This window comes from Neopsephotus bourkii, unplaced genomic scaffold (genome assembly GCF_033783945.1).
Source record: "Neopsephotus bourkii isolate Nb327-2 ecotype Australia unplaced genomic scaffold, CSIRO-AGI_Nbou_v1 NB_1615, whole genome shotgun sequence".
Lineage (NCBI taxonomy): Eukaryota > Metazoa > Chordata > Aves > Psittaciformes > Psittacidae > Neopsephotus > Neopsephotus bourkii.
This window is the reverse complement of record NW_026902090.1, coordinates 7,151,580-8,179,245: the sequence shown is the minus strand read 5'-3', so window position 1 is coordinate 8,179,245 and position 1,027,666 is coordinate 7,151,580. Positions and strand designations below refer to the sequence as shown.

General features: G+C 39.8%; 5 protein-coding genes and 3 long non-coding RNA genes across 17 annotated transcripts; 2 read left to right on the top strand and 6 right to left on the bottom strand.

Moving 5' to 3' along the window:
* Nucleotides 1-56,482: 56,482 nt before the first annotated feature.
* ATRNL1 (attractin like 1) lies at nucleotides 56,483-564,117 on the bottom strand. The gene is made up of 29 exons (XM_061372770.1): nucleotides 563,084-564,117; nucleotides 522,577-522,660; nucleotides 520,541-520,654; nucleotides 519,667-519,795; nucleotides 515,814-516,022; nucleotides 505,179-505,353; nucleotides 503,921-504,008; nucleotides 494,774-495,029; nucleotides 486,453-486,636; nucleotides 481,775-481,929; nucleotides 466,253-466,337; nucleotides 464,202-464,408; nucleotides 461,716-461,845; nucleotides 453,993-454,125; nucleotides 452,722-452,903; nucleotides 442,418-442,631; nucleotides 440,530-440,718; nucleotides 435,352-435,570; nucleotides 430,633-430,770; nucleotides 407,337-407,430; nucleotides 378,780-378,832; nucleotides 355,791-355,885; nucleotides 355,059-355,137; nucleotides 353,698-353,855; nucleotides 303,671-303,732; nucleotides 284,435-284,513; nucleotides 186,640-186,747; nucleotides 112,695-112,809; nucleotides 56,483-60,300 (listed from the first exon to the last, which is right to left on the bottom strand). Exons 1-29 carry the CDS (start codon nucleotides 563,371-563,373, stop codon nucleotides 60,176-60,178), a joined length of 4,149 nt encoding a protein of 1,382 aa, XP_061228754.1. The 5' UTR covers nucleotides 563,374-564,117; the 3' UTR covers nucleotides 56,483-60,175.
* On the bottom strand, nucleotides 151,057-172,346 carry LOC133222744 (uncharacterized). Its single transcript, XR_009728362.1, has 2 exons — nucleotides 172,249-172,346; nucleotides 151,057-152,996 (listed from the first exon to the last, which is right to left on the bottom strand). It is a non-coding gene; the product is annotated as an uncharacterized LOC133222744 (long non-coding RNA).
* An 8,949-nt stretch (nucleotides 564,118-573,066) lies between the features above and the next one.
* Nucleotides 573,067-577,689, bottom strand: LOC133222586 (uncharacterized). Its single transcript, XR_009728318.1, has 2 exons — nucleotides 576,416-577,689; nucleotides 573,067-576,149 (listed from the first exon to the last, which is right to left on the bottom strand). It is a non-coding gene; the product is annotated as an uncharacterized LOC133222586 (long non-coding RNA).
* Nucleotides 577,690-624,191: 46,502 nt separating this feature from the next.
* TRUB1 (TruB pseudouridine synthase family member 1) lies at nucleotides 624,192-652,629 on the bottom strand. The gene is made up of 8 exons (XM_061372769.1): nucleotides 652,406-652,629; nucleotides 650,712-650,804; nucleotides 646,898-646,953; nucleotides 632,354-632,435; nucleotides 628,623-628,695; nucleotides 627,259-627,398; nucleotides 626,092-626,148; nucleotides 624,192-624,740 (listed from the first exon to the last, which is right to left on the bottom strand). The coding sequence occupies exons 1-8, from the start codon at nucleotides 652,548-652,550 to the stop codon at nucleotides 624,526-624,528; spliced, it is 861 nt and encodes a 286-aa protein (XP_061228753.1). The 5' UTR covers nucleotides 652,551-652,629; the 3' UTR covers nucleotides 624,192-624,525.
* Nucleotides 652,630-681,389: 28,760 nt separating this feature from the next.
* On the bottom strand, nucleotides 681,390-683,178 carry LOC133222741 (uncharacterized). Its single transcript, XR_009728361.1, has 2 exons — nucleotides 682,901-683,178; nucleotides 681,390-681,582 (listed from the first exon to the last, which is right to left on the bottom strand). It is a non-coding gene; the product is annotated as an uncharacterized LOC133222741 (long non-coding RNA).
* A 1,679-nt stretch (nucleotides 683,179-684,857) lies between these two features.
* On the bottom strand, nucleotides 684,858-716,689 carry FHIP2A (FHF complex subunit HOOK interacting protein 2A). Its single transcript, XM_061372761.1, has 18 exons — nucleotides 716,453-716,689; nucleotides 708,503-708,581; nucleotides 706,396-706,565; nucleotides 704,202-704,306; nucleotides 703,734-703,856; nucleotides 701,291-701,329; nucleotides 699,358-699,651; nucleotides 698,339-698,535; nucleotides 697,105-697,219; nucleotides 696,923-696,999; nucleotides 696,490-696,682; nucleotides 695,117-695,286; nucleotides 694,128-694,271; nucleotides 692,341-692,431; nucleotides 690,507-690,650; nucleotides 686,982-687,122; nucleotides 685,754-685,857; nucleotides 684,858-685,667 (listed from the first exon to the last, which is right to left on the bottom strand). Exons 1-18 carry the CDS (start codon nucleotides 716,495-716,497, stop codon nucleotides 685,562-685,564), a joined length of 2,337 nt encoding a protein of 778 aa, XP_061228745.1. The 5' UTR covers nucleotides 716,498-716,689; the 3' UTR covers nucleotides 684,858-685,561.
* A 29,352-nt stretch (nucleotides 716,690-746,041) lies between these two features.
* ABLIM1 (actin binding LIM protein 1) lies at nucleotides 746,042-941,228 on the top strand. 6 transcript variants are annotated; one of them, XM_061372767.1, is made up of 24 exons: nucleotides 826,066-826,247; nucleotides 836,424-836,558; nucleotides 850,857-851,040; nucleotides 853,337-853,446; nucleotides 867,247-867,373; nucleotides 868,499-868,592; nucleotides 887,578-887,665; nucleotides 890,860-890,918; nucleotides 893,370-893,432; nucleotides 899,938-900,015; nucleotides 902,734-902,889; nucleotides 907,833-907,868; nucleotides 909,089-909,218; nucleotides 917,626-917,730; nucleotides 919,956-920,003; nucleotides 922,720-922,866; nucleotides 925,002-925,093; nucleotides 925,232-925,328; nucleotides 927,123-927,184; nucleotides 927,492-927,552; nucleotides 928,820-928,827; nucleotides 929,867-929,941; nucleotides 933,192-933,272; nucleotides 934,535-941,228. In XM_061372767.1, exons 1-24 carry the CDS (start codon nucleotides 826,088-826,090, stop codon nucleotides 934,646-934,648), a joined length of 2,310 nt encoding a protein of 769 aa, XP_061228751.1. In that variant the 5' UTR covers nucleotides 826,066-826,087; the 3' UTR covers nucleotides 934,649-941,228. The 6 variants fall into 6 exon arrangements, with proteins under 6 accessions (XP_061228747.1, XP_061228746.1, XP_061228748.1 ...); XM_061372763.1 differs by lacking the exons at nucleotides 826,066-826,247; nucleotides 929,867-929,941; nucleotides 933,192-933,272; nucleotides 934,535-941,228 and adding exons at nucleotides 746,042-746,146; nucleotides 911,434-911,553 and having other exon boundaries at nucleotides 928,820-929,327; XM_061372762.1 differs by lacking the exons at nucleotides 826,066-826,247; nucleotides 929,867-929,941; nucleotides 933,192-933,272; nucleotides 934,535-941,228 and adding exons at nucleotides 821,921-822,229; nucleotides 911,434-911,553 and having other exon boundaries at nucleotides 928,820-929,327.
* A 15,208-nt stretch (nucleotides 941,229-956,436) lies between these two features.
* Nucleotides 956,437-1,026,243, top strand: AFAP1L2 (actin filament associated protein 1 like 2). Of its 5 annotated transcripts, none has more exons than XM_061372756.1 (20): nucleotides 956,437-956,585; nucleotides 999,583-999,711; nucleotides 1,000,234-1,000,311; nucleotides 1,004,759-1,004,850; nucleotides 1,008,721-1,008,811; nucleotides 1,012,159-1,012,242; nucleotides 1,014,546-1,014,748; nucleotides 1,015,288-1,015,467; nucleotides 1,016,007-1,016,096; nucleotides 1,016,913-1,016,997; nucleotides 1,018,069-1,018,173; nucleotides 1,018,812-1,019,023; nucleotides 1,020,630-1,020,775; nucleotides 1,021,370-1,021,481; nucleotides 1,022,134-1,022,373; nucleotides 1,022,461-1,022,638; nucleotides 1,022,862-1,023,029; nucleotides 1,023,295-1,023,476; nucleotides 1,024,113-1,024,241; nucleotides 1,024,537-1,026,243. In XM_061372756.1, the coding sequence occupies exons 1-20, from the start codon at nucleotides 956,570-956,572 to the stop codon at nucleotides 1,024,561-1,024,563; spliced, it is 2,547 nt and encodes an 848-aa protein (XP_061228740.1). In that variant the 5' UTR covers nucleotides 956,437-956,569; the 3' UTR covers nucleotides 1,024,564-1,026,243. The 5 variants fall into 5 exon arrangements, with proteins under 5 accessions (XP_061228740.1, XP_061228741.1, XP_061228739.1 ...); XM_061372757.1 differs by having other exon boundaries at nucleotides 1,014,543-1,014,748; nucleotides 1,022,862-1,023,020; XM_061372755.1 differs by having other exon boundaries at nucleotides 1,014,543-1,014,748.
* The last annotated feature ends 1,423 nt before the right edge of the window (nucleotides 1,026,244-1,027,666 follow it).

The window sequence follows — 1,027,666 nt, the reverse complement described above, 5'->3', positions numbered from 1 at the left end:
TAGTCCAGTTATTATATTGTTTGTTTAATAAAAAAGACATACAATTTATTTGCTCTACTAAACCAGAATTATCTGTTTATACATAGCTGATAATGTCAGCTCAAAAGGTTGCAGGAACTTCACACCTTACTTCTCTTACTACAACATTGTAGAGGGAAAAGAGGTACTAGGATATCATTTAAACTGTGTTTTATTTCTTAGACTGCTGAAATCAACACAATAGGATGGTTGATCCAATTACAGGGCAACGTCACACACACTCACACCTTGGCATTGCTGACATGATGAACTGTTTGCAAGATGTTCCATAAATTGTCTTAATGGTTTGGATAGCGATATTGCCAGTATACATGATTTGATCACTTGGGTTTTCATTCAGTGACACTAACAGCCTGAGCTGGCTCATGATGATTTTTTGTGGTACCTAGAAGAATTCTTTAAATGTCATGAAATAGGCAGCATTTCTCCTAAGGTCTTTATATCTTTACTGTGATGGCTTGTTGAATGCTACAAGCAGTTATGCCTAAATGGTCAACAGTAATCAGTTGTTGTTTCTATTGAAAGTAGAAGATAACTTTGCTAAGCAGGGAGTTCATCATGTTGAATTAACCAATTTACATTGGGACTTACACAATTATGCCCCATTCTGCTCTGAAACATCCACACCAGTTATTTGCAGTACAGCTATCAACTATATGTTACTGTTTTACAAACTGCATTGAAGTTTGGGAGCGTGCAAAACACACATCTTACTAAGACATTATTAAACCTATTGACAAATTCATCTTTTGAGCTTTTCCTTAGCTAATAATAAACAGTTCCATAAATTCTGAAATTTGTTTAGGTACTCCTGATTATGGCCACATAATATAGGTTTCAAAACACTGTATATGTGATAGAATTCTACAATACTCTGTGACAAATTAGACAATATTACTCTTTAATTCTGTGCTGATAAGAAACTTCAAATCACTTTCAAAGACAGCAGAGCTGCTTTCAGAGAAGAGATACATACCATATCATTACCAGCAAAGCCCATGTGGTTCCTGTTGCTCTTCTTGAAGAAGCTAATCAAATTATTAAGAACTAGTGCAACAGAAAAAAAGATTGTGAGATTCGTGATTTAAAAAATAAATCAAATTCTTTTATGTCAGAAGGAATTGATAGTATAGTGTATTGAAATGCTAATGACCATAGGGTTCTGATTCAGAAGTCTGACATTATCCAATTAAAAATATTTTCAAAACAAATTCATAAACATTGCAATTATTAAATCCATCTTTGATCCACAAAGCTTTCTTTCAAATATCATTTGTATTCAGCACATTAAACATTTTAAGCAATATTGGGAATTTTAATAACCTCCCAATATAGTACATACTTTCTGAAGATATTTTTGCTTGATTACAGTATCTCTATTACATTTAATACCAAATATTAGAGCTTTGACACTGTGATCCAGAATAAAAGCTATTGATCAATTATACTGTAAACAACAACCTAATTAGGGTCTGATTACAAAGAAATTGCTAGTTATCTGATTCAATGAGAGCTACCTTTGGAAATGCAATTACATATGTAGCAGAGGAAGAAATGGTGTTTTATACAGCTAGCCATGTTACCAACAAAAGAACCCCAGAGCACTCAAGCTTTTTTTTTTCCCCCAAGTAAATTAAAAGCACACTGAATTCTTAATTAAAAAAAATAAATTGCTTATTAACCAGGCAAGAGGGAAAAAAACCTTAAGAGTCTGACACTTAATGAGGTTTATACAGGCATCACCATGCAAATATTGGTGGGTTTTTAAAAGATGGATGTGTTGTGGATGATATCAATTTAGCATGGCAACCTTGTCAATGCAGTCATGCACTACTGAAGTATGTAAATTGTTTCTTTTTTCCCCCCATTCAGTCACTAAAAAACCATGTATTGAGTGCTCAGTGAACAAGCTTCAGCTGAGCTTACTGTATTAATACATTTCTATCACTATAACAATAATACAGGAACTGTCCAAATACAGAATATACATACAGATGATCTACTGTTTAAACTGTAAATTTAACCAATTCAGTTGTGTGTAAATTAAATTCGTGGGCTACCGTAAACATATACAAATAATCTTTTTCATTTAACATAATGGAGCATTGTCGTTAGTATTATTAGGAGTGTGTATACTCTGCCATGTTAAATAACCTTGATTATTGTGTTTATGTTTCTTTAGTAGTACACACAAAGACAAAATTCAGACTGAACTGAAATGTATGTTTAAGGCTTTGCAGTATTTAACATAGGTATTGCTTGCACAAGCTAGTCCAACGAGAGAGGCACTGAAGATGGACCTTTCAGATATTAGCAAAAGTAAGAGCAATTGAGGCTTTCCTGTGCAGGTGAGCCCGTGCAGGTGGTGACATCCACCAACAGGCAGCAGGAGTGTCTGTGCAGTGATTTGGTCAGTAATGAGGAGTGCAGCCCTTGTTTTCCTGACCGCGCTCCCCAAGATCCCCGCTACTTAAAGAGAGTGGGAGGTACCAAGCACTGAGCAAGAGCTGCCCATCCATCTTACCTGGGGCACCAGCCACGTTACATTGAACAGCTTCATTCCTACTGTGTCATGAGGAAGTATTAGGAGAAACAGGAATTCTTAATCATTTCAAAGCAGTGCATAGATAGACTCTGTCTGGAGACCTACTTCTGGCCTTTCTTTTTTTTTTTAATGAATTTATGTCCTCTAAGACCCAACCTTTTATGAGGCTGTTTGAGGGATGCTGCAGTTTGAATCAGTAGACTGAAAACATGAAAGCATACACTTTTGCTAAGCCTGTGCAATTAGGATGGAGGTGAAATGAAAAGAGAAGGAATCACCTTGAAATCTCAGTCTAATTTTAATTTGCGATTGTTGGCTTAATCACGATGATATTTCCGTGAAGGAGAGATGGTGAGACACCAGTGAAGGAGAAGAGCAAAACTCAGAACAGCTCCCTGAAGGGACATACATCTTGCGTATGTCAATTGACAGGAGTATCTCATACTTACCTTGTAATAAAAGAGCTGAATTCTGCTAGAACAGCAGCTCCTTCAGAGCAAGCAGTAAAAGATGGAAGAAAAAGAAGTTATTTGTACAGCAATTAAAACTTTCTTTCATAAAGGGCAATTGTTTGTCTTCAACACCAAGGTTGATCTGCTTTACTGAAAAACGTATATTCACTGATGAGACTTCTGCATTAAAACTCTTCCAGGCTAAAGAGCCCCCCAAGGTTGTTTTACTGCCATAAGGTTAGTCAGACTGTACCTGATGTCCCTGACATCAAATAGAAATATATTTGCTTCTGATGAACTTGGCAGAGAAATTAATCCAGTGACTTGTTAAATATTTCAGATCTTTAAATATTTGCTTTTCCTTCCCAGCTCAGTTCCTCCTATGACATTTCAGTTACTGGCTATTGCAGCTTCCCCTTTAACTTCAGAAGGTCATTTTCTCCATATTGTGCAGTAATCCGCTTTATAGATTTGCCCCAGTATTGGTTTTATTTTGGGTTTGTTTTTTTTTTTTTTTTTTTTAATTACAGCCTTCACTTCTGAGGGAAAAATGTGATTAGGAATGTGTCTCTACTGAATGACCAACACCTTTTTTGGGGGGGAGGAAATAGCAAGTTCCTAGTTTATCTGTTTAGCACTGTTTGACTATAACAGGTTAAAACATGATGTTGCTATTCCCCTGATGGAATTTAAGATTTAGTTTATTACTGAGTAAGGATTAAAAACTTCTAAACTCTCGAATCTTTTAGAAATATTTAAATACTTCCAATGTATTTTCCAGTTGGAATTTCAGTCAAATAGGTAAAGTCTCAGTAAGAAGGTGTTGGGTTTTTTTTTCAAAATTAAGAAGTTTAATTTGGGAATTTTGATGGGTGCATTTTTAAGGTAAAATCAGGAAAGGTGGTGAATTGCCATTTTAAACTCAATATTATCATCTTGACTTTCATACACCCTTGTTCCGTGTTCTCTTCATCTGAGTATGCTTGCCTTCGGGGGTGGTTATACTTATTAAATTCACATTAGATACGGTCACCTCAATAGTCAGGAACCAAGTCCTGCAACTGCTACTCAGACGATCTGTCTCTTTCATTCATTCATATCATTCATAAAAGCCAGAGCAACAAATTGAAGATGTGGCCTAAAGATCAGTTGAAGTTTAAAAGAGCAGAGTCAACCAATTTCTCAGTAGCATTTCTTATCAATATAGATTGTGGTGTGATAAATCGGTACCATCTAGACTAGACACTGAGGTTCTCTTGAGCACTTTTAAACAGAGCAGCTGCAGATTTTGGTGTTTTACCTTTGCCAGGTGCCAGCAGCTGAACTTTGCCATGCATAAACTTGGAGCTAATTGCTGCCTGGGTTACAGCAGCCAAAAACGATTTCACTTCAGCAAGGGTTCCCCTTTGCCCATTTCCGCCTGCTTTTAGTGATGGCAACACACTTTGATTCTTTTGCACTACTTTTTAATCTGTCAAAAGGAGAATTTCCTAGAATACAGGAGAAAAAGAGTCATAGATTTAAGGGCAATTATCTTCAGATTCCTCCTGCCAAAACACCACAATAATTGACCTGTTAAAGACTTCCTTCCTCCAAAGCACTGCCCAGCACCTTCAGTGCTTATGAAAACGAGCAGTTTGGGGGATTCAGCTTCTAGTAAATGAGGCCATTTTTCTTTTTTCAGGATTCTTCAAACCACTTGTTCTACAAACTGATGCTATGGATAAAGAAAGATAAGTAATTGGAGATTGTGTCATGGCATTACACCATTCCTGTGTTGACCAGCTTATGTCTAGCAGTTTTCTAGCATTGCTATCAGTGGTGCAAAGCTCCTCATGACTCTTTCAGTTGGCCATTGCTTTGACAGGAGGGGTTGACATTCAAAGTCCTGCTTTTGTAAGTGCAAAAATGCTGCTGCTTCGGTTGTTTTATTCTTGTCTGAAATACACCTGTGCTCTACCCTATTCTGATATATTTGATCAATCTGTTTGAAAGCACCAAATTGCTGAAAATGGTTGACTGATGCCACCCAGTTCTCAGCAGCAGTCTCAGTAACCTGAGTCCATCTCAGTCAGTAATCTCAGTCCATATTTACTGGCCAGTGGCATAAAAGCAGTACCACAATGGGCACCAAGAGGCAGCGGCATTCTTCTGGCTGTCCACTGATGGGCTGGTAATGTGAAATATGTTGGCGCTAGCTGGTCTGTACTGTATCTAGCCTTCCTGTATACTTCATCACCCAGGCCACTCTAGCTGGTGTAAAGTTTAGACTACACTAATAAACTACAAACTGACAAGTGGGTCATGCCAGGCTTGCTAGCTCCACCTCTTCAGCTGGTCTGCACAGAAGGAGTTGATTTTGACCACCCCACTTGCCCTTAGGTTGAAGCTTAAAAGGTACAAGAGCTAAACCCTATAGATTAATGAACCACAGGGAGATATAAACTCCTTCAAGCACAGAAGCCAGCAAATCTTGCTGAAACTCTGGAGTAGTTTTCAAAATAAAATTGAAACATTGTGGTCCTTTCCCGCTAATGTTTATGGAATAGGATATATGTGACAGAAAGAAGCTTTTGTCAAAAATATGAGACAGTCAGAAGATGCAAAAATTACTGTTTAGGGAGCTACATTTATTTTATAAGGAAATACTGCAGAGACCACACTGCTGAGAAGCAGAACGTGTGTCCCACTAGGCAGAAGATGCAGAAATCATGCTTTTTTCTTTGGCTTTGTGGATTGTTCCCTTTTTGAGAGGTGAAGCAGTTCTGTCCAGAGTGTGCTGAGATGGGAGCACAGGGTCTCCTAGCCACACCCCCAAACCTGATTACTAGTAAAGATACCCTCTGCATATTTTGGGGTGGGATAAAGACTTGAATTCCTAAGTAGAAGTTAATTCAGGAAGTGTTTGTAAGGATTGATAAGAGGTGGAACAAAGCCTTGCAGTGGTTTGCATCTGGCAGTCAGGAGTGCGCAATCTGAACTGAGACGAGTCGCACACAGTTTATAAGGAAAAGTGAAGGTAAAAACTGAAAGCAGAAATTTGGTCTTGAATTTTCTACTGCCTCCTCTCTGGGAAGGTCACAGTAGAAGTGAAGCATAAAATCAACATTTTGCCTCTTCCCAGTACTCTCCACTGTTTCCATATAAGACAAAACCCCGTAAAAATCCAAAAGGCAGGCAGTGTAATAAGAAATTGCTTCAAGACACTGCAGCACATGGAAAACTTAACTGGTGGCAATTATTAATCTTTGTGTTCTTCCCTTCCCCTGGATTAGTGCTATTGAGGTTTGCCTAACAGGGTTTGTACAATGTTTTGTGTAGCATTACTTAGTGCCGAAATGATTAGCTGTAATTAGTACCGCTCATGCTGGGGAGGTGTGTGTGTCTTTCACCTGAGGGTATGTCTGAGTTTGCACTTTCTGTGTAAAGTGCAGGTCGACAAGAGCTGCAGCAAAGAGGAAACAGCAGGGGAAGGCTCAGGTAAAAGTAATTTTGGTAGAGCACAGTGATAAAGGGATTAATTGAGGTTAGGCAGAAAGGACGCAGATAAAGTAACAGATAGCATTTTGGACCCAGGAAGACTGGCATTCACTGTGAACTGAGGATATCCAATGTTAGTATTTTCCTGGTTTATCCCCCCCCCCCCCTTTTTTTTTTCACTACTTTTTTCCCAAAACTATCAGTCTACAACATGCTTCTATTTTCTGGAGTAAAATTCTTACACAAACAGTTACATTCTTGTGTAAATTCTACGTTGTCTTATGGATTTCTGTACATCTCACTGCAGGTTATTATGTATGTGTCAGGTCTGCAGTCAGCTGGTAATCTGTTGTAAAAAAACCACTGTTCACTTGTTCCTGTTGACTTACTTGGGCATTGATCTGAGGACTTTGCTCTTTGGACTGTCCACACTTTGGAAGTTAATTCATGATGTTTAGCATTTTCTGTTAGCATAATTCTCCTGCATTAGTATTGTACATATCCAGAAAAAAAAACTCACACAATAAATATTATTCTCTTTTTTAATTAAAAAAAAGCATGGTTTTGTGAGAAAAAAAAAATCCTGGTCGTTTGGTCTGTTTTGATTTATACCAAAAAAACAAGGAAGCTTAAAAAAGAAAGCAAGCTTATTAAAGGCTGGTCTCATTGTTTCCTGTTGGTTTACAGTCTACTATGATCTAAGAAAATAAGAAATAAAGCTTCTCCCTTTAAATATCTGTGCATCTGCTTGCTCCCTAGTCTTTTTGTGTTAGTGAATATGGCCTGCAAAATTACAATGAGCAGGGAACATCAGATGGAAATGATGGAAAGAAAGACAGGCACAAGAGTGGCCAGCTGGCCCTATTCATGCTTGTTCACTCTCTGGCACGAAAACACGTCTCCACACCCATTCCACCCCTTCATCTTGCCAGGCCAGAAAGAAAGGGCTTGCTCCTGTTTTCACACAATGGGAGCAAAAGGGCTGCAAAGGCTTCAAAGACAAAAGGGTCTTCAAGGCAGGGGAATATTGTAGGAGTGTGCTGGCAGGGCAAAGGGAAGGTGGACAAACAGACAAGCTTTCATGATGCACTTGCTCGTGTTGATGACTAGAAACCAGGAAAATTATTTCAGCGTTTACTCATGTTTACATGTTTACTCATGTAAAATGAATATATTATGGTCAAAGAGCAACCACAGCCACCCACCAAAAACCTGCTGCACAGCAAAGGGCAATCCAGAGCTTCCTACCATTTTAAGGTCAGTTTCAATTGCTGTTGCCTCAGAGAGGGGAAACAAGTTTTGGTGGCAGGATGCAAAAGGAAAGGTGGAAGTGGTAGAATTCCAAGATGAAAGGGCTGCTCTTTTAGGGCTGAAAATACTCTCCCAACTAACACAGCAGCAGGTCACCATCCTACATGGCCACCGTCCTACATGTTCACCATCACGTTTTGGCAGCCCCAGAAGGAGCTAGAGTTGCATGGTATGTTTAGCTGTCCTGGCATTGCTTGTTGTTCAGATGATCTGTGATTTTGAAAGTAGAAGAGGAAGGCAGCAGAACCTGGGAGCTTCCAACAGCTCAGCTGGGGTTCCTGGGCCACCTATTGTGGTTGCTTGGATTTAGGAGTCACTTTGCTGCTATTATGGTCCTGTGCATAAAGTGCTGCAGGTACTTCAGCTCCTGCAGTGCCATTTGCCAAGTGTTTAACCGTTTTAAAGACGCAGGGTGAGGGACTGTGATGCACAAAGCAATCAGAGTGTTTGACAATATGAGTTAGCATCAGGCTTTCCTTCTACCTGCTTTCCTTTTGTCTCTATGCTGCCACAGCACCAGTGCTGTGAAAGAGGAGAATAGGGAGGGAGGGACAGCAGTGAAGCCTCCATTCAAGAGGTGCAGCTCCGTGACAAGCTGGCTGAGCAGCAGCCTCTCTAGGGACAGTTTAAACCAAGCTGTGCTTGACACCACTAAGCAGCCAGCTATGCATGACCAGATGGGTTCTTTAGTGTGTGTCGTCTATGGGATTGATTTTTAGGGTTTGTTGATTTTTATTCTTTTTACTTTTCATTGTTACTATTCACACGTAGTGAATTTCAACAATATCCATCTGGGTTGAGAGATAATGGCAAAAGGGCTACTTCTACTGAACAAAGGCCAGCTGGGCAAGTAGTACCAGGAGTCTTCCTAGAAGGTGCATAGATACAATCCATTGTGCCACATTGCCCTTCATCCACGTGCATATACTATGAGATTAATAAAGAATGATGTCTAATAGCATCAATCTCTTGTCATGACAGGACCAGTGTCCTCATAAGGACACTCCCTCTCTGGTGTCCTCCATGTTAGGTGTTAAATAAACAATGTCCATCACACCAGGAAATCTGAGTTTTGGTAGTGATGCCCAAATAAGTGAGATTATCTACTTTTAATGACATTTATAGAATCATTTCAGTTAAATAGGTTGAGTTATGCACAGTTATTTTAAATGACACCCTGATAAGCAGATGAAGAAAGCAGTTTGACATCTTCAAGGGAGGCATATGATGAATATGTTAGATAGGGCAAATTGGCCAGCTTCCCATTAAGAGTGGTCTTTAAGAGTGTGCCATTAAACCAGTAGAGGATCTCAGCTGCCTAGGACATGGATTTTGGAAGGTGGTCTTCACCACTTTCCAAGCATGCTCCTACAGCTCTCCAAACCACTTTGTCCAAACAATTGGCCAGCCCCAACACTTGCACAGCTCCTGCGTGTTGGCAACAAAAGCTGTCTGTGTATTGTCTGCTTCATGCTGTTTTACATTCAGAGGCAGGAGGATGATTTCCTGAAATGATTTTTTGGTGACAATGAACCCAGTTGTTTCGGTGATACGCGTGTTTTGGCCCTGAATACAAATTATGCTCCCTAATTCTGCATCGCCAAATTTTTGTATCTATATTAATTACAGAAAACTGTAGAGCAAATGCCAGGAACAAGCCAAAATAGGGACTGGGAAATGTTGCTCCAACGTAATTGTGCAGAAAGGGTTTTTTTTTGTTGTTGTTGTTTTTACCCAGAGAGGATGCTAGAAAATATGTTGCTTTGAGGTAAAAGGTGTAATTCAGAGTTTCTAATAAAAAAAAAACACATTTGCATTTTGGGGCATTATAACATAAAATCTGGTAGCCAATTGCTTTGGAAAGGCCTGACATTCAAGCCTCTGAATTGCTATTTTATATATATATATATATATATATACACACATATATTGAAAAAAAAGAACATTCCACCAACATTCTCTGTGAGGTTAACTAAACAGATGGTATTTATCTCTAGCTTTGCAAGTGTGCCACATCCTTTTTTGCTTTCAAAACAGACATTAACAGAAAAATCTTAAAGAGAGGCAGTTGCAGAAATGTCTTGCAAAGTACACACACACACACACACACACACACACACACAGAGATATAAGCACAAAACCAACAATTAAAAAAGAAATCACCCATCCATTGCTGCCTTCATGCTGGATTGCAGAGGCCCCAGAGGTAGCATTAACCTGGCTGAGCAGTGATATTTGCCTGTTTATCAGAGGTCAGAATCTGGTGGCTGTAAATACAGTTTAGCTTTTATTTGCCTCCAAAACAATATTTGTCAATACTGCAGTGCTGTTTTGAGCAGATCAATGGCTGCACATAACTCACTGCCTTAGGGGGCTTTATTATTAATACAAATGTAGGTAGGCTAAATATTGAGTGGCATTATTAGGAAGGGATTGTCCTGCCCACTGTGACTTTGACTGATGTCAAATGAACTTCAAGGTCACATCCAGGATTCTGGACAAATTCTGCTTGAACTTGCAAGAAATCATCTCTCCCATTCTGCCTATCATGGAGGTTCTTGAAGGCAGATTATTCAGAGTTTGGAGTGCTAGCAACCTAAATTAGCATATAAAGAAGGAAGTTTGCCTTCCTGAGGAAAAGGTGAAGAAGTCAAGTCAGTCATCTTCACTCAACATCTTCAATGGGATGGGAGTAGACCAATTTGTGAGAGGGTCCAGAACCTTCGTCCTCCTTAAATGTAGCCCATGGGCTGTGGCATAATTAAAAACCAGCATGTCCTGGTGAGTCTGGTTTAAAGCAATATCTCATTTCAAAGAAAGAGAGAAGCACATGTAAAAAAAAGATATATTTACTGCTGAAGCAGGAGACTTTTTCCTTTTAGAACCTGGCATGTGCGTTACCTCAGATGTTGCGACCCTTGCACATTGGGGTCTATGCAGATGTACACTGCCACATTGATCTCACCCAAGGCTGGTCACAAGACCTCTTAGTGCAGTCCACTGCCTGCTGCACCTCAAATGCCACCACTTGCTACAGCCCCTTGGGCATCAGAAGCAGCCAGATGTGAAGCTAAGGAAGATGCTTTCCAGGCACACAGCTGGCTATAGAAACAGTCATCCTGTCAAGTCTGGTGGTGCCCAAGTATCTGATATGTGATTAGGCAACTGGCTGGTGAGCTGTACTGTGTGCTTCCCTTGAATAATATTAAACCTGAGCTCACAAAAGAAATTGTGTTGACCAAAGAAGAGAAAAATAGCTACATATAATAGATGATCTTAAGGTCCTTTCCAATCCTAACTATTCTATGTGTCTATGAATTTACTAGCACAGTAAGTATTGCTGTGAGATTTCCTCCTGAAGTGAGCATGTATATGCGTGTTTAGATAGGTAACTTTTTTTAAACCAACTTTCATAATAAATGAGACAATCTTGTGCTTACTTGAAATGTAGCAGAAAGACTTAAAAATGCCACTCAGTACAGGAAATGAATAATTTTCTGATGAATAACACAAAATTTGTGCAGTTGGGGGGTTTCTCACTGCACTATCTCACTGGACTATCTCCACTTGACAATAACTTAACTTTCAACATCAGTGACATTAATTTCACTTGACTTCCTGTCTTAAGGTCAAAAACATTAATCAGCACTTCTATCATTAGCTCAGTTTCCTTTTCTATTAAGCGATTATGATCACTTACTATTAATGAGTCGTGAAGTTTTAATAAATTTTTGCTAGTGTGAAATTGCTAAACAGTAATTATGGCATATACAGTATGGATGGTTTGTTCCACAATGTACATTTTGCTTAATGTTGGTTAGAAACATCTACAAAAACAACAGAAAATAATTAACTAGTTACAGCTGAGGATGTGGGATGGCCTTTTTCAGCACATTTATAGTCAATAAAAAGACAAAGCAGGTCTCTTTTTTTTCAGCTGGAGTTACTGTATTTCTGGACCTTGTGACTTTTGCAGTTCTTCATGTGAAATGGCACTACCAAGGCTTTGTACTAAACAGGCGATGAAAGAAAGTATCACATCTTTTAAGAGCTATTGTTTTAACTTGTGTAATATTTCTACTGTTCTGGCATTGAAATAACAAGGTTAAAAAACAAAAGCCAGATCCTTTCCGTTAATACAGAAGAGAAATAACACAGCAAATCCCATTGCCAAAAATTAATGTCTGAATACTGGCTTGGCTTTCCTGTAGCTTGTCATTACTCACAGACACATCTAAACAACCAGTGCCAGATGCTTGTTTGGAGCTTGGCTGTGGTTAACTGACTTTTTAAACACTCATCAACCAGAGGCTGGACTAATAGTGCTGACGAACTGGAAGGTAACTCTGAACATGGAACATATCAAGAGGGTATATTAAAGAAAACAAGGAAGGTTGCAGTGGTAACAGTTTCTCTACTCACTGTCCCCTATTCCCTATTTTCTGGTTTACTGACATCAGTGACATTTGCTGAGAAGACTATATCTGCTAGAGCCACTGCAAATGTACTGAAACCAGATTCTCCGTACCCAAGTGGAGGAACCGAGTCAACTGAGGCTTCATTGCTAGCATTTCTGTGACATTGCACCCATCTCATAGCAATCAGGTACTTTAAAATGTAAGATTAAATCTTTTTCAGTGTTTGTTGTTATAGCATGCGTGGAATGTAAGAAAGATTTGTTACCTGTTTTGAAAGAGAGAGATGGGAAGCTTTCTGAGTCAGTATTGTCCCTTTTCAGTAAACCTCATCAAACTGTGCTGAAAAATTGAAGATGGCTCCTAGGAGAGCCAAAAGGATAAATGCTAAGGATCTGTGAAAAGCATAACTAATTGTACATCTTTTAACAGTGCAACCCCATCACAAAACCACTATGCATTGTCTTGAACACTGCCAAGGAACAGAAATTAGAAAATAAAGTTTTCCATCCCATAGACAAAGCTTTGACAAGAATGGATGGGTGGGTGGATGGATGGATGGATGGACGGATGAATGGACGGACAGACAGACGGATGGACAGATGGACGGACAGATGAATGGATGTTAAATCTAGACGAGTTCAGAAGATAAAAATGTGACATTTTTAGCAGAGAAGGTAAGTAAACATAGGAACAAGTAAACAAGATTTATACTGTGTTCTCCACCACTGAACAAAATCTTTAAAACCAGACAAAGTGTTTTCCCCAGAGAAACGCTGTGTTCAAAGAATAATTCAGGAAATTCCTACACCTTGCATAGTGCCAGAGGACAGCCTCTTAGTCTATAATGAGTAAACCCATTTCTCTAGTATGCAGTTCTGTAGTGTTTGGGGTTCCCACTTTGAGATAGAATATTTGCACTGTCTTTGAAAATTCTTTGTATTCTAAAATGCAAAACCAAGACATTATTCTTTTGGTTATTTCAGCACAGAGAAATCACAGCAGATCTTCACTGACAGCATACACGTATGCGTGGGGAGGCTGGCATTCTCTAGGTCTCATATTGGTTGACTCTTGTACAAGAGAAGGATAACACCAGCAGACTGCAGTCAGAGATACTGCTCCAACAAGTATTCTGTCATACCACTGTAAACCCAAGTAGCATGATTCACAGTTGTATGTGTTAGTCTTTCCATTATAAAAATAGTGAATGCCCTGAATCAGTAGAAAAGAATAGCCTAGGATTAAATAGAAGTAAAAAGAAACTAATCAGCTTCCTGTATCTTCAACAAATGCTGTGGCACTTTAAATAGCATCTCTGTCCAAACTACATAGTTGCATCATACTGCTGGGACAAGGTCATAGCTTTGTTGGTAGCTGAGTGACCATCTGTCCTTGCAGACCTTAGCGTATCATCTTCTTGGAGCGTTATAAAGCAATATCAGTCCATACTGGAGGAGTTGCATTGCTCACCAGCAGTTACTGGGATCCCTGCCTGTATGACTTCTACTAATCTGAGGAAGATTATTAAAACATTAATTCATACCTCTTGTCTTCATCTTCCTGGCCTGATTCTCACAATGTTCATTACTATGTAATGTGCAGTTATATCATCCAAGTTTTATAACTCTCTAAGGACACTTTGGGTCAAAAATGAGCTTGAGATTTCAGGGCACAAGAGAAACATAATTTTTATCTGAAGAAACAACAAAGTGTAGGGAGAATTATGACCAGCAAAAGTCATCATAGCCAAGTATCTACTGAAAGCAATTTTACTTTAATTGCACCTGAAACTGACAATTCCTGAATATGTAGAAAGGCTGGTAATTGCTTTGTGGGGATTTGCAAGGAGCCACTGAATGGTGCCTTGGATCCATGCACTGTATAGGATTACTAAGAAAGCCCAGCCATGCATATAAGAACATATTAAGTTAACTTAAAACACATGGTAACTCCTATAATCAAACTTCTTGTATAAAGATTAAGCAATCTCAAGAATGAGTGGGTGACTGGATCATTAGCGCCTTTCCCTCATTCATTAAGGGTGCCAGGACTCCTTAGTAAATGTGTCTGGTGCTGTTGCAACACAGTAGGTTCCTTGCTCAGCAGCTGAGGTGCATGACACAACATTCATATTTGTGTAGCTGTGCTCTGAAAAAGCCCCTTGGATTCATGGGCAGCCAAAGCAGGTGCAGGAACGTGTGGAGCTTGAGTCAACTGCTCAGTGACATTTTCAGCACTGTCAAGAGGCGAGCCCTCATCTTCTCCAAAAGCCATCCTCAGTACCTAGGGAGTGATGAAATGCGGGCTTGAGTCAGCTTTCAGTGCTGGCAGTAGCTGAACAACAGTTCAGAACACTAAAACTGGGCTTGGAAACTTTAAACACCAAGGATGGGTGACAGTCTAGGGAGATACATCTTCTAAAGAAGAACAAACACCTCTCAGAAGCAATGAGCAGATCACAGAACTTACTTTCATCCATATGTAAAAGGAGATGATAAACACCACAGGCCTTTAATGGAAAGTTGTCACCGGCCATATGGTGATGTCTGGCTAGGGGGGGATATTGTTTGACCAAGCAAATGACACTAAAGCAAAGTCAGAGCTTGTTTCAAAGCTCATTCTCCACGTTTGACAAGGATTTGTGTTGCCAACTTCATTGTTTCTTCTCTGTATGCTTTGTACTCAGTTACTGGATAGCAGAGTATCTCTAGCTTTAAAATAGCAGTATATATATGCTATAAATTCCCATTTTGAAACATTTAAAGTCGTTAATATTCCCTACACTCGCTAAGAGAAAAAGCTCTCTATTTTAATCCCTTTCAGTTTTGAAACACTTTCAGTCCATTAGAGCCACATAAATACAAGGCACAAAACAATAACAGGCTACAAATCAATACATTTGCACAGCCAGACCTAAATAAATATGATCCAATTGCTGACTTGAAAACAAGAATAGTCCAAAGTTTCCAGAGTAAAATGCCAGCGGTGGAATAACATACAACTGTGTGAAAGAAACCCTGACCTCTTGTCACACTCAGTCCAAGGTATTTGGAAGGTATTTATCAGGAAGGAAGGCTAATTTTCTAGTAAAGTAATGGGACAGTTCAAATTTATACTGGTGTGAAGTGGGTTCAGCATTACTGTTGACAGCATGCTGACAGTGGAATGTTGTTGTTGTGGAAAGTTGTTAAGTGGAACGAGACACGTTCGGTTCAAATATTCAACAGTGATTTCTCATGAAGCAAGCATTAGGCCTAGCAGGAAATTTATAAATAATACACTATAAAATCACAGACTTTATTTTGGAAATTGATACTAAGCATATAGACACTATAGATACTCACTATAATCACACAATTGTCATCGCTGCAAGGGAACCCCAGAAAGCCTATAGGAAGAGACAAACCAGAAAGAGTGACAATCTCTTCATTTTGCCTTGTACATCTCACATATTTCTGCTCTGCATCTGGTCTTCTGATAAACAGCAAAGGATGCGTCAAAAGATCCTACTTCAAACACTTGGGAAAGAAAACCAGGGAAAGAGAGCATTTTGATCAATTTCAATTTACAAGCAATGAAGCCCATTGGATTCAAGCACCAAGGAGTAATTTAAAGTCGTTGTATACCATGATATTCCTCTTTTGCTTAGAATCATCACTTCCTGATCCTGACACAAATTAACACTTTATTGCATCAAACATTAGTAATAGGCACAAGCATAGGAACGGGTACAGAGGTGAGTAAAGGGGAAAAGGCAAAGCAGGCATGAGAGGAATGGTCTCTCGGTACCTCAGGACAAGCAGATATAGCCTGCTCTTATGTGTGCAGTTCAAACTCATGTTTGTCCATTCTTCTGTACAATAGCAATGTTCTGTTAAAGAGTAGATGTTGTCATTTTTCACACTAGTCAAAGTCTTTAAGTACATATCATAATAATAGATGGATTTGGGTTAAATAATTTGCGTATGAAACATGTTTGACCCTCTGTTTCTATGAGAAAGGGACTGAAAGGCCTGGGAACTGTTCCATCACTTCTGGGGTTCAGAGCCCAAAGTGAGTGATCTGAGACATCAGCGTTCTCCTTAGCGCAGGTGCCTCTACTCATGTCTTCTTACTGTGGAAAAAAACCCAACCCATAAAATAACAAATCCCAAAATGAAACAAAACAATTGTGTTTCCCAGGCTGAAAATGAACTGTGCTATGCATATTTATGCATATACCTTTGCATCTGATGGGTTCTGGCCCCACTGTTTCCTCCACAAAACATAAATGTTTCCTCTGGGATACCCCCTCAAAAGTGACCTTAGTGATACAGTTAATTTCAGCAAAATAAAGGAAAGCCCCCATCACATTTTAATCTAGGCAGTACTCATTTAGAGTATTCATAAGGGCTCATTAGTGCTAAGGCACACACCTTTGTGTGCTTACCCAGCTGTCTTGAGAGGCAGGGAAATGCTGCTGAATCCATTTTATGGATGAGGACACAAAGGTTCAAATGGTCTAAAAAGGGGATTAAATTGAAGTCAGGAGCCAGCCTCTCAGAAGACAATGTACAGTATTTACTCTCCACACTGCCTAGTCCCAAAGATGACTTAATTCAGTCAGCACCTTCGTGCTGGACTCCAGAGCTCATCAAGCACTTCTGCATGAGGGGAGGCTCCCTGGGGTAGAGCAGAAAGGTGCCTGTCTCCCACTTGAAGTGATATCACACCTCAGGAACACATAAAAATCCACATCAACTCTGCCCTGGTTCTCAACAGAAAAAACTGCTGGAATGGGGTTGTTGTGCTGGTGCTGCCTCCTAATGCTAATTTCAATTTCCTAAACACATCTGTAAAATGCAGGAAGCTCAGAGATTGGTCCAAAAACATTCAGATTCATACTATGCCCTTCAGAGGCAAACCACAGGGCTGTTGCCAAAGTCAGGTCATGTTGCATTCCTGTGCTGAAGCTGGTTTGGAAAGCAATGCTGGTTGAGCTACCTGTTGTTTCCTTGTAGCTGGTAACCCCCAGTGAATTTTTCATCTGAGGGTTTCAGACTTCATAGAAACCACATAGAATTTCCAAAGATATCATGGAGAACATATGTACGAGTGTTAATCAGTGTTGGAAGTGTTGCACAAGCTACAGCAAGATTATGACCACTGTCTTTCTGCCTTCTCCTGCGGGAAATAATTCAGATATATTTAAGGACAATTGATGCCTTCATTCTTGATTAGGTTTTTGTTTTCCTTTTGCATGACTACACATAAGAGATGGGTTTACTGCAGTGAATTGTGTCTCTGAAAGATTCCCTGAGAGTCTATATCCTACAGAAGGTGCATTTAAAACATATTCTAAAATGATAGTCCGGACAAAGACCTTAGCTCTCATTGGTGTCAACTGTAACCACTTTAGAAGAATGATCTTGTGGCATATAACTCATGCTAGATGACAGCATTTTGAAAAGGATGAGATAAAAGGTTAACTCAGGAAAATCCATTATCAGCAGCTCTTTTTTGGCTTCTGAGAGAAGTTTACAGGCATTCTGGACCATGAGCCTGTGACTGTTAGTGAGTAGGTACTACCTTTTATTCTAAGCCTTTTGCCAAGAGCATGGATAATGCCATGCCAGCTTTAGGAAGTCCCACTGTGTTTATCAAGGCAGTTCAGGTCAGTGCATAGTGGCAATACTACAGTTATCTTAGAAGGAACTGTATTGGATGCTCTACAAGTAATATATACAATAGCCCAAAATAGTCAGAGTGCATGCAAATACTTGCACATATACACTTTTAATGAACCCAGAGGCTTGAGATGCACTGAGATTTGGGCTCTATGTCTATGATCTTTCTCTGTGGAGAATGTGTCCTAGTTCTAGTGAACCACTGTGACCATATTGAGACAATCTCCACTCTGAACAAGGAAGGCCACTGTCTTTCATGGTGGAGCTCATTTTGATTTCAACAAAACAGAGGTGTAGCAGCATGCACAAACCATCTACATCATTCTGCAGAAAACAACATATCACAGTTCTGAGAAGTTCTCAATATTGTGGAATGCTGCCCTTTTATTCATAAGATCTCAAAATCACTATCCCTCCCCTCAGCAACACAGACGGTTATTCGAACAATTTCCCTTCTGTTCACTTAATGAAACCACTCATCAGGAATAGTTAATCAAAAATCCATCCTTTGAACTCTCAATTTGGAAAAAGAAAAGAATTCCAAGTAGTTTAGCTCCCTCAGGAAATGAGGCGAGATGAAAGGAGTAGAGGCAGGATATGGAAATGCACTGATAAAGGACCTATGGGACAAATGAAGTCATCAGCCCAAAAAGAGGAGAAGAATCAGTGAGCAAGCACCAGAGAGAAGATGATTTTGGCTCAGGTTTGAGACAGCTTAAATGATTCTGATCTTCAGAGGTTAGACATTCCAAGCTAGCTGAAAGCCAGATCTTCTTCTAGGCACCTCTTATCATTAGCCTCTTCTGAGAATCCAGCCTTGTTCTGCTCTCTTCAGCCTGTATTTTCTCCTGGGCTTTGATTTTGTCTGATGTAAGGCTGTATGTTCCACCTGTAAGGATGCAACTGAGTGTTGTGCACACTGTTAGAAAGCTGACCAATTTTTCCACAAAAGCATGGATATAATAATTTTCAAATAGATTCTGGAAGTGACTCCATTCACAATAGTCAAATCAAGCCTAGGAGCTCAGGATTAATGATATGATAACAACTAGCTTTTTCTACCCTTGCTAATGGAAATAAGTAGACAAGTAGGCATAAAACTCTATGTAATCTGTAAGAGATGAAATGTTTTTTAAACTTTACATTTATGAAAGAGAAAAATAATGCAAAGAGAAGCAGAAACAGAAGGTTGTTAATGGGCTTATATCCACAATACCTGTTGGGAAGATGAAATTTGGCAGTATTCTCCTTAGGAAATTACTTCCTTCCCTTGCCAATAGTTGTCATCCCCAGGTATGGCTTTTCTGATTGAAGAAGTGCTTGCTGGTATCGGCCAAGCTGTTGATCAGTTGGTGAATCCTTAGTAGCTCTCAGTCCTTATCCTCTTGTCCTACATGGAAGCTGAAGTTCCAAAATTCAGCTATTCATTCTGATTCAAAGCAGCCCCAAATCTCAATCAATTTGCCTATGGATACAGAATGGATCTAAAAAGATGTGACCTTCATCTGTAAAAACAGCTACCATCTGGAGACCATAAATGTTGCAATCCTATCTAGCATAAGCTTCTGCACCAGCATGCAAATTGAAGTCGATTTTGATTGCAAAATGAGGTTCAACAAGTTTTTAGTAAGATCACTGTTAAAATTACGGCTTACAAGCCAGAATGTGAGCCTATATCCCCATTTGTGCCCTAAAAGAGAATAAAAGCAAAAATAAAAACTAATGAAAAGTCATCATATAATTATTCCTATTTGATTCCTCTGTTTATGATTTTTTTCAGGGTCTGTGTTCAATGCCCCCATTCTTTGTCACAGTGTGTCACATGTGTCCAGACATCTTACGTTTCTTATCAGTGCCTTCAACTCCTAGATACCTTGAGATGAACATTTGAATTAGCACAGATATTCTCCAAGGAATGCTATGTCATTGGTTGCCTTAGGAATTCATTATGCAACCAACTTCTTAGGAAAACAGATACCCTTGTTCTCATGGAGCTAATAGGTTGACATCATGCAGTGAGACCGGGGTCATTGCATGGCATGGTTCAGCAGCAAGCCCTGCCTCAGAAGTCCCTGCTCCCCAGCTGCTTGCTCTGCACATCCCCTCCTGGCCCTTGTGTTTGATACGGCTCACTTGTACAATCGTGATTGTTTGTGGAGCTGAGCTGTAACTTGGATTCCCGAAATGAACAACCTGAAAATAATTGTTAATAATAAACTCTTGTATCAACACAGCTGAGGGGTGATGAACTGCAAGAAGATAGGTGGGAATTGGCCAGGAGAGAGAACATATCTTTGGTCAGCTTTGCTGCTGAAACCTGTGTCTCCCTGACTGCTCCTCTCACAGCAAAAGTGGTAGTGAAGCAGCATTGACGGGATATTAAGAAGCTGGTTCATGGGAACATTTAAACCTTTTATTGCTGTTACTGTTGTGAATTTAAATAGCATACCACTTTCCGCTATACTTACAGTACCTTTGAGGATAACAGGCAATTCAGTGCCAGATCAGCCTGTGATCTCTGTGGTCCAGTGCCTTGTTGTAAACAGTGGACAGCAAGATGCTTCTGAGAAAGTCCTTACAGTCCAAAGCCGCAGTTACAAATGAACCCACCACCTGGGAGGTTTCTTACCAGCTTCAGTAATCTGAGGGTGGGTTAAGTTTATTACGAACATGCTGCTCTTTACAGAAGAGCTCATTCCTAATCTACTGTTATAAAAGCATTGATGGTAACTAATATAAAAAAAATACAAATAATCAGAAAAGCACTAAGCCTGAGGCCAGGTAAAATGTGCTGTTTCTTTTAGTGGCATTTTGAAGCTCAGGTACAGTCTTACATATTTGTATTCCTATCATTATGCTTTGAGAGCCACGACTATGGATGCGTTTGCATCCACACCTAACACCAAGGTTTAAAGAGCTGGCATTCCAAATAGACAAGAAAAAAAGAGAAGAAATACTCTTATCCTGACTGCAGATAGAGATATAAGACTGAAAGAAATGAAGGACCTACCTCAGGTCATACAAAGAGTCAATAGCGGGAATTGAACAAAGATTGCCTGAATCATGCCCAGTCCACTAATATCTTGACCTTTATACCAAGGCATTTACACTTCCATAGGAAAGAGTTATATAGATGGCTGAGGGAAAGCAATGTACAGACAATTATGTTTTACCTGCCCTTTCTTTCCTTGTCCCCAGTTACCTCCTGGCCCCACCGCCTGAATCATGAATTCTTGAAGAATTTCCTTCATTCAGGGATTCTATACATAGAAGACAAATAGAAGCTGGAGGGAAAATGCTGCAATGATAGATGGAGGAGGTTTTCTGTGCTCTTAATGTGTTTCAATATACTTCTCCAAGTTCTTTGCAGCTACTCTGAAGAAAGAGAAAAAGCTCGAATGCTTGGCTTTTTCTTCTATGTAACAAACAAACAAACAACTGCAGATGGTAAGTGTTGAAGAGAGAGTACCCCAGCTCTTTAGAGAATGACTGATAGAGGTTTATTAAAAAAACAAAAAGGAAAAACCTTTTACTTTATTCCTTGCCCTGAGAATTTCCAGACATCCCTCAGTAGGTGCAAGAGACCTCAAGAGACATCGGCAATAATGGCTGAGGGAGCTGAGGGTTTTGTAAAGCACTGATGGGACGCAGGAGTGTAAGTCCCACTGACAGGTATTACATTCCTTAGGTTTACCTGAAATGCCACACCACAGTTAACACCTGGAACAGCAGATTTTGTGCACTATCCTTCATGACTGCAGGTGATGTTGGATTAGATGCAGTTTTTTATTACACTAAGAGGTTTTTTACTTGTGCTGGGAACAAAGTTCCACTCTCTCAGCTCTTCAGAGTCCTGGCCTCATGTTTCTAAGTAATTTTGGGCACAGAGTGACTGTGACTTGAGCCACACTCACCAGAAACTCCCATTTCCAGCTTTCCTCTGTATTGTCTCTCCAAGTGGTACCATCTCTCCAGTGTCTCCTCAAAAGACACTGAACTGAACAACAACATATTTAGCCATTAATGCCGGGTGCACTGGATTGTGATGAATGCTAGTCTTTGATTTACAACTTTGCATAAAGAAATTCAGGACTGGTTTTAGCCGGAACAATCTCTTTGTGCTCTACTGTGCTCTTAATGGATGGAAACCAGGAGATGTACAAAGACAACCACAAGTGCCACTGGTTTGAACAGCTTGCTAAAAAATATTTATTTGGCACACAAAGGCTCACATGCCCATGCAAACTGCACTGCCTGTTTCTTATAAGAATCGCATTTTGGAAAAGAGAAGCTGCCTGTAGTAGAAGACTGCCTGCTTATCAGGGTCTTGCTCTTCACATGGGGAGCCAAGGCTCTTTCCTGCCAGCAGTTATCTGTACACTGGGAAAGCTTTGGACAGCTACAGTTCAGACACTGATCCTGCTAATCCCTCTAATCGCCTACCCTGATGTGCTCCATTTGCCTGTGAAAGGCAGACTTGAACTTTCACAATGCTTCAGAGAGGTGGCTTACATTTCCCCAGACCCAGTCAAAAGGGGAACAGCAAGGTTGCAGCCACAGGGGCTATGCAGCCATTGTGCCAACCCAGGAAATGAGCTCCCTGGAGGCCCATGAAGCCTGGTCTTGTTTGCATCAAAACATCACCATCAGTCTCTGTGACAGCTACAGGTTTACACAGGAGAAACGTTATTTCCTTACACTATTAAGAGCAGAATGAGCCACCACTGTCTCTGGAGTAAGTACCTGCTGATGCACAAACCCGGCCTTCACTTTAGTCCCGCCAGTTTCAGCAACAGCTTTTACATGGAGATACACAGCCAGTATGAACCAGGTACAGTGCCTATGGTTGTGGAATGAGAAAAACATTTTTGTTTCTCTTTTGGCCTTCAATTTGCACTGTTAAGCACAAGAATGTATTACCTTAGCCCACAAATGCTGTGAGCTTTCAGTTAAAGAGGGCACTGTCTGTGTGGGAACTGTAAGTGAAAGAATCATTTAATACTAAGGAAACTTGTAGGTAGCTAAAAGAAGTGGAAAGATGCTGTGTGTGGATGCATGTGTGTATGTCTGAGAAAAGGCACATTCTTCTTGCTGATAAACTTCAAAATATGATTTACTCTGTGCAGGCAGCAGTCTCAGACATCAAAGCTTCAGACACAGTGCAGTGTCAAAAAACCATGAAGCTTTAAGACTCAACCAAGCATCAACACCAAGCTGAGGCAGAAGCTTTTACCCTTGAGACCACTGACTGAATGGATTAGATTAAAAAACTCACAACTCTAAAACTGCTGGTAAAATAATAAATGTCTATATGTATGAGAGCTCAAGTACATCTTAGTTACCCTGCTGCAGTATACACAGCAGTATTTAAACTCACTGCACTTTAAATGGAGGCTAAAACCAGTTGTATACTCACTAGTCAATGGACTAATGATAACAAATGCATCCAGCAGAGGAAACACAAGTTTGCTTTTAATCAGAGAAATTAAACAAAGACCAAGACAATAATGCACTAGGCATTGTCTCTTGTGCTGCAAAGTGAGTTGGCCGAAAGCTATGCAGTAAGGTATAGCTCTCCTTCATGGATGCATTTTTAGAGAGCCATTCATGATCCACCCGGGGTTACTGTACCAGATGTGTGATCAGGAATGGATCCAGCAGCTGGGCAGAGAGGGAAGGGGTTCTGCTCGAGTGCTGTGGTAGATCCTGTTAACTAAATTCATTCAGCAAGGAGCATGCAGATGTAAAAAGGAGGGGGGAAGGAGAGAGGAACCTGGAAGTGTTATCATCTCTCTTTTATATGTTACTAATAAAAGATAGCAGAGCTCCTGAAAAGTTATTTAAGGGCTTTCACTTAATTTCAGTGGGAGTTACATACCTCAGTGGCTCACTAACCATGCCAGATACGCACCCAAGCCTTTCACACAGTGTGTGAAAGAGTTGGGAAATGATTACTGTAATGTAGGCATTACAGTCATATATCCTCCTTGTTGTAGCTGTAGAGCTTCATCCTTAGATTTTGCTACCAAGTGAAGAATTGAGGAAGACACAACCAGAGAACCTCAGTTTGATGGTTTGCAACAGCCTCTACTCCTAATGTTCCTGCTGAAAAGGGAGTGAAATCAGTTTTACCTGGATTCCCTACACTTGTATGAGAAAGTGACTGGACTGCTAATGGGAGACACTGCCTTGCTTTCAACAGCACACACGTATTTACAGATAGCCAGCACCAGCTGGTGGGCTGCAACTGAAATGATAGTAGGTATTAATGCTGCTTGCACGGCTTATCTACAGGTCTGCTTTGAGAGGGTTTTATTATTTGGACTAGAATTGGCCTTCTAGTATTCTACACAGAAAAGGATTTCCTCCTTTCCATCGAGATCTTACAGGCTGATTTCATGTTAGGGGACATTGGTTATTCTTTCCCACAGTTTCTTTCTCCTCTCCATGGCAAACTTGCACACTTCAGAGCCTTTCACCTCCAACCTGCCTAGGACAAATTGGCAAAAAGAGAAAAGGAAAACAACAACAACAATCGATTTCCTACAATACAAAAGCAAACTGAATCTCTTCCTGTTGGCATGTAAGCCCTGCTGCTGACAAAAACAAAATGGAAGGAAGAAGAAAGAGAAGAATGAAGATCCTAGGTAGGAGGCTGGCTGTCTGCAAAACTCCATCTCTTCTGCCATTTATTAACACTAAGACCATTTAAGAGGCACTGCATTGTTATTTTTGTAGCAGGGCAGCAAACCAAGCTTAGTGACATGGAACAAGTTGTCAATAGGCCTACGGATCTGCAGGAGGACTTTAATTGGGTAAGAACGTATGTCAGGAGGGGGTGGAGGCTGAGTTCTTTTTATTAGCAAAAGATGTTACTAGGCATGGTAGCTTTTGAGAAAGAAAAAACTTCTATTCCTTTTTCTCTTTTATCATAAAAATATAGTAAACCACAAACCCATTCAGCTTTGCAATGAAAGAGTGCTGTTTGTGTCATTTATATTACCCTACTGTGCTCTCATAATTAACAGTTTTATGCTTAAGAACAGCTCTTGGAAAAACATGCTCTTAAGAGCTTGAAAACACTCCCTGCAAAGCTTTCTTCCTTTGCTGCCCCCCCAGAATCCCAATCGACAAGTGGATTTTGTATTCAGGCTCTCCCCTCCACCCACCCAGCCACTTCTGTGAAATCTTAATTCCTCCTCAGGTTCCAAAAAAAACCCTATTGAATAATAGCTTGAGACACTTTCCTCCCTCGAGGAAATGCCATCCAAGACCCTTAGGGTGTCTGGAGAACAGGAAGGTTAGGGGTGAGAGGTAGGAAAAGCTATTGCCCTTTATGAAGGAACGAATGCAAAAGACAATCAAGAAAAACCTGTCAGGACATACAAATCTGCTTCACTACACTGAAACATCTTATCTTTGAGGAAGGTGGGGGAAATATGGCAAACCTAACTCCCTCTCAGGAAAAGAGGAATTTGCTTGAGCTTGTGTACTGTTTGAGTTCACAGATCCTCTACAGCTGAGGAATGATAAGCTGTCAAAAGTTCTAGACTAGAGCAGATATATTTTGACCTTCAGCCCACTATCCTGCTACATGCTACAATAAGCATTTCTTTTCTGCCTTCCTTCCTTTTTTCACCCTAGGCTAAATTATTTTCATCAGTGAAAAGTGCCGGCCTATCTGAGCATGAGACAAAATTTGGGAGATCTACCATACCCCGAGAAACAGAGGAAGAAGGGCCGGAACCAGCAACTGATGATCTCTACCCATTTAAGAGACAAGCAATAACAGTGGAAAGTTTTCCACTGCCATCCTACAGAGTACTTACAAACACAAATGTTTTGTTCAGTAGAGCAGTGCAGTTCAATGCTGGTTCAGGTTGGGGAGCAGCTTTGGTTCATGACAGCCAGGTAGCTTTTGGAGGCAGCTAAGCCTGAAGCTCCAGTCCAGATGTGTACCAAACATGTGCCAGCCAGCAACAGGGATGTGATGGTCTGCACCAAGAGCCAGGGCTTTGCCTTTTAATGATGCGCCTCGTGTGGAAATGCAGTCTGGGGGATCAGACCAACTACATCCAAAGTAAAGCCTTCAAGCTGCGTACTGTGTAGGTATAGAGGTCTTGGACCACTTGACTCAAGAGTTTTCCCGATAGATCCTATCACTGATCTACCTACACCAAGGATGCTATATTATTATTGTACCTAAGGCCAGAACAAGTATCCTGCGGCAGAAAGGAAGACTGAAAAAGGGCTAGAGAACAACGTCATTTTCTTTTTTCAGGCTACAGGCAGGGCAGCCAGATGCTTCCAGTTCCACTTGAAATGCTGAGGAACAGTGGGTCTTGCTATGGTCTCCTCAGAGACTTGTCTGAGTCTCTGGTCTGCAGAAATTAATGTGAGAATCTGAAAGTAAGATGAGCTAAGGCGACTGCAATGAAAACGTGGAACGGACAAAAGATTGATGTTTTGGGGAATCTTTCTTTTGATACTGTCCATCTCTCACAGAGGGTTTCATAATAAATGATTCTTAATTTCCCAGATGTACACTCATTTCCCCTGAGTGGGTCTTTTCAGAGACTCAGATAATCCAAGTTCCCATGTATCTCTGGGTAACATTTTGCCCTTTTTAGAAAGGACTTTGGACATACAGCTCTGAGGTTAAAACTGCATGCAACTGATCAATGTTCGTGGTTAAATATAATCAAATAAGACATTTCTCCTCTGATTAATTTCAAGTGCATTGTCAAAGGTGGTATAGGTAATATCAAATTTACATTGCAAGGCAAAAGAGGCAGCACAGTGTCTCTGTACTTTTCAGCTGTCTGGTTTGATGAGAGGGTAAGGATTGTTCCACTCTCAGCAGCGAGGAGCACGTTTCACATAACTACAAAAAAAAAGGAGGTGGTATTCTTCATGGTTCACCAATAGGGGACAGCCTTTCGCATATTTGTCAGATTAACATATTCTCGGATGGCATTTCCCAGAGGGAATAAAGTGTCTCAAGTTGTTTTTCAAGCTCCTGTGCACTGTCTGAACAGATAGTTATGAAATTGCATTGCTAATGCTTACATTGGAGAGGCTTTTTATTATATGCTACAGTGAAAACATTCAAGACATAACTACACGTACTCACTGTCTCTAAAGGTACAGAACAGCTTGCTCTGTCCTAAGCAGAATGCCATACTGTTAAATGATGGGGCAGCAACCAAAGCATATTTCATGTGATGGAAGAGCCAAATTTCATTGTGAAAGCACATGCCAGCTCACCTCAGGCACACTGGTTATGGTGCACTTTACTTACAGCACATCAGCAATATATTTGCTCTGTCTCTTCTAGAAATTCTCAAATTACCAACTCTGTCTCTCTCTGAGCCTTTCTTCACTGTCTCCTTCCATCCTCTCCTGCCAAATGTCACTTCCCAGACTTTTGCCAAGTATTGTAGTTTTGTATCCAGAGAAGTGGAAACATTTTGGTCTATTCAAAACCCTCCTCTCTTCCTCTGCTGTTTGCCCCTTTTCTTCTCGTCCTGTTGGCATTTATGAAGGCAGAAAAAGACTAAGGTAGTGATGTTAAAACATGTACTTGGGTACGTGGGTTTCACAGCTCTAATCTATCCCAAACTCAGAAACTAATAAGGTTACAAAGGTATACTACTTGCTAGATCAAGCTACTCAAAGGACAATTTCTCCTTCCCCCTTCCTCCAGCCACATAGATATGTCCAAAGTTACTGTTTGTCACTCCTGGGTAACATGGCTCTTTCATTAGAGCCATCAGTTTCTATTTCTAAAGTCACAGTTTGTTCTGTCTGGGAGCTGCTTAAGGACTGGAGGTGAATTCAAAATGACAAGGCTTATTGCTTTGGTTTAGTATATAGTTTTATGCAACTTATATGTCAGTAACAGTTGTTGCTTTGACTGATTAGAGTCTCTAAGTACAATGATTAAATATGAATATCATGGGATATTTCTTCAAACTTAATCTCTCTCTCTCAATCCTCAAGGCGTTATCGGTAGAGACTTGCTAATGCAGAAAATGTTGTTGCCATCATCCAGATAGCAATCTCAGCTATCCCATGTAAAATATGATGGATATACTTTATAACAATAGGGTGGGAGGTGGGCAGAAGGCAGTGTTTCCAAAGAGCAGCTTTGAAATTCCATACATCAGAGTTGTCAGCTAACTGTGTATCAGATTTACTAACAAGCCTTACTGGGGCAGAGATTTCTAATTTATCACTGCCTTACACTGGAAGGGATGCTTCAAATACATGGACTAGGCTATTTTAGGTAAGATTTGCAAATTAATCTCCCTCTTGTTGCATTCCCTGGATCTTTACAGTGAAAAGACCTGCAATTACTGTAGCTGACAGAAGGCTGCCAGCTTCACATCTGTGTATGGAGAACAGTATAACACCTATGGCAAGGCAAAAAAATATGTAAGGTAACGTCACGTTCCTGTAGTTCAAATCTATCTTGATTTCATAATGAAAAAACTCCCTGTATTTTAAAGAATACGTTTCCACATCCATGATAAAAACTTTTCAGGTCTCTTTCTTTGCCTAAACATTCTTACAGTAGGGTCAAAAAAGCTACCCAGATCTTTCTCTTGCCAAGAGTTTTGTCCTGTCTGTAAAGACCTGGTTTCATTGCTCTTCACTGACTCTCCTTAAACAAAAAATGCAGGTCTCACCAATGTGCATTTAGAGTTTTGCAGAAACTTATTTCCTTTCAGTCCCTAAACCCATACTTCAGGAATACGTACCTATTCCACACCAATGGAAGAACAGAAAAGATGGCCTCAAACACCCAGAATGCCTGAAAGTCATCTTTGGCTTCTTCCCCCGAGTGCATTAGATGAGGCTTAGACTCTGAGCACAGCACAAGTGCCAGCTCTACTGTTCCTTCTCACTGCATTTCATCAGTAGAGCTCAGTGTTTGATCTGTTGTTGAGTGATTGAAGACGGAAACAGTGCGGTCACCCTCGTGTTATTTAATGCTGGTTTTCCTCAGTTTAGCAATTAGCACAGTCACTGAGCTGTTTTACAGCAGGTGTTGCTATGCTGAATTGTTCTACAGCTGCACAGGATCAAAGAGTCACAGAGGGATCCCAGCGAGTAGATCTGCCACATGTTCCTTTAACTTGGCTTTGGTTGATGTTAATAGTTCTGACTGTGGTCATTAACTCTCTTTTGCTCTAAGATTTTTTATTTCTTGCAACATGTCTGAGAGCTTTGTTCTGGACTAGCAAGCCATGACAGTGAACAAGGGAAGATGAGAATACAGCCAGGGCTGTGTCATTGTCCTGCAGAAGTATTTTACCCAAGAAAGGAAAGATCTTCAGTTATCATCACCACTAGTGTATTTAAAAGCCCTTAAGGATGTGTTACTTGTTTTCAAATATGACTACATAGCTAGTAAGCCTTAAGAACTTAGGTTTTACAGATATATCCTAGGGGATCATCAGCAGAATGGACCCAATAAGGAGAAAACAAGTAAAAACTGAGAATCAGCTGAAAAAAGCAGCACAAACTTCCTCCCCAAAATATTATAGCCATACTTGTTCTCACATTTTCTCAAGTTTAAAGCTTCCTCCTGTAATAAACACTTTGCATCAATAGCTCTGTCTCAAATTGCTAACAGTCATAAACATGACATCTCAATAGCTTTGGCCAAGGGCTTTCCAGAGCTTTATGAGTACGTCCTGCTGCTCATCTCTCTACTGTCTTGTAACTAGGGCTCCCAAACATAGCACCCTTTGCAGGCTATGGAAAAAGGCAGAGGGAGCAGAATGCAGTTCTGAGGGTGGGAAAAGGGAAAGGAGAGGAAAACCATGTCTACAGTTACAAAAATTACAAGTAGGAGAGGGATGGTTTAAGAGCACCAGCACATGGGAAGGATAAAGAAAACACATTAAAGTTGCATAAGATAATATACAGCAGATAATATGTGAGTACAGCCACAAGCTACTGCTTCAATGGTTTTATTCTGTCAACATAAAAATGCATACGTATTTTACTAATTTAAATAACACTAGTAAGACTTTACAGAATTCTGGGCTTTCCCCAGTTAACCCTATCAGGCAATATGCATTCCAACAGCAGCTTCAAATGTATGGTTTTTTTACTCTATTAAAATCTATTAAGCTTCTAAAGGTCATAAAACTGTAAACATGACAAGCTGATTATCATTCATTTTATCTTTCTCCGCTCAGTGTCTTCACAAAAGTCTATAGCTACTATTTCTTTACTCCTGTGCTCTGCACTTGACATGATAGGCTTGTTCTCTTCCTCCAGGGTCTGATTTACTTGTAAGTACACTCTATGTTCCCATATACTATAATAAGATTGGGAAGCCCAGCGGCTACGGCTGGTACTCAAAGATGGAAGGTATCTCCTTGTGGTCTGTAGTCTCATGCAGCTCATGAGGCCCCTCTTTGAGAAACTGCACTCCGTTTCTTTAAATCTAAACAATAATGCAGACAAAAAAGGTTGAAGGATTTCTGGGAATGGTGTGAAATTCTCCTAGTAATGAGGCAGAGTATAAATCAGAAACATTAAGGATAAATGTTTTTTGTTTTAGAAAAGTGATTCTTCCTACTGTTACATACCACTATTTCACCTGCAGATCATGTTAACAAGTGACACCCAGCCCTGGCATAACTTGTCACAGAGGATATGGATCCTATCCTTTTTCTTACTATAAGGACAGATGTTTGCTCTGTGTGGCAGACCTAAAAAAATTGAATTATTTTCTCTCTGCTGAGATAGATAAACTCCATAGATACACTTGAGCATGATCAACAGATATCTCCTTTAGAAGATCAACACAGAACTAGACAAATGATGCACACATTCCCTTGCAGGAATATATTCTCTGCAAAGCAGTGACATAGAACAGGAAACAAACGATCTATACTTCTTGCCCATTCCATCATTTTATCCTGTGCTTTACACCTTTATCAAGGCAATCATAAGATGAAGGCTTGAAGACAAAGTAAAAGCATGGTATATTGCCAAATAGTTTCTAATAGTATTTTGGCATCTGCATTGTTCATTATTCTTCAGGAGAAACTTTGTTCCTTGGCAACTAGATATTGAGTGTTACTTCCATGCTGTGCAGGGAATTAAGACTTCTCTTCATAACCTCCTTACCTCCACTGTACTACAGCAGCTCAGGGAAAGGTGCTTCTTATTTAGCAGAACCACCAGATGAAGACAAAAAGTAGGCAAAGTCCTGCTGTGCTACCTGTGAGCCAGGAAAGCCTCTCAGAACCACACAGCCTGGGCATGTTCTGGTCCTGAAAAGATCAGCTGTGGCAGGAACTAGCCTCAGCGTGTCCACAGTCACCATCCTCCACCAAAAAGGAGGTGGCCAAGACGTTACATGGGAAATGTCACTGCAGCTGGTCAAGTTCCAACACCTCCTTCTGGCTTGGAATAGGGCAGAACTTCCCCCTTGCGCTGCTAAATGAAGGAAGGAGAGGTAATGAATGAAATCTAAAAAGCAAGACATGGAAGAGACTCCACGAAATCCCCTCAAGACTGTCAGTGGACAAAACGATAAACACTAAAAACAAAGAGGGAGGGAGAGAGAAACCCAATAATTTATTGTGTCTAAAAGATGTATTCCATCTTCTTATTCAGTGCCCATTTTCCATTTTCACCAGCCTTTTAATGACTTTGCAGATAGACTATCCACTATGCAAGCAACTACGTGTACAGCTAGAGTTCCTTTGAAATGTCATTTGAATCTTTTTCATATCAGCTTACTTTCTTGTCTGCATTATGCTAGCCCCACTTAGATCTTAAATGGCTGTGGAAAAGGCCACTTAGCATTTAGACACAGAATCCTATTTAAATTGAGTTTAATACTGGACACTGAACACTGTTTGAATACTTCTTGTGCCCCTCTGCTGTTCAAAGCAAGAACTAACATGAGGTTTTGAGGGTTTTAAACAGTTTTAAACTTAGCCTGTTAATAAGACACCTAGCAGATGAGGCATGGGATGTGGTACTTCTTACACTCTCTGGATATAGCTGTAATTAAGCACTGTTCTGCTTAGCACTGAGTCTTCCCCAAAATCTCACTTGGGTAGTGATATACTCCATCTCAAACGTGGAACCCCATGAAGCATATACTACAGGAGCCCTGAGTTATGGTCAGGCAATGTCCTCCTCCTCTTCAGCCAGTAGGCAGCTCTGCAGAGGTGCACATCCATTACAGTGGCTCCCAAGAGGAGCTGGAGCACTCTCAACAGCCAGCTCTGGTGCTGCCTGGAGGCATTCCCACCAGGATGACTTCAGATGGAGCATCCTCAAGAACCCGCTTATCTGCAGCCTTTTACCTGGGTGGCTGATGAGAGGGAAATCAGGCACTTGAGACATATGAAAGTATGAAGAGAGTGTGTGGGACTTGCTGAGCTGCCAGGAGAGGTATTGATGTGAATCAGCCCTGCAAGAGCTTTTGAAGCAACTTGTTCTCTGACAGGGTGCGTATACTCTGAAACGACCGTGGCCTAAGTGACTAAATTAGATTAACGAATCCAAACATTTGAGAGCATGATGTTATTATGGTTTATGTGACTTTTTCTGAATTTCATACCCTTGAATTTTTCTGATGAGAAAGCATGGGTAGTACCTCTGGCAAAGCTGCATTGTGGAGAAGGGATGGAGAAGGGTGATGCAGCAATACCACAGCAACCTGCACACTTAAAATCGTCTCACTGAGGTGGTGGAACACCACCAAAACTCTGACTTAACAACCTCTCTCCTGTATTTTGTTTGCTCATGATTTTCTCTCACTGTGCCTTATTTCAATTCAGATTGTAAATCCTTCTGAACATAAACTATATCTTCATTTGTTTCTAATACTCACTGGGTGCCCAGCACTAATGATCACCACAGGCATTAACAACTTGGAGGATTTTGACTTCTGGCTGTACTTAAAAGAACCTCAAGTATCTCAAAATATGGAAGTTCATAGTTGGGGCATTCAAGGTAGTAATTAATATGTACCCCACTGCTAGCCTCCAACTCCGCACCTTTTTTCCATTCACACTTACTTTGTAAGGTGGGCTTGTTTTTTCTAATCGGTTACTTTGGTTGTGTAGGAAGTCTGCAGCAATACACTAAGGATATATTCCATGCAGAAGAGCCACTGTAGTTGTACCAATTACTTGCGCACCACAGAGCTTTCCTTTTCTAATTGACTTCATATATTCATGTCTTCAGTGCTAAGCACGCAGCTTCATCACCGCACTAAGCTTTGTTCTGTTCAGAAAGCAAGTGCAATCACCTCCTGATCTGGGCCTGGGAAGTGTATTTATGCAGGCATACTGCGTTCTATATCTAATGACATTTGTATAATTGATGGTCCGTGCAGAGGGAGCATTAGATTTTTTGGAGCCCCACGCGGTGGCTAGGGCATGAGCTCCTTCCTGTCTCACCCACTATTTGCAGTACAGTTACCCCCAGTTCGCCCTCCTCCGCAACTGAAAAGCCTCAGAAATTGTGTCAATACCACTCTCTTATTCTGTTCTATATGTACGAAGTTTGAACAGGGAAGAAAAGCTTGCAGAGCCACCCTGTTTTTCTGATTGTGAATGTGGAGTATATGGCACCTATTTTCATTTGGTCAGCATCTGGCCATAAAGAAAATCAGGGTTGGCAGAACTCTACTACAAGATTTAAAGTAAGTTACCAAGAAAACAAACCTGTTTGTAACAGAAATACGAGATTTAAAGTACCTCACTGATAGACAAAATAAGCCTGTTTGTAATGGAGATAAAAGCTGTTTTTATTGCTGTGGTGCTGAGTAAACATGTATTTTTCTCAGTCAATAATAAAGTCACAAAAAACCTTTCATTTTCCATTGTCCAGAAACTATTTCTGAATTCAGGTCAAATTTCCTAATGGTTCTATCTCAGAAACAAGTACTGAGTCAGAACTCTCAGAAGGGATGGTAGATGGTTTTGTTAGCTTTCACCCAACAGTTTAATGTGGACCCACTCAATTAGTTTTTACTGAGGTCCACCTCCTCTCAGCAGAAAGCAATATGCCATCTCCCACCCTGCCAGGGTTTTGTATTGTCTTCTCAGCCAAGGTGGACTGTTGCTGCTGTTCCCTCATTTCTCTGCTTTCCCACCTAGCAAGACATTAGAGAATCATGGAATGAATAGGGTTGGAAAGGACCTTAAGATTACCTAGTTCCAACCCCAATGCAACAAGAAATTTGGGATCATTTGCTTGAACTGCATACAGGGAACTGTGTGGAAACATGCACAGGATCTAATCCAGCCCATTGTGCATGTCCCTGTTTTAACGGTTTGTACAACCCCCCTGGGACATGACACCATTAAAGCAAATGTTAATTGGACCAAGACCTGATGAAAATCCCAACCATTGCAGAGGTTCACATGCTCTCCCTTCCGTCCTCACTCTTCCTAGGAGTGCTGAAGTTTTTCACACAAGGGAGACAGGCTCAGCACATGGCATCTGGTAACTGCTTCTCCTGGGAGGAGAGCTACTGAGTGAAAGGAAGATGGTATCTAAATCCCTCCTGCCTTTGTTAATCAGCCGTCAACTGCTTTCTGATCAGTATTTAAACAAAAAAAGGTTTGTGTTATATTCCATAGAACTAAATAAATTGCTACATTTTATACATGATGGTTTCTCACACCATTTGGTTTGTTACGTCAACTTTGATGTTTCCTACCTGAAATAGCCCTACATTACTCTCATCTTGATTTTTGACTGCACTTTTATTTATGCAGAGCTAAATACATTACACAGATGCTTCTAATAGCAATTTTCACACTTTGTGTCTAGATTTTGGAAGTATTCTTGATAAATTAGCCTTACCTTTGAATTTTCTGGATTTACTGGAAGCTTTAAAAAAGTCCCCACATAAATTCTGAGAATGGTTTTTAAAGTAACCTTGATAGAGGTAAGAACATATTCTAGAGGGAACGCTAGGACAAGTTGCACAGATACTCAGGAACTGAGATAGTCTGTATTACTTCATCATGAGTTACCTGGGATTCCCTCCACAAGCTCTTCGGTTCCATAATGACCATGTCTGCTTATAAATATTAGGTATTATCATAGAATCATGGAATAGTTAGGGTTGGAAAGAACCTTAAGATCATCAAGTTCCAACCCCCCTGCCATGGGCAGGGACACCTCACACTAAACCATGGCACCCAAGGCTCTGTCCAACCTGGCCTTGAACACTGCCAGGGATGGAGCATTCACAACTTCCCTGGGCAACCTATTCCAGTGCCTCACCACCCTAACAGGAAAGAATTTCCTCCTTCTATCCAATCTAAACTTCCCCTGTTTAAGTTTTAACCCATTATCCCTTGTCCTATCACTACCGTCCCTAATGAAGAGTCCATCTCCAGCATCCCTATAGGTCCCCTTCAGATACTGGAAGGCTGCTATGAGGTCTCCACGCAGCCTTCTCTTCTCCAGGCTGAACAGCCCCAACTTTCTCAGCCTATCTTCATACGGGAGGTGCTCCAGTCCCCTGATAATCCTCGTGGCCTTCTCTGGACTTGTTCCAACAGTTCCATGTCCTTTTTATGTTGAGGACACCAGAACTGTACACAATACTCCAAGTGAGTTCTCACGAGAGCAGAGTAGAGGGGCAGGATCACATCCTTCGACCTGCTGGTCACACTGCTTTTCATGCAGCCCAGGATATGGTTGGCTTTCTGGCTGCGAGCGCACACTGAAGCCAGCTCATGTTAAGTTTCTCATTGACCAGCACCCCCAAGTCCTTCTCTGCATGGCTGCTATGAATCTCTTCTTTTTTATTATTAGGTAATATCTCAAGAAAAGCTTCAAATAATAATAATGAGAAAGTCACCTACACAAATCCACTCACCTGCACTGGCCAAAGTCATAAACAGTTTTGCTCTCTCCTTTTAGGTGCAATTTTACATACAGTCTGTTTACTTGAAACATTTCTTTCAGCTTTGATCAAATGCCTATAAAAGGGGAGAGGCTGAGAACTGAGACAGTGAGATCTCAAGGATGCCAATGTTGACTCTGCAGGTTCGAACATTGTCATTGTCAGACTACTAACTAAGGACATTTCTGGAGAGCCTAATTGGCCACCTGAGATCTGAGGCTGGGCTGAACATCAGCCACACAACTAAACTCTTTGTGTCCATTAGCCTGAAGCTGTGAACAAAGATTGCACTGGGCAAAACATGGACCTCAGAAATGGGAGGGAGAAGTCTCACTTTCCTGTGAAGGGTAAAGGGCAGGTTGTAGGAGTTCACCTAGGATATTGTATTGCCTATGGTTATGAGATGGAAAGCCCCTTTTTTAAAGACAAATGTGCAATAGTTGAAATTGAGCATGCAGAACCTGCCTGGGGAACAAACTCACCTTTTATTAAAACAAAAGAAAACTTGCCAGAGCTGCTAGGCTCAACACAACTTGATTAAAGACATCGGGGAATTTACCAATCAAGGAAAGGACAGAGCATGATAAAAATAAGAAGTGCTAGATCAGTTAAAAGTAGCTAGAGAAAACCCCTAGGCTCTGCAGCTGGTCATTACTGATGCAAGCGATAGACTGCCTCATGAAGAAGGGATATAATGGGAGAATAGCAACATTAATCTGTAGAGTTCAGCATTAGACCTGACTAATCACATGCAGCACTGGCAGCTGTAGACCACAGACCACCTTCTTAGAGTAAGGGCTTTGATATAGATCCTTGTTTGTCATGAAACTACATATATTACCATGTTTGTGTGCTTTAGGCAATGCAGCTCACTACTACCCTCCCATGCCAAAGAAGTTTGGTGTTAAAAGTAACTCAAGACTGTGTCTACACTAAGTGTAAATTGAGCCCACTGCAGTGAGCTGCGCTAATCGAAACATCGCTTAGTACCTTGGTGGCAGGTTATCACTAGCCCCTCTGGGCAGTCAGCCCTGCTGGAAATCATTATCACTGGAGAGGCTTCCCCTAAAAAGAAATCTCTTCTAAGGGTGCTTTAGTAAAACAATGTTAATTGTTGATTCTGTTCCCTACCTCCCACAAGACAGCAGGACAGTGCTGGTAAAAGGAGGATGCGCAAGTGTGGTCCCTGAGTCAGGTAAGCAACATGGAACGCATTTACCTAGGCACAGATAAAGGGATAAAATCATAGCACTCTTGGTATTTTTCATGCTCTCATCAGTAGCACTGGGTTAAGGAATTCAAGGTTTCATCATGCAGAATCCATTTCTGCCTTACTGAAGAATCACCTGAGTCACATTCAGGCTATAAACTACCACTGATTAGTAACAGGACTTTAAGGCACATGGCCATACACCTGGTCAGACCACAGGATTTCGCCACGATTCTGTACTTGCTATATAAAAGAGAAGGAACTGAGGCCATCAGGGTCTCATACAACTCAGTTGCTTTGTCCATGCCTCTCATGAAGACAGAGCTATGCAATCTCCATAGATGCATTTTTAAGCCTAATCTCCTCTGCCAGAAAGGATATGCAGTAAACTCAGTGTAGCCTGCCTCCTAGTCACAGCCAAGAGTCTCTGTATATGTGCAAGAAAGCAATTATTTGTATTTGCTAGTGTAACAATACAAATGAATGGCAAGAAATCTTTTTTGCCCTGCTGCATCTCAGAGCTCAGTACAACATTTTCTCCCCCATTCGTCTCTCCTGCTGTCTGCCGTAAGAAGTGTCAGAAGATGTCAGATTCCAATGTCTAAATTAAATGTAGTAATCTGATCAGGATGAAATGCCAAATGAGTCACCTCCTTCCACATCAGCCTCTATGTCACCTGCCCTTTGCTCTGCCTCTTGGCTTTCAGAGTTTACTGCTCAGCACAGTGTCCAAGATAATATAAAATAGACCTGATAAAGAAGGAGCTAATGGATAAAAACTTCATGAGAGCTTTAGGGTAGAAGGCTTTGCAGTGTAAGCAGACATAAGTGATGACATTTGTGGGGAACCTGCCTTATACTCTTCCTTTTTAATGGGATGAGTAAAGTGAAGTTGATAGAATAATTCTGAATTTTTCACCTTTTCTCTTCTAAATGGCACATCAGTGAGACACTGACAATGTTCTCACCATTAAACCTGACAGAGAAATACATGTTCCCTGATTCCAGAAGGCAGAAATAATGTAAAAAGCAGTATGAATCTGAACCAGATGACCAGGTGGGGACCTGAACACAGAACAATGCGGGATCAATAGCTTTTAATAAACTTGCTGGATCTGGCACCAGCTCTTGGTCCTGAACATCAAAGAAAAAAATAATTTAAGAAGAGATCTGGATTAAAAAAAAAAAAAGAAAGAAAGAAAAAGAAAGGAAAAAATAGAGAGAAACATGACTATATTTTTTTTCTGCATTATATTTGACTTCATGGGAAGCATATGAAATACCATCACGCGAATCAAGATATTTGAACTATGCTTTTCCCACTCTCTGAGGCCAGAGCTAAGTTCCCATATGGGCAAGATAACTTTTCATAACCACTCATCTGTGGTATAAGCTAAGTGAAGATCAGATCATTGAAGAGCGCTGTGCCTTAAGTTGAAGATGCTCAGAACACTCAGCTCTGGTGCTAACTGAAACAGAGGGAACACTTCAGGAAACTGTCTGCCACCTGTAATTTGTTCTGATCAGCCAGCCAAAATAAATAATTCTGTACTAAAATTTAAGAAAACATTCTCCTATACACCTCCTTTGTCTCATTGGTTATACACTCTATTAAGTTCAGTGTAACTCACTGCTTAGGCATTCTGAAGTAGGACACCTTATTAAGACACCACTGTACTACCACTACGACCTTAAAAAACAGATGAGGCCTTTTCTCTTTTTAAAGGTTCTTCTTCTAAACCAAGATGTCTCCAAAATAGAATAAAATAAATAAAAATAAAATAACCAAATAACAAAAATAAAATAACCTCATGAGTCACCTGACCCTAAATGCTGGGCTTTCTTGCTTCACATACCTACTCCCCATGCAACCACAAGGTCTCGAGTCCCTCTCATGGAAATCGGCTTTTACTAGTAATAACTATTTGCTGCTATCAAGGCTAAGAAAAAAGTCAAAACAGGAGAAGCTTGCTGAAAGAAAAGACCAGTCCAGTGGAAAAATGGGCCATGCTGGGGAACGATGAGCCTTTCACATTGCATACAAGAATTTGCCTTTCCCTATATCTAGCTGGCTTCCTAAGGGTTAAGCCATCTTTGATAGCAGGAAGGTAAAACTGTCCTAAATGACTTCAGAAATCTGCTTGCCTATTAGTAATTCCCTAGTGACAATGTAAAGAAAATCAAACACCAGACCTCGCATTCTGAGCAACCCTGGTTATGCATATTTAATAAAAGGAAACATACTATAGGATAAAAATGGGTGTCCATGGAAACTGCATATCTATGTTTAAAAAAAAAAATCCAACAAACACCCCACATTAAATTTTATGTATGACTTTCATATACACTCTCCCCCTACCAGTTTTGGTGGTATGTATTGACTGTCAGAGATCTTCACTGCCTGCCTGTTATTTTCACATCCCCGGGATGATTTCAGCATTGCACATCTCTGAGATCTGTCATGTTCTGTACACAGCTCGGGCTGCACATAGGCTTTTCTGCACAAGGCAAACATGGGCTGCAACAAAGCACTGAGGAGGATGGCTTGCCCCTAGGATTTAGAGCTCTTCAGTAATTATTTTAAGGGGTTAGATGAGGGGAAACAAAACAAAACGGCATGGGCAAGCCAGAAGCAGTCTGTGCTCTGCAAAGAGGGGAGGGGAAGCTGTGCTCACAGGTCTCACTGCTTCCTGTCCTCACGCACTACAGGTACAGGAGACAGACAAGAAATATGGGTACATGTCTCCCCATGGGGATCATCTATAGGTGATTTCCCAAGGTTACCTTGGGGCCATGGTGCTGTAAGAGTTCAAAGCTGCAACCAGCAGCTGTCCTAGTGCTTTATATGGGGTAGCTGAACCACAGCTCTGATAGCTGGGGTTCAAGCTCAGGACAGAGTGTTGAGCGCAGTGGGGGGGATCAGCAAACACTGAATCGTCTTGTGGTTCTCTCGGCTTCAGCCACCAGAGCAGTGCCCAGCATCAAGAAGTGCTCAATAAAGCCTCTTTGTTTGCAGCACCAGCTGCTAGGCGCTGTGACGAGCGTTGAAGTAAGCAGTGGTTTACAAGAGATGCATGTGCAGGGACAGGCAGCAAAAAAGCTCTGTTACAATTAACACATGATGTACAATCAAATTTTTATCAAAATGAAAGCAATAGATGGCTTTCTCAACATTTTACCTTTAGCAAACAGGCAAATATATCAACTGTACCAGCTGGCTCTAGTGCAGCTCTGAGAAACAGGGAAATATATGCTGTGGGCCATACATATGCTGAGGGATAAAAAGGCACCACCTAATTGGTGGAGGCAACAAAGGTCACAATGGAAAGCTTGACCTCCTCCAATCTGTTTCCATATGGAGTCCCATTGTATAAATTGCCTTAGCACTCAGCAACTTTGGTGATCAGGTTCCTACTAAAGAAAAGTGCCAGAATTGTGAGCTATCGCCTTACTACCATTGTTTCTAATAGCATCACCGTTTTCTCCTCTCCAGTAAGTAGGCAATTAAATTCAGTCCCCACTGCATCTTTTTTACTAGCAGTGAAGAACTTCCACAGTGGGATCAGACATTTAAACAAAGAACAGCAGTTTCCCACCTTGCTCCGCAGAACACTGACAAACCCGATCCCTACCCTCCTCCTCTCCACGTCTCTGCACACGTTTGTTCAGTAACTGCTGCTTTTCATTTAACTTGCTCTTAGGGAAAGATGTCCCAAAGGTTTTAGTTGGCCAATTACTAGACAAACAAAACCACACACAGCTAAGCTAATGCAAATAGATTCTCTGCTCCTTCATCCAGTAAGCTTGCTTCAGGCTTTACTATGCATTCATAAGCAAATTCTGTTTCCTCCCTTCTTCCCTCCTGTGTTCCTCTTGAACTAGAGAGAAGCTTTTATCCTGCTCCCTTGTTGTCATACTGAGCATCCATAAATTCATTCCACTGCTTGAATTTCCCCGAATCTCTTGAAACTATGCATCTGCAAAATCTGCGCATTGGAGGTCCACTACTGTAGGTACAGTCATTTATGAACAGACCTACAATCCCATGCAGCAATGCAGAGGCTACCTGGCATTGTCCACACCATCATGCTGTAGTGCTCCTGTTCATGAAGTTCAGACCTCTGACTTCCCAAACAGTTGTTCAACAGTACCCTGAGGATTTTGGAAAGTGCTCTGGCCCATATGCCCCCAGTAGGGAAGGAAAAGAACTAGCCACCGTCTCTGTATGTGAAATCTACATGTTCCATACTCTTAAGACTCCTATGCCTGATATCCATCATCATATATCTGACAAAGCTGATTAATAAGGCCTGCAGGCTTGCTCAATCAAAGCACACACTATGAGTAGTATTTGTCTTCATGTTACTCCATGACACAAGCAGGACACATACTCATCTCATTTTTAACAGGATGATTCCACCACTCTAACCCAGTCACACTGGCAGCTCACAGACTGCAGTCCAGGAGTGTTCCTTTGAAAGACTGATTGCACAAGGCTAGGGGTGTCCAAGAACAGGAAGAACCACAGAATCAGTCTCAGGTGCAAACTTCACATAGTCACAATCAGTATCCACACTGTTTTCAATTTAAAGATAAGGTGTGCTCCTAGACCATGATTTCACTACTCCTATTTGAGCACTTGTGGGGATTAGAGTGCATCAGTAGCTTTCACACACCTGTACGCCTTCTGCCAAGCAGGGCATGCCATTGCTTCTCACCAGAGAATGACAGCCTCGCTCCATGGCCTTGCCTCAAGAGTTTGCATAGCCTGAGGGTTACCAGCAGTATAATACCTTATGAGGAGGCCCACAGAGTACAGGAATGCTCTGTGTCATGGTGTAGGAGGCACTAGCCATCCAGATCTGTGTGCCAGGACATACACATCACGCCTGGAGGAACACGCGTTAGGCATGGGACCACCCGTAGGCCATACACAATGGCATATCCCAGGACTTGATGAGTCTTTGAGTCCTGTCAACCTATGGGAAACGGGTGGTAAATGCTTCAAGGAAGCTTGCAATACCAGTTATGCTCAAGTAAATGTGATAGGTAAGGAGGCAGGGAGGAAGGAAAGGACTGCACTACATGGTCAGCAGCAAGTCTACAGTGACACACATGAAGCTGCTGGGAATCCAGAAATTTGAAGTATGTGTTGATGAACACCTCATTCCCCTTATTATCCCATTTGCTCTTTTTTGCCATCTGTGTTTTTCCCAGCACCAAGCTCTTTCTATGTGACTTGCCAAGGATACATACTAAGCATATTTTTCCCTGTCAGGGCAAGAAATGGGTTAAGTAAGCTTAGAAGTGGATTTGTTCTCCAACTAGCATCTGTATGCCCTAATAAAGTCAGATAACTGTATTACTGGGGTAGCTTGAAAACAGACAAAAATCTGTTTTCTGTTTTTGCTAAATCTACAGCTAAATGATTTTTGAGGGGGATGTTTTCATGGAAGATAAAAGACTAAAATCAATGATAGGACTGTGTGAAGACTGAAGTTTCATTTTATCTTCACAAAAAATCAGGAGTCAGCTACTCCAGTCACTTTCTATTAAGTTTTGGTTCAAAAATGTCACTTGCACTCACAGCAGCCCTGAAAGCCTATTTATCTGAATTCAACGGTACTATAAAGATCCTCTTGGAATCTTTTGTTTATTGAATTAGATAAACATACGTAAGTAACACTGTTTATTACAAGAAAGGATTTGTGGCTGATATAAAACCCAAACTAAGATATGGGACAAAAACCAATAACAGTAATCATAAATAGTTATGAGAATAGCATGAGGCCTGAGGATAACACATACACACACTTAGATATCAATCTGTAGTTTAGGGAATTTAGAAGAAAAGTACCTGACAGTTCAAAAAGGAAAATTACCATCTCTTCCAAACACTTTCAAGAACTACAACAACAGTTTAATGCTCTAAATTATGAACTTTCCTGTCTAACCATGGTGATGGTTCTGCATTGCAACTAAATATAAATAAGAGCTAAGAAAAGTGTGAGAGTGGTACAAGAGGGAGGTTAGTTAAGGATTTCACAGTCTAAAGGGATGCTAGTTACATTGTTTTACCCTCCTGATTGTACACTACAGTCATATATTTTCCAGAAATACCAGATGCAATAAAATGCAACCAAAGACTAATTTTGGCTCAGATAACTAAGGTAGAGCGCGGGCAATGTGTCCTCAGTTCTGGATCTGCTACTAGACCCAGGAAGAGCTAATATGGGTTAGGCAACAAGACTGTCTGCAGTAACTGGGTGACTATAATTGATGGTCCTTGATGAGCAAGTCCTAAAATCCTAATTTTCCAATCAGTCTTCCTTTGCAGCTGGCTCTGTCTAGAGACTACTGCCAAAGGAATTAGGATTAACTATTCCTTTCTAGACACTACACTCTTTAAACACAGATCTAGCTGTTAGCCAACTAAGTAGAAATGGACCCTCCTCATTTTCTCTTTGCAACTAACTTCTTTTATAAAGAGCTTAGTCTCCAGTTCAGCTAAGCCTTTAATTGTGTGCTTAACTTTAACTATGTGCTTAATATCAATGGGAGATATGGGTAAGTATGAAACTGTTTCATTGCATAGAATAAGTTAGCTCAAACATTTAAATGTTCTGCTGAACTGAGGTTCTGGCAAACAGAAAAAGAAAAAACCTTTAATGGGATACTGAAAAGAAATAGGTTCCTAGTGTCAGTTGGTAAAACTAGTATTCTAAGCATTTTCCTCCTCATTTGTATATCAATAACTCATTTTTGTTCATCCTAGAAGGAAAGATTTCTTTGAATGTTAATTGAAATGTGGGAGGTTAATAACTGAACTCTGCTTTTGGGTGTCTTTGATCAGAATGTCAAAGATGTTTGGATAATTATTTCTATTACATCAGTGCTCAAGACCTTGCCATTAAAATACTTATCCCATCTTTGCTGCATTTCTAGGCTTACTACATTCCTGTAGGTATTCAGCCAGAAAAATGATTAGGTGAGCATCATGCATAACAATACTATAAAACCAACACATGCACTCAACTGAGATTTCAGGGCTGTTGTGATGGTACCCTGCTGAGATCCTTGCCCCTAGTTTATATACTTTCTTGTTACCTAGCAGTGTTAATAATGGCTCTAAGGCAAGAGGAGAGAGGTATGGAATTATAAACTCCCTCTTGTTACTGCTCCTGTTCTGGAGCCTGGGAAATTTATATTCCACAAGTTTCTGTACTTAAGCACTTTCTTTCACAAGGAGTTCAGTCATTGCATTTACCATCATTTGCTCTGAAACAGTCACTCCCTTGAATCAACTAAGGTGAGCACTTTTTGAAAAGCTATACCTGGCAGACAAAGGCAGTTTGCCTTTTGGCAGCTCTCTTTCCTTTTCTGTCCCTGAGCTCACCCTGCAGCAGGATGAGGTGTTACCCTGTAAAAAAGAATAAATGCTACATGCAGGGAGAGTGTTTCTCTTCTCTCTCACCTTATCCAAAAGTGTTCTACTCTTCTCTGTCCTATAGCTATTGCATCATATTCAGCCTCTACTTGTCCTCTAAATCTTGCCAGAATCTACATTTTTGCCTTTTCAACTGAAATTAATGACCACACCTATCCATCCTTCTGACATGTCTGTTCTCATTACTTCTTCAGCCTTTGACCCTCTCTGGTGTCATTATCGTACTAATATCTCTTACTTTGTGTGGCTTCAGCAATGGGAGTAGTTCTTTCGCATGACTTAGTACAGAGCATTACCAGACACTCAAACATTTTCTAATGCCTCACTAATATTTTTCTTCATTTCTTTCACATGACAAGCCACAGAAATATAGAGCAGTGATACTAATATTTCAAAAAATGTCTCATCAAAACTCTTTCATCTAATGGCTGTATTTCTATGTCACAATCTTGGTTATTTTTCAGTGGTAAAATAGAAAGGCAGCAGCAAGTTAGAAAGGGCAATAAACAAGATGTATCATAAGAAATATGCCAATAATTATGCTATTACTGAATTCAATTCTTAGCACCGTACCATCCCAGTTTGTTATTTTCCTTCTGCACTTTGGGACAGCTTAGAAAGTTAAGAGAAACTCATGTTAACTTCTGTTCTGGTTTTCCTTTTAAATCCTGGTGCATAATATTTGGGTTGCAGCTATCACTAGACATTTCTTATTTCTTTCATTCACTTCTCTTGGAGATTCAAAATGAATCAATGAATCACATACTCCTATAGGTCTTTTATTTTGTAAACACTTTCTTCTTCAAACAAAAATCTGCATCCTGGGTCATATTTGGAGATCTGTAACGTCTCTTTAATGGATTGTAAAACCAAAGGGATCATTACAATAATCTGCTTTAAATTAACTTCTGTTTAAACAACAGCACATTTTTCACAAATTTAATCAGAAGGGGAAATACATTCTGATCTTAGATATGTTGTTCTGGTAATAAATTACCCTCATTTTTAAAACACTGAGTGGGGTGTTTTTAAGTCTGTATTTGCTTAGCTCTAGTTTTCAAACACTAAATGCTGTTATCCTTTTTAGTGATGTAATCACACTTCTTCACCAAATAAATAGCTGTTTTATATAGTTATTGAAGACTGGTACCAATTCACCTATTAACCTACTCTCAGATAAATTAGGTAGATTAATTTTCTTAAATTGTATGTTATTGCAATTTTTTTTCCACAGGCTCAGAATTATTCTTTTGTTCCTCTCTGAACCTTTTCTGTTCTTCGGTTTTATTCTTAATGGGTGAAAACAAGATCTGGACAGAGAACGGTAGTAATTATCTCAGTCATACCATGAACTCATCTCCCTCCTGCTTGACATTCACTGCTTACCCATTCAAAGCTAATGTTTTTCTCTTAGCCATTACATTGAACAGGGAGCTCACGTTCAGACACTACCTATCACAAACTCTAAATCTTCATCAGTATCACTGTATTTCAAGGGTACTTTTCTGCTATTCTGTACGTGTGATTGGAATTCTTTGTTCCCAGGCATATGACTTTGTATTAGACTGTATTAAAATGCATATTGTTCAGATGTGAGCTCACCTATGGAATGATGCAAATCCAGAATACAGAAATGATCTGTCCTGTCATTATTTACCACTCCACTAATTTTTATGTCATCTGTAATTTTTACCTGCAGAGGTTTTGTATTTTCTTCCAGATCACTGCTAAAGAATAACTAGTACTAGGGCAAGAACAGATTACTGCAAATGGCTCCACAGGACGCAGATTTTCAATCACAGTACTTTTGAAATCCATCTACTAAGTACATCTTTCAGTCAAAGCATAACTTCTATATACACTATATACCCTATAAAATTTCCCTACTATAAAATGGTAAGGAAAGGTTAAGCTGTTTTAAACAATAAAAAACTAGCTGACCAGGCAATAGATTGGAAGCTATTGTTTCCATCTAGTAACATTTTAGACTATTCGGTCATAAAGTTTGAACATCAGCAAGGAATAAATACAAAACCACAAACCACTAGAAGAAATACAGCCCCTTAGAAATAAGGCAAGACAGCTTTCTCCTTTAAATGCGTTAATCTGGTAGCTTTGTGGTAAATGACATGATACAATTCAGTAAAAGAACTTCTAATATCTTATGTATTTGATAGAGAAGTATCTGCTTACTTTGATCCCAGAACACAAGAAAAACTTGGAAAGTGCTTTGAATATGGAAAGGATGCACAGAGGCAGCACTGCATATGCATCTCTCTTCTCTAGAATGGTCTAATGTATATGGTAGCATCACAATAACCTAATTCTGTCCTTTCTTTTTCTTAGTCAGCACAGTACACAGTAATCTCACATGAGCCTGCATCTTGCAAGTTATGTAGGGTTTTGGCAGAACTGTCACTTCCTTCATAATACAATGCATTCTGGGCTTGGATTCATTATTAAAGAAATAGTATTTGTCTAGGATTAGTCAGTCCAAATGCAACACTTTAAGTTTAATTTTTAGTGATTTATCTGGGTCATGTATCAGTATGTGATATACAACAAAACTGTATATTTATCTAATCTTGTAGGAGGAGGGGTATAATTATTATTGCAACATGGGAATAACACTAATAAACTAGAAATTGTTTTTCCTGTGGCTTGGACATGACTATTTAGACGTAATATTCAGCTGAAATAAGTAATTGTCAAAGGTTTTATATGGATTTCGAAACTGCTTGCCAAGAAAGTCCTCTTTTTCAAATTCTCTGACCTCCCAGTATAAAGACTCTAGTCTCACCTTACTATGCAGGAAAGTCAAACACTCCAGATCCTTATTGCCTTCTATTTTTGGCACTTAAAATAGATAAATAGATATTAATTCACTTTTTGGCTTTGTAGTAGTTTAGTCAAATAGCTGTAATTTGTACTGCTTGTTACTATAATCTGTGTGCCACAATCCAGACAAATAAATATGCTATTATTGTTGAAAAGAGAGGTCAAAATTTGCTCTTTGTCTTAGTTGTCTGCATTGATGACAGGGCTCTGTCATAATGCATATTAAATGGGGATAGAATGTCTAAGTCTTTGTAGCTTACTCCTGTAGTTTTGTTCAGAAGTTCCTGAAGTCTTAATAGGTTACCTATATGTGATATTTCTTCCCTCTTTTATTTTTACTTGGTGCTACAGGAATCAGTAATCTATATGGTAATAAGGGAATATTCAGCTTTTGCACCAGCTCCTTCCTTCCTGTATAATGTACATCTGAAGAAAATTAATATAATGAATAAAAATATTTGAAATGTGACTTCAGAGTATCCTGGTTTTAAATAGCACAGACTTTCTTATTGCCAATAATACAGAGCAGGTATTTAAGTATTCTTCAACTTTACAAGCTTTTAGTGCATTAAGTATTTTTACTTAATATATATGTTTTAATAACTCTAGCATGTGCAAACCATTTTACAGTCCTGATCTTCATGGAATTAATAAAGATTTAAAGGTAATTAAGGCTCATCTATTTTATGAAGGGGATGAGGTACCTTGACATGCTCAGGTACTGGAGTTTCCAGGTGCAAAAAGAATTAGACAGATGGGGTGGAAGTGGTAAGAAAACTGACTTGAGTTTAGTCACATGAATAGGATTTTCTAAAAGTGGAAACATGAAATCACCCTTTCATTATCCTTGCATCTGACAAAATACATTATCATATGTTTTTGCTTGAACAGTGTAAAGACCGTTCCAAACAGATACAATTGCAAATCAGGAAAGATCACACTTACGTGGAGCCCTGACAATGTGATCTCATCAAGCTAGAACCTGAAATTGCAAGTGTCACTTCAGATAAGATCAGAGAGCGCTTCCTGTCCCAATGATGTGACATTATCAGGTTTGAGACTGTAGCAAAAGCACATGCACAATTTTGTGAACTAACAAGGCAGCTTGAGAACACGCTGGTTGGCAGGATATTTTAGATCCTGAGATTGCCTTGAGCTGGGCATAATTACAGCTCATTTTTTGCACATGGGAGAGCCATCTCAAAGATGAAAAGAGCAGGGTACTCGCTGAAGAAGGAAAAATGTTGATCTTTCAATTAGTATAAGCTCAAACATCTGACCTGTGTTTCACAGTGTACGGACAGCTTTTGAGTGGAAAAAAAAAGGAGCCATCTTCTATAGAAAACTCTTAGCTGTGCTTCCATTTGTAGAGGAGTCATTTAACATATATAAATCTACTTTTAGCTGTGGTGTATTTAAGCTTTAAAAAACCCCATACAGAGTTTCAGAGTTTGCTGCTATCAAATTCCATAAAGTTCACCCTAAGATAGGTCATTAGGAATTTCTTAGTATTTTTTTGTTGATTTGGACTCCTGAACTACAAAATAAACACAATGGTTCACAGTCATAAAGAAAGAAGGGCAAGGTGGCAGGAAGCCATTCAGGTTCCTTGTCTCTGTACATGTTTTTGGCACTGCTTAGGGCCTAGCTCACGGCACTTCACCAGGAACTGATTCAGAACTAGAAGTCAGGTGCCAGTCCAAACCAGACCTCATGCATTAAAAGCAGTAATTGTGAACATGCTGCAGGTCACATGAGAATTAGCAATCCGAGAATGTTTCCTAACACTAAAAACCTCAAACCTATTAAATGCCTCTTGTTTGGAGCTGGAAATTCCTTAGCACCTACATTTTGCCTTTAATTTGCTTATACAGGAAGATGTACTTTTGGACTTAAGTGTCCTTCCTGGCTTTAACACTGTTAGATGGCTGAAGACTCTTGGAAGCCAAGGTTTGGGAGCACAATCTCTGTTGAAACCATGGAAGCAGAAGATACTGGTACTATTTGCATGATGGAAGACATGAGGTCTATCGTAGTAAAGGAGCTGGAGGAGGCAGAACTGTGAATGCATTTGCATCAGTGCTATAAATAGAATCATAGAATAGTTAGGGTTGGGAAGGACCTTAAGACATCTAGTTCCAATGTCCCTGCCATGGGCAGGCACACCTTACACTATTCATAAGTACATTTATCAAGCATATACATGGTCTACTCAGAAACCACATGGTTTCATGTAGCATGTGCTGCAGCACTGGAAATATTAATTCCACGTGTAGAAGACTGCAGAGGGTCACTTTGTCCAATGTATGCTTATAGTGTGATACCAAAGTGATTAAAAAATTAACATTTAAACGGAGAGCATTCCATCCCATACAAAACCAGCTCCTTTTTCTAGTGACTACCCAGCATATCAAGACCATGACTGACAACTTCCTATATAATGTTTGACAAAACACGGAACAACAACTTTAGTGCATAACTAAGAACCAGTGGTGAATGCTTTCTAATACCATAGCTCTTGTTCCAGCTCCTCGTTTTTGTACAAATGTTCACATTAGTTAGAGGAAAAAACACCACACGTTCTTTATCTTAACAAACTTTCTTGCACTGATTAATGCAGCATTTTATGAGACCTGAAAGAACAAAGTTAAATGAACAAGAAGTGAAAACTTATGATGGATGTGTCCCTCATAGCATTTAGATCTTTTCCACTTGATTAAAAATTCCTAGTTCCTCTTCACTGAATTGTTTAGTTTTTTAGCAGTCTCTGTCCTGATTAAAACAAATTAGCATCAAAGATCCCCAGCTGAATGAGGAATCATTAATTGAGAAACATGCAATGCTCCTTAATTACCTTAGAACAGTCAGAGAACAAATAATCTTAGGTTTCAAAGGGGTTTGCAAGCACTATGCACCGTGGGCTTATTCTCTGTGTCTGCCAGAATAAAAGTAGACTCACCTATACCATTGAGGGATATCGGTACAAGCTTCAGTAAACACATTGTAGATTGTTTATCTAAAGTGGGCAAAAAAAAGGCAAGGTAATGGCTGACTGGAAGAGATAGATGTTTCAGCTTATTATGTTGATCGCAGCTTTCAATTTGCTTTGCATGTGCCAACATTGACTGAGAAAGAATGAAAGCTGCTCGTTATCAATACAAATTTAAATCATTCTGGAGCTTAAGCGTTTTACTCAGAAGCACCTAACAAAATGTCAGACACATTGGTACAGAGGCTCACCGAGCAGCTTGAAATAGCAGACAAAAAGGTAACAAGCTTTCATAAAAGCTGGCTCAAAAGGAATCCAAGGAATATTTGCTGTTCCTTGGTTGCCTGTTCTTTGGTACACAGTTCTTCTGACTTGGTTTTTTTTAAGCCATGACTCAGACTCCACAGATCAGTTAGCACTAGCCTTCACAGGGGAAGGAGTAACTGACTTTTTTGAGGGCACAATATACTTACTAATACGAATACCTTAACATTTGTTTTGCTTCACCAGCTCATAGAAGGAATCCTGCAGAAAAATGTCACTCAACAGCACTGAGTGCTCCTGGAGTGGGGATGTTATGTATGTGCTTTGGCACTAAGGCTAATCCAGCAACTGTTGCTAACTTTAAAACTAGACTGCAAAATTAAATGCTGTGCAGAACTACCTGAGCTAGCTGGAAACAAGCTGGTTTGTACCAGGGCCAGTATCCTGTGCTCTCACTGAGCTAATTGGCTATGCAGAGCAGTAAGCTATTAGCAGGGATGCAGTACAGTGCTGATGCAGCTATGCCCTTCTGGTACCCAGACTAACCTAGAGTTAGCTGGAGAAATCTGCACCATACTACATTACGCTATATGTGTATCCTTACGATCTTTGGCATACAAAACCCTGATGCAATGTAATACAACGTAGGCTGTTGACATAACAAGACGATCCCAAAAAGTAAAGGGATAAACACCATGCTAATAAATTTTAAATGAGTACCTACGCCACAGGAAAGGTTTGGACTTGCTCCCAGTTCCTATAAGCCTGTGCTATTACTCCCTCAACAATGAATTTTTGCTGACATACCTCAGAAGGGTGATCCTAAGATCCATTACAGAACTTGATCTAGATATTATGTTCTGGCTTCTGTGCTCTTGCACCTGAAGGACAGGAGTGGTATATCCAGCCCCTTGTCTTCAATCCACTTTGCTTGATCCTTTTTCAGTCCATAGGGATGAATTTCTGGCTAACTGGGAGCCTGAAGATTTCAAAGATTTCATCAGGGCTCATTCTTCTCTTAGATTACTAAGGATGGTATCCACTTATAAAGCAAAACCACTTTTGTTGCTACAGTCTATGTAAAAGTAGAACAGAAAGTTGGAAAACTCAACCCCCTGGAGGACACTGTGCTCTTTATGGAGAAAGAGTATTATAGATATTTGCAAGCAAAACCACAGACCTTAAGCCAGACTGACACCTCTATAGGTGACACACACATATATATTATGTGTGCATGTTTGTGAGCACAAACGTACCATTTTGGGTAAATATGAGTTAGATTTGCACTTTGTCTCTCCTCCAGTGAAACAGAACTTCATCTGTATATCGCACTCCTAACAACCAAGTGAGCAACCAGAAAGCAAAATGTCATGTTATTTAGTGGTTTAAGTTTTACTTATTTGGAGTTTAGTGATGCCAGTTTTGTTGTTGTTGAAATCATAACCTGTAGAGGTATAGCCGCTGATGCCCTTCCTCTTGGCCTTCATTTTTAGAGTCTATAAACCAAACAAGTTGATCTTACCAGACAGTAAAACTACGCCTGCACATTGTACTGCCACAGGAACACAAATAAAGCTTTGCAATTCTATGTTGTCTGCCATCAAAGCAAGGTTTTGCAAAGCAGGTAAAAACCAACCAAGCTTCAAAGCACTCCTTTTGGGCTGGTATTTTTGATAATGAAGGCAGTTATTTGTAGCAGCAGGTTGAGCAAAGACAGGGTAAATCATAAGTTCTGAATGCTTCAATTTTGAGCCACACAATTTTAAAGGCCCCTCTTGAAAAATTGATTAGTTTATATAATAAAATAAATAATAACATAAAATCTACCATCAGTAATATCAGTGGCTCAGTGGTGAAGGGTCCGTGAAGCTGTTTTAATGGGACTGGGAGAGGCACAGTCGGAAGCAAACCATAGCAAATGGCAATTGGGTTAATTAAGATGAGAACACCTATAAAGCAATATGCTTAATTCAGTTAAAACATTTCAATTTCTCAAACATTCTCCTCTTGCTCTCCAAGTACTGCACAAAACAACTCCCAGATCTACAGTACTACAGAGTTCAGGCAATGGTTTTGCACACCTGCTCTGGCTAGCGTTGCCTGGATCTTGACATAACACAGTACACCTTGAATCATGTGTGGCTCAAGAAGTTATGCTGACTGCAAAAACCTGGGCAGGCTAGAGGAGTGAGGTCTTACTGAAAGAATATTACTTGGATTTGAAGGCCTTTTCTTCACAAAGAAGAGGGGCAGACACTTTGGACATGGAATGTTTTGAATTCATATGGTACAACAGAAGCCAGAATGAAAGGCAAGGGATGGGAAACAAATAGCCGGATATCAAAACTTTAAAGGCCTCTACAGGAGACAGCCTTGTCCTAGTAGGGTCAAATTAAATGTATATGATACAAATCAAATTTACAAATTCTGAGAGATTCAGGAATCACTGAGTAGCAGCTAAAGACAGATTTGAAGCTTTGAAAACATTTTATACAAAGTGAGCAGAGGATGCTGATCCTAACTGTAAGATTATTGGAGATACATTAGTGCAAGATTATTGGAGATACATTAGGGGAACTGCCTGAGAAACCAACAGTGTACATCCAAGAGGTAAATAAAAGAATTTGGAAAGGAATCAGGATCAGCATGCAGCAAGGACTGCATGCCTTCAGAACCTGGATCAGTTTCAGTATGAGACTGAATCAAAACAGGATGCCAAAAATCAATGCAAAAGACAATATTTGAAGGGTATGCATGGTGAAGAGGACGGAACAGAGGAGGAACGTTAATGCCTGAGAAGAAGGCAGAATCTACGGCCAGAGGAAAAGGTATCATCCTCTTGCAAATCTGCTGAACAATGAAAATACTTCATTTTCAAAGCAGAAAGTTACAGAGGGATGGACCCGAGTTGTTTGCGAAGCTCAGGTCTGAAGAGATCCAAGAGGCAATTACAACCCAAGAGGGAAGAGCTTGGCACCATGTGTTGACAGGGTTGCCATTAAATTATTAAAAGCAGGAGGAGGTGAATGAAGCCAAAGGCTGTACAGAATTATTCTGTTGATTTCAGATATCTGAAAAAGTTTCAGAGCAATAGAAGGCGGCTTTCATAAATGCAGTATAAAAGCCAGTGTGGTGCCTTTCTTCATTTTAAAGTCTATAATGCTTTCTCAGAAGGTTTTACTTTTATTATTTTTTTTTTTAACTAAAGCAGGAACAGTTCAATAACACTGGTGGGAATTCTGGAAAAGAGTTCTACTAAATATTAAATATTTTCATGATCTATTAGATAAGATATAACACTATAATCAGAATGAATTTGCAGACTCATAGATTTTAAGAAATCTTATGATGCTGTATCATGGCCTTTGAGCTACACTGGGGGAATGTATAACTCCATAAAGCATTTTTAAAAGGCATAGTCACTATCTGCAGTGAAGAAGATGGAGCATGAAGAGGGTGTAAAATCTCTGGCCCATTTAAAATAAATGAGGGATTAAGGCCTGGAAATACATAGTCCCCAGTATTCTTCGACATGGTTAAAATGGTACAATCAAGGACATTTTCAGACTACAATGAACATCAAAATAGTGAGCACCTTTGGGATCCTATGGTCTGAGCAATTGTGAATGAAGCAGAAAGTACTGTACAAAGAATGGCTACTTGAAGAAGAAAAACAAAGAACAAATAATATAAAATCAGGCATCAGAGAAGCACGATTAATCAAAAAAATCAGTAAATTGAATAATTAGCAAAACGATTTACCAACAACTGGAAAATAACCTCAACAGCAGAAATTGAGGGTGAATTCTGTGACCGCTATTGTATGAAAAGCCACACAGTGTGGATTAATTTTTGTTGGCAAATGTTTCTTTTTATTTTTTTAAATTATGCCTCAAATTATGGTATAGAAAAACATAACATTTAGAACTATTAAATAAATCTGATATTAAATAACTTAATAACTAAATTATACCTAGCACTCATACAGTGACTGTTATTTTTAGATCACTAAAGAGCTCTGAGTACTCTCTAAACATTAATTAATTAATCTTCCACATTCCCGTGTCATTAGTAAGGTTAATTTTATCATTCCTAAGTATGAGTTAGGAAACTCAAAAGCAGAAAAATGATTTGCCATTTTCCAACCAACTACTTAGAAGCAGAATGTAATGCAAAATTACCTGCATTAGTACATTTAGAAATGTTTTTATACCTAACCATTTTGCTCTTTGTGCTTTGGGAAGAGGAGACCTGCTGTAATATTGACAGATTTCATATTTGAGAGAAAGCTTTAGAACACAGAAAATTTGGGTAGGGCTCTATCATAAGAACATCCATATTGGTTATCCTAAGCATTATATTCCCAAACTATGTTTTTTCTCAAGTATATTTTATAATTGAATTATCGTAGAAGACCTTTAGGACTTCACATCACAAAATTATTTGTCCTTCATGTTAACCACTAAAAATCACATCATAACATTGACTTTTGATAAATACTGACCTGGAAAAAGGAACATTACAAAGACTCAGACCATCATTACAATGAGATGTTTAAGATAACACCTAGGTCTGGAACAGTATTTAAAGAGATCCATATTACTTTTTTCTTGTTTCTTGTATAATAAGAGGTCTTTTAGAAAAAAAGCATTGCTAAAATTGGTAAAGGACATAGCTAAGCATTGTTTTGATGATACCATAGAAAGGTAAACATTTAATGCTAAATGAGTAACAATAACCCCCAAATCCAATTTCATATTCTTTATGTATTATTAACTTTGGCTCTAGCATGTAAAAACTCTTACAGGAAAATACATTAAAAAATAAAGGATGTAAAAGAATGAAAGACACTTACCTCCCTCTATGCACTCAGTCTTGGATATGCTGAAAATACCGATACCTAATTGGTAATAATTGATAACTTTTCATTAAGTCTTTCAAACAGCCTTCTACATCCTCACTCAAAAGAATAAATACACTTAAAGTTTTATTTCTGTAGAAATGACCACTAGTACACACAAAAATAATCATTGATTCAGTTAAAGTCTTCATACTATTTAATATAACATGTGAGAATTTGTAAGAAAACCAAGAAAAATTTCTGATTTAGGTCAGCTGTGAAACCAAGTACATAATCCCATATATATACACATACATATATGCTGCTTCTACGTTTTAAAGCAGGTGGTTTGGTTTGTGTTTTTTTCTCTTTGTTCATCATTCCTACCCTTGCTTTCTTATTTTCTTAAAAAAGGAAGCTTTTATTACACCAACAGGTGCAAAGAGATGGTTATTTACCAAAACATGACTGAGCCAGTACTTATATGCACAAGGAAGTATCAATGAGGGGAAGCCTGGGGCAATAATAATCCCCTTTCAGCCTCACAATAAATTTCAGAGGGTCACTAGAGCTTCAGCTACATATACAAGATGATTTTTTTACATCAGAAATACTTGTAGCCATAGAAACGACCACATGTGACTGTATATGCTGTCATATAGAAATATAAGCATTCATACTGAAAGTGAAATAGCATTAAATAAGGAGAAGCTGAAACAGCATATGGCCCTGAACTATACAAGCCCAGATTCTGCAAGGCCTGCTTTTGCCAGCTTTGTACTTCTTCATTAGCATTTAACAAAGCAGCGCAGCTGAAGACAATATGGGAAGTTTTGGCCACCTGTAGACAACAGTAGTTCTGCCATTGTTTGCTATAAGCACCTAGAATAGCCTTAGGTATTCCTCCTTTATTCTGGAGATGACCTGAAATAAGTATTAGTAAACTACGGCTTTTCAGGTAATGCTGTACCTTAGAGACTGAAACAATAGAGTTAATGTATTTAATTTTCCCCAGTAATGTCAAACATTGTGGATAGGATAATTCTGCTTAAAAAAAAAAGGAGAGGGATTTTTAATTACCTTTAACAGAGACTTTTCCTTTATTGTCAAGAAACCTTTCAGATGCTTTTTAAAAAACTGGTAATGAAATTAGATACATAATGATTTTATAAATCAGATGAATACTGTGAACGTTATTGTGCATAAAGACTGATCATCTGTTAAAGCCATCCCAAACTATAATTCTTACCATCAGGATTCCAGCTCTCTACACTAGACTATTTAGAAATTATTGCTGCTGATTTTACACACAACAAATTCCATATCCCAATCTGGATTTGTCCAAATGTTTTTGATACAGGAAGATGAGAGGGGACTCTAACGATAAAGAGAGCAGTCAGCTATGAACATTTGAAAATCAGGAGAAACTGAATCTTCCTAATTAATGGTATCTCCATGCCTTTGCACAGCTAGAATTTGGTCTTTCTGTTTTTAGTGGCAACATATAGATAACCATTTTTCACTACATTTGATAGGAATGTGATAAATGGAAGCAAGTATTCTGAAGTATTATTTATATGTGTATAAATTTGATTTAAGTTTCAGGGATTTAAATAAAAATACATGGTGCAGGGAGAAACTGCACATGTATAATGAACCCCATGCTACCCTGGACAGTCTATCTCATATTTTGAACAGTAATTCATAGCTGCTGAATTTCCCTTAGCAGGATCCATGGACTGATGGGGTGGAGGTGGAATCCCGATAATCAGAACTTCACTGAGGCATATGTTCCAGAACAGCACTTAGTTGTTTAATTTTCATCCAACATAAATCACATTAGGGGTAAAACAGGCCATTCAACATTTTTCGACTCTAAGAAAGAGTTCAAAAGTTAAACTGGAGAACAGGGTTTTATTAAAAAAAAAAAAGGCTTTTTCTTGAAGCAGCTGATGTGACAGTTGATAAAACATCTCATCTGCTGTAAAGTGGTCATTATTAAAAAGTTGTCACTTGCCAACAACTAACAAAATGTAGTTATCAGAGATATTATGCTGTTTTTATTCCTTTCAAATAGAAAGCTGTAACAGTTATTCTGAAGCTTTGGTTTGAGATGTGCTGAAAAGCTTCAGGTATTTCACTGTGGCCATTATGTATTTTTTGGGTTTTTGTTATTTTATTATTATATGACTTTACTAATTTACAAGCAATCAGGGACCCTGGGAGAATAAAGGTACTTTAGAAAAAAACCATTCTCAGAGTGAATGAAAATGCTGAATGAACCCGTGACAAGCATGTTTTTTCTTTACAATAAAATAACATTCTTAACTGTTAATAAAATGGCTGATAGCTATTTGCCCATCTTCAGTGCTGCAATAAAATATTTTAATCCCTTTAAAATTCACACCTGCTTTTGAAGTATTTGTCAAACTCTGGCTGAGATACAGAGGAATGTAATCCTTTATGAATGTGTAGTTCTACAAGACTACATGGTCTTTCTGTGTATGGGGTTTCCAGTACATTCACAAAACACACACTGTATATTTCTTATGTGAAATGTTTAGGTTGATGATAATACAGAGTTTGGAATATATTCCAGACAAGTGGTTCTTTCCTTTTCATTAGTGTATGCATCATATAAACCAATTCCATTGATTTATATTCATTTGAACAGACCAACTTTAAAACTGACAGAAAGGGTTGTTTCCAAAAGACCATTTTTTCACTATGCTAAGTAGCACTGATTGAAAGGTCCCAACAGAAGCTTTAGAAGGAATTTTTAAAGTTTTAAAATATAAGAGATTAAGGTTGGAAAAGGCAAAAAAAAAATCACGAGATGGCATTATTTTAGAATAATAATCTTATTTTAAGATATGAAAATACTGAAACAATCATGCCAGCATAAGAAATAATTATACCATAATTCAAAAGTGCATAATTTATCAAAACAATAGAGCAGTCATGGTTAGATGCAACATAATATTCCTGTATAAGATATAAATACATACTGTACAATCGTTCCTTTTTATAATTATTTTTACATTTAGTCCTCATCCAAATTAAGCTGAGTACTTCTATGTATGAATGGCGTTACGAAATTAACACAACTCACAAAAGGTCTTTATTACCGCTACTGCACCACCATGGCATGCAAGTAACTATGTAGTCAACTATAAACAGTAAAATGTCATCATCTTCCTGAAAAAAAAGAACATGAAAAATACAGATATAGTAGTAAACATCAATTATCTTTTTATATCTTTCATATTTACCAAAAGTCTATCATTACATGAGGCATTTATACCTCCGTACCACTCTCCTGTACTAGCATGGTGGCAAATTTGGAGTTGAGAAACTAGACTTTCAACAAGCTTGTACAAAACTACTAGTTTCATATGACACTGTTGTTAACATGTAATGTGTAAATGAAAATATGACACATCTGCTACCTACCCCTTAGCATTCTCTTACTTCTTTGTATATTCATCAATTTTGAGAAACTAAAAAGACTGAGAGCAATTAAAGCTGTTTGCTAGGTTACCTGTTGTGGTGACTGAGCCCCCCAAGATTAATGTCCTATAGAAAGGAAACTCTTTCATCTGCTTTTTGTTGCTGAGTACTGAGTATGTGAGGCTCCATACTGGATGTTGAATCTGAGAACCACTGTTGGAAGCAGCTTGGTTTTCTAAATATTTTTTTATTTAACTTTTGTTATGCAGGGTAATTCCTTAACTGGTGTGAAAGTGAGAATGAAATTCTGCAGCTGGGAGAAAAGGAGTACCCTTACTTTACCATAAAAACAAGGGTCAAAGTGCTAACAGGGATTCATTTCTTCTGCTTGGAGGTCAGGGCAATATATAGAAACTAGTGAATTTAATCTTGAAATGGCAGCAGGTAGAATAACAGCAAGTTAATCTCTCATTAGATTTGCAATCTTGGAGACTTCCTTGGAAAATAAAACAAACGTTATTGCAGAAGAAGCTTTTCTATGCTGAATTAATTTTGTTAATCAGTTAACTGGCATGGAGGACTCACATGTGCTCTTTGTAAAACAGATCATTCAGAATAGACTGTTAGGTACATGAAATCCCACCTATCACTCTACTGAAGCCCAGATTATGTTTCTGAGGCTTTTGCAAGGTAAAGAAAAATAATCATGAAATGCTCAGATCAAGTTTTTATTATGGAATTAACTTTCAAATATCACATGTGGTATTCTTGGGTTGTACCTATGCTAAATTCAAAAGCTGCCAACCTATTTCAGGCAACAATAAAAGAACGTCTAAATCCAAATGATCGTCTTCAGTTCCTGCTTGCTGGAAAGAAATCTTAATGCTGATTACAAGGAAAGAAGTGTACAATTCTCATTGTTACATTAAGCTATACAAAACAGTCCTATAGTTTCCCGGAATTTGCTTGGTTTTCAATTATACAATTTCCTTCTACATTACAAAACAATGTACAGTTTTCCTAGTTCTGTTCAAGAATATTTCCCTGCTCTGATATGTTTAGGATTAAGAATGCTAGGTATTTTATTTCATACTTTGTTGATCCACTCCTTTTAATAAAGCTCATCAAATATACCTACCGTAAGTTTGTTCTGCTTTGGGGTATAGCAGGCTATGTGACTATAGCAGAGCACAGTACCTCATGTGTTCATTCATAGATTTGCCTCCACAAAAACTGAGGCTGTAGTATAGCTTTCAATGGAAGCCATTTAAAAAGAAAACATTACAGAATATACAAGCGTAGTTTTTGAATTTCAGACACAAGTTCCTTGACGTGTTGAAAGATGATGTTTTCGATTTCTGACTCCTGAACTCTTATCTTTACAGTCCGCAGGCTTCTGTTGTGAAATGTCTATCAGCGCACTTGCAATTGCAAGACCTGTAAGATAAATAAAGCAAAACCAAAATTTAATGCCCAGCTTTCCGCAGCTTTTCTGCAGCAGTGTGATGGTTCCTTTCATGCCAAATATTTTGTACTTTTGGGTTAGAGAATAAGTTTCTAAAATGCTACCTGGTAATACCGAAGAAACAGGGGAAGACAAAAAAAAAGTGCACTTAAGACACTATACTGGAAATCAGGAGAACTGAGTTCTGTTTAAGTCTCATTGATTTGTTGTGTGATCTTAGCATCACCTCTCTTTATCACCATTTTCTTGGTTATGTGGACCAGCAGCATCTCTCTGACATGGATTTTCTCTTATTAAATGTTTGTGCATTGCCTTTAGAAATGGCTGAAACTGTAAAATTGCACATAAAGAGAAATGGAGACCACAGTTAAGAAAAAATGGTATCCTTGAATACTGCCTTTTGCAATGTATGTGCCTCCCTAATTTGGGAATGATCAGAGGTTTGTATTTACCATGAACACAAAGGTATGAAAATATCTGTCCAGAATGCATTTGGATTTGTAACCAGAGTGAACCATTATGGTGTTAACTTTAATAAATTCTAAATATTGTCAACTCACCAAAACTCTTTTTAAGATTCTGTTTAAGTTGCTGATATTTCAAGACCTTTTATAATCTTAACAGGGTATTACAGAGGGCTTAGGAAATGATTAGTTTAAGAATTTACTCTTCTGTTTTCTTGTTACTGCATACTTGCTAGAAATTAGTGACTTCTGCTGAAATGCTGTGATTGACAACACACTTAATACATGATAGATCTGAATTTCTAAATTCACACAGGTGGTATCACAATGAAATGGATTAGGAGTATTGGCATCATTCATAGTTTCTACTGCACCATGGTTGCAATAAAACTATGACACTTATGACTAAAAAATCACATCTATATGAACCTACAATATAGGTAAAGATGGTGCTGGTTCTCCGTTTTGTCCCATATGTCTCATCTCTAACCAAAACCAGTACAAAAGGAAACCTTTGAAAATACTTTCCACCATGATGAATAGGGAATCTCTTATTTTTTACCCCAGGCTAATATCAAACTCAGTTTATCTATTACAGAAGCTCATATTGCAATGGTTTTAATGCATTCCCTCATTATAACACTTATCTACTAAGAAACTCTGCGAAGAATATTTTTCATTTAGAAGAGTTTCTACAGGGTTCTGAGTGTATGATATACTGTCAGATTTGGTTCATGTTTCCAGTATCCTGACAAAAATCTGTGCTATTGCACACTGTAACACTACCTTTCTCACTTCATGAAAATGTTACAAGAAGTAATTAAAGTGATACAGCTTTTTGAAAAGGCACGGCACTATATCGTAAAATGCTAAGTACAACTATCATTGCTACGTTGCAGAATATGCAAAAGCCAAGATTAATTAAGTCATTCTTCTCACATACACATATATTTCCTGCCATAAGCTAGTGATGCTTTAAACTGGACTTTGAGAAATTGAATTTGTGAAATCTTTCATGCACCTTTACAGTATAAGCAGTATCTGATATTAGCAAATTCAGGGATAAAAGCTAAATAACATTTTGATGGTTACTTACATGTGATACTGTCTTTCACAGCTAGGCTTAGGGAGTGGGCTAAATGGAATGAATGTTATTAGGGAAACAGGTTTTCTATTTTTTATGAGATATTCAATATACACTTTGATGTATGATGCTAACCTCATTTCACGTAACAATTAACAAAAAGGAAGAACGATTTCCTTCAAATTTAATGCTGCATACTGGGATATACTGGCATATTCTTGGAATTCCACTAAAATTAGGTCACTATAAAAGATCATTTTTCAAAATGCCAAATGAATCACCTGATGAAATTAATTTATTATATTCTCTATGCCCAGCATAGTTCCCTGTTATCAAAGCAATACAATTAACCAGGGGAACAATTCATTATTTCAGACTGGCAGTCTAAAGGAATTTCATTTACCAAGTCAAGCTGATGCACAGACACTGTAAGCAAGAAGCATTTACATCAAAATACAGCAGTAGATTTGATAAAAATGCTGTGGCTAAAGTATTCATTTAAAAGAAAAAAAGCCCAAAACATTCCCTTTATTTTACAGGTTTCATATATACGCAACAAATGTGAATAGATTAAAGTTGGAACTATAAATCGCATAATGATCTATACCTGTTATCTCAGTTCATAAGTTACTGCATTTAACTGCCTTCCCCAAATTCTGCCATTTAAATATCCTATCTACCATCCAAACCGGTATTTTCCAAGCCAGTACATGGTCCCTGATTTGCTTCTGAATCTTGTGTAAAGTGACAGAAAGGAACAGTGCAATCAGTGAGCATCCCACATGGAGAATCAATGAGTCACCTCTAATAGACTAATTTCTGGAAATTCAAGCCTAGTTGCAGAACCGGACCTATTTTTAAGTTTAGTTTGTTTTTCTACTGAATGTTATAGAAATAACCTGGCCTAGTTCTATGCAGCTAAAACAACCTCTAGATTGTTTTTGAGGATATGTATGAGAAGATCATTAAGAAGTGAACCCAGACAAAAACATATGGGGAAAGTATATATTTGTGGAAGATAATTGCACCCACAATGAGAAAAATACCAGAGAAAGCAATATGAACTTGGTTATCTTTAGTAGAACTATTGTCTTTCCTAATGGAAGTTAAATGGCAATAGTTTATTCTCAGGAAGTAAGTGTCTAATCATAAAATTACTGGTGTGTGAATTTTTTGTCCTTTTTTTTCTTTTTTTACAATAATGCAAAACAATTAATAAGGAGAGGAATAACATACAGCACATCAAACGAGATTGCCTTGAAAAGCACAGTCCCAATTTATATACAAACAGCACTTTAATTCTGCACTCAAACAAAAGCATCTGAAAAAGTCATTCATTTTGAGATGCTCTCCTCCCAGTCTCTGTAAAAACAGGCAGTACTATATATTTTAATTTTGCAGCAAAACAGCTTCATTAGGCGTGAAAGGTTAATTGCAGGTTTAAGTGCAGTTCAGGGAACAGTGCACGGGTCTGTAGTGAATAGCACAGTCTGCTACAAGAAGGCTGAGTGCTATAAACTGTTTGCCCTGCTGAAATGTTTTACTACCTCATTTACTAACTGTCTTCTTTTACTGCTTGTATTTGTAGTTCTTCTAAACCTTTAATAGCTACAGTTTTATTTCACTGTAATCAGATTTAAATGGAAATACCCATGCTGGGATGTTTAAACATTTTTTTCTCTGATTGTATACAACTACATTTGAACTGATGTAAGGCTACACTATCTCTCAGAGTAGAAAAAAACTTACATTGAAAAAGTTAGTCTTACATGGTGGCATGCATATTTAAAACCTTTTTTTCCCTCCTCTATTGTTCATTTTAATGAGAAATGCATTGAGTTCTTACTATCCCCTTTGTTAAAAGCGAAGAAACAAAGACTGACCTCAGATTCATGGTTAGGCAGGTACCTGGAATTATTTTTTTTTCTCAATTTAACTTTGTATTATTCACAGATAATGTTTGATAGATATCTTCATTTGATTAAATTCCACGTTTTCATTGTTATGCAGAATCAGAACATTCAGAAAACTGAGACAATAAAATAACTACAACTCAGGTGGATCAATTAGATTTGTCTGACATTTTAACCAAAATTATAGACATTTCTTAAGGTGAACTTAAGCAACGAAAATAAAATGACAGCTGCCATGCCAAGAGGCTTAAACAGACTGGGTAAATACTATGCTATTAAAGTAATAGCTTCACCCTTCAGCACCCAGCAGTCTTTGTGTTACTTCCATTTGTGGATTCTTCGAAGATGTGCTACTGCACATGCTCACCTAATAATGGACAAAGTCCTTTTATCTTAAAAGAGTCTGTTATTTTAAGTCTTTCCCTTGCAGAAGATGCAATGACCATGAAGATCTGCACAAGTAGTCTGAAGACATACAAAGTGATGAGAATTACAGACTCTAGTGCCTCATGAAGATGACCATAGCACACACAAAAGCCAGCAAAGACAATTTCATGCCCAGCAATAAAACTGCCAGTTATTACACAGGAATTTTTAACGAGCTCTGTCATTTATCATTATTTCAAGTCTATAAAGAATTGTTTTGTAAATACCAAATGCATATTACGTGCATATAAATGACATTTATATACAAACCCACCTTGTTAATAATGCAGTTTTGTATTATATATTTCTTAATTTGATGAAGCAGATCACATTCACCATAACCTCTACGGATGGATACCAGGACTGCATACACTTATTCTTCATAGAAGATATATATGTCAGCTATAGCGTCTATAATGGCGCAGGAACATAACTTTCAAGGTTGTTAACTGGTAGGTGCTGATGAGATATTGTGCTAGGAATATTACTATTCAGTTTAGTTGTTTGGTAAAATTTTCAAGAGTCTGGTACTTCCTATATTTTTCCTGTTTTCTCAACAAAACTTTCTCCAAGTGGACTAACTCATGATTAGTTTCCATGACTGAAAAGAATGCTGGTTTTGCCTCACACGTGAATGCTATAGATCTATGACTTGATATCCAAAAGACACGTAAAAATGGAACCAGACAAAATTTGGGATTCAAGAGCTTGATCCACAAAACCTTCTCCTATCCATATACAAACCTGATACCCAAGTGCCTACTTGCCAGGAGAAAAGGTAAGAGTCATCTGAAGTTCAAGACTGTACATGACTAGAGGAATCACTGCATCTCTCAACAGGGTTGAGTTCATTTCAAAGTCAGAAAATAGCAAACCTTTCAACGTGTGTCTGAGGGTCCTGATCTGGCAGGTGTGCCTAGACAATATCCAGAGATCACAGACTTAGTCGCAGAGAAAACCCATCATAAGGAACAGCCAAGAGGAATAAGCATCTTCATAACGTGTCATATTGAATGCTCTTTTATTTGAATTAGATTTTTTTAAAAAGGACAAGGTTGACAGCACCTCAAAAGCACAAATCCTTTTTATGGGCTTCTCTTCCTGTTTGGCGCATGAATGTGTATTTTAAGTGGACACCGCTCTTGCTAGGCAGAAGATATATTAAAGAAGCTAAACTAACTAGGAAATTACTTTGGGCAAGTAACCCCATCATTTTTTTTCGGTGTTAATTTTTGCTAGATGGGAAGACAGCCAAGAGTCCAGAAGGCATGTTTTCCTTTTCTTATGCATATAACTTAATTAAATAAGTAAAATATGAGACAGAGTTTAAACCATAACAATAATAAACTAATGATAGTGTGGAATTAAATACCCACACACTAGTGGAGAGATGTCATGTTCCTTTGTATTACTCCCTTGGTATTTAGTAATAACAGCCATCTACAATGGGCTAGGAAACTTACTTCCAGAATAGGCTTATAAATTACTTGCCATCAGTTTGTGGGAAATACAGACTATAGAATAAAGAATTTTTTATGAAATGTTCATCCTTTTCCAATTTTTCTCATTTTGAAAAGGACACGGCCCCACATACTTTTGTGAAAGACTTGTACTTTAAGGGGCTGGTAGTGATTTTTTTGTATACGGTCAGGCAATTTCTCCTCTTCCAGTGTGAGACATGTGTAGTTTAGTCTGTAATCTGGCTCTGTACAACATCTGGTGCCTTTAAACTATCCAGCTTGCCAGTGGCTAAGAGGCAGCCTGAGGTGTTTGGTCTCCCTGGCTATGGACAGGCAGGGACTGACTATGCACTTTGGGAATGCTCTCATCTGTTCCGCAGGGCAAACACAGTACTGATGAAGGGGACCAACCGACGAGGTGTAAACACAATGGTAGTGGAACTGGTGCAATCTAATGTTGATTAACTGAAGTTTTTTTTCTTCCACCCTCAACTCAAGCCCTTCTGGAAGACAAAAATCATAGACTTGTTTAGGTTGGAAAAGGCCCTTAAGATTATCAAGTCCAACTGTTAACTGCCAAGTCCACCAATAAACCATTTCCCTGTGCATCATATCTACACGTCTTTTAAATACCTCCAGGGATGGCAACTCCATTACTTCCGTGGGCAGCCTGTTCCAATGCTTGACAACCCTCTGAGTGAAGACATTCTTCCTAATATTCAGTTCAAACCTCCCCTGGCGCAGCTTGAGGCTGTTTCCTCTTGTTCTAGCACTTGTTACTTGGGAGAAGAGATTGACCCCATCACAGTACAACCCTCTTTCAAGCAGTTGCAGAGAGTGGTAAGGTCTCCCTCCTTTTCACTAGACCAAACCCCAGTTCCCTCAGCTGCTCCTTCATTGATTACTTTTAAAAGGAGCTAATATGAGATTACTGCATTTAGCTGGACTGTATCATCAGACCTGTGCACCAATCCAAACTGTGCATCTTGTCAAGGGAAGGCAGCGCAGATGGAAGTAGAAATGCACTTATTTAAGAAATGGGAGAGGAAGACTGAGATAACGGCTGACCTAAACTGGGAGAGGCTGTTCAGCCTGGAGAAGAGAAGGCTGTGTGGATACCTCATAGCAGCCTTCCAGTATCTGAAGGGGGCCTATAGGGATGCTGGGGATGGACTCTTCATTAGGGACTGTAGATATAGGACAAGGGGTAATAGGCTAAAACTTCAACAGGGGAAGTTTAGACTGGATGAGGACCCCTCATCCAGAACAGTGTAAAAGATGACAGACAGCGAATGGTAAGTCACGGCAGGTCTTGAAGATGAATAATGACATTTGAAGCAATAGAAAAATGGAGTATGTGAAGATACTAAAAAGTTATCTCTGCGATAAAGAAAAAAACAGTCAAGAAAAAGATTTGAAATAAAGACGGTTAAAACATTAATTGCTCACTATGTCAGTAATTCAGAAGTAAGCTGCAAGGACCTCAGGCAAGGGCTTTTGTTTCCCAATGCAGGTGCTTTGGAGAGGCTGTGGCAAAAGAATGCAGCAAGACTATGCTGAAGACTTTGCTGGTGGTGAGGAAGCAAAGGAATGCAAGTCAAAGAATCTTTGGGCAAGAGCAGAAGCTTAAGGGAAAGCAGTGGAATCTAAACCAGTTTCAGGAAATGGAAAAAGTTGTGGGAATGAAAAATAAACTACATGAAAGTGGTCTGTAACCTAACCTGTTGGTGAAAGGTAACCCAAATTGAGGTGTATGGAATACAGACTTCCATTAAGGTCAAATACATGCTTTCCCTACAAATAAAGGAAGAAATTGAACAGATACTCTCCTAAGATCTCTGACAGATTGCTTTGAAAAAAAATCTTTAAATTTGCAGAGTAAAGCACACCTTAAGCTATGATGGTTAAATAACGTTACTTGGTTTATTATCTGTTTCTTGGACTCCGTTCCTTGGGGCTCCCTGATAAAGCTTGTCACGGATTTACCCGGTGATATTAAGAATATGACTGACTTCAAAGACTAAAAAAAAAAAAAACAAAATAAAAATAAAAAGGAATTGTAGTTGACTTCTGAGTCTGAAGATAAAACTTTCTTCTCAAAACCTGTTACTGACTCACTTTAGATGTTACAATAAGCTTGGGAAATGGTTACAGTTAGACTAGTTTAATAATAACTCCTAAGGCTGCAATGCTTATCAGCACTAGATTTCAATTAATAAAACAGGCATCACATTTAGTCAGGAAATATACTCTTCTCACAGAATAGCAGAGCTAACAAAATTAAAGTGCCTTGATATTTTTACCCAAGAAATTTTACCATGGCAATAGTTACATACAACTGATCTAATGTTAGATCATTAATTTTTTCCATTATTGTAAATTTTGGACCTCAAATCACAACTGGTATTTACAGAAAACAGAATGCCCCTAACTGCTCCATTATCTTTCAACATGGCTTATTTTGTACAAAATGATGGCAGATTTTTTGTGTGCAATTTTGCATTCATAGGATACATAACATTTTCAGAAAGCTATCAATCAAGTACATGAATGACAAATCACCTGCTAGTCACAAAATGTTATTTTAAGGTACTAGCAAAACAAAGTTTTGGGTTTTTTAACTGATGGCCACTAAAACACCTAAAAAGAAATACTATGAGACTAACTGAGCACTGGCACAGGTTGCCCAGAGAGGCTTGGAGTCTCATTCTTGAAGATATTCAAAAGCCACCTCCAGACAGTCCTGTCCAACTGGGTCTAACTGGCTCTGCTTGAACAGGGGGTTGGACCAGATGACCTCCAGAGGTCCCTGCCAGTTTCAACTGCTTTGATTCTGTGAATAATCTTCTTCGAATGCACACTGACTTCACACAGATTAATTCCTTGATGCTCTACCACTGCATATTGCACATCATGTGCTAAAATGCAAGTAATTACACAGGTTTCCATGATGGACAGTAATATTTGAAACATTCGGATTACATTTTTAGTTTGATTACATCTCCTGCTCATTGATTCATTTATCCATATGTTATGAAAACCACCTCTATTCTTGTGATGTTGTGCAGCCGTTTAATTTGTTTTCAAGAAAATCACTATAAACTAATTTGCTACTCTGCAAGAATTTGGTGAGATGCATTAATCATGCCAGAATCTAATTTGGCCTTGTAAACCTATTTCTGTAGAAGAGAAAAAAATCTACTTGGAGTACTGAAGAAGTGCTATTTTCACTTACTTTTAGCAATACCTGGTTTGATACAAAATTTAATTGGTTTTGTTTATAAGTCAGTATCACAGCTGTGACCCAGCTGGAGTTGGTTTATGAACCTCTTGATAGTAATTAGACAGATTTGGATTGCAAAAGCCTCCTCCAGACCAGTATGCTTGAGGTTACTTGTACAGTGTTATTTTGCTCTTTGTCTCTCTCTTCAGCAATGCCCTTTTATTGGGATTATGCACGCCAGTCAGAGAAAAATGAAGACATGAAAACTGTGAAAAACATTCTTAAAGCTTTTTACTCAAATCTCTTCACGTTGTTGGACTCTATCCACTGCGATGAAAGCTAAAGCCTTACTAAACACCATGAGTAGGAAGAACACCTATGAGAGAGATTTATCATTTGTATAAATAGAGTGTGATTGACCCTCCATTAATACAGGGCTGAACTATCATTTCATGTAATTAAGCAATCAGGATATCTGGACGGGTTTGTGCATAGATGTGCATGAATATATGGAAAACAAGGAGAAGGTTTGAACACAACTGAGCAATCAGGACAGTTACATGGAGAAAAGGCAGAGGTATTCACTGGGGTTTGCTTTCCTCCAGAGGGGCCTTACTTGCAGGGGATGACTTGAAACAGATTTCTTTACCTCTGTAGAGCAAATATGGGGTTAATCACCTCACCAGGTTAAATTAGTTTTTTGTGAATACCTCCCTAGTGTTCCACCTGGGTGATAATGTATACTGTCAGATTTGAAGTTTTACAACACTCCTCTTCAAGACAAAACACATCACCTGAAATACAATAGGTTTAAGGGCCCCAGAGAGGCCAATTCTGCCCCCATGGGAGATAAAATACCACTACTTACATTATCATTTACTGTTAAGGAAGAAGATTAGAGCAATAATCCTCAAAAAATGCTGTTTCTCACTCTTGCACCATTATTTTGCAGGTGCTGGGTTTTTTTTTCCACTGTCAAAAATCTTATTTAAACCAGAAAGTGATGAATATGTTCATACAAACAAATATTTATAATTCACCAGAAATTCAATAGGATTACAGCTTAATCAGAAGTAGGCATGATATCTTCAGTGCTTTCCCATAATCCATTCTCACTTACAAGGTCGATGAAGTACTGGACTTGTTTTCCATTTCCAACATACTGCTGCAATATATCATCGCTTTAACCACTGTTTGGCTTGTAATTTGGTTCTGGCCAAATAACAATGCCAGTTTTTCAGTATTCTACTGATTTCCACAATTAGACATTCAGTACATCCCCAGTTACACAGCCAGCAGTCACCCTGACAAAACAAATGATCTTGGGAGTGTAACACAGAATTAAGTCAACAGGACAGAAACGTGCTCAGAATTTCGAACCATATTTTGAAATATTGCTAAAGTGACAACTTCATGGTCCTCAGGATCAGTAATACATGGGTATTTGTAGTTTCAGTACCTATTAACACCTGAGAATAAGAAAAAAGACACAAATGCTCTGCCGTCAGTATTAACGTGGCTCCATTAGCAAAGCTAGCATCAGCTTTTATGGAATATTGATTTTTATTAATTCTAGCAGAAAAGTTTGGTAAAAGGCTGAAAAACTCAAGCCATAAAAGACATTTAAAAACCCCCAAAGATTTATACAAATGACCCTACCAGAATCCTAGTCAGCACTGAAAACTAATAATTCTGATCCAGTATATATAGGCAAGCTATACAGCTACTCATTTATTCTTTCCTGAATCATCTATATGTCACTGAAGCATTATATTATGACTTTAACAGGCAAAGCAACACACTTAGACCTGGTTAGTGTCAAAATATATGGAAATACGGTTCCATTTTAAACACTGCATGCTCATAATTGAGTACATACACTTGGTCCTGAACAGCCAATATTGATAAATATCAGTAAATTTATAATAACAGAGCACCATTTCTGTTTCTGTGACATATGCAGGTAGAGCAAATGCCTGTAAGTGTGAGATAGTAATACTATGACTGCATAGCCCTGGAAATGTATTATATGCTCTAGGCATGTCTCCTAGTTTGGAGATGAAAAACTAGGAAACTGCCAGTGGATAGTAACAGCTTGTTACCTAGCTCTGTGTGTACTCCCACTCCAATAAGTAGCTCTCATTGTCTCATTTATTAATCCAAATTAAAAAAAAAATTGAAAGAATCATTCTGGTATGAAGATTATCAAGCTATAACTTTTGCCATTTAAAACATTCGTCTAGATGACCATTTGCATCTAGAGGATGTAACTGGGAAAACATGAAACACCCTCCCAAAACACCAAATACAGGTTCAGTGTTTCTCCTTTTAGGAACGATACCCACAAGTGATACAGGAGCTGTGAAATATTCTTCTCTTGGGATCAGATTTGGCATAAATCTCAGCCTGATGGGTACACAAACTTTTTATGCAGTGAAGAACGGGACTAATGCTATTAAATGGATGTGAAAATCAAAGGTAGAAACCAAATGAAAGATACAGTCCAGAAGTTCTGATAAAGTCCTTTTCCCAGCAATGTCAGTCCCAGAAGATGCACCCAGTGAAAATAAACCTTCAGATACTGAAGAGTTACTACATAAGCCCTTCCTCATCTCGAGTCATGGCATTAAGAAATGGCAGAAATAAAATCAGGGAAAAGATGTAGCAAGAGATACATGCTGCTTGGAGTTTTCCAATGTTAGGATGATTCTTCGAGATAGCAGGCAAAATTCAGAGCAACTCTGTGCCCTGTTCTTCTTCACAAAGCTCTCATTACAAACTGACGTGCTGTATAAAGCGCCATGCTGGCTTTGTATTTCCAGGATGTGATTAGAAGCTAGTTTTCATTTACGTATTTTCAAAAAGCTTTTACTGTGTGATGGAGAAATAAACCTTTAGCAGGACATTAGAATTCCCTCACTGCAATTCTGCTAAATCTCCCATCTGTTTTCTAAAAGCAGAAATTATGTTGAGTCTTCTATTTTCTGTTTAACTGCTGACCTTTTTCCCCTCTATTTTTTCCCATATGCTTTTTGATCACATGTGAAAAACTTAGCTTCAGTTCTCTCATTTCCTGATTTTCTATATTTCAATTATATTTTAATGGCTATACATAGAGTGATGATGATATAAAACTGTGCTATGAATGAGACCTGTTTTGTACTATCCCAGCTTCTGAGAACTGCTACAATTTGAGTTGCTTTCTTCCTTAGCCTCTGAAGTGCCTTCTGTAATATAATAATATAATAAACCCTGAATCTGCTCTTTCCTTTGCAATGCAATCCAGCATTCTGTTTCCTATAATGCTGCTACATTATGATTTGCAACTATAAATAATTATCCTAAGTTATAAACATAAAATATAAAATTTTAAAGCAATACCATTAGACATCACACAACTGAGACTCTGGAGCAGCCATAAGCAAACATTGATATTCATAAAGAATAGAAAAGACGATGATAATGAAAAGCATGGTTCCTGCTTAGGAATAGTTCATCAAAAGCATTCTGCAAGCTTGGGTGCAAAGAATGGAAATAGTGGGTAATCAGCGGCAAACTAATTTGCACCTTATTTCTACCAATATTTGCACCTTGTATATAACAGGTGGGAGGTGGGTTCTAACCACATTTTCTGGCCTCTGTCCTAAAAGGTGAGGCGAAAAAAACCCCAGAGTTGTGAGAATGGGATTTGGCAATATGTGAGGTTCAGAAATGGCAGATAATATCCCCCAACAGGGGAAGCATTAGAGACAAGAGGGACTTCACTAAACCTCCGTAAAGCCTGTGTCCATATATGTGACTCTGTGAGTTGACTTTTATTTGTTCTGTGTCGTCTGGACAAGCATTCAATACAACACTGGAATACATAGGATACCTAGCTTTTTCTACACTATTTTTTGCTGCTTTCCTTCCAAACAGCCCTCCATTTTCCATTCTTATTTTTGCTTATTCATGTTCTATTGAGGTTAAGTCACCACACTATTAAGCTGCCTTTACAGAGTAATTATTTTTCTCTACATGGACTTCCAATAATCAGGAATTCTCTTTGTGGATCTCATGTTAGTTAGTAAGACTACTCTAATTCCCTTCCACATTCTTTCATCTCATTGGATTGCACTAGTGTGAAGAGGTGCTGGCATGGCAGGTTTTAAAAGCTGCATACATCTTAATAAGCAGTTACATTATTTGTCCTTCTGACTTCTCACTGTAGCAGGCAATTCTTTTCCAAGAAAAATACATACATCCACCATTTACATCGAGAGATAAAAATAACTGGTCACATTTGAACTATGATCTAACTATTTCTTTCAGAGCTCTGAAGTAGACGGTGAATAATCTGAATACAGCCAGCCTTATTTCATTAGTTGAGTCCCACATGTGTTTTAAGAACTATTTACATTCAGGATTTTAAAAGCCCTGTGCTAACTAGTGCACATTTTTTTAATGCAACTTTTCATCTTTGATGTGTTTAACTGTACTTTCATTGCTCATGCTGCAAAAGGGATGGAAATGTGTTTTTCCCACTGGGATGGCCTCAAGGATCCTTTGTATCCTCAAGGATACAGCTATCCTTTGTGCCAGTGTGAGATGTCCATGAAGCTACTGATGGTCCACAGAGACTGAGACAGCATGGTTAAAGTGCTCTCCACATCCACTGAGATGGATTTCAAGGGGAGGGAAGTAGGGCCAGGAGGAACAACCAACCTTGAGGGGGAGGTATATCATTGGTGTGCTCTGCTGAAGATGCATATGCTCAGTGACTAAGTGCTTCATCTGGGATGAAGTCATGATGCAGTCTTGACATTTCCCTCTGGCTTCCTACTCTTTGTCTTTCTATTTACCCAGGTAAAAGCAACCTATTGCCACGAAATGTGCCACTTCTGGTCCATACAAGCAATTGTATTAGGCCCAGAAAATAATAATATTTTTAGTGAAACAAATGCTTAACCTTATATGAGCCTAAAGAGACCACAATACTTAATGCTTGACCACAAAGATACCTAAAGCTTGGCAGGAGAACCCTGGCACCCAAAATTGAAGGCCTGATGTAAACAAGTTGAATTTTTACACTCTTTCCCACCGCTAAAAACACTAGCTCTTTCAAGTAATCATAGAATCATAGAATAGTTAGGGTTGGAAATATGTTAGAGCTTTCATTTACAAAATCAATGTGTAATAACCTTTCCATAGTGGTTTAAATATAAAGCAAAGGGATGTGTCCAAGGAGGAAAAATGGCATTAAATTACTGACTAATGCATGCTAATATATTGATTAGCTAGCTTGCCCAGGTTTAGTGAAATTACTATGTTTTCTAATGCCATCTTCCAGTGAGAGATGGTTTGGTACCACACTGAAGCCAGGGCAGCTCTTAAAACATAGTATGCTTAACATTTTGTATTCTCCACTGAAAATAATGTTAAATCTATTTAGAGTATTAAGATTATTTGCAAAAGACAACTATTTTTGGTGAGACATTTTGAAACCAAGATGTGCTCTGAGTTAGTGAAAGATCACAATGCTACGCAAATAATCATAACAGATTGCTGTTGGCTAGTTGGATGAGGATGGAGCTACAGGAATCTCACCTGGGATGACTATTGTGCTGTGCGCAAATTTCACAGGTGTTGATGCCTCACAGCACCTTCTCAAAAGGAAATAGCAAAGAAAATATCTAGAGGATAGGGCTGTCTGCTCCATAGGGCTGTGCATCCAAAGGGCTGTCCTTTTTATCCTCCTTTGGGGAAAAAAGTAACAGACCAAACACACTTTCCCTGAGGGCTTCCCAGAGAGCCACACTCAATGGACAGTTCATGGCACGTACATTTCCAGTGTTTGCAAGCTATATTATGCACATTTGTACACCTCTTTGTGTAATGAGTTCTCAAGCCACAGTGAGGCCTCTGAAAGCATTGAAAATGCAAATAATAGTAACAAAAACTATTAATAATCAGAAATGAAACTGGTAGCATTACAGGTTTTCGCGGAGCTTTGGAACAGCCACAAGAATACTGGCAAGATATAACAGGTACGACTGAAGTAGCTTGGAAAAAAGAATCTGGAAAAAACCCAGATCAAGTACAATGAATGAGACTTTATCCCACATATGAAAGTCTTTCTGGTATTGAGAAAGAAGATACAGTATTTATCATTCTGGGATCGCAGGGGACAAAACAACAATATTAAACCATGAAAGGTTTTATTTGTGAATAGGCATTGTTTTCTGTCCCTTGTGCTACCAGAATGATAAATGCTTTCCTTTGTTTAGGAAAGACAAGGTTTGATACTGGCTGTGCATTCTATATATTCATGCTAACATTTTCTGAGAGGTTTCATTAAATCCTCAAAAATAGCAGTGTTTACATCAAGGGGTTAATAAGCATTTTGGGGTGGTTGGTTGTTTTTTTCCATCCTTCCCAGTTCTACTTGACAGTCTCCTTCATGATACTTTATTTTCTAGGACAGGTGAAAAAAGATTCCATTTTCAGAGTTCTTAGGATAGCTGGTAGGAATATTGCAGAAGCACAATGTGATAAAGAGGATGGAAAAGCAATCCCCAAATAACTAAGGGCAAAACTGCACCAGTCCCAGAATTACAGAGATGATGTCTATGAGACATACTAAACACTTGATTTGAATTTTTAATATAAAAAATAAATGTAACAGCGTTTTCATGAAGAATCTATTTGTCTTGAATGCAGCTCATCTTCTGCTCCTTGCTATGGATCATACCTTTTACGTTTTATCCGTCTTTAACTTCTGCTGAACACTCCAGCAGTTGCAATGTCTAATAGGAGGTTATGGGTCTTTTCATATTCTTCCTACATTTTATGTTTTCAGAAGCTAGCACAGAGCATTGCAGTGATCACATGAGAGCTCATATACTTGGTTGCCAACATTTTCAAATGCAGGCAGTATCTTCCGGTTTGCACAATTCAGGATGAATATGGTGCATCACTGTGCCATCTAAAGTGACTCAGCTTTGAGAGCTTTAGGGCTTGGCTTCTTCTTTGATGCCCTAAGTACACATGGCTGAATTTTTTCAGACAGTAAACACTGCACATGTACATAACTAGTAATCTGATTCCCAAAGATATATAAGCATGACCCCAAGAAAGGATTATTTTATAATGATACAATTCTGTGCATGCTCTGAATGCTGGTGAAAAATTCCTAGAACACAGCCAATTTTATCACACAGGTTTCAACTGCTAGCTGATGCACTTAATATTTAAAATTACACATAACTGTAGTCTACGTATGTTATATATTACAGCATGCATGGATAGAATGGCTCCTCAAAACAGTGTGACGGGTTTTCATTTTCCTTTTCAGTGCAATTGCTATTACTGCTACATAGACATCCCCCTGTAATCTCTGTAGGCCACAGTCAGAAATACAGCTCCTACCGTTTTCAGTGTAATATGTGAGCACGGCACCAAAGAGTTTATAATCTAAACAACTTTCCACTGTGCTTAAGTTTTCATGCCAATAGGAAACATAGTCACAGACCTTCCTTACCCACAGACTTTTAAAGTCAGGCCAAACATGAAAATTTAGGTAGACTTTTATGCAACCTATTAAGCAATAAAATTCCTGCAAATTGCTATCAGCTCTCAGATACTGTGTAGTTCAGAGGCTTCAAGTCATACTTCTAACATCGTGCTACACAGCTACTACTGAGTAGACCATTGTAAATAGGTATATTAAAATATTTACATGTAATATATTAGATGTACAAGAAAGAACAAAATCTACCTCACTCCAACACTGGCTTGCAGTTGTAACACAAGTAAAATTACCCCACTATTTTACATTAAATACTGTCAATACAAATGATGCACATATCTATACAGTAATAAGACGATATTAATCAACTTCTTCCAGAGAACCAGACTAAATTATTGTGAAAACTAATAAATTAATAAGTTGCAAAATTCAATGACTTGTGTAGCTAATATGTGAATGAGTTTTAGTTAAATATAGTTAATGCCTGGAGTTAAGCACAGAAAATGTAGATAAATAAAGAGATTTGTAATTTTGAATAGACTGAAAGATTAGCACAACATTTCCAGGAAACTTTTAGGACCGGTGCAAACAAAGTTTTTGAAAACCACACGCACAGAAGTTACAATGAGAAGTCAGGAAGCTTCCAGATTTTGATAGATTTCAGGCTGGATGTGTCAAAAATAAGCCCTGACAGTGGCAGGCAGTTTCCCTTGAAAATTTAGATTCGATATACAGAGATCTTCACGTAAACCAATTTCTACTTTCACCTCTGCCTCCAAAAGCTGGTCTCGGAGGACTTCATTTCAGCCAAGACCTGTCAAAACCCCCAAATGTTTTTCATTACTGAATTCCTTCTGTATGTTCTCTGTCAGCTGTGTTAAAATAACAAATTCACAACCGATTGATTTTTGAAAAGGGAGAGAACCACTTGAACTTTTCTCCTAATTTTGTTATTTCAACATGTAATATTAGGGGCATATTTCAAACTGCTGTTTGGTCTTTCTTTCCTATACCCTTTATGGAGTGTAAAGTAGCAACAGGTTCAGGAGAAGTGATAATAAAGATTATTCTCAGTAGGATGACTATGAGACATTAGGGGTGTGCTTCCACCAGTGCATATCCTTTTAAATCATTAATAGTAATTCACTCAAAAACATCCAGCACGGAGAGGTGCCCTGGTGTTCTTAATTGGTGTTATGAAATAATAATTTTTAATGTTCTGATGTATCTGAGGGCGATTCAGGACATTTCTAAAATTCCACCGCGAGGTGATTCTGTACGGTTTTTGTTAGCATCAAGGGAGAAAAATATGCCAAAACCACACTGCTGGATTAAGAAGGCAACAATGGTTATATATTACCTAAAAAGTAGGAAAGAGCCTTTTCAAATTTTGTGTGCAGACAAGGAGCTTAGTTTGGATGAAGCAGTTGCAAGAACACCTTAATGGGGGACAAGAAAGCAATTAACAATGAAAAGTCACTGATGCAAAAGATAGTCCTAGAGATTAAAATCTTATTGAAACAAATGCTTCTGCATTTGATCGTAATGAATTGAGCTGAAAGATCTGCAAAACCAGTTCACTGAACACATGAGAAGAAAATAATAATTTGTTACTCAATTATAGTACAAACCTTTCTGACCAACATACTGCACTATAGCCCTAGTTAAACAGAAACAACCATCTTGGCTAAACTCAGCGAGAATTAGGCAGAGTATTATTTGAAATTGCAATGTGATAATTGAGAAACTATGTACATATATATCAATTTGTAGAGTGCTTTAAAAACACAGGAAGAATATTCTTTATCCCAAATGGATAAATGAAACATTCAAGGGAAGAGATATGAAATGGGCACTAGCAGGAAAGATAGGGCAAGGATAGGTGAAGCTAATAGTGCAGGGAAGGAAGGGGCAGTGATAGAGCTAAGCTGAGCATGGGGCAACTGGGGAATATACTGAAATGAGAGAAATTGCAGAGATGAAGTGTGAAAGAGAGAGAACATTAGGAAGTGAAGATTGAGAGAGGTACATTACATGTGGGGGAACAGACTGCTTAGATTTGAGAAATCCATCAGATCAAGGTAGACTGGCTCTTTGTAATGGGGACAAAGGTCTCAAATTCATCCAGTCTGCCTCTAGGCACTTAGCTGAGACATCCAAATCTGGAAACTATCACATGAGATTTGAAAAATCAGCAGAGAGGCATGTCCAAAGAGGAATCGAGATTGCAGGTGGGCTGAACTGCCTTTTGAGAGAAGCTTTAAGAATGAAATGTAAGAGATCAAATTAGTAACACATCTAAAATAACATTCACAGATTATTTGAAACTTTTTGATTACATGGGACTGTTATAAAAGAGATTAAAGGAAGGAAAACTGAATATAAGCATGTGTAAAATTAGCTGACACAGAATTGGTTTGGAACACTTCTTTTACAAGGCACCCCAACAGGTCCCATGTTCTTTGATGTTGCCATTTATGGCAAGATGTGGCAATGACAGAGGCACACACAACAAAAGAGACAGCAGTGGTGAAGATGACATCCACAGGAAAAAAAAAAAAAAGTATTTTTTAAATAACTTATATTTAAATATTGTTTTATTAGGTTTTTTGCCACTATAGCACATATGGAACAATAATAAGTGATATAACAAAACCAAAGCAAGTAGCTTCAGAAAGGCTCTCCAATTCACAAGTAAGGTAAGGGGACATTATTTGATTACATTTGGGAAGTTCTAAGGAAGGGAACAATCATGAGCTAAAAGGGCTCTTTCACCCTTTCAGCAAGAAAGATCTAACATCCAGGTCTAAAGCAAAAACTCAAGAAACCTAAATGAGATAAATTAAAGGAACTTTGTTAAATAAAACATCAGAGTAGGTAAGTCAGTGATTCACATCTTAAACTCTGAAAAGAAGGAATCAAGCAGATACCCTGAATGGTCAACAGACTTGGAGGCAAACCATCAGAAGAAGAACCAGTCCAGAAAAGCACTGGGAGAAAAAGCACATACATAGGTGGTAGCAGTTAAAGAAAAGGCCAAAGTGACTTGTTAAAGATCAGTTTTACATATACATATATATATAAATATGCATATATATAAAAGTACTTGTACACCTATATATAGTTATTCCAATTGAACATATTTCACTAATAGTTTACTCATGATTTCTTCTGTCTAAATCAGAAGCTGAGAACTCAGGAAAGATATTTCAGCAATTTCAGGGTGAAACAAATTACCTGAAAATATGGATTTCTACACGGTCTTAGCAAATGAAAGCAAAACCATGAAATAAGCTTCTAGATGAGAAAAATGAAATTGAAATCATCAAGCTACCAATACATTTTGGGTTTGTCAGTCTGCAATCAACACAAATCCCATCTGAAATTAAGCTGTCAATACCATGTGTTTTAAGATCATCATCTACTCATATTTCAGTCACAAAACCTTTGGAGAAACTTGGCTGTGTGTTCACTCTGCAGCTGTTTTCTAATACTACTAGTGATGTGCTACAAACTGTATGTAATGAGACCCGATGAACCTTGTTCCTTAACAGAGACAAATCCAAGGGTTAAAGCTTAAGTATGAATGAAGGACAGGGCAAAAGGAAGCAGAAAATGTACTGAACTGTTGCTGTCCAAGAATAACAGACTCCCCCCAACCCACTAGATCAAAAGTGGAAGAGAAGTGCGTGCTCATTGCTGAATGAAAGGACAAAGTCTGGATGGATCTCCCATCTGCTGGATTTCTTTCCTGTTGATTTAAGAAATATTCCTCATGTTGTTAATCCCTTCCTGGAGATATATACACAAATGCTTATCATCATGTCAATGCTTAAACTTCTACACATGCTCCTTGATCAAGACCTTACAGAGACCCATCCTATCAATGGCAGAACTACCTATCCCTTAATGGAAACACCTAATTTTCTAGGGGATACACATGATTTTTTTTTCCTTCCCTACAGTTTTCTTCCACAACAACATCTGTGGAAAGAGATGGTTTGCCCACAAGTTTCAGGACACTTAAAATCAGAGCTGCAGAACAACCCCCAAACATAGCAGGCATTTGCTTCAAATCAATTTTCCATCAGCCTTGATGCAACTATGCACACAAAAACACTCTCTCTGTAAGTCTTTCACAAATTGAGGCTAATACCTGGAGTGTCTAGACCAGAAATGCAAGACAAGGATGTAAAGCTCCTTCTAAAATCTGAAGGGAAATCAGTATTATAAACCTACCCCTAACAATGAATCCATTACTGCTACAATGTAATGGAGCTATCCAGTAAGCACGTGTAGGGTACGTGTTAGGAGTGGGAAGCTCTTTTTTCAGCTCTCTGGGAATATACAGTGATACCGTATCACTGAAACTGGAAAACATTATAAGCATGCCCGTATGTTCATAACCTTAAAACAGAGTTATCCACCACAGTATATTCTCCTGTGCTTCAGTCCCAGTGTGGTGAGGTTTAGTCTAGGATTTTAATCTGATCATGTATACCCTTAATTGTTTAAACCTTAATTACAGATGTTACACTGTTTTGCCTCCTGCAAAAAATGTGCTTTGGAGAGACCAATACAGAAATTAAATACATGTAAGATAATAGAACTTTTTCAACGGCACTAATTGAAAAACAATTTAAAAAAGCACCTTTTGATGAAATAATTGTTTTAATTATACAGTACACTTAGTCTTACCAACTATAAACACTTCAGCTTTTAGAATTGAGATAATTTCGTGTGTACTGTTTCCCACACTTTATTTCAGAGTGTAAATAAACCAGAAGTATAAATCACTGCAAAAAAGACATCTGAACAAAACTGAAAGAAAAGTGGTGATCTCCCTACATACGACAGGGTTCCATTACAGTATATTGTTGATTAATATAGCTAAATGCAAACAGGCAATTCATTAATTTCCTAGGAGAAAGCTTAGTTCAGGGGCATTAGTAGGGAGACCAAACCTTAGGTCATTCAGAAACAGCATTTGCCTAAGGAGGGTTCCGAGTGGAGCTCAGTGAGGTCCTTCCTTTGTAGGAGGACTGCACCAAGGCAGGTCTTCTGGCAGGGAATTTTCTAAGTGGAAGTCTTTGCAAAGGACAAGGTTCCCATGACTGCCTGCCTTAAACTCACAGATTCATAGATAGTTCATCTCAAAACCAAAATGAGATGCTTCTTGACTGCACACAGTGACAGATCGTAAATTCGCCATGGTGTACTGTCCACTGTCTCAAGAAAAAATAAATGCAATAATTCTTATGCATGTGGCAGCAACTTTCCATTGGATTGGTCCTAAATTTTTCTTTAAGGGTGACACCTAGAAAAGGTCTTAAAAATGGAATACTACGGTAGGGAAAATTTACTCAACAAAATGACTGTTAAAGGTAATTAAATTATATTCCCAGCCAAATAACTCAAAACCTGGTATTGTCTTTCTGTCGAGTGGAATCAGACACGGCAAATGTCTTGTGACGTTTGGTAGGAAGGGGAGGGCAAAGGAGATACCCGTGATATGGAATGAATGTGGAAAGGAGATGCTAGCAAGATGTTGCCCATGTGGATATGCTCTGGCAGAATTGCAAACATGTTTACAGCTACAAACCACTCAAATCTCTTCTCAGTTTAAAAATACACCTGTAAACAACTACTTTATATTATTCTGTGAAACCACCACAGCAACCATTGCTCGCATTCTCACTGCCCGCAATAGCTCAACACACAGCAGTGAGGAGGCTCCTACTTCAGGAAAAATCACAGTATTACTCTTATGAAATTTCAGAACTATTGGTCCTTCTCGAGACAAAGAAAAATCCTTCTGTGCCCTGACTGCCGAGTCAGTTAGTGCAAATACAGCAAAACCAGAAGAACTGCCTGGCAGGTTTTTAAGTAGTCTCTTATCTCGACACTGCAGTCTTGCTTGTACTGCACCTCAGTACATGCGCAATACTTTCATGATGTCTTGCTCTCACCTTGTAATCCCCCAATCAAACTGGTTGAAGGATGCCAGAGACTAATGCATCTGTTTAAATTTTCCCACCTGGTAATTGCATTTAATTTTTTTTTTTTTAGCTCACTGAACAATTTATCTCATTGAGCTTTTTTGTGAGGAATGTTAATTTAGATAGCATTACTGATTAATTCATATTTTCAACTGGTATTTCCACACTGGCCCTGAAATTTGTTACATTAGGAGGAAAAAAAAATCATCTTCTGTGTATTTTATTCTGAAGGATAATGTTGAAGCCTTCAGAAGTGCTATGTGTTATATCTTCAGCTGGTATTAATGGATGCTCTCTGCTACAGGCAGTGGTTTAATCCCAAATTTGGCTAGCTGGGATTAAGGTTCTCTTTCTGCCTATCTAGAAAACTACTACAGTCCTAACTGATGTTACTTTCAGTATCTAGATGCTGGAACTATGTATACATACACATATAGATGGGCGCTTTTTTGCAACTTTCAGAACAAAGCTTGATAAGAAAAGAGACCATTACTGTCTTTTACCTGTTTTCTTTAAGGTTTATCACCTCAAAGAATCTGTGCTTCTCAGCTGAAAACCTTTATATTTTAATTTTACTTTTTTGCTCTCGTTCCATTTTTTGACAAATATTGCTGTTCTTGTGTATGTTATGTAACACTGGTCAAAACAGTGCAACTAAATTGTGTGAAAACAAGAGATGTCATAAGGTTGATGCAATCTCTTTGCATAGACAGAGGTATCTGATCATTATAGGGCACATTTTCATCACTAACAAAAGTTTATTGGCTGTATCTTTAAAACTGACAGTGTCTTTCAGCATCTATCAAATGCATCATAACATGAGCTATCAAAATGAATAAAATATAAAGTGCATACTTCTTAGAGACATCATTCTGAAGCACGTAAACTTTTATCTTACTTTTGAAAAAATGTCAAATCACTTGGAGCAGCACTTTTAAAAATATGATTTATGAAAAAGGCTTATTTTACAGGCTCTGAGAACTACAGAAAAGTCCTTCAAACAGCAGGGCTACCACAACTTTTAACAGCGAAAGTAGTAAAACAGGTGACAAATGGGAGCAGGTGAGACAGAATCATGGTCCCTGCATCAATCAAACACATCTGCATTTGGTAAATAGCTCTAAGAATTAAGTATGTTACAGGTGATGAAACACTCCTCCAAGTTCTCAATTTGCATTCAACAAATCAGATGTTTGTAGCATAGTAAATGCTGCCACACTAAGGTGCTAGTGGTAATCTAGTGCATAGAAGGGCACTCTGAGTAAACAGATAGGTGATGACCTCATGGCTGAAGTAGAGACATTGATATGGGAACAGTCCAGTCATGCAAAAACTTAATGCTCTTTTAAGTAAAGCCTCCTCTTAATGTAGGAATTATAAAGTGTGATATTATTAATTATTTACACAGCAATATGACATTATTCTTACTTTACTTCATATGTTAGACATTCTCAAGGTTATTTCCTGTTAAAACTAGTACTTACTGCTAAGCCTGGCCATCCTTCTAGCTGTATAACATCCAGGTTAATTAATGCAACTATTCTACCCTGGCTATGTACAGGCTTTCCTTACATTCTTCTCATGCTCGCTAGCCGAAGATCTGTCTGCTAACTGTATCACCATAATACATTTGACAGGCTGAAATAAAAGACAATTCAGCTCAGTTTCAAAGGTTTTTAATCTCATCCAAATCCATCTGCCCAGAGTGAGGTGACTAGACTAAGCTAATCATACAGGCTCCGTTCATAGGATTCAGAGGAGCAAGGCTACCTGAAGACTGAGATTTAAAATAGTTTTATTTTGAGCTCTTAGAATAGGATAGGACAAGATTAGGACAAAGTGCTTCATTCTTTCTGTTGACTATCAAGGAAACAGATTAGAAACTAACTTCTAGATGAATGTGTGACAGCTCCTGGTTATTTTGATATAGAATTGGTTAAGAACAGCTGTGGGAGCAGCCTTATACAGACAGCATTAAAGATAATTCTTGCTTCCGGCAATTCACAAATTAAGCTAAACTAAAATCCCATTTCAGCTATAAAACTATTTTAAAAGATGCTTTTCGGGTTCATATTCTACATCTTAATGGGAAAAGGGTGCCATATGGAGGGATTTCATTTTGTTAAGAGATACTCAGTACTCTTATCGCCCCTATGTACAGCATGGAAATTGAAAGCAAACATAAAGCTTATCATATATTTTTGCAAGCAATTGTCATTTTAAATACAGAGAACTTTATTAATATAGCAATGGAACACTGAAGCACTGAAGTGAGAAATCTCAGAGTAAAGGCTCTTTTTACTCACTTAATGCCATCTAGCTGTACGAGCTGCATGCAGTTATCTTGCATTTACTGGTTTTCATATATGGATTGGGGATCTTTAAAATGTCTTGTATTATTTTCAAAGGATCATTTTAAAAGAGAAATTGTAATTTGCCAAATACAACTGGCATATAAAGTAATAGCTAATGTAACCGTATGATGAAATTGCTATCAAGTTGTTTACCAACTGTCCAGTATGATCAAACATGGTCGTGTGATTATTTTCCTGATCTGCTTCAGAAAAGAAATTTATTTGACTTCTAAATACAGGCTTTTGTTTCAGTAGCCCTTGAAATCTGGGGATACAGATGTATTTTGTAACCTCCTTGGCCAAGCAAAAGATTTTATATGCTCAAAAGTAAATCTCATCAGACTCTCCATGGCAAAGTTATCTGCTGGTATGATGGGAGAGAAATCCTCCAATGAGGATGAGAAGGAGTGTTCCTCAGAGCATGCTCCACACTTAAAAAGTAGATCAGAGGCATGCAGCTTTAACTCACTCGCACCTATACAGAATGCTGCTGCAAAAAACCTCATATCTAAAGTTTTAGTGATATTCCCACTATCTGTGTGCCTTCTACTGGCTTCCCACTTTCTACTCCCTAAACCCCAAGATGTCTGGCTTTACATCCAAAATACTTCCCAATCAACCTGCCCCATACTTAGAAGGAGTTGCCTACAGTCATCCACAAAGCTGTCTTAATTATCTCATTTAAAATCCTGTCTTTGATATGTTGCTTATAGAAACCTCATAGCAGGCCTGCTGCTCTCCTTTGAACACTGACTTTTTGGCTGACCAGTACTGTCACATTGCTTCCTTATGCTTCCCCGTCTGTCTAGCTCCATCTGTTGTCTCTTGTTTTGTGCTTAGATTATAAGCTCTATGGCAGTGGAACTGCCTTTTTGTTTTGAGTTCATTTAGTGCCTAAAACAATGCAGGCTTGACCCATGATTAGGCCTTCCCAGCACTAGAATAATACAAACAAACATTCTCACAAATAACCCAGCTGGAGTGCCGGATACAGACACTGCCTTGTAGAAATAACAACATGAAGGAATCAAATTCCACCAAAACTAAATTACCCAGCAATACCAGTCCATTTGGTCATCATTGCAAAATAGCCTTCATGCTCCTCTTACTTTTCAATCTACCTCACAGTTGTGGCTTTTAGCTAAATAATTTGTTCTCTGAAAAAACCTTGTCAAGTTACTGCATTGTGCTCTTTAGGTACTGGGACAAGGCTTCCTGTGCTTTGGCCCTTCTAAAGGAAGCAAGCTCAGAGTCTCCCTTTCTCTGTTTTACCAGAAATAGTTTGAGCTTGAAAGCAGCTCCCTTGAAGCCAACTTGGATGTTCATTCACAGCTTCGCTGGTTTTGCTGCAGAAGGCATTGCTGCCTTCTGCTGTGTGTTACCATGCCTCAAAACCATACCTCGTTCACAGAAGAGATGAAGGAACAGCATCTGTAAGTGCTCCTTGGCTGCTCTGTGCAAAGCCTAGGACCATGATTTGAGCTACTTCATGTGGCAGTTTTAAACTACACCCTTCTGCCTGTCTTGGTCTTGCCTGGAGTACTGCTCTCTTAGCTGTTTAGCTTACCAGCTCATGTGTTGGTTTCTGTGCACCCCAGCCAGGTTGGATTCCAAGCCTACCTCCTCAGGCTTCTGCCTAGATAACCATAACAGGGAAAGCACTCATGGCCACCCAGTCAAACTGCTGCTATGTCAGGCATAAAGATTAAGAAGCCACTGTGAGCAGATCCCAGAAGAGCAAAGAAACAAAATACCACGTGTCTTTGGATACGGCAAATGATGAATCCTGTAACATCTCCAAAACTCCACAGATGCAGAATCCAAGTCCATGGGGACTGACCATCACTGCTGGGAAAGTTCACAGTGCTTACAGCTATCCTCACTAGTTGCCTGCAGGTTCTGGCAAGGGACATGGCATGGTTATATCCTCATCCCCATTTCAAGGCTGCCTGTACACAGATGGGCAGAATTTGGGACAGGATTTCTCTCGTGGTTTTTAAAATGCTGATGAGTTTAATTAACTTTTTCATGAAAGTAAAATAGGGAATAAATTTTAGCTGTATTCCTATGAGACCAGATTATTAATGGGTCTCACTAAGAGATTTCTTCAAGCACCTCTCTTTCATATTGCCAATATTTTGCAGATTTGATTACACAGAAGAGGTGGTAGCATAATGACTGCTAATTAGGACTGAACTCTCAACCAGTCTACCATTTTCTAGGTTTCATACTGGATCAATATACAATTGATAGAAATAGATAGTGATTGTACAACTGTGTTTACCTCTAGTACTGAAATGACTCCAGTTTATGCACGTTTATCCTGAAAAATCGATATAGAGAAAAAAAAGGAAAAAAAATCCAAAAGTTCAGCTCTAAAAGGAGGTTTTACTACAAATAAAGTTTCATAACTCTAGCAATCAGGTATGTCCTTGAGTTGTGAATTTTAGATGGTATCAGTAACAAGCAGTGGCATTACTTGTATGCAGTCATCAGCTATAAGTCACACTTTATGTACAGTCACTATATATTTCTCAGGGATTAAGGACCTCATCTAGGAGGTCTCAGAGATACTCAGCACCAATGGACTTTAATAGGAGTTGAGGATGTTCAGGAGCCTGCACTTCTATGTCCACAACACACAACAACTGTGCACGCTGAAATCATCATGAGGTAAGTACCTGGTGATTTCTCATTTCTAGCCAAAGTGCACATTACACATTAATTACATCTAAGCCACCTAAGCACAATTATCAAGTATTCCAAAGGAACACATAACTTCTATGCAGACTGTATTTGGCAAGAAAGATCCACGAATGTACTATGTTCTCCTGTGTTGTCACAGACATGTGGACAATGCAAACCAAGCTATTAAACAGAACAAACAACCCTGACAGAAAATGTAATATTTCACTATTTATTGCTGCCACAGACTTACCTTCTAGCAATGTAGTTTAAAGCATGGAAAAAAAGTAGATTATGAAAGACATATAGATACATTTCTTTATCTGACATGCAGAATGCATAAGGAAGCTAAGTCCAGTACTCAGGCTTCTCTTCCACTGCTTCTGAATTTTACCACAGAATTGTAATGGTGAGTACAGGTAGCAAAAATCCTGTTTTAACAGCTGCATCAACTGCTGAAACTCAACAGCAGCATCTTAACCCATTAAGAGCTCTTCATTATATTATCTTTGTAGGATGCAATTTCTTCCCAATGATAATTACGTAGTTAGAGACACATAATTAGAAAGTAATGACTGGATGATTTTTCATTTGCTGAGAAATCTACTGTTAGGAAAGGAGATCCACTATGGGGACCACTGTGATTCTGGTGCTCAGAAGGATAAGAAAAAAATGTGGTTTAAACTATCAAGACGGTAAAATAATGTTGTACCAATACAGACCTACATACATTAATATGTGCATGCTAGTTTTTCCCTCAAAATTTTACAATTCTATTCCTAACACACATTTCAGAAGTGTGTGTAGTGAGAGGAATACATAAGATTTAGTGAAAGACAAACTAAAACATTTTTTGCTGTTAAATAGATCTTTCCTAGTCTAATTTGGGATAACACATAAAATGTTCAAGCGACGATTAGTTCTAGAAGGCATTTTTTCTTCTTATTATTTTCACATACCTACTGCAGGGCTCTATTTCTGTTTGCTTTTGCTGCTGCATTGCCTGTCACTAAAATACATCTTTAAGCGTATATCATTTTTCCTCTGGATTTTATTTACCATGTCACTCACCAGCTAGTTTCATATAAGTACACCTCAAGCTACTGGAAAAGAGCATTCTCCACATTCACTACTTATATCATTCCATAGATTGAGTGGAGTGCTTTATGAGAGATGCTGCTTTCATCCAAAGACAAATCATGTCTATGACATATTCAGTTGGCTTTTACCCAGGGCTTAAAATCATACATCTACAGCACTAAAATGTTTAAGTTGGCCCTACAGCATCCTTCATCTGAGAAACTGATAGTTCTTTTTGTGCAGCAACAAAACCCTCCTGATCTCCTCAATTACAGGTGCACGTGTATGCTCACATAGATACTCCCACCCTTACATGTGCATTCAACAGCATCCACACTCAGAACAATATGTAAAAAGATATGTGACGATACCAAGCATAAAACATCACAGATGTTTGTACAAACAATTTTGTCCTCTCTTATGCCCAGCCTTTGCAATGAATGTTGCAGGTGTTCTGCAGAAACATATTACTGAAGGCTGTATCACAGTGCACCCACTCAGGGGATCTGAATAGTGGCTGCAAAGCCAAATCTGGCAAGCCATTATTTCCAAGAACTTGGCTTTCCAGTTTCAATGATTTCCTTTTAAAACAACCTTTGAAGTATTTTTGGTTTTCCCTGGCTTTTGCTCTTTGTTTGTTTTAAAGGAAACGGCTTCTAAACTTTGCTAGCTTAACAACGTTTTCCCAAAAGCCCCAGGACCTGATGCTGGACCTATCAGCTGCATCACGGAATTCTTCATCTTCAGGACCAAATATATCAATTGCCAACAATAAACCCATGTGTGAAAATTATCTTTTCTACAAGACTCCAGATGGAGCAAAGTGACAAGGTTCCATGGCAGGTCTGGAGAGATATGGTTGTAGAGCAGAGAGCCTTGACTGTGCTTGTTCCTTCCTCCCCATTGCTCCAGCCGCTCAAAACACGTTACAGTGAAGCCTGTGCTGCTACAGCTGCTCTGGCAGCAATGTGAACCTGAATCTTTAAAAATGTTTGAGTTCAGTTATTATTTTGGTATGCTGCCAATTTTTCCTATGAAATGCAGCTAAAAGAAAGAAAACTGTGATGTTCTGCAGTTTATGCTTCCACTAAACTGGGCTGAATTCAGGGAATAAAGAAATGGCACTTCTTTAGTTCATGGGGCTTTTTTCCTTGACCAAATTTAAAAGTCTGCTGTAAACAACAAAGTGTTAGAAATTGCCTTTGAAAGCAACCATATTTTTCTGCAAAAATCCTTCCTTACAATGTGCTGGGAAACTTAGCAGAGAGCCCAAAGTTTGTCTAAACATATGTTTCATGTACAACTTCACAAGTGCTTCACAAACAAGTTTATAAACATGATAAAGTGGGCACCTATGTGACAGCAGTTGCATTTAAACTTGTTAATTGCTTCAAACAGCGAGCTGCAGCTACAGACAACCTTACATACAGTTACCGATGTCTTATATACAGCTCGACTGAATCAGTAACAGGACTAGAAAGTAAACTTCTGCAGTGTCTAAGGAACTTGAGCATAAATAAGTACAGAGAGTTCATCCTGTTATTTACAATATTTCAAGTAATTCCCACAGCTAGTTCAGAACAGCAAAGTTCACAGTACTGCAGTACTTCTGTCCATTTGTTCTGAGTAGCTCTCTCAAGATTGGCAAATTGTACTATACTGGTAAATGGTACATGTCATAGAATCATGGAATATCAGGTTGGAAAGCACTTCAAAGATCATCTGGTCCAACCTTTCAAGGTCAAAGATGTCTCAGCACCCTAACTAGTTGAATCTTAAAGGTACCCAACAATGGGGAGCCCAACTTCTTCATTTCCACATAAATTCTATTTAAAAGATTATCATCACTGTTTCTGTCTTTTCTTCCCACTACGAAACTTACTGGCCATGTTTCATAAGGGCTTTATGTACAGTGAACAAAACTAAGTGCTGCAGCACTTACATAATCAAGGTTCAATATTTAGCGATGCATCACAGTGATACATCATTGAATGACATTGAGGTAGGATTTGTATGGAGAGATGGTATTGACCAATTGATAAAGCTAGGAAAACACAGACTTTCTTGAACAGGGCCCCTTCATCAGATTTGAGCTTTCTAAAGAGAGAGCGTTCCCAAGGGGATTATGATTCAGCTGACTGAGAATCATGAGGTTTTACGATTTTTATCTACACACACACACATACACGTGTTTACATTGAAAAATACACTCAAATGTCTCAACGTTTCTAAAACAGTACAGGTTTTCTGGGTTTGTTGGTTGGTTGGGGTGTTTTTTTGGTTGTTGGTTTGTTGTTTTGGAGGTTTTTTGAAAAATGCATAGAAGGAATAGCAATATGCTATGGAAATAATTTCTGAAGTATCTGGTTTTTTGATGAGTTCACCTCCAATTTTACCTCATAAAGCCATATTTACTATCGTGTTCTTCGAAAAATGCTTATGCAGGTATGTGTAAAAGAAAGTTGAATATGTGGAAAGAAGAGCTAACTTGTTAATATCAAAGAATACTGTAAGATTCTAGTCCTTCCATGAAAATAATAAAAATTACTGCTTCCATGAACAAAATATAGTAAATTACATTTTCCCATATGCATAGGGATGTTTACTTGCAGCAACATCTACCTCCTCAGCAAAGTAGTCTTTTTCTTGTCATTTCCGAGTAATATGTCATAACTTGCTCAATCTCTTCAATGTTACTTTCCATAACCACACCTTGAAGTGCCCTAAAACTCTGGTAGAATTCAGGATATTTTATGCTGTGATATTAACACACCACATACAGACTATGAATAATCAAAGGTGCTCATGGAAGAGTGGTATGTGTAGTTAAGGTCGATTCAATTTTGCATTTCTGCTTCTGTTTTTGGTGTTCATAAGAAGGCGGCACCTTGAAAACATATTTCTACATGCAGGACAGTGTCAGAAATTTCTTCCCAATTAAATATTTTTCAATATGAAGATTACATTCAATTTGGAAAGAAAAAAAAAAAGCTATTACTTTCTGTCGCATTACTACACCCATGTGCAACATCACAGTTAAAAAAGCTGTCTACTGTAACAATTTGATCCCATGTTGGCATTTCAGCTTACAAATGGGGTATTTAACTTTACAGCCTTGTCTAACAATGCCTTCTCATTTAGTCAGGGAGAGATCCAGGAAATCGAACTGTAGCTTATCTATCCTTCTTTGTGGCATCAGTGTATATAAGACTTGATGCTATTTTTTCTTTTTCACTAATGGGAAATAAAATAGGTTTCAACTGTGCATAGAATGAAACAATCTACAAGTAGACCTGCAACTTCAATCAGGTTCATTTCTTTCCATTTCAACCTTACCAGCCTGGGACAAGAAAATGGTATTACAACATACTCAGAGTTTACAAGAAAAGCACATAACTATGGAGACAAAATCACAGACAGCTCTTTAATTTGTGGCTGGTCAGGTCATAAAAGGAGCACAATTCATAGCCTTGCTTCCAAATGAAAGAACATGTTAAAGTAAGATTCCAGATGCAATAATGAGTAGCCTGCTCCTATTTCTTTACAGAGATCTACTCCTTTACAGAAATTGTTTGGCTTGAAATGCTGAAAATGTTATGAACAGAAAAAAACGCTTCCTTTTCAAGCTCTGGCAGAACAGCATTCCAATTAGAAAATGGCAGATTTGTGGTATAAGTGGCATCCAAAAGCAAAGAAGATCAGAATGCACTTCATGAAGCATTGCCAATGAGGTACCTCAATCTACCTTTTTTAAGCTGCTTCATTTTCTGATATATGATTTGTTGAGAAATCAATATTCCATTCTCTTCCCTATACTTCAGAGAGTGCTTAGAACTACTGATTCGAAGGTGGGGCTTTTACTCACGACTGACTTTTCAATGGGCCCCTTGTATCGCAATTCAAAAGACATAAATAATACCCCAAACCCCTTAACCAACAGTTAAGAGCTCGTAACTTCAAGTCATGCTCAGTTCAATCTTGCAAAACACAATGCAAGTACGAAGCAGGTTAAGTGCTCAAATGTGGTCCTCTTCTTCAGGTATGGATCATTACTGTTCCCATCTGATTATTATTTGGTGCTCTCTGTTACATGAATGTGGTATTTTTTTTTTTTTTCATTTCATTCTACTACAGAAATCATTATGAGAACATCAATAACCTCTACTAACCTCCGTATTTGCTGGCAATTTCTCTCGGAGCATGAAGAAATAAGTGGAGACAGCTTCCCTCAAAGTAAGGGACCAGACACATCAGTGACCCCTGCTGGGAAAACTGAACCAGGGCTGCCATTGCTCATCTGAATAAACAAAAGCTTCAGCTCCCAGAACAAGAAATGCAGCATTAAAATTCAAGCATGCCATTTGATATCAGAAGAACAATAATTTGGGGAAGGAAAGTCTCCTAACTTTTGCTTTTCAAAAGGGAAAAGAAAACACATACAGTAGCTATTGTGATTAGGTGGAGAAATTCAAAGAGGAGAATAGAAGGAGTACTCTTATCAAAAGCACCCAAGCAATGCAGCACAAGCTAAAGAAGGCAGATCAGGTACTGCATGAAAATGGAGTAGGAACACCTAAGCTGGTTAATTTGAGTGCTTGCAGAAATTATTTGCTTTGTGGAGTTTCTTGAGACTTTTCTAAGATTTTTTATTCAGAAATCTAAACTGTTTTCATGGCACTGGTATCACTATAGTGAATTCCTCATGTAGAAAAGATTATAGAGGTATCTACAGATACAACAGTGATCATAGTAGCATACCTTACTCCTGAAAGAGAAAGGTAATAATTTATCTCAGAATATGGTGTACTTGCACACTTCAGTTCTGTCCACACAGGCCGCACCATGTGAGCATAGGTCTTTTGATTGGAATTCATCTTTTAAACATAATTTCTTTGTTAGTTTATTAACAGTGTTCATGCAAAGCTTTCATTTATGCTACTTTTGTACTGTTGATGAATGTGTAAATGAGCAAAAATTTTACTGCAATTATGTTCTACCCCTTAGTCAACTGAAGGAGATATGGTTGAAGGGACATGAACTTGACATAGACTAGAGAAGAAATATAGAAATATAACCATAAATAATGTTTAGAAAATGAGCTTGGGAACTAATTTTGTAATTTTCAGGTGGCTAGGTATCTTTCATTCCGTGGAAGCACTGATTTGATAGGGGACCTAGCCTTTTCATTTGGATAGACTCACATTAACATAATTCGGGACTGAGGACTAGAAGTCTGTAAAATATATTATTTTACTGGTATCTGGGAATTGCTGTCCTATGTGGATTGTAAATTCACTCTGCTGTACTGTGCTTCTTCAGTTCATAGAATCAGAGAACAGTTTGGGTTGGAAGGAACCTTAAGGTTCATCCAGTTCCAACCCCCTGCCATGGGCAGGGACACCTTCCACTAGGTCAGGTTGCTCCAAGCCCCTGTGTCCAACCTGGCCTTGAACACTGGCAGGGATGGGGCAGCCACAGCTTCTCTGGGCACCCTGTGCCAGCGCCTCAGCACCCTCACAGGAAAGAACTTCTGCCTAATATATAATCTAAATATGCCCTCTTTCAGCTTGTAACTGTTCCCCCTTGTCCTGCACTACACGCTATTATATAAAGTCCCCCTTAAGGTATTGAAAGGGTGCTACAAGTTTACTTGAACCTGTATGTATCTATAGATGTATTTGGTATATTTGAGGATAAAAGCATGGAATATGATGATACAGAGCAGGGCACTTGCTGAGGTGAATTATTTTATGTTCACTGCTTTTCAATCAGTTTCCACTTTGCTGGACAGGCAAGAGCTACAGGCTTTGTACAGCAATCAGTCAGGAACTCCAGATTAGGTTTGCTAGCATTTCCACATTTGAACCTTTTGGATAGAATGCAATGAGGGATTAGAGATCAGGAAATGGCTGTTCAGCATCTCTCGGAGCTGTTGAGTAAGGTTCAACAAGGTTATTACTCCAGCATGAAGAAGGGTACTGGGTCTTCCTTGACCCACAATGTCAGGATATGGTTTGCTGTTCGCTGATGTAAACACTCTTCAATAGATGGGCTAGATTGTCCAAGTGGGACAGATTGTGGATGTGGTCTTATTTGTTGATTATCACATTGTTCACATTCTAATCCACTGAAGAACTTGTCTAGTTTGGGATATAAAACCCAGTGTTTGGAATTTTTTCATAGGGATTGTCACAGCAGGGAAAAAGTGCAAAGTGGCCTCTTGTAGAAAAATTACTTGTACTGAACCTGGCAAAACCAAAATTCCAAATGCAATGCAAAAACTGAGCCTTAAAGGCTTGGCATAGATCCTGAATGTTCATCTGACTACCTGGAATATTTTCATGTACCTACCATCAAAGAAAAAAGTCAATAATTTTGATAAAAAGCAGGAGAATGGTGCTTTCTAAAAATCTGTTTTCATATCACTACTTTTGATCAATAGAGAAAAATCAGAGAAAGCATCACTGAAGCATAGTATCAGGAAAAAGCCATTTGAATAAAGCTTTAGTCACCTAAAAACAACTAGTGAAAGTTGATTACAGAAGTTTTTAGCACTATACTGGTGGAATAGAGTATAAGATTATAAAGCTATATGTGAGTCCTAGGAGACAATATTTATCCCACAGGTAAGGATTACCTGAATAATTTACAAATTCCCCTGTGAATGAATGATATATCCTTGTAAACAAAATGTACATCACAGATCCTAAATTGCCAGGCACCACTTTTGCTTGGAACTAAGTCACACTTGCTTCCTAAAACAAATTCCTCTTCATTAACTGCACTTTTCATTGCACCTTGTTACAAAGTGCCATAACCCTGCAGGAAGAAATAAATGATCCCTGCTGGCTGACTGTACCAGACATGAATCATTGACTCCACTGTGTATGGAAAGAGATGGGCATGTTTGTGGGAAGAAGGAATTCAACCCCAGAGCCAAGATCTCTGCAGGAAATCCTAAAAATAGGCAAACTTAGGAAGAAGTATGGAGTAAGCTTTCTGCTTTCAGTGTCAAGTCACTCAGTAAAATTAAGATTTGGGAAGTAGAAAATCTGAATCAATCACAGCCTTGATTTTCCTGTTACTCTAAATTCTGTATATTGCCCAAGTTCAGAATTACAATGTCATGTATCACATACCTCTCATTTTAGCTAAGCCAGCCTTTCAGCAAATCATTTCAGCCCTATCAAACATCAGTAATTAACAATGTAAGGAAGATGGAAGTTGTGAGTATGAAAAGGGCACACTGAAGAAGAGACTGAAAGATAAGATGGTGCGCTTGCAAAAAATGCTATTGAATGCTTGGCATCATTTCCTTTTAAAATACTCAATTTGCCCCACCAGTCCTCAATATTCTACGCTCCTGCTGTACCTGTCTTTGCACCAGCATAATATAGAGGACTAATACAAAACAATCAGGTCTAGAAAAGATGACCTTGACCAGCTTGGAGTAACTGGGATTATTTTGATATAGAGAAAGGTGACAGAGGGGAAACATAAAAATACAAAAAGCTGCAAAAAGGAAGGAAGGAAATAATCTTTTTTCCATGCTCATTTTGGGCATGATAAAAAGTAATGGGCTTAAATCATAGCAGAGGAAATTTAGGTTAACCATTAGGAAAAACTTTCTAACAGCACAGCAATGCCTGGGAAAAGAATTTCCTAGGTAAGAAGCAGAAACTCAGTTTTTGTATGCTTTTATGAACAAGTTAGACAAACATCTGCCAGGAATTGTTTACATGCAGCTGATACTGCCTTGAACAGGGGAGATGGGACTAAATGATCTCTAAAAGTCCTTTCCAGCCTTATTTTTTATGATTCTGTAATCAACTTTGAAAGGTGCTTGGCATCACTCCTATTGAAAATAATGGGAGTTTGCAGAGTGCTCTGTAATGGCATTCCAGATTTCCTCCAGTACAAGCCAAGGTGGAACCGTGTGCATTTCAGTGGAGGGAAGTGGGACCTCAAACTCCAGCAGCTGTGGGAAGGGTGGCAATTTGTACCTAGCTGCATTTGTCACACTCAGTACCTTGCATTCCAAGCTCTTTACAAAACAGAAGAAATTTGATGCCTTTTTCAAGCCATTCTTCAGCTTCTGTTCTGAATTGAAGCTGACAGGTAGCTAATAATATTTCTTAGGTGGATGAGTAACTGATTTTAATGTACTGTTTCACATAAATTAGAGCTTTCTCTATTCTAAATATTTTTCTGAGCAAATATTCTTAAATCATCAGAAAACAGTAAATTAAAAGATATATTTTAATTTCAATCCAACAGACTGTATAAAGGTACATATAATTCTTCTGCTAGGTCAGTCTCAGCAATTCTCTGATGCAGTTCAGGATGTGGCTCACTGAAATGCCAGCCATGGTATGCTGTATTCTAAAAAACCTAAACCCCATTATTTTCATCCTTCCACATACACATGTAAATAGAATTTATTCAAATGATATTTCTTCAGTAGTTAGTATTTACAATTTAATAATTAAAATCTCCAGAAATTGCAAAGAAAATTCTGTCTAAATTTCACATTTATACTTGGATCATTTTACATTCATGGACAACATTCCATTGCCACTTCCCCAGGAAAAGATGCAGTCTCTTTGTGAATGTAATGTGTTATGCTTTAATAGTTTGTACTGTAACTTGTTATGTTCTTTGCATATTGATACATTTTCAGGTAACCAAAATATCTCTATGAAAAAATGTATGGTGTACTCTCAGCTGCAATGTACTATCCAATATTCTTTATCCATTTTCTCTCATGGTGACTAATCAGTATTTCTCTATTGTGGACAAAGATTCCTGCATGAGTATATTTGACAGGAATCATTTCTCTACAGAAGAATAATGGATTAATCTGTACTTTCCTGGAGAAAAAAACCAAACAAAATACAACAGAGTATCTTATATATTGAGATACTGATCTGAAAATGCATCAACAAATACCAAAAAAAGAGTTCTTAACTCTGTCCTTGACTCAATTTTTTCTGCTCAGGCAATGCACAGAGCTGGAAATTAATGAATGATGTTATGCATTAAAACATGCTATGAATGACTGACTATATTTTTTCTGTTACATTTACAACAATGAATCCAAGAACATCTCAAACATTAATTCATTTATTCCCACAACATCCTCATTCCCATTTTACAGAGAGCAAGAGAAACACCATCTAATCACAAATACAAGGGGATCTGGTAATAGAGGAAGGCCTACAGTCTGCTTTGGACAATAGTTCCAGTAGGCACAAGTCCCAGAAAGCCTTTTCTTCCTTCTTCATATGATTAGCTGCAACAAGCCACCTAAAACTTCCATGCTTACCTCCTGTCAGTGAAACCATTTCACTACAGAGCAAGGTCTGCTGAGCCCACTGTTGTGTGAATTGGAACTAAATGAGAAAGAGGCAGATACAGCTACAAATACATGGGAAGAGTGAAGGGAAAACAGACAGCATAAGCCTGAAGCAGTTATGTACCTGGAAAAGTGCCCTGAATGATGTTAGCAGGGACAAGTCTGAAGCCTTGCACTCCAGTTAGGATATCATGCTGGTATAGCACTGTCAGAGGACAAGGATAAGGAAAGTTACACTTTGACTAGAGAAATCTAAGTATACTGCCTTACTGGGTTTGCCCTGTGGCAAGGCACTAGGTATTTTAACTTCTACTTTCAGTCAGCCGCACTGAAAGCAAGCTGAACAAGCAGAGTACATCACAGAAGACACTCAAGACCGGGTATCACTGAACTGTGAATTATAAGTAACAAATACTTATAAAAATAGTAGGAATTTAGCACAGAATGGGTGAAAAGGGTAGATGTCATTCTAAACTTTCCAAGCTTGTGTCATGCTGAGTCAGTCTAACTCCTAAATATAGTTTGCTATTGTAATTTCCTTTGTAACCTTTCATTTACACCCTAGCATGCTTTGAGCACTTAAGACAACTTTAATGAAATGAAAGACTTAAACTGACAAGAGTGATCTTTTTCTGCTACTGCTCAGACTCATGCTTCATGCTTAGCAATTTGGAAAATTCACTTAACTTTAACATTTTGCAGATCCAAGAATTGTAGAAAGATCAGGTTTCTAAAAAGGAATTCTTTATGAAGTGATTCACAGAGATACTACTTTAAAATGTCCCTCTTTTGGATGGATTTTGTCTGCCATTTTTCATATTAACTAGCTCTCAGTCGTTTTCAAGCTCATCTTCTCCAATATGAATACACACATTTTGGTGTGTAACTTACTTGCCAGGTCCAAAATTTACAGAAACCTAGCCTTCTCTCATTTTATATTTTCCTTATCTTCATTCTTTATGTATTTAACTAATCTTCAGATTTTTGTTTGAATTTCTCCACAAAAAAATCTTTTAAACAGCCTGTTTTCATCTTATGGACCTGCTAAATCTGTATGCCTAAACTTAACCCTTCTCATTGTTTCCTCAGGCCTTTAGCTTTCTGTATACTTTGTAAGGAAGGAAAAGCAGAGAAATCACCAAGTCACCTTCCAACCATTTTTTTTTCTTTTAACCTGGGTAATTGCAGGCAGGAATATCCTACAGGTAGTACAGATAGTGGTGCATCCTGAAGAAATTCTTGAGCAGCTCTGCAGTAAGGTATGATTCACCACAGAGTACAAGTTCTGACAGTCGTGCTAGGCTGAAACTCATTCCAAAAAGCAGCATTTGGTGGTTTCTACACTCTTCCCCTTTTCATGTTCCACAAAGACTTACTCATTTGGATGCACCATTTAGCTGGTGGTATATGTAGGCATGTTGCCATACCTACATGCTAAAAGAATTGCATGAGAGGTGCAGAACTCAACCCTGGTCTTGTAAAGATAGATCTGGATCTACTATATCCCTACAGGACATGAGCTGACACGTGGATGTCTCCGAACTATATTCCCCATACCCCTCAGTTCCAGAATTATGAATCAGAATTATCCAAGACACACAAATAACAAAACTTAAGAAGCTGTTACAGTAAAGGAAGATGCCATAGCAAGAAACACTCTTCTCTAAGAACCGTAAGCTAATTAATACCAACCCTGAGTTCTTTGTGACATCTGAGGGTGCTTTAAGTTAGTATCATTGCTGGATCCAAACTTGTTCCTTCAGGACATTTCTAGTGATTTCATAATTAAGGGACAGTTAATCTACAACCAGAAAGGATGCAGGCAATAACCAGGTTCATTGTTACAAGCTCACTCTTATTACAAGAATGAAAGTATCCCATTAAGATATATCTCCTCCATCTGTTATTCAATTTTAGTCACAGAAACTTTTGAACTTTAAACCTCATGTCTTTTCTTTTGTACTTAAATAATAATTGGACATAGAGAGCACAGAGTAATTCATCTTCCATCCCTCATCTTAAAAGCATTTTATACTTAATGATAGTGATATTAATTTATTTGTATAAGCTTTAAATCTAGCATTCTACAACAGCTGCACAAAACTGATTGAAAGGGGTTAGATCAAATGATTTTAAGAATTGAGCAGCCTCAAACTTTTAAGAGCTACTTTCGAGCAAGAACCATCCCTATCATGCTTTTAAACTGCTAACAACAGAAAGCCCTGACATCCTTCTGTCAACATTTTCCTGAACCACAAATTGCTCATGCATTAGAAATTCACTTGAAATGGCATAAAAAGGCTGTGAAGTAAATATATTCCTGAAGCTTGGGTCTGCAAGCCAGTGTAATTTCAGAAAACACCATACAGGGTGAAAAGACAGCAGATGCAAGGGCTGAATTTAACTATAGATGATAACTCAATTTATTTTCTCTGTAGTCTAGTAACTCAATAAGTCTTTAACGGTTTCATAAATAAACAGATGGATGCCATCAAATGCCACAAAATGATAAATCTGATTGGTCTCTGTATAATTTTGGATAGCTATACCCCAAAAATAGACAGTAGAAGCATCTTAGCCCAAGAGTGTGATAAAATAAATGTGGGAAGGTAGATTACATGAATTGCATTGCATGAAACTTTCCATGATGGTATGACTAAGAACATAGACTGGTCTCCATGTAACTGTTTCTAGCAGTAGGTTTGAACAGATTTGACTTCTGCTGATAAAAAATTTGATTCTTTTCAAGGCATTCAAAATTAGAGGAAGGAGAAATAGGTGATGGGACCCCTGCTGAAAGATTTAAATCATATACAACTCTATCTTTGAAAGATTTATGGTTCTAATTTAACTGTATGCCATCTGCTCCACCTAGTACGTGTTGACTGAATATAAAACCAGGCTACCAATTTCAAATAGGAAGGACACTTATCCAGCATGTCACTTACACAGGGATTTGTTCACTTTACCTAATTTTGCGACTCTTAACTAGACATCTGTCAAATCCTCAAAATTTAACAGTACAAAATTGAAATCATCTGCTTGGTTTTCAGAAGGAATGTGGCTGATGAGATGCTCCATTAGGTAAAGGTGTACATTCACACAGGCTGAACACAGACAAGACAGACCTTATTACTGCCTATTTTCTATGTAAGAAACACTGGGTATTTGTGTCAATATCAAGAGAGTAGAACAAAACACTGTTTAATATAATTATCTGATCCCAAATGTTTCTATTGGTGCAAAACAAATGACACTAGTGAAAGATATTTCCATGAGATTTCTATCATAAATGACATAACTATCTTATACCTCTCTCAGCAAAATTCTCAGATGAGACCTTCACATGTTTGTTAGCTGCCTTTATCACTTTTTTTTTGGTGGTGTTTTTTTTCCCTCTTTGTTGACATCTGTATAGATCATGTCAAGAGAAGAAAAGCACACTACAATTTCTTTCAGCTATAGAAAGCTAAGCCTTGTAGACTGCCTATGGGTCTGTCGGAGACAGTAAATTTTGAAGACCTACCTTTACAGCATATTTTCTTCTTCCTATTCATGAATTACTCCTCTACATCCTACCAATTTTACTTGACTTCCCAAACCCTACTAATCCTATGCCTTCCTCATCAGAGAATAGACAAAGAGAAAAAAACCATGATATCCAGTATTACAAGTAGAATTTCACTGCCTAAAAAAGAAAATAAGGCCAAGCTCTGAAACTACCACTTTGTTTAGAGGAAGTGATTATGGTAAGGAAATTAGAGCTGCCAGTAGAAAGGGGCCAAAACATAAAGGGACAACAGTTCCCCACCACTCCACGTGGAGCGCAGTATGGGATTGTGAGGGTTCCCCTGCTATTTGACAAGGTAGGGAGCACAATGTGGTCTTGGCTACCATAAATCTTGCCCAGACCCTCCAAGGGACAAATTACTGCTAGAAATCTGTCCCTGTTACATCAACAGAAAAATACATTATTGCTGACCTGCAATACATTCATCAAGACAAATTCTTCACTCTTTCCTGACTTCCAACAAATACATTACAACTACGCTATTATGGAAGCCAATAAACTTGTAATAGAAAGAGCCTATGCAGGTTTTTAAATTCAGAAAGCAGAGGAATATGGATGAAGAGAATTAATCATAAGCAACAGAGGAGGCTGGTTTTTTTTTTGTAAGGAACTGTAAGAACAAAATAGGAATCAAGCTGAATTAGACCTTGTAAAGGTTTATTAAAAGAAGCATCTAAAGATTTTCACTCTACAAATAGAGAAAGAAAAGTCATTCTGTAGAAAGACAGTGTTTTTTAGATATTGTTTCAGGAATTAATTATTTCGTTGTTTGAAAGGTAGGAGATAATGTTTATCAAAGGTACTACCAACATGGATAATAGAATGCGGATATTACAATAGAAACAAAAGTTTTATACATCGGCGTTAGGGTAATCAGAACACTAGTTCTGAAGAATACAAGAAAAACAAATTCATGTAGCAGAGAAATTTAATAATCTGTCATGTCAAATGCAGTGACACACAAATTGAGAAAAGTGCTCTATTTTCAACTAAATATTGTCTAGATACAAGAAAAAAATTAGCCCTTTACTGATCTATTAAGCCAACTCAGCTATATGACACTTGTCAAGAAGGAATATTTAAAGGTACATAAATGGAAAATGGGTCAAAATGCACCAACATTTCATCAAAGATTGTGCCAGACCAACCTGACTGTTTTCAGCTGATTATCTGGGCAAGGACATGCAGAAGATTTTCTAGATTTCTCAAATCTCTGAAAGATGAGAGGTTAGTACAGGAGTTGTGTAGAGTGGACAACTGCATGAAGGAGAGAAGACAAAAGTAGCTTTGAAAAGGAAAAAGGATGCTGAAGGTATAGCGCAGCAAAACAAATCAACCTTTTTAGCAGTCTTTTTCAATATTTTCATTAAAGAGCTAGCCATAAGAGTATTCTGCTCCAATTCAATCATGACAAACATTGGTACGTATCATCAGTACAGAGAAGGAGGGGAATATAATCCAGAGAGAGATACACGACCTCAAAAACTTGTGAAATATAAATGCACTCAGATTCAACAGTGCAAAATTCAAAACCGTGTATTTTGGGAGCAAGCAGAAACGTATATACTAAAAGTTCACTGAGGAAGAAAAGAAGGGCAGGGATATAAGTAATTGGCCACAGAGCAACTGTGTTTGAATGGGAGTGGGGGGGAAATGATTTTTTAAAAGCAAAAGTTAAATGGGATACAGCAAGGAAATGTTAGTGTCATTGGGCAACATCAGATGGGACTTCATGTGGCACTCTGAATACAACCTGGACATGCAAGGTAAAAGAAGCTGAACTGAAGCTGAAACTAGGACAGAGCTACAAAGGTGTTCAGAAGTCTAAAGAACATGTTTGAAGCAGACCTCATTTGCCTTAGTCTGGCAAAATGAAGGTGGAAAAGAGATGCGAGCGCTGTATCAAAACGTTGTGGGTGATAGATGTCATGTTGAAAATAGGATAACCCCCAAGTACTTCAGCTTTACGGTCAGCAGGCAGGTACAGTTAAAGAATGATGTTTCTTTCCAGGTTAGAGCCTTCAATTTGAAGGCTGGGGTTCTAATGTATTTGTTTGCAGCCAAGAGCATCCATCATTACCTCTCTATTCCCCACGACGAGTGGGAAGAAGAAATCACCAAATTGCCATCTGGATGCAACCAGAAAATGGCTCAACAATCTCCACGAACAGCGTAGCTGTGCACAACCGTACTTAAAATTTCACAATTGTCAAAACTTCTACAGCCTCATCATTCTGTCAGTTCCCTTTAAAGCTGCAAAAGCCCTCCACCCCCCCGAAAGGAACAGTGACAGTTTTGATTTTAACAATTAATAATTAGCTGTCATGCTATTTAACAGTTTTCATTACTATCTCTCATTTTATTGAGTCACTCTAGGGAAGTAAATTTAGCAAGAAAGATGTAAGGCCCTATACCTGGGTCAGGGCAATCCCAGGCATGGCTACAGGTTGGGCAGAGAAGAGATTCAGAGAAGCCCTGAGGAGAAGGACTTGGGGGTGGTGTTGGTCGATGAAAAACTTAATATGAGCTGGCTTCAGTGTGCGATCATAGCCCAGAAAGCCAAAAGTATCCTGGGCTGCATCAAAAGCAGTGTGACCAGCAGGTCGAAGGAGGTGATCCTGCCCCTCTACTATTGTGAGACCTCACTTGGAGTACTGTGTGCAGTTTTGATATCCTCAACATAAAAAGGACATGGAGCTGTTGGAACAAGTCCAGAGGAGGCCACGAGGATGATCAGGGGACTGGAGCACCTCCCGTATGAAGATAGGCTGAGAAAGTTGGGGCTGTTCAGCCTGGAGAAGAGAAGGCTGCATGGAGACCTCATAGCAGTCTTACAGTATATGAAGGGAGCCCACAAGGATGCTGGGAGGGACTCTTCATCAGGGTCTGCAGTGATAGGACAAGGGGTAATGGGTTCAAACTTAAACAAAGGAAGTTCAGGTTAGATGAAAAGAAGAAATTCTTTATGTGAGGGTGGTGAGGCACTGGAACAGGTTGCCCAAAGCAGCAAATGCTCCATCCCTGGCAGTGCTCAGGGCCAGACTGGACAGAGCCTTGGGTGACATGGTCTAGTGTGAGGCACCCCTGCCCATGGCAGCTGGTCAGAACTATGTGATCTTAAGGTTCTTCCCAACCCATTCTTTGATTCTATGATTCTATAAACAACCATCTCTACATCCTATGTTTTCCTCCTTTTTTATCTTTTTCTCCTTGCCAGGTGACAGCTCTAAAGTATGCACTTTTGACTGTCCAATCAATGTTACTTTTGCTAAGATTTGTGGAAGACACATTGCTAACATTACACTGCATGCTCTTCGTATTACAGTGTTTATGTCCCTTTCAAATAAATTCTTCAGACTATAAAGGAATCAATGTTCTATGGCTAGAATAATGCAAAAACTAATTCATAACAGAACCACATAAAATTCTCTAAAAGATCAGACAAAATCAATACCCACCTCATTCTTCATGACTTACAAAGCTTGCTAAGAACCTCAGTGTTTTTCAGATGGACTTTACCCAGCAGGTTCCAAAAGTAACTGCTTTGGGTTTGGGCTGGAGGAGGGGTGGTGGTGGTGGCTACTGGGTTTTATTATCTATTTTGTTTTTGCTATTGCCATAAATATTTTTTAAGTAATCATCAGCACCATCTGCCACTTACTGCTGTGTTCTTTTCACAGTGTCAATACTATAAACACAGTCTGCTCCCTCATTTGATGCAGTGCAGTAGAACAGAATTAAGCAGAAAACAGTTGCTCCAAAAATAGGCCTTACTATTTAAAAGAAAGCAACTCCTACAGTAAAATAATCTTCAGAATAGATTATTTCAGTTTCCACCAGTCTTAAAGAGCTATTTTGCTGAGCATCTCTAGTTAACTAAAACGAGCTCCAAATTTTACTTCCCTTGAGACCAAGGTACTTGATAAACCAGTTTCTCAGTGTCAGAAAGTTGAAGTTATGGCTTATTAATTAGGGTTTTAGTTATAGTCATTAAACACTTACAAAGACCATTATAATGTTCTCAATTTTAACTTTTTCTACTGTTTGAGCATTTGACTGGCAGCATGATGGTAACTAATATGAAGTATCCCTCAATGCAATTACCAAAATCCCATTGGTATACAAAATGCTCTAGTCATGCCTTAGGTTAGAGAAAATTATTAATCTCAGTCTTCACACAGACTAAACAGTAAAGGTAAACTTTCAAAAGATTCTGTTCCTTGCTGAGTCTTTTAAAATAATTCACCTTATCTATAGAGCTTTGGGTTGAATGAACACGGCCATTCACCTCTACAAGCTGAGCTATGTCAACTGGCACTGTGACTTCCACCATGGAAGTATCATCCACATAATAAAGATGTATAATCTCTTTTGGAGACTGTTGTTTTTTGTGTTTTATTTTCTAGAATAGTGAGTTATATGGCACTGTAAACCCTACTTTAGTTTCAGTCCAGATAAAATGCCTGATTCACCCCTGTATTTGAACACAAATTCTAGATATCCAATACTGTTTTGCTGTGATACGTAGTTTGGCATATTTTCAATTGCATCTTGGCACTTCAGAGAAGGTGAATAAAGATTTATTTTTTTTAGAAACATTTCATAGGAGAGATCTTGTTACTTATGATGGGGGAGTGTCCCTTCTAGGGGTATTGTGAAGTTGCTTTTACTCAGTGATTTTATAATGCTTTCCCTGTTTACATGTCACTTTATTCTATCTAAACAGTATTGTTAGTTTATCAGTAAAAAATCTACATCTCTGGTGTATCAGTAAAAAACTTATGTCAATAAAAGAGCAAACAGTGAAAATAAACCAGTAGTCTGCCTCTGCCATTACAAAGGAGAGATGACTTCAGTTTACAGAGGCAGACTCTAGAGAGGTACAGTACAAAGAACAGGATGACGCAGAGAAATGTTTACTTAAATACACATGTAAGATGCCCAGGTACTACTTGGATGGGACTAACAAACTGGCTGGGAAAAAAACAGAATGCAAAAATATGTTTTATCTAGACTTAACATCCTTTCACAGATTTCCTTTCTTCTTTTGCAGTATCACTTTTACGTTTCTTGTTTTTCTGTTTAGGAGTCTAAATAACCTACCAGCTATGAATATCTTCCCATTTCTATGCCTACCCCCACTTTTTTTCTCCCAGCATTAAGTATTCATGGTCTTTCTTCACTAAAGCCTGCTATATATATATGAGTAATTATAAGTCCTACTTCTAAACTAAGGAGCAACAGAAAGAAAGCCTTTTAAATATAACTTTAGTACCTCTTTTCTAGGTTAGCATCTTAGCTCTTTCACTGTTTCCCTTTTGCACAGTTGAAGGCTGTTTTTCTGTCAGTAGTTATTAGTCCATATATGCCTCCAAAATGCTGCGTGCAAGACTATAAATAGTCAATGCCACATTTTTTATAGCATGAAACACATACTTGATGTAAGCATTATTCCAAAACAGATACCTTACCAGCACTCCTCTCTACTAGCTACCTGCACTAGCTACCTGACATTACAACATACATACAGATCTTGAACTTGTAAGTCACTGTTTTCCACTTTGAACAGAGACCACACAAAGGACAAACACGATTAATGGTCTGAGCTAGCCCTCTGCTCTAAACAGAAGCAAGCCTCAAGCACCACCTTGCCAACCCCCCGTTTTCTCCCTTTCTGAGTATGAGAAAAGGTCTACAAAGAGGTGAAATAATGTACCAGAATATGTGTGTCTGAGAAGACAAGGGGCTAAAGTGGTCCTTAGCAAAAGAGCCTCTGAAGTTCACTCTCAGCTCTTCACCCTTACTGCTGCTGTGAGGCTGGAGCTTTTCAATAAGCACATGGATACACTTGCTAATGCAGAACTAGATTCATATCCCACCGCCCCCCCCCCGGATTTCCCTTGTCTTTTCCCTTTGAGTATATAAGGAATGCTAGAACCTTCAGCATGCACATGTGGGCTCTTAATAACTTGTATTCCATACATCAGCCAGCACAATTCAGCTTATAGTTATCAACTTTTTCATTAATTCACCCTGTATTTTCACTCCTTTAGTAAATACTCTCCGACATGTAAAAAGGCCATAAAAGATTCAACCATCTTCTATATGTCTTAATTACAGTATACTTACATAAACATCTTTAATATTTTTCTACAAAAAAATCTTTACTCATCCTTTTAGCCCTGCTGACTTTATATAGGGTTATTTTACAAGTATGAAGGGACTGAGCAAGGAATGTGTTTGTAGCAGGCAGAAATTCATGGGACTCACCTGCCCTGGTGTACCTCTGCAACTATTTCACTGCATACTGAGTTTTGTACAAATACGAACCTAATCTACATAGAAAAACCCTACCTATGCTTTTTTTTCTGGGTCAGAACAAGTCAGCAACGTCATTAAATATAATACTCAATAAAAATATTCACTATTTCATATTTATATTAATATGTGTCTTATGCATTACTGGGCTTTGTATTTTAATCAGATAAAATTAGAAATAGAACCAAGAAAGCCTTGGTACTGAAAGCTCCCATCCAGAGCTAACTGTCTTGTAGAACACTTAATGAGTTGTTATTCATTATGATGGTGAGTACAGAGAAGGCACATGGCCCAGTAGTTTTATCAGTTCTGTGATCCTGCTGTAGCTTTCCGATTAAGTAGGACTGAACACCACAGTTACTGGGTCCAGAATTACATGGAATTCTGTTTTGATCCAAGCATATCAGAGGCTAACTTTTGTACAGGACTGCTGAACACGAAACGTTGCTATCTTCATTTATATTTATAGCAACAGACTATTGCATGCAGCCTTCCAGGATGTACATTCTGCAACTTCCACTGCAAAATTATTTCCACTGAAGTTGCTCAATTAATTGCTATATTTTATGTAATTCTTGATTTTAATTTCTAAGTGTTACTTTTAACTAGTCAGTTAGATTCACCTTACCTAGTCATAGCCATACTGATGTTACACATCCTCTGAGGTTTAATAGAGAAACATTCATATATGTACATCTTCAGAGACCATTCAGCTCACTGTCTTAATAGCAAAGTACCTTTACTATACCACTTTACCTACTTGGTAGATAGTAAATTTATGCTGTGTGAAAGTAACAAAACCTGTAAATAATGCAGAAATTTCATCCCTTGATTCTGAATTATTTTCAGATGTTCTAATATTCTCATTTCTCTTTGTGCTTTAAAGCATTTAGTGGCTTTAACCAAGAACAATGCAAACATAATACAGTTTATAAACTCGATGTACAATACCTCGATACCTCAAAGTGTGGGATTCAGTTGGCTTTAATAGTAATGATGACATGATCACAGTTCTTTTAACAGGATTTATCACACTACCAAGCTATAATTTTTGTATTGCCCAATATATCACCAGAGCTGCACAAAGACCTTGAAAAAGTTATTATTCGTCTTTCCAACCACTGGTAATTCATTGGCACTTTTATCTTCATTAAGTAATTTATACATTAACATCTTGGTCCATTTTATTTTATTTTATTTTATTTTATTTTATTTTATTTTATTTTATTTTATTTTATTTTATTTTTCTAGTTTATTTTTTTCAGTACCCTCTGAGATGTATAATTCAGTTCTTTCTAGAGATCTGATTGCAGCTGTTCTTATGATTAGATCTCTTTTTATTTAAGAAGAGTTTAAGCTATTTAAAGCATGGGGTCATACACTACAGCAATAACAGATGATCTCTAACTTCCAATGTGTCATAAAATCTGCAAGACATATATGTCATTTTATCTCATAATCTGCCCACAAGTGCTTGAGCAAGTGATTTTTCTGATATGCACATAAATCGATGCATCTGTTGATAACTGATCTACACATAAATTGTACAGAGAATTGATGGTTTTTTTAATCTTTGAATTTTGATCTGATTACTCAGGTACAATGCAGCCAATGAGACAACCGAAGAATGAAGAAACCACATGTTCTATCAGTCAGTCCTAAATAGAGACATTTAGTTTTTATCACTGCTAAACTTCCTTAATGCTTTTCATTGATCATTATAATTTATAATTTTGTTCTAATCCAAGCAAAATTTCATTTAAATACAGTTGTTACTCTAGAGAAATATAACTGATTAGGATTCTCTTCAAAACTTACACCTAAAAGAAAATGTAATGTCTTCTGTGCTACACCTACCTACTATGATGGTAACATTTACTGATTTCCCAGGTTCTCAGAATGTTTAATTCTAGAAATTGTTCCTTCATTGAAAAAGTCACTCTTTAAAACATAAATAGTGTTTCTTTTTTTGTTTGCAATAAATACATTTTTAATCGGTATTTCATCTGAATCGACATGGCCTGTATAAAACGTATCTTTAAACACATACTATTTTTATGCAGTTCTATTGTGCCAACCTAGCTGAGTTTCGTATATTTACAGGATTAGCATTTAGAATTAAATGATACTGTCAAAAGTCTGCAAAGTTCTGAGTATTTTTTGCAGGAAGTAGAGAGCGCTAGATCTCTACTGGGACATATGGTCTCTCCCAGAGAAGTTTTCACTTTGCATAGCCTTCGGCCAAAGCCCACCATCTGTATTTTCAACTTTTCTTCCAGCTGCTGATAAAGGTGAAGTATAGAACATATGCTGCAGAAAGAGCAACCTTTATATTAGCGTTTGGGTTGTTTGGGGTTTTTTAATATTCAGAGACATTTTCCAACAAGATGTTTCTTAATGTAAATCTTGGGAACATGCAAAACTCACTTTTGATCAAATTCGGGTCTTAAAAACATAGGGATATAACTAGCAATTCCAGTGCAACATAGACTAGTTACTTGTGGAAAGAATTAGCTTTCTTGATTTTGTAGAAAATGTACTGCAGAAGAATACAGGCATTTTCTTCTATTTCAGACATGTGTATGAGAAATGAAACCCACAGTCTCTTATTGTGAACTGAGAATCAGTATCATTGACATACCATTAAAAAAAATGTGTTTGACACACCGTCAGTTTTATCCTAGAATTATTCCAATGAGCTTGAAAATGGTAATATGCAAGTAATAGAGGATTCTAAAATTACATGGCAAGACATAATTATTGAGTACACTACTTCCATCCACCTAAATATCGTGGTTTTAATCTAGCTTAGGTCATAAGGGAAACCAACTACATAGCAAACACGTCTGCCGCACAAAGCTTCCACATCATTTCAGATAACTTGGCACAGTTCACAGCATCTGCTCCCAGGAAGCCCGGGGAAGAAGCAGCAGGTAGTGCTGCAGGACAGGAATGAAGTGAATTAGTAGAGCTACAGGTATGCCAGCAAACTTACATAATAGCTTCTGCCTAGACTATGCATGGTTACATACAGTGAAAGCAGTCCATGAGTACCAAAATTCATTACACACAAGAAAAAATGATTATAGTAATATAATCTAATGGTTGAATCAGCATGATTGCACACCTCAAGGTTTCCACTTGCTTTTGACCTTGAACAAAGTGAAAGTTGTAGGACTAAGAATCTCAGATATTTTTAAATACTAAATGGCTGACAAAGACCATAAAAACAAATGGAGGAACAGCATTTGAAATACATGCCTGCAAAGCTGATGGAAGGCAAAGTAGTGAGAAGACAGAGCAGAACAGGAGGATATAATGTGTAAAAAAGAGGTGTCTTTTTTCACAGATTTAGAAACATTCATTTGCTGTACTGTTGAACCCCACTCCTGTTTCAAAAAGCCCATTCACTCCATGTTTTACACACAACAAAGAACAGCAATTACTTAAAAAAAACCCTGTATATAGTAAATAGAAGCTGACTGTGAAGTAATTAGATAAATACATTTTTACTGCCAAGATGCACACCGTAGATAAATTTGAAAACAACAGAAAAAAAACACATTTTAAGTTCCATTTTCAACAATTACTTTTAATTTCCTTTCATAATGTTTTTCCTTGTCGTAAGACTATAAACACCTTCGTTTCTTTTTCATTTCCTTAAAACATGAACAGGGAATATGCTAAACATCCTTCATCCCTCACTGCTCTCTTCAGAGCACTTACATTTCTTCCAGGAAATGTATTTGACAAAGCATCAGTAACACTTTTATTTTCATAGCACTTCCAGAAATTATATCCCAAGCCATAAGGAGCATTTTAAGAACTAAGTCCTCATCTCAGAACTCAGGAAGGGAAAAAATATAACACAACTCCTCCCCCAAAAATGAACTGAAAACCCTAAATAAATAACAGATAGTCATCAGGCCAAAAGAAGAAAGAACACTCAGCTGAGCTTATTTCCAACATAAGTCAACTGTGTTTGCCCTCATCATTACTCAATACTTTTTAATCTCTTAAATGGATTTTTGAAGGTTAAAAGGAGATCTTTTTGGCTCTTAATGATAAAAGTTAGCCTTAAAGCATATATTCTGGTTTATAGGAGCATTTTGGGCACATACTATTCACTGCAAAGGTGCTCATTTTGGCAACAGCTCCACTGAAATCCGAAAGAGTAAAGTGGTCATCTATGATGTGCCACATTACTGTCTAAATTTTATTGTCATGACCGTTTTGTATCGTATCATTGTAGGCAGTTATTTGAAGGATTTTAAAAGTGTATTTAGGTACCTCCTGTTTAGGAAGTATTTTATAAGAATGGCTGCAATGGTTTTGTACAATGATCTAGCATAGATCAGATAAGGTACATAATGCAAATGCTGCTTTAAGATGAGCTGGGATCATTTTCAAAGTGAACACTTTCCTAGTGAAGCGCTCACACAATCCCTGATTTCATCCAACAGGCATTATGGAAAATATTAATACTATAACTGAATCCTGAGCAGCACAATATTGGGATCCATGGTGCAAAGGAACTTAACTAGAAGTTAGTGCACTGAACATCATCTTGAAATGAGAATACTCATGGGTATTCCCTATATAGCTGTATTTATAGCAGCTTAAACTGAAACCGTAGGAGTGGCCAGCATATGATTTTTTTTTGCCCTGAAAGACAATGTTGAAACATAGTGGTATGCACACATGTTGTCCTAATGAAATAAACCATTGTACACCAGCTTAGTTTGATCACTGGGCTTTTTATTTGGGTTACCATACCAAATTTCAAGCAAAATTCCTCATTAAACATTGGTCCTAAAGTCATCCATTTGTACTTGTATTCATCTGCTGTGCCAGTATTTTGGATCTGTGTGTGTGCAGTTGTGCATTGAATGAGGACAGACATGATGCTCACCAACACGAGCCATACCTGACTGACCAGGGGGTGGGACTCCTGATGATCCTCTGGGCAGACATAAGAATACTGTGAGGACAGCGGCTCTGTTTCCTGAACATGGCTCAATGGCAATTGGTTTGGGAGCACCCTGAAAAAGGAAAATACCAATGTATCATTAAGATTTCCATCACACTTTTACTTGTTTAATTTATTTTAAGGTTCACTGCAACAGTAGGGAAGATATTTTCCCCAGTTCTTTGCATTTAAACAGATTGTTCCACCCATGTTAATTGACTAAAAAATGGGCTTTAACAGCCCACACTGCAAACCTAACCAAACAGAAAAAATTAAATGAACTTAAAGACAATAAAATTATACTTCATTTTATAGCTCACTAAATGTAGTGATATCAACTTCTCAAAGCTTAGAAAACAGCAAAACCTTTTGGTAAACACACCGGTGTCTGTGAGTATTAGAATTCCCTCTATTCTACTAAGTACCCATGTGAAATGATCTTACTCCAACAGCATCCATTACCTAGGCCTCCTAATATCAAAGCCATAAAATGAGAGAAAATCTATATTACATACAAATATATAAAGATAAAAAAATCCTTCTTGAGTTTCCCAGACCAGTAAGTCTGCCTTCTCTGTATCTCTCCTAGCAAACAGATGATTTCTTTGAGGCAGGAACTTCCTGATTTTTCCTTTGCATGCACAGAAAACAGGTCCACAGTTTACATTTATATAAACTTAGAAACATTCTGAAAATGTTGACAATGCAATTATCATCTTTTTTTTCTGTCTTATATAAAGCTATGATAACAGTGGTTTTGCTGATGGAGGTATGTGCTATTATCAAGCATCTCTCTCTAAAAAGACTCAGATTTGGAAAAGCACTTGAGTACCTATGTTGGATTTTGGTCAAATTTAGATACCTACATGCAAACTCAAGAGCCTCAAAACCCCTGTTAATCTTAGTTTCAGTATTAAAATCTACAGATTTTTTAACTTGCAGTTAGCTTTTGACTAAATATGATTGCTGCCATATTGTTCTGAAGTTATCAAGACTGAGGATACTAGAAGCTGGAAGAAATCAAAGCAGTCTAAAGATCCACAGAATAGTAAGTTCTAATATAACAATTTAAAATATTTCCATATTTACATGTTTCCATGATTTGTGCTCACTAAGAGATAGGCATTTCATTTTTGATAGCCCAAAAATTTAGTCAAGAGCTAAAGGTATTTCTAAAACATCAGGTCAAACTCAGCAGAAGCATTCGTTTTTTGGTTTTGTAAATTTTTAGAATGTCTGTCATGTTCCAAGGCAAAATATAAGTCTGATATTTTGATTCAAAATTCAAAGCCATAAAACTTTCCATTTACATGCAAAATTCAATGTACATATAAATGTCAACTGATTCAAGTGTACTAAGAAAAATGATATTTTAGCCAAGTGTATTAAATACACTGCAAAGTACTAGATATAAAGAAAACAAAGGCACTTCCATCATGTAAAGCAATTATCATTTTCTATTTTTCTACCTCCAAGTAACCAACATTTATTACTGCTCAGTGAAGATAAGGAAACAACAGAATACAGCAATAAATTGAGCAATAGATAAATACACTTTTTTTTTTTCTTACTTCATGGTCATATTTGAAAGGCATTTCTGTCAATTCATTTGAGGTGATAGCATTAAAATAACTTGGGAGAAAAATGCCATCTAATTTAAATTTAAATTTTAAATAATCAGTGACAACTGTTCACTAAAATCTTCCCCCAAAAATGAAACAGAAGAGCAAAATCTTAAAAGCTTCAGCTAAAACCAAGAACACCCAACTTCAAAAAAACCCCAACGGATGATATATTTTGTAAGCAGAGTGCACTGGACTTGTAGCATTTAATAATCATATATAATTTTTTAACATATTGGCTCAATGTACACCCAAGGAACAGATGAAGAGACCAGGTTCTGAACTTGCGTAAGCTGGTGTATATCTGTTGACCTCCATGGATCTACTATCAATAAAACATTTAGACAGGCATTGCTGGATGATATGACTCTATTAAAAGCAATGCAGAAAAGATGAAAAACAGAACAAAACCTTAATAACATTAACATCATTGGTTGCACATGCAATGCTACAAAAGTAGTACCAGTGGGTTACGGGAAAAGAAAGCAAAAGGTGTGTGAAAAAATTCTTAAGAATCCTTTCACTTATGCATATTGAAGGCAAATGTAAAAAAAAAAAAAAAAAAATAGAAAAATAATGGTAACTCTTCAGATCATAAAATTTAATATAGGAAAAGGTCTTGATAGGATCGTTCAGATTAGCAGGTAGTCTGTGCTCTGGGCTGTTTAAATCTAATCAGATAAGCATAGGCATATAGTAATACAATATAAAACAGTACTGACAGAAACCTGGCATAGTCTTCTCTGCTTCTCCCACTATTACATGCTTTCATTCACTCCTGTTGCTTTTTCAACTGTCAAAATCCAAGATTTCCTAACTGTCACACACTCATATCACACCTCTCCCTGGACCTGAATTTGTGCCCCTTCATTCCAGCACTTCTATCTATATCTCCCTCCCCAACCATCAAGGCTGGGATACAGCTCCATGCCAGCCAAGTTCATCTCACTTCAACCTCGTGCTTCCCTCTTCACTGTGCACTGGCATCATCAGTGCAAAACAAACTTTCCAGGTCTAGGGAAGTTCCTGCTGCAGGAGTTGTGAGCAGAGCTCAATGGACAGAGTGCTATAAACCAGGGAGGTGGCTAGGCAGTGACCCCCATGCACTCACTAATATTACAAATAGATTTTACAAATGGACCATCTTCCCCTACATACTAGAACAACAGCACCTGAATCCATGTGCAACATTTACAGTTAAAATAGTTGGTAATACTAATGGAAACACTAGACCATTTAAGTTACCTTTCGTGGTTTGTCACAACAGCAAATAAAATAACATGCAGACAAATGCAGACAAAAAGAAATCTTCATTTTAAAAGGTAATTCAGAATATGGTTTATGTGGACACACAACTGAAAGGAACAAATTTATCATTATGCCTTTTAATTTGGTGATTAATTACTTTATTATAAATCAAAATGATAATTTTTTATTGATGTGCAATATAAAACCTTTCATTAACAGGCCCCATCCTTTTCTGTTTGAAGTTTATAATAAAGCTTTTCAAAACACAATTGGAGGATATGATTTCTGACAAACACTTTTTCAGAGGACTTCATCCAAAACTCAAGTACAGTGAGAATTTTGTGTTTGTGCCTACTTGTTCTTTATAGAACATTATGACTGATAAACCAGGTGTCTTATCGTACCGCACATCATTCAGATTTACTAGCAAAAACCCACAGAAGCATAGAGCAAATGATAATAATTTAGATAACCTAAGGTTTGTCAGTTGTTTAAAGATAAATACATAACCATGAATCAAAGTTATTTCACAGTGACATAACATGTTCTCTGAAATGTGCCATTTATCATGCATTTTCCACAGGTTTCCTGGAAGAGATAAGGCACGTGTTTGTTTGCCTACAGCACTTAGCTACCAGGATTTCCTTGCTAGAATTACCTTCCCCCCCCCCTCCCCCCCACAGAAAGTGACATGTTTTTGCCAAAAACCGCAAACGACAATCAGAGTTAATAAAACTCTATCAGTGGAGGGCAGAATAAACAAATATTTATTTAACACCATTTTACTTTTATATTCCCTTTCTTGCTCACAGCATGACAGAAGGAGGTATGTCACTTGGGAAGGTGAAAAATAAAGCGGAAGAAAACCACAAAGGAATAAAAGGCTGAAAGAGCATAGGGTACTATTGAACGTAAGAAAAGCGGAGTAAGTCAGCAGGTGTAAAAAGAAGAAATAAGTGGATAAAACAGAATGAGAGAGAGAGGAAGGGAGGGAGAGGAAGAGGGTTTTATCCACAATTTCGATGTGCAGTCATATATTCACAGAAAACAAATATCAGAAGTCATCTTCCGGATGTCCTAGATTTCTATCAGAGAGAAGGTTCTCCATTCTCCAGATTTTTTTTCTGATAATCCTACAAAGACCTCGCTGCAGTCCAGCTGCCTGGGTGAGTTCATGAGGAATTGCTCAGCTTTGGGAAGATTTTTGCTCACCCTTGATCTGCTTCCATAAGGAATAAACTTTGGCTAGATTTTTTTTCCGTTTACAAAGGACAGATGGCGATGCTGCCATTAGAGGCATAAAAAAGTATGTCAGTTTATGCTATTATACCTGTATTAAACATACTCCTTTCTAAGTAACTTAGCAGATCCATTTTAAAATGACAAGAAAGTAACAAAGCAGGTTTAATTTTTATTAAGTATTGAAAACCCCAGAAAAATCTTGCAAAGTGTTATTTGGCTGCTTAGGAATAACACAAATGAGCAGCTTTAATAGTCCAGACCAAGAAGAAGCTGGGAAGTGTATTCTGTCACATTTGGTGGGCAGAACGGGCAACAGCAGGCAGGAGCTGAAGAGGTGAGAAGAGCAGGAGAGCACAATGACTAAGGGGGTGTTCATGGATCTAAGCTATTTGGTTCAGTTGATAAACTGGATGGAAGGGATGACACCCAGAGGGACCCTGACATGCTTGTGAGGTGGGACATTGCCAACCTCATGAAGTTCAACACAGCAAAATGCAAAGTCCTGCACCTGGGCTGGGGCAACATCAAGCACAGCTGCAGGCTGGGCAAAGAAGTGATTCAGAGCAGCCCTGAGGAGAAGGGCTGCTGGCTGATGAGAAGCTCAACGTGAATCAGCAGTATTTGCTCACAGCCTAGAAAGCCAACCATATCCTGGGCTGCATCAAAAGGAGCATGACCAGCAGGTCAAAGGAGGTGATCCTGCCCCTTTGCTCTCAGGAGACCTCACTTGGGAGTCATTGTGTGCAGTTCTGGTGTCCTCAACATAAAAAGGACATGGAACTGTTGGAACAAGTCCAAAGGAGGGCCACGAGGATGATCAGGGGACTGGAGCACCTCCTGTATGAAGATTGGCTGAGAAAGTTGGGGCTGTTCAGCCTGGAGGAGAGAAGGCTGCGTGGAGACCTCATAGCAGTCTTACAGTATCTGAAGGGGGGCTATAGGGATGCTGGATAGGGACTCTTCATTAAGGACTAACGAAAAGTCATTAGGGGCAGCGGGTTCAAACTTAAACAGGGAAGTTCAGGTTAGATATAAGGAAGAAGTTCTTTATTGTGAGGGTGGTGAGGCACTGGAACAGACTGCCCAAAGAAGTGGCAAATGTTCCATCCCTGGCAGCGTTCAAGGCCAGGTTGGGCAGAGCCTTGGGCAGCATTGTCTCGTGGGGCAAGGGGTTGGAACTAGATGATCTTAAGGTCCTTTCCAACTCAAACCATTCTATGATTCTGCCCTACAGGTTCACAATCTCCTTGGGAAAAAAACACAGACTTTAGCATCAATTCTTATCAATCAATGAAAACATTTAATACTGTGAAACGGGAAGATGGAAAGAGTAAAGTGTTTGGCTCTATCTTCTGTTCTGTGAGACACCACTTCTAAGAAGTGGTGTCTCACAGAAGTGCTATAAAACTGCAAATTTTCTGTACTAAGTAATATCTCCATATATTTTTCTTCAGCATTCTGAGTTAGGTGCATCCAATTTTTAAAAGTGCATTATTGTATCATAAGACAAATACATCACGGAAGACTAAATGGCTCCAAACTCATGCCAAAAAAGCAATTAGAAAATTGAATCAAGGAATTAAGGATTAATGTGAGCATGTTACACCTGTCAGCAGTAATAAGTATTTTGACAAGAACAGAATGAAGTTTGACAGTGTGCACAAATACAGATCTGATATATAAATCAAGTATTAAAACGCAAACAACTATGCATTAATCACTGTAATGTTTCCTAACTTAAATGGTCTTAGTACTACTTACAAGAAATCGTTATAAATAAAACTTCCTTTCTTCCTCTTTAAAAAATAGCTTGACTTATACTTTTTTGTTTTAGTAACAAATGATGTGACTTCAAGGTTAGTTTTTAATCATATTATTAAAACAGAGTTAATCCGGTGAATTCCACATAAACTAAGCTTGACAGCTTGGCAAATAAACAATCAAATATGTTGTTGTGGCAGGATAAGTGCCAGATTCAAAATGTAAATAGCCACTTTTCTGGAGATCAATGTTCTAGACTTCAGAAGGAGAAAAAAAGAAAAAAGACTGTGTCCTCTAAAAAGGCAAGGAATGGAGAAAAGGAACAAACAACATTTAGACTGTTACATTATAAGTACTCCCATCTACCATTGTATCTCAGCTTCAGGTTCTGCTCCTGAATCATTTGGTTATTTTATGAGTTTCTTGATTTACTCGTGATAAACAAGACTCAGATTTGGAAAAGCACTTGAGTACCTAAGTTGGATTTTGGTCAAATTTAGATACCTACATGCAAACTCAAGAGCCTCAAAACCCCTGTTAATCTTAGTTTCAGCATTAAAAATTTTGCAACAGCTGAAACTCTCCTTTATCTGCCCAAGCACATCCTGGTCTCTCTTACATGCACTCAGCACTCACTTCCATTCCTGCATCTCCCCTGGATGCAGAGCTCAATCTAAGTGGCTGTTTCCAAAAACAGCTTACAAAATTAGATTTTTATAATACAGTTGTGGCCACTTTCTTTTAAAACACAGGTGATAGCAGAGCTCTGTTCTTCATGGAAAGAGGATTAATCCTGGCTTTCCTATTTCTGCTTTTACTAAATGCTTCTTGGAAGTGAAACACTTAGATGCAGAGTAAAATTCTGTGATTGCTCTGACCATTTTCAGCGCAGTAAAGGCAGACTTCTCAGCAGTGGAAAGGAGCAAAAGAAAATTCACCCTCTCAAATTCACAGAATCTGTTGATGTCATTTGGTGGGGACCTCTTTTAGCCATTTTGATGGAGAAACTTCAAACACTCTAATGGCAGCTATCCTGCCATGGAGATGGGAGACTCCCACTTTTTGCCAGCCTCCATTCTATACCCATCCTATTTTCTTTAAGGTCATTTGCCAAGAGAATCAATACCAACAGTACCATCAGAGGAATGAAGAAATGCTGCTTGCTCCTCCCAGCAGAAACCCACCATTTTCACAGCAGCTCCTGCTGCCCTAAGGAGAACCTGGCACTTCCAGAGCGTTGAAAATAAGGCAGTGCCTCAGACAGAAGTAAAGACTAATCAGTACCACTGTTTTCTTAGGGTATCAGCACCACATTGCATTACTATTCTAAATGTGGGTACACATTAACTAACACTTTAACATACTTTTGAGTATGCGCTTCCCACCCATCCAAAAGTTTTGATAATTTTCTACAGATTTACTCAGTGAGTAACAAGCCTTAATGACAGTGCAATAGACAAAAAAAGCTTTTACCAAACATCATTTGTGTGTCTGGAGAAATATCCTTTAGGAAGTACCACAACAGAATAAATAAGTTAGGCTGGAGTTCTGAACATTGCTTTGTGGCTGGCATAGGAAACAGCAGCTCTTCATACAACCCTAGGGTTTCAGAGAAATGATAAGCAACCACTAAAGATTTTCATTTAATCCATCCTGTAAACTTCCTCTCCTGCAGTTAGTGAGTGGAAAGCTTTACCTCACTGAAACCTACAAGAATATCCCAGAGCCTGAGTGCCCTCAACACTTCGGACTTCTACACTGCTCCTTCTTTTGCCTGAGGGTTTCTCAGGCAAAGATTTCTAACTTTGGTTAAAAAGGTCCCACTAACCCATGTGAGGAACGTAACCATGTTACCTACAGCAGTAAAAGCTGGAGAACACTTTGGAGTACCTTACCATTCTTCCACTTACACCGAAAGAGACTTGAGGTAACTGCCTTCCTTCTGCGACTGAGTACCCAGCCAGCACTGATTTACCAGGAGGACTCTACCAACTCAACCTTCGGAACGAACCAGTTTTCCCTGAAAACTTCCATGGTGTCTAGTGGAGCTGAGATCAACAGATTTATTGGTAATAAAATGAAACATGACCAAAATTATACTAACACTCATTATTTTTTTAATAGCAAATTATCTTTCCAGGCATATTTTGCCCCCTTGATTTTGCAGAATATAAATCTCTCTTAATTTCCTTGTTTCCAATTGGCAATGGAAATCTTAGAGTATATTGATACATTATTTTCCGTAAGGAAAACAGTGGGAATTAACAATAAAAAGAACGCATTATGGTTACCAAGCTGTGATTACAGCCCCAGTGAGCAAACCGCATTGTTATCCTTCAATTTATTGTCTTATCTATCTCTACTGCATCAATATGCAGTGATAGGCTGTATTCCTTTTTGCAGGCTTTTCTGAGTAGAATGTGGTTGTTAGTTATCAAAGGTTATGTGCTGATGTTAAATTTATGTATGAATCTGAAAGAGTTTATGCTCGGAAGAGTCATATTTTTATTATAAGAACTATATCTGCAACACAGTTACTCTCAGTTAATCTAGTAAGAGACTTTGTTTCAAAACCTAATACTATTTCATACAGCATTTCATTAGCAAGAGAGTTATAAATTGACATCCTGATTAAAACTGATTTATTACAACAAAGCTACAAGAAACACCTGCAGACTTATTTTCAATGGGGTTTCCAGAAAGAACTCCTAGTCAAGTTCCCTACTCAGCTTTCATCCTACTGCCGAGGGGTTGCTTTTTCTGAACCGTGACACTAGTGTGAACCACCCTGCAGTCTCCTTGACTTTCACAAGTGGCTGAAGAGAACATGAGTCACTGAAATCAAAATACCAGGTAGCTGTAAGGGCCCTTGCATTTTTTTTCCTGTATGTCTGCAGCATTCTCTCTCTTCATACTGGTAAATAAAGTTGGGTTTACTTTACTATTACATCTTGACTGCTAATAGGAGTAATTTCAGATTAATCTGGAAAATATAGAACATAACTCACAATGGATGGTGTGTGTAGTAGTTGTACTGGATTACTGCCAAAGATATCCTCAAGAGCCTCCAGAACATTCCCCTTTTAAGCTGTATGAGTCTGATTAAAGGCTGGCAACACTAGCATCCAGTTTGTGAAAAGTGAAAAGAAATTTGTCTTGGCAGCAGCTAGCTAGATCCTGTTGGGAAAAGCACCTGAGACCCTCTGTCTGTGGCATATACCAAGTATCACATATTCCCAGATACTTTCCTGTAAATTCTTCCTACTGCCATTTCAAATTCTCCACAGTCAAAGTGGTGTTGTGCAGGGTGATGCTAATGGGTGTTTGTCTCCCAGGTGGGTATATCAGCTGGATCTTCGAGGATGAGAAACAAGAAATGGAGAATTCCGTTATGCCTTCACAATTCAACCTTAAAGGCTTGTCTATGAAAACTCGTATTTCACAGGTGACAAATTACGGATAGTCCATCCATTTCTGAACTTATCAGAATCAGATCATCATTCCCAGTGGGTTAACTCTACCCCAGACTGGCTGGCAGAAGAGGAAATGGTCCCTCCAGAGTCACAAACAACTTTTCAGAGTGGGAAAGATGAAGTAAAAGGTGCAGTTTCAATTCTGCCTAACTTGCAGGCTAACCAGTGTGGCTGTGGTGGCAGGCAGGGGGATACTGAGCTAAGATGGGCACATACAGGTCACTTTCATTGGGAACTAGCAAACTGAGTCAGCTGCAGATTTCTGAAGAGACCACGAGGTGGATAAACCTGGACTGCCCTTTGGTAGGGGTGGATCATAACATTTCAATCTGTCACTGTGTCAATGCATTGCAGACAAGTCAGAAATTCTGAGCAGCAGGTGCTTTTTGTGACCAGAGTTCTCATTCCTGGAGCTCTGCAGCACTCTAGAGTCATTAATGATCAGGTTTGATTATTATATAGTAGAACTATGCCAGACTTGAGGGTTAGAAAAGGCAAGTGTCCTGAAATTATGATGCTGTATTTTGCATTTCTTGCAAAATTGGAAAGAAAATAAGAGTACACCATATGTCATCCAAAATAGGCTTTTAGTGAACTTTTCTTGAGCAAATACCTGTTAAAGTTCTTTTGTAACCTCCCAGACACATGCAGGATGCCTAGTGAATGATAAATTAAATCATTTATACCTGGAATCATAATAATAATAAAAAAGAGAACTAAATCAAGACACACATTGCGAAAACTAGCTGTCAGCAGAAGGGATTAAAGTGCAAACTTGGCAATATTCTTAATGCAGGGAAAAAAATGCTAATGGCACCCGAATAACAAATTACTTTCTATCATGACAACTTACACAGATCACAGCCTACTGAATGCAGGGAGGACACGAACCAAATGTCTGAAAGCATGACATAGCTTTTATTTCCTTGCGAAGGACAAGATTTGTCCTTGGACAGCTGTAAAATGTGTACACCATAGCCAAAAAAACATTCTGAAACAAATTATCCCTGTTTAAGATTTGTAAGTCTATAAAGTTTTCATCCTAGTGACTGTGTGTGGATACTGCGGATCAGATCGTAGCTGCTCCAGCAGCAGGAAGAAACAATAAAAGACTTCTCTATCCCAAGGAAAAAGTGGCAGCAAAAGGGAACCCAGTTTTGCTGTGTTATATAGTAGTAGCAGCAGCATGTGTTAAACTGACTAGAAGTTTTGGCAGTAGCTGCTGCCAGCAAGGTGGAAAGGGAGAGGGCAAGCTGGCATGCTTGTGAAAGCACAAACCAGACCCTTTTAAAGTGCTGCAAGATACATTTCTCACTTTCCTCTCTTGAGGACATCCATCACCTACTCTGCCCATTCACCAATTTGAAAGCATAATGAGTTACAGTTTTTCACTAGGATCTTATGAATTAATTGAAACCTCACATATCTGAGACAATCAGCACAACACTCAAGTAACAGCAGAACACGCTGATTTATACCAGCTGTAGATCTGACACTGTATTAATAATTTCTTAATGGTGTCCTTGAAAAATCCTGCAAATAAACTCTGAGTATTATCACTTGATGCTGCTTGCCAAGATGCTCCCCATCAAGACTTAGTACTTACAGTGGCCATAAACATATTGAGGACTTCACTGAAAATGCACAAAATATAAAGCTTACACAGGATCTAATCTGACAAATAATTAGACATATGAGAATTAGTGCTTGGAGAAACTGTTGCATTAAAGCAAACAGGATTACTCGCATGAATGAAATTATTTCTACATGTTACTCGTGTTAGCTTAATATAACTGACAGATTATTTTTTGAGGCACTTTTTAAATATAAAAAATAGGAAAAAGACTGCTCCTTCAAAATATTAAAAAATCTGCATCACTTTTACTAAACCAGCAAAGGTCTACTGTATAAAGTATTTGCTTAACTTGCAATTCCTGAGTCCCACTTACATGGAAAGAAGTGTTACTTATTTAGGAAGTACCATATTCCACTGCTAACTGAAAAAGAGTAGCATGGAAATGTAGTCCAGCTCAGCTTACACTTCTGCTCCACATGTGTTTCCTAGGGCACAGCAGGAGCTTCTCGTTATTTTATAGTTTTATTATTTTCTTCAGCAAGGTGGTACGCAGTCAGCAACAATAAAATTCATTATTCACATGGAATTCTGTAGTCCCCATCGTTACTGCATGAAAAGCTTGTTATTTTGCTTCAAGAAAAGTTCTCATTTGAAATTTTCATTGAAATATCGAAATATTTGAAATATTAATTCATAAATAAAATTAAGCAGCAGTGATGATGCTTGAAACATCTTTTCAAAAAATATATCATTTTCACAGTAGATTGACCACATTTTAAAGAGTTTCCTTGAAAATTCAGTTGTGAACTTTTCATTGGAGCTCGCTTCAAATACTTGCATTCCATTAAGCTTTGTACTCCATCTTACATATTTTTTGTATCTAACCAAACGATTTCTCTTCCCCTAATTTTATGCATAGCTTAAGCCATTGCCAAGACTAAAATACAGTAATGTTTGCCCTGAACTTCAGTCAACAGAACGGTATAACACATTTACTTCTATACTGTACGTAAACTCTAATGTACTTTAGCAGTGGCTACTATTAGGCTAATGAGGCAAATAATGTATTTCACCATTATTTTCTGGTTCCTCTCCCTTTTCTCACCCCTTCCCAACACCCTTCCCAGTCCTAGGATGCTCCTTCCATGGAAATAAATGCCACATATCAAATGCCACTGACTGATACAAAAAGCAGAAGAAGCAGGATCTTATTAAACAAGGGTAGAGATTTGAGATCACTCATCAAGCAGACGTTATTTCTGAAGCTGAAAGTATTCATAAGGATTGTTACTATAGAGACCAAGCTTTGTAAAATATTCCAAACAAACACTTCTTTATTAGCCAGCACTGCAACTACAGCACCCTGCATTACACTGCACCCCACGGTAAGTGATCAACCTCATATATTTTCTTTCTAGTTATTTGCTCTCAATAGTAACTACAAGACAGGATTTCTATAGGTCTGAAAAGATAATGTATCACAATACCAGCCATCCATAAAATGACACACACTGTACTCATTCAGCACTAAACTCCCGTCTGTGTCATTTCCCCCCTCCTGTGGGCAGCCACTCAAATCAGTGTTTCCCTATTCAGCAACAGTGGAAAACAGGAACCCACTGCTAATTCCTGTGGTTAGATCAGCAGCACAAAACCAGCAGTGGTTACTAAATGCCAGCCCCAACCTCTTCAGCAATTAAATCATTCTTCATTCTTAGTAGACTTTGTGAAGCCCGTGCGTCACTCAGAAAGTATCTTTCAATGGCCTGTCATATCATAACCACGTTTCAGGCTTGCTCCTTGTTAATCATACTAAGAAGAACACTAAAAATTCAAAGCCCAGTTCCAGTGAAGTCAGTGGGACTCCATCAGTGCACGATCCCTGACACTGAGTGCATCCCCAGGGAAGAAGGCTAGAGCAAGTCACAGCCATCACTGCCAGGTGACTTGGAAACACCACAGCCAGTATCAGTGGGAAGGGGCAGGTGAAGTCCCATTAGCCCAACCCGTGCCTGGTGTTTTAACCACTTCTCTCTTGCTGCAAACTACCCATAGATGGACAACAGGGTAGACTTCTATTTGAAGTTGAGCAGGTGGGTGGAAGCTGTCTGGTTATTCTAACACATAGAAAGGAAAACTGTATTTAATGCTATGCAAGGAAATTAGCAGGAATTTGATTACAGAATGAATGTGTCATATGGATATCAGAAATATTCTTTTCTGAGGCCTTTCTATTTCCTTTCACAGAGAAACCCTAGGAAAGGATAAAATGATAAATTTCAAAATACAGAGAAGTTAAAAAAAGGTATGGTAGCAACTTCTGGTTATTACAATTAAAATTCCAAAGCTGTTTTCTGTCACAGCTTATTGCTACGTGTTCTTAATATCCTTTAACTTTCTGTACCATGTTTCTGTTCAAACTTTTCCCAGTCTTCCAGAAACTTCTCATGTATCTTTGAAATGTGGGACATTTTTTCCTAATACCAGTTCTATCCAAGGCTTAAATTTAATTTAAAACTTGGCTTTTACTCAGGCAACATTGAGGATTGCTGCCTTTTATTATTGTAAAACAAGTCTGTTTTAAAATACAGCAATACAATCAGACTGTGATTAGGTTTCCATAAGAATATACACAAGTATGGAACTATGTGTGCCACTGGTATCTTATTTTAACACACAGTACCATCACAGTGAGGAAAATATTAAGCAAAAGAGCACAACTAAGGAGCCAGCTGAAAAGCTTTAATTGTGGTGATTTGTGCTGTATGCAACAGTATACAGCACATAACAAAATAATAAATTATAATTAAATAATAAACAATAATAAATAATAAATAATGAAATAAAATTAAAATCTATAAAACAGTTCAAGAGTGAGAAAGGTGTGCCAAAGGATATTCTGGAAACAGGTCACAGACAAATCAAGAGACAACAGAAAAAGCAGGCATGTTTAATAAGACAGTTACAATTTAGAAGTGATTGCATGGGACTGAATGCAAGGAATGAATTAAGACACATCTCAACATCCAGAGAGGAAAGTGCTGTAGTTACATGCTACAGCTACAGGGAGGTTAAGGATTCAGAGAACACACAACGTGTCTTTTAAGTAGCAGTTATCTATGCACCATACTCAGAACATCTGAATGGATTTTGTATGTTTTATATGAAAGAGAAATCCTCTTGAAAACCTTTCAGTTGCAGACAGAGCAGTTTCTCATAATTCACCAAATGTTTGTTGAAGTGAGTTGCACTAAGAGGCTCTAGAGCCATCAATATATTTAAGAATTTCATAGATGCCTTTTAGTTCTTTTTGATCATGAAGTTGCTAGAATAGTTTCTACTCTCTCCAGTTCCCTTGTCCCCAATTCTTCTGCTGTGACATTTCTGGATGACTTCCAGTTCTGATTGTTGTAAAGTCCTTGTTTTTGCAGAATCACCTAGTGCTGGAATTTGCAATTCCAAACACTGTCTTTTTTTGTCTTTTTATCAGCTAACACTCTTTGCTGAAGCAATCTTTGCCCTTCACATTCCAATTGGTTTTGTCCTTATTCAAGCTGCTATGAATTTACCATAAGAAATACAACATAAAAAATAGATGAATATTTTTAAGAAATATTCTATCTTTTGTAACCCTCAGTTATGGGAAGTATCCCAAACACAATGACAAAGTTAATTTGAGGAATTAACATTTCAACCACCGGATCTTTATATTATGGAGTTTTATTTTACATTTTCTTTATATATTTAAAACAATTTTTCATGTCCACATTAAAAGCCTCTTTGTATAGTTGCAATTTTCTCCAGTTTGCCTGGTTTTGGTCATTAGAACTTCCTCATTTTCAGTGATCTGCTCAGCAAAATGAAGATTTTAACTGGATATATCGCTATTATTTCTTGTGAGAACTACTTATTAATGGTGCTCATGTAGATGATGTAGATGTTAATCAATTTTCATCTGTCCTTCTAAAGATTCAGTTAGGCCCCTAATCAACCATCTGCAAACAAACCCTTCTGCAGTAACAGGGTTCAAACATCTATTGGGAGGTAGCAAAGACTAGTGAGGGCCTTATGCTACCTCTCTGCCCTGATGTAAGCATTTCAGCTCTCTCAATTTAAAGTCATTAGAAAAAGACAAGTGACAATCTAGACTGTGGAACGCCAGATTCACTCTAATTGAGTCGTTGTTATGAGAAAGCATCAAAACCCTGTTGCTCTCATAAAGTGTCTGGGGCTTTAGAGATATTGAGAGTTGTGTATTCCAGAACTATAAGAAGTAATGGCAATGAACATCATAGTTTTCTAATGATAAAAACAAGAGAGACATTCTTTAAATATAACATTACTTCCTTGGATAAAAATGATATTTTTTCACCCAAAAGAAAAGTACATTATTCTGAGCATTTGCAAAGATCCTAGTCTTTCAGTACATCAATGGCCACCCACTAGGGATTTCTTTCACATTTTCATGTTTTTAATCAATAAGTTTATAAGTTATTTTCCTTTAATATTGTTTTCAAAGTTGCTGTCTACCTAAATCCATACTACAGCACTTTCTACACCCTGCAGTGACCGCATGAGTTTATGAACAGCTTCCAGCAGGGTACCTGACCTCCCTAATAAATCTTCTCTTGCCACCTCCTGTGGAACATGCTCATTTGAACATGCCAATGCAATGGGGACATATTTTTTTATTATAGCATCCTATACTTACAGCACTATATATTCCATTCCTGGTATGCTGTTATGGGCGTATATGCGCACAAAGACTTGATGCACAGCCTCTAGCTCTTTTCTTACAGGATGCTCACAGCCATGACAAAGAGACAGAAACTAAGCTATTGTCCATACTTAAGAGCAATTTCTAACACAAAGGGAAACCTTCTGTATTCTTACAAGCAGATAACTTACTGATGTGTGTCAGCAGGCGTTATTCATTTTCACCCCACAGAAACAGACCAAGGGTGCCACTCAATCATATGGAAGGGATCACAGTTACTGTGGGGCATTTCTAGTTCTACCATCATATCTATTTCTCATCCTTCCTTATTCTGTTTAGTACCTTACTATAACTACTTAAAATTACAAATATTACTTACATTCCTGTTAATCCATACTGAAAAAGATTTTGTGTTATGATCACAAATACTAGACCATGTATGTGGAAATGAGTGCCTTAAACAGGGGAAGTTTAGATTGGATATAGGAGGAAATTCTTTCCTGTTAGGGTGGTGAGGTACTGGAATAGGTTGCCCAGGGAGGTTGTGAATGCTCCATCCCTGGCGGTGTTCAAGGCCAGGTTGGACGAGGCCTTGGGTAATATGGTTTAGTGTGAGGTGCCCCTGCCCATGGTGGGGGGGTTGGAACTGCATGATCTTAAGGTCCTTTCCAACCCTAACTATTCTATGATTCTATGTCATGAGCAGAAAATGTCAGAATCCAGAAAATTTTGTGTATATGATAGTCACATCTTGATTTAGAGCTAATACCTCAGTGATATTTTATACTTCCCACCAATACTTTAGCAAGGGATCTTTGTGATCTATGTTTGAAGCACTTAATTGGAGAATTAAAGACAAAATAGAGCTGTTTTCTGGACAGCACTTGTATGTAATTAGATGGCTGCAATAAAATCTTTAGGAGCTGAGCAGGATCATTAGGAGTTGAAAAGAAAATAAAGAAATAAAATGAACTTGTTAATCACCAAAGGTTTAAAAGACAAAAAAATCTATGAAGGGGGAAAGCAGAGCCACATATCAGAGATCTAACTCAAGGACTTACCATATTCTTTTTTTCTGCACTTCTACTTTTCTCTGACTCAGTGATATCCCTCAAAATCCAGTTTTGTTATAGCACATCTATTTCATATTGATAGCAACAGATTGTATAACATGAGACATCTTCTCTGCAAATTTCCAGATTTTTCTGAGAGTAAACCCATCAAATCATCTAAAAACTTGTTACCAGGGTTCTTAAATATAGCACCTACCACTGTCTTTCCTTTCCATTAGCATGTACGTGCAAATGATTAAATTAACATTCTACTATATCCTACACAGGCAACTCCCATACCTGTCATATCAGATATAAACCAAAGCACACCTCTGTTCATCTGATCCATACTTTAAAACCCCCCACTCTTCGGGAGACATAGTCAGACCTAAAAAAATATCTAGATACATTTGTAAACCTGTTCCTAACTCAAAATGCTAAGGCATTTTTCTGTTCTTAAGATCTGGAATTCTCATGTTATATATGCTTGATATTTCATTTAACACCACTGAGCACTTCCAGGCCTGCTATCTCTTGATCCTAGGAGCTGGAAATTAAAGGGCTGGACAACCTGAACTGGGAGATTCATAGCTTTCCACTGAGATACACAGTACCTGCTTCAGGACTTCAAATTTAGACTGATAGAAATGAAGAAATTAGCTTTATAATCTAAGAATACGAGAACCACAGTTTTTAATTTCTATTTTCTTCTGCTGTGAAACATGTGGCATATGCATAATGCATGGCAAAGCAATCTACAGAGCTTTTATTGATGGTTGTTTGGTGTGATCTATATAACTCATATATAGCTCATTTATGAGTAATGCAGTCCTCCCAAACTCTTGCTCATACACATATAAAAGATGAAAACATTCAATGAATATCACTTTAGGAAGGCCACATTATTCCTGAATGTCAGGGCTTATGAAAGTCATGCTGAAGAAGGCATAACACTGACTGACACCACACAATTACACACTCTAAATACATTATACATTTTAGAGAAAGAAGTCATTTAGAGAAGAAACATGAGGTTTTTCCTCTCATACCAGCTTTTGTATTCTTCAGATCTAAAACCAGTGCCTTAGCTTCCATCAATTCAATTGCATAAATAGAAGATAGAAAACTGGACTGTAAATTTTCTGAATTTATAATTTCATCAAGCAGGGACCATTTTTACTCTCTGGTTTGCATTTGATAAATAAAGGGGTGTGGGGGGAGCTATACCATATATTTATAGTTCTTTTTCTTTTTTTTGGATGGCACCAAGGTTCTACAACTTCCAGTATGCACAGATGCCTTCACCATCAACATCTCCTCTGCAAGATGTTGTGACTAAGGATAGATTTTTACATGCCCAGTTTTTTGAATTTTGAAGAATTAAGGCTAAAACATTATGTAACTTTTCCTAAATGCCTCTAAATTTTTAATTTCCCTAAAACCTCAAAATATCCCAAATTTTAAGAAGCTGTATCAAACTACCTCCAAAGTTCTTATATGTTCTTATTTTAATGGAATTTGTTTAATATATAGAATTATAGCTATATATTCAGTAGTTATGTATCTGCTGTGAAACTTAGCAACAGAGCAAAGTTTACTATTTCATTAAAGTGTATTACAGTACATTAAACAGAAAATACAGAATCTTAAATGTTGATTCATAAAGCCCCTAAACTACCTATAGACCTTTCAGTGTCTTAATAAGATATGATTTGTGGTCTTTAAGACATATGTTTTAAATTATTCATAATCAATACTAAAAATCAAAGAGTTGGCAGATAGCTCATTCTGAAAACTGCAGCCATGCAATTCATATTCTGCAGTAGTGGTCAGGTCAGAGTAAGAAAACAGAATGAACTGATGCAGCTAATTACAACCTAATTTCAGCTTCGCAAACTGAAACAAATGATTGAACTGTATCTGCCACATTGAACTTAACATCACTCAACCACTTGATGTTGTACCAGTGTGATAACCTGTAAGAAAATGGACACTGATTATGAATAATGGTGAAGTACTTTACAGGTTTTAGACCTGCCTATTACATTGTTTTGGGCAGCTTTTAAGAAAGTTTTGAAGGTATGAAAGCACATGATGGCATGCTTTTAGGTATGTTTTGGTTTAATATTTCTGAATGATGAAAGTCCTTTCTGTCACTGCTTGTAGATTTCCTGTCTGCATTCAGTCTCATGACGATACCTATTGCAGCACAAATCAGACAGGTTTTCTTCCAGTTAATTTACAAGTAGATAATCACAAATATGTAGTGTAGGTAGCAAAATAAAAATTGTGATTTTTTTTCCTAATAAAAAATTTAGTTTTTTTCTTGGTTGACATCAATCGTAGAATGGTTTGGGTTAGAAAGAACCTTAAGGTCATCCAGTTCCAACCCCCTGCTATAGGCAGGGTAAACTTCAAGCCCCACCCAACCTGACCTTGAACACTGACAGGGATTGGGCAGCCACAGCTTCTCTGGGCAACCTGTGCCAGCGCCTCAATACCCTTATAATGAAGAGCTTCTTCCTTATATCCAACCTAAACCTCCCCTGTTTAAGTTTGAACCCATTATCCCTTGCCCGATCACTACAGCTGTGGATGGAAGTTCAACATGATCTGGCAGCATACATTTGCAGCCCAGAAAGGCAACCACATGATGGGCTGCATCAGGAGTATGACCAGAAAGAAGGTCAAGGGAGAGAATTCTCCACCTCTACTTCCATTGACACCTTCATTAAACTGCATCCATGACAAAGACCAAAATGATAAACTATTGCTTTTCATCCAATTGCTATGTTCCACACAAACTAAAGATAGCACTTTAATATCATTTACAAATATATGTTAGCTATTATAAAATCATTTGTTTCAGTCCCTCATTGCTAATACTTAAATACGAAAAGCTCAACAGCTCCATTGACAGTGTGATAAATTACAAGAAACCAAGAGACTAAAAGGTACTATATTTGCCATCACACAACTATGGAGGTTGCAAAAGTAACAGAAATCTTTAATTAACTCCGGAAATTAAAAGGTGACTTTAATAAAGAAGCTTAATAACAAGACACGCTCAGATGAGCTCACTAGCACATGTTAATCAAGAACAAGAAATAATTTCAGGTACACAAATGAATAGATACTTATACACAGCCAAAATTAAACAAAAGACAGATGTTTTAAACTGGTATCCGCATAAATGATGAATCTATGATACTACAGACTCTGAACACGGACACCGACCATAGGTGTCTAGTAAATAATAACCTGAAGTGGGGCTAATTCTTTACAAAGCACATGTTAAATGACACTGAAACTACAGCGAAACTCATTCTGCAGTCTATGCCACATACAAAATACTACAGGTGGGGAGCTAACAGCCTTATGTTAACATGTAGGTAACTTATCTATGTGGTGATTTTTCAGATTCACTACCATTCAATTAATCATTGCAGCAAATGTGAGATTGTTATGTTCTTAAGTTTTAACTCTGACAGATACCTAACCGTAGCTCCTCTGGTTTCAGGAATCATTTACCAAATGTGAAAACAACACAGGAAATAAGTAGTGTCTGTGGAAAACTCACTGTACACATTCAATACTGTTTTTGTAGAAACAGAATTACGGTTGTTTCCCAGCCAAACATACCAACACATATTAGGTATAGGAATAAAGGTAGGCCCTGTAACATTTGAGAAAACAGAGTATTTTAGTGTCTCAGGTGTTCTAACATGCAACACTGCTACTTCGGCAGTAATCTAAACTGATAGCAACTGAAAAGAAGAAATTTCAATTAAGAGGCCCTACAATTAATTAAATTACTTTACTACAAAACCTCCCTATAAATAAGTGATAACCTCCTGAAATTAGAGCATCTAAAACACAGACTCTAATTATTATTATACTGAATTTAATGGGGAAAACTGTGACTAAAGTATTCATAGCATCAAATGGTAGTATTGTCCTTCATCCATGTGGAAAATATTTGGAAAGATTCAGTCCGTGGTTTTAATGTAATTTTCAGGCAATAGCCACAAACTTCCATGGTAGATTTCCAGTTCCAAACAAAGGTAACTCTTTCATGTCTAGCCAAACCTTAGGAAATGTGTTACCAGCTGGAGCATTTCAGATGCTACTTTCAGTGACAAAACAAATTAAATGGAAGCAATAGAGATTACATTGACAAAAATGAAGTTGAAGCATGTCTCTTATGTAAATATGGTCTTGATAGCAATAAATTATCACGTGGATTTTAATATTAGAACACTATTGTAAAGAACATCCAGAAATGATCTCTTGGCTTTCCTAATCTCAGTCCCTATTCAGTTTAAGGAGTCTTCTGCTTTTGTTATCCCTATATAACGTGTAGTGTGAGTTATGGAATTAAACGTACTCAGTTTATAAGCCATGTTTGTTAACTCATTCAAATGAATTTGGCAATGCACAGCGGTACCACATTTATTTTCAGCAGCCATGCCTCACCCCCTCCCCCTCAGCCCCCAGTTTAATCATTTCCTAACGGAAATTGCATGTTAATAGAAAAAGCAGCACTGGAACTGCCTCACATCCTATAGTTATTAATTAAGTAAAGTCTGGTTCAGTAACTCTGGATACTAAAAATACAGAGTTAAACAAAGCCCAGTGCCTTTTGAAATGAAGTTTCAAGGTTGTCAATCATTCAACAAAATTTATGTATTAAGATCTGTATCTCCCCTTTAAGGAGTTTTTACAGGATCTCAAAGTGAAAAAACCCCAAAACAAACAAAACCAGATCTTGACCATTTCTTCTGAAGGATTCCTGTATGAAACAATACAGAAGCATCATGGTGAGTTATCTTACTGTCACATAGAAACCACTAGCTATATATTCTCCTTTATTCCTATATGCTGATTATTACCCTGCAATTAATAAAACACAGAGGTGCACTACCTGCTTCATTGACCATATAAAATAGTCGGTAAAGTTTAAAATGCACTAATGTAAGAAACTTTTAAATGTTCCTTGTATCTGTAGATCTTACAGGGTAATTTATAGTTGCATTTGGTATTGAATGTTCAGTGAGTAGGTAGCATGCTGGGAAAAATGCACAAACCCAGGTTATAGCAAGTCTGTTCTTTACAATAAACCTTTTCTTAGAAGTGAACAGGTTATCATTAAGGTTATTTTTTGGAATGAAGGCCAATAACAGGCTCAACAACTATGCCAAATGTCTAAAATTCTGAATGGAATTAAATATATAAATCCACTTATTGCAAGTTTAAAAGTTGGAAACAACTGATGCTATAATAGGAAATACTAATGAATTTCATCTGTGAACATGTATGTTAGAGAATACTTGTAAACAAATCAGTGTGTATCCTGCAGAGGAACTGTGTCCCCTCTTCCGTCAGGCAGCTTCATGGATGGGAGCCTCTAACTGAGATCAGTGACAAGGAAAGAGAAATGTCCCAGCAGCTTGGATTTTGACAGATTAAATGCAAGTGCTTATTATAGATGGACTGCCATTCACCTTTGGTTAAGTATTAAAGGTTATTTAGGTTTGCTTTCATATCTGCTTTTGTACTCTAAACAAAATATTTGTGTCACGAGAGGAGTTTGCCAGTTTGCTCAAAGTTAAACAGTGATGTTTGCTATGACCTATCTTCAGAGGCTGAATGGTGCCCTTAGCATCAGCGCTTACACAATCAGAAAAGAAAAGGCGCCTATAGAGAAAACACAACATTCCTCATGGGAACAGAGAGGAACAAAATTACTGGCACGGGAATGCAAGGCAGATGCAAACCAAACTCTCTGCTTTCCCCCCTGAAGCCACAGAAGCTGTCTAGGCAGCGCTAGCACTTCTGTTCAACAAGAGCTGCCAGCTTGTGCTCCTCACCTTCGGCTAGAGGGTTTTGGGGCTTCTTTTACAAAGTAGAACCCCTGTCTCCAGCCTTGTCTCTGGTATTAGCACCTCCATCTGACAACTTCTGTAATAACAAAATGTCTGTGCTTTGGCAGGCTGACTCCTGGTTCAGTCCCTGCTGTGGCCAACCCTATGTGCAGTAACACACATGGGACTGACCAAATGACACCAGATCAGGGGTTTTAGCTAAAAAGAAAGAAAAGGGGAAAAAAAGATCACTCCTAATAATGAAGCACAGAAGATAAGTGACAGCCAGCATTAAGATTTCCTCAATTATTACCTTACATGGAACCACAAACCCAAGAAAAATTAAAATAACAACCAAAACACAACTACTAGGCCACTAAATATAAAACTGAAACAAAGTACTTTATTATTAGTAGTTTTCTTGCCTATCATTTAAAACCTACTCCATCAACTTGGCTACAACCTTATTTATGTGTGCTTATGAAAAGGGATGACTGAGGAATGGCTACTCTTCAGATTTGCTGTTGCTTTTCTTGCATTGGGAGTTTTAGCTCCCCTTTCTCCTACCCCTACAACAGATGCAAATGAAAATGTTGTGTATTAGCAAATCTTCCCTTAATTTATATAGCCCACTATGGTAACAGTACACAGCAATTATGAGGCTTGCTTTCATTTATGGAAAAGCTCTTATAATGAGCAGCAGATATATTGAATATCTCAAATAGCACAGAAGTAAGGCCATTAACCCAAATTAATTTCAATGTTTTTATTCCTTACAGAGACTTCTGCTTTACTGCACCTGAGCTCCAGCTCCTTTCTCCCCTGACAAATTATTCAGGCCCTACGTTCCTTAGGATACCTTTGAAATATCTCTTTCATGTCAGTGCTGGAATTTAGTTTGAAGGCTAAAGGATATAACCCTGCTGCAACATGTGCTGTGCCATCCCATGTGTGCTGGTGGTACTTTACTGTAAAAATTACTGCAAATTATTTCATACAAAAACCCCACAGACTTAATCTATCCACTTTAGAGCACAGTGTCTCCTTTAAAATTCCATGTGGACTAACCACTCAGCTCTTGGGCTGGGAGCTGGCGTTACCATCTCATCTCTGCATCGCATCACACAGCCCTGCTAGGTAGTAGTCATATCCAGACAGCTGGACTGCTGAAATGACCTACCTTAAAAATAACCAAGGGAAACAAAAGCAGGTTGAGATGTTTTTGAGTTAGGTAACTTCCACGGTTCATTTAAGAGTGGTTATTCAAGCAAATCTGAGGGGGACACGAACAAAAAGTGCACAGGTAAAAGGTAGAACTGATAGGGGCCTGAAGCAGAGCACCGAAAATACTGTAAGCCAGCACCGCCACTAACCTGCTAAGAACACCAAACTGCATATCCCTTTGCTAGCATGTCTCCCTGCTCACAGGAGCTAGTTTCTCTCAAACTAACCATTTATGTTAATTATACTACTCAAACTAAGACATATCATTTACAACCTGTACTTAACGTGAAGACTGCCATTTCTTTTTCAGACTGAAAGAGTTCCTTTTTGCCTGAAGCTGGCCTGGATTCTATATTGGAAATATATGTTGGTTGAATAAAATGCATTGATTTTCTGCAAAATCTTTATTTTCCTACAGAGTATGTGATCACGAGGCTGGTGAGTTAAAATTAATATAAGCAGAATATATTTCTTCAACCTTTTTAACCATTTTATCTGAGCTCTCTGGAAGACTAGGTGGGCTGTGGGGTTTCCCTGATAGAGAGGGATGGTTTAGTGGGGTTTTTTTGTTGATGGTGGCGGCTTCTGGGTGTTTCTTTTAATATCGTCTCTTTATCTTCCTTGATCTAAAAACCCCTCAACTTTACCAGTAAAAAAAAACAGAATGCAGAAGTCACTCCTCTCACTACTTGCTCATAGAAAGGTACAAAGCACTATGATTCCAGAGCACTGTAGCATTGCCTTACTCTTCTGCAACCAGAAACAGGCTCTTAGGTACTGCTGTTTTGGCACAGATTGCGTAAGGCAGACACATTTCAGTAGGAAAATAAATTAGGAACAGCTTGCCGTAATACCCTTCAGTTATGAATGAAATAAGAACTGTAAGGCTAAGTTTTTATTGGCCTGGGACATGGTAGAGCAGAAAAATGTACAAATGCTTTCTGAAACCATAAAATCTTCCACAATGTCATCCCACTGAAATATAGTTATTTTTTGGGACATTTTAAGAAATCAAGTTTCTCTATAAGCGAGGGAAATATTCAGAATGCTAAAAAGTTAATTCCTGTTCCTCCCCTTAATAGTTCAGGAATCTATGTGCATTACTCCAAAAAGAAGAAATGCCAAATTTTTCCTTTTTTGATGAGAAGAAACCCATAGTTTAAGTAATTTTTTCCCAAAGTCTTATTTTTCTCATTATTCTGAAAAAGGGGGAAATTAAATTAAACTGCTAGACCAGATTAATAAAGAAATGAATCACAATGATGGGAAGTTGACATTCTCAGACCTTTCTATTTACCCTATCTGTATACCGCATGCATATATATATATATATACATATATATAGATATAGGGTATATTTCTGCCTGCACTTTCTAGATCACAAAAGAGAAATGATAAAACTGTTACCCAGCATCAGGATTTTCTGTTAGCAAAATTTTTGTGCCACAGCATTTCCCCCAGTTCCCAGGGACTTTGACAACCAATATCTGCTGCATAATACAACTATTTTTGCCAAGAGAACAAAATGTCACAGTTTGGCTGTGGAGAAATTGTAATCAAGAGTCAATAGGAACAAACATGTTTTTGATCTCTGTATAAATCAGTGGGTTGCTCTGTTTTACTAAAGCCAGAGTTAGGAAAACAAATGCATGTACAGGGGAAAGCCGTTATCTACTGGTAAGTAAACATGTCAGTGAAGGTGACAGATGATCATCAAGGATATTCAGGTGCTCCAGTGACTGCAACCAACAAAGTTCTAGCTAATGAATATGTGTGGCAGAAATGAGGCAGTGCTCAGAAGGAATGAAGGAAAAATGGTTTTCAATCACACAACAAATAAGAGGCAGGTGGGAGCTGAGGGAAATTGCTCTGGGAGAGCTGTGTAGTATAGCAGGAAAAAGCCTTGATCAGAGCTACTCTCACTGATGAGGACAAGTTTCATCACAGTGATGGGTAATGAAGAAGCAACTTGGACACTAGACTACCAAATTTCCCAAAAGAAGCCACGCAGTAAGTACAATAAGGCTAAAAATGGCTGCTGAGGAGACAAACCCAGCATAAAAACCAGCAAAATCAAAGCCATTCAGGCCTTTAACTCGCTTATTACAACACCTATAATATGTCCCAAAGGGTTAATACACTTCCTTTCAATAAGTACATTAAAGAAAAAAGGAAGAAGGAACAATACATTAAGCCATAGATATATGATACAAAATTACTTAAAATAGCTGCTGATGTACTTGTGTTATTGAGTGTTGCTGTGCTAAAAGACTAATTAAAAGGAGAAAGAGGGACAATACTACTGAATTTTTGCATTCCCTGCAAGGTCACTTCCAAAAATTATTACTGTAATCCAGGTAAGATTGCACTCCTTAATGCTTTTTTGGACAGTTCGTTCACATTTTCTTATTTAAAGACAAAACTCAGCCCAGTATTATTTAACTCTATCCTTCAGACAAAATGATGTGCTATCTAAAAATATTAACATAAATTTCACTGTAAGAGGATTAAAACCAAAGTAGTTCTATCCAAATTAATTTAGGTAAGTACACTACATAAATAAATCAGCACCCTTCAACTCAGAAAGCACTTCAAACAATTTCAAGTCATTAAAAATACTTTTAGTTCCAACATTTTGGCTCTTAGAAAAGTCTTAATGGTTATATGACAGTATGTTCTACTACTGGCTGTATGGCTTTTATTACATGCCCTGATCTTTTTGATGACCATGGCAGCTTTTTAGAGAACTACAAAGAAAAGCTGAAACAATGAATTATTTTTCAGACAAGTTTAATAAAGGTGTAAATCAAAAATACCATAAATGTCAGAAGCTCTTGTAAATCCTATATTTTATATATTCCTCTTTCTAAACACTGAACCAATGGAAGCATAATCTTAAAAGGAGAGTGGGTAAGTGAAAGTGCAAGACAAGGAAGAGAACAAAAGCACTTCACTGCATTTACAAAATCTCACCAATTTATTTATCTGAGCTCATTTACTGATTTATGAGCTAGTACTATTCTCCTATGACTTAATTTCTGACAGCTTATAAACATCTCAGATTAATATGATTGTGTTTGATTTCTGGTTAGATTGTAAGGTGTTCCCATATGACAAGATACAGTCAATTATTTCCCCCTTATGCTACTATTATGAAATATTAGTGGGTTTTAATATACTTCTATCAGAATAAGAATTACTCCCCAACTCATTTTCCAGTGACTTACACATCACTGATCCTGACACAGTAAATAGGTTCAAAGAACAACTTGAAATGTATCTATCCACTTTATAATAACAATTTTCCTTTTTTTTGGTGACATTTATCAAGACTAAATACGATCTGACCCTCTTTACATCCACTTTCAAATCCTCCTTGAGAAGAAATCCTTATTGGTAAGTTTGGAGAATATAACTACATGTAACACTGTAGATTTGTTAGCAAGATTTCATTTTGCATTTTTATGAGATTCCAAGAATATTATGTTGGAAGGCGAAATTACAGAGCTGTCAGTTATATCTGTTGGATCCCATACTGATGCTAGTACGATGCTATGAAGTTTCAGGAATTCTTTGCAGGGTTTCCATAGAGCTGTGCAGATGCTTTGTTCTGCCTGTGGAGCAAATACCTGCTAATTTGCGTCACTTTCTAACTGAAAGTACTGACTTAAATTAGTAATAATAATAATAAAAAAAGAAGTAGGATTTCTTAGATGCATAATACACAGGCAAAAAGATGGAGCTTTGTAACAGAAAGCAAAGAGAAGCTTCTAGATCCTTTGATAACACTGGTGCAGTAGATAGCCATTTTCAGTAACAGATTTTGCTGTACTATCAACATACACACATAAATACTTCCAGCAACACCTAGAAAAAATAAGTTGCCAATTGACATGAGCATGCATTAGTTATTTTTCTCTCTTACAGTGTAATCCTCATGCAAATGTAGGCTGTATCAGATATTTTATACCTCACAGAGATTCCAAGGAATTCTTCAATAACCTCCATACACAGAGGAGAATCCAGTTATTTGAAATGCATGACTCGTTGTGTGAAAAGTGAAAACTGTAAGAAAAGTTCCATGGAGGACTTTTAGGAGTACCAATGTGACACTTGTGAGATCCCCATTCTACCACAAGAAATATACACAGTCCCTCTTTTTGAGAACTGTGATACAACTGCTTCTCCACAGTTCCCTGTTTTACAGAATAGCCAGTAGCACAAATTGTCACCATATGCCTGATGTTTCAACAAATATCCAGTCCAACTTGTTTCCTATACTTGTATATTTTTCAAAAGGTGTAGATTTCTTACTTTTATTCTTTTTTGAATATTTCCCCTCACTATTAATATAATAAACCAAACAAAATTTACTAATAAACTTTGTGATTTAATTCCTCATCTCCCCTTCCCCCTCAACTTTTCCATCAGTATGGGGTTAATCTTTTAACAAGTGACCCAGATAAGGACAAGTTTAAGCTACTCGTTGAAAAGAAGTATAACAACTCTTGAACATCACTTTTTCCAATATTTTGCTGAGGCATCATTATGGAAGAACAGGGTCTGAGAATTTGGGGAATGCTGTCATTTCAATATTGCATTGCTTTCTAAGTAGTAGAAGTCTGTAGTCATTGCCTGAATAGCTTCATCCATGAATAGTTGCATCCATACTTCAAGATTTGATGGAAATAGAATAAGGGGATCAGTATGTGTCCTGGGTTTAGCAGTGGCAGTCATTTTTCTCTTTCTTGGTAGCTGGTGCAGTGCTGTGTTTTGACTTTTGGGCTGGGAACAGAGCTGATAAAAATGATGTTTTGGTTTGGCCAAGGACTTTGTGAGCCTCATGCTCTGTCAGGGAGGAGGGAAGCTGGGAGGAAGCAGAGACAGGACACCTGACCCAAACTGACCAAAGAGGTATTCCATACCACAGCACGTCATGGCCAGGAGGGAACTGGGAGTTACCCGGAAGGGCTAGGTGAACTGCAGGGTTGGAGGAGGTATCGGTCGGTGCTTGGTCGGTCTGGGGGGGGCGAATTATCGGTCACCTGGTGATGAGGTGTTGTATTCTCTTCCCTTGTTATTTCCTTTATCATTACTATTATTGGTGGTAGCAGTAGTGATTTGTGTTATGCCTTAGTTACTAAACTGTTCTTATCTCAACCTGTGGGAGTTGCATTCTTTTTGATTCTCCTCTCCGTCCCTCCAATAGTAGGGGGAGGGCAAGAAGGAGGGGGGAGTAAGTGGACAAGCTGTCTGGCTAGGTTCAAACCACGACAGTATGTTAGGACTGTCTGGATTCACTGCAATCTTGAGCATGATGTTTTTCCCAATATATGTGCAAATGCATGTTTTCCTGAAGTATGACTAACTAGAAAAGCAGCTTGGTTTCACAAATGAGTCTCGGCTGCTGTAGATTGACAGATGAAATGGTGTGCTTTTGGTTGGCACAAGTTATGTTAATAGGGACTTTTCAACTCAAACTTCACCTCCTGTTTCTGCTATAATAGCAGTTCCAGTGGGACACAATCCTTTCAAGATGAGATTTATTTCATTTCATTCTAATTTAACCTGATTACTATCTAGCAAAACACATCTGTTAACATGAGACACCAAAAAAACCCCCACCTTTCTATCATTCTGTCGTCATCTGCAGAAAATGCCATGACACTGTCTAAACATAGTGTGCTGTCAGAGATTTAAAATGGCACAGAAAGATGGTGAATCAGACTATCAGATTAAAAGAGAGTGACATGAGTTAGGAAAAGGAGATTAATGAACATCGCTGTTACTGAATTCTGCTTATATTATCAAATAGAAAACAGCATTTAAGTTTGAATAATACAATACAAACAGATAATGGACAAGTTCACACATATTGATTGCAGCATTAACCCAAAGAGCAAAACATACACTTAAAGCCATAAATCATTAGCAAGACTCAATATTGACCAAATTACTAGCTATCAAAATTCAGTTCCAACTTCCACTGAAATAAACAAATTAAGTGGGTGGTTTAGTCAGTCTCAAACTTGGAGGGGGAGCACATAAAGCAGCACGTTATAACATCACTTGCAATCTGGTATGAGCTTTTCCAAAAGCATTGGAGGAAAGAACAGGATAAGCTTCTATAACAATTTCACTGATCATAGAAGAAAAATAAGAAGGCAGCGTCATTATAGGATTATTAGTAATTAATTTAAATCTCAGAATGTGCAGGTCAAGAATTAGAAGCAGCCTATCATCATAACTTTATAAATGAAATAAGCAATTTCATGTATAGAAGCAATATGTGAATCTTGCAAAGAAAAACGGAGGAACATAGAAACCAAGAGAGGGAATTCACTAGGTTTTTACTTAAAATGAGTCAGTGATTTGCTCTGTGCAATCTTGTTTCACGTTAGCAGATCTCCACCTAAAACAGAGATTCCACACTGTTGAATTCAATCTCACATGACTGGATCAATCTCAGGAAACTTTGCTGAAATAAAAGGGCTCTGCTCTGCCACTTAATTGTTCTGTGATCCTTGCAAAGTAACTTCACCTCTGTGTTTCCATTTCCTTGCCCACTTCTGTTCAGCTATAAAGCAAACATTTCAGATAAGGACTCTTCTTACCACATGCTTGTACTGCATGTATTCCAGTGGGAATTCCACTTTCAGTTGTGCCTGCAATGTGTATAACGGCCCAAATAAACCATAACAGGAGTTCATAGAATTATGCACTCACAAAAGTATCAAAGAGCAGCAAGAAGGAAAAATAGTAATAAATTAATCTGATTTTACAAACCAAATGCCAACATTTGGATAGTGCCATAAGAAGTGCTGAATAAATGCACTTTGCTGAAAAGCTTATTATTTGATTGTTATAAGCAGACATATCAGTTCTTAATGAATGTCTCCTTCCAAGATGACACAGGACAACTTGACTTTTTTAATCCTAGGGGCATTAGCCTCACCAATATCTGTACCAGATGGAGGTCTGGTGGCGGATGTCTGCTTGTATGCAGAGATCACTGATCCTGAAATCTGAGCTCCATATTAAAGGCTTTGAGGATGAATCTTTCTTTCTGAGTGGAACAATAAGCTCTCTTTCAGAAAGAAAAACAAACCACACCAAACTTTATGATGGTTGTAATACTCATGAGAATTTACTCTCACTTACTTTCCTTTGATAATAAAAAGCTTCACCATCATTCTACAGAGGGTCCAGGCTAATGAGTGCATATTTTAACCTCCAGATTTAGGATATTTTTACTTAAAACTTTTATTGTCATAAACTCAGATTCCCAGAAAGATGAGAAATACCGTATTCTGCCTTGGATCTCTTGTGATTTAGAAAATCTAAAGGGTCTACTGTTTCAACCAGCAACTCTTTAGTCATCACCCCTTATTCTACTCATCTGTCTTTAAATCTGACAGAGATCAGGCTGCTGTGAAGGGGCTGCCATGAGATCATGCAAAATGCACCAGTGAAGCTTAATGTGTGCAATGACAGAGGCACAGGAAATAACTAATTTCTCATTTTCTGCCTCTTCCTCTCTTTCCTGTCAAAATTCTAATTACACAAAAAAATTACATTTTACTGACATTGTGTCAAGTAGTCAGAACTATTACCCAATATAAGTGTTTGACTCTGGCTCCCAAATAATAATGTTAATGAGATAACGCAGAGCAGAGGGAGTGTGGGCTGCCAAGCCTGCTACAGCAAAATTTCTAATGCAAATTATTTCCTTCTGGACACAACCGCATTGGAGTTGATGATTTCTTAGCAGCTTCATTTTCAGGCTGTATCATCCGACACACTGCTGATGATATCAGCATTTTGCACAAACTTGTTTTCTGTCAAAAAGAAGTTTTAAAAATACCCAAGTTGTGGTAAGAATTAGACCCACATTGACAGGCCACTTACATGTTCTTTCAACACTGACTTGCTCCAGGCTCCATAATTTCAACCATAATTTCCAACCTACGTCATTCACCTCTCTCCAACTGCAGAATTTATCTTGGGAAGTTATTCTGCCATACTGCATGATCATATCCAACATGCATCTTTCCTCCTCATACACAACTGTGATTTACCTTTTTACCATCTTTGGATTTAATTGTAGCATCATCCCCTGTTCTTTCACTGAAGTAGATCTCACTGGACAAAACTAAGCTCTCATCAGACCTCAATTTCTAGAAGTAAAGAACTGTATTTCCTCCCATTCTACTTTAATCATATCCACACCAAATGCCTTCAAGTTAACTACTTTAAGAAATAAAGCTTTGTAGTAATTGCACACTCAGCTGGGCTCTTTGCAATTCTGTCTTTAATGGCACTTGGAGGTCCCTTGACTCCTAGAATTCTGTACAGGCATCAGGGAGAGGATAAAAGGGATACAGTCCTGCTGCCGAAAATGTACAACTGAATCAGCTTCTTGCCATTCTTTTCAGTTACTTTGTATGTGCAGGGTCAAAAAAACAAACTACAAGTTGCGTACTATTCGCATTCCTTAATGAACTGCTGGAGGCAATTGGGACATTGTAATGATGAAGACAACCCAAACAGTACATAATTAAAAAACTTTGTATTTATTTGATACTGCAGTCAACCCCAGAGACACAGAAAACAGACCTGCTCAGAAAAAGCTTTTACAGTGACCTTTTCACCCTTAAAGATGCATATTGCGCATCAGCCAATCTATGTAAGTTTGCCTTACATAGATTCTATGTATGTAAGAATCTCTTACATACATTCTATGTTAAAATCTAGGTTCTCTCTTCTGATTTACAATTAATTTATTTTCTTTCCAGGTATGTGAATATATTAATAATGGGTTTTACTATGTTTTATACTCTCTTCTTCCTCTCGGTATGTGCTCCATTTCAATATTCAGTAACTACAGGGATTTTGCAACCACCCTCTCTCAGAAGTTCTTCTATCAAGCTTTTCGTTGCATAGGCAGGAGCTGCACCCTTGCACTTAAAGTACAATTCAACATTAAAAGCAGGAATTACATTTCTTACACATGAATAATAAACCAAATAATGATTAATGTCACAGTGCTTTCACTTCTACTACACTTGAAATAGACAGAAAGCCAATGATTACTTTGGTGTTAAAAGGAGCTGGAGTTGGGTCCTTCAGCTAAACAAGGTAAACAAAACCCAAATGAATGAGCTAAACAAAACAAATTCCCCCTCCCATATAGTTTAAACTTTATGTCTTGTGCTTACTTCTGTTTTGAAAAGTGTTCTCTGAAAGTTACAGTGATTTCCCCAGCCAAATCTTTAGGGCTTGGGGTTTGGGGTTTTTTGTTTGCCTGGTTTGGTTTGTTTGGGGTTTTGTTTGTTTGGTTTTTCCTTTAGCATTAGTAAATAACAACATTCTGTTCCAGAATTTCCACGAAGAACTCCTCTGGACAAAACACATTTCTCACTACTCTCCCTGGAAATGAAACAAGATGCTGCCTACAAGTGGCCACTTAGAGAAATACTTTCATCTACAGTTCTCGGAGAAATTGTTTCTCCTTCTTAACGCACAAAGGACCACCAGCTAAGGGCAATGCAAGAAAGCCAAAGGTGATGGCCTTTCTAAAAGAGGACAATTCCTTGTAAGCTTTTCAAATAGGGAGTATTTTTATATTTTAGGCTTTCCTGACATACTTCCGACTCCTGTTTAGAACTGCTGTGATTGCTGAGCACAGGAAGCAATCCCGATTTGCCTATTAGGAACTTGGCAATAGAAAGGCTTACAATATAGGATTGTGTAGGACATGACTGGTGAAGAAGGAGATGCCACACTGGAAATAATTGGTAAGGCAGTGAGAGAATAAATCAGTATTTTCCATGCAGATACAGTTTTTGGTTTTCTTTAAGAATGTGCTACACAAAATATGAAACTGTTTTCATTTGACTGAAGTTATTAGCAATAACTCTTGATCAGCTTTTATTTTTAGCAAAGATGACCTCACAGAACCTTAATCTTTTTTTCTGCAGCTCTATAGTGTAAACCAAGACAATTGAACCCTTTTAGTAGTAACGCCGGGCACTCAGAGAGGAACTCTCAAGTACTATTATCCCCAATACCATCAAAACCACTATAATTTGTGCTGTGTATAGCAGTTTTGAAATGTGTCATGGAGATGGAGTGATTCATGCTTTCTGTTTTTCTTGACAATAGATGTTAATATTTTCTGGTATTTAGAGTGTCAGCTTTTTGTCAACTTACATTGCATTTTGGGTTTGAGCTCCCCCCCCCCCATGTTCTCTGAAACCTAAGTTGTATGACACGGTACAAAATAAAGCCTATCGCTTGACTACCACATCTAACCCTGCTTCTTATGGACATTTTCACAGAGTAAATATTCTTGTGAGGAGGCAATAAAATCTTGGGGAATGTAGGCAGGAGAATGGAGAAAAACAGTGAAAGATTAAGGTCACAAAAACATTTGGATCTCAGTGTGAATAAGTAATATTGAAAATGGTTTTCTTTAGGGGGAAAAAATACTAATTTGTGATCATTAAAAACAGTTCATATCTTGTTTTCAGGGATATTCACATTGATAAAAATCCTGTTAGGCAAGTACTAGGTATAAGCTAAATCATAAAATAACACAAGGTCTTCCTCTGGCATCCCACTTCAAAATATTCAAAAGCAACGCTGAAATGGCCAGAGCAATACCTGAAATATGGGTAGAGCTTCCATGGAAGAGATGGGATAGTATTTCTGTGATACACATGATTTCCCCACATTTCCATGTTAAATTCAAAGTGTCCTTGAAAACACCATGCAAAGCTTCCAGGTAACACTAACTACTTAAAAAAAAAACCCACCATAAAATCACAATACTCAAATATTAGTTTTATTTTACCTTTCTTGCTTGGAAGCAGCATTATAATGCAGGAGTTCAGCTCTGAAGCATATAGTTTTTTTGAAGCATTGAAGAACAGCACGCAAAAGTTTATACAAAGAAGGAAGTATCAAAACGTGGTATATCTAATAATGAGGAGATAGCACAGCTTGCTGCGAAGCTCAACACACAAGGAAGAAAAATTACAAGCTTATTTCAGACCTGCAGCTTGGTCTCATGGCCCCTAAAGGAATTCAACCTCAAAGCTGCCTGTGACACACTAAGCACATGTTAGACTACAGAAGAAAGGGACAATGACACCTACAGAACTGCTGTGTTTGGTGGTGGTGTCAAGATCGTTTTACAGCTCATGCTTTACCTTTTTAAGGCTCTTGAAAACCTGCTACTGCAAGGAAAGAAAATCATTCCTCAGCTCCCAAAGGAAAACTATCCTATGCAGATGCCTTTTGTCTCTCCCTTTCTCTCCTTCCTCCCACATCATGTAGCAATAGCAGTTACTGAATGCACAATGGCTCCACCTATCAGAAGCAGGAATACCGGACATTTGTTGATAAATGTTGATAATGTGGCCACATTTACAGTAACAGACTTTCACAGTAAAGTAATACACAAGGTAAAAAAGGCTCGAACTTCCTCAGAATGGAAGAGATGTATTCTCCTAGAGAACAGAACAATTATTACAAACAAAATTATCACCAGGTAATTTCTTTAGTATCTACTATCTAAGTAGATAGTAAAAGTGAAGCTAAGGAGATGAGGCATAAGTGGTAGATCTGCTTGTAAAACTAACCCACAGCTATTCATTAAACACGGCCAAATAATGGGATAAGGCTAAAGGAAATGCCTATCATATACCAAAATTGATACTTCTTATGCCGTAAGTAACTTTTTCTCTGAAGCTTACATTTCCGAGAAAGACAAAAGTGGGTTGAGCATTGAAGAACTTTGCTGGTTCCTGTTGTCTCTGCACAAGTCTGACACAGAAACCAATAACCACACCAAAACCAAACCTCAAAACCAAAAAGCAAAACCCACCGAGATTAGTAAGATCTCACAGATCAGTGACTGTTACATAGCTCCAGGAATGAAAGGAAGTACTACCCATAGAAGAAAAAATTCTCTAACTCTAGACCATCTCTGAAAGTATGTAAAACAACTGAAAATACATACATTTAAAGCATATTTTGTGTCTGGAAAATAGGAGACTGCCTATAAAAAAACCCAACAATCTGAAAATAGCCTCATTTCTGACAACAGTTGGCTCTGTTGTACTTGATTTTGTTAATCACACACACTAACACGAACTGAAGAATGGAAAGACTATAATGGTACATAAACATTCATAAGACATCTAAGTCCACAAAACTAATTCTGTAATTCGGCTAGCTAACATCAAGATACCTAGAATTGCCAAAGGGAGTTGTTCTATGCAGCATTAAGCTTCTGCAGGGTTCAATGTTATAATGCATTTGTAATCCAGCAGGGGTGAAGATGATGCTGTGACTATATCCTGTAACAGGCTTCATATGATAGCCGAGTTCTACCTAGTTCAAATCCAGGCAATTCAGCTTTTTTTCAGCAGGGGTACAACCATTGTGGGCCACTTGTGAGGCCACTGTCACCTCATAAGCAGCACATCCCAGGCACCACCTTGGGACCACCCTCTATCCCATCACCAGGCTACTGGACAGCAGCAAGAGGTTTTCTCCTGTTGTGCTTCTGACCACTGGCAACTACAGCTCCTCAGCATCAGATAATGAAATATATCATGCAACGTATATGTTGACATGGCAATTGTGGATCTCTTCTGACACTTTTGGTTCTTTCAGTCTGAGGTGTTGAACCCTGAACCCCCAAGTCTGTGTAAATGTTTTAACTGTTAAAGAAAATCCACAGTAACATCATCCCTGCGCAACAGTTCCGAGCTGCAAAGGTAACAGCTGCTGCAATTCTTTTTGTAACAGTCTCCTGCCTTCACAAAAGCACCCATCAGCATTCACAGGCATTTCTGAGCTCCTTATAGGTAACTTTATGTCTTCTTGAAGTTAACTATAACATTCGTCACACATGTTCTCTGATGTCAGCAGCATGAGTGGTAGCTGCTTTAGGCTCTATTTTAATAATTTTGTTCAAGTGCCACTTCTGTAGCACAAGTTTAATCTCACTTTTCTACCATAACTACTACTATTTGTGGTATTATGGTAACCACATCTGACTCATCTGGCATAAAAGAAGGGCAAAACTCCCTCATTCAATAATTCTTGCATCAGGCTTAGCTACTTGCTCTTGAGGCAGCTCTTCTTTTAGAAAGATATACAGTTTTGATCAAAGACTTCCACTAATGGAAAATCTATCATATTCCCTGAATGATGCATTCCAATAATAAAATACTTTGGCTTCTGAAAATGTGCATCATCTTTCCTGATCAAATTCTCCGACTTTCAGGCTCAGCCTCAGGATCTTGTTATGTTGTGCCTTCATGATAAATGAATCCCCAACACCAAGCATCTACTGCATGGAGTAGATATGTCACCGCTTACACTTTCCTTTGACAAAGAAAGGAAAACAGAAGTGAAAAGAAAGCTCTCATATAAATTTGTTTAAGGTTGGCTCTATGCTTTTTAAAGAAAAGATGACTTCAGGTCTCATCTTAAATACAAAATAGGTTGGTTTTTTTTTTCTACCTCCAAATACAGAGTCAAGCACAGAGGTTCAGATTGAAAGGAAGAAAAAAGGGAGACCCCATTCCCCATGCATCCAAAACCCCCTCTGCCCAAAAAAGACACCCCCAAACAAACAGAAGACCTAACAGAAGTTGTTTCTCATGACCTTTCTACACTTAAAAGGACATATCAGAGGTGACTGAAGTAAAGAACTTATAAGCACATGCACAAATGGGAAGTACAAGGAGAAATCCTCACACACAGCTTTAAAACTAGATTCCTCTAAAGTTGCTTTGTCATTACATCATGGATTTACAGTGCTTTTAATTAGTTAGATTATTAGTAATAAACATGGGAATTTCTATCAAAGTTAGAGGAAGCCACACTAGTGACCAACTTGTTGAATACATTTAACATTTTCCCTATTGAAGAACAATGAGGACTTGCCAGTGCAGTAGTACTACTGATGCTAAACACAAAGTGAAAAGATTGAGTAAGACGAATTCCTGGAAAACACAAGAAAAAAAAAGCAACAGTCAGGATTAGGCATGATTCACTTCTTGGGAGCAGAACAGATTTTCAACAGAGTGTGGTAGCTCTAGCACCAGAAGAACAAAGGACTAAGCTGGACTGAAAGCCTAACCAGAGAAGTGTGCTGTTCTGTATCTTCAGCAAAGTGTCTACAACAATCAACTTGGAAAACAAAGTGGCTCTTCAATAACAACAAATACCCCCCCACTAACCCAGAAACAGATGTATCTCAATCTTAGGGAGGGATACACAGCTACACAAAAACATTACCTGACATGGAAGAAACATGTAAAATTAGAAGAGCCATTTTAATGGTGATCAAAGGAGAAATAATATGTTGCAAAGCTATTCCAAGTTAACCCATAACTGGACCTGGTTTTGGACATCATCACTGTAAAAACATATTTTGGTCAAGCCAGACATATCTTTTGGCCTTTTGTCTCCTGATAGAGTAATACCCTGAGGCTCCTTGCCATACACATTACTCAATACCAAAGCATTGGCAAACTTTCTTTTATTATGGCAGTAAAAAAACAGCACCAGCACATTAATAGTCAATGGTAAACAATGGAGTTTAATTGTCCAGCATCTAGATATCTGACATTCTAGCCGTAGCTTTCTTTGTGTATACACACATTCCAATGCATATTTACAAGTTGGTAGCAAGTTTTATTAACATCTTGCACACACAACACATACATATGTACCTCAGTATCAATTATTTTATATTAGCAAAACCAGCAGAAAAACTCTGCAGTAACTGACACCTGCAATAGTCATGCACAATGTTATGTTCAGATAAGGTCGGATAAGATGAGTGGAGAGGAAGAGACACAGTAAGATGTGAGGAGAAAAGCGAGCAAGAATCACCGACTGAACATGGGCTATTCTTTCCCAGTTCTTCAGGTCAAAAGCTAAGGATTGTTAAGACAGTGGCCATATTATTGTCTAGGAAAGTCTGCTTCTTGATTAAAACCAGTTTCTAGAACTGTTTGTAAAGCCAGACAGGGCAGGAGGGCAAGAAGAAATAGCTTTTTAAGAAAAACTTGAAGTTGCATTGGGCATTTTTGAGAAGTAAACTAGTATGTCCTCATCTGATAAGGCTAGGCTCACCTAAGCTACCCTGGTGGAGGATACATTTTTGTTTAGACACACAGTTTCTGTTCAGGTCTGTCCTTTGAGAAGTTTGCCTGGTGGCTGCATATGCTACAGGGCACATTTCAGAAAGGAGATAGTGTAAAAGCCTGAATCCTGGCAGACTTAAGCAAGACCAACTGGTGCAAAAGGTACTATGGTACAGGAGCTGGTATGAAATTCTACTACAGAACTCTACCCAGGACAGTGAAAATCACTATGGCTCTCTCCAGGTGTATTAACTTGAGGAGAGACAAAGGCAAAACAAGCCCTTTAACTTTGGTACATCATTTCCCCTATGTAACCACTGTTTGACACATGAGCAGAATTACTTCAGTAACAAAGATGCGAGGTAACATACTCATATACAGACATGCTTTGAAGGTCAACCTTAGCAAACTCTGTTGCATTAAATCTGTGGTTTGAATCATATTCTAAGATAGTAAACCGAATCAGTCTAGCTGGGCCACATTTTATTATAAAGTGAAAATAAGGACACTTCAAGAAGTGAAACAGTTAAATGCACAATCAAGTTTCAAGTATATTGAATATTTAGTAAGGAAATTTTAAAAGTCACTAGATGTCTTCCTACTGACTTAACACAGTTCAATATGTCAGAGTAGAAAATCCATTCAGATACCCAGATAGCCATGGCTGACCACATTGTGAATGTCAAGTTCATCATCTCAGTCAGTGAACTCTTGCCATTTTAAACTTAGGCAAGTCATTAACCATGAAGAAAAACAGATAGTATTACTTAACAACCTGCTCAGCTGCAGGTACAAGCATTATAAGCTGATGAACCAAGTATAAGTATTTTCTGCATTTACCTTTAGCTACACACAATACACATAAATCCCAGCGGTGCCAATTTCACTACAGAAACCACGCAATTAAAATTTGCTAATATAATTAGCAAAGAGAAAGCATTAAAAAAAAAACCTCAAACCCCCATGAGAGGCTTTTAGGGAGCTCTAGGAGACTGGTAAAGGGTACACGCATGTGACATTCCACAGAAATGAGGCAGGCTGGCTGCATGCCAGTGTCAGCCACTGTAACTGCACCCTGCAAGAATTCAGCTGCAAATCTTTGTTTCCTTTCATGTCTTTCATATCTTTACAATTCTCAAGGCAAAAGGCAAAGACAAAGTCTTTCAGTTGGAGTTCTTTCATCCAAGAACATTCTTCATCCAAGGCCAAAGGTTCACCATATCCTAAAAGGCCTTTGGATCTGCATGTTCAGTCATCTTCATCCAAATGTATTTCTTTGGGAGCATTATTCAGTCCTTGTGGTCGATCCTAAAAGAACACCAATAAAAACTATCTTCATTCCTTCAAATACAATCTTCAATGGTTTCATCTCTAGGACCACTGTATGACAGTATTGTGTCAAAGGTGCAAAATGGTAAATGATTCAGAAATATTTCCATTAAAACCATAGCACATTGAAACACTTCTCCTGCTATACATCTGGGGGTATTAGCCAATTCTTTAGATAAAGATGAAATAGACTTTCTGGAAAACCACCCATATGAACACAATGTTTTTCCCCTGTGCTGACAACAGTTTAAAAAGACTACCCATTGGCTTTCTCTGGACAGTATTTTTGAAGTGATAAAAACTGTGATATAAGACCCTACCTGCATACTGCACTACTACAATATATTTTGCATCTAAAACTCCAGAATATGAGGAGGCTCCTGTTCCCACTTAAATCGCTTTACTAGAGTAGGGAGAAGCAGAGTTTCCTCTGTGAAGAAACAACACAGTTACCTTACAGTGCAGGGTAATGCTACAGAACAGTTTATAACACAAGGTGAGAAAAGCCTTGCAATCACAACTTGTGACAGCATAAAAGAGCCAGATAATCTTGGTTTAAAACCAATCCCATTCTCTAACTTGACCATCATCTAGTTTGCTTAACTTTCCTCCTCTCTTTTCATACATACGAAGTTGTCCAATCCTTTGCCTTTTTTGTTTTCCCTTAGGCATTGATTCACCTCTTCCTTCTGCTCAAATTTCTTCTTTCCTTTTCTCTTCATGAAGCCTCTCCCTGCTATACTTCTTTTCAGTTTCATAAGCCCCTTTAAGATTTTAGTCTGCCTTTCTCCCTCTACATCATTTGCAACTCTTTTCATCTCTAGTCTCTCTACCAGTTCTGGATCGCCTGCCCCTTTCAGGCTATTGCCTCGGTCAGCTCCAGTTCTTTGCTTTCATTATTTTGTATTCTTCATTTCTCTTCGTATCCCTCTTTCACCTAAATCCATAGTAACTACAGTTTCATTTTGGTACACTACCAAGTGCCACCCTCCCTAACTGGTTCACAAACTGTTTCTAGAATAAGATGTGAATCCTGCCTTGTTCTAACAGGTGGACAAGACCTAATTAGAGGAGAGTTGATCTTCAGCATGACTTGAAACAAAAACCACTCACAAAACGTTCTCTTTGCAAGCAGTCCTGTCAATTCTCATTTTATTACAATACTTGAAATAGTTAAGTTTATTACCTCTAAATACGCAGTTTCTGAATAAAATCCATAAGAAACCTCTCTCAAAAAGGAAAAACTCAAGTTCTGATGGTTATTCCTGTCTTAACTTAATGAACTACAAGTGAGAAAGGGTTTAATTCAACACTAATATTTTGAAGTCTTACAATTTTTAAGCTAGTTGGAAAATTATTAGCATTCTGACTCACAGGGATAGACATAGAGCTGATCTGAATAGGAGAGCACACTGTGTACCAATAGCTTAAATCCATACCTGATTTTGACTATTCTGAGGTAACACTACATAGAGTCAGTATATTAAAGGAAGAAAAAAAAAAGGAAACACTAATCTCAAGCAGTCACCACGTAAATGCCATTAAAATGTCACTCATTACAGTAAAGGTTGTAAAACCAGGCAGCAATGTTGTCTCAGTAACTTCTATTCCATTTTGCATGGAAGTGACCAGAAATGACAAGTGTTTCATACTTCACAGACTTCAAAGCAGTTGCAAATGGAGGGAAAGCTCCATTTTTCTCGGTTTGAGATACTTGTTCCTATCAAAAGTAATTTATTGATCTCAAGTGAGAAGCTGTTTCCTCTGTAATGGGAAATGGCCAGGTCAGATAAAGGATAGTAATGAGGATTACTTTTTCCTTGGATGGAACGTAAACAACACCCTTCCTTAATTAAGTCAAAGCCATATGATGGGGAAGGGAAAGTTTTGGGTTTTAAGTCTATTTAGACTCCACAAAACCTTTAATTGTTGTGGTTTATATTTTCCAGAATTAATACAGTTAAATTGCCCTTGGCATTCTTCTTTTATGGTCCCATTTAGTTTTGCCAATTTTGACAAGAAACCCTTCAACATCGTTCTTCTAACAGAAATGATACCCCCTTCACGCCTAGGCTATGTTTGCATAACTGGGTTAATTACTTCAAGGAAATCTTTCTCTATCAATTCTGTTCTGAAATGAATTTAAAGAAACTGAAGGATTCAGAAATCCTTTATAACATTCACTTTCTGAAATACGTTAACAAGACATATTAGCTCAAACAGAAACTTCCTATTGACTCTCTTATTCTGCCTTCAAGGCCTAACCAAAGCAGGTCTCGGACTTTAAATCTGATAAATCTCAAATGGGATTTGGTTTGTATAAACAACAACTCTAGGCTTCCAAGTTTATTAATTCTTTAGTGTCCCCTGTTCTTTAGCTTTTAATGTGTAAACTAGATTTCTGTGCACCACAGTCAATAAACAACATCTAGCTGAAAGGGAACAGTGATATAAGGTACCATGCATCTTCTTGTAAAAGCAAACATTGTAAGCTTGTTTTTCACATCAAGACAAGCATAAAGAGAGAAATTAAGGCAGACTGTGTCCGCTGCAGCCTAGAGGAAAACTGAAGTCAAAATGAGGGAGTTTGCTCTTACTTTTTCCTAACAAATTTCAGGCCTACGAGATCTCGGATCTAGCACATTATGCAATTAAGGATCATTTTCTGGATGCTCAGACCCTCCCAAATTTATTCACAAACAAATCTAAGCTATTGCTTTCTGTCCTGGCACCTGACAGAGTACACAATCCTTAGCGCTCCCCTACTGACTCCTGAAAAATGCAGTACAAAAAACCCACAACATACCAACAGCAAGCTTGGTGCTGGGTCATTGTTGTCCCTGCAGTGGTGAAAACGCACTGTGACATACCATGAAATGCTTGGAAGCACTCACACACAGATTTCTCAGTGTTCAGTTCTCAGCACTTAAGCTAGCTGTGGGTCAAATCGATGCTAAGACAAATCTAAGCTTTACAGCTGTTGAAATACTTAAACCCTACCAGATTTTAAAGTGATGTCATAGCAGTGCAGCTATTACTTGCCTGACACAGGATCTGCTGATGGGAGTTGAGGTTCTTATTCATCAAGGGGCCCAAAGAATTGAAACAATCTATCTGCTCCATGCACTTGCTTTCTGCCTATACTGTGATTACTTACTGCCTTGTGATATTTGCCAGTGATGTCATACTTAATCAAGCAATTGGTGGCCTGTTAGGTCTCCTGAGAACTGTGCTGCACTCCTGTGATGGAGCATAGGTAACTAAAATAATCCACCTGCTCTAAGCTTTCCCTTTGCAAAACCTGATGGGACATGATATTTGGCAGGGACTGTCAAAACTGATCAAGCAATTGCCAGACTCATGCATATTTCCTGAAAGCTGCTGCTGGTTTTCATCATGAATTCCAGATAATTGAAATAATTGACCTGCTCTAGGGCCCTGCTTTGACTCCAGCGTTTTCTACAGTGGGACATTTACCTATTGTCATATTTGTTTAAGAGCTGCAATAGGAGAAAGCTTTGATTACTTATCCACAGGATGTCATAGCACCACAAAGGAAAGTGACATTATTTGCACAGTTTGTATTACTGAACTGCCAGACACTGTACTCTGAGCCCTGTACTCATCCCATTACTTGCAAGTGCACATGCTACGCTATATCCTCTTAAGTGTTAGAAAGGTATAGGAAGAGGAAGTGAGGGAAAGCATGCAAGCTAAAGTTTTGCAACCAGGCTGACAGTGGGAATCCTATTATGCTCCCTTATGATGAGTGCCAAGTCATTTAAACACTCCAGTGCTCTGCTGGTTAAACAGACTTCTATTAAGCTTTTTTTGTAGGCTCCTTACCTACTGAAATGTTTTACAGAGCACTGACTTAGCTTTTCACCACTTACAGTTAAAAGAACAGACCTGCCTGTTGATTGATATAAAAGATTTTTAGAATAGCCCAATTAACTGTACTAGCCATAAAAAGCTTTTATGTTTTCATCTGTTAAGGGGTATAGCTCTTACTTGTAATCAGATTATATTGCTCAGTTTTATTTGAGAAAAACAAAAATAACACATTCACTCTCTAGATCACATCCCACTCCTGAATTTATGGTATTCATCTCAAGGATGGATTTTCAGGTGTGCTCATTACTGTGCTTGGCATCTGAGCAGGTCGCAGACTGACCAACAGTGACTGTAGACATCTAGCCTATCTGCAATAATCTTGCAACTGTCAGACACTTCCAGCACTTTCATTAAGATCTAACATTTCTGCAGCTAGTTTAAGGGGTTCAATATTTTGCCCTGCACAAAGCACAACATATAGATTTTTTTAAAAAAAGACCTCTTATAACATCCACCTCTAATAATGCCCAACTTCCCTGAGCTCCAAGGTTTTCTTCATCTGTAGCTTTTTCTTTTCAGCTTATCATCTTCAAACAGATAACACTGGAATAACTAAAGAGAACAGCTATTTTTAAAGGCAAAAAGCTGCTAAATCTTATGCAGATGTACAGCTAGGAATTGTATCAAGAACATAAGAGTTACAATTATCTACCCACTTAAATGTTGATTTTTGTTTAATTTGAATGAAAAAAAAAAACACCAACCCAACTTTAGAAAGTCAAGATGATCTATTAAGAGTAACAAAGTTTACAAGTAAACTATGTGATAAAGGGAATACATTTTTTCCTCAAGCTTTTTGGAAAAGAAAACACTGTCTCTTGATTAGAAAAGTTTGATGTATACTAGTGTAAAGATAAAGTCATATCTTTTTTATGTTTCCATCAAAAATGAGCCAGTGCTTGTGTGCAGGGACATGGTAGTCATTGGAGGTCTGTCGTTCAGAGAACAGATAGGGATTGTTCTGCTTCCCCCATGCTCCTGCCCTTCTGTGGTCCCTTCTAACCTTCAGGTCCTAGTAGCATCACAGCACATGCAGCCCAAGCACTATAGCTCTACTTGCATGCTTTTACCCCCATTGAAAAATATCTTAATTGTAAGGAAATAACCTAGTGGTAAAGTTTGCATTTCAACTTTATAGAGAAAAGTTTACCTAGGAAGATTATGTTACTCCAGTGAGCCTGTCAATCAACACTTACTTGAGAAAAAAAGACTGCAGAGAGGACACTGTTGTATGTGTGCACACAAGTGTGGGGAAGGGGAAATCAACCTTTTGATGAAATAGCTTTTATTTCTTTCTACATACATAGGTGTTGATTGAATGGAGAGAATTCAAAAGAGTGACTTTACAGATAATTGGCCCTGACTAGCAAAAGAAAACAACACTGCAGTATTTTGTCAGCAGTAGGATGTAATTATATATCATTAATTACACTGGCATGTCAATGAAAGGTCACACAACACAATATAAAGGAAGAACAAAGCAGTTCCATACCCAGACAATGTTATTGTTTGAAAATGTTAATGCTTATATAGCACTCCTGGGGTGGGAGGAAACCATTCTTCATTTAAATCAGGTGAAAAATCTAGGGTCAGATTGTGATCTGACCTAAAACCAAGAACATGAAATAAAAGAAGCTGATGGGAAATAAAGGAGGTGTTGCAGACTTTGCTGTAACCGCCTACCCTTTCATCCTGGACAGAGGTCTGCTCATGAATGGGTCTATAACACCAGGCAGTAACACTTTCACTCAGCAGGGGGTCAGTAAAGTCTTGTCAGCAGTAGTACAATTCACAGCAGAAAACCTAACTTCCCTTTTCACTGTGCGTGTTTTCATTAAGATAATATTCTTTTCTCAATGTAACTTTTCTTTGATACCTTGCCCCAGTCACCAGTCTGATTGCTCCCAATGACAACTCTTCTAGGAGGTGGATTTGCTATTTGTGATGCTGTGTCTCTCTGCAAATAAAACTATGCTTCATTTGCATGTTCTAATTTGATCCACCATTAATAAAAAGAAAAGGAAAATTCAGCTTTGTTAGCAGTGAACAGGACTTTTTAAGAGAAGTCATCACTTTCAGCTAGATTCTTCCTCACCAAGTTGCTTCCCCTCATTACTTTATTTGCACAGACTAATTTGCCAGTGAATGATAAATGGGAGCAGGTTTTGTGACTTTAAGTGTATCTCAAATACCCTAGTAAATAAAAGACACAGTAACTTATATGATGTAATCTCTGCATGCAATATATACTGTTTTTCCCAATTCTTTCAATTTTTCTTGATTAGAAATACATATACAAGCTTGAAAGCCAAAAGCTTCTGCAGTAAAAAGCACATAGTGTTCTAATGCTTATCACTAATGGAGTCAACTATGCCTCTTTGCCAGGATGAGAGATGATTGCAAAAATATTCCAATACGGCTGCTTTCTTTCCCGAAGCAGGAATGCGAGTTGGCAACAGGTATTGATGGGTGAAGCTGTGCCAGGGAACATCTCAGGGATGTACCTTCTCATTGGTGGGCTGGAATTGGGTTAGGTGATCTACTGGAAGGGGAATATAAAGGTCTAAATTGACAACATTTGCTTTCTCAAGTTCAGCTTAGAAAGTTTGGGGTCCTGCGGGGAGTTCTGAAAGAAACCTCAAGCAAATGAAACACCGAAAAACCTACAAGAAGCCACCACAAGACCACTCAATTTACCCCTATCCCCTCATATTCAAATACATTTCCCTTCCCTGTCAAAAAGAACACAAGATAAAGTTCAATACTGAAGTGACTGACAAGCATTGAGTTTTGACAAAGAACAGAAATGGACAGGGGAAAAACTGTTTTCATTTTTCTTTCCCGCTCAGTAGAGGAATCTTGTTTTCAGCAGATCGATTTCACAGACAAACCTCCCTCGAGATCCTAAATTCAAAGTCTGAAATCATCTCCCCTCCTCATGTTATTTTATCTTTTCTTATAATTACAGTGAAATTGCTAATGGTCACACTGAACTCTTAAATTATATTTATCAAGAAGGCCAATCAAACTTTCATGGCAAGTTAAGTTTTGCAGGACACCTTTCAATCTAGCACTGCACCACCACAGTTGGTAACTTAAAGGGAAGCATTAAACTGCACAGGAATTTTAGAGAGTGAGGGAAGTGGTGTAATGAGACTGTCTTTGAACAAGCTTAGCAGGATAAGCATTGATAAAAATATCAAAGAAATAATGCTGAAAGTGAAGTTAAGCCAGAGTAAGAAAATTCCCAATTCCTGGATTTTAACTTGGTGTAAGATGTAAGCAGGCGTGAACTTTTAAACTAGGTTAACCTCTCCTTCACTCAGCATTGCTTTTTACATGAAGTTGTGAGGTTTTTTTTTAAACCTGTGGTTTTGCCTAACTGCACAGCTCTTTAGCTCTTTAATGGCTAATGCACATACCTTTTCAAGTCTCTCCAAGCTGCTAGAGAACAACTTAGATACTATTCACTGTAACCATTCTTTTGCTTAGGCAGCAAATGCTACTCTTAGACAATGGTTATCTTGAGTAGCTATAGCATCATTAACTTGTCTCAAATGCCCCATTTTTAAAGATTGTTCTTGTTAGGAACAATTTTGGAAGAGTACAGAAGAGCTGAAAAGGGCTGAGTGTTTTAGATTAGACTATTATAGTAAAATTGAGCATCCCAATCAAGTTCTCCAGTATCTAAACCAATTTATTGCATCCTAGTTCCTCTATGTTAAAAGAGGTCTGACAGGAAGTACATATCACAAGTTCTGTAGCAGTGTTTCACATCAGACCTCCTCCATCCCCACAGGTCAGGTTTCAATTTTGATTGCACTATTTACTAGAAAAATAACAAAAAACCTCTACCTCGAGATTATATTAATATATCGGTGAGATGTGTCCAACATCCCTTACACTCCATCTAGTAGACAGTAATTAGTAGATAGTGGAATTGATTGCTGAAAGAATCCTTGATTGTTTCAGAGGTAAGCTAGCAAGAAGTAAAGATATGTCTGGGGGGGAATTCCTTCTAAGACACCGCAACTATCACACCACCTCTTGCTCAGCTACATGGTCAGAACCCAAATCTTCCCTCCAGCTTTTATTCCTGTCAGTTCTACAAGAAGTGGGAATTTGGTGACTCCAGTGTACCTTATACCTCCCTGACACAATCACTTCTAAGGTGAAAATTATCTATTTAACTGTTAAAATTCTTGTATTCAGCTACTCAGTGATCAAATAAAGGAGGTACCTCCCATACCTCCTGTGTCATTATAACCTGTTATTTTAATACAACTGTTCAGATTACCAAGAGGTGAAGATAAAATGCTTGGGTATGCTCTATGTCTGGGAAGCAAAATGGGGGGTTTTTGACAGCAGTAGTCAGGTATATAGTTTCGATCTTACTGACAAAAGGAAAGGACTATCAGAAATCAAGTCAGACTGCAAACAAAGAAGAAGACAACAGGCATTTGACTGAAATTAATTTGCTTCTGATGTTTTTTGCCATTATTGGTTTTTGGTGTCTGAGTACCCAGACAAGCCCAGCTCTATGTCTCTGTAACTCTGATCCACAGAACACTCACATTCATTTCTTTTTTTCATATTTTCAGCTTCAGGGCAATCCTTATAGAAAAATCCGAAAGATATTTAGTTACAATAAGAGCCCTGAAGAACAAGACAGACATGGAGGATAACAGAAGTCATTCTTTTAGAAGATGACTATAGCTGCTGGTTCAGTCTATGCCACAGCAGTCTCTGGGACTGTACTCATGAACAGATTGGCTTTGCTCATTACACTCAATATTTTGTCTTGACTCTTTGAGGAAAATATATAAATATTATATAATATATATAAATATAAAAATTCAGTACCTTTACAAAGCAATAATTACACTTCCCTGATAAACTAGTTTGCTAATGGAAGTCTAATTTATCCATATTCTAAGAATATGTGTGAGGTGTCTGCCCATGGCCGGAGGGTTGGAACTGGATGATCTTAAAGTCTTTTCCAACCCTAACTATTCTATGATTCTATGAAAACAGTCAGTCAGCAACCAAGATCCAAGATGCAGAATGACTGGTATTTTCTATTCTACTAAGCTGAGCTAGATAAAAAGACACATTCTTCAAAGGACAAATAAAATACAACCTAAATCTACATTTGTAAATATTTCCCTGGCTATATGAGTTAGCAAACAAGTTTTTCAATATTACCTGATTGCTTCGCATATTCTACATCCACTGTTATGACTACTTATCCAAATAGAATCATAGGATAGTTAGGGTTCGAAAGGACTTAAGATCATCAAGTTCCAGCCCCCTTGCCATGGGCAGGGCCACCTCACTCTAAACCATGTCATCCAAAGCTCTGTTCAGCCTGGCCTTGAACACCACCAGGGATTTAGCATTCACAGCTTCCCTGGGCAACCTATTCCAGTGCCTCACCACCCCCACAGTAAAGAGCTTCCTCCTTATATCCAATCTAAACTTCCCCTGTTTCAGTTTTAACCCATTACCCCTTGTCCTATTACTACAGTCCCTAATGAAGAGTCCCTCCCCAGCATCCCTATAGGCCCCCTTCAGATACTGGAAGGCTGCTATGAAATGAAGGTGATCAAGGCCGTTCTCCTAACTTTTAAGAGAAATGCTGTGCTTACATGGGCAAAGCAGGTCTATGGGCCGGGACTCATGTTTATTGAGGCAAGAGTTTGTTTAACAGAACTTGAGGTTTTAATATTATGTAATTAAATTTATGTCAGCACAAGTCAAAATACATAACACAGGTTCTGTTACTACAGTCAGAATCAGGTGGGCAGACCCTTGCTTTGCATTGAAGCCTTTTAGACTTAAAGGGCATTCCAAACTGATGAACATTGGCATTCTCTGAACAGTTACTGTAGTCAGTGGATTTTACATACTTTAAGCATCTGTCCAGAATGACCTAGAAGGAGGATGGAATTACCTCTTTGTTGTTTTGGCTTTTAAGACAGCCTTATTTAAATGTGAAGGAATGTGTAAATATTTAATTGGACAGCCTTAGAAGAATATGATTTGATGGCGCTTTTCATCATAATATTGTTGATGATTATTACCTCAAGTCTTTTTAGAAGTTGCCAGGTCTTTCCATATGCACCCAAACAATTTTCAAGAGGGACTGCAAGACTAAACATTCTGTTTTGTAATGCTGTGTAATGGTAACTATAACAGAATTAGGATCTCCTGCATGTTTTGCAATTTAGCATACATAAAGCTTTGTAAATTACTAGAGAAAGTGAAAATTAACACTTATTTAATCAGTCTAAGCTTGGTAATTTAGCCAATAAAAACTAAAATGTTTAAGTTATATTAATTGAAAACAATGTTAACAGTTAATTTTCTGAATGATGGAGCAACATAAAAACAAACTTGACTAACACTATGATTAATTAATTGATTAGCTAGTTCCTGTTGAGAAATTATATTCAATACAGTCTGTCAATACAAATTGCTATCAATTGCCACTTTATGAAGTACCAAGAATAACAGGTTCAGGTGCATATTAGAACTAGTTGTCATGAATACCAATTTACAGAGGAAAAATGGATTGTTTATCACCTGATTTAATTTCAGATGCTTAACTTACTTGTAATAACTCATTTTAGCACTGAATTTTCAAGAACCGGAGCACTGTTAAAAGCATCAGCTTGCTGTAATAAGTTGCAAATTTAAATTCTTCTGTAAATAATTTAAAGCAGTCTCTAACTCTTTTTTGCCATGATTATTTAAAATGTTTAGCAATTGTATTTAACACCCAGACACCCCATCCTTCCACTAGCAGCATATTTCATTACAAATGCTTCACTACTGCTGCATTAGACTTGACTGCTTTTAATAACATGATAGGATCCAATGCTGCTTCTGGCCAACTCAGCCAAAATACTTTCTGGGGTCTCCTAGGCCATGCATGCTAGCAAATACAGCACATATGGATGCGTTTACTACACTTTATTTCAGCATACCTGGACAGTTGCAGAGAACAGAATTCTGCTCAGAGGTTCGTAACCAGTGTGAAAGAAGGTTGCTCTGGCTTGGGGCAAGATACAGGTGTTTAGCTCATCCTGTACTTTCTGTACTGTATTTCTGAAGTCCTTTAGGTTATTTGATAGTGTTTGTGAACAAGGAAAGTTTTAGAAAGACAATTAACATTCAGAGCCATTTAAAATTGATGGAAAACATCAATTTCTTAATGGCCTCTAGGAAGCTGACAGCTAGAAATAATTTAAGACATATGAAAAGACCTCCCCCTTCCAGATTTCAAATATTCACTGAACTTCAGTTAGCACTGCTCAAGTACACATACACAAATGCATCATAAGAATAAACTAAGATGGCATAATTATTTAGGAGTTTATTAATCTGAATAAAGCTTTACAACCAGGAACCATGGCAATCCATGTCTACTGTTGTAATGTACGTTCTTGCAAGACTTTGCAGTTTCTGGAAATCAATATACTATGAGCTTTTGCCTCTGCTGTGCAAAAAAGGCATTGAAACTGATCGTGTTCCAGCAGGCTTGCAACAAGTACCTGACAGAGTCCACCAAACTGTACTCATCTCTGTTAAACACCAGCAAGCATAAAGGTTACTGCCAGTTTCATTGACTTACTGCAACTCCTTCACACGAATATGCAGGATGTTCATTAGTTGATGCAGATCACTTTGTATTTCAAAATAACTGTTGTATTAATACTGTCCTGTGATGTGGAACATAAAAAAAGGCTGTAGTTGCAAAAAAGTGGCAATAAACTAAAAGGTTTCAAAAGCCTTTTCAACTTTTCTTTAATAATATGAATTGATTTAATAAAGAAAAAGTTCAACAGCAAAGTCTTTGAAATGCCACCTCAGAAACAGGTCAGATTCTTACTTCTTAGCTTCTCTTTCACAGCATGAAAGGCTGCCCGTGTTTTGCCTCATGACTTCTCCTTTTGGGAGCTCCCATGGATCATTCCTGTTAGCAAAAAGGAATCCATTGACTAAGCCTATCCCAGAGCTAGCAGGCTGAGCTTACACTGGGAAAGCACTGCAGGCTGAACACATATTGACCAACCTAGTTAAAAACATAGCAGCACATAACTAGCGTTACACTAGCATTGCTGCTTACTAGATTTCAGACAAAACTTTTTCATATGAACGTATTTTAGTTTTAACTTCAAGTCACAATAGTAGCAGATTTTACTTCAAAAATTGTTTTCTGTAAGTCTGATATTTGCCTTCCCAAGAACATATAACTGGATTTTCTGAGATCCATTTGCTCTTACTGTTCCAGGAACAGCTTAGGATGACCAGCTTCAGAAAGTCATCCTGTTCTTTCCATGACCATTTTGGAACACCCTAAACTGCTGTCAGATACAGCAGAGCAAAAGCAGATTACAGTACCCCATATCGGAAGCAGACCACTGTAGAACAGGTATGGCTCAATGCTTTAACATCACAGAAACTTCTGAAAATACAATTCAAAAATCCTCTCAAACAGCTCCTTAGATGATGTTCAAAGAGCCTTTGGTAATAACAGAAATAACTCTTTGCCTAGACGATTACTTTTGAACCAGATTGTTTGTGTTTCATTGCACTGATTCACAGCTACACTGACACAAATGAAGAGGCAATCAGAGATGGGAACTAGTTGTGTTACCAAAGCTAACACCTCACACACCTATGCTGTCAGGATTCGAGTGGTTATTCCCAACCCTGTCAGCAAGTGTCTGGTACCTGAAGGGCAGGGGGAAAAATATGGCATTTGGGTTTTTTTCCTTTTAGAGGGAAAGAGGTAAGTAAAGTATTATAATTAAGAGTTTTCATTAGGGACTGTAGTGATAGGACAAGGGGTAGCCGGTAAACCTTAAACAGGGGAAGTTTAGATTGGATATAAGGAAGAAATTCTTTCCTGTTAGGGTGGTGAGGCACTGGAACAGGTTGCCCAGGGAGGCTGTGAATATTCCATCCCTGGTGGTGTTCAAGACCAGGTTGGACAAGGCCTTGGGTGATATGGTTTAGTGTGAGGTGCCACTGCCCATGGCAGGGAGGTTGGAACTTGATGAGCTTAAGGTCCTTTCCAACCCTAACTATTCTATATTATAATCACACTTAGAAGGTACAAAGAACTATCTATATTCACTGAATCAAGATAATGGTGTAGTAGACACCACCCCACCCCCCTCTTATATTATAAACTTAGTAAAAACTACTACATGCTTCAGTTATTAAAATTAATTGTTTGGAAGTAATTTGGCCATACTTCATTAGTTTGAAGCCTGTATCACATCTTAAACCCTTCCAAAATTTAAACTACAAGTATCTGCAATTCCATCAGAGCAGAAAAGGTAGTATTCCGAAGGTTGCAAGGCATTACCACATGACTAAAAACCATGAGCAGATCTTAGTTTCAGTTCACCAACAGAAGTGACTGATTCAAGTAATAGTATACGTTAAAATACAGGCAGTTTGTAACAAATTGTATTTGCGATGAAGTATTAACTAGTATTTCTATTGGCACCCTAAGGCAACTGATATTTGACTCCATACAATCCATCACTTTAATCATTACATGGTAATAAAGTCTTTCTAATAAAGCTTTCAGATTCTAAACATTGATCTGTAAGAAATTGTTATTTACCATTGACAGACACTATGTAGCAAGACAACTTTAAGGAAGATGTATGCATCACAGTACAGCTTGAATGCAAGGTCCTATATAGACACAGGATGTTTATTCATCCTTAAGGGAGAACTGGGAAAGAGTAACAGACCAGTGCAGCAATGCTTTTATGCAGCATTTGTAGTATTATGTTCATTTTTCACTAGAGCCTTACCAGGCATGAAACATTAACAAAACCATACCAGCTTACAATCAACACTCGGATTTCATCCTTTGGCTCCAGTCCTAGTCCAAACAAGGAAAACAAAAGACGAAGAACTGAAGAACTGCACTGCATTCAGGGAACTCCAGTACAATCTGCAGTATGGGAAACATGCTTTGCAACATGAAAAACTCCATTTGCTTTACTGGACAACTTTTAAAAGACGGTTAAATAAAAATCGACAAGTACCAACAGTAGTACAAGACTTTAAGACCACTTTAATAGATGAAGGCAAACCAAACTTAAGTGTCTCTTCAATTTATCACAGTTCAAGTTGATGCATTATATTAAATACATCCACAGAAAACATTGAAAGGTATTAACCATTGGAAGACTATTGATCCAAATCCAAAAGAGTCAGATGTGACTGGACTGAAGATATGTAGAATTGACAACTATTCCTATGATGCTTGTTCCCCCTCAAAACCATTCCGCATTATTTTACTGGCACTTAAATCGAAAGGCAAACAAATTCCTGTTGATACACAGAGAAACTTTCACACCTTGAGAGTTTACTGCAGTCTAAGTAGAGTTAATGGATTCAATGTTTATGCCTAACACGCACACGCAGGAATGCCAAACATTCCTCTGCTGAAGTTTCCTACAGAACAATGAAAGAAATAAGGATTAATTATAGCAAAGCACAGTTTTGTAACATATAATAGCTTACTAGGGTGAGAGACCAAGACTTTGACTCTACCTTGAAGGGCAATTCATGAACCACATACTGTATCAGTAAAAGTAGATTAAAGGCATGGAAATCATTTGGCATGGAGATTAGAAAACCCATACCCAGTATCTCCTGTCTCCCAGGACAGCAGTCTAGCTCACACATAATTTTTCTACCAGGCTTGTTGAAATCAAGGACACTTTTCGCTACAATAGGGGAGTCACAGGTGTGACAATAAATGAGAAGAGATCCCATAGCCTTATATTAAGGTCATAAGAAATGATTCTTGCTGGCTGATGACTGTTTGTAACACCCATCTCTTATGTTATCAATCACTGCCTGAGGCACTGAACTACTGTACAAAGTATGAATGCAATGGCAGTCCATATGTTTTTGAAAGCAGAAGCCTGAGTACCTAATTCTACAAGACCATTTTTAGATGTAAATCCTGACTTGACAGAAGCTTTCTGCAGCCTGTTTTAGGTGCTTTTGAAGAGACATCCCTTTTCAGTAGTCCCCGTTGGCTCTGTTCCACACATCTCTGGATTCAGTTCTGAGTAGCACATCTAAAAATGGTTTACTACAGCAATGGGCATTACAATAGCAAACTCTTCTGGGAGAAATTTATCCTAGCACCTCATTTGGCGTTTTCAAATTGACAGCATATTTCTGAATGAGTTCTAGTTAAGCCTTGTACTTTTAGGAAAAGCTGTAGTAATTACCAATTTATATTTTATGGCTTCTGTTACGGTGAAAGCCATATCTAGATTGAAGATAGAAAGGGCCAATACAAATGTCATTTATGAGCAGGTCACTGGATAAAGAGTAAAAAAACCCAAAAAACCTGGACTCACTTCTAATTTTTCTTTGTCAGTTTTCCTTTGTGTAAAGTGGGATGGATATCTACTAATATATAAGAAGTATTTTTATAAATAAAGATGAAAATAAACATTACTTAATAGACTATTTCAAATAACTACAAAGCTACTGAAATACTAAATTACTGTAATATCTGCTTTCCTCAAAGGTTCCATCTGCACTGTACAGAATTTACTACTTAAATAATGAAAAAATATAACCAGCAAAAGGACATTCACACTTCAGGAAGCCTGACTCCATAGAGCACAAATACCACCTAGATAACAACGACTCTTAGATAATACTGGAATAACCTCAGTTTGTTAATTCTGACACTTAAAAACAAGATAAACTGGAGCCTTGCCAGCATTTGAGAAACTTTTGTTGCCACACCATTAGTACAGCAATAACTCAGCTTCACATTACATCAAAGGATAAATCAAATATAACAGTGTTGATTTTCTCTTAACATGCCAACACATCAACAGGATACTTTAGGCAGTGTACATACAAGAGGAATATTTGTTCCATTACAAAGAATACCTTTTATTCCTTTGAAATCACTGCTTTTAATTTTGATTTTTGCTCACACTATATAACAGACATATTCGCATCACATGTATAATGTGATCACATGTATAAATGCCTAAGACACCATTGAAGTATTGCTAAAGCAGTATTGTAATTTATGAAGAAAACATTCGATTTCACACATTCATCTTTATTGTAAACCTCTCTACGTGAACTGTTTAAGATGACTTATTTTTTTTCCTTGGAATCAGCAACAAAGTCTTATTAGAAAGGCAGATTAAAGGATTTCAGAATGCTAGAAGTATTGATATTCTCTCCCCTTTGTTACATGCAATGATGAAATTCCTAGCAAACAATCAGTAAAGAATCACATGTAAAAATCATAGGCATGACTATTCTCAGTAAGATGCATACCTGGCTATGTTCAGTAACATTAATTCTGCTTTTTTATCTTGAGTTTCTAGAAGCTGTGCACCAAAACATATCCTGAGAGTTAGTTTCACTTTAGAAATCAAACAGGGTAGTACTGCAGTCTGCCTATGAATAAGCCTACATCATGTGTATTAACATCAGAAAGAACACCTCAGTTCTGCACTGAGCATGTAAACTGGCTTTTCTCCATCTTTTTCAAGCTGGGGCACCTTTGTAGCAACAGACTGCATCCATACTACACCTCACTTGTGTGCATGTTCCCAGCACTGTAACTAACAACAGCTACTCCACAGCTTTCTCACCCCCATATCCACTGCAAAATACACCACTTCACCCACCTGTGTTACACACTTTTTTGGGATAACACAGGAATGCTTTGTGTCTTGGCTTAACCACAGGTGGAGCTTAGTACCACGCAGCCACTCACTCACTTCCCACCCCCCTCTTCCCCAGCTGGAAGGGGAGGAGAATTGGGAAAAAAGGGTAAAAACCCCTAGGTAGATATAAAAGTTTAATAATTGAAATAAAGCATAATAATAAGAAGAAATAAAGAGAGAAGGGAATAAACCCCAAGAAAACCAAGTGATGCTTAATCCAATATGCATTTGAATAATGCAAAAAAAGATGACGGTCAGCCCATCCCCAAGTAATGATCTGTCCTTTCCAGCCAACTTCCCCAGTTTCTATACTGAGCATGATGTTCTATGGTATTGAATATCTCTTTACACAAAAGGTACCTATATTCATTTTCTCCCTTCTGCTGCTTTGCAGTAGTTGTAGAGATATGCTACTCATTCCAGCTACTGCAATGGGCAGGATTTGGCTTAGGCCACAGCTTTTACTCACTGCATTGCTCACCATTTCTCAACTTTCCACCTTTTTATTTATGGCAATTAAATGAAATAAATTTTATTTACCAGCTCCTCAAACTATCCCCTGGTTTTGGAGAGTGGATCAAAATATTTTATAGTATTAATCAGCTATTTGCTACTGAACCTCAGACCACTGTAATCTCGGAAATGAAAGATCTGGATCTCAACTCAATGCGGGCAGCCGCATTCCCATTGTACAGGTCATTTCCAAGGTCCCCATATCATAGGGCTAGTGATGCATCCTAGGCTTTATAAGCAGCAAAGAATTTTTAGATACTTGAGAATTGTCTCATTTGTAGCCTTTTTAGAAACAAAGCTGGTACTGTTTGAATCACTGTGGAAATGACCAGAGGTGAACCAAACTGCCATGCCCGTATTAGCAGTGAGGAAGACAACACAACAGGGATGTATAAGCCCTAAGTATTCCCTTAGTCCTTATCAAAGCAAATACTACTCATGACTACTCACTAAACCCTTCAATTTCCCAAAGTTTCCACTGTCTTAAAACTTTACTCCACAGCATCATTTTTATAATATATTCTGTGACAGAAGAGCTTAAAGGATTGTAACATGAATGTTCACTTGGCCCTACGTCTCTGGTAATGGGCACTATATGAAATATGAACTCTTATCTGTGATGTATTATCTTTTGCTTAAAAGACAGCTAATTAGTGTCATTTGTTAGTGATGAAATGGCTGAATAACATTTCTTGTGTCACATTGACTTCAAGTTGCTTATGACTGCATGAAATTAGTGATAGTGAATTTCTGCATACAAATTTTAGAAGATCCACTTATGTACCTCATAGTTATCAACACACTGTCTTCACTGAAATATCCAGAGGAAAAGGTTACTGATAGTGACACTTAACAAATTATCACATTCATTGTAGATTAAAAACCTCTATAGATCAGTGGTTTACATTAGTAATATCAGATCACATACAGAGGACAATTTCTCAATTTGTAGCTTAAATAATTCATAGGATCATAAAATAGTTAGGGTTGGAAAGGACCTTAAGATCATCTAGTTCCAACCCCCCTACCATGGGCAGGGACGTGTTCACCACTTTTGCTTTAAGTATTTGTATGGAATTCAACTGATTCACTTCCAAAGATAACCACTTCACTTTCCAAAGCTGTTCTAGATCACGTTTGCTCCCAAGATACAAATACAATAATCACACAAGTAATTCTATTTGTACATTGTATCGTAGTGTAACTGTCAAGAATTGATCTATAAAATGACCACCTCTATTGTGAAAGCCATTTGAACATCCTTTTAACGTGGTGACACTTTTGATCCCATAGCTTAGTGATCTAACATGCTTAGGAGAAAGGTATTTGGGACGAGTCACTCTACAGCACCTTAGAGTACACAATTTCATCATCTCTGGTTGACAACCAGAGCCAGTAAAAAGATGCAGTTTATGCTATTCAGATGTTTGAACTTATCAATTCTATTTGTTAGCATACTAGAAGACCTAAAGTATACAGTATAGACACTGTAAGGACTGCAATGTGTAAATAAATCACTGAAAGAAGATGATGGCTTTACGATGTAGCAGGCATTTTTTAATTAATCAGATAAGCACACCTATTTCAAAAAGGAGGTACTATCTTTTTAAATGAAACCTAATTAGGATTACAAAGAGTAACCAGGTTATTTCCTGAAGATGGAAAAAAACATGCACTAGGGAGCAAAGTTACATCAGCCTGGACTACCTAGTAGGCTTCAGAAGGGATACTAGAAAAAAAATACTAGCATTTAGTGGAGAGAGATGATTTTTAATAACAGGCTCTCTTAAAGTGCAGCTTGTGCACACAAATAAGAGACTATGACTGACATGTTACCAAGAAAAAAAAAAGGAAAAACCAAGCAAACAAAAGAGAAAAACATCTTTCCCATTAGTAATGGGTATTTGAAATCTACTTTTGTTTCTTGTTTGAAGAACTAAAATAGCATGGCCAATTTGTGCAGCATAAAAAACAGCTTTAGCACAGTTCATCTTAACTTTACTGAACTCCAGCCAAGACACCCATCATTAAAGAAGAAAGAAAAGAGTCTTTTTCTCTCCACAGCTCACCAAGTTTCCAGACTGCTTGCCATGGTCAACCATTACTCTTCACACAGAGTTCTTCCCACAGCATCTCTCAGCACAACTCTACAGCCCTTTCAGGAGGGGCTGCAAATTTCCTGTTTACTTGGATCTAAGCTTTTACAGCTGCTGTTTCTAATTGAATTGGTCAAAGCTGAGGACAAGGTAAAAGCCTGTGAGTGGGATACTCCATTAACGCTTTATGTCTTGTCACCCTGTGACCTATGCCTAGTTTACCACAAACCCTCTAAAAAAACCCTCCTAAAATACTAAACTCATCTCACCATACATCAGCCACAAACTCATAACTGTGTTTTTCAATTGCACAAGCACTGCCAGTATTTAAACACATTCTTTTAAAAGCTCTGTCTATAGTATACCAAGGTACACGTTGCAACTACCAAAATGTAAAGGTTTGTCTCACCAACCTGGTTACTTCTGGTGATAGTATGACTGGCTCAGTGGATGACAGCTGTGGATGGTGTTAACCTTGAATTTTAGCAAGAGTCTCAAAACAGTCTCCCATGGTATCTTTGTAAACAAAATTGATACAGGTGGCCTACAAGTTAGAAGGAATTTGTTCAGTCTTAAATGGAGCTGGCTAAGTTGGGATCCTATCGCTGATTCTGACTATGCCATGCTTTCCTCACAGGGATAAGACAACGGGCAGCAGAAAGAAGTTGCAAGAAGGGAGATTCTGATGAGGTATCAGGAAAAGGCCTTTCACAATGAGGACAGTCAAGCATCTGAACAGGGGCCAGCGAGTTCATGGAAGCACCATCCTTAGAAATATCCAAAACACCAAAGGACAGGGCCCTAAGCAATCTGATCAAAGGTAGCTTGACTTTTGCTCAGGGGTTTGGCTCACCCCCAGTCTCTCTGACTGCCATATGACTACAAGAGGTACCTTCAACATAAATTATCTATTATTCTATTATGCATGATGGATGCTGTTTTCTACAGATTAGATTTATCGCATAATTCACATTCAGTAAGTAAAAAACTGTTGGATTTCAGCTTAACATGAATTCTCCTAACAAGGATCAGTCCTTGGCCTTAGTAATGTAAAGTCTAGGATATAGCTGATGAGAAGATGAGGTCTCGTGCTGTAAATACTCAGCTAGCAAATAGGTGCACTTTTCTGTCAGAAGTGCCTGCCATAGTTATCCTAATGCTGAAACAGAATGGTGCTTGGATTAGATCTGCATACGGATGAAAACAAGCTGGTTAGAGTTAAAAATGGGCAAGGCAGAGGTGAGCAGAGGAAAGCATTCAGAGGAGCCTGTAATTGCACAGAAGATGTACCAAACAATGATCACTATAACCCATTGCATAGAAGTGCTTTTGAATCTCTCATTCAGTCCCAGCTCTCCTTAAGCAGCATTTCTGAATAATGCTTTCTGTCTTTCCCAGTTGATTTAAAGTTGTTGCCCCACGTTCTGGAAGATAATGAGTTGATTGAGCTATTATCACCTCTCAGGGCGACTACAGTTCTATGATATACTTGAACATTTTAAGCCATCTTAAAAACTATCTGAAACAGAGTAATAGGTTACACCTCAGTAGCAAAGGCTCCTGCAAAGATTTCTGTAAAAACATCAGACCTGCCTTTTGCTCTTTGTACTGCCCTTCCTTGGAACATAAATTTGAGGTGTCCTCATACTCAGTGGCTAAGACAGCACATCTAAAAAACTGCCTAAGGGGCTGTGATCAAGCCTTTTTTTTTCTCATCTTGAACAATGGAACTTTCGGAACAAAACCAGTTGCAAGTACTACAGGTGACGTAAGTTCCCCAGGGTTAGGTAAGTAACCTTTTTGAAGTATTCGTCTGCAGTCTTTCAACAAACTTTCCCATCATTCATCCCAAATTCTAAACAAGTTTCTTCAACTTTGCCTCTCTCTCACATGCCAAAACATATGCATTAAACAAAACAAAGCATGACATCATGCACTTCTATACTAAATGCACTGGGTTTATGCCATGCTCTGCTGTGAATATCAATGGCTACAGGCAGCGCACATGCAAATTATAACACTATGTCTAGGCTTTGGGAAATACGGTTTGGATTGAAGGCACATTTTATCAACATATTACTCAGTGGTCATATTAGGTGTGCCATTTTATTGATGTGCATTTTGTGTGTTTTTATGGATATATAGTTGTTGTTATATATATATACATGTGTGTATATATATATGCATATGGGTGTGTGTATATATATATATATATATATATATATTTGTTGCTCCCAAAGCATCAAAGCATCTTCCTGTATGGCCTCACATTAATTATTGCTTTCCTTCAGAGTCCTATGTTGTTTGTTTGTTCACCCTTTCCAGTTCTCCCCTTACTTGTTTTTCACCCTGAGCATCTTTATATAAATAAAAGTAATAAGACAAGAAATCTTGGTTACAGAAGCTTAATTAAAATTTTCTTTAGCTAGCTGTTTTGCAAAATAGCAGCAAACTGGTTATAAACTGTTGCTAGACCATAACCACATTGTGCTTTGCACTTACTTCTACCAATTAATTATATTGGGAAATGAGAAAAATAGATTATTTTTTTTTAAAATATATATCTGCAATTGCTCTGCATTTAACATTACAGACAAATCCACTATTTCTCAATAAATCCATCAGATTAAGTATACTATTTCACTAGTCTAGTTTTAATGATGCTCTAGCAGATAAACGTTGTGCTGGATTTGGACCTGGTACAATGCTGCCTTTCTTGAGTTCAGCAAGAGAGTGATGGGAGAATCTTACTCTGAAAGTACATAGGAGGACACAACAGTAGATTCTGGAGAGATTTTTATGCATATTCAATTTCTGATGTTTAGCTGGCTCTCTATGTATCAAAATGCTAATAGATTTTCTTTCTTTAAAATATTCTTCATTCGGAAAAAAAAAGAGCACTTTACACATCCATATGCCCAGAAGAAAATGATCTCATTAGATCTCATTGCCAAAGTCATGTCAGCACCTCCTGGTATATTTAGTGCTGATCTTAAAGAGTGTCCTACACTTGTGTGTTTTGTGTTGCAAAGTACAAATTATGTTTGTGAGTCATCGGATAATGTTCTTCTTTTCCACACATAAACTGGCATTTAAGTGTATTCAGAAGGGTACATTGGATTCCTTCGGATTCCTACAATTTGAAAATTTCTCAATATAAAATAAACTGTTTGTCTACTTTTACAGAAGCCCATTGCCTTTTCCTTTAATAGCCAGTACGTTGTTTGTGGAACAGAATAACTTTATTTATTAACTTGAGCTGATTCAATACTTATACATCTTTTTTAAAGCCCTAAACAGTCAAGACAAGAAGCTGACAGCAAGTGTCTCTTTAAACTTCCCAGTTTCTTATTGAACACTGGATAACAAAGATAAGGAAAAGATCATCTTATCAAGGGTATAGTACAAGGAGTAGAACCTGGAAAGGCAAAATTCTACTTTAAATAGCATTCCAATAGTATAACTATATACTAAAGATGAAAAAAGCAAAATTTTATTTCATATGTATCTGTTAAAACTTTAGTGCTTCACACTAATGAACAATAATGTTTTACAGACTTGGTTATAGGAAGTTCTAATAGGTTTGTAAAATACACTATATTCATAACTGGAAGTGATTACATATCACAAATACTCCTTGGTTTTTAAAGGATTTCCTCTTGCAGATATTTCGCTGATACGAAGTTAGTGATCTTCCCAATATCACTGCAGCCTCACTGCCTTTGTAATTTCCACTTTACTACAGCTTCTACTTTACTGCCATATATCATTGATAATCTTTTGATTTCTGAAAGAAATTATGGCTCCTTTAAAGTATAAAACCTTTGGGTCCTACAGTCCTGACTGAGCCCACTAATTTTTCAAATTCTAGCATTATGGCATTTTCTATAACGAAAAACATTGTTTAGATTATTACTGAAGCTTACACCTTATGCAATTTTTCTACCTCTGTTTTGCTAAAGCCAGTGAGTGGAATCCATGCCCTATAACTTCTATAACCCAGCCTCCTCATAGCCTGTTTGACATCTTGGGTTCCTCACACCAAAGAAGTGATCTAGTCTGCCTGTAATTACTACCATACCTTTCTAAATAATCAGTGTAAAAATGAAAACTGCCTCTCTCAATATGCAGGGGGAAAAACAGAACTCCTCTTCCTCAATACCAGAAAGACATCGACCTGATGGAGTGGGTCCAGAGGTGGACCACAAAAACAATCAGAGGGATGGAACACCTCTCCTTTGAGGAAAGGCTGAGAGAGTTGGGATGGTTCAGCCTAGACAATAGAATGTTCTGAGCAGACTTTATTAAGGCCTCTCAATACTTAAAGAGGGCTTATAAGATGGAGACACAGTTTAATAGGGCCTGTAGCGACTGGACAAGGGGCAATGGTTTTAAACTAAAAGAGGGGAGATTCAGGCTGGGTGTGAGGAAATTTTTTACAATGAGGGTGGTGAAACACAGGTTACGCAGAGAGGTGGTAGATGCTCCATCACTGGACACACTGAAGGTCAGGTTGGATGGGGCTATAGGCAACCTGATTTAGATGAAGATGTCCCTGCTTACTGCACTGGGGTTGGACCTTTAAAGGTTTTTTTTCCAACTCAAAGCATTTCATGATTCCTCTGAGAACACTGGGAACACGAAGAAATGCTATGCAGCCCACTTATATTAAATTTCTCCAGCTCTGATGGACATATAATGAGTGGGACCTGAATTTGCAGAGTACACATCAGAAGAGTGATCCACGTAAGGAGAAAAATCAGATTCAGGTTCTACGGAGTCCAGGAGGTTCATGGTCTACCTAAACAGGAACACGATACATCCTTTTTCTTGAAATTAAGCCACCATGCAACCAGAAATTCAAGAGCCATGATATCAAAAGCACAGTAGGTAGATCCAAAGTTAGACAATGAGATGGGAAGAGCAAAATCTGTAGCTCTGGATCCTGCCCACAGGGAACACTTTACTACTTTTCCCTTCTGGAGGAGTGTCTAGGTTATCCAAACAGTCAGATTCCCTCTTGTCTGTTCTTCCTGTTCATCACCTGATCAATCTGCTTCTGTAGCTATAAAATGAGAGTATGCTCCGACAGGATGACTATCTGCTTTCTATGCAAATAATTCCTATCTATTTCATACTCAAATTAGTGTGATAGAAGTTACAGAATGATAAAACTTGAGCGAAAACTGGCATAACCTATTAGATTACCTAACAATACATGCAGGTCATCAAGTTCTGTGAAGAAAAGCAAAGGCACTGACTGTACTTTTGTCTCCTGTCTGCTGCAGTTTCAAGATGTGTTGCTGTTGGCAGGAAAAACTGAAACTCAAGTACAGAGCCAGGCATGTAGGTAATGTCTCTGAAGCAAAGCAAAGGACTACAGGCTGCCAAATATTAAGTAAGATTATAGAGTAGCCAGTTCCACCGGGAACCATGAGAAATAGCTGGTGAAATACTATAGTTTCTGTATGTATTTCTCCTTTCCTTTTAAAGTGAGAAATGTGGTACTTTAAAGAGGAGAAATAATTTTTGATCTAAACCCAAAAGAAATACTAAGAAAATACATATAACTAGAAAGAGCAACCTGTCAGAGAATGGCATGTGCAAATCAGGTGCACAGAAAGGCCAAGTCAATCAAGCAGAGAAAAATGTCAGTCTATGTGCTTTTAGTTAGTGTGATAGCAAAATTATATGCATGCTTTGGTATGTTCGGTTTTTAAACAATTCTGGAAAAATCTCATTGTCATGGATTTGCTAAGCAAAGGCAAGATTCCCATAAACAAGCCTTGTTCAAAGACAATCCCAGAGGTACGTACATATGTATTTTGGTTTGCATTCACTGCATTTTGTACCTTTATAAAATAGGATGTTGGAAAAATTGTATTTATAAATTTTAATGAGCATAGGACATGTACAGTTTCGTTATTCATAACATTTACAGACACATCTAAACACTTCTGCTTTGAAACAATCAGAATATTTATTTTGATACTTTCAATTTGCAACTAGGCGTAATACAGTAATTTAACAATTTCTATTCACAGCGTGCCAATAGCACTGAAACACCTACATTTAGCCAGTCAGCCAAAATTCCTGCTAATTGTTCCAATTAAGCATGAAATTTGTTGGCAATTTTGTGCAACACAAATCATATATTTCTATCCAAACAGCTTCTGTAGTCATCTGATTACGTGGTACATATGCCAAATGCATTTTGTGAAGTGGAAAGATACATTTTTATCAAAAAACCTGCTCAAAAATCAGGTTTTCAGAACTGTGAATTCACAGTTCCTACAGCCCATAAGTCAATAAGCAGAGGCTTGACTCTCATTAGCAGGCATCAACCTGCATATAGACAAATTTCCTATACATCATGTTTAAGGCATTCTGACAATGTCTGTTTGCTATGAAAGTAAACTGACTCAACAGAAATAAGCAAGCAAATATAGGGATTAAAAATGTGTTTTCTGTAAATTTAGAGACTGGAAACATTCCAGAACCAAACTAGAATTCTTAAAAACTTTAAGTTAAGGACTCTGTCAAAACATCAACAAGTTTTAAGGTGTTAGTATATATTTTAGCAATAAACACACACACACAAATTTGGTCTGTATGAAAAAACAATGTGGCTTACTCCAGGAGCATCTCTCTGATTATTTTTAGACTTCCCATATGCTGAAAGAGAAAACTGTTACTTAGATCTCAAAATATTGTTAACTTGATTCTGTGCAAGGAATTGAACATCTATACACTTTACATTGAATAGAGTTAATATACATACACACAAAAAAATCATAGCTGTGACCAGTATGCATGAGCAACTAGTTTAGGTATTTGTTCTAAATCACAGGCTCAGAACATCCACACAGTGCTAGACATAAATTTAAAGAGCAGCAACAAAATTCTTATGCAAATGCAAAGATATTTAATTGGGCTACATTATTGTATATGAACACTGAATTAAATTAAGTGAAAACTAAAAATCTGATTTCCTGAGAAAAGGTTCATTATATAAGGAAGAAGATATTGCAAACCAAATTTTGCTGCTTTCAGGTAAACACTTTTCTCTAATAGAAGAACTATCAAGTGCTAATTTTACATCTGATGTACATCCCTCACACAATATCATCAAAGGGTACCAAAGGTGAACAAATCCTTTGCAAAGAAGAAAAATAAGATTTGATGGTAGGATTCAAAATAAAGTGCTTCGATAGTTTAGGAGAAAGTCTTCCCTTTGAAAGTTGAATAGGACTGAGGGTGTGGGCAGAGAAAAATGCAGTGAGCCATCAAGGTCAAAGTGGAGCACAAGATAACGGTGTTCTTGAGGCAGTGGACAGCAAATTTAGCATGATTTTGAGTAATACAGAAAACCAGAAAATATTATCCAATATAGATTCTTATCTTCAGAGTCAGGTGTATCATCTGACTATATTTCTCTGAAATCTAGTGGTATAGGCTGCATGGATTTTGAAAGGCTGTAAACACGGTAATGCACTGGTTAAGACAAAGAATAATTACATCATGAACACAGACTTCAAGGAGAATATTGAAACTATTTCAGAATGGATTGGAGATCATGTTAGGCAGACCTATGGTCATGGAGAGACAAGGGGTCAGGATGACTTAACAGTTTCTGATCTTACAAGAAAACTGAGGACATAAATCAATGAAGATAACAGCAAAAGTGAAGAGAAAGGTCAGAAATATTCAGTAACAGAAAAATATTAGTCCAGTGAAGATAATTAAACTGTTCAAACAAGAAAAATGGAATATTTTCAGATAGCATGCAAAAGGAAGAGCTAGGCAGCAATCAAAATAATAATAAAGACAGAACTCACAGGAGAGAAGCTAATGCAGCTATAATTCATGGTACCTGGGAAATGTTTGTCCAACCTGCTCTAAAAAGCTTACAATAAAAGAAACTCCATCACCTCCCCAGGCAATTGCTTCCAGTGATTCAGCTTTATTATGAGAAGCTTTTCCTGATATCCAGCTTAAACCTCCTCTACTACAATTTAAGTCCATTACACACTTGCTGCCTATAGTGCACGCAAAGAAAAGATGCTACTTTTGATTGCTACTAATCTTTTGCATGTTTAAGGTTATTATTTTGACTCCTTTCAACAGTCTACTCCAATTTCCTTGACTTTTCCTTGTACTTCTATTATCTAAATCTGACTGCTCACATTGTTCTCAACTAAATTCTCTCTTCTCTTGGTCTTCTTGAGCTCCATTGCCACAGGCGAGACAGTACTTAGTTAAGCCCCTTCCATTGCCAAGCAGAGTTTAGCTTACACACATAACACATGGACAATAGAGATAATCCAAATCTGGAATTAGCATGAGGTTAAAAAAGAAACAAGAAAAAAAATCCCAAAAAGTTTGTTAGGAAAAAAATAAATTAGTTAGGAAAACTAAATTACACTCAGGGACGAGAGTCCTACAACCAGCGACTCAGCACATGCACATCCAAAGGCTTTGAAGGGGAAGGTTACAAAAACACCCCAATGAAACTTGCATTTCTAAATGACATTAAAAAGAACAGTGTAGGTCTAACCTGCTTCCTTGAATCTAGCTACAGCTTTTGCAATACCTGGAATCATTCAAAACAACCTGAAACTTTTTGTATGTGATCATGGCTGAACTTGCTCACAGTCTGTATCTTGCACTTGGCATCATACCTTCCTCAGCACTAAACACGATAAAGATGGATTAAACAGTGAAACTATCCTTCCTCATCCAGGACAATGTCTGGTTTACCCACATGATAGTGGGGGATAACGTCTACTTATCCCACCATAACAATAAATGTTAATCAGATTTGATCATGTTTAAAACAGAATTTATAAGAAATAATTAATATACTAGTATCTTCCTTGAAGTTCCCAAAGTTCAGCTCCCCCAAAACATTGCATGAGCAACATATGCAACTATATAAATTATATAGCATGACTTTTAAGTAAAGAAGTGCAAGTATAATGGCCTTTGATAGCTCCTGTTGCCAAATATGTATTGCATTTTGGTCACTGGAAACAAGATGACAGTTCTAGGGACAATTTCATCATGACCATAAATAAATCCCTACTTTCTCACAGGGAGACTGAAGTTATCTTCTGACACTAAGACTAAAATTAGGAGCTGAGAATATCAAGGGGCAGTCTGATGACTTCTAACACAGTTGGGAAGAGTCTGTTCCTTGATATTAGACATTATGTCATCAAAATAATGCAGGTGTAATGTTGATGAAGCATACAACTTCTTTAATTTTGTGCATTGATTACGTTCCATTTATTTGTAAATCAAGCAAAAAAGTTCTGACATATTATTGGCAGGAGAAACCAGCAGCAAAGCTGATTAGTATAAATTGCAAATACCTAAACCTCAGAAACCCCTGCTATAGGATTTTCATGTGTTTTAATAAGTCACTGTGATTTCCAATAGCCATTTTTGGTATAATGATAGCTACTGGTGTTGATGTTGGTGCATACCTTTCAAATCTTTTACTTAAATAAATGAGAAAGAATGGCTTATATTTGCCTCATCGCTTCTCAGGGATGCCTGAAATTCAAAACTTAATGTACCTCCCATATGAAGATCGGCTTAGGAAGTTGGGGCTGTTCAGCCTGGAGAAGAGAAGGCTGCATGGAGACCTCATAGCAGCCTTCCAGTATCTGAAGGGGGCCTATAGGGATGCTGGGGAGGGACTCTTCATTAGGGACTGTAGTGACAGGACAAGGGGTAATGGGTTAAAACTTAAACAGGGGAAGTTTAGATTGGATATAAGGAGGAAATTCTTTCCTGTTAGGGTGGTGAGGCACTGGAATGGGTTGCCCAGGGAGGTTGTGACTGCTCCATCCCTGGCAGTGTTCAAGGCCAGGCTGGACGAGGCCTTGGATGATATGGTTTAGAGCGAGTTGTCCCTGCCCATGGCAGGGGGTTGGAACTTGATGATGTTAAGGTCCTTTCCAACCCTAACTATTCTATGATTCTATAAATATTACTTAATGCTTGCTAGAAAAAAAAAGATGAATTTTAGTTGAAATTCAAAATTCTTGAGATCATCTCACTTTGTCAGAAGTAGAGAACGATCTACTGTCTGTGACAACTCTACAGGAAATTCAGTAACTTGATAGAAAAATCACTGAAAGATTTACTGAATTTTTTTTTCTGCAGAAATAATTGTTAACATCAATTTGCAAAAAAATAGATATCCAATACTGTAAAGACACCAAATGGTTGTTCATCCTAAGAGCAAATCTGCACTTGGTTCTTATGCAGGCAATAGCACATCTGTCTTTACTCCAGCAGATGTAGTATAGTGGATGCTACTGTCCAGAGACTTAGCATGACCATACATTAGAGTTTACAGTAGTGCCCAACTTATCTCTCAGGCCTAAAGAAAAAATCTGTCCCTGTTTCAAAAGAAATCCATGGGCTGAAAAATACCCAGGACTTAGGCAAAGCAGGACAGAAAAAAACCTACCACATTTATATTTGTTTTCACCTAACCTACAGATTAAGCAAAATGACTGTCAGCAGCAGAGAAGAAGTGACTTCAAAAGTGAGTTATATTTAGTGGAAAAAAAATGTTGCCTAAAGGAGGCTTATAATACGAAGATAGCCTAAACAATTTAGCTTTTGGGAAATACTGAGAAGCAAAAAGCAACCAGGTCTGGAAATGACTTAGATGTCTAGAAAAAAAGACAAGAAAGGAATAAAAAAACCTTTTAATACTAAGGGCACTGAGTGTCAGGAAGCATTGTATCTATTGATCTATGATGCTATCTCATTTTTTCTGATTCTGGCACTGAAAAAATTAAGGTGGTATCAAAAAATTACCACAATATTCTCTAACTCTCTGGACAGGGTGCTTCTGGTGCTCTCTTGCTCTGCTCCTAACAGTCTGTGCTATGTGAAACTCCTAACAAGGGAACCTTAGGAATTCTTTCTCTTCTTTTACCTGGACATCAGCCATTTTACTGCAGCCTGCCCTGTTTCTTTCTTGGGATCCATAGGTTCACTGCCTGCTCTTGTCCCTCCCAAGAGGGAGGGAAGAAGAATGAGAGGTGGCCTGCCTCCATCCTCACCTTGTCTTGTAAGAACTCATACAGATTTCATCACTTGGAAATAGGGAAATCAATGGGAGCAGATAAAGATGCAAATTAATGCTGGCATTGGTATAATCAGTATAATAGGATAATTGTGCACAAGATGAGTATCATGAATATCATGCCACAGCAGGAGTAGGTATTACTTCACAGCTTTAGAATTAGGATACTATGATGCTATCTATATCATTAGCAAGACAGTGATTGATACCAAAAGGGAAGGAGTGCAAAGGAAAAACTAAGTTTGATTTCTTCTGTGTTAAGTTTAAGCTGACAATAAGATATTTAATAGTTGATGTAAGGCCAACATGACAGCATGGATGACAAGATGAGACTTGTTAGTGTCATGTTGTGATTCAGTTACACAGAAAGGTAGCCTGAGGAGGTAAAAGGCTGATGAATAACATGGTTTAATTGGGAAGAGCAAAGGCTATTGTCAGTGACTGCAAACCCACTGAGACAGCAGGAAACAGGAGTAATATGATGCAGGTTAAAGTTTTTTGAAGGAGTTAATATCAAGGTACTGTCATTTTGTTGGCAAAACATTAAGAAAGATAGACTGGCTGGTAGACTCCAAAGCAGAAAGAGAGCCCAAAATAACAGATTCAACTCTCTCCTGTAATGCTTTCAGGATTTTATTTTAATCTGTTGCAAATTGCTGCTGACTGAAAATAGACCCAAATATACCAGTTGTGCCATAAGTATATAAAATAGGCCATCATTTTAAGTACACTATTCATACTCTTATTTTCTTAGATATGCTTTCCAAACACTGGGCAAAATGTGCCTCACTACTGCACACTAAAACTCTACAGCAAAACAGTGGCTCTAGATATTTACAAATAAATGCAAATAATAAAACAATAGCTAACCAAATGGCATACTGGAATTACCATGTAGATAATCGTATGAATACTGACATGTACCAGACCATCAGTATTAATTTAGGACACCAGCTGTACAAAACCATGTAAGCCAGACGACATTAATGAACAGCAGTCTTACTATGCAGTTGAATGGGGGTCTTGTAGTAATATCTGGAAGAGTTCAAAGACATGTGCCTAAAGGACCCATGGATCAATACACTGTCACTGGAAGTGCTGGAGCTATTACAATGTCAATAAAAGTATACCAACAATTTCCAAAGTATAAATGAGTAACACAATGTCAATAAAAGTGTGAGGTGAGGGAATGCAGCCCTCCAACATTAAAATTGGAACTCCTGGTATATCAGCAGAAGATCTTCACAATGCCAGTGGGAACATTTTGAAGAGAGTTACTGTATATTCCTTATTTTTAGCAAAAGATGTCTAACTTTAAAAGATCCCAGTGGGCATCAGGTATCACAGGATCATTAAAATAGTTTCATGATTCTAAATACAATAACATGAAGTTACATCTACTTCATACTCTACTATGTTTAATCATTGCATCTTGGAAATGCAGGTATGACCCAAATTCCCTACAGTCCAAAAGAGAGCTGAGAATGAAGAACAGAATAGCTACTGCAACTTTCAGCGTCCTTTTGCAAACTGACCATAGACTGGGAATAGAAGATTAATATAGCTCTTTCATAAAGAATATACATCAAAAGATAATCAATACTTTAATCACATTCATTTTACCCTCAGCACAATGCTTTGTTTTGATATAGATCAGCATATTGTAATTCCAAGGAAACTCTGAATGAACTTCATTCTGTGTATAACTATGTATTCATTAGGAAAAAACACTATGCAAATTGAATACTAAACAATTACTAGAAAATGCTAGACTAGAAGAAAAAGCTAAAAAGCCCCTGTAAAATATAATTAAAATATTTTAGCATCTACGTCTTTGAGTGCTAAATAACAGATATAAGAAAAGAAAATGTGGCAATTAACTTGTGATGTTTACTTCTAAAGTTTAATTAAATAATTAGTACGTACAGAAGCAAGAGTTTGGATGCCTCAGCTCCCATTCATTGCCTCCCTTTAAAAAGACAACAGACAAAATATTCCCAGATACCAGTGTTGAAACAATGAAATCACATTCAAAAAGAGTTAACTTTTAACTACAGTGTAATGTGCCCTCAGCCTGCGGAGCTGTTCCAAGATAAAAGCAGATAGAAATATGGTGATATTGGTGAAGAACGTGGGGGTTCTAGTATTTGGGTAGAAAATAACAATGCCTCTTTAAAGAGATAAGGAATTTTTATTCACTATCTATTCCAAGTACTTAAATTATGCCAGCAAGAACAATTCTGATTGCTTCCCATACAATAGCAGGACAAAGCACCTCAATTTGTAAGTACTCAAGAACTGATTCTTTTTCTTTCTGCTATGCATCTGTTTTTCACATTGCTCACTTCTCCAGGAACCTTAGAGATTTGATAGAGTGTATTTAATCTTCCATTGAAAGGGGCTATTGAGAAAAGTAAGAGAAGCTTTGAATTTAAGAGGAATTGGCAGCAGTGAAAAGAAAAGTACAATCCTGAAAGATTTCAGAGCTATCAGATCTCACTGCCAGGTCCCACCATAAATAAGATAAAGTAATAACTGTAAACACAATATTGTAAATAAAAGTAAAGGAATAAAGGATTATGATCTACCAAAAGCCCAACCTAGATTAGATATTTATTATTATCCACATATTGTAATTCTCCTTCTATTTTCAGGTGAAACTTCCAGAATCCATTTCATGCATTATTACACTATTCCAATATCACATTGCTTTGCATATTATTATTTCTTTTCCAATGTACTGCAATTACAATAAAAGAATGCAGTAATGTAGCCATTATCTACTAACAAAACTATGCAATATACTCTGTATTCTTTAAACCTGTACATGTAAAGCCCAACACCAAAATTCAACCCACAGCCGCTTTATTAATTTGTTTGTTTGTTTGCTGTAATCTCTGTTAATTAAGATGGATGTTAACTAGGGGCACTGTGTACTTAAAGGACTGTGCATGAGGTTTGCATCCTTCTTAATGCCTATGTCTTGCATTCCTTCAGCTCACATCCATCACGGAAGGACTGCCAGGTGAGCTGACTGTCACTCCAGCACAAGCTAATAGATTCTCCAGTGGCTTTTGATAACAGCTCATGCCATGCTGTTAAAACTGCGCCTTGAAAATAGCATAACACACATAGCTGAGACTTGTCAGCTCCAGGTAATCAGACACTGCTTGGTTTCAGAAGCAGATGCAGATGAGACTAGCAATGTAAATATGCAAATCACAATGGTCCCTTGTCAGCACCACTGTTCCTACCTCTAATGGCCCTCGTAGAAAGTCTGTTTGCTCAGCTCCTACTTCCAGTGCTACATCGACAGAAGCAAAGGGGCGGCTGGCCATCTGCTGTCGCTCCCGCATAAGTTGCTGATGAGGAAAAAATGATGTTTTAACAAAACATTAAAGAATGCACCAGATATTAGTCTGCCCTACCATACCTCCCATTATAACATAAGAATGCAAATAGCATGCAAACAGTCATATTTGTAACATTAAAGGGAGAAAGTTACACTAAATTTTCATCATCTATGTTTACTCGAAAACTGAGCCCGGAGGGCTTACACTGTCTACTAATGGTCTTGCAGCTTGAACTCTGATGAAATCTCCAAATGAAAGCTTCCCTAACTGACAGTTCTCTCTAAATAACTTTGCTATTTGTGCAAGTTGCAAGCAAACATGGGAAACAGTTGGAAAAAATAGCTGAAGTCTAATTCCACTGGTAATGCATGCATTACAACACCTGCCAAGAACAAGTCCACTTGGCCTTCAAATTTTCATACTTCACTACTAAGCCAGATGGAGTTAATAGTGTCAGGACTCATAATTTTATGCATTATCTTGTCTGCAGTTACTTAGAGATGAAGAATAATGTGTCAGGACTAGGGAGACTGCATCAGTGTATTTGAATGCAATCAGCTATGCTCATAGAGCTTGTATAATCCCTTCCAATCATACCCGTGCGTACAGAAGTCCCAAGGAAAACCACCAAGCTAACTCATATTTCTTCCTCAATCTGTAATTATAATGCTTATTAAACCATGATGAATAAAAATGATGACCAGCACTAGATATTACAGATCTTACTTCAGTGGTTCTGTGCAACTAATAAAAGCATTATGAAATATTTAAAGTGAATGAGTCGTACAATTAAAGTCGTGCGCTTCTTCAACTGAGCAGGATGTCATAGCATCTTGAAGACACAAAATGCTTGCAAAAATGTTTTATTACAAAAAATCTAAGATTCATTTCCTTTATTATGTCTCTGGAAAGCTTAAAACAGTAGAAATCGGTATTTGAAAGTAAATTACACTAGCACTGTGACGTACCGCTCATAAAAGCCCTTGAAATAATAAAAGGTATGCAAGCAAATATTTGCTGACAGCTTCATAATAAACATTCTTGATTTAAGGTCTGTTACAAAGAAACAAGCTCATTTTGTAATACTTGTCATACATTTGTTCATGACTTGCATTTTAAGATTGTCTGTAGAAATCTAAAGAAGCACTCGTAATGATAAAATCAAAAGAGTATAGTAATCTCCTAAAGCATATCCAGTACATTCCTAAGGCTTGGATTTTATAAACATGCTGTGTATTTGTCAGCAAGCACCTGTACAAATGGGATCCCATTATATTATACCAAAAGGATAGTTGATAATGTCTGTGTGTGAAACTACATGCTTTATATTCAGAATAAATAAAAGCCTAGTATGAATATCTAGATGGTTAAAATTTATGTTTTTAAAAATGAAACTGCTGGTCTCTGTATACTGATTTACACCAGTACTGATCTGCATCAGTACAATATATTCATAGATTTTACAGCAAGAAAGAACTACTATGACCCTCCAGTCTTACTAACAACTTGGCAAAGAAATTTAAAGCATAAAATACTGAGTCACTAAATGCTAAAATTTAGTGTATCTATCTGCTTTCCTCCCTAAAAACAAACCAAAAACCAAAACCTAACAAAAAATAAAGAAAACAATGTTGTTAGCGCATTCCTGCCACATGGAACTCATTACAGTATTGTAAGTCTACAAAGCTATTGGCTAATGCTTACTTTTAATGGGAAACCAAACGCTGTTTTAAACAAATAGAATTGCTTGGGGAAAGCACTTAAATGAGCAGAATTACTTACACTCCAAATGCACAAACAATTATTTAGAAGATTTACTTAACGGAGACTATAAGGGAACATATACTTGATACACGCTCTGTTTTTTAAGGCTAGCAGGTTTCTTCACCTCTGCTCCCGGTCATGCATTCAGTAAAACCTTTTCATTCACAAGGCAGTCACTGTGATTTTGATACTCCTTGAGAAAAGCACTATGAAGATTTTTAATTAGCTCTGTAAACAAGAATGAGAACTTTAAAATGTTCAGCTGCCCATGAAACACTGAAGAGTTTGGCAGCTGAGCACTTGCACATCAAAGTGCTCTACTCTGATGGAGCACTACTACTGCTTGTTTTTCTGTTCAGCATTTTAAAGCTCCCTGTAACATGCAGAACAGGAAAAATAGGATGCAGTCAGGAAGAAATACAGAAAGATATTATGATGTTTAAAATTAGCTTTGTGGCTGGAAAAGGTCATTAGCTCTACCATTTTCAATTGTCCGTGTATCAAGACTGGGACAAAGGCAAAGTTCCAGTTACAAAAATCCTTGTGAGTTAGATTATCGCATGGCAGGTGGCATTCAGGTGTGAAACCCTGTGCTCCAGTCACACATGGGGCAAATTCCTGTAATTCACTCGTAGGCCAAGAAACAGGGAAACTCTTTGAACATGGGTATTTTGAACCCTAGAAGCATGCAACTGGGGAAGAGAAAGCTATGCGTGGAACTATAGAATCATAGAAAGCTATGGAAAGTGGAACTACAGAATCATAGAATAGTTAGGGTTGGAAAGGGCCTTAAGATCATAGAGTTCCAACTCCCCTGCCATGGGCAGGGACACCTCGCTCTAAACCATATCACCCAAGGCCTCATCCAACCTGGCCTCGTTTTACTTATATTACTGCATTTAAAAATCATACAAACAAATACATACTACTTCAGTAATTAGGGATATTTACTTGGAGAACAGATGGACATTATCAACATGTAATATTTGAATATTCTGTGACACATTTAATTTATAATATTCAGAATTAAGCACATGTCTAAATATTAACTTAAAACCATGGGAAATTCAAAACATTACTTTCTTAGCGTAGGACTGAGACATTCAATGAGCATTTACCTGACTGTGCAGACCCCTGATTTTAAGGTCTACCATAATTTTAAATCTCATTAAGTACAAGAGAATTGACAAGATTAAATTTTAGTCATCTCTATTATTTTGCAGTAATAGAAAAGTATCAATTTATATCCCATTAAAGAATTTTTCATGTAAAATACAGGATTACATTTGTCATCAGCAAAGAACAGTAAGATGTTGGCATACTACACCTTAGTTCAATTTCTCACTCAAAACCTATATAACTTGAAAACATTTCTTAAAAAACCCAGGCATTTTGGCATGATTAGTCCCTTGACATGGAAATACACATTCTACCTGATGCTTCACGGACACGTAGACATCTTCACCAATAAATTATGCCAATTTTCCTAGTCAAATAAGCACCTTTGAAATAGGACCTGCTTCCCCATCTCGAAGTATATCACAGGAATGTATTTGCCTGGGTAAGCAACTGAATATTACCAGTGATCAAAAAAATTCTTATGGGGGATATTTCTCTCATCAGTGCAGTTCGGAGTGAATTGAAATATTCCACAGCATCTTGCATAATGTTTTATAAGAAAATGTCTCTGTTGCAAAATTCATATTTAAGTAGAAATATTTTTTTTTCAGTTGATAACATTTAGACTTACTTTCAAAATATTTTAATGCCCATAATTTACTCAGGTACAACAAAACAGTGCAAAATGCATATTACAGTGATTTAACATTAACAGAATACAATGTTTCAACAATCCCAGGCTGACTTTTTTCAAGTCTTTTGTATTTTGGGAAGCTTAACCATTTTGCTTCTTTTTCCTATTTAGAATTTCCTATTTCTTTTTCAAGACTTGGTCTCTCAGGTGGAACAGGATACCGTTCTTCTGACTAGCACTGCTTTTTCTATGCTCTTCTCTTCACCTTCCAGCATAACTCTCCTAGAAAAGCCCTAATTGAAAAAAAAAGTCTAATAAAGTACATGAGATGCTAGGAACTAGGACAGTTGTACTTTCTCTTTGTTATACAGTAACAGGCATTCTTGAGGGACTGATAGATAGGGATAGCTGAAAAGGATGAAACCATTTTAGTGCCATAATGAACAGAAAAATCCTTTGAAAGATCCCTCTGTAGCTGTTTGGCACCTTTATGGGCTGATTTAGCCCACTGGCAAGCAATGTACATGTTCGAATGTGCCATAAAGCAGGCACAGGTAAGTGTGAATGCCCAAGTTCATGGGACAGCTTGGAAGCCAGGAAAGGGATAAGAGCCGACAAATGCTTGTAAAAATGTTAGGAAGACTTCGGACCAACAGAATAAAAAAGTTTCCCTTTTGGCTGTTCAGAGCCAGGGAGTCTCAGTACGCTATGTCAGAAATAAGGAAGGATATGGCAGTTGAGAGGATACTTATTATTCTAACAACAGTGACAACTGTCTAACTTTTCTAGGTTTTCTTCCTTCACATCCTAGATTTTTTGTTTTGTATTTTCCTAGACATTGCACCAGGACATCCAGGACTTTGTCAAGGTGAGTATTCAAAACAGCAAAGAACAGTAATTCTACAGCCACATCCAGTGCTGTGCTACTCTCCTAGAGACAAAGACTTTCCAATGTCTAACCTGAAATTCATATTCATCACCCAGCCCTGACTTGTCTGCAGTTACAGCTTGGTCTCCTCCTCTCCTGTTTCTGTGCTGTCAAGTGCTGATGTAAATAACATCAAAAGGCTACAACAGAACTGTTAACAGTGCCCTGCATTAAATCTGGGATTTATGGGAAAAGTGTTTGCAATGAGGAGAAATGACAAAAACTCCTGGAGAGTGGCATCAACTAATTCCCGATCACATTGCATTTGACAAATGCCAGGGGTTAAAAAAATGAAATATTTATGTAAATGTACAGCCCTGCAAAAGCAGAGAGTATCTATAAGCAGTCCAATACAGTCACATATTGTTGAGTTTTCTTATTGCCGTATCTAACCAACAGAATCAACTTAGGACGGTTTAAATGACTACACACATCTGAGTGGAAGACAGGCATTTTAGTAATAAACATAATTTAATTATCTTCAAAAATCTCAAATTCTGATTCTCAAACTGAATTATACGTAGTGATATTTCAATGAAGCTCTGATTATTTGCTTTAATTTGCACATGAGAAAGATTGCCATCCTTAACTTTTCTCATTGTATCTCTTGGTGTTACAAATCTCTTCAAATTAAATTAGCTATTTACATAGCTGGAAAGGAGAGCAATTTCTCATTTATATGTTGAATAACCTATTTGAGTTGGTTAATTTCCAAATCAGCTGATTTCACCAACAAGGCATATTATAGTCATTAAACTATTTTATCATAGAATCATAGACTGGTTTGGGTTAGAAAGGACCTTAAAGTTCATCCAGTTCCAACCCCCTGCCATGGGCAGGGACACCTTCCACTACAGCAGGTTGCTCCAAGCCCCGTCCAGTCTGGTCTTGAACACTGCCAGGGATGTGGCAGCCACAGCTTCTCTGGGAACCCTGTGCCAGTGCCTCAGCACCCTTACAGGGAAGAATTTCCTCCTAACATCTAATATAAATCTATGCTCCTTCAGGTTAAAGCCATTCCCCCTTGTCCTGACACTACCTGCTCCAGGAAAAAGTCCCTCTCCAGCTTTCTTGTTGGCCTCTTTAGGCACTGGAAGGCTGCTCTAAGGTCTCTTTGGAGCCTTCTCTTCTCCAGGCTAAACACCCACAACTCTCTCAGCCTGTCTTCAAAGCAGAGCTGCTCCAGCCCTCTGATCATCTTTGTGGCCTCCTCTGGACTTGCTCCAAAAGCTCCACATCCTTCTTATTTTGGGGGCCCCAGAGCTAGATGCAGGACTGCAGGTGTAGTCTCAGCAGAGTGGAGTGTAGAGGGAGAATCACCTCCCTCGACCTGCTGGTCATGCTCCTTTTGATGCAGCCCAAGACACAGCTGGTTTCTGGCTTGCGAGCACACACTGAAGCAGCTCATGTCCAGTTTATCAACCAACATCCCCAAGTCATTCTTCTCAGGGCTGCACTGAACTCAGTCTCTGCCCAGCCTGTGTCTGAACATGGGATTGCCCTTACCCATGTGCAGTACCCTGCTCTTGGCCTTGTTGACCTTCGTAAGGTTCACACAGGCCCATCTCTCAAATCTGTCCAAGTCCCTCAGGATGGCATCCCTTCCCTCCAACCTGTCAACCACACCACACAGCTTGGTGTCATCAGCAAACCTGCTTAGGGTATACTCAATCCAGTTCATGTTACTGACAAAGCCATTGAACAGTGCCTGTTCCAATACCAATCCCTGAGGAATGCCATTCATTAGCTGGTTTTTAGGTTAAATAAGCTCAACATTGCATGTGACTGCAGGAGATACAGTGAATTTAAGAACTGGACAAAAGTTTATGGAACCAAGTAGCATAAATAACCATACTTATGACAGCTGTCTGACAATCAAGATTCATTCATTCTCTTGATCATGAACTTCCTAAATAATCCTGGCACTTGCTTTCACTGTGCCTCATTTCCCACTGTTAAGTGAGAAGTGCCCTGACACAAGAGTGCCTTCAGGTAGGCAATGAGATATTACAATGATGGACATAGCATGACATGCTATTTGCACTGCAAAATAGACTCTATAGAAACTTCCTAAGATAACAGGGCCTATTCCATGCCACTTTCTCTTAAAATTGCCTGAAGAAAAAGTGCTCTCAGGTGTGTGCAAAGGTCTATCATGGGAAAAAATGAGAGAAGCTATACTTCTTGTCCTAGCTTTATACCAAATAAAATGAAGGGTTATTTAAACTAGACATAGTCCGGCAAACAACAGCTAAGACATACTTAAAATACAGTGTACACATCCCAAAAAATAACAGTTCCAAAAGGTCAAGTTTTTATGTATCCCTTTTGGAAACCAAATACCAGTCGTCTGTAATTTCCCTTGAACAAATCAAAAATGAGAAAAAAAGATGAGCCCTGAAAAGGTCATTTTGTTGCTAGATCCAAGGAACAGACATTTAATGTACTGCACATTAGCAAGCAAAGAGCAAAAGTGAATCTACTATGACTTTAGCCTTTGGAACTCCGACTCCAGAACAGAATTCCCACCTTTGAAACACTCAATATGCTTATTACAATGAGAATGGCACCCCAGTTTATGCTTACTTGCCAGTAATTTATGGAATCTCATGTTACAATGAAGTTTTGATAAATCCTTCAGAATTTTCCCCTAAAGATTAAGTTAGCATAGAAGATTCTTTGGGGTCTACAAATCAGTAACAAGCTCAAAATTCAATTCATTCCTTTCAAATTTAAGAAGTGCTAAACAATATCTAATTCTATTATCTCTTTCATTTAGATCACTATGAATTCATGTAGCATATTTACACAGTCCCATAACCATAAACATTTTAAAGGCTCCTCTAGAGATACTTATGTCTTTCTGTAGTCCTGGCTAAACCCAGAACTGCATATTTCTTCCTTATCAAGTGGTTTAAAAAATCCTTTCCACAGTTGTTATTTTCCTGTTAACTAGAAAAGCCAGAATTCACAGAAAATTGATAAAAATGCTTATTCTGCAAACTAATTCTGTATATAGAGAAAAAGAGCCAGATCCAAGAATTATATATCTTAAAATGTTTCCACATAAGACATGTGACTGACTGTATTTGCCCAAGGGCAGTTATTTACAAATTAATATATTAATATAGGTGTTAAAATTAATTATTTCAGAATGCAAGAGAGATTCAACTATCATATTATGCAAGCTACTCCTTAGAACTACCTCATTTACAATGGTGTCACATAAAGAATGCTTTTCAACATGTCTTCTAAAGAATTACTAACGCTGATAGTGTAGTACTTTAAACGTGCCATCTTTGTAAATGGAAAAGACACCTTAGGAAACTACCTTACATCTACAAAATCTCTGTGTATCCCTTCAACATTAAGCTACTGCTTTTGAAATAAGGCATCATGAATATTACCCACTATTATCTCAACTGTTAAAAACAGCTTTAGTTACTTAACTTAGACAACAGATGTCAAGCTGACAATTCCCAGCTCGCAAATAAAGTTTTAGGTTGTTCCTATAAGCAATTCAGATTGCTTCAAGGATAGTATATATGGGCTAATGAAAGAAACTGGGTCGAAGTGTTACCTCAGAGATCACTTTGCCCACCTCTGTGCATTGGTCCGACATAAAGGACCAACACTGGTCCTACATAAAGGGCCAACATAAAGGTAGGTTGCAGTGTGATTATGATCCTTCTAGTATAAATTTCTTTAAAAGGCTCCAGTGACTGAGGTTCCACAGTCTCTCCAAGAAGTCGAGTGCCTGATGATCCTCATATTGGATAGGTCTTTTCTAAAATCTAAATTAAATCTCCATGCTGACATTTAAGCCAATTGCTTCTTGTCCTGTCTACAGTCAAGAGCATCCCTGTCTACAAGTGAAAAAAACACCAAAACCCAAAACTCTTCTCTTTTATAGGAGCTCTCCATAGATTTGAAGTTTCCCTTTAATCATCTCAAATGTACTGTATCACTACTCCTGCTCCTGTTTTCAGTGCTCCCCTCTGTACTCTCCAAGTGTCAAAAAGTGGGGACCCAAACCTTACATAGCACAATAGAAAGAACACTTTGCAGGCTTTACAGATCTTTTTGTTGAGAATATTATGCTAGCGTCTTTGCTACAACAGAAGTACAGTGACTTACATTTACTTCTGATTCATGACCATCCCACCTCATTTTTTGAATATTCTACCAAGCTCATTGCCCATTTCTCCCTATCTTTTTTTGCACATGGTCACTTGTTTCTCAGTGCAGAATCATGTATTTGCCAATTACAGAATTGTGGAATTGTAGCTTTTTAACCAATTATTTCGGATTCTCCTATCTTTTGTACAGATTATAATTCCATCCTATAGTATGTTTGCAGTCTCACTTACTTCAATGATAGTTAGACATGCAATAACCATGGCCCATCTCTTAAATCAACATCAGGATCAGATCCCAGCAGAAGCCCACTTGATATATCTTTAACTTTTCACTTTCTACATTACAGTTTGATATTGTATAAGCTTTTTCACTGTCGGTACTACCAAACTTTTAAAGAGCCCTTAATGAAAGTGCTTTAAAAACATTCTTTTCCTAGCACAGACAAAGTCAGATGGGGTGTACATACTATTACTTTAAAGAGAGGTTCAAGTGCAGGACAAGTCTGTTTTATTTGCAAATAATGCCAATGCATTTTTTTTAGCCTGCAAGACAACAAAAAAAGGAAGGCACCGGATTTGTTTCCTATTGAACTGATGTGAAAACATGTGGTCCAAACTATAATGACTGAATTGAAGCTATGCCAATTTAGAAAACGCCAAAGTTTCTGAAACATACCTGGTCCCTACACCACAAAGTGACTTCAGATGATCAAAACCTTAAGAATTTTCTCAAGATTATATTGAATCTAAGGTTTATATTTAGTTTTTGACACTGGTTTCTTTCTACCTTTCTTTAGTTAAATTGTAACATAGAAAGTGAAAAAAATATGACAGAAGAGAAATAAAAAATACTGAGCAGGAAAACTGGGCTGTGCTCCAACAAAGGTAGTTTGCCATTATTATTACCTCTAATACTTAAAAACCATCTATTATTTCCGATTACTGGTACACTGATAATGTAAATGAAACATTTTAAGTGTGGCATCATTGCCAATTATACAACTATCTAAAGTGGTACTTTAGAAGCTACTTAACACACAAATGACATTACCATTAGGGAAGGTAAACTGGTGATGGACCATGACTGACTGACTGACACCGTTAAGTGCTTTCAAGCATTCAAAGAGGCACACTTATCAGTAGTCCTGCCTGGAGGGATGGAAATGTCCTGACCTATGTGGATCTTCAGTGTAAGGAGCTGATGAGCTTTGCTGTTACAAGCATGCCACAATACCTTGCCGTACTGTACTGGGTGAGTAAAGAGAGCTCTTCTAGACAATCCTTACAAAAGCTGAGCCAGTGTTACTTGGCTACCTCCCTCCCTTTTTGTTTAAAAACGAGGCTCACCCTGCCACTGACAGCTTTTTTAGTACAACTGCCCCACCCAGAAGCTCTAAAACATAGTATTTTTCACATCAACAACCCATTTATTAGTAAAGCTATAGTTTAAAGTTATAGTCAGGATCAGGAAGTGTGGAAAAGTCTGTAAAGAAAATCATTATAACAAATCCTATCTACTTGTGAGAAGGGTTTTAGCTAATCAACATAAAACGGATACTGATCTGAAATCTGGGTGCTTGTCCAAAGAAATATTGCAGACTTCACTGATTTGTTCACCATACCTGGTACATTCAGGTCAGCAAGAATTTGGCACACACACTGCTAGTGGGAACAGCATGTGGTCACACCCAAACTCATTTTGTGCAGGGAGGCAAACGGCTTTGAAACAGATGCAGTTCTGCTGTCTGATCAGAGCAATAATGTGGATTAAAGCAGCCCTTCTTTGTTCATGGGATTCTAAGTTTGAAACAACTGATTTAGCAGATGTGAGATGTCGCAGCTTTTAATAGTGGTTGCTCAAGAATATTAGAACAGTAAGCTAATTGCAAAGCTTTGCACTCCTACAGAACTAAGAAAGTAAGGCCACTGACAATCCCTTATGTTTCAAAGAAACCAAGGCAGTTTGCTCTCAGTGCAAGTATCTTGAACAGGAAAGTATGAATAACAAGAAACTGCTGAGATAAGAAAGCCTGAAGCTTGTAACATTTTAATGGAGAATTATTTTAAGAGTTGATCTGCTACCTACTAAGCCACAGCTCCTGCAGGGACTAGAAACTGCATAAGCTCCTGCAATATTTAAGCTACATCAGAATTTCAGAAATAGAGAGCTTTCAAGCATTAAATATCCTAATCCTGTAGTCTAAAATTCAGTTCTGAAATAAGAAGCACAACATGAATTCCAAGCGACTATCTTGGCAATATCTGCAACAGCAGACACCAGGTTGTTATTCTCTTTATAACAATCTTGTGCACGATCCAGCTGCAAACAAGGATCGTTGTGTTCCTAAAGGGGCTTGCACCAGTCTGTGTGTGTACATACTCCATAGATGAGAAAAAAATACTGTGAAGTTAATCCCTCACTGCTGCCACACTGAGACTTTCAGTATAAAAGTGACAAGAGTGTAAATCAAAGTACTTTGGCATTCTGAGCTCCAGTTAGACTGTTTCAAAAGAGAGAAGTGGGATGATTTAGAGTTCATCAATTATATCACATCAAATTAGCCTCCATCACTGGCTTGGCTCGACAGCTTTCATCTATTCTAATTTACAACAGAGAGGACAGCCAAGTACAGGATTGTGGCAATGACACAGTCAAAGGGAAGCACAGCACTTTTGGAGCACAAGAGTGGTAGGCTTTTTTGGACACCCTCTTCAGCTGGGTCAAGACTTCCACCCACATTTAGTTTCTTTCTTTTGCTTTGATAGAATCATAGAATAGTTAGGGCTGGAAAGGACCTTAAGATCACCAAGCTCCAACCCCCCTGCCATCGGCAGGGACACCTCACACTAAACTATATCACCCAAGGCCTCGTCCAACCTGGCCTTGAACACCGCCAGGGATGGAGCATTCACAACTTCCCTGGGCAACCCATTCCAGTGCCTCACCACCCTAACAGGAAAGAATTTCCTCCTTATATCCAATCTAAACTTCCCCTGTTTAAGTTTTAACCCATTACCCCTTGTCCTATCACTACAGTCCCTAATGAAGAGTCCATCCCCAGCATCCCTATAGGCCCCCTTCAGACACTGGAAGGCTGCTATGAGGTCTCCATGCAGCCTTCTCTTCTCCAGGTTGAACAGCCCCAACTTTCTCAGCCTGTCTTCATACAGGAGGTGCTCCAGTCCCCTGATCATCCTCGTGGCCTCCTCTGGACTCGTTCCAACAGTTCCATGTCCTTTTTATGTTGAGGACACCAGAACTCCACACAATACTCCAGGTGAGGTCGATCTGACAACCTTCCTCCTCATTTAAGGAAGCCATGTGCTAAACATCCTTTTAGAAGCCCTGCAGTCACTGTCTTTCTACAGACACTGTTCTGTATACATCTACCTTACACAGTGATTTACCTTTGCAGTTAAACCCTTAAAATAGATGGCTGCACTACTGGAATGCTATTGCAACTGTATGTGGTTAGGACATAGGTTAGCTATTTTAAAGGAAAATCACTATCAGTAAATTGTTAGAATTTGCCTTCCACCTGACAGACTTTAAATTTGAATTTGCCATGGTTATTTGAAGACACTGACAATGCAATAACTTAAATCACAGTGAAACACAGAAAAGCACTGAAGAGTCTTACACAGATAACACTTTACAAAATATTTTATATTAAGAATTCATCCTTTTGCTATGGATGTGACCACAAGCACTGTGCATCATCTAAATTGCAGTTCAGAGGCTTAGATGGATTCAACTGGAAAACAGGCCTTTTTAGCCCTCTGCATAATGGTGAATTTGCACAACAGGCATGAAAAGCCAGCTTTACTGTTTCAACCACAATAAATATTAAGAATGAAACTGAAAGAACAAAGACTGTTTTCCACATAGCATAGTCTCCCACTTCTAAAGAAAACATTTTTCATACAGGCAAATCAAAGCAGCCATTTAAAAATGCACATATTGCAATGATTGCTTCACCAGAATGACCAGGCTTCCAAAAATATATTTCCATATTCTTCAATCATAGTTTCTGTGCATATTGGCATTATGTATCCCTCTTACCTGCTTTCCTCTCATATGGCCCATTTCCAAAATAAATATTGTGTAAGCAAGCCAAGGTCATCTTACCCATTCCTTTTCTTCCTCCCCAAGTTTGACTTTGCTAGTAGGACTACAAGTAGTGAATTACTAATAGGCTTTTTATGGCAGTCTTAGTTACTTCAGTAATTGCATCATATACAAATGCTTAGAGACAAGTAAATTATCAGAATGTTTAACTACTGATTTTCAGAGATTAGGAGTGATAAATAACAAGTAAAAAACTAGAGATAAGTGTTGTCTCCCCTGAATCTAAATTGGCTTCTCTTTTTATATAGAGTCTCAGTCACTTTGTATAACGAGTAAATGAATACAAGAAACTGCATTCATGACTTTCCACTTACAAAACTAAGAACATAGGACATTTTAATATTCTTCCACAATATGCCCCTTTCTGCATAGGAATCTTTCACCTGCACCAGAGAGTGTCATAAATCTTTCAAGAATGTGGACTTGTTTTCTGTTATTTGTTCCAGCTGGAGACATATTGGTTTAAAATGTCAGGGAACCTGCTATGTGTTAATGGATTTTTATATGGGCATCTGCTAAATGGTTTCGAATTTACACTACCATAATATATGAGACAGCTGGAATTTCATTAATTGAAATTTATTTACCAAGAAAAAAAACCCCAAACCAACAACATCCTTAACTGGGAGACAAAGGAAAACAAAGATATGATCTATGAGTCAAAGGTGCCACACATCTCAATGATTTTCCTCAAAAGACCTATATTTATCACCTTGCATGCAAAGCAAGGACTCGCCCTCAGGGGCTCTTTAGAAAGCACATGACAGTTATGATTTGGCTAATGAATTTTCCCTACTTATCTGGAGTTGAGGGAAGTATTCTAATATGCAATGCTCAGACCCTTCAACATAAGTTTATATGAGATTTATTTATTTGAGATTCAGAGCAGCCCTGCGGAGAAGGACTTGGGGGTGCTGGTCGATAAGAAAATGAACATGAGCCAGCAGTGTGTGCTTGCAGCCCAGAAAGCCAACCATATCCTGGGCTGTATCAAGAGAAGCGTGATCAGCAGGTCGAAGGAGGTGATCCTGCCCCTTTATTCTGCTCTCGTGAGAACTCACCTGGAGTATTGTGTGCAGTTCTGGTGTCCTCAACATAAAAAAGACATGGAACTGTTGGAATAAGTCCAGAGGAGGCCCATGAGAATGATCAGGAGACTGGAGCACCTCCTGTATCAAGACAGGCTGGGAAAGTTGGGGCTGTTCAGCCCAGAGAAGAGAAAGCTGCATGGAGACCTCATAGCAGCCTTCCAGTATCTGAAGGGGGCCTACAGGGATGCTGGGGATGGACTCTTCATTAGGGACTGTAGTGACAGGACAAGGGGTAATGGGTTCAAACTTAAACAGGGGAAGTTTAGATTGGATATAAGGAGGAAATTCTTACCTGTTAGGATGGAGAGGCACTGGAATGGGTTGCCCAGGGAGGCTGTGAATGCTCCATCCCTGGCGGTGTTCAAGGCCAGGTTGGACTAGGTCTTGGGTGATATGTTTTAGTGTGAGGTGCCCCTGTCCATGGCAGGGGGGTTGGAACTTGATGATCTTAAGGTCCTTTCCAACCCTAACTATTGTATGATTCTATTCTATGTCTTTTATCACCATTTTTGAGGGTCAGTAGGAACTATTTACACCTGGACAAGTAGCAACAAAGAGGTCCTGACAAATAATTTGATTATATTTGGTAATTGACTATATTATTTTTTCAAACTTACACACAGTTCAAAATGCAAAGTATTCCATTGTGTCCCACAGTTTCTTCACCATGCTCTGGATATGCAGATGAAGTAGGATATGTTTTAATATTTTTATTTTCTGACAATACATATATTTAGTATGAAGCTATAGTTAGGATGAAGCCAATATCTGTGATTCAAATACAAATATCTACCCTATATAAGTACTCCAAAATGTCTTTTAAATGTTTACTGCTTTGTCCATGCTCCAAGACAAAAGGCAGGCAACTGTAACACTAGGAAATTTATTTCATACAGGGATACTCCTTTACTGATTGTAAGAGTACAGCCTTATTAGAAAAATGAATACGTTTTTAAAAAATGGTTTGAATATTTGCCTTGCTTTATAATTTATCAGCATTTTGATTATCTTCTATTTCAATTCTGATGAATGAATCTTATGATTTCAATAGTGAAGGTTTGCTTGCAGTTATATTTCACTGGCCTTTAGACTAATGTGCATTCATTCCTGTCCTACAGGCAAAAGTCATTTCTGAGTTTCTTGGTCTTTGACGAAGGGAAATTTTGACCTAATTCTCTGCAGCTTTAAAAGCAAGATACCAATGATTTTTAAATACAACTTTTTAAATGCAAGTGCAATAAAAGGTGCTCGAATAAAATAAACAAATTAAAATTGTGGTAGATTTAATTATTTTCTTTTAAAGTGGAACCAATCACATCTCACAAACGCAGTCTTCATTTGACTGTACCAACGTAGTGACTATACCAATTAAAACATTTTGTGACTGTTTACCTCTATTTCATCAGTTGGTATCAGAGTCCTCATGTTTTTTTCTGAGAAATCCAAACATTTCTAAAATATTTCAGATATACTCTCAGCTCTAGTCTCTCTTCCTATGTTGAAAACAAAATAGGTCTCACTGACCTGTTGAGCATGCAGTACTTCTGACAATCAGTTTATGTATGATCCAGCATGGATTTAAAAATAGGGGTTTATGATAAAAACTCTGGCTTCTTTGATTGTAGTAAGATTTGGTGCTTAACTCAGAAGTGAATGGTGTTTGTATCTGAATTAGTCCGGAAAAAAACCACACAACATTGGAATTCACAGATACGGGAACAGAGATTCATGTACAGTAAACACTCCAGTTACTTATTCCTCTTTTCTTCATTTATATTCCATGAGTCAAGGTTTACTGCAGCATAGTATTTAATTCATTTTTTTAGGCCCCTGTATTCTAACCACGTTACGCACACAGCAGATTAGGTCCTTCCCTAATCATGTCCCACCTAATTTTCAGAAAATGAAATGTGAAACGTGTAGTGAGAACTACACTGATAATAAGAGTTTGTGTCACTCAGACTGCCAAGGTCCAAGATATGCTAAACCAGAATCATGTACACCAGGAACAGAGTTAATGATGAAAAGCAGAATCAAGGAAGATGCTCAATGCAAGATGCAGAAATGTCGCATTTCTGTTTCTCACATGTTTATCTTCTCTTGGTAATTCCCTTCACAGACGGTAATTGCCAATGTGATAAAAAATATGATGGCATTTCACATCTTATCAATGAAAGATACCCATTTTCAGTTCCCATTTTTAGTTAATGATAAATTCTGACTTGTTTTTCTGATAAATTTTGTTACATTCAATCACATATAGACAACATGGAGACCTGTGGATATTATTCTACAGTTCAATCTATCTTCAGTATTAGCACAAAATATTTAACAAGTTAGATGGATTTGTATAAAAGAACACTCTTCAGCATTTAGAAGTAAATAAAACACAGTCAAATTTCACAGAATAAGAATGCTGCCTTTTACGTTTTCATCTACCACCTAGATTTTGAATTTGTTATACTTAGAAAATGGTAATGATTATAAGGTCCTTTCCAACCCTAATTATTCTATGATTCTATATTCATCTTGATGTAAAATGTACATGGAATATTTGCAGTATGTAGGAACTTATTATCAGACACAGTTAATAACTGGCCACACCAGCACATGTAATAATTATACCAGCCTATACTACCACTGCCAGTAGGAAAGTATGGCAGGATATTGGCATTATTTTTTCCCCACAGTGCAAAATGGGATTTTTAAAAATCTGAGTTAGGTCTAACATATTTAACATGACTTTTTTTTTTCTATTAAGTCAGACTTACACAAAATGGATGCAAACAATTTACATACATAAAGATATCCCAAAAATCATGCATTCTATTTAATTCCAATGTGTATTATGCTTTCTCTGCTGAGTGAACAGTACTTTGTAATACAGCTGGAAAGTCAAGTGAAGAATCATGTTGGCTACAGTCTACTAGACAAGCCAAGATAACTGTAAGCTGGCTTCCCCTTTTGCAAAAAGAAGTGTCAAGTCACTCAGCAATACAGAATGGAGTGCAAAGATGAGGGAAAGCTAGAGCTAAACCATATAACACGTTCCCGTGTGGTGCATGATCATGGGTAGGAAGGTCAACCTCTTCAGTCAGCTACTGTGTGATAGAAATGCACTCTTTTAGGATGTAGGGAATCAATCACGCTTGCTCTACACAGTACAGAACTGTGACATCTGACCCACAGGAAGAGACTGTACCTGGATGAAACCCAGGTTTGGAGCTGGACAGAAGATGATGGAGAACAGCACTTCATGCTACCTGAAATTACAGCTTTCAGAAGGCATAGCAGCCTTCTGAACATTTCAGAGATCAATGTTCACCTGACCCAAAACAGAATCATTCAATTTTTCATCCACTCATAGAAATTTTCCCTGAAACATCTCTCTTCACACACAAACTTGACATTTAGTAAAAGTAATATTTGAGAAAAAAAACCCAACATGCTATTTACCCTTAGTAACAAATAATGAGAAACATTTAGCGCAGGGAGCACTGCCATTACTTCCAGGATTTTACTCATTCTATACATATTTTGTAGTTATTCAGATATGTTTCTGATCCTAATGAACATCAAAGAATAACACAAATCGCTATGTACAATATAAACAAAACTGAACTGCATGGAGTAAGACGTAGCCAAGATGAGGTGACACCAAGTCTACCGAATTTACTCTGTGATTTGCTAATCTTGTCTTTCCAGACATCGTTTTGGCCCCTTTTCATGCAAACTGCAGATAGACAGCTGTGACTCAGCTGTACAAAACAGCTCTCATAGTTTCCTCTCCTGGGGCACTTCTTCTCCAGAAGCAAACTCATTTAATGTCACCTCAGCTGCCACTGGCAAACTCATCAGCAGTGCGGAAGAATCAAGCAGTGATGTGATGAGGTCTAGCACTCCCTGAGCATGTCATTTATTTTTGTGATGAAGCAAAAATAGAGGCTGGACCTACAGTTTATGATTTGTAAAAAGGACATCTGACAGCACTTCACCTGGACATAAATTACATTTACTTTTCAAAGATTAAACCTCTCTGCAAAAACCTTACTGTTTGCCATGCATTCTATGGTGTCAGCTGCATTTCTCAAAGTAAATTTACTTGTTCAAAAGAAATGCTATTAGCAATGGTACTGTATATATAGGTGGCTCAATAAAGAATGTTCTTTGGTACACATCTGTACAATTTCTAATAAAAGGTCCGATTCTTAACTGTATTAACAAACTGACCTGCACACCAAGATGACACAAATACCTCAAAAGCCTGGGCATTACTTGTGGGTGTATTGCTATTTCTGCTAAAAATATAAAAGGCTTTGATGCAAAGGTTTGCAGACATCAAGCAGACTCAGAACATGTGAAAGTCTCCTTAAATACCTGCCTGCTTTCCACAGAGGTGGTTTTGGAGGGTTGTGTTTTAACCTGATGCTACAGACAATTGTGTGCTGTTAGCTTAAAACTAGCCATGCATAATACAGAGCATGGCTACCGTGTTCCTTAACACAAAATGACACGGAACATTATTTGCCACATCAGGAAAAGCTGAAACTATGCCCTAGGGCAAAACATCCTGAGTCATAATTCTTCAATTATGATGTTTAAGATCATCCACAGTTGTGTGAGCACTGTGAAAATGAGGCATAATGAAGTGGGTTACGCCAGGTCTGGCATTTCACCCTTCTTTCTGATCATGTTGACTCTGGGGATGGAACTCAGTTCTGTTGTACAGGTCTGTGTGGCTTATTATTATTTCCATTTTAACATTAAACTAAAAAATGTCTGAATCTGTTATGAAAGTGTTTCATGCTATATTAAAAAATAATACAATCACAATATTGCCAAAAGAAACACACACGTACTTAAAAATATTTAAAATCCAGGGAGAAATATTTAAAATTTAGGGAGCTAGAGAAACAGAAGAATTATTCAGTCATATGAAGATAGGCTGAGAAAGTTGGGGCTGTTCATCCTGGAGAAGAGAAGGCTGCATGGAGACCTCATAGCAGCCTTCCAGTATCTGAAGGGGGCCTACAGGGATGCTGGGGATGGACTCTTCATTAGGGACTGTAGTGACAGGACAAGGGGTAATGGGTTCAAACTTAAACAGGGGAAGTTTAGATTGGATATAAGGTGGAAATTCTTTCCTGTTAGGGTGGTGAGGCACTGGAATGGGTTGCCCAGGGGGGTTGTGAATGCTCCATCCCTGGCAGTGTTCAAGGCCAGGTTGGACAAGGCCTTGGGTGATATGGTTTAGAGTAAGGTGTCCCTGCCCATGGCAGAGGGGTTGGAACTTGATGATCTTAAGGTCCTTTCCAACCCTAACTATTCTATGATTCTATGATTAGTACTGTCAATAAAACCAGCACATACTGATCTGTACAAGACTGTCCATTTTCTTATTACAATGCACTGCCCTGAGCAAGAACACTGGGGAAAATCAGGAAAGAGATTATAACCAGAAGAATATTTGGGCAAAACAAAAGCAGTAACAAATAAAAAAACGAACAGAGTGTTCACAAGATTCTTTCTCAGCCTCCCAGCTCTCTTGTAGCTGCCTTAAAATGTATTTAATATTGTATATAACAGAATTCCTAAGTAGCAACAGGGCTTTTGGCTAAGCATCCTGACAAAACAGGTTTTAGGAGGCAGCAGTCTCCACTCTGCTGGGGTGAGGTCCTGGCTCTGCAGCCCTCACTCTGCCAACTGAGTGAGCACTGCAACCATGGGGAGCCTGGGGGCTGCAGGAGCCATCCCTCCTCTCCCCTCGGGAACCTGTGCTGCCTCTCCTTTCATGCAGACAATACAGTAACTCCTTTCCCTGACATGATGCCCCTTCCCTTTCTCTTCTCCCTCAGATTTGGTGTGGTTTTGCTCTTCCCTTCAGAAACAGTAGAACCTGCTCAGGGCAGGCTTTTTCTGCCCTGCTTCCTCGGAGACCAGTTATTCTGAGGTTTTGACAGACAAGGATGAGTGCGAGGAACACCTCTTTCTGCACTGCTTCACACCGCCTCCTCCCTTATGGCCTCCCACAGCCATGATGCAGAGGCAGCAGTGGTACAAGGAGACCAAGCTGTGCGCTCGGTGGTGGTACGCTATTTGGGTTGGTTCACCATTTATTCCCTCAGTTTAGGAACAGAGAAAAGAGGAGCATCCTTTGTTTGTCCCACGTCAGAGATGTCTGTTGGACCACGCCGATAGCGTACTCAGAGATAAAAAAATCAACAAAAACCCCAAGAAGTAGATTAGTCACTCCAAGCCATAAGAATGGCCTGAATAGCAAAGAAGAGAAAAGGTAAAATTCACCATTCTTCTCCTACGACTATTGTGAGATAAAAAAAAATAGAATTATTAAAAAAGGAATACATTCATATTATTAATCTTTTCCTCCTCACAATACCCAAATAGGAAATAAGTACACTGCAAATATACAGACAATTTCTGCATTACAAGTTTTTCCCAGGCCCCATACACAGGCCATACCAGAGCAGTAAATATTGCTCAGTGCATACAGATACACACACAGAGCAGTAACTCTCCAGAGGACATAATACTTTAGAAAATGTAATCTGGTTTCTTCTCAGCTGTGGGGCAAACATTACGTGGATTTTAATAGAACACAGAGATATATTAAGACTACGATAAATACATGTACAGGAAGATGTCTCTTACTAAAGTAGCAGTGTGAGGCCAAAAAAAGGGGCTAAAAAGCAATTTAGTGGAGGAACAAAGATTTTGGGTATTAATTTGCCGTCACAGATAGGAGCATACAACTAGCACAAGCAGAGAACATTTCCTATGCAAATAGGCAAGACAAGCGCATCCGTATTTTCCCTGGGCACATTCAATAAAAGGCAAACATAATATCATGGGATGAGTAAAAATCTCATCACCGATTTTTATACTGAAGTATTTTAAAAAACCACAGGCATTTAAAATCTAGCACTTGTGGCACAGAGAAACCATCTGGGGCATGTTCTAAAACGTGACACGATCCTTGCCTTTGACATTATCCTGTGAAACATTTATTCAGGGTCCGTGGCTTTTGATAACAGCTCAGCATACTGCTGCTGTTCTCCAATTTATTCCTCAAGTTTTTGCCCTGCCTGCTGATTATCCCTGAGCCAGTGGTTCAGAATCTTAGTTTTTCCATCCTGCATGTTACCATCAGCAAATTCCTTACAGGAGAAAGGTCTCAGCAGATGATCCCACCTCCTAACAGCATCCTACATGTTTTTAGCAAGACTAAGGCTGCTACAGTAACAAAACAAATGAAGGCTGGTATGTCAGAATTCACTGCTTGCAGGGATGGAAAAATGACTTTGGTTTTATATGCAAGCAAGAAATAAGAATCTTCCAGTTCCCACCAGTGCTTTCTTTTAGCCACAGTTCACATGCGCTGAGGAACTGTGCTACATAGAGTATTACTAGACAAAAGTGGTGCAATCAAACAGGATGTCTGTCTCCTTATTTTGGCCTGAATTATGCAAAAGCAAGGGATTGGTTTAAACTGCTTTGAGAAAAAGCCTTATTTGCATCTGCCTTCACTTTGGAAATGCGTATGAACCATTCCATGAAGGAGGTGTGGATAGCCCCCATGTTAAGGAGGAATAAAGAAGGGAAAAATACTGGAATGACATTCATATCCTGATGTGTAAATAACATAAATGGAAGTAACATGGATGGTGTTCCCTTGTACCATCCATTTTGTGGGACAATCACTATTTGTTTGAAAAGCCTTGAAGATTCTAGAGAAGTCTGCGTGAAATGTAGTAATTCTAAAGAGATCAGACTGATAAAGGACAAATAATCCACAGAGGCATTCCCCACTCACATAGAATCATAGAACAGTTAGGGCTGGAAAGGACCTTAAGATCATCCAGTTCCAACCCCCCTGCCATGGGCAGGGACACCTCACACTAAACCATGTCACCCAAGGCTCTGTCCAACCTGGCCTTGAACACTGCCAGGGCGTTCAAGATCTTCCCGAATAAAAAACCTCAAACAAACCCATGTGAAGTGTAAAATTAGCATACAAATCAGCACCAGGGTCTCTTATTTTGAGAAGCTAGAGCACTCATACAATGGCAGGCATGAGAAAAGGGAGCAAATCAAGACTCCAATAACAGGCCAGTGCTTTTTATTTTGGCAAAGCCAAATAATTAAGGTTTCTGTGGATCTGCACTGTATATTATCATTTGTTCTTTTTCATTAGCTTTGCCTCAACAGCAGTAGCAGAATGGGAAGCAATATGTGAAGGGAAGTTTCAAGAAAAAGAAATGCAATACTCTAATAAAATGGAAGTAACTACCATTTCACCTAACGCGTCTATTAGAGGCAAGGCGCCTCGTTATGGATGCTGACTGCATATAATCTATTCACTTTAAAGTTGAATTTAATTGTATTATTATTTTTATATACACTATATTGCCTGAGAGCCACAAGCCAGGACTTCTCTGCATTAGCTGCTATGCAAACAAGGGAAGGAGGGGGTTTATGGTCCAGAGAGTTTATATTCTAATTTGTTAATTTTTGATGAAGAGTAAAAGATAATCTGAATGAGGCATTCAGGCATTCAAAACCAGAAAGCATTTAGCTATATAGTGCAGCTCCTATTAACAATTCTCAACCTGCATTCAGAAAACATTACCAGATACGCTGAACATTGCTATAAACCGACAGTTAATTGGATAAGATTCTCTTTAGGTATAAATGCCTGAACTAGCACTAACATCAATGGAATGATGCCTATTTACAACAGAATTTCCATCCACTATCCAGAAAAGGTGGCAGCAGGAAAAAAATGGCAGCCAAACAAACAAAAACCACACACACAAACAACAGACTTTAAATTACTAATATCCATTAGAAGAATGTTTTTTTCTATAACTACAAAGCTAATTTTACTTCAAATAACGTAGAAGTAGTAATTACAACAACTGCTCAACTGCCATTTTCTGGACTCCAAGACTTGCTGAAGGTTCTGAGTTGGTGAAAAAGAAATTTAGTTGTGCTTATTGTACTTTTCCACCTGTAGCGAACATTGGTACACTAGGAAAAACCTGCTCAGATCTAAGAAGGTTTGGTTTTATGTCCGTTGTGAAACTTAGGAAACACAAATAAAGGTATGTCATTACTATAAATTAGCAAAATGCTTTCTTCACCATACAATATATGCTGATGTATGCTTACTATAAAAATTTACAACAACTGGAAATGTTTTAAGCTGCAAATCAGAACATTATTTAAGAGTAGGAACACTGAGCCATGTCCCTTTGCCCTCCAAAGATCTTTATCTGCTGCCTTTAAAGGACATGTCTAAACTCAAAACATAATTGTCCATATATCTGTAATTTCATGTGTTACTACATATATAACTGGGTAAAATACACTGTCACAAGCTCCAGATCCTGACACACTACTTTTATATAATTTCTTGAAAACACTGAAAACATAAGTTAGATGCTATTTTACAATAAAACTTAGCACTTGATTGTATATTTATTGTAATGATAGAGCTAGACAAGCAATCACCACTATTGAATCTTAAATATAATATGAGACTTGAATGTTCTACTAAGTCAGCAATCATATTCCCAAATGAATAACTGTTGCAGGAAGGGAACTGCAACCACTACAGAAACCTTGTGACTAGCCAGATTGTCAAAATTTCAAAATCTAATATATTTTTGAAACTGAATCTGAGCTTTAAAAGTAACTTCACTATGGTCGGAGCAATCCCAGGCACAGCTACAGGATGGGCAGAGAAGAGATTCAGAGGAGCCCAAGGAGAAGGACTTGGGGGTGCTGGTCGATAAGAAAATGAACATGAGCCGGCTTCAGTGTGCGCTTGCATCCCAGAAAGCCAACTGTATCCTGGGCTGCATCAAAAGGAGCGTGACCAGCAGGTCGAAGGAGGTGATCCTGCCCCTCTACTCTGCTCTTGTGAAAACCCACCTGGAGTATTGTGTGCAGTTCTGGTGTCCTCAACATAAAAAGGACATGGATCTGTTGGAACAAGCCCAGAGGAGGTCATGAGAATGATCAAGAGACCGGAGCACCTCCTGTATAGGCTGAGAAAGTTGGGGCTGTTCATCCTGGAGAAGAGAAGGCTGCATGGAGACCTCATAGCAGCCTTCCAGTATCTGAAGGGAGCATATAGGGATGCTGGGGATGGACTCTTCATTAGGGACTGTAGTGACAGGACAAGGGGTAATGGGTTAAAACTTAAACAGGGGAAGCTTAGACTGGACATAAGGAAGAAGTTCTTTACTGTGAGTGTGGTGAGGCACTGGAATGGGTTGCCCAGGGAAGCTGTGAATGCTCCATTCCTGGCAGCGTTCAAGGACAGGCTGGACAGAGCCTTGGGTGCCATGGTTTAGTGTGAGGTGTCCCTGCCCATGGCAGGGGGGTTGGAACTTGATGATCTTAAGGTCCTTTCCAACCCTAACTATTCTGTGATTCTATGATTAAGTGTAAACATTGTTCTGGTTCTGCTCTCTCTTTGTTTAAAGAAGCAATACTTCTTTAAACGGACTAAAACATATTCTCAAGATGAATTGTAAGAGGTACTAAATTGCTTACATGGTCATCATTCCCATTAAGTAATTTCCTTTGAGCAAAAGAGGATAACACTGTAGTTTCAAGAATTGCAAATGCAATAGAACTTTCTAAAACTATGGAAGATTGGATCTAATACAAAAATATTGTTTTAATAATAAAGCAACCACTCTTTCAGCATGTGCATACAATAGTTTTGAAATTAATCTTTAAAATTACTTTAAGATTTAATAATTATATGTAAGTGAAAATGAGCATGCAGTGTGCTGTGATAGTGCCACCACTGGGTGATATCATCCAAGTCTATTATTCAGTGGAGCAGAGAAATACTGAGAAATAATTGGCCTGAAAACTCTCATTTTAATTGCTCTGCACAGCCCTGGAAAGCAAGTTTGATGCCTCCAATATCAAGGAACATATCCAATTCTGAAATGAAGCAAAATGGATCAGGCTGGTCATAAAGAAATTATAAGCACTGAGCCAGGGTACAGTAAACCACCTTCACAACAAATGGGAACAATTTTGCTATACCAAGTAGCAACAAAAGAAACAGCTCACATAGGCTTGTTCAGCACTAAAGGAATATTTAGACTGTGGAGCTGTTCAAGGTTGGAATTCCAAGGCTGGAGTAAATCAGGATAGCCTTGAAATCTGGGGGAAGTAGCTTGTGGTAAGGAATACCAGAAGAAATCAGAGGTTTTTAGTCTACACAGAAAAGGTCAGTATTCTGCCTTCTAGACTACAGGAGTGACTACGGCTAACTAACTAGTCACAGTTACTCACTAGCTACAGCAACCGAGCGCTGTACATAGACACATCTTTTCTACGATTCCCTTCTTTGCTATGTTTTCTCCCATCTCCAATCAACTTTCCACCTTTGAAAACCATCAACAGTCAAAAGATGCAAAGTCAGTTTACATATACACAGGCTTTATTTTATGATCTTGGAAACATCCTATGAACGTTTGAAGATACATTTTTTAACATCTCCTTAGTCCAAAGCATGGAAGAAATCTTTCTTTTCAGTTGTAATTTTGTTGACATCACCTCCCCTAGGACCAGGCTGATGGCAAAACACACCACAACCTCACTTCAAAGGGCTCAAGGTTTAAAAGTCTTTGTATTGGTTTTATCAAACTCCTCATAAAATGTCTAGTCTGGGGAAGTAATACTTGGCCAATTATCAAAAGCTTAGTATCTGTGGGATAATAGAGAGGTGTTTAAGTCAATCAGTTCTATAACGTAGAACTAGCATGAATGAGAAATTCAAGAGTGACTCCTGTCTCTTTGTTATAAATACCAGATCTGTCTAGAGACCTAATTTTATTTCATTATGTGTGGTTTGCCATGTCAGAATAAGTGTTAGCTGCAAAATAGTAAATCTGTGACTGAGTGGTTAATACATGTGCTTTAGGTTTCACTGTGTGAAAAGTATTGTTGCAATTGTTTTTTCCATCTCAGAGTGCCTGTTGAACGTTTTATTTTCTGTGCCTAGAACCACTTATACAAAATGCATTTTTAACTACCATAGTTGATCATAAAGGGAAAGAGGGAGAAATAAAAGGATACATTATGCAAACAACCTTGAGATTTCTTTTTCTCAATACAAAAGACACTGATGTTTCTTTGCTCATCCATTGGATTCTACAGCATGACATAAAGCTGAGTTAGTTTTAGACTGGTAACCATTTTACATTCTAAATGAAGGGGCAAGTATTTTTAAGCTTACTGGATAAAATGTACTGGGTGTGGTGCCTTGGAAAAATAAAGGGAAAAAGTGGATCCTGCCAGGATGAATAAATTACACTAGCATGAAAGAAAGATGGAACAATGCAGTTGACACCAGATTAACATCTGGGGTTAACTGCCAAAACCAATGCAATGCTTATTAGTATCCAACTGAAAAGCTCATCCTCTGTCCTGGGCCACATTATTCATTTCCTTAAGCCAAACAGGCTCTTCATCAGCTTCTGTCTTGCCTTATGTTCTCACTTCCCTGGAAATGTATGGTAATGAAGGTCCTCCTAACAGATGTTCCTTTAGACTCATTAACTTCCGAAGCTTGTTATTCATTTTATCCACCAAAAGTTAGTTTATTAGAACAAACAATTATGGGAAAATAGAAAATCACAAAGAGCTTTCATCATGATACTTAACTCCAGCTACCAATATCAAGTGAATGTATGCAGATGCTAACGAAGTATGATACTTGGAGATTGTCTTAAGCAATGAGGGAGTTCACCACATCTCAAGAGACAAAGATATCCTGTGTAACTTCAAGCAAAACACCATAAATCATTGCTTAGCAAAGACTCAAACAGCAACTGTCCTGGTTGTTGACAATAACTAAAGGCACAAAGCACTTTGATCCTACTTGCCTGAGGAAAAGTTATTTAGTGAGCTAAAATAACACTATAAGACTATATAAATAGTACTATAGCAACCAGCTTCGAGGAAAACATTAAAGTCTTGATGATTTCATTAAAAATGCATGAAAGAAAGCCCTACAAAGAATAAAACACAACTATGCACAGGATTTACATTTTGATACATAGAACATGACAAATGACAGACCTTATTTAATATAGGTCAAATTATTTAATGTTTCACTTCTGTAGCAGAACAATTAATTCAGATTTAGCTGTTGAATTACTGTATGAAATTCAGGTACTGAGGGATGGTACACCTTATTTAAAAGAAACCTAACAACCTTGTAAAGGTATGTCACTACTCTTCATTACCTCGTACAGATTCTAAACAGTTTTGTACTGGTAAAAATCCAGTTTTCTAATATTTAATATATAATAAATGAGATTTAAGGAAATGTAAAATGTCCTCCCCAGCATGAAGGGATTTTAAAATCACATCTGTACTGGTATTAAATCTCAGATAAAAAAACATGGTCTTATTTGAAGACTGACAGCAATGTGAAGTCAATACCTACATAAAAAAGGAAAAGGTGTCTTTTCAGACCTAGCTGTGTAATAGGTTTTAATTACTTTTACGAAAAAAAAGCTTTAAAATGTAACATGCCAACAGGTGAAATGCAGCTGCAAACGTAGTATTTGCAACTTGCTTCAGCTCTTCTAACTAAACCCAACACTAGTCACAATTTAAAGATTCTAGTTCTAAAAGCATGTACTGTAGACCAGTAATTCTTGTGATTCTGCTCAGTAAGAGACATTGATGAGATAGGAAGAACAGTGTCAGGCCATATTAACTGAGATAAGCTATAACCTCTGGTGAAACTATTCCAGGTACTTTTAAATTGATTATCTGTCTGAGGTTTTACCTGGAAATACAAAATGAAAGAAAAAGAGGCTTTTCAACATATAATTTGCTAACTTGCCTTTCTATCATGCACTTTGGTTTTATTTACCTTCTGGAATATCCCCCAACTGCATGTACCTGACAGTTTTTTAGTATTTTAATACAATAAATGAGTTTTAAGGAAATCCATCCTCCAGTTCAGAAGAAGCTACATTATGCAGTTCCATGCACCAGAGGGACAGCAAACTTACAGCAAACTTACATTTCTTTCAGAAGCAAAAGCAGCTCTGTTGAAAGCCAAAAACAGTTTTATACATATTTGATAATCATAAGTAAAGTGGAAAATGTCATGTAGGCACATGTCTGTGATGCATTTTGGAGTCATACAATCATTTCTGTACACTTACGTCTTACTAAACAACCAGCTTATGGTTTGATTTACGCATTTAAATGAGCTAAGCATCCTTACCCTGAACAAGGCAGTACTGTATTATCTTCAATTACTAAGAATCACATGCAGTAGCATTTCTCACTTGAATGAGGTAAGAAGGAAATTGTGGGCCAGTTGCTTTCCTTTGAAATATAGACACCAATAATAAAAAAACCCCAAATATTTTGCTGTCTCAGTTGATCACCAGAGAGCTGGTAAAGACAAGCAAAACAAATGAGTACTGTGTCCTGGGGCTAACTCATACTCTCTCAAGAGATAAAGTTCATGGAATTACAACAATGTTATGCCTGCCAATGACACTGTTGTGTGTGAATAGTGCTAAAAAGAAAGACTAAAATAACCCGTTCTTTCATAACTCCTGCAAAGTATCTGACAGTTGCATTCACTACCCACGTGTGTATGTGGTTATCTACGGCTGACAAACATATTTACATGGACAGTATAGGGATGACTTATTTCTAAGTATTTGGTCCCACTTTTTCCTTTTTTTAATTAAAATATAACAAAGCATTCCAATTTCAGTCAAGAAGAGAAACTTCCACTGTAAAAAAAAACAAACAGACTTCACTTTAAGGACATTCTTATGCTATTCAATTTCCCTTAAATTAATATATTGTAATTGCTTATAGTTATTTTCTTCTAGAATCATTCCAAACAATGCTTTGCCTTTCTTTAGGATTTGAAGGGTATGCGAACAAAAAGCTAGGAAATCAAAATCTCTATAGTATCTGGAAATGAGAGAATCAATTAAGCTTTTACTTAACAAAAGTATTCACCAATTTATATATACACTTGCTATAACCAATCCCTGATTTTCAAAGATGGACTGCTGCTCCCAGTCTGAAATGCACATTCACTTCAACATGCACTACGGATATGCTGCATTTTGCAGAACTGACCTTTCATGTCCAGCATCCCCCTCACGCCTCACATCATGGATGTAAATTCCTGAATTCATTCAAGAAACATAACTTATTATCTGAACGAACACTCATACTCCCACCCATACACAGCACTTCAGAATACGTGAGGAAAATGCAGAAATGAAGTTGTACCAAGAAATGAAGTGGCTGAAATGCAATCACACAAAATTACCACCGATTTAATCAAAATAATTGGGTTTTGTGATCGAATGAATATACAGAAGATGTTTTTCTTGGCAGTGCTTCTAGACAATTGTTACAAGATGATGATTGTCTGATTAGCAACCCAAACTTTCAGGAATCATTTTGTGAGTGAATACAATGGAAACACGCTAGTTGGACTACAACTCTGAATGTGAAGTGTCTGAAAACTAACACATCCTTTGGGAGGCACTGTGTTGTAAACGATATCACCCAGCTAACGGCAGCACCTTCGACTACCATTTACTAGCCCCAAATTTGTTTCTTCAACATCCGGTATCTTAAGGACACAGAATTAAAAACACATCCCATCTCGAAGAGCTTGCAATACAGGCATAAATCAAAGAAAAGAGGTGAATATCACAGGATGGAAAGTAGGCCATTTATAGTTGGTAAATGGGCATTAGGTTGGCAGAGTTACCAGAACTGAGTCATGAAGGCATCCAAGTAAATTGGAGCTGTAAAAGAATATTTAGCATAGAACAACAATGTAACTGAGAAGTTATTCAGAAGAAACTCCTTCCACTTTTTGTTATGGTAGGATAATTGTAGCGATTATGAAAACATACTAAATGTACATATAACAGTACATATTTATAGGGAATTCTCATTCTACTCAAAATTTTCTGTTCTTTGCTTGAATGTGCCACTGATCCATCAGTCCCCTGTCTTATAATACACAGAACAATTTAAACCAGCAACTACCACTTAGCATGTGTATTGGTACACAAAACGGAGAAGAAAACCAGCTGTCTACATTTTTTCACTTTAGAATCATCTTTTTATGCTGCGTTATGTATAGGGCAAATGTGTGCGTTAAATTTCATTTTCATGGATAAATGTGCAATATCAGCTATCAGGCTGTTAGCTTCACACAAAAACATACCTCACGGAGGACTTGTTGTTAAAAATCAGGCTGTGAAAAATGACAGAAACTTCCTTCTAAGCATGCTGCCTTTTGTAGCAGCAGGTAATGTGCTTGGTAAAATTCCAGAAACTTACCCCATCTGCATAATTTCTTCCTTAGTTACATACCACTAAAATACAAAAAAAAATGCATTCTAGCTTCCAGAACAAAAAAGGCAGAGATTTCCTTAACTAGTTCATTAAGCTACAAACCTTATTGAGGAATTTCTACAATGCATGATTTAAATGGAAGTCATTTTAATGACAAAAGCAACCTTACAGATTAGATCAGATATTTTAAGGACTAATTTTGAACTATATATGGTATTTGTATAAAACCACAGAGATTTCTGTAATTAATGACTGCAATGCTAAGGAACTAATGATTTCAGGTTAAAGTAATTCTATTCATTAAGGAAATTATTTGTCTCATATACAAAGAAAAAAAATGCTTTTACTGCAGCTCATATTTTCTTACTGTTTTAAAATTGGCTGGTAAACTGGTGTGGCAGCAATAGGATTAAACTGTGCCTAGTACTTCCTTTTGGATGCCTCTAATCACAGTTGAACCTTATTCCCTACTTATCTCTCTTTATGGGGGCACATATATTAACCTCTTGGATTAGCTGCATGAGCAATACAGGTGCCTAACTTTATTCTATTAGAGGTTGGTACATCACCTGCGATGTCATGTTGTCTGATTAAGACAGAAGCAAGGGTATTACAGTGCTGGCCCTGAAATAATTGCAATCAACACTAAAGCTTCTAAGAATGAAACTGAAAAAAATCATACTAATTAACATGAATATAAGTTAAAACATATTTCAAGTAGTGTATTATCTCACAGTACACCACTGCAGCAAGCAGTAGCACATTATGTGATATGCTGTAGTTACATTAGGCCCTACCAAGTCCTTTTACCAAATAGTATAATTATATGTTCACAAGATTATTTTAATGCTTAACTTTGTAAATTAACATTAAAAAAATATATCTATTTGAAAATAAAGTTTAAGGATTTCAGAAAGTCAATCTTTTGTGAATATTTACTTGGAGAAAACTAATTATTGGCTAATTCTAATGAAATGTTCATGACATCTTTCAAACCAGATGGCTTACCACCAAGACCAGTACAGAAATGTTGGTTATTTAAAATGAAAGATTTTAATACAAAAAGTGTACATGAAGAAAAGTCCATTAGCTCCAAAGAAGTACATTGCTGCCTGACCTGGTAAATCTGTGCTGTGTTAGTTCTCATTCAGCAGTTCAAATTTGACTTCCCTAAATTAAATTGCAGGATGATAACGTACTCACAGATCTTTTTACCATTATACTTGTCTATCTTGAAGCTGTATCTTTCATTATAGTGAAAGCAAACAAAAATTTGTCTACGGCTCAATCTCTATTTTGTACGCATTCTTTATAGTGCCTATTCCTTCCAAAACAGTGTGGATCGGAGCAAACCAGATCTTCCCCTTTTCTGTCAAATTCCATGAGTTTTTGTGTATTTTCCAAGACCCTATACATAAACCACCACCACTCTTGAACATACAGCTACTTCCAGCATTTCTTCAATACCTGCGTATGATACAATGCAGGTGCAATAGCTCAGCTACTGTATTTTTGCTTTGCTATTTGCCACACACGTGTGTTACATTAATGTAAACACAGGTTTGCAGGAACTGGGAATAAAAGTGATTATCCTCACAGAAGCTGGTTTCTATGTTGCAGAGCACACCCTCGATGCCAAAAGGAACTTGTAATGAAGTCTCTAAGTCTATGCAAGTTTGAGTTATACTAAATTTAAGCCTGAAATATAATATTTTGCATTTAATAACACAGTCTTTGTCCTGTCTTGAACTGGGATCTGAGCTTTAAAAGTAAAAACATTAAGAAAAGTCTATTTTTAATACTGTCAGCCTGCCACATGCATCCCAGGTGGATTATGGAAAGGAACAGTACAAGACACTACTTGGAAGAAAAAAAAAACAACAACAGAATATGATCAAGCAATTTGCTTTCATTGCTGACTTTGTAAAATGAGACAAGCAATTGGGCCGTAACTATGTGAACGGATTTGGGCCTAGTGCTATTGTAAATGAAGCATGTATTTAGAGATACTTTGCTCATTCAAACAGAACAGGCTCGAGAGAGGAAAAAAAAAAAAACAAACAAAACCAAAACTGTTGGGAACTGTTTATTCCATGTAACTTCAGAAAATCACTAAAAATGATAGAACAGATCACCTGTATAGTTTCGGATGCTCTTTAGTTCCTATGAGGTGTTGGCTAGAACTATAGAATGTAAATCTGGACACCTTCCAGCTATTCTGCTGCCAGGGCAAAGTGAAGAAAAATAACTTAAAATCTTTATGATAAAAGTATATTGTAGTAATATATAAGACAACAAAGACCCTTCAGAAACAAAGCAGAAGAAAGCAAAATAAACTACAAAAACCCCACAACAACCAGATCTGCTACTAACTTTTGTCCTGAGGGGATACACAGAATATTTTTAAGAAAGAACAGCCTTTTACTTTTCTTTAAGTAGTACAGTACAAGAACTAGCTTTATCTTCATGATAGGAGAGACAGATTATGATTTATGTCTGAGAAGATCATTGTTCTTCCACTGAGAACGCTCATTTGCCAAAGCAAAGACGGTTAAAGTACAGCCAGTTGGATCAGCAGTCTACAAAGATCTGTGCAGGTAACAGGACCTAAATCATGTAAGGCTATTAAGGATCCACTGTGGCCCCTGCACTTGTATAAAAATCAACTGAAATGCCAAGATAGTGCCTGAAGACTCAATGCCAGACAACATTCCTAACCTGCATAACAGCTACACAGCCGCTCTCTGTCATCATAGCAATGCCCAAGTGCTCTCTGTAGCTTCAGGAACAACAAATAAGGGCACTGTAATAGTCAAATCAGCGAGTACCTAAACTTGGATTAGTGTGACAAAGCACAAATTCCAGTGTAAAAAGTTTTAAATAACTACGCAAACGCATGTCAAAGATGCAGTCTTGTCCACCAAGCCTATTAGATCTCAGTGAACAAATAGAACCTTTAGTGAAGCTCCCTGCAGATAAGAATGATCTCAAGTTCCCAAATGAGGAGCATCTGCTTTTCCTAGTTGGAGCATTAGCCAGCTCATTGTCATCCAAATCCAATTTCACAGACATTCTGTGAAGGTGGAGACAAAGGAGACCTCTCACTGATAAAGTTTAATGAGAATAAATCACAGAGCCCCAGGTCATCAGCATACTGATGACAGTGAAGCCTACACTGTGTGCTCCCTTTCTGGTGACATCAGATTTCGTGTATGATAGGTTCCACTGGGCCCTTGTGAAAAATCAGTCTTTAGAGTGGAAAAGATCCTTCCAAAATTACCAGTAAAATTTCAGAGAGAAACATAAGGACATTGATTTAAAGAAAACCATGTAACCCATTCTGGACGACGGCTGGATAATGGAATAAATATTACAGTTATGTCTAGTGAATGGGTGACTGCTTCACAACAGTAAGATCTGGATTCATGTCCCTGTTCTTCTAAGGATATCTGATATAGAGACAGATTATTAAAAACCACTATGGAAGAGACTTCATATAACACTGCTTTCTGGATTCCCTAAAACCAGCTTGCACCTTGAACTGCAGGGCTCCAAAGTTAACCTAAGACTCTAATGAAACATTGCCCAAACAAAGCAGAAAAGGTACTTCATGCATTTTAAAGATCTTATTTGTCAATACAGAAATTGCTTTCTGCCACCCTCCCCAACTTAACTTTTCAATCATGATCAATTTGATATTTATCTCACCCAGTCATCAATATATATTTCTCCAATTTTCCAAGATCATAATTCTGGTTTTCAATGTAGCTGCTGTCTCCAGCTTTCCTTGACAGTTTCCTGAAGACAACATACTCCATATCTATTCCTTCTCCTATACCCACAATAACTCTTGTTACAGGAGATGAACAGTTTAATATGATCATGTGTCGAGTAGGAGTTATGTCTAGAAGGAGGTCAGTTCCTAAACACATTCGAGGACTTCAGTGTTTCCAAATCCCAGTTTTCGATCTATAAATTACGTAAAGGTATACTTTGCAAAAGTACTGCTAAACCACAAAAGGTTTTTGAGGTTACAACCATTTAATATTATCAATTGTTCACATAACATAGTAATGGAAATGCATTTTAAACACATATGGGCTTTATAGCCAAGCAACAGAAACAAGAATATCAGAAATTGCTGACATGTAAGTTCCTAAAAACAACCCTTGTACTCAACCAAATATAAACAATGCTATACTCGGAGCTGAAACAAAGACTTGAGTAAATCTCAGAACACTGAACTATGCTTGGCCATTACTATTTCCTAATACTCCATAATCCTTTTTTTTTCTTTTTCAAATCTGACATTCATATAAAATGTGAAAATTGGCTCTTGAAACAGACCACAGGTACCCTATCAGTTTCCTCCTTGTGTTCTTAAGAAGTGCAGCCCTTGAACAGAACAGCTCTTTCCTATTACTCCCCAAATCCCTTGAAAGGGTAATTAAAGAGACAGAAGTAGCAAGAATAAAAAGCAAAGTCAACACCCTGCATAATAAGCTATACATCTATCACACATATGCACAACTGACCAGGTAAAATTGAATTAAATCTGAAGAAAATGGATGATGAGGCTAGCTCATAACCAAATGGGATACACTTCCTTGCCAGGGAAGGGAGATGGAAAGTTTTGCAGAAACCCTCACATCAATGGTAAAATTCTGATTTATGAAGAGAATGGTTGGGGTCTCTAGTACCAACAGCTACAACTTTTAAAGCATAATGTCAAAGGTTCAGATAAGGATCACATGGTCCAATTATCAACTTCCTTATTCATTAATTCATCTATTATGACACATTAAAGATGAAATGAAAAGTATGTATCTTTAAATGCTTAACTACAACACTTTTATGCATATTTATATGAACTGGTTATTCATTATTCTAGTTATCATCATGAATTTCCTCACAAGTCTTAAACCAAATATAAGTAGCATTAAAAATCCACATAATTCATTTCCAAATTGAGAAGCAAACTTTTTTCTTCATAGCAAATATAATTGTATCATTCTTCATTCCTGCTTAAATAGAAAACTTATGCTATTCTTTTTTAAATGAAATTATTTTTAGAAGTGTCAGTACTTAATGCATGCTGCCAAACCTTTGAAATAATAGTGCTGAAGTATTTTATATGTGTTATGAAATTATTTTAATCAAGTGACAGCAATTCCATCAGTATTTAAGATTAATCAGAAAACCCTGACACTGAAGACCAGGAAAGGTTCAGAAACTGAATTTATATTTGCTTTAATATCTCTTTATTTTGTCAGTCAGATCTCAGATTAAATATAATAGCTTGCCTAAACATTAGACCAGGGTAATCTTCAAGGTTTATTTCAGTATTATAGATATTAACATAAACTAGTTTCCTTTTCATTATACGCTATTAAAAAAACCCCAAACAACTACAGGTGAACTAGATTCAGGAGATGTTGTAATTACACACAGTGGCATAGTTTTCCCAAAGAAAAGCTGAAGTCCTTATTTAATTTAATTATTTCTTTTGTAAATCTCTTGTAAATCCCAATGTGGCTCACTGCTATCTCAGGGTTTCAATTTCTATTTGAAAACAAGTGATACCACAAAAGAATGTATATTTTTGTAAACCACATGACCTGTCACTAAGGAGCAGGAAAGGTAGAATGACTACTGGGAAAGCAATGGACAAGTAGCAAAAAAATGAGTGTTTAGGGTTCTTTTTAATATCATGCTTCACTATGTCAATTGAATATGACTCCATTCTTTCCTAAGTCATCTCCATTCAGTCCTGACAGCACTTACATCATCATATTTTCTACAGACACTGGAAAATACATTAAGTTCTAATGTGGCTGTGACAGAAAAACTTGCGGAGAGTCTACAGTAAGAAGACAGGGGAAAGGCTGTGCTGTTCCATACATAGTTTACTTAAACTAAATAAAGTCAAAGCACCACACTCATATGACAGAAGTGCTGCACGCCAGAGGGAAAAAGGGCTGTCTGCAAATAGTCATCTTTATCTGTCAACTGGAAACTAGATACTGAGCCAGAATGTCATATGACATGCTGTCATATTCGAAAGTAACTCAAGTTCTTCAATTTCTGCTTAATTGAATTTTCCTCACATATGGCAGCTAGCTACATCAGGCTAATTCGTGTTATGAATTTACTATAAAACCTTCTTTTAAAAAAATATGAATTTCAAATATTCCAAATATTCCCTTTTATTGTAGTTATATTATCATACATCCTGAAATGCTGATTTTAGTTTTTAAGTACCCAGTGACCGCTCTGGTTATATCTGCAGCCACAGCACAGGTGAAGGCTATGTTGCTGTCAGAGAAACAAAAACAAAACAGCTGAGTTAACATGGGATTTTCTTTGGGAAATTCTGGGATCATTTCTCCCATGTGGTTTCTGCACAGAAGGATGAAAGTTGAGACAATTTATATTGATTTTATGCTGGAGGTAGTCAGGAGCAAAACAGGCCATAAGGTACTGATGAGTTATTTACAGCTGATTCAGTGTAAGAATGGGAAACAGTATAGGCACTCCTACCATTTAGCTTTGGGCATCTTGAGTTTCCTTTGGATTCCACAGAAAAAGGTGAGCTGCAAGTTAAAAACACCTGAGAATCCAGCTCCTGTTCTACACATACTTCTAGAGAAGCCTCTCAATCATCACCAGCTATCAAGTTAAAAAAGAAAAAACCAAAACCTCGGGCTAATACAATGACCTCCTATTTCCCAGTTATTTTTTTAGAAGAATGATGGGTTACCTCTGGACTAGCCTGAGACTTCCCCAAGTCTCTTCTTTTTCAGTCATTCCAATTCATATTTAGAATTGAATTATTCTTTGGAGAAAAAAAAATGGAACCTGGCATCTCCTCCAGCTGATGAGGGCACTTGTCATCATTTCCTCATATTTGGGCCAATTAGTATTTCTCCCCAGTGAGAAAAGTTAACAAGACAGGCTCAGGGGTGTGTGATATTCCAGAATGTTATAGAATCAGAATAGTTAGGGTTGGAAAGGACCTTAAGATTATCCAGTTCCAACCCCCCTGCCATGGGCAGGGACACCTCACTCTAAACCATATCACCCAAGGCCTCGTCCAACAATGTTCCAACTTAACAACTGAGGCACTCTTACAGGAACTGAAAAGTTTTATTTCCAGCTCTCCACTCCGGCTATGACAAAGGAATACTTCTAATTGTGGTTTCCCATCTTACGTACACATAAGTGCCTTAAGAATTCAATAAGGCAAATAATTTAGATGAAAGCTCCTCATCCTCTGGATTAGGAATGGCACTGAAGTCTGAGATTCCAATTTTTAACTTCCAAGGTTTGTTTTCTTTTTTACTTTCATTAGAAGTACATGTCCTGTTAAACTTGGCATTTATTTTTGCCTAATATTTTATAAAAATGAGAATCCTAGAGAAAACAGATCACTTGGGTTGAGGCAAATAAATTTCTTCTCCATTTCAAGGGCTGCCAATGAACAACAACAACAAAATCAACAATTTCAGTATTACATGAAACTGAAGTCAAGCAGGGCAGGAAGGGGGTCGGAACTGGATGATCTTTAGGTCCTTTCCAACCCTAACTATTCTATGATTAGTTCATTTGAGTTCTGGCTTTGTAAATAGCAACACCACAGACTAAAATGCAACCACAGAACAGTATATTTAATAACCCTCAGAATTCTGTTTCTCACTCATGTGGTCATCAGCTTTTACCTTGAGCACTGCAGGCCTATCACTTGCCTTGACAAATACAACCCGAGCCCACTTATATCTAGTCACAGATATAAGATCTATTCACAGATACAGAGATCATTATCTTGTCATCACTTTAATCATATCATCTCTTGCTTAACATCCTTTCACTGGCTCTTCAGTTTCCCTATCACATAAAACACCTTTTACTTGTCTTCAGTTTCAAAATCCTTTGCAATTTATTCTCTCCTATGTAGCAGTTCTCATATGCTATCACTATGGCTCCTGAATCATTAATGTTGCCTTCTGAAATTAGACCATTGTACCTTCCCCTACACTACCCCTTAGGCTACCCCAAACTATTCAGTTTAAAATCTCTGTTAGACACAAACCAGTTAATGCTACACATTTGTATTAATAAGAACCAAACTCTTGAGTGTCAACCACTTCAGAATCCCAGACACTGAGACTTCACTGACTCAGGAAACTCCCAGCCTCTCAATTGCTTTAGTATCTTATATTTGTTGGAATGATTCTAGAATTAGCACAAAATCCATGAAGGTTGGTACACTGTAGTAAGTTAAAGAAAAAAATAATCAAAACTAGAATGGATTATTCACACAGAGACTGTTTTAAACTTTGTTTTCGAGTGTGAGGTCTGTACCTTAGTTCTGATGAATTTATCATGTTACACCATGAAGAATAAATGATTTTATGCAGCAATATATGCACCAGTAGATACTACAAGCAAGCTGAAACACTTATGCAAAGAAAACACTTATTTTCCAGTACCTATAGTTGTACTAGAGGGCAGGACTTCCAGTCCACTAAGAAACATTAATTTAAACACCTTGCAGCTGCAAGTTCTCATGACAGATCCTACCCTTTAATAAAATCAAGTTATTCCTTTTAAATGTTATTGGCATTTTATAGGCTGTTAAAAGGAACAGAGCTCAGTATGTTTATATTGCTCTGAGTCTCCCTGATTGTGTCCCATTCTGATAACCACATGTCTGAAGAAGCTTTGATTGGGTATGCATCTTCTGTAAATAATTCAATAGGAAGCAAACATGTTACTGTTGTATTAAAAACAGAATGTGTACTGGGACCTATGATTATTGGTCAGTGCAGGAATTTTCCAGGCATCTGGTCTGTAGCTCACATTGCATGCAGTGAATTATATCCCAGTAATTGAGAATGATGAATGATTTGACCCTCTTAAATATATAATGAGGGAAAAAACAGCACAGTGAGAGCCAAGATTTAGGCAATTTTTGCCTCCAGGAAAACACCAGTTGTAACCCAGCACCACCTACAAATCTCAGCGGGTGCTTTGGTTGGGTAGTATGTCAAGGACCTTGGGTAATACATCTTGCATTGTAGGCAAGAAGAAACACTAATATTGATCTTTTACACCATGAAAAACCATATGTAATGTCAAAGAATTTAGAGGTTTACACAATAAGGTTAAAAAAACCCACTTAATCTTTTGCTTGGGGATTATTTTATATTTTTTTTCCGGCACAGGAATTTTATAAATCCCTACAAAAGGTAGGAGTACCAAAATAAGTGTTAGAAAAAGACTGCTAAATTACCCTGATCCAATTTGATGCCACAATGGCAAGATCATATCTTTCTGCATAAGCCTCTATAATACTATGCTGACTTTCTGAAAATACAAAGTTTGCAGCATATCCTGAAGTTAAAAGGCGTGATAATTAGTAATTTCATGCTGGCATTTCATACTGGGATATCCTGCTGTGGTAAGAGACCATCCAGGATCAACCTCCTATTCACACAAACACTGAAGTCAGAGGTCAGCTCATTTCTGTCTCTCTGCCCAGCTGGCCACCCTCCTTCCTGCTGCACGGAGTGGAAGCAGCAAAACGCAGAACATCTTGTGAGGCTTCAGAAAAGATGCTGTTTACAAACAGCAGAGTTCAGCTCACTGATGACGAGACTGCTATAGAACTTGTGTGCTTTGGCCTTGATTTATTGGTTTGCAACACTAGATACAAAAAGGGAAGAGGAATGATGGAAGCTCATACACTGTCCTAAAATTCTGATTGAAAAATACCAGGTAGTATTGTTGGGGAAATTTGGTTTGTACAGTGAAGGAGGGAAGGGGAAGCGGTCAAATGATGAATTAATAAAAAGAAGAGAGCTAAAAGTGAAAAGAGTTTAAAAATTACTAAAGTGAAACCACCCTGGAGTTCCTGCTTCTTTTACCTACTTTGCTTATTTGGGTGCCAGTTGCTAGAAGCAGTTTCAGATCAGTTTAACTGGTCATTAAAGAAATCCAGGGCTCTCTTTTGTCTGTGGTTCAGAGACACACATGCATAACACCGTGGAAGATGAGCATGTGAACAGTCTGCATTTCTGTTCTGGCCCAAGGAGTAGATTTAAATATGAATGGGGAGATCTCCTGCAGCTGACAGAAGTGCTCACTCATTCCACCACTGCTTCAGAGATGCTACCACCAGCTCCAGGGGCTCATTTTTCAGGGCGGCAATTCAGATAATGCATATTTATAACGTTTTTGCAGCCGAATGAGTTAACAAATCACAAAGCCCTTGAATTACACAGGAAGTAGCAAAACCCAATTGGGTTGAGCCTTAATTTGATACATCTGTATTGTGCGATGGGCTCCATTGTATGGACTCCATCCTGCTCCATGGCAGACAGTATGCATTGAAAGCCCTGCATTTGTGCTCTGAAAGACAGCAGCTGCTTCCCATCTTCCGTAACATCTGAAGAGAATTTTACATTCAGAGTACTAATAAGCCAAAGACACACGTCTCTGATACAGGCTGCGGGAGAGTATTTCTCTAATGCACTGACTATCTGCTGCTCAGTAAATCTATATGTGGCAAACAAAGGAGGAATTGCCAAGGAAATATGTTGAGTTGCTGAACACATACTCCAACAGAAAAAGGCAACACGAAAATTCACCATTATTTCTAAATGATGTGATAGATTGGTGAAACTTTGCATAGCACATCCGTATTTTCAACAGTATGATCTAATTTCCACAACAGGCATGACAGTTTTCTTCCAGAACATTTTCTACTGTGCTAATAAAATCGAAACACAAGAAAATCAGAGAAAATCATCTTCTGTAAGACTACTCTTATTCAACAAACTCTTATTATCCATTTTTATGGCAAGCCTTTTCTCATAATTTCTAACTCCTAGTTGATTTACCTCTTCATTAGTACATCACACCTAAATCTCTTGCGGTAAGCAGCCATTAGTAAAACAAAAATATGTCTCACTTTTCATTTTCTAGATGAGACAATCATTGCTTTTAATTTTGAATCTCTGTGTCAATATCTTTCTGTTCATCCACTAACCAATTTCCTCAAACATCTCAGTTCTTTCTTCCCAGCTACACTCAACACACATATCTGAAAAACATATTCAACATCTTCTTCCATGTTGGCTTCAGGGCTGGAAACTCATCTCTATTTCCTAAAACTGCTTCTTGCAATGATTATAGAAAAACAGTGGCTAGAATGGTTTGGAAAGAGAGAGAGAAGTGATAAAAATTACCCATTGGAAGAAAATTATTCATTTGTGTACTATCATACACCACTTCCACCCTTATTTCCTCTTATTTTTTACAAAATGCATGTTTATATGTTGCTATATAGAACCTGCCACCGTGGAACTTTCAAAGAACAAGTGGGATACCTATTTACTAGCATAAAACAAACAATGTTGATGATTGATTAAAAGAAAAGAGTTAGTTTTTCTGTAAATGTTGTCTTTACATTCCAGTTCTCAAACCTGGTATCTCCCAGTGTTGAGCTTAACCCTTTTAGAAAATAGTACTCCTGAGGTATTATTTACCAAAGCTAGCCACGTAATAACCAAGTAATATTAGAATTACTGTGCTTTCATCACATTATTTTGTCTAGTGTAAAGTTTATACACACAAAAGCAATATTGTCTAAATGCCAAAAAAATAAGTCAGATGCTAATAAACAACACCAAAGAAAAGCCAAACCAGAACCAGCCACCTGGTAATTTACCCATTTGTGCATTTTACCCAGCAGATTTCGTAATTCATAAATGTATTAAAAGCTACCAGAGTTCTCTTTTCTAAAGGCTTTTATGTTAATTGAGTTTGCCCTAAACATTTTCATATATCACATCAAGGATTCAGTGAGGTGCCAAAGCACTTTGTTAACAAACTTATTTCCCAGATGTGGCTAAAGCAGGGACAGAAGGCTTGAATGTTCTAACATACCTAACAATTCAATTACGGTTATCTTACAGTGCCATCACATATTTTTCTTCAACAATCAAACAACCTCAGCTGGAAACTCCAAGCAATAACATAAATAAAGGACCATCTGGCAAGAATAATTAAGGAAGGCTGGAAATAAAACATTAATTAGTGCAGTAGTCCAAACGACCTTCAAAGGCCTTATTATGAAATTATATTAAAACAGATAATCATTTATTTCATGTTACAGTTATATTTAACTAAGCATGAATAAATAATAATATCATTTTAGGACACTATTACACTGTTATGACTCAAACTGGTTTTGAAATTGTCTTATTTTTCTATAACAATAAAATTAGAATGGAAAACAACCAACATCAGTTTAGAATGGCAGCCTTGGTTTTCCCCTGTCTCACATCAGTAAGTCAGATGAATCAGGCTTGCCTCAAAATGTACATAGGAAAGGCATAGAATGGTGTGCCAGGGCACTGTGCATGTAACTAATTGCTTTTAAGCCTTTTACAGTTGTTTCCTCAACTTTGGAAGAAAAAGATGGAAGTTCTAGACTTGCTTTCTGATTTATGAAATTAAATGATAAATACTGAAGTTTCTTAAAACCTCTTCTGTACAGAAATGTACATTACTATCACAAATGTGTATCTTCTTGTGTCTTTCGAAATCTTTGCTACTTTTACTGATGACTTTAAGTTAGTTTTAACTAAAAGAAACAAATACTTCAACATAATCTGCAGATAGGTAATGGTGATCTCAAATTGTCCTAAAAGCAATACAATGGGAAAAAAGATTCCTTGAAAATATAATATAATCATGTTATTCAAAGGAAAGGAAAAGAGCTCAGCACTTCCTGCATTTCTGTGCCTTTTCCAAACTGCATTTAAAATGTACATATGAATTATTAACAAAGTTACATCTGTATATTTTCTGGATTTGTTCTTTTAGTTGAGCATTATTGGGAAAATATGCTAAGGCAAAGGATTTGAAAGAGGACTATAATTAAAATACAGTAATTATTTTATTTTATTATTGTACAGAATTGCCATCCAGCCAATAAGACTCAAGCCTTTATTATTTGGTGGAGTCACCTTCTCCTTATCCTCAGGCTACAGGATGTCAAGCAACTGAATGAATTATCTTGGACCACAGCCAGCAGCATGTCCTTTAGTTACAAGCCAGACAATGACAAAGCTCCTGAAAGTCTCAGGCATCATCTGGATAAGCAGGCACAAGGGATAAAACCGTCCTTAGGGAATCTGAAGACCAGATCCACTTATGAAGATCCATTACTAACAAAAGAACTATGGGAGTCCCCAATGCCACCCAAAGCCAAGGGAAGCTGGATGAATTTTTGCCAGTGTGTTACTGTTTCCACTACTGACTTGTGCCTAACACAGCGTGTTGTTCACAACATGAAATGGTGCAAACAGAGAAAGTGCAATTCTAATGGTGAGTAATGAATTTCAGGTTTGCTCTTTTAACTTTCTCAAACTCAGTAGCTTAATCCCACACACCTTATTAGGATCACGGATATATTGGTGATATAAGAAGATGTTGCTTTTTTAGACTGAGAAATGATGATGGGATAAACTAACATGTGAGTTCATCACTGCACGAACTGTTTAGGAGGTAAATTACTACTAGAATCTGTCTTAAAAATAATTAAGTTATTACAAAACTTGGGCCCACATAGTAGGAAGGGGAAAAAAACCTACAGAGAGAAGCAGGTGGCCCTATGTTACTGACCAGACTACAACAGTGCAATATAAGAGGCACAAATTAGCAGCAGCTGATGAGTAACTTTGCTGAGAGAAAGTGGGACTCCAAGGATATCCATCTCCAGGGAAAAGTGTAAAAGGAAGGGAGAAAGCTCAGCTCTTTGGGAAAACAGGAGAAAGAAGGATCTAAAAATACAAAGGTCAGAGGCAGGCAGTACTTACAATTGCCTAAAGGATAGAGGGAACAAAAGAAAGGTGAAAAGCCATATGGGAGACTGTAATAACTCAAAAAAAGGAGGAGGTCTGGACTCAATACCAGAATAAGATATAAAACAGTTGAAAGTTAGTGAGCTAGAATAAACTTGTAATGAGACAGGAAATACAGACCTGTAAAGTGGAACTATTTTTCTGTAAGAGAGCCTACCTAGGTTACACAAAGATCTCCAGAGATTCCTTTTATCACCTTGCTGTGCTAGTTGTAGAAGTGCATCTCTGGTTAGGATGCTTCAGACACTATGATTCTGCATGTGGATAAGGGAAGGCAGATGGTCTGACAGTCTGTGTAATGATCTGAATGAGTCCAAGTTTCAAGATCAAGCAAAGGATAGTAAACAGGAGAGAGACGGGTGCTCTGTTATATTCCTAGTTCCTGGCCCTGCATTTTTATGTAGATGGCTGCACTGCTGGTTTTTCTGAGGGAGAGAAGAGTTAGGTGTATGATATTCAGGCTTATGAAAGAAAAATACTTGTTTTCCAACAAAAAGCTGGAGCTACATTAGAAAACAAGCAAACAAAACCATGCAAGATGGGCCAGTAGAACCATAAATATTCTTTCATTGTTCTCATTGGCTTTAGTCCTTGCATCTCCTAAGTAGCCTTTTGGAGTACTAAATTTCTTCAGAACTGTGCAGGAGTTGAGGCAGTCATATCCTCCAATGCCATTAGCTGAGATTGCAATAACAATGAAAGTTTATGTCCCCTCAGCAGTCCCCAAGAGTACTAGGAATAAAATGCTGTAACTCAAGTGCACTGGGTATGCATACACTTCGAACTGTACACACATAGGTGCATCGCATCCTAAATACCAGTTGCTTCAGAGACACATTCTTTCTATTTTGTACATTCCACATACATTACTGAAGCTCTCTTTGTGGATGGTGGAATTTCAGCTGCAGAAAAACTAAACAAAGGACTGGCCTGGGAAAGTCTGCTCTGCATCGGGAAGTCCGATGCACTGAATGGTGATGAAATAATAGCCGATCATCCCGCAGCCTCATGGAGGCAGGAGACTCTCAAAGAATTTGCAAAAGATCAGATTCACATTGTCTTCTCAGTTCAGAGGATAGACTCAGACTCAGGAATGCAAAGAGTGTCTCAATAAGCCCACTCTTACCTACCTGAGGGGAGAGTATGGCATCTGACGGAGACTGGAAATCCACCAGATACTCTGCATGGCCCTAGCTTCACTTCCCAAGAAAGAAGTAAACATCAAAATTAAACTGTGAGGTTGTACCAGCACACTATTACAGAGGCACAAAGCATGCTTCTGATGAATGAAGATGGTATTACTTCCACTGTAAATCTTACTGGCTTTTATGAAACATACAGTAACATTTGTACGAAATACCTTTATGAGAAGATGAAAAGAGACTTTTTGCTGTTTTCCAGCAAGTCCTTCTGGAAGGTGTTGTGATGCTTTTGTGGCCCTCCTAGTGAAAGAGGTAAAGAGATTCCTTTCTCAGAAGAAAACTGTAAAGGGCAATGCAGACTCTTCTTGAAGCTTCTGACTTTCAGAGAGATTTCCCGAGGGCAGAAAAAGAGCATATATTACTTTCTCATAAGTGATAGCTTACCAAAACTATACTTTGTTTTTCACTTGAAATAAGAATCTGTACAGTCAAAGTCTGCTTTTCAAATCTCTTTGGCCAAACCTAGCAAACAGATTGAGTATTCATCAGCAGGTATGACAGCTCTGCAGGAGATAAAGTCTGAAACTTGGAGAGCTATGCTCTCCAATTAAAGTGAAGAAAATGCAGGAAAATAAAACATTAAAAATATTCTTACTAAACTTTTTCATTAAAACCATTAAAACCAAGTTTCACTAACAGGAATTTATATTGTATGATTCATAGAAGAAAGGGTATTCTCAGAATGGCACCTTTGGCCACAGATATCAAGACAACACTGGAAGAGAACTTTTAAGATTTCATTTTTCTATCTTCTAGTCTCCAGATCCATGACTTTACATGTTCATTTTATACTTCTCTTTCTCTTCCTTCCTACTCAAGCTCAACAACTTCTGGTTTTCATGATTATGAATGGGAATTACAGAAAAAACTATGTCATTAAGCTGCTTTTTTCTTCTGTTATAAAATAGAAATTATTGACAATTTTAAGTTCTCTGTTGCATATTTATCTTTGTACCTTCAAAATACACAATTCCAAAAAATATATAAATATGATAGGAAATTACTTATATATATATATATATATATAGCCTATTAACTCTCTGATTGCATCAGGAATTTTACATTTACAGCACAATCCAAAGTTATAAAATTGTGAGCCATGCGAAATATTTGGAACAAACATTTTTTCTAAATACATCATTTGATTAAGTCCAGAAATGACAACCAAAACATGCACGAACAAGGCCATGACTCCCTGCAAGCAAAACAAAACACAACTATTATGAGATATGAGAATCACTGTGGGTAAAATGATGAGCTAATTTCACAACAAACAGGAAGTACATCAGCACAACTAGGGTTCTAAGGGGAAACCTTCTGTCACTGATCCCTCGTGAGTCTACACCATTCCTAGGAAAAGGAGCATGCTCCTTCACTTGGGAAAGACTGTACATCTAGCTTTTCCACTAATGATGAAATAAACCCTCCATACAGAAGACACACAATTTTGCATCTATTGAAATTAAATAAACCCAACAGGTTTATAGGCTACTAAAAAACCAACACAGCAGGAAATGCTAACTAGACAATTCATAACATGCTGTCAATGTAACTGTAGTGAATATGTAATGTAAATCAAAAGCTTAAAAAAATCCCATTTTTACATTATTCCATGGAAAATAAATATCAAGCATAAATGGAGACAATTTTCATCTTAAATTTGATCACAAAGATGAACTATAAACCTCTTTAATTTTCCTAGAAATATATCCATTTAAGCTTTCTTTCCCTGCAGACATCTCTGTATAAGGAAGGCAAAAGGAATGTAGTGGTCTAACACGATACCAATAAAATTAAAACATACATTAATTAACTTTTCTCATACAAAAGGTGATGGTTTGTGAAAATGTTAACATAACCATTTCAACAGAGTCACCCAGTTCTGTTGGAATTATATGAACTAATAAACCAAAGCTTGATTACTGGAGCTAGCATATGATATGGCTAAGGATTCCTTTGTATCGAGACAGTAACTCCATTAGGTTTAAGGATACTCAAATACATAGATTTTCTAGATATTATTTGCATAGTAACCAGTGGTCAATTAAAATCATTGTTCCAAGACTATTTCTAGAGCTACGAAACACTGAGTTAACTTCTAGGACAGTGGAAGTCAATCTAAACCCAAACACACGTATCCCTAAGCCTTCTGAGGTAACAACAACCATATTGTTACTAGGTCATTGCTTAATACGGTTGATTGAATGCCAGCACTGTTACAGGAACTAATGAACTACTTTTTGCATTGCATGAAATGGAAAAATCTCTATAGCTGAAGTCATTCAGAGAACAGCAATGATCACTTGCCAAATATAATGAAAGTTGATGGTAACTGTGTCATACCATGCATCAAAAAATGAATTGTTAAATATGTTTTAATAGCTCAATTATTTTAATAAAAAGTATAAAGTGGTTTTACGTATATTTTTTTTCCTGACAAAACAACTATTAAGCATTTTTCACATTTTCATTTAATGTCTATGTTTCAAATATCATTAGCAATGGCCTAGTGACAGGAATACACTAAAGCTGGCATTTGTCAGAGAAGACAGTACACTGGAAATAAAATAAGCAGTGTTCCCCCATCTTTGCCCAGATTTAACCTGTGAACTGCAGTGTGTTATTTAACAACCCAGACCTTATTTTCTCCAGCTGCTGAAGAGGAATGATAGTCCTCATTTTTAGTAGCACTTTGAGATACTGGAATGAAAAGTGAGGCATAGAAAATTCTCATTTTTCCTAACCTCTCTATGATCTTGTAAGTTATTTGGGAAAAGATAAGAGCCTCTTTTGTATGACACACAGATGCAGATTTAGGAACATGCTATACTGTCATTTCAGATTCAACATGGTATAAGATGAAATGGTTTATGTCAAATTTTGACCCAATTTTTGCCTCTACTGCTTCTGTCAGAGTTCCTCAACATACATCAGCAGTACTCTATTTTTTAAACATTCTTCTCCTTTCCTTTTACCCCTGCAGAATGAAAGGAGATCAAAAATGAAATCAAAAGGTATCGGGACTTTTACCTCTTTTTACTGGTATTACAAATGTTGATTTATGAACTTGTGAGTTAAAAAAAAATAAATATTTTCATGCTACTTTGATTTTGAGAAATTGATATCTAGATTAATATCTCAAATATCTCAATGTTCTAAAAATTTCAATATTCTAAAACAAGACTTCTGCATCTCTTCTTTAGTATTAAGTCAAAGGGAGGCATCAGTAAAGCAATTCACAGGGTAACACTGTTCAAATAAAACAACATTTGATCAAAATATACTTCTGAAATATTGTAACTGAACTGATTGTACTCTAAAATAACAAGTCATATAACCATCTATTATCCTGGCATAGTATTTATTACTTATGGTGTCACCTAATTTTCAGGTTTTCTATGCATATTTTTTTTACCCGGGAAAAACAGTAAGGTGAAAATGGGGATTCTTTCACTCACATGAAAAAACATTAATGTAGCGAAACAATATAAATGAGATAATTGTGCATAGTGGAAAATAATATAGTTCCGTATTTTCTCCACACACAAAATATCAAGATTAGTTTGAAAGGTTCATCCATCCACCAATGGTAGAAAAATATTCACGAGGAATTAAACATGCAGACCACAGTTAGAACATACTGAGAAATTTTAACAAATTAACTCAAGGGCAGATGCTTAAACAGAATATAGTCCAAAACCAAACAGCTTGGGCCAGGTCTCTGTTAATTGTAACTAGTCTAATTACTGAGACAGATGATGTTTCAAATGAATGTAAGCCATTTTGGCTGGGGTACAATTCCTAAATGTTGTATAATTTTATTATGCCTTTTTACATTTACAGCAAACAGTGAACACTGAGGAAAATATTACCAGAAGTATTATGTAAAGTATTCCTATTGCAAAACCCATAGCACATGCCTTGTGATACCATACCTGGAACACTGTCTCTACTGTTGGACAAAAGGCAATGTTGTACTCCTCTGTACCCTACTATTTTATTTATTTATTAAATAGCTCTGCATTATCTGACCAAATAATTTACCATAATGAGGAACTGCAACAGCTACATTGATTTCAACAGGTAGATAGTATAGCCTAGTTTAGAGGGTCAGCTTGTTGTTCCTCAAACAATCATACAGTCCAAGTGTTAATAATCACAGAGGGCAGAGCCTGCCCCTACTTAATGCCTCCTGTTTTAACAGAAGGTGCAGGATACTTCCTCCTGGTCAGAAACATGGTTCTCCCATTTCAGTATTGGTCAGTGAAAAGTTCCTCATCTGCAGACACCGTACTGACTGTTTAGACAAAACAAACGTTTCCTTTCGGCACAAGGGAAATGCATTCTTCTGCCACGGGCGGGCAGTCATTACAGATTTCACTTATAAATGAATATGGTAAATACCAGTCATAACAGTAGAGTTGGCATTACAATACAACTATACATACACGAGTCTTATGAATGGTCACTAACTTTGTCTTTACCCAATGAGACCAGATTGAAGATAACCATAAACTTCAAACAGCAGCAAGAGGGACAGAGAAATGAAACCACTTTAAGGATTAGCATTTGAAGATACCATGACCTCACTCTGGAATGTCATCTATCAGTCCATTAACTTCAATGGAATCTATTCTTGAGGAAGTTCCAATTTCCTGAGATCTTGGAATATCTTGTGTTAGCACTCTTTTATTTCTGAGTTCTAAAGGAATGCTCATTTTCCAACTAAACTTCCTAAAAATGCTTTACAAGCCTTTAAGAAGTATTTCTAATAACAGTAAAGAATTCTATATAGAGCAGGAAAAAAGAAAATGACTATTCAGCAAAAAAAAAAACAAGAATAATGGGCACATTACCAGAAAGCTCACTGCAGGATTTGTAAATGTGTAACTTGGCAAGATTATTCCTTCTGGCTGGAAGTGCTGATGGGCTCCCTCATATTAAGAAGGCACATGGATGGTGAGGTACCTTTCAAAGAATTCTGTACTGACAAAAATCTGCAAGTCAATAAACCACCCTAAAATTTCAAATTCAGTCTTCAATCTTCACATTATCCCCTTTGTGAAACCTCTTAGAGTGGAGTAGCAGCCAAATGCTTGTCTACTTCATCTCACTTGCTATTGGGATTAAGTCACTTACTCTAATTCTTTATGTTGATTTTCAAGTATCGGCCTGAAGTGGGTTTGATCCCCTTAGAAGTGTATAAATCTGTATATATTAAAATGAAGTAACCACATCACAACCTCCACAAGTTTGATTCACGTTTCCTACATTATTTGTCTGCATTATAATTTGACATCGCTTTCTCATTGCACATAATCAGCAATTGCTTCATAAACCAGAAATACAAAATACTTCCTTATAATTTTGTAGGAAGATTACCAAGGAGGCTAATATATGTAGCTTATTAAGATTATAGGGATAATCACTGTATGCAAAGGTAAGTGACTCTGTAAATGTACAAATAAAATATTTAGCTAATTCTGGTACTTTTAGAAACTTACAAACAGAAGTAAAGGTAAAACAAAATATATTAAAAAGTAAAAACAGAACCATTTTCATGTATGATATATAAAGCAATGACCTTATATGGTCTGAGCTTTTGTTAACAGCCTCTAGCTACCCTACCTGAACATTGTGTGTCTTGTATATGCACACACAATTCTTGTTGCAAGGAAATAGTTTTATTTTCCTCATAATCTCATCAAATCTTAACTGTTGAGGTAAAAGTTTACACATTTAACACTTCAAAGTGATTTTTCTCAAGACTGCATAAATTTCAGATTAAATTAATCCTTTTTTCCAAAGAATTAAAAATACACATTTTTCCCCCAGATTAGGAACAATTTGACTACTTTTAATAGTCAACAAGAATCCTGTACTTTAATATTTTGGACGTAAAAATCAAAATCTGTTATCAGATTAAAAAGGACTTTCTTAACACAAAGGACACGAACTATGCAGAAACTCAAGTAACCCACATTCAGGATTTCAGATTAACGTTCTTTGAAACCTTCGGGATCTTCCAACATGTTACTCTGTATTAAACTCTTGCTTTCTAGCACCTGTGCTTAGCAGTAAAGCAGTAGTAGAATGTCATGAGTCTTTCGGGTCATGATGATTCCTCTCTAATTAGATATAATTCCACAAAACAAAATAGCGACTAGTTCATTTGTCTACTACAAATAGTACCTTCCTCTTTCACGCAACTTTCTTTCCAGAGAGGTATGTCAAAAGGTTCTCAAATCTGTATACCAGGGATAATACATAATCTTGTAGAAATCTTAAATACATATCCCACTTGACTTTTTTTTTTTTTATACTGCCTTAAAATTCTATGAATAAGAGATTTTGATTTTCTTTGGCTTGTATTAACACTACAGGTCACAACACGGGGTGAAATTTGTACTTCTGGAATGCACAATATTTGGAGAAAAACCAAGGCCAGGGTAGCAGACATTTCCCTCAGATAAGATGGAGAGCAGGGATTCTCTGGAGCACTGGCAGTATTTTAAGGTGTGTCTATTATTGTTTGACAAGAAAAATACAAAGAGAGCATTCTCTTGCAGAATAAGTTCAGAGCAGTTTACAACTCACTCTCTTGATGTATGCAGAATATTTTGCCCTTCCTCAGCCAGAGCCAGAATCAACACAAATAAACAGGTAGGGTAACACAGAGAATGTGTGATAGCATCTAAAGTTGGAAAGTGAGGGGGGAAATCTATCCCTTAAAAGGCTTTCCTGAATACCAGGTTTTATTATGAATGTAATTATTTAATACTCTATAATACCTTTCTGCCAGAGCCATTTATATTAAGGTTTCTGAAGTCACAATTTTATGTGATTTATGCAAAATACATATGTTTCATTTTAATAAGTTAATGAATCCATTGTAATAGCTGAAGAGCTGCTGTTTTCTCATTTGACTTTACTGAATCCTAGTGACATTGCTTGAATCCTGTTATGATGGGGATTTAGTTGTGATTTTTTGCTTACTTGAGTTTGCCTGCTATAAAGGAAGGTAAAAATGAACACTAAAAAACTGCTCTTTGCAGTTCTATACCTCTTTTTTGGAAGTGCATTTTAAATAATTATCTTTAATGCACTGTATTTTATGACTTTACACTGTAATTCAATTCAAAGATATCCTGAGGTTTCAGAGTGTTATAGTAAAAGCTGTCATATCCAGTGGTCCTAAAGAGGGCAGGCAGAACTAACTCCTCATAGTAGGATCCTTCCCCAGTATTTCATATTGTGTCAAAGTAAATTCACATAATTAGTCTGTTTATTGCATTATAGTTATTTAAATCCATCCCATTCTGACTCTTAAACCTCATTCTGACAAACATCAATGCCAACTCACTAAGTCATCTTGTGTCCACTGTTAGCACTAAGAAGAAGCAATTTCTCTTTTATAGTGCATTGGTAAAATACTAATGATAATGAGTCAGATTCTCCTTGGTGTAAAATACAGAGGTCTTCCTGTCCTGCAGATTTTCTACTTGGAGAGCATTTTAATTACTGTATGTTTGTTAATGCTGGCAGATTTCAAGATATGATGATTTGATGAAACATCTGGTTTTACAATTAAAGGAAATCAAATTACATATAGTGTGTGTTGGTTCACAATGGGACACTTGTGAAGAAAGCGGTGTTTATTCATACAGAATTCACTCTTTGGGCAGATATCCCGCATCAATTATCATAAATCCAAAATACTGTGTAGCTTCTCAAAGCATCTTAACCAGTTCACCACGAAACAGAGCAGTAGAGAGTACTTCATCAAACCAGCCATGTAGAAATCTGCTTCTAAAATTCAGTCAACATTGGAGGCAAGGGAACACTTTTTTAATGCTCAAGTGATACTTCAGCTGAAGTTCATTACCTGTTATGCTTGCTTCCCTTCACTATTTAACAGACTAGCCACTACATAAATACTTCATGATTAACTACTTTTCAGCTACTTTTTCGCCCAACCACCTAACAGTTTGCACCTAATGAAGCCTAAATTACAAAAAAAAAAATAAAAAAAAAATAAAAAAAATAAAAAAAAAGGAATTCACAATGTTACATACATTTCCTGTGAGAAAAAGTCTTTAGGAAAATACTGTTTCGTTACCACTTCGGCAGGCTAGTGTTATTATGCTGCTTTGCCATCTGAAAAAAAGCACCCCCAAATCAACAAACAACCCCCACCCCAGCCAAACAGAAACCCAACCTTTTAAGAAGAAATTCTAATTTAGTTTATCTTAGGATGCTCTCAACCTTTCTTTATTTGGGTTAACTTCAACAGAATGGTCAGTTCCAAATATAATGTTTATAAATGATAATATCAACTGAAGACCTATAGGACTAGTGCTATTGTATAGCACTTCAGTACCCGAAGTGTATCAAGAAAATGCTTTACTCTGGTATAAAATTATTTTCAGAGAGGTCAAAATGATCATGTGAGACCAAGTGGTCTCATTTGCATCCTCCCGACTCCTAAAAATATAGCAAAGGGGCACTGAAGCCCAGCTTTTTGGAAGAAAACCTTAATTTAACTACTATCAAAGACGCTGGCTTCAGAAAAGCATACAGTTTTGGAGAAACCCCCCCCTTCTAAGAGAAGGTACAGTGTACATTATAATTGGTCAGAGCTACTGCACACTGTACACAATTCACAGATCCCCCTCGCTCAAGTCATGAACCATCAGATTACCACAACAATAATAAGTTCTTAATGTGTAAAATGATCCGATTTATGTTTAACCTGCTTATTACCTCAAATTCTGTGGTGGCTGCAGGAAGCACAGAAGCTGGCTTGGAAGCAAGATGAATGAAGTATCTTCATTTCGACCTCCCCAACTCATCCCATTTACATGTAAACAAATATCCCGTTACTGTACTAACCTTTCAGATGAACAACAACCATCACCGCCCCCAACATCTTTACAGACTACATGTATTTGTTGCACAGTTTGTGGAATCCCCCTGTAACTGCCCCACTGCGGAACTTCAGTATATGCAAGGATGGTCAGAGGCAAGAGACCTAAAGATAAGTCTCCCCTCAGTACAACAATCAGCTGCTGTCCAAGATTATCCTGAGGAGTTAATAAAATGGATGGAGTAACCAAATAATGAGAAATCAAAGCCTGTAGACACATACCTTTTTCCAGACATGGCGACAGCCAACCCAGTCAACTGTCCCACTCTTTGCCAAAGATAATTAGCCCCAGGTTAGCTTAAATGATTTAAACAGTGCATCTTTGCTAGCCCAGATAATTTTGATTGAAATGGGCTAAGTGAGCCCTGGCAATCCATTCAGCACAGCTGAGAGCATGTTAACCTTCACCAGATGGCAATGGTGAGCAGCTGGGGTTAGAAACAGGATTAAAACCTTTTTCCCTGGCACAGCTGGATGAGGAGGAATGGATCATTTACATCTGAAAGATAGACCACAGTACTTGAATGAAAAATCAATACTGTGTATATTCCTGATCTGGACATCAGTCAGCCACTCGTTTTGTGTGTTCATGAAATAAGATGTCAAATGCATCCTAAACTTTTCTCTGCTACCCTTCCAGGTATACTTAACAGTGCCAACCAGCATGTCAATTAATCCATGAATTCCTGCATGCCTTAAAAGTCAAGCAGAAAATGTTTGTATTTGAGAGAAATTCCAGTGTTGGTAAATAACATTTATTTTGCTTCCTTCAATGAGGACATCAAATGTAAGCTTTCAAGCATACAGCATTGCGCTTAGAACACTATAATTAAGAACTGTATATTAGAAACAAAATTATTTTTGCGATCTCTTATTAGTTCTCTTTCTTGTGTAACTCAGTTTATATTAGTCTGCTTATTTAACAACTCAATCTCATGGACAATTAAACAATAATCACAGAGGTATACGAATGTCCAACCCAATCAGTTCCACCTTATTAAACTCTTCTTTCATTGTTTTGTTGCATTCTGAATTACACAGTCAATACAGTCTCCTCAGTAGGGCTGCCCATCTGAATACAGTTTAGAAACAAAATCTCAAACTTGATAGATTTCATTATCTGATTAACTGCATTCACTCTTTTGAATGTGAAACAAAAGTTATAGGGCTTTTTCCTCCAAAACTTCCACAGTCTTTCCTCACTTCATCTCTGCACTGATTTAAAGATTGCAGCACTAGAGAACTTGAACTCACTGCTGTCACTTCAGATGCTATCAGTTTATGGTAAGATACGAACTCACAGTCTTCCTAACATCAGCTACAATGACAAAGTTATTTACTGCACTTTATGGAGGCACTAATCTTGTTTTCATATTCCTACTTAGAATTGGTGACATTCACTACCTTCCCAACCACCAGGGTATGACATGCAAGTCAGACTGAAACTGTGTCATTGCCTGAAATTTGTGTTACAGTAACGTAAACATTGATTCTTTCCAAAGGTAACAGCAGACAGAGACTAGAGAAAACAGGGTTTGCATTCCTTCAGAAAAGCAGTAATTTTTTGTCAGTTCTATGCCAGACAGGGACACTTTCTTATTACTTATTTATTTGGGCATACTACATTTATTTTCTGAGTTAAGAATCTCAAAAAACCCTACATAAACATCCGAGAATCTTTGGCCATCATGAAAAAAAAAAACCCACCCAACCAGCCAAGCAAGCAAAGCAAACAAAAAAACAGGAAGATTTAAATCCAGTCCCTTTTCTTATGAGTAAAGAGTTGCTTGTTTAAATTAAAATAAAAACTGTACTTAATCTTCTGATGTTCCACATTTTGGGGAGAATCACCTGAGTTCCAAGAATAAGAACCACCGAGCAAACTGGGGAATTAAGTTTCTTATAACTTATCCTAAATTCTTCTCCTTTTTTACATTAGATAAGTGATCTGAAATTTGTCAAAGGAAAGGGATAACTCATATTTTGTTATAGCAGCATACATCAGTGACAGGTCATGCCTCTTTGCAGTAGAGACCTTTAAATGATACTAAATGAAACTATTATGTACATACCATATTTCAAGTGACTGCCAACATTAATGCATTGTTTCAGTAATAACCATGAATCTACTGTGACATATTTGGGCTATTTCTCTGTGCAGTTATAATAAACTTTTGTCCAAGCGCGTTTAAGTCTGTAGCACTCATTATCCTTGTTGTGTGACCTAGAAGGGTCCTTGGCAATCAAAATTCTGACATAGAAGTTCACAGTTCAAATCTGCCCTTCAAGTTGTCCCTTGAGACTACTTGTACTGATCCCAAGTCTTTTTTGACAGCTGTGTTGAGGTTTTCTGATTATAAATTCCCGTCTTCTAATCTTTTCACTGGAAAGGGCAGCTGCAAGTAACAGCAAGTTAATTGCAGCATATGACACATTCTAATAAATGCTTTAAAAGATTTGCAATCTATGCTTAAAAAAACAATTTGGTGACAATAATTTCAGTGTAAATCTCCAAAAGCTCAAGAGGTTTAAGTTGCTTCTAAACACTACAGAAGGGAGAAAAAAACTAAAGTACGTTTTATGGAACACAGGTCTCAGTAATTGTCATTGCATGGCAGGGTTGTATTCTACACCAGTGAAAATGAATTTGTTCCACACATAACCTGGTAGCCAATACATAGTTCGCTCATGAAAGAGCAACTTAAACTGATGATAAGTTAATGTTGGCACATTCCAGTATTTTCTTTAGCTGTATGACTGCACACGATTGTGATGTTTAAAGCAGAATAGTTTATAATGTGGTACAATAAATGTGGTACAATAATGCAGGATAACAGAAAAATACTTAACCACTGACCATAAGCATAATAAAAGACATACAAACTAATTGTAGCTATTTGGCACTTGCAATTACTTTCAAGTAAGCTATGACAGCTGTAATACAGACTTGTCAGCCACTGTCCTGCCTCATGATGAGACACATCAAATCTCATAAACTAAGAAAATGCAAGAATACATCAGTATGTGCATAAAGAATGATGGATACTTTCAGAGAGGGTGACATTCTAATGCCTACATAAGGACCAAACCAACGGCCCACCATGGAGCTATTACAATGATCTAGTCTGACTTGATCCGTAACATACTTTAACGAATTGACCCCAATAGTTTATGCTTAAACCATGCAACATTTATTTAGTGATAGAGAATCCCTGAAACCTTTGAAAAATTCTATTTATCTTTATAGGGTCTTGCTATACTATTTCCTGCTACATTAAAGAACTCACGTTAAAGCTGCAAATCTGCTCCCTAAAGAAGAGATGAACTGCAATCAGACCACCTCATAACCTTCATTCTGCTAACTACATTGAGCTCTTCAGTCTGTCAGTATAAGCATTTTTTCAAACATCAGACAAATCCTTGCCTCTCTTCTGTTAATCCCTTTACAATTATTCAGCCAGAGATATTTCAGATAGATATTTAAGGAAAGGAGCAAACAGTAAATATATTAGTGGATTATAATAAAAGTAATTTCTAAACTCATATATGCTAATGATACAGTCTCTAAATAATAGTCAGCTTTAATGTAGGACTTTAGTTTCACGCCTAATATTACACACCTTCAATTCATACCCAAACAGCTCTTTAGTATTTTCTGGTTTAATGTCAAATAGCAAAACACGTAATAGACACTGAGTTACTTTCCAATAAGCAAGAAAAACATTGATAAGGGTAAAGTTTTCAGGGCTTAAAAGCACTTTAGTTCTTTAGCAAAATTTATAATCTAAATTAATCTTTGTAATCTCCATAGCATACTTTTAAGCTATTCTGAAACTTCTGATGTTAACATCAATTGATGTTTAGGATCATTGTAACCAAAAGAAAAAACACACCAAAATCAGTCAGATTTTTCCGGTCTCAGTAGGTATTCATGCTTCCTTCTGTGACATAAGTAAGAAATATACACTATTTTTTCCTTAAATCTGTGAAGGGAGTCTTTGTTGGAAGCTGAAGCCCTGCTCTCCTGTACATCATTGCCCTGGATGTTAAAAGTGATATAAGAGCCAAAACCAGTAGCAAGTAAGGGCTCCTCATTTCCTTGTTCCTGTCCCATGTGAGTGCCCAGAAAACAAACTGACCAGGCAAGTTGCTGACTTTGTATGTCTCAGGTAGACTCTTTTCAAACTAGCATATGCACTAGACTATACATCATGTTTCAGTCTGACCCTACTTCTCCTCTTGTATACTCTGTACACTTTAAAAATCAAACAAAAAAATCCAACCCACCCCAAAACACAGCAAGAAAATACAAAATTCCTCTCCAATTTTGCAATACAAGACAAAAGACATATTGAGTAAAGACATCAGGATAGTCATAACCCCTCACTGCCCCATGAAATGGTATGAAGTTTAACACTTGGAAGTGAGAAGGATGTACAATAATAGACAGTCTACTCAGAGGATTTCATCCACCACAGCCCCAGTGGCACCATGGTGTCTGCTGTGCTGATTCACTTGTAGGCTGGAAGAGATGCTGCCTTTGGAGAATCTTGGTGAATGCTGCTACTTCTGCTGTACTAGGAATCACAACACACTGAGATGATTTCATCAGTTCTTGTCAAAGATCTTCAGAAAATACATAAAGCTTTTTCACCCTCATTGTGATTCAAAGATGCTTTTTGTAACCATTTTCTCTCAGAATTTCAAACGTAGTTTCTACCTGAACGTGTTCTGTGTAAGGAATTTTTTTCTACTGTGTGATTTAAACAGCAGGGTTATTTTTTTTCAAAACCAAACTGTTGCTCAGGTTTGCAGAGCTGCAGGTCTTCAACCGAAAACTCAAATACTTGTATGTATTTATTTAGATTTTAAAATAACTATAAAGAAGCCTCTCCAAGGATCTAAACACCTCAATATGCCATTAATAACGCTATTAGTCATACCTCCTTTATGGCCCTATGATTTCACAAGAACAGTGTAAGAGAAAAAAAGGTTTCAGGACAACAGTGCAGTAACAGAACATCTGTAAATTAGTGAGCATTTTTATTAGATAATTAGCAACTGGAAAAGTAGCACATGCAAATATTCTAATGGAATAACTCACACTAGCATGTGTTTAAATGGCATTCACAAATTAAGCCAAGAGCACTGTAGGTGTTAAAGCCATAAAACTGCATATTTTAGCAAAAGAGAAGAAGAAGGCTAATGAGTTAGGTGTATATTCTTCTTATATGCTTATAATAATCCCTTAGCTAGCAAGTTTTATTTTTTTTAAGGTGTTATAAAAATTACCAGAGTAAGTATTAGCCAGAGGTATCCCTTCAGTTATATCTTCAAATACCAGCAGGACTAATCCTGAGGTAAAATAGCAAAAGCTTAATGCTATCGTATTTAATTTCAAAGGATTCGAGCAAGGAAATAATTGCAAATGATTAAATCAGTTCATTTTGAAAGAGAAATTGTATGGAAAAATTGCATTTGTTACAAAAGTTTGTTGTATTTCTTATAAATACCCAGAAATATTTCCATAAAATTAGAGACACATTAAAGACATTTGCCTTGCATTCTAGAACTTGGCAATTAATAAGTGAGTTGTAGAATGCTACAGACGAGTTTCTTTGTACTGACCTTGAACAAGGAGTCATTGTGAAGTATCATCACTGCCTTTATACCGGTAGTAGTGTAGGAAGACTATGTCCCTCACACTTCATCACGCATCACTGAACTGTAACAAACTCTGACGGGTATAGAGTGTATCTCTAAATATTATGACACTCTGCTAGTGACAGCTGGAAAAGAAAAGCTGGACACAATCACAGCTCTCACATTTACTGGAAAAGATGAGCTGCCATCCATAGCAACCGTATTTGAGGAAACACTAACTAATACTTAAAATTTTTAGATGTCTCATTTCCTGACATTTTAAAATGCAGAAAAATACCAGTTACACCTGCAGAGACTTTTACTGGCAGCAATTAGTCTTCATGTCTTACGTACAACATTGTTACGGAAACTACTGCTAAAAAAAACAGCCCAAACCCTAAAAATCTACAGCATTCAATAACCTTGCTCAAATATAAAACAACTCATGGCCAAAGTCAATTGTCAAAGCAATAATACTTGCATAATAATTGCATATGAGGAATCAAGACTGGAATGTCACAGTATTCCAAGAGTACACTTTCTATGAACTGAGTTTTCTCATTAACTATATGAAATTCTATAAGTAAATTTCATTAAATATTAATTTTAAAATCAGGAAATTTCATTCAAGTGCTACACTTTATACAGATGACAGCTACGCAAAGGAGGACTGCATCTTTCTACTAGTGCTAACTTGCAATACCTTTTTAGTTATTTTGATGTGTGCATTTAATTTAAAGCATATAGTGTTGCAAATTCAGGCACTCTGGCCAAATATATATGCTTTGAGATGTACAGCTACCAACTCTTCTGTAGTTTAACAGGACAGTTCATAGAATCATAGAATAATAGTTAGGGTTGGAAAGGACCTTAACATCATCAAGTTCCACCCCCCCTGCCATGGGCAGGGACACCTCTCTCTAAACCATTTCACCTAAGGCCTCATCCAACCTGGCTTTGAAGTTCATTGAAGTTCAGCCTTATTTCCTAAAGAAAAAGTTCAGCCTTATTTCCTAAAGAAAAAGTTCAGCCTTATTTCCTAAAGAAATAGTTTACTCTTTTGCCAAACTAACATGAAAATTTTAGACATTACATATTTCCTTACAGCCAAACAGGTATGTGCTATATATATATATATGTGTTGAACTGAACATTCTCACATTTTCTTAATAATGGCTTCTATCCTTGCATAGAGCACAGAGCACTTCTTTCAGAAATAGCACTGTTTATTTCTAAAGAGGATTATAAACCCATAATTTTAGTCAGGAAAGGTATGTCACTGCTTTAACTCATTTCTGCAGCACCAGAAACAGCTTGGTTGCTTAATATGATTAATTAGTTCCATTATAACATTAGATTTACTACTTTTACCTCTTGATAAAAAAGTTTATCTTGGGGAGCATGTATGTGACTACAGATATTTCTGTTCCACCTTACCCAAAATGTTTTCCTGTAATTTGTAACTGCATTATACTAAAGATTTTGTGAAAACATTCCATTTGATGCCTCATTCAAATTTATTTAACTCAGAACTTGCTCCAAAAGTTCCTTTTGGGACACCTTTCCTTATATTTTGCAAAATGTTTGGGAAAAATAAAAAGAATATAACTGCTTCAATTTTTCCTTTGATTATTATGTATATAAAAGGATATACACTTCCTGAATGTTCTAATTCTCCTTTTTGGCTCGCTCTTCACTCTTAGAAGTTGAACACTTCAAATACAAATCTGACTTACTGACCTTGCCAAGAATGGTAAAACATCTCACCTTTGAAGAAAATCAGTTTGAATTTATTAACTTCTGAAAATTTCCAGCCAGAACACCAGAATATGTTGACAGTACATTTCATACAGCTTGGGCTATGTGGTCCTTTTACTTATATCTATTTAAAATACCGATAGATAGTTCATTTGATGTCTTTGGCAAAAAGAATGTGCCAAGGTATATTTATTAGGAAAGTTTCATCTCAGGTTTTCTGAACACCTACTTAATTTCACCAATTTTTTTTCTCTCCTTTTCCTTTTTTCCACTAAGCCTGCCTTACTGCTTGACAAATTAAATGAAGAGGGAAGTAATAATAAAGTAACAGAGAGACAAATAAATAACATGTACAGTAGAGAAAGCTGACGAACTCAATACTGAATCTTTTCCAAGACCTTTCCTTTTCTTTAAGTTGGTAATGCTAAACTTAAAATTCCTAACATAGGGCTTTCAAAAATGTTTAGGACCCATCGACTTGAACAAACAGAAGTAGCTTAAAGTGAAAGAGAAGTGAAGAGCAGAACGGTAAAGGAGTGGAGAAGGCCAGGAGGAGGAAAAATGCATAGTACAAAGACCATGCAAGGAAGCAACAAGGTTCAGCAGATAGCACTCAGATCTTCACTCAAACTTCCTCACTGCATCTGCCATTTCATCTACAGTTTATTATTGTCACACTTCTGCCTTCATCTGTAAAACAGTGTGACACCTACTACTGCTGTAAAGTGCTTTGGGTCTTATGGTTCAGAAGCTTCTAAAGAAATGTTAATTATTGAGTTAACAAATGATGAACTTTACACAAGACAGTTAAAAGAAATTCTTTTCAAGTGCTTATTTACCTTCTCCATACAGATTACACACTAAATGAGGAAGCTAAAAACACGTTGAGTGAATTCATAATTCAACAAACAGCATTAGAACATCAACAGAGTTGAATTTTTTTTTAGACTCCATATGATAAATTGACATGCTTGGCTGCTTGGTCTATAACAACGTTCTTAGCAATTAGATGGCCACATTCTCTTTAAGCAGATGGAACAGAGCTTAATGATACTTGAAACTGCCATATTAAAGGCATTTTTACGGTGACCACTTTTTTTCCTTCACTTAGTGCAGTGGAAAATGGAGTTTGACAGAGATGACAGGTGATCTGAGGTTCATTTGAAAGCTGCAGTTAGTATTGTCTGCTCATCGTTTTTACTTCTGAGTGCTTCTTGCAGACAAGAGGTCTTTGGAGAGGGAAAGATGCTAAGTCCTAAATGAATTTAGCATTCCCTAATGGTAAGGACAAAAATAAGACAGATAGCTTTATTTTCTTCTGAGATTTCTCAAAAATCCAAAATCTTAAATTGCTTAGACCTAGAAATACTTAACAGTAGCTTTCTGGTAATTCCCTTATTTCATTTTTCAGCTTTTACATCTAACAAATATATAATGCTAATTTTCAAGGTATATTTCTTGCATATGGAGGTTGCATTTCACGCAAAGCAGGGGGAAAAAAACCCAAGTTTTTCTTTTGCTTAAGTCTGATCATGTTATGTGTTAGAAATATTTGACTTCCACAGTTAAAATTCAGATAGCTACGTACTGAAACATCCTAAAAGGCAAGAGCTCTATGACATTAAAGCTACACTTGGTACTACCCCTACAGTTAATGGTCTGTTAGATACTCTTTTATGTCCCTATTTCAGAGGGTTTATAACTTTAGGACAAAATTCTTTGCAATCTGAAATTAAGCATGTAGGATAGCAGTCCAGAAAGTATTTTATTAGGTGCATACTCAAACCTTCTATAAAAGAGACTTTAAATACAGACTTCTTTTTGCGCTCTTAGCTAAACACAAAGAATTAAAAGATTTTTGTTGGCACCTATGTGCAACAAAGTTTTTTCACAGTAAAATGATTTTTAACACAAACCTTACACAGAATAAGAAACATAACATTTTCACTATAAAGAACTCGGTATGTATTGATCTTTATTATTACTGTTTAATTGTTACTGAAAATATGGATGCAACAGTCTCAAAAGCACTCTAACATCCTGCAAAATGAAACCATGTGCTGTTACAGAATACATAACTTGACTCAAATGACTGCAAACCTCTATATCAGGCTGGAAAGTGTTTTTTTCTTTTTTAATGTGTCTGAAATAAGAATTATTTATGAAACATCCTGATCTTTTGTCACATAATGCAAGTGTGTGCCTTAATGATGTTTACAGAGTTCAACCTACATAGTCAGCTAGTTGACGTATCCATAATTATCTTCATATATTTTAATTGGATGGAATTCAGTGCTCCCTATGGTGAGAGAGGCTGGTCTGAACCTAAGTTTCAGTGGAACTCAGAATCTCTCTTTTTTTTTTTTTGCTTTGTTGCAGTATGATGAGTCTAGAATATATTTGTCAATATTTCGTTGAAGCCTGAGAATGCTCCAAGCCTCTATTAAACATTTTATTTTTCATCAGAGACATCTCTGGAAACAATTGCAGCAGCTATTACTGTCATCCCTGTGGCTTGGAAGATAGGAGTCCTCCAGTGGGAGGACAGGAGTTCTCTCAACACTGCCACTGACTGGTATTGATTACTCTGTCCACTTGGAGCCCTTCATGTTGAAGAGATCTTACTTCTCTTACTTCATAAACCAGAAAGTTTTGGTTGCACAGTTCACTGCTAGGAACGCTAGGATTACAAGCTCAATTTTCAGTACAGCAGATCCAAGTTCTATTCACTTTAATACTCAGAACAAACATTTCTCATTTATGAAATAGTACTTCAGGCACTCGGATCACAGTACAGATAGTTCCCTTTTGTACTAGTCAGTCCTCCTACATGGTGCTAGGAAACACATAATAATGTATATGCAAAAGAAAATCAGGATGTTTGGTTAAATGTGAGTTTAGGAAGTACCAGAGATGCTGATTCAGCAAATATTTTTTGTTCACATTGTTAATTTTCAGCTGACAAGCAGCATTAAAACTTGGAGTGGCAAACATTTACAAAGCAGTATTTCTTCACATAGGTTTAATGGGAATCTAAAGCTCTGCTCTGACATCTTTTGAAGACCTGAGCCCCACTTCAGGAAAAGGAAATGAATCATGTATCCATTTAGAACTCAGAATAATCTGTTAATGGTTTATGCTGCTGTATTCCACACATTTCTTCATTTCTTTACCTTCCACTTCATTCTACCCTTCTAGTTTGTCCTTCTTCACACAAAAAAACCTAACTAACCTATAGTTCTTTTCTTCCCCTCCCAAAGATTTTTAAATACTTCCTTGTTAATAAACACATTGTTATGCTCAACTGAAAACATTGTTTTTAAGTATTTTTAAAGTAGAAAGCACATTTGGAAACTACAGAATTACCCATTTCTATAGATAAATTTGAATGCTTTTGGGTACAACACAAAGGTTTTGGATACAAATGTCTATACCTGTATCATGAAGTCCTGCCATTCTTAAGCATAGATGCAAAGACATCTCATGGCCACAGTTCCAAGAGATACAGAAGTTGAATTGGAAGAGGAAAGATACACTAATGGATTATTTTTTAGTTCTTCCATAACCCCTACAGCTTCATCACTCTTAAGTCTTCCTTAAATCCACAGGCCTTCCAAAGTCTGCAAGGCCCATCACATAACCCTTGGTTCTACTTTATACCCCTAATAACTCCCTGGGTTAACTCCTTCTCCTCTCTCCTGTGTTCCCTACCACTTCAGCTGAGCAAATGGCACATACTGCAGCCAGTGTGTGGTTGTATTGTGTGGCTGGTGTTAGGGTTATGCTGATGGTTTGGGAAACACATATTCACCCCTTAACCAAGGGGCTGTTTAGGGTACTGAACAGCTAAATGCTCAGCTCTCTTGGCTTTGCCCTCACAAATTTGGGCCTGCTTCCTATAAGCTGTTGTCAGTTTTCACATGACTTGGTAGAAACTGAGGACTTTTGGACATTACATCTAAGTAATCGAGTTGCAGTTGGCGACTGGGTTTAGAAATTCTTACTGACAGCCAGCAAACACAGTATTTGCACAAGTGTATTTTTTCAGGCCACTAAGCTAAAATGTGATATTGAAAGCTGTGGAACTGTTTAAAAGGAAGGAAAATGAGCACGGTTATGAATTGTGGTGGTTTTCAATATTGTGACAATGAAACTAAGTGCCAGCTTTCTCTCTTCGTATTACATTCAAAACTGCTCAGCTGAGAAGTGAACTTCACAGTGAATGGCAAGCTGCTATAATAGAAGCCTCACACTGTGCAAAAACTGTTGTTACTTTTTTGATGTTTCAGTTGTCTATCCAAATAAATTCATCCGGTGTGAATGTGCATGAGGAAGCATATGGTATGTAAATACATAGCAGGAGGCTTATGCTGCACAAACTTCTACTTTCTCTCTTCTAACCTTTCTTCCTTCCTTTCCGAGTTGACCTTAAACATACTTGGAACGAAAAACTGCTTCTCAACTACATGTTCATACATGATAAGAAACAACTACTCCTAGTCCAGTGAGGTCAAGATCTCCATTGGTTTTATGAGTGATAGTTAACCTAAATAATACTTCCAGCCTTCTCAGCTCTATATATCTTTTTCCTAGGATGTAGATGACAGGAATGTGTTTAATTAAATGAGGAGAGACAAAAGAAAGCATACAGCACTGCAGGATTACGGCAACTCTCAGAGTGCCCTTTCTTTGCTGTGCCCTCCTGATTGCTAGCAGTCAGGGAGAAATTTAGTCTCAGTGAATTTTTTCTCATCTACCCACCTAAGCGGCAGGCAGGAAACTGTACAAAACTGCAAAGCTCTCTTAACTCTTTTCAGTCAGTTGAAGGAGCACAAAGAGCTAAAACAGAGTCTCACCTCCTCTTCTGTGATCATCCTTCACTACACAAAGACCATAAGTGATCCCAGTTCAGCAAAGCATATCCATATCTTTATTTGCATGCTTAAGTTCCAATAAAAGCCATGTGTGGACTAGAGTTACTGAGAAAGGTTATTCTTGTCCTTCATATGCCACAAATTATTAGTGTGGAAGCAAGCTTAGCAGTGATATGGCTGAGAGTTCAATGATTCCAACAGAGCGGAGATGTGTATTTGACTGCCTACTAGACTGTACCTTTGAGGGAATTTATTCTATTACCATTTACATTAGGCAGTATGGTGGCTGTAATACATGTCAGCTAGAAGTACCTTAAAAGCGATGCCTCACATTTCATGTATGGTATTGTTCAAAATGCTCAAAAATGCTGAACGTTCAAAAGCTTTACAGGTTTAAGTTTGAGTAAAACATCCTTTTCCATGTTACCTAAATACCAAATCTGGGCAGGGTAAGAACAACTACATTTTGTCACTCTAAGGAAGAGAAGGTCAATGCCAAATTAGCTTCTTGCTTCCTGTCCTTTAAAAAAAGACGGAAGAATCTGTGCTGGGATGGAGAGCTGGAGGTGTCCTCAGAGAGTCAAGCTTACTGCCACTGGGGCAGAGCCTGGTACCAAATTTACTGGTAGTTGTTTCATATACCCTCACCTCTCATTTGGCAGAGTGTACTCCCAGGCTTCCCAAGGTTCTAAGCAGCACTAAGCAAGCATCAAGTACACTAAGCAGCAGGAATTCTGGCATGCAGATGATAGCTCAGATATAGACCTCTATACTAAAGATGTTTCAAGTCAATTTCTAACAAATTCTTTAGCTTTCTGAATCATCAAAAATTAAATATAGCCTATAACATATAATAGCCTATAATTTAAAATGACCCTTTCCTATCAAGAACATACTATACCTGTGCCAAATAGTCCTGTTAACATATGTTCACTAGCCCATTAGATTAAGTTTTTTAAAAGGAAGATGTTTGGCTGTTCTCAGTGTTCATCCTTTCCTATAAGCCTACATATAGATAAAAAAAACCCAAACCTAGTAATATAACTGATCACATGTGGTTTCATTAGGCTTACTTTAGAAATGAAAATGGGTAAATCACCTATGCAACCATTACAGAATAGTTTGAAAGAACAATTGAAGGTACAGCTCATCCAAGTAATACAGACGTGCTGGAGTTAGCTTTGAAGTTAAAAACCAAGTTTTCCAGAACACTACAGGTCAGCAGTATGGAAATTAAGTGAGCTAAAAGACATATCTGGCATTTAGTTACGTATTTCGGTAGCTATCCTTAAGGAACATTACAAGGTGGCAACTGTATGGTTTGAAGACTTTGATTAAAACATCCAAATTACCATATCAAACCCACGTTGCACATGATTTGAGAAGTAAAAAGACACAGGTGAGGCTACAACAATATTCTGCACAAAGGAAGATTTCACTCCCATTCTCTAACTTACTAATAACGTCGAGTGTTAGAACGAAAAAATGGTATCAGGAGAGGAATATGAATACTAACACTAATAGTTCAATGCTTTAATGACCTGCTAACTCACGCTGACAGGTCCTTTTCTGCAGGTCCACAGAGGACAGTGCTTAATCACAGCACTGCTCTCTTCCTTGTCTGAGCCACCTGAGAATGCACACACATACATTCAAGCATTCGAAACCAAGGCAGTTCTTCATCCACTCAAGCATCTCAATACAAGCAATACACTTCAAGATAACTGTTTTTTATATTAATTATTTGAATTAGAAATCTATCACTAAATTGTTGAAATAATTCAATGTATGAGAAACAAGATGAATCAGCCCACAGAAAATGTGAATCACAAATACCACCTCTGGAAAAACATTGACTAATTTAATGTTTCTACTCAAGCCAGAAAAGATCCTGCTTAGGTTTACATCTTGGTGACTCATTTTGTGGAAGGAAAAAATAATTGATTTTGCTCTTTCACAGAAATGCAGGATGTGCAGTGTCATCAGTATGTCAACAATTTACATTTGTTTTACTGCACAAAGGAGTTTCAAATCCATTTCAAAGGCTGCACATTTGAAAAGCAGCCAGCTGCCTATGCAGAACTTTGAATATGGTTGCCTTTCGGTTACCAAGCAAGTAGATAGAAACTCAACATAAAGGGAATTTACAGCAGTTAATTAGCAAATGCCATTGTCCTGCTAAACAAAAAATATTTCCACAGTTAAATACCACTTTCCTTAACAGATGCTCTTCATGGTACTTCCCCCATAAAAGGTCTACATATTTTTGTCCCTTTTCAACATACATGTTTGTTGGAAGTCTGCCTTTCAGATGGGTATCTAAATGTGTCACAATGGGCAACATGAGACAACAAAATGCTTATTTTCTTTCAAATGCTGCAATAAGGCATTTTCTAAAGCCCTGCAAAAGACTCAGAGACACGTTTTATTCTGCAAGACATGCTTAAAATAAGTGAAACTTCATGAAAAATAAATAACTCAGTCTGTAATCAGTCGATCCATGTTAGCACAGGGCTACACCAAAACTACTAAGATGTCCAACCTAGTAACATGTTAAATGTCATGTTAAACTGTGTTTGCTTAAAACAGGAACGTATGTCAGACTCTTCACTAATCTGTCCTTTCTAGACTCAAGAACTATCCAAGAGTCAGGACTGAAGCATTTTTTGCGAGGCAGATCTAACACTCAGAGTTAGATGTTATCGTGCTCCTTTTTTTATTGCTATTTTTAATGCTGTTTCCAATACTCATGCATGATTTTTTACTTTGGCTGTTTTACTCTGTATTTTCTCTTGTATTACCTAGCCAGCTTGCTTCTTCCTTTATGTTTCTTTTAAAGCATGAGATCTAAGATTTAACCTTTCACTCTGGACAAATGACAAAGGAGGAACTATGTCAACAGTAATAATAAAAAACAGGGCAAAAGAACAGTAGGTATCCAAGTCATGCAGGATTTGAAATTGTATTCTAAAGAATACAGTTAAATGTAATCAGATGAAACTAACACAAAATTAATATTATGCAGTATAAATATTATTAACAATTTATCTACCTACTGCTGTTATATGAGCATGCAACACAGACATCTTATCACATATGAATCTTTTTATAAAAATCAGGGTTCGTAAGCTTGATTATTCTTCTCTTTGTACCCAGAGTCTATGAAATAAAAAAAAAAATAAGCAAATTGTCATTTTTCTAGAAAAAAAAAGTGAAAAGGAAATGAGAAATCAGCATTAATTTATCAGCCAGATAATTTTACAACAGCAGAAAAATGAACATGTGGGCACACATACATCTGTACATAGAGATGTACACCGGTTGCTTGGAAAATGGCATGCCCTATTTAAAACAACTACCTCTGTGAAGCCTTGGTTAGGTTCTAGACTACAGTTCACATTCATGACTCCTATAGCTACTAGTAAACATAAGTATATGCAAGCTGGTACGAATACAAAGTGACAAAAAAGCAATGCTAAAACAGAAGTTACCCATATACTTACTGGTCTAGGATTACTTAAAAAATCAAGTTATTAAATGAATGGGTGTTTTCAAGGTATATGAAAAATCCAAATCCTGTGAGGTGACGCATGATTAGATCTGAGTTTAAAGATGAGGTATAAAAAGTTAAAATTAAGGAAAAAAGAAAACTAGATTTGTCCCCCTAAAAAAAATCTATTTGGCTCTCTTAAAAATATATTGAAGTATAATATGTTACAGAATTTTTATTCTAACTAAAATGACGTTTTTAATGCTCTTAATGTTTTTTCAGCCGGTATGCTTCACAAAAACATAAAGAAGCACATTTGATTTTAGGAGCTGAAGAAATTTCAGAAGAATTGATTTTTATAATTGCAGTTATATACTCATTTTTAATGTTTCACCATCGATAGATCAGTCAACATATAAAATCAATCTTTAATTCCATGACTGGGAAAGAAGTCTTTGTTGCTTGCGTAATTGCTGTAGAAACACTACCACTAAGGTTGTAGGAATATAGCACGTACTGCAACAAAGAAAATGCTGTTAAAATGGATCATTTCCATTCTTTTGTTAGCACAGTGTTAGTAAACTAATACATCATTCTGCACTATACACAGAGTTGCTAGGATAATATGTTAAAAATAAAGAAACATAAGCATAAAGAACGAAAGATTCAAACTGAGGACAAATAGCAAAGGTTGGCATGAAAAGAGGCTGAACCTCAGAGATCTAGTGTTAGAAAAGTGAGACAGAGGGAAAACATGGAGTAAAAGTACAGGCATGATTGTGCGCACGATAAGCTCCAACTGACTGATATAAGCTTGTTTAACACGAAGAACAGAAGTGCAATTCATATGCCTGAATAAGCCAGCTAATCTTGTTAGGATATGCATTCATGTAAAATTAGTCTCTGCATCTCTGTCTGAAAGAAGCACTTAGACCTTTTTAATTTTTATAGCCTATGGCAGTAAACGATTGTAATCATTTAACAATGACAGCCTTTGCAGTTCAGATCTGGTCTTAAGGCTGTTGCAGGCCACACTTCCAACCCAACAATGGCCAAACTGAACTCATTTGTTTTGACTCCCTATGTGCTATGTTTCGCATTATTGGAATACATTTCTCTGTTAAAGCTTCCTGACAGAGATCTAACACATACACGCTGTGTCAGCTACAATTCTGTCCATCGCATTAAAAAAGCTGATAAACTGTGGCAACGTGGAAAGCCTGATGCCTGAAGTTGCAACATGATCACATAATTATTGACCACGTTCTCTTGACCTTTCTATTGCTAGTTCAGGGCTTTGTCTTACGATTATTCAATGATTCAGTTATAAAAGACTTCGGTGCAAATTACACATTTTAAATAAAAACATTTATTCTAGAGCAGAGTGTGTCACAGTAACTTAAAACAAAATCTGACTGGGGAATCTAAGTGTTTATTATCACAGTAGCTACACTGCTGGGCTTTTGAAGATTATCTGGCCCATGAGATTTTAGCAATGGGATGGGAAAAAAGTAAGTAGCTGAGTAGGCAAAATCTACCATAAGCTTCCAGAGAAACTTTAATCATAATGAAACAAACTAAAACCTTGAAAACTTTTACTAAACTAGGTTACTTTGCATGCTTGCAAGATACAAAGTAAATTATACTCGCCATTACAACAAAGAAAATTATTCCCTAACAGGAATAAAGCAAACTATAAACAGAAATCTGTATTACTGCAAGTCCTATAAGTGTTTTTCCATATACTCACACTGATATTTACAGAGAGTTAATTAGGATATGCAGGTTAATGTTGCTACTAATTTAAAGGAGCAGGATAATACAATGTAAATTCTCACTAATATTTCAAGGGGATAAAATTTTCTAAACTTATATACAATCTCTTTATTAAAAAATAAATGGAGTTATCAGACAGGTGAGTCTCACAGTGCTGACCCCAGTGGAAACCCAGGACAATCTCTGTCCACAGAAATTGATGAAAGGTTTCCTACAGTGAATCAGTGATAGAGGTCAGTATTAAACACAACAGAAAGACACGAATTGTTCACTGAGTATCTATAATTCCTTAACCTGCCCCTGCTATACCGTGCTTCCTTAACCTCTACCCACTTGTGTAGGTGGATATGAAGCATCTTTGTTAACCTGTGCCAATACCACTCAACCATTAAAGATATGGTCAGAGAGAAGTAACACAAATTTAACCTCTCTTAAACCCAAATGAAGCACCACAGCTACACTTTCCATGTGCAACAATTCCATCTGGCTGCTGTTTTCAGTCTGCTCTTGAACTTTTGACTCTTTTCCACTGTTTGTTGAGGAAAATTATAACAAATGTAAAATTGCTGCAGTGAAAGAGGAAGAGAGAATAAAACTGAAGCTCCAAACATTTAGGAAAATCTGACTTCATGGCAAATGGATGTATGATCAATAACAGAGAAGGAGAGAGAAACACATTATACAAACACATTGAGAAATATTCCAGATGTCAGCAACACTAAGCCTCAGACACCAGATAACAAATGCAAGAATGAACTCACACTTTGATGTTCAGCTCTACTTTGGGCTGAAGGTTGTTGCTCTTCTCTTTTTAGCAAATGGTATTTGCTAATACAAATTTGAATACTGTGGGTTTTCCTATGATATTTTGCAAGTGACACAGAAAGTTAGCTAAGTTAAAATTGGATCTTTCCGCATAAATATTCATTCCTGAATGTAAAATTGAGATGAATGTGGCATGATTTTATATTTTCATGCTTCATATTACAAAAATATATATTATTTACAAGGCTTGTATTTTATTTTAGAAATGTCTTTCAATTTTTTACTTGTGTAGGTTATAATGTGATTTATCTAGAAAATCTATAGGATCATCATTATAATGTCTTATGGAAGCAAAATTCAACAGACCATAAAGAGAAAAGTTTTACAGAAAAGGCAAAACTCTTAAATCAGATGACAATTAAAAAGGAACAGGTGAAATTAATGACAAGCACTGCACAATATTTTGACAATAGAGCATGATGAATAGACTTAAATGTCTCCAAAATGTATTAGGCCAGTTTACTCAGCAGTTTGATTTCATTCCAGATTCCTTCTGATCTTTCAGAGAAATAAGGGATGTCCCAACTGAATAAGTAAGAGGATGTCCTAGAACTTTGATGTATGCAGGGAAATCACAGCATCAAGTTAAAGTCTCTGTGATGGCTTTGATGCTGACAATGCCTTTCAGCAAAGGACTATCGAGACCACCAAGGAAATGCAGGCTAAAACCAATTCCCAGCATTTGAAGCCCCAAAGTAAACCAGACTATAATGTCTCTACTATGATGAGATGAAAGTTTTAGCATGCATTTCCATTATAAACAGATTAAGAATTTTTGTTTATACTAATGGAAAATACCTTGGTTAAAACACAGACGATTCTACCCAACTCCAGGTCCTCTTTATTTATTGCAAGTGAAAAACCTATAAACACTGAAGTCATTGCCATGCATGCTGTGAGACAGACTTTAAAAATCTCTAAACAAGGTTTTCCACTTCCAGGAAAATTTATTCTACCAAAAGCCACAATATCCTATATGATCAAGGTCCTGCTACTTGGACAATGTAAAAGGTGTAACACATAAATTACACCAGAGCAGAACTAATGAAGCTTTGATTCCGTTTGATTTGTGGGTTTTATCCCCTGACTTTGCCTTCACACATGAGGATTTCAGATTACCTGGGGTTCTCTTTGTCAGTCCTGGTATGCTTCAGGACCAGTTACTGCATCTATGCACAGAGTGCTTTGTTGGTTACTGGAAACCCCAAGACACGTAGGTGTGCTGGTCGCTCCCTCAATGAGAGAAATAGGATAGGTCTCTGTCCTCTAACTGTCCACTTACTTTCCTGACATTTTTTTTATGTTATGTTTGTGATTTCTCTTTGTTTTTTTGTCTAATAGGTGTGACATTGACCACTGGATTACAAATTTTGGGAGGATACAGAAGGCAGAAAGGTTACATAGTCTCTATTTCCTTAGGCAAAAATTGGTGAGAAGGTTCTCTGAAGTCACGCATTAGACAATATTCCTTGAAGTACTCATAGCTCCTCTCGCAGTTCAGCAATGATATGCCAGAGATGGTCATTCAGAGTGACAGGAAACCCCATGAAGTTCCAAAAGACTGGCACCAACAGCCTGCGTAATGATACCAGCTCACATCTGCTGAACAGCAAAGGTCTGAACTGACAGACCCTGACCCTTACCACTGCTGGGCTGCAGGAAGCTGTAAGACAGCTTCAAAAGTCTACTGGCATATAAAACCCTCTCGGTACAAATCAGATGTTTTGTGCAAAAAGACCACTTTTTTGGCTCTAATTATGAACGGAAATCACTCTGTATTCTGCTGCATTTGTATACTACAGATCTATGCAAAATCACAGAATGGAAACCTTTAATTTATTGCCAAATACACTTGATATTAACATTTAATATTTAACACATGAAACACATTACTCAAACAGTTTTTGCTCTAATCTTACTGGCATCGTTGATCAAAAAGGCTAGAATTTCCCGATTTTGTATTAACCATAAGAAACACCAGTATCCTAGAGTTTCTGCCACCAGCATTCTTCTGCATGTCTAGATTTATCGAAGAATGCAAGCTGATAGCAATATTCCACATATGTTCACTTTGTATAATGCTCAAGAAACAAAGGAGCTCAGATCTGCAAACAAAGTGAATGTGATTCCTGCACAGACTATTTGCAGTATTTCCTTTTTGGGGGGTAGTAGGAGCAAACTGGTTCCCTTACAGAATTTTCACAATCTTCAGTAAAATCTTTATCATAATCTTATAATTTTTGTATATTTAAAGAATGCTTTTTGTTCATCACAACTATAAAAAAAAAGCAAAACCAACATTCCCAGCATAAAATATACAGATTTTACAGTAATACATTAATCCTCATTTTTTCTTGCCCTGAAACAGCAGAATTATATTCAAGGATAACCTGACATATTGTGCGTGTAAATCGCTATACTGTGTATCTGTGTCTAAAACCAAGAGGTACTACAAGCCGCCCTGTCACAAAACATGAAATGTATAGCATGTGGAATGTGCCAGACGTAAGTGAAAAACAATTATTTATGTTTAGACGTTACTAACTTAAAATAAATTCTGGTGCAAGCAATGTTACCTGAGTATATGCTATGGCAACCAAAAGAACAGCAGCACAGACACATTAGCATATGCCAGTTGGGGAGAGACACAGGAAAGGTGAGAGTGCACCTGTTTGAGCATGAAGGAATTGGCAAGGCATCTTGGCTGCAAGCAAACATAATCTGATTCCTGGAAAATGTAACTGCATAGGTTTGCTTTATCTAACATTGAGCAAAAAACAGTAGCTGCCTCCATAGGAATTCAAACAATGTATAAAATATAACTGTCCTCCTCTGTGAATAAATACTGAAATGGGTATTTAGTTCCGAGCACACAAAATCTATCAACAGGTTTTCAGCTAAAATACATTGGAAAAAATGCCCCTTTGTATAATACGTGAAATAGGAACCATGAGTTTGGAAAAAAAAAAATAAAAATCAGAGTAACATTATGGAAAATAACACCCATTTTACCCTAACAGATGGCCAGGTGGCAATATAATGCTTTGTTAACTTTGTAGCAAGGGCACAAAACGTTTCTGGCTTTCCAATCACCTGAAAGAAACACCGCCACCACCCCCTAAACCCAAAATCTAAGAGCTATTTGTATATCAGTGCTCATCTGTTAGGTAGAACTGTTGTTAGTCACACACCTCTTATAAAGGTACATTTTATGAAACTTAGATGATGACATTTCATTCAGCTACAATAAAGGGACAAAGAGTATTGTAACAGTTATTGTCCTACCTAACAATGAATAATGTGATCATTTACAATGATGCCAGTGTTCTGTTTTTATAGTGTTGTTATCTGAAGTATGCCTGGTATGGATGCAAAAGGTGTTGAGGACTTCAGTCCAGATAATGGGGCAGAATCCAACTCCTACTGAGGTCACCAGGACCTCATAAATTTATTTTAATTAATTTTGGACCAAAAGTATTATACATAATTCACCGTGCTACAAAAACCCCAAACAAACTTGGTACAGTTGTGGGCAACTGATAAGAGAAACTAAATAAAGGGGCATGAGCATTGTTTGCAAAGCAAATTCATTGGGAACTGCAGCTAAATATCTCTGCTGCCTTTGATACATCCCATTTTAAGGGTAAACAAACCTTTATATTCAGTGATGTCAAGCTTTGAAGCTTTAAAGATTGTGTGTCCAAAACTATGCATTTTTAAGAGACACAACCCCAAATACTACCTGACACTGATTAAGTTTGTTTATCTGTACTCAAAGAAAAATGTCAATTAGTACTAAACATAAAATGTTAAGTACCTAAAAATAACGGAAAGTTGTGAAATATGTGACAAATACGCATAATATCATTTGAAAGGTTTAAAATCAGAACACGTGCCAAAAGCAATACAGAACAGCACAAAATATTGCTTCAGGTATTAAAATTCCCGCTGCACTGGTAACTTCCATTTGCATTCTTTCAAAAAACCCATGCTAAGAAAAAACAAAGAGAGATCTCCAAAGTGCATTGTAGAAGCCTTCTGAACCACTGCATCACCAGATACAAGTTCTCAAAGATAACAGAAAAATCCCAACAACTTAAAGCAAGACCAGTGATCACTGCTGCCTGTTTTGGGTAACCCAGAATAAAATTCAACATATAAAGACTGTGAATCACGCCAATGATATACAATATATAGCGTATGTATGGCTGCAGTTGTAAAATAAAACACTTTAACTATGAAGACTTGTCAGGGTTTTTTTAGTTATACTGATGAATAAAACTGCTCTACGGTGGCACTATTTGCCACAGAACATACTCCCCTGATATGAATTTATGTTTCAGACCGCTACTGCCAAAATTCATTAAAAAAGGATGAGAAAGCACACAAAAGATGAAAAAAATATATTACTATAGTTAAAGTAGCAAATTTCAGATCTAATATTGGGGGGCTGACTCTCTCCCAAGCTATTGAAAATTTATTGGATAGAATACACAGTGAAACGGAATCAACCTTAATACCAAATACAGAATACAACCTGGTTTTGGATAGGAATGCTTTCTTCCAAGAAAAACAAATCAGCGTGTGCAACAGAGCAAGTTCTAAGCATGAGTGTAAAAGAGCGAACACTGCAGTTCTCCATTTACCATGACATCTAAAAAAGCCAAGCAATATCCCCAAGAAACAAACTCTTTCAGTAGCTGCTACCACAGAGGCACAAGCTCCAAGCTGTAGGAGTATTTACTGGTATTTGCAGCCCTTCAGTCCACTCCTTTTTGGTGTCTTTTTGTGGGGGTTAAAGGCTTATAGTTAACATACAGAATCCAGACAGCGACAAAGGGTAAGCAGTGATGATAACAAATGTGCATCATATTCCTCTCAGTTTATGTTACTTCCTGTAATACAGGGGAACTCCAATGCTGTAATTTTAGGAATCTAAATAGTTTCTGGCCTCAGCTGAAAGGCATGCTACTCCAAAGAGCAACGCAAGCCTCCCACCAGCCTTAGCTGGCCCTTTACTTTTGCAAATGCACTCTTTCAGCGTGTAGGACAGGCACAAATACAAGTAATGGCAGACACATTTATACATTCAAGTGGCTTAAGCTGAAGAAGCAATTAACTGTGGGAAAATCATGTAGGTAACAACACATAAATTCATCCCTACATCAAGCAAAATGATGGGATGAGAGCTTTCGGCATTTTCTCCTTCACCTGTAGTCCACCAGAAAATGCATTGACTTGAAAAAACAATCTTAACTTGCTAGCTGTGTCTGAGATTCCTGTTAATAGACTGCAACTTGTTTTTTTCTTATTTAAGGCATATATTACAGTTTGCTCTTTTAATTTCTGCACTGCTTCACATTCCGCTGTATATGTACCACTAATGAGGAGACAACTTTTTAAATTAAAGGCATTAATAAAATGCTGCTTGTAGATACTTTTAAATTAAAAAAATGTCAAATGTAAATAACCATCTGGGGATCCAAATACTTATTCCCTTTATTTCAGAAAGCTTCCAGCAAATGAACTATTTCTGGAGGATTAAAGGTATAATCCTCTACCAATGCACTGATGGATAATTAATTATATTTCTTCTATATTGATATCTGATACCTTTTTTTGACAGTATATGTTTTTAAGGTATTCATATAAAATGACATAACCACATCCACCTGATGGAAATCTCTTCCTACTGGAACTTGTTTGCATTTGCTTTTATGCCCCCCCCATTGGGTGAATACTAAACCATGCCTTACCCAACTGCTTAGCATAAATGAAGCTTAGAAATACCATTCTTTGTGGTCATACTCAGCTCTTAGAATCACTGAATCACCTAGGTTGGAAAAGTCCTTTAAGATCATCAAGTCCAACCATCACCCCCGGACTGCCAAGGCCACCACTAAACCATTGTCACTAAGAACCTCATCTACACGGTTTGTGAACACTTCTACTGCCCTGGGCAGCCTGTTCCAATTCCTGAGCACCTCTCTGTGAAGAAATTTTTCCTAATCTCTGATCTAAACCTCCCCTGGTGCAGCTTGAGGCCATTACCTTTTGCCCTATTGCTTGGTACTTAGGAGAAGAGACCGACCCCACCTCACTACAACCTCTTTCACCAGCTTTGCTGCTATTTTCTGGACCTCTTCAATCACCTCAATGTGCATCTTGTCACGAGGGGCCCAGAACTGAACACAGTGCCCAGTACAGGGGGATGATCACTGCCCCGGCCCCAGTGCAGGACTCAGCACTTTGCCTTGTTGAACCTCGTACCACTGGGCACAGCCCATCAATCCATCCTGTCCAGATCCCTCTGCAGAGCTTTCCAATCCTTCACAGATCCACGCTCTCAGCCAACTTGGTGTCCTCTGCAAGTCTACTGAGGGTGCACTCAATCCCTCATTCACATCAGCAGTGAAGATACAGTAAGATATTAACAGTGGCCCTAACACCAAGCCCTCAGGGACACCACTAGCGACTGGTTGCCATCTAGATGTGATACCATTTACCACTAAAATTTGGGCACAGCCATCCAGTTTCCAACCCAGCAAAGAACTCACATATCCAGGCCATGAGCAGCCTATTTCTCCAAGAGAACGCTGTGGGAGACAGTATCAAATGTTTTACTTAAGTCCAAATAGACAATGTCCATAGCCTTTCCCTCACGCACTATGTGGGTCACCTTAGGTTGTCCACTGTGGATGGGGAGACCCCTAAACCATTTCCTTCCTGCAGTATCCCTCTGTAGTGAGGAACGCGCTCGCCTGGCACAAGACAATAGTATTATGCTGCTACATCCTCTCTTGTTTACACCAAGTTGAACTGTCCCTTCCGTCCTCTTAAACCTTTTGTGTGGTGTTTTTGACAGTCAAGAGGTAGTTTAATCTTTAATGATTATTATGTACCAGCAATGCACTCAAGCAAAAGCAGTGCTTTCTGTAAAGAGTCATCAATCTAGAGAAATCATTGTGACAATTGAGTTCAAGTATAACAGCCAAAAGGCAGAGGCCTAACCTTTTAAAAGTGCCAATTTTAACAAAAACATAACACAGCTGAGATGTGTTTCATAAGAGCATATTCAAGTACTAGCAAAATAGAAAAGACAACTAACGATGAATAACAGAAAGGAGAAATTGATGTATGTGATGTGAGAGGGAATGAGAAGAGGGGAGAAAAATCAAAGATAACAACTATACAATCAAAATCAGAAGGACAAGGAAAGAAAGATAAGATGAATTAATATGCTTATTGCAACATCTCCTGTATTTTCTGGCAGAGACTAATGTTACAAAAAATGAATAGAACTGAACAAGTTTGTCACTTACATGGAGGAGCCTCTCATGATAAAGCTTTGCCATAGCTATTTTTTATTTCTGGAAGCTCTCTGGGAAAGTGGTGCATTCATACATTTGTATAACAAAATACCAGGTATGACTAAATTACAGTTAAACATGGAAGTAGTGTTGTTATAGCATGACAACACAAAACAGAAATATTTCTAGAGAAAAGTAACACTATTTAAAAAAAAATAAAAAATCCCAAACAATCCCAAAAACTATATACTTGAAAACCCATAGCTTTCCTTGTGTCTAAAAACATAGCAACAATGTGAAGGGTGTCAGGGATCCAAGGAAACAAGGAGATCTTAACCGCCATGAGCCTTTTGGCCGGATGATTTGGACCCATTTTTAGCCTTGTCTCCAGCCCTGTGTCTGGCCCTGAGCCATTGTTCATCAGCCTGGACACCCTGGATGGCCCCTGGATTTGGCTCATCACTGAGGCCATTTCCACCACCCAGGTCTGCCCCACCAGGCTCAGCCCCTTTGAGACAGTGCCCTGTGGGTGAGGGCACTGCCCACATTGGGGTCACCCTGTCTCCCCTGGCTGTCACCCTAGGGTACTGGTCGTGTTTGCAGGTCTCTGGCAGTAAGTCAGTATCCAACTGTTCTTGGTTTGATTGCGCCAATTTGTTTTCTTCAGGAACATTCTTCATCCCAGCTTTCAGATATGCGCCAGCAGTGCCTAACCAGCCATCAAAGGCATCCCCCATGAAGCAATAAACACTGAACAGATAGTGCCAGAATAATGTACAGGTGTAAACATTACTGACACCATAACAAATGTCTCCAGATAGCTCTAACTTTCTCCCTTGAATGCCTAACACTATCCACACAGAACTAAGAACATATGGCACCAAGATCATGGCAGTACAATAAATGTGATTTTTTTTTAATGCTTTTTAGTATTATTTTCTGTTTGTTAAAATATTAAATCCAAACAGCACACCACTTCATCAAGGATCAGTTTCCATTTTGAATAAAAGTATGAACACAAACTCCCTAAGACACGAGGAAGATCTAATTCTTTCTTATCTAACCAGTGAGCTCCAATGTGTATAGCCACACAATCTCTCCAGAGACTTGTACTAAGTACGCATACATATAACAACGACCTACTGCAACACATGATTGAAGTTGAATTTGCACAAGTTATTCCTTCGTTTGTTATCACATGCACCAGCCATTCAACATCAAAGGCACCTTCACTTACTCTTCAACAAACATTCATCTAGAAGAAGAAACTGTACATTAATAAGACATATTAAATATGCTCAACAGCTAAAATGGGAAGGAAACTCTCCAGAACTTCAGAACTTTTTTCATTATTATCAAAAGCACATAAGCATCACTTGACAAACTTTCATGTGAGCATGAGGGGCACTGTCACAGTGTAAATTTTTTGAGCCAAAACATCATTCTAATTTAATCAGATATAAAAAAATAATAAAATCAAACCTACTTATCATTTGATTCACTAGCTTTCATAAACAATTTTACTTTGGTACTTTTTCCCTTTCTTCACTTAATTACTGGATTGTTTTAAGAATGCATGAAGATCAAAAGCTGATCTTATGGCACTCTGAGGGGTGAAAATCAAAGATAATCATAAACAGAAGATGATTAAAAAATAATCTGCTGCCCTCCAAAAATTAAAAAAAAAACAAAAAACTTTTAGAATACGTTTTTTTCTTGCTTAAAGTAAAATTAGTGTTTGGGAATGGGCTGCACTATGAACTGTGTTAGATTCTTCAAAGCAATCACACCCACCTGATGTAAAGAATGGCAGAGGTAGGTACAGAACAGATGCAATATGAAGTCTCCATGCACACTTCACCATATTGCAGTGCTTGCATATCTCAACATTCTTCAGAGGCCAGAAGGCTTCTATACAACACCATGATGGGGCCTAACACTATACACATTAGAGCAACTAAAATAATTGTTAAAGGTAAAATTTTAAGCCCACTAAATCAGTAATAGCTTCTACAGGATTTCCCTTCTAGCAAATTTATGTATTTAAAATTTTAGTTTGCCTCCTAGAATATCTAGGAAAAGCATTCAATGTAGCTGCAGTTATACCTGCATATTCCTTATTTGCTCATTGCCAACTTGTGCCATTTTATTACGGCAAACTAGACACGCTTTCTGTGCAGGATATTATAGGCTACCTTATCCCACAAAGCAGAACAAACTGGCAATAACTAATACTTTCTTCAGGAGAATGTTTATATACAGTTTGAAAATCTTTATTGTATCTGATTTCATGACAGTAATACGACAGCACTGATGAGTAGATAAGGCCAGCCCTTATCATGGACTCTGGGGAAAACACTGCCTTGAGGAAAATAGGAATGAGCTCTCATACCAAACTAATGTGAGGACCAAGTAAATGTATTTCATGTGAAATGTAAAAAATGCAACTTATTTCCTACAAATATCACTAATATGTATTTTACAGACCTCAGTTTCAAGTAGGTTTTTCAACTGGGGGGTAGCAGTCCAGTAAATAAAGCTTTTGAAACTAACTCCATCCCAAGCTGCTAACAGAGGGAGTAAGCCTACAGGAAGCTGAATCTCTGATGACAGAAACATTTTGTAAACACTGCTTTCCTACCTGAAGGACACTGAGCAAAATGGTATGACAGTGTTGCATGACAACTGGCTGCCTGAAGACGCACTCCATTAGGGGGCAAAAAACAAAGCTAGTATTTTCAGATACATCCTGCAGCTCATGTTGGAAAGAATCAAAGAGAAAAAAGGAATTAAAATAACCCCAACAAACAGACAATACTTCCCTCCCTCTTGGAGTGAGAAGTCCCATAAACTGTGTATATCTGTACTGGATGTAGGAACACTGCAGGATTGAGCAGCAAATGGGCACTTGTAGAGCTAAAGAATTGGGATGCAATGAAAAAGCAAAGCCTGGCAGCAGAAATAGCATCCCATAAAATATTTGGATTAGAGAAAGATCCTTCAAAGATAGTGGAAACTTTTCCAAAATTACGATATGAGAGTGACCTGAGCGAGATGCTAGCAAAATAGAGAGATATAAACTCTTGTCCATAAGTCTTAGCTATGAATGAGAACTTTATACAGGTTGACAGTGAATTTTTGACTGTATCAACTACTAGGAAAACCTATTTACTGCTGGGATGCTAGACTATATTTCTTAATATCCTATTTTGCCAGCAATCCAGCTAAATCACCTTATTCCTTTATGTTAGAAATATGTACTTACTTGCCACTTCCATCAAAAAAGTTTAATCTAAATGAAGCTGCTTGCCTTCCACTAAAAGAGGTATTTTCAGCCTGTTGATAAATATCTTTGTCAAAAAAAGGTGTTTTGTAATAGCTTCTATGCCATAGTATTATTTCCAATTAATAACAGCTTTGTAACTAGACATATGAAAAACAAAATAAAAAGCAAATTGTAGGTGGTTTATTATTTTGCTATGTGAATGCATTTCAATTTGTAAAAGAATTTAAAGCAATTTAATAGAGCTATAATTTAGCTATTGTGTCACACTGTGCTTGATCCAAATTTTTTACTCAAAATTATTTTTACTCAAAACTATTATTACTCAAAAAACTAACAGCATATTTAAATACTGATGATGTCCCAAACATTATATTTCTGTAACACATACATCCTAAATTAACATTATATTTATTGTAACAACAATTTGCATTTGAAAGAATTTTCCTCAAATTGTATGAATTTATGTAATTTGTATCAATTATTTGAGATAAAAGGAAAGCCAAAGGTTTTGTTTAAATGATTCACCATTTAAAGGAAGAAAGTTTGCTTAAATTATGTTAGCTTCATGTCAGCAAACAACAAGCTATTCTGAAAGTAGTACAAATATATTTTCCATCTACAGGATAGATAAAACATCTGTCACGGGATACAGGAAAGCAAGAAGAATGATTCATAAGGATGTACTATTCTACCTTTGGTAAAAATTCTGTCCATATGTTAAACAGTGCTGCTGTACAAAAATGTGTAGTGTATTCCAGAATACTGGTGAGACTGTTTAAGCTAAAGGAGAGCCCGAAAAACAGCAAATTACGCATTACAGAATTATGTAAAATTCAAACACAACAATAAAATACTTGCTCGATTTCTTATCTGAGCATGGTTTTCGTTCTAATCTCAAATACACTCTCTTGCCTTGCTCACCACTCTTACATAGAAGCCAGTAGAACTGCAAAATGAAGGGATGATAGGTCCAGAACAACTAATCTGTCTCAGTCAATTCATGAAATCAAAACCTGCAAGTACTGAAGTCAAAAGACACAGACTTAAATGATATGAAATGTAAGGGACTAATTTTGATCCTTATTTTCTAGTATCCTAGGTTTTGCAAGTTTTAACCACAGGACATGACATCAATAACATCAAAGGCTGGATTTATGCACATAAGATTTATAAAGAAGAAACCTACTAAACAGACTTTTCAATGGAAACACAACTGAACTTCTGGAAGATTACTTGCCTTTATCATCATCTGGGACACAGCTTTGCAATGCAATTATAAATATCAAATTCATGTAGATTTTACAATAGTCTTTAATGAGGAAGTGCAGTTAGCATTCAGCACTATTACAGATACATGCTGCTGTAACTTCACCTCACCTAGCAATAAGCACTTTAAGAGAAGCTGTGGCTGCCCCATCCCTGGCAGTGCTCAAGGCCAGGTTGGATGGGGCTTGGAGCAACCTGGTCTAGTGGAAGGTGTCCCTGCCTGTGTCAGCAGGAGTTGGACTAGGTGATCTTTAAAGGTATTTTCCAATCCAAACCATTCTGTAATTCTATGAAATAAAAATGCTACTGGTATGTACAAAATACCTCTCATTGTTTGGGGTTTTTTTTTAATCCTAAGAACATATGGTTAAAAGACAGAAGACTATCAAGAGACCACTCACCCTCCTGAAAAGACATCACTATGTCTTCTGATTTCTGTCCTATATTTGCCTAGCCCACTTTTAATGGCTTTCATTGACAGGGTTTTCAGAATCTCTAAGACATTCTATTACAGAACTACACTACCCTCATCATTATCATTTCGTTGTGTCATCTGAATGTCCTTTGCTGCAACACAGGTGCCTCACTTGTCCCTTCTACCACAGATAGAACAAGCGCATTATTCCATTCCCTAACTTCAAGGCTGTTACCTCATCTCTCCATGTTCTTCTTTCAAAGTATACAGCTATAACAGCCATACTTTCCAGTTGCTATGCTCTGAATATTTCTAAATGTTCAATGCACTGTTTGAATCAGAATGTCAAAACTAGGCATGATGCTCCAGTTAAAGCCATACTCAGTAAAGCACAAAGTTTACATGTCTTAGAGTTACTACTTCTATCAATGCAAGTCAGTAAGCTACTGTTTTATTTTTAACTAGGTAGCTGGTGACTAACATTCAGCTTGTGAACCTTCCTAAGCCATTGATCAGTTTAGTAAAACTGAAGCAAAATCAGTTTTTTTTTCCTCATGCTATTGCTGTGAAGATGATTATTTTTACAAGGAAAAAGTTTGCGTTCACCAGCACAGATATTCTCTCCAATTTTTAAAGATCATATGGAAGTTTAATACTGCCTGCAACATACTTGTGACCCAGCTTCTAGTATCTGCAAATTTAATACATGTATTCTCTATCTGTATGACTTAAGTCCTTAATCAAAACATTGACAAATTCTAAAGCTAGGCCAAATCTTTGACTTAATGCAGTTAACTACAGTCAACATGTAGTTAACACCTCATTTTACAGATAACTAACACTTAAGTATGTTTTTCTGACCAGTTTTGTACCTCTTCTACAGCTATGTAATATGACAATGGTTCCTTGCCTTACCTATTAAATATCATGTGATAGACATTTTAAAGCCTTTATAATGCCAAAGGGAACAAGCATCAGATTTCCCCTCCATTCAAAAGGACTTTTATCCTACCTTGGAAGAGAAGCATATTCTTTTCATGTTATTTGGTTCATGAAAAAACGTCTATGCTTTGAATCTCCTTTTTTTTTTTACAGGTGCTTGCAAACAGCTTAGATTTTGTTGAAAGATGGTTTTGCAAATCGATTAATTCTCTGGCTCCTCTTTTCCTCCCTTTCTACCAAAATGATTTATGTTCATTGCTTTCTATGAGCTTCCTGTATACTAGATGCTCTAACCAGAGGTGAAACTCGGACATTTCATGCATGGTTGATTTAGTTGTTAACAACACTAACAATCTGGACTTGCTTTCCATGTGAATGGGCAGGAGGACAAGTTCAGGATTATTTTATGGTATTAAGTCAAAATGCTATGTGTCTGATACTTGCATGGGGGTCACAAATGCACTGGTGTGATATTTTTGCAACATGCTCCTACTGTTCTGGAAGTATTATTCATTAATTTTGTGAAAGCATAAATTATTATGGTAGGTAAGAAGTAGTGCAGTAGAATCAGTATAACAGAACAGCATAAATACCTAAGAAATGGGTGACTGGTTTTAATTACGCTGAAAATGAAATACATGAGATATTTCATACTTTCACAATGTATTTTATCAAATACTGAAATAGGTATTAAATATAACACATTAAAATAACAGACTGTATTCACAACATGTTTGCACTCTGATTAGCAGTAAGGCACCCAGACAAAAATTAAGAGAGAAATCCAGTGTCCATTTCACTCACTTTTCCTGCCTAAATGGACAGATACCTAAATAAATTGCCTAGGGGCAATCAGGATTACTGCAGAATGAAGCAGAACAGTAATAAAAATAAGGTCTCCCAATTAATAGCAACAGCATCTTTAATGAAAAGCATATAAAGACCACCTGTACAACTGATCCCATTCTACAGATGGGAAAAGGATGGCCCAGGTAGCAAAGCAACTTGCGCAAGGGCACCTGTAACACCAGTAAGGAAATGACTGTCTTCCAAACCTAAACTTCTCCTGACTGGGACATGCTATTCCTTGCCTGCCTCTCCCAGTAGTATTTCTGGCCATGGCTGCACAAATGTAAAAGACTGAGAAACTACAGCTATTTAGATATGATAAATCTAATTAACTGGGATTTTCAAAATGTATCTGGAGCACAGAAAGCCAAAAAAATGTCAAGCTACAGGGCTCACTGTGCTTTAATTTTTGCTAATTGCATGTGGGTCAATTGATTGTTAAAGCAGGCTAGAGAAATTTACTGATATTACAATTTAACTGCCATGGTGCGCTCAATCCAATAAATTCCCAGCAAAATATCAAGTGGCATTCTCTTTTCCAGAAATTAATTGTGTATAAATTGAACAGCATGGGTAGAAATAATGGTCTATTCAAATATTCATATTCCCCATAGTACTCTTGCTACTATACAACTGTCTTAAAATAACATTACATTAATTTTAATTAAATTTTGCATTTCAAAGCAGTTTTTCCACACATAGTATGTTTTTATATGACTTCTGTCAATACTTGAAGATAAAAGGAAAGCCAAAGGTTATATGTTAATTATTAATTATCTGTTGAAAATGAATGTAATGAGCTTAGTTTATTATATCAAGTCACACTAACTCTCAGCTATTGTTTGTGAACTGTTGGAGCAATAAAAACTACAGCCCCAGGAAGGATAAACAGTGCATTATTATATCCTTGAGAAAGAATAACTAATCTACCTTTTTGTAGCCATGTCTAAAAGTTTTGGGGGATTGTTTTTTCCAAGCCAAGGTTCTACTATTACTTTGCATTTGCAGGGTCCTCCATAAATAAAAGCATACATATGTAAATTTTGTCACCATTATTTCCTACCCAAAGAAGGGGGAGAAACCTAAAAGGTTGAACAGCCCAGCCACCATTTACACAGAGGTATGGTACCAAGGAACATTTGCATTTACAAATATCTATCAAGTTCCCCACAGGATTTGTTGATAGCAACAATACTGACATTCACAGCACTGAACGCATACTACTCAGAGAGACCAATTAAATTAGTGAAGTTGAGCAATTTCCAGTGGCATCGATATTTGCGTTTGCTTTGCATTGAAAATTATTAAAGCTCTGATCTTAGCAGGAAGACATTCGCATATAAGAAAATCAATGCCTTAAAATTGTGGGCTTTTTTAAGAAAGAAAAAATAATTGCATATAAAATCAATATTAACTTTAACAGAAGAAAAAGGCCAATGTAGTTATTTTATAAGGCACGTACTTTGCAATGCTGGGCAAAGTGACATGCAAACACTTTGGAATTTATTCAGGCATGGTAGTAATCCTTTACTGCTACTCAACTGCACACATACAGAAATGCACCTAAAAATCAGCTCTGAAAAAATTCCTATGTATGTATTTGCAAGGAGAAGTTGGACATTGGTGGAGGCAGATATATTTGTGAAAGACCGTCAATAATATTGACATCAGTTGTCAAGAGTCCAGTAGCAAATGTTCCATATATCAAAAGCAATCACAATTATTGTTACCATGTTTTATACAATTTTTAGAAGACATGATTATCATTTGACTGTAAATAAACAGAAGTTTAGGTAGAAAGGAGGGGCAGAACAAGAGAGAGGAACTATACATATTTTGGACTTGGGCTATATACTGTCTCCGACTTTGAGTTGCTTCGCTGCTCTTTGGAGGAAGGACAATTCTTAGTTTCCTTCATACCACCCCTGTTGCAGGTGACTCACCTGGGCAAAAGTTGTCTACCCAGTACTACTAAAATTGCTCCCAATTCTAAGAAAAGCAAAGGAGGAACTAGAGAGGAGTATTTGCCTTTCCCTCAAAAAGCTTTTACTGTAAACCCTCAAACCTTTTCACTTCCTCTTCACAGCAGCGTTCCTCCAAGTTTCTGAGCTTTTTTGTTGTTTGCACCTAAATCCACTCATTTCCTTCTTACAGGCCTTTGCAGAATGAAAGATTCGTTTTGTGTTTTAACAAGGGACAAAAAATTAACACTATAGTGCAAACACAGAGGAAATACAAATGTAAGGAAGAATCTTACCACTTCGGGCCAATATTCAACACCTGCTCCTTTGTTTTTGTTAAGAGTCAAAAATGAATCATCTGTTTTGGTGCAATCCTCTTCATTTACAAAGAACATATTCAGCATCCTCATTCCTTTAACACTGTGGAAACAATCCAAGTGACTATTCTCCAAATTCAAAAGAAGTTATCTGGCCTCGTCCCAAGGCCCCTGGTAAGGATTGCCTTTCTCACTGTCTGCTGCTTTTTGCTGACAGGTAATTCGCTAATAATTCTCCTAATGCTCTTATGTTTACAACTAGTCCCATGGAAACCTTTCACACCATACAGCTCAAAGGCTCCTTAAGCTCTGCCAAGTTGCCAGTTGTCTCACAGTCTTTTTCATTTTGGCCAGTTCTCACTTTCTTTTAAACAGCCTTAATTTTACCTTTTTGTTAGCTTGAAAGCTTAACTTAGTACACTTGCAAGATTTAACCAGGCCTCTGACAGGCAGCAGTAATTAGTAAGTATCTCCAGCAGTATTTTATACTAACATTTAGAAATCTCTTTGATAATAAATGCTACTGAGCAGAATACTGCAACTACTAATTTTAAAGTACTGTTATCAGCACTAATAACTACATCCTTCCTTCCATGCATACACTCAGGAATCACATAAAACAAATTAATTTGTTGTGATTATTGTCTTTTGGGATTCTTCAGGTTAACTACACTATTCAAATGTAAGAAACTTTGGTTATTATGTTAAGAAAAGCAAACAATTTATTCTCCTGGTCATATGCAGATATAACCAGAACACCCACTTACTTTATGTGTTCCCTCATTTATTTTTTAAATAAAGAGAAGTGGCCCACAATTTTCTTTGCATAATCTATTGTCATCTGTTATCTTCTTTATCACCTGACTTTTTGTGGAATGAAGAAACAGATCTGTTAGTAAGCTTTTATAAATGCCTCCTTTGGATAGGATGATTTTAAGATGAATCATAGAATCACAGAATAGTTAGGGTTGGAAAGGACCTTAAGATCATCAAGTTCCACCCCCCCTGCCATGGCCAGGGACACCTCACACTAAACCATGTCACCAAGGCTCTGTCCAACCTGGTCTTGAACACTGACAGGGATGAAGAATTCACAACTTCCCTGGGCTCATTCCAGTGCCCATTCCAGTGCCTCACCACCCTAACAGGAAAGAATTTCCTCCTTATATCCAATCTAAACTTCCCCTGTTTAAGTTTTAACCCATTACCCTTTCTCCTATCACTACAGTCCCTAATGAAGAGTCCCTCCCCAGCATCCCTATAGGCCCCCTTCAGATACTGGAAGGCTGCTATGAGGTCTCCACACAGCCTTCTCTTCTCCAGGTTGAACAGCCCCAACTTTCTCAGCCTGTCTTCATATGAAACTGATAAACTCATGAAAGGGAAGGTCTGCAAAAGAAACCAGATCACTACTTCTTGTGTTTCAACATACTTATCCCATGTTTCAGGGTTTACATTGTTTTCAAAGGAATGTTTTCACTTGATGGATAATCTGGCTTCTGTTTTTAGTCTACCTCCCCATTGATTTTATTAGTATAGTTAATTTCCTCCAGTCTGCGTACTACATACTACTTTAACACTATTCCCACAGATAGCTGTCTCCATAGGCCATGACATCTCCCTAAAGGGCACAGAGGTTTATAAGTGTGTGAGGCCTAAATAAAACTTGGATCAGCTCTAGGAAGTCATGGTCACAGTGAATTTCTGCTGAAGATGACAATTCAGTAAGCTGAGCTGATACAAGACAGCTAAGATTATTTCCTGGGATAAGGGCCTTTGGCCAGAGCAACACAGCCTTCAATAACTAAGATATGCTCTTCAATCTCATGCTCCTACTCTCAAGGCTCACTGAAGCCTTTTAACACTGTATGATGTTTTGAGATATCTCCATTAGATCAACTTTGTTTAACTCACCACCCCCCAAAAAATATTTCCAATACAATATTGAGTCTGTCACTGATACCATTTCATACTTCTCCTTACAGAGAATAAGCATGTTGTGAGCAGTGCTAATATAGCAATCAGACACTTATTTTTACAAAGTGACAGTATGATAAGTAAAGCCTCAATTTTACAAAATTAAAGAAAGATTAACTCTCAATATAGGAGAATTGACTCACTGGGTTATTTATATCCTTAACAAGTCGTCATCCCACCAGTATCAAAAGGAACACAGAAAATTGGGTGGGAAGAGTTGTCATTTGCAAGTGTCTCTGACTGACTGCAGAGGGAGTCCTGATACAAGATCTAGTGTCAACTAACTAGCATATCACTTGAAAGGTTCATTCAAAGAGGAGCCTAAATTTCAAGTTGGAGAGAATTCAGAAAATGTCAGCCTGAAATAAATGCCCCAGTTATCCTCAATCAAACTAAATCCAGTTGAAATAAGCAGTCATAACTCAACTGATTTCAGAAGAGCTTAACCAATGTAACAAGTTGAAATTCTGGTCCTATGAATAGCTGCTTTGACTTCAGTAGGATTACTCACACAGTCTATGAGTAAGTAAGTACATATAGATGTACAAGATACTTGCTAAGCAACAGACAAGAAGTTACCAAAAAAGAGATCTGTGAGGTTAACAACTTTTAAACATAAAGCATATAACCCTGTAAACACCTACAAACATGAATAATATAATGCTTCAGGGTACTTTAATTATATGTATTAATATTTCTTGGTTTCCTTATATCCACTGTTGGTAGTTCCTTGCCCACACTAAAACACATAGATGAACCAAAGTATTCTTTTTGCTCCTTCAAAAGGGTGTTGTTCAAGAATGCATCATATTCTATCTATATTAATATTGCTAAACTAAACATGTTGCATTCCATAAGCAATATTACATTCACCAAAAGCCATTATTGCTGTTTCTAAAAGGAATACTTTAAAAATACAAGTGTCATTACATTATAAAGGAAAAAAGCTCGAGCTGAAATTCACATATTATGTACATTCATTAGCACTATCAACATAACTGAACTTTCTTGTTCTTACTAGGGTTACCATAGAAATGAGCCTAAAGGTATTACATGACTTATTGCTGTTATTAAGAAGTCTATTTCAGTTTCATTTGCATGTTTTTAAGAATCTTTGAATATTCAAGAGAATGAAACTACCCTGATATTAAAATTAAGGCTAGAAAGGTGTGTTGTTTTTTTTAAACAAACATAAGCTTATTAAATAAAATGAAGCAGCAACTTGTTAGGCACCTACACACTGTGAAAAGCAAGGAATCTCTAACTCCATGCTTTTATGCCTGTATATGCTATCTTGTCAGACAGGCAAATGGTACACAGCTGACTGTATAATGAAATGCTATATATAGATATGAACATTCCTATAAAGGAATGACATTAACCTTTAATGTTAGGCAAGCACTTTGCACATATAATACTCATGCTTTCAAACATTGTTATATAAATATGCAATCATGCATTACTTCCTCATTGCTCAGGAGACTTCTAGTGGAAGTGGAAAGTGGAAACAAGACTCTATGGCAGCTTTTTAAGATATGCAAGCTTTCTAGTGTGTATTTATAATATGTAAGAAAGGAGATTTTCTAAAGAAAAGATGTAAGGCTGCATTTTAACTAACTGACCAATACAATATACACAAATGAATACTTTAGATAAGATATAAGGAAGAAACCTTTTATTATGAGGGTAGTGAGGCACTGTCACAGGTTGCCCAGAGAAACTGTGGCTGCCCCATCCCTAAAAACATTCAAGTCCAGGGTGGATGGGGCTTTTGAGCAATCTGGTCTATCTGAAGATACCCCTGCTCATTGCAGGCGCTTTTGGACTAGATGACCTTCAAAGGTCCCTTCCAACCCAAACCATTCTATGATTTTATATAACAACACTCAGTATTTGCAAACAGATGTATTTTGTGTGTGTCTGGGAGGTAGGGGAGAAGTTTGTAGGTAGATCAATGACTGCATGCTTTTGGATTAAAGGTAACAATTATTTAAAACAACTGGCTGAATAAATAGTACAAAGTGTATCTGAGCAGCAACTGCTTTATCTTATGAAGGACAAATACTTTGCTAAAATACCTTAAGTAGAAGCTGCGTGGTTTATAATCCCATCTGTATGAATTTGTTAGTGACCTCAGTGTAATCTTGTCAGCAAAAAGAAGAGTTCAACACACTATTAATACGAAATCATTTGGATGCAAATTTTATCTGCAGTGTGGTGCCTTTCAATCAGAAGAAGTTCATGAGGCAAAACCTTTGAACCACTACAAAACTGGCAGGCAACCTATCAAGCTTTTCAGTAAAATGATCTATGAACAGATTCTCTTGTACCATTCGCAATAGAAAATTGAATGAATACTTTAGATATGAAACATGCAGAGACAACAAATAATATTCTCTTCAATTTTCTTATTTAGTAAATCTGAGTGATATATCTTTTTTCTGTTTAAAAAAGGAAAACGGAGTCAGATTGAAACTTCATGGATGGGCTCTTGGGTGAATTCCGGGTATAAAAATGCAAGAAGCCTAACAAATCTTTTGGGAGAGAATGACAGCTCTCCGTTTTTCATCCAGAGAACTAACAAGTGAAATTTCACCAAGAAAGGTCTTGGTAGAAAGATTTATAAGCCTCTGAAGGAAAAAGAAGGATGAGAGATTAAAACCTAGAGTACGTATCTGATCTTTTTATGTAGTGTAAGACTTGTAAAAAAATGTTTTTCTGCTCCTAAACTTTGCAACACTTAGGAACTACTTAAACTTGTTTGACAAACAAATATATCTTGCCCTTATTCTACTCACACATGAATTTCCATGCTTACCTGCAAATGTTATCCTGCTCTCTAAGTAGGAACTTGAGGTTTGGTACCCACAAGAATGTTGCAAATTCCTTCTGTTTTTTTTTTCTCAAGAAAGACAGTGCCATTATAATACCACTTTGGAAATCATCTCATGATACTCTGCATTATTGCTTTCAAGGATCAAACTCTCTTACATGCGCAATATTTCACATTGTTACTTCAGCCTTTCTTAAGGCCTTTTTTTAGGTGTCGCTGATCCATGTGAGGGATCGGTGATGGAAGGTGTCAAGGGATACCAGGCAGGAGGTTGTTCACGTTTTCCTGCTCAAAGTTGCATTGATCTTTTTAAAACTATGAAATAAAGGAATGATACTTCCCATTTTCTTTCAGTGCAGAAGATGAATAACTTTGATGGTATAAGGTGAGAGTCTATCTGCTGTCTCTTGCTCTTAAGAAGGCAGGAAAGAAGAGAAGCTCAGACAGGAGTTAAAAGTATAAATACAGATGTTCAAAAAGTCTAAGATAAAGTGTATCTTAAGAGACAGCAATGTAAGCAGGAAAAAGTTGAGAACCAAAATTTTGTGTGAGTAAAAAAATATACCAAAACTCAAAGACTTGGCTTAGGGAAGAATGATTTCAACTAATGAAATCAAAAGACCAATGAATATGGGAAAAGGAAAATTAAATTGTGTTGACAAACATCAGTTAGTCTTTTGGAAGACACTATCGATTGGTTTTCATATATATAAAAAAATTAAACCTAGTTTCTTACATGTATATATAACAGAGCCTAAATTCAAATGAACTGCTCGGTAAGATTCGGTCAGTGCTCTGAGCAGTGGAAAGTAAATATCTGCTCAATGAGCAGTGAATTAGGAAAGAAACTGGAGAGTGAATTTCTGAATTAATGGGAAAATTGAGACATTCCCGCTACACAGGGCAAACAACTTGCTCTTGCTTTGTGCTGCATTTGGGCCATGCTACATTCACGTTGGAATCAATAATGACCCAATTTAGCCAAGCATTAAAGTCAGAAGGCAAAAAAAGGACAAAGTTCTGAATTTTCAGCTACACATAGAAGTCTATGAAAACTTCAACAAATTATTTGCTTACCTCAACAGCCTGATAAAATTCATTACTAAAAGATCACAAGAACTGGATAGTAAAGTTTTTCCTCCTCTAGGGGAAAACAGATTGGGACGAACAATAAATGGATGCACAGCTAACAGCATGTTTTTTCATATTTGTTTGTGTTTTTGTTATATTTCCCTTCTTAGTGCAGTTTGTGTCCGTAATGGAGGTAACATCTACAGAGTCAAACATTCCTGTCTTTCAGAACGAGAAAGAGATGGAAAACTTATCTGCTAAATGGGTGGGCTTTAAAAGGAGGTACTTAATAATGCTTTTCAACAATAGATTGCCTACTACTTGTATCGTTTTTTATACCACTTACTTGTAACACTTCATTCCAAAGCCTTATAAAATATGCTGCCTATAAAAACAAATTCTCTGATCTAGAGTAGAGGAAAATATTATGGGGAACATTATGGAAAATTTGTGTTTGACATGAACTGCTACTGATGTGCAATAAGAGACTGAAAATAAAGGGGATTTGCTTAAACGTTTACATTTCATAATGCTGCCACAATCTAGGTACTGTTTCATACCTCATTTAAAACAGGAAGATATACAAACTCATGTGATTTTGAAATTAAACAAAGAACATTTTTGAATGGGAGACAGATATATTACTCTAGTTCAAGAAAAACCACGGATCAGAACTGAAGCATGGACCTCAGTTTTAATCCAGTTACCATGTACTTCTTTCTGGTTTACTCATCGGAAGAAGCTGATTTATATTTATGTTGTATTTATCATTGAGTTTATATGAGCTTCCATTCAGTCTTAGAAATGTCATTAGGAAAATAAAATCTGAAAAACTTAAACTTTTTATATGATAATGTGTACTTCATAGGATGATGCCTACAGACTACATTAAAAATACTCTATTTCAAACATCTAGAAAGGTAAGAACAGAAAACAGATTAGACTCCCTAGATCTGTTAAACTCATATGCTCATATTTGTTCTTAAACATGTCAAAGAAACATCCTTATTAACATGGTAAATGAAATCAAACTATTACTATGTTCTGTCACAATAGTTTCGCACAGACCTATTAATAAGTACTGAGACAAACTCAAATGAACTATTAATAAGTTGAATAGAATACTGCAGTTTAACTTTCATCTGTATTTTGCAAGTAATAACAAACACATGAGCACTTGCCCTTAGAGGGAGAACACGCTTAACAATATTCATCTGAAGAAAAAGATACCTAAATGAAATAACAACCATAATATATATTTTTCTTTATAGCACCAGTTCAGAGCTAAACCTGGACATTAATACACTATAATTTCAGTGAGGGACAGTTGAAAGTGCTAGTTACCTGGCATTCTTAAAGCATATCTACATACACTGTAGACTACATTAAAAGTTATTTAAACATTCATAGTGCCAGTATACTAAGAAAAAATAACTAATTAAAGAAAAACTTGTATTTTTTAAAATCTAGATTACAATACATTTAAGCAAGTGTTGTTTCCAAAATCATCAAGATTAGAAACTTCAAAGGGGGGAAAAAAAACCTGTCTAAAATTATATGTCTTATGATAACCAAATTACATATGACAACTATCACTACTCATCATCTGAACCATTCTAGATATGGGTAGCAGTACACATAACCTAAGTTTAATCTCATTTAAGTTTAATCATTTGTTAACATATAAGAACAAATATTTGGGACAACAAAAGAGTAAGGTGAATTTATGTATGAATATTTATAGAAGAGCTTCAATTGTGCCATGGTTTTAATGACAGAACTGTTGATATTAATGGAGATAGAATTTTGCTTAGAATAAAAAAAAAACAAAACAAAGAGAATAAAAAAGAAGATATTATAAGCAACTCTCAGAGACTGTTGTCTACTACTCTACGTTCCAATGACTGTTGATACAACACAGCCTCAGTCACAGCTCCAAATAGCTTCCCACAAAGTTTGAGACACTACAGTATGATCCCCTGTGATCAGCTTCCTAATGTTTTTGCACTATTATTTTGAGACTATTAAGACTACTGGGATGTATTAAACAGTATAACCGGCCTGTCAAAAGATGTGATTATCTCTGTATTTAGCATTGCTGCAGCCTCACCTAAGTATTGTGTGTAGCTCTGTGCCCCAGAAATTAAGGAGGTGAAGGTCCCTGAATGTGTCCAGAGGAGGGCAACAAAGCTGTTGAAAGGGCTGGAAGGCAGGTCAGCTTTCTATGAGGAGGAACTGAGGACTTTGGGATTGTCTGGTTTGGAGAAAAGTAGCCTGAGAGGTCACCCCATTGCTCTCTACAGCTTCCTGAGGAGGGAATGTGGCAAGGGAGGTACTGACCTCTTCTCCCTGGTATCCGGATAGGATACATGGGAATGATTCAAAGCTGCACCAGGAAAGGTTTAGACTGGACATAAGGAAGCATATCTTTACTGACAGGGCAGTCAAACACTGGAACAGGCTTCCCAGAGGTGACTGGTGCCCCAAGCCTGTCAGTGTCTCAGAGTCATTTAGACAATGCCCTTAATAACATGCTTTAACTTTTGGTCAGCCCTGAAGTAGTCATGTTAGATGATTCGTGTAGGTCTCTTCCAACTGGAATACTCTGTTCTAATTAAATATTCCACCACAATGAAAATTTTGCTTTCTGCAATTTCTCTGATTTTTGACAGCAGGAAGAAAGAAGTCCAGGGTAGAAAAAAGTTCAGAGGGATATTTAAATTATGTATACAGGAAAAAGCGGAGGTGTGGCTGTCCACCAAAGGTCTCAGTTTATCCTGAAAGATAAAGCTATTACAATAAGCTTAAAAGTTATTGATACCTCTCTCCGTCGAGAAGCCCAACAGGTTTGTTTGATTTTCCAAACGACAGCGGCTACCAGCAGTAAGGATAAGAAACAACTGCAATTACAAAAGAAAAACATAATTGTAACATAATGGTCTGAAAAAGCTTATATTTTTAGGGTATCAAAGGTAATTAAGACACATTTAAATGTGGGGAAAACCCCATAAATATAGAGGAAAACTAAACTCTACCAGATGATAAACAGTCAACCATACAAGTTCAAAGCCAAAAGAGAATGCACACCTCTGATGCTGTGGTTGTCTCCATAAAATGCTATTACTGTCTCCATTAGCACAGGAAAAGCTCCATTTACAACCATCTACATACCCACAACAGTCTCAACAAACATGCACTGCATGTTCCACATTTAGTAGATGGAAAAACAGAGTGAAGGACAGCAAAAATTTGTATCAATTCATACTTCTCTCCGTTTGTGAATTCTGAATAATTTCCTGGGACATGGGAATGATGACTATGCATGAGTATAATTAGTGTAAGAACTGCACATGACAATAGGTCTGTTTTATCATATTGAATGTTTCTATGGTAAATTTCCCAGCGAAAACATCTTAAAGAATATGTCCACATTACAGTCCCAAAGACAAAACAGAAGGAGAAAAAAAATAAATCAAAATTATTAAACTTCTGCAGTTCACAATCAAACACAATATTTTTGTGTTTGAAGCATGTAGCCCATTCAGGATTAGGACCCTCAACTTCTTGTGGTGAATTTCTGGATACTGACAAAAGGCTTCTGAACTTGACACCTAATGTAAAGCAGTCACAGGACCTTTTAATTTTTTAGACTGCTTTATAACAGTATCTGCATTTTCTAGTTGTGCGAAAAACCTGTCAGTCATGGTAGCACATCTGCTGTACACAGTGTTTTCAATTAATACTGCACTGCAACTATTGAATTATACTACCCATTCATGATTTTTTTGCCAAAAAGCCTTAAAATTATATTCTTTGACTAACACGGGAAATACCACAAATTCCCTGAAGCAGTATAATTCAGGAGTACTGTGCATAAATACAAAATGTAATCATTATCCATGCAGTAACACTACTGTCTTCCTTTCTCCAGTCTCCTTTGAAAGCAAGTACAAGCTGACTGTGAATTTATATATGGTGCCCAGGTAAAACGAGAACACAGGAAAACCCACTGACCACCAGAATTAGTCCAGTTTCACAGCAACATCTCTTAAGATTTTTAAACCAATAGCTCCTTACAAATACTATTTCCCAGAAATGTTTTCCCTACCATACAGTGTACTGTCTACCTAGTAACTGCGACAGATGCTGAGGGGCAACATCACAGTACTGACATGTTGCTATAAATGAGCATGCTGTGCATGAAGTAAGGTTAAGCCATTTCACTTACTCTTCTCCTCTACAGTCCTTCCAAAAAAAACTAAACTAGGGAAGTATCAGCAGCTCTGCTTAAAACAATGAACTCAAAGCTCCTGAAATCTGGAAAAGATTAATACATTCAAAAGAGCTGAAGACAAGAAACTAAGAGATCCTTGCGCTGTGTGACTGCTTCATTGTGACCAGGAACTGAATCTCTTTCCTTAAAAAATACCGTCCTTCACAGTTACTAATTTCTTGAACAATTCTCTTAAGTTAGCAGAAGAAAAAAACTTCAGGGTTCTGGCTGAAAAACTTCAAATTGCTTCTGTGCTCTGTATGTCAATGGACCTGGGTCACACACTGAACTCTCCTGCCATCAATCAAAACATCATTTAGTTTACATGTGAAGTCAAATTCAGAAATGAAAGTTTCAGACACACACCCACAAAATAATATAAATCACTGGAAATCACAGCACTGAGAATGTGAAACATTTACTTAACACTTTTGCATTATCGTTTCTTGGCTAGTAAATAGGAAAGATCTGACTTTCTTCTCTGTGTTTGGGGTTTGTTTTTTTTAATAATCAGAAGGGCGAAAAAAGTATCAAAATTTGTGTTAACAAAAAGAAAAACACAGAAAATAGATTTTGTTAAACTAACCTGGTTCCAGGCTGTGCTTTATTTAGGGCAATAAAAATTAAATCTGACTGCAAAGACTCTCACAATAGCGACTGACTTGGCAATAAGAGCATGAAATTCAGTGCCAACGAACTGAAGGCAATGTGAACAAGGACAAAAACCAACCCAAACAAATTGTCCAGCTACAAGTGTACAAAGATGGGTTCCAAATTAGCAATTACCATTCAAGAAAATGGTCTTGAAGTCATTGCAGATAGTTTTTTGAACAGATCAACTGAATGTCTAGTGGCAGTCAAAACAGCAAATAGAATGCTAGGAGGGATTGGAAAAGAAATAAAGAACAAAAGAGAAAGTATCAGAATGCCGCTGCATAACTCTATAGCATGTCTGTATCTTGAAGCACACATCACCTCACCTCAAAAATACCGATTTTAACTGATAAGATACAATGGAGTACATGCAACTTGGCCAGGGGAGTGGAATGGTAGAAATAAAGTCTTCTCAGGTTTGAAACAATAAGGAATTGATGTGAGATATGACAAAGACATTAACATCACAGGCAAAGAGGATAAAAGCAGGACAAGCATAAATGGATGTTCTGCAATCCCCCAGTATAGTTAGCTGCTTCTTGTTTCAGAGATATAAGAAAGCAAAATGTGAATTGTGTCAAAACAGAAATCAGTGCAATGCAAAATAAATGAATTAAAAATTGGCCAGCTGTCAGAAGGGGACCAACATCAGAAAATGAAATTTCTAGACAGGTTTGCAAGGTTCCCCGTGAGTTAGATCCAGCCAGTTCTGATGATCCTGATATATAATGGCTGAGACATCTACACAGAGATTGGGGAAAAAAAGGTTAATGGTAAGGAGGGCACTGAAATCATAGTGTGCAATTAGTCAATTGTGTCTATTTCAGTAATTTTCATTTATTTTTAAACATAGTCCTTGCTAAGTTGTATTTATGAGAACAAGGAATCAAGGCCTCATTGACAGAGCAATAGATACACATTTCCCCTGGAATGAAGCACTTAGGAATTCAGTGTGAATGACCAACTCTGTATGAACTGCTGCTGGGGAAACAAAAAGGGTTAAAAAAACCTTAAATATTCAGGTGCACAGCAGTAAGCAGCACTTGGAAGATGAATTTATCACTCTAGAAGGTATTGCTAAATCAGCTACTATCAGCCCTGTTCTTGAAAATCTGGGATTTGTTGTTTTTAAAGGAATTTGGAAATATGGACAGAATAGAGAGAAGCTTCACCAAAAATATTCAAAGGTTAGGGAAAATCTTTTACTGAGAATGATTTAGCAAGCTCAATCATCTCGCTTTTCAAAAAGATCAAGTGCTGACTTGCCTATAGTGTGCATGAGCTTCTGTGGGGAGAAAATACAAAGGCTCTCATTCATCCAGCGCAGAAATGCGTAGTAAGAAATACTGGCTGGAAGCAGACACATCTGAATTAAACTCAGACATTATTATGATTTATTTTCTTTATCCTAAATCAATGTTACATATACTGAAAAATATTTTACTATGCTGCAATGACCAGATAATCTAAGATACAGAAAATGGATGGATGGTGAACAGGAAGTACAAAAAAATAAACGTGCCTACACAGACTTGTCCGCATGGTCATGGACTGGGTCAACTATTTCTAACTGTCCAGTTGAGACTGAATTACATCCAAATACACAGATAGATGCCTTTGAATTGCAGATGGCTTATGAAACCCTGACCCAGAGTACAGGGTGAATGACTTTCTGCACTTATAAATGCAAATCTTCCCAATAAGACAATTATCATGCTAAAATACACTTAAACCCACAGCAGTATGAACATTATCAGGATTAGCAAGCCTCTAGAACAAAGAAATGATCTGCTAGACAATAACGACATAGTTTTGCACAGTTGCCCCTTCAAACCATGTGGAACAAACACTAAAAAGCGAGCTTGAAAAAAAGCAGTTCATCACCAGTGGTGGGCATTACAGACTGATGGAAAGTCACCTTCTTAGTATTAAGTAGGAGACAATAAACAATAGGAGAATGGATGAACTGAAGAGGAAGAAGCCTTGAACATAAGCAGTTTATGTCTAATACAGTAAAGCGGCCAGGGAAAGGCTGCAAGAGAGTATAGGGTCTAGCAGTACGGTGTAAGCTAGACAGATGATCTTCCCAGAAGGGCTCTGGGTAGTATGAGAATTACTGATTTAACAGCACACAGATGAGGACAGTGCAAGGAGTAATTACTGCATGCATAACAGTTGTTGCAATGTACAGAGTAAATTTTAACTTACAGAGGTCATATTTAGTGCAGTTCACAGACCTGGCTGAGGACAGTGTTTTCTGTACCTGAGAAACAGTTTTCTGTGTGTGTGCATTTAGAAGGAAGACTGAAAAGGGTAAAGGGAATTAGTGGAGGCATTGCTGCTTGGTATGTGCAAATTGAAACAAAACCTGCAAACCATCTTTAAAGAAACTCAAATTATAGGGATAAACACAGGGGAAAATGTGGGAAATATAATGGTCAGTGTGGTTGGACTAGATGAATTAATGACACATTTGTGCCTTAAGCTCTGTGAATGCATTACAGAAACACTGTAAAATTCCTTTTTTTCTTCATTACATATTAATGCCTGTTATATATTGCAGCAAAAGATTACTCACATTAAAATGAAATAATTTACTTATTTTTACAGTGATGTAAAAGGAACTATTTCATGAATTAAATATAAATCTTTTAAGGACCAATATTGTAAACAGAAGGTAAACAGAACAAACCAAAATGTTCCATCCTTTACTATTTCTGTTCTCATTCTCTTATTATTTCACATGCAAAGAGAAATTAAAATGCCCAAAAATGCACGTAAACATTCATGCCCGAATCGTTGTTTTCATGACTTCACTTAATCTGCTAATTTGCATAATAATTCAGTATCTTTCCATATTCCATGAAAGCAAACCCTTTCTCAAACTTTACCTTAAAGCTATTATCCTTTTAACTTTATTAAAATTAAGAATTGTGTGGGACTCTGAGCACGCATTATATTGACTCATGAAGGGGGCCAGAGTCAGATACAAACGGGCGTTCAGTCAAGGCAACTAAACTAGAGCTAGTCCAAAGTGAAAAAATGACAAGATGCATATAGTGGGTGACAGGTCCTCAGCATCCCTTTACTGAACAGATCCCCTATTTGTCCACATTGCCTTCTAACAGAGAGCACCCAAAGCCAGAGAGCACCCATTACTTATAAGGTTATTTAGGTGCCTAGCAGTACCACTGACTGCTCACATCCAGGCAACTATTGCTTCATTACATGAACCTTGCTGTGCTGAGTGAGACCCTAGTTAAATATCCCTCTAGATCCACATAGCTCCTGCCCATTGGTCTCACTCTCTTTGCTAAGAGCACAAGAATGTACACAGCTTAACAGTGTTCCTATGCTGTATTAAGGTTTCTCCTTCATACTATGGTATTTTTAAACATGACCAAAAATAATAGTATTCAGTAAAAAAAAACCAACTGATGACAGAATCTTTTTAAAGTCAATACATGCAAATAAAACAACCCTCATATCTAAGTTAATGCTTTTAAATTAGCATTGCAAAAGTTTCTTAAGAGAGCACGTATATTGTTTTTCTGATGTATTATCTACCATCTTTTTATTGGCAAATAGGGCACATTTTAATTGACATGTTATAAAGCAAGTACAATTCTTCTAAAATAAAAATAACTGAACAGATATTTCTCTAAAACCCTGTCTTTGAATAGCAATTATTGTCACAGCGATTGATTTCTTTCATTGTACTTGACAAGAACATTGTGTTTATGATTATGATGTGCTAGGTTCAGCCATCCTTACTTGTGTTAACTAACATACGCTTGACGAGCAACTCCAAAGATTTCAAGAGGATTAAGTACAAACCACTGTAAACATAACATTAGGAGTCTGATACATATGAAAGAAGTATAACATTTTCTATGTTTTAATGATTAATTCAATTGCTCTGAATCACACAGTTTTGCAAACATTGTTGTAAGTAGGAATATTTCAATGATTAGCAATTCTGAATGATTTTGGGAATGAAATGTTGTGGTTTCAAATTAAAATGTGTGAAGACTTAAGAGGAAAGCAGTCTTGACTAGCAAGAGATTAGGATATGCAGCTTCCAGTCCATGGCAACACAGAGCGTTGGTCAGGGAAACAAATCTTGGCTGACCCTGTGGACCCAAGATGTTTTCAACCAGTAGTGAAGTTTCCTGGGCAGAGTGAACTCTGGCTGCTACAACCAATGAAAGCCACTGCCAGATAAACCAGGATTACCAGTTAGGTGATTTGGAATGCCCTTCTCTTGTTCTTGCTAATCATGAGAAATACTACCAGCACCAAGAGCTCCATGCACTGGCTGCACCCCACACTCCATTTTCTGGGACCAATCAGGTAATAGTTGCAACCTTCTCCTCTTCAGCTACAGATATTTTACTGTTGCACATTGTTAAAAATGGCAGGGTTTTCCCCATTATGCTAGATCTGTGTCCCATTCTAAGCCAAATTTTTCCTGCCCCTGTCATTTTAACAGTGATAGCTTCTGAGCCTCAGCTATTCTCCCTCCCACCTCCCTCCCCCCCGTTTTTGCCATGAAATACAGAAACCAAAGGGAAGTTTAATTCAGCTGTGAACCTCATAATCTAAAAGTCATACAAAGGGTTCAAGCCCTCAGTTCTTGCTTTCCAAAGTGCAAGCTGAAAGAAATGCCTGAATATGAAGTAAATTATCTGGAATGGTATTTAAAGCTTCGAGTATTACTAAAAATCATTAAAATGCAAATTTGTATTTATTTGTGTTTCAAATGGAATTCACACAAGTTAAGCAACACCTTTCAAGTTCATTTGAAACTAATTACATGGATAATTCTTCTTAGCCAGATGACAATGATTAAAATGCTATTTTTGGATGCAGTCCTGAAAATGCATATATTCCCTAAAATAAATCTTGCATGAAAGTCATATAACTGCCCCCAAAATTCACTTCTCCCATCTCCACAACTAGCAATTTTATAAAAACCCAGAATAACAGTTAAAAAAGAAATATATGTATGGCCTTCTAGTAATATGGTCCCCCCAGGCAGAACCCTGTGTTTGGTAAGAACGCAAGGTAAAGAACATCTACATTAGATTTGTTTTACTGTGCCATGGTTCATTACAAGAAGCAGTGTCCACACAGAGATGCAGTTTATATAATTACTGACCAAAGTTTTAAATGAAGATATACAAATGTAATAAGGCCATAATGAAAACACCTTAGCTAATGAATTAAAAAGTACTTTCATATATAGAGAGTCAACTGAAAGCGTTTTTATTTGATATATGCAAAACTTCTAAAGATGGCAATAGAAAATCTGCATACCTTTTTCAGGTGTTCACATCGCAAAGTAATTGCGATGAACACCTCTGCGGCTATAGAAAACACTAGCATGTAGTTATTCTAAGGTGAGAAAAGGCTGATGGTGCATACAATAGGGATTACAATTTAGAGTAAACTCAAGTGTTAAATGATATAAGCTTTTCTGTTTATCTGAGTATTGAACACTGTCTTTTGTTGTTTCTTAGTTGTTTTGTTGTGGGGCTTTTTTGGGGTTTTGTCTTTCTTTATTTTTTTTTTTAAGGAAACCTAAAGAATAGGTTTTGATGATTCAATATTCCTGCATTTTAACAGTGCTCTACAAGGCCAGGCTAACACCAACAGATATTCTCAGTGCAAACTCAAGTTACACCCCAAAGAAACATGTTTTCTACCTAGTATCACAGCAGTTCTTTTAACTGAGAACAGGAGGCCACATCTGAAGAATTTCCTATTCCTGTTGTAGGCAAATACTACTATTCTTATTTTCATAACATCTGTCTCAGAATCATACACAAACTGCACACTTTTATTTGGAAACAGATGTAATTGGTACTTATTCTCACATAGAATAAAACAAAGGAAGGAGAAAAGCTGAGATGGAGCCATTGGCAGAGTGCTTGGGCTGCTGAGTGAAAATTCAGTGCAGAAAAGACATCAACATATTCTCTTCCCCTGATAGATGTGGCATTGATCACTGATGAAGACTGCTTGTCGCAGCAAGCCCAGGCACAGCTACAGGTTGGGCAAAGATTCAGAGCAGCCCAAGGAGAAAGACTCATGGGTGTTGGTCGATGAGAAAATGAACATGAGCCAGCTTCAGTGTGCGCTTGCAGCCCAGAAAGCCAACCGTATCCTGGGCTGCATCAAAAGGAGTGTGACCAGCAGGTCAAAGGAGGTGATCCTGCTCCTCTGCTCTCAGGAGACCTCACCTGCAGTATTGTGTGCAGTTCTGGTGTCCTCAACATAAAAAGGACATGGAACTTTTGGAACAAGTCCAGAGGAGGCCACGAGGATGATCAGGGGACTGGAGCACCTCCCATATGAAGATAGGCTGAGAAAGTTGGAGCTGTTCAGCCTGGAGAAGAGAAGGCTGCGTGGAGACCTCATAGCAGCCTTCCAGTATCTGAAGGGGGGCTCTAGAGATGCTGGGGATGGACTCTTCATTAGGGAGTGTAGTGACAGGACAGGGGGTAATGGGTTCAAACTTAAACAGGGGAAGTTTAGATTGGATATAAGGAAGAAATTCTTTCCTGTTAGGGTGGTGAGGCACTGGAATGGGTTGCCCAGGGAGGTTGTGAATGCTCCATCCCTGGCAGTGTTCAAGGCCAGGTTGGACAGAGCCTTGGATGACATGGTTTAGTGTGAGGTGTCCCTGCCCATGGTAGGAGGTTTGGAACTGAATGATCTTAAGGCCCTTTCTAACCCTAACTATTCTGTGATTCTATGCTAAACTGAATTCAATACCTTCGGAGACAATGGGCTGGGTGGGGGACACCCTACTCCCACATAATAAATTCCTAGTTTCTGTGTGCTAGAGAGATTAGATGATTTTTATGAAGGAAAGAGAAGTTGGGCGGATCAGCATAACTGATCTTTCTACAGAATTTCATCTCCATAGATTAGACGGATATGAAGATAAAAATGTATTTCTGTCTTGGAAGACTGTTATTGACTATGACAGGAAGATTGTAAAGGAATCCCTCAGAAAGGATCTTATTCCCTGATCTTCTGAAGAAGAATACCTGCAAAACACAAGGATATTCTAACTCATATTAAAGAGCTCTACTAAAATCTCAGACTCAGTCAGACTTTAAAGATGTCTACACTGGTCACTGAAGGAGCATGAGCATGTGATTTTTTCTTTAAAAATGGTAGATAGTGCTTAAATCTCAGAACTTGACATAACATTTTTGAATCAGTAGTACTCGCATGGGTGTAAACTCCTACCCTCCTCTAGCAATATCTGATCAAGCAGCATTTCTTTTAGCATATGAACTGTGTTTCATCTCTTCCTTGATATCATTCAAAGTAAAGCCCCTTCTAGAAATCACTTTCTATACAGCTACATGTGCAATCTCCTGAAATCCCAAATCAAACAATTTATTCCAACTCCACAAAGGTAGCCATAGCTTTTAGGTGCTTCCCGAGCAACTCTAACCTGATGAGGACCATAGGATGATACCACTGGTCTGCTGCAGCTGGACTCTGAGGAATTCTCATTGACTAACCATCAGGCCATTTTTAGCTGCACAGCCAACCAACCACCAAAAAAGATGGAAGCACACGTGTGGTACAAGCTCACTGTTATTCCCATAAGCCTCTAATGAGTCTGAATTACCCCAATGACACTATTTTCTTAAATATCTGAGAAGTTTGCACCACAGACACCTGGACAACCTATGTATGTATACTGTGACTTCACTAAAAAAGTATTTAAGGATACCTGTGTGAAATATACCTGAAGATGTTTTTTACATACATAAAATTACACAGGCATTATGTGAGAAGAATGGAGTTCTAGAATGTGATTATTTTACTACTTAGATAAATAGTAATATAAACCACAACAACAACAAATCGAAGTCTATGAGCTGTCTCTACCCAAGTCCTTCTACCCAGAACACCTATAGTGAGTGAGGCAGCACAATATTCATGGTAGATATTCATGGACTGATTCATTCAAACATCAACACATGGTAGCACAATGCAAGCCTGAGCCCACAACACATTACAAACAAAGGTTTCAATGCACAGGCTGAGGAGCTCCAGCCCTTTTACATGTAGAGTGTAACTTATTTGGGGAGTAAAGAAGATTTATTGTAGTAGAAGGTGCTTGTTGCCTTTAGGTGGCTCACTGGCCATGGTAAATGTTTTTGATAGTAGCAGCTTTTCTGTTTTGGCAGTGGAGACCTTTGCATGGCAGAGGAGCCAAAATAAAGATTATGGGGAAACTAAAATAGCACCCTGTGCCATGGGGCTTTCTGACTCATTTCCACAGGACCACTGGATGTTGCTGTGGCACAGAACATTTGGACTGTTCTACAGAAGTTAAGAGAAATACATGAAAGGGAAATGAGCCTTAAAAAACCCAGCACACTGCCAAAAGCATGCTCTGAGTCTCTAAAGGAGACTTTTAAAATTACCGCTAAAAATGTAACCAAAATAATTTTGTTGAGGAAGAAGAGCAAAATTGAATAACTAAAACTTCAATAATGTCATCAATAAAGCTTCCCAATTTAAGCTCTGAATACACAATTGAACACAGGGAGATTGAAGTATCAGTGGTATCTAAGTTTTATAGAAATTATATTTTAAAGTAAGCAGCACAAATGAAATGTCGATATAATGCATATTAGTTTACTAGCAAGAACAGCTACCAAACCTGTATAAAATCATTCATTAATATATATTGAATGCAGAAAACCAACTTAATTCTTCCTCTCCTGAGGCACAAACTCCTGTAATAGTTTAAAATCATCTCTGGCAACTACTTCTACAAAGCCTGGGTTTATTGGTCTTTGCTGTGCAATGAAAATCAAAATACTTCTTGTAGGTAGGGAAGAAAGAAATGTGTTTAAATAGGGAATTTTTTTATTTGAAAGAAAATGATTATGTAAAAAAGCACTGATTTTTTGCATTATGTGTATGTGCCAAAATGTTACAGAGAATGTGTGTGGTGATGTTAAATAACTTCATATAATAAAATAATTATAAAAAAAGTAACTATATCATGTATAAATGCATAAATACATATTTTATATTTTCCTGCATACTTCATTCCTGTTGTCTTTTCATCTAAATATACCACAAGCCATACAAGAAGCTACTATAGTAAAGTATGAATGAATGACCAATTATGGGAACAGCCTTTATATACAACTAAAAAGGGAAAATGGATACAGTGTACATCAGGGCACTATTCAGAATACCAACATTCACAGACCATTCTGTGAATGTCAACATGATATTAAGCTATAGTGGACCATTTACACTGAAACAGGGGAAGTTCAGGTTAGATACAAGGAGGAAGTTCTTAATGGTGGTGAGGCACTGGCACTTGTTGCCCAAAGAAGTGCTAAATGTTCTATCCCTGGCAGGGTTCAAGGCCAAGCTGGACAGAGCCTTGGGTGATATGGTTTAGTGTGAGATGTCCCTGCCCATGACAGGGGGTTGGAACTGGATGATCTTAAGGTCCTATTCAACCCAAACCACTCTATGATTCTATGAAATATATTATGCAATAAAGCTCCAAAAGTGAACTTTAACTCTCGTCAGCTCTTCCTTTCACCTCCTGAAGCAGCAAGTAAAAAAGATTTACAATCAAAGGGGCTTAATCTAACCTAAACTGAAATTAATCTCCATAGAATAAATAGAACATCACATCCATAAAGTGTGATTATGTTTCTTTTACTCCTAGAAGAGACTTTCATATTTCATATAATTTTATGATTTTGCCCTTCAAGGGTGAAATACTCTATATTTCTCCCAGCAAATGACAGTGTATATAAAAATCCTAGATCTAAAAAGAAGAAAAAAATAATCTATGTTCATTAAATTTGCAGAAAAATTACAAAATACATATTATTTTCTGCAGTAACTTTCAAGAATTAGAAATTGAATATATTTTTTTCTATTTCAAAATACTTCAGCTTTTTTGCAACGATTTTGCTGATTTATTCTAACTTAAGATGTCAAATTAAGGAGGAAGAAAGAGACTCATTTATTTGAACCAACTGGTGAATTTGGGAAAGCACTGCTATCCAATACCACAGTTTAGTGGTCTTCCAAACTGAAAGATTCATGTTATCTCCAGATTATTTTGTTTATGCTTTTCCCCCATTCTTTTCTTTCATTGCACTGTTTCTTTATTGCAGATGCTATCCTTTGATAATAAATCATAGAAATATAAAATATATTTAGAAAGCAACCAAGCCATGTCACCGATGTTTAGCTTGAGTCAAATATAATCAAAAATCTAATACATTGCTAAAGAACGTTTCCCTTCATTATGTAGTATTTTTCTTACCTTTTCTTAAGAGGCAAATATATTTGAAGTGGTAGGTGAAAAAAAACCCATAACTCTCCTTATTAAAAGCCCTATTAACATGAAATTGCCCTGAAGACAGATTAAGGATTAAGGATTCTTGGCTTTCCAAGCATTATTATTGCTTTGTAATGGTACTGTATAAAAGAATACAACCCCCCTGCCTCCCTTCAACCTGATATTTAGAATTATAACTGAACAGGCGCAAGACATGTAAGGAAAGAAATATAATTTTGAAACTATAGAGTGTTTTCCCAAAGTATCACCAAAAATTTTGAAAATAGACAAAAAATTATCATATAGAATACAATCAAGCCACATATGCAGATTAAATTCAGGTTCTAAAACTTAAATAGATGATGCACACTTTTTAAAGTGTAATTTTACTGCAGCTTTTGGAAACCACAGCAGTTTCCATAACTTGGCTGCTTCAGAAAATGTAGGCCCCCTCCACCTTGAATTCTAATAAATGAATTTAAAACCCACAAATCTATATAAAACGGTTCATTTAGTACCAGTGAATGCTACTGGAATATTTTTATTAATATGCCATGAAGAAAGCTCAATTGGTGAATTTCTTTGGATTCAGATGTCTATTCTTAAAACTAATCATTAGATCTGATATTTTAGTATCTATAAAATCCATAGCATAACACAGTCTAGCACTCTTTTCTCTCTCTCTTCCTGTGATTTATTACAACTGCTTGTAAGGACCCTGAATATTTCTCTACTGCCACAAACAGATTGCTCATTTCTTCGACATCACTCACACTACAGTGTGCCATACCCACTGCATCCGTAGAGATAGACTGGCACAGTGCTTGAGAAAGCTGCTTGTCACTTGCTATTACGGAGCTGCTTGTCACTTGCTATTACAGACAGTGACGTTATTGCCTATAGGCAAACAGTCATGTATTTTACTTCCTTTATTTTCTTTGTTATTATTTGTCATCAGCAGCATTTCACTCTATGCTTACATCAGGAAACAAACTTCTGAAGTTAGCTTTGCAACCGGCACACACAGCTTGTCATGAGGAGTCAAGAGTTGCTTCTCCTATGACTGAAAATGACAAAAGCAACATTTTGAGTTCATTTATCACAGAAGAAAACCTGTTCTTGTTCTTTTGTGTACAGTACAGTGGACTGGAGTTTCTGGAAAATGTGACCAGGATTAAGCACTCTAGAAGACAAATAGCTGTGAGCGCCAGCGGTGTTGTAGCCTAAGAAAACAACTGACTAATCTCATTTAAGAGAATACTATATAAAATGTAGGCAATCAAAACACAATCATAATATGAATTATCTATAATGCGTCTTAGGAAACAAAATTAAATGCAGCTGTAAAAAGACATGTCCCTGAAAGGAGAGCATTACAGAACTGTTTTAGAGTAAGGGAGCATGCAAAGTACTGGATCTTCAAAAAAGGCATGGTTTCTTCGGGAGCCTTGTGAAGTACACCATAGCTGCCACCTTCTGAGACCTCTGTGATCAACACAACTATGTATGTGTCAGCGTTGGTTCTAATGAGATTTTGTAACAATAGAACTAGTGACAAAATGGCTTTTGGAGTGTGAGGCTAAAGCACAATGCACAGTGAAAAGTGCAATTTAAGACTGTCTTTTAAAATCTTCCAAATCCTTTTACTGCCCCCAAGTTTTCACCCTACAACTCCCCTCTGCACTTAAGCAACTACAGATTTGTAGCTAGTATGATCTGAGCAGAAATTGGAATTAAACACTTCAGCAGGCACAACAAACAGCTCTCACTGTATTTAATACATACAGGAAGTGAGTTCGACATTTTAAATGCACTTACTGAAGAAAGGAAAAGCCAATATCTGCTGTAGATCAAACAGGTACATAGGCCATCTTCAGGTATCAAGGTGAGCAACTATGTACTTTGAAGAACAATGTACACTGAAATCAAACGGCAAGTACTAGTACACTCACATGCACTTCCAAATGACTCAAAAGACAAACAGAAAGAAGAAAAACAAGAACAAAATAATGGAAAACAGTTCTGTTCACCATGGGATTAAGTGACTCATCCCTTGTTTTGAAGAGTAACGGATCCAGCAGTCCTGGGGAATCTCCTTTGCCTGCAGGCCAATAACAAGTGGCTGTCTTCTCAGGAAATATGAATATATCAAATCACTCTACAGTGATGACAAAGTTTCTGGGTGATTCAGAGAGTGGAAGACACAATTCAAAATAAACTCTTAGGAAAAAACCCAAATCAACTCAGTTTGCCCACTGCAGTATAGACATGCTTGTCCCAGTAGAAGTCAAACAGCTATTTGTTTCTAAGTGAGGTGAAAACTGTTTAATGCACAACTAAGTAAAAATCAATTTTATCCCAGCCCCAAATGTAAAATCTATTCTGCTAAGATAACTTGATTTTTATGTTACCAGAAAATACGCTAATTCAGATATAAACAACTTCTGTGTTTTCTGAGAACACAGCCATAGTGGACACGATCTGTTCCTGACACACTGTGTTTTGCCTTTCTTACAGAGATCAATATTTTATCTCTTAAAGACAAGCATGCAAAAATCTATAATTAATTTATCATCCTTTATTTTAAGAAAAAGAAAACAGGAAGCCAGGCAAACACACTAAAGGATGCCAGTAAAGAGATGGAATTCCCTCATTGCAAATTTGCACCCAGAATGGCAGATTCAGGTATTGAAGGTCTCAGGAGCTGTGATCCTAAAGGACTGTAATTTTCCACAGAACTTCTTAAAGGGTACACAAAAGTAAGAATTTGAAACTTTCAAAGTATCCCTATTAATGAATATTGCTTTGCTTACTAGAACTTGGAAATTCTGTAAATCCTAATAGTAAGAAGACATGTTATTGACTAAAGTGAACCACTCCAGCAGACGTGAAATCTACCACTGGCAGCTCAACCTGAGACCCAAAGATAACGGAAGAGAGAACATAAAGATGTACTCTCAGAAAAAAAGCCTTATTAATTAGTGGTTTGTCCTATGCATTTGAAACATATGCATAAAAATAGTCACGACAATAGCACTTGCATATCGTTACCTATCACAAAAATACTAATAGCTAACCTTTGTCACCTGAATCGACTTCATGTTTGCCTGTTTTGAGATCATGAGACAAAACCACATTTCTTACCAGAACTCCTGCTGCAGAATCTCAATGCAAATAATTTTCCGAGAAATACGTGACTACTGATAGCAATTCTTAACTATAATTTTATTTAAAAGCACAGTTAGATAAAAAGAGTTTCCTGGCTCTCAATTCTGGATTTACTCCAATCATATATAATCTATACTAACAAATATTGAACACTGACAATTTTTTTCATGTTAAAATATGATCTAAAGCAAATAATGTTGTCAGAAACTAAAGATAATACATATATTATTATAAAATCCCTTATATGCCCTGTCCACTTACTTAGCTAAAACAATACATTCGTGTCAGACTTGTAAACCCTAAAAACTCCTTTATAATTTATAGCTCAAGAAAAACAACACCACAACAGTTAGGCTTTAGTGTATTGAGTATTTTACTCGTCAGGGTAATACAGAAATACACTTCCTTTAACTGTAGGGATTACATTTCTTCAGTATAAGTTGACAGATCATTATTAATTTGCTGCCTGTGACATTTTCTAATGAGATCTGTACTGCTCCAAAGCAGGTGGAAAAGGAAAAAGTCACAAACTCCCCAATTTGTGTGGCAGCTAAAAGTCTTCAAGGCATTGACTAAAGCAACACAGATGCTACAGTTTCTGTAACTGCAGGATAACAGTGGTTATCACTCTTATATATCTGACTGATTCATTTCTACTTAAAACAAAAGGTCACTGACCCAGCAGATACAATTCAACCTTCCAGTATAAAAAAAGAATGAAACTGGTTGTTTTTTCAAAACCCCCTTTTATTTGTATTAGTTTACTGTTCTAGGACATACAATAGCAGTATCTTGGTATAGGAAGCATTAATTGCAAATCTAATCACAGCTTTTCAATGTTCTTATGTATAGTTTAAAATAAATTCCTTACAGAACACTATTTGAAAAATCACAAAAGTTCTAAACCTGCTTGTTATTGGGGGTTTTTGATTCAGGCAGTAAAATCTGCATTTCATCTCTCACTCAGAAACACACACCCTGTAATGGAAGAGCTTTAAACTAGACTTTTGAATGCTTGTTAAAAACCTGTTATTGTCAAACAAAACTACTTGCTGGCTTGTCTAGGCAGCCAGGGAGAACAGGGTTATGCCACATGCTCGGAATATGAAAAATATAATCCTAGATGGGAGAAATGCAAATGCGTGTTTATCTAAGCAGGTTGAAAGATGTTCTCTTATCAAGCACATTCAAATTGTCTTTAAACATAATTATTTTCTCTGTCAACAATCCCAGCAAATATGACCTGGCTTATTCGTGTTATCAACATAATTTGCCGCTGTTTAGTATACCACAGTTCCATCCAGTAAAGCAAACAAACAAACCCAAACCAAACAAACCAAGAAAGAAACAAACCAACCCTCATTAAAATAATTTTCTTAGGCTATCAAACTATTGAAACCAAATTTTCAGATAAAGTCTGGATTACTATCAACCATCAAGATCAATGTATTGATGCCATCTTTGGGTATGACTAAATCTGCCCATGAACATGAAAAAGGAAATAGTTATTGTTACATTTTCCCATCAGTAATATTCTGTAGGTTGCTTAGACTGCTGAGCCTGTAGAAACAACATCCCATTTAATATCTACTGAAAGTTTTAACGGTGTCTACATTGGGAACTTTTCACTCCCAATTTCTTGGTCTGGTTTTCTGTAAAGGACACGCTAAGTATTTTTTCCTACATTTATTTACAAGACACTGCAACTACTGCCCAGTCACAAACAACCTGACAGTTTCTTCTTTGGATCATTTACACAGACTGACCATTTGCTAGCTTTGGTGTGAGTGAGGATGCTTTGCTCACAGCAGTTAGGAGTTGGAAGTGTCTCTGTGACATTATGCATGATTGTGATAAGAAAATAAATGGACTTTTAACACTGATGAAAACCCCATGCCTCTGGGCATAACACTGAAAAAAACACACAGAAAGTACCAGCTCACGTCTTGGAAAGAGCCACTTTAGCAAAGCAATAAGCCTGAGCTAATCTTCCCAGAAGAGTTAATTAACACAGTCAACACTGTGGTATTAAATATGTTTTTTCATTAATTTGTTTCATTAAGAACTAACTCAAAATTCTCCTCTCCCCTCTTCTTCTCATGTTCTGCTTTGCAAACTGTGAATCTACTGTATGCTCTACTTTCTAGTTCTATTGTTTTCTTAGAAATACAATACAAGAACTCCAGCTCCTAAACATCCTACCTATATCTACAGACACCTTAGTACCAATTCTGTTGTAGAAGAGCAGTATACAACCTTAGATCACAATTTTAAAATGTATTTGATAACCCCTCTATTTTTCATCATAACCATCAAACCTTAGCCTGACTTGTGTGTGCCTTTGGAGGGTGTCAATAACTTGTACCTTGCTTGGATTGCTGTAATAGCATTCATTTTACTCACAGCATTTCATGATTTTACATAGTCCTGCAACTATAGGTTCCTGAGGTTGATTAACATTATGCTGCAAGCCCAACTGAGCTAAGTGCCAGCTGAAAGCCTTGGTTATACAATTAGACTGGGGCTGAGTTAAAGGCAGTGATAGGATAGCTGCCAGGCTGCCAGGTTTCCTACAACCTCTCTCTCTGTAAAAAGGATTACATTGGCCTTTGCTTGCAATCAGCTTACTGTTCTGGCAGAGAGATCTCTTCTTTCATCAGGATCACGGTGAGTTTGCATTTACCCAGAATAAACCATAGTAGATAAATCATTAGACCAGGAAAGGTGCAATATACCTATAGAAATGGCTTCACCATCAAAGAGCATACAGTACAACTTTTCTAAGCCTGCCTTAAGGCACAGCGCAGAAACAAACTGCTTTTAGTTTTCCACAGGGTGCCTCTCTTCTGCTGTACTTGGACAGACTTTGCTTTCTTCTATGGAGTTTGTCAAAACCCCACCAATCAACCAAACAACAGCAAAACCCCCAACAATTAAACACATACACTTCATGGTTATTGGGGAATATCTTCACAGGAAGACTTCAAAGCACCATAACTAGTCTGTGCATGTTTATGACTGTGACATTTTGCAAGATAGCTGAACCTTTAAGAAGACTTTCAGTGGAGTTTTGTTCAGTCCTGGAATACTTGTCCCTTTGCAGTTGAAGCCAAGTCCTGCATTGCTGCCACAACCAAATCTCGGGCAACATCTACCCCGTTCCACAATCAACCTCTAACACAGGAAAGCATCAGCAGTGATTTGGCTTTATTCAAAATAAAAAGCTACTGAACAGAACCATCACTTTTAATAATTCTTTCAAAGAGTTTACCAAAACCAAAAATCACATACAGATTCCTAATTTAAATCCACACAGCTGGCTTCTCTTAATCACTGTAATATATAGTAACTACCTAGCTCATATTTATGAAGTAAGTATGAAGACTATATCACTAAATATGAAATATATGAAACATATAAAAGATGTCAGCAGCTGCCTTTAGTTACAGGGCAATGGCCTGGATTCTCCACCGCCACAAATTAGAGAACACAGTTTAAAGGCTTCCTTGCAGGCATTTCCCAAGATTAAGAAGCTGGTTAAGGTATTAGTTTGATGGAAAAAAAATCAGCATTATTTCAGTCAAAAGACAGAAAATGCAATTTACCTGAAGAAGGTGACAAAAAACTGCACCAGATCCATGATAGTATTGTGCTGTGAGAAGGCAATCTGCAAACAAAACAGAAGCAAATTACAACATTTTCAGAGTCAACAAGTCAGCTCTTTTAGGTTAGTGTTTTTTGGCTCATGGATGATTAGTTTCAAGTGTAACTTCAATCTAGTGTGAACAGACCTATATTTTCCAGGAAGTGAGGTGAGCAACTAACCCCCATTGTCTTTGTGTCAAAATACAAACAATGGAAGACAGCCTTTCTATTGAAGTTAATAAAAATATCCACCTAAAACTTGCTTGATATAAAAACAATGATAGCAGCATGTAAAATACTAAGAAACCATACTGCTATAAATAGTTTTCTGTCTAGGTAGCTGGTTTAACTATCACAATTTTACATTTTAATAAAAACACCAAGACAAGGTTTTAGAAATGACAGAAATTATCTTGTGCTTAAAAGTAATGCATTTTAAACAGCTTAATTGCATAATATCAAAAGTAATGCAGATGTTAATTTAAAAATAACCCCAGATAAATCTGATACACAATAAAACAAACTGTTCCAAGGCAAATCACTTTAAGGTCAAATTAACAAATAGTCTTTCAGGCTACATTTTTACAGCCTCACTAGAACATGCCTTAGTTCAACTCCTTACTATAATTTTTCACAAAGATTTAATAATTATATCTAAAAGAGTATATATATATATACAGATACACATTCACACTGGCATGCAACAGAGCCTATAATTATGATTATAATTACTTTTTGCTAATGTTAAGAACAGTATTTAATATTTAAGTTACATCTACAAATACCCTTAAGTCCCTCCCTGTCTTGTTCAGTTTTTCCTAGTGTATAATTATCAAACTGAAGATACACAGAATCTTCTACTTTGAATTACACAAAGTGTTTAACTGTATTTCCAAGCCTGTTCAAATAATTATTATTTTTAAAGATATTTGTGCATTTAAGATCTGATCTTGACTAATAATTACACTAAATTCCTCTTGATTGCCTTTCACAGAGGACTTGTGATCTTTTGAAATGACAATTCATGATATTCAAGCCTTATTTATTTATTTTTATTTAAGGGCAAAGCTATAATGTAAATTTTGGACAGAGCCTTGGGTGACATGGTTTAGTGTGAGGTATCCCTGCCCATGGCAGAGGGGTTGAAACTGGATGATCTTAAGGTCCTTTCCAACCCTAACTATTCTATGATTATACTATTACTGTACCTTGTGCCAGCTAGACACAGCGAACCAAAGGTCACACTACTTAACAGCTTAAGGAAGGAGTACCACGTAAACTGCATCATTCCAAGAATAACTTTAGGGGGTACATCTCTAAAATGTGATTTCTCCCTTCACTAATAACGCACAATTGCAAGCAATGCAAACAAGTCTAGGAGCTCTGGAATTCAGTATAGAAAAGCAGGTATTTCAAATTTCACATCCCGAGTTATCAGATAAGATACTCAATAAATTAATCAGAATATAATTTGGTATACTAAGTTATACTCTGAGTGCTATAGTTCATCTCCCCTCTAGAAAGGAAATCTAAATGTGTCAGGAGATTGCTGTGTTATGATCAGGGCAAAACCTATGCTCTGGCCCCAGAGCCTGTGGAAAGACAAGAAGCTGAAGACTGTGCAAGAACAAAGCAATAGAAAGAACTCTCTGACTCACTACTCAAGTTAAATGTACAAGTTTTCACACTTTTCCAATATAACCAGAAATCTTAAATTCTCAGAAACTTAACCTTAGACTACTGTCATGATGAATACTGTGCGAAAACGAAGAGCAATTAGCAAGTAACAATATGAAAAAGTTGAAGAGAAAGTACAAGGTAGGCAAAATTGTCAAAGTATGTGCTGACATCAATGTAACCTTTATTTTACATTGAAAAGATAAAACCTGAGAAAAGATCTCAAGATTTCTTTGTCCAATATTAAGTGCATTCGAAGCACAAACAATTGCTAAGAATACCTTGTATGAAAAATAAAAGCATTCTACATTCAGTCTTGATTTTAAATGCAGGCTGGGTTTTTTTTTTCAAATAACATGTAATATTCAAATTAACTGCTGGCTTTTCCAGAATGTTTTTTTATAAGAACTATACTTCAGCAGACGAACTAACACAAAGTGAAAAAGAAACATTCCAGTTTCAACAGAGTTCACCTTTTGGGACCTGTTAAAAAGCTATTTGTTGAAGGAACATTTATATTTTGAATGACTGCAATTATTTTCATTCAAGGTGTCAGCATTCATTAACAGCATCTGTCAGCCTAGAAACAGCTACAGTCAAGGGAAACTCCTGCTATCAAAAACCACAGTCTGATCACAATTCTTTCTTCTAACAAACTCTAGCGCCTTTATTTCTTTATTTTATGAAGTTTAACCATGCCAAGTGCAAGGTCCTACACCTGGGTCAGAGCAATCTCAGGCACAGCTACAGGCTGGGCAGAGAAGAGATTCAGAGCAGCCCTGCGGAGAAGGACTTGGGGGTGTTGGTCGATGAGAAAATGAACATGAGCCAGCTTCAGTGTGCGCTTGCAGCCCAGAAAGCCAGCTGTATCCTGGGCTGCATCAAAAGGAGCGTGACCAGCAGGTCAAAGGAGGTGATCCTCCCCCTTTATTCTGCTCTTGTGAGACCTCACCTGGAGTATTGTGTGCAGTTCTGGTGTCCTCAACATAAAAAGGACATGGAACTGTTGGAACAAGTCCAGAGGAGGGCCATGAGGATGATGAGGGGACTGGAGCACCTCCTGTATGAAGATAGGCTGAGAAAGTTGGGGCTGTTCAGCCTGGAGAAGAGAAGGCTGCGTGGAGACCTCATAGCAGCCTTCCAGTATCTGAAGGGGGCATATAGGGATGCTGGGGATGGACTCTTCATTAGGGACTGTAGTGATAGGACAAGGGGTAATGGGTTAAAACTTAAACAGGGGAAGTTTAGATTGGATATAAGAAGGAAATTCTTTCCTGTTAGGGTGGTGAGGCACTGGAATGGGTTGCCCAGAGAGGTTGTGACTGCTCCATCCCTGGCAGTGTTCAAGACCAGGCCTTGGGCGATACGGTTTAGAGCGAGGTGTCCCTGCCCATGGCAGGGAGGTTGGAACTTGATGATCTTAAGGTCCTTTCCAACCCTAACTATTCTATGATTCTATTATTTTCTGAAGAAACAGTACCGCACATCTTAGACTAAATTCAATACAGAATGTTAACAAAAAGAATGTATATTTTAATTAGATCACAAAGGAACAAGTAAATGTCATGAATCTAAGCCTCATGTAAAGAACCATAATACAATTTGAAATATTTATTTCCATGGGATTTTCTTCTAGATATGAATGTTATTGTTTTGTGTGTGTGTGTGTGCCTAAACAGGGGACAAGAGAAGGAAAACTCTTTCAAGCTGAGGTTTTCACTTAAGACTTAAATATACAGGAGATGAATCTCCTTTTTTTTTTTAATTTGTATCATGCCTAAGTAGCCCCCAGGTTCACCAAAATGTCTAATAAGCCTACAGATCTCACAGATATTATATGCACCCTATACATGAAGATTAAGATAAATGTAATCTCAATTTCTGATGAACAGAATCACCAAGTGCCACGTGGAAAATAATTTTCTATGGCAAAGGATAGTGCCTATGAGTCAACACAATTTCCAACATAAAACTATTTCCCTTGAAGAAAAAGGAACAATAACACCTCTGCTTTACACAGCTTTACACTGAAAAATTGATGTAGGATTACAGCACCCTAAGACACTACTTGAAAAACAATTTCAGGTGCATATACTAATTTTTGCATTCACCAACATTAGATTTCTAAGAGAAGTCGGGACTGACAACAATATGGCAGCTACAGATATGGCTAGACATGCAGATAGGTTTCAGTAACTTGATGATCTCTGTTTCTCTTCAAAGGCCGGCTTACAGACAGGCAATTCAGTAAATATATGAGCACTGAGCAACCAGTAATCATGTAAGAAAATAACAGGTACTCTGATTATTTTGCTTAAATGTAACTACAATTACGTGGGATATTTTTAGAAAGGGTAAAAAATGGTAATGACTGTTGTTTCGTGTTGGAGTTTGAACATGAAGAGTGACTGGCACCAGTAAAAGGTAGATGGTAAGAAACTGTTGTTTTCCCACCAGAAGTATTTAACAGGCAAATGAGAAAATGTACTTTCTTTTCCTTTAGAAAACAAAAATTCCACAAGACCATGGTAAGAAATGGACAAATTTACAACTGAATGTTAAATAACATTGAATGCAAGTTACTTCTGTCTAGAGAAACATCACACTTACACAGGGGCTAAAACTTGCAATGCGTTTAGTCAATATATTTGCTCTCCTAGAACTTCAAAAGGAAATTTTAAAGAACATGTACGTGAATTTTGTCATATGGAACATGGCAAATCTAGTCAAATGTTTGAATAAAGTTGAAATGACTCAGCTAATTTATAATAATCAGCAGAGATAGGAAGGCATTTCATAGGTGAGTGACTAAAACAGATGTGGGACTCTCATAGTGTAGAATGAATTACCCTATGGAGCTGCCATTTCTCTCTGCTAAGAACACAGGGAGTCTGTGATTAGGGCAGACTATAGATCTCATGTCAAACTTACAATATAAATAATGTTAGGAGAGATAAAGTTCTCCCACAGTTTCTAAGTAGTGATAGGGTATTTCTGCAAAATAACATCATGCTAACATAGGAAAAAGAAATATTTCTTCTTTCTGGGATGAAATGATCAGAGAAGCAATATGGAGCTAAGCGTCTGCTGGTAGAACCCTACTGCTTTCTACTGGGTTGATGCCAGAGAAGAATTTAGCCTAATGCTGACAAACAGTCCTCCCAGGTGATGGGAATTAGTGATAATAAAACTTTCACAATGACAACATGTATAGAAAAACAAAGATAACAAAGAAAATATTACTCAGACTCACAACCTTCACATCAAGATTTAATAAACAGCTTCCACAGGTTAACTCTGCGCGCTGAAATCCTGTCTTTCATGATGGCAGACACTAGATTATCCAAATATCTACCCCTTTCTTTCTCAAACAATACAATAATTACAGGGTATTATTTCCACCATTCGGAGTAATGAGAGGCTGAAAGACAATCTAGGTTTGTATTCAAGTGAGATACATTACATTCTTGATGATTTTCCCAGCTAACTTTTTCCTATCTTGCACTTTGCCTATTAAATTCACACTCATACATCACTTTTTCACTGCTTTATCTAATTTTGTGGTTTTGTGTACACATATGACCAAATGCATACAACGCAGAAAAACCCTCAGTCAGTAACTTCCACAAAGTTAAGGAGAATATCTGGGGGAGGAGAACTATTCTCTAACTTACAGTTTAATTCAGTATCAAAATATCTTCGTAATGATTAATACAGACATTATTAAGAAATTGAAATATTGAATGTTAAAGTCAATGAGAGAATGAAAGACAATTAAAAGGCACTCTCCTGGTTTCAGCAGTAGCAGTCATTTTTCTCCTTCTTAGTAGCTAATGCAGTGCTGTGGTTTTGACTTTCAGCCTGGGAACAATGCTGATAACACCGATGTTTTTAGTCGCTGCTCAGTCATGTTTAGTCTGACCAAGGACTTTGTGAGCCTCATGCTCTGCCAGGGAGGAGGGGAATCCGGGACAGGACACCTGACCCAAACTAGCCAAAGAGGCATTCCATACCACAGCACATCATGCCCAAGATTTAGAATTGGGGATAGTTATCTGGAAGGGCTAGATCCCTGCTTGAGTCAGGCTGGGCATCGATCGGCGGGTGGTGAGCGGTTGTATTCTCTTCCCTTGTTATTTCCCTTATCATTATTGGTGGTAGCAGCGGTGGTTTGTGTTATACCTCTAGTTACTGAACTGCTCTTTTCTCAACCCGTGGGAGTTACATTCCTTCGATTCTCTTCCCCATCCCTCTGGGAGGTGGGGGGGGGGAGGAACGAGTGGGGAGTGAGCGAGCAGCTGGGTGGTTCTGAGTTGCCACGAGAGGCACAGACAGTTGTTGCCAGACCTATACTACCAGAAAGTTATTTTAGACATAAATCTTTGCAGGATTGAGTTCTCCTACAAATTGAGTGTGAACCAGCAGATTTCTAGACAAGATCTTCTGAATCTCCGTTTTTTAAAAGCCTAGCTAGATTAAATGGACAGGTGGGAAAATTAAATATGGAAGTGAAGCAAGGGAATGGAGTGAGGGAATTTGTCAGGCAGAGCTGAACGACTGAATTCTTCCACAAAGAGAAGTATTGCATGATGATATGGTCTTGCTCCTCAAACTACATTAAGGGTAAGCCATTTCTATCACTTGCTAGAATCTGATTTCTCTCTTCAGCTTTCTTGTTATGACTCCTTATGACATCTTATTATGACTTGATAAATTAAGTCTCCAACTAGAAAAGCTGCACCTGTTAAGGAGTGTATTTCTATACGTTAGAAACAAAGAATGATAGAAATGTGGACTGGAAGAAATATTGCAAGCTCATGTTGTTCCAGTTCAAATTCAAAGCCAGGCTACTGCCAACACCAGATCACGTCAAGTGCCTTTTTCCAGATAATTTTTGAAAACCTCCAAGGATTGATATCCTACAGCCACTCTGGAAAAGTTGTTTCAGTGCAGCACTGCTGACATAACTGAAGTTTTCTATCAGAATCTCCCAAGGTGCAACCTGTGGCCACTTCCCCTTTTTTACCACATGCTACTACAGAGATAACTTTAGCTTTATCATCCCTGTAACACCTTCACAAGTAATTATAGCCTAATATTGGATGCTCTTTGCCAGACTAAACAAGAGCTAGCTCCACAGCTTCAACCTAGCTTGTATTCTTCAAGGCCCTCTGTAGCACTTCTCATGCACCCCCTCAGCTTTATAATACCCTTTCTGAACTTGGACACCAAATTGGAGCCTCATTCCACAGGCAACCCCATCAGAGCTGTGTAGAAGGGGATAATTTCCTCTTAATGAGGTGCCACATTGGAGTATTGCCTGGAATGAGAGCATACTATCACCTAATATTCAAGTTGACATTAGGTAATTTCACCTTGGTTAAGGCTTTGGATTTCTTGTCAGATTTCACGAGGTTTCTGTTGGCCCAATTTCCTAAGGTCATCCTGAATCAAAGCTCTACTGTTTGACATATCAAACCATTTCACTCTCAACATCAAGGTATCTTGTTCTGATAAACAAAACCGGTTAAACATTGACATGTTTCAAAGTAAAATACATTCTTGATCCTTTTCAAATCCTTGCTGCATCCATGAATCTCTTTTATGTGCAGAAGCTACTACAGTAACAGTCACATTAAGGATAAAACAACGACAACTGCATGCTCATCTTGAACTCTCTTAAAATTTCTCACGGTCTTCTAACCTACAGCGCTAACCTTACAATTCATGTTCAACTAAGGGTGTGTTCAAGTCCCTTTCTGATTCACTCCTGTTCTAAAAACAATCTCCATTCTGACAATGTAATTTAGATTTTTTTTCCCTGTCAAACGTAAATTAGCTCAAGCACAGGCTGGTGATATTGCACTTGAAGAGTGTGAGAAACTACCTGGGTGCTTCACAGTAATACCTTCATTCTCATCTAGTGTAGCATGATCGATGGGCTTGTAAAACATCAGGAATCCTTGCCTGTAATAGAGAATCCTATTTAAACAACTGGCAGACTACTATGGCTCTAGGATACCATACTAAGTCAAAAATGTTAGTTATATTTATTCAAAAAATAAATATAGGAAATCTCCAACTTTATACATTGTTTATGATTCTACACAAACCAGTTTCCCACACAGACTAATTTCACTCCTCAAAGTGCTGTATATTTCTAAGAAAAAAATGGTTCAATAAAAATATAATGCATTAAAAAAAATAGGAACAAGGCTCTCATATTGCTCTGTCAAACTGTGGATAAGTTGATGATCAATTTGGATCTCTTCCAGGGTTCCTACATGCAGGGAAATGCTTAGCCACTACCACTAGAGAGCTGAGTCTAAAGTCACGTTCCCACAATTACTGATGCAATAGGATGATTATTTGAAATATATATTTTATAGAATCCACACAGATTGTTAAAAGAAAAATTTCCTGGAGGATAAAGTCACAATGACAGTCACTGCTGCTGCGTCAGGGTATGTTTAACTTTACGACGCTGTCTGATGAATCTGGGAACGTCTCACTGAGCTGAAAGGGACACTTCACAGCAGTTACCGTAAGGTGCAGAGGGTGGCTCAGGACTCCCTCCCACATGAAGAGTTAAAATGAAAACAACCCAGACAACTCTGAAATTGAAGAAACACAACTTGTCAGTACACACCAGACAGCAGTGCAAGATCTCAGCTCTCTCCAGTGAACCTCAGACAGAGCACTGTTGGCACAGCTAGAAAAGCCTCCAAGAGGTATCTGCTAAAGTTGGGCACAAGTTTCTGTTTTGGCAGCTAAAGCAAGTAACTGTAATGCCTGTCCTGCACTAAGCCATCCCACTTGCACTTGACATGCCAACCCAAACACACCTATTTGATGACCCTTGACTCACGGGATCCTTCTGCAGCACCATGTGAACCTATCACCATCCTGCAATACACCATATGGAATACAGCACAAGAACACAATAAGAAAAAGCAGTTGTGTGGATAGTTTGAACAGTTCACAGAAGTCAACATCGAAGCAAACTGTCTACATTTTTTGAATGGACATAGACTGGGCAGAAGCAACCTGTGGAAAGTGCATGCAAATGCAGGGGAAACAATTCTAGTTTAGGAGATATAAAATGTCTCCTAAAATGGCATGCTTATGTAGTCATTCCCATGACTGTTACAATGCTGGAAATATGATTACATTAAGTACTGTGCTTGCTCCTTACAGCCTGCAGGAGAAAATTAACAGCTTGGAAATAAGCCTGCAAGTATCTTAACTCTGTTAAGGCTGTATATCCTGCTCTTCTGATCTCAGTACAGGGTATGGGACGTTGTGGAAGGACACACAAATATCAAAATGTTATGCTTTACACTTGTAGGCAGTTAATAACCTTGTACTGGGCTCTACTAAAACGCATACTGTTCAAATGAGTTTAATTTACAAAGCTATCCAGACCACTTAGCATAATTGACCTTTTATTATTTATTGATATGTAATTTGCTTACTGTTGTGGACTATCAAACAAAATGAAATTCAATCTAGGAAACAACAAGAACTTTTCAGGGACAGGGAGCTCCCTTAAGAGTGGGAACAGAACAACAGATTCTGGTTCTTCAACTTTAATGCCTGGATTTCAGTTTTGCTCTGCAGTAAGTAGAAAGGATTTCAGAAGCAACATTACTCTGTACAGAAGTCAAAACAGTGGTGTTTCAAATACCAGATGGATTTGAAGAGTACCTGAGATTCAAGTTACAACGTCTGAATTCAAAGTGAATGTGAATTGGACAATTTTCTAGTTGCAGAGACTAGTAGCAGTCTGTCTTCTACAACATGTCATGTTTAAACCTAAAACCAGAATACAATTTCATGCTGTGAAGAGTTAGTTGTTTATGTGAACGTCAGCTCACCAAATATTGGACCCTGATTTTATATTAAGAATGGGAGAAATACACAAAGAGCTACAGCTTCATTATACAGTTAAACTGGCAAGCACAAACCCAGCATCCTGGAAAACATGTTACTGCTCAAATTACCAGTGTTTAGATTTCAGACTGTCAGGCACCTAATACAAAATCATAATTACTAATTACAGCAACTAGAAAATAATCATTTTTATAGGCATTTCATACGTAATAAGGAATAAATGACTTCAGAACTCAGTGATTTTTTTCCCTCCACTTTTAAAGTAACTCAGTTTTCTTTAGATATGGATTAGAAACGGGATTACTGGGAAAAAAAAAAAGCCAATTGATTTTTAGTATTGCAGTATCTGGGAAGCCAAATAGCACTGAAGAGAATGTTGCTCATTTCTTGAAAAAACTGTTTCTAAAAAACTATTTTTATATACAGCATTCAGTGAGAAATTCTTAGTACACAGGAATTCACAAAGAAAAGCAGAATTCTCATATTCTGAAGTTTATAAACATGGGAAAATATCCTATTTTCTTTCCTGGATAGAAGACAGTTTCCATCTTTCAAAAAATAAGAAAATCTACATTGAACTATTTGAATAACCGTGGAAATAAATGTGATGTCGTATTAATGCCATGCTACGGCTTTTAAACTTTATACCTATGTGTATGTGTAGAAATGCATGTAACAGACACAGAAATTTTGCTGCTAAGAAGGCTTAGATTTCTTTCAAGACCATTAAGTCTTGACCTTCTTAAATATACAGTAGAGCTGGTTTTGCCAGACACTCTACTAGTTATCCCAATGGTTGGTCTCCAGCCTAATAAAAATGGTAATAAAATTTTTATAGGGCTACAAAAGCTGAATTTTTAAAGTTTATGCAATGTTTTGTTCATTTTGGAAATCAAATACTTGGTTAGAAAAGGCAAAACATGCACTGAATTTTGCATAAAGATCATGCCATTCAAAATAATGTACATAAAACTCATTGGTGAGATGCCAAGAAAAGGGCAAAGCTTTTTCTTCAACATGAAGAGAGTAATTTCCCAAAGTTTATTGTTATAAATGTAGAGCATGCTATAAAGCTGTTGGAACTGTGGAATAAAAGTTTTGTATTTGGAATAGCACTTTTTTTGATTACTGTGGATTAGCATATTTATGAGGTTACTCAGCCTCAGGTTGAAACCCACAAATCAAAGGTTTATATCAGCATGGGTAATGGATTACACAGAAGTCTATGGCCTACGATATCCCAAAGGTATCTGTCTTTCAAAAGATTTATGTATATAATACCACTTTGTAGAAATTACATTTTCTGATCTTTTGCATGGTGCTTGGTGATTCCCCTCTCTAATGTGTCAAACAACCAAAAAGCAGCATTCCCATTCAGCAGCAAATTCATTGATGTATCTTCTCGTTCCCCTCCTCACCTATTGATAAGACCATGAAAAACAGATTTTAATTCCTTGATGTAAATAGCACTAGGACAATGAGAGCAGAATTCATTGTGAACATGTTTGATGCAATTAAAACTTCTGAAAAGAGGAAGGAATCTGTATTCCAGCAGCTCTTCACAGAACAAATACTTGAATTTTGTTCATCCTACAAACAGCACTATCATAGAATAAACAGATAATTTAATACATAGTCTCTTTTTTTTTTTTTCTCCAGAGGTGAACACTGACGACATTACTATTAAGGGTAAATACCTATTGACATTTTGGCTTCAAAAAGACCAGGATTTCAGGGAAGAATGCTAAGAGAAAAAATTGGAATGTTTAGTCCTGTCTCTCATCAAGGATTGTAAGTAGCCAAAAGATAAATCAGGAATGTAGTTTATGCAGAATGGTCTTTTCAAGTCTATGTGTACCCAAGTGAAACGTCTTTCATCATTGTGAAATGACAACAAATGAAGTCTCAGAAAGCTCTGTAAATTGTACAGAGAAAATGTCCACCTGCTTTTTAACTGAAGATCGACACCTAATAGTAAGAGAAACTGAGGCATAAAAAGAAGAGTATGGAACTCAGTTACATCTGTGTGCATGAGAGTGAAGATAACATAGTAGCCTATATAATTTAGAATATCCAACCTAAAAGAAGAAAATAATAAAACAGATAATGAAATACATATTATTAACAGATTAATATACATACATATATACTATGCATACTCCACTGCAGGAAAAGTGTGAGGTTTTCTTGCATTTAAGGTATGATGTCCATTTACCTATACAAGGGACAAGACTATTCAAACAGATCTGCTGCTGAAAGAACAACAGATCACAATAATGTGAAAATATTAATTACTTCAAATAAAGTGGAATTGGTTAACTGACCCTCAATCAAAAACCCCTCAGCATACTAAGAAAGAAAATATATAACATTTAAGAAAGAAAATGAGTTTAATATTCTTCCTTGGAGAGGTGATCAAAATCCTGAAAGCTGTCAACTAAGTCTTTTACAGGGTAAAATTAAAATCAACTGATGAGGATTAACAGAACACATTGTGATCCAATTTTGTTATGTTAATTTTACTCCATTTCATTTAACTTTTATCCCTCACTTGAAACTCCTTTTATACTGCAAGCTGCAATATATTTGAGAGAAGGCAGAGCCAACTGACAACTTAAGATTTTATTACTCAACCTCATAATACATTATGTAGAGTCAGGGTTATATATTATTGATATATATGTACCATATCAGATCCAGGAAAGTATTTGTAAAAGATACAGAGAAATGTGTAATGATAGTACCTTTGGCATCATAGTTTTCAGCAACTTGCAGTAATCAGGTAGGGAAAGGTGGATGAGTAACTGGCTTTTGGGCAGATTCAGAATGATGTAAACCAAATGGAAGAGCAGCACCTGCTAAACTGAAATTGATTTCCCAGAAACTAGGCTATCCGTGCTAGCATTTTGGCAATGACACAATGAACTACATTGATAGGTCCTGGCAACAGTCATTTGCATGAGGTAACATTTATAACAAAAGCTCTATAACTGAAATACAGAAGTGGCAATGTAATATATGAGACATATCACCTACAACTGTGATCTTGAGGGCTACCTGCAAAGTTCAGAATGGGCTGTTCCCACCTCATTGACACATGGCAAGGAACTTCACATTCACTTCAATTCATAAAGGCCTCAGTTGGTTTGAAGAAAGTTGGCAGACTGACAGTACTTTTTATTCTCACTTTTAAAAAACCTGTATTTCCAAGTATATTTTCCATAAGCTATAACTGTTTAATTAGACATGTGCAAAAGAACAGTAACCATTCAGGTATTGAAAAGCTTTAACAAAGTCCCAAACCAAAGAAAATAAACAGACTTCTTATGCTAGAGCACTTTATGCTTTCAGAAAGCAAGGAAAAATACTTTCCAAGAGCCCTACATAATTATAACACCGATCTGAACTCTGTTGAGGTATAGTTAGTGCCTTTTCCTTTCTCATGTTGACTTCATACCAGACAGAAATATTAAGATCTGCTTGTGTGCGTACTTGTTCAGCTATCTAGATTCTTTTTGTTTGAGTAAAAGCAGAGACTCTGTCTGCAGAGCAGAATTTGATTCCAGAATAGTGAATAACATCTTCTGACACAACATGTATATGAGTCAGGGTAAACATCCTGCATGGAAAAAAAGAAAAGCATTCAGGAAGATGATGAATTCAGTTTCTGTTACACAGACACATACTCTGGAGTTCTGAAGCATCTTGTTTGCCTTTCCAAATCTATATGGCAGGGGAGTTGGGCAATGAGTAGGAAACCTATTTGGAAGAGTAAGTTACGTAAAGATTGCAAATCTTCCAGCCTTCCTCTATGCCTCAGTAAAATAAAGCCTTCTTTTAACCTGGGACATGTTTCTAAACTGCAACACGATAATTTCTAGAAAATCCTTGGACAAAACTTTGTTTCCAAAGAAATAAAGCTACAGAATGTACCTCTGCATGTCCTACATGAACAGCTTTGGACTCAAAGACTGACTTTAAACACACTGCATAGATGATTAAGGGTTTTAAAAATTCAGTGTCTCAAGATTCATAGCAAAACTACAAGAGAGATAGCCATAAATGTACCAATTGAGGGAAAGACACCTACACAAGTGCACACAATATCAGGCATCACAGAAGCAACTGCAAAATACCTACAAAAGTATCAATTATTCACATTAATTTTAGACAGAATGTCAGGACAAAGTATCAGGTTATCTGCAGAAAGACAAAATCAAGGTTGTCATTTTCTTCCAGAGCTACCAGTTTTGGCAAGGTTGCTTTTGGCTGAGCTGGCCCAAAAAGAAACATAAAACACTTTAGAAAAGTTTGTAAGGGAAAAATTTATTTTCTAAATGTGAAAATGGAAGAAGTTTTTCCTTAAAGCAAACTGAAAACTTCATCTAACCCTGAATTATTTTCCTGGCAAGTTTTAGAAACAAAAAAGGCAATTTTCTCCAGAAGTTTTCCTACAAAATTCTCATATTTGACAAACTCTAATCACTGCACTCTTTATAAGAAGCCTGAGCAGGCCTTTGTAAGACTTGGGCAAGGTACAGAGGAACAAATATTAAGAATGCTATCTCCGAAGAGAAGAATACCTTAAAACACAATCCAGACTATCTGGCTTCAAGCACAGGAAGGTGTTGAAAAATAAAGTTAAGAAATTAAAACCATACTGTTTACACCCTGCAGGGTGAACTTTCTCACACAGAGGTTTTAAAGGTATTTTTGTTGCCAACAGCCATATATAACAGATATCCTCAGAGTATTCCAGGAAAGATTTTCAGTATGCTTTCTGGACCAAGAACACTGCAGGAAGATATCTTCAACTAAATGCACTGACTACACTCAAAGAGAAGGGTTGTTTTTTTCCTCCCAGGGGTTAAAGAAATTCCCAAGATCATTCCATTGTACCCTACAGTACCCTACAAATTCCCCCTCTTGTCCAAATGAGAACTTACTCATAGTGTTCACTGAGACAAGAACAAACTCGTAAGAAAATAGAGATTTTGTATGTTTATTATTTCTGAGAAGTATTACTTAATTGCTTTCTAGCTGCAAGTGAGATTGTTTTGTAATTATTGTATGCGTCTGTAGAGGGCTTAATGCTGATTTATGTTGTTTACCAAAATCTTGACTTAGCCTGTTGGGAAACAGCTCAACAAACATAAACCATGTGACCACATTCACAGGTTATAGGGGATTTTCACAAATGAGATGTGCTATAGAGCAACATTTTTTCAGTACAAATACATTCTCAATCACAATTTAACAACAACAAAAAACCAAGTTAAAGTATTTTCTATATCGATGTATATACCTTTTTAAACCTGAACCTAAATCAGATCCAATTAAAATACAGGAAATTCCATTTAAACATTTTATTTTTTTTTACTTCAGGGATGACTGAAGGCTGGAACAGGCTGTTGGGTATTGATTCTCCACTCCTAAAGATATTCAAAATCTGACATGACAAAGCCCTGGACAACTTGCTTTAGCTAACCCTGCTTTAAGGGGTCAGACAATCTCCAGATGGTCCTTTCCAACTACAATCATTCTGTGATTCTATGATTAGGCATGATTACTTTACATCTCCCAGGTTGCTAGCACGGGTTGTTAAGCCCTTGTGTCAGTAAAAGGAGACAAGAAAGAAGAAGGATTCCTGAGAGACTGAATTTTCTCTTCATTCTTCCAAAGCTGACAATTGCAGAGACTTTCATACTACAAGTGTTAATTAAAACCAACAAATACTATCTAATCCAAACTAAACCTAATCTTTTCCCATGTACTTTACCAAAGACACTTACGGTTTTTATTAATTTCAAAGCAATTTCATAAAATAAGGTACATCCTAAAAATGTCTGTTGATATGAGAGATAAAAAAAGTATCAACTGATATTTTGACACAAACAGTGTGATCAATCAGAGCTTGTTACATCATCATGCTTTGATTCTGGTAATGACAACAAATGTTTAAAACTAAGATGCAATCTAGTATATATTTACTGCAACATGCTAGTTGCAGAAGCACCAATACGTGTATAGTTTGAAAAAGCACTTCTATGCTTTTTCATTATTGGTCTGAAGAGTTGCATTGTGAAGCTGTATCTACTCAATGACTCAATCTTTGGACATGTCCTGGGTTCAGCAGTAGCAGTCATTTTTCTCCTTCTTAGTAGCTAGTGCAATGCTGTGGTTTTGACTTTCAGCCTGAGAATAGCACTGATAACACCAATGGTTTTAATTATTGCTCAGTAATGTTTACTCCAATCAAGGACTTTGTGAGTCTCATGCTCTGCCAGGGAGGAGAGGAAGCCGGGACGAAGCAGAGACAGGACACCTGACCCAAACTAGCCAAAGAGGTATTCCATACCACAGCATGTCATGCTCACTATACAGACTGGGTGCAGTTACCCGGAAGGGCTAGATCACTGCTCGGTCGGGCTGGGTATCAGTCAGTGGGTGGTGGGCGGTTGTATTCTCTTCCCTTGTTATTTCCCTTATCATTATTATTATTGCTGGTAGCAGCAGTGGTTTGGGTTATACCTTAGTTACTGAACTGCTCTTATCTCAACCCATGGGAGTTACATTCTTTCAGTTCTCCTCCCCATCCCTCTGGGAGTTGGGGGAGGAAGAGCTGGGGGAGTGAGTGACTGGCTGCACAAGAGGACAATACCATTCACTTAATTTTAACCTACTGACAGAGTTAAAATTGTTTTTCCTAATACATAAGCTGGAAAGCTGACCATATTTTATAACAATCGAGTCCACAAACCTGATGGCCCCCTTTGGCCCCTTTTGCTGTTCCTTGATTAAGTATTTATTAAACTGCTTATGATTAAATTGTTGCAATTTATAACGTTTATAACAACTGCGTGCAGTAATTGAATGTTAATTTAAACATGTCCTTCACATGAATTAGGTGAATGCAATGGTAGGTGAAATTTTATGTAGAGAAAAGTTAGAATGGTGAAATTTATGTGATACAGGAAAACAGGAACGTGGAGAACAGAACAGGGTGACCAGATCTAGTCTCTGACAGTAAAAGGCACTCCACCGTGATGTCTAGTTTACCAAGGTCTACAGAACACTCAAGACTCTTGCTGTATCTCAGACACAAGCTGTATTTGCTGATGTTCAAAATAAAATCTTCCATGGGAATAAAAAAAAAACAGTGAAGAAGGTGAGGAGTGAGGGAAAGAAGACACCTAATCGGTACCCTTGGAGATACCAAAAATCCATCTAGACATGGTTCTGTGCAATCTCTGCTTGTGACCCTGCTTGAGCAGGTGGGTTGGACAAGATGACCTCCAGAGATCCTTTCCAACCTCAACTACTGTGTGATTCTGAAATACCAATAAAATTAAGAGACAAGAGCTGAAGTTGCTGTAGTAGGCCTATCTTTTCGTATACTGATTCTTGGCATGCATAAAATCTTACCTATAGTATTAAAATTCTTTGCACTTAATTTAGAAACACAATAGCTGCAAAATTCAATACAGAATGGTAATGAAAAATAATACAGATTGATATATGCTATGCATACACACACACGGGTTGCTTGAAATGTCTGATATCAGTATCTCTGTAACTGGATCTACCAAGAAATCTATTAATGTGGCTGTGTCCAGTATGAACTTTCATAAAGTTACTACATTAGAATCCAAAAAAAAAGGAGTTCAGGATAAAATACAGTGGCAGTCACCAGCATATTCTTCATGTGAGTCACAACCATGAAACTTTAAACCATATGATTTGCACAACTAACCCGTGGTGATTTATAGTTCTTACATGTAGCCAAATTGAGAAATTTAATAAGGAACAGGAAAAAAATTCCCTTGATATGTCTGCACTTGTATCAGATTTAGCTAATATTTCTATTTAACATAAAAAGGAGTCTTAACTCCATCATCATCAGTATTTGAGAATATCTTGTGCCAGTTCAAAGACTGGATAAAAAAAGAACAGCATAGAAAATGTACCAATTAAAATAAAGAATACAGAAAAAAAAACAGAAAACATAATAGACTATATTTTCTTTTGATTGAAAGCCTTCATACATACACACCCACCACTTTCCTTCCAAAGAACGAACATTACGAAATATAGTCAAATTAAAAGTGTAGGTAAATACATAAATGGTGGATCAGCATAGTAGAAACAATTCTTTTCCGACCGGACCTAAAATTCCATTTTGATGGCAAGAAAGTCTCATATGGCTTAAATACCAAAAAGTTTATAAGGCAAAGCATTGTTTTATTTCTCAGAATGAACACTAGATATAAGAAATCCTAAAATATCTAATTGGTTGTGTTCTTTTAGTTTTCTGAACCAGGTTTGCCTTATGCAACCATGGTAGTTCAGGATCTTACCTTTTGGTACTCTGGTGTTTTAAATATGCATTGACTTCTGATTTGCAACATTGTTAATATATAATAATAAGCAATACGCATTAAAACTAAAACTCTTGAGAAAAAAAGCAACGAACCCCAAAATCAACTTATGCATTCTTGATACATTTCCAAACTTAGCATTAGAAAGTTAATAAATTCTGCTTAGCATCCTTCCAAAATTAACATACTCAAATGACAGACTTTAAGAATTCTGATATTAAAGATTAATGAACATATTAGCAGTAAACTGTTGTGTATCTTTTCATTAAAAACTGTACAAAATACAAACTGCTGTTTGGTTGTAAACTTTATGTTCTTTGCTTTTTCATTTCTAATAACATATTAACCTTTTCTTTACCATAAAAATACCCCTTGATGCCAAGGATGAACACATCTCAATATTCAATCACACCTCTACCACAAGAATTTCTCACGCCACCTTCTTATAAAAAAAAACAATTTCTCCTTATGTTCCTTTGCATTTTATCTACTAAAATTCTGTCTATAAATTTTAGTGACTCTTAAGGGCTCAAAATATTAATTGTGCTATAATTTAAAAGCCTGACAGGAATCAAAGATACCAGAAGTCAAGTGCAATTTCAGGTCAACCTCCTCCTTTATTGAATGTTGATAGGTTTTGACCTGTTTCCTGTGTGCAGTCATTATACCAATATTCCATCTGACATATCTGTTAAAGATGTTGTTTAGGGAATGTAAGAATTCTGACAAAAGCAAAAAGCAAGTTACAGCTCTGATATCAAACTGTCTTAAGCATTTCCCATAATTCTTTCAATACTATTTATCACAACTGTTTATTTTAAACTCCAAACTGCCAAGCAAATTTAAAGGTCAATTCATCTATTCTTTGAGATAAGTAACTTCAAGCAGATAAGATGATGATCTTAAATTTCACTTAAAGGAGTTTAAATAAACTTGCACAATATAGTCCTTAAAATAACAAAAGCTAAAGTGTTCTTATGAAACAAGTGATATTCCCAATTTTGTATTGTTACCCTGCTATCTTGGCAGTTGCTGCATTTTATATCTTGAATTTCTAAAATCTGATACCCAACTGTGGATTGCAACCAATTACTGTTAATCTGTGTGTGTCTTTCTATATGTCTAAATTCCACTTAGTTGTCTGAGTACCACAGAGAGGGTATACTCACACTGCACTTTCAAGAGGAAAGAGAATAAGCTCTGAATCACCAGATAGGAGTGTGTTGAGGAAGACAGGTTTTTAGGGTATAAGTGTTTGTTTGTCTGCAAACCTCAAAGTACTTGTAGTTCATCCCTAGTCAAGGCTGATTTACTAAAAAAATGAAAATATATTGGTAAAATGTATTGAACTGTTATAAAAAAAGCTGACTGTCTGAAGGAGTAAATCTTCCACAACATTTTAATTGCAATTGAAGACATACTATCAGAAGCAAAGCCTGAGTTCAAAGATGAGGCCACAGTTTGTAAGCACATAAACAATTAGAAACTGAGGCTAGATTTAAACCTTTGAGTTCCAGAACAGTTAGGAACTTACTTTTTGAACTGTTTGTATAATCTCCAAAGCAACAGCAGCTCTATCAGATTGGAAGAATCAGAAACTGCATCAGACCAGCCAAGAACAGACCTTTTATCCATCTGTCTGGGAGTAAAATTCACACTCAATGGGTCAAGAAACACCTTATACCTCAGTATCCATTTCAGATGGAAAATTGCTGGGTTTATATATATGTTTTAATTAAACATCTGAAGGAGAAGCTCACTGTTTTATAAAGAATAAAGGTAATAGCTACATAAATGTTACAATATTTAACTGATTGAAAGAGAAATTACACTTTTCCTTTTGAGGCCTGTTCCAATGCTGCACTTATATGTCACATAACAGAGCTTGGTTTAAAATATAAGTATCCATAAAAAGGTGATACGATAATATCTTGTGCTAATGGTGCCATTATCAAGCTATAAAATGATGCCATTATTTTGCCCAACTGTGTGGCTTCATGCCCAAGGCCATTGCTACAGCTGTGAAGAACAACCCACTGTAATATGGCATATTATGAAATTTCCCTAAATATATAAGAGGTTTCATAAATGGAGTGCATTTATGGAAGCCACACTATTATGTAATAAAACAGTCTCCTGATTTATATCTGAGAGTAGGAAATAATGTCAAACATCCCTTCCTAAGATTCCAAAATAATGCAATACGTATTTTGAAGGCTAAGATGGAAAAAAGTTGATATGGACATCACCATCAAATATCTGCTATAAAAATAATTTACTACACATTCTGTAAGTAAGCCAGCTCTCAGAATTTAGGGTGATAAACCACAAACAGGTCAAAAGGTAAAAATTCCTTAACACTCACAAGACATTTTAATGCACAAAATGCCAGCAATTATGAATAGCGCTAAATATGACATTTGCAACACACCTCCTATGAACTGAATCTATGTCTATGCCCATGCCCAAGCCATAACACACCTCTTTCTTTGAGCATTCTTGAGAGTTGCTGAGTCCCAATGCTGCTTTTCAAGTTCAAGAAAAGACTAGCTCAAAGACCTGCAACGGCATCTTAACACATTCACTAACATCTGGTCAGTTACTAGTTTTGTATTTCAGGCATGATCATTAGCAAAAGTGCATTCCTCTTCACACTCACAAATTGAAACTGCAAAGGGAAGAGTAATTCCCCTCTCATAAGAAATACAACTAAATTATGACATCAGTTGCAGAAAGACTCAATAGTAAATTACCAAATCCAATTTACTCAGGACCTTGTAATTTAGTTTCAATCTATTTAATTCAATTTTAGCTGTGATATATAAATGTTGATTAGCAGACTATTGCATGAGAATATAAAGTACTTCAGTTTCTTTAAAATACCACTGTTTAAGCTACAGTACTTTTTTGTTCTTTCAAAGACAAAAATGAATGGTATGAACCATAAAACCAAACATGAATAAATTAAATCTGGAATCCATGCCAGTTACCTCTACAGCGTAATTTTTTAGCATGCAGAAAGAATATCTTCCTTTGCAAACAGAGTTACAAATGCACTCATATTTTATACAACAGCCCACACTGACATGGACTTATCCTTGTGGTAGATACAGGTACAACAACTGGCATTCAAAAATGTGAGATACCACTGTTTAAGATGTAGGTGTGTTTTTTTTTCTTATGATGTGGTCCAAAAGCATAACTCTGAGCTTAATTAAAATGAAAATTTTAATGTATTTTACTTTTTTCCTATAAAAAAATTAAAAGAATAAAAGAAACTTTCAAAACATTAGAAAATGGAAGAACAACTTGAAATAAAATAGACCAGTGTTCCAAAGTAACAACCTAGTTTTCCTAGCCTATCTCCTGGGAAGATTAACTTGTAAAAGCTTTTTAAAAAGACTTTTTCGTATAATAACATAGAATGATAGAACAGTTAGGGTTGGAAAGGACCTTAAGATCATCAAGTTCCAACCCCCCTGCCATGGGCAGGGACACCTCACACTAAAACATGTCACTCAAGGCTCTGTCCAGCTCAGCCTTGAATACCGCCAGGGATGGAGCATTCACAACTTCCCTGGGCAACGCATTCCAGTGCCTCACCACCCTCACAGTAAAGAACTTCATCCTTATATCCAATTCAAACTTCCCCTGTTTAAGTTTGAACCCATTACCCCTTGTCCTATCACTACAGTCCCTAATGAAGAGACACTCCCAGGATCCCTATAGCCCCCTTCAGATACTGGAAGGCTGCTATGAGGTCTCCACGCAGCCTTCTCTTCTCCAGGCTGAACAGCCCCAACTTTCTCAGCCTGTCTTCATACAGGAGGTGCTCCAGTCCCCTGACCAACCTCGTGGCCTCCTCTGGACTTGTTCCAACAGTTCCATGTCCTTTTTATGTTGAGGACACCAGAACTGCACACAATACTCCAAGTGAGGTCTCACAGAGCAGAATAAAGGGGCAGGATCACCTCCTTCAACCTGCTGGTCACGCTCCTTTTAATGCAGCCCAGGATACAGTTGGCTTTCTGGGCTGCGAGCAGACACTGCAGCCAGCTCATGTTCATTTTCTCATCGACCAACACCCCAAAGTCCTTCTCCTTGGGCTCCTTGGAATCTCTTCTCTGCCCATCCTGTAGCTGTGCCTGGGATTGCTCCGACCCAGGTGTATAACGCATAAATAAAAAGTACTCTCGGCTCTAAATTTACCTTTTAGGACAATCAGCAGATACTCAGATTCATCTTATTTGGGCAAGTTTTCAGATGCCCAACTTTGGCTGAAAATAGTTAAAGAATTAGTTAATTCAAACAATAATGATATACTGTCATTAGAAAAGAATGAGATGAAGTGGGAAAAGCTATTCACCTCTAGCCAAGCCTCTTAGTTGAATAAAATTAACAGCAAAAATCCCCTTGTTTACATTACAGTAATGTCCTTTAGTGCTCTATAAAATATTTGGCTATTGCAATGATGTTTGCTGTCTTTATAGTCCGGAGCATGGATCTCAACCTGAAAACCAAAGACAATGAAACCAAAGACTTTAAAAACGTTATCGTATTAGGAGATCAGTAAGGCCTTCTGGATCAGACTTCTTTGCTGAGTCTCATCTCAAACTTTGAATAGGAAGGGCTGCAAATAAGTACATACCCCCACTGCCTACTTCTTGAAAAAGATTTTATCACAAACAAAACACGTTTTGAGCCCTGAACAGTTCTGTTCAGAAGTCTCTGAAAAAATGTGTTGCAATCCTTATCCTGCAATAGGGCCATCAGGTATAATGGTACGCTACACTTCTGCTGTGGACTTCAGAATAGCGACCCAATGACCTCTCACTGACACAATTCTTTATAAATCTACAAGTATTAAAACGCACAGTGGAGCTTCTGCCATGAGTTTTCATACTTAATCTGCTTGAAAATACCAACTCAGCACAACACAAGGTGCGTCAGTAACATCACTGAATACTAATAGCGTATACATAGGTTTAGCATCACGGTACATAACTATTTTGCTAATTTGTACTGATGACAATTATTGGTGCACAAGATGCAACTTCTACTTCATTCAGAGTAGATGTTTTTATCTGTTACTGATTTTTGTCGATAACCAGTTATTTTGTCAAATTGGTTTGAAGGAAATTGATAGGAACAACTTAGCTGTGCCTCTTGAGAAACAGAAAAGAAGGATTTCTTTTAAAAGATCTTCTCAGAGGCTTGCCACTGAAACCATCCCCTTGGGAACTCCGCAATCAAGTGGGCTCTCTCAGGCTTGCTGCTTGCCAGAGAACCTTCTGGTTACCCAGAGACAATGAAAGAGCCTTTTGTTCCTCCAAGATCTATGATACCAGACTTCCATCAGAACAATATAAATATGCCTGAACTTTGGGATCGTGAGGGAGTTACAGTAACCTCACAGAGTTCTGTGATCTTTTGCTTTTGAGACCTTCTAATCCTTCCAAGTGAAAGTACAATGAAGGGACATTTAAGGAACAATACAGATAAGTGCCAGATTGTCAGCTTTGCCCCCCACACACAATACTGCACTTACCAGTATTTACTTTAAGGCACATGAACACCAATAAAAAGCTAAGCTTGAAAAGCTGTACCTAACTCATTTTTTACAAATAAGAGTACGTTAAAAATCAGTATAAACCCATTGGTAACTGTCATTTGCAATTTACATAGATGTACTTATGCTAAAGCTATAAAGGGCAATAATACGGAATATATATTTTTTCAATTAAAATATTGAATAAAATAGTAAATCTGGCAATTTAGAAATGTAGTTTCCAATAGTCCCTAAAAATTAAAAACTGCCATGATTACACTCAAGATACAGGATGCGAAGCTCTGCCGCTGGGATACAAAATAATCACAAAATGTACCTCCACAAATACATATTGGAAAATTTAACTTTTTTTTTGCAGTTTCTACACAAAGTATATTAAACATTTGATGCTTGGGGATATAATTCCTTTTGTTGTTTGCCTCACTGTTTTACAAAATATTTTGCCCTCAAGCAATAATATATTTGTCTGCAATATATTTATAGCACCTTGAAAATAGCTGCTTTACTTGTTGAAATGTTGAAGAAAAAAAAATAAGTGATTTATTGTACAAGCAGCAGAGGTGTAAGGGTTAGTTAAAGAGGCTGTAGTGGGGTGATTAATTTCCCCCCCCCTCTTACCGCTTCCTTGTTATTGGATAATACAATAAGATAGCTGGATGTTTCAGTGGCAATATGGCAGTACACAATCTGTGCATCTCCTGTTACCGTATTTTTCTTGTCTTTGAATTTTAACCTGCTCAAATCTTTCATACATACATATACATATATATATATATTAGTTTCACGGAGTAGTTGTGTTTGGAAGGTAACTTTGGAATTGTCTCATCCCCCTGCACTACCCTTTGTTGAACTTCATGAGGTTCCTGTCAGCCCATGTCTCCAGCCTCTCCAGGTCTTACTGGATGGCAGCACAACCAACTGACACATCAGCTACTTCTCCAAGTTTCGTGTCAGCGCAAACTTGCTGAGGATATGCTCTGCCCCACCACCCACATGGATACATGAAAACCCAAAACATATTCTACAAATGATTTCACTAACAAAGTGTACCATAATCATAACCCTACATGGACAGATTTTAATTTAAACCCAGGAAAAATAGGATTGTAACAATATACAGTCCTGACATTGAAATAATTCTGACTTGTATAATGAAAAGAATATGGAAATGTATGGAATAGAATTATGTCAAGAAATATACATATACATTCATTAAATATATATGTATATTATATACATATATAATGAAAAGTAAATGGTATCAGGAAAATGTAGCCACTAAGCTACTTCCAGCTTTAGAAATCTGTATCTCCATTCCGTTTCTCTCTTTTCAATTTAGTACCTTCTTATGCCTATCACCATTTCCCTGACATACTTTATTTCTAGTACAACAGAATAGTCGAGTGGAAGGTATTAAATAAGATTGAGTTAATATTGTTGAACAAATTTATTTGCATATTGATGCAGTACTTGTGAAAAATCAGTTTCAGGCTTATAGTTAAAATCTGTTTTGTAACTAAATGAAATCTGTTGCTGGTGAAAGAAGGATTAGCAAATTCCTACTGCAGAAAACTGACACTTTGCAGCAAATTATTACAGTTGTGTGATGAGGAAAACCAATTTTAAACCTGAAACTAAGTTTTAATGTCATATGAATGTAATTTTTCTGGCAGTCATGTGTCATACAAGGTCAGGGAAAAAGTGTCTTTTCAAAATGTCTCAGAATGTCCTATAAGCTTCACAACCTACACTGTTAATTTCTTCTAACTGAACAAATGCTTCCTATCACTTTTCCTGCTAGAATAAAAGGACCAGTAATTCCTTATACCATTTTTTCTATTAACTACAACCATTCCTTTATAAAAGATAATATATCTTGTTTAGCAGATCGCAAAGCAAAAATAAGGAGTTCATATATAAACCAATTTGTGAGCAATCAACATGCGATATTCAGGCTATTCATCACAGCCCCCAAACACAGTAAGAATTTGGCTTCATTGAGACATGAATACCAAGTTAATGATAGGGGTTTGAAAAGACGGTACCAAAGATACGTGAAAAAATTACGCTAAGCTTACAAAAGAAGAGCTCTGACTAATTCTAAAGCTGAATCTCCTACAAAAACTGAGCTTAATCCATACAGTAATGTTTTTTAAAGTCAATTTAGATTCGCATTACACATTTCTTAAGTGAAAGAATTTCTACATAGAGTTAAAAAAGATGATTAACACAGCTCTTCAAAAGTTAAGGGTCAGAAATGGAAAAGCCAGAGATCCATTGACAGCGTAACAGAAGCCAAACCAGAAGATGCTGTCACACAGCTACTGTCAATGCTATACCAGCAACCACCATAAAGTGTGACACTGATGATGTGACAGACACCACCTAAGACAGCAGCTGGTGAAAAGCCTTTTGATTCCTGACATAGAAGATATCTAAGAATGAGGAAATGAATTTCCTTTTGTTGGGTATTTACACAGCCCACGACAATGAGGTTTTAATTCAGGACTGACACTACATTACATTCTTCGTCATAGGATAATATTAATAACCCCATTCCTTGTGTGAAAAGGTAACTTTTAAATGAAAATGCATGGAAAGAAGGTGAGACTATTAATAGACTAGGAACAGCAAAAGGCTTATTTGCCAGCAGGAAAACAATAAACAGATGTTATGTGATAAAATATGTGCAGATCACAGACAAAGAAACAGGAAAAACTCCTAACCTCCCAGCATGCACACACACACTGCTTGATTTCTTCAGAAGAGTTTAGCATATGATAACTACCAGATTAGAAAAAGCAGATATGTAACTACAAGCAGTATAATGATGCTTAAACCAGAGCAATTACCAATATTGTGTTTGTAGAGGCAAGCGATAATTCAAAGGAAAACAAAATAAAAAAGGGTATCTTTTTCTTACAGTACACTTCTACCAACTTCTCCCCAGAAGATTAAAGACTCCTTCGTTTTGGAAGACGAAATGACTGATGAAGAAAGAAAAATCTTTTGTTCTTTCTGCTTCTGAATAACAAAATGCTTTTCTGAGGGAAATAATGTGTACAGAAATATAGGACCGTATTATTATAGGAATTTGGAATTAGAATCAAATTCTAATTGTTTAAACCTTAGTTTGAAAAATTCCTTGACCATGAGGTGCCAATAGATCATTCTGACTACTCTGCAACATAGAACTCAATGGTACAAATACACTTGCAGTATCCGGAACAAACATCAAAGTGCAGCCCTTATAATTAAAACTTTAAATCCTAAATTACATTTTTTTAATGGAACAACCTCAATTGTTTAGAAAAAAAATATTATCTATCCTCTTGACCTCAAAGAATTCTGGTCTAGTTGAAGGCTCTTCAGAAGGTATTTTACATGCTATTCTTATAGGACAAAGAAGGATGAAACAGAACACCACTTTACACTATCAGGCAGTAAAACTGTCAACATACATGAAAACCAGAGTAGACAAGGGCATAAGAAGAATGTTTTTCTTGAAAGTCATATTTGGTAAAAAGACCATGCTCCTTAGCTTATGAAATACAAACTTCAAAGGTGCAGTTTTACTAACCTCAAAAACTTCATTCCACAATTATGTGGCTTACAAGTTAAAATGCAACTGAATTCTAACACATCTCAATTAAAAAAAAAAACAAACCTGCAATCAATCAAATCCCACTACTTCTTCTCAATCCTTGTAAGATGTCTTTTTGATACTTTCTGTGTCCTTCCTTCCCTTCCATTAGTTTATTCAGTACAAAAATAACCTCAGTATATTACCTGAAGGAGTCTCCATTGCAATTCTCCTCTTGAAACCTTTCAGCTCTAACCTCAGCATGCGTTTTTGTTTCTCTTTAAAGTTCTAGCATGCAGCTCTTAATCTCCTTCAATATGAATAGAGCATAATAATAGCCCAGTGCAGTAAAGCTTTTCAATGCACCATCAACTTCTGCACTTGCAGACTACCAGGTTCAGAAACAGAAAAAGCTGCTACAGAGCTTTAATGACTTTTGCACCTGGGAATGTAGGAGAGCAATCTTTCCTGTATGCTACTTAATACCATTTGGGATACAAGTACAAAAAATCCCAAAGATTCTCCCAACAGCATTAAATAATGGCAGTCAGGTGAAGCTCCCAATGACTGGAAAAAGGGAAATATAACCCCCAATTTCAAGAAGGGGAAAATGGATGACCCAGGGTATTACAGACCAGTCAGTCTCACCTCCGTGCCTGGCAAAATCTTGGAGCAGATTCCCCTGGAAGGCATGCTAAGGCACATGGAAAACAACAAGGTGCTTGGTGACAGCCAGCATGGCTTCACCAAGGGGAAATCCTGCCTGACCAATTTGGTGGCCTTCCATGATGGCGCTACAAAATTGATGGACAGCGGTAGAGCAGTTGATGTCTACCTGGATTTGTGTAAAGCGTCCGACACTGTCCCACACGACATCCTTGTCTCTAAATTGGAGAGACATCCATTTGATGAATGGACCACTCGGTGGATAAAGAACTGGCTGGATGGCCACACACAAAGAGTTGTGGTCAATGGCTCAATGTCCGGCTGGAGACCAGTAACGAGTGGTGTCCTCCAGGGATTGGTTTTGGGACCGGTCTTGTTCAACATCTTCATCGCTGACATGGACAGTGGGATTGAGTGTGCCCTCAACAAGTTAGCCAATGACGCCAAGCTGTATGGTTCAGTTGATACGCTGGAGGGAAGGAATGCCATCCAGAGGGACCTTGACGTGCTTGTGAGGTGGGCTGATGCCAACCTCATGAAGTTTAACCATGCCAAGTGCAAGGTCCTACACCTGGGTCGGAGCAATCCCAGGCACAGCTACAGGCTGGGTAGAGAAGAGATTCAGAGCAGCCCTGCTGAGAAGGACTTGGGGGTGTTGGTCGATGAGAAAATGAACATGAGCTGGCTTCAGTGTGTGCTCGCAGCCCAGAAAGCCAACCATATCCTGGGCTGCATCAAAAGGAGTGTGACCAGCAGGTCGAAGGAGGTGACCCTGCCTCTCTACTCTGCTCTCATGAGACCTTACCTGGAGTATTGTGTGCAGTTCTGGTGTCCTCAACATAAAAAGGACATGGAACTGTTGGAACAAGTCCAGAGGAGGCCACAAGGATGATCAGGGGACTGGAGCACCTCCTGTATGAAGATAGGCTGAGAAAGTTGGGGCTGTTCAGCCTGGAGAAGAGAAGGCTGCGTGGAGACCTCGTAGCAGCCTTCCAGTGTCTGAAGGGGGCCTATAGGGATCCTGGGAGGGACTCTTCATTAGGGACTGTAGTGACAGGACACGGGGTAATGGGTTCAAACTTAAACAGGGGAAGTTTAGATTGGATATAAGGAAGAAATTCTTTCCTGTTAGGGTGGTGAGGCACTGGAATGGGTTGCCCAGGGAGGTTGTGAATGTTCCATCTCTGGCAGTGTTCAAGGCCAGGCTGGACAGAGCCTTGGGTGGCATAGTTTAGTGTGAGCTGTCCCTGCCCATGGCAGGAGGGTTGGAACTGAATGATCTTAAGGTCCTTTCCAACCCTTACTATTCCATGATTCTATAACTATGTGGTTTCAAGCATATAATTCAATATGGTTATAAAACAAAATAAAAAAGCTTTGTGATTAAACTCCATAAAACCAGTGAGTTATCACACATTGTTTGACTGAAAAACATTCAATAGATTGATTTAATCTTCTTCACTCACATCATGAAGGAAAAGAAGGCAAATCTCTTTAAATAAGAGATGAAGGATCGCCTTCACGAGAAAGATATAGGAAATCCTTCCAGTATATCTACTGGAACAGAGTTAGTCAGCATATACAGAAGCACGGTATCTACGGAATGCTTTGCCTAATGGAAAATAACCCACTAACTAGCAGTTCCTCAATCACAGCTAGAGTTGGTGTGTATTATTATTTAGTATATTCTGATATCCTTCAAAACTTTTCTGACTCAGTTTAGGCCAAAGTGTGCCCTTAACTAATAAAATACACAGAGCTGAGGTAAAACCATATGGAATACTTATCTGATTTTGCCATGATGTCCAGAAGTTAAGCTTCAGCACTACTTGAAGAAAAAGGAGAAAAATCTAAGAGGAATTAATACTGCTTATAAAGATAAATGGCAAACTCACATCTTGCATGAGTAATGCGAACTACATTAAGTTAATGGAGGCGAGCCTTAAAATCCTAGTAGTAATTTTGAATAATTTTTGGGCTACAATTTATTTCATTTCACTGATAAGAGAGTAAAGACAGAGGTTATGCTTATCTGATTAACAAGCGTTTGCTGAGCATCTTCGCAGATTCCTGGAACCTTTACTGAAAATAAATACTTTAACTAAGCTTCTGTATATCCTGATGGACACAGTTACCTTTGGTCATGGGTTAATTAAATATTATCTCTTGCAACAGTGAGATATTTGACAGTGAACTCCCCAAAACCTCTGGGACCTTATAAAAGCACAAGGGTAGTATTAAATGAACACCCTTCCAGGAAACACATAATACACTGCATCCGCTAAAGGTCACGTGGCTGGTTTACACATGGAATGTGGATAAAATGGAAGGTATAAAACCATATCTTTAGTGCATTTCCTAAATGAATTATAATAATGAATAATGTCAAAAAAGAATCAAATGAAAAAGCATGTCAAACAAACCCATAAACTTCCCAACTATGGTATAATGTGTGTGAGAACTGTATACTGTCTTGGGTAAAAGACAGAATCATAGAATAGTTAGGGTTGGAAAGGACCTTAAAATCACTCAGTTTCCAACCCCTGCCATGGGCCCCACACTAGACCATGTCTTCCAAGCCTCTGTCCAGCCTGGCCTTGGACACTGCCAGGGACAGAGCACTTACCCCTTCTTTCAACCTATTGCAGTGCCTCACCACCCTCACAGTAAAGAATTCTTATTTATACCTAACCTGAATCTTTTCTTCAGACCAATTACCTATTCTAACATTTGATGAAAGCATGTTTACTTCATACAAAGGCAGGGCAAGGTGTACTTATACAGACAGCCTAGTCAGGAACAAAAAACCCCACACCACCAAAACATAAAATCCCAGGTGAAACTGAGAAAAGGAATGCTATTTCTTCATTTTCAGCAGCGTAACAGAGCTTCCTCTTAAGAAAAGACTTCTTTCAACACTCACTAAATCATGTCTTCACGCTGCCTATGGCATGGTTTTGACTAATAACTGATAAATTACTGACATATTGGGATTAAAGTAGATTTAAAAAACTGTAAAGGTAGGTTTGTATGTAAATTCTGTAGTCTGATACCAAATCCCCAGTATACCCAGCCATGGATTCAGCTGCAGAGGACACACTAAACCACAGAGCTCTCCAAAACCCATATGGCAATTCTATGAGGCAAATGATGGTGGTCACAATTGTACAAGTGCATATATAGGTAACCTCTCTACAACACAGAACTGAATGACTTAAGGAAATGACACAATACTGGTAAGAAGTGTCAGCAACAATTCCTCTCAAGTAGATACTACATACATATTCCGCCTTTTCTTCTCCCCTCACTTCACCCTCTGATGTGCTTCAAGAAGAAAAGGTTGTCACTCCAGAATAACCTTATGTTTGATTAGTATGTGGATCCACCCTTATTTCCCCAGTGTATGTCTTCGGTCAAAGCAGCCCATTTAATTTCCTCCATTGCTTCATAACAACTGAATAGAACTTATTCATAACAGGATAGGAGATAAAAGATAAATACTGACTGATATTTCTAAAGCCACTGATAGCATCCAGATCCCCCAATCTCTCCAGAAATGAGCATCCAAACACTTAGATGACTTAAAAACTGTTATTTCACTATAAACTGTTACTTACAGAATTTGAGAAGTGGGAAATGTATTTGTGAAGTAGGGGACACGACACTAGCAGTTATCAATAAAAATATTGATTTGGCTGGAAAACAAAACCTTTTGTGTCATATTTTCTTATCTAATTTTAGAAACTTCGCTTAACCTGCTTAATAATAAAATGTCATTCAAATTGTGCCTGCAGATCAACTGCCTTTTACAAAAACACTATTACTGTTCACCTAATGAGGTCAAGAAAAACGTTCTCCTTAACAATGTTTTCAGCTCAAAGAAATAACTTTGCTAGTGAAAGTTCCAAACACTCAGTTATAGTCTACCCGCAGTGGCATACTGAACATGAAGGTTTCTTTTCTTTTACCTACATGGTTTGACCAGAAGCAGAAATGACAGTAAACACTGATTAATTCCTAAACTATTTCACAGAAATAAGATGTAATGATATCATTAGTCAAAACGAATTCAGTGATGTCTTTAACCAATTCTGAATGCTTTTTCTTCTTACTTACTTTGTATTCCCAAAACAAGCGACAAAAAGACCCGCCAACTTTCAGAACAGAAGGTTGTAGCAATTTATCAATTCCCTGAGCAGCAGGGCAAAATAGTCAATTCAATTAAAGAGTATGTACTAGACCAATTGTATTATCACTCCTTGTGGAGCAAAGGGCTCCAAGTGTCAACAGACTGGCAGTGAAAGAAGAGTCAATTGGTAAAAGACCAACTTCGTTTCTTTTTAAAACGTTCACATAAAACTTCAAGCTGAAAAATGGACCATTTTAATCCTCCTTTTCTGAAGCCCATTAACTGCTTTCTAGTAATCACTGCTTACTTCTTCAAAACACTTGTTAAAAATTGAGAATTACTGATCCTTCTCAACAACTTCAGAGATTGCAAACAGTCTTCATCCCCACTATTTTTCCTCTTCAATTGCAAAGAATGACTAGGAGGGCACCTGCCTGTCATATCATGAGGACAATTTCATTCATTCATTAGGATCCACTTCACTTTTATTGTTATAAATTATTCCTATCAAAAAGGAAAAACAACCCCAAAATTATATCACAGAAAATATAACAAAAGCACAAACAGTACAACAGATGGAACATACCTTCTTCCCAAATGAGAATAAAACGTACCTAGATAGATAGTTACGGAATTCCTTTTTTAAACCTCTGATTTTAGAGATTTCAGAAGTTACCTGTGCCACCTTTCCTTCTAGCATGTCTAAGTATCTTTTACTGATATTCAAGCCTGTTTCTTCTAGCTCTCTTTATCTCCTTCTCCCATCAGACATCTTTAGCTGCCTGACTGACTGCAGTATCACCCTTTCAAATCTTTCCTTCATGGGATGAACAAGTGAAATAAATGATTTCTTCAAGTGAATTTTTTCGAGACCCCTTTGCAATTTTTACTACCCTCTGAACTCTCAAGTTGAAACCAGAAAAAGCTGAATGGAACAACTGCTGTACAAGTTTCACTTAAAACACTGTTCTTCAAGGTGATTAGTCCTGGTTTATGTCTTTGTATTCACTTTCATTTTGTTCTCTTTGGATCCTGAGTTACCGTTTGAACAATATTAACACAAGAAGTGTCAACTCAGCAAGAAAGTTTTAAAAGTGCAATATTACTTCATATGGTCATTTAAATAACAGCTTGCTTTTGCTGCATTGTAAGTTTTGTAAGGCTCTAAAAACCTTCTTAGCATTTTATAACATTAATAAAAATTGAATTTCCTTCCCTCTGCAAACTATAGAAAAGTTATTGCAATGACTTAATGGTAAATATGCCATTTACCATTAACTTCCTTCTGACAGAAAACACAATTAACCTTAGCATGCGTGCTATCATATTGTTAGTGAACTGTCACGACTGTATCTTGTATATTTATCAACTTAAATTGAAAAGACAAAAATAATAATAAAAAATCCTTCCTCCATAATTTGCTTCATTTCACCAGTGACTGAGGTTAAACAAAGATAACGTTAAACAGATGAAATGTTTGGATATCATGAAAATCAGTTTACAAAATATGAGCAAGTAAGGTATTTCCTAGAAATAAAAAATCACACACAAAGCATTTCATCCACACAGTGAATGCAACCCCAGTAAATCAGCATTCCTGCTAATGGAGAGAACATGTAAGTGGACCTGAACAGAAACTGATGGTTTAATATTATAATATCATGCAGTTTATCACTGTGAATGATAAAGTATGTGAAAGCATCCACACGTGAAAGTCCATTAAATGACCTAACAGAGTACTTGTAAATTCAGGAGTACAAATTCATACTGGTACTCGTATGATGAGGAGTTTATGCACTGCAATTAGTCACACAGATTCTCTCTGATTGCTTCAGAAGATTAAATTCTATCATATTTGAGTATTATTTGAACTGGTCACAAGTGAGATCCATTTCTTATTTCATATTAAATTATCATGCTGGGGCTTTTCTTTGGCTTTTTGTTTTGGAGTTGGTTGTTTGTTTGTTTAAATCAGAAGTCCTGACTCTTTTACCTCTGGCTACTGTAACAACTGTAGAATAAGCACCACTAAAGCAACTTCCCCAAACTATGCCAGCCAAGCATAAAGAAAAACAGAAGTGGAATGTGAGGCATCTTAATGGAGTAATCAAAATAGTAACAATAACAAAGGTCCTGTGCAATTTAATCTTCTAACTGCAAAATGATGTCTCGACAGATTAATAACTGTTCACTGCATTGTCACTCTACTCAAGGATAGATTCAAACTGAAGGTGAAGAACCATTAGGATTGCCAGGATGGGAACAGAAAACTGAATCTTATCAAAGGCAAAGAACAGAGTTTGCTTAGCGGGGTAAAGCAAAGGCTTGTAGGGAGTGTGATTACCATGTATAAATACACAAATGGGAGTAAACATTAGGAAGAATGAAGAGCTACTAATGTCATAGAAAATGACTGCACAATAACAATTATGTATAGAGTGAATGATCACATTTGTGGAAATAAAGGAGCTTTTTGAAAATATTTTAAATTCAAATAGTGAGGAAATCTGCTCTTTAAAACAGATGGATGAGTTCATAAAAACATTTGCTTCTAACATTAGGTAATGTCATCTTGATGATGGAAAAAAGTTTCTGCTGGCTGTACGCCTGTATTACTAAGATGTCAGAAGACCAGTTTAAGGTTTGCAAGACTTGGGGCCCAGCACATAAAACTTGTAGCCCTTTGCTTTTTGTAAATTACTGTACACATCAGCAGTTAGTAAAAAAATAAGTAAAATTTATTTTAATAGCAAGATTAATAATGAAAATAAATCCTGGCTAGAATAATGCTTAGTATGCATGAAAACCAAGGACTGAAAAGTTATTGTACACTTCCCTTCTAAACTTCCTTTAAACACACAGATTGAGACACTGCTCAAGTCAAAATAATTAACACAGATGAACAGCTCATTTAAATATGCCCAGTTCATAAGAGCCAAAATGAGACCAGCAATGTCAAAGGATTGTCAAAAGAACAGGGTGATTACATCCATATTCAAGATGTTTTCAAGTAGCCCTTCTTTATATAAACTGTAAATAAAATTCAAAGGTAGAGTGTCTGTCTTTACAATGAAACAAAGGCAAGATTCAAGCATATCAGATTAATGTAAATTTCCAGCTTCTCAGGATGCCTTTTCTACTTAGAATGGAGAAGTGAATCGATTACTTTGCAAATAATACAGTTGAAATTGATTTTTTTTGCACCACTAGCCTTGCCACAGATGAATACAGCTTTAAAAAGGATTTTCAAAACCAATGAAGTTCTGTGGTTAATGCTCATAGAATATAAATTAAGTGTTATTAGCTTACCAAAAACCCCAAACAACACCCCTCAAACCAGGGTAAACACTGAAAAAAAAAAGCATTATCAGCATACAGTAGATAATACAGGTATGATGTGAATTAAATGGCTCTTTGCCTTTTCTAATGTTCAAAGAGAAGGCAACAGCTAAGGAAATACCTATCCTAACTAATGCACATGGGACTTGACCACAAGAGTGCTAATATACCTGTTACTTGGGGCAGAACACACATCTTTTTTACATCTTCACTGAAGATCTGACGAAGTATGAATGCCTTCCTTTTGGCATAGACAACGTAGTATAGTTACACCATGCTCACGTTAACGTGTATTGCAAGAATACATCCCCAGTGAGAAAGCAGAGCCGAAAAGTTGTTTTTAAACTGTTAGAATATATGTTATGAATACTTTCTTCCCTGCCATCTCACCACCAACTCTGCAAACTGCAATACTAACAAAAGACTGTAATGCAGCTTTACACTATTTCGCCTTTTTTATTGCTGCTACTCAAGTGATGAACTTTACTCTGGTTCTTTCCCACCGCTAGTGTGCACGCACACACACCAAGTTGACAATACAGGAATGTGTATTTAAATAATCGTATGTCAGAAAAGGAGTAAAAAACCCAAACAAAAACCCAACAAATATATTTTAATAAGGCCAATTATGCTACACAGGAAAGGTATCAGTTGAAAAGAAAGATTAAACTGAAAAGGCGCTTCATACGTTACATGCTCTGTACAATGGATGTGCCTTGTAACTACGAGTAGTCCAAAGTCCCCTCCATGGGAAAAGTTACAAGTTTCCTGGGTGCTTTTTTAAGACAAACATCTGATACCACTTTCTAGTACTACATGTTAATCCACCTATGCAGGCATAATAAGTGATTTACTTACTTGAAAGAAGTCACTCACTGGGTAAGCAACTCCAAAAGGGAAAAATTAAGATCTCACAGGTCAAATTTAAAACTACATTTATCTTGGAAAACACTGTTCACTCATTTTGTTCTTATGATTATTAGAATTAGCATCTGCAAAAGCCACATCCCCATTCTGCCTTAGGAGACTACTGAACTGCCATTTAAATAACACTTTTTTTCCTCAAGAAGGCAAGTACAAATATTGAGCTCAAAATGCCTAACAGTTGTATAAATGCCAAATTAAACTATCTTGTATTTACATTATTGAACTTAGTATTTAAAATAATGACCTCAAGATTTATAATCATTTTGATTATTTTAAAATCATTGGAGTTTGAGGGACTTTCAAGGAGAATTGCACTGAAATCCTGGGCTTGATCTTAGTGTCTTCTGTAAATTCACTGAGCTGACACTTTTCCACATACTAATAAGTCAGTAATTTTGAATGTCTTAAGGAGAGGGTGAAGACGGGATCTTATCACCATCTCCAACTACCTAATGGGTGGGTTGCAAAGAAAATAGGGTGAGTCTTCCCAGAGGTGCACAAAAAGAGGATTAGATACAATGGACATAAACTACAGTGTGAGATACAACTGAAAAAACTGACTGGAAGAGGTTCGGAGCAATCAGACCCAACATTGAAGTTGGCCCTGTTGGACTGGAGACCTTCAGAGGTTCTTCCGGCATAAACTATGCTGCGTTCCCCAGACACAGATATTTTTTATCCACAAGAAGTGATTTTCTGTGCTATCTACATTCATTTGATGAAGAAACCCAATATGAAACACTTCTGTTAGAGAGAATTAATACACTTTGCTGTCAGTGGAAATTAGCAATTTCTGCAAAACTCATGTACACAGCAGAGAATTTCTCAGACACTACCACTAAGAATAAAACAAAATTACCTTAAATGAAAACAATTCAAAGCCTGCACAAAGATGGTATTATGAGACAAAGCAGTAATGATGATACTATATACATATAAACAGCTTTTATTTCATTCATTTGAGAATATCTGACAGTTTGAACGGTTTTCACTACCTGGACTGCTGGTTAATATGGCAATTTTAACAAGACTGCAATCTGTAACAGTGTCAGTCTTGAGTATTTTTCTTGTCACAGTAAAAGATATAATAAAAGGAAAAGACAAGAAAGGAAAATGAGGACATCATGAAATAAGAAGTAAAAAAAAGAAAGAAAGAAAAGCAGAAGATTCACTTTCCTCCAGTTTTGTGTAAGGTTTGTTCATCAAAGGGTAACAGAAGGAAAGATAAGAGCTATGAATAAAGTTCAAGATAAATAATAATGTAGGACTACAACAGCAAAATTTGTAGAGCATACTGGTCTAAAAAACCATTTCATCAACTTAAAGAATCTAAGTGTTCAAAGCAAGTATTTTATAGGCATCAGTTTTTATACATTTCCACAGGAGATACAATTCATGCCTACAAAGACCATCACCTGCCCCAGTCCCAGCAAGAAACATAGCAATACAAGTAACAGAACTTCTCTTCCCTCTGAGTAGTTTACTATTTATACATACAAGGAGACTGCATTAATCCTTCTGGCAAAAGCACCACTGTGAGAAACTAGAATAATACAAATTCAAAATGGCACGTAATAAACTCTAACTAATGTGAAATATAATTGCAAATAGAGATTTGCATTTCTACAAAGGTGTTTCTAATGCAAGGCATAATGATATTATTGCATCTTTATTGTCTAGTGTTATTTAAAGTTTTTGTCAATAACTGGCAAGAAAACATAGGTCACTTTAACTAAGCCATTATCCAAGGAGGATAAGGGGAAGGTAAAAGTAATTAATACTGCCTTTGATAATATAAATGTAGAGTCAAATAATGAAGATCATTCTCAAGGATACTATTCTGGACTCAGTGACACTGAAAAACATTTGAGGTTATGGGAAATAATCATTACATTCCCAATGGTGTGCTGAAAGGGCCATGGAGGCCCTGGATGTATAGAAACAAATACTGAATGTAATTAAAAGGGTGGACTGAAGTCACAAGAAGAAAGAGCAGGAAAAATAATGCCAAGGTTACTTTGCTCCCTTCAGCTGCAAGCATAGCCTATGGGAGAACTGTTGAAAAGCATGCTTCTCCTGCCCCCTCATGCACAACATGAACTCTATCTGAAACAGATGTCATCACATTTGGAAAAACATATTCAGTGCTGGCATCAAGAATTCCCAAGGGATACTGAAATACTGGAGGGTTCAAAGAAAAGCCATGAGAAGACACGAAGACTGGAGTAAAGTTGGAGAAAAGGTGATGGAGTCCATGGTATTTACAACAGTACTTCTTTTCTAGGAGGAAGCTCGCTCTAGCACGAAACTGTATGTCAAGACTAGCCCAAGGAAAGCTACACTTTCTATGAATCACATGGTTTTAAGCAGTGGCCATAATTAACATTCAGAACTATTGGTAGGAGTATAGTCCATATCCTATTTCTAGAAATACTTAAGCCACGACTGGATTTTTTTCTTTTTCACATATTAAATATACGGCCTAGTTCAAACAACAATTAATTTGTGAAAGCCTATGCTTTCGTTCATGTCTCATTTCAGATTATATGATCACAGCAGCCCCTTCTAGATTTATCATCTATAAAATATAACACTAAAGCAGCAATGAAATCAAGTGTTTACATGAAAAAGCAATGACAAGTAACTAATGCACTTAGGGCAGATTCCAGATTTTAAAAAAAGCAGGTGACCTGCAAGATCTCCACTCTCTTGTTTAATATGCTTATCTGGCTATCTATGTCTAATAGTTGTTTGTATGGTTTCCCTGAAGGCACAGAATGTGTTTGTCTAACAGAAACCAAACAGTTTTGGTGTGTTTATTTAACCTGTTTCTTCACAATATATGCAATTCACTTCCTGATAATACAGAATTCAACAGATTTTTAAAATTACATCATTGCTACAATTTAAAGGTCCTTAAAGCATTTCAAATTTAAAACTAACAATCAGCATTTCACAATGAAAACAGAATCAGAGCTCTAGCATCCTTTTACACAGTCTAAGGAAATGAACATTCACACTATAACCTAACAAGGAGCATAAGTAGCTCCCCAACATCTGCTGAATTAGAATCACAGAATCATAGAATAGCTAGGGTTGGAAAGGACCTTAAGATCATTCAGTTCCAAGCCCCCTGCCATGGGCAGGGACACCTCACACTAAACCATGCCACCCAAGGCTCTGTCCAACCTGGCCTTGCACACCGCCAGGGATGGAGCATTCACAACCTCCTGGGCAACCTATTCCAGTGCCTCACCATCCTCACAGGAAAGAATTTCCTCCTTATATCCAATCTAAACTTCCCCTGTTTAAGTTTTAACCCGTTACCCCTTGTCCTACCACTACAGTCCCTAATGAAGAGTCCCTCCCCAGCCTCCCTTCAGATACTAGAAGTTTGCAGGTGCGAGCTGATCTTGGTGCTTCTTGTAGTTTGCCCAGCTCTTTGCTATTCTTTCTGTGTTTCTCAGGAACAGCATTTGCAGACTTTCACTTCCTCAAACCATGTAAGCATTAGTTAACCCACGCAGAACCACAGAGTGGCTCTGGATTTGAAAATTCCAGAGTCACAATGACTAATATTTTAGTTTTGTTATTTCATCACAGAAAGTAACACATCGACCTTACAGTTAAAAGATTAATACCCACCTCTACAAAAAACAGCGGTGTACATTAAATACCTCATCAAAGCAAAACCACCTTTGAAGAGGTGCCAAAGGCAACTCTTTTCCATTCTCAAGGATTGTCTTCTAGTAGCATATATAAAGTTTAACTCTTTGCATCTGTGACTACAGTAACTCCTACACTTCAGTGTCACAAAAATAGCAACTCACTAAAATAAGCATTTTTAAGCATGAATGTCTGCTTAATCTAAGGTAGCACTGCAGTCACTGCTGTCAAGATTACCCAGAGCTGGAAACTACTGTTTCCAGGGTCACTGCCTCAGAGACATTTTACCATCACATACCTTGTTGGTTCAGTGCTCAGAGGTCAGATTTGGAGCCTTCAGGTCATGGGACAAGGGACCCTGTGCTGCTGCTGTAGAACCATCCTATGATGTAAATGAGCTCTGCTTCATATCTTAGTCAGGGGATCCAGTTAGGCCAGGTATGTTGCAGCTCTGAGTGACAGTTCAGAGCAGCCTGATCAGCAAACCCAAGACCTTAAGAAAACCAAAAGCTGATCTAACTTGAAAACCCAAAACTCCTGTCAGTGTCAGGATCACAATCATGGTGGTGAGGCTGACAAGACTGTCATTGCTACTCAGCCGATGCGGGGCTCTCGAGAAGCCTACTTCACAAACACCTAATATTGGAATTTTTAAGTTGATTTTGGGCCGCTGACATGTTGTTTATTTAGAAATGTTGAAAAGCCACAGATTTGGCACAAATCCAAATTTAAACAAAAATATGAGAAACGTAAATCCTGCTCATTGTTCGCATTTATCTATAAAATCCTTATTTGAGAGGGTAACTAAGGTTTCTAGAGCTGACAGACATGATAAATGGGATGAAAATATCTATTCCCTATCACAATCTTCCTATTTCTATTCTGATTCCCTAAGAGCCAAACATTTACTTTCAAATTACCCTGACTCTGTGTAAGCCGTTCTGTACGACCTTTATAGGCTTCTGTGGTTCACCAAGGCATGGATGTTTTCTTCAGGGACAATCTTAATCTTTGAGAAGTTTTTTCTTATAACTAAAAAACCCATGTTTCTACACTCTGTCGTATGTTCCCTCCCCAAAATTCCCAAGAGGAATAGTTGGTTTATTTTCCTTTAGCTAAACAAAAGTCCTGAATAAATAAAAGCTATCTTTGAGCAATATTTTATTTCATTCCAAATGCTCTAACTACAATTTACTTAATTAATTAGATAAGGGAAATGGAAATTACAGGGAAAAAAATCCCATTGTCTACTTGCTAAATGTTACAGGGAGATAATTTTTCTTAGCAAATAGCGTATCTATACATCTCTATTTTGATATACAGCTACCAGTAGATGCTGCCTTGATCTGTCTGGAAAAGAAACCCTATACAACTGGCACATCAGTTACAGGAGTTCTTATCTCAGACATTCAAATTACATACTAATTAAAACTATGCATCATTGAGGACTAATTATCTCTTAATTAGGTGGTTTGGTTCCTTTAAATCATCAGCTGAACTACTAACAGTGCTTCCGCTTTCTGAGAAATATATCAACTGTGTTAAATATTTACAGATGTTCTGGTGGCTCATATTGAACCTTTCCTAAGGTGACTGGAGACCAATAACGAGTGGTGTCCCTCAGGGATCGGTGTGGGGACCGGTCTTGTTCAACATCTTCGTCAGTGACATGGACAGTGGGATTGAGTGCGCCCTCAGCAAGTTTGCCGATGACACCAAGCTGTGCGGTTCGGTCGATACGCTGGAGGGAAGGAATGCCATCCAGAGGGACCTTGACACACTTGTGAGGCGGGCTGATGCCAACCTCATGAAGTTTAATCATGCCAAGTGCAAGGTCCTACACCTGGGTCGGAGCAATCCCAGGCACAGCTACAGGTTGGGTAGAGAAGAGATTCAGAGCAGCCCTGAGGAGAAGGACTTGGGGGTGCTGGTCGATGAGAAAATGAACATGAGCCGGCTTCAGTGTGCGCTTGCAGCCCGGAAAGCCAACCGTATCCTGGGCTGCATCAAAAGGAGCGTGACCAGCAGGTCGAAGGAGGTGATCCTGCCCCTTTATTCTGCTCTCGTGAGACCTCACTTGGAGTATTGTGTGCAGTTCTGGTGTCCTCAACATAAAAAGGACATGGAACTGTTGGAACAAGTCCAGAAGAAGCCACGAGGAGCATCTGAAGGGGGCCTACAGGGATGCTGGGGATGGACTCTTCATTAGGGACTGTAGTGACAGGACAAGGGGTAATGGGTTAAAACTTAAACAGGGAAGTTTAGATTGGATATAAGGAGGAAGTACTTTACTGTAAGGGTGGTGAGGCACTGGAACAGGCTGCCCAAGGAAATTGTGAATGCTCCATCTGCGGCGGTGTGCAAGGCCAGGTTGGACAGAGCCTTGGGTGATATGGTTTAATGTGAGGTGTCCCTGCCCATGGCAGGGGGTCTGGAACTTGATGATCTGAAGGTCCTTTCCAACCCTAACTATTCTATGATTCTATGATCCTATGACTGGAAAAAGAAATGTACCAGGGAGAGTAATGAACTTAACATTTCTTTTTACTGTAGTGGTGTAGAAGTTGGCACAATATGGTTGGAAATCCTGCACTGGTATATTTTAACACAAGCATTATTTGTTAAAAAAGAAAAGTGCAATCTAATCATTAGAAAAGACCTCCTCATTTTAGCGGCATTTCAGGATTCATAGGAAGTATTCTGGAAAATGCTATATTAGATTTGGGTACATTAAGCTTTCAGGAATATTTTACAGCCTTATGATTTATTCTCCACAGAAGTGGTCTTAAAACTACAAGGAAATAAATGATGGATATTCCAGATAGTCAATTTTCTCAGACAAGAATCTGTAGGTGCCTGGTATTATATTTGATTACTTCAGACACAACAAAGGCAATCATAATTACCCTAAGAGTCCACTTTCGAGTACTAATTTTCAACTACTTTATATAATGTAATAATTATACATGTAAAACATACACCTGTAATAATGTAACTTTGACACCGAATTTCTAATAATGGTATTTAATGTGTTGAAAAACAGAATGGATTTGAGTTTTAGAATCTAGTACTGAAAGAAACTGAGTTCAATTCTAAAACAATTTTGAGTTTCTTAATGCAGCTGTTTCTCTAGAAATAATTCTAGAGCAAAACCCCTCTTTACATTGAATTGGGAAGCATCTTTTTATACATTTTAATCAGATATAACAAACAATCCTATGCAAGATAAAAACTGGAATCTCCAGAGCTTTTTCTGTCAAGCAAACTAAATGTTTCCACTCTGCCATGCCAAGAAAGGCAATCAGATGAGCCACTTTGGCAGACTATCAAAGTGCAAATGTATCATGAGTTGCCATGTCATGTTACTGAAATCTGAAATTTTTTTAGATCTACATTTTCTACTTTACAATCATCAGCTAATTCCCTTATGGTCTAATTTAATGCCTACAGTCAATAGATAAAACCTGACAAAATACTAAATACTATAATTTAACTTTCCTTCAAAATCTCTTCCAAAGCACTGCATACTACTGAATTTGTTGCTACCTGAACCACTGCCACCTATGTTCAGCTACAAAAGTTGTATTTGCTTTTCTCCAGTCTCATGGTCCTACCCTTCTGCTTTTGGCCCTGCATTTTTGCATGTCACTTATTTCGGGTTCAAGGATGGACAGTGCCTGGTGCCTAACCTGACCACATTAAGCTTGAGTTTTCTTTCCAACTCTGTAGAAGGTAATTTTCATAAATATATGTTGTCATTATTATTTATCAGTATTATTATTACCATCATCACCAAGCCTTCCTTTAGGCTATGATCAATATCATCATCCTATTGAAAACCAAAGCTCCCATTTTAGGCTGTACCTCAGTCATCTATAAACTAAGCCAGCCTGTACTGCCAGATGCCTTCTGTCCCTGGCTTTTTTCTCTTCAGGAAGAATGTCATGCTCCTTGTAGAACTGTAACTAAATGGTAGTTCAGTGCATTCCCCAGGTTTTTGTTCTTGCTATACTAATTTCAAACCTCTTTTTAAAGGATTTTTATATTTACTGTAAGAAAACATCGAAGTTGTTTTGGAAGCTAATGAATCCACTTCATCGTCAATACCTGTTTAGTGTTTCAAGAATTATAGCGTCTTCACACACAGCTATATGCAGTTACTCAGCAGCCTCTGTGAAAACCATTAAGGCACTTAGAAATTGAATCGTTCACCATAAATCACAAAGATTATATTTAGGTGTGCAATCACTGATGGAGGAGGTTCTGCACAAATATAGCCACATGTGGATAAATACACATTTTCCAAACAAGGATTCCAGAATCATGAGCACTGCAAACTTTGGAAACGTCTTAAAACCCAAAAAACTCTCGATCTTTATTTGTTAATTTAATAATTAGGTTTCTGCTACTGTTGCAACTTCTAATGGCAGTGACTGACAGGTTTTACTTCTTGGAGCTTTCACAATATGTAAGTCATTCGTGAATGTTCACAATTCAAAACAAAAAGAAATGAAATAAATTATGCTACACGGTAAATTTTATTACAAGGGTAAATATGCTTCTTGATTTACATTACACTCCTCCTTGAGTTGTAACAGACAGGCTATTAACAGGGGAAGGAAAATCAATTCTGAAACAGGAGCCAGTAAACTGGAAGATCATTAGTTTCCCCTTTAAAAAAAAAAAACACCTTAAATATTTATGTATGAAGTAGCTTTGATTATTTGTTGTGCTACATACAAATAAAATGTAAATCTTCACCATGATTCATTCTTCTGTTCTGGCACACACATTAATACAGGGTGCCAAAGATGATTTTCCTCAGAAACAACAGTGCAGGAAAAAAAAGAACCCAACGCTATGCTACTAAAGCTTGAAATAGGCTTGTTTAAGAATCATTAAAATCCTTCCTTCAAACACATTTGTGCATTCCACATGCGCACTAACATCATGTCTAACTTCGCTGTAACAATAATTGCTCTATGCTGTGGAAAGATGTTAGATTAAACGGAAAACGTGTTAGAGTAACTATCATATGATCAAAAATGAGTAACAAGCTTCTTTTCGTTAAATATAAACCTAAGTTTCCCAGGCAGTGCTTTGCTGCTGAGGTCAAACCTTATAATTGAAACTGACCCTCCAAATTAAAACTCAAGACACCTGTGAATCTTTCATTTATACTCTAGGGAGGAAAAGAACTAACAGTTGTTATCTTCAGGTGTGGCTTTAAATCACAGAAAATTTTGCTGCTCAAGCACAAATTGTGGTCAGACTTCCAAGTTATACTTGTAAGAACTGGTTATAAAGAGGTATAGGATACCGAGACATAGCAGCTGATGCAGAAGAGGAATGCTATTGCTGTCCTTAGAGACAGCATACATTGACCAGACTGCCAAGAAAGTATTTTAAGGGCACAGAATCATAGAATAGAATCATAGAATAGTTAGGGTTGGAAAGGACCTTAAGATCACCAAGTTCCATCCGCCCTGCCATGGGCAGGGACACCTCGCTCTAAACCATATCACCCAAGGCCTCATCCAACCTGGCCTTGAACACTGCCAGGGATGGAGCATTCACAACCTCCCTGGATAACCCATTCCAGTGCCTCACCACCCTCACAGGAAAGAATTTCCTCCTTATATCCAATCTAAACTTCCCCTATTTAAGCTTTAACCAATTACCCCTTGTCTTACCACTACAGTCCCTAATGAAGAGTCCATCCCCAGCATCCCTATATGCCCCCTTCAGATACTGGAAGGCTGCTATGAGGTCTGGCAAGCATGTGCTTGCTTCCTATACAACTTGCTACTTTTCAGAATATGGGAGAAGGTGATGAAAAAAAGGGAAGACATCTGTTACCAGCTTCAACAACAAAAAAAGCCTGGCCATAAAATTAGTTTCCTGAGTGAGGAACACGTTGTTACTGCTGTTATTAATATTTGCTGTTATTAATATGAATACCTGTCAGAAGCCCAGCCTTTATGACTGCTTCCTACTTCAGGGACCACTGACTATTATTTGATGTGTCGGCTATAATTTGAGTTACTGCTTTTCAGTAAACGTTACAGCTTTCAAATTCCATTAGCAGTCAACTCTGAATTACATATCTCTCAAAACAAAACAAAAATGAGCTGAAACATGTTATGTGGCTTTGCCATATATTCAGTTCAGCAATCTAGCCTATTTAAGAGAGCATGGAGTCCTGCTTAACATGTATAAGACTCCACTCTCATGGAGTCCTGCTTAACGTGTATAAGACATGCAACACCTAAAGGTTCTGTATTCATCCTTACTTTCCAGTCAACTCTGCATTACAGGAAGTGGAGAATAAGTGATAGAAACTCTTGCCAATAATTCAACAGGAAAATACCCAACAGTCATGTACCAGCATATAACTACTACATACTTCTGAGAAAAACTTGTAGCTGTCCTCCATGTTACACCCAATAAGAAGCCTATTTGTGGAAACAGCTCTAAGCTGAAGATGTCCTATATCATCAGCTTTCTAATGACCCCTTATACAACTACGGCACATTTCTGCTTCTCCTTTGATGTCAATGAAGAAGAGATCACATAGCTAAATAAAATGCTTCTAGCATCAGGAAATTTTAATGCATCTTTTTCCCTTGAGGGTTGCACAGCTCTCTTACTAACTGAACACCAAGCTGTGTGCCCATAGCCATTATGGAAAGAAAAAGGATGCTGAGTAACAGGAACCTAGAGTACAGTTTTACAAAGAAAGCAGGACTTAATCTGAAACTGAAAATTTCCTGCATAGTTTCTATGGTTGGCAAGTAATTCATTGCTATCCAATGATGAAGAACTTGTATTCTGAAGTCATCAGACTCACCAGTGACAAAAATACAATGCGTCCTTGGGTAGCTGCTGGTGAACAGTAATCACAGACCAGCACATCTTCAGGAAATTGTTGTATGGACACAACCATCACATATCCTTCTTTCAAAGTCATGAAATCATATTTCAAAGAAGATATTTTGTGTTAGAATCATGAGGGACTTATTAAGATTTGGAAAAAAAAAAACACCTCCAAGCTTGTGAATATGTAACATGCATAATAAAAGTATTTGAGAAAGCAACTGTGAGCCATTAACACAAATAAACATTCACCTGCTGGGATATACAGTTTTTCCTTGTAGTCACAAAAATCTTGATAAGAACTGAATGCAAAAATAGAGCTAATATGGGTGACTTTGATAGACAATGAAACTAAATGTCTTGCATAATGAGCCACCAACACTCAAAGCATCCCGATAAAAGACACAAGTAATCTTAGCTCCAGTGCCAGTGTAATAGAAGGCGTACAAGGAGTAGTGAAATGCATATCAACAACACAACTTGAAATACCAGTTACAATGGTAGTAAGGTCACTATTTCTGCTTCCTTAGAAACTTATTCTTTATATAAGCAGTTGTTGACAAGTCACAATGAATAATGTAAATGCAGGAGACTGGTACTCAAGACTATTTGAAAAATGCTAGTTGTGCTGAAGTGAGCACTTAGCTGTCTACAAAAGTGTTGTGTAAAAGGCATGTGCCCAATTTCCTGTTGCTATCTTACTTATTCCTATGAACAGAACACCTCTCAAGGAAGTCACAGTAATTTCTTTAGCTCTAACAGGATTAAATGAAGCCTTCAGCACTGACTTGATATAAAGTATCAGTACGTTTTAACCAGCACTATCTGACCAATGAAGCATGACTGCATCAGTGGAAAGGACTACAGTGCAAATAGTTCTGTGTCTGACCACTTAGACACAGGCCAGCTCCTGTATCATCCAAAGCCCTGCACTAGAACAGACAGCTAACTCTTTAGTCACCATAGAAAGACACGGGTCTTCTGCTTTCTAGACGATTTGAAAGATTACTCAGAGACCATCTAGAAGAGATCCTGATTTCAAACCAGAACTCAAAGTCATCATCAGAGTCCTTCCATCAGTATAACAGTAACATCAGGTTTTAATAATTATCATGCTTTAAATGAATGCTCTGTAATATAGTAATAGACTGGTATCACTTTGGCATATTGGGAAGGTGAAATCTGGTATGCTAAGAGATGTAAAAGATCATAAATAGTAGAACTGTGAGCTCACCTAGTACTGGCCTTGGAAGCTTCAGCCTCTGGATAGGGATGAACCATGACTTCCCTCTCTTAATGCAAAATCACAGGATGGCTCATTACTTTGTTAACTATCTATTATGTACAGAATCCTAAAGTTAGCTAAGTAAAATTAAACTTGTTTCCTCTGAAAAGTTCCCTACTCCATTTATCATTTGAAGATCGTATCTACTGTTAGAGCACCAAACATAAGAAATCTATATGGATAATGTGAATTTTGGATATTCTCTTGGGAAAAAAACAAACAACAGCATACACCACATTAGAGCTAAATAATAATCTTGTTGGTTTAGGAAGGCAAATATAAAGGACAATAATAAAAATTGTTAAACTGTTTCCATAACTGGACCTTAGCATTCTTTTTCTGCTGCATAAAATTGGAATGACTTAATTTCTAGACGGAAGAAGTTATTTTATGAAAAACCAGCACTACAGGGAAAAAATGCAATACTCAAGGACCATTGTCTCTGAGCCAGAATCATCCAGACTGACGAATTTCAATGTGCCTCAAAAATAAATACAGAAAACTCTATGCTATGGCAATTAGGGAAAAATCTAATTATGGAAAAGTCTGATAAAAAAAAAAAAAATCAGTGGGGGGAAGAAAGAATTTAACCAATGATCAGGGATTCCCTTTATCATGCGTTAAATGTGTTACTGTTAAGGTGCTATGCTACAGTGGAAACACCACAAGAAGGAACTGCAAACTGCTGCCATCTGACACAACTGCACATGCTAGGAACACATCACCTTAATAATTTTTGTCTTACAATCATGATACAGGCTCCTTCCAATCTTCAAAGTGAAAGGTGTGTGTAATGCATTTATGGCTTAAATTGCCTCATAGGTTTGTTTAGGAAGGCAACTGAAGTCGGTCTATGCTTAGAAAGTGGGATTGGTGAGTATAAAAAAATACTTCTACTATGGAGAGTGAAAGAAAACAGTTAACCTTCAGGGGTTTTCTTTATATGAATTAGTGCATGCAGAAATGTTAATAAATTGCACTAATTCATCCTTAAACACTGTGTAACACATATTCACAGTTAACATCCATGTACAATTAAGAAAACTTTAGCTTTATGTAACAAAACAGGAACATTATTCATCTGCCCATGTACTTAGAAGATGACTGATTTAATTGAGGAGGCTCCTAGCAGATTTTATCATTTATATATACATTTATGCAACCAGCTTTGTATTTTATAAAAACAAGGAGGTGGGGTCACCAAAATGGAATTCTGTATACTAGTTGGAGTTAACTGGCAAGTATTTTAAGCTTATTCTGGTCGTCTGAGAAATCATTAGGAATTATGAAGTTTTATGATCATTTTAAAAAACTTAATTTTTGAAGAATTAATTCCATAAGAGAGCTAAAGCCAAAAGCTGGTAATGCACATAAAGACCTCCTTGATTGGTGCAGAGGACGCAGTACTTAGAAATGCAGCTATAGTAATGGTAACTATAAATATTGCTGAAACTTCTGGGGAGGTAAAAACCAATCATCATTGCATTGATTTTTTTGAGTCTGTCACTGCATAGTATCTCACTACTCCAGAAAGTACTCAGTGAAATTGATTCCAAAGAAGTCAAAGACGAATATAAATTCTAACCAAATATACTTCGTGTAACTGAAGTTGGTAGTATTGCAATGTAATACAGACACTCAACCTACACTCAACCTTTAAGAAAAACAGAGGCTAAGAAACCTAGTGATTAACAAAAGATTATACTCAAATATCTAGGTACCTACATACATATTTATATACCCTCTTTTATGCATATATATAAATGCTTAAGATATAGCACAAATAAATATTTATGTTCAATAATTTTAACTGCAGATTTTAAAACCAACAGTTTGAAGTCAATTTCACTACCATAAGCAAATGCACCATAATTCTTATACACAAAAAACACAGCATGCAAATAATACTATTTATATACTTTCTCTATGAGTGAAAAGATTAAATTAAATGTAAAGCTAAAATGTCAACATCCCTATAGCACAAAACAGTCACACTAACCTGTATTTTGATTGGCCAGGAGAAATTGCTGACATAGACATAGAAAGTGATGTTTGGGTTGCTCCGAAAGTTGAATTTTTCACAGGAAAAGCTATCTCTGTATTCCTTAATATTAGCTTTAGAAACAACAGGAATCTCTTCTCCAGATATTGTTCCAGCTAAAAATAAAAGAACACATATGTAGACTTATTTATATTTATCACAAATATTAATCAACATCAAAGGTGTCAAAGTAAATTTGCACAAGCAACTTAATTAAGAATCATAGAATCATAGAATCACAGAATAGTTAGGGTTCTTCATTACATGACACATTAGGTATATCTTATACACATATAGAGAATTCATAGAACCTCTTGTTTCAAAAGATTATGAATTAATTATAACATTGATAGAAGTGACTTGAATTTTAGAAGAAAGTTGTTACAGTCAGCTAAACAGATAATGTGCTTTACTCTAGCAATTTACATTCCATTTCAATAAAAACTCATAGGTTAATAAAGCTTGAAACCAAATTTGGCTACATCTTACATTGTTCCTGCAGGGTTTCAATTGTTCATGAAAGCTTTAATAAGATACCTTCTAATCAACATATATAATTTTTTGCAAATACATGGATGACTAAGCTAAGTTAAAGGAATAAATAGAATTTACTAACTACAGTATGTTAAAATACTTCAGAATGACACTGATGAAGAAATTCATGAGCTTATGTAAGACAAACTCTGAATCTTTTTTGTTGTTGTTTTTAATTTTAATACAGTTTCACTTTAAGCATCATGCTTCTCTCCTTGGATGTGTTTTCAGAAAGTCAATAGAACCAATTCAGAGAAACTGTCTAAATGGAGCTTTTCTTCCTTCTTAAAACAAAGAAGAGCAATGGGGTTCAAAGTTGGAGAAAAATAGATAAGCAGCTCCTTTTATCAGCATACACAGAAGAACTTTATTGTTTGATATCAATGTTAAGGTTAATAATTAAATTTTTAGCTTGAATACGGAAACAAAGAAATAAAATCTCAGTCTCTGCAGTAGTTAAGGAAGTAATTTATCTTAATTAAAATCACAGCATTTCATAACACTGTCTTTTAAAAATTTAAATAGACTACAAGCTTTTCCTACCAAAGTAATTTTAATTGAATAGGAGAGAAAGTTAACATGTTAATGAAGCTTTGTTCAGGTTGCAAATTACCATCTGAGGTTTAAATAATATAATTAATAATTGCATACTGATAATGGCAAAAGAACACATTTGGTAAAGTTTTATTATCAAAATTAGCAACAAAGACACAATCAGGTTAAAACAGTTTAAAGGATCATGAAACCATATGAGGAAAAGTCGCAAGACAGAAGTTCACCCTCACCTGTAGAACCAATAGACCATGTAATATTGAGGTTGAAGTTGTTTGATGCATTAATTGATATATCCAAATTTTTATTTGACTAGATAAAAAAAAGAAAATATATTGAAGTTAACAAAGTATATCAGAATGTATGAAATATAACTATTGCACATGACTGAAAACAGCCTTTTAATCAACTTCCATTTTCCATTTTATACATAAATAGTGGTAATAATTCAGAGCCAAAGGCGAGCCTTTCTTTTGCTTCACTAAGAATAGGGTTCAAATAATCATATAACTACACCAGCTACCTTTTCAGACTGTGATAAAAATAATGAAATCATTCTCTTTCTAAAACTAAAGAAAAATAATCTTGGCAAATGGCTACATTTTAATTACAGTCCAAAAAAATTACTTTTCTCATCTGCTAATGAAGATTTCTTAACTAAAGTGTATATTCCTTTAATTCATCTCAGGAAGATACTGAAACTTGGGAAACATGGGAACAATAAAATAAACAAGCTGATAATTTTTTGCAGTATTAGTTGTTCTGAACTACATTTAGAAAGTCTTCTACCATTTAGAAAGTTTTATCAGTGAATTGCACTGGAACAATTTTCAGTTCTCAAGAAATATTTGAACTATCTCTAATACCTTATGGGCACTTGGGAAACCTTTAATCACGGTCAAATATAATGGAAATCTTAATCACGACTCTCCAAAACCTGTGTAAAGGTAATAACATTTTCTTACCTGTTCTGGATTTGCTATAAAGTTTATGGCAGTGTGATGGCGATCATCCTCTTGTAATAAGCTGAAGGTAAACTGGTAATCAATCAAAAGGCTGTCTGTGGGCAAAACAGGAATTAAAGATAATAAAAGAGATTCAAGTGAAAACATATTAATAATGTTATGCAAGCATAAAAAAAAATTACCATTCATGTGGATTTTAAAAGGCATGGAGTAACCTACACATCAGAATTACCCACATGCATTTCACTGCTTCAGTATTTGAATTATAACATCTTGAAGCAATAAAGTGAAGCAGCAACAGAAATAACAGTGTTAAGAAAAATAACTACATTAAGAAGCAGATTCTATCATGGAGGCATAGCAATCACTACACATAACGGAACAGTAATTCCTTGAAAAGTAATTATTCCAAAGTACACTATCAAGTACTGTTAGTTTTGAGAGCTATCAGTTCCCTAATTTTACTCTGAAATAATTATTTGAATATTCTGTTCAAAATGCATTTAAATATTTTAGTTTTACAGTCAGATGCTTTACTATGCCATAGAAATACACCTACACATGTACATCAATAGAACACATTTTAGAAAAACCAGTTTTAAAACTTGCATCTACAGTAAAATTATATAGCATGAAGGCATGATACTAAGGTAAATAGGACTGGTAATAGTAAAACAACACAGTGGAATTTTTGAATAGAAATTATATAACCACAAAGCACATCCTTTCTAAACTGACAGAATTCTAAGAGAATTTGTAAGTGGCAAGTGATACCAACTTTTCATGCAAGCGAAACAAGTGGTAGTTCAGTACTGAGACTCAGAAAGATTATATTTCAGTTCAAAATGGCACTTTTTCTGTCCATTTTTCTTTGAACCTATGAAAGGACTGGAGTCTGCCAGCAGTTACTATTCATGCCATTCCTGTCACTGAACACTAACAGCACTCTCCTGATGGCCAGCTAAAGTTGGCATAGGTGCAGAAGGAAGAAGATGACCCACACCAGGTTTAACTCTTCCTGGAAGGAGTATAAAATGATTTGGACCAGTCAGAAGACACAAGTTTTGAGTATCCCATAGTTCCTCTAATTGGAGGACTGAGATTAACTCTTATCTGGGTGACCATGAATGACTGAAAAGGAACTTATCTGGAGGGGCAAGAGTTATAATTGGACATTTCAGGGTGAAACAGGTTTCCAGCACTTCCATAACGTAAGAAACAGACACAGGATAGCTGTTGCTGCGATTCATCAGCACTCCATGTAGAATCCCAGCAGGCAGGTAGTAAAGAATCAGAAGAGCCCTCAGAGATGTAAACTGTGTTAGCAGATTAATAATCCTTCTACAACAGACTGCTGTGAACCAGAGCTGGGTGCAGTGGATGGATCTTGAATGCTCTGTTACAGAGGCAAATATCTTCAGATCTAGCAGAATAAATCTAACTCATTGACCAGTATGGTTCTACAGGGATCAAAAGATTCTGGTTTTGCTTTTGTCACAGCAAATAAGGAGGTGACTTACAAGTGTACCTGATTCAGATTATTATTTTGTGCATGTTCAAGTATGGTCAGATGCGAGTTACCTTTGATGCGACACCCTAGTGAGCAATTCTGGAGGCCTATTTTGATCCATGTCTTGATGGCATTCCGCTAGTCACCAACAGCACACAGTGTGTTACAAATAAAAAATGTGATCATAAAAAGAAAATCAGTAAATACAAAGAGAGTGAAAGATTAACTCAAAGCAGGAAAAAGCTTTGTCAGCTTTTTGTTGGACTCTGTAGCTTGCTTACTGCTGACAATCACCTTTTCTGCAGGAACACATCATCTGAAAAATACATTTTACTGTATCCCTTGGGAAGCCTGACATAGAAGGAGAAAAAAAGCTTACTGGTCAATGAAGCATGAATATAGCCCACTGTATTGTCTTAAAGAAAATGTTTTGGGGTAGGGTTTTGTTTTTTTGGTTGGTTGGTTGGTTTTTTTTTACACTGTGTGGAAAGAAAATTAAAAGATAAAGCAGTTACGTGAAAGGAATTACCATGACCTTTGAAGCTGACAAGTCCACTTTCTCTATCACTAGACACCAGTTCCACTATTCAAACAAGAGTAAATTGATCTAGATGTCTTAAGCAACAACCTTTGATCAGGTTTTTGCATGCTCTGAAGGCAAAAGATAAATAAATATTAAAGAACCCATTTATTAATACTATTGTACAGCTCGATAACTAAGCAAATCTTATTAATAAATCTCATTGAATCTATTAGTAACATTGTACTCTATCTACATATTTAACAGTAAGATTAATCATCACACCAGGACATATTTAAAGGCAGCAGGCCAGCAAAAGATGGCAAGTAGTAATTGAGCCCTTATTAAAGGGATTAATAAACCCTTTAATAGTCATGAGTAGCAAAGCCAAAAGGCTAGGAATAACGTATAGATGTGCTAAATCTCCTGATCTGGTCAACTTTTGACACCATGAAATACAAAGGCCTACTTTAGCATGAACCACTGTAAATGTATAGTGGACAAGTAGCATAGCATGCACTCCTATGGAATTTCTGGCTACTGCTAAGCTACAAATGCAAGAAGCACCATAGACAGGCCTTCTGGACAAGATATTGCTGATTTGCTCATAATACATGGAAAACGGCCCTTTAAAAACGCCATCTCAGAGATGCAGAGCATCAGCTGAAGACCAGGGATATATAGTTAAGATCTCATCATTAGGCAAAACAGGGAGAAGACACAGGACTCCTGTCTCCCAGTTATATGAACAGCTTTTCTGCACGCAAGTTTAAAAAAGATATCAAAGTCATTTACTCTTAAAATAGTGTGACCACTTTTTCCTGAGGTTTCCTGTTATAGAATCATTGAATCGTTAGGGTTGGAAAGGACCTTAAGATTATCAAGTTCCAACCACCCTGCCATGGGCAGGGTCACCTCACTCTAAACCATATCAACCAAGGCATCGTCCAGCCTGGCCTTGAACACTGCCAGGGATGGAGCATTCACAACCTCCCTGGGCAACCCATTCCAGTGCCTCACCACCCTAAAAGGAAAGAATTTCCTCCTTATATCCAATCTAAACTTCCCCTATTTAAGTTTTAACCCATTACCCCTTGTCCTATCACTACAGTCCCTAATGAAGAGTCCCTCTCCAGCATCCCTATAGGCCCCCTTCAGATACTGGAAGGCTGCTATGAGGTCTCCACGCAGCCTTCTCTTCTCCAGGCTGAACAGCCCCAACTTTCTCAGCCTATCTTCATACAGGAGGTGCTCCAGTCCCCTGATCATCCTCGTGGCCCTCCTCTGGACTTGTTCCAACAGATTCATGTCCTTTTTATGTTGAGGACACCAGAACTGCACACAATACTCCAGGTGAGGTCTCATGAGAACAGAGTAAAGGGGCAGGATCACCTCCTTCGACCTGCTGGTCACACTCCTTTTGATGCAGCCCAGGATACAGTTGGCTTTCTGGGCTGCAAGCACACACTGCAGCTGGCTCATGTTCATTTTCTCATCGACCAGCACTCCCAAGTCCTTCTCCGCAGGGCTGCTCTGAATCTCTGTGCAGCCTGTAGCTGTACCTGGGATTGCTCCGACCCAGTTGTACGACCTTGCACTTATATTTAATTGTTGTTTCTTTTTTGTTTTCTTTTTCTAAAATTTACATGTTATTTGCTAAAGCCAAGAAAATAGGAACTAAGTTTTCAAAGTATTCAGGAAAAGTCAATGCACTGATGTTACACTATCACCATCCCTCATGATTTTTACCATCTGTAACAAATCAGAAAAATATTTTCACTTTTTTAACTGCATTTTTACCAACAACACAGTTGCAACTGTCAATCATGAAAAACAGCAAGATGGTTACATACAGCACCTTTTATACTCAAGATATCCTAAAGTACTTTATGGTGTTATTAATTAATTAGTAGCTAATTAATTACTTACTCCATTAATTGTATCAAAGATAGTTGTATATTACACACTGTAGACATTATCTCTTCTGCAGTACTCAAATGGCCTTGAATACCACAGCTTGCATTATTAAAGAAGGGTTCTGAAAGCCAACTCATGGAACTTGCCTTGAGATCCTTCAAAGGTGCTAAAGGACCTTTAACTTATGCCAAGCCATCCCTACAAACTGGAGAGCAGATCTTCACTAAACCATTCAGGAGGAGCACACTTCTCAGCAATAATAACCACAATTTAGGCAAGTTTTATTCAACCTGCAGCAGAGAGGGACAAACTTTTAAATCTCTACCTCAGCCATAGACTGGATGCTGCAAAGCAGAAATATGTATCTCTTCATAGATGATTCTAATCATAGAATCACAGAATCAACCAGGTTGGGAAAGACCTTTTAGATCATCATGTCCAGCCATTACTCCCAGACTGACAAGACCACCACTAAACCATGCCACTGGGAGCCTGACCTAAATGGTTTTGAACACTTCTAGGGACAGTGATTCCACTGCTGCCCTGGGCAGCCTCTTCCAGTGCCTGAGCACCCTTTTCATGAAGGAATGTTTCCTAATATACAGTCTAAACCCCCCTGCACAGTTTGAGGTCATTATCTCTTATCCTTCTCCTGTCAAGAGAAGAGACTGTTCCTCTACCTCACTACAACCTCCTTTCAGGCAGTTGTAGAGAACTATAAGGTCCCCTTCGAGCCTTCTCTTCCCCAGACTAAATACTCCCAGTTCTCTCAGCTGCTCCTCATCAGACTTGTGTTCCAGACCCTTCCCTAGCTTTATTGTCCTTCTCTGGCCTGCTCCAGCACCACAATGTCTCTCTTTTAGTGAGGGCCCCAGAACTGCACACAGGGTTTGAGGTGCAGTCTCACCAGTGCCCAGTACAAGGGGATGATCACTGCCTTGGCCCTGCTGGTCACACTATTTCTGATACAGGCCAGGATGCTGTTGGTCTTCTTGGCTGACTGGGCACAAGCTGGCTCAGGTTCAGCTTTCTCAATCAGCACCCCAGGTCCTTGTCCGCTGACCAGCTTTCCAGCCACTCTTTCCCAGACTGGCACTTTGCAGAGGGTTATTGTAGTCCAAGTACAGGACCCAGCACTTTGCCTTGTTGAACCTCGTACAACTGGCCACAGCCCATCAATCCAGCCTGTCCAGATCCCTCTGCAGAGTCTTCCTATCCTTCGCAGATCAATGCTCCCAGCCACCTTGGTGTCAGCTGTAAATTTACTGAGGGTGCCCTCAATCCCCTCATTCAGATCATCACTGAAGAAATTAAACAACACTGGCCCTAACACCAAGCCATCAGGGACACCACTAGTGACCAGTCACCAACCAGACATGATACCATTTACCACCACTCTTTGGGCTCGGCCATCCAGTCAGTTTCCAACCCAGCAAAGAAGCCACCTATCCATGCCATGAGCAGCCAGTTTCTCCAGGAGAATGTTGTGGGAGATAAAGGAGTAAAGCCTGCGTCAAAGGCTTTACTTAAGTTCACATAGAAAATGTTCACAGCCTTTCTCTCATCAATCAGGCAGGTCATCTTATCATAGAAGGAGGTCAGGGTGGTCCAGCAGGACCTGCTCTTTATGAACCCATGCTGACTGGGCCTGATCTCCCCATTAATTCAAGGAAGATGACTAAAGTGAATACGACTTGAATGAAGCAGAGAACACTGCCTAACACACTTATGTGATTCAACAGGGCAAGTTAAGTCGGGTGCAAATGAAGGAGCTGGCATTAAGCAAACATTTCCTTCCCATCTTTCTAATGACTGCAGCTGTATGCTGAAGAAGTTCCTCAGCTTGGAGGAAGATTCACTTTCATACTCAGATTACTTTCTGGTTGGCCAAAAAAGATTTGCCTGGACCTATTCTTAACTTGCACATCCTAAATGTCTGGAAGGCTCTAAAGCTACATTTTATTAGAATATCAATTAGAAGAACTTTAGGGGAAATTTAATGTGAGAGTAAAAATTAAAGGGATTGTAAAGAAGACTATTTATTGTATCCTGATACTGTCTGTCTCACTCTTCTCACTCCCTAGTTTCAGGCTTTATCTTAAGAGACTCTTCCCCTACAGCTCTCAGGGAAAGTATCACTTCCCTCTCTTCAGAAGGCTTTACCTTCAGCAGACAGAAGCAGGCAGAATAGCTTTCCTTCCCTTTGCCAAGCTGCATCCAGAACATAACCCTAAAACATAATCTATGCCAATATATCCCAAATTCACATAAACAGACTAAGCAGTTACACACTACATCACATCATATTTCATAGTGCCGTTCAGCCTAGACACCTTTGCCTGGAAATAAATACAAAATTTAAAGTAAAATTTCATTGTAAGAGCACAACATGTTTGGAATAGTTAAATAATAAATAGACAAATATATTACATTTAAATGTAGGAAAAACCTATTTAAAGAACATTCAATGTACCCTGCTGATACATGTTGTCGTACCTATTTACAACAGTGAATTTAGAGAAGCCAGAGATTTTATTCAATGTACATTTGTTTCTACTTTAAACCTTTAAAAAGCCACTCTAAGTATTTTCACCCTTTACATAACATACGAGACTTTGTGCAAGTGCTTCCGTTTATAAAGACACACAGGGAACAGATTGCTTCAATTAAGAAACAAAGCAAAACTAAAAAAACCTCACTGCATTTATATTGTATCACAGGATGACAATGAAAGCACAAAGATAACGAATATTAAACATAACCAGACTGCCATAGGAGAAACACCAATAAAAGCCATCTTGCAATGTTTATCTGGTTGACCTACAGAAATAAGACTTTAAAATGGTTTTCAAATTCAGGTAAACTCTGAAAATGAAGCAAATTCAAGCAACAACAATAAAACAAACACCACCATCGCCAAGAGGTCGCAATCAAAATATTACCAATGGCCATTAACAGCCAAAACTTAAATACAAGAAGTTATAGAATTATTTCAGTGACTTACAGAAGAAAATGCTTGTCTCTCTACAAGTACCACTCTGTGGTTCATTTGGTGACTCATTTTTCTGTAAGAATTAAAAATACCTACAGCACAAATATCTCCTTTTTTCAAAACGTATTTCCTTATCTAAACTTAATTCTCAACACATTTCAAATCCAAAGTGTCAATTAGCTATAACGATTTTCCAAAGAGCCTCAGTAGTTAGCTACCTAGACTCTTAGCTGTGGAAAAAAATGGTAATGACATTACAGAATGAGTGTTGCATTTTTCTACTTTTAAAAAAGTGAACTGAAAAACAATATATTGAAACCCTTTTTGTTGTTGCTGTTGTTTTTTTAACAATAACTTGCTCTTCTACCTATCCCCAGACTTTTGGAACTATGCAGAAGACAATGTCATCTTCGTTTTGGGTTGTTTCAATAAAATCTTAATATCCAGCATTTCATTTTTCTAAGCCATCAAAATCATCCACGTTTACATTTTTCCACTTAATATTTCAAAATAAATATTTAAAAAACCCCAAACAAATAAAACCAACAACTAATGTTTAGGGAAAGAGATAGAACCACTGTCACTTTACAACAGCAATAATCCCCTCCTACTTCATGCTGGACTATATAATATCCAGTGAGGTGTTGGCTCAGATGTGCTGCCCAGACCTTCATCTCAAATCTGATAAAAGATACAGCCAGACAGAAGTTAAAGAGACACAAAATGAAATATAATCTATAAACTTCCTGAACTTCCAAGTTTCACAGGGGAAGTTTTTGAGGACATAGAAATCTCCTATAGAAAATCAGAGTCCATAGCTCAGATCTTAGTTCCCCACTACAGAGTATTTGGAACCCACCAGCTGGTTATTCTTGAGCCAAAGCATCTCCAGGAGTCAGCCCAGTGCACCCTAAACACAGTTACTACAGAGTTCTGTGCACAATTAAGCTGCCACGTCACTGCAGTGTAGCCTCCTCTCCAGAGCTCTCACCAGGAAAACATGTCAGCTGCCTTCTTTTTGACAGTATTAAAACCAACTCCTCCTATTCTTACCGAGCAGGGTATGTGCCTCATCTCCTTAGTGCAGGCAAGGGAGAAGCACCAACAGGATTCACACCAGCATGGGAAGAAAATTCAATCTGCACACAAAGACTAAGAGACTGGAAGAAGTCAAATGACACAAGCACTCAGCAGGGAGAGGGGACTCCTACAGTCTAATTTCTGTTTCAAGGCATATTGCTTTCCTTGTGCATTAAAAATTATTGAATGAAGTAGAAAAAGAACATTTGGAGATAAGACTACAATACCATCCTGACATCATCAACGGTCAAATATAACAAGGATTTACGGTTATTGAGCCTTTTCACATCTCTATTTTGATTTTCTCAAAACCCTTGACTGATTTCGCAGTCAAAAGAAGTCATTAAAATCAATTCAAAATGTCAGTAAGGAGTGCATGTGAGAACAAACAATTAGGCAAAGAAAGCCATCTAATTAAATGAGGAAAATAAATTTCGAAGCAGTCATTTAATCCTAGTATTGCTGTTAATTTTCAAGAGACTGTTCTCTTTCTTTAATGAAGGCCCATGACGTTTAATATGGTTAATATGGGAATTTTAAACTCACATCCGATAAGGAACAGACCTATTCCCTTACTCAAGCTTTAGTATTACAAGAAAACTTTGTGTTTTCTAAAATGCCAGTGTTCCTCAAAGAGCAAAGTCCAGATAGAAATCTTCACTTGAAATTCTACTTCCGTACTTCTGAGTGGCCCTACAACTCCCTAAGAACATATAATTACATTGGTAATTATTTCTAAAATCTTTTAAAAAATTGGATATGTTTCATATAAATTAGTGATAGATTGATATTAAGAGGACACATTAAAGAGGAATATTAAAACTGTAAAAAGAACCACTACAATTAAGTGTGTCTGTGGATTATTTTGGGGTGAGTGCTCACTTAATGGCCAGCTATTCAACACTTTGTTCTACATTCAGTACTTAGTGTTGGGCCCATGCCTCATTTAATACATACTACACAAACCCTTTTCTAAAGACAGAATTAGTTTCTCATGTGGCTTTCTATATAGTCATCACTACCAGTTTCTGAGTTCTTCAGAAAAGTTAATGAATTTGTTACAATGTTACTGAGAGATGAGCAGGCATTATTAGTCTCATTTTATAGGACACGAAATGAAACAGACCAAGGACAAAAAGATCCATTAATCGTGAGTAACCAATCTGAAATACCTAGAGCCTGATTCTTCATATGTGAGTTATATAACACTATACATGATCGTTCTTATTTTGCAGTTCCTTCCATCATTCACTGTAATTTGTTCCACTTTTACTGAAAAAAAAAACAACAGAAAAGGAACATACATTCATCTTTCCATTACATTATTACTGATTCTTTCCCTAAACATTCATTCAGTGCATTGTAGAGGAAAAGTTCCTTGGGAAATAGATTTTAGATTGGATATAAGGAGGAAATTCTTTCCTGTTAGGGTGGTGAGGCACTGGAATGAGTTGCCCAGGGAGGTTGTGAATGCTCCATCCCTGGCAGTGTTCAAGACCAGGTTGGACAGAGCCTTGGGTGATATGGTTTAGTGTGAGGTGTCCCTGCCCATGGCAGGGGGGTTGGAACTTGATGATCTAAAGGTCCTTTCCAACCCTAACTATTCTATGATTCTATGAAATAGTATGTAGCCATGTTATTACTAGTTGTACAATCATGCCCTAATAAAGAAGCAAATCAAAAATGATTGTGCCAGCAAACTTAATTCTTCCACTTTCCTGGCCCCCACTGCCTGAACAGTCTGTTTCAATAAAAATGTTTTATTAAGTAATTTTAAGAATCGGGTTGGCGTAATCTCTAGAGAACCACTTTACTCTTGAGCTAGCTTCTCCCATTCCCCAGATAGTTTCCAGCAGAGCTTCCCAGTTCACTACATCTCAACATAGGGTTGGAACTAGATGATCTTAAGGTCCTTTCCAACCCTAACTATTCTATGATTCTATGATCTCAACAAAGAGGGAAGAATGAACCCCAGCTGCCAGAAAATGAGCAAAACCATAAATCACTGGACAGATTCACGGACTTTGTAACTTTGGCCACTGTCCATTCTGCTATGGCCTTTGCCACACAGTTTCTTAAAACACATTTCTAAAACTGAACAACATGGCAAAAGATTCTCACACACATACAGAATTTCTGAGAAATATGTCTAGCATTTTGACTCCAAAACTGAAAGTTTAGCAAAAGTTCTAACCCAAAAGAACCACATTGTATGTCAGCCAGCCATGCGAACAGACCATACAACCAGACCCACTCAAAACATTATCTCATTCCCAGCTACAGCCTCATGATCACACAACTTTTTTCTCAATACAATTTTTTTTCTGAATAGAAGATTTCTATTTCCTGAATACAGAAACAGTGCTGTTCTATCTTAGCTTCATGAAATCAACTTGTAAGAACCTCCCTCACGACTGCAACATCAGACCCATCACAGTCGGTCTTCCCACATTTTTCTATTTAGGGAAGTCTCTATTCACGCCAGTTCTAAAATTCACAGTCTTACCTTCTCACTGCACAGGCTGTTTGTCTCTCTCCTGCTCTTTCTATTGATTGTTCTCTATTTCCAGCAAGTTTGTTAAGAACAGTCCTACTCACATTCTTCATCAGCAAAACTCACACTGCTTTTGAAGCCAAGTTCCATTATCAAATGCTATAAATCATATTCATTTGTGACCAAAATAAATTCTACTTTTCTTATATCAAAGTTAGTGGGTTACCACCAGACCTATTTTCAGCCATGATAATTATTCTGAACTTTCAGAGCAGCTGCCTGATTCAGTCCTCTGTTGTCTGTATCTAGCAGTCATCCACTGCCTCATTTTCATTGTTACACTGAAATATGTTGGTGTCTGACATTACTTGTCCATTGTGAGAAAACAAAAAGTCATTTACTATAAACTAGCAAAACTTGCATTTTTGCTGAATGCAATGAGTGCAGAATGAGCTTCAAAATACTTCAGCACTTACTATTTATACATCTTTTCCCATGTAAAGAAAGGGCATGTGAGAATGAATTTCAGAGTAGTTCAAAGTTTTGAAATCTGAAAACTGACAAAGTCATTGTTTCTTTTCTGTACATTAAAAAATGTACTAAGCTAAAAAGCACATGAAAAGACAGGGATTAGTGTCATAATCAGCAAATCTTGTAACTAATTTTATACAAAAATGCTTTCTCTTCTGAATTTTTCAGCTGCCATTTGGACAGGTCTAATAAGTTGTCAGTTTGGATCGTGAGGGCCAGATACAGAAAAAGCTGCCTTGTGTTACAATTTTATTCAGCTAATATGTTACTATATGTAATTATACCACTAATGGTACAGGCTTACACTATATGGACTAAAACTTTCTGAAGATGATGTCATTCTAAGAATGATATGCACAGAGCTTAGGTGAGTAACCCTTGATTATCTCTACTGACTATGGAAATATCTACAAGGTTATTTAAGGCTGGACACATAAGTTTTAAGAAGCTTATGGGTGAGACTCACTGCACTGTGTCATAGAAGTAAATACTTAGGTATGTCAATGTTACGATGACCAAGGAAAGAGTTGTTGCTGAAATCTAAAAACTTAAGAACATGTACAGTTACCTGGGTTCTTTTAAGCACAGAAACTGAAGATTACATTCCTAAAGCTTTTAAACTATGGACCACAGCCAGGTGTTATTTTTTTCATGGATAGTTCACCAAAACCTTAACTGAAAATACTGCAACAACTGACAGGGTTTCTGTTAACAGCTGCAGACCCTTTTCTAGATCTCCCTATGACCATGGTCTATGGAATTTGGAAATCAATGAACTAGAGTATTACAATCAAAATATTAGTAAAACAAAAAACAAAGAAAAGTGAGTGCATCAACTGACAGTTATTAAAACATCAATTTTAGAGAAAAGGTCTAGATGTTTCTGATGATGGAGCATTTCAAAGCTCATGGCACAAGCATCATGATTAGTCAAAAAATATAAGTGTTATTATTTAATAGTAAGGACTGCTCAGGAAATGAACTTTTGTCACAACTGACACTCATTGTGATATCTTAATTCTTGTAATATTCTTGCAGTGTTAGAAAAGTGGGAGAAAAGTGCAAGCAGAACCAAGAAAAAAAAAAAGCCTTACTAAAATATTATGGTAGAAATTAAAATTTATCTCTCCATGAAGTTTTCTTCATAATGATCTAGATGCATCACCAACTTTACAACACTCATATCAATACTACAACTCTACCATGTAACAGTATTTTGCAATATACTAGCATCAACACTCCTTCACCTATTTCTTTTTCTCTAGTAATATAGCCTATACACACTGAAGAGACCTTCAATCTCCTTGTTCTGACAACTGACATTTCACATCTAAGAAACAACATTAAATTATTGACTCTATGTGTTATTGCCAAAGAGGGATGTTTCTTGTCATATAATTAATTAAAGCACTCAAATTTTAACATTATTTTAAATCTTGCCTTGAAACTTTCAGTTTATTTTATAAACCCTACAAATTGGGTAATATGTTTCCTTTTAAAAAATAAATTGATTTTTATTGTTAACATGGATTGATGCCCTTAATATGGACATGGCAAAAGTGTAAACAATATTTTTAAACTGTTTATGCTTTTATACATGTATATGCTCAAGTTTTCATATAAATTCTGAAGATTCAGAAGTTATTCACACAATAACTTCTATGTGGATTATTAGCAGAGTTTTTATCCTGGTTCTTGAATAATTAAACACAGGTCTCAGCCACAGAAGCAACCCCTAGCTGATTCAGCCTTACAAGGAGACAGAACATGCACTTCCTAAACTGGCTATATATATACGAAGATAAGTAGGTGCTCCTGTAATATCTCAACATTTTCAAAATTCTCTTATTTCCTATTTCTCATTATTTAGTTGAACTTTGCTTAAGAAACCTGGAATCTACAGTCCAAATGTCAGAACTTACCCCGTGTTGCTTGACTCCACGTGATTTGTACAAAATACACAATGTAAATTGAAGTTGAGATGTTTCAACTTTGCTGATATTCTTTGCTGCTTCTCAAACAATTTTAACATGTTAGTTTTGAGAACCAAAACCTCTGATAGCAAATAAATCCAGGATTCTTTCTGCAAAAATGCACTTCATATTAGACAGAAATGATGCATCTCATACACCTTGCTGTGCAGTCTGCTCTATCTTAAAGTCATGAACTGCAACAGGCACTTGTATTGTAAAAGATATAATATGCTAAATCGTCATACTTGCACAATGGACAGTAGAAATGCTTTTGCATTACAACTCTATAAAGCAGATATAACACAAGCATCTTTTAATTTAAAATACCACTGGGTATATTTAAGTAAAATCTGTTGACTTAAATAATAACTTTCTCACTGGTTTTGCTCATGGTAAGAACTGAGTGCCAATTCAGCAACAACCACTGATGGGATATTAACATTCCAAACATTCACAAATGACATTGTATATCTGTAATAATGCCTAATCCAGACTAGGAACCCTTTAAAACAGATATAGGAGGAAATACTCCAACCCTCAGTACAAAGTACAGAGTGACAAACTTGAGAAAAAATAAACCCAGATTCCCTTCCCCACTTCCTACAGATTTAACTTGTAGAGCTGGCAGTTAAGCACGTAAAATAAACTGTCTGGTTAAACTAAGCAAATGGAAAGAACAGGGAAAGGAAAAATGGAGCCCAAAAGGCTGTTTTTCTCAACTCGACCACAGTCACCCACTCTTCAGAGGAGATTTATTCTTTGCCTGAGAGAGGGAACCGTTGGCCACCACAGCAGGGCTCACTGACTGCTTTCTGAAAGTGACTTGGAAAACTCAATTTCCACCTCAAACAGCTGACAGACATTAAAAGAAATATTCTGTTTCCCTAGCACTATTTTTTCTATAAACTAGGAACTAGATACGACCATGCTTTCATTAATTCATGGCTTTTTTTGGCCATGGAAAGAAAGTACCAGTAACTGAAACACGCAAGCAAAATAAAACTCTTCCTCTTTCATTGTTCTTTTTGTTCATATGCTTGGTTGCTTGTTTTTTTCAGATGATTAGTTTAATACTGAACAACTGATAGATTCCACTACTTTATGACAGATTTCAGGCACAAACGTTCTGACACAGCTTTTTTAGGAAGTGAATTATCATGTAAAAAGGAACAGCAAACTACAGCAAATACTGGCAGTCTGTTCTTGATACCTAAAAAACGCTGATTGTTCCTATCACCTATACCTGCCCTTCAGGGACCGTACAATGTGGTAGGCAATCCTTGCCAAAGAACATGAAGCAGGCGACATATTTGCATGACGTACATCATCTTCCCTAGATGAATTTCATTTTTCTCTTTCCACCATTTAGTCTACTGTTCATTCTAACATCTCTTTATTCACTCGAGCAGGTTGCTCCAAGCCCCATCCCACCTGGCCTTGAACACTGCCAAGGATGGGGCAGCCACAGCTTCCCTGGGGAACCTGTGCCGGTGTCCCTCCACCTTTCTTTCATTAGCCTTCCCTAGTGCCATGAGAGCCTTTAACACTTGAAAATCTGCTAGCCTGTGGTATCTCTTTCTACTCAACAAGAGTAGAATTCTAAAATTCTGATTTTACTGATGAAAAAATTGTTAGATTTTTGCCCTTTTAAGAATTTTCTTTCCACATTTTGCATAGCGTGTCATTTTTCCAAAATTATTCTGATGGCCTTGGCATTTCCTTAAGGGTAAAGTATATTTATTTAGTAAAGTATATTTATTTACCCATAACATAAAAAGACAAATCAAATACAGACATATTACTTCTCTACCAATATATCTTGATATTCCTTGACAGATACATTTTTCAACTTTTCCTTAATGTCCTGTTTGCTATTGTATCTATTTTGCTAATAAATACTGCTGCTTTTTGACCTCTCACAGTTTGCTCTTCTATTTTATGCCAGTATCACACTTTGTATCAAGTGACTAGAAAATTACACTCTCGTGTCAATGGGTTGTATTTCTGGAATGTATTTTAAAACAATATTCACAATTCAAGCTAAGAAAACTGGCAATAAATTAGTATCAAGGACTCATAGGCTACTTTACAGTATGCTGAAATTGAGCTTAGAGAGTCAGAAAGCTGAACAATGTGACAATGTCCACATTTTACTTAATATAAGATTTGTTAAAGTTTATCTAACCTAAGGTCTTGTCATCATCTTGAGACAGAAACGATGCTCGGTTTATTTAAGCTACCCTGCAGAGCTCATCATTCAAATACTCTGCAAGGGCTTTACAACACTAAAACTTAGACTGCTATCTTGACTTTTACAGATATGTAGGCTAGGATGAGGTGGTTCAGGACCCAAGACAAGTGAAGAGCATACCTCAACAATAACTAGCCAGCTGCATTAGTTGTTCAGCCTGTAATAATGGAAAAGGCTAAACTATACTCAAGTGTTTCATACTTGCCAGCAGAGAACAGTACCCCAGTTGACACGGAATACCTGTTTCTCCAAGAACTCCCAGTTGAAGGAATCAACACAAATTCTCTCACAAACCGTAAGCCATTTACTGAAGTCAGAGCAGGTTTTTTTTCCTGTTTCAATTGGTTCAAGATTTTAGAACACATTGTTCCTTGAAGTTCCACTGATCAAGAATTCTGTCTTTTCCCTGGCAAGTCAGCACAGGAAGCAATGCAAGTGTAAAACCACCACAAAGGTTTTCCCTTCACTGTCAGAAGGGAAAGTAAAGGGACACTGATGGATCCTTTACTATGCCATTTGCTTCTTGCGACTCCAGTCTTGGGGAGCTCTAAGGTCTCCCGGGCATTTGAGGAGTGACAGCTTCTGTCTTTGTAGATAGGTTAGGGAAACAAACAGACACAGTACATTGCATACAAAGCAAAAGGGTTCAGAAAGTATTCAACCCTATGAAACCCAGCTCACCATACAAACAAAATAATTGTACATATGTAGATATTTGCATCAGTTTCCTTCACATTAAAAAACTGATTCACATATGGGCTACAGTCCCACACAAAGCAACGTATTTCTTCTGAATGAGTTTTCCAAGCCATCGAGTCACTCACTCTTGCCTCATTCAGATTTTCAAAACTTAAGAGTTCCACAAATAATCATAATTCATACTGGCTTAAATTTTTATGTAATAGGTAAATTTATAGTAATTGGTACTTTAATACTACATAATATGTTTGCAAGACAAATATAAACATATAAAAAATAATTATGCAACCTGTGGAACAGCCTCCCAGGTTTATTTGCATACATTACAATGTATGTTTATCTATTATTTTCTTCTCCTTAGCAGTCAAGAAGCTAGTTTATCCAGTGTAGTGGCATCTTCTTTTGACTTAGAAGTGGCATATCTAAATAAGTAGTCACTACAAGGACTTTGTCTACTTTGGCAAAAGTTGCTAAATAGCATCAATAAGGGGATGCCAATTAGTAAACTCAGTGATACATCAGTAAAAGCTACCAGAGAAAGCAAATAATCTTCATTTTAAAAAGGGGGAGGGTTAAACAAAGCAAATCCCCGATATTAGGTAAGTACATACATGCAAATACTGTTCAATTCACAGCAAAGTCTAAAAATGGTTGGCAGCAAAACTGTTTCTTTAGCCTGCCCAACAAAGCCGCAAAGCCAACCCAGCATTTGGCAAATGGGTACGCAGAGCCTGGGGTGAGACCATAATACTTAATTAGGAGTTTCAGCTTCTTGGTGTGGTTATTGTTTTAATTCTCTGGAAGGCGACAGTTGGTTTGTTTATTTTAGACAGTTTGGTTATTTTAGCTTAGGGCAAAGACTCCATTTGCCTGTTGCTCTTTACGCGTTCTAAGTTGGTAGGTTTGTTGAGGCTAATCTTGTCTCAAACCATCCTAGAATTGCCTGATTTAAACTATAATCTGTTCCACAAGACTCTTTAAACACTGAGAAGATTTCTTTTTAAATAGAATTTATTTGTATAAGCCCACATATTCAAAAGAGAATATGAGTCATTATTGTTACTGTATTGATAAATACTAAATATTGCTTCAGTTTGTATCAAAGTCAATCAGTGTTAGACACAATTGGTGGAACTCGTTATTTTAAGTCAAGCATGAGGATTTACAGCTTCAATATGTATTTAGTTTAATGTTGTCCCAAAAGTAAACATGAATTCTACAAATCAGTAGCAAAGCATCTAACTGCTGCTATACATCTCACAACTGCACTAAAATAAACACCTTTTTCATAGGTAAAATTTATTGTTTATATCCTTTAAGTTTCAACATAATTTTTAAAGATCTGGAAAATCTCCACTAACAGTTTTATTAAAATTGCTACTTGCTATTTATCTTCTAAAATACTCTCCTTGGAATGTTCTTGAGTTTAATTTTTCTCTAAGCATAGCAAGTCTGCCACCTAGTGCTTTATGGGTACCTGTAGTACACATTTTATTTGATATTATATTTTTCTTAATTTCAATATAAGATGCAATGCTCCATGCCTGAATGCATACCATATGACACGTATGTTGTCCTGCACACACTCAGGGTGCTCAAAGCTCACACTGTATTTTCTTACTGACAGGTTGCCTTACATGTTTCAACAGCTACTAAGCAATATTTGCATTTCTTGACAGGCACGCAACCATCTAATACTGTGCTCTTGTCTGTCAGATCTGAAAGTCCACAGCAATATTAAAAGGAAAAATCTGTAATTTATTTTACAAAAAAAACAAAATTAAAAAACAATATATTATGTCAGTATAAAATGAGAAATACTAGGGAAGCCAGTGTGTCTTCAGCCCTGTGCAGCACTATAGAGTCTCTTATTTGGAGGGGAGGACTGTCACAGTGTGGTACTCCCAGCACTGGAGATAAGCACACTTTAGAATGGGCTCTGAGCTAATTGCTGCTGAGATTAACTTCTTAAGATCCACGAACAACTCTTTCTTAGCAGCATCCGACATGTAAGAAAAGAGATGAGAAATTACAAGGAAAAGGAAGCATAAAACAGATTTCAAGCGTCAGGGCTGGAGCAGCCCAGGAAGTGATTTATGGTAGATCCCAGTGTGCTACCCACAAACTGAGAGCATCCAGAGCCAAGTTTCATCCAGATCCAGCACTCATCTGTCCCTAGAACTATTTTTTTTTTGCAGAAGTTTTTCATGTCTACTCTTCCATGAAGATGAAGACCTAGGGTGCTGTGAAAGTTCCATAGACTGAAGTGTGCTGCCCTGCAACACACTACTGCTGACTATTTTAAAAGAGCAACCAATCTGCAGAACCAAGCAGAGAAACTACTTGTTCCCTCTCTTCACTGGCGATAATAGTACCCAGGAATAATAATAAATGCTTCTAAACATTATTTCTTAAGGGGTAAAAGGGAATAAGAAACTGAAGTATTTAAATCCACATGCTTTTTTTTCCACTATATTTTCATACCTGGTACTAGATTGGTCTTAGCTAGGAAATTCCTTAGTGGAATAGGCAACTCAAGTACTCACCTGGGAATTCTAACAACTATGCAGGCAAAGAACACAATTTATACTCACAGTACTGACTGGCTGCATGCTTTTGCGTGTAGTGGCATTAGACTCTATCACTTGTACTTCTTGTTTAAAACACAGCATTGAAACCATGACACTCAAAGTAATGTCCGTAAAACAGACATTTTGGAAAGACTTTTTACCTTAGCAATACAGATATCTAAGAATTTACAAAGAAAAGTATTACATCCTTTCAAAACAATTGGGTTTTAGCAAGCCTATAATTCACCCTCTGTATAGTAATAAACCATGACTTGTAAATTTAAACTTTCATTTTCTCTAGAACACTGTTTTAGCTATTTCTCCATTTATGATTTAAAGCTTTGTGCCTGTATAACCCAGATCAAAATCACAGAAGTGGCATCTATCTCAGTGATTCCTTCCAGTCAGTCCAAAACCATCTGTTTTGGCTGCATGTTTCTTTGCACCCAGGAGCACTGATTCCAACAGCAATGTATTTCTAATGCTGATCTGGGAAGAACTAATCCAGCCATTTGGATGCATACTTTGCTATCTAGGTGTCACTGTTATACATCACGCTGGCTGAGATATCAAAAAAACAATAGCAACAACAGATACGAATACATCTCGACAAAATGGTATATTTATGGTTTGTGTACATGCATAAGTCAGCTGCATAACCACCTCTGGCCTCCACTCAGAATTCATTTATACGGATTGAATTAGCTTCCAATCATTCACAGAAAGATTGGCTTTCGACAGAAAGGCCTTGGGATACAGAGCCTCCCTACCAGAATTACAGAGAAACCATCCAGAAACAGACTTACATGCCACCTACAAGAACATCTACGGACAAACAGAACTGTGGCTTTTAAATTCACAAAGCTTTCTGTTATATTCATAGCCTTCTTTTTATTATGTGTAAGAAATCTTTCATTAAATTTCCTCTGCTATTCCTAAGCAATGGCACATCAAACACTTTTGGATCAAGAAATCCTTCCTCTCAAAAGTTCCTGAGATGCAAATTGTTGGAGGTAAAGAGAGAAACAGCACTGTTTGTTTGTCCATTTGCTATATTCTTTCCCTAGCATTCATATTCAGCCTCTACTGACAACTGGGTACTAGAATAGACAAGACTATAACACAGCTGCTCATGCATTCTTACGCATTCTACATTTTTCTAACTTTTATATCTATGAAGCTTTTCTTTATTCTCTTACTCAGAGAAGTTTGTTCTCTCTGCTTTTTCCATACAATGAAGTCATGAAATAAAAATAGTTTTAATAGAATCAATGGGTGATAATTTTCACACATCCTAGATACTACACTATTGCACACACTAGTACGCATTTCCTACTCTACTTTTATTAAGTTTTGATAATTTAAAGCAGAAAATCTACTCACATCCAGTACTGTCATGTTTTCAAATGCTGTAATACATTGAACCTGATGTTTAACAAACTGCTCCTGTTATCCCTACGACTTGATGGCTTCACTACTTTCTCTTTTGGCATAGTATTTGTATTTGGAAGTCCCTGCACTGTCGCAGTATGTTACTTCCTATATAAATCTCATTCTTTTTGATCATGCTAGACCTGTTTTCCCATGTTTTCATTTGTGCTGGTTGACTTCTCCAATTACAACACAAGCCATGTACAGTATTAATATTCTGTTTACTCTCCTACATCACTACAAAAGGAAAAGAAGAAGATGCTAAAACAATCTGTCCTATCTCACTGGCTAACTCCAACTTGAGAGTTTACTTAGTATCTTAAATTGATAGTCTATTGCTGTTAATACCAGTACCTACATCATCACCAGTCCATTCTCCCTCCTAGGCTTGAAGATGGCAGTAACAAGCAAGAGGGAAGAGAGGCCTAGGCAAGAACTAGGTAAACTGGGCAGAGAGCTGAAAGAGAGGAAACCAGCTGAACTTTTATAGGGAAGCGGGCATTCACAGTATCACAAACTGCAGAAAGTTCCTCTAAGGCAACAAGCATTCTCAACCCACATTCTGCTGTTAAAGAGGAATTGATGTCATCCAATATCAGACAAAAGTTGGACATACCCTCAGGACTTAACTCTAAGGTTCAGGCTAAGGAAAGCATTCTACTTTGGGGCAGTATTTCCACAAGTGAAAATAAAAAAAATACAAAATTTGAACCCTTAAAATGGTCATTTTGAGGATGTCTGAATTCAGGCACATGGCTAAAAGCTTTCCTGAAGAAAATCCCAACCACAGAGCAAATTATAAGTTGTATTCCTATTTTCATACCGTTCCCTGATTTTTGGTTCTGAGTCAGAGAAACAAATGTGCCTAGAATTTTTCTCATAACCGGACACTGCTCATAAGTACATGCAATTTGCTTATGCTCCGTATTTTTCTCCCTCCCGAGCAAGAACTATTTCTGTGCTGTAAAAGTAAGAATATTCTTCACTTCAAGGAGAGTAGCAGTAGAAGTGCCTAAAGAGAAAGTTTCTTCCAGTGTACTGAAATAAACACAGAAAAATACCACCCAAATGTCATATTTTCTTATAGCCCATGGGACAGCCATATTTTAAAATACATCTGTAGGTAAGAAATGGGAACATCTCTTTATGACAGATATATATTTTCATACATGATTTAGCAGGTAATGGATGGTGCTGATAAGCAATTGTCATTGAAATCTGAGGTCAGTCAGCTATCCACAAATTAACAGTTTCCCATTATGGTGCGTCAGCCTCCAAATGCAAGAAATAAAGAACTCAATTATTTGGAATTAGCATAGGCTCCTTATCACCTCCAGATAAAGTAACTCTGAAAATCATTTATATACGCCATTTTAAATGATTAAAAGTATTAAAAGAAGATTTATCATTCTAAGACAACAAGATCTTCAAACTATTTTGAAATCTGACAGAAGACAAATAATAGTAGTGAGTGAAAGGTGAAAGGGTATCTTGAATATAGCTCATTTTTCTCCAACATGATTTATAGAGCCAACCTGCAAGATGATAGCAAAAAAATAAGTTTGTTCTCGGAGGTGCCTGAGGTCCACAAATCTCATTATTGTCATTTCTTTTCCATCTCTCAAATTTAATAACATTTATTTTTAAAGGACAAAATAAATATTGATACACATATCAAAAAGTGTATATGGCTCTCTCTTCATAGCATGAGCTTCTTGTGTACACATTATCTAGCTTTAAATCTACAAGATTTATAAAATTCCTAGATAAAAGTTTAATTCCCCTGAACACTGAAATTTGTTTTAAAACAAGAAAAATTTCTTATGTGGCAAATAACAAATGAAATTGAATCTATTGATCAACAGTATCTTTAGAACACAGTTTTAAGGAATATTCAAGTTTAAAGAATTCCATTGGAATCTAACCTGCCTGTGAGAACAAAAAAAACCAAACAACCCACACCACGTTTCTTTAATGCCTGGCAAGAAGAGTAAATGTTTTAGGCCTAGGTGTATGTCAGCATCTGTAATTTAGCGTGTACCTATTTAGCTCTGTAAAACGTACCTTGCAGATGCAAATCATTTAAGATAGAAAAGAAATATTAGTAAATAAATGAAACATTCATTTATTAGGTAAATGATGCCTTAAAGAGATCCTAAAACGAAGCTTCTGTATATATTCTACAATGAAAATATAAAAGACCAAAACTCAGAATGAATGATATAAATATATTCAGAGATACGTATTTCTGTAAATTTAAATTTCAGGCAGGGATGATGTTAGGACGCTATAGAAAAATTGATCCAATTGTCAGACACTGAGCAGGTATGTGGAAAAGTTGCAAAAGGTAAAATAATGTTCTCCAATATTCCATATGTTTTTATGATGATTAAACTTACTATTTAGCATCGATACTGGCACAACAAAATCGGCACAGCTTACCAAGGGATTTCTGCACATGGGTAATATGCATCCTCATCCCTTCAGGTCTTCCACTATGACTACGAAAATGTGATGCTTTAAAGTAACTTTGCCAGAGGCACCTTTTGTACAACAATAAGAACATGGAGACAAGACACAGTATCATTTTATGGTACTCTGGAAAGCAGCTGTGTAGCATGTCCCTGGGAGAAAGGCTGCCTAACCATTCAAAACATCCCCAGAAAGCAGCATTGCTTAGCATCTTTGCATTTCCCCACCACTAATTCTGTCTCATAAACAACGATACAAGCACTTATCCCTTTCATTCACATATGTCGAGGTACAGAGAATAACCCAATGGCTTGGTCATTCCCTCTAACCTAGGCATAAGGAATCAACTTCTAGTAGATTTTAACTTTCATGCTGGTGGATAAAGTAACAGAGAAGCCCAGTGGAGCATTTTATTTTTCAGTCACAATATCAACATGCCCAACTTCAGAAAATCTTAAGAAAAATATTTTGGTTTTCTAAGGAAATGAAATTATCACATAATATGTAAAAAGCATTTAGGTACTGAACATTAAAAACGTAAGTACTCACAGTAGCATGTTCCCCTAAGTGGATTTCCAAGATACCTATTTTCAGAGTCACAGCTGCAGGGGGAAAAAAAGACAAAACCAAACATTCCCATTAAACACGGTATAGTCTTAACAAAAATGCAGCTAGAATATTTATTCCAAATAGCACGAGTTTCATTTCCAGTAGCACAGTTACATGAAAATAAGAAGTATTTGATAGAGTTTGTAATTAGGGTGTGCTACTTTCCAGAGACACCTCTCCTTATAAAAGAAACCCAGAGTCACTAGGCTCCTGAATAAGGCACTTACTTATTCAAATAATGTGCTTAAAGTTGGTGCCTAATGTAGGACTTACTATAGGTGGTATGTCTCCACTAAAAGTACAAAGATCAGTGTCTACAGAGCCATTGTATTGTCTACTCTTTTATATGGGTCTGAATCATGGGTCATCTACCGTCATCACCTGCGACTCCTGGAACGCTTTCATCAGCGCTGCCTCCGTACAATTCTAAACATCCATTGGACTGACTATGTGTCTAATGTCACTGTCCTCGAACAGGCAGGGGTCACCAGCATCGAGGCCACATTGCTGAAACTGCAGCTGCGCTGGGCAGGGCACGTCTCTAGAATGAAGGATCACCGCCTCCCCAAGATCGTGTTTTATGGTGAACTTGCCACTGGTAGCCGCAAGAGAGGTGCCCCAAAGAAGAGATACAAGGACTCCCTGAAACAATACCTTAGCCTTGGCCATATTGACTACCATCAGTGGTCCACCTTGGCCTCCAATCGGGAGACTTGGAGGCACACCATACATAATGCCGCTGACTCCTTTGAGAGTTCACGAAGAACTAGTCTCGAGGAGAAAAGACAACGCAGGAAGAATCGTGTCCCACCTGTTCCACCCAAGGAGACCTTCTGCTGTGCTTTTTGTAGCCGGATTTGCCTATCCCACATTGGCCTTCTTAGTCATCAGCGCGCTTGTAGTAAGCGTGGGTAAATGCCCTTCCCAAATCTTCGTTCGCGAAGTCAAGCCATGATGTCTCCACTAATGAACAGGCAGCCAGCCAGGGAGGCCAAGCACTGGATCCCTCACTATTCATGCCACTTCAATGATACCCTACTCCTTTGGCTGGGTTTGATCTGTTTTGATCTCTCCAAGACAGCAGCTGAGCATCCATCAGGGGGATCATTGACTGCAGACAGTGTCCCCAGATACATCTCCCTCTAACGTGCAAAGTTCTAAAACACCATGAGACCTGGCTTTGCACCATCAGTCACCTTCCACACCTTTTCACACCATCCCTTCAGCAATGGAACGTACGTTTTCCATTTCCAGACACACAAACACCACTCTGGTAGGCTGCAATACCTCCCTATTATTTCCAACTCTTCCAAAATATCCCTAAGCACAAAATAACAGTTACATTTTCACAGAACCACAAAGGACCAAGAGGTGACCCAAAACTATCTGCTGTAGAGATCTAGTCCTAAGCTATGTAGCTGCAACTAGACTATGACAACTGGCTTTGGAGCCAGTTATTGCAGCTGTTATCTGTAGCACTGTAAGCACAGCAGTCTCTCAGTTACTTAGCTTCTTTAAACTTCAGAAGCAATTGTTTCCTTCATCAACCATCTAGGGCAGTAGATGCTGCTGACAAAATGTGTACATGTAGGAGCTGGAGATACATCTTTCTTATTGATAAGATATACAGTTATTTTCAGAGGCATGAAATATCCTATAGGATTTCAAAGTGATCAAATTGAGTCACACCAAATTTCTCTAAAAATGCCAAGTACCTTGATAGAAAATAATTATTCTGCTTTTGATTTTCTTGGCTATTCCTCAGAAGTCTCCAGCAAGATTACACTTTTCTATTAAATATACAGAATGATTCCTAAAACAAAGAGCTTATCACTGCCTATTAAATTAAATATTTTTCCAGAGGAAATCTGGATCATGTAATAGCTTGGACTAAATCTTCATTATTTTGTTTTAAGAAATTTAAACTGCAATGAGATTTTTTTTGGTGTTATTTTATTTGTAATATTTAGAACACTTTCAAATTTAGAGGCCACATCATTTAACAAGTTGCAGACTGTAGAATAATGTTTGTATTTCTGTTTGTCTCTTCAACAGTTTCCAACTGATAATTCTTAACATGCTATTAAAAATTAGGCAGAGAATCTCCTTGACCCTTGTTCACTCTTGGTCTCATGTCAGTGTGAGAACTCTTCATAAGATCAACTATAAAGAAATTCAACATTTTTTTATTAGAGATACACTTTTGCTGTAACCCCAAGAAACCAAAAACCTCTATGTTTCAACTCTAACTGCAGCGCACACTTTGTGCTCTTGTCCACATATGCACATCAGCCCTACATTCCTTTCTACAGAATTTAGAAGTAGGACTGATGCTCAAGTATCTATCTTGCATGTATAAAGAAAATGAAAAGATAATCTCAAGTAATAATACTAGTCTGCCGATATGCTTTTTTCTAAACATCACAAAACAGCAACTAAACTCTTCAAAGAACAGCTCACTACTTAAAACAGATTAGGTTTGTAAAATTCGACTTGAGTGTCTGGAAGTGTCTTCAGGTTGGCAAATTTGAAAGAAGGAGCTTAAGGGAAAAGAATCACTTTTGAATGAAGAGTTTAAAAGAATTTCCTTTTCTTGTAAGACTGTCACATAAATGAGACAATACATCATGTAATGAATAACAACTTGATAGATATAACTGTTAGAAGAGTATTTTTTCCCTTTTGAATTGTTTCAAAGGCAAAGTAGAATATTAAATACAGCCAATATTCAGAATATGCTGGGGGTTTATACTCAGCCACACAAATACATTTTATACAAATAACTGTGTATTCAGAGACTAAGGAAGATGGCAAGAAACTTACCCTGCTGCTTACTGATAAAGGCATGATTTATGTATGAAATGGAAGAGCAATGTCCAACCACCACTAGCGATAAGCTGTGCAACCTTCCCTCAGGAGAGACTAAACAAGTTCTGCTGTGAATTCTTGCTGGCCACAACATCCACCTGTGGTGATTTGATCCAGGGTCTAAAAGAAGCTTGCTTTGCTCCTAACACAAACCAGGACATTCTTTTTATTTAAATCTTTAAAATCGTTATTAAAAAAAGAATGTTGTTTCCATAAAGCTTCCCTTCTCCATTCAGCTGCTCTAATCAGATGAAGCCATCTCCAGTGGATCAATAATTACCAGAACCTAGGGATTTCCAGCATCACATATACCTTTCTGGGTTTTTCATTTCTATTACCGGAAAAACACATGAATGCATAAAATAAAAATCTCTATAAAATCCGTTTAATGCATCACAGGTTTCACTACTTAAAAGAATGCACAAAAGAATGGCTAATACAGAAATTACTAGGTAAGGAATATTTTACAATATACAAGTATTCATAAGTATTCATTCAAATCCAAATAATTACTAATTCTCTGACAATTATAGAAGTGACCTTCAAGATTCTGGAAGAGAAAATGGCAATGCAATTTTACAGCCAGCATTTCAGTTGTTTCAGCACAATGCATGATGAAATTATAAAATAAAAACAGTGAATTACACCACAGCACAGTATTTATATATATTATCATATATATTATGCTTTCTGTATTGGGAGCCTCATGGAAGTCATTGTACTCAAGGACCTAGTGATCTTAGAAAAGGCATGTCTGATGTACTGGTCCTTGTTTGCCTGGCTCAGAAGCCCATTTGTGAGCATGGGTAAGGGAAGGTGTTGGCCAGCCCTAAGCCAGCCTGTGATGTGTGCTGCTGGGTGTTATCAAAGAACCTTCCAGCTTATCAGGAGGAAATACATGTTTTTGTTTCTACACAAGACAAAAGGCACCAGGGCATGGGAGGGAGAAGGCACCTCCCCACAGCCAGGATCTGTGCAGCACACCATGAGAAAATCCATGCTGGGTCCATCCAGTAGTGGATGCACATGAGATTCACGTCAACTGATGGGGCACAAGATTCACCTGATATCTGTATTCCTCTTTTTATTCCATCTTATTAAAACAGGTAGTTTATTATGCCATTTGTTGCCAGGCCTTACTGAGATACAGAAAGAACCCTGAACCATCTCTTTCACTTCCTCAGTGCAGAACATCTTCATAATGTATAATAGGAATAGCATGAGGTAGAGTTCTTAGTAGTTAGATAAGCCTACTTTAATTCAAATTAAAATTGCCACTTAAAAACTTAGTTTTCACTGAAATGAAAAGATGAAACTAATAGGATTAGGAATACATCTAAAATTATTCACATGAGAACATATGCTAGCCTCTGAATAAATTTAGCATTGTCTTTTAATCCTATCCTATTTCATTAAGCTTATGTATTGCCCTGCATTAGTCACTAATTATGGTTCCAACTGCAAAATTTCCTATTCACTGAATTGTTTCCTTATGAGATTTACTCATTGTAGTAATTTTTGCAGTTTTTCCAAAAGCCACCACACATTTGACCATATGTGAATCATAATATATGCCTCCTATCTGCGAAATGGGAGCTACACTCGTTATTTTATGTGCCATAGGGCTATGATCATTTGCTTTAAGTGGTGATAATGAATGAGCAGTTCCACTCTGGCATGACTCCAAAGACACAACTCCCATTTACAAGGCCAAATGGAGGAAGGCTCCTCCCAGGTTAGATACAAATTCTATGGTTTGTTCCAATACAAAAGTATTCAATTCATCAAGGTCACTGACCTTTTGATGGCCTGCTATTAGCAGTTACTCCCCAACCTCTCCCTCAATTATCCTCTCAAAACTGAACCATTTTCTTTCACTTTCTTTTTCTCCCCAGATTTCCTGGAAGCTAAAAATAAAAGTTATGGACAAATGCATTAAAAACCACCCACTTCTCTCATGTTTATGATGAAGTGATTGATGATGAACTGATTGATAATTTCTGGCTTTCTCTTTAAATGCCATAAATGTCTCCAAAAGTACACATCTACAAGATTCACAGATTTGGGCTTATTATAATGAATGAATTAAAGGCTTTTTTTGTAAGAGAGTTTACAAATAAAAGTTTGTTTTACAAACAAAACTGTTAAAGCTTAGCAATGTGCATGATCTCGTGAACTATATCGGCATCTTCCAAACTTAAGAAAGCCAAGGAACCGGCAGTAGACGAACAGATATATATATATACATGTCTAATCTTATTGTCCTTACTAATATCTCCCTTAAGGAAGGGTACACCTCCAAGCTTCTCACCTAAAGAAAACTGTCAGAATATAACACCAACTTACATCTACAGCTTTATAGACTAGCAAACATCATATGGAAATCTTCTTATAACAGTTCATCTAACCTTTCATCATGAAGACAGGATTCTTTTTGTAGTTCTGCTGCCACCACTGATAGGTAAACCTTTTCCTCCAATTCAGTTCCAAGCAAAGGAAAAGAGAAACAGGGAAAGAGTAACCTACAGCTGGTATTTCCTCTAGCTGAGTTTGACTTTAATGCCAAACTGCCAAGAAAGACAAAAATGTATGTTAGACCACTCTAAAAGACAATATTCTTTTATTCAACTGATTCCCTTGATCTTGGCTCAGGCAGTCTTATCAACTATATTCAGTAAATATTTATGACCCTTACCTCACTTTTGTCCTTGCAAATGAAAACAGACCACTTCCACAGAGTCTGGGGAAGAACTGTCATCATTCTGATCTACAACTTGTCATAAATGGGCCTGAAGATTTTACCTAGGTTCTCAGAATTGCACCTACAAGTGGTTCCTGATAAATAAAGACTAACGGACTTAGCAGACCTTGGCCCTGCCTGGTGCCTTGCCCCAGCTTTTAGAGGAGTCAGAATATCTTTTAGGACTACTGTTCAATTTCTGCTCAACTCTGTTCTAGCCTTTACTTCTCCTTCTGTCCCCTATTTCCCCTACCTAGCCAGTGGTCTTGCTTCTGCTGTCCTCCATTACCAATTTCTGCATCTGATTGTGCCCCAGTTCCTAATCTTGCACAACAGGCTCCTGTGTTTGTTCTACCTTCCTGGTACCACGTTGGTATGATGTTATGGGGTTTTTTGACTAGTGGAATACTATTTAACGTAACATAATTTGGTTACTTGGGACACATCACAACCAAAGTTCAAACTGTTTTTGTAAAGCTAAACTTAAGGCTCCTCTAGTCACATGGTTAGGCCTGTGGCATCATAAGTGGGCTAGGAAGCATTATTACATGCTATACTACTACATACTCAGCATTAAAAATACATCCATGGTGCGTATTTTTACATATTTACGGCTTTTGCAGATACTTATGAAATAGCTGATGAGCCTTTACTAATCGGTGTAGTACCACTTGGCTCAGCACAAATTCACACACAGGTATTTACCCTCCTTGTTAACTACCCCGTCTTGAAAGTCATTCAAGGTTTCCTATTTGAAAAGTAGCTCTCCAGCAATGAGAAAATGAGCTGAGGTATATGGTTAACTACAGTAAATAACTGTAACTGGCTAATTCATAACGCTTTGGAACTGATGCCACAGAAACTACAGATTTTCAGCTCAAGAGTTGTGACTTGCGGATAAAAGCATAAACCTCAGATGTTCTTGGGTTATTAACAGGTCCAGAAGAGTGAGTGACTGACTAATCCCAATTCACACTTGTACCTGGATGCAAGAGGAAAAAAATCCCCAGATCTTTACTTAAGCCTGCTTGCTTTCAATACCTTTTCCACTGAACTGCCAAAGTACAGCCACACCTTCTAACCACCACCAACAGTTAAACAGATATTGTCAAAAGCAATGACAGCAAGCAACTTCGGAAGCAGCAGAGTTATGCTGCACCAGCCTGTTTCACGTACTGGGAGTTCAGGCATGTTTAAAAGAATCAGAAGCAGCATCATTCTCATACAGAAGTGCCAAGATTCAAATGTCATCATTGAGCTCAGATGATGTATTTATTGAAAAATAGGTACTGTCAGCAAAGTTAATCAGTTTTGCGATTTTCAGAGAACAGGTTTGTTTAATTTTTTTAATTTTATCCCACTACCATAATCTTTATTTTGCTGCAGTGAAACACAAATTAAGAATCTATAAATGCAAATATATCCCTCTTATATTTAAGGGTCCCCTTCTTGACTGTATTGACATTGCACTATATTGTCCCAATATTCTCATTAATATTGAAGTATGTGAATAGTTCTCTCATTTTTTTGAGCCGCAATAAGGCATCTTTGGTTCTAATGTAAAAATTGGACACTTTCACTCTTTACAGTGCCAAGATCCTTCCAGTCACGAGCAACCTTTCTGCTTTAGATACAAAGAATTATCAGCCTACCTCTTAAGATAATGACAATCTAAAAAGGGTAAAAGGTACTAGGATTTATGTTTCCAGTTAGGACTTTTTAATACTGTGGGGAAATGATTTGTTTCTTCTTGTAAGTGCATATAACGATGTCTTGAGACAATGTTTTTTTTCCTGTAGATTAATTTGTTCCTTCTTCATACAACTCATGAAAAAAGGCCTAGGCCAGCAATACTTGTTGGTTATTTTAATCTAGGCTGATCTTACTTAAAAAGAAAAAAAAAAAACAAACCTAAAACATTCTATCTCCATGTTATCCAAATCTTTCTACTCTGCAAGTTCAAGAATAATTCACATTATAGGGTTTTTAATATACTCTTTGAAGCAATGATATTTCAAGTCACTAAATACACTAGACTACAGGACAAAATAAACTAAGAGGTGACAAACTTATCAATTATATAATTAAGAGAAATTAGTTAACAGATAAAATGAGATTTTCTAATTAGATTATATTTACATCTCTTCTTCTACACAAGGAGTAAGTAACCTACAGCCATCATTTGGATTAAAAACTATCATTGTTAATCTCCATGAATCAGAGAGCAAATGTAATGCACATGCCAATGATTTGATGCTGCTCACTCTGAACCAAAAAGAAAATCTCATGTCCATGGCCTTACCCTTTACCTCTAGCACTTTCCCTTCGTGATGAATGACCACATTTTTGGTAGTGATGCACTCAAAACTTTTGTAAATGTGAAAGGGTGAACTCAGAAAGCAAACTTCCCTCCTATCGGAAACTGTTCTTTCAGATTGGGGAGGGGAAATATGAACATTTCTTCTCTCACATTTTGACCTATTTCAGATATTTCTCCAGCCCTTATAAAGTAAATGTTAGAAATACCCCAGACTGCTCAAAGTAAGACGCAATGTTTACACTGAACAGAACCACATCTCCAAAAAATATTAGCATTGTTTTCTCAACTATTTCCTTTAGCTAGAAGAATTACATTGACGTAACAGTAAAATAATCATCTACAGTTTATGAATACTTATTACTGCTTAAACTGAAATGCAGCTCCTGCTAAATATTTACTTTGCAGAAATCAGTGAACAGTTCAAAAAATTTACATATGTTTCATTCTTTTAAAAGATAAACATTGATGACATGTTAAGTGTTAATATCAACAATAGACTGTTCACGAATCCGCATCCCAAAGCAGAAGCAGTTTGAAAAGTGTTTTTTCTGAAATCATTTTTAATATAAAGTTCGCCTCAGTGGAATTCTGATTTTATTTTCACTAAGATTTCCTGGAAAAAAAATATTCTTACAATCATGAAAACAAGTAGTCCAGGTCTTCATTTAAAATCACTAAATTCCTTCCTATTTCCAAATCTCGCTGTTCAAATAGCACTGTTAACTGCATTTAACAAATCCACATTCACCCGTATGAACTCTTCTGACAGTAATTCCAACATGAAACTAAAAACAAATACAAAGGACATAGGGAAAGATTTCTTTCATACAAAAATCTCTCATGCTATCCGCTGCTGGTGATGTTCTGGGAATTCCCAAGGGTGTGTGTATGTTTTTCTTACTTAGAAACCACTCCTCAAAAAGAGCAGGAGAAACAGCACTTCAACATCACATACTTGACAGGCCCTGACGTACTGTAAATGTCTTCAGCAATTAGACCTGATGCAAAAAAATATATATACACACCCAGAATCTCAAGTGTTTTTCTGCATTTTTACTATACAGCACTGACTTGTAAAAATACACTATTAATAAGTGTGTTTGTAGAAAAGTATATTTAAGTATTCAACACCTTATGTCTTAAGAAAATGTGCATTAATATGACTGGTTTACTATTGATTATTTGAGATCAGTCACTGATGGAAATGACTGAAAAAAACATTCAGTGACAATCTTAATGCAGAAAGTTCAATGCCACAGTATTAGAGTGCTGCAAAGTGATCATCTCTTTAGATTTTACTTCGCTTTCAAGATTTTGGGGCATTTTTTGTTTGGTTGATTTTGTTGCTTGTTTTAAAACAAATCCAATATTTAGATAAGATGACCAAGGTTTCTTTAATTTTGAGGAAATATAAATAAAAAGCAATTTAAGGAATACGTATTTGAGGATGCCATGCATACACTAATTTCCAGAAAATGGTATAAGGACAGACAAGCTACTTTTTCTACTTCAAGTTGTGTAAGGTAACTTTGATCATTTTCTTGCTGTTTAAGTCTACAATTTATCACAAAATAGCAATTAATACTTTCCAAAAAATGATAAATTCTACTAAACCAGAACAAAAAATGTTGTTTCAGAAGCAAAGTGCATGACCCATTTGGGAGTGGAGACTGCAGCTTAGAAATGCCCAAACGCTGCTTAAGTATTGAACATTCAATAATATTAAATGCAAAATGAAGACAGGTATGAATAAAACAGAATGTCCTGATTTTCTCCAGGCTGTCAGCTACACAGTATTAGGGAGTTTTAGAAAATAGTGATTTCTAAGTTGTTCCTCTTCCTGCAACAACTTCTACAGTGTTAATGACATGTTGTAATATGAACAGCAGCATAAATGTCACAGAGGTTTAAGCGCAATATGTAGTGCAGCTGCCAAGCTGTAATTCCTACTTTTAGGGAGGCAAACCACAAGGTCTTACATGATATTGTCAAATAACTTCCTATATTCCTAGACAACTGAGGAGTTTCTGACTAGATATTGAGAAAGTACATCTGGAATATTTACTTATTTGTTTCCTGTGGTACTGAAAGCAATTGTCAGAGACTCATAGCTCCTCCTTGAACAATTAATGTTGAGCATTCACTAAAATACTGCAAGTGACCCATGAGAGAGTGATCATTAGAAACCGAACACAGAGGTCTTCAATGCCGTATTTTTTCCACCAGACCACTTCAATATCTATAAATCTATCCAATAGGCTGTTCTGATAAGCTCTTTTCCTACCTAAAGTAAAGCATTTTCTTTACTTCACCCCTGCACAGCAGAGTCTATTAAATTAATCCCTTATTGCTTACCATTGTTCCATCATAACCATGTCTGGTCTCTACTTGTCCTTTTTAATATCTAGGATATCAAACGCAGCTAACCTGTCCCACCTTTTGTTTGACTTTATTAAAAAAGATACCAGTCCAAGAGACAAAAAACAATCTATTTAAGAACAGGACATATCAAAGAGCATGGGTGGTTGGAGAAACTATGAAGATAAATACACATGTGATTTTCTCTGGTCCCTTTCCTATGAAGAGCCCCAATCTCCATTACTTCATAATAGCATATAAACTTGTGAATTTCCTGGAGCAGAGATGACACTGATACTTCTTTATGAAGTGCCAAAAAAGTGGAAATAAATATCACTGTCTATGTTGCAACAATACTACATTTGCCAACACTTTTAGTCTTGGCTGACCTTTCTTATCTGCCTTTTAAGAAGAAAAAATAATTGCTGTGAAAAACAACAGAAAAGTTTACTAAAATGATGCTATAGCCTCATGGCTGGGTACTTTCATAACAGGAGTTCTCATCTGTCAGTCTTGATCTGTTCAAACTCAGTGTATGCTGGTTTTGACTGGCAGGCTGCAGAGGACTCCCATGAACAGCAATGCTTGCTCCTGTGCAAGTACAGCACAGAACAGAGCCTTTAACTCTCTAAGTAATCCCAATGACTTCCCAAAGGGAAACTCACAGAATAAAACATTTTTCAAATGCACAAAATCTCATCCTAAATAATGACAGAATGAGAAAGAAGAAAAATATGAGAAAGATTTAGCTACTGCAAGAGCTCTGGAGCTCTGGTGAGATAACTTACAAAGGATGAGAAAATTCTTGCATCCTGCCTGGGAGTAACTGGGAAAGCCAAAACTTACACTCCTCAAAAACCTATTGTATCATCCCAGCCTATGCACCTCAAAGACACAATCCCCCTACAAAGAGGATGTAAGACTTTAGCTGGACTTCTGATTAGTAATTGATCTCCTGAATTTTGCAAGCATCACACTAGATGCTCAAACTAGTTATTGGTAGAATTACCTGAGATGTATGCATCATACTTCAGTTATCTTATGGGAAAGAAGGGGCTTTCTTTTGCTTTATGGGCTATGCTAAGAGTGACAAACCTGTCCAAATAGTTTTGTATCCCAAAATGTAGTACCTCTCCATAGGTATCTGACGAGCCCAAGATGTGTCTGATTTTATAAAGTTCTCCGTGCAAAATCTGCTACGCATTAAAAATAAAACCTAAACAGCTACTGAAAAAATGAAATGGAATGATAAATAGGCAAACTTTCAGAATGCAGTCCTAAAGAAACCCACCGGATGACCTGAACTATGTTACTTCCAAAGCGCCATGCTAAACCAAACACCCGTGCTTACAGTTAAAAAACCCAAGAGCTGATTACTATTTGCTATTTTTAACTAAATATTCTAGTGAAAATAATATTAACTTGCTCATAATAAGGCAGACTTTTGATCAAAGACTTTATTTATGTGAAGAACCAGTTGCCTCTGTGTGATAGCAAAATAAAAGAGAAAAATGCTGTAGCAGAATGCTTTACTGCATCTCTGGGACTGATGAAAGTGGTAGATTCAGGGCAAAAAATCAGGATTACAGAGTACTGAAATTTACTAAACTAGGACCTTTCTTGACGTCAGAGAAAAATAAAGAGAACCCAGGAGGCATACAAAAACCCTGTTTAGTAATCCAAACATACAGCAGAGGTGGGATATTACTGATGCAGAGATTGTGTGGGAACAGTTACGGCATAATCCCTTCACAAGTCTCTATTTCACCAGCCTTGAGCATTTCTATTTTCTATCCATCATTTCCTGACTGTCTGTTGGTTTGCTTCTTAACTCAAGCCTGCATAGGATAATAGGCTACAATTACATTAACCGCCTTTCATCTCAGTTTGAATTAAATTTGTTCTGCGTGCCAGCATGAAAAATCTGTCCCAAATCATTTTGCTTAAGTCAAAGAAGAATAACCTTTCTCAGTCCAATAATTTTTGAGCCAATGGTTTTAATATCATCAAAATTTCCTTTTTTTTAACTGAGATATAATACAAAAATTAGTACTTAAGAGGAAAACTTTAGTTACAATTTTTTTGCTTATTTATATATTTTGCATTACAAGCATAATTTTTAAGATTATTTAAAATACAATCCTATCCTCAGTCGTTCTCATGTTCCTAAAGTTTTGTTTCTCATTCATTTTCAGATGGGGGCTTAATTTATGCAAAATTAATACTATAATTATAACATTATCCACAAATTAGAAATGCAAAATATTTTAATTTCACTTGCAACACAATGCTGGTGACTGAAACGGTCCATCATTAAAGAAAAACAAAATACTTGTCACATTTTTCCATCAATAACAGAAAGAAATCAACTGAGAGCACAGTGGAGAAATGCACTCCGAAGTGAATGCTCTTTTGGGAAGATGAGAGTGGAAAAACTCCAAAGACTACACTTTACAATTATTTTGTGTTTGCAGAGCATCCTGATGCATCATAGCAACCATTTCATTCTTGGATCTAGTCTAAAGGTTTAATCTTAAAATTCTCCAGTGACCATCATGAGACAGGCTTAAAAAAAAAAGGCATCTTCCGTACTGCAATTTTAAGCTTTCCACCTCCTTTCTTTCAACTTTCTTTTGTTTGTTTGGTATTCCCTTTTGGATTTTTATTTTTAAAGGAAATATAACTGAAACGACCCTGTGATTTCAATGTCCTACTTCAAAAGTGGAAGTGTCTTAAGGAAATTTTAGTAATCAGGCTTGGATTCTGGAAGAAAGAAGCATAGCTTTCTGTAGGAATATTAAGGAATATTCCTGACTTCCAGCTATGAATATGCATAAGAAAATACTTACACAATGTTACCTGGCAGTTTTCATTACAGTGTGTTAATGCAGTATATGACAATATAAGTAGGCAGAAAATTGGATACCACATACTACTTAGAAACACAAAGCTGGATATATCTGATGTATAGCTTGATATACGCACTATGGAGGAAGATGTATCAGAGTAATATTTAGGTTGTACTATCCAATGCTAGGCCTGCATTTAACTGGAATAATTTAATTTGAACTTCTATCACATTTATAACAAAGTCATGTTAGTCACCATTTCCTTTCATTCTCTTTCCCCAGTGAAAGAGTTACTGTTTGCTGAACTTTAAACGTAGTTTATTCTAAGGTTAGTACTTAAATGATGTCTGTAATGCATACAATTTCATATGATACAAACAAAGACATTTCTAGATCACAGAAATTAAACATTAAAGCTAAAAGCTGAGGACAGGTATAGAGTACACAAGGGATCAAATATTTCAACTAGAAGAATCAACATCCTCTAGCATAACAACTAAGTCTTAAAACAATGTGCAATATTATCGTATCTTTAACTTCATAGAAATACTTAAGAACATTAAGTAGAAGGTGAAAACCAGGCAGATGCAACTCTACAAAAGCACAGAGAAAGCTCTAATCAAAGCTTCCAAAGGGTAAACGTCAAACTATTTATTAAATCATGTAGTTAACTATGTTCCAAAAAAGCAACTGTTTTCCAAAAAGGCAAGAACAAAAGCCACAAACTAATTGTATAGGAAGGGTTTTATGAAAGTCGATGGGAAAAAGACAAAAGCATTAAGAAAAAAAAAAAGGCAACATAATGAAGTTTTATCTTTTTTCTACCCTAAAAGCGTGATTGGAAAATGCATTTGATTTTACACATGTCAAAGTCATCTGGTTTAAAACACAACAGGAAAAGGTGAAAAAATCCTTAAGTATAATTTAACATTAAATGCATTCTCTTTAAAAAAAAAAAAAAAAAGAAAAAAAAAAAGAAAAAATTAGTATATCTCCCAAGAAAAAGGAATTTACAGAATTCCCACTTCTGAATCTTAAAAAGTATATTACTTTTATGTGGACAGCACCAAACAGCAATAAAGTTGTTCTGTTTAGATGCGCTGTTACCTCTTCTTTTATTCATAGAGAGGAAGCAATCTTTCTCTTCAACATGAAGGATTGATTTACATACTTTTTCATTTCTTAGAATCATCATTTGTCCCCTTCATTGTTCTTTCACCTCGAAAAACCTTACCTTCACAAAGTCCAGAAAACAACAAGAGAAGGAAAATGAATTTAGATAAAGCAAAGTACCAAGAGGAATGGGAATAATTCTGTAAACTGGTTTTGTGAATCTCTTCCTGCTCTACTGTATGTGACAATTTACAATTAGCCTCCCAAGAGCAGGAGAAAATAATAGTAAACCATGTTCCCCAATTCACACCAAAACAGGGAAATACTCCCTCTTAAACTTAAGTAACAAGATGTTATTGTGCATTTAAATATTTATCTGAATCAGGGCCCAAATCTGTGATTAAATCATGACTATACATAAGAAAGGATAAAATGACCTCAACAAGAAGAGGATTAGAAAGTCCTTTTGAAGCATCTGTTAAAAAGTAATTGCTGCCCCCATCTGCTTCCGGATCTTGTAAGAACTCATTTCCAGGACAACTTTTTTTAACTTAAACTTCATTATGAAATCTGATTTATTAAATCTCTTTTAGCACATCTGATTGTTTCTTTATCCTTTAATTCTTATCACTTCACTGTAGGCAGCACAACAACTCTCTTCCAGGACAGTGTGCCACTTTGAACATGTTTCTTATGTTAGCCTGGCAATCCCAGTGCTCTCCCTTTGGCCTCCTGCTGTAATTTAGTGTTCCTAGATTTTTTATTGCTCTAAGTAACAGCGAGCCGAAGAAAAATGTCGTGGCAGGACACACTTTCAGATCTGATTTTAAGTTTGCTTTGATTCCAAATCAGACTCTTGTCACTATTTAGAGCAGCTTTAATAGCTCAGTGTTTACTTAACTTTTAGTACTTTGTCCTATTTTTACATTGCTGAAAAATTCATTTTTGCATAATATAAAAATAATAGGTGGAGATGAGAACTAAAGCTGTAAATCAATCCTTCTGAAGTGATAATCTAATAAACCACTCAGGCTTCACTGTGAAAGTTTAGGATATCATCAGGGCACTTGGATTGATCTATGCCTTTGTAATCAAGCTCCCCAGCCCCATTATCTAGTAAGCTAGACAAAGAATACCACTTAGGTTTCAATACATCCACAAAAAGAGGCCTCAAAGCATGCAGAGGTTATGCAGCTTAATTTATATTTTATACTTTCTAAAGGTGATTCTTCAGTACAAAGGAGAAAACAATACGGGACCATTTCTAATATTAAGACATCATTATCTTTCAGCTGGTGAGTAGAGATAGGATTGGTCCTATGCTATTTGTTGTTGCCCTATCAGTTAACATTCCCTGAAAATACCTTGCATATGACAGGGAAGTTGCTTTTGGTGTCAAATGCTGTGGGTTTATGTTATAAAAGGTAAAATATTACAGATACTTTTTAGTAAGGCAGTTTATTTTAACTTTAACTTACTACTTTCTCATATTTTGTTTATTTTATGTCATTCACCTGATAACCCAGGCTATGAATGAAAAGACAGAGAAAAAAAGGATGTTTAGGTAAGCATATGTCAGGGAGTCTATATCTAGACTTTTAAACAGGAGTGAAACCAATATTCCTCTTAAATGAGCAAATCACCAGCAAGGGGCAATAAAAATATAGGCAATCACATCAGATTTCACTGATCAACCACAGAATAAGACTTTAACCCCATTGCTGGAAAAACATAGTTGTTATAGCCTATTTTTCTTCAGTTGTTAAGCTACAATTCAAATATCTACTGTTTTCTAAGCAGTTCTTTAGAACGTTGCATGCAGTACCTTTCTCTGTAACAGAACAAGAGGTATGTACCATTTTAGTTAACTCAAGCTAGCATTAAAGAAACGTTTTCTAGCAGTGCCTGTACTTGGGACATGGAGAAGCATGAGAACATTGGCTCTTGGGCAGCAATTGCTGAGACAGAATTGCAATGGAGAGAAGATATATAAGAAAACCTGCATAACTTCTAGATGTCTGCACGGAGAACTGCAGATGAATGCAAGCTTGCTGTAACTGGAAGGCTCCCCAAATTCAGGACACTCTAAGCATGATTTAGCACTGTGTAATTGATATGCTTAGTCTATATAATTACCAGCAGCTTCATGAAAAAAACGAAATGCAAAGTAATGCATTTCTCACTCCCATACCTTAATGCCAAAATACATTTCTTGGTTCTATCTGTGCATACTTTTAATCCTTTATGCACAAAGTTCTTTTCACACTCTCAGCAACTACTGAGGCAATTTAAAACTAATAAGTGGCAACAAAACGTTTTAACTTTAAAACCAGAAATACAACTATCGCAGATAAATTTTCATCTATATGTAAAGCTATACAATTGACTCAAATAGAAAACAGAAAATGGGAGCAGCAGGAGGAAGATGCAGATTAGTTCTATTAGAGCCCATAGGAGGAGAAGAAAAACAATCTTTCCATCACCAGGCGGTTTCTAACAAATGGTGTAACTAGTACTCATGTGACATAGCATCCTTACTGCTCTATAAAACCTTTTTATTCTTCCTCTTTCTTAGTGAATAAAATGAATAAATAACACAAGCTAAAGCCGATAGATATATCTACCAACAGGGCTTTCATCACAACGTAGCTTCTTTTACTTATTTGTAAGATTTAAAAATAGATTTAAACATAAAACCAGGACCTAGTACTTTGTGCAATCCGTATCAAGCAACATGAAGAGACATTATTTTAATTTCAAACTTAGCAATGTGTTGAGAGCCTATAGATAGCTATGAGCTATCACACTGGTATTTTCTTTTCCCACTGCTACCTACATACTTATACCAGCTTAATGACACATGGATTAAACCAGATGTTTGTTTCAATTCTAACAACTCTTGTACCAAGTACTAATTACCATGCTAATGGCCTACCAGATGTAAATTATAAGTCCAGATTTACACTGCACAATGGATAATATTTTATCTGAGGGTTAAGATCTGAGAATTTTCAAGAGCTTCAAAAAGTCACAAGTGCTACTGATCTATTAAAAAGAAATTAAGATCCACAGAACCTATTTTATTAAATTTAAAATTTGAATTCAAAAATCTTGTTACCTTCATAATTAAATTAAAAAATAATCCAATATTTGGATTACTATATACATTAAACTTATACACTTAACATAAGTAAAACATGAACATCCAGGATAGGCCTGCCTTTGAAAGCTGATTTCTCTTGAAATAAAAACTGTCATGCAGATCCCTTCTCATTTCATAAGACAAAACAGTAGGCCTGAGGAAATACTTATCATCAGTATATTCTTTCTGATTTCAATATTTGTACATTCAATACAATTTAATTCATGTAAACCATGACTGAAGTAGGTACAGAAGTATACCCACTGTTATGTATTGACTTGGATGGCATAAGCCTGAGAATTAAACAGATAAATCAAACCATCCACAAAAGGTCTTTTGGGGGACATCCAATACTACTTAATAAGCTCATTATAGAATCCCTCATCAGGAACCTCCAAAAATGTCAGAATTTACATGAACATGCAAAATTAACTACATGCAGAAACAGCTGGGGTTCCTTTGAAATCATCCCATTTTTACAGATCGGTTTCAGCTGAGAAGAAAGCATGTCATCTGAATCAAAGCTCAATATACCTGTGGCCCACAATAACTTTTACTTGCTCACAACCAGAGTTTGTTAGAGCATTTGCAGTTTAACGGTACATAATGAAAAAACTATTCTGCATATTGAAATCAATGTAGGTATTTAAATCATAACGCCTTTTTGCAATATAACAATACTCCTTTTGTACCTGAGCCAACTAAACCTCATTTTCTGCTGATAATCATTTAATGAAAATGGATCAATTCCCCTTTCTCTCTAACAAAATACTATGAAAAATCTTGCTTGCTCCCCAAGAAAGTGCTGTCATGAATGATTCAGGGGAAAGAACCATGGTTTTGCTATAATACTTTTAAGTTCTTCTACCAGAAAATTTGAAGTAATCTATTTTATCCTTGCTAGAAACCACAGGAGAAAATCTGCACAAAGAAGATCATAAACAATTAATGTATCTCCAGACAAAGTAATCAAAATAGCCTATCAGCATCTGGTACTTAGCATCTCATGTTGGTGCCCATTTGTAAATAATGAGCAGTTGGGTTGCACTGAGGCAAGTAGCAGCTGGTTAATCCGACATGCTTGTGGGGGGCAGCAAGCCAACATGGCCAACAACAGCAGGACATCTTGGGATGGAGTGGCATGTCCAGCACAACATCTCATCTCACAATAAAGAAGTAGGATTCCTGAGAAGTCAAGGAAGAAGGAAGTTTTCTTGGATATATTCACACAGCTTTCATGTCCCAACATGTGAGTAGCATATGCTTATGGCTCTTTGCCACATGAATATTTGGGTGGATGGCTCCCAGAATCTGATGGATGTTCTGCCTGGTCTCTTGTTGCTGCCTTCATTGTCAAGATCCAATATCATTCTAAGCATTTTTTCAGTCACAAATTTAAAAATCTGATTGATTCATCTTACCTTAAATTCAAAACTCATAAAGAGAACCTTCCTGTTTCTGACACACTGGAAAAGTGATGGCTTTACACAACCAAAACTGCATTTATTTAAACACAGGTTTTATCAGTGTGACAACAGTACTGGTGTAAGCCCTTCTTTTGCCTTATCTTCCTTCTTCTCTCTCCCTACAACTGACAAACTTCCTTTGTCTAAGAATCTGATGGTGGACTATGAGCAACAGCAAGGATGGGGGCATGTCAGGAAACTCTTCGGCTCTCCTCTGGGCTCTTTTCCAGCACAAAGGACCAATAAGGATACGTAAAATACTGATCAGTCTTTTTTAAGGTTGATCTGTATTTCATACACTAGCTGAGATTTCCTTGGGAAGACCAAAAGAATTAAAATCACTCTGGTGGAACTGATTTCTCAAATGTGTAAATATACAAAAGCTAACAACTGGTTGTACTTTATGAAGGCAAAAATCATCATATATGTCAATCTGTCTTCTAGAGAAAGAGCCCAAGAAATACTCTATTAGCAACGTCTGTTTTCGGGAAGATGCTCACCTTGAAATGTCCTCTCTGACACAAAGTTTTGTAGGAATGTTTACTCTTGTATCTTTGAAAAAAGAATTCTCCCTAAATTTTTCCCTTCCTCAAAGGAAATATCCCTTTCTTCCTGTCTGCTCCACAGTTATCTGCACAGAGATCACTGGTAGCAGCAGTCAGCAATAGCAATAATAGCGATGCAGAGAGTTATTACTATAACATAGCAAACATTGAATTTAATCAGTTATGATAGAGCAATATATACTAGAATTCTTAAGAACTCCCTCAAACACCTGGTTTTGTCAGTCCCAACTCAGCAGAAGGGTTTTTTTCGGCTGACATAAGGATGAGTAGCCAGAAAAGTCATCAATTACTTTCTTCCTACGAAGAGAACCCCTCATCTTTAACCAAAGCAGTAGAAGTCCTGAATAACTTCATGCTCCACTGGAAATCTGTGTTATTTTTTCTCCCCCACCTGCAGCAAATTCTCTTTTTAAAAATGAAGTGGGGTTTGGATTAGGCAGAAATGGAGGGTTAAGCATAGTCTTCTTTTGAGATTTAGAAAAAAATAAGCTACCCTTTTAACCAAAGTATCTTCAAGAGTTACTTTTATGGCACAAAGTCTATAAAAAAGAGATTTAACAGACTTCAAAGAGGGACAACAACCTAAGGAGAAGACTGTATGTAACTTCACTGTCTCCTTAACAGGGACACTATGGTACAAGAACCCCATCAAAACTGAACAGATCAGAGACCAAATCCACAGAGACATATGTACTGTAATGCTTCTTATCACCAAGCTGTTAGATGGCCAGTTGCTCAAGCAGAATTCCCATATCTGGAATGACCTCAACTGTCTATATAGCAAACAGGTTGCAGTTAGGTGCCTGGGGACCGCAAGCTCCAGACCTTCTCAGCTACCTGTACACTTGCCTAGATGTGTTTTGTATGACTGGGAGTTACAGGTCAAAATACACACTGGCCATAGCTCTGTATAAAGCTCCTCTGGACAGAAATGGCTGGATCAGGATATTCACTGGGGAGGTGTAAGGCACACAGGACATAAGGTGGACAAGCTGTTACTAACTGAAAATGAGCTTGATTATGACAGCAGGTGTAGTGAATAGTGAATACTGAAGACGTACACACAGTGGCCAGCTATATCAAGGCACAGAAGTTCAGTAAGTATAGCAGTAAAAAGTACTCTGCTAGAGTAACTCACAGATGCTATCCTATACATGAGAATTTACGATCTGTGAGATTAATTGTAGCTCCCATGAACTATAATCCAATGACAGCAGCAGGAAAAAGAATAGAATCATTATATTAATGGTTAACAATTAGGGACCATGAAACTCGGGCTGGATGTATTTATGATTTGTGGGGACCCCAGTACCTTATCTGGACAGAAAGAACAGACCATGGGAGTAGCTGGTTTGTGCACATTAGTAAAGACAACTGCAAGATTTTTATGGAATCTGAACACCACTATATTGGCTATCTTAAAAGAGAAGGTCCTGACTGTTTTTACATCTTCTCAAAGAAGCAGTGCCAAGAGATGCACCTCTCCTTCTCAGTTGGTTGCTTTATGAGAGGAGTTATTCATACTGATTTTTGGTTTATGTTACCTTTTGTAAGGCAGTGCTTCACTGATATATCCTGCAGTAAGCAAAACAGATTATTCGAATGCTAATCAATGAACAACATGTATGTGGCACAAGAGGAACAATTTTTAAAAACAAGGTATTTTGATTCACTTATTATTGAATGAAAATCTAGAACCATATATTTTCAAAATAGGAAACAAAAAAATATATTGTTTAATTAAATCTATAGCTAGCGCGCATGCTAACATAAACCAGCTGGGCACAAGAGACAGGTACACTGCTTGCATTCCTATTTTACAGCCAGGAGTGTCTGGAAAGTTGTTAAAGAAAGTCTGTTTTGCTCTGCAGTTTGTACTTTTGGAAGTAGCCTAGAGAGAAAATAATGAATATAAAAAGCCTTAGAGAACAACCAAAGCCCAGTGGTGAGTCTGCTCTGTTAAACTCGGTAAACAAAAAGATATACTCAGATATATGCATACAGTCAGTTATGGAAGAGCCTAACTTAAAGAGGCCAAAAGCAAAATTACTTTATTCTCATGAAAGAGAAACCCTCATGCCCAAACTGTTCCCCATTTTTCAGACAATTAATACCAAACTCAGAAAGGACACATTTCATCGAAACAGAACACCCAAGAAAACTACATGTACCATTTTAAATGCAGCTTTTGGAAACAGACATCTTGTTACCACAACTAGTTTTACATTTTGATATCAATATTGCAGTGTTCTCCAGATTTAACATATTCACAACTGACCCACAATAAAATCCCAATATACGAAGCTCCTGGCTAAGTGCTTGCAGCTTCTACCTTAGCCACTATCTCCTTCTCATTCTTCACCAAGAACACCACCTTTGAGGAACAATACAAGATATTTAAACTCCAGTTCTTCTCTATATTTACAAAGTTTGGCAATTTCTTGACTAAAATGTAATGTTTGCAAGTAACGCTGCTTACAAGAAGTCTTGTTTCACATTTACAGGCAGCCTGCAAGTCTGAAAGATCCCAGAGAGCCTTATGAACTTTACATATCACCAAAGAACAGAAAGTGAGCCTAGTGCAGTACAAAAAAGATCAACAAAAAGGCCGACAGTGACATAGAACACTACTAAGAGTCATTTAAAAACTTATCGAATCATTTAAGAACATTGCAAATCACAAATTTTACTTTCCTTCAAATTTTAGATTAAAAACTATCTCGAATGTTTAAAGTGCCTTCTGAGTGTTTAAGCCACTGGAGTGCATTTGGGTCATATTCGAAGCTTTGATATTAGACATTGTTTAAATGAAAGCTACAATTTAAGCAAAAATGATTGATGCCAGAAACATGAATTAAAGGAAGAAAAAAAGCCATCTCAAGTTCTTGATAGATCTGGCAATAATTACTACATGTAGAGCAGAAAATTAGTACATTTAAAGCATATATTTAATGTTGAAGTGGGAATTTTATTGTTCTCCTTAGCAACCTAACGACCTAGTTCTTCAAGAACTTACTGAGGGCTTGAACCTCTCCTTACAGAAACAAGCTAAAATTTTCAGGCAGTTAAATAAGAACAGAGGCTGTCCATAAATCCAGATTTTACTGTAATTCTCCTTCAAACATCATAAATAATGGAGTAACATGCATAAGCACGTCAAAGTTTCTGCTAAATGGAAAACTGAAAGGCCGGACTGAACATGAACAAGGAGAAAACACCTCATGTCAAGTACAACCAAATAGGTAAAACTAATCGTGGAATATGAATAAACGTCAGAAAAAGAAAATAAAAACCTTGTTAAAAAATTAGTTTTGTCTAGTATCTTTCAATACTAAATATTATACTTTTTAAATTTAATGAACACACCACAGTAACAAGCATTAAATGGATTTTACCATGTACCATGAAAAAGTAGTTCTTCAAGAGAGGATTTTTTTATTACACTACAAGCAACTAGAATCTCCCTGCATTGGTTTTGTTTCGTTGATTGGTTTTGTGGTTATGTTTTCATGTGTGTGTATGTCTTTGATAAAGTATGTTCTAAAAAGGTAAATTTTCTATATGACTGCTATCAATTTTTCCCCTACCAGAAAGTAGAGAGCAAAGCTCCAGGAGGAAACAATAGGAACAGATTTACTGTGATATCAGCAAATAATGCTGCAGTGACACCAACAGATTGGTGAATTTGACTCGCAACCCAGAATATTTTTACCTGCCTTTCCATCTGGTAAGAATTCCACCATTCTGTGGAGGGAAATTATACAGAATAGGTGTCCTGGGTTCAGCAGTAGCAGTCATGTTTTCTCCTCAGTAGCTGGTGCACTGCTGTGTTTTTGACTTTTGGCCTGGGAACGGTGCTGGTAACACCGATGGTTTTAGTTACTGCTCAAATGTTTAGACTGACCAAGGACTTTGTGAGCCTCATGCTCTGCCAGGGAAGAGGGGAAGCTGGGAGGAACCAGAGACAGGACACCTGACCCAAACTGACCAAAGAGGTATTCCATACCACAGCACGTCATGCTCAGGATGTAACTGAGAGTTACCCGGAAGGGCTGGTTCACTGCGGGGTTGGATGAGGTATTGGTTGGTGCTTGGTTGGGTGGGTTGGGGTGAGTTACCAATCAGCGGGTGGTGAGGTGTTGTATCTTCTTCCCTTGTTATTTCCTTTTTCCTTACTATTATTGGTGGTAGCAGTAGTGATTTGTGTTATACCTTAATTACTAAACTGTTCTTATCTCAACTTGTGGGAGTTTCATTCGATTCTCTTCTCTATTCCTCCAGGAATATGGGGAGGGCAAGAAGAGGGGGAGTGAGAGAGTGACTGTGTGATTTATGGCTGACTGGGATTTCCTGTTAAAGCTTCTTGTGTAATTAGTGCAGCCCATTTACTCCATGTAGCATCAGTTGCATGATGTGTAGAGGTTACCCTGCCTTTGAACATCCAGCACAGGCAATTGGGGGTGCCAAGAGGAGCTGTGCTTCAGTGCCAATCACTTCTGAAGCAGCTCGAACCCCTTCACAGGCTGCCAGTATCTCTTTCTCAGTTGGGGTGTAATGGCCTCAGATCCTTTGTATGCCCATCTCCAAAAACCAAGGGGTCAACCTGGAGTCTCCCCTGGAGCTTTCTGCCAGAGGCTCCAGGTAGGACAATTCTCCCCAGCTGCAGTGTACAGTACATCTTTTACATCTGACCCGATCCGGGCTGGTCCAAGGGCTACTGCATACAGCTGGATAGTATAAAATCTTATATAAATCAGCCTATCAATAAGTGCTTGTTATTTATGCACAGATACCTACATTATTAAATAGCTTTTTTAAGCTTGCAAACAGTGAAGATTTTAACAGATAAAACAGGGTATATTTTTATAAATAAAATGGTAATTCTTCCCCCTCTTCAGGAGAAATAACAGTATGACTACAAATACTGTCTGAAAACTTATTATAATTATAATTAAAATGAGCAAAATATTACTTTTTAAATCCAGAACACCCTGGATTTATACATTTTATACACTTAAATTTATCCTTCTTATAATAACACAAAATACCCTATAAAATATGATATTAAAAAGAAGAATTTTTCTTCTTTCTCCATGATTTTATTGCCACCTAGGAGTTCTTCTTACAGAAGTCCTGAAGCCCAGTTTTTGTCCAATTCTTACATGGTTTTCTGGTTGTTCTCTTTCTACACACCCCGGCAGATATTCAACATTTTAATGGTTCCCAATTAGGTTAAATAATTATTATTCTGTTTCACACCTGGGAATTTATATATACTAGCATGATACCTAACCCACCCATCATTCAAATATACAGTTTCACTACCAGCAGGACAGTTCCAATACCCCAAAATCTACAAGAACGGAAAGTACGTAACAAAAGAGAGTGATTTCCTTCCTCCAAAAGTACAGCAATGGCTGTAACTGGGAAGTACAGTGCAATAAATGTTATGGTACATCCAGTAAAACCTGACCATTTGAAAAATTCACTATGGAACCTTATTTCCACCAAATATTTGTAACCCTGCAACCTTACCAGATGTCATCCCTTGTAAATCCGTGTAGATCTGGAGATACAAAAGCTACAGACACATCCCCAAGAGAAGGTTGGCTCTTGGAAGATCCCAGGCACACCAAAATTTCTTTGAGAAATGATGTAACTAACCAGTTAATTCTACAGTTTTTAATTTTTCTTCCTTGCATGCAGTAAAAGCTCTCTCATCTGATCTCAAAATTTCAACTTTGAAACAACTCCTTAACATGTTCCTTAGATTTCCATATTCCTACTCCTGAAAGTTAACTGTGTGTATAATCCTGCGTATGGAGACAATAAAACCTCTGTAGATGAATTACTATAAGGGAATTAAATGAGCAGCTAGCAAGTCTAATATTACAGAAAATAAAGAAACACTGCAAAATATTATGTAAATGGAGGCTCAGATCTGCCTTAGAACTCTAATTCTGATTTAAAGTGCCATTGTGCTTTGTGCTACTCAATGGCACAATTCAAAAAGTTACATAATAGACATCGCTATACTAAAAAATAAATAAATAAATAAAAAATAAGAAAACAATAAAGAAGATCTTCCATAAAATGACAACTCACTAGCTGTTCTTGGTTAGGTAGGGAAAAAGAAGGGGAACATTTTTAAGTTTCCTTGATTTCCTAAAAACACCACCCCCGCAGCATGATGCTCACCTGATGAGCAGATATAAAAGCATCAGAGGGAAGGAGGAAGAGATGGAGGGAGAGAGACACATAACATAAAGCCCTGCAGCTATGACTTTATAATCAACAGGATTCTTGACAGGAATATAAATCCAATGCACACCATACAGAGTTTGGAATTTTCAGAGAAATCCTTATTTTAGAAATCACAGGGGTTGTTGCTGAGGCTGGACAACAGCCCATCTAGCAAGTGCCAAATAAATCGAGTCAATAAATAAATAAATAAAAATGCATCCAAAACTATGAAGAACAGTATTCACACTTTGAATCAAGTCCCAGAAGATTTATCAATAATCAATACAAGTAAAGCACTTCGCTGATTTAAAATCGCCCTAATCTTCTTGATAACTACTGTATATATATTTTAAAACGATAATATGATACTTTCAACATATTTTGAGTGTAAACATTTTTACAGGGGAAATGGTTTTCTCTTTTTTTAACCAGGATACAGATCTGACCAAGTTTGTAAACTTCATATGAAGTTTACAGATTAGATAGCAGAAGGTGACTGGATTCAGTGATTCACGAGGGACCCGCTTTTTGTGTTCTTCATCTCCTAAGGGACATTCTAAAGGAAATAATTAAAAAACATCTGACTGGAACTTCCACAGATGGATGGATACCCTCCCAAAGCAAGCATTGGAGTAAAATGACAAATCCCGAGTGTATTGTCTGATGATACACTAAATGTGTCTTTATCAGCTTTCCACAGGACATACAGTGATTCTTAACAGTGAGTCTCTAGTACTGAAACTGTGTCCTAGATAGTCTCCTAATGCATTCAAACTGCAACTGGTCTCTTTCTATATGTGCTGACATAAACTAGATAGCCTACATAGTCTCTATTTATTTCTTCTTTTAAGACCAGATTTAGGAAAGAACTTAAGAGCAGAAACTCAATTTTTATGCTAATATTTGTGTCTGTGAACACAACAGATGTGAAGGTCACAATCTGAAATGTGATCACAGCCAAAAACAATTTGAAAATGGCTGCTCTGCAGTTTATTTCATCCAAAAGAATCCATTTGGAAGACCAAATGGTTTAACACCCAGCTTGTCCTGGGTAAGCCTTTGGTTTATGTAAGAATCTAGGAAGGAGAATGTATTATATGTGACAAAAACTAGGGATTTTCAGTCTGAATTAAAGAGCCAAAATTCAAATTTCCATTTCTTCCACTTTGTGGACTTGCTGTGACTCCTGACCAGGTAGGAAAACCCACCACCAAGGCAACCTTTTCTCTCCTAGTTCAGTAAATGGGATCAAAGAACCCTTTCTAACAAACTCAGGACAGTAGACTGATAGGGCTGAGCTGCACAGCTGACCATATGAGACAAAAGTTCCAAATCAGAGGAGAGAAAACAATTATGAAGCAGACGCAAGACAAAGGGAAAGCAATAGCAAAATAGGTATGTGAAATACAGACTGGGGAAAAGGTCCATAAAAAGCACCTTAAGCCAAATGGTAGTTGGTAGACGATTGGAGTTATGAGCAAATAAACTATTTCCTGTATTTGGAGCGTTATGATATACAGAAGAGTAGATTCCCACACACACCGTTGTTTGTGAATACATAGAATGGCATCAACATATGTCCACGCTGGTAATCAAATGACTGATTAACTTCTGTGTTTGGGCACAAATGGATAAAAATAACTTCTCAGTGAAGACTTAATTCCTAGTTTAAAGATATTATCACTCTCCAGCTTTTGTCATGATAAAATGTCATCATTTAGTCCTAATCTTGGTTTCCTATCTCACTCTGAGAGTCTCCAATTAGCTAGACAAGAAAGTCCCAGAGGCACCACTGGAACAGTGTACCTGCCAGCCCAGATCTTTCTCATGTATACACACATAGCATCTCCATCAGGTTATTGTTTCTTGCCTATTTATGAAGCAAAGCATTAAGGGTACAACCCAAGCCAGTTCACTAAGTGTATCAAAGATAAATCCACAAATCCAGGGAAAGAATATGCGTGTGTCAGGCAGAACATTATGTTCTGGCACCTTTCCCTGCTCCAGAGGAGTAAGCTGTATTTATCCCTTTTCCCCAGTTCCAACCAACATTGCTAAGAAAATTTTGTGGCCAGAAATGGTTTAGAATAACTAGAATTGTGAAAGGAATAAGGTACCTATCGGATAGTGCAGTGTACAGGGCAGAACGAACTGAAAGAAATAACTTTAAATATAAGGCTATTCATAGTTAACTTTAATGTTTTGTTTCTCCTACTTGACAAGTTACTCTAGTAGTTCCTTGTTCACGGTGCTTCCATTTATTATGTTCTATCATAAATTGCAAGCTCTTTCTCTAAACAAACACAATAAGCTATTCCAGTACAAAACAAGGTAAAACAATTGTACTTTCCATGACATTCCTTTGTTCTATATTGAATGATACGGGAAAATGCCTAAATCACTGTTCACCTTACGTTTCTAAAATTCTACAAATCTAATCACTACAGACTCTGTTCAAGGCATGACAAACGTACTGAATATAATTACTAATTTCACAGATATTTTTCTTTACAATAATTAAAAAAAACCCACCAAATCTTACAAAAGGAAAACAACAAGTGGTAATTCTCCAGTTACTTTACAGGTAATACTTTACAGGTATTTTTTTAAACTATAGTCTGCAAACTACGGCTAATATCGGTGGTGTAATTCTTTAACAAAATACTAAGTAATATTGAAATTTCCTACGAAATGCAGGAAGCTCTAGATTCATCACTAAAACACTGTTAAGTCAATCACAAAATCCAAAACCAAAAGCAAATCAAAACCAGGGAAAGAGTGATTATATACTAGTGAAAATTGCAATTCAGGGCGATATTGAATTTTACTCACAGTTGACACTGGTCTCCTTTGATTCCTTTAGTTGTGCAGAAACATTTTCCTGTTTGCATGTGACAAATATTTGCATGTCCACTGCACGTGCAAGCTATAAAAATCAGAAAAGAAAAGTGAGATTTCTTCACCCACATTTTACCTTATAGCCAAAGGAACTTTAATGGATTTTAATACATCCTAAACACATTTCCTACACGCTGTATTAAAAAAAATAAAGTATTACTATTTCAATTATAAGCTTTTTGAAAAACACTTCACTAGCACATCATTTAGTGGTTTTTTCTGTAGAGTTAAGAACTATACATGTGTCATTAAGGGCTCTCCTCCATGCCTCAAATAATATCAGTTTCAGAACAGCCATTAAAGTACGTCATTCCAATGTGCAATACAGAAAATTAGAATACATCTTTTCTATACAAGGTGAAATCCTGACCAATGGCAAAAGCAATGGCAAAAGCAATGGCAAAATTTCATTAGTTTCACATGTCTAATTAAAGAAAGTTATTATTGCAGATGTTTGGTAAAATATCTAACTGGAACTCTTGCTCTTTACTAACGCAAAGTTTTTAAACCATTTGAACAGAAACAGAGGGAATAGTATAGTTATGCTCCAAAAAAATAATATTCCAGAAGCAAAAACCAGCAACTTTGAAAGCTCCTGAAGTTTGAACTGGAGAAAAATCACAGAAATATCATCATCACTCCTTTTTAAACTCAATGGCTAAAGTAAATCTCTGCATGATGTTCTCACTGATGCTCTTGCTGCTTGATTGATTCTCACCCTAAAACAAACCTTTGTGTTTCCAATTCAAGGGCTTTCTTCTTGCTTTTCCTACCCATGTTTATACAAATTACTACCTTGTTTAGGCAGTCCTCCCACTTTTCTAACCAAGCATACAAAACTTAATAACCTCCCTCTGGTAAATGTGTCAATAAGCTCCCACATCAGACTGGAATAACTATGTCCTAATATTCACACTACACTTAAAGTCTTCTTTGAATACAAAGTAACTCTGAAAGCACCTTGATTATCATTATGCTTTCACTGACATTTTAATTATGACTGAGATAAAAGATTTAATATGTGGACTCCTACTTGGGAACAGACAAAATACTAAGTGGTGACCTGTACACAATAAAAGTTTATTTTCCACTTTATAATCCTAACATTGGATTTCTATCAGAGGGATTGAGTTTTAAAGTCCCTAGTCTACAGATAAAGAATAATACATAATGAATACTTCCATAACAGTGTCTCAGACCATATACACTCTAAGCTCCCTGCACCAGCATAGGATAAATAGGGAAAAAGGTAACATAACAGCCAGACTAGACCCACAATTAAACATAAAGTATTATTGACAGAATATTCCAATGTCAGGAATGGTTTGTTCAGAACTTGTTAAATAGCCAGGGGAAGCTGAAGGAGTGATTCTTACTACAGAGGTACTACAGAACCAAACTGCTAGAAACACCAGGATTTTCTATGCAGCATACATCATGTTTTTCTCTCTCTCATAATACAGCTTGTAACATTTCTGAAAAAACACCTGCAGTTACCACAAAGTGCTAAATTTTGTAATCTTGCTATGATCCTGACACTCTACAATTAACATTTGTTCATTGATGTGCTGCTACTATATAATCAGTTATACTTTCCTAAACCCATTCAAGTTTTTCCCTCTATATTTATGGAATGATTAGTTAGGCACTTTAAACTGGAAATGCTTCTTCTCAAAAGTTATTTTTTATTTGTGTAAATCTGCTACACTTTCAGTGGAAAACTAAGGAATATATTCTTCATAGCTTATTCTTATATTTTCTTATATAGTTTATATATAGCTTTATGGTTAATGGCTCTTAGCAGCAAAGCATCACTAAAAGACAACATAAAAGCTGTAAGGGAGGTAAAAGGGTGAATTCTAAACCATATGTCAATATGTAATTGTCAATATATTCACAAATACAGAAGCTATTGCCAATCAACTTTAACTGAATATTCCCATAGCCATTGCTCACTTAATAGGAAGTAATAACAAATGTAAAGTGGAATTTCTTTTAATTGAATAGCTTTTCTTTTAGTAAAAGTATTTAAACATTGAGTTGTAAGAGTCTTTGGACACTCTGCATCTTTACCACCTTCCTGGGGAAAAAAAAAAAAAGGAAAGATAAAATGGATTATACAGTAAAGGTAACAGATGTAGCCATATAAGATTTTGTGGAAGGGCAAAATCATTTCCCTTGGCAGCTCAGACATGACTTGTATTCCAAGTCCATGGAATTACTGATAAATCAAACTTTTCATCACCATTTATCCCCAGGGACATCTAAATCAAATCAGCACCAATACAGTGTACTTTCGTGTGCTATGTGCTCACTCACACAGCAATCAACTGGTGGACTCCTCTCCAATCAACCAGGTACCTCCTTCCATTTAAACTGCAACATGTTTTAGTCCCTGCACTCCATATTTGTGGTTTCCTGGATTTATACAGGAGAATCAAATCATATAAACAACTGATGGATTTTTTTTTTTTCCATGGAGTCGTGTCTAAATTTTGATCTATGTCTATTCATAGGGCACACAAATAAAGGATATATTCACGCTTTGGTCTTTCTCACCAAAGTACCGACATAGCTGCTTCACCTCACCTTCATTTTAAAGACACATATGAAGGTTCTATAGTGCTAACATCAGTAGGGCTATAAAGGAAGAAGAAATTAAGAGCTCAGAAGACTCAGAACCTTGTATTCTGGATTCCTCCTCAGCGAAAAAGCTAGCTCTGACAAGCCCAGAAGCTAATTTTCTTCTGTTAAAAGATCAAGAGAAATTACTCTCGTTGATTAAGTTCCTAGTAATTTAACTGCTCCCTGGATAATCCCTTGGAAAAGGACATCAGGAGCTAATCATTTTTACATTATTTTAAAAGTCTCATCTGGACAAATTGTATTTAACAGCAGTAAATGCATCTTTTAACTAATCTCAGGCTTGCAAGTATGTGATGCAAAGTGGATTGCTAACAATCTGTGGACCTCTATGTTTGGAGTAACATGAAAACCACAAACACCTAAAAGCTACCTCTGCTGTTACTGAAGCAAATGTGAGTATATGTTATCAAACAAATGCAACAGCAGAAACAGGACAATATTATAGTGCATTCATTGGAAAAAAATTTAGGACCTTTGTGCCTCACTGGAGGTTTTCAACATGGTCTCCTTCGAAATGATAGTTACAAGCTTTGAAGATGAAGTATGTTTACTGATTAAGCTGCAACCTAAACCTATATTTCATTTAAAAGTAATAGATTTACATTCTTCTCAGTATTTCCATACTACTCTTTCTGTATTTTCTTGAATATTTTCTACTTCTTTTTCTCTGTTCGACCATTCTCAGTGAATGTTTTTTCTTCCGATAATACTGTACGTCAACAGTTAAAACTGTAGCTACAGTGGTATCTTTCACAGTCTAATGCTCATAGAAGTATGCCAATTCTTGAAATTACGTTTAAAATCATATTTCAAGCCAATCATTCTTAGCTGGCAGAATTCAGCACAAGATATAAAAAAATACATGGCAAATATAAATTGCATAAGTCCCACCCCTCTCTCCACCCCATGCATTTCCTTTCAAGGAACAAAACTTAGTTCCAGCAGCAGTGGCAAGTGAATATTGTATTAAATGACTTCTCCCGCACATCCTCCCCCCCCCCAAAAAAAAGGACAATCATCTCTAATGCTGATCTCAGGAAATGCTTAACATGATTTTCCTTTGTAAGAACTCTCTAAAGCTGACGGAAAGCAAAATAAGAGCTAAGAGTTAAAATGAAATATATACTTAGTATTTCACATTTCAAATGCTTCTATTCCTCTACCCCAACCCTCTCATACACCCACATACACACCCCTTGTACTTAATAAAAGGTTTAAGAGTTTGAGTAGAACTGCATGGTGGTACACAGAGATTTCTGACTGAAAATCCCAGGCTCAGACTACTTAATGCTAGATTTCTAGAGATCCCATTTTTGTGCCTTATAGTGTTCTCCTAAAACTCTGTGTTTTCAGTGGCTGTGTACGAAAGTTAGTTAAGCCATCCCGCTGAGATTCTAAGCCAGTAAGGATGGTTTCAGCTTCTGTCACACTAAAACATTTTATCAAGTTTCAGCATCTTCCAACTGATTTCCCTTCTTCCACTGAGTTTCCATGTCCTTTAGCGTGGGTCACTGATAGCCACTATTCTTTCACATATCCAGTTAGGCACAGTGTGAATCTTTTGCACTGTCACATCTCTCAAGTGATCTTAGGTTGACAGCAACATATTCTCTACCCTGATTATGCTTTAAATAATGTCCAATTCTTAACATGAATTACTTTATTTGGGACACTGACAGTGAGCATAAAATCAGAGGATGAAGCACACCCACACAGATTTGCTGGGTTAAAAGAAATTAAATACATAATCAGAAACAATCTCTGTTTTTGGATAGGGATATTGTGTCTTTAGCAGAAAGACAGAAACAAAGATTTTCTGTGCTTAAAATACACCCTTTTTCTCAAAGAAATCTAGGGTCGGCTTTTGGCCCTACCCTTAAAAAAAACACACCACCAACACAGAAAACTAGCCTTACTAATACGCTTTTTGTACCACCACGTGAACAATTGTACAAGATGGTTAGAAAAGAGATATTGTTATCTAGAGGGTACATCAGATTCAGATTCTACTGCTGTACAACACATTCCAGTATTCATGCAGCATCATACTCAAACACATTTAGCAGGTTACAATGACATTAGTCCTCTCTCACATCTTCCCTCAGTCATCAATGCAGAGTAGCTTGAAATCCTGCTTTAACATCACAGCAAGTTTACTATATGGTAACATTTTAAGTCTTATTAAATTCTGTTCACATTCTCTACTTCCTTGTAATACTCATGTTCAGTATTCAAAATCCAGAGGTGAATCTCTGCAAACCAACTGGTTGAAATTAAAGATACAGAATTTTCTTAAGGAAAAAAACTCTGCATCCCAAAACACCACTGGCTTTAAGTAAGTTAAGTTAATTCCAGGTTATGTATTTTCAGTGAGAAAAATCACACCTCCAGGATACAACAGAGATTGAGAGTATATCGTGGCTCCAATTCTCTCATGAGAAAGTAGTACACCTGTCATTCTCTATTTCATAACTGACACAGCGCTAACAGTTTTTAATTATAAGGACAAGCTTAAGACGCAAAATGAATTCCAGCTTCTGCTGGATTTCAGAACCTTCTATTAGGCAAGAATTATCATTAGCCTTACACCTTACAAAATAAACTGCAGTACATGGAACAGAAGAACTTCTTAGCAATGCCTATATTTGACTTGAAGATACAAGAAAAAGTGGGAATTGGAATTGCCACAATTTATTGTGTGTGAATAACTCAGCACAGAATACAGGCATAGAGATATATTCTATTTCAAAACATACTCTATGACTCTGACGGAGACTACTTCATGTTGCAAATTCCTGCCCAAACGTGTGCACGTTCTTTAAATCAACTCTCAAAAATCATACAAGTTATATATTTTTCTAAAGTAGTACCAGCTATAAAAATTCTCCCTGCAAGTATGACTGGAAACCTGAGATACAGCATTCTGGAACCATTCATCCTCCCCAGTCATGACTGAGAATCATCAATGTAAACTGCCCCCAGGTTGAGCTTTAATAATGAGTTATGATCACTTTTATATTCTAGGTATAGATAAACCTTAGACATTCAGTCCTCTGTAGATGCCAGAAATTATCCCCTAGATTGACCAGTAATATTTAATGTCTCATTAATATCAAGTATTGTCACACAGATGAATAAACTTTTGTAAGAAATCTCCAAGACATTCCCTTCCTTTGCTTTGTATCACACTCCATGGCCACGAACTCAGCTTCACAGGTATAAAACCAAAACAGAAGATGGCTGTAGGACCACAAACGTAACTAAAGGACTGAAGCATCTTTCAGACTGAAGAGGCTGAGAGAGCTAGCATTCAGCCTGGAGAAGTCTCAGTGGGATTTTATTGACATGTTTAAGTACCTGATGGGAAAGAACCAGACTCTTGGTAGTGCCCGCTGACAGAACAAAAAACAACAGCCACACGTTAGGAAACAGGACATTCCATCAAAACCTAAAACCTGTGTTGAGGGTGACATGTTGCATTGCTGTAGGAGCACATATACTTTCTGCTGCACCTTTGGATAGAAACAGTGAGTCCAGCCCAACTTCAACAGCCTTCCCATACTACTGTATGCACTCATCTCCAACTTGGATTTATATTATACACACATGCTATTGTTTAAACAGTTATGTGAAATGCTTAATGACCATGCAAACATTTATCAGTCATAAAGTATTTTAAATAAATAATCAATCTGTGGCTTACAATAAAAAACCTGCCTAAAGTATATAATCTTATCCTATTTTTGCTATGTTATTTTGACATATTAACTGAAATGATAACATTAGAGCTTTTGAAACAACAATAAAACCCCCCACCCTGGCAATATCTGCTCTATTGCTAGATAACAGTTCACACTACCCCTTCATACAACATGCAGATTCTAAGTGGAACAATAAGATTATATGAAAACAATATAATCCAGTAGAGTAAATCCATGCTGAAATATCACAACCATATAGAATTTATTAAATAATAATTCCACAGCACGATTGATTCCAAGTTGCAAGCTCAGCATACAAATGTTCTGATGCTGACAACAAAGAATATCCACCATTATTTCCATGAAGTATGCATTTTAGAAATTGAATTTACAAACACTTACTGCTTGAAAACACCATCTCCAACATATAGCTGCACGAGCAATTTTCCTCTCAAACGGAGCTCTTTACAAATGGAATTTTAACTTAATATATTTGCTTACTTTCTAAGGTTACTAAACCAGTAGCTGCACATCAACAATTCCTTTAAGACACCTCACTGATTTTTTACTTTATAAAGAAAACTATGACAATGTTATTAATTATTGAGGTTAAAAAACCTACTTTGTTAATTTTGGTGACATGCAAAGCGTTAAGTTGCATCAAAAAATGTGTTGCATCAAAAAAAGGAGATACAGTCTCACACACAGCTAGGCTAAGTAAGAAATAGCAAGTATAAACATATATTAGATATAACACTGTAATGCTCAATTTCACTGTAAATACTCACTTATGGAATCCATTAGCCTACTCATGAGAACTGTCCTTCTGAGACAATCCTCTACATTAATAATATTGCAAAACTGTCTAGTCATTTATTTTTCTAGAAATGCTTATTTAGCTGGAAGCCCCTGACACCCTTTTAGCATTCAGGAATTACTTTCATAGGAAATACATCCATTCAACCTCTAAGACAAGCAATGTAAAAGCAGAGCTGAGCCCAACAACACTTATGTAGTATCACTAATTGAGTAGCATTAAAATTGAGCTAAAGGAATACTGTGAAGCAATGAGCAATAAAAGTATGAGTACAAAACAAAAAGGAAAACACGGTATTCTAAAAGACTGCTGTATATGCAGGTCAACTAGAACTGTCATTTTATATTAACAGGATTAACCTTCAAAATAATAAACCAGTCTTATCAGACTAGCTAGCACATAGAATCATATAAATAGCTAAATTTACTTTTAGCCTTCTTGGTTTATATCGTAACTTATCTTTCTTTGGTCTCAAACCAATTTATTTTTTACAGTACCACAACAGGATGGATAAGACAAAATTTCACTTGACCATGACCTAAGCCGACAGCACTCATTTGAGTACTAGTAAAAAGTTGCTCCTAACAAGCAACAGCGTGTCACACAGTCAATCTGGAAATCACACGTGAGGTTTCCTTAGCTTTTTGGACTCACAAACACATTTCAGAAGTAGAAAATTTATTCTAAAAATCCCAAACAATTCTGGGAAACAAACAGGTTTATTTTCTTTTGCAGAAAGCAAAATTTAGGTTGGTTACAATACAACAATGCTATGGCAACTTTCTGCATTGAATGGCCTGAATTTATTCTTTACATTGCCATTTTTACACTATGTATTTCATTCTTCCCCTGGAAGGCATACTAAGGCACATGAAAAACAACAAGGTGCTTGGTGACAGCCAGCATGGCTTCACTAAGGGGAAATCCTGCCTGACCAATTTGGTGGCCTTCTATGACGGGGCTACAGAACTGATGGACAGGGGCAGAGCAGTTGATGTCATGTACCTGGACTTGTGCAGTGTACATTTGACACTGTCCCAAATGACATCCTTGCCTATAAATTGGAGAGACATCAATTTGATAGATGGACCACTTGGTGGATAAAGAACTGGCTGGATGGCCACACACAGAGTTGTGGTCAATGGCTCAATGTCCAGCTGGAGACCAGAAATGAGTGGTGTCCCTCAGGGATCGGTGTTGGGACCGGTCTTGTTCAGCATCGCTGTTGGTGACATGGACAGTGGGATTGAGTGCACCCCCAGCAAGTTTGCCGATGACACCAAGCTGTGTGGTTCGGTTGATACGCTGGAGGGAAGGAATGCCATCCAGAGGGACCTTGACACACTTGTTAGGTGGGCTGATGCCAACCTCATGAAGTTTAACCATGCCAAGTGCAAGGTCCTACAACTGGGTCACAGCAATCCCAGGCACAGCTACAGGTTGGGAAGAGAAAAGATTCAGAACAGCCCTGTGGAGAAGCACTTGGGGGTGCTGGTTGATGAGAAAATGAACATGAGCCGGCTTCAGTGTGTGCTCACAGCCCAGAAAGCCAACCGTATCCTGGGCTGCATCAAAAGGAGTGTGAGCAGCAGGTCGAAGGAGGTGATCCTGTCCCTCTACTCTGCCCTTGTGAGACCTCACTTGGAGTACTGTGTGCAGTTCTGGTATCCTTAACATAAAAAGGACATGGAACTGTTGGAACAAGTCCAGAGGAGGCCACGAGGATGATCAGGGGACTGGAGCACCTCCTGTATGAAGATAGGCTGAGAAAAGTTGGGGCTGTTCAGCCTGGAGAAGAGAAGGCTGCATGGAGACCTCATAGCAGCCTTCCAGTATCTGAAGGGGGGCTATAGGGATGCTGGGGAGGGACTCTTCATTAGGGACTATAGTGATAGGACAAGGGGTAATGGGTTAAAACTTAAACAGGGGAAGTTTAGATTGGATATGAGGAAATTCTTTCCTGTTAGGGTGGTGAGGCACGGGAATGGTTGCCCAGGGAGGTTGTGAATGCTCCATCCCTGGCAGTGTTCAAGGCCGGGTTGGCTGAAGCCTTGGGTGGCATGGTTTAGTGTGAGGCACCCCTGCCCATGGTAGGGGGCTTGGAACTGGATGATCTTAAGGTCCTTTCCAACCCTAACTATTCTATGATTTTATGATTCTATTTCTTCCGTTTAAAGTATTCATCCTGAGAAGTAACCTCATTCTTTTTTTCTTCCCCTGCAGTAAATGCCACTCAAACAATCACCCTAAATCTGTCTTTAATCATCAGTAACTAACACTATAAAAGCAGCTTGGAAAACCACAATTTTGTCTTATACAAGTAGATAATGAAAATGCTACACAAGATTAACACTAAAAGATGGGATATTATTTCTTGTCATTAACTGAACAGATCTTAGACTATTAACAAGGGTCTTGCTGTGAGTGAATCTTTCATACCAATACACAGCACAGAATTCTTATAGCTTGCCCCTGTGATCATTCAGGAACCATGTGCATAGAGGATATTTTCTACCAAAAAACCATACCAAACCATACATTTCCACAAGAACTCATGAACTACAGTAGCACAATTTTATTTTCTCTGTGTCTCCTGCGTGAAAAACTGAAACTTTTACACTTGCTTTGAACATGTAAAACTGAAAAATTCCAGGTAAAACCATTATTATCTTTACTTGGAGATAAGTTTAGCATGTTAATCGGTTTCCTGTTCATTTTCTCACTTTTCATTTGTAAATGTAATATGATAAATTAAGAAATAAATACCCTGTAAGTTTTACAGTTTGTTACACTTCAGGTTTTGTGAGTTCAAGTAAAAAACTAACCACTGCATCTGCTGTATACTACAGCTCTTTAAGCATGCAAGCATTTAAAGAGATGTTTCTTTCACATGCCTATGAGATTAAAAGTATTATTCTGCATATTTGTTTCTATGTTTGCGAAGAGGTTTCTCACATTAAAACATAAGATTAAATTAGAATTATTAAAGAAGTAATTTCAGATCTGGCAGACTAAAACTAAAGTTTAGTAAGAACTAAAACTCTGGAGGGTTTAGGGTTTGTTTTGTTTCTACGGGAAAACCACAATATGATGATCTTTGCACATCCAACCTCAGATGAGTTAAAGATGACTTCCAGACACTAAAGGCTTAGTACCTTTTCTTTAAACTATGTCTTTTTAAACTTTATTGAAGAAGACAGCAGCTTCTCTACTGGCTACTTTGGGAATTCGCCCCCCAAAAACTCCTTTCACCAAAAGGAGGCTGTTTTTTAACTTCTTTCTCTAAAAAGAATGCGTAACTTCCTAATTATAACAGTAAAAAATGGATCAAAGATTATTATAAGGCAGTATGAAAAGCAAAAAAAAAATAAAAGCACTCAACAGCTATTCATAGTGGCTTTAAATGTAGAAAAACTAAAATAATAAAATCCAATCTGAGGTGAAAAACAACTGAAATTGGTGATTGCAACTACTTGTGTGCATTTGCCCATTCAGAGTAAAAGCCCAAAGAAGAGAAATGACTTCCACAATTTATCAGACAAAAATGCAACAAAATGTTAACAAGTCAGCAAATCATTTCACTGTGTTAGCCATTAGGAGGTGCAAAACACAACTGATTTTTAATGCATTCAGTTGTGAGTGAATGCTTTTTCTTTTTCCCCTTAAATAACTAATGCATTCTGCCATTGTAATGTATTGCATTTACTGCTCAGAAAATGACTCTGAATCAACTGCAATCAAACAGAAATGCCATTACAAGTGTTTCTTGAGAACCTTTTTTCTACCAGCTGGAAAATGAGGTGCACGATGCCTCAAAAGCTATTCTCTTCACAGCCTGTAGGGCGTTTCCAAGACCCCTTAGGGAGAGGGGTCACTATTTCAATGCAAAACAGATCTAGAAAGGTAAATTCAGAAATGACAAAAAAAACACCTGCTTTTAATGTTTACTGTCTATGGGACAAGACAACTCTGGCTGTGTAAAATACTTATTTGAGGATCGAATAACAGTGATTTAACAGTCATCTTCAACTTTAAACTGCCAACTCTCAATCAGAGCGTAGCATCCTCTCAGCCTAGACACAGCAGCTGAGCAAGCTCTCGCAATCTTTTCCAACACAAGGTAAAACATGTTTGCTTACAAAACACAAACAAAATCCCTATATTTCTGGACAGCTTCTAAACAGAGTTTCTAAATCATGCCCTGCCTATCTCCACTGGGAGCATCTTCTGGGAAACAGTGACTTTACAGATTTCATTAGGAAAGTGAATGTACTGAAACATAGCTCTGATAGTTCATTAGAACCGCATTTCGGAAATATTCCTTATTCCATAAAAAAAAAAATCACAGCATGTAAACCTGAAAACCACACAAATAAGAGTGCACAGCAAATCGTTCATCATCGCCAAAAGCTACATTACACAGTAACACACAGGTGGACTCGATCACCAGCATCAGTGAAAGCAATAGAATTGCCATTAATCTTTGTGAAAAAATAAGCACAGAGATAAAGGAATGTAATATAACTCAAACTGCTGTATCTCTTCAATATCTATAAAAGTAATACAAGATGATCAATTAAAGGAGGCTTGAATTATTAGTCCTCAGACCAAGATGCTGAATACACATAAAATGCTTGCTGCTTAAACAGATTAAGATAGCACAAGTTGTTCTTTTTACTATTTCAGATATTTTGTTGCATAATAGACCTTAAAAAAGGGTTTAAATTGATTTTATAATACATGCAGCATTGATTGTACATTTGTAAAAATTCAAAAATAGGTTTGCCTTCCTTTATTTTTTCTTGTTTAAAAAGCTACCCTGTTCTCACTCCACTTGTGTAATTTAGAACCAGCTTTGCCTGATGGTGAATTTACATTTATGCAAAGCCACATAACTGTAGCAATCAGGCTTAAGGATCAAAACTATTGTCGAGAAAATTGCTTACTAGACACATAGCTACACAATTACATTGTGGTTGTCCAGGCCAGAAAGAAAACTGTTACACAAGAAAAAAACTCCTTCAAAGGAGTCAAAAAGACACTGCAACTAATTTATTTTAATCACCTGTACAAATAATGAACAGAGTTTTAGTTCCCACAAACCACAAAACTGGACTGAACTTAATTTACCTTCTTGTCATGGTGATAATGAAAGAATATTGTCTAATTTGGATAGGAGGGTATGCCGCCTTGGACAGCTGACTTGAATTGACCAAAAGGATATTCCATGCAATTAATGTCATGCTTAGCAAAAAATATTTTGGAGACTAGGGGGCATCGGTCTATGCATGGGAAGGGATGAGTATGTACCTTTGCTTGGTTTGATTTCTTCCTCCCTTTTTCCTTCCTCTGTTATACTGCCTTTATCTCAACCCAAGTTTTCTCAGTTTTGCTATACTATGCACTTCCCATCCTATCGTGCAGGGAAAGCAGGGAGTAAGCAAGCAGCTGAGTGATGCTTGAATGCTGGCCTGGGTCAGTCCACAATGCTGTCAGCTAGCTGAAAGTGGGTAGATTTAGATCAGGTATTAGGAAAACTTCTTCCCTGTGAGGGTGCTGAGGTGTGGGCACAGGGTGCCCAGAGGAGCTGTGGCTGCCCCATCGCTCGCAGTGTTCAAGGCCAGGTTGGATGCGGCTTTGGACAACCTGGTCTAATGGAAGGTGTGCCTGCCTATAGGCAAGGGGGTTGAATTAGATAATCTTTAAGGTCCCGTCCAACCCAAACCATTCTGTGATTCTATGATTTTTCAATAGCAACTGTAAGCTGATGCTTGAACCAGTAGTTCCCCATGCTTAACTATTCATAAAATCAGATCACTCTGTCATGCAAATCTCTGTCCAACCCAGCCTTGAACACTGCCAGGGAAGGAGCATTCACAACCTCCCTGGGCAACCCATTCCAGTGCCTCACCACCCTTACAGGAAAGAACTTCTTCCTTATATCCAACCTAAACTTCCCCTGTTTAAGTTTTAACCCATTACCCCTTGTCCTATAACTACAGTCCTTAATGAAGAGTCCCTCCCCAGCATCCCTATAGGCCCCCTTCAGATACTGGAAGGCTGCTATGAGGTCTCCACGCAGCCTTCTCTTCTCCAGGCTGAACAGCCCCAACTTTCTCAGCCTATCTTCATACAGGAGGTGCTCTCGTCCCCTGATCATCCTCATGGCCTCCTCTGGACTTTTTCCAACAGTTCCATGTCCTTTTTATGTTGAAGACACTAGAACTGTACACAGTACTGCAGGTGAGGTCTCACAAGAACAGAGTAGAGGGGCAGGATCACCTCCTTCGACCTGCTGATCACGCTCCTTTTGATGCAGCCCAGGATACGGTTGGCTTTCTGGGATGCAAGCGCACACTGAAGCCGGCTCATGTACATTTTCTCATCATTGTTTCTTCTTTTTTTCTCCCATAAAATTACAGACCTCCGAATGTCTATTGACATTTGACAATGACATTTTCCTTGAAGCATTACTCCAGGTCCTTCACCTAGGATTACTCTAAGTAGATACAGAATACAAATACATCTACATAAAGGTGACTCATTTTAGCTGAGCTTTTGCTTTTGGTGTACAATTCGTTATATTAGAAATCATACTTTATAATACACATCTAAACTACAGCAAAGCAAAAAGAAAATTATACGTACACACAACAATTAATAGCATACCAAAAAGTTGCTCAGCACATTTTGATTGGCAGTCAAAGAATAACAGGAACAGTAAGTTGTTAAAGATGTCTTTTCCAAGTTCCTCAGCTAACTTTTTATTATGGTAATCCACTTCTCATCTATTTTATTCGCATGGGACTTACTTTGAATGTATTTTTCATTGGAGTGAATTTTATTTAAGTTCATAACTAAGTACAGGCATTTTATTCACTCAGTGTTCAGACTACTCTGAACACTGTTCAATAAACAGCATTCACTAAAGGAAGGAAAATAAATTTTCAAATCACCTTTGGGGAAAAAGGTCTTTAAAAAAGTGATTATTCTAATGATTCTAGCGATTTCTCTGCAAAGAGCAGTATGAAGGTTCTCTTGAATACCTCATTGTGCTATGATGTCTTTTATTTCATACGTACTCCACCCACTACTAAAACAAATTCCAGCATTTTAGTTACTATTAAGTGGGTTTATTCTATAACAAGGTATTGTATAAAAATGAGAAATCAGTGTCATCTCTATTCAACACTTTAAAGAGAAACAAACAGCCAAACAAAACCAACCCCCACACCACCACTACTGCTAAATAGAATTTCTTGACAGCCCCCTCATTTGTCAAAACCTTTGGTTATTTGGCTTGTATAGGATAAACAAAATCATGTTTTCTGGTGGAATTTAGCACCACATGTGAGCTTTTCTTTTTCTAAATAACCTTAAACCACAGCTTCTTATCACAGAGTTTTACTACGAACTCGTGACCCACTGTTTCTTGGAAACCAAGGTACAAGACAAACAGTAGAAGTGGATTTTCTCTTTTAAATTCAGTTCCATATTCTAGTACATGCAGATAGTATGAATCATAGTGTACTTTTTTTTTCCACTGATGTCCAGCATTCATCCATTTTTATCTAAAATCTTTTTCTTCACATAGACTCCTGGGGTCTGTATAAGTCTTCAATCCAGTGAATATTGGTTATTTATGTGAATAACCACCAAGAGCCTGCACTAAAAGATGCTTTTGATTTTTAACTACACAGGCTTAGTCACTGTGAAAAGAATGCCTGTGGCACAGGCAGAGTCAGGACAAAACGTACAGGAGCAAACATCTTGAAGACTAAAACATCATTGTAAATGGGAGTGGAAATTGCCTTCTGGGTAGTGGAGCTGATCCCCACCCAAACATTCTAGCTCTCAGTATCCTGCCTGTGCTAAAAGCAGCCCCAGGCCCATGTCCACAGGACACCAGAGGAGGAGGTTAGATTTGGCTAAGTACTAGGAACACTAGGTGTAAGAAAGACACACAATGCTGCTTTCCAGCTGCTAGCAACTAAGCATTCTTGGCTTTTCAAGTGTTGACAATAAATACCTTTTACTACTTGTTACAGTATTTTCCTCTTGGACCTGTGCTGCCTTCTAGGACATGTATGCACACATGCAAAAATTGCTGCTGTACCACAACACAACTGGCTGAAAAGTGTGAGAGACATCAATGATTATAAGACAGCTTAAGCTGGACCAAAAACTAAGAGATTTCTATTAGCACTGAGTGGACTCATGTGGTTGAGCACATTTTGAAAACTTAGATTTTGAACAATTCCGAATATTGAGGGAGAAGAGACTGATGATTGCTTGAGAGCCAAAATTTAGATGCTCTATTTCAAATGACCACCTCTTCATATAATTATTTTATATAGAAATGTATTATGCTATTAATTTGAATTCTGAACATCTGTCTTTTATTTCTAAATAATACATGATATGAGTAGATCATCAGGTCATTGCTCACTGAATGTTAAGTGAACAGTTAACAGCAGCTTTTGGGCTATTAAAACCAACAATTATTACAGGGCAATAAAAACGTGCATCTGGACGTGTGTCACCACTTCATGGACATAGCATCAGAAAAAATGCAAACGAAAGAAGGAAATGAATACACTAGTTAAATTACCTTTTACATTTTGTTTCAACTACAAGCATATGATATTCTAGAGGTTATAGAAATGATTCATTAATTCTCTTTAACATGCAGGTTTATGGAGCTCAGGTATTTTTTGTTTCCTTGGTTATCACAGCTTATAATAAATGCTACATTTTTTCATCAAAATGACAGCCTGCATGACTGTTTCCCACAGAGAGCTGCTATTAACAGATGTTGGAAGTGATACCAGTGACAGATATCACAGGCTGGGAAAGCTTCAAGGACAGGTTACCAAATGAGATTTCAGTGCTAAGGCAACAGACTTCCAGCTGTGGAAATCTGGGAGTTTGACACCTAAATTCCCCAAGACCAAATGATATTGTCTACTACTACTAGACTAGTACTAAGTTGAGCCTACACTGACTAAGGAAAAGCAGTACTGAATCAAGCGACTGTGAGGATGGAAATTATCCAGGGTGCACTAACCATGAAATTCTTACGCAAAAGGAGGCTGCTCCTTCCAGTACCTTGATTTTGCCTGTTTAAAGTAGAATCACAGAGTTTGTAATGCTATGATCAATCAGTCTCAGTGTGTTTTGAGACAAAACTCAAATATCATGCCATTATGCTATGATATTTACTAAATCAAATTATTATAAGGGAAATATTTTCCCGATTTTAGGTTTACTGCCAGAAATACAGAATATTTACACTGATGCTTCTCTCTACCTGCCCCATGCAATCACAAAACTACAGGTAATGTAAAAGCTATGTGGTGATAGTGTAGAAATGAAAATTAATACTGCTTTCTGCTCCCTCATTGCTTGTATAACTTTTTGAAATCTAAAAAAATAAGTCTAAAGGGAAATTACCCAGTACCTTTCTATCAACTAAGCAGACAACAGCATATTTTAGTTCAAAAAAGAAATTGAACATTAAATTGTTTTCCTTGTCATGCTATCAACTTTTTCCTTTACAAAAGACAAGCTGCTTTCCATAATGTGTGAAATTATGCCATTTGCTGTATTACAATTTAATGTACAAATGCTGTGCACTTTGTATACATACACACACATATATGTGCATGTATCTTAACATGGCTGGGGAGCATAGAGAAAGACTGCCTCTTTACAGTGTACTGGCCACCATGGGTTACTCTGTACTCTCTAGATAGGAGAGGAAACTGCTTCTTCCTCAGATGCAAATGAGAATGATGGCTTTGCAAAAAATATTAGGAGCAGCAAGCAGGGTTCAGAGAGATTGGATATAAGGAGGAATTTCTCTCCTGTAAGGGTGATGAGGCACTGGAATGGGTTGTCCAGGGAGGTTGTGAATGCTCCATCCCTGGCAGTGTTCAAGGCCAGGTTGGACAAGGCCTTGGGTGATACGGTTTAGTGCGAGGTGTCCCTGCCCATGGCAGAGGGGTTGGAACTTGATGATCTTAAGGTCCTTTCTAACCACTAACTATTCTATGATTCTATAAGAAGAAGAAAACCTGAAGCAGGAACAAAAACTAGGAGACATTTCAGAAAAGAGACCTATCTATATCAAAGAGCAGAATCAAAACAGACCAGAGGGAGAATTAAAAAAGAAGAGACTGTACTAAGATCTAGTGTATTGTGTGTAGTCTGATTCAGCTGGGACACAGGAAGAAATTGTTAGATTGGAAAGAAAACTGGGAAAGAAAGGCACCTACCCTGAAATTCTGTGGCAGCAAAAGGTGGATCTGCTTCTAACTGGTTTTCGTTAGTTCACCTTCCCTAGTTTTCCATAATCTTGTTCAAGTTGATGTTCATGTTCTAATAAATCAGACTACAGATTACTTCCAAGTAATTGAGGGTTTTCTTAGATATGCTGCCTACAAAAATGTGCCCACTCTAACGCACATGTTCTCCTTGCAAATAAAACTGTTTTGCTCCAAATATCTAACACACTGATTGCCCTTTGGGCTCTGTAGGAACAGGGCTCTGATCTTGATGGTGCCCATGGCAGCTTTTAACAGTGTTTCATCTGGAAAGACAGGGACAGAAGGAAATCAATATGCCTACCTTCTTTTAATCTTTAGGCACTTACTGTAGCCCTGTGTAAGCTGGACGGCTAATGCATAGATGCCAAAGCTCATGTGGAAGGAATTCAGGGAGTAGTATGTGCATATGTACACACATACAGATATACAGACATAGGCAAAACGTTCAGAGTTACACAATGCGCAAAAGAAGCAGACATGCAAAAGGCAATGCTCTTACAGAGGCAGAAGCTTTAGCAGAATAGCAGAAAAACTCAGATTTATTGTGTCCTTCAAACTCTGTGTACTGGAGGAACAAAAAAAAAGGCACCCAGAGCTCTCACCTGGCTGCATCAGATGCTGCTGACTTGATGCACACATGGTTTATGTGTACTCACTAGAAATTTGTTCACTTTTGCCAATAATTTGAAGATCTGGCAAAAAATTCAATGTTTCCACTAAACAATAACTTCAGATTTTCAAACATAATGATTACAAATCAAATGTAACGGGAAGCTGTTGCCTTTAGTATCGTTAGTGTCCACCTGTGTTAGAGCAGAGAAAGGGACAGATCTATAAAGGCAATAGAAACGCTACAGATTTGCTTAAGAAACTTCACCCACACAGCCTAGTTGGGAGGAGGTTTTTACAGCATGGTCACTGTCTTAAATGGTGTATCTTTTAAGCCTGCTTAGAAAGCTAGTGGTGCAAGTTGAAACATGTTCCTGCTGTGCTGGTACTCACAGTTTTACTCCTACTTTAAAAGCAACAGCACTGATAGTACAGTTATAGGAAACCTGAACACTGTCTGGGATATTCTCACTTTATGAAAAAAATGGCAAGACAGCAAAGTGCTTATGTTATCTTGCTGAGTGCATTATACATTCACAGTGTGTCTTAAGTGACCATACAGAATTCTCACAGCATCTCATATATTCTATGAGTTCCTGTTAAAAATACCATGCATAAAAAAAATGATCAGAGATAAGTAGTTAATTTGAACATTGACAGCTAAGTAGATGATTAATAAGTTTGACAATAATGCTAAAAAATGTTGCCAAGATGACACAAAAGTATTCCAAGCCATCTCCCATACTGTTTCCTCCTGTTACTTTATGCTGCAGTCTGCAGTGCACATATAACGCTATTCTTACTAGAATATCATAAAAACATTGTGTATTTCCCAGTCATGCAGTACATGACAGAACAAGACCTTGAAGAATATAGAACGCCAAGAGAAACCACCAAGACAGCAAGCCAGTACCTGTTCCCATCCACAAAGCTGTTTTATTTTCAAATCCATCAATATTTAATAATGGATTTTCTGTTACTGAATTTTTATATTTATGCTTTCAAAACTGTACCCCAAAAGGGATGTGAGCAGAATAAAAAAACAAAACAAAAAGGAAATACCCACAAGCAACATCAAAGTGATTTGGATTCTCTGCCCTACAACTGTTCACCATCTCAGTCTACAAGGCTTCCTATGTTTCCTACATCCGGGCAGCTTTACCTTGTTTTACAGAAGCAAACAAGCCTGAGCTGTGCACCTCTCACCTAAGACTTATCACAACACAGTGCGAGTTTGTCTTATTCTGTTAAATCACTAGAGGGCTTGAATCCTTAGATATTTCTGGCACAGACTGACAGCATTGCATTTAGCACTCCAAGGCTGCTCATGCATTTGCACTCAAAATCAATCAGAGAAAAGTTTGGTGGTGGTGTTCCACAACAGAACTGGAGCTTGGTGTGGAACACAAAACCTGTTCCTCGCTTCAGAACTCTATTCCTTCACGTTCTGAATTCACCTCTGGCTCCCCTGATATTTTCTTGCATATTGAGCCAACCCTTAAAAAGGATGCTGGAATTTTAGGTGCTAACTTTGGTGGTGGTATCACTTTACACTTTGCCATACAGGGGCTTTAGGTCACAACTCTGAAGCATGCACACAGGGCCTGGACTTACTAACTGGTGCATGTGTATCATTTATTTCCAACGAAGAATACAAATCTTTTTGTGTAACTAAACATATACAATAATATCAGGTAAAAAAATACCATTTCATTTTATATTTTAACTACCTGTTTCAAGTCACAGGCATCATAACTACCTGAAACCATGTTTAATATTAAGAACAGTAATATTAATTAGCATTAAGAACTGTAATAAATTGCAGTCATGTAACTTTAACAAAAGACTTTTGCAATTTATGACTGATTTTACTATAGAATGCAGCAATAAATCAAATTAAGTAATTCAAACTAGATATGTGTAAAATGAAACGTCATAAAGAATCAAAGGAGTGTATACATCTTCCCTGCAAGCCACATGTTAGGATTACTGAACGTAAAGATCATGCGTACACCAAGAATACAAACTAATTCTTATTACCTGTAGAGATACTCCAAGTGACAGAATTTAAATGAATAATTAGAATTAGGCATGCTTTTCTAAGAAAAAAAATAATAATTTCATCAGTTAATTGTAAGAAATATGAACGTTGTCAAAATATTGCCCCTCAACAACCAACATGCCACACTTCTGACAGGGGAAATAAACTAGAGCATCAATCACAGAGTAAACCTGCTTTAGATGGAAAGCTATTTAACATCACAATAACAAAAATGCTACACATTCCAAAATAAGTAATATGTATGACTAAGGAACATTAAACACTCACAGTATGGTAAATATCCATGGTCATTTTGCTATACATAGATCATTTTCTTATATAATGGGAATATTTAGCTTTACTCAAAGACTCCCAACAATCTTCTGAAAATCAGGACTGGAGAAGAACACATGGAATTACTCAGTCCATTGCCCCTTTCTAAAGCTAGGAAGTTTGAAGATTTTAAGAATATAGTGTAGGTGACAAAGCAGATTTCATAGCACTTTTTAGGCAATCTATTTTATCATTTAACTAGTAGAAAGTTTTCCCTGTATTCCACCTTAGCATTTCTCATCTAATCCCATTACTTCCTTCTCAACCAAAACAGGGATGTGGGGGAAGGCACTTTATCATTCTCTTCTCAGCTTCCTTTCATGTATTTGAAGCCTGCTATTGTGCCGCCATCTTTTCTTCGTTTTTCTTTTTAGGTCTGTCATGTCTACTAAACCTGCAACATGTCAGGATGCGGAGTCCTTACATTTGTTTTAAAGCTATTGAAATGTCAGCAGTTATAGTAAGCAGAAATCCAGAAAAGTCAAATTTTTCATCCATTTTTTAATCAGAACTATTCAACACCTTCTGAAATATGAATTATATCTTTTTCCTATAAAAACTGTTACTCATCCCACAGTAATCTGTAAATGTAACACTATGCTATACCACTATGAATGTATCAGTTATCTGGTGACAGGTGTGAAGGCATCATTATTCCCCGAGTAGAATAAGCAATACACTTGTATTTGTGCAGAGTTCCCATCCCTAGACAAAAGTCAGAAAAGAACTGATCACTCAGGGTTGGACAGTCAGCTTCTTTCAGAGCTTTCTGAGTGACCTCCTAGAAGTATAAACGGGAAGGATTTAGGAAAGGATTAGAATTAGTGAAGGAATAAAAGTTTTCCAAGGACTGAAAGACTTGCTATGCATCTCTTTCCCCTTCCTTTCAAGTTTATCAAGGATCTAAGGACCAACAAGGCTAATCCAGCCTAGAAAACAAAAGGAAGTCTTTCTTGCAAATCTTTTGAAACTGTATCACCAACAGTCAAACTAAGTTGGGAGGTCAGATTTTACCTGTAAGTACGTATATCACAACAGCAGAATACATAAGAAGTGTACAGAATGCTTTTGTCAGGACACTGCGAAAAAATATTCCTTGTCATATATCATGAGTACATTATAAGGTAATAATTAGCTTTTCTCCCAGTGTGCACCACTTTGTTTCTCAACTGTAGAATTCAAATACAACCTCTTTTTCCAGCTTCAACTGCTAATTCATAACCAAGTTACAGCCTTGTAAGTGGAGTAACTTGTTATATGAACAATATTACAGTATTACAGATGGTGCTTAAGAGTTATAGTCATTATCCTCACCTTCCTTTTAAAAGCTCTCAATCTTGATCCTAAAAAAATAATTCAAGAGCTCCAAGGAACAAAAATCCTGATATTGAAGGAGAATCTAACAGTACAAAATACCCAATTCATTAAAATGTCTTAAAGACTTAAACAGATTTATCAGCTCTCTACCGCAAAACACAATATACCAGTGCAGATAAACCCTCAAAATAATTATAATCGTTACTTTTTAAAGCATTCCTAAATAGGTCCTGTTAAAATCCTGCCTTCCAATAAAATTATTTATTCTTACAGACTGGGGTTGAAAAAACAAGTAATAAAATTTATAATTTTACTGGTCCTATCAATTGATTTTAGCCATTACTGCACCATACATAATTCACTAAAGGTGAGGGAATGCTTATTTGGTTGATAGCTAATGTATCCCTGAAGAAGAAAAGTTATATTAATACATCATTTTGCCATAAAGGTGATATAGACAGCAAAAGAACATTTTGTCAACTTGAGGAAATAAGAGAACTATTAAGAATTATTTAAAGCATCATAAAGAGTCAGTGAAATGTGCAATTGTCAATAGGGGTAGACATTAATCTTTCCATCCCCTTGAACACACTTTCTACATATTGTGCCCAAGTTTACCAGATGTGCAGCTTTATACATTGACTACTGCATCCTGAAGTGCTGAATAACAAATGAAATGAATAAACATTCCTTGAGAAGCAAAGGTCTAGTTAAAGAAACATCAATAATAAAGAAGAAAAAGTCAAGAGAAAACTTTCTAGCACCCTCCTAGATTAAATCTGAAGTACCTTAATAACTTTTCACATTCAATATCTCTCATTCCCCTATTATATTTAGCTATAAGGGAAGGGGTTACTGTCAAATTTAAAATCACCTTATTGCAATATACATAAACCATCTGGAGTATTGGACTTCATTCTCTCTCTCACTTCAAGGAGAATCCTCCAATGCAATGCAGCAGTTACAAAAACAGATTGGATAGTTTAGGGTAGCTTACAATTCTCAGTGTACCAGGCCATTCTGTTTGAACTATACAGATTTGTTGGTCTGTTAAAGGCATCGTTTTTACACTAGCATTACACATTTATGTAAATCAGTGTTATCAGACATTATGGTAGATAGTGAACTTCATTTATAAGTACCTTCTCATTGCTCTTAATAGGACGTTTTACATGGAATTAAACTATGCCTCTTTGAAATATCAGGATTTAAGGTGTTGCTCCCACAAGAGTGTTTCTTTCTCCTCCCTTCCCTAACTAGTAAAGCATCTTTAAATTACCACCTTGTTCTCAGAGTATCCAGACTAAAAAACAACTGCAAAATGAATAAACATTTAACCTTTAAAGAAAAGTTAATTTCACGTTACATTTAAGAAGTTAAATTCACATTACATAAAATGTCATTTTAATTACTCTTTTTTACTCCCAGAACAACTCACCTGTACACTGTCCTCCATTTGTGGGATCCCCATAATATCCTGGCATGCATGTTTCACACTGTTTTCCTGTTGTTAAGTTTTTACACTGATCACAGACATTACTGTTGATGCAGGTGCTGTGGCCATTACACTGGCAGGCTAGAATATAACATTAAGAAAGCCATTTATAAACTGCTCTTGAGAACAAAGTCTTTCCTATGTGATTACAAAATTACAGTAGAATGTAATTCTGAGAACTTATTTTGCTAATGACCAGCATATATATTTGTCTTTTGACAAGAGAATCACTTTAAAATGGCATTATGATAAGACAAGAATTGAGACCAAAGACCACCAAAGCTAACTATTAGCAACATGCGAGATTCAAGTGTGTGACAAAGTCTTCTTTTGCCATTTCTGAGTGACTAAAACCAATCCTCATAGCTTCAAAATGATGCCTGGTCACTCAATAAACCTTTTAAGAGGCAGTAAGGCACCAACTGAGACAAAATCAAAACCTCCACACCTATATGCAATCCACTGTGAAGCATTTGAAAGGCTACTGTGATGGAGAACATGAACAACTCACACTCATGTACCGGGGACAGAGAACTTACAAGAAATTAACTAAAGATAAGTCTAATTTTTAACAGTTCCAACCCTCGCATTAGCTCTAGCACACGATAGGGTTTTAAGGACATGAGGACCAGATCATACAGCTCCAGTCCCTCCATGCTGCAGCTGACCTTGCTGTAAAAAAGAAACTGGACTCCTGTTGACATATGGTTTTTACACCTGACCTTAGAAGCATAAAACTGCTTTTTTGTCAACCAGCATCACTATAGAGCACAGATCTTGAACCACACCTGCACGCCAGTGCTCCACATTTTGGAGAAACTCAGAAAAGTTTAGATTGGATATAAGGAGGAAATTCTTTCCTGTTAGGGTGGTGAGGCATTGGAATGGGTTGCCCATGGAGGGTGTGAATTCTCCATCCCTGGCAGTGTTCAAGGCCAGGTTGGACGAGGCCTTGGGTGATATGGTTTAGAGCAAGATGTCCCTGCCCATGGCAGGGGGGTTGGAACTTGATGATCTTAAGGTCCTTTCCAACCCTAACTATTCTGTGATTCTATGATTCTAAAAACTACTAACCACTATTGCAGCAAAATCACAACATGAATTCTACCAGAGTCATCGATAATGCTGCCAGAACTCGGCTGAACAGCCAACAGATTTTGAAGGATGACCTCTCCTTAGAGTGGGACCCCGGAGCTCCTAGGGCTCAGCAGATTAGCAATCTGTCCATTACAGCAGCTTGTCAAATGTCAGACTACGTCAAACCTTTCAATCCCTTACTGGCAAAGGATGTTTAACACTCGGGAGAGGACAGCTATATCTCAGCAAGATCATAAGGGTGTTTTTTTAATTTGGATTTATAATCTAAATGTCACAGTGACTGGTGTCTTGGCTACAGAAAAGAAGAAAAAGATATTGTCACTGCATGATTTAAATGGTTTTTGACCTACTTTAGAATTTAGTAACATATATTTATAGCCATTGCCAGGCTACAAATAAAACTCATAAACCATTAAACCTACCAAGTTTAAAATCTCTTCCCTTTTCTGCGGTTATGCCTATAGAACCTTGTAAACAAGCATCAAACATTTCTATACTACTTGAAAGTTTTCTACCTTGACTAAATCTTTTCAGAAACTACAAGCTACATTCTTCCTAAGAATACTTGATTTTTAGCCAACTTTGTGGTGCACTCCTCCAGCAGTTCACCATTGTGTGGTTTGTTGCCTTTCTCAGACAAAGCTATACCAAAAGACCTTGAATTGCAGTTCCATTTTGGGGTTTGTTCATGTCTTGCACATAAAATTACTTAAAGGAAGTGTTAAATAAAATGCAGCCTGATAAACCAAGAGAAAAAGGAGATAGTGCATTAAATAGGTGTTCTATTAGAGTAAGATGATAACATAGGGAATGGATTATATTACAGGGAAAATGAATGTTTCATTCTGATAATCTAACTAGTGGGTCACTGATTTATACATTTTCTATGCTCCCTAATGGCTTGCTTTGCTTTCCTGATTTTTTGTGTTATTTAAAGGATAGGGATAGCAACCATAATTAATCAGTTTTCTTGTTGTGAATTCTAGTTGGCTGCTAGTCATATTATACTACCTGTTCATATATGATAGCTGTTAATTCTTACACTTTGTTAAGGCAAACTAAGGAAAAAGTTCTTAAATCTGATTCAAAAATAGATATACAATAAGAACCAAAGCAATCTATGATTGACAAAGCACACCAAAAGTGGTATTGTGTATCTGCTGGTTTTCCTAAAATATGTATCTCATTGAGAAAAATTAAAAGCCAGACAAATTGCACAGTTCAACAATTTCCTATGATACAGACAAGTGCAATCAAACTGGAAACATCACTATTAAATAATTAAAATAGTAATTAAAATAATGAGACACTGGAACGATCCTTTGAATGAGAACTGCTATTTTAATTTTTAGAAGTAATTTCTTTCTTTAAGTGATTTTAATGTACATCAGTAGCAGCAACAGTTATTTTCCTCATGCATACAAATGTGATTTAGCTGAATCTTCAAGTCAGGCTGCTCAGGATATAAACAATTTTATGTCTAATTTGCTTTTGACCACTCAGTTGAAATGGTTGGTGATGCTGAAAGTTGTTGATAATTCTAGCTTTAAGAAAATATTTAATACTAGGAAAATATATAAAATGTGTGCCTGCATTACACTCTGGATTTAGTGTAAAGATACTTCATTTAGTTTTAAACTAACTAGTTATAATCAGTTCACAATTCTTTTCAGACAAATTTAGACTTTAAAGACAAACTTGGGCTACCTGATGAATATTACCTTTAAAGATTCGAGCAGAAACTGATAATGAATTTAAAACACTTGTAACCAAATCAACTGCCCAAAGGCACTATAAAGAACATGGATACACACTACAAGGAAAACTAAGTACATACATGAACGAAAATGAATGGTTTAGCCAACTATTCATCAGTGTGACAGAATAATCTTTAAGCCACATGCTATAAGCTATTTATTTTTACTTTCATTGAAACTAAAAACTGTTCCATAAGCTTATATAGCCTTTGTATCAATTCTATCTTATTTCAAGAACATCAAATAATCGCTGCACTAAGAATAATCAACTGTAAATACAATCCATTACAGACAGTATTTTAAGAAAATGGAAAGCTTAAGTAAAAGCCTACAGCTTATACCAATCAAATTTAACTTGCCTCTTAAATTCAAAATTTCAGAGAATTGTTGGTTAGAACACAGAATGATTACAGAACTTTATCCATAAAGAATAAATATTAAACTAATAAGAGGGCGAAATCTGCTAACTCAAACATTTTAGACAACCAATATATTGCCCATTACAATTTCACCAATGGTAGATACTGTGTATTGCAGTGAAAGTCTAATAATTGCACTTACTAAAAATAAAAGCATAGCTGCGTTCTAAGAGAGTAAGTACTGAAGTTCCCATACAATGTAATGTATGGAAATGTATTCCTATTTCCAGGAATTTACTAGAGGCTTCTGGGTTCAGGAAATTGTATTAGATAGTTGGGAGTGTTTCAGTTTGAACTTAGACCATTTACATTTGGCTTTACATTTCACTTCATTACTCTAAAACTTTACAAAATATCTACTCTCTATGTCTGCATCAAAAAAAGTTACCAAAATAAAAATTCCTTCAGAGATTCTATTTTCTAAATAATACAGTGATACACACAGTTACATATATATATATATATATATATATATATATTAGCACACATACATCAGAGCAAACATTGCTGCATGTACCCATAAGAATTCTGGTCCTAGAGAAGCTCCAGCTTCCAAATTTATCAGCAGTAGGAACATTTGCTGGAAAACTGCCCTTAGCACAACTACACCATTTATTCTAAAAAAAAGATTCTAAATGGTATTATTTATTGTAAATTACCACTGCAGGTCTGTCAAACTCCCCAGTGGGCTTTTCATTTTACTATGCTGCTGCTTCTCACACTGTGTTCAGGATTTGAACTGTACAAGCTCAGCTTCCACCCTCTTAAAGCACCTGTCATCTTGCTTTCTGTTGCAATGATTAAAATACTATAATCATATCAGTGTGGCTTAAATTTAAGATTCTCTTTAAGATGATAAAAGCACACATTCTATTTACACCAAATGTGAAAGAGATGGACTGAGAGGCACAGCTCAGAGACTTGCAGCCTCCTGTTCTCACAGCCAGATGGATTTTCGTGTGAGCACCAGGAATGCAGGAAGTTCACATCTCCTCGCATCATCAGTTACCTTTAGATAATTTCTCCACAGCTGAGCTCTCCTGTGATGGATACAGAAGCCAGAAGAAAGCAAGAGGCAGAGCAAATTCACGTTGTTAAATTTGAAAAAGTTAACCAACAGGATGTGTGGAAGCTTATTTACAAAAAAATGGCAGTTTTGATTAAAATATTTGCATGAAATTTCACATGCGACTCTGCATGACATGAAGCACATTTGTGTTCAGTAAACAAGAGGCTAACGAACTCCATACTTAGGAAATATTCTGGAAATACAAATTCCTCATGCAAATGTTATCTGTATTACTCAAAATAATTATGTTAACTTGGGATACTTAAACAGAGAAACATTTCTTATTTCATACAAAAGGAAGAATGGATGTAGGCCTTACCTGGACACTGGATAAAAGACCACTCATAGTTTTTCTCTTTTGGACAGAGACTAGCATCAAGCACCATTTCATTAGAGTGCATGCTAACTGCCTTCATTGGGCCTCGTGATGATCCTTCCAAACATTGCCCTTTTCCAGTGTTACTGGGATCGTTACACCATCCGCACCCAGGCTGTTCCAAACACTGTCCACACGTCCTCAGTCCAGAGCAGTTTTGAGCTGCATTACATGGAATATAATATTAATGCAAGAGGGAGTTTCAGTTTGTTGCTTTTTTTCTAAATGAGATGCTAGGGTTTTACAATCCCAATTTTACATTTCTATTTCCTTCCACATATTAGAAATTTCAGTAACTGCAGCAAGAGTATCTGCATTTTCTTTAAAAGCTGTACTTCTTCAAAGATCATAAAGTGCACCACAATGTAACAACACAGATTTCAAATCAACAAAAATAATGAGGCAGACAAATCCCATGATAAAAATATACATTATGTGCTTCATATTAATATACCTCATGTTATGCATGTATTACAGATTTTCCTGATGTAAGCAACCATTCCCACAGGAAAATGAGAAATCAGGCAAGGTAAATCATACAAATAAGAGTGATAATAATAATAAAAAAATTGTGATAGTTCATGGAATCACAGACTGGTTTGGGTTGGCAAAGACCTTAAGATCATCAAGTTCCAACCCCTGCCATGGCCAAGGATGCTTCCCCCTAAACCATGTCACCCAAGGCTCTGTCCAACCTGGCCTTGAACACCGCCTGGATGGAGCATTTACCACTTCTTTGGGCAACCTGTGACAGTGCCTCCTCACCCTCACTGTCACGAACTTCTTCCTTATATCTAACCTGAACTTACCATGTTTCAGTTTAAACCCATAATTCAAACTATAATTTTTTGGTGGCACAAAGTATCTTGGGATCACACCTGAGAATTCATCTACAAATACAACCCGATTTTCTTATGCAGAACTTCCGAAATGAGCTAACATAGTACACATCTATCCAAAACTTAAGGATCTTAAGCTACAAGTCATAATTCCATCCCATTTAATTGAACTATATCTTCAGAGTCTCATCTGCTAGGAGTAAATCAGCATTTTAATTTGCATACTAAAAAATCAAGTCTCCCCCTAGATCTTTTTATATTCCACTATGTTTAAATTATTTAATTTCTTATGAAATGGTCTGCCTCATATTTTAAGCCTGTTTAGAATCAAATAAAATGACTATGCCAAAGTTACTGCTATTTCTTATTAACAAAAAATTAACAATTTAGTACCTTCAGGAACACCGCTGGTGTTCTCAAGTTCATTTGAGCTCTTTCTGCTACATCTTTTTAAATTAATGCTGTAATCCTGAATCAAACTAACATCAGAATCGTTAGAACATGGATTACTATGGGTCCCTGTCTCTTGTCACATTATATTTGCAGGCACTTAAAAACATAAATTTTAAAAGCATAACTGAAATTCAGGAAGATTCTACCAGGAAGAACAATAAAGTAGCTTAAAGATACGTGGGGTTTTCTTTGGAGGACACTCAAATGGCTTCTACATGAGTGTAACCTCTTAATGTGGCTCAGCTGCAGCCAGGACACTATATCCAACTAATGATCTCAGCTACCTGGACCACGCAACTCCATAAAGGCAATACCTGAATCCATGTGGTAAAGGGTATACTAAGCAGAACAATTTTGTTTCCAATTAAATCAACTGACAGCAGAATAAAGGCAGCTCCTGAGACTTCAACAATTATTAAAATTGTTTAAAATTTATGAAACTTGTCCCAGAAAAAAATACTCCAGCAGTTTAAAGATATATGCAGATACCAAGAAAACAGGCAGTTAAGAACCTGAATGTGATCTCAAAAGGACTTCAACAGTGCAAAAAGCTGGAGCATGAGCTCTTGTATCATTAGACTTGGAAGAAGGAAATTTTTGAAGTTTCCCAAATATGGAAAAAAAGGAATGGAGGTATCTCAATTGTTCTTGGAACTCAACATCAATCATGTGAAGGATCAGTTTTACACCAGACCTCATCAGATCCAAAGCTGAATGATACAAATTTTCTGGTTTGAATACACTAGAGGATCAACAGGAAAATAAAGACTGACATCCTGCCCTGACTGGCTTGCCCTTTCAGACATGCCCTCTAAATGATCCAAAGAATTCTCATGCTGTTATTTATGAAGCTAGGAGAAAACAGTTCTGAAGTATCAACTGCACCATCTTCACAGAAGATAAAACAGAAGCAAAAGTGAAAACCCTCAGATAATCTCTGTAGTGGCGTTCAGCTGAAACACTGGGGAGAGCAGAGAAGTTACTGTTTATGGAAAAAGAGAATATTCAAGCAGAAATTTCTTTCCTGCTTTGAAATTCTACAGGTGGTCCAAGATTGCTCAACTGCCAGTTATTCAATCAAAAGCCATAACGGATGGAAGGATGTGGGGAAAGAGTGGAATGCAACTTTTTGGCAAGCAGGTATTAAAATGACAAAATGTCACCAATGAAAGAGTGTTCTTCATTTTAACGCCAAGTTGTGAAAATAAATGTGAAGCTCTCAGCTATTATATTTTTTCTTCGAAATCATACATGCTTGTGTGATTTTTTTCATAAGAGTAAAACATCCGAAAATTCATTAGTCAGTCAAAATCAAAATAAAATTAAAACAGTTGATTTTTTAAAGGTAGAGTTACTTCTGTTCTTCAAGTAAGTAGAAACACTACCCCTTCATAAGACAATCCACTTAATACTTCATTACCTCAGCAGCAATAATGTTACATCTATTTACGAAAGTTTTCAAGTCATTCAGAGCGAAACAATGCCTGAACTATCTTGTATTTGGACAATCATTTTCTTGCTTAAATGCAAAATACCTAAAACTTTAAAACTCTGAAAAAAACCCCAAACCTGCTTATGGGCACACAATTGTGGTTTTATGTTTGTTTTCTTTTAAGTTGTTGAATAAAAAATAAGTTTTCATACAAAACTGCCTTTACATAATGATGAACTCGTACAGAGCAAATACTGTTTGCCTCATTGAATATAAACTTTTACAGAGCTGATTAAAGTGACAGTTATATTAAGAACAATTTCTTGTGTTCTGCAAACAAACTCAATTTGCATGATGTGCAAACAAAAACATGATTAAAAGTTCAGGCTGACATAATACATGCTATTTTAAAAAACTAACCATGGTGCATATGCGTTCTGTCAATATTATCTCCAAAGTTTCAATCTACTTATCTTACACCACAACACACACTCCTTATTTTTTAAGCTGCAAAATTGAGTCCTTACAGGAGTGAAAAAAGGGTTTATGGAACTGTTGAGAGAAACCTTTACATAATTATGGTCTTATTATCCTAAATATATGGGACAAGAAATTAACTGCTCCTATTACTTTTTATTCTTACGCCGAACATGGGCCGATGGCTGGGTTTAGAGGACATAAGGACCCAAGGACCATGTTAACCCTACTTTTAGTCCACACCTGGACTCTAGAATCTGTATTAACACCAGAAATTTACTAACTAAGCATAAAAGTTTAGCAGAACAAATCAACATTGTGCCTGTTCATTATATTCTGCAATTACTAGGGATAAAGAAGGAATCTCTTAAGATGATTCTCTTAATAAAGAAAGAATCTATTATTAAGAATAAAGGGACTTGGCCAGTTTTACCTGAAAGAAAAATGTTCCTATGCCTTAGTTTCCTTTAACCCAGATATATGTAGAGGGTTGTTACATATAGCCATTCTCTTTTCCTAAAATAAGATTATATAAATGGTTCCTATTACAGACAAGGCAGGACCTTACTTTACTTAATATTTCCCTGAGGCTTAGGTGAAATCAAGTAACTACCTTTTGTATTTTTTTGCATTTGTATCCAGAATCTATTAAATGGAATCATAACGTTATTGGGACCCTGCAGCAAGTTGCTTCTGCTGTCAACATCATCCATCCTGCCACAATGTATCCAGAAATGTTCCAAAGATGTTGATATCAAAAAAGGGAAAGGAAGTTGGAAGTAACTAGAAAAACACTCACAGAGAAGAGTGACACCAAGAGTTCAACAGTACACTTCAGAATTCCTATAGACTGAGCTTGGGTCCCACTGGACAAGTAGATAAGATCTGAGTCAAATCTTGAAGGATGGTAAAAATACTAAGAACCAGTCTTCTGTAGGAAGGTGACTGAGCAATTGCTCTAAATAAACCATGACTGAGACAAAAACCTAAGGCACCAGGCAGCTTACTCCAGCATCCACATGAATTACGGCACTGATACACATTGGAACTGAATGCTCCTGAACTTAACACGTCCAGTCACTACGGACTTGGAAAGAACTAGCTCCAGCTGAATGGTACACTGAAAGGTACAATGAGTAGGTTTCTTACTCTCCTAGAGAAGCATATTATCAATTTCTGATGAAATATGCTTCCAAAGGGGACACCTAGGAAGTACCTTTACTGCTTGACAAAGTAAGAAACCACTTGTATTTTATCTCAAACAGATGAAACGAGCAACCTTGAATATCAATACAGCCTAACCCAATCTGATAGCACAGGACAAGTTTCCTGCACATCTTTATGGGCCTGTTGGCCTAACAGAATTCCTTCTGTTTCCACAAAGGATAAATCATCTGCAAGGGTTAATAACGAGCATTGGCAAATGAGAATAATCTAAGGAAGACCAAAACCATTTGGTTTACATCTGTGTTACAATATTCTCAAGACTACTACTATCATGACTGTAACATTATTTTCATCTTTGCATGCTAGGAAAATGTACTAATTTGAATCTGACAAAATGAATCAGATTCTTAAAACCACTAAACTTGTCTTGCCTTATTAAATAAATCATAGAATAATAAACCTCTTTATTTTAATAACTTAATGTTGTATAAGTCTATTGAAAACAATAGCACTTTTTGCTGTTTCAGGAGACTAAATGCTTCATCAGAAAAGAACTGCTAGTATTTTATCTGTTATCTAGAAAACACATACAGAGTATTGGCTGCTCACATTAGAAGCTATATAAAGTCATTCATTTGAAATTATTTTTATATTTAGTCAATGCGTTCAATCCTACTCCTCACAGATGCACTTTTGAGTGGCAACAAATACAGCAGTATATTTAACATGATCACTGTTCATTAAGATACTCACGGGAGCATGTGGCAGTTTGCCATTCTAGACACTGTCCATATGGGAAGGAGATTATATAGGCATTTGAGTCAACACATCGCTTCGTACTGCTACACCACATACATTCCATACCATTACTCGTGCAGTTAGAACACGACGTTCGCAAGGAGCATGGCTTTTTGCAGGGTCTGGCATTCTGGTTTGGACTGACTGGAAAAGAATCACATTTATAATTTTGAACAGAGGTTCAACTTCCTTTAATGACATGTTCCATTAGAACAACTCTTGTTAAAGTGAGAGTGGTTGTGTCCTTAAATAGTCATGAAAATTTTCACTCAAAGTTACGTTATAATATATAAATATAATAAAGTTTTATAAAAATTATTAAGTAATACTCAGCACAAGTCACACTATAGCTCTAAGAGTCCATTTGAAACATTTCCCAGCAATTTTATCTATATACTTACATAATTTAATATTCATTGCCTGGTAACACCAGCTTAGCTGTTTACTTGCACATCCATGACATAAAATACATCTCAAACTCCTATAACAAGTACAGTAGAGTTCTGGATCTATCAATCATTCTCATTTTTTCAACAGTGTATAAGCAAAAAAATATTCTACTCAGGACTGATTTATCCCCTAAAAGTTTTCCATACAGCATATATATGAAAGTAACTAGAATCCAATGGGAAAGTAATTAAAGGAATATTGTTCAATGCAGAACAGATTTGTTTTGGAGGGGTTTTCTTTCAGTTGTTAAGGGTTTTTTCAGGTATTTTTTGTTTGTTTTTCTCCATTAGAGATCCCATTCTGACTGAATTAATGGTGTATGTCATCTCAGAAATTCGTAACACACAAAAAGAGCTTCTATACCCTAAAACTCCTGATTTGAGCTTTGATTTAAAATAAAACTGTTATGTGTACAACAAGAGCATAGTAATTCTTAGGCAGGAACACAAGAGTATACATAGCACTATATTTTCCATGCAGAAAAGCCTTGTGAAACATTGTGATCAAACCTTCCTATATATTAACATGGTTTTATATATTATTGATTCATATTCAATACCAGCCAAGTTCTCAAACCAGTCTTCATCTGCAGATATATTAAGAACACTGAAAGTTTACATTTTTAGGAAATATAGATGTCAGTAGCAACAAACATACTATATACACTTTGCAATGACATCACTATTTGGAATTGCTTTGAAGAGAATAAAGAATTGGTAAGATCACTTTTGTTATGCAGGTTAACAACTTGGGCAATTTCACAGCAACGCCATCAGATTGTTAGGCAGTGTTCCCAACACACCAACAATACAACTATTTTCCAGTTTTGCACAAACAATGCACAAAACAAATCTGAAGGGGAAATTTAAAGAACTTCATATGCTCAACCCCACAGCTATGAAGAGAAACAGGACAATCAGGGCATGAAAATGCTAATTTGAACTGTCAAGTGACTATTTGCCATAGTCGTCTTCATACACAAATAAATCTACAAGACAGAAATAAGGATTTTGGTTTGTCAGCCTTTGAGACCACTAAAATGTCGAATAATGTTTTCTTTACGAATCTCACTGAACATAAGACTTGTTGAACACACTTTCATACTACAGTCACTCAACCGCTGTTATCGCTGACTACTACTGACTTAGAGGCAACTTATAAGACTTCTGGTATAATGCAAACTAAGTCATGTAAACTAATTCACAAATAACTATTTCCTGCTTTAGGAATATTAATTGTTTTCTATATTAAAGCTCTAGATTAAAACAATACATACATTTTTTCTGTAATTATTTAATTTAAATTGTCCAAAAATCCCTCTTAACTAAATGAAAACCCAAACAAGCTTGCTAATCATAACAGTAACTGTAACTGAGTATAAGAGATGGCTTACCGACAGGTTTTTCGCACACGAGACCATCTGCCATTGCAGTGCATGGATTTGCTTTCAGCCCTGCCACCTCTGCTCTTTCTAGGTAAGCACAGAAGCCAGAATCATTTGGCTCTCCAGGAAGCCACTGCAGAGTTGTATTGGTAAAAGGAGACATGTCATCCCATCCCCAGTAGGAGATATTGATCTTGCGTAAACCTACCCAAGGTGAAATTTTCTATAAAGCAGAATGAAACAAAAAGAAAGAGATAATTAGTTCAATGACTTCTTGTTCTTGTTGTTGTTAAAACATTTCAAAGAATAGCTCAGCAGCAACAACTTCACATTTTGAGAAAATTCACCATGTTCTTTCCTCATTTTGTCATCTAATCATTGTCCATAGTTCTTAATTGTTCTACCTTGCTGAAATGCACCCCCCAGAACTATAAAAACCACTACCCACCATATGCTTCTACCCAAAATCTCTGTCTATACTGTTCAAAGACAATTCTGATTATATTATTTGACATAGGGTCAGAAAACAGTGCAATTGGTCATAATAAAACTGTTGTGTTTTTTTTTTTTTCCCAGCAGCTGATATACTGTCTACTAATTTCTAGGCCAATGTAGTTCATAAATACACATAACAGCAATTCACTGACACCAAAGTTCAGGGAAAAACAGCATAAATAATCCATCCGCTAAAATCTGTATTGCTGATCAACATCTTCAGGCAATTCAAAGAGAGATGCAAGTAGCACATTCACAACTAGAATGCCGTTCAATGCACATTGAAAACACTTTCATTATTAATTTCTAAGCCATTAAGAAAACTAGCCTAAAAACCATCAAAAGCATCAATTCTTAAAAAATAATTATAATGTGTTAGTAAAATTACATCAAAAATTCAGTTCATTTTTATAATTTCCTCTGTATACAATTACCAAGAGAAAAGGCAGATTTTGAGGAATATAGGCCTTTGCCTGTTTCTGGATGAATCTACATTTCTTGCTCCCATCATTGTAAAAATCCCAAGATACTGAAAGCAAACACTTTTCCTCATGTAATCTCTACGCTATCAGTTTTAACTAACCCCATTTTAACAACGAACAGAGACAGACTACAGCTGTGACATGTATGATAGTGTTAGGTGAATACTAGAGTACAAACAACCCAGCCATCTGCACTGGGCAAAGGACGGATGTTACCAGGAAAGATGTCAATCTGATTGTGAATAAAAGTTCTTGACTGATTTAATTTACATGCCATGGTAGGTAAAACACTATAATGTACCTAAGGGAACTCGATGTATTTCAAGTTCCATGCGGAATTTCACAATTGAACCAAGAGTCACTGCCATCATCTCTCTGAGAGATCTTTCCTCTTCGATCTCACATCTTTCTTCTCCCATTGAGGTGTAATCCACAACTGCAAGATCTTTCAGAGCTCTTTCTTACACCTGATCAGATCATTCCTCTTTTCCCCCTGCCTCACTAGACCAAACTGAAATTTAATTATTACTTTTGCTTCAGAAATAGCAGTGGTAATACATTAAAAACTCTGTAGGTAGGTAATCAGTATTCCTGACATTCCTAAATCGTATTCCCTATGCTCTCTCCTTCTTCTGTCCTATCAGTTGGCAGCATGATCAAACAGAAATTGCTACTGCAACTGAGAGACTTACAGATGCAAGAAAAACTTAAATAAACCAGAAAATTAATAAGTTCCATTCCATAAGCAGTGATGCATTCTGGGAGACCTGGACAGCAACAAGAACATCCAGCAAAAATGCCACTGACTACATTCACATTTTACTTCTGTATTTACTTTACAACTTCATTGCTACCCCAGGTGACGAACTTTCCAGGTGTCTGTGAGAGCACCCGCATCCTGGATAATACACAGAACATGATTCAAGTAGTGAAAGCGGAATTTGGGCATCTCGAAAGTGGTAGATAACACATCTGTTGTCTTATTTGTTATTTAGTTGCCTAGACTGCTGTATATGTACGTGGTCTGCATGCATCAGAAAACCTTAGATATTTATGTGTGGCTCTAGACATCTCTCTATAGAATGCTAAATATGCACACCAGGCACATATAAAATATGCCAGGGGCTCAGGCAGGATAAATTGCTGACAAATACAGACCTAAACCAAGCCTAAAGGCCTACTTTGGGGCTGAGGAATTCTAGCCAAGAGAACCTTCAACATATTGCACTGACAAATAATTCTCAGCATCAGTATACAGAAAGCAGAGATCCTATTCCAGCTATGGTTAGAAGTATGTCAGGCCAATAATAAAAAACTGACAGTGCAGCAGTGACATTTGGAAAGAAACTCTTCTATTTGAGTAGGAGAGTGTCTCGAAACCCCTTTAATGATGACAAAGTCCCGGGTAGGATGAAAGCCAGAGCAGCCTTAGGAGATAAAAGCAGCACCCCTGAAATGAAAGACTGTTGTCAAAAGCAACATACACTGTAGTCATCATCTTCCTTACTATATGCAATATTTGGACAAGTTATGGGTATGTCAAATTCCAGATGTACCATCTTTGGCTCTTTGGTAGTGTAAGACATCAGACCTGAACACTGATTAGCATGCTATCAGATACACACTATCAAAGCTATTGCCTTGCAGCCTCACTTAAGCTGCTCTGGGAGTGCTGTTAGGATGCTCAAAACAAATTATCCAAAACATTTTTAATCATTTGATTAAGATATGGTAAATAGAATCATAGAATCATAATGCCGCAATAACAGATAATAATAATCACAGTAGCTGAGAAGCAGGCCACCAAAATGCTCAAAGGTCTTGCTTAAAGCACATACTAGATTTTGTGGCGTTGATTCCATGATGTGGAAGACTGAAGACTACTGGCAATAGCAGATGGCATGTTGATATCACTAAAGCTTATCAGCAAAAGTTAATGCTACTGCACTGCATGAAAGCCAACAGGAAGAAACAAACAGTGAATAGAGAACTCAGGAAGGTCCAACTGTGACATCTAGAGCCACCAGTGTGCTGTGACTATCCAACTAATTTCTTCACAAAATAGCATAGATCTACTCCTCATCTCTCAAACCGATGAAAGGTTCAATCATAATAGCTGGGAGTCTCAAAGTACTTGAAGCAACTGAGTGACTTCAAAGGTGCCGAATGAGAATGTCAATCCAGTTTCTTCTTCAGGCTTAAAAATAATGAGAGTTGAACACCCTTCACTTGAACTGTACGGTTGTTTCATTTAATGCAAAATGAATGTAGGAAACCGATTCCTTTACTTTGAATATCTTGCCAAAGATACTTCTGAAGAGGATCAGACAGGAAGAAAACCAGCCTGCCTGCTGTACCCAGAACTCACTGATATAAGAGTCTAGTTTCCATGCCTCTTCAAAAATACTGTTATCAAGCCAGGTGGGTGAAAAACAGTACAAATCTACTCTTCATCTCAGGAAAAAAAACAAACCAAACTTGCTGACAAGCCCCAAATATGTCTATTCTTTTCTTCTCAAGAATACCAGCTTCTTTACTGGAAGGTCAGACGATATTTCCTCAATGTGTAAGTGGGAAGAAAGTTACTCCTTACTTATTAAGACTTGTTCTTTCTTTCTCAAGGCCTTGATGAATGTATACTTTCAAGATGTCCAATATCTACAATGGAGAAACCTATCCTATCCTCACTGTATCTGGCAAGCTGTTCAGACTCAAAGTTTAAGAGGAACCTGCAATCGGAATCAGTTCCTTTTCTATTTGAGGAAGAAGGAAAAGCTCCGACACACATGTGAATGGGTACACATGCAAACGTACACACTTGTCAGTAAACAATGACATGGCCATTTAAAATCATTAAGAGCTAAAAGCTGCATTTCATCCATGAAAAGTCACCAAAACAAATGATAACTTTCTGACTAAATACAGATTATAATTCTTTATAGGATTTAGGAATTATTACAATTACATTACAGATTTCTAAGTGAAATGGTAAAGTTCATGAATTTTTGACCTAATTTTTCCTTTGTGTGGTAAGAGGAAAGGATAGGGGGGAAGCAGTGGCTCATTGCAGCAAGTATAAATTCTGATCTACAATCTTTCTACTTTTAGAAAATATAGACAAAATTCAACATGCATAGGCTAGAATTCATTTAACCATCGTTACAGAATACCATCACTCATATTCTGATGGTTCAAATTGTTACAATTTTTGCTAGAATACCATCACCTTATTCTGAAAAAATATGTATTATTTCAAATATTCCAGTGGATTTTTTTTTTTAATGAGGCTATAAGTTATATCTATGAAAACTCATGTCTTACATTAGGTACATCATTTTAAAACAACATCAGCACCAACTAAGCTTATTCAATAGCATTCTAGGTAAATGATCAGTTAAAATTTGGGATGTAGGAAGGAAGATGTTCAGAAACCAAAGTAAGATTTCACAGTGAAACAAAGCAATGCAATACACAGCAGGTGGCCAAAGCTACCTCAGCAAAGCTTTTAATGGGCCTTACTAACGTTGCATTAGAGAATGCAATCAAACATACCTTGAGAACTGTTCCATAGCTTTATCCCATTACACTATTCAAAATTTAGAAGCATTCTCTAGAATATGTTTCTCCTGTTATCTATTTCTTTCCAGGCCACTTTTTAGAACTCGCAGGCCGTTTCAGAAGCTGTATACTTGTGCTTGAAAGGCAGCTGGTCACAGTTTATCTGATTCTATAAAACAATCTTAGAACACTGATAAGAAGTTGTCAAAAACCCTTTTAAGCAAGAATTCAACCTTTACGTTAAGTTAGAAAAGTTTCAGGAATTATTAAATTCTTAGGCAAGTTGCTGGACAGGGCTTTATTTTCATCTGACAGAAAAGCAAAACTGCTATCATAAGATGCATACAAACAGAACATCAGTCTGTGCTCACAGAAGGAGCTACAGTCCTATTTAATTGAACATAAGGCAAGTTTTTAACCACTGCAGGAAACCATTAAATACTGATCACTAATAATTTCAGATATGTGCTCTTCTCTTTTTCTAACCCCCTCAATTTTAATTTTCTTTTAAGTAGTAATTACGCAATTATATTAGAAAGGGAAATTGAATACTACAGAGCTCATACTTCATGTTAAATCTAGGGTTTACTCAGAAAATTTAAGTCAGGCTAAGTTGCTTTGAGATCTACGGTGAATGTGATTATTTATAGTCATGACACATTCTTCAGGCACTACTGCTGCCTCAGCACTACTTTAATGAGGGCTGAATAATTTGCAGAGGAGTGAAGCGAGCAAGCCTACCTTTACTGAATAGCCAATTACTACTAAGGCTCAAAGTTGTCCTCTCTTCCTTAATTATGTAAAATACTAAGGAACCATATATCTTTTAAAAAATTTATCCACATCATTATTTAAATTCCTTTCATTTTGGATCTTAAATTGTCCTGGAAGCGTAAAATACACTTCTGATGTATTTTCTAATATGTGCAACACAATATGTTATTACCAAACTTCAACAAACTCTTTCGAACTCCTTGATTTCTAGGCAAAGTTTTCCCCAAAACTGAACTAAAAAGGTTTAGTTGCAATTAAGTTTGTAATTTAATGTGAGGGTGCTGAGGTGCTGGCACAGGGTGCCCAGAGAAGCTGTGGGTGTCTGAACCCTGAAAGTGTTCAAGGCCAGGCTGGACAGAGCTTGGAGCAACCCGGTCTAGTGGAAGGTGTCCCTGCCCATGGCAGAAGGTTGGAACTGGATGAGCTTTAAGGTCCCTTCCAACCCAACCCAGTCTGTGATTCTATAATAATTCTAGGAACTTTCAAAATACAGTGGCCACTTAATGCTCGTATTTCCATAACACCCACACTTTTGAGAAGTGCTTCCTGTCAGTTTGCCTCTTCTCTGCATCCTTATGCTTAAGAAAACCTGCCTACTAAATCTAAGACCTATACGAAGAGAAAACATCTATTCTACTTAATAGCCCATTGCTCAGTATCTGTTTTTTTAACTACACATTGAGTCTAACTATGCTAGATACCTCCACATTTCATATTTTGCCAATAGTTACCCAGAGAATGACACATAAGCAGTAGAGTCAGCTCCGTGATTTTTAAGCGTCTCAGTTTCTATTAGACAGAAATGATGAAATCTAGATTCAGTGAGAAGTAGGAGTTACACATTAGGTCATAAAGAACATTTTCTCCTACTGTCTTCAAATTTTGCTGTTGTAACATTGATTAAAAAAACACAGAAAATCTATCAAATCAAGAAAATCACAGCTTCCCCAATTTCCATCCAGAGGGATTATAGCTAATATTCCAGTGGGACTTCAGTTTAAAAGGTCTTATCTTCTTTACAGGGGGCAATTTTAGGGCAAAATTCAGGTTCTCAAGCATACAAAGCAAGTTGAGCCCCCCCTTCCGGAAAGTGGGAAGAAAACGTTAAACTAGAGGTGAATTAATGGGCAGCCAATGTCACACCTCTGATGGAGACAAAATGCTGAAGCAATTTATTAGGCTTCCAAAACGACAACAGACAAGTGGGACTGCTGGAAACTGTACTAATGAGACTAATTCAGAAAAAAAGTAGGTGTCAGCTTCGCTAAAACTGCACATTTGATAAAAACCACAAAAACATACAGCCCTCTGAGAATACTTTGATCTAACAAGGAATAATATTGCCATGCAAAGTTCACTAATTAACAACAACCTACACTCCAGTGTAATTTATAAAGGGATGCTTAGGCCCTGAGAACAGTGAGTTAAAGGAAAGTTGCAGTTTATATAATCAAAGGCATTATTTAAACTGTTTCTCATCTTTGTTTATGCTTACTACACCAAAACTAAGTCATCTCAGAATTTACTGCATGTTAACAAGAAAGTTGTTATTTTTAGTTCAATTCCCACAGTTGTGAGCGAACTCCCAAGAGCACTATTGCACTTTCAAATGAATACGCAACATTTGAATATTGCAAGAACAATTAATTAACCTTGTATTGCTGTTTAATCTATAGAAAAACTCAAATCTCCCCTTTCATAATATTTTGCTTACCAGGTCAATAAAACAGCACATAAAAAAAAGCGTCATTTTGCTTTAGTATGGGAATCTGCAGTCCATCCACTCTGTTTCCCTTGACATTCTCTTAAATAATTTGATTTTTTCAATGAAAAACACAAATTAGACTGCTAATTATTGGTGATAGTTTTAGAATGCATCTGCAAACTCAAATGTGTTTTGACTTCATACTACAAAGGTCTTTGTTTTGCCCCTTAAGTACCAAATGAACCTTCTCCTTATCCTTTAGGAGGCAAACTATTAATTTCCAATTTTGCATTGGATTTAAAGAGAAATTACTGATATATGACAAGGTCTGGACAGGGTGTGGAGATAACAGCAGCCTCCTCCATCTGAAACTTTCCCAAGCATCAGTGTTTTGTGTTATTCTAAACATGACAAAGGAATTGTCCTAAGTTTGTCCCAGGACAAGGACTTTGTGTATTAGAAAGAAAAATAATAAAGCACACCCCTAACCAGAATCTATGAAGTTTCACATTATTTATATGAACAATAAAGAATCACTAAGCCCTTCCAGGCTACTGTATTTACTAACACCATTCTAACAGTCTGTACAATACCCAACATTTACCAAAGTTGCTTTTCTGTTCTCAGTATATCAAATAAAGCAGAGATAAAAACAGATCCATATTCTTATTTTCAAATGTTGCTCTGACACATTCAATAATCCTGAAAGCCTTTCACATAGGTGAAGATTTTAAAGCCTTTTATATTAACCACACAAGTCAAACTCCACCATAGATAATACAGATTAAAAGGCACTATGTTCACCTTAAAGTTGCTCTGACTGCATTTGTGAACTCCACATCACCACCGGTTACAACAGCCATCTAAAATGAAATCTCACTCCCTTAAATCATTATGATTGCAGTTTGAGAGGAAAAGGCAGACAAAGGAAAAATCAGAAAGTTCCAGAGAATCTGGATAAGACATTTAGGCTGTCTCACACAGAAAAAAATGGAACTGGAAAGATAGATATGAATTTAAAAAAAAAACAAAACAATCAAAGCCTTATTTCCTTTTCTTAAATGTCACTGAAAACACCAGGATAAGTTCTTTAACCCAAGATAGTCCTTTGAAGAATGTACATTTATCTACAATTGCAAAACTGTACATTGCATATCTCAAATTTGCATCACCACATTGGCTTAGAACATTGTTTAAATAAAGATAAGTGCAGCAGGATGTTACCCTGTTCAAGTTCTAAGCTCTGAAATGTAAGAAAAATCTAGTTTCTAAACTCAAAAAGCTGCTATTTCTCATATACACCTCAAGCCAGCCAGGTAATATCAGTCATATCAATACTCCATCACTCACAGTACCACAGTATGCTAGAGATTGGAAGGGACCTCGAAAGATCATCTAGTCCAATCCCCCTGCCGGAGCAGGAACACCTAGATAAGGTTACACAGGAACGCGTCCAGGCGGGTTTTGAATGTCTCCAGAGAAGGAGACTCCACAACCTCCCTGGGCAGCCTGTTCCAGTGTTCCGTCACCCTCACTGAGAAGAAGTTTCTTCTCAAGTTTAAGTGGAACCTCTTGTGTTCCAGTTTGTACCCATCGCTATTAGATTTGAATGCCTCCTGTGCAGTATTTTAATGGGAATCAGTGAAAAAAGAAAAGAAAAAAAAAATAAAAGCAGCAAAATAAATAACTAGAGAAATCACTGACATTTGTGATTTTGTTATTTTGTTTTCAATTACATTTTCAACATTATCTTGTACCAAGGAGTGGACAATGTGTTTCAAGTCTACTGTAAATACAACATCGGGGAGATCTTCTGACACAGAAGAATTACTTCTCTCTCCTTTATTGGCAAATAATAGAAAATACATGTCTTTCTAGGAAAAAAACCCAAAAACCTCTCTCTGTCCAGATCCTACATTTACAGGGGAAAAAAAAAAAAAACCAAAAAAACACAAAATCACAAATTTAAGAATATAACTTATATTTGCATCTCATTCTTGAAATGGAACACTAAAAAGGGTAATACAGAGTATTTTGATTCACAGTATATGTCCCTAAAATCCTGCATTCAGATTTAGCATAACAAAGGCAATTCTTAACCGCCATTTGGTTCATATGCATCTCAATTCATCTCCAGCATAACAACTTTGCAAATCACATACTAGCTTGATATAAGCTTTAATTACTGTTCACAATTACCTTCCATTTTCCTGTGACTGTAAAATCCTAAGCTACTTAAAAATTAGGGGGGGTTATACAAAGAAATGCTGCATGTTCTACAAACTTAAATACTTCTAAAAATGTCCTTTACTAAGATGAACTGATTTGCTTGTAATAGAACCTTATTCTGCTAAGACATTCCATCTGAGTGTACACTGTTGGGTTTGACACATTTTGAGCATATATGGAGCATTTCTATTTGAGCATATATACCCATACATTTCATATACGGGTACCAATGATGTGGGTAGGCCTTCCAACAATTTAAACAGCAAAAAGCATCTGAATATTGAACTGCTAAAAAACTGAAGCTGACCACCCATGAACAGGTCATTAATCCCCAATTTTCCATCTTCTGTCTCACAATTAAATTAACTTTCCTAAGAAATATTCTGATGGCAGCTTCCTGTATTTGCAAGAGGCATGTGAGAGTTTTCAGTCCTTTTGCTCCCCCACCATTAGAGCAGAAAGCTAATTAGCTCCTGGCTCACTCCAGTGCCACTGTGCAGGGAATTTCTACACGCCTTCATACTAGTACAGCTATTCTGTGACCCTCTGATCCTACATACCAGTTATACAGGGAGCTAGGGTTTTCTGAAGAAGAAAAGTATACATCTTTAGTACCTCCTTGTCTTCAGCTGCTTGCAGCCCAGCTATTCACCATCCCAAACCCAGTCCTGCGAGCAGTTTTACAGATATTTATGTGAAAGTCTAGATTTATTTCTCTGTTACAGTGAAAATTATTATGCTTTTTTTTTTTATTCCTGCTATCACAGTGTATTGAAAAGCACTGGGACTTCCCAGATCAGTGTTCCAAGCCATCCTTGAGTCACATCTTGAAAGTAAACAGTAACCAGTAACAGTTAAATCTGGTATGGAGAAACACTTGGGTACTGCCGTGTCATTAACTTTAAACATGAGACTTCCTTAATATCCTATACACCACTTACAGCACTCTTTAGCACCATGTTACATTTCTTTGAGGGCATAAACTTTATTCTCTTTGGACAAATCTCTAAAATATATTTCTGAAAGAAAATTTAATTCACACAAGCCTCAATTACAGTCACTCAAGTTACCTGAAGTGTATACTTTTGTATTTCATCAAGGACAAATTCCACTTCCTTTGAGGTTGTTAATGAGGCAAGATTCCCACTCAAATTGTAGCAATACAGTTTGGCATTGTCGTAGCTTTCACGACTAGAATTTATGCGGAGGCAGGCATCTCCAACGTGACTCCATCCTTCCCCACACAGATGAGCTAGGGTAAAAAGCATATGATTAAAGATGATTTGAAAAAAACATAATGAAAACCCTAAGGGAGTCTGAATTTTACCTTCCTGAGGTCATAATTCAAAATACATCCCACACTCAATTTCCTTTTTCAAAATCTAAAATCAGCTCTCCTAGAATTAAGTGATCACAACTTTACCCTTGCTTTACTTTATCATCGTATCTTTGCATTTTTATTTGACTAAGCACAAATACAATGAGAATAATAGGAAATTCAAATAACACCTCAGAAAATATTTCCTCTTCAGCCTGACTCAGGTTCAGGTAACTAAAAAAAGTAATTCAGAGCAAGTGTTAAATCCTTACAAAGATTAAACAAATGCAGCTTTAAACTGCATTTTAAATGAAAATGCAGTTTATTCCCAACTATTTATTCTGCAGAATAAATTGATCAAAGTTATTTAATTAATAATCTCTGAAAAAATGCATTCATTAACTTCATCTGGACATAAAGATCAAATGGAAAAGGTTCTGACATCTGACTGCATATATACAGCTATGAATACGAATTACAAAGTAAATATTATTTCAGAACACTAACAGTCACCTTCTGAGAATATATCAGTATTTTAATATTCACTGCTTTCATAGTATTACCAACATTAGACAAGCAAGAAACTAGATCTTAGGCAGTATCTGCACAGACAAATTGAAGTATAATTGAAGTATAATTTAGAAGATAAACCCTCAGCTAGCAAGAGTAACAATGTCTGTGGATATGTGATAGTAAAGGACCCAGTATGGCAATTCAGTTCTGCACTCAGTGATCCCCACAGGCTAGAATTTGTCTCTGGCTTGTGCAGAGATACATGCCATTATGCTTTCACTTATGTTATTATCTCTCCTTACAAGATTAAAGCCAGCACTGATACACAAAGCAGTGATGTAACTACATTTGTGTTCACCTGTACAGGCACAGCCAGACAAGGAGAGTTAGCACAAGTACAACAAATCCAGGACTACTAATTAAACAAACATTCTTTGACAACAATGGAAGAAATTTATCCAGATTTGAAATCAACTACATAAAGCAGCATCGTCACCCCATAGCCCTTACCAGGTAGTGCCTGGCACTCCTGCTGCCGTTGGTCCCACTGGCAGTTCAGGTGCAGTGAGCAACTTTTGCAGCTGGTCAGTTTATTGCAGATCTGTTCATTCCGCACATGACATTTGGTGTAGTTTTTAACCGACTATGAAAATAAAACAGACAAAAAAGCATCCTAAACAGATGTCAAGTTATCAAGAAACCAGAAGGCAAAACTGAAATACACAGCAGGTGAAAATCACTGAAAAAAAAAAAATCACAGCCACCTAAAAGCTTGGGTGAATTTAAGTTTTGTGTAGATCCCCTTATCAGTTGCAGACAGCAGAAACTGCATCTCTAGATGACAAATCACCCTACCTGTCCTACATGAGTAACTTCTGAATGGGTCAAATAGTACTTTAAATATACCATTTTCCTGTGCAAAGCACATGAGGAACTTAAATAACTAAAGTAAATCTCTACTTCTTAGATAGCTAAAACATATGCTATCACTAAATTATTTTGTTTAATGCAGGTTAAAACAAGTAAAATAAACCGAATATAAAAAAAGGCACAAGATACAGATGTAAAACAATTACACATAGAATCATAGAATCATAGAATAGTTAGGCTTGGAAAGGACCTTAAGATCATCGAGTTCCAACCCCCCTGCCATGGGCAGGGACACCTCGCACTAAACCATATTACCCAAGGCCTTGTCCAACCTGGCCTTGAACACTGCCAGGGATGGAGCACTCACAGCCTCCTTGGGCAACATATTCCAGTGCCTCACCACCCTAACAGGAAAGAATTTCCTCCTTATAACCAATCTAAACTTCCCCTCTTTAAGTTTGAACCCATTACCTCTTATCCTATCACTACAGTCCCTAATGAAGAGTCCCACCCAGCATCCCTATAGCCCCATTCAGATACTGGAAGGCTGCTCTGAGGTCTCCACGTAGCCTTCTCTTCTCCAGGCTGAACAGCCCCAACTTTCTCAGCCTGTCTTCATATGGGAGGTGCTCCAGTCCCCTGATCATTCTCGTGGCCCTCCTCTGGACTTGTTCCAACAGATCCATGTCCTTTTTATGTTGAGGACACTAGAACTGCACACAATACTCCAAGTGAGGTCTCACAAGAGCAGAGTAAAGGGGCAAGATCACCTTCTTTGACCTGCTGGTCATGCAGCCCAGGATACATCTTTGACTGAAGGTGGAAAAGTGTGTTCTGCTTCATTTTATTGGGATTAAATGAAACAAAAATAGGAGCTATAGGCCAGTAGGCACAAAACACGAGAAAGATTTGTCAAAAATTTCAATCATGCTTTTTTACAAATTAAGAGCAAACCTCTATTCAACATAGCTTGTACGAAATTTACAGAATCTACAGGAAATCATTTTGTCAAACAGTGACATAAAACCAGGAATAACATCATTCTGTTGGTATACAAGAAAAGCAGTAAACACTGAAAGAATTTTCGCTTGGGTTTTTTGCAGCGTTTGGTGGAGTGTTTTGTTTTGTTACACTAAAACCAGGTCTTCCTTTGCAAATTAGGCATTTTTAATCCAAAACTTTTTCCTTCTGGATAGTACTTTTAATTAAGACACAATATTGATATCTTACTTAATAAACTGCCCCAAATCCTCACCCAGTTCATCAGTTTATCTATAAGGCTGTCTCTACTAACTTAATTTCAAGGTAATAACAAAAAACCCCTCCTAATCCAAGACAGAACCACAGAATAGTTGAGGTTGGAAGGGACCTCTGGAGGTCATCTTGTCCAACCCAAACATTTTTTTTCTCTCTCTAGCAACAAAAGATTAATTCATGCACGGCAGCAAAGACAGACTGCACTTAGACAGGAAATGCATGGTTTACATGACAAGCTTAATTGCTTTCCTTTCTAATTATCTCTTGCAGTATAATAAAGCACATCTAAAGGGAAAATCCTACAGTAAGCTACACAGTTGTTGGTAGTGGAATGTGGACAGTGACAGAACATCAATCTCACACAGGGACAACTTCAGTCCTGCTGAAGAACACTGCTGTTTCGGGATTTGGTTGTTGACTTTATTGGATCAGATATCTAACAGTGAGCTTATTATAAAAGGTACTATTTTTCTGGTCTATAAGAAAGGCTACTGTGAGGGAAAAGGCAACAGAGAAGCAGTTCTAGGAGAAGGAATCTACACCGCAGTGTGAAACAGAGCCAGAGGCCATGCCATAAAGTAACAGAATGTCTACCTAGCCAAATAAATACACAGTAAAGCACACAAAAACTTTGGTACAGGCCCAGATCTAGCTTCACTGTCATGAAGCATATGCACAAAACTGCCCAAGAGATACTTTAATGTGAATTTTAGAGCACAAGTAACCACCATCTGCTCATTTACAATACCTCAACTAATACTTCTAATGCTTCATGATGGCATAGTCAAAAATCCTTAATCCTTCACACTGGTTTTGTAAATTACATATTCATCATTGATATTACATACAGATTACAATTTTCCAACTAAACCAAGATATTTTTCTATTACTTTCTAATCATGAAGCTTGTTGTGTGCTGGCTACTTAATGTTTAAAATAAAATTCAAAGTACTGGTGACTATTCTGTAATAATGTTCTCTGTTGTATTCCCTTATTCCCAGCACTTACTGCCCTTAAATCCAATTTTAACAGTGCTTGCCTGAAAATCTCATCAGTTCAATGTAGAAGTGAATCCAGTAGGTAATTCATATTAACACAATATTAAGGTTATAACTTAAGCTACCAAACCCAATGAAATTCAGAAATATGACAGCCCATCTGTTACTGAAGTTCTATACTGCTGTAGGGTATTTATAATGTTTACACACCAAAGCATGAGTAAATCATGTTATGTATAAAGCTTCCCACTTATGTCTGATTTACCTGGATTTTTTCAGTACTGTTCTTGATGTGGCAGTATACAGACAGGCTTATGAACTGTAGTGATTTTGTGAATAGCCACTGCAGGAGGAATATATTACAGTAGTTTATCTCAGAATTTGGGGAATTGCTATTCCCAAATTTTTGCTACCTCTCCTCTTTCGCCTGGATTTTTTAGGTTAACAGTGTAATCTTGCCTAGTTCCTGGAAAGTATTAATCTAATAGATTTGATATTATTTGTCTGAAGCTACTCCCAAATATGACTATTTGGCAGTCCTTAGTCTTAAATTTAACTTTCCCAATATAAATTTAATTCTATTCATAATTCCTTCCACTACTCTATACATTTCCCTTTAACTATTCTTTTATAGAGTTCCTCAAATGTAGGCACATTGCTATTATTATTCCTAGTATTGGCAATAGTGTAGCAAGTAGGCATTTTAACAAGCTTAATGTGAAGATTCAGAACAAGAGCTGAAATTTTACAAGAAAAGTGGGGTTTTTCCATTTTTTTCCAAGTACTTGTATAGTTTTGAAGAGGAAACATTTTCTCTGAGTCAACATTTTTCAAGTAAAGTTTAGTATCACATTACTGCTGCCTTTCCAGCCTTCAAAATACTTTCCTTAAGTAAAGTGGGAGTAAGTTACTTTATTTGCAATGTTTTAGTGTAGACAGTTACCATTTCTATAAACTGAATGACTACAGGCCAACACTGTAGGCAAAAAGTGGAGCATATTATTACAGCTACCATATCTTCAGTGGTTACTTCAATTTCTACTGCAGAGAAGTAAGACAACAGAAGAGAAGGAAGCCATTTGTTGTTAATTCCTGAAGCGTGCCTTCAGGACTGCTGGTTGGATGTGAAGCTCGGTGTGGAGCCAGGGAATGGGAAAAGCTGTTTTGAGGATATAAGGAATGAGAACCAATTTGGTTTTATAACCAGTGCAAGCACTTCTCTTCATTTCCCAAAGAACAGGGTGGGGGAGGAAACAAAGAAGTGGGGTGAAAAAAAGAAAATGGTAAGAAAAGAGGAAGAAGGTAAAAAACCCTCAAAATTATTTCACATTATGAATACCAAAAAGAAGCCATAATATTGTCCAGTAAGAACCCACATGTGTACATAAATATTGGGACATTTTTCAGCCTGTAAGTCTATCAGTACTTGAGCCAAACACAAATACAAATGGCTGGTACATGTCCAAACCCAGCTCACCCTCTTCTTTCCCAAGCACATTGCTTAAGCAAGGTTTGCAAGCAGGAAGTATTCCAGCACTTTCAGGGCTTCAGTGCTATCACACTTTTTGCATTTGCCTGCAAAACGAGAGAGCTTTAGGGCCGTAATGCAGACTTGAGATATTGCTGGTTTTAAATATGATTATTCTTATTAAAGCTCTTCTTTCTTACAAGGTACAAAAAGATTTTCCTTCATGGGATGACCCAAAGAGCAGACCAAGCCTTTGCTTACTCTTCCATGCTACTACCGCAAGGAAAAAAAGACACATTGTAAAGGTGCAGCTATTTAAAATAAAACTAATCTCTCCCCAAAGCCTTTTATTTATTTATTGCTGGAGACAGGGTGGTAAAAACTAGAAGGCAAATTTATAAAATTAACAGCTTTTCCTGGGAATACTTCCATAATCAAATAGAAATAGAGTCAATTTTTTGAACAACGCAATCAGCAAGGGAGTATCATTCTCACAGTATGAGAGACAAAGCTTTTTATCTGCAGATGTACAATGTGAATACAGTTTCATAAACATATTAAGCAGATCCAGATCTGGTGTTTCTCCTCTATTAAGAGACAGGCAAAATGCAGCAGAATCATGGAGGACCAGGAAGTCACTGGATATTATAGACTACAAATACCAAAGGTCAAAGTGCAAGATCAGCGTAACAGACCTAAGGGCAGTGAACTGCTAGTAAAAGTAAATACAATCTACAATATCCTGGGTTCAGCAGTAGCAGTCATTTTTTCTCCTTCAATAGCACAATTAGGTTTCACAAGTCAATCAAAATATTCCTGTTTAAATTTTGATCTTTGATAGAGACATCCAATGAATGGGACAAAACAGGTACATCAATGACACTGCTTCCTTCTTTGTGACAAAGTCTTATACAATACGTTTCAAAGCTGAAACCAGCTCTAGACTAGATACAAGAGGCTCCAAGGAGGAGCTTGAAAGAGCAAGTTATAGAGCTATTAATATGTCATATTCCGTGATGTCTGTACTTGGCATAAGACAGTATGACAGCATTATAGCTGCTTTTGCCCCCATGGCAAACCAGTGTCTGTATTTGCATAGCTTTAAAAAAAGGTAGTGTAGGTCATTGTACCATTTTCACCATCCATCAATCTCAAAGGTAAAAATTAAATAACTGTTTTCTTGATTTTATATACAAGACCTACATTTTATTATGGAATAACTTCAGTGTATTATGTAAAACCACTGTAAGCAGTCCAGGGAATTTAAATGGTATAATTTCTCAAGGCAACCTTCAAAATCCTTATTACAACCGACAAAATCTCTAACATAGATTTAATGGTAGAAAACAGACAAATAGAATAGCTAGCAGGCTGCTCACTGGCCAAATTTCAGTACCATTTTGAACCACACCACAAATTTTAAGTAAACTGTTTTTCCAGTTGGGGGAGACAAGGTAAGTATTCATCCTTCCACATTTGTATCAGATATGATGATGCTAATTCATTACATCCACCATCAGAACAACCTGGCAATGCAAGCCTCTGCTTGCAACTACATCAGGTATGAGCATGATATATATCTTAATGATCCATGAGCCTGCACAGTAGTGGAAATAGTGTCGTGTTAATGTACTGACCCACATGAGTGAACATAGGCAGGTAAATATGTATTGTCAATATATTAGCCCTACTTATGAAGTCCATCTGTGCAAACAGTTATTTCAGGGAAATATCCGTATTTTACACCCCTTCCAATAAGCAGACCAGTCACTGGTTTGTAAATATCCAAGACCACGAGGTCATTGCCAAAATGATTGCTGACATATCTTTAGTATGCTGACCAGTTTCCATGAAGTAAGAGATCCTAACACCTTATGGTCTGCCTCATCTGGATGTTCTGTGATCTAAGTCATGTATCAATGCCTTTGTACAGCTACAAAAGTGGGACTTTCTCCTTGTGATGTTTCTGATTCTACAGCTTGTTATGCCATATTATCATCACAGTACTGTCACAACATTTTCATTTTGTGGGCCTAGTCCAGAAGCAGCTGTCTATGAAAATGGATAATCAGCCTAATCCATTACACTTCTCCACATGGTGCCATTCTCTTGATGCTATTTTGGTGGGTTTATGTTGATATCTGCAACATTCTGCCTCCATCATCTCCCAGCCAATACATTAATTTTGCAATAGCCATCTTCAGCTTATGATAATAATGCTTTTCAGAAATCATTTTGATGAATTTTTCACTCTCACACTCTCTACTAACTCCACTAATAGCCTTCACTATCCACTTCAAGCCCTGAATAAAGGACAGGAAATGATACAGAGAAGACTGGTGCATCAGTTGCTAATTAAGCTGACAATCTTGGTCATGAATGGTTGTGAAAGAAGGATACTACACTGAGAAGCCTGTTCTAAAATACCCAGTGCTCCACATTTATCAGAGATGAAGATGGTCTGCTCCTTAGCAACTACTCCTTGCTTAAGAGTTGAAAACCACAGTTAGAAAATTGGCACCTAATATAGTACAATGTGTTAGGAAAAGAAGAGCCCTTGAAGATCACAAAGGAAACTAACCATTAGTGCCTGGAATGTGAAGTTCTTTTGACAGACTTGTAACATGGCTGTTGATGAATTTGTGTCTGCATTGCTTTTATTAGTAGTGACTAACTACAAATGCCAGTGATTACAGCTGGCTGCAAACACCCTGAATGGGCAAGATTTAAGTCAGAGCCAATTCAACTCACACATTAATTTATCTGTCTAGAGAACATGATTGATTTGCATCAGGTTCACACCAGAGAGCAAGCTACTTTTACTAATGGTGGCGTGAAAAGAAAAGATTTTGAACTCTACTACAAACAGGTGCCTGAGAAATATAAAGAAGGAAAATTTATGAAGCTAAAGTGCTATTATAAGCTTGTCAAAAATTAAATTAACAAGCTAGAGATGCAGCAACCAGTGGACAACAACATAAAGAATAAAACATGGCAGCAAGCAATATTAAAAATAGAAAATGAGAAAATTGTATGAATCTGTATGTTCTTATTGTTTGCCTTTACAAAGATCAGAACAATCTTACCAAATCATCACAAGCCTGTTAATCTCATGGTGACAAAGGCTTATATTCCTTAATGAGATAAGTACCTCCATGACCCTAACAAAAACATTTCTATAAAGAAGAGTGATGAGAATACCAAGACTGTGGATGACTGACCTGGTCCTGTTTAAAAAGGGGGAGCAGGAGGAGGGAAACCCAACAGCCATCCTTCATGGGATTCCATGTCTGCATACTGTACTCCACATATGCACAAAATCCAAGTTGATAATGACTCCAGCTTGTTCCGAATGTCATTAATTAGGAGGTAATAGTATTTGTCCTGAGACATATATTATGGGCTAACACAATCCTAAATAATACCTGCGTTTTTTTCCTCTGGAACAGGTATCTTTGCTGCAGTCCAACTCTACCCTCTGCAACATTTTTACTGCAAATGCCAGGCAAACACATTTACGTTTCTGTTTAAAACAAGCTACTATTAGCCTACTATACCCCTTTCATTTGCTGCAGCAGGCCTCTGGCTTAGCTAGAAAAGAAACAGCATTAATAACACAACCATAGGTTTGCAGACTCACCATGCTACAGTTACTATTTGCTGAAATGCACTTCTTGTCATCACACCACTGGCACCCATTTGTATTGGCAGTACAACTCGCACAATCCACGTACCGGTAACATCTGTCATCTGCAGCAGCTGCAATACCAATGACAGGCAAAAGGAAACGTCACACAGGGGAAAAATACCGTATTTTAAACACTTGCTTTGAGAATTTGCTGCTGCATCCTTCATTTGAACTGTAGCCATTCATAAAGGTTTAGGTTACTGCAGGAAACTAATTCTATTCATTGATAGGATTTACTCCTTTAAAAATTGCTTTAGTATCAACTGCATTTGAAGGTTCGTAAGTCTCATCAACTAAAGGAATACTCACTGCAGCGTACTTGCAGCATACAAACTCTCTTACCACAGTGCATAACGGTATCAGAAACTTTCTTAGATTACTCAATTCTTCACTCCTTTAACAAAGAGCAAAGATTTTCTTCAGATGCAGGTTTCTGATAAAAATATTAGATTGCTATGCAAGAAGTCAATGGTAAAACTAGTAGATAAAAAAAAAATCTAAAGACATATTAGTGACACACAGTCAGTTTAAGTTTAAATTCACTTATAAACCTAATAATGATTGGTACGTTATAGTTCTGCCCTTTCTCTATAAAAAATACTCGAGGAAGACTTAAATCCTGAATACAAGGCTTCAGAACTTGGACTAAATTTTAATGTTATTTAAAACAGACACAAGTTATAACTTCTGCTTAAAAGAGGCAAAAATCTGCAAAATCACTATGACTGGGAAGAGAGGAATTCCTGCCTTTTCCTGCACTGATTACCGTGTTTGACTCCTGTACACTCTGGTTTCTTTAGTCTCAAGATCACACAAGTTTAAGAGATTCCCTTGCCAGGAAAATGAACTTTGGAAAACCCACTAAAAATTCTGTTTATCCTTTGCTATTGACTATCAGCAGCTTCTCACATGATACCACCAACCAGGTAACAACTGAGCAATGTAAAAAATGTATGAAAAATTGGCTTTTGGCTTGAAAAATTTGGCTTTATTACCACTTGAAACTGGAAGGATTTGAAGCAGTGGTGTTCACACAGCTTCTCTGGTACTGGAATTCTATTCATCTCATCTATTTCAAGTTGCAGGTTATTGCCACTATGGCAACTGTACTTTAGAAACTGTTCTAACTACTTTCCTTCAGCCGGTCTGTTCTTTACCTGTTACTTTTTATATGATCCAGTTTCGTCTGTATTATTTTTGAATTCAGCATCTCAAGATTCTTCCTTTTATAAAGAGCTGAAACTGTAGATTCAAGATCTCTAAATGTTATTAAACTGCACAAAAGCAGCTCTTCAGAAAGATTTACCTAGGTAACCTTATTCTTATATAATGCACCTTTTCTGAGTTTGAAACTTTATATACAGTTCTGAAACAAACAAAAGCTAACAGAAAAAATGTCCTGAAGTACTCATTAATAGCAGAGCTAATATCTTTTTCACAAACATTAAAAGCAGACTGGCAGTTTAATTGTATGGTAGTTTGTACATGTAGCACACAGCCAAAGTTTGGTTAGCAATTTTATACTGTGCTGAAAGATGCACATAAAAAAAAATAGTAGGTGTATGTAGCAGTGATGCATATGCTGTTCATGTGAAGTACAAGAATAACACTTTCACAAGCAATTTATATGTGACAAGCCAAACTACTTTGGAATAGGGTGCAACAGTTATTCGCAATGCTAAACTACTGTTCCAAACAATACAGCTATCAGAATGCTGCATAGAAATTCACATGACAAACTTGGACCCGTTTTGACACACTGCATCAAAGGGTTTGTTTCCCTCAAGTTTCTAGCCAGCTGTGAATGTATTATATTCTTCTGTACAAATGTTCCTGTTTGACAGGTAATCTACAAGAAGCAGCAATGCTTTCGCTCTCACTGGTGACACACAGACATGAGAGTGCCATATGCCTGTAATGCCAGGTATCACCTGGAGCACTCATTTGTGCTCTGACTGCTGTAATGCTTCCTTGGAATCAGAAAAACATGAAGGCTTTTATATACACATAAAATGTCTGTTAATATTCACACAGACATATATATATATCCCAAAACAGAAGGCAGATAAAGAGGAAAATTAGTTACCATATTTCAAAGCTCACCCTTTTATAAACACTTCAAAGACAAGCCAAATCCAAAGTCATTTTACACTTTAGCTCCCCAAAGAAATATTCTTGTTTGAACCATCTTGTTTTGTATCCCTTAGCACCTTAAACCTGTGCCTTCTGCACCTACTTTAATTTACAATAAATTAAAAAACAGAATTTAATGATTTTAAAGATTAATCCATCAGTCTATTGCACTGAGTACTCCGAGAGGAACAGTCTTAACAGTCCAATCACTCGTTCCACTTGGGGGGAGGATTGGGGGGTTTTTGCCCCGTATCTCCTAAATCACATTGCAAATCTGATACTGTAAGACCAGAATTTACTTGCCTGATTTCTTTGGGCATTTTGCTCTAAGGATGTTGTTAGCATGTCCAGATTCCCAGGATTCACAATGTTTCTTGTTCCACAGACACCTTATCCCTGGACGAGCGTTTTTACACAGCTCTTCATCTCTGAATGCTTCACAGTTTGGAGGCTTGTACACAAGGATGTCATTCAAAAGAACGCTCGAAAAACCCCCAAATATATACATGGACCTATTAGAAAAAGAAAGTAAATTTAACCGCTATTACAGATATATCTTCCTGATTTCTTATCTGTCTTGATATACAATTGAAACATAACACATACTATCATCTCTAATAAAGACTCTGTCAGTGGTTGCATTATTGATTAGTTTTCAATGAATTTCTCCGTTAATTTTAGACTAACAAAAAATTTGCACAAAATGCACTGTGCCATGTTATTACTGAGTGGTATGTTCCAAATGTCTGGAAAGAAGAAATAAGAGCTGTTAAGGAAACTACTCATTTTTTGAATCAGATAATGAGAATAGGGTGTGAAATAATGGCCTGCAGGAAATGAGAACATTTTTCTTCAAGAAGATTTCAAAGACAGACAGCAATCATGGGCAGATGGGTATTTCTTTTTGGTAACACTTCTGGTGCAGTAGCCTCTGACATCAGAACCAGAAGACCTTCCCCTTCTCATTTAAAATTAGGAACAGAATCTGGTAACTGATAACAATAAAGAACCTGTGTATCTGTTGCATCATGTACTCTTAAAACAGAATTAATCATACAGCTACCAGTAACAGAAATCTTTGTAGAGCATCTCATATTACAGTTTTTTTGAACATAAAACCCTACTAAAAATACCATTAAGTTCAGAAAAAAAAAACAGGCGTTTTCACCTTGAATCTAATTCACTGAAAGCGACACTTCTCAAAGTATGAGACATCTGAAAATAACACAAATCTGAACAAAAACTATCATTTGCTGACTTCATTAATTCCAAGCAATTTTCTCTCAATGGAGGTAATCTGTTCCTTGATTAATTTCAAATGCTCTGTATATGGAGTTACAACTTACTGCTATTTTTGTAAAAAATCAAACTCTTTGTATTTATCACGTCTGTTCTTAACTATACAATAGTCTGTAGAGGATATATATATAATATGTTTATGTATGTAAACAATAGTAGATAGAGAATCTCGAAGTTGCTTGCACATACTTATGTACATATACTTAAGTACTGAGTTTATTAGCATGATGAATCATGTAGAAGAGGATGATTAGCAGTACAATGATCTACAGTACTGCAACTGTCAGGTATTAGGCCAGATGCCAGCTGGCCATAGTAAAACTGAAACATGCAAACTTAAGAGATTTCTTTAAATCTGACTACATATTTCTACAGCTTTTCCTCTGAAAAGGTGACATTTGTCTTACAATTTTATCCTTTGGGGCTGGGGTGGAAGAACCAGGAAGTTCATCTACCAAATACACAAAGCTCCAGATCCAATCCATCTCTTGTTGCTAGATGAAGTTGTTTTCCTGAGCTACTGAATGCAACAAAGGACACGAAAACATTTTCTAAAGGATAAGCAGTATCTTAATAAAGTCTAGATACTGGCAAGCTTTTTTTCCCCACAAGTGGTTAATAACAACTGTATCAGTATCATCAAAATCCTGCTTTTTCCAAGCAAGTTTTAGTTACAGATTTCTGATTTTATGGTAGAAGAAGAACAAGGAACTATAACAAGCTGCAAAGAGAAAAAGATTTCTCCCATCACATCTCAGTAAGGATTACAGCTGGTACGGAATTTCCAATTCCCTGTAGTTCACAATACTGAGGAAACACCTCAGTGCACTAGAAGGTTCATATAAAAAGCCATTGAACAGATTCCACATCAAGTCAGATTGACAATTAGTTGTAATGGTTACCTAAAACAAGAAAAGCCCTGATGAGCACTGCTTTCCATGTTACTAAATTACATCAGTTGTATGGCATCAGACCATACTTCACACAGGTAACATTTCTGCCACAGATTTTTAATTCAAGGAAACAGCAAGGAAAATTTAGAAGACACGTCATTTACCCATTACTGACAACAGCAGTGTGACCAAATCTGTTGACATCACGGTGTAGATTAGGTTTCGGTAAAATCTTCCATTCATCGCAAGCTGAAAGATGAAACAAAAGCATATGAAAACATACACAATCTTAAAAATCAGCAAAATATATGAACAATGGATTATCAGATACTCTTTTAAGTATCAGCTAACTTTATTGCCTTTTTCCCCTCCTTTCCCAGAAGGATCAGTGCAGGTAACCCCTGCTTTCTGTTGTAAAAACAGACCATCTATACCTCATGGTCATTACATGTCCTTAACATGCTTTATCACCTTTTGTTCTCACAACCTCTGAAACAAAATTTGACTGATGCATTTAAAAACATTCTTAATATCAGTTTCTAGTGGTTTTTAAATTGCTCTGTAAAATCAGCAGGATTTGACAGGCTTTTTTTCCTGTTGTCACTTGGTGAAAGCTAAGCTGCTTTCCCCCACTTCTAATAATCAGCTTTATAGTGCTGTTTAAATGTGCCATTAATTCAGAACTCACAGGGTTCTTCTAAAGTCTTTATTCGCAGGGATATGCATTTATCAACGTATATCACAGATCAGTGATATACACACTATCAGTCCTTAAACACACTCTGTTAATGCCATTTTCAAACTTTTGATCTGTTTCATTTCTTTTCAAGTAGGCTTTGGATTTTTAGGTAGAACCCCCTTTTAAAATGCATCACTGAGATTTTCTGGGAAAACAATTCCTATGCATACAGATTCTTCTACACTTCTAGAAGTCGCAAGATTTGAGGACACTGCAGGCTCTAGTTCTGAGAAGCTGTATTTGCACTGCTCAAGAATAAATCAACAGGTATTCCTCTTATATATATTTGTCAAGTAGCTACTCCAAGAACCTGCAAGCAACACTCATCATGGCTTTTATCAAGGTCAGAGGACACTCATAGAAGTCTCCCTTTATTATACAGTCCTCTGCCTTCACAGACCATTTCAACACTCACAACAAGCACTGCCACCATTGTAATTAACTGATCAGTAGCACTGCCCTAACATTATACACTCGCAAAATAGCCAAAGGATTTCAATTCCTATGTATTTCATGGGACATCCGTGACAGTGATCTTACTTCTTTTCACATGTGCTTTAAGATAAACTACCACTCCTCCAGCTGTGCATCCCATCTCATTATTGTCTTGTGTAAGTACACTACTAATTACTTTCTTTTTATCAAGTGTTCAAGATGAATGTTTTATCAGTATCTTCATGACAAATTAAGTATTTAATTGCATTTCTTTTAGTTCAGTTGTAGAAGCATTTACATGTGGTTTTGGTGTGATTTCATTTTTCTATCCTGAGATTTTAGTTCTTTACAACTATTAGTCCTTTCTTCATTATTTCCTACTTGAGCTTTACTGACTTTAAATGTTCAAATCCCACAGTAACAGGAATAGAAAGCATCCAGAGATTGAAACTTCAAGGAAATCCCCTTAAAACAGAGCAAAAAAAGTTTCCTGCAGAGCAGGCAAAGCATTTGTAGAATTTGTCACCAGAACAGGTTTTGGAAACAGGTTCAAGACACCTTTCATATCAGACACAGTGGTTACAGGTTTCTCATTTAAAAAAGATAAGCTGCTAGATTCGCAAAGGTAAGACTAAATCCAAGGAAAAGGAGTTAAAGGGAGAGAAAAATCTCCAATTAAAACCAAATAAAAGTGTGGCTTTACGTATACAGCTATGCATACACACACATATTTTAGGCTGTCATCAATTATACAGTCCTTTCAGATATTCTCAATGAAAACTAACTTAATTTGCCTTCAACGGTTTGTAACCAGAACAACGTGACACTTTTCAACCAGTGGCAAACCTATCAGTCTGGCAATTAGGACATACAGAAAAAGACCCATTTGCTCAGCATACTCTCCATAATATACAGAAGTGGATAAAGTACATGCCTGTAGAAGATACCAAGTAAGAACAGTAGTACCATGCAGAAGCAGAAGTGTCCTACAGAGATAAACAGTCAGAAAAGGTTGCTGGCATACATCAAGACTGTGGGAAACTCATCTGAAACGTAACTGCTCCCAGGGTTTAATGCAATTATTAAACAGGCTGATTTTTACTTAATATTGCTGAACTCATTTACCTGAGATTCCAATGACAGCCATATCTAAATAAGACATACATACTTAACTTCTTTAACATTTGGAATATTTCATGCTAACAAACCAAAAAGAAACTCAAACACGCCTCCTCCCTCCCAGCTTAAAACAACAGAAATACATATTGGGAAATCCAGGGGGGACAAACTGTCCACCAGGCTAGTGTCATCCAGAGCCTGTGTCACCAACTGCTGGCCACATCGGTCTTGTTCTCATTACCACTGTCAGAATAGTTCATGTCCTCTAGCACTGATGTTCTGACACTTCCAATGCAGAAAATTATTCACAGCAGGACTTTGACCAGTTAGCACCCTCTTAGCATTCCATGCTGAAACAGCTCCATGCAAGCTCACACAAGAGAGGACTCAGCACATGAGATGGGGCAGGATGCCACAGCTATGGGCAAAACGGCAGTAATACAGTGTTAGACTGACTTCTGCTTCCACAGAATCACAGTCCAAGCCCACAGAGTCAGGTTAAGACTGAGGCTGTGAGAGAGAAATCCCCATTACATCTTCTTATAAACTGGAAAGAGAAACTAAAAGCACGTTATTACCAGAGTAACACAGATGGTCTAAACAGCAATAATGTCAACATCAGATGGTAGACTTGGAATGAATTCGGTAGTTTTAATGAAAAGAAAGTTGGTAAATTTAATTCACTGTCTTATAAGGCCACCGTATCCCAAAAATCTTGCCTCTGTCTTCTACCTTCTGCTACTATTACTGCTAACATTACATTAGCATAAAAGTTATGGTATTATTAATACCATAATTATTCACAATTATTACCATAACTTCATTGCAATTGCTCTTTTTTAATTTTTTCTACTACATTCTTAAACAAAATGGTGCGAAGACACACATGCCAGAGAGATGGTGTTCCTGAAACAGCTTCAGCAAGAGATCACAGTACTAGGGCACCAGTTATGATCGCAGGTCTCCAAAGAAGGCAGGAATAGTATTAAATATAAAAGTTGTGTATTCCTCATATCCCAGCATAACAGTGGCATTTGATGTCTCCATGCTGTCTGAATTATGTAAAAAAATCAGACTAAGGGCAATATTATTTATCCCAATAAATAAATCATGACCCACAATCGTTAATTTAATTTCTATTTATGGAAAAACATATCAATTTTAAAAGCTACGAAACTCAAACATTTTAATGCTACAACCAACCAGCAAAACCTTACTGTTATACTTTAAAATCAAGCCCTTGCTGCTGTAAGTTATTGCACATTAACAGAAACAGCATGTGAGAGCTCATATGCCTTTGATGATAAAGGGAACAATTTAGGAAAACCCACATGAATTTTCATCTGATCTTGAAAAGTGCTGCTCATTATTTTTGGTATTTTTTACAAACATACATACAAACATAAGCATTTCCTGTACTCAGAAATTTATTTAAGTGGGATTTACTGCTGACGGAAAACCTTAATAAAGGCCAGTTTTGTGATAAGAAACCTTCGAGGGCTGGAGGTATAATAATTCCTTTCTTGCTGATGGTATTTGTCAAACTGGCAGGTCTTTTCAATAGAGTACATGAAAAAAAGGAGAGGAGGGAAGCACATTACAAAACAGCCTTGCCTCTTATCTCCTCCCAGCTTTCTCAATAACTACTGATCACTGAAAGGAACACTGTGCAAGAATTATCATTTTCTTCAGCTTTAAATTCCTGATCCGACTTTCTCATTACAGATTGATTAACACAAAATAGTGTTAATAATACAAATAGTTAACCAACTGATTATTTATGAGGATTGGTAAAGAATCAAATAGAATTTATCCCTACCCACCACCTTCAAACTTCTTTAGAACATTTTAAAGTACCCAAATCTCCAGACTTACTGTAAAGTTCCAAGAAGAAAGGGGCAAGCAGCAAACTCAGTACCATTTTCAACATTGTTTATCAATATTACGTCCTTCTGTGCATCATTCTTATTGTATTAAGTCTAAAAAGGATGGTAAGCTCTATGGAGCAAGGAATAAAATACTTCCCTCTAATGTCATGCACTCTTAAGGTATTATACAGATAGTAAGTGGAAGACATGGTATTGGTTATATTTATCATTGTCATGGACTATATAGCATGAATCATGTACTGCTTTCAATAGAAAGAGATACTAAGCAGATGAAAGAGCCATACTATTCATTCCAAACTGATTAGCAGAATTTGTAGTCACTGAAAAGTATAATGAGGAATACAGGGGGTTTTCTTTCTATTAGTAAAGTTTTCTGCTTCAAGAACAAGTTTTACCACATAATATCATTGTAAGAAAAAAATACATACTCCTCCCTAGTGTAGATGAAATTGTTTACCAGATGACACCAAAGTGGCTCTGAGAGTGAATTTGCCAGCCACACAAATCACAGAATTAAACATGCCACAGAAATTCATCAGATGTGTGGTGCTCCACCTGATAGTGGCAGAAAAAACCCCTGTTGAACTTTGCATGGGACAGTGCACTACAGAGTCCACACACTCCAACAGGACAGGTCTTGATACTCTGTATTTTACCAAGATATTTTATAGAAAAGTTCTCAATGTTACAACAGTAAGGAAGGATGTCACAGAGTTTGGATGGAAACCTAGGCTGTCTATAAGGGACATGAGACACAAAGAAGGAGAAACTGAGAATTCACTGGAGACCATTAAAGCACCATTGCTGAGATCATCCAAAATACGACCAGTTATTTCAATACAAAGGTACTAAATAGCATATACAGTAGGGCAAAAGGAATATGCTACAGTATACATTATACTAGTATATACATAGTTTAGTGTGTATATTCCTGCATTACTAGAATGTATTCCAGAATGACTTCATAGAAAAATAACAACCCCATTTTTAACCAGCACTGTCATATCAGTAAAGTCCTCAGATTTACTTTAAAATATTTAACCAAGATCAAATTTACTAAAATGTGATTGAAGGAAAAATGGGGGAAATACAGAATCCTAGCTCATCCTACTACTCCTGCAAGTCCTTTTATGAGTGACTTTTGCTCTTCAGACATAGTTGAGCATACCATTAAAAACCTGTGTAGGAATAGAGGGCAGCATCAATTTTACCCTTACTCAGTTTTGAACAATCTATTACTTAAACATTAGGGCAGAACTGGAGCAGAAGCAAGTTAAAACAACTCCATTAAATTCATGTCTGAGTTAAGTTAGTGAGGCAGTTTTGAAAATTATCCAAGTTGAGCATCCAACTATCCCCAGTTCAAATTCTGATTTATGAAAATCTAAGAGAACTGCACATCTCAATTATTTTCAACAACCTAAAAGACTATGAGAATGAGCCTAAAAATCTTGACAACTCCTAAATCTACAAAATTTGTAAAGAACAGAACTGAAATATTCCCTTTGCAGAAAGCACTACAGAAACTCAGATGGAAAACTATAACCACTGAACAGAAAAGCAGCTTATTTACACCTCATCTTCATTTCCCTCCACCACCCTGCAATGCCCAATACTGCACCCAAGACTAGACAGAAGCATCCCATTCAGAACTTGCAGGTGAAACTCCAAAGTAATCACATTCCTCCAAACAACGGGAAAAATAAACAAGGAAAACTCTAGAAATTGGGAGCAAAAGTTGTTAGGTCAGTCTCTAAAGAGGCAAGCAGTGTTTCGTACTTCTAGGACCATCTCTGTATTTCTGCACTGGCAGGCAGGTTTAGTGACAGCATCTTACAAGATTTGGAGCTAAGCTTTAAGAAAAGGTATACAATGCTACCTACTTTGTGTTTATATTATCAAACCATTTCTCTGTTTAAAAGTATTTAAAGAATTTAAATAGATTTGAAATGTCAATGTATTGATTCTGCTTAATCACGCTCAACACACATAGCACGGCCTTATTCACTATGCAGAATAGACTGTCAGATTATGCTTCTATGTTCTCTTTACATATTTCCAGTAACTACTGAGCTAGCTTTACTCTGGTAAAAGAAGAAATGCTTGTTCACAAAGTATGGAGATATATTAATCTTCTGGTTGGTTCTTTTTGTTTTTTGTAACCGGGCAACTAAACGCTACAAACAACTGTAACACCACAAAGGTTAGATACAAACAAAAAAACCTTTATTTTCCAATTCATCCCACACTGCATAAGTATTTTTCTTCATTCAGATAATAAAGAATCTCCTTATTCTCAGGAAAACAAAGGCAAATGTGTTTGAAGCAGCATGAACTGAATTTAAACTATAGATCTAACCTCTGCAGCAGGGCTTACATATGTAACAGTGTCTCCCTAAGCAATATTAAAAGAACTCCACAACCTTAAGCTTTACTATTAAATGAAGCAATTAGTGCATTATATTCTGGTTTTGCTCTCCTAACAGTACAGTGATATGGAGACAATTGCTACTACAGACTGTACTAGAACTGCGTTTATGACTTAAGTGCTAAGGGATATATAAAACTTCTATTGTAGCCACTGCTTTACATTTGCTTTGCCACAGCACACTGATAATTTATTTGTAACACCAGAAGGAGGGAGAATTGTAAAAGCAGATGTGTTTGCATTAAAATAAAATCTTTACAAACACTTAAACTTACTCATTTTGTTGACGACAAAGACTAGAAACAACTTACTTTAAAAGTAGACAGTTTGTGAATATACAATTCGGTTTATTGCGAAATACAAGCAACGGGTTTGATTACAAATAAAGCTAAGGTTAATCTCATGAGATAATCTGGAAGTTTTTTTCCAAACAGGGAAAAGTTTTTAAGCTCTGTTTGAATACCCTAAAAGAAACTTAACATTTCACACAAAATACTGCCTTTCATAAGCAACTGAATTTGCATAGTATTAAACCATAATAATAAACTGAATCTAGAGTGTGATGAGACTTACAAAAGAAACACTGCAGAATCTGTTATTCTATTAAAGGTGTTTGTTATTGCACTTCTGCCATAGATACAGACAATGCTGAAATAAAACTACCACTAGGAGGGAGCATGGAAGCAGCTTCCATGTTCCAGCGATTTCAGCTTTTGGTTTTTATAAAGGTTCCTGTCAGTCATTCACTATACCTTTCTAGGCGTCCAGATACCTTAGCAACTGGCATACATGAAGCAAAAGGACAGAGACTGAATACTTCATAAACTGAAACTACAGGGACTGCCTTAGGCATACAGAAATATATTTACTAACATTACATTCTGGCCAGGTACCAAAATAAATGTACTTATGCCTAGAAAAAGCAATTTTTTTTCCTTTTTTTTCTTCAAATACTGGTCTCAGCAGTTAGATTCTCTGCTTTAAATTCTAACTTTGTGTATACAAATAATCTATTTTTAGACACAAATTTTGCATCTCATAAGACATAATCTAAATTGCTTACTTAGACTCCAATTGGAATAGAAATGCAAGAGTTTTAAGTCGGGGGGGGGGGCTGTCCTGGGTTCAGCAGTAGCAGTCATTTTTCTCCTCCTTCGTAGCTGGTGCAATGCTGTGGTTTTGACTTTCAACCTGGGAACAGCACTGGTAACACCGATGGTTTTAGTTGCTGCTCAGTAATGTTTACCCTGACCAAGGACTTTCTGAGTCTCATGCTCTGCCAGGGAGGAGGGGAATCCGGGAGGAAACAGAGACAGGACACCTGACCCAAACTGACCAAAGAGGTGTCCCATACCACAGCACATCATGCCCACTAAACAAACTGTGGGTAGTTACCCGGAAGGGCTAGATCACTGCTCAGTCAGGCTGGGTATCGGTCGGTGGGTGGTGAGCGGTTGTATTCTCTTCCCTTGTTATTTCCTTTATCATTATTATTATTGCTGGTAGCAGCGGTGGTTTGTGTTATACCTCAGTTACTAGACTGTTCTTATCTCAACCTGTGGGAATTACATTCTTTTGATTCTCCTCCCCATCCCTCCAGGAGCAGGGAGAAGAAGGGGGGTGGAGTGAGCGAGCAGCTGCATGGTTCTGGGTTGCCAGCTGGGCTTAAACCATGACAGGGGCCGAGAGGGCCCCTGTACCACAGTTTTACAATTAAAAACCAAAGAGAGGACTTATTAATCCCAATCTGATACTTAAAAAAATATATCCTCAAGTTTTTAAGAGTACAGTTTTGAATTTTTTTATCTGCTGTTGGGCTGAAAACAAGTCTTTCAACATTTACATGGGTGCATTTGTGTATATAGACATATGTATTTAATACATATACATATATAAATACACAGTGTGGTAGTTGAGGGTTTTTTATTTTTAAGTAGTATTTTGACAGGTTTCCCAGGGTGTACATTGAGCTCTTCTTCAGCAAATTAAAAATCCACATGGACATGACCTTCCAATAAATTATAAATTATATGGTCATATAAATTATAAATCAAACTTATACATTTATCAGCACTGCAACATTTATTATAGGGCAACATAAGAAAGATAGACACATGGTGTGTTTTTTAAACCTTTGTACCAGATACAAAGATTGAGGGTAAAAGAAAAACCAGCTGTAATGCTGCAACCCTCTATTCTTCCCAAGCCTACAGGAGAGAACAGAGCAAGGAGGGTTCATGCTCAAAAAAGCTGGTTGTCGGTACAGCCCAGAAAATGGAACATGACTGGATATTCATAGTGTAACGTCTGGTATTTTGGGGGAAACTACCAGAGTTCTAATTTCTCTAGGAGGGTTTTCCATGACTGTTGCAATATCAGGAGGCCAATAGCAGAAAGAAGAATCCGTAAGAGGATTTTAGCTCATTTCAATTATACTGGAGCACATTCAGCCCACTGGAGCTGGTTCAAGTATGATATTTTTGACAAAATTAATGCAAATGCATGTATAAAGCATATCCTCAAATTTTGCTAACTTGCATCAAATAACCCTTAGTAATGGCCAAAGAATGAGATGTCTTCACAAAGCTATTTAATTTGGGGTTTTTTAAATGTTTAAATAAAACTAAGAACTACTTGCATGGAATGCTATTTATTTCACTACTTTTATCCTTTCACAGAATTCAGCCCAGTTACTGAGATGGACTCATTAGACTAACTTCTAATATTTTCTTTGGAGCAGAGTCAGACTAGAACTTTGTATGGTAGACAAAGACCATCACCTTGGTTTCTCTCTGAAGTGTATTCTATTCCATATATAATATACATAATTAAATTTACCAAGTACTAAGAAAAAGCTCCCCAGCACACTAGCCTGGCTGAACCGCTCTACATCTGTGTGGGAAGTAAACACAATCCTGAAATTAAGGCCAGGAATAATCAACTCATGATATTGCTGCTGAAGAAAAAAAGCAGACCGAACTAACATCACACTTTGTAGCAAGAAGAAAACGTAAGAAAACCATCAATACTGTGCATGTCACACTTCCTCTCCAGTTCTATTATACATTCATTTGAACTAATCTCTGCGGGATCTAAGCACTCTACAGAAATTAAAGTCAGTGGTGATTATTCTTTCTACCATGTCTCAGTCTCCCAATGGTATGCAATTTTGATATATTACAAAGCAGTGTTAAAGGGTTGGCAAAACTTAGGATACAGATCCTAACATATAGCTTCTCAATTACACAGCAAAGACTGAAGAACAAGATAATATCTCTATTTTGAAAGATACATCCCTATTAATTACAAGTATGTAGTCAGAGTTTCAGACACACACATCCTAGTTTGTATTGTCATTATTATGTACATAACACTGATTTCCATAGAGCTTTCACACAGCACACACTTTCACAAGCACAGCATTTTTGCTATATACACCTATTCACATTCCTTTTCTAAAAGAGAAAAATGCTACAAGTATCTTTCAAAGTGTTATAATAGAAGAAGTGAATAAACATCCTAGGTTTAACACTGACATTACATTCATAGGAGGCAGGAGCTCACCACCTCTTTCAGCCTCTTTTTGTATACTGAACAGGTAACTATGGCACTCCAGTGAACAGCAGATAAGGAAAAGCTATAACCAACATCAGTTAGAAAACTGCAAGTCAACCACAGGATCCGAGACTGAGTCCAGTGGCAGCCCAGGCCCATTGCCATGGTTCCTCTTTCAACAAAACGTAAGCAGTAACAGCTTGATCAGAAACTGTCACCTCTATGAGGAAAACAACGTGTGGATCTGCAAGGGGTTGCAGAGCAACTTGGGGGCAAGTCAGGTAGTAAACTATCAGAGAACAAAAGCGTACCATGACAAGTGCAAGGTCCTACAGATTCAGAGCAGCCCTGCAGAGAAGGACTTGGGGGTGTTGGTTGATGAGAAAATGAACATGAGCGGGCTTCAGTGTGCACTCGCAGCCCAGAAAGCCAACCGTATCCTGGGCTGCATCAAAAGGAGCGTGACCAGCAGGTTGAAGGACGTGACCCTGCCCCTCTACTCTGCTCTCATCAGACCACACTCGGAGTATTGTGTACAGTTCTGGTGTCCTCAACATAAAAAGGACATGGATCTGTTGGAACAAGTCCAGAGAAGGGCCACGAGAATGATCAGGGGACTGGAGCACCTCCCATATGAAGACAGGCGGAGAAAGTTGGGGCTGTTCAGCCTGGAGAAGAGAAGGCTGCATGGAGACCTCATAACAGCCTTCCAGTATCTGAGGGGGGCCTATAGGGATGCTGGGGAGGGACTCTTCATTAGGGACTGTAGTGGTAGGACAAGGGGTAATGGGTTAAAACTTAAAGAGGGGAAGTTTAGATTGGCTATAAGGAGGAAGTTCTTTACTGTTAGGGTGGTGAGACACTGGAAGGGGTTGCCCAGAGAGGTTGCGAACGCTCCATCCCTGGGGGTGTCCAAGGCCAGGTTGGACAAAGCGTTGGGTGCCATGGTTTAGTGTGAGGTGTCCCTTCCCATGGCAGGTGGCTTGGAACTACATGATCTTAAGGTCCTTTCCAACCCTAACTATTCTATGATACCCTATGATTACAGGTTTCTAAAGCTCATTTTATGAAGGAGACTTTCCGTCATAAGTATGTTTACTGCAAGTTAAGTAATTACACCAAACAATATTTACTCACGAAAATTAGGGCATCATAATACATCTTATCCTCCAGATATCGAAGTCTTCAGCTTTAACAAGTATATTCAAATGAAGTATTTAAAATGACTGAATCGAGATCTTGGCTCATGACACATTTAACTGTCTAAAACTTATGCGTGTAGACTAAGTTCACTACCTCGAGAACAATGACTGATCCCACAAAAGGGAAAAAAAAGGCAATTTTACCTAAGCTTGGTAAAACTGATTGCTTGAATTAATATTATATTACAATATTATTGCAAGTATTAATTAAATACTTGTCTCTCTCCACTGACTAGATGACTAGTCAGTATTACCAGATAGTATTTGAAAACAACCTTTTAGATAAACTTAACTGAGATTAATCCCCCCTGTGCTGGTTTTGGCTGAGACAGTTCATTTTCTCCATAGTAGCCGGTTCAGGGCAATGGTTTGGATTTGTACTGAAAACAGTGTTGATAACACAAGGATGTTTTTGTTATTGCTGAGCCCTGCTTAGACACAGTTAAGGCCTTTTCTGCTCCTCACCTCACCAGTGAGCAGGCTAAGGGTACACAAGAAGCAGGGAAGAGGGGCAGCCTGGACAGCTGATCCCAACTGACCTAAAGGTCAGTTTCCCACATCATATGGGGTCATGGTCAGCATGTAAACATGAGGGAAGAGGAAAAGAAGGACATTGGGAGTGATGTTGTTTGTCCACCCAAGTAACCGTTGCAGGTGATGGAGCTCTGTTGTCCTGGACCTCACTGAACACCTGCCTGACCATGGGAAGAGGTGCATGAATTCTTTGTTTTGCTCTCCTTGCATGTGCAGCTTTTGCTTTTCCCATTAAACTCTTTATCTCAACTTGTGAATTTTGTTTCTTTTACCCTTCTGATTCTCTTTCCCATCCCACTGTGGGGGAGTTTGCGCAAGTGGCTGTTCAGGGCTTAGCTGCTGGTGGGGCTTAAACCATGACACCCCCCTTAATAGTCATTTCACATTAATATGAAAAACAGAAAGCACTTTCATGGACAATAAAAGCTGAAGCCATCTATCCATATGACTATGTCACATATAATAAGAGAGATAATCAAAAGTACTCTATAGCCCAGCTTGAACATAAATACTGTAGGCTCTATCTCGAGGATTCAGCTGGTTTCTAGACAGCACACATTTTTTACACGACCGAGTATTATACTCCATCCTTTGCAAGATATCTAGGAAATGTGATACTGATAACATCATAAATTTTTTCATCCAAGCATTGTTCAAAACCTCATGATACAAAGTAAAAATAATTCTGAAATATACCCTTTATGAAATTATTTTTTAGTAAAATGAGTATTTACTGACTTCTGAAAAAATATGAATTTATATAATGTGTGCTGTGAGACTGTGTTTTCCAGTTGGTGAAATGAATATTAAATCTGAATCAAATCCATCTTCATAGATTTATTTTTAAGAGTAATTACTACAACAGTTGAGTTTGTATTTTATCAGGTTGATAACACATGGAGAATATGACTTGCAAGAAAACATGAATACCATATTACATATTGGATTTGACTAGAAAAAAACAATGTATTGTTCCACTTGAAAAAAGCGTACAACTTTTTCCTACGACATTTTCGTGAAGTAAGACCAAAAATTCCTGGTGCATGAAAGTCAAAGTTACATTTACTCAGGTCCTGGGATTCATACTATTGATTCTCAAGTGTACATTCTACAAATAAATGTAGACCAATAAGTAATATTATCCTCTAAAATGAGGAGGGAGCTCTATTTCATTAAAAATTAAAACCAGATGTAAACTGAAGTGAGAACAAAATCAATAGCTCACACCATCAGACACCTACAAGAAGCTACAGAATATGTAATACAGGGGTACAGGAAAAAAAATGTAACTGTTCTGAAAGGCATTATTCACACACTCAGTGAAATAACACATACATGTTCCAGGTACTTAATTTACTGATCATTTTTGTATGAAAGCAAATTCATTGCATTGATATCTAAACAGAAAGCCATAAGGAGCCATCAATCAGTCCTATGAAAAGGATCTTGTCTCACCCTCTTCTACCGCTGTAGTCAGCTGGTAAATGCTTGTCAAGAATAGATCCAGGCACTATCCACAGGCTATTCTCAACAGGATCCTGCATGAGTCCAATTCACAGATTGCTCTGACACATTCCCTCATTTTTTAGCACCCAGGGCAAGTGCCTGTGCTTTTTGGCACGCATATGAGCCGTGTGTTTATATTTGCAGCCTATGCATAAAATATGGATATGAACATTAGGGAAAGGAAAAGCTATTTATGGTAAGAACAGCAGTGGCAATAAGCAAGACAGGAAACGGATATGGATTCATTAAATTCCTTTAGATTTACAACCTCCACAATCCTATAGGGAAGCTTTTCCATAACTGCACAGCTCTAATGGTTGGAACCATTCTACAGACTGAAAGCTTACAACCAAGTAGTCTCACCTTCAGAGTGTCTTTTACCTTAACCAGTTTTCCTCTAAAGTGTATTCTTATCATATATTTATAAACAACAATCTTTCCCGCTCTCACCTACTCTCTTGCAAAACTAAATATACCACATCCTTTTATTACCTACTAAAGGCTCCTCATGCTTCAGTCAGCCTTAATACCACTTGCCATGAAAGAGCCCTGTTTGAGTTAGCCTTTCTTAAATGTGTGTTGCCAAAATCCTACAAAGATATCCAGGGCCTTGAGAATGGTATTCATGCTTCCTCCTCCTTTTCATTAGGATTATATAGGCCACTTCTACAGCCACACACCACTCTTGACTCAAGACACACAAACCACTGTCATTTAATTTGTAGGAATGATTTTTTATCATGCCCTAAGTGTATGACTTGCACCTTGTTCCATTAACCATTACCTCATGTCAACTGTCACTTCAATCATCTCATCATTCTTGAATGACATTCCAGCCTCCTCCCAATTGCTTGCCATCAAATTTCACTGGGGTTCTTTTGCTGCTCTTCACTTCTACTTTTGAACTCGGATAACATGGAACGAATTCTATATTTTGACATTTATACTGTATATTAGCAGGCTTTGGTGCTTCAAAAGTAAACCTTTTTTTTTAGTACCATCCTACTAAGGCTACTTCTGTCCATGAAGCTAAGCACAAATAACAGCCATTTTCATTGCACTATTATCCCATGGAAACACATTTTTATCCTTACCATAAGGATACAAATATATTCTATAGTCTACTATTACCATGACGCTTTTAATATAGTTATCCCATTATTCTATACAAGGGAGTATGCCTCAGAATTTTCCTCCTGCTCAGCAAGACCACTCAGGTTAGACTGTGGGTAACATATTGCTACAAACATATGTGAAACAGACATATAGCAAGGCAGCTATTCTGATCAAGTAACGTATTTCCTTCTCAAAGGCAGGAATCTTTTAATTAATACTCTGATCTGAAAAGGACAGGAAGAGGCAGAAGACGGGGGGAGCAACTTGTCAGAAGAAGATAGCCAGCAAAACCCATGCATCTCATCCATCACCCCAACCTGTGTCTGTTCAGCTACAACCGCTATCTACCCCAGTCCATCTCCCAAACAGTGTTTCTCTACACTCTACTTCTTTGGTATGGACTTCCTATTTTTCCAAACTGTTCTTCAGCTTGTGGCAGCTCCACCTTTATCAGTTTCTTGAGCATCACCACCTGACTACCAGACTGCTGTCTGCCTTGGCTTCTGCACTCCCTGATTTTCAATTCAGACCCACTGTGAGCACTGAGCAATGCATTTGGTGCAAGTACCCTATGTAAGTACTGAGCAATGCATTTTTCAAACTGCCACCAATTCCAAACCTTTTTAGAAACTTCTCAAGTGCTATTTGAGGGGAATTAGGTTTGTTTCAGTTGTAGGAGGTGGTGTTATTTTTTGGTTGGGGTTTTTATGTTTGGATTTTGGTGGTTCAGGTTTTTGTTAGGTTTTGGGTTGTTGTTTTTTTGTTTTGTTTTATTTTTTGTTTTGTTCTTTTTAATTTAAGCATCATATTTCATTAGTACTAAGTAGCTATTCATTATGAAAAATAAATAACCACTAGTGTTTGTGTTCAACACACTTTCATAACACCAAAAATGCACCAACTCTTGCAATTCTTGAGCAACTACACATGCACTACTCATACTGCAACACAGTACTGGGCACATTTATTAAACATCATTTTAGTGACTATGCTTTGCCTCACAGACAACAAACCAATGGAATGAAAGACTGCTTTTAATTTTACAATATAATTTATAAATAACTTGAAGGTGTTTGGGATCAAGACTTTAAAGACTCACAACAGCTTCAGTTGAGATACCAACACTGTGGTACTTAAAACTCACAAAAGAAAAGAATACATACCTATATCATATGCGAGGAAGTCAGCAGAGAAACACTTTGCACCATTACTCAGGGAAGTATCATTATGAGTGTTTCCACCAAAAATTAGCATAGCTCCATTGATTAAAACAGCTGAATGAAGGTACCTTGCAAAACCACTCTCCTTTAAAATAGTCCTACGAAATACAAGAACAAATTAATTCATACTAACATGTGGAAACTTGCAGACACATCTAAAAAGTTTACAGATGAAAACAATATAAAATACAAGGAAGACACTAAAGCTATTATTCAATAAATATGATTAAATATATCCAAATTGCTTCCAGATTACGAAGTTCCTTTTGTTACAACAAATATATTTAACACTCATTTCAAATGTCATGCTTTCTTAATTAAAAAAAAAAAGCTTGTCAAATAATGCATCTGAAAGAGATTGTATCATGTTGACATTCTTCAGAAGTGATTAATGATATGGCAAATTGCATTCAAAACTGAATTAAAACATTCTATTCTGTTCTTGTATATCCTCAGCCATATTGTAGCTTTGCTCAAGAATGCAATAAAGAATTCTTCAGAAGGCCAAAAGAACCTTTAGACTACCCTAAGTATTGGAAAAGGAGAAACTCTTTTGTTTGTTAATTAACTGAACACTCAGAACTCAAAAAGAAATTGGTAGAAGCCATTCTAGGTGTGGTAAAAACACTTGTACTGCTTCAGAAATATATTCAGGCTGGCAAACTCAAGACACACAGAATTTCAGTACCAAAAAATACGTTCAACAAATAGCCCATGCCACGTTGAGTCTCTGACCTCTCTTCACTCATTTTAGGCTGTGATGTGAAGTCTGCTTCACACTAGGGCAATAATACGGGCCCAGCCGTAGCCAAGAGCTATCAGTGCTGCAGTTTTATAGCAGCAGGTGTGGGGCTACTAGAAAGAACAGAATAGGCTTGATTCAATCACAGCAAATAAATCTCACCAAGGGACAAAGTAGCCACTTGGGGGTTTTGCCAGCTTGAATTATTTGAACAGACCAGCTGTAGACATGTTTGGGAAGAGCTGATTGGATGACCAGTACAGAATCTTATTTACATTCCCCTAACAACCTTTTACATGTCCAGAAATCTAACAGTTTCCAAGTTTACACTCTTACTTGGATTACTGTACACTGCTCACACTTATAAAGTAAACAGTTTTGTCATTTGTTTCCTGTAATGAACATACTGACTCTTTTCTTCTGATTAAATAATACCGTCCTTCTTGAACCACACCAACACTTGTTCAATATGTTCTCACCATCATAAGATTTGGTGGAGAAGGTCTGAAGTATATTTCATTGCTTTGATGTAATGGTGTAAATCAATGAGTAAACTCAAGATTTTTTTTAACTGACAGGAGATATGCTTAAACAAGCTGAGAGGAAAGCATTAAACCTGAATTCTGCCATTTAAATAGATTCCTCCCTACCCCTAGAGAGTTACTTCAAAGGAAATACCAAAGACTAAATGAAAGTAAAGGAGTTTTTTTTAATTGCTTAAAAATGTGCTAATTCCTTCAAGCCACCAACATACCCACCAATGTGCATTTGGCTTAACTCTTTCTTGTTGTTGGCAAGTGATTTGCATTTTTGTTGTGTAACTCTAATTAACAGACTTTGAAAACAGAGCACCACCTAAGTGTGTTTTTCTAACCAAGAATTAGCTTCGTATGGAACACTTACGGTGCCTAGCCAGAAAAATGTGGTATTTGGTTTCGATTCATCAGTTAGCAAAGTACAAAATTAGAAATTACATGGAAATAGGACATTATTTTAAAAGTTAATTTCAACTAGCAATGTAATACTGCTACTATGTGTTGAAAGAATGATGATATACTAAGAAGATACTGTCGTTGTCTATTTGACCTACAGATTTCCATCTTTGGCTTTACCAGTTTTCTACAGCTCCTGCCTCCTAGCCTACATTAATTGCTATATCCTAGGCTCTGTCCTTATTATCCTGCCTTGATGCTGTCTAGATCACTAAAGACTTAAAGAGCTATACCCACAGTTTTTCTTTGGGCTACTCACTTTTCTATTTCTCACCCAACTGCACTGCCCCAGCCCTGGTCTCCACATTGTACAAGGGGGGTTATTCTGGTTGATGAGAAAACGAACATGAGCCGGCTTCCGTGTGCGCTTGCAGCCCAGAAAGCCAACTGTATCCTGAGCTGCATCAAAAGCAGCACGGCCAGCAGGTCGAAGGAGGTGATCCTGCCCCTCTACTCTGCTCTCAGGAGACCTCACCTGCAGTATTGTGTGCAGTTCTGGTGTCCTCAACATAAAAAGGACATGGATCTGTTGGAACAAGTCCAGAGGAGGCCGCAAGAATGATCAGGGGACTGGAGCACCTCCCGTATGAAGATAGGCTGAGAAAGTTGGGGCTTTCAGCCTAGAGAAGAAAAGGCTGCATGGAGACCTCATAGCAGCCTTCCAGTATCTGAAGGGGGGCTCTAGGGATGCTGGGGAGAGACTATTCATTAGGGACTGTAATGACAGGACATGAGGTAATGGGTTAAAACTTAAACAGAGGAAGTTTAGATTGGATGTAAGGAAGAGATTCTTTACTGTAAGGGTGGTGAGGCACTGCAATGTGTTGCCCAGGGAAGTTGTAAATGCTCCTTCCCTGGCAGTGTTCAAGGCCAGGTTGGAGAGAGCCTTGGGTGGCATGGTTTAGTGTGAGGTACCCCTGGCCATGGCAGGGTGGTTGGAACTTGATGATTTTAAGGTCCTTTCCAATCCTAACTATTCTATGGTTCTCTAATTTTTGCACATGGTGTGCTGAGTTTCTTCCCTCCTGGTAACAATAACTTTTCTCCAAGACTCAGCAGAAGTGGAAGCATAATACACACCAAGTTTGTTAACTTAGCCATGATATCAATATTCATCATTCATCTCAGCATTACCAACAAGAGCAATCTCTAGAACTCCCCATACCAACACATATCAACCCCTTGCAAATTATGTGAGTCTCAGCACACTTTATACTGAATTCATTATTTATGCATATATACATACATCTGCAATCATTAGGGCATGTCAACGGTACTGACACCAGGAGCTGCATACAGCAGCATGGCATTATAATGGTAATAGAAATACCCAGGAGCCAGCAGGTGCTTCCACTGTTTCAAAGCCATTATCTAAGCTCAGCATCACACTGTCCCCCAATTGCCAACTGCCGCAGTATGCAAGTAATATGAAGCAATGCAGGTATTACGAACACTAAATCTCCATTATGTATTAGGAACAATGTTTGCACTAGGTATTAAAATATCAGCCCCTCATATACCAAAAACCATTAAGCCTATGCCTAACTGAGATGAGAAATGAAAAGCCATATGCCACTGAATAAAATAAGTAGTCAGCTTTGTATACCAAGAAGTGAAGCACACGAACCTCAGCCAGACCAGACAGAGAAACAGAGAACGTGAGAAAAACAGAGACCATGAGGAAAATCAAATGTGAAACTGAAAAAAGCCATGTACATTGCCATAAGGAAGCGCTCTGGTTCCACCTCTACTGCATACTTCAGCATGGCCAGTGGTGTGTTCAAGCTCAGTTGCCTCACGGAGTGCTTTCAATCCCGATTATAAATTGTCACAGGTACAGCAAAGAAAGACTGTTTTACTACCTAAGTGTCATTACTTCATCCTCTCAACCACAGTACAACTGCCTTCCGGTGTAAAACTCATGAAACAAAAGAGTTAAGTTCTCTACAAGCTGCAGTTTTGAATATAATGAATAAAAATATCCCAATAATTATTAGTATATTGTTGAACAGACCATCAAAAGATGCAATATCACTTTGTTCCAAGAAGAGACTATAATAAGAAAGTATTAAAATTCCAGCAACTTAAAAACACATTAACAGGCACAAAAAAAAAACCTTGTAATAATGTTTCCAAGTGCCATGAGTTAGTGACATTCAAAAATTAAGAGCCTCAGTGAAATCAAACCCACATTTCCATCTTCAGAGCAAGTCTTGTGTGCTTCAAGTTAAACCATTAATTCTCAAGACAAATATTAAACTGCAGGAATAAAATGTTCTGTAGAAATAGTTCTTAATCTCAAATCATCTCTATGGTAGGAATAAACTTTTAAGGTCACTTCCTATACATAGCATACAAGTACCATTCATAAGCTACAATAATCTTCAGGGACAAGGAACGGACAGAAATAGAAAACCAGAGAACATTAATAACTAAGGATCCTCATACAATACCAGGAGTTTTCTCTCTTATTTCTAACGGTTCCATGAAGTGTAACCTCGTGCAGTTCTTTGATTTCTCCGCTTACTTACATAACAGGTACTTGAACTTGCACCAGGAGTATATTCATACCACGTGGAAACAGTACACGTTTTCTGTGTAGCAGTTACTTCTGGATAGGAAGCTTCTCTTATTTCGTACGAGATGTGCAAAGTTCCTTCCCTGCCATTCCTTCTATGTGTAGCTCCATTAATTTGCTGGCTAAATTCTAATAATCATTAATCTGCTGGCCACATTTCTTCTATTTTGTTGCAGAGAATGTACTGCCCTGCAAACACAAGGGTTCTCTGCCCACAACTTCACTAGAACCTTGCTTTACCTTACTCAATGCTTACATTTTCTTTCTCAGTAACATATAATAGCTTCCTACATTATAAATCCTACTTACCATGTCCGAGTATTAACCTCATATCTGTAAAGATCATCCACCAGTCCATATTTATTGCCAGGTAATGCCTTGTATCCACCATGGACATAAATAGATTTTGTCAGCTCATCATAGACACTTGTATGTCCATATCCACCTTGCACAATTGCTCCTTTTGTTTCTGGTACGAGCCAAGAATTAGACCCTGGAACAGAGGGACAAAAGACATAGGCTTAAGGTTTATTATTGCTAACACACAATACTAGGAGTTTTAAGGAAATAGAATCACTTTTCATTATAATTCTAAATACAGCATTAACTGCAATTGGATAAAGATATTAGACTATTATCTGCTATTCTTGATTAAATCAGAAATACACTGTTGTCACAGGTGCCAAGCAGTATCAGATACTCTCCCATGTGTCAGTTCAGAACACACAGAAAGCAAAAAAAAACCCAAAACAAAAAACAAAACAAACCTTTTGGAAAATATGAAATTAAGGGTTATGATTAATTCTCTCCCAACCTTAACTTTGTCCCATCAGACACGGCTGATGAGAATTCAGTGCTCCAGCTACCTCAGCTGTGTTAGGAACACCTGTACTCGATCATGAGGAAATTGTCTGGAGAAGCTTGGCAGAAACTGAACTGCTGTGAAGTGTGAGAAGCAAAAAGTACACACAGATCCAGATGCTTTGCTAGCAAACTGTACAGTTATTGAGCTAAAATCAGTTTCCAACTGCCGCTTCTTAGTTATTTCACTGCAAATGTATCTACTCAGTTGCTGAACACTCACAGAAGGATAATTTGATAGCAGCTCATTAAACTGGCACTCAAATCCACATTTTACACCACATCATTAATAACTGCAAAGAGACACCAGATAAAACCATTCACAATAGCTGTTGTTACTGAAGAAGAAAACAACTGGAACACATTTCACAATAGCCATAAGAAAAGACAGAGAGGTTAAGCGGTCACTTGTTGCCTGTGGCCCTGAAATCTCCAATATTTTATTTCTCCATCTTCCCAGCTGATGACATATGTCACAGAAAGAGCAAGCCAGGAGGTATTCCCTGTAGAAGCCAGCCTGTTCTGGCAGCCAGTTCTATGAGTGTGAAATGGAAGAAATCATTAACTTGCAGCTTCTTGAAGTCAGAAGAATACATAGTGTGGACAGTAACTTCCAAAACAGCAGAGCCTCCTAATTCCAACCTAAATTGGCTGCCATTATGAAGTTATTTATCCAAAGGTAGCACACACCACCAAACACCTAGCTTCATCTGAAAGTTACTTTAAATTCCATTTCAATTTTTATCTGATATTACATGGGTGAAAATTATCTCTTTTTCCTCTGGATTGTTCTGTTTAGTGAAGAGATTCATGACTTTCAGTCAGATTTGTTCTGTGTACTAACACTGATATTTGTGTAATACACTATTTACATTCAACACAGTATATTTACCTTATTTATATGTATTTTATTCCCATCTCTATGTTGTGTACTATCAAGCTATTAAGAACTGCAATTCTGAACACAAACATCAAATTTGTACCAATAATGCTGTGTTTTACACACAAATTAACTTGCTAACAGATAGATTTACTTGATGCAATTTACCTAAGAGGACTGGTGAGGAGTCAACCTGCAGCTACAACTTTCTATCACCAACAACAGGGCTGATTACTATTGAAATGAAAAAAACGGGAATGAAGATTGACATACATGCTTTTCAAGAGAAAAAAAAAAATCACTATTTCTCCAAATAAATTTTCACAACGGTATCTATCATATGTATCACAGAATAGTTTACATTTCATAGAATCAAAGATTCACAGAATGGTTTGGATTAGAAAGGATCTTAAAGCTCATGTAGTTCCAATCCCCTACCACGGTCAAGGACACCTTCCACTAGACCAGGTTGCTCCAAGCCCCATCCAGCCTGGCCTTGAACACTGCAAGGGATGGGGCATCTGGTTTATGTAGCATTACCATCCACAGTAAAATTGCAAGCTTTACATGACTTACAGCTATTTGCATTTCTACACATCTGCTTGTGTAATAAAAACCACGTGCTACAGATAACTAAGTAAATTTGAACAAAAATATCCAGCAACTTACTGAAATAAACGTCAAAAATGGGATCAGAATTTCTCCTATTTCCTAAAATTTAGTTGAGCTAAGTTTTGATTATCAAGATGTGTACCTACAGTTTTGATATCTTTCACGTTTCTTCAGCATCTTGAACATTGCACCACACAGACAAAAATACAATTCTGTCTGAATTTACAGACATCACTATGCATATGATCTGGGGTTTTTTTCATAAGTGACTCACTGATATGGATCATCACCTATCTTTTTTAAACAAAAATCCAATTTCTATTGAAGGTATTTACATAACTCTTCTCATACTCAACAAGATCCCACTCTTTCTATCATTAGATCAGATGAAGTATTCAATTGACCAAATCAGTCGTGCAAAACTGCATGCTCAACAGCTTAAAAAGCCAAATACAGAAATATATCAGTGAATAAACAAACCAGAAAGAAGGAAATAGGATTTTTTGTTTATTTCCAGATTTCAATTTGTACGCCTAATAGTGTAAAAATAAGATAAAATTAATTTTGAAACAAAATCACAAAAAAGGACATCATTCCAGTAATAGGGGCTTCTACTTTTCACTTGTAATTTGATATTTTTCATCAACATCTGGGGCATTTTCCAGAGAATTCTACCACATAAAGTTTCTCTCAAAATGCTTAGGCAAGTCACTGTGATAACCTGAGACAATTACATGTGTCAGATGTTAAAGTGCTGGACACTGCTACAGGCTGCAATATTCTGGTTGCCTTTGTCAAACAGAATGATATACTTCATGCCCAGCTTTTGCTTCCAGGACACTGAGCAAGTGGAGGAAAAGAGGCATCGACCAAAACATGTAAACAGGAAAAGAAATTACAGCTGAAATAGAAGCTAACCTCACCAGTTTAATGAACTGAAGCTGGGGATATGACTTCTGCAGACACAGCAAGCGAAAATGCAGGCTCAGGAGCAAGCATTTTGAACAAAGCTGGTTAGATATTACCAAAGAATAGCAACCATGGTGCTGGCATTAAAGACCAGAGGGAGGAGAAACAGGATATGGACAATCACAGACCTTAATCTCACCTCAGTAACAGGCAAATGTTTAGGACAAAGTTGGGCTTGTTTGGGTTTTTTTAAAAAGGATAAATAGAAAAAATGTTGAAGTAATGGGAAACTCTTTCACCAAACAATATAAATGTAACAAACCACTTACATCACCTTTACCTAAAAAACAATTAAAGAAGAAGGAAGAATAGGTGATCTTCGTATCTGAGTTTTAGTAATACCCTTACTCTAACATCACAATGGGAATTGTTAAATAAACCATTGTAACAGAATGGGACTTGAGCATGAAAAGCAGCAATGAACAGTGTTGAGAGGTGGTGGGACTATTAGGGATACTTCTTAAGGATCAGAATAGGTGGATTTTATGACACTGGCACAAATTCCATGTGTAATAACTGCATAAATATAGACAGTTCACAGAAGCAGCAGAAAAACGTGCAAAATGAACTGGATGATCTTAGCTACAAGAAAAAAAAAGGACCAAAATTCAACAATGACCTAAAGATACTGTGCACTGGGATTAGCAACTTAAACTTCTATAAAATGCAACCTCATTCACTGATAATGACTGAGAAGAATAAGTAGCAGCACTGCTTCACCAGAGACAGCCATTAATGACTTTTTCACGGATGCAGTACAAACGTCATTTTACTACCTACCAAGTGAGGTGCTCCCAATAAAGTAGGATTAAGCTTAGTTAGCCAGGCACTGGTGAAATCTCACCTAGAATATCCCAAAGACTTCATTAGTCATCCACATTCAAGAGAGATGAACTCCTTGTGGAACAGGTACAGGGATGAACTATTAGAATGACAGAATAGATGAGGTTGCCTTAATTAGTCTTGCAAAAGAGAGTACTGGTATCTATAAATGTAATTCAGAGAGAATTCTAGCAAGGGAGACAAGCTGTTTATATTAAACAACGTCTCACCCAGAAAACAAGTGAATATAAACAGGCCATTGATAGACGTAGCGTATGAATTAGAAGATGCTTAGCCACTAAAATTATAACCACTTTTCTAATGGCACTGTGAACAAAATCCAAACTGTTTAAGCTTAATCCTCATATATTTTTGAAAGGAAATATGAAATATGGTATTTACATTTTAAAAGCACTGATTTTGATGGCCAAGGTGACAAATTTCAGTGTTTTGCTCATGGGAAGTTAACTGCATCCAAAGAATCACATCCAAAGATGTAAAATCATTCCATCATCAAACAATGAAAGGCAAGAAAAGGGAAAGGAACAAAACTTAGCTTCTCATTTTCTTTTTCTCCAATTCATATAATTGTACGAAACTGGGAAGGACAAATCAAGAAAAACTGCAGATTTGAGCAATAATCTTTTTATCATTCAAAACAGAATAATTAAAATAGCACTTTAAGATATGGTTGCTTCCAAAATGATGTTTGAAGAATGGTATTTTTTTAATATGAAATAATAAATCCAGTAAGAACCATGGAAAGTTAGATACATTGGCCTGATCTGCCCTTAAGACAATGCAACCTTCAAACAGACTAGGTAAAAAGAATATAGAATCATAGAATAGTTAGGATTGGAAAGGACCTTGAGATCATCCAGTTTCAACCCCCCTGCCATGGGCAGGGACAACTCACACTAAACCATATCACTCAAGGCTCTGTCCAACCTGGCCTTGAATACTGCCAGGGATGGAGCATTCACAACTTCTTTGGGCAACCCATTCCAGCGCCTCACCACCCTCACAGTAAAGAACTTCTTCCCTATATGTAACCTGTACATTCTGTACCCAATAAGTACCTAAGTGTGGCATCTTCATTTCACTGCAGTGACAAACTTAATTTTTTGAGCAACTATGAAGCTTATGATAACTTACAATCAAGGGAAAACATATGTTGCATCATAGGGCTGTTTCTTTAAACACTATTTCAAAGAAACATTTTTAATCAAAAGCAACCTATAACCTACTTCTAAAGTCATAATAAATTCAGCCTAGAAAACAAAATTATATGCTGCTAAACCAAACCATTCTTCTTAAAAAAAAAAAAAAAAAAAAAAATAACATCACAGAGGACTTATTCAGAAGTTCCTTAATATATAAGGAGATTTATAAACCTCACCTAAACCAAAGCATCAGTATTATATTCACCTTCGGACTCACACTGAGATTCTTAGAAGGTTTATGAGGTATTGCTAACCTAAAGGAACATAAATTTCTTTGGGGAGTAACCCAGAAAAGCTTTATGGTTCAAGTTAGTAAAATCATTCACATAATTCCCATACCAGGATTTACTGGTTCCTCAAAAATCATAAGTCTGGGTAGAGCAAGAAAGGACAACAGGGAGCTCTTTTGTTCCTGCAACAATCACCACACCTTTGGAGTGGAAATGAACTCCTGTGCTTTTGTATGGTGAAAACCTGCCTCCAAACCATGCCTAATTTTCCAGAATTTGATTTTGATGGAGCTTACTTCCTGCACTGATCAGACAACACCAAAGAAATTTTCAGGCCCTGCACACATTCGATTCACATATTTTGTTAGTAAGAACTACATATCTATATGAAAAGCTAAGGAACCCACAAATAATTAAAACCCCTTTAGAAGTTTGCTGACCTAGACCCCATGGAAATCAGGGCCACAGTAACTAAAGAAAGCTTTAGCACCATGCATCAGGCTCAAAGTTCATCAACAGGACTGGATCACTAGATGTTTCAATTCATATGAACCGAAGGATAAGTCGCCTCTTTCTACACCTCTTTCTTTCTATAGGCACCTGGTAAATGCTTGGAAAATAGCCTTCATTAGGACTAGAAGTCATGGCTGATAACATTTTAAAAGAACAAAGGAGTACAATTTGAAATGGTTGGACTTGATGATCGTAAAGGTCTTTTCCAACCTTGCTGATTCCATGATTCTATGAAATGTTAAGGCAATCTATGTTTTAAGAACAAGCACAAAGAGAATAAATTGGACTTTAATCTTTCTTTCCATAATGCCCTTTTAGAAAAAAATTTCTTTCTTATTCAGGTGGGTTCACAGAAATGCTTCTATCACTTCCTATGTCTTTTAAATTTGGATTCTGAGCTGCTGACATTCCCCAGAAAAACTAGTCACTCTTAGTTCAAACCACCATCTGGGATTTTAAGGTTAACAATGATCCCACAGGTGCAAAACTGTAGATAAATGTTACAGATGGAAATTCAGGAAAACTCACAACAAAATTCATTTAACTTACAGGGGAAGGGAAGGAAGGAGATGCAATGAGGTAAAATGAAACATGGGAATTAGCCACAGCAGAAATGGTTGTTACAGCATTATAGGCCATGTTCTGCAAAACATCACATGCACCAATAATTCTTTATCGCATCAGTAGCCTCACTGAAATCAATGGTTTTCAACAGTAATACCCTCTATTTTTACAAGTTTATTTTGTATTTGATACAAGTGAAACATATTTTCTGTATCAAACTAAATTTCTCACTAGCATGTGATGAAATTATCTCTTCAGAAGGGAGGCATAAAAACAATAAAATAATTCAAACCCATAATAATTGCCAGAGAAAAAAGTGCTTTCTCCTATTCAAAGCGTATTGCCATGTTATTAAAGGGTTGGGGGGTAGAGGAAGGGGAAAGTTGTTTTGTTTCTTTTAAATATGCTTAGTTATAATCTGTTTTATTAATCCTCCACAAACATAGTTTTAACATTTTAAAAGATTAAAGTAAGTTATACATATTTCAACAATAAGGCCTGCAATAAAATCTGCCAGAAAGAAATTGTTATACTGCAAAGTGAATCATGTACCCCTTTTCATAACAGGTGAGAATAATACTGGTACGTCTACTCCAGACTAAATAAGCAGCACGTTAGGAAGCAAATAATTAATTCAAAGTTAAGTCAACAGACATTACAGTGAATGAGCATGCAGAAAAAGAGAACAACAGATCTTTGTTTTTAAAGAAAATAATTCTCTGGTAGGTTAAAAAAACTTCGAGAAATGAAGATTTTTTTTAAATTTTCACAGTAAAAAAAAATCTTAAAACATTGTTGTGAAACATCATTCTAAGACCATAGTTTTATAGTGGTTCAATGCAGTTCGATCAAATTTTGTAGATAAAGCACATCATGATGGTGCTGCTGCTCTTATTCCCATTCTCTTTTATCCTGTTTTCAACATAGTTCTAAAATTTCAACAGTACCATCAGAGCTAATACCAGGAAGCATAAGCACCCGCTGAGTTTTGAAGGGATTTCCCCTGCCTATAAATCTGCTTAAACAGTGTTTATATACACATACATTCAGGCCAAAAAAAGTTAAATAGAACATATACTTCTTTGATATTTTGTATTATGCATATTGGGGATGGCCTAAATAACCGAGTGGCTCAGATCAATTCTATAGAAAACAAGGAATCATAAAAAGTAAGAAAATGTTACAATTTTTATTAGGAGGCATAGAAATATACCTTAAAAAGTATCAGAAGGTATCAATTTCATGTTTATTCTATGAAAATAATATCTTAGATGTACTATGTGTTAGAAAAAAATATCTTCATTTAATTCTAGAATTGAAAATCACCTGCAGGAAAAGCTTACAGTTTGTAAGGGGAATCCTAGACAGCTCTGGGAGGTTATGGACAAAAATGAGTGTTCATTTTCTCTTACTTCCTCTAGAAGCAACATGTACAGACTTTAGAGAGAACCCTACATACATTGAGGTTATTACATTTCAAAAAGCCAGAATGAAGACTTTACAGCAACATTAACCTTCAAAATAACCAAGTAATTTAAGTAAGCACTGTACATCATATTCTGTTCTGACATTTCTGATTCTTGCTCTACTTACTCTTTTTTTAATCTATCTGCTCTGTAGTAAAAGCTGCAAGTCTGTGGTAAAAATAGGTAAGTTGTATCACAACGATAACCACAACGCTGAATTTGTCGTTTCAACCTTTGCCTGTTAAAGAGCACCACGGCCATGTACACAGTAATGTATCAGCCATGTACACAGCAATACGTAGCCAAAGCCAGTATACTCAGACATGTATTAAATGCTACTGCTTGACAAGAAAGCTAACCTACATAATTACAAAGAAAAAAAAATGAGGTTAGAATCTGCAAATGCTGAACAGGATTGTTCTTCACATAGGAACAAAGTATCAGGAACGTTTCAATCAGTATGCAATAAAAGTATTTGAAAGTCACTTACTGATGTAGTATTCTTGCACAATGCTTGTGTAACCATATATGGCAGAATATCCAAAAATTATAATCATAACCACATCTCTGCTGTCCAGCTCTACTATGTGTGCTGAATGACCTTCCACAGCATACTGTTGGCCATGTACAAGTACTGCAGGAGTTCTGGCACTCCACGTTTGACTGTGTATGTTGAAAATCCACAGCTCATCAGTAACATTGCCATTATTTGCTTCAATTTTGCCTCCGTACATGTAGATTTCTTCCTGTAAAAATTGGAAGGGGAGAACATAAAGCAAATAATGGATTACAGAAAGATAACATCTGAACTACGTATTTCTGTGCTGCGTAGTATTTCATAACTGAACTATCTGATTTTGATCTTAACGCTTAATCTTACATTGACTAGCTCAGTATCAGACAGTAATCCCAGGCAACGATATTTAAACTAAACCAACAATGACGATAAGGAGACTATTTCTCTGAAAAATAAACCTAGCCATGAAAATGACACCAAAATGAATCTCAGCCAGATTACTTCAAGCAGAAAAACTTTAATTACATGGCTCTTCTAATCCATCCTGCAGCATTCTATTAAAAAAGGGAAAAAAAAAACCACCCTCCACACTAAACAGAAAGGATATTATATTGTTTTCTTAAGGAATAATTCACAGAACTAAAATGTGATTTTCCACACACACAGTCTACGGGGATTTCATTCAGCACATGCAGAAGAGAGCACATTCTTTCCTAATAGCAAAGTAACTTAAGTCCTGAGAAAATTCACAGTCATCAGAGCCCAAAGAAAAGGGACAATGTTTATATAGCACCCTCTTGGGCACATTCGCTAAAATCAAATCCCATAGGGAAGTACTTTGAGTTCTTTTAAAGGGATGCAAACCAGATTTTCTAGTCTTCATGAACCACATACCTCAAACAGTGCCATCTGGTTTGATAAGCCATGAAGGATTTACTTAAATATTGACCGGAAGCAAATCCTACTAAATCTCAGACTTCATCTAGAGTTGCAAAGCAAGGCATACAAAGTCACAGAACAAATTCCAGTCTGTTTCACAGACTGCCTCAAGGATAGTTTGCCCTGGGTACGAAAAAGTACTTCTGGTTCTGAGAATAATTAGTTTTTGGTAGGACATACTAGAACCACATGCACTCTACATCCCATCTGCATGGCGTTTGTACTGTTTGCAGTTGTCTTCTGCGTACAACAATGCACTACTCTTACCTGGCTAAATAAAAAAAGGAAGGTTCAAGCTTAGAACATTTGGCAAAGTTTTGCTTGGCATGGAATACTGAGCCTCAGAAAATGAGACTAGAAAATATAGTAAGATGTAACATAAGAAATCTGGATCAACCATGCAGAAATTTCAGACTTGTACAAGGAGCTGATGGGATCTAAATAGAAATGTAAACTGCATTCTATTATCATCATACACATCAAGGAAGATGAACACAAACACAGGCATGTCAAATATTAGTAGAATGATAGTCTATTCAATCCAGCAAAACAGAGGCTTGTGAGGGTTATAATGCTATAAATAATATCTGTGCTTGATGGTAAACCACAGAGTCCAGGACCAAATGAAAAACTCCCTCATTACTCAGAGATTAGTCAGTAAGTAACTGACCAAACTGGCTGACCTGTTTTCAAGAGTACACTTGAAATTTCTACAAGTTTCAACTGTTTTGTTTCGTTTTCATTTGAGGCAAGTAAACATTTCTTGATTTGGAATTTATACCACTTCTATGCACTGATACTCTTGTGTTACTGATAAGTTTGGATGGGGGTGTATGACCAAAAGATGTTCACATCCTTCAGTATGAGCTTGTAATAGGATTAGCTACATGTATCTGAACCCATTCTTTTCCCATGAGGCAAAACAACATTTTAAACAGCATGGTCAAGACCCACAAAAGTTGTAAGGAGGCTGTGCACTGATTCAAAGGCATGGCTTGAAGAAGTATCCTCCTTAAAAGGAGCCTATATGGCTCATTCATTACACTGCCACAAAGATCTCAAAAGGCAAATCAGCATCTCTAACACAGTAGATTAAATATTTATTTCTTTATTTTGAAATGCAGACAGACTAGAGCAGAAAGAACAGCTAATTAGGGAGCTGCAGGTGCTGTAGAATGGTATCCGAAGAAAAAAGATTTGACATTGAGGAAGAAAAAAAAGGTGACCTAAAGAGCTGCATGAACTTTGGAATGATTACTCAGACAGCTGACAGTAAAAAAAAAAATCCTCCTCACAGTTCTGTTTTAAATGATTCAAAGTTCAGATAAAAGAACACTCCTGTGAGAAGCAATCTTTATAAATGACACAGCAGATCCTGTACACAAAACTATTCACAGAATAAGCTGAGAAGGTCATGACAACTGCTTTATCAACCGCAAAAACAGATTTAACTAAGCTTCGCTAAGGGCTATTTCGGAGATGAAGCAGCTCCTAGTGCTGCTGAAAAACACTTTAAAAGTTAGTGATGATCAGCTGAACACAGAGGAAAAAAAGGCTCATCAACCATAGTCAGTAGAATAAATACAGAATGAAAACTAAATGGCACATGCATAGTTATGCAGGACAAAACTCAGCATCCTAAACACATAAAGGGGGACATTTATCTGGAAAGCCTAATCAGAAAGAGAGTGTAGGAAGGGTACAAGCGCAAATGGTCCTAAGCAGCCTAAAGATTTTAAAAGAAAAGTGCAAATCCCATTATAAACTTACACTACCTTTATCACTTATATAGTCCCTTTGACCTTGGACATGCTCTGTTCCCTACATCATATCTCAGTGTTAATACTGATTTAATATTTCATGTAAGTGCAGTAATTTAAGATTTTTCTAAAACTTATCATAATTTTATTCTTTAGACTTTGCAATTTGTCTTATTTCCTAAAAGAACAACATTTATCAGCTGCTCTGACTGTACCCAGCAATGTCACACTGTTATGCAAATCGTGCCTGCATTCCAAAAGAATCTTATCTGGTAGTTACCAAAAAAAGAAAAAAAAAGAAAAAAAAGGTGTAAAGAAAATGCAATAAGAGGGTAATTTATAATCCATTTCTAATGAACTGGAAGTAAATTAATCATGTTAAAATAACTACGCAATTTTCATTTTGTATTTTTCAACTGAGTTATGGCTATGGAGTAGAAAAGTTTCTTCCTCAGAAACAAGTTTACTGCTTTAGTTCTTCTTTAAATCTAATCTGTTCCTGAAAACTTGGCCAAAGAAATACTACTCCTAAACTACATGAAGAACAGTCAATTCCCAGTTTTCTTGAAACACGATTATCCATCTTTTTGTCTCCCCTAGACTGTACCCATGCATTAGTATATAAATTAATTTTATGTAACCTAACGGGACTCAATTTCTTGAGGATTTTTGTTCTCTGCTTACCTGAAATTTCTAACAGTTTAGTCAAATCTTTAAGAAATTTCTGGACTATTTTTTCCCAAATGATACATAAATAACACTCAAGTCACCTAGCAATAACTCATTCAACACAAGCCTGTTTTCTGCATTCAGCATTTGCCACCTGGTTTAGGACTCTGCAATACCTCTTCTTCCTTTTTCCCAAGACATATTTCTATGTGCTATCACAAAAGAAGAAAACTAAATAACCAACATCTCCACATGATCCAATTAACCTCCCATTAGATCAGACTGATACAAAAAATACCAGAAGAGATATACAGACTCACTACTAATTAATTTGGAAAAAAAATCAAAACAATCATTCTTTTTAATAAAGCATTAAAATTGGAAGTAACATTCATTAAACTCAAATGAGCCAAATTAAGTTTGACTATGTATAAAACAGCCCATATACTGGAAAACATCTTTACATTTACTACTACATCGGCCTGCATGTTTGCTTCATTCCTATTGCCAGACTCAAAGGAAACAAATCTCAATGGCCAGCCATCCTTCCAAACTCTTGGGAGCACTAGCAGTAGTTTAATTACGAGGTTGAATGCTGTGATGCAATCCCAAATTCACTATCAAGTAAGCTTCCAGCAGCAACCATACACACCTTGTATGCAACTCCCTTTCTACTTTATTCCAAGAATCTGGTATTTTCCAGCTTACTGTCAAACTCCCTACCTAGTCACTACTTAGCAAAGCTATATGTACTTACTTTAAAAACCTCACAAGCCATTTCCTCCAGTCTCTTTATGTTCCTATTTCTTATATGAATTATTTCAAAGTATGTGGACATTTTTCAGTATCAGGATGCCAGGAACTATACACAATCTTTGATGAGAACCAACTGATATCAGAGATAGGCAGCACAATTCCAATAGCCATTCTGAATGAAGCACTGAAGGTAATGTGATTCAACAGTTTAGTTGGTCTAAAAGCAAGAACACTTTTATACTCTTCTCATCTATAAATGCATAAAAAGTCTTAGTCACTTGTCATAACTATACATCAGTGGGAGTCATCTGATACTTTTTTCTTCAGAATAAAGTAGTACAGTACTTTCATTTTAACTAAAGAAGCTTTCTGAGGGAAATGGGCACAGTAACTTATTTCATTCTCTACAGAGTCAATCTTATAGCTTCAATTTAACTTGCACCACAATCAGGCAATACCAGCTCTGTGCTCTCAATCCAGTCTAGCACTAAGCTTTGAAATCTCAGGAGCTCGAGTCAAAAACTTAATCTAATTTCCTCTCTGTGGCTATTTTTTTCTCCCAACTATAAAGGAAACGTTACACAATGACTAGTACACAGCTGAAAACACAGCTCAAAGCCGCCATCTCTAGGTATTCTGTCCTACTACTCTTCACACTACATTATTTTTCTGTTTCTAGAGACTGAACACCTAAAAGGAAAAATATCAGAAGTTGATCTTAACAAAAGGATGTATCTTTTCCTCTCAAAATTTCTTACATGACCAGCCCATTTTGGCCCATGTAATTCTGATATTTAACGTAAGTACAAACAACATATGAATTGTGTAACATGAATAGTGATGTGTCCATTATTACTGAAATCTAATTACTAATTATCATAGAATCATAGACTCATAGAATAGTTAGGGTTGGAAAGGACCTTAAGATCATTCAGTTCCAACCCCCCTGCCATGGGCAGGGACACCTCGCTCTAAACCATATTACCCAAGGCCTCGTCCAACCTGGCCTTGAACACTGCCAGGGATGAAGCATTCACAACCTCCATGGGCAACCCATTCCAGTGCTTCACACCCTAACAGGAAAGAATTTCCTCCTTATATCCAATCTAAACTTCCCCTCTTTAAGTTTTAACCCCCCTTGTCCTATCACTACAGTCCCTAATGAAGAGTCCATCCCCAGCATCACTATAGGCCCCCTTCAGATACTGGAAGGCTGCTATGAGGCCTCCATGCAGCCTTCTCCAGGCTGAACAGCCCCAACTTTCTCAGCCTATCTTCATATGGGAGGTGCTCCAGTCCCCTGATCATTCTCATGGCCTCCTCCGGACTTGTTCCAACAGATCCATGTCCTTTTTATGTTGAGGACACCAGAACTGCACACAATACTCCAAGTGAGGTGCTTTTAACAGCAACAGCTTCTTCGCTACACACTTGCTTGTAGCATTCATTAATATTAACAACAGTGGCATTTCCTCACTGATATCCAAAAGGATCTCTGGTTTAACACAGGTCTATTGTATTTAAAGCAGCTCCAAATGGTTACTGTCAAAATTGGTAAAAGTAGCTCAAAATGGTTACTATTTAGTCTGGAATAACTCAAGAAAATATTAGCAGTGTCAAATAAAAAGGTTAAATGATATTTTAAGTCTTTATTCTGAACTGATAAATGATACATTACCTGAACATTTCTCAACTAAAAGGTCCATATTCTACAAGTACCATAACAAGCAAAGATAGCGGTCAGAAAGATCTGACCTTTCGAAGAACAGATAATACATTAGTAATGAGTCAGGGAACCGACAACCTGAAAAGCAATTTCTGAATTGATGCTGGGGCATGCACAAAATCTTGTTCATATTACTGCTGAAAAACGCTTCTATTATATTAACCATGCCATAGACAGTTTCAACATCTCTGGAAGAATAATAATAAAGGAGGACTATATAAAAGGGAGAGTGATCATAAAAATAAACCAAAAGGAACAAGTGAAAAGGATAAAATCCTTATTGACAATATGAAGACAATTTAAGGACGTCTGCTCAGATCATGTGAACGCTTTCTGTTTACAAATCCTTTCCACTACAAATAAGTAAATAAATAAATAAAAAGCTTGACTTAGCAGGAGGATAATGAAGACTGCTAGAAGAAAAAATATACTTCAAGATAAAGGTTAAAAATCTCCAGCAGATTAAACCACCCAGAAATAAAAAGTCAAGACATGAAACAGTTTAATGAGATGCCTGCAGAATTTATATATAAATAAATACTATATATAGGAAGTCCTAATACATCACTTTTCAAAGGGATTAGAAAAACAGCTAACTAGATACTTTGTGGTGCCAAAAGACACAAACAGAAACAACAAGGAGTATTCTGAGAAGATCGATTGGTAGCAATAAAATGAAGTTAATTTCCCAGTGAGACTTCTTCATGGTAGACTTCAGAGGTATTTCCACAGCAGAAATTCATAAGAGGAGCTTATAGCAAAAAAAACCAAAGCTGACAGAACAATCAGCAACAAGTCACCAGGATCGGTTCTGAACGAATTCAAGAACAAAAAAGATGATCCTTCTCTGTAGTTTGTAAATCCCTCCTTAAAAATGTGTTAGGACCAGAAGAGTGCAAAGTAACAGGCATAAAGAACCAAATTCAGGGAACAAATGGGTAAGACAGGCCCACAGAGGAAAAGTCTAACAGCTTTTGAAACGGGAATATTTCTTGCAAATCATTGGGTTTTCTTGAAGGAATCAAAGTTCTGGTTGAGAAAGTTACCTGGAATTCCCAAAAGATGCTTGATAATTTCTTTAAGGCATGAAAAATATTAAGAGACTCTGGGAAAAGTAAGGCAGATAACACAAGGCTAAATAATACAATAAATAAAAGTTTGGGGGAAAGATGGTCACTTAAATGCATAGAGGTCATTAATGGTGTCCCACAGAGGTCTACATCTCAGATTTGTTTGTTCAACATACTGACAAGCCATCTGGCACAGGAATGAATGGAAAGATTAGTGTTTTTTGACAATACTATGCTACTCAAAATAGCTGAGATAATGGTCAAAAGCAAAGAATTAATTGCAGAATAATCTCATAAGACTGAATGTGCAATATGAAGATGAATAAAAGTATAAATAAGTGTTCACATAGATAAGCACGTGGTTTTATGCATATGCATCACTCAAATTTTAACTCTGTCCATACAACAGTGGGGTTTTAGTTGACTAGAATGAGGTCTTGATGTTATAACCTACAGTTCTGTGAAAATATCTGTTCAAAGCCAAGAGCAGATTTTCAAAAAGCTAAAATACAGTTAAGAATTAACAGAAAAAGATTAGACCTCTGAGGAACCAATATACTAAAGACTGATTATCTCTATTTCAGAAGGGATATTACAGAACCAAAAGAGGTAGAAGTGATAATGCAATGTTATCTAAGGTATGAAATAGCTTCCTTCTAGAGGATTATTGAAAACACAAGGAATTTTCAGCATGAAAAAAAAATGATACAGAAAAGATATGATGGACTCACATAAACCTGTGAGTGGTACTGAGGAAGTAAATGGAAAATAAGAAATAGTGATTATCAAAATTAAAACACTCTTCCAAAACGAGGCATTGCTTCACAAAATACACCGGAATTTTTAGGCACAGGGTAGCATCAATGCTGAAATAAACAGATAGTTCAAAAAATAAAAAGCACCACACACACAGGTTCATAATCTTTCCACAAAAATAATAGCCTACATTAGGAGATCTCAGATGCAGACTACAACAGTATCCTGAGGAAGCTTCAAAATGTTCTAGTCATTTTTTCTTATATTCTTCTCTTGGTGTTTGCTGTTACCCATTGTTCAAGACATGTTACCAGGCCAGATGAACACTGTGGTGAGACTTGATACAATCTGTTATGTTCTTCCCTGATGGGTGAATCTTATAAAAACAACTAAAAATGTGATACAAATGCTGTACTTCTCTGTCACTTAACAGGTTTGCCATTATCCGCACAAGGCTAAATTAAGCACTGCATTCACTTTCGCACTCACATAACTAATACTAGGCAAAAAGTAACTCATAAACAAAAGCCTTTTTCTAAGTAAAGACCTTTTTTTTCTTTATATTCTAGCAGTACAGGGAACCATTTTTTTTCTCCTTTTTTTTTTTAATATAGTGAAATAAACCTCTAAAAGTGCTTTCAAGAAAGCCACATGCAGACTACATGGTATCAGTAGAAGCAAAACCATCAGTAGTTCATATTTATTTGAACTTACAATAAGATGATACTATAGAACAACAGTTTGTATTTTCATATTGCTCTGGTTCTGTAATAAAAGCACATAAATGAGAATTTATTTCCTACTGACATGGCCCTTAAGGCATTAACAGGCCTTAGTGACCCTGGCCAGCCTCAACAAGAGGACCCTCAGTCCCTGACTGCTTGTGATCCTTCCTCCTGGATGGAGCCAGACCCATGCTGTAAGTATCTTGTCTCCTGGTTGGAGCCCTCAAGGTGTGGGTTGTAGCCTTCTCTCCAGTCTTGCGTCAGGCGATGTCTCCTTGTGCCCCTGGTCTCCCTGAATAGTCCCTGGCCCTGGGTCTTTCCTTGCCATGTCTGGGGCTGTCAAAAGAGCCTGCTACAGACCCCTGGTTCTGCCTGCTGAGCTTAGTCCCCAGGGGTGGTGCCCAGTCAGCAACAGCACTGCCATGGTTCCCAGCTCTCCTTCCCTTTGTGCAACTCCAATTATATTAGTCCCCATTTATTGGGAGGTTTAGCTCTGAGGATTTATGGTCAGCTAGTAAATGACTTAGATCTATCGCACAATCTTCTTTCCAAAAATTGTGCAATACGTCTAAGTACTGAATAAGACACTAATACAAAATGTTTAGGGACTAGAAATTAAATTATCTTCAAAAATAACCTATGCTCATGATGAATCATTTTAAGATCACTAACAGCACACACAAAGGAATTCATTAAATAGAATGCTGAAGAGTCCAAACCTGATATAAAGCAAGAGTGTGTCCATATCTCTGAAGTGGCCCTTTGGATACAGGTACAACATTCCATATACTGCTTTCCAGATTGTAGCTAAAAGAGAAACAGAAAAGTAAACATTTTCTACCTGCAGATAAATAAGAGAGGTTTATATGTTCAAACTGACATCTGTTTGGCAAGCTTGACTAGTCACTGTTTATCTGACATGGTAATTTGTTAGCAACAGTAACATGATCATTCTGAACTGTTACAATAGTGTACAAATGTTCATCAAGCAAAACAAGAGCAGCTCTTTCCCATCAATAACAGGTCTGTAATAAAAATCACCAAACTTATCGGGTAGTTATGAATCTCAGTTGCCAAGATCACTGTTATTAGCCACATAAAAAACCCACCCCACTCAACTGCTTGTGCCACAATCTTCTGCACTACTTTGAAGAGTTGCTGTTGAACACTCTCTCTGCCACATGGTTGATTTTAATTTCCATTAGTTTTTTAATTAACATCACAAGATGAAAGAGAGGTAAAAAATAATAGAGGTAGAAAACAAAAACAAAGGTGATGATGGGATTTGTTTTGGATAATTGTAAATGTGTGAAAGAAAATATAACGCAGACTAAAAAGCAGAAATAAACATGTCATCATTTGCATTTGCCACATTTATGACCTCTCTATATTTACAAGTTACCATGCAAATCAACTAGGTAATATTTACAGCTGCTTCAACACTGTTTTCAATACATGATCAAGTGCACATACATCCAAACTGTCATAAATAAGTGAAACATGGATGACCTGCTTAACCCATGCTGGCATGGCACTAATGGCCAGTAGAAGGTTACCTCTACTGACAGGGTAGATTTCTGCTACCCAAGGTACTCATGCATTAAAGGCAACTCCCCTATATTAATAAATTATCTTCAATAATGTAGATAAAATTTTATATGTACTATGTGAAAATATCAGCACATGGATTTCTTTCTCTGTTTAATCACCATATTTTTATGTTTTACAGCAAAGTATAGCAAGTGTTTTCACAAAACTGAAGAAATTACGCATCAGTATCACATACAGATTGATGGTACCTGTATTTTTGCCTCTGATAATCATAAGAAAATGACAAGCAGAAAATAAGACCATTAATAATGAACCTAAAAAACTTAAACCTTTTCATAAAATTGCAGTGTAGAGACTACCTCCCTAGTAAGATCCGTTTTCCCTAAGCTGCATCAGAAAGGATATGACAAAGGATAAATCACTTACTTCAACACCATTTGGAATGAACTGTAGTTAAAAGTGTAGCCACCAATCACCCACATAAATTTCCCGTGCAGGACTGCCTTATGGGAAGCCCGGCCCACAGAAGGGCTGAATGGTTTTACATTTGGTAGAATCCAGTAAGACTCTGTAGAAGGGACGTTCAAAGAACAATCTGGACCTGTTTTGTAAACAAATGTGCAATTTGTACAATCTGTTAGACAGGGATGTTAGAGCCACTAAAGCAGAAACAGGGAGGCTTAATTACAGATGTCAGGATTGCTCATTCTGATAAAATACAGTATACACTTTTATGTTTAACAGATGCTCGGTGAAATAAATTGACAACAGGGGATGTCAGTCAAATTGAAAGCATTGGATTAGCTCAAATAATAATGATCCATTTCTGCATTCTTCTCTGAACACATATTGTATGAGTCACAAATTAAAAGAAAAGCATAATGCATCATATTTTTAGATGCTATACAGGTCGAAAATGTACAATACAATATACACTGCATGTTACCTCTGGGGAAAAATTTACTGCGGTTACTTCAAATACAGTATAGCTTATATCAAAGCAAACAATGTTACAGGAAATCATACAGTATAGATTATACCCTGTTAAATTTTAGGAAGAAAAAAATGTCCTTTGCCAATAGCATTCTGCACTGCCTTTCAAGAGTACAACAGACTGCAAAGTGCTTTAGAAAAAGATCTGAATATTCAAATTTTGTAAAATTGTATAAATCATTCCACAAAGATAGCAAATCCACAGCTATTATTTTGAAATTTAAACAATTTTTTCTATTATAAGAAAAAGTCAGCAAAATGCCCAATTTTTAAGTTATAGGACTATTAAAATAGTGAACTGCAGAAATATTTATTGTTCATTTCCTTTGTAATAACTAAAATGTGATCTCTTCCTCATTAGTTTATGCTCTAGATGTTGGAAAAACTTGAAAATCTTATTATGTAAAACCTGAATATGCTCAGAACACTGCTGAAACAAAAAAGACAGCTTATGCACTATTTGCCTCTTGTCAGTATCTGTGTATCATTATTAACTGGCTTTATTTCTAGACAGGGAACACTGAACTTTTAGGACACCAATGTGTTCCACTTTAAACACTATCAATCATGGAACTGAAATTCTTGTCATCAGTGATTGCATACAGATGTTGTATGACAGCTAAATTATTCCTGCAATTTGATGCTGATACTGAAACGTAATGGTATGTCCCTCTCAGCCTGCCTAACATCCCTCAACCTGCAGGACATCCCTAAATACCCAAGCTGTCGAAGTCAATGCGGGCATAACCTCTGGAAGCTCAGTGATAACATGCTTAAAAAGTAAAAGAAAAAAATTAAACACACCACCCTGTCCTCCAAACCTACTTCAAATAGATCAAGATGGGCTGATCCAATTGATACACCGACATGGAGTTTTCACCGGATTTTAACAGAATTCCCTTCCTAAAGACTTTAAGGAAACCTGACTTTTGTAGCAAAATAATGAAGGCCTTTGCATGGCTAAATAATTGACTAGAAAATACAGTTATGAATAGCAGACAGAGTAAATGGTCACTTCTTAAAGGGAGGGAGGTCACCTGTGGAGTGGCACAAGGATATCTACTCCCCAAGGTATTCAACATAGACATTAATGATCCTGAAAGAGAATGAGCAGTGAAGAAAGTTTGCTGATAAAGGCAATTACTGGAGAGCAGAAAGAGTAAGATCAGCCCCTGAAGAGCTACAGAACAAGTTCTTGCCTCACCATGTGACTGAGCAACAAAACTGCACATGAAACATAGATAAAAGCAAGCCATGTTTTAGATTGAGTGAAGAGAGTCGCTAAACTAACCATCACTAGACAGTAGCAAAGTCTCATTTGGGGAAAACTCATGAAAATATCACATCAACATTCAGCAATGGTAAAAAACCCAAACCACATCAGGAATAGAGAACACTGTTACCTCCCTGTATAAATCAGTGGTTTGAACATACTTAAAAAACTGCATGCCCGAATCAAAAAGAAGATAGAACTGAAGACTGTTTACAAGAAAGTAATAAGGATGTTCAAAGGAATTGAATAGCTTCTGTAATTGGAACCACCAAGTCTGCTAAGACTTTTTCATTTGCAAAAGAAAATAACATCTGGAAATGAATTATAAATGTCTATAAAATAAGTGATATTGGATAGATATGAAGAGTCTACAGACTCTCTGAATGTAACAGCTGAGATTTATCAAAGGCAGCTTGAAAGAAGCCATGTTCTAGGCAAACAAGAGGAGGTAACTTCTGCAAAAAGTATCAGATCTCCTTGGCAAGGATGCTCTCCTAAGTAAGGATGTCCTGGATGCAAAGGTTGACACTGAGTCAAGGAGAGACTGGACAGGCATTTAGAAGAGAGCTGTTGCTAAAGTTTACTAACTAAACTAATTTACATCAAGTTCATAACTTTAAAGCATATTATCTTGGGGGTGGAGGAGTGGGGAGGGGGAGAAAGGGGCACTTATATTTTTCCAATGTGTATTACCATTTGGGGGCAACTTATTACTATTATTTCTTACACACAACAACCACACATCCAATCGGTGCCTAACCCGTTGTCAACTTTTCCTAGTACTCTACAGAAGAATGATGTCCACTTGCATCCAAATTACCTTCCATTCGTTAAATAATGGAGACACTCGATTCCCATTGTTCATTATAACTTCTACCCAGAAAAGATTAATAGTATTTGAATGAGGTCTAAGGAGAGTATGAACAATTCAGTATATTATTCTTAAGCATTAATAATAGATAGCGTAACAGAATTGTAACCTCAGCATGGTTCTGATTCAGTGAATCACTGGAGGAAACAATTTGAATCCAGAAGTACTTAAAAATAAACAATTGATTAAGTACTCTTTGATCAGGAAAGGCATTAGAACTGCTAAAACGATGCCTCGAGTCAGAAAATGAAAACACATTTAAGACTCATTACAGCGACCATTCTTGCACAGACATGTAGTGGTCAGCAGTGTCCCCTAGTGGCAAATAATGAGTAAGACACACAAATAACCTCGCATCCCAATTGATTTTTTTCTTGTTTGGAGAAAGGGAACCAGAAGAATTCAGATAAGAAATACAAAATGCATTCAGATGATAGTGAATGTGTCAGAGTGAGAACAACCAGAAACTTTGTGTAAAAAGTTAACAGTGCGAAATCTTCACAATACTGTTAACCAAATCAGTGACTGAAAGTGTTGCAGGTAACTCTTACAGCCTCAGTACTTCATTGCTGGTCTATGCTGAACAACAGGAAAGGTAAGATAGAGAGGACATGCACCAGGTACCCAGGTCTTGCTCTGGCATGGAAGAAGGACTTGTTCTAAGGAGCCTCACCTGAACTCAGGAGCTTGAAAGCATCAGGTTTTATCAAAGAACACATCAATACCCTGTGCGTGATGCACACATGCACTAAAGTAACACCAGTCAACACTGCCAGTAAGAGGCACCCTTGACCTCCCCCCTTCACTGCTTACTCTTACTTCACCATGACCCAAGTAAGAGAACACATCCAAGTTGAAACTTGCTTTTATTTTTAGCCAGGATAGCTTTTAATCTGGATGTGTTCCCTTATCTGTGTTCCCTTATCTTTCACTTTGCCCACGTATGCCTAAATGTGCCAACACTGTGTGGCCAGCACTACCTCTTCAGTGAAAGAGTAAAACATTCATGGAGTTATCACAGTATGTATTAATCAGTGAAAAAAATGGAATATATAGTTGAAAAAAGCAATAGAATAATAGTGACTACTACTGAAACTATTTAAACACCACTTTTGTATGGCTATTGCCTTAGAAACGCAAGGTGAATGTAGAACTTAAAATACCATTTACAGATTTTTCCTACTTAAATACATATACCATGACTATCACTATTATTTCAGCACAAATACATTTTCTCTTCAGGAACATCACATTCACCAAATGCAAGCCTTTTGCGCAACAAAGAGCACTACAGCTGCAGAACAAAGATAATGAAAAATATGTTTTATTATTTTCTATGCAAATATTATTTTTCTCCACTTACTTAAAATTGGATTTCTTTCTTATCTTCCTAATGTGTCACTCAATCCACTGGGGTAGGGGAGAGGGAAGCTTTAAAAACAGCAAACAACTTTATAAATCTGAATTGGAAGTCAATTACATTATCCTCAAAGGAAAGAGAAAACTCTATAGGTTTAAAAAAAGCGATTACCCACACAACACAAGAGAAAGAATCTAATTTCTATTTATTGAGGAGTTTCATGAACTGCTAAAGGAACAATCTGTTCCAGTAGTTCAAATCGTAAGATCAATTTCCACCTAATGAGAAAATATCATCTACTGTCTTCGACCCTAATCTTCTCCTTTGGGATCACACGAAAAAAACTGAAGTATTGGCGTGTTGAATGTAAATGTAACAGTCCTCTTTTCCATACAATCTAACCAAAGCATTTAAATAAAGCATTTGTTGTTATCTATTCTTTGATATCTGATCATTTGAGTTGAGAATTATTGCTTTAACATAATTTCAACCACCACAAATACAAACCCAATATTACTGCTTTCAAAGACCCAATAAAATCTTTATATAACACTGAATTTGAGATTATGAAAAATATTTCTAAGAGAATATATCTGAATATATTTGCAATAAAAATTCCATTGGAAGTTTTACTAAGCAGTGTATCACTTATCTTACAGGAAACTGGTGAGATATTAACTACATAAAAATAAATGGCTGCTTTGTAAATGCAAAGATAAATGCTGTTCAAGAATGGCTCTAGTAGTAGGTGTATTCATGCATCCATACACCGCCACTGCACAACTGCACAACACCCACAGAGGATGTAATTATTTCCCACCTCCTACAAATAGTCTTGATCCAAATAGACTTAATGGTAGGCAAAGAAATCCTGGATAGGTCTCCAGCATTACAGAAAGCTGTGCCAGGTCTCAGCTTTCTCCATGAATTAAGCAGAAATCCTAATGCTCACAAGCTGATACGGTTCTTGACATGCCATCTGGTTGCTATTATTCAGTCCCCTTTTCTTCCTCAGCCAGGAAGAGTATCTGCAGGTTCAGTCTCAGTAGCCAAGCCAAAAGGGCTGCATTGCCTGCCATTTCTGCCTATATTTAGCACTGCCCTTCAACTGTTTGTCTTTAGGTCTCAAACTTGGGATCAACTACAGTGGTAAAGAAGAATAAGGCCTGATCCCATGGCAGTCTTTACTGGAAGCTTTCCTAGCCACCTTCTACGCTTCAATCCAAGATTATAAAACAAATTCTTAATACTCTTGGTCCCTAAATGTATACATTTAAAGTTTACAATGAAGTAATTACATCCCATGCATTAACTGTCTTGAAGGATACTCTGCTCCTCCTCTGTATTTAAAGTAACTCCCATCTTTGTATTACCAGATTTCATTAGCAGTTTTATGAGTAGATTACAGAAATTATGTAATGAGATCAGTCCCAAGTTCAGTCTTTAAATAGCACTGATACCTTTGCATTCCAAGTTAGATGTGCAGCACGCTCACTCACATTTCACAGCTTAAGAAGCTGTGTCCCTCTTACTGGTCCCTTCTGCATTCCCTAATTTCTTAAGGTTCAGTGATTTCCTATTACCAAATGCTGGTTTCAGATGAATATATTGGATTTTCTTGTAATTTCTCCTACAAATTATTTTAGCATGACCTACATTGACAAACCCACATTTCAACTGTTTCACTATTCAATCACAACAATATGCTTCAGTATTTCTTTCCTCAAGTTATGGTCTAGACATTTACACACTGCAGAGAGCAAGCCATGAAGTTTGGGGCTGCCTGAATCACTTTCTTCCTATTCTGAAATAAAGGTGCTACATGTAATAAACTAAGATCAGCACTATCTATCCGCTTCCCACATTCAGGACATAGTATTGCATTTGCTTATTAGTTTAACCAAGTGCTTGCACATTCTAAACTGCTACATTTACATGCATCCATTTTAAATAAATATTTATTTTAATTCATTAATGTTTTCACTAAAGCTTACAAATTGCAAGGGACTCCCTAAATTTCAGCCTAATTGCACATCCAGACCATTATGAACCATTTATTGAAATGAATCCAATAAAAATTCTATTAAGCTTGCTTTCACTAATCATCAGATGAGACCACAAAGGTATTTAAAATTGAAGTTGGCTCTTAATTTAACTGTGATGTTCTTTCTTTTGCTATAAGGATATTTAATTTTCTTCAAATCATAGACACAAGATTTTTAATGGTGCTATATTTTGTTTATAAATTGCACAAAGTCCCCCAAGGATGCTTGACAAATTGTTACATTCAATCTGAACATAAAACTGATGAATAAGTTTTCAGTATGTATGAAACAACAACCCATGTTAAGCCAATTCCTTCTGTAAATGCAAAACTTCCTTCGACAACTCTCATTTCTATGATATTCATAATGATATTGACAAACAGGAGTGCATAAAATGGATTTTAACTTAAAACTAGGAAAGGAAAGAATTCCTTGGGCTTGTGCTTTTACGTACACATATCATATTAATTAACATATAATGCACAAGACATCTCCCAGACTGTAAAACTGCAGTTTCTTCTGACTGAATTGACAGTCGGCCAGAAGAAAACCTGACAAGTAAGATTTAGACAAAGAGAGCATTATCACAGGGCAGAAGAGTTAAGACACCTGCTTCTATTTTCTTTTTTTCCCTTCCAAAACCAGGTTTGTCCAAAGCAAGTGTTGTCTCATACATCCTCTTCTCTGAAAATATGTACTTGTGTGCTTTCTGTTCAAGAACATCCAGGTGCAACAGCCCCAAATCCCAGATTTTAGACATCACAGCATTTGGCACAAGCTCTTTCCAGCTCTCCATTTCAGCTGCCGCTGCCTGAGTTCACGTTTCAATCCTCCTCCACTGGTTTCAATAAACCACCACCACACAAGCACAGCTTTGCTAAATCCAAGCATTGAGGAAACAGGTTTGCCTTTTCAGGATAATCTAAGCATAGACACACACTGACATAGCAGTACTGGCCATATTCGAGATGCTGTTAGAATAAACACCATAGCAATGAGCCAGGCAAAATACAGCAGCAGTCATAACATCCCTTTTATAGTTCCCTTGTTTACTTTTCTCCTTACATAAAGGCTCCTTTTTCCTTAGAGAGATGTTATAAAATTCCAGCTGCCTCAATTTCTAATAGACTTATTTCAAAGTTAATTAGTTCAATTTCAGAATCTGGTCTTCTGCTCCATCTCTATCTGCTAGGAGCAGATGTGCAGGGAGAAACAACTAACTATATGCATTCCAGAATATTTATCGATGCTATAACTTTGAGCTAGACCCAGTTCCTAGGACTGAATGCCTGTTTGTGGCTGGTGCGCATTACGTGCAACCTTGGACCTCATTTGGTGTAGTTTCAGCTAAAAGGAATGCAGTTCCTGGTTTTCAAACTACCTCACGATGCCATCCAAAAAACAGTACACGTGGAGGATCAGATTTACTTTGAAGGTACCCTTTGTAAAACGTTTTAACATATTTAATATGTGGCAGGATAGTTATTTCCTATGTAGTGTATTGAATCAAGCTCCTTAAAAGAAATCAAAGAACACCTATGTACAGATGACCTGTGGTATTAATCTTAAAAAGCATGCAACATATTCATAGTATTTAGTGATATTTTCATCATGTCCACTTAACTCTCTTAAAAATGTGGAACTCTTTACAACCCTCACAGTCATCCTGAATTTTTAAACCATTACAGAAATTAATGGCTTGGAGAGCTCCTCTGCTCACTTACACCCTGAGACAATCCAAGACACAGGGATCCTGATATCAAAGAGAATTTGACAAAATCATAGAATGGTTTGGGTTGGAAGGGACCTTAAACTTAATCTAGTTCTAACACCCCCTGCCATAGGCAGGGATGGAATTTGCTGGCTATAAAGACACGCTCAGCAAAAGGTAATAACTTTCTATAAACTATCCTTTTCAACTTCTTTAACAAGTCAAATAGTGCAAGAGCCACCACTTTCCTCAGCCAAATCCACGTTTCTTTGTTATTGGTGCCTAGCAAAGAAAAAGAGAGCAAACAGGTAGCTTGCTTTGGGTTTTTTTCCTGAGTTACATCCACAGCCTGTGCCAACAGCATCAACACATTCTGCTTTAGAATATCCAGGCAGATTAGGCAGTAATGGGACAGTGAAATATGATGGAGTACTCGAAGTGAATCACTCCTCAAGATAAAAATTCAGCCTTCATTACGTTGCCTGAACATTTTAAATTCATCTGTTTTTTTTCTGTATGTACTTCTGAGACCAAATATTCCAGAAATGTTTAACATTACTGAACATTATTTGCATTATTAAAAAATATTCTTTTAACAAAAAGTACATATAACAAGTACACTTTTTTAAATGTACATTTTGTTAAAAATAAAATTCTTATATTACTTTATTTCCATGCCTAGACGTTTCTATTACGGCTTTAGTGTGTATTTGTACAACTAAAAGTTAACTGCAAATATCTACAAGACCCTTCTTCCACAAAATGTATCTAAAAACGAGGGGATCCTAATTTTTACTCAAAACAGTTATTCTTTCCCAAAGAACAGTGTTCTCTTTTCTCAGAATACTTTCATAATGGAATTTTTGTTTTCAGAGATGCTCCTTCCCCAACATCCACAAGATGTCACCATTGTAAAGGAAAGAAACCCCACGTGTTGAAAAACGAAATACCTTTATGCTCTGAACCATGGATTTTATTTACTGTACATCTCAATGCAGTCCAACGATTTTATTTTTATTTAATACAGGGAATAAATATACTTAGAAAAACCCAAACCCTGGAATTCTCTTCAAAACCAGAGAAATCAAGACCCTACTTTAGCCACTTGGTTTGAATTCCCAAACACAAAAAACTTGGCAGACATAAGGAGCAGTAAGATAAGTAAAACCATTTCTGGTTCCAGCATTGCAAATAACCTACATAGAAGATACTGTCAGCTCAGAAACGTTACAGTATATAGATGCAAACAGATAAACAGATGTCTAGAACAGAGAAGCAAGCAATCTCCCAGAGAGCTTCAGGAAAGTTTAGTACTGTTTAGTATTTAATAAGAAAAAACATTTACGTACCCAAGCCAGTTCAGCTATCACAAAGTTAAAAAAAAATTAATCAAAATCTATGCGGGTTCAGTGAAAAATCTGAGCAAAAACAAAGCTCTAATCCTACTCACTGGAGGAAAGAACAGGAAGCTATTATGCACAGAAATGCTAGATGAAGGCAGTAACAGTGAAAGTTAGACTTATAATTTCATTAAGTGCTCAAAGCTTCAAATGTTAACTGAAGGTTCAGCCAAAACAGCACTTCCAAACGTTTGTGATTTTATACACAGGGATCTGAAACTGCAAGGACCCAACGCACAAAGAAAAGGGTGATATTCTTGCTGCAAGTTCTATTCACAGCTTCCTTACAGTGATTAAGCTTTCAGGATCTCTTTTTGTGTACTACAACCATGGAAGCGTCTAAAGGACTCAGCAACAAATCTGCACTGTTTCCATTCAATGACCATATTGCTAACCCAGTTCCTTTCTGCGGGTGCACTGATTGCCTTTTAATGAATAACTTCATTAATGAAGAAGAGGAATGTATTAAATCTCATAGTGTCGTTGGTCTAATAGGTGTGACAGCTAATAGGAGTAAAAAAGTCATTTCCTTTGACATGCAAAAAGAAACAGCAATTAAACCAAAGTAGAGGCAGGAAGTAATGTGAAGAGGGCACATCAGCTAAGTAACCTGGAGGTACTTATACATTTCTTGTAAGAGAATAATGGCAAGTTCAATGCACAGCAAGCTAATCCAATTGAGACTTCCAAAAGGATTGGTAAAGGATAAAAAGAAAAAATTGACAAACATGTAGCATAGTTATTGAAAGTGAATTGCACATTTAAGATCTTAAAGAATCACTCTTTAATAACAAAATTATTTATGGTCCTGAGAGTAAAACTACAGCACATGTTTACAGTACACCTGTTACTACTCTAGAGTGTGCTTCCACACAGACTTTCTTGCACCATCTCAACAAAACACCTTACCTTCATTTTTCATTGAGAGGTTTTACAATATGCACAATGAAAAGCCAGGCAGTGCAGGCAGTGAATACTTACTTCAGGAAGCACTAAAAATATGTGATGATGCGACATCCAGGAAGGGGAAGGAAGAAAATCAAATCTATCTAGGCATTAAAGGAATTAATAGCATGAGAAATTAGGCTATGGAGGAACTTGGCCTTCAGAAGTGCCCACAACTCTTGAGTAATTACTGCTATTAATTTTTCAAATTAATGAGGCAAAAAGAAGAATGCCTACCACAAGGAAGTTTAGGTCAGATATTTCCACATTGCCTTCAGACAGAAAACAAAGCTGTGAGCCTTTTATGGCATTAAAGTACACACACCTTGGTCCGTGTGCAAATTTCCTCCAGACATTATTTGTTCCTTTATGCTTATTCTTTAAAGATGCTAATATGCATTCTAGATAGGATGCATTAAAAGCAGTCCTTTCGTAAATATTGATTCCAAATAAAAAACCTTACCTTGCCAACTATCATTGCAAACACACAGCTTCTCGCCTGTCAAATCACAGTAGCCATGATCTGGACTGCCACAGTTGGCTTTACAATATGGAATATCACAGGCTTCTCCTTTCCAATACTTGTCACACTCACAGTATACCCGGCTTGGTACAGACACACTGGTTGTGCACTTTCCATGTTCTGAGCAGTTATTAGGGCATGAATTAATTCTGAAAACAAACAACACATAAAATAAGGGAAATGAAAAACCAAGAGTTCATTACAGTGGTTTGATCTAACAGTTTTCCAATAGTACTTGTCAGACAAAGTATTTTCTTCCTGAAAAATTTCTGTGTGCTGATAAAATGTAAGTTTAATGGTGATTTTACAGGCACATGAGCTGAAAAGGTATTCATCCAGGCTTACACATCCAGTCAGTGATGCAGTCAAGATCACAAACGCTTTGTACTTTAACAAGAAGTATTGACATTAAGCAGGACAGATCAAGACCTATTTTTTCCTGTGTTCCAGTATCAGCTTTCTAGTCAGTCCCTTTAAATGCTTATTATTTCTAAGAACATCCACACTACAAGTGACTGTGAGCAGTAACCCTTAAACTCTCCACAACACAGGCATACAGTTAAAGGGTTTTCATGGGTGGCTTTGGTCCATGCTATAAAACAGTATATCCAGCATCGGAGAGGAATAGTTTGAAAAACAGTGTAAGGAAGATGACAAGATGGCTAATACCCTGAAACCACTTACAAGTAGCACTTCATGCCCTGAATCTTTAATAACAGAGCTACCTTAACCTTGCCTCCCTAACTCTGCAGTCAGATGCAGAAAGAGGAAAGATTAGGCTGAAAGAAATTTGTGACTGGTGTTGGAGTTAGCATTTCTGTGATACACCCTACAAAACTCTGAGATCACAGGAAACTGAATTGCGAAGCTGGTTCCAGAAATGCAGGCAATTCCTTGGAGATGAGGAGGGATGAAAGACATTGAAGTATGTGGGTCCAAGAGTTTCCAAGAACAGAATCTCAGGCAGTATGTGCCTGATGGGAGTCCAAAAAAGATTTGAAACCTTTCTGATGATTCACAAAGGGCTGGGTTGAAACACAGAACAAACTGTTAGTACAAACGCCTGCTGGTAACACAGACTCCTCCCTGTAAATGGCAAGAGTTGGATCCTGTTCATAGCATTCCTTGCTCTTACTGAAGAAAGAAACTGAAATAGTGAGGAATTGTTCAAGGCTGGACTTCGGCCAAATGTAGTTGTGGTTGGATAGTCAGGAGACATGCTTGCATTTGCTGAAGACTCACACCTCAGAGGACAGATTCTGCTATATTACCAAACAAGAAAATTTCACATCTGAACTACAAACGTCCTGGGGCTTTGCCTATTAATACACATGGCATTAAAGCCATTGATGACACTAACTTCTGTATACTATAGCTCTGAGGAACCTCTCCTCCTGACTCCTTAGAGAGAGAGTTCTGCAGGAAAGTGAACAGTTAAGTCTTCCCAGTAACAGACACACCAATTTAAAAGTAGACACATTCCCACTCCAACAGGCTCATTATGGATTCAAACGCAAACTGGATGAGCAGAGTTGAAAGCAGGTTGCCTGACTTCAAGGAACACAAAATTTACCCAGGGAATTCTGGAGCAACTATTGTTCGCAACTGGCATGGCATTTCAGACACAGATGTTGTGCTTCTGTCTTCCCCAGAATGAAGGGATATAAGCGGCCCACCAAGATAAAGTCAGAAACTGCTTTGTGGTTACCAAACCAAGGAAGAAAGAGGGAAACAGAAGCACAGTGCAACAGATTGGCAACAGAAAAAAAGTTAATGCAGGATAAAATGCAATTGCAGGTAATTCTATGTTTATGTACCATAAAGCTTTATTATAAAGAGCTACTGATGGCTCATTAAAAAATAGAGAAAAAAACACACGTATCTTAAAAGTATCCATTGCAATAGAAGAAACAGAGGAACCAAGTACATAAAATTTCCTGACTTCTGTGTTTCATGGAACTAAAAACTGGCAGGTTTTTTATTTAGCTTAAACCTTCAAAAATATTAGCTAATAATATGCAGCATTCACCACTTTACCAAGTCATGAAAGAATGCAGAGCACATCTAGTCATTTCTTAAGAATGCCATGTCATATTGCCATTTGCTCCCAAGACAAACACAAAGAAGTGCAATAAAAGCTTCAGGGATCACTGAAAAATGTATCTAATTACAGTAGAGAGATCTGCCAGGTGACTGCATTTTACTGACGTCAACTGACAAAAATACCCTGTCTTCTGGACTGCTATTTCCAATGCAATACATGTAAAATGAAGTTTCCCAAGCTCTTAGAGCTATTTATTAACTGGTAAAAGGCAGGCAAACCCCTGCAAGTTACAGAAACAATCTCTCCATAGACAATTTAACAAAGACTTCTGCCAAGAGTAAAGCTATAGTAAAAAGCACAAATAGGAATTTTAAACTAATAAAGAATATGACAAAAATGTTACATGTATTTCCACATTTGAAGTGTAGTGCTGGGCACTACATCCTAAAAACTGGCATTTCAGAATGTGAAGGAATTGAAAAAAAGGAAAAAAATATCATGTGAAGAAACAGGTCCAACAGGACTCAGTGATCCCCTCTTGAACTAAAGCATCAAGTATAAAGAGACATTGCATTACTTATAACAAGCATGTCCCAAATGAGACAGAAATTGCAATGAACAGCTGGTAAGAAGGAAAAGGCTCAGGTCCACTGGATGCATCTTTAGAGATGCTGACACAGTAAAGCAGACAGGAGGAAAACAAGCATGACTTCACATCTTTGCCATCACAGTAACTAGAAGACAGGCAGTGCAGATAAGAACCATGAAGGCAGAATTCAGACTAAGATGAACAGTAGGAGGGGAAAGCACCCAAGAATTAGAGAAGAAATGGAATAAAACCCTTGTGGCTGGCACAAAAATAAAAGTAGGACCTCAGTGAAGGTTTCAAAAGCCACAGAAGTACATTCAGCAATCAAAAATCAAGGAACAGATGACTCTAGTTCAAGAGAAGCAAAATGACATGACAGCACATATAATCTCCTTCCTATTCCATACAACAACTACATGTGTCAGGTAAATACTAGAAGGGATACATTCTAGTTCCATATGGCATAGGAAAAACAGTCTTGGAATGGACTTGTGGCTTCACTCAGAACAATATATTTTATCTCATTTTCTTTACAACTGGTACTGTAATTACAACTTATTGCAACCCTAGCTCTGTATTTCTAAAGCCAGCAAGTATAGCTCTTACACAATTAATGTATCAATAAACACCTTCGCTGGGTTGGTCATTCATTCTCATAGAATCATAGAATCACAGAATAGTTAGGGTTGGAAAGGACCTTAAGATCATCCAGTTCCAACCCCCCTGCCATGGGCAGGGACACCTCACACTAAACCATCTTACCCAATGCCTCGTCCAACCTGGCCTTGAACACCACCAAGGATGGAGCATTCACAACTTCCCTGGGCAACCCATTCCAGTGCCTCACCACCCTCACAGTAAAGAACTTCCTCCTTATATCTAATCTAAACTTCCCCTGTTTAAGTTTTAACCCATTACCCCTTGTCCTATCACTACAGTCCCTAATGAAGAATCCCTCCCCACCATCCCTATAGGCCCCCTTCAGATACTGGAAGGCTGCTATGAAGTCTCCATGCAGCCTTCTCTTCTCCAGGCTGAATAGCCCCAATTTTCTCAGCCTGTCTTCATATGGGAGATGCTCCAGTCCCCTGATCATAGCATTCTCCTGAAAGAAATGACAGGCTAAATACTAAAGTAATGACTTATTAAAAAAAACTTACGAGTAAAAAATGTTAAATCCAGTTAAGTTATAAGCCGCATCACTGAAGAAGTGTAGCAATGCGTAGCCAGATGTAGTAACAACTTCAGGAACAGTTTCATTTCCACGCACTTCAGGAACTATTAGACCACTGGAAGAGAAAATGAGAATGATGTTTTTAATCAGCCTTCAGGTGGTAGGGGAGGAAGAGGAGTCACCTATTCTACTATTATATTCATAGAATCATAGAATCGTTAGGGTTGGAAAGGACCTTAAGATCATCCAGTTCCAACCCCCCTGCCATGCCCCTGCCTCCATGCCATATTGACAAACTTATTTTTAACAAATAGTACAAAATGTGTATAAAATCTAAAATCTAAACAAACTCCTCCTTCACACAGTAATGCAAAATTTCACACCTGAAGGTGCATGCACTGTCAATATGATTTTTGAAACTTATTTTAACTTTGGAAATACTTATTTATATCCTTCAGACAGATGCTTAACACTCACTGTCTTTCTGCACGACTTCTATTTCCACATAACAGAACCATAGAATGGTTAGGGTTGGAAAGGACCTTAAGATTATTTCCAACCCCCTGTCACATTCCATAGTCCAGTTATTTCTAATTGCCTGTCCAAAACCACTAACACTCCATGCATTGTCAGCATTAAGTACAAGCCAAATAATGGATTTATGCTATGATGACCTAACCAAAAAAGTAGTGCTTTGCAATTTATTATAATATACCTTTACATAAATGCTTCCACAACATTAACAAAAGAAAGCAAGCTATTTAACAAATTAAAAGCTTTTACTGATAGTTTTTTTCCTCTGCAAAATAAGAATGTCCATACATGACTATTTGGAATAAAAGACTAATAAACACACTCACCTAAATACAGCTATTAATGGTGCATATATTGAATCTCCATCGTATACATACATATGGTCCCAACTACATTCTGTGGCAAAGTGATTAAATCTTAATCTTAGTATTGCATTTGGGCTGTAAAAGGAAGGGGAAAAAACACACAACATTGATGTAAAACATTATTTGCAGAAATATTGAGCACACAGGATAAAAAAAACTTACACTAAAATCAATTATGCAGCATAACTCTATTAAAACATTTTGAGAACTGAGCATTTCAAAGAGAGCAAGAATTTCACTTTATCTTAAAAGACTTAACAAAAATAATTAATATAAATAATAACTTCAATCCCAAGTCTAATAAATCCTAAACTTAAGATACTAAAGTTTACCAGATTTTGTCAGTATTCAGAACAACTACAATATCTCATTTTAATACACTAGCTTTACTTTAAAGTGTCAGGACTATGATACTTAAACACACATCCTCATTGCAGTATTTATATTAGTTATTGAAGATAAAATTCAACACACATTTAAAATAGCAAGCAATATTAGAGCAAGATATTCTTTCCCACTGCCTGCTTGTCCCCCTAACACCTGGGAATCATATTTCACCAGGTTTTGGTAGAAATCCAGATGAGGACTGTAGGAATCTCTCATATGACAAAATTAGCAGACTCATAAATATATTCTATTTCTTTACCCCCCACTGACAGACTCAAGTACGGTTTGTAAAACACTTTTGTGTGTGTGAGGGAGATCATTTGGGGAGCGCTCTTGTTCCATTTTAAGGGAGATTATCTTATATATATATATATATATATATATGTGGCTTCCTTGTGTGCTGACATTATGCACCATGTTACTGGCTTGCATTAGCCCTACACATACTGTGCAACACATTGCTTCCATCAGCACCCACTCTACCTCCTGCAAAGTGGAGGAACAGAATGAAGACCAACTTCAAAGCAGAGCTTGCATACAGTCCTGAGGCATGTTTTCACTTCAGCATAGTACAGTGTAAATACTCCTGAGACGGAAGTCTGGCTATGTCAAAAAGATATTCAGCTATAGCCTGGTCACCTACATACTGAAGTTTCTACTTAAATGACTTTGCAAACTACCTGCAATATCATTACTGTTGTGTTTAAATTACTATCTGCATATAAGCAGAACAAAATTGTATCAGATAGGTCACTACTGGACTGCAGAGACAGAGCAGACATCTAAGGTAGTTGAGATTATGACAATATGGAAATACAAAAGGCAGCTATTTTCTTCTAGAACATGTAGAATTCAGACCTTGCTACATTCTTCAGTGAAATCCTCACACCATGGTTTGGGGGGGAAAAAAGGTTCCACTAAACTTTAACAAAATTGTGTCTTTAAAGGTTTAGTCACACCAGTGTATGTGTCTCATTATTCCTTTGTGCCTGTCTGTGTTTGTGTTGTATAAACTGAAGAACAGGCAACAGACATGAAACATCTCAGCTGTATAAACTGAGGGCACAATATGATTTTAAAACCAAGTACAGGAGGAAAACTAGAATGAAAAAGAAAATACTTTATAAAAGCACTAACTTTTGAGCAACATGGAACTGAAAAATTATCCTTTAGCCTGGAAGCATTCTGTACCTGAAGCCGTTCCTGATTTGTCACTAATATGAGTTAAATAAGACAAATAGGTAAGATAATGAGTTAAATAATAGGATTCTGTAACTGCATTTGGAATTCACGCAAAGGCACTCAAACAGGCAACACATTTATCATAGGGGTTTGAGAGCTTGCAGCACTGGCCAAATGCCAATGTCAGCCTAACTTATGCCAGCAGTTTGAATGGAAATGGAATTTGGCCAACCGAGCGATCCTGAAAATCCTACTTTTTTTTTTCTCTTTTAACTTTATAGCATTTAAGCAGAAATAAGAAAAAAAAAACAAAAAAAAAAAGTTTATATTGTAACCAGATGAAGTTTCTACTTGAGGAGTTCTTTGGATCTCTAGAACACACAGCATCAAACTGCCAGAAAATGTAAACTATGAAAACAAATACTTACTATCCTTCGATTAACCATGTACATTTAGTTTTATATTTATAATTTATTGGTCCATCTGTTAAATATCCAGAAGGTTCTGTTAACCTACAAGAAAGAAAGCAGTGCTTTAATAAACCAGAGACAACACAACAGAAGACACATCATCAACATGCCATCAGATTCTTTCTAGATAGAAAGAAAACTGAAATATCTGAAGGGGGGAGGGATTGAAGAGTCAAGTCTCCCTTCATTTTTCTTTTCACACTATTTTTGCTCATAAAAACAAGAGTTATAGTTATTCTACATCACTGATTTATGTTCTTCCCCTCGGCAATCACAAGACTTCTAAATTTTCTAGTTCAGTAGCAAGCAAATACTATGTATAATTTAAATTATCCTTCACTCAGAACGGATCCAAGCCAAGATAAAGGGGTTTTTTCTTCAAGAGTATTTTGGTCTGCTTTGCTTGTTTCTTTTACCATTGCTTTACATCTTACCCTGAAATGAGACCACAGCAGCAGTGGGAAACTCTTCTAGATGAACAGAAACAAAGGCATAAATTATTAATTTAAATAAGCATATCTGCCAGCATGACCCTCTCTTATTCCTGGTCAGAGATTAGATACGGGAAAGCAGAACCACACTGCACTATGCAGAAACTAAATAAAATGCATATGAACAGTTCTGAAAGGTCAGACCAAAATGACAATGGTAGCCCAGCAGCCTGTCTCTGACAGTGCCCTGCACTGGATACAGAATCACAGAACGGTTTGGGTTGGAAAGGACCTTAAAGCTCATCCAGTTCCAACCCCTGCCATGGCCAGGGATACCTTCCACTAGACCAGGTTGCTCCAAGCCCCATCCAGCCTGGCCTTGAATACTTCTGGGGATTGGGCAGCCTCAGCTTCTTTGTCTCAAACTATTCTAATGTCTCAACACCCTCACACCAAAGAATAACCAGTAAACACACAGTAAAGGACACCCAGGAAAGAATCTTTATCCCTACAGATAGTCCCCACAGCATTATACCACTTTCAGGGACTTGCAGCTCAGAGACTTTCTCAGCCAGAGGATGTTCCTTTCTATTAGTTTTGGGTTAACATTTCTCCCAGGAGTTTGCCCATGCAAACTCAAACCAGCAGCATTCAGACCATCCTCATTTCCATACACATATGAAGACACATCTGGACTGTTTTTGTCCTGAGCCTACCTCTCTACAATTACACCCAACATCCTTAGGTCTGGTATTAGATAAGCTGATGAACAACAGTACCCAAATTCACAAAATGCAATGACCTGTGTTGTTTCCCATCTTTTTCTCCACTATCCCTTGAGAAATCCTTGCTCACTGCCTTCACTGTTTCTTTGGTGTTTTCCTATACCCTGAGATGCAGAGATCAGCATACTGTATTCAAGATGCAAGTGAAACATGAATCTGTACAGTACCTGAATAATGATTTCCATTTCACTCTCTATTCCCATCTTAACATTTTATTTGCACTTTCAACGACTACTATTCTGACACTTCAAACACAACTAGCTGCTTTATCTTTTTTCTGAGTGATAATGGTGGTTTACGATTCTTTACAGAAATTCATTTAACAGAAATAGAACCTTTTCCCTCCATTCCTCTATATTACTTCACATTAATCTATACAGAGCAATAAAATCGTAGCTGAAATTCAATAATCTATTAACATAAAAGCTTTCTAAAAGAGTTTAGTATCTCCAACACACTGTCACTTTGCTAATTTACCCCATTTTGTGCATCCTTTACGATTATGTTTTATAGCTCAGGCCTTAAACACTCATCTCTAGTAGCCTTACTCCAATGGGAAAATTGACCATCCTGCTCTTTGAAATGCTACAACAATGACAACAAATAGAAATACATACTCAGAAGTGCTCATTTATTCCAATGTACTGTGGAAAGATAATCATTAACAATAATTATCACTTATTGGGTTTTTCTGCTTTGCTTTCAGTTTTGTAGATCTAAATCAATAGACTAGATCTAAATCCAGAGACCACACTGAACAAGCTGACCAAATAACAGCTAAATTTTCCCACCAGGAGTCCAGCTGAAGAGGAATTCAGTATCTGCTTTCCTGCCTTCTTTGAAACTGCATACACAAAAATATTCAGTACTACATCTACTGCAAATTATTTACATTTGAACTCATATCAAACACTTGCTGCATATTTAGTAATAGAGATCTGTAATTCTAAACATAAAACTATAAACACGCATTTTTATTTCCTTTCCAAGCGAGTATGAAAAATTCTGAGACGAGTTCCATGCCAACTATCAGGTTTTTAAGCAGTTCCTTCACTTCTCATATGAGAACTTGCATCAGTTTGTTAGGCACATTGTAAGCCGCTCTGCTGCAAATCACTGGTGGTTTGAAGATCTTTACACACACTTTCCTTTCAATGAAATGGAACTAAACTCTCTAATATCAAGAGCTGTTCCAATAATTGAAACATCGCCAAGGCATAAAAAGTATCAATAAAGTATTATAATTTTCTGCATAAAAAGAAGAAAAAGAGAACAGCTGGTAACACAAGCAACAGACAGAAAAATTTCTAATGGAACCCAACACACTGAGCTGGTCTGAACGCTGCAGTGCCCCACTCCCCAAAAGCAAGGGTTCCTGGGAAGTTCTACACAAATGCTGGTGTAGCTCAAAGCAAAGCAATGACTGATGAGAGGCACGGCTGGTAATTCACACTCCCTCCCTGCTGTACATCGGAGAAGCCACAGCAAGAAGCTAATTATGCTCCTGCCTGGTGCTCTCATGTGAATCAGCGCCTGGCAACACAGTATTTTTGCTTGAAGTTAAGAAAAACACAGTTTAAGTTTCTAATATTTCTTATTGCTGAGAAAAATCAACTTAACCTAAAAGCACATTTTCATGTTTACATACATGAGAAATAGGTTTTCCAGGGCTATTTCTATCTTCTTTACATATTAATCATGTTGCTTGGAGAATGATGAACATAGTATCAACATATATCTGGGAGGTCTAAGTTACACATCACTGATTTTGATACCAAGCTAATGATGCTTGGACCCTAGCAGAACCTCAGTAAAGCTGATTACAGGAGTGGATCCTATGCTAGTGTGTGCTAGACTGAAGTAATTTATTTATTAAGAAAAGGCAGTAACGTATAAAATTCCAATCAAAATAATCGTAGGGTTACTATATGGTTTATATACAAAGTCTTACATAGCAAGCCAGAGAACATTTATTTTGCTGTAATAAGTGTGAAATATCACCAGTACTCATTTGCAGCCATGACCATTGCCTTCTTAGTAGCTGTATAATGCAGTGGAGGTGACTTACAAGAGTTGTTTTTATTCGATCAGCCCTTTGGCACTAGTAAAGTGCAAACAATTTCCCTTGTCACCTAGGCTGATAATTTTGTGATAAATAGATTCCTTCGGAAGAGTAGATACCCTCTGAAGCATCTACTGCACTTTGCTGAAAAAAAAAAAAAGTAAAGAATAAATAAGAGCACAACATTGCTTTGTAATAATGGTTATGAAAAACGGTAAGATAAAGGGGCTGTCCTATTTAGAATAAATTCCCAGCAAGACAGGCTGGTATTACTGTACATGTCTTGAATCATACCAAGAAGTTTTCTGTACCATTTTTCTTTCCAAACATTATCAAATACCAAATCCCATAAATAACACACGGATCAACAGTACTACATTCACGTAATCTCTTACCAAATCAAGGACAATATTCTCTATCATATAAAGTAAGTTCCTAGCAAGGACATAGTTCTCCTCTGTGACTAACGGTGATCCTGCCAAATAACCAAAAACCAGATGAGCCAATATGACGACACACTTGCTACAGCAGTGGAATAGCCAGAATGAAGCCTACATACCCTGCCCCATTCCCATTCCCTGCTCATTGAAGCCTACATACACTGCCCCAGCCCCATTCCCTGCTCATTGCTGAGAGTGCTTCAAGGATAAGGAGACAGCCAGAACAATTTGTGTGGCTGCTTACGCACCATAGGTTTATCATTCCCAGACTCCAGCTTCCTAACCAGAATGCACAGCTGATGCTGTATATTGTCATTTTGTCATTTTAAATTGCATGTCAGTTTTCATAAGCACCACGATATTTTTTTAGTTGGCAGGGTTATAATCAAAGCCTATAAAGAATTAGAGGTGTGCACCAAGAGCACATTTCCCTTCTCTGCATATTGTAAAATACTTCTACCAAATTATAGACAGAAGTCAGGATGCTGCACAACAGAATTAAAGACATTCAGAAGCCTTATTGACAGATTAGTCACCAAGCTAATCAGTCTATAATAGACTATGTGAAGGATAGATGACACTATAGGTGGTTTCATCTAGCAGACAGACACACCAGAAACACAAGAGCTAAAGGGCTCAAGTCAACACAGAGCAACTGTAACATGCAACAAAGGAATATATATATTCCCCTGGAATATTACTTCTGTTATAAAACTATGGCAAACATAATTGAGTTAGAATTTAAAGTGGTAACATTTACATTTATCACTGCAGAGACTTTAAATCAAGACTGATGCGTTTCAAGGAAAGAGAGAAGTTATGTTCTAATTCAGTCAGAAATTACTGGTCCAAATGAAGCATGAAATCTAGGGCCTGCAATACATAAGATGTCAGTGCAGGTTATTAAAATGGCCCTTCCTGGCTGTAATATTTATGTATCTGTGAAAAATGCAGTCATGTCATTTCCTGTATCTTCTAGCAAAAGAATATTGTCATCAAATATTTTCAGAAGGGGCACTAATTTAAACCAGAGAAGCCATTGGGTATTTTCCGTCATCAGCAAACAAAGATCCATAAAACTGCTAGTAGACAGACAGAGGTCTGATTTACAATACAGGTACATAGGAGGAACAAAGAATAAAGCACATTCATAATATCACAAATATTCACTGTGAAATAAAAGCAGCATTTATGAAGAAGTTCATTTTTTCTCTGTATTACTTAGTGTCACATTTAAGAATTTTACAAAGTGTTTGATGATTCTGCAATCCCTACTTCAGATAGAGCTGAATATAAGAATCAGACCATATTTCGCTATATGGATTTATCTCAGTATCAGTATTTTTCTGTCAGTCAAGGATTATACTTCCCATTGCTGGAAAATTTTGCTTTATCTCATTTTTATAGGAAAATTTATCATATTCAGAAGAAAAAGGACATCGTGATTCAAAGTTTTAAGATCAAATCCTTCATAGGTACAAGTAGGCAACCCTCCTAGCTTGAGATCTTGTGGCTCACCTTCACAGCAGGGAAAGAGGTTTTTCACATACACCAGGTAAGATCAGATGAATACATTGAGAAAGGAGAAAAAAAAAAAGTGGACCCCCTTTATGGAACAGAGCGAGTGATATCAGAGGGAGGCACAAAAGAGATCAAGAGGACATTTCTCATACTGAAATTTCAAGTGACAGACTAAGAAAGTTGTTTAATATTTTTCTCCAAAGAAAGATGTGAAAAGTGGTATGTTCTGAAAAACCCAAAGCCACAGTTTTGTTTTCCAGGCATGAAGCATTGATCAACACCTGACAAAAAGCTGATGAACCTGCATTTGATTTTCCTGCATTTATACATGTACTGTAAAACCTTGCTGTTGGCTGATTTTTTTCCACAATGTATATTAAACCAGAACACATTGACATGCTCCACTTCTAATTTTTCTTCAATGACTAATCAAGAGGCATAAATACATTACATTACATTAAGAAAATATTTGCATATGCCAATCACACTCCTATAGTGGGTATGCGCTGCTTTGCATTAATAGAATGTATATTTAGAAGCAGTAAGGACAACTTTTTACATGCCAATTAATCAAAGGCATGCTCTTAAACAGGCCCCACTTTTTCCACTGACAAAGTAGCAGCTGCTTTTGTAGTTTCCCTGCTGCTTAATACAAGTATTCAGTTCCTCATTCCAACTTAATTTTCAACAAAACCAGGCTCCAAAATGATCAAAAAAAATCCCAAAGTAAAATGAAGACTACAAAACAACATTTGTTTCCCTGTAAGAATATATTCTGTATTTCAAGAAGCTCAACACTAATGTGTGGCACATGGTTTTGTTTTTTAAAGTTAGCAGGCGTATGAACTCCGATGGGTGGAAAACATCAATTTAAGGTTTAACTCCAACAGGAGTTTTCTTTCCTCATTTACTTTTTCTGAAAAGGCTGTTATTCTACAATACATTTTTGTTAAATGTCCCAAAAACTACTGAAAGAATAAATACAAAATTACATGGCATCTTTCTTAAGCAATGCATTTCCATTCATATTCCACATTATATTATATAAATTCACAGAGCATAAACCATGACAGGTCATTTGGAATAGGGTATGTCAATCTGTGACTGTGAGACACAGAATCTATAAAGTGACTAGAAACAACAAAACAGGGGCACAGGCTTAAGAACAATTGGTCAAACCAATGCAGAAAATACAGTAACATTGGAATTCTAGTATTTTTTCTATTGTAAATTAAAATCTTGTGGAAATACTGTATGGGCTATGTAAGGATTTCTTCTACCGCCTTACAGTGTCAGGTTGAACTTGACTTTTTTACCCAAAAATCTTTAATTGCCATTTGGTTACAACACCCCCCAATACCCGTCCCAAAGAAACCATACTGAAATCTTTCTTCACAGTTACTGGTCTGATCTGTTCTTAATAATTGCAGCGACAGAAGTCTACAATCATTCTTAGGCAATCTATTTTAGTACTGACTTATCCTTATTATTAGAAAGCTTTTCTATATGTCTAACTTAGCTATTTCTTACTTAAAACACATTACTTCCTATCCTATTCAATACGGACCCAGGAAACAGGTAATTCCCTTCCTCTTTCTGCCTACCTTTCATAAACATTTACCCTCAGCCTTTCCTTCTCTGAATTAAGCAATTTAATCTAACATTCCTCAGGCATCGTGTTGTACACTTCCCTCCTCTAGAACTTCTCCAGTGCCTCTGCATCTCAAGATGGTACCCATTAACACAGCTGTAATCTGACCAGCATAGCAACCACTGAAGAAGCATTATTTGAAGTCCTTAACATAGCCAGTTCCTGAATGGAAGTAGCAGAATAACTGCTTTTGTAAGTGTCAGTTTGTACACAACCTGCAATTCCCTGTGACTGCTAACTTCCTCCACAAAAAGAACTAAATGGTATTAACTCTAGTTCATCTTACTGGGGTTAATTTTGCCCACTGAAGTGTATCCAATTCCATCAGTACAACTTCTTGCAGGCAGTGTTATATGGGATCAATGCAGTTTGCATGGTCTGGAACTTGCTGCAAGGTAAGTTTCATTTATAATCACTTTCTCAGTAGAAAAATCTATTTTTAAGTGTTCACTTAAAAGATGGTAACTGCTGGCCACACTGCAGAGTGACAAATCCTACTTAAAAATCAATGAACCCCACAAGAAAAGATTAAATTCCATTTGTGCGTCTCTATCATAAAGTTCTTCCCTACATTTTCCTTAACAGCCATTTTTCCATTACTCACCTACGTCAACAGTTTCTGAATTATTATTCACATTCATTATTCATCCACCTTACAAAGCGCTAACAAAGTCAGTCCTAACAAAAATCAGAACTCAAGTGCACATGTGTAGGCCCCCATTGTGACAACTGCATTAATTTTGTACACTCTGATGTCATTCACCAATTACAACCCAGTACCATGGTTTGTGTTGGTTGAAACAAAGCAGCAGACAGACATCAGCACTGCTAATTAGAGGCCCAAACAAACAAGGTTTTCCCAATATTAAAGTCCAAGGAAAAATACTGACACGCACACAGAGAAGAGCTTTCTACTTTTTCTGCACGTAGAGAAATTTTTTTGTTAGTTTCCAACAACAGCATATGCCAAAATGCTCTATTTTAAGGGGGGGTTGACAAATTAATAACAGAATTTTGTATGAACATAGGCCAAGAGACGAGATGAAGAACAGGCACTGTAATCTCTCCCACCGCACATATGATTGCACTACTTTCATTTAATGGCCTGACACATAAATAGAGCAAATAACACTATTGAAAGCATAGCTTCATAGAAGGGGCCTTCAAGAAGTCAGGATGGACTCTATCTTCCGGCTGTTCTGCAGAGTAGATAGATCCATTCTTTAAAATATGTGAGTAAAAGCCCTAACTATGTAAAAAGAAAAAAAATCCAAATGCTGATTGCTTTGAATCTAAGCAAAGAAGCAGAATTCTCTCTACTGGTATCAAGCATTTACTTATTTTTATCACTATGGAAATAAAGCCAGATTTTGGAATAACAGAACTTCCAAATAAGAAGCAATTTTTTCAAAGGGCTCAAATCGAAATAAAAAAGAAGACAGCAAAGCCTAATAAGATCTGTTCTGCCAAGACACTAGTACAGCATGAGGGAGAATAGCAGAGTGCAGCCAGCATGATAAATGCTTTAGCTGACTGAAGGGAGAGGCAGCAAGGAAAAACAGATCAGCACTCAGAATGTCACTAAATGTGTTATTATCCTTCAGTGGACTTTTAGCTTTTTTGAATAGCGATATTCACATAATGCAACAAGGAGAAAACCACACAGATTTTTTACAAATAACTTGTATTACCTTCAGAAAAACTGCTCCTTACCTATAGCTCTCATTGTGCCACTTTCCACCTCTAATAAAAACGGGAGACATCCATCAGGAAAGAGTTTTTTTTAACTTCAATTTCGTATGAGATGAACAGAGATTTTTTTTAAAGATGACAGCTTCATTATTTAAACACAGGTACCCAAGTACACATTTTTCTGTGAAACAGTTGATCTGTCTTCCCAAGGTTCAACCTGAACTCAGAAAATACCTTTTAAATGCAAATCTTTCAATTTGGAGCACAGGGAGGAGGGCTGGTATGCCATATTTTAAGAAACCTGAACTACTAAATACTGTATGGCCCCGAATCATTCAGATGTTATCAACACCTAAAAAAGTTTCTATGCAATCTGGTTTTACACAGATGGATGTACATGTAATATTTACGGAAAGTTTCTGTAAGACTGAGTGGAGTTGAGTCAATCTACAGAGTTCAACAGTGAACCACATACTTTCCACAGAATTGCTACAGCAATTAACAGTTCAAATCTTGCCAATATTTTCCAGGTGGCACTGTCCTCTTCATCTCCATTTGGAAATCAGTGCCTTTTAAAAGATACTGCAAATAGCACAATATCCTCCACTGACCTGGAAAAAAAGCTTCAAGAAATACAGCTTCATCTCTCTTATATGGAATAATACACACCTTTGGTATTTCCTATCTTGATATCATGGCTGGACAAAATCTTACAAGACAGGCATCTGCTCTATTAGAAATGACCATGTTCGTTCATAGGCAGAATTTTGGATGACATCTATCTATAAATAGGTCTGATAGGACATCAAGTTGGCACTCATTACAATCACAAGACATCATACCTGTATCACTATCACATTTCATTATGGCTGCAAATGCTACTTTAGATAGGGAATCCAAGAGGTTAAAAAGCTGTAGAAAAATTATTCCTGTTTCAAGCCAGAGGCAGAGCAGCTACCCAGTTCATTGAGTGAACATCTTGAACTCACAGTTTCCTGACATGATTACTCATTTTCTCAGAAAAAGAGTAAGGTTAGAAAGAGTCAAAATTCTCACTATTCAGTCTTAATTCAGAAGAATATAAGCAGCAGGTTCAAAAGCTCTCTCATATATCCCTCTAGCTAGCTCCTATTAGAAGCAAATAGGAATTACAAAAGAATGTGCCAGGAAGCAAGGAGATACCTCATTGCTCTAACATTTAACAATGTTCATTTCAGCCAAGAGTTATTTTTATGGCCAAATGTTGCCAAGATAATGAAGAAATAAATAACAAGCCAAAAAATCCACACCCCACCAGACTGAAGTGGTTCTATTACTTTTTTCCTACAGCCTCTTTTTATTTGTCAAAGTTTTGAATATGAATAGATTGTGTTATTTTAAGATTTCCCCGAAGTAACACATTATCCTTACGTTATCCTAGAGTTTAAAAAAGTTACAGTTTAGGCTTCTTTAGTTGGTACACTCTTTTTTCTACTTTTTATTTTCTACAAGGCAGACATCCGTTTCCTGAAGCAACATGGTTAAGTGTATTTTCTAACATACTATTTACATTATTTTGATAATGTCTTTCACCTTATCTCTGCTGCCTAAAATAGATTTCAAATCAAGTAGCTTCTATGTTAGACTGCCTGCAGGTTTTGATTTAATCACAAGATTAACATTCGTGAAGGGAAGTTACATGAGTTTTTATGTATCCGTACATACATTAAACATATGCATGAATATATCTGCATACTTAGCCATATATATGTATTTTGTAAGACTCCTATAATTAATCAAACATGCTACGGTATCTTAAAATGTGGGGCACAAAGTATAGACGCAACACAGACTGAGGTAGTTGGCAAAAAGGTAATGCACTGTGCCAGTTTTTCACTGTACATCACCATAAAACTCATTTTCATTTGTGACCTAGTTCAGGGGTTTAACTTAAGCTTCCTGAGGTAACAGCCCAACGCTCTAAATTCAGTGTATCACCTACTCCTAAATTTCTCATTGTCTTTTCAAGACAAGTTTCTAATACACACCTGTGCTAACAGAAGTAACCGCTTCTACCATTCAGTCATTTAGATTTATTAATACCCAACTATCAAATTGTATGTTTGTTTAGGACAGCTTTCTCCCCACAGGAAACTACCTCCTACCACAAGGCTGCAAGCATCAGCTCCCACTAGCTATATTAATTCTGAAGTCATCCAAATGCATTTAACTTCATCACACACAGACATTCCAAAGAAAAACAAACCCAAAGACATCAAGTACTTCTTAGAATCCCTAAGACTACCTCAACAGATGTTTGTTTCATTTTATAGTTTACACTGTTTGGTTTTCAACACTTTATCGTCCTAATTCTATTTTATTTTTATATATATATATATATATAAAACAGCAATTCTTCCTCCCTTCCACCTCCCATCAGCACACATTCTGCTTCACAAGGGGCTCTCAGTCCTTGAACACAACCTCAAACAGTAAAAATGTTCAGATAAGAAGAGATAATAGCTCTTTTTAAAACGAATTGATTAATAAATTCTAATGGCTCGTTGCTCACTAGGTTTCAAGTAGTGTCTTTTAGATAACTGTATAGATAATCACTTACTGTCTGACTTCTGTGGCTGTAGCAATTATCAGGACATTACAAGTTTGCTTAAATGCAAAGCACATCCGTCTTTATGCAGGAATGCCTTGTAACACCACAGAGACACAATTGTCATTATTCACTTTGGAGACATGAAAGAGTCTTATCAGTAATTAAAAAAAAAAAAAGGAAAAACCATCATTTTGGAACATTTCATTTGTGGCAGGTGTCCTTTTACTCCTATTTTCTGTTTGACTGTTTGCAACTACCAATAGTCCCTCTAGAAGCAGATGAAGAGAAGTATGAAAGGAAAGACCATGATAATTGAGTCTTAACTATTGCAGCTGCCAGTTTCAAGATCAAACATTTCAATGGTAGAGGGTTTGGGTTCTTTCTGTTTGGCTGGGGTGGCAGGAAGGAGGGGGTTGTTGGGATTTCCTGAGGGGAAGAGTACCTTTAGCAAGTAATTTGTTCTGGTTTTAAATGCAAAACCTCCAGAATTAATGAAACCCTGAAGTTTTAAATCACAACCAAAGCCTGTTAGCAATTTTAGCTTTGAGCTCATAGTCTCTCAGCTGAAATGAAACACTAAGAACACCTTGCAGCTAGTGATAAGTGTTAGAAGTCAGGGGAACACACAGAACTATGCTACATCCATCAATTACTGAGCTAAATACGACTTCCTGTTCACTGAACTGTTAACTGAAGATCTGCTTATGCAATGATTTCACATCTCCAAAGCTAGTGTTGTGAAATACCCTGACAACTTCAAAATTACACAAGCCTTAGTCCCTTCAGAAATAAGTCTTAATTTGTGTTACATACATTCATAGCTATTTCATTGGGATTTTGGGAGATGCCATTGGTAGTGTTTTTACTCTCCGTAGAAACACAGAGTAAGACACAAATAAATCATGCTATTTAAATTATAATGGCTTCATTTTTCCAATATTTTCTGTCTTATCTCACCTTTTTTGTCTCCTGGTTTTTTTTTGTAATAAAGACAAAATAGCGTAAAACTACCAATACACAACAGAAGAGCAATGGAAATCTCTGAAAGGTGGCATATACATTTTTTAAGCTTTACAGCAAAAAAAAAGATACAGCCAGGAAAAGGAAAAAGTTGCTTCCTGCAAACTGCCCCATGTATGTGTCTTCCTGTAGTTCTAATGATAAAACTGAACTGAGACTGCACATTATTCCATTCAGAGTCATGTATGGGTTTAGGATTTAAACAAAGTACCATACTAGTTTCATTATGAAAGATGCAACTCAAGTTTTTCAGTGTAACACTCCACGGGTTTATTTACCACATGCACTGAACAAAAAATCTGTTTGACAATTACTTTCTGCAAAGCAGAAGAACTACAATAGAAAACTTGGTCCCTTCAAATCCTGTCTTGATAAGGACACTGAATTCAATGAACAAAACCATGAAAGCTCTTGCTGAAATCTCCAAAACCTTTCTGCTCTAGCATGCCAAGGCACTGATCAGTATCAGCCACTTGTTCAAAAAGCATAGCTTAGAGCTAAGAACAGGGAAAGAAGTCACACGGGAATATCTCACAGGGGCTGTTGCCCCCAGTCTCCCACTAAAGGAGAATACAGGTCAGGACAACATTGCTTGGAACGTTCTGCTTTTCCATTAACAGGGTGCAACAGCAAAGATAACATAGCTACAAGGTTACAGAGCTTTTGTAATCCTATTCATGCTCTCCTCACAGGCATATAGCACAACATGTAGGACACACTGCCAGCCTGTCTTGTCTTATCAGTGAGAGGATATAGAAAGTTTATGACCATCTTTCATGAGCAAAAGTTAAGACTGCTCCGAAGATAACAGGCTACACTCGCTTCCCTCTTGGAACATAACTTGTGCTAAAAGCTCAGAGCTGCTGCTGCTCTTTCCTCACTCAATTCAAACACAAAATACAGTAGGTTACAAAAAAAAAAAAGACCTACTGTTCATCAAGGCAGCACAAATAGAAACTACACCTGCCCACAGAGAGGAGCTTCCGATACACAGCACAGTGCCTGAAAGCCAGCAAGGAATCAAGGAAGCCATACACTGAAGTCTAAAGCCAGTAAATTAGGCTGTTAACAAGTAGTGGAAAAGAAAGGAGAAGACAAGCAATCACTCTGAAATAGGGTCAGAAAAAAGCAATGACCCTAAGACTTAGAGAAGAGATGATTCAGTTGGCAAAATGCACTAGAGCAGAGAATTGCTTCAACGCAGATGAGTGGTTAGGGAGAATAGGAAGGATGGGTTGACCTGGCCCTTCTTGATTTTCATGGATCTTGTGCCAAAGAAACAGCACCTGCAGCACAGCCTCCACATGCCATGCTGTACAAGAAGATTCCTCAACACTCAGCAGCTATAGAATGAAACAGAATCATTAAAAAGAGATACTTTTGTTACTTACTATACCAACTTACAAGCATGCCATCAAGTATGCCTGTCAGATTTAACTGCTTCAACTGTCATTCAGATCTGTCTTGCATTGTATCAAACCAGAAATCTAAATTGCAACGGTCACCTCACTCAAGTCATCTAACAGCAGAGTGAGATTTTTAGCACTGATGGAATTTTTACAAAAAGGCCTCTGAAAGATACATCAAAAAGAGGTTAACTATTGCTTTATTTGATTGGCTTAAGCAAAACCAGAATACATAGCAAATTCAGAATTGTACTGGTTTGCATAAAGAAGAGACAGACATCTGAAAGACAAGCATTTAACTGAAAAAAGATTACTGCTGCAGCAAAGATGACAACTGAAACCAATCCTGTTCAAATAAAATTGACTTTCCTTGCCTACATGACCTTACCTGCTCTCCTAGATGATTTCTTATGTACCTTTTCAGTTCACTATTCCAAACAGGCACACACTGACATAAGCAGTACTGTCTATATCACGAATAATTCATTTATAACAAACTCATTTTGTTTCTAATTAACAATAAATATAGATTATTTTTAAACGTTTTGGATGCTTGATTTTGCTTTTCAGTAGGTTTTAGTGACCAGATATGACAAGCCAACAAAACTAATTCTCCTTCTAAATCCCACAAAAACTACACAAACTGCAATAAATGTCCTGAATTTTTATCGGACAATAGAAAAATCACCCAGTGCTCCTTGAAAGCTTCTGTGTTACCAACATGGTCTGAAACACCAGTCATTCAGGAATTCAAAACCTATAGAACCCAAATCAATATATACCCCTCACAACAACGCAAGCAAGTTTTAGTATTGCTTTTGTTCGGTTCCGAGTTTGTGGACTAGAATTTGGCATTTGCGCTGCTATCTCAAGTAACTCATGACTCTGAAGTTCCTATTGATCAGCAATCATTGATGCAAAACTCACCAAATGTTAATCAATACAGAAATAATTCTCTTTTAAAGAGTAATTCCAAGAATGAATTCACACAAGCTTAATACCAGCAACAAGTCACAGGAAAGGGAATTTACCTTCCCTTAAACTTCCGTGTGACCTTCAACCTTTCCAATACAATGCAACACAGTCTTCTTTTGACATGAGACTGTTTCCAAACCAAGGTCTTGCTAGAACCCAAGTGTTAACAATTGAACTAGTTGCCAGTGGAGTTACGCACCAAAGGTCATGTAAGGCTGTTTCAAGAACAAGACTACATCACCTAAGACCACAGCTGAACCTCAAATTTCTGACAGAGTTTCTGGTTATTGGTCCTCTTTTATTATACCTTACCTAGCATAAGCACCTGTTCAGCAATGCTTACAAACCACAGAAGAGATTAAGAGCTGGGGATTGAGAGGACAAAAGATGTTCTAGAACAGGAAGCCTACAGATAAAACTATATTCTAGTATATTCCCCTGTACAAAACCTATCAAATCTGTTTCCAGGCTATACTTCTAGATACATTTCTAAGCATGCACCCCAAAGTCAAAACAAGCATTTATTCTGGCCTTTGATTAGTCACCAGAAGATGCTCTTAAATCATCACTCTTATCTTCAGTCCCTCCTGACCTCAGCTCACCAAGGACATCATTGTTCACAGGACTCTTAGTAGGTCATTAAACTGGAACATATTACAGTTAAAGCAAAACTCAAATTTGAGCATGGGTTGTTTTCCAGTAAGGAAACTGAAAGGTTATCAGCAGCCTAAAAAGAGCTGGAGGGCTTGTTGAGTCATCCCCAGAATAAACTTCTATTCAAAACTGCAAGAAACTAAACCATCCCTGTACGACTGCAGAAGATAAAACAGCCACAGAAAATTCCAGAGAGGAAAATTACAAATAGGAAGCTGAGACTTTGTTCACTGCTTTAAGAGAGGAAAGTTTAAGACCTGGGATTTAAAAATACAGCTATTTTGACAAACAATTTATTTAGGGGAAGAAATTAAGTAAAGGGGAAAAAGCGTTCATCAAAACGTGGTCGTTCCAGTGTCTATCTACATTGAGACTACTCAAGTATATTGAGTAAATAACTTACACACTTGTGGAAAGTATTTTATTTTGATCTGTGAATTTGCTCACTTTTGTCCACTGTTCACAAAACCCACACCTGCATAACACATCCATTCCCCAAAGCTAAGTGCCAGATACAGAACAGGCTGTATAAATGAGTACCAGCCAGGAGAGGCAAAACAAGGCACAATCTTCTACAGTTCATTTTGCTCACACTCTGCATCCCATCTAACCAAAATGAAGCAGAGCATCTTTTCACCTGATTTCTCTGTCCTGACTGGAAGCCAGCCACAAGCTGTAAAGTGAATCTTTTGACCCCCTCAGCTGCAAGCGGCCAGCACAGCACAGGCTGTACCATCCCACCAAGGAGCACTCAACTACCTTGGGGGGCTTTGGAGTCAAATCCAGAGTGACAGTAGTCTGGGTTCATCTCCTGACCAAGGGAGCCACTCTAGATTAGTTTGATTTTGTCTCATTTTCTCACACTCAAGTAACCAGCTTGATAAAATAGCTGCTTTTTAAACAAGTTACCTGCATATGCAAGATTGAGATGGCTTCTTCAGCCTGGAGCTCAGGAATTGCCAGCCTAATGTCAGCTTTTGCACTGAGTTAAAAAATAAGCTAAATCTATGCTTACAAAGTCACTGGGAATACAAGTTTTTAATCCCTTTATATTTAAAATTCTTTTTCTTGAATCAGCCTAAGGATGCAAATGTTCTGATTCATAGAAGTTCTTAGGCTGCAAATCCATTTAATAAGGATAGGATTATACAGCACCTGTGTATCATTTTACATATCATACTTTTAGGGAATTTAAACTGACAGGTCTGCTTTAAAAAGCTTTCAGTTGGTATGTGAGCTTTGTGGAAGTATTTATTCATATTTCTTGAATTTCAACACTTACCCTCTACTGTATCAAGAACATGAGATCTAAAAACCTTACTGAACTTGAAAACGGACATAGCCCTCGTCTCAGTTACTGTGGTATAATATGCAAGAGTTACCTCTTGTTACAAAGAAGATGCAAATACTGTATTGTTGTTTCAACCATACTCTAATGATCAAAAACTGATTCATAGCAGAATGTATCCACTCTTTCCATAATCAAATATCATCCTAGAATCATAGAATCATAGAATAGGTAGGGTTGGGAAGGGCCTTAAGATCATCCAGTTCCAACCCCCCTGCCATGGCCAGGGACACCTCGCTCTAAACCATCTCACCCAAGGGCTTGTCCAACTTGGTGTTGAATACTGCCAAGGATGGAGCATTCACAACCTCCCTGGGCAACCTATTCCAGTGCCTCACCACCCTCACAGGAAAGAATTTCCTCCTTATATCTAATCTAAACTTCCCCTGTTTAAGTTTTAACCCATTAGCCCTTGTCCTGTCACTACAGTCCCTAATGAAGAGTCTATCCCCAGCATCCCTATATGCCCCCTTCAGATACTGGAAGGCTGCTATGAGGTCTCCATGCAGCCTTCTCTTCTCCAGGCTGAACAGCCCCAACTTTCTCAGCCTATCTTCATACAGCAGGTGCTCCAGTCCCCTGGTCATCTTTGTGGCCCTCCTCTGGACTTGTTCCAACAGTTTCATGTCCTTTTTATGTTGAGGACACCAGAACTGCACACAATACTCCAGGTGAGGTCTCATGAGAGCAGAGTAGAGGGGCAGGATCACCTCCTTCGACCTGCTGGTCACACTCCTTTTGATGCAGCCCAGGATACGGCTGGCTTTCTGGGCTGCAAGCGCACACTGAAGCCGGCTCATGTTCATTTTCTCATCAACCAACACTCCCAAGTCCTTCTCCGCAGGGCTGCTCTGAATCTCTTCTCTGCCCAGCCTGTAGCTGTGCCTGGGATTGCCCCAACCCAGGTGTAGGACCTTGCACTTGGCATGGTTAAACTTCATGAGGTTGGCATCATCCCACCTCACAAGCGTGTCAAGGTCCCTCTGGATGGCATTCCTTCCCTCCAGCGTATCAACAGAACCACACAGCTTGGTGTCATAGGCAAACTTGCTGAGGGCGCACTTAATCCCACATAACACATAAGAAACTTTGCACATGCCAAAATAGGAAAGAGGGATCTTTCAGGTAACAACTGGGAAAAGTGGAGAAAGTCAGGCCAAGTGACTGTCTCTTACGTGGGTGGCTAAATTGCAAACAAAGATACTATTTAAAACATAAAGCATCACTCTTAGAAGCAGGTTTAAGCGGCTAAGCAGACAATATCTAACTAGGGAAGGGGTCAAAACATATTTTTTTAATAAGCTTTCAGAGTAATTATGCATTTGTATAGGTGAGCAGTTTCCATGTTCTTCCTTTTTGTTTTCTGCATGCTCTGCACAGCTATTGAGATCTGTGCTACTCACCTGTGTCTAGATTTCCTCAGCACCACACAGCAGCTTAGTCAGCATAAAAGACTGGTACATTTGCCATACCTACTAGATAACAGCCCAAATGAGATCAGTAACACCTGTCTGTTCCAAAACAGTAAAGAACCATCTTTAGTAATGCATTTAATATGTTGACACAAGTGAATACCAAGATGTATGAATAAGTCATAAGGAAGCTCTGAGTAGCCACCTGCTATTCCATCAAAAAGGTGGTGGGTACCTATTGTTAGGTCACAGGTTACTTTAAATAAATGTCTGCATAAACAAGATTTAACAGTTTTAAGAAGCCTCTGATGATGGACGTGACCAGAATGCAAAGCCATGCCTCTTATGAATTAGGTAGAATTAGTCCTCTTCCACACATGGATCATAAAATGAAAGTTATAGATGAATTCCAAGTCTGACACATTCCAGTTTTGGAATTACCTTTAAAGGCTTAGCATTATGGCAGTGTTCTAAAATGCTGCAAGGACTCAGCTGTGCAACATCCTTCATTAGAGAAACAAAAGACAGAAAAATAAATCACAATGTCAATTCAGGAAAAATATTACTTGAACAAAATTGTATGATAATATTATAACCCTATGGCAAGAATTATGGACTACAACACACTCAAAATCCTTGAAAACAGATGTAGCAAATCCTCCATACAAAGTATACCCCATATATAATGAAGTTCAAATAATCCTGAATGCCACAACACATTCTCAAAGTACTTTTTCCCTGATACACTGGATCATGTTCCGTATTTATCACAATCATTGATCAACTGTGATATGAAACAAGTTGTAAGAAAACCACAGAAATTATTTTAGAATCAGTTACTAAAAAATCAGGAAACACTCTAACATATCCCAGATGTTACAGCATTATGTTCTGCAAAATTACGCTGTACTACGATGGTAGATACTCAATAGAATCTAATACTGCTGTTCTCGGTAGACATGCTCTTCAGAAGATGTTTCTCAATCAATAGGATGTACAGCACCATAGGCTTTTAAGCATACAAGCTTCTGAAAATTCATTAACATTCAGACATTCATCTAGTCCAGAGAAGCATTAAAAAACTATCATATTCTACTGAAGGCAGCCAAAATACACAACTCATTCACCATAGCTACTTTTAAATTTAATAGTAATGTTAACACAAACCACTTGGAATAATTTTGGTTACATGGCTTAGAATTTCTGTGGAAAATTTAAACTAAAAGAGGGGAATTTCAGGTTAGATATAAGGAAGGAGTTCTTTACTGTGATGGTGCTGAGGCACTGGCACAGGTTGCCCATAAAAGTGGCAAATGCTCCATCCATGGCAGCGTTCAAAGCCAGCTTTGGCAGAGCCTTGGGCAACATGGTCAAGGCTGAGGTGCCCCTGCCCATGGCAGGGGGTTGAAACTATATGGTCTTAAGGTCTTTTCCAATCTAAACCATTCTATGATAAAAACTAATTTTCATATCTTCAAGTGTAAAGGTTGGATTAATTTACAGGTGAAACAACAGATTACAACTCTATCATAATTTCACCTGAGAGATTTGCAAGAAATACTACCTACAATAGTGAATAATTGAACATTCAGATGCTTTTACAAGTGTTTGATAACCTCAAGTAGATGAATGGACATGATTATTTAAAGAAATAAAACAGGCTGAGTTGGAAGAAGATATTTTAAAATCAGCAGCAAGAGACAGAGCTTGCAGACAAGCAGTCACATGGAGAATGATGGCTAAATAAGGATAAAGAATAGTTGCTTCAATGATTTCTGCAAGCCTTGAGAAGGAAAATAATTCAATGAGACACTGAAGAAGCAGTAACAGTAGTTGAGTTTCAAGTAAGGAGGAAAAAACCACAAATTTCAAGGAAGCCACACAATCAGCAGTGAAGGCACAAGATATAAAGAACCACCCTGAAGGAGACCTCAAAAAGCAACGATGTCAAAGACAAATTAAATAAAAAGTCTGATTAATAGAGGATGGACAGCATAATTTAGGTCAACATTGAAAAGCCCCAGTTGCCAAAGACTCCCCATCCCCAAGACCTGCAGGGTTCAACTTGGAAAGAAAGGCCAAACACAACATCTTGTACATTGACTCATCTAACCATATGCCTACATAGTCTTTGCTTTCCCCACTTCAAACCCACAGCCTTCCTAAAAAATTAGAAGGTTAAAATAAATACAAAATTAACTTAACTATAAAATAAGGTTAGAGAGATCTTCAAGCAATACCACTTTGGGGCCGTTATTCCATACAGATTACGTCACAGATCACTTCTAGGCTGCAAGCTTTGCAAAAGCTGTTGATTCCAGCTTAATATAGCAATACTTAATAAAGATAGCATGCATTCTCTATACAATACCAGTATTGCCAAAAGGGATTTCTGCATGAAATGCAGAAGCATGTTGCAAAGGGGAAAAAAAAATTCAATTACATAATCAGGCAAATGGGCCCCCTTAGGATGCAGAAAGGAAGTCACTCTGCTTAATCAAAGCAGAAAGGTAAAGTCAGCCAAGTCCTCTCATCTCAGGACAATGACCAACATTCCTGCTAACATTTCATTAGACTGATTATGAATGGTTACTTTACCCAATCAGGAATTTGAACATCTGAGAATAACTACAGATGTTTTCAGATAGCCATCTATTCAAAACTATGTGAAGGCTCAGAATTTCAAGGTGCCAGTAGATGGTCTCAGCTGCTGTATTTCACAGTTATCAGCAACAGCTATTCCCTGGCTCATGCATCTAGTAGAAATAGTCAACTTTCACAACCAGTACAATATCACAGTCTTCTCTGCATTGCCTGAGGTTTTCCCCCCTTTAAAACTGAGATAAAAATATCAGGATGACAGACATCTTGGGATTCACCATGACACTGCTAGTGAACCAAACACATCAAAGTCATCAGCATCCAGAAAACTGCCTGCTACGCACTGCTCTAAATGACAAACAACTTGCTCAGACTCACAAATGAGTAAAGAAAAACAAAACACCAACCACAAACCCCAGATTTACAGTGTGTATACTGGGTTTATCTGCTACGTCTGCCAACGTCTGCCAACTTTCTCTAGTCAGATATTGCCATTCCCTTTGAAATTCCTTTAACCCACTGATCTTAGAGTCACAGTTAATGATCATGTAAAATAAATCAACAGTAAGTTTTAAAAGCCATCCAAAACTCATTTATTTTCTTCTTACAAGTGTGGGTGGAGGATTCCTTCTGCAGTAATAAACTCTTTGCTTTTGACAAAAAAAATCAAGATTGAAGTATAAACCAACACAAATGCACAAAAGTCATAACTTTGTATTTCAGAAGTTAGTTTATATTTCAGATGTGCACTGACATAAAAACTTCCACTTTCTTTGCATTACAGAGCAGATTGGTTTGTTGGGGGATTTTTAATGATTTGTCAGTAAACACAAAAGAACCTGCCTTGAAAAACTGTACAGTTTACCTTCTAAAACTGAGGTTTGAAGAGATTATGCAAGTATTTTTTCCCCTCATTCATACATTTTTAGAAGAGTGCTATTCATGAATATCAGGTATTTGTGAGCAGTGCATACACACACTAATACTTTCTCCTGTATAAATATTACTGGAGCTCAGAAAGGAATTTAGTAAAAATCATGTCATGAATTCATCATAAATCTCTCCTCTACCACTCAATCCCAATACAAATACTCATTTAGACAACATGTCAACCAGAAACACTAAATCAGATGTGTGTAGGTGCTTAACAAAGGGACAATTACTGGAGCATATAACAGCAAAGCTTTTCATATTGGACAAACTGCGTAGTTAAACTTAGTACTTAAAAAGCACTTAATTAGTCCATATGCAAGATCCTCTAGTCTTAGATATTTCCATTTAAATTTGCCACCAGTGACTATTTTTTTAGTGGAAATAAAAAAGAAGATGCATGACATACCACTATCAATTCATGTATTCATATGGACATACTGGAAAGCCAAAGCAGCTGTACTTAACTCATTAGCACTCCAGCTGTAATCTGCAATGAAGATTAGTCAAATGCACTGATTAAACTGTTACCCTTAATAACTACACAAGCCCAGAAACAATTCATCTTTACAAATTACTTTCTGAAATACGTACCATGGGATCACATACCTGTTGTAAGTATTATTTCTTTGTTATTGCCACTTAGAACTTACTCTCCAAATAAGTTACTTTTTGTACATTTCACAGCATGTTATGAAGTGTTCCACAGTCTCATTTACACAACTAATAATTAAGGTAAGTGATAGAAAGCAAATAAGGAAGGGACATGGAATGTATTTTCAGCAGTATTCAGCACAATTAATTTTCTGTTTGAAATAATTAGAATTTATGGAGCAATGGAGATGCATCTTGGGCTATTTATCCTATAGCCAACCTAAAAACTACTTTGTGAGGTGGAAATCCAAGCCAGAATGAAAATACTACCCAAATTTCAAGTGAGGCTAAAATCATATCTAGGAAAGAACTCTAAGCAAGCCTTGAATTACTTAATGCCCAATTATATCTTAAAAGATGAACTGGGATACCTTTGCCAGCATTACCTCCTATTCTAATTTCACTTTTTTTTTTATTAAGAAATGTATGCATGGCAAGTCTATCAACCTTAAAACAAGAACGTCTGAGCTTTAATGTTGAACACAAAATCCTGTAAGAACTGATTCTTGTCCATATTGGAGAAAAAACATGTTCTAGCTAAGCAGTTTGTTAGATCATGTGTTGTATGTGTGTATGCATATGCATATACGTACACATAGACACACACATATACATACACATATCCATATATAGGATTGCAAACCTGTCAATCATCAAAAACACCAGGAAGCATGAATCAACAGAAATTAAAGATAGACAGCTTTCACTCATGATAATGATGTAAAATATTATTTTGCAAAAACAAGACAGCTCACAGCAGGAAGTGTATAGAATTAGGTAATATCACAATTTCAGTAGTAACAAAATTATTTTCCTAACAGAACACTGACAAGAATCTCTATGTAAGATCACTGAGAAACAAAAAGACCCAAGACATTAACTTTCAAGTTAAGCAGTAGGCTATTAAATATATTAAATTATAACATTTCTCATATTCTAGCAAATATTGTACCTAAATGCAATGCAAAAAAGGGAAGGAATTGTTCAGAATTAATAGGACCTATTAGTCTCGATTCTCATTATTTCCATATTCATAGCTTAATCTAAAAATATGGATGTGAGGTGAAAGTAGAATAAAAGGCATCATAAATTTATTAACATCACACACTATCTTTGATAAAGCGACTATAAAGAAAATTACCATTATGTGAAGACCCAATAATATCTATGCAATTAGTTAAACCTAGAGACCAAGTTAATATGAGAGCCATAATCCAAGTAACAAGCTGGACTGAAATGAGATTAATGGTTTGCCATGAGAAAAAAAATCTCAACCTGTATGGCGATAGGTGATGTTGATGCTGGACTAACACAGACAAGCTTAAATTTAGCAATTTAATCTGTAAAATCATGCACATAGAAGTGAGGGGAATGATTTTAACTGGTCCATTGGAAAGGGAAGAAGATTATTAAAACAGTAGAATGACTGCAGGCCACCAATGGGACACAGCCAGGAGGGGAAAAAAAGGACAGAAATGATCCTACAGTGTGGGATATCGAGAGATCCAGCAGCGATCCAGATGTGGGATTTCAAGAAGCACTCAGGCAGAAACAGTATCACAGCGACAAGCGAAGCCATATTCAGGAAACAGAAGAGGAAAGATTAAACTGGAACATGACCAGAGAATGCTATTTGAGTGATTAGAAAAAATAAGAGCCTACAAGAGGAAACTTGCTTATTCTATTAGAATGACACTCTCTCTATGTACAGAGAAAAGGCCAAAAGGAAAATGAAATGGAGAAAGATCAGCTCTTTTGTCTAACCAACTACATGCACACAGAAACACGCAAGTATAAGGAGACTGCATGAGCAAATATAGCTAACAGCCTAAATTCGGTCTGTCAGAAATGCAAGATACAAGAACCTCTGAACATGTTTATGGCAGATTTAGTCACAAAATATTGCCACTTCAGAGAGTTTGAGACCATGGCGTAATATAGAAGAATCTTTAGCTATCTAAATCATACAGACAAAGTAATTAAAGCATGCTTTGAAAAAAATACCTGCTCAGGTTTCATACTTTTTTTTGCTAGAGATGCTTGCAGGGTTTTGAGGTAAGTTTTTGTTCTTTTACTTTTCAAACAACTAACACTCTCTCCATATAAGACATCCTCAAGTGTAATAATGGGAATTATGTGTTTACCGCATATAGGTAACCAAGGCTTTATTTTACTGCAATAATTTAAAAACATAGAAGCATTATATTATGTTTTCACACACAACTTTTATCTCCCTGCAAACAACTGCTGCCTTTGCCCCTAAAATAGAGTACAGAGACTAGTGCGGTAATTCTGCAAGGTTGGGGGAAGAGAGGGATAAAATAAAGACCCTTTACAGAGATGTCAACAGCCAGTAATTCCAAATCACTCTGGCTGGTAACAACAGACAGAAATCTGGCAGGAAAGGAAGAAAATAGCTTGTAGACTCAAGTAGGGTAAAAGCAGTACTCAAGCCTAAATTGCACCTCAAAAAGCTTAGCCTCACTGTCCAGTCCTGTAGACAGCTATTTTGAAACTCCACCTTCTCTTTTTCGCCCGTATCACAGCTTGTGAACTCTTTTGACAGCTACGCTTAAAGGCATTAATAGAAGGATGTAACTGCCTGGGCTGAAGTTGGATGTCACATCAACCCCGACGTACAAATCTACTCAACTCCTCAGTGATCTCAATAGGCAATCTGGGAACACAGCACATAGAATTGCAGTGACAGTGATTTTATCTTAAAATATGAGGACATAAGATGAAGCTTTTCCTCCTCCTTCTCACTCTCATTCAGCAGTGCAATGATTAGAGACACTAAATTCAGATAAGGCAAGGTTTGCAACTCACATAGATGCTTCAAATCCAACAACCAGCAGAACTATTTTCAAGTATATTTGTAGACACATACATATAGAGCTAGATATATACACTCACCCATAGATACAAATCTGGTTTAGAAATACTTTGCTTTTATATGCAAGACTTTGCCTTTAAACTCACACAAATCCCTGCTGCTTTACAGAAAAGCCTTTTTAATTAATCCCAACTTGCCAGAACGTTGAGAAGGCAGGCAAGGCATTAGAAAATAAATCAAAACACTTGAAAAGGAAAAATCAAAACAAAACAAGACTACAATACTTCAGGAACTGGGCACCATCAAGAAAGCTTCATGTTAAAAATAAAATTTCACAAGCTGAGGCAAAAGCACCCAATGATTTTAATAGCTTACATTTAAATAACAGAAAATTACAATATGCTACAAACAGCAACTATAAATTAACATACCACAAGAACCAAATCATTTTCACAACAAATAATTGCTAATTGCAATTTCTAATGCAAGGCCAAATAATATCCCAGGAAGACTGAGCCATAATAGCAATAGTAAACAAACCTCAACATTTATGTTCATTCAAACTTGCCAGCTTAAATATTTAATTTTCATTCTCAATGTTGGTCACATTTTTAGGTTTTGGTAAATTAAAACTCCCTGTTGCCCGGTTCTCTTCTCCCTAAGGAGTTACCACTTTACCCCATTGCTTAGGGTTATAACTTTTTAGCAGTTTCAGACAACTGCAACATTCATCTAGAGAAGAAAACGGAATTCCAACAAAAAGAAAGCAACAGACCTTTGATGATAACCACAGAATTATAAAACAAAACACCCCATACTTTACAAGCCCTACTTATTTTCTTGTATGAATAACTTAAATCACTAATTTTATCTTACATTTACAATAATAGTTCAGTCGATACTCAAACACATCATTTGATGAAATAACTGTACACTGGTGGTAAAAGACCAGTGAGGTGATGGTGGCCCCACCAGTGAGGTGGTGCTTCATACCTGTAAACTTGTATCAAGAGTGAACATTCTCCAATATCACTGAATTCCATTTATTTATATATATATATATATATATATATACATACCTGTAGCAACAAAATTACAGGTTAGAAACAATCTAAATATTATTGTCAGTCTTGTAAATTCTGAGGAACTCTGGTAGGGCTGCATATTTTTGTTTCTTCCCCTTTATGGAAGAACTGACGTGAGCAGGAGTCCTTGTAAGATTCACAGCTGGCTGATAAGTCATGCACAAAGTACTTTATTTCAGCTACCTCCTCTCCAGTGTTGGAGAAGAGGCAGCTCACAAGAAAACAAGACTGCAGTAGCTGAGACAAAAAGCAACAAAGCAGAGGTAAAGTTTCAGCTATGCTATGAAGGGTGCTATGAATTCATCTGTCGATTAGACATTTTTCTTTACATGTAAATTGTAATTTACAGTTATTATTTAACTTAAAGGAAAAACAAGATACATATTTGGTCCTGCATTTCATGAGTACTGCATTGCTTGTATAGCTTAAGTAACAAATCTTTCCTTTTGTCTCTTAATGCTATTTGTGTTTCCCCACAATCAGTCCACCTCCCCTCCCAATTAGATGATACAATTACCTCTATTTCGGACATAATAAACAGTTTTATCACAACACAGCAATATGAAACAAATTCCTAACTTCTCTGAAGATTTATAAACCTGTAAAAGATACAGGAAAAGAAAGCATGTAATTTACTGTAAAGCAATAAGAAAAACCCTAAAGCATTTATTACAGAAATGAAATTCTCAAGCTCACAGTCACATGGCAGCTTTTAAATAGGGACAATCCCTAAGTACTCATTTCAGAGCTTACCAAAAAAATCAATTTGATTACCATTTTGCAAGGGAGTTGTCTTTGATTCGTTGTTTTACATTTTTTCCCCTCAAAATTCCATGATGATCTTACATTTATTGACTGTTGGCCATTTATTTGCTTTCAAATTGTTTTTCCCTAAGATTTGATAGCTCGGGAAGAAACAAAAAACAGACTCCAGCATCAAATACTGAACTTTAATTCATCCAGATCACTCCACTCTCACAGGCTCCACTTTGAAAATTTCAGTTCTAATATAATGTGGCTACTAACAGTTCAGAGTTGTTGGATACAATTTGTGAGCTTGCAAAGATCTTCTTCAGTCTTTGAACTGGACAGAGTAACCCTCTCAATAGGATCCTTCCAAACAGAATGAGATACCTCAGAGAGAAAACTCCTGCTAAAAGTGGCAGTTCCAGAACACAGCAGGATGCGCACTAACCAAAGTGTGTATTTTTATCTGAAACTGGAGAGCTGATCAAATCTATTGGTCTTTGTAAACTTGACTTCTTTTCTACCTGTTCCCCCTGCTCTCCATGCAGAAAACCTTTAAGTCTCTAGAAGATGCTCAGTAACCACACATTTCAATCAGAAATGGCCCTCTACATCTAATTAAAAACTTTCTGATTTAATGGTTTTAACTGCTGATACTAGTCAGGTGCATTTATCGATTATCTAATACAAAAGGCCATTTTATTCATACAATCCTACAAACTCAGTCCATTAGATACAAACAGCAGAATTCTGCTTCAGATATGGTCCTGGCATCGCTGTCACTAAATCAGACAACTAAATGCACTTTGATAACAGTTTTGGACCCCTACAAAAGACTGTAGCTTGATTCCTAGAACATCAAGTTACACCTACTGCCCAACAACAGAAAGATTAGCTGAGAAATAAGTGTCTCCCATGACACCGATAACTTCAGTCATTCCTGACATACATGTATCACTACCAAGTAATGCAGACACTGCTATTTTACTACAAACCGAATGAGAATTAATAAAATAAGGTGTTGCATTAGTTCAACAAAGCAACAGAAACAGGCTTAGACATGAAATCCAGCATTCATATTTCATATTACTTGTACAAAAACCCCACACTTCCTCAAATATTTTCTTCTACCCTTCAGCACATACCCTACATCAAATAAAAGCCAGAACATTCACCCTGAATGTTTTTCCTTCTGTGCTCTTCAGCATAAATTCAAACACCAAATACTCAAAAACAATGGTCCCATAAAATCATGGAATGGTTGGGGTAGTAAAGGGCCTTAAGATCATCTAGTTCCAACCCCGTCACATGCCATAGTCCAGTTATTGTTTCGGTTTTCACATGCCCATTCTGTTCCAGAGTAAGATTTTAATTTCTTTTCTGCATCCAAACACAGTAAAGCTCCCAGAGATTTCATAATAGAAACTGTTGTTTTTTTCTCCCTAAAGAAGATTCTGACAAGGATAAGTTAAATATGTTTTAAGAGAGAATAGGGATTTCTGCTTGAACAGAAGTCAACATTTCCCTTTCTTCACACGCATAAAACTTCCTTAAGGAGAACATTCCCTCAAATGTCTCTAACTCGAGGAAAGTATTTGGAACCACAACACTAACTAAAAACAGGCTGTTAATAATTATTTTTCCTTCTGAGTGCAACACTAATGTAATTAAATCATACCTATGAGAACTGCTTGTATAATCAAGACATTCTTATCACAGGAGAACACCCTAAAATCTTGATTCTAAAAGTACCAAAAGATAGTCTTCAACAATTCATTATATATGCACACAAAACCCTAAAGCACTGTAAAATTAAACATGGGTGGGGGGAAGAAATTCCTTCTGATAATCTTAAACACAGAGAGTACCATCAAAAACATCCAGCCTTATGATTCACAGCAGCAAGCAGATTTATGCAGCCTGTAACCCCAGCTACCACTGAAATCTAGTACAGAGGTGCCCTGAAAAGTATTACAAGCTTACCCTGTTGAGCACTTGCACAAATAGAAACATATAATGCTAGCATAAATTCACTGGAATGTGCAACTTTTTCTGTACAGCAACAGCCTTGCACACAAACCTGCTAAATTCAGTCCTGTAATTCCCTTCAGAGCCATGGCTGCAGCCGCCAGACACTGGCATTCAGATTTTTAACAGCATTTTCCACTTTCATTTGTAAGTGGTAACACATTCTTTTAGACTAGAACATAGAATCATAGAATAGTTAGGGTTGGAAAGGACCTTAAGATCAAGTTCCACCCCCCCCTGCCATGGGCAGGGACACATCACTCTAAACCATACCACCCAAGGCTCTGTCCAACCTGGCCTTGAACACTACCAGGGATGGAGCATTCACAGCCTCCTTGGGCAACCCATTCCAGTGCCTCACCGCCCTAACAGGAAAGAATTTCCTCCTTATATCCAATCTAAAGTTCCCCTGTTTAAGTTTTAACCCATCACCCCTTGCCCTATCACTACATCTTCTTAACTCTAAGGCATGTATATCGTACCATGAGGATGTAATGAGCAAAGAACAAAGAATTCAACAAGGATGATCAGCTGTGCTTAAGAACAGGAACAAGCACAAAATAAAGGCACCTTATCATTTAAACTGTGTCATAAGAACATGTATACTTCATCAATACATGATATACTGAAGATGAGGCTGCATAACTTGTTGTAAGTTGACATTGTCTCAAAAAGCTTTCTGTAAGCAAACCAAAAAAGAAAAACCTCACCACACAACACTGAACATTGAAAAGAGTGAAAGACTCAAAATCATAATGAGAGAGTTCCCAGCAGGGAGGAAAACCCAAAAAGTTGCTGCTGCTTGATAATTTGTAGATTCTTAAGCATAGGATATCCAGGAACTTCCTTCATCAAAAAGTGTGGTTTTATTCAAAACAAGTACACCTTCAGGTAGCACCAGAGTAAGCCACATTACTGAAGCCTAAGCCTGCAACGGCATAACTATGAGAACAACAAAGAATATTTCTTCTACTGAAGATCTTGTGTGGCTATGCTCATTCTCACCAAAATTAGCATGTTTGTTTTGTCATTCTCCCAGTCCTGAAGCACAATAATGTACCTCCATACCCAGTGAATTACATAATGACAATAAGGAAACTTGTAGATTAGAAAGAGCCAACATAAACAAAAATACCACATAATTGCACAATGCTTTCCTTGATCATCACTGAAAAAAAGGTTAATGCTTAACTGCTGTATATAAAAATGAGCTGAAGCATGTCCCTCATCTGCTGCGGTTTTTACTGGCAGATGGGAATAAAAAGTCCAATTTATCAGAATGATTAAAAAAAATAGCAACTTTGAAGAGACCCAGGTGATGTGACAAAGAACTGCTTAGGACTCTTTAAATGAATGTCTTTAGTAGGCAAGAACTTTAACCCCAGGTTAAAGTAGATTAAGGCTTTTTAACATCTTTACCAATCATGACCTCAAACTATCAAGACTATGCCAAGCAGAATTTCAGAGGATGATGCTCTCAAATTCTATTGCAGGGCAACGCTGCAAGCCTCCATCATTCTAACATACACTGGCTCTGCTTTCCAGCCCAATTGCTACTCATAAATGCGGCCAAACTAATAAAAAATACCTAACTTAAAAGGAATATTGTGCTTACATTCAGCTGCCTCTCACTTCAGAGTTCTACGCTGAAGAACAGATTTCTGAATGTATAAAAGCCTCAAATGCAGTAAGTGCACTTCCAAGCATAGAAAATAAAATCATCCAGCAGTGTTCCTGTTAATGAACAGAATTTGTGAACTCAGTATCACAGAATGGTTTGGGTTGAAAGTGACCTTAGAGACCATCTAGTTCCACCACCCTGTCCTAGGCAGGGACACCTTCCGCTGGAGCAGGTTGCTCCAAGCCCCATCCAATCTGGCTTCCTTGATCCCCATCCATCCCCACTGTCCTTTCCTCCCCCCTTAAAAATAAGATAGACCAACTACAAACTCAGTCCAGCTTTGATGTCCTGGCTCATTTAAGGACACCTTTCAAGATCAATCCTCTTAAGCATTCATCAACCTCTAACCTATACTGGCATTTTCACCTGCATTGACAGAGGCCCCCATGTATTCACTGAATAACATACAGTACGTTTGGAACAGTCAGTCTAAAATACCATCACACAAAACTCCTCAGCCATACATCCATAACTGAACAAGCTTCATATACTTTCTCATACCTGATTATGTTACACAGTAATGGTCCTTGTCAAAACAAAGCACTTCAACCCATACTGTTTATTTGTAGAGAAAGAATTTACAATTTGAAAATAATTCAGTCTTCCCAAAACCAGGACTGGTGCAGAACTACGGAAAATTGTATAAACTCCCAAGCTTCCATTTCAATTCAGCCACTTAACTTGCTTATTTGTTATGTCAGCTTACATAACCACAGAGTTTCAGGTTTCTTACATGTAAAACAGCTCAAAACCTAAGTGGTTGTTTTTCAAGGTCGTTGTTAGGACTAGCTATCTAGTGCTTAATTACAATAAAAAGTACAAAGTACAATACAGGTGTGTAGAGGTAAAGTACTTCCTCGAACACAGGTGCAGGGTCCCCCCATGAACACTAAAATAGTGTAAACAATTTGGAAATTAAAAAGCTCTAGAAAAATCGTGTCATTCTGATTTTAAAATAGATGCTCACAGGTTATTCCTACAAAGGGCTATGCTACTAAAAATACTGGGGGGGGGGGGGGGGAAGGAGGAAGTTTTAAATATCAATGTTCTGGATGTAACACATGCATCAGTGTTAGGTTTTAGAAAACATCTGCAGACATATTTTAACACAGATATCTTAACATGATATTCCAACTGTGCACATAAAACGTTTTAGAGCGAGGTGTCCCTGCCCACGGCAGGGGGGTTGGAACCGGATGATCTTAAAGTCCTTTCCAACCCTGACTATTCTACGATTCTAAGTACGAATTTGTATGTTTTCAAAAGCAGCTGTTTGTCCATTATTTGTCATTTTTCAAGAACACCTTCCTTCTCCTGTTCAATGCTTTAAGTCACTCTTTAGAAAAGCCTCGGTTGACTTAAGAGGCAAACAAAAGAGATCTGCTGATAGCAGAAAAGCACACAGCTTGCTTACAGCAGCTCCACTGATCTTTTCTATGAAACACAGTTCATTTTGCTCTTCCCCGTAATTGCTTCCATAGATCTTGCATATACCACATGTCCATTTGATTACCAACTATCCTCCAAAGTACATTCATCACCTGGGCTTGCACACACAAACATGAACATGAGCTATTTTGTGTCTGGTTTATTGGTTTGGATTTCCTTTGTGGGTAATACGGACTTTTACATACAAACAGTTGCTCTACAGATTCAACAAAGAACAAGTAAAGGTGCGAATTATCCTACAGTTGGATTATTCAGCATTTTAGTTTTACTAATAAATCCACAAGTATCAAGTATTCCTTTATACAACTCAAAGTGTATCAATGTTTAAAGACATTATTACCCCAGTTCTCCTCCCACGTTTTTGATAAAGTCATTGCTGCCACAACTGTAATGTATACAGTTAGAATCTGGTCCTTTTGTGATACTCCTGATTGTTTTTTTCAGTCCCAGCTCCTGCATCCTGATAGTAACATAACATATTCAACATGATTCACTTTCTCAAGACAAGGTACTAGCCTTCAACGTAATAGCAAACAAGCTGAACACTCAAAACCATGGGAGTAAATACACATCTTTGTTTAAAATAAAAGTGTATGTCTATAATAAAAGCCTACATTTAAAGACTGTGAATCCAGACTCACAATTCTGTAATAACATAATGCAATCGTCCTACAGATGAGGAATACACGGTTCTTTGGTACTGACACAGGAATGTAATAACTAACATAGAAGGCTATGCAAGTTGAGCAGCAACTGGTCAAGTACTACAGCATATCACAGTATTTTGTTTGCAAGATTTAACCGTGGTTAGGTCTTTTCGGGGTCTCACCTTCTCAAATAAAATCTTATCAGTTGAAGGGCAATGTGCATTTTTTCCAAGGGTTCCCTTGAATAAGAGAACAACTTATTCTTCAAATATTCTGTAACAATACAGACTGCTTCTCAGTTTTAGGTCCACCTAACCTAATGAGGAAGCAGTTTTACTCATTTGCTTGAGATATACAGCCCAGTTTGGACAAATACTTCATGCCATAGTACTGATCTAGGAAGAAAAGCATTTTCTAAAATTGGACCTAGCTTATTAGCTGTCCATCATCATTACAGTATTGAGTCACCTAAAGTCTTCAACCTTACAGGAAGTGTTATTTCCTTTTTACAGATGAGACAGGGAAGCACATAAATTATGGAAGAAATCCATAAGAAAACATCGACACTGTCATTTTATGTGTCTGCATGCAATCTTTTAAGTACTTCACTACTTGTTCCATTGCCAGGTAATTCTAGAATATCCTGGCTTCAAAATTCCCTATTCAAATTGTGGTTCTCAGGCATGTGCTGCTTACAACTTGGAAATACTCTACAATTAGCTTGTTTCTAACCGTCATTAGCACAGATAAACTAGGTATTCTGTCATCATACAGCAGCAGTAGTAGTACATTTCCAATACAAAACACTGATTCAAACAGGTCTTGGAATCCATTTCTTCCAGATGAGTGAGGTAAACTTTAAATTCTGGGAGAGACTTCACAGTGAATTCATTTTCTCAAAATGCTGTTGCATTAATAGAGAGTTTGCCCTAGATTATTCTATACAGCTGGTGGTTAAATTATTTCTCAGAGGTGTAAGAAGCTTCAGTTTGCTATGCCTGCAGGAGACTTCAGAGCTGAATGCAGATCTTGTACCTTGTGAATGAACACTAACAGACAGCATTGAGCTCAGCTCCCTCATTCCTCAACAGGGTCCTACTCCACAAGGAGCTCTAAAATCAATGCAACTCCCACATGCACTCATTAGGCTTTTAAGAATATATAGGGCAACTTATAATACTAGTTTGAAAATTCCCACTGTTCCCCACCTCACATGAAAATACATCCTTTGCTTATAGGCTACTATTGTTCCTTCAGTAATGGTAACAGCTACAGTTCACTGGAGTGCCCTTGTTTTCAGGTATCATCATTTATTCTTCCTTACATGTTTTCCAAGACGAAAGTATAGAGCCAACAATAAATTCCATGGACACTCACAGATAATTATTCTTCAATATTGTATGAGGTTTTTTGACTCTTTTAAAACTCTACTACATAAAGGTCTTTTTCACCAGCACTTCAGTGTGTTTAAGACTATCCTAAGGATATTCCTGTAGCATCTCGTATTACCTCCTACCTTTTCTGCCCACATTTTGATACAATTAAATCAATTCTAGTGCTGTGTGATGGACTGATCTCTCAAAAACTACTCATACTCATCTTAAAAAGATGACATGAAATATGGTAATGCCTTCCAAAATATGATCATCACGCCTTCTTTTCAGTTAAAGGAAGAAAGAGATACGTACACAGTATGAAACTATTTATTTACTAATGTAATACATAATAAATATTAAATGCTTTAACTGGTATAGGCATTTATGTATCATTTCTGAATATATTTCAGCATACACTTAACAGAACTAGGCTTTTTACACACCCATAGCAATGTCAAGCAGCTTTTGGTGCTGTCTGAAGGCCTTACAGGGTCCATCAGCCATCGGTTCCCATACTTAACTTTATCAAGTAACAAAATGCTTAGCCTGCAAACAAACTAGACTCCAGAATCCACAAACCCTTTGCCTAACTTGCATTTGGATTCAGTCCTATAGATGGCCTCAGACACATGGGAAGGGACTCTGCATGTTGTTACTTATCTATCTACTACTTGGGAGGGAAAGAGAGGTATTTTAAAAGAACATAGGTACAGGTTTGTAGTCCCACAATTAAACATCACTCCAAATAGGAGATGCTGAGTTCAGTTCACAGCCCAGTTTGAGTAAAGCAGGGCCACACACCAATCACTCAGTACTGAGCATGCAGCAGCTCTAACAGGATACTTTGAGAGGCAGAAAATAATAGACTGAGCTGCCAGCACAGTGCTAAGCTTCGAAGCAGTCGCTTCAGCTGCACGCAGCAGGACATCAAGCAGCAGGGGAGGGGTTACTCTTGCTTCTACATTTCACCAGTACAACCATTACCGAAAGACAATCATCCAGTTCTGGTGTTCATAGATCAATAATGCTGATGCAATAGGGAAAGCTGAAAACCAAGAGGTCAATCAAGGATCAAAAAATTTGGTTTATGTTGAGATGACTTAAGGAACATTCCTCCTTAAGGAAAAGTTGATGATATTTTCACCACTGATGATATTTTCACTGACTAAAAACATGAGAAAACAGGGTGACAACAAAAAAAAAAAATGAGGTAGGGTAAATTTTCTGGATGTGGGAGATTACGCATTTGGTTTTGATGGTTACAGAAAATGGTGAAGATAACTAACCAATGGAAGAATCCTGAAAACCTGTAATGGCCTTTCAGTGAATCCAAGTGTTTTCAGACATGTTGGATGCTTCTCTAAATCATGAGTTCAACTCAGATCAGATAAAGGCCACGCTGATGACAAAGGCAGATTTGCAACTCATAATCTGACTCAGGATTTCACCCCCCCTATAATGGAAGTTCAACTAGTTTAATAGTGATGCTGTTTCACATTAAAGTTCACTTCCAAAAGGGACAGTTTTCTCAACACCTGCTCATTCCTGCTACCCCCTTTGGGTCAGCAAGAGTGAAGTAACATCAGGAAACTCAGCTGACTTAAAGAAAAAGAGTTGGCTCAGAGGTAGGGAGGTATGTTCCTGCTGACACTTTTCAACTCTCAGCAGGAATATTAATGCTTACATAAGAAGCAAAAGCATACAATCAACAAGGAGTGTGAAGGATAAAGTCACTCCTTTTTACAGCAGCATGAACTTCAACTGGCTGCATCTAAAACTATCTTTTCTCTAAAGATCACTTCTTACATAGCATTATTGTTCATTTACAACATGCAATTTAAGGACACTTTGCTTGTGTGAGTCATTCTGCAAACAGCAGAATTCAGTTTCAGACGGAAATAAGGATTTTGCCTGGAATAATAAAATTTTATACCCTTTTGACATTTCAATTGTGAAGGCTCCTGTACTTAAAAATTATTTTGTCCTTTAGGAACACAGAGTATTTTGTAGGAGCCCTAGAAATCAAGAACATGCAGGAGATAATTTACAAGTGCTATAAGAACATCCGCAGACAACGTTTAATAAACAAACACATCAATTTGCTCTTACTGAAAAAAAACTTAATACCTAGGACTAGGCAAAGCAGATGAACTGAAGTTTAGGTACCCAAAGATGCTCACCTATCCTGTAAAATATGCTTCATTACATATGTCAACTGGGACTTACCATTTATCAAATAAGCAACAATAACCATCAGAAGACAACCTACTTTTTTTAAAGACAGCATTTTAGAAGACTAGATTTCCAGTCATTTAACTACTCAAAAGGTTGAAAGGAAGAGTAACTGCATGCACAACATTTTCTCTAATGCTCTTCCACACACCAACATACAAAGCAGAGGTGGAGAAATGGGTAACTTTTTTCTCCAAACTGAAAGAAACTTCTTTGCCTAAGTCATTCTTTGAGCAGCAAAATCCTATACTCCTGTTGTGCTGCATCTCAAGGTTGGTTGACTTTGCCATCTAAGTATGTTAACACTGTGACTGCAGCTTTTCCTTCAGCTGGACCATTCATAGTGTTTGTCTCCCTAAATTCCCTGGAGTCTCACAACTGATAGCAGCCTTTCCCTCTCCCTTCTGCCCGCACTGGTGTCATTATGAGAACTGTAACTGACCAACAAATTCAAAGGTATAGGATAAAGGAACAGTGGCAGATGTAGCATTAAAAGCTTAATTTCCTTAAGAAATCAGTTTATCAGAATAAAACTGGACACTGCTTTTATGCATTTGAATTTGTTTACTTCTTGCGAACTGTGCTGTTTGAAGCTCCCTGCTATAAAAACAGAACCTGCTCACTTTTTGGCCTTCTTGTATTTCCCCTGTCTCTTGTAGGCATGTACAGATAATTTCTTTCCCCTCCCTTTTTATAACTGAATTACCCTATTTTAGTTTTTGCATTCTGTCAGAGGAGAAGGGAAAGGGGAAGGAGGAAGTTCAAGAGAGAAGGAAGTAAGTCAGAACTGCATTCAGATACCATCCTGAAGAGATGTAAAATTATTTACTGCCAAGCAGAGATGAGGCCTTCACCATTCTGAAAAGCTACTGACAAGGATGGGAATGCAATGCAGCAAGAGTAACAACATTTTCATTTACATAATGAGTTACCACATGCTTCACAGTACAAGGAATAATCATAAAAGTTAATAAATAAGAATAATAAAATACTGCTAGAGAATCCCCCATCCACCCTTCCTTCATCCAGTCCAAAACAACATTTACAAAGTAGTCTACTTTGTAGCTCTCCTAGAGGAAAAGGCAAGGTTACTATAGCATTGTCAATTAATTTCGACACCTGCTTGCTAAGATTGATCAATTATTTTTGATGTTTCTCTGCTATGTTATTTCTCAGTCAATAAAAAGAAATAAAACAAAGCCAGAAATACTATACATCTCTCACCAAAGAATTAATAGTCCCAAGCTACCTCTAGGTAAAGTGCTTCTCTTATGACAATGTTTTTGATGCTGGTTAATGCAAGTCACTTATTCCACCAAAGAGCAAAAATAACCATACTTCACGTATATGAATAAGAATAAAGCCTTATTTTCCAGTTATTTAAGCTTACCCTTAAAAATCCATTTTCTCAAGTAAGTCTAGTGACAGAAAACAGGTTTTACACACACCCAATTTGGGTCATTAAAAGCTCAATTTTAATCTTGCATAACAAAGTAGCACCGGGACACTTCAGGCTGCTGAAACTTTAAAAGGACATAAATGTTCAGAATAATACACAAGTTTCTATTAGCATTTGTATAGATTGTTTTTACAACCCAGAATTGTTAATGCAGTTATAATAGCCAAACACTGTTCAATCTTCATGTCATTCTGAAATGTTCTTCATAATAATTCTTCCTGGCAGAAGCAACTGCTGCAAACGTCATATACATCCAACTTGTCAAATGAAAGTAGCACTGCTGCAAAAGTGCACAGCTACTGATGCATAAAGCAGATACCCGCTTCACAGACAAATGGAAACAACATGCAAATGTTCCACGATAGTAAGTCAAACCATCAAGTCCCACAGAAGTCAAAGGTCTTCAATCTCCCGGCCATCAGGCAGACTAACATGCTTTTTCCAGCTCTTCAGTTGCAAATACAGACTTGACTCATCATTCAACACCCATCTGAATTTTCAGGATTCAAAACACAAACCGCTCGGAGTTGTTACTTGCATTGCAATACACCTTAATGTATTTCATGCCATCCCCAACTCACAGGGCTTGGAATCCTTTATATCTTAGAACGCTTATTTTCATTGCAGAGTATATTTTGCTTCCAAGAATAAAGATTAAAGATGAGCTATCAAAGACAGCACTATTAAAGTGTCAACAGTAAAAAATAGGTCTCCAACATAGAAACAGCTTACTTCCAAGATAATAATCACAATGCAAGCATCACTGTCATTTCTAAAGCTAAGCATGAAAGAATGTAGAGGAGTTAATGAGAAGAAATCTATTTTGATTTCACCAAAACTCCTAAGGGCACAGCAATTAACCCATGTGTTGGCTTAGCTCAGAAGAGATGCTCTTTCAACATTCAGCCAGAACTTCCTCTAGGTGGGGATGGATTATTAACTTTCTACCAGAACTGAAAAAACGGAACCACAGTGCCTCCTCACTCCACGAATACAACCAACGTAAAAAGAAACATAAATGTTTTAACACACAATCAAGCGAATACCTATAACGACCGGATAAACGCTCCAGTAACCATTTAGAAGATATACTAATTCACAACAAGCTTTTAAATTTAAGAAATGAAAATTTGCTTCAACCCTTGAACTATCAGGGTCTGTTGTGAGTGGCATCAAGACAAAGGATACAACTAATCTCTTTAAAGCAAGGGAATAATAGCTCTGCCAGCCTGTCTCCTGCAGATCCTCACACACAAAGAAGATTCACCTGGGCCTCCTCTCCTCACTCTCAATTCCTCGGCAATTAGCCCTTTGTTCCACAACACAGAGCAGGACAGACCCTAAATCCCCAACACACAGAGGCAACAAATGACCAGCTTTAAAATCTTATTTCCAAGTTCATATGCAGAGAAGATGTACTCGATTTGCCTTCTATTATCTTAGTAACTCAGTTCTAATCACACTGATTGAATAATCCTAGGAAGGAGAAAAATAACTGCTACAGCTGAACCCAGGACATCCACCAAATATTATCAGTGAATTGTTTCTTCCTACACAGCATGTACATTACTTCAGCCAACGTGTCTGACTCCAGCTACTCCTTAACTTCCCAAGCTAACAAGTTACTGGATTTACTTTTAGTTTATTTAGGAATGAGTAACCTTGGATTAAAGGTTTAAAAGATATGTATATTCTGTAGCTTAATTCTAGTACTCCACAGAGGAAACTGAACTTAAACACAATTTAAAATAGACTATTGATACTTTCAACCTATTAAAGGTACTTTTCCAAAGCCAGAATTTCGTTTCTCCAAGACACAGCCTCACCAATGTAGTTAATAGCTAAATATTAGAACATTTTCCAGCTATATGTGTCAATATACTTCATCACAACATCTCTTCTTTTAAGAGATGTTTTATAAGGGAATGAAATGAAATGTCCTGTCCAAGGTTATAAAGCGAAATAACAGCAAACAGTACCCTTCACAGCCAGTCTTTATACTGATACCAAAGGGGGCGGGGGGAAGTGACAGCCCTATAAATTAAGTCTTCTTTTCCACTACATGTAGAAAAGCAAGTGTCAGGGTGTGCTGCCTTCTCACTGATCAATGACCCGGTATCACATCCACTTTTAAGAATGAGAAGACAGTTCTAGCTCCATTCACCACTCATTCCTTTGCAAAAATATGCTATTGGTTTACATTTATCACTCTCACCTCTCCAGCAAACCTTGTCAGAAGGGATGTATGTTTCACTAAGTTATGTTTATGTTATCCTGAACGTGCCTGACTAATGCTCACTTAGCTAACACACTTGAAAGGAACACTGGAATGAGCAAAACACTTGCACTTTCCAGAAGGAAGAGGTCATTGAAATCCACCAGCATTTTCTGCTCCCTGGGCAGCCCCACGAAGTGCACATGTCACTTCCATGACACTTCCAGAAGGGACAGCAGCGACACAGCTTTAGGCCGATTTCTCCTTATCTCTCAGTTCCCACCAAGTGGAGCAGCCTATTTTCAGCGGTAAGTCAGCCGGTACAATTTTCCTCCAGAGGACTGCGTCCTGTGAGCTCCTAGAGGGAGGGACCATGAAGCGGAGGAGCCTGTTCCATCCTTAACTTCTATCACATACTTCCACCACACATGAACAAAATCATAGCAGACCCAAGCAAAAAGAAAACAAGCAGGCAAGTAAAACCGCCAGGGAATAGATGTAGGGAGGAGAATAAGGGAATCGTAATAAGCAGACTTACTTGAACCTGCCCTGGCAGTGTTGGCACTGGTCTCCCACCCAGCCCTGGTCGCAGACACAGGTGGAATTGACACAATGACCCGAGAAGCAGGAGATCTTGTCGCAGGACTTGGACTGGGACACCTGGGCATAGATGGCCAGGTACAAGAAGCCGTAGAAGAGCAGCCAGCTGTTCACATCCAGGAGCGAGGAGAAGCAGCAGCAGCAGGAGGAAGGGAACGGTCTCCCGGCACCGCGGGGCGCGGGGACTGCTCCCGCTCTGCCCGGGTCCATCTCCGCCGCTGGGGCCATGGGCCGAGGCGCGACAGGCGGCGGGCAGCGATGGCAGCACCGCCCGCGCTCCCCGGGCAGGGGCAGCTTCCCCTCAGGGGAAATAATCCAGCCGCGGAGATTCAAACCCCCCGCTTCCTTCTCGCCTTCCTCTCCTCCCTCCTTCCCTCCCGACCCCAGCGCTGCCTCCTCCGGCCCCTTCACTCCTGAGGGGAAGCCCGGCAGCCCTCAGCCATCCGCTCCTTCTCTTCGTCGTCCTCCTCAGGGCTCATCGCTCCCGTCTTCTTCCATGGAGGAGAAGAAGGAGAACTGGCTCTTGACCTTGTGTTTTCTCCTCGCCAGATATGCCCCCCACCGGCGTACACACACCGCCCTCGATCATGTAAGCCCCCCCGGCTCCCCCTTCTCCTTTGTAGTCCCTCTGCCCGCGGCACACACGCAGGCGGCAGCGAGGAGGAGCGCGGGAGGCGGGGGCCGCCGCCGTCCTCTCGCCACTCAATCAGATGGGAAGTGAGGGCGGCCGGGCCGCGGGGCCGCTACGGCATCCCGCACCGGCGGAGCGGGGCGAGGGGGGGCTGGTGGGGCGGAGGAGCTCTTATCTCCTCTCCCTGCAGGGAAAGGAGGCGGGAGGAAGGTGGGAGAGGAGGGCTAACAGCCCCTCCGTGTCCCAGCTGACAGCTTCCAAGCAGCCATTTTTAAAGGCTAATTGTCATCTCTTCTCACAGCCGCCCGCCCGCTCGCCCGCTCGCTGTGACGCCCCCCGCCCCTCGGTCCGTTTGGATCCGTCCCTCCGCCTGTCCCTCAGCGGCGTGTGGAGGGTGGGAGAGCTTCCTCCCCTCTGAAGGTGCAGCCGCGGTACCGGCAGCACCGGCAGCTCCCGAGGCGCGCACGCCTCTTCCGCCCCTTCCCCGGGCTTCAACAGACACATCTTCCCCAGCTTAAAAACAACAGCAAAGGCAGGGGGGAGCGAAACGGGAGCGCACGCCCCCGTCGCACAGAGCTGGCGGAGGCTTTACGGCCCGGCGGGAGCGGGGGTTGATGCAGCCGCGCTCCGGTAAGCGTGGCGGGGGCGAGCTGCCAGCGGGCAGTGGCTGCAGTGTCCACTGGGCCATTGCCGTGATCGGGCCCTCCCCAGGAGCCGGCCGGGCCGCCCCGACCTTTGCGTCAGGTCCTGAGAAGTTGAGGCGGTTTTCTTTGAACCCGGGCGGATAACGCTGGGAGAGAGAGGTGTTACAACTTGTTCTGAGCTGCCTGCCGACCCTCCTTTACTCCACCTTCTCATCTCAAATCAAGCCCTTGCCGTCTGCTTACTGCCTGGTGAGAGGTAACAAAAGTTCCCAGCTTTTGTACCGCTCCACGGTGGAAAAGTAGTCATTGTAATAAAATTGTCTAAAATGTCTTCTTTTCTGAAGTGTGCCAAGCACAGCCCTTCTTTTTCAACTTCCCTATAACCTGTTTTCATTTTACAGGGGGTTTACAAGTAATAAATTATTACAAGTAATAAATAAATGTCAGCTGATGAAGAAAATAACAAACCCTCTGAAACTTTGTTCTAGTGCTGAAATAAAGAATTTATGACATGATGACTGTTCCAAGAAGGTAAAGGTACTTAATTCCATCACCTCATACCGTCTCAAAACAGAATAGTCCAAAGTGGCCCATGTTAGACTCTGAGATAGATCCAAATCAACCCTTCCCCACATTCTGTGGGTCTTACCCTTGGAGTGCACAGGAGTTATTTGGGGTTTGGTTTAACCTGTTTTTTCCAGGGATACCATTAAACCTTTGCCTGAATTTCCAAAAAATCGAAGTCCATCAGTACAATAAAGAGCACAGTAACATCCAGGAGTATCTATCTACTGGCGTGAAGTAAGAGTCCAACCAAGACGAGGATGTCAGGGCTAAGCACGGCACAAACATCACAGAGAAGCAGTCAGTGCCTTAAGGAGTTTGCAGTCTTGACAGTGGGAACACCTGAAAGTATGTGAGAAAAACAGAGGTGAAAAGTGACGTGTCCAGTTTCATTCTGGAGAATGTCAGGAGACCCACAAGCCACTCTCAGTGCAGTAGTCTGTACATTGTCTTCCTAACAGAGCTAAGACAAATCATTTTGTTGTTCTGGATCAGACATGTTTCTTAGCTATTAGACATCTCTTTGTAGCTGTTTTGTAATGAATTGCTGAGTTCATGCAAAGAGAGGAAATGGAAATTGTGTTGCTGCTTTATATTGTATAGAAAAAAGCTGAGGCTAAAGCCTTTGTTGAACAGTGCTAATTGTACAACATTACATGTGATTAAAGCTGCTGAACAACTGTCCTCTGTTAAATAACATTATGAGACCAGAATTGCAGTTAATAGGCCATTACAGCCCAAGACACAAAGCCAGTTCAAGACTACTCTTTAGTCCAGAAACACTTTAAGCAATAGTTTGCTTACTATGGCAGGGAGATAAATTCCTCCTCCCCTTTATCCACCTTCCTTGGTACCAACCAAAAAAATCCTAAAGCCAGCACCATGTTTTCCTCAGACTGAAGGAAGATTTTGCTTGAGATCTACAGAAGTCAGACAAATCTTTGAAATCAGCACTCAAGGCAAAGCTAAGATCTCAACAATACTCTAGCAGGCAAGAGGTCTATTCAAAGGCACAATGACCAGCGTCCATATTTCCATGAAATGCCAACTTTCGTCCTCAGTAACAAATGAAAAAATATTAAAAAGAAAGTAAATAAAAACACAGAATTGCACTGGGCAAGCTTAAAGAGCTTTTTACTTAATTCTGTAAAGCTGGAGAGACAAACCACAAGCAGACCATCAGAAAACGATGAGGGTGGTTATAAGAGGTGCAGAGAATAGCATGAAAGTACTTCTACTGCATAAACAATCCTCACTGAAAACCTAAATACAACTATAAAGTTTTCCAAATTTAGAACAGCAAGGAAGAAACTGGACAGCTATCTCCTGTCTAAAAAGTAACATGCTATGAAAATCATAGAATCATAGAATGATTTGGGTTGGAAAGGACCTTAAGATCATCCAGCTCCAACCTCTGCCGTGGGCAGGTACACTTCACACTAGACCATGTCACCCAAGATTCTGTTCAACCTGACCTTAAACACTGGCAGGGATGGAGCATTTACCACTTCTTTGGGCAACCTCTTTAAGTGCCTCGCCACCCTCACATAAAGAACTTCTTCCTTATATCTAACCTCAATTTCACCTGTTTCAGTTTAAACCCATTACCCTTTGCCCTATATCACTACAGTCTCTGATACAGAGTCCCTCTTCAGCATCCTTGAAGGCCGCCTTCAGGTACTGGAAGGCTGCTATGAGGTCTCCATGCAGCCTTCTCCAGGCTGAAAAGCCCGAATTTTCTCAGCCCACTTTCATAAGGGGGGTGCTCCAGCCCCCTTATCATCCTCATGGCCTCCTCTGGACTTGCTCCAACAGCTCCATGAAGTAAGGCAAACCTTCTGGCTGCTATATTCATTAATGCAGTAGATATTTCATAACTCTAAGGAATGATGTGCAAATGCCAGTATTGGTTCTTTTCTGTGCTGATTTAATGGGAGTTTTTTGGTGTCAGATGAAGTTAACAGATCTGGCTGAGATAAGTCAGAACTGTCAATCCTTTCATCATTACATGCATATCTAAGTTCCATTTTTCTCATAAGTGTAACATTTTACACCTTTCATCCTTCTGGTTCTTGACACAGAAATCATTTACACTTTTAAAGGACTAATGTACTAAAACATCTTGGGTAGAATTTATAACTTAAAGCCATCTGAATAACTCAACAAAAGTTCCAAGTTACTGAAAAAAGCAGATAATGAAATTACAGCCTAGAGTAGTGATGTAGAAGGTTATGTGAAAAAAAACCTTCCAGGAATATATCCATTGTAGTAGGAAAGCAAAATAAAAGGAACAAGTATAAAGGCTTCTTACCTGTTACTGTCAAAACCTAAGCACTAGTATACAAGGAGAAAAATACTGATACATTTGTGTTCATTCAGCAAAACAGCTTAGAGTATGTTTAAGTTCTATTTGGTTGCTGTTGTGAGGCAGGGTGACATGAATAAAGGGAAACAGCCCTCAAACAGACTTCTTCAGTTGTTCAGAATTTCTGCAAGACCCTGAGGACAAGAATAGAGCAGAATCCATCCTCTTCTCCATATACCACACACACATAACATACCACTTTGCTAGTACTCTCCTACAGGTTGTATCAATACAGAAAACATCTTTCCTTAAGGATGGCTTCGTCCTATTTATGGTATGTAGTGCAGACATATTTTTGCAGTGATGTTGAGAGGAACAATATAGCTGAAGAAAGAGGGAGGAAGAAGATTACCTTTGTGATTGACCTCTTTGTGAGGATATTAAGAAAAAACAATGTTTTCCATGTCTTTCTCCTTGGGACAGACATTTTCAGACTCATTAAGCAAAAGGGGCCAAGCTCTGTTGCTGCTGCTAGGCAGGGATATATAGATCTGAGTTGGCTTTATGACATATTGGGGAAACTACCATGTAGGTTCCTGCAGCAAAGGGCAATAGCTGCGGTGTGACTCAATACAGCTTCAAGAGCTGTTCTAGCTTAACATCAGTGTACAGGCTTTCTGGTGCGCCGCACACGGGCTCATTATTGAACCTTCCGACTACAGCTTCGGTGTAGTCTTTGCCTTCGCTTTCCAAATATGCACACAACACTGCGGATGGAGGACAACATAAGGCTTTTTTTCTTAAATCCCAAGCTAGTTTTTCATGGAGTAGCACTGAGTCACCTGAGCCATTCCGTTTCTGACATTATGAAAATTCTCTTCCATAAGGTAAACCAAATTTATCGCTACACAGCAGATTCCAGTGCTAACAGAATAACTTACATTGCAATTTTCTGTTCATATTTGCCTTATCCAAGACATCAACTCTCAGGAAGTATCAATTTTATAAGATTAAGAATATAAGCCTTCCCTTGCCTACTCTTTTTTTTTTTTTTTTTTAATTTAGAAAGAAATAAAGTTCACAGAAAATTCACTGACACCCTTCAAAAATGAGACCTTGATACAGAAATCTTACCTAACACCCATGCATGTGTTTTGCTACAGCAGGAAGTCTTGTTTGTTACCATCCTCTCCAATAAATATTGGCAAGCAAACTGCTGTAAATACTGTAGGAAGTTTACCAAGCTCAGAAAGAATGACAAAACGGAGGAGGGGAAAACTAATTTTGATGATACTTTATCCAAAGCCAATATCTGGAGAAGAAATTTTTAGGGACAATTCCATATTTTTCATGCAGGTGTGCAAGCCAAGGTGTAAAATCTATTCTACAAAGAAAGAGTCTGACTTTTACTGAAATGTTTGATCCTTTGCAGAAATTTTTCAGCAGGGAAAAAAAAAGTCATTATAGTTTTACACCCTTACTTGAAAATTGTGGACTTTGGATCAAGAATAACAAGGGAAATGACAAGTTGGCTTGAGGTCCATTTAAAGATGAAAGAGACTTCAGAAAAACAGAGATGCCAGACAAAACCAAGTCCTATAAGCACTGACAGTGACACTTGTTATTTGAAACACCTCTCTGCTTTCAAATAAAAGTCTAGTGAACCAGGAAATAAAATCATACTATGTTTTTTTATATACTTTCTATACACGTGGTAAAAATTAAATAACTGAGCTATACGTGATAGCGTGTCCATTATGACTGAGTGAATCTTCTGACATTGATCTTGACTCTTAAATCTTTGATTTTTTTAAAGTATAAAGGTTTTACATGTCTTTCTACTGAATAGATGTGTAACTGTATGCTATGCTGCAACCTTGATGCATCCTGGAACACATTACAAATTCCCTGGAAAACACTGACATTTTCCACTGCAAATGTCCCTTCTGCCAAGTCTTTTTCTGCATCCATTCTGCTGCATTTCATTTTCACTTCTATTCCTTCTGGAGTTTTTCACAATCCTACTTAATCTTCACTAAGCTAGGGCATTTTTTTCCTTGTCAGCAAAGCTCCATCTCACAATTCAACCTTTCTTACACATAATTAGGAGGTATACTGAATTTATCCAATACCCTTAATGATCCCAGAGGGACAGCGCTATTAGACTTTATACTTTTCATTTCTCAGTAAATGCTGAGAAAGCATTTACTTTGAGTTATTTTCTCTCATTCTTTTCTAAATCAGGAAATGATCTTTGGGATTCATACCACTGCTGCTTTTATTTCTGTATTTGTTCTTTTTATTCATAGGTTTTAGAAAAATGATGAAAAATTTATTTGATGGTAATGAAATTCCATTGACCTTATTGGGATTTACATCCCTCCTTCAGAATTTAGCAGAGGCTTCCACATTTTTCAGGATAAGGCTAGTTTGCTGAATTATGTCAAAAAAAGCCTTACTAAAAGATTTTGAAAATCAAAATAAATCACCTGCTCCATTTTTTCTCTTATCCACTATTTGTTCTTTGCAAGACTTTGGAAGACTGCTTTTATTATTAGTGGCTTACTGGTTTTTCCTTGTCACATTGTATGGTACCCAAGAGCTTTGGAAGCCCTACACCAATTTCCTCAAAGGCTACTAAAGCGTGATTTCTCAGTCAATATTTTCAGGCTGAAAAATTTAATCTCTTTGAAAGAAAACCAAAAGAGTATAAAGTTGGATAACTGTTAAATCAACAATACAATCTGTATTTTGATTAATATGATTTCTGTCTTTATATCACAGTTCAGCTCCTTTAGAGTAATATTGCCTAGTCTAAATGATTCTACTTCAATATCATCTGTTGATTTCTTACTCTTCTTTTAAAAAACCTGTAATAATGGTGACTGTAGTAATCTCTCTAATACTTAATTTCTCAATAAGTTGTTTGAATACTGTAACAAAATGATTTGCTTTTCCTAAAATCACATTTTCCTTTCCAGTTACTGCTTTTGGAGCCTAGTGAATTCTCCTGTTCATTCTCTTTTATGTATTTAAAAATATTACTTCTTTCTTTTCTCAGTTAATACTTGAGTAGTTGTACTATTAAACTTTGGAAACTGTTTCTTGCAAAAAGTGGAAAACCAAGTACAAAGTACATCAAATACTCTGCAACACAGATAATGAAACAGTAATTGTAGTAGGCATAGTGGAATAATTGAATAAAATCATGCTCTTTTTTTTGCCCTTTGATTTGCATGAAATTGGCAAAAATGAGAGGTTATGCATGCATTGATCCCTGTCTCATCTCCTATACAGATGTCAAAAAAAAAATTGAGTAGATTCAATTTTCTTTCAGTATTAATGTCAAAACAGATAATACATGCCAGGAATCCAACTGGCATGTTGTATTAATTCAATGAAATTATTTTCAGTAATTTGAAGAAATCATTCTCATGTATAAATCTTGTATTTTGTCAAGTACACAAGCAGTTATTTAATTATCTTAAGACATTCATTTCCAGAACTGCAGGTTGAAATAATGATAGAAGTAATCATTATTAAGAATAACCTTATTTCCCTGAACTAACAAGTTTTATGCATACTTACACATATGGATATTGCCACAAAGGAGCAAAATATCTTCACATGTAGCATCTCCTGTTTGTGAACCTTGACACTGGCATTATGACATGAGTGAAGGTGAAGAAGCTATGAGTAGAGATGCTGACCTTATCCATGCTGTCAGCCAGGGATAAAGGCCCAGGGAGTGCCATGGGGGAGGTCTGGCTACACAGGCAGTGTGAAGATGGACATGAAGGATACTTCTCTAAGATTAATTCACAGAATCATAGAAATCTAGAATGGTTTGGGTTGGAAGGGACCTTACAGCTCATCCAGTTCCAACCGCCTGCCATGGGCAGGGACACCTTCCACTAGAACAGGTTGCCCCAAGCCCCATCTAGCCTGACCTTAACACTGCCAGGGATGGGGCAGCCACAGCTTCTCTGGGCACCCTGTTCCAGCGCCTCAGCACCCTCATATTGCAGAATTTCTTCCTAGTATCTAATCTAAATTTGCTCTCTTTCAGTTTAAAGTCATTCACCCCTTGTCACTACATGCCCTTATAAAAAGTCCCTCTCCAGGTTTCTTGCAGGCCCTTTAGGCACTGAGAGCTGCTGTATGGTAATCCTGGAGCCTGGTTTTCTCCAGGCTAAAGAGCTGCAGCTCTCAGCCTGTCTCCATAGGAGAGGTGCTCCAGCCCTCAGAGCATTGCCATGTCCTCCTCTGGACTCACTCCAACAGCTCCACATCTCTCTTCTGTTCAGCTCTGGAGGCCCCAGAACTGAATGCAGGACTGCAGGTGTAGTCTCACAAGAGCAGAGCAGCAGAATCACCTCCCTCAACCTGCTGGTCATGCTGCTTTTGATGCAGCCCAGGATGCTGTTTGTTCTTGGGCTGCAAGTGCTCACTGCTGGCTCACTCACAGGTCCTTTTCCTCAGGGCTGGTTTCAATCCAGTCTCTGCTCAGCCTGTAGTTATGCTTGGGATTGCCCTGACCCAGTTGTAGGACCTTACACTTGGTCTTGTTGAACTTCATGAGGTTCACCCTGGCCCAACTCTCAAGTGTGTTGAGGTCCCTCTGGATGACATCCCTTCCCTCCAGCATGTCGACCACAACACACAGCTTGGTGTCATTAGCAAACCTGATGAGGGTGTACACAGTCTCACTGTCTGTGTTGTCAATAAAGATGCTAAACAGCCTAAATTCTGAGGAAAACCTTCTAGCCTGGCAAGTTGCTCTTCATGAGCAAGGCTTTCAGGGAGCTTTAAAAGGTACCAGTGAAAAAAATTCTGCAAGCTTTACTTCCCTCCCTTTTCAGGTTATCAATCCAGAATACATATGGTCAAAGCCAAGGTGGGAGGAGAGGAGAGAAAGGGGGAAAATGCAAGAAGAAAGGGAGAATGTGAAGTGAGCCATCAAACATCTGAAGTACAGAACCACAAACACTGCAGTCTCAGATATAAGTGCTAGACCTTATGGTATTAGTACCCTAGTGTGACCTGTCATTGCAGAAGTGTGGCTGGGCAGCAGCAATACTGGAATGCAATTACAGAAAGGCATAGCATATCGTAGAAGAATAGCCATAGGAAAAGTCAGGTAATGTGGCTTATAAAGGGCAGATTTACTTTTCCTGAAGTCTAGGAACAAGTAATAGAAAGATTTGTTGAATACCAGTTAAAAGATGGGAGAGGAAAAAAGAGTAAAGTGCACATAATGTCAGGTTTAAACCAAAGATTTTCTGATCAGGCTTTTTCAGTATAGCAACTATTGGAAGTGTCTAAGGACCAGAAACTGGAAAGACCTACATGGCAGGACCTAGTAGTTAGATGGGAATACAGCTATCTGAGGCTCTGTTTGAAACAGCAGTAAGGCAGGGCATAGATTGTCTATTCAGTTCTTCAAATGTGCTAGGGACTGCTTTTTTCTCCCATAAAGTGGAGGAAATTACACAGAAAGTAGCTATTTTAGATTTAATTCAAATTCTTTAGGAGGAAGTGGTTGAGAATCTTAAAGTGGAAGTTAATTCAAGTGAAGAAGATCATAAAAATGATAAGTCTTCCATTCTTCCTTTAAATTGCAAATAACAAAATAAGGGTAATGGACTTCAAATAGCTCAGGGGAATGCAAGTATCTGAGAAGTGATAAGGAAAAAAGAAATGCAAGAGATAAAGGCACAACAGCAAATTATCCTAACATGGAGGAAAGATTAGAAGTACATCAAAAATTAACATGATTGCATCAGGAACTCTTTAATGATCTGAAAATCTGAAAGAAAATTATAAAATATAAAAAAGGACACATATATAATGATCAGTATAAAGAACTAGCACAAGCAAGCCAGAATAAAATAAGAAATGCTGAAGCACAGAATGATTCACAAGTGGCATGATAATATTCATATCCAGTTCAAATGGGACAGATCTGTGCTTGAAATAGTAATAACTCTTACACTGCTTTGTATCAGAAGACTGCTGTTTTCCGTAAGGATTATACATTACAATGGCTTGTCCATCATTTTTGACCCATTTTCCTCTCCAAATTCTTCTACTTCTTCAAGTCCTCTAAAAGCAATTTCACAAGCTTGAAGCAAGGACAGATAATGGAGTTTCATTTTCTCAGGTGCCTTCTCCAGCCATGTTGACTTTAATTGTCCACTGTCATTACAAGATGAGGCATGCATCTGGTCCACTGAAATTAATTCCATGTATCACAGTTTACTTCTGTCAGTTGCACTCAGTCATTCTAAATACTAAAATGACAATCAAAACAAGACTATGAAATATGATTTTAGATTACATCTCCTGGAATAGATCTGTGGCTTTGTCATTGCCAAGAAAAGTTGCATCAGTAGCAAGATTGATTATCACATAATGAATGGTAACACTCTGGATGGGTTATATCACTAACTACAGTTTTGTTATGCCATGAAGACATACAGCTTCAGGCTGTAAAAAGTCTGACAATAGGAAGGTTCGACTAAATCTCATTGAAAAAAGTTTGATGCAAAACATTCTTACTTCACAACACTGTTGTACACAGTAGTGTAACTAAGTTTACTGCATTTTGTGCTTCTGTATTTTCTGCCTTCCCCTCATTTTTCTAGACTAGATTCCTTTGTCATTTGCCAAAAAACAAAGTGAGAAAAATCATAACTCGGGCTGAGCCACATTCCATCCTTTTAAATAATTTGAATGCCTAATTACACTGACAAAAATAATTTGTATTGAACTTTGTCTACAGAACTTCCTGACTGAAAAGCTACCATAATGCCAGGCAAGTTACAAAGTTTTAACCTAATGATAACTAAAAGCTTTAACTTAATGAAGAGAAACTGATCTTAGCTGTTCATTTTCTTTGTTGTTTCTATCAACCCAAATACTCTTTTCCCATTATTTCTAAATTTGATCTTTCATTTAATTTCCATGTTGACTCTAGAGAAATACAGGGGTTTTACCAGTCTGAGAGCAGCTGGATGTAGTTCCAGAGTAAAAGAAATAACAAAATACTTCTCACTTTTACAGAAGGAAAATGTAGGAGTGCACCCTCTTAAATCACGATATAACACAGTAAAACAGCTTATAAAACTCTTTTGACAATAATTAAAGATTATGTTTATTCTATTTGAAAGAAGGGCTTCTCTTGGCTTTATGAGGCTTTGTTCAACAGGCCATACTGCCTTTATTTTTAAATTGGATTTTAACAGAAGTGTTCTTCAATGTGTTTCATCTATGCATTATTATCATTTTGCGTTATCTGAATTACTTGAAAAAACAATGCAAAACAAAACAACCACTCAGAAAATAACCTGTATTCTTTTCTCTCTTTTCTTTGAATTCTGTTAGCATTCATCATTCTATCAAAGCAGCGTAGTACTGAGAACTCATGTAAAGAATAGGGCTAGTGTTCACGCTTTACAAAAGGACACTGTATTGTTACCTACATCCCCCATCAGTCTGTGGCAGTCTGACATGGTCCTGTCAGAACATACACATGTGCACATGATACATGCATGTGCACGCACACATGCACACAGTAGTACACTTTTAAAGTTTTGTTATAGTTGCAGGATTTTTTGGTTTGATTTGGTTTGGTTTTCACCCTCACTTACAGACCCACCTTATTCTAGAAGCTGCCTATATGAAGAAGAAGGATCCTGGTGCTGCTTCCACAGCCGAAAGGGACTATCTTAAAGAAAGCACCAAAAATTCCTGGAATAAAAAAGCTGTTTGATGTCCAGGGTTGTGTATGAACACCTGCCAAATATAAAAGGAATGCCAGTTTTATAAATAGCAGACAGTATGGGTGTTTCCTGGGGGTATTTTTGGCAAAAATGAATGCCCACGTCTCTCTGAAGAATGTCAGAAAATCATACCAGCAGAACAACAGCACATCATGTGAAACTTTCACAAGTTTCTATGGTCTACACAATTACAGAGAATAAACTCAGGAGTTACAGTCTGTACCTCAAGGGAAGCGTATTTTATGTGCCTTTGATGCCTGTTTACCTCTTAACTAGAAGAAAATGCTAGTAGTGCTGTTAGTTTCCTATGGAGAAGAAGGCAGAAACATCTCTGTGGGATGATGGTAGCAGTTCACCCCTGAGGACTTCTAAAACCAGCAACACACTGTGCAGTTCAGCACGGGTTAACTCCTGAGCATTTGTCACTGTCTTGACCTTCAGGGGTAGCATAAAACCAGAGGTGATGAAATGGTTGTTGAAAAAAGTCATGTTTAGTGACTTCAAAAGGGAGATGGATATTAAAAAGACAGATCTCGTCTGAGCATGGAAATGTCAAATCTGTCGAATGCTTGAGTTTGGTTGGGGTAACTCCAAGAGAAGACCTTTCACTTACAAAATTAACTTGCAACGTCTTTGTAAAGCAAAACCAGTAATTTCCGTCTCGTATTTGTGTCTTGATCACCCATTTGGAATCGAGAACCAGATCAGAGAATCCTCCTCCGTGTTCAAGTACTTGGGTCAAAAGTTAAGATCTGATTATGTGCAGGATAGCAAGGGGATAGCTCTGGAAAGAAAATAAAAGGAGTCTGTGAAAAACTGTTATAGAAGGGAGAAAACATGTAAACAGATGAGTCTGTTGTTTGAACTGTAGTCAAAAATAGAGCCCACATTCCCCAAACCTCCTGGTTTTGCATTTTTCATCTTTTTCTTGCCTGGTTACTGCTCGCTGGCCTTACTTCCAAACCTTTCAGCCCTGTGTCTATGAAGAAGTACCACATTATGTTTTATAGAAGGGCTGTCTTTCATGTGCCTGGGTCAGAGGATATCTGCATTATGGAGCAAGACCAGAACAGTCCCTAAATTAAGAGAGAAAGAAGGAGGGAAGGCAAAAGTGTCTGTCACACTCTTATTATGGTAGCCGATTTTCACATCTATAGAGAAATATAAGCGCAATTCAGATGACTTGTCAAGGGAAATATGATTGAATTATCTCTATAGCCCAGCTGAAAGGTGAAATGATGAGCGACCTGGAATTAAATTAAAAACCTAAACCCATTAAAGTATTCATATTTCCCAGTCCAAGATAAAAGTGCAAACCTTTGAAATTAAGCAGTCTTCCTACCCTTATCTCTGAAGCTGAAGACGCTGCTGCTTTGGATAACACAAAGGAAGCCAGACTGGATTATTGCTCATTTGAACACTGGTTTTCAAATGCACCATATTTTCCTCAAGAAATGAACATTATTCATTTCAGCTTATACTGGATATCAAAGTAGCTGTAGAAAAGGACACAAAATAAATTACCATCCATCCTTTGATCCCAACACACTCCCAGTGCTCCGCTTCCCCACTCCAGAGAACACCGTGAAGGAACCACATCTTTTCCTTATTCTCAGCACACTGCTGCACATTCTGAGTCTTTCAAAGCTCATTCCTTTTCTGAAGAATGTCTTTATTCTTAATAAATTTGAAACTCTGCTTAAGATTTCCTTAAATGCTGGTTTTCTCACGTGATCTCTCCCTTGCCTTCAAAGTGGTGCCTCTTCAAATGTAATTCATGAGTCCCACCTTGTCTGGCTTGATGAGACAAACAGTTCTCTTTGAGAAATCAAAGCCTATTCAGCCATCCTGTCACCAGGAAGTACATTTCTGTACAGAAGTATTCCATTCTTATGTGCAGTATAAACAAGAAAACAAACATGGTTTTCTGTTTAAACTGGTTTTCATGTTGGGGCAGTCAGACTTTTGCAGCATGTGAAGTGAATCCTTGTCTTCCATCAGAAAGGCATTTAGATAATAATGATAAACCAACGCCATCTCACCTTTATTCTTGAGAGTGCAGTTAAAGGCTGACAATTTATATTCCTGTAAAACCATATCATAAACTACATCATCTCACAAAGCTATAGTTCAAATGGAGCTAGCAAGGATCAAAATGAAACTTACTTAATGCATAACAAAGTAAGACCCCTTCTCTTGTATATTTATTTGCTCAGGAGATGCACCCACATCCCTTTCCTTATGTCTGTTACAAAGACAACAGGACAGGCCTTTCCTCTTTGAAACTTGCATGGTGTGAGCATAGCTAAGCCCCAATCCCAACAAGGGTCAGTGGAAAGAAAAGGAATAGAAATATTTACTAATAGTACTAATGTTATTGTTATTGAAAAAAACAGCATTTTGCAGCTGCATTTTGAATATAAGGAATATTGAAGGCAAGACTATTTCATGCTTCCTGATCTCTTCCACCTGCACAATGGAACCAACTCCATCCTTCAGTAACTGAGGAGTAACAACAAACTTCCCGTAGTATGAGCTGTATCAAGGAGCACAAAATTATCAGGAGGAAGCTAAGGGAAGAAATAATTATTATGATCAGGCTTCTACAATCAGAATTTTCCAATAATATTTCTACAGCCCTTAGGAACTCTTCAGTGGAGGAAAGTTATTACTGTGCTTTAGTACTGGTCTTCAAGCGTTTGCCTGTATTCCAGATAATAATGTAGATATAAATGGGAATTCCCTCAATAAACATTTTTTAAACTTAAACATAAAACTTGAAAAATGGTATTACTTCTTCCATCATCAAAATATCATGCTGGTGTAGTTAGATTTCCTTTTAGCCTTGGGTTTGGATTCTACAGAATTAAATATTCCATTTCAAACCCACATGTGGTAGTTCAGTGATTTACACCTCATCTAATTTTGCGAGACGTCAGAAGCCCATTTAATGAGTGCTTAGAGGGTTTCATTCCATTATAGTTCCAGAGAAGCTGATGCTGCATTTTCTTTCAAATTCAAAAATTTAGCTGGCTGACATCCAACATGCAATCAAATAATAATGAATTTTTAAAACAACCCCTTCCCAAGAAGAAGCTCAAGAATAAAATGAAAAGAATACAAGAATGAATGTGCCAGATTTACACAAGTCACTGCAGCAACTGTCTGAAAGACAAAGCACGCTGTTAGAACGGCTCAGAAATAGAACCAGTAACCTCTGGAATTCTTCATGTCATCGACAGAAAACATTAGCAATTTCACATATTCAGTGTTCCTGCATATTAAAAATACAAGCTAAACATGCAAACACAATCTGGAAAAGCATCTATTTAAAATCTTCTGTACTTTCAACTCCCCATTGCATTGGGCGTATTGAAAGTCCAGAGGCAGAGTAGCAAACTACCTATGGAAGCATAACCAAGGAAGGTAAACAGAACTGGCCTTGAGAAACCGTGTCAGAGAGAAAACACTAAACAAGGCATCGAGAGACTTGAGTTCTAGGCTGACTCTACTACTGATTTTCTACCTGAGCAGGTCACAGCATTCCATCTATCTCCCCTTATTTTCTAAACCTGGAACAGCTTTTGTAAAACACCCTTTCTTCTGTCTACATTCTCTCTCCTCTGCCTATGTGTTCGCACAACATCATGTATGCAGTACTTCCTGCCACCCAAAAAGAAAAGGCATCTCTCTGCTTTACTCCTGTAAGCAAAGCAAAAAAAGACCCTGTGAATGTTATCATGGGAGTGAAATTTGCCCACTTATCCCTTTGTGATCCTCTGAACCTGTATTCCTGCATCTGCCACATCAACAGTTTCAGAACCAGCAGTGTGGAACTAAAGCTGCCTCAATCACTCTAGCTCAGAACTGTGCCAACAGGCAAAAAACAAAACAACCCAAAACCAACCCCCTGTGTAATTCAGAAGGTTTCTGAGCTATGTTCAGTAACAGAATTGCTAGAGCCATTCAGTGAATCAGAATCCCAAAGGCTGCCAGCTGTGCTAGGTAGCCTTGTTTTGTAAATATCCCTTATTCGCACTTTGGCACTGGACAAACTCACAAAAACAGTCATACCTTTTCAAAGTTTCTGGCAAACAACCCAAGTAAGATTAAAACCAGTGTAATCTGAGAAACTGGCTTGATGCCTCCCCAAAGGCTTTGATATGGACTGCTCGCTCACTCCAGCATTTAAACATGTTTTACTGGTAGCAATGTTTTTCTATTGTTCTGCTATCCCACAGTGGAATCATAACAGCAAGTGTCTCCTTCTAGGCATAAGATAGAGACTGACAATCCAGAAACTGGGTGTAAGAGTGACAGGAGTCTGCAAGGGGAAGAGGGAAGATGTAAATATCTGAGCATGACTAGAGTAGAGACCTTCACAGAGGTTTGCTGTCTTCTCCAGTGATAGCTTTCTCATGATCTAGTAGAGTAAGAAGTCACTATTTTGAACAGTTGTAAGACTACCTGCTTAAAATACTGTATTTAGTCATTTGGAGTGAGAAATAAACTGTAAATTCAAGAGAGTAGAAGGCTGGAGCTGTGGAAAGGAATACACTATAGATACATACTGTGGGTATCCTCAAGAAGAAAACTGCTTTGTCTCTGGGGGAAAAACGTAATTATCTGGATTACAGACCCCAAAATTGCCATAACAATTCAGAGGATTAAGGCTCTGATTCAGAGGAATGGAAGCGTTAATGAAACCAGAACCTGGGCTATAAGCAGGTACTTAAATTGTTTGTTATTAAGCAAAAGACTTATCAATTTGTTTAATTTATACCCAGTTAAAATGAAAGGAAGTTCATATGCTTAAATGCTTTTCTAAATTGGAACTTTACAACCTTCTTCTGGAAACGGAGTACCTACAACGGGGTAGACCTGCTGCAGCCTTTTTCCATATTTCAGTATAGCTACAGTTATACAGCTACTAAATGCAGTCTTTGTCTACTTTTAAAAATTAATGCTCCCTGCAGGAGCTTTGTTAATAGTCAGAACATAATTGCTTTACAATGCCTTTTCGTTCCAGTCAGGACTATTTCTAGCAACTTACTGGATAGTGGTAGTAACAAATCATTCATCCCAGCAATGAGGGTGATTATCCAAAACTGGTATATAGAACTAGGAAAGGCTTCCCTCCAACAGAATCTGTACTGTGGATTTGGTTCCTGTGTTTGTTTCTTCTGCACATCACCTTTATGTATGAGAACAAAATGAAGTAAATCAATATTTTCACTGGTTTGGATTGTAACTAACCTTTTATTGACTCCAGCGGCCTTTGGATCAGGACCTACACGAAACTGTGCCTTTGTGTTTGACGACAAATAAGAAAACAGAATTTAAAGGGACACATTGTTTCAGACAGACTCATGCAATTCCTTAGCAACAATTTAAGAAGTCACAAGGGAAATGAGTTTTTATGGTCTCATCATTTCTTTCATGTAAAAGTGCACACTCCATCTTTTTGGCATTTTGTTCAACAGCGGAGCACATGAAAAAAGAGCCCCACTGTGCATAAAGAGAATAAAATATGTCCAAGAAGAAACAGGAAAAGAGATTCAGGTTAATACGAAGGTCAACCTCTTTCTGTGTTTCAAATCTGCACTTTGCTGAGATCTTAAAGAGAAATAAAAAAATCTTTAATCTTCAATGCTGTCATGGCTTAGCTGGAAAAGAACTAAAATGCAAACAGAGATGTTTTAGATAACGTTGGAGTGGTAAATTGCTGTTAGGTTTTAAATTATCTGTCCCTGAAATACCAGACCTTATGTGACACACGTGGCACTTCATATTAAGTAAAGCTAATGCCTCATTAAGGGTATTAATAAACTGACAGGCCATTTTTACATTCCCCTCACCTCTTTCTGTGCAGGAGGGAAGTGTGCTAGCCTAGCCTAGCCTAGCCTAGGGAGCCTTAACCTAAAACACAGCTACAGATCTGGACCAGTTTGCACAAACCAGCCCATCTCCCTGGCTGCTTCCACACCATACCTGAACTGAACCCCAGGAACCAGCCATGCTTGTGGACTCACAGCTTAGAGATTTCAGTGCCATTCAGCTTTCCAGGGTGCATGGGCCAGAGATGACTGTGCGCCTTCAAATGGGCAGCAGGTACAGACATTGAGTTTGGACTCAAGACCTCTCTATAAGTGCAGTGTACGGGCAGCCCAAGCTTTATACCTGCAGAAGGGGAGCACAGCAGAAGCTCTGCCTCACTGACTCATTGTAGAACAGGCAGGCTGTACTGCAGGGTGTTCAGGTTCTGTGAGACTGGGGATGGACACTTAAAGAGCAAAGTACTTCAACAGGATCTGTCTGAATGGCAGGGCTGGAAAAGGCTTCATCTTGGGTAACTTGAAGAAGTCTCTCAGGAGACAGACCTTTTAGCAGGGCCTGCAATGATAGGCCAAGGCATGATGATTTTAAACTAAAAGAGGGTAGAGTCAGACTAGATATAAGGGTTTAATTTTTTACAATGAGAGTGGTGAAACACCAGACCAGGTTGCCCAGACAGGTGGTAGATGCCCTGCTGGCCTGGGTTTGGCTGTGATAGAGTTAATTTTCTTCCTAGTAGCTGGTTTTGGCTTTATTCTGACAACAGTGCTGATAACACAGTTGTTGCTAAGTAGCACTTACCCTGATCAAGGACTTTTCAGTCTCTCATGCTCTGCCAGTGAGGAGGGTCACAGGAAGCTAGGAGGAAGCAGAGGTAGGACACCTGACCCAAACTAGCCAAAAGGGTATTCCATACCACAGCACGTTATGCCCAGCATAGAAACTGGGGGGAGTTATCCAGAAGGGACTGATCACTGCTCAGGTCAGGCTGGGTGGTGAGCAATTGTATTGTGCATCACTTGTGTTTATTGTTTGTTTTCCTTTTCCCTTTAAGTTTTATATTCTCCCTCGTTATTTCCCTTATCATTATTATTATTAGTAGTGTATTATACTTTAGCCATTAAACTGTTCTTATCTCAACCCATGGGGTTTACATTCATTCAATTCTCCTCCCCATCCTACCCAGGGAGGTAGCGGAGGGGTGGAGGGTAGTGAGCAAGTGGCAGTGTAGTACTTAGTTACTGGCTGGGGTTAAACCATGACACTCATCCGTGGAAACATTCAAGGCCAGGCTGGATGTGGTTGAAGATGTCCTGGCTCATTGCAGGGGGGTTGGACTAGAACATTTTAAAGGTTCCTTCCAGCTCAAAGCGTTGCATGATCTCATGATTCCAAGCCTGGGACACTCACACTCTCCCAGGCTCAGGTATTTTGAGTTTGGGGTGTTCTGGGTGTTTTTTACTTCTTAAAAGAGAGAAAAAAAACAGCCAAAGAGGTTACTACTTGGAGCATGAGCTGACAGTGCAGCTATAGAAATATTTCATCAGCTACTTTCAGATTTAACTCAAAATGGTTTTTTAATGACAATATTTTATTCATCTACCTCTCCTTTGCAGGAGAACCGCTAGACAGTGACAATGCTTTCTATTTATAACCTATCAAAGCTGAAATTCAGTTCTTTCAATCATACAACGTAAGTATGTTTTAGCAGTGGTGATGGAAAGAGTAAAAATTCTCTTCTGCTTGGCTGTATTCTTTTCCGCCTTGAAAGTGGAAAATTAATGCAAACAAGGAAGTGACCAACTAAAAAGAACACCCAAACCTCTCTTCCAAATATTGTACTGTCTGGGATGTATATTAGACAAAAAAGGCAAGCAAGAATCTGTATTTCTAGTAACAGAAGGATGAGGTAAAGTTTTTCACATAGACAGAAGAATTTCCCTGTTATTTAAAACTGTGAAGACATAACTTGGACATGATAATTTGAAGTATGGGGAAAAAAAGAATAAATGTTATCTGTGATAATGTTTAAAGTCTAGATATTAATAAATATATTAAATCAGAGAAAGCTTCTTGTTTGGTATGGTTCTTACAATAAAACCAATAGATTTGCTATTGTCTTTGCACATTTACTTTAAGTAGTGTTCCCTAGGAATAGACTACTGAACTGGCAAGCTGGGTTTCCATGTTTTCCTTCTGCTCTGTGTTCATAGCTGTAATTTTGCTTTTCCCTTTTTGTATAGTCAACTTGGAGAGAGTTCCTAGTTCAAAAACAAAGCGCTTCCAGTTCTGGTCTTCTATCTTTCTTTTGGTACCGCAGCCTTCCATTTTAGCTCACCACAACACAGAGTGGTCTATTTTCCCATTTTTGTTACTGGGAGGGGGTTCCATAATTGACAAAATCTTTGAAACTTAACTACGAGTGAAAGCATGGCTTAGGGCATCCCCAGGGAGAAAAATAGAGTTCATAGATGCTTCTATGTTCCGGTTTATAGAAATACCTGCTTCAGCTCCTAGTCATGGAGCAGGAACTTTAAATGGATCTGGAATGGCTGCAAGAACAACTGCGTATGCTTCTACCCCATAACTGCCTACTACTGTTCCCCAAACAGCCCATCAGTACTTAACTGATAAAGATGACAGTGAATATCACTGTCTGAATGCTGAATGCTGAATGCCAAGCAAGTAAGATGTGAGAAAACATATCCATTCTAAGAAATCCGTCCTATAGCAATAGGGGCTGATATATTTGTTGCCATTTGTTCAGGAAAAAAAAAAACTTAAGAAATTATAGCAGCATTAAGGTTTTATAACTCTGATCCAGATGTAAACCATGTTTCATTTAGCATGCTTAAAGCCAACAGCTCTCCGCATGTGTACAGAGCTCAGCTCTGGGTAGCGATGGCCTTGAGTATCCCTGAAAATCAGTTCTGTTCTCTTTGCTATTTTTTGCTGTGTTAATTATCCTTGTTCAAAATGGTGATGTTTAACTGGGGGAATTCACCAGTTCAAGTGTTTGATGGAAAGATGCTCCCTACTTGGCATCGTCTAGGAAACAGACTAAGTGCGCCGCTAGCTGAAATGCTTTTTAGAAGAGAAAAGGGAATGAGCAAAGTTATATATTGAGATAAACAGCAGCATGAGATTACAGCATCAGAAAGAAACTTATTTGGAATGGAAAACAAGGAGTACATAACTTTTATCTTACCACAAATGAACTTTACATTGCAATCCTCTGTCTCAGTACCTTTACCTCTCATCTTAGGCTTCTTGTTGTGCTGCATATTTTTGTATCAGAATTCTGCAGTCTAATGCCTTTTCAGTAGCAATTTAAAGTTTTCCTTTGCCCTTTCATCCTTTAGAAATAAGCATAGACACAAACATACCTGTTCTACTTTCTGCTCCTCAAGTGCAATTTATACTTTTGCTTGTTCAGTCTTCAGTCCCTCCAGCATATTTAAATGATGTAGCTGACTGTATTCTTTCTGAAGGATTATGAAACTGTTTCTGAGCAGAGTGTTTACTCAATAACTACAGAAAACCTCTCCAATATTTGTACACAAAGTATTTGCATATGCAGGTAGCACATTTAAGCTATGAAGAGATCATATTCCTCTAGCTAAAATATTCATGGGTGCTCTACAAAAACAGCAATTAGTATTTCTCTGTATTACTTTTGTAATTACATGCATATTATGGGGGGGGGTAGCAGATATGAAAAACATGCACTTTATAATACAAACGGTGCCCTACAAACCATGGGCACCAGAAGTGATGTGAGTAATGGACTTCTAAGCAGCCACAGAATCTGCAGCCTCATCCTGAGGATTACACCGTTATTGATTTCCTGCCCATGAACCCTTCTCCCTTGCCCTTCAACCTGCCTCCACGGTGGCTGCACTCATGAAGTATATCCAACTGAGAGTATCAAAAGATCAGGCTGAAACTGCAGAGAAACATTAACACACAAATATCTGCTTTCCTTTTTGTTTTTCCTAAGGATTTTTTTTTTTTTTAGGGTATCTATTTTCCATACTGTTACTCTCCTTTATCTTTGGAGATTGCAGGGAAGATACATTAGGCATTAGGCATCCTGACAGGTTGTTGTTCTGCTGCAGAGGGACATGTTTTTGGCATCAGTTCCTGGCCAGGTTTTGGAGGAGGCCACTGCAAACTGCCCCTTTGCTATTACATCAGCACAAATTATGCTGGTTTTGGCTTTGAGACCTACTAGAGGAAGCAGTGTGCCAAGTGTCAGGGAAAGTGTATTTCTATAGAGATGACACCAACAACATAGTGAGTGCCAGATTCCCTCCTCCACTCAGCAATGCTCAAGCAGCCACCACCAAATATAATTGCCCAAACATGCCCATTGCAGTACATGGATGTTGATTTTGCAAAGCAGATAATGGCTTTTCTGGTCCTTGTTAAGAAGAAAAATTGTCAAGAACCTCCGTAACAATTCCTAATATAAGTAATTCTACAATGCTTTAATAACGTTGATGAAAAATAGATGATTGGCAGAGGGGAAAGAAAGAAAACCATCATCTTAAAAGTGAAATTGGTACAAAGCCAAAGAACAAAATCATTTTAGTAATAATGCTGAGGTGTAGCACCCTTTTAGAATATTGTGCAAATTATCTACCAGACTGTTTAGGAATAGATGTCTTGTCTTAGCTAGAAATATGCATTCAGGGAAAAAAGGAAGCTAAGCAGCTGCCAATCCCCTGACTTATTGTCAATCAAACTGCACTGTAAATGAGAAAGAGATGATTGTCAGGCCAGTTACAATGAGGAGTTCAAATCACAGTCCCCTGACTTATTGTCAGTCAAATTGTATTACAAACAAGAAAGATAGGACTGTCAAACCAGATACAATAGGATGGCCTTTAATACATAGTACAAGTCAAAGGTAAGAAACATACGTAGCCTGTTATAAGACAATTAAAAGATTGTGTGAAGTGAAGAAAATGATGATTGTCATAAACAGCTTGATTTCTCTACTCTTTTTGCTTTTTATGTGTTGCCCCATCCACCATTTAATAGGTGAATCAAAAAGGGAACTACCATTCTTACCACTCACACCTGTAGCAGGGATCTTTTCCACATTAAACTTTGCAGCAAAGAGATGAATCTATTGCAACAGTAAATAACATCAGTAATCTGTCTTCATGTTGGGAATCCTTGACAGGCAGTTCTTAGCCATCCGCATTACTCTTTTGCCGTTTAAATTCTCACCCTTTTGGTAGCATGCTGGCCAAATTCTTCTCACATGTGTGCATAGGCGGTCTGGAGAGGAGCAGGGCACTGACAGGGAGGTCAAGGGAGGGAAACATATGAGAATCTCTTCAGTAATTAGTTCTAAACCTTGTGATGCTAAGTAGAAATTTGGGGAGACGGGGAGGGGAATGAGTGTGGACCCAGATTGCTAACTGGGACCAGAAGAGAAAGGAGGAGCAAAAGCAGGACCACAAACAATACATCCATTCACAATCCAGCCCATTCAATCTTCCCTCTGTTGTCTTTTTTCCTATACTTATACTGGGTCTAGATTCCTCTGTGTCACTATTTCCCCTTCCCTCAATCCTTCTTTTTTTTCCCCTAAGGTGTTATTTGGCTTGAATTCCATGGCAGTAATGCTGTCTTTAAAACATGTGTGTAATAGACAAAAATGCTACATCCCTTCCTTCATACTTAACCTTTAAAGGGCACATTTGCTTAAAAATACTAAGCAGGGCTCTCTCCTTTTGCCTCTCTGGCTGAATGTACCTGTAGGATTCTCCAGACTTATCTTAAGGATAATAACTCAGGAGTGAAATACATGATAATGCTTTCTTAAATTTTATTTTTAACTGAAAATGCAATGTCCCTTTGTGGAAAATGTCAGGATACTTTTTAGGGTTTCTGTGTTCAATGTCACAGCTTTGCCAAATCTCTGTATACTATTTCTACAAAAGAAAATGCAGTTTAACCTGTTTTTAACCCAGATAAAAAATGTTAAGGATCCAAGACTGGCGTGTGAAACAGGAGGAGTCATTGACTTGGTGGGCAAGGAGTCTGAGAAAAATGTCTGTATAGGAAAAGGAGGAGCCATGTGTCTCTGGGAAGGAACATGGATGATATTAAGGTCATTTCCAACCCAAACCATTCTATGATTCCTTGAAAAGCCCTGAGTTGTGAAAATACATTCGTTTTGAGGTTGACTGGGGAAATGGATCAGAATGTTAAACTCAGGTTTATGGTGATGCCAGGGCTGCAGAGGCTTCAGTATCGTGTTATCATTAAAGTGATTCATGAGTTTCTGAAGCAAAAAGAGATAGCTGGGACTAAGTGCCCTCTCTTACTGTAGCTGTCTCAGTCCTGGATATGCCTTCTGTGAACCAGTGTCAAACACTATCCTTCATGAAGGTCTGAATGACCATCTAGCCAGAGGCACTGCCTGCTAAAGGCAGAGACACTCATGTTTGTAAACTCGCTGCAGTCTGCTGGTGTCATTGCTACATATCGGCAGTTTAAATATTCAATATTTTAAGTAAATAGAGGACTGTGATGCTGCCAGCCTGATAAATATCAGCGGATTAAATTCGCTTAGAAAACTGAAGTAGTTGCAAATTAATTTAGTGTATTTAATCTGCATTTAGGAGGAGGAAAACCCCTTCATTTTAATATTGAAGCTCCGTGTAATTTCTATGTGCACACTGTTCCACTCTGCTCCTAAGTACATAAGAGGCAAATAATGCAGTTTCTTTGGGCAGATGGATACATTACTAAAAACAACAAGCCCATTAGATCAACAAGGACTACATAATTATCATGGGGAAATAAAGCCAATAAATCTATCTGGTATAAATTATAGGCTTATGAAGTCATACATAATGAAATAAATATTTAATTTGTCTAAAATCCAAAATCTTACTTTAGAAACAGGAATATTAAAAATTAATTTCCATTTCTTATGATGGGTACAGTGTGGTTGAGTGGTTTCAGCATACACATGTACTCCCGAGCACTTCTTGATCCTATTCCTGGTCCTGACATTGATTCACACTGTGGTCCGAGGCAAATCAGTCAACCTCTCTGTACTCCTCTGCCCATCTGTAAAGCTGAGATAATGCTCACCCGCTTTACAGAACCATTAGGAGAATTAAGAAACATCTGCTCTGCATCTTGAAGACACGAAACGCTCTAAAAATGCAAAATAGCATTATTCAAGAGATGGATAAAACCTTCCAGGGTTTGGAGAGTCTCACTTTGTCACCAAATTTCTTAGTACCTGGCAGGAGTGATTTCTCCTCTAATAATTTAGTTGGCTCCCCCTTTCTATGCGATTTATTATTTCACTCTCCTAGCTAAGTCAGTCACCATTAAAAGAGATGTGTTTACTGCAAGTTGGATCTTCCCTAAAAATAATTGGCAGCATGTTCCTTGCAGAGGCATAGCAGAGAGCTCATCCTCTGCAAAAGGCTCAACCCCTGACAACATAGGTCCTGCTCTAGGAACAAAGATTCAGGCAGTGGTTGCTTCCTAATTACAGAGAAAAGGTGAAGGAAAAGGGCTACTGTGGGATATGAAATTATTCAATGGGAGCATCAACTAAGGGAAGAAAGGTTTAATAATTAGGACTTTTGCTGTGTATCTGAATAGAACCAGCTTCTCTATAATGAATGAAGAAAATATCTCATTTGATTAAGAGTTTTGCAGACTGCATGGAATAACGGGCTGGCAGCTCCATGAATAAAATTGCAAGATTTGTGTTTCAAAACGGAGGTACAATTGGTTTCCCTTTTTAGACAATCATATTTTATGCTGTACTACATATTATATCTACCCATCCCATGCAGCATACTTCCAAAATTATTTGATTGCTTTGTCTGCCTGCCTGCCTACTCAGGCAGGATTTCTGTATCTCAATTTGGGATTGATTTACTTTTCTTAAGTACAAGATAAATGAACTTTGTGATACCACCGTTTCCATTAATGCAATTTCAAGTAAGTTCTGTTTGTACACCTGACATTCTGGTAAGATATTTTGGATATGGAGGAATGGGCCTTGTATTTTAAAGCAATTACTGTAGTAAAAAATATCTGTACAGCTTACCGAAAAACTGTAACACTTTAATTGAGCAGAAGAAAGATAAGGTTTGCAACCCGTTTCTGTCAGAGGTGGCGTAAAGGTGGTTTTACATGTTCTGCTGTGCTTGAGTGGCATTAATAATGACCTTTGTATGATTAACTCGAAAGCCTAACCTGAAAAGATAGCCAGCTATACTTTAATTGCCATCATTATGGAATTCACTTTGGCCTTGAAGTCTTTAGTAGTCTGTAAAATAGTGCCTGTTCCAAATAAGCTCTGTTCTCTACTAGCTATCTATCTCCCTTATATACAGTCACAAATTACAAGGGCAGAAAGAACTGTTATCATCATACCTCCTCCTTCAGACTGATCATTTGGATCTCCTTGGTGGTGAATGTCCTTTAGCCCTGATCAAGCTGTGGCTGAGCTAAGTTTTTCCTTCTAGGAAGTCAATGGTCTTGATTTAAAGATTTCAAGTTCCATTCTGCTTTTGTCCAGTTCCCCATCTATCTAATGGGAAATATTGTTTCTTACTTTTAGGTACTGAGTAGTTAGGCTGGATGTTGTGGTGCTTTTGAGGGAGAGAGAAAGGCGCTGTCACCAGGAACAACAAAATAAGTATTTGTAGGCTGATCATGTCACTTCTTAATTTTCTTTTAAGGAAGAGCAAGTTAATTAAGCCTCTAAATACATGGCAGGTTCTCCAAATCTTGAATCATTTTTGTAGCCCTGTAGTGAACCCTCTCCATTTTCTCAGCTTACTTTCTAAAAACCCCTATTTGAAAATGAATTTAATCATTTCACTGTGGCCTCAGCTAGGAGGTGAAGGTTTCTAGAAATAGCAATTCTTCACTGCTCTTTCTGTAGATATGTAAATCCGTGCTCACAGGGGAAAGATAAAATGACAATACCTGAAATAATCAGCTTACCGTACAGCCACCAAACTAATTCTCTTCCACGTCTGTCACATGCAGCACCAATTCCAGCAACAGAAGCAAAGCAATGAAAAAACATAGGCTAAGCTTTGACCACCCATAGCTACAACTGCCCTGAAGCTACACAGGCCAGAAAAAATACCTCCAAGGCAGCTGTGCCTGTATATCCTTTCTTTCTGAGGCAATTTACAGCATTTCACAAACACCATCACAGCATCCACGTACCTGGGGCATTTTAAATGGGCATAAGGACGTTGCAGTTCAGATTTGAATGCAGGATTGTGCTGATGTGGCCTAGAGAGCTCAGCGCTGAGCACTGTGCTTGGCAGTGTTGCAGAACAAGGTCACGGGGCAGCTGGAATCCAGCAGCAGCTCTGAAAGATGGAGCGACCCACTGGAGCACAAATATGGGCTGTCAAAGGCAAAGATACATGGTACAACAGTGTTCTGCTTCTATAGAGTGAACATTCTGTATGCTAGTGTACATATCCATTCCTCTAGCTATTTATCTATATATTTTTCTCAACCACAGTGCCAGTAGAGTGCCCCAAATATGTCATCATTTCTAAAATCTGTAGGTGCTCCAGCTGACCTTATGAACAGCAATGAAATTGTAATGTAAGGGTTTGAAATCACACATAAATAACAATGTTTGAGAAGTCCTCCCTTTGTTCTTTGTTCCCGTTTAAATTTAAACAAAACAAAACCAGGTAAACCCTATTTTCTGTCCAGAAAACAATAAAAAAGGAAGACAAAAATATATTCATCCCCCAGAGCAAATTTCAGAGCCCAAAGAGAGCGGAGTTCATGTGGTAGCTGTTCCCGAATGCATCGTCAACGCTACCTACAAAATAAGCTTTAGATAAATTTTGCCATTTCCTTTTGCTACATTTGCTGGGCGCCTTTGACATCCTGCCTTGGGCATAGATTTGCACACAAAGGACTGGATAATGCAGCCCCGATTCACATTGGAGTGTACCTATGCCATGAAAAATCTCACTGCCTTCAGTGAGCTATTGGTGTATCTAAGGCATACTAATATGAGCAAGAGTTGATGACTAACATGAGCATCTGCTTCAAAAATACCACAGCTAGAGCTGAGATATTATTACAGACAGTCTATTGTACTTGCAAAAGACAAGTAAAGAGTTCTTGGTTGAGAATACATGTCAGAAAAATGACATGTTTTCATCACTTCCAGCCATAGTTAAAAGACACTGAATACATTAACCAGCTGAAGGAAAAATACTTTCAGCTTTTGTATCACAGTGGGAATCTGTAAGTGCAAGTTCCAGTGTAGCAGACAATTAGTGTGAATTCAACCGTTCATCATTCCTAAAGCATTCATTTGATCTGTTTTTAATGTACACAGAGAAATGTAGGATTTTTCACCAAGTTTATAATGCCCCGGTTTTGGGGATCCAAGCTAGCGAAGGGAGTTTATGGTGAGCAGGACTGAGTCAGTATCTACAGCTGAGTAGTTATTTAATACAAAGCCTTAGATCATTACTTATTTCAACCCCAAGCAAACATTCCTTCATCCCACTTCAAAATGGTCCAAATCCTCTTGATGAAAATGTGGTCGATAATTCACCATGCCAACTGGCACGAGATCCTGGCTTTGCTTTCAATAACTTCTTATCAGTAATAGCTATTTTTTCTAAATCAGACTTCTTATTTCCTTTATGCAGAAGACTTCAGCCATACTCCATGCACTGAGTTGCAGGAAGGCACATGGATGGCTGTGTTACCTCTAGGAATGCATGGCAATGTATCTGCAAGGGATCGCTTGTGCTGGCACTGGCAAGCATCTGAGGATAGCTGTTTTGAGTGAAGTTTTACCCTTGCAATCACTTACCGAGAATCGTCCTTTTGTGAAATGAGTGTGCCCAGATGGATGGACAACACTTGTCTTTCTCATTTCCTCACTCTGTTTCTTCAGCTGACTCGGGCATCTCTGAATCCAGACTGACAGCACAAGCCTGTCACAGGGGTGTGCTACCATTCCACTGGAGAAGGGAAGGGGAGAATTAGATTCAGCCCTTTGTCAAATTAGACTTTTAAAGAATATCGTGATAGATTTAAGAGCTAAGTGCAAAAAACAGTGGTCTGGGATAACGCAGTTTCTAAAAGAGGAAATTTACTTTCTGATTACTTGTAGCAAGCAAAGCAGGAATAAAAGGTTGCTAGGAAAGATGTGGTCATGTAAGCAAAATATGCATGCACCACTCAGGCTTCTGTTAAAGATGTATCTACAGCCATGAGCGTTACTGGAATGGCTAAAAGGAAGCACAAGGCATTTGTACTACAAAAGAAGTCTGCAGGCACAGTTATGTTTATCTTTTTTACCCAGGAAGAAACCCAGCAATTTTCAAATGTTTATCTAAAAAGAAAGAAATTAAACTGAAACATTTACACAGCTGGGTTTGTTGCTTCCATTTAAAACAGGACTCTCAAAATGAGGAACTAGCTCCCTGAAAATGTTCCTGTACCTTTGCAGATTCTTATCCAACCCATCCATGTAGGTACAATCCTCCCCTGAGCTTTGCCTTCCTGACACCATCTCATTTTTTCTCCTGCCTTTAGAGCAGCACCAGTTTCACGATGACATACAACAAGAGGAAGAGTGTTATATGGGACTACGAAGGGAAAGACCTGATTGTTATCCTCTGCTCCTCTGGTTCTCCAGCAGAACAGCACTTTCCACCCCGCAGGAAAGCTGCACTCCTTGGTATCTGTGAAATCTTCACACTGTGTCATACTGAAAGAAACTGACAGATAAGCAAAGAATTAATTGCCACCAACTGCCTTCATCGTATTTTATTACTGCATTTCGTTAAGGTGGGGGCTTTTTTCCTTGCCTGATTTATTATAAGCAGACCCTTATCATTTCCTTCATTGGCCAGGCTTTCACCTCTTTTACTTTATACCTGCAACTCCCCTATAAAGGAGACAACATTTAGTATAAAATTTGTAATGGCCAAATTAACTGGCATTCCCAGGATGCCTCATCTGTCAATGTCTGTGATGGCAGGAGATGTTTTGCCAGCACCACTTTCATGAAGTTATATACAGATATATATAGCCAGGAACAGTGTGGGAGCTGTTTCCCAAAAGAAAGTTGAAAGTCATTAGTGACATGAGGGTTGTTAGTATAGGCAGTTTCTACAGTGTCAAATAAGAGAAATAATGACAAATAAAAGGTGCTTTCCCAGAAAGTAAACGTTATAAAGCTGTTTAATGAATATGATGGCTTAGCAGGTGCTATTAAGCGACTCTTTAGGTTAATTTTAGTCTCAGCAGGGGTGTGGATAAATAGGAAGCAATTTTACACCGTCTTCCAGATAAAGCCTCATTTTATCAGATCAGAAGGAACTAGGCACTTCCGGTCCTTGCATTTATCTGACTGCATTAAGAGGTGCCAAATTCTTTCTCTCTTTCAAGCCTTAGAATAGCTACTTAAACAAACAAAAACTAACCAACCGCTAAATATTAGTTTAAATCTGCATTGCCTGCCTACTCAAGCACTAAGACGTGAGCATTTGAGAGCAAACTTGAAGCTGAAGGATGCTGCCCATTTCTGGAGCAGAATTATATTTCTGACCACTCTTCTGCTCTTACTCAAAGCCAGATCCACTCTTTTTTATCTAAGGCCATAGCATGCAAGAAAGGACACAAAATAATACAATGATCCATCCAAATACTGGAGTTTTCAGTGAAGAGCTCTGTCATAGCTAGTGGTCTCCAATGACAACTGTTTATATACAAATCACAAGAACAAAACGCAGAATCATAGAATCACAGAATAGTTAAGGTTGGAAAAGGACCTTAAGATCATCAAGTTCCAACCCCCCTGCCATGGGCAGGGACACCTCGCTCTAAACCATGGCACCCAAAGCCTCATCCAACCTGGCCTTGAACACTGCCAGGGATGAAGCATTCACAACCTCCCTGGGCAACCCATTCCAGTGCCTCACCACCCTAACAGGAAAGAATTTCCTCCTTATATCCAGTCTAAACTTCCCCTGTTTAAGTTTTAACCCATTACCCCTTGTCCTGTCACTACAGTCCCTAATGAAGAGTCCCTCCCCAGCATCCCTATATGTCCCCTCCAGTTACTGGAAGGCTGCTATGAGGTCTCCACGCAGCCTTCTCTTCTCCAGGCTGAACAGCCCCAACTTTCTCAGCCTATCTTCATCCAGGAGGTGCTCCAGTCCCCTGATCATCCTTGTGGCCTCCTCTGGACTTGTTCCAACAGATCCATGTCCTTTTTATGTTGAGGACACCAGAACTGCACACAGTACTCCAGGTGCAGAGAGCAGAGTAGAGGGGCAGGATCACCTCCTTTGACCTGCTGGTCACACTCGTTTTGATGCAGCCCAGGATACGGTTGGCTTTCTGGGCTGAGCTCACATGGAAGCCAGCTCATGTTCATTTTCTTCAACATGCAGAACTAAAAGCAAAGTTGCTTTTCTCACAGATTGCCTTTCTAGAGGGGACCTATTTTCTGTCAGTGAGTTTGCATCAGTAACTGAGGCAACTAAACACATTAAAAAGGCCCAGCAATTGACTTTGACAGGAGTAAAATGCTGCACTGGGAGTGCAGAGGAAATGCTGTGGTATAACTGTATTATCTTACCTTATGCACAGGCAAACAGATTTCCAGGGCTTCAAATGTACGCATTAATGTTCAGATACTTAAAAGTTTAAACATTTAAATCTGGATTTACTTGTTATCCTAAGCAGCCTCCTGCAGGTTTACAGGCCTAAATTCTGCAGATCTGTCTAATTCTAGCCTGTCTTCCCATGACACATTGGAGCAGGTTTTAGCAAACACACTTGTTTCTGAGCTATTGCAGCAACCTCAGCCTGGTCTGAAACCAAGTGCAGAACTTGGATACTGCTCATCCTGGGCAATGCTAAGAAACCTGCAGGGTCCAAACCTCAGTTGCCCTGAAGCTCTTTGATGTGCTTTGTCTTTAAAACATGAGCTAAGAAATGTGTCCTGCAGCACCTATGGCTTGGCATCTGTTTGCTCACATCCCCAGCACTACAAGGAAGTAAAAGAGAAAAGTTAAAAACAAACCAAACAAAAACCACCTTTTAATTCATTTGTTATACCTCCAGCATCTCAAAATTGGAATATAACAGCATGTATGTCAGGCCATCTTCATACATCAGAAAGAATAAAGGTTGTGTGAGAGCAGTTTAATAAGACATTTGTGATAAGACACAATGAAGTGACAGGGATTTGTTTATACCAATCAAAACAAAAACTGGACAGAGATGAGAGCAGAACCTAAGACACACCATTAGCATTATCTACACTCTGTGCCAGGCTTAGTTCTGATGAATGATTTCTCTCGCACTGATTATCAGGCATTTTTGTGGCATTTAACTGTGGAAACTACAGAGAACTTGTGTGCTTTTCCCCACTGCAGTGGAGAGTTTAATGTAGAAGATAATAGCAGAAGTTACAGCCCTGATACACTCCCTCTTGGACATGCACCTGTGTGACAGGATGCTGGTTTCTGGTTCTGAGGGAAGACTCTTCATCAGACCCATTCCCAGAACTTCCTCAATTCTCTATTTTTGCTCATTACAAATAGCACACATTGATAAAGTAGCCTTTCCTTATGTTCATACAATGTATGATTGACTCTGAGCAAGGGAATCCTGCTTTATTCGGACTATGTGCTGGTTTTAAATTCAATGGGCTACTTCTTGATATTCATAAACTTCAGAGTGTCTCATGACACGAGACATTTGGAGGGGAAGGGGAGAGGCTAATTCCACATCCCATCCTAAAGGGCCTTATAAGAGTCTCTTTTTAAACACAATAAAATCATATTTTTATCCTGGAACCATGGTTGCCTACAAGCCCACGCAATCAATACAGCAGTCAAAGAGGCTATTGTCAAGCCCTCCCTTCAGTACAGATTCATTCTTCAAACTCTCGAGCACCATTAAAAGAAACACTGCTCTTACATATCATTCAAGTGTCTCTCTTAGATTTAAATCTGTTTTCATCCCCCATCAGCATAGTGCTGGTTACCAGCAGGGTTATTGAGGATAGCTTGTACTGGAGGGAAATGGCAGCTGAGGAAATGAAGATGTGATGCACAAAGTTATAAATTATTTTAGCATCATTTTAAACTCCTTGTGTTGGCACTTCTAAAAATACAGACCTCTTTTCCTTCTTCCCCCTTTATTCCATGATACAGCAGAGAGTCTGTGACACATCCTGACCTCTGCAAAATACCACAATCATTACCAAAATTCAGGACCTGCCTCCTCCAGCACAAACCTTTGCTCTTGACATTTGCGTGGGATCCAAAGGCTGAAAGCTTCTGGAAACCTTGAACTGAATGGGGCTTTTGGGTCCCTGAACCTAAGCTTCCTCAATCGCAAGAGAAATGCCATAACATTCCCAATGTAAATTCATCATCAGCCAGTCTCATATGCTGGGTCGTTTGCTCTTGCCACCACCCTGATAAAACCATTTGCAAAGCCAAAGTCTTTTAATCATTAAAAATCTTTAATTTCCAGCCTAAATGTACTTGGGGCAAGTGGCTGTTTACCTGCACTCGAGCCAGTGTTACCATCTGTTCTGCCTCAAATGCTTTCTATCATTCTCTGGTGTTCACTCCTCTCCCCCACAGTTTCTTATCAATAGGAACATTTCTCTAACTTGACTTCACTAAGATGAACAACCCCAAGCTCTCAGGTTTTTATTGCCTGGGTCAAGGTTTTCTATGCCCAAGACAGATATCTGTGTTCATGGATTTTCCAGCTGGAATGGTTTCCACCTTTTCAACCTAAAACCTTGCAGGCCAATTTACCGAAGGGTAACACCATCTGCATGTGTCTCCTTGAAGCTCGCAATATGCAATAAGCAAATAGTTCTAACAAATCACTGAAACAAATCCTTGAATGTTAGCTTCAACCCAAAGGGGAACCCGAAACCTTAGGGAGTTACTTTGAAAATATTAATGGAGGAAAATAAGGAATTTTAATGAATATGTGAAAAACATCTTATGACTTGAAGCACTTAAGACGCGATTGATCTCACCACAGTGGTGACAAGTTAGGGAGCAGTGAGCACAGAGACTTATCATCAGATAAAAAAAGCTCAAAACAGAATTACATTCTTAGCTTGTCACCAAAGCACTAATACCGAGAGGGTGTGGGAAGGCAATTTACATACAAAATTGGAGCCACATAGCTAATATACTCTGATTTTTCATTCAAACTACATTTCACTGACAGAAACGTCATCTTCTGTAGCCACACACTTAGAAAAAATGGGTGATTGTGCTCTTCTTGCACTACCCCTTTTTCTATAGCTCTGGAGAATTACTTTCTGTTCTGCTGAAAACTGTAAGGTAGTGCAATGAAAACTGGCCAGCCCCTGTCTCCTCATCATTTCAACCCCCTTAAAAATACTATTTACAAAGCCTGCTACTGGAAAGATACGCTGAATAATGTATAAAGAACACATTTCTTTGAATTTCATAGCCTTTTGATGGCAAAAGCTTGACAGACTGAAGGATGTTATTCTGCCATGTAGTGAGCTAGATGAAGAGCTCTGTCAAGTTTTCTTCCTTTCAAGCGCATCCATCTCCTGGAAGTGAATACCTGGCAGTGCAGTTGTGCTGCGTTCTTTTATATACATACATTTGGGGGTATCTTTCTTCCCCAGAAATCTTCTCCTGGATGTTAAACTGACTGCCTAGAGTCAGCCCTTTCCTCTGTATCATGCGCAATCACTTCCTTGTTGACTTTTAGCCATTCACACCTGACAGAACAGCTGGGTGATCTTCTACATTCAAAGAAACTCTGCTGACTTCCCCTTAGTGACTGCAGCGCTCCATTGCAAGAACTCACCTGCACCTCCTGGGTCCTGGTCCCTGTAGCAATGGGATTTCCCCCTGCCAAGGGCAAGGATATGCTCAGGAACACATGTGGAGGTGATGTCCTGGATTTCTCCAGCTCTGAGAGGTACATGCAGCCAACACACATGCAAAGAGACAAGTGGTGTTTATAACACTGCAGCAACTTCACTTTCTAATGGATTCAGCTGCTTCTCCCCAGCCTGTTCTGTCCCAGCTATAAGGCAGGAAACTCGGTTAGGAATGCGCACGTATGGCTGCATAGTTCATCCCATGATTTCAGGAAATTCCTCAACAGTCCCCTCTGTTAATAGGCATGCCATTACCTGTGCTTTATTCCCACTGTAAAAATTAGTCATACCATCTGTTCTCCCTCTTTAGTCAGCAGCTAGCGTATAGCTCTGTGCACAAGCGCATCGGTGGATTCTTTCAGGGCGCAGATATATTGGTAGTCATCATTTTGACTTCTGCATTTGCAGAGAAGTAGATTTGTCCCTTCTCAAGGATGACTGTAATATTGTACTTTTTCAAGTGGAATTATTAACTTAACCCCTGCAGCAATCTTGCTTCCAAAACACACACTGCATATGGGATGTTTAATGTGCACAGCTGGTGTGACCATTGTAAAAAATTAGGGAGAAAATAGCTTCTTGGGTTTCAATTTCCTCCCCAAAAGGGAAAAAAAGGCCCATTTTGTTCTGCTCTAATTAGTATGTGTGCCAGTGCATGACTTCCAAAGCAGGCAGATGCTTTGAATGAAGTGTAATGTAGATTTTCATTAATCTTCTTTGGCACAACACTTTTCTTCTACTATGTGTATGCAGGAAGTAATGACTAGAAAAGATGAGCAATCACAGGCAGTTCTAACCAACTTAAGCTGGCTTTTGTAAAGGGCAAGTCAGGGTCATAAAAGAGTATGGTTACCTCAGTGTCTGACACCTCTCAGTTTCTGGGGTTTCATTACAATGAAGGGTTTGGAGTAATTCCTTTTTAATACAAAATATCAAATTCAAATATGGGAGCTCTAAAGAAATTAAATAGCACTGCCTGAAAAAACGCATGCATTTCAATCAGCTCTGTGCCTGACTCGAGCGAAAGCCACAGATAGGTTTTCCCTGCAGCAGAGAATTAAGAATTGTACTCCTGAAGCCACTTGCCTGTTTCGAAGGGAGTAAGGGGAGTTTTCCCATCTCGCTGGAAATGAAAGGCTCTCAATGAACAGTTTTAAAGTTGGAATTAATTTCATCTGAGTAAATTTGTAATTACTTTCATCTTTTCCCACCTCTATTTAGGGATATTCTGGGTTGCTTTAGCTATGGCTGTGAAGAAAAATGCTTGGGGCAGAGACTGCATAGTTTCTTCTTATGAAACAGCCTAGCTAAGTTATTCTACTAAAGATGTGAATTCCATGTTTAGGGGAAGTCCATGTGCCACGGTAACAACTGAAAACGCTGCAGGCTCATTTGCCAGCAGCAGAAAGCATTCCCTTGTCAGGAAAAGATTGACACGAAGAGTAAAATTGGAATATAAGTTACCCTTCAGAGGTACCCTTCATTGTGAGCACATAGTGAGGATGGGAGTTTTCCACTGCCGTGTTCTAACATTGAGTGTAATTCAATTTAGAAAGGAAAATCTGCTCCTTTTTGGGATCACTGCTGTTATTGTCTTTTACTTCTTTGCAGGCTCCTCCATATCTTCTCTTTTTCTTCCACATGACAGTTGCTGATTCCCCCTTCATTTGTGAACTTTGCATCTTCTGTTTTTACATGTATAAGAAGAGAGTTAGCAGATTGCTGGCCTATACAACACTAGAGTTGGGAATTACCTCCTAAATAGGAGTAATGGGACTCGGAAGTTCATGCCTCCTCAGAGACACTGACTTGGGCAGATGCTGTTGCTCAGCTGTTGGATTTCCACTTTCAGAAGAATCTTTCTCACAAGCATGAGATCAAACATGTGGCTTCTTACCTAAAAGCCTCAACTTAGTCTTCAGTAAGCAGCAGACCCCTAAGTGCATTACAAGGGATACTGCTAGGCTAAGGATGGTATGTTTGACATCTATGCATAAACGAAATTAAATTCAAGAGGAAAAATAAAAGGTTCCTGTAATAACAAAATCATTAATTACACAAATGGATTTCTATTTACAGTGCAAGTGGAGCAATGACTTAAGAAGATTAGAGAGCAACATGCAGTACAGAACATTGCTTTCAGGAAGAGCGCAGGCCAAAACCAGAATGAAAATTGTATGCCATCGTTTGAGGCAATACACAGGGGACACAAAAATATGTTCTAAGTATTGAGCAGAATGAAACATATTTCTTTCTGACCTCTTTAGAAACAGAAAAAAAAACATTAACCAATTGCACAAGGAGTGTTAGTATTTCCTGATGAAGCATTAAGATAAGAAAGGGAGGAAAAGCAGATTTAATTTACTGTAAGTATTAACTTTTCTGAAAGCCATATGGAATAAAACAATATTTCCCCCCCCCAAAACCCAAGTGTCTTAAATGGTGAATATTTCCAGGAAAAATAAATGAAAGCTAGCCAATTTGAAAACATACCTGCTTTTAAATGAAGGTTATGATGGTGGAATTAGGCAAAATGTTAGTTTTCCTAGAAGTAGGAGAACACGGAGATTTTATAATGCATAATGTACCTTTCATTTTCTCTTTGAAGAGTAGAATCATTACAGCTTAGTTTTCAGGTATTGGTTAAGAATCACAAGTACCTTACTGAGGGCATAGGGACCCTTTCTGCTCCCAGGTTCCCAGCTTTCTGCATAGGAACCACCTTCTTATGGCTGACAAATCTGCCAGAGCAACCTGTGAACACTTTGAAAGCGCATTTCTCAACTACCAAACATAGCGGGGCTCTTCAGCTTCTGCTGTTTCTTCAACATGAAATTTTAGAGACTGGGGAGAGTCAAGCTGAGAAAGGGAAGGAAACTGGCAAGCTGTCAGGCCTCAGATCTCATCTATTTCTGTATCCATTGGTCTAAAATCTTAAATAGATGCTACCTCACTGTTCTTCTGTTGGGGATTTTTTGGTACCCTTCAAAGACTGAGCTACCACAGCAATGCTGCTACAGGAGATGAAATATCACTTATTGCCCAGATTTGTAACACAAAAATGCAAGTTGTAGGGTGCTTAACTCCACCGTCTTGTCAAACAGTCTCTTTAACGTACATGGAGGTTGGGCAGATACCCATGTGCTTTGTCTAATAGTGGATTTATATTCTAAAGGATATTGTATTCACAAGTTAAAGCACAGCCCATTGAAATCAATGTTTTTCTTGTTCATTCAGACAGCAAAAATGATCACATTGCACCTTGTCCTGATCTGCAGTGCTGTTACTGCATTAGGTACTGTAAATCTGGCCTGTTGGCATCACGACACCATGGCAGAGCAGAAGACAACTTTGCTCTCTGCCCTTAAATGTTTTGTGAAGGAGTTCCCACAGTTTTCCAGCTAATTTTTCAGTATGCAACATCATGTTAATCTATTAGTGGTTCATTTTCTTGTATCTATTCATCTATAGGTGTATGGCAATGATGAATTTGTCAGTTCCATGGACACAAACTTAACACTACAGTTAGATTACATGAATCAGCATAAACTCACCCACTTGTACCAAAATAAATCTCAGAGTAAGTATTTAATATCTGAAGAAGTAAAAAAAGAATCCTCTGCAGCTCACAACTTTCCTGTAGGCACCTTCCCTGAGACCAGTTGCTCTACTAAAAAATCACAGTAAATGACACCCATTTCATAACTTTGGCATCGAAAACCCCTGGCTAATGACAGTAGATCCATGAATGTGTGCTTTGGCTTTAAAACTATGTATAGAACCTACTGATTCAGGAGATTATGCTGAAACAGAACACACTGATTTCCTCTTACAGGTATCTTAGCACACTGAAAATTATCTAAATAACCAAGCAACAACAAATGATCTGGTTTATTGAGAGGTTTGAACCTCCTATTCTGTAGTATCTTGTAAATAAACACCAAAGTGGAGGTACATACACTACTGTATATCTAAGAGGATGTAGTTATAAAGGAAAACTCTTGCTTTTAAAGAGAACACTATAGTAGTGGAGTGCTCAGATAAATAATAATTCTTTATCTGCAGAAAAAAGAAAAACACCCTACAAATAACCTTTGTTTCATTATTATGTTATTACAGGCAGGATAGGGATTCATATGAGTTAAAAGCTTTGAGGCAGATAAATCAAGAAAGCAGATGGGGATGGGCAGGTTAAGGAGAAGGCGGTACTCAAAAGCAGACCCTCAGTCTGACAGCTTACATCTTGCAGGGATATTCTGAATTATCTCAGTTGTCATTACCTAGAGGAAGTTTTCCCTCTAATGGCATAAATGTTAAATATTATTTCAAGATGAAAGTGCCAAAGAATGTGTCGTGAATTCTTCTTTTTTCCTTCCATCCAAATGAGCAGTCATTAAATACACTGCTCACAGGCTACAAAGAGCTAAGTAAACCTGGATGATGTGACCTTAAAAACGACTATGGATTTCATTAATGTAGCTCTAAACTGAGCTTCCAGAATGGCATCTTTGACCCTTTGTGACTTCAAATGTTCTGTCTGTGAAGCCTCCTTAGGGTGCTCCATACCATTATGGGCCAAAGCACCAGTCCTAACTGAGCAAACAATTAAGATTGACCAAATCACAACCAAAAAAAGACTTCACACATCATCTGTTCATTTATCTATATTTAAAATTCCATTAGGGAAAGTCTTTTAAAGACTCAGCATTAGCTTCATTCTCAAAGTGGTATTTAGGCTATGCAATAACACTCAGAGCAGCAAATGGTGCACACTTAAGGGTGACATTATCAGAATAACGCACAGTATAAATAACTATTCTTCTCTGAAGAGTTCAGTATTTCAGTGTCTTGGGGCTTTTTGCAAACAAGTGGATGATTTAGCACCCGTATGCTATTGGAATATCATTTCCCTCCCAAAAGCTGAAGAAATGAAGGAGTTAAGGTGTTTCTTAGGCTCCTGAAATGAAGCTGCAGTAGAACTTAAATAAACAGAAGATAAAGAGTTCTCCTGAGAAGGAGGAATGTGTGATTCCAGAGTTCAGATCCTCTGGGACAGGAAGATCCCTCTCAGCACACTGTATGCAAGCTCAGCTCCTTCCTGCTGGGGTAAGCCGATGTTACAGCTCAGCTCTGACAAAGGAGAGAGTCCCTAAGGAGGGCTATCCTTGTAAAATATAGTGTGGGAAGCAGAGGACAGCAAACTAAATCAAGCTGCCAGCAACACGACTGGGGGTAGGGAGGTGTAAGGAAGCAGCCTGGGAGGGAATCCTTGTCCCATGGGGGGAAAAAAACATGTGATGCACATGTGAAGTACATGTGATGACCTTAAATATAAGTTCGGTAGTATCAGGTGCTACAGCCTCAATCTACCTTCCCGAACAAATGCTGAGCATCACCTTAACAGCTGATCCTGGCGCCCTTAGTGGTGGTGGGGACTGTGTCTGGGGCAGAATTCAATCCAGAGCAGGCGTTCCCTTAAATAGACCAGGGATGGATGAGCTGGGAAATGGAGATTGGTGCTGACGACAGACTACTCACTAACAGGAGGTGGAAAGGATTTGCTATTGTGACTGCCACTTACCACCTGAGTTTTGCTCCCTTGAAGAGAAGCCAAAGTTAGTTGCAGCAACAAGAGGTCTTGGAGATCACCATAGCCAAAATCTGAGCACAGACATTCAAGAAGAGCAGTAAGAAATGAAACCTTCCACACATTTATAGTCTTGTGTCTGCAGCCATATCAGTGAGTAGAAACCCACTGATTTAAACAAAACCATGACTTTGCAAACACTGAAAATGGACAGCAATTTGTGCTGTAAAAACGTAAAGACAAAAACAAAGCAAAAAGGAAATGACAATTTTTTCCTACTCAGAGGTAATAAAGTTATGTTTCAAGCATCCACAATGACAATCGATCAAAGCCCCAGCCCCAGCTGGAGGATTCATGTCTTCTGGAATACAAACAGTAAAATCCTTAATGAGGCAAGCACTGTGGATGAAACTGCTGCTTCAGAAGCACCCTGAGCATCCGCAGTTAGCCAATTAGTGACTGGCAGGAATGTGAGCATGTTTCCCCATCACAGAAGAACAATAAATATTTAATGTATGTAAACGCAGCCACTGACTGATCATTAAACATTACCCTAAAGAAACAGGAATCTCTGGTAATGTACTCACCCACATTGCTTAGTCTTTCTCCACAGCTTTGTGAAGATTAAAGAACAAAAGTAGGTCTTACTTTAAGAGCTCCATGTCTGCATAAAATAGCTTCCTGTGTTTATTGTCTGCACCGGAGTACAAACAGCTAAACCTAAAATATGGTTTATGTTCAGCACGTGATGCTGAACACCCCTGCATCTCCTGTGGAGTTTTCTAGGGAGCTGGGAAACATGTTCTTCACTTCTCTCTCTCAAATGCAGTTTTGCTTCTCAAAGGAAAAGGACCATTTCATTTTCATCACCTTTGCCCCACACCTAAGCAAGGAGCCATCATGAGCCATGGTGGGTCATGAGTCAGATGGCACAGTGATGGGCAGCTCTGCCTGCTCCCACCAAACCAGAATGGGCTCAACGGGCTGCCCCTGCCCTGCAAGTGTCAGTGCAGCAGGTTGTGTTACCTTCAGTGCCTCACTGGCTGCTGTACATCTCATTAAGTGTTCCCACAGCTTCTCAGAACTGCTGATGTGTGTCAGCCCTGCTCCTCGGGAAGGGGCTGCTGGATCATTAGCAGCTTTCTGCTATGGGGAAAAAGGAAAACAAGGTGTCGTTTTGACTCTAACACCCCTTCAGCACGAACGTGACTCACAGGGCTGAAGTTTTCAGGACACTGGCTTCTCACATCAAGAACAAAGAATTTATTCCAGGTAAAACAATAGGAAGCATAAAGAAATGGTATCAGGAGGTGGCCACATACTCCTGAAGTTGCTCCTGCAACCACAACCTACTTTCACCTATCTCACCATTCACCTTTGAAGCCTTCCTCCTGCCAGCTCCGCAGGACTAGATGTGCATGGATACCTTCTGCAAGTGGATCCTGTCACACTAAAACCTAAAGAAACAAAATCTTGTGCAGGTGAAATTAAAAGAGAGCTTGATCTTTTATTGATAATTTTGGATGGATCTTATCTTTAAAGTTCACTAAGTTGATACAGAAAAGTCAGTCTCCTATATCAGGGCATCCTCACTGAGCAAGATACCACCTACACCTCCAGCAGTACTGCAAGCCAGAGCAGCCATCCACCTCTCCTCCTCATCAGCACCATTGCCCTTCCTGTTGCAGCAGCCAGAATAGCTTCCTTGCAACGCTAAGGGAATTTGCTACTTAAGGCACTTTTTGTTTCATGCATAACATCCAGAGTGTGATGAGCTTTTGATTAATCATACAGTGATTAATTACTTGCACTCGCTATGCTTTGAATTCAGCATAGCAATCAGCTTCTCCCAGGAGCATATTCCCAAGTTCTGAAGTTGGCCAATTATCTGTCACTGGATGTATATGTACCATATTCCCATGTACGTTCCTCACATGTTCAGGTTACGTTCTTTAAGCTCTTGCACAAAGGTGGCAAAAGTTAGCCTGGTAATGCATCAATACATTGCAGTCAACACCATGCAAGAAAAGATAGTTTTTAACATCTATTAAGATGTAACTGTACTTTCCACAAATGTTATTGAATCAAGGGGCTGATCCAACAACACCTGGTATGACATAATAAATATAAGTGGCTTACCTGGCCAGACAATATATTTTGAAAGCAAAGTTGCCTTATATACACAAACATCTACTTTACTTAATAATGCGCAATATTTTACAGCAGAGACTTGTATGAGTGAAGACAGCAATAAAATATGCACAACTTAGACATGTCACATGTGGGAAATACTATTTGCACCTCACATCCAGCCATGGACAAATTCCCATTAGGCAGGTAGGTACACAAGCACAAGGTAACAGGCCAGTCTTTCCAAGGAGGAGTGGACTGACAGCTCCAGGAAGAAGAGATGTTTGTCCCTATAGAGGTCCAGCTGCATCAGGTCAGACCTAAGACCATCAAGCCTGATAAATGGCCTGTGACAATCCTCTGACATCAATGAATAGCCAAAAAAGAGAACCAGGATAGGGAAAATGATAATAATGTACAATATTATCCCAGTCTCCAGTAGCCTGTTGCTCAGACCTACTCAGCCAGAGAAGGTACTACAGTATTTAAGTAAAGAGCCTGTTCAGGTGCATTTGGAACTCTCCCTTTTACAAATTTCTGGCATTTGCTTTAATCCCAAATGTTCTTTCTGATTAGCATGCATTTAAAAATGCATGAATACTTGTTTACACTATTACCTGTCAGGGGCTGAGGAGTGGCAGAGTGCAGGGTATCTTCTCCCCTTAGTTTCTCATAAGAAGTTAAACTTGTTGTGAATTACCTGTTAGAAGCAACTCTTCTTTCCTCAGTACTGAAAAACAAAAGCCAAAATGGAGTGTAACAAACAGAATCCTGCTAAAGCCATTGTCTGTATGAAATGTTAACAGAACCAATGCATTTTACTCCATTCATGCTGTTTTCCTGGTTGAGGATCGCAGAGCTGGAGACCCTCTGTCATCCTGAAGCTTTAAGGGTTTTTACTTCACATGTATATGAAGCATCCCTGAGCCTTACACGGTGCCACTTTCCCAATCTGTGCCTGTTCACTCGGTGCCATTTCCCAAGGATCTGATAGAGTATCCGAGTGGAGACGTTGCCAGTGTAATTTTAGAAGTTTCCTTGGTAACTGCTGCTGACATCTCCAACTCAAAATCTCAGACTACAGCTCTGTGCAACACCCGTACATGGCAAACTGCCTTGCATCAGTTGAGCTGAGGAGCCCCATGAGCGACAATTCAGCTGCTTCTGCTTTGCAGAGAGTGAAGGTGCGTGCCCACGGATATTTCTTCCCCTCAAAGAAATCTGCCCCCACCTTCCCCAGTCTGCAAGTAAGGAAAAGACACAGATAAAACCCTTGGAAAGTGAATCAAAGGAGGAAAAGTGAGGCTGGAAAGAGGTAGGCGCTGGAGAGAGAGCAGGTAAGAGACACAAGGAAAGGGAAGAGCTAGAAGCAACAGCAGTTAGAAAGCAACAGGAACCCCTGGAAGAAATAGTGAGCTGGAAAGGAAGAACTGAAAACAAACTAATTAAAAGAAATTAAGAAAATGGAGGAAAGTGGGAATTTTTACTCCTTTAAATCTTTCTTGCTCCTTCATTATGGGTTTTTTTGGAGGATGCTCATATCCATCTCCAGGTCTGGAAGGAAGGTAAAGTGAAAAGAGGGTTGTTGTGAGATGTCATTATTGGTTCCCCATGTCCCTCTGTGATTTATCTCCGGCCAATCTTGTCTGGAAAGAAAAACCACAAATTCTTCACCCCTTTCTGTCTATGACCCAGGTCTAAACTAGCTCCCTTATCTATTTATCTCCCTAATCTTCCTTCCTCAAGCAAAGTCACAGCCCAACAGTTCACACAGATATCTAGCGATCCCTTGTAACTAAACAGTGTTCAGCATTTCCCACTCACAACCCTTTCTCATGAGTTCCTGCCCTCTTCCCAGTGCCCACCAGCACCTTCCTGGTAGATGTTCATGATCATGAGTGGTTACCCCCTTCTCTTTGGTCTTGCAGGCAGCCAGGCCACGTCTGTATCTTGCAAGTTATATCATATTTAATACCTTTAAGTAACAGTTCTCCCAGGAGCATCTAAACCCTACAGTCCTTCTCTGGGACTACTACCGCAAGCTTTTCTTAGTCTTTTTCACCCCAAAGGCTCATCCTGTCCCTATGCCCCTGACTATTACCCAGCAGTGGCATGGCCCTGTGAGCTCCCTAGGGCAGGAACTGCAGTTTTGAGTTTATCCAGCATCTAGTACCTTAGCATCCTGGTCCACAATGGGCTCTTGCTGATATATGATCCTAGGTAATGGTGAGACAAAGGGAAGAATAGATACCAAGAGACATTAATGAAGAACTGAGGGGAAAAAAACATACATTGAAGAGTTAACATTGCCTTGTCTTCATTCCTATGCTTGCCCATTACTGCATATTGGAAGATACCTCTAAGTTTGTATTTTCCTCCTTAACACATATTATTACTTTCATTTTAACTCCTCAGGGACTGGAGTGCTATGTATCAGCAAACAGTGTTAAAAGGCACCAGACCAGGTGCCATGAAATGTCCTTGGCACCACTACCTGCCACTCTGGGTCCTGTCTTTCCTCCCATCTTTCATCAGCTGAGTTCTAGCTTCTTTGATATAGAATCTCTATTTATATTTGTGAAATGCTTATCTCAGCTGAGCCCTGATTTTCTTTTTGGAACAAATGATAAGGAGAAAGAAAAAGCAGTAAATAAGAGCAATAACACAGCTAAGGGAAGGATAACTTAAGAAAAGCCTGGAGAATCTCTGCCAATTACCCTACATTTTACAGGAAAACCTGTGGAGTGGGTGCTTGTTAAAGTGGAAGGAAAAACAGGCAATACAAAGAGATAGAGGAAAGGGGAAAACCAGCTTTTCAAGCACCTACCACAGCAACAACAACAAAAACAGAGGCAAAACATAGTGCCAAGCAAAGACAGGAGGAAAAGAGAAGAAAAGATTGTGTATAGAATCAGCAGAGCTGGAGGAAGCAGAGAACCAGAGAGCCATAAACCATTACAAACAGAAAGTGCTGAGGCAGGGAAATAACACTGCCACTACAGAGGTCACGAGGAAATGTGCACAGGGAAGGGGAGCCCTGGTGCAGAATTCACGCTAGAAAGGGTCAGAGATGGTCACTGCCAAACCAGGGTAGCTGTAATTAGTGCATGGGAACAATTAGTAAAAGGATTGTGATGGTTCAGGCTTGGGATTTCCAACAGCTTTCAGAAAGCTTTTTGTCCTCAACCGCTCGAAGCCCTTCACTGTGTTTGCTTGCCAGGTTATGGGTGGTTTCAGCTGTAATTCCAACTACAGAAGCAGCACAGAGCTGATCATGTTCTGCTGCCGTAGCTGAGCTCACCTGCCTTGTGAGTGAGAAGCAGGCACTGCCTTCACAGACGAACATTCCCCCTGTAACATACCCGAGCCATGTACTACAGCAGCCAGCTTTCAGCACTCGCTCAGAACCTTTTAACACATTTTTTTCTTAGATGGCTAGAAGGGGAAATATGCTTTCCACTATTATTATTGCATCACTGTGCCTTCTTTCCATCCGCTCCTTTATTTTCTAACTGCTTTAACATGTTTGAGAACAAGCAGTGCATAAGAGTGCAACTCGCACTTTAGCAGACATTCATAAAATTAGATCTGAATTACACTGCTGGTGCCATGCTGTGCAGCTGCTGGGAGGAAACTAGGCCAGTATTATAGTAGATACTGACAGAAAAGAGGAGAGATCTCTGTAACAGTACTGGCAGGTAGGATTGGCAGGTCAGCATCTCCGCTTTCTGAGTATCTATGAAGAGACACAAGAAGCCTGAGCCTCGCTTCACTCCAGCATCAGATAAAGTGAAAACCAAACAATTTCTCTTTCCCAGAAAAATCTGGTCTCATCAGCTGAACTTCATGTGATAAAACTCCCATAGCTGCAAAATCAGGATCACACTCAGAAGCACATGAAACATCCAAGCTTTACTTCTGCAGTTCCTATGCTATTGGACTTGCCTCTCATTTCTCCTGCACTGGCCTAAACCCAAGTGTAACCTTGCAACAGCCTCCAGCCCCAGGCACCTGACAGCAGGCTGAGGGAGCTGCAGGTTAGGACCTGAACTAAAGGATCTGAGCTAGACAGATGTCATGTGTAGAACCTAAATTTAACCTTCTCAACAGAAGATGCAGTCCTGCAACCTGGCAGTGAACCTGGGAGGAATTTGGGCTTTTTTCCCAGGATAATGCATACATTTGTTGGAGGTCTTAAATCTCTGTCTGTGGGAGGGAGAAGGCAGAAGGTCCTCAGGGTGTCTGGGTCATCAGAAACCATCCATGAAGATGTAAGGACCAAAGAACAAGTTTCCAGCCATGAAGTTTCTGCTCCATATTCTGCTGGTTGAAAACTGTAGCTGCTGCTGGAACAGCTTTGAAGTTTACCCTTCATCACCTTCAGATGTTTCCAGAGCTCTTCAACCTTTTCTTACCAAACCTGATGCTCCAGAGCATCCCAGCTCCTATGGGCCACAAATGACTTCTGCATTTTGTACAGTGCAGGATGCAGATGAGCAGCCAGCCTGACAAGGCAGTGAGGGCTGTGCCATACAGCTCTTCCCTGTTTCCTTTCACAGCAGGGAGCTGCTCAATGTCTTCCCATCCTGTGAGCCTGCATTCCCAGGAACTTGCAGTTCTGAGTCTCTCCTGCCTTTGGCCTCTGTTAACACAGCTCATGCTGCAGCATTGTCACTGCAGAGCTGGTATATGCACATAAAAGAGACCTTTGTTTCAAATAACTTCACTATCCTTCCTCACTGCTCAGCAAAATTCCCTACCTGCTGATCACGAGCTGATTATAAACTTTTCCTTAGGTACTGATAAACAAAGCAGCCTAAATGGGCCATTTCTCAGTGCTTATTAGGCAGGATAACAACTGAGCACCATGCCAGGACACAGAGCCGAGCCAGGGCTGCAGGCACTGGGTTTGCAGCCAGATGAAGACTCTTCCCAGTTTCTGCAGCTGCAAAGCTGTGTGCAGGTCACCCCAGCTGCTTACAGCATCACTGTGTGATGGAAAGTTGTTCCCAACTCTGCCTGATGCACAGCTCACCTTCAACAGTTGGGAAGTAGGCTGTGTAGGCACCTGGGAGCTGAGCAAATCACTAACACAGAGGGAGTCAAGGCACAGTGGTCAGGCCAGCCTTCCAGTTTCCAGTAAAGATGACTGAAGGGGGCTATAGGGATGCTGGGGATGGACTATTCTTTAGGGACTGTAGTGATAGGACAAGGGGTAATGGGTTAAAACTGAAACAGAGGAAGTTTAGATTGGATATAAGGAGGAAATTCTTTCCTGTTAGGGTGGTGAGGCACTGGAATGGGTTGCCCAGGGAGGTTGTGAATGCTCCATCCCTGGCAGTGTTCAAGAGCAGGTTGGGCAGAGCCTTGGGTGATACGGTTTAGTGTGAGGTGTCCCTGCCCATGGCAGGGGGGTTGGAACTGGATGATCTTAAGGTCCTTTCCAACCCTAACTATTCTATGATTCTGTGACTTAAAGCTCACTCTCACTCAGCTTTGCTGGCCCAAGATTGTTCACCAGGTGAATCCACAAGCAAATATCCATTTATATTATGGTTTACCTAAAACCCAAAATGAAATGGAGGCATTCTGTCTACAAAGGGAAGCTATTTTTGCCATAAATTGCTTCAGACTAAAGAGGCAGGTAAAGGGAAGGCACAAACAGACAGTAAGGTGAGGTTTAGCAGGTTGGGAAGTCAGTACCCACCCTTATTGCTAAGACTCTGTACTGCTCATCCGACATTCATCTCCTAGCTTACTTTTTCCTAGGGAAAAGTCTGTTGCTGTCTTACCACTTGACTGGAGTGGGATCCTGAATTAACGTTTGCCAATTATTCTTATAGCCTCAAGTAAGAGGTGCAATACAAATCTGTGACATTAAAAAAGAACAGCCCTTACGTCTGAACCCCCTTAGGGCAGAGAAAAAGGAATTGCTTATGAAATAATTTGATCCTCAGCAAGTCCCCTATTTGAAGAAAACCCTAAGAAGACAGGCTTTTAAATCTCATCTGCATCTTTGACCACAGAAACATCAAAGGATATTTAGCTGGAATGTTTTAAAGAATGTCAGAGACTTTCCATTTTAGCTTTACCTTCAGTGGAAGCAGGATGGAGGTCAGTGTTCAGTGCATCAGAACACAACGTGCTAAAGCGTGAAATCCTTCTCATAAATGGAGCTTCAGAAAGGACTGTGCTTTCAAATGATATCCTCAATTACATATTAAAGGTGCAAGTTAAACAGGTTTGCAGATAACAGGTACTTCCAACCAGCAAAGCCTAAGCATGAGCTGATTTAAAGGAACTCTGAACAGCAACCTGCAGAGATCAGACTATTGCTGGAAAGACGTTCCTGGAGGTACCAAGCTTTCTTCTTGAACTAGGTTTGAACCAACAGCTAATGGGATAGCCTTCCTGCATTCCTCCTTTATAATGAGATACAAGCAAGTGGGAGACAATGACAAATGACATCCAACTGCAACATCGTTTTGTTTTTCTTATTAAAAAAATGGATTTAGTGGATGCCTTTGGGGTTCCACATTCTCCAGGGCACGTTTCTGCTCTACATCAAACCAATATAAATCTGGAGTAATGACAGGGAAGTCAATGGAAATATTTGGGCATTGCACAGACAATGTCGAGCAGAACTGGTTAAAACTGCTCTAACACAAGAAGAGACAAGCAGGTGTTTTACAAGTAGTTAATGAGGGAGGGGAGCACAGCAGTATGCCTGCACTGAAAAGGGGGGTGGTTTGATCAAATCTGGCTTTATCGCAAGGAGGCTGAAGGCTTTAAAGGCCTCCAGCTCAATTAACACTGAAACTACTCACAAAAATATCCCTTAAAAAGCTTTATACCAAAAAGTTCCTTCCCTGCCCTAAGATACCAGCTTGTATTTCCAATAACCGTATGCATACGGCTTCTAAATTACACTGCGAGTAGAACTTCAGTTTGGTGACAAGAGCCATGACTCAGGTAACTGCGAATCTTGGCTCCATCTGTTGAGCTTAGTTGCTCAGAGTTGCTAAGAGTTCACATCCATAAACATGGATGTTTATTTCCTCTCCTCATGACGTGTCTGGCTTTCTATTTAAACTAGGAAACATGTGGCAAGGTAAAGCTTATTGTCAGATGTGATGCGCACAGTGCCTGGGAAGGAACACTAACCTTGCTGTCTCACATTCACATGCCAAATCCTGCTCTAAGCAAACCAGATGTCTCAATAATTGCCTTAACGGCCTGCTTGACACTCTTGTGACCATGATTCAACAGTCCTGACTCTACTGTTTGCTTCTAAAATGAAAGCATAATAACGGTATCTTCATTTGCAGGGCTTGCCCTTTGTAACACGTACCTGGGCAGATGAAGAACTTTCAGATGTGAGAGAAGATGAGCAGGTAAGTATTAACCAATACTCAAAAGTGCCTTTACATGACGCATAATATCAGTAGTTCTTCAATTAACCATCACAGTTTTGACCTGGAGAATTGTGAAATCACAGTGGCTTTGATTCTGCCTTCAGCCTGCAACAGAGAGCAAAGTTGATCATAGAATCCTAGAATAGTTAGGGTTGGAAAGGACCTTAAGATCATCAAGTTCCAACCCCCCTGCCATGGGCAGGGACACCTCACATTAACCATGTTACCCAAGGCTCTGTCCAGCCTGGGCTTGAACACTGCCAGGGATGGAGCATTCACAACCTCCCTGGGCAACCCATTCCAGTGCCTCACCACCCTCACAGGAAAGAATTTCCTCCTTATATCCAATCTAAACTTCCCCTGTTTAAGTTTGAAACCGTTACCCCTTGTCCTGTCACTACAGTCCCTAAAGAATAGTCCCTCCCCAGCATCCCTCTGGGCCCCCTTCAGATACTGGAAGGCTGCTATGAGGCCCCAACTTTCTCAGCCTGTCTTGATACAGGAGGTGCTCCAGTCCCCTGATCATCCTCGTGGCCCTCCTCTGGACTTGTTCCAACAGTTCCAGGTCCTTTTTATGTTGCGGACACCAGAACTGCACACAATACTCCAAGTGAGGTCTCACGAGAGCAGAATAAAGGGGCAGGATCACCTCCTTTGACCTGCTGGTCACGCTCCTTTTGATGCAGCCCAGGATACAGTTAGCTTTCTGGGCTGCAAGCGCACACTGGAGCCGGCTCATGTTCATTTTCTCATCGACCAGCACCCCCAAGTCCTTCTCCACAGGGCTGCTCTGAATCTCTTCTCTGCCCAACCTGTAGCTGTGCCTGGGATTCCCAGGTGTAGGACCCTGCACTTGGCATGGTTAAACTCCATGAGGTTGGCATCAGCCCACCTCACAAGCGCGTCAGGGTCCCTCTGGATGGCATTCCTTCCCTCCAGCGTATCAACCGAACCACACAGCTTGGTGTCATCGGCAAACTTGCTGAGGGCGCGCTCAATCCCACTGTCCATGTCAGCAATGAAGATGTTGAACAAGACCGGTCCCAACACCGATCCCTGAGGGACACCACTCGTTACTGGTCTCCAGCTGGACATTGAGCCATTGACCACTACTCTTTGTGTGTGGCCATCCAGCCAGTTCTTTATCGACCGAGTGGTCCATTCATCAACCAAAAGCCAGATAGACTATAATTAAAAGATTATTAAAGCAAGAAAATAAAGTTTCCCTTCTCCTCACACGTTTGTTTTCTGCATACCCGTATGCCTTGTCCATCCTGTTCTCTTTGATAAGATGCATCTTCCCTACAGAGCTAACGCTGATCAGCCAGCTTTCAAGCTTTGATACACCAGGCTGTAACCTTGGCAGACTGACCAACTCAGCATGACAGAAACAGGAACTCAAACTGTTAGTGACTGAACAGGACCTGAATTAGGAACAACACATGGAGCAGTACTTCATTGAACCAAATGACCAGAATATTCAACAGCTTCTCTACAAACCCTATTCTCTAAATAGACATTTGGGAAAGTCCCCTGCTAACCCTGGCAAATTACTGACGCGTTTATTTGGAAAGGTTTCAAAATACAAACACTTTTCCTCTTTCAAATCATTCTTTTGTACTTTCTTTTTAAGGCTTTTCATAGTCATCAAAATAATAAAAGCAGCTGTGCTGGTTGAAGCTCTCTGCATTTAACATTCAGCTCATCAGGTTAGCTGCTTATGCTGGAGTCGGTACAGACAGTACATTCTAAGGCAAGAACTGAGTCTCTCTCTGCAGTCACACACTGTGATGCTCATAGCAGTGGGGTTAAATTATAATGATTGCAGTGAAGCAATCCCCCCTAATGATAAAAAAATCCTAGGAAAAGAAACAAGCTGACATGTCAGAAAGCTCCTTATTCCTTTATGCCAATGAATTCAGGTGGAGGCAATCGTAGCCTGTAATTCCTTCCATTGTGGGCATGCATCTGGTATGTTACACATCTGGTATGAAACACAAAGTGTTTCCTTCCCTTGAAAACAGTTCCTCACTGGTCTCTGTGGGTTAAACAGATCTCCAGAAAGGAAGATGAAGCATGCAGCTTGGGTTATGTATAATTGAAGAGTCACTGGGCTGACCTTACCTCAAAATAACACTGAAAGACATTTTCCTCATGGAAGGATTAAACACACTAAATGGAGTCTCAAGATTTCTTATCCTACACAGACACCCCCTTCCTTAAAATGCCCACCCCACTCCAAGGAATTACTTAGCATCCACAGAACGGAGCCTCAGGGGACCTGCAGGGTCCTCGCTCCTTTTGGAGCTGATGTCTTTGGAAAGTACACCAGAAAAGGTGTATGTGTAGGTTTTAATTCCAACTTTCCCAACTACCTATTGCATTTTATCTAAGGATTTATAAATACATAACAGTTTGCCAGAAAATGAACAAACGCTCTATCAATTGAGCTTCCCCAAACCTGCAACTGGGATTTGATGCCAATAAAACCACTTTTCTTAGAGTCCCGTAACTTTGTTAGGAATGAACAAGCGAAGTGCAATAACAGAAAGCCCAAGCACACTTTTTCCAGCCTTGTACCACATCGGTGTGTTCAGACACCAGCCATATTTCATGCTTTAGCAAGAATTCTCTGTTGTTTCTGCTATTCAACAATTACTTGCTCCTGGCCAAATTTTTCTCTCTTCTGGACCACAATCAGCAACATCTCTAGACTGTAACTTTGCTTCTTAGCCTTGGGCTACTTATGAAACCAATGGATGGCTGCAGTGAGAGATGAATGTTTCCTGGGTACCAAGGCGCAGAAAGGTGCAGGAAGCTGTCCAACTCCAGAAGAAACAAGCATATGCAAGTTCCAAAAGTGACAGGAAAGAAGTTATGCTTTTCTTACACAGGGAGATAAGAAAGGAAGTGCAGGAGAGACATTGCCATGGAATTCCCTCTTCCGTTGCCAGGTTGGACAGGGCTTGGAGCAACCTGCTCTAGCAGAAGGTATCCCTGCCCATGGCAGGGGGTGGAACGGGATGAGCTTTAAGGTCCCTTCCAACCCAAACCATTGCCAGGTTTCTCTTACACAACAACAGGCATGAAGCATAAAGTCTGCCCTGTAACAAAAGGGATGCTGCCAGGGTTTCCCTCTTTTTTTCTCCAAACTAAACATGCTAAGAAAACCAGAAGGAAGCATCAGAGCTGCTCTCTGAACCACATCCCCTGTTCATGCCAGTCATGGAACACTGTACAGGGGCTTGATTGGAGGGCTTGAAAACCAGCCTTGCAATGCAAGAACAAAGCAGAGTCAGTGAGTTCCTTTAACAAAGGAGAGGTGAGAAGTTTACTCAATTATTTTGACAGTGGGAGCTTTACTCCTCGGATCTGATGGCTGGACACTCTTCTAAAAGATGCCCTTCCTTGGGAAAGCTGTCTGGCTTGGTATGTTCAGGGTCAGGTTGCAGACACATAGGAAAGGCTGTCCAGATGCACTTGTCTTTGCAGCTATAAAACATGCTCTGCCCCCAGATAAGCTTATCTCCTCAAATCCTGATCATACACCACCTTCTCTGTGGGACAGGGGCTTATGGCTGGGTTTTTTCTACACAGTTCTGAAGGACCAGCTTGGATTTGTTGCTGCACGGGGGCTAAGGGGATGAGCACTCTGCATTTCCACTGACAGAAAGGAATGGCTGAACACCAGTTTGGATTGTATGACTATGCTCACTCTAGTAATACACATTTACAACACAGCAGAGGAGAACAGATAAAACCAGCACAGGGAAACAGTACACAATTCAATAAAAGCTCCGTGTTCCCAGCTCTAGGAACAGATCCCCAGCACACTCACATCAGTTTATCCATGCTGCGCAGCCTTTAATGGCACTCTCTGGAGAAATGAATTTCCTAGACAAACACATTCTCAAAAATAACACTAATTCCATTCTGACAATTTTTGTGTGTTTAGGTAGAAAATAGAACTGTTACATATTCATTAGATGTGGAACAACTCGAAGTGTTGTGCCACACCATTAATATTGATTTTACTCTGGCTTTTTCTCCTTTCTCCTATAAAAAGAAACACCATTTTTCAACCCACCAGTTTACATCACTAAAATAAAAAAGAAAAAAAAAAAAGGAGAAAAAACATGACAGGTGAAAATTAAATACATAAGGCCTTAATTCAGTGAGTAATAATATATATAATTTAGTAGAACAGGGCTGGAGTCCCCTAGCTGAGGTAAGGGGAAATCATCACATGCTTTAAGTTAACTATGAACCCACACACCTCGTGGACATCTTCCACCAACTCTTGCTTAGAGGAAGGATTACTAGCACATTACTATTCCCTGTTGCCACTCTCTTTTGATGGAGGTTAACAGAGCAACATACTATTCCTGCTAGGAACAGTCCTCCTAACACAGTTGAGTTTATTTGCCCAAGATTTGTACCATCAACACTTTGTATACCTGTTTGTGAACAGGATGGCTGAGGTGGGTACACAGCTCTTGCTGCTATCACTACTGGAGGTCCTTTCTAACAGAGGTGTAGAGCACAGTGCTAGGAAACAGAATCATAGAATGGTTTGGATTGGAAGGGACACTAAAGCTCATCCAGTTCCAACCCCCTGCCATGGGCAGGGACACCTTCCACTAGAGCAGGTTGCTTCAAGCCCCTGTGTCCAACCTGGCCTTGAACACTGCCAGGGATGGGGCAGCCACAGCTTCTCTGGGCACCCTGTGCCAGCGCCTCAGCACCCTCACAGGGAAGAGCTTCTTCCTGATGTCTAATTTAAACCTACTCTCCTCCTCTTCTCCCAGCTGAACAACTCCACCTCTCTAGTCAATACAGAAGTTAAAGCCAGTAACCTCCCTGTGTATGAGCAGCTGGGTGAAATTAATCACCTGGACAAGAAAACCAGAGCGTGCCAGCGCCTCTTGTCAAATTAGGGTATACACGAAGAAGAAACTATATACAGAGCAACACAACAGCAGCAGCCAGGTTTAATGCAGCCTGGATAACGTTTTCCTGGAAGAGCAATCTGCATAGCAAAGATTGCAGAGAAATGATCTTGTTTTGTAAATATATTTAGTTTGCACACAGTGTTCCACTTACACTGGGAATGCATCCTACGTTACCTGCAGAAACCAACCCAGTTCTGTTGACCCCTAGGAAAGCCAGTTGCAGGAAATGATTTTACTACCAACATACCACACACAAACAAGTAAGTTGTGCTGAGGAATTAAGGCAATTCAATACAAGCAAAACTAAAACACTGCCTTCTGAAGGGCATCACACAAGACTGATCTTTCCAATGGCTGCAATGAAAATGAATGCCTTTTTTCACACCAGCACACAGTAACAACCTCTCACGCGTTTCCACATAAAAGCTCCTTACGCTTTGAAATGGGGTATTTAAGATAATTGTTTTATGTGCTAAAAGAAAGATAAGGTAGTAAAAACCATGTCCTTTCTCTTTACGTTCTCCATTAGTATCCTAAATGTATTTTGTTACATGATTACCTAAAATGAATTCATCTATTTAAAAAATGCAACAACTGAAATACACATTTACCTCTTGTCGTGGCTTTTCTAGCCCCCTCCTTTTAAGCTGTAAAATCAGGTTCTAAAGCCACTAAAGTAGCGTGACATCTGTGAAATGATGTATTTTGGTTTTAATGCATGCACTCAGCTGCAGATTTGACTTTGAAGTACTTAATTGTGAAATATCTAAAATAATCCCATGTCCCACAGAAAGGGCACTAGAGCATTCAGAACTGTGCCTTCCTGACGAAAGGGTCATGGTAAGAAACGGAGCAGACACACCTCATCCTTTTTAATTCTGCTTTGGCACCAGCTTTCCTGTTCCCCCATAAAGTAAACAGCATTTTTGCTCCATGGCAAGGCCCACAGGTACCTGCAAAGGAATTCAAAAGAAAGGATGAGGCAGTTTTAGGATGAAGTGTCTCAAACAGTAGGTAAATTGATGGGATGACATGTGGAAGGGCCAGGTACAGAGCTATGACCTAAGATGAATACACTCAGCAAGAGGAAAAGCATTTTGTGTTTGTTCTACAAATTCCATTACCTTATTTCTCACCCTACTTATTCTCAGTTACTGTTAACTTCTGGGGCAAAGCACACAACCCCTTTTACAGCCCAGGGTTAGAGCAGAGGGGTGTTACAGCATCCACAACACACACAGCAACGTGACATGGAGAAGTCAGGAAAAGGCTGCAGCTTTGTTTCAGCCCCATCTTTGAACCAGAGATGAGGAGGGAACAGAAATCAAGTCCTCACACTCTTCTGCTGTTTCAGCGTGGGGTCCCTCCCACGGCACAGTCCTCCACCAACTTCCCCAATATGAGTCCTTCCCACAGGCTACAAACTGCCCCAGCGTGGGTCCCTTCCATGGGGTGCAGTCCTCAGGAACCGGCTGCTCCAGTGTGGGTCCCCTGTAGGGTCACAAGTCCTGCAGCAAATCTGCTCCAGTGTGGACTCCTCTCTGTGGGGCCACAGGTCCTGCCAGGAGCCTTCTCTTGGGGTCACAGCCTTCTTTGGGCATCCCCCTGATCTAGTGTGGGGTCCTCCATGGGCTGTAAGGGGCACAGACTGTCTCACCATGGTCTGCACCACAGGCTGCAGGGGAACCACTGCTCCAGCACCTGGATCACCTCCTCCCCTCCTTCTGCACTGACCTTGGGGTCTGCAGAGCTGTTTCTCTCACACATTCTCTCTCCTCTCTGGCTGCAATTGCTCCTGTGCAGCAACTTTTCCCCTTCTCAAACATGGCATCCCAGAGGCCCTGCCACCATCACTGATGGGCTTGGCCATGGCTGGCAGTGAGTCCATCTTGGAGCCCACTAGCATTGGCTCCACTGGACATGGGGGAAGCTCCCAGCACCTTCTCACAGAAGCCACCCCTGTAGCCCCCCTGCTACCAAACATGCAAATCCAGTAGAGACATAAGCATCCTGATGATAAACCTGGTTGTTTGACATGCTCTTAAGTATTGGTGATTTACTTAATCAGGTCTCAGGAAGAAGCAAATTAAAGCCCTGGCTATTAGAAACAATGACTGCTTCCTAATAGGGATAGTAATTTTGCCTGCACTGGCTGAATCTATTCCTTCTCTCTCTCTCTGCCCTCTGGTTTTATATTGTAGTCACACTCTCACGTGTACTCTCACTTTGTCTCTCTAAGGTCTTTTTAACTAAATTAATACTATTGCCAACTGATGCTTTGATGCTGCCAAGCAAACCAAACGACCCTGGCCATTAGAGTCTCACAGCTATCCATGCCCAGATTAGAAACTTCAGCGTTTATTACACTAAAAAAAACCCAAAAAAAAACTAAAATATCCCCAAATTTGGGGAATTATTCTAAGTTTTATTTTATTTTCTTCTAATAAACGTATAAATCAAAAGCAGAACTGCAGGGGAAGCTGCTAAATGCTTTGTTATTGACAAAAGCACTCCTTGAATATTTTGCTAATGGCTCAGACTTGATTAATATAAGAAAAAAGAGCCTATTGATTTTGCTTTAAAACAACATTTAAAAAGTGCTCAACATGCTGGCAGCAGAAATATGTGGTGAAGTGCACAGAAAAACTGCCATTTAAATAAGGATGAAAGTGAGACAGGCAGGCAGAGCCATTAGAAGGAGACAGATGATGAAGCCCTTGTCAATCTCAGTGAACCAGCACTGGAGGCAGCCAGCCAGGCTATGGCAGCATACTTTGATGGACTAAAGATGGCAAGTCCAAATTCAACTAGACAACATTGAGCTCAAAAAGCAGGACATGCTTTCTTTCCTACCAGTACTTTGCCCATGAACAACACTCATTAAAAGCATGCATCACAGATATCTTTTAAACAGTAAACTGCAGACATGCAGACATGTCCAGAGTGCCATAAAATTCCTATGAACTACTGTTTGTGCCAGCTGGGCACTAACTCTTCTACTAATCTCAGAAATACTTTATACTTTTCCTGTATCTCTAAATAGCCCTTGAGATACCATGACTGCCACTATTCAGGAGCCAGGATCACGGGATATTTTGTTCTCTGTGGCTAGAGCACGATTCTGAACTCTGATATCTCAGGGACACACGTGTTTATAAGAATAAAGAAGTTGCAATGAGTGTTGCCCTAGGTTCCCATGGGAACACATTTACTTCCAGACCTGGATAGTTTCAAGGTACCAGATTAAACACATATTAAAACATGTCTAAAAAAGCTATTACTAGATTTTCCAGTGGCTTCCTGGTTACTACTTATTGGGACTAATGGCTCAAGAGGCAGAGACCCATTAAAGTGCAGGGGTACAGAGGAAAGAGCATGCAAGTGAGGCCAAGCACCTAGGAAAGACACTGGGCAGCAGCCAAAGGAGTCTGACATGTTTGAAAATTCAGTTCAACTGCTCAGGGCTGGAAGGGGGCTGACACCCATCAATGGGTGTAAAACAAGCTGTTACTGTGTGATTTGTTCATGACTTTAACTGTGTTTTCTAAGGACACCTGTCTGCTGTCTGCCATAGTTTTGTGCTACCCAGCCATCTACAAGTACAACCAAACATACTTGCCGCCCAGCTTGTAAGTGAAATAACTTGTGTAGTTCTATATGAGCTATGTGGGGGAAAGTCTGTCATTAATTGGAGATAAAGGAGTTCTGCCTTTACTTCTGAAGAACCTAGCCCTGGGGAAGATGAGAGGAACCCAGAACAAAAAGTCAACCTAGAGCTGGTAAAAGCCTCCTGACTTGCTACACAGGAATGAAAGCCTTGGGGAAGTCACATTCATAAATTGAAAGGTATCTCCAGGCTTTAGAAACACTATCTACACACTATATGCAGATGCCTGAACATGTACAACCGAATTCTTTCTCTCCCTATGCTTTCCATGTGGATTAGGAGTTGCAGCCCAAATGAGAACTTGCTGATATGATAAGGATGGTTTCTTTTAATTGTGCCTTCATTTCTCCCAAGTGACTACACTATGGAAGACATCCTGTCTTCTCAGGATCACGGATCTGTTAGCAGTAATTATAACAGGCCAGTTGCAAGCTAACCTAAAAGCTGATAAAAATATCATTCTCCGTTCGAAACAAAAATATCAGAGGGTCTTACATGGGGTAACAAGAAAACCATGGTGAGCATTAAACAAACAGCTGAGATAAAAATGTGCTAGACGCTTATAACACTGTATACAAATGTACCCTATTAATAGAAAGATTTCCCAATTGCACTAATTTTTAAAGAAACCCCTGTAGATAAAACAGACTAACAGAATTACATCTATTTTTTAAAAAAGCAGAAAGATAAAGAAAAATATATAAAATGAGGGCTTAATCTAGAAAACCTCTGGGATAATGTACATTAGTCTTGGAAAAATACAGATTTAGACAATAAGAGACGCTGTATTTCAATCAAAGTCTTTGATCATTCAGGATAAGCATACTGGAAAATGAAATTTTCCGCTTTATTTGATTTCCTTAGGAAATAAGCTCTTTCTTCTCTGTTTCTATCCAAAGGACAAAAAAGAACAAACCCTCCCACCCTGAAAAGAAACAGCTGAAATCTCCCACTGTGCTCCTACAGAACACAATGCTTTTCTCCCATTTCTGAAATCAAAATTTCTTATAATGGTTACTTCATCTACATTGTTCCTTAAATATATTGCTGCCACTGTGCTCTAACATTTCAATTTGCTCGTGATATTTTCAACATTTCCCTTAAATTTTTTATAGTAATACACAAAAGAAAGAAAATGCCTGTTTACTGAACAATGAAGCATAAACTCTTCCTCTAAATAAAAGCTTCATTAATCTTGCATAGACTTCCGTTTCTTGTTATATGAAAAACAAAAAAGCCCCTATAGATGTCTGGAAAGGTACCCTGCAATAAGAAACTTCAGGATATTTATTTCGTATCTTAGATTTAAAGCAAGGTTGGAACTCGATCATTTCACACAATACCTTTTTGTAAGGTACAGACAGAGACATAAAATGCAGCATGTGGAGATTTAAGTCAAGTTAGGAATAAAATACACCTTCTTTTAAGCAACAGAAGTAATCAGCTATCAAGATACCTTACAATAGAAATTAGCAAGTCCGTTAACAGTCATTAAATCAAATGTTCGTGTCTCTCTCTAACAGATACACCCTAATCTAAGCACAAACTCTTGGCTTTACAGCATTCAGCTACTCTGAGCCAAGTTCCTGTACTCTAAAACCAAACCCTAAGGTGTAGCAGTTGTTCAAAGCCACAGCAGGACACTTGGCCTGCAGCAGCACATAACTGTAACAGCAGCCAGTCCACTGCTCTTCAGTGATGCTTCAGAGACAACTTCAAAAGCAGGAGTTTCTCCCAAGTATCACTCACATGGTTAAACCATTCCTTGTGTTCCCCATTATGACAAAACAGACCAGCTACTAACTTGTATGGGGATACATAGTGAAATCCTTCTATGATAGTCCGTTACACACACGGAAACAAACTAGAGTGCTTTTTTAGCATTCTCAAACCACTGTGTTTTAGACATTTTGAAAATCAAGGGAAGCAGTTCAATTAAATTCCATTGACTATGTGAACTGTGGAACAGGCCCTCACTGCCACAGTGAATTAAAACAGCTTCAGCGAGGATCCTTGATGGTTTATCATTCTTGTCTTACAACTAGTACAGGTTGTACTGTACAATAACAGTCAAAGCCCAGAAGCACATCAACCTTCTGCCCAATCCACAGCAGACAGCTCAAGCAATTCACAGATGGCAAAAGTTAATTCCCTTAGCCCTATGAACAGCATAACAGTTCACTGTACTTTAAATTATGGATGGTGAACTGGGATGTTGTACCAGAATAAGACACGTACACCTGTAACGGTGACCACGCTCTTCAGAACACTTGTTATCAAACAGTTATCTTCAGGGATTCTTTATATTTGATACTATTCACTGACAGTTGAGGCAATGTAAAATATTACCATCTAATGCAGTCTGGATAACATTTGACTGAAAGAACAATCTGCATAGGAAAAACTACAGTAAAATGGACAGATCCTGAAATGGATTTCAAGAAAGCAAATTGCTACGCCACATTCTTGTACCTTCAGGCTCTCACAGTCTTGTCACCATGGTATTTCAGGATTTGATTACCAGCTGTAAAGAAAAAAAGATGATTTTTTGGGGAGCTCATTTATCAAACCTTAACGTTTATATTTTTATTGAGGAATTAGCAACAACGGGTGTATTTCACCCTACAAGCTCTTTAAAACTTTATGAAGATTTGACATCAGTGGCAGATCCATTTACAGAGTGCAAGAAGGAAAATAAACAGATGAAGAAACAGCAAGAACTGGATATTTTCAATGCATGTTCTCAACCCAGAAAACAAAAAGAACCATTTTTCTTGCACTGCTGTTTGTCACCCTTCCAGTACAGACTTGCAGATATACACAGGAGGCAAGACAAATCCCAATCCAATCTTAGAATGTCTCAATCATTCAGTCTTTTTCCTTGACCTAACTTATCACTTATCCTCACAGCTCACAGCAGTTTCACCAGGATGCTCTGTCTTCAATTTTTTATGAGATGGCTCTCCTGGGAGAAGAGATGTGCAGTGCTCTAAGGATCGTGCAATTTCATCAATTGTCCATTTATCTTCATGAAGTGCATGCTCCTCCAGCGTAAATGGCCCATGTTTGGTTCGGGTCAGCTCTTGCATAGTGGCACAGGTAGAGAGCTCTACAGTAAAGGGGAAAAAAGGATTTAGGAGTTCATGGTTCAAGTTTAACTACCTGCAACTCAGTTAAAACATACTTTTAACATGCAGCCTTCTAAGTTATTCTGCTTTGTTTGAGAAGGAAGTTCATGAAGATTTAGCTCTTCTTTGCATCTCCTTAAATTTGAGCCAAGAAATTACTTTGATTTACATAGATCTCCAGTGTAGCAGAGTTCAAAATCTTACAGAAAGTTCTCAAAAGGTTTTCCAGATTTAAGTCAGAATGAAAAGAGATGAAATAATTATGTAAGCAGAACATTCTGTATTCACAAGTGACTTGGAAGACCATGTACTCTCTTTCCACAGCATTTGAGACTTTAGCACTTCTTGCCTTCAAGAAGGATTTTTGATGTTTTCATCCAGTTTTGCCTACCAGGGTAACATAAACTAAGATAAAGAAAAATAAAATATATAAACAAATGCTCTGCTATGCAAAATAAATACCAGGAGGACACAATTACATAATGAGGAGCTAACAAAATGTAACAGCAACCAGAGTTGACTTGCAAGTGCATAGGTACACTAAAACATTCTCTCCCACCCTTCCTGATGCAGGAAGATTTATACTGCTTTTTAAATGTTTGAAAAGAAATCATCTGAGAACAGACTTTATCTTGGTTTGTCATTAAAAAACTGAACATAAGCCAGTATGCTCAAAAAGCAATAACAGAATCTTTGACTTGCCTAAGCACAAACAACAACATTGAAATTCAAAGGGTTATCCCACATCACTTGCATTCTGATCTGCAAATGTATCATCAAAAAAAAAGTGCCTGAAATGGATTATCTGTTCTCCATCATGCAGTTTGATAGATATAGAGCACAAGACAAATAATCCTGTGGGAAAGCAAAACCCTTCACAGTCCAGGTAAAGGAGAAAGAAAACACTAGAAAAATCACCCCAAATGTAGAGTCTTTCCAGCAGACAGGGTTTATTATGTGCATGGTAATGTTCTGTGCAATCTGTTTTCAAAATGTGATGAATAATGTTTAAAAAGACAGTATCTTTCTTCTTCTGATCCTTAATCTGAGTTAGCTTTAACATATGGAGGAGGAAAAGAAAAGATCCCCACCCTGCCTTGTATTATCTTGCTCAGTGCTACTGCATGCTCCATTTTTATCTCACAGCCCCCAGTGTCCTCTGGCAATTACTTAGCTTTCATTCCCAAGGAAAATACCTGTGTATATAAAAACAAGTGATAGAACTACAATGCACAGGTATAGTTACTGAGATAGACAAAATGACAAAATGCTTTCATAAACAGACACATTCATTCCTTAAATGTTCCCTTCATGGGGTTTTTTCATGCCTACCTTTGCCAATGTCACTGACCAGGCTCCTGACATAAAAGCCACCGCCACATTCAACATCTGGAATGTTAACAGTGACCTGGTAAATTGCCAGTGCAATGTGAAATCTACTTTACATAGAAACCATGCCCCCACATAAATGTAAAAATGCACTAAGCAAACAACCCAGTGATAAAATATTTATAGGATGCAACATCAATTATTCATCCTGTAACATATGTGTGGGTGAGATTGCTAAGCTAGACAGGAGGGAAAGCAAATACAATGGCAACTAAACTACCTCACTAGAAATTAAGTACTTGCTGTGGTATGTTAACAAATGCTTCACTTTTCTTTATTTTAAAGAGTTCTGAAGGTTGATTCATATTTCTAATGGTGAAATCAAGTTATTTCAAGCACAGACTAAACTATCAGTTCTTTTAAGATACTGCACACAGGCAGCTCCAATAAAATTTTAAATTCACCTTTAACTTTCCCTTCTCTCTCAGCCTTTCCCTTCTCCCTGTCAGAGATCAGCTGCTAGCCACCCAACCATAAAGCAAGGGCTGAAGTAACATAGCACTGAGTGCTGTCACTCATACCTGCTCATCATATAACAGCTGGTCCATCTAAGGATGAACCAGGCCGGTGATCAGAGCGAGACATTATCTTGACCTTACAGCAGCATCAAACATTTACAACAGTCTTTTGGGTTTATTTATTAATGTGCTTCTTAATGTACTACCCAAATTTCTTCATGTATGACGGAAGGATAAGATCCTGCCTCTTCAACCAAGAAAGAGGCCTGGCAGTAACTGATACTGGTCATTGCTGTGCCCTGGGAGAGATGCCAGCAGGTCTGGGCATCTAAGTGAAAGAATGGGCAAACTGAATTAAGCAGACCTGAGAAAGAAGGCATGAGCTGGAGGTTGCAAAATCATGGACAGATGCAAATGATCCCTGACCAGCCTCTCAGAATTTTCCTCACAGAAAGATTACGTATAATCAGCTTAACTTAAACCCAAAACACGATGCTTTTGCTGGAAAGTGAAAGGCTCTGCACATGGGCTCACACCAAATTAAACAGCTGAGCAAAATGAAACCCATTTCACTCTTTCAGTCCCTTTCTGAGTGTAAATAAACACTAACAAGTTGGGGGCATCAGTCTATGTAATAATCTTTGGCCTTTACCCAGTGTGAACAGTGGTGGATGGAACCGTTGGAGAGACAGGCTGTACACTCTTACTGGCCGAGCAGGCTTTGCTTCGACTGCTTCTCCTCTCTTCATCAGAGTCGACAGCCTTTCTCCATCCTTCTTCAAAGCAGAATAGCTGATCAGATAGAGCACGAAAATGTGTCATATGGTTGTAACAGAACAAACTTCCCATTCTCCAGATCCTGTTAATATTCTACTACAGTAGCACACACCCTTCTAATCCTCTCCCAAGTGCCCACAAAAAAACCTAGCAAATGCTTCTGAAATCTCTCGGACACAGAATCATCCCATTTGCAGTAGCTACATAAACTATAAAACAAGAGACACTCCTGCATTTACCTCTTGGTGTGCAGACTTAAGAAATGCTTCATCACTCAACTTCTAGTTTATGAAAACAAAGAGTATCTAGAAGGGGTACAACTCTTGCAACTGTCTCTAACATGCTGTCTATCAGAAGTCTGGAGGGTGTACTCCACTTCAGTGCTTATGCTGAGCTGAGCACAAGGAACTGCTTAGACAACTCCTATAATTCTTCCTTGCACCTTTGCTCATTTCACAACATCTTCACAGCAGCAGCTCCCAAGTTATGTAGCCTTGCTCTAAGGTGTTTAGGGGATCACCATAGCACAACAAAAACAAAATCCACTGATTACATGAAACTTTATCCCAAGATCCAACTTTGGTCTTGACAGAAAGATGACCATAAAAAAAAAAAAAAAAATCACAAAGATCTTGCTCAAATTAGTGGAGGATAATGAAGCAGAACACCTACTGAATTACAGACCTTTCAGGGCTCACACTGGAACCACAGTAACTGACCCATTGCAAATGCAAAGGAAAGCACGTTAGTTTAAATCACCATAAAAGCCATCTGTCACAAGCTGAGCGCTTGCACACTGCCAGCTACTATGGCTCACCTGACTAGAAGAAATTTGCTAAGCTACTGAAGCTCAGTCACTAATCACTCATTCAGAAAACTAATTCAAAGTCATTTAAGGCACTTCCACACAGATGCATGCCCTTACCCACAACTAACATTTAGCACTTGGAGCTTTGCTTCCTAACTGGAAGACACAATAGAAGCCACCAAGCCCTGCAAAGCTGTTTAAGACTTTATTACTTTACAGTTACCCAAAAAAGCCATAGGCTCCAGGTCACCATTTGTGCTCAATGTTCAAATGGGCATGACCTGTAGCTGCAAACTTCAAAACTCCTAAAACTCCCCTGCCTCTATCCTCCTGCCAAGACGTCTTTATATTGTTAAGAGAACTGACTTGTGTTGGCAAGTCCCAACAGCTGAACACAACTGCCAAGTGTGTCTTAATATTGCGGAACTTACAGCGGAGGAACCTGCATTATGTCCCCTGTGAACTTCTGCAGCACATTTTCAAGATCTCCTTTTGTTATCTGGTCTGTAGAAAGAAGACAGTAAGAATGTTAGCACTGATCATTCATATGGCGTTAACGGCATCAGTCATGTTCTGCAAACAGTTACAAAGAAGAGTTCATCTCATCTGAATTTACACTGGGTGAAAAACACCAAAGAAAAGAGCTAAAAACCAGAATGTAGGTAGGAGTGTGAATTATCACAAAGAGTGGAACAAATTGTCCAAGGGGATTAAGACAGCCTGGACACATTCAGAAGGGCGTAAATATCACTATACACCATTTTCTTTCGCAATTTCTGTCTCTTGGGCCTGCAAATTCATTTTTCTTGGGACCTATACAAAAAATACAAAATCTGCCCAATTCTGATTTTCATTAAAGGACAGAAAAGAATAAATCACTCATCTAACCATGGCAAGTTCTCTTTACAAGTATCTAATTGCAGTGAAAAATATAATGGATTATTAGAGAACAAAAGCATTGTGGGGGTATTTGCTAGTGAAGAAGAAGACTGCACTGGAACAACACATCAAATTTCTGTATCAAACAACTAACCTGCAACTGCACACCATGGTATTGTTATATATAAAGGCAATTTTACTGAAGAAATCCTGCAAAAGAAAGATAGCTGCTTTAGGCAATCTACTCTCTTTTAAGAGCACACATATACAACTATCCCACTTTTATTATATAACCTATGTAGGTGATTGCATTGGTCCTTTGAAATGCTATTCAATAGATATGATGTTCATACCTAATTTGTTTACAGAGTACAAATGTAAGATCTGTAATCATAATGCAATTCTGTGGATTTCTACTCTCTAGGACTTGACTAGTCCTGTTAGTCACAAGTTAAATTCAAATAGTGTCACCTTACTAGGCCAAGAGCATCCTGGAACAAAAACCAACCAAATTTATTGAGTCTTCATTGTTTGGGAAAAGACTTGCAAACCTTATAAAACAGACATACTTCATGCTGTAAGTAAAAAAGAAGAGGTTTCTTCCCACAACAGCACTGGAAGATGGCAATGTGGTACCTCACTTTTGCAAAGCACACTTCACAGTGTCAGGAGCAGATGCTGTGCCTAAGCCTCAGCTGCTGACTCAAGAAGTGTCATTAACAGCAAGGTTGTAGGCACGAAAATCAGTTGTGCATGCTGGTAGATACCAATGCACATCAGAATATGAGGTAAGAACAACAAAATCAGTTCTATAGCAAGCCTGGATCTTCTTCTGAAGAGCTTCTTACATGGTTATTTCAATCTTCTGATTGTATTATTCTAGTTTAGCAACACATCGCAACAAAACTACATGGCAAAAAGTTAGCATGACCCAGCTCTATGCAGGGATCCCGTCAGCCTCCTTGTGAGCCCCAGGTTGCTTCAGGCTAGGATTTAGTATTTAAGATCTAAGCATAAGTGTCACTTGGAGTTCTCTTTCAGTTTTCACCCCATGAACTGCATTTGTGGCTAGGGCATTTTACAAGATATCCGAGTTCAGTTCCTGCTCTGATCTCATATTCCCGTGCTTGAGGGGTTACATCAAGCCTCTGAGGTAATCACTCATGCTATAGGCAAGCTCTATCTCAGGAAAAAAACCCAAAGCACCATGTAAGGAATGATGGATTAAGCCATTAACAAACAAAGTGGTGTGGTGTCTTACCAAAATAAATATTTACAGATGAGTTTGCTAAGATCTAGAATAAATCATATTTGTGTTCCACAATACACTGTGGCGCAAGCTGGCCAGTATTACATTCTGAAAACCTAAAACCATGTGCTCTGCTCTTTGTTTTTTTTATCATGCACTGCCTTTCTGTTAATGGACTGTATTGGATTCTTGCCCTCTCCTAGAATAACACCCAAGCTGGTGGAGCTTTCATCCAGCTCTCAGTCCTAAAGAATGCTCCATTAGTCTTGTCATGGTTTCACTATGTCTAAACTGTGTATCTATCCCAGGCATCAGTTTGGACTCATGAGCCAGCAACTAAGTACTCACACACACCAGACACATCCTGGTGGGATGGTGAGAACTGGAAAAAAGGTAAAACCCGTGGGTTGAGATAAGAACAGTTTAGTAACTGATATAAAGTTAGATATGATAACAACACATGGAAGTCAAGAGAACGAGAGGAATAAAACCCAAGACAGACAAGTGATGCACAATAAAATTGCTCAAGAGAGGGACTTTTTACACAGGACAAGGGGGAATGGCTTTAAACTGACAGAGAGGAGATTTATATCAGACACTAGGAAGTTCTTCCCTCTGAGGGTGATGAGACACTGGTACAGGGTGCCTGGAGAAGCTGTGGCTGCCCTGTCCCTGGCAGTGCTCAAGGCCAGGTTGGACGGGCTTGGGGCAAGCTGCTCTAGTGGAAGGTGGCTCTGAATGTAGCAGGGGGTTGCAACTGGATGAGCTTTAAAGAGCTTTCCAAACCAAACCACTCTCTGTTTCTGCTTGAGAATGTAGCAATGTGCTTCTGTGCACATCTGCTAGGGAATGTAAATCTGGCAGTGCCAGCAACATCCAGGATTGGGCCTCAGTGCAGAGAAAAGGACTAAAACAGCTTGCAAGATACATAAAACTTTTCTTGAATTATTCCAGTGGATCACAAAAGGAAAGTGCCTGCAGAAAGTTGCCTGCTATATTAACTATAGAAAAGAGTCACATTTTAGTCCTCAGAGTGTCCCTAGACAGCAGTTTAGAAAGAAATCTGTTGTTTATTACAGCTAGTCGCAATGAAGGGATGTACTGAAGAGAGCTCCTTGGGTTTAATCCCTTCTGAACTTCCTCTCACTTGCCTCGTGCAAAAAGACAAACTGCGTAAGAAAAGGGTTTGGGTGTCAGAGGTGGAATCCAGGCCACCTTTTCCATCATGCTATTAAAAAAAAAAGGCTAATTTACTTCATGTACCTATTACCAGCTACCACAAACAATGTGGGACCTAGTGAGTTGCTAAGCAACCAGTTACTTTTTTCCCCTTTTTTCCCCAGGTTGTGAAGGAATTAATGGTAAATACATTTGGTGGGTCCCTGGTTAGTTCTGTGTTGTCTCTAAGATGCCCTGAGTATTGTAGAATTGTCCACACCACCAAAGCCACAGTCAGGATTAGCTGTGAGGCCTTAAACTCTTGCACTGTGCTTTGCTGGTCAGAAAAGTTCACCTCTTGAAGTTGCTAGGACACAGACTGCAAGCAAGAGCAAGATTTGGTGAGTGTACATATACAGAGAGTAGTTTACGCCATCCTCATTTTACCTTGAGCAGTCTGTAGATAAAGGGGCAGCCTAGAGGGAAGATCTAAGTACTTTATTCCCCCACTGGCCTTGAATGGCATTACTAAAAGAGGACTACACACTGAAAAAGGAAAATTTTACTGGACACAGCATGCCATTTGTCAGCCTGTCACAGATTTCAAATGACACAGTCCTGCCCAATTCTATTTTCTCCCTCCTAATCTAATGCCTGGTTTGTTTCTTTCCAGAAGAAATGAACACTTGCACTGGACATAATTGCATGAAGCTGCTCTGAATTATATGAGCACTGAAGTTGAAGAGGAAATAATCTTAGTGTGATTTCACATTTAAACTTAATTCACAGAGTGCCAAACATCTCTTCCGCTTTTCTATGCTAGAGACCATTTATGCCTTCAAATCACATCAAGTATACAGATAAATTTTTGCTTACCATAAGGTTTTTCTTCAGTTACTTTTCCTGTAGCATCTAATGTATCAGTAGCTTTGCCCAGTAGCCCAATGGCAGTGTATTTCTGGGAAGGAAAAAGAGAGGAAAAAGAAGGTTGGAGAGTCAGGTCTTCAAGGTTCTTTCTTTTTTCTTTTTTAATAAAGACTGCAACTACCAAGTACTTCAGTAAGGAGAGGAAGAATACTGTTTAAATAGTCAATCCAGTGCCTTTGAGTAAGCAAAAGTAAATATGAAAAGACATAGAACTAAGCAAAAAGTAAATCCTGCATTATATGTGCCTGTGATTTCAGTTTTAGAAACCCCTGGAAGAAGCAACATGGAATCTAATTTTTACTATAAATACATCACTACCATAAAGGAAATAATAGGGTGAGAAAATCAAAGCCTCAGTGCGGTGTGATATACCACTGTTGAAGCAAAGCACATAGAGTACCTTTCACACTATTTTTCTATTCCTTCACTATTTAAACAAAAGGAAGACACAAAGACCTTCACTTGTGAAAGCGAAACACCTCTGTCCAAGGCAAAGTATTACAACAGTTCTGCCATGAAATGCAGCGATATGCAGTAGCCTAAAGGTGGTTTTGAATATCTGGCATCCAGTAAGGACCTTGCTGACCAGCACCAGGAGTGCAATGCCACTGAGTGACAGCTCTGCTCATGGTGGGTTCTCTGAATATTTGTTTCAGGGTTTTTCTCTAAAGAATTCTTAAGTGTGTTTGTGTTTGCAGCTTGCAAGAATTAACCTGTTCCCATGCCAGTAGCTCTTGTCCTTACTGCATTTCACCTCATCTCCTTTCCCACATTTTCACTCTAAGTACTGCCAGTCTGTATGCATACGCAGAATCTGCTGAAGCTGACAGAAGGCTTTCCATGAACTACATGCTTTCACAAGGCCTCCAACACGTGAAGACTCACTTTGTAACATGAGTTTGGATCAAGTTTGGAGATACTTACAAGTATTAAAATCTGTGGTCTGACCCACTGTCTCTGCCATTCCATTCCATTTGCATCAACCCTATGTTAAGTCCACGGGCTTTGAAAGTAAAGCGTTTACATAGTCTGGGAGAGAAAACTCAAGGTGTTCCACACGCCTAATTCCCAGTGAGATTTCAGTGAACCTACTCCTAACTAAGCTAACACAAATTTGAATCAAGTTGTAAAAGGATGCATCTTTTAGAAGTGGGTTCACTAAATTCTACTGAACACATCCAAACATGCATAAGCAGTAACATTTTACTCTTTGATGCAATGCATCCTTTTTCATGTACTTGTGAAGTACAAACAAGCTCAAGTAATAATACTCTAGGCATAAAAATCACACACACAAAGTTGGACTATTAAGACATGCCTCGATTTTGTTCCATGTGACAACCTGCCACTTCAATGTATTTCTTCAAGCAACTGCCACTAAATGGAAGCAGCAGGAATAGTCAGACTAAAGGCAATCTGACTTTTAATGTAAAAATAAATGTATTATTTGCTTATGTGCTGGTTTTGGCTGGGGTAGAGTTCATTTTCTCCATAGTAGCTGGTATGGGGCTGTGCTTTGGATCTGTGCTAAAAGAGTGTTCATAACACAGAGGTGTTTTCATGCTGAGCAGCACTTACACAGAGCCAAGGCCTTTTCTTGCTCCTCACTCCACCAGCAAGAAGGCTGGAGGGGCACAAGGTGCTGGGAGGGGACACAGCCAGGACAGCTGATCCCAACTGACCCAAGGGATATCCCACATGCTCCACATGTGATACTGGGGGAAGAAAGGAGTGACGCTGGGAATGATGGTATTTGTCTTCCCAAGTAACCATTCCATGTGATGGACCCCTGCTGTCCTGGAGATGACTGAACACCTGCAAGCCCATGGGAAGTGGTGACTGAATTCCTTGTTTTGCTTTACCTATTAAACTCCCTTTATCCAAACCCATGAGTTTTACCTTTTTTCTTGCAAGTGTCTCCCCTGTCCCACTTGGGAGCAGTGAGTGAATAGCTGTGTGGTGTTTTGCTGCCTTCAGGGTTAAATCATACCACCACATGAAGGCTATTCTTCTCCCCCACACTGCAGATGTCTGACTCCCCTGGTAACTCTGCAAAATTAGGCGTTTTAAAAGTAAAACCCTTGAAGTTCACATCCTTTTGGAAGGTATGGAAAAGAAGTGAAAGGCAGAATGGATGAAGGCTGCTCAGCAACAAATATTTAAATAAATGTTCAAGTACATTACTATCTGCTTTAGGACCATAAAATTGCCTGCTTTGCGAGACATTTAATGATCTAGTTCTTAACATTCAACAGCATAGCTAGAAACACTAGTCAGCAACTATTCTAGAGGTTAATAAAGCCATGTGAGATCTTTATAATTCTGGCATGATGAATCATCTTAGCAGTTCAGTAAAACTCTAAATCTGAAAGTTTGAAACCTCACACACCATCTTCAGATGTTTCCAAATGTTACTACTTCAGTTTGTAGGACTTTCTTCCTCTTAATGCTGGTTTTGGCTATCTTGCTTCAGACTGGCTGTTACAATAACATGTTATTTGACCTACCAGCCACAGAGAGATAGTATCATCTGTTTATATGTAAATACAAACTGTATGAACACTGTAATCCAAATCTAAACACTTGACTTCCCCTTTGATTCCTGCAAAAAAGGCAAAAAGCCATTCAATATGTAAAAAAAAAAAAAAAAAAGTCCCTTAAAATTAGTCACAAATCCCCATTCCTTAAAGGAGCCATTAAAGAGTCACGAAAGTCTCAAGCCAGCAATGCAATAGTGCACAAAGAAGGCTATAACAGGTCAGGAAATTACGAATTACAGCTGGTTTATGATCAGTATCTGGACTGCCCTTGGGTATCTACAATTATATATCATAATTCTTACTAGTCACTTAATAGGGTTTATTTCCCCTTTGGTAGCGTGCAGGACCTGGAGCTTGTAGAAGATAAAATGAGAGTCCAGATCTTGATCTAATGTTCCTCTTATTTTGTGTCAAAATTGAGCATTGTCTCTTTAGACTCTAACTCACACTGCCCTCAGAAGTACCCAATAGATTCTGAGTCATTTAATAAGTCTTTGGTGACCTTTTCCCACCTACGCTGGCGAACATTTATTTCTTCCAGTTTTATAAAATACATCTAGGGGCATTCCTCCTGTGCTCTTAAATTACAAATCACTGCAGGAACACAGACAGGAACTGCTCACAACCACGCTGCCTTCAACCCCCTCAACCTGAAACAGAAAAAGCAAGGTAGGAGCTATTGCAGGCAGTGGAAAAGCAAGTGCAGACTATGACAGGAAATGTTGCTGTATCGGTGGCTCATCAGAGAAAACTACCAATCAATAGCTCCTACGCCCTGCCCACTGCTTACCTCAAGAGACTGGGACCCAAACAATTTAAAGATGAAAAGCAGCATCTCAGCTTCCCTATAGGATTCCACAACGTGCAAGTGTAGTGTATTAAGAGCCATGATCAAGCATTCCCAGTCACAACTTGCAAGCACAGCAGCATCATATATTATTTTATTCTAATGGTGGGCTGCATGGTCCCAAAACAGAGCCTCAACTGCACAACAGTATGACAACCTTGAGGGCATACAGACCTTCCCAAAACTATCCTGCATTAGGGAATGGGAATTAGGGAGTCCAAGGCCAGGTTGGACAGAGCCTTGGCTGGCATGGTTTAGTGGGAGGTGTCCCTGCCCATCGCAGGGGGGTTGGAACTTGATGATCTTAAGGTCCTTTCCTAACCCTAACTATTCTATGATTCTGTAATGGCTATAGCTCTCATTTTCTTGACATTACAGCAACTGAAATAAAAGGCAGCAAAGTGATTAAAAATCCTTAAGTATAAGCAACTCCTTCATTCACACTAGTGATGAGACAGCCTTAAGACGACACTTTACAGTGACAAACCAATGCACTCTGTCAGTGCTAATGCGAAAACTCTGTCACACAAACTGGGGGATGTGATGGATGCAAACCTTCAACAAGACCAGAAAGACAGTGAAGTGCTTTGGCAGTCATGTATCTGCTGCCATACCCATGACTAGAAAGAAATACGCCATGAGAGCCAGGACTGGAGAAAAAACAGGCTTACAGGAACCCATAAGAAACAAATTACAAACCAACTCTCTAATAAATCTGAAATCTTGGAAAGAGGAATTTTGTTTTAGAGTCACAATCACAGGACACAGACAAAATTCTCACAAATAATAAACCATATGATGTTTAAAATAATGTTTTACTAACAGAATAGCTATCATTTGGCTTTTTCATTTCACATCCAATTTCAGATAAATTGCTATACTAATGCAGAAAGGGAAAACATCGATAAAAATAAGTGAGACTTTATCAGCATACATTTTTAACTGTGAAAGAAGGAAGAGGAGGAGAAGGAAGAAGAATCCTCTCCCAGTAGAGGGGCTGTATAGCCAGCATAGCTATTAACTGCACAACCCACCAGGGGGGTTACTGGAGGCTGAAGCCCCTGGGCTGACTGCCAGGTATGTCTGCCCCACTTATCAGTGCAAATGCCAGACAGACCATGGAATGGAGCCTCTCAGTTTTAACTGTTAATATATCAAAGCTTTCTTTGGAACGAAGCCAGAGACTTGAAATCTGAAATTGTAACATGTTTTAAATGCTTTTTCAAACATGGAGAAGCAACACTTTGGAAGAGCTAGACAGAAACACAAGCAATTATGAAACAAGGTCACTGGTAGCTGTCAGGAAGATTTTAAGATGGCTCCCACTGCAAGAATTTACCAGGCAAGCTCCCTGGAAGAGGCAGCTCAGAACAGTTCATCCAAGGATGACCCATTTTCTAATCACAGCAGCAACTGAACACAGAGTGTTTGCCGATGACACCAAGCTGTGTGCTTCGGTTGATACACTGGAGGGAAGGGATGCCATGCAGAAGGACCTTGACATGCTTGACAGGTGGGCCCGTGCCAGCCTTATGAAGTTCAACCAAGCCAAGAACAAGGTCCTACACCTGGGTAGGGGCAATCCTAGGCACAGCTACAGGTTGGGCAGAGAAGAGATTCAGAGCAGCCCAAGGAGAAGGACTTGGGGGGTGCTGGTTGATGAGAAAAGGAAAATGAGCTGTCTTCAGTGTGCGCTCGAAGCCCGGAAAGCCAACCGTATCCTGGGCTGCATCAAAAGGAGCATGACCAGCAGGTCGAAGGAGGTGATCCTGACCCTCTGCTCTTGTGAGAACCCACCTGGAGTACTGTGTGCAGTTCTGGTGTCCGCAACATAAAAAGGACCTGGATCTGTTGGAACAAGTCCAGAGGAGGCCACGATGATGATCAGGGGACTGGAGCACCTCCTGTATGAAGACAGGCTGAGGAAGTTGGGGCTGTTCAGCCTAGAGAAGAGAAGGCTGCGTGGAGACCTCATGGTGGATACCTTCCAGTATCTGAAGGGGGGCATATAGGGATGCTGGGGATGTACTCTTCATTAGGGACTGTAGTGATAGGACAAGGGGTAATGGGTTAAAACTTAAGCAGGGGAACTTTAGATTGGATATAAGGAGGAAATTCTTTCCTGTTAGGGTGGTGAGGCACTGGAATGGGTTGCCCAGGGAGGTTGTGAATGCTCCATCCCTGGCAGTGTTCAAGGACAAGTTCACAGAGCCTTGGGTGGCATGGTATAGTGTGAGGTGTCCCTGCCCATGGAAGGGGGATTGACACTAGATGATCTTAAGGTCCTTTCCGACCAAAACCATTCCATGATTTCTAATGCACAACTAAGGTGCTCTGGATTTAATGTTTACATAATTTATGTTTGCTGTTTGTATAACCTTAACAGCTACCAGTGTTTTCCAGTATGCCAATCATCCACCAAATCAGAAGTACATGAGGCAGACAAATAAGCTGGGAAAAAACAACCCTGAGGGTTGCCATAGTTTCAATTGTTTTCCAAAACAAAGCACTCTCACTAAGCAGATTCCAATATACTAAAAGCACAGAGCCCTAATCTCTTAAAAGCAGGTTTCACAGAGGCAAAACAAAGACTGCAAGATGAGGGAGGAGTTCCATATTTTTTGACAGAGCTAAGCCAAAATTATCAAACACCATGCGTGTCCTCTTCATGGACACAAACATTACAACTTCTTTTCTCCACCATTCTTTTTTTTTTCCTCCTCAAAGAAAAAGCTGACTTTGTGCTAAGTCTGCATTAAATTTTATTTACTGCTGGATGCTGTAATTGTACTGTCACTGCTGAAGAACTATCTGATCTTTACTCTGGGACTAACACGATTTTTTGACCTCTTATGTCAGCTTATTTTAAAAGTTCAAACTACGGGGTGACCAGATTTTCAATGGGAAGGACTAGGGGAACCCATAGAAGATACTTCACCTGGAGTTCAAAGCCATAAAAGTGTACTTGAAAGCTGCAGCAAGTTTAAATTTTGGTATTAGAGGAAGGGCAGGAAATGGCATGAGAGGGGAAACAATCCCAACAGTAACAGGAACACTAGGTCACAAATATAGCACCATGGCCACACATCACTTGCACAATAGAAGCTTGCAACATCCGAGAGGGATGCAGGTTAATGGGCAAAAGTGGCTGCTTGTGATCCACAGTCTCTTTATGCAAACCTTTCTAACACTTTCTGCCTGTGAAAACCTCTCCCACTCACCAAAGTATCTCTAGTTGGTCTTTACATTTCAGCTTTAATACCTGTTTCCTCATTATGTCTTCTAGCACCTACACCACGGATTATACAAAATAAATAAGGATGACCTTCAGCTTCTACCCGAAACAGAGTTTTAAGGAAATTCATAATTCTCTGCCCAGAGACTTAAGACAGTCCTTCCAGACGGATAAGACTTTATAGGTACATACAAATCCACAGATAAAATTGAATGCATGAAGGCACTTGGGTGAATTCAAAGACATTGCTAAGGCCAAGATGCAGTAAAAAGGCAATGCTAAGAAGCATCACCAAATTACTAAAGGAACACAAGCAGAAAAAGTGGTGAATGGCTAGTTTAAAGCTGCTGACTTCTTTCCTGTTTTCCTGTGATTTTTACTGAGAAAGAGAAAAAAGCCTAAAAAAAGCCTTGCCATGTTGCAGTCTTGATATTTTCCTTAAAGAATGCAAGCAAGAACTATACATGCAGCACAGACATACATCCAATTATAGAAAGGTCAAGAGGAATAGAGGCAACACTGACCTCGTGAATGGAAGAACAGGAAAAAACCAATACTAGAGCATGCTGTTAAAATATTCTGCATTTTTTGGGGAAAGATTTTCTGCAGCACAATAGGTGCAGTCTCCTCAAGATTTCCAACAATTTATAAAGTGTGAATATTAACAGAGCATGAAGCTGAGCTATTAATAGATTAGGCCTCTGGGGTGAGCATAAAAGACACTCCAGCAATACACAGCGTGTCAAGACAGCTTACTAATGGTACCACTGCAGGAAAGTGTATCTCTACTATTCAACAGCTGCTGCTTCTATGATTTTGTTTTGGGGATACTGGGCAGGGCAGGAAAGAGTAGATATTCAAATCTATGCCTTCTCTTACGATTTGTTACCAAAAACACAGGTTAAAAAAATGTATCAGATCTCGTGCAGTAACAGGTAATCGAAGATGTCAAAAACATGTAACATAGCAAAGGCACATTTAAGACCCTTTAATCCAGGCACACTTAGCACTTCCCGATTCCTGCATCCTCCTCTATGTGGCCATAACATTCTCTCAGTGCATCTTGTTTTGACAACACCTTCTACACATTCTCAAAACACATAAAGCCCAACATTATTCATGCATTTTCCCAGCCTTCTTTTTATATAAGCATTCACCTTGTGACAAAGTAAGGAAGACAACCCTACTTTCATAAACTGACATTGATCTCTAGTTAATATCTTGAGGCATTCAGGGAAAAAGAAATTTGTTGTCAGTAATGTAAAATGATACACACAGGACAGAAATCAATGCTAAGTTTGCATAAACAATAATGGGTCTCTGAACCAACCTCCTCAGCTCTGAAGGAGGTCATAGAATTACAGTAGTCTTTGCAGAACCAGAACTTACTTTCTCAGGTGTCAGTAGTGGTTAAAAACAAAAGGCAAACTATTATAGTGGTACTGGGATATAGATGTTACAGAATACAGACATTAAGTAGGACAAGTTTTATTAATAGACATGACATCTTTGCACTGCACTGTGCAAACACCCAAGGAAGTATTCTTTGGGTGTTTGCACAGTAACGTATGAAATACCATGTAAGAGAAATGTCAAGACTTCTCTGTCCTTTAGCTATATTTCAGGAATGTAATATACTCCATCTAACGCACAAAACAGTAAGTAAATGGGTAAAATTAAGCAACCACTACACGTCAGGAAGAATTCACCTCACCAGTCTACAAGGGCTGAAACACATCCATCTGCCCATGGGTTAACATCTCTCATAAAGCAATCACTCCATCTCCAATCTGTCAGTCCCTTTCCTTAAGGGAAACCTATAAAGCACCTTTCAAAACAAGCCTGGGAACTAAAATTCATAACTCCACTGAGTTTAGAAAAACAACATGGGCTCAACAGAGATACTGGATTTATGGCACACTGAAATGTTACCTCACACTAACCCCTTCACATGCCACAATGTATAATCTACCAGGCGCTCTCTTTCCCCTAGGAGATAACCTTATCATCTCCTCTTTTCCTCTCCTACCTCCCTTATATGGAGACAATAATTTCTTCGGGCTTGCACAAAGGCAAAATAGTGACATTTCATGCAGCTACAATCCATTTTGCTTAAATGAGCAGGTCATATGCTGTACTCTTTCTATGATACTTCTCCCATCTCAATAACCCTTGGTTATTGCGGATGGGATACCGTAAACAAAGAGATGTGAGAATGTAAGGCAGCATGGACCACAGAGTGAAAAATGAGGTGTTGCAGATGACAAATTTCCTAGGGGAAGAGCTAAAAAGCAAACAAACCGCTTTTACTTGGATTACTCCAAGACAAATACAGACAGTTGGCTATGTTAATATTGCAATTTAGAAGCAAAAGCCCAACTAAAACCACAGATCAACATAAGCAAGATGGGATCTGAGAAATCATCAGCAAGCAATAACATTCCCCCTCATCCCACGACTGGTTTGGCTGATCAATTGTGAGCAATACCTTGCTATCCTGCACAGCAGATAAATTGTTTTCTTTCTCTAGTTTATTACAGCAGGTAATAAAATGCATCTCAACTGTGCAGAACAGTCTTGGGGTCTTACCTATAACTGCTTGCCCAGACAGAATTGTTGGTATACCATACCCAAAAGCATCTACAGCACTGTGATACAACAAGTGGTAATGGATTTAAACTGAAACAGAGGAAGTTCAGGTTACATATAAGGAAGAAGTTCTTTACCATGAGAGTGGCAAGGCACTGAAAAGTTTGTCTAAAGCGGTAAATCCTCCACCCGTGGCAGTGTTCAAGGCCAGGCTGGACAGAACCTTGGGCAACATCGTCTAGTGTGAGGCATTCCTGCACATGGCAGGGGGTTGGAACTGGATGATCTTAAGGCCTTTCCAACCCAAACCACCCTATGACTCTATGATGACCTATTTTTCCTTTCAGAAAGTATGGTCTTTCTGGTCCAGAAGATTCCTACTTCACTAAACTCTAAATAAATCTGCAATACACTTAAAGTCCATGGCTTCTATTTTAAATCTGAGAAAGGCCATACAGACCCGAACACCATGTCCCATACTATGCCAATTAGTCTAATAAAAAGTATTACCACTACCCACAAATTTTGCCCTGCCAAGAGACTGTTAAAAATATCAGAATATGAAGAAGAAAACAGAACACTTCACTATACACTGTACGAATAAGTAGTTTTGGCTTTATCAGTTCCAAAAGAAAGCAAACTGAAGCAAAGAGCTCAGCTGGTGATACTGCAGAGGATTCTTTTTTAAGATTAAAAGTAAGAGCACACACCACCAAGAGCATCCTTCAAAAGGAAAGTCAACTCAATTTTCTTGCACTCGTAACTCAAATATGCAAACTGGAGCACAAACTGCTTTTGAAATACATTAAAAAAAAGACTCAAACCCACAAAAAAACCCCACCACACAAGGCTCTTTAAAAAGAAAATGAGGATTTTCAAAGGAACAGCGCTTACACCATCATGGTGTGCATGTTAATGTGCAAACACACAAATGTTGGCAGAAGAACAGAGGTCTCAGAGATGCTGAGTTCTTATAAGCCTCCTGTAAAGAAACAGAGGAAATAAATCTATTGCAGCTTCCATGAAGAAAAAGTCTCCAGAGGGATCCCCACTGTATTGCTGGGTACTAAAGAGTCCACATGGGGCTTTGGTGTCTAACAAGCTGTAAACAAGAAAAGGCTTCATTAGTTCTGCTCCTTACAGAACTACTAGATGTGCTTTTTAATGCATTATTAATTCATTGAACTCATTGCCAAAAGATAGAAGCAAAGGACTTAATTCCAAAAAAATTAATTCATGGAGAAAGCTTGCAACCTTTAGGTTTGAGAAGCTAAGGGATACAAATTAAAGCCTAATTTTTAGGACAGTAAGATAATTACAGGAGGTAAAGAAACAACCTTCCGTATGGACATGCTGTTCCACAGCACATGGTACCAACATCAGAAAACAAAGAATTTTGCAATATTCAAACTCTAATCCCAGAATTACACTGCAAAAAGTAACTTACATATGTCTCAGTAATCCTCTGACGTGACGTGAACCAACACCTGCTCAGGCAAGCCCTCTCCCGTAGGGAGATGTAGGATTCAAGTGTGACTGCAAGCTTTAAGACCTCATCACTGAACTAGGGCTCATTTTCCACCCAGGATTCATAAGAACTCAAATATTAAAAAATTGTGATAAATTGAAGCTATCACATATTAGGTCACTGATGTATCTTCATTCTGACCATAATCTCCTTTTCTCTTTCTAGTCCTTGTGAACATTTGGAGTCTGGGTTGTACCCTAGCTAGTTATTAGGGTTTTTTTTCATAGTGTTTAGTTCTGGAGAGGCCACAGCTTTTAAGATTAAATTTTCTATTGTAACTAGTTCCTGCCTCAGCTTGTGCAACCAGCGCAAAGTACTCAAGCAATCCCCATCAAGTCACTCACTGAGCACTTGGGGTTTCAGATTGTGTGTGGACCATGAGAAGCTGGATCCTCCGATAAATCCAACGCGCTCATGCTTTCTGCTGCTTGAGAGGCACTGGCTTCAAGCACAGTTTGATGGATGTTCTGGCTTCATTCACACTGGTATGACTCAAGTTCTCTTTAGATGAACCCAGATTTACTGCATGGAATAATGCCAATGAAGCACGAAAGTAAAGTCTGAAAGTTTCAATTACTCTGTTTTATCCCACCTAAAAATAAAGGCTGTATGTGTTGGAAGACATCTCCTCCCAAAGGAATGTATTAGAATAATGAAGAATTTCATTACTTTTTGCTCTTCCTTTTTCTTTCTCTGATGAGCTCCTGATCATCTCCCTCATTGCTTCTATATAACAGCACATTGTGGTAGATGAGAGTTTTTAAAGCAGGATTACCACTTTGGAAACTGTTCTCTTAGCTAGCATTTTCTAGCCCATTTCCCTCCAAAAAGATCACTTTTACATTGTGTTTGAGACAGACAAGTCACCAATAAGACTGAGTCATTCAGAAACAGCATAATATAAACTGCTCCACCCCTACCATATTACTTTTACTGGTGAAGCAGGAAATGGTTTTTCATTCTACTAACTTTATTTTGCAAACATAATAAAAAGATTGCTCTCAAAATAATGCAGTGCAAAAAAAGTTCAAGCAAGACCAAGTCCAAATCCCTGAAAACAAGAAAGAAAAGTGTTTTCCCTATGTAACACGTATTAAATGCTCAGTATTTACATTCCAGATCCAAGAGCATTCCACTTCTCCCCCTCACTTGGAATATTTGAAATAAAATACAGCAAACAAACAAAACCTAAGCCAGCATGCACATATTTTTATTTCTGGATAAATACTAAGAATTCAATGAGAAATCTGGAACAGTAAGTAGGTATTGCCCTTGGCTGAACATTTCTATTTGTTTTGAGTTAATTCATAGGGAGGTCAAACCAATGGAGAATTAGATTTACACTGGAGGAGCAACACTCCTTGCATAATGTGTATGAGTTGCAAATCAAGTGATAATGTTCAAAACTGCCACACAGAGTCAGGAAAGTTTCACACAATGTTTGGGAAAAAAACAGAAATAGTCCAATCTCTGGCAGAGCCACCATATGGAGTTTACTGCAGTAACATACGTTTTGGCCACTCAGCATAGCTCTGCTGCCAACAATGATAGACTGAACTACTTCTTTACAAGATACATCCCTATACCCAAACAGTAAATCCTAGCTAGAGAGGCTCAGACAGTTCAACTCAATCTTTATAGTAATAAAAGGAACAAAAGAAAAACCTCACACTTCAACACACACTTCAGCATCAACAATGGTAAAAAAAAAGATGCAATAAAAGTACAAACTCCTAGCAGGTGGCATGGAATGCAAAATGACACTCAAGCCTATTTAGACAGAGATGGGCTTATCTGTACAAAATCTCTTGCTACATTATGAGCCATGGAGTCAGTGTGGTCAAAAACACAAACAGGCAGATAACTGGGAGATCCTTCAACCTCCTTTACACTCACAAATTATTGTATGCCTAACTTATTGCAGTATAAATAGAACATGTGAAAGCAGAGGCAAGTCAATCTCCAAATGAAGGCTCTTAACTTTAGTGACAGGACAAGGGGCAATGGCTTCAAAACTTAGAGGAGATTTAGGTTAGATACCAGGAAGTTCTTCCCTGTGAGAGTGGTGAAGCACTGTAACAGGCTGTCCAGAGAAGCTGTGGCTGCTCAGTTCCTGACCTTGTTCAAGGCCAGATTGGACAGGGCTTGGAGCAACCTGGTCTACTGTGAGGCATCCCTGCCTATGGCAGGGGGGTGGAAAGGGATGATCTTCAGGTCCTTTCCAACCCAAACCGTTCCATGATTGTATGACTGCCATGCCCCTAGCACAAATGTTAGCTACCCCACACTCTTTTCCACATCAGAACACACAAACAAGTTGCAGGTGAACAGCTTTTCTACAGTAAGGATGTAACTTTGCTTGCCTCATTGAATCAAGTGCTCACAGTTTATGACAGTCTAAAGCCAGGTGAGAGCTGATGGATCTAGCTGCTGTAGTTCACCAGTCTGCCCCTGCTGCCCATTTAGCTTTAGTATCTCAGTGACATTTTTTAACTTTAAAGTTCTTTGAAAGGGGATGTCAGGCTGTAGCTGCTTACCCTTCCACTGTAAATCCAGCCCCCGCTGCCTACTGCATGTTTCAAAACACAGATACCTCTGAAATCCAGTCCTATAGACCAAATGCAAAACATTACAGTCAGTGCACAGACTGACAGTGACTACAGTACATTCTGGATTAGACTCTATGGCTACGTTCTTTTACCCTCTTTGTATTTTCTTCTCTCAAATTATTTGCCTTTCAGTTGAACTGAAGACTGTCAAATTGTACCTCAAGCTATCAGTTCAGCACCTTAAAGAGCGTAAGTGTTCAGACCAGAAGACACTGGCAAAATCAGCAGAATAAAACGCATTAGAAAGGCCATCAATTTGCTGAGCCCACTATTGACTTTCCCTGAGTCCAAGATTAAATTTGGAAGGCTTAACTGATTTCTCCATCTGCCATTCTTACCTATATTTCTCATTTAAGAATAATGGCTAAATCTACAGGATTTTACTTGCAAAGAAAGAATCAACACTGGTAGATTATTCTTATGAGTACATGCTATTGTTTGTGTATGTAACACCTACAGTCTGGAGTGCACCCACCAATGACATAGTACCACTAATCAAGAGCAGCAATGCACAAGACTGCAATCAGTCAAGGCTCCAGTGTGGATTATCTCACGCAGCCACAGGGCTTTTGTTTCCTTTGGCTTCTTACACCTATCAATGGTCTGTAGAGCACAGGAGCTGCTATCTGGAACAATAGCTACTATCACAAACACACCCTAATTCCAAAAGGTGCCTTTCAAGGCCTCATGGTATTTAAGAGAGAAAAGAAAGAACATCTGTTACTGCAACCTAGTAATGATTATGTTATCTACACACAAAGACCAAAACCTAAACCATTGTACATAATTACATCTCCAAAACAGAATTTATAGTGCCATCTTTCTTATAGTTTGTTTTGGGCATTTGGGGGGTGTAGGGCTAAACATTAAATATAGGAATCTTACTATAAAATAGGAATTTGGGCTTTATTAACATTTGTAGACAAACCAAGACAAAGAAAGTTTAAAAAAAAAATAAACCATTCTGGATGTAAAAATCTTAATATCAAATTTTTTTTACAAAATACAGAAAGGAGCTGAAGTACACATTTAACATAAATACACAGAAAGGTTAAGGTATTTGTATGTTGATGCAGCTCTCCACAAGAAGAAAAAACAAACAAACAAAAAAACCCCAGTAATAGAAGTCATTGAGTATTCCTTACCTTGGAACCTGCCAACATAGTTCCCAGCATTTTTGTTCCTTTTCCAATACCAATCACTGCAAAGACAGAAGAACAAATGCCATTTCAAAACCAGCTCTGCAGTTCCCTTATTGCACACAATTCACTACTAAATATTATGCTACTCAGAAATATAGCCTTTCACGGTCTCTTAGCATATAAAGGGAGTCATAGAATCACAGAATTCTTTGGGTTGGAAAGGACCTCAACATCATCTAGTTTCAACCCCCCTGCCATGGGCAGGGACACCTCACACTAAACCATGTCACCAAAGGCTCTGCCCAACTTGGCCTTGAACACTGCCAGGGATGGAGCATTCACCATTTCTTTGGGCAACGTGTGCCAGTACTTCACCACCCTCACAGTAAAAAACTTCTTCCCTACATCTAACATGAGCTTCCCCTGTTTCAGTTTAAACCCATTACCCCTCAGCCTGTCGCTACAGTCCCAGATGAATATTTCCTCTCCAGCATCCTTGTAGGACCCCTTCAGATACTGGAAGGCTGCACTCAACAGAAAGCATCCCTGATGGTCAAACATAGGAGTAGCGAGAGGAAAAGTCTAAAGCAGAACATAAATAAGCTTCACCTATTCTTAAAATGCTTTAATTAAACCCATTTATTTATCTTTTAATCACCAAATAAATGGATAGTGCAATTAACATCATCCTGGTTTGATGAAGGCTGTGGCTCACTAATAATGAATCCAGCCTTCACTGTAACTAAATGGCCCATTTAAAGGTTGATAGTGACCAAGAGTAATACAGCAAGACAGCATAATGAAATTGTTTATCAGGCTTAGAGCAAGAAAATAAAATAATCAAAAGGTCCAACTGCCTCTCAAAGATCCTTCATAATCAAACCTTCCCATTACTGTGTATACAGACCACTGTCTTTTCAACCTTAAACCAGTACTCTGCAAAACAGCAGTCAGCTCTTCATAAGACAGTAAAAGAGCTTTTATATTTTACCTTAAAGTTTTTAACAAGGTGCTTTCCCTGAAGCTGCTTTCCTATTGACTTTCTCCACATACAGCAAACCAAAGAAACAATGAAAATTTTAAAGGAAAGCAGGTTGTGTACAACTCATGGAATACATAACTGCTTATGCCCTTGGTTTTAATAAAATCACAGGAGTTAAGGGAGCTTGCAGGAAATCAGCTCTATGTTAAGCTGGAGTCAGCACCAGAAACATTAAGCTGACAATGAATCTTTCTTTAAAAACTAAACAAATATTTGTGCTCTAATGCATCTCAATCTTTACACTCTGAGACTCATTAGATGACTTCTCATTCTTGATTACTTCTCATCTTGCTCCTGAGGGTATTTAGTCACACATGCCCTTGTGCTCATGAACCTTCAGTTCAGCCTGTTCCTGTCATTTGCAAGACAGGAAAGAGCTGCAACAAGGCTGAGAAAAGGAGATAGCACACAGATAAAATTTTATAACCAAACACTGTTCTTGCAACATGATGAAATCACCGACACTTCTACATGACTGCTGAGCTGAAATTTGCTGAGGAGTGTCAAGAGATTCAATAGAATCATTTTAAAGAGACACTGAATGCTTTTGTGAACAAGACACAATTTTCCCCCATTAATCATCAGCTTGTGTGACGTGTATTATTGAAAGGTGGCATAAACTAAACTTGCCAGACTACACAGAGCCTAACAAAGTTTAACTGACTTTTTAGTTTTGGTACTTCTTCATCTTTTCTTCTCCTGTGGAAGCACAATTCATAACTGCCCTACAGCAACAAGCTAAATATTTACAATTCCCACTGTACAATAAGAAACAGTGAACTGGAACCCCAACCATGGACTAACGTTAAGATATTCATTAAGACTTGACCTACAGTTCCTTGCTTCTTGTATCTTAAAATATGAGACCTAATGTTGAGAAGTAGAAGTTGAATCCTAGCTCCGACCACCTTCCAAATGCAACAGAAGCCACAGATGGGGACAGACAAAAGATTATCCCTCAGTCAGCAGTCATTTCAGGCTCCCACCAGTGTGAGGCCACCAATACCACCTGGTCTCTATGCTGCCTTTCACTCACATGCCATTCATCACCAACCTCTGTCTTCAAGGTCCTTCCTCATTTGCACTTGCTGGCAGTAAAAAAAATATGAAAGTCTATTTTCAGATGAAAAGCACAGCTCAGTTAGTTGCAGTACATCTGGCATGCTAAGCAAGACTCTCTATCAACTAATTCACTAGTTCCAATGAACAAAGTTATAGATATCCAGTACATAAAATCTGGCAAACAGCCATTTTAGATCAAGAAAGGTTAGAGGTTTCAAAAAATAAATACTAGTGTACAACTGACCATGAGGAAAGAAAACTTTCTGCCTCACCACCCTATCCATCCCTACCTGAGTAGCTTGCTTCTGCTGTGTTCTCCACTCTCCTCAATATCTTACTCAAACCCACAAGAAATTTGGGCCCATTCCCTTTCCCACTCCTCTCCAGTTTTGTCCCTTCCAATCCAGCTACCACTAATTTTCCTGTGTGTGTTTTGTATGGCATTGGAATGATCAATCCATAGCATATTAAGGTGATGCACTTCTGTCTTTACGAAGCACATCAAGCCCAAGTCTTTTTGTCATGCCACAGGAGCGGGCTTTGAAGACTGCTGGGTATCAGAGAGCAGTAGGAGCAATTAAGAGGCATGAGTGATTTTTCTTTTTCTCTGGATCAATGCTGTTGACTTCCCACAATGAGCAGTAACATGCTCAAAGGGAACATCTGTGTAGAAGGAAAATGTCCACTTCAGCAGTACACAGGGTATTCTCCAGTGAGCAGCCACACATTACAGGAAATTGAAACAAAATGAGATAGTAAGTACTTCTAGCCTAAGAATGTTACATTTTGCAATGCTCACAGGTGACAGAGAAAATTACCAGCCTATAGGCCTCTACTAGCAACACCCTTCATGCAAACAACCTCCCCTTGAAGCACAGCTCTTTCCGAAAAATCAAAAAGTGGATTTACTTTCAGTATATACTCACAGTTGTACCTGTTGCCTTTCAATACCAAAGAAGTATAGCTGTTATTTCTTCTAGCTAAGTAGAACTACAAGGTTACAAGTTAAGCAAGGTGTAGTTTGCCTGTTACTTAGAACTGTTAGTGACAAAATGTGATATGGGAATAACCCAGCCCAGTGGTCACAGCCACAGCCGAGTTTTCAATACCAGCAATTGGCACATCTTGTTCCTTAGTAAAACAAAGGAATTTGATAAAAGGATTGACTGATTGCTATCAAAATTAAAAGATGAAATCTCTCTGATGACTCTTCTTTATGAAGCAAGACAGGACAGGAAGCAAAAAAGTCTGTGCTGAGCCTTAAAAAAGCAGCAGCTGAATTGCCCTTATACATCTTTCATTTGGTGACTATTACAACTCAAAAGGCTCCCTCAAAATCCCAGAAAAGCATTAGTTTAAGAACAAATACTTTAGGAAATGATGCTATTAATCCCCAGCTTAAGTAAAAAAAAGCCATCGATTTCTGAGGTAATTCAGAATTCATTACACAAGAGTCTTTATGTTCATGTAATAACTCACAGGTTATTTCAGGAGTTGGGGGTAGGGAACATAGCCTTCTGTTAAAAAAAAACCCAAACATGTAAAAGTATATGCAGAAGAAATTTAACCCAGACCACAACCACCTGTGCTTCCCCCAACACCAGAAAGCCTGCCATGCTTATCTCAAATTGTTCCTCCACCTCTGATTTCATGTAGGCATGAAAATGTTCCCCAAAATCACCTTTTGATGACTGCATTTATATTTTACATTACCTAGAACTCCTTCAGCTGCACTGTCCAAAGTTCCACCATGTCCAATTTTCAAAACCTGATTTTTTTTGCTCCTATTTGTTTGCATGCCAGCTTCTGCAAAGAGAAATTGAAAGGAAACAATATAGGATAACCTTATAACATAAGAAAAATAGCACACATTTCCAGTTTGCTAAAGATCAATTATTTAAACTATGAATTAGTAGTGCAGAAATTGCTGTCCTGAATAAGACCAGTGATTCATCTAGATCTACTCCCAACCTCAAACAATTTGCAAGCTATATTCACCTAGATTCTAATCAAGTCTTATGTACTGTTATAAATGAATGTTCAGAAAATGCCACTAGAAAACCCAGTGGATAGTTCACCTGTGGCGGATAGTTCACCTGTGAAGTTTCACTAACAAAGCACGCAAGAACTAGCAGCAGAGCTCCTGAAATCATCTCATATATACAAACTGAATGCTACCTAATCTGAGCAATTCCTACTGTATTTACTTTCACGTAATGGGTCATTTTTATTAGCATGTACATATGGAAACCCTGCAATGAACTTGCTCAGTGCTGCTTTCAAGCTGTCACAGCACCTCAACCCGCCATACTTCCTATGCAGCTGATGACTCCAGGAACTTTGCAGAGTTCAAGGCCCCCTATTTATTATTGTTATTAAATATGACAAATGCTCTAAACTCCCTTACCTACTTTATTAATTATCCCTCCATTATGCCTTTCACATCAGGGAATCAAACATGATCCAGCTAAAACTCTTCCAAGCAAAGCTTAAGTCCATGACTACACTACAGTTCACTACAGAGTAAATCAGCCTGAATAAGCACTTACCAATATGAAAGTTGGTTCTCACTTCATCACCAAGTGCCCAAAAGTCCAGATTAGATTATCAAGTCCACATATACTTTATAAAGAGAATCTAGGCCATAGTCCCTCAAACTTTACAATGATCACACTTTTTTTTTTTCCCCTAGTAACTGACAGCTGGAGTTACCCGTATTCACAAAAAGCAGTTTCTGCAGTGTCCTCAGGACTTCCAAACTCCTCAACACAATATGGTTTTCACTCTTTTGGTGGTATTTATTGTATTTTTTAATGGCAATAAGCAGTGGGACTGAAGCAGCACATCCAGCCAGGGCTGCGGTGAGCTGCTGACACCCATTCTGGCAGATGGGTGCACACTGTCCCGGGGAGTATGCCCAACAGCTCTCCAACCAACCTGGGACCCACTGCAGGCCTGGAGCTTTCTGCTAGTGCAAATCTTACCCCATTCAAATTGAAGGCTCACATCACGCTGTACCGCAGGCAATACCACATGCCTGCCCCAAGTAAGCAAGTGGTGAATATGGCTTTACAACCATCGTGCTGTGCAACCAACACACCGAGTCTCGCGGGCAACCACCGCTCCATGCAGTGAGCCAGAACGCACCCAGGAATGGCTCCGTCCCCCAGTCCGACCCATACCACGGCTCAGAAAGAGGGTGCAGCGGCTTGACAGGGGCTGGGGTTGTGGTCGGGACCCCCAGCCAAAGCGCTCGAGGACTAAACGCATGTTCACTGCAGGCCACCCTGCTCCTGCTCTGGGAGTACCACACCTCTCTGTTACGCCTGCCTCACTAACACCCCACCTCTCGTCTCCATGCCCACCTCGGGGAGTGTGTGCTGCCCCTCGCCTCCCCCGGCGCCTACCTGCCAGCAGCTTCTCCTTCAGGAGGTTGAGCACGCCGGCCGAGGTGGGCCCCTTGGGCTTGTACACGGCGAAGAGCCCGCTGAGGGAGAAGAGCTTCTCGGCCGCCTTGCCGAGCACCACGCCGCCAGCCTCCCTCGTAGCCATGCTCCGTCCCGGCAGGCCCGGGCACCGGCACGCCACAACCGCCCGCCTTCCTCCCCTCCCGAGGGCCGCTGGGAAATGTAGTCCGGGGGCGGGCCGGCTGTGAGGAGGGGCGGGTGCCCCAGCACAACCTACCGATGCCATATCCCCGTCCTGCTGGGAGTCTTGTAGGCATGTAAGCAAGCTGTGCTTGAGCAAGGCACCGAGAGCTTGGATGTTTTGTTCATACATTTCATTTATTTATTTGTAAGAGCCTGTAGATGAAAACGTGAAGAGACAGAGTGTTACAGGGAAATAAATGCACAGCTAGCAAAGAGCTATGTACATCCCCAGTTCTCCCCAGAGCTTGAGAAAAGCAAATCTTCCTGCTCAAGTTAATGCTGTCTCTGTACAGCACAGGTTCAAGGTCTCTGTGTGGTTTTTCAGCCTGTACTGAAGACAGCAGCCTGCTCAGTGCCTGCTTACACCTCCCACAGCAGCCGCATGGGACCAGAGCTTCCATTTGCAGGCTGACATTGATACCGGGAAATAAAGGGTTAACATTGTGCCTGCTTGCTCAAGCAGTCGCTGTGCTTGGTGAAGCAGAACCGTAGGAGTCAAAGTTACTAGAATGGTGAAGCAGAACTGCAGGAGCTACAGCTGCTAGGCAGAATTGTAGTAGATAAGATTCATAGCTTAATATTTAAGACATTCTTGTTAAAATCGTATCTTTAGAAAGAAAGCAACAAAAGATAGCCAGAGTAACAAAATTTGCAAACATAGAATCATAGAATAGTTAGGGTTGGAAAGGACCTTAAGATCATCCAGTTCCAACCTCCCTGCCATGGGCAGGGGCACCTTGCTCTAAACGGTATCACCCAAGGCCTTGTCCAACCTGGCCTTGAACACTGCCAGGGATGGAGCATTCACAACCTCCCTGGGCAACCCATTCCAGTGCCTCACCACCCTCACAGGAAAGAATTTCTTCCTTATATCCATTCTAAACTTGACAAGTTTCTACTTTAAGATACATAAAACCGGCTTGTACCGAACCTGGGGTTTGCATAGGAGCCGAAACCCTATTGAGTCTGCATGAAAGCAAGAGGTTACTCGTGGTGGTGAGGAGGAACTACAGGCCTTCATCCTCACGACCCCTTGACGACCACCACTAGGAGTCACTGCACAGGCACACCAGTGGGAAGAATGCCAGAAAACTAATTATAATACTAGACGGGAATAGGTTTTGCATGTGTATTAGGCATGAAGCAATCTCATGTTTAGGTAATCATTGTATGTAATAGAAACGAACTGAGTCGCAAAAGGGGGCGCACGTGCTTTTGGAGGCGCAATCCCCATGTGCCTCAGCGCTGAATAAAGCATACCTAATTTACAACTCTAACAAGTTGTGGGGTCTATCCGCATATCACCATCACTGCATCCGTGAGATAGGCAAAGGCTGCCTGCCACTAGCAATGCCCAGCAGCCTCCCCTGAGCACCCGCTGTGAGTGTTATTAATCATAGAACCCCAGACTGGTTTGGGTTGGAAAGGACCTCAAAGCTCATCCAGTTCCAACCCCCTGCCACGGGCAGGGACACCTTTCACTAGAGCAGCTTGCTCCAAGCCCCTGTGTCCAACCTGGCCTTGAACACTGCCAGGGATGGGGCAGCCACAGCTTCTCTGGGCACCCTGTGCCAGTGCCTCAGCACCCTCACAGGGAAGAGCTTCGCATAATCTGCCACCTTATTTGCTTAGATCTCACCTGCATGGCTGTAATCTGGCTGTGGAAGGGTGCAACGGTGCAGCACTTGCTTCAAGGGTGGATTCACTGGTGAATGGTACAGGGGGCCTGTGTTTGCAGGACATGGAAGTGAGGTGTCAAAGTCCTTCTCCAGAAGCCTCACTTAGATAAAAGGTCTGTGAGAAAATTGCTGCTGATTTACATGGAGTTAAAGTCCAGCAGAGTTGTGGAAGGCATGTTGTGTACCAGTCATAGAATCATAGAATAGTTAGGGTTGGAAATGGCCTTAAGATCATCCAGTTCCAACCCCCCTGCCATGGGCAGGGACACCTCCCACTATACCATGTCACCCAAGGCTCTGTCCAACCCAGCCTAGAACACTGCCAGGGATGGAGCATTCACAACCTCCCTGGGCAACCCATTCCAGTGCCTCACCACCCTAACAGGAAAGAACTTCTTCCCTATATCCAATCTAAACTTCTCCTGTTTTTTGAACCCATTACCCCTTGTCCTATCACTACAGTCCCTAATGAAGAGTCCATCCCCAGCATCCCTATATGCCCCCTTCAGATACTGGAAGACTGCTAAGAGGTCTCCACACAGCCTTCTCTTCTCCAGGCTGAACAGTCCCAACTTTCTCAGCCTATCTTCATATCCCCTGATCTCCAGTCCTATCTCCAGTACCCTGATCATCCTCGTGGCCTCCTCTGGACTTGTTCCAAGAGTTCCAAGTCCTTTTTATGTTGAGGACAGCAGAACTGCACACAATACTCCAAGTGAGGTCTCAAGAGAGCAGAGCAGAGGGGCAGAACCATGATGGAGTTTGTGCTGCAGACATGATTTAGTCAGGCTAATGGTTTTGAAAACCATTCTTACCAGTTCACTACTAAAAAGAGATTAAATGCAGATTGCTGTGTAAGCAGGCTAAAGCAAAACTATTTAAACATGGCTATTAATGGTGTTAGTAACCTTCCATGCAAGGAGATTGAAGCCCGAGCCCTGAAATGCAAACCTGTCACACCGTCATGGGCAGCAGCATCGTTGGGTCAGCAGACTTCTGAAAACATCGTGGCGGATCAGAGGGAGATTATGCAGAAATGAGAGCTCCACTCTTGGCATAAAGACATCCTTCATGCAATGAGGACCTCAGCTCTCCAGTAATGCAGTAGCAGATGGGGCCTGTGAAAAAAATCCCTGTGCTGCCTTCTCAGGACTGACCTAAACAGGGAATTGTTTAAAATGCTGTAATTAACCTCACATAGTCATTGTGCATGAGCTGAAGGCCAGTGTCTGATCCCCAGTACTCTGTTTCCACAAATTGCAAAAAGCTTTTTTATACTTTTCTTTTTCTTTGTTTCTTTTTCTCTCTTTTTTTATTAGGACAGGGTTTCAGGTGTCTAACAAAACTACTCACTACTCTCATATTTAGTATTGAGTAGGAAGTCCTTATAGGTCTTCCAAACTTCTACATCAGCAATTAAACCACAACACTTTGTTATTGCAGCAGATGGAGTCTTTGAAGGCTTGGAAAGGAGATGTTTGCTTTGACTTCAGTGGGCATTGGATAAGGGCCAAAAACAAGAATTGTGAAAAGCTATTAATGACTGTCGGTATTTTAGCTAGCTGGAAGTTTATGTGTACATAAATCACACATAGCTCTCTTCATGGGGCAAGGTTATTCAGCATTCAAAATGGTGGGGATGATATACCAAACTGTTCATCTCAAGGGCTTTATTTCAGATTTGCTTTATTTCAGATTTGCCTCGTGTTGCTTGTGATTAAAAGTCATTACCATCTGCTCAGTAGCCTATTTGAAATGAGATGTTTATCTCCCAACAATTCCTAGCCAAGCCAGCATCCACAACAACCAAAAGCATGATTAGAGTTACTGACTTTATTTGCAACCTTAATAAAGAGGCTCAGGAAGTGGCTGAAAGGATGATGTTGCTTTATGCATGGAACATGACGGGTCTAGTAGAGGCAGGACAAATCCTCCACTTGGGTCACTGGAATCATCCAAAGCAATGCCTTGTGAATCTGGTGTAATTATGCTTTATAGAGAAGAGATAATGGGTAGTAGCTGTTGTACATGCAAACAGCAGATGAGGTCTGTTGCAAAAGAGGAGAAAACTTGCTTGTGCAGAACAGAGATGTAACATTTCCTTCTACCTTTCTCCAGAAAGATGGTCACTTCTTTGTGTGCTTTCAGGCTGATATAACGCTCACAGGCCACAGTTCAGAAGAAAATGATGCTGCATTACAGCTTTTAAAGTAGATTCAGTAGAAAAAGGCCATTTCTGTATTTCTTTTCCCTTTATGATTCCAGCTTTATCGACTGTATCCAAATCAGAGCAAATAATTGCAAGGAGGTCAATCATGGCTCATGTTCTTCCTGTTAAAAGCAAAGAGCTGCAGCTGTTTGGAAGTTTAGGTCATAGTCATGTAAACTGCTCCCTTGTCAGCTAGTGGAATTTCATCTGTAAAAGGAACTATCAAAGCCCTAAATACACAGATTTTTCCCCCCCTCTAACTGTTCCGTCTGTTTGGATGATCAAGAGTAGATAAATAACTCTTCAACTTGTTAGTTCATTCGGATAGGCACGAAGCACGTAATTCATCATGTGTGAGTGGTTCTTCTGAACAAAAGTAGCTTCTTCAGTATCTTGTTCAACAGCAGCAGTTTTGAGAAAAGAATGTCAGTTACTGTAAGCAAGGGAAAGATGTAACTACCTATGGCATACGCTCATCCTGGGATTAGCAATTTTTGGTAGTCATTTTCCCCAGGAGAAAAGGTTCCTAAACTGCAGGTATTTCATGAGCAGATTTTTGCATTTTGATCAAACAAGATTGGTATTTAAGGTTTACACCAACTCAGATTTTACGTCTAGGCTTTGTTTAATTTTAGGAATATTTTCTTTAGAATTTTATCCTGGCTTCTCTGTTATTAGAGGGATTATTTTGAATTAGGAGTAGTTTAGACAAGAAGAGGTTTTGGTTAAGGTTTCATAGTTTCAATTTGAGTAGAACCGGACAAAATACAATAGGATCCAAATGTTTTTAGCTATTCCTTTTTTAAGTGAAATGCAGTTTTGGCAGTTAGCTAGATAAGAGAACAGCAATTTTTCCTGACCACTGGTAGGTCACAAATGATGTAGAGCTATGGAGAAATATGATACAGGTATGATTTCAATTGCTCCTTACGGACCTTTTCTGAACATGTTGCATTAGTAAGTGAAGACACATTATGGACTGAAAAGTTACTTTTAATCTCTGATACGTGCCTAGGTCTGTCTATAATGACAGAGGACTCATCATGGTGTGGAATCAGAAGATCAGTGAGGGGAATAAAAACAAAATACGTTTTGCAGATCTTTGATTTTGTTGCTAATAAAAGTCTCAGTGGGATCCTCAGTTCTCATTTAAATTTGCGCAGTTTCTTGCTACAGTTTCTGTCAAAGAATTGGTTTTCCAAGAAGCTGCATCCTAATTAGGAACAGCAAAGACCTCACCAGATGTGCGTATGGAAGGAGGCATCGTATGGGGGATGGTTTATATGGACAATTCAAGTCCAACCTGCCCCTCTGTAAATTCAGAACATAAGGTTAAAAGGATCCAGACACTATTAAATCTGAGAGGCTGCTAAATGCCGTGGCAAGAAAATAAATGGAGCAATATGAGTTGAACTGGAGTGTTTTCTTTAAAAACATTCAATCTTGATTTGGAGATAGGGGGAGACAGGAGGAAAAATAGATCTGTAGCTTCACCAGTTGTTCAAAATTACACCTCTTTTTTCAACTGGCTTTGTACAATTTCAGCGTTCAGGTAAATGTGTTAATAATCAGCTCTTTGGTAACTCATTCTCATCTTGTGAGCATATAGCATATAGACTCTGTTTACCATTTTGTGATAGATGTGCAGAAAAGAGAATACCTGAGCTCCCCAAATGACCTCCTTTCCTCACCTATTTATTTGAGTGAAGAAAGAGATTGTACCTCCAGAAAAGTGCCGCCTTCAACATCTAGCATTAAACTCGCATCAATGTTAGATAAACACTGTATAATTTTCTTGGCTAAAGCCTATGAAGACCCCATTTGAGGAAAGTAAAGATCTTCTTTTCCAAAACACCTCCCAGCTTCCCGTTGTCAGCAGTTGGAGGTATTTTTAACCAAAGCTTTACTGTTATAATGGTTATATTTAACCATTATCAGTGCACCTTCCTGCTGTTGTCTAATCTGCCTAAGACCTTAGAAGCTGTATCTTCATTCAGCTTTTACTCTGTGGCAATGACTTTCTCAAGTTAGTTGGAGGTTGTATGGAGGAGTCCTATTTATACTTTTATTTCAAGCTACTGTGTCTAGCACTAGGCACCTCCTGATCCTGGTACAATGAAAAATGAAAAATTCACTAATTTACTTCCACCATCTCTCTCGTGATTTGAAAGGCCTTAAATCATATCTTGCTCTCTCCCTGCCTGTCCCTTCTCAATGTGAAGAATCCTATTAAGTTTTTCCAAAGCTCTTTAGTCACTCCTTGGACAGAGGCTATTTGTTGGCTATAATCTTCATTAGGATTGTAATTATCTTCCCCATCTATTTTGAGATTGTACAACATCCTTCTTGATATGGGGTGACCAGTATTTTACTAAGTTAAAATATGGCCATGCGATGGTCTTATAGCATGGCATGACGAGACCTGCTGTAGTGCTTTCTGTTCCTTCTCTGCACTTCACTGCCTGGTACTTCATGAATTGCAAGTGAAGCTGCCTGATGCCTGATAGCTGTTCTCTTTCTCTCTGCATCCTCCATCTTCCATTGCAAGATGCTTTTAGGGGGGCTACTGGACAAGTGATATTACTGGGGGAAAGGATAATTCTCTGCAGAAGGAGGATAGCATACATCATTATTTGCTTATTAGTCTTTCTTCCCAGTCTGACAAGTATCCTTCCCAAGGAGGGCCCCTGCTGGATGACTCACAGCAAGAAGTAAACAGCCAGCTGAAAAGTGTTTCTGCAAGAGGCAGTTAGAAGAATCACAGAGATGAAGGTTCACTCCACATTAGGGTATTCTGTCATGTACTATATGCTCTTAAGAAGAAAGAAATATCTCTCCTTGAACTGAATAAGAAGGGCTGTGCAGAAACCTTACAAAGGTCAGTGGCTAAGCATCTCAGGTTCTTCCTGCTAAGAGTGGGAACATAAGTAGACAACCTCCCAGCAGACATGACCTTAATCAACAAATCGTTCCTTTAGCTGGAGATATCCCCACAACCATCATCCCCCACACAGGCAGAAATTGGCCTTTCTTAACCTATCTCTAACCTGACAATTCTCTCCAAGAGCCTTCTTTGTTTTGTTCCCTAGAAAGACTCAATTCTTTTGGCTTTAACTTCTTCAAAGACACATTGCCTATATTCATCTTCTATCTGATCATTCACCCCTTGCAACTGCTCCTTAATATATGCCTTGATTAACACCTTCTTTGCTGTGAGAGGCTGGTGAACATCACCAACCCAAGCAAATATCTATGATAACAAGGTCAAAACTGTGGATTTGATATCTGTTGTCCCAGGAAGGAAACTGGAGCTGAGAAGGTGTTTGCTGTGTTCACTGGCCAGACGAGTCGGTGTCCATTCTGGCAAGTTTTGCCTGGAAGATTACCTGCTGGCATAAGGACAACCACAGTGCACCTCCTCTATCCTCTTTTATTGGCAGGATCTCACCCTAAATAAGTGCGAGTTACCATGGATTAGTTCCAATTAATTCTGAAGTGGAGACAAACAGAAGTAGCCATTGCCCACGGGTGGAAGCTGCCAACTGCATCGCTAATGAGAGCTCCAGAATCAATAACCAAGCAGCTCCAGGCAGTGCAGTATATTTCTAATGCACGTTATAATACTGTTGACAGAAATTGTTCCATTTGCTATAAATTATTCAACTTTTAATTGTTTAGGCTTTGGAGTCTGTAAAGATGCTAATTGCCAACTGTAAGATTAACCTGATAATGTCTGCATTGTGTTTTCATAAAGTTGACCTTAAAATCGCAGAGAGAAGAAAGGCTGATTTTACAGATACCTCATCAAAAATAAGGAGATCAAAGAGATGGGAGTGTTCTGCTTTTTTATTCTGGGTTGCAATCATTAAAATGATGTTCCACATCTACCATGTCTGTGTGAACAAAGTAATAAGTATTTTGACCAGCACACATACTTAGATCGATATCCCACTCCATCTGCGTTATCCCATACCACACCTTGATCACAATGAGCAACCCTAAGAAGAGACTGTGGTTTGGCCTGTCTTATCTGAAATCCTATATTTTTCTTTGAAATAATTAGGTAAAATGGAGTGAAATATTTGCCAGGTTTTTGACATTTCTTCCAGGTTTTCATGTATTTGTATCTTTTTTCATTGCCTGTTTTGTCTTGCAATAATATATATAATGTTTTATATTGCAATAAGACTATATCTTGTAAGGATATCATCTAGACAGTTTGCTTTTTTTAGTAATCATATGGGGAAATTATAGTAAGAAACTTATTCAGAAATGTCTTTGCTCAGAAAAAAATGACTATTTGCTAGAACTGAAAGTTGAGCATCACCTAAAAAGTCAGTCTGGGTTTTTCCACATACTTAAACTGATTGTCTTCAATTTGAACCTCTGGTTCCACTTCTGAATGTGAATCAGTGCATCCAATATCATATGTAAAAAAGTAAGCTAAATTAAAGAAAGTTTTCCTCTGTTAGATATTGAAAACACCTTCCTGGAAAGCTGAAAAAAAAAAAGGCCAAAGTATTCTTTTCCTCTAGCTCAGAAGTTCACTTTGAAGCAGCATTCCCTTACACAGCCGAAGAACGTGATCCCAGAGGTGTTCTCTGTTGATGTCAGTGAGAGGTAAAGGATGCTCAAAATCATGCCCTAATTGCTAACTTGGCTTGAAGGTATGTTCTGTGTCCTAGTAAGAAGCCAGTTTACAGCATCATCTTGTGCTGTAATAAAATCATGTCAGGCTGTGATGGCTGAGGCTACCAGTGTATAAATGTAGCATTGAAAATAAGCGCTAAATGGCTGTACTGTGGCAATGATGCTTTGGCAAATGATAATTCAGAGGTGACCAGAGATGCACAGAAGATCATCTACTTGAGTTATTCCTTCAATAAGGATACTCTGCATGAGTGTCCTTTTGGTTTAAGACCTTTTGCTCCTAGGAAGGTCATTAAGTTACTTTGTTTCTGGAGTATATTTATTACTTTTAAATCCAGTGCAGTCTATTTAGTCTTTCTTGATGCTTCTTTGTGAAACATTAATGAGAAGCTCACGCACACAGTCATAGAATTTGTCTGATTACCCCATTCATATTTAATAAGCTTGCTGCTTACACTTCAGAGTAACAACAGAAATTAGATAATGCAATACTTGAGTCCTGGAGTGCCCCTAAATTTGCCTTTAAATTATTCATTACACTGGCTAAGGGCAAGGGAGCTGTCGTAACCCTAAATTTATCTAAATCCTACATTGTCTCATTTGTGCCTCTTTGTTGTTATTCCCACTTTAAAAAAAATAACTTATTGAAACTGAAAACATCCAGTTTTTATCTGTTGAGGATTTATCAGCATTCTCCACAGAAGAACTGCAGTCAGCTAAAACCAAAGATAATGTAGTTGGACTTCAGCTGTATATACAAAACGTGAGCCCTGTAATCAAGTGAGACAGGGAAGATCTGTTTTAGTAAAGTAATTGTTGTATTTTCTAGCTAAGACAGTATTTTTTTAAACCTGTCAATTAGACAAGAACACAGATATTAACCAGCTGCACTCCCACGATTTTAGGCTTCTTTATGGTTTCATTCTATAAACTACATGTCTCTTTCGTATGGGTTATATCCAGAAACACATTATCTATGTAATATTTTTAGGGTCTGTAAAGTAAATAGACCTTGTAAGGTAAAAGGTTTAATCCAAGCCTAGGTGGCCCCTCAAGCAGAGTCTAAAATCATATCCTAAATGCTGGTGGGCTCATAATCTATTTGCCAAAACAGATAGAATCTATCATACCTTCAGATTCATCCCTAGGAATGTTGCACTCTTGAAAGTTCTATCTGGAAACAGCACCACCAAATACACCCCAGTTCAGATGTATCCCAAACTTCACAAAAGCAGAAATTTCATGAGAGCAGCTCAGTTAAGAAGACTGGCATTCTCCGATTCACTCTTGTAGTGGAATTTTCCTGTTCTCATGGGAATGGTTCATAAGCCACTCCTGAGTTTAAAACTTTAATGGAGTATATATATATGCCCAGTATCAGAATGGATCATGTGCCCAGGGTGCTGACTCAGATTCATCTCTAAGTGTTATTATAGACTAACTGGCTGTCTAACAATGAGGGGCAAAACCAGGCTCATGGGGAGGGGTACTGGAACATCAGTGAAATACCACTTCCTTCCAAAACATCTGAGTGGAAAAGAAATATGAAGCTTAAAGTGGGGTATAACCGTGTTACACACAGGCAAGAGGAACCCAGGAACAATGCAGTTACCCCTATTTTTTCTGCATTGTCTTCACAGCTGAGTGGAATGTCCCCACTGTGGAAAGCCCCAGTCCAGATGAGTGGCAGCACAACAGCTCATTTCCACACTTTGACCAACCAACCTGGTCTAAAAGTCCAAAATGAGGAACTAGCAGAGCAGATGTTGTTACGCAGTTCCTAAAATACACTTAATCCCCATTAAAAGTTTGGAACCTCTTTGTACTCTTTGCACTCCTTGCCTTTCACATGTGTGCATGGTAATGCACCAGTATGCTCACCTATTATTAAGAACTAAAGTCACACATGTAAGAGTCAGAGGCATTTTACTGCATCTCGAGTACTGTCTCACTGGAACACTCACAGAGACAGATTGCATATCCTGACAGCAATCCAAGGGGGAAAAAACAACTTTGGGAAGGCAACACAATCTAAATTTCCTAGAGTTGAGCCAACAGACAGATGGTAGGAACTAAACGTCCTTAAAAAAATCCCATGGCCATGGCCATCCTGGCATCAGTCTGGTATTCTGCCAAGCTGGGAGCCCCAGTGAATGAACTGCAAGGAGCTTAGAGCTGTTTCAGTCCAAAAGAGCTTGAGGGACAAAGAGTTAGAAGAGAGAAACTGCTGTGAACTGCTGAACTTAGAAAGTTAAGATGGGAACCTGCCCATTCAATACTGGCAATGTGAGGGAGTGACTCTAAAAGAGATCTGTGATTTGATGCTTGAATTCATGTTACTTTTCAGCCGCAGTGGAACAGTTATTGTAAGTGGCACATCCAGCTGCTGGCAGCTTACTTCTTGTGCAGAAAACAAAAGCAAGGCTTTTCCCCACTTAAATGCTCAAAAATAAAGCTTATATTAGATTTGTCTTGGACACAGCTGAGATAGATTTATGGAATAGCAGCCTCTGCTCTTTGCTAAGCAGGGCTGTCAGCACAGCACACACTCCAGGGCAGGTAGCAGCTCCTCCAGGCACCTGTACTCCTCATGCCATAGCAGAGTTTAAGGATTCATCTTTCAGATAAATCCCAATAAAAAATGCCTTGCCTTTCCTCTGTGTTTTGGAGAGCAGGAAATGCCAGCTAGGGCAGGAATGAAACCTAGAATAGCAGCTTGCATTAAGCAAGACTTGTGAGACTTTTCCCTCCTTCTTTTAAGTACAGTTTAATGGTTCAAACAACTAAAAGTATCTGCGTTCCTCTTCAGAAGAATTCACCAGAATTCAGCTTCCAAGTCCAACTGTTTTAACACTGAGAACTGTGGGGTTTGTGAGATTCAGCAACACAGTGCGCTTGCTTTTCCCCAGAAAGCGTCATGTTGTCTGACCAGCATAAAATGATAGTGGAGCCAGACCAGATGCTTGTGTGTCAGAGAGTCATCATCGTGTCTTTAAAATCAGCTGTGCTTTGAGCTTGGGGTCAGCAGCTGAAGCAACAGCCTTGTACGGTGCTGGTAGGCCAAGCTTCAGTTCATAGGCACACACTCATAACTGTTCTTGCAAATCTTCTGAGCTTGTTTCAGAGGTTTCCTGAGGCAGGAAACAGATAGAAAGGGTGACCTTCTCTCAGAAGCCCTTCCCTCAATGGGCTTCTGAGAGTTGGCAGCATCTCCCACTCCTAATTCGTATTTCCATCTGTCCTCCCATTGAAGGATGAGAGTGAAAACATGCCTGGGGGAAGGCTGGACACAGAGCTATTATTGGGTTTCCCTGTATCATTGCTGTCCAAAGTGAAGGAGACATCCTGGCTTGGTTCAGGGAGGCAGAGGGAGATGCAAACATGTATAAACCACTGAGCTGATTCAACTTGCTTTGATCATTGCAGTAATTCTGCATTAAAGGTGCTGTGTGGCAAGTCACTGCATTACGCAAATCACTGCACCACACAAATCACTGCATCACACAAATACTGCACCACACAAACCACTGTGCTGGAGCCATTCCTGGGTGAATGTTGTAATTCCCAAAGCCTGCAAAGGGGTTCTTTATTCCACAGTATAAAGTGAGAGATGGAAGCAAATTATTGGAGGAGGGAGCAGGCTTTGGCATCTTCTCATTTCCACTGGGGCCACCCTTATACAGCCAGCCCAAGCCCAGAGAGCAAAGAGGACACTTAAAGCCACTTTTCTACTTTCTGGTTTTGATTGCTGTGTGCTTCTTGCCCGGGGACCCGGGCCTTTTCTGTTCTATTTACCCTTCCCAGAAGTGCACTTAGCAATAAATGGAAGATTCGAATTCAGGCATTCACTCTGGAGAAAAAGTGGGTTACAATAAATAATGGTCACAGGTTAAGTTATCCAGGTACTGTGTGTGCTTTTAATGGATATCAAAGAAAAACTACACCATCCAGCTTGCAAATAACTTCTTCCCCCTCTCCCAGTAATATCCATTTTAAATTATATCTCAAGAGAGGTTTCAACTATTTTCTTTGCTTTCAAGCACAGCTTCCCTCTGAGTCTCTGACTCTGAAGTAGAGAGCTGAATTCAAACTGCAGAGAAATCTGTTAGAAGATGCCTGGAGGTATGTGTGGCACAAAGACACAAGAACTTTATCTTCTTTACTGGCTACTCTGAACTGATTGTGGGGATTAATGATTTATGTTTCTTTAAAGAACTCCTTGGAGCTACATAGTCTCAAATCAGATAAAAGTATACACCATTCCCTGACCAGACACTGCCAATTTAAGTGTAGCCTTTAATCTGGTTACTTCTAGTTTTACAGAGATTTGACTTAAAGAAAAGTTTCTCAAGAGATGTCATCAGTGTTCATCAGTTTTACAAAACCTCTATGATACTTGTGAGAGCCCTGCTAACCCAGAATGGTAAGAAGGAAGGAGAAATAGCAGCAATTCACCCTTCTGCTGAGAACAATCCAGTACCACACCTCTGTCCTGGGTGAAACCCTTGAACAGTCAGTAGGGCTTGAGCTGGCTTCTGATACGAGGGCAAAGTTTGCCTTGGAGGGTATCACAGATGGATTTCATCCTGCCCTCTGGACCAATACAGGTTCCCAGCAGGCACAGAGCAAGCAGACAGCTCCCTCATCCAACTAACATCTGTTCAGGTTTGCTGCAAACTTATGTACCTGTGCAGAAAGGGAGTAAGGGCTTGCTCAGAAGCAGAAATACACAACATTGATCCATAGACAAGTCTTTAAGAGTCAACATGGATGTTTCTGGAAATGCATCAGGGACGATATGTCTCAGTGATGTTAAATCTGATTATTAACTCCCTTGCAACAAAGTCAATGGGAGTCATCTTGTTGAAACCATGTTTGGACTAGAGACTTGTCTGATTCATGTCCTTATTTATATGAATCCAAAGTGGGATTTGTTATTTGAGGTAAAAAAGAAACTAAGAAATCCATTCACATATACAGTAAAAAGGAATTCACACACAGTCTGAAGCCTGCCAAATGCAAGGCAGCTCCAGAGAAAAATGGCATTGTAAACCACTTCATAGCTTAAAAGAAAATAAGCTGGGCGTACAACAAGGTAGGAACCATCTGCTTGGCTTCAGTGGGAATTTCCCTGGAGTAATCATTGCAGGGGTGGGTAGATCATGAAATAGAGGAACCTTTTTTTCCTCCTCTTATAATTAAATTTACTGGGTTTCTGCGGAGCAGTTCCTGGCACTGAGTAAGACATGTATATGTAATACCTTATCATTGTAAGGCTACATAATTACAGTGATAAACAAGCTCATTTAGTTCAGCAGGGTTGGCCATTTCATCTGATTGACAGACCTTCATTTGCTACAGATCACCAGTCCATTTTCTGTTGTCATGTCAGATTTCAGCCACTGCTCCATGCACTAAAATGCCCTTCCCACAGCATCCAAGATAAATATCTGTTTGATGTAGTACCAGACTTCTCTAGGAAGCTAAAATATGAAGGGGTGACCATATTTGCTACATTCTTCTTCATGACATTCAGACTAAACAGTTGGCCTTTACACAGGTCTTGTGTGAAGCTGGGAGCAGAGAACATGAATCAAGGCAGTAGAGGTCTGTGTGACCTTGTGATAAATTAACATTGTCCTTTGATTCGATACGTTTGGATCTGCAGCATAAATTCTTGATCAGGATGTAAAATCAGACCTACTAGTTTGCTTCTGCTGCGGTATCTGGAATTAATATTGCAGGTAGTGATTCAGTTCTAATGCAATTGGAGTTGAATATTGCTGTCAATCTGAGTACATTTAATTAAGCAGTATTTACAGAGCAACTGGATGTTCTGAGAACTACAATATGATGACCTGGAATTCTTCAAGCCTTCTTTTTCTTTCTATTTCAATGCTTTCTCTTGTGTTTCAGCTTCTTTAGCTCTGGTAATACAATGCTGTTTCACATCCTCACAGCTGACCTTTAGAGAACAAGAAGCCGGGACCATTGTGGTAGTTCTGTGCTTTTCCCTTTATGGTTCCGTATAATACGTATTAGACTTATATTTATTTTCTATGTGAGATGACACGAACCTAGAGAGTTGTGCAGTGTCAGAAGGAGCGGGTTGCTGAATCTCTTTGAATATGGTAAGCCTGATTTTTCCAGTTCCCGTGCTAAGTGAAAAAAGGCCAAAAGAAGAAACAAGAATTGTCCAGTATTGTCTGTATTATTAATTACAAGTCAATATATTACACATTAAGCCAAAAAGTAATAATTTATCTCTAAGCAGTGGGCCTGACAAGCAAAATCCACATACTGGCTATATTGTCTCAAGATACATCAAGTAAAGAAACTAACTAACTACCACAAAGTTCTGTTCAGCCTGGAGAAGAGAAGGCTGCGTGGAGACCCCATAGCAGCCTTCCAGTATCTGAAAGGGGCCTATAGGAATGCTGGGGAGGGACTCTTCATTAAGGACTGTAGTGACAGGACAAGGGGTAATGGGTTAAAACTTAAACAGGGGAAGTTTAGATTGGATATAAGGAGGAAATTCTTTCCTGTTAGGGTGGTTTCAGACTGGAATGGGTTGCCCAAGGAAGTTGTGAATGCTCCATCCCTGGCAGTGTTCAAGGCCAGGTTGGACAGAGCCTTGGGTGATACGGTTTAGTGTGAGGTGTCCCTGCCCATGCCAGGGGGGTTGGAACTTGATGATCTTAAGGTCCTTTCCAACCCTAACTATTCTGTGATTCTATGAAAGGAGCTTAAAATCATGTGGATTATATATTTGAACATATAGTCGGGTGAGTTTATAGAGAGAGACAGACAGAGGAATAAAATAGAAATAAGGAAGGAAAGATTTTTACAATAGGCTTTACTGTATCTTTTTCAATGGTTGATTGACTTTCTAATGTCCTCTTTAGCAGCATCATTCTGCATAATCAGAACCAGAAGGAAAAATTAGCACTGAGCAAGGCAATCTAATCAGCGTTTTCCTCCACACAGTGGCTAAAGAAGCTGTATTACCCGAGACAGGGGTTAGAAGTGTTCAATATCAGCCCCAGCTTGGAGCCACTGGTCAATCGATGAAATCAGGCTCCTGAAGGGAAGGGCAGTAGCTTTAGTTGATTGTGTGTGGACTTAATTTTGGCCATACCATCTGCTGGGCAGCTGGATGTTTCCTGCCTCTCATCTTACTCTAAATACCACCAAGCTTTTCTGAAATGCCCCATGCTCCACCAGCAGTCTCTGAACCTTGAGACTCTCAGAGCAGTTTTCCTTCCAGGAACACAGTGAGGATGTTTTGCCTCATGGCTGCAGGGCTGTGGTGCACCGAGGCTGCCTGAGCTCTCAAGGGCACAAGAGGAGTCCATGAGCCCTCAGACGAACCCAGAACTCCACAATTTGCTCCACTTCCTTTTCCCTAGGCAACCTGATGGTTGCACATTTAGAAGAAGTTAGATGAAGTTTACATGTTAGATGAAGTTTAGTCAGACTGTGAACAATTGTCTTACTTACAGGGCAGTCCCAGTGCTTGAGTCCATCCATAGAAAGAGCTCCCAAGCTGGCACGTACTCTAACTCACATGGTTTGAGTATTTAAAGATACTTTCTGTGTATGTATTTGGGCCCAATGTGACTTTTAGGGCGTGCATAGCTGCATGGTACAGCCCACAGCCTCCAGTGGTTTCACAAGTTCTTTTTCACAGTATTTTGCACTAACAGGCTGCTTAAGAGGACTTTCATTCCAACTCTTATTAAAATCAAGCACAGCAAAGATGATCCCATCTTCACCTATGCTGAAAACTGAGGTTTGCCCACCCTGCAGTGCAGCATAGCTGTGCTACAGTTGTGCAGGGTATGCCAGATGTATTTAGGGTAGTAGCTGGTCTGGGAACAGGGGTAAGTGAAGAGCAGATGTATCATCCCCTTCTGCTGCCTCTGCTCTGGGGACAGATAAGCTGGGGGCAATGGGAGAGAGCAACCACTTAAACCAGTGCCGCAGGAATCTCCAGGGTCCACTGACTCCGTGTTTTGGATCATTAGGGTGGAGTGTTACAGTTTTTTCTATAATGTGCATTTTGAGATAAATACCAGTTGCAGCAAAGCATCTTTTATGACACAGTTGTTTAGAAAAGGGTCAAACTGCTGATGTGCCCATTATCATTATAAACCACTGCCGGTGAGCATCCATGCAGCCGTGCGGAACCGGGCTCACAGAGGCCCATTCAATTACAATCAGATATACATCGGGCTGTGTTTAACGGCTGGCAATGAGCAGGATTTGCAGCCTCTGAGTGATGATGAACTGGCTGTAGAAGCTTTAATTAGCCAGAGACAAGGTGGAATTACAAGGACTGTTTTATTAGTGCAAACGCTTTGCCCTCCTGCTTCCCCCATCCCTGAAATTCATTGTGCACTTGGATGTGTTCATGAGCGAGGCAGATGCTGGGGGATGAAGAAGAGGTTTTTTGCAACCTGACCCCTGAGGAGGAATAGCAGCAGCCAAGCCTTTAATGCTGACACAGGTTTCTGAAATATTTATGCCCACAGTTCACTGTTTACCTCATGGTCTCCTCTCCTTGCTCACACTGAGCTGCCTGATCAGGCAGCTCCTGCTATTTAGGAAGCACAGACAAAAAGAGTGGAATTAGAGGAAAACCCTTTTGGAATGCATTGAGGCTTCCACTAAAGAGCTGCGGAAAATTAATGTGTAGGCAGAAAGAGCTGGGAGGGGGGACCAGCGGGCGCCTCGGCAATGTCAGGCAAAGCGTATGAAGGGCAGAGTTCCTCTTGCCTCACCTCAGCAGGCCTCACTGCTGTCAGTTTTAAGTGGGAACAGTGTTTCAGGACCAGTTATTAGCCACCGAGTGGTCTGGTTGGTTGGTTGACCCAGTCCATGCTGGATGCTCTGCCCTCGGCTGCGTGCAGAAAGGGCAAGCACAGCCTCAGCATCCACCCGCAGCAGGGATGGAGGGAAAGGCCTCAGAGCAGACAGCAGCAAGTAGGTTACTCTGAAAGATGTGAGTGGCAGCAGTGCTCTTACAGAAATCCTTTACAGACTTCTATGTATTCACTATTTAGTGGCTCAGAAGCAGATCACATCCCTTTGCATCATTTTCAGCAAGGAAGTGGCTGAACTCCCTCCCTTCATGCTCTCCCCTCTGACCTGTCTCATTACAGAGAGCCCAAGGAAAGTCAATATGGAAAAAAACCTGTTGGATCCTCATATCAGTCTCAGATTTAGCTGAAAACAGCAGATTTCAGCAAGACAAAGAGCTTTGGAAGACAAAGAGCTTTTCCTTCGGGATTTCTGGTCAGTTGTTGTGGGGTTTTTTACTGTGTTTAGATCCAGGCTGCCTGAAGATAATCATGGTTTTGCCAGTTATTTTAGTGTAATAGGAATTTGATCTTGAAATATGCTGAGCTCACAGGCTATATAAACCATAATATTTTGTACCTCTGCTCTAAATCCAGACAGCCAGAGGGCTGATGGTACATTTCCTCACTGCAAACAGATCTGCTTAAAAGCATGGAACAGATCCTGAGAGCCACCAGCGCTGATTGTGTGTCATACCTTAGATGGGGAATGGAAGGAGAACCGTGATCAAACACACTTTATTGGCTTTATTCCTTCCTTAACTAAGAGGCAAGCTTCTGCAAATGTGCAGAGTAACCATTTTATGCAATATGAAAGCAAGCTCTAAATTACAGTCCTCAAATCACCAATTCAGAGCCCTCAGAAACATTTTTTGATTCCATTTCTTCAACTATAATTTCCGGGCTGGAGCCTCAGCCATTAATAGCAGCTACATCATTACACCACCGTGACACTCCGGCAGCACCCTCATCCATTTCAGTCATTGATCCGCTAATGTGTGCCGGATGAGAAAGGAAAAGGTCCAGCTCATTCATCCTCCCCCTCCTTTCTCCTCCTCTCACCGGGTGGCAAGCACTCACCCTTGGCTTTAAAGCCCTATCAGATTTCAGATGCTCAGTGTTAATTGTCTCAGCACAAGGACTGACCCCAGACAACAACGGGGCCGTAGGAGGGGGTGAAATGCTACCAAACGGAATGGATCTGCAGCTGCTTTCCTTGGCCCGCAGTCTGCTGACAGCACTGGAAATGACAAGTTAGAGCTGGAGCTGTAAAGCACACTTGTCAGCATTGGATTCTTCCTGGAATATGAAGCCAAACCAGGAAAAGGGTGGGAGAAAGGCTAAAGGAATTAGGCAATAAGATCAAAGGTGCAGCAGTGCACTGCTGGAGAAGTAGCATCAGCTGCACAAATAATTCTGGTTGCATATGGAGCAAAGCCAAATCCCTCCCGTGGACATCCATATATAATCCATATTGCAGCTCTGTTTAGGTGACTTTCTAAGTCACAAAGATACTGAGCTGACAGATGCATTGCTTGTGCTTGTAGCTTGTTGGGGCTTTCTAATCCAGCAGCCTGATTTTTACTTTTTCTCTAAACTAAACTATAGGCACATTCTTGCTTTCCCTTTCCAGTCTTTCCTTGGTACATCTGCTCTTTTGTTCTGCTTTCCCTTTTCTTTATATTGCTCATTTGGGGGATCAAAGGATACAGGAAATAAAAATCCTGTTAGTTTTCAAAGGTCCACACAGCAGTAGCTAATTGGTTTCCAATCAAGCCCAGACTGTCTTTGATCTCCAAAGCCCTTGCAAAGAACATTATGCTAAGACACAAGCATATGTGTTCAGTAGCACTACCAGGAGATCTTATCTTTAAAGTCTGCAATTACCTGTGCAGAGGCACTTATAAAGATGAGAGGTTCTGAAAACAATGCTGTGGTTTTACACCATCTTCCATTAAACTTGTGTTTATGGGATGTACCTACACCCTTCTGAAGAGATACCTTCACTAATATTTCTCTCGTGCTGAAGCAACAGAGGTGGTGGATTGCGCAGCATCACCAGGGACAAAGACCAGCTTCTTCCAGCTCCTCAGACCACAGTTCAGCCACACGACCATCCTTCTTGCTGGAGATTGCTGCCTTTTTCCATTCTTCTTTATGAAGCCAGGTAGACATTTGCTGCCCATTCCCACTTGCAGGCAGCAGTTTATAACCTTTGGCTGTGCTGGTTGAACTTCATCATTTTGCAATGATCAGTGGAATGTTCCTGTTTATATATATCTTTCAACAAGAACTAAACATGATACAAACTTCTTTGAAGCAGCTTTGCCACCACAAGAACCGTAATGTGAAAGAATACCCTTGTTCATCTTTGCAAGCAGTTAATCTACTCTGTCACTTTGAACCTTAATGCCCTTCACTTTACCTCACTTTATTCACTAAATGTCCTTCTCTTCTTTCCTCTTCAGGGCCTAAAGCCACTGAAACATGTGGGCAGTGTTAGTTTCTTCTCCCAACTAAGAAGTGATAGGGTAAGAGGGAATGGCCTCAAGCTGCGCCAGTGGAGGTTTAGATTAGATATTAGGAAGAACTTCACTGAAAGGGCAGCCAGGCATTGGAACAGGCTGCCCAGGGCAGCGGTGGAGTCACTGTCCCTGGAGGTATTTAAAAGATGTGTAAATGTGTCACTTAGGGGCATGGTTTGGTGGTGGACTTGGCAGTGCTGGGTTTATGGTTGGACTCAATGATCTTAAAGGTCTTTTCCAACCTAAATGATTCTATGATTCTGTATGAAAAAGCAAAGTGTGTTCATGCTAGAAAAACATGAGATAAACTAATGAAATCTTGGGTTTGTAGGGATTTCTTCCTTCTGTTCCTTTTCCCTTTTCCTTTCTCTTTTTCCTTTTCTCTTTTTCTTTTCTCTTCTTCTTTCTCTTTCTCTCCATGCCATAGCTGGCCAGAAATCACAGGTGAGTTTTTCATGTATCAGGGACAGAATTACCCTGTGCGATCTGGTGAGGCAGAGCACAGGAGACACACAGGTTTATGCCTATGTATGCATACCAAAATCTGTAAGCGATTCTGGTTCTTTAAATGAACAGTATACATTCATTTAGCTTAAAATAGGACTCCTGTCAAGCTCCTACCCTAGAGCAACTACCAGTCCCACTGTCAAAATCACTCTCTGTGGTTCTGAATAGGTTTCTTAATGAAAGAGCAACATTAGCTCTTTAGAACATTTTGTCCCTGAAGGATGCAGCAGCAACAGCCGCTGAATGATTTCTGGCTCAGACCTGCTTATAAATGGTAGGAAACATAATGGTTTAAAACATGAGCATCAGTTCACTGGAAATGCTTGGTAACAGTGATGCAGGGAACCAAGAAACAAATGGATACTAAGAACGGTACCCACTGATGAGCGCTTTGTTTCCCACATCCACAGTGACCCCCTTAGGAATAACTATGCTGTGGGGATATTATTACTGAAACAATCCAATAACCAGGGAATGAAAGGGTTTGGGAATGCCCTGGATTCAGCTGTAACAGTTATTTTATTCTCCTTTCTAGCAGCTGGTGCATTGCTTCCATTCTCCTTCCCATCCTGCCTGGAGAAAAGAGGCTGTGTGGTGTGGACTTACCGGCTGAGCTTAAACCACGACAGGGATGCAATCCAAAGACAAGTATGTTCTGGTGAAATGAAATGTTTAATGTGTGCTGGTTGCTGGATTCAATAATGATGAGCATCCGCATGAAATCCTGGGCTTCTGTTTTCGCAGTCTGGTCATACCCACTGTCACAGGAGTCATTTCTTATTCTAGTTAAACCTGGAGGCAGTAGCAGAGTAGAATTTGACTTGAGATGTCTAGGTTGAAACCAAAGAAAAAGAGCTTTTGTTATAAAATGCTGGGTTGGACACAGGACTCAGGTGTTCTTTTCCAGCTGTACTTGGCTAAAGTCTTCAATTTCAGGGCTTCAGCATCATTTAGATGCTGAAGAATGGTGTTTATCAACAGCCTCGTGCATATCCCCAGTCCTGGTTCCAGGCAGATTTCAGACCAAATGTCACTGTTCTTATGCAGGAAAACCCCTCAAGCAGCTTTTCCACAGCATGGAGGGCATCAGGATCAAAACCAGCAACAAAACAGATGACATTTCTCATCAGAAGATAGAAGTGTCTGTCCCTGCTCTGTTAGAACCTTCTCCCTGGCAGCAGGAGAGTGAACGTTTCCTGGTGTGTTTGAACCTCTTGCTTTTCTTCTTTTAGTTCTAACATGTGTTTGTTACTGTTCTGCCCCAAAATTTGTTTATAGGCAAAGAGGAAACACACCTTAGATATGAAGCCAAGACTTTACTGTAAGTATGTATCTGCAGCCTGTTCCAAGAGCCATTATCGGCCCAGTTCTAAATATTACAGGAAGAAGCAGCTTTGTCCAGGCACAAACATTTTCAATGCTAATAATAAACCAGTTAAAATCATTCCTCCTGTCTTCTGCCCCATTTCTTGTAGTGTGGCCCCTTCCCCTACTCCTTGGGCTCTGGGGCTGGTGCTGGCATTTTAGCAGTAGTGCTACTGCAGCAGCAGTCTTTGGCCAGGAGGACTATGGTGCTCATGCTGATAGTTCTCTCTTTCTTGCTCTAAGATCCACTGGGGCTCATTTTAATGTATTTTCTAACTTGTTTTACACCTTTCCTTTCTTCATTGTTCTGCATCACATCTGAATTTGCTATGTACATCTTTTAAATCTGCTAGATAGTATTTCTTTGTTGTTCATTATCCCTAAACCCAGTTTTGTCCAGCTCCAGGTTTCCTTAACTGGCTGTGGGTGAGATCATCGCTGTGGGGTCTCCAGTGCCTCATCTCTTCACACTCCATATTGTTATTCCTTTAGGTTGCCCAGGGGGTTGTGGAGTCTCCCACATTGGAGATATTCAAGGCCCGCCTGGACAAGTTCCTGTGTGGTGTACTCTAGGTTACCCTGCTCTTGCAGGGGGGTTGGACCAGATGATCTCTTGAGGTCCCTTCCAACCCTTGGGATTCTGGATTCTTTGCTTACCATACCAGACCCACCTTTCTCTATACTGCACGAGCAGAGTGTGGAATTACAGCAACATCACTGCAATGGTAAGCAAAGTAAAAGAATTTAGGTATAGTCACCTGGTCAGAAGAAAAACTGCTGTAACAGCTCCATTGAATTGAGACAAAGCTGCACACAGGTCAATAAATGTTCAGAGAAAGCAAATCTGATGCCCCTGAGCCCTGAGCCCTTGCAAACTCAGCACATAACCTGTGGCCTGCCACTAGCAATGGCAATATGCTATAACAAGGTTACATGGCTGCATTATTATTCTGTTCTGAAGTTTCTCATTGTCTCTCAATCCAACTCAGACAAAGCTTATAGCCATCACCAAAGGTAGGAGCTGCAGGTATGGGGTCAGTACAATACTAGGAGTTGGCTGTTGATGAATGCCTTAATGAAAAACAACTCGTTAAATAGTGCATGAGGGATTGGTGCCTCCTTGGCTGTGTTCTAAATGTTTCACAGAGCCTCTGGAATAAGTGGTACTGAATTAATATAAAGTTATAAATAGGTTAATCAGGTGGAATGTGCAGCTGCTAAATAGGTGAGTTAAACAATTACACTGACCTTGGCTCATAAAAAAGAGCTCCAAGCTTTCTTCATCAACTTGGTTTCAACCCAGAGAAGATCTTTACCTGGCACCTGGATCAGCGTGCTCTTGAAGTCCATACTTTGCCACTGAAGTAACAAACAACAGGGCCAATGCTAGAGCAATTTCTAGGGGGTTCTGATAATTGCTCATGTAGCTGCTGAGCATGTCATAGAACCCCAGACTGGTTTGGGTTGGAAGGGACGTTAAAGCTCATCCAGGTCCACCCCCTGCCACTGGCAGGGACACCTTCCACTAGAGCAGGTTGCTCCAAGCCCCTGTGTCCAACCTGGCCTTGAACACTGCCAGGGATGGGGCTTAAACTATTTCACTAAGGCATCAAGTCCCTTCCATCAGAGTTTAATACTTGAAGAGCTGAGAAGATGAATTGCACCTCTACAGCTTGTACTCAAAAAAGTTAAATGAAGTCTATATATGTGATTCCCCTGTGACAGCTTCCTCTATTAATAGCCTCATCCAGCTGTCACAGGGAGCAAAAAGCATATTAGTCATTCGAAACCACAAACCCATCAAAATAGCTCAGATTACTCAGCACCACCTCAGTGTGTAGATAGTAGGCAACTTAATTAACAATAACTAAACAACTAGCAGGACAAGATGCAGTGATCTGGGGTAAAAAGCAGGATGGTCCTTGAAATGGCACCAACTGCTGCAATTGCTGTCTGGAATAGCATCACATTATTTACAGTTATAGAATCATAGAATCATAGAATACTTAGGTTGGAAAGGACCTTAAGATCATCAAGTTCCAACCCCCTGCCATGGTTTACAGGATAAGTATATATACCACAATCCCAAACTATCCATTGCAATGTACTTCCACTTCCTACCCCAGAAGTAAAAGATAGAAACTTTTCATGCTGCAGGTTTCTCCTCTTAGTCAAAACCAGCCGGAACGCTCCTTGTCAGCATCTCACTTGAGAGACAAAAACTGAAGCTGTGGTGCTGTTCCACTGGTTGAACAGATCAGAGTTAATGATATCAAGGCATTTATTTCTTCATTATTCTCTTTGGTTGATATTTAGAAACAAAAAGGCAGCCCTAGTTGAGGAATCTGGTTATTAGAATCATATTAGTAGAGCAGATTGACATTTGGAATTAATTGTAGAAGGGGCAAAGGGTTTGTGTTCATTCTTGATCTTGTTGAATGTAAAATGAAGGTCTGATAAATGAGTTTCCTGTATATTTGTCATCTTGGAAGCATCAAGGTTTATTGTGATTTGTTGGTTGATATCAAACCAGCTCTTTACCTAATGACCCAAGCTGAGATCATGGCTCCAGAGAAGCAGACATTTAATACATGTGGTGTGAAACTGCTCACACAATTTTGATGCATGATTTACCCAGTTTGTTTCCTTAAATTTCAGCAAGAAGCCAAGGAACAGCAGAATTCTAAGCTGTTAATATAAGGTCTTATTCACCACTAGCAAAGCTGTTTCCTGGTGTAGGGCTATGGGATTAATACTTATCACTGGCTTAAACATGGATCTTACACGATCCTGACAAGTTTTTGCCTATGTAAGCAAGGCCAAGAGATTTGGGTGAGTGAATATTGATCACAAATTCTTCCACCTTTGGTTACTTAGGAATTTGTGTTTGATAATTTGAACAAAGAAGCACCAGCAAAACAATACATTTTGGAGCATTTGGAAATACGAAACACATGAAATAATATTTCATATCAATGACGTGTGTTATATAAATACATATGAAATACGCTCCTTCTCTCTCTGGCTTATGCTTGACTTGGGTGGTAATGCTGTAAGATCCCCTCAGAGGGTTACAAAGGATTGCATTTCCTTTGCTCCAGGACAACTGTCGCACACGTGCCCCAGGGACATGGGTCCTCTGTCCCTGTGTGAGCCTGTACCAGATAAGGCTGTTGGAAGCTCAGAACTGTTGCCAGGTCAGTAATTGTACAGACATGTTGGTTGCATCAGGAGAAGTCTGTATCCTCAGCAGGTTTGCTGATGGCACCAAGCTGTGTGGTTTGGTTGATGTGCTGGAGAGAAGGGATGCCATACAGAGGGACCCGGACAGGCTGGAGAGGTGCAGTCAGTGTGAATCCCATGAAGTTCAACAAGGCCAAGGGTCCTGGGTCAGGGCAATCCCAAGCACAGATACAGGGTGGGCAAAGACTGGATTGAGAGCAGGCCTGAGGAGAAGGACTTGGGGCTGTTGTGCAACAAGAAGCTCAACATGACCCATTAGTGTGCATTTGAGTCCAGAAATCACCTATGTCCTGGGCTGCATCAAAAGGAGCATGACCAGCAGGCCAAAAGAGGTGAGCAGCAGGTCAAGGGAGGGGATTCTTCCCTGTGAGGGTGCTGAGGCCCTGGCACAGGATGCCCAGAGAAGCTGTGGCTGCCCCATCCCTGGCAGTGTTCAAGGCCAGGTTGGACACAGGGGCCTGGAGCAACCTGCTCTAGTGGAAGGGGTCCCTGCCCGTGGCAGGGGGATTGGAACTGGATGAGCTTTAACGTCCCTTCCAACCCAAACCAGTTTGGGGTTCTATGATTCCCAATACAGATTCTGCAGCTGGACCTGGGTGAACAGAAGCTGTTCGGCTTTTATCTGTATTGTTCTTACCACTCCCTGCTACTGAGCTTCCCAAACTGCTGAAGCCTGAGTGAAAGGATTTGGAAGGACGGATTAACACAACAGGAGAACGTGCATCTTAAACAGCAGGATAAACAATATGAACATTCCTTTCCCTGAGAGGAAGGTAGAAGGAAAATTGCCTGGAAATACACACAGTGTCAATGGACATCCCGCTAACAGTAAAACAGGAGGCTCCCAAAACCTTAGGAGATAAAAATTCATGCCCCAAATTAAGAAGCACGAACTTGACAGGTGCTTCCTGTGGGTGCGGAGATGAGGGAAGTACAAGTGGGTTTCTCAAGTAAGGGATAATGACAATTCCGAGAACAGGTAATTTGTTTCTTCTCTCCAAGGCAGCTCAGCATGGGGGAGCTCCTGGCCCCGCTAATGAAGCTGTACCGCCTGTGGAGGGTAATGGGTGCTGCTTCTGTAAAGAGATTATTATGTGAGCGAGACGTGTTGTGGAAGGCTGAAAATTGCTTTTCTCAGATTGCAGCAACTTCCCTCACTTACAGGAGATGCTCAAGTGGATCAGTCCAGCTCACTGCTCCCAGCAGAGCAAATATGAGTTATTCAGGAACCATCAATTAGCTGGAAGTCTGAGGATGTAAATGCCTGTTTACTTCATTTCCTCATCAACAAGGGCTGGGTTTCCTCATTCAGGGATTTGTCCAGTCTGGTTTTAAGTGTTAGGCGAGAGATTCTTTTCACTGCTGGTCTAGCAGCATTCACAGGCAGGAAGTTTTCACTGACAGTGAATATCATTTTTCCTCAATGACATTCCTTCATTCTTAATTGCATTCCGATAAATCAGGCTCTGTAATTCCTTCAGTCTGGTGCTTAAGGCTTTCCAATCCTTTTTACTGGGAATTAATGTCCCTCTAACCCTACACCATAATGTCACTATGCTAAACTTGGTTACCTCTGTTCCCTCCTCTTAAATCAGTTTAGTATCTAGCTGTTTTCTGCAGAACTTCCTGTGGTTTTGTAACAGACCTTATTACTCAGCACAGTGACTTACATCTTTGGCTGCATCGTCTCTCAGAACTGGAAATGGGATACTATGTGCCTTGAAAGATACAACGCAGATGTCTCATTTCTGCTGTCCTCAGTGCAAACTACTACAGTGGGTTTGCACTTACCACCCTGGGCTCCCTGCAGAGGATACCCTTCTTCTCAACAGCTGTGCTTTCAGACAACTGTTCAGAATGTAATTCACCTTTTCTGAACATGAAGGTGATTAAAGAGGAATACATTTATCTCCATGTTCCTACAGCCTAGCACTGTAACAGTCCTTCCCTTCATGTGTTTCCGTATGTTTCAGTATGTAAAATCTTTTACCAGAGGGAGAGGACACCACACAAACCCCTACTGAATTATGCTGCCATAGAGCAGAAAGGCAAAGCCAACAAGAGGCATCTACTTCATCTATGTTACAATACACTTACAAAGTTACCAGTTCCACAGGGCTAGTCCAGCAGATTTTATGCCACCAGTAGCATTTGTTGTAATAACCAGCAGGAATTTACTGAAATATAGTTCAGAACATAGATACCACCGTAGCAAGGGTAATTTAAACAGCCTGGAGAGGTACTACATCACAAGATATATCTTTTTATCCTCAGGGATCTGACTCTAAAGGCAATGCCAAAAATCAGCCCCAACTTGTACAATTTCACTTTTCACACTTCAACTTCCTTTCTTTTTGGCATTCCCAGGAAGCTTGTGACACCTGAAAACGTTAATCCACCATATGCTTCACTCAATTCCTAAATTACTCTTCAGTTTCCTCTCTCATCCTTCAAACGGAACCTCGGCTTATAAAGGATGCGTCAGGAACATATGGGTTTAGGCTGAAAGGGCTCATACAAGTTGTGACAGATTCACTTCTCCGAGCATTAATCCACTTTAATCCAATCAGATCACACACCAAACTCTCAAAATCCTTGCGGCTTTGTCAGCACCCGTTCTGGTAAAATCTAAAGGTTAACAAATTCAGTAGATCCTGCACTACTGGTATCAACACTGAGAGCTCCGAGGGAGAATGTAAAATGAGTTAAAGACATAGAGACCACACACTGGTAACACTCCAGGCTTTTCCCAACAGGATGTAGAACCCGAAAGTCTTGCGTCAGAATGCAAGTGCTGTAAGATTACCATGCTTCAATAACCCAGTCATTTCAAGGATACCAAAGTAAGAGGAAGATACAAGAAGATATAAAATGTGCAATTTTGACACCACTTCCTCCCTGCTTGAGGAAGCAAAGTGTCCCTAAATCTCTAAATGCCTCATGCAGGCACAGCAAATAAATGATCTGGGGTGGGAGATGACAATCTCCAAGACCCACGAGGATGGGGAAAGCTATTACAAAAGCTGTCGAGTGTATCATCTTGCTGTAACACTCTTCTTGTGAGAGATGCAAGAGCACTTGCAGCTGTTAAACACTGAGGAGAAACAGCTTAACATCCAAGTGTATCCCTCAGAGGGCATCCTACAGAGCGACAACAGCTTTTAAAGGCAGATGAAAACCTGAAGGACACCGGAACTAGATGAGATACTAAGAAAAAATACCCCAAACCATTTCAAATATATAAAAATGTGTACAAACCCTGACGTATAAAAGCCTTCCTCCATACCCTGAAGGAAGAAACAATGCTTACTCACGTACATGCCATTTGTACCCAATTCAATAAACTAATGTTGTGACTGATGCACTCTGTACTCAAATGCAATAGAAAACCAAGGTCTTGACCAGCTGTAGTCTTGAAAGATATGAGGGCTCTTGGGAAGAGCAGACATTAGTCTGTGTTCAGGATGATTCCATCCAGGCCATTTCCCTTAGCACTGAATCTTCATGGGCAAGGGTGTGCTGGTTCACTCTGAGCCCTGCACAGCACAGGAAACAGGTTTATTCCAGAAGATGCTGCAGTGAGCCTCAAAATAAATGAAAGGGCTTCAGGATCAAAGGCATGATGTAGGATGTTAAAACATTTTCTGTCTCAAGGTCATCCATACAAAACCTGTTACGGATTCTGTAATAATAGAAGCAGTCGCTTCATGGAAATACATTTATTATAAGATACCTTTTAATCCTCCATGCCTTTTTTTAGCACAAAAAGTTGGATTTTTATCACCAGCTCTTTCATAAAACTTCATATTGTATGTCTGGTAATGTCACTGTTTCAGCAATTCCTCCCTGGAAATCCCATGCCTGCAGAACCTCGGCAACACGGGCAGTAAGTGACCTACACAAAGTTTAATAGAAAAGTTTTACTGAATATCCTCTGTTTAATGTAAACAAGGCAGGAGGCAAAACAAGGAGTATATATTTCATATAGTTCCACTATTTTACAGGGCACAGAAAGCATCAGGGATCATGGCTTGAAAACCCAGGATGAGACACGACATCAGACACGGATTTCCCATGCAGCCGCAAGTCTCTTACATCCTCCTTCCATTTTACCTGGCACTTTGCTTTAGTTAGTATTTCTTTTAGCAGGACAAATAGCAGTAATAAAATGCCACCTGTGACATTACACAGCAGGCTATGGTAGAAATTACCATGCATTTACAAAGCCAAAGCCATGATTACTTGTGCCCTGTAAAATCGAGTGCGACAACCTTTACACTAATCATAGTGTAAGCAAGCTCGGGATTCTGGTCCTTTTATATATATATATATATGTATATATATACATAGGTGATGTACAACCAGACTCAAACTGTGGTTCAAGTCACAGCTCTTATATTGCACAGACAAATACATAGTAAGAACATTACACAGACAGGATCTGAATACTGGGAATATTACAATCATATGAGAAACTAAGGACAAACTTGTTCTACCAGAGCTAGTACATGGCTTATTACAAAATTTCCTGTATCAGTCTAAATCAAACACATACTGCAAATGGAAAAAAGAAGTAAAAAATGTGTCTATTTACACACATGTGCATTAGGATTAAAATGTGGTTTGGATCTGCTTTCTGAAAGATAAAGTTACTCTAGTATTACCTCTCAAGTATTTCAGTCTAATACTAGTGGCCGTATTCTCTAAGGTGATACGCACTTGCATTTCCCACTGACAGCTGGAGGATCTGCATATGCTGTGGATTTCAGGCCATGTATCTTCTCAGGTGTCCACCTCTGGGTAATAAATAACCACACACAAACACACGTACACAGAAAGGAAATGGGCACCTCAATGACATGCATAGATCGGAAAGGTGAAAACATGGACCTGGACTAACTTCTAACCTTCTGTTTTTAAAGAAAGTGCATGAAAAATATCACACAAAAAACCAACAATGAAATGAGTTCCATCTCTTAAAGAAAATTAAATCACTTTTACAAAAATAAAGGTCACTGTCACGGTAGTTCAGGGTTTGTAGGCAGCACTCACAAAAGCAGTTTAGGCTAAAGCAACCTGAAGGATTGCTTCACTTCTATCAGGATAGATCCAGGTCTTATAAATTCAGCACTGAATAACATTTGGTTTGCAAGAACATTGCCAATATTGCTGGAGACTGAACAATTACATCCTGAGTGAGTGTTTATACTTACGTCTACTTATTTTCCTCATGGACAAGCTTGAAGGAATTGCGCTTGCAATTCCATAGGCTGTTTTGCATTAAAATGCCACAGAGGTTGCAGCAGTCCTTCCAGAGGCTGACTGATACAACTACTCACAGTGCAATGAGCTTAGGTATCAGTGAAAACAATAACTACAACAACAGAGGTGATGTTAATGCTTTCTTTTGAGATCACGCATCTCTTGAATGGCTTTATAAATTGTTATATTACTTGGAATGCTCTTGCAAGTCCTGTTTAACATTTTTCTCACTTTCTAGTAAGATAATACTACTAGCAGTATTATCACTTCCAGTTTGCACTGAAATTGAAGTATTTTGGAACATACACTTGTAAGAAAATAAATAATGAAAGTAGAAAATTTGAGGAAGAAGTAATTAGGCTCAAGCAAACCCAACAAAGACCCAAATTCAGTAAAGCATCAGCACCTGTGCTCGACAGCTTAACTTTGCTCATGTAAAAAACTGTGATTTAGCAGTCGAATTCCTGAAATGAAGCTTTAGTTTAACTGCTTTTCTGAATTGGGACCTTATTCATAACAAAAGCATGTATTAAATATCACTGCAGAGACACATGTTCTAAACTATGTGTTGGATATGTTACACTAACAAAGCTTCTAATATGTACTGACTGCAAAAGACATCACTAAAAATCATTTGCTACTTTCAAGGTATGTTTCTAAAGACCAAAAATGAGAAAAATGTCATCTTTTTAAACTTTATCCTACGATGCTGTTTGAACCTGAAAACACTTTGGGGCTAAATTCAGAGAAAAAGAAAAGCTGAGGAATTAAAACAAGTTTGAGTTTGCCACATAAATGCACCACATTGCACATAAACCTCCCAGTTTAGGGAGCCACTGAATAGAGGTTTCACCTGCCAAAATGCTTCCCCAGTTCCAGAACTGCTCTTCCCAGCTGAACCTTTACTGGAAGCTTTTATAGCAAGACCTTCTACATTGTTGTGACAAAAATAGATGTAGCCCATTAACTGTGACACTGCTGTAATTAACCTGCTAACTTAAAAGTCCTCTCAACAACCAGGTTCCATAAATATTAAAACCCAAGACCTCAAAGGCATAGATGGATTCAGAGCAGAGTCTGATTCTAGGTACAGTCATGTAAATATAGAGAAATTCTAATGACTGAGTGAATCAGTCCATATTGCATATGAGCAATCACATCTGAAAGGGGCACCAGCTGGGCCAACAGGGTAGTAGGAAAGATAAAGGTAGGAAGACAATGTAAACATAAGGAGCTAAACTCTACCTTACCTGCCTACACTGTTGTGTTCATAGGAGGGGAAAGAGGTACTACACACTTGTGCAGAGTGGGACAGGTCTCCAATCCAAGCCCCACAGTGTGACTTGAAGGTTAAAGCACTTGAAGGTTAAAGAACCTGACAGTGCACATGTGGCAGTGAGCTGCAAGAACTGTCTGCAGGACAGGCTGCCATCATGCTAGAGACAGAAGCAAAGCACACTGAGGTCCGAATGGCCCTCTGCCTGAAGTGCAAATACCTGCCCTGGCTGATAGTATTCATTATGAAACAGATTCACTGAGAGACATCTCTTATGGAAATCAGGAGAATATTTTGGTCCTGTATATGGTATCAAACGAATTGGCATCAGTGAATCTTTTGCTGGGTGTTGCTGCGATGCTTAGATAAGCAGTAAAAACACTGCTAAAAAGCATGAATGCTTATGCTGCCAATTTTCAAGGCACAAAAGATTCTTAAACCAATTCAGGCTAAATACCAATTTAAAAGAAATCAAAAATACTGTTTCAGCAACAACTTCTAATGACCTATAATTAACTTCCCTGTAAAGGTGACGTAAGTCAAGCAACTAGAATTCACACGTAAAAACCTAAAGCAAATGTAGTTACACAGACAACCTGAAGAGCAATCACATGGAATGACAGAGGCAAACATGCTAGGAACATGTATGCTTCAGATATATTTGTTAGAGATGTGATGCTGAATCAGGATTCATTCCATTAGTATTGATTTTATACTGATATATCTCTTGGATTAATCCATTGGGGAAAGAGGCTCAGAGCTGTCTTTAGGGTTCACCAGAACAAAAATGACTCCTCATTAATATATCCTACTGTATATGGATTGGTAGGGTTCTTTTCACCTCTTCATTTTCAATAATATACAATGTATCTATAGTTGTGATTTCCTTCCAACTGAAAAGAAAAAGAATTAAGAGATAAAAATGTTACAAAATTAATTTGCTTTTAAAAGTAATATGGTCACAAAAGCGAATTGGTGCACGTGAGCCCCAGAACATACAAGAGACCCAATTCTCTAAACATCGTCGTTACAACAGAATAACCAAGGTCTGATGTCTGTGGTTCTTCATTCAGCTTTTGCAGCTCTTCACACGGTGGCTAGAAACGCAGTGTACTGGTTTCTCCCCAGACTCCTTCAGTCGTATTCTAGGTCCATTTGAATCCCTCTCTCTTGCAAAGTCAACATCTGGTGAAAGCAACTTGTCTTGCCATTCTGCCAAATGTCAACTGACACTCTGCCAGGAGGCACCACCTCTTCTTATCGGGGTGTTGTCAATAGTCTTTGCGACTGAAACAAGCTGGGTGGTTTTACAAGCCCGGCTGCTCATCAAGGCTGCTTATGGTGTAGATGAAGCATGATACTTCACAAATGCAATTGCTGCCAGCTCTTTGCAGAACTCTTCCAGCACAATCACGCCCTCTAGTAATGTCATGTGGTCAATGCTGAGGAAGAAAAAACAGCAGAGAATCAAGATTCCAACCCAAAAAACCCAGCCATGGCTCTTGGAGAATATGCAATGTTTACTCACATGGGCCCTTCTGGCTCCAAGCCCAGCAGGCGTTTTCTGACCAGCAGAAGTTTGGGAGTGAAATCCGGGATGCGCTGGATTCTAACCATGAGGTCCCCGACGACCTGTAAAGCACAATGCCATCAACACACAAAGTTAACACCTTTGCAGAGTGTCTGGCAGCAGGGTTAAATGAACCTTCAGTGCCTAGAATGCAGCCTCACTTCAGCATCCTCACAAAACAACATGCCCCCAAAAGGAGGGCAGAGGGGTGGTGTGTGTGTGTGCAGAAAGTAGAGATACCAAAGGACAGAAGGACAGGAACTCCTGAGCCTTACCTGCCATAGCTACAAATGGTATTACTTATTTTAATTAACGATTAATTTCTCTTAGTAAACGTTGACACAGGCAATTGACAAGAAAATGCCTGGATTTAGGGAAAGCACAAGAGGAGAGAGCAAAGATTCTATTCTGAAATGGGGAGGGCTGCAGGGGGAAAAGGGAGCTAGGCCCTCTGTAAGTACTGGACAAGCATCATTAACAGGCTCCCGACCAGCTTAATAACAGCTGGTGCGTGGGACAGGCGAAGGATCTCTGACTGAGGAGACTGCAGTGTGACAGGCACTCAGCCAGCACTTGGAGGATGCAGGTCTGGCAGGAAGAGATGGAATCAGAGAGGGAAAGGAAGGGGATTTTGATAAATCCAGGACATCACTGTCAAGAACAGTCTTCATCAGAGAAAATAATAAAGAGGATGAGCAGAGATATTCATCCAAGCACAGGATATTCAGGAGTGTCATTTGCTTGTGTGTGTAGTATCAAAACCATCTCCTTCCCCTCCAGGTGCAAGCCTGTACTTGGCCTGTTCCCAAAGCACTACCTGATGTTGCCTGCAAGTGACAACAATGTGACCTAGTCCAGTTTAAAGCAACAGCATTGCCACGGGGGATACTCTGCACAATGAAGCTAAGCAAACAAACAGTTCTGAAGACACAGAATCATAGAATGGTTTGGGTTGGAAAAGACCGTAAGATCATTCAGTTCTAACACCCCTGACATGAGAAATATTCCAATGGTTTTAGTAGAAAGTCCAATATCTTGACTCAACTCAAGAATGTAAGTACCTACTTTCAGTGAGAAGCCACTTGCCAACTTAAACTACCCAGCAACTACTATCACTAAGCACAAAGCTAATAAATACATCAGTGCTGTATAGCCATATATAGGTATTAACTGTGTGTTTACTCACCCTGACAATAACTGAGAAGAGAGACCTGCAGCCAGAAGCTAGGTTTACATAGGGATCCAAAAGGTATTCGTGGATATGAGGATGGGGAAACAAGGCCAGTTTGGACAGCACTGAAGTAACTTGTAAATTTACATCATAGGGCTGCAATAAAACAGGAAAACACAGAGCTCAGTTATTTTCATGCTGGCTTCTTTTCATCCAGCCAGTGTTTGTTTAACTACTAGAACCTTATATAAAGGGTTATGAATAAAGATCAAAAAACAGATTAGAAGTCAGGCCCAAACCCTCTGCTTTCTACAATAAGAATGATGTGAATATGACAGTTTGATATTAGATGTTATTATCTGTTTAATTGCTAGAATCACTTGAAGCTTTTGCATACTTGTTTACTTCAGGATAAATCCTTTTCCTGTAAAACATTTCTTCAGTTCAGTAGCTAAACAAATAGCATAGAATCAGCCTAGATTAAACATCTGCTTGCTTCTCCTGGAAAATACACTGTGAAGTATATAAGCACAGGAAATGAGAGAGACAAATCTGTATTTACAGCTAATATGGTATTTCTCTTCCTCTACTTTATCTTCAAAAGAACCATTGCAGAAAGCCCAGTCATCCTGTGGCAGCATGCTATGGGAGATGAGACAGTCCTAGACTACCTATGGGAAGGTAGCATGGAATTCTAACTCCTTTCCCCAAATCAACCAAATGGAAGAGGCAACACTGTCGGATGTCGGAAAACACTCATCAGTCATATGGAAAATACAGTACCTAACTTTCTAGGAAAAAAAATACAGTTCCTGGCTTATAGGATTTACCATTCCAGTGAGAACCTCATTTCCATAAAAGCAAGTATTTTCACCAGGACTTCTTTATGTTCCAAGTACTTTTTTTCCATCTTTGATTTTCTCATCACAGTGAAAACAGGTTGACATTTCAATTCAGCCCAACTCTGAAAACTAGTGGCATTTCCTTCCATCTATTCAGTGGTGGAACAGACTATGCTGACAAGAGATGGACAGACATTCCCTTGGTACACCCCTATGCCAGTCTGAAGATGTTACCAAACACACATAGTTTAATTTAACCTTGTTGATTTTACCAAATCAGATTACAGGGCCCTCATTCAATCTCTCTGAGTGCATATTGGCAGTAACACCCTCAGTGGCATAATCACATCCAGGAGAGGATGATTTCATGGCCTCAAATTATCATCTTTATGCTCCCAAGTTAGCATCCTATTGCAGAATCAGAGAACAGATTCTTCCCTTCCAAACTCTGTAAGGTTTGGAAGAACTCAGCTTCAGATTAGGACAGATATATTTAGATATGTCTAGATGTTTAAGCTCTCATTAGCCTACTCAACAGAGACCTTGATAACACTTGCCTACACACCAGCACCTCATGCAATTTCAGATGCTCAGGAGTATCTGCTGGTCTCTTGGCAGTTCCAACAGAGGGCGGATGCTGCGAGATCTGTGTTATAACCAGGAGCTTATGGGAATATCCTGGGCATCACAAAAATGGCAACAGATAGCTCGGTTCAGGTACCCAAGTCGAGCCTTTCGGTCAGTTAAGTCAAGGAAGCTGAAAGAGACACCTACATGCTCTTCAGTCTAAAAGCTCCAGAGCCTCCCAGCGCTGTTCTGGCAGAACTTCCACTGACTAGACGGGAGCACATAACTAATACCTAGGTTCCTTGTTCCTCATTCATTACCACACACTGCTGCATTGCAATGGGAGTTGTCTTACAGATCTTTTTAAGTGAAAGTACCTATTTCTCCCAGCCAGTGGCAGTTATTTCTGTACTTGATATTCAAGCAATAGATTCATCCCAACCTTCTAACGAGTGAAACTTTCAGACCCTGGACCAGAGATGTTATCGGTAAAAGAGATCACTACATTTTGAGTTACCGTGGAAAACTTACTCTGCAGACAGAAACACAAATTCCTTCCAAAAATCCATTCCACTGCCTACCTAGCTGAAATGAAGAAGGTCTTTAGAGCTGAGTCAGTCAATTCATTAGGAAGCTTTGAAGCCATGAGCATTATCTGGTGTTCACAAGAAGAGAGGGAAACCAAGTAGTAACACGTGCTTCATCGTTCAGACAGATTGCTGTTGCGATCTGAACTAATTGAGAGCATTAAGGAAAGCTGCTTCTTCCCATGGAGCTTTTATTTCTGTCCATATGTTGGTAGACTCAGTAAGGCAGCTTTATTATCAGGTAACATGCTAAAAAAACTATAACTAAAAAGGTTAAAACCTGCAAAATTTGCAGTTCAGGGAATTCTTACAAACTTCTTAGTAAACAATCACTTCCATGGAAATGTGTAATACTAACAGGAGGAAGAAGGTACTATCTGGCAGATGGGGTACTGGATTTGAACAGCCTTGAGACAAGTTACTTCACCATCTTCTGTCAGAAACTAAGTTAATGATACCTATCACCTCTGCAAAGTTTTCTGATATCTACTGAGAAAACCTGCTAATACAACAAGAACAACCTATAGTATTGTAACAAAGAAGAACAGACATCAAACACAAGCTGTTAGTAGCACTGTGTCCCCACTAAAGGCTTTTCAACATTTTTCACTTTGGGCATTAGCACCCATTAAATCAGAATTGTCATTGACAGGATCCAGGTTTTGCTGTTCTGTACTGTTTTGTTTTTCTCTACGTGATTTATGTGCTTCATTGTGAATAACCCCTAGGAATTTCAGGGGCTTGGTATGATACAGTAAGAATTCACCCCTTCTGATTCAAGCAGTATATTTTATTCACCTGGTGTCAAGAACCATTTTTGACACCACAGATCGTACCATTTTGTTTGACTAACCCAAATGTGTGTCATGCTGACAGGTAGTGTATCAAACTGGGGACTGTGCTTCCATGCCAGATGCTACTTTTGTTGTAATCATACAAATCTGACACTACAGAAGTTACAGAAAGAAAGATCTTCCAAGTTACAACTTCTGTGTCATTGCTCAGACAAGGTTTTCATACCCACGAGGCTTGTTTTTCCTATGAGCTGATGATGGCCAGTCTTCATGACTCCAATCTATAACCATTTCAGCTAGTCTAATGTGCAGAACATGTTTACTGGAAACAAAATCCAGAGAATAACAACATAGGAACGGAAGTATTTGACTTTCTTTTCTCACTTCTGAATTGTAAAGGTTGGTACTCTCAAACATCCTTCTCTCCTAAACACTCACAGAGCTTACCTAGAAGCTACTACTGGCTTGCTGACCTGTCTCTTATTTCTGGTCAATGAAACATCTGGTACCAAAAAAGTGGCTAACAACGGTAAGAGAGGTTTTGTTCACTATTTCTAGTAAATTGACAATACTGATCACTACAGCATCCTGCAATCTACAGAGACCTGCATCAAGGACATGGGACATTACACAATAATATGATGCTGTAAAATACACTGCAGTAATGAAACTTCATGGGACCTTATGGTGATTGCCCCTTAGCAGTGATGGAAGTATAAGAAATTGAATTAATAACCTGCTTTTCCTTACCTGATCAAGAATCCTGCCCATTCTTTCAAACAGGACTTTCAAAAAGTGTCCTTCAAAAAATGATGCTTCTAAATTGCACTTTTCCAAAGGTCTGGGAGATCCAGGCCACTCCCACCGTAAACAGATGACACAGTAATCACGGAACTAGAAAAATATAGCGAGGAAAACAGACTTAAGCCTCCATGGAAATCATTTCATTTCCTTTTAATAGTCCATACACCTTAAAACCTTAATCTGTAGCTAAATGATAAATGTAAGCTCAAAAAGAACATTCACTCTAAAGTAAACACTGTCAGTTTCTATGAAGGCACCTCATTTTCTTCTTGACATTCATGCTATTAGGGTATTTTCAGAAACAATGAGTGGAGAAGAGAGCTCCCAAAAAGCAGCTGGTGCCAAAACACAAAGCAAAGCCAACAATACACATCCTGATCAGGGTTCCTCTGAAGCAGGAACTACATTTGTATACATTCTTCTTGACATTATGTTACCACACTTTCACTGAATTACATGTAGCTTATCTTGCTATCCAGTCTACATTGCTCCCTAATTCCCAGGACAGGAAAGGCACAAATATATGCAGGAGCTACAGATGAAAAGTACTTCAGGGCTTCATCTTCCCTCTGTTTCCAGTCACCCACAGCAGTCCTTCCCAATGTATGTCTCTGATTTGCTATGGGCTGCATATATATGGAATTATACCTTGAAAGGAGCATAGGTCATAGCAGTGAAAATAAGGAACACAGGAATAAACAGTAGCAAAAGAGAGACAAAACAGACTCAGCAATTCTTCACTGCTTATAGCTTACCTACTTGTGCAGGCTCCCAGGAATAGAAATATGGAAGCAGAACAGCTATTTGGATGCAATAACAGCAATAGGCAGGGCTATTCTTAGGGGGGAAATATTTTATGAGTAGCCATAGCATTGTCAGGAAGTGACAGAAAGCAATTCTGTTCTCTAATAACTCCCAGAATACTCTTTTTTCCCAAGATATGAAAGAAATACAAAGATGATATGTGCTTTCTGGCATCCAAGAATAGAACATAGGGGAATTTTACATCAACCTTTTACTTATTCTCCCTTTTTTTCACGTGAGACCACAGATAAAACAATATCATAAATACAGAAGTCCAACCCTCCCATCTTAAACTGCTGATATCATAATCCAGGGGTTATGGAACTTTTGAATTACCTACTAACATAGTTCCCTCAATTACTCCCTTCCTTTGCATAAATTTTTCTATTCTAGAAGATTCAGAGGGCTTCAATAAACTGCAAATAGACAGTGACTGTCTTCTAACCAAGGGAACTTTAGATTATGTTGGTAAAAACAAACCCCACATTTATTTCCAACCAGTCAATCATAAAATTTTCCCTACCTACCAAAGCTCCCAACTTCAAACCTGAATGCCTTAGGCTGCACATTCCCTGTGATGAGCCTTTATTTTTAAAGTCCCAGATTGCATAACTCCTATGCAGCATTTTAATTTCCCTTTAGTCCTTTCAAACAGCTTGGCAGGCAATTCTCCAAGAGAATGCAGATAAATGCAAAAGCAAATTAAGAATCTATCTGCAGCTCAGATTTTCTCTCAGTGTGTTTGTTATATGAATATTAATGCATTTAATGTCATCCATTATTCCCACTAGAGTAATACAAGGTGGATTCACCATCAAAAGATCTCTCAAGGTAAGTCTTCATTAGAAACTAAAAATTGAAGTTTCCCATCTTCCATTACCAAAGATGCATTTAGTAGGGCTATTTATAGAACCATCTGGATATTCTCATAAGTGCTTCAAACTCTCAAGGACTAAGGAAGACTTTACTGACTTACTTGTCTGTGGGCATCTCTGAGGTAAGTATCATAACCTGTACCTTCCACGTGGTATGATGACTTGGCTTCATCAGGTACAAGACAGAGGAAACTAAAGAGAAAAGAAGTACATTAATGATTACCTATAATCCAAAGAGCACCAGATCAATACTTTCTCATCACCTGTGACAGTCTACACAACACTGAATTGTCTGGCAAATTCATCCACAGTTTCTGCCATAACCTTATGTGAAGAACAGAGAACACAAAATCTATTGAAGCGTGTCTCTTCTAACTGCTGTTTGTAATACCAAGATACCTACTTCAGAACTTCTGTATCTAGCATCAGAGGTAAAACCTCAGTGGAAGCATTTTATGAGAACCAGCAGACAGAATGGAAATGAAAAGGAATATTCATAACCAGGTCAAGTATTTGCTAAAGGTCAGACTCCATCTTACAAGAGCATAAGGAAAATGTACTGAGGAATAAATGAGCCAAATGACAAGGAGAATTACAGTTAAAATTCTTCTTAACCTACTGCATAGGCAGTTTTATTTACCACAATTAGTTGGTGGAACATGTAAGAGTGCACAGGACTATCTGAATTTAAATGTCCCAGTTACAAATAGCCTTTGTCAGGTATGCAGCACAAACACTCTGTGTCCTTATTACTTCACCAATATCTGACCTAAAAAGCATGAGGAGATTCTGAATCTTAGAGGGAAGCATCTTTTAAAAATAAATAAAACCCCTAAAATTTCTGGAGAGCAAAATAAAACTCAGTCTTTGCACCCTGTTTCCAAATTTCAGCTTTCCCCACACCCAAAGAACTGCTGGAGGCTCCTGTAAGATTTATATCCAGGAATACGTAGGAGATGACTTTTAGTATGAAGTTCATCTTAGCTGAAAAAATACAAATTGGCAAAACACTGCAACTCCTGAAAACACTTCTGTTCAGTGATGGAGATTGCAGGAGGTGAATTTAGGAGAGTGTTCTTTATGCCTTTGCTCCAAACCATGTCCACCGTCAACTATATATAGCAGTTCTAGGGGAAAGAGGGCAAGAAGTGATAATGCCATTCCATGCTGGCTGTCCTTGGGCTGTTCTCCTCTGGCTAACACCTTTGATTATTTCTGGGTAAGTAGATAGGTCAGCACTGAAATACCAGTGCTGCTTTGCTACTGTGTATTAACAGAGCAAACAGCACTTGTCCTAATACTAGTTGCTAGGAGAATTACCATCACTAAGTTGCTTCCAGCAGAGCCTATCCTCATTGCAATATCCAATTTGCGGTATGTCTAACACGCATAAAGGTATGTTTGCAGGTGACAAGAGGTGCCCCTTGATTTTAAGGGAACAGAGAGTACCTCCAGCATGGCAATTATTTGCTTAGACATATACATGTTCAAGGAGCTTTAGGAAGTTTGAGGGTTTTTGCCCCCCTAAGGAATTTACTGCAAGACTCCCCAGGAAGGCCGAGTCTGTAACAGCAGTTTAAGCATAGCAAATAGGTTTGAAAAAGGAAAGTTTTATAATCAGTGAGGCTTTCGTCACGAATTCTGAGTATTCAACTGCACTATTAGCTGGAATGTTATTCTATTTTTCTCATTTATGTTGAATTATTTTTACTTATTGTAAGCTCTAATCTTTCAGGAGTAGCTTTCTGATAAAATGCCACATAATTTCCTCTGTGGAGTCATTTTACCAGCTGGCAGAGAATAACATCCATTACAGAGCACATTTAATTTGCACAGTGTGTGCAGACACCCACACATTCAGAGAGTTCTTTAAGTGTCTGTTTCTTACCTATTTACAATTTTATGAACTTCAGTCTTCCCATCATATTTTTGATGTTCTGGACTGACAGGTGGAGAAGGACTGAGCCACTCCTGCGTTGACAATGTGTTATCTGGAGACAAGTCAGTAAATAACGGATCTTCCTCTAGGTCTCTGTGAGATTGTATTAGACAAAAACATTATCATTCATTGAATGTTATGGCAGGCAGGAAAATCTCTGGGTCAAAAGGCATGATTTCTATTCCAGTTCTCTGAACAACTAGGGTGTCTTCCAGAACAGTATCATAGGCACATCTTTTTACCTAATTAACATCCAGAAATACTAATCCTTACAAATACCCAACAAACATTTTGTTTTGATCAAAAATCATAAATTCCTGATCTGAACAACAGATTAAACATTTCTGACTTAAACAAAATCAGTGCATGAAATCACTTACACTCTTTAGCCACATGTTTTACATGTGAGAGACTTATACTTCAGGAAATCATTAATTATTTTAGATTACTCAGAAATATCTAAGTTAAGATGCCTAAACTGGTGGGTGCAACCAGTATTCCCCCCATCAGCAGAAAAGGAGTTACAAGAGTTATGTAGGGTATTTAAAAGCATTTTATGTAAAGTGTCCCAGAAAAGTTCTTCCATCAAAATGATTCCAGAACATAAATGTAAGCAAGACACCTAAGTGACTGACTTCAAGTAAAGTCTAATTGAAACCAATACAAACATACATAGGCTTAAGCTAGGTAGATGGATAAGTAAATTGCTATATGGAGACCTTTGAGAGCCTATTTGTCTGGAGAGTTCTTTTCTGTTAGTGTTCTAAAAACTTTCATAAGTTGCTGATACAATAATTTCTGCGTCATTTTATGGATATGGGTTAATACATGGAGCACTTGAAGTGCTGTCTACACTCACTTTTCATTCAATTACCACTGCTTTGCTCTAAGGATCCAAGTTACCTGTTGTGAAAACTTCCCTTAAAAAAGAAACTTACACTGCTCCTGCAATCTGTCCATTCTCTACCACGTCTTTATCTTCTTGACAGAAAGGCTTGTATTCTATATAGTTTCTTTCTTCTAAATTTCTCAGAACCAAATTATAAAGAATGTGCTCACTGGGTTTTTGCAAAAGGTACTCAAACATTCGTAAAGTCATTATGCTGATCTGCAACACAAAAAGTGACAATTCAGTAAACTGATGCACCGCTGCCTTACACGTTTTGCTGGTTTGTACATTCTAGAACACTGCAATTACTTCTTTATGTTACGGAAGGAAGCAAAAATCCAAAGAAAAATGAGGAAATTGTTATGCTGGATGTGGTATAAACATGGATGAATTCACACACATCTGAAAATCAGAATGTGGATGTACTTTTTTCCAGTAAAACAAAACCTGTCCTAAAATCTGCCAAAATAACAATACAAAGCACATCCAGAGAACTTATAACTTAACTTTTCATATTACAATCAAATCCATACTGGAAGACCATGATCACTGTGCCACTGAAATACAGAACAGGGCTTACAGTTAGTAATAAATATGCAGAATAAACCAAAGTCATAGTGGAATATTGTGATTAAAACTACAGGCTAGGATCTTTACATGGAGATATGTACGCTTTTAGAAGGAGACTGACTTTAAGCAATACAGAGACAGTTTTCAAAGAGAGCTTTGGAGTGCTTAGCTTGGCAAAGATCAACTCATTTATACACATAACTCGTTCTGACAGGGTGAGCAGGTAAGAATACTGAAAAACTGGTGAATGTGAAGGCACAGATCTGTATTTCAGGCAAGCTTGGCTTTTATTTGAAAAGTAGAGGATGAAGATTGCTCCATGTTAAAAATGAATCAAGCAGCTCCTGAGGAGGGATTTTACTGAAGTAAATGGCTTTAATAATGTTTACTGTGTGTAAAGTGCTTAAATATTGCATTATCTTTTAACTGGTGGTGTGTATATTCTGACCACACTTACTTTATATATAAAAGAAGTTTTTAAGTATAGCTTATGTGATGACAGGACAGAATTGACACAACATGGAAAACAGCAGCAATAAAACATAATCAAAATGCAATTACAGATACCAATTTTGCCCTATCTTATATGTGAGCAAGCCTAACTAGATATATACAGGGAACAAGCAGATTTAGCAAAGAATCTTTATTAAGGGGAACAATGTGCTAGCTGGAGGAAACAGCTTGGCTTTCATTTTCTAAAGGGAACCTGTAGGGCTGGCAGTCAGAACTCTTTTCCTTGTCAAAAGAAGTTTGCTGTCACAAATATAAGAAGTCCTCACAGTGGTGTTTTAATAGCCCCTACACAAGACAGAACCAGCTGGCAGACGTTCTGATACCATTACTACTTCTCACCTCGTCAGATATATGATCACAGTGCTCAATTAACCTGTGTCGCAACGGATGTCTGTTGATGTCTGTCAAAGTTTCTGGCTCTCTGTTTTCCCCAAGTATAAAATAAACTGTTTCCTGCAGCAGGACATCTGAAGTCACCTGACGAACAATGCGATGCAATAGTGCAGTTGATGTGAGGATTCCGATCTCTGACCTGTTTGAACAAAAAATTTCATGTCAGATATGTCAAGGCCAGGTTGGACAGGGCTTGGAGCAACCTGGTCTAGTGGAAGGTGTCCCTACCCATGGCAGGGGGTTGGAACTGGATAAGCTTTAAGGTATCTTCCAACCCAAACCATTCTGTGATTCTATTAATCTACGTAGTAGATTTCAGCTGAAAAAAATCAGCTTGATTCAGATCCTGTTCTGCTGCATCTTCCAGGATGCTACTCACGTTTGCATCAGCTGGGGTTCCATAACATCAATGAAAAATCGTTCCCGCACAGCTTTTGCCATAGCAACAGCAGCAGTCTGAAACAAAAGTACAAAATGCTATGTCTCAAACTCAAAAGCTCAGAAACAACTGGGACTACTTATTTGCTGAATGTATTTGTATCATCGGTAAACATTTCAAACCTTTTGTGCTTCTTTGATGAGTTGATCACAGTAGTCAAACCATGAAAGAAATGAAATCAACGCTCTTTTCCCTGGAAAAGCAGATGCATCTTCTTTGTGGCTATAGGAATCCAAACTAGAGAATGCAGGGAAAAATACTTATTTAGTCTACAAGTAACTGAAAAATCTTGGACTTCATTCTTATTGAACTTAACAGAATCGTTAATGATCTACTGCAATGAAGTGAACATTAAAATAGCTTGTCTGGCAGTCTACTAATCTGGCAGTGCTGTCTATCATGCAGTAGCACGCTAAAGGGTACATAGTACACACAGCAGCAGAACTGTGGTTACGTTATTTCTTGCATCAGAAGGAAAACTCTACACTTCGTCTGTTCTTACAGGAAACACAGACTACAGAAACTGAATCAATAAGTCCTTTAGTCAGAGAACCATAAAATTAAGGCAATTGCTCTTCCCTGCTCTCTAAGCAACCCCAAGCAAGTCCACCAAAAGCACACAGAGGATGCCTGAACACATCTCAATTTAAAGGCTCTAAGGAACAATAAATTCATCATTTTCTTTGGTAAAGTCCTGATAAAGCTCTGTGTTTTTTTTTTCTTTCTAACTTCAAACTCCAACCACCAGAAATTTTGGCTTGGTTTCCCAAATACCTACTTTTTGTCTCAGTACTAACAGATCACGAGCAACTCATAATAATGAAGGCAGAGTGGGGAAAAGGAATGTTTTGAGAATGTAACAAGCAAGCACAATTAGGATAACAGGCCTTTATCTTCTCCTTCATGATGATGAGTTATGCAGTAACACTTTCCTTCTTCTTTTTTACTGCAAATATTTTGCAACAATAGCCTGTTATCAAATACAACCTTCCTCCTGCAGCAGCTTACAGTGCTGTGCACAGTGAAAAGTTTGCTTAGTTTAACAATAGAGTTGTAAATTTACAATAGAGTTACAATACTCTGTACCTGATACTACACCTACACTACCACTAATGTAACCCAGTGGAAAAACTTGCCCCCTGAGGAATCTCTGCAAGGGACTGGCAGGTAAACCTGTCCCCGTGTTAGAATCATGTGTACACTGGACACCCAAAGTCATCCTGCTATGCTGCAGCTGGTATCTCAGCTCTGCTCTTGAGACTTTAGCATGTGGGGGTGAATATTTTATACAACTTATTTACCTATAGAAAATTAGTTTCAGGGAGGGGTGTGAAGTCACAAAAATCAATTTCTTACCCCCAGTTAATTGCCTCCACTGTCTCAATGTCTAAGGGATCCAGCGACTGAGGCAGGGCTTTGTAGAGGGTGGCCAGCCTGTCTGTCAACAGTTCACATAAACAAGTGCTTTGAGTCAGGCACTTGGCAGCTGCTGGTTCTGGCAGACTCACCAAAAGCATGAGGCCCTCACAGGCCTTTACTGCTATCCGGCCGTCCTGGCAGAAGGGCATGGAAGAATTAATCAGAGGGTGAATGAAGCTCACTTGAAATCAAGAAGCAAACATCCCCAAATAAACCCTCACCGCTCCCCAAGCAGTGAGTGAATGCATTTATTTTTGTTGCCTTTTCAGTCACTGAAACTTAGTTCCACAAAATAAAAGAATTTCACCTAAATCCATGTCAAATACTAAGAATGCAACTGCAACCATCAGGTTGACAGAACTAGTGCTGTAGGTCAGCTTAAGACCTATATTACACAAACAACACTGACATACAGCAGTAGACTTGGTCTCCTGCTCTCCATGCTGCTGTGGCAATTACAGGCTTACCCAACGCACCTCTAAGTTTCCTGAAGGAATCCGAGTATTATTTGAGGATGGAGCTGGGTAAGACATACATCAGTTTTCTTTAAAGAAATCAAACCTCTAGAAATAGCCCAGTGCCTTTATAAAAAATGTGTGTTAGGACAGTACAGTTCCAAGTAGTTCTTTAAGTCCTCTTTTGTGGTATATTTAACCTAACGATCCTCCTATGTAGCTTGTTTGTGAAACAGGCAGCATCCTATGCAAATTGCTCAAAACATGTATTACCATTAATAAACTTTAGTATTACTTTCTAAAAATAGTATTTTTACTTAGATCTGAATTGGCAAAGAAAACTGCTAATTTACAACTGCCTGAAAAACAAATCTTGTTTTACTTTTCATATTTAAAATACAGTGTGTGCATACATGTATACTCACGCCCCTGCCCACTTCACACAGCATCTGAACTACTTCATTTTACCACATTAAATGGAACAAACCCCAAACAACTCACAGGACTTTTAGTGAGGTTTAGTAGAGAATTCACTAAATTATAGTCTTGATTTGGACCAACAGTGGAAGACCCAGGTGATGATGCGACATTTAGTTCATCCAGACTGAAAGAGAGCTCATCTGCCTGTTGTGGGAGATCATATTCCTTCTCCATCTGCTCCAGACCAGCAGCACTGGGCATTTCTTCAGGCTGAATGGGCTGTCCCACGTCTGTTGTCGAAGAGTCTTGTCCTCTTATCATGTCTTCTGTGATTACATCTGCTGATCCTTTGGAAGCCATTCCTTTTAACTTATTCTGCAAAGCATTTGTTTGGAATTACACAGTTGAAATTACTGTTCATCCTGAAGCAGAACCTTACTAAAAGCAATTTTTTAACATCAGCATTTGAAACACTTCTCCACAAGGCTGGATACAGTAACCATGTAGAATATAGTGGGTTGTGGGTGCATGGGAGTTTTTAAATCTAAACCATTTCTCAATCTGCTTAAATTTCTCCTAAGGCCTGTACTATTCTGCTTCAGGGCTTAATATGCCATTTACAAAGAGACGGCATCTTTTTCTCTCCACCACTGAAGGCATATATTCATTTAATTTGATAGAAGCTTTTTCATTTACATTATGATTGCACCTTTAGACCTCAGCACATACTATAAAATATCCCTTTCTAGGTGAATTTATCTGATGTCTGAAACACTATTTCCAGTTGGAGTAATAGAATTAAACTAATTCTAAACTTCTTGAGATTTTATCTTCAACAGGAAAGGGAAATAAAGGTATTTTATCACTGCAGAGTACTCTCAAGTTGTGTTTCTTACGAAGAAAATGCTGAGTAGACTGAACTGAGAGAAAATACTGGAAGTTAACACTGGATTCTACAACAGATCACACACCCTTCCTGGAAGCTACAAAGCATCCCTACTTAGCCTGGAAGAAAGCAACCCATCTTCCCATAAATCTGTCTCCAGCCCATAAAAAGACATTTAAATTTGTGCTCTGTGATACCATGAAGAAACACACTGCAAGCAAGAATTCAGTGTCCTTCTGGCATAGGCACAGGTGAGTAATACTTTATTAGAACCATAAATTAGACTTCAGCACAAGACAATTTTTCAAGTGAGTACAGTAGTGAGATTATAAATCCAAATGGGTCCCCTTCTCTATGATAACACCAAAATAATTGCAAATATATCTCAAGCATTAATAATTTAAAAGAGTAACCATTTGGGGTTAATGGCGTTTAGTGCATACAAACCAGCAGGGACTAACTACATGCCAGTCTCAGGCAGCAAACTTGAGAGCTGCTCTGCATGCTTGCTGAATTGATGTGCATTCACTGTGGAGAATTTGCACTGAATGTTGTGATACACTCATATAACCAACTCCCTGGAGAGGCAACATGGTGGTAAAAGCAGCACACTGCATGCTATAAAATAAGTATGATTTTTGAGTACAGTAGAAAAACTACTCCTTCAACACATGCTTCTTTTTTTTTTTACAGTGTGAAACGCATAAGGCTGCAAAGCAATCCAAATGTGCCTGTGAACCAAGTCTGTCTATCCCTAAATCTTCTAGAGTCTTCCAGTATGCTCCCATATATTTTAGCAATACACAGGAATATCTGAATCACAATGATGAGCCTTGCACATAAAGCAAAACTAAAGGATGGAAATGCATTTATAAAATACTTATCTTACACTGGTCCATTACCTCATGTCTGGACTCTTCTGTCATTTGAAAGGCTTTAGTTTAGCTAAGGCATCAATGAGAACACCTAACACATGTAACTGTATAAATATCCCTCCATAGCTCATTACTTTTACATTGGCAGGTAACACAAAGCAGTCTGTACATTGGACAACACATAGGCAGAGTTTTTATGTGTATTTAAGCTTCCTATTGTCTAATCATGCAATTCTGCAGCTTAGCTGCTCACCTGCCTCTTGTAAAGGTGCAAAACAGGATCCTGAATGACCTAATAGAAAAGGTTACATAAAACATATATTCAATGCTTTCTAGACAAAGTACCCCTCTAACGGAATTCAACATCAACACAGAGCAAACAATATATAAACACATTTCTACATTTTCACATTTTCACGATATGCAACTATTAGAATTCCAACACCTGTGGCAGATGATGCAATGGATAAGTTCAAATAGATTTAAAAAGAATTCTGTGAAAAAAATCAAGTGATATCACAGCTAATGTGAATCTCCACTTAATTCATGGTGAGGAATATACAGCTGGCAATTTGTAGTGATGAAAGTAGAGGTGAATAGTGAAACTAGTGTTGATTTTATATGAAGGTAGGACCTTCTAACAAACCTTGTAACAGAACTTGTTTAAGGTCTCAAGAGCAGAAATTGAAGCACAGATAATCACAAAACAATCAGTTGAAAGGGGGATCTCATGTAAGGTATGATAAGATGGGGCAACTAAGGAATAAATAAATAAGGAAAACCATGAGGCAACAAGTTTAGCATAAAATGGCTGAGATAGAGGTGATAAATGTTCCTGTGTATGTTCTTTCTCTCTACACAGGAACAAGGAAAATTCAGTTTAAACAGAATTAGTATATGGATTTAAAAGGTTTAAAACCAGTTCCTATTTCCACAACAGAAGTAACTTGCCCAAGAGATACAGTTATGCCATACAGCTTTAAGTGATAAGAGTTGAAAGATTTTTCTAAATACAAACAGCATTCTGTCAGCAAACTATTTCTTATGGGATCATACAAAGGAAATCCTGGGTTTATACACATTCATTTTTTTATGTTCATAAAATACTGACAAAATAAATAAAATAAGAAACTGATTAAGCAAAGAAGGCAGCAAAACAGATACAAACAGACTGCTTTGCAGAGATGTATCTGCATTTCAGTTTCTAATTTTTGTGATTTTAGGGATAAATGCCACAGAGAATTCTGTATATTTACCCCTTCACACATTTGAAGGTTAGAAGTAGCTATCAAGTCACAACAGCACCTCTAAGAGGCGCAGACATGAACAGAATATTCTATTCTAATAAAGAACAATTCTGCACCCAAATACCTTATCCGGACACAACTGTCAGAAGTCACGAAGGCATACTCCTTAGCCTCTGACATTTAGAATAACGTTGTGAAGGAAACAGGAGCTCCAAGAAATATTCTTCAGTTTGCCTGAACTCTATAGCCAGCATTTTGTGGTACTAGAGATCTCTGAAATTTGGAATCATCTGGGTTTTCATGTCTGATTTTGGATGCTGTAATCTCGCTACTTTTGGGAAGAATGACAATGCCTGACAAAACACTTGTGCTTCTTACAATTGGGATTCTTAGGTTTGATTTCAAGGGCACAAATGGCATTAAAGGTAATCCTGGTTTGGACTTACTGCCTTATTCTGCATCTACTAGTTTGCTTCTGAGTGCTTCTAATGTTTAAACACTAACTTGTCAATCTTTACACCATTTCTACAGCTTGCACAACTACAGTGGACATGATGGCAATCAGGGTTGCATTTAATTAAGGTAAAAATAAACTCAAGATAGATTTTTACTACTGACTTGTGATATTCATATACTCAATGGAAAATAATGTATCTTTGCAGTTTAGCTGCCTCTATTAGTACAGATCTTGTTTGCAGAAAGCCTGAAAATATTTGTGGAGGACACTACATCCATCTTTTCACCTACATATCATATGCTTAATAGATACCGTGTCACTACAGCAAACATGAAAGTGGGAGCAGGAGGTATTCCTAAACAGACTTTTATAAATTAAACTTTTATATGCTCCTTCTAAATGTGAACAGAAAGCCAGCCTAGAAATTCTTTCTCCTCCCACTCTGATTTCATCCATGCCACATGTTAAGTTTGAAAATGGAGTAAAGATATTTGGCTTTCTTACAGATAGAAAATAATGTCATATTGGAGATCGTGAGCTGGCACTGCAGCTAGACCATATGTGCCACTATCAAATAAGGGCCCGATCCTGCAGAACACTTAGCAACTTGCAAGGTGTCAATGCCCCATGCAATCTGTTCTTTAGTCTTCATTGGGCTGAAGACAAAGCAACATCTGCAATCCACTGTCTTCCTCACACAGTGATCTACATTATAATCCATGCTCCTACTCTACAGATACTTTCACTACAAAGGGTAAGGACCTCAGGCAGGTGTATTTGTAAGCCTTGAATGAAATTCTAGTAAAAATAATTGGATGTATCAAGACTCTGGAAGTAAAAACAAACAAACAAACTTCTAATATCACAGGAAAAAAACTGCAGAGTGAATAAAAACAAATCTAAGAAGCACAATTTGATACCTTCACTTCTCCATTAGATTTTGTCTGTGACACAGTAAATACACCTAGAAACTTTTGATTTGGTTTACTCGCCTCAAGGAAGAAGTTGACCAGGTATGGATCCTGTTTCAGCTTTGCACATACTATACAGAGAAACTGAATTTCTTCATTTTCTGTTGGTGTTGCCAGAACTTCACCACACAGCCTGATTAATTTCTGTCACATAAAGAAAAGCGAACATTAAGACAGAGGAAATTATAGCTTTTTCTAGGAATGATGGACTGAGTTATTTTTCTATACACATACTACAGTGATGTAGGATTATTGACTTAAACATTTGCTTTAGGTTTAGATGGCTGTGAACAAGACTTCTTTATTACTTTTGACTTGCATTGCAGTTGCAGTTCAAGGCTCCAATCATCAATACATTAAACTGATATTGCACTTGAGCAGTTTCTTTAACTCACTTGACAGTGGATGTATTAAAGAGCTCATTAGCTACAGCAGAATAAGAGAAACTTGTCATGCTGCAACGTAGCCTACTTCAAATTTGAACAGTACCTGCACTGGCCTGTGCACGTTTATGTGGGGAAGAAGAGGTTGCCGTATTCTTCCAAGAAGTTTTGTGTAAAAAGCCAAAACTTGCTGTTTCATTCCTGGAGGACACTGAAAGAAACCAGATGAGCAATAACAACAATGTAACAACCATGGAGAGAAACAAGATGCAAATTTGTCACTCAAAATGGCTAATGAAACAGCAATAATTCATCCCAAAGCATTTTTAAAATACCATCATCTGTTAGCACGTTCCTTTTATCGACATTAACAGAACAACAAAAAATGTTGCATTTCATTACTGTTTCCCTTTTCAACTTATTCATAATTTCAGTTAATTGCTGCAGTGCAGCCTCCTACCAATCTTTACATGAAATATTCCCTACCAATACAACGATAAGGGGAAATTAATTGGCTACGTGTCAGCTGTCTAATTTTACAGTACTGTGCTGCAAACCCCAGCAATTCAGTGAGTCAGTATGTACAAATAAATGATGATAAACACCTTAATGTCTACAAAATGTATTTTGAATTTATGAGCAATTAACCTTACACAGATAAAAGTGTTTACAAACAGATGTTCCAGGACAAGAGAAAGCTGTTGTTTTCCCTGATATTCAGCAGAATGCAAATCACAAGTATCCGTGGAACATCCAGACCCTTGTTCTACTGTCCCTCATACACCACGTCATGAGTGTACTTTCACGTCTCCATGACATCTGATGGCTCGTGGTCCTTTGTTTCTAGCTAAATACCCCCTGACTCTGGGTCTTACCATGTCATTAATTGCTGTTATTTCACAGGTTAATTTTAACCCACATAATTTCTCTTACCAGATTGACTGGGAATAGAGCATGAGTGGCAACAGACAGGAGGACAACTGCCTAATCTGGTTCTCCTCCCAAAGTACTTATCCCTCAATTATTAATCCAAATTTATCACTGAGTTATCAAGCAATCCATTGAAAATGGACTGTCAGGGTGCATCTACAACAATGTAGTAAGTCTAAGCGATTGCTGTGAAAGGATATTACTCTTTTTGCAACAGATCTTTGCAACATCTTGCAAGCACTGAACTGTGTGTTTACTTCAGATGTATCAACTCACAAGTGGCAAGCATAAAGACAGGCTGCAGAAGAATTGCTTGTACAGGCGTATTTGCGTGAGTGCAAAATGACTTCTCTCAGCTCTTAGAAACATACTACTAATTACCCACTTCACATATGTCACCATTTCATCTCGATTTCTTGACAAAATTTATAGATTACTGAACGAGCTGTATTTCTGAGCAAGTCTTTTCAATACATCTTAAGTCTGATTGTAGGGCAGCTGATGTAGGAACAGCTCTGGTCCTTGCAGAGCAAGGAACATTCCAGGCTCAGCCAGCCAGTACCCTACATGTCCACATATGTAAAATCTAGTAGATTAAGAACCTATGACAACGTGTAAATGACTGACGATGAAACCATGGAGAGCTCCAGTTATCCTTGGATCAGGGTACACCACGCTTTCCTAACTGCATCTGCATCATGATACACTTCTAGCACAAGGGCTGCTAAGTTAATTCATTCCATGATCCATCCAACCCCATGCATTTCAGCTCATTAAGTCTGCCAGGAAAGACAGCAACAAGAATGCACCAAACCCATGACACTAATTTCACATGTGCCACAAAGCAGACATGAGAAGAACCAAACAACACTGCCAAGGGCTGCATTCATACCAAAGAATTGGATGTGAAAGCTGTCTGGGAATCAGCTTAAATTACTGCTTTCTGACATGGAAGTCTTTCTGAGCAATAACTTATCACATTCCAAAAAATGAAACAAAGTCTGTATTTAATACAATGCTTTTCACCCAAGAATTTCCCAGCACTTAACAAAGGACAGAGAGGGAAAATACGCTGTTGTAGAGCCAGAAAAATACTAGACTGAACAAATATGCTTGTCCTACTTCTAGCTTCACAGTCAATATTATGAGTGGTGAGTAACAAATCTCAGAGTTCTGCCTTGGTCAGCATTTCTTTCGTTGGCTCACTTTGATCATACTTGTAAAAGACAGTTATTCATAATATGTTGGTAACACAAGCAACTATTTGCTATAGTTCAGTGTCCCACACTACCACCTACTGTAGAACTTCAGTCTCTATCACAATTAGGAGCTCATACAAAAAATAAAGTGCTCTGCTGAGAAATACATACATCAGCTTTTCCTAATGTGTAGAGTGTTTCCAAAATCTTGTGATGTAGCAAATATTCCATACATGGTCCTGTTTCACCTGATTCCCTCTCGTTTTCTTCTTGAACTAGAATATCCAACATCTGCTCCAAGTGAGAAGGAATGTTGGTATCAGTCACAGGAGCTTTGTCATCTAAACAGGAGAGATGTGCAATTAAGAATGATTAAACTATTGTCCTCACTTTTCTCAAGTTCAATTCCAAATGTAAGATTTAAAAACATGACCACTCATTAAAGAATCTTCTATAGAATATGCAAGTTTTTTAACGTGTCTTACATTGAAGTTTCAGAACCATATCAGGAAATGTAAACTGGAACACTTATTAGGCAGATATCTAACCTTGCAATGGGGAGAAGCTGAAATGCCGAATTTCAAAACATGCATTAATTAAACAGTCAAACAGGAAAACTTTCATAGGCAGAAACCAAACTTTAGGGAGGGAAAGGTTCTACTCTCAATCTTCTGGTTAATACCCACCCTTGCCTTGGTAACTTCCTCTCTGCCTCTTCACATAGTATTCAGAAATCTATAAACAGCCTTTAACACCAGATAATTTGCAACTGACCACTTCCTTTACAAACTATGTAATTAAATAAATGGTTTTTCTAATGATAACAACAAAGAAAACCCAAACTCTATGCTATTTATTCTTTACTTTTAAAATTGTCTTTTATACTTTCTGCATTAAAGCAGCATTCTGTCAAACTTTATGAAGGAGTGGGTATGACTGATATTATCATGGTAAAGTCATGAAACTGCTGTGGATTTACGCTCCTGGGAGTGGGAGCTGGCACTAACATGTTGCAAAGCACACGCATCCATGGAGATTTTCCTATGTATTTTTTTCAGCTCAGTTTTACTTGAACAACTACCCCATGAGGGAAATGGTTACTACTTCTTATGCAATAACCTGAAAATAACTGCCACTTGCATGCACATGGCAACAAGATCACAAAGGAAAACAGCCGTGTCAGTGTGATTGTGATCTCTACCACAACTTCCAGTTAGCCTATTTTGCTTGAATGTCCTAGGCATAATTCTGCTCCCATTGCAGAGGACAAAAATATATCCACTGAATGGCAACTTGTTTTCACAAGACTTCTGAAAGTGTGGGAGAGAGAGGTTAGCTTTTATTTCGCACTATGTAATCACAAGTATCAGTTTTCCCTTACCATCCTGCCATTTCTACCTTAGGGGACATCACATAGTGTTCCGAAAGATGGGTATTTACAACCAAGGGTCGAGTTTCAGGTTCTAAGAGTAAATACTGACATAAACAAGATCACCAGTCCCACAAACAGTCCCACAAATGCAGATTCAATAGCTACTCTAGCAGAAATACAGAACTAATAAGCCTGAGGAAAGCATGGTAACATTCACCTTAATAGTGTAATAACTAGAACCAAACATTTAACATTTAAATGTTGCATACTGTTGCAGGAAATCAGGGCAAAGTTTAAGATAAAGCATCTACAGCCATATTTCATCTCAATACCCACTGGGTTTTTTAAGAGCAGAATAAGATCTGGGTAAGTTTTAACAGAATGTATTTTAAATCTGCTCACAATTTCACTTTTCAGAGCTGTGTTATCAAAATACCTTTCACAAAGAAAAGACACTGAAGAAAAAAGACCTAATACTGAGCACTCAGAATTTATGTCTTCTAAAATCTATGACCACAAAATCACTTTTGTTAAAATCTTGGGAAAAAAAAAAAGAAAAAGAAAATCCCTGATGCAGAACAATAAAAAGGTTAACAGCAGGGACTACATTTCTGTAGTTGTCTGTTCAGATTAAACAGAATATATGAAGACAGAAATTGGATCAGGCGTGGAAAGGTACAATTCTCTACATGGTACTCAGGAAAGAAGACCTTCCCTCTATCATTTTTCATGCCTCGTTTTTAAGGCATGAATGGAGGTACGCAATATTTTTAATTACTAGCTGTTGTTGGCATTTTGATAAAAGACATGCCTCATTTTAGTATCACTTAATCTTTTCAACGACACAGAAATCGGGAATTATATGTTTTCCCAATAAAGAGACAAAACCAGAATGTTTTCTTTTACCTGATGTCTCTATGTAGTAATGGGTGATTGCTTTCCAGTGGTAAACAAAATCCTCTTGTAATGGAAGGGAAGGTGCGAGCTATGGGGGAAAAAAAGAACAAACAACAAACAAAAACCAGTAAGGAATGAAATAAACATACATCCTCAGAGATTAAATTGAATTTTATCTTATACTTGGAAGCAAACTGCTGCAGACTAGTGCTATAACTTTTACTCTCTGCTCTTCTGCCTTTAACAAGGATTATATACATTATTCATGGCATGAGCCCCATGTCATAGTGCCTAGCTTGTGAACATCAGTAATAATCTGTGATGTCTTAAGACTGGACAATCTATTTGAAGCAACAAAAGCAATTACTCATGCAGTAAAACAACACTAGAAATGTAGGTGTGAATTGTTTACATCGCAGAGTTTTGTCCTGTAAGGAAAAAAATCATGTTCTTTTACATTTGTTTTTGATGCCATCTTCCTTTTCTGTATGCTCTGTTCTCCTCTCTCCCTGTGCTCCCTTAAAAACACCAATTAGCTGCTTCATAGAGTTTTGACATGCTTTTTTTCCCTGTTAACCACAACTATTTACCAGGCCCATCCCCAGAGCTTGTGTTTTTTTTTTAACAAATACGTTTCTTATTTATTCTGACAGAAAAGGAAGTTTCTTCTTTTCCAGATGAATTTGGAATGGCCAGTTGGGTGTGACTGGCATCCAAGAATAACACAAAACATGGCCTCCCACCCAGTCAGCATCAGTACTGCTCCTTCCTTACCAAGCTTGAGAACTGGGTGCCCTGCGGCTCATTATGCCCCAGGCACTAACAACTACTACACCACGACCATGATCATCTAAGCACTCTGCTCTCCAAAGCTGAGGCAAACAGTGAATTTGCGACCACAATATAAAATGTTCAGAGCGGGTAAAATCAGGAATCCTGGAGGGAAAACCCACCCCACGCTACAGATCATGTGAGGGTCTGTTGTTATTGAGGCTTAACCCTACTTGCTTGAGGCTTATTTTTTACCATCAAGTAATTTTTTCATAGGTAATCCTAACATAAAGGATTATCATTTGACATGATGGCAACAATGAGACTTATGGGCAAGCGGAAAGAATCCCATGCATAAGTTGGTGTGTCCATTCTAGAAGGATAAGGAGTTGAACCAGCCTGACAAGCAATGGAGTTCAGTCCTTCACAGAGTGGCTGAGGTTGGAAGGGAGCTCTAGAGGTCATCTTGGTCAACCCCCTGTTGAAGCAGCCTCACCTAGAACCAGTTGCTCAGGACCATGCCCAGACAGCTTCTGAATATCTCAACAAATTGAGATCCCACAAGCTCTCTGGGAACCTGTCCAGAGCTCGGTCAGCCTCATCGTTGAAAAAGTTACCCCCAGAAGCTACAGATACCACACTTGAGATTAATAACTACAAATTCCTCTAGTGTCCTCCTCATAGTGCCTAAAAAGTACTGAGCTGCCTTAGTTCTCGGACAAACAGAAGCAGGGGGCTCAGGCATCTGTATACTCTTCACTGGGTAGTGCTGTATTTTGGAAGTTTTCCATATCAGTCTTTTCCTTAAATTGAGTAACACTTAAATTTATCTTGGTGAAGTCGTAAAGCCCAGTATAGGAACAGCAAGCCCTGCCAAGATAAGAAAGCAGAATGCTAATTGTTAATGACCTTTTGCACACAGGACTTTGAAACGCAAGACTTTAAAGAAGCAGTGGTGCTTGGTAACTAAACTACATCTGCATCCTGTGTGGGAATGTGCCCTTACAAACGGTAACAAGGAGATCAAATGGACATTGCTTATCCATTCCCTGACAGTTTGTGCACTCACTGCATCTTCCATACTTCCACAGCTGGGCACTGAAACCACCAATTTAGAGCACCTAGCTACCACAGAGTATGCATCAGGATACCACACACTGCACAAAACTAGTCTGTTTTACTATAGAGTTTACAAAGTTATTGAAATTCACAAGCATAACTCAACAAACTGAAGACTATGATATTTTGTGCCATGCTTCGTATGTCACACTGCTGTAGATGAGTATTGCAAGCAATGTAAGGATCATTTTGCAGATTTCTGTAATAAAACTACACCAAAAACTACACTCTGGCTAATGAATAGCACAGAAGCCACTTTTGAGGAATACCATGGCTTTCAGACAACTCTAGTTCCAAAGTAACACATGATAGATAACATTAAAGATTTATCCTTGACTGATGTGATTTTCCTCTCCACTTCGTCTAGCCTCATCTGCCTCAAAATGGAATTTAGTGGCTCTGAGCAGTGCCAGGAAAAGGATTTCACTTCTCAGCACTGTCAATAATTTATCCACTGCAGGAGAGAACAGTGGATACAGACAATCTCCCTCCCAACAAATGCCTCCGGGGACTCCTCTCAGGCTTGAAAACCTAATTCAGGGACAGGTCTTGCCCTCTTTAATTAAAACACTCAGTTTTTCCACAGGGTCTTCTCCGATTGAGGACTTCAAGACAGATATTAGAGACACCATTAGCATGTGTGTGCATGTGTACCTGCATGCCTATTGGGAATATATGATTTGCAATGTATGATATATTGGCAATATATGATATATATTGCCACCAATTGGACCTGGTGATACGGAGCTGTGCTTGCATTGGGCTACCAGACTTAGCGACTCCTACCAATGTAGAAAAACATTGTTTTCTTTACTTTTTAGCTGTTTACTTTCTTTACTTGTTCAGCTAAAATAACCTTCACCCTCAAATTCCTCTTCCCACTGCAGACGGACCTAGTATAAATCTGCTTTTTACAGCACAGCTATTCCAGGTAATATGTAACAAATATAACAGCAGCAATGCTATGTATTATTCTGACAGAAGTGTTTTACTGACAAAAAATGAACCCACCCTCCCCCGATCCTCTTGAATTAGTAATTCAAACACAAAATCAGGGTAAAGGCCAAGACTAAGATAGGAGCTTATAGACAAAGCCCAGCACTGGAAAGCGTTAGAAAAATGTAAGTGTAAACACTTAGTTGACGTGCTTTAACCCTACTAGGGCAGGTAATTCTAGGATGAAGCTGTAGTTTCTATTTTAGGATGAATTATTAGTTACCAGCTGAGATGAAATACATCTTACAGCTGCCAATCTGAAGAATCACTCTTTTGTAAAAGTATACATGCCTTTCTAAGGATTCTGAAGCAAAACAAAATCCACTGCTGAGGCTATTGATTCCTGCTATTTGTCTGATTTGAAGGAACTACCTTAAAAGTGCAGTTATTTCTCAATTTTATTAATCAATTTTGATGTAATTACATACATTACCTGGTCTAGCAGAAGGTGTCCCTGCCTCTAGCAGGGGGCTGGAACTATATGATCTTTAAGGTCCCTTCCAACCCAAACCATTCTGTGATTCCCTTAATTCTGTATTCTTACTAATTCTGACCTATCAATTCCTCATCTCAAAGTGAAGTTCTCCTCCTCAGGGGAAAAAAACTTAAGATCTTAAAGATGGAAGTGTAGGTGTTGTATATCAAATAGACAAACCTCACTGAACACTACTGAAAACCAGCCCATTTGAGCAGACACTGATTAGCTCTTCCATCTGGTCCCCAAATCTAGCAGTTGAGCTTCCTGGGAGTGAACGAGTGTGTGTTTTCATTTAGAAGCTAAACTTAACACATGCTGCCTTATCATGCTGGTGACAATACATTATTAATGATCAAACCCCACTCCTTCCAGGAGAAGTGCTGTTCTCAGGAGAACTACAGCTCTTTGACCAGGACTATAGTCTGCTTGTTATAAAATCTGTCCAAAATACAATTGCACATCGTTTTCAAAAGTATACAAAATTTGTGTTTTAGGCAGGGAAAAAAATAACATCAAGAGCAAGGAAACCTATACATATTTAGTGCCTAACAGCAATTCTTTTGTGCATGTAAAAATCATTGTCATACGCTCCATGTATGCTTTTCAGAAGTGCAACCCAATACCGAAAAGAATGGAAACAACGGAAGCTGCTGATATCCCTTAGTATCTTTTGGCCAAGTAAAGAAAACGCTGTGTAAAAGAATAACAGGTACTGCCTGGTCAGATGCCAGAGGGAAAATGAAAGCAGAAACTGGGTCAAAGAGAAGTCAAGGGGAAGTGCATTCACAATCCCCTAACTGAAACAAGGAAACTACAGTAGTCACTTGATCTTACTGCTTTACTAGCATGACTGTCTACCCTGATGGAAAATCTGAAAAAGGACTAACGCTTGAAGGTTTACTTTATTTCTTCAGTTGATGAATGCACAGAGCTTATAATGATCACTGCTTTTGCATATAAAATTAAGAATGTACACCCTTGCGAGCCATGCATTAGATTCTTTCATCAGAATTTGTTAAAACAATCGGTAATGTGAGGTCATTACATCAAATAAAGTGGGTTCAAAAAGAAGCATTGTTCTGAGTAGTTATGCAGTTAATGATTTTGGAGCTGTACCTGTAGCAAGTGACTCACCTTCTTACAGTTTTGCCTCAAAATATGGACAGAAAATATGCTACTAAAAAGCATATTAAAGTGCCAGTGTAAGAGACACAGTGAAATAACAGGTTGGTAGACAGTGGTCCCAAAAATGTGCAGCAGGCACTAAAATCTAAATTCATTCCCCAGTCCCAAGAGTGTTACAATCTTGTTTGACAGCAAATTGCAAAGTTTGAAGCAACCAAAATCACTTTTCCTGGTCAAGGCACACAGCATAAAACCATCTTTCTGAGCTGACTGTTAAGACAAAACATCTCCTGAAAGCCCAAATCAGAGACAAAAGTCCTTTGAACACTGAGTGACCGCTCTACAGACCAGCTATTTTGTCTAGGGAAACATGAGTGAAGAGTACAAGATAAGAGAAATAGTAAGTCTAACTTTGTGCTTTGTTAGTGTACTACATTTTGTATGTTGCGGACAACATAGCACTCTGAAATACATCTGGGACAAAAGTATACTAGAAATGCATAGCAAAGAGAAAACATCTTGGGGACAAGCCATATATAAACTGTCACAGATTCATTAATATTAACCCCACACAGCAACAACGTTTCTATTCTGTTCTGCCCTGAAGTAAGGTAACAGAACAAAGACAGCAGTTCCCTCCACCATTCTCACCCTACCCACATTAAGGATGCCTCTGTCAGGACAGTACCTGACAGAGTGCTTGCTCATCTGGATGCTGCAGAGAATTCCCGAAAGGGTAAAAGTATGTGAAATACTGACAGAACTGACACAGGAAAAGAGGTGGCAAAAATTAGGATTCAGTTGTAGTGAAAATGGGAATATGATATCACACTCTTGGGCATTTTAGGCAGAAAAGGCTGAAAGTTTTGAGCTACTCAAGGTAAGAAAACTCTTACTGAAAAGCAAATGGTCCTTTATGTTTGCTTCATTATAGTCCTGTCATGAAGGCAGTCAAAGAGCGGCACACTCACAGCAAGTGAAAGGCAAATACTCCTCTGTGTATTACTGTCAACCTTTGGAACTCCTCGTCATAGTTCAGTGAGACGGCATATTGAGGGTAAGATAACAAAGATTATTTAGTAAGATAGGAATACTTATCTGAATACATCTCTCTGAAGTCTGCAGGCCTGTGGGCCCTGAGGCAGGATAGGAGCATTACATAATTGATGTGTAGGAGAAACGACAGGAAAGAAAGTCTACCCTAACCATTCTAAGTAGTCCTACCAATGAAAGCTAAGACTAGGCACTCCAAGGGTATTTAAATGCCCAGCTCAGCTCAAAACTCTTCAACTGCAAATGAATTCCTCCCAGAAGCAGGCACCCAAAACCTAGGAGAATTTATATCTTAGTTACCAGTTCTGGTGCTGATATTCAAGGCTGAAACAGAGTCCACACGAGGCTGCACAAGCTACACTTGCTCTGCAGCTGTAATAGCAAGTAAAAATGATGGTCTGAATTCTCTAGGTTCTGAGAACAGCAGGCAGCATCAGGCTGAGCTTATCTAATATTTAGGATTTACACCAGTTTTCATTTTCAGAGTAGCGAAGTTAAGTAGCCCACATACTTTTTATGAGATAATAAAACAATGCTTTAAAGTCATGTACAGCCCCAAAACTGTTTAAAAGTTTGTCATTTCTGGCTTTGAATTAGTGGGTCAAACTTCCTAGGTGAAATAAGACAAATTCTTAATACCGTTTTGCTTTTGGGATTCCATGATTTACTCCTAGCATGTGGCAGTTGGTGTTTCACAACCCTGTAAATGCAATGTAGTGCAGTACTTATCAGCAGGAGCTCCCTCACAGTGGTGTTAGCAGGGTAAAGGACACCAGAGTCAAGCAAGGACACAGAGCATGTTGTTTCGTAGCAGGTCACTTGCCAAATGATGTTCTCCATCTGTGTCTGTTTTTCTTGGGGGTGGGGAGGTGTTGAGTTTTTTTTTATTAAAAAAAGATCATCTAGTCCCTACCATCTCCATTCTTCCCCTTTTCCATTCAACTCCTTCATGTTTCCTAGGTTTCTTTATGGATCTCATATAAATGCAGAACTTTTTTGTACACATCAATAATGTAAATGTTCTTCCAGAAATGACTTTGATTAGGTATCTTGAATTGGTGGGCCTGAAAGAGTAACTTCTTTTCCATGCTTACTCATACAAATTGTGGCACAGCTCACAAGACTAACAAGGTTTCTTTAGTCAGGGAGGCACTAATTTCTGGTTTTCCTCCAATGAAAGCACTGCCTATTGAAGGCATTCATATGTGGTCACAGAGAATTTTCAGGCCATTTCATCGTTATTTCAAGCATTTCTTTCCAATTGCCACTCCACCACTAAAAGAGCAAAGTAGGAACCCGCAATTAATTATTGTAAGCCTAACTTTTAAACCTGAATAGTCCTGCTAAAGGCCCCAAAATTACATGCACACACATAATGCATATGCTCAAGTATATGCAGCATCAAGGGGTACAATGATGCACAAACGGTGTTCCTTTCTCAACCATTTGAATCATTTTCCATCAACACTTTCCACCTTCACTGCCAGCAGTATTTCACTGCCAGTTTGTAGCACCCAAAGATGCACCTCTTCAACCTCAGCCTCCTGGATGTGTTAGCTTAAAGAGAAAGATGCTGGAAGCCACAGATATTACCACCAGGACCTCACCTAACGGAAAAACAAACAAAATCAACCCGTGCGGACACAAAACGAGTCCTGAGAAGCAAGCAGCTGAACGGGGCCTACAGAAATGGCAGCTTCGGAGACAGGCCCCGCTGCTCCCCTCTCCCCAGCGCCGCGATGGGCACCGGTGTGTGTGTTTACACGGTGAAATCGAACCGCCCGTACACAACCGCAGATCCCCTCGCCCTCCTTTCCCTCCACACCCAGTTAAAAACCAGAAACCAAGGCTGAAAACATCGGTTTGGAAGTGACCACATCACACAAAAGCACCGGACACGGCGACTATTGTCTGCCGGCCACAACAACAAGGGAATCCGGAGAAGTTTCCTGAATTCAACTTCACCCTCGTTTCGCTGAAAGCGGCCAGGGCGAGGGCAGCGGGGCCTACGGGCAAGGCACGTTACCGGCGCTGACAGCCCGGGGGCTCATGATGCCCGAGGGGGCTGTGCCGGGGTGGCAGCGCTCCGGGAAGCGCCTGGTCCCTCCGCTCCCTTCATCTCCGGCCCTCGGCAGCCCGGGCCGGCTGTAGCCGGCGCTGGGGCAGCTTCGCCGCGGCCCGCCCGCCGTCCTCCTCCCAGCCCCGCGGCACGGGCGAGCCGGGCTCGGCGGTGCCGCGGCTGCCGGCGGGTACGTGGGCTCGGTGGGGCCCCTCGCCGGCAGCAGGCCTCGGGGGAGGCGGCAGGGAAGGGACGCCGCGCTGAGAGAGCGAGCCGAGCCCCCCAGCTCCGCCCGCTCGCCGCCTAGGCCCCACTTGCATCCCCGGCGCGGAGTGGCTCGGCCCGCCGGCGGCCTTACCGCCTCCACGGCGTGCTGCAGGATGGAGGTGAACTTGGAGAACATCCTGTCCCGCGACTGCAGCAGCCGCTGCCGGGACGACCGCGAGAGCTCCTCGATCCGCCGCCGCCGCCGCTCCAGGGTGAGGGCTGCATACGGGGGCCTGGCCGCGGGGATCAGGAGGGAGGGCGGCCGCCGGCTCTTGCCTCTCGCTTCCCGGCGGACACCGTGGCACTGACACCGCCGGGCTGCGGCGCCGGCTGCCGATGCTCCGGGTGTTCGCCCCAGCGCGGCCTGCAGGGGCCGCCACCCCTCTCACGCTGACAGCCGCGCCGCAGAGGGGCCCTGCCGGGCGGCCCGGTTTGGACCAACCGAGCCCGCCCCGTTCTCCCCTGCTCCGGCTGGGCTGTCCTGGCCCGGAGCCCGCGGGCCTGAGCAGCCGAGAGCACCGAGCTGTGCCCGGGCCTGGCCTCGTCGCTCGAACCGGGCCGATTGTGCCGGGGTGCGGCCAGCGCGGGACGCTGCTGGGGTGGGAGCAGGCAGCGAGCTCTGGGTTCCCCGAGCCGGGTCCCCGCCTCTGGGGGCAGCTCCCGGCAGGGAGGTGGAAGGGAAGCGGCGCCTATAACCTCTGTCTCCGTGCCCAGAGGCCTGCCATCAGGCTCCTACAGAGGTCTCGGTGTCTACACTGCCCGCTGTTCCGTGAGGGGCGCCTGCACCCGTGCCTGCTAGCATGGCACAGCAAGGAGCAGAGCTGGGACGGGTGGGCAGAGGCCCGGGTCGCTGTCTGCTGGGACTGCTGGGGTCTGTCACTGCCCACAGGGACTGTCAGGTGCTCAGGGAAACTGTGTCCGGATCCCCACAGAGATGGGCTGAGGGAGTCAGTGACATCTTGCTGGCTGAGAGCCTGGAGAAGAGAAGGCTCCTCAAGGGGAGACCTTAGAGCAGCTCCAGTGCCTAAAGGGGCTGCAGGAAACCTGGAGAGGGGCTTGGGACAAGGACCTGTAGGGACAGGACAAGGGGAATGGCTTGAGCCTGCCCGAGGGGAGACTGAGCTGAGCTCTTAGGCAGAAGCTCTTCCCTGTGAGGGTGCTGAGGCGCTGGCACAGGGTGCCCAGAGAAGCTGTGGCTGCCCCATCCCTGGCAGTGTTCAAGGCCAGGTTGGACACAGGGGCTTGGAGCAAGCTGCTCCAGTGGAAGGGGTCCCTGCCTTGTGGCAGGATTTGGAGCTGTATGAGCTTTAACGTCCCTCCAAACACACACCATTCTATGACTCTATGAGAGACCAATGGAGCTGGTGGCATGAACTGACTTGACTGCAGTGCTTCTGGGTTTTGCAGTGTCCCACAGCATGAGAGAGCTTGTGGCAGTGTCCATTGCTACTTGTTTCACTGCTGTTTGTTTTCTTCCCCAGAGCTTTGAAGGAGGCAGAGAGAGCTTTATTTCATCTCCAAGCCAAATACTTCAGAGAAAATACAATCCCTGCCATTTTCTTGTGCAACAGGAAAAGCAGAGGTAAGATGGGATGAGCAGAGGCTATACATGTAGTCAGGTGTTGGAATGGGTTTCCCAGGGAAGTGGTGGAATCACTGTTGTTGGAAGTGTTCAAAAACCATGTAGATAAGGCCCTCAGTGACATGGTTTAGTGGTGGATCCAGCACTACTGGGGTAATGGTTGGACTTGACAATCTTAAAGGTCTTTTCCAACCCAGCTGATTCTATGATTCTGTGTAGCTGGTGGCAGGTGTGATGTTTTGGCAACTGCTGCAATTAATGACATATTATTTGAATAATGGGCAAATGGAAGTAGGAGAACAGGACTGATCTGGCACTGGAGGATCAGAGTGAAATGTTGGGAAGGTGAGAGACCAGTATGGGAAAGGGAAGGCAACCTGTAGTGCCAAATGGAGAAAAACTTTCTCGCTGATTTTTGGAGACGAACTCACATGCTACGAGCAAGCAGAGAGAGACTGATCAAAAAGACAGGATAAACTACTATTTAACTGCTGTGTTTTAAGTAGTGTCATCTGGGGAGTCTGACTGTTGATCTTGTGATGAAATCTTACTAATGGTTCTGCTGTACTGACTGTTAGTACTACCCCCATGCTTTGCAGATGTGGAGAGCTACAGTCCAAGATGGAAATAAACACCGATTGTACACGGACACCTTTACTGGAGCTGCTAAGGAGCAGAGCTAGCTATTTCCATCTCAAAATGCAGACATATCAAATAACATACATTTTAAAGGTAATTATGCTTTCTTTTTCTAAATAAAAATATCTGCTTAGTGTGGTTTCACCAAGTTATATTCTGTAGATGTTCTTAGGAAATGTTAGTTTGCTAAGAGGGCAGTCATATGATGAAATGTATGTACTATCTCTGCCTCTAGGTAATTAGCTGGGCAGATGTTGCATTTGGAAGGTGCCTAACTTGTTTGGTTTAACATTAAAAGCTCTGTTAGACTTTTTAAGTGTGCTCTAGGAGGCAAGCCCTTCTTTAGATGATAAATACTTAGATTTATTTATATTAGGATTGTAATACTTTAAGTACAGTTCAGGGGCAACATTTCACCTGCTTATATAGTTTGTATTGAAGGTTTGTATTGATTTCTTAGAGAATAACAAATGAGGAGTTCACTGAATGATGCTACTTTAAAAGCTTTATCTATAGATAAAAAGTAGAAGGTAGAATTAAGGTTTCCCAATTAAAAATAAATAAATAAAAAAACCAAGATATGTTTAATTTCTACTTATATAGTTATATAAAATATTATATAAATATATAATAAATATATAATATATTTTATATATATATTACATGCATCTGAGAATATCAGCAGTCACACATCCATATGGTCCATAACGCTTGTATCAAATCGTGGTGTTATAACAATGTTAGAGCAATATTCCAATACTGATTTTAGAGTAAAAGAACCCATCAGTTAAGACCCTTCTGCAGGAGATCAGTCAAATTCACACAACTACCATTTTCTTCACTATTTATTATGGGGTTTGTCTGTATGGGACTTTCCAAGAAACCCACGATCCTGCAAAGCAAGCCTGATGAGCAATAGTAAAACAGATCAAGGACAGCTGTCTCTTTTCCACTCATTAAAATTAAATGGGAAAATCCATTTAAGGCAGCACATTACATTAGCTTAGCAAATAACACAACTAAAAGGAGACTCAAAAGGAAAGTCAAAGCTAGGGAAATGTTGTCAGTGTAGCACCACTGAAAGTACAAGTCCTCAGGGAAAATAATGGTGGGAGGATCTCCTTCTACATTTCACACAGTTACTTTCCTCTTAGTATAAATTGTACTATGTTGAACACATCAAGATTTTGCATGATCTGGAAAGTTAAACAACTCAAGGCAAATGCAGTGCAGGATACAAACCACCTGGGAATGGTAGGTAATGGAAGCACAAACCTAGCTGCCACAGTTGAGCACTAAATCACTGAAACTGAGTATGCTGCAAATATGTTGAAAGAGTCCCTTTGGTCATATCTATACTAATTAATAGGACAATAAGTAGAGATACTTTCTGCTTATGGTCTCTAGATTCGGAAGAAGCTATGTAAACTAACACATCACATTCTGGAGCTTTTGTTTACATCAGCATGATTTCCAGACCATTTATAGAGGACAGTTATCTGCATAAGGATCTGATGCATTAAAGACACTGAGCCCACATTGCAGGACAATCCTTATTCATGCAAACACGCAGTCTCTAGATTTCTATAGATGCAGGTACTTCTAGCACATCCCAAGTAAAGGAAAGTAATGGGTATCCAAAGCGGCTTCACAACTGACATATAAGGCTTTGTAAGGAAAACTTTCTGATTGCATCTAAGAGGGCAAGCATTACAAATTATCTGAAGGAACAACTTCACTTTTGTTAGCAACTGTCTGAACTATTTGTATTTACACTGACTGTTACCCTGTGCTCCTTGCCGAGAAACATTTTGAGAGCCCTTTAGCCACCATTCCTCATCTCTTCAAGAGCTAGGTCAGATGCTGAATATACATATAAACAACCCTTTTGGGCTTCAACTTTAAAGAGAAATCAGTCATCTATATATGATCTGTGTTACAGCAAAAAGTAATTTTTCCCTCCAACAACCTGTTTATGGTTGTTATCTTGATTGCCAAGAGAAATTTGTTTTCTGCAGAGGCTCCTATAGCTTAAAGTGTCACCTATTTTACCCACCCCCTTCTTTCTTCATTTTTCAGTAGATTCACAAATTAAGTTGATCCTCTGCTAGGTTGAAAGAAAAAAAGATTCCTGAAAATTATAAGTCAGACACAATCCTATTCTAAGAGTCAATTTATCTTGTCTTTTCTCTACAGATAGTTTGCAGATTTCGGCAAAGATCCCATTTCCAGTAATAAAAGTCCCCAAGGACTTCTGGTGCCTAACACCTTCTCTTCCTGGATCCTGAGCACATTGCTGTGATTAAACTGTTACAGACACAATTGTTACTATTTGTGTTTGTTATTGTAAGAGGAAAAGAGCACAAAAATGTTTGCGTATTAAATGCTGGTGGTACTTCTGTTGAGCAATTCCTCCCCAGCATCCTGCAGAGAGAGGAGTGGGATTGTGACAGCATGGTATGAGCCACCTTGTGCCCGGGCAGCCAAGAAGGGCAACAGCATCCTGTCCTGTATCAGCAATAGTGTGTCCAGCCAAGCCAGCGCAGTGATCAACCCCTGCACTGGTGAGGCTGCACCTCAAATCCTGTGTTCAGTTCTGGGCCCCTCACTACAAGAGAGACATTGAGGTGCTGGAGCAGGGCCAGAGAAGGGCAATAGAGCTGGTGCAGGGCCTGAAGCACAAGTGCAATGGGGAACAGCTGAGGGACCTTGGGGGATTCAGTCTGGAGAAGGCTCAGGGGGGACCTTATTGCTCCCTACAACTGCCAGAAAGGAGGATGGAGCCAGGAGGGGCTGGGCTCTGCTCCCAAGGAACAAACACTAGGTCAAGAGGAAATGGCCTCCCTGTTGAGATTGCTCTGGAGCTTCAAAAGGTCCAAGCTCTGCTCTGCTTCAGGGCTGCATGGAAAGTGTTGAACCACTAGAGGGAAACGGGGCCTCAGCTCATCTCGAAGCCAAACAACGGGGATGGAGGAGGAAGGAAACCTAAATTGGGGTTAAATGAAAGGGAGGGAGGAAAGAACCAGGCGTGAGGCATGCGATCCATGAGAGTCAGTTCTGGTACTTTAGCAATGCATTCAGCCCCACCGAGATAACTTTATCCCCCATGTTCTAGCTCTGGTCACTTCCATGGGGGCGGGATGGGAAGTGGGGACTGATTTAAACAAGAAATGTCATTTCTCAGTGGAATTCCCATTTAGCTGCAGAGGGCTCTTCAGAACAATTCTCACAGACATGGAGATGCTGTGAGGGCTGCAGCAGCTCTGCTCTGGAGCCAGGCTGCGAGAGATGGGCTATGTCAGCCTGGAGAAGAGAAGGCTCCTTAAGGTGAAGAGGGTGAAGGAACTGGACTGCCATCTGGATTAACGATCCATTTAGTCATGATCACTGGCTCTGCAAATCAAAGACTTGGTGCCCTGGATAGAGCTATACAGAGATATCAGGGGAAAAAATCAATGTCATTTCTTTCTGACTGAAACCATAGAAATGTGCTGCAAGGATAAAGTCTATGAAACAGAAAGAGGAAACTAAAACCATCTTTATTTAAGCTGTCATACTACCTTTATGCTTAAGAGAAATATCTGAAGTAGATTTTTGCTTGCTGGATCTAGCCTTGTGGATATATAAAAGAGAGTGATGGATGAAGGAACCCACTTGTTTCAAGCCTCCAAGCTGACATAAGAGACTAGGGAATATAGTTCAGACAAAGACTCTACATGCCAGTACTTTCGTCTATATTATTAATGGTCTGTGTTTGATCCCCGTGGAGAGCTTAAACAGAGACAGAGAGAGGGTGTGCATCCAGTGAACATTTCCTGTGATACTATATTCATAAAGGTGTTTTCAATGGTCTTGAAAGTTAACTCCTCCCAGCCCTTTATCTGTCTTCTCTTCCTGAGATACCCCAAATGTTTGATTTGCCTTGAATTGATTCCAGTACCAGTCACCAAATATTTTACCTGTACTGAAAGACGGAAGAGAAAAGGCAGGCTCAGGAAGAAAATGTGGATTATTAGAGCTATTGCTGGCTAAAGATTTGTGAATAGTTTGGGAGTTTGTTTTGAAGGAAGAAAGGGAAAATGTAGGCTTAATGGACAGGGACTGGGGAGTGAGTCCTCTTAAATTCCCAGCTTGGTATTTCAGTTTGTGATCTTGTTTCCATTGTTGCAACCCACCTTCAGTATTCAACTTCTTTTGTTAGGATAAGCTTCTAATCTTTCCAGTTTTAAACTGATGTTTAAATGAACTGAGTGCTGACAAACCCAGGGTGCTGTCTTGCTTGGAGTAATAATGTTGTTGGTGTTGTGACCCTTTGGGAAACTTGAGTGATCTGAGACACTGGCCACTTGACAAGCTGAAAGTGTAGCTCCAAACTGCTGTGAAGCTCGGTGTTGGGTGCCAAATTCTGTAGAGGCAGGGAAAGACCAGCCCTACTCCAGCCAGGAAAAGCAGCAAAGTGACAACTCTTTTGCTGTCTGGTTTGTCACGCCCCGTTAACACTTGTACCTCTCAAACCCACTCAGCAGTACAGTCTCTTCTAAGATCCTGCAGCCAGGATTATTTAGTTTGCATAGTCCAGAAAACTGATCAGGAGCTGGGTGCACACTTTGCTTTTGAAAATGTGGATTAGATGTTAGAGAACAAGGTAACTACTTACACTGCATCCTTACCATATGTTGGATTGAATGATGGAGTTCAGAGGGCTGTAATCAATAGAATCTAGTTGGAGGCCTGTCAAGTGGTGTTCTCCAGGGATCAATACTGGGTCCGGTTTTATTCAACTTGTTTATCATCAATCTGGATGAAGGGCGAGTGTTGATTATGAGCCAGCAGTGTGCCCTTGTGGACAGGAGGGCCAATACTATCCTGGGGGGGGCACTGTGAGGAGTGTGGCCAGCAGGTCGAGGGAGATGATCCCTCCTCCTCTATTTGACCCTAGTGAGGCCACATCTGGAGTGCTGTGTCCAGTTCTGGGCTCCTCAGTGTGAAAAACAGAAGCGGCTACTGGAGAGAGTCCAGCAGAGGGTCACAGAGATGATTAGGGGTCTGGAGGATCTCTCTCATGGGCCTGTTCAGCCTAGAGAAGAGAAGACTGGGAGGGGATCTCATTAACACATATAAGTATCTCCAAGGCAGGTGCCACGAGGACAGTGCCAAACTCTTCAGCGATGCTTAGCAACAGAATGAGGAGCAATGGCCATAAACTAAAACACAAGAAGTTTCACCTCAACATGAGAAAGAACTTTATGTTGAGGGTGGCAGAGCACTGAACAAGCTGCCCAGGAGGGTCAGTGAGTCTCCCTCTCTGGAAACACTCAAAACCTGCCTGGATGTGTTCCTGTATAACCTGCTCTGGGTGACCCTGCCTCAGCAGGCACGTTGGACTGGATGATCTCCAAAGAGGTCCCTTCACAGCCTAACAATGCTGTGATTCTGTGATTTTGCATGTCTGGTTTGGATTATTTTTTTCCTTTTTCTGTTTTTTTTTCTTATTGCTGCTCACTTTGACAATCACTTCCCTTCCCTCTTCAGTAATATTTATACTGGTGTTGGTAGGATCTAGCAACAGTGGAAAACTTCAACCAAAAAATATGGCAGGGTTGTGGAAGTTTTTTGAAAGGCCTCTGTTTGATACAAGTCAGATCTCTTTGAACAATACTTTGATCTTATAGACTTATGTTTCAGTATTTCTGTGCCCTTAAGAGTGGCTAGTTTATCTCTGTATAAATTCTATCTTATGAACTCTGCCGTATGACAAGAGGTTGGATCTTTGCAGTTTAATGCCACCCTGTTTGGTGTTTATCCTGCCGTGTCCAGTTTAAAGTGCATCCTGCTTTATGTGTTTTTGCTGAAGCCACCCATTACTGTAGACATAGATCCTTTTCTGGCTGCAGGTAAGATGGAAGAAGAGACCAGCCTCCAGGTAGCTGTCTGTGTCCCCCTGAAAGAATACTCTGCCCTATGATATGTAGCAGCTGAGCTGCTGTGACATTTTCCTTAACCCTGTTGCAGTCAACATGGACTGGATTAGTGTTAGCAAAGACCTGTTATTAAGATGTTTATGCTAATCAGGTTTACTTTGGGCTCAAACAAGCACTCAAAGAAGTAGCTTAGCTAGGAGGTCTGAGAGAGCCCTAGCCAGAGGGTGGAGGGAAGCTGTGATTGGGACATAGGCTGATGGGAACCCTTCTGCTGACACAGCTGAAAGAGAACTTGTAGTCACAGCCCCAAGCTTAATTAGAATCTGATGAGACTATGACTCCACAACTGCAACCACAAGCTGTGTTTTTATAGGGCAGTGAACGCTGTCCCCTCCCAAGCTGGAACACCCTCCTACTTAGAGAGGTGCAGGGTACTGTTTCAAACTTGCTCATCCCAGCTTTGGCTCATCTGTATTTACTCAGCACTTTAAATTGAAGAGCAACTGAAGTGGGCAGGATACTCTCTCCACAACCAGCCTGACTCTTCGGAGGTGAGGCTTGTTCTGCCATCCTCAGAGAGGAACGAGGTACTTTTTCTTTGTCATCAGCACTAGGTAGTGTTTTATAACTGGGGAAATGATTAATTTATTAAAATGAAATTAAAGATTGGAGAGAAATAGAGAGTGTTTAGGGTAGAGAGGATGTAGCTATCCAAATTGCAACATAGCTGGGTGTCGTGGTTTAAACCCAGCCAGACAGCTCGTTCACTCACTCACCCCCTTTTGTCCCTCTTTCTTCCCCTCCCTCCCAGAGGGATGGGGAGGAGAATTGAAAGAATGCAACTCCCATGTGTTGAGATAAGAACAGTTCAGTAACTAAGGTATAACACAAATCACTACTGCTACCACCAGTGACAACAATAAGAGAAAATAACAAGGGAAAAAAATACAATACCACCTGCTGAAAGTGAGTCCGACCCAGAAGGCCCTGTGTCCTTCCAGCTAACTCCCAGTTACTCCCCCAGGCATGACGTGCTGTGGTATGGAATACCTCTTTGGTCAGTTTGGGTCAGGTGTCTTGTCTCTGCTTCCTCCCGGCTTCCCCTCCTCCCTGACAGAGCATGAGGTTCACAGAGTCCTTGGTCAGGGTAAACATTACTGAGCAACAACTAAAACCATCGGTGTTACCAGCGCTGTTCCCAGGCTGAAAGTCAAAACACAGAGCTGCACCAGCTACCAAGAAGGAGAAAAATGACTGCTGCTGCTGAACCCAGGACACTGGGATACTTAGGTTAAATTTTGCATTCATTCACAATATTTCTTGAGATCAGTAATGGGAACAAATGGCCATTTTAATGTATATGTAATGAAGAATGTTTTTCAATAACAGGAAGCATCTAACAGTATGTAATTATAGAGTGTTTGGCACCTATGTCACTTCTAATGGCACAATTAGTTTTATAGATGAAAGTTTGAATTAAAACTTAAAGATGGTGTAGTTTTAGGCAGAGAGCCAAAGCTTGAGTTACTATACTTAGTGACTTCAGGGAAAAAGAATATAGATGCTTACCCATGTCTGTAGTTTTTAAAAGGAGCTCTTGATTGCTTTTGTTTTATGTCTCTTTGGTTATATTGACAAGGAATCAGATGAGAAATAATAATAAACTAAATGGTTTGAACTGGGAACATATGTGCATGGCCTCAGGATATATGTTAGTAGGGACTGTGGCTGGATTTTTGAATCAAGCTATCATGGGTTTATGTGATGGGATCTATTCAGACCTGCCTCTTAACAAGAATGATATTTGGGTTTTTTTTTCATTTATCCTGAAATTATTCACATTTTTCTTCTATTTATTCTTTTAAGCTTTTCTGTAGCTTGAAGAGGTCATTTGGACAGGTGTGCTGATTGGTTAAAGCTTGTCTCTGTGAAATTGCAGATACAACCCTCCTTTAGCTAATACTGAGATGTAGAACTTGTATCTCTCTGAACCTGGAATTTTGTGCATGGTGAAAACTAGGTCCTTCACTATTTTTTTCTGTGGGGAGTGGTAAAGGTATTACTGAGGGGGTTTATGTCAAATAGTGCTTGAGCTGGTTATGAACCAAAATATGAAAACAATGTTCGATATGCTAAAATCTGTCTCTTCTCAAGAAGTCTTACAATTCAGAATTGGCTTTTCCAGTTGGAAATTTGTGTGTGTGGTGGGGGAAAGGTGCAGAGGCAGTGGAGGATGTTGTTTGCTTGCATTTAGAGGAAGTTTGTCTTTAAACAATCTAAATGTCCAGGTATTCTACGAAGATTTGATTTTGGAAAATCCTCAGATGTCTAAATTGTATTTAGGCTAAAACGTGTTTAAGGATAACACATGTAATTGCTACCATGGGAAATGGGGTAAACATTCCAAATTGAAGGTTTTTAGAAAATAGATCATTATTGCAGTACATGGAGGAATGGATTTGAGATAATTCTGTCCTCTTCTATGCACTGTGGTTCTTCTAGCTACATACATAAATAAAAGACCAAGGCTGTCTCTCTCAGGCTCCAAATACTGATTTTCAATCAGTCAAAACAAAAAAGAATTGGAGATTTCCAGTTTTGCTTACTGGTCAAACCAAGGAAACACGGTATTGAGCTGGTGACACTTGAATTAGGCTGTGCTTAAATAAATCACAGGGACTCAGAGGTCTGTGTGTGTATTCTATATATGTATGCTATAATTGTAGTGACTAAAGGGTTAATAGAACTTTACACTTATGCTATTCTATCCCTGGTAGTTTAATAATGTTTTAGGATTGCCAATAGTGATTTTTCAATGTGTTCAAAGCTTGCAAGATGTGAATTCCAGGCTTCCTGGTAACAGCTGGGAATCCCTAATTATAGTTCACAGGTTACACGTTCACCTGGCAAAATCTGTAAATAAACCCTGAAAGGCAAGAATTCCGCTTCCATAGTTAAATTCTGAATGCTGCAGGTTCAGTCACCAGGGAATGGGCAAATAGCTCTACAATAATATTACCTGTCAGTATGCCGAAGGATGAAAACGTCCACCTCTTGCCAGATCAAGAAGGGATTATGATTAGTATATATAAAATGCACAGGTTACTTGTCAAGCGAAAATATTTTAAGTACTTGGGTGAATTGTACCCAATTGTTTGTTGATTTCGTGACATGAATAAAAGATAAATGAAACTAAGTCAAGCTTCCACCTAACAGCAGGTTTGACTCTAAATCTGTCTTTTTTGTACTTATTTCATGAGGGCTGAAATTGTCTTCATTCAAAAGACAAGAGGTGGATCCAGAGTGGTTGTAGACTGGTGCAAAGATACCTGTGGTCTCCGCTTCCCACCCTACAGGGAATGACATATACTTCATTTGAGCTTAAAGGTGGTCTGGGAGTTGAGCAGTTGCTTGATTTGTCACTCAGGCTTGCTAGAGGACTGGTATCACTAAGGTTTTTTTTCAGAATCCAGGCACTTTAGCCAAAAAATGTGATTAGGGAATCCCATTTTAGTGAGAAGCAATAATTCAGCATCCCATTTGCCTATGGTTGTCACACATCAGCCTTACTGGCATTGGTCAGTCTGTGTGTCCTGAGGCACCAGCCTCAGGACTAGGCACTACTGATTTCCTGGTCCACAAAACTTAGGTCTTATTGCTGTGCAACATATGATGTTTAGTTGGATATAAAGACAAGTTTAGGATGTTAACATTTATAAAATCATGATTTAAAGTGCACTGATTTCTTCCCTTTTCTCTTGTATTTTTGGAAAAGACTGTAATCCCTTTTCTTTAGAATTTGTCCTCACTTAATGAGACTCAACCAAACATATGTTCTGTCTGTATTTCTGATCTCTCCTATGCTACTGTAACTCCACTGACTACAGAAGGTGGGGAGGTCATGGGGGTGTTATGTGCTTAGAACTTCTGAAACTGAAACAGTACTTCTGCCTCTAAAACAGTGCATCCAGCAATTAAACCACCCCAAATTAAAACCACTTAAAGAAATACATGTCTCTTCTTGGTAAACTCATTTCTGTGCAGAGGACCTGGACAGTATCTGTTCACTGCTGATGTCTTTCATATGCTTGCTCAAGCATGAATGCATTACTCTACCTATTTCAAAAAACAGTATCCATACTTGTGATGTGTGCTTTTGTCTCCTCTCATTAAGGAGTTGAGTCTTCCAAGACAGTCTGCTTATTTCCTTTGTGAAAATATTGCATAGACCCTTGGTAATCACTGATTACAGCAGGGAACATGGGTGGCTGGCTTGGCTAAGTTGAGGCCAGCAGTAAGGAAAAGAAACATATTCCCAGACCCCAGTATGGAGCATAACTTTGCAGCCTATGGAACTCAGCAGGGTGCAGAGATGTCGTTGCCAATAGAGATGCAGAAATTTCTGGTGTATAGAGTGTCCTAAGAGCCCTATAAACTGTCCAGGCTGCTTAAGGTTCATTTCGTTTCCATAGCTTTGAGGTTTATTTTATACAGCACACTGATGTTGTGTATGTTCAGCACAGCATCCTAACCAGACACAGTGAAGAAGAACAGAGTTCAGGTTCACGTGGGAGGAGAACAGTATGTTCAGAGCACTTGATCTTGTTAGTGCCTATTATACAGGTTGGCTGATGTACCTACACTCCTCACAGTGAATGAGAATGTGATTCAGACCTGGTGTAGGTAGTATAAATATGTGAAGCTAATCAGTATGCTCCACTCTGTATTTATCTGCCTATTTCTGGGACGTGTTCCGCTGGTATACGCTCCACATGGGTCAAGTTGGCTGAACTTAGAATCATAGAATAGTTAGGGTTGGAAAGGACCTTAAGATCATCAAGTTCCAACCCCCTGCCATGGGCAGGACACCTCGCTCTAAACCATATCACCCAAGGCCTCGTCCAGCCTGGCCTTGAACACTGCCAGGGATGGAGCATTCACAACCTCCTTGGGCAACCCATTCCAGTGCCTCACCACTCTAACAGGAAATAATTTCTTCCTTACACCCAACCTAAACTTCCCCTGTTTAAGTTTTAACCCATTACCCCTTCTCCTGTCACTACAGTCCCTAATGAAGAGTCCCTCCCCAGCATCCCTATAGGCCCCCTTCAGATACTGGAAGGCTGCTATGAGGTCTCCACGCAGCCTTCTCTTCTCCAGGCTGAACAGCCCCAACTTTCTCAGCCGATCTTCATATGGGAGGTGCTCCAGTCCCCTGATCACTCTCGTGGCCTTCCTCTGGACTTGTTCCAACAGTTCCATGTCCTTTTTATGTTGAGGACACCAGAACTGCACACAATACTCAGGTGAGGTCTCACAAGAGCAGAGGAGAGGGGCAGGATCACCTCCTTCGACCTGCTGGTCACGCTGCTTTTGATGCAGCCCAGGATATGGTTGGCTTTCCGGGCTGCAAGCGCACACTGAAGCCGGCTCATGTTCATTTTCTCATTGACCAGCACCCCCAAGTCCTTCTCCTCAGGGCTGCTCTGAATCTCTTCTCTGCCCAGCCTGTAGCTGTGCCTGGGATTGCTCTGACCCAGGTGTAGGACCTTGCACTTGGCATGGTTGAACTTCATGAGGCTGGCATCAGCCCACCTCACAAGCGTGTCAAGGTCCCTCTGGATGGCATTCCTTCCCTCCAGCAGATCAACCGAACCACACAGCTTGGTGTCATCGGCAAACTTGCTGAGGGTGCACTCAATCCCACTGTCCATGTCAGTGGCGAAGATGTTAAACGAACTCACAAGGCAGTGGTCTGTTTGACATTCTGTACTAGGCATCACTCGGGTGTGACAGACATCATGAATATTTCTCTGGCGCACTAAGAAATAATCAATAAGGTGCCAATGTTTAGCTCAACGATGCATCCAAGTTGTCTTCCAGCTGTCTTTCTGCTGGAAAATAGTGTTGGTGATGGTAAGCTGCTGCTCTCCACAAAACTCTAGTAAGAGGCGACTGTTATCATTGCAGCTGCCAACACCGTGCTTGCCTAGTACTCCTTTCCAGGCTTCAAAGTTCTTGCCTGCTCAGGTGTTGAAGTCACCAAGGATTATGGTCTTATCTTCTATAGGAACCTTTTGAGTGAGTTGATGCAGCTCGGAGTATAATTTTTCTTTCCCTGCAGGGTCAGTTTGCAGAGTTGGATTATATATGCTGAAGAGAACAACATGTTACTTATTGTGTAGTGGAAGACGTAAGGAGATAATATGATCGGAATGACCTATAGGTAAATTTTCAGGTTTGGAGACGATGGAGTTTTCAATCATGAAGCCAACTCCAGAAAAACTACTTTCAGTTTTGGATTTGCCTCACCAGTAGAGTGTATAGCCAGCACCATGTTCTTTGAGGCTACCTTCCTCATGAAGGCGAACTTCACTGAGTGCAGCGATATCGATGTTAAGACGTGACAATTCATGGGCAATTAGAGCAGAACGGCGCTCAGGACGCCCACTGTTCACTGTAACAAGCATGGTTCTGATGTTCCAACATGCGAGTGTCAATCTGGACACACCTTTGGAGGCAGGTGTATGCCTTTGTCTCTTTGTCTTTAATCGACCGCCACCGAAGACGCCCGTTGGCTGTGGCTAGCCAACCAGGTGGAGGGGGAGATGAGCTTTGGTTAGGCCACCTTTTCTAGGCCTCTCTCCATATGGAGCAAGCAGTGCTCTCCTTGAAAAAGGCTGCTTGGTCATTTAGGATGTTGTCAAACAAGACAGTCATCTCCTGGGTCAGCCTCAAGCCACCAATGTCCTGAACCGCCTGCATGCAGGGCTGGGTCTGCGACTTCCAGTGCACCTTATCACCTGCCGTTTCATCCCTCGCCTGCCGCTACAGGGCTTTGCAAGTGTGGGTAAACCCTTCGGGCCTGCGCAGTGGGTTTATTTTAGGTGAGGCACAGTGTGCGCAGAACTGGCCTCACCCTTTACACCTGAGGTTTATCTGCCAGGGCCTGGCGAGCTTGGATGGTGACAGCAAAGTCCTCAGGTCGTAGGTTTGATTAGCGTGTCCTTCTCTTAGATGGATGGCCTTACAGGGCTACACGAGCTCCATCTGCCCGGGTTTGAAGTTGGAGTTGTCCTTCTAGGATGGTTGCCCGAAGGCTAGTGAACTCATCCTGCCCATGGACACACTTTGTCTGACCCTTCATTTGAGAGCTGACTGGCATGGGAGACCGACCCTACCGGAGGCATAAGCCACCACCAGCATAGCTCCCAACCTCACAAGGGCATGCAAGCTCTTTCCCCACTACAAGGGGGTGTCCATGAAAGAGATATAAATATACATAATATATATATTTATATATGATATATAAATATATATATCATATATACATATTACTTGCAGCTGAGTAAGCTCTGTTAGACTTTTTAGTGTGCTCTAGGAGGCAAACCCTTCTTCAGGTAAATTTAAGTGGTATTTATTGCAGTTTTGCAATACATCCAGGTTATTATCAGTGTTTATGTATATTTTTATATGTAAATACTTAGATTTATTTATATTAGGATTGTAATACTTGAAGTACTGTTCAGGGGCAACATTTCACCTGCTTATATAGTTTGTATTGAAGGTCTGTATTGATTTCTTGGAGAAAAACAAATGAGGAGTTGTAGGTTTGAAGGCAAGCCTGTTGTCAGCAAGTGGGCTGAGGAGTGATACAGCTTTTCTTCCATCATTGTGATGGTGTTTACCATGCTAATGGGGACCTTCCCATTCTCTCACCGTAGATACTATTTTGGAGCTTGCATTGTTTCTGGAGAAAGTGTGGATTTAAAGCACATGTGCTTGATTAAGCTGTCTAATTTAAAATGGTAATTTCAAATGCTCTTTGCAATCTATTTGTTTTTGCAAAAATGTCTTTTGGGTATGCCATCGCCTTCCTACTTCTGAGCAGCAGAATGGATAAAGAAAGAGCAAGATATCATGAATACATAAAAGGAGACAGTTTTATAGCAGTGAGAGTATTCCTGAGCATAATTCACATTTTATGAAATCGTAAGTCATCTCTTCACAGATGGTGAGGTAAAGCTTTCCTAATGCTTGAGGGCCTCTTATTATTCTAAGAGTGCCTGGCGTATAGAAAACCATTTTTTTAAACAGAATATTTCACTGCAGTTGGAATTCAGGTTTTGATTGTAAAAGTGACTTCTTATTAAGGCTTTGCCCTTGCAGTAAAGGAAACAAAGGAAATGCCACAAATAAAATATTACAAATATTATTATCCCTAAGTTTATTAAACAAATGAGGTTTCTGCAAATTAGACCTGCTTATTCTTACCAATATATTGAGCTTGAAGTCGGAACCATACTGCAAAATCCACTTTGTGGTGCTTATGAGTGTTGTGAATATGGGGTTTTTTAATGCTCTATTAAAGTAGTCTCAAATTCCTCAAGTATATGGAAGTTCTTCTCACTGCTGGGAATATTAGATAAATTCTGGCAGAGCAGTAGCAAGGTAAATCATTGGAAACTGATGGAAAAAAATATTTCACCAATGCCAGTGCAAGGTTACACTGCATTTGGATACTTCTTGTCCTCATTGGAGATGATTTAATTGGAGATGACTCAGTTATGAACAAGCAGCCAATGTCATGTCATATGCAGCAGTATGCCTTCACCTGTTCGTGCTTGACGTTTATTCCACTGATTTATTTCAGTGTTATTCACAAGTATTACTTCTGATTTTAATGCTCTTGAGAGCAGAGTTGTGCTGGTTTGGGGTTGTTGGGGTGATTCTGGCAAGATAGTGCTTTTTTGGGGGTGGCATATGCAGTGACTTAGTGTTTTGCTTGAATGTGAGTTAAGAGACAGCTTGAAAGCAAGGCTGATTTAATTGATAGAGCTTTTGGGAACTTTTCTCCCTCTTACAAATTAATGAAATTACCTAGATTAAATCAGCTTCAATGGAGCAAGACAGTGAGATAATGTGCTAGCCTTTCTATCTGAAAATCTCTGCTCTTTAGAATGATGGCACCAGGCCAGTCTCTAATGGATGTATTTGTCTACATTACAGAAGAACTTCCTGAAGTCTGGACTTTTGCTTCAGAAAGGTTGAGGATTTGGAATATATGTTTCTGTACCCCAGAGTGAAAGCATGCTAGTGGAGCTGATACCTGTTTATATTCTGTGCAGGAACTTACTGTGTTTATAACAACCAGATGGACATGTATGTTTTGGATGAAATAAAGAATGAAGTGTTAGTGGCTCAGCATGATCTCTGCTTTTGAGAAGGGATAAAGAGATGTTTAAAACCATCTTCCTCCCTTTCTGATTCTGGGCTTGACTACAGAAAGCATTATATTGTGCACTGGATACCAAAGAGCCTAGTTTGAACTCCAAACTATACTTCTCCCAGGTTTAATCAGTGTCTTAAATGTGGTATCATATGTGCTTGTGTTTGCTATCATTTTCTGTCATTAATTTTACGGTTGTCTGTGCTCTCAGCTGTGTGCAACACCTCCCTCCTTGCTGATTTGCTGGTAGCACTATGTAATCAGTTAATCATGCAGTATTTCTTTAAATCCCATTTTCAGGCATTTCCTGGTCTGTGCATCCTGCTCCACATCTGCACATCTACTCCTTCTGTAGAGGCACTCATCATTCATTCGTCTTCTGATGGGTTAGAAACTTCCTAGGCATTAATCTATTGTCTAATTGCTTACCTGTCACATCTGCAAGTGTCTTTATGCCATCACTCATTGCTGTGGTGGAATAATATGGGCTGGATGGATAAATACCCATGCCCAGTAGGCTATTTCTCATGTTCATCCGTCAGTTACTCTCTCTGTACTATCCTGCTTTAGCTTATATAATGGGTTGTGAAGGAGACCACACAAGTAGGTCAGATGTATGTGTTGTATGTGAAATGAGGCATTTGTTTTCCAAACCCATCATGTTTCCCTCAAATATTTCTATTCAACTAGAAGCCTTATGATCCAGGCTTTCCTCTCTAAGTAAATATACGGATGTTCTGCCATACGGTATCTGCAAGTGTCAGTATATAATGAATTATTGAAACCATCTAGAATGCTGTCAAATATTATCAGTCAGAGCTTAGCTAATTTCATGGAAGTCTGCAGGTTAGCAGGACAAACTTGTTCCTGTGGTAGCAGAAGCTGAAGCAAAGAGATGAAGGATAAACCTCCAGTATGCTTTATTGCAACTGTAATGAGAGTAAGAGTCTGAATGTCATATAAATAGACAGAAAACTGGATTTTGCCTCAAAATATTGGAGATAAACAACTGAGTAGTCCACCTGCTATAAAATGGTTTCCTTAGTCATTTAGCTGTATGCTTGCAGAGAGGGGGGTCTAGCAACCAGCATGTATTCTGGGGGACAATTGAGGTGCTTAGCCTTGACCCTACTAAGAGATTTCGGAGTAATTTTTGGATCAGCTCTGACAGCACTGTTTTATTCTAATGCATAATAAGCTTCCATCATTACTTACATCTTTGGATTTAGGGCTATAATCCGTTCATCCCTAAAATGTTATCAGATAATCTGGTTAATCATAAGCAAAAGCTGATCTCGATAGGCAATATGAGCCATGCAAAATAGTTCAGGCACACCACTACTATGCAAGTATAGAAATTCTCTCTTTTGCACTAGTCCACAATTAAAAGTAGGTTTTAGTCAGAGTTTCAATTCTGTTGTCTTTGGCCTGAGGCATAACTGAGATTTTACAGGGAGCCTGATTTAAATTTTGGCATTATAAAATGTCTTAATTTTGAAGCAAGTGACTAAAATATTTATGATGTGAGATACTCAGCAGTGGCTTCGCGATTCATTTTAAATTATTGATAGCACAGTTATCTAGAAAGGTCTAAATACCAGTGTCACAATGCTCTCGTGTTCACTACCTGCAGAGTTGCATGACAAAAGTCCAGTTATGTTCCTCAGTATTTTGCTGTACCAGGAATGTGGCCTGTAACTCCTCTGGGTTCTATTCATGGTGTCATGGTAGGAGCATGCTCTCTCCAGCACAGGCCATTGATGACCTGGTTTCACCTATGGGACACACAGCAGCAGGATTTACAATCCCTCATAGCTATTTTTTTGAGGAAAAAATAACCCTACGTGTCCTGTGTAGAATGAATTATATGCCAACTGGTAATGTTACCTCAGGGCTTAACTGCTGTGCTTAGCCTGTAGAAGCTTTGGTTGCTCATGACAGCCCATCACTTTAGCAGTTCACTCGTCCCACTTGGTTCTCAAATGATGTTATCTGAAGCTGCAGGACTGGTTTGAGTTTATGAAGACATTCCCTTATCCCTATGGCTATCACTTCCGACATGATGCTTGAATCTTTGCAATAACTAAACGCCACTGAATTTAGGATCCTGTATTCAAAGGCTGGCCTTTCTTGACAACTAACTGACTTCTTTTGCAGTTTCCAAGGAGGTGAGTGACCATGTACACCCCCACTGCATCATTTTACCTGTAGTTGCGGGAGCCATCAGAACACTTGCAGTTGGAATTTCAAGCTCAGGAGCTGTACTCTGAGCCAAAGTACATTTCCAGAAAAACTATGTACAACTTGATCCTTTGTGATTCTTTCTGAGTCATCAACCCTGTAGGAACAAGCGTCTGCACTCCGAGGAAGCCTTTAAGGAACTGAGCTGGGGACACTACTGATGACAAGCAAAGAAACTGAAGTCTGTAGCAGACCCAGGGTCATCCTGAGATGCTTCTGTTGCTCATCCCTGTTCTCTTGCCTCAGGCTGCTTTGGACTAGTTTGACATACAGGCCTCATGTTGTGAAATGCTGAAGTAAGCAGATCTCTATCTGTAATAATGGAAGCTGTTCCTGATTAGATCTTGGAGTGGCACTGTAATGCACTGCCCTTGATTCCTGCCTGGCAACTCATGTGCCTTCCCTTTGGTTTCTCTGTTTTGATGTTCAGAAGCTGTTATCCCCAGTCTCTGGGTACCCTGGGAGTTACCATGTGATGTATATTGAGCTGTTATTTATACCTGGTGGGCTTGACTGTTGCATCAGCTATGTGCAGTCTGTATTTCCTCCTTCCTCTCCAGCAGCAGCAACCATGCAGCAGAAAGCCAACTGTTATATTTGACATTACATGTACAAACTACGTCGAAATTCAGTGTTCAGACGTAGAAGTCTTATACTAGCATTAACCAGCTTCCAAGAGCTGTTGTTAATGCCAGTGCTAGATACAGCCCGCAGGGGGCAGCCCGACCTCATGTTTTACTCTAGCAACGTGCTCAGCTGCTGGCATCCCTGTCTACCCGTGTGACTTGCTGTGGAATACACAAGTGCATGTTGTGGAGGATTAGCATCAGTCCTGAACTCAAACAGATTCAAAAGCGGACCGAAAAAACAATTGTGTGACTAAGTTAAGCCTCATGGTATTTATTTATGTATGTTTTTTAACCATATTGAAAGAAAAAGAGCTGCATGAGAAAGCTGCATCTGAATTTCCAATCTGTCACATTTACAACAGGGAAGTTTATTGGTAGATAACAATAGGCAAGAGAAAGCAAATATCCAGAATACGTGTACCTGAATGTACTGGGCAAGACTAACAGAGAAGAAAAGTGGTTTTCCTTTTTTCCCAAATCTCTTCAGGAATCTGTCAGGGTTCAAGTTACTGTAACTTGACTGTAAGACTGTGCCTTTGGGTGGTTGGACCATGTGCTTTCCCAGGTGTGTTCTGAGTCGCTGTAAAACAGCCATCACGGTTACAAGGAGGTTTTGAGTAAGAGGATGTGTCTACACACAGGCGTGTCCAGTCAGGCTAGGGAGCGCTGTCTTTATTTAGAATGGCAAGGAAAAAGGCATTCAGTTCCTGAAAAAGAGCCAGTACTTCATGTGTCTTAAATCAAATTGCATTCACCAGCTAATTAAGGGATGGTTTTGAAGGGAGGCCTGTCCAGTTCTATACTTCTCGGCTAGAGGGCTCTGCGATACAGTATGTGGAAGAGGAAATAGGTATCCAGAAAAGAGCATGTGAGAAATTAAGACAGCCTCACCAATGTGTGAATTCCAGGAGTACAGGACAAAACCTAAGTATCTCATAGGATCAGATGACAATTTAATCACTGATGCACTTTCACGTTCATTTAGATAATTAATTTCTCTAGCCCCAAACTTTCTATCCCACATAAGCATGGCTGTCATAGAGCAATGTATATGCTTCTCAGAGTTTGGCTCATTGCAGTTGCAACTCCAGGTGAATTTTTGCTTCTGATTCCTAAAACGTTCTCTGTGTTTAGGAGTGCTGAGAGATTCTGTCTCTAGTTTATTCAGAATAGCCTCGCCATGTTATTCATAAACATAATTGCTGATATGAACTTAAGCCGAGGAAATACCCATCATGTTTTACGTTGATAGCATGATGTAGAAGTTACTCTGTGTAAAACTGCTTGTACATTTAACCAGCTCTGATTGATTGCATCATTTGCTTTGGTTTGGCCACAGTGAATTCTTTAGGGTAAAGGGTAAAGTGGGGCACACAGTGAGAAAGTGCCCTTGCTTGACGCAGATCTAAAACCTCTAATTTACAATTAACAACAAAGGCCTTTTATGGGATTGTCCCTACATGCTCTGAAGGCATGCACTGAATACAAAATGATAAGAAAGAATGATTTTGGAGTCAAGATTCATAGAATCATAGAGTAGTTTGGGTTGGAAGGGACCTTTAAAAGTCATCTAATCCTGAGGGCTTTTCCTTAGCTGCCAGGATTGCAAATATTCCTTGGTTACATATAAATATATACATATAATATACAAACATAAGTATAAAACCTATAGCATTTATGTGGTCTTACACAATCTGTGTTCTTGAGTCCAGTAGTCGGTACTGACAGGATAACGTCTGTTCAGTATTACATTTCTTTTGCCATAGAAGTGCATATTCCACAGCCAATATGGAGGGTTGAAAACATGCAGTAGGTTAAGAAAACTAGTTCTACATGATGAAAATAGTAAGGAAGATGACTCTGGAATTTGTCTCACTCAGGGTAATTTTAGGGGGATTTTTTGTTGTTCTTTGATGGTTAAAGGGTCTTTCCGTATTTACATGGGGGATAGTTAGGTTAAAAAAAGACTTCAGGAAAGCATTTCTATGAATATTTGCTGTGAGCAATTTGGAGCTCAGCTCTCCTTTGGAAGATATAAATGGGAACTTCTCTCAAAAGAGATTAGTGGGAGCTGCCCTTGAAGCTCACTGCAATCGGTGAAAGTTCATTTATTTATGTGTATATGCTGTCCATTGCTGGCTGCAAATTGTAGTGAGAGTCTTACATTGAAAGTAAGAGAGCTGTCTTGCATTCATGTCATTCATGTTGCATAGAACTACTTATTGTGAGCTTATTAAAATTCTGATTAAATCATGTTCTTTTCTAGTATGACTCCTATAGGTCTGATTTCCCCAAGAAAGGAGTCAGTGGAGTTATGGTGGAACATGTAGAAAAATCCCATAGTTTCCATCATTCTTCAGCATGCCAATATCAGTTCAGTGAAATAAGTTAAATAAGTTATTCAGACCAGTCCTGGCCATACTTGCCATATGTCTTGCCCACGGAAGTTGTTCTTTGAAGCCTACTTCTGTAAGAGTTTGTCTTTTGTTCCAAAAAAAAACCCCTAACTTTTGTCCCAATAATCTAATTTCAGGAGGAAAAACACTGTGTTGTGCAGAGATGGGTATGTTCTGATTGGTAAGTTATCTGCATCAGACAGAGCTGTAACGCTGACTTCTACCTGCTTTTTCATCCATGCTAAGTCATTCTCCCTTGATTTTACTGACAAATATTTACATACTGAATATATACATGTGCACAAGTCCATGGGACCTGATGAAATCCATCCGCGGGTCCTGAAGGAGCTGGTGAATGAAGTTGCTAAGCCGCTGTGCATCATATTTGAAAAATCATGGCAGTCAGGTGAAGTTCCCAACGACTGGAAAAAGGGAAATATAACGCCCCTTTTCAAGAAGGGGAAAATGGATGAACCTGGGGAATTACAGACCAGTCAGTCTCACCTCTGTGCCTGGCAAAATCTTGGAGGAGATTCTCCTGGAAGGCATGCTAAGGCACATGAAAATCAACAAGGTGCTTGGTGACAGCCAGCATGGCTTCACCAAGGGGAAATCCTGCCTGACCAATTTGGTGGCCTTCTATGATGGGGCTACAGAACTGATGGACAACAGTAGAGCAGTTGACATCATCTACCTGGATTTGTGTAAAGCGTTCGACACTGTCCCACACGACATCCTTGTCTCTAAATTGGAGAGACATCAATTTGATGAATGGACCACTCGGTGGATAAAGAACTGGCTGGATGGCCGCACACAAAGAGTTGTGGTCAATGGCTCAATGTCCAGCTGGAGACCAGTAACGAGTGGTGTCCCTCAGGGATCGGTGTTGGGACCGGTCCTGTTTAACATCTTCATCGCTGACATGGACAGTGGGATTGAGTGTGCCCTCAGCAAGTTTGCCGATGACACCAAGCTGTGTGGTTCGGTTGATACGCTGGAGGGAAGGAATGCCATCCAGAGGGACCTTGACACGCTTGTGAGGTGGGCTGATGCCAACCTCATGAAGTTTAACCATGCCAAGTGCAAGGTCCTACACCTGGGTCGGAGCAATCCCAGGCACAGCTACAGGCTGGGCAGAGAAGAGATTCAGAGCAGCCCTGTGGAGAAGGACTTGGGGGTGTTGGTCGATGAGAAAATGAACATGAGCCGGCTGCAGTGTGCGCTTGCAGCCCAGAAAGCTAACTGTATGCTGGGCTGCATCAAAAGGAACATGACCAGCAGGCTGAAGGAGGTGATCCTGCCCCTCTCCTCTGCTCTTGTGAGACCTCACCTGGAGTATTGTGTGCAGTTCTGGTGTCCTCAACATAAAAAGGACCTGGAACTGTTGGAACAAGTCCAGAGGAGGCCATGAGGATGATCAGGGGACTGGAGCACCTCCTGTATGAAGATCGGCTGAGAAAGTTGAGGCTGTTCAGCCTGGAGAAGGCTGCATGGAGACCTCATAGCAGCCTTCCAGTATCTGAAGGGGGTCTATAGGGATGCTGGGGATGGACTCTTCATTAGGAATTGTAGTGATATGACAAGGGGTAACGGGTTCAAACCTAAACAGGGGAAGTTGAGATTGGATTTAAGGAGGAGGTTCTTTACTTTAAGGGTGGTGAGGCACTGGAATGGATTGCCAAAGGAAGTCCCTCGCCTACAGCTCTTCTTCCCCCACAGGCATTGCCACTCTTCCAGACCCACGAGCGGCCTCACGGCAATGACTCTACCAGTTCAGGAGAGTGCTGAGGGCTCTGTGCAAGGCTTTCCATTCCTCCTGCCTCACCCCACGTGTGGAGGAGTAGCACCCTGCTGCCAGTGCCAGGCCCAAGGGAGCTGTGCCGAGGTTGTCGTGCTGCAGCCTGCACTTGTTGTGGGTGCTTTCTTGGGCCAGTAAATAATAACTCTTCCCTCCCCCCCCCCGTGCTCATCTCTGCCTATATGTTGGTTAGACCGTGTCTGTGTAATTCCTGGACCTCTATATTTAATTAACGTAAAACAACTGACTTCAATCTAAATGGCTACCTATCTGTTGCAATTAGTTCTTGTTTGATAATTAATTGCCAATGGATGATTAAAGACTTGTTTACTGAGGTTTAGCAGCAATCAAGACATGTATCTAGTACTTGGGGGATTTACTGTGCAGTAACCGGGTTGTTGAATTAAATTCTCATTGGAGACCTTTAAACTGTGACCCAAGAAAACTTCTCTGCAGCCAGTGGGTCCTCTAAGGGCTTGCCCATGGAACTGCTGCCATGGGCAGTGTTGCTCCTAAGAAGGAGAGACAGTGTGGATAATCCTGGCTCACTGGGAGGAGTAACTTCCACCTGCAAGTTGAAGGTGAGGAAAAGCAGGGTCTCAGGTCTTGGCAGTGTTGGTGAAGCAGCTCTGCCGACATAGGCTCCCAAATACCATCTGTCTGGTCTGACAGCTGTGCTTCACCTTTGTCTCTCTGCTGATGCTCATCACATGTCTCACTGCAGAGAGACTGCCATGAACAGAGCCTTTTTCTATTGAGACTTCTTTGCCAAGTGGCTTCGGCTTCTGCATGCAGGGTTTTGGGTTTGCCTTTTTTGACAGTGTACTGGATGGTTTTGTTGTATTAAGTCTCTGTGGGTTTGTTTGCAGATTTAGCCCTTGTGTTTATGGTCTCTCTGGTCACCAAACCCCAACTTTCTGCTCACCACTTGATGAATGAGAACAAGATAAGTAGTTGTGGAGAGGGTGCCTTTAGCATTAGGGGGTTGGGACACCTCCTGTATGAAGGCAGGTTGAGAAGGTTGGGGCTGTTCAGCCTGGAGAAGAGAAGGCTGCGTGGAGACCTCATAGCAGCCTTCCAGTATCTGAAGGGGGGCATATAGGGATGGTGGGGAGGGACTCTTCATTAGGGACTGCAGTGACAGGACAAGGGGTAACGGGTTAAGCCTTAAACAGGGGAAGTTTAGATTGGATATAAGGACGATGTTCTTTACTGTGAGGGTGGTGAGGCACTGGAATGGGTTGCCCAGGGAAGCTGTGAATGCTCCATCCCTGGCAGTGTTCAAGGCCAGGTTGGACAGAGCCTTGGGTGACATGGTTTAGTGTGAGGTGTCCCTGCCCATGGCAGGGGGCTTGGAACTGAATGATCTTAAGGTCCTTTCCAACCCTAACTATTCTATGATTCTATGATTCTATTTCCCCAAGAACTGATGCTAAAAATATCAATAGTTTCATTCCTCTTTTTGAGGGTGTGGGGAGAGGGAAAGGAGAAGGGGCTATAGCAACTGGTACCAGCAGATTGTTGGGAAGCCAAAGGATGAAACTTGCAGTGCTGTATTACACATACATCGCATATTACAATATTACACATCTGACATTAGGTGTCTGAGTTGTGGTCCAAAAGCTAGTGAAAAGCAAAGGGAGAGATTCTCACCCACATTGCTGTGTGGATCATGAGTGGGGCAATGTATTTGCTGTAAGAGTTCAGTAACAATTCCTGTTTTCCCATTTCAATCTTAGAGGTTAGCTGGACATGATAATCCTTCTATGAATCTTTTGTTTGTCTAAACCCAGTTTACTTAGTGGAAGGAAAACTGGCTTTTCTTCAGAACATTCACACAGTGGCCAAGTGACAGCGAGGTATGCTGCACAGGGAATACAGTCCGTTATTCAGGATACTTTGAAGATGCAGGTTCTGTTCTTTGCTCTTGACATAGATTTTGGACAACATATTTAGCTCCTGAAGGGCATTTTTAGGCATCTGAGACTACTAACAGGGGATTTGAAAACAGCTGTTTTTTGGTGAAATATATTAAGCTGTTTGAGCATCTCCAAAAAATCCCGAGGTGCCTGTTTGTATCTCTTAAAGCCAACATGTTGACCCTAGTGGATCTTTTTATACTGATTTGAGTTAGAAGCCTAGGCTGTCTGTACAGTCAATAGGAAAATGTAGGAGGTGGGATCCTGTTTCCCAGCTGACTAATTCAGAAGCCTCAGGTAGATGCCTGAAATAAAACAATGTCAATCAGTGCTCCTTAATGGACTTCTAAAGTAGTCAGGAAATGTCTCAGTCAATCAAATCGCTCAACAGCTTGCTGCTGCTCAAAAGGATCATTGCTTTTCCCTCTAATGGTTCCCCCTCACCTCTTCCTTGCTGTGTAGTTCTGCATCACCGTCTGTCAGCTCCAGTGTTTATCTGAGCTATTTGTTCCTTTCTCTATCCTCCTGTATCCTTACCTGGCAGAAAATGAACCCAGTGCATGAAAGTGAACAATTCATAGAATCCTCATACTCACAGAATCCCAAGGGTTGGAAGGGACCTCAAGAGATCATCTGGTCCAACCCCCCTGCAAGAGCAGGGTAACCTAGAGTACATCACACAGGAACTTCAGGGAATACCAGGTTGGAAGGGACCTCAAGGATCATCTGGCCCCATCTTTCTGGGCAAAGCAGATACCCCAGCACCCTGACCAGTCAAATCTTAAACATATCCAGTGTTGGGCAATCCACCCCTTCCCTGGGGAGGTTATTCCAATGGCTGATTGGTCTCATTGCAAAAACTCTTCTTGTCAAGTTGGACTCTCACCAGGAATATGTTGTGCTCATTACCCCTCATCTTTTCCATGTGACTTCTTTGCTAACTAATGAGCTAAGGTAGTTCTCTGGGGAATCAGACCAGTGGTGATGGTGCTGCAGTGAGGGAAGCAGGAGCAGATGGGTTGGAGTAAGACAAGAGGATGCACATAGGTGAGTATGTGAGCATACCTTTAGAAGCAGCAGTGAACTCCTGGATTGGCTTCTCTGACTCAAAATATTTAAGTACCTGAAGTCTTCATTTGTAAAACAGTAATAATGGTCTCTTACTTCTTCTCTGTACCTCGCTTTCCCATCCTCTTCAGCTTCCTTCCATATTCCATAGAGACTGTCAGGATCTGGGACAGCAGCTACAGGAGCTGATTCAGCTATACACATGCAGATTGCTTGGCTGGTACTTGTGGCTAATGAAGACATGCCCTCCAGAACTGGTAACCATTGAGCTGCCACTGCAGCTTTTCTACTTCATTTTGTATCCTGTTCTTGAGTGCTAATTGCTACAAAACTCATAGGGATGTAGAATTCTTTCTGAATTACACCTTTTAGTTAACCTGAATAGAAAATCTTCATATCCAAATGTTAAAATCTTGGTAGGGAGTTGATGGGCAGACAGGAAAATGAAACTTTATCGGCCTCAGTTCCTCCTGAAACCCAACTAAAAAGCTCCTTTTAACAAATGAGTGCTGTATCTGATCCATTTTAGCATTCTCTTCCTTAGAGACTTTATATGGTGAATGGAATAAACTCTGTTCTATAGAAACCCAAGTTACAAATGCCTTTCCCTTCCTACTTCCTAGCAGTATAAAGAAAGGAAGTTCTTCATTAAAAAGCTAATTTCTACATGTTCCTGAACCTTCTTTTTAAAGCCATCTATTAAGTATCACACAGGTGAACCCTTGATAGTGCTAGTCAGAAACTCACCAAAGGAAGTGCCTAGGAAATGACTCAATTAACAATACAAAATGCTGTCATACTGCATTGACTGAGGAAAACCTCAGCTCATTTGCACAAGAAGGAAAACTTGAGTTGCTTCCAAGTGGAAAGTTCTGCTCATTTCAGAAAAGGAGACAGAGAAAGGAACTGTTTTTCAAGTGGATGTCAGCTCACCCATAATAATGGCATAGGACTTTGGAAGGAGAAGAACAGATGTATTTAATTCCTGCTGCAGGGCTCAGGAACATTTGCAGTGGGCAAGACAACAGAATGTCCATCACAAGGAGTATGATTGAATTGAGGTGTGGGGACACTGCAAATAGTGCCGGGTATGACTGAAGTCACTGCTGTATATGAGCATGAACCCAGACTGAGACAAACAGATTCAGGTTTTGTGCATCTATCACCCAATGAGAAGGTGTGTGTGTGCTGAATGTTCTGCTGCTGCTTCCATGCTTGTGCGTGGAAGTGCACATGCTTTACACATGTGCACTCCCGACTTGGTTGGTGTGATGGGGAAGCACTGCCTGAGGGTTGCTGTGACAGAGCCAAAGCACTGGCTGGGCTGTGCTTTCCAACAGTGGGAATGTGGGATATGTCTGTTGTTAGTGTCCATTTCTGCTGGTGGACGCGTTGTGATGAATTATTCACTGCCTCTCTTAGATAGAAAGATTTTGGTAATTGTTTGGGGTTTCTTTAATGGAAAAAGTGTGTAGGCTTCTTGCTTGTATGAAGACAACTAGTATATGGTAGAGCACAGTGGAGGAGTGTGATTCAGCCTCTCCTGTCATTTAGCTTACATGCTGGCTTCTCACTGAGCACAACAGATCGTGCTTTTCTTTGGTTCCTGGTTGCCCATTCTGAAATCAATAGGAGTCTGTGCTTATGTTTCAATTTCATTATTCTGATGTGGTCATCTAACCTGTTATTCTTGACAAACTAGACTGTGTTTTGCTTAACTCTTGCCAGCATCTAATAAACCGGTGGCACAGGGCTTTTCTTTTGAATATGGCTTGGGACTACTTGGTGTTATTAGACCCGAGGCCAGGCTACCTTGGGGAGGGGTGGTCACTAGGCACTGATCTTGTTCTCCAGTTGGCTGCTTGAGGTGCCAGGAGGCAGCGGAGCGCCCTTTGCAGTATGTTAATGCCAACATCGTTTTGCGGGCAGCGTTGCTATAATGTTTATTATACTATTTACATACAGATACGCAGGTGCAGAGCTCGGAGGGCGAATCTCACGTTGTGCCGCAGACCCGCGTCAGGCCATAACCGAGCAGCGCTTTCGGTGCCTGCGTTGGAGCACTCGGCCACCCAGCGCTCGCAGGAGCAGAGGGACCAGCGCTGCTCCTTCCCTATTGCAGCCGCTGTGCCTCTCCCGCAGCGCCCCGCCGTGCGGGGGGGACGCGGTCCCGCCTCCCCTCCTCTCCCCACACGCACCGCAGGGAGGCCCCGGCGCCGCCCCGCACCGCGGCGGGCGGGCGGGAGGAGGGAGCGAGCCGGCGGCGGGACCCGCCCGGCCCAGCCCAGCCCAGCGCCGCCGCCCCCCGCACCGGCCGCCGCAGCCCGGCGGCTCCGCGCCCGGCTGAGCCATGTCCGCCAGAGGTGGGTCCCTGCCGCGGCGCTGCCAGCGGCTGCGCTGACCTTGCGCCTTGCCATGGTGCAGTGCCCGCACGCTGCGCCGGAGCGGAGGTTGCGCGGGCGATTTCGGAGCGGGGAGCGGGTTGGGGGGGAGGCGAAGAGATTTTGTCGGTCCGGTTGTGCGGGTCGGAGCGGGGCACCGGACCGCAGAGCATCCTGAGGGGTCGGGCACCCGAGCGAGAGGCTTGCGGACCCCGCTTCGCCTTCACGCAGCGCCCGCGGGCGGTGGCTTGCTGCCTGCCGAGCGGTGATGGAGCGTGTGTGTCTGCAGAGGAGGGAATATGGTGGTGAGGGTGGGCTTAGGGTCAGGGCTCGGTGGCTGGTGGTGCTGAGGAGCTGGTTCTGATGCGTCTGCCGAGCGCGGGGCGGCATCGGGCTCGTCCTGGCGCTTGTAACGCGAGTGCTGCTGACAGGGTGTGGTGACTAATCCAGGGCTCAGATTATACCTCTGGTGGACGTTTGGTTCTGGCTTGAAATGAACACTTTGAAGTTTTACTGCGAATTTGCGTTTGTTTTAATAATGGCCTCAGTTTGAATAGCCTTTGTCCTTTGCATGCGTTTGTGCAGAGATTCGGGCTGTGTTTGGTGATGCTGGGCTGGAGGTGAACAGCTCAGCCTCATCCACTGCAGACCCTGCCTTGTCTCAAACATCCAGTGTGAGAAACTGAGGCAGGCGTGGTCCAAAGACTGGTGCTTTAGTGTTTCTGTTATAATTAGCATCAATTAGAGTGCTGGAGACATAAAGTTGAGCATTTTCTGAACGTTCTCCTAACAGAGCAGAAATACTTGTGAGCACCTCCTGAGGAAAGATTACCTTCACAGAAATGACAGGTAAAACCACTCCCTGCTTCCCTCTGAACTGAAAAATACTTTGTCAAAATTATGTATTACAAATTAACAACTCCCTCCATGTAGGGATACATATTATTTGTTCATCCCTTTATTTCTCTGCATCTTGATACATTAAATACTGCTCAGAATGGGCAAGCTTTTTCATTAGCTTGGGTTCCCGTTGATGTCCAAATGAGCTTCATGCACATGGGAGGCATCGTGTAGCTGCTGAAAGGTTGTCAGTGTTTTGTGGCTATGACCATATTCCTAAGGCATCACACCCATTTTAGATATAAATAATAAATGGTGTTAGAGCAGCATAATTCTCTGTGACACAGTAGAATTCTTGCTTTAGGAAGAAATGGACTGTATCGGTCTCCAAAGAATCCATTTCTGGAAGAACACTAAGTGTATGAGCTTCAGCACCGTGCTAAGGCTGCATTAGTGGGGAAAACCAAGCAAAGCTTCATAACATAGATTAGATTTATTGTCTTCAAAGGGGTATCTGGATTTGGGGAATTGACAGAAAAACTCCTCAATTTCAGCTCCACAGATGATCCCCCAAAAGCGAACCGTACAGAATGGAAAGCCAGGGAACATTTCCACTGGCCATATTCCCTTTTCCTCCCCCCACCATCCCTCTTTCCTATTCATCTGCACGGCACATGATGTTTGATGCCTGCTTGATTCTGCTGGAGAGCTGCCTGGAGAGGAAGGGTGAATTCTTTCTCAGCCTCTCCTGTGCCATCTAGTTTATTCACAGTAATTAATTGGAGAGAGAGTCCATAGGACTTTGGGGAAGTAGTGAATAAGATTCATAAAAGAGATTAAGATATTAATCTCTTTCCATATCTGCTTTTCAATTTTAACAAATGGACTTAGGTGGAAAATAAGTTTGTCTGTGCCAGTAAATAGAGTTATTTGGTACTGATCAAAGGCTGTTTGTGTGTAAAGCAGCATAGACCACTGTTGCCATTTTAAACACCACTGCTCTTAAAATCATACATATGAACTTACTTTGGCACACTGACGTGGTATGATAGGTCTTAATGAGGTTCCTCATGAGAATGTAGCTCATGTGAGTCTTTAAGGGATTAGGGCTTTGTTCAAATGTTAGATAGGGCCCTTTTGCTTCATGAAAGCACACTGAACATTACCTCATGCATATGCAGTCTCATTAAAAGCATAGTATCCTTGGGGTTTGCAAGCTCAGCAAATATTGATTGTTAATATTTTATGTTGTGTTAGCTGTCCAAAAGGTGATCATTGTTATTCTGAATGCATCAGGCACCTGGAGCTGTCTGCTTGCTGACTGTATACCAAGCATAGCAAGAATAGCAAAAGAGTTAAACATTCACCTGTGCCGTTTTTATTACTAAACTGCAGGAGATATTCCAGGGATAGCAAAAAACATCGTGGTGTTATCCGTGTTCAATCTGTGCAGCTCTCTATTCATCTCTTTTGCTCCAGGAGGCAGCATGCTCTAGTGAACTGACTGCAGTGTATGACAGAAGAAACTCCTGAAATGCAGTGGTTCCTCTGTACTTTTGGAACTGTTCCTTTTTACTCTTCTGCTCTAGCTCCTGAAACTACCCATATAGTCATTGACGTTATAAGTAAGTCAATACAGAAAGTGTAACTAATAAGACAAATCTATGTAAGATTGCCTGAAACGGAACTCTGGATGAAGAGTTGTATGCTTCCCTATTTGCACAATGGAAATAATGGTAGCTAACTTATCCACCTGTGCTTTAAGATGAATTTTCTGAAACATCCCTTTATTTTCTTGCACCCTTCACAGACTAGGCTGTTGCGATCCCTCACACCTGGCCCTCACGTCTTGCTGTTATGAAAAGAAAGCATAAGGTCTCTTAACATCCGTCTGCCGCTGTCCTCAGAGTAGAGCTCCAGCAGATGTTCTGACCAAATGCCAGGTGAAGCAGCACAGACGAGTATTCCCAGCAGCTTGAGCAAATAATCGTCTTGGAAATCGGGTGAACTGGGAGCTGAGATGAGCTTTGAAAATCCCCTTTCACTTCCCTTTCAAGTTGGAGTCCTTCCCAGGGCACTCTCACGACCTGCTCTGCAGCCTGTTGGGATCAGGGGAGAGCTGCCATTGACGTCAGCTTTGCAGTTTGTGAAGGGCTTCAGCATCTACTTTAAGCTGTCGTTTAGTGCTTGCTGTTAGGACTCACACATGACTGAATTTGGGTGTTGGAGGAAGCCTTGTAGATTGTAGCTTACCTAAGGGCTTGTTTGCAAGGAGCTGTAAATTCTCTGGATGAAAGACATTTTTCTAAAGCCAAGTATAACTGTGACCTACTTGTGCATGTTCTCAAACTGCTTAAAAACTGTCAAAACTGCTTGCTATCAGGAAGGTCTAAGTTAATGGAAAAATGGCTATTTTTAACTGTTATAATCTGCAGTTGTGCTAGAGCAAACAGGCACAAATGGGAGTGTTTGATATGGTCAAATACAAAGATCTTTGCCAAATATTTTTGTCTGAATGTTGAAAGAATTAGCAGAAGCTGTATTTAGGTCAGTAGACAACTACTTCAGGAAAACAAAGGCTTATAAAATAGGTTTATCAACACTAGTGTCTTTTCAGCCTTTTTTTGGTGCCATAGCTGAGTTTTGACAAGGCCAGTGTTAAAGAAATACTATCACTGTCTAATATTAACAGGTTGCACTGCGCTACTCTGATGCTGCTAATGTGGGCATTGCAGAGAGGGTAACTGCATTTTTAGCCCCTCAGTAGTTGAAGTACTAAGCTTGTTTAGCTTAAGGATTTGTTATATACTACGATCCTTGTCTTTTCCTATTTGATTTTCTAACCAACGTAGATCAAACACTTCTCATTTTAGATAGACAAATCATTGTAACAGTGGTGGGAGTGAGGTTTTTGTCCTCAGTTCACAGGTGAGACAAGAACTGAAATGAGTTTTTTCTTTTCCCTGAGTCTCAAAGCCGGGTCAGAACAGAGGAATTTCCACTGCCTTGGCCTCTTCTCGGGCTCCTCATTTATTCTTACACAAATTGCTAATAGATTTCCAACAGAAGGTGATAAACTTCAGCTAATTACGCTTTTCTCTAGTGGCAGCTCTTTCTGCATCCCCACTGTGCACATTGTTTGCTTGATCCGTCTCCCAGGTGTGAGATAACTTTTTTTGTGACAAAGTTGCAGATTTTTGACTGAGAAATTTAAACACTGAACCTTGAGTTCCTACCTGTTCCAGCAATAACCTTTTCCATTTCCAAACCCTCTTGTCCTACTCAGAGAGCTGTAGACATGGCTGCTGTTGCTGGCAGCAACGGTTCTGATTGAGGTCTCTGCTGACTGGTTTAAAAACTTGCTGCTGGGAGGTTCTGGTCAGTATTTTACTACGGGCTGTGATTTTCACAGTAATAAAGCTCCTATCTAAAGGAAGCACCCACTTAAGAGAGTACGATATTGTCTGCCATACACTTTCTGGAAACTGTTGCTGTGTTTTTCTACTTACAATCATAGAATAGTTAGGGTTAGAAAGGACCTTAAGATCATCAAGTTCCAGCCCCCCTGCCATGGGCAGGGACACCTCACACTAAACCGTATCACCCAAGGCTCTGTCCAACCTGGCCTTGAACACTGCCAGGGATGGAGCATTCACAACCTCTCTGGGCAACCCATTCCAGTGCCTCACCACCCTAACAGGAAAGAATTTCCTCCTTATATCCAATCTAAACTTCCCCTGTTTTAACCCATTACCCCTTGTCTTATCACTACAGTCCCTAATGAAGAGTCCCTCCCTAGCATCCCTATAGGCCCCCTTCAGATACTGGAAGGCTGCTATGAGGTCTCCACGCAGCCTTCTCTTCTCCAGGCTGAACAGCCCCAACTTTCTCAGCCTATCTTCATATGGGAGGTGCTCCAGTCCCCTGATCATTCTCGTGGCCTCCTCTGGACTTGTTCCAACAGTTCCATGTCCTTTTTATGTTGAGGACACCAGAACTGCACACAGTACTCCAGGTGAGGTCTCACGAGAGCAGAGTAAAGGGGCAGGATATGTATTTCTACATGTGTTTTTCTACAGGGGTATTTCCTTCAGACACATGATAATGTTCCTAATTTGTGGTGTGACCAGCAGGTGGCTATCACTGAATGCTCTTAGGGCAAGCAACATGGAGAATGGGGCAGTGAGAGCTGGCTGGATATTTCCTTAATATTAGAAGTAGAGAATTTTAGCATGTTCAGTAGTTAATTATTACAGCTTCACTGCTCCCAGTCCTAGTGATTTCCACCATTTTCCTTGGGATAATGCTCCGTAGCCCAAAGGAGCACGCTCTTGGCAGGGCTCAGTGCTCTGCAGTGTTACCTGGGGCAGAGCTGTGTGTGTGGTCATGCCGACACAGCTGTTTCCCACTTGGAATACCTGTGCTGTGCGGGATTTGGAACTGGCTCTGAAGGTTTTTCTCTCCACAGCTTTTGTCCTGAATTCCTTCTAATTTCATACTGTTACTTAATCCTAGCTGCATTTTCCATTTATTTCTTCCAAATACATATAATGACTTAACATATTTTTTGTCTCTAGTTACTAGTTTTAGGGCTTGAACTTCAACTTAGTGGCTCAGAATCAGCACCTAGATTGTCACTGCAAGCTGTACTTGCCTCTACATGAGAATCAGCAGCTTCAGCTGAATCTTTAGGCCTGATAGAGCTTCTCTTTTGATGGGGAGAAGGAATATCTTACTGACTTAAGCAGTAGTATCTCTTAAGCTGCTCCTGTTTTACCTCTTCTCCCATCTTCTGCTTTTCCCTCAACAAAGCTCAGTCTGTGCTGTTTAAATTTTGTGATTAATGAAAATTAGTCCTGAATGCATGGAAAGAATTGCACAGACTAATGGCAACAACAAGAGGAAATTGGAACAATGAGGTAGAATCTATTTTAGATGCATGGCTTTGAAAGGAATTGCACAGAAGGAAAATAAGCATCAGCTTATGGATTGAAAAGCCAGCACAATTGCTTTGAGTGAAGAACACCAGAGCCTCATGGGCTTTGCAGTCTCTGAAAACAATCTTTTGGGGATTTCTGTCTTTTTCCTTTTTTTTTTTTTTTTCCCTCCCCTCTTCTAATAGGTTTGAGTTGAATATTTTGAATTATTTTTAATCTAATTTGTTAGTAACTGAAGATGAAAATCACACATGATTAGTTCATGTGACTGGTGTAGTATTGCTTAGTTTTGCAGCATAAAGGCAGTGGAAAGCAGATGTGGATCTCTAAGTTCTGACATCAGCAAGAAGCCCGTAGCTTTTTTATTGCATACAGTTTAGGCTACAATGTCCTTATAGTTAGATGCTGTTCTTAGAATCATAGAATCAGCCAGGTTGGAAAAGACCTTAAAGACCATCCAGTCCAACCATTACCCCAGCACTGCCAAGACCACCACTAAGCCATGTCACTGAGGGCCTCATCTACATGGTTTGTGAACACTTCCAGGGACCATGATTCCAACACTGTTCCAATGCCTCATCACCCTTTTGGTGAAGAAATTGTTCTTAATATCCAATCTAAACCCTATCACTTGTTACCTGGGAGAAGAAACTGACCCCCACCTCACTACAACCTCTTTTCTTTTTCTTCATTAAAACCCAAAGAAAATTCCCAGATATTATACAGTAGTATCAGAGAAAAGTCACTGAGACACACATTTTCTTAAATGCTCAGCCCTCGCTATGACATGTTTTCAGAAAGAACTTCAGTTTTAGAAGCTCAAACCCAAGTAAGAGACCCAGTCCTGCAAACGTTACTGTGCATTGCACTCAGTGTTTTTACCAGTCCCATATGTTATATAGGGAAATCCTTAATTTGTAAACAAGGTTTGACCAGACTTGCTTCAGCAGGTTACACCTTCGATAGGGTTGTCTTACATTGTCCTTTTCCCACTTGTAAGCCAGAATCAGCACTTTCATGGCTCTGCTCCATGTAAACCATGAAAAATGGCCATGTCCACCATGCAGTGCCTCCTGTTTACACACATTTATATGAGACTTAAACTCAATGTGGAGCTGACTATGTAGAGCTTTAGTGAGAGCTGAATATGAGCTACCTGTCTGAGTACCTGCCCAGTTTCTTTGGTGGATTTTATAGCCTGGATTGACTTCTGTGCTGTTTTGAACAGTTTCTTGCAGCCAGCTTGGAGTTACTTCCCCGTGGCTAGAAAAGATTGCATGCACTTTATGTTTGAGGAAAACTGTAACTCTGTCCATCTGAGCTCTACATTTTGAAATGGAAGGAGGATCTGCTGTCATCACTGTAGAAAAGACTGATGTGTAAAGAAGCGCGATGAGCCAGAGTGTTTGTGGCACCAATATATCCTTTGCCTTCAAAGAGGAGGTGCTGGGGTTTTCCTGCTGTGCTGGTAGGATCACAGTGAGAGATTCCCAGGAGATGCCTGATCTGTGCAGCTGGCACTGAGAGGTGCTCTGGACAGAAGCATGACATAGGAAACATCCAGAAGACAATGTTCTCAAAGGTGAGGCAAAAGGTACTATACGCAGTTTCAGCTTAGAGGGTAGTGCAAAAAAAACCAGTCCAAGCCAGTCAGTGTATTGGGAGGTTCTGGCTCCCTGAAGCCTTTAGACTTTGTTTAGCTCTTTTTGGAGCAGGCTGTAAAGTGCAGTATGTGTTGCTGTTCATTGATGAAGCCAGTGATGTCTTTTTCTATTTCATGTTCATAGACATTTTTCTTGGTTACTTACTGGGCTGGTGCTTAGCAGTGACCCTGTTGGAGACAGGTCAGAGAAGTGAGTGGTCTTACCACAGTGGACATTACAAGGATGGCATGATAAGAACTGGTTTACTGCTTCCTTACTAAGAAATATTTTACTCTTTTCTAAATGACAAAACAGAGAGAGGCACATTAAAATCCAAAGTGTGAAGCTGAAACAGTTTCTGTAAGTTTAGTGTTTATCATTCCCTTTTGCTACACCTGGAACCTCAATCATTTCTAATGTGCTCTCATTTTAACTACTGTTTCCTCTGAAGTAACTCTTATCTCAGTTAAGGACTGCAGGATTTCACTCAAGGAAAGGGTTCTGCTTTAATTACTGTTATTGTAAAGCTGACGTTGTTTCTATCTCATCAGGCTTGTATGAGGTATCTTTGATCAACAGAGAAGTCAGCAAAGCTGCTGGTCAGATTAGTTTCCTTTAAACTAGTGATGAAAGCCATTGGTTTATTTTTTGGCATCGGAAAGTCTGAGAGACAACCAGGTTAGATAAGAGATGAAACCTAGTCAATAATAAAGGAACATAGCTAAGCGAGTGTAATAGCAGCTCTGAAAAACATGTTCCAGCCCTAAGTCCGTGACCCTACATACAGAAAACGCTAACCTGTTTATGCCGAAATATAGGTTGCTCCTTCTCTAATCAACATTTGTGGAAGAGCTGACTACATTAAGGACTGTGTAAGATGAATGAATTTCATAGAATAGGGTATAAAAGAAGAGATAGGTTCTGGACTTGCTTTTTCACTGCAGATAATATTAAATACTTTGTTCAGTGGAACAGGAATATATACTTGAGCCTATGGTCAATATAAGACGTGGAACTCAGTGGTTTTCTCTAAATGAAACCAAAAGGAGAAAAGCCTTTCTTTCTTGAATAAAAGCATATTTGAGTGAAGCACAGTCAAAGCACCTTTACAGTTAGGTTTAGTTGCAAAAGGAATTGTGTAGAATATTGTCCGTGGAGTAATATTCTATGCCTATTAATGAAAGTCAACATAATGTAAGTACAGTAATATTCTCTGTCAAGGCCTTTCTTCATCAGTGTTGGGAAGGTGTGTACATGCATGATCAGGCTGTGCTGAGGTGTGTGTGAATGACTCTGCTCCACAAAAGGCCATCTGCAGATGTGTAGAGTGGTTTATAATAAGCAGAGCTGTGACACCTATTAACCTGCACTAGAATTGTGCCCGGTTTTACTTCTTTAATCTTAGTTTCACCTGTTCTTATGAATATCCTCTGCATATGAATGTACATACATGAGACAGGATGACAACAGTTGTATCATTCTTTCTTTTATTGTCCTAGAGAGCCAATAAACCAATTAAATGATCATCAGACAATCCACTAAAAACCTGTGGCGTATGTAAATAAGAACAAAACTTACTTCAAGAAGGCAATATTACATAATCATGTGGTTAGCCCAAACTGTTTATTCTACTTTATGAGCTGGAGATAATCCCCCAAATTATCCGGTCCAGACTTTGATCTAAGGAAGCATAATAAAACTTTGATCACTGTTGAATTGGCAGCTGCTATAAAAAGCCTATGTCATACTTCTCTCTTAGTAACGCTAGCTAAATCCAAAGTAACTGGTAAAAGTATTTGATGATTGGAGCTTAGGGATGCTTTCTGACTTGACCTGAAGTAATCTCTGTCCAAAAATGTCTATAAATATTTTTTCTCTTATTTTCTGTTGCCAGATGTTTTCATACTTGAGATGAATGGCAAAAACGTGTTGTGTACTTAGATGTGCAGTGCACAGTTGGAGTCTGGTGTAGCAGAGAAAGAGGCTCTGGTTAACTGATAGTGTTCATACATACTATGATTGATTTGCAACACAATTCTGGTGACATTATATTGCTTCCTGTATGTCTGAAAATGTCATTTAAAATTTAAATATTTAAATGGCTAATGTCTATGACTATTACAGTTGCCACAAGGATACCATATTTCCTTCCAGGCTTGCAATGTGATGTATGTTTATATAGGAAACATCACTTGTGATGTTTTTTCCTTTACAGCTGGACAGTGGCAGTTTTTTTCATCATAAGTTGGGATTTCTGAAATTCCAGAACTGTATTGGTCAACAGAGCTCACAGTTGTGTAATTTCTTTGGTACTTCAGAATTTTTGCCCATAATACATTTGATAAGGAAATGGTGAAAACTTGGACTCAAATACAGTTTGGTTTTAGAATCTTTAATGTATCTTTTTACCTAGATACAACATAACCTCGGTCCCTAGGTAATGCAGGAGATTATTGCCTCATCCCTGGCAGTGTTCAAGGCCAGGTTTGACGGGGCTTGGAGCAACTTGCTCTCATGGAAGGTGTCCCTGTCTGTGGCAGGGGGCTGGAACTGGATGAGCTTTAAGGTCCCTTGCAACACAAACCAGTCTGGGATTCTGGCATTCTGTGATTTTTCGACTCTGTGTGGCAGGGGTGTTGAGAGGTCCCTGTAATGTTTGGTATAGTGTTTCAAGAGTGGAATGCCATGAAAGGGTTACATCTGGTTCTTCCTTCCACCAGCCCAGCATGGCACTGGGCATTCAGCTTGTTTGGTACAGTTTGTGGTGGTGCAGAAGTCCAGCAGGGCATGAGTCAACCCTCCCCTTTTTCACCCCTGGCAGTTTCAAGGCCAAGTTGGACAGGACCTTGGGTGGCATGGTCTAGTGTGAGGCATCCCTGCTCATAGCAGGGGGGTTGAAACTGTATGATCTTAAGGTCCTTTCCAACCCAAACTATTCTGTTATTCTATTATTCTTTTGCTTTGAGTTTCCCTGCTGCCTGGTTCCCTGCTTGTTGCAGATAACTGTAGGTCTAAAGTTTTCTTTAATAAAAGATGTTAATAAAAGGTCTTACGTTCTGGGCAGTAAATCTTGTTGAGTTAAGCATTCAGATTTGGGAGATTTTGTGGCTTTTTGCAATAGCAATTTCCCCTTTTTCTTTTGTCCTCTTGCGACACCATTTGTGTATACTAGGAGTTCTCATTTTACCTTTCTGCAAGGCATACAGACCAGTAGTAGAAGAGGCACTTTATTCCCTTTCCATTGTTGCCACTCTGTATTTATCAAAAGCAAAAGCATTCTGTGCCTGAAGGGGGATTAAGAACCCTACCATCTTACTATTTATGATGCTCAGGAGGTATTTTTAGTAAAGGTTGTTGTGCTGCTTCCCCAGGGAATGGCTGAGAGAGGGTAGGTCAGGAGAAGCCAGCTGAAACTGATGGGTGGAACTGTAGGGAAGGGGTAACCCCTTTGGTGGTTGTGTGCAAGTGTATAGATGTGTATGTGTACACATAAACATACTTGGATGCTGCTATATATATTTATATATATATAAAGAAACTTTAATTGCCTGTGCTTATTGCAGTCTTCTGAAAAAAGGGAGGAGATTAATTCATGCTCTGTTCCACACAATCCCTCTTCCTGAAATATTATTGGGATGGTTTTCCTATGATGCTCAGTTTCCATAGCTGAACCCTTCCTCCAGATGTGCCGGTCCAGCAAGATCCCAGTATGTTGATAAGACAGATTCTGACACAGTTTTCTAAGGAAGCAGGATCAAGATTGAGCTTTGTTCTGCCCTTGTTCAGTTTGCTTCCTACATCTTCCTCTGGAGACTGAGATGTCATGAGGGCAGTGGGTGAAGGAGATGGTGAGTAAGAGCTGCAGAGTGGAAGAGGAACGGGAAGAAGGGTCACTTAGAACGGAGAGCAAAAGAGACACATTCAAAGCAGAGTGAGACAAGAGAATGTGTGTGGAAATCCTTCTTCAAACTGGTACAGAGGTAGGACTGACACAGACCAGAACCAGCCCTGAACCTAAAAATGGTTAAAATAGATGGGGGTAGAGAACATTTGGAGGGTTACAGGAAGGAGCTGTGAGGTTCTGATGTCAAAAGCTCTTTGATTTCTTTGATTTTCTGGACACCCCAAGAAGCCCAGCAGTCAGTCAAGGGGAGCGTGTGCTGCAGTGACTGTCCCCACAGTTGCTGCAAATCCTGCTGTGATTTTTCTGAAGGGAGCAGAGGGAATTACTGGTTTGCAATCGCCTGAGGAAAAACTCTGAGCTGCCTAAAACCTCTGAACGCTTCACAGACTGATCTAGGAGCTGGTGCTCTGCCAGATCCTATTTTTAAGCAATTAGGTTTCTCTCCCAGCTTTATGAAGTTATGCTTCTCTAGCAATATCACACAAGCATAGGGCCTGGAAAGGCTGGGGGGAGCACGTGTGCAAGCATATGACTTTGGAAGGGAAAAACATGAAGCTAAGTTTGGTGCCATGTTTGCATAGCAAAGAGCTAATCTTAAGTGAGACTGAACAGCTCCAGCCTTGATGTGTTTCCATCCTGCTGAATTACACAGTCTGTGTTGCTGCTTAAAAGTAGAATTTGCTGTTTTCCTTAAATACTTAGTTCTTTTCTACAAATGCTTTCTTTGCACTGTAAGTTGATGTTTTAAACAGAAATATGAAGAGATTTCCTAGGGCACTTAGGAAGCCACATCAACTGGGGCATGTAAAGACACTAGAAAGCACAACGCCAACAGAATGTTAACTCACTGGGAATGGGTTAATTACGAGATCAGCTTCAATGTCCTTTTGATTTCTGACATGTGTAAAGAGCCCCACAGATGAAGCCAGACCTGATCAAAAGTGGTTTTGTGATGGTAACAAGTGGGTTTTTTATTTGCAAAATAGACTTCGTGTAAATGAAACTGAGAAGACAGAAAGAATAACTGGAAGAGAAAATGAAGTCCACGGGAATCACTGCTGCTGCCTAAACACTAATGATGCTGATAGCAGTTCCAAACTTAGTAAGTTTAGTCAGAATATATCTTCTTTCATGCTGGGGGCAGGAAAACTCAGATTGCTTAGGGTGTTCTCATTTTCTGATTTCCAGCAATAAATATTATACTAAAATTCTGGCCAATGGACCAGATAATAGTTACAGAGGCTGAGATTTTTCCAGGTTCTAGAATAAAAAAATGATGTTTTGACACCAATATGGGAGACCATTGCTCCATTTACAGTGCACTAAATGAGCATTTAGTGTGCCTGCTCGGACTTTCTTTTACGTGTTGAGTTCTCAGTGAAGCATTTGTTGATGTTTCTTCCCCAGACTTCAGTCCAGGGTGAGTATTCCCAGAAACAATCCTCATCCCAAACGGAAATAGTTCTTGACTACTATTAAGTTTCATTTTCTGCTCCATCCTCCTTAATTTCTGGAAGGCAGAATAACCCAGTAGGGAATCTTTAATTCAGCTTTTCATTCTGTCCAACATTATTTACCACTAATATCTATGAGTTCTGTAGGCATACTGCTCTTAAGATTAATAGTTCATCTCAGGAGTGCAAATGTTTTGCATCAAATTCATTTTCTACTAGGAAGTGGAAGTTAAATGCCTTTCTGAAATGGTTATTTTCCTGTTTTACATGTCTTGAAAATGTCAGGCGGTACTACTGGTTACACTTGAGCACAGTATTCTGCAGTATCAGAGGGTTAGGCAGACACAGCAATTTGATCTTCCCTAAGTGCTTCAGAAATAATCAGCATGCCTTTTATTTCTGATCTATTTCTTGCCTGAATGAACGTTCTGCAACTGCAGTGCTTATTTTATGGGCAAAGAATATATTAACAAAAAGTCTTTTTTGGTAGGAGAGCTCTTGGAGACCAAGCTATATTCTCTTGGGTTATATGAATCTAGAATAGCTGTGGAGGCCAGCAGAATGATTACAGATTTCTGCTAGTCAGAGAGATGAATTTGCCATCATGATGTGAAGCAGAGGAAGTCCCTGAGCACTGGAATGGTTGTAGAGACAGTTCACCCTGCCTTGAGGCAGGAAGATGCACACAGCTTTTCAAGTCCCTTTCACCATTGCCATTTTGTAGCTGTAGTGGTTTAACCCCAGCCAGCAACTCAGCCCCACACAGCCACTCGCTCACTCCCCTAGTAGTCAGACAGGAAAGAGAATAGGAAGAGTAAAAGTGAGAAAACTCCTGAGCTGAAATAAACACAGTTTAATAGGTGAAGTAAAAGAAGGAATTAACTCATCGCTTCCCATCACAGGTAGGTGTTCAGCCATCACCAGGACAGCAGGGCTCTGTAACACCTAATGGTTACTTGGGAAGACAAACGCCATCAATCCCAATGTCCCTCTTTTCCCCCAGTGTTATATGCTGACCATGATACCATGTGGTGTGGGATATCCCTTGGATCAGTTGGGATCAGCTTGTCCTGGATGTGTCCCCTCCCAGCTTCTTGTGTGCCCCCAGCCTGCTCGCTGGTGGGGCGAGGAGCAGAAAAGGCCTTGATTCTGTGCATGCACTACTCAGCGGGAAAAAATCTCTGTTACCAACACTGTTCTATCACAAATCCAAATCACAGCCCCATACCAGCTACTATGGAGAAAACTAACTCTATCCCAGCCCAGATCAGCACAGTAACTTAAAGGGTTCTCTGCTATGAGACATACAAGTTTATTCAGCCATGTTCGTCAGCCTGAACGCCCACTTTGGAGACTTCGTTATAAGAAGTTTTTTTGCTCTGAACAGAGCAGCACAGAGAGCCTCACCAATATATTGCTATTTAGAAATTTGGTTATTTAGAAATGTAATTGATACTGAAGATAGTTATGTTTGGCATGAATAAAAGAATGTTAATTTGTGTATAAAAGAATGTTAATTTGTGTATAAAAGAATGTTAATTGATTCATAAGCTTTATGAAGCTGAATAAGCATTCCCTCCATTTGAAACTATGAAAGTAGGCACCATGGTCTCTGGGGAATTGTTCATCCCAGCTGTTCCAGGAGTCTAGGCAAAATCTGTATTTCATCCACAATCTGCTTTATCTGATATAGGACATGGTAGATAACATGTGATCCTAGAAGGAAGGTGTGAAAATTACTTGTAGCTGTTTGTAGAGTGTTATGACTGATGTCAGATGTAGGTTAGTGCAGGGAAGAGAAGTTGTATGAAGCTGGAAATTGATCCTATTCTTAATGAGTTCCTGTTCTGTGTATTGATTAAAATATTGCTGTCCCTTCCTGCTCCGTTCCCTTTCTCCCTCTGGGCTAAACCCTGCAGTGAACGGAGTAGCTCTGCTGAATTCTCTTGCCATCCTGGCAACCATGTTGGAAAACTGCTGGAAACATTACAGATTGCATGTGCGTGTATATAGATGTTTTCATTCAGTTATTCATGATCAGCTGCTGCTGATCATGATTTCTGGGTTAGCAGAACTACAGGCAAGTACCCGTTTTGGTTTTGTCTAGTCCATAGTTTGCTTTCTAGCCATTCCTTATCTTCTCAAAAGAAAGCGCAATATCTGAATATAGTTGTTATCTAGGGGCATGGAGTTCTTACCCTTAATCTAGAGCATGGTGGCTTTCTGGCTTGGAGGACATAAACACTGCCAGCAGGATGAAAAGAGCTGAGATGTTGTTCAGTATCCAGTACCAGAGATATTTTCATGACCTTTGCATCCTTCCGTTACCTTTTACAAGGTGAACACCTCATAAAAGTGAGGTACAAAAGGGAAGACAACATGTTGCATTAAGTTTTCTCATACTGAATTCATGCTCCCTCTCCGATTTCTTCTGTAGCTTTTTTGTTATTTGTTGTTGTGATTTGTTTTTCTTTTAAGCAGAGATTTGGCAATCGCTGTTTTTCAATTTATTTGACGTTTGGCCATCTGGAGCTGAGCAGAGCTTTAGTCACACACATTAGCTGTGTGAAGTGGAGCAATGTAGGATCTAGGGACCAGATTCAACTCTGAAGTAAGCACAGTGGAATTAGCAAAGTTACGTTAGGACTGGACTGGATCTTTTTGGTGTCCGTTTGCTATGTGGATTACTGAGAACTTGCATCTTGATTCCTCAGCCCTGAGGGAGGTTGGTGTGAAGATGCCTGGGGTGCTTGGGGTAAACTGCTGGACAACTAAATGGAAACCAGTCAAATAATCTCCAGTACTTTGTTTCTATCCAGGTTATAACAAACAATACATATTTCTTTCTTGGTAATGCTCTGTAAGGCGTTTGGGACCTCCTAATGGCCCAGAGGTAGGGCTGACCGCCTATACTTTTAGGCTGCATTTATGGTATTATCTGATTCCCTAGATATCTCCACAAGCCCTTCATTGCTGTAGCTCTCTGTGCACTTTTCCAGAAGGGGTGGCTCCAAAAGCAGAAGAAAGTGAATACAGAGTTATTAGGTGATCAAATGATTTATTGCTGGTTTGTATATTGACTCCAATTGTCTGGGTACAGAGGATGATACTGGGTTCAGTGGACAAGTTCCCTTATGTAAAAGCATCTCTGTTTCCTTGAAAATCATGCCATCAACACCCTTCTGGGCAGAAGTGTATATTCCACAAACATTATTATTGTGATTCCACAAACACATTGAGATTTTGGTGTCCCCCTTCCTTCTGGGTCACGCAAACAGCCCATAACTGCTTTTCGTACCTTCCATAACAAGACAGTGATGGGCCTGTGTCTCCAATCTTTCTAACTAAAGAAGCTTGGGCTCTTCTCCCTTTCACTTTAGGAACCTGAACTTTGATATCAATTCTGTGTTACAGGTGTATCACCATGTGAGGAGGAATATTACTTTGAAGGCATATCCCCTCAAGCTGGCCTTGTTTTCTGTTAAGTAAGACCAGAAAGAGATTGTCATGGTTTCTTGAATACAGAACCTGGTTAGGAGACTGGAAATGACGCCAACCAAGTACAGGAGTGTGAAATATATTGTTGTTGCTGAAGTGCAGGTATGCAGGAATCAAAGCATTCTGCTGCTGCTGTGTACAGATCAGGGGTGTGATTTTAACTTGCCATATGACATGACATAACATCTTGAATTGAGATAGGTTGGGTAACAGTACAAGGGAAATCACAGAGGCTTGAGTTTTAGGAAAGAACCTGTATGTTTGGGTGAATAAACTGAGCTGAAATTCATATTACTCTGACTTAATTGTTGTTAGTTCCCAAGCTTCATAGGAGTTTGGGTATGGCTACTGCTGCCATGTTTGTACTTTTGAGGTGGTTTTAGGCAAGCCCCTGGAATTAATTTCAGAATTCCTCTATCCTTTTTGATTGCATTCTTGCAAATTTCTACCCAGTTTGCCTCCCAGCTTGTCAATGAGTTTTTTCTTCATGTGTGGCATAGCTGGGCAGAGTTAAAACCAATAGGATTATGAATGTATATAGCTGCAGGTGTTATCTTTATCTCATCAACATGTAGTCTAGGTAATACCTAGTAAATTCCTTTCCTGTTGGCCTTTGGCTTCTCTGCTGAAGACAACTGCTCACAAACAGCTGTGCAGGTCCATTTTACAAAGCTTTGAGGATTAATAATGTTAATGCACGATACAGTAGAGGAACTTCGCTAAATCAATGCTCCCTCATTTGGTGATCAGGCTCTTTAATAATTAAAATGATTGCCCAGAGTGGTTTTCTGCCTTTCCTGATGTTCAGAAGAGCAGTTCTAGACTTGACATGAAAGCTTCTATTATTGTGCAGTTGAGCTGAGGGCTGAGCCTAACCACTGCCATATGGGGGGGATCAGGAGCTGCAGAATAAACTCCTTTTCAAGTGCTCTGAGAAATCTTCAGGCAGGTTGTAGAAGCTGCTCTGCAAAATCACTTCACCTGTATTTACAAGATTACCAGATTTGGTATAGGAGAAATGGGTAAGAAGTGCAAACTATAGCCCACATAGAGAATCACTCTGTGGGAAAACATGCTTATGCTTGTGCTAGTGAAGTTCATTGTAAAGTATCCGGCTAGCAGGCATTCCTGAGACTTCCATGCACCATCATAAATTTCATTGCCAGAGGTCAGACTGGGTAATGGTGGATCCTTAAAATCAGTGAATCACGGAATGAAAACAATTTGAGACAGCAGTCATGGAACACATTTTGAGTGTGACCTCTCACCGTCAGTGCCATCAGCTGTCAGCTGGAAGTTGGGCTTTGAGTGAGATGTGTCATGCCAATCCAGTAAACACAACTGCCTCTTAAGGACGTGGGACAAAAGAGGTGGCTCAGGGCCTTGTCTGGCTGTACTTACTCTCATGGTCTAAACTTAGACTGGAGTTTGTGGTGTGAAGTGGCCTGCATCACTTAGATTACTGTGATTTTATTTGAGAAACGTTTATTACTTGGTTCTGTCCACCTCCTAAGTGAGCCTGAATCTGTGGTTTACTAAGCAAGAATGTAATTTAAAATAGTTGGGTCTTTAGAGCAAGTTGTTGTTAGTAAGTTTAATGAGATTCAGAGCACTACGATGGGGATGTTCTGTCTGTAAGTGTAACCACTGATGTCATCCAGAGCTGACCCAAGTTCTGCAATGCTCCACTGCTAACTCAGACTTCACTCAAGGCCACAGCTTCTCTCCTACTCTGTGATTCAGCATAATACCGGGTGTGAGTGATTAGTATGATCTATGATGGCAGGTGCAGGTCATGATATAGGGAAGGATATATAAGATGAGGCTGGTATGTCCAAGGGGGTTAGAAAGCACAGATGATTGCATAACCTAGTAATGCTGTGCTGTTCCTCCTATGCCATCTACTCCAGCATGCTAAACAATGTCTCCCATTACCTAATCCAGAGATGTGCTGCGTCATTTGTGCAAGAAGAACGTTAATGATATTTGAAATAGGCTTAAGTAGGATTTAAGTGTCATGCAGATGTGGGCTAATCCTTTGCATGGGGTTGTAGTCAGCTTTTTAGGCAAACACATAGTTAGTCTTTTTGCTAAAATGTAGATCAAAAATCAACAGTTTTGAATTACAAACCCAAGTTCTTTTAAGTGCACTTGGTAGCCTAGGGAATGTCACAGTATCTCTGACACATTGTCCTGGAAAGATATAGCGGACATTTACCACTGTGTTTCATGATGCAAATCTATTTCTAGGTAGGTGTCATATGATGGGAGGGGAAAAGAGGCAAGTTGTACTTTTTGTTTCTTTGCACATTGTAAGTTAAAAGACAAAATAAAGGTTTCCAGCTTTACTGCTTTCAAAAAAAATATCAATAGGAAAATCTCTGTAAATGGATTTTTTGCTCTTACCCACCCAGTTATAAATTGATATACCAGATGATCAACTTGGAGGGAAAAACCTACCAGTTAACTTACAACCAGAGGCTTGTATTGAGGCTGCACCAGGGAGGAAAATAGAGCAGGTTTTAAGCTGTGTTTGGATGACCTTCAAAGCCCATCTGTGGATTTCTTTTTAGCTTCAAGTTTCAAATGTCAGCCCCAAGTAGATCATCGCACCAGAAACACTTAGGCAATAAAAGATCAAGGATGTCCTCTCTTTGCATTTGTTTTAGAGGAGAGGGAGCTGTGTTGCCTCATTAGAAACTGCTGCCTGCGCGTAGGAGGCATTGGGGAACCTTGCACATAGGGTTGACACATTGATCAATGGTGAAAATGGGAGTATCTCCACTAGGTAGAACAAAAACATTAAAAATCCACTATGTTAGTATATTGCAACATACTGCTTCAGTCTGGTGTTTTGGGTTGTATGCAATGAGGCATGATTATCCATGGCTGAGAGCTGTAAAGATTAAGAGTGTGGAAGATTTGGAGTGTGGGTGAACAGAGCCAAAACAATACTAGGGTATAGGTAAGTAAATTTAGTCAGCCTTATGATCTCTTGCCTCCTTGAGCTACATTGTTTACCAACAAATCCAAAAGGCAGGCTCAAGGGAGAACTCTGCCCTCATCTCCCATTTTAGCTGTTCACTTGCCTCTTGTGCTTCCATTTCTTGCATGAAAGAAATGGAGATAAAGGGGAAATATAAGCTAGGCACTGTTATTTTAGAAGCAAAACCTTAGGTCAGAGATTCCTCTCAGCCAGGATGGTCCTTGAGTCCAGTAAAACCATACTGAGCCTTAGCTGCCTCCAAGAGGCATTTGGCAGAACTGAAGGGTTGCTCAGAGCACTAAGAAGCTGCTCAGAAGTCCTGCAGAAGCTTCAGAGCTTTAATTGTTACCAGTGATGTCATTCAAGCCTGATTCCCACTGGAACTTCCTTGGTGTTAATTATGGTCCTGAGGATGATAACTTGGCAAATGCAGCTGCAGCATTGCTGTTGCATCAGTTAATTAATCAGGATGGATTGAAGATGTGTTTCTTTACTCTCATTATAAACAGCCATATAGAAACAGAAAGGTTTTGATGACTGGAACTCCCTTTTCAGACATGTTACAGTGTGAGGACTGTGGGATCATAATCCCAGTGTGCAGTTGTCATACGTTCATGTTTTCAAAGGCATGGTGGTGCTTCTTCCCAAAAGAGAAATACAAAGCACATCAAACTACAAAGGCAACTGATCTTTGACTCTTCGGATCAGCTGTAAGAAAAAGCTGTATGAGTGAGTGAAACCAGCTTGAATAATTTTGTCTTAATAACTTTCAGATTTGAAGGAGACAGATCATATTAGGAATAAAGGGAAGAAACTCAGGTATGGCTTTTGGAATAGTTTGTGTGCTCTGCTGATGCTGATTTCATTGTAGTGTTACTAGTTTTTCCTTAGTGACACTTGCTGATCTGCTGCTTGAAGCAATGCAAACATCTGAAGCATATCAGAGGATTCCCTAGCAAACCTCGGCTGTTAGCATGTGGCCTGTGAAGTGACCTCTGTCAGTTCACCCCTGCAATGATCTGACCGTCTTTATCTGGTCCTGTTAAGCACAAGGAATATTTATGGAATTTATTGTCTGAAGTGCAAGCTGTAGCATCTGAATGTTACTGCAGCTCAACTTGGAAGCTAATGAGATGACATGTATTTACATTGCTGAACTGGGTCACTCTTTCTCTTTGTGAGATTTGATTCTGAACAGAGCAGAAGTAGCCCTTTTGTAACATCATTATTTGGCGATCGAGGCAGATAAAGCCTCAAGCTGCTTTGTGTAATGTGCCTCACAGATCCTTGTGTTGGCTTTTTCTAGGGCAAAAATAACTTCGAGAAATGTCAATAGAGGTGAGAAATTATTATTTTGGAGCTTGCAAATTAAACTAACTGCACTGAAGACATGTTCTTTGTGTGTGGTGACAGGAAACAGTGATAAATATGATGGCATATTCACAGTGATAAAGATATCCTACAATCTGTAATTATGTTCTTCCTAGTTTGTTAATTAACTGATTTCCATGGCATTCTTAAGAGGATGGAAGAGATATGTTTTATTAGTAGGGCACTGCAGAATTTACCTTGTGTCCAGTGATTTTTCAAGACAGGTTTGTGGCTATGTCTGTCCTGGGAGCACTCCTGTGTCTGGAATGACCTTCCTGGTATTACCTGGGGAAACCTCTTGCAGTGCCCCATGCTTGGGGTATTCTCAGGATGTACTTAATCACGCTACAGATGACCTGCCTTAGTAGTGATAAATTAAAGTAAGAAATGACCTGGCACCCTGCTGAGGTATCTGCTAGAAGGGCCCTGGTATCTGAGGCTGGAAAAACACTAAGATCTGTAGGATTGTTTTGGATTAAGTTCAGGCTTCCAAAAAGATGTTAGGAACAGCTGGCACTGCATTTCGGGAGCCTCTTGTAATCCAGTGCTAACTCAGGAATGATCTGGTTGCAGCTGTATTGCTTCAGACATGCTGATCCTTCAAAACAATAATTTCAGTGTTTTAAGATGGACATGATCAAGGTGAAATATTAAAAATAAGAAAAATATGAATTTCCAAACTGTTGTCCCTTCTTTGACATTAATCTGATCTATGAAGGCAGCAATTTTCTCTTGTTCGCATCCAGTTTATGTTCCATGCAGTGAAATTGCACTTTATGACTGAAGTAAACCCACCTGCTCTTGGCTGCACCATAGGGTCATAGGGATTTTGACAGGGACACATGAAAGAGCACTCACCCAATAGATGAGGAGGCTGAAGATAGACACAGTGTGAGAAAGCTGCACAGATCCCTTCCTTTGGAGTAGTCAGGACAACTCAAGACCAGGACTATGTGTGCTTCATGGTGCCCTTTCCCTGAGCACTGTGTGGAACCATCAGTCATGGCCACAAATATGCTGCCAATTGTGTCTTTATCCCCATTTTTTTCCCACTTGCTGTAGCCTAACAGTGAGGGTTGACCATAAAAAGCTTTTCCTTTCACACCTTGTTTGAATCTCTTACAGTGGCTACTTTCTGGTGTGTTGTGATTCCCTGCATTAGTCTCAAAATATCAGTTGCTGAATGGAGAAACACTCTCAGTCACGAGATTAATGATTACTGGCTTTTTTAAAGATCTGGATTTTGGTTATCAGAAATAGACTGAATTATCAGAAAGTCTGCCTTGTGCCTTTAAGAATTGATGCCAGAAAATTGGGGAGGGAGTGTCCCAAGGTTTCATTTTTTGAGGAAGACCAGACTATTTCTGAAATACAATTTAAACTCATTTAAATCCATTAAAGCCATCGTCCCTCCCCCCCATTTTAAAAACTGTGGAGATCCTTTTAACACTAATTGAGTTGACCTATCTAAGGCAAGCATTTAGTTTAGGAAATGCTTTTTTCTTTGAGGAGACTGACACCAACAGATTCACACATGACTGAAGATGTATAGATGTGGCACTTAGTGACATGGTTTAAGTGGTGGACTTGGCATTGCAGGGTTAACTGTTGAACTCCATGATCTTCAAGGTCTTTTCCAACCTAGATGATTCTATGATTCTGTGACTCGGGTGGCATTTACTGTGTCTGGTCTGAATGGTTGCTAAGGAATAAAAAGTGTCATTCATCCCAAAAGAGCTATGATAGGGTTCACAAATTAACATTGGTTGGTACTTTTTAATGTTAATTGGATAGAAAGCTTTGATGATTCAGTGTGGAGGAGATGCTTCTCCTGTGGGCAACTACTGATAGGTAAGGTGAATTTTGCCCTAAAGAAAATGCTTTATACTAGGTTTGCACTGGGAAGCCCAGCGAGGCTGGGGTGAATGGTGGGCATTGTACCAAGTACCACTTGCACACTGTGAAAAACCAGTGCCTGAGGACTTGCTAATCTAAACAGACAGCACAAACAGAGAAGCAGTTTGTAGCCTTTATTTACTTACTTATTTATTACTAAAGCAAGCTATGTAAAGGTTTTTTAATAACTTGGAGTAGCTGGACTGGCAGAGTCCACCAGAGAAGCACAAACAAACACAGTTCATCGAATGGATTAACCATGACATAGAGATGCATGTGAAATGTTGAATAATGAGTTACTAAAATTCAATGTGCATGGGAGAGCAGTGGGTCCTTTCGTGTGGATAAAGGGAAATGGCAAAGAGAGATGTGCCACGTTTTAGGGAGCACTTCACATCAGAGGTGGGTGCTGGCATTGGGCTGCGTCAGGGAGTCTGTGAGGGGGACCTTAATACCAGTCCAGCACACTTTTAACTGTGGTCATTACAGCCTGCTATGAAGAGAATCCATGTAAAAACAGCATTACAAATCCATCTGTTTAGTTTACTCAGCTCGGAGTGTCGAAATGCAGCTGCACTTTGCATGATTTTTGCTCTACAGATCTTGAGCAAAGCAGTGAGAATGACAAGATTGATGGCATCAGTCTTATCTTCCACAAAAACTAAAGCTGAAGCTGATGCATGGAGGCTATTTGCCAGCCTCAGGTGGTGGCCACAAGTTTAGGTCAGTTCTGAGTTTGAGGCTGTCGGGTTCTTACATGTATGGCTCCACCGCCGCAGAACGGGCAGAGGGAGGTACTTCAGCACCAGCTGCATGGCAGACGGCCCTCCCCCGTCCGAGGGCCGAACTTCCGAAGTGCCAGAGGGAGCGATCCCCCGGGATTCCGGGACAGCTCCCCGCAGGGATCGGGCCTCCCCACCATAGGCCATGCCCGCCGCCCGCTCCGTGGGGACCCTCCCTCAGGGGCTGCGGAGGGCGGGCGGCCCCTCCCGCGGCTGAGGCGCCGCTGTGGTGCCCCCTAGCGGCGCGCCGGGGTCAGGGCCGCAAGGGCAGTGGAGGCCGCTGTCGGTGACCGCCTTCCATGGGGGACCGGCGCCGGGAGCGGCTCCCCTGCTGTGCTCGGCCGCGGTGCTGCGTGGACACCGGACCACGGCTGCGGTGCTGTGTGGTGACGGCACCAGGGCTGCACCCTGCCTTGGGAGGCAGAGGGCGATAGGCTCCCAGCTCACCTGTCCCCAGCAGTGCTGTGACCCCCCGAGCTTCCCTCACAGCTTTCCAGCCTGACCCCGCCATTAATGTTTCTGCACCCAAAACTGCAGCCGGATGGGTCAGCTCACACATCCCCCTCTTTGCACAACCTCTTCTTGCTTCCTTGTAGTCAGTTCCTCGTTCACCTGGGATTTCCCATCTCCAAATGCACTCACTTTTCCCTTGCGGCACTGTATCACTGTATAACGTGCTGTTGCTGACTACAGATGCTGAATTTTCCTCACCTAAAAATAATTATCCAAAAGAATATTGGGATGCAGTCTATTTAATAAACTTTATTCAAAAAGATCAGAAAATCAGGTTTAGAATTGTTTGGTTCTCTGTTTTCTGTTTCTTACCCACAGCTATGATGCTATGGTCGGATCAGTGGGAATTTCCCATTCTGTACCTGTATCCTCCTTAGCTTTCATCCTGTATCGCCTGCATGTTCCGCACGGGATGTTCTTGCAAACTGAGTTGAAGGGGTTGTTGGGATGACTGGACTGCACACGGTGGCCTCTTGGATTGTTAAAGTTCCTGACCACTCTTCCCTGCTTCTCTCTGGTTACTCTGAATAGTCACTTATGGTTGAGTGCTTACTGGGGTGAGTACAGAGCCTGCCCATATCAGACTTCTTTCATCCTGGCTTTCATTGCAGACAGTTTTTGCATGGTATTATTGAATATCAGCCTCCTCTGTGTCAATCTGCAAGGCTTTTGGATCTCTGGATGTCTCTACATATTCTGTTCTTTCACCAGATTTGGCCTTGTGGCACTAAATGCAGACTTGTGGTTGTACTTGCAGTTTAATCCCCTTGCTTTCATGCTGTTCTAGTGTGTAAACAGCTTACCCCTTGGGAACAAATGGACATCTTTGCTGGCAGTGTGTTTGTAGGTACTGGTTTGGTTGGCATGAGCCATCCCAGAACTCCTGTGAGATAGTTTTGCATTCCTAGCTATAACAGGGGTTTGAATGAAAGGCGAAATCACTTAAGGCCACTGTCAGACATCCTGCTGTCCAAAGGAACTTGCTGCCTGTAATTCGGTGTTTGAAGTCTTTTGGAGCTGGGTCTGCAGGTAGCCTAGCCCCAGAGCAGGTAAGCTTTGGTATTTTTCAACTCCAGACATCATAACATTGTAATTGCACTGTGTGACCTCCTTGGAGCACCTCCATCCTTCCAAGTATTGACTCTGGAATTACAGGCTTCACCTGCAAAAGAAACAGGCAAGTAGGTTCTTCTAGCAATAGGCTGATTTTATTTCACAGTGTAGTAAGTACAAGGAGAAACATTAGACTCTACAGATCTTTGCTGTGTCTCACATATTCAGTTTGGTCTTGGAGTGGGGAATCCACACCCCAGATACGTTTTCCAGAGTCGTGCTCCCTCTCTGACCCTCCCATCTCCTTTGATCACTTTTCCTTTCCCTTGGCACAGTGTGTGAGTGTCCTAGGACAGAAGGCATTTTGTGCAGCATCTGTGTTTCTTCACAGTTAACACTGAAGTGTCAGGGGTGAGTAATCTGCCTGTTTGGGCCAGGCTGGTACCCTCACCCTTACCCTCAGCTGTGAAATGACACATGCTTGCAGGGAAGAGAGTGAGGGAACTGCAGTGAACCTAAACCGAAATGCTAACACCTTGCTGGATCTCTCTATCCTTTACCCATGGAGCTGGGCTTTCCTTGCTGAAACAGCTCAGATACCTGATTGTGTCATACCGAAGCAATAGGGTGAAGAGGGTATCAAGTTACTTGTGTCTCTGTTGCCACAGAGATGTTTTTTTTCCCTTGTTATATTTCCTTTTTCCTGTTACTATTCAGTGTAATAAAACCAGCTGGTCTTCAAACAGAAGAGAACATTTTTCAGAGTTTCAGTACATAATTTAAAACAATTACAGGTTTTATTTGGGTCTATGTGCATCCTGTTTCTACTGATTGTGATAGAGAATAGCATGAGGAGGATTGTTCAAATCGCTTGTATTGCTTTTTCTGTTGCCAGTATGAGCCGGTGGCCTGCTGGGATCCTTTCTCTGATGCCCTCAGTTCTCCGTGTTGTGGGAGAGAAGCGAGCAGTCATTTTTTGGATCTCTCAGTTTTGTTAAACACCCTGGCATGGATGGTGCCCCTTTTCTCTGTCTTGCTGCCATTTAACAGTAATTTGTGCTTTCATCCCTCTCAGCAGTGCAGTCTGGAAACCTCCAACGGATTCATTCTCTTTCCCTGCCAGCGTGCAATTTCAGTGGCAGCGAGGGAGCAGGTCCCTCTTTGTTTTGAGTAGGGAAACTTAAACTGCAAGACAGTTTCACAGCAGTGTGTTACATAATGCTGCGCAAAGCGAAAAGTAATTAATGTGTGGAGGTGGAAAAAATACCCTTACTACTCAGTGCAAAGCCGGCTTGCCTTCCCGACAAAGATAGCTACCTCCTACCTCTTCATTTCCATGAGAGGCTCTCTCAGAATCCCAAAGATAAGAAAAAAATGATTGGGAAATTGTCTTTAATCTTCAGCAGAATCTGGTAATACATGCAAAAATAGTCAAGGCTACGTTATTCTATCACCTGAGCTGCGTAGTATTTGAAAACAGCAAGGAAATAAACAAGTGCAAAAAGATCCAGTGCTCCCTCTCCAAGGCTGTAGGAGTCCACATTTCTCACCAGACCAGTCACATTCTCATTTCATGCTGCACTGGAGAAAATCTGAAGTAACCTTGTGAAACTAATGAATTTTCCCAGGACAGCTGAAATCACAGTGTCATGGTGTGTGGAACTTAGGGAAACTTGTGTCTGTCTGGCTGCAGTTACTATGGAGTTACCATTATTATTGCAGAGTCTAAAGAGATGAAGCTCTCTATTCCTGCCCAAGACATGATAACACTTTTCTCTGTTATACCCTTTCTTAAGCGGCCCTTCATAAAGATTTGCTTTGCAGCAGTCTCAAGTTCTATAAGAGGGTATGATAACAAGAATAGAGTCTGGCTAAACCTCCTAACTGATGCTCATCTGACTTAGACAATGTATAATCATAGATTAAAAATACCCTGAGCTTGGTTGCATCCTAAAAATACTCTTTTAAGTTCTTAGCAGCTGTTACTAGAAATAGTTTACTATTGGCTAGGCAGTACAGTAGGAGCTGAAAAAAGACTAGGTTTCTTTTTTCCTCTTAAATATTCATCATGACTCAAAAACACTTTGTTCAGATTAGTATCTTTCAAACACTTGCTCTTCTTAGGCTGCTTGTAAGGACTGAAGCAGCAAGTGAAAGAGTGCAGGGAATGTGGCATATAAAAAGTACCGTTCGTTTATATTGATCAGGGATAAAGGTTTTCCTGGAATATTTTGCAGTTATGATTAATTAATCTTAAACTAGAGTTCAGAAAAGGGTGAGTAGCATGATCTATGCTGGAAACACATGACGAAGGATCAGACTCCTCTGGGATTATCATTTTAGGCTTCATTCTTCATCCTCTTTCTGTGTCATATCAGCCACTAAAATTATAAATGGTATAGAAGAGACAGATAAAGGCCATCTATTTTGTTTCCTCAACAAAAACATAAGTTAAATACAAATTGTGGGAAATTTTAGAGGAGAAAAATAAGAGCGCTTGGTTAGACTTTGAGACTCATTGCAACAAGCTTTTGATGAAATCAAGAAATTCATGAAACAAAGAAAGAAGTTGAGTCATGAGGCTAATGTATCCAAATGCCTAGTTTTAGGGAAAATAGGTTCTGAAGTCCTGGGCATAAGGGAAGGGGGTTATGCTCACACATTATCTTAAGAATCGTAGAAAAGTTTGGGTTGGAAAGGACCTTAAGATCATCCAGTTCCAACGCCCCTGCCATGGGCAGGGACATCTCCCACTAAACCATGTCACCCAAGGCACTGCCCAACCTGGCCTTGAACACCGCCAGGGATGGAGCATTCACAACCTCCTTGGGCAACCCGTTCCAGTGCCTCACCACCCTAACAGTAAAGAACTTCTTCCTTATATCCAATCTAAACTTCTCCTGTTTAAGTTTGAACCCATTACCCCTTGTCCTATCACTGCAGTCCCTAATGAATAGTCCATCCCCAGCATCCTTATAGCCCCCCTGTAGAACACTGAAAAACTGAAGAAAGTAAGGCAAGATATAGATTTAGATTAGACATTAGGCAGAAGCTCTTCCCTGTGAGGGTGCTGAGGCGCTGGCACAGGGTGCCCAGAGAAGCTGGGGCTGCCCCATCCCTGGCAGTGCTCAAGGCCAGGTTGGACACAGGGGCTTGGAGCAAGCTGCTCTAGTGGAAGGTGTCCCTGCCTGTGGCAGGGGGTTGAAACTGGATGAGCTTTAAGGTCCCTTCCAATCCAAACTATGCTATGATTCTATGTATGTGGTATTCTTTTATTTTGTTTATTTGAAGTTTAGAGTATAGAAGGGAGATGAATGTTTTTTCCCAGACTATTTCTGATGCAGAATTCTTTGATTTATTTCCCTAAGCACTGCCCAGTGTTCTGGTTGAGTTTTTGTGTTTGTTTTACCTACTTCTATATAAATTCTAAGTACAGGTAGATTGCATTGCTGTCATAGCCCTGGGAAGGCTGCTGTTGGTGGCTGATAATGACAGAAATGACTTTTTTTTTGCTAGCAAAATATTTGTAAGATTTGGAGCACTTTTCAATAATTAGTGAAGTTTGTAATGCTCTCTGGGATTCATGTGAGTAAAAGATTATAAATATTACATCTGCCATTTGTATCTATTTCTTCTCATTGCAGTTGATTTCTAACTTTACAGCAGAGGAAAAGCTTCGTGAGAGCTTTGTGGTAGACTTACCTCAATGCAAACAGCTGCAGTTACCTAACAAAATACTCTCAGTAATTGTTCTCTAAAGTATATTGCACTGCGTAAATCAATAATATCTTATCTGTTCCTATGTTCAAAAACCCTGGGATTCTGGTTTTTAAACCATTGTGGTTTATTTCAGATTCAAATGAGAGTTAAGAAGATTACCTTCTTTATTTCTGCAGCTGCATGCAAATTAATAGTATTTCCTTTACCAGTCCTAAAAGGGATTTGGCAAAAGGCAAACTGGACAGTAAATGCATGGGAAGGTGACAGATGACACTGATGGAAATCATAGAATCACAGAATGGTTTGGGTTGGAAAGGATCTTAAAATCGTCCAGTTCCAACCCCCCTGCCATGGGCAGGGACACCTCCCACTAAACCATGTCACCCAAGGCTCTGTCCAACCTGGCCTTAAACACTGCCAGGGATGCAGCATTCACCACTTCTTTGGACAACCTGTTCCAGTTCCTCACCACCTTCACAATAAAGAATGTCTTCCTTGTATCTAACCTGAACTTCTCCTGTTAAAGTTTTATCCATTAGCCATTATCCTATCACTACAGGCCCTGCAGTAACCTTCCCTTAGGATTTTTTTAACTGTAACTGCAATAATATTTTTTTTCCCCCCCATTTTTGAAAGTTCAAAAGCCTGGGAGTTGTGAAGATTTTGTATTTCATAGCTGTCTTTTTGTTTTGAAAGTTGCATTGTGCTACTTCAGCACAAAACACAACGGAAGGAGCAGACACCAATGGTTTACTATACACTTACGTTTTGAAAAGTCACAGAAGAAGCCAAGGTAAAGCCTTATCATTGGTATAGGAGAAGCAGTGCATAAATAGGCAGACGGGGTCAGCTAAGGAATGGAAACCCAGAAAGACTTAGGAATATTCATTCCCCTGCCTCTGGGCTGTCTGGTTATATTAAGCAGATATTGCTCATGTGGCTTTGTGTCTGAGTACCCAGTGTTACTTTATCTTGTCTAGAAAATTCACCTGATGAGTGAAGATGTCCAAGTTTAACACTGGATTTATAAGACTTTCTGCTGTTAATATTCCCTTGCTGTTGCCTCACATTGTTCCCAGAATGCTGGTAAGAGGGGAGGAGGATTGGACAGTTGTCAGCATCACTTCATTTCAGAACAACTGACTTGCCATCACTGGTGACTGACTTCTCTCTTTCATTTTAAAAATGCATGTAATCTGTGCCTTTTACTTAAAAGAATTGCAACTTCCTTAATCCATTGCTATGGAAGCACATAGCTGCTATCAAGTGTGTAGCACTGATGTATGTGCAATACTACAGCATGGGACTGAGAGAATACGTATAAGCCTGTCTGGATTTTCTCCAAAGACTTTAGGGTATTTTGCAGGATTGAGATTTTACTACTGGAAGCTGCTTTGAACAAATTTGGTTACTCTGGAGTTGGATCCTGCAGTGACAGTGCTATGTGAAGTTGTAGGGGAGTAGAGGAGAGAGTGACATTTTACATATGAAAAAGCTGGAGTACTGAGAAGTTTATGTAAATACTTGCAAATTTGTATTTCTATCCATAGGTGAGTTTTTCACCTTGAGCTTTGATTTAACTGAATTTGATTTTTGAAAGGTGACACACACGGAGACCTTCTTTAATGAGGCAAAGCAAGAGACTCAATACTTTGCCTGGAAATTCTCTTTTCCAGTTCTGCTGGCATCCCTGTCTTCTTGCTTTACCATATTGCAACTGCCTGTTTTAAGCAGTACCAGGGACAGCCTCAGCAATTTGAATATGGTGTTATACTTGGGATGCTTTCCAGGCAGAGTTCTCATCCAGCCCTATATAAACATTCATTTACAGAAAGAAAATGGCTTAAGCCAAACACTTTAAACAAGTATGGATTGTGTATCTGCATCTGGCAACCTTGTTTTCTGAATAAGTAATTCCTTTTCAACTGAAACTGCCTCTCAGAAGTATCTTAAGGTAAATCTATATCCATGAGCAGGGTGACATATCAGCTTTACTTGAGCACTTGCTAAATACTGGTAAGTTGAAAGGAGGAGCAACACATATTTTCTCTAATGCAGATATACCTGGCAGTCTACCTTTTTGGCCAATAAGGTGATAAGTACAAATGAGTTCGAATTTGAAACTGATAATAGCAGCAAAACTTGTAAGAGCTCTTAGAATTTGAGATTTACGAGCAAATTACTGATGCAACAGCGTGGAGGCAGATAAAACTCACCATTTTCTCTTGAGACCTCATCATGACAAATAGTGTTTTCATTTCCCCGGGCTTGCTTCTTGCCTTCCTTGTTTAGTCTTTTCAAGAGGATAAAGTACTGTGAAGTACTGGAGTACTAAAGCCAGTCAGTCTGGAAGCAGTACTTATAGTAAGTGTTTGCCTGCCCATTGAGGAGGCTAGAAATACACTACAATAATAAACAGATGTGATAGGGGAAGGAAGACATAAAATTCACTCTAACACACAGAATACATTACTTGGAGCTTTGAGTTTTTAGCTCTCCCCAGGAAACTGCTGTGAGTAAGGAAAATGACAGATGCTTGGCCTGTAAATGATATTGGTGTTGTGTTCTGTTCTGTGTGAATCTGTTCTATCATAGCTCTCATCACCACAGCACTTCTCATGCAGTTTTGGTAATGGAAGGCAGTGTCAGATTGACATCCTCAAGTGAGCTTGGGCAGAGGTGAAAGGGGATGGGATGCCTGCATGTCTGTGAGTGCAGTCTTCTCCCTGTGACTGAGATGGCATCGCATCATATCAGTGAGCTCATTGGGAACATGATGCTTGATACCTTGTGAATCAAGATTCTGACTGCACTGAAGTTCCTGAAACCATTTCAAGCCCAGATCAAATTTTCACGAGCTAGTTACTGTGTCTCCCTAATCCACTTGCTGTGTTTTCAGTATCACTGAATAGTTTACTTCTTGTCTCAGCATTGCAAGTGATTGTTGTAGTCTCTGTAAGAGATAGCTTCTAGTCTTAAGCGTTGTATTTTGCTTATAGTTGTTGCATGCGACTGTGTTTCCCATTGTTATGTTATAATTTTACTAGTAGAAGTCATCCCACAGAAGGCTGTCTTCCTTGAATTGGTCTTCATTAGGCTATGGATTTGAATGCATGCAGGCAGAATACTCAGCAAAGTGATGGGTCACCTTTGCTCTTAGCTCTTTTCATCTCTGCTTTTCCTCCCTGCTCCGTCTTCAGGGTTGGTTTGGAAAGGAGTACCTGCATGCTTCTGAAAGTCAATATTTGGCCTCTTCTCTGGCAAAATGTAGATTGAGAGTAGAACAAAAAGAAAACATTGTTGATAGTTAAAAGTAATTCTTTCAATCATACCATGAAATTCATAGGCTTCAGGCAGTCGACTTTGCCCTCAGGGTATGGATTTACCCTAGAGCAGTACTCTCCTGCTACTGCATTTGCAAGTCCCATCTGGCAGGTTCTCTGAATGTGAAACCTCTCCTTCTCACCAGAGTGGGAGTTCTTTGTATCAGGACTTCGTATCAACCTACTTCATATTCCACTAAAGGTTGTAAAGTTCTTTGAATTCTTTGGGACAAATGGTGCTATGTGTGTAATTCAGAGCACAGCTTGATGGCTGGTGTACATTCTGTACTGCAGTGTGAAGTTTGCTGTGTTCCTCCTTCAGTTCCTGCACAAGTGTTGCATAAGAACTTTCAGGAAACCTACAATTAGAGAGGACAAAGCACTCTTAAAGATTTATAAGTTTTTGTCTGTCTTAGTATTAGACCAAAGACAGTAAAACCAGCCAGTCATTTCCAGTGCACATGCATTTAAAGATGTGAGAGAGAGAAAAGATGTGCCCAAAATTCATCAGGAAGTCTGACTGAGGTGAGGTTTAAGCTCACATCTTCTTTGCCGTTGCAGTGTTCTCAGTACCACATCCTTTCTTTTCCATGATTCACTCTCGCTGCATTTCTTCTCTAGAGCAATCATAGAATCATAGAATGGTTTGAGTTGGAAAGGACCTTAAGACCATCAAGTTCCAATCCCCTGCCATGAGCAGGGGCATCTCACATTAGACCATGTTGCCCAAGGCTTTGTCCAACCTGGCTTTGAACATTGCCAAAGGTGGAGCATTTACAACTTCTTTGGGCAGCCTGCTTCAGTACCTCACCACCCTCACAGTAAAGAACTTCTTCCTTATATCTAACCTGAACTTCCCCTGTCTAAATTTAAACCCATGTACTGTTAATATTGTCACTTCTACAACGCATGGAGAAGTAATGCTAAAGACGCAGGGAATCGCAGTCACCCCCTCACACTTAAATAGGAACAGTCAGGCATGCCTGAATATTGCAAACCCATCATCATTTAAATAGGAGACACCATAAGGACAGATTCTCCTGGGTTTCTGCTTTTTCAAGTTTCACTGACAGTAGAGCTCAGTCTCTGGAGTCCCAAAGGTTTATTCTCATCTGAATTTCAAACTAACTGGTGGAGCCTGCAGTTAGCACACTACCAGTGAGCTGATTTTCTATAGGAAGTCAATGTCACACCGATTTTATCAGTGGGATGCTGCTCAACTTCTCTTTACTGCTGTACGGATGCACAGGGATAAATACAGATTCTTGACACATATGAAGAAGATAAATTTTCCAGCTAGGCAAAAAGGTTGTCTGACTAATTCTGTTCTTTTAGTAATGCTGTAAGGGAGTAAAAGGTGACTTAAAAATCGTGATCCTAAGGAAGATGTGATATTTGAAAAAGTGGGGAATACTGCTTGCAGCTTGTTGTGGAAAATATTAGGTAGATGCTTGGCAAGCAGCATGAGTTTCTTCTCAGCTTGTTTTGCCTCCCATCTGTCTGCTTGACTTTGTTCCACTCTGTAAATGTAACTTCCTTGCATTGTCAACTAACTGGTAAAAGGGTGTTTGAAGGAAACGGTTCATAAAAACTTCATTAAAGGTTTAGGGGGAAATGGCAAGAGCAGTAAGTCTGTCAAAACAGGTTATTCCTGCCCCTAAATGAGGCAGCTGGCAACCCTGCTTATAAGGAAAAGTCTCAGTGCTCAGCAACTGCTACCTGATCCAGAGCCTGATTGCAGCTCTGGAGACTTCTGTAAAATGCAGGCTGTTTTGGTGCACTTGCTTTGAGCTCCTTCTGTAGCCTCTGTATGTAGCCTGCACTGGAGGAGAAGCTGAGGGCTGTCAAGTGCAGCTCAGATCACAGCTGGCATCATCCACAGCATTCAGCTTGATTGCCTTTGGAGTGAGGCCTGGCAGATGCCTCATGTGGTTTTGCTGCTTGTTCTGATGTGACAGCACAGGACCCTGTCATTTCTGACACCCTGCTTTCATTGTCCCTCACTGACCTCCAGCCATAACCCAAAGGGGTTATGTTTGTTCAGGGGACTGGGAGAAAGGCTGCACCTACCTATTGTAGAGTTGCTTTTCTGGACTTCACAGGGCCTTTGTTGCCAAGCGTTCATGGGAAATGCTAAACAATTCCCACTTTTCTGTAATGCTGTAATTGCAGATGGTACCTGGATATGCTGTCCCACGTGTATTAGTATAGTCACTAACACAAAACCAGCTCTGGTAATGGGATTTAGGAGATAGTGAAGATGACAGAAGGATTTTAGATAGGACAGAGTCATCATTTGTTCACTGCTCCTGGCTTGAGACTTAGGGAGTTATGAGGGGTCAGAAAGTTTTGTGGGTATCCGAGCTGTGCAGAAGAGGCTAAAATATATGAATGGACCCATGGAATTGTGCCCAAGCAACCCAGTGGCAATGTAGCACTTTCAGATATTACAGGGATATTTTCCTTTGATCCAAACCAGTGTGTTCTGTGGTGTTAGAAACAAGAATGGAACAGCCTTGTGTGAGAACATGGAATGTTACTGAGGCTCACAGAGTAATAACCAGGAAGACACAGGAATGTGTCTTTCCATTTGTTCTCCAGTTTGACACAGTCTGATGGAGCGACACAGCAACAATTAATCCAAATTAAATACAGAAGTGAATCCAGAGTTGGAGGGGCTCTGACTGAATTTACTCTTGTAATGAGCTGACTGAATTGGAATAAGGTCAGTCTTACTTATCAACAAGGACATCCACCACAGGTTTTAAAGTAGTTTCTGTAACACATTTCAGAAGTTAATTTGAATTAATTTTCTGCAATGCCCGGGGGCAGAAAACCCACAATGGGCTGTGGGTAAAGACTGCAAGCACTCAGAAGCAAACCTACCTGCCTACATCTCCTCAGTAGGTAATTATAAAGGGGGAGACGCCGCAGCATCCCTGTGGGCCATGTCCCCAGTGTCCGTGTCTCTCCTCTGTGCAAATCCATTGCCTTGAGCCAGCACCAGGGTTTAAGGACTCCTTCTAAATCTGATAATTGTAACCTCCCTCCTACTCCCGGTGCAGTGATTTCCATTTGCTTTACCCTGGCTCTGATACATGCCACTTTCACCCACAGCTGAGAGAGCAAGTCTTGAAACACTTTTTCCAACACTTAAGCCAGAATTATTCTATGGCTCAGCTGCTGGGTGAGACTAATGCCAGGTTTCCCAAGGAACGAATGCACCACCTGGCCCATGAGCTCCAGTTGTCTGGCTCTGTGCCTTGGAGGCTTCCTGTGCTGCCAGATCTTGCCAGTTAGTCCCAGTGTGTAATTTTTTGTTGTTGCTGCTGTTCTTATTAGTGACTCAGCCAAGGGTGTTTTGAAAGAAAGCTGCATCTCCCTTTTAAATCCAGGAGGGTTATGGAAAAGCAGGAAAGGATGTGTGCATGGGAACTGCTCTGAGCTGTTTGTAATGCTCCCTCTCTAAATTACAGCTGGAATAGTACCCTGATGCTGTGCCTGTGCTGCTCTACCACATGGTAAATTTGTTTGAGGGTATTCTGACAGCTCCTTTCTCTGCTGGTCGAAGTAGAATGTTTGTTTGAACATCTATTCAGATTCAGGGCCCTGTTGTATGCTATTAAAGGATTGTGCTGGTTACAGGCCATAAGTCAGCAGCCCAGGAGATCCCTTTTATATTTAGAGCTGCCTAGAAAAGGCGTCTGCTTTTACAGGGTATTTCTAAGGAATATGCAGAGGTGTTTTTTGGTCTTCTGTCTTCTCAGATGCTAAGTGCACTGACTTCCCAAGGGTAGCAGTCCCTTGCTATTGAATTGATTGTTTCCACAATAGTTCTGCTCTGGAATATGAGAGTAATGAGATACGCTGCACTGGGATGGTGCATTAGGGTAACAAATAAAGAGCTGGTCTCCACTGTTAAGACGCACTACCAAGTCATTAAATCCTCTGATACCTTAAAGCCTTGCTTGTGAAGCTACACTGGGCTAAAGACTCAGCCCATACATAGTTCTATATGGACGTTGTCCAGGAGCTGAAGTCAGTGCAGACTGTGGCTGCCCACTAATGAAGTTGTTTTTGTTTCTGCAGAGCCCGGGATGTGCTGGCAGGTTGTCAGCAGCTGCTGGGTGCCAGCAGTGGTCCAGGCTGGTTAACGCCTCTCCGCTTCCTAGCATTCTCCCAGAGCATGGTGGAGCTTGTGTAGGTCGTTCTCATACTGTTCTGAGCACAGATAAATCTTCTCTTATATGTTTCAAAGGCAGAGGCATTTTCCCCCTGTTCTGGAATAGATACTGGCACTTCAGAACACGGTGCTGTTTTCTCTTGTTCTCTGGTGGAGGCAACCAGGGACGTAACCTGGAGGTCACTTGGACTGGCAGCAGTGCAAGCTTGTTTGGCCAGCCCTAGTTTGTGAGTCTGTGAGTGTTTGTTTGCAGAGACCTTACTGCTCCAGTGTGTCATGGGGCGTACACAAGGAAAGAAATTTAAGTAGGAATTCATGTAAGGAAAGATTTGGAGCCATCTTCCCCAACAGCAGAATTTTCCTTAAATAGAGTTTTTCCCCCTGAGCTTCAAATAAGAATTGTCACTGCAAGCAGGTCTGGAACATGCATTTCACCTACTTTTAAATAAACATCTGTATCATTTACTTCTAGCCCAGGACACTAAATTACCTCTCCAAGGCACTGGAGCCATTTAAAATATTTCCAAGGTAATTCCAACTCCTCTCCTGTCAGATTTGCTTATGATAGTTTATTCATAGCATGCATTTAAGCTTCTGAGAAGATGCATTTAGATTTTGGGGGGTGTGTTTGTGCTGGAAAGGAGAGTGTGTTCTGGTATGGCAGAGTGAGGAGGAAGCAGTGCCTCCTAGAGATCATAGAATGGATTAGATTGGAAAGGACCTTAAAATTATCCAATTCCAAGCCCCCTGCCATGGACAGGGATGCCTCACACTAGACCGCATTGCCCAAGGTTTTGTCCAAGCTGGCCTCGAACACCGCCAGGGATGGAGCATTCACAACTTCCTTGGGCAACCCATGCCAGTGCCTCACCACCCTAACAGGAAAGAACTTACTCCTTATAGCCAATCTAAACTTCCCCTGTTCAAGCTTTAACCCATTACCCCTTCTCCTATCACTACAGACCCTAATGAAGAGTCCATCCCCAGCATCCCTATAGGCCCCCTTCAGATACTGGAAGGCTGCTATGAGGTCTCCATGCAGCCTTCTCTTCTCCAGGCTGAACAGCCCCAACTTTCTCAGCCTGTCTTCATACTTTTCACCCACTTTAGCTGCATTTTGTGCTAGATGTTTTTTTTGTTTTTAAACAACGTCAGTGGCACAGAAATACTTCAGCTTTTTTCTGTTCTTAGTGTGGTTTTACCCGAAGGTATCCTCATTTGCATAGAGGAGCAGTGTTTTTAATTTCTGACAGTGTAAAATGTGTATCAGGAAATGGGGTTCTCCTGATTATTCCCAGGATCAGATTTTTTTCCCCTATGTGCTTTTAATTGAAGAACAACAAGAATGGCTCTGTGTGATGACCCAGCTCATTTGTTTGCTTTGGAAGCTGCTGGGGCTCTCAGATTTGCTACATCTGGAAAATGGGACTCTTGTTCTAGAGTTCCAGGAATTACTGGTTTGCAAATTAATTGATGATAATAGTGAAGAGTATAGAGTATATCTACTTTTGCCAAGACAGATGAGTGGAAAGTGAGGGGGCAATTGGTATGGCTAGATCAGCTGGAGATTTTAAAAGACAGTTGTACACAGTATACTGGTGCCTATTGGGATAGGGTGTGAGTGGTCTGGGAATAAGGAAAATAAAGTCTCATATCTTTTGATACAAAATAACCTCTTTTAAATTTGGACTTTAAGATTCTGTAAGGATTTTAATTTTTTTTAATTCATGGTAACACCATAGTTTATTATTATTTTAGTTTTTAAATTGGGGAAAAAAGAATAGTCATTATAATTTTAGTCCAGAGACAGCCAGGATCATTTTCTTGGCACTGCAAAAGCATGAGAATGATCCTAAATGTGTCTTTAAGCACACAATAAAATTAAGCCTAGCAAAGAGCCTGAGTTTAAGATTAAAAATAGCATTTGATCTGAAGCTGAAAATAGTTGTGAGCTGGAAAAATGAGTGACACTGTAATAAAAGTATCTGGAAACTGAGCTTCCAAGAATACATGAGCCATGTAAAGGTGTCCACGTAAAAGGACAAATGCTTAGAGTGGAACAAAGGATTTGTGTTTCCAATGTAGGTGTCTTTAAGGTATGCGTTACCCGGCCTTCCAAATCTCTGACCAGACATGTACTCCAGGTGGAATTTGTTTGGAGCTGCCTTCTTTGGCAGCACAGTTGACCTTGAGTTTGCCTTCTGATTCCCTTTAGCAGGCATGGACAACCTGCTAAAAGGCCAAACGATTTGTTGAGTGAGGGTTTATTTTTTGACTTTGATTTGTCATGGAACAAATGTGAAACTCATAAAACCGAATGAAATTAGCGTGTAGGTGTCACCAGTGTGCAGGGATTGCTGACTAAGCTCTCGGTTAAATGCCAGCTAAATCTTATTGGCTTCTATTAATTTTTGTTCACAAAATCGCCCCATGGGTTCTCGGATGCCAAAGGGTGGATTTGTTTCCTGATTCATCTGGGGTGGCTGGCTAACTATAGCAGCTCATTCTTTAAATAGAAGCAGCAGACCACATCTTAGGTGCTTTCTGTTCTTTGCAGGAGGGTAGATTAATTAATAGCAAGAAAATGAGGTGTTAAAAGGCCTTGCTGGTATCCCTTCAGTGAATATAACAGGGAAAAAATGGACAGAAGGAGTAAGTTGTTATTATTAATACAGAGGGGAGGGAGGAATTCCCAGTTGGTGATCCAGGTGTTGATCATTCCCATTTGGGATGCAAGCATGCGAACACCTTGGGCTTCTGAAATGATGAAACAGCATTTCGCAGCACAAACAACTGCTGAGTTTCACACAGTTGTGATCACCCTGTAAACTGTTCTGCCTGGCCTTTGGTGTAGCAGGGGTGCAGGTTCAAACTTGAGTGTGCTCACTGTTCTCCATGCCATCAACAAAGTAGCTGATCTTCCATAGTGTCTTTGTAGTCACACTGGAGGTTATGGACCAAATGGGTGGACTCCTAAGTTTGTGAGAAGCTGGCTGGACCTACAGGCTCAAAGTGTCAGTGTTCAGAAGTCCAGCCTGTTACAAGCTGTAGTACCTCAGGGTTTGATGCTGGAGTCATTGATGTTCATCATCTTCATCAGTGACCTAGGTGGGGCAGAATGCCCCTTCGCATGCTAACAGATGACATCAGGTTGGGAGAAACAGTCAATGCACTGGAGGAAAAGTAGGGCTGCCATTCAGAGGGATTGAAGAAATCTGGAAGAATGGGCCAGCAGGAAACCTGGAACGTTTCACAAAGACATATGCAGACTATTTGGGATAACCAAGCAGACTGGGAGCAGCTGGCCAGGTAGCACCTTTGCAGAAAAGGACTAGCGGGGTCCTGATAGGCAGGGTGGAAATCAGTCAGTGCCTTTGTGACACTGAAAGCTTACTGCACAGTGGAGTAAGATACACGAGATATGCAAGACTGTATCTGGCAGGTGAGGGAAGTCATTGCTCCCCTCTGTTCAGCACTGAGGGCTTCCTCTGGAATGGTATCTGGGTTTTTTCCAGTTTTACACTCACTTTCCTGTGCAAGAAAGACAATGGCACATGAGCAACTGCAGCAGAGTGCTGATGAGGGATCTGGAGGTGTGACCTACATGGAAAAGCTGAAGGAACCAGCTTTGTGTAGGACTAGGGAAGAGAAGGCCAAAGGCAACTACCATTGCTGGCTTCAACTACCTGAATGGATTCATGTTTTCTGCGTAGCCCCCTTCCCCAGCTCTTCTTGGTGTATGGTGAGAGGGTGGAAGACAGCAGTCACTAATCGCACCAAGAGAAATCCCAACTAAATAGAAGGAAATCTTCTTTCACCATGAGTGTGTCGAGCCCTTGCTAAGGTTACCCAGAGGAGTTGTGCAACCTCTGGAGATTTTCAGGACTTGATAGACAAAGGCCCAAAGCAACTTGATTTTGTTATGAAAGTAACCCTGCTTTGGGCTTAAGATTGAACTATATTTCCAGAGGTCTCTTCCAGCTTGCTGTATTCTGTGATTCTCTTTTAAGACCCTGGGATCCTGATGACAGCAGGCTGCTGAATGTAGGGCAATCCCATCCGCATGCTGCGGTCTGAAGTCGGCAGGCACTGGTTGTACTTGTTTTAGGCAGAAACCTTTTCATCCTTACATCTCAAGGGACAATAAGGATATCAGTGAGCTGCTTATAGTATCAAGCACTACCCAGAAGGCAGAATTTATCCACAAGATTTTCAGCATTCACGTGAGCAATGATCTCCTCCATCCCTCAAGCACTGCTCTTGTCAAGGCTCTTCCTTTTAAACTCTGTCCCAGTGGCAAATGTCTTGACAAATGAGTGATGGTCTACATGAATTTCTGTATCTTTGGTCTCTTGTCCCTCATGTAAGTTCTGGACAGAATACTGCTTGCCCTAGCAGAAAAATTGGGCAGAATGGAGAAAGCACTTGCACTTAGATGAGCTCACAGTGCTGCTAGTGTGTGGTTTATAACGTATGGGGCACTGAGGAGTAGGAATAGATACGGCAGGTGGACATGCTTCTCATTTTCTATTCTTTGAAACACAGGAAATAAATAAATAAATGGAATCACTGAATCTGTGAAGCATCCCTTATGCATTTTAACTAGAAGCAAATGGCATTGCCCTGCTTGTGAAGAAAACATGCAGGCATAAAAGCATGTGGATGTGCCTTTCTTTTGACTTACCAACCTCTATCAATTTTAAACTTGCATATTTCTGACTCTTTCTTTACTGCTTATTTGTTAGATAAACCAAGTGCAGATGCTTCTGAGGTCTGCTGTGTTTGCACTTCCAGTTTTCTCTTCTTACTGTACCCAGACCACCACCACCAGAACTCCACAAGCATTATTTACTCAGCTTCACTAGTGTTTAACATCCTGATATTTCCAGCAAGGCTTTTGACTAAACAGATGTTGAATTCAGTGTTGTAAACCCCACCTTTTGTTTAGGTTTCTGTATCACTGTACTTTAATCACTCTGATAAGAAAGACATTTTCTTGCTCTAGAGTCACATCTCCTGGGTAGCCATTTCAGTGGTAATAAAATTTTAATGAAAGAATTTTTAATATAGTCTAATAGGCTGTGATAAAAATTGCCTTGCAGAAAAAAAAAAAAATAGAGTTATAAGGCATCATCTGAATTCTTCCAGTATTCTTATCTTTCAACTGTGCTTTATACTTACAGCACACAGAGGACTATAAAAGCTCTTAACTGTTTAAGATTTTCCCTTTCTCACAGATTTGTGAGCCCTGGTCTTCAGATCTATGGGTGATTTATCTAAACAACAGTTATCAGAGAGATACAAGTATTCTTTTACTTGGACTACAGTGTTCATTTGTTCTCATTTTTAGTATTCCCATCAGTCGCATCCGTACTTAATCAAACAAAACTGAAAACCTGCCCTGTGGGCTCCTGCCTAGAGTGTTTTAAGACCTCTAACTTCTCTGTCTGGTTTTGCTAGTGATTTGTGGTGTGCAAATTAAGGCTAATTGATTCCTTTCTATGTCCTCATTTTGTCTTCTGCCCAGTGGTTATCTCACCTGTTCAGATTTTAAATGGTACAGGGATGTTACTATGATTTTTACAGATCTTATCCAGTAATGTCCTCCTCTCAGTAGAACCCCATAGGTATTCCTGAAACGAGAATGAAAATGGCTACACCCCTTGTTTCCTCCCAAAACGATGCTGTGGTTGTTCTGGAAATGTAGAGGCTGTCACCTGAACTGAACACTGATTTGAAGAGATTCTTAAGGGCAGAACTTAATCATTGGTTTGTTTTAAATCTTGGTCCAGAATGCTTTTGACTTGAGCCACCAACAGTTTAATGCAAGAGTCTACAGCTTAGTGCAAGGGTCTTCTTTTGAGGTGGTAATATAAAAGAGGCAAATGAAATATAGACAGGTATTTCTTAAGTATTTATTCTTGAGGAATTAAGGTGGATCACAATTGCAACCAGCTTGTATCAAAATAGGACCATTCAAAACTAAACAGAGGTACATATTTTAAAGGCAAAGACCAAAACGACAGATCAGGATTACAGTACTGTCGTACATCCTTTAGTAGTACAAAAGTGAAGGAAAAAAGATGGCAGAAAATCAGGATGCAGATTGTCAGATGGTGTAATCTGATCTTTCCACTAACATCATCCTTCTCAAAGAGAAAGATACAGGGTTTTTTATCAGGGGGCAAATCAACCATAACTACCTGAGGATCTGACCCAAAGTTGTTAGTTATTTACTGTAAAGATCTATTAAATGCCAGGCTCTGATGGTACTAAAAGTGACTCTTTAAGCTTAACCCACCTTCCTTCTGAAAGAGCAAACATTTGTTTAACCAACAAGATGCCAATAAAAAATAGGATTATAGAAGAAGTTAATTAATGAGATGACTTTAATTTTGTTTCTTGGCAACAGAAAGCATATGACAGTCAAGTGTCTGCCAAATGTTTTGTCTTCATATTATCCATTAGTGATCCGTTGCCTGGCTCCTGAATTAAAAGCCATGTCAGAGGAGAGCAATCAGTATCAGCAAGTTCCCAAGCTACCTCTGAATGTGGAACAGCAGAAGGAGGTTGCATGTTCTTATAGCTTTGCAAACACTCAGCTTAGCTTAAGGAAAGAGCAAGTTGTTAAGTAAATCTTGAAATAAAGTGTAATGGGAGACTGCCATTTCAATCTGAGAAACTATTTAAAGCTCAGTGTATCACAACTGGAATATTTGCATTTCTTGGAAGCGTACGCTGAAACCCCAGTAGAATTGAGTCAGCCTCCTTCCTTCCTGCATGGTTATGTTGGGGAGCATGCGAGTTACTCCTTCTCTTTGCCTTCTGATAGTGATTGTAAGGACAGAGATGCCTGGGCTTTTTCACCAGGGCTGTCATTAACTCAGTGTGTGACTGTGGAAAAGCACTTGGCATCTATAGGGGTGGAATTTTAAAAACTGGATGCTTAAATTAGGCCTCTAAAAATAAATAGCTTGTGTTCTTGCAGATGTGAAGCCTTGTTTCAGGTTATTGTGTTGGAAGTGCTTGGCTTCTGTGTTTGTTTACCTGTAAAACTGAGCAGTGTTGAGAGGCACCATAAAATAGTCTCAAATCTTTGTGCAGAGAAAGCATGTAGAGAATGACTTTTATTTTTATTATTTTATTTTATTTCTGAAGATGCAGGAATTTTGTCCTCAACCTCATCAAAGCAGCAGGTGACAGGCTTAAAATCCAAAAAAAGCTATTTTGGAAGTGTTTCTTCATGTAGCACTGGAATACAGGATGGAGCTCACTACTTCAGAGTGTAAAGCAGTGAAAAGGAGGAATGTATTCCAAAAGGAATTAAGAAGATTATAGACCATGGGTGCATTGGTAGCTGCTCTGGAGGCAGTCTCCATTGAAACCATGATTTTGCTGCCATGTGGGAGAGCATCTAGAAGGCTCACTCAGTATTTGCCCTCATTCAGGTGCTTTTTCCCTTAAGCGCTTCCTCTTGACTGCTAGCAGAGGCATTGCAGGTTTTAGATCTTTATTTATGCCTTGCCTAATTAAAACACTGTACAAGCTAATGAATGTTTTTAAAACACTGAGATCATCAAATGAAATGGAAATGCAAGAATTTCAAATGATGTCTGAAGGGGGAGGGAAGGTCTTTATCTAACTACAGAGCTTCAGTGTTCTGCCGTTGGCCCAAATCTCTCTCATAATGAATTTATCTATGGGCTGCTGCACTAGATACTAGAGCTGTCTGGGTACTAGTAGCTCTGTATTAATTTAGGCCTCCTTTTAAATCATGTGACAGTTTACAAAATGCTCTGGGATACACAGGGATGAAAGGTGCATAAATACATGTAGAATGCTATAATTTAGATGCAGTTAGCAATGTACAGGAAAGGAGGGTTTGCCAGGCTACACTTTATATGTCTATAAAGTCTCATTTTCTGGAGCATGGAATACATGGCATAGTACTTGTTCTAAGCAGTTACACTTGAAACTAATTGCTGTGCACAAGCTCTGGGGCGGTTACTTGTTTCTGCTGCCAGACAGAGGCATTGACAGTGATGCAGTAATTTCATAGATAAGGGAAAAAGTTCTGAAGGAGTCACCAGTGGAAAGTGTAAATGAGAAGGAGAATTACCAGCAATCAGGAGTCTCAGCCTATACTGGGAGGTGAGAGATTTGATGATGTAAAGAGGAAGAGTGCTTGTCATTTTCCTCCTGCTGCCGTCACCTACGAACCAGTTCTGGTGCAAATGCTGTAGCATCCGCAGGAGCTGTGCAGGAGCATTTTCTGTTACGTGGGACTTGGAGTGAGAAGAAATCAGGAGATACACTATGAAGGAGCAGGGCAAGTTAATTCCCTATGGTAAGAGCTTATTTGTGTCCTGTAAATTCTGTGTCTTTTTTTCTTCTATAGTTTTGTTTTACATAAGTACTTCTCTATAAATAGATGGTGGAATGGCACTGGGTTGGGATTCATGATACCTACGTTTACTTTCTAAGCTGGGCATAGGGTTTTATGGTCCTGGACAGATTGCTTAGTTTGTCTGGTGTTTTCCTCATCTGTAGTATGGAAAGAGTATATCAACAGGAATAAAAACTTGCAGGGAGCAGGCTGGGCTAATATAGTCTTAAAGTTGTCTAGGAAGAACTGCTTTTGAAACTGGAAAGATAAATCGTGATGCTTTGCATGTCTCCCAATAGACACAACAGGAATGTGCTGACTCATAGATCCATGGCTTTCTACAGAAAGTGGCTGATCATATTCCTGACTAGTAGGTTTTCTGGTAGTTGGCAGTTTGGGATTGTTGCTTCAGTTTGGGTTATGTGAAGTCTGAAGGTAAAACAAAGCAATAAAAGCAAATGAAAATCACACACATAAGCTCTTACATGTCAGAAATGTCAGACTGTTGGTCAGTGTGACTGAGGCATGGAGAACACTGTTGTCTTTCTGTTTTTCTGTCACCAGTATAGTTCTGCATATCCCTTGCACTGCAGGGATTGATTATTGCCAGTCACTTTGTAGGAATGACACAGCCTGAGAACTGTGTAGGATGCAATAAGCTAAATCAAATAAATTGCTGGAGAAATAATAACAAGCAAGTCTCTGCCGAGCTTCAATAGCCAACCAAAACATCTGTCTGTGGAGCATAACAGTCTGCAGGATTTCAGAGTCTTGTCACTTGGAGAGATCTGTGTGTTTTGTCATGGGAACAACGCACCGTGTTTATGGCAGCACAGTGGCAGATCTCAAGTTCTCTGGAGTTTCTGGAGGCTGGACCCTCAGCATGTGGAAACGTGTACAGAAATTCCTGAGATGAGACTCGGGACTTAGTACAATGGGAGAAGTGATCAGTTCCCACATGGTGTATGGAACTGCTGGGTATGCTCAGGTAATTTAACATAAATGAAAATCAGTGTGTCATCAGTTGTATTAAAGAGGTGATGCACATGTACACGCACAGCCATAGGGAAGACTCAGGTTTATATGTCTCGAATATAGCGTCTAATGCTACAGCTACTAATACCACATAGCCAGTGTGAGCGTGATGACTTGTACAATATGTAGATGTATATTGAATCATTCTCATCTTCCTTCTCTTTCATCTCTTCACCTAAACAATAAAGTCATAAACGTGGTTAACTGCAGAAGTCACACTGGCATACTTCACAAACCTGTCTCTTACTGAGGCCAGGAGAACTTATTTCTGAACCCATAGAACTCCTCTTCAATATTTTATCTATCATCACCATTTTATACACAATACACAGCTGGATTTAGGAGCAGAGTAAAGAAAATGAATAAATGCCAGTGGTCAACGCTTCCTGGGAATATAGTGTTTGTTTGGTTTTTTTCCCCTGTAGAGCAGGAGGAATTGTATCTCCTTACCACATCAGAGTGGTAGTAATGGTAATTAAAGTGTGGAGTGCTTTGATTATTAAAAAGCAGAATGGGGGCGGAGAGAAAGCAGTGTTTCTGACAAGTTAATCATGTTCAGTCAGGCATGTTAAAGTCCAAACAGGGTGAACGCCCTGTCCTGCACTCCACTTAATTTGGCAGCAAATAAAATGTATAAAGCCAGAGGAAGAGAATGCCAGACTGAGAATGAAGGTAGAGAGACCAGGTTCTGCCTGTGCTTACATTTGTCTGTGTGTCTGCATGAGTGTGTATTTTTAACAAGATGTCTGAAAAGGTGACAATTTATTGTGGGAAAAATGAAGTCCAAGAGTTCAGGAAAATCAGGATTTAGTGTTTGAAGCAGGGAATTAAAAATAGTTGGCCATAATTTGGTTGGATTTAGCAGTTCTTACCCAGGAACCTGAAGGGTTTTGCATGTTTCTGGCATCTTTTCATACATGTTTAGAGGTGAAATAGTGGGGATTTTGTTGTCTAAAGTGAAATCTTAGGCATAAAATGGGATTCTTGTTACAGCAGCATCTCTCAGTCCATAATAATGTCCGGAGAACAATACATGTATTCTAGAGAGGGCTTCAGGTTGCAAGTTTCAGGTTTTGCACCTTGTGTTTGGCTGCTTTTCAGTCTCATTTCTTAGGATATCAAGGTTATCCAGCTGCTCTGTCAGTCTTCCCTCTCTCCTCCTTTCAGGGAAACAGAACTTAAAGGTACTAATCAGTAGTTGAGGTACATGAGAAATATGAGAGTGAAAGAAGAGAGTGTGTGGTTTAGGCTGTATGTGTGGAAATTGAAGATATTAAGCAGTTAAGGAAGTCAGCTTAAGGGCTCTATGGGTGGATTTAAAGGACATGGAGAGGAACTGGAAAAGCAGACAAATGGAAAGGAACAGAAGGCATTTCTGAGAATGGTATTGCCAAGAGGATGTTACATGGAGGTAGGGCAAAACCCAATGGGTGTTGAGGATGTTGGACGCAAATCTGTCAGAATAAAAAGATTAATTAAATCAGCTGCTCAGGGAACAGTTTGTTTCTGGATATGTACAACTGCGTAGAAGGAAATGCCTGGAAGTCTACACTTAGAGTCAGCCTAATTGCCTCTGTCCGGGTGGGGTGTTGTGGGAACCTAGGGAAGGTGCCTGGAATTTTATCTTTGCCTGCACTGTTTGTGGAACGTGGCAACAGTGTTTCTTCAATCCGCCTCCTCCAGGTTTGTTCATTTTGGTGCAGTATAGCCATAAAACAAAGGCAGTGGAGTGTAGGTGAGATGAGGAGTAAAATAGAAAGAAAACAGTCTCAGGACAAGGTCAAGTCCCTTTGTAGTCAACCTTTGAGACTGGCTGTGTGAGAAAAGAAGTTATTCCTTTGAGCTGGTCAATACATTGGAACATGTCACTGAAAGACACCATACCATGCTCCTGGTGACTAATGGAATATCTACAGGAAAATATTCACTCTTCCTTTAAACTCTTTGGGAACACAGACACACCTATTTTGCTTGAGCCACTCCTTTTAGTACTATTCAACCCAGCAAATACTGGGAGTAAAGCCATAGAGTGAGCCACCTCTGAAGGACCTCGGTTGTTCCTCCAGCTTGTCCTCTGTACTCTGAAAGGCTTTAGAGGTCCAGAAACATTACTACTTGAGAGCACAAATGGAACTAGAAATACATCAGAGCTCTGCAAACGGCAAAGGTTTGTCCTGGGCTATAGCTCTGCTATGTGTATCTCTGTTGATTAATTCCACGGGGTAAACCATCCACACGGGACATTAGCTCTTGGATTTACAGAAGGAAAATAGGCTGTGGAACGTCTGTTGAACTGAACTTGGCATGCTTCTGATAGAACAATTTAGTTTGCTTCTCTTTGCTGATTTAACAGTTACGCTCCTCAGTTTGGTGTATTTTGTGGACAGTGGACTTTGTTATGTGGCTGAAGCATGTGCAGGCAGCCGTGTGTTTGTCAGCTGGACTGGAGTTTTTAATCTAAGGAGTAGAGTGCAATTTAGTGGAATGAAACAGGCTTGTTACCCAGCTCTGACTGCATGTGTGGTTTTGTGGCACGTAATTCACTGCTCTGTTTTGCAGTTTCTCTTCTAGGTAAAGATGAGGACAGCATGCTCTTGCTGTGGGGTAGGTTGTGTAGAAAGAGCTTTTGTAGCGTAAGGTGGCATGAAAGTTCCAAGTATTGTTAGTTAATGCTTTGAATTAAAAGCTGATAACTGATCTTTCAAGGGTGCTATAGAGGGCAGCTTTCTTTGGCATTTAACCCGAGGAAGCACTCTTGTGCAATCGGTGACTGAGCACACCTACAAGTTCTTGGCTGTCCCGCAAGCGTCTGTCACTTCTGTTTGCTTCTGCCCAGAGAGGCAGGCAGCAGGATGTGGAGCAGCTGCTGCTGCCGATGAGCGGTGCTTTTTCCTTGTTCCAAGGTGCTGCAGGTATGACTGTGCAGTACAGAATGCCAGCGTGTCACAACCTGCAAGAGTTACTAGGAGATGAGACTCAAAGCACTTCGATTCCGAACACCAAAAGTGTGTTCAGCATGGTTTTGGTGATAAGTTGCACTGAAGTGATATGAAGTGGGTACTCTTTTCATCCAAGAGGCATGCAAATCTGAGTTTACTTAGTAAGCATTTCTTTTTTTATATACCTCAATGTTAGGAAAAGGTGGGGGAAGAGGCATCAGTGTGAAAAGATATATTTAGCTTTCTTCGTAACTCAAGTGTGGGTAGTTGCTTACTGTCTAACAGATAAACAAACCCTTGGGGTACCCATTTGATTTTAGGCATTAGAGCTGGAAGCATTGCCTAATCCATTATTTGGCTCTTAAAAATAATGCCTCACATAGATATAATCTATTTTTATGGATCTGGAACTTAAAAACGTGCAGGTAGATGTATTAAAGAATTATGTATATCTCTTTATGAAAAGTATCACTTTCTCATGCCCCTCAACCCAAACTTTGTGCTAACTATTTATAACAAGAAATATTTCCCCCCCCCGTTATTGATTAGTCTTTGTAGGCCAAACACTTCACCTAATGTTGAACTAGAGATAGCAGTTCTATTTCTTTCATTTCTCTCAATGTGTGCTGAATTAGGTGTGCAAAATTACTTTTTTCCCTTCTCCTTTTTTATTATTTTATTTTTTTAATACTATTTTGGATGTATTATATTAACATAAATTAATCTCCACAGAAGCGCGAAACAACAGCATTTGGTTAAAATCAACTGTTTATATATTGTTGTGATGTGGGAAACTACCATATCACTCTCTAGGCCAGGCTGGACAGGGCTTTGAGCCCTGGTCTATTGGAAAGTGCCCTTTCCAATGGCAGGGGGTTGGAAGTGGATGAGCTTTAAGGTCCCTTCCAACACAAACCATTCAATGATTCTATGGTTAGGTGAATGTATTGATCAAACAAGCATTTGCCCATGGCTCGTAAGGGTTCATTATAGTAAGGTTAAGCTGAACATCTGGTTCTCCATTCCTGACTAGCACTAAGAACTGGGGAAGCCTTGCTTTTATCTCTGCCTGCTTTGTCTAGTGCAGGTGACCTCGTGTGCAGATATGGAAATCTCACTGTTGGGTCCTAGTAGATAAATTCTTGACCTGCAAAGCTGATAAAATACGGGAGAGAAGACTGATTACTTCTCCCTGCTACTCTGTAGTGTTCACACTTTCTCTTCCCAAGCTTTAGGAGGAAGTTGAGAGTTTATCTCTTTTGAAATCCACTGTATAAAGAGATACTTTTGAGGCTAATTGTTTGTCATTAAAGTGCGTAATGAAAACAAATAGTTTTACTTTCATTTTTAATGAGTTTCACATGCTATCTTTCACATTGTAGAGAAATCATCCACAGATTTCTTTTTGTCAGCTCTCTCTTTTGAGCTGGGAGGCCTGACCTTATTCTGATGATAATCCAGTAAGCAGCTGCAGAACTGAATCTTTTTACTCCTTCAGAATCAATGAGTTGATTCTGGGAAAAGTACTGGGAGGGCTTAGGTTCCAAAGAAAGGATAAATATGAGGAAAAAAAACATAAAGAAACAATCAGCAAACCAATACAAAATAATACATTATATTGTAATTCATTCATAGTTAAAAAGGAAGTAACTGGAAACTGCCAACTAGTTCCAGTCTGAAAATGTGCCCAGCATGTGTTTATAACATAATGTTCTCTACAGATAAATCCTGTGGTGGTCAGCACCTGTTTTAACTGATTCATCTGAAAATACTGCTCAGTGCTGCTAGAAGAAGCATTCATAAATCAATTTTTAGTAGCACAGCCTGACAGATTGCCTGGCTTGCCCACTTTCTGTATTTGTTTTTTTGCTATTCTCAGTTGCGGAGCTATTCCTAAATCATACCAGGATAAAACCTCTACCAAAAAACATGAAGGTGCATAAAGGGTGTTAATACCAGAAGGGTTGTGGAAGGCAAACTGGACGGAAAAGGGATTTTGGGTTTGGGGCATTGATTTGTGCCAGTGCTAAATCCGTATATTAAACAAGTGCCACGGAGGTAATGTCAACACAAGGAAGAGAAAACTAAGCTTTGCTCTGCACTGTGGGAGTGTTGACACGTTAAAAACTCCAAATCAACCAACCTCCTAGTACGCACTAGTTGTTTGCACTCTACATAAACTGAAGAATCAGACCTCCCATTGTGCAGTAACCGTCTAGGTGCAACATTTAATGTATTTTAAGTACCAGGAAGTATAAAGACTCTGATGACTAAGAATGCAGCAGCAGATTCTCTCTCAAAGGTGGGCAGGACCATCTTGACTTACATTATGGTTTAGTTACAGTTTATTTAAAAACTATACTTTTGCTTAAAATTCTTCTGGTGGAAAAAACCTACTTTTGTTAGTTAGCCCACAGCACCCGTGACTGACTGTCATAACCTCAATAGGTGGCATTTGGTAAAGCAGTAGCAGGATAAGATCAAGAAATTCTTGCTGACGAAATACTGCTGTAAGTCATTCTTGCAAATACAGGATGGTACATATCAATCAAGCAGTTGATGTAGTGGTCTTAGATTCTTTGTGGCTATTCATTTGGACTCATTTAGCATTTCTATAGTTTATGAGACCACTGGAGTGATTTTTCCCAGTATTGTAGGCCCTTATTTCCTACTTTCTATTTGAAAACTGTAGTTTGTTGCGTGTCGAATGCCCTCCACTTCCACTCCAGGATCAAGATGCTTGATTTAGTGCTATCTCTGAATAACTCTCATAGGATTTGACAGGCACAGCTTCAGAACATTGTATGTCAGGGAAATATCATAAGATAGGGCCTGTTCTGTGTTGAGTGGCACTGGTAAAGAACAAACCCAGCTGTACCTGTCATCAAGGGAAGGACAAGTTTCTCCTTTTTAATGTCCTGTCAGCTTTGGGAGTTTGCTGTGCTCCTCTGGCTGTGGCTTTTCCTGTTGTGCCCGATTATGGAGCTTATTTGAGTAGATTCCTCGTAGCTATCAAGAAAAAAAACAAGCAAAATGAGACCATGAGATACCCAAGAGGACCAAAGCCTCATTTTATCAGATACCAATATTTATATAGTACGTTATATGTCATTTCCTGTCATGAATAAATTGAACTGAATTCCAAGTCTTTCATCTGCCCCCTCAATGTATTTTCAGATGTGTCCATGCTGTATTTTTGCCAGCACAGAATGTGGTTCCTGGGTGAGAAGTGAGGTGCTATTAGTCATAATTTTGCTTAACAGGCAGTTTCTTAGTTTTTAACACAGCTCTTGATCACTTGTGTGTGTGCGTGCAGCTGATTTAACCAGAAGATAGTGCTGACCACAAGAGGAAGGCTTCAGCAGTGCCGTAGGGTTTATTTAATTACAAAACAATGATTAGCCAACACAGCATATTTAAAGCTGCCTTTAGTAGGAATGTTGGCAGTGACTGAACTGATCTGATGTCATTTCTGGCATCCTGCGGCAGTGCCATACTTTCCACTATATAGAAAGGTAACCTCCTATTCTTAGTTTTGATGGACATTGACAAAAAGTTTATATGGCTTCTGGTAGGTACTTAAATTAGTCCTTATAGTATGAAGGTGGAATCTCTTTACTGAATCTAGGAGAGGGCAGTATGACTGCAAAAGTTTTCCTTTTACAGTTATGCCATGCTCTGAGAATGATTATGATGTTGGAGACCTTGAGAGTTTGATGCAGCAAGAAGAGTAGTTAATTCTTTATCTGATCATGTGTGCTGGTTCTACAGCTGCAGTAGAAGATGCACTGTGAGGAGAGAATGGGGAATGTTAAGATATTCAGGAAGGCCTGCAGTGACCTAGGGAAGACTTTCCTCTAATATAGCTCTTTGCTCAGCATGCGAGTAAAGTTGCTGTGTATATTTCTGTCATTGTGTGACTTGTCAGGAGAGCTGGTATAATAATATCCAGTTTAATACAGAACAAGAGGAGTGGTACTTTCTTTGATATCATGCTTGTAACAGGCAGCTCTTTATAAAGGCACAAGAAATAAATACGAGTAGTGAAAGAACACTGAGCTTTCAACTTTGATCTCTGCTTCCCAGCTTACTCCTGTCTCAGTTACTGTGAAGTCTATGTTGTGAAGAGAATGTTGCAAAGGGTTTCTCCTTTCAGCTCGAAGAAAATGTCAAAGTTCAAGAAAGGAAAAGTAAAGAAAAGAAGTCTGATTAAAGGAATTACATTTATCTTCAAAGTCTTTGTTCTGTTTAAATACATGATACCTAAACATTGCAGAGGAGTAGGAAAAAAGCACAGTTCCCTACTGACTATCTGAAGGACTGCCAGCTTCTGCTAGGATCCTTCTTGCTAATTATTCCCTCAAGTGGCTCAGGCGTCTCTAACTTCAAGCACAGTGCTCGGCCCCACGGAAGTCGTGGGATTATTTATAAGCTTTGAGATAGGCAAGCACTTGAATTGTGTTGGCGAGTGAGTTGTTCAGTCATACAGAGCCTTGGGGGTGCAGCTGTTTTTATAGTTCATATAGCTCTCGCTACATCCTACCTACAAAATTGCATCAGTTGTCAGCAATTACTGTTGGGGTTTTTTTCCTATGTGTAAGTAAAAAGGATTGGTTTTGCTGTAAGAATATATAGTTCATTCTTCTTGACATTATAGATCAATAGATTAGCCTTGTACTGCCAGGAAATAAAATGCTGAGCCACCTCATCTTGTAATAATGCAATAGATGGATCCATTAATGCACACTGTGATTTTGTGCCTCAGAATAGTCAAGGACAGAGATTTTTACTTTTTTTTTCCCCATGACTAGTCTGAAATAAACATTGGGATTGATAAAGTAAGGTAAATGGCTTTTGGTTGAGTCATGCCTTTTGTCATAAGCTGATAACTGTGCCCTCTTCTAGTCACAGCAAGCAGATTAAGAGCGATTTTGCTTGTTTGGGGCAGGATAGCTAAAGATGGGATTTTCACATCAGAGAGGTACAGAGTTAGTTATGTTTGCCTTATCTGGTGACATGATTCTGCAGGGAAAATAAGCACCTTTAGTCTCAAATAAGAGCTGCAATGTATTGGAACATCATTAAAAAATAGGGTAATGAAGTTGGAAGGTAATTAAGATCAAGAAGAAGCTCTCAGCTATGCTTTTGATCACCTCTTTTTTTTAATGCTGACCAGTTTCTCCCCACTGTTATTATCTGTGGTACTTCTATAGTACCCCTTTATCACAGAATCTGAAAACTTCAGTCTTTAATGTACCTGTTGTTACAAATCCCTCGTGAGGGGGGAAGGTCGTACAGGGAAACACAATGAAAGGGATTAAGGGAATGGCTCAGATAAGTCTGTGGGAGTGCAGAGGATGCATGTTTCTGAAATCCCAGGTTAGCATTCCAGCCCTTCAGTTTTACTTTCTTACTATTTATTAATAATTTGAATGATTGATTAAGGAAGCAGATACTTTGGTAGCTGTAATGGCATTAAATGCTAAAAATGGATTTCAGCAAATAGTTTTGCTGCTTATTTAAATAGGGTGGAATAGGCTGTCTATAGGCTGTTCTGGATGTGGCAGTAATTCATCTGGATGCTGGTGATGTTCTTCACTAGGACTTGCCTCAGTGTACCTGAGGCCTTTGGTGACTAACAGGGAAATAAATGGGCATTGCAGATGCAGTACTGCAGAGATTGCTCTTCATTTCTGGATAGCAGCAGTAGCCAGCCATGAACAGTGCACCAAGGAATGGAGACCTAGATGAAAATGCCTTTAAGCGCAGGTGTTAGAAAGCAGGGACACTGAAAGATTCAGTAAATGCAGGGTTATTTCTTGCTTTGTTAAAGAACAGCTGTAGCCAGAACTGACTGCAGAATTCATTTCATGTAAAGACCAAATGATGGGAAAGGGAGTGATGAAGCCACTTCATTTGGTTCCTTTGGCAGATCAAGAATATATGAATTTTCAGCTTTCTGCCTCCAAAGGCACTGCCCATTTTGTACCACGGGTTGGGATTTTGGTTGTGTCTCTGCTTTAGCTTTAAACCTTCACAGACACCAGTTTCCTGCAGAAGGCAGAAAAGTCATTTGAGAAATTTTTAGGTCAGATTTTAAGCGTTACAAACATCTTTGGTAGATTTGAAGTGCTTCACTTGGTGAGTTTGGGAATTACGACAAAGTGAAAGTCGTTGAGGGTTTTTTATCAAGTGTCACAGAACAGTAATGTGGAAGAGTTAATATTTTGTTTTATGCTAGTAAATTTGAAGTTCTACAGATAGTTTTGTTTCCTACTTTGAGATAAGTTTTAATAGATGCTTTTAAAAAACAATTTATGGTTATTTACTTGCAGTATTCTTAGTGGAAGTGGATTATCCAGTGCAGAAATGACGTAGTTATGAAACTGATTTAAACCATTCTTTCACTTCCAATGCGTGTGTACCTGATTCCTAATAGGGACCTATACCAGATGCTTGAAAAGAACATTTATGGCTTCCAAAGGCAGTAGGCAGTAACTACCTAACATTATGGTGGGTTTTTTTCCCTATCATTTAAATATTTCATCTGGGTGATTGATTTTTCTATGTGCTATTTTAGCCCACCTAATAATTGCACACGATGGTAAATGGCTGGTGTTGTTCTGCCTTTTGTCCAACAAAAAGATGATTAGATGTAATCTTAGGCACATTGTTTAGATATCTTTGTTTGTTTAATCTTCAGGCGCACTGCTTCACGAAGGATAAACTTGGTGGATGCAGGGGTTTCGGGAAGTGAGTCAGAGTCAATTTCTGAATGTACAGCAAAGGGAAAAGCATTCCCAAGAGCTTGTTATGCTGCCTCTCCTGCTTTACAATGCAGTGCAAAGCTGGGCTTTTGTTATCAAAGGCTTGTGTGCCATGAAAGTTATCATACATAGTTGATAACAGGAAGCTGAGCACAATGCGTTAATTCAGCTGAAAGATTTTGCAAATGTCATCAGTTGGGAAAGGAAATTGTCACCATGTGGTCTGAGTTAAGCCTGAGATAGAAACGTAGTTGTGTTTGCTCTTGGGTTTTTTCTAGGTTGCAAGTTGTAACAGCAGAATAAAGGGCAAAGTGATGCTTCATGTGTGTCTTGGAATGAGCACCAAGAAGAAACCAATACAGAGAATAACATCTGCTTTCTTTTTTCTGAATTAGTTTAACAAAATAGTTTGTGTGTGCCAATCTTGCTGTTAATGTGTAAAGCTGAGATTCAGTTGCAGTATACCACCTCGGGAGATCCCTGGATGGGTTTTCAAAGAGTTAACGTTTGATGCAGTGGAAGATGATATAGATGTAGCTTCATCCTGTTCAGAGATGAATTCTCTCCTATCCTTTCATACAGACATTCCCAGGCTTCATGGACTTGACAGACTTTGTGGCTGCCTTCAATACTGTGTTTTGCATGTGTGTGCTAAAAACCAGGTGTTTTGGATCGATTAGTTAAATGTCAGTTCTAATAGCAGTGAAGAAAAAACCTTGACTTGGCAGCTTGATAACAAGCCTATATGGGAGACTTGTGCTTAAGTTAGTTGTTCAGCTGATTATAACACAAATCATTTTCCTTTTGATACCACTGTAAGTTAAATCAGCCCTTTTCGGTAAGCCACTCTTTTTGCCAGTATAGAGATGCCCTGTGGCTCTGTGGTCTCTATGTTCCTCTTGCCACAGGCAGTCATATAGCTTACCTTGTAGAACCGTGTATGGGTTGAAACCAGTAAATAACTTGATAGAGACCTGCAAACTGTAAAATTCATATATCTATGTGGATGCTTCACAGCTTTTAGCACAATGAAAGATGACAATACTCTCAATTCCTTTTAAAATATATCTTATGCTTTTATAGACCATAAATTGAGGAAATAATATTAAATATTAATAACTAGGCTTTTTCAATCTGTTGTGAGCAAAATTTATGTTATTTATAAACTAGCACAGATCTGTTTTTAAAGTGTCTACTTAGTAATAACTGCTTAATATGGACATCAGTAGTCATATGATCTCTACTGTTTTTTCATGAGTGGATATGATCTTAGTGATGAAGCAGTATTAAGTGAATTGAGAAAAACCAAGTGTGTTAGACAAGGAGCATATGTGTTTATGAGGAACACCTATGCTTCACTGGTAATGGTCACCTGGATTAAGAGAGTATAGCCAAAGCCGTGCTGCAAGTAAAATAGCTAAGTAGGTGTCATTGATGGTGTGATTTGTAGTGGAGTTTCTTATGCCCTTTCTTCCCTAGTTAGCCTGATAGAGCTCTGCTTTAGTCTCTGAAGAGCAGATCAGAAACAGGTATGTTGGTCACTGTGGTTGGCTGGGAGCAGGACTGCTGAGTCAGCTCTCCTGTATTTTCTTATCAGCCGAGATAACCAGATTAGATGGGCTCCTGCCTCTGTGAGTGAGCTGAGAAAATACCTCCTCGCTCTTGCTCCTGGCTGCGGTGCCTTGCTTACTCTGGAATATATTGTGCCAGAAAGTACCAGAGAACATGGGCTCTTGTTTTGTTTTCAGTCTCCAGAAGATGCATGGCATTGAGAAGTGGTGTGTGATGCCATATGATGAACTAGTGGTGCTCTTAGAGCAGTGGGCTTGTCTGCTTGCTGGAGTATCTTATAACACGTGTCAGTAGTATTGGTACTTCTGTTTCTGGGTTTGAGCTGGGTGACTGTTTTAGATGCCTTGCTGATTTGAGCACAACCCCAACAGTACTTCTGCTTGTGCAGGAAGGGAATGGATTTTGCTGCAATTTCAAAGTATTTTGTGTAAGCTATTGGAATATAGTAAGCTGAGATACTTTTTAAAGACTTCAGATGTGATTACTTCAAAAGCCACAAAGTAGCTTTGCACTACCCGTTGTTAAAGCTCAGCAGATCTTATGTAGTACCTGAATTATTAATGGTGATAAATTGGAAGAGGAAGCTCCGTTGTCAGTCTCAAGCAAGCAGGAGTTGGTTGACTTTGCAGAGAAAGGCAGCTCCTTCTGAAGCAATGAGTGAGCAGGTCCTTGGTGAGGAGCCCTACTGGGAGAATGGCTTGTGTCAGTATGCCCAGAAGATGACTGCCTGTTTTGGACGTTTAGGTAAAGAAATTAAAGATGTGCATGTGGATGTTTTATCTCCGTTATGTGGCTGAAGTGTTTCCTCAAGTTTACAGTAAACAGCTGACTGCAGCTCAGCCTGCAGCCTTGAGTAAGTAAATTGTGTGTCAACAGTGAAAAAGCTGTGTGTGTGGAGTAATTTTAGCACGAGTAGAAAGCTGCTGTTTCTTTTTCATGTGTGTGAACTTGAATGTTGGAACGACCTTTTTAATCTCGCTTGCTGTTTTAGGTATTTTATTGTTTAAATAACTATTTTTCTTGGTGTAAATACACCCAGTGCTTGATTTTCCTTAGGAAGATTTTGTTTCATTTTACCTTGTTTTCTGGGGTTTTATTTTGATGTGTGTTTGCAGCTTGGTTTTGCTGCTCTGTTACGGCTGATTTCAGTCTCTTGGGTGTTTTGGTTGGAATTTGTGTTGCTTTCAAGACAAGAATAAAGTCGCACTGAAATGCATTTGCAGGAAGCTTAATTCTGACGGCCCAGGCAATTACAGAGAGCATTAGTACATTGGACATACCTGCTTTTATTTAGCTGAAGGGCTACTTCAGTCCTCTGTTACTCAGGAAGACAAAGGGGTATTTCTTCTATGATTTTTGTCCCTTGGTGTCTAATTTTTGCTACTATTCAGTGCCTGCTATTCTGTTCTACAATTCATTTGTAGATTGCAGTCACAATTCTTGTTAACTTTCTTCTAGTAACACTGGTACAGAAGCCTCTATTCCTGGTTGTATATGAAATATAGATGTATTTTTATCATGCAGGCAGCCCATTAGTTCGGTGAATTCAGAGGGGATCGAATAGGAAATGGTCTCGAGATGGCTGAAAATATTTATAAATAAAATATTTATAAAGCTGGCAATGAGATAAAATATTTAAAATAGCCATTCTGCCTCATTCCTGTCTCATACCCAGTTCCGTGCGAAAACTGGCAGTCTGGGAAGTGCCTGTACCTCACACTGTTCTCTGTGGAGGCTGGAGCCCCCCAGCTCTGAACACTTGGATTAGGCATGGCTTTGAATTGGCAGTGATTTAAAAGTATTCTGCTATTTGGCAGATACTGAAGAAATTTCCTCAATATAGGGCTTGGAGCAAGCTGCTCTAGTGGAAGGTGTCCCTGCCCGTGGCAGGGGGTTGGAACTGGATGGGTTTTAAGGTCCCATCCAACTCGGACCATTCTATGATTGCTTACGGGTTGGCTGCCCTGGGTTTCTGAGAATGTATTTCAAGAAACATAAGGACAGGGTTGTGCCTTTGTGTTTTTTTGCCTTTTCATTTTCTCTTCAGCGAGAATATTAGGAATCAATCTTTTCCTCTTAACTGAGTGCTTGATGTAAGTCACAGGATTTTGCCACTGTCTGATTCTAGCTAAGGCTAAATTCCAGTGCCTAGAAGCTGTCTCAGGCCTTGTCCTTTACCTTGGGCACATGGATCTGACCCTCAGAGCTAACTGCTCTGAACAGCCCTTCATCTGACTCGGAAGCTGCTCTGGTGCTTCGTGGTCTTGTTTTGATCACTTCTGCTTCTTGTCCTTTATATTTTACATGTAGAAAAAGACAAGGGGTAATGGGTGCAAGTTATTCCTGGGAAGATTGTGGTTGGATACTAGAGGAAAATTTTTTACAATGAGAACAATCAACCATTGGAATAATCTCCCCAGGGAAGTTGTGGATTCCCCAGTGTTGAACACTTAAGATTTGGCTGGACAGGGTGCTGAGACATCTAGTCTAGGTCATGCTTTGCATAGAAAGGTTGGACCAGATGATCCTTGAGGTCCCTTCCAAGCTGGTATTCTGTGATTACACATGAACAGGATGGAGACTCTTCAAGATATATCCTGAACTTGAAAAACCCTAGCAAAAAAAAATCATACTGCTTTCTGTTATAAGCAGCAGCTAGTATGTGGTCTTCGAGCTGTTCCTGTGTTTCCCCACCAATCCCACACCTCTTGGTGGCAGGAGACCGGATTGCACTTCACTACTTGAAATAACATTGGACCCTTCTACAGCAGTCACAGTACTTCTGTAATGGAGATACTGTGGGATAAGGAACCCTAATCTCTGCTGCTTCACAAGCTAACACTGCAGGAGCTTGCCAGGTGGAGAAACAGATCACTGCATGGCCTGCACCTCTATCACTCAGTTGCAGCTCTTCTGGGCAAACTGTGAGTTAAAGGAATTGATAGAGGCTTATACGGTGTTTGATTATATGGGAGAAGATGGTAGTTTCTTCTGCCTACTGCTACACAACAGGTCATACTAGTTTAGTACTCATTGCAATAGCTGGTGTAAGGACTGTAGCTGGAAGCTTGGAATCCATGTGACTACAACAGCAAGCCTGGAGTCAGTCTTAAACCAGCAAAGGACAGGCATTCCTTCCAGGATTGAGGCAGCCACACTGTAGTGGTTATTGCAACACTTCAAAAAGTTACTGCAGAGCTCACCTTTCTGCTTCCTGAGGATTAACTTCTGCAGCAGTTAATCTCAGGGCAACGTGCTTTTACCTCACCGACCTTAAAGGGCAAAGTCCCCCTTGACGTGTTGAAGTTGGATTTGACATCCTCTGTTGTCACGTCTGCTGTTGTCAGATGTCAGATTCCTTCACCAATTACCCAGCGACAACTCCTACACAAAACTGGTAAATACATGTGTCAGAGGGCATCCATCCATGGCATATGAGCCATCCTTTTACCTTAAGCACGGAAGGTAACCCACCTTCAGCTGAAGTGGCAGAAGCATCTGAAGTTTCAGATCTGTCTTTCCCACTGAGTGGCTGTGGTGTGCAGGTCAGCAGGTTGGGAAACCTAGGAGAGGTTGGAAAATTGATGCAAAGCATAATTTCCTACGGGGAATGCTTAAAATACAGCATTTGCTGAAGTCTCTGATCTGATGGAGGTACTCTAAGGCAGAACTTGAACTGCTATATTTATTGAGCCAGCTCAGCTCTTCCTCAAATATCCATCAGTGTCACCTCATTAAAATTAGTACAGTGGTGCAGACTTATTCTGGCTTTGTTTTACTGTGTCTGGGATTGATTTTAAACCCAGGAGAATGGCTGTTTATGGGGGACTGTGATTTCAGGCTTGTCTTCAAGATTACATAGAAGTTGTACTCCTTGAAAAATAAAAAGCAATTGACCTCATAGGAGGTGTATAATAATAATGATCAAAGTCCGGATTTGTGAGACATTTCCTCTTTAAAATAATAAATAAAGCAGTCTTCAAGGCCTGTCCCTATCTGTAGTCACTATTTGAACTGTGTGTTTAAGGGGAAGAATTAAATGACAATTATCTCACTGTGCTCAGTAAGTCTGTTGCTGGAGTTTTTTCACCTTCTAATTTAGCAAAAGCCTTACTGCAGTTATTGCACCAAGTCATTTTGTAGCTATAGCTAAATTCTGTATGGTAAGGGGAATTGAAAGCCTGGGCCAAACACTGTCTGAGCAATTGCCTCTGCGAGTTTGGCTGAGTAAAGAAGGTGAAGTTGCATCCGAGCAGGTCCTGGTCTGGGGTCTACCTGCGACTCTCTTTCACATAATGAATGTTGATTTAGGTTGGATTTTGTTGGCTTTATTTCTTTTTTTATCTTTTGCTTTGGAATTTCCTGTGACTTTCCCATGCCCTGTCGATGATTAACTCTGCCTTTAACCAGGGAGAAATATTCATTAGATGATTAGATTAGCAAGTCACTGGAATTGGATTAATGTAAATACCTCTCGTAAGTGAAGCAGGAAGGGTTGGCACTGTGTCTGCAAAGCTTCTCCTGTCAGCTACACAGGAAAGTGGAGAGGAACAGCACAAGCAAACCAGTGTGTAATAGTTAGGAGAAAGCTTAAGTGCTTTTGTTTGCAATAGGCAGTGAAAGCTGCAGAAAGGATTTCTCCAAAGAGATCTGCTGATGAAGCAGTGCTAACCAGCCTTTGTATACTCCTCAAAAAGGAGAATCAACATACTTTACCTTTACTATAACCTTTTTGCGGTAGCATACATACAGACCTGGAATGGAACAGGGGCATGGTAGATGAAGTGCACAGATGTGCATTTGTAGCTTATGATGATGATTCTTCCATAATAAGATTTTTGACACAGCAAGGTTTTTTGATTTTAAACTAATCCTCTTATGTAACTCAGTTACGTCCTGTCTCTTGTCCTGAATATTAATCTGATTTCCAGATACTCTTTATGGTTTTGCTCCTGATTTTTGCATTCCCGGGGATGAGTTGCAACTGATTACAATAGTTTTAGATGGCAGTCACCTGATCAAGCATACTGTCATAATCTCTTAAAGATAATCACTAAAAATATATCTTCCTTAATCTCCTTTGCTGGGTAAGAGAAAACGAGAAGGATTGGTAAGGGCAGTGTGCTGCGAGTAGTAGTTTGACTGCGTGAACTAGCACCTTCCAAATAGAAATGCCATCTTTCCCCATCTTGAACAGCTTTAGGAAGCTGTGTGGATCAAGTAAACCTGAGGAATTGGTGCTGGAAAAGGTGAAATTCCGAAATTCAGTCAAACGGATGTCAATTATTGAGGATGGGGATATTGCAGAGGTCTTGTATCTCATTCCTAAGCAGAGCTTGCTGAAGCAACTGCCCTACTTGAATCCAGATGACTACTACTTATGTGAACAGTTATTTGACACTCCTGAGGATCTGGGTAAGTGGGGACTGGCATGGGATCTCGGTTCCTAGTTGGTGAATAGGCTAAATTGCTTTGCAGTTAGCTTATTTTCAGTGTAGCAGCAAGATGCTTTATGACAGCAGGTGTGCTCAGGTGTAGAGAAATACTTGTATCACTGACAGAGAAGACGGAAAGAAGAATAAAAAGCCAAATTAGAATCTGGATAGTCAAAAGTGGTTGACAGATGTAGGTGGAACTCTCTTAGTGTGGTCATTCTGGGACAAAGGGGGCCTTAAACTGTAGAAGTACTCAAGCTAGAGAAGTACCTTGTGAAAGCACAACATCCTGTGGTAGTGTATTCCAGAGCCTTCCTATCAGTTTTATGAAGCTATACTCCCTTTCTGTTTTAAACCTATTTCCAAGTAGCTTCATTTGATGCTACCTCATTTTTGAATTGGAAAAGGTGATTAAAAGTCTGTGCTTACCTTCTTGTCACTTGTGAGTTTATGATTCTGTTGTATCTTTTATCCAGGTACCTCCTTTTCCAGGATAAGCAGTTGTAATTTATTTAGATGATCTTTGAGCAGGAGCCGGTCCTTGCCTTTGATTATCCTTTTTCCTTTAGATTTCTAATTCTCTTGAACAATTGTGGAATTCAACATGTAACATAACATGGGTAATATGTACAGAGTCACAACAGGGTTCTTCGTTCCTCCCAGTAGGTCCTAAAACTTGGTTTGTGTTTTTAGTTAACATTGGACACTGGTTTATTCCTTCATGGAGCTATTAGTGGTGGAAGAACTTATATTGGGAATTTATCAGCTTAATTGACTTGTTACAATCTATTAAAAAGGAACAACAATAATAACAAAGAGTAGTTTTCTGGAAGCTCCAATCTACGGAATTGGCTATAGGTGTTGATTTGAAGGGTTCAGATAAGTTTCAGAAATATTCTCTTGTAGGACTTGCTTTATGGATTTCAGTTTTGATAACTCAAATTAGGAATGTGCTGGAATTGGACCTGTACTTAGCAGATCAAGAAAATTGCTACAAAGTGGTCACTCTGCCCAGCTCCTTAAAATGTTAATACTCAGTGATTGCATATGATAGGCAAGCAGTTTTCAAAGATGTGCTTTCACGTTTGTCATTTTGTCAGTACTGGAAAACACTCTTCTGTGCAAACAGCTTCTATCCAGTCAGCTCTGTACCCAATGAACTTCACACTCTAAGAGTAACACTGGGAAAACCCCATGTGCTCTTTTGGGTAATTACTGCTTCTGAGTAATTAATTTAACAGGTAAAATTGCAACTAAGATATAGCTAAAACAAGAGGCAAATGTATAATATGGCTGTGACCCAGAAAAAACATCTCATTGTGCCTTGCCAGCCCCCTCCCAGCATTTCACATTGGTGTTCTGGAGAAAGCAGCTAGAGGCAATTTAGGCCTTTTCATAAATCACAGTTTAGGATAGAAAATGAATTGACTGAGCAGTGACCAGCTATGTGGTCAATCCATGCAGGGCTCCGAAGAAGCACCTTGCCATTGTAGCAGGCTGGGAGCCACCTTTTTGCAATTGTCTTCTAATTTCAGTGGGGTTTAAATCAATTTAGAAATCTGCAGTTTTGCAGATTTTCACTCTGTGAGCAGCCACAGAGACAGTGGGAGAGGTTCTCATTAGCTTTGTGCTGCAATAGGTAGTGCAAATAATCACTGGGGCTTTTGTGCTGTCATCCTACAATTTGGGTGCTACTGTTCAACAGAATGGCTACAGTGGTCTTGCTTTCCAGTGCTAGCTGAAAGGCTGCAAGGTATCTGGTGTCTCAGCTTCACTTATTACAACATTTGGAATCAGAAACTCGCCTGCTTAGAGCAAAAATAGCACAATGGTTGTTGAAAAAAGCCTGGTTGTAAAGCTGTGTGTGACTTTAAGATGCAAACCACACAAGTCTGTCTTAGGCCATGCGTCTGCTTTAGGATTATGGTGCTTCAAGTACTACAAGATTTAGCAGCTTATATACTCTGTTGAAAGACAGTTTGCTGTCTGTGTTTGGCTCTGCAAACAGAAATTAGGAATTACCCTGTTTATAGCATTTGGAGATTCCAACTATTTTCCTTGATGCTCATCAGTGGAATCATAACCATGAGGAAAGTCCCGTATTTTATGTTTTTAGAAGGTGAGGAATTCTCAGTAAGTGCAGAGCTATTTGGTACCAAGGAAATGAATTTTTTGATTCTCAACAATTTAACCTGTGACCTCCTTTTCTTTGCACTCATATAATGAAATTCCATCCCCTTCATAAGGGGAATGTGGAAGGTTAAACTTGTCTCAGGTGAAGAGGTGGCATGGTGCTGACAGTTAAAAGCTATTTAATAGTTGAAGAAAACTAAACAAGAGGAGTTCAAAAGAGGCTTTGAATCACTGAAAGGCCCCTCATTCTGCGTTTCCCTTGAGTTCATTTGGCCAAAGGCTGCTAAGCCACTTTCCCCCTTGTTTCTAGTGGATATGGTAATTCCCACAAGAGGGATTGGCAGCAAACGTGGTTTGCTGCAGCAAAATCTTAGCCTAGAAGGCCTGGTTCAGAGCGTGGCTGTGATTCTCTAGAGGCCAGGCTCCGGCACAAAGGATTCCATGGAAAAATATCTGATCTTCAGGAACAGCAAAAGGTGAAATTTGATTGCAAGAGAGCAGTGGAATTTTAATGAGAAAATTGGCTTAGAACTCTGTGGTGTTGCTTCTTGTATGAAATACTATGATCTGTTGCTTGTACAGGTGACACCTTATACATCTCTCCAAATGGATTACTGTTTAGATGCGCCAGTGGCGTACACCTGAGGGAGATACGTACCATATTATCTAAGCAGCCTCCTGTGTGAGTTTAGCAACTGTTTATGTAACAGTCTTAATTTAAAGCACTGCTTGTGAGCATGGCTGCTTGTGTTGGATCAGTTGGATGTAAAGACAGACTGGAGGAACCTGAAAGGTTGAGAAGGACAGGGGAGGAATCTACAGAGCATGAAAACAGCTCAGTGTTGGGCCAGAGAGCAGACTGGACTTGTGCAGGAACATTTATGGAGCATTGAGACCCTATTTTACTATTCTTTGGATTAAAAACTGGCTGGATGGCCAGGTGCAAAGAACTGTGGGGAATAGAGCTGAATCCAGTTAGTGGCTGGTCACAAGTGGTGTTCCCCAGGGCTTGGTACTGGGACCAGTTGTATTTAATATCTTTATCAGTGGTCTGGATGAGGGGATTGAGTGCACCCTCAGTAAGTTTAAAGACAACACTGAGTTGGGCAGGAGTGTCAATGTTCTTGAGGGTAGGAAAGCTCTGCAGAGGGATCTGGGCAAACTGGATCAACTGGCCAAGGCAAATTGCATTAGGTTGATCCGTGCTCAGTGGCAGGTCCTTAATGGTCTGCTCTGAAGTGGTCGGGCAGTTGGACCAGATGATCACTGTATGTCCTTTCTAATAGAAAGAACCTATTCTGTGAGAAATGGTAGTCTGTGGAAAAGAAGGTCTGATTTTTTCTGTGTATGTATTGCATGGAGAAGGGGTCCAAGAGATCAACAGTGATGTGAGGGTAGATACAGAGGTAGGGTGTTCTTGAGAGGAATGGACTTTACAGACTTGAAATAAAGGGTCCAATCATGACATACTAGATGCAACATAATCATTTGAATCTTTGCCCCACTGTTTTACATTTAAGTTCCCACACATCAGCTTGCTTGCATCTGTAGGATTTTCTTGCTGTGTTAATGGCAAGAAAGCTGGAGCTCCCCAGCCAGGGAAAAGAACAGGCACTGTTTTGTGCCCCATTGTCATTTTCCATTCTTGGTACCAGGGGGTGTTCCCAATCGCCCTGAAAACTGCAGTTCCTTTATTAGTCCATGTTATTACCTGGACAGAAAGAAAGGAGGTATAGATGGAGAAAAAGAATTCCTATTTTAATCTTTGATCTTGCTCACTAATGGTGTTCATAGTAGCTCCCCACAGACTGTGTACTAAATGTGATCTACAGCCATAGGATTTTAATGGTGCTCTGTGAGCTTGTCAGGTGCCCAAAGCTGAGCAATCTTGAATGTGGCAAGTGTTGATATGAGAGAGAAAAATCCAGATTCTGCTGGCATTGTAGCATGTGGTACTCCTTAGATGCTGAGAGGTGCTGAACAGACTGTTCATGTACTTCAGATGAGATGGTTCTTCTTTTTGAGAGCTATTCAAAAGGATGCTTTCAACTGAGCAATCTCTCCTGGCCTCAGTCGCTATAATTCTATTTTTACAGTTGCTTTTTATTAATACTGACATAGTGAATAGGGAGCATGATTTTAAAGTTTGTGGTGATCCGGGTTTAGGAGCATGATGTCATTCTCTGCAGGACAATGTCTGAACTCACAATAGGTCAGCCAGATAGTCTGAAAGCATGCAGTTGAATTTCAGAGGCCAAAAGTGGGAAGTGTTGGGTTTGCACAGATAACAAATGGAAAATAACTAACACTACTCCAGAAAAGTATATGGAGGCTAATGATACTTATCCTAGTGTAAATATAGATTGACTGTATAATACTGGTGTAAAAAAAACCATTCTTTTTCTGGGATGTGTTAGCAGGAGATATATACAGCAAGGCAGATAATTTTTCTCTGTTACTGACGAGAACGCTGCTGGATACTGTCTGTAGGTTTGGACATTGCATTTTAGGAAAGGTACTGATAAATTGGAAGGAAATTAGCAGAAGCAGTGAGAAGCATAGGGAAATAGCATTAGGGAAAAAGAACTTGAGAGAAGATTAATAGAATTAGGTTTGTTAAAGCTAGAACAATGGAGCTAAGTGAGGGATTTAGTCAATCTTCACATGAATAAGGGGTTGTCAAATGAAGATGTCTTCTGCATTGTCCTGAGAAGCGCAGACAAATGTGCCTGTGAAAAATACTGAGCGGTGGGTTTGTTTGAGTAAGAAATATAGCTGGAACTCCCTGTGTTAAGCCCTAATAATCTTTGCTTCTGTAAATACACAGTTATTTTGATTGGGTTTTTTTTAATTACATTTAAAAAGAAAAAGTAATCAACTAGGACAAGTTCTTCATCCTTTGCCCATTGGCAGCTTCTCCAGTTTAATCACTTCCATGTCTTTACTTGAAATATATGAACATTTAAGGTCATCTTAACCCGTGGCTTCCCGTTTCACATTTCCATTTGCTGTGTGACAAGTTGTTGCCAGTGTTTGAGATCAATCCAAGTTGATTTGTTTAGTAGTGCATCAGTGGTTTAACATTAATCTGCGTTAACATAACATCCTCTAGAGCAACTGAATTCACCTCCGTAGGGCTCAGTGCTCCCCCTCCACCTACATTCTTTGTTGTCTGTTACCCAATAAACAGGAACAGGGTTGCAGTTCCTGCTGCTACTGGATCCGAGTAGGAAAAGTGAGCAAAATCAGCTTTAAGTAGAAGGAAATAATGAAAACTTTGTGGTTTCCTGTATGGTTGTATCCATAGTCAGTAGCGTGAAGATTGTTCAGGGGAATGGAGCAAAGATGTCACTTGCTCTGTAAATCTGTGATACTGACTGTGGTGCCTCTGACTGGGAAGAGCATATTGTGGCTACACATCCCCCACTGTTGTTTACAGGGAATCCTGCTTTTGTTCTGTGTGAGATTGAAACTTCCTCTCCTGTGTCCGTCATTTGCAGTTGTATAAGCTTGGTATTTTAATCAAACAGCCCAGGGAGAAAGGCAGTCCCCTTCCCGGGCAGGGTTGAAGCAGGACAGTGGTGTGGCTCGCCTTCCACTGTGCAGGCAGTGAGAGCAGCCCCTCAGAGCTACCACAGCCTCTGGCAGCAGGAAAGATACAGGTAAATCTGGAATGGAAGCTGGCTTCAAGCTGAAGAAGTTGTGGTCTTCCTGCCTGGGGGTAAAGTATCCATTGGCACTGGGACGGGGAAAAGAGAAGTAGGAATTGCTGTTTCTTGTCCTCTGAAAGCTGTTTCTTGGGTCTGCTCTGCTCATCCAGAAGGTGAAATAGTGGAAAACCTTCAGAGCAGAGAGAAGGGTGTAGGAACTGGTGGTCCTCAGTCACTCCAACTTTGACTTTGGGGTATGGAGGAAGTAAAAGAGGAAAGAGAAGCTTTGTACATGGCTTTCATCCACTCCATATGTCCCTTGTACTGGTTGAGTAACCTGTGTAATCTTATCTAGGTGTTCCTGCTCCGGCAGGGGGATTGGACTAGATGATCTTTTGAGGTCCCTTCCAATCTCTAACATACTGTGATACTGTGAGGGATGAATGCTGATTGGTGTTGACTCCTCCTCTTTTATGGCTGAGAGGTGGGGATATCATTATGTATACAGGGACCTTAAAAGTGGCTTTTAGTTTGAGAGAATAAGTATTTGGTACATCTCTGTGGGCAAATAGTTAACGGGAGAAGAAAGTAAGAAAGGGAAGCAGGAATGCTCTTCACCCGGGTGATGCAGACAAGGTGCAGCTGAGAGGGAAAGAAGATGGTGTTAGAATGGGAGGTTGTAATCACAGTTTTTGCATTATCCTGCTTTTGATTTTTCAGTTTTCCTTTGAAGAGTGGGTCTTTATGGTGGGATGCAGAAACCCTGTGGTACCAGGGAATGTTCATCACTGGTTTATTACCACATGAAATAGACGGTGGGGCTGTCTGTGCAGTTTTCATCGTAAAACACAGAGGCTTTAAACTAAAAAGCAAAACTATAAACCCAATTAAGTTACCAGTGAGCATCAATGCTTGGAAGGGTTGATATTGTTTGTTTATTTTTTCACTTGGCAAGCTCTCCTTTAAAATATGTGACTCTTTCCTTTGGAGCAGAGGCAATGCACCATCCGCTTTGGTGTAAACTAACCGTGAGCAAACCTTCTTGTGGAGCAGTAGCAGCAAAATTGCTTTAGTGTTTTATCTTTTAAAAGTTCCAATCAGTGAAGAGGTTGGAATCAGTATTAAAAGTCAGTGTAATAAGGTATTTCCAATATCAGTTTGTTGTAATATGCTTAATATTTTGATCATGATCCTACTTTGAAATCTGAATTTGAAAGAGAACTTCAAATACATGTTTACATGCTGAAATAAGTGACCCCCATAACTAGCAGATAAAATGAGAGCCACCATTAGAAAAGTTACAGAAGCTGGAGTGAGTTTACAAAGAATTTTGGATATATGGTTTGAATATATTAATATTACACTATGTAACAGTCATATCTACTTGGAAAGCATATTGTTATCTTCGAGGCCCTCTGGTTTGTTTGACAGGACACTGGACTGGGAAATAACTTGGGAGTGAGATAAATTTACAGGACAGTTTTAGATGCTCTGTTTTTAGAGTCCTATATATAGTTTAATATGGGGTCAGAAGAGAAGCAATCTGTCATTTGGCACTGTGACAACTGATTGGTCCAGTTTAAATGTAAGTGTGATACATATCCAATGCCCGTGCGATGGGCCTCATCTTCAGGGATCATGGACCTGCATTTGTACGTGCTTTGCTGTGCGTTGAGCAGGTTGTTCGAGCAACCTGCTCTAGTGGAAGGTGTCCCTGCATGTGGCAGGGGCTTGGAACTGGATGAGCTTTAATGTCCCTTCCAACACAAACCATTCCGTGATTCAGTGATTCTATGGTGTGCTGCTGAGGTGTACACTAAAGGTTAATGGTTAATGTCACATCTCTCAAGACTACAAAACAAAGAACTTGTTTCTTTCTTTGCAAATTAACTGACTGGTGGGAAGCTGCTTCAGTCTGGTGTTTCGCGGACCTGTCATGGAGAAGCTCTTTAGTCCACTGGGTCTTTACTGTATTCCTGCCAAAACCTCCCAGGACAGGCTATGGGGTTATTCTGGAGTTAATCCAATTCTCAAGTGGATTATCAATATCAAATCTCCTTAACCTTAGGCATGCACAGTAAAGCATGACACTTGCATATATGCTTTCCTCTTGGGGATTCCTGACTGTGTGCAGTTACTTCTGATTTTCAGCAGTGATTGTTATTTTTCTCAGCAACAGCACTGTTTGTGATCATGATTTGGCTATGTGAATTCAACTTATAGGAGGTGAATGGTGATGATTTTATATGGTAGCTTTTAAAACACTGAGTTCAAACCACCGTCACTGCAACTTATTGTACTTTATCTCAGGTCAGCGCCAAGTACATGTGCATAGTGGAAAGGTTCACACAGGTGTTAAGAAAGCATGATCCCTTTCTAAGGATTAGCAATAACATAAGCAGTTTGGAAGCCAGTTGTTACATCAGTAATATAAATGTGTGGTCAGAGGTAAATGTTTGTACATACCTACAATCAGAAGCGCCATCAGTGTGCTTTGTGTATTTTGGGGCCACTGCAAAGAAGCATAATGTAACCATCTTTTCTCATCTGTTTCCTGAGATGATCTGGAGGTTTCAGGTGCTTTTTACGTAAGTGTGTGTTACAGGCTCCTTAACGTTTAGAGCAAAGCCAAATGTCCTTGTTTCCTTGCTTTGTTTTGCAATAAAATAGACGTTACCCCTACTGTTTTATCTGCACTTTGCTGACTGTGATTGTTCAGCAGAATAGCAGCCTACTAAGAAAATAGTGTTTAGGAGAACCTCAGTAAAGAAATCTGTAAGAAATCCAGACCCTTCAATAGATCAAAGCCTGAGAAATGTTTTATTCCTGAGGAGTCTAATTTGAAAGGCTATTAAATGATTCTGGTAAAAAAGCACTAAACCCCCAAATCCTGGCAGATCAGAATGAATGCACTATGGATTCTGCTGAATCATTTGATTAATGTATTTGCTAAGTTTTAATTTCATTTACTCTAGAAGAACGGTGACACACAATTGTAAACACTAATATTACAGACTGACTGTAGTCAAAATAGCATGACAGAGGTGACAAAGTAAGGCCTATACTGGAAAGCCTGTGGGTAGGACCCAGGCCATCAGGCATTATTTGCTTCAAGATCTGTCTTAATACTAAGGATAATGTGACCATCCCAAGATGTAGCATTGCAGGACCATAGTATGTCATCACAATACCCCAGACTGGTTTATGTTGGAAGGGAGCTTAAAGCTCACCCAGTTCCAACCCCCTGCCACAGGCAGGGACACCTTCCACTAGAGCAGCTTGCTCCAAGCCCCTGTGTCCAGCCTGGCCTTGAGCACTGCCAGGGATGGGGCAGCCACAGCTTCTCTGGGCACCCTGTGCCAGCGCCTCAGACCCTGACAGGGAAGAATTTTTCCTATTCCCTGATGTAAATCTACCCTCTTGCAGTTCCATTCCCCCATGTCCTATCCCTACCTACCCTTGCCTAAAGCCCCTCTCCAGGTTTCCTGTGGCCCCTTTAGGCACTGGAGCTTTTCTAAGGTCTCCTCAGAGCCTTCTCTTCTCCAGGCTGAAGGCACCCATCTCTCTCAGTCTGGGAGAGGGAGAACAACGACTGTATTCCTCCCTGATGGGTCTGTGTGCACTCTTACAGACTGTTTAAAACCTGCAGTAGTTCAACATAGAGGATCTGAGGTTGTGAGGTCAGTCTGTGGGTTACAGGATGACTTCCACAGAGGAACTTCACATGCAGCTTGCTTGTAAGGACCTGGAGAGACAGCACAGCAACACATGCAAGAATAGCCTTACTAAACATGTTATTGTCTGTATTCAAGAGCACACATACAGCTATTCACACCTAGTACGGGGAATACTTTTGTCAGGTACAGGCCAAATTCTGCACAGTGTGTCTGGATGAATCTGAAAAGCTTCACCAAAGTCATCAGCTTTGCTTTAGTTGTCAGCCTGACTTTTATACTGCAGTCCTGAGGAAGCACTGCTGTTGGAGCTGTTATCAAAAGATGGAAAAGATGTGTCAGTTGTCCACGTGGCTGAGGGAGAGGCATTGGAGGAGTAGATTGTTGGAGGAGGGTGTGCTCAGGAGAAAGAGAACCCGGGAAATACTTAATGGTCTGGCTTTTGAGAATGTTAAAACTGGAAAGTGTTGGCTTCCTTATCAGGGCAGCGGGATCACTGGTGGGTCAGGGGCCTTTTGCAAGAAATCCCATCTTGACATTCCTGATTTTCCTCTGAGAAGGCACAGTTAAGTCAGGATAACAATTAGAGCACTTCCTTCCTGGAGAAGGGAGCGTTCTGCAAAAAGCCAGAATCAAGACATACAAGTGGTGGCTTTGGCGGCTCTCAATTGATGGAGGCTGTGCAGTGGTTAAGCTGTGGAAGCCTGTGGCAGGCTTATCGTCAGAACTGTTTGTGTCAGGCTGTTTGCTGGAAGCAAGGACATGAAACGGGCTGTTTTCCTGGGTATTCCTTAATAGAGCAACTTCTCCCCTTTCCCTTTCTGCTGTCTAGCAGACCGTTCCCTTCTTTGGTTGATGAACACGAGGTATCAGTCAGTTTTGAATGGATTGTATAAGAACCTTGTGTTGATACTTGTGAGCCATGACCTCATCTGTGAAGAATGAGAAGCAGATAAAAATATGAAAGCCAGCTTTTCAAATGAGAATAACAAATCTGAAATCATGGCTGAACTGTTTGGTATCTTACACATAATTCTTCAACATTATCAAGGTACAAGTAAAAGCAACACAAACTGGTTTAACTCCTTCCCTCTGTGGAGTGATCTCAGTATGGTTCTTGTGCCTCTTGCTGAATGCACGGGGTATTTTTAACCAGAAAATAACAGCAATATAAGCATGTTTGGCTCTAGTGTACTTGTGATTCTTCCATCCACACTGTGTTGGAGGGAGACTGTTTAATCTGTACAGTGCAAAAAGGTTATTTAAAGAAGAAAGGTTATTTTGTTTTCCTTTAAAATAAGCACCTCTAAATAACAGTAAGTACTAGGATTTTGTTTCTAGAATTGCTATCTATTCCCCTGTCACCTCCACTTTAGGATGTCAGAGTAGATTCTGAAGTATACAGCAAGGTGAAGCTTAGTCTTCAGGCTTAAAACAATGAGATTAAAACCAAAAGTGATCCTGGGGTAAAGAGGTTTCCTTTACACTGCTCTCTGTGCCTCTTCACTCAGGAATAAATTACATTTGACTCCTAAACCTCCAGTGTGATTTACTGCAGTCTGTATCTTTAAATTTATTTCTGTGTGTGTGTTGTAGTCTAACATTGCAGCTTTCCATGGCTGAATGATGAGAGGAAAGGCTTCCATTCAGCCACGGGTGAGATGAGATAGAGCAGTGCTAATCTCTAGCACATGTGAAAAATGGAGGTAATGAACTCGGAGAACAGAAAGTCCAGATACCGATGGGCAGCTTCTGTGTCAGCAGCTGCTGGAGCAAAAAATGAATGATAATCACTGCAAGCCTTTTGAGGGGGTCTGAGGGTCACAGGAAGGGGTTAACAGTGTCCATGGGGCTGTATCCATAGGCTGTCCTCTGCACATCAGATCACATCTTTGTGAATGAGGGTCAAATGAGCCCCTTTCAGGGGGCTGACCCCTAACTGTTTACAAAATACTGCTTGAGAAAGAGCATGGCCAGGTTGAGTTACAACCTGACAGCGCCAGTGTGGCAGGGATGTGACAGGATGGATTATGTGTTGGTGGGGTTCAGCCCAGCTCCCCGATTGAGCCTCAAACGCTATTAATAGTAACGCACTGAGTCATAGAAGCAGGAATGCCAGACTGCCTGGGCTGCGCTGCTCTTACCCGTTAGACTGCTAACAATAGAAAACCAGCCTAGATCTGTTAGAATAGAATAACTATTTTTCTCCCATGCATGTGCCTGAATGTCTGTCTCTCTTTTATTTATTAAAGGCTGTCACTGCGTAAGAGCGAGCTTTTGGGTGAGGCGCACTGGTTTATTTCATTTCTTGCTGTTGTTCTGGTGGCATTTATACAAAACATTTAGAGTTTATTTACTGCAAATATTTGTACCGCTGGGTGCCCGCTCTGATTTCTTTCCAGCAGGTAGCAGCCATCTGCTGCTCTGTCTGGCTGATGCCTACAGCTTCATTCTTTACATTGTTTTTTCTCTCCCTACATGGAACAGCATAGAGAAGGAACTCCCTTGTGGAGGTGTGAGTTGTAGTCCAAATCCAGCCCTTGATAAACAGGGGTTCCTCTGACTCTGGGCTGAACATAGCTATTCCTTTGAGATGCAGCATAATTGCACCTCCATCGTGTAACCTAAAGCACATTGTGCATTGAGTTGTGGTCAAGTTGAAGCTATAGCTCAACGAATCTGCCCATAATCGAGCCCAGCATATCTTTATATTTAGCCCAGCTCTCTACTACTGAGGTCACCTTTGTCTTTGGCAGGTCAACTCGTTTCCCTTTGTCATTTTCTCCATCTCTAAACAACAAATACTGAAATCTACTGCCCAAGCCAAAGCATGATGGCATAGGTTTGTATTGCTGAAGCCACTGGGAGCTAGTTAAAAAGAGGGATGAACTCATTTATGAAGGCGGAATGGCATACAGTAATAGTTCTATATAGCTATATAGTAGCATATAGATAGAGGTACCCCCAAATCTTGATGCTGGCAGTATGTATGTATTAAAAATAATACACATTAAGGTTTTTAAATTGCCATTCAGGGTGTTGATTCAGGGTGTTTCCAAGCTTTTCTTCATAACTGTGACTAAAAGCACGCATACAAAAGGAAAGCTTTATTTCCCACCTGTATCTTTTAGTAGAAAACAGAAATATTCTGAATCTTGCTATAAGATGGTGAGACCTGGCAATATTGTAAAGGGTTGGTTTGTTTGGGTTTTAACATCAGCTCACTGACAGTCCTTTCTCAGGTAAAGTTCAGTGCCCATAAATTGGAAGGTCAGTTTGATGCGCAGATTCAACACTCCTGCTTTTTGTTGGCAGTGAAATTCATGTGTAAGTGCTGCTGTTTCAGTATGCTACTCTGTCCTCACTCCCTGAGTATTTATGGCTAGCATCTCGGAAGGAGTAACATAAGAGGAGTTGTCATCTACAATTTGGTATTTGTTTACAAGTGTTTTATGATTATTTGATATTTCAAATACCAAGCTGAAAGCAAGATTCTCATCTGGTGCTCCCTGGCTATGCTTCTGTGCTTCTAAACCCAGGTGCTCACTCAGCAATGACACTGCTCATTTTCTCATTAATTTGATTATTTCAAGATAGTGAATAGAGTTGGCCTTCCCAGCTTGCACAGATTGTCTGTTACTCTCTTCTGTACTATGGTCAGAAGGCATTGTGAGACTGTTTATTAGTGTGTTTTGTGGTCAAGTAGTTGGTATTTGCTTACAGCCAAAACCGGGAGTTGCTAAACAGTGCTTACCATAGAAAAGCCGCTGCTGCAGTCTGCTCAGCACTTGCCTGTGTTCATTTTGTATTTCCCCTCTTGATCCTGGCTGAGTGTGAGTAAATAAAATAACGGGAAGCTCATAAATACCCCTTCAGCTTTCAGTGTGTGTTGGAAGAGCTCGCCTGTTCTCTCTCGCTTCTTCTCCCTTGCAGTCTTTTGCCCGTCATTCAGGAGCAAACTGCACTGCCAGCTCGGCTCTGCGAGGGCAGAGGAATGCAAGGTGGTGTCAGTGGCTGGAAATGAGGGACGGTGGAATTCAGCATTTGTTCCACAGCAGCAGCTGTAGCTGGTTGTTTCAGCACAAGGGGCAGAGTCCACAGGCAGGCTATGAGCTGCCATTAGCCATAGGGAAAGACCACAGTGGAGGAAGATAAGAGGCACGAGAAGAGACAGTGACGAGCAGTCAGACCTGATCAGCTCTTGTGGGAAATCTGACCGAGGGAGATCATTCTATGGAATAAGCTGCCTTTTTCTTTTCAAATCCACCTCAGCCAAACACTGCTGGAGAAGAGACTGTGCTTAAATTACTGCAGCTAATTCTTGCTGCTTCCCCGACGAAGAAAATCCGTTTGCCATGGTGAAAGAAAAAGGTAATTGTGTTTATTGATTGATAGACTGGAGCTGTAACAACCTCAGGTGCCAACCTCACCTGAGGTTTAAACCCTCAAAAGCGAAGCATGCTTTGATTGACAGTTGCTGTTTTCTATAAAGGGGATGTGTCAAAACCTGCAGTGGATTGCACTGATTATCTCTACCTGGTTTAATATCACCCTCTGTTGTGTTTTAATAAGGGGAGAAGCTGGAACACACCTGATTAAGCATGTTTGCACAGCTGGTTCTTTCTGTGTGTACATGTATTTTCTTTTAATGTGATTTAACCCAAGTTTGCTGTTGACTGTTTTTTACCTGTATTTGCTACAGTTCAAAGAGCTTTGTCCACCAAAACAGTTACCTTAAAATTTTAACATTAAACATTAATATATTCAGCAAGCCTGGACTTGAAAGGGTCATTTTTTACCTTTTAATGAAAAAATAGGTTATGTGAGATTTTATATACTGTTTGGGTACTGCAGCAGTAAATTCGGTATCAGTTTCTGTTACCTATAAATAACAGTGAAAGCCTCCTACAGGAGTACTTACTAGTTGAAGCATTTAGAAGTGGTTGTGGGGTCTTTCCTTGTGATAATAGTGGTCTGTATCTTCTATGCATTCTGAAGACGTGAAATACACTGTGAATTGTATTTCAGTAGTGGATTGGATGTGGGTTTGGAGCATTATGTTATCATTACCTGTAGATTCAGCCTTAGTTTCTGTTTTGTGAAGAACAGGAACTGTCCTCTTTACTTTTGAGGACTCTGTAAAAGGTAATGTGGGATAAATTCAAATTAGCAAAGAAACAAGAAGTAGTTAAGTTGAATGAGAGCAATCAGTTCTTGAACTCTGAACACCCACATTAAGATTTTTTTAATGCTTTAAATGAAATAAATGGAATGAATTTAGCTTTGTAGATGTTTAGGTTGAAGACAGAAGCACAAACATCTCGATAGCCTGCTGTAGTGTGTCAGACTTATCAAGAGAGTTACAGTCATAATTTATACAATCTGATAATTTTGGTTGAGGAAGAGCAGTGGTCCAGCATAAATAGTATTGGCAACTTAGAAGGTTTGAGATCCGTTACTTCAGATTCACAGGATCATTTTGGTGAACTGTTGGCCTGCTAACAGTATAAGTAAGCCACAGCTTCACCCCAAATCCTTGAAAGTGCAAGGTTCTGCATCATTTTAGTCAACTATGCCACTTGTCTGTTCAGAAAAGTGAGGGTGTTATTGTAATTGTTGCTTGTTTTCTAAGATGCATTTTAAAATCAAGCTGCTGATTTTTCTTGAAGCATGCATAAAATATGTGTAGCCTTTTAGCTGTGTGTTCAGTTTTGATCCTTTGGCATGTTTCTGCTCCCCACCCTTCTGATGCTCAGTTCGTTGGGCTCCCTGAGCTACATGGGGCTGTACCTTAGGAGTGCTCTGTAAACACAATTCTAGCATCTTACACTATGAAAGATGTCATATACCTGTAAGAAAATTAAAAGGAGCCTGTCATTTATATAAAAAACAAGAGGGAAAACTCGACAGTAAATGGTTGAAAATGTGCTGAAGACTTGTGGTTATATTGCTTCCTTTCCTCCTCCCCAAGTTTAATGACTTATTTATAATGGCTATTAACATTGATATTGGATATAATTTTTTCTGTTCACACAGATAATGACTGAAATAACTGCCTTTGATTTTGATGTACAACTACTTCTGTTTCATATCTCATGGCTGCAGAATGAGAAGAGATAGTATCTGTTTAGTATTTTGCCTTTCTACCTTATTACTTTGAAATAATTTCTCCAACAAAGTTGTTTGGGTTTCATCTGTTTTCTTCCCTGCTCTTTTTTTTTTTGCCTTTTTTCCCTTTATTCCCCCCCTTACTTTACACAGAAGGTCAGGAGTTATTTACTACTAAGAAGCTGCTACAAATACCATTCTCTAGAGTGATGCTCTTGCAAAATGCAGGCCAGTACAGTACAGCTGGTACCCTGCCTTCCAGCCACTGCTTGAGCTGCTGTTTGAACAAGCTGAAAATGCATTCAGGCCATGTCATTTCATAAACATGTTAACCAGGCACTGGAGGGGCTGGTTTCAATGAGAAAAATGCAGTTCCAATCCAGTGAATTGCAAACGGGTTAGTAACAGATTTCAGCAAATTAGCATGGTTCATTATGCTCATATTGTGGGATGATTTCAGTGTCTGCCTGGTTAGTTCATACACAAAAAAAATCCTGAGGCCAGGGTGTTTTCTGCTGACACCAAATGGCGCTTCCTAAATTACGTCTGACTGATACCCTACTTCCCTGGCTCTGGCTGTGTACTTATCTATTTCCCATTATGAGCCCTTATTATCTAGTTACTCAGCTGAATTGTTACTGTGCTGCATCCAAGAGCAACTTTCTCTCTTTATACCCTTTAATGGAAATAAAGCTCGCATGCACATATGCATGTCTTGTTATTATTTCTCTTCTGCAATTTAAAACCCATATGGAATAATCTGCGTTCTTAGTGCTTCGATGTGTAAATTGTGAGCCTCCTAGCCATGTTGCTGGGTGATACAAGTGTTGTAGCTTCATTTTTATCTCCACTAGTTCACACAAACTGAGGATTAAGCCTTGATTCTTGATTTCTTGACCAGCTGATAAGAAGACTGTCATAGACATGCCAAGTCTGCAAGAGCATACTGGGAGTCAGCTTTGTACCTGATGAGGTTTTGGGGCAGACCATACACAGGCAGACCTATGATAGTGGATTAGCATCTATTCATGCCAAGCTTCTCCATGCTTGGGAGGATAAGAGGAGAAAAGAGGAAGGATTGATGATTCTTTGGATTAAGGAAGTCGATATAGGGGCTTTATGATTTCTATTCTTCACATACTGATTCTGTTGAAGGGTAGATGCTGGCACCTACTGGGTGCCAAGTTGCAGTAAGCTACATTGTGATTCCATATTCTCACAACTGTCCCTGGGTATCCAGTTGGTGCTGGCTTTCCCTATAAGCAACATGGAAGATGTTGTTTACCAAAATGTTAACAGCATTTCCTGTATAATTTGGCTAATGGCCTAATTCTGTCTTGCAGAGAGATTCAGTTCTGTGGGGTTTTTTCTTCATACTTTTGATAAAGCATGAGGCTGATACCCCTGAAGGTTATGACCAAGGGGACTGTACTCATGCTTGCAGTAGCTCCAGGCATTTCTTACTTTCCAATCGCATAACCCAAGAGCTTTTTGGTTTGTTATAAATGGAACTGCTTTAGAGCAGTTCAGCTCCTTGAAGAGCATGCAATATGTTACCTGTGTGTTAACTTAAAGGTGTTCTCTATCCCAAACACTGTCTCTCCCGTGCTCTGTGTATTTGTAGTCTTAATATTTATTCCCACCGTGAAGCAAGAATATGTTGAATAATGGGATTTGGGTCCTGACCCTGTCTCAATGTCACGGTTGCTAATGAAACATGGTCTTGATCTGAACTTCTGACTTTGGAACTTTCAACCCCAGGTGACCTGGGAAAATCTCCAAGTGAGTTGGTTTTGGAGCACATGACAGGATTATGCAATACACCTCGGCAGGGGGAGGATGGGGAGTTTCACTTTATTTTTGCTTCAGTTTACTTGGTCTTAAATTCAGTTCTACTTGACAGTTTGCTTTTGGGGCTGCACATTTGGGGTTTGGTTTTGCTTTATTCTATGTGCTACCTTCCACAAGCCGCAGAGACATCATTTAGTAAATACACGTAGTAGTAGATGTTAACAAATACTCTCGTAGTTAAAGTACTAAGCTGTGGAACAGCTCTGTGTTAGAGGCTCTTAAAGTGACCTTGGGGAAGTAATTTGATCTCTCCTTGTGTTAATCTGTAAAATGAGGATAAGAACATTCCTCTTGTCTGCCTCGATTATTTGGATTCGAAGTCTTTGGAGCAGAGAGTTTTCTTTTACTTTGGCTCACACCTATGGCAAGGAAATCTCAGTCTTGGGATTTAACTACTTGGGCTTGAACAACAAACCAGATCCAGTGGTATGTGAATGTCTTATAAACGTCTTGCTGCTTATTCTGTACTTTCTCTTTCTAAATTTACTTTTAATATTAGGTTTCAAATTGCAGTTCTGCTGTACAGCACTGATACTGAGAGAAACAGAAATAACCCAGGAGGGGCCAAATCAGGCATGTTTGCATTGGTGATTTTAGTTCTTTTTAAATAGCACTTAGTTCACATGAGGGGACGAATACTCATATCCACAGTCAGGCAAGCAGTGTTCAGTCCTGCCATGCCTGCTGGCTTCCCCTGTTTCCCAGTAGTGAAATTCCATGCATTTCTTGCACCCCAGCTGCATATAGAAGCCAGCCCTCTGAAGATGCGATGGCAGTTATTTTTATTGAGAAATGGGAGAACTTGTGCTGTTGATCTCACTGAAGGGGAGGATTGAGTGGTTTTAGCCATTAAATTTGAGACCACAGAGTTCATGGTTTCAGGTAGTGGCAGAGGCAGTTAAGCTGTTTCACCATCTGAAATAGCAAGTGGTGTGAGCCAAACCCCCAGTTTTGAGTAGGGGAGATCCAATCAATTTAATTTATTGGCACCTAATAAACTTTTAATTACTGATTCTGGTGTTGATAATAAAAGCAAGCAAAGACCCACTTGGAGAAACACATCTTAGCTCCTCTCTGGACACTTCTTCCTCTTTCTGGTCCCCAGTCTCCATGCCACCCGTTATGCTCCATACCTTTGGTGTGGTAAGGGCAGTGCAGGAGGCTGGGCTCAGTGCATCATTGTTCCTTTCATTTTGTTGATCTGTTTTTCTTCCTGTGTTATTCGCCATGGGTTCCTCTGCTGGTCACAGCCCTTTTAGAGTCGTACCTCCTCTTGAGCCTCCTCTCTGTCCCTGCTTGGGGCAGCTTGCTTTCCTTAGCTATTCTCCTGCCCTGGCATCATTTCTGTTTCTCTTATTTGTGCTTTGGTGTCTCTCTTGCTCTAGCATTGTCTCCTCTGTGTTTCGGTATCCTTGGTGCTATGGCATCTCCCTTGTCTCCTGCTGAGGGTCTCTCCTTTCAATGTCCTTTCCTGCTTGTTTTTACAGAGGTGCTCTGTGCTCCTCTGGTTTAGTTTTGGTGTGCAGGTCCTTTTTATCCACTGCTGAGCTGGTTGGAATCATTTGTGACCAGCACAATGTGGTCCATGACTGCCTCCAACCCAAGTCACTACTGCAACACCCTTGCTTCCAGAGCCTTGCTTGTTATGTTGAATAACAAATGAGTAGAGAGCAAATTATATGGTTGGTTTTCATGGATAAGAATTCAAAAGGCAAGACTTTTAAAGATAGAATCTTGGCATAGTGAAATCGTGCATGTTTAAAATACATTAAGCTTGAGCAAAGGAATGTTTTTCCAGAGGGAGGGTGGGATGCTTGATAGGAAAGAACTTGCAAGTTAGGATGATAATTTGGCCTGATGCTGTAGGAGAATCAGTTCCTTTTGTGGAAAAATTAATGCATAGCAGGGGAAAAGTCCAAGTGGCACTAATCAAAATGTGCTCAGCCCTTTGGATGGGAGAAGCCAGAGAACAGGTTTTTGTTGTTTCTGGGAGCAATCTATAACTAAGTTAAAAAGGATTGTTTACAACAAGAGTTGGTTTTCCACCTAGAAAGCAGTCGGTATCCCCCAAAGGATGATTAATCCTTTCCTTCACTGAGCCTGGATAGCTTTCAGGCTCACAAGAGATCTGGCTGAGGAGAACACTTAGGCATTGTCTTAAGCCTGTTCTCTTCAGCAAAGTATCTTGTTGAGTCTAATTCAATCACTGGGATTTAAAGCTAAGTAAGTGCTTCAGTGTTGCTCAAAGCCTGACTCCATTTTTGGAGGCTTTGTGATGTTTTTGCAGTAGCGTCAGGTATTTGATTAATGGCAGTCATTTTCAGCTGTATGTTAGCTGTGAGAAGAGATATGTAAGAGACATGTTGTGTATGAGACAACAATGGGAGAAATAATACTGTCTTTTATATAGGTTTATCATAATAAGCTATATATGAGTAATGCCAGATGCCCTGTATAGCCCAACTGTGCATGTTATATAGAATCATAGAATAGTTAGGGTTGGAAAGGACCTCAAGATATGTTGTTATATTCCGTATAGACAGGAAAAAAAGAAGAGAAAAGCTGAGAAAACACCTCAAAGCTGCAAAGTAAGGAGTAACTGTTAAAATAAGGGTCAAGTCAAGTAACGCCAGCTGTTCAGAAGTGAAATGCTGTTGCATTTGTGCTGAATGAGTCTAATGGGCAAGGTTCTGTAAACAGTGTCAGTGGGATAGCTCCCTAATTCCCAGTGCTGTGTGCACCAGTCTGAAACCACAGATGTTAGTATAATCTATATGCAGTATTATCATAGAAACATAGAATAGTTAGGGTTGGAAAGGACCTTAAGATCATCAAGTTCTACCCCTCCTGCTATGGGCAGGGACACCTCACACTAAACCATGTCACCCAAGGCCTCGTCCAACCTGGCCTTGAACACTGCCAGGGATGGAGCATTCACAACCTCCTTGGGGAACCCAGTCCAGTGCCTCACCACCCTCACAGGAAAGAATTTCCTCCTTATATCCAATCTAAACTTCCCCTGTTTAAGTTTTAACCCATTACCCCTTGTCCTATCACTACAGTCCCTAATGAAGAGTCCATCCCCAGCATCCCTATAGGCCCCCTGCAGATACTGGAAGGCTGCTATGAGGTCTCCACGCAGCCTTCTCTTCTCCAGGCTGAACAGCCCCAACTTTCTCAGCCTGTCTTCATACGGAAGGTGCTCCAGTCCCCTGGTCATCCTCATGGCCTCCTCTGGACTTGTTCCAACAGTTCAATGTCCTTTTTATGTTGAGGACACCAGAACCGCTCTATATTAGTTCAGGATCTGCTACAAAAGCAGGCTCTTAATATGACACCAACTGAAAGAAGTGATCCAAATATAAACACAACCTTGCAGAGCAGTTAGGGTTATCTTTTATTGCTGCTGGCACAAACAAGGGTCAATAAACGGCTTCTTTGTTCAAAGAAGCAGTTTCATTTGTATTTTACCTTTTTCTCCAAAGGCACCTCAAAAAGGGATTTGATGTATTTGAGATTGTCTGCTTGCTATCCAGCACTTGAAGTGCTAGCCCAGGAATGAGCTACGTTCAGGAGTACTGTATTGGACCACCACAGAGGAAGCACTGACCATTTACCATATAGTGGTAAAAGTTGATAGCCTTTCAGAGCACACCCATTATTTATTGTTGAAATGATACATCTCAAGGAATTGCCTTTTACACTGCAAATGTTTGTGAGGTGTAGGTGTCCTATCACTTGTTACTTGGGTAAAGAGACCACCCGCCTCCTCTCCCCATCCTTCTTTCAGGTAGTTGTGGGGAGAATCAGTTGTGCTTCTTTCTGGACCTAAACCAGAAAGGACATGGGCCATATTGTCCGTCTTTACATGTCTTTCTCCCATAATCCATCCTTCTTTCCTGCTCTATTCATGCTGAGCTCTAACTTACATCCCACCAGCACCCCAATAAAAGGAGTGTGAGTTAACATAGGAGAGAGCTGCTGGTGCCTTATCCTTTCACTATGAACGCACTGGCCAGGTAATGTAATCTCACGTGTGTTTGTACCATGTATGACCATGATCGGGCACTGACTTTTACAGTGCCAAAAAAGATGATGTCCTGAAGTGTCCTGATTGCTACTGTGGTCCTGTTTGCATCCACAGTTTTCAGTGGCAGATGAATTGGAAGGGCAAATAACAATAATAACAATACTTTTCTGGAAAATATCAGAAAACACTTAAAAATGGCTACAAGTTTAAGGATTTTTTTATGCCTTTTAAAAAAACAGCTACTCTCATTATATGTAGACAGCGAAAATATAAGACAAATTGGCAAACTGTAGGCACAATACAGATACATTTACAGGCAGAGAGAGTTTTAAAATGAGTCTTCAGATGTGATTTGAGTGGCAGTAGTATGAGCAAGCTACAGTCTAGGATTTTGCCTTAGGCTTTTTCATGCATGTGTAGGCATGCAACTCACTAATATCTCTTTATGGCACTCTCTCCTTCTGGGATATCCTGGAATTCCTGAAGATCTCTGTTTGATACATGTGGGTAGTGGTTACAGTGATTTCTTTATCTGTCTGTGTCAGCTGGGGGGTTTGATTTCAGTCTCAGTCCCTGTTTGGTCACCTTAGCTGATAGGATTCGTACAGATTTAAGATTCAGGACCTGAGTCTGCAGATAAGCAAAACGACACTGCATTTTTTCACCCCTTTCTTTTAATAGGTATTTCAGCCTCCTCAGGGCTCCACTGTGCTGGGCTTTCATGAAAGAGAAATTCCTCAGAGGGCCTATGGGCTATAGACAGGCTTTACAAACCAGGGATTCCAGACCTGTAAGAGACACAAAGGATGGGAGAAAATTACTTCTCTCCTTCTGAAGAGAGCATGAAGAAATGATAAGCCAGATTTGGTTCTTGAACTTGGTTATGTGGTGTGTCCTTAGCACCTTTCATCTCAGAGCAGCTCTTTTCACAGCTTGTGGTCCTGTGCGCTGTGCCTCCCTGTCTCCTCTGCCCTGTGCCAAGCAGGCAGCTGCCCACCTGGAGTTGCTTGACAGCATCAGCTTCATCCCTGGCAGTGTTCAAGGCCAGGTTGGACGAGGCCTTGGGTAATATGATTTAGAGCGAGGTGTCCCTGCCCATGGCAGGGGGGTTGGAACTCGATGATCTTAAGGTCCTTTCCAACCCTAACTATTTTATGATTCTATGATCAGAGACTGAGGAAACCTTAACATATAGACCTTCAAGTTTGAACTTCACATCCTGTAAATGAATTTAAGAATTGATGGCCTGAAATTATTCCTGAAAGCAAAGAGTGAGGACATTTAAATCAGTCTAGCAAAAACCTATGCCATAGTTTCACAACATTAAATCTTTGCTTAATTTGTCCTTCATAATAGTTCAGTCTTCAGCCTAGAAAACACAGCAGCTAGTGGCAAGTCAGCCATTCAGAGCATGCTGTCTGTATTAGGCCACTCTCAAAATATAAAGGACAGGTCTGTGAAATCCTGAGAGTCCCCTTGCCTGTGCTGCTATGGGCACAGCATGTTCTCAGTGTGATGCAAAGCAGCCCAGAAGTTGCAGAGCTGTAAGTCATAGAAGTTGTACATGCTAGCACACAGCTTGAAGTTACACCTGCTCCAACATGGATAGGCTTGAGCATAACTCCAGGTTTATCTGTGAAGGTAGGCACGTGAATGTGGAAATGAAAAAATCCATGTTTAGAAGAACAGTAGCCCATATCCTCCTCCTGTTTCAATGTAGAGGAAGCTGCTTTTTGCTTCAGCTTAGAGCAGAACTCAACACAGCGTATTCTGCTGACCTCTGTGTTGCAGCATACGCACAGCAGGGCGCTTCCCAGAATCTTCTTTCTGCCTTCCAATAAAAAGCTGAAGTATTTTCTGGCTTGCAGCAGAGCCATGGAGTCTTGCCAGCAAGAATCTGCAGCTAAGGCTCACTTAGCTTGGGTCTTTGGTTTCCTAGCGGCTCTGTGTTCAGGGAGAGAACCATCAATAAAGGAGGCTGCAGTATTTATTTCCATCATTTTCTTTAATTCACCAACTGTTATTCTTCAGGTAGTTGCTGTGATTTCCATTTCATAAGGGGTTGCTATGAGTACTGAGGTCCTTTTTCTGGCTGATGCAGCAAAACCTGTAATTGCTATTAAACCTTTGGACAGTGATCTGCTCTACATAAAGCACCACTGGCACAACAGCTTTAAACTTTGTGCAGGGAATGAATTCATTCCTTTTGCTCAGAGTGCCTTTGGTTTCTCACATGAATGCTGGCTTGTTACTGCTCTTCTCTGGCTCTTTTTAATTGTTTCTTTGCAGATCTGGGATTATTTTGAGATGCTTTGATAAAATGGAGTAACAGGTACTCTTGAGCTAGTATAGTTACTTTTGAATTTACCTCAAAATAGTGCAGTTGCAACATGTAATGAAGCCAAAATTGCATGATTCACAAGGGAATGTAAGGGATGGCAAAAATCATGGTGATATGTCTATGGAGAAATGGTAGCACAGACCAATACCTCAGTGACAAAGACTGTTTCCTTGTAGAAGAAGGTGCTATTGATTTACACATTTCTTTTCTTTCTTCACCCCAATCATTAAACAATATAATTCAGACTTCCCAGTTGTTCCAATCGGTGTATGTGTTACTCTGGGTGAGCTGGGTGTGTAATGAGACATTGATTCGTTTTATTGGAAACCTAAAAGAGCTTAAAGCATTAATTACTCATTGATTATTCATTTAAGCTGGTCTTATAATCAGGAGTGGAAGTGTCAGTGTAGCTTGAAAAGTTCTGTGCACATCTCTGGCCAGAGATTTTGTTCATTAATGAAGAAAAACCATATGTCTGTAGGCAGTGCCCAGCAGCACTGGAAGTTAAAGCTGCTATAAAGCAACCTGGAGCTTTGGAAAAGTTTTACTGATGATCTGTTGTAATTAGTCTCTGTAAGACTGTGAATAATCACTATGACAGCTTAGGCTTCTGTAGGTGCTAGAACTTTCATAGTTAAACCTGAAATGTGCTGAAGGTCTAAAAATAAGACTAAATGTTCAAAGAAAATGTTGCATCTGTTTGATCTGTGTGCCTGCTTCCAGCACCCCTTTGTTCAAGTGCAGACACTGCACTAGTTTAACTAGAGCCCATTTAAGCACAGTTCAGTCGGTAGCCTAGGTACATTTGATGGATGATACTTGTTTTAAATTAGATCCATTGCGTTAGTAGGTGTTTGCATCTTGAGCTAGACTGATACGTTATATATAATCTTGTGCAAAAGGATCCATGCATTTTGTTATGGTGCTTGGGGCTACACTGATAAAATCACATCTAGACATCATCTGTATGTAGGCAAGTATTGGTTCACATCATTATAATGGAACTGGGAAATACTTGACTTGTGTTTATATTATGCTACCCATGCTGTAAGGTTGTACTTACTGATATGAAGACAGCAGTAAGCCTCAGTACTGAACCAAGGATGTGTTGCTCTGGTTGCATCTCTCCCTCAGAAGGCTGATAGTTTATGTTCTTTTTAATTTCTTTAATTTGGAAGATAGTTGTGGTGTTAATATATTTGGATTTGAAACTTCACTAAAGGCAGTGCAGCTCCTCAAAGCACTTGCATGCTTCCCAGTGAATACTGCTTCCAAGAAATATGGATGATGTGGCATGTATGACCATCAGGACCAACTTACTGTTGTAGTTGCTTTTGCGACTGTTCCTATCCCAGTGCCTGGGATGCTTGTAGCTGTATTTATCCTCACGCAGGGTGAGTCTGACAGCACTGTTACACCCGGTTTGCAATCAGGAGCACACAAGACACAAAGAAACTAAAACATTCAGATAACTTAATTTTAAGCTGATGGGTTACAGGCTCAGAGACTTTAGCTAAACTTAGCTGTCTGCCTTTAGAGTTAAGGGCATGCCAGCCAAAGAGCTCATATATCTGTTGTGGAGCAGGGGTTGGAATCTGGGTTATCCAGATCCAAAATTTATGTCCTGTCACTAGTTGCACTGCCTGGAGTCTGTTATTGTCTTAGTCATGATTTAGAGTGGCCTTATTGCACTTGCTGCTAGCGCATGATGCCTGAGAAAGTGTTCTCCAGTATGGAGCTGATGTGGGGAGGGTTAGTGCAGGCATAGCCTGAAATATTTACTGACTCAAGATGTGAAATCCCCGTGAGGAGATGAATTTAGCTCCTAGCTCAGGGTTTTCAGACCCAGAGCAGCTCACAATTTACATGTTCCGTAATCAGCTTCATTTAAGATGTCAGGCTGGAAATAGTAGCTGGCAGTATTTGTATTCATTTAAATGACTGTAAAGGCAGAACTGAAAGGAAATTGCATCATTAGAGCAGTCTTGAAAACATTTATTTATTCTCTAGTAAGGAGCAAGAACTTGTGTTTCAGTTCAATACCACAAGATCTGGAACCTGGCATGCAGAATGTGTTAGGGTACCTTCCGCATGTGAGTTTAAGAGAGTAAAATGCTGCAGGTACAGGTTTCATGCTGCACTGTATAAATCCTAGGGAGCATTTGCTCAAATCCTAGATCCAGTTCCTCATCTGAGCAGCTCTGGAAGTCCATTCTGTTGCCTTTTCTTCACTTGGCATCAGGCCCTTCTCAGGCTGCCTGTATCTGAGAAGGAATTTTCCTCATAATAATTTACTTTGCGAACACTTGTATCTCTGTTTGTCTCTTATTTTCTTTCTTTCTTTCTCATTACAAAAACTATGTGTTTCCTTGGTTACAAGTTAATAGTTAATAGCCTTGTTTGGAAGAATAACTTCTGCTCCAGAAACAGTATTCCAGTGCAGACTATTAGATGAGGTTCACTCAAGGCAAAGCATTCACTGGGCTCTTATTTAAATGGACCTTCTAATTGGAATCCTGACTGGCATTGCCAACTGCATTCTGTTCACCAGTATGAGCTGAATAACTGCTCAAGGGAAATAGTTGAAATGAGCTACCAGAGAGGAGGTATTAAAAACTTGAAGCTTGAGTGGAAGAATTTAGCCTTTTTCTTTGAATAATGGTGGTAGGGGTGGTAAGAACCAAACAGCAGCTGCCCTATTAGTTTGGCTGGATTTACATCAGAAATTGTTGCTTGGAATATTTGTTGTCCTCCATTCTTGGTGCTGTTACTGCTTTAATCACATATTGGGCTTTTTTATTATTACTCTTGTATTTATATAATGGAGAATGATAGCAGCATTTCTTCACTAAGCCATTTATAGAGTAATATAGAAGGACTTGATGAAGCAATTGGGCTTTTTCCCTAGAAAATCATTGAAGAAGGGGAGGAAAAGGGTGCAGGAAATACAAGCCAGGTACCCATGAGCAATGACGTGAGGGGGGCGGAAAAAGGCATAAACCTGTCTGGGAAGATGTCAGGAATTGATCAGGAAAAGAAAAGAGCTCCAGAAAACACAGAGATTAAATAATAATGATTCCCAGTGAGGGTAATGTGGGTGTATCAGCACTTTGCAGGCCAGGAAAATCAGAACAGGAATTATACAAAGACAGAGGCGTTGGGAGAAAGGTATGTTTCTCTGAAATGTTCCAATGAGCATCACTAGTTTGAGTACGGTATTACAAGGAAGACAACTTTCTGCTGCTAGAATGGGATGTGGGAGGGGGATCTGAAGGAACATAGTTTGTTTGGGAACATTCTGAGTAGTATTTTCCACCTTGAACAGTACAGTTGAGACTCAATCATGCTTTAGCTTACACCCGACCATTGCTACTGGGGCCCCAAACTGCCACAAGGCACATCTGAAGGGAAAGTTAAACATCTTTTTATGGAAGCCAAACGTGGAGCAATAAAACTTTTACTGCAACAGTGAAATACACAATAGAGTTGACACAAACCTTTCCTGTTCCTATCCAAGGTCTGCTCTGGGCTATGGGATAGCTGATCAGTGACTAGTATCTGGAATTTTGTCTCCCTGACAGTATTTCAGATGCTTTGGTCATTTCTTTCTACTCATAGTATCTCTAATTCACATGCAGAGAGTCTTTTCTGCATGGAGTTTATAATACAGAATGAATGGCAGTAGAAACAAATAACATTGCTTTCTTTGCGCTTCAGATGTGCTTTCTCTGTGTTAGGTATGTGCTGTAGGAAAATGGGGATGTTTGTAGCTTCTATTTACCATAGTCATTTGCATGCAAAGTCAGGCTGCTTGGTTCGTCTGGTTTCCCAAAACATTATTTGGAACTGCTTTCCTTTCATTCCATTTGCTTGGATTGTATCCCTTTTTGTATTAAAATAGCCCAGTTCTTGTTGCCTTGTGTGCTCATTGAATGGTTTGCACACACTTGTGTTCTTGAAAGAAAAACCTAGGCATTCTGAAACACTTCATTGCAGTGAAATTGAGAGGGGAATTTTTCCTTGTCTTTCCATAGCAGTCTCAGTGGAAAGAGGCAGTAATTGATGTGAATGGCTTAAACTACTGGTTTACAGAAAGGCTATATTTAAAATAGGTGGTAACTTTTTAGATGAGTGTAAAACGTGAACAGATACGTTTGGATCATGATGGAAAGTGTCTGAGAATAGAGAAAACATCCTTCTTGTTTGGGTTTAAATTGTATTCTCTTGTTTTACAGTGGCCCATCCTCAGGAGCCTCACCACCCCTCTGAAAAGCCTGTCATCCACTGCCATAAATGTGGGGAGCCATGTAAAGGGGAAGTACTTCGTGTTCAGGCCAGACACTTTCACATCAAATGCTTCACCTGCAAAGGTAAGACCTTGGTGTTCATCTATTAGATATGAATCTATTTGTGCAAATATACTTTGAGCCATGTGATGACAGCTCACACTTCCTGCAAGCAGCCAATTGCAGGCTATTGTGGTTGCTCAGGATCTGCAGGATTTGTGGATGGGGAGGGTAAAGAACAGGGAGTGAAGTGGCTGGATGGCACATGTACAAGCAGCAAGTGTTTGGCACCACACAGAACAACTTCAATATGCAAACATCTATAACTAAATTGAATTACAGAAGACATTTGGGTTTATTGGGGGGGGAGGAGGGAGCAGAAAGGAGGTTGCCACCACCATTTGAAGACTCAAAATAGCACATTCTGCTCTGAATACTTCTGTGTTCCTTCTTTCCTTTTCTACTATTCATTGGGTACAAGCTACACAATAGATAATTATACCTGAAAGAAATGAAGAAAATAATTTCTTATCTCTTTTTAATATTATTTTCAATTTTCGTTGCTTTGTGCAGTTCTCTGTAGACAGTTTCACACATCTCCCAGATGGTGAATTAGGAGCAGTTAGACTCTGCTTTGGTGAATTTTCTCTCTGTTTATTTGGGAAGCGGTGAAACAACTCTATACATCCAAGATGAATTGCTTTATGGAGAGTCACAAAACACAGTGATAGGGCAAAGGGGAATGGCTTTAACCTGCCAGAGGGGAGACTGAGCTGAGCTCTTAGGCAGAAGCTCTTCCCTGTGAGGGTGCTGAGGCGCTGGCACAGGGTGCCCAGAGAAGCTGTGGCTGCCCCATCCCTGGTAGTGTTCAAGGCCAGGTTGGACACAGGGGCTTGGAGCAAGCTGCTCTAGTGGAAAGGGTCCCTGCCCATGGCAGGGGTTGGGACTGGATGAGCTTTAAGGTCCCTTCCAACATAAACCAGTCTGGGGTTCTATGATAGGAAGGGAGGCCCTACCAGCCTCTCAGAAATCCAGTGTAAATAGACGACTTGGTTTGAATGTTGTACCCATTTCCTGTTATTTCCATATATAAGGTGAAGGTATGTTTATATTGTGTAGTGTGATGGGGTTTAAAGGAAGATAGCGTAAGTATAGTTGAGAAAATAGTGTCTTCTTGTGTTTGTCCTAAGGGCTTTTTCTGAGGATTTAGATAAATCTGGGTTGGTTTTGTTTTTCAAATGCTTAATAGGAGGCAGTGCCTATCATTAGGGATAGTTACGACAATTGAGCTACTTTTGGCTGACTTGATTGCTGAAACTAAGTACCTGAATTCAGAAAAACCCACCAAAAAAGACCCCCAATGGGTACTGACACCTGAGAGAAACATGCAGGGTGGTCACTGAGGAGACTGTACTGGGATAAGGGGGAACCTTACCCATCATGTTAAGAGGGGGACCTTTGGTGAGCGAGCAGTACAGAGCACAGTTGAAGGAGGTGATCCTGCCCCTCTACTCTGCTCTTGTGAGACCTCACCTGGAGTATTGTGTGCAGTTCTGGTGTCCTCAACATACAAAGGACATGGATCTGTTGGAACAAGTCCAGAGGAGGCCATGAGAATGATCAGGGGACTGGAGCACCTCCTGTATGAAGATAGGCTGAGAATGTTGGGGCTGTTCAGCCTGGAGAAGGCTGTGTGGAGACCTCATAGCAGCCTTCCAGTATCTGAAGGGGGTCTATAGGGATGCTGGGGAGGGACTCTTCATTAGGGACTGTAGTGACAGGACAAGGGGTAATGGGTTAAAACTGAAACAGGGGAAATTTAGGTTGGATATAAAGAGGAAATTCTTTCCTGTTAGGGTGGTGAGGCACTGGAATGGGTTGCCCAGGGAGGTTGTGAATGCTCCATCCCTGGCGGTGTTCAAGGCCAGGTTGGATGAGGCCTTGGGTGATATGGTTTAGAGCGAGGTGTCCCTGCCCATGGCAGGGGGTTGGAACTGGATGATCTTAAGGCCCTTTCCAACCCAAACCATTCTATGATTCTATGAAAGGGAAAGGAGCAGGAGCTCTGCTGACACTGTGACCCTTGGAAAGAGCTGAGCTGGAGCTGTTAAGCTGAGTGGCCCAAAAAAATCTTCTTTGCTTGCTTTTCTTGTAGTTAGGTTTTGCCTAAATTGACGAATTGCGATTGCTCTCATGCATATTTATACACACTTGTGTGTGTATAACTGTATATGTATAGACATATGCTCGCTTGCCTGGGGCCTTCATTTTGCTGGGTCTTCAGTGTGTGGGGCTGGGTCTCCATTTTCTGTGTGGGCCCCTGCTCTCTGGGGCTTCTCTCCCATGACCTGGGATTCTCCAGGCTTGCCATTCCCCCTGGGCTCATGGCTCTCTAGGACTGCACATCCATGGGCCTTATCTTCTGAGCCTCACCTGTTGTTGCCTCCCCCTCTCCTGGTCTCCCATGCTTTTGGGGCTCCCTGACCCTCTGGGTCTCCCTCTCCATGGGCTGGGATTTCCTGGGACTCCCACTGTAATGGAGGCCTCCCCTTTTTTGGAGTCTTATTTGCCTGGAGGCTCCACTTGTGAGCCTCCCACTCTCCCTGGCCTCCACTGACTCTTGTTATCAGCCTCCGAGGGCTTTGAGTCTCAGCCCTCAGTTTTTGGGGGACCCTCAAAGAATTTTGTGCAACCCTGGCTCCCTACAAGCCTCTGCTATGTGAGCCTCCCACCTTTCTGCTGGCTTGCCATACACTTTGAGGTGTCCTACTCTTTTTGGGGTCCTCTTCCCCGGCTCCCAAATGGACCTCTCACACGTGGTCATTGGTCTTCTGCTGTGTGAGCCTCTCACTGAGCTGCCCCCTCTATGGGCCGCCATTCCCTGTGCTTCTCCCTTCCTTTTGGCTTGGGCCTCCTAAGTTTATGGCCCTCCACTGTGTGACAGTGGGGCTTTTGCCTCTTTGTAGTATCTGCACATCCCAGTTTGAACTGAGGGCCAGGGAATCTTAGAGATTTTACTCTTTTATTCTGTACCTTATTAATTGGGTTTGCCAGCAAGTGTCATCTTTTTTGTGTTTACTTGGATAAAAGGAAAGGGGTTTGTATGGGAGGTTGGTGCAAGTTCTCTGTTGAATCTTACACCTGAGCTGCAGAGCTTATTACTGTCTCATTGAAGTGAATGCAGTTTTTCTTTAAACTATGTAGTTAGTTACATATACTGCATGTTGTCTGACCATATGGTTCATACAAGTGGGACACAGCTGTTCAAGTGGTTTGTTTCCTCTTATTCTAATGGGTTTTTAATTTGGCATGACTGTGACTCTACAGGAGATGGAGTTAGAGCCCCTTGGTTTATATATTATACTGTTAGCTAGAGGGAGCAACTGATACTGGGACCAGACCATATTGGCTGTATCTGCAGATGGTTTGGTTGTCATTCTCCTTTCTGTGTACTAAAGTTTGCTCTTGAGACTTCAGTTCATATATCTACAGTGTGAAAGACAGGAACAAGCTCATGTTTATCTGACTGTTGTCATACCTGCTGAAAATGCTTCAGATTTTACTCATGGACTTAGATAGTCTAGTGAAGAGGTGGAAAAGTCCCCATAAAGCTGTCATACGAGTTGTAAGTAGCAGGGTTTCAGTGTGATCCTGTTCTTCCTTTGCTCTGTAGGAGATTCCTTTTCTTCGTATTTCCATCGTGCTCTCAGCTTTGTGGTTACATCATACTGCAAAGTGTATTTTATGTGATCGTGATCCTTCTTCCCTACGTTACGTCAGAGGCACTCCATGACTGCTTGGCATGCACGTCAGTGGTGGTTGATGCACTGCAGGGACATGGTGACTTAAGCCTCCATGCTGCATCAGCCAGGTCAGGATGTGCTCGTGCGTTATGTAATGTGATCAGACAATCATCTTCCCTCTCCATTTCCATCCATCTCTGGAATCTTTCTTGAAGGAGAGTAACTGCTTCCTGACAAAGATGACAGTAAAACCTCCACAGACTGACGTGTTCCCATACCCCCATGATGAGATGCAGCTCGCTGTTACACCCTGACTGAGGAGAACCATGTGTATGGAGCGGGTTTGTCCTATCTGCCTAGCAGGGCTGGCTGGGTCTATTTGTGTCTCCAGAGATGAGCTGATAAACAAAACAAAGAGCTGAAATTGGTGGGGTTTGTCCCTCGGAAGATGAGCTCCATCAGCCTCCTGATAGGCAAAGAATCTCCTGCCCTCAGCAGCTGACCTGGAGCTAGAGTTAACAAGGGAGTGATGGACAGGCGATGAGTAAGAGACATTTAAGAGTGCAGCTCAGGAATAACTGTTCAGAGCAGTTGTCTTTGTTTTAGGACTAAGTCATTTACCTTGCTAAGCACTTACACTGCTGTTGTATGTTACAAATTCAAGTTAATTGGGTTTGGTGTTACTTCCAATTGTAATAAATAAGCCGTAATGTCTATTTTACCAGGAGTACCCTACTATTACTATACCAAATGGTTAATGGCGACCAGGCAATGGAAGCAGAAGGCTGAGAGGAGGGAGGGTGAGATGAGGAGGTTGAAGGGAGAACACACTGAGCTGGAGACCTCATTGTTTTACTTTTTGTCTTTAAAAAGCATTAACATTAAACAGAATTAATTAATAGCTTATTAAAGAAGTAAAAAGTTTTTCCTCTAAGCATCAATGTACTGCAAAACTTTCCTGGAAAAACTAAGACTATTCACTGCAATGTCTGTTACATGTATAAATGTGTGTGGGATCAAGCCTTAAATTACAATGTGCATGAGCAGAGTTTTTAATATCTCAAATTGTGATCTGATACAAATGATAATTTTCTATCATTGTCGGTTGATTACAGTTCATTTTACCCTTCTGCATGTAATAGGAGAGGAAGTTTTGAGGAAAGGAAAATTGCTATAATAAGACTTTATTATTAAGCCTGTGATTCATAGAATCACAGAATAGTTAGGGTTGGAAAGGACCTTAAGATCATCAAGCTCCGACCTCCCTGCCATGGGCAGGGACACCTCCCACTAAACCATATTACCCAAGGCTCTGTCCAACCTGGCCTTGAACACTGCCAGGGATGGAGCATTTACAACCTCCCTGGGCAACCCATTCCAGTGCCTCACCACCCTAACAGGAAAGAACTTCTTCCTTATATCCAATCTAAACTTCCCCTGTTTATTTTTTAACCCATTATCCATTGTCCCATCACTACAGTCCCTAATAAAGAGTCCCTCCCCAGCATCCCTATAGGCCCCCTTCAGATACTGGAAGGCTGCTATGAGGTCTCCACGCAGCCTTCTCTTCTCCAAGCTAAATTCATCGTAGGCTCCTATTCATCTGGGTGAGAGGGAAATGCTGGTTTCAATAGTGTGTTGCTTAACAGAACAAGCTTTAAGCTTTCATAGTAACAGTGTAGAAGTTTACATAGCTTGATTTTGGTACATGTGGAGACTGATTATGTTATCTTAAAAGGTAATGTACTGTCTGTGGTAGGAGTATTTCACACAGTAGACAGTGTCCCTGTTCTTGATGTTGAATATAAATTGGAAAACGTAGTTAGCTTCCATGTGGCAGCCTAAACTAAAAAATTACCTCATGAATAAGCAATCTTGCTATGAGATTATGAATGGTTTCCTAATGTTTTGTAGTCCTCGCTATGCAGCATAAATGTCTGTGATTTGATTAGGCTATGCCAGGTGGAAATGTTTCACTGTGTATGAATGCTTTACATGCTCTGGAGATACCAGATATCAAAAGACAATTGCCAGCTAATATTCTTGTTAACTGTAAGGCAAAGCCAAGTCTTGTCATGCAGGAAGCATTCTGCAAACCCAGAGTATTCCATGGAGAAGAGCATTGCTATAAATCAGCATAAAGCAGTTTCCTAATCACTGAACAAATGTTCTAGTTTCCCTCTTTTGATTTAGATGTCTTTTTAGCTTATTTAGGGAAGCCCACATCAATATGTAGTTCCAGCATCCTGGAATGTTTAGGTATGGTATGTTTAGGTTCCAGGCACAGAGCGTTTCTTTCATGTGATGACTTTTGCAAAGCACATCGTCTGCAGTTCAATGAGCTTGACAGGGGAGGGAGAGGGCTCCTAAGTTTACATTTTGGGATGCTCCTGTGATCTTTGACTTTGAACTGGGTTTTCCTGCCTTGAAGGGCTGGGAAGAAGTGAGGGTCATGTAAGCAGACACTGTATCAACAGGCTGGAATGTGTTTTAAATCATTAGTTCTTTGACCTTTGATCTGTCATCGGATTCCTTCAGAGGCAGCAGGAGGAGGCTGCAAACTGGCTGCTGGGTGGTTAGTGCTATTAATAGCTTGGTGTCAGTGGACGCAGAGTTTAAATGTGAGGACATGCCTGTACTAGATACCCAGCGCAGTGCTGGACAGGATCTCTGCGTTTCCACAAATACTTGTGAAACAGACTCATCTGTGGACACAGTAATGTAACTGGTGGATACAACGTGCTCCTTCCCGAGCATCAGGAAAGCATGAGATCCCTTGAAGCTCTGAATCACTCAACCAAAGAGCTGCCTTTATCTAAAATCTCTCCAGGCTTCTGATTCTCTTTTGATACACTCTGGTTCTGCTTTCTGTCTTCTGTTCGCCCCTTTTCAGCTTGGTTATTGAAACAGCCTTGAACATTATTAAGTCTTTTGTATTTTCATATTTTTTTTTCCTAGAACCTGCATGTCTTAGCTTTTATTTAAAGAAAACGGAACTTCTAATCATTAAAATATAAACCACTGGAAAAACAAGAGCCTGAAATGCTCTAACTGCAGAATACAAATAAAAAGGACAGATGTGATACAATATCCTGGTGGGGATGGCCATGGATCTTGAAGCATTACATCCTTTAGCCACATTAGAAAGCCCAATGGAAGGGAATGAGTAAGAGTAAAATGAGATTTTAATGGTGAAAATGAAAGCAAATACTTGATGCTGAGGAGATTAGTACACAAATCAAGCGAAGAAGTGAAAAGGGGGGCATGCTGTTATCTGTATGCACAGGGAGACCTACCGAGGGACAGGTTTGACCAGTTTAGAAAACCCAGGGAGCAATGGGATTCTGCTGTTCCTGGGAAGCTAACAGAGATTACATTTTCTCCTGTGACAGAAAATGGGGGTTCAGATGTGAATTCATGCATTCAGATAGCTTGAATTGAGCAAGCCTCAGCTGCAACTGCCATTTCTGCATTTGCTTACCTCATCTGCTGTGTCTTGATGCCTGTTCTTTCTCTTGCAGTGATTTTTACTGTTGTTTCATGTCAGGTTCCAGTGGGGCCTGGGAAGTTTGGTGTAAGGCAGGCTGGTTTCCCTCCTGTAACCCATGAGCAGCAGGGAGAGCTGTCTCATTAGTGGCCATAGCCTTTGGGTGCCAATAGGCTGTTCCAGAGATGTGGCACATTTTAAGCTATATCCAACCCCTTGGCAGCAAAAGCTGCCAGTCCATCCTCCACACTTGTGGAAAACAGCCTCCATAAGGATTCCTGGCTCCCTGCTGAAGAGGTACAGTGGATGAGGTGACTGGGGGCTTTGACAGCAGGGCCCAAACTATACCTCCAGTGCTATCCTGCACTGTTCTCCCATCCTCTGCCCCTTTCCTGTGCTTCTACTTGTTTCCAGTAGCAATATCCCATTTAGGTCTTTTTTATTTTTTTTTTCCCAAATATTTTTTTTCCATTTCCATGTAAAACACTGAATTGTAAGTTTTGCTTTAGAAGTTGACAGGTCCCAACCAGTCTGATTCCACTCTGAATTGGATCCTTGTTTTGCTTTTGGGGTTTTAGAACTAGTAATAGCTATTAGTTCTCACTGATCTTAGTTTACTTGGGCCTGAGGTCTCTTTCAGTGATCAAACATCTGTCAGGAAATAAAAGTTAATTGCTCTCCTTGGCTGATGTTGATGAATGCTGACAGATGCCATGTCAGATTCTAGCAAGCTACTGGATCCCTTTGAAAGCAGAGGGCCAGCAGGATGCTTTACAGGTGCTTGATGAGTGGGACAAAGCATCCTGAATGAGAATCTGGCAAGTTGCTTGGGTTTGTTGTCAGTGTATCCTTCCTTTGCCTGGACTGAGTTGTTTGTTCTATTCTTAAATCCTTGGTTTGTTAATTTACAATCTCTTCAGAGAGATCTCATCTAGATAGTTAGAACCAAGCTATTCCAGCTAAACTTTGACATTTTTCCACCCATTGCATTTTCTTTAGGGTTCATTTCCCACAGACTCATAAATGACTTTGATCTTCACCTAGCACTTAACTTAATGTGAAAGGTGTTTTAAATGGCTGAATGAGTCTTGCTGTTATTTCCATCCTGGTGCACAAAGCATTGATAGCTCAGTTGGGAAGCTGTCACCTCGTGACGTTAGATACAGCTGCTGTTTGCTTGCTGTTGAGCTCAGGCATTAGCTGTTGTCTGTTAGATTGCTAGGCAGACTGAAATATATGCATGTCAGGTGCGGGCAGGAAAGTTTCCCTGTGTAGTATTGTTTGTATCTCTAGTGTTAAGTGGAGAAAAACCAAAGAAAGCTAAAAGGCAGTGTCATGGCATTGATTAGGAAGCTGATTGATTTAAAACTCTGAGCTCATCCGACACTCAGTCATCACTAATGGTTTCGGTTGAGTGAACGCCTGCATTATGTGCTTAGGGGTTTCTCTCAGGTACCCCACTGAGAATGACTTGTGCCATCATGACAGTGATGACATTATTCACCATTATTCTCTGGATATTCAGTGATCATGCAGGCAGGGTGTTGGAAATGGAGGGTCAAGGTTTTTCAAGGCAAAAGAAAAAAAGGTCTGGATGGAGGCTAGAGGATTCTTCTCACAGGGATCCCAGGCCAATTCAGGAAAAGACAGCAGAAATGCAGTCTCTTCCTCAGGGAGTAGTTTAGCTGCTAAACCTTTCTGCCAGCTGGTGACTAGATGGCACAGCAGGTTTTCACATCACCTGTATTTGTTCCATTTATATAAAGGTCTTTAGACTTCCCAGGGTTGTTTCTAAAGGCAATCTGTTGAAATGAGAAGAGATTCCAGAACCACTGGGAATGTTAGACACAGTTCCAAATACCTTGGATCAGAGCACATCTCTCATCAATATCTGGCAAAAAGATCTTCAAGTGGCAGGAGTGTGACAGTTATCAGGATCTCTGTGACAGCTTTTGCAAGGTGTATGCAGCTTCTTAATGTTGCCTTGTAGTCCTTCTGCAACAGCAGTGCTGCAGTGTGGCTTCTGAGGTTTGCCATTCAAACATAGTCTTCTGATGATACTTTGAAGTACATTCATTTTTGAAATGACTTCTGCCATTAAGTGTTGATAAGAGGAATAAAACAAAGGCAGAGACTTAGTTCATTTGGAATGTGGAAACTTTAAACTGTAATAAGAACATGGATCTTGCTTTCCTGAATACAGGATTTGTTAAACTCTCTCTTAGGCAAAAAAACAAGCCCACAGAAACAGGTTTTCCCTGTGTATTCATTGAGACGTAGGTGATAAACTGAAACATTGCCAAATTCCTTTCTACCTTCAAACAAGAAATCCATTATGTCCTGAGAAATAAATGTTGTATGAATATTTCTCCACTTGAGAACCGCACCATTATTCTGTGAAGCTTAGAAATACAAGAAAGAAAGAAAACCCCAACAGGAAATTGAATTTGCACCTTATTTGATGCATGGTGACAAAGCAGATCATTAGACTTTTCTGAATGAATAGCATTCACTTCTGCAAGCTGAGAGCCCATGCCCACAGGGTCTGCTTGTGTGGTTTTCTTTCTTTACTGTTGAAACAATTTTTTACTTAGCATCAACATGGAGTTACTTTACTCAGGGCCTGGTTTTTCAACTCTTGCTGACAATAACCCTATAGAAATCCTACATAATGCTCAGTAGGATCAAATCCTACTGCCATTCACTGTGACAAAATCCGATCTCTTCATTTTCATCATCTCCGTTAAAGCTTGGAAGTGACTCTGCTTAAGAATGATCCTGGGCCCTTGGAGACCACAGGTAATTGGATTGCTCTTGAGCAGCTATGTTTTATTGTAATAGCCCACACTCGTCTACACAGACCCTACACGGAGCCTGTAGCTTTGAGAGCAGACAGCAGTGCTGATGGGTATCTCCAATCCTTTTGTGCTCAGGCTGCAAAATAGTAGCTCCTGATAGTAACTGAAGAGAGGACAAAGCTGGCAGGTTGGTGAATTCTGTACAGTAGGAGGCAGAAGTGTATTCCAGCTTATTCCATTCACAGGAGAGGCAGGATCATGTGTTTGGAATATGGAATTCTTTGATATGCAGACACTGTGAAAAATCTGAGCTCCTTCAGGAGGTTTTGAAGATGAGGATTTTCTTTTTTTATTTAAAGAAAAATGCTGAGTGTTTTATCACTATGCTAATGGTACCTCGGGGAATATAAATGCTCCCCAGCATCTCCTCCTTCAGAAGGCAGGTACTGGTCACATACAATGGGCTTTCTTCCATTGTACTGAACAGGAAAGGTCTTGGGGAATTGGTCTTCTGTAGGCTATTTGCACGTGGTGGATGCTTACAGAGTACCCCTTTTGTTTTGTCTTCTCAGACATGATTTGTGCATTGCTATTGGCTCTGCAATGTAATTCTTTCAAAGCTCTTTCCCATCAGTATAGAAAAAAAACCCAAAAGAACGTAATTTGGTGCTTTGCATTCACTGTCATTATTTAGGTATTGGTTTTTCTTTGATGACATGAGATTTGTATCACAACAAATACTGTCACACTATTAGGATTTATTGTATGTATGTAGCCATCATAGCTGGTTTCAGTGCCTCTGCTGTTTGTGGCATGAACAATGTTGGGCAGATGGTCTTTCTTTTTAATGAAAACAGTCACAATTCATCTGTCTTTGGTATTTCTACAGTGGTCATAAATTTGTGCTAAGGCAGTATATTTAAGCTTGAGGGGACTTACTGTCAGAACCATGACTTCTGCACAGTTGCAAAAAGGAGGGAAAGAAACAAGCTGTTTAAAAGAAGCTTTTTCATTGCCTTCCTTTCTTGCACACCGCATTGTACACCAAGTGTGGATACAGAGTTCCTCCTTTCTGATTTGGCCTCTGACTCAAAGTAAAAGCAGCCGACAGGAACAGTGTTTTTCCAACCATGGGTGTTAACAGTCTGGATAACCCTTGTTTTGTCCATGTAGCTCAAAGCTGTGATTAGTGATAGGAATACATGGTATAAATTGACTGCAAAAATCTCTTGTAATGTGGGTCTGCCAGGGCTCATCTTTAGTCCTTGCAGATTGGTGTGTGCTTCCTGCTGTGAGTAAGGCAAAGATGATGAACCTGCTGGTGGTTCACATCAGCAGCAGTTCTGACTGTGCCTGAAATCATGACTTCCCAGTATGAGGGAATTTAACTTGTTCTGGGTTATTGACAGGAAACAAAAAAAAGAGAAATTGAATGGAAAGGAAACTTCATGAAGGAAAGGGCAATGGAGGGAGCTTCTTGTTAATAACAGTAATTACTGGTTTTAAAAGACTTGCCAAATAACTTTATTCCCCATTTTCACTGCTAGGCTTGAATCCTTGTGGCCATGCAAAAGGGATAGAGCTTAATAATTGTGAATGCATGAGTGCTTTCATTCAAAGTTTGTAGGGTTTTTCTGCAAGCAATGATCTGCCCAAACCTCTGTGATATGTTGAAGCTGGATTTCCAAAAGCTAGTATGGAGATTGCATTGAAAGTTACCTTTGGTCATCCTACCTTATTAGCCCCATTGCTAGGCAGGGAAAGAGGGTCCTAATGACTAAGTGAGATTTCAAAAGGTGACTCATTAGTAGAACTGGGGACCATGGTAAAAAGAGGGCTCCTATGTGCCTCTTCTGAGGGAGATCCAGCAGCCTGCTGAGCTTCAGCTTGAAGCTGAAATGTATATAGACCTGGACATTAAAGCTGCCAGCTAAATTACAACTGTTATTTAAATAATCACATAGACATATGAATACTCCATGGCTCTTTATGAAATTTAGCAGCTTCTGAAGCATTTAGTACTGACCACTCAGTGACAATACTCCAGTTCATACCCTGTAACCACAGGATCTAACAGTTCAAATACCGATGTAGCTCTTAGCCATTCTCAGTGACTCCATGTAATCAGTAGAATTCTCAATTAGTCTATAATTTAATTGTAAGGAATCCACCCAATTTAACTTAGAAAAACAAACCTATTGTAAATAGGCTTAGGCTTCACCTCTGTACCTCCAGAGGTGGAAGATGACTGGGTGGTCCCCAGCTCAGGAAGAGTATAAGGTGATGTGGTATAGAGGTTACAGTAGTTTCTGCCTAACAGCAACATGATATTGTACATGATGTGTTTGAAAATAATACTTTAAACAAAGTGAAGAACAGTAGAAAAAACAGAGGAATGAAAGACGTTTTTTTCTGGAGGTGTACCTGAAAACCAGCTTGGAGCATTTTGCAGCAGTATAATAGAACCTTAACAAATAGTTCTCTGTAGTTAAGTCACTACTGATTGAGGTCTGGCTGTTTAATGCCACTATGAAATATAATTTGTTTGCATGCGGGATATTAACACTGTTCTATGCAGAAATGTGAAACCAGGAAAATGTTAGTACCGATATTGCTTTGATTCTAAGGTGCAATTTAGTGCATTCTGGTTATTGTTCTATTAATTACTATTGCAGTAACAGCCCTTAGACCTCTGGGGTTTGGCAACAGGCGAACAGAGAATTTGCAATCCCTGCCCCAAACACTATGCAATTTTAATTTTCTAGGCAGGCATTTAATAAGATAGTAGCCTGTTTTAACAGGGGAGAGAATGGATGTTGTGTACAGTGTCTTCCTTGGAATTTATGGCAGAGATTAACTGAACCCAGTTCCACTGATAGTCTTTCTGTATTTCATCTTTTAGTACTTCAAGGACCGTGTACCTGCAGGACCTTCAATGCTGCTTATTTATTTTGCCTTAATAATCAGAATTTCCAATAATTGATATTTCTGATATTTGATCTGAATGTACTTCAGTGTTATGAAGAGGGATGAGATGCTATTACTTGGACAGTTAGAGTTAAGCTAGCATCCTAGGCTGCTGTGAAGAGAAGTTTCTTGTACTGAATTGCACAGATACAGCAATGTACAGATGAGAGCAGTAGGAGTGGCTGAAACCAAAATGCCTTGGAGCAGACATATATATATATTTGTTTAATAATTAATCTAGCAGCTCTTATTTATGCTTTTTTGCTGAGATGAATAAAGGGTTTTTAAAGCTCATGTGAAGCAGGTAGTATTTTTGGAGCAACTGTGGGACATTACTGGGTCACTCAAGTCCTTTACTCAATCTAAGCTAAGGCTGAAGTGTGACATTCAGTCTCCATCTCCCATGGCACTTTTTCTTCATAGGCATTGGCTGTTGTAGGATGGATTGCTCTTTGTCTCCTGCTTGGACCAGAAACACCAATGTAGCACAATGAATATTGTCCTAAAGTAAACCAGGCACCTGCTTCTGGTGTGTTTGGCTTTGCATGAATAAATATTTAACAGTGGAAAAAGTGCCAAGCCACAGAAATCCTTGACTGGTCCTTCACCCTTTTACTGATACAATTCGTTTTCCTTATGAAGCTGTACATGGCCACAGATCTATATCCAAATATTTGAGTTGTTTAACTAATACATTAAGTACAGGGAGTACAGTATATAAAAGACTAACACAAGACAATTGAAGATTGGCACTCAAAGGTAATAGTAGTTCTTAGGATATTAGTTTAGTCAGAATATGGGTGGGGAATACTCTTCCTTTATTCAGTGTCCAATATGATGTTGTGTAGCTTGGGTGCATATATCACGAAGTGTATATAGTGGACATGTGGGCTAGGTTTTTAATGCCTAATTGTCTCTTCACAGCAGCTTTCTCCCAGTATTTATGTCTAAATTAATACTGCAAAGTCACCCTGAACATTTCAAAGATCATACATTTTAAAGCAAAACATAAAGTATTGATGTAGCAGTGGTCACGTACCTCAGTGTTATCTGAGGGCTGGAGGACTTCATCCAAACCATAAATATTTCTAAAATATTTACTGTTTCAAAAAGAATCAGCACCTCTACAGCTTCTTAAAGAACATGGTTGCAGGAAAAATGTATGCTAGTAAAAACTGTTCTATTTATAGAATCTTATCCTCTGCTCATCTCCAGTCCTAGAGCAAGATTGCACTGGTACAAATAACTGATGATAACATGATTAACTGAATGATAGAAGGAAGCAAGACCACCAGGGTCATCTCATTTGTCAGCAACACAGACTAGTGCTGACATCCTTCCTAGATATATTTCTCTAATCTCTCTTTGTGGTTGTTTTCTCTTCCAGTGTGTGGCTGTGACTTGGCACAAGGAGGCTTTTTCATTAAGAACGGGGAGTATCTTTGCACCTTGGATTACCAGCGCATGTATGGTACCCGCTGCAATGGCTGTGGGGAGTTTGTGGAGGGTGAAGTAGTGACAGCTCTGGGAAAAACATACCACCCAAGCTGCTTTGCCTGCACTGTTTGCAAGTAAGTCACCCCTTTCAACTAACTTGGTGTGAACCCCGTATAAGGAAAACAGGCAGAAAGGTGTCACCACGAGACTCAAGTGTCACGACATAGTTCTTTTGGGGAGATGCTTGGTTGGAAAAGCTCTGCTGCAAGTCTGACTTCGAGGGTTTTCAAAATGCCACTCATTTATCTGGGGGAAACATGCAGTTCCCTGTTCTCAGAAATTTAATTCTTTGACATGTGAGAGTAACTATCAGGCTAACATGTTAATAGAGGTGATGGACATGGGTTGAGTTGAGTTTGGGTGATGAGCCCAGCTTGATGGGTGAAGTAAAGCCAATTTTGGGATGTAGCCATAGAGAACTCATTTGGGTTATAAGAACAGTTAAAGAATTGAAAATGTACTGTAGACTCATTTTGACATCATGTAAGAATGCATGGCTCTGGGACAAGTCCAGTCCCCCTCTTCTCCCCAAATACTATTTCTTGTCCCCAGGAAGAGAACCAGTCTTCATTTCTACACGGATTAAAGATAAGTTTGCTGAGGCTGTGTGAATAGGACAAAAGGGGCAGTTTAACTTGCATTTCTGTTTAAACGCTCACTAAGATATTCAGCTTTTAGGAGACTGCTGGGCAAATCTTCCACATGCTGTCATAGCCTGATCATTTGAGCAGTTTTATACATGAAAAATCTCAGCTGAGCTTTACAGCCTAAACTCAACCCAAAGCCTCTGTGCATAGTGTTCTGTTAGCTGGCGCTAGGCACTGAGATTGTGCTACAGTTTAGGCTGGTTTAGTTTGTGTAATGCCTGAAGGACACATAAGAAGCAAAAGATAGAGATGTAGGTAGATTTCACAGAGAGGGAAGACCCAAAAGACAGGGCCTGTTCCCTTCTAGTCTTGGAGGGCAACTGGATGGTGATGTTCTCCAGAAGTCTGAACCTGGCAGCAGTTGAATCGTCTGAAACTTAATGCAGGAGGATCACATGAACAAGAAAGTCAAGAGTCTGCATTCTGGGGCAGTAAATTCTTGGAGATCCCATCATATGATGTGTCTGAGTCTTAGTGCAGCAGACTTGCCAGCTGCTGCCCTAGCCTTCCATACCTATCTCTGATGAGCAGTTTAAGTACTTCATCATATAGCCTGGTATATTTTCCAAGACCTTTACTCTTGAAAGTATCTTGATCGTTTTTCCATTTGGTTTTAAACAGTGTGTGAATTTACTGCATGTTGATAATCAAATGATGTGTACATTTCAGTTTTATTTCCCAAGGACAGTGTGAAAGTAGATGATGCTGTACGAAACATTGCATCCATTTTCTGTACATTGACTTGCATCAATCTGTCTATGCCAAATGAACAAAAGATGAGTCATTGGAATAAATTCATGACATGCAGTATTGCTGCTGGGTTATTTATGGCCCACTGAGGGATGGCAATGAAAAGGAAACTAAAACAATGGCTTAAACATTTTGTTTTGTGGAAGCAAGCAGATGCTTATTTTAAGCACAGTTTTGGAGTGAGGTGACGTTAGGAGAGCCTGTATTAAGCAGCTACAGGTTTGGAGTTACTGAACCTTTTAATTTCAGTGAAAGCCTCGTACAAAATGTTGTTCATTCTCTATTTTATACACCAAGTAAAAGTTAACAGCAATGTCAGCTTCTGCCTAACACATATTTTGTTGCATTCAGCAAATAATCTCAAGCTTCCACAGCACATTCAGCCTTTGCCTTTCTCCTAACACTATCTGCACAGGTAGCAATTACAGTGGTAGTTCTGTAATGTAGATACCTATTTTAAATCTCTAGGAGAATGAATGTGGATAGCATTCCATTTCTTTTGCAAACGGCTGCATCCGCAGTAACATATGTTTCGTTGCTGAACACAGATGAAATTAGTGCATTTATGAGTGACTAGCTCCACATTCCTTCACTAGCCTCAAGGCCAATTGCGGTTCTTCCTTTGAGATCTCTTCTGTACAATTTGCTATCCACAACATCACGCTGAGACCATAATAAGTGTATCTGTTGTGACTAAGTGGATTTCACTGTCACCTACTCTATAGATAAAGTGTGCTTGATAGCTTTTTAAACCAAAATACATGGTGAGTCTAACCCCTGCTCTGCTTGCATCCTCGGATTGGATTTCTTCCAGTGCCTGGCTTTGCCAAGGCCACTTTGCAAAACTATTTGGCCCGAGGTTCTGTAGAATACTGATTGCAGTGGGGGAAGGCAGCAAACTCAAGACACAGGAAGAGAGGAAAATTTCTGGCATAACCTTTGCTAAAATACATTGTTCTCTTTAACTCTCCAGGCGTCCATTTCCACCAGGCGATCGGGTTACCTTTAATGGAAGGGACTGTCTTTGTCAGATGTGTGCTCAGCCAATGTCCTCCAGTCCAAAAGAACTGTCTGCCTCAAGCAGTAAGTATGCTTCTCTCTGATGCCTCTCACCAGGCTCCTCAGCATTTGGTTGAAGCTAACTTAAGGCAATCTTTTGGGTGTTCTAATTTTTTCTTCACCTCTAGAAATGTGAAACAACTTTGGAAACCATCCTTTCTTTCTTTTTCTTTCTTTCCTTTTTGTGTCCTTTGATAAAAGTGTCAGGTACTTCAGGTGAGAAGAGACACTTAGACATTGCAATATGAACAAATGGGTTTTTGTCAGTGACCAGATTTTTAAAAAGGGACTATTTGTGTCTTATAGGCACTGGAAAAGTACCTGATTGATGAAATCTGAGGTTTCAGAGTTGAGAGATTCCATTTTTTCATATATAATTGTGCAGGTTTAAGTATTCAGAAGAAGACAAAGTCAGAGGAAATTAATTTTCTTCTACTACTTAATGCCTGAATTCAATTAAATTATCCTTTAAAAGGAGTATCAAGATTATGCTTCCAGTAGACTGATAGCACAATGATACTCTGAGCAGAATCTCAAGAAACCTTTATAGAAAAGAAAGCAATTTAAGGGGGAAAGAGAAAGAATGAAGAAGGTTTGGGAGGGAAATTATCTTGATTTGCTCTTGAGTTTTAATGCTTTTAAAGGATAATGTGTGAATTATTGATATTAATCTCTGCTTGTAGTTATTTTGGTGGATTTCTGATTCTTTCTCTGGTTGATGGGTTGTACTGAGCACTTTAATCTGTAATGACTCACCTAGTGAGTTTTGTAATTGAAAATGGCTATAGATCTCCTTGTGATATGAGGTAGTTTTCCACTCATGCTGGTTTCCCTCAGGGAGACACTGTGTATTGGCACTTGGCTTTGGGCTCCCAGGGTTACAAAGTGCAATGTAAAGGCAAAGCTGGATAATATTTATGCTCAGTGGATGAGTCCAGGGAATCTCAGGTTGTCTGATTTGCCTGAAAGCATGTAATCGGACACTTAGCAAAATGGAAAATGAGATGGCTTTTTTGTTACCCTGTTTTTCTGCCTGTTAAGTGAAACTTTTCCACTGTAGCTGTAGATTTGGAGCTGAAAATGCACAGGCCTAATCAGCTAAGGAAAAATTTAGGAATCTGAAAAAAAACCCTTACAAGACTTACATACCAACGTAGAAATGTCTGAGGTACTTCAGGCACTCAGGGAATCCTTCCAAGGTGAAAGGAATGATGTGGAAATTGCATTGGAATTCCTGGTATTTAGGAGGCATAATTGGCTATGAACTTCAAGGCACACGGACCTTGGACAGTACTGATGTTCTTTTTCTAGGCATGTCGTAGCAGTGTTCCCAAATGACTGGTATTCAGGGACAGAAGTATCTGGATAACACTACATCTGGTTTTCACTTGTCCAGCAGCGTGGCCACTTCCAGGATACAGGACCCCAGGTGCCAAAATGCCCCCAGGCAAATGATAGGCTCAAATTGTCTGATAGTTAGCAAGTGAAAGAGCTGCAGTCACTTCCTGAGAACCAGTACTTATCTGCTTGAATTGTAGTCTCTGCTTGAATTGCTTCTGGGGTACCACACTGAAGCCATAGGTAGCAAGGATTATAAAACAATATTCCCCACTGCTTGTGCTGAGATTTACTGTTTTCTTCGTTTTTTAATCAAAATTGGGTCCTGCTGGGCAAACTGCCTTACTGGTATACACAGCAAGAGAGCTGCTCTTAACAGTTCAGAGTGCACTGCTTCAATATCCACAAGTACCTGCTACAGTTATTTTTATGGACAAAGACTTGTAGAAAAATATAGTATAGAGTTTCTGGTCACTTTAGAGCAAAACTCTCCAAAATAAAGAAATAAAAGTGAGAACAGTGTGTGTTTATAAGCTCCATTAAAAGGATGCTAATGAAGTGTCCTCTTGTCTTCAAAGTTATGCCAGTTCCTGCTTTAGCTTTGGGCAGTAGTTGACTTAGACACGGAGAAGCCTTTCTTGCTGGCACTGAAGAGTAAATCTTAGTGTAAGCTGCTGAACCTTGCTTCCACATCTCTCCTGCTGCTGAATCACACACATCTATTTTTTTTACTAATGTTTTGCTCTTTTTTGAAAGTATTTTTTTTTGTTAATACACATCGTTTTAGAACAGAACCTCATCCATGCAATGCGTCTATTTTATATCCTATATTGCTGTCACTTTCCCCTGCTTGCTTCCAAGTAGATTACTGGAGGAAGCTTTCCTTATAACACAGGAAGTGAGGGAAATTCAGTAGACTGAAAGTCTGTCAGGTTTGATTGGCTTATGTAATGTAAAAGGAAGCCTTCCATCCACTAGGATGTCTGCATTAATGTTGACATGCTGTTTTCTGACGTCTGTTACTTCACATAAATAAAAGGCTTATTGACATCCAAGCTTTTCTTGGGTGGTTTCAAGGGAAATCAAATGCCTCTAAATACAGGGGTTAACATCTGGAATAACATGAGCTGTTACACTCTTGTGTCGTGCACACCAGTGAGGATCAGAAGGAAGAATACTGAATAATTACCTTTACTTTCTCATTTAATCAGAATCACAGAACAGTTAGGTTTGGAAAGGACCTAAAGATCATCCAGTTCCAACCCCCCTGCCACGGGCAGGGACACCTCACACTAAACCATGCCACCCAAGGCCTCGTCTAACCTGGCCTTGAACACTGCCAGGGATGGAGCATCCACAGCTTACCTGGGCAACCCATTCCAGTTCCTCACCACCCTTACAGTAAATAATAGCAGCTGGGCCCATGGTACTTATTTATCTTTGCACTGATAATCTGTTTCTTCCACTGCACATGTATTGCCTGGAATAGTAATAGCTATTTTCTTGAGGAGCCATTTCAGTGATTCTTTAAGTTTCTAAGACAATCTTCAATATACAGATGCTGTAAAGTAACCATAATTCATGATTTAGTCAACCCTGTTCCTTAGGCTCTGCTTGATGTACACAGTGCACAAACTTTGAGATTTTCTTTCATTCAGCAGGAAATCTAACACCAAATACCTTTAAATACCTTTGCAAACAAATTAAATGAGTGGTGTTTGGTTTTGTTACTGTCTTATTTTGTATGGCAGGTTGCTGAATGAGATGATCTGTAAAGCAAAGTGCCTGGGACAGATGTAGAGCAGCACAGAAGCAGGGGACAACTAGACAACACTGACTATAAGTGTGATGTTGATGGCTTGGCTATTCCAGTTTTTTCAGGATTCTGCCAAGGAAGATTTGTGTGATTTTAACTTGTATGAGGAGAAATTCAAGAACCTAAAGTCTAAGTCCTTATTCTTCATCCATGTTAGGGTTCGGTGCCTTTGAAAGAGTAGTGTGAGCATTATGTCTTTCCAGCTCACAGCATCTCAGCCTATTTTATTTCACTGGCTGAGTTAGAGTGACTGAGGATACACACTCTCTGGATTTCTATTAGCATTAGTGTGAGAAGCAGAGGCAAGTAGATTGGCCACATTAACAGGCTTATCCTCTTTGATTCTTCTCCCTTAGAGGATTCTATCAGTGAATTCTTACCAAGGCACCTGACGAGTGAACTGATGCAGGCATTTGAATATAAAAATCCCTAGTTTTAGTTTAGCTTCATTTATAAAAAGTGCCACACTGGCTTGCATTTTTTCTTGAATGCACAAGAGAAATGAAAAGTACAGCTGGGAGCAGAGCAGCTGTCGAGAGATCATAGAGTCACAGAATAGTTTGGGTTGGAAGGGACCTTAAAGCTCATCCAGTTCAAACGCCCTGCCATGGGCAGGGGCACCTTCCACTAGAGCAGGCTGCTCCAAGCCCCATCCAACCTGGCCTTGAGCACTGCCAGGGATGGGGCAGGGATCCCCCACACTCTGAGTATGAGGCGATGTGCTGATGGAATTCCAACCAGCAGCCTTCTGGCTCCAGGGTCATCTTTGAAGTGCAGAAGAGACTACATGTCTTTGAACATAGTTTAATACATTTCTCTCTTCCTCAAACAGAGATTTTTCCCTTAGGCATTCCATTTCACTATTTCCACGGTAAAGCATTTCAATGAGAAGAGTATTATATTATTTCTTTACCTGAGGTTGAGCCCTTTGTCTGTTGGTTCCTTGTCTGTGAGGTTTTAGTTATTTCTGGTTGCCTTTTTGCTGACAGGTTGGATCACTTTAGTGATGTGCATGAACTAATTATGAAATTGTGTTTCAAATGAAAAGTGGGATTTCTAGATAGGAAAAAAGCTCCTTATCCCAAAGAAACTGAAGTGTTGCAATCACCTAGCAAGAGCTTTCACTTAGAAAAATCATCTTCATTTGAAACTATGGCAGAGGCATAGCAGTTTCCTTTTCTTTAGTGCAATAGAGGCTTGTGTCCTACATATGCCAAGATACGCAGTGATGATCCTGTTTGGAAAGAATCACAGGCAAGATATTCCAACTCCCTTTTCTTTGTAGCGGTCTCTCCTGTGTGTTATGAGCATCACAGTAGAGCCAAGAGGTGGATCGGGGTTTTTCAGTGTTTCATGTGCATAAATAATCTGTGGTGCAGCTGCTCCCTGACCAGACGGCATCCACGTGGAGGTTTCACAATCCTGTTTTGTATGCTTGCCCTTGTCTGGTTTGCACATTATGTTCTGGTTCAAAGAATGTAAGTTCTCTAGGACAAATGCTTTCATGCCTATCAGTACAGAGCCGACCAGGGCTGGATCCTGGCTCGCAATTGGGGATCTCAGCTCTATTGTGATATAAATAATAAGCTTAATGCTTAATGAACTTGTGGGAGAAAGATATCGTTGTTAATTATTCAATAGCCTTATCTCTTAAATTAGATGCAGTCAGTAAAGCTCCCAGTAAAGATTCGAAACTTCCAGCAGGGTCTCTGGTAATGCTGAGGTAGAGCAGAACCAACATACTTAACCTGTTGGAAAAGGTGGGAAGCTAGAAATGGGAATCATCTTTTGCCTCACCACCCAGAAAGTGGGAGGAACGTGAGGTTGTTCTTGAAACAATAAAGCACCAGAATAGAGAAGCACCAGATTTGCTTTGCAGTCCTCCTTTGAAGGTTCTCTAATTCTTAATGCAGTTTTGCAGTCAGGACATAACCGGCCTTTTATTAGATAAAGATATAGGTGATTGTTGCCAGTATTCAGAAAGAAGGTCTGAGCTGATTTAAAGGCATCACACATTCAACATTAGGAATGAGCTGAGTGGGTAAAATGAAGACAGAATTCCTTTTAATCATAGTTCTTGTGAAAAGTCTGCAGCTTTGTAGCTGTTCAGCCACATTTGACTCAGCTTACATTGTTCTGTTCTTTATCCGTTTTTCCCGAGCTGTCTGAAAACTCCTTCAAGTCCATAGGGAGGACTCAAAACATGAAGGGAGAGAGTTGGCTGGCTGCTTGTAAGCAAGTGATCTGCAGTGATTTTTGGCTTTAAAGGGTATTAAGCAACATCCAACATGTGATTTAAGCTCATTCTGAGGAAATATCCTATAATTATATTAGTGAGTTACATTTCACTGCGTGTGAAAGCTATATGGTATATTCTGTATGGGTATTGTGCAAATACTTGGCAAAGATGTGGCTAGGCTTTCTGTGTAAGACACTGAGCCCAGTTTTGCCTTAAATGATACATGCTCCCAGTATCTATATACGTCAGTGAATGCCCTGGGGAACTTTGGCACAATTTGGGGTTTGAACATGCATTTTTTAAATGTAATTTTGAAAATCCTGTGTATAATTTCAAACCTGAAGGGTTTAATATTTCTTGTGTGCTGCAACACAAAGCTTTTCCCATTTCATCATTCTTGGTTTGTCTGCTAAATACACAGAAACACTTGGTAGCACTCAAGCCTGGTTTTTACTGTAGAATAAAGATGTACCACAGACATCACTGTGGATTGATTTCAAACACTGTCATTTAAATCACTGATTTTTAATCATGTGTTACCTAAGACCCCAGGAAACTTTGATTAGAATAACTAATTTTAGCCTTGTTTTACATTTAGGTTTTTAATTATAAAAGGCTAATTGATAGCCATAAGGCTATTCCACCTCTGTACACATTTACTTAAAATAACATAGCTCTGCCATACATTCATCATATTCTTTAACATCCATGCTTTTCCCTAATGGCTATTTTTGCTCATGATTTATGTCAACCTCTGTTTGAATGGAAATTGACAATTAGAATGTATAAAATAGCATTGTTAGGTGTGTTTTAATTTCAGAAACTGCCTGAAATCTACTGGACACATGAAGAAAGTAAACGCATTATAATGTATTTTTAAGTGCTGATTTGTCAAGGGTCTGTAGCTTATAAAACCATTTACTTTGGATCACCACATCCTGGAAGATGCATGCACAACATGATGCAAAATCCAGCGATACGATGCACATCCAAGCACTGTTCCTTTCTGGCAAAAGCTGTTAGATTATGCCTAAGAATATGCAGCTCTTCCTTTGATAAATCCTTCCACATCCACTGGCCCATTTTTCTGATTCCTCTAAGGAGATTTATTCTTTTGAAGAATGTTTGCCATTTTTTGAGGCATTTTCGTCCTTTGAATTGCTTTCTTGGATTAATTTTAGTCCTTGCTTATGTTTCATAACAATGGCTAAATTGCTTGAGTAGTCTCCATTTACATAAGCTATTTCATATTTTACAAGGCCTGGTATTTTCACTGCAGCTCTATAAATTGCCTTAGATCCTACTCTGGAGGTTTAGCTTTTAGGTGATGGAGACAGAGCAGCGAATGTACTGAGAATATAGTTGTGGCAGGGCAGAAAGTCTCAGGTCTGTGGGTTTTCTATCCGAAAATGTTCTTTCACAAGAATTACTGTTTTCCAGAAAGGTGTTTTGTTTGCCTTTTTCTTTTGCATGCTCTTTGTTACATGTAAATTGAGCAGAAACAATTGTGGATAGACTATGCAAGTACATTCTCTAAGCTTAACCCCAGCTTGAACTTGGAAATCAAAACATGTCCGGCTCCTTAGCTTTTACTGGAGGAGTACTATATCAACAGGAATTCCAAAGAAGGTTCTGGGGGAAGTACAAAGAATTGCTCAGTAAATGGGTGTTGCATGAGGAGGTATCACTGGCTTTGAAAATAACTATAGGAGGAGATCCCCAGAGATAAGAGAATCTGGGAACTGTCATGTTCAGAAAGGCTGCCCAGTCAGGGATCAGAGGTCACTTAAAAAGACTGTGAAGAGTGAATTAGTCATTACCTAGACCTCAGTTTGCCATGGGTTATCAGGGCATAAAAACCTTCCTAAAAGTTGCTGTATGTTTCAGTCTATTACTGGAGGTTGCACCCAACTGTTGGAATCGCTTGTTTTCTGTGAGCAGCAATTGTAAATTACCCGAAATAGTTTGCAGTTGAAGAGACACAATGTGCTATCCATGATAGCTGGGTATTAAACAGTGAGGCTGGTTTGCTAACTGAGAGATTCACTTGGGATACGATGGGTTTGTGAATTTGATTTCAGCTGGAACTATCCTAGTACTGAAGTGAGGTAAAAGAAATAACAGGGTAAAGAGTAGCCTCAGATTAGATGGCTGTGATTTATCCTTCAGCTTTTGTCCCAGTTTTACAGCTGTGACTCTGGGGTTGCTAAGCTGGAAAAGAAAAGTACTTCTTTACAGGACAGTTAAAAACTCGTCGATAGATTGTAGCATGTCTGCTCTTTCTTCCTTCCGTCTTGTTCACCCTTTCAGTTGGGCTGAAGGAGGGACTGAGGTTGATATTACAAAAGCTAACTTGGTGGCATGTTACTTGGAGGGTCATTTTGCAGGAATAAGGTGTAAAGGTCAATTAGTTTGGCCTCGTTTGGAAAGGAGATGGGGGAAGAAGGGAAATAGAGTTTCCTTTTCCTGTGCAGAAGACTAACAGTGCTTACATCAATACAGAGGGGGAAAATAAAAACTCCTTTGATAAAATAGTGTCATATTAACAAAGTGGAGTGGGGAAGAGCCTCCATCTCCCACAGCACTTGAAATTGTATCGGATGATGAAAGAGCTATTTACAGTAATACATCCAAGGTGTATACTGGTCTCTTTCTTAAAAAGGCAAGTCAACATGAGGCACTCACAGATGGTTAACTGGGATCTGTATTTCAAGCAAGGAATGCCAGTTCGGGCCATTGTGATTTCTTTCCATATTTAATAAACTAAAATGAAATTCCTTATATATTTGTTTTTAAATATCACTTTCCCCCAACTTGCCATTTATAATACACTGTCAAAGCTATACTCTGCTTCCCATGGGAAATTTATTTCCCTTCATTGTATGCGCCCGGCCTCTTATTGTTACACTTGAGGCACACAGGGCTGCCCACATGGCTCTGTTTTGCCTCTGGGGAAAGGGCAGTAGTGTATTTTGTTCTGAGAAAGGTTTCCCATCCTTGCACTGGCAAAGAGGAAGGGTCTGGCAGCTGATTTCTTGAGTTACATACTCAGATCTATAATCCTAGATGTAAAATGCCAAATACTGTATGTCCTCTGACTTCCAGAACTCATCACTGCCCTGGTGGTCAAACGGTTATGCTTTAAACATTGAAAGCATTTATCATAGAGTCAACAGACAAACTGAGTTTGTATTCTTAGCTTTAGAAATGTCTGGATGATCTGGAAAAGCTGTGTGATACCATCAAAACTTTTAATGTTAAAACAAGGCTTCGAAAGTCATGGCCTGATCGGTGGTTAAAGGGTGACTGAGGAAAAGTCCTGGTCTTCCTGACTCTATGAGAAATTGTAATTGTGCAACCTTCAAATTGCCACAGAAGAATTATTGGGATGCAAGCTGTTTTTTGAGGTAGCTAAGAGTTAGTTATAGTTAGATTTCTTGACCTTGATTCCAGTGATATTTGCCCCTTTCTCAATTCCCAAATCATTGTACATCTTCCAGCTGCATTTGACTATGTAGTTCTGTGTAAGGCCAGTGAAAACTTACAGAATCATAGAATAGTTAGGGTTGGAAAGGACCTGAAGATCATCCAGTTCCAACCCCCTGCCATGGGTAGGGACACCTCACACTAAACCGTATCACCCAAGGCTCTGTCCAACCTGGCCTTGAGCACTGCCAGGGATGGAACATTCACAACTTCCCTGGCAACCCATTCCAGTGCCTCACCACCCTCACAGTAAAAAACGTCCTCCTTATATCCAACCTGAATTTCCCCTGTTTTAGTTTGAACCCGTTACTCCTTGTCCTATCACTGCAGTCCCTGATGAAGAGAAAAGCTTGTGTTTGTTTCTTTTAAAAGATAAATAACAACCACCACCATTCTGCCCTGCTTTAGCTGTCTCAGGGCAGAAGCCTGCTGCCGTTGCCTTTATAAAACTGATGTATCTGTGTTTTATAGGGAGAAGAACAGCAATAAAAGGAGTGTAACAAGAGTGTTAGTGCTGTGACTTGTTGGGGTTGTGGCAGCATTAGACGTTATCTTGGAATGTGCTACAAATGGCCATCAGCATTGAAAGGAACTCTCTGGTGGCAACAGAAAGTCAGGCTGCTAATAGCTATGAGAGCAGAGCTAGCCTGCATGGAGCAGCATTGGTATGCTCCTGCCTGTGACTGCATGACCACATTCATTAAGCCAAAAACAGGTAGATGATGAGATGATTTCCCTTTCACAAGTTCTGTGGGGTGAGCAGACGATGTGAGGTAAAGGTCTATATTTACTAGTAAAGGTTCAAAGCAATCCAAATGAGAGAGGGTAAAGTCACATGCAGTGTGCTTAGGGTTAATGCAGAGCCCACCTGAGCTGTGCTCAGAGTTCTCTGCTATTGGCTTACAGCAGGGGAGGGAGGCAGAGGGAGAAAATCCAGCTTAATTTAGGCAGTGACGAGTGGGTTGCTGTGCAGGATGTTTCACTCCTGGATGTCTGGGGTGATGCAGATGCTAAAAAAGGAAGCACATTTTCTCATCATATCTTTGCAAGCAAGGTGTCATGGGTGGCAGCTCAGCCAGCCGGCATCTTCCAGTGAGGCTGCTTAAGGGGCCTTGGGGGGAAGTCTTAATCATATATAAAATTACAGTGCTGTGATACTTTCCCTTGCCCTGTCCCCCTACTTCTCCATGCTTTTGGGCTGGCTGATTCCACATCACAGCCCTTTTGTCCAGGCGTTGGCATTTGCTTTTGTATCTGGACACATCAAATATGACACCCTATTTTATTCCAGAGCTATAGATTAAATACGTTAGGATATATCTTCAGACTGAGCAGGCCTAGCCAGACTATGTGAAAGAGAGAACAGGTATGTGCAGCATCGCTGGCAGGGAATCAGGGGGAGAAGCTTTTGCTTGGCCATAAATTGCTGCTGTCAGGGAGTGCTGTTATGAGAGAGATTGAATTCAATTTTCATGCACAATGTCTGAGCAAGTGGACGTTGCTTATGGAGATTGCAGCTACTGGCATCGCAGGCAGCCCAGGGAGACAAGGATTTGGGTAACTGTGTGTCCACTGCTCTCAGGTACAATCATTTTTGTTCCCTACTTAGGATTGATTCTGGGCGAATACATTATTTTCTTGATATTCCTGGATAGCCACCTTCTGATTTGGTCTTTCTGAAGTCATAGTGCAGTGCTTATATTGAGAAATGGCTGTCATACAGCTGAAGATTCTGAGCATGGACACAACACATATGAACATGTGTCACTTCCCATTTCTTATGAGAACCAGTGCTATGGAATGTCTAGTCTTAAGTCTTCCTTCAGCTCAAATGCATTTCCATATAGTGTCTTTTGTGGTATGCTCTTCTTTAGCTCATAACTGCATATGGGAACAGTACTGCTCACTCTGCTTTTTAACCAGTACACTGCGCTTTCCTCCTCCTCCTGATCTTGGCACAGCTGAAAGCATAGACATGCAAGGAATGGGAGGAGGCAAGAACCGGGGTTAAATGAAGGCAAAGCACAAGGAAGCTCAAGGTCAAGGTGTGCAGTTTGTTAGGCTCTGGTATGAAGCCACAGAGAACCATGGTGGGTGCTGCTCTGGCATGGGGTTGTGGACCACTGGTCTTACCTCATGGCCCTTTTAGTTGCAGCATGTTGTGGTTGCAGGTTAGGCTGATGCACATTGTGTTTAGTGGGATACCGAGATCCTGCCTGCATATGCTGTGTGAAGATGACATTCAGCTAAAGGCTTTAATGTGCCTCATGCAGGCCTGAGATCATAAATGGCTTTTATTTGTAGAGTTTGGATGAACAAATGGTCTTTTCCTAGCCCAGCCTAGCCCTATTTGCTTTCTATTTTAGGACATAATGATAATTGCTAGCTTTTCATCTCTATGCCCAACAGTTTTGCCAGAGTTAAAATCAGGTTTAGTTAAAAGCCATCTCAGCCTAATAAGACAGTACTGGGATGTTAGTTTACTTTGATTCCTGACATTTGATGTATCTGATACTAGCAGAATGGAAATAATGATGTTAATTTACTCTTGGTGAGCACTTCAAGGAACCCAGAAAAAGTAATTAAATGCTATTGTTGCTATAAAATAACAAAAGCACGTTATCAAGCCCTTGTATCGCACACAAACAGAAGAATAAGTGTGGCTACACCACCTTTGGCTTACAAAGAAGCAATGGTTCCCTACTTCCTCCATGTAACTGGCTTTGGAACTGATCAATATAGAGATACTTGACTAGGTGGACCATTTGTGTAAGGCAGTGTTTCTGTTCTCACTGCTTCAGAACTCAGAATCAAAATGAAGCCCTTTAAGAACCCTTTCTTGGTTCCATAGCTGAGAAATTTCAGCTTCTTGGGTACAGCTGAGAAAAAGCATGGAAAATGTAGCAGATTTTTCAAGGGATTAGTGTAAAAGGGAATGCATCACAGTTTGGCAGGACCCCAGGTAAGGAATGTGGAAGCTGGCACACTAGGGAGAAGCAGTAGTGCTAGGAAGCTGGGAAATGGGTGCTGATTAGAACTGCAGTTCAGCACCCACTGAGACTGAAGGATTCAGTTTATTGTCACAATCAGAAGGCAAATGGCATGTTTTTAGATTTAGCATAAGAAAACAACGGCTGGAAGAGACCTCAAGATATTATGTAGTATCCTCCTAAAACCAAAGGCAAGATCAGCATACCATAGCTATCCTGGCAGATGTTTGCTTGTCCCCTCCTCAGCCCCATGCTGGGAATTCCAGGGCCTTCCTTGGTGACCTGTTCCAGCCTTTGCTGTTATTACAGAGTGGCATGGAGCCTTGAACTGTCACAGAAGAGCAGAGGGATTCATTACATGGCATCAGTCCTTGTCATTTCATGATTTCAGTTTGTAACATTTGTCCCCCAGAGTAAAACCCTGGTCTTAGGACACCTCGGGGTTGCTTTTCAAGTCCAAGTTGTATCAACAGCCTGTGACTTGCATTTTATCACAAGATACCACAGTGCTTTGAGAGCAACACCACTGACAGAAGGAGGGACCTGCTGCAAAGGGTGACCTGGAATGCCAGAATGCACAGCATGTATTTGGGGCTTTTTTTGGCCCATTATGCATCAAACAAAACTGAGGCCCTTTAGTGTCTGAAGGAGTGACTCTCCTCTCATTGTCAGTTGTGACAATAAACCTGGGCTTGCCCTTCTGCAAGGTGTGGGGTTGCCTGGGCTCTGAACCCATGAGGTGATGAAGGGTTTCAGGCTGTACCTGTTCGCTTAGTGGAGCCAGGCTTTAACTGTTCAGATCACTGATCCTGTTGGTCTCTGTTTGTTGATGTATCAGGCACGTGGAGAGGATGTTGCATTCACTAAAAGAACACCCAGTTTGAGGATAATAAAATGTGGAAAACCCTTTGTTCCAGGCTGTCTCCTCTGTGGTTTCCCTGTATGCCTCAGCTGATGGGCATTCCTTTCTGCTTCACTGCTCTTCCAGGCCTTCCCTCAGTCCCTCTGTCCCCTGAGGCTGGGCACAGAAGCTGTAGCACAACCCTTGCAGCTCAGTGCTGTCTGCCACATCAGTCTCTTCAGATCTTACCATGTGCTCAATTGCCCCCTACCAGGAAATCTCTTGGAATATTTTATGTTTGAATAGAGAGGCATGAGAGCTTGGGGCTGAGCCGAAGATCTCTGATGTGACACGAGATATTGTGGTATCCTCTGAGACAGAGGACATGCAGTGCTCCTGGCTTCAGGTCTGCATTCTGCCATTAAAGAGCCTTTCAGAGCTGCAGTGAAAAGTGTCGGCTGCCAAGGCAGTACTAAAATCCCTGAGTGGGAGTCCTTATGCCGATTAGAGACCATGCGAACCAGTTTCCCACACCTGCATGTGGAAGACAACGTGCCCCGTCATGCAGCCTTCACTGCTGTCACCGTTGCCTTTGGTCCTCCCTGAAATAGCCTGTATCCCTGTTCCTGGCTGTGATGTGCCACCGCCCAGAGCCGGGGAAGACGTTGGGCTTTGCTGCCACCCAATGGGGAAGTGCAGCATCCTGATGGTGCTCGCTCAGGTCTCCTGACTCGGCTTCGTGCAAGCAGTCAAGATCTTGCTAAAAGCAACCCGAGAAATAGCACTGATTGCTTTAGAAGACAGGAGCTTTTTGCAGTGGTGATTTCTGTAGCTCTGTCTTGCCTGGCAGTCTTTGAATCATAAACACCATGAACAACAGAAGAGTTACTTTCCCTCTTCTACCGAGTGTGTCTATTATAGACATAACTATCTCGTTGGCATCTATTATAGATGATAATTGAATCTTTGTACAGGACCTGGGAAGTGTTTGAGGAAAGGAAGGTGCACCTTTGCTTTGCTGTGTAATGGTCCCCTTTGGTTATCAAGTGTTGCAGTGGCTAATGAGGGTTAATGAACCAAGTAACTGACAGCAAATGCTTTTGTTTGCTTGCAGATTGTGCTGGCTGTGGAAGAGACATAAAAAATGGCCAAGCATTGCTAGCTCTGGATAAGCAGTGGCACCTGGGGTGCTTTAAGTGCAAGGCCTGCGGGAAGGTCCTAACTGGGGAATACATCAGCAAGTAAGTAACCTTTGTGTCTCTTCTTCACTCTTGACATGAGCTCTTGTTGCTAACGGAGAAGAGCTGGCAGCAAAGTTCACCTGTCAAAATCTGGGTTTGTCCACCTTTACACATACACCAAAACCTTTGTTCCCAGTGAGAGCTGAGCTGGGAAAGGAAACAGACGTGCAACTGAAAGGTGGTGTTTAATCATTGTAGTCTGTATTTAATACCAGTACAGAAGGGGATATATCTCCATGCTCCCATAAAGGATTAGAAGAATTCCTGCATGTGTTTTCTCTGTTAGCCAGATACAACTTTTTTGCCATTTTGCTTTCTAAAATGCAATTTTGAGGAAAAAAGTAGAAACTTGTCCATTGCTTGCATTTGCTAGAGTAAATGTGATGTGATTGACCTGACACTGTGTTTCTCATCTCCATACATGAAGCTAATGAGGAGGGGTTTGAGCAGAAGAAAGTGTAGAGGAAAAGAATAGGGAAAAGTGGTGTAATGATAAAATAGAGGGAATGAAGATACAGTCTCTGTCGCCCCCTTCAAACATGTAATGAAGAAAGGAAATAGGGAAACAGTGTGTTTCACAAACCTGTCATTAAGGGGTGAATAACATTTAATAAAAGGTAGCATCTGTAATTTCTCAAAACAGAAATCCTCCTAAGCTGACTAATGTTTCCACTTTTAGTTTATGCTCCTTGTTCATACTGAATACCAACATAACTTTATACCTGGAAGTAGCTGCTTATACTCTCGCAGACTACCAAAGATTTTGTTGCTGATGTGAACAAAAACTACCTGCCTATAATAAAGACTGAGATCTCCTCTCGTCCTCATGGACATAAACTCCCTAAAACTGCACCACCTGTAGTCTGCTCTAAAAAATCAGATCTGCTTCAGTGGTTTGTACTGGATGCCTTTCCTTGATGGAAATCTAAGGAATAATTCTAAGAGGCACTAAGGAGAATATGCTGGGGCTTTTCCCTTCTATTACAAAATACTTCCCTTGAATTCTTTCCTATTTGCCTATTGCTGTGTGTAGGAGCTCCAGACAGAAAACAAAGGAAGAGTGTAAGTCATGCTGTAACCTCTTTCTTAAAAGGGGGTTTGTAATTTGTGGATTTCCTGTTTCAGAGATGGTGCTCCTTATTGTGAAAAGGACTACCAAGTTCTTTTTGGAGTCAAATGCGAAGCATGTCACCAGTTCATTACCGGGAAAGTCCTAGAGGTAGGTATTTTGGAAACTGGAGTTGAAGAATTGGGCCATGTCCCATTAAGTCTTCATGCAACTGCAGAGAATATAAAACTTCTCTTAGGAAAGGTTTTTTCTGCTGATTTTAGAGTAAAGTTGCTCATTTTTGGAAATACTTTCAACATTTTAGCTTTGCAGTCATCAGGAAAAGTATGCGATGGGGAATTAATTGCACTAGTTTCTATGAATCTGTGTTTCTTTTAATGGTGATGTGCAAAATCTATTGCACTGTTTATTCTGTATCAATTTGATGTATTTATAGAGGTAAGTTGAGTACTGGAATCACCTGTGAGAGAGGGAGAAATGTGCTAGTGAGGTAAATTATACATTCAGAAACAAGAAGGCAGAAACCATTGGAACTATCTCTTTTGTTGACTTTTAGTTGGAGTTCTCAGTGTTCTTACTGAAACTGGCCAGATCTTTTTAGAGATGTGTATTTTCTGTTGTTAGCACTGATCTCCATCTCCCATGGCTGTGATGGATTCCAGTTCCCTTTGAGCTGGAATCCTTGAACAATGCATGGATCCCTCTGAGTCATCACTGAAATGTTTAAAGGGCAAAAATGCAGGGAACCTTCCTTGTCACACCATCACTGAGATACAAAGAAGCAAAACTGGTACCTCTCTTGGCTGTAGCAAACTCTATGTGTTTGTTCTATGGAAAGAACCTAAGCTTTGAGCTCAAGTCTAGGGGTGGGCTGTATAGCTTGACTCCAGCTTTAGTGATTGAATGATCTTATCAATACATGGAAATAAAGCGTACTAAGTTCTGGGTAAAAGTAGAAAACTTCCTTCAGTGTTTGTGGCTTTCATTGATTATCAGGGCACAACCCATGATAATACAGTAGATGGCAGCAGTAGTTCTCAATATCTAAGACCAAACTGCTGAAGCCTGTAGAAGTTGAACTACTTATATAGTGCAACTGACTGCTATCTCAAGGGTGTAGTTTGGACAAGTCCTTAGAAACTTTCACCAAAAGAAATCCATACTATGTAGTCAGGGAGGCCATTCAGACAATTGGGTTAATTGCATCCAGTATGTATTAGCAGCCTGGATAGTCTATGAATAGGTATCATCTGGGAATGCAGATACGGAAGAGACATTCAAGCACTTTCTGCTACTAAACGGTGTTGAAAAGATGAGAAGATAGAGGTGAGCAGCTCATGTTCAATAATCAGAGCAATCTGTGAGAACTGTGGGCTCATCCTAGAAACCTTTTACACTGTCAGAGATGCAGAGTTCCAAAGGGCCAGTACCAACGCCTCTAAATTAGGCTAAAGGAACTGATAAGTCAAAGCTTAGGATGAGAAAAGCTTGTGTCAGCACTTGTATCGCACTTAGACAGAAAAGGTGTTCTAAAGGATGGGGTTAGAGCATGATTTAAATCTTCTGGTAATAATGGACATGAGAGATCAGAAGCAGTTACAGGGCCATGAAACATAATTCAGAGCACAGGATGCCACAGCTCAGGGAGGACTGCAGACCCATTTGGTGCAGGACATTCACAATCTCCTTATCCTGTATGGGTAATCACCCACAACCTTTCAGTACATCTCAAGTTTTAATTTAGATGAGATTCTCACAGGCGGATTAGTGTCTCACCTCTTTGTTTTCTTTGGCAAATTTGGATGGTTTTGATGATTTATATATCATGTGAGTTGTCTCTTGTGCTGCTGCGTCTCTTGGGAAGGAAACCACATTTCTTCATGTAAAGTAGCACAGTCAGAGGAATTATCTAGGTAAAGGTTGTGGCACATTGACCAGCCGAAGTTATAGCTACTAACATCCAGTGGGGGGCGGAGGGGGGAAACAAAAACACTTTGTATTTTACCTTTTTACTACTTTTGTTAACAATAATGGTAGTAGTAAATTCACTGATCATTATTTTCCATTTTGTTTGTCAATAAAATAATTTGTCAGGTGCAAAGCATGCTATTTCATCATAGTCATCAGTGATTAGAAGAAACTGGAGGGAAGTACATAGTACGCTGTGAGCAGACACTTCCCTCTAATGGATCAGAAGCGATGGGCAGCATGCCATTGTAGTGCTGTTTTATTTGTGGCTTATTCTTATAACATCTGGGACAGTCTACAGAAAAACTGAAGGGAAACGATGGCATGAAACTTCGCTTTGGGTTCACAGAGGCTGGTGGTACCTTTCTTCCAGTAAAAGATATTTTGTTTAAAATTATTATTTAAAGAGAAACTGAGATACTTTGCAACATTCTAGACTTGCAGCTCCTGCTTGGATTTGTCCCTCAGTATGGTTTAGCATGGAACATCAGGCTGTCGCAGTGAGCAGCCAGCAAGAGAGACCCGAAAGTCTTCATCTCAGAAGCAGCTCTGCTGTGCACCTGGTAGGCACACTCTGCACAGCCTGTCAGAAAGGCCAAGGTTTGAGTTCAAACTCTGAGAGTCAAGCCTTGAGAGGATGGACTCTCTCATCCCTCTGCTCAGTTGAGAAATGCATTAAACAGTACTTACTTTGCTGATGCCCACATATCATGGTAGAATGTCCGTTTCTCTAGGCCATGGATCAACCAACTTCCAATAGCCATGAAAATATGTAAGAAAAATATCATGTGCATTTAAGTCAGCTCAGATATTTCCTATGTATTATTTGGCACACAGTGACAGATGATAGATGAGTGCATGCCAACACAATAAATGTGGTACATTTCCAATGTGAAATAGATATTGCAACTGTCTTGAGCATACTGGATACTTTAACACATCATTTCAGGCAATGTTGTCAAGGCAACAGAGATCAGTGTTCTTCCTTGGATTTCTCCAGCAGAAAGGAATCTTTATTTATGAGGAATCACCAACAAGTGGTAAAAAACATTTTTATCAGGCATTAATGGCATAGTAAGAGTGGGGGTTTCACATAGACTTTCCACTAAGCTACTGTTTTCATAGCTTCAAGGCTTGCCTGTTGAAAGATGCCCATCAGATCCTAATCCTGCAAATTTCTGTGTAGAAATGTGTAACTCCACAAATATAAGTAAACTTTAGCACATATTGTGCTATTTGAAAGATGCTGGCCTAAATATTTTTTTGTCTAATGTGGTTATCACACACTGTGTAACTAATCCTCCAGGGCTTAACTCTTAAGTATGTCAATGAGAAGCTTTCTATTGACTTCAGAGAATGGTGAATTCTGCTTATATCTATGTATTTCACTTTTGCTTATCTAAAGTCTCTTACAAAACTTGTATGTGGTATTCTTTGAGTTTTGCAGAAGGAAGACATCAGGGCAGAAAGAGGTGGATATTTTTCATGAAATCACACAGAAAGCCCAAGAATAAGACTCAGGTCTTACAATTTTCACTTTTTTTGGCTCTTATTAATATGAACAGGATTTGATCTCATTATCTAGAGATGAATATATATATATATCAAATCCCTCAACCATCCTGCTCCTCTACCCATTGATTTTTATAACACTATTTGCTTCTTATTAATTTGGAAATGAATGGCCATTGTGTGATTACTCCTGGCTGTGCATAGCTCGAGTTCCTGTTCCAAGGGTCTGCTGCCTGCCCTGTGATCATCTCCTGTGAGCACTGTTGAAACTTGCACCCCACCTTGTAAGCAGTGGCCTAATGCCATTTCAACAGATGGACCTGAAAAGAGAAATGCCAGGGCACCAGAAGGCTCCCTTGACTTCAGCCTGCAAGGTCGAGTCCTAAATGTGGGTTTGATATTGTAATTTATGCTGAGCTTTCCCTGAGTTTTAGGAGGAGCAACTTAAGATGCAGTATTTAATGTGAAGGAGGTTTAGTACTTGTAGGTAGAGTTACTTTAATGTGCCAGAAGTTGAGGGTGTCTCCTCTGTGCTGCAACAGCTCTGAAAGATGTCAGTTCTGAGACACCTTGACTTCTGAAGTTAGAAAGAAATAGCAATAATTATGAGGGTGAAAGCACAAACAGCAAAACCTGCTATGGTTGCGTAAGGAGACCATGTCTGTGTTTAAGAGGCAAAGAACGTGAGCAGAACAGCCTGTGAGGTTCTTCAAGTATTGTTTTCAGAGCTAAAACCTGTGCTGTGAGGCGTTAGGATAAGTTTCTGCTGATACTTTTCATGTGAATGAGTTTGTTCTAAATAAATTAATAATGAGGAGGTGACAGAACAACATTGCTGGTTCCATACGAGCTGTAAGTGATTTATTCGAGCAAAGCCTGTTTATGTTGTTCAAGCATGTGCCTTCTGCCAGCACTTACCCATTTAAGCAACTTTGCTCGTGTGAGTATTTGTATTCAAATGCTTCAGTTGATTGACTTTCAGGGGAACCTGGTAGCCTACCTGCTTAAGTAATTTATTTAAGGAGATGTAGGCTTATAGCTCACATGAAAACATCACCTTTCTCTGCAATGACCCATGCAGTACAGAGTTCATTAGGTACTTCAATTATCCTCATGTTTCTTGTCCTGTTTTCTTAAAGCAGTACACTTTATAGACTGAGGAACCATGTAGAGAATCTCTTAAAACAAGCAGAGGTTTATTTCAATTCCATTCAGAAATGTTAAATGAAAGGCTAACATATATTTTTCTGCTGAATGAAATAATCAGCAAGCCTGTTTTCATAGTCATTATGAAGGAAGTACAAACAAAACATGCAATTGACTGGATTTAATGATGCAACCTGTACTGCTAATCCAGGTTGAAGTGATGTAAGTTTTTAGACACTTTCATAAATGAAGCAATTAATGAACTGAACAAGCAGTTATGATGGCTCCAAATTATTTTGGTGGTATGTTAAAGCTGTGGTAAAGAAATATCCCTGAAGAGTATATTACCCTTCTGTTTTCATGGCACCAGCCATTGTTTGGGTGTTTTGCAGGTCTGGGGAGACTTTGCTCTCAACCAGTACCTCCTAGTTCACACCATCATTGTCATCTTCACACTCCATAAAAATGCAGGGAAAAGGCTACCCATCAAATGAGAAGCAGCACTGGAGTCTTTGTTAGTTCTCTGGTCTGCTCTGTTTGTATTTAGTTTCACTGCTGTCACAATAAATGAGAAAACATGAGCATGTTGCCTGAATGTCCAGGTGAATGATAAGAAAAAGCAGAAGCACGTGCTGTGATCACTTGTCCTTTTAGACAGGTCTATGCACACCACAGGACTGTTTTGATTATGGAAAATGCCTGTTGAGAGATCAGACAAGGGTCAGTGGATATCAACTGTGTATAGAGTGTGTCTGAAGCATGATAGCACCCAAAATGTTAAAATAGGATAAAGGGATACAAGTGGGAGAAGTGAGGCATCCCTGCCCACAGCAGGGGGTTGGAACTGAATGATCTTAAGGTCCTTCCCAACCCTAACTAGTCTATAATAAGTGACTCCAGCACTCTGCCTGCATTAACCTAAATTAGACTGGGATAACAATCTCAGTGTAAGTAAGTGTTTCTGACAAAACTAGACTATTACCCAGGAGGCTGTATAAATCCTTCAGAAGCGGTGGAAGTAATATTTAATAAGGTCCAGAGAAAAAGAGCACTAATTTCATACTCAGCAGATGCCTCTCCCCAAGGGAAAAATGTTCCCGAGTTGTATCAACATCAAATAATGACACACGAGTGATGAGAAATGGTCCTGCCCCTGCTTGGGCTGGTGTTCTTCCCCCTTTTCCTTTTGCAGAATGGGTTGGCCGAGTCCCTGCAGAGTGGGTTTAGCGTGCAGGGAGGATTATTTCCTTGTTGTGGTGGGTGTGTGCAGGGCAATGCGAGCAGAGCAGAGGAGCGAGGCGCAGCGCTGGGTGCAGTGACAGCCGCTGCACCGGGAGCTGCATCGCTGAGAGCAGGAGCCCCCTGCGCATTGCTTCTGTTAGAGCTCCGAATCGGAACGGAGGTGGAGGGAGACTGCCCACAGAGTTAAGAAGGGAATGGACTTAGACTGAAGAATTAGGATCAGAAGGTAAAGCCCTTCCTGTGAAACTAGATCTGAACTGGAACAGTCATAGCTTGCTTTTGTGGGGAGAGGGGATGCACTTTGTGATGTGACCAAATAGTTTGCTAGTGGTGTTTTAATAGGGTATTGGTACTTTTGTTCCTGTGCACCAGAAGGAGTATTTTAACAGGCTGTGTGTCATTCTGTGGTTTAGGTTAAGAGAGCACAGCTAACATACTTTTAAACTGCCAGGAAAAGAGAATGGCACAGAGCTTGGGCAGTTTCTGATTGCAGCTGATTGCTTATGTATGGAGGAACAATGCAATCCTTTATCTCAAATGATTCTTGATACAGTTTGTGGGCTCTCTTGATCACTCCTGGAGATTTGTTGCATAGAAATAAGATTAGAGTATGGTTCCCATTTCTCTTTTTGCTGAGAAACGTGTTTTACCAGTTAATGTAGAACACTGGTATTTTGGAGGGGGGGGTCCCCTAATGTGGAGTTGGTTTGCATAAAAATGGGGAAATGAAAAGTTTAATAATAAGTCAAGATACGGGTAAATGCTTTAGACAGGTTGTCTATGTAGCTGGGTAGCAGCATAGGTTTTACTTACACTACCTTTCCCTGATGAAAACTATGCTGGTGTAATTGCCCAGCACAATTGCACCATGCACAGGGGCAAAACCAAATGTTCTTCCAGGAAAATAAACCAAATTGCTTTGTGTAAAACTCTTTCTGAGCAGAATTTTGGTGATCTTCTCCCTTCCCCGCTCCCCCCCCCTCCCCCCCCCCCCCCCCCCGCAATTGAATTTGGCAAGAGGGATGTTTGTAGTTGGGAAAGACTTCACATATAAAGATGACAAAAGAGTATCAGAAGTTGTCAGAGCCCCAACAGAAGTTCCGTTGCTATGGCAGCGGAATCACAAGGCATTAACTTCTCAGCAGCCGTTTGGAAACCGTCCTTCCGTCAATTTGAACATCAATAGGAAAGGGAGGAATGTTAAGAGAACACAGGGATGGTGAATGAGAAGAGCAAGTTGTAACAAGTGAGTTGAAAAAACAACCAGTTAAAGCTTCCTTATTGCCACAAAGGGATCTGTGAAATCTTGCAGGTGCTTATAAAAATAGGGCTTATCTGTAGAAATTGCTTTCGTGAGTACAGCGTCATTGATTAGGATCTGCATTTTCTAGCACAGCATCTGTCGATTTAGTTAAATACTCTCTAGTGTGTTTCTTGCACCAAGTATTACTCAAAAACTTTAGCAGCCTGGTCAGAAGTCTTCAAAATGAGGTTTCAGGAAGATGCATTTATTAGCATAAAGTTTACAGCAGCCTTTGTCATATATGGTCAATGCATGTATTCCAGTAACACATAACAGATACATAATAGCTTTTTCATGTCTTAGAGGTACACATAACACACACCAGGTTTTACTAGAAGGGTAACTTACCTAGGTGACTTTATTTTTCTTGTTATGTAGCTGTATTAAGAATTCAATTGCATGGCTATCACTGCAGAGCACATCTCGTTCTCCTCTTGGAGCAGTCTGCTTTAGGGAGAATATAATACTCTATTTGCATTTCATAGCTCCCATTGCTGCTTCTGTTCATCTTTTAAACCTTTGTTTGTGGTAGTGCTGTCTGCGACAATCACCCCCAGCAGAGATACACAATTAATAATGGTCCCTGCACTAAAGTACTTACGCTGAAAACACAAGGTCCTCCAGTGTCAGAGTGTCCCTGTCAGCTGGGATGTAGCGATAGGGCAGTGTGAGCATGCACTGTGTAACAACACAGTTATTTCTGCCTGTTACTTTTTCTGTGCCCTGGACTGAAATGACAATGAAAAATGGACAAAATGGTGAAATATAATGGTGCAATGGATAAAACATTTTGCAGGATTGTCATCTTTCATTTTTAAGTCCTATCAGTGGAAAGTTTGCTCCTGACTTCTGAAAGAGCAGGGTAGGACTGAGACCTGTCCCCCATAAAAAGTCATTGTTAGGAAGAATGCAGCAATAACATGTCTGAAACTCGAGGAGTGGAGAAGAGCCTGTTGGGGCAGGTCTGTGGCTGTCACCTGTTTGTAACAGGCTCCATCCGTCCGGCTATTGTGCTCAGCGCTGGCTCTGTGAGGATGTCCCCAGTCCTTTGTCTGCTGTGACAGGGTGCTTTCCTGGGTACACAAAATGAAAGGAAACAAAACAAACCCAAAAGATATGCCTGGAATCTCTAGGGATTGTGAAGTCCACAGAATTAACACCTGCCTTTACTGAGCAGGTGCTTTACAGGTGAGGAAATGTGATACACAAGAGGTTTTTGTGGGTGATTAAATGTTTAGAATGACCACCTGGAGCACTGAATGTGTAGATCTTAATTACATGCCCATGCTGCATTAGATCATACAGGTCTAACAGTTCTCTGTTAGATACCATGCTGCATTAGATCATACAGGTCTAACAGTTCTCTGTTAGATACCTGGGATATATTACATTTATTACAAGCCATTTCCTTTGTAAGGGGGACCAATAGCACACAGCAAGACATGCACCTTTTCATCACAAGCAGTGTATACTCTGGCATTTAAACTGTCTGAAACAAGCTTGGGACATTTTGTGGTTTGAAGAGGTCTCTGACATAAATCATTTGAATATGAGTTTAAATGTTAAGAAATTGACTTTTACATGTAGGATTTGGAGATAGAGGTTTGTTGTGCATACAGATGGATCTGCTGTTGCTTTGAATTCTGTAAAGTAGTTGCATCTTGGCTGGAAAATGTTCTTTTCCTAGCAATAAAAAAGTAGTTAAAAAACTTGAAGCAGACTTAGCAGCATCCTTGAACTATTTTACTGTTGTTAAGACAACAGTCATGGAGACCCTGTGCTCAGTTGGATACTGGATGGCAGCAAGTGATGTTAGGTATCCCCTTCTACATTACGTCCATCACCTCTTTACTGTTCAGCACCATAGTAATATTGCATCATGGTTATTTTGTTGTCATCGTTCTAGTAGTAACTAGAAATCTGGATTTCATATGGAGTCAAATGAGTCTTTTGGCTCTGACAAATACACTCCGATAGGATGTTGTGCCAGCTAGGACTCAGAGATATGCTTGCATAGTTTTGCATCTATAATTGAAAATCACATGTATCAGCAATGAGAAAACTGAGAAATAGGACAAAAAAACGGACTTCTGCCAGAAATAAAAGGCTCTGCTTTTAGCAGAGGCCATGTTGGTGGTCTGAGATTTATTCAAAGTTGCTCTGTTTGAAAAAGAGACAACAATTTCACTGCACAAACAGTCCACAGGTTACCTTGATGGCCTTTGTTTTTCCATTTTAAATTTAGGATAACACTTTGACCAGAACTACAAAATGGGAATTCCTGAGAAATGCCTGGATGTAGTTAAATCCAAGCCCATAATTCTATATGGGTTAATAAAGGATAAAACCTCTACTTTAGACTTTTCAAAGCACTACTGGATCAGAATAGTCAGAATGACATGACATTTAGGATCAGTTTGCTACAAGAACAGGCTCTACTCAGAAAGATATGCCCTGCTCAATTCACTCCTAACATGTTTTCCTATTAGAACAATCTGTGAGTCTACCAGGAACATGTTAGCATAAACTGAGTGCTTCATGTCTTGCTTTGTTTATTACAGGCTACCTTTGGTTTATATTCTCTGGTTATTTTCCCCAAATGTCCTGTGTCTGACCACATGCTTGGTTTCTTTCCCTGTCCTTTACCCTTCTCAACTTTAATTTCTCTGTTGTTCTTGGGACACTCCCTCTGAACTGAATGCAGACAGCAGGATGGAGACCAGCCTTTGCTAAATCGCCTGCCAAAGGTTGCACAGTTCCTGAAACACCTTTCTGACAGAAAACTGGAAAGGCAGTTTTGTGTTAGATGAACAAGAAACTCAGCTACAGTTATTTGGATCTAGTGGCGTGCACCAAGGAGGTCTGGCAGGGTTGGGAGTCTGAGAGTTTGAGTTCTCTGCTTTGCTCTGTTGCAAGCATGCATTTTGATCTGCGGGGAGTTGCTTCATCTCCCAGACTCTCATTTGATTCATTGTTAACAAGGTGGTTTGCCCTTGCCCACTGAATAGGTCAACATGAATTTTGCTTAGTGCTACACTGACCTGTTTTCTCTCATACTTTTCCCATACTTTGTGCCCCATTGCGGAGCTGGACTCTGGGTCTGCATCAGTTCCAGTGCTGATGGAGCACACTCAACCCCAGAATGCCTCCTGGCCTTGCACTTGAGCTGTCTCTCTGAACCACAAGCCGCATCAATAAAAGCTCCCTTCTAGCAGCAGAGCCCCTGCTACACCAGGAATTTTGTTGCTTAGCCAAGGTCTCCGTGAACTGATTTAACTCCATTGGAAACTTTTCCAGTGTAACCTTTGACTTTGACCCTAATTACTCTGCTGGTTTGGTCCAGACCTGTGCACACTAGGAGCAGGCTAATGCATGTGTAAAAGGTTCTCTGTATGTAAGGCCCATTGGAATGGATTTTAAGATCAGAGGATCTGCTATGATCATCTTGCTTGACCTTTATTCAAGTCTCATAGAGCTTTTCCCTCAAAACCAAATGAAAGCTTATCCTTTGGGAAATTATCCTGCCTTGTCGTGAAGACTGCAGAGTGATTATAAGGCCAAAGATTTTCTTTTTTGCTGCTTAAATTACCTTTATTCTTTAGAAACTTTACCTTATTTTGAGGTTAAATTTGTCTAACTGTAGCTTTTAGATGTCATAGTTTTTTCAGTGGCTTTTAATCACCTGTCCATTGTGAGCTAGTCATCTCTAACCGCTTTTTGAGTAATGACTTGACCTTCAGGTTCACAGCTGAAGACTCATGTTGCTTTGGTGGTTCTCCACTGGATTCTATTCTGTAAATCCACATGTATGGACTCATCAGTGTTCTAATGGCAATGTTGCCGTAGCTGTAGTTAAAAGGTATTTTTGCTTTTCTTTTATGTTCTGATCAGAAGAGCCAGCCCTTTCAGATACACTGAGAGCATTTTCTAGGTTATTATTAATGATGATCTCAAACCACTTCTCTCAGTTGCTGTTGCCCACAACACAGCCCTCAGTCTCACAGGGCCCTGCTTCCTTGATTTGCAGCATATTGTGTTAGACTTATAAAATATACTTGTTGGGTTTAGGTAGCTTAAGCAAACCTTGTCTTTGGGTCATCCCCACGTTTACCAGGAAGGATTTTATGTTCCTGTCTTGGCCAGAAGTAGAGGTACCTCATGCTGTGGGTAGAAGGAAGTCATCTCAGAGGCACCTGGCTCAGCAGAGCCTCCCCTGCTAACACATCCATCTGGCAGAGAACTGCCAGTTTTCTTTGACTCTTGAGTACAAATTATTCAAATCTCCTCATTTGTAAATGTTGGCTCATGGCAAGCAGTTCAAAAAGCCTTGCTCAATAAACAGGATCAAACAGGAAAAATCTGTCTTTCAGCATTGTTAAACACAGACCGGAAAGGTACACCTCCTGAGTACTCCTGCCTTGTCTGTGCCGTCTTTCATCATTTTTCATCTGCAGCTAACAAGGGATCTTTGCCTCAACCATGATTAGTTTTCTTTCTTATTTTTTCCCCATCATGCTTTAATAAAGACTCTTATTGCCTTGAGCTTACTGTCCACAGTTATTTCTTTGGTAGCTTCAGCTTTCTTATTGGTTGTCTTTATTTCAAACTGAATCACTTAGTCATTGCCTTGTTTTTTTTCTTTGATTTGTTTTTTTTAGTTCATAGTATCTTGGTTCTTATAACTTTCCTGTGTACTGAGCCTATGGACTATGATAACTTTGCTGTTTGTATTTTAGAATACAGAATTTTGAACAGTAGTAGGATGTCTTAAAAGTTCACGTTTTTACGATTACTTTAAAATCTAGGAATATGTATGTTCCTTTAAATTTCCATGTGCACATTTATATATCATAGAATCATAGAATAGTTAGGGTTGGAAAGGACCTCAAGATCATCAAGCTCAAACCCCCCTGCCATCGGCAGGGACACCTCGCTCTAAACCATATTACCCAAGGCCTCATCCAACCTGGCCTTGAACACTTTCAGGGATGGAGCATTCACAACCTCCCTGGAGAACTCATTCCAGTGCCTCACCACCCTAACAGGAAAGAATTTCCTCCTTATATCCAATCTAAACTTCCCCTGTTTAAGTTTTAACCCATTACCCCTTGTCCTATCACTACAGCCCCTAATGAAGAGCCCATCCCCAGCATCCCTATAGGCCCCCTTCAGATACTGGAAGGCTGCTATATATATCTGTATCTGTGTGTGTGTTTTCAAGGACAGATTGGACAGAGCTTTGAGCAACCTGCTCTAGTGGAAGGTGAACCTGCCTGTGGTAGGGAGTTGGAACTGAATGAGCTTTACGGTCCCTTCCAATCCGAACCATTCTATGGTTTTATACCATGTGTAATACTGCTCTTTGTTTCTGTCTGTCTATATATGCAATCAAATAATGATCAGAATGAAGATAATTGCTAATCTGGGGGGATTGCAATTAACCTTTTTATATTCGAATGAGATCTCATATTTATTACCTGCTGTCAGGTGCAAGACTTTCTGATTTATTAAATAATTCAATTGAGGTTTTTTAATACCCAAAGGAGGATTGTTACTGACCTTCCTAGCTAAATCTTGACAGGCTGAAGTCAGCTATAGTTCTAATGATGGGATAAAGGTATTTCTAATTAAATAAACTAGTAGTTATCTCGGTCTCCCAGGATACTTTCCATTGTTTTGGAGAAACTATTGCACTAGTGCAAATACAATTTCAGTTAATGTGATATGCTAATATATATACATCAAGCTCTGTTATTAGAAGCCAGATGGACAGGTCAAGGGATTAACAGTCACTTCATGCACAGAGTTAAAAGGAGAAACGTGGTTGTGTTTCACATTTGAACTCACACACTGCTGATAACTTGGTGGTCCTGTTATCACCTAACAAAAGAAAACATGAAGATGACTCAGGAAGTGGGAGGTTCCTGGTGTTAGGGAAGATTGCATATTGTATGCATCTGGTACATAATCTGTGCACAAGACTCCATGCTGTCCTTTGACTTGGACCACATAATTAATGCTCAGCAGCAAACCAAATAAGGGCTTTGCTTTCCTTTCAGCAGGCTAGAAGCTGGGGCTGGAAGGGCTTTCTTGCCTTACTGCAGAAGAACTGATCACTCAACTGTAGCTCAGCAGCCCTACGCAACTCATTAGTCAGTAGTTTTGCTGACTGATTGAGACAAAGTGATGGTTATGCCAGTATTAGGCTGTTTGAAAATGCCCTTGGCACTATGGTGAAGTTGCTGTAAAGTAGCGTTGCTTGGTTGATTCTGATTCTAGCAATATGAATGTGGTTGTAAACAACTCCTTTAGGTGAAGTATATTTTCACGTCAAATATGCACACTGGACAAAGTGTATACAAGATAAAGGAATATATACTTAATACATTATTATGTATATTAAGTGCTTTGTGAAGCCTAAGGGTAATGGAGGCAATGAATTCACAGATCTGTATTGTAATTAAAATGAAATTTAATAAAATCTAGTGCATATATTTCCTCTCGATTGTTTCTGATTAAGTATATGGTCAGTCACTGGAATTTGGTTTCTCCATGCATAAAAGTAACCCAAGATCCTAACAGATGTCGAAATCCTGGCAATAGGCAATAAAGCTGTGTTTGCTATTGCTTTGCTCCTCTGTACTGCCTGCAGTATTCTAACCAGCCACTTTGGGCTACTGTGAGCACATTTCTCAGTGGAGTGCAATTACTTTCCTTATACTGACTGCCTGCTTTTAAGTTCTTAACTTTGATCCTGATGTAGCAATAGGTGGATTTGCCCCATGAAGACAGAATTAATAGCTCCCATAAAGACCATAGTTGGTAGTTATGATTTCACCTGTTTGTGCAACTTGCTCAACACTGGATGTTGCAGGAAAATAAGAACTCAAAGCCAAGCTGACAGTGTGGTCACAAGTAACTACTAACTACTAAAGGAAGTCCAGTTGATGCTAAGCTGGCATGAGGACTCTTTCTTTCTTCATGCCAGCAGAGCAATTGCACAACTGGGGATTTAGTGTGAATCATTACTCACATCTTTGCTAGGAGGGAAAGTTATATTCCAAGCAGCTAACAATTGCAGTGCTATTGGCAGCAACTAATGAGTATGACTATATTGAGTGGTGGTAGAATTAACACTAATAAACGACGAAGTTCATTGCAGTATGTCTGTTAAGGGGTACACTACCATGACACTGGCAGTCACTGTTGGAATGCTGGAAAGTATTCTTGGATTAAAATCAGAAAGCGGCATGAATTAACAGTGCAAGTGTTCATAGCAGGAGGACAGCTGCAGTTTTGGCTTGCCCAACACAGCAATCAATGGAAGGCTCAGAGGGTCTTACACAACTTTTGCATGCATGTTGTCATCCAGATTTACACTCATGGCCTCACGCTCCATTTCCCACTTTCCCCCTGTCTTGTGTCTTGCAGCCACATCAGCCTGGGAACTGCCAGTGTGAGCTCTGCTTCCCGCTGCTCTGTCCTGTCTTGGGTTGAACAGAGAGAGCTTGAGAGCTGTTTCTGTTGAGATGGTGTGACAGTAGTGTTAAAAACACATTTAGAAGGTCCTGGCTTTAAAGATATGTTCAAACAAGGATTTATCAGTCTGGAATCTGTTCAGTGTTTAAACTGTATGAGACCTTCCTTCCTTTGGTAGTAACAGAGAAAATCATGGTAGATTCTGGAGTCCTTTGGAAGCAAAGGAGCTGCACTTTTATTTTAGTATCTGAGCACAGATATTTGTAGTGACTTGCTAAACAGACAAGAGCCTGGGAAAAATGAGTGGACAGTTTGGGTCAGGATGTTATGAGAGTCAGGTTTTGGTCTTCATACTGTTTATGCTGTTCCAGCCCCTCGTGAGATCACAGAAGCCTGCAGAGAAGGAAACAATGGAATTTGATGTTGCACCAAACATCAAACAGGGTTGAAGGTTCTGTGACCTCTGCAAGTAATTAAAATAAAGCTTCACTGGAAAATGGTAGGCTACTGCCACAGTTCCTCTTTTATAATGCATGACATTCCTTAGGGGGTTTACAAGATGAGTCCGAGTTATTCTTTGTGCTGCTCCTTAGTCCTGAAGGGAGTTAAGAAATCAGGTCATTCTCCTCAGTCACGGTAGAACTAAATATTCAATTAAATTTGTCCATCAGATGGGCCTATTATACCTGTTCATAAAAATCAAACACATACATAAGGAAGGGGGAGCTTTTAGTCTTAAATGTACTCTTTCAACTATATAGCAGGGTTTGTGGTATTATTTAGTGTTAGAAAAGTAAAGCTTTTTACATGTTTAATAGCTGTTTGTCAGGTGACTGCTGAGATATCTTTGAATGGAGAGTAAGTGCAGCTGTGTAAACGTAATGCAACAACTATGCACTTAATTGTGTCCCTTGGCCAGCAGAAAATGTCTGTTGGTAATTAGTTCTTCCTCTACCAGACCCGCTGGCATGTGAGCTCTCCTAGCGGGATTCTTGTTATTGTTCTCTCTGGCTCTTGTTCACTGTTGCTCTGTAAGGAAGGGCAGAACTGAAGGCATGAGTAATAGGAAATCTTGGGCTCTTCATGTTCACTAAAGAGGAAAACATTTATTTAATCAGCCTAAAGCTCTACAAGCACTCAGAGAATAAAAGTTAGTCTTGTGGGAAGTGAGGACAGAGGGAATGGACTCAAAAAAAACACAGTCCTTGGCTTTTGAAGTACTGTTACCATGGGGTTAAAGCTGTGTCTGTGCTCAGTGCAGGTACTTCTTATGCTGGCTTTCTGGGGCACGTTGTATCAGCTTGCGTGCAGCTGTATTTGTAGCCCTGGGCTCAGAATCATTCTTACAATACCCACCATAGCCTTCCTTGACACCTAGGGGTGACAGTTCAGTTTTGGCTTCAGGAGGTCCCTAGGGGCACCTTACTGAAGTGAAGGCAAAGGAGCGTTGTGCACATTGTGAAGAGGTTGCAGCATCAGTGGTGTAAGAAGGGCTTGTACAGGAGCTCAGTGCGTTGAGTTTAACTGGTGCTTCAAATACCTCCCAGCCTTTGAGTTTACCTTTTAAACTGCAAGAGGTCTTTAAGCCTGATGCATGCAGTGTGCAATGCAGTGACTTGTATTCTACAACCTTTCTCATTCTGGACAATTGCATGGGGTTATCACTCCACATCAGAGGGAGCCTTCAAAGCCCTCTGTGAGCAGTGCACAAGGGGCTTTTAAAGTGGCATTGCAGACTGGTTTGATCAGGTAAGGAGGATCTGCATAGCCAAACTGAAGTCATTTAATTGAATAGTATGTGTAGGAAGGCTGAATATTGATAGCTGCTGAGCCTGGAAAGATGATCTACGAAAAATTGGATGTCTCATTATAAACTATTATTATAGGTCTTGGCATTGTTATAATACATAATCATAGAATCATAGAATAGTTAGGGTTGGAAAGGACCTTAAGATCATCAAGTTCCAAACCCCCCGCCATGGGCAGGGACACCTCACACTAAACCATGGCACCCAAGGCTCTGTCCAGCCTGGCCTTGAACACCGCCAGGGATGGAGCATTCACAACCTCCCTGGACAACCCATTCCAGTGCCTCACCACCCTCACAGGAAAGAATTTCCTCCTTATATCCAATCTAAACTTCCCCTGTTTAAGTTTTAACCCATAATAGAGCTTGTACTTTTAATTACGTTACTTGGGCAATGTCCTCTGCAAAATATACACATCCAGCTCCCCCCTGTAGCCGACCATCCATGAATGTTGGCTATTGAGCCTCCAACTGCTGTTCCTAAGCCTTAGAGGAGAGGTGATGGTACGGTTTCATTCTCAGGAGTGGTCATGAGAATACATTTCTGAACTGAGTGCAGTTGTTCTTCTGTGCCACAGGGGCATACAGCTCACTCTGGTTTCCCACAGCGGTTCACCAGAGCAATCTGGTCTACTGCAGCAAGGGATGCAGTAAGGGATGAAGGTAGATTGTGAAGGGACAGCAGGGGTGGCCATGAAGAGTGAGGGGAGATTGTGAGGTGAGGTCAGGGGCAGCCATGAGGGGAGGCCATGAGGGGTAGGGGCAGCAGCTATATAGTGTGGGCCACAATGAAAGGGCAGATGAGTGGTGGCTGTGACTGGAGACCATGAGGGGCAGCCATGAGGGGGGATCAGTTTGCCCTTAGTGACATGGTTTAGTGGTCAACCATGAATCGGTGACATTGCAGAACCATGGAAAGCTACTCGATTTTAACACCCATGTATTTACATTTATAATGATGCTTATAATACACCTTTGGCTGCTGTTCCATCGTTCTGCAACTCTAAGGCTCTGGAATTATTTCCGAAATGATTGTATACTACTACTTCTTTTAACTGATTTTTTCTGTCTGCTATGGGCAAATGGGATTTAATCTGAGAACCTATTTTAGATTTGTCAGTGTGGGTAGAAGGTAAATAGGAAAGTCAGAAGAGATTGTTTATGGTTATAAATTGATAACTGATCTTTGCTTCTCCTGCCAACACACATGCCAGTTGATTTAACGGAGAATTTATAGGCAGTGACAGTAACACATAGGTTTACTATTTCATTTGACAAGAAATTGCTGTCAATTCATTCAAGTCCATTTAATAATTTGTATGCAAAGCAAAAGGAATAATGTTCAATATTGGTTTGGGTTTAGCACTTTTAGCTGAATCAACCCAGGATATTGTGATGGATTCTCTCTTTGTTTCTCATATAAAGACATATATGCTTGCTTATTGCAAGTAACAGATGAGTGCTTGAATCCAGGTGCCCTTTTCTAAAGGATCCTCAAGAAAAGCTTGGAGATGAGAAGAAAAATAGGTGGAATGGTTATCTGACAACTGAAGGACTCATTAATATTAGCACTGGATGGAATACAGACCCTTTTAAGACAAAGTATGGATCAAGCTAGTAGGAGTGACTGACTAAAGTTATTGTGAATTAACTGCAAAACAAGGAACAGAAAACTCGGAAGCCTGGGGTAGGACTGCCAGAGTAACTATGGAAAATCCAAAGGATTGGCCCCTTTTGCTTGTGGCAATGAAACACAGCTTTTAATGAAAACAGAGCTGTGGTAGAGTTTCTTGTTCCTAAGCAAAAAACAAACACAGAAACCTCAAAAAAACCCAAACCAAATCCACCACACCTCAAAGGCCAGACTTGAAGAACAGAAGCTGAAACTGTACAGGTGTGAATGGGTGATTTTCTTTGCCCACATGCCATGGTCCTCTCACAACATAGAAATCTCTGCTGGAACCTAACTATCCTTCCTGAAGCTGCATACTTATGTACAAAGGTTTCAGTTCTTTGAGTCTGGGAACTTGGTAAGCATCTCACGGGACACAAACCCATCTCAGATGGGATACCTCAGGTTAGTTAATTGTAATATAACAGGCCCCATACTCTCTCCAGTTCTGATTGTGTAGCTACTTTAACTACCCTACTGAATGCCTTTTGGGAAGCTATGAATTTTATTATAGGAACATCAGTGTCCTTACTGAAAATCTGAGCTCTGTTAAGCAGTGGCACGGTTCTGCTGCAGATATGTTCTTTAGTTGGGTGAGGCAGGCAGAGCCCAGAAAATATTCCTGTTTAATTATTTCCAATCTATTTTTCACGTACTGTCTTCCTGTTTGAAGATCTTGTCTCCAGTGATTCAGCCTTCTTGGAATAGTTTGTATCTCATTAACTGGGAGCGGTTCCCAGCACATCAGGTTTGCCATCATCTGTAAATCAAATCTGTCCGATACCGCTTATGACAAGCAGCTTGGTGGGCCCCACTCTGCTGAAGAGCTTCATGCTTAGTTTCAGGATATATGTATCAGGATGGCTTATCTTACATTCTCATTGCTATTGTCACAATCATGGGGGTCATGTTGTACCAGAGCAGATGAACTAGAAAAAAAATTACAGTGGTCTGTCACAAATAATGAGTGCAATGCATTTGTCCCTCATTTCCCTCTTTTTTTTAGGCAGGTGACAAGCATTATCATCCAAGCTGTGCACGATGCAGCAGGTGCAACCAGATGTTCACAGAAGGAGAAGAAATGTATCTGCAAGGTAAGGATGTCTCCATTCCAGTAAAAGTAGACTTGATAACTTTTCCATCAGGGACCTCAGGAGTTCATGAACCATCCCCGTGTAATATGGGCAAGGAGGTCTATAGCTTTAATAGTGTTCTCATATGCTTCCACTTGAAACCCCTTTGCACTAGTAGGTGGCCATAACATGGCTTTGCAGTGACCCTACACCCTAGCTGAGGCAGGCTGTGTTTTCAAAAACTGTGGAACAAAAATGCGATTTATTAGGCTGCCTCTGAGTTTGGCATTTCATGGGTAGCTCAGCACACAGACTGGCATGAGAGATACCAAAGTGAGAGGGTTTCCCCTGAATTCTGCTGCTTGCTTTCTGAGCTCTTTGGGACCTCACTCCACACTGTGCTGTTTGCAGTCTATCAGAGAGTGGGAGTCCATGTTGACTGGGCGGGTTGAGGTGTGCATTTCTGCAGATCCAAACATGACAGAAGGCATTGCTTCTACTTAAACTAGGCTGGATTTTATAGAATAGTTTGGGGTGGGAGGGACCGTCAAAGGTCATCAAATCCAACCCCTGCAATGGGCTATGAACTAGACCAGATTGCCAGAACCACATCCAGCCTGGCCTTGAGTATCCCCAAGGATGGTGCATTGGCCACCTCTCTGGGCAACCTGTGCCAGTAGCTTACCACCCGCATGGTAAAAAGTTTTTTCCTCACATCCAGCTTGAATCTCTCTCTTTTACTTTGTCTTGGCCAAGGTCAAAGAGGAGAGATGCCTGGCTCCTTGATCTGCCACAGTTCTCTTGGCTGTATCTCCCTTCCTGTGGATGTGAATTAATGTTCTTCATGCTCACTCTGTCTCAGAGGAGGACCAGCCCAAGTTGCATTGCTTTATGGTTCACAAGCTGTTTTCTGACCAAGTCATGTTACTGCTGAGTGTGCTCCAGACTGTCCTGCCAAAGCTTTCCTTACTCAATTCAGCATGCTTGTGAGTGTAAGGGACCTAAAAGCCTTTACTGTGCAAAGCTCTCAGCTGATACATATGTCCTGACTCCATCCAAATAGTTTACCCTAGGGTGCAGAATAGCAGCATTCCAAGCATTGCCAAGGGAGCAAACAATACATACGCTGAGAATGGGAATAGCCACTATTTGCTGAACTATATCTGGTAGGAAAAGGAGGGGTGATGCAGCTTGAGAATGTGCACTGCTCCAAGCTTTTAGAAATACAGTATCATGTTTGGATGAATAAAATCTACAAGTTGTGGGTGGCTCAGAGTTCAGGATCACAACAAATTTAACCTCTTAAGCCTGCTTTATCTGATTTGGGTTTTTAAACTTCACATATTTCACACTTAGCCTTTTGTCAAAGAAAACTCACAACCATTAGCTAAGTCTCACCATGAAAATGGCATCCAAGCTGTCTTTCATTTCTTGTACACTTCCAATAACTGCATCGTTCTCCTGGGGTGTCCCTAAAATTGTGCCGGTTTGTGCTAAATACTGCCCCAAAAATGCAATGACAACTTTTTCTTTGATGGTGGGGATAGTTTAATAGAAAAAACAACCTGAGGTCCAGAGCAGAGATCATTTTTCTCAGGGTCACACTGGAAGCTCACAGCTGAATTTGAGAGTTGAACCTAAACCTTCTCAGTTCATCAGCCCCTGTAACATGAACTGCCTTCCTCCTGAGCGCCTGGATCTGTCTGACCTCCTAAGCAAATGCACAGGGCATGCTTCTCGCCTGTTCTCACAGGCTCTGTGGGGTCCTGGCTCTGGGGCTGGTGTTTGTTTACAGAGAAGGCTGTTGGTACACTTCGCCCTGTTGTCTGAGCATCTCCCCCTGCCAAACGCACAGCTTCTTCTTCCTCTGCTTGGATTCAAAGCCAAACATCTCAGACCCTTGATCCAGAGTCACAGCGTTCTCCTCAGTCTCCTGATGATGATCATACTGTGTGCTGCTGGGAAGTGAAATCATTCCTGCTGGTCTTTACTCCTGTACCGAGCCATGTAAGGGCTCCTTAGAACAGAATTTCCAGGGGCCTTGACCCATTCCTCTCCTGGGCTTGGAAGGTGGGGTTTCCTCTGGCTGCACTTGAGCTAATAGTCACCAGCAGGAGACCTGGACTTTGCTCTGTTTGGTTTCCTCATAGATAGAGTGAAGAGGTGATTTTCTCCCCTGCAGACAGACAAGGCTGTATCTTGGCTTTGTGGTGTCTGGAATGAGGTTTTAATTTCACTGCAGAAAGTGAGCTGCTCTGTTTCAACTTGGATAATACCTGCCAGCAGCTTCCCAGCAGTGACCATAGTTCATACGCCGCTCCAAAGCAGAACTGAAATGGATGGAAGTGTTCCTTGCCCCTGACACTGTTCAGACCTTGAGGACAGCCAGATATTTCCAATTTTACAGCATAAAGAAGAATCCCATGTTTTGGGACACAAACAGCAGAGACCTTGCCTTTTATAGTAGGATGTGTTGCTGGAATATGCTATGTGGAAATGCCAGAGCAACACATGCCACTGACGTTGGGGTACAATGATGTGTGTTCCCATGGCAAGTATGGTCCACTGTGATGTATGGAGATGCTCTTTCACATGGCGGTGCTTCACCACTGGCCTCTCTAACTTAGTGCAGTGTGTGAGATACAGCCTTGACTCTCCTGCACAGTGAGTTCTCTGATTTTGCCTTTCCTGTTGCATTTTGCATAATTGCAGGGAAAAGGTGGTCTGAGTAATAATTTACAGTAACTGAATATGACACGTGTTGCTCAAGAAAGTCATAGGACTTTCCCACTATTAATGGACCAGTAAACAGAACTTCCTCTCTACGTATGGTGCAGTATGTAAGGGGAGAACAGATCAGGTAGCCATGGCCAAGTTCTTTTGCTCTTACCCTCCATCGTGCACAGAAGATCCCTGTGTCTTTCAGTTCCTCTAGCTGGTGCTTGCTGCTTGAGGCTGTTTGAGTTTTAGTTAAGAATGTGTGCACAGTGCTTTGACAGCCTCAGGAAGAGGCTGCTGTAGATGGGCTGAGGATTTGAATATATTTTGTTTGACTTGTATTTCTCATGAGCTAGAATTCAATTTGAATGACTGCATAGTTCATACAGATTCACTGGCTGATGCAATGAAGGGATTCTCTTCCATAGCTGACTCATCATGGCTGTATGTTACCTGCTTTGTCCTGAATAAAGATGGGGTTCTTTTTTCTCCCTCAGGTTCCACTGTCTGGCATCCCGACTGTAAGCAATCCACTAAGACTGAAGAGAAGCTACGGGTAAGCTGAATTCATAGCAAAGACACACTGCACACTGAGTAACTGAACGTTTGTTTTAAAAGAGGGACTTTTTCTGTGGGTTTTACTTTTTTCACATAGCTGTCACCACTGGCAGAATAAATAGTGGAGCCACTTCAGAGGTGTTGCTCTGATTTTTAACCTCAGCAACTCCACATACCTGTCTCAGCACACTGCCTTAAAGATAGTGACATTTAGTGACATACAGACATGGCAAAATCTCTAAGACATTTCATTTTCTATCTCACTCTGAGAAAGACAAGGAGTAAATGTGAACAGGGCAAGTGCTATATGTTTAGTGTTTTTGCACATGTCTATAATTGCTCTATAGTTCATCCCCTATTCTGCACGGTTATTTACAGCATTTAGACAGTATAGGATCTTCTTGCTTTTTCATGCAAGTAAACCTCACCCTAAAGTTATCCTAATTTGAATGCCAAGAAGATCTGCAGTTATCCATGGAGTCACCTCAGCATATCCAGACAAACTTTCTGTATCAAATCCTTGATAGCAATGATGCTGCACTGATAAATGCTGGAGGCTGGCTTTTTATATGTACCAGGCAGTTCTAAGCCCATACTCACTAAATGAATTTACTCTTTTTGATGTCTCAATTGGTACTTTGAACTTTGCTATTTTTTCTGTAGAGTAGAGATTGCATATGAATAAAACGTCTTTCAGACAGGGAAGCTAAGAGGTACTGTCATGTACCTTAGGATATGCATATGAATAAAATGTCTTTCAGACAAGGAAGCTAAGAGGTACTGTCATGTAGCTTAGGATATCCTGTCGGTTGTATTCTATGTGTGATTCATTGACAGGAAGCCACGTCCTTCAGCATTTACCCAGGTGCACTGGTCTGTAAAACATCCCCCACAGAGAATTCACTATGATCATGGCAACATGCAGATAAATTCTTGTTGAGCAGAGTTCTTGTTAGTGGGGGCTGTCCTGATAATGCACAGGTATAATTTGCCCTAGATGGCATGTGATCTAACATGGCCAAATGTTGCTGTAGGTGCCATCCAGCATTTGCACACAGTTCTGTCCTGACCTTCCATAAGAAAATGGGAAATTATGCCAGACTAGATTTTCTTCCTCCTTTAACAATCTGAATGTAAGACAGTGTTTTGGCCCTACTTAAGTATCACAATGCTAGTGCTCTGTGGTGAATGGTTGGGGCACAATACCTCCCTTTCACTTAGACCCAAGAGGCTTCCCAAAGCAATCCTGACTACATGGTGGCCCTTCTGAACCTTCTCCAGCTGATCTTGTAAGTCAGTTGGCTTGTTCCCATTCCCCATGGAATGGCCAAAGTCCTGTTCAAATATTTTCCCTTTTTCCATCACACATCCAAGCCTGTCAGTCTTCTTCCCCCTCAGCTAATCTGAATTGATGTGAATGATGTAAATGAATTCATCCACCTGCAAGACTCTGCCTAAGTGAGTTATTGCATAAGAATGAAGTGAAGCAAAGAATGCATATTAAGGGAACATATGAGACATGTTACTGCACAGCTACCCAAGGTCACCTTGCTCCTGGGTGAGAGCTTCTATGCAGAGGTTTATTGTGCCTTTTAAAGGCATTGATAAATGCACTATAATGAAACTAGCTGAAGAGATGGAGAATTTTTTAGCTTCAGCTGCACATCACAGTCTCTACCTACCCTGGTGCAAAGCCAGACACCTTATTTTAAAATCTATTTAAGTTCATTTTGATGACTGACATATTTCATACTGCCATTCAAATGAAGGCAGTGGCAAAGAGGTAGGTACAGAAACAAAGGAAGCTGGGGGAACTATGTGCTATATGAACATGTCACCTCTAAATTATGAACTGCACTTTGACTTTCAGTTTCTTATGACGTACATTTACACCTGATGTGAGAATTGGAATCTGGTTTGTGGGTTTATAAATACATGATATAGCTGCTTTCAGGGTCAGGCCTAGGTTTTCTGGTGGTTCTGCAAAGAGCCAGGGACATGGCCTGTTTGCTCTGCTGCGTTTCCTTTCCCTATAGAACAAAACAGAACAAAAAAGCTCTTTTATCATTGAAGTAACTTCAGAAGTTTTCAGCAAGTTCTCTTTTCCCTCAGTAACTGAGTTGTGATATAAATTAACCAGCATCCTACGTGGTCAAGATCTGAAACAATGGTTGCTTTAGGTCTTCCCCCCACTGGATATTTGGGGAAGATTACAAAGCCAAAACAAGCAGAAAATATGTACGTTACAAACATATCTATTGCTTAGGAGTTTTATGACTGTCTGGCTGCTGTGATCCTGCAGCGATCAGTAACATTAGATATTGCAACACACAGGTTATTATCTAGCAAGTAGATATTAGTGACTTGATTGAAAAAAGAGCTTAACCACTGAACTGGGGAAACTGCTTTCCTTTTCACTCATTTTTTTCCCTTTTGTGTTTCATGACAGCATTCCTCATCTGAGTTCTTTTATCCAAAGAGTCTGGTTCTGCGCAGGCCACGCTCTGCAGAGGTTGGCTGTTGTGTTTTCATAGTATTGATAACAGTCTTCTTTACTGGGAAGATTCTTCATTGCTGTCATTCGCTGTGCTTGCTCCTACTTCTGCCCCACAGCTTTCTGCTATCACTTTGCCACCATGGGCACTGACGCTGTGTTTTGCATCATGCGGTGCAGTGTTGTGTGTTAATTCTCACACTTTTTATTTGGTTTAATGAAATACTTCAGTTTCTTTTTTTTTTTTTTTTTAGACTCAAATGAGCTCTTGGGGGCTGTGGTGTTGTTCTTACAGTGTTACAGAAAGTTCTTCTAAAACAAGTAACTGCAGTGCAAATATGAAGCAAATGAAAATGGTGAAAAGCATTTGACTTTAAAGTGATGGTTAAAAAGAAAGAGTTTTTCATGAACAATGGTTCATGCTTTTTAGAAAAGAAGAAAAGGCATCAGTTAAATCAGTTTATTTTTTATATGTATTGATCACCTACACTTGAATAGTTAAGGAAATACTTACAAAATTCCAGGCTTGGACATGCTCTGTGTGCTGCCCAAGAGCATTTGCCTCTCTCTAATGTAGGGTACATCCACCTCCGAGCTGGGAGGTCCTCCCTGTCCCTGGACTACTTTTCCACTTTCAGACATCCTTGAGTTTGCTTTTCACCTACAAACACCACCCACTTTCATTTCTTCTTATTTATTGTGTCTGCTGTGGCAGACATGTGGCTGTAGTGCATGCATGCACACCTGAGGTAGCTTTCACCTGATGAAGTAAGAATGTGCTGGTATGGTCTTAGTAGAGGCTAGCAGTAAGCAGACAGGCTGACAGAGTCCATGCCACTGGATTTCCATTGTGTCTGCTTGTGCTACCTTCACGTATCTAATTGCAAAATAGACAGAGTCATCTCATCAGCCAAGGCAGGATGTTTGTGTTACATGCAGTCTGCAGGATAGTGTTGTATTGTTGAATCCAATGCTGTGATTTAGTGGGAGTTAATGGAAGCCCTGTACCCTTTGTTCTGCACTGTACTTTATTCACTTAAGTTAGGATGTTGAAATGCATTAACCTTTCTTGAACAATGGTCTCTCTGTTAGCTACAGAACTATGTATAAAATACAGCTGTAAAGTTGTGTTATGAGGGCTACTAAGGAGAGGAGTATCTCTGCAGTCCTAGGCTTTATGGAATCAAATGTTGGAGTCTGGTAAGAACAAACTGGGGGACAATTTCACTCATCTCTTGGGCCAGTGTAGTGCTTCTTGCATTCAGCTTAGCATGTAAGAGTCTGAGTTTCCAGTGGTGAAATCCAGGAGCCTTAGGAATAAAAAAATGCAGATTCTAGCCAATGTAATAGAAAAAATATGCAAGGCAAAAGAGGAGCAGCCCATGCCAAAATAAAGGTATGCTCTCTTTCTTGTTTTGCAGACTGTGTAGGATGCAAATAGCTTAGGGTCAGATGAATATCCTCCTGTGTAAATTTGGCCAGTATTAAATTCTGGTTAGATTTACATGCTGATTATACAAAGTGTAATTCAAGGCAGCTTTTGGCTTCAAGTGTTCTCCTGCAGAGTAGACACAAAGATACTATCGCTATTGCTACAAAGGTGGGCCAAAGGCTTGAATCTATGTGACAACTGAAGGTTGAAAATTACTGAGTGAAAGCCTGTGACTTCTCTGAGAAGTCTGCTGTTGAATTCAGTATGTCCTGGACTTCCCACTTTATTTACTTCTGCTTTCCACTTAACTTACTCTTGAGGAAGGCTTTGCATGAGGAGTCTTGTTAAAGTTTGCTAGCAATGTGCCTTCAATGATTGTGTGTTGAAAATTCATTCTCCTCTCTGGCCTCTGTGTCTAGAAGGAAAGAAAAACTGGTTGTAACGTATTAATACGTGTGTCTGTGTGAGTTTGAACTAAACCTGTTCACTAGTTTTGCCTTGATGCATACATAGTGTAAATTCTTTTAGGCAGAGAAGTAAAGAATTCATTCATTTGAAGGAAGCACCTGTAAGGAGAAGGGTACAGTTAAATTAAGAGACAAGCCCAATTAATGCTGTAACATTGAGGTGCTTTATTTGTTATACACATGGCCACTGAACATTATTGAAATCCATAGGAAGCTTGTGTTTCATGAATTGTGGTTTCAAGTCCTGAATAACTGTAAAATCTTGCAGTGGATGAAGCAGGTGGTCAGAGCAGCAAGTGATGTACTGAGAAAGCCAAACACCCTGCTATTGCAATGTTATGTCTTCCTAGTAGAATTGCATCCCAATCTTCTATTAGTTCAGTTATAAACATGCTTCACTTAAAGTAGCTTCAGAAATATAGAGAATTTGCTTAAGCTATGGTGTTAAATGTTATCAAGTGAAAACATATTCGTTCTTCTGCAGCTATTACCACCGCCTTGCATAATGAATTCTATCAAAAAACTAAGGCAGGTACTGTAAATTAGGCTGCCAATGCCTTTGTTAAACAATAATGCATCCATTTGGCCAGATGTTCTAGGGATCAGTATTGATCTGGTTGCCTGCACTTATAAGTTCTTATAGAGCATGATTCTGAACATCTGGACTTGAGAACGCCAGAGCCATCACATTGTAGCAGCACCCAAGTGATGTGACTGACTCTTGCGTGACTTCTTGCGAGAAGTTATTTATATAGATGATGTGCCATGCATGATAACATGACAGACTGAGGTAAAGGAGGATGACCATCTTCAGCTTTGCAACCTAATATTAAAAGAACATGTGAATCCATATGGGGCATATGCATGGGTGATACGATAACTGAGCATTGAAATTCACAGTGAAGCTAACAGGGTGAGCATGAAGGTGTTACCTCTGCCAGTCTGCAAATGAAGTTGGTAAAGAACTTCTGCATTGAAGACAAATGCATGGAATGAAGAACAAAAACAAAAATAAGAGCTCTAGGATAAAGTGGGAAATACTGAGAAGTCTTGCAGATCCTTTAGATGCTTTGTGATCTAGCTCTTTGGCTTCTTTAATCATGTGCATGAATTTCTGTTGACTGAATTTCTATTGATCTTTTTCATATACTACATAGACTCCATTCATCTGGTACAGGCATCCCATATTTATGTATTTACTACTGTTAAAGCCATCTGGGTGGAAGAGGAAAGAAAAAAATGACGACTCTTCCACTGCCAGAAAATGTGGGAAAATGCCATTTACAGCAAGAAAAGGAAAAAAGATTAGTTCTTCATAGAAATTAGCTTTAACTTCCCTTGCGCAAAGTTGGTGTTATGAAAAGCTCTAATGGAATCCTTCAAGAACAAGACCAGTCACATAAAGAGTGTTGCAGATCTGTTTCTAGAAGTAAGGCAGCTTAACTTGTTTTGTTGCTGGGAGTGTAGAACAAGTGTCACAGGACTGTTGTGGTGGAAGGAAATAACTTAAATTAAGACATGTTAAAGGGTGTTTCCTCTCATTTCTTTACCTTTTTTCTTCCAATAATGTGTGCAAGAAATGCTTATATGACATCTCCACTGAAGGCTAAGGGTTATATCAAGGATAGTTGCTATTCCTGTTTTACAAGTGCTCTGATCAGCTCTCCCCTCAGGTGGAATTTACACCCCATTGCAGTTACCTCAATAAAGAACTTGACCTCCAGTGTGTCTCCTTCCACCTGTTTAAGGTACAAAGTCACAGTGGTGATACACAGGGTCAGGATTCTTCACTGCTAATGGAGGTGTAATGTCTAATCTAATAAAAGCCATACCCTGTCACAGATAGTCAGGTGCTATTCTTGGTCCCTTAGGAGAAGAGCCAACCATAGCAGCTAAAAGTACGCCAGAGGAACAGCTTATATCGAGGAATCTTTAGTGTATGTTTGTTAAGGCAAGCAGCACAAATGTTTTTAAGTGCAATGCAATTGTCTTTAGGGGAAAGTGCAAAGCTGTGAAGGATTCCAGACCATATGGGAAGCAGCAGAATAGGAAAGAGCCATCTGCAATGGAAACAGCCTGTGTAATTCAAAACAAGAAACAGGGCAAAGTGAGGCAGGAAGGGGGAGAGTAGATGTAGAAGTCTTCTTTTTCATGCGCTGTTCTAATGGGTATCTCTTAAACTTAAGCAAGGTACAGGGCTGGGAATGAAGAGGAGCCACAGGTTTGGATCTGCTTGGTGTAAGCTCCTCAGGAGAGGAATGGTGAGGGCTTAAGGGCTGGTATGATGGTGTCCTGCCCAGGCAGTGTGGAGCTTTGCGGTAGATGGAAGATAAAATTGATGTATGCACGAGAAAACTGGGTTTAGAGGGTGCCTCTCTGGCTCATGGCTGTGTTATGGGATGGCAGTGGAGCAGAAGCACAGTGCACAAATGAAGAGCAATGTGCTACAACTTGATAGTCCATCAGCAACTCCTGTACTCCAGGGTCAGGAGCACCTAAGAAGGTTGTTAGGGGTGTGTGGCTGAAACTATCTTCTGAAGGTGTCTAACTTCATTTATAATTCACTGAAGTGAGAAATACGAGTGAGTTTTCCTTTGCTGAAAAGGCTTTTAGCAGTGACACTGAGAGCTGAGGCTGGGGAGATGGGCCGAGAGCTGAGGATTTCTTGTTTGCTGAAGTGGTCATAAAAGATGCAGAATGAAGAGCAGCCAAGAGGCCCTGCCAGGTGGGAAGAAGCTGTTACTGCCTCTAACACTTGTTTTCCTGCAACAGGGAGAATTGAGCAGAAAAATCTCTTAAAGTGAGTCTGCCAAAAGCCAAAGGTAACAAGAGACACCCCTAAGAGTACCTCAAATCCTTAATACTGTTCCCTATGTTGTAATGTAAACAATTGTTATCCATAGCAACTGCAGCAAAATGTTACGTGTGTCTCCACTTAGACAATGGTGAAATGGCAGAGTGGAAGGGGGAATAAAGTGTTTCTCAACAACAGCCAGATTTTCCAGCTTAATCCTTGTAACATTTCCATGAAACAAGTGGTTGTTATTGGGTCTTTTGCTTTGATTGCATCATGGGAGGAGCTTAAGGGCAGCTGAGAAGTTTCTGTTCCCTTTTGGAATGTAGGAATATGCAACTACAGAGAGAAAAGCAAAGACACACATAAAGGTCCAGCTGAGAAAAGTGTTCTCAGACATTCTCTGGAGAGGATCTGTGGCTATGTCAGTCCACGGCCACATCTGCTCTGTTTGATCTGAATCTTCACGTTTTCTGGTGGAACATGTTCAAAGCCTTTTATTCCTCTGACCCTTCCTGACTGGGGTGATTTCATTTCCACAAGTGAAACCAGAGAAAGCCGCCTCTATGATCCTCAACCAGTTTTCAGCAGGTCTTTTATTTTTTTGTAGGGATGGTTTCAATAGCATTCCTGGCTATGAAATAAAAGATAGAAAGTCTCTGGGGTCTGAATGATCCTTTCAAGGAATGTATGCTGAGAGGTAAGAAAGGTCCAGTAGCCTTGTTGTGTTCACTCCAGATATTTCCTAGGCAAAGCCAGTGAGGCAGGCTTCAGCGTGTGCCTGAAGGTCCCTTAGTTCAATGTCGCAAGCTGACGAGGTAAGGACTCTTTACCAAGCTTTCATTTCCAGTGACTTTGAAGTACCCCTCTTCACCAGTGCCATCAGTCATCTGCTGGCGCATTGCTTTGTGATGGCATTTGGTTCCTTTGAAGTGCAGTAGGGATCAAAAATTGTTCACGCTTTCTTGGTTGCAGGTGTGGTATCATTGACTGTTGTTGTGTGCCAAGTTCAGGAGCAGTTGCCACAATAGCCTGGGTGACTTTGAACTGAATAGGTGTTTTTCAGATTCATCAAGTTTTCAGGATCCCTACATCTCAGTGCTGAGTTATTTTGTCTTTTCTCCTCAAAAAATTCCTTAGGGAATTTTAGTCCTGATGAAGTGTCTGAAAGATCCACTAATGTGTAACAACTATCACTCTGTAGGGGTGTGACTGTTCTCATGAATTTCAGCTTCCAGGACATTGTCATTAAACATAAGCAATCAGGACATTTCAATCACCAGTTTAGCTTTCATGCTGTGTCTACATTGTGCTGCAGATTTAGGGAACAGCTCCAAGCCCAGGATTTCTGCTCCTTCTACTTAGGACTGAGTTTAGTTCTGTATTCATAATGGAAATCCAGTGATGGAACATCTGGAAAGTGCTAGCGTGTGTGCTGTGCTCCTCAACAGTTTGCCTGCTGAACTGCTGATACCTCTAGCTGTGGACTAACATTTTGGTTAAATGGCTATCGGGATTATCCAGGATCATACTTTGTATGGCTCCTTGCAGTGTCTCTGGCAGGTGCTGTTTGATTTTGTTCATTATTGTTGTCAGTCTTTTACATTATATGATTTAGAAAGCCTCTTTTCCCTCTCACAGCACTCCTTTCCCTACCAATATAAAAAGCCCACTTGCCTCACAAGATTGTGAAATTTGCTTGCATTTGTCTTGACTTTTTTTCCTAAATTCGGTTAATTTCAAGTTGTATGCAGATTTCTTCATAGAAAACCAAAATTCCCAATGTTAATGGCTTCAGGTTGCTCTGAAAAGTTGCTTTTTGTTTTTCAGCCTACACGAACATCATCAGAAAGCATTTATTCCAGACCAGGTTCCAGTATACCTGGCTCTCCAGGCCACACTATCTATGTAAGTATTCCTTCTGATGAATAAGGTGCTGATCCTTTATTTGCATATGAAATACTCTGTGCTGAAATAAGTCACTTTTATACTGATGCTAATGTCTTTTTTTTCTAGTGGTTAAATAGAAATAGACAATAAATCTCTTGAAGTCACTTGGTGATGTGAAGAAGGACAGAAGGCAGACAGGTCATTTGCCTTTTTAGGGGCCATGTGAGGAGATCTGTGTTCCTCGACATGCACATCTTGAGAGAGATGCTGTCTGCAGCTGCAGGGTGTGGGGAGGAGGGTCACTGCAATAAAAGAAGCCTGGCTGATACAACACCTTCCGTTTCAGAGGTCAGATGTTTTGGTTGTGGAAGGAAAGGGAGTTTTTATTCAAGAAAAAGAATTATATTAAACATCCTTCTTTTACTAAACTGATGGTGCTGAAAGTACAAAGCCATTGATAGGCTAGTTTGTTCGTGGTGACCTGGGATGCAGGGTTTAATATGATTCTTGAGGTAATCAGTCCTCCTCTTTCATTATTTTAGAGGCTTTCTTTCCTTTCTTGGCCTCATTATTGGTACCTTTTGAGTCCACAAGACCTGAGGTATTTAAAATGGAAATAACATTAGCAGAAGGTTAGCCCAAAATTGTCAAAGGAATAACGTTTTCCTCTTCTTTCATACCATTTTCCCAGCTTTTCAGTGTAGTGAATGTCAGTACACTTTTTTCTTGGCAGAGAAGTTCACAGGCCATAGTAATCCTCTTCTAAGGAGGAAAAATATCCACTCAAATGGACCTGGGCAGAACAAGTCAGCCCCTTCTTAAACTTGCTGTATTTCTGTGCATATAACCCACACTTCCAAAACCTTACATCTAAGAGCCCTCTTCCTTGAAAACCCACATAACTTCTGTCCTTTTATCAAACATGCTCTCATATAACCTTCACAAAACCCAAGGCAGAAGTGGAAGATAACAGCTAAGGAAGAATATCACAGGAAGGCAGCTTAGTGAGGGTGAGTCCGTTATGAGAGTATCAAACATGAAGCTATGCTGGGAAGAGAATGCAGACTGCAGGGCAAACCTTTCTTTTCTGTTACCTATGCGTAATGCTGAATCACTGATTTTATAGGTAACCTTAAGATTATGTAGGTGAAAATGTAGTGTAAGACACGTATATTTATCATTTACATGCATAATCGGAAAAATGACAAACATTACAAGTGTTAAATCCTGAGTTTAATACTGGTTCTTCAAGGCATTTCAACGGCAACAATGGCCATTTACTGATGCATTAAAAATGTTCACACTGCAGGTATCAAAACACAGAGCATGTCCTGGAGAACTGCCATTCTTGCTGGTAATATCACCTTTATAAGCTGTAGCTTATGAAGTTTCAGTGCTGCTCAACAGCACAGGCTGTAGGGCAACGTGGTGACCTCAGCCAGGGGCTACAAAAATACCTATGGTGATTCATATTGCATTAAGAATATCCAGACATATTTGCAGCTCATTAGCAGGCTGTGGTAAAAATAACCCAGAAATCACATGCATTAACATACCTGCATATTTTAAGGATTAGATCAGTTTAAGATATTTTGTTGTATCTGGTGAGTAAAACCTGAATAGATTTGAAGCAATTTTTAGAAAGTGACTTTCCTATTTCAAAACTTCCTTCTCAATCAAAAAAATGATTTGTATTGTTTCTAATTGATGGCATTGCTTAAGAACAGCCACAACCAGTGGTTGTTAGGATTGCTTGGGGAAGCAGGTGATCTTTAACCTGAAAACACTAGGTGCTAGTAGCACTCAGGAAGAAAGGAACTGAATGTGTTTCCTTCTGTAGCCTCCTATGAATAAATAATGTATTTAGCAGAAGACTTGAAACCCAACTTAAATATTCTCTTTCAGTTTTAATGATCAAATATATTTCTGTAGGTAGGTAAAAATGTCTGATGGTGGGGTTTTTTTTAAGTCTGCTTTGAAGTTAGGAAGATATTAGTTATCTATACTATATATAAAGCCTCTTTCTAGCTCCTTCTCATGGGTGCAGATGCCTTTGGAACTGATTTCAGCTAGTCAAGAGCTCCTTGCAGTTGTAGTGGCAAAACCAGTCAATGTTTGTACTATATGGTATGCAGTTAGTAAGCAACATATGCCTTAGTCAGAAGCTTGGGTATCGGTTGAGTGATGAGTACAATATAATAATTTGACTTGGGAGTTTGGATACCCAGTCCTGACAAACAGTCCTGCTTGCCTTTTGATTTCCTTGTAATACGTTGTACTTCCTTTTGTATTCACAGTTATAAGTTGAATTTCTGTCTGTGGTCTTGTGCATGGAATCCTCTCATAATGTCTGTAATCTGCAAGCTAAGTTGATGTTATCACACATTTTACATATGGAAAAACAAGAGCAGAAAGGTGAAAATACTTGCCTGAGGCCACAAAATGAATCATTTTCAGAGCTGAAGTTTTCAGCTTGCTACTGGGGGATAAGAAACTTTTGTCTTACATCTTTATAAGCCAGGCTCTTTCTTTCCTAAACTGAGAAATCACTGTGTGCTTTTGCAGAGGAGGCCTGCTGGAGAAGAACAAGAAGCAATCCCTTCACATCTAGAGTGCCAAAAAGGATTTTCCATAGCAACAGTGTGACAACAAATACACAGAAATCATAAATTGTGTAGAACAGAAATGACCAGTGCATTTGTGTAAGTTAATTTATCTTCTGTCTTTGACCTTCAGGCAAAAGTAGACAATGAAATCCTTGATTACAAGGATTTAGCAGCCATTCCCAAAGTCAAGGCCATTTATGACATTGAACGTCCAGACCTAATTACATATGAGCCATTCTACTCTTCCGCCTACGAGGACAGACAGGAGAGACAGAGTCTTGGAGAGGTAATGAACCAACACGCAACTCATTCTGCTGTATGCTTTATTCAAAGCCTGCTTTGCTTCTATCCTCTTTTGATGCAGTTTCTAATTGACACTCCTAGATATTGCTGCTGCTGTTCAAGTGCTTTTTGTCTGTTTGATCTGGGTTTAATGGGAACCATCGTGATGATGCCTCATGTGCAAAACCGCACTATTAAACATACAATGAAACACCTACCTTAACACCAACCACAGGGAGGAGGTTTGCAAACTGCCTGTATGTGTGTAGCTTGCATGAATAGCTGAGTCTTTGGGTACAGCAAAATCCAGAACATGAAGCAAAAGCCAACCTGGTGTCAAGCACCAGTATTCGCAGCAGATTATGAGGAATACCATGATGTTCTGTGGCAGTAAAAGGATTAAGAGCAGCAGGATGCTTTCTCACATATTGAAGGGAAATGTGTTTCCAGAGCACTTTGCCAGACTGGATAAAATCTGAACTAGGTCAGGATAAAGTGCTTCTCCACCTGGGAAAGCCAGGTTAGTTAAGGAAATAGTTGCCTCACATTTTGAAGTGCTGACATTTAGGAAGGATTCTTGTATCCTGCAGTGATAGAAAAAACATACCTAAATCTGTATTTAAATGTATCTTTCAGGTTGTAGGGTCCTTCAGTTTTCTCAGGTGAACTTCCATAGCTGCAGTGACTTATTTACATGGTTCCATTGCAGATTGTGAAGCAGGTTTTGTCGTGTAATACCACCTGACTGTAAATCACACTTCTTGAATTTAAATCTAAATGGACATAGAAATAGATTTACTTCCTTGCAATCTCAGTGACTTTACTGACTGCGACAGCAGCTGAAGATGAGCTGAGGAAAAGGAAGTACAGTAAATCATCGAGGCACCAGTGGTCTGAAGTTGCCCACATCAGTGACTGATAATTTGCTTTCTTAGCAGAGTGTTCTGCCCACCTTCAGATCACAGCTGCCTCAGGTTTTCTTTGTCCTTTAAAGCTTTTATAGGCTTTAACATGAGCTGGAAATTCAGGAGACAGTTCAGCTCAGGAATAAAATAAGAGATTAACAAGTCAGGATATTACAGCATTGCCCCCCTGAGCTTTGTGTTGCTGGTGAATCTAGCTGGCATCTGCATCAAAACTCCTCGGAGACGTTTTGGTGACCTGTAACCAGTTCCAGTAGGCTTGGCCCATTCCACAAAACCCTCTACACACACAAGTCTCTTGTTAGTCATAGAGGAAGAACTGATCTCTCCCAGAGAAGGTGAGCTATTTGTTAATCCTTAAGAGGAAGCTCCTCCCTGACAAAGCAACATGTGGAAGCTGATGAAGCTGTATGGTGGAAGCTCTCTGCTGTTATGCCTGCTCTGGGGATAAGCAAAAGCCTTTGGAGTTTTCTTATCCACTATTGCCACCAGCATTAAATTTGGTTGGTTCCTAGTGAGTACAGAAGTTTGCTGTGGAAACAGAAGGGTGCTCTCCTTTTCAGAAGATCTGGGGTTTCCACCCAACGCTACTGCTGACTTCTGTCACCTTGGGCAAGTTACCTCACCTCTTTGTGCCTGTTTCTCCTCCCTTCCCTTGCCCTAGCGAGAACACAAGCCCACTGGGGTGGACTTATCTCTTACTTTGTGTTTGTCTTGTGATAATAGAGTAACAACACTCTTGGAACATCATACATCAGCCCCCATTATCTTTAAAAAGCAAAGTGACGTGTTTAGTCATGGCAGGGATTTCGAGACTTTGAGCAATTTAACCTGCGGTCTCTTTGGAAAGTGTGTGTAGTTGGTGGTGTTAAATAAAAGGGGACCTTGACATTAAGCTTGTACACTAGAAATGCCCTTCATCATGATTTAAAACCAGAAAAAAATGCCAAACTTGGCCAAGGAAGATATCTGGGTGTACAAGGGAGATGCGTCACCAAAATTAATGGAGACGAACCTTAATTACAGGGAATGGGCTACAAGGAAATTACATGTCTTAGACATAGAAAGTGAGAAAACACAGCATGAGACTTTCTTCTTCATTGCAATAGAAGGTAAATGCTCTGAAGGGTTTCTCACTCCTAATCTCTCTTGCTCAGTTAAGTCCCTGTCTTGTTTTTCTGGAAGTCTGTGATGAAAAACGTTTTCTCATAGCACCATCTAGTGAGACCAGGCATTTTGTTACAGACCTGCCAGCAGTTAGCAAGGAAGAGAACGGGAGCTCATGGAGAGGGGGGTTAGCTTCGGGGAGAAAAGATATGCAGAGATATAAATGAGATCTGTAAGTAAATTTTCTGCTCCTGAGGCTGACCGTTAATGGAGCAATAACATTTCCAGGCACTGTCAGTTGCTCAGGTTCTTCTGCCCTGCTACCAGCAGCCTCACTAGCACTGAAATAGTCTCTTTTCAGCTCCACCTTCTGTTGCAGAAATCCCGAGAGAAGCAGCATTTTACCTGCATGTCCTTTGTTTCTAGTATTCCGTCTGTTGAAAACACTGAATGTCTGTAAATGAGAAAAGGATTCTTTCTAATGTGACAGATGCTTCCAAATGGAGCAGGCATCCTACCTGGTAGTGCAATAAAAAGCCAGTTAAAATGAGGTTGGTGCAAAACGTTGGCATTTGTGTTATAAAGTGACACCTGTCAAAGCTTGCAGAAACTCCCCAGAATACAGAACAACCTGTGTGACTTCAGGTATAGAGCAGCCCCTTAGAGCTCAAAGTGGTAGAGCATTGAGCCTCTTGCAGTGTGTAAAAGTTTTACTGTAGTTTTGGTAAGGAAAGGTTCTCTACCCAGACTGCTTTTCCTCTGCCCTTCTGTTTTCCTCTCCCTTCTGTTTTCCTCCCCCCTTCTGTTTTCCTCTCCCTTTCTCTTTTCCTCTCCCTTTATCTTTTCCTCTCCCCTTCTGTTTTCCTCTCCCTTTCTCTTTTCCTCTCTCCTTCTCCTTTCCCGTTCTCTCCGTTCTCCTTCTCTCTCTCTTTCTTGTCATTTGGAGTCCTCCCTCTGTATTTCCTCTGGCTTGCAGTTCTGGAGCTGAGCTGTTTCTTCTCAGTTGACTGCACAGTGTATTTCAAACTGACTAATGTAGACTTCTATGATGGAGCAGTTTTTGAAAGACTTCATAAACCCCGAAGAGCCAAGTATTCCATGGCAGACTCAGAGTCTCAGATATGGCAGTTCACCTGTGCATGATAAAACAGCAAACTGGCTCCAGAGCATGGTTCCATGTCCCAGAAAGCAATGAGATGATGTCAGATTAATGATGGAGTAAAAATACGTGAAAGGTCGGTTGTGGATTCAGCACATTACTTTCTGGGCTGCCTTCCCACTGTTAGATTCCTGTGACCGCCTTTTACAGTACTCATTGCCTTAGCAGCTGGGTAACCACAGCAGATTATGGAAACTTGATTATTTACAGTCACACATAAATTACTACCAGATAAATGTGGGAATGCACATCACAACATGTGCTTTCTTCATTCATATTGAAAGGTTTAGGTTAGCTGTTAGGTTTTGTGGAGAATGATGCTACAATGTGTTTCAGTGAAGCCGAGGTTTTATAGCTGCTGCTGTTCTGTACTATTTCATTATAGATCTAACTCGTGCAGTTATAGATATAAGGAAGAAGTTCTTTACTGTGAGGGTGGTGAGGCACCGGAATGGGTTGCCCAGGGAGGTTGTGAATGCTCCATCCCTGGCAGTGCAGAGCCTAGGGTGGCATGGTTTAGTGTGAGGTGTCCCTGCTCATGGCAGGGGGTTGGAACTGGATGATCTTAAGGTCCTTTCCATCCCAAACCATTCTGTGATGATGCTATGATTCAAGGCTTTGATGGATAGTAACAAGGGCAGTCTGTAAAAAGCTTTATGAAACTTCCTGAAAAGGAAATGTTCTGTACCCACATAAAAAAAGTCACTCTTTTGGAATCTCCATTCACAGTGTCACCAGCTCCATGAGAACTGATGGTGTCTCAGTGCAAAAAGTGTAGCTGCTGTTGTATATTATTGTAGCAGTTAGACCAGAATCAGCAGTTTTCCTTCGAAGACATTATCTTAATCGTTGTGTAATAACTGCGGTCTCATTAAAAGCATAATCTCTTGCCCAGTTTTTTATGGCAATTAAATAATATTGAAGTTTAGTGCATGAAGAAAATAATTAAATCCTGATCTTCCAGCTTCAAATTGTCTTGTGATTAAAGGGCAAATAACATTGCCTTTGTTCTTGTTTGTACCATCAACATAATCCTACGTTTCACTTCTAAAGGTATTTCTTGCCTCAGTTTCCCTATCTCTGTAATAGAAACTTTTCATAATGTTGTGCATGTTTCTGCCCACTGGCCTTTGCACAGTTCTTTTATTCTAATCCCTGTCTGTTCTCCCCATGTAACCATGGTAGAACACAGAGTTAAAGGAGATCATATCAAAGAAATGTTGATGACAGCTACGTGCTCCTCTGCATGGGTATGAAATGTAAAGCCTTGGGGAAAAGCACCTTTTAGCCAGCGCGTGTGTGTTGGAGGAAGAACATGCTTCATCCTGGAAGTTACTCTGTATTCCTGATTTTCCATGCAAAGCTCTGAGTTAAGATTATTTACTTTTGATTTCCACTTTAAAGATTTCTTCATAACAGGCATGGTTATTACATTAATAACCCTTTCTGATTTTGATCTTTATGTCTGTGTTTTAATTACCACAATGATTAGATGACTGAGATGATGCATCATGATATTTGACTGAATTAATCACGGTTATAAAGATTCTCCTAGAAACTTTAATTGCTTCAATGATTTATGGACCACTTCCTGAGCCATGTGGAAAAAGCAAGTTCCAGCACTGCAATGGCCTCAGTAATTTCTGTATTACCACTTTACATTGCCATATATAATATTTGCAGCAATATTTAGATTGCCATTTTTTGGCCCAGCACATGCAGTGATGATTCAGTAACCTTATTTTTATGTCTTTGCAGTCTCCAAGGACATTATCGCCTACCCCTTCTGCAGAAGTAAGTTTGGTGGAACCTTTGGGGGCAATATCTTGCTGTGATTAGAATTACTCACTTCAGCAAATGATTTGGTATTGGTCTGTTCCATCTGTTTCTGAAGACTGAAACTTAACAAAAACGAGTTCTAAAAAGAAAGCATTACATTCTTATTGACAGATTGTGCATAAAATGTAGCTTTTGCTCCTACCTATTTGTTGCAGAGTCATCTGTCCAGCAGAGGTCACTTCTTGTGCATTCATCCCTCTGGCACAGGCGGACTTGGATCTCAGGGGCTAAAATGCTGCTTTAAGCATCTATATAATAAGCCATGTTTGCTACTAGAACATTTGCAGCTTTGTCTTGCAGATGGCATAACTGTGGTTTAGTTAGGTTCTCCTTTGCCATAGGACTTAATTTGAACATCACAAAAACATGAAACATTTGGAAAGTTGTCAGGATACAATAGATGCCACTGATGAATCATTATCATTTTGAAGGTGGGGATTGTTGCTTATTTGCAACATAGAGGTTGTAGTGATTGCTATGTGTTAAAAAAAGTGACTGTGAAATCTCTTGTAACTCTTCATGCATTGACATCAGTTCTGCTCCTTTGTCTCGGTTTGGTTTGCTTCATGGGGGTTTGGTGGGCTGGAGAGGGTGGGTTTGTTTTGTTTGGGGGTTTTGTTTCATTTTATTGGCTTTTTCCCCAGGAAACTAAGTAAATTGAATTTTCCTGTACAAGAAGGTGTCATGTTTTCGGATACAAGGGGGATCTAATTTGGGTATTAAATACCTTTTGATGTAGCTATTTGAGACACACGGTAAATAAAGCCACAGAGAGCTCTGTGCTGCAGCGATTGAATTCTTGCTGGTCTCCAAGTCAGCTAGCTGAAGGCCAGCTCATGTATCTTGTGCAGTATGCTGCAGGACAGACATAACTCTGAACGCAGCTTCCCTCATGGAGTCATAGGAATGTGGGCAAATCTGGAGTTATATGGAATTTCATAGAAATTACAGGTGGATACGGAACCTTCCAAGACTGAATTCTGACTCAGACTGTAACGATGGATTGGAGTCTTTGGAACAGCTCATAGGAGAACACTCATAATGAAGGAGGTTACAAGCTGAGAGGATATTGTTTCTGTAGCTTCTGCTGGTGTCTTCACATCTGTGAAAGTTAAGTGCAGCTAAAACTGTGTCATGTGCATTTCCATTTATTAGTGAATGCTTCTGTTCTGCAGGGTTATCAAGATGTTCGGGATCGCATGATTCACAGGTCTACTAGTCAGGGCTCCATCAATTCTCCCGTGTACAGTCGTCATAGCTACACACCCACCATGTCACGTTCTCCTCAGCATTTCCACAGACCTGGTAAGGGCAGCTGCATTACAAGTATTTGTAAGACTATTGTTTCTTCATTGTTCCTCTTAACAGGGAATATTTAAGATTGAAATATAGTTGAATATTGTAATATCTCCTTTTCTGCCTGCTTTTTAGCTCTTTATTGATGCAGTCTTTTGCACAGGTCTGATGAGTGCTTCTTACAAATATGGATCTTCTGGTTCTGTTTCTGATTCATTATTTAACACTCTCTGTATGTTTCTGAAAGCAGTAATTCACAGCGCTGAATCACGAACTTCATTCTGGAATCTGGGAAAAGTGTATCACATACAGGAAAAAAAAAAGTTATGGCTTGACTGTATAGAAGTCAGCAACGTAGGACTCCTCCCTCCTAAAAACCCAATTCATTTAAAGCTTGGTGCGGCCATGGGGTATCAGATTCAGCAGCAAACCCCCCAGATATTCCAAATTGATAAAAAAAGCAGCCTCACAAGTAGATTTCTTAATTCCATAGGCAATTGCCTGGGAACATTTAAGACCACAAACTTCATTTACTGGTTTAGCAGTCCTGGACAAGTTGTATGTAAAATGTATAAAACATGCGTGTCATTCAGGCTCCCAGTGCATTCAGAATTGCTGGTTGTATATATAAAAGCAAGATATGATAGTGAAGTGCTCATCCACACCCAACATGCATAAAAATGTATCTCTAAATGCTATTCATTGAAGACTTCTCAAGGCTAATTTTACTGTATACAGTAGTGAATTAAACCTTTGTGAGCTGTTTTTAAGTTAAGTGACACAATCATGCGGTTTCATCTTCCTTGGTGATTACAGCTGAGAGGCTGGGATGCCAAAAGCCCATCTACAACATCTGCATTTTTAAGATTAAAGATTTATAATAGAGCCACCACTGTGGAACTTGAATGCTGTAGCCATTTCCTAGTGGCGGTGGGCTGAAAGCAGCTAATTGTGTCTTTCAGTGAATGCCTTATTTAAAGGACCCAAGGGAGGTGGGACAGAAGCAAATTGTGTCTGATACTTGGTGCTGACAACATGACTCTCTGTTAAGATGACATTACAACTGAAACCGAAAGAGACTTGAAAGCATGAAAAAGCTGCAAACTTCTGTGTTTTGATTCTTGCAGTTCTGAGGGGATTTTTCCATTTGTATCAGTGTTTTCAGGGTTATGAACAAATCCAGGCCCTATTCCAGACTTTACTGTGATTGAGTTTTACTGTCTGCGTTCAGTCAACGACCTTCCCCAGAAGCAGTCTCTGTTTATGTATCTCTTTGTAATGGGTGGATGGGCTCAAGCCAGAGCTTGGATCCAAGTATAAAGTCTTCATCAGTTCACAACCTGAGGGGTTTTCTGAGAAGATATTTGTCCAAACTTACCTCTGTTGAGATGATCTCATCTTTGGCTCACCTGTTTCTGCTCCTCATATGACACAGAAGCTATTCTATCAAATGCATCATTTTGATCTTTGCTACCCTGCTTTGGGGGAATTGTTAATGCTACCTTGTAATTTTCCTACAGTAATTAGTTATGTTGAATAGGAGCACATCTATATTTACCATTTTTCTCCTAATGGCACTTCTTATCCTCATGTGATTTGCAAGAATAATTTCTCTCTGAATCAACCCAGTGGCCCCAGCTAACTTCTCTTGGGCTCCCAGCTAGCCCTTGATAAAGAAGTGAACCGCTGCATTGACGTTGGCAGCATAAGGTTCTTCAAAATTTGGAGTGCTATGAGTTCTGAGAAAGTTTGCAGCCTTTTCCTCCTGCAGTGCTCTAGCTGATGTTGGCAGCGATTTTGGAATGCCTTAAAACAATAGAGAACAGTTTGCATGCCTCTTGACTGACACTTGGTCAGGCACTTTTCAAAACAGCTGCTTTCCTAACTAATAGAGCGTCAGTGTTTGTGATGTCTGCATGCTGGGAGCAGGCTACTTTTTGGTAACAAGGCATAGATCAGAAGCTCATGAAGCCAGTGTGATGCTAAATTAGTGATGCAGCTCAAATTTGAGCTTCTTTCCTAGTACCTCCTGTAACTTTGTCTAACATTTATGAACCCTTCGGTACGTCTTTAACCTTTATTTTTTTTCTCCTTCCTTCTTTTCAGAATCCTAATTGCTCAATGCTTTTTTTTTCTCTTCCTTTGAAGCCTCCTTCCCTGCCTTTCTCTTATTGTTTTTCTTTGTTTTCATTTTGTTCTGCCCCCTGATTCCTTGCTGCCGCAGAGCTGCTCTCTACTGGTGTGCAGCGGTTGTCATACCTGCGCACTAGCAGTCTCAGCTCCACGCACCATGACTCCCGCCCCAACTCCCCCTTCCGACACCACTTCATCCCCCATGTCAAAGGTAAGGAGCCAGGCATCTCCAGGGAGTACCCTCCAGGCTGGAGATTTATTAGCATTCTCTCAAAGCTAATAAGGTTTATCTCCGTAAGGTTGCCAAAGCATGCTTTGAAATGTGCTGTTACACCAAAAACTATGTTAGAATAGACATAATATCCTTTATCAGAGGAAATATGTCATTTCTAAGGGCCCTAGCTGAAGAGTCATCAAGCAATTACCTATTCAAAATATACAGGAAAGCATTATCATTTCCTGTTTAGCACCTACATGTGTCCAATTTAGCTTTTTTCTACAGCAGTCCGTAACAGTCACTCCAGCAGTTAGCACATCAGATTTAAGTGTTATTTCCACATTCTTAAACAAGCATTTAAAAATTGACTACAGATATTGTCTGGATGAGAGGAAGATGATCAAAATTATGGAGAAGAAAAAAAAGATCAATGGCAACAAGGAAGTTAATCTCTGTTAATCATATTGGCATGCATTAGATCCCTGCAGAGTAAAATTAGTATCTCTGTGCCTCTCCTCAACTAGTGAGAATCAGCAGACTCTGCTGAAGGCAGTAGAGTTGCAGGGATTTACACTACATGAGGATATGGACATTTCTCTTTTTCAGTCTTATTTTCCATGGTTTGATTTGTGTCCCTTCAAGGAGCTCATTCAGCTCCATAAGCTTTTAGTTTTGTTTCTTGCTTTCTGTGAATGCGAATGTGGTTATACTTCTATTGGAGCACTCTCTGGCTGTGCCTTCTCTTCTACTGGGGGAGAAGGTCATAGCTCCTACCACCTACAAGAGCTCTAAAAGAAGCAGTTAAGTTAAACATAGATTCTGTTCTGGCATCTCTGAATAATGTAGGTAATCATAAAAACTGGAGATGATGAAAAACAGTTGCAAGGGAGTTGTTGCCATGAACTTTCAATAAATACTAATAGAACTCAATGTTATAGCTCTTCAAGCATTTAGATCACTATTACTGATTTTACTCTTGCCTTTCCTTATATGATTTTTGTTAATATGCACTTTCAATTTTCCTATTATGTCACTATAAAAGAAAAATCTCACTTAGCTTAAAAGATTGGGACCCTTAAAAATAGATGCACTGCTCATTTCAGCATGCAGTTAATTCATAATCCTTGCAAGTTCAACATTTCTTTGCTGAAAATCCAGATTAATGCTCACACTCTATCAAGTGGCATTTTCATTCTTTTTCTGTTGAGAAAATAGCTTCTGCAACAGATAAATAGGAAGAACTATTGGAAATCCATGCCTATTGTTTTCAGATTTCAAAGCATTACCTGGCCTGTAGGTTAGGTGTGTATCTCAGTTATCGGTGCAAAAGGCCAAGTGGGATTACAAGCAGCACTGTAGGCAAAGGGGTGGGTATGGTTCTTATCAGTAAAACATTGTAAGAATCCATGATTTTCTGAACATTTTACATAAAGATCTTACGACTGGACAGGATTTATGTGTCTAACTCAGCAAAGCTCCTGAAAGCTCACATTCGTATTGCTATGACTGTGTACACCCTCTGAGGATGTCACACATTTGAATAGGGGCAAGTAGCAGGTACCCACATCCTGTAATTCACATGGCTGAACTGAAAGAATAGTCTTTTAATAGTTGCTTGAGAGAAAGAAACACCTTCTTAAGGTGACTTAGGTTTTTGCCTAGGTTAATACAGTGGGTATATCCACATTTTTCCTCCCTGTGGAGGAAGGTGTCTGCTCAAAACAGCCCTCGAAAATACACTTTTGTGTTTCAGCTCAACACTGCAAGCTGAGTTCCCTCAGAGTATTGAGCCAAGCTCACGCATTTATAAAATCTAACACAGATAAAGTAATTTGGGGTATTTTAGGTAACGATCTGAGAGAAAACGTGAAATAGTATGGCAGAGTTCCCTGGTGACATGCAGACTGGGACAGTAGTACTCAATAAAGAACATGAACAACAGTTTTCTCTCTGAGCAGTGTAGCCAAATGTAAGCCATGCTTTGAAACAGTGTTAATTCTGAAGAGGATTTGATGTTTCTGTGTGTACTAGGGAATTAGATCCCCGTGAATTTATCTGAAATAAGAACTATAGCACTGTCTGGGGTTAATTAGATGTGATAGATACAAGGCCAAATGTAAAGAACTTTGAGGAGCAAAGGGGCTAAATCTGCCCCAGAAAGTCTTAGAGAGAGTTTGCTGATGTGACATGTATGTTGAATGAGCTGGAAGACAGTATAATATACATTAACTTAGACTTCATGAGATTAATCTCATTTGGAGTCTCAACTGAATTTGGTCTTGTCTCAATAAAGCACTGTCTTTGCTATGAAAGAATCAAAACAAGTCCATGAATGAACGAAACCCTGACCCTACTGAAATCAGAGACAAAACTCTTATTGAGAGCCAGGATTTCATCTCGCATGCCTAGAATTTTTCAGAGGCATTCAAGAATATTGCAAAGCCCCCTTAAGATTTTCATGCAAGTAGAGTTCTGAGTTCCAAACTAGTGTGTATTCCTCTGCTCACAGACCTTCCCATAAGGAATCTACCCACCTTCACAGTGAATTTGGGCCTTGACTTTCACAGGTTCCTCCTTTCCTTCCTTTTGGCAGGTCTCTGAAATCAAATGCTCCCTCTGTGTGATAACTATTTGCAGGGGGTTGTGGATGCAGCTGAAAGCTCTGCTCTGGAAGACAGCCATGCTTTCACTGTTTCATGACTTTCAGTTTTGTGCAGGGAAATAAGGGCTGCACATCTGGACAAGGTGATGAATGGTAGTTGCACAAAACCTGAATAGAACTAAGGTTTCAGGTGTCTATTCAGAAGTAAAGCAACGAAGCTGCAGCTTCACGGAAGTCTTGGTGTTGTTTGCTTGTGGGGTTTTTGGCCTGATTCGGTGAACTTAGCTTGTGAATTGCACAGTGAGCCGAGAGGTGAATGCTTCAGAAGGCAGCAGGAACCTGCATTACACTGTGCTGTGTGTAGGCAAGCAACTCTATTCCTGACTGCTAGGGGAACCTGCCTAACAAATCAAGCTATAGGAAATGGAAACTACCTCATGGAGCAAAGAGAGTGAAAGAAAAAAAGCTTCTGAATTTCAGTTCTGAGGCTGCTGTGCTCAAGCGATTGATTTTTATACTTAAACTTACTCCAGTCTCTCTTAACATCCCCAAGCACCTACACACATACTGTTCAACTTCATGACAGCAACGTGAGAACTGTTTTTTCCTACAGTGCTGGTGAGCTGGGGTGCTCTTGTTGCTTAGTGGAGTTACCACTTAACGCTAGTTATGGCATATCTGAGATAGTGAGAGACTCTCCTGTGCAGGCACAGCAAGGAACCCAAATTCAGAGCATCCACAGTCCCTACTTTCATGTAAAGCTGGAAACAGGCTGTCCATGAGGCCTTGGGAAGCAGGTCCAGGCAGGTTAGCAGCTCTGCTTTCCTGTGTGCATATGCACGTTCCACAGATGTTGGCACTGCTTTCATAAATTGTAGGTAATTTTACAGTTGCATCTGAAGCACTTAAGCTTCATTATAAGAGTGGGCTCCTCAGGGATGATCTAATGAGAATGTAAGTAGATGTACCATTCTCTCCTGCAGTGGTTGGAGGTAATGAGACTGCCATCCTAGAAAGTGTAAAGGAGAGTCATTTGTCAGTACTAGTAGGAGTCATTACGAAGAGAGAGATTGCACAGGAACCCCGGGAAATAAAAGCCAACAGAGCCATCTGTGAAGCATCATATGCAGGATGATACCATGCTAATTGTCTGCCTGGTACTGTGTGCATTATATAGCATTATCAGTTCCCTCTAAACAAATTATCTGTGTACCTGATACAAGATTAGCCAGCATACAGTTATGAATGTGAGCACGCTTAGTTTAGAATATGTCTAGTTGAGATAGAGGGGGGGGTATAAGAAGGATTTCTTCCCTGTATTTGTAGTGGTGGTGTAGATGCATTGTAAATGAAACGTGCCCACATTTTGACTACCAGTTCCCAGCAGGTAAATGCACTTGTGATTCCTTGATTGTGCCAAGTCCACAGGTCAACAATCCCTTTTGATTCTTCTCTTTCATTGAATATACTAATTGCTAATGGAAGCAGAGAGGCAGAATGGTACGTCTCTATAAAGATTGTAAATTTTAGAATTAACTGTATCTCAAAGCCTTCTCAATATTGATGAAGGCCTTTTTTTCCACATAAAAGAATGATTTTGCTGAAAATTAACTCACAATTTCTCAATAGAAACAAAAGACATTAGTAAAATCAGCTTAGCCAAGTTGGATGTTTCACCATCACAGTATCTCAACAGTTGGCCAAGTAGAACACAGTGCTGAAACTGATGAGTAAAGGACCATAGGTTGAGATATGACAAAACTCTTTCAGCTAATCTTTCATACTGCTTTTCAGAGTTAGTAAACCTACCAAATCCTGTAACCTGGCCAGAAGCTCAGCGTTGCTGCACCCAGCACAGCTGCTGCTGAATGAGGAGGTGAATTGCTGCACCCACACTAGAAAACCACCATAAACTCATGTGGTTTAGGGCTAAAATACCCAAGTGGTAAATACAGAATTTTGCTCATGCATTCTTCTGGATAAATTTTGTGCAGTCAAACCCCCCGAACTGTGTGTGTGGTTTTTAAAACATGTATGTGCAGATGGAGTAAGTTGTATACCAGCAGAAGCCTCTAGCACATCTCTCTCAGCAAGGTCTGCAAAGAGCATTTACTTCCTTTTGGTGCCTTTTAGATTGGCAGATGACCATTCAAGTAAAAGGCTGTCCTGGTTTGGGCTGGAATAACGTTAGCTTTTTGTGGAAAGTGTAAAGAAAACTTTTTCTCTCCTCACCACCTTCCCCCCCCCCTTTTTTTTCTCCTATCTGGACTTATTCATCCCTTTTCTAGGGTTTTTTTAAACCTTTTTTTAATGCATACCCGAAAAATAAAAAGAGTTTGATGCTTCCCTACTTTTCACCATTGTAGTCACCCGGCCCCATGTAAAACAAGCACCCATGCGGATGGTTTTTGCTTGTGCAAATTGCACTAGTGTGAAGAATGGCACAAAGGAAAGGCAGCAACATTCTTTTATGTTACACACACATCATGGGTTGTTAAGTCTTGATACCAGCATGGTTCTTTAACAGCCCTCTTGTCCTGACAGACACAGGAGCTTTCAGGGCCAGTGGATTGCAGTTGATGGGTTGGTAGGCGGCAAAGAAATAGTCCTGGTAAGAGTAATCCTACAAATGTAACAAACCCTGTGCAAAGTGGAACTGGGGTTGTTAGACATTAGATCCAGATTTGATGATTCAGCAGTGCTGAAGTATTGTCGCCAGAGCCAAATTTGGCATTGACAGAGACTTGGGGTGGCACCGGCATAGAAACATTGAATGGTTAGGGTTGGAAAGGACTTCAAGATGTAGTTCCAACCCCACCAGATAGGCTGCATTGCTTCACAAATTATTTTGCCATATCAGAAATTTCCTACCAGAGAGCTAAACCAGTGAAAGAGTGTGTAAGGAACAGTTACACCTTTTGATAGAGGCCAAGTGACCTACCAGCTATTTTCCATCTCTAGCTTCTGTATGCTTTTGGTTTAGGGAACGGTAGTAACTGCCAGCATCTGCTTCTATCTGCTTGGAAGCTGGTTTCCTTTTGGGTTTGCATCTCAACTACTGTGCTCTGCGTCTGCGCCTTTGAACTCCTAATATCAATCTCCGTACTAAATCATTGCCAAGTAACCTGCCATTCTTCTTTTCCACGCTGCCCATCTACCACCAGCTATGAGCATCCAGCTCCTGCCTGCATGCCGTCAGAATGAGTCTGAGCTGCTCACGCCTCAAATCCAGCCTCAACATGAACTTTTGTCTCTGCAGGAATATCAGGGGCGGGAGGGAAAAACATTACTAGGGCTACTACCAGTTCTCGTTATTGTTTGTATTTATGTTTTTGGTTCAACTTCTTTTCTCCCCGGAGGTTTTGGTTCTGCCAGTTTTATTTGGGGTTGATTTGAATGGGCTTGCTTTTCTTTTTTGTCGCTCTCCCTTTTCTCATTTTGTTTTCTCCATTCTTTCATTGGAGGCAATGAGCCGTCCAGCGGTCGGAACTCCCCTGTCCCTTATCGGCCCGACAGCCGCCCTCTCACTCCAACTTACGCTCAGGCCCCTAAACATTTCCATGTTCCAGGTAGGAGCTGGCACTGTATGTGTCTTGGTGTCCTGTCACAGTGTAGAATGTAGCCTTTGTAACTTTTGTCTTGTCTCCATCGTTTCACACTGTTTACCATGGGGTACACCCTCAGGGTTTGGAACTGCTCCTGGGCTTGCTGCGAGGGGTTAGTGAGTTAAGAAATGGGGGGACTCACTGTGATTTTTACCTGTTCTGTTGGTCAGTGTTTCATTGTTAGGGTGCCTTGGTTCTCAGGGTTTGTTGATGGCCTATGGGCTAGATACGAGCTATGTAAGGCTTGATTTTTCTCTCAGTTGCACCAGTTGAGCACTGGCATAACTCTGGTAACTTTGGAGGAGTTGGTTTTGATTCACATGTAGAAAAGAGTCAACCAGTGAGCCATTACATATGTTGTTTATTCAGATTGTTGTGACTTGATTCAGTCTTAAACCCAACAGTTCTAGTTTAGTGTTCCCTTTTCCAAAGTAGATGAGGATGTTTCTTGTTTTGTGCAATGGCTTGGTGTCCTTAGAAACCTCCAAATACACAAGGATATGTATGCCTTAGGATGTCCTCCCTATAAAGGTCAATCTGTTTTGAAGTGATCAGCACAGCTCTTCCAGCCTCTGAGAAGACCATCTGTCTTGGATTTTGATGACATGAGAATGTATGACCTGAGGGTTGTGAACATGTATCAATTGCTAGCTGACTCTTCAGGTCCCCTTTAGTCTAGTGTCCCTTTGCACTGCCAGAGGTTACTGCTCTTCCTCCTTCCTCAGACCTGGCAGATAAACTGTCTGTGGGAACTTCCCTTCCAGTCAGTGTGATCTGACTTGGCTAAGGGAGGCCGGTTTAACTGCTTAAGCTAACCTGGCTCACTTGGACTTGCATAAGCTAAAAATGCACTTGCATGAAGAGCTTTGAGTAATACCTCTAGCATGGTGGGAGAGTGTCCTCCAGCTGGAGCAGCACAGCCACAGAAGGAGCCACGTTCCTATCCCCTTACAGCTTCCAGCTATAGATGTGTGCAAAAGTTCAGCATGACCGCCCTTGTGATGTTTGTACCTATTCATTGGTCAAGTAGCCATAACAGGTCACTAACAGCAAGGAAATACCTCAGTGTCTTTGTATGCAATGAATTTGCTTGTTTAGTCAAGGATGTAGAGTTCTAAAGGGTAAGAATTGCTTCTGTTACAATAGATTTTTAGGGTTAGCTTTCCTTAATACCAAAGACTCAGTTGTCTCCTGTAGCAACTGGATCTGCAATTCTGAAACGCTTTCTCATCTTCCATTCTAATGTCACTGAAAACCTTTTTCGGGCAGTATGTAGTAGCAAAATGGGTTTCTGACATTAATTTTCTAGTTCCCAGAAGCTCATTTTGGTCTTCAAATAAGATTTTGTCAGATTTTTACACTGTTGCACTGACTTGGATTAACTTTTGTGTATGAGTTGGGCTGAACACATGAAGTGTTGGCTTGGAATGAACTGATTCATGTCTTAGATTATTATTTGTAAAATATGGTATCTTTTAGACATGCTCTAGATGACTGCACTAGACTTCTGGGAAGTGTCTTGGTTCTGATTTCCATTGGTAATGTGCAATATGGTGGGTCCTACATTAAAGAAATATGAAAGAGGAATAAAATCTATCCTTGTGGTTTGAGAATTAGTGTTATATCAGCTCTGTATAAAGCTTCCCTTTGACTCACTGAAGGGTAGCTGTGGTTGACTGTTCAAAACAGCGTCTCAGACAGCTATTTTGTTCTCTGGAATTTGAAGTTCTGTAAGCTCAGTGCATTCTTCTCTGCTCAAGCCAGCCAGCCAGTTGGAAAGAAAATTGAGCTGTTGCGACTGAAGCACAATTTTCCACACAAGTTATTTGGGGTGGTTTTCCCCAAATGGCATCTATCTTCACCATTGAAATGTCTTGCTTGTTTGCATCTCTGCTGTCTTTTATCCCACTGGTAATCTTCTGAATGCTTACAATTAATGGATCATGACTTGGAAGCATCTACATGTTACAGAATCAGCTCCAAAGGACTTCATACCACATGTCTTTGACTTACACTCGTTCTTATGTTGTTGTTTTTTTCCTGATTTTGTATAGTATTAGAAATAGCTTTCTGCATTTTTCTTCTGCTACATCCTTGGTTTGGTCTGTCTGTTGTTTTCATGTAGGAGTTACCTGTGTCTACAACTGAAACGGTTTTCATATTCCCATTTTTCTTTCTTGATTTCACAGATCAAGGTGTCAACATCTACAGAAAACCACCCATCTACAAACAACATGGTAAATGATCTTTCCCTTTTTATTTCCAAACTTGAATTAAAAGGCAAGCAGACTAGTGAAAAGCATTAAGTTGTTACCTTGTAAGCATAAAAACTCAGTAGCCCAAGCTTGAAACAGCTGTTGCTGCATGTCCTGCTGAGTGATTGTTTTAAAGCATGTTGTTTCATTTGAACCATATGGTTTAAATTTTGGCCACATTGATATTAATGGCAGAATTGCCTTTAACTGGGATTTTGCTGTCTCTTTAGCATTATGATGGCTTCCTGTATTTCACTTAAGTTTATGTTTTAAGAATACAGGTACTGATCGTGTTAAATGGATTAACAGCAGACTGTTCTCTGAGAGGGACTTCATGGAATTTCCTTATTTTAAACTGACAAAGAATAATAATTTAACAGCAAAGATGGAGATGCCATTAGCAACCTGGAATTCCAAATGTATCTCTGGCTTTAAATAAGACATGATAATATTAATAATGGAAGATGATATGTTGACTTGTCACTGACAGGGCTAATGGGATTCTCAAGCCCTGTGATAGAGCTCAGGTAGATGCTGTATTTGTTTTCCCAGCTGTTTGGGTTCCAAGTTGGACAGCAGTGTTTGTGCTTTAAGGTTTTCAGTGTAAACATTGTTAGAGCAAGCCTGAAGTTACAACGATGGCAGAAGCCTTGCCCATCTTTAGTACTGCACAGCAAAATCCTGGTTTTAATGGAGTGCGTTCACTCTGCCCTTCTGCTGTCAACAGGAAGCTTTGAATAGATGATTTTTGTGTAATGTAGTGATGGATGACTCTACTTTTTAAAGACTTTCAGTTTGCAGCCCTTTACAAACCCTTTATCCAGTGAAATGCATTTAGGGTTAAGTGGCAAATCAGCAGTTCTACAGGGTTTAGATGAACAGTTGGCTGAGAGATTGAGCTGAGATGATTAGGAGAGCTCAGCAAGTCCATTCTGTGGTTAGGAGTAGGGGTTGCAAATAACAGTGCTATGGTATTACATGAGGGATTTTTCCTCTTTGTGTTTTAATTTTCAAACCATATGCTCATTTTGGAAAAGTCTTAACATTATTTCTGTTTATTTTTATGGTTTTAATGTGTCTTCTCACCTCCCATTAACATGTGAATGTTTAACCACTGACATCACCAATTCTAATACGTAAGTACTGTTTGAAGTCATGCTTTTGTAAACTCTGACCAGCTTCTTCAATACCTGCAATTGTGCTTAGAGTTTCCCAATCACAAACTGCTCAGAATTCCCGATTAATCCTAATACTGATGTTGCTAAACTGCCATGAAAGTGTTGGATGAGCCACACAGTGGCTCACTTCATGAACAGATGTATTTCTCCTAAAAAAAAAAAAAGGGGGGGGGGGGGAGAATGAAGAAAAAATCCAGAATCGTTGCTTCTATACAATAGCTTCATATAGGAGAAAGTGATCTGAGCTAGCACTTTGCAGATAAGAGGTAATTAAGCCTCTTTTTAATGTAAACTGAATCCTATTGGATTGATTTTTTTAATGTCAAGTAGTGAAAGCCGTAATGCACATCCTCCTGTGCTTTTAAGAGACTTTGACTTGGGTGATACGGTTTAGAGTGAGGTGTCCCTGCCCATGGCAGGGGGGTTGGAACTTGGTGATCTTAAGGTCCTTTCCAACCCTAACTATTCTATGATTCTATGATTCTATGACTTAGGCTGGAATCCTGTGTGGATGCCACACTACTGAGATATTTTATTGATGAGGTTCATTTTACTGCAAGTATCTTTCCCTGCCACATTAATCATAGGCTCATAGAATGGTTTGGGTTGGAAGGGACCTTAAATCTCATCCAGTTCCAACCCCCTGCCACGGGCAGGGACGACTTCCACTAGGGCAGGTTGCTCCAAATCCCTGTGTCCAACCTGGCCTTGAACCCTGCCAGGGATGGGGCAGCCACAGCTTCTCTGGGCACCCTGTGCCAGCGCCTCAGCACCCCCACAGGGAAGAGTTTGCTCCTAATATCTGATGTAAATCTCCCCTCTTTCAGTTTAAAGGCATTTTCCCTCATCCTTTTCTTAAAGGGCCTTGTCAAAAGCCCTTCCCCAGATTTACTGTTGGCCCCTTTAGCCAATGGAAGTTGCCATACAGTCTCCCTGGAGCCTTCTGTTCTTCAGAACAGAACAAATGCGCATCTGCATTTACTACTACTGCATGCTACTAAGCAGGGGCATGCAGCTGAAAATACCCACTGGTTAAATAAACATATTTGTTTCAAATTCCTTTGTTTATTTTGCATCTTTTTCCCAGAAACATAGGAAATAATCAGCATCAGTACAGTTAAAATTAGTGCTCTTTCTCTGAACTATTTGTTTCCTTGCCCTAGAGAGAAGACAGATCAGTGCATAAATCTGGTTTCATCTTCATTAATAATCAGCTGTCCTTAGGAGTTATTGGCAAATACTTTTAGATTGAGTTTTCTCACTCTTGCCTAATCATTCTAACTCTAGTAAAATCTAGCTGGTTTGGGGTTATTTTGGGGGTGGGAATAAGGGAGGAAAGTTTGATTCTCATCTTTTGGCAAGAGAAAGACATCACTTTGCTTCAAATTGCAATTAGTACGGCAAACCATGAAAATGGTTTTGCTTTTGAAAATTAACATCTTGTAAAGCATAAAATTTAGACAAAATAAGGAAGAGCTTTATATTGATGTACATAGCTAAGTTCCCTGATTGCCATCTAGATGCAGCTGCTTTGGCAGCACAGAGCAAGTCCTCCGAGGATATCATCAAGTCCTCCAAGTTCCCAGCAGCTCATGCACCAGCACCCAACGAGATACCAAAGATTGAGACTGACCACTGGCCAGGTCCTCCCTCCCTTGCAGCCATAGGTATGCAAAAACAAATGGTACAAGCGATGCGGCTTACAAGGTACTGGTAACCAAAGTAGATTAATACCGGAGCTGTAAAAATGGAGAGCGAAGCTTGTGTCCACTCCAGGTGTTCACCGTTAAGTGCAGTTCTTCTGGTGAGACCTCCAAGTGCCTGTGAATTAGAACTATTGAATAGCACTAAGAGGTTTTGCTAAAGGACTTTGGGATTGATCACACAGACACGAACCCATAGGCAAATTATGTGAACTCCCATGCAGGAGCTTAAAAAATGTAGTGTGTCACACAAGCCTGACTTCTTTCAGTTAATGTCTATTTAATCTTTTAGTCCTAAGCTAATAGCAAATATTCCACAGGAAATGTGGTTCCTTCCAAGCACATAATTAATTTCATGACAAAAAGCAATAACTGAAGTCAAAAATTAATGGACTAAAAGAGTCCAGATTTTCAGTTACTGTTTCTGCAGACTTTTCTATTTTGTGTTGTAGCACTAGAGGTGTCTTATTTTCTTTACTTCAATCATGTGCATCATAATTTTGTTTTGGTTTGGTTTGTATTTTTTCCCTCTGTTAATTTTTATTGACCCCTATAACATGAAATGCCCTATCTAGCCTGATTCATTTATGAAGTCATGCCTGAAACACTGAAGGTGTTGCCTGTTTCAGGTTTCTGTGAGGGAGTGTATGGTTTTCCTCACAATGGGATTTTCATAGAAGAGTAGGAGAGCTCAATGACCAATTGAAGGGGCTGTGTCTGCAGTGGCAATGCTTTGGAAATGTCCATTATATAGGGCTGCAACCTTACAAACATTACAATCACAGTGAATACATCTACACACTTGGGACTCCCCTGACAGTGCTTGTGATAACTGCAGCATTATTATGATGTGTGTCTAAGGTGGAGCCTTTGTTGGAAATTCTGGCTGTCAGCTCAGTCTCCAGGCAGTGGATAACAACTCTAATGGTTTCCAGTAAAACTGCTTTCTGCATTATCCATCAGGTGATATTATTACACCTGAGAGACTAAACAGAACGATTTGGAAACGGTAAAGATAAAAATGTGCTCATGGACATGTTCGCGGATAAGAAGGCATGGTACAAGATTAAAAACCAAACTCACAAGCCCCAGATTTTTCAGCTTGTCTGAGTATTTTCTTACAGAGCTAGAACGAGCTCAGCTGCCAAAAAGTTTTATTGCTGTTGTACTGAAAAGTCTTGCAAAAGCCTGAGATAACAAACAACATAATCACTTCAATACAAGCAATTTCTCTATAGCTTTCTCTCTCTCCATATCAGCATCAATTTAACACTCCTGTACAAAACATTTAATTGATAGAAACCTTCTGATGCTGTAGTTGCAAAATTTAGTTTTCATTCAAATAAAACACTGAGTTTGTCTAGCATGGAGTTGGTGAATAACTATATCAGGGTATAGCCTGTGCAGAAAAAGGTCGAACTGCTGTCCAAATTATTGCAGTAATATCATATTCTGTGTATTCATGGAAGTGTCTTGGTGTCCAGATAGGACTATTTCTCAAGAATATCCAAGAGAATAAAGATTATTCAATACAAAGGAAGGAACTGAAGTGTAGAGCACCTGTGTCTTAATCAAATTTAGCTTTACTCAATGGATCAAATTAGTTTGCTTCATTTTAGGCTAAAACCTTCTTTATTCTAAATGTGAGTGGCCATTTAGAATATTAATGTAGTTTAATTTTCCATTTGAAATGTTAATTCAGATTTGCTTTTCTGAGTCTAGATAAAAGTTTAAATGTAAATTAGACTTAATGTTTTCAGCCACTGATACTGTTATTGGTGCCATTAAACCTCATGTTTCCAGGACTAGCAATCTGAGCTCCTTTTATCAGTTTATTGATCCGTGGGTTTTGTACCCAGGACTATAGCTTGGTTTGGAACTCACATGCAGTTAAGTAGTTGTTAATTTTACAAGAAGCCTGATAGCCATAGGACAGGCTGTCTGAGTGAGTTTTATTAAAAGTGAGTGTTCAAGAAGTCTTTTGAGTCTGCAAGAAAATACGACTTTGTTTATTCAGTAATAAACTAGCATTGAAATCTCCAAGCTGCGGTTGAACTGAGACACAAAGCTCTCTCTGTACTGTGGTTTTATGGAAGCAGGAGCTGACATGAGACGCAGATCAAGTGGAAGAGAGGAAGATGATGAGGAACTACAGAGACGCCGGCAGCTGCAGGAGGAGCAGCTCATGAAGGTGGTTATAAGCTTGTCTTCATGCTGTTTCTGAACACCATCCCAAAAGTGCCCCTTTGTTTTCTGTAAGCAGTTACTACTAATGCTTGATCAGCTTTATTTTATTGATTTTACTGTTTTTTTCAACTGCTATTTGTAGCTCAACTCTGGTCTGGGACAACTGATACTGAAAGAAGAGATGGAAAAGGAGAGTCGCGATAGGTCAGCCCTTTCTGCCAGTCGTTACGATTCTCCAGGTAATTCATGTAGGCAATAAAGCTGATAATGAACAGTGGATAGTGAACACCACATATACACACATCAACCAGCCTCCCAGAATAGAAACCACTGGGAAGACTGCTTGATATGTATATATGCTGTATTCTCCCACTGAAAGATATATATGCTGTATTCTCCCTTGAAAGAGTGGCCTAATTCATTAGCTGGTTTTGGTGGGGGAAGGATTCTCATGGCTGTTTCTTTCTTAGAAAAATATAAGGTTGAGGATTTTCAGGCAATTTTGAGGAGAGAGATTTTCTAATCTAGATAAGGAATGAGGTAGAACATTTGGTGACTGTCACATCACACACACATGCCAATAGGCTGGGTTATTAAACTACAATAACATATTTTGCTAAAATCAGTAACATTTACCAGTGGGGCTGCATATTCCAAACACAACCAGTGTTTTGGCCTTGGCTGACGTTTTGATTGCGTTCCAAAAGAATACAGCAAAAGCACAAAAGGCGACTTTGATTAATTGGTGGCTTAGATTCTTGGCCTCATTGCACATTTCTGATACACGTCTGTGGCCCTCTCAGATCTCCAGAAAAGGGTGTGGGGATTTTATTTCACTCTCTTGATCCACTGGTCACTGCAGCACAGCAGCTGTGCTTCAAGCCAAGAAGGGACAAGATGAGTCCCTTTGGAGTCATCCACTGGAGTAGCTGCCAAGCAAACCAAGATTCCTAGTGTTCCCTATTGTACAAGTGTGTTGCCTCTATTTATGCTCTTGAAGAGAATGCCTGTGATAGTGTATCTGTTGAGTCTACCTGCTCAACTCAGAGCTTATGATTTTTATACTAACTTTCACAGATTGGAGGACTCTTTTACTGGAGAGGAGTCAATCCCTCTTTGCAGTCATCAGTTGCCTTTGGAATTAGTGGTACCTTTCCCAAGGGTGCTCATTGCTGGCAACAGCAGTTCCTCAAGCTGTGCATTCCCTGCCCTTCTGTGGTAATAGTAACATTTAAAAAACAAGACATTAAGTTTTTATATGGAGGATCTCATCTGAAGGAGCTGTATTAACTGTAGAGGTGCTATTAATGAATACGCTGATGATCTATTTCATCCATCTTCTTATCTGTATTTGAAAACACACCCTTGACATTTCCACATTGTCTTGATCTTGCTCGTGCAATTTTTGAGTGCAGTGCAAATACTGAATGCCCCCAAATACCTTATTTCACTTTCATTTCAGGTGAAAGAAGGAATCACAGAGTTCTGTTGAATCATGTCTTGTTCTCAGAAGTGTCACATCATGTACAGGATAGCCATAATTTCAGATCAGAATGCCAAATTCTCAAATTGGTTTGAATTCACTCAGCACTGCCCATTCTGATCATTTTCCTGTTAATTCAGTACTGAAGCATCTGTCAATTACAGTGTTTCAGGATACAAAGAGAAAGGAGTGTGCTAGTCATCTGTATCTTGTAGCTTTCCACAGCAGCAGAAGCTGGGATCATAAGTGCAATAGTAGTTGCAGTAGGAAGGGTAGAAAGGAAATTCATGAAAGGTTCAGAGGGTGTAATGAACCATGTGGCAGGTCATGTACAATGGCATGATAATGGTGTGTAACTTAGAGAATGTATGGAAGGTTGTGATGAGTTTGGGGATGAGATGTGAGTTTCTTAGTCAGTGTGTCTCGGTTATGTGTATGCTTGGCTCTTTTAGCTGTGATTTTTTATGCTAGCTGCTTCCTTAAATGTTCATGTTTGTGAGTTTCCGTGGGATTTTTCCAGTAAAAGATTTTCCCCTTTCTCGTTCAACAGCACATGCTGCAGCCTCCAAAACCTCTTCCCTCCCTGGCTATGGAAAAAATGGACTTCACAGGGTAAGGAGATGGTGACTTTGAGAAGCAAAAGGTGGCTTTAATTATCCATGGTAGTTATTTCCCTATTAACTGTATTGGATTTTCAGTTTGATCAAGTTCCTTGTAAGGCCATCCAAAGTCAGACAAAACCTCATTCGCCTTCCCACAAACTACGTTGTTAAGAAGGCAAGAAAGCAAAACAAGAAACATTGTGAAAGTTGAAGGGGAAATAAAAGGCTTAAAGCAATTTATTTCTTCCCATAAACCAACCTGCTTGTGAAGTCGTGAACTGTGAATTTATGTTCGTGTCCCTGTTTTCCTGTTGCAGCCGGTGTCAACGGATTTTGGTCAGTACAACAGTTATGGAGACGTGAGTGGTGGTGTTAGAGGTAAGGCAGAGGAGCCTTTACATGCTGCTTCGTTACTGAACATGTCATGATGCTGGGGATGCTGGGGATGGACTCTTCATTAGGGACTGTAGTGATAGGACAAGGAGTAATGGGTTAAAACTTAAACAGGGGAAGTTTGGATTGGATATAAGGAGGAAATTCTTTCCTGCGAGGGTGGTGAGGCACTGGAATGGGTTGCCCAGGGAAGTTGTGAATGCTCCATCCCTGGCAGTGTTCAAGGCCAGTTTGGACGAAGCCTTGGGTGATACGGTTTAGTGTGAGGTGTCCCTGCCCATGGCAGGGGGGTTGGAACTTGATGATCTTAAGGTCCTTTCCAACCCTAACTATTCTATGATTCTATGTTTGATCATTTCTGCTGTTTTCTTTTCAGTGGATGTGGTTATTTTGTATTTGCTCAGTACATTTGCACTTCCTCCAGTAAACTCAACAATTAACTCAAACTCTGCAAATACCTATTAAAAAAATAGGGTTTATTTTGCTAAATCTGCTATTTGGAGTTGATCCTTGTATTTGCCAAAGGATCACTTTAGCATTGTTGCAAATGGGAAGCAGGTAATGTGTCAAATCAGGAATATGTACTGGGTTCTCTTTTCTTTCTCTGAAAATTACCATCCACTGCACAGCCTGAAATAATAAGCCAGAGTGAAGAAAGGATAATGCCTTCTAATCATTGTTGCTGAAAATGGGTTTTATTATGACTTTGAGCTAGATGTGATATCAGTCGTTGCCTAATAAAAATGAACAATATTTATGAAAGTTGTGAAACTTTAAGACTTGATGTTTTGAAATGGGTTGAGCTGAGGGAGTGGAGATTGCCAAAGGAATATTGCTCCCAACTACCTCAGATACCTTACAATCAGGCATCTTCTGTTGGTGGTCATGTCTCTTTGCAGAGGGATCTAGACAGCTACTTGATGGCAGAGGTGAGGTGAGGTGAACATTGCTCTGCACATTTAAATTTTAATTGGCTTTTTATTCACTTGACTGTGGTTTTGTGTCTCTTAATATTTCCAAAGTGACTTGATTTTCCCAAATAAAAAGCCTGCTCAGATGAAAGGGGCTGCAATATTTGGAGTGTTTGACTCTTTATGAACTAAGCCCAAAAGCAGCAAGGTTCCTGGCCTCAGAGCATCAGGTGGGATTTTGAGCAGATCAGGTAGTCCAGAAGACGTAAGGATTATCTGGTAGATTGTGAGTGATTCCTGTTCTTCCACACTCTAAAGCTGATTTCTCTTTTGCTTTTCAGATTTCCAGGTACAGTACGGCTTTTCATCAATCAACTGATACGAGAACTAAAAGCATCTACCTCTTGAAGTCTGAATTTCTGCTACAGGGAAGGGTTTCTTAAGACAATAGCTTTGATTTTCCTGCATGTTTAAGCATAATCACCAATGTAGATTCTTATCAGCAAAAACCAAACACAGCCTCAGATTCCTCCTTGTTACCTCCCCAGAGCTGGGTTGAGACAGCTCTCACCAGTTCTGTGACTTGCTCTGTAAAATCCACTGTCTGTTGATCTATGAGTTATCTGTAACAGTCCTCTCTGGGCAGCTGAGGGTGGATTTATTTCAAGCCTCTCTAGTACCTACCCAGAAATGTACAAAAAGTCTCTTCTGGAGGCAAGTTTTTTCCCATACCAGGAGTCTTGAGCTCTTTTTTACCCTGGAATTTGCTCTCCAGGCAAGATTGCTGATCAGTAGGTTTCTACAGTGCTGCCATCACAGTTGAGCCAGTAAGAGATATGCTTGCAAATACTGTCTGCAGGGTTATTTTTTCCAGAATGGTTTGAGTCTCTCTGGCTCCTCATCATAATCACCATATGAAACGACAATTTAAGAGAGGGCTTAATTACTTTTTATATATCAAAATCATGATGATTGGAAAGAGAATTAGATTATAGGAGGAGAGAGGAGTTGTCCATGTATTGTACTCCAAATGTTATTTCTCTAGGGACCGTACCTGTGTCAGAAAAGCACCTTTTTACCCTATCCCTCTTTGTGTTCATAGTAAATTTTCCCATTGTAGAGACAATGCTGGTAGACTCAGTGGGGAACTGTTACCAGCCTTAGCAATGACAGAAGGCTCTGGTGGCAGAGAAGATCAAAGTATCCCTCTGCATGCCTCAGGGAAGTAATAAACAGTAGCTATGGCAATGATCTATATGAGAAGACTAAATATTAAGACTTGAAGGAAGTCTCAGGGCAAATTCACCTTTGTTTTCACCGCTACTTGAGTGCCTTTACCCTCTGTGTGTGTAACCTATGTGTCTGATGTATACCTGTATCTGATGCAGTCCCTTCCGGATGGTCATGTCCCTGGAATGAGAATGGACAGAGGAGTATCTATGCCTAACATGTTGGAGCCAAAGGCAAGTGCAGATGTTATTCACTTTCCTTCAACACAGTGAAGGTTTGACTGTGAAATGTAGATAAATATGGGAAATGTCTTAGTTTCCTTGTTTTTCTTTACCTTACCTCAGTCCCTGCTCCTTATGTGCCAGACCTCTCCCTTTGTTCTGGACTTTGCCTGTCACAGATGTTAGCACTCAGGCAGGCTGAAGGCAGCCCAGAAGTGTGCTTCTGGGGTTGAGGAGGCTTTTCCAGAGACTAAATAAAGATGCTGAAGATACTCAGTAGCTAGTTCTCTGTCAAGCTGCCACTAGCCAAAACAGCAGGCCAAAATCAATGGGAAAGTCGCAGGTCTTCCAGGCTGGAAAAGCAATACAGAATATTGTAGATCACAACACACTGTTGAGGCTGTCTTGATTTCAAAATTAATGCAATTCTGGGATTTGTTTCAAATTGGAAGTTAGATAGAATCCTAGACTGATTTGGGTTGGAAGGGACCTTAAAGCTCCTTCATTTCCAATCCCCTGCCATTGGTAGGGACACCTTCCACTAGAGCAGCTTGCTCCAAGCCCGTGTCCAACCTGGCCTTGAACACTGCCAGGGATGGGGCAGCCACAGCTTCTCTGGGCACCCTGTGCCAGCGCCTCAGCACCCTCACAGGGAGGGAAGAGCTTCTGCCTAAAGAGCTCATCTCAATCTCCCCTCTTCCAGTTTAAAGCCATTCCTCTTGTCCTATCTCTACATGCCCTGTGAGACGTTGCTCCCCAGATTTGTTTCCAGCCCCTTTAAGTACTGGAATATATATATGGATCTATATATAGACATATATATAAAGACACATGTCTCTCTGGATCTGTTCTTTAGCTCTCAGAAATGTTAGCCTGACACCTTTCAATAATGTTGAATTGCCCAGACAAGAGATTCCTCAGGAGATTTATTGGAAAAGAGGCAATGTTAGCTGACTATAATTTAAGTTATTAATGCAGGTGCTTTTGCAGCTATGTCTAGAGATATCTGAGTCAAAAATTAACATAATATACAGAGGGGATTCAACCAGGGCTGTGTTTCAAATCTTACAACTTTATTGCTGGTGAACCTTCCAAGAAATCATGATTTTGCCAGTTACAAAGATCAGCATTTCTGCAGGTGAGGAGCTCTTTTGCAAACCAAATGACTATTTGTGCTTCCGAGTCACCTCCAGACAAACTGTACAAGGCAATAACCCCATCTTTATAAGCTGAGACCCCAGCGTGATGTATATTTACAAGTGGGTTTATATATTATATATGTAAGACCTTGGTGACATCCCCAACTCCTGAGTTGCTGCATTTTACTCCAAATAAGTTCTCTTTCAGTGCAATAGAAATTCTTACAGCCACCACTGCTGTTGATGCACCCAGTGATTTGGAATGGTATTTTGGGTGACAAATTCTGTCAGTATTATTAGTAATAAAATTGGTGGGAATGCTCATGAGATAATAGGTCACTCCGTGCTGATGGTTATAAAGGTGATGCCAGACTCTCAGCATGTGTGAATTGGCAGTATGTTTATTCATGTCAATGGTCCAATACTAATTTAAACCTGATAAAGTAAAAAGTCAGCATGAAACATGTGAAAAGTGAAAATGAGTAAACTTAAGAATGACCAAATCTTTCCGAATGGTCTCCAGAAAGGACAGAATTTGTGCATCCTGCCACCCCGGGTTGAGATATGCCTTTGTGTGAATAACTGAATATAAAATGTACCTATGACCATAGATCTTGACTTAAACTCTGCCTGTTTTAATATGAAAAGTTACATTTTAGTTTCCTATAATGCTGTGTATGGTAATGGTAGCTGTTTCCAGTATCAAACACACACAATGTAATTCCAAGTAACAGACTTAATTGTACAACTGTGACGATGTCAGAATCTCCTAAGAACCATATCTTACGATTGGTATGTAAGCACACGTCATTTAAATTATTACTACTTACAATAAACTCAGTGGTGTGTTCACTGATGCCTGAATCTTATTTATTATATTTCTGAAAAGCTCATTGAGATAATTGTTGACAATAAAATGAACGTAATGGCCTTGTGCTGCACCAACGTCGGTTAGGTGGAATTTCTTCTGATGTTAAAATAATGTCATTAAGAGCATTTGCTTATTGTATATAGTTATCTCTCCAGGAGGGTTTTGGTGGTCTCATTCTTGTTCCCAGTGGGCAAGTAAAACAAGACCCATCAATAACAGTAAAGGTTGAGCCAGTCACCACTGAAGTCTGCAGAAGAACTTCAGTAGGGGTTGGACAAGGAGTCTGGGAATGCTGTTTTCCTACTCGGCAGAGGCATGCAATTAGAAGGGCTATAGAGAGACTCTGTCAAATGGAACATGAGCTCTTCTGTGTCATTCCAGGCATTTATGGAAGCATCTGCCCAAGGCAAAAAATCCTAAACCAGACTTTTGTTTGCCAGGGATGATTCCAGAAACTGATTCTAAGGCACATGGTTTTCAGAAAGCCTTTCTAAGCAGCATTGCTTCTATTGGATTAGACTGATTGGAGATCGACTGACAGTAAACACTTCAAACAAAGAACACATAAAACAAAAGTAAAATCATTTATGCATTCAGGAATTCATTATTGGCCAGTAACTGATATGTGTAAGTTCTGGACATTATTTGCAATGTAAAGGGAAATCAAGGGAAATGTTAATGGGAGACATGCTGGACACTTACTCTTCTGAAGCAGATGAAAATGCATAAGACAAATATATCTACAAAAGTATCTCCTTTAATCCATGTAAGTATGCACAGCCAGCAACCACAGCAAGCAGTTGTTTGAATTCTTAACTACCCCAAAAGGCAAAGGAAATCATGTGATTACTTCGACTGAATGCAGTGGCCCCCATGAATTAATATCTTGCTTATTCAGAGTTGCTTCCTTTTTTTATGTACTTTCACCTGTTTCACCTTTTAAAAGTCCACTAAGTGTCTGTTTCCTTAGAGCTGTCCACACTTTGGCAGCCAGCTAGACCAATGAGTGACAAATACATTTGCCTTAATAAACTTATACATTGATGGATGAGAAACTATATTGACTAGAGAGGACTCTGACCAAAGCCAGCCAATATATCAGATGCACCATAAAAATCGGTGGGGTGGGGAAGTACCGAGTACAGTATGAGGCCGTTTGGTACTAAACAAGTTCTTGCTATGTCACATTTTGTTCTTTCTGCTTTAGAATATAAATACATCTCTTTTTCCCCCTTTTATACATTGTTAACAGATTTTTCCATATGAAATACTCATGGTGACCAACAGAGGGCGAAATAAAATACTAAAAGATGTAGACAGAACCAGGCTCGAGGTAAGAGAAGCAAGTTCCTAAATGCTCTTTCCTGCTGAAGTTGTTTGTTGTTGCACACTTGAAAGCTCAAACATTGAAGAGTGGGTCCTTGTTAGACTGGGAAGACAGATGGAGGAAGCAGCTGCATCTCCATGAACAGTGCTGGGCCAGGAGTCCCACATCTTTTTCTCCCTGCTCATGGACTGAGCTTCTCACAACACCATTGTGTTTTCAGGTAGTTAATTATATACTTATAGATTGGTAAAAAGCCCAAATTTGATGTATTGTAGTCATTTGATCCATACTGGAATGGAGCAATATGTTGTTTGATCTTGGATCATCTCTCAGTTACGGGTCAGCCCCAGCTATCCTTGAGGATCAAAAGTCTAACTTTCTTTAACTCACCCCTGAGTCCTGTGAGTTAGTTAGACTGGCTGATATCCAAAAAAAGATGAGGATTTCAATATCTGCCAACAAATAAAAACTGTTTACAACTTTGTGGGTTAGAAAGAGTCAAGCAACCCAGTGTAAGGCTGGGGATGTTAAAGTCGTTTGTAGTTAGCTAATCTTCTGTGAAGATGAATGGAAGGGGCCACAAAAAAGTTGGGTAAGTAACCATTTATGCATGTTTAGACTAGTAGATATGTGATCACTAATCAGATTTCCATGCTGTAATACATTACTGCTGAATGGAGGCACTTCCCGCTTCCAGTGCAGTCTGAAGTGGCTGAACAAGAAGTAACTTGTGCACACGACAACACCAAGAAATGTTTCATTGTCCATAGAGAAACATGCTGGACAGCTAGCCTGACCTGACATCTTCATTCTCATAACTTTGAATGTAGCATCTCAACCTGCAGCCCTTCTGCAAAGCTCTCCTGAAACCCAGTGTCTGTTTGAGTCTCCACATGTAAGCAAGAGGTGACAGCTAAAGCCTGCCACAGGGGTATGCACGAGCTGGTTTTGTTCTCTGGTCTGTCACTGATGGTTGGGTGACTTCAGACAACTTTTAGTCTCTTGCTTATTCAGCAGCAGAAATAGTTCTTTTGATGTCCTCTGTAAACTTCTCAGACTTAACCAATTGCAAAAGTATACTGATTGATAGAGCACTTGAGTTCATGAGGACTTAAAAGCCAAAGCATTATTATTTCCTGCAATGGCTGTTATTCAGTGACACGAAATCTCTAAGGCATTCCTATCTCCACTTGTGTCTCTTTGGCTTTGACTGACCGTTGCCTTTTCTCCTCTTTTTTTTTTGTCTCTTTTTGTTTTCTATTTTAAAGCGCCACTTAGCTCCTGAAGTTTTCCAAGAAATATTTGGCATGACGATACAGGAGTTTGACAAGTTACCTCTCTGGAGACGCAACGACATGAAGAAAAAAGCAAAACTCTTTTAATCTCCCCTTAAACAAACCAACAAAACTATGATGCAAAGGATATTGTGTCATGCAGTCCAAACTATTTGGAAGCAACTACTTGTCCACCAAAAAGGGAAAATCACATAGCAGCACCTCTGTACACAGCAACTGAACAAGATGAACGTTTGCCCTCCTGGAACGCAGGGCTCGGAAACAACAATGATAGTTTGAGGTGCTGGCCTGTTACATGGTATTATCCAAGATAGGAAACTGTTTTGTTCTTCTCCCTCAATGATATTCCCTTTACTTTTCTCCACAATACGATGGACTTTATTGCTAGAGCCAGGAAGTGCCCTTAGGATGCCTTGTAGACTGAAGTAGTTGTAACCACTCCAAGAACTGGAAAAGAATATATATATATAAATATATATATGTATGCCTGTTTGCGTGTGTGCACACATGTATTTATATCTATCCATCTATCTGTGTGTGCGTGTATGTATGTGTACATATGTGTGTATATATATGGAGAGGAAGATAGATGCTCTGAAGTGAAGGAGAAGCCCTTTATAACTTATCCACATGGTCACATTGAAGTCTTTCACACAACTGTTTCTTAATTGACATCTTCTTTGTGTGATATCATCTGCAAAGGTGGGCGCTCTGCTCACTTACAGTACATACCTGTTGAACTTCTGGAAAATGGACTCCTTGTACTTGTATATATTTGCTAGGATGTAGGAAGTGAATTGCTGTGTCTGTTGTCAGTCTTCCCTCTTCCACACTTTCTGCTTGAATTAATAGGGCCGGAGTTTAACCAGTCCTTTGAATAAGATCACTTAAGTAATGGGAATGATGGAGAAGAGTCAGTTTTCTTGTTATGTATTCCAGGAGATGGGTGGTTGGGGGTGAGAGTGACAGAGTGAGAAAATGCTTTTTTAAGTGTGCCCTGGTTCACACCCAGAGATTTCAGGACAGACTCCCTGCTGGTATTTACTAGTACAGCTCAGCCTGCAGTGGAGTTGTAGGATTGTCCATCAGCAGGGAAGACGGTTCTCTGCAAGCTAACGTGCAAACTCATCCCTCTTAGGGAGGAATGTTTATGAATTAAAAGGTACCATCAAGGTGCCATGCTCTGCCAATAGAGGCTTTTTGATTAACTTGCAGTTGCTGTTGTCAATATGGCACAGTGCATGGGGCCAAGCACTCCTTTTAGTTAATGTAGTTTTTCACTTGTGCTTGGAAAAGAGGGCACAGGCTTTTTTTCCCCTCTTCCTCTCTTGAAGCGTCAAAACTCCAGCCTTGGTTATTTTTATTTCCCTTTGTGCCTGACTTGGTTTCTGAAGACAGAGTAATCATGCAAGACAGTTTCTGAGCTGCATTGAACTCCTTATGGCTTTCAGTCTTCTTCCAATATGCTGCAGCTTGAAATACTGCCTGTGTATATACCTTAACTGCTTCTGGGTGAGTCCTATACAGAGAAGGACATGAGCACCAAAGTAATAGAATGAATGCATTGTGGCTGGCAGGTCAGCTTATCTCTTCCTTGGTGCTTAACTGCCAATGCATACTGCACTAATGAGCCCATCTCCTGATTGGGAGAGGGTCATTTAGGTTCTGTGTCTGTCAAAGAATATCAAGGTTTCATTTTTAATGCTGAACTTCTGGCACTGGAGACATCAGAACCTTTGTATTTTCTATTATATGAGACATTGGTGTTAAAATCTGGAAGTCAGGAAGGGGAAACAGTCCCGTGTAATTGTGAGATTCGGTATCACTGTATTGAGTTCTCTGTATCACCACATGGCATTTCACCATGAAATGTGCAGGACAGCCCAAATCCTGCCTCCTCTTTGCTGGTTTAGGAAGTCCTGTTGCAACAGATCACTGTGGTTCCTTTGATATAATCTGAGGTGAAGATTCAGTATACGAGAGGCAGATACAAGGGGTCAGCACCAGCTCCTTGTCCCTAGAACCAAAGGAATGGCGGGTCTGTGGGGCAAGATGGAGAATGTGCTACCCTGCAGGTCTAGCATCACAGTCCCCACTGAACAGAAGTCCTCAGTGAACACTGTGACACTCGCAGCTGTGTGTAAGCTTTCTGGCTGTTGCTGAGATTGCAGCAAAGATCAGTTCAATAGGTTATACTTCATTTTTCAGAACAAGCATCTGAAAGGGGTTTAGAGGAACACTGGGAAGCGAGTGGGAATGGTAGGGGCACTGGCAGCTTGAGATGCATTTTCGAGTGACTGCTGAAAACAAATCCAATGGAAGAACAGTCATGGGCTTTGTGAAAGCTGGAGGCTCAGAAATTCAGTGTTTGTCACCTGCAAGGTGTGGCTCAACTTTGAGATGAATATTTGAGTTTTAATGCATTTAAAGTGTTAAAATTCTCCACATTTCATCAGCCCCCATCCCATGGACAGTACCGTGTTGCTGCCTCTCAAACGCAGTAGGCATTGCAGGTCTTTTAGCCCACGTCGCCTTGCCAATAAACCTTTTTAATCTGTAGACTTGCTCTCTCAAGGATGTGAGCTGCCAGACTGCATTTTTCTGTTCCCATCTCCAGATTACTATAGCGTGTGAATGCACTACCCAATCATTTCAGAAATGACTAAGCCAGGTTGTTTTCTCTCCTCTCCAAAAAGGAAGACAAAAGAAGATTATAAGCCCGCCTCGTAGCCTGTAAGGAATGACAGGGTAGTTTTTATCTGTCTCATCAGCAGAGAATTTAAATCTTCAACTGCAGCTCGGGAAGGAATGAAGAGAAGCCAGCTTACATACTGCAGAATCAATCTCTAACTGGATATTTGGGCTACTGCTGGTTCACATCTCACTGGCATAGTCAGTTCATGGCCGCCTGCGCTAGAGTTAATACTGCTTTATTTCCAGTTGAGAACACAAAGGGTTTTCTGAGCTTCCATTTCATGCATACAGTTAATTCCCCTTCACTATCCCAACCACTTACACGTCGATACACCCCAAGAAATCACCAGTCCATCAGACCTATGCTACAGCCAGCCCTGGGGTGTGGAGTGTGTTTTCTGCAGTGGGCTATTAGTGAATGTCACTGCAACACTTTCTGTTCTTTCATCTGATCTTCACACCTAATAAAAACAGAAACTTAGCCCCAGGGAGGATTTTCTGTGTAAGCAATGAATCATTTTCCTAGTATCAATCAAAGCAGCATTGTCCTGGGAAACTCTTTGTAATTCCCCTTCAGTATTCCCTTGAGAAATGTCAGGGGTTGGACTTAGATGATCTTTAAAAGTCCCTTCCAACCCAAACCATTCTATGATTCTATGACTATACCTCAAGTGCATGCTTTAGTTCTTCATGCAAAACATCTGAGGTTCTGATAAAATCCTATCAAACTCAGTACTGTCTTGGCAGAACATCATTGCCAAGAGGACTGAAAACTGATTGTTTTTGTCTTTTTTTTTCCCCTTTTCCACTTTAAGAGTGAGGTAAGAGCCAGGACCTGTCAAAATATTGCAAAATAACCACACGTGTGCAAAACAGGATTAGGTACACATGCAGGTTCTCAAACACAGTTGCACGTGTAGCACAAGCACTCCTCATTTGGAGCTGAGATATTACATGAGTAGTTAACCTGGAATTTCCAGGTAGTTCCTAGTGTTGAATAGATGGCAGTCATTAAGTTATGAAGGTTGTCACTTAAATATGTGGTTGTATTTGCAGGGCTTGTGGATAGCTGTGATATGTTGAGTGTGCAAAAGGCAGGATCAGTTTCCCAAATCTTGAAAGTGCCAGGTTGGCCACAGGTGATGCCATTTAAAAGGCCTCCTCAGGCATATGTGAACACTTGCAGCACCCACAGCAGTGCTTAGATGGAAGGATAAGACCCTGTGCAGTAGTATTTATGTTAATGAGGAATCCAGAGATCTGACTTACTGGGTTTTGTGCCCCCTCCAGATGCTGGTCTGGTGACTTCCATACGAACAAGTAGAGAACTGTTCTGCATTCCAGTGGGAACAGCTGGCCATAGCCTCTATACCTGTGCCTTAACTTAGTGTAAGCTCCAGCCTCCTGTGAGTCAGCAGTTAAATATGTTGATCATCATCTCTGAAGACAGAATTAAGGCAGCTTGAAGAGCAGATCTGGAAATTACTGAACTGTCCACTGTTTCTCAATGTGATCTATTGTGGCCTCAGTTCAGGGAGCTGAATGTAGCATCTCAACTCTGCCAGTGTCCTATCCCAAACTTGCTAAACTTTCTGTACAACTGGAAGAGTAAGTTCTTATAAACTTTGCTCACAGGATCTTTCTTGTTTAACTGTTTGCTGTCATCTCGTGCTGGTGTCACTTTGGGCGGGTTTTAAGGGCATCTCAGAAACATACTTGTTTTCAGTTTGGTTAGTAGCCTTTCATTAAATATGGTTTGTGATGTGTTGTGGACATACTTGCAGTGTGCTGTGAAAGGTTAGACTAGGAGAACAGTAAGTTTCTTAATAGCTGTATGTGGGACAAGATAGCTCTGTGGCTCCAGTAGTGCTTCTGTCAAGACAGATGTCATTTCTCCTTACAAAGTCCTATAGTCTTAAGTCTGTGGGCTTTGCACTTAAGAGCTTGCTGCCTTTTCCCTGTTGCAATTTGGAAATCCTTTCTCAGTCATACAGTTTGGATATCCTGCATGAGCCTGTGCTACCTATTTCAGACTGTGGGGAAGTAGAGTTTGGAGCCCATAGCTTATGAGCATCTACACAGGAATTAATGTTATGAAGCTGCTACAACAAGTGACACAATAATTAACCCCCAGAACATTAAAAATATCAAGACCCTCCAAATTTGTCTTGGAATGACTTATCTTGACTCATCCTGACTTAGGAGGAGACCTTGGCATATTTGGACCATGGCCTCGTAGAGTAGACTAAATGGAAAACAGCCTTTTTCCCACTCCATGATTCACTACTTTCCTTCAGAATGTATTTGTGGAGGAGGATGTCCTCATCCTGGAAGTTACCTATGGCAGTGAAAAATACCAGTCAATGGTCATGCAATAAAATGTGCAGGAAACAAGAATATCAACTAATTTGTCCTGCAATGCCACTCATCTTTCCATGTCAGAGAGACTTTAGGGCTTGACTCCACAGCCCCTTCCCCATCCAGTTAGCCCCAGGTCATGGTCCAGTTCATGTCCTATCAACACATCTGCTAAAGTCCAGCATAGCCTTCAGGGTAGACACATAGCAAGGGCTGGTCTTGATGATAGGTGGTATGTTTTACCCCATTGCTACGTAATGAAGAGCTACTGAGCACTGTGATAGTAGTACAAGGCACCTTTCTCTTTTCATTTAGAAACACCCTTATCACTGTGGGTTGCAGGACTGCTCTGGCTGATGAGTTTTGCGTTGTGATTTCTCCCACACACCTTTTTTGTGCTTAAGAAAAGAAACAAAAAACATTATCATAATGCAAAGATAACAGGGTTTTTAGGCAGACAACTCTGCTGGCAGAGCTATGTGCCTGCATTTGGCAGGGAGAGAAAAAGTATTATTAACTTTAATGTAAGCATCAGTGCAGGAAGTGGGAATGTAATTGGCCATTAATGTTCTTTGCCTGTATGCAAAATAAATTATTTGTTGCCCAATGGGCTTCTAACAGGGAAACAGATTTCTGCTAATGATTTGCTAAAAAATGCCTGTCCATGTGAAGAGGTAATACTTCCTCGTGCATTGTGGTCTTTCTTTTGAGGTAGAAAGAGATGACTGAAGGCAAACAGTAACCTGTTCTGCCAGGATCACCACAGTTAATGTGAGCGTTGCTCCCTAGACTTGCAAAGCTGAGGCCCACAGGACCTTACTCCTTCAGGCATTAGGAAATGAAGCATTTCAAGTAGCAGAAGCAGCTATGGGAATCCCAGCGGTGCCTTACCAGGCTGAGTCTCTAGCTCCCTCAGGTGCTTTGACAGGTCCCACTGGACACTTGCCTGGGCTTTTGTCACTGAACACCTTCAGAATGCACTTCCCCTCTCCCCCCAGGTGCAAACCCACTGAAATCAGTGGAACCCCTCACTGACATCCACACAGGCTGGAGCAGGCTCCTACTCAGCTGGCTAGAGCAAGGAAGGTCTCTGACTGCTGTGTATGTGCACAGCAGCGAGCTCTGTGTGTTGTTACTGGATCAGTCCTGTCCAAGCAGTGCAGCCTGGTCGTTGCTGACAACTCTTCCTGTAAGGGGGCCTTACAGCTGGGGGCTTTTTTTAAGCTTTGGAAACCGAAACTAATTTTTCAAAGGTATCTTTTCTTTTTTTCCCCTTAAATCAGTAGATTTTGGCAATAGGGTTTTTATTATTTTATTTTTCTTTTCTCCTCCCTTCACATGTTACAAACCAGCATTTTGGGGAGGTGTCCCTGTGTTTTCCATTCATCTGTGAGACAGCTCTCTTTCTGAGTCTCTGTAAAAGTGAATCAATGTCTTGTCCGTACAGTAAGTCTGCTTGTATGCATAATGAAAAGTTGAGCTGGGTTGCTGTTCTGTACAATTAGTGTTTCCACTGTCATTACCGCAAGCAGCACATATTGCACTCCTGTGCCACTGTAATCTGCATCACTGTTGTACTCAAGTCAATGAATAAAGTTTGGAGCTTTATTCTTAATTGCTGGGTTCACATTGCCTCATTTATCTGTTGGGGTTTTTTCATCTTGCAGAGTTACATCGAAGTCAAACAGGATGTGCTCTCAGGAAAGAGAGAGGTGAGATAAGAATGACCAGAGCAAGACAGATGAGCAGTTACACAGCCTCAATGAAATTATAGCAAAAGGTTTGAAAATGGATGCAAGGCTTCCTGTAACTAAGTCACTAGAAGCAGATACTCATACAAACCACATAGGACTGTTAATTTCATGTGGTCAATTTGCGGTTTAAAAGGACCTTAGATGTTGGCAAGGTTAACTTAAGTCACACTGTTAGATCAAGCTAAATGGTTTCCTTTCTTTATCCTTGCAAGTTCAGCTAAAATTTTAGTTCCTTACTTGAAAAGATATTGGCATGTTTTAGTATTTAAAATTAGGCATTTGCTTTGTTACCTGGAGTTTAAACCTACCCAGCCTTACTCTGGGTGTAGAAGGCAGGGGTTGATGCCATTCAAGGAAATAAGGCTATAAACCACCTATGAATGTGCTGAACACCCAGGTCTCCAGCAGACCATAGCAGCAGCAGAACTAAGCACACTGCAGCTCAGAGGAATCTGTAGCATCTCCTATGAGTACCTCAGATAAGACATGCCAAGGGACTTCACTCCTTACTCCATGTAGATACCCTCTGGAAAAGCAGCCGCTCACACACAGCTCTAGGTGACCTGCCAAGCATCCTCACTGAATTAATATGAGCCCCCTGCAGTTATGAGACCTGGAGCAACCAGAGCTGGAGCCTCATTAGGACTGGCCTCAGGGCTTGTTTTTTAAAGGGGAGGCGGGTGGTGGTGTTACTGTTTGAAGTGAAGCCAATGGGGAGCAGGCCTAGAAAAAACTTTAAAGGGGGTGGGAAAGAATCTTGCTTCAGGCCATTGATCATCTGAGCTGCAGCCCTCCGTTGAGGGGCAGCACACACCCTGCACAGCGTCCTGGAGCCTACAGAAAGCCCCTGAAGCATAAGATAAGTGTCTGCAGATAACGTTCTTCTCTTTCACTCCCCAGCCCTCTGAGGCTTATCCCTGCCCTTACCCTATATTGATATGCTGTTGATACACTATGAGATGTTCTCTCTCACATCAAAGGTAGAGATTCGCCCAGGGTTTTAATTCAGTGCCCTGTGTTGGGTATATCTAAGGACCACGTCTCAGATAAGATGGAAGCTCCAGCTTAGAGAGCAAGAGGTGAGGAATTCAACACCACCATGAAGTTAGCCTTTAGCAAAGTTCATATTTGCCCCATTCACTTCCCAGTGTGTGTGCTGGAACTTGCACAAGAGAAACTCTTCTGTGGACAAACCCAGCAAAGTGACCTCATGGTAGTTAGATGCTTCCTTTCTTTGGGTGTTTTACTCCAGAGGTTGTGTTTTTGCTGTAGATGGGACAGAATCAAATCAGAATCAGAAAATCAGGTTCATTTACTGCAACTGCTGGCAGTATGGCTCAGTGAAGGGCAGAAACACTACTTCAGTGGAGTATTTAAACACAGGCTTTTTGCTGTGTTGATGCAGTGCCTTGCTGGCAGAGCCCTGATCCTGAACTGGATGTTTTGTACCTACAGGGTGGAGATGACCCTTGCTTTGAGCATTTAATGGTCTAATTTTCAGCAGACATGTAGGCCCATGGACTTCAACAGTTCAGTATGTATGTCCCAGTATTCCCCGTTTCCCCTTTTCCTCCATGTTTACAGACATTTCATGTCTGGCTGCTTTGCAGCCCTCCGAGCTGTCAGACCAGGTATGAATGACCGTGTAATAATCCATATTCTATCCTCATCTTTTTAGGACCAGCACTGAGAAACTTCAGGTGTTTTAGGAAAACTCTTGGGAGCAAACCTTGGCTGATAGCACATGGTGCTGTGCAGGCTACTGATGAGGAGTGCTGGGCAAACCTGAGACAGAGAAGAGTTAGGAAGACTCGAGGATGGTTTTAAATGTCTCCCCATTCACCTGAACAATGAGTCTAAGAGAGTCTTTCTATGCCTCTAGTCTTAGTCTATAGTCTAAGAGACACCTTTCTTCAGTATACTGCTTATTTCCACTTGTTTCCTCTTCCCCTGGACATCAGGGAGATGTTTCCATGCAGGGAAGGACCCCAATCCCCTCCTGCAAGTGTGCAGCCTCCAAGCACTTCCATGTTAGATGCTCCCTGGGCATCTCTACACTCTTGGGTGTAAGGAAGAGCTGTGCATGGAGCATCTGCTTAAAAAAACACAAGTATAGGACTATGATTTGCCCTTGGGAACTTAATTGGAAGGTTCCCAACTGAAGAAAAGGAAAAGAAGAGCCTCCTTTTTGAAGCAGTCTCAGTCCATTGCCCATGTCTCAGCTCATTACTTGTAGCAAGTACAGTGTAGTGCTAGCCCTCGGACACATCTTGTCAAGCCAAGCTCTGGAGGTCCAAAGCAGCTGGGGATCTTTGACCCAGCAGCATAACAGAGCAGTTGCTCCATTACAGCCTTCCCCAGCCCAGACCAGCTGGGAATATCACTGTGAATGTACTTCTGTGTGAAGACCAAATCCACAAGGATCCCTTCCAGTCATCAGCCCCACAGTGTGACAGTGCCAGCCAGCCTAAGCACAATGTAATTCCCCTGCAGTTAAATACACAACCCCAGTGAAATCCAAGTCCAGGGTTTCATATTTTTTGTACTTGTTGGACCATATTTCCCTGCTCCCCTCCTCCCCACAAATAATATGAGGTTTATGACCCCTGAGTAATGACTGTGGAATGCACTGCATCCTACAGGCATCACAAGGCATCTGGCAGTGGGAATCTTCACAGCATGTCAAAAATACACAGATAATACCATTGTGAATAGCTGAGATCAAAATAAGTCAAATGTCAGTGCTAATTTGCTGTCAAGTATATAGCCCAAGACCACTTCCTCCTGCAAAAAGAGAAAGCCAGTTCCCAAGTGTGACTTGCTCCCCACCAAAAGAAGTTTGTTCTCCACCAAAAACCCCAAAACTCTGAATTAACAAAAGTGGGGAGTGTTTTCCCCTTGCTGTCTTATTTTCCTGTGGCTTTTATGCCTGTCTGCTGCTGAGTCTGAGGCTGGGAAATGAAACTTTGGATTTCCCTGCCATTTCTCTATTGTAAAAAAAGGACCCTTGGGAGAGAGATTTACTGTTTTGTATGGCTCAGTCAGAGGGCGAGAGAGGGAAGTCGTTCCAGGAGTTCCCATTACAAAGCATTTTTTCACATAGGATCACTTTTATTTCTTAAGGACTGGGAGATGAAAGAGCCTGCAGCACTGGAACAGGAAGTTTGCTGTACATCCAAAGGTCAGGTGGGTCTCAGACAGCCACTGTTTCCAGCTCTCTTGTATATACACACTGCAGATTAAAGTGTACATCCCGGGCTGGATATAGTGGTAGTGATGGGGGACCATGGGTTCAGGAAGAAGGAGGAGAGGGGAGCAGGGGAGCAGCACAGCGCAGCCTCTCCTTGGGCTGTGATGCCATAAGACAAAGCGTTGGGTGGCTGTGCAGCCAGCCTAAGGTATTCCCACGCCCCACAGCTTGTTCCTGCCATCAGATATGTCAGCATGACTGCTTGTGGGGTCGCTCCCAGTGACATTCCGGAACTGATCCTGCTTAGGAAAACATTTTTTACTTTTTATTTCATCACACACAGTCGTTTTGGGTTGGGGTTTTTTTACTTTTTTTTTTTTTGTTATTGTTGCTTTTAACATGGAGTCAGTTCCCTGCTTTGATTTAAGCAGTGGCCTCACAAAGCCGTTGTGCTGGCATGAAAATGGGATGGGCACAAAGACAACAGAGTCTGAAGAAAGAGCTGGAGCAGAACATGTTAAAATGCTAGGGATATCGGGTCATAGAATCACAGTCTCAAGTCCATGACAGAGAGGACAGGGGGTGGCCCTCCCTTAATTCCATCAGTGCCTTCATACCTTCTATGTGTTAAGTAGTCAATTAGGAAGGGTGTAATTGTCCCCAAGACCTCCAAGGTTCATACTGCTGGAGTCAGTTTTGCAAGGCCAGGGGTGTTTCAGCTGTCACCCCAGAATTAAAGAGGGAAGCAAAGAGGTGGACTGACACTCACCCTCAACTTGCACCATCTGCAGGACATGGCTGTTCTGCTGGGAGAGGAAGCCAGATGCAGACTGTTCCTGCCTGGAATGCTGCTGTAGTGGCATGTTACCCTGTGTCCCAACTGCTCTGCTCACTCCAGAACTGTGCTCAAGAGCAAAGGGATGAAATACCAGTGTCTTGTTTTGCCCTTTAGGCTGGGCAGCAAGTCACGAGATGTAAGTTCAAGGCTTTCAGCTTTCTGAACTTGGGCAAGTCACTGTAATTCTCTAGGCTCCAGGTTTCCCTCTCACCCTTTGTGATCTGTTTTGGCTGGAGATAGCCAACTTGTGCCATGGATCAATCCAGTCTGCAAGGCAGGTTAAGCCCCACCTAAGGCTTTTGATTGAACAATGCATCAGCCTGGCCAGAAGCTTTTGCCTCGAAAGCTTCTGTCAAGAAGATACAATGCAAGCAGGGCCTGTGGGCCAGAGGGCAAGGTTGCCATTGGATAGTTAACTGCTAAGATAACTACTTTGTCCTTACATTAGTGTCTCTGCAAGTGGTTTTGCTAAGCCAGAGAGTCTCTGTTACTCGTCAGGCTGGTGGAATGATGTCCTGAAGAAGGTTGTTAGGGTGGAAGGAGAACCGCTGCCACACAGTCTGTGCTACATTAGTGTTCAGGGCAGAAGATGGGATAGAGCCTCTGCTAGTCACGCTTGCCTTGGTGGGTATTACGGTGTCTCTGCTAAAACTGCAGCAATGCTGTTTAGCCATAACACTGGAGAAGATGCTCTCTACAGAGTAGAGCCCTTCTTAGTGAAATCCCCAGTCTTCATAGTTGGCAAGAGTGAGGGCTGGATGTGAATTGTGCTGGGTAGCTCAATGAAGAAACATCCAAAGGCACGTCAGGTCTGGCAGGAACAGTGACAGCTGCTGGGGTCTCCACACTTGGGAGCAGATCCATTATCTATTTCCCATTATTTGGCCTATCCCAGCCCCCATAGCACCAGGTAGGGGAGGGAAGAGTTGACAGTAGAGCCAACCCAGTAACTTTGCCAGAGGAAACAGTGCTCCCCCTTGGCTGACTCTCCTGGATTTAGGCTGGATGCTGCAGGGGAGGTAAAATGCAGTCCATTCATGGAATTCATTGACAAATGCTTTGAGGTCTTTATGTGAACCCAAGTGTTTGGTGTGAAACAGGAGACTAGCTAATAATCGAAACAGGTTTTACAATGAATGAACTGCTGCTGGGAAATGCCTGCTTTAGAGCCTTGGTACTGTGCTGGATGTTAAATGACTGCCAGGAGCAAACTCTGTGGTATCTGAGTTAGCTCTTCCCCTAATTATCGTTTACAGAGGAGTCAGCTAGATGAATGAGGACTGCAATAGAAAGGACTTAAGGAAGATTTATTGATGGGACTACATGAATAATTCTCCTTGCAATGATGCATTTAAGAGCACAGATGATGTGGGAGGAGGAAAATCAGTGTTTGATATTTTAAAGTATTTGAAAGTGTGTGGTTTATGTTTATGTTTTGGCTGTTGCTGTTCCCTCTGCCTGCCCCTCTTCCAGAACGGGGAGAGGAAAAAAAGGGTTACTCCTCTTGCCAGGTTGTAAAACAATAGTAGGTAACTGAAAATATACTTGTGCTGAGGCAGATTAATACAGGATCAACTAAATGAAATGCCAGGGGTCACAGAGAGGGTGGTCAGGCATTGGAACCGGCTGCCCAGGGCAGTTGTGGAACCACTGTTCCTGGAAGTGCTCACAAACCGTGTAGATGAGGCCCTCTCAGTGACATGGTTTAGCAGTGCTGGGGTAATGGTTGGACTTACTAAAGGTCTTTTCCAGCCTTGTTGATTCTGTGATGCTCAGAGAGCCCTGAGCACACCGCTTCCATGCTCTGATATGGCTCTGCAATCTTGGCACTCAAAGCTTGGTTTTTCCATAACTAATTGTGCAGCTTCCTGAGAAGCGCGTTGTGGTCCTCCATCAGAAGCGATCCCGGCAGAGGACCCTCTGGAGAATTTCCCTGTGTTCTACAAGTTCCATGACAAGGGATTTGGCACCAGGGCAGGCGGGTCACCTGTCTGATCCAGGGGAGGGGGGGAAGCTAGCTGAAAACCTGACCCTGTGGGGGAAAACCAAGCAGCTTGTAGTTGTATCAGCACGCCTGTCAGCCTGGACATGCAGCCAACCTGTGCCAGTGCTGGCGCAAGGGAAGGGCTGAGGGATTCCTCATTCCATTACCATTCAGTGGCAACATGTCTTTAAATAGCTTTCAAACACCTTTAACAGTGCATGTCCATGGATGTGGAAACTGAAGTCGCATCTACTGCTGCGCTGCCAGGCAGCCCTGGCCTTTCCAGTGCTGCTGGGGCCAGCGATGCTCTATGGAGGCCATAACAGATGGGTGCTCTAAGCCACCACAACTAAGGGCATGGGTGAGCTCTGCCCCGTGCCTGTGGTGACCACACCACTGAGCCACCTGAGCCTGCAAAAGAAATTGTAAACCATTAACTGAAGACTGGAGTCAAGAATGAGCCTTCAGGAGAACATCTCCTTCCCCTAGTAATGGCTAACGCTGCCCAAAGGATCCCTGCCTCTTGCTGCTGCCCCAGGTCTGCTCTTGCCACTGGGGTCACCTCCCTCAAGGAGGGACATTCCTGTGACTCCTTTCTCCACAAGCCCTGCTCCCCTTATCGTGCTTTTCTTTCCCCAATCAGGTTGTTACATATGGACAAACATGCCCATTATGCTGCTTTATCTTTGCCTGGAAGCCTCCTAGCAGTCTGTCTCTGCTCCCACAGGTTTGGTCTTGCCCCACTACAGTTCCATTAAAGCAGAATTAACCCCTCTACAGGTCCCTGGATTTGACTTATTCCTCTCCTCATGGGGACACTCAGGAAAGTTCACCCAAAACCAATTAAATTAAATGTAATCACCCCTTCCCGGGCATTTTTAGATGAAGATGTTATGAGTTAGATGAGCTCACTGTAGAATGGAGTAAACCAAAACAAAAACACTTCAAATCTGAAGGTTTGGTAAGATCTTCTGTGGGTGTCATGGAAAATCTTAAAGCCATCCCTGCTCATCAGTTCACCATCACTCCTCTGCTGCATGCCACCACCTTAAGCAGCAGCGCTGAAGCAACTGAAGGTGTGAGCGCTCCATGCAGACACAAGCAGGTTATGTCAAGGAACCATCCTTGGTAGATGTGCAACGGTGTTAGCTTTGTGCTGAGGACAATGACAGTAGTATTTGTTGGGTGGTCAATGAGAAGCACAGCGTGGGCAGGACCCACACTGAACAAGCTCCTGGATGAGATCTCTTGATATAAGCTCAGTACTGACAACTACCCATCAGCAGAAACCTCTTCCTGTAGCAGGAACCCACACATCCCCTTACCCTAACTGTGAGGAGGACCAGAAGACTGTGGTCCAAGATGGACCGTATGCATTTGTATAGTCACCTCCAATCCCACAGTCTATTGTGCTCCCTGGAGATGGGCAGATGATGGCTTGAAGGTACAGGTGCCTCCATCATTGCAGGACTCTGCTGGTTTGTGCATGAGGTGATGCACACCATTGCCTAAATTAGCCAGTGGCAACCCCAATGGCCTGTGCCCCTGGGCGACTCTCCCAGTTGCTCCCCCCCCCCAAAAAGCCCCTTTCTGGGCACCTGGCCTGCAGTGTGAAACAGCCTTTGTGTGATATTTTGTCAGCTACAAATAATTGAGAAAGGCCTACATAAAGTCCTAATTGTGTCACAGAACAGGCTCTTCAGTCATCCATCTTCCTATTAAACTTGTGAATTTCAGTTACTCAGCCCTGTTGGAGTTATTTCCCCCTTCGCCTCCTTCTTCTTCTTTTAAGCTTCTATTTATATTCTCTCAGTTGTCTCTGCCAGAAGATCTCATGTGGATACATTAGGCCTTTTCAAAAGGAAAGTTGGATTGCAGCGATTTTTCTCCCCGTAGGACACAACAGCTTCATCATTCATAACACAGCAATACACTATAACTTCATTATAGATGGCATGCGGCTGGCCTATTTAAACAGAATACTTAATGATAGCTGGGCAGGCAGGAGAAATTCAGCTCCACTGGTCTACGTGCAAGAAGGGAAACTGGTTTTTGGTATTTACCGAGATGGATTTCTTGACTCTTAATTAAGACTTGATTTGACTCTTAATTAATCTTCTCACAGCAACAAAATAACCCATGAAGTGGAAGACTCACTGACACGGGTGAGGGCTGTTGCCTGGTAGTTACTTCCACTTTGGCAGGTAGTTTGACAGACCCTGTCACCTGATATTAAAAGCAGATGTAGGGTCTGGGAATGGAACTTGGGCTCTTCATAGTATTTAGCCTCTGCTGAATCAAACTGCAGTCTGCTGGTGCTTTCCTGGAAAGACCACAGGTTCTCATCCTTTCCCCTTTCCCACCTCAGCAGTGTTGACCTCAGTGTGCTCTGCTTGTTGACTTGGGTGGAGCAGAATGGGTTTAGGCCTGAAGCAAAGCTGCAGACTGAAAAAGCCAGAATAAACAGCCTTCTGTGAGCACCCAGCTGACATCAGACCCCAGTTTGCAGTGATGATGGAGGAGGCTTAGGAAAATCCCAGTGAAAGTGTGGCAAGATGTTTTCCCATGTTTTGATAAAACAGGTTTTTCCTCTCGCCTGGGTAAGTTTTAGTGGTGCTGAAAGGTGCCAAGAGTTCAGCTCTGTTGAGGCGAGTCCTGCACTGACAGCTTGATACTCCCCACAGAGCTTTTTATATGGACTTGGGAGAGATTTTTCTCAATATTGGTTTACTGGTAAAATCCTTATGTATGGATGAAGTTTCTAATATTTGCTGAGCTGAAAACCATGATTTCCCATCCTGTTCCCTCAAAAACTAATTATGTATGAGAAACCTGTATCAGAAACTCTTAGGATGCTGACAGCTCTGCCCTGTGGTGCCTGTGAGTGTTACATGCCAGCATACAATGCATTGGTAACCAGTGAAGTCTGCTGGTGTGAGCATCCCCATATAGAGTTTGGAAGGGAGGGGAACAAAAGATGCTTTTTATTTCTTTAACTGGTATTGAACACTGTCAAAGGGAAGCTTAGGGACTTCTCTGGAGGGATGAGAGGGTCTGGAGTGGAAAATATGTATAAGGAAGAAATGGCTCCAGGAGGAACAAATGCCTTGGGTGTTGAGCACACTGTCTGGTTAGCATGGCTCATGCTTTGGCCAGAAGAAGGTATTGTGTCTGTTGGGGGGAAAGAAAACAATTCATGCTATCAGAGCTCCCTGAAACAAGCAGATTGGACTCAGCAGCTGAAAAGGAAATGTCAGAGAATGGGAAGCCAAGAGAAGCTCATCAAAAAGACATCTGGTCCTGCTGTCCTTGATGGGAAATCCCCCCTCCCACCAGCCACCCTCTTCCCAGCCACCCTCCTTTGAAACAGTTAAAGTCTGAGGGAATCCAAAACATTGCTGGAATGTATCAGCCATGAAGCTTTCGTATAGCTGAGCAGCTGAACAGCCCTGGTTTTGTTTGTGTTAGAGCTGATTGTCTTGCCTTTCATCGGTGAAAGTCAGAAATGGCTGGACAGAATTCAGGGGAGCAACACCACTGTGAGGCCAGTTTAAACTGGGGGAGAATTTGGTCATCTCTTTTGCAGCCAGAACCATGGAATGCTTCACAGGGAAGCAAGAAGACCTCAAAAGGAACACCCATAGGCAGCATTCTTGCAAACCTTCCAAGAGGAAAGATTCGTGGCCTGCTCTCCAACGGAGTGTTCACTCTTCCAGTGAGTAGCTTTGCTTGCAACAGCAAGCAACTGTCCTGCCTCTCCGTTTCTTCTGGCCCTTTCTTCCTAGACTGAGCCCTGATAGGCTGCCAGTGCCTTTATAGAACCAAGGAACAAGCCTGGTTTGCTATGAAGACTACCCATAAGGGTTATTTCTGGGGAATGATGTTTCATTGCTGCTCATGCTCCTCAGTGGGTAGCCCATGGTCCTTTCTGCAGACAAATGTCAAAGTCATTTATCACAGCTCCTCACAAACCCCTGTTCCCAGGGGCTGGGTTGCTTGGGGTTTTGACATGGGATGTAGAGTCTTTGATCATATGAATCAGGACAATTAGAGTGCAGCTATTTAGACTTCCTTGGGGAATAAGCAGAGGGCTCCATTCAATTTCCCAACACCAACTCTTCACCCCCCAAATCAGAAAATCTGGAATACAGGCAGAATTCAATGGATCAAGCCCCAAACACATTGGTGGGAGCTCCATAAACACACTGATCTCCTGTCAGTGTCTACTCTGTGCTGCTGGCTTAGTGGAGAGATCAGGGAGGACAATTAAGAAGACACCAGAGCCTGTGACTGATGATCCCTTTTACCTAGTCCCAGCTGTGTATCCCACCTGCTTGCATTAACATGCTCATTTGGTCTCGTCCTTCATTCCAGCTGCAGGTACTTGCCACTTACTTGGTATTGCCCCAGTCCTTCCTGACTGTATTGTGACCCAGCTGGGGCTCCTCAGCTGGGAGAAGGAGGGGACATTTTAGTTCTCCACTATTTCAGCATAGGAATTGATCTGGTAACTGTGAAAATGATACTAGAAGAGAGATCATTTGGCCAGAAGCAGGGGGAGGAAAGAGAAAGAGACTTTTCTCTTTCAGAGACAGCAGAGTTGTTTTGTTGGCTCAGCTGCATCTAGGTCTACAGGCTTTGTTGCTGTTCATAGGGATCCACGTGTGGACAAAAGGAATTCTTCCCCCTCGGGTTATGGCAGACGGGTATCCCAGCATTGCGGCCAGGGATGCCAAAGTGAAGAAGCTTTTGGCTTCTTCCTTACTCACAGGACGCTCCTCAGCTTTACCATCTGCTCAGACCTCTCATGTCAACTACTTCCAAGTAGTTTTATGCCTGCTTGACCACAACTGTCTGCAGAGATGTTACACCCATCTCTAAATGGGTACCTGAGGTGATGTTTGGAAGAAGAGAGGACAGCAGCACACCCCCATTGATCTGAGCACATCTCACTGCTAACCCTAGTCTGCCAAGCCATCTTCTTCCTTCATCTGTCCTCCAGGTGCCTGCACACGTGGGGTATCCGACATGGCTCCCCATCCTTCAGGAGCTTAACAAGATCCAGTCAGTTTTACTTCTGACTGAGATTGGTCTTGCTGAGTAGACTCCTGAATTGGGCTTTCACACATGATTAGGGCATGAGGAAGAGAGAAAGAGGAGCCCTGTGTAATGACAGGTACCCTTCATGTGTGGAGGAAGTTTATACCTTTTGTTCTGCCAGCTGGAATATTTCCCCTGAAGAAAGGCAGAATCCTGACCACCATGGGCTGCTGCAATTGGGATGAACAGCATCTGGAAGGAAATATCCCAGGGAGCAGCTCTGCACAATCTAAGTCAGGTGTAATGCTATCAAGCACCAATTCCCTGACGCCGGTGGAGGGCACCTGTACACAAGCTGTCATGGTAGGAGTCACCCCCAGCTTTCACAACGGGACGATGGAGAGGTCAGTAACTTCACCAGACTTTGACTTATGCTTAAGAAAGAGCAAGTCAAATGCAACCAAAGAGAAGAAAGTCATAGCAAAGATGTAGACAAATATTAGACACAAAGACTTTGCTGATCCAAAAGGTAAGTGTAACAGCAATAATACTAACACCTGCTTAGTGTCAGTATCTGGGGAAAAATGAAAAGCACTTAGTATCACCAGTGGATAAATGAGAGGATCAGGATCATGCCTCTGCACAAGGTATTCCACAAATCATTATCATTGTTTATAGAGGTTCTTTAGGCTTCTAAAATGACACTGGATTCCTTTTCTATTTCACAGGAAGCAGAAGTGCTAAAGTGACAGGATGTAAGGCCAGAGAAGCAGATTCACATCAGTTGAAAGCCACAGCATCGTACTTGAGAACTTTAGCTAAAGCTGATAATCTCACCAGCAGTTACTCTCTATTAATACAGTGTGAATACACAGGGGAAAACCCATTAGAACATGTAACCTGTAGTATGATCCTCTGCACTGAAGGGTAGGATGTCATCCACATTAAGAAATGACTCGAACAGGATGAGCTGGGTCCTCAAGTCTCATCACACATGAGCCATTACTAATAGTAATCACCAATAATAATAAGAGTTAGTGAGCATCACTAATAATAAGCAGGAAAAAGGCAAGGGATACACAGGTACACTGGTAGATGGCTGCTATTTTATTGGCTTCAAGAAGCTCCACCAGGAAAACTAGTACGTAAGTATCTGCCCTAGCTGAGTGTAGTGGCAAACACCTTGACTTCAGCACCAACGCTAGGAATATTAACCCCTCATACCAAGTGTGAGTATTTCCCAGTATTATTAAACCCCAGAACCCCAGACTGGTTTGGGTTGGAAGGGACCTTAAGGCTCATCCAGTTCCAGCTCCTTGCCATGGGCAGGGACACCTTCCACTAGATGCTGCTTAGGTATTTCCTACTGCAAGAAGAAGGAGACAAACGGGAAGAACTTGTATTCCTCTGGCATTAGTATTTGTCCCATTGTTGCTTGCCCAGTAATTGCCATGGGCCTAACCAGCAGTCCTGGAATTCCAGAGCATCCTTATAATGCTGGGGAGGAGAAGGAAGGGACAAGCAGGGGATGTACAGGCTCTGGGGCCTGAAGACGGGAATCACAACTACCTGACATCTTGATCCTTCAAATCATCTTTAATTAGTTTGTTTAACTGGTATTATCCTCAGTTAGTCTGGCTGAGTTTGGAATGACTACTCACCTGCTTTGAGACACAGGCAACCTTCACAAGTTTGCATGATGAGGACATTGAAAGCCAGATCCAAGAAGCAGCTGGAAAGAGCTCCAAGAGAAGTGTTCCTACATGACAGATATATTTATTTAACCTGTTTTTCCTCCAGCCGTTGTAGGCTGCTATCTGCTTGCTGGATCTGATGGTTGAGGCACTTGGCTTGCTGGTCTTTGAGTGCGGTAGTTATGTATTGGCAAGAGATGAGACACGCTCCAGCTCCCTTCAGCAGCAGTAGCCCTTTATCTAAACTTGTTCTCATATGAAAAGTGAATGCAGCAGAAGTCACTACATGGTTGCACTAACACCTTTAAATGTGGGTTGATGGCCAAGAGCTCAGCTTGCAGAGCAGTCAGTGTGCAAGGAGCTGTGCAGTTTGGGGAGCCCACCAACCTGTCCTGCTGCTCCCTGCAAGGAAAGGTTTGTTTCCATTGCAGGTCACAGCAGCATCTTCCTGCCCACACTCAAACCCTGAGCCAGGCCCAAGCCCTGTTTGTCACAGAATCACAGACTGGTTTGGGTTGGAAGGGACCTCAAAGCTCATCCAGTTCCAACCCCCTGCCACGGGCAGGGACACCTTCCACTAGAGCAGGTTGCTCCAAGCCCCTGTGTCCAACCTGGCCTTGAGCACTGCCAGGGATGGGGCAGCCACAGCTTCTCTGGGCACCCTGTGCCAGCGCCTCAGCACCCTCACAGGGAAGAGCTTCTGCCTAAGAGCTCAGCTCAGTCTCCCCTCGGGCAGGTTCAAGCCATTCCCCTTGGCCTGTCCCTACAGGCCCTTGTCCCAAGCCCCTCTCCAGGTTTCCTGCAGCCCCTTTAGGCACTGGAGCTGCTCTAAGGTCTCCCCTTCAGGAGCCTTCTCTTCTCCAGGCTGCCCCAGCCCAGCTCTCTCAGCCTGGCTCCAGAGCAGAGCTGCTCCAGCCCTCGCAGCATCTCCATGGCCTCCTCTGGCCTCGCTCCAACAGCTCCATATCCCTCTTGTGTTGTTGCCCCAGAGCTGGATCAGGGCTGCAGGGGGGCTCTCCAAAGAGCACAGCAGATGGGGAGAATCCCCTCCCTTGACCTGCTGCTCATGGCTGTTTTGATGCAGCCCAGGATGTGGTTGATTTCTGGGCTGTGAGTGCACACTGACAGGTCGTGTTGAGCTTCTCATCAGCCAACACCCCTCAGTCCTTGTTCTCAGGGCTGCTCTGAATCCACTCTCCACACAGCCTGTATATGGGCTTGGGATTGCCCTACCCAAAGCCTGTGAGGCCCCAGAGCCAAAGCAGTGGGATGAGGATTAATCTCAGAACAACATGAGCTTAGTGTGACCATCATCCTTCAGTGGAAGGAGGACTAGAAGCTCACACAGAAAGCCCGTGGATGCAGCTCTGGTGAACGATGCACAGCTGATGTATGGCTCCCTATTTTCACCTCTCAAGGGGAGCAGTTGATTTGCTAGGTAATGGTTGAATCTTTTGTGCAGGAATTGGATGGAGCTGCCCATCCCGGTTGGATGTCTAGCCTCTCCTCTTGCCAGGAAGGCCTTGTACAGGCAGGTACAGCTCCCTTGTCCCCAAGCTGACGGCTTAATTCTGGAAAGAAAACTTCCTCTATAATCCTTGTCGACCTTGTGTATTGTATCCTCCAATGTTTTCTTTACTGCTATAAACATTGAACTCCTGCAGTGCCTCCACAATACTGGCCTCAGGACAGATTGCCACCTTCTGTTGAGGTCAGACTGGATGCTCACTTCTTCCTTTGTCACTCTGGTCATGCTTGAGCTCTGTTTGCAGTGGGGGAACTCAGGCAGAAACGCTACAGGAACCCAAGCAGAGGAACACCCTCCTGTGCGAGCTGCGCTATCCAGGAGGCAGGAAGCCTTCATGAAGCCGCTGGAAAGGGAGAGTGCAAAGTCTCTGGCTCAGCGTTACAACCGGGTGGAAGTGGAACCCAGCCCCTCAGTCCACAGCGGGGCAGGAGGGGGATCGCTGGTGGATCCTGCCTGGGGCCTTAGCACCGGGACCACACACAGCTATCCCAAAGGGATAACCAAAGCCTTCCTCTGAACGTGCCCAAATCCCATCTTCATTCAGCGCAAACACGGGGCGCACACAGAGGACAGCACCTCAGCCGCCCTCCTCCTTCTCCTCCTCCTCCTCTTCCTCCTCCTCTCACCGCCCTAACCCAGCTCATTCCCCAGGGGACCGGCGGCCGAGGGGGCTGCGCCGTGCGGGACAAGGCGCGGGGCCGGTCCCCGGTCCCCAACCCCCGATCCCAGATCCCCATCCCGGACCCAGATCCCCGTTCCCCATCCCGGAGCCCCCATCCCGGCCACCTCCGCGGCTCCGGGGCGGGGCGGGCGGGGCGGGGCAGCCCGGTCCGGTCGAGGGATACGGCGCTGCCGGAATAAGAGGCTACAGGAGCTCAGCGGAGCGGAGGGTTCCGGAGGGTCGGGGGAGCCGGTGGGCTGCGGCCCCATGGACAAGTACAAAGGTGCGGGGGTGCCCTGTGTGCGGCGGGGATAGGGGAGCGGCTCTGGGGGTGGCGGACCAGTGGGTCGCTGTGGGTCACTGGTCCCACGCATGGGAACGCGCGGCGCTGGGTTGCGGAGCGCTGGAGGCAGCTCCGAGCTGGCGTTTCCTGGGAGCGGGACCAGGAGGGGGATCCCTGCGAGTGGAACCCGGGATCCGCTCCCGGGGGGGGGGGGGTTGTCCCGAGAGTGAGAGTTCGGCTCCCAAGGGCGGGGGTCCCGCTCCAAGGAGGAGGAAGCGTTCAGCAAATGGGGACGGGAGCCAGCCCCGGGGGATGCGGTCCCCGATACTGGGGTCTGGGACCGGATCGCAGCGCAGCCCTGCCGGGTGATGCGATGCCCATGAGTACCTGCCCCGGGCTGAGGGGAAGGAATAGGGGACGCCTCTTGTTTTGCACTGTCTGCGGTTCGGGACCCGGTTTTGCTGCCTAAAAGGAGGGTCTTGGTTTGTTTTATGCAACCACTGTATTTAGCTATTAATGGTCGCTCCCCCTTCCTAAGTTGCCTATCCCACCTTCCCCAGCTTAACAGGCAGGACACTGAGTGTCCTGTGCTCTAAATGCAGTGTGTTTGGTGGTTAGAGAGAGGGCAAATGAGCAGCCTCCCTGCTTCCTCTCTGGCACATCTCATCCTGGCCGGTGGTCACCCACGACCCATTTATTTCCCTGCAATCGATGGCTCTGGCGCTTCCTTTGTGATGCCACTTGGTTGTTACCACCAAGTCTGGCTCTTCTTGTGTCTGTGGGGTTATGGGTGCTCCTGGAAGCTTCTCAAACCTCAGGGCTGCCTGTCGGATGAGAAGGGAGGAGTTGGGATGAGGTACCCTGGTAGGGGACACTCAGGTGTGTGTGGGGACACTGTGATTTCTGCTTCTGCTGGTGTGTGCAAGCCCTCCCTGGTGGAGGGGGATCCAGTGCTTGCGTAGCACAAAGTGTACAGTACATTTTGGCTGCTGAGAGGAAGGGTGGTGTTCCTTGTAACTGCTGTCCTCCTTCTGCAGCTCAACATTTAAGCAATGAACTTAGTTCTAGACAATTACTCCCCCATTTGGACTTGTTACCGTCAACATAGCAAGGGTTGGTTGTGTCTCGACAGATGCCTTTGAGCTAGTAGCCCTTTTTCCCTAATCCTCCTTTGGTGGGGACTTTGTATGTCAAGGTACCCTGTTGTGTGAAGTCAGTTTTTGCCAGGACTGTGTAGTTTTTGACTATGGAGGTACTTCAGTATTCTGATGGCTGGCACTGTGCAGCCTGTTGAATTTTGATCCTTTACCTCCCTCCAATCGGTACTTTACAGAGCTGATAAGCACAATAGCACCATACTGCAAGAGGGATGTGAAGGATTATATTACAAGTCAAATATTGTGTAGCCTGGATTTTGTCCTTTTTTTCTGGCAGGCTCTGTACAATTCCATTCAGTTCCAGTAGCAGAGCTGTAGATTCATTAAGATTCAGCTATGTTTTGTATATTGTCTTTTGAAATATGCACACTGCTCCCTCAGAGCAGTGGGGATGTGTTCTGCACATGGGAAATGAATAGCAAGTGCAACTGGTTGTGGAGCCCTGCCAGTCCCTGTTGTGTTAGTGGTAATGAGGGGACCGAGGCACCTCCAGCTCTGTAGGGCAGCCACAGGTGATGGCAGCACCTTGTTTAGTGGCAGGAGGTGTCCCCAGCATGGTGGGGTGGATGGATGAGGCAGGTAGGGAATGGTTGTGCTGGGCTGGGGAGGACCTATGGGAGTTGGGAGCTCTGAGGAGCAGGTGGAGGAAGCAGGTAAGTAATTTGTTAGCAATAAGCACTGGGGATATGTGTCTGTTTGGGGAGGGTATCTTGTTGCTGCTATGGGGAGTTTTCATCCCTGCCAGTAGTAAGGCAGAGCGCTTGTGCAGGGAAATCCCATAATGATAGAGATGGATAGAGAGGGCTGTTGAGCAACAAACTGGTGTTACGGGAAAAGGGATTTGACTACAAGATCTTTTCTATTACTTAAGAAATGCAGGTTGCAAGCATCAGCAAACAGCAATGTTTCTTTCCTTTAAGCACAGGAAAGGATGTGCTTTCATCCAGACTCTATCCTGGCATGCAAGAGGTGTCTCTCCGGTTTCAAGATGGGGTGAAGCACCCACAGGAATCCTGCTGGGAGGAGCAGGCAGGCAGGGAAGGTGGGGTGTGAGCCCAGGGCTGATGGCTCCCAGGGTGGCACCCATGGGGCGGGAAGGGATCAGGCTGTTGGACGTGAGCGGCGGGAAGGGAAGGAGGGATTGTGAAACTCTCCTGGGAATGGGTTTCCTTTCCCAGCCTTTGCAAGTGGGGTTGCAAGGAGGCTGCATAGGAAGATGTCTTGACTCTTGTCAAGCTGTTAAAGCTCTGAAGCATGAGCTTGGTGTGTGGCAGGGGTTTTTTCCTGCCAGGCCACAGTGAAGAGTATCTTCTGTTGGTGAGGATGCTGCTTTAATATCCACATTCTCCAATGATTTAGGAAGCATGTGTGAGGCATGAAGAGCAGCATACCCAGGCTCAAGGGGACATGAGAGAGATATGCAGAGGGCAGGCATGAGTAAACGTGGTCACTGTACTCGCAGCTATGTAGTGACAAGGCAGAGCTCCTCATCTCTTGTTCCTCCTCTGTTCCCTGTAAGCACGCTCTGCCCTCCATCCCATGAGTTTTTCCCTTGAGTGTGAGATCTGTACAACTGTCCCATCTTGTGCTCCCTGTTTTAGTGGCACCGTGGCTTCATGACTACTCCTTGCCCCCCTTGTCACACATGACCATCGCCAGACCCAGGGGAGAAGAGGTGCTGAATACACTGTGACTGATGAGGGGTGTGTTGGTGGCACCCTTGCTTATCCGCATCCCTAACAAGGCCTCTCAGACCAACCTCTTGTCACCACAGTCGTGCGCATGTCCCCTGCGATGCAGCCCTGTGCATATAGTCTAAAATGGCAAGAGATGTGAGCCTTGAGAGGTTTGGAAGGTTATTATTGTGGTGTTAAGGTTAGAGGTTAAATAATGGAAATGGAAGTGCCTTGAAGCCCAGTTCTTCAAAGAAAGGTGCCTGCCATTCTTTTTTTACTATCTCTAATCAAAGAAGCAAGCTTCACACTTCCTATCTGAGGGTCTTCCAGGGCTCTACAGAGCATTGGTGGTGTTTGCAGTGCTTCCTATGGAGACAAGCATTGGCTGTCATTGGAGGAGAGGTGGTCTTCCTAACACAAGTCACCAGTTCAGTGTTGATAAGGCTTAAAAAGATGACTTGGTAGAAAGATGAAGTGTTTGCTTGCTAGTTAACATGTTTGAACTGGGAGGGGAGAGGGGTGTGGGCCTGTTTGGGACCTTGGCACGTGTTCTTTTGAACAAGTTCTTGCAAATACAAGGAGATAGGCTTGGGATTAACCGCAAAGTGGTGACATGAATGAGAGACGCCAGCCCTGGTAACAATCTGAGGCCCTTTATAAACTCTTGTTAATCAGAGTCAGAAATGCTTCGATTCATATTAACATGAGCTAGGCTCTATAAAAACATATGTGGTTTCTCCTCGGCTGCTCATCAGCACAGCTGTTGTGTTTAGCTCATTGTCTTGGTGTAATTGGCAGCTGGGGAAAACAGGGCAATGTACAGCCCTGTACCAAATCCAATGCCATTTTCAGCAGCTGGGCTGAGCCTTCCTTTAAATTCAGCTGAAAATTCATGTCCTGCATAACCTTATAACATGAACAGTGTCATTTATGTGAGCATGACCCTGGCTCATTTTGGAGGATGGAATAAGCAGGAATGAGGAGTTGGGTTTAGGGGGTGCAACCTTTGTCTGTGACTGAAACCAGTGCCTGTCTCAGTTACACATCTACCCTGTCCACCCCATCAAGCTATCCTACACACTGTCACCTGTGCCAGCATAACATTTGTGTCTCTTCTGGCACAGCTGCATTCCTTATGCAAACAGGGTGCCTGAGGATGCTCCGAGCTGTGTTGGGTGCACGTGAGCCTCTTCAGCGCTCTCCAGGCTGGGACAGGCTCACTGCAGATGGACAGGAGGCTGTAGGGATGCTGGTTTCAGTCCCATTTGATGAGCAGTTATGGCCCTCAAGGGAGTGTCTGTAACTGCCAGGCTTTGGGGTGCTCCTTTTGCTGCTCCCAAAGGGTCAGTGGTGCTTGGTCCTGCAAGCTCAGGGGTCTGTGCCCCATCTGTGTCATCACCAACGCTGACAGGAGCCTGCTCTGCAGTGAGCAGTGCTCATGAGCTCTGAGCCTTTAGGCACCTGCTTTTGGAGTGCTCCTGGCAAGCCATGAGCCCGTGCTTCTCTCTTGTGATGATCAGTGTGTCAGGCAAGTCTTGCTCCTGTTCCCCTGTACACCTCCATCACTCCTCACAGTGGGCTCTGTGCCCAGCTGAGGACTGGAGGCACCATTGTGAATGAGTTTATTGTTCACTGATGGCTCTCACTGAACACCCACAGCCCAGGAGCACAGGGAATGCCTATGTGAAAATGCTTGTGCTGCTTTATTTTGGAGCATGGCTGGCTCGCTCAGCTCCCAGCGGTGGTGATGGACTGGGGGCAAGCAGGCAACTGGGCAGCTCACATCACCCAGGCTCTGCAGGGATGTGCACCAAAGGCTTTGAAGTCTGGGTTCTGGTCAGCTGCGTACTTGCTCCATGGCGTTTCTGTCTCAACATACAGCACATATGGAGGCTTTAATGACTTGACTGGATCCTTTAAGACTTTATGGCAAATCCAGAACCTGAACTCCAAGCTTCCCAACCACTGGACAATGCCTTCCCCGAAACCACCCTCCCTGGATCAGTGGAAATGAGAGATGCTGTTCTCTTGCAAAGTCCCTGTAAACTCTAATTTGCTGCACCCTTCAGAAAGGCAGGATTCATTTAAGATGGGGAAGTTCATCTTCAGGCAACAGCAACTGGAGAGCCCAGAGTGCAGGAAACATCCTGGGGAACCAAAAAATCAGAGGTGCACCTGTGATTAAAGATGATGCAGATGCACCTTAGGACATAAGTGTTCCTTGCTGAAGCACACATCCAGCCCCAGTGAGTGAGCTGGGATCCCACAGTCACGCAGCCAGTTTGACAGCCTGTGTGTTGTTGTTTACTTCATCTTGGAAGTTGAGTCACTTGTGCTGATCTCGTGGGTCAGCAGACAGGACGGACTGGTCCGGTGTGTGCTGCAGACTGTCAGCACAGCGCTGTGGGTCAGAGATGGGGCTGACACGGGCTTGCCCCATGGAGCGGCTGGTGCAAGCGCCGATACCAGTTTCTGGGCTGGAACCGCTTATTTGGCTGTGGTTATGGGGTGGGAAGGGAAGTGTCAGTCAGCAGGCACGTTCCCTGGCAGTAGCAGGGAGAAGGCATTTCCACTGTAAGAGCTAGGCTGTGATTTGAAGAAGAGGAGGAGTCAAATTTGGGAACTTCTTGCTGTGTGCTGTCGTCTGTGGTAAAACTGGTATGAACTGGGGGAACGACTGTGAAAGTTCACAAGTAAAACCTGTGTGGAAGTCTTCAGCATGAAGGTGTGGATCTTCTGGGACCCAAAGTTCTCCTTTACTTTAAAACAAAATAAAATAATGCATTTATTTGAATCCAGGGAGTGCAGAGCTTTAGGAGGAAAAAATACAGCTCTAGAACAAAGAGAAGTTGCTAAGGGTGGCCGGGGAACCAAGCCCTTTGAGAACCATAGAATGGCTTTTGTTGGAAGGGCCCTTAAAGCTCACCCAGTTCCAACCCCCTGCCATGGGCAGGGACACCTTCCACTAGAGCAGCTTGCTCCAAGCCCCAGTGAAGCAGGGCTGGAGCTGTGCCTGCATGTCCTCTTCCGTGGGGCTGAGCGCTGGGTCTGAATCCAGCTTCCCCTTCCAGCTGTAGCCAAAAGAGACCAACTGGGGCTGAAACTTGGGCTGGGATGGCCGTGGGAGCAGCCATTGCTAAAGAAGGCAGGAGTGTGGCAATTCCTGCTGGCAGGGAGGGTTTGGCTTCCCATTGCCCATCCTGCACAGGCTGGGTGCAGCAGTGGACGTGGGTTGTGCCAGTGTGGGACCCGCAGTGAATCAGGGTGCTGCAGAGGGGAGGCCTGGGAAGTGCATTGGTTTGGTCTGAAGTTCAGAAGATGAGGGTCAGGACTCACTAAGATACCTTTTGGTTGTTTTTTTTTCCCCACTGACCTATTGCTTTCTTTGTGTGCAGAATCCCATAGAAGCCATGCTTGAGGATGGTTTGGTGTATGGCAATGTTGGGTTTGGTTACAAACAACTCTCTCTGGAAGTAAATATCTCAGAATTATGGGATCAGACTGAAACTCTCATATAACATATGGACTTGGCCACTTGCAATTTGATAAGAGCTTGTATTTCCCCCCTTGGGTGGACTGTGCTTTCTTTTGCATAAAGAACTGCTTAGGCTTAAAGTATAGTGCAAGGCTTAGAAGGAGCCTGGGAAACAGGGATCCACCAGTCATTGCTGCCAGTTCACCCTGTGGGCTTCTTATTTCTGAGCATAGGAAACTCCTCCTGAGATAACCAGGAAACTGAATGTTTCAAACAGTAACTTCAGATCCCCAATTGTGCTAACAATCAATGAATCTGGGCTTTCCAGAGTGGGTACTGAGGTTTGGGTGTAGAGGTGGGCAGCTGAGCAAGCGGGGATGCTGGTTGAGGTTCGCATAACGCTTTGGCAGCAGTGCTTTGGGAAAGGTGGGTCTGAGCCAGGAGATTCTTGCAGTTCATGCTCAAGCTGTGGCTTGAGCCCGTACCTCTAGGAGAGAGTGAGACTGGGAGCATGGATCTCTTTCCCAGAGCTTGCATGTGCTCTGAGGCAGGTGGGAGGGGAAGCGTGTGTGCAGGCTCCTGTGAGCAGAGGTATCTGCAAAGAGATCTCTGATCCGGACTCGCTCTGCAGATCTCATCATTGCCATTTATCACTACCAAGTATGACAACTATTAAGGTTGGAAAGAAGGAGGTGGCTCACAGAGACCTTGAGTTGCACAAGGTTTTGTGATGCCACTGGTGGCTTTAGCTGCAAGTCTCTCCACTCACGTATGTGAAACGTGGAGCTTTCTTCTGCTGAGGAATGAAGCCCCGCAGCCTTCCAGTAGCACTGTGGGTCTGGCATCTCTGTGGAATAAACCAGTATGTATGTCCAGTCCCAGTGCCAAACAGCTCCCACTATGGTGGTCCTGCTGGGAATGAGCTGAAGTCAGTAGTAATGCAGAGATGCTCTTTGGTACCTGGTGGTACCACTTTGGTACCTGGTGGTTAAGTGGCCACCACTTGTGGTAGCAAAATGTCACATATGTAGGCATCGGGGCTGCCTTTAAAAGTGGAGATGTGGCAAGGCCAGGCTTCAGCTTGTAACAGCTGGAGGCCATCTGCCCCATGCATCCCATGAGCAGCTTCATCCCTGCTGCTTGGCTGGGGACTGTGTCCTGTCTCCTTTGTTTAAATCCAGTGTCTTCAAGGATCTCTTGTGCTTTACTGCAGCCTCTAAAAATGTGCCGTGTAGTCTGGAATGGTGGGAACTTCGGCTGCTTTTATTGCTGTACTTTTCAGGCTTCTCCACACTGCCCTGGGGTACACAGGATCAGGCAGAGAGCTGGGATTGTAATGTGCAGTTCCACGTCTGTTTATAGGATTGCTTGGTCTTGGCAGCTGCTGGAGTATGATAAGACCCTGCTGGAGAAGAGAACTGCTTGGGCTAATGGGGCTCAATCTACAGAGCAGCTGAGGTATCTTTACCTTTGTAGTGAGCTGGGTTGAGGGGTGCATCCATCTCCTCTATGCACAGCCAGGTTTCTGGTCCCTGCTGTGAGTTTGGTTATATGTGCACATGGGTGAAGGCAGCTCTTTTTGCTGGGAAATGAGCAGTGTGTGAAACAATGCTCAGTAGAAGGTGTGATACAAGGGCAGGCAAGCCTGGCTGCTGCCTGAGGTCCAGATGTCCCCCCAGGGCTGGCCCCACAGAAGATGTGGCTGCAGACTGAGCAGGGTGATTCTCACTGTCTCTGCTGCACAGTGGCTACGTGCTTTTCCCCCTGAAAACATTGCAGCCCATGCGGGTGTTTTGCCTCATGTGGAGCTTGTGGCACTCAGTGCCTGGGGCTGCAGGTGATATCAGAGCTCACCATATCAGAGGTGATATCAGATATCAGAAGCAACCTTCACCTCTGTCACTGAGAGATGGTTGTAAGTACCCCAGGGCAGTGCAGAGTCTCCAGTGAAATGTGTATGTGACTCTTTGGGGTGGTTTTGGTTTTTGTCCTACCCCAGTATTTGTGCTTCCCGTCTCTTGTGCAGCATTGTCAGAGATGAGTGTGGTCGGTGATGCTCAGCCTGTGCATGGTCATGGTATCTTTAGAAGCCTCTATAACAAATCACTCTGCAGAGCACCTTCTTGGGTGCTCTGCCTTCTCACCCCACCAGTTCATCTGCTGAGACCTCTTTTGGCTGGTCTACATGCTGTAGGAGAATGTGAGAGCTAACTTCTCACAATGGGCCTAATCAAGTGTTAGTGGGTTCTATTACTCAACTAATCCTAACAGTAAGGAATTAATAATTCCTTTCCTGCTGACAAGGACTTGTCTTATTACTGGGCCAGAACTGTGTGGAATAAGGAACGATGCACATTCTCTGTGGTTTACAACAGAGATGCACTCACCTTAATACAAACCAAAAAGGTCATGTCTCTTCTTGCTGATAGAAAACAGAAGTCAGCTACCATACCATTTAGCAAAGCAACACTTGTAAATGATTTACTCTTCCGTTAAGCATGGCATCATTTTGTATAAACACAGGTTCTCATTACTGCTGCAACCTTATCCCATCTTCTCTCTTCCAGTCATATTACAGGATACATATACATGGATCCTTTCACAGTGCCTTTTAGCTTTCTGTCACGAGCAGTGCTAGGCCGATGTTATTATCTAGTTCCTAGATGCCACGTCAGTTTAATTTGCTCTAGCTAGAGCTTTGCATTTGTTCCCCTAGTGAGACAATAATTCCTGGAATTTAGGTTGTCCTTTGAGTGCTGAAGGGAATTATTGGCTTGTTCTAATGCAATACCATTCAGACCCCATACACTGTAACTGATTAAGGCATGTCAAATGCATCAACTCTCACAAGTGTGGCTTGGCACTTATCTGAGTCTATGTGAACTCTAAGGCCTGGGTTTATGAAAATTCACCAGTTTGCTAAATCAGTCTTGAGTTATACTGTCCTATATGCTTGATTTCTGGGATGCTGGATAGTAATTCTGTCTCTGATCCTGATCCACAGCTACTGAGACACTGTTGATGTGGTCTGTTATCTGAACACTTTGATCACGGTAGCCAGTCACACTTTGAGCTCAGCAGGCTGTTGATTTAATCACCTATATATGCCAAAATACTCACCACATCTATTTAAATGGGTTACACTGCCTTATACTGAGCCAGCATAAACCGGCACTATATGAAGCAGAGCTGACCTGGATGAGGATGTAGTTGTTCTAAGCCCATGTCTGTTAGCACTCTGCACTAGTTAACTGCAAGTGAGCGTTGCTTTCAGATCAGGTTGTTCAGGCAGACGCTCTCCAAGCTCTATTTCTGGAAATTGAAGTGGGAGTTGGCAGGGTGGGGGGAAGCGAAATGGCAATCAGAGTTCCTGTATGTTACCCTAAAGGCTGAATTCCCACGTCTGGCTGAGAAGAGAAACAAATGCTTTCTAGACCCAGGAGGCTCAGCATTCCCCAAACCAGAATGATTTATTTTTAATTCTGATAGTTCACTGAAGCTGTTAAACTAAGAGAGCAATGACAGTTTTATTATACTGCGTAGAACTGACTGCAGCGAGCTTCAGGCGATGCTGAGATTGGAGATCCTGGGGTGCTGTACGGAGTATGGATATGCCTGGCTGCTGGGCATCTGCACTGACCATGAGCCATGCACAGGCTGACTCTGGTTGAAATTGTGTATTAAACACCATGGAATTTCACATTCATGTTTCTTTGGGCTGGCTGCGTCAGCCTTCCTTCAATTCTTTGGCTCAAATAGCGACATCCCCCTAAGGTTGTGTGCTGGGTTGTTTTTCATTTGCCACTTGTATCATAGGAGCTGTGGTGAGTCTTTTATTCTTGTGATCATAGAATCATAGAACAGTTAGGGTTGGAAAGGACCCTAAGATCATCAAGTTCCAACCCATCTACCATGGGCAGGGACACCTCACACTAAACCATGTCACCCAAGGCCTCATCCAACCTGGCCTTGAACACTGCCAGGGATGGAGCATTCACAACCTCCCTGGGCAACCCATTCCAGTGCCTCACCACCCTAACAGGAAAGAATTTCCTTCTTATATCCAATCTAAACTTCCCCTCATTAAGTTTTAATCCATTACCCCTTGTCCTTGTGATGGTCAGTTACAAATCCCACAGGATTGTTAAAGCCACAGGGACCAACAGGAGCACAGCCAGGTGTTGAGCACAGACAATGTGCTTGTGTGAGAGGGGTTGAGAAGCATGTGTAGGGTGTCTTGTTGGTGCTATGTGTGTAATAGAATGGAGGATCCTTGCAGTTAAGGTAGGCTGCTTGGTGTCTTTCTGAAACTCAACTTACTCTAAAACCAGGATAAGAACCATGAACTGTTGTGTACCACTTCCAGATCCCATGTTCATACATCAGTTAACTGCTGTACATGTCTCCATTAAGAAATGTATAGGTCTGGAAGATATACCCATGTTTTCCTTAAGGTATTCTTGTAACATTTAACTCTGGTCAGACAACCTCACACTGACATTCCCAGTTAGCTACAAAATCTTAGCAGTTTGCTGCTGTTCCCATGCTGGATTGAGGTTTTTGTTGGAAATGCTCTGTTTTCAGCATATGTTCTTGTTTTTTCTGATAAACATGAATGTCTCTTGGCCCACGCTTAGGAGAGGTGGGAAGGGCCAGTTTCATTCCTGGTGTCATTCCAACGTAGTCAGTGGGCTGACCACAAGTATCTCGGTGGGTCTAAGATTTATATCAGATTTACTGCAAGATTTACCGAGTCTTATTAATGCATCACAATTTCTACTGATGCATTTTATTGATATGTTACTTTACCATATTTCTGGTGTAGTTGATAAAGATGCTTTTTACATGCCAGGAAATCTACATTTAACATAACAAAAGTTGACTTGTGATAGAGGAGGAATGTAAAGCTGACAACTTTTTAGCCAGACAGCAATGCTAACAGTTCCGGGTGCTAATAGCACAGAGGCACTGACCCTTGCTCCAGACATAATTATTTGGACCATGAAAGTTGAGGAGGCTCTTCTGCACTGGAGACGTGGAAATGCAGCCAAATCAACCATGGTCATCTCTGCAAGGGCTGAGGGCCCCTGGTGCTGAGGCTGCAGAGCTGATAGTGGAGACAGCACTGCAGCACAGACCCTGTCAGTCCATGACATAGAATCATAGAATAGTTAGGGTTGGAAAGGACCTTAAGATCATCAAGTTTCACGCCTCCCTGCCGTGGGGAGGGGCACCTCGCAATGAACCATGCCACCCAATGCTCTGTCCAACCTGGCCTTGAACACCACCAGGGATGGAGCATTCACAACTTGCCTGGGCAACCCATTCCAGGGCCTCACCACCCTAACAGGAAAGAATTTCCTCCTTATATCCAATCTAAACTTCCCATGTTTTTCACCCATTACCCCTTGCCCTATCCCTACAATCTCTAATGAACAGTCCCTCCCCAGCATCCTTGTAGCCCTCCTTCACATGCTAGAGGGCTGCTCTGAGGTCTCCGTGCAGTTCTTCAGGCTGAACAGCCCCAACTTTCAACTGCTCTGGTGCTTTGGGCTGAAGCCTCTTCAGCTGCTGCTGAAACAGTGCTTCTGAGAGCTTTGCTGATCTCAGATTCTGGGTTGGAGTTTCAGATTTTCTCTCAGTCCGTGCTTGTAGGATTGCCTCCCCTCATTCATACATTCGCTTTTGGTCTGTTATTCCCAAATGTGCAGGCGTGCCCTGCCATAGCACAGACAGAAGGAAGTGAAATATTCCATTCTGAATGTGTAAAGGGAGCTGCTGCTTAGTACAGACAGAGCCGGCTTCTACATGAAAGAGACAAATGCCAAACTGTTTTGTTTCAATTTGAGCAGGAGAAGCTTTGATCTAGAGGAGATGACTCAGTCAGTAGCAGGGAACAACTCTTTATAGTGAGTTTAGAAATAAAACCCAAAGATTTAGGCTATGATGGCTTTGACACGTCAGTCATAGTGTGTATTATGTGAAAATGAAAACCATAACATCTGAAATAAAGTGTGGAGGCTTTTCTAAAGAGAAAAAACAACTTCTGATCTTGGTTGCCAAGAGTCTTCCTGAAGCCAGAAAGGACTGAGGGGGAACATCATTTCTATCGAGGAATAATGAGCAACGTGGACAAACAAGGAAGGAGAAAGACTTCCTCCAGCACAGATCAAGCCAAAGGTGGGATCAGGATGGAAACTGGGATCTCCTGACCACAGGTCAGGATCCGTAATCCATGTGTGCTGACTCAATGTGTCCCCTTTGTCACTGTTCACAGCACTGTGGATGAGAAGGCAGATGCGGTCAGACCCTGTTCGGTCACCGGGTCAGCTCCTGTTGCATGGAGCAGGGATGGCCAGCTCCTTGCTACTGAGCTGCTTTCATCTGCAGCCAGGTGTCCGGCCGCAGATCAATGCAGCTGTGTTTTGTGGCACTGCAGCTGGCCAAATAAACACAGCTGGAGCCAGCCTGGGTCCCTATGCTGCCGCAGCACGCGTGCGCACTGAGCTGTGCGGTTGGGTTGGTGTGCTGCGTGGCCAGCGTCCTGGGGATGTGCTGAAACGCATCTGGCACGGACCAGCAGGCTGTTGGCAATTCCCAGCATGGAAGGAAAGTGCCAGTGGTATTCATTGTTTCTGCAGATTTATTGTACATCCAGCCACCGACATGCGTTTTGTTCTGTGCTGCTGGCCTCTATAGGCTAAGAACAAATGGGCAATGTCTACCTGCGGAGGGCCTCAGAACATTCCTATGCATTCAGTAGGTGATGGAGGCTTCTTGGGCACAGTCACTTTGTGAAGTATCCTGCTATCTAACAGTTTTCTCCTGCTGAGAAGGATGTCCCAGCCCTCGGCCTTACCCACACCCAGGGAGGACGTTGCACCTCCTTGCCTGCACTATCTGTGGTACCCATTCTCCTCACCAGCAGACAGCTACTAGCTTTTCACCAGGTTACTTTTCTGGCTTGGCTTGCTGGCGGACTGGGCAGCACTGGGAGCTGGAACAGTGTGCTGGGGAGAGAGAGCAGTCCATTGGGCAGCAAAGAACTGTGAGTGGACTAACTTGGATGTCAAGTATGTGCAGATCCTTCAGAGATGCCTGGCAGCAGGAACTTCCCTGTTGTAGCTCTGGTCACAGAATTTGTTACAAAAGAGTAGACTGATCAGTTAGCCCAAGCTGTGAAGGTACAGAGGTGGTGAAAAAAGAGACAGAAAAGATCCTTTAGATTTCCAGTTAGAACTCCATCATCATATCCATAAGAGTAATGAGATGTCCCAGACCATGGAATAATCCCCAGGAGAACTGAGGCAAGTCACCTTATTGGGAATATTTCACATTTCAATAGGGAGAACACCAGAAGTTGCATGCTTTCTGGAGCATTGCATTTGAGAACAGCTGAATCAAAATGGTTGGCTTTGAGTTTTGGGAAGAAGCTCTTCCCTGTGAGGGTGCTGAGGCGCTGGCACAGGGTGCCCAGAGAAGCTGTGGCTGCCCCATCCCTGGCAGTGTTCAAGGCCAGGTTGGACACAGGGGCTTGGAGCAAGCTGCTCTAGTGGAAGGTGTCCCTGCCCATGGCAGGGGGCTGGAATGAGATGAGCTTTAACATCCCTTCCAGTTCAAACCAGTCTGGGATTCCATGTATAAAGGCATCACATTATTAGTATTGGATATATATATATAGAATGGAAGAATAAAATAATTTCCTTTCTTGGCAAGACAGACCCCAAGCATTTTCACAGATGCCAAAGAGCAGCCAGTGCTATGATGTGGGAACTGGAGAGAGTGTGTCTGTACCAGAGGATGCACAGAGGATGCAGCTACCTGCACTGCATGCTGTCACCAAATTAAAACAGTCCTGGCTGTCATGATTGTCACAGCCATACCACTGTGAGGCTGGTCAGGCTTGTGCATGTGTGAGTGCAGAGGCTGTGCCTGGAGCTGGTTCAGGAGCTGCAGGTGGTGAGAGGTGGCCAGGGACTGACCTCATGCTGGTACAGAGCAGGGCCGATGGGTGGCATTCCTTCCTCCAGGAGAAAGGAACACAGTCGCAGGTGCTTTCACCATGGGGAATGCGGGAGGGAGAAGGCAGATGCTGCCCATTCTACATCAGAGAGGGTTGAGAGCTCCCAGATGTCAACAGATCCTTCTCTTCCTCTTCCAACTTCCCGTTGTACGTTCCATCATTGTGTCTTGTTTTGCTGATGCATTTCCAGGAACTATCACCATTTCAAAGTCCTGCAGAGACAGAGGGAGGTTCTCTCTATGAAGGAGCAGATGGTTGCATTAAGGTTTTACAAATAGTCTTACTTCAGCAGTGGCTCCCCTGCCACAGAGAAAACTTCTGTTCTTCTGCCCAAGAGTCCTTTCAGTTTGTGTCTTTCCCCTAAATCCCAGTCTCTTCAATTGCATAGTTTTGGATGTATTTTAATGATGCTTTGCTCTTTGGGTCCAAAAGGACTTGAGAAGTCTCCACCCCAGGCTCCTGCTCAGAGCAGGGCCAGCACTGAACTCAGACCAGGTTGTCTGGGGATCTGTCCTGTGAAGCCTTGGAAACCTCAGAGGGCAGACCTGCCACAACAAATCTTCATGGAGAAATTTCCCCGCCTATGCATCCAGTTGGCACCTCCCTGTTTCAATTGATCCCACTTCTTGTTCTCTCACCATGTGCCTCTGAGGAGCTGGGTCTTCTCATAGTGTCCTGGCAGTCCCCCAGGGCATATCCAGGCTGTACCAGCCATGCTCAGCTGTCATTTGGGCTCTCCTCCTTCATCTCCACTCCTTCATTGCTAGGGGCTGGATGCTGCTCATGCAGTTGTAGATGCTGTAGCCTTTCTCACAACGTTCTCAAGTTACTTCTCAGGGCAGCTTTTGTATTCCTGCTGAACAAAGTGCTGATTTGGCAAGAAATCTGAGCCTTGCTCTGCCAGGAATTGTACTCATTGCCCACGCATGGACTCCTGAAATTTGGGAGGTAGGTGGGAATATAAGTAAGATAGGGAAGCAGGATGGGAAGAAAAGCATTAGGTGAATTTAGCATGTTCTCTAACTGGTATTCTCAGATGGGATCAATGTTGTAATTGATCTTGTAAACCATAATCTACAGAAGTGCTGAAGAGCTTCTGCTATCTTCCAAGCATGTGTATAGCTCCACTGAGTCTGGTAGAGGTTTGTAAGGTTTCTTGGATTAAAGTTAGCATAAAGGTGGATAAAGTTCAGTGAAGCTGAAAAGAAGGGATATTGCAGGGATGTGAAGGGGATCATGGTTGATTTTGTCAAGATTAAGACAGAACAAAACTGACCGTGACACACAAGCGAGAGGATGATGGACTGAAAATGCATTGTGGTAGTATGGCAGTACGGATGTACTCCTACTTTCTGGTGGTGCTTTGCATTATTCCCATGCTTTGGTTTATTCCTGCCTCATGTGCATAGTGCTGCCTTTGCTATCAAGCAGTAGTATGAAAATGAATAGCTTTACCCAATGGCACCACGTGAGTGTTCAAGGAAAAACATTTTCTTGTGAGTGGCCCTGGTAATGTGTAAGTTAGCAAAGGGCTGGGAAATGTGGGCTCCAGTCCTCCTGGAAACAGCCAAAAGGAGCTGACAAGAGGTGCTATGGGTGTTACCGAGTGAAGCCACTGAGAGCTTGTGATAGTTCTACGTCATGACAGGAAGAGTCCTGACTATTGGGTGGACAAAGAGTGAGAATATTCATCTGCAGCTATAAGACTATAACCTTTACAATCAGTTGGGAGTTTTGGACAACTTACAAATCTCATAAAATGGATGCTTGTGAATGAATAGTAAATATATCTGAACACCTGGGTGCCATAACGGTTGTTAACTACTTTTAGTTTGTTGTTACAAAACACAACCTCAGTCCAGCATTGGTGGCGATCCTCAAAGCTATAGATGTGTCCAGTGCTGCAGAGTTCTGAAGTCTCTTTTACATAAAAGGAAATGGATGTGATAAATGCTTTATCAGAAAACCAAAGCAGGTCTGTAGCAATCTGTGCTTGCAGAGAAAACCGTGGCTTTTTTAAGTATAAGACAAAAAGATGATAAATCCATCAGGGAACAAGGAAGTCATGTAGCCACTGCAAAAGATCCAAACATATGGAAAATTCAATTCTATGGAGAATTAAGTCACTATTATGTAATCAGGATCAATGGAAACGAGCTGATGTCAGTATTGGACTGCCTTAATGCATGGATGGAAAATTGTGTCCTCTCGGAGAGACCTGCTAATGGAAGTGGAAGCTCCATGCGTGCTGCATTAACATTAACTTGTTAGGTCATTTTTTTACCTAGGAGGGGCCTGATCCAAACCCAGCAGAAGGAGATAGGGTTTCCACTAACCTGAAACTGATCTGGGCTCTGAATCTGTAGAGGATGCAAATGGTAAGAGACTGATGAGGACCTACCTCATGGTGGTTGTTTGAGGTAAAACTTATCCCTTTCTTTCCATCTGTCTGAGCCTTTTGCACTGCAGTTTGCTTGCTTGTCCCTCCAGGTAAGGCTACAGTGGCTCAGCAGCCTTGGAAAGCCCCAGTCCAGGTAGGGTTCAAACTGTTCACACAGGGGACTTTCAGATTAGATCTAAGGATGAAGTTCTTCCCTGTGAGGGTGGTGCGGCACTGGAATGGGTTACCCAAGGAAGTTGTAAATGCTCCATCCCTGACAGTGTTCAAGGCCAGGCTGGACAGAGCCTTGGGTGGCTTGGGTTTAGTGCAAGGTGTCCCTGCCCATGGCAGGGGTTTGTAACTGGATGATCTTGAGGTCCTTTCCAACCCAAACCGTTCTGTGATTTCCTTCCCAAACCTCCAGCTGTGTACCTGGCACCAGTAGGAAGGAGTGTCCCCTGTGCCCAGAGCATGGAAATTCCAGTAGTGTTGCACACTGATAATGTTGGAAAAGTGCCCTAAGACCTTCCTATCAGCCTTGTGGCATGACTGTGATCCCACGAGACAGAGCATGTGGTGGGGAAAGGATGCAGAGCTGCAACACATCCCCTACAGTGGCACTAGGTGTTCTGGAGGAGGACATGCAGGTGAGACACTCGGCAAGGTCCTGTGCTGGGTTCTCTGTTGTGCAGGGCTTGGTAGCAGCAGCAGTCTGGGAGCTTCTCCCTGGAAACAAGCCATCATTAGCCTGGCAGCTGTGCAGGAAACACCAGGGCATGCTTTTTGGGGTGAGCATGCTCTAGTTGATGTCACTGAAGGATTGGCCTTGAGAAAGAGCGGCAGCGACACACGGTCCTAGACACAGATGTATGTGCTCTGGCTAGTGCAAGGGAATTGGCACCAGAGAAGTACAATGTGACACAGAGCCCTCCTCCTGGAGGAGCTGCTTGGGTTCAGCACAACTTGGAGCACTCCCCCTTTGGTCACTGGTTACTGGGCACTTTGGCCCTGAGAATCCAGCCAAGTGGCCTTGCTGCTGATGTGAGAACCAAGAGGAGGTTTGGGGGTTTTCCAGCCTGAGGTGTATGTTTATGGAGGGTTCTGGTGGGGTATTTTTGTGTTTGTTTCTGGTCTGTGAGGATAATGGGCAAGACACAGTATGTAATGGTTCAGGGAGAAGTTCACATTCTGGCTTCAGGAAGACTCTTGTACACTGAGGTAGTGATCAGGGCACTGCGCTGTGATTTACCAAAGGTGTGTTTTAGTGATGAGCATCAGGCACATATGAACTAGAAGCAACCTTCTGGTGGGAAGCAATGGGCTTTTCCCCGCATTAAATAGTTTTGATGCTCTAGAGTGTTACTGTGTAAGAAAACATGGCTCTGAATCAACAAATTAGGGAAGAATGTCAGCTGTTAAACGTTAGTGGATGGAGCTGTCACATGGAGAGTGTGGGTGGCTTCGCATTAGCAGAGATGCCAGAGGTGGGGGGGCAGTGGTGGGAGAGAAAGGGATGGGAGAGTCTGACCTTCAACAGTTTACAATGCAGTGAGAGCCTGAAGGGAGTGAGTGAAGTGAGTGTGAGGTCTGTGAGGGTGTCATCGCGCCTCACAGCAGAGGACCTGAGCTGCTGAACACCTCACACCCACTGGAAAGGGAGCTCTAGCCCTAGCCAGGCTCTTCAGCTGCTTGTGCTGTGCCTGCTCTGTCAGCTCACCTCTGAGCCAGTTCTGAAAGAAACCCCAAGCACAACAAACCATCACACAAACATCAAACGTTGTGCTGCATATATCGTCAACTTGGAGCGGATGTGGCTCAGTGCAGGGTGTGATGGGTACCATCACAAGTGCAAGGGAGCATTGGAACCATGTAGCCAAAGGCAGGGAAAAGGAAAGAGGAGCAGAGGGGTCTTGTTAGCTGTATGGGTTTGGGAGGTTTCTGGGCCCCTGAGATAACCTTGATGTTTCCCAAAGTGAACTCATGGGAATGATATGGAGGGGGCTCCAACACAAAGAGGGCAGAATTATCTTCAGTCCTTAGACACATCTTCTGCATTTCTAGCAAGCCTGTCCAGATTAACTCAAGAAACATTTTCTGTGCTATGGAATAATCACTCCTAAAGTGGTGCTGGAGAGGTGAAGACACCCTTGGCTTTGTGTGCAATGTTGAAGTGATCGCATCTATTTCCTGCGCTGCAACTATGCAGATCCATTGAAAGTTGGCCAGTGCCTTTCCTGAGAAACAGCTGCTCAGAAATTTGGGAGGAAAAATGTTTTATTCCTCACATTCTGGTGGATTTGAGGCTCAGCAGCTGGTTGAGAAGCCTGCCAAGGCTCTGTGCTGTTGTGGAAATGTACAGTAACTGGGCATAAGTAGCTTTAAGCCCCTTTTTGGACTTAAGGGTGAAAATGTCTTAATGCTGGGAAACTGTTGAATGTCTCTTTCAAGGCACAAATAAATCAGAAGGGAATTGCTCTGTCTTTGCCAACAAATAAACTCAATCTGGGGAATTTACTGTCTCTGTTTCCACAGGACCTCTTGGGCTCTGCCTGTTGGCTGGAGTTGTCCAAGCCCTCCAAGGCCCTCATGCTGTTAATGTCTATGTTTGAAATATGATATTCAACCTAAAGCTCTCGTTCTTAAAGCTGATTTTCTTTTTTACTGATTGTATGCATAATTTGTGTTATTTCAATCTCAATTGTCACTATATTGGGGAAAATCTCCCATTGACTTCAAGGAAGTTAGGCTAGTTTTAGCAGGCTGAGTTAAACAAGCAGGACAGAAGATTTCTGTCAAAACAACTTTGCTCCAGCAAATGCCTTTTTTCAGTGTTTTCAGGTTTTTTTTTTTCCTTCTTTTTTCTTTTTACCCTGAGTAAACTGTTCTGATTTGTTTTTCTCCACTCCCTTCCCACCCACAACATGGGGAAAAGTTTATAGGAAGTATTTGGTTTGACTGCTGTAAAGCAAGTATTCTGTTTGCTGTAAATTGAAAAGCAACGTGGTTGCTGCAGCCTTTAAGCCTGTCTCTGGATGGAAAATTGGATGTTTCCTGGCTTAGGATGCAGTGGTGATGCTCAGACATAGGGACAGTCTTGTCCAGCTGAAATGTGTGCCCAGGTTGGGATATTATGGTCCGAGGGGTGGGCTTGTAGATAAGTAAAGAACTGGCTGGATTTGGGGCTGGAGAAGAAAAAGGTTGTGGTTTGTTTTCTACTGGAACTCCTGGGTGTGTGGGGAGGGCCCTTGCCTGCAGGGAGTAGTTGAAGACTCTGTAGGCTGTATTTTATCCCCTTTTGTGAGAGCTCTGTATACACATCCTCTGTCCAAAGCTGCCCTTATAGCCAGGAGCTGCTTGTGTGTGTATCTTTTAAAACAAGATAAAGAGTGCAAGAGCTGACAATATAGTAGGGGTTCTCCAGGTAGACTTCCTCCTTCTGGTTGGAATAGGCCAGTCTGCTTGTAGCAATGCTGTCTATTGATGAAACTGAAATCAGTGTTCCTTCAAGACAGTGAATTGTTCCCTTGGGATGAAGTTCAGGCTGTGACAAGCCAAGGGACCAAGATGTTAACAAAGCAGCATCAACCTGTTTGTATGGTTTCTTGTATACACACTATACAGAACTCCTAAACAAGAAGTTCTTCTAAACCTATGAAAAGAAAGGCCAAGAGAGAAAGTGTGATGCACTAGTGGGAGGTGTTCAGATGCTGCCAAAACCATGTGTTGTAACTTGATGCAGTGCCAATGTTTCTGCTGTAAACTGAATGCAGGTGAATGCTGATTAAAATGAGCCAACACAGTATCTATCTATTGCATCTGTTGTTTGGTTTAAGGTGGCATCTAGAAATACAGGTGAGGGAACCAGATTTTGTCTCTCTGGTGATATACGAGTATTCTTATCTCTGTATTTTCATCCTAAACCTGAAACACAAACAACCCACAGACATGCAGTGTTACTCACTCTAAATAACTATATAAAGAACCCCAAACATACCTTACTACTTATGTTTAGCTTCTGATGAGTAGACAGCTTGGGAAAATGTTGGCTTTATTTATGACACCCTGTTATTTTACAGCCTTGATGTGTGTAAAGCTCTGATAACTGGCTTGGTGGCTGAAGGGGGAGCAGTGCATGTTTACTGACTTCTTTACGGGTTTCGACACGCTCCCATGACATCCTCCTAGGCAAACTGATGAACTACAAGCCAGAGGGTGGATGGTGAGGTGAAAACTGGTTGAACTGCCATGCTCAGTGGGTTGTGAGTGGAGACACGAAATCCAGCTGGAGGCCAGTCACTAGTGGCGTGCCCCAGGGGTCGATAGTGGAGCCCCGTACTGGTCCATGTCTTTGTTAGTGACCCAGCTGAGGGAGTAGTGTCTTTTACAGATAAGAGAGCACTGGGAGGAGTGGTCAGCGTGCTGCTGTTAGGGAGGACCTCAGTAGCCTGAAGGAATGAGCCAACAGGGATCTCCTGAAGTTCAAGAAAGAAGGACAAAGTCCTGCCCCTGGGGAGGAAAAACCTCAGCACCTTGTACATGCTGGGACTGAACATCTGGAAAGCAGCTTTGCAAAAGAACACTTGGGAGTCCTGGTAAACACCAAGTTGAGCACAAGCCAGCAATTTGCTATGGTGGCAACAGCTTCTGGGGCTGTGTTGCCAGCAGGTCAAGGAAGGTTGTGTTTTCACCCTTTATTCATCCCTAATGAGACAACATGAGAAATGCTGGCTCCGATGCTGGCCTCCCTGGTACAGGAAAGGTGAACATACTGGAGCTGTCTCGGGCTATGAAGGTGATGGACTGGAGCATCTGTCACAGGAGGAAAGGCTGAGAGAGCTGGGACCATCCAGCTTGGAGAAGCATCAGTCCAAGTGGATCTCATCCATAAAAGCCCAGTACAGCGGGTGTAGAGAAGATAGGCTTTCCTCAGTGGTGTCTTGAGAGGACAAGAGGCAGTGATCATGAAACAGAATACAGGAAAAATCCTTTTTAATGTAAGGATAAAGCTTTTTATCATAAACTAGAACAGGTTGCGCAGAGTAATGTGCTGCAGCTGATCCTGCTCCAGGCAGAGACTTGGATTAGGCGCTCTCCAGAGGTGCCTGCCCCCCTCTCCTGTGGGAATAGTGAAACCTCTCAGTTGTCAGCACAGTCCCTTTGAAGGGATTTCTGTGAGCAGTAAGGATCTGGGATGGAGCATGCATTACTCCAGCCCTAGCAGCTGCTTGTGCTAGGTACACCCTTAGTAACAGAGAAGAAACATTTAAATAGGAGTGTGCAAGCCATCCTATACTGCAGCTCCATAGAGGCACAATCTGTATTGGTCAAGGGAGTTTTAGCTTCCTGGAGCAGAGCCTGTGTTCCTATAGCACATGACACAGCTGCATGGATGAACACCCACCCCATTGCACTGGATCTGCTTTTGGCACACTCCAGGTATCTGTGAACTTGTGGCCCTTAAGCTATTCTGCAGATGAAAATCTGGAGTGTTGACAGTGTACCGTCAGGGCTGGAAAAAGAGGCTTTTCCCTGCTAATGGGTTTGCTGCCTCCCCAATTTCCTCGAAGCACTGCTAAATGTGTCATGCAGAAAGGTAGTTTCATCAGCTCTTCTCTTTGGCTGGAGGGAAAACGCTCTTATTTATGTGGTTGGTTCAGCACAGAGTCTCTCTTGGCAGGTCAGTCACTTCCCAGGCACTCCAAGCTGCTCTTCCCTGTTCCTTTGCTGGGAACCAAAGGTAAGCTCCCACTCCTGGCCAGCTGTGGTTGATGTGGGCAGAGCTGCTGGCTAGGTTGCCCTCCAGCTCAGCCAAGTGTGGTGTTTGCAGTGCTGATCCTCCTTAGCTGCCCTCTTAAGGGGTTGGAAGTGTCTCTGGGAGGTTCTTCACTAGAGGATCAGGTCTCCTACGCATAGTGGAGTTCAGCTGGGCAGGAGGGGCTTCCAGTGAAAAGGAGCATCTGTTACTCCTTAAGTGTGACCACTGTCAAGGTTTCCATCCCTCCAGCAAAGCAGTTCTGGAGCCAAAGGCGAAAGGCTGGGTAATCCCTGATTTTTCAGGGGAAGAGGGAAAGGGAGTAAGTCCTCAGGATAACTGATTATTTTCTTAACTGGAGAGATTAGGTGTGTTTTAAGTTACAGCATATTGAGTCAGTGCCTCTGACACCCAAAGCTGTGCTGGTGGAAAGCTGCTGGAGTGCTTGGTCAGGCAGGATCCCACACGTTTACTGTAGCTTGGTGCAGGATGCACCTTGCAATGCAGCTCGATGAGGATGCTGCATGGCTCCCGTGCTTGGCTTTGCTTCACCAGCGGGACTGTTCCTGTTGGAGGGTACAAGGCTGCCCAGCAAAACAAATGGCATTGTTTCCACAGGGTGTAAAACCACTCCCTCTGCCTTCCCCTGCACTGCTGCCTGTATCCCAGCTGTAAATCCTGAGGGGAAGCAGCGGGCTGAGTCATCTGGGGCTGCCTGTGTATTTAAAAACCAGAAAGCCTGGAACACCGCAGGGGCTGGGAGGAGACACTGATGCACATAAGATCTTGGCCAGAGGTGGTGGGTTCCCCCCATGTGCTTTCCCTGTCCTCAGGCTCGGTTGCTGACTCAGGTTGCTGGGTTTCAGCTGTGAGGTGATCAATAGCATCCTGTTCAAGAAAACCATTGATGAGACATCACACTGCTGGGCTAAACTTGGTTGCTTTTCCCTGGGAAAACTCACATGTGAGCTCAAACCTGGAAAAAGGCTTGCACGGGGAATAGCTTTGAAGATTTGTGATGCTCGCAGTGAGGATGTGAGGGCTGGTTGTTCTCACCCCACAGTGCCCAAGGTGGTGGGAGGCTGCCTGTGCAGCTCTGGCCATTTCAGCTGCTCCCTGCTTTAGCTGCAGCAATGTGACTTTGATCTTGTTCACACAAGAGTAAGTGAAGGGCAGCACCAGGGGCTGCTTTGGAGCAGGGTAGATTGCTGCGGTGGGGATGCAGCCTGTTCGCATCCCCCCATCCCCTTTCCTCCTGGAACAGCAGAATCCAAGCAGGGAGGTTTGGGTTACTCTGCTGGGTCTTTCTCCACCTGCTCTGGCAGCTGGTTTCCTAATGAGCAAAGTTGCCTGGGGATGCCATTTACCATGGGGAGGCACTTCCCCCTGTGCTATTGCATTGATTTATTGTGGAAACTACATGTCCAGCCTTGCTTGCGGGTGTTGTTATCTCTTTCCATGCTTTCTGTGGAAAAGCTGCTTCTCAGCAGAAGGGCTGGGTTTGCAAGCTTGCCCCCTTCCTAGAAAGGGCTGGGTGAAATGACTTGTGGTCCTGGTACTGTATGGTGATGGGTGGAGGATGAGAAGTACAGTAGGGAGGGAGTGCTCCTTTCCTCTCCATATATCCCACCCACACTATGAGCGGAGGGAGTTTGCTGCTGAAGCAAAAGGGCAGGAAATGGGAAGTGAATAAAGGAAAGGACTCCTGTGAGTGCAGCCTGTGGGACACACTGCTTGGGCCAGAGTCACTCCTTTAGCCTAGCTTTTAAAAAGGGCTTTGCTAACTGAATGTAACCTAAATCTGCCATGCCTCAAAGCACCGAGTCTGCACTGTGCCTTGTGGCTAGGCAGAATCAATCTGCACACTTGCAATAAATAGAAAGCAGGTATGTTACGGGCTCTTTGGGCTTAAGGGAGATGTACAGCAGCTGATGTGGAGCAGTGTGGTCTTGCAGCCAAGCCTCAACAAGGCAGTGCAGCCCAGGTTAGGGAAGAAGACCCTCTATAAGGAGCACAGGCAAAGACTCACTGTCCTATCGTGTGCCGTGCTGAGACCCAAAACATCCTATGCTGAGACCCCAAACTGCAGTCCCCAGCCTCTGAGCCCTGTTTTGCAGGTGGGCTCCTGATGCTGCAGTGGATCTGTGGAGTGCAGGTATCAACTCAGGCTTGTTGGCCCAATGGTTTCCACTGCTACTGCATCCCTCTGGCTCCCCAGGGTCCTGGTCTGGGATCTGAGGCAGGGGATTTCTGTTTGTTTGTTTAAGGATGTCTTATTCATTTATTGCTAATCACACACAGTTCTCATCATTGCTCAGGCTGTGGCTTTCAGCTATCTTGAAATGAAAAGAAAATACATGTTTGTCTTCCAGCACCTTGGGAGCCAAGGGAAGCCTCAGCCAGAGCCAAGATGTAACGTGGCAGTGCAGACACTAATATCCGATGTTCCCTGAGATTTGTAATTAAGAGCTGATGACTTTCCCAAGGTTACCACAAGGACCCTGGGCTACAGGACCAAGTTGTCTGCCTGCCATAACACTAAACTTGTTCCTATGGCAATGAGCTGATTGCCCTCGGGTTTTGTGCTGAGTTCAGGGTGGAGGTTGGTTTTGGTGGGTTTCTTTTAACTTCTTATTTTTAATGAGCACTGCTGCGTATCTCCCATCTCCCTGACACAGCCAGCAGCATCTCAGCAGAACCTCTCACCTCTGCAGCATCACATAGGGCTGCAATCAGTGATACTCACTCTGCAGGGACATCATGAGAAGCAGCCCCTTTCCCAGGGGCCCATCATTCCCGCCCCATCCCCGAGGTGACAGGGGCCAGTGCAGCTCCCTTGGTTTCTGCAGGGGCTGCGCTGGGGCTGCTGCTCCAGTGCTTTTTCTCATAGTATTTTAGTCAGAGGAATGCACCTCCTGACCCAGCGCTTGCCTGGGAGAGCCGACTGCTGGGAATGGGGGTCCCGGCCCGGCTCCTATTTTGGGAATGGATGGGTGTTTCCAGGTCCCCTGGGTACATGCTGCATTTGCCTTCTCGCCTGTGTTAATTCTACTTGGATTACAGTGAGGACCTGAAAACCAAGCTTTTATGATCTATGTTTTTATTAGGTAAGCAAGAGACAAAATGCATCCTGCTTGCCTGCCTCTCCCCTCTTTGCAGAGGGATGTCTGAGTGGGAAGCATGCATGGAGGGCTGTGTTGGTGCTGGTACCAGCCAGTTTTTGGTGGATGCTCCCACAACTAATGTAATGAGGAAAAGAAAAGGGATTTTTGTTCTATTGAAGATCTGTCTTGCTCCTTGCCTGTATTAGAAGGTGAAGCGTGTTAGGAACGAGCACAGTGGACTTCTCAGGAGCTCCTCTCCTCTCTGTTCACTGTTTGGGATGCTTTGGGAGGTTTTAAGCTGCCAGCTGGGAAAGTACAGGAGCAGGTTCCTGCCTGCTTTACTGCTGAGATGTCCCTCCCCCAGCCTGAGCACGGGCTCAGATCCCATCACAGACTTGCTTAAAAGTGAGTTGTGTGTGCCAGGACGTTCGTCAAGGGATGGAGTTAACCTCATGCTTGACTTGTTTAGTTGAGCCAGGGCCATAAATAGGTCAGTTGCAATAGTACAGTGTTTTGTAAATGTCTGCTATCCTGAGTTGCTAAAAAATGCGTTTATTACTGATGGATTAAGGGGAATACAGCCTTTAGATCACCCCCTTACTGTACTCGGTACATGCAGGGGCTAAAGGACTTCAGGTTACATCCAAGACCAACAGCTGTGCTGAGTGGGGATAGCCATGGGGATGGCTCCCTTGGGGCTCTTCAGCTCCAAGTCGTCCCTTTGCTGCATGTCTGCAGAAGTGTCTCCCAGCCTTCTTGTTTCCCTCTTTCCATGGGCATCCTGAAAAGCTTTTGTTCAGTGCAGCTCCCATCTGAAGTCCTTCTGGAAACCAGATGTGTCGGCTCAGCAAGACATCCTGCCTGAATATTTTCAAACACAAGTTTAGGGTTGCCTCGTGACTCTCGGTTTAAGAGATGTTTGTTTTTCAGTGTTGGTTTTTGGTCTTGTGGCTATCCCTCTGCAACAAGGCCAGAAAACACAGGTCATCAGGCCTGAGCCTTGGAGATCACTGCCTCTGTGTTGATGGGGCTCCCACCCCCAGGAACACTGGTAGAATGTATACATCTATACGTAGGGGAGCAACTCAAATGGGAGAAAATGGAAGAGCGGCTCTAGAGGGACTGGTGGTCGGTATGCAGAGGAGTTGCCTGTGGTGCTGCACAGTCTGAGCTTGGTTTTGGTCCTCAGACCCTCCCATCCTGCAGGGATGGCCCAGTGGGATTGTTGGCTATTGAAAGGTGGTGGCTTCTGCCTTCCTTTTCTTAAAAACAAACAAAATCCCCAACTTTGAGCTTCCCGTTAAACATGGAGTGGTTTGCGGTTCCCATTTTAATGAAGTACAGCTTGCGTTTGTTTCACTTTCATCTGGGTTTTTCTCTGGTGTTTTGGGTTCTCCAGAGCTGAACATCTGGATCTGTCATGAAAGGGGAAATTTCTGCACTGCTTGTGCCTCCAGAAAACTGGAGTTTTCTGACAAGAAAAAACTTCTGTGCTTAAATTAAAGCTGATTTTGTAAACTTCAGTGGGGCTGTATAGGATCTTCATCTGGTGTAGACAGATGAAGATGCAGCTCTGGTAGATGCATGCAGTGATTGCACAGCAATGATACGATTTTTATGTATGCTCACAGCATCTCTGTACTCTCAAAGGAATGCTCCTTTTATATGTAACCCAATTTTATACCCAACTTCCCAACTTGATAGTTCCCAAGGTCCAGGTAGACCTGCCCACCCTGTTGAACTGACATAGTTAAGGAACACTCATTTCCAGCCAGTGACTAAGGGATCAGCATGTTAAACAGTGTGTTCAGTCACCATTGGACTTGATGATCTTAAAGGTCTTTTCCAACCTAATTGATTCTATGATTCTAGGATCCAAAGACCAAGGTAGCTGCTTGTGTGTGGGTCAGGCTGATGGTACCACTGATACCTCCTGGAGCAAATTCTGAAGTGGTATCTTCTGTAGCAAGATGCATCTGCCAGTCCTGAAATGTGGCAGCCTTCATTCACCTTCTTGTTATGAGTCCTTGTTCAGAAGTAGCTGCATTTGCACAAATACTAAGTTTCTCTCAAAATCATTTCAGGAGCTTGGGGAAGGGAGGCCCTGTGACACCTGTGGGGATAAATGATATAGGGTGAAAACTTCCATTCCTTTGAGACTGGGGTTGCATCCACAAGCCTGAAGTAGAGGAGTTCCAACACAGCTTGAACTAAGTCCATGAGGACCATTTGAACGCCGAGATGATTTTCAGTAACTACTTTGTATTATGACATCCTGTAAGCTTCCTCAGAGTGTTACTGGAAGCCTGTTTAAGCTTGCCAAACTCCTGGCAAGTTTTCTGTTGCACACTTGACAGATAAGGAGCTCAAGTGCCTTAACTGCAGTGACCCACTGAGCTGGGAGAGTGGTCCAGAGGGGTGGCCTTTGCCAGGTGCTGCTGCTCCAGCTCATTCCTCCAGCCTGACTCACCACCTCACCTGCACCCGGTGAGACAACACAACATGAGCCTTGTTTGCTTTCCAAGGGCTGTTGACTCATTTTAGCTGCCTCAGTCACTGTCTGGGTATGAATCACTGACCAAAAGAGTCTGCTGTAGGGAAAATGATCAAGGAAATGGGCATTAGTGCCTTCAGGTAGGGAACAGAGGATAAGAAATGGCCCTGGTTGAACTTTGGCTTCACACCAAAGCTGCAGATCGTTTGGTCTTAGGTTTTACTGCAGACCTTTATGTCTGGATTTTGCTTTCCAAGGAAGTGTTAGGACCTCCTGGTGGAAGGGGCTAAGAGTTGAGTTTGTCGTGAGCTGCTTCAGCTTGCTGATGGAAACCAGAACAACCCTTTCAGCTGCAGTTCTGTTGCAGCCTCATATTTGTTTGAATTGCCAGTTGAAAGCCTCCTGTGACTCAGCAGAGATCTCAAAGCAGCAGAGATCTAGCAGTGATCATGGAAGTTTTGCATTCAGTTTAGTCTCTGACTAACATCACACCTCTCCAGCTGGAGCAGTGCTCCTCACCCTGAAGGTCACTTGCTGGCAGGTCAAACATCAGTGCTTATGGACCCTGGAAGCCTTTGCTTCAAAACAGCCCCACCCTGGGCTGAAGGGAGATAAAATGTGCCATATACAAACCCCGTCCTCTAAGAAATGCCTTATCTCTGGAGGGTTTGCAGAACCCCTTTCCTGTTCAGGAACGGTGAAAGCAAGGCAGCTATTAACAAGCTGAAAAGAGAAATGGAAGCAGGAGGCATCTGGTTTTTTGACGGTGGCATCTTTCTCATGTTTTCAACAAATGCAAGGGTTTTCTCTAAAATTGTTTTAAGACCGATATTCATGAAACTGCATTTCTGGTGCAAACTACACTCGAAAAGTTAAAGAAACTTTTTTGGCAGCAGTTCATCTTCCTTAGCCTAGTGTACTTGCCCGATCTGTGTCCCTTTTAAATTCTAATTACTTCCTCAGGCACCACAAACACTCTAGTCTTGTCACTTCTCCTTTTGAAGTTTGCTTCTCATAATGCAGCCTTTTTTGAAGTGCTCCTGCTGTCTCCAAAACACTCCCCTGCTTCAAAATCACTTAATTCCTTTGCAATTACAAAGAACGTCTCTCCTGTTGCTGGCGGCTGACTCATGCAAGAAAAGGTAATGTGCCTTGTGTCAGCCAGGAGAGCAAGTTCCTGCAGCCTCCTAAAATAGGGCAGCAAATTTGATGGCAGAGGTCTAAATGCAGTGAGGTGTGTTAAGAGGAAAAACACGTATTGGTGAAGCAGGAGCCTGAGCATCGATCAGTGCTGGGTGTGTATCTTTGCCAAAGCCTTGGCAATCAGCCCTGTTGCTGAAGTTTTGTGCTTTGACCTAAAAGGCTGGCTGTGATGAAGGGTGGATATTGACAAAAGTGAACTTCTCAAGTGTTTAACTGTACAGTAGCCTTTCCCAGGCTTGGAGGACCAATTTATCAAGTGTTGCAGAAGTTGACTGTGCAGTTTGACAGAGATACTTACACTAGCAAAGGGGCAGAGCTTGTGGGCATGGTGCTGTTTCCAGGACCTGAGCATGGTCTCTGCATGGTGCCTGCTCAGGGTGAGGGGGAGATGCTACAGCATAAGCTGCATAAGTATATAAAATGTCTTGACTGACCTTTTTCCCAGTCCCTCCTTTATCCCCTACTACATCTGCCTGCCCTAGCTAGCAGCAGCTCACTGGTCCTCACTGAGGTGTCTTGGCTTGCATCAGGGATTTCACTTGTCTTCTGCTTTCTACTAATGTGAAACACTCATCCTCAAATGTCCTTTAGAGATGATACCCTTAGACAGATATACAGAGGATGTGGGTAAAACATGAGGGAGCATTGCCTCTGAAGAATTCTGGATGAGGATGGATAACTGCAGGTGGGGAAATCGCTATGTATTGTTTTGTTTCTGGAAGGCTCCTATAGATCTAGTTTCTCTTACACATCTCTAAAATGGTTTCCTGCCCTTTCCTTGCCCTCCAGGAGGAGGGATTTGCAGAAGCATCAGTTGGCATGGCCCACCTGGAAATATAGTCACATGTTATTAAAAATGGAGAGGAAATTTAATTGTGTGATTCTTGAATGCCACGAAGGAGCTGGGGAGTTTGATGGTTTGAGCAGCCCTGAAGAGCTGGGCAGCTCTTACACCTGCAACCTGTTCAGCACTTTACTCAGGTGGCTCTAATAGATGTCCCTGCTGAAGGCTGAGATGGAGCGTATGGCTTCACCCTACCCATCCATCTGGCTACCAGGCCAAGCACTTTTTCCCCTTTGGTAGTTTTTCGCACAAGGACCTGTTGGGAGGCAGTAAACTCCCATTGGTGCCAGTGTGAGAGAAATTACTGCCCTGGGATGACCACCTGGCATTGATTTGGGGCACAGAAAAGATTGTTTCTTTTTAACCAAACTCAGGTGATGGAGGACAATAAGTAAAAGCTTTTCAGTGGATCAGAAAGCCTCGTGATTAGATCCCAGTTGCTGTTTGAGGTGGGGCTCTTTGGGTGGAAGATCCCATGCTCCTTCCCATCTGTAGTAACATAAATGGATGGAGCAGCCTCCAGAGAAGATGAATTCAAGTCACTTCAATTAGGGGAGGGATCTCAACCCCAATCGGAGGTAAGGGCTAGAGGGCAACTGCCCTGCCTTTGGGGATCCAGCCTTTTTCTACCATCTCCTTATATCTTTATCCCTCCTCCCCATCCTTGAAACAACTGGGTGAAATCAAAATTACTTTTGTCTCAACAAATTAACATTTTTGTTTTCAGTGAATTCTGCAATGAAATATGCCTAGCTCTACAGATGGGGAGTGTTTTCCTAGTAATTTATCTTTCCTTCCCCTGCTTTCACTGTCTGCTTCATAGAAAGCCAGGGCAAGCAGATAGCAATAAAACAAATGGAATTGCAACAAACCACAACAGGTATAATCCTCATGTATCTTCCTAACCTGATTGAAAGGCTCTTGTGGCTTTGTGCTCCCTTGGCTGCCTTGGCTTTGCCTTGGGGGCTGGAGCTTAAGAGCAGAAGGAGAGTCAACAGGTTGAGTAGATGTTTGCAGTGGCAGCCTATGATTCCTCCTTGAGCAATATCCAAGGTAGGCAAAGCAACATCTCTGCTCTCTCTTCTTCTCTGGGCTGTTGGCAACTTGGATGGCCAGAAGCCTTGAGTTCCTTCTCTGTAAGCTGGAAGGCTTGGCTGTAGCTGCCTTTTTCCTTGCTAGCTAGCCAGCAGTTGTGAGGATGTGCATCTCTTTATGCCTATGAACACAAGAAAACTATCTCGAGGACAGATCCTGCTTGCAAGATGCTAATCATGTCCTTGACTGAATTGCTTCCAGTGCTGGAGGCAGAGCAGTGGACTGGCAGTAAGTAAATAGAGAGTTACTTCAAGTTATTACTTTCCTTAAAAGCTATTAATTTATTAGTGCCAACACTTTATTATGTTTACCTTTCATATGGAAAACATGGCAATGTGGTTTCGAGTGAGGACAGCATGGGCTGCCCTAACCGCAGGGATCCATGCATGAGCCATTGCTATCCAAATAAAGCAGGTGGGAAGGGATCCTCTGTTACTGAGGATGGCATAAGTGTTCATTAGTGTGTAATGCTGAGAAAAGAGAAATGCCAGGATGGGTAGATTACAGCCAAACCTCCAAAGACTGTTAAAAAGGAGATGAAAGAGTCAAACATGAGTTCAGAAAAGCTCCAAGGAAGCTGAATTAGCTGGAAGGGCTTGAGCTCATTCATCAGCAGTTTCTTGTCACAGATTTTCTGCTGAAATGGTAAATGAAAATAATGATCTAACTCTTAAATCTGTGATAGGATTAGTGATACCTTTTGGCATATTTATGTAATGGGTTTCAGAGATTTAATTCAGAGGATTGTTCCCAGCCTGGATAACTGGCTCTCATTCATGTAAACAAAGTGCAAGACAGACAAAGTAAGACAATCTTTTATCCGTTAAAAGGTTGTTTTGCTGGTTTGAGAGCTGTCTTTCATTTCCCATGCCTCGCAGTTGGGATAGAAACGGAGAAGTCTTCCAATTCACATGGAAAAAAAGAATCACCAGTCTTTGTCCTGGTCCTCGGCTGCCTCAGCCCCCCTGGGCTCCTGCAGGGCCCTGCTGGGGAAGGAGGCAAAGGTGCAGCGTGGTTGTTTTGTCCTGATCCTTCTCTTTCCCACCTGTAAATCTCTGAGTTTGAGTTGCTGCTGTTTGGTGATGAGACACAAGCCCAGGGTGCAGGTTGTGGCTTCTCCTTAATGGTAAAACAAGGCTTGTTTCTCAGCCTTGGTAGCTCTCTCGGTGCTTGCCTCTATCATACCTTGTAAGAGATTTTGTCATGCAGCTGTGGGCAGTGGGACAGGTCTATCACTATCAAACCAAGAGCCATTGCGTAGGCCACTGCAGAAGTTGCTTATCTCAGTAGGTAAATGTCTATGGTTTCTCTGATCCATGCTCCTTGAGTGATTATTACACCATGTGGGGCCTGGATCTGTACGGAGACCAAGGGGAGCTCACATTGTATCTCCTCATGCAGTGGTGTGAAGTTCTAGTAGTCTACATGGTCCCAGCATCCTGACCCTTTATCTTTACTGGTTCCACATGGGTTTGCATATTGCTGCATCACTTATCCCAGTGTGCTCCTGGCTTAGAGGTATAGTATCACCATTTTTCCTCCAACTACTGTCTTAGAAGGACACGTTTCTTTCACATGGTGACTGGGACCTATGTTAGAAGAGTAATGTGTATGCAGCCATTGCATGAATTGGGTGGCTTGGGAGAAGCTCTCTTCTGAGGCTCTTCACTATGAGTGACATTTGTTTCCCCAAGGCAACCAGTAATTACTGGGTTTTTATTATTATTGGACAAAAAGGTTCTACTAAGAAAACATATTTGGGAGTTTCTTGGACAAGGTGGATTAATAACACATGACACATCTAATCAAAAACCTGACTGGCATTTGAAAACCTGTTGAGTGATGGAAGCAAGGATTGTGCTGTGAAGCAGGGCAGAGCCTCTGTTTCTCTGGAGCATTGCTGCAGCATTAGGACATTAGTGTTTACCCACAGGGCACATGTGTCTTGAAACAGCTCATGTGGTGCCCAGCTGCTTTGGCAATGCATAACAAACAGGAGACCTGCTTGCTCCTGGGAGGCTGCTCGTCCACCCTGCCTTCAATGAAATGTCAAATTGGAGGTGTGGGAGAGGAATAAAGCTGGCATCTCTTGAATGTAAGTGAGAACATCCAGCACTGTCCTTGGGTCACCTTTGGGCATCCCCATGCATGTGGGAGAGTGGGTGGGAGCTTATGGTCTCCTGTGGAGGCAGATGTTGGAGCACTGCTGGGAGATATTGAGTACCAATGACTCATGGCAGGAGTGGGCTTGTGATTTGACCTCTGGAATAGTCACTCCTAAACCTTTCCTTTCCACGCCTCTTAACCCTGAACTGAAGTTTGGTAAATGTTGGTTTGCTTTGAATCTTGTTGTTAGGAAGGGGATTGAGTGTTTGTCACTGGCGATGTCTGTAGGTTGGGGAATTCTGGGGGAGTGGTGTTTGGGGTTTTTTTTTTGTTCTTATTTTTTGAGTGTATTTGTCTACTGATGACTGTCAGTTTCCAGAAAAAGTCTCTGGTTTGCACATTGCTGCATCAACAGTGCTCAGCACCTCAGCTGCATATGCTCCTCACATGCACCTCAGTGCCTCATGTGCTCCCTCCTGGTATTTAGGCTCCCAGGTCACCCTGAAGAGGATGGATGAGGACTGTGTGCAATGTTTGGATAAGGAATTGAGCAAGATTATTAAGGAAGAAATCTAGCAGTCAACAACATTTCTGTAGGCTCTGCCAGCCTCCCCTTGTATACTTCAGGATACTTTAAAACCTGGTTTTCCCCTGAACTAGTGCAATAGCCTTAAGTAGTCATTCTGCTTTTCAGCTGTAAGAATGGAGGCCCAGCCCTGGCTGCTGTGGATGGCATGGCTAGGTGAAACCTTGCTGCAGAGGAAACAGCAAGGAAAAGACTGGAAACTCCAGGGCTGTGTCTGTCTTTCTCTCTGACCCCAGAGCTCTTGCTTTTGCTTTCTCAGACATAACTGCTTTCCCCTTCTGTTATGTTTCTATTGTTCATTGGAGAATGATGCCATTAAATCAACAGAGAATGGTGGGAAAATGCTTTGATATGAGGCCTTCAGAGGGTGTGTGCATGTGTATGAGTGGGCATGTCTTCTCTTGAAAGCAACACAGCCCTCTGTGTATCTGGCAGCTTCCTTTAATTTGTCTTGCCTGCAAGAGAGAATCCATCTCCAGACGGTTTTGGCAGTTAACCTCTATTATTTGTATTGAAGTGGTACAAACTGTGGGGTGTTGTTCGAAAGCTGTCGTTTACAGTCATTGTGATAGTTAATCTCATCAGGACCTTGCATTTTCCTCGTTGCTGTTTTGGGAATGTGGTATCCAGGCTTCCTTTTTCCATGGGAAAGAGGGGCTCCTGTGGTGGCTGGCTCTGGTAGGTGTTAGGGCAGCTGTGTGCCCGCTATTCTGTAATGCAAAGAGGGATGGAAATGTAGTTTCCTCTAGATGTAACCGTGCAGGGTGATGAACAAGGATGATGCAAAGTTTGACACGGGGTTTTTACTACAACCATGCTCCTTAACCCAGAGGCCATGGCAAAGAGCTGAGCTGAGGTGCAGGAGCACATGTTGTCACCTTTGTGTTGCAAAGACCTCATTAAAGCAGAGGAGACCAAGACTGGGCTGAGCAGGCGGCTGTGGGATGCCTCCTTGTGCTGGGTTCCAGCAGTAGAGCCCCCTGTGTTTGTCATATAGTGGAGGGTTTTGCATGTTTCTTTTCCTTGAAAACAGCTGTTCTGCTTGATCAGACACGTCTTGAGTAGCCCCTTCCTGAATATAGCTGTGCATTACATGAGATAGCAAACAACGGATGTACTTTAAGTTGCAGGTCAGGTGGTCACTAACCCCTGCGGCAAAGTCAACCACATGGAATGATGGAGAGGAGAGCAAGACTTTGCAAGGCAGAAAGAAACCAAAACCATCCATTAGTCTTACTGAAAACTGAAAGAGTAAGGGGAAAAATATACAGAAAGGACCATGGGGAGAGAAGGGAATCAGTCTTTAGAGGCAATCGTGTGTGTCACAGCACTGGGGGATTCAGAAGGGGCTTGGCAGCAAATGTGGTTTCTGTGTTGTACAGTTTGTTTTCCTCCCTGCTGAGAAGGGATCCCAATAGGCCCTGCTTCGGGACATTTGCCTTAGAAAGCGTACCCTCTTTAACAGCCTGCCCTGCCTTAGTCCACAGTTTTCTAGTTGACAGCTATCCTGATTTGAGTCAGTCCTTACTGTCTTGGCTACTGAGATGTTTCTTTAGTTGCTTCCCTAATGTTTTCCTAGCTGGGTTCTGTCCCAGTAGGCATTACCACATTACACAACTGATGTGTGACCTGGTTCTCCAACACACTGAAGATGCAGCACTTCCAGGGCGACGTTCTGATCCATACCGGGTCCTGGCATGCTTTTTCCATGGCACTTTGTGATAAGTCTTCATTTGCTGCTGATACATCCATTGCTAACTACCTAAGCACAGACCTACAGCCTATAGCCTAGTAAAGCTTTGGGGATCTTCTGATTTGATGGGCAGTCTGCTAGCATGGCATGGTACAAAGATGTGTCCAACAAAGTTTTTTGGCAGTGTGAGACCTCCAATGACTCACCAGTTGCTCTGTCATGGGAAAGCTGAGACTCTTTGCAAAGAAAGACATCACTGTGTTACCCCTGAAGTTTCACGCCTATGCTCTCTATTGCATATAATAAAGCAACATGGGACTAAAATACAAGGTAGCTCAGTAAAAACTCAGTGATTTTCATGTTTTGCTTCTTTTCTATCTCTTTTTTTTTCCCTTAATTTTTCTTGGATGCAGTTTCCCACCTTCCAGGAGGGAAGAGAAGCCTGTTGTTTGCTCAGCTAACTGGAAAAAAAGCTTTGTGTGCACTTTCTGCTGCTGTTCTGTTAAAGTTCAGAGCTCCTAGGTTAGAGCTGCTCCTTCTCAATACGGGTCTTGTTCGAGCTTCCAGAGCAGCCCACGCAGAGCTGCTTGGGTTCATCTGCACAGTTCACAGCCCACAGCCAGCGAGACACATTGTTTGCCTCTCTCCTTCCATGATTCATGCTTTGCAACAAAGGGGAGCCTAATGCTCCCAACATGGGTGTGAAGCCAGGCGATGCTGGGCTGTAGGTGCATCAATAGAAGCAGTCTGGGTGGGTTTTTTTCTCTTCTTTCTTCCTTTTGAGCACTCATTATGCTTGAAAATCAGACTGCTTTGTGACAGTGGTCATAACTGTCTGGCACTTGTCTGGTTTAATAGGAGAACTATGGTAGGAGTTCTCCAAGATTAGAGTTTTCTTATTGTGAGGGATTTTATCTTGTCTCAGGCTTGTGAATTTTGCCTTCAATCCTGTTTAATCCAGCAGTGATTCCCCAATGAGGAAGTTCACTGTTTACCAGAAACTTGGTGGGGGTTTTAATTTCTTTCTTTGATAAACATAGTGCTTCTCATCTTGCTGTGGGGAGATTTCTTCTGTCTGCAGGTATTTATAGACTTACTTATTTTTCTGTTTATAAAGTGGAGCACTTTCAGCTGGACACCAGTGGGCTGGGGATTTTCTTCCCTTTCCCATGAAAAGCTACAAGGAAGGCTGCCCAGTCACTGCAGGTGCAAGTGTGGGAAGTAAAGCCTGGTTTCTGATTGTCAAAACCAACCTGGTAAATTGTACTCTGCACTCGTGTGTTTTCTTCTGCTCACCACCCTGGGTGAGTGCTGGTGGGGCTTCAGGGTGATGCTTTTCAGAGGAGCAGCCTTCTGGGGTTCAGCGTTGCCTATTCCTGGTGCTGTATTGGACAAGCTGTTCACCATGTCATTTCTTACATTACACTGTGCATGTGCGCTGAAGCCAGCAGCATCCAGAGCAGGGCAGAGGAGCCATAACCACTGTAGAAGGGCCAAAGCATTGCTTTACCCTTTGCTTCACCACTCCTCTTCAACACCCTGAAGCCAGCACGATGAGGAAGGCTGATGTGCTTAAGAAAAGATCCATTCTGCTGGTTTGGAAGGTGGCCCCGTGTAGGGGTCATCCAGCTGTTACAGCTGTCACCATCCACACATCTGCCTTTCCTCACAGCTGGGGAGAATGGCCTTCTCTAGCTCTCATCATGGGTGACTTTTCCCACTTGCAAAAGCCGACTGTTACTGTAAGACTCCAAATGAGCCAAGGAGGCCTGGGCTGGGTCCTCCTGCTCTGCTGACAGCACCAGCTATTCAGCAGCCTGAATGCTGTCTCTGTACCCGCCTGTCCTCTCTGCATGCTTGTCAGCTGCCTTATTGATTTTATGCAGCGAAGGGAAAAAGAAACCAGGGCAAGAAAGGAACTGCTTTCTGCCAAAGAAGCCTCTAGGGAATCCTTGTGCTGGCAGCTGGGGCTGGCCAGTGGGAAATGGGGGCTGAACGGGATGCCATGGGATGCACTGCACTAAGGAGGCAGTTGGGGATGGGCAGGTACCTCGGTGCCCCTTGGGAGCCTCTTTGCTCCTGCAGCCTGATGCATGCACTAATCACAATGGCATCAGTTCCACTATCTCTGGATTTCCCAAGGGTTTTGAAGCAAAAGTCTTGGCATGCCACAGGCTGCAGGTATTTGCTGGGTGCCTGGATCTGTGCCTATTGCCAACAGCTTAGCCCAGCCCCTTCCGTAAGGGGTGAAGCCAAAAGTACCAACCCCAGATCCTGCTTTCGACGGGGGGGGGAAGACTCCCAGAGCTTCAGGATCCAAGGAAGGGTGGTTTGGGAGTGTGATCTGCAGGCTGGGGCACAGGAAAGCTAGACTGTATTCCTGATCTGCTGGAGAATACACCCATATCCTTGGACAAATCACTTAATCTCTCTATGCCTTAGTTTCCTGTTAGCAAATGATACTCCTTATCTTTCACCTCTCAGTAGAGGAAAGAGTCTGTGGTTCAGTATGTATCTTATTACAGTTCCTTGTCTGGTGGCTGGGGCCCCTCCACCTGGGTAAAATAAATAATTGAATTTAGATTAAATGATCCAATATAATCCTGCCCAGTGGTTACTAAAACACTTGAATGGAAGTTCATTCTGAGCCTCTCTTTCCATTTCCTCATAAGGCCAAGGCATGAAGTAATTAGATGTAGACATAGGTTGTTATTGTAGTACAGTGACAAAGATCAGTGGTTATTGGTAGGAATGGCTTTTATAATCTAGTTTAATGGTCATTTACCTTTCAGTGACCTTGGTGGCAGGCAAAATTGGCAGCTCTTTCACAAGGAATGTGCTTCCTCAATGGGGGCTTTGCAAGCTGCTGCCTTTCTGGCTCTAGCTTCCCATGAACTAGGATAGACACTGCTGCAATGCAAGAGCCTCTCTGTCTGCAAAGAAAGGCCATAAACTCCTGCCAAAAGAAGCCCTTTTCAGTTCCTTCCTACTGCTACTGAATTGCCCTTGAAACAGAGCAGTCGTGTTTCAAGCAATTCGTTGCTTATTGCTGTGACCAAAGTCACAGTCTTCAGACAGAGAGAGCCTGCTGTGGTCAGAGGGATGCCTGGGAGTGTCTGTAAAAGGAGGGAGAACATCTCTCACCATGCATTTAAGTGCATGCAGGGGGAGCTGGTAGTTCTCTTTGTAAGCCCATCCTCTAAGTCCTTATTGCATCAGTAAAGATGTGGCATCTCTATACACTAAAGTTCAGTCCTTTCAGAGATGATTATCCACTCACTGCAGGTGCAAATAAGTCAAGTTTTACATTGACTGTGATGCTTTTACAGCTCTCCCCATAGTGTGTTGTGAAATCTTCATGGGTTTTATCTGGTGACTGCAGCCTGTGCCCATGAAGAAGAGCAGCATGATCCAGGCTATGCTGTGATATCTAGTGGTACCCCATATCTATGGCCATGCTTTTTGAGGAGATGGAGTACATCATATCCTGGGACTTGAGAGGGCTGGATTCAGGAGAGGCATTCACAGTGACCTTGGCTAAGTCTCTTAATTCTTCTGGGCCAATCTTAACCTCAGAGGTAATCTCTTTTACATGAATTAGGCTGAATTTTTGCAAGCTCTATGGAGGTATTTACTTGAGACAGTGCTGGAAAGATTACTGGAGTCCCACTGCATTGGGGGGTTCACAAAGTGCTATGAGAATTGAGAAGAGCAATGTAGCTGTGGAAGGCTTCTCAAATGCATCCCCAAGTATTGCGCTGTCTTGAGGCTTGGGCTTCTGTCTACTTCTGCTCTCTCATTCTGCTGCTCATAGCCATTTGATTTTGTAAACATGTTCCTTGCACCTGTAACTGTCACCCCGCAGACCGTGCTGCAGAAACCATCTCTTTGTGTGGTCTCATTTCTAAACTGCTAAGGTAACAAGACACACTTGTTTCAGGCTGCTTTGGATAACTACCAAACTGGTTTTACCATGAGTGTGTTCCGTACATCATCACCACAACGTAATAGGTTTCCAGCATTCAGAATCCTGAGATGGTTTGATGTACATAAGATCTCAATTGTCTTTAGTCGTATTGATGTTCTGGGCCCTGCTGCAATACTTGCTTGCACAGACGATCTTACACACCCTCATGATGTTGATTCTTACTTCTCACATTCATCACGCTCTGAGCATTGGCTTGTTCTTCAGATATGAGAGGATGAATGGTCACATTCATTTCAGTGGCAGTTTATTTGTGCAGGTATCAGGTTTGGATTGGTAATGTCCAGCTGAGATCAAAGAGGTACTTGCATAGAAGCAGATGGTTTATATGCTGTTTCTTGCTGAAGAAGAGCAAAACGAATCTCTCGAGCCCCTGAAGTCTGAATCCATTGAAGTCTGACAGAGTCTTTCCACTGACCTTTGTGGCCCCAGGATCACATCCTAAATGAGTTGCTTTGAGTCAATAGAATTCAGCTTTGGTGGGCTGGAAAATGCAACCTACTGTATAGGCTGTGCTATTCATAAGTGCAGAGCCCTGTGTGTGTGTTAGCTGTGGATGCTTGGGAAAAGACTGAAGTCATTTTCTGTAGTTGTGGGGGTGGAGGAGGGAATGGGAATTACACCCCCTTAATTGTACCCCCTTTCCTGCAAGCCCTGTATTATGACATCCATGTGGGCTCTGGTTGGAGCTGACCTGCTTCAGATACTAATCACATTTATTTTTTTAATACATGGAAACTGTAAAGTCATAGAATCCCAGACTGGTTTGTGTTGGAAGGGACCTTAAAGCTCATCCAGCTCCAACCCCCTGTCATGGGCAGGGACACCTTCCACTAGAGCAGGTTGCTCCAAGCCCCTGTGTCCAACCTGGCCTTGAGCACTGCCAGGGATGGGGCAGCCACAGCTTCTCTGGGCACCCTGTGCCAGCGCCTCAGTACCTTCACAGCGAAGAGCTTCTGCCTAAGAGCTCATCTCAGTCTCCCCTCTGGCAGGGGGATTCAAGCCATTCCCCTTGGCCTGTCCCTACAGGCCCTTGTCCCAAGCCCCTCTCCAGGTTTCCTGCAGCCCCTTCAGGCACTGGAGCTGCTCTAAGGTCTCTCCTTCAGGAGCCTTCTCTTCTCCAGTCTGACCCAGCCCAGCTCTCTCAGCCTGGCTCCAGAGCAGAGCTGCTCCAGCCCTCACAGCATCTCCATGACCTCCTCTGGCCTCGCTCCAACAGCTCCAGGTCCCTCTTGTGTTGTTGCCCCAGAGTTGGATCAGGGCTGCAGGAGGGGTTTCACAAGAGCGGAGTGTAGGGGGAGAATCCCCTCCCTTGACCTGCTGCTCACACTCCTTTTGATGCAGCCCAGAACATGGTTGGTTTCTGGGCTGCGAGTGCACGCTGATGGCTCATGTTGAGTTTCTCGTCAACCAACACCCCAACAGCTACATTCTTCTGATACCATCCCTGACACAAATGTCCTGTCCATCAGGCCTGACCAGCAGGAACTGACCTCCATTTACATGGTCTGAAGTGGGCCATTGAAGCAGATGAGTGAGTACAGCTGGGCTGTCATTTACCCCAGTGGGAGCTTCCTTAAACTTAGAAGCAGCAGGGACCTTGAAGCTTGAGAGGAGGTGGTTATGAGTGGGTTTCACACCAAATGCTCCCAGTTCATTGTTTAATGATTATCAGTGCCATCTGATATTGTTGTCAACATGTAGTACCAATTTCCTTATAGCTTATGAAAAAAGCCATTGTTTCTTGAAGTGACTTTTGCTTTCTCTGAGCAAAACAGCAGCTAGCAAAACCATTCAAGTTAATGCAGCATGATACAGGCATTTTCTATTCTCTACTGGTTCTAAATCAGACCAGATGAGAATTAGTTTGGTGTAAGGGATATAAAATGAAGTGTGAGGAACTAGTACTTAGTAGGTTCCGCTTGAGCCATTATTGATCTATCTGGAGTCATTATTATTCTACAGTCAAGTTAATGAAATTTATACAGTTTGAGAGCAGTAGCCTGGTTTTCAGCCAATGGCTAGCAGCATAAACCTTTACAGGGTCATTTTTTGCCTTTTTTAATCAATCTTCTAACACATATTCACCCGAGGAAGGGTCATCTGGTGGCTAAAGACAGGGAAGTATGAAGGTTATGGCTTTCTCCTGCTCTTAAACAAATGTTCTTTGTGGCCTTGGAGGTGGTAGCACTTAAACCACACATGTTTCAGACACTTTGCACTATAGAACCAAACTGTTAACACTTTCCTAGTTCATTGATGTGAACTCATAGGTGTACCATGGGAACACATGGCATGGAAATACTGTAAGTGAAGGGAGTGGAGCATTGCCCCAGTTCAGTTATCCTTAAGTCATGTTCCTTGGTGGCGTGCTGAGGAGGCGCAGCCTGGCAACGGCCAACCCAAGCTTCATCTCATGGGCAAACCCATCTCTCTCACAGCTCCTTAACATCAGGGAGCAACAGAGTGGGGAAGCAGGGGTGCCTCCAAAGGGGAGGAGCAGCCCTGGCTGGGGTTTCCGTGCTTTTCCCACACACTGTCATTCGTGCACAGCACTTCCTCTTTCCACATAATACTCTGTTATTTCCTCCCTGGAACTGGCTCCTGCCACTGCTGCTAATTAGCCCGTGATAAACCTCAGTATGAACAAAAGCAAGCAATTAAATGCCTGTTGCTTCAGCGTAAGCACTGTCAGTGGGGTGATTTGTCAGTGGGGTGGTGGTGTTGAGCAGCACCTCCTCAAGAGGAAAACAAACTTATTAGCCTGGCTTAGCCTCTGCCCGTGCTGGGGAGTGGCTTGATGTGGGTATGTAGGGATGTCTTTGGTAGGGCTGATTTCCCTTAAGGTTGTTTGAGATGTTGCTCAGTCTTGGGTCCTCAGTTCCACGTGGTACAATGATCTCTGTTGTCACTAGCCAAGCAAGACGGCTTGAGAAGTTACCGAGTTATCACTTGTGTAAATGGAGGTTTTGATGTGGGTTTTTTGTCTCTTTTTAAGAGGCACACATAAACTTTTTCAAGTCATTACAGAAAGAGAAATAAGGAGGAGACTTGGAAAGAGGAAGGAAAAAGCAGTGATTTTGGTAGGTCCCAATCCAAATGGGGTTTGAATGTTTGCTGAGACTCAAGATCTCCCTAGCTGCTTCTGTGTAATCTCAGCCCCAGTACTCAAAATCCCTTCAGGCTTTTCCACCTTGAGCAAAAAGTCCTATAAGAAGAAGAACAGGTAATTATACAGGATTTTACCGATGTATGAACAGATGTTGGAGGATTTGGGGCCCACTTTCTTTTCAAAACTAAAAGAATGGTTCAAGCTGCATATGAAATACGGATTATTCCTGCATGGAAAACACAGCATTAATGTATGTCCTCTCTGAATGCCACCCAACTGCTTTGCCAAGCATTGTCTCTGTTGCTGTTGTAGCTCTCGAGCAGCTGCTCACAGAACTGGAAGATTTTCTGCGGATCCTGGACAAGGAGAGCTTGAGCAGCACTGCCGTCCTGAAGAAGAGCTTCCTCTCCGACCTCCTGCGGGTCTACACCAAGTCCACCGGTACAGACAAGGAGCACCGGGGCACTGGGCTCAGGGGGATTGCTGCAGGGTCCTGAAGCAATGTTTTCTTGGAGGCTGGTGGTGGGAAAGAGGGACATGAAAATTAGAAGGAGAAAATCAAACAGAGGTTGTTTTTGCAGTGACCTCTAATTGTTTATGTAAAATTACTATAGTTATGCGTCCAGCTTTACAAGCAAAGGATTCCCAAGATTCCTGATCCTTTTTGTTTTCTTTATTAAAACTTAAGTTTATTTAATCCACTTTATAAGATACACAGGATGTACCGTTTGGCCAAGTTTAATGTTTAAGTAGAAATTTTAACTGACGGAATTTCCTGACTATAAAGCACTTAATTTTTCTGCTTTTTATTAGTGCTTGGGGTTTTTATCCTACATTGCCTCAACAACATGTTCTCCCCAAATGTATTCACCAGAGACACTTTTCACATCTGTCTTTGTGGAAAAGCTTAGCAACATGGAAGCAGAGTGTGGGTAAAGAGCTCACTTTTCCCTCTGATTGCAGGTGGCGATGAGGAATATATTTATATGAACAAAGTGACCATCCATAAACAGCAGGGTGACCAGGAGAAGCAAGATAAAGGTAGGGAGATGAAGATTAATGGTTGCATCTTGACTAATGGTGGTGATGAAGGTACATGTGGTTAGAGTCTTGCTTTACCGATGGGGCCCCCTCTGTCAGCTCTGAGGGTTGAGGCAGTTGATGGTATGGAAGGACTGCCATTTTCATGACATTCCCTTAGAAATACTGGTCCTTGCCAACACTGTGAGGTTATTCCTGGAAGAAGCACTTTGGAAAGCGTTATTTTGGGACAAAAACGTTGCCTTCTAAGGCTTAAAGCTTCAGTGCCTGAGGTATTTAAGGAAGCCCTCATGTTTCCTTTGGCCACAAAGCAAGTCGCTTCACCTCTCTGAGACCTTGAAAGTGTGTGTCTTCTTTAGTGTATTCCTCTGTGTCATTCCAACCTTACCAGGCCAGTTCCCTTGTTATCTGCATGGGCAGAGCATCCTCATCTCCTGGAGATGCGAGAGCTCTGCAGTGTGCAAGCCAGGAAATTAAACCTAGGTAAAATACTGACTTCAGACTTCCCAGGTTTTGAATTTGTAACACAGCAAAGAACATAATGGTTTTAAAATGTTCTTGTTCTTTGAAGCTCATCACAAAAGCTGGTTTTGATAGTAGCATAGAGTGCGGTTATTAGTGACACGCATCTCCTTAATACACACCTAGTCTGAGGCTGACCCTACCCAAAGGTTCCAGTCCAAATGGATGAGACAAGAGGATGCGTCAGTGCTGCTGACATGCTGGTCCTGCAGGAGCTGGGATAGCTCCACTTATAGAGGTGTTTGGTTTGGTTTGGTTTTATTTGTTTGTGGTGGGTTTTTGTTTGTTTTGTCTTTTAAACTACCTGCAGCTGAACTTCAAATACCCCTGACAACAGGATGTCCACCCAGATGACATGTGCAACCCCAATGTGGCCAATGATGGGGCCCTGTGGGTGATGCTGCAATGCTGTGTAACAGGATTGCACAGCCTTCCTGTAGCTCCAGCAGCACCAGAAACATCTCCTTATATAAGTTCTCCTTTGGGTGGATAAAACAAGGCTTGCACCGATCCACTGTGCTGGAACATGAAGGCACATTTCAGACAACTTATTTTTAGAGTTGGTTCTCTTATTTCAGACTTTTCCCTATCAAGGCTATGAGCCTACCCACTCAATCACTCCCTGTGAGACCTGGCACTACACTCTTTCTCCATTTTCAATGACCTTCCTATTCCAAGTAAAACTTCTGAATTACTTGGAAACGCTGAAGTCAGTGAGACACATGTATGGATCTTAGCCATAGCTGCAGCTGGGTGTGCAGCCCTGATCCCACCTCTGTAATGGGATGGATAGATCTGTGCCTGTCTGGTCAATGGTGGGACCTGCAGGTTTGGGTTTAGCAGATGGAGGGGCCTAGTACTTCACTGATGATAGGGGGGGGTGTGATATTGATGTCGCAGCAATTATGTCACTCCCTTTAGCCCATTTATCTACTAATGCTCTGTGCACTTTGCTTCACCAAAAGCCTTTGATGGGATATGGTGACCACACTTGTGGCTGATGCTGACAAGACCTCTTGTGCCTTGCAGAGTTTCATCACCATAGCCATGCTCAAGTGTGCTGTAGCAGCACAGGGTGAAGCACTTTCCAAGTGATAATACATGAGCTCCCAAAGTCCCTCCCTTGAAACCTTTAAACATGATATTTCTGCAAAATACACACTTCACTGCTCACTGTATATACATCCAATTTCATTGGTAAGGATTTAAGCTGAACAGTACCCTGCTTTTGAGAGACCTTTTTATGGCACAGGAATTGAATTCACTGCAGCAAGTGATGAAGGCATTATCATTACTTGACATCAGTTACTTGAGAAACACAGCAAGTCTCTACCTTGCAAGTCAATGGGGCTCCTCAGCGAGTCAAATGGCATGTCCTGGAAGTCAGCACCAGGAGATCAAAAGCAGGAGTGATCCACAGCTCCTGGTGGTGTGGTCCTTTTAGCCCAAGTACCAGGAGGCATTCACCTACACAGAGACCACAGATAAGTCACAGTTCACATAGATACAAATTTTAGTCGGCTTTTGGCTGTTTGTGTTGGTTTTTTTTCTTCCTTCTGTCTTCTAAATTCTCAAAATTCCATGTTTTAGAGAGACATCTTTATCAGAAGACACCTGTGAAGTGTTAGTGCTTGTCTAGGAAAAAATGCTCCTTTTCTCCCACCCGACTAAGGAAGCAGTATGTTATTTGTGGTGCTGATGTGTGTAGCAGGAAAAGAAGGGGTTATACAGCACATGCTGTGTGGCCTTTCCATACAGAAAGCATGCATTATTGCTTGTCCTCATATGATGGGCAGTGCATTAGCTGCCCCCTGCAACCTCAGAACAGAAGAGCCCATAACATCTCCCATAGGTCTTGTCAGGACAGGATGAAGGCAAAAGGAGTGTTTCTACTTGCACAGAGCCTGGAAATCAAAGCTCCATCATATCCCGTTCAGCTCCTCAGCTGGAATACATGGGCACATGTCTGTGGAGGTGGGCAGGTTCCCAGCAGGGTGAGGACCAAAGCTGTGGTCTCCCATCCCGTGCTCCAAGGTTGATGGGAGGAGGAGGAGCTGCTGGTACAGAAATCAAACAGCATTTTCCTGGCACTGTGGTTCTGTGGGATGATTGCTAGGTTTGCTGCAGAGCCCAGAACAGATGGCCACCACTTACGAAGGGTTTGGCAGTGGTTTTTGCTTCTGCAATGACTTCTCTTCTATGGAGCTGAGCATGAGAGGTTCTGCCTGATACAGGAGGATGTGAGTTGACCTGTGTTTCTGCCTGCTGAAGAGACCCCTCAAAAGTCCCCTGTGTGGACAAGTGTGAGTGCAGAGATAATTCCCTCTTGAAAAGTAGCCTATTGGGGCTTCAGTAATGGCCTCAGCAGCTGCTGTTGACGGAAGGTGTCTGTCTTGAGGGTTCCATCTACTTGGTCCTTTATAGAAAAGGACAACTTCCAACAACAATCTGTAGATATGATTCTGGTAGTATAATCAATGGGGTATTTTGGTAGGTGGATCTCCCCACAATCACTCAATCATAGCCTTATCAGTGTACTCTGAACCTTACAAGACATCCAGCAGCCCTACTTGTGGAGTGCACACAGCTGCTTGGAGTTGGTGCCTATTGATCCATGGATCTCCAAGTCCTCCTGGTGTACTGAAGTTACCCAGTGCTGATGACCAGGAGCAGCCAAAGGAAGCAGTTTGCCACAAGAGATATGTTTTGGGCTCTTGCGCCATCAGGCCAGGAGCTGGCTGCAGCCTGGCAAGGCAGAGATGTCATTGTGGCTTCCAAACCCCAGACGTGAACAAAGTAATGTGGTTTCCAGCTTCTATTTTTAAAGCAGCAAAGTTCCTGCCTGTGTCTTCTGAGTGCAGTGCTAACCACTGCCAGGCACTGCTCAATGCCTTGATGGTTTCTGTGTCTGCGCAAGAATGCGGCTGGAGCATCAGCAGGTGACTAAGGGAGCTGGAGCATCAACTTGCTGCTGATTATGGACCTAAATCCTAAAGTAATTCACTGGACTTGCAGTATCTGCGTACCTCAGCTGTATTTCTCCCAGAATACTTGGCAAGAGATGCTCTGTAAAGGGGGACTTCCCCTCTGCACAGTGTAATGCCTTCCAAGCCCTTCATTTTACAACTATTTGTGCCTTGCTCCCACTTGTTCCTGAGCATCGCTGCTTTGACCTATCTTGCAGGTCGTGGGATTTGGGCACTTGTTTGAAGCCACCCAGGAGTTGTGTGGTGGGGGAAGAGGGACTGAACCCAAGTTTTCTGGGCCCTCAATATACCCTCCAGCTACTGAATCACTGCTGGTTCAGCTGCATGGAAAATCTGACTTCCCAGAGGCAGACACGGGTCGCCTGGAGCTATTCTGCTGCCATATGCCCTTTCACATGGTTGGCGTGGGCTCCTTCAAGAGCAGCTCTTCCTTCAGTAGCGATTAAATCACTGCTCTTGGCTGGCTTTGAGCCGTTGTGCAGCTCAGCTGGGCAGCATCCTTTGGATGGGAGCAGGGTGATACTAGCTCCAGTTTCTGGAAAGGCAGCAGAGGTGGGCACAGTTGCTGTTCTGCCTGCTTACAGCAGCAAGGATCAGAGCTAGTGAGGGCTAAAGTGATGTGGATTTCCAGTCACTGTGCAGTGTCTGCCCACTCTGCTTCTCAGTACCCTTTAAACTTTCAGCCAGGGGTCTGGGCTTCACAGTTTTTGCTCCATAAAGAAAACCATACCCTAAAAACAGAGGCCAGCTCTTCTGCTGGGTTTCCTAGTGCCGCATTCCTGGCTATGGCCTGAAATGACAGAGTGGCCCTGTAGCACTGTAATTGTCACTGCTTCTTACCCAAATAGCACCTCCCTGTTCCTGCACAGCCCCGGGTAGCAAGTGCTCTGCTGGGAAATGCCGCATGTTGTCTATATAATTGGGTTTCTGGCTTGCAGCATTGGATCGGAGGAACTCCTTAACCAATGGAGACTTGGGACTGCATTCATCCCCTCCTCAGAAGAGCCTGCCGGACCTCCCCCCTCCAAAGGTAGGTTTGAAAACCCTTTGCTTTTCATTGCCCAGTCCTCAGCCTGGGGATCTGAACCCATTGAGGCATCACTTATGTTGTGTACTGTGCAGCGTGGCTAAATGGAGAGACCGCTGCCCACGTGTGTTAGTAATGGGAATGGTCATGGGGAGCTTTTATTTATAATAAAATAAGTTATAATAAAGACTTTCTATATTTATTTTTATACTTTTAAAATAATAATTTTATTAGTATTTTAAAAAACCACAATGAAATATTCAACCCTTATTCAAATGCACTCCCTTCTGTATGTGTTTCCAGCTATATGTTTTGTCTTCATGAGCACTGCAAGTCAGGATGCGGTTGGCTCAGGCAGGGTGGCTGTGTTCCAGGGTGGCTGGGCATGCAGGAACCCCTGTGGTTCCCAAAGTTCATGCACAGATGGAGCAAGCAGCTGTGGGAGCCTCGGGCTTCCCATGCATGTGCAGAATGGGCTGTGTTCCCTGCCAGGGAAACCTGCACGCATCCCATGGCAATCCAGGCTCAGAGAAGGAAGAGAATGGGGGTGTTTGTAGAAACAGAGGTGATGATGCTTTGGAAATCTCCCCTGAGCTGTAAAGCAGCTGTGCCTGGGCTGGTGACATGAACTTATTCAAACCACAAGTCCTCTGGCTGTGCGATGGTGGTGCAATCTGCAGGCAGCATCATGAGCCATTAGCAGAGAAGATCAGGTCTGTGTCCAGATGAAGTGCCTTGTGTTGTCTGTGCATTGGCAACCATGCCGGGTGTTCTGCTGGCCCACAGGTCTGCAAGCATGAGTCACTGGCACTGTAGGTGTTTCTGTAGGGCAGCTCTAAATCTGCCCAAGGTCCAGCTCCACACCATCCGCTTCCAGTGGGATTTTGTCTCTGTGCCAGCATGGCTGTCCTAAAGAGACACGGGTCATCCTCAAGAGCCTGGATGTTGCTGCTCAGTAGTTGATCTGACGTGGGAATCGCTGTAGCTGGGATTTCAGGATGTGAAAGGAATGAAGGGCAGGGAGTGTGCATGAGGAGGAGGGGAGGCCTGGAGGAGGATGGGGTGGTGCATCCATCAATGGTAGAGGAGGATCTGCTGCTTTCCCAGGAAGCAGGATGCAGGGTGAGGCCCCAGGCCTTCTGCCCAGGGGGCTGTGTGGCTCAGCTGGAGTTAGATGGGAAAACAAGGATGGGATGCAGCCGATGAACCCTTGGACACAGTGTGGCTGCCTGCTGGGTCCTGCTCCAGCCCGGGGGGACTCTGCCCACACAGACAGCTGGGATACAGCCCTGTGGCTGGAGTTGTCTGGGAGCAGCAACTGGAGCAGGAATCACTGCTTGGCTTTGTACATCTCAAAGGCAGAGGGGAAGGTGGTTGTGTTAGGGAGATGGGCAGGAGGATGGCAGAAGCAGCAGATGGGTGTCCCCAAGACATCTGTGCTGGTGCTTGGTGCAGCCCAGCCTTCTGATAGGGAAATCAGGAAGGTAAGTGAGGGAATAGGAAAAAAACAATCTTGGATTTTAGCTAAGGGTCCCTAAGCCGTCCATCTTCTCCCACCTGCTTTTGCCACTGGAACTGACTTCCTTTGGATAAGGCAATCAAGTACCTCCTCACTGTGAGCATCTAAGTGTCAGTGAGCTGTTAGCAGGAAAGATATCTGAACACACTTCAAGGAGCAAGGCTGGAGAGAACTTGGTGGAGAGAGAGCACAATTCCTTACACAGCAATGGGCAGGTTAGGCGAGAACCTCAGAATATACCTGGTTTAGCTGTTGGAGTTTTCTGTGGTTTAGTGGTGTTAAGGCAATGGTGTTAGCAACCCTATGGTGCTGCTCAGCACCTGCCCTTTAAGGGTCAGGAGGAATGTGGTGATAAATCTCTGCACAGCAGATTGTCCCTGACATTCACTGACACCAACAGTCAATGGGCAGCCCAACAGGGGTGGCCCGCCTGGATCCCACTAATTCCTTTGGATTTGTCCCAAAGCAGCCTTTAAACAATGGGTCCTGCAGGCTGTGGCTGAGACACTGGTGACCTTTCCTCTGTGCTGCCCCTGGCAGCCCTGCCTCTTTCCACAGCCATCCACTGAGAAAGTCGCACGCTGCAGATGCAGATGCCCAGGAGGGTTTTATTTGCATGCTCTGGTGTGCTGTAATGGAAAGGGCAAATGTTCTGCAAGCCCAGCCTTGGGTTAAATAACACAGTGAGTACTTCTGGACTTAAGATAGAGGCAAAACAACTCCAGGCCTTTAGGGAAAGAGGATTAAAAAATAGCTTCTGGGGCAGCTGAGGTGCAGTCCCACCTAGTCCCTGTTGGCTTCCATTGTCTGTAGGAAACAAAATGGAGCAGCTCCTTCCCCTTCCATCTTTCCCTGACATTTGTGGGATGATGTCAAATAAACCCCCAGCATTTCTTTGTGTAGGCAATTTGTTTATGGCTGTAGCACAATGTGAGCTGGTTACATGCAGAAGGCCACCAGAGATGGCAATTGCAGGCACATTCCCTGGACAGGGAAGGGATTAAGTAAAGCTTTGGAGTGGCTGGGTTTGCTTTTCTTTAATTTAACACATTAGAACGAGTTCCTAAACCTTGAAGTGTTTGGAGGCGAGTGTTTTCCAGCAGTGTGTCCTGCTCACACATCTGGCAGGCCCACATAGGAAGGAATTCCCATCCAAGGCACTTGAGAAGTCTGACGTTGGCAGAGGCACGGGCAGCTGGCCCATGTGGGAGCAGAGATGTGTGATTTTGGTACCTAGCTCCCACTGGATCAGCAGCATCCCGCTCCATGGGCAGTTGCTGGCCACAAAATCTTTCCCTTCAAAGCTTTCTTTCTGCTTCTGAGCAGCAGTGCCTGGTGGTGGAAATAGCCAGGGCAGGGTGGGCAGCTTTGAACTGCATCTGATGATGACCTGCAAAGGGACTGACCTTGCCTTAGATTGCTCTGCAGTGCTGGTGCCCAGCTGGACCCTCTATTGCAGGCCACCAAGGGCAATCATGAAGGCATGAAGGACCGTGTGTGATCCATAACCTTCAACATTGCTGTCTGCAGAGAGAAACCTGCTCTTCTGCCTTGTCCTCCTGGGAGGATTGAGTGGGGCTTTATCCTGTCCAGGATTTGCACAGAAGCCTGTAAAAGCATTGTGAGCCAGAGGAGCATACCAGTGTCAGATGACTGGGCTGGTTTGACCTGGGCAAGGAGAGGGGACACCTCACTGTGAACAGAGGGACACTACTGTTGGGTCACGATGGGAGATGGGATGCCACGTATTTTGGGAACAGCTTAAGCTGTGTGCTCACCCTCCAGCTCTGCTGTCTCATGTTCAGCAGCGATGTGAATTACTTGAAAAGTAAAAAGCTTGTTTCTTAGCTCCCCCTCCTTTCTTCTGCTTTCTCATGTGTTGGTATTTCTAAAGGATCAAGGCCCTGTTCTTCCTGCCAGCCCGTGCTTGTGTTTGGGGAGGGGTTTGGCAGGCACCACAGGGATTTTCCAGCACTTGGACTCTTTTCAAAGGCCTATTTTCCATTAGTGTTGTTTATCCATTTCCTTCATTTTTTGCTCAGAGCACAATTAAAGATTCCTGATAGAGTTCCTGAAGCAGAGGGGTTTAGCTGTTGATTTGTTATCAGTCAGAGACTTGAGACACGACCAACGACTGCTCAGGCTACACTTTTCCATGTGAAGCCAGGATAACACCAAGTGCTCACCCTTCTGGTTCCATGTTCAGATCATCCCTGGTTACAACGAGCAGCTTAGAGGGGGTTGGTGCAGCAGGCAGAAGCCCCAGCTCATGGTAAGGCAACTGGGTTGCCCCATTGTTCTCAAGGATATGTTTTTACCTTAAATCCTGCTGCTTTTATTTATGTCTTCTGCAGATTCCTGAAACAAAACAACCTCCGGTGCCCAAGATTGAATCCCCAGAGGGATACTACGAGGAGGCCGAGCCATACGATGTCTCTGTAAATGGTATATCACAGCTGACTCTTTGCTGGGTTCATGTGGGACATGGAGGAGTTGAGGTTGATGAGAATGGGTGAATGAAAGCACAGACATCTTGTATGGAAAGCCTGTTTTCTGATACTGGTCACACTTGATGTTACAGATCTAGTTGGAAAGAAAAGGCTACTGGATTACTGTAGAAATAAGTAGTATATCCAGGTTAATAGCACATCACTGTGAAACATTATAAACCATTGTGGGTTCTCTTTGTCTTGATGGTTTTCTGGCAGACAGGCTGCAGCCAAATGCAGGTTTCTGTTCAGGAGTGAGTGGTGAGGCTGTGGTGGCTTGCATTTGTATCCTGGTGCTCTGATTGTCCCTTTGGGGCTCAAAATCCATGCCTCTGTTGGTCTGTTAGATGTCTTTATAATTGGCTATTTATTCAGCTCTGCCCTTGTGGCAGTTTGACAATCTGTAAACCTGATTAGAAAGCTGCTCTTCACATGAGGGGAGAGTGTGCAGGCTCCCTGTGCACACACTTGATTGTGCCTGGGTTGGCACCTCCTGGCAATGTCCTCAGCAGTGCCTCAATCCCTATAGGATCCCTATGGGATCACAAGAACTTCGGAAGCAAACTGCTCCGCACAGGCTGCGTTCCCAGATTCTCATGTTTTTAAGCCGTATTCCTTCATCCATCTTTTGGCAAACACCCTTAGTGAGAGATTACCTTCCTTTGATCTGATAGCTGATCTTGTCATCACTTTATAATCCATTTAAAACCAAGTGAGACAGACTGTATTGCTCTGCTGCAGAAGCAGACCTCTGCTCATCAGCCTTGACTGCAGCAAGTGGGGTGTAATGTTTTTCTTCATACAGAGTGCCCATCAAAGCTGTGGCTGCCCCATCCCTGGCAGTGTTCAAGGCCAGGTTGGACACAGGGGCTTGGAGCAACCTGCTCTAGTGGAAGGTGTCCCTGACCATGGCAGGGGTTGGAACTGGATGATCTCTAAAGTCCCTTCCCAAACTAAACCATTCCATGACATGAGTGGCATGGGGCAAGCTGAGCCAGGAGAGTCAAGGCAAGCAAAGCAGTGAGCATTAAGTGTAAAAGCTTTGTATTTAAACCCTTGGCTGTTGAATCTGAGCTGCTTATGAGTCCTCACCAGCCCCAGTGTGCACCACAGAGCTTTGAAGCTCCCTGGGAGGGAACCACGCAGGAGGATGAAGCCCTGCAGCACAGGTTGCTGCAGCCTTGTACTCAGGAGTTTCCAGTTGCCTGCACGGTAAGATAAATGGACTTGTTTTTCCCTGCTGCACATTGGGAAAGTGGATAATGTGCTAAGAGCCATGGCATGTAAAGACATATACTGGATTAGCTGGAGTACAGCCATGGATCCATGCAGAGAAACCCAGGTTATGTTATCCAGGCAGCTCCATAAACTCACGTGGCATTCAGAGCCTTGGCTGGAAGGAGTGATAAGCACACACCCAGCTTAAACCTCTGCTTTGCCTTGGTAACCTGCTGCTCTAAGATGCAAATCCACCCACCAGCCACTGAAATCCAGGCCAGTCAGATGCCTAAGGAGATCAGAGCCCTGCAAAAAGAGAAGAAAGCTGTACCATGGGAGCACTGTCAAAATGAGATAGTTCTGGGTGCCAAGGGGCACTCTGTGGCTGCTGTGAATAGCTGTTTTACCAAGCAGTATCACAGCTGTAAGAAGAGATAGGAGCCCATGAAGGGAGCAGAAATGGGACATGCAAACCCAGGCAGTCCCTTGCCACCAAGGCTTGTGGTGCCTTTGCCTCTTGTGACTACTCAACTGCTGGGTTCCCTCTGCAAGCCCCAGTCCCTTCTACACAAAACACCTAGCGTGCTATAATGCTGATGGTTTTTAAGTTGGTTTGAGTGAGAAGGAAGGCAACATCATGTCACTGAGAATCTCTCTGCTGTTTGGCAAGCTCCTGTTTGAGATGGTTGCCTTGGGCTGAGTGAGAAAGAGGAGCAGGGAAATATGTGAAGCAGCAGTTATGTGGCAGGAGGAGGATGCAGGGGCTCAAAAGAGGCTGAAGGCATGCTGTGCAGAAGGGGGGACAGGCAGTGGTGCTGGGAGTCAGCTAGTACATTGGTTTGCCTTGAGATCAGGCTTCAAATCCCATGGCACATGGGCAAACCTGCAGGTCTTGGTCCTGCCTCTTGGTTCAATAAGTACAAAACTGGGCTCCCCATCTCTTTTCCCCACCTTGCTTTATAGCATCATAGTATGGTTTGGGTTGGAAGGGACTTCAGAGATCATCCAGTTCCAACCCCTGCCATGGGCAGGGACACCTTCCACTGGAGAAGGTTGCTCCAAGCCCCATGCAACCTGGCCTTGAACACTGCCAGGGATGAGGCAGCCACAGCTTCTCTGGCCATCTGTTCTGTTATCTCACCAAATGGCAATAGTACCCTGTGTCTGTCCTATGTGGAGTGATGCTCATTGCCAGCAATTGCCTTGAGACCTTAGTGTAACTGTTGTTAAAGAGCATTCTGGACATACATGGGCTTACCATGACTAAAGATGCTACAGCCTCACCCATCTATGCTCACCCCCTGTCCCCACAAGCCGGGTAGGGAAGGAGCTGGAGCTCCAGGGAGCTGCTGGTTATGTTTCTGACAGAATTACACATGAGCCTTGGAAGACACCCATGCGTCTCCAAACAAATGGGCGTAGTGAAACCAAACAAAAATAGGAACACCACTAAAATTAGTGGGTGTACTGCCAAGAAAGGACATCAAAGCAAGCCTCCAGATGGGCTGAGGAGATAGAGGATCTGTGCAGCGTCAGAGGTGGGACTGCAAGGAGCTATAGCAAACCATGGGTGAACTAATTAAAACGAAGCAGGAGGATGAGTCCGCTGGCTCTCGGGGTCCCTTTTCCATCACCAGGATTCCCGCCCCTCTGCTGAGGATGCCTCTGCCTTTCATTTTACAGCAAATGCTGCTGCTTCCCTTTCCTCCTGGGCTGAGATGTGTTAAACCGTTATCGTCCTCGTCTGCCTTTGCATAATTGGAGGGTGTGATAAGAAAGGGAATGAAAAAGCAAGGGGCAGTGTGACTGCCAGCTGAGCATTCGCTGTTCCAGCTGAAGCAGCTCATCTGCCCTGGCTGATTTTAATTGCAATGGTTCTGTTTGAAAGGGAATTGCCTTGCTTGAGGGGATGGGTTGAAAAGATCTCTGTCTGAAGTCTCACTGTACGGTGTGCTCCCCTGTCCACATCAGGGATGGGGCAGCTTCTCCAGCTGAGGGGGAATCATGGGGCTGAGCTGGACTGACCTTGTTCTCTCTTTGTCTTTCTCCCTTTGTCTCCCTTTCTCTTCCCCTTTGACTGTGCAGGTCTTTTTGGTAGGCTTGCTGCGGCTGGACCCAGGCCAGGGTTGCAGGTTACTGAGGGCGTTATTTATGCCACAATAACGATGGGTATGGCATGCTTTCCCAACCTGAAGTGCCTTTCAAAGAACCAACCAAACAAACAAAACCAAATCTAAAACCCCCTCAGTTTTCACAAAGATGATTGAGTGCCTCCCCCGGCTTTGCCCATTACCATAGCCATGGGTAACCACCTCTCTCTGCCCATGCTGGAAATACACAAGGTGGCATTTCTTTGTATTTCCCCATGCTTCAAATGACAGCGAAGAGAACATCCCTAGCCTTTATTCCCCTGGTTCTGGTCACTGATGTGGAGCTGATAGGTGATAGCAGTGGCTGTATTGATAAGCAGCATTCAGTCAATGTTGAAGATGCTGTGCTTGGGCAGAGGTAGCTCTGGTGTACAAGATGGTTGGAGCTTCCGGCATCATGGTCATAGGAAGACAAATAGGAAAGCAGAGGTGGATTAAAGATGTCCAAGAATATGGCTGCCACCAATGTCATGGCAATGAGAGGGTAAAACTGGTCTTAGTTGAAACTGCCAGTAGGTGAACATAGAGAGCTTGTACTGAAGCACATACTGCCTGAGCTGTATGACTTGGGATCAAGTGAAGCTCAGTAGTGACAGCAGTGTTGTCTCAAGTCACCCAAGCAAGGTTTGTCCCTGTTTGCCAGCTAGACTGTCATGAGGCCATAGTGGTGTCACCAGGAAAGCAATGGCTGTAGTTCTCCAAGTAAAGAAGAGCTCATCTCGTGAGGCATTTGTGGTTGTGGGATCCTGTCAGGGATCCTGCTGAAAGCATAGAAGAAAAGTATTATTGCCCTAGGAGAAAGGTGACAGCAGAGACACCCAGGGGGCATATTGCTAACTGCCCCATATTGATAAGGAGGGAGGTTTAGACGATGAGGCATCCTTGCTGATGCATAAGGAAGGTCCCTAGCAGTGCAGAGGTTTGGCTTCTTAGTATATTTAAGGATGAGAAACCTCAACACTGACTCCATTTGAATTTCTGTGCAGGGTGCTTGTGGACAAGGTCTGCATAGTGATAGTGCACTGGGGTAATGTTTTCCCATGAAAGATGGACAGTCCAATACACTGAGGGTGTGGAGATGGTGAGCCAGTAGTGTGTTGTCAGTACCACTCCGAGGCTTTAAAAGGGGCTATTTTCTTTTTTACTAAGCTTGTTTAATTGGTGCAGCTTTGATCACTTGAGGGATGTTATAGAGTGAGATTTCACTGGAGGTAAGGCTGTAGCTTTGTTACTGCATCTCAGTTCCCTTTATCTTAAGAACAAATAAGCCTAACTTAAGAAATGTTTTTCAGTGAAGCTCCAAATGCTTTTTTTTTTTTCTTTTCTGGCTGCTTTTCCTTATTTTAATTTGCACCAATCTGATAATGTGACTTTTATCTAGATAGTAAGATTTAATGAGAGTCAAACCTAGATAAATTCTGGTGAGAGAAACTTAACAATATTCCCCCAGGCTGTTTGGTAGGACAAGAATGCAAAACAAGATGCTGCCCAGTTCTTACCATCTTGCTATGTGAGCTTATTTTGTGAATAAGGGGCACACTGTAAACCCCAGCAGGGCATTGCAAATTCCCCTGTGGTCAGTGGAAACACTTGCATTGTTTCTGATGGGTCTGGTGCCAATAACCAGCTATTCCTATCAGCTGAGAACTCCAACATCCTACAGTGTATTAGAGCTGGGTATTGAAAATCCCAGCACATCTTAATAACGTAGCAATCCATTTAGGAATGAATATAAAAGATGTGATTAGTCTTATTTGCTGCTGCAGCAGTGTATTCCTTCAAAGCCCCTTGCTGCCCTTTAGATGTTGAGTAGAGACAGACCTGTTAGCCCAGAGAGGGAAGTGGAATGACAAATCAAATACAATAGATCATTGCTTGCTGCATGGCCTTGCAAATATCATTTTTACTTCTGACATTCAGAGGACAAGGGCTGATTGTAGCCTGCTGTTGCCTTAAAAACTGTGAGTGTTTGGCTAGAAGTGGGAAGTAGGAAAAGCATCTTTGATGGCGGTGGTGGGGGGAAGCAGCAAACATCAGAGATGTCTAAGGGAATGTTCTTGAATTTGTGGGCAACTGAGAAGTGTCTTTTGAGTGTTTGCTATGAGGCACAGAGAATTGCAATGGAATCAGTATTGGGCTAGAAAGAAAAAAGGGATCTATGAGGGTTATTATCCTATCCATTATTCTCCTGTAGGAGAGCCTCAAAAGACACATCCCTGTGCTGGAAGCTTTTGCATGTGTGAGCATGGCTGAGGCAAGCAGTAAGTTCAGAGTTGTCCTAGAAATGTATTTAATGATAGAGCTTTGCTTTTGTTATAGAAGATGGTGAAGCCGTTAGTAGCTCCTATGAATCTTACGATGAAGAAGAGAGCAGTAAAGGCAAGTCAGCAACCCACCAATGGCCATCCACGGAGGCCACCATTGAGCTGATGAAGGATGCCCGCATCTGTGCGTTCCTGTGGAGGAAGAAGTGGCTAGGACAGTGGGCAAAACAGCTGTGTGTTATCAAGGACACCAGGCTGCTGGTGAGTAGATCCTCTATACTATGCCTATAACATCCTATCCCCATGAGCTGGGGAGGGAAATGGCACCTCAGGTCACACTAACTAGCTGGCAGGACCAAAGTACTTCTAGAAGCAGTGCTTCAAAAATCATGTCCCAGAGGTTTGGGCGTATCATTTCATTTTCAGAAGGGATGTGTGCATGGGGCTGCTGAGGGGGACACAAGGTGACATTTGGAACCAAAAATCCCAAACTCCCAAAGAGGTGCTTTTTTGGGGAAACTTTTTGAGGTGGTTAAGGAGAAGGGATGTTTATCCCACTGGCTGACCACATTCTTGACCCTCTGGGAGTATCTGCAAGAGGTATTTCGGACTATATATGCACGTACATAGACGTGCGTGTATCTCTATACGTACCTGTGTAGACATCGCAGCCTTTCTTCTGTTCAGCAAACTTAATTTGTGTGTTTGCACTGAGCTGCTTCTTGGGTTGAGTTCTGCCAGTGAGTGAGAGGGAAGACTCCTCCTCAGCCTCTCACCTGCCCTCCCTCTTCCTTCCCCAGTGCTACAAGAGCTCTAAAGACCACAGCCCTCAGCTGGATGTGAATTTGCTGGGCTGCACTGTCATTCACAAGGAAAAGCAAGTGAGGAAGAAAGAACACAAGCTGAAGATCATCCCTATGAACGCAGACGTCATCGTGCTGGGGCTGCAGAGTAAAGACCAGGCAGAGCAGTGGCTCAGGGTCAGTGGCGCCTTCCATGCTCCCACCCTGGCTTTGCTGGGAGACTTATCTTATCTCAGTCTTGTCCTTGTGTGCTCTGGCTCCCTTCCTCCCTGCAAGCCTGTATACAAACACAGGCTTTATTTCCATGTCCTGGGATAGCTTCTTCCTGCAGCTCCTGCTGCCTTCTGCGCGCAAGATGCTGTGGAAGGACCTCCCAGCCCAGCTGCTGGAGGAGGGATGTCTGGGGTGGGTGCCCGATATGAATTGGCTGAGGACAGGGGGAGATACGGCCCTTTCCCTCAGACAGCAGCAGTAAGAGAAGGAGCCTGGGGCTGCAAGGCGCCGGGGCTGCCGTTGCTGGCAGTCTCTGCCCGCTGACTTGGATCCATCAGTTTCTGCTGGCTGCCTGCTGCAACACCAGGAAAATCCCCAGGGTTGCCAGCAGTATAAACTGTGGGTGTCCCAGGCTGCGCTGGTTCTGCCTGTCCTGAGTGGGGGACAAGGATTGACCCAGTACTGCAGCTCTCTCACAGGCTACGGCTTGCTTTTCTGCACAGGTAATCCAGGAGACCAGCGGTCTGCTGTGTGAAGGAGGCAGCGAAGGCAACCAGTACATCCCAGATTCACAGAGGCTGTGTTACCCAAAGGTACAGATGGGCTTTGCAGAGAGAATTAGCACTTCAGCTTTTCCATCTGTTCCTTTACTCACAGAACCACAGAATGTTTTGGGTTAGAGAGGACCTCAAGATCATCCAGTTCCAACCCCCTGCCGTAAATAATAGTTGTAGGTGTAGTAATTTTATTTGAGCAAAGACTGATATGGGTGTAACCAGACCCCTGTTCTGCTGAAACAGAGAGTTATTGGAGCTATAGTAATTTTTCTTTGCAGCCTTTTGTTGCCAAATCTTACCCCAAAACTGACTCAGCAATGAGCTCTCTTCCACACAAGGCAGCAGGCACTATCTCATCCAGCAGGACAACTGTACCCCCCAAGAGCTTTGGAAGGGGAATAGACCCTTGGATGGCCAGTCTTAGTCCCAGTTTAGGTGACACTCTTCAGGGGGTGCAACTTGTTCCAAAACATTGGGAGGTGAAAGAAGCCTTCTAAAGTCTCTGGTGGACACCCAAAACAGACCTGTTTGTGTACCTGGTCAGTTCCTCTGCCCATGCCCTCCTATGGGGACTGGAAGATGCCCCCACCAGCCAGGCTGCGGGACAGGATACCATAGGGTGCCACTGGTGGTGCCACTGTGTCACCTCAGAGGTGAGCCCGGCCAGGGCAGTTCATGTGCTGGATGATGGGAGCAGAAACGATAGGAAGGGCACAGAGTGAATGGGGAGGTGGGGCATGTCTGTGTGAAAGCATCTGCTGTGGAGAGGGGGGGAAAGGCACTTGCGGCGGGTGCTGGCTGGAGGGATGGGTCACGTCCATCTGCAGAGCCTCTGTCTGGTGCTGTCGGCAGGTGGAAGTGTCTGAGAGGTACTCTGCAGCCTCTGAGAGCGGGAGCAGCACCGACGGACACCCGGAGACAGCCGAGACGAAGGATGGTAAAACCTCACCCTGGGAAGGGCAGGGGAATGGGGATCATTGACCCTGCGTGTGCGAGGGTTTCGTGTTTGCCACCACCACCTCAAACTGACCTGGTGTAGGGGGAAAGCTGCGTGTGAATTCTCTGCCTGTCCATTTGATTCCAGTTCATTGTTCTCCATAATGCAGTGACAGATGTTGGGGTTTCTCATCAGTTACAGAGTTAGGATAGGGCTGGAGAAACCAGGGCATGATGCCTGCCCCACCACAGAGATGCTGCGTGACTCTAGGCAAGTCACACTGGGACAGTTTGAGGTGGCATAAATGCAACCTAAGTGACTTTCCTCAGAGGTGTGTGCAGAGAAACTTGGAGTGTGAAATGCTGAGGTGTCTCCAATGGGAGAGTTACACCTTCATGCTAGGGCGTCTGGCTTTGGGCATTCATCTATATTCCCCTTCTATAAGATAGGGCAGGTAAGTACATTGAAAGAAGAGATGCTGTATTAGAAGGATGGTGGGACCATCTATGTGTATGAGGGATAGAGGAACATAAAGCCATGCTGAGAGCTCAACTGGAGTCACCTAACAGACAGAACTTGGCTGCTGAGTCCCTTTACACTAGGAATTCATCATTTTGTTAGAGTAGGGGGAAAGAAAATCTGGACTAAAACCATCCAACTTGATTTCTCACCGTGATTACCTGATGATTACGCAGCTATATTCATGCACTGACTGATATGCTCAGTAGGAAAATGCTAAAGAGGCTCTTTGGGCATAAGCTTTCACCCTCCCCATCTTAAGTCCCTCTTTTTAGTTCCATTCTTCGTAGTATAAGGAAGTGAAGGGAGGTTGGCACCTGCATAGCAAGACCTGTGCAAACAGCCTTTATGCAGTGACTGATGTTTGGTCAGAACTAACCCAAGTTTAAAACAATATAGATTAAGTATCTTCAGCAAATCACTCTGGGATTACTGGTGCCACCTTGCTCATCATCTCCCTGGATTTTGGACTAGCAGGGACAGCAGGCTGTGTGTATGGCTGTGGGTTAGGAAAGCCACACAAATGCTCTCTTTCATTTTCTTTTCTGGTAGTTAAAAAGAAGGGCACATCTGGCCTGAAACTGAGCAACCTCATGAACCTCGGGAGGAAGAAATCCAGCTCCCTGGATAGCCCAGAGAGATCCCTGGAGACTTCAAGTAAGTGCTGGCATGAGCTCCTCTGCAGGGATTTGTCTTGGTGCTGGATCTCGGGGTGCAGGGCAGGATGAGCACCAGGCATCCTCCTCCTCAAACACACAGGTGCCAGGCTGTTCTGATGCAAAGACACCATAGTCTGCTTGGTCTGTGCCAGTAAATCCATATGGGTTGTGGTACCTCTTACACATTAAGGTGACTGAGTGGCTTACAAGGAGGACAGTAGCTTGCAGGGTGACCCCATAGGAAGGGCAGGTGATACCAGATGTGCATGCAGAAGGCATCTGTGCTGCTCACCCCGGGCATTAGCCCAGGGTGTAGAAGTCAACAGGGGGAGAGTTGTGTGGGTCAGCTGTTATTCACCATCTGGGATCAACTTTGTCCAACCCTCTGCAGCCAATTTGCTGCTCCAAACCTAACCTGAATAATAGAGGTCTCCTTTTGAACAGATTTTACCTTTTTCATCCTGTTTTGTATGGATAGAACAGCTTGTGCATTTGCTCTTTGTCATTGTCAGTGGCTTTGTGTTGTGTGGTGACCTCAGAACTTAGCCATCAGACATCCTCATGCACACAGTGAGTTTGGATTCCCTCTCCCCTTGGAGCAGAAGATGTGCCTAAGTAACCGACGCTTGCTTGCAGGTTACCTGAATGTGCTAGTGAACAGCCAGTGGAAGTCCCGTTGGTGCCAGATAAAAGATGGTCACCTCCATTTCTACCAGGACAAGAACCGGAGCAAACTGGCTCAGCAGCCCCTGAGCCTGGCAGGTTGTGAGATTATCCCAGAGCCAAGCCCTGATCATCTCTACTCCTTCCGCATCCTGCACAACGGGGAAGAGCGGGTCATCCTGGAGGTAGGGTGTATATCTCCAAGACATTTCTGCTTTAAGCTGTCAGTGTGGGTGTCTCGAGAGGCCTAAATGCTGGTGAGGTCCTCCAGAGGAGCCCTCAGTCCAGGAAAACAGAACCTGAAGCAAGGGACTTCGGTTCATCTGCCTGTGGTCTCCTAGGAGGTGTCCCACCTAGCTGTCAGTCCAGACTGTGTCTGATGCTGGTGCCTCCAGAGGACCATTCAGCCTTCATCTTAAGCACTCATCTTAGGATGGGATGAAGGGTCCTCTAGAGATACCCATCTCTCTCCACTGACTTTAGGATAACCTTGTATGATGTTATATGGGATGCATTTCAGATAGCTAATGTTAAATGAGAGGAATGCCACTTTAGGGATCTAAGTCTGTGGTTAGGAGGAACAGAGAACTTCACCTTCTGCAAACAGGGAGTCCCAAAGCCATGGGTTGTGAATCTCAAGTAAACTGATCACAGATCTGCCCCTGAAAGTGCAAGTGAATTCATCTCCATCTGTTACTTTCCTTTGCCTGCATCCAGGACTGTTTATCTCTAATCTTAGTTCTCTCTGACGACAGCATGATTATAGTAGGAGGTGGACAATGTGAGCAATTTCCTGTATTTTTCCAGTGGGTGGAATATTTATAGCTAAACAACTGACTTCGAGGGCCTGCCATGAAGTTTGAAGGTGTTTTTGTTTAGCTTCTGGTTCAGGGTATGTCTGTGTCTGAGGAATCTTGCCTAATTACAGGTGTGAAGAAGAGGTGCTGGGAAAGTTCATGTTTTGTGAATGGAAGAATGTGTATTTTGTACAGGCTGGCTGGCTTCCCAGGGGCTCGAGTCCCTGCTAAATAAAACAGATTGGAAGCTTAAAATACACTTTCCAGTTTGGGATTCACTTGCCCTGAATTTCTCTTTGTGCTTACTGCTCTCTTTAAATCAAAGCAAAAGATGGCTGCATCTTCTTGCTTCAGGTAGAAATCCCTCACTACCACAAGTACATGTGGCTATTTGCTATAGCTGGCTACAAGGAACCGTATTTATGTCTTCACTGTGCAAAATATCAGGGTGTTCATTTAATACTGATCATGTTAAAGCAAGGGGCTGCCTTTGATGTTCTCTGATGCTGTTTTATACTCCTTCCTTCCCCTCTTTCCTCTCAGCCCTGGAAGGGCTCTGCCATAAGGAACTCGCAGGCTCCCTTGTGTGCTCAGCTCTCCCTGCATGTCTGTGTTTGGCAATCCCATTGCTGCGCTCTGCTGGTGCAGAATAAACCCCGCATGCTTTCCTTGCCAAAGCCAGCTCCATGCCAGCATCTCCAGCCCCAGAGACTGCTCTTGCTCTTGTAAGCAGCTGAGTTGATCACCATCGAAAAGAAAATGCAGGTTGACTAGAGTTAACCAAAGAGCTGCATTCATTTGTCTTCCAAATTTGCACATCAGTCACGGGTACTTCTTCTTTCTTTCAATGCAGCTTAGGTTTAGTATAAATAGCCAGCAATTCATCTTTCCCCTTGCAAGCCCAGCATACTCCCCTTTACAGGGCTAAGCAGCATGAGCCTTGGGAGTGAAGAGAGACTGCTGTTGTAACCTGTACTGTCTGATGTCCCCATAGGCCAAGTCCTCGGAGGAAATGGGTCACTGGCTGGGCCTCCTCTTGTCGGAGTCAGGTTCAAAAACAGACCCGGAGGAGTTCACCTATGATTACGTGGATGCTGACAGGGTCTCCTGCATCGTGAGCGCCGCAAAGAACTCCTTCTTGTACGTCAGTGGGAATGGGGATGCTGGTAGAGGGAAAGCAACTGGAGAAGGGTCCCTCTGCTTGTGGGAGCTTGGCTGCTTCCCACATAGGAAGGGGTGGTGAATTCACAGCTCAGTGGAAGCTCAGTGAGGGACAGGACAGCACAAGTCTCACCATGGCACATCTAACCTGAGCTGCAGCTTGCCATGGGGCTAGGGCACATGCCTAGGTGGTTCTTGCAAAGGCAGGTTGGTGGGATGGGCTCGGTTGATGGATTTGATCTAGTTGAAGATTGCTTGTTGCAGAGGGATTGGATTAGATGAGCTTGGAAGGTCCCTTCCAACCCAAACTGTTCTATGATTCTGTGTGAGGCCATGGGCACCCAGCCATGTGGTTCACTGTGCCACTGGGACAGGGCTGTAGTGCTGTGCCTGAGGGTGGGTGAGGAAGAGCCAAGGGGAAATGTGACAGCAGCAGTACTCACATTGCTGCATGGCTCTCCTTTCTCACCTTCTGCATCTGACCATGCAGCCCTGCCCATACCTCAGGACCACTATGCTCAGATGCTCCAAAATGCAGCACAACCTGATGGGATGTCCGCTTCTTGTTCCCAGCTTAATGCAGAGGAAGTACTCTGAGCCCAATGCCTATATCGACAACCTGCCGAAGGGCAAGGTACAGCAGGAGGAGCTGTACGATGATGTGGATCTGCCAGACCTGCCTGTGGTAAGAGGCATCATCACCCAGTGCTGCGCCATGAGCAAACATCCGGCCATGGGGGAGTCTCCAGCAGTGAAGGGGGATGGTTTTCCAGCAGCAGCAAAGGGGATTCCCAGGTCCTGGGGAAATCCAGGCTTTTGCAATGGGGCAAAGTGAGTGCTGGAGAGGAGGCACTAAAGAATGGGAGAGAAGTTTCCATCAGGGTGCTGTATGGATTCTCAGGCAGCTGGGATAAAATCCCACAGTTTCCATCAGCAAACAGCACTGATTATTTGGTGATTGATGGTGGGTTGTTTGGAGCCTGGCCTATCCAAACTCCTTTTGATGCCTGTAAGAAGAAGTCCTGTGTAAGGACAAGAAAGACGGACCATTCTGGGGATGGGACTGTTATCCAAGGGGCTGCAAGATGTACAACAGTGTGAGATCCTTGGATGGGGTGCTTGGACCATTGGAAAGTGCTGTTGAAGGAGAGCAAGAAGGGCCTTTCCTTCCGTACACCAAAAAGCCCTGTATGGAATGACATAGAGATTGGGTTTTTAATTCCTTTAAGGTTTATGGAAAATACTCCAGATTGCCTGAGATACTGCTGCTTTGCAGTGAGATATTTCCTATACTGCAGCAGATGGTCCCATTTCAGGGGAACATTCTCCTTTTGCAGGAAGAAGTACCCAAGAATGAGAGCAAAGTGGAGGAGGACCAAGACAGAGTATACCTGGATCTCACCCCAGTGAAGTCCTTCCTGCACTGTGCTGGCAAGATGTCATGCCAGCCTTCACCCCTCAGCTCACCATCTCTGGAAAGGGCTGCCAACAAGGCTGCAGCAGAGAGCACAGCAGAGCCAGCCCTTGTGCCTAAGGAACCCGAGCCCTGTAGCAAGGAGATGGAGACCTCGGAGCAGGTACTGTCCTGGACTGTGGTGTGGGGCAGACTTAACCAGTGAGCCAGTTCTCCCCACCACATCATCCCACTTCATTTGTGCCCCCAGAAACAGCCAGAGAAGCCAGAGCCCGATGAGGCGCTGCCACGGATGCCCGCTGTTAAGATCCAGACACAGCAGCAGAACATTGCCTTCCCCCAGCCGGCCCCCGAGGTGCCACTGGGCGCAGGGACAGCGGGCAGCCCTCAGCTGGTACCCGCGCACCGGCCCAAGATGCCGCTGCCGGGTGAGTGGGTGACACTGGGGCAGCAGGGGCTTGGAGGGAGGTGATGCTCTAAGTGTGAGTTTTGCCCTGTGGTTCCCTTGATGCTGCTATGCAGTAGCTTTACGAGGGGATGATGAGTCCCATTGTTGGTGACTTCCCAGACCCTCATTCATTTTGTTTCTGAGCACCTAAGAAAGCTTTCCTTCCTGATTTTCCCCCTTGTTTTGGTGGGTTGTGTTTGCAGCATCAGCAGTGGAAACCAAGCTGGGCAAAAACAGGACAGAAGCGGAGGTGAAGCGGTTTACAGAGGAGAAGGAGCGGCTGGAGAAGGAGAAGTATGAAATCCGGGCTCAGCTCACCCAGCTGCGCAAGGAGAGGCGGGAGCTGAAGGAAATGCTTGGGGGTAACACAGGTAAAGCTGGGCAAGGGGAGATGTGTGCAGAGGGGCATGTAGGGATAGGACAAGGGGGAATGGGTTTGAACTGACAGAGGGGACATTCAGATTGGATATTAGGAATAAATTCTTCCCTGTGAAGACGATGAGGTGCTGGCACAGGTTGCCCAGAGAATATAAGGAAATACAAGGAAAACGTACAGGACATGGCCTGGTCCCTGCTCCCTTCATGAGCTCCCCAAGTTCCCAGCCAGCATCAAGTTACCCCTCCCTCCCTTCACAGACAAGAGCCTGGAGCAGCGGCTGAAGGAGATAGAAGAAGAATGCAAAAGGAAGGAGAGCCGGAGGGTGGACCTGGAGCTGAGCCTGGTGGAAGTGAAGGAGAACCTGAAGAAGGCTGAGTCCGGCCCTGTGACGTTGGGCACCGCGGTGGATACCACACACCTGGAGAATGCAGCCCCCCGGGTATGTGGGGGTACCCCTGGGGTGTGCAGTGGCTTTCCAGCAACCAGGCAGTCCCATTGTCTCAGCCTCCTTGATAATATAATCATTAATAACAGCATTAAACTATTATAATATGTAATCCTATATAAAAAGTCTAGATTATATCTTATCTAAGTATTATGTAAATTATTAGCTATGTATAGACATAAAATAGTAGTATAATAATAACATAATGAGGTAACAGCAGTGATGGGGAAGTGAAAGGGGGCTGTGGCTTAAAAGAGCAGTTGTATTCCCACCTGGGACTTTGAACAACACCCTCCAGGGCCATGCAGGTTTGGCCCCAGCTCCTTCTGTGCTTAGCTGAGCCACCGGGTGGTTTTGAGGGAGATTCAGGCAGCTAAGTTCCTTCTTGGGAACTTGGTTCCCATGGGATGGAGATGGTCACTGCCTGAGCCCTGATCTGAATGGCTGCTTGGGTCCTCAACATCCAAACACACCACACACGTATTGATTGGTATTTTGAAATTGGGATGTCACTGAAATATATGTTCCTCAGTGCAAGTGGGATGTGACTGTGAGAAGGAAAAGGTGATGAGAGGCAGCAATCTGTCTTGGTAGGCTGAAGTCATCACCCTTCTGTTCTTTTAACTGTAGATTCAGGCAAAAAGTGCCAGTCCAGCAAACAGCGCAGACAACTCACCAGTCAATTCAGCAACGGCCTTAAAAAACAGGCCTTTATCTGTCATGGTGACAGGGAAGGGAACAGTCCTACAGAAAGCTAAGGTATGTGCTAATTTGTACAAGCCGCTGCTTTTCCCTCCTGGCAGTGGTGGGATAGATGGGTGGTGGGGTGTCTCACCCCTGACCAGGCACCACTCGGAGCCTGGTTTTCCTCTAGTCTTTTCACTGGGGTTTGCCTTAGATGTGGTTTAAATGAATAAATGTGTGTATTGCTTATAACAAAGAGACAGTCCTGACCTATTCTGCAGCCAAAACCACTTGTGTTGACCATGCTCATTACAACTACTGTGGCTTTCCAGATCTGCCTTTTGACTAATTTGCCTTTATTCCTTGGCAGGAATGGGAGAAGAAGGGAGCTAGTTAGAAGCACATCTTTTTAGATGGACTAAAGACTGGAATTGCCCATTCCTGGCCAAGGGGATTCAATCGTCTTTAGGTGGAGGTTGAGTTGTGCAACACAAGCACATACCAAGCGCCTCCTCCACGTCGCACCAACTGCCCAGCGCAGCAACGGAGCCAACTGCTGCCAATATGAGTTATCCCAAATGATCTTGCTCTTTCCAGACAAGTCCCAATCACGTAGCTAAATCAATAACAACCAGTGGCAATCCTTGCATCAAGTTCCTAACCCAGTTGATGTATACAAGAATTTTACTGTACATAGGGGTGTTCTGTGTATTTCTACTCTGAAGGTTTATCAATGAGTCATTAAGGTTTCTATATTAGTGGCAGTAGTGGGTTCAGAAGGGGCCTCTGCTATTCTTTATACCCTGGTGGTCTTCAACCTGTTGTGACAAACTGCAGTCAGCTAAAGTCTCCTGTCTTGCTGACAGTCATCACTCAGCTGCATTTCATCCAGCCTTCAGTCATAGGCAATACCCACACCGGAGTGATGCTCAAGACATGAATGAGAGGCACACAGCAGCCTGGCCAGGGGATTCCTAACTGGTGTTCTGATTCACCCCAGCATGTGTTCACTCCTACCAGCCTGCTCCAGCTTTGCCAGAGGGTCAAGGAAGATCCCTGCTCATCTTCTCGTGCTGTAAGATGTGGTACAGACTGGTGGCACCAAGCGCTCTGGGCAATGGAGATCTGCGAGCAGATTCAGTTTTAATTCCCTTTCACCTGAGGAGTTTGTTCTGGAAAAGAAATCCTATTTGAAGGTTTGTTAATTCACCAAAGGCCCAGGTCTGCTCAGCTGTTGTATGGGAAGCTGGATCCCAGTGTATCTATCTCTGTGCTTGCCTTTTCCCAGGGGAGGGGAGGTAAAGCAGTCCCCATGCTCCTGCCCCAGCTATGAGCCCCATTTTGCTGATGCTGTCTGGTCTCCACAGAGCCACAGACATACAATCTGCTTTTGAAGACACAGGGATGTCTTCAGGAGCCCCTCCATGCAGGCAGGGCTGACCAGCCTGACCTGTTCAGCTCCAGGGGTGGGCTGATGGCCATATTGGTGCTCTCACCCTGATTTCCAGCTTATTTAACTTAATACATAGCCTTTGGGCCCTGGTCCACAAATGCCACCCATCTCTACCCTGCCCAAGGTTTCTAATGAAAGATGTTGGACATTTGGGACTGTTTAACTTAGAGACATTGGAAGCTGGAGGAGAGTAGAGAGGCTGTCAGAAATCCATGCACCCTCTCCTCTCACTAACCTGCTATCATGTCTGATGGCCTGGGGACACCTCTTGGTGTGTCCTCTCATGGCTCCAGCCCTGGGGCCCAGATTCAGTAACTGACTTGATGGTGCTGGGATTGAAGCTGTTTTCTAACCCTGCAAAGCTAAAGCAGCACCAGTACCTACCAGTACCCTGGCTGGGTTGCTCTGGGGTCCTGCAGCTACACCGGCAAGCAGCACCCAGAGCTAGGGTAAAGACAGACAGGCAAAATGCTGTACCTTCCTAAGCCTTGAAAGCCTTTGACAGGCCCGAGATCACTTCTAAAGGGATGCTCCTTCTTCACACAAAGTCCCATCAGCCCTGAGGGTCTGCAGGGCAGTGACCCCAAGCTGGTGGTGGCACTGGGCTGAGTGAGGATGTGCTGACCAGGGGCTCTGGGCTTGCTTGCCCATGAGGCTGGGTGCTTGGAAGCACTTGGTCAGGGTATCCTGAAGGCAATAAGGGTGACCTCACTCCTATTTCTTCTCACTTTGACCTCTGCTGTGGTGCACATGGAGCAATGGCTAACCCCAGGCCTCAGAGCAGCACATCAATCACCATTGTCCCTGTGCAAGGTTTGCACATGGGAAAAACTCATGCAAACAAACCACTGAACCTTCTAGTTAAGGACCCTGGGGGGCTTCCTTCACCAAAGCACAGATGGAGGCCATGGACACCATGAAGCTTTTGTTCTGTCCCATGATGAGCTGGCAGGAGACCTCTCTACACCCTAGGTATCTGTGTAGTACCGTGCCCTCACCATCCACCCTGCTGTCATCCTCCAGAAGTTGTCCAGACATTTCACAGTGGTACTGAGACAGCGATGGATGAGAGCAGCTCCGCTTTCCCCACCACAGCCCAGCCAGCAGCAGCGGTCCTGCTGGGATGTCTCCATTAGAGGAAGTAAACATAGGCAAGTCCTGAGCAGCACACATTCCCCAGACAAGAAACATAAAACAATTCCTCTGCGTCCCCATTGTTTTCCTAACTCGAGGCATTTCCTTTGTTGTAACTGTGACCTATAAAGTGGCGCTTTAGAGGGTTTTATAATAAAATGATGAGTATATTATGTTAGCAGTGGTTTTTCTTCACCTTGTGGCTTGTTCTTGCGCTATTTTCCAGTAGAATTCAAGTACAAAACCCCCACAACGCTGTTGGTTACTACAAAGTTCCTTAGCTATAGAGTCTATAGCTACAATGGACTATATCTTAAACAATGTAGTCATCGATAGTGGCTACACCGTCAACAAAAAGCATTTTCAGACAGCCACCCCCTGAAAAATAGCAATAACCGTGACACTTTGCATGAATACATGTAAAAGATTCCTGCCTGTATTTCCATAGCACGGTTCTCTTGCATAAAACCAGTGGAGAAAATTGCATCCACTACCTTCCCCTGGCCACTAGATAGCAACTGTGTGCAAGGCTTAGTGCCTGCTGCTGTCACTGAAGGGAAAACCAGGATGGGGTTTAGATGGAAAGGAAGGAAAAGCGTTAGTGAAGTGGTTGAGGCCAGCCTTTATAGAACAGCCACCAAGCCAGACACGTCTGTAACATAGCTTTTGGTGGCTGTACCACTCCTGCAGAAAGGCACCCTAGCTATGGCACAAAGTCCTGGAGAAGGTTCTGTTCCCCTGCCTTTCCTAGCCCAACCACTGACACAAACCTGCCACCAAGCCCATTAGCATCCTGCCAGCCTCCAAGCCTGGGATTCCCAAAAGAACATCTCGATTTGGGATTGCTGTTTGTGTGAGCTGAAGGGGAAACAGCAGTCGATTCTGCCTTTTCCCAGCATCATTCACAGGTGCT

Bases quoted from the DNA above. Each gene is read 5' to 3' on its own strand.
- AFAP1L2 (XM_061372755.1), top strand. The intron at 1,016,097-1,016,912 runs GTACAGATGGGC...TGCTGTCGGCAG, and splicing joins AGAGGCTGTGTTACCCAAAG to GTGGAAGTGTCTGAGAGGTA. The intron at 1,024,242-1,024,536 runs GTATGTGCTAAT...ATTCCTTGGCAG, and splicing joins CAGTCCTACAGAAAGCTAAG to GAATGGGAGAAGAAGGGAGC.
- ABLIM1 (XM_061372767.1), top strand. From the start codon at position 826,088: ATGAGGATAAGAACATTCCTCTTGTCTGCCTCGATTATTTGGATTCGA. The intron at 893,433-899,937 runs GTTGGCTGTTGT...TTTGTTTTTCAG, and splicing joins GCAGGCCACGCTCTGCAGAG to CCTACACGAACATCATCAGA. The intron at 922,867-925,001 runs GTATGCAAAAAC...TTATGGAAGCAG, and splicing joins TCCCTCCCTTGCAGCCATAG to GAGCTGACATGAGACGCAGA.
- ATRNL1 (XM_061372770.1), bottom strand. From the start codon at position 563,373: ATGGCCCCAGCGGCGGAGATGGACCCGGGCAGAGCGGGAGCAGTCCCC. The intron at 481,930-486,452 runs GTAAGTAGGATT...TGTATTTCGTAG, and splicing joins GAGGTTAATACTCGGACATG to GACTATTTTAAAGGAGAGTG. The intron at 461,846-464,201 runs AGGCAAGTAAAT...TTTGCCTGTCAT, and splicing joins GCAAAATGCCCAAAGAAATC to TGGTATTGCAGCTGCTGCAG.
- TRUB1 (XM_061372769.1), bottom strand. From the start codon at position 652,550: ATGGCTACGAGGGAGGCTGGCGGCGTGGTGCTCGGCAAGGCGGCCGAG. The intron at 628,696-632,353 runs GTAAGCAAAAAT...TTCTTTCTACAG, and splicing joins AACTGAAGAAAAACCTTATG to ACCAGATAACAAAAGGAGAT. The intron at 627,399-628,622 runs GTAAGTTCCGCA...CTATCTGATCAG, and splicing joins ATAATGCAGGTTCCTCCGCT to CTATTCTGCTTTGAAGAAGG.
- FHIP2A (XM_061372761.1), bottom strand. From the start codon at position 716,497: ATGTTCTCCAAGTTCACCTCCATCCTGCAGCACGCCGTGGAGGCG. The intron at 701,330-703,733 runs GCGAGTAAACCA...CTTTTCTATTAG, and splicing joins TGGTCAACTTCTTCCTTGAG to GTCATTCAGGATCCTGTTTT. The intron at 685,858-686,981 runs GTGAGTAAACAC...TGTGCTTTACAG, and splicing joins TCTTCTCAGTTATTGTCAGG to GTCGTCGGGGACCTCATGGT.